General features: G+C 38.5%; 47 protein-coding genes, 3 long non-coding RNA genes, 5 other non-coding genes and 1 pseudogene across 96 annotated transcripts; 25 read left to right on the top strand and 31 right to left on the bottom strand.

Moving 5' to 3' along the window:
• Positions 1 to 10,105: 10,105 nt before the first annotated feature.
• On the bottom strand, positions 10,106 to 12,600 carry DnaJ-5 (DnaJ (Hsp40) homolog 5). The gene is made up of 3 exons (XM_028178373.2): positions 12,288 to 12,600; positions 11,295 to 12,127; positions 10,106 to 11,057 (listed from the first exon to the last, which is right to left on the bottom strand). Exons 2-3 carry the CDS (start codon positions 12,114 to 12,116, stop codon positions 10,824 to 10,826), a joined length of 1,056 nt encoding a protein of 351 aa, XP_028034174.1. The 5' UTR covers positions 12,117 to 12,127; positions 12,288 to 12,600; the 3' UTR covers positions 10,106 to 10,823.
• A 1,877-nt stretch (positions 12,601 to 14,477) lies between these two features.
• Atac2 (Ada2a-containing complex component 2) lies at positions 14,478 to 31,363 on the bottom strand. The gene is made up of 13 exons (XM_028178370.2): positions 31,038 to 31,363; positions 30,258 to 30,395; positions 29,850 to 29,998; positions 29,384 to 29,476; positions 27,924 to 28,050; positions 27,089 to 27,215; positions 20,525 to 20,898; positions 19,609 to 19,696; positions 18,609 to 18,799; positions 17,937 to 18,055; positions 17,078 to 17,259; positions 16,616 to 16,696; positions 14,478 to 14,590 (listed from the first exon to the last, which is right to left on the bottom strand). The coding sequence occupies exons 1-13, from the start codon at positions 31,247 to 31,249 to the stop codon at positions 14,498 to 14,500; spliced, it is 1,974 nt and encodes a 657-aa protein (XP_028034171.2). The 5' UTR covers positions 31,250 to 31,363; the 3' UTR covers positions 14,478 to 14,497.
• Positions 14,584 to 15,907, top strand: Ada2a (Transcriptional adapter 2A). Its single transcript, XM_028178369.2, has one exon. The coding sequence runs from the start codon at positions 14,599 to 14,601 to the stop codon at positions 15,895 to 15,897; it is 1,299 nt and encodes a 432-aa protein (XP_028034170.2). The 5' UTR covers positions 14,584 to 14,598; the 3' UTR covers positions 15,898 to 15,907.
• An 856-nt stretch (positions 31,364 to 32,219) lies between the features above and the next one.
• On the bottom strand, positions 32,220 to 40,009 carry LOC114246025 (lysosomal Pro-X carboxypeptidase). The gene is made up of 8 exons (XM_028178398.2): positions 39,755 to 40,009; positions 36,437 to 36,525; positions 35,805 to 35,962; positions 34,899 to 35,097; positions 34,043 to 34,280; positions 33,766 to 33,882; positions 33,165 to 33,381; positions 32,220 to 32,449 (listed from the first exon to the last, which is right to left on the bottom strand). The coding sequence occupies exons 1-8, from the start codon at positions 39,953 to 39,955 to the stop codon at positions 32,259 to 32,261; spliced, it is 1,410 nt and encodes a 469-aa protein (XP_028034199.2). The 5' UTR covers positions 39,956 to 40,009; the 3' UTR covers positions 32,220 to 32,258.
• Positions 40,010 to 46,966: 6,957 nt separating this feature from the next.
• On the bottom strand, positions 46,967 to 54,916 carry LOC114246029 (uncharacterized). The gene is made up of 9 exons (XM_028178405.2): positions 54,637 to 54,916; positions 53,288 to 53,497; positions 52,686 to 52,808; positions 52,142 to 52,326; positions 51,307 to 51,439; positions 50,360 to 50,519; positions 48,121 to 48,258; positions 47,728 to 47,820; positions 46,967 to 47,188 (listed from the first exon to the last, which is right to left on the bottom strand). The coding sequence occupies exons 1-9, from the start codon at positions 54,747 to 54,749 to the stop codon at positions 47,084 to 47,086; spliced, it is 1,260 nt and encodes a 419-aa protein (XP_028034206.2). The 5' UTR covers positions 54,750 to 54,916; the 3' UTR covers positions 46,967 to 47,083.
• A 3,997-nt stretch (positions 54,917 to 58,913) lies between these two features.
• On the top strand, positions 58,914 to 124,678 carry LOC114246003 (solute carrier organic anion transporter family member 4A1). 2 transcript variants are annotated; one of them, XM_028178366.2, is made up of 14 exons: positions 58,914 to 59,154; positions 72,364 to 72,489; positions 84,362 to 84,509; positions 106,252 to 106,345; positions 107,263 to 107,461; positions 108,502 to 108,667; positions 114,642 to 114,744; positions 118,292 to 118,413; positions 119,083 to 119,331; positions 120,208 to 120,415; positions 120,917 to 121,143; positions 121,839 to 121,980; positions 122,785 to 122,967; positions 124,014 to 124,678. In XM_028178366.2, the coding sequence occupies exons 2-14, from the start codon at positions 72,370 to 72,372 to the stop codon at positions 124,255 to 124,257; spliced, it is 2,205 nt and encodes a 734-aa protein (XP_028034167.2). In that variant the 5' UTR covers positions 58,914 to 59,154; positions 72,364 to 72,369; the 3' UTR covers positions 124,258 to 124,678. The 2 variants fall into 2 exon arrangements, with proteins under 2 accessions (XP_028034167.2, XP_028034168.2); XM_028178367.2 differs by lacking the exons at positions 58,914 to 59,154; positions 72,364 to 72,489 and adding an exon at positions 77,792 to 77,930.
• A 3,351-nt stretch (positions 124,679 to 128,029) lies between these two features.
• Ipk1 (Inositol phosphate kinase 1) lies at positions 128,030 to 132,085 on the bottom strand. Of its 2 annotated transcripts, none has more exons than XM_028178344.2 (3): positions 130,635 to 132,085; positions 129,916 to 130,280; positions 128,030 to 129,704 (listed from the first exon to the last, which is right to left on the bottom strand). In XM_028178344.2, exon 1 carries the CDS (start codon positions 131,855 to 131,857, stop codon positions 130,643 to 130,645), a length of 1,215 nt encoding a protein of 404 aa, XP_028034145.2. In that variant the 5' UTR covers positions 131,858 to 132,085; the 3' UTR covers positions 128,030 to 129,704; positions 129,916 to 130,280; positions 130,635 to 130,642. The 2 variants fall into 2 exon arrangements, with proteins under 2 accessions (XP_028034145.2, XP_028034146.2); XM_028178345.2 differs by having other exon boundaries at positions 129,916 to 130,471; positions 130,635 to 132,067.
• Positions 128,030 to 132,118, bottom strand: Vps25 (vacuolar protein sorting 25). Its single transcript, XM_028178346.2, has 3 exons — positions 131,909 to 132,118; positions 129,916 to 130,280; positions 128,030 to 129,704 (listed from the first exon to the last, which is right to left on the bottom strand). Exons 1-3 carry the CDS (start codon positions 131,956 to 131,958, stop codon positions 129,592 to 129,594), a joined length of 528 nt encoding a protein of 175 aa, XP_028034147.1. The 5' UTR covers positions 131,959 to 132,118; the 3' UTR covers positions 128,030 to 129,591.
• Positions 132,119 to 132,357: 239 nt separating this feature from the next.
• On the top strand, positions 132,358 to 136,117 carry LOC114246048 (NEDD8-conjugating enzyme UBE2F). Its single transcript, XM_028178428.2, has 3 exons — positions 132,358 to 132,798; positions 133,273 to 133,434; positions 134,055 to 136,117. Exons 1-3 carry the CDS (start codon positions 132,526 to 132,528, stop codon positions 134,166 to 134,168), a joined length of 549 nt encoding a protein of 182 aa, XP_028034229.2. The 5' UTR covers positions 132,358 to 132,525; the 3' UTR covers positions 134,169 to 136,117.
• Positions 136,118 to 136,729: 612 nt separating this feature from the next.
• Positions 136,730 to 261,733, bottom strand: Obsc (Obscurin). Of its 6 annotated transcripts, none has more exons than XM_028178321.2 (58): positions 256,967 to 261,733; positions 256,778 to 256,893; positions 244,632 to 244,769; positions 225,649 to 225,780; positions 216,535 to 216,705; positions 215,469 to 215,634; positions 199,695 to 199,787; positions 198,623 to 198,925; positions 197,641 to 197,794; positions 195,697 to 196,974; positions 194,457 to 195,356; positions 193,917 to 194,165; positions 193,233 to 193,374; positions 192,774 to 192,964; positions 191,786 to 191,907; positions 190,459 to 190,594; positions 187,188 to 187,365; positions 185,919 to 186,096; positions 185,369 to 185,559; positions 184,237 to 184,392; positions 183,602 to 183,722; positions 182,935 to 183,095; positions 181,444 to 181,619; positions 180,401 to 180,569; positions 178,189 to 178,307; positions 176,570 to 177,700; positions 176,340 to 176,441; positions 175,324 to 176,145; positions 174,069 to 174,350; positions 173,638 to 173,871; positions 172,910 to 173,099; positions 172,156 to 172,334; positions 171,046 to 171,272; positions 170,135 to 170,310; positions 165,932 to 166,110; positions 165,495 to 165,620; positions 164,908 to 165,041; positions 163,902 to 164,047; positions 163,198 to 163,376; positions 161,342 to 161,538; positions 159,518 to 159,676; positions 158,681 to 158,925; positions 157,098 to 157,223; positions 151,470 to 151,645; positions 150,847 to 151,034; positions 149,433 to 149,929; positions 147,934 to 148,171; positions 147,139 to 147,296; positions 146,084 to 146,208; positions 145,218 to 145,516; positions 144,156 to 144,631; positions 143,893 to 144,008; positions 143,187 to 143,298; positions 142,297 to 142,435; positions 140,265 to 141,687; positions 139,582 to 139,763; positions 138,259 to 138,408; positions 136,730 to 137,291 (listed from the first exon to the last, which is right to left on the bottom strand). In XM_028178321.2, exons 1-58 carry the CDS (start codon positions 261,557 to 261,559, stop codon positions 137,142 to 137,144), a joined length of 19,596 nt encoding a protein of 6,531 aa, XP_028034122.2. In that variant the 5' UTR covers positions 261,560 to 261,733; the 3' UTR covers positions 136,730 to 137,141. The 6 variants fall into 6 exon arrangements, with proteins under 6 accessions (XP_028034122.2, XP_089583446.1, XP_089583447.1 ...); XM_089727320.1 differs by having other exon boundaries at positions 194,457 to 195,353; XM_089727321.1 differs by lacking the exon at positions 193,917 to 194,165.
• Positions 261,734 to 301,811: 40,078 nt separating this feature from the next.
• Positions 301,812 to 315,927, bottom strand: LOC114246041 (uncharacterized). 6 transcript variants are annotated; one of them, XM_089727325.1, is made up of 17 exons: positions 315,408 to 315,927; positions 314,953 to 315,187; positions 314,456 to 314,605; positions 313,746 to 313,829; positions 313,354 to 313,410; positions 312,412 to 312,496; positions 310,801 to 310,927; positions 309,336 to 309,460; positions 308,649 to 308,735; positions 308,178 to 308,306; positions 306,732 to 306,836; positions 306,330 to 306,445; positions 305,759 to 306,261; positions 304,875 to 305,051; positions 304,116 to 304,241; positions 303,982 to 304,021; positions 301,812 to 302,803 (listed from the first exon to the last, which is right to left on the bottom strand). In XM_089727325.1, exons 1-17 carry the CDS (start codon positions 315,520 to 315,522, stop codon positions 302,614 to 302,616), a joined length of 2,451 nt encoding a protein of 816 aa, XP_089583451.1. In that variant the 5' UTR covers positions 315,523 to 315,927; the 3' UTR covers positions 301,812 to 302,613. The 6 variants fall into 6 exon arrangements, with proteins under 6 accessions (XP_089583451.1, XP_089583452.1, XP_089583453.1 ...); XM_089727326.1 differs by having other exon boundaries at positions 306,744 to 306,836; XM_089727327.1 differs by having other exon boundaries at positions 306,756 to 306,836.
• Positions 315,928 to 316,059: 132 nt separating this feature from the next.
• Positions 316,060 to 393,960, bottom strand: HisT (Histamine transporter). Of its 2 annotated transcripts, none has more exons than XM_028178342.2 (7): positions 393,455 to 393,960; positions 338,910 to 339,134; positions 326,302 to 326,443; positions 325,659 to 325,858; positions 324,388 to 324,602; positions 323,319 to 323,424; positions 316,060 to 322,614 (listed from the first exon to the last, which is right to left on the bottom strand). In XM_028178342.2, exons 1-7 carry the CDS (start codon positions 393,812 to 393,814, stop codon positions 322,453 to 322,455), a joined length of 1,410 nt encoding a protein of 469 aa, XP_028034143.2. In that variant the 5' UTR covers positions 393,815 to 393,960; the 3' UTR covers positions 316,060 to 322,452. The 2 variants fall into 2 exon arrangements, with proteins under 2 accessions (XP_028034143.2, XP_028034144.2); XM_028178343.2 differs by lacking the exon at positions 393,455 to 393,960 and adding an exon at positions 363,401 to 363,834.
• LOC149502909 (uncharacterized) lies at positions 386,760 to 388,197 on the top strand (annotated as a pseudogene).
• A 25,731-nt stretch (positions 393,961 to 419,691) lies between the features above and the next one.
• M7BP (Myosin-7a binding protein) lies at positions 419,692 to 532,323 on the top strand. 11 transcript variants are annotated; one of them, XR_016323073.1, is made up of 16 exons: positions 419,692 to 419,864; positions 433,961 to 434,131; positions 462,283 to 462,396; positions 463,775 to 463,875; positions 464,461 to 464,616; positions 465,291 to 465,374; positions 510,430 to 510,647; positions 518,272 to 518,412; positions 521,258 to 521,375; positions 521,907 to 522,587; positions 523,265 to 523,385; positions 524,448 to 524,491; positions 525,194 to 525,524; positions 527,230 to 527,769; positions 528,663 to 529,259; positions 531,015 to 532,323. XR_016323073.1 is itself a non-coding variant. In XM_089727307.1 (16 exons), the coding sequence occupies exons 2-16, from the start codon at positions 434,028 to 434,030 to the stop codon at positions 531,315 to 531,317; spliced, it is 3,249 nt and encodes a 1,082-aa protein (XP_089583433.1). In that variant the 5' UTR covers positions 419,692 to 419,864; positions 433,961 to 434,027; the 3' UTR covers positions 531,318 to 532,323. The 11 variants fall into 11 exon arrangements, 9 of the variants coding, with proteins under 9 accessions (XP_089583433.1, XP_089583431.1, XP_089583432.1 ...); XR_016323072.1 differs by having other exon boundaries at positions 527,230 to 528,241; XM_089727307.1 differs by having other exon boundaries at positions 527,230 to 527,365.
• LOC114251900 (proteasome subunit beta type-2) lies at positions 424,474 to 432,673 on the bottom strand. The gene is made up of 4 exons (XM_089727319.1): positions 432,556 to 432,673; positions 429,861 to 430,054; positions 425,450 to 425,612; positions 424,474 to 424,631 (listed from the first exon to the last, which is right to left on the bottom strand). The coding sequence occupies exons 1-4, from the start codon at positions 432,671 to 432,673 to the stop codon at positions 424,474 to 424,476; spliced, it is 633 nt and encodes a 210-aa protein (XP_089583445.1).
• LOC149502908 (uncharacterized protein CXorf65-like) lies at positions 447,232 to 447,850 on the bottom strand. The gene has a single exon (XM_089727316.1). It carries the CDS (start codon positions 447,610 to 447,612, stop codon positions 447,232 to 447,234), a length of 381 nt encoding a protein of 126 aa, XP_089583442.1. The 5' UTR covers positions 447,613 to 447,850.
• LOC114251899 (uncharacterized) lies at positions 451,565 to 453,631 on the top strand. Its single transcript, XM_089727318.1, has one exon. It carries the CDS (start codon positions 452,836 to 452,838, stop codon positions 453,073 to 453,075), a length of 240 nt encoding a protein of 79 aa, XP_089583444.1. The 5' UTR covers positions 451,565 to 452,835; the 3' UTR covers positions 453,076 to 453,631.
• LOC114251895 (queuosine 5'-phosphate N-glycosylase/hydrolase) lies at positions 531,623 to 535,851 on the bottom strand. Of its 3 annotated transcripts, none has more exons than XM_028186318.2 (5): positions 535,501 to 535,851; positions 535,264 to 535,359; positions 534,972 to 535,184; positions 534,308 to 534,767; positions 531,623 to 533,991 (listed from the first exon to the last, which is right to left on the bottom strand). In XM_028186318.2, the coding sequence occupies exons 3-5, from the start codon at positions 535,170 to 535,172 to the stop codon at positions 533,762 to 533,764; spliced, it is 891 nt and encodes a 296-aa protein (XP_028042119.2). In that variant the 5' UTR covers positions 535,173 to 535,184; positions 535,264 to 535,359; positions 535,501 to 535,851; the 3' UTR covers positions 531,623 to 533,761. The 3 variants fall into 3 exon arrangements, with proteins under 3 accessions (XP_028042119.2, XP_089583441.1, XP_028042116.2); XM_089727315.1 differs by having other exon boundaries at positions 535,270 to 535,359; XM_028186315.2 differs by lacking the exon at positions 535,264 to 535,359 and having other exon boundaries at positions 535,501 to 535,625; positions 535,712 to 535,851.
• Positions 535,852 to 535,936: 85 nt separating this feature from the next.
• Nup43 (nucleoporin 43) lies at positions 535,937 to 538,910 on the top strand. 2 transcript variants are annotated; one of them, XM_089727314.1, is made up of 4 exons: positions 535,946 to 536,134; positions 536,365 to 536,803; positions 537,440 to 537,611; positions 538,165 to 538,910. In XM_089727314.1, the coding sequence occupies exons 1-4, from the start codon at positions 536,062 to 536,064 to the stop codon at positions 538,678 to 538,680; spliced, it is 1,200 nt and encodes a 399-aa protein (XP_089583440.1). In that variant the 5' UTR covers positions 535,946 to 536,061; the 3' UTR covers positions 538,681 to 538,910. The 2 variants fall into 2 exon arrangements, with proteins under 2 accessions (XP_028042121.1, XP_089583440.1); XM_028186320.2 differs by having other exon boundaries at positions 535,937 to 536,803.
• On the bottom strand, positions 538,905 to 676,408 carry conu (Rho GTPase-activating protein conundrum). 3 transcript variants are annotated; one of them, XM_089727311.1, is made up of 13 exons: positions 676,364 to 676,408; positions 648,380 to 648,463; positions 597,363 to 597,510; positions 558,747 to 558,985; positions 547,615 to 547,739; positions 546,400 to 546,554; positions 545,826 to 545,931; positions 544,843 to 544,954; positions 544,047 to 544,206; positions 543,512 to 543,675; positions 541,984 to 542,161; positions 540,856 to 541,039; positions 538,905 to 540,681 (listed from the first exon to the last, which is right to left on the bottom strand). In XM_089727311.1, the coding sequence occupies exons 1-13, from the start codon at positions 676,391 to 676,393 to the stop codon at positions 540,507 to 540,509; spliced, it is 1,860 nt and encodes a 619-aa protein (XP_089583437.1). In that variant the 5' UTR covers positions 676,394 to 676,408; the 3' UTR covers positions 538,905 to 540,506. The 3 variants fall into 3 exon arrangements, with proteins under 3 accessions (XP_089583437.1, XP_089583438.1, XP_089583439.1); XM_089727312.1 differs by lacking the exons at positions 648,380 to 648,463; positions 676,364 to 676,408 and adding an exon at positions 625,475 to 625,888; XM_089727313.1 differs by lacking the exons at positions 597,363 to 597,510; positions 648,380 to 648,463; positions 676,364 to 676,408 and adding an exon at positions 573,593 to 573,690.
• LOC149502907 (uncharacterized) lies at positions 567,150 to 571,022 on the top strand. The gene is made up of 4 exons (XR_016323074.1): positions 567,150 to 568,599; positions 568,776 to 568,847; positions 569,304 to 569,424; positions 569,516 to 571,022. It is a non-coding gene; the product is annotated as an uncharacterized LOC149502907 (long non-coding RNA).
• On the bottom strand, positions 660,315 to 668,961 carry LOC114248833 (uncharacterized). The gene is made up of 4 exons (XM_089727317.1): positions 661,940 to 668,961; positions 661,075 to 661,128; positions 660,662 to 660,733; positions 660,315 to 660,593 (listed from the first exon to the last, which is right to left on the bottom strand). The coding sequence occupies exons 1-4, from the start codon at positions 661,950 to 661,952 to the stop codon at positions 660,382 to 660,384; spliced, it is 351 nt and encodes a 116-aa protein (XP_089583443.1). The 5' UTR covers positions 661,953 to 668,961; the 3' UTR covers positions 660,315 to 660,381.
• A 9,962-nt stretch (positions 676,409 to 686,370) lies between the features above and the next one.
• Tap42 (immunoglobulin binding protein Tap42) lies at positions 686,371 to 694,164 on the bottom strand. The gene is made up of 7 exons (XM_089727303.1): positions 693,948 to 694,164; positions 693,571 to 693,779; positions 692,800 to 692,917; positions 692,105 to 692,330; positions 690,696 to 690,849; positions 689,826 to 689,910; positions 686,371 to 689,237 (listed from the first exon to the last, which is right to left on the bottom strand). Exons 1-7 carry the CDS (start codon positions 694,071 to 694,073, stop codon positions 689,127 to 689,129), a joined length of 1,029 nt encoding a protein of 342 aa, XP_089583429.1. The 5' UTR covers positions 694,074 to 694,164; the 3' UTR covers positions 686,371 to 689,126.
• Positions 694,165 to 696,304: 2,140 nt separating this feature from the next.
• Positions 696,305 to 704,393, top strand: LOC114251758 (uncharacterized). Its single transcript, XM_089727302.1, has 3 exons — positions 696,305 to 696,444; positions 700,283 to 700,703; positions 702,199 to 704,393. Exons 2-3 carry the CDS (start codon positions 700,321 to 700,323, stop codon positions 704,054 to 704,056), a joined length of 2,241 nt encoding a protein of 746 aa, XP_089583428.1. The 5' UTR covers positions 696,305 to 696,444; positions 700,283 to 700,320; the 3' UTR covers positions 704,057 to 704,393.
• A 2,065-nt stretch (positions 704,394 to 706,458) lies between these two features.
• LOC114251757 (uncharacterized) lies at positions 706,459 to 710,073 on the bottom strand. The gene is made up of 2 exons (XM_028186140.2): positions 709,837 to 710,073; positions 706,459 to 709,727 (listed from the first exon to the last, which is right to left on the bottom strand). The coding sequence occupies exons 1-2, from the start codon at positions 709,948 to 709,950 to the stop codon at positions 707,013 to 707,015; spliced, it is 2,829 nt and encodes a 942-aa protein (XP_028041941.2). The 5' UTR covers positions 709,951 to 710,073; the 3' UTR covers positions 706,459 to 707,012.
• Positions 710,074 to 712,299: 2,226 nt separating this feature from the next.
• On the bottom strand, positions 712,300 to 721,414 carry LOC114244071 (uncharacterized). Its single transcript, XM_028175786.2, has 6 exons — positions 721,287 to 721,414; positions 720,611 to 720,782; positions 719,974 to 720,092; positions 719,571 to 719,673; positions 719,038 to 719,120; positions 712,300 to 718,468 (listed from the first exon to the last, which is right to left on the bottom strand). Exons 1-6 carry the CDS (start codon positions 721,324 to 721,326, stop codon positions 717,969 to 717,971), a joined length of 1,017 nt encoding a protein of 338 aa, XP_028031587.2. The 5' UTR covers positions 721,327 to 721,414; the 3' UTR covers positions 712,300 to 717,968.
• A 459-nt stretch (positions 721,415 to 721,873) lies between these two features.
• On the top strand, positions 721,874 to 724,595 carry LOC114244039 (14 kDa phosphohistidine phosphatase). The gene is made up of 3 exons (XM_028175736.2): positions 721,874 to 722,223; positions 722,661 to 722,854; positions 724,337 to 724,595. The coding sequence occupies exons 1-3, from the start codon at positions 722,148 to 722,150 to the stop codon at positions 724,529 to 724,531; spliced, it is 465 nt and encodes a 154-aa protein (XP_028031537.1). The 5' UTR covers positions 721,874 to 722,147; the 3' UTR covers positions 724,532 to 724,595.
• Positions 724,596 to 727,437: 2,842 nt separating this feature from the next.
• Dph2 (Diphthamide biosynthesis 2) lies at positions 727,438 to 729,945 on the top strand. The gene is made up of 6 exons (XM_089727300.1): positions 727,438 to 727,714; positions 727,785 to 727,897; positions 728,184 to 728,404; positions 728,478 to 728,684; positions 728,834 to 729,093; positions 729,425 to 729,945. Exons 1-6 carry the CDS (start codon positions 727,574 to 727,576, stop codon positions 729,857 to 729,859), a joined length of 1,377 nt encoding a protein of 458 aa, XP_089583426.1. The 5' UTR covers positions 727,438 to 727,573; the 3' UTR covers positions 729,860 to 729,945.
• Positions 729,936 to 732,442, bottom strand: LOC114244046 (coiled-coil domain-containing protein 124). 3 transcript variants are annotated; one of them, XM_028175742.2, is made up of 5 exons: positions 732,303 to 732,442; positions 731,967 to 732,137; positions 731,587 to 731,772; positions 730,508 to 730,614; positions 729,936 to 730,285 (listed from the first exon to the last, which is right to left on the bottom strand). In XM_028175742.2, exons 2-5 carry the CDS (start codon positions 732,123 to 732,125, stop codon positions 730,102 to 730,104), a joined length of 636 nt encoding a protein of 211 aa, XP_028031543.2. In that variant the 5' UTR covers positions 732,126 to 732,137; positions 732,303 to 732,442; the 3' UTR covers positions 729,936 to 730,101. The 3 variants fall into 3 exon arrangements, with proteins under 3 accessions (XP_028031543.2, XP_089583427.1, XP_028031545.2); XM_089727301.1 differs by having other exon boundaries at positions 732,279 to 732,416; XM_028175744.2 differs by having other exon boundaries at positions 732,238 to 732,412.
• Positions 732,443 to 733,669: 1,227 nt separating this feature from the next.
• Positions 733,670 to 736,664, top strand: LOC114244064 (uncharacterized). Its single transcript, XM_028175775.2, has 6 exons — positions 733,670 to 733,959; positions 734,036 to 734,217; positions 734,782 to 734,838; positions 734,939 to 735,436; positions 736,164 to 736,379; positions 736,506 to 736,664. Exons 1-6 carry the CDS (start codon positions 733,866 to 733,868, stop codon positions 736,590 to 736,592), a joined length of 1,134 nt encoding a protein of 377 aa, XP_028031576.2. The 5' UTR covers positions 733,670 to 733,865; the 3' UTR covers positions 736,593 to 736,664.
• On the bottom strand, positions 736,650 to 737,977 carry mRpS11 (mitochondrial ribosomal protein S11). Its single transcript, XM_028175776.2, has 4 exons — positions 737,726 to 737,977; positions 737,429 to 737,660; positions 737,086 to 737,151; positions 736,650 to 736,818 (listed from the first exon to the last, which is right to left on the bottom strand). The coding sequence occupies exons 1-4, from the start codon at positions 737,893 to 737,895 to the stop codon at positions 736,711 to 736,713; spliced, it is 576 nt and encodes a 191-aa protein (XP_028031577.2). The 5' UTR covers positions 737,896 to 737,977; the 3' UTR covers positions 736,650 to 736,710.
• Positions 737,978 to 741,815: 3,838 nt separating this feature from the next.
• LOC114244090 (NBAS subunit of NRZ tethering complex) lies at positions 741,816 to 777,705 on the bottom strand. 3 transcript variants are annotated; one of them, XM_089727298.1, is made up of 42 exons: positions 777,472 to 777,705; positions 777,302 to 777,402; positions 776,836 to 776,969; positions 776,255 to 776,388; positions 775,314 to 775,408; positions 774,805 to 774,982; positions 774,347 to 774,502; positions 773,648 to 773,878; positions 772,418 to 772,522; positions 771,059 to 771,145; positions 770,017 to 770,214; positions 769,442 to 769,567; positions 768,757 to 768,880; positions 767,945 to 768,081; positions 766,682 to 766,995; positions 765,850 to 766,171; positions 764,519 to 764,674; positions 763,334 to 763,467; positions 762,370 to 762,555; positions 761,776 to 761,878; positions 760,945 to 761,144; positions 760,239 to 760,354; positions 759,288 to 759,420; positions 758,409 to 758,455; positions 758,184 to 758,307; positions 757,564 to 757,678; positions 756,928 to 757,025; positions 756,232 to 756,488; positions 755,354 to 755,565; positions 754,573 to 754,760; positions 753,715 to 753,876; positions 752,361 to 752,521; positions 751,851 to 752,038; positions 750,418 to 750,551; positions 749,658 to 749,747; positions 748,987 to 749,112; positions 747,786 to 747,962; positions 746,541 to 746,770; positions 745,709 to 745,835; positions 744,880 to 744,997; positions 743,852 to 743,974; positions 741,816 to 742,354 (listed from the first exon to the last, which is right to left on the bottom strand). In XM_089727298.1, exons 1-42 carry the CDS (start codon positions 777,544 to 777,546, stop codon positions 742,058 to 742,060), a joined length of 6,519 nt encoding a protein of 2,172 aa, XP_089583424.1. In that variant the 5' UTR covers positions 777,547 to 777,705; the 3' UTR covers positions 741,816 to 742,057. The 3 variants fall into 3 exon arrangements, with proteins under 3 accessions (XP_089583424.1, XP_089583422.1, XP_089583423.1); XM_089727296.1 differs by having other exon boundaries at positions 758,216 to 758,455; XM_089727297.1 differs by lacking the exon at positions 776,255 to 776,388 and having other exon boundaries at positions 758,216 to 758,455; positions 777,472 to 777,704.
• A 2,432-nt stretch (positions 777,706 to 780,137) lies between these two features.
• uri (unconventional prefoldin RPB5 interactor) lies at positions 780,138 to 784,060 on the top strand. The gene is made up of 4 exons (XM_028175796.2): positions 780,138 to 780,789; positions 780,858 to 781,101; positions 782,237 to 782,897; positions 783,519 to 784,060. The coding sequence occupies exons 1-4, from the start codon at positions 780,760 to 780,762 to the stop codon at positions 784,021 to 784,023; spliced, it is 1,440 nt and encodes a 479-aa protein (XP_028031597.2). The 5' UTR covers positions 780,138 to 780,759; the 3' UTR covers positions 784,024 to 784,060.
• Positions 784,061 to 784,886: 826 nt separating this feature from the next.
• On the top strand, positions 784,887 to 793,814 carry mRpS29 (mitochondrial ribosomal protein S29). Its single transcript, XM_028175795.2, has 8 exons — positions 784,887 to 785,091; positions 787,322 to 787,535; positions 789,009 to 789,101; positions 790,148 to 790,293; positions 790,602 to 790,762; positions 791,162 to 791,303; positions 792,205 to 792,297; positions 793,580 to 793,814. The coding sequence occupies exons 1-8, from the start codon at positions 785,014 to 785,016 to the stop codon at positions 793,766 to 793,768; spliced, it is 1,116 nt and encodes a 371-aa protein (XP_028031596.2). The 5' UTR covers positions 784,887 to 785,013; the 3' UTR covers positions 793,769 to 793,814.
• Positions 793,815 to 794,068: 254 nt separating this feature from the next.
• Positions 794,069 to 794,834, bottom strand: ATPsynG (ATP synthase, subunit G). Its single transcript, XM_028175751.2, has 2 exons — positions 794,685 to 794,834; positions 794,069 to 794,389 (listed from the first exon to the last, which is right to left on the bottom strand). Exons 1-2 carry the CDS (start codon positions 794,722 to 794,724, stop codon positions 794,130 to 794,132), a joined length of 300 nt encoding a protein of 99 aa, XP_028031552.2. The 5' UTR covers positions 794,725 to 794,834; the 3' UTR covers positions 794,069 to 794,129.
• An 80-nt stretch (positions 794,835 to 794,914) lies between these two features.
• On the top strand, positions 794,915 to 803,391 carry OstDelta (oligosaccharide transferase delta subunit). The gene is made up of 10 exons (XM_089727295.1): positions 794,915 to 795,098; positions 795,504 to 795,685; positions 796,556 to 796,824; positions 797,558 to 797,719; positions 798,449 to 798,596; positions 798,681 to 799,114; positions 799,353 to 799,500; positions 799,753 to 799,900; positions 801,330 to 801,548; positions 802,472 to 803,391. The coding sequence occupies exons 1-10, from the start codon at positions 795,086 to 795,088 to the stop codon at positions 802,612 to 802,614; spliced, it is 1,866 nt and encodes a 621-aa protein (XP_089583421.1). The 5' UTR covers positions 794,915 to 795,085; the 3' UTR covers positions 802,615 to 803,391.
• Positions 803,392 to 806,954: 3,563 nt separating this feature from the next.
• RnrS (ribonucleoside-diphosphate reductase subunit M2) lies at positions 806,955 to 811,318 on the bottom strand. The gene is made up of 6 exons (XM_028175781.2): positions 810,820 to 811,318; positions 810,524 to 810,745; positions 810,124 to 810,359; positions 808,698 to 808,926; positions 808,189 to 808,407; positions 806,955 to 808,009 (listed from the first exon to the last, which is right to left on the bottom strand). Exons 1-6 carry the CDS (start codon positions 810,886 to 810,888, stop codon positions 807,857 to 807,859), a joined length of 1,128 nt encoding a protein of 375 aa, XP_028031582.2. The 5' UTR covers positions 810,889 to 811,318; the 3' UTR covers positions 806,955 to 807,856.
• A 1,032-nt stretch (positions 811,319 to 812,350) lies between these two features.
• alien (COP9 signalosome complex subunit 2 alien) lies at positions 812,351 to 818,382 on the top strand. The gene is made up of 9 exons (XM_028175771.2): positions 812,351 to 812,539; positions 812,824 to 813,018; positions 813,501 to 813,626; positions 813,726 to 813,893; positions 814,637 to 814,811; positions 815,926 to 816,064; positions 816,200 to 816,346; positions 816,498 to 816,683; positions 817,439 to 818,382. Exons 1-9 carry the CDS (start codon positions 812,486 to 812,488, stop codon positions 817,581 to 817,583), a joined length of 1,335 nt encoding a protein of 444 aa, XP_028031572.1. The 5' UTR covers positions 812,351 to 812,485; the 3' UTR covers positions 817,584 to 818,382.
• A 647-nt stretch (positions 818,383 to 819,029) lies between these two features.
• Vdup1 (arrestin family protein Vdup1) lies at positions 819,030 to 826,162 on the bottom strand. 6 transcript variants are annotated; one of them, XM_028175756.2, is made up of 8 exons: positions 826,050 to 826,162; positions 825,421 to 825,617; positions 825,044 to 825,160; positions 824,415 to 824,632; positions 822,885 to 823,094; positions 821,947 to 822,105; positions 821,047 to 821,215; positions 819,030 to 820,316 (listed from the first exon to the last, which is right to left on the bottom strand). In XM_028175756.2, exons 2-7 carry the CDS (start codon positions 825,539 to 825,541, stop codon positions 821,051 to 821,053), a joined length of 990 nt encoding a protein of 329 aa, XP_028031557.1. In that variant the 5' UTR covers positions 825,542 to 825,617; positions 826,050 to 826,162; the 3' UTR covers positions 819,030 to 820,316; positions 821,047 to 821,050. The 6 variants fall into 6 exon arrangements, with proteins under 6 accessions (XP_028031557.1, XP_028031558.1, XP_028031561.1 ...); XM_028175757.2 differs by having other exon boundaries at positions 825,967 to 826,092; XM_028175760.2 differs by having other exon boundaries at positions 825,421 to 825,603; positions 826,050 to 826,090.
• Positions 826,163 to 826,410: 248 nt separating this feature from the next.
• LOC149502906 (uncharacterized) lies at positions 826,411 to 828,906 on the bottom strand. Its single transcript, XR_016323071.1, has 3 exons — positions 828,593 to 828,906; positions 828,016 to 828,136; positions 826,411 to 827,924 (listed from the first exon to the last, which is right to left on the bottom strand). It is a non-coding gene; the product is annotated as an uncharacterized LOC149502906 (long non-coding RNA).
• A 2,788-nt stretch (positions 828,907 to 831,694) lies between these two features.
• Positions 831,695 to 841,352, top strand: gammaTub37C (gamma-Tubulin at 37C). Of its 2 annotated transcripts, none has more exons than XM_028175690.2 (10): positions 831,695 to 832,139; positions 832,226 to 832,428; positions 832,855 to 833,001; positions 833,511 to 833,647; positions 834,901 to 835,095; positions 835,549 to 835,669; positions 836,086 to 836,217; positions 838,953 to 839,135; positions 839,903 to 840,089; positions 841,126 to 841,352. In XM_028175690.2, exons 1-10 carry the CDS (start codon positions 832,091 to 832,093, stop codon positions 841,140 to 841,142), a joined length of 1,371 nt encoding a protein of 456 aa, XP_028031491.1. In that variant the 5' UTR covers positions 831,695 to 832,090; the 3' UTR covers positions 841,143 to 841,352. The 2 variants fall into 2 exon arrangements, with proteins under 2 accessions (XP_028031491.1, XP_089583416.1); XM_089727290.1 differs by having other exon boundaries at positions 832,002 to 832,121.
• On the bottom strand, positions 841,340 to 845,300 carry endos (endosulfine alpha). Of its 2 annotated transcripts, none has more exons than XM_028175691.2 (4): positions 844,807 to 845,300; positions 844,493 to 844,539; positions 843,010 to 843,126; positions 841,340 to 842,914 (listed from the first exon to the last, which is right to left on the bottom strand). In XM_028175691.2, the coding sequence occupies exons 2-4, from the start codon at positions 844,529 to 844,531 to the stop codon at positions 842,723 to 842,725; spliced, it is 348 nt and encodes a 115-aa protein (XP_028031492.2). In that variant the 5' UTR covers positions 844,532 to 844,539; positions 844,807 to 845,300; the 3' UTR covers positions 841,340 to 842,722. The 2 variants fall into 2 exon arrangements, with proteins under 2 accessions (XP_028031492.2, XP_089583417.1); XM_089727291.1 differs by having other exon boundaries at positions 844,493 to 844,535; positions 844,807 to 845,014.
• A 92-nt stretch (positions 845,301 to 845,392) lies between these two features.
• On the top strand, positions 845,393 to 867,748 carry SMC6 (Structural maintenance of chromosomes 6). 2 transcript variants are annotated; one of them, XM_089727288.1, is made up of 18 exons: positions 845,393 to 845,685; positions 846,177 to 846,332; positions 847,568 to 847,809; positions 848,455 to 848,705; positions 850,001 to 850,198; positions 851,171 to 851,364; positions 852,119 to 852,265; positions 852,764 to 852,891; positions 853,171 to 853,390; positions 853,959 to 854,124; positions 854,638 to 854,857; positions 855,561 to 855,731; positions 863,566 to 863,753; positions 864,199 to 864,367; positions 864,949 to 865,059; positions 866,226 to 866,408; positions 867,131 to 867,264; positions 867,587 to 867,748. In XM_089727288.1, the coding sequence occupies exons 1-18, from the start codon at positions 845,472 to 845,474 to the stop codon at positions 867,606 to 867,608; spliced, it is 3,114 nt and encodes a 1,037-aa protein (XP_089583414.1). In that variant the 5' UTR covers positions 845,393 to 845,471; the 3' UTR covers positions 867,609 to 867,748. The 2 variants fall into 2 exon arrangements, with proteins under 2 accessions (XP_089583414.1, XP_089583415.1); XM_089727289.1 differs by lacking the exon at positions 845,393 to 845,685 and adding an exon at positions 845,864 to 845,951.
• A 70-nt stretch (positions 867,749 to 867,818) lies between these two features.
• Cyce (cyclin E) lies at positions 867,819 to 893,102 on the bottom strand. Its single transcript, XM_028175706.2, has 9 exons — positions 892,825 to 893,102; positions 891,997 to 892,050; positions 891,842 to 891,908; positions 891,485 to 891,768; positions 891,070 to 891,271; positions 874,939 to 875,050; positions 874,253 to 874,684; positions 873,224 to 873,429; positions 867,819 to 872,495 (listed from the first exon to the last, which is right to left on the bottom strand). The coding sequence occupies exons 2-9, from the start codon at positions 892,008 to 892,010 to the stop codon at positions 872,310 to 872,312; spliced, it is 1,503 nt and encodes a 500-aa protein (XP_028031507.2). The 5' UTR covers positions 892,011 to 892,050; positions 892,825 to 893,102; the 3' UTR covers positions 867,819 to 872,309.
• Positions 893,103 to 893,604: 502 nt separating this feature from the next.
• Positions 893,605 to 912,860, top strand: pigeon (gamma-secretase activating protein pigeon). 2 transcript variants are annotated; one of them, XM_089727538.1, is made up of 14 exons: positions 893,605 to 893,814; positions 894,153 to 894,578; positions 895,223 to 895,362; positions 897,661 to 897,792; positions 898,087 to 898,257; positions 899,491 to 899,671; positions 901,165 to 901,469; positions 902,572 to 902,748; positions 904,145 to 904,345; positions 904,819 to 904,980; positions 905,757 to 905,947; positions 907,538 to 907,752; positions 908,791 to 908,988; positions 910,356 to 912,860. In XM_089727538.1, exons 1-14 carry the CDS (start codon positions 893,754 to 893,756, stop codon positions 910,505 to 910,507), a joined length of 2,712 nt encoding a protein of 903 aa, XP_089583664.1. In that variant the 5' UTR covers positions 893,605 to 893,753; the 3' UTR covers positions 910,508 to 912,860. The 2 variants fall into 2 exon arrangements, with proteins under 2 accessions (XP_089583664.1, XP_028031523.2); XM_028175722.2 differs by having other exon boundaries at positions 908,785 to 908,988.
• LOC114244061 (replication termination factor 2) lies at positions 911,726 to 914,062 on the bottom strand. The gene is made up of 4 exons (XM_089727539.1): positions 913,865 to 914,062; positions 913,587 to 913,766; positions 913,005 to 913,214; positions 911,726 to 912,426 (listed from the first exon to the last, which is right to left on the bottom strand). Exons 1-4 carry the CDS (start codon positions 913,931 to 913,933, stop codon positions 911,902 to 911,904), a joined length of 984 nt encoding a protein of 327 aa, XP_089583665.1. The 5' UTR covers positions 913,934 to 914,062; the 3' UTR covers positions 911,726 to 911,901.
• A 2,469-nt stretch (positions 914,063 to 916,531) lies between these two features.
• LOC114244038 (uncharacterized) lies at positions 916,532 to 919,384 on the top strand. Its single transcript, XM_028175735.2, has 2 exons — positions 916,532 to 916,763; positions 919,021 to 919,384. Exons 1-2 carry the CDS (start codon positions 916,532 to 916,534, stop codon positions 919,368 to 919,370), a joined length of 582 nt encoding a protein of 193 aa, XP_028031536.2. The 3' UTR covers positions 919,371 to 919,384.
• Positions 919,385 to 919,918: 534 nt separating this feature from the next.
• Positions 919,919 to 920,721, bottom strand: LOC114244086 (uncharacterized). The gene is made up of 2 exons (XM_028175804.2): positions 920,311 to 920,721; positions 919,919 to 920,207 (listed from the first exon to the last, which is right to left on the bottom strand). The coding sequence occupies exons 1-2, from the start codon at positions 920,421 to 920,423 to the stop codon at positions 919,943 to 919,945; spliced, it is 378 nt and encodes a 125-aa protein (XP_028031605.2). The 5' UTR covers positions 920,424 to 920,721; the 3' UTR covers positions 919,919 to 919,942.
• A 3,753-nt stretch (positions 920,722 to 924,474) lies between these two features.
• Positions 924,475 to 927,003, bottom strand: LOC114244041 (Coiled-coil-helix-coiled-coil-helix domain containing 3). Its single transcript, XM_028175738.2, has 3 exons — positions 926,810 to 927,003; positions 926,106 to 926,366; positions 924,475 to 924,727 (listed from the first exon to the last, which is right to left on the bottom strand). The coding sequence occupies exons 1-3, from the start codon at positions 926,912 to 926,914 to the stop codon at positions 924,614 to 924,616; spliced, it is 480 nt and encodes a 159-aa protein (XP_028031539.1). The 5' UTR covers positions 926,915 to 927,003; the 3' UTR covers positions 924,475 to 924,613.
• Positions 927,004 to 952,358: 25,355 nt separating this feature from the next.
• LOC114252339 (uncharacterized) lies at positions 952,359 to 965,236 on the top strand. Its single transcript, XM_089727485.1, has 2 exons — positions 952,359 to 952,474; positions 963,571 to 965,236. Exons 1-2 carry the CDS (start codon positions 952,359 to 952,361, stop codon positions 965,234 to 965,236), a joined length of 1,782 nt encoding a protein of 593 aa, XP_089583611.1.
• A 105,013-nt stretch (positions 965,237 to 1,070,249) lies between these two features.
• On the top strand, positions 1,070,250 to 1,094,934 carry LOC149502905 (uncharacterized). The gene is made up of 2 exons (XR_016323106.1): positions 1,070,250 to 1,070,693; positions 1,093,986 to 1,094,934. It is a non-coding gene; the product is annotated as an uncharacterized LOC149502905 (long non-coding RNA).
• A 19,058-nt stretch (positions 1,094,935 to 1,113,992) lies between these two features.
• TRNAH-GUG (transfer RNA histidin (anticodon GUG)) lies at positions 1,113,993 to 1,114,064 on the top strand. Its single transcript has one exon. It is a non-coding gene; the product is annotated as a tRNA-His (tRNA).
• A 3,118-nt stretch (positions 1,114,065 to 1,117,182) lies between these two features.
• On the bottom strand, positions 1,117,183 to 1,117,254 carry TRNAH-GUG (transfer RNA histidin (anticodon GUG)). Its single transcript has one exon. It is a non-coding gene; the product is annotated as a tRNA-His (tRNA).
• Positions 1,117,255 to 1,118,987: 1,733 nt separating this feature from the next.
• TRNAH-GUG (transfer RNA histidin (anticodon GUG)) lies at positions 1,118,988 to 1,119,059 on the top strand. Its single transcript has one exon. It is a non-coding gene; the product is annotated as a tRNA-His (tRNA).
• A 4,769-nt stretch (positions 1,119,060 to 1,123,828) lies between these two features.
• On the bottom strand, positions 1,123,829 to 1,123,900 carry TRNAH-GUG (transfer RNA histidin (anticodon GUG)). Its single transcript has one exon. It is a non-coding gene; the product is annotated as a tRNA-His (tRNA).
• A 1,805-nt stretch (positions 1,123,901 to 1,125,705) lies between these two features.
• TRNAE-UUC (transfer RNA glutamic acid (anticodon UUC)) lies at positions 1,125,706 to 1,125,777 on the top strand. The gene has a single exon. It is a non-coding gene; the product is annotated as a tRNA-Glu (tRNA).
• The last annotated feature ends 1,372 nt before the right edge of the window (positions 1,125,778 to 1,127,149 follow it).

Genomic DNA, 1,127,149 nt, shown 5'->3' with positions numbered 1-1,127,149 from the left:
AATAGTTGGACATATGCTGTCGCAACACTCTTCGTAAATAATAATTGGTTCTACAAAGTCGTAGTACATTATTTTATTCTATCATAAATAATAATTGGTTCTACAAAGTCGTAGTACATTATTTTATTCTATCATAAATAGTTTTCGCAGGGCACGCGATGTAAAGAATATTTTATGTAATTTTTTTACACATTGGGTTACATTATTGAAGTTTTAATGTCACTCGGGAATAGTGTAGCTTCCAAACAGTGAAAGAATTTCCCAAATTGGTTCCGTAGTTTCGGATCCTATTTAATACAAACAAACAAACAAACAAATCTTTCCTCTTTATAATATTAGTATAGATTAATGATATTAATATATACGTTGTGACTACGAGTATACTGAGACCTTAAAACTTACATCTCGAGGTGGGTGCCGCATTTACGTTGTAGATGTCTATGGGCTCCAGTAACCACTTAACACCAGATGGGCTGTGAGCTGGTCCAACCATCTAAGTAATAAAAAAGAAATTGGCTATACCGTCTATTATATTTAATTCACATGTCACGATGTTTGTCCGGGGTGAACAGCGAAACTACCTATTGGATTTTAAGGTTTTTTTTTTCAAATTATCTATACTAATATTATAAAGAGGAAAGATTTGTTTGTTTGTTTGTTTCGAATAGGCTCCGAAACTATTGGACCGATTTGAAAAATTATTTTTCCATTAGAAGCCGACATTGTCCCTGATGAACATAGGCTACTTTTTTTTTTTTTTTGGTTTCATTTGTGTTTTAATGTTTCCGAAGCGAAGCGAGGGCGGGTCGCTAGTGTATAATACTTTGGTCTTGAGTGATAGGATAATATTTTCTCGATTTATAAGCGCAGGAATGGATTCTGTCCTACCAGAACAACAACGCGACAGTTGGTGGCACAAGAATAGTTTCAAGAAATCGATTCTTTTCACACAATTAGGGATAGTCACAGCGAAGCGTGACGAGTGTCCTTAGTGCGAGTTTTTTAACGTAAGCGTAAAAATTGACTGAAATTTGTATGGAATTGGAACGTTTGCCTACGTTTGTCACTGAGTCCAATTCGGATGGAGTTACATCAATGATAGGAATCGTCAAGAAATTCAGGGCTTACTGTTTTCCAATATAGATACGAATAGAGTACGTATATAATATATTTTCAAACGATGTATGTACATTGTTTAACAAGATTTTGAAGACAAGGAATTTTTGATATTATAATAATAGTTTGAAGACACGTTTTCTTCATGGCGGTTGCTGATAAATTATATTGAAATTGCAACACATAACTGGCTTGCGATATCTATTGTAGATAATAATCTCCTGTATACAGCGATAAGAGGCCTGCCGTTGTACGCCTTACGAAAATTTCACTGGAAAGATTTCGATCCATAGTTTTTTAATTGAAATTTGATGGCGTTATAAATTTGCTGAATCGCGCTTTGGTTATGTGGTTTAAAAGAAAAATGTGTTTTTAAATATTTATTTAAGTTAACCTAGATGTAGTTGTAGTCACAACTAGTATTAATTAATAAGAGGCCGTATCTTAGTTTTTGCCGTGTGTACTCTGGAAGAAACAAGAGACTGTCATCCTGAATACGGGACGGGGATTTAGGATGGTCTTCCATCGTCTACCTCGGTGCTACTTATCTACCGTTACAGGGAAAAGAAGTATATGACAGCGGTTTTACTTGAAGCTTAATTCGATAAATTGTTCATTTATTTAAGACGCTTCAATTTTATTTATCTAAATAGTTTGGTTCCTATAGCTGTTAGAGTTCCTAGAATATTCCGTAGCTATCACAACAATAACAATCACGATTACATCAACGTTACGTAACTGACCCTCGTATCTATCGTCACTTACAGAATGAATCAGTTTAATACAATTATTAACATCGTTTTTGGCTGTGTGGGGGTGCGTCGACCTTGCAGGCCTTAACTCGTCTATGTGTACTGAATTGGATTATCCTTTTTAATAAGCTGTGTGCTTAGTGCGAGTTTTTTAACTTCTCGATCGCGAAAAAGTTAACTCATATTTGTATGGAGTTCGAACGGCTATTCCACCCAAAGGCAAGGGAAGGGAAACTATTCGAACTCCATACAAATTTGACTTAAAATTCGCACAAAGCACATTGAAAAGTCGGACGATCTCGCGGCCTATCTGATGCAAAGAGATTACCAGACATTATTTACTGAAAATAGTTACGTGCTTATAGTCCGGTTTGTATTCAGTTGTAACCCTCGACCATATCTAGATATTACAACGCGAACGACACCACGCACAGTAAGACATTTTCATAGTATTCCATTTAAAACCGGAAGGCATTATTACTCCGCGGCAAAAATAGCTAAAGTATTGGTGGCTACCCGAGCGGGGAGAACCATGCTAGTCTGAAGGGCTCGAAATAGATCGTAGAAAATTATATGAATGAGAGGTAATGTAATGATATGTGAGAGTTAAGCTAATTAAACAAACCCCACTAACCCCGGGTAGATCTGACACGTTCAACTTAGCGCTTCTTCCTTGCAAGACACGACCTTTGGTACTTCCGGTCGAGATACGTCATTGAGTCAAATCCACCGTAGGCAAGGACGTGGCCTTTGAACCATTTGCTCTTTATCATTATGATAATACGTCGAAAAAGCTTTGTTTTCACTAACCTCGTAGCTGACTCACAATCAACATTAGGGACAAATGTTCAGACATTTAATAACGATTTTTATTTTTCGATAGATGAATCCATCGGATCCACTCTCAATACTAGTAGTTCTAAGCAAAAGTGACAGTACCCATCGAGCTCGTCGCAGTCCGAGATCTGAGAATTAACACAACATTCTCATCAGCCGACAGAGTTTCTCGACAGATATTCTCAGTGGGTGGCGGTTCCGACAAGTCTCGATTCAACCTAAAGACATATCTTTCTGTGGTTTCATAAACTGTTCTAATTTTACCGAATTTGTCATAATAACTATCAAAGTACTTACAGGTTTCCGTTGCTGGTTCAATCTTGTACCACTTAACATCAGGTGAACCGTGATTTTTATCTTACAAAATAAATAATAAATTTCACAGAGTCAATGTGATCATCCTCATAAATATTCCTCTTCCTGCACCTCATAAAAAAACAATACCTGATTGACTGTCTGCGTGTAGGAAGAAGATTTGCGGTCATAAACAATGTACGCTTTTGTAACTGACATTGAAGGTTTGGCTCCGGTCCAAGGGGGAGCCCGAACAATGTAACAAACTTATTGACATATTACCGACTCCGGAGCTAGCTATATTTGAGTTGAGACAGCAAATAGATTAGATAGCCATAAAGCCCAATCATGCGAATTCGCAATATGACCTGGTATCGAGAGAATGGGGCTGTTAGGTAGGAAAATCAAAGAGGACACTATGTGGCGGTAGTTCACGAAGCCGAGACAGCCATCATATCAAAATACTCTGGCTTGCTTTTATAATACATAGTTACATAACTATTGTCCAACCGCCGAGTATACCATTGATTCAACATCAAATTTAGCGCAAAACATGTACTACATTTATCTCAAGTGACACAATCATTCATTTCTCAATGATAACAATCATTCGTTAACAGGGCAAATAAACAAACAAATGCTTTTCATCGCAAGCTGTACGCCACCTAAACCATCCGTTTTATCACGAGCCGTCAGGAATACATACATTCAGGGGCCGGTCAATAGTCTACCTAACAAACGCTTCCTTCCCTTTGACTAGTCCCGTATAAATCAAATAAATCAAAACGTACCCACATCTAGTGGTTAATGAATTTAAGCCAAAACAATAACTTTTCCGACCGAGTCTGTTTATAATTAGGTAGGTAAATTCCGATTCTCAATAAAACTGGATTAACGATGTTTACAATATTGCAGAGGTTACCTACGTGTTGGAAAATTGTAAAATAATTAATGTTACAAATAGTCTCGAAATATACTTAAGTTTTTGTATATTTAGTTTGTAGAAGGATATCGCAATGTGAATGCTGACTGCCCTTCTTGACCTTCCCATCTTGAAGCGTGAGGCCGAAATCTCAGTTGAATTGTAGAACGGCTGTCTCAGCACTTAAACCGAAACGCACAACTACTTCAGCCTAGAAATAGGCAGGATGGTAATACCAGCCCGTGGTTGCTTGCAGTACGACTTACCACCAGTAATTACGCAAATATGATTTTTTTTATCACATGATGCTATTGCTTCATCATGGAGTCTTTCGTGAACAACTGATCTCCCGACACGAATTTTAAGTACGAATTGTATTGAAGTAGAATGGCAGCACGTTTCAGACAACGGATTTCGAGTAGGTAGATATGACATAATAGTGGCGTATTCAATGCCAAAGTCATTGTAAAACAGTTTTAATAAACAAATTAGCGTGCTATATTACGTGGTCTTCCATTTCTTGTATGCTCAATTTTAATGTAAAACTGTCGGCGTGTGTGACGGATGGATCTGATGGATGTTCCGGCTCATCAAATGCCTGTAACCTCACTTCTCTAATTGCGAAAAGCGGTATATATATTTTTTCAATATACAATTGCTGCATTGAAAAGTGAGTTGCAGAAGTTGATATATTTTCACTCGTGTTAAATAATTATTTATTAAATAAATTAGGCATAAGTACCTATAGAGTCATAATATTATTTATACTGATTAAATTTCAGTAAGTCTTGTATTAATAGGTTAGATAGATAAGGTATCGTAGTGTATATAAATTTACAAACAAAAACTCCCGTTTACATGTCTCAGTTGCGATATAAATAAATATACCTATATTAATCCACTTAAAATTAATATAAGATAACGGAAAGAAGGTCGCCGCATCTTATAGCATTGATGTATTCACTATTACTGGTTACTGGTGGTAGGACCTCTTGTGAGTCCGCCCGGGTAGGTACCACCGCCCCTCCTGTTTCTGCCGTGAAGCAGTAATGCATTTCGATTTGAAGGGTGGGGCAGCCGTTGTAACTATACTGAGACTTTAGAACTTATATCTCAAGGTGGCGCATTTACGTTGTAGATGTCTATTGGCTCCAGTAACCACTTAACACTAGGTGGGCTGTGAGCTCGTCCACACATCTAAGCAATAAAAAAAAAATTAATTAGGCTTAACATCTTAGATCTATGGTACCTTTATGAAAATACCATTCCTAATAATCCTGCTTAATTATGCCAGGAATCGATATGCGTTCTGGTTTTGAGGGTGAAATAATTATTATATAATACTTAGTTATCAAAATAATTACTCTTATATTTCATGTTAGACAACGCCAAACATTTTGTGATGTACTTTACGCAGATATGTGGTAGGTACGTTCTGGTAACCGGTTATTATCAGCTTAGGTCGTGAATTTATCTATCTACTTACAACGCGTAATATTTACGAGGCCGTACGAAATTGACAGAATGGATTTGTTATAAGTGTGCTTTTAATTTGGTAGCGTAGCATTTGTACGGACAATATGGCGCGAAAGTATCGCGTGACGCGGTTCATGCGCCCCTCGCTGGTCACGTTTACCAAACACGTGACCGGTTTAAGCACGTGGACGCCGATCCGTATACATTACCAGCGCATCCGTCTAACCAATAATTTGAGCATTTTGATGCAAATAACGAGAAAATAACAACAAGAATTTTGGTTTCAATATTATTTGGCTTGGGGCCAGTCGTATTTACACACTCGTGAAAGTTTAGAAATAGAACGAAAGACGATACTTTCGGATTGCTCTAAGTTATGCTGCTATTAAAAAATTAGCATGTTTCATCTATAATGATAAATAAAAAATTCATATATATGGCGGCCGTTGTGACTGTGCTTGAGACCTTGGAACTTGTATCTCGGGGTGGGTGGCGCATTTACGTTGTGGATGTCTATGGGCTCCAGTAACCACTTAACACCAGGTGGGCTGTGAGCTCGTCCACCCATCTAAGCAATAAAAAAATAAAAAAAAAAAAAATAAAGTTAATACAATTTTTTTTGTCTTTCCGTAACTTTATTAGGCACTTTAATACTCATAACGTAACATTGAAGTATATTACGGCATAGAAACTATAGTTTGGTTTAAAAAAACCGTTAAATTTGTAACATTCATATTTAAGTATAATAGTTATTGATTGCCCTTTTCCTTAATTACTTTCAGTCCGAATTATACTCTTCAAGCACAAAACTAAGTAGAATGATTACGTAAATAAAAAGACAGCTAACGACGCGACGCATTAAAACGAATAGGCTTATTTTATTTTACACCTGACATCCCAATAGATACCGTTTATCAGCAGCGGGCTGCGAGCTGGCCGCAGTTTCACAAGTAGTTTCGTGTATCGCATGGCACCGTCAGGCGCCAGTTTCGATTCTCGAACATACCGAGTTTCTTTCAACGTGTAGTCTAGGACGTTCTCGACTATTCGTTCTCCCGCATACTGCTTACCAAAAGGACCGGCTTTGCATCTATAAACAATATGCCTTAGTAATGTCGAATACTTTGTATTGGTAAAGTAATAAATACATAGAATGCAGAAAAACGAATAAAAGAAAAATGTATTCAATAGAAAGTATGGCATTAAATATTTAAACCGATCTGGTAACCATTTTCATTCAGTCAAATTTCAAGTCAGTCAAGTTTCATATATTATTAAGAAAAATGGAAGACAATTATTATTATTATATGCTTTGTCGAATTGACGAGAGGCGAAGCTTTATTCAAACAATAATATCATTAATTAGAACATAATCATTCCAATCAATTATTTTATTTTACATTTATCGGGTTTGTTCATGCAGTGTTGGTATTTATCGCACTCATTGTACATATTTGTACATCACATTATTGTAATGAGCACATAAACACAATAATATAGAACGTCAGTACAGGTACAGTGTACCCAGCGCTGCATTAACGAATACATCCTAATGTTTTTATTTTATTTGAAAATATCATAAAAATAACAACTTACTACATGAAGAACGTACTCAATTTAACTTATCATTGCGTATTTGAAATTGTTTCAATAAACAGGCCTAGACAGGCTGTTAAAAATCTAATGGGTAATAATGAAAATGAGATATATTTTATGTACATAGTTTTAGTAAAGTAGAAAGTCCCATATTAAGGACATATTTTTTTGAAGTGCTATTGCGCATCCTGCATTTTCGCTTTTGGGCCTCTCAAGTACAGGTCACCGACCTCGTCAAACTAGTCGATTACGATGAAGAGTTCGACGAGCGAACTAACCCAAAGACAGCCCGCATAATTTTTCGCCGGATCTTCTCAATGGGTCGCCGATACGGTAGTAGATTCTGCGAAGCACTGCTCTTGGTAAGGCTATTGTTAACAAATTCTCTCGGGTTGAGCACGTGAGCTCACCTACCCGTCCGGACGTAGCTAGAATAGCCCTGTTTTTTTCCTTACCTATGCTGATAGCCTTGAGAGGCTATTTCAACTTCTCCTTGACGTGTAGATGAGCTCACGGGGCTCTAGCGCGGAGTGTTGCTAACACTGGCCCCCGCTAGAGCAGTGCTTCGCAGAATCTACCACCGGATCGGAAACGCGACCCACTGAGAAGATCCGGCAAGGAACTCAGTGGGCTGTGTCTGGAATAGCCACCTACCAGCGAATAGGTAGGGCAAAAAAAGAAAACGAAGATGAATTACTAAATATTATTTCATCCTGTTGTCCTAGTTCTAATGTAATAACGCTACACTCTGTAGGCGAATACGCCTGTCTGAGTATTTAAAGTTTAATGAATAATGCAAACTGTACTACAATCAAGTAGTAGTTACCTACTAGCTGGCTGGCACACTAGCGTATGACGCTGTAGCGCTTACGAACTCAAAATAGCTATCACAGAATACTGACCCCGACTTCTATGAATTTAAAGACATTTTGAAAGTAACACAAATCGTTTTATTAAAGTAATTATTGTGATTTTAAAACGCGCACATGAACCTAAATGGGGTGGAGCTTCTTTTTTTTTTAATGCTTAGATAGGTGGACGAGCTCACAGCCCACCTGGTGTTAAGTGGTTCCTGGAGCCCATAGACATCTACGACGTAAATGCGCCGCCCACCTTAAGATATAAGTTCTAAGGTCTCAAGCATAGTCAAGTAAAGTTGACTTCAGAAAAGCGGCCACAGACGGACTCTAAGGTTTGAGGTGAAGGAGAAGCTTGATAATCACCAATCATCAGAACCCAACAGAGCCCGAAGGGGGAAAATTCAAAGTGTACCTAGTGATTATTTAATTTGAATAAGTAGTTGCATTTTTCCAGCGCGTGTGCTGCGGGGGCGGCCGATGGGTATTTCTGAGTGTGACGTCATAGCGCCGCGAGCCCCGGCCTCCGCGCAAATCGCGTATGGCTCCTAAGCCCGCGTGCTTACGCGCTGAAGCGGGTTTCAACAATCTGAGAAATGGCTAATTTTAACATTTATAAAAATATTGTTTATTCAATTTGTTTAATTAATTACACTGTTAAAATGATCACTACCATACGAGATACATGCTGAAGATCGTACAATAGTCGCTCAAAACTATTTTTTTATTTCTTGCACATTGCTACTATTGCTATTAAAGTAATGTTTAAATACTTTTTCAAATCGAAGTTCAGGTAAATTCTAGTTATTTATCAATTAGCATGCTATATATTGTGTTTTTGTAATTAGACTAAATTTCAAATTGACAAGTAATTCATCATGAATTTTTATATGGTTTTGTCACATGATTGTGTGTATTATATAATAACACTACAAACATGTTTCAATAAGGTAAGGAACATGTAAGGTAAGGTTAAAAAAAGGTGAGGTAAACCTTAAATACGCTGGCATAGCATAGCATAACAGCTTAAGTATGAAAAAAAAACTTAAATACATATTACATGCTTCTGTGTATTTATAGTATGTATGTTAAAGACTTGTGCTTTACGAAGCACCGGCCGATCTCTCGTGAAGTTATTATTGTTCTCATCTGTCTCATCTGCCCAGTCTGAGAAAATACTCCTAAGTGATGAGCAGTGGCTTAGATATGTCATGAAATTATTGAGCATCGGTAGTCGCTCACCATCATATCCTCTTAACATTGCCTTATTAAGGCATTACAAAATAGGTATAGTGTTAATAAAATAAATTCCAAAATACTTTTGTATATATAATATTTAACGGTTTATTCACTAAAATCTTTTAAATTTGAAGCATCGAAAGGCGGTAAAGACTCAGTTGGTTGCTTTAGCCTTCATAAGATATATGTAACAGGGCATGCTTACAGAAAATTTCTTGGTGTAAGCGCCTACATGTTTGTCTCTATCGTTCTTCTGGTTACTTCATTTTCGTCTTAATTTTTCTCCATAGTTGACTAATCGAATAAATATCAATGTCTGCTTAAAAGACCAATTGAACGTTATCTTGGAGAAATACATAAATACGATGAAAGCCAGTGATCTCGAATATATTAAGTGTATAATCTATGCCAGTGATTTTAATGGCTCAACAGTCCACACATTCAAGCCGACGTCAAGGTTCATGTCGGTGGCCATATCAACAGACTACTGTTTTGTCTTTGTACAGCTGTTAACACACACACAATATGTTAGATTATAGACCCACAAAATTGATGTTAGCAGAACAAAGATATTTTATAATCATTATTTTATGTTCTTTGTAACGCATTTAGCTGTAGGTAACTACATAATTAATGTGCTCAAAATATCGGTGCAGTATGATGACCCTAGTTTTAAGAAACGAATCAAAATAGATTAAGTAAATAAAGCGAACAATGTAATTCAATTCAGCAAATTTTAAGTGGGTCATTAGTTATCTACATTAATATGTACTATTAGTCATGATCTAATTACTAGATTCCATGAAGTTATCTGTTCTGTACCTAGTAAAAGCGACATGGACCTAACTCAACCTACACAAAATTACATACTGCTTCATTTACTCGTCGCATGAGCGCGCCATACTTTTCGGACACACCTTAGTACCTACTGCACGCCTTCGTAGTCACTAGGACAATCGGTTTTGATTTATATTTGACAGCTTATGTAATACTAACTAGTAAATAAAACGAGTCACTTTTGCTTGAACTTCATTTATTAGTCATTGAACAGCAATTATAAGTGATAAGTTTTCTCTTTCAAGTCACTACAATAAACAGTACAATCAATATAAATAATTCTCAATCCGAAAAATAGAATGTTGGTGTTCCAGCATGAATCGTGACTATGTCAAAATATTTCATACAAATGAAACATTTGACTGGGGCTTATGCAATAATAACAGTCTTTAGTTTAAGACACAAAATCAATTTGAAAACCAAGACTCATTTTAAAGACACATTCGCTCTACACAATTGTCATTTTAAAGTTCTTTAAAAACCCAAAACTTACAATTACTGCCTGCCATGTATTTACACATTTGTAGAAAATATTTACAACTTATTGTATTAAATAAACACATTCACAGACACACCCGTTCGTCGTACTAGAACGCACGAAGAACAATGTAATTAACAAATTATACTGATCCATTCACTCATTACAAAACAATTGGCAGCAACATGATACACAATGTTCTAGAAGCCCTAAAATGTCCAGTCTCAGTTTAGGTTTGAGTATATAAAGATTCTGGTTCGCCAAAACTCAAGAAACTCTTCCTCCTTTTGACCAAGCAAACACATACTGAAGGCCTGATCAGCACGGTTTTGACAGATCAATTTGTCAATCCCTCGAGCTGTTGCTATCAGAATTGACATTATATACTTAAATCTGATCCAAAGGAGATCCAAAATATTTTAATTAGGTAAAGTGTCCATTAATATTTCTTTGACTCCTGTGGTTAAGCGTTCAGGAAACTTGATGTCAAATGCTACAAGCAGGTCACCCTTTCTTGTGGGTTCCTTGGGGAACGGTAGTCCATAGCCTGGGAACCTTTTGACTGTGTGAGGTTTTACTATTTCACCATGTAAGTTGACTGTTAACTTTTCTCCAGACATAGTTGGTACTTCAATGGTTGTGCCACAGAGTGCCTGCAACAAGATAAATAAATAAGTTATTAATTTCCATAAATGACTCAGCACTTATAAGATGTATTGCCTAGTTAATTAAATTATATTAGTCAATTATAATAAAATTATTATACAGTACTATAAGTCAACTTATGGTAGGTACCTTGTTTTAATTTTGTTAGTGTGTGTTATTCCCATTAAAAACAGAAATTTACAAAACCTTTTTGAGTTCAGAAATGCACAAGAAACTTAACATACCTGTTTGAGTGAGATTTTAGCTGTGTATCTTATGTCACTGCCTTCTCGCTTGAATAGTGGATGTGCCTTATCTCGGATGATAAACACTATGTCTGCTGGGATTTTATTACGACCTCGATCACCTTCTTTCTGGAAGGTAATCTTAGTTCCAGCTTTCCAGCCAGGCTTCACGTGTATGGTCAACACCTTGTCTTCCTTCTTCGACGTACCATCTTGCTGTATTACACGTCGCGATATCTTCATCTTCTTGACACAACCACGGGCGATATCTTCTAATGATACGTATAAATCGTGTTCGATGGGTGGGTCCTGCGTCTTCTCCTTCCTACTAGGTGAACCATGGAAATTAAAGCTGTGACTGCGGAAAGCACCACCGGGGCCACCTGGTCGCGCCTGCCCCATGCCCATGTTACTGAAAGGATCCATATCCACATCCATGTCGCGGTCGAAGAACATTGTAGTTCCACCTCCATTCAGATCGAAGAATGCCTGGAACGGGCTGGCCGAACCAAAGAACTGCGCGAACGTCGCTTTCGGGTCGCCGTGGAACGTGTAGGAAAATGATTGACCGCCACCAGGGCCATTCTGCCCGCCCATACCACCCTTTAGGCCTTCTTCGCCGTGCGCATCATAAATTTCTCTTTTCTTCTTGTCCGACAAAACCTCATAAGCTTCTGCAACTTCTTTAAACCTTTCCTCTGCGCCCGCAGCCTTGTTCTTGTCCGGGTGGTACTTTAATGCCAATTTTCTGTAGGCTTTCTTGATGTCATCGTCCGAAGCACCTTTTGTTATTCCCAATATTTTATAGTAGTCTTTGCCCATTTTGATTTGTACTGAAACAAAAAAAAAAGATCAGTCTCGACGTTTGACACCTTTTTTGGAAGCACGATTTCGTCGATCATTTTCGTTTCATAAATTTGATAGACCACATTTTATAACAAAACCACGGTTTTTAAATGAAAAAAATCAACATAGCATTTTCAGAACACTTACTTATATTAGAGAAACTTTAATCCTTGATAATTTAAGCACAATTTACGAAATTTTAGCAAATAATCACAACGCAAAAATCAACACTTCACTTCAGCAATATCACAATTGAATGAAACGCGGCGCTCTCGTCGAACCAAAATATATACATCAAAACATCTAGAACATTCTAGGACCTTCACCCGTGACGTGAGCGAGATGCAATAAAAAGAAAGCAATATGAACTAGCTAATGTTAAAAAGAGACAAATATAAATTTCTATGTTCATCGACTAATGGGCACGTCATTTTCTCGAATCTCGACCCGATTATAAATGTCAGTATGTTCTCGTTGTTTCTTTTTTATTTTACCATGTTCTCTGTTACGATTTAATAAATAAAAAATGCAATATTTAATTGTTCATGTTTTCAAAATATTATCTATTTAATGATTATTCTGAAAAGGGGATTATTTATTTTAAAGCGATACTAGTGTTTATACTATTATATCTTTTAGATTGTTTTTTTTTTTTATTAGATTTACTGTTAACAAATTCAAAAATTAAGGAAGCTTATCAAGGAAGATCATCATCTATCATAGCGGGTTAATCAAATGATACATTTTGGATTTAGTTACCCAGTTTTCTTATGTAAACTAAAACATGTGTTTTATTCGTTGCTGGTAAAGTATGGAGGTTAGAGGTAAGCAGAACCAGCTGTAAACATCACCCGCTGTTTGCCTCTTCCGTCCATACTTTTCGAGAAATAGTTTTCTGTGTATAAAAAAGTGATCGTCGAAAGGCGACCAATTAGGGTGGCGCCATCGTAGCCAGTGGTGTAATTTTATAGATAGCCCAGAAAGTTTTTCAACTAAGCATACTTCACTCCCTTTACAATTTCTACATCATCCATTTGCTACACTAGCCTTGTTTTAATGAGTTTTCTGAATTACAATTTGCTGCTTACAGCCGGATGCTTCTTCAACTTGTCCCTTATTTTAAAATAGTTCTCCTTACCTATAAGTACACACCTAAGAGTTATGTATGAAGTCGTAACGGACATATAACAGTGATACATAGTAAAAGTTGACAAAGACTTATGTACAGATAGTGAAAAAAGTAGGGATGACCCTTCTTCTCGAAAAAGAGAAAATCCACTGCCCATAAATATATTTTTTCGATATTCGCTTTTTATTTTTATTTTCCGTGTAATGTCACCAGCACCGACTTTAAAATACTTTTTTAATGTCGATGCTTTGATGTCAAATGGAATGGATCGGATTGAAATGAATTTGTTTATTAATTTGCGTTGTTTCAATTGATTTTTTGGAAGAACCCGAGACGTCACGCTCGGCAACTTTATTTCATTTTCCAATATGACACACATGACAACATGATGGTTTTTCACACATGATATGATGATAACCTGTTTGCAAATGCATTTTGATTTGCTAATGTCCTAGATGGATTGGCTATTTTAATGATAAAAAAATCGATTTAAACCGAAATCAATCCCTGATCACCATCCCTACTCACCTAGATAGTTATTTTGATTAAAGTTATGTTTGACAAGGCAAGAACAAAAAAGGTAAGATCTTTTTGGCGGAACCGCGAGGAGTGAAGTTGTGTGATTTATTTGTTAGATTTAAATGTGTAATAACGTGGTTTATTAACTGTTTAGTATCTGTGAAAGTGCACAAATGTGGGAAATGAAACAAAGGCACTGGACGTAACTTCTCGGGATCTTCCAAAAAGTCAATTGAAAAAGTCTTAGTAAATGACCACCATTTTACTGAGATTATATTTTATCCCATATTATCCAACCTCATTTCCTTTCATGCCATGTTTCATTAATCAATTTCATTTAATTACACTTCATATTATAATTTTTCATATAAAATAAATTATAAAAGATTAGGCTGTATGGTATGATACCATTGTCTTTTCAGTTGAAAAAATAAAACTACTACTTAGTACTTTATTGTATTTTCTAAACGTTTGCTGAAATAGTAATCCCTATCATTACATAGTTTAACCGGTTTTACTAAATAGAAAAAAATCACTAACTTGTATTGTAAACCAATAAACAACTGATCTGTGCGTGAAGTTCTATCGAAATGTAGGTGTTTAGTTCTTTTGTTTTTGAATTTTTGAAGTTAGTTCAATAGGTAAGTGATAGTTAGACTATTAGGTTTTGTTTGTAAATAAAATAAGGGTTTATAAAGTACTACTTTATTCATCTGACAAGTCGAAGAAAGAGCGCGTGCCGGCATCCCTTGTATTCGATGTCGTAGTACTTCTCATAAAAGTCTTGTATAAGTTCTTCAACCTGAAATAATGTCCAGAGATATACTACAAACGAACTGCGATTTGTGTTCAGAAGTCGCACACGAGCCTTTTATCGAATGTTGCGAGTGCGAAAGCAATGTTTGCACTCCCTGTTTTTCATCCGGCAAGGAAACAGAAATGCATAAAAATGACCACAAATACGCGATAAGAAAAAATGATTTTCCATTATTCGGTAATTGTAATTGGTCTGCTAAAGAAGAGTGCAAATTGTTATCAGCACTTTCTACATACGGATTCGGAAATTGGGAAGAAATATCTAAGAATGTGCACACACGTTCTAAACTGGAATGTCAAGAGCATTATAGAAAATATTACATAGAGAATGTGCAGTATAAAGAATTGAGATTACTAAAGGAAACACAACAGTCACTTTTTCCGAAGCCAATTACTCCATACTTGTACAATCCAGATGTAAGCACTAATCCGCCTAGAAATAACAGTTCAGATCAACATTTAGCTGGTTACAATACATATAGATCTGAATTTGAATTCAGTTATGATCACAATGCTGAAAGCATATTTAATATTGAAGACAGTTACTCTGAAGATGATGATGAGGATGAGGATGAAATGGACATGATGGATTCTTTAAAGGTGTCTTTAGTGAATGCTCTTAATACAAGATTAAGAGAAAGACATAGAAGGTATAAAATTATACAGAATCATGGCTTAGTAATGCCAAATAAGCTTTTCTCATGGATCCAAAAGTTTGACCTCACTATAACACGACAGAAAGCAGAACGATTGCTTTGCTTCATGCAGTTCATGACAGGAATACAGTTTGACGCTTTCATGGAATCCATGAGCTTAGAGAACGAGCTGTTACAGAGAATTGGACATTTATGTGAATACCGTAAGAATGGTATAAAAACTCTTTATACGGCCAAACTTTATAAGCAACTTAAAAAAGAAAATGACATAATCATGAAAGAACAAAAGTATGCTACATGTGTTATGGCCAAGAAATTTGAAAATCAATCACCAGTGAAGACTATGTACACAAAAAACCACCAAGTGCTGCGTTACAAGCGTATGGCAATGCCCTTAGAAATAATTGACTTGCCAGGTTTCCACAGGCTGAGTGAGGCTGAACAAGTACTGTGTTCTAATTTGAGGCTTGTACCAACAAACTACTTGGAAATAAAAGAGCATCTTATAGCTCAGAACAGTAAGCTTGGATTCCTACGACTTTTAGATGCAAGAAAAATTGTTAAAATAGATGTAAATAAGACTAGGAAAATCTATGATTATTTGTTATATGAAGGTTTTATAAGTAAACCATTGTGACTATGACAAATTGGTATCATTTAACACCACATATGCTATGCTGAATTGCATATACACACTTGTCATCTATTTATCAATCGAAAATTATTATGCAACGAAGTATTGTTAGCCTGTGTGTATTTCTACCACTAAGGTGCCTATTTTTGCCTTAAAGTATCCATACTTTCAATATAGCTTGAAGAGTGTGAGAGCAGTGACATTACAATACTTTGGGATAGGTGAGTTTGGTGTGAGCTCATAAGCCCAACTGGAGAAATGAAATATTCATATTTCACATTGTCTGTTTGTCTGTTCTTTGTGCACAAAATGTTCATAGTGGGTGAATAAATTTACATGTAGTGTTTAGTCATGTATTGAGCTACATCAAATATTAGGACAAGATTAAACTTAAATTGTTTAACCGATTTTAAAATTTGTTACTTTTGGATTCATTATCAACAATGTGGTAGTGTAAAATGTGATGAAAATAGATACATAGATACATTGGTAATATGAGGTATGAGGTCGAATTTTAGTAGCTTTGAAATAGTAGAGTAATCTATGCATCAGCATGTTTCTGCCATGAAGTAGTTTTGTAAAACTCCAGATAAGTTTACATAATAATTACAATACATTGAGTGATATTCATAATGTATCATAATATACTACTACATTGTATACTACATTGATAATACATTGTACCATAATACCAGAGAAATAAGGTTTTCATGATACTCACTTTGAAGCCAAATTTTTGATATAAAAATATAGCTGGATTTGTTGGTGACACATGCAGTGTGATATCTTGGCCCGTGCAAGTCTGTAAGCAAAAAAGGTGATTGTCTACAACACTTAAGCCTGAACCATACACTAGCAAATAATTTAAGGTAAACATACAATGCAGTTGAGACTTTGACTTGAAATCACCAGTATTCAATCTAGGGTGAACCTCCTTTAATTAAAAAAAAAAACCGTTCTGTGTCCGTTGCCATACAACCCATATCATGATCTGTTGTACTGATTGGATTAATATATTAAGATATGGTGGACCTTACTTCGTGTGTTCTTCACAGAAGATACAAATTTTTTTTTTTAAAGAAAGTTTCTCCACTCCTGAGACTGGATTATGTGGTAACCAGATCCATCTTTCTGAAATGTCGCAACAAATGTCCGCCTTACTGTTCCCCATGGACGAGTATACCTGAAGAAGATGGTACAGCATGAATGTAGCAATGCCGGCCCTGCCCCACTCCGGCCTGGTGAGCACGAAGGAGATGTACGCGGTGGAATGTCCCGCGTCCGGCACCAGGAAGGCACAGCCCACGACCAGGCGTCCGTACGTCACCACGCAGCTGAACTCTGGGTACTGCAGGGCCTCAGTCACTGGCGGACATCACAAAAGTACTTAAGCAAAATTATAATTTGCGTTATTACTGGTGGTAGGACATCTTGTGAGTCCGCGCGGGTAGGTACTACCACTCTACTTATAGCTGCCGTTTAAGCAGTAATGCGTTTCGGTTTGAAGGGTGGGGTAGCCGTTGTAACTATACTGAGACCTTAGAAATCATATCTCAAGGTGGGTGGCAGCCTTTACGTTACGTTGCAGATGCCTATAAAAAGCGTAATCAGACACGGTACCGCTATGCCTTTAGTTTTTGAACCTTGTATGTTTATGTATACGAGTGTTCACAATTGTTAGCCTGATATAAACCAACTAGCTGTACCCGTCCGCTTTGCTGGGCATTTAAAATTAACATCATTATTTCTCACCCCCGCAAAGATTCTCATCATTGACGCCCCCGCAACTGGTGTAGGGAGTCCAACACTCATATAAATATTATTAAGCCTATCCATTAAGTACATGTATTTTCTACATGGATACCAAGTTTCAAGTCAATCGGATGCATGGTTCAGTAGTTATAACGGAACATCCGTAAAAACCACTGTAATATATATTAGTATAGATATCCTCACTGTGAATAGGTTACCAAGCTATGAGAATACAGATCGTTGTGATATAATAGATCCAGTCGAACTTTTTGGCATTTTATTACACTTACAGTCTATCCCGGGCCAGAAGAATTGGGCACATAAATTATTGACTGCAGCGATGTGCTGCGGACGGACGTAGGAGTAGTCAATGGACATGTGTGCGGGTGGCTCGTAGTCTTTTATGTGCCTGGAAATAAATTAACTTTAATAACATTACAACTTCGGTAGGGTTGAGTAACTTAGCTTTACCATTAGCTGCTTGCGTCACATGTGGCGGTAGCCATCATAAAAACAAAATTTAAAATACAAGAGAGGTTTGCAATAAATGTGTACAAGTTTCGAACAATGAGATTGGGCCGTGGAAGATCCTGCCTTTGTCATATCCCTACATCACATACATGGAAGTGACTCACCAAGTCAATACAAGATTTGACTTTTGACTGAACATTTTCTTTATATAAAATTATTTCTCATGCTCTCTAAACTTAAAGACTAACAATAGTGATCGGAAACACGGCCCATGAGATGGTAAGTGGACATTATCGGTCACATCGTCGTAGGACGTTGACGTCTCTATTTCATTTAAAACTACTGCTGAAAGATTTCAATAATAAGACAATAAGATATTATTAAGTATTTACAATATGGCGACTGCCCTATTAGATATAAAAATCAAAATTTAAATCCCAATTAATTTGATTTCGAAACAATTAGGTCTAAGATTGAAACTAATCAATCACCTGTGAGTTTTCCTCAGCAGCTCGTCCATTAGCTTCATCCAGGTGGTGCAGGTTTCGGTGTCCCGTCTTATGTAAGGTTTGAGGGTGACTCCGGAGTACGGAGACCTGAAGGGCAGGGCTTCCATGCGCGACAGCAGGAGGGTTCCGTGGGTTGTACTTGCTATAGTACCGCAGAGGTTATCCATAAGGAACTAAACAAAAAGTAAACTTTTAATAGATCATTTAGAAGCAATCGTCCGCCAGTTTCAACTTTAGCTATGACTACATTCAACAGAGAATTTCCTAAAAATTATATACAGGGTGCCCCAGAAAGGTATTCTTACTGGTGGTAGGACCTCTTGTGAGTCCGTCCGAGTAGGTACCATCAAACTGCCTATTTTCGCCGGGAAGCAGTAATGCGTTTCGGTTTGAAGGGTGGGGCAGCCGTTGTAACTAAACTTGAGACCTTAGAACTTATATCTCGAGGTGAGTGGTGCATTTACGTTGTAGATGTCTATGGGCTCCAGTAACCACTTAACACCGGGTGGGCTGTGAGCTCGTACAAGCATCTAAGCAATAAAAAAAAAGAATGAATAACCCTGAAACACCTCATAGTAGAGCTATTGGGAACACAAAAAAAAAGTTCTTAGGTAGTGCCCAAATTACGTATTTAAAAAAAGTTGATATTTTCCATACTGCTGTGCATTTCTGGAATATACAACAGCTACAATAAATGAAATCCATAGGTTTTTTGGTGTTATAATATTCTACATGGACTATACTAAGGAATATGCAGGAAATCGTATAAGTGAGTAGCTAGTGTAATTCTTTATAAAAGTTAATCTGAACTTAAATTTTAATCAGGTTTTTTTTTATTTTTTCTTTATTTTTAATTTGGGTACTACCTAAGAAAAATTTTTTTATTATTATTTTTGAGTCCCCAATGGTTCTACTATGAGGTGTTTCAGGATTATCCATTCTTTCTGGGACACCCTGTATATTGATTGTTATCGTGTCTCACCGATCTCTGGAACCTGTCCAGCACTCTCTCGACGTTGTTGACCTGCCGCGGATCCTCAGCGGCGTGACCGCTCAGCAACTTCACCGTCCTGAATGACATAAAAAAAATAACAACTCTTAGCTTAGCATGACAAGGACAGCAATATGTTACATATTATTGTGTAAACAAGAAATAGTTACGTGATGTAAATTCGAAAAAGAAATTCAAAAGAAACCATGCCTAGTCGTTTCTTACCCCCCATCAGGGATATCAATCAGTTCGGGCTCAGATAACCGCATGGGAATTGTTTTCCCATTAATATTTATTTATTGTATTTATTATTATCTAGATCCTCAAAACGAAGCCGGTGATCACTTCGCGGAGACAGACAAGCGGAATCAACCCAACCTGCCTTTAGTCATGCCTATTATTATATCGTAGTATTGGTAATCTATAATATATTAATACGTGAAGGAAAAACTTTGTATCCCTTTTTTCGAAAATTGCGCGGACGGAGGAGTATGAAATTTCCCACACTTATAGAGAATATAGAGAAGGAGTGCAGAATGCTAATATTTTTTTAAATTATGCCTAAAAAATACATTAAATCAATAAAGAAAAACATTACACACACTGCCATGTATTTGACGCACACACGCATGCATTCTATTTATTGTCAAACTTTTGTCCTTGGCGTCTGTTGTCAAATTGAGAATAGATTAAATATTGTTTGTCTTTATTCATATTTAAGTACCTAAAGTGTAGTCTTGGCGAAATCTTTGATTAAAGAAGTATAATAATTCTTTGACAATAGAATCATAATAGTGTACAAACTTATAATTTCAATTAATTACAGTCGAATTTCGACTACCGTGGGACCACTAGTTAAATTAAAATTACAATCATGCCATATGAGTAACAAAAAAGACATACTGACTTGTCAAAATTGAATATAGGTAAATGCTTGTGTCTCTTCAGCCTGCGAAGAGTCAGTTTTGCCTTCAGCCTGTGAAGAGAGGCTCGTCTTGCAGAGTCCTTTACTTTAGTCACCAGCCCTTCGATCTGCTTCAAGAGCTGTACTTCTTCGTATTGAGTCATTTCCAACACGTTCGTCTCCGCGCGAGGAGTCGTCGTCCACGGCAGGTCCTCTGAATTGAGTTCGGTAGAGAAAAGAGATTCTCTTCTTACTGGTTTCTCTTCTGTCTTTTTTGGTTTTGTTTCCAGTTTCTTTTCTTGTTCTGAGCCGCTTCGGGAGTCAGAGTCGTAGAAGAAGAGCGTGTGCTGGAAGGAGGTTACGCTTGAGGTGTCACTCTAGAAGACGAAAAATAATTATGATAATTTTTCAATTTTTTATTAACAACGAGCGGCCCGCTCCTTCTCCGCTCGGGTCTTTAACAAAAATTTCAACGATATTTGACATTGTTTTATTTTTTTAAATAAAAGAACAATTATTGCGGCATAGCTATAATAGTTAGACATATGCTGTCGCAACACTTTTGAATAATAATGTGTTCTACAAATTCGTAGTACATTATTTTATTCTATCATCAATCGTTTTCGCAGGGCACGCGATGTAAAGAATATTTTAGGTAATTTTTTTACACATTGGGTTACATTATCGGAGTTTAATTAATAAGGACCCCTAATTTTTTCAAAAAAGCTTTATAGCCTATGTCTCTCGGGAATAGTGTAGCTTCCAAACAGTGAAAGAATTTTTCAAATCGGTTCAGTAGTTTCGGAGCCTATTCAATACAAACAAACAAATATTCCTCTTTATAATATTAAGTATAGACATCAGTGTGGCTCAAATGGGGCTAGGTCCAGCCATAACTGTCGCTAAATGTATGAATTAAATTGGTTTGTTGAACGAATTGCGCGTCACATGTCGTGCGCTGTTGGTACCACGATGGGAACCTTCCCGGAGTGTCAACAACTAAGTTTCATAATTATCAGATGAATCAAGAACGTATTGAAGATACGCATTCATTTTAATTTGAAGATAGTTATGGTTAAACGAGTTCACGGTCTACCGGGGGCAGAGTCCGAGGACATCGCAACGTGGTGGCCGCCCCCCACTTTGTCTCTGCACCCTTTAATCTTGAATGTTTATATCGCAGCAAATATGTGCAGTTTGGTTCAGTACAAACCATACTATATATATATAAGGTAGTTGATTTTTTTAAAACTAAACATATAAAAAAAATCCATTTAGAAATGATCAAATTAGGACTGACTTAGCGAATAAATAAGTTCTTTCTTTAGTATCGTATTGATGTGCCTTTGGAAAACATACAGCATTGTATTATGAAGAAGCAGTGTGTACTTAGCTTAGATTCCTTGTCTATGTCCAACCATAGACCGTCAATTTAGTTCCATCTTTAGCCGCTAGGTGCTGCCAGCAAGTATAAAGGGAGCGCAGCCATCTTTGATCTTCATAGCGTTGTGTACTTTCGTACTGTGAAGTCGCAAGTCCACAAATATTTATTCGACTTCTTATTAATTGCAAAAAATATTTATTTTGTGTTTCTATGAGTGTTATTTTGCAATCATTACGAGTATTATTTACCAATCCTATCATCGGACGCCATGAATCACGCGTCATCTGTTGGAGGTGATGTTGAGTCAAGCTCCATAATTTCCGAGAGGGAAGATGTCCAGGCGAAACGCGATGGAGACGCCTCGCGTTCGAACAGCTCGTCAAGCGAAAAAGAACAAAAGGAGTCTCTGCGTAAGAAACGACGGGATTCAAAGGTAACGGTCGATCTTCGAATCGGCTCGTTATCCCACCAGGTCAGTGACATTGTAAATCTAATAATGCATCAACTGTGTGTAACAATTGAATGTAACGAAAAATGTTGTAAACAAATTGATCTCGTCAATACGGAAATTTTGACAAAAACACAACAGATTTAAACTAATAATCTTTGTAACATAATTACTGAAAACTTTGACAAATCGTCTCCGTCGTACAAGTTACCCGTAAAAAGCGTTTTAAATTGTATACGGAAAAAAGGGCCGTATGTGTAGAAATAACACGTCAAAGTTTAATTTCCGTGGTCTCTAACAAAGTATCCTGTTGCCAACGCACCACTCATTGAGGAATTTTTGTTTGATAATAGTAAATTGAAATCTATTCAGTCCCTCGGAGGGCTACAATCCTATTTGTCACGATCTCGTACAAAAGGTAAGCCAAACATTATAAACAATCATAGTCTGTAACATCTGGCACAATCCAGAGGGGGGCAATTGAAGACACCGACGGGAGGCACTGAGTGCCACCAAAATTGTAATAATTTGTAAACCATGTATGGTTACCAAATACCGTAAAAAAAAAAAAAAAAAAAAAAAACTACCTTTTTTCTGCGGAAGAAAAGCGACGGATCAATGCGTCCAATTTTGGATCTTCGAGAGTTGAACAAGGTCTTAAAGATAAAACACCTAACTGTTTTCGGACACCTAGGTACCAAACTTTCTCCACCCAGGGGACTGGATGATAGAATTGAACATTTCTCAGGAATATTTTTCTAGTATCAGTCGCAAAATTTCGTCGATACTTCTTGAGGATCAGTACCAAGGTACCAGTATCAGTACCTCCAGGAAGGAATCGGTACCTTCTTATGAGTTAGTATGAAATGACATGCCTACCCTTCGGTCTGACTTCAGAGCCACACCTTTTTGCTTCTATAACATGCGGGTCGCAGAGACCTTGCGTGCAAAGGGAACTCGAGTGCTAGTGTCTACTAGACGACTTCCTTTTTGGTCGACCAAGACAAATCCAAGTTGAAACTTCAGGCTGCAGAAGCTGTGAAGCTTTTGGATTAACCTTTTTTGCTTCCATAACATGCTGGGTCGCAGAGACCTTGCGTGCAAAAGGAACTCGAGTGCTAGTCTACCTAGACGACTTCCTTTTGGTCGACCAAAACAAATCCAAGTTGAAACTTCAGGCTGCAGAAGCTGTGAAGGTTTTGGATTATCTGGGCTGGCATGTCAATTTCCATTATATAGGGTGCTCGGTCGCTCGGTCGCTCGGTCGCGGAGATATTGCGTGCAAAGTCGAGTGCTAGCTTACCTACACGACTTAATCTTGTTTCACCAAGACAAATAAACGTTTTTGTTCCCATAGCATGCTCGGTCGCGGAGACCTTGCGTACATAGGGAAGTCAAATGTTAACGTACCTACGCGACTTTCTCTTGGTCCTTGAAGACAAATACACCTTTTTGCTTCCACAGCATGCTCGGTCGCGGAGGCATTGCGTGCAAAATCGAAGTGCTAGCTTACTTACACGACATGATCTTGTTTCACCAAGACAAATAAACGTTTTTGCTCCCATAGCATGCTCGGTCGCGAAGACCTTACGTACATAGGGAAGTCAAATGTTAACCTACCTACGCGACTTTTTCTTGGTCCATGAAGACAAATACACCTTTTTTGCTTGCATAGCATGCTCGGTCGCGGAAACATTGCGTGCAAAGGGATGTTGAGTGTTATCCCACCTACGCAAATCCCACCAGGTCCATCAAAAGAAGTCCAAGTTGAGTCTTCAGGCCACATAAGCTGTAAAGCTCTTGGATTATTTGGGCTGCCAAGTCAGCCTTACAAAAAATCAATTAGTACACTGGTTCAAGAGATGACATGTCTAGGGATTCGATGGAAAATTGCGAGAAACGAAGTGGCCACTCAACAACATCCTAGCTCAAACTCTGACGGAATTACATCAATCTATGCTAACTTGCAAATTTTCTTGCGAAGTTTCAAGAAAAGGGGTAAAAAACAGGCCATCCTGCATGTGTTAACAATTAAATGCAGTGCTGACGCGAAGCCACATGTTAGACATTGCCGATACACAAAACCAACCATTTCCTGGCAACGGAAGCTTCGGACATGTGTAGGGGTTACAAATGCAGTGCTGACGCGGAGCCACATGTCAAACATTGCCGAGACCCAAAACCAACCATTTCCTGGCAACGGAAGCTTCGGACATGGGTAGGGGTTACAATTAGACAAAATATTAACGTCCTGTCTATGGTCAGCTCAACAACAGAAACGGCTCACCCACAAAAGAGCTATTTGCAATGGTAGTGACAATCAAAATGAATCTGAAAGTATTTCACTAACGTTGACCTTTCGATTTTTAAACCTAAGCGATAAGTTCAAGATAACTGTCAGCTTATCTCTCGGGGAGATACAACATCATAGCCGACAGGCTATCACGAGGAAATCAACCTGCGAAATGGCACTTTTTACCACAAGTGACCACAAAAGTTTTTCGAAAGTGGGGTCATCCGGATATAAACCCATTCGCCGACCAAGATTGGATACCTTCAGCAGACCGTAGAGGATGCAACTAGCATGGAGAATTCCTCCTCTCAACCTTCTCCCCAAAGTACTGACTCACTTTAACAGTGTCTAGGGAACCTACCTGGTAGTGTTCCTAGACTGAGCGAAAGCATTTGGGTTTCCAAGCCCTCAGATCCCGAACGCTAGATAACTCGCACGAAATCCAAAACCTGCCTCCTCCACAGGTTAAACATTAACCCTGAAAGCTTGGAAAGGGGGGGGGAGGTTGTACAAATAATGACTGGTCTAAACAGAAGATTTGTTGAAAATTAACTGGTGTCAATCCACTTTGTCAGCATACTTACCAGCAACTAGAAGATGGTGCATATGGTGCTACAGTTTTAAAATTGATCCTAAGTCTGCAGATGTTGCCAAATTCTTTCTTCTTTTCCAAAAAGAAAATTTTGCCTATAAAACAATCCTTCTGCATTATAAAGCAGCGCTGTCGACTTTCTGTGGGCGAAATACATGTAGGACAGCAAACATTCTCAAGCTCTCTAATAAAAATTGCTAATTTAAAAAAGCCATCGGAATAGCTAAACAAAATTCAACTACTTATTACAATTTTACTAAGTGTAGTCCCATTCACATGAGATCCGAGAATAGTTCTAAACTGGTTTTCTTCAAACCCAGCCACCACATCACGCCTCAATGTAGCTTGAAGGACACCAACAACCATGTTGCTGGCTACGGGACGCAGAGTTAATGACCTTACTTTGCTCAACATTTCTAAAGACAGTTTCTTTGATAACAGAGAAAAACATCTTTCTGATACCAGTCTTTGGGTCTAAAATTGAAATCCATTTTCGTCAATAATCTGCATAAGTGCTTTCTAAACATGAAACTAAAGACATGCCCGGTAAGATTCGTAAGGACTTTTTTCTAACTATGTGTGTTGTCACAAAAGCGGCATCCCGTACTGTAATTGGAAACTGGTCTTCGTTCAACCTTACGAGGTAATGGCATCAACGCATCTCTAAGAAGTGGTAGATCAGCAGTAGCCTCTGAGATGGATTGATAATGAACCAATGGACGAAATACTTTCTAGAGGCAATTGCAAATCATCCAAACGTTTACAATAATTATTGCCGAATAATAGAGCTTCGTAAAGATCCTCACGATTCTTTTTTTCAACACATTTACTTCTACATGATGTATATACATCATTTATACAATTTATACATTTTCTTGTATATACAAGATAAAATGTTTATTACAAACTTATAAATATTTTTTAATTATTGAATTAACGTGGAAGTTAACAACTGTTTTTTCGATTTAATAATTATATAAATTATGAACATTAGCATTGCGCTTCATAATTTTATTATGGCTTTACCTATTTCATCATAGCGTTGTGCTTAATAATTTCACCAGCAGATAACAAACACGTCTTCATAATACAATGCTGTATGTTTTCCAAAGGCACATCAATATTACGGTTTTACATAACAATAAAACCGATATTATGTGCCGAGAAGGAAAACATACAGCATTGCAGGAAGTTCTTCCTGGTGAAGACTATGAAGATCAAAGATGGCTGCGCTCCCTTTATACTTGCTGGCAGCACCTAGCGGCTAAAGATGGAACTAAATTGACGGTCTATGGTTGGACATAGACAAGGAATCTAAGCTAAGTACACACTGCTTCTTCATAATACAATGCTGTATGTTTTCCTTCTCGGCACATAATATCGGTTTTATTGTTATGTAAAACCGTAATATTTTTGTTCGATTTTTACGAGTCATTATAGTAGTACATTGTGGCGAGGGTGGCAAACACGCGGGATGAGATGTCTTACTTTTTTCCCGGCGGTGCATATACTATTTTTTCTCCTACCAGGCCAAAAGTTCGACATTGTAAAAAATTTAGCACCCGTGGAGTACCGAGCCGGGGAGAGCACCATCAGACACTTTCTTCCCTGTACAGCGGGAGGAAAATCGACCTTTTGGCGTAGGTAGGAGAAAAAAACTATTGTGACGTGCTTATAGTTGATGGTATGGTTTTTTTGAACTACTTATTAGGTACGTATATTTATTTCGACTATTCGAATATTGTAGTTTCGTGGTCGCGCTCGACTGACTTCGATATTGTTATTAAAGGATCCCTTATCTAATGAGCTGTTGTGTGGTGGCAGGAATGTACAAAGCGTCGGGTGGGTACCTGCATGTTCGGCATCTGGCTTGTCGGCGTGAAGTCGAACTCTTTGAACTCTAGTTCCGGATAGGAGCCCTCAGTTGCGTCCATGTTGTAGCTGTCTTCGTAGACGCATTCTTCTAAATTATCCAACCTGAAACATTTATATAAGTAGGTACTAGCTGTACCCGTCCGCTTCGCTGGGCATTTAAAATTAACATTATTATTTCTCACCCCCACAAAGATTCTCATCATTAACGCCCCCGCAACTGGTGTAGGGAGTCCAACACTCATATAAATATTAACCTATCCATTAAGGACATGTATTTTCTACATGGATACCAAGTTTCAAGTAAATCGGATGCATGGCTCAGTAGTTATAATGGAACATTCGTAAAAACCACTGTAGATTTATATATTAGTATAGAATAGATATAGATTACTACTTATTGTTTGCACGCTTTCGTGTTGCCGTATTTAGGGATAAAGGGCGGGACATGTCGGAGTCGAAACGACTAAAACCTCCTGTCGCTCAACAACCAGCATCAAACCTCGCATGAGACAGAACTCATGAAACGGCAAAGGGGGGAAAGTGAAGCGTTTAGTGCGGAGCACATCTCTCCCATCACCCTCCTCCTCGGGACGCCGGACGGCGGTCGTCGGTGCCACAACCACCAGCCCTCTCGGTCGGCAGGCTATCCGAAGCCCGCCTAGATTCCGCCGGTTAAAATGGTCTATCCTACGGATCGCAATATGACTAGCTGCAATTTCTATGCATTACTAGATACAACCTAGATAGCAGAAGAAAAATAGCAGCAAAATTAGCTCTACAATAACTAGGAGTCTCTGAAAGGTACCATACCTGCTATTAGAATCTCGTTCCTGGAAATCGGAGACGCTCGGCTCTGGTGGCTCCAGGCGTCTTTTCTTATTAGGCGCTGGCGCGCTCATCTCTGAGTCTTTCTCTTCAATTATGTAATCTTTGTAGCCTAAAAATTTGGATTTCATAACCTTACAACACAATAAACAAAGAATTTGGTTTGGATGTGTGCTTTGATTAAAACAAATAGTTTAAAACACAAAAAAAAAATATTGCCTTTGTATGCAGACGAACGTACGGCCCACTTGATGGTAAGTGTTTATCGTCGCCCATGGACTTCAACAATGCCAGGAGCAGAGCCAAGCCGCTGCCTACCGCTTAATACTCTCCACAAGCCTCGTTTGAAGAAGGACATGTCATAGCGCCCGGGAAACACCGTGGAGGGGAGCTCATTCCATAGCCGGATGGTAGGTAGCAAAAAAGACCTCTGGAAACGCACTGTCGATGACCGCAGTGGCAACAGGTAGTATGGATGAACTCTACTCCGGTGGCGGGCGGTGCGATGGTAAAAACGAGACGTTGGTATCATCTCGAACAATTCCAATGGAACATGTGGTACAAAATACAGAGGGAACCGAAGTCCCTCCGCAGACCCAGAGATTCCAAACGATCCGTGAGTGTTTTTTTATTTTATTGCTTAGATGGGTGGACGAGTTCACAGCCCACCTAGTATTAAGTGGTTACTGGAGCCCATAGACATCTACAACGCAAATGCGCCACCCACCTTGAGATATAAGTTCTAAGGTCTCAAGTTTAGTTACAACGGCTGCCCCACCCTTCAAACCGAAACGCATTACTGCTTCACAGCAGAAATCGACAGGGTGGTGGTACCTACCCGCGCGGACTCGCAAGAGGTCCTACCACCAGTAAATGTATGTATGTAAATGTTTTGTATATTCATGGTTAAATTTAAATAAATAGGAAATTGTGATAAAAGATTCTATAGCGGTTCTTGTACTTAGTACCTGTACTGAATCGCTAATTAAAACAACTACTGTGGCATACAGATCACACGGACTGGACATTTGGTAGTAAGGCGTGTTTTGAGCCCACATGGGTAAGTGCCGTTTGAAAGGTGGGGGCAGCCATTGTACAATAGAACTAAGAGTTAGAACTCGTGTCTCAAGATGGATGGCGCCATTTACGTTTTTGATGTCTATGGGCTCCAGTAGCCGCTTAACAGCAAGTGAGTCGTGAGTTCGTCAACCCATCTAAGCATTAAAGCAAAAGACAAGATTACAAGTCAAATTTCCTATAAAACTGTTATAACTTATATATGCTTTTTATTAAGCCGTTAAAATCAGCAAGGTCATGACAAAGCTCAGTTACTTCTGTATAGCAGAATTATATAGAGCACTTTACAAGACCCTTGTTCATGTCTGGGCCATGTTCGGTACTAGTGACTTTTGACGTAGCAATAATAATGAAAAACTAATGTTTACCCATGTTTGTGATCCTGCTGATAAAAAAGGTGTTATCAAGTGTCAGTTGATTCCTTGACATTCCCAGTGGCTTATCTCGAGCAACCTCCTGAACTGGAATTAATAATATTGTTGATGCCCAATTCAATATTTAAAAATATATATAAATATAAGAAGTGTTGATATGCAAACAAGCTAACAATACCATATACCGGAGAACTAGGACATGAATGATACCATTTAGCTTTATTTTTAATAAATGATTTTTTTTTATTTGATTGGTTTTGTTAATTTTAAGAATGTTTTAATGATACTATGTATACATAATATGGACGTGTTGTTGTCTCAAATAAAATAAATCATTCATTCATCATTCATTTATTGGCTTTCATTTTTCATTTTCTTGAGTGTTTAAGAAATTTTTTGAGAAACTAAAAAAGGATTATAGAAGTATTTGATGGTTTTTGTGAAATTATCATTATCTTACTTATATGTGCTGCCACAGCAGGCGAGAAGTTATGCTGCAATTTCCACCAGCCCATTTCTCCAAGATCTGCCGAACCAGATTTGAAGACTAGCTTATTATATATAGATAAGACTCCTGCTATAGTGCCAATCCAATTTTTTTTCTGTTTCCTGTAATGCAGTTTCAAGGAGATGTATGATTTAATTTTTAAGTTATTGTTAAAATAAGACACTGATGAATTTTTGGCAAAAATCATCAAGATATTATACCCATACCTGTAGGAATATAAGCAAGCAGTACCTTATAAGTTTAATTCCCTTCATAGGCATACAGATTATGTTCTATTTTAATCTATTCTAAATAGGAGGTTTGCGATAGTAACACTGCACCCAACTAATTTAATACTAAAAATAAATAGATAGTACTTACGAATTTGATCCAAACAGTGCCTGCCAGTTTCTATCTATGAATGAACAAATATGAGTTTTGTAGTGGAAATAACCTCTGTTACTGATCCCGTAAGAGTGACAGTTTAAATGATTTAGAGTCAAGTATATAACATTTACCCTGAAAAAAATTGATTCAAGCTGAACAAAATCAATTACAAAATTCATTCCTAGTTATCTCTACTGCACCATGAGGTACAAATTCTCAGTAATTCCTTACAGTACCGGAACACAATTCCCATAACTCATGGGTAGTCCTTCATGCTACTCAAAGCTAATTTCTGTGACTTCAGACTTTAACCTCAAGTTTACTAAAGGACATGTTTTGATTAACATATTTTATGTTTACGGTTTGGTATACTTTATCTTGTTTCATATAAATATGTTGCCATCACCTACATAAATCAATTTCAATTCTAGCTGTAGATACATAATGTAGAAGTGTGTTAAGATCGATTTTGGTCCGTCAAAAGATATAGTTGAGTTTTATCAGTACGGGACAGCGTAGAGTTAAATACAGCGTTGAGGATGGCTTCTCACTATCGCACACGATAAGTCTTAACACTAGTAATTACGGAATCCTGTACATTTGACAGGTTTCATAGTGAGCATGTAAATGCTTAGGTCTGCTTTGTAGGTTTCTAATTAATTTATTTATTGCCAGATGGTTATACTTATGCATGGGACTATGTATGTGTATTGTAGATGTTTCGATTGACTTTGTTAAATTAACATCGTTAAGTTCGGCACCCAAACGACATACCAAGGAAATTTGTTCCTGACAAAGACTTCAAGTTTATCGGAAGAGCAATCCTCGCATGTAAAATCGAAGAATACATCGCATACGAAATCGCCAGGAGTTCCAGCATTGCGCAAACATTTTAAATGCACGAAACAGAAACAGCTCTCGCATACTAAGCCCGGTTGTAGTTGTTTATCTTCTTCTTCGTTACAATATACGCAGTTCGTTGTCATATTATGCTTATTATTATAAGTGAAAAGCACAATAAATAACTTTACTTTAAGTTTTGTTATTGTTTTGATACATAACCTTAAATTAATGTTGTCATTATTTCGTTTTCGTTAGTTGAATCGGCAAAAGAAACGTAGTCATACAGCAAATCTTTGTAATAACGGCCCCCGGCCCACGTCTGTTGTATGAAAAGTGAAATGAATTTGATTGTGCAAATGAAATTGATCATGAATTAGGTATGTAATTTCCGGCGGCCACGACAAGAGGGTTTTCGTGTAGTGCAGCCTTTTTTTTTTTACTGCCCTTGTAAGGCATACGAGCATACGGCCCACCTGATGGTGAGTGGTTACCGTCGCCCCTGGACTTCAGCAATGCCAGGGACAGAGCCTAGCCACTGCCTACCAAACCGTTTCTTCGATATCGGAATTATTTGGAAAGTAAAGTCAAGTTTTGTTTTAAGAAGTTGGGATTTGGCTGCAACCTTGGCAATCTAACGGCCGTCTGGTGTAGTGGTAAGTGACATGATCACTACACAAGGGGGTCGCGGGTTCCAATCCCGCCAAGGGAAGATATTTGTATGATAAATATAAATGTCGTTTCCAGGGTTATGGATGACTATTAAATATATGTATGTGTATAATAAAAATCTTAAATTTATTTCCGTTATCTGGTACCTGTAACACAAGTTCTTTACGAACTTATCACGGGACCAGATAACGTGGCGTGATTAAAAAAAAAAATGATTGTTATACTTAAATTAGTAAAGGCGACCATTCAATCACAATACCTTCGAAGGTAAAAAATATGATATTTAATTATTTCTCAGTGAAATATCGGCAATAGATTGAGATTATTTCAATTTTAATAAAAGCAGCAAAAAACAATCTGCAGTTTTTTCGCAATTCTCTACGGTGTTGAAATTTGTTTTATACTCGTTAACTGGCTAAATTCAAAGAAAATCAAAAACAAGGATCTTTCGATATTTAATAACATATTATTCTTTAATTGCTATTAAGTCACAACATGTTTATTGCGTGCTCTGAAGCTGTCAATCCATTTGCTAATGTGTTGTTTGTGCTTCTCGCGAGCGTCTTTCACTGGGCTTTGATCGTCGGGCGAGCTGGGCATCAAATCTAGATGGTGAGCAGCATCTGCGATTAGGATAACATCCACGGAGTCGCTCACACTGCTTATGAAACCTCCTACACAAAAAAGACCGATATTAGTACTAAAATTAAATTTATTTTTATAACTTCAGTTTATTTAAAAAAAAAACAAAGTGTATTATCTATGCTTCAAACTGAAATGTATGACTGCTTCGCGGTAGAAATCAGCAGGACAATGGTACGTACCCCACCCTTTTCTTTGTGTCCACCTTATCCCAGTAGGTGGGGTCGGCACAGCGAATTTTTCTTCCACTCTCTTCTATCAGCCGTCATCTCAACACTCACTCCTCTCTCTCATATCGTCATTCACACACTCCATCCATGTCTTCTTTGGGTGACGTCTTCCCCCACTACCTTGCACTGCCATTTCCATACATCTTCTAGTCACATGCATCTCTTCTCTACGTACCACATGTCCATACCACGCTAGCCGTCCGCTCTTTAATTTGTCAATCACCGGGGCTACTTTCACACTTCCTTTGACATACTCATTCATAATGTTACTGACGGTACCTACCTCACCGTCATCATCAAAACAAATTCACTAAAATTTTCATTATAATCCAGAATTTGAAGATTTATGATTTACAGCTCATTTGCTATCTCTAAAATTCTTCTCGTATCTTAACTGAGCATTTCCGAGTAGGGCATGTTTTATGCCTTACTAGTGTGTGATCAGAAACAATTATCTATACATTCTAATTGCAATATTTTGTAGGATTTATTGCCGAGACAAAAAATAGACACGAACCGGCTGTCCAAGGGTCCAACAACCCATAGCTGAAGACAATATTCGAAGCAGCTTGTAGCAAGTCTCCACCGTATTCTAGCCTAGCCATGTTTTCGCGTGGATATACATTGTATTTTTTGTAGCAATCTTCAGAAAATTTGGTAAAGTTCCACGGAGACGCTTCGAACATATCATTCTGCCCCGTCGAACAAACAGGCATTACCATCTCTGTGCACGCCTGTACAAATTAAAGTCTTTAGTTTAGGTGGACAGAATAAAGACACAAATAAGCTGAAACCAAAACCGATTTAAAACGAATTGTGAATGTCGACCGATGGTTAGACCCCTCATGAACCGACCTGGGTAGGTACTGTAATCTTGTCTATTCCCGTAATCACCTGGTCGGTCGGTTTGAAGTATGGAGTCGTATTATGATCCAAAAGAAACTTCAATCATAAGTTTCACAGTGGACGGCGGCGGTTCCGGTAGACAAGTCTATGAGTTCCGATAAAAAGTTAACGCTAGGTAGGCCGTGAGCTCTTTCATAAGTCTACGCAATTAAAAAAAAAATATATAATAGATAATCAGTTTTTACTTAAATTCCAATAAAAATCTGAAATACCTGAAAGTCCCAGCCGCCTGCGTCCAAATTTTGATAATTGTCTCCTTCTTTATAATCTACACATTGCTTGGTTTTCTTCCCATAATTAGCGTAAACGTCTATAACTTTGGCAATTCCCTGAAAATTTAAATTTCAATATTAAATAGATCAATTGAGATTAGTTTCAGTTATTACTCCTGTCGGGCGTCCCGATAAGTCATTTTATGGTGATTTTCTTTTGATCCTTTATTGGCAAGCATGTTTGAGCAACTGTTAAAAAATGAAAACGTCATCTTACCTCGAGTAATGATTCGTTTGCCAAATTTTGATTTAAATATTGACAGACCACGGCCACAGGCTGCGCTGGTAACGGCGTCAGAAAGCTAGAGGCAAAGGGATAGTTCACCATAGCTAGCGTCACATAGGCCGATTCTAAATATTCTATTAAGGAATTGATATCTGTTGCGTTGGATGCACCACATAGATTTAGCGTCTTGTGAAGATACTCTGAACCGTTTACTGATGATGAGTAACTCCTGAAATATTTAAATTTATAATAATGTTAAAATTTTAGAATTGAGTAACATCGGTAAAGCTTTTTTCCAAATTAGTTTAAATTCACGAGCAAACTTTTTTAAATTTTTTTATTGCCTTTGTAGGCAGACGAGCATACGGCCCACCTGATGGTGAGTGGTTACCGTCGCCCATGGACTTCAGTAATGCCAAGGGCAGAGCCAAGCCGCTGCCTACAAAATTACCGAAGAGACAATAATGTGAATTATATCATTGAGACACGAGAAAGATGTTTCTAAAACGACCTATCTGTTCAGAATCATATTTAAAGCTTACAAAGTAAACTCTTAATGCAACCCTACGTGTTATCTCAAAACAATACATAGTCGATTGTAAACTAAGTATTTAATAACTCCTCGAGTGATAACATTTTCCGTACTCTTCAGTTTTTATTTAGTCAGTTTAATATGTGAGAGATTTACCAAAATCTTTACAATCAGAAAGAATATATAGGTATAGAACAAAGCGCCAAATTAATACATACTGTATCACCCGTGCTTCCTTGGTAAAGAAACTTCCCTCCTATAAAAAATTACGCAGGAACTTTAATTAATAAAAATTACAAATGAAAACGAAAATACCTTATCAAGTGCCATGATTTTTGTATGTTTTCCGAGCAGTACAAATTCCGCTTGAAACTGGCCGTTACAATCCTGTTGAAGAGATCGCACTTCGTCATTCCGGGAAACATGTGTATGGGAGCTGAGGCGGCTATAGCTCCGGCCACTAGGTGGGGATACTTTATCCTTATATAAGCAGCTAACATTCCACCATACGAGCCTAGAAATAGAATTAGAAATAGAAATGGAGGCTAACAGGCATATAGTTGTAGGGCCGGATGAAACTGACGTTAGCGCTCGTGAATATAGCACACTAAATAAGTTCACGAATAACTAACTAACTTAACATAAGCCAGGAGCTCCCAAACCTATTTGGTCTACTGCCCACTTTGAGAATAAATTATTTTTTAGTGCCCTATTTTTTCATCTACTTCAAAAACCACTATAGCGAGAGCTCAGTCGGTGTCTAAGAGTCCTCCTTAATGAAATTATAAATCGCCTCCATTTTTTTCTGGGTCTCTTACCGCCCCTCCTTTAGGCCTGCAGCGCCCACAAGGGGGCGTTATCGCCCACTTTGGGAAAGGCTGACATAAACTATATAACGAGCATAAACAATACCACCGACCACATCGCCTAAAGATTTGAACGATTACTCTCCATGGATAGTTTAAAAAGCGTTTAAGCTTTGTTCCAAATATTCTATCTAGATATATATATTTTTTTGTTTGTTAGATCCAAACTTTACTGTGCCTGTTATATTATTATCACCAAGCATTTCTACTGCCTCTTGATTCTTGATGACTCTTGATTGGCTGAAGACGACATAAAAAAGAAAGGTTTAGCAATCTCTTTTGTAAAAGGTAAAAAACGACCCGGTTCCTTGATTTGGCATAATATATATTATCGTAGTTTTTTTCACATACGTACCTCCAAAAGCTATAACTGGGTAGCGGGGTTTGATTTCATCTTTTTGAAGGTAATTGATGAGGTCGGCATAGTCAGCCAGTGCCTGGGCGGACGTGAGGTACCCAATGTACTCTTTTTCCAAGGACTTGTTACCAAAAGGCTTTGACTCTCCATAATATCTGGAAATCGAAGCAGTGAGTAACATTAAAAACTTAGAGAGTCAGATGGTTTTATGTGGCTCTGAACTATAAGTTAAAATCACACATAATATGTTAGACCTTTACTTGCACTTATTATTTTAACTATTTTTTGCATGCTAGATTTTTCAGTAGCTGTCAGCTCTAAAATTATAAATAGCCGGCAGTGCTCAATTTCATTTTAAATAAATTTACTAAACTGCACAGAGCAGGCTTAGAATCAGAATATAGGTATCGTGGCATTACTGCAGAAAAAATTTAAGTGACACATTCAATTGTATATGCTTAAAGAAAAAAGAACTAATAATAGTCAGATTAAACGGAACAAATTTATTAAACTACTTTAGATCATGATCAAAGGTACACTGGAATTCATATAATTTGTTTTTAAAAATGATAAATCCTCGGATATATAATATAGTTAAAAAATGGTAAATTCGTATGTAAAAAAATTACCTGTGCTCTGCGAAAACAATCTTGGCTTGATATTCAGCCGCTATCTCCCACATGAAGCCGGTGTAATTGGCAAATGCTTCTATTTGACCCTGGTCGATTAAAATAAACAGTAAATTATTTATAATGCTCTCGTACCTTTCGTGATTATTGGAGTCTTATGGAAGGTAAAATAAGTTGGCTTCTAAAAGATTAGCCTTAGCAAAGCGAAGCGGTACTTCAGTTTTTTTATATTCTACTTTATATTTGGGCTGTAGGCTGAACCTCTCACGAGTTGCACGTGGCGTATGTAGGGCTGGATGGTCCGCAGATGTTGGGAGCGGATCGCCGGACCAAGGATAGTATTTATGGCCCTACCCATTAAACGACTCCTCTGCACTCTCACCCAAGCGTCCAATCCCCCCGAGGTCAGAACCCAAATGGGGTAAAGGGTTACCGCGATCAATACTGCAACCCGACGCGCAATTCACCCCAAGGACGCTTGGCCTCGGAGCCTTCGAGGCGAAACGAAAGCTCTGGAACGTGAGCCGTTAGACAGCCCAGCTGGTGTAGCCGGCGAGCTGCGCTGTCACATAGTCAAAACGGTGTCACGACGTGGGTGAGAATGCCGGGCGATCGAATATTATGGCCGAAAAAAGGGGAGGTCAACGATCAGTAGAGAGTTTCAAAGAGCTGAAAATGAATGAATGAATCAACTTGATGGTACGATGGCAAAGGGGAGATCCATTGAGCGGTTGTCATTGCTTTGTAGACTGACGCGATGACGGTCCGATTCTAATATTTTAAACTTATTCAAAGGCAGCCTCGCTTTATCGCAAGTCGTCAGTCCGATTCAGGTTTTTGTCGGATTTCTTGTAAGGTATCTTACTTACCGTTAATACTCAGTGCTTGTAACTCAGGTTTTCGAGAGGCTTCAACATTTTAATACTTTTACGGTTTCATCTCGAAAGTTTTTAAATTACTTTACAGCATTCGCAGTCATGCAACACCAAGGTAAATATGTACTATTATTTATTAATTACCGGCTCTTAGTTGTAAACGGTATAGCGGAACAAGGACAAAGAATTGACTCCGAAAGCTCTTAGGTGATGCCGCAGATACGGCATTGAAATGTCATTCAGCTATTAAGTGAACCTCAAGGTGTAGATATGTGGACGATGCGAGAGTTCAACGAACTAATAATGGTAATGGTATCTTATTATTATAAAACATAATAAAACATTTTTGTGCTGCACGTAATGTCATCTTTGTTTATAACAAGCCAATACAAAACGGTTTTACACCTTTTTAGTTTACTCCAATTTTATTGTGCTTGAAGAAAGCTCATGTACGAACAAACATTTTCGATACGTAATTTTTTGTATACAAATTTAATAAATAAATATTAATTAACACTACTGTTATGGTTTGATTCCGTGATTTTTATTGTCAATATTATTTCAAACGCTTCGAATACTCACAAATAGCGACGAATACCAACGTTGGAAATAATATAAAAACGGGAAACGTGAAAACTGAAGAGAATATTATATAAACATTACTTATATAAAGAAGCACTTTTGGTTTTTCTCACCATTTTAAGAAACAATATTAGAAAAAAATAGAAACAATATTAGAAAAAAAATTGTGTGGTGTCGTGGGACACCGGATAGTAACGAAGTTCCTTATTATAAATATATTAATTTTAAGTTCTATTCGAGGTATAAAGAAAATAAAACTGGAGGTTTCGCAACAACCCACGGTCATTCGGTAACGTGCGAACTTATTGTGGTACACTTCATTCACGGTTGTTTGCATAAGAGTTAGTGTATTGCGCAAAAGAACGCTCTGAGATCGTGGTCAATGAATGATAAAAAAATATGTAATTTTTTGTACGTTATTACAAAGTTAAGTCGTACACTGTGTGCATTACTAATAAAAATCTTACGTTACGGACGTTTTTTCCCGGTTAGGGTACCCCTCCGCATTGTCCCATAAGGAACTTCGTACCAAAAAATGTAGGTACGAGTATAAAATGAATCTTAATTCTGAGGTGTTGGTAATTATAACACATATCGTCCCCTGGGCGCACACTAATATAATAAACATCAGCTGAGGCTCTTAAAACATGCCTTCTAGTTGTAAATGGAACATTCTAAACAATAAGTATTTTAACTGAATATAATTATTATAATAATAATAATAATAATGTTTTTATAGCAAGTAACCATGACTCATATAAATTGTTAATAAGACTTGTTCGGCGTTTATCCTGAGATATTATTGGGACATTAGTGTTATTGTTTCGACATCGAGAATGATTCCCTTACATTCTGAATACGATATCTAAGGATAAGTTTTCTCATTGAATATATATTTGGTTAACGTAAATTAATAAGAGCTTAGTTCAATGACTCATTTTTGACCCGAGATAAAACGAATGAATCGATAATGTTCTTTAAACATTTTAATAAATTTCTTATTCACTGGATGTTGTGTAGTGCGTGCGGTAGTTACCTACGTAGCCAATTTAACGATTACAAAAAAAGAGTTTGAAACATGAAAATATTTCTGTTTTTATTGAGGAAATATCTTGCTGCTCTTGTTTTTTTCCTCATGTATGCAAGTTTTAGTGCCTAAATATATTTTTGCTGTAAACTACTGATTAGCACTGATCCCGAAACAAGAACACCTATTACAAATCATTTAAAATAATATAACTGCTCTTTAAAGAATCGGCTGTGACACAGACAGTAAACACCTCAACTTAAGCGCTCTCATCCACCATCAAACATCTCAAAAGGTCGTTATCTGACTGAAACTGGCTTTGTTGCTTCTAACGGCTTTCCTATCCTTGAACCTTTGAATCCGGATTATATGGTTCGCAGCAGAAATAAGCAGAACTGTGGTACCAATCAGTTTGGGCTAACAAAAACCTACGAATCATCTTTACGTGATGAGTAAAAGTATTCATGGTAGATATAGTTGACTGGCATTTTTGTTATTATCAATATTAGGCAATATTAACGTGGATTTGGGTATCAAGGATTTTAAATCTGCATTCCAGTAAAAGGTATTTGAAGGTAGGTAGTTGAATAAAGTTTGAATATTTAATTCTGTTCTATTAAAATGTTAATTTTCTACTGTACTATTATAGTTACTTGCAATTTTTGCGCAAAAATAGGATTATTAATTTTATTTAACATATTACTCACTAACTAAATATATATCGACTTGAATGGCATACTTTATATAGATATTGTATAAACTATAGTTTGTTATAAGCATTAATAGAACACGTAAAATATTTATTAATATTAATAAGAGTTCTTTACACAGTACCTCATTTCCCGTGTAAAAGAAAATAGGTCCATATTCATTTTTATTCCAGTAATCTTCGTTTTGCAAGTACTTTATTTTAAACGTCTCTTTCCTCCCTAAACCGAAATGATCGAGAGGCACTTCAAACCATTTAGTTTGATACAAATAATGCGTATTCACATTCACGAATAGAAACATTGAGAGTAACAAATAACGCCACATTGTGAATCAGTTGTCCACGACCGTTCAGTTTGAAGTTGAAAGCGATAATGAGCCATCGTTTAACTCCGGCTGACTTCAAATATCATGTACAGTCGCGATGAAAATAAATAAATACAATTTCACCTTTTTCTAATTTAATTTACATGATTACATACGAGGGCGGCACTGAAAATTTCGGGAATTGACGAAGTGACACAACATTACTATTTAAAAATGTATTTGTTGCTTTTCGAAGTATTCTCCGCGAAATTTGACACATTTTTCCATACGATGGAACCAATCATTGAAGCAACCATTCCATTCGGAAGTTGGGGTCTCCAAAATTGCCGTTTTGTAGGCGTCCACAGCTTCTTCAGGTGATGAAAATCTCTGTCCACGCAATTTATTCTTTATTTTAGGGAAAGTATAGAAATCATTGGGGCTTAGGTCGGGGCTGTACGGCGGATGGTCTAATAATTCTATGTTTTCTTGCTCTAAAAACTCTTTTGTTCTGTACGCGGTGTGAGAACTCGCATTGTCGTGATGGAGGATGATGCGGCGGTTGCAGTTCTCTTTACGGAGTTCAGAAACGACCTGTGGCAAACAAATGCTAGCATACCATTCTACATTAACCGTTCTTTGTCCCTCAAGAGGAATAGTCGTAACATGGCCGGTTTTGGAGACAAACGTGGCCACCATTTTTTTTGCAACACTCCGTGAACGAACAATTTTTGTTGGCTTTAACTCATTTTCGAATACCCAAACTCGTGACTGGTTTTTTGTTTCGGGTTCGTACGCGTATATCCAGGATTCGTCACCTGATACAATGTTGTATACAGCATTTGAGGATCCTGCGTGGAATCTTTCGAGAGTTCTGACGCACCAAATAACGCGAGCCGCTTTTTGCTCTTCACAGAGCGAATGCGGTAGCCATCGGGAAAACAACTTTTTTACACCTAATTGTTCATGCAAGATTATTTGTATTTGACTCATGCCAATGTCTAAAGTTGCCTGAATTTCGCGGTATGTCACATGTCGATCTTCCTCAATCAGCTTACGCACAGCATCAACGTTTTCTTGGGTGACTGCAGTTTTTGGACGACCTTGACGGGGATCATCACTGGGCTTGACTCGTCCACGTTGAAACTCAGCAAACCAGCGATAAATTGTGGTTTTGGATGGGGCTTCATCATCAAATGCAGAAATCATCCGGTCAACACACTGTTTTTGTGTTAAACTACTTCGAAAGTCATAATAAATCATCGCTCTTGAATTTTCTCGAGTCAATTCAATTTTCTCAACGACTAAACAAGTTTGACAAAACCTCGTGACAAGACCGAGAATCTTTTTTTAAATAAATAAATGGTATTCGATTTTTAAAACCAAGGAGTTTTCAATTAAAAAGATTTTAATATGACAGGAACAGTGGAAATATTCCATTCCCGATACTTTTAGTGCAGCCTAGTAGATAATTGTAATTTTATATATATTTTTTTTTAAGTTTTATTGTAATTTGTAATCAGGATTGTAGGATCACGTCAATATCAAAGGAGCGGGGACGATAAGAATTGTGAGATGAGAATAAAATTAAGGAGATGTTATTACGTATCGTATCCATAAATCTGATGTACAATAATATTCTGAGACGAAACAAAGAAGAAATGTGCCTGAGAAAATGTAAAGACCCATTCTAATAGTTTTCTTCATTGTGTTGATGTGCGAACGAGACCACAGCCCATTCGGTTTAAGCTGGTTACCGGACCCTTTAGTTGAATTTTCGATTGAATAACAGAAGAGCGGTTCCACAAAAAATATCCTTGCTCCAAAGTTCCCACTGTGGTATATTTACTTATCTAATATAAATTACAGGCTCTAAGTTGAACTCTTGTTGACTGTGGAGATGACTTCGAAGACATCCACTAAATTTAAGTTAGGTGCGTATACGTATAGTGTTTTTAGTTTCTCTCTTTATCATCTATAGTTTCAATTCACAAACACACGAGAGTGTGGGACGCCTGCTGATGACTGGCGATCATCGGCTGTAGACAAAGCAATGCTGGAGCACAACTAAGACACTGGTGTTTTTTTACTGGTGGTAGGACCTCTTGTGAGTCCGCGCGGGTAGGTACCACCACCCTGCCTGTTTCTGCCGTGAAGCAGTAATGCGTGTTTCGGTTTAAAGGGCGGGGCAGCCGTTGTAACTATACTGAGACCTTAGAACATATATCTCAAGGTGGGTGGCGCATTAACGTTGTAGATGTCTATGGGCTCCAGTTAACACTTAGCAACAGGTGGGCTGTGAGCTCGTCCACCCATCTAAGCAATAAAATAAAAACTGCCGACTACACTATGCGATTTGTGAAATTAAAATGATTTGTCAAAAAAAAATGATTTAATTGCACCATAAACTTTCTCTTTGAGCAATTACATACATAAAGAAATAATAGCATACAATTTAGGCTTGTGAGTTTGTATGCGAGTATTGATATAAGCACATTACTTTTTAGTACAAACACGCACAACCAAAATTTCAATTATGTACACTTAACAGACTTTGAATAACACAATTCACTGCAAATTTAGATGATGCAGTGAAAAATAAATCATGACAGTCACAAATCTATGAGGAGTCTAATGAGCCAAGCTATCAAGATGAATCTTTTAAAACCATTACTAGACTACGTAGGTTTTTGTTATTTTTAATTTAGTGATGTTTTTAATGTTAAACAACAATTAGAAGAGGGTGAATAGAATAGATTCCATTACTGTATTAAAAAATTCATAAGCATGAATGATTTTATCCGCTATAAAATTTTCCGATTAATAAAAATAAGACAGTAAATTGATACAGCACTTTTTTCCTTCAGTGTATCACTTTGTATTATCGAAGGACACTTGACCCGACTGAGTTGGTACAACCGATAACCGTAATACCACTTAATATATTATTATGTATAAATATATAATAATATACATATATAGATATGTTAAAAATATATAATACTACATATTATATACAATATTATATTTTATTGATATATGTAGGCCATAATGTAATATTGCAGAACAATGTATTGCAACTCAAACAGCATTTCATGCTTTTTTTTGTATGTAAAAATACCCGCGAATTCACTGGTCGTAGGACCTCTTGGGAGTCCGCACGGGTAGGTACCACCACCCCGCCTATTTCCGCCGTGAAGCAGTAATGCGTTTCGGTTCGAAGGGCGGGGTAGCCGTTGTAACTATACTACCTTAGAACTTATATCTCGAGGTGGGTGGCGCATATACGTTGTAGATGTCTATGGGCTCCAGTAACCACTTAATACCAGGTGGGCTGTGAGCTCGTCCATCCATCTAAGCAATAAAAAAAAAACCGCGAATTTCTCGTTTTGAGTACACACAATTATATGTAGTAACAGCTTATTAACTTAAGTAGCATGGCTTTATTAATTTATTTAGATTAATGTTTATATAGTCGTCGTGGCCTAAAGGATAAGAAATCCGGTGCATTCGTGTTGAGCGATGCACCGGTGTTCGAATCACAGGCGGGTACCAATTTTTCTAATGAAATACGTACTCAACAATTGTTCACGATTGACTTCCATGGTGAAGGAATAACATCGTGTAATAAAAATCAAACCCGCAAAATTATAATTTGCGTAATAATTACTGGTGGTCGCACCTCGTGTGAGTCCGCACGGGTAGACACCACCGCCCTTTTTTGCCGTGAAGCAGTAATGCGTTTCAGTCTGAAGGGTGGGGCACAATACCGTCTTTACCATAAGGGCACACGGGGCCCGTGCCCAGGGCCCCCATGCTCAGGGGGCCCTGAAGGACCGACAATTTGGTTACAAATTGTAGTCGAGAGCGGTCATATTTGCAGCTTAAGAGAATAAAAAATGAATTGCGAACAACAATGTTACAAGAAAGGCTGAGTAATTTGTCAATTATGGGCATAGAAAGTGATATCCTTCAAAAAATTGACTTTAAAGATATAATTGAATATTTTGCTCAACAGAAATCCCGAAAGAAACCATTATCGTAATCGTAACTAAAAAACCAGCAGAATTTAATATAATTAATATTATTATATCATACTGTATTTGATTACCTATAATAAATGGTCATACTCAGTAAAAAATGTTATTATAATTAGCATTTTTTATTTTCCAAATTTCTTGTGTGCCCAAGGGCCCCAGCCTAGTTTAAGACGTCCCTGGTGGGGCAGCCGTTGTAACTATACTTGAGACCTTAGAACTTATAGGTATCTCAAGGTGGGTGGCGCATTTACGTTGTGGATGTGTACGGGCTCCAGTAGCCACTTAACCCCAGGTGGGCTGTGAGCTCGTCCACCCATCTAAGCAATAAAAAATAAAAGAGCGACGATGACTACTAACCATCAGGTGGGCCGCATGCTCGTTTACCTAAAGGGGCAATAAAACAATATAAAAGCCTATAACGGGATTAAAAAATCGTGTCTATTCAAGATACTGCTTACAATACTTAATATCTATAATCAACCAATGGAATATTTTAATGACCTAAATATTGTTTGTAGGGGAAAGCAGCAATGAGGATTATGACGGCGACGACCATGGTTTTTTTGGGTTGGTTTTTGGTTTTGGGTTTTAAATAAATAATATTGTGAAATACCTATCTATTTTACTGTCTTTACCATAGACCTATATAGTAGGGACACGACATATTGTTCTATACGTACAATTGCTTATATAAATAGCACCCATTTTGAAGGCACATACATAAACATATATCTACCTCGTTCTTACTCAGCACTTTAACTCGCAGGAAAACAATATAACAGTATTTCAGTGCGTACATAAAATGAAACATGAATATACGTAAATGTCTCCGTCTCCGTCTAATGAGGCCGAAAATCCGCCATGTTTAGCGCGCCAAATGTCATTGTCACGTCAGTTCGGCCGTCTGTTTTGGGTTGTACATTATTTATTGACTTTGATATCGATTTAATATGATTGCTTATATAAATTTTCTTATTTTATCATGCTTAAAACATACAAAAATAATAATTGAAACATATTTTATAGGATCTCAACAAAGTCGTCGGAACTATTTAAATAAAATAGTTTTATAACACTATTGTCAACTCGTTAAATATTTAATAATTAAGTGATTTTAGAGAGGAAGTTACAAAGAATGACGTTTGTAATTTTATTAACGAATAAATGTTCTGTAGGTGTTTTTTTTTATCAGGCGGTCCCTTGATAAGTTTAAAATTTGAATCACTCTCAAGTGAGAGCGATTCAAATGGTGCGGCGTACCTTCCTTGAGGTGCGCTGCGGTAGTGTGTTACGGACTTTAGAGTCAGCAAAACAATTAAAATAGATTGTAATAGTCTAAGAAAAACACGTACTCAAAATACGATAACATTCAGCATGCTAGAAATGGGCAGATGGTACTGTACTACGCCATATCTTTATGTTTTGCGGCAAACGACAACTTTATAAAATCAGTGTAGCAAATTTTAAAAATCGTCATATCGTTTACTTGGCAAATTTGAAGCACGAACTCGTCTTAGATTTCACATAATATCTAAATTACATCATCTTTGCACATAACAATATACTTACTTCCTATTAAAGTATAAATTCTACAAGTACATTCACTCAACAATATTTAAAATAAAATGAGCCATGAACGTTTATCGATAAAACCTACCAACATTAAAATCTTCTGGGCAGCACTAAAACCGCCATGTTTTGTGGCCAGATGACGTCACAGTGGCACGAATTTTTTGTTGACGTTTCATTTCCATAGGTTTCCTACTTCAGTGGTCTTTACCTATATTTTTCGATTTGACAGCTGTGACGTCACAATATGGCGCAAGTCCATGCACATTCTTATTTGAAACGCATTCTACTCTTCATGTCCAGCACATGGTGTGTGTCGCAAAAGGATTTCAAAAATTTCAACAAAATAAAAGACTGCATTTCATTACGCTACTACTTAACTAAGTAAAAACCACGATCCATCTGCTTCCTTCATTTAAAAACAATGTCGCTTCCTTCCTGTATCTATGTGATGATGTAATGATCAAGATTATGAGTCAATGATTCACTAAATACGAAACGAGGAAGACGTCTGATTGGCATAATCGGTGCAGCCCACCCCGGCAGTTGATCACGGTTAACTCAAAAGTAATATCTCGCAAATTAGAACAACGGATAATTTACCTTATTTCATGGACAGAAAGATTGTAGTCCTTCCGTGAGTAACAACAACTTAGACAACTTGAAATTGTTGTTGTAGGCACTCACTAATAATTTGCGGTTTTTGTTCCTGAGCGACGTCAGGTTTGGTAATTACAAGAACCTTTTCATGATTTTGGTCATTTGGTCATTCACATTGATGGAAAAGAAACACAACAGTTTTAAAAAGTCATTGCTATTGCCAAGCCTTCGTTAAATTTAGAGAAGGGAACTTTGTATTGATGATAGAAAGTATCGCCTTGTCTAGAGTGGTATAGACATTATATAATGTAATTTAGTTTGGGACTTATTGTCTTAAAATGGTTAGCAACGAACACATTGGGGTGTCTATGGACTCCTTCGTTATTGCTTATGATAAGCAGTCTAGCTCACTGGTGATTGGCAAAGTACAAGTGTCTTCTGTTTGGGAAGTTTCAGCACTCAAACTAGAAACATGGTGACCTACCCATTTGGGCTCACAGTATATACCCTCGTCATTCTTCTGCCCTTCTCCCTGGGGTCGGCGCAACATGTTTTCTTCTTCCATACTCCTCTATCATATACCATTTTTTTGATAATTCCCCTCTTACACATATCATCTTTCACGAAATCCATCCATATTTTCTTAGGTCTACCTCTTCCTTTTCCTCTAGTACACCCTACCACCAAAATATAAGGAAAAAGTCTTTTGCAGGTTGATAATTAACAACAAAAAAGGATTTTTATCTCTTATGCCATGGATATTTCAGTTAGCCTCTCGGTTGAGAGCTGGCCTACCCGTCTACATCAATGAAAGCAATAATGGTACAGGTCATAATTTAATACAAATCATTGTAAACATGTTACTAGTATTATCTTATATATTTTTTTGGTATAAAAACTGTAGGATCTTCAATTCTCGATCTTACAGCCACCAGTCCAATCATCTCCATATCCTGCAGGTGTTGTCTTTAGAAGCGGTGACAATGGCGTCTCCCGCGTACGAGAAAGCACAAGAGAAGATCTCTCCTTGATGACCAGACAAAACCTGCAAAATATATATTTTAATTGGCTTTATAAACGATGTCTTTGTAGATGAGCATACGACTGAGTGGTGATCTCAGTAACGCCAGGAGCAAGCAGCCACTGTTTTTCTTTCTGTTTTCGTTTACAGATCATTTTAGTGCTTCAACATTTTTTTATTGCTTAGATGGGTGGGCGAGCTCACAGCCCACCTGGTGTTAAGTGGTTACTGGAGACCATAGACATCTGCAACGTAAAATCCGCCACCCACCTTGAGATATAAGTTCTAAGGTCTCAGTATAGTTACAACGGCTGCCCCGCCCTGCAAACCGAAACGCATTACTGCTTCCCGGCAGAAATAGGCAGGGCGGTGGTAGGTACCTACCCGTGCGGACTCACAAGAGGTCATACCGCCAGTGAAATCTCAGCAATGCCAGGAGCAGACAGCCAAGCAACTGTTTTTTGCTTAATGTTTACGTTTACAGGTCATTTTAGTGCTTCAACATTTCTACGAAAAACAAACTTGAATCTATAGCAGGTCGTCAGTTTGAATATTAAGCACACCTGAATACAGTTGCCGGTAGTTGTATTCCAGATGCGAGCGCTTCGGTCAGCTGAAGCGGTCAGGAGACATCCACCGGCTGGACTGAAGCATACCTTAATGTATAATGCGAAAATTTTAATAGATTTTGAAGTGAAAATCGCTTTAGCTGTACCTGAAACTTTGTGAAACAATAAAGCGACACTAAAAATAGATAAACGCATAGATTTATCGGATTTAGCTTGCGAGAGAATGAGATAGAAGACTTCTGAAGATTTCACTTCTACTGCATGTCTGTTTACTGTATATGACTATGATCACAGAAGCCGAATATAGAACAAAATAATGAATCTAGGGTGAGTTCACATTTGTGTGTTAGAAGTCATAGACCCACGCCTGTATGTTACTGTTCAGACCTTAGAGACTTCTTCTCTGTGCCCCTTCATAATGGCTAGTTCCTTGAAATCAGACTTGACGTCATAGATCCTCGCCGAACAGTCACTGGACGATGTCGCCATCCGCTGACCGGCCCAGTCAAAGCAAATATCTAAGACCTGAAATTGTTTCTAATAAATAAAAGAAGCGGACAGATAAATGTCATTTTTGTTATCACTTAAATGTGTGGACGAGCTCACAGCCCACCTGGTGTTAAGTGGTTACTGGAGCCCATAGACACCCACCCACCTTGAGATATAAGTTGTAAGGTCTTAAGAATAGTTACAACGGCTGCCCCACCCTTCAAACCGAAACGCATTACTGCTCATGGCAGAAATAGGCAGGGTGGTGGTACCTACCCACGCGGACTCACAAGTGGTCCTACCACCAGTATTACGCAAATTATAATTTTGCGGGTTTGATTTTTATTACACGATGCTATTCCTTTACCATGGAACTCAATCGTGAACATTTGTTAAGTACGTATTTAATTACTAAAATTGGTACCCACTTGCGGGATTCGAACACCGGTGCATCGCTTCAACACGAATGTACCGGACGTCTTATCCTTTAGGCCACGACGACTACCATGACATGGGGTAAATTGGGATCCTGGGGTAAATTGGGACAAACCTGCGGAAGATTCTCAAAGTACCTGTAGCACGGAATCTACCTAATTTTGTTTATGTTAATATTTATCAATGTATAGAAGAAAAACCAAGTTAACTATGGAAGTACTAAATATGAGTTAAGTTGGTCCCAAAAATTCGTCAAATTAAATTGAAAATAGTGGTTGAAAAGTGCGTTTTAAAACAGCTTACAGAACTTTAAAAAAAAGTAATATTATCGTTGTTTTTTCAATAAGATCACAGTTTATATAAGTTTTTAATACACCTGGAAATACCACGACAAACGGTAAGTTGCAATATTTTTATTTTAAATACAATATTTCGACAAAATAAAAAATGTATAATTTTTCCTTTCTTTTTGGGGAAAATTGGGACGTATGTGGGGTAATTTGGAACGAGACTGGAAAAATTAGGGACGAGAAAACACAAAATTGGAACGCCAAAAGACAAAATAGGGATGGATTGTTAGGGTTGTCACTGATATCTTATAATAGATTTTTTAGCTTATACTATCACTCAATTGCGTGATGTAAAGAAGGTTAATGTGTTTATCAGTTAGTTTATGTAAGTACTATAGGTAAAAGAAAAGTATATATATAATTACATTTTTTCGCGACATTTACCTTGTAATATCTGCCCGGTCGTAGGTCCTTTATAGCAATAAAATAAAATTAAAAATTAAAAAGAACTCAAACGAATCAAAACTTTTGTTATTTCAGAATCTATTCACGCGTCGAATCATGATTTTTTTAACATTCACAACGCACATACAAATAAAAACAGGCCTCAGATTTGAAGTGTAACATTAATTAAAAATCCGAGATATCTAGGTTCCAATTATGAGTGAGTGAATTAATTGAGTTTAGTTATTTAGCTTAGAAAGAATTTCTTTTATTTTTGTTATTATAGGCAGTAATCAGATAAATCTGCTTTTTTATCTTATTCACCTGATATCTTACTCTTGCTCAAAGATTATTTTGAAAATGTTGATTAAATAAAATTGTATTATTGCATTTCCAGTCCTTTTGTTTTCTATTTTTTATTCTATTTTATGATTTTGTTTCAGAGTTGTGATTTTTAAGGAAATTAAATAATAATTTTCTAAAATATAACATGCACATACTTTTTTTGATCATTGTATTGTTGATTATCATTCACGTCACATCGCTTCGGAATAGAAACCAGCTTAATTTACACTATGTTGTGTATTGTGCTTAAATTATGGATTGTATTCATCATTTCGGTCCATATAAATAATTGTATGGCACCTACTACCTACCTATATATCGCAGTACCGCGAACTGACAACCCTTACAAATATCCCAATTTAACCCTTACCCGTGTCAATTTACCCCGAATGCGGGGTAAATTGGGATGGCCATTATTTTTCCGATTATTTCATTAAATTGAATAATTAAAATAATGTAATGGTTTTTATCACCTAGGTACGTTCAAGACTCAACTTATTTCTTTGGTTGAGCAGTGACTATTTAATTGGAACTATGTTAAAATTCAATCTGAAGTTCGATTTTGTCCCTATTTACCCCATTTTACGGTACGAAAAGTTTGCTTAAAGATGTAATTTCCTTACCTCATCCGTGTGGCCGGCGACCGTGGCGAGACAAGAGTTACTCCTCGAGTCCCAGAGCTTGGCGCTGCCGTCGAGCGACGAGGACCCCACCAGCGACGAGTCCCAGTTGAACTGAACGTTCGAGATCTCTCCGTCGTGACCTTGGAATACTGACACCCGACTACAAAAGAAGATTACTGGATTTTTTTTCAATAATAACCGTAATGTTGACTCATTTTCTTGATATTTGGCTAAAAAGCTATGTTCTCCGGAATCTAAGTCTAACATTTGATAACAAATTATAGAAGCACTTGCAATTGCTAGAAACTTAACCGAGCTTGAGAATGCAACTTATAATTTTATGTCATCATTGTTGTTAAAGAATATACACATAGGAAGCATCCCTCTACTGTCCTAGTGAAACTGGAAAGATATCAGAGCCAACAGCAATCTTTCATTCCAAACAAAAATTGGATCTTTCCTTGGATACCCGTCATTTAGGGTTGACGCTGGTCAGATTCAATAAGTTGCTTCACTTTTTCACTATTACTTTAGTTAAATTTAATTTAGATATTAAGAAAGATTTCATGAGTCCCTTTGTGATAGTATAAAGTTTAGACGAGCACTGCTAATTTCTAATATTTTGTTGTAAAAGATGTTTCCTTTTGTAAGGTTCATAGACTACCCATTTTCTTTATTATTTTTTTTGCTTTGATGGGTGGACGAACTCACAGCCCACCTGGTGTTAAGTGATTACTGGAGCCCATAGACATCCACCCACCTTGGGATATAAGTTCTAAGGTCTTAAAAATAGCTACCACGGCTGCCCCACCCTTCAAACCTAATCGCATTACTGCTTCATGGCAGAAATAGCGGCTTTTATAGCTCATAAACTTTGTATCTGTCTCGTTTTAATTATCTTGATGTAATATTTATTGTATTATTTTTTAAGAATAAGTGATACTAACTCTTTAGCTCTAACGTCCCACAGAGCGATGGTACCATCAAAGGATCCAGTAATCAAACGGCGTCCTTCATTGGGATCAAACTGTAGAGCGACCACCTCCGCTGTGTGACCGTTGTATGTATGCATTTCGGTACCTGGGATCAAAATTACAATTATGTTAAATGTCATAATACAAAGGTTTTAAAAACCATCGTGGGTTAATGGTTAAGACGCCCGGTGTATTAGTATGACGATATGTGACTAAACTAATACTGAAATTACTAATGAAAACAAAACTAAAAAACTAAGCGATCTTAAGTTGTTTTTTTTTGCAGGGGGCGAACTATGGTATCAGATGCTGGGAGCAGACCCCAAGGATATTTTTAGGGGCCCTACCGCACCAAGCGACTCCAGCTTGCACTCTCTCACCCAACGTCCAATCTCCGCCCGCGGTCAGAATTGTGGGGTTCCCGCGGTCAACACTACAACTAGACTCAACTATAATTGGACGACTTAACATTTCTTACTCTGTATGACTTTGTTATTAGGCGATCATTGAACGCAACAAAAAAAAACCTGAAATTTCATGTGCGTATCGCTTTGACTAATTGCCAATCCGAAGTAAGTTTGTTTATACTATAGACGACCTTGGATTGGCTTAGATTTTACTTGGAAAGAAAGTGTATTGGAAGGGTCAAGCCAGAACAGGTCAGGCCAGAATAGTACTTCGAGTAGTATGGTCGGATAATTGGAATTTGCAGTATATGAATAGAGGAGCTCATTGCTATTTGATCTTTAGTCTTTTGACAATACCCAGAAGGAAATGTTGATAATAGCTGCTACTGTTCAACACTTACCAGTTTTTAAGTCAAATAATTTAGCGGTATGATCCATAGAGCCGGTGGCAGCAAGGTCCCCCTTGGAACTGAACTGAGCCACCACGACTTCGGCTCGGTGCCCCCACAGTGTCGCTAGACATTCGCCCGAAGAAGGATCCCAGACTTTTGCAGTTTTATCAAAGGAGCCCGTTAGAACGCGATCGCTGTGGAAGATTTTGAGTGTGAAGAGATTTTAAGTTCAGTATTTAATGCAAACGAGTTACGACTGGAATGAAATCACATCGTACTATAAATACTGCTAAAAGAACAGTTGAGAAGGAAAATACCATCTGGTTGTTATAGTTTAACCAAGGACGGATTCTAATAGTGGGAGCCGCCATATTTTTTGATAAATAGCTTAATTGTGGAAGATCCTATGTTCTGTTTGTATTATTTAAAAGTTTAACAAGTAGTTAAATGTAATGGAGACGATATGAAGAGATACTCTAAATTATCGAAAATGAAATATAAGAGCCACTTATAGAATACATACAACAGCGTAAAAGCATTTCATAAAACCTACCAGGCAGGAAAATTGAAGCCAACTGAATAGACAACATTCTGATGTCCGGAGAAGCTCTTTAGCTCCTTACCGGTTTCGACGTCCCATATCTTACAAGTTCTGTCGTAGCTGCCCGTCAAGCATCTGGTCAAATCATAGTTACATTAAAATTCGCCAACTGTTCAGAATTTATAATCTACAGTTCAAAAAATCGTACAAGTTGTCAGGCAGCGAACAGTGAAGCTCTGCAGTGTCTATTCATATTCATAATATGATGCTATTATTAAACAAACAACTGATAGAAAACAAAATTATTGGCTCAACTATGTAGCGGATTTCGGGTTTAGATTGGTAGCATTTGAGGCGAGTCAAAATTGCAAAAGGTGCCTGGACTCGAAACATTTTCCCGATCTCTCAAAGGTAGTCGTGAATAAATTGTAAATGTATTGATTGATATGAAATGATTAAGTATTTTAAAATCTTTTTTATTTGCCATGTGATAAAAACAAAATTTTGTAAGGCATCAACCCTTAAAATGAAAGTTTTTATAACGATATTTATGAGATCACCTTCAGGAATCACCAATGGTACACCACGTGTGTGTGTTATTTGAAACTCCCTACCTTTTACCAGTTTTGTCAAAGGCCACATTGGTTAGTGGCAATAAATGTGTCTGTAATGTCTTGTAGATGTAGAATCTTTTGCCAGCCGGTCCTTCGTGTTCGATTCTCTTCTTTAAGGTGTCGAGACATTGCTCCAATCGGTTTTTCACTTCGTCCGTGATTAACGCCTCTTTGGTGCAGAGATGCTGTGCCACTTCTTTTATGTTTGAACTCAAAGATTAAAAATATCGGGTTACTTTTATTGAATTCAACAAACGTAAAATGTCAATTACGAGATATTCTTTATTAGGCCTATCTTTATTTACACATACGTCAACACATATGGAAGTCTGAGCTTCATATAAATATTAGGTATTCTGTAGTCCGATTCCGCCGCGGCAGAGGTCTAAGAAAGTAGCTTAGTCTTGTGGCGTTTAAGAAAACATCTTTTTATGATGCGTGATCCGGAACTCACGACATGTTGGTAAGAAGATAGTCTGTGACTTTATTATAATTACCGCCAAAAAGACGATTATATGAAAATAATGTTATCTGTGGTAAACTGCTACAAAAATAAAGCTGCTATTACTTCGATTGTGATGTTAATTAAAAATTGAATGACTGTTCAGACTCCCTCGGTCTAATTACTAATTACGCTATATTCGCCCCACAGAACGGCGGTCATGGGAATTAAGAAATGGGCGTTTTAGAGCGGCAGGTCACACGAGGTTCATATTGACAATGCCCATGCTGTCGGTGATTGGTGATCGAAAAGCAAAGTCGGCAACGTTTAAATATTACTACACGTTATTATTCAGTCACCGTCGAAGTCTTTAATCAGATATGCTAGAATATTACTACATATAATTATTATGAAATGGTACCCGACACGAACCGTTGTATAAATAACGAAATACACATGGCAGTTCACCAATTAAGCTACGAACACCGCAAAATCCAGATGTCTTTCATTCCATAACAATTAGAATTTAGAAAAAAATTCAATGAATCTAACAAGCGACCGTATTAAGATTTTTCGTAATTTAGTTTAGTTCTGTAACTTTAACCTTGTGTTTTTCTCTGTTTTATGGTTTTTTTTATTGCTTAGATGGGTGAACGAGCTCACAGCCCACCTGGTGTTAAGTAGTTACTGGAGCCCATAGACATCTACAACGTAAATGCGCCACCCAGCTTGAGATATAAGTTCTAAGGTCTCAGTATAGTTACAACGGCTGCCCCACCCTTCAAACCGAAACGCATTAATGCTTCACGGCAGAAACAGGCAGGGCGGTGGTACCCACTCGCGCGGACTCACAAGAGGTCCTACCACCAGTAATTACGCAAATTATAGAAAATAAAGTATAGCTTACTTGGTATTTAGATCCAACAGATCAATCTCCTTATTCTTTATCGTTCCTTTTTGCGAGTATTCCAATATCAATCCCGGAGGATAATATCGAAGGTGGAATTTCAATAACTTCATGGTATTTTTTATTAAAAAATTATACAATTTTTATAATCATTATTGCATAAAATATATACTGAAACAACTGTAAAATAATTTTACTGAAAGATTTTGTCAATAAGACGGTTGCCACAGCAACTGTTTTTCTTGGAGGCTAATCCAAGTAGGTCATAGATTTAAGGATGTTCAAAAGATTCATAAAACATGAAACTGTTTTGCATTGGCGTTGCCGATAAGAATCTCTGATGACTCAAATCTATCTTACTCGATTTTTTTCATAATCCTTTGGAACCTTTTCATCGTTGTTTCAATTTAAAATTTGATAAGCGGAAATGATTCAAATAAAAAACTCATTTGACATTAAAAAGAGTCAAAGATCAAAACTATTTACCTTGCCAGAGAATCAGACATAATATTTCTAAACGTTTTCTTATTGTTTATTCAGCCGATGCTAAGCAGACAATAGAGCTCATAAAACCAAAATTCTGATACTGTGGCTCACCTTGTAGATGTAAGATTCACAGTGTATGATGTGCCCTTCTCGACCCAATACTTATTGAGTCCCAAACGTTAAAGGATTTGAAGACCAAAATCCTAGTATAAAATTGGGTATTTATTTATTATAGCAATATGCGAAAACTCATCTTAAGCACAGGGTCATAGTAACTTAACGGCTTTATTCTAATATAACCTATATTTTCTCTTAATGCCTGTCTGAAGCCGACCGATAAACTACCCGTTTTCTTTTTGTGTTGCAGTTGCTCTGTGTTTTTTTTTGTGCTATCATAACCGTACTATAGTCTAAGCTTATATGTAGTTCAAAGCAACCCGAATCAACTACAAGATTTCAAATAAAATATGTATTTAGGAACATCTGTAACCAGAAAAAAAGACAAAAAAATAGTCCAAATTTTTAGATCAATGATTTCAATATTTCCCATTCACATATGTCCAAAGCAGACGAAGGAAGCTCAAATGCATTGTCTCAAACAAAATAGCATCGCCTTATAGTGATCCTGTATTGTTATAATACGAAGCTCGCACCTGAACCCCGTTGGAAATTCTGAAAGCCTGCAAGTAGACTGGAGATTAGCCAACGAGAAACAAAAGATACGATATGACACAAAAAGGGACGTACTCGAGAATTTGAGGAAGTTTTTAATCTGATTAGATGCGAATTAAACTACTAATACACCACTCAACACACCACCATGCGTATCATGAAACATTCAAACCTAAAGATCCCAGGCGTCAAAAAATTTAATAAAAGTGCCTGGTCTTCTTTCGAGAGAGTTTGCTTCATTCTTGGAATATCAATACTACCCCAGTAGGTCTAATCAAAATTTTATATTTCTCTGTTCAGGTTGAGCCGAAATTAATAAATAGCTTTAGCTTTAGCTAGCTGAGTCCGACTCTGTACCAGATGCGTCCCACATCCTCGACGTTGGGTAGATAACTAGGTACACAAACGTTGAAAAGCCATAGCACGAGATGAGCGCTTTTCTTTCTTTCTGTGACCTCATATCGATGAAGACTTTTCAAAGGGGTTTTGAAAATCGGTCTTATGGAATTTCGGGAATGCAATAAATGTGTTAATGCAGGTTTCATTATCAATGTCAATAAAATAAATTATTTATTATAGAATTTCTCCATCTACAAGACAAAACCATCCATTGCTAATAGTTAATTAGGCATTTGACAAAACTAGGAAATGGTAACGAGTGTGGCGATGAGGTGAAGTATGATGCCTAGGCGAAACCTTAAATAGGATCTGAGGCCTGGGCAGTCAGCGTCGGTGGAGCGATGTTAAATTTATCTTCTGCATTCAATCTCACATATTTATTAATAAATAACAAAGGTTACACATTCGACGAGCCTAAATTTGAATGTTCTCTAGTATTATGGTTGAACTGACACACCGTGAGCGGTACACAGGAGCCACCTTGCGCCGCCTCACCACCGGACCGACAGCCGAATACCGGGTACCCCCGCACCCGGCACCCGACAGCCACTACGGGAGATGAACGGGAGCTTCGCGCCCGTGCCGACCACTCCGCCTTCTTCGCTGATCCGAGAATACCTGCTTGAATAAAACTCTTTAATTTTTAAGAGATACTAACCGTGATCGGGAACCGAATTCGGAAAACATAGTGCAGAAGTCAGGGTCACTAAACACTCTGCCAACAAGCTGCTGATTCAGCTATGACATCTTCACTACATAGTATCAAACAAAGTCGCTTTCTCTGTCCCTATATCCCTATGTATGCTTAAATCTTTAAAACTACGCAACGGATTTTGATGCGGTTTTTTAAATATATAGAGTGATTAAAGAGGAAGGTTTATATGTATAATAACATCCATTAAATAGTGGAGAAATTAATAATAAATTACAGTTTCCGAAGCGAAGCGAGGGCGGGTCGCTAGTTATGATATAATTTGGAAAATTTAAATCGCGCTTACAGCAATTACAAGAAATTTTACAATAAAATTGGGGCATTATCATAAGAACTGCTAACTCGCAGAAATACCCTTTCTGCAAAATACCGTTTCTTCACTACGACGTTTTCTTTATAAATGCTTACACAGAGTTGCATACCATCACACGAGTTGAATAAATTGTTCGTAATTACCCACGGGCCACGACCCGCTATTCGCCTTCAAGCTTCAGTGAGTACGTATTTACATCGAACGGAATCTTAGCAAGTACATTAATAATGTATGTTGAAGTTGTTATGCATCAATGCACTGTCATAATCCATGAAGGATTTTGTCATAAAACTTGATTAAAATATTATATATTTCGATATTCAGCAAAAACAATAGTTTTGATGCGGTTTCAAAAATATGTTTTACTCGTAATGTTTTCAAACAGTACTTCATCTGTTCTATAGCTATTTGTAGAAAATATGATTAATTGTTCATAATTTTTTGGGTGATATATGATTAGATATTTATAGCAGAAAGTGCTTGGGAGCTTTCGAAAATAGTCTCATAATATATGCAAAGTACCAACTTAGCCTAAATTTACATATTTAGAAGAAAAAAACGCATTTAATATTTCACTCATAATTCTTGTATGTGAGTATGAATTTAATGTTATATTTAAACTCTTACACAAAATATGTTGTTTTATTAAGTTATGTATTTTCTCTGAGAATTTTAATAAAATAGAAGTATTTTTAATTAACATTTAAATTACCCGCATAGTATATCTGGAATATTATTAAGCACGCTTACTAGTTTTCATAGTTTAGGGTTACCACAAATAATTTGACATTTCATGACAAATTTAAATTTTAAGTGCATAATTACAGATACAGGAGATGAAAATAAATAAGGAGCCTGTACTATATGGAGACTCCGCTGACTCCGTCAACGCAGCAACAATCGCGTTTGAGTGGCAACCGCTTGGCAGGAGAAGACCTGGTTGCCCTGTACATACTTGGCGACTGAGAATTATCAAGGAGCAAGCGCAAGACAGGGTCAAGTGGAGACAACTTGTGAGGGCTCTATGTACCAGCGGGGTACCCTAGGACAACAACAACTATATGGAGTGGATATGGAGGAGATAAATATTCGTGTTGGCGAGTATTTGGTTACAATTTATTATTATTTTTTATTGCCCTTGTAGGCATATCGCCGCTCATGGAAGTCAGCAGTGGTCAAGGGTAGACCCAAGCCGCTGCCCACCGTAGTATTCTCCTACTATGTATACCTAACAATTTATTAAAAAAAAAAAGTGTGTGTGTCCGCTCCGACGCACGACTGGAGTTTACTGGATATAAAAAATTAAACGAAACAATACGAGAAATAGTTCTATATTACGACAACACGATACACTACAGATTATTAACAAATTAACGAGACACAAAACAAACGACTAACAAATATATGAAAATACAATAATGAGAGAAACGCGCGATCAGTACGAGGCTTTGTGGCGGACTGCCGGCGCATGTACTAGCATGTCACACGAAATGCGCATAACGCATTTCGTGTGACATGCTAGTACGATTTTGGTCCCCATAATTTTCATACCCCGGGCCTATATATGTAAATCGATTCTAAAGGAGTAAACTCCAAAAACTGTAGCTAACAACCTAATTAAAAACTTAGCGATGACAACCCTGCATATCCGGCGGGACAGGTTGTGTTATACGGTGCGCCCGCGGTCCTTGACTCGCGCAGTCCACGGCGCGACAGGTGTCCGGTCGCACGTACTGAATCGTGAATTTACAAACTAAGGCGCGCAAATCACTTTTACTTTTTTTAAATTGCGTCACGAATTTCGTAATCTGTGCTCGTTTTTTTTTTATAATCAAAACAATTCGCGCTTTTTTCGCGAGTGTGTGTTCATAGATTGACGTGTTCATTTTGAATTGTATAATGAGAAAGTGTTTATGAAATTTGTGATTAAAAGAAAGTAAGTAGTTTGCTTCGTCGTTGTGAAACTAATTCGTACGTGTGCCTTTTAGAACGAAACTTGAATAATTACAATGAAGTGTGATTAAAAATAATTATTCGACTTTAATCCGCGACGGTTAGTCATAGGTGACAAAAAAAAAAGTAAAAATTGTAAAACATCATAAAATAAATGTAGATTAATCCGCATTAGTGATTAAATGAAATTAAGTAACCCTATTATAATTATAGGTGAAATTTGAGGTTTACATACGCGTGTTATATAGAATACGGAATTCAAACATAACGTAGGCCGATTCAACCTTAAAATATATAAATATTGCTGAACGGTGATCTAAAGATAGGAAGGAAAAGCACGCTGCTCAAATAGTAGATGGTTCATAAAACATTCGAATCTAATAAATAATGACAATTGTTTAGTCTTTGTATTGATGATTGTTAGTCTCCCCATTAACACTCAATTCGGACATGGATGTAATGAAATTAACTTGCCATTTACATGCATTAGTTAAATACGGATGAGAATCAGAAAATATTACTTAAATTGAGGGCGCAACCTCGTTATAATGAGAATATTACACAGTTTCGTATGATTGGTTTGCTAAGAACGTCATAATTTTACTGAGGTTTTTGGAGAATAAAAATAAATAGAAAGCATATTTTATTTCTCACCAAAATAGAACTAATCCAATATTAATAATTGTAATGAGAAGACAAACTTACTTTTATTAATTAGTGGTATAATTCGACCATTTTAATTGCTAGATAGTTAAGTTTTTTATTTATTTATACGTGTTCAGCGTTTTACGACGTGACTCAGTTTTAAAATAAGATATGTATAATTCGTATACCTATTCATTTCTGAAATCGGCGCAGCTTCTAAACGAAAAACGTCTTCATAAAGTAATATTAGTTAATTCGTTACCAATATTAGGTAGAGTCTGGTATAATAATTGAGAAAAAATTATTGTAAATCGAAATTTACACTTACTACTAAATCAATAAGTAAGTTAAAATTGTAGAAAAGTTATTATAGACTCTATTATATAGAGAAAGAAAGCTCTTCACTTCGATCATAGATTCTATAACAAACGAATGATATCCTAAATGACGAAAGCATATAAATTAAATTTAAAGCCATTACATTAAGTTGGACATTTTATTACTAACTACGTATTCAATTAAAAACTAGTTTATGATAACTGTTTTGATAGTAAAACCGGTTATAAATTATTCATGTTTTGGCTTCTAAGGCTGGCATAAGCGTGAATGTAAATAGTGAATTTTGTCAAACATAATTTGTTTGAATCACCTCGCGAACCTGCACTTTTATATCCCTCACACGAAAGCTCCCACAAAACCGAGACTGACCAAGTATTAACTTTGCTAATTTAAGCAAGCTGAATTAATCAATAATAAGATTAATAAGGCAAGAGACCGAAAAGAATGGTGTGCATATGAATCTACACTAAGAGATCTACCTACACTAGGCATTGGATGGACACAGCTTAAAGTAGAAGAAAATGAGAATAAATAAGATTGTAATTTATCTATTATATTGGTACAAAATTAGGAAGATAATGTTTTATTTCACTTATATAGCTTGATTGCTCATGGTCATTTCAGTATCAAGTGGTCAATGGAACACAAAAACAACTTCGTCGATGTTTATAAGGACTCTCCCACCTTTTAAATCGCAACGCATGTCTGCCGACGTGTGCCGGATAGTGGTACTAACCTGGTACTTAACAAAAGTCTCGTGTGAATGAGGACTAGGCCAGCGAACGCTATTCAAAGTAAAAACAAAGATTAGGATACAAATAGAATACAAAATAGTAATGATTTTTTTTTTATATCTGCCTGTCTTTAATTGCGACAGGTTTTAGCTAGCTAGATTGAAGTGGACTTTATTTCTTTACAGTTTTTACTTTTTAATAAGCAGTTTCAATTAAAATCCAATTTAATCGTACCGAGGATTTCATTACCATTAAACTTTTTTTTTGAATATTTTCGTTAGACGCTTCTTGGTCACAATTGGACTTACTAAGCGTAAATTATTCTGGGAATATTGTTTTTTCAACACTTGCTTGAAAATTTATTCGGATAATATAAGTTTTCAATGACTATTCTAATTAAACGGCCTCTCCCAGCTGGTGACACAGCCCACCCGTGTCCCAGATATTGAGGGGCACGAGCCTTCTCTGTTGGACCTTCTGCTGACCACCGATCCAGCCGGATACAGTGTGGTGGTCGACGCTCCACTTGGATCGTCTGATCACTGCCTTATCCGTGCTGCCACACCACTCTCTCGTCCTAGTCGTCGAACGACGACCAGGTATCGAAGAGTTTGGCAGTATTTGTCAGCAGATTGGGATGGATTGCGTGAGTTTTACGCATCCTACCCATGGGGGCGGTTCTGCTTTTCCTCTGCTGATCCTGACGTCTGTGCGGACCGTCTTAAAGACGTGGTGCTCCAGGGGATGGAATTGTTTATCCCCTCCTCTGAAGTGCCCGTTGGGGGTCGCAGCAGACCCTGGTATAACAATGCCAGCAGGGATGCTGCACACCTCAAGCGGTCCGCATACGTTGCATGGGATGATGCTAGGAGACGTCGGGATCCTAACATCTCAGAGGAAAGGCGGAAATATAACGCCGCTTCCAGGTCCTACAAGAAGGTTATTGCCAGGGCGAAATCGGAGCACGTTGCTAGAATTGGCGAGCGACTGAAGAGCTATCCCTCTGGGAGCCGTGCTTTTTGGTCGCTCGCCAAAGCTGCAGAAGGTAACTTTCGCAGGTCTAGTCTCCCACCACTACGCAAGTCCGATGACAGTCTGGCCCATAGTGCGAAAGAGAAGGCTGACCTTCTGGTCAAACTCTTCGCCTCGAACTCGACTGTGGATGACGGGGGTGCCACACCACCGAACATCCTCCGGTGTGATAGTTCCCTGCCGGAGATCTGCTTTACACAGTGTGCAGTCAGGCGGGAACTCCGACTCCTGGACGTCCATAAGTCGAGTGGGCCAGACGGCATCCCTGCAGTGGTTCTGAAAACGTGCGCCCCTGAGCTGACGCCTGCGCTAACGCGTTTGTATCGCCTCTCTTATTGCGCTAACAGGGTTCCGTCTTCATGGAAGACCGCCCACGTCCACCCTATCCCCAAGAAGGGTGACCGGTCGGACCCATCGAGCTATAGGCCTATCGCGATAACTTCCTTGCTTTCCAAGGTGATGGAGCGAATAATTAATATACAACTCCTGAAGTATCTGGAGGATCGCCAGCTGATCAGTGACCGACAGTACGGTTTCCGTCACGGTCGCTCAGCTGGCGATCTTCTTGTATACCTTACTCACAGGTGGGCTGAAGCCTTGGAGAGCAAGGGCGAGGCTCTTGCTGTGAGCCTTGATGTCGCGAAGGCCTTCGACAGGGTCTGGCATAGGGCACTTCTGTCGAAGTTACCATCTTACGGAATCCCCGAGGGTCTCTGCAAGTGGATCGCTAGCTTTTTGGATGGGCGGAACATCACGGTCGTTGTAGACGGTGATTGTTCTGATACCATGACCATTAACGCTGGCGTTCCACAAGGTTCGGTGCTCTCCCCCACGCTTTTCATCCTGTATATCAATGACATGCTGTCTATTGATGGCATGCATTGCTATGCGGATGACAGCACGGGGGATACGCGATATATCGGCCATCAGAGTCTCTCTCGTAGCGTGGTGCAAGAGAGACGATCAAAACTTGTGGCTGAAGTGGAGAACTCTCTGGGGCGAGTCTCCAAATGGGGTGAATTGAACTTGGTTCAATTCAACCCGTTAAAGACACAAGTTTGCGCGTTCACTGCGAAGAAGGACCCCTTTGTCATGGCGCCGCAATTCCAAGGAGTATCCCTGCAACCTTCCGAGAGTATTGGGATACTTGGGGTCGACATTTCGAGCGATGTCCAGTTTCGGAGTCATTTGGAAGGCAAAGCCAAGTTGGCGTCCAAAATGCTGGGAGTCCTCAACAGAGCGAAGCGGTACTTCACGCCTGGACAAAGGCTTTTGCTTTATAAAGCACAAGTCCGGCCTCGCGTGGAGTACTGCTCCCATCTCTGGGCCGGGGCTCCCAAATACCAGCTTCTTCTATTTGACTCCATACAGAGGAGGGCCGTTCGGATTGTCGATAATCCCATTCTCACGGATCGTTTGGAGCCTCTGGGTCTGCGGAGGGACTTCGGTTCCCTCTGTATTTTGTACCGTATGTTCCATGGGGAGTGCTCTGAGGAATTGTTCGAGATGATACCGGCATCTCGTTTTTACCATCGCACCGCCCGCCACCGGAGTAGAGTTCATCCATACTACCTGGAGCCACTGCGGTCATCCACAGTGCGTTTCCAGAGGTCTTTTTTGCCACGTACCATCCGGCTATGGAATGAGCTCCCCTCCACGGTGTTTCCCGATCGCTATGACATGTCCTTCTTCAAACGAGGCTTGTGGAGAGTATTAAACGGTAGGCAGCGGCTTGGCTCTGCCCCTGGCATTGCTGAAGTCCATGGGCGACGGTAACCACTCACCATCAGGTGGGCCGTATGCTCGTCTGCCTACAAGGGCAATAAAAAAAAAAAAAAAAAAAAAAAGTGTGTGTGTCCGCTCCGACGCACGACTGGAGTTTACTGGATATAAAAAATTAAACGAAACAATACGAGAAATAGTTCTATATTACGACAACACGATACACTACAGATTATTAACAAATTAACGAGACACAAAACAAACGACTAACAAATATATGAAAATACAATAATGAGAGAAACGCGCGATCAGTACGAGGCTTTGTGGCGGACTGCCGGCGCATGTACTAGCATGTCACACGAAATGCGCATAACGCATTTCGTGTGACATGCTAGTACGATTTTGGTCCCCATAATTTTCATACCCCGGGCCTATATATGTAAATCGATTCTAAAGGAGTAAACTCCAAAAAAAAAAAAAAAAAAAAAAAAAAAAAAAAAAAAAAAAAAAAAAAAAAAAAAAAAAAAAAAAAAAAAAAAAAAAAAAAAAATTAAATAAATTGACTGAAAAATATTTTATAAAGATCACACAATCTAATAAGATATGGGATTATGAATGTTGTGTTACTGTTATTCGAAAATATGCATCGTCATAGTCTAGACACTAAATTCTATGCTTTTATTTAAAAATGGTGTTTTTAGGTTCCCTAACGGTGTCCTTTTAAAAACGTTTAAAACAATTTCACAGTTTAATTACCTACTGTCGCCCGTGATGACGAAAACTGGAAAACATCAAAGTTGTCGTGAAGTGAGTCGTGAGTAAGTCAAATCACGAATGAACAATAATGCTAAATTACTAATTAATTTCCAATGAAATGACTTAAGCGGTGTTGTTCCGATGCTAGTTTTTTTTTTTCCAGTAGATGTATCTAGACGTGAGAACGATTGAATTAATTGGCGTCGATCAAATTATAATATGAGTTGGCGCTTTGGTGTCAAATCTCAATGACTAAACTCAAAATAAGAAAAATATAGCGACGTTGAAGTGGCCGCTGGGGCTAAAAAGTTCTCAAGTGGCGACCGCGTACCGGAAGAAGTTAGCGTAGGTAGGTCTCCCACAAAGTGGATCAACGACCTGTTGAGATTCACGGGAATCCACTGGATGCAGGCAGCGTAGCGGCAGTCGCTGTGGCGAGGCTTGAGGAAGGCCTATGTCCAGTAGTGGACGTCTATGGAATAAAAACCCGGTATTGATTCATTTGAAAAAAAAAAAAAAAAAAAGATGTGTGGTCGTGGGACACCGGATAGGAACGAAGTTCTTTATTATAAAAATATTAATTTTAAGTTCTATTCGAGGTATAAAGAAAATAAAACTAGAGGTTTCGCAACAACCCACGGTCATTCGGTAACGTGCGAACTTATTGTGGTACATTTCATTCACGGTTGTTTGCATAAGAGTTAGTGTATTGCGCAAACGAACGCTCTGAGATCGTGGTCAATGAATGATAAAAAATATGTTATTTTTTGTACGTTATTACAAAGTTAAGTCGTACACTATGTGCATTACTAATAAAAATCTTACGTTACGGACGTTTTTTCCCGGTTAGAGAACCCCTCCGCATCGTCCCATAAGGCACTTCGCTCCAAAAACGATTAACCGCAAAACATCCGCCTTCTTAAAATCGGCCTAAAGATGTTCCATATTCGACGATCCACTTTAGATGCTACGAATAAATAATAAGTCTATTTATTCGTAGTTTAGATGCTGTAAATACCACCGTCCTTGTAAGTGTATGTATTAATTAAATCCTTTTTAATCTACCATCATTGTTCATGTTTGTTGATATATGAACGTAATAATAAAACGAATGTACATAGGTTTGTACAATAATATTAATCACACATTTATCGTCACGTGTAAATGTTTATGTGTAGCTTATAAGTAATACGTTGTATTCAGATATTTCTCTGTTTATTTACATTTGCATATGAGATACAGCATGGTATCTTTTTTTATTTATTGCTTAGATGTGTGGACGAGCTCACAGTCCACCTGGTGTTAAGTGGTTACTGGAGTCCATATACATCTACAATGTAAATGCGCCACCCACCTTCAGTTACAAAATCTAAGGTTTCAGTATAGTTACAACGGCTGCCCCACCCTTCAAGCCGAACCGCATTACTGCTTCACGGGTATAGGTAGGGTGGCGGTACCTACCCGTGCGGACTCACACACAAGAGGTCCTACCACAAGAATTTTTTGTCTTGGTCCAAATCTTTGGTATGGAGTATACTTGGTGTACATAGTTGATAGAATATCACCGTCTATTGATTGGGACTATTGTATTACGGTAGCGATTATCTCGAAAAACGAAATATTGGAACTATTGTGTAAACGAAACCAGCCAAGCCCGTTCTTTAATATCGTGCTTGCTTTCACTTTCCTTTGAGATTGAAGGATTTAATGAAAGGCAAACTTGGCCCGAAGGCCTTTGTGCTTAATAGAAACGAATGGGTGAGCTCAAGAATTCAGCCGGGAGGGAAAGATTAGCGAACAGCTGTCAGAGCATCCCCGAAGTAGTCTTAACAGCTCAAGGGCAGCTGCTTCGCGATTACATTTACCACCGGACCAGAACTGTGATTCGCTAAGAATATCCAACGAGGATTTTTTTTTTTGCCTAAATGGGTGGACGAGCTCACAGCCCACCTGGTGTTAAGTGGTTACCGGAGCCCATAGACATCTACAACGTAAATGCGCCACCCACCTTGAGATATAAGTTCTAAGGTCTCAGTATAGTTACAACGGCTGCCCCACCCATCAAACCGAAACGCTTTACTGCTTCACGGCAGAAATAAGCGGGGTAGTGGTACCTACCCGTGCGGACTCATAAGAGGACCTACCAGTAATTACGCAAATTATAATTTTAAAGTTAAAGGCTAAGTTGTATACTGCTTCGTAAATACTGCACGAAATCGGTCAGAAAATGAGTCGCATGTTTGTCTACCATACTACGTGTAGAATTGGGATATGTCTTCAATCTGAACGCAGACCTCATCGCCTCTATTAGAAACTGAATTTTCAATACCAGCCAAGAAAATAGGAAGACCCCGATGTACTCATTACCTGATTAAGTACAGCAAATATGATATTTAGTTAGGTAGGTTGTAACTCATTAAAATGCTTACATCGTCGTGGTCGCTGCACATTATGAGTGTTTTATAGCGTGTTGCCAAGGGTAACGCCAGTAATGGCGCAAGGAACCGACCGCGAATTACGGCCTTCAAATCCCAAACATACATAGTAATAATAATGGGATTAAATGTGAATTATTATTGTGAAGATGAAATCGACAGATTTCCGAAGGTTTACACACATCACTAATGTAACTTGTTAACGCGGTAGATTTGATTGGATTTTTAATTAAATTTGTTAATTCTATAATAAATCTAACTAGAGGTCCCGCAGTAGTCTAAATTCGACTATAATTAATTGGAATTGTAAGCTTGTACACTATTATTATTGTATTTTATACTTCTATAATCACAAATTTCGCCAAGACTACACTATAAAAAATATTAACTAAGACAAACAATATTTAATCTATTCTCAATTTGACAACAGACGTCAAGAACAAAAGTTTGACAATAAATAGTATGCATGCGTGTGTGCGTCAAATACATGGTATGTAGTGTGTGTATATAGATTTATAGTTGTGAGATTATCTATTTATTAATACGTGAAGCCAAAACTTTGTATCCCTTTTTACGAAAATTGCGCGGACGGAGGAGTATGAAATTTTCCACACCTATAGAGAATATAGAGAAGAAGTGCACAATGCTAATATTTTTTTTAAATAATGCATAAAAGATACATTAAATCAATAAAGAAAACATTACACACACTACATACCATGTATTTGATGCACACACGCATGCTTACTATTTATTGTCAAACTTTTGTTCTTGACGTCCGTGGTCAAATTGAGAATAGATTAAATATTGTTTGTCTTTATTAATATTTTTTTACAGTGTAGTCTTGGCGAAATTTGTGATTATAGAAGTATAAAATACAATCATAATAGTGTACAAACTTACAATTCTAATTAATTATAGGGGAATTTCGACTACTGCGGGACCACTAGTATATTTGTATTACAGTTAAGTATGAAATCTGTAAATAATTCGAAACTCCGGAAACTCTACTATTGCTGAAACGAAATCTATCGAAATTTCAAAACAATAAAGTTCATTTTGTTTCGATTGTTGTTTGATTGGCCGTTGATATTGTTTTCGATTTATTTTAAGTCGGTAGTTTTTTTTGCTTAGATGGGTGGACGAGCTCACAGCCCACCTGGTGCTAAGTGGTTACTGGAGCCCATAGACATCCACAACGTAAATGCGCCACCCACCTTGAGATATAAGTTCTAAGGTTTCAGTATAGTTATAACGGTTGCCCCGCCCTTCAAACCGAAACGCATTACTGCTTCACGGCAGAAATAGGCGGAGTGGTGGTACCTACCCGCGTGGACTCACAAGAGGTCCTACCACCAGTAATTACGCAAATTACAATTTTTGCGGGTTTTTTTTATTTTTATTATACGATGTTATTACTTCACCGTGGAAATCAATCGTGAACATTGGTTGAGTACGTATTTCATTAGCAAAATTGGTACCCGCCTGAGATTCGAACATCGGGTGCATCGCTCAACACGAATGCACCGGACGTCTTATCCCTTAGGCCACGACGACTTCAAATGCCGCCACCCACCTTGAGATACCTACCCGTGCCGACTCACAAGAGGTCCTACCACCAGTAATTACGCAAATTATAATTTTGTGGGTTTGATTTTTATTACATGATGTTATTTCCTTCACCGTGGGAGTCAATCGTGAACATTTGTTATGTATGTATTTCATTAGAAATAAATAGTAGCCGCCTGCGGGATTCGAACACACCGGTGCATCGCTATATACGAATGCACTGGAAGTCTTATCCTTTAGGCCAAACGAACGGTTTCTTTACACCCTGTACTACTCTACTGTACTGTATGTACAACTACTAAGCAAAATAAAATATATATACCTAATCCATGTGTCACCTATTTTGTGTTAATTGTATTTTAATTTTGTGAAATATATTATTGTCATTTGAAAAGCATTAGCGGTCACGATATTGGGTAATGAGTATAATATTGATACCTGCATACTTTCTGGTTGCGCTCATTTCCTTTTGTCGGATTTCGACCTTCTGACCACTTCCGCGAAGAAAAAGAAGAGTTTTTCACTTCATATTTTACATTTATTTTCGTTGATGACCTCTCGAGCTTTTAGTGTACCCAATGTGAAGGATCCTTTGATTTGCATATAATAGCATAACGAAGAGTTTTAACATCTAGTTACCACGACAGCTTCATTCCTGCTCAACTGCCCTCCTAATTGTAATAATTAGGACTGGTAGCACGACGTCTCATAAGCCCACGTGTACAGATTTCTGCCTTAATGCCGAGCAGTAATGCCTTCCGGTTAGGAGAATAGATTAATTTCAGCAAAGCAGGAGCAATTATATTTTGCTTGTTTTATATGATTTCGCTCCTCCATAAAACAACAACACAGATTAACTTTGATTCCGACGAACAGATAGGCAACGGAATTTAGATCTATGATCTTCGGTAGCCGCTAGGTACCAAATAGATACGTTTGCGCATAAATATTAAAACTCATAAAAACGTCTCTTATAAAAAAAGGAAATAGAATGGTTGCGTTGCTTATATATTACTGGAAAATAATTTTGTTAAACGTTAACACACACAATCATAAATAAAGTGAATTCAAATTACATTTCATTTTATTCATTCCAACGCTTATCCGCTTTTATTTCTAACAACGTGAATGCTACCAGATCATACTCAATCAGCTTTGGTTCACCTATAAGCGGATAATTCGGTATAAAAACGTGTATAAATTCGATATAATTTTCCAGCGCGATGGGTGCAAATGGATCGCGAGACAGCTCTGAGGCAGAAAATTGCCTTTTCCCATGGCACGACCGATTCCCTATTTACACACCTTGTTTTACATGCCCCTCGTACATCGATGCTATGAATATCTTTCAACTATTTTTTCTTTCGTTTTTATCGGATTTTACGGATATTTACAAATTCTATTGTTGTCTGTTCCCTCAGGCCTCATTAATAAGGACAGAGAGGAAAGGGTCACCTACAGATCGGGCTATAAAAAAAAAACGAAAAAAAAGTTAAATACTAGGTACTTCCCCAAGAACCGGACCGGTTATACATTAGTTTAAAAAATAGTTTTTTTACGTCTGCACGGTATTGATTCTCTTTACTGTTAAATACGTTTGGATATCTTAAAATGAAAGGATTTTTTCGTATTTAATTCATTTGTTACGAACGAAGTTATCTAATTTAGGTCGTAAAAAAGCCTAGGACATGCCGACGGTTGAAATAATTAATAAATAATCGTAATTAAGTGGAGTAACAGAATTGTTAGCATGGACTGGACGCAACCCGCTAAAAGTTTCTAAACTAGAGACTGAAAGTCGAAACAGAAAGTATATCCATGAGTGTCTGTTATGTAACTACCCAGTCACCGTCCTCGTCGAGACCGTCCTCGTCGTGAATTAACCCATATACACAGCCCACTGAGTTTCTCGTCGGATCTTCTCAGTGGGTCCTGATTCCGATCCGGTGGTAGATTCTGCGAAGCACTGCTCTTGCTGGGGCCAGTGTTAGCAATACTCCCAGTTAGAGCCCCGTGAGTTCACCTACACGTCAAGGAGAAGCTGAAATAGCCTCTCAAGGCTATCAGTAGGTATAGGTAGGAAAAAAAATATGTAACTAGGTACTAGCTTTGTAAGTGTTCAATTAGTGTGGTTGACTATCAAAAATAAAACTTTAAATCATCAATCAACATCTAAAAATAGTTGAATAATTATCATATCTGACTACTTAACGACCTTCGCGGCTTCACAAGACCATTTTTTGTATCGATACTACGAGTATAATATTTATTACTTATATAATATAACTCTCATGGCTCTTGAAACAAATTAATTGATTTTTTTAATGTATATATCTCGTGTACGTACTGTGTGTACCGTATTTGGTATTAATGTAAAGTATTGCGTTCGGGAAAAAAACACAGGTGTGGTAGAGGTTCAATGAAGCGGAAACAGCATGGGCTTGTATGAGACCGACTCAATTGTGGTGCAATATAAAACGCGATCGAATCATGGCTTGATAGGGCTGTTGTATTTCCATACATTAATACTGTAATGATGATAATTAACCTTTAGTTGTTTTTTTCGAATTAAAACTTTTAATATTAAACCTTTATGTACTCCAGGGTTTTCCCTGCATAACTTTTTTCGCAATAAAACTAGCTCGTATCACGTACCTATTCTCTCGTATATTATGTTTTTAAATTTATAATATATAGTAATATTCTAATTGTAAAAATTTATATGCTTAGATTTTCATTACTAAATCACGCAAAACCGAATGAAATTGTTTAGAGGAAATTACACACAAAGATAGTTTATAACCTGGATCAGCGCTTAGGGTACTTTTAATTATGGTAAAATAGGAACCAAGAAAAGTCGCTTGTAATATCTGTTGTGCTAAATACGACAGTGTGTTCGCTGTTTTGTTACTTCATTTTTAACCAAATTTACTAATTAACCAATAAGGATTAAATGTGACAAGTAACTCTTTATCCCGGAAAAGTGTGTCGTGTCTCATTCTTTTCGAACTATGAATTTAAGGCGGGTGGTAACGCAAGGCATTTTCAATTATAATATGAATTTGGCAATTTATATTATGCTACTGTAAACCTGCACATGATTTTACAAGAAATTATTGCGACGTGCCGTTTTTGTGTAACAAACCCGTTTGTCGTTCAGGATTCTAAGAAAATACTGTTCATTATTTATCTTGTACATCGATGCGTTTGTAATTAAATGACAGTGAAAGAGAAGTCGGCCATGTAGTTTCTAGAGTAAAACGTCCACAATTTAAGGCAGCATTATGATATAGTTGATAGCCCTAGTATGCTCTCATTCCCATACAGTATTGATGCATTATGGGCTAGTCGTCGAGTCATTTTTAATGTGATAGCCCCAGCCCAGAGATGAGAGCAGTACTCCACGCGAGGCCGGACTTGTGGTTTATAAAGCAAAAGTCGTTGTCCAGGCGTGAAGCACCGCTTCGCTCTGTTGAGGTCTCCCAGCATTTTGGACGCCAACTTGGCTTTGCCTTCCAAATGACTCCGAAATTGAATCGCTCGCTCGAAATGGCGACCCCAAGTATTCCGATACTTTCTGGAGGTTGCAGGGATACTTCTTAGAATTGCGGCGCCATGACAAAGGGGTCCTTCTTCGCAGGGACTTTTTGGAGGATCCCGAGAAGTTACGTTCAGCGGCTTTGTTTCATTTGCGCACTTTCACAGATATTAAATACGGTTCTGTTGTGTTACACGGAACATAGTTTAACCAATCATCTTCGGAGATCAAGGGATCTAAGTCTATTCCGCTGTTATCACAGCATACGGTACTGGCTTCTTTTTTCAACTGATTCGTCTGATACGTCTCGATTTCTTTTGAAAATATTAACTTACAGTAAAAAATATTCTGTTTCTCTAATTTTAAGTTACCGTCGATGTTTTAATATAAATAATTTTTTGATTGTGTTCTCTTAATTCCAGATTAAAATGGTGACGTTAGAAGAAGGTGGTTGCATTAACAAGGCCTTTGAAGCTGTCGACGATGGCTTCCAAACCATCGACCTTCGAAACAACGGCCGAGACGAGAAAGGAAGTTCAAGAGGACAGGTAAAGTCTTCGTTTAGAGTCATGAAATAAAACCTTATTTTCCTTTAATTTAAATCGTCTGTATTAATTGTCAAAGTTTTAAAATCTAAAGGGATTTATTATCAAAGTTTTAAAATCTATACAAGTAGAAAACATCACAGGCATTTTTAAATGCTCATGGTTGTATCACTGCTGACTGTGATCTGTAATCCGGTGGGGTATCGGTATCACAATACCTCATAATTCTCCATCTCTTACTAATAGGTGTCGTAAAAGGTAAGGCGACTTGAGAATGGGCAGCGGTGTTCCTTGATTATCATCTTACTGCGGTCGCCAACTTGGATCTAAAGAGCGGTGTTTATTAAAAATGCGAATGAAAAAATAAAAAAGTCGGGTTCTGGCTTTCTTTTAAATAAAGAGGAATTAAGATTTCTTTAATAAAGTTTGTATATTCTTTCAATTGCGTCAAAATAAATCTCAAACAAACACATTAAATATCTTGCATGAGATTTCAAGTTCCTAAGAATTTATCCTATTACATTGTGTTCATAATAAGTACCAGACAACTTCAATTCACCAATCGAATACTTAAGTATTTATGGAAAGCGTAACACGAATACTTAAGTGACCCAATAAAAATATATTTCAAGCTCTATAAAGGTATACATTTGATTCATTCAGTGACCAAATATTTTAACGAATTAAAAGCATTACTCTGACGAAATAAAATTTGGAGGCAAACTCAAATATAGAACGTTTTCTGAGAACTAGAGATGGGAAATGATTACTTTTTTACTGTTGAAAAAAAAATCATATAGTTGAAGTTTTTATTATCATGATTTTTGTATTTGTATTGAAATCTTTCATTTTAACAGTAGATGTTGTTCCTGTCTATCTTTGCTGTTAAGCAATTATAAATGCCGCGTTGCAGTATAGGATAACTGTTGTGAGAATGTAATTTAGAATAGACCTTTAAATGTGAAGAAAGGCGATAGATAGGTACTATTCACGTGGTTGTTTCTTTCGTATCCGCAAATTGCTACAAAAATTTGATGTATTCAAATCTGAATATCAAAAGAAAGCATTTAGCAACATTTTTATAGGGAATTGTAATAAATAATCGTTGTAAGGCACTTTGAATGGGTTTTTTTAATAAAACTTCCTTATCGTTATAGATCTCATTCCTAGTTTCAAACTGTGAAAGAACGTTCTCAATTTCCCTCCAAAAAGCCCATAAATATGGCGCGAATTTAATTTTGTTCGAAATTTGAAATTAGAGTCACGTCAAGTTAGCGGCACGTGCGCACTGCTCGCGTAGAATACGGACAGTTAAGAGAGAAAACTGTACCATGAATATATTTATTTAATTAACATAATACATTTCTTTTCTTGTGCGAAGCTTATCAAATTTGACCGTTGAGTGTTTCCAAAAATCATTGGGTTACTGGCTCGGAACGAACTTACTTGGCGTTAAAAATCTTACGGGTATCACTACATAGTATAAAACAAAGTCACTTTCTCTGTCCCTATGTCTGTCCCTATGTATGCTTAAATCTTTAAAACTACGCATCGGATTTTGATGCGTTTTTTTTAATAGATAGAGCGATTGAAGAAGAAGGTTTATATGTATAATAACATCCATTAAATAGTGGAGAAATCAATAATAAATTACAGTTTCCGAAGCGAAACGAGGGCGGGTCGCTAGTATTATATATTAGGCGTGAGTCTAGCAATACCGATGATTGTGACTTACAAGCAAGCGGGCGCTATATCTACGCAAGCAAATTAAAATCAAAAGTAAAAAAAAAACTTTTCATTTTCTTCTTATTAGTAACTTTCGTTCTATCAATTCCATTCACGATTACATAAAATACGACGCGAAATAACGATTTTGCAATTGTCTTCTGTGATTCATACGGGGAAGCACTTTCTCCGCAAATCGACTTAGAATACAGAGAGATTGTCTCTGTGTGTTAGTCTATGTATTAGTTCATTTAATACCTACACTTCTATCAATTTAACCTGTGTCTATTCATGCGTCGGAATTTTATAACATTTTCCATCAACTTCAATAACTATTATGGACATAATATATTTCAGCAATTATCAAAGCTAGATAACATTTCTATAAATTTATGACTGTGTCGTAATATTCTGAACAGCACAATCAAGAAAAAAAAACCGTACTTAGCTCTGCTAGTTATTAAAGCGTATTTTTTTATTATTGCTGTATTGTGTTTGGTAGTTATAGGAGTCCGTGGACATCAAAATGTGAATGCCACGAATTGATTTGTATATTTTATTTATTTCGTATCGCAGCAGAAATGGAAAGGATGGCGGCACGTCGCGCTTACGCATAATACAAATAATGCGAAAGTAAATTGCTTTTTTATCAGTGACATCTATACTAATACAAACACACACCGAATTGAGAAACTATTAATTTTGATCACTCATTAATAAACTAGAAAGGCATGGACTTCCATTCCAAATTTTTTTAAATATTATTTTACCAACAAAAAAAATTTTGTTCATTTCACTCTCCAAAATATTCACAGCATCTATGACTTATCTACCACTTCAATCCGTTAGAAGGTGAAAGAGGATAAACAGATAAGTACTTTCGTATTCTCAATTATTTATATTTTATAATGCGCGCACGCCGGAAACACTTACATTATTATATGATGTCTGAAACACCAGGTATTCTAGTTATCATTGGACTAAGAGCTCAATGACGTAAACTGTGCAAGGTCAGTGACATTCTTGTTTTGGTACGAGGCACTATGCATCATGTTGTTTCAAACGGTATAGATTATATTTAATGCAAACTTTACGTGTGATGGAATATGGTTTATTATCGGAATCGGAAAATATAGAAATCATTGAAATTGATAATATATAAAGATTACGTTTTGATTAAAGTCTTCGCTGGTAGCGTTGAGAGGCTATTTCGGATTCTTCTTGACGTGTAGGTGAGCTCATGGGGCTCAAACCGAGAGTGTTGCTAACACTGGCCCTAGTAAGAGCAGTGCTTCGCAGAATCTACCACCGGATCGGAAACGCGACCCACTGAGAAGATACGGCGAGAAACTCAGTGGGCTGTGTCTATGGGTTAATTTACTCGTCGAGCCCTTCGTCAAGCGACGGGTTCGACGAGGACGGTAACCGGAGGTAGCCTAAAAGGCGAGCTTAGGCTACCAGCGAATAAGTAGGAAAAAAAGTCACTCGTCAGCTATGTCAGAAGGCCGTAGAATAGCAGGAGCATGCATGTCTATATAATATGGATACCACCTTGTTTACTACGTAAGACGCTACGAAACACAATGATAAAGTTTGACTCAATCCAAATATTAATGTTATACAATTTGAAAGCAACAATGTCCACACGATTAGCTTTTCACTTCCAACCATCGAACGATTCAATTCCTAAGGAAAAATAAAATTTTAATATTAATAAGTAATAAGCCCGCACAATGAAGAACTTGGAGTAGTTAAAGTAAATTTTTTAGTGGAGTTAAAACTACACTGGTGTATATTTTCATTAAAAACATGTTTAACTGTGAACTGAATGAAAGACTAATTGAAAACGCATGTAATTATAGTGTTGTAAAGAAGTGCTAGATAGATAGAAGGAGTTATGAAGTTTCTTCATAAACAATGATTTTACTTTAATTAGAACATATTGTAATCTCACCTGAATTCATGAAAGTCAAAGAAATCAAGCTCGTAACTCGAATCTTGCTTTTTTCGTAATCAGATATGACCACAATACAATGAAAACACATCTTCACGACCCTCAAAAACCCTTGAAAAAGAAACGTAAGTTATAAATTTAAAGATGCACAAATAACAGCCGCGGTATGCAAATTCAATCAAACAAACAGCAGACAAGTCGGTCACTATTTGCATTAACCGTATACACACCTAGCGCAGGTGCCAGCGGTATTTTAAATTTATTTACTCAAAACAATAAACAATTTCTATGTTGGTAAAACGCTGAAATAACATTAATACTCGTAGAATTGCATGATCACTTACTGCCGTGAAGACTTACTTTGAGACTATATTGCAGGATACAGTTTTTTTCTCTAAATAAACCACGAACTCTTAACATATCTTTTTTCTAGATTTTAGATTTAAAAAGCCTTACCTAATTGTCAGTAACCTAAGCGTTATTCCAACTGCGCTTGGATGGGTAGTTGGCCTCATGGGCTCAACCATCAATTTATTCAAGGTGAGTGTTGCTAGCCCCTAGCAAGAGCAGTGCTTCGCTGAATCTTACTTTATATTTTTACCGGTGGTAGGACGTCTTGTGAGTCCGCACGGGTTGGTAACATCCTGCCTATTTCTGCCGTGAAGTAGTAATGCGTTTCGCTTTGAAGGGTTGGGCAGCAGTACTGTAAAAATGGAGACATTAGAACTCATATCTCAAGGTAGGTGACAGCTTCTACGTTGTAGATATTAACCACTTAACATTAGGAGGGCAGTGAGCTCTTCCACCAACCTAAGCAATAAAAAAAATCTACCACGGAATTGTGACCCACTGAGAAGATCTCGTGAGAAGTTCAGTAAGTCATTTCTATGGACTAGATTGTACGTCGAAATCTATTTCGTCGTATTCGACAAGAACAGTGACCAGTGCTTGAAGACCCTAAGAACAATGAGAACGGACCCGGAGTTGATCATAGAGTTCGTTAACATTGACCGCTCTGAGATACGGGGCCGAAATTTATCACACGATTTAGACCAGACTTATACCGTCCTTCAAATCTGAATACATGATTAGTTTCTGGCGGCGATTAGCAAGTAGATGGAAATAGGATCAGGAATGGAAAGGGTTCATAGCATGCGTTGCCTCTTAAAGGAACAATATACAACAAAGATGGCTTTAGAAAAATCTCAAATTAAACAAATTATTTCTCAGAAGTCGTCGTTGCCTAAAAAGAATAGGATGCCGGCTAGACTTTCACGAGACTAAATCGGTTATTCACATACTGTTAATGATCTTTAAATATTTTAGGATATAAGGACTTTAGGATATAAGGAAGAATTTTTCACGATGAAGGATTTTTTTTATTTATTTACGTAAATAATTATTGGTGGTACGTCATTCAGGAGTTTTTTCGTCACGAAGCTGTTACTACAACTGAGAGGGTGAGGTTGCCACTCAGCATAATAGTGATTCGGAAGTTCATGTAGATAATAATCCTTATATACATCAATGTTGAAGGTAAATTACGTGTAGCATCTGCTCTTTATCGGGCTACTACTTCCCTGTTTGTTTATATACGGTGTTCCAATGGTGCAACCCTCAGTTCTTCGCGCGGCGCCCGATAAGCACGCGTTTCCTACGTGCGGGACTTTATCACAAACTTTTGCCGATCGCGATCGTAAACGGAATAAAAATGTTTTAAATTTAAGTTTTCCCTTGGTGCAAGAATTTGAATCTTGTAAAAATGGTAATGTTTTTTAAAATTACGAGCGTATAATTTATACATACTTTTTATTTATTTAAAAAATTCTCTATTTCCTGAATTCGATCCCATCGTTTTCTAGTTGGATATCGTTAAACGAAATTTATATGATAAAATAAAATAAAAGCGACCTGGTTCCGCTGCTATTTATTATCGAAACACTTAACTTTCAAACAAATTTTAATATTCAATCATCATTCAATATTAGTATTTTTTATCTTTACTTTTTTATTTTTAAACTTATAACTGAAGTTAGTTATATTAACTGGCGGTAATAAACGGATTCAAAGTTCTTAACGAAAAAATGCTAATGAACCTTTAATTTAGATAATTTAACGGCTACCTAGGTATTATCACAGTCGAAAATTGTTATTTATTGATAGTATAATAGTCTGCCCAACAAAGTTGTTAACAAATCTCTTACAATAAAATAAGGAGTAATTCTCATATGAATGTTCATTGTATTTTCTTATTTTTTTGCCAATCTTTGTGAAGTGAATAAGAGTCGCAGTGACAAAATTAGAGCATTACACAAAGTATGTAGAGAGCTAAACGCATTTTTTTTCAAAACTCACCTTCCGCTTGCTTGCTATCAAACCAATATTTGTGAATTAGGATATTTTTAGTTATAACGAAATGTCGTCTGTGATAAAAAGAGGTATACATGTCCACCCTTACTACCCTTACTAAAAGAGCAATCAAACCAATGATGAAAAGCATTAGAAGAATTCCTATCCACGATTTTATCTACGGGACTGAATATAGCATTCAGAATCATATTCTTTTCCTTTTGTCGTATCACTCTTATCAGAGCGGTCGTAGTCGCCATTCAGTATCATTGCTGTGGGCAGATGTTATGCGCCTTACGAGCAATCGCCACTTCTCCCGGTGAGTCTGGTACACTCATGCAAACAACCGCCAACCACCGACTTGACTTGGTTGGTCCATCGCATGGGAAATTTTCCACGCGATCTGGTGCATTCTCCTTTGCCCTGAACGATAAGGTGCTCTATGGAGTAATTTCCTCGCCGGGAGATATATCCAAAAAATTATAGTATGTGCCAATGCACGAGCGCCGAAAGACGCTGCTTAATGCCGAGTTCTTGAAGAATGGAGATATTGGTGCGATGTTCGGTCCATGAAATCATATTACGTACCTATATTAAAAAAATGACTCAGTAATTGCATCTTATAAGAGACACAGCGGTCATTACTTATCCAATAGCTTAACATCTAAAGAGTAGTAAAATCATGACAACTGTTTAGACGATACGTTAGCAGGTATTTATTTTTTAATTGTTTAAATAGGTCGACGAGTACATGGTAAATCAAGTGTTAACTATTTCCCGGAGCCCATAAACATTAACAAAGTAAATGCCGCCGCCCACCTTGAGACAAAATTCTCTGAGTTTTTACAGTACAACCCATCAAATCGACACGCATTACTGCTTCACGGCAGAAATAGGCCGAGTAGTGATATCTACCTTTGCGGGACCCCAAGACGTCCTACCGCCATACAAAATAATATATTGACTAGTTTTGTTTTACAGAATAACAGTTTGTGCTCAAAGCTTCATAAAAGCTTCTCGATTAGTCAGGAGGGTACAAAGTGGACTTTATTTGTTATTTTTATTTACTTATTTTATTTTATCGGGCTTCATCGATCGTTTCATGAGTGCCGCATGAACTTTTTGATAATCGTAAGCGGTCATCATGTAAAAGTCACGGTCACTGTTTGGTGGTCTAGTTAGTCTAGTCTAGATATAAATCATCCTAAATAAAGAAAAAGACGTTATATACACATTCATACATTATAAAATTTAGAGGCATTTTTTAGGATTTGTGTACTATATACATATAAATAGTAAAAATATTATACTAAAACCAAACAAAAATATTCGCAACAGTTAGTGCTAAGAGATTTTGATTTATCAGTGATTGGGTTTACAAAAATGAAAATTAGTTACACCGACCTGAAACAAATTGTATAAATTAAAACAATGATCATAAAGGGTCTTAGTATTGCATAAACGCCACTCTCACCCGCTCTCAATTGGAACAATATCTATCTTAAGCTAGACGTGACCTTTCCAACAAGCGAAGAACAAAATAAAAATTAACATTCAAAAATGAATTGACATTAATAGCAAAACTTTTGCTTACCACTGTTCAGAAACGATTCCAATAAGTCAAAGGACGGTTGTAATGTTAAAATTACGTGATCTGTGAGTAAAAGTACATTAACCGATATACGAGTCAACATAAACTGCAGGCTTTCATTTCATAGAATATTTTTCAATGAGTGGCAAGCTGTATGCAAGAGGAGAACCGAAAATTTGGATTCAGGGTCGTAAATTAAGAGAGGCCTATGTCTGTGGACGACTGTGGACTGATGATGATCATGATAAAGACACGTTTGGCGAGCTCTTACTTAACCCAAGCTTATGATTTTGCAGCAGGGATACATCGGAATTTGACTTGAGTCTACACATCATAAATAATAACTTGCATGTTCCATCGCGCACATGGTGTAGTGCTCCGTGCTTCAGTTGACGAAGACACAATGAACAGGAAACAAATTGTTGCTGTATTGTAGTGGATGTTTTGTGCACGGACCACTACGTCTAATGCGTCATTGAATGTACGTGACTTTGTAGAACGGGTGGAGATTTAATCTTATTATATTTGTGTGATATAAAACATGAAAAGGGGCTCATTCAACATTGGAGGCCCGTTTTGTTTTATGGACTCTTATGGCCGAGAGGACGTTTCCCAGCGGGCGGGCGTCAGGGGATTGTCGGTCCACGGGTTTTAATTGAGCAATTTCTCATATTACGGAATTTAATAAGTTTTGTTTTTTTGAAATTATCACTAATGAGATTAAGCACTTTCATATTGCTGCTACAGTCATATGAGGTTCCGGGACTTTGGATATATCGTCTTCTCGCATTAAAACTGTATAATCTCAAAACTTACTAATTCTACAGAAGAGTGTTTTAAAGGTTTAACATGTGATATGATTAATATTAATCATCTTTGCAACATTTTTTTTTTTTTTTTCCAGTTACATTATCTGTCTTTTAAAGTAAGATAAAATTATGTATACATTTTGTTGATAGTAGTCAAAACACAGGTAAACTAAACAAAACAAAAAGTATTTTGACAGTATTTATGAAAAAAATACTGTTGATACCAAATGATTCCGCATATTATTAACTCAATTTCGAATATTTTTGGAAATTGTACACTTTAATGCGAAAAAAAGATATGTATTTCAATAGTTTCAAAACGTAATACGGAATCAGAATGAGTTGATCCGACGAAGAACTAAAACTATCGACACACAGCGTATCAGTAAGCTGAAGTGGCAATGGGCTGGTCATGTTAGCCGGAGAACCGATAATCGTTGGAGTAAACGTGTTCTTGAGTGGAGATCGCACGGCAAACGTAGTGCAGAGCGCCCTCAGGCTCGGTGTAGCGACGATCTATGCAAGATAGCTGGCAAAAGCTGGATGAGAGAAGCCGAGAATCGTGCTCAGTGGCATGCAATTGTAGAGGCCTATGTAATGAACTGCTATAGGATGATGTTGATGATGACGAATCGCGATGCCGCGTTTTGTTTTAAAGCTTCTAGTACTTTTCCAAACGCTAGTCTATCCGTCGGCTTTAAGCTATCCCCTGTTCGTCCAGTGGGATTTACTGTTTTGTTTTGTAACTACAGCTGGTCTTCATATGATTATCCTTATGAATCATTGTGAAATGTGCGCGCGACTAAGCCGGTTCTTATTGAACTAAGCACGACCGGTCGATAAAGGGTTAAAATTGAGATTTTGCGAGAATTAAAACCACTTTTACAGTTTAATTTTGCATTTACTATTTTGTTTTACCCATCGTTTCGAATGCCTATACCTAGTATGAATTTAATTTAATGGGTTTTTGAAAATTCAACCATACCTTTATTTTATTTTTCTTAGAAGGGTGGACGAGCTCACAGGTTGTTAAGTGGTTACTGGAGCCTATAGAAATCTACAACGTAAACGCGCCACCCACATTGAGATATATAAGTTCTAAGATCTCAGTATAGTTACAACGGCTGCCCCACCCTTCAAGCCGAAACGCATTACTGCTTCACTGCAGAAATAGGCGGGGCGGCGGTACCTACCCGTGCGGACTCACAAGAGGTCCTACCACCAGTAATTACGCAAATTATAGTTTTGCGGGTTTGATTTTTATTGCACGATGTTTTTCCTTCACCGTGGAAGTCAATCGTGAAAATTTGTTAAGTAGGTACTTATTTCATTAGAAAAATTGGTACCCGCCTGCGAGATTCGCTAGATACGAATGCATCGGACGTCTTAACCTTTAGGTCACGACGACTTCGAAATACTTTTAATTAAGTACTTATAATTTTTATTAAAATACTTTGAAGGTTTCCTCACTTTAACCAATTCCATAAAACGGAATGGTACGAAATAAAATAGAATAGTAAAAGTGCAATCAGGCCTACAGCTTAGATGAAATTAGGAAAATATACAACGCATAGACAACTAACGTTCTAGTGAGCTTGAAGCTAATATTTTAAGGTACTTGAGTCCGATCGGTCGATGGACCGCTTCATTCTAAGGTGACGTTATTCAGGCTGCAGTAGTTTTACTTCGGAAGTTGGATCTTCAGTAAATCAGCCCTAAAACATTAACTATAGTAACGTAATAATTAACTACCGCAGAGCTTATCGTATAGCGTAAGATAAAAATGTCAGCATAAAATTACTATCGTAAATTTATTTAATGATACTGTTTTATTTAATATACCAACAATATTATTTGATTTAAGATCCGAATGTGTTCTGTCTTTTAACGACGTAACCGTCAGTCTGATATCACAAACATTTTAATAGAGACTATTTTTGTGTTTATGAGATGTTTTGACTGTATAACAACGCAGGACCCTGGACAAAACTGTTCTTCCATATAATATCAGTCTGATCCTCGAGTCCAACTGCTTAAATATTCCCTCGAATCTAAGTTTCCCATATTTTCTTTGATATGACCAAAATCATGTAACACTCTATTATTTTAGCTTGGCTTAGACGCAGATTCTCCAAAGTTTCTGCACAGATAAACTCTTTAACAATAAAATGTGGTGTGAATTCGTCACGGAATACGCACGTAAAGAAATATGTAAGGTTTAATATATATATGTCTCCTAATAAGGACAATGATGAGATGTAATTATAATAGGCTTGACTATTCAATCACATAGTAGAGATAGTAGATTACTGGTGGGAGGACCTCTTGTGAGTCCGCACGGGTAGGTATCACCACCCTGCCTATTTCTGCCGTGAAGCAGTAATGCGTTTCGGCTTAAGGGTGGGGCAGCCGTTGTAACTATACTTGAGACCTTAGAACTTATCTCAAGGTGGGTGGCGGATTTACGTTGTAGATGTCTATGGGCTCCAGTAACCACTTAACACGAGGTGGGCTGTGAGCTCGTCCACTGATTCAGCGTTCAGAACAACAACGATGCTATTATATTTACTTTATTTGAAAGCGTAGACAGACGAATGGAGACAAGCCACAATGTCCATAGACACTTGCAACTCACTATCCGAACTGTCTTGTAATAATAAAATCAAAGAATGATTCAGAGAATTAACGAGCAGTACCGCCCACGGCATCCCTTTACCAACATGCCAGCACTAAATTTATATTTAGACAATAAAAACAATAATAACTTCATTTAAGTGACATTTTCCGTTTCTCTAAAATCACTGGATATTTATTACTTATCTTAAAGATAATTGAGGATGTGATTATAGATAATTCTAAGGACTTCTTTCTGTTTGAGACTTGAAGGAGCGGATAATAGCTTCAGACTTCAATATCTTATAACTGGACATCTCAGAAATCAATCAACGATCTCTGTACCGTCTTGTCGTTTCAAAGATATAGTGTTTTTTATTATATACTAGCTGACCCGGCAGACTTCGTAGTGCCTCAATCGATAAATAAAAGACCTAAACTTTTGTATAAAATAAACTTAAAACAAACAAACAAATCCGTCCGACGGGGGACAAAACATCAAAGGAAAAACCAAATTGTCATTTTTATTTAATTTCGAGCACTTTCATATTTGTTTACCTTTTAAACCTTCTCTGGACTTCCACAAATAATTCAAGACCAAAATTAGCCAAATCGGTCCTGCCGCTCTCGAGTTTTAGCGAGACTAACCAACAGCAATTCATTTTTATATAATATATAGATAGATTGGTAGAAAAGGTCCCTTATACAACTTAACACCCGTTGGAGTGTGATTTTATCTGCTCGTTAATGCTATAAAATATTGAAATAATTTATTACAAAGACAAGAGGATATCAAAAATCGTGTAAAATACCAATTCTTTATTTTTATTCTAGACACAAGTGGAAGACTCAACGTCTCAAAGTAACGACAGGGACCACACGCTTCTCTGCGGTTGGGGAAGGTTTCGTCCGAACTGGCTCCAGAGGTTCCGTACAGCTAAATGGGCTTTGTTCTGGTTATGCTGGGCAGGAGCTATACAAGGTGAGATAATGAGTTTTAATGCTTTAATGCGGGTTATCTATTACAACGTGTCGATTGTGAATTCGAACATACGCTTATTGCCACAATAGCTTTGACGAGCTCACGTCCCGCTTGATATAAAGTAGCCACTGTAACTATGGACATAATAACGTCAATGCGTTCACCCATCTTAATATATGACCTCAAATTCCCAATTTATTATTGCATAGACGGGTGAACGAACTCAAGGGCCACCCAGGATATTCTGCCACTAATCTTGAGATTTCACATCTTTGTCTCAATTGTATAGTAAATAATTGTTCGTCGAAGCTTACATTCTACTTTGAACACGGATCGAAACAATCTTCACATCTACAGTCATTTGACTTGGGTAAAGACCGAAAATAAATCAGCTCAGTTAAAGTGCTAGCTTCAGTTGGCGTAACGCATAAAATATTCTTTCAAAATACAAACACCCGTGACCTCTGAACGACACGGGAAAAATTATAGCTTATTATTTTCATGGCCAATGCACGAACGCTGGAGGTGGATACGTTTTTGGAGTCACGTAACGTTTCCGTTGGCCTTAAAAACCTCGACAATATTGTTATAGGGTTTGTATGTTAGGAAAATATATTCTAGAGTATATCTTGAAAGTGATCGATTGGTTTATTTAAAGTTGACGTGTCAAAGTATACAATTACAAGAACTGTATACCGACTTGCGACGTTGAGAGTTTGAAACTTTGAAAATCACTACATAGTATAAAATAAAGTCGCTTTCTCTGTCCCTATATCCCTATGTATGCTTAAATCTTTAAAACTACACAACGGATTTTGATGCGGTTTTTTTAATAGATAGAGTGATTGAAGAGGAAGGTTTATATTATGTATAATAACATCCATTAAATAGTGGAGAAATCAATAATAAATTACAGTTTCCGAAGCGAAGCGAGGGCGGGTCGCTAGTTATATTATAAAAGAAAGAAATCGTCATGATCGGTCCTATTGTTTCCCATTTAAATTGTCATTCCCATTAATTAACAGAAAACAATTTTGATGTTCGTGAGCAACAGATGTTATTCAGGTAGACGGTACACTAGACTGCTTCGGAGATAAAAAAGAGCCGATACAAAGTAATAGTGTCGTGCTCTTTGTTACGTACTTACGCAAAAACCGCTTGTAGCTATGCACCTTTTTTTCATACCTATTCGCTGGTAGCTTAGTAGGCTACTTGCGCTGACGGGTGGGTGAGCTTACGGGCTTAATCTGAGAGAATTTGCTAATACCAGCCTTAGCAAGGGCAGGGCTCCGCAGAATCTACCTCCGGATTGGAATCGCAACCCCCTGAGAAGATCCGGCGAGAAACTCAGTGGGCTGTGTCTAAGGTTAGTTCGCTCGTGGAACTCTTCGTCGTAATCGACTAGTTGAACGAGGACGGTGACCGGTCATTTTTGCACATACGAAACCTATCAATAAATACTTAACCCTCCCTTATATAGCGGACCTCATTAAGTTTGGCTTGTGAGCCCAGGCAGGCTGTGAGCTCGTCCACCCATTTAAGCAATAAAAAAAAAGATTTTAGCTTAAGTCCAGCAATGCGTTTCGTTGTACCTATATTAAACAGGCGATATACTTTCATTAAAAAGTTTCCCTCATTCTAAAGGCATTACGCGGTGCAACGCTACGCGCTACAGTCAGACCGAAAACAATGATAACAGCGATTTAAATTACTGGAAATGTCAACGTGGGTTGCTTAGACGATTCCGTTGCCGAATTGTAAAGACGATAGAGCTATAGCTTGACAGATTAAATAATCAGGGATGGCACTGTCTGTATGTATTTGTATATGTAACTGTAGGTGAAAAAGAAAATCTGTATTTGACAACCATAATTATATATTTTATGGGTGTGTAGAGATGAATTTTAAAGATGATTGTAGTAGTATGAGGAATTTAATATTCTAAGCATGTAAACGTTGCAATGTGTATAATTTTGAAAATTTAAGCCTGCAACCATAACGTTGATTTAATTTCGATAAGATGGACAGTTAATATTTGAATTGAACTGGAGAATCTTTTAGTCAGGCAGTGGTACGAGGTAAGGGAAATTTTATTATTTTATTATTGACCATAAACATTAACTTTTATTACGGTAACCTTCTGTACTGGAGGAGGTTGAGCTAGATGCTAAGATCAAAGAGATGGATACTAAAATTCTTACTATTGCTGCCGCGTAGTTTTTATGCATTTCGGCTTAAAGGACAGGTAATATATAACAAGGCAATTAAAAATCAAATGTATTGTTTTAATTTGAACGCCATTGGTCACAACATGAACGGTTATTAATACCGTCACCTACCTTTACACATGCGGTCTCAGACCCAATTTTACTGTAACAATAACAAGGATCAAGACGCTTCCATTACAATTGACTCTGCGTTCTACAAAATAAACCTCGTAACATAAATCTGTATTAAGTTGGGCGTTTTCCGAGAGTTATGGTCTCCAACAGGTGTACCTGACTCCGTAGTTCTCCCGTTTGGAAGTTTAATATCAACAATATAATGCATTCGGTTTTTGGGTAAACAAAACAACGTCATTAACATTGTTTGAGTTGGTGAAGCCTTACACTACCACACGTAACATTACAATGCTTTCGAGAAGATGGCCATGTTGTAATTACTAAATTTTTCTAAGGGTTCAGCGAGTAAACTAACCCATAGACACAGCGCACTGAGTTTCTCACCGAATTTTCTCAGTGGGTCGCGATTCCAATGCGGTGGTAAGTTCTGCGAAGCACTACTCTTGCTAGGGCCAGTGTTAGCAATGTCGTCTGGTTAGAGCCTCGTGAGCTAACCAACTCGCTCGGTGAATCAAATATGAACCGCTCGAGGTCACTAGAATAGGCTGGGAAAAAATACTACTAGTAAGCGACTGCTAAATTTAATAGCATTTTACCATAAGTTTATATGGGTCCAAACGAGCGAGTATCACCATCTTGCCTATTTCTGCCTTAAATCAATCATGGGATGGGACTTGAAGGGATGGATACTTGTTATACAATATAACTGAGATTTGATACCATGTCTCAAGGTTCCATAATGCCGTGATGTCTATGGGCTTCGGTAACCATTAAACACGGCCGGCTCTCTCCTTCTCCTTTTTCTATAACCACCCTATAGCTTTGTTTACTTATCAAGAGCTTTTAAAGCCATAAAAACGTCTCAAGTTAAACGAATCGAGAATCTTGCACCTGTTGTGCTTAGTTCGCGCTAACTTATTGCTTTCATTGTACCAAAGTTTAAAGTAAGTTGGATGTAAGTTCGCGAAGCCATTAAAGCGTCAAACAATGCCTTTGTTTTTACACGAACAATGCGTTTTATTTGAACCGACTATATTCAACATGACGATTTTTTTTATTTTGTTATTTGTTTACCTACGGAGGTAAACAAATAATAAAATACTATACGTTGTAACTATACTTGAGACCTTGGAACTTATATCTCAAGGTGGGTGGCGCATTTACGTCGTAGATGTCTATGGGCTTCAGTAACCAATTAACACTAGTTGGGCTGTGAGCTCGTCCACCCACCTAGAAAAAAAAAAAAAATACAGAGTTATTATGTGTTAAACCTTTTAGAGATTGTGTAAAAATTATGGACACGCCAATTCGAGTCCGATTAATGAATAAAGTGATCATAAGATTAGCAGACGTGCAGGCAGTTGACTTGTGGTAATTGTTTTTATTGTTTGACATATTTGTTGAGCGAGCCCTTATATAATTTAACGACTTCATATAAGAGAACTATAAAATTGATGCGTTGCTCTTGGCGCCTGGATTTGAAAGGGGTTTGGTGTCATGGCAGACGTCGCTCGCTGACATTTTGACGTTCAGAAACTGAAAACTGACGCTATACCAGCGGTAAAATAATTACGCAAATAAAAAATTTTGCACGTTTGATTTATTACACGATGTTATTCCTTCACCGTGGAGATCACTCGTTAACATTTGTCAAGTACCTACGTATTTCATTATGTTTTGAAAATTCTTTAATTATAGAGGAGCTCAGTCTATATTATAGTATTCTTATTTCTGATTTTTTTGGTAAACTAATAAAATAAATATATTACAATAGACCGCTCAACTTCCATATTAAACCTCAAATATTTTAATTAGTCATCTAACTTGCACTCCCAAAGCGTATCAAAGCCCTACCATCCCCAAGCTGACAAACTTTTAATAATTCATATTAACTGTTAAAGTTATGCCGAACTAATTAACGTATGCCGACACCTCTGGTCTAAATTAATTAACAACTGGGTTATTTATTAATGATTTAATTATGTCTAGAAAGACTCAACAGTGTAGCCGCGTAGACTTCACAACGTTTCCCGCCCCATAAAATAGAACGCACGACTGTTTTACGGTTCATACCTGATCCTGTAGACCGAATGGTAAACAATGGACGTCGCCCTAAGCACGTCATTACGGATCCTCCCGATCCATTAATGGTGCTTTTAGGTACCTCAAGCACCGGTCACCGTCCTCGTCGAACCCGTCTCTTGCGACGAAGGGCTCGACGAGTGAATTAACCCATAGACACAGCCTACTGATTTCTCGCCGGATCTTCTCAGTGGGTCGCGTTTCCGTACCGGTGGTAGATTCTGCGAAGTTCTTGTTAGGGCCAGTGTTAGCAACACGTTTTGCACGAACGCACGTGTGTGAGCACCAACACGTCAAGGAGAAGCTGAAATAGCTTCCAAATGCTATCAGCATAGGTAGGATTAAAAAAGCATACGAAGGATATTGGTGGCACCTTCCTGTGTAGTCTGAGCTTACCACGCGGATTACAGCCAACAAACTATTTAAATATAGTCGCAAAGATAACGCGAGGCAAACGATTTGGATTTTTTTTTATTATGTTTTCGTCAAGCAAAAACAGAAGAAAATACTGAGAATATTATGTTTAATAGTGGACTAATATGTTCATATATACAGGATCTTGTTAAAAGGATTATTCTAATGAATTCGACTGCGAGCTGTTAGGTCAGTATCGGATATTTATTTCAATAACGCAAACATTTTAATATAAAGGTACTTATAAACCTCCCCATCACCCTCCGGATAATATTCAATAAATCTGTTCGCAATAAGCAAGCCTCAGATCTAATGAACAGGATGTATTGAGTGCTGCGATTATTAGTCCGAGCCGAGCGACTAGTCGACCGTGAAATCGGAGGCATTATTACAATCCGTTCAGCTTCAATTTGTCAGACAAACAAATAAAAAAATAAATAAAAAAAATTAATTGAAGATATCCCATTAAGAGGGAGATTGCATTGTTTTGACGTGACAACGTCTTATAATTCGATGGAGCCGGCTCCACGCACGAAACATGACTCATGCGGCGTTACCTCGCTCTGAGGCGTTCCATTTAAGGCTTGAAGTGCAAGCGAGAGCGCCTAACGAGCGACAAAGAGGCACAATCGGCCTCCGCGTTCGGCAGCGTTCGATATCTGTCTCTCTCCTACTTGAGTGAGCGATGCATCCAGCGAGCGGATGGCGGAAGCCATCCAACGATGGACAGCTGCTATACAATAATAACATGTTTTCGTCAAGTTTTTTTTTTTTTTTTTTTTTTTTTTTTTTTTTTTTTTTTTTTTTTTTTTTTTTTTTTTTATGATTGAAAGTTTACTGGTGGCCCGAAGGCCTTTCCAGTTTCACCAGGACAGGTGGGCGAGCAAAGGCTCAGCCAAGAGGGGTGGGATTTGCTAACAACTGCCCGAGCGCCTCCGAAGGAGACCTAACAACTCAAGAGCAATTGTTTCGCGAATGAATCTACTACCGGATCGGAATCGCGACCCGCTGAGAAGATCCGGCGAGAAACTCAGCGGGCTGATGCATGGGTTAGGTTGCACGTCGACCTCTTTGTCGAGTTCGACGAGTACGGTTACCGGGGTCCCTAAGCCTGCCCCTAGTATTAGAGCTGAAGGCATCTAATGCAAAGGTTATTGGATCTGATGGATCCGTAAGGACGTGTCTAGGGCGTCGACGGTGACTGGCTCCTGCATGATCAGGATTCGGAGAGTAGTCAGCGGCGGCAACGATAAGGCGATTATCATGACGCATAGCCTTATCGAAGTATCGTTCCGACGCTGACTTCATGTATTTCCGAATTGATTCGAGGCCCAGGTCGTCGTGTAGGTCAACGTTCCTCACGAACCACGGAGCGCCGACAGCTAACCTGCAAAAGCGGGATTGTAGGGATTGGAGGGTGTCTATGTGTGTGCGGGCCGCGTGAGCGAACACCACACTCGCGTAAGTCATGACGGGCCTTATGCAAGTTTTGTAAAGTGTCACCTTGTTCCGAAGGGACATTTTACTCCGCTTACAGATCATGGGGTAGAGTCTACCGAGAATAAACGCGGCACGGTCACGGACTGATTTTATATGCGGGCGGAATGTCATCGATGCATCCAGGGTAACGCCCAGGTACTTGACCTTCCTGGCCCAGGGTATGGGTTGTCTAAAGAGAGTAATCGGGGGTGTGAGATTCCTCCTCCTAATCCGGGAGGAAATCCGTGTGGAGCTTCCCCTCTGAAATAGCACCGCAGTACTTTTCGCTGGGTTGATGTCTATGCGCCATTTTCGGAACCACTGTCCTAGGGCTAGGGCTGCGCTCTGAAGCTTCTTCGCGATTAGGGACTTATTTCTACTAGAATAGTAAACAGTCGTGTCGTCGGCGAATAAAGCTAAATGGGTCGGCGGCGACCGGGGAATATCGTTGACGAATAAGCTAAATAGGAGGGGTGAGAGGACAGAGCCTTGCGGGACTCCAGCTGTGAGAGGTCGTGGGGAGGAGCGGGTTCCCTCGACTCGATATCGAAAAGAGCGGTTCGACAAGAAGTCCCGTATGATGAGCACGAGACTATCCGGCACGCCCATGTTGAATAGTTTGAAAATCAAACCATTGTGCCAGACTTTGTCGAACGCTTTTGCGACGTCGAAGAAGAGAGCTCCCGTGTATAACGGTTTTGGTCTATTAAGCCCCACAAGAATGTGCTCCGTGAGGCGGTGCACCTGTTGAACGCATGAGTGATTTGTACGGAATCCGAATTGTTCATCGATGAGAATGCCCTTGGATGAGACGAAATCTCTGAGGCGCTTGTAGAGCAGACGCTCATACAGTTTGCCTAGAGACATGAGGAGGCTAATCGGGCGGTAGCTCGTCGGATGATTTTTTGGTTTACCGGGTTTATGTATGCCGATAACGTCCGCTTCTTTCCACACCGCGGGAAAGATACAGTTCGCCATAGCGGCATTGAAAATAGATGCCAACATCACGATGAGTTGGACGGGTAGAAGTTTAATAACGCGGTTAGATATACCGTCGGAACCGGGAGCCTTGCGAGGACGTAGGTCTTTGATCAAGTCTTTAACTTCCATCGGGGTGACGGGTGGTAACGCATCCGAGGGTGGCAAGGAGGCTCTGCGTTCTACCTCACTGTCTACAAATTCTACATGAACAGGGTCCACGGATTGAGTGCTGGGCGTGCACTGGGTTTGCAATGTATCGGCCAGCAGCTCTGCTTTTTCGTCATCATCAAAGGCCGCGAGTCGGCCTGAGGGGCCTACAAGGGGGGCATAGTTACTACCGTATCCGATTTGAGAGTACGAGCTAAGCGGTAGTAAGACCTTTGGGAGGGCGCGAGTCCTTCTAAGAAACCAGACCATCTGGCATCTCGGACTTCGGCGATGCGAGACTTTACGTCGCGTTGTAGGGCACGCATTCGAATACGATTTTCCGCGGTAGGATACCTGTCGTAGGCGCGTATCGAGGCGTTCTTAGCTCTAAGGAGTTCCCTAATATCGTCGGACAATTTGAAGCGGTGAAGGAAGTCCTCCGCTACAACTTGTTTCGATGACCTATCTAATGTCGAGGTGATGTGTGATGTTAAGATGTCTATGGCTTCAGCGGTATCCTGAGGAGACGGGGTAGAGTCCGGGTTAAACGGGAGCGATGGTGGATCAGATTCAGCTAGGCTGATGCCCAGCGTGTGCCAATCCACCACAGTCCTCGTGACGGGAACGGAATCGGGAGCGCGACCGAGCTTCATGACGACGGGACGGTGGTCTGAATCTAACTCTGAAACTACTTCGATCGAGTGTAAGCGCAGAGTTACGTTTTTTAATAACGCTATGTCGAGTATATCCGGGCGATGCGCGATATTTAGCGGGTAGTGAGTCGGGGTTAACGGAGCGACGATATCGAAAGCGAGATCATCGACTAACGCGTCAAGCCGCCTGCCATTCGGAGTTGTGGTGTGTGAGTTCCACCTGATGTGTTTACAATTTAGGTCGCCCGCCAGAATGACAGAGCTCCCCATACCGAGCAGCGCCTCAATATCACTGCTTAGAACGATCTTATCCGGTGGAAGATAAACGGACGCGATAACGATCGGCGCGTGTCCCGTCAGTGAGATTCGGCACACTGATGCTTCGATATTAGCGAGCGCGGGAGGATCGAGCGGGACGCAATGCAGGGCTCTTCTATAGTAAATAACGGTACCACCACCACGGGCAGAGAGCCTGTCGTTCCTGACCATGTTATAGTTCGCGATTTTAGGGTCACGGCGTGCGGGCTTAAGTAGGGTCTCCTGCACTAAGAAAATGTCAATTTGATGGTCACGCAAAAAATCACAAACCTGATCACGTTGATTTGCGAGACCGTAAGCGTTAAAAAATCCTATTGTTACGGATAAGGGTTTTATTCTACTAATGTACGCCATTGATTACCGGCGGAGTGAGGGGAGGACGTACGTATTTAACGACGCGTATACGTCAGCGTATTCTTGCACAACGGCGATGAAATGTTGTGCAGTGGAGGCGGCGCGAATGGCGTCACCCAAAGCGTTAACACGCTCAAAGTTGATCGACTGGAAAAAGTCGATCGCTAGAGCGAGATTTTCGGACGCGGTCGGAGGGCAGGTCGCGGGGGAGGGACGTATCGCGGGGGTGGGACGAGTCGCGGGGGAGAGAGTTGTAGCCGTGTTCGTGTACGGCAACGGTTTAGCCCAAGCCGAGACGCTGGGCACCGACGCCGGCACGAAAGCAGGCTTAGCCTTCGGCACAGAGGGTACCGTGGCTTTGATGTCTGGGCCGGAAGCTCGGAGGCGGTTTTGACGGGCGACGCGGCGATTTATTTTTGGAGCTCGGGGGCATCCACGGTAGTTCGCGGGGTGACCTTGTGTTCGGCACAGGACACAGCTAGGCGGTTCCGTCGCGGTTTTTTGGTCGCGAGCGCAGAGGGCCGTGGCGTGATCGCCCAAACACTTAACACATCGGGGGCGCGCGTGACAGTTACGGGAAGAGTGCCCGTACAGTTGGCAGTTATGGCACTGACTAGGAGTGCCTTTTTTATGGGGGACTTCGACGGCAATACCGGAGAGCCTACAGACGGTCCGAATGTTAAAAATTTGCTTACCCTCGGGGTAGGCTGGAGGGCGACTAAAACCATATTGTATGGCTCCCTACCGCGGCCGGTGTGCATGCGGTGCACGGAATTTACTGGTAGGCCTTGTTCTATCAGATCTGCCTTGACGAGATCGGCATCTAGCTCCTTCGGGATTCCACGTATGACAACGCGGAGTTCGCGCTCCTCCTGGAGCGTATAAGTGTGGAAACTTATACGCTCCTTTCGGAGGTAACTTGAGAGGGCCCTATGGTCGTCGGGTGTCGTTACTTTTATTTGAATCCCGTTGGCGAGATTACGGGCGCTGGCAAAATTAATATTTTTGGCCTTAAGGGCCAGGGAAACTCGGTCCCAAGCTGCCTTCTCTTGAAGGATAACCGGGGGAGGGGTCTGAGTTTTAGATTGCGCCACCGGTCGCGGCGACGGAGTGGCACGGGCTGGAGGCGCAACGGGAGTCTGAGGGCGGGGGCGCGACGCGTTCGCGGCTTTGCTAATTTTAGCGGCCGCGAGAGCTCGAGACTCCGCGGCACGCTTCTTACCCTTTTGTACCAGGGTGAATCCATCCGTCGATGAGGCGGGGGCGAGGTCGACCTCCATCTCCGAGTCAGAGTCGGAGGACGAGGAGGCGGGCGCAGGTGACCTACAAGCAGGAGTTTTGGAGGGCGCGACGGAGGCCGCGGATGATCGCGCTGCTGGAACGGTGGCCACGGCGGACGACGCAGTAGTTTTACTCGCAAGTATAGGCGACGCGGGAACGGCAGGCACGACGGAGGCTGCGGTGCTCGATGTAGACGCTTTGCACGCAGGTACAGGCGACGCAGGAGCAGCGAGCACGGCGGAGTCTTCGAGAGAGCTCGCAGTGTGATTGGCCTTGAAAGCCAGAAACTCTGAGGCGAGCTGTGGGTGACGAAGTCGGAGGAATTCCACGAATACAGCGTCCATGATCGCTGAGTACCCAGGTGGGGCGGCCCCGGGTCTTGAAAACACTCGCCTTGCGGCGAGGCCCCAACTTCTCGGACCTGAGCGGTTCTATTGAACACAGGTGGCAATGCGGCGCGATTACTACAGGACAAAGAAAAAGCACAACAAAACAGAAATTACAAAAAGAAGCAAAACAAATAAATACTTGCAGGAAAACACTTTGTCGGCAAATGTTCCACGAACACAAAAATAACTAAAACAAAACAAATAAAAGCTTCCAGGAAACACACTTGGTCGGCAGATGTATCACGAACACAGGCCGCGCGAACAATGGCCGGGCTAACAAAAGCCGGGCGAACAAAGACCGGGCGATCGAGTGGACGATGAGCACGTCCGCACGTGACGGGTGCCTCTATCGGAAATGTTTTCGTCAAGTATGAAGTTCAGTGAAAAGTGAATGTGGTGTCAAATGTTTATAGCAACGATAATTGCGATAGTTGAAAAATGAAACCATTCCATCAGTATTTTCTTATGACGTTGTCACGTTCAACTATCGTCAGTAAACCGACTTTACAGACAACCAATTTTTTTATATAAATTCGCTTGGTTCTCTCTGGGTAATGATCGAGAAACAAATATTTATAGGTTACGGTCTGTATCCATTGTCAATATTATTTTAAAACTGCGAATAATTACGAACATACCGTATAATAAAAAACCGTAATAGTAAAGTACGGTATAATAAAATACCATTTTGAAATGTCTAACAAACATACTGTATAAGAATAAAAGACAGAAATCATAGGAAAAAACCGTAACTTAAAGTATGTACTAAGTTAGTTTTGACAAACAAACATGTGCACAGTTCACGATTGGCTGGATTGAGACAAATGTGCGGGTTTTTTAACGTTTTCGATAACGTAAAAGTGAACTGCAATTTTTATGCAATTGAAACAGTACCTCTAGCGGCAAACGTAGGTAAACGTTCCAACTCCATATAAATTTGAGTTAACTTTTACGCTATCGAGAACGTTAAAAAATTCGCACTAAGCACACAGAATTATTATCTCATTCTCTCGCAGAGTAATTATTGATATGCACGTGTACATATTATATATTTGTCTCTTTCAGTGTCAATTTTTCGTTTCATCGTCTTCCAAATCACAAAATTGCGAAAGAAGTGTTTTTAAGCCATTTCAGTTTTGTGTGTAGAAACAGAAATAAGAATAATATGCATGTTTCTGTTCGAGCTCCAGTCGTTTCTTTCATGCTCTAAGCGGGAAAAGTCGGGGCAGATGGCAGCTATCTCTATACTTAATATTAAAGCTGAAGAGTTTGTTGTTTGAACGCGCTAATCTCAAGAACTACTGGTCCGATTTGAAAAATTCTTTCAGTGTTAGATAGTTTTTATATAGTTAGATAGTTTCAGTGTTATTTTCACTTTTTACGTAAATGAAGTGGGGGTAAAGTTTAGCGTTATGCCAAAGTAACTATTCCACGCGCACGGAGTCACGGGCAAAAGCTAGTGATTTATAACATTTATTTTCCAACAATCTAGACTACAATGTTTGTACTGGCAAACAAACAACTAGAAGCTTCTCATATTCATAGAAAAACGTCAAGAAAATTTATAACGTATTAACTGCAAGATAATATCGAGTTCACTACATCCAGTCTTATCTGATTTCCTAGATCTATCGAGTCTATCGGAAGGCGAAACAAATTTAAAAATGTCCGACACAGACTTCAGACACAGACACAACGCTAGACGATAGCAAGAACTATTATTTTTTTTATTACTGGCTCACTTTTAGTCTAATATAGCTAACCTAGCACCTGTATTTATTTCATCATAGAAAAAAAGTTTAATATCTTTTTAGATTAATATGTCCAAAAAAGTTTTTTACTATTATAATTCTTTATTTATTGCCCCTGTAGGCAATCGAGCATAGGGCCCACCTGATGGTGAGTTGTTACCGTCGCCCATGGGCGTCAGCAATGCCTGAGGCACAGTCAAGCCGCTGCCTACCGTAATTACTATCTATGTAATAAAAAAATTATTTGACTTAATAATTTTAGATTTATTAGTACCATGTCCCTACTTTAAAGTGCACTGAAATAAATATATAAGTAATATATAACTTATTATTATCATGTTTGTTTTAAACCCAATTTTGGCATTCTCCTTTTCTAACCCTCTTTTCGTATTGGCACTCAAATGAAAATTTTCATATTGACTTCACGTAAATTACTCTCAACAACCCGAAAGACTTCAAAAGTTCCTTAAGCCCTCTCATTCGGCGGATCGTTTAGTCTAGTGCCGGCAGCCGTGCAAATTAGACGTTCGAATTAATCGTAATAGTTCCCTGCACTCGAGTTAGACGCGTTCGTCCAACCGAACGTAACTTCCGCTACTGATTCAGGTGTTCTCGACTGTGAAAATATTGGAATTGAGACACGTTTAATGAATGTATGCGAATGCATGTAGTTCTAGATAAAATGAGACGCGGCTTTATTGAAGTAAACCGAAAATACGAGATGTTTTTTTTAAAGATCCTGGCCCTCTTGGAATAAATATATCAACCAGACTATCCAAACTTTTTTTCAAAATCTAATTTAAGCTTTTAGATCCTGTTCCACTCATTCAAAATCATACCCTCTATCAAACTCATCTTCGCGCTTTCCTCACCACTTCGATAACACATATAGTCTTTAAGTAGTCTGTCTGGTCTTGCTGACGTCAAATCAACAAAAGAACTGTTAAAAATTTGAAGTTCTTAGCTTTTGTTTCTTGAGCTCTACTCTTGAGTATTTTCTTTTCACATTCAGTCATTTCAGTCATGGTGAGTGAAGAAGTTCACTAATTAATTGCATTCTATTATTAGTTAGCTTCTCGAATAGACTAAACCTTCAACTATGATAGCTTCCCAACTCAACAGTTTCGAACTATGATTTTACCTCTATCGAGGATCTGGGAATGAACACACACGATTAAAAAAAACAGTTATTATATATCCGGACCACGTAAGTGTCTTTGACGAAGATAAGACATTCCGATCGGCAATCGTAAACTGACCTCATGATACAGCTACTAGCAATGACGTTATCATCGCAGTCTCCAACACACATTTCATACACATATACTTTCTTACTGCTTAATACGTCCTTACGGATCTATCAGATCCAATAACCTTTACGTTAGACGCCTTCAGCTCTAACACAGCAGGCTTAGAGACACCGGTAACCGTACTCGTCGAACTCGACAAAGAGTTCGCCGTGCAAACTAACCCATGAATCAGCTCGCTGAGTTTCTTGCCGGATCTTCTCAGCGGTTCGCGATTCCGATCCGGTAGTAGATTCATTCGCGAAGCAGCTGCTCTTGAGTTGTTAGGTCTCCCTCGGAGGCGCTCGGGTAGCTGTTAGCAAATCCCACCCCTCCTGGCTGAGCTTTTGCTCGCCTACCTGTCCTGGTGAAACTGGAAAGGCCTCCGGGCCACCAGTAATCCTTCAATCCTAAAAAAAATATTCTTACTGGTGGTAGGACCTCTTGTGAGTCCGCACGGGTAGGTACCATCACCCTGCCTTTTTTGCCGTGAATCAGTAATGCGTTTCGGTTCGAAGGATGGGGCAGCCGTTGTAATTATACTGAGACCTTAGAATTTATATCTCAAGATGGGTGGCGCATTTACGCTGTTGATGTCTATGGGCTCCAGTAACCCCTTAACAACCAGGTGGACTGTGAGCTCGTCCACCCATCTAAGTAATAAACAAATAAATAAATAAAAATGACGGATATTCGAATTATGATTTGATGAATCAGTCATAGAACGTTCATTGCTGAATACAATCTTTTGTATAAATACACCAACTCAGCATCTGAATGGTTTCGGAACTGTTTTGTATAAGTTTCCGTTTTTCAATAAAGCAATTATGTCTAAATTCCGATAAGCCGTACCACATCACCCATATCGGTGTATATATATCAGGGTACCCGGGCGCGATTTTATTGTTTTTCGGGATTGTCCCGGTAGCCGGTAATACCGGACATTAGTCTGGATTCAGTCCGGGACGTATCACATAGCTAGTGGACGTTTTCTTTATCTTTATTAATACAGGAATGGACCGTGCGACCTTTTGGGTTTTGGGACTTCGTTTTTCATTGTTGGAGATATATTGAATAGATTATTTTCGGGTTTTGATCCGAAAGCACCAAATGCTGAACATTAAACTAACAATAACTATGAGAATGTTTATTTATAAGTAAGCACTCGGTCAGCTAGGTTTACGGATCCGTTAGTCTTGTGCTTATTCGCTCTAAAATTTGCACACAGAATCCTGGATGGATTACTGGTTAGATTAAGAGTTTTTGTTAGCAAATTTGCCCGGACGGGTAGGTGTGCTCACGGGCTCAACCTGAGTGAATTTGCTAATACTAGCCATAGCAAGACCAGTGCTTCGGAGAATCTACTACTGAATCGGAATCGCGACCCACTGAGAATATTCGGCGAGAAACTCAATGGGCTTTATATTCTTTGAAGCAGACGATAGTATGAAAGAGCACTATTGCTACTTGCAGTACTTGCTCTGCAAGTTGCTGTATCCAATTACCAAATGTAACTCGAATGTTCAGTTTTCAACAATCCTGATTACATACGTACGAAACAGACCATGAAATAATTCAAAAATACTTGTAACTTTGAGTTCCGGAGCGGAGTTAATTCCGAGAACTGGGAGCCGTTGTTTTTATTAGTAATACGTTTTGGTTTAATAATAATGGTACGTAAGGCCAAGCTAATATTTTACATTTTGCAGAAAAAATGAAAAATTTCAACAACACCACTACTGTGTAAACCTTGAGGGCTTAGGAAAAAGAAACCTTAATACTATGTTATTTTCTTTGATATTAATCCACTAAGCACTTTAATTACTTTTTGCTGTACTATACTACAAATTCGAAATGTGACAAAATAATTTGGTTTTTTTTTTTAAAAGCACTGTTCTCTGATATTCCAAATTCGAAATGTGGCAAAATAAATTGGCTTTTTTTTTAAAAGCACTGTTCTCTGATATTCCAAATTCGAAATGTGACAAAATATATTGTTTTTTTTTTTAAAAGCACTGTTCTCTGATATTCCAAATTCGAAATGTGACAAAATAATTTGGTTTTTTTTTAAAAGCACTGTTCTCTGATATTCCAAATTCGAAATGTGACAAAATAATTTGGTTTTTATTTTAAAAGCACTGTTCTCTGATATTCCAAACGGATAATGTTGCAGTTTCCATTTCGCTAGATTGGTTTGTAAGCCGATTAAGTTTGTAGCGCTGTTTGATTTGTTATCACTAATACATACTTTTATGTAAGCACATTATTTTTATGATTTTTACCAATGCATTATATAGTGTTTTGACCATTAAGTTTTGCTGAAACGAAAAACTATATGGTGTATCAAAAATATTATATGTAAAGTAAAAACAACATGGTTAAATAGAAAACTGAACTGAAAATGAATGATTTTTTTTTCCATTTAATTCTGGTCAGGTCACTAGAGAGAAGTTATCAAATGATGATATTATTGTTATTGATTCATGATGCGCGTGGAAGTTTTCAAGTTAATGGAGCGTATTTGAAACTGTTACTGATATCTGAACTGAACTGATTGAACTGATATCTGTGAAAATTACGTTCAAAGTTTCTGGTACATACATACTACACGAATAAAAGCGTCTACAAAAGACGCAACCACACATCTATTTGACATCAGGACATGGACGCACGGAAGAGAACAATTTGTAAAAACGTTAATGCCATTAAATTCTACTATTATTGTTTGTGCTTCCATGTGCACAAGCGAATTGTTTCACTGTTCAATAATAAGTGCTCTAATTTTGCGAGTGTGACAGCATTTTTTTTCCTACCTATGCTGATAACCTTGAGAGGCTATTTCAGCTTCGCCCTAACGTGTAGGTGAGCTCACGGGGCTCAAACCAGAGCGTTGCGAACACTGGCCGTAGCAAGAGCAGTGTTTCGCAGAATCTACCAGCGGATCGGAAACGCGACCCACTGAGAAGATCCGGCGAGAAACTCAGTGGGCTGTGTCCGTGAGTTGTGACAGTAAGGCGTGACTGAGGTGCACCAAATTAACAAAATTAACAAAAAATAAGGAAATTAATATATTAATTATGGAAAATAACAAACAAAAATTGCACTTCAGTTCTAAGACTTATCAAAGGCTGTAAAATAAGTTGTAGATTACACGAGAACTTTAAAAATATTTATTTATAATAATTTTTAGGAAATCAGTAAATAACATTCAATTTTATTTACTTTAATCCCTTGACTATTAGAATGTTCAGAAGCCATTTATATTCACGCCTAGGACTCTAATAACCTACGTAAATGCTCATACCATTTTTAAAGTAAAATATTACGTTAAATTATATATAAAAGATACATAGGCTCGGTGGGTAGACGTAAGCTTCAATGGTTGGATGAATGAAAACCAAAATACTCTGTAAAGCAATAATTTCCGTGATTCAGCATTTCATGACGCTAATTAATTATCGTTTAAGCCTCAAACGCGATTCGTTAAAATTTCGTAATTATGAGCTTAATAAAAGGAGCTTACAGTGCTGGAGGTACATTGAGAGTATTTTGTTTTTGTTTAAAATACTATTTCTTACTTTATTAGCGTTGTAGTAATGCAAACGAATCCATAAGGGCGAGAACTACACTAGAAGCCACACACGTTCTTTTCGTTGCTACTGTCAGACAAGTCAACAGACCACGTGCTATTTGGTTACCATTACTTATTGACACCAGTAGTGGCACAGCTAAGTCCTCCCACTGCTGAGGAATCCTTTCAAACTGCGTATGAAGGACGCATCATATCCTTTTGGAGGCATCGTGGCGAAGGTTTCATTAGGCAGCGTCACTATGCTCCTATTTTTTTAATTTTTTTTATTGCCCTTGTAGGCAGACGTGCACATGGCCTACCTGATGGTGAGTGGTTACCGTCGCCCATGGACTTCAGCATTGCCAGGGGCAGAGCCAAGCCGCTGTCTACCGGGCCAAGCCGCTGCCTACCAAGCCAAGCCGCTGCCTACCGAGCTAAGCCGCTGCCTACCTAGCATTGCTGTTGTCCATGAGCGACGGTCACTATTTAATATCCGATTGGCCTTATACTTGTCTGATCATCCTGCCAAATAAAATAGCTGTACAGTTTAAAAGAGGATGGTACCACAAATGAAACTTGAAGCACATTATTGATGCCACTACATATGGCAGGGGTGAGCTCTGCTCCAGTGGTAGGTGGTGTGATGGTCAAAAAGATATGGCAACATCTTAAACAATAGCTCAACGAATTTTCCCTTTCTTATGGATCGTACGGCACAAAACACACAGAGCATCAAAGTTTCTATATAGTCACTCGCCAGTATTCCTCAGTGTGTCTTCAATCCGAACATTTTTGTCGGCACGTGACTAAGCATAGCGTTGTCTCAACAGAGGGAGGCCTATTGTTTGCGTTTTCAATACATTAAAACGGATCGCTAATGGATTCTGATACAATAATACCGATGTATCAACATTAATATGTATTTATTAGGGTATCATTATGCAAGCTTTTATGGTAGCCTTTTTTATAGTGTTGTATGTTTGCGTCCTAAAGTGAGAGCATCGGTAGTTGCTATCGCGTTTTATAGGCATCATTGAATACTGCTGTCTAGCTTGAGAGACAGAGATATCTTAAATTAATTAGTAATAATTAAATTCAATATAATTAATTTAAGATATCACCTTCCTAATATTTAAATCTTATTTTAAATTAAGAGCTAAAGTAGCTAACCTCAAATGCCTAAACTGAATCAGCTATAGATAAACTAGGAATTTGTTGCGTGCATAATAACAATAAGCCAGGTCCAAGCCAGTTTTGTGCAATTTGATACCAAACGAGGTGCATTTAGTGTGGGGGTAATCGTGGTCATAGCAACTGATGGATACACCTCCACAATCAGCTTAGATTCTTATAGTGGAAGGTCAAAGATCGCAGTGCTGCAGCCACACACCACATTTAATTTTACCGTCTATGATGCTCTCCAAGTACCCGAAGATAGGATGACATGGTACAACATTGTGAGGAGGAAAATCATTGTACACAAGTAATTCACCCTGCCTGTGCGAGCTAAGCTATACTATTATAGTTTAGATTTTGGTATGCAACCCACTTAAAAGTGATTAGAAATTTTGAGGCAGTGACTACCTACAGCCACCTGATGTTTTGATGTACCTGCATGACATGATAAAAAAATGATTTATAAATAATTGTAATCTATATTTAAATGAAGGTCGCGTACACAAATGACGCTATTTAGATTGTTGTATAATTTATTGTAATTGCCGTTTTTTTTATCCACCATTTATACTAAAATTGTCCATCTAAAATAAACATTCAAAGTTATCAGATCCTTTCGTATATTTTTATGTTTGAACAACAATAAACCGGTAATTGATAGATGAATCACATCACTACAGAACAGGAAATTACTATTTTTATTGGTCTCCACTAAATTGTGGGCAGATGTCGGTCATAGCAAGACGTTACATTCACAATACTCGTCGTGGCAGAGTTCATGTCTACCACTGTAGTTTGCATGCTTTGGAATGTACATCCCTATAACGTCGTCTGTCCGGCCTCGCGTCCCCTTAGGGGGCGTGCATCGGGCTTCGGGGCAACCCCATATATCCGTGGGTAGACTCCCTACCTAACAAGGCAGGGTTTTTGTGTTTACAAGAATTTCTTTAGGTGCTGCTATTTCTTCTTTACTTCTCTTACCTCTCACTAGTAGCAGCTCCCCTCCAACTAATATTTGAAATTTTTATTTTTTACTAGCTGACCCGGTAGACTTCGTAGTGCCTCAATCGATAAATAAAAGACCTAAACTTTTGTATAAAATAAACTTAAAAAAACGAAAGGAATCCGTCCGACGGGGGACACATCAAAGGAAAAACAAAATTGTTTGTATTTATATAATTCCGAGCATTTTCATATTTTTTCAAACTTTTAAATCTTCTCTGGACTTCCACGAATAATTCAAGACCAAAATTAGCCAAATCGGTCCAGCCGTTCTCGAGTTTTAGCGAGACTAACGAACAGCAATTCATTTTTATATATATAGAAGATAGTTAAATTTGCATCCTTATGAAGATTTCCCGGGCGCTATATCCTTTATCTTGGTCCTCCTTCAAACGAGGGTCAGAGTAGAGACAGCGGCTTGTTTTTGTTCCGAGTTCTGCCAACCATCAAAGAACTTAGATTATAGTTTAAAACAGTCAACCGACTTAAATAAATATATTTAAAAAAAAGATGTTGCATAAGTCTCGACGTCGCCCAAAAAACGTCATTACAGATCCTCCCAATCCATTGACGGTGCTTTTAGGTACCAGAAGCACCGGTCACCGTCCAAGTTGAACTCGTCGCTTGTGACGAAGGACTCGACGAGCGAATTAACCCATAGACACAGCTCACGGATCTTCTCAGTTGATCGTCTTTCGTCAGTGTAGCATCACTCCGGCTTGAGCCCCGTGAGCTCACTTAAGGTTATGCTGAAATAGCCTCTCAAGGCTATCAGCTTAGGCAGAAAAAAAAACATAAGTCTAAAACAATAGAATATTGCTCAATAAATCTACCGCCGTTTCAATTGTTCAACTGCCATTTTAGAAGAAATTTAATTGAGTTTGATGCTTCGTTCTATTTTAGACCCGTCGCCTGTCGCAATGTCCGCCCGGACATTTGCCCTGCAAGTTTAATCAACGCAGAACGATATCCAATCGTTTATTTTAGCGGCGAAATTATATTTCCGATTGATTTTTGGTACACAGCTCTATTTTCAGCTACTCAAATTGACTTTGAAGCGTCGCTCGTCATCTATACTAAAATATTTGTACTAACATATAAATCTACAGTGGTTTTTACGGATGTTCCGTTATAACTACTGAACCATGCATCCGATTGACTTGAAACTTGTATCCATGTAGAAAATACATGTACTTAATGGATAGGCTAATATTTATATGTGTGTTGGACTCCCTACACCAGTTGCAGGGGCGTTAATGATGAGAATCTTTGTGGGGGTGAGAAATATTAATGTTAATTTTAAATGCCCAGCGAAGCGGACGGGTAGAGCTAGTACTTCTTAAATTTGGAAAAGTATTTACGTATTTCGAATAGTGAAAGCATTCGCTTTTCGCTGTAACTGCTGTAATCATTTGAAATATCTTCTATCTTCTATCTCTAAATATAAAAATGAATTGCTGTTCGTTAGTCTCGCTAAAACTCGAGAACGGCTGGACCGATTTCGCTAATTTTGGTCTTGAATTATTTGTGGAAGTCCAGAGAAGAAAAGGTAGATAAATTAATGAAAATGTTCGGAATTAAATAAAAATATCAATTTTGTTTTACCTTTCATGTGTCCCGTCGGACGGATTCCTATTGTTTGTTTTAAGTTTATTTTATACAAAAGTTTAGGTATTTTATTTATCGATTGAGGCACTACGAAGTCTGCCGGGTCAGCTAGTAATATATAAATTTGTTGAAATTACTCAGTTGCAACCGGTCGTACATTGAACAAAGTTGAAGTGCGGACATTAAAGATTTTAATTCAAAGCAGTTAAAGTGAGCTAATACATTATATTCCCATCAGAATCCTATGTAACGTAATTATAATGTAACTTATATTAATATTTCAAAGTATGGGCACCGGTCACAGCTTGAGATGGAATTTTCCATATTTTTTTTAATTGCCCTAGTAGGTAGACGAGCGTACGGCCCACCTGATGGTCAGTGGTTACCGTCGCCCATGGACTTCAGCAATGTCAGGGGCAAAGCCAAGCCTCTGCCTACCAAGCCAAGCCGCTGCCTACCAGCCCTTTACTGAAAACTGTCTATAAATTTTACCTAGAATATCTAAAAGTTCGCCATACATGTTATGTGAGTAACATGAGTTGAGCTGGAGAGAGTTGAGACCAGCTCAAGAAAATAAAAATTAAGAACGAATGCTCTGCATCCTTTGAAAATAATGCAAGTTCTGCTTTTTTTTATTGCTGGACGAGCTCACAGCCCACCTGGTGTTAAGTGGTTACTGGATTCCATAGACATCTACAACGTAAATGCGCCACCTACCTTGAGATATAAGTTCTAAAGTCTCAGTATAGTTACAACGGCTGCCACGCCCCTCAGACCGAAACACATTACTGCTTCACGGCAGAAATACGCAGGGTGGTGGTACCTACCCGCGCGGACTCACAAGAGGTCCTGCCACACCAGTAAAGTCGTTTGTATTATGATAATTATGTAAGAATATCTGATGCCAGGTATGGTGGTGAACGGGTTTGTGAACGTGGTGATCACCACTATAGAGAAGAGATTCGGCCTTCGATCCATGCAAACAGGAGTTATCGCTGGAGGGTGAGTTTTCATATTTGAATTTAAAAATAAATCTAATTCCTATGCAGTTAAGGGCGGCAGTTAGATTTTTCTGTTTGTTTATCTTAACTTTGAAATTCGTAGAACAATTTTAATTCGTTCAAAAATCAATAAAAACAATTTTTTTTTTGTAATTATTACGGGTGGTATTGCTCAATTTTCCTGATGGGGTGAAACTTTTGTAAATCTTTTGGCCTTAAAGAAAAAACGACTGGTTTTTTTACCATGCACTTTTTTTCTTGCTTTTGCAGTCAGGCGAGCATACGGTCCACCTGATGGTAAGCGGTTACCGTGGCTCATGGACGTCAACAATGCCAGGAGCAGAGCTAAGCCGTTGCTTGCCATTGAGTATCTTTTCTCTGTAACATAAATAAAAATCTACAGTTGTCCGGGCTTAAGCTATGCCTATTTAGCCAGGTACCACCGTGTTCGTGAAACAGGTCTCCAGGTCCTGTGAAGGATGGGTCTCCGCGGGTCCTTTTAAAAAACAGTTTTTTCATGCTTCCTTTTTGCTTCACACATTTGCTGGATAAGTGACTACTAAAGTAATGATGTCTACAAAATGCTCTTAAAACCGCGTGTATTTGTGTGTGTGTGTGTGTGTTTACCGGTAGGCAGCGGCTTGGCTCTGCCCCTGGAATTGCTGAAGTCCATGGGCGACAAAAACCACTTACCATCAGGTGGGCCATATGCTCATCTGCCTATACGGGCAATAAAAAAAAAAACTAAAACCTTTTTATACAATTTTACACGTGTGTGGAAGTATTGATGTTATTGCTTAGTAAGCTTCTGTGTAGTACTTTGGACTGTCTATAACAGTTCGAAGGGTCTCACAGCTGTTGGACAGTAAAATACTTGGCATTAAAAATACCCATAAATCCAAGTTTCAAAATATTCAGGTACGATATGGCATCGTTTGCATGCCTGGCTCCAGTCACGTACCTCGGTGGAAGAAGCGGCTCCTCCAAGCCTCGGTGGCTCGGATGGGGTGTGCTTCTAATGGGCACAGGATCATTACTCTTCGCACTGCCACACTTCCTGGTACCTCCTCATCGAGTGGCCAATGAAGATGCTGATATTTGCGTGCTTAACAGAACTGTGAGTCTTAGAGTATGAATAATGGCGATCACATTTGCAATTGCCAGAATAATTTGTCTGGTAAGGGGTTATATAACAGATTTCTCAAGTGGAATGTGTAATAATAATAAAAAATAAGGTCATATCCGATTCATACTATTTTTGTGGGTACATGTGTATAATATGTGTTTTCTTTTATTGGTTAGATGAGTGAACGAGCTCACAGACCACCTGGAGTTGGTGGTTATTGGAGCCCATAGACATCTATAACGTAAAAGCGTCACCCGCCTTGAGATAAGATCTAAGGTGTCAGTATAGTTACAACGGCTGCCCCATCCTTCAAACCAAAACGCATTATTGCTTCACGGCAGAAATAGGCAGGGTGGTGGTACATACCCGTGCGGACTCACAAGAGGTCCTACCACTAGTAAAAACTTAACACGATTATTTTGAACAATTGTTTTAATCTTAATCTGGAATTATGAAATTGGAAATTATTTTAAAAAGGAAAATTTTGGTAATGATGATCAAACTTAAAAGTCTACAATAATCAAAAGCTAGCTTCACACATTTGCCAGCTGCGATCTTGAATTTTCTTGATTGATACTTTGGTACCAATTAAGGAAATGAGGCAAGAACCGGTACGATCAAACCACAAATAGAAATCAAGATAGTGACCTCTAGATGCGTTAGTCGTCATCATTTACCCCTAGATCAATGAGCGCTTCAAAATTAAATGGAAAACCTTGTCACCTATTCAAATATGGTTACGAATTCAGTGTTGCTTAGTGCGAGTTTTTTAACGTTCTCGATAGCGTAAAAGTTAGCTCAATTTTGTATGCAGTTGGAACAGCGCCCCTAGCGGCAAACGTAGGCAAACGATCCCATTCCATACAAAAATATGAGTTAACTTTTACGTTAACGAGAACGTTTAAAAACTCGCACTAAGCACACTGAACTTAACGCTTGAGTTTACGAACGTAAAATCGAATTGCTTGTAGTTAGTTCATTTGGCCTGTTGTTTAAGTGCCCTTCGGAATTACATTCCATTTATTTCCAAGATGGATCGTTGCGAAGAAGACACACCGGCCGAAGGCGGGGCCTGGGCAGTCGCGATATTTGTGTTCGCCCAACTACTCCACGGGGCTGGCGCCACGCCGCTCTTCACGCTTGGAGTCACTTACATAGACGAGAACGTATCGAAGAAGATGTCTTCAGTATATCTGGGTGAGTATAGCTTTTTGGGGAGCTTAAACGACAAAGGGAAGATCTTCCACCGAGCGGGTGATATTTGCTCGGTAGATCGACGGTCCAAATGTTGTTGTTAGGAACTTGTATATATGCAAACTTGTCTTGAAAATGTCGTAAGCGAGATTCAGGCATCTGTCAAATATCTTATGTTGTATAATGGCTACCCGCCACAGCTTCATCGTAATAATAACTAAGCTTAACCTATTCCAGAATTATTGATAAGCCTCAATCCTACTCTGCATTGTAGAAGTCTATGGTCTCCGTTAACCACTTAACACTATACCTACCACCACCACCTAAGCAATTATTAAAAAATCCTATATCCATTGCTATCACGTTCTTAGGTAATGACCATGTTTTTTTTTCTTCAAGTTTGCTCGAAAACCGGCGTTGGTTGAATAAAATAATACGAAAACAAGCAGTAACACAAAGAACATAAATACATTACGCATACGTCATCGATTATTGAAACATTTGCGGCAAACTTATCAAGCTTGAATAAACATTAATAATACAATGCTACTAGATCTTTCCTGTTTTTTCAGATGCATTCAATTAGAAAAATAAATCCCGTTAGAATAGAACTTTGTTCTAAATTTAACCTTAGTTCTCTTCTCTGTCTTCGATAACGTGTATTGACAATTTCTTTATGATCGGATTGATTGATTACTTGCGCTTTAATAAATAATTTTAGTATGAATTACCGACTCTACGAGAACTGAAATTTAAGTCCGTACTCAGTATTTCACTTGCGACCTCTATTCCTCTGTTTCTCTACTTACACTAAAATACAATTATGAATGAATGTTTATTTTTATTCATTTCGCAAAATTCTATACATAGCCGTGGATGCAAAATAAAATATTCGAGTACAAAACTGCCGAAGACATGAATAACACGAATCCCGAGAAATGTTTAAGCCTTCAATTTGTTTCATAGTCACGCTCCATAAGTAACAGAATGACTTCGAACCTATTACCTCAATAAACACGGGTATCCACTCCGCGCTACCTCACTATATAGTTCATGAGCTCCATTTAGCCAAACGATGGAAAACCTTTTATGCTCACATGTTTATGGGAGTGTTATGTTACTGTACTTCGGCTTTGCCGTTTAAGTTTTTATTCACGCTAGAATTTTATGAATAGCTACTCTGGTTATTAACCATGTCAATGCACTGTTAACGGGACGGGGTGGTGGGGGAGGAAGCAGTATTGACTACGTGGTATCAATCTATTGATCCATTGAACCTCGTTTATTTACTTTTAAAAATATAAAATATAGAACGAAATTCGACCTTAGGTCGTTCAATATAACGAACGCTGGGTGGTTAGTGGAGTTTCTGCAGAAACGGTCAAGAATGTCTGTAGCCCTATTCGTGAGGATTCTCCTTCGAGTGAACAAACAAGATGTGATAAAGTAATCTTAGAAATATGTGAAAATTTAGAAGACAAATAACATTCATAAAGATCAATCTCACACTGAACTCATCTTCGATATTATAAATGAATAAATATTAATAAATAGCTGGGAACAAATCACGCATGGTCGTCCAACCCTAAAGTAGGATTTTCTGTTTATTGGCTAGCGGAGACTGACATACGTACATTTAAATAAATGCATATATAGAAAATAACCACCCAGACGAAGAGCAAACAAATCTGTTCACCACAGAAATGTTTGCCCGATGTGGAAAACGAACTTACGACTCTTGGCGCAACAGTCAGTCACTAATTACTACACCACCGAGTCAGTCTCGATATCAGTGTGCTTAGTGCGAGTTTTTTAACGGTCTCGATAGCGTAAAAGTTAACCCAATTTTGTATGCAGTTGGTACAGCGCCCCTAGCGGCAAACGTACGCAAACGATCCCATTCCATACAAATATGAGCTAACTTTTTCGCTATCGAGAACGTTAAAAAACTCGCACTAAGCACACAGTTCGAAGACCTTTCGCGAAACAGGCAGTGAGCACCCACAGCGTCCTCGAATGAGAAGAGACCACAATATAATAAAGAAACTGTCAAACTCTCAACCGTCAAAGCCGCGGTTGACGTTCCAGTAATATGAAACAGCGGTTACAGTTTCATCAATGAGTATGCGCGCTCCCATAGAACTTCGATTGTGTGCACAATTCCAATTAATTCTCTAAATGAAGGTATAATTTATAGCTGTTTCAACAAATTGTGTTAATAATTTTATACATTACGTTAATTACATTTAGTTGTATATTTGATTATAGTAATCTTAGATTAGTAGTGGTCTATGATTCAAATGCTGACGAATAAAACATTAGCTGTCCACGAAAACTGTAAGTTATCCCGAAACGAAAAATGAAAATGACAAATATTCCCTGCTTATTTTACTGGTGGTAGGACGTCTTGTGAGTCCGCATGGGTAGGCACCACCACCTCGTCTATTTTTGCCGTGAAGCAGTAATGCGTTTCGGTTTGAAAGGTAGGGCAGCCGTTGTACTGTAAAAACTGAGACCTTAGAACTCATATCTCAAGGTGGGTGGCGGCATTTACGTTGTAGATGTCTATGGGCTCCGGTTAGTGCCAAAAATAAACACATTCACCCAAATTCCCGTGGACACTAGTATTGTGGTGATAATATTGGTCAAACTTATTGTTTATAATCCGGTTATTGATCGAATGTTCCACTTAACATCAACAAGCGCTCTGCAACATACTCTAACAATTCTACCTCTCAAAATAATTCGTCACATTGTTTTCCTACCTAAGCTGGTAGCTTGGAGGGTTATGCCAGTATAACCTTCCGAAATCTTGGTCTAGTGCTATCAAAAATACAAAAGCACCCTTGTAATTTTATTTATACAAAACACACATTGCTTAAAAAACTTTCTCACACCCCTAAAACAAGCACCGGGGTCCATTATCAGCCATTTCACCGTCACACTCTCACCGCTTCCCTCTCGAGAGTAAGTGGCCCTCTGAGGACAAGGAAACGTATTCAGAGGGCGTGATGTGTGCCTCTTGAGCCATCGGGAAAGTTTCGTCGTCTAAAGTATGTTTCACACTCTACGATGTACTGTACGAGGCTATTTTATGCGATAAAACGGCCTGCTAAATTTCCTGGCACACATGAGTCGACTATTATCAAAGCCGGCAATGTGACTTTTGGACAATTATTGGTAAATCAGAAAAACGAATTATTGACTTTGTATTCCATTGGCAGTCACAAAACTCTTCTGAACGACATCTTAGATAAATAGCAGGTTAAGTATTAACCTTTATTTAATGCAGGTTTTGAACCGTATTCTTTGAAGGAGACGATTATATTCAAATCAATCTGTATTGACATATCAATAACATTTTTTCTCCAAATGCACAGATTGCCACCTTTGATAATAGACGACTCACATAACTGTTTTGTTCATTATTGGTTCATTTTCGTTTTTTTTTTTCTATCGACAAGTAAAGAAACAGATGGAAAATGTATATTTATATACATACATGTATTCATCAAATGTAGTTGAATCTATTCGAAATCATACGAGAAAAGTAATAAAAACCAACTTTTAAGTTTGTTAAATGTGCATAAAAGTGAATTCATCTTAAAAAAAAAAAGATGTGTGCTGTCGTGGGACACCAGATAGGAACGAAGTTCCTTATTATAAAAATATTAATTTTAAGTTCTATTCGAAGTATAAAGAAAATAATTATTCGGGTATACATCTTTTATTTTGATTTTTTTATTGATAAAAAAAAATCAACGTTACTTTATCAACTTTATTTTATTCACAATGACTTATAAAAATATATATAATAATAATATACAAAGAAACAGTTATTTATATGAATAATAATAATAACCTTCATTACGTAGACTATACATTAGACACTGTATAGCCATCATACTAAGACTATACATAAATAATAAAAATCTTACGTTACGGACGTTTTCTCCCGGTTAGAGTACCCCTCCGCATCGTCCCATAAAGAACTTTGTTCTAAAATGATGTGTTTAAAAATCACATTACCACAGTATTTGCAGGCTTCGCTACTCGCGAATTAACTAAGCTTTAACTATAGATCAACCTTTAACCTTCACACGCTGCGGCTTTTAGCAGTGAAAACAGCAAGAAATAATGTATTTTTAAAGTAATGATACGGCAAGAATTTATCCTTTCTGTATATTTCACCTTTTCTGTTTAGAGTGTCATAAAATTATTCTCACTGCTGAAAAAGGATGTGATAAAAAAGTATGTAATATTTGTTAACAAAGTTGCTATAGCGCACAGAAAATACGATCGCTTTGCCGAAAATGAACTGAAAATATGATTATAACATTGTAAGTACTGTTGTAATGTTCTGTTGATTGGTTGTACAAATACCAAAGTCTGAAATACTTTAACGTTATTGTGGTTACTAGGCAAAACAAACTTAAAAGAAAGTGAATAATCGGGCGAAGTTGCGAGAAGTAAGCTAGTTACTTATGAATATTAATATTAATATATTAATATTAATATATTTTACTAACGATCACGCCACGTTAACTGGTCCCGTGATAAGTTCGTAAAGAACTTGTGTTACAGGTACCAGATAACGGAAATAAATGTAAGATTTTTATTATACACACACATATATTTAATATACATCCATAACCCTGGAAAAGACATTTATATTTATCATACAAATATCTTCCCTTGGCGGGATTCGAACCCGCGACCCCCTTGTGTAGTGACCATGTCACTTACCACTACACCAGGCGGCCGTTAAATACTGAATACTGTGCACAACAAAAATATTTCCTTGTAATTACGGTTGTCACCAGACCAATAATGGAATACCAATTGCTTTGAAGATATTATAGTTTCAAATATTGAAGAAAATGAATTATTCCTAGGCCCACGTGTTCATGTGGGTAGTTTTCCCATTAAAATTTTTTAACCTGCCTTGGTAGGGAGCTGAACAGATTGTTAACATTAACCTTTAAGCACATCGGCAATGCCAGGGGTACAACCAAGACGCTGTCTCCGCTCAGGACTCTCCTTAAATCTTTGACACTTATAAACTTTTAATATTGATTCGCTAGTCCCAATATTATCATGTTTTTTTTTTCCGTTAACGAAAATTACAACGTTATAACTGTATACAAAGTCCTTAAAAACATCGGACATTAATTACGGCACGAAAAAAAAAACGCAATATTGAACCGAAAACTATTATACAAGTTTTAATTTAATTAATTCAATCAAGTGTTTACTAGGATTTCGCTCGCTGCTAAAGAGAGTTACGAAATGTTTTTTTTTCTCATGTATGGAATATTTGTAGGCATTTATTTCATGCTAGACACGGTGAGAAAACGCAGAATACAGTGTATAGGTATAGTGACGCTATTTTTTACGTGCACCACGTTCTATACCTATAGTTCTCTGTAGCTATATATAAAAATAGTTCTCTCTCTCCTACTACCTCTAAGTAAAGATGATTTACAAACAGCATATGCTATCAAAACTCAAACGAGTAAAATTTAGAAATCCCATAAGATAATTATATTTACCAATACATGGAATTCCTATAAGTGCTCTCTGGGAGACATCTTTCACATCTGTTATTTTATTTATGTACTTATCATCTTAACTTTATATACCTATTTCGGTGTATCTGTTAATATATGAGTTATAAAATTAATTATATTCTTTATTATTATTATTTATACTTTTTTAGTTTAAAAAAACCATAGCAGTTTGTTAATAAGAATTACTTGTAATCTATGTTAGTAATATAAAAATCTAACACTTAACTATCAGACAAAAATAATCATTACAATTTTTTCCTCTCAAGTGCCTGCTGCAAAGGCTGATTAATAAGCCTTCAGCAGTCCCTCGATCTCGCTCGATATTATGTTCAACCTTTAATAAGGCTTTATTAAACACAATATAAGTAAAGTCTGAGCAATTGCTAACAAAATGTGTATTACTTCAGGCGTGTATTACACGATGGCAGTGGTGGGTCCAGCCATGGGCTACGTGCTGGGTGGGCAGATGCTGACCATTTACACTGATTTCTTGTCCACGGACGCCGGATCGTGAGTACAACCATAAAACAGCATAATTTTGTCACAAAAAGTTTTGTATTGACACGATGATGTATATATAATGTATGCACGTGATGTATGTATCTATATAATGACTTGTTTGTTCCCATTTTAGATCCCACAGTGTCTACAAAATGTCGCTTTTTCCAAATATGTAACAACACGCTACATAGCTGCTATATATGTACATAGGTACGCGAAACAGCCAATTTGCATATGTAATGTATGGTTATATTGTAACCTGTAACTGGTTGCATTACATTTTAATTTTCAATGACTTGACAGCAAAGTTGTTGTTGAAATTCTTCTAAAGGTTCGCAAGTTACATGTTAGATTTTTTGTCGTTTAAAATATAACATCCGCTTTGTAATCAAATGTTATTTCGAAAGGCGCTGAGGCTTAATATTCGGAGGACTGAGACCTCTTTATAAGCTATCAATATAAGCAAAAAAAACCATTAAAAACAATAAAATGTGTGGCGTCGTGGGACTCCGGATATGAACGAGGTTCCTTATTATAAAAATATTAATTTTAAGTTCTATTCGAGGTATAAAGAAAATAAAACTGGAGGTTTCGCAACAACCCACGGTCATTCGGTAACGTGCGAACTTATTGTGGTACACTTCATTCACGGTTGTTTGCTTATGAGTTAGTGTATTGCGCAAACGAACGCTCTGAGATCGTGGTCAATGAATGATAAAAAAATATGTTATTTTTTGTACGTTATTACAAAGATAAGTCGTACACTGTGTGCATTACTAATAAAAATCTTACATTAAGGACGTTATTTCCCGGTTATGTTACCCCTCCGCATCGTCCCATAAGGAACTTCGTTCCAAAAGCGAACATTGAATATCTTACGTGACATTCAATCGATATCCTTAAAATCCATTAAAAATCAGACAAGAAAATTTAACTTTTTAATATATCAAGGCAAAGACCGACGCGGCTTCACCCTGGCTCGCTTTCATTCATCTCATTGTGAGTTGTATACGCTCAGGCAACTTTTCAGCCAAATTAATTCCACCGTTGAAGTTTTGTCTATGAAACCAGCAGGTAAAATATCAAAAGTTCAGTAATTATTTTATCTATGGCTGTCATATCATTGCAATTACGATTCACTCTATTTAGTTACAAAGACTATCGTCTAACTCATGTTATTTTCGTTGTCATTACCAGCATACAAAAATACTTCTCTTTGCCTCTAGTAGTTACTACATATGGCTTTCATACATAACATTAGGTTATATCTTAAAGATTGGATGAAAAAGATGAATGGATTGGATTTACTGGTGGTAGGACCTCTTGTGAGTCCGCGCGGGTAGGTACCACCACCCCGCCTATTTCTTTCGTGCAGCAGTAATGCGTTTCGGTTTAAAGGATGGGGCAGCCGTTGTAACTATACTGAGACCTTAGAACTGATATCTCAAGGTGGGTGGCGCATTTACATCGAAGATTTCTATGGGCTCCAGTAATCACTTAACACCAAGTGAGCTCTGAGCTCGTCCACCCACTTAAGCAATAACAAAAATATGAGTAAGCAATCTCTAGGATGGCAGCGGAGTCAAAATATCTACACACTCAAACCTATTATTATGTACTTTGTAATTTGCAGGATCACTTTTAATGATAAGATATCCCATTGTGCATACCTATTGTGTCTTGTTTTATTTTGCATTAGTTATCTTATCGTATTCCCTGTTATGAAGAGTAAAATAAATAACTGCTATTAGATAAGATTGTACATGAATAAAAAAATCGCTATCGCTTATCTCTGCTGCACTTTATCCTAGTTTCGGAGCCCGACATCGACTTCATTGCTCGCGGAACGAAATGTGATTTAGCAGAGAATGAGTTTTCAACAACCTACAAGTGCCATATAAAAAATCGTTCCCTTCGAATTGATATCCGAAGCTCATTTCTCTGAGAAACCTTTGGATATTCACTTTACTATTACGAACACTTTGTTTAGGGTAGTTATCGGTGTTTTTAATAAGACTAGTAGTCCTCTGTAGTCGAAATTCGACTATATTAATTGAAATTATAAGCTTGGATATTATTAAGGTTCTGTTGTCAAAAACTGTACTTCTACATTTAATCATATTAATCTATTCTATACGTGTTTAAGTCAAATACATGGTAGTGTGTGTAATGTTTTCTATATTGATTTAATGATTTTTTTATGTCTAATTTAAAAAAAGATTAGCATTCTGCACTTCTTCTCTACATTCTCTATAAGTGTGAGAAATTTCATACTCCTCCGTCCGCGCAATTTTCGTAAAAAGGGGTACAAATTTTCTGCTTTACGTATTAATTTAACGATATTGTTATACTTGTATGTTTAAAAATATCGATTGGTTATAATTGGGAAATTAGATATTAAAGACAGATCTAATGCTACGATTGGTGTTTGTATTCTGTCTTTACCTTAGACTTTCAAGCACGACTTTTTATATTATTATTATTATTAATTAATTACTTTTAATAAATTATAATACTTTAAGGGATCTTCTTTTTATTGCCCTTGTAGTCAGACGAGCATACGGCCCACCACTCACCATCAGTGAGTGGTTACCGTCGCCCCATGGCCTTCAGCAATGACAGGGGCATAGCCAAGCCGCTGCCTACCGTAGAATGAACCATAGAATTTATTTTAATAACTCATTTCCGATTACCCTTATCCGTGCTCTCACTACTACATTGATGTGCTTACAAATTCGTAATAGTAGTAGGGTAGCATCCTCATAAGTCACGTGCGCTATTTCAATATCAATAACCAGTTAAAGTGTTTGCACTAAATAATTGACTAGGCAATTTAAACATTGCAAACATGCACTCAACTTTGGATATGTTGAACAATATCTTTATATGCAAAGTTAGTGATGAAGTACCCTTTTTGTAGGTACCCAACTGAACCTCACGGCTTCGCGGGTGCATTTAGTATGAACATTGTATTTGCATATGAAAACGTTTGAAATTATACGTACCGCTCACTACAGTTTCACATTTGAACGTACTGCAACTCGTAATATAGATATTTTGTCTTACTGTTTTTTAAAGTTTTTTAAAGGTAGAATAGCAAGTATGGTGTAAGCAAAAGAATAGTTTAGTTACTTTTAGATCAGACTAAGACAAAAATTGAATTTTGCTCAATAAATATATGTATATCGATCAGGATTACAGACGTAAAAAAATATGTTAATCTTCAAATTTTTTATTCAATTCAATTTTTCAATTCTTGAAGCGTGATATTGTTTTTAATAATGCAACCTCATAATTTGTGTAAAAACTATGTACAGTAAAACTTGAAAAAATAGAAAAAAATAGAACATAGAAGAATCGATACTCTAGCGATTTTTGCATAAAATACATCTGACTGATCTGATATCAAGAAAGAAATAAATTCATGACATTGTCAATAGACAAGCCTATGTTCTTATGACGCACGATCTCACACCGTTTACAATTAGTAAAATTTTATAGTTTTAAATTTTATCTGTTGTAATTTTTCATTCATCGTAATTGTTTCATGGAACAGGTTAGGAATCACTCCTCAGAGCTCTGTCTGGATTGGTGCTTGGTGGATCGGGTTTATTCTATCAGCGTTGCTCTGTCTCATAGTGGCGGTACCACTGTTGGCGTTCCCCCACGAATTACCAGGTAATTTTGACTGGCAACTGGCAATTGATAAGGTCTACCTCTATATACAGGGCGTGTTACAAGCTTTACCGAGTCGGGCATAAATTATTGTAGATATTTTTAATCTACATTGAATGAATACCGAGCAAATACACGAGACAAGAACAAACTACTTATAATTACTATGTTATATTCATATGTTTTGTCAAGATGAGTTTGTGTAGCGAGAATGTTTTACTGATTGTAGAGGTGTACATTTAGATTTAGATGGCTACTTATTCTCCAAATAAAAACAAAATACGATATAACTTTGATCCCGAACACCTTAATATCTCCTGGCTGAGCCCTTGCTCGCCCACCTGCCCTGGCAAAACTGGAAAGGCCTCCGGGCCACCAGTAATCTTACAAACATATAAAAAAACCTTAATATCGTCATCATAGATGGACTATATCTGAGAACAGGTCTGGTCTGAACTAGGTTTGGTAGGCAGTGGCTTGGCTCTGCCCCTGGCATTGCTGACGTCCATGAGCGACGGTGACCACTTACTATCAGGTGGACCGTATGCTCGTCTGCCAACAAAGGCAATAAAAAAAAGAACAGAATTTGGTCCACATTTGCAGTGTTCAAGATAACTAACCAATGATCACTACTGAGTAACATTATGAAATTATCGAAAAATTAATTACCAGGTGCATCAGAGATCAGAGCATCCAAAGTTTCCGAAGCACACGAAGGAGCTGCATCTAAGTCAGCCGCTTTCAGCGCTTTGCACGAGCTGCCACAAGCCGCCGTGGCGCTGCTCAAGAACCCAACTTTCTTGTTCCTGAATCTGGCAGGAGCAAGTGAGGGCATGCTCATATCCGGTTTTGCTGCTTTCCTGCCGAAGCTAATTGAGAACCAGTTTGCGGTCTCGGCTTCCGAAGCTGCGTTACTCTTAGGTTGGTATATTTTTGTGATTTTGATGAAGTCGTGGCTTAGAGGATAAGACGCCCGGTCGATTCTTATCGAGCGATGTGTGCCGGTGCTCGAATCCCGCGGGCAGGTACGAATGACTTCCACGATAATGTAATCTTCTTTTTCTTTTTCTCCACCTAGGTGGGGGTCGGAACAACGAAATTTTCTATTCTATTCTCTTCTATCAGCCGTCATCTCAACACTCACTCCCCTCTCTCCCTTATCGTCATTCATACACTCCATCCATGTCTTCTTCGATCGACCTGTTCTCCCTCTACCTTGCACTGCCATCTCCTAGTCATATATATCACCTCTCTACGCACCATACGTCCATACCACGCTAACCGGAATAACGTCGTATAATAAAACCGAAACCCGTAAAATTATATACTTCCGTTTGTGTAATTTAGTGGTAGTGGAGCGTTTTGTGAATCCGCACGGGTAGGTACCAACGTTCTACGTATTTCTGGTGTGAAGCAGTCTCACAGTCAGCTTTGAAGGGTGAGACAGCTGCTAAATAATACCACTTCAGTAGTAGGTGATGGCATTGTCTGGTTCATGGGTTCTGGGGCCACGTTTTTACTGGTGGTAGGACCTCTTGTGAGTCCGCACGGGTAGGTACCACCGCCCTGCCTGTTTCTGCCCTGAAGCAGTAATACGTTTCGGTTTGAAGGGTGGGGCAGCCGTTGTAACTATACTTGAGACCTTAGAACTTATATCTCAATGTGGGTGGCGCATTTACGTTATAGATGTCTATGGGCTCCAGTAACCACTCAACACCAGGTGGGCTGTGAGCTCATCCACCCATATAAGCAATAATAATAAAAATGATTACTTCCACTATACGTGGCGTGTCCCAGGTCTGATAACGGTCCCGGCGGGCGGCGGCGGCACGTTCCTGGGTGGCTGGCTGGTGAAGCGGCTCGGGCTGGCGTGCGCCGGCATCATCAAGCTGTGCATCGGCGCGACCCTCGTGGCGGCTGCCTTTACCTTCTGCTTCGTGCTGTCCTGCGACGACTACCCCTTCGCGGGACTCACGGTGCCCTACGACAGCCCAGCCGTGCCAGGGTCAGTCTATCAGCTGTGGTGCTTCAGCGTGATAGAGCAATAATGAAACTGTGCGAATTTAATAAATATAGAATTGTGTTGTAGTTTTACAAGCGAGGGCTAGTGGAGCCGCTTTTTTTAATTTTAATCACCGATAGTCTCAAGCGGCTATCCCAACTTTTTGAGACTGGAAAAACCATTATCATTATCTCACCAGTAAATAGCATCTCATTTATTTATTTAAACTTAATTATAAGTTGTAAGAAGAACACAAGCAAAACAGAAGCAAAAAGAAGAAGAATTAGCCTTTACTTGTAAGTTTGGTACAGACAGAAGAAGGTAGTCTAATGTGCCGATAATTTTTGATAACAAATGATACGGGCGTTCGGAATCAAGTGAATTTAAGTCATGTGCTACAGACCTCCGAATCCTGGTTCACAGAAAATGGGTACATATTTGTCGAGCTCACGGCTCCGGCCTTGTGCCGTCACGCCGCCTGACCCGGTCCCGCTCGGTGCGCAGGTCGGACGGGCTGCTGGCGGACTGCAACTCGGGCTGCTCGTGCCCGCGCTGGCGCTACTCGCCTGTGTGCGGCGCGGACGGCGCGGTGTACTACTCGGCGTGCCACGCGGCGTGCACGGCGCGGCGCCTGCGCGGGCGGGGGGGCGCGGGGGGCGCCGTGCTGTACCGGGACTGCGCCTGCATCCGCACCAACGCCACGCTGCCACTCTACTACGCGCCAGGCGGAGGTACGCGGCCAAACGAACATTCTAGCTTTGTTAAAGTAGCTATCGGTCAACGACATAAACTAATGAAGCAATCATTTAAAGAACCTAACGTTCTGTTGCTGTGTCCTACTCGGCCAAGGTACACTATAAGCAAAACTACTTCTCTTCATCGGATTTATTACTTATCTATCTTCTATCTCTTCTCTACTTATATATATATATATAAAAATGAATTGCTGTTCGTTAGTCTCGCTAAAACTCAAGAACGGCTGAACCGATTTGGCTAATTTTGGTCTTGAATTATTTATGGAAGTCCAGAGAAGGTTTAAAAGGTAGATAAATATGAAAATGCTCAGAATTAAATAAAAATAACAATTTTGTTTTTCCTTTGATGTGTCTCCAGTCGGACAGATTCCTTTTGTTTGTTATAAGTTTATTTTATACAAAAGTTTAGGTATTTTATTTATCGATTGAGGCACTACGAAGTCTGCCGGGTCAGCTTGCTCGGGAAAATATACTTTGCTATTGAGCACCTGCCGACGGGACCTGCAACCGAGCCTTACTTGCATGTACCTTCGACACATACAATATCCGGTTAGGGTCCATCCGATCCCGGCTAAATTTCTCGGGGATGCCGGCCATCTTATCTTTTCAACATGACATTCAGATGTAGCTTCACGAGCAAGCCCCAACTTAAACCTGTCCTCTGCACTTAGAGGGCGCCGCCGAGAGCTACGAGGCCATAAACAGCATCTGCAGCACGGACTGCCCGTTCCTGTGGCTGTTCGTGGCGCTGTCGTTCTGCGTGATGCTGTGCACGTTCCTGGCCACCATGCCGGCGCTGTCCGCCACGCTGCGGTGAGACCGACCACTCCGCCGCCCCGGGAACTAGACACGTCATTACGGATCCTCCCGGTCCACTAACGGTGCTTTTAGGTACCTCAAGCACCGGTCATCGTTCTAGTCGAACCTGTCGCTTGCAACGAAGAGCTCGGCGAGCAAATTGATCTACAGACACAGCTCACTGAGTTTCTCGCTGGATCTTCTCAGTGGGTCGCGTTTCCGATCCGGTGGTAGATTCTGCTCTGCACGGCTCTTGTTAGGGTTCGTGTTAGCATCGTCGTCAGGTTTGAGCCCCGTGAGCTCACCTACTCGTTAAGGTTACGCTGAAATAGCTTCTCAAGGCTATCAGCTTAGGCAGGAATAAAAAGGGAACTAGTACTGCTGACAATTTATTACCATTTTAATGCACGTGAGATTATCACAACGCAAAAAACCAACACATGTCCACTATGAATAATTTTCATTATGTGAATGTGATATTGATAGAATTTATTTTAATCATTCTGCTCTGCTGCCTAATTGTGAAAGTGTGGTCTTTAAATAAAAAATATGTGTGGTGTCGTGGGATACCGGATAAGGAAAATAATTATTCGGGTATACATTTTTTATTATGATTTTCTTATAGATAAAAAAAATACTTTATTAAGTTATCAACTTTATTTTATTCACAATGATTTATACAAAATAGGGTCCGCACCGTCCCATAAGGAGCGTCGTTCCAAAGCAATTCGTAGACTTATTTCCGTAGACATTAGACTTATCTGGTTGTGGTATAGCCCGGTTTGACCCCGCCCTGACTGACCCCCGCTCTTGTCCCAGGTGCGTGCGCGAGGACCAGAGATCGTTCGCGCTGGGCATACAGTGGATCAAGGTCCGCCTGCTGGGGACCATCCCGGCTCCCCTGCTGTTCGGGTTCCTAATAGACGCGTCGTGTGCCCTGTGGGCCGCGTCCTGCGGCGCCTCGGGGGCCTGCGTGCAGTACCGCAACGCCGACATGAGCAAGTCAGTCTTTACTTGGATAATCTATATATGAATACGTGAAGCAAAACACTTTGTACCCCTTTTTAATTTGTAAGTAGACTAATTAAATAAATAAATAAATTTACGAAAATTGCACGGACGGAGGAGTATGAAATTTCTCACACTTATAAAGAATATAGAGGAGTGTAGAATGTTAATAATTTTTAATTATGCATAAAAAATACATTAAATCAATTAAAAAAAACATTACACGCACTGCCATGTATTTGACACACACACACATGGATACTATTGGTTTATTGTCAAACTTTTCTTGTTGCTTATAGTCTGTGGTCAAATAGAAAATTAAATATAGTTTGTCTTTATTAATATTTGTCTACAGTGTAGTCTTGGTTAAATCTGTGATTATAGAAGTATAATAAATAGTATTTGACAATAGAACCCTAATAATGTTCAAACTTATAATTTCAATTAATTGTAGTCGTATTTCGACTACTGCGGGACCCCTAGGTATTTTAGAAATATTAATTCCGTATATTTGAAAGCCGAATTTCGACTACTGCGGGGCCACTACTTAATTTAGAAATATTAATTCCATACATATTTTTGTAATAAAGGTAGTTGCTAGACCACACTCACATTAAACAACATATTCCACCATCATTTCGCGTCAGTTACAAGTCAACTAGTGGACCTTCGTACATTAGATATAGTGGTAGGCAGCGGCTTGGCTCTGCCCCTGGCATTGCTGAAGTCCATGGGCGACGGTAACCACTCACCATCAGGTGGACCGTATGCTCGTCTGCCTATAAACGCAATAAAAAAAATAAAAAATAAAAATTGAATAAAGCGCATACTTTAATCTTTATGGTATGCGTTTTAATGTTTAAAGTATTAAAATCGAAACTGGAAAATTAAAGTTCTTTAATTAAATTTTTGACTTTTACCAAGAAACCAGAATTTTTGATTAGCCACTTCAATTCTAAAGGTGCGATGTATGAAATTAAAAATAGTTTTTTTGTTGGAAACAATCTATTTATTTATTGTCATTTTTATTTCGTTCACAGATACATGTTAGCTTTAGCGCTGGCGGGCAAGCTCTGTTCTCTTCTCTTCTTCTCGCTGGCGTGGTGGTTCTACCGGCCACCCGGCACTGCCAGCAGCAACGCGGTCATACCTTCGGTGGACCTGGTCGTCTGCGACAAGGTTAACGGGTCCGCCGCCGGTGCCCGTGGAATCGTTCAGAATGGGACTCTGGACAAGGCTAATGGTTATTGCAACGCCGCCCTGGAGTGCAGTGATCATTTGTGAACTGGGTTCAGTGTCCACACCAGCCCGGCTGTGGGCGACCGCAAAATGCCCTCGTGTACTAGCCTGCGCTGGTTCGACCCTGGACACAATCACGGCCCATCTGAGCATAGAGACTCACCGTCGCTCAAAGACGACAATAACCGTAGGACACGCTTGAGGAACCATCTCGGATGATTTTGAACAGGACTCGGGAACGATAATGAACCGTAACGACTAGTCTACAAGGTACCCTTTACAGAGTACCAATGAGCACGGTACTGAGCGAGCTTGGTCCGCAGAAAATATCGTCTGCTCAAGTTCAGTACGCACAAATGATAGGACATTTCGTGAATTAGCAATTAATCTATCACATATTCGGGTTTGTAATATTAAAGTATATTTAAGACTAATTATAAATAATAAAACAGCTACCAAAAAAAAACTAGATACATAGTGAATATCTAAAGAATGTACAAGTGACGAAAAGTCAAAATTTGACGCGACTGACTCCGATCTGCTTATTTGTAACCGACTTAAAAAATGAGGATTTTCTCAATTTGACTGGTTTTTTATGTGTGTGTCACCGCAAAACTTATCCTAGGTGAATCAACATTGATTATTCTTTTCTTCTTTCTTTTTTAAAAGTTAGTGCTTCTCCCATGGTCCCATTTAAGTTTTATGAAGATCCGACCAATAAATAGCCTATGAGTTATCCTTAATAACACACATTGAACTGTCTACGACTAAATTGATGATATTAATTTTATTTTTATTTTAATGAAATTCTTTATTTGTACTATAGCAATTTTCCAAGGTCTTTTTTATTTTCTCTGTATAATTTCGATTCAATTATAGGTATAATCATAATTGAAAGTACCTATATTAATAAACACACAGCCACTGGGCTGGGCACAGTATGTATACAGCTTACATCGTTTCTGACTGATTTGACTGTGAAACACCCTACCCTAAATCTAACCGATCTGGAGATATTTCAATTTAATTGTTTTTTATAAAAAATACCTGATACCACGTATTGAATCAGATTGAGTGGCAAATCATCTAATAGGTCATTTAGGTCTCCTCGCAGGAAATGTTCATAGTATACCTCATTTAAATTGTCGGGGAGAAAGTAAGGCCCAATCAAATGATTGGAAATGATGCCCATCCACACATTCAGTCTGTCTGGCTCGCACGCACTGCAATAACATTGAAGGACAATTGGCGAGGGATTGTAAGTACTGCTACCCGGGGGCTCGCAACTAAATATTTTCTATGATGTTTTATATATACCCTAGATTGCTATACCTCGTTGGATAGCTGATGAAACGTAGATATTGTTAAGCACATCTGCCAAACAGGCGCCATAATATTTTTTTAAGATATCCTTGAAAGAAAAATAATCTTTCTAATTTTTTATAAGTTTTAATCGTCTAAAACGACTTGTTTATTCATTTTACGTACAATATTGGTCATTGGGGTCATACAGCATCTTATTTTACAAGTAAAAATCAAGTAATAATAATAATAAGACTTACGCATTTCAAAATATCTAAGCTGATAGTCGAAATTCGGGTATTTTTTATAAAAAACAATTAAATTGAAATATCTCCAGATCGCTTAGATTTATGGTAGGGTGTTTCACAGTCAAATCAGTCAGAAACGATGTAAGCTACACGCTCTTAAAGGGAATAGGTCGACTTAACCTGTAACCCTGTAGGTATATAGGTCATGAGGCAGGCAGCACATATTATTTTAATGAAGGCAATTTCAACAACCGGCCACTCTCGGCCATAGACCATACACTGAATACATATTGTGCGTGTGTGTGTGGGGATACTGGGCGGGGTATGTCAGAGTCGAACTGACTAAAACCTCCTGTCGCTCAACAACCAACGTCCAAACCTCGCATGAGACAGAACTCATGACAAGGCAAAGGGGGGAAAGTGAAGCGTTTAGTGCGGAGCACATCTCTCCCATCACCCTCCCCCTCGGGACGCCGGACTGGCGGTCGTCGGCGCCACGACCACCAGCCCTCTCGGTCGGCAGACTGTCCGAAGCCCGCCTAGATGGCGCCGGTTAGAGTGGGTAAGTGTATAGTTGGAACAACCTTTCTAATATTTTTAAACACGTAATTCGAGTAATTAAAGTGTCCTAGAATGATTTCGAAATTGTGAAATAAACACTCAAACACAAAATTAACAAATAGCGCTGCCTGTTTCTGCGAAGGTCTCACGTGCTCCGGCTTGAAGGGGAAGAGACGTAGACCTCATATCTCAGAGGCGGCGTACAATATGTGATGTCCACGGACTTCACTTAATTAATCTACAGATTGTTAGCAAATAAGAGTAGATAAAGCACACGGAACGCTGATGTGATCTCTATGGATTCTGAAGTTGAATGCTCATCGTTGATAACAGTTGACAGTCGAGCGCTGCTGTCCCGGAGCTCGGCCTGTGACGTCACACACATTGTTTTTAATGAAAGATTCTTTGTCCAACCTGGTTTGTACAGAATGTGAAGTTTCGCATTAACTGTAAGTAATGTAGCTGCGGTTACTATTCGCATAATATTTGTTTAGAGATGATTAAGTATCCCCCTATAACGCGGTATCCTTATAACGCGTTTTCATATTACGCGATTTCAATCCTGCGTATAACACGGGTATTTCGCCAACGTAACGTGGGGTTTTCCGAAATACATATTTGTTTACTGTGAAATTTAAAATAATTTGTGCAGTCCATTATTAGCTTCGCGTACCTTTGCACGTGTGTCAATTGTGTTATTACAAAATTAAATTATTTTATTAAATTTGCGTATTCAAAGGTGTACCTAGATTAAATTTTATCTTTATAAATATTATCTACCACATATTATATAAAAATTAATTACTGTTCGTTAGTCTCGCTAAAACACGAGAACGGCTGGACCGATTTGGCTAATTTTGGTCTTGAATTATTTGTGGAAGTCCAGGGAAGGTTTATAAGGTAAATAAATATGAAAATGCTCGGAATTAAATAAAAATATGATGTGCCCCCCCTCGGATGGATTCCTTTTGTTTGTTTTAAGTTTATTTTATACAAAAGTGTATGTATTTTATTTATCGATTGAGGCACAACGAAGTCTGTCGGGTCAGCTAGTTTAAAATAAAAAATTTAAACTATTATACAAGGCGTTCCTATATAAATAAACCGATAAACAAGGTCGTAAAAACGCGTTATATGGGAATACTTATATAACGCGGAACCAATCTACCGCGTTCTACGGAGGATTACTGTATTATAGCACCTACACGTCGTATTGTGTTAGATAATAGTTATGTCAAGTACAATAATTGTTAAGGCACGATTTTTTGAAATGTTTTGAAACACATTCCTTGTAAGTATTTTGCTAAACATAGCAATTCCTAAACATCACTTTTACATTTGTAAATAGTTAGGTAACTAAACTATAATAACTAAGTAATTTATTTATTCCTAGATTTTTTTATGAACTTGTACTGTAGTTACTGTATTGTATTAATTTTTTTTGTAAAATTTTGGTTGAAGACTGATTGTTTAGTGATAGGTATTGAAATAAATGTATTGAATGGCAGATGTGGTTTTATTAATGGAATAACAATTAAATATACGCTTTTTAATCTTGCATTGTTCGAATATACAGATAGAATAGTTTCATAGCTCAAAATCCGATGTTCTATAAAGGTCCATGAGTTCCAGTATTAGGCGGAACAACTTGAGATGATTAATGTCAACACTAAAGTGAGGTGCTTTACGAATAAAACAACACAACATTTTTAAAATACATCAATATATTAACATCGAAAATATCACTTAAAAATGCCTATTACATCCATAGATAATAAAATGTACTTATCCTAAGAAAAAAGCAGTAAGGCCGAGAACATAGCAAAGGCCGCCAATAAATAGTCTATTGTACATATTTATTTCATTAAAATACATGACGTGTAATTTTTTTTTATTCGGCTATCAAAACGGCTGTAGACGCAATAAGCCTGTGTTATTAAACATCCATATTACAGACAGACTACCCAGCGAGACAAGCCTTGTATTAATTAAGTTTATTATGACATCCAAAAACAAAACTCATACTCTATTTAAAGTAATTTTACATTTTAATCTCGCTTTTATTATTTAACACGTTTCGTGGTCACTACGGACCAGGAAATATTTTGCAACTACCGTCTAATTGTATTAAGCCGTAAAAGCATCTCATTATGTTCACGGCTTGCGAAAACTGAAGTATATATTTTCATATAAAATTATGCCCATGTATAGGCTGCCGTCCGAACAATACAGATTTGTACGAAGTTAAAATTAATTTCGCCGTTGTGAATGCCAAGTGTTATAGTAATTTACAGACCCTACTCTGAAAATTAACAGCCTGTAAATATTTTTGTACCGTGATGCATTTTTATGTTATGGCAATACTAGAAAGGCTATTTGTGCATTCCGAAACAAGTTCCGTTACACAGATAACCTTAACTTTTACGTTTTTAAATAACTTAAATTATTGGGTACATTATCTGTGAACTGATGACCACACAATCAGGAAACATGTTTATCAATAATATATGTATTTTTTATATTGTATTTCTACTAAAAATTGCACACTAAAATTTATCCTACAAGATCTTGTTATATTTGTTTATTAAAATCTTCTTAGTGAATTTAAACTATTATGAATGACCAGAAATCTAATCTTACAATGTAACATCAAATAATTTTAACATATTATGTGTTTTAACACAATCGCTATTACACAATATTTATTAAACATTAATTAATATTAATAATTTATCTAACACACACATATGAAACTACATTATTATTTATAAATTGTAAGAACTAGACCATCAAAAAAATTTGAATACACCATTAGTTTATGATTGTAATAAAATATGTAATAACATTGAAAATTATTTTGTATAATGACTACCTATGTAGGTAAGATGAGACGACAATATAAATGCACTTTCCCTATTTTAAATTAACAGAAAATATTTATTTACACATTCCAGTATACAACTTTTAATTTACACATGTCACTTAAAAAAAGTCAATTTATTAATAATTATAATATGAGCACAGATAATATGTTTAATATTCTCTATGCAATTTTATTAATGGTAATGTCCGTGAAAATGCTCCAATCCGAACACAATAGCTTTGGCAGAATGAGTTCATGGCTTTAAACAAATCCCCTAGTTATGATTCCATGAGTTACACATGATCTTACCAGCTACACGAGGCTGACGTGGCTGTAAAAAGTCCCCTAGCTATGACCTTTGCTGGATCCATGCTGCAGTTCCGTTCTCGTCCTTAATATGTTCATTTAAAAGAACTTTACACCCTGGTTGTCATCAAATTCCATGAGTTCGCATCGACCTTTGGCTTCCAGTGACTTTAATGCTTTGACCAGGACATTCATATCAAGGTTATGAAATTCTGAAATATTATAACAGTTAATAACAGATAAAATCAATTTTATTTTGCGATGAAATGATGTATGGCGGATCCTTGAATTATGAAATGAATGATCATTTTAAGGTATTTATGAGATAATTTAATGATTATGATTTTTTATTTCGTTAAAAAAGAAGTTTAAATAAACGAATGATACTATACAGTATTCGGTGATTATCAGATGATATCCTACCTTGGTCAGCAGTATTATCTCCTTCTCTCAGCTCAAACAATGTACAAACTGAATTATTAAACCCATTATTACATGCCCAGTTGTAAATCATATTTCCCCACTCATCCAGCGAGTGCCAATATACCTCCCACACGTTTTTGCTCTTGTCAATGGGAGCGGCCTTGCCAGCCTTAGCCATGTCCTCCAATATTGTTAAAATAGCTTCCTGAGACAATTTTCTATTAATTTCTATGTTATTGAAAAGCGGTGTGTTTGATGCCTCCCTGATATCTATCGTAGATTGTTTTGTTGCCTTCAAATAATCTGTTATTAATTGTTCCCATGCTTCTAGTTGTTTAGATCTTGTCTCAGTGTGCGGTTGGATTCTGTAACAAAATGAACCTATTTCTAATTGTGTGCATTATTTATGTTTCAAATATAATTAATTTGATACTTATTATCTATATTATTATGTGAATACTAAAAAAGTTAAAAATAATAATTGGGTTCTATCTTGAGGTAAGGTTGACACTTAATTTTTATTATCTGTGTCCTAAGCCTTTTGCTATTTTATTACCTGTAACACAATAAATAAAAATCTTAACTTTAACAAATAAACATAGGATGAAAATTAAAAAGCCAATTGCATTCAGAGCAAATCAATTTAAAAATGTTTTACATGGAAAAGCCAACAATAACAAGGGAACTAATGGACATTTGTGGAAATTAATAGTACTTACACTTTCACTCATTTCTGTTTCATATACCTCTGGTATATCTCAATCATTTCACTTTCAGTCTCTTTTCGTTTAACTAAGTTTTTAATAGATTTTGGTTCCAGATCTGTTACAGAAACTCTGTACATTATCTTGTGTTCCTTCTTTTGGACACACGGAATGTTCTCCACATAGTTTGGAGAAAAGCTGATCATTATAGAGCAGTCTCTTGCCACGGCAGCAATCAATGCCCTATGTACAGGCTCCAAATTTTTAAAGAAGTGCTCTTTGTCTTTGGCTTCACCGAGATTCAGATTAGCAGCATTTTCTATTATCATCGAGACATATCCTCCATCTTCATGTTTCAAATAATTTGTTATGTCAAAATTAACACTGTCCCCAAGCTTCTGAAGCTCTAGCAGTTTGTACAGGAATGTGTTGGAAGTCAAAATGGAATCATCGACACATTCATTCCTTTTTTGTATTTTGAAATATTTAACACTAGCTTTAGTTTCTTTGAGGTCTAAATCTGAACTAAAATCATCAGCCAGTAACAATTGTATGATGAAATTTAAAAATCCATCAGTCGTGCCAAAGATATTTATTCTTTCAATTATATTATGAAAAGTCTTCAAATCTGATTTATCATCATAAATGACCACACCATTCTTAAAAAGTTTGAAATTGTTCTGAGGGTTTTCTATGAGATGGAGTAGAGCATCGCGCATTCTGTATTTATCTCCGGAGAACAGATCTAATGGACAATATGAACTGTGTTTCTCAACTTTGTTTGTCTCTACTTTCAAGTATTGCTTTAGACAAAAGTAGCATTTAGAATGAGCACAGAGCGATTTGGATATGAAACCTTCCTTCGGTTTGATTTCGACGCAGTAGTTGGTCTCGCACAGCGGACTGACCAGTGCAAGATTCGGTGCTCTAATTGCATACTGACTAAGAATGGACTTGAAGTGTCGGTGAGTGGGTCGAATGTGATAAAGGGCGTGGCTCAATCTGCTCGCTTCCTCTTCTGCCATGGTCACAATGACCTCTTTGCATTGAAAATTGTTATTCAACAGCGGTATCATGACTAAATTGACGAAATTCACTGAATCTCGGACGTCATTCACGTTTATCTGCTGCCCGTCCTGTTTGATGAGCCGCAGAACATAATCAGTTCCGACAACTTCTAGAACGATATGGACGTTCCCTTCGTTGATGTATTTGCATTGTTTCCCGAACACCTCCATGGCTAGTGAATACGTACCAAGGTGTGTTAGCAATAAATGTGATTTACTTACGTAAAGAACGGGGGAAAGTTATACTGCCAAGGCCACGATATTTCTGCCATACTCGTGAAACACAACCGAATAATTATAAAAGACTAATGAAGATTTTTATGTACACAAAATGCTTGTAATTTTCCAGCTGTTTTCACGACTTCACAAAATTTACTTGATGTTCGTGAAAAGTCGATTGTCGATACTTGGTGTCGTTGACCTCTTTGATCACAGACAAACTTTTTTTTTTCAGGCAGTAGTATTTCAGCCATTTAGCATTAATATGTCAGTGAAAATGAACTAACCAAATTATTAAATGTGATATTTAAATTTTAAATTTTATAAATAGGACATAACTTTAAGATATAACTATAGGAATAAATCACATGAATTACAAAATGTCTCTAGATTTTTATCATTCACGAAAACCGAAGACTAGTTTTGTTCAAAATGCCTAAGTCATCTGCCAAAAGAAGGATTGTCACTATTTGTCAATATCTTGGCTATTGAAGGAATTTGCGAGTTTCGAGATTGTATTGAATTTACATTTAATTTGAATTTTATCTTGAATTTTATACATTACAGACACAATTTGATATGTTACTTTCTTTTGAATGACTATTATTTGAAGTTCCAAAATGATAACCCTTAATAGGAAACTTAAAAAGGAGCATTCTCCTCCTACAATAGGCCTGACCACGGAGCCAGTTAAAAGGATATCAATACGAGATAAATTGTTAGTAAAAGAAGTACAGGAGATGGAAGAGAACCTTCCAGCAACTTGTAGCGTGAAGTTCGAAGACCCAAATCTGCTTAGTGAATTCATATTAACAGTAGCTCCTGATGAGGGGTATTGGAAAGGTGGTAAATTTAAGTTTAGTGTCATTATAACTGAAGAATATAATATGGCTGTAAGTATGAATATTCTAATATTTGTTGAATTTTTTCAACATCATTGTTCATTCATACTTGTTTTGTATTTAATATATTTAAGTTTAAAGTTGGATGTCCACTACTTTATTCTTTGCCCTTTGATGATAACGCTTCTTCCCCAATTAATATGAACTTAATGTAATGCATGCATTAACCTCCTTTGTTTCTCAGAATAACATAAAGAAGAATAATAAAAACATTCTCTTATGATTTGCTTTCATTATGTGATTTTATTTTGATTTTGTACAATTTTCACAGATTTCACTACCTGAAATTGTCAGAGTTGTGCTTTGCAAAAGTTTGACAATGAAATTATCAAAAAAGTCATAATTCAATGTTGTCATCCAAGTTACTACTGAGCAAATTCTGAGGAGTAATAAAAAAATATAAAATGCATCAATAATAATGCACTAAAAATAAATTTAAACTAGTTATTTCATGTGTCATTTCAGCCACCAAGAGTGAAGTGTTTAACAAAATTATGGCATCCTAATATTAATGTAGATGGAGACATCTGTTTGTCATTACTGAGACAGACTTCTATTGATGAGCATGGCTGGGCACCTACCAGGAGGCTCAAAGATGTTGTATGGGGCTTGAACTCACTTTTTACGGTAAGTCATTTGTTTATCCTATAACCTATATCCTATAAAGTATATCACAAATTCCTATGCATGCTGATAGACTGGGCACTCCCTAGAAGAAAGCTATGAAATATATCTCTTTCTTAGTTATAATGTTGGTCTTTGGTGAGGATAGAACAATGTAATAGCAAAATTTAGTTGATGCCCTGCTAATCAGACATTACCTTATTTTACAAATCAAACTGTATAGTGTTAACATTAAAATAATTTTAGGAGTCATCACATAGAATTGAAAAAGATGTCAAGTTTTCCATGATTTTATTTAGATGGATGCTAGACATCTGATAGTAGCCAACAGTATATTGCAAGTGCACACAGGTAGTTTCCACCACCCTGCCCATCTCTGTCGCGGAACAGTCATGCGTTGGGACTGCTTTTATACAACTAAGGCACTGCTGCTTTTATGCACCTTATCTTTCAAATTGGGTGACGGTATTCATACTGTGACATTTATGAACCCTGCCGTCCATAGAAAAACAAGAGGGTCTTGAGCTGGTTCACATATCTAGACAATAAGAAAAAGAAAAACTTGTAATTAAGGATTGTTTGCCTTCAATTTAAATATACTTAAAAAAAATGTTTATTTTTAGGATCTGCTTAACTTTGATGACCCATTAAACATAGAAGCAGCTGAAATGTACAACAAGGACAAAGTTCAATTTCAGGTTAAGGTACAGGAATATATTTCAAAGGGGAAAAGATGAAACAGGTTTAAACAGTGCTGCAACCCACTTCAGTTCTGATTAGCTCAAACGAAAAAGTTTTTGTGTCCAAAAATGTATTTTGAAGTAGGGTTGAATTTAGGCTTTTACCATATATGAAAATTTAGGTTTATCATAGCGCTCAGAACAAACAATCATAATTATTTAATTACATTTATGTCTGTTACTATGTTTATTTTAATAAAGATTGGACTTAAAAAAATACTGATGTTAAGATTAATTTTTAATGTGTTATGAGTGTAATTTCTAGTAAAAAGCTTAACATATTATTGAAGTAATAAAACATTACTATTCAGTGTTGCATGTCTGTGAAGAGTCAAGATATGTAGATAGTTAAAATTAATGATCATTTCTCTGATTAACTCTTGCTGATTTTGTCATTCAAGCCTGAACTATATTTAGACTTAATCTATATTTGATACTGCTATTTATGACCTTTCTCTGTACCCTGCCTGCCATGATTGCACAATGTATTAAAATTTGTAGCCAAACTGGTTATGCAAGCACCCCACCAGTCTTTGAAAAAAAATTATTTCATTTCTAAAGCCATAATTTATGTTGGCAACTACAATTGTGACCATGGGTGTTTGCAGTAGATAATAAATTTAGACAACTCTGATATATCTTTTGGTCTGTTGCATTTATTCTATCTATTTTCATGACTCTTCCTTCAGTAACTTTCATTATAATGACACAGTAATTGCTGCGTCTCTTTTGTCCTACAATAAGGTATTAAAGCTTGTTGTGATTCATTTACTTGGTTTGTGGTAATTGAATGATTACTAAAATTGTGCTGCTTATTTTTTATTGTGCTATATTGTGCCAAAAAGCTTCCACAATAGTTTTAATTGTATAAATTGTGTTGTAAACTGTCTATTGTATCGTGCAATATTCACACTATGTTTAGTCTACCTCTTCGAATGTACTGCCCTATTTATAATTATTTCAATGACCTGGTGTAAATAGGCTTTTAAGCAAATCGAGTTAAACATGGAAAAACAAAAAAAGTCGCGTCACAAAGTTTTTTAGTTGATTTGTCTCTAATATTGATGACATTATCTGTGGGTTCCGTCAGAAAACTTACAATTTGTTTGAAGTGAATATAATCTTCATTATGATCGAAATATTTTGAGACTTTTAGATGGTATTTCGGTCAATGTCAAATTATATTATTACAAATTAACATTGGATCAAGTTTAAAATCACGTTTTAGATTTGTTGTTTATTTATACATCCAACAAAAACATTTCAAATTTTTAGAATTGTGTTATACATGTTAGACTATTATGTGTGATTTAAAAACATTTCATGCAGTTAATATAATCAGATGAATTTAAATTACATACATTATTGATGAAAAATTGCTTAATTTTATTGAAAATTCAAACATTCAGTCTTGTTATTGTGAACATATTTTTATAGTAGCATCAGGTAGGCTTAGGAGTTTTCTTGTAAAATGGTACCGCGCATATAAATATGTGTATTAAATATCTTTATATAGAAAATAATATCAAATTTGAAATGAATGAATATTGTAATAATAGGGATGTTGCATGCTTTCGATTGTACAATATTTCATCTCTTTCTCTCTCCCCCTCTCTCTCTCTTTCTCTCTTGTGATGTCATGAGCATGTGCATCTTAATTGACAATTGGGTTTGACAAATAACTCATCAAGTTTGAGAACTTTGTAACTTTGATAAATTAAACGAACTGATAATTTTGTTACTTTGGATCATTTTATCATGGAGTATTTTAAAAATATTATAACATCCCTGTTATTATTTAAGATTTGATGAGACGAAGAAGCAACAGATTCCTAATTGTAAATCCTAAATGTTTGGTCAAATGTATTATCTATGATATTTGGTGAGTAATCTATAGAATTTATTCTAGTTTTAAGTTTTAATAAATAAAAGGCAAAGAGTGACTATTATTGTCTATGGCTTCCTGTTCTGTCCTGGTTTTTTAGAGATTGTCTAAAGAGTGATGCAGTGAGAAATTTTATTGGTTTGGTAAGTTAGTGATTATTAAGGTTTCAATGTATAATAATGGCAGTTATTAACCTGATTTAGTAACTGAAAATTGGGAACGAAACTACTGGATATTTCTTTTCGTGTTCATTTTATTAAAATTACTGAAAATACGAAAAATAAGACCGACCTAAAGGTTCAGTAACAAATAGCCGTAAAAATTAATAACTGCTATGCGAATTTAAGGTACAATATAACTTACAGCTTCGTAACTTATCTTCCGGTTTACTTGGCTGAAGTGATTATGTGCTTAGTTCGAGTTTTTTAACGTTCTTGAGAGTATAAGAGCTAACTCAATTTTGTATGCAGTTGCAACAGCGCCCCTGGCGACAAACGTAGGCAAAGTTCCAACTCCATGCGTATTTGAGGTAACTTTTACGCTATCGAGAACGTTAAAAAACTCGCACTACGCACACCATAGACTCAACAACGTGAACACTATCACCTTGAAACATGAGATCGATGTCTCAGTTTTATTTGGACACTGGTTAAAATAAATAAAAATTCTAAGATAAAGTAATGCTCTTTATTAAAGACTTTAATACTGGAGCATCAATAATAATTACCAATTAGTATAAATAAATAAATAGTACAAAAGTTGTATACAAAAAAAATTGTAGCTTAACAGATAACAAAAGATTCGTAACAAATTATCCGCGTTGACTAGAATAAATATGTTTTTGGGATTTAAATGAAACTTTGGTGTAATGATAAAGATGAATAAACAATTTTGGTATGACAACACCTTTTTAAGGTTTATTTTTGAGTTTGAGAAAGCGATTTAATTCTATGATTACTTTTATGCTGTTAAAATTTTGATATGTTATTGCAACAGGTTATTAAGTCCATCACTCTTCAAGCTAATTCTTTAATAATGATAAAAGCAAAAAAAATGTTGCCATTCCAAAAAAATGTGTAAATTGTTTATTGGCTAGAGAGATTCGTGAGCAGTTCTTCTTGGATGCTGTTGGACCTGGTGAGCAGTCTCGGTGCGAACTGACCGAAGGCTTCGGTTAACGTGTCGGCTTGCGATGCTTCATGGGCCTTACGTTCGTGGTATTCATCTGAGAATTCCTGTAAACGAAGTAAAGGGTTCGTTTACAATTAAACTATGCTGTGTGCTTAGTGCGAGTTTTTTAACGTTCTCGATAGCGTAAAAGTTAACTCATATTTGTATGCAATGGGAACGTTTGCGTACTTTTGCCGCTAGGGGCGCTGTTCCAATTGCATACACAATTGGCTTAACTTTTACGCTATCGAGAATGTTATGAAACTCGCACTAAGCACACTGGTAGCCGAGACAACGGCTATATGATATGTACGGTGGAATCATCAAAAACCTGAGCGTCGGATGTTAAAACTCGTTGCGAATGGTTGGCTCTGGGCTACGGCCCAGTGCTCAGGATGTTCATGAGAGGGCTAGGCAGGAAAATACCTAGTGCTTATGCTAAGTTCTAACGTTTGAAACTTTTAAATCGTTTGTTCTAGACATAAGATATCGATGTGACTTATAGAAATTAGATCGCGGCTATTTATTGTACATAGAACGAGAATTATAGTCAAGAATGGCTCTTTTCAAATAAAAAATTAATAATAGTTTAAAAAAACTAACAAAATACGCTTTTATAGAAAATGCAACTAAAAAATAGAAAATGAATTTTAATAAATTTGAATTAAAAATAGTGTAAGAAAAAATGATTTTTTTGTAAAAAAACCATGGGGTGCTTTTCAGGATATTATCAAAATAACTCTTCTACTCATATCTGTTCATAAAATATTTATAATTACTGATGTAATAAACTATAATTGATTTTTCATTTTTTAGTTGAATTTAAATTTTTTAAATTTTTTTTTAATATTGAATTGTCATCGGTCCTTAATAAGTATACCACATTTCGAGTTAATCCGACGTTTTGAAGGGGGACAAAATCATGTTCAAAGATTCCGTTACAAACTAATATCGCCTAATAATAACTAAAGATAACGTCTGAAGCTAATAAAAGCGTATTAATAAGTACAGTTTCCTGCTCAGTTCTCGTACCTTAAGTTTACTGCTTGAGAAAATAGCTCGTTCTCTCTTCTTGCTGATGAAGTCCGACTGCGCTAGCCAACGGTGCTCGTGGCACTCCTCGGCCGTCGGACGCTTCAGGGGAACCTTCTTGAAGACGAACATCAGGAATCTGGTGGCCTCCTGAACAATCATCGGTGATTAGAGAACTTTGTTCGTAGTCCTCATTTCAGAGATCTATCAATAGGTGCTTGATACGTGACACTTTTTATAGTTCGGGGAAAGCATTTGAAGCTATGTATGTACATAAGTTGTCAAATGCTAAAAAAGGTTTGTTTATGAATTTATGTAATAATACTCTTGCATTGTATTTTGTTTAATATAGCAGACTGTCTTACAACTATCACGTCTGATGTTATCAATATCAACGATTGCATTACAAACAATATATTCGTCTAGATCTTGATTTCAAACATTATCTAGATCTTGTTTCGACCACTGGACACTAGTTGTAATAATACAATTACCTATTGGCCTGAAGAATTTACAAAAAAAGACATGTATTGGTTCGGAACTATGATGTTTAGATAGGGTTAAGACATTAGCAGAAATATAAATGCCTCATAAATGTTAAATGTATTTTTGACGTGACAACGTCTTATAATTCGATGGAGCCGGCTGCACGCACGAAAAAACATGACTCGTGCGACGTTACCTCGCTCTGAGGCGTATTTTCTTATGACGTTGTCACGTTCAACTATCGTCAGTAAACCGACTTTACAGACAACCGATTTTTTTTATTCATGCAATGGCCTACGGAATCAAAACAGGCTGTCCTTATGTACAAATAAGGGATTAAAGTCGTCCTGGCCTAAAGGATAAGACGTCCGGTATATTCGTGTAGAGCGATGCACCGGTGTTCCAATTCCGAAAATCCGGAATTAATAAAAATCAAACCCGCAAAATTGTAATTTGCGTAATTACTGGTGGTAGGACCTTTTGTGAGTCCGCACGGGATGGTATCACCGCCCTGCCTATTTCTTAGAACTCATAATTCGAGGTGGGTGGCGCATTTACGTTGTAGATGTCTATGGGCTCCGGTAACCAATTAACATCAGGTGGGCTGTGAGCTCGTCCATCCATCTAATCCATCTTCTTCTCCATCGCTCCCTCATTGCTGAGGATCGTGACTCCGTTTTAGCTTGTCGACTGTCAGCCTCCATCGGTTCCGGTCAGTTGCCTAATCCATCTATCATCCAGCAATTAAAAAATAGCATTAAATAAATCTTTATCGCGCATCGTACCTACGTACTCTGCGAAAGATTAAATTCACAGTGACTCCCGACTCGTACTGACCTGCGTGATCTCGCTGTACAGATGCTCGAATCTGTATCTGACGAAGGAGATGTTCTGTTTGGTCTCATTATCGTCGTTCCCTCTGAAGGGAGAGACTCCGCTCAGCAAGATGTAGGCCAGGACTCCGATGGACCAGATGTCCGTCTGAGGATACGCTGGCTCGTCGTTTATTATTTCCGGGGCTGAAAGGAAAGTAGTTTAAACTCTTTGATTTTATAATATGTAGTATGAATCACACGATTGCTGTGCGGGAGAAGCAGGTAGGTACAATGGCGGTACAATGGGACGGGACCTGCCCTTGCCGTTCACTATGAGTAAGTACATATCGACGCTTGAAAGGCAAACGTGACTAAGCGACAATGCGTGAACTTTACAGTAGACTAATTTAAAGTTGAAATACCTGAACACAAAATTTATTTTAACGAACCTAGCTGTAGTAGAATCTCGCTAGTAGCTGTAGGATTGAAATGATTTTAATTTAAACCTAGAAATTTTTTTTTTTTGCGCATCGAATATGTTTATTGCCTATCATTTATGTACAAAGCAGTTATTGTCGCTTAGTCACTTTTGCCTTTCAAGCGTCGATATGGTCTATTGGTATTTTATACACGATCTTCCTTCCACTCTGAAATTTAGCCAAGAGAAACCGAAAGAAATAGTATAAATTGAAAAATAAAGCTCACCTTTGTATTCTAGATGTCCAACCTGCGGCACACTGGTGCCGAGCTTGGTGACTTTATGAGCAGATCCAAAGTCCACGAGTTTGACCTGCACCGAGCGGACGGAGGCCATGACGAAGTTGTCTGGCTGTAGGTCCAGGTGGCAGTAACCGCGCCAGTGCAGGTACTGTAGTCCGTCCAACGCCTGCGTGATCACCGTGGCCACCAGCTGCTCCGAGTACTGATGGCGACTTGCCAGGAACGTCAGCACGTCTGCCCCTTGTAGTCGCTCCAAGATCAGAACGGAAACCGGTGAGCCTGGAGCTCTGTACGCCGAGAGCAGGTTTGCGATCCTCTCGTGCCGCAGCCTTCGCAGACACTCGTACTCTCGCTGGACCAGGACCTCGGTCTCTGGTCTGTTCTCGAGGATCTTGGCGACCACGACAGTGTCGTTTGTCTTGTCAACTCCCTTGACGACAATGGAGAACTTCCCACGCCACAGCTCCGAGATGAAGCTGTACCGCTCTGTGAACGTATTGGCGCTGTACCACTCCACGGGCTGCTTCTCGGTCGAGTAGTCTAACTGCGGCTTTTCTTCATCGAGAACAATCTCCTGGCCGGATTCGGTGAGCTGTTGAAGATGCCTCATAGCTTTTGTGACTTCGATCTTGCTCGCACCAGCCTCACGCGTCTTGACAAGGTTGGTGGGAGCACCCTTCTCGCTCCAGCCTATTCGGTTTCTGGAGGAGAGGCGGAACTGGTAGCTGGTGTCCGGACTAAGATCTCGGACGACGAAGAACTCGTGGTCGATGTTGTTGGCAACCTCTTTCCACTCCACGCTGTCGCCGGCCTTGTACTGCAGGCTGTAGCAGAGGACAGGCGAGTTGCCGTCGTACTTGGGTTGTTTCCAACGTAACAACACTTCTGTGTCTGAGACCTCAGCAGCGGTAGGAACGTCAGGAGCGTCAGGTGTGGTAGCTTCTACAACCCTGGTGCGAGCTACAGTCTGCCCTACTTTATTCCTGGCGACCACCTTGTAGAATCCAATGTCGTGATGCATGGAAGGATTGAACTCGAGCGTAGAGCGTCCCTCTTCGTCTTCCACGATCTTGATGCGTTGCCCTTCAGCGATGACCATGTCGTTCTTGAACCACTGGATGACGGGTTTGGGGTCGCCGACCGCGAAGCAGGACAGCTTGGCGGGTTCACCCTCCCTGACCGGTAGTAGCTGCGGCTTCTCGCGGAAAAAGGGCAGACAGCCGTCCTTCTTGGCCTCCATGAAGGCCTGAGCCTCGGCGTAGGAGTCGAGCCGCGTGCCCAGCTCGTGTCGCAGCCTCCGCACGGTGCCGGACTCGCTCCCGTATCCATTGATCCGATCTCGGCGCTCGTCGTCTATCTCCTCGTCCATGATGTCGGTGAAGCGACGACGTTCTCGTATAATCGGGGTCTGATGAAGACGAACGCTTCGTTATAATTAAAATTACTTTTAAGCATTAACCTCCCATTTTTATTGACTAAAAGCTGACCCGGCAGATTTCGTAGTGCCACAATCGATAAATGAAAGACCTAAACTTTTGTATAAAACAAACTTAAAACAAACAAAAGGAAAACGCGTCCGACGGGGGACACCTCAAAGGAAAAACAAAATTGTTATTTTTATTTAATTCCTAGTATTTTCATATTTATCTACCTTTTAAACCTTCTCTGGACTTCCACAAATAATTCAAGACTAAAATTAGCCAAATCGGTTCAGCTGTTCTCGAGTTTTAGCGAGACTAACGAACAGCAATTCATTTTTATATATAGAGATGTATATTATTTTCGACGTTTTAAATACTTTACAGTTTTCCTGGTTTAAATGTTTAACATAACAATCTGGATTGCAATTCAAAACAGTTGCATACAGAAAAAAATTAACAACTGAACAGATGTCTAAATACCATGTATACATACACACATACGCTCACACGCACACACACTCACACACATATGTAAGTTACTATCTGATTAAATTAAATCTAGTGAATCATTAACTGGTTAAGATGGAGTGTCTCACCCTGGGGTCGTAGTTGTCGAAGGCGTTGATGCTGTATGCCGGCGAGCGGTGACAGGCCACCTTCATGTACTCCCGGAGCCGCACCGGGAACTGGGTGTCCCGCAGCTGCAGCAGATACGTGTCCGGGCCGTTCTGGTAACTGTACAGTACATCAGTCCTTTAGATTTATCAGTTTTTTACTGGTGGTAGAACCTCTTGTGAGTCCGCACGGGTAGGTACCATCACCTTGCCTATTTCTGCTGTGAAGCAGTAATGCGGTTCGGTTTGAAGGGTGGGGCAGCCGTTGTGACTATACTGAGATCTTATAACTTGTATCTCAAGGTGGGTGACGTATTTACGTTGTAGAGATCTATGAGTTCCAGTAACCATTTAACACCAGGTGGGCTTGTGAGCTCGTCCAACCAAGCAATAACAAAAAAAAAAGTTTCTTCTTTTTCTCCACCTCATGGGGTCGGCACAGCTAATATTTTTCTTCCATTCTTTTCTATCAGCTGTCATCTCAAGACTCATTCCTCTATCTCTCATATCGTCATTCACACACTCCATCCATGTCTTCGCTTGACCTTTTTCCCCTCTACCTTGCACTACCGTTTCCATACATTAGACTTATCAGTTTCTTAGACCTAAAGTTTATAGTTAACTATTGAAGCTATTGTTAGCTATTGAACTTATTGAAGCCTATAAATATCTCAACGTAAATGCCGCTTGTATAGTACAACGACTGTCTTCAAGTCGAAACGTAATAGTGGGTCGTGGTAGAAACAGGCAAGGTGGTGGTACCCACCCACTAAAACCATTAACTCTTCGTGTCATTGATCCAATAGACCATAGGCAAGTATGAGTGTAAGAGATCATCTTACAGGTTACACAAATAGTTGAGTTATACTGACTGGCTCTCAGAGGTGGCGGAAACCTCCCAGTCGGGATGGTCCCACTGCTTGAAGTTGAGATCGAACTCTGCTGGCTTACGGTCGCGGGTGCTGATGTCGCGGTCTGGAGTTCCTATAATTTTAATAGATGCAACATGGTTAATAATAACACATACTAGTCTACGTATCTACGGTATTTTCAATAAGTTTCCTTGTCTAACCATCATCTAATTCCTATGTTCAGCTGCGGGTTTGCAAGGTACTTAAAGGCTTAAAGGTAGCTTTTAAATAATACAATGTAGGCTTCAATCTGACGTCTCAAGGTGACGGCATTATAATTTTTATTAAGTGGTTAAGCAGATAGACAATTTTTGGCTAACTAATATATAGTTGTATATTTACCACTGATTTCCTAATAGTTTTATTTTTAATAGTGATGGATAGGAAGACTACTGAGTGAGATTTATAGGTATCTATACCTCCCTTGCAATCAGGGCCTTAGTCCCCAGTCTAGGGTTCTAGGCAATCTAAGCAATGATACTTAGATAGCCAGAAGGAAAGCTGCTCGTACAACTTTAACGAACAGAATCAGACGTCAATAAGGGGCGCAAGAAGTAAGATGCCTACTTCACTCCGAGAGGATGAACGTGGAAATGACACATGCGACAAGACTTATGGTGACCATTCAGAGATACAAATAATGTAAAAAAAAAAAAAAATGGCAGACCTTCTGGTGTGTACGTTTCCCCGGGTGGATACACCATCTTAGAGGGGTGGTGGAAGGCGCCCTCCAGCGGCCGACGCCGGAACCATGTGCGGCACTGCGCGTTACTTGTCCAGTCTCTGCGGGAAGAGGGAAGCAGGACACTTAAGTTTAACACAGAGTCCTATTGGTACTTTGTAATACTATAAATGGTAACATGTGGCAAATGAGCTCGCGATGAAGTCAGTGCTGTTATAGCACTACCTTGGACTATAAAAGCAACTTACCTGTACAAATTGTAGTAGTTCCTCAATCGATCAGTCGAGATCTGGTACTCCTCCTGGTAGATTCGATCCGCCAGCGTCAGCCATGGATGCGACAGAGCCGTCCGCACGTCCATACGTTCGTGCCAGTTAAACACCAACAACTTGGAAATGAAATCCCTGGACTCCGTACTGAGGCGGGACCACCATTCCTCATCGTGCCAGCTCCAAGTGCCTTCCTTAATTCTCGTCAGAGTCTCGCGGTCGTTTTGACCTCGGAATGGAGAGTGTCCGCTGAGCAGGATGTAGGTTATGATACCGACACTCCACATGTCGGCTGGGAAGGAGACGCCATCGCCGTTGGCTACTTCGGGGGCCACATACTCCGGCATCCCGTAGTGGAGGGCGCCCAGTTCGTTGTGCCTAATGCGGCGCGATAGTCCGAAGTCGCATATCTTTATATCGTCGCTGCCGGCGTGCGAGAGTAAGAGTTCGCCAATCTGCGAAGAAGAAGGTCAGGGTGAGAGAAGATCCTGAATATGTTTAATTAATCTATGATTAGTTAGCTTTAATTTTAATCTAGGCTAGGCTAGCATCACATCTATATCTATACTAATATTATAAAGAGGAAAGATTTGTTTGTTTGTTTGTATTGAATAGGCTCCGAAACTACTGAACCGGTTTGAAAAATTCTTTCACTGTTTGGAAGCTACACTATTCCCGAGTGACATAGGCTAAATATTTTTTGAAAAAAAGTTAGGGATCCTTACTAAAACTCTACTAGTGTAACCCAAGGTGTACAAAAATTAACTAAAATATTCTTTACATCGCATGCCCTGTGAAGACTATTTATGATAGAATAAAATAACGTACTACGACTTTGTAGAACACATTACTAATTACAAAAAGTGTTGCGACAGCATATTATGTCTAACTATTATAGTTATGCCACAATAAGTGTTCTTTTATTTAAAAAAATAAAACATCGTCAAATATCGTTGAAATTTTTGTTAAAGACCCGAGCGGAGCCGGAGCGGGCCGCTAGTGTAATGTAAGATTATTTACATACAACGAGGACTGTCATACCGTTAGTCCAAGGTGCGCCACGCTGTTATCGTGCATATGCCTTAGTCCCAGTAGCAGTTGCCTGATGATAGAAGCAACCCGCCTCTCAGGATAGGAAGGAACCCGCAGGAGTCCGTCCCTGAGTAGCTCCCCTCCCGCCGCCAGCTCCGTGACCAGCGCCACGGTGTGGTCATGCTCGTGGGCTCCGTACAACCGGATCAGATGCCGGTCGTTAAGCAGGTTCATGATGTCTATCTCGTTCTTCATGAACGGCTTCAGTTCGGAATGACCGTGCATTATTTTCGCTGCGTAGTTGCGTCCTAATGATATATTGTTCGATTAGTATTTTTATTGGAAGATGAAATAAAAGTTCTTAAACCTTATCTTTTTTTTATTGCTTACATGGGTGGATGACCTCACAGCCCACCTGGCGTTAAGTGGTTACTGGAGCCCATAGACATCTACAACGTATATGCGTCACCCACCTTGAGATATGAGTTCTAAGATCTTATGATAGTTACAACGGCTGCTTCACCCTTCAAACCGAAACGCACTACTGCTTCACCGCAAAAATAAGCAGGGTGGTGGTACCTACCCGTGCGGACTCACATCCTATAACCAGTAAAGCCATAGACATCACGACGTGAACGCTGCTACAAGGTCGAAATCTCAATTATATTTCACAACGTCTGTCCCCCACTCTTCAAACCAGAAGATATTACTGTCTTAGGACGGTACGGTGTGTAAGTCACTTGCAACGTCAAGTCTTAGATACAAATTTTCCAGTATACTTACGCAAAAATGCGCTTTTTGGAGGCTGTTAAGAATCGGGCACATGCTGTTATCGTCAGCATTTCAAAATCATAAAAAGTTACTGGAGTACTGACCGGTGAGTCTCTCGGCCGCGTGGTACACGGCGCCCTGGACTCCGCGGCCCAGCTCGTCGCCCAGGTCGTACTGGTCTCCGAACGGCTTCGTGCTGGCCTTCACGCGGGGCGGGTGCTCGCGGATCCTGTTGATCACGATATACTCATCAGCTTTAAGTACTACTTTGCATTAAGAAAATTTAAAATAATGTAATCAGTTCAGTTTAATGTCGTAATCAAATAATAATTGAAATTTCTACTAGAATTTTTTTTTTCTATTTCCACATATAGATAGTCATGGAATAAATAGTACATTGTGCACCAAGGGAGAAAAGTTTGACATTTCCTCCCGCGTGTAAAATGGCAAGTACGCGGGATCAAATGTCCTACTTTTTTCCCATACTATTTTTTCTCCTTCCAGGTCGAAAGTTCGACATTGTTACAAACTTAGCACCCGTGGAGTACCGAGCCGGGGTTCAGGGGCGAAGCCCTGGCTGTGGGTAGGGGGGGGGGGAGCCCCCCCACTCATAAAAAAAACAATTTAACTGTTTCTTAATTTTTAAATAAACTACTACTACTAATTGAATAAGAACTGTCTGATTAACTCATCTTTGTTTAATACTTCACTATTAAATTTTATTGCCTTTTGTTTATTTCACTTTTACACTAAACACAATATTGCAAATTACCCGAGCACAACAATGGCGGAGAATTTTAGGTGCGTGAGAGCAGACGTAGACACTAACGCGCATGCGCACTTGTCCAGCAGTACCCAGGGAGGAAAATTTAGACTTTCTTCCCTGTACAGCGGGAGGAAAACCGAACTATCGGCGTCGGTAGGAGAAAAAAATTATTTTCAATTTATTTTACTAACTTATTCCTTAGTATCAATGTGAAATATTTCGCTGTGGTATGTACTACTGTCCTTAGCAAGAGTCTAAGATTTAGAGATTAGATTTAGAGATTTAGATTTAGAGTATCATCATTTTTCCGTTTCAAATCATTGCTGCGTCACAGAAGTGTCCGCTTCAAGAACTGCACTTTGAAGTACGTAATTGTGTGAATAGAACCAGTACCTGTCAGCGTATTCATATTCGTCTTCCTCTACGTGCAGCATGGCCGAGGAGCTGACAGAGCCGGCCACGTTCCTCGCGGACACGGAGTACAGACCCTCGTCCTTCAGGATCGCGTCTTTGATCACCAGCACCGTCGTGTCCGGCTCGATGAACTGTATCTGATGATGTCGGATGGTGAACAGCAAATGTAGCGATCGTGAAACGAAACACTTTGTGTAAGTATATCCTTTTTTTATTTTGGTGGGTGGACTAGCTTACGGTCCACTTGATGTTAAGTGGTTACCGGAGCCCATAGACATCTAAAACATAAATGCCGCCACTTACCTTGAAACACGAGTTCTGAGGTCTCAGCATAGTACAACGGCTGCCACATCCTTCAAACTGAAACGCACTACTGCTTCACGGCAGAAATAGGCAGGGTGGTGGTACCTACCCTTACGGAGTCACAAGACGTCCTACCACTAGTAAATCATTGTTCAGTTGTTCATCATTGTGTAATAAAAATCAAACCCGCAAAATTATAACTTGCGTAATTACTGGTGGTAGGACCTCTTGTGAGTCCACGCGTTTCGGTCTGAAGGGTGGGGCAGCCGTTGTAAGTATACTGAGATCTTGGAACTTATATTTCAAGGTGGGTGGCACATTTACGTTGTAGATGTCTATAGGCTCCAGTAACCACTTAACACCAGGTGGGCTGTGAGCTCGTCCACCCATCTAAGCAATAAAAAAAAAGTTTTATATAAATCAGATAAAAACATGTTTTTTTTACTATTTATTCAATATATGATTTCGCACCTTGATCCTGGAGCTTGGTGCCAATGGCTGCCAATCCTTGTACCATTTAATATCAGGGTACGGCACTCCCGTGACTCTGGCCTCCAGCCGGACGGTCCTCCTCTGCAGCACCACGGTCTCCTCAGGTCTGCGTATGAAGGTGGGATACTCTGCTAATTCCAGCCGGACTCGCTGTCGAGCCTGACCGTGCTCGTTGGTGGCGACGGCTTCGTACCAGCCAGCATCACGTTCCAGCATCCTGGAGAAACGGGTACAATTTTTTTTACAAACTTAAATTAACAGATATGGTTACCGGAGCCCATTTTGACATTTTATTTATTATTTTTTATTGACTTTGTAGGCAGACGAGCACACGGCCCACCTGACCTTAGAACTATATCTCAAGGTGTGTGGCGCATTTACGTTGTAGATGTCTATGGGCTCCAGTAACCACTTAACATCAGGTGGGCTGTGAGCTCGTCCACACAGCTAAGCAATAAAAATAAAAAAACCTGATGGTGAGTGGTTACCGTCGCCCATGGACTTCAGCAATGCCAAGGGCAGAGCCAAGCCGCTGCCTACCGCTTAATACTCTCCACAAGCCTCGTTTGAAGAAGGACATGTCATAGCGCTCGGGAAACACCGTGGAGGGGAGCTCATTCCATAGCCGGATGGTACGTGGCAAAAAAGATCTCTGGAAACGCGCTATGGATGACCGCAGTGGCTCCAGGTAGTATGGATGAACTCTACTCCGGTGGCGGGCGGTGCGATGGTAAAAACGAGACGTTGGTATCATCTCGAACAATTCCTCAGAGCACTCCCCATGGAACATGCGGTACAAAATACAGAGGGAACCGAAGTCCCTCCGCAGACCCAGAGGCTCCAAGCGATCCGTGAGTGACATAATAAATTTATTTATTTAATCGACGAGTGAATGAGCTCGCGAACCATCTGGTAATAAATACTGTTACTAAATTCTTCGGAATTACAAGTTAATACTGTATTAGCACTTAGAACACTTCACAAACACTTTAAAATTCTCAATTCACTTCTTCCGCTTCGCTGCAGGTAATCCGTTCGCTGTTTCGCTTCAAGTAGTTCCGATTACTGACTAAAGCGTTTCTGCAACGCTTTTATTTATAGCCGTTACTAAATCACTAGAATTATCGAGAATATTCCACACATTTCGAGTACTGTCATTTCCGCTATCTGACAATAGATGGCGTTGGCGATACTAGTCTAGGCGGGTGGTGGTCTAGACGTTACTAGACTCTTCGATATTCGTTCGGCTATGCGGCGATAGATGGCGTTACTCTTATCGGCGTAACAATACTTAGCTAAGCCTATGAACATTACAACGTGAATACCACTACCTACACTGAGACATGAAATGAAAGTTTTAATTGAAGCCTTGAGTGACTACCTCCATTGTTGAAATAGGCAGGATAGTGGTGCTCACTAGTTCGGGCTCACAATTTGACCTGCCATTAGTAAAGTGGTAAATAGTTAACGCGACTTACTTATTGATGAACAGCGTGGCTTGGCCGTTCCTCGTGTAACTCCAGTCGTATCTGCCGCCTATTTCGATCGGTTCATCATTGAAGAAGTACGTCATCTTGGGCTTCGGGTAGCCGTAGACGAACCAGAACAGGTTGACATTGTGTCCCTTGACCCCGTACTGCGAGTCATGCTCCTGACGCAGGAAGCGAGGAGCCTGAGCGTACCCGTCATGGGGCGGACGCTCGATATCGAAGTCCCTAGGGAAGTAAGGCGAGGTCTCCGGGCGGAAGTCGATGCCAGGCTCTAGGTAGGGGACGAACTTCGGAGGGTCGGGCTCCAGCTTGGCGCGGTGCGTGATGGCGAAGGGCGAGGGATCGCTGACCCCGTATTTGTTTTCGACGCGGATGCGGAACTTGTAGTCGCGGAAGGGCTCGAGGTTGCGGATGTCGCACACACACGAGCGCAGCCCCGTGCGAGCGGTGAACCAGTCGCCGTCAGGGACCTCACACATCTCCACCTGCATGACAACACATGCTTCGTCAGACCATGTCAGAGTCAACATAATCTATACTAATATTATAAAAACCGATTTGAAAAATTCCTTCACTGTTTGGAAGCTACACTATTCCCGAGTGTCATAGGCTATAATGTTTTTTGAAAAAAATTAGGGATCCTTACTAAAACTCCAATAATGTAACCCACAGTGTAAAAAAATTACCTAAAATATTCTTTACATCGCGTGCCCTGCGAAAACTATTGATGATAGAATAAACTAATGCACTACGACTTTGTAGAACACATTATTATTTACAAAAAATGTCGCGACAGCATATGTCTAACTATTATAGTTATGCCGCAATAAGTGTTCTTTTATTTAAAAAAATAAAACAATGTCGATTATCGTTTAAATTTTTGTTAAAGACCCGAGCGGAGCCGGAGCGGGCCGCTAATATAAAGTATTATATCATGGGGACTTTGATTTATCATCCAAATCCCTAATTCAGTGTAATATTTTGAATGTTCCTTTTATTTCACTAAAATTTGAAGTCGTGGTGACTTAAAGGATAAGACACCCGGGTATTTGTATCAAGCGATGCGACTGTGCCGGTCTTCACATATTGTTGTAATGTGATAGGTACTTAATACATCGCGGATGACTTCCACGATGAAGCAGTAAAGTCTTATGATGAAATGAAACCCGCAAATATTTTAATTTTGCGTAATTGATAACTAGTATGAAGTCGTCTAGTTTGAGTATATACAAGCCTCGAATAAAAACATTGGGCCGTGCCGCGTCGATCTACCAAGAAATCGCTCTTGCTTGGTAGAAGACATTGCCTTTGTCGTGGACTACAAATCTGATTATAAGTTTAAAAAAAAGTTATTAGTTTCTTAGTTTACATTATAACTTTTATTAAAATGGAAAATAGTGACCTGATATGTGACCGGGAAGCGAGGTCCATGAGGGATGGACGGCTTCCAGGATAAGGTGAGGTGCCTATCAGTCATGCGCGAGATGATGGGCCGGTCAGCAAGGGGCATGGGGATGCCGGTCTTCTTCATCTTATCGAAGTCAGAGTACTGGTCCGAGATTGGACGTTTGCTTGCGTGCGGCTCCATACCTGGTGGAAACGCTCAATCACTGACTTGTTTATCAGACGGTCATTGACCGAGCTGGAGCACTTGAGACGTTCTCTAATCGAACAGCATCAGACACGAGTCAAACGAAGCGGGTGTCAACCTTCGTAATATAAACACAAAATTTTTTTTTTATTGCTTGGAAGGGTGGACGATCTCACAGCCCACCTGGTGTTAAGTGGTTACTGGAGCCCATAGACAACTACAACATAAATGCGCCACCCATCTTGAGATATAAGTTCTAAGTTCTCAGTATAGTTACAACGGCTGTCCCATAAAGATTTTGAATTTTCATCATGAAGGAATTGGGATGCCAAATAAACTTGACAAAATATGGCATAGCTGTAATGCTTCTGCACTGAAGGTCACGTAATGGTCAGAAGGTCCATGACGGTTCGTAGTGGGGTGCTGTCCCTTACTGTCGTAGGTGAGCTGTGCTGTGCAGGAGGCTTCCCCGTGCGGGTTGGTGAGGGTGCAGCGGTAGGTGCCCACGTCGCAGGGCTCCACGCGGCTAAGGGTCAGCCGCAGCAACCCCGTGCTCTCCTTGTCCATGCGGATCCGGTCTGAAGGGAACAGCTTCTCGTCGTTGCGATACCTTACCAGAACAATCATACCGTGACTAACTGTTCACTTTTACTGTTAAAGCTGTTTTTTTAATAAGCTTTTATTAGCTTCAGACGTATGTATGTTTGTAACGCAATCTTTGAACATTATTTTGACCCCCTTCAAAACGTCGGATTAATTCGAAACTTGGTATACTTATTAAGGACCGATGACAATTCAATATTTAAAAAAAATAGAAAAAGACAAAAACTGAAAAAATTGAAATTTAACAAAAAATGAAAAATAAATGATAGTTTAAAAAAACTATCAAAAAACGATTTTATAGAAAATCCAATTAAAAAATTAAAAATCAAATTTTATAAATTTGAATTGAAAATAGTGTAAGAAAAAAAAAATGGTAAAAAAGCGTGGGGTGCTTGGTACCTATCAGTAGTTATAAATATTTTATGAACAGATATGAGTAGAAGAGTTATTTTGATAATATCCTGAAAAGTACCCCACGCTTTTTTACAATAAAATCAGTTTTTCTTTCACTATTTTTAATTCAAATTTATTAAAATTTATTTTCTATTTTTTAGTTGGATTTTCTATAAAAGCGTATTTTGTTTGTTTTTTTAAACTATTATTTATTTTTTTGTAACAGTGTCTATTTGTTCTAGATAAGATAAGATCATCGCTTTATTTTCTTATCGAACCCATCGTACTTATTTTCTCATCAAATAAGCATTGAGCCCTCTGAGTATTGTATTGAAGAGAAGTGGAAATTTTATCTATACTAATATATAAATCTTCAGTGGTTTTTATGGATGTTCCGTTTTAACTACTGCAACCATGCATCCGATTGACTTGAAACTTGGTATAGTAACCGGCAAACATCGTGAGCAAATGACCTTGACTGCGCAGAACCGAATTTTAGATCACTTTGGTGGTGAGGGTGAGGCGCGACGGCAGGGGAAATCGTATCGAGCGCGTTATTGGTAGATCAGTCGAACCTTGCGTCCCGCACCGCATTCCGCATTCCGCTTGCTCCCAAAAGTACGCTTGCGTACAGTGAAAAGTCTATCGTTATTAATCGTTAAGTTATATTTTGTTATAATTGCTTGTTGACTTTGTTGCCATTGCTATTTGTTGAGTGTTTGTTGATTTTTTATAAAAAATACACTATGCCGCGACAAACTGGTGTAGGATTCAAAAGAAAGGGTAGAAAAATTGTGTACGACGTATATTGCTTCATTATAAAACAGGGGAAGAATGATATTATGGAAAAAGTAAAACAGACTTCGGAAGCAACAAAAACATCAGTGAGTACTGTTAGGTGCATTATTAACGAAGCTAAAGGCTCTGGCTTGCTCATCGTGCTTGGGACTCCGGGTAAGAAAAGATCAGGGAAGAAGAAAGTTACCGGAATGGATAGTTTCGTTCAATCTGTTATAAAAAGATGTAATCATAATAACTACATAACAAGCAGCGAAACTCCGTACCGTAGAAAGGCTTCGAAAATTTTAAAGAAGATATACATTTTAATGGCTCGGAATGAAGTTTACGACGAATTATGAAAGAGCTAGGCTTCAGATGGAAAAAAAAAAACAGAAAATAATCGGAAGCTGGTAATTGAAAAAAGTAACATTCGATTACTACGAATCGAATATCTTCAAAAAATAATTAATTATAGACAAAAAAGAAGATCGAACCGACCGAGTCGTAAACTACACCGATGAGCCCTATGTCGACTTATCACGATGATGGCGACTCGGGTGATGAAAACAGTGATGATGATAATGGTCAAGATTATGATAACGAAAAAAAATTACAAATACCAGCTTCGCTTCAACTGAACGAAGACCTGGCAACAGCTCTAGTTTTGACTTAATAGAAGGAATATCTATTTTACCCCAAGATTAAATTATTATAATTATTAACCTATATTTTTTGTTGATGTTATAATAAATATCGTCGTGGGCAATTGAGAATAGAGATGGGGAAATCATCACGGAGATCGATAAAGTTGCAGAGAGATGGAGTGAATATTGCGCTGATTTGTATCATCTTGAGCACGTTATGGATGGTTCTGATCCTCTGGAAGGATGCAATATACACAACATGGAGCTGGAGCCGGATATTCTATACACAGAAGTAACTGCCGCTATTGGAAAATTGAAACCAAATAAGGCAGTCGGCATCGATAATATTACCGCCGAAGTTTTGAAGGGTCTCGGAGAGAAGGGAGTTGCGAAACTTGTAGACTTATGCAACTCAATATGGCGAAGCTGTGAATGGCCGAAGGATTGGACTCAGTCTGCGATACTGCCATTACACAAAAAAGGCACTACCAGGAGGTGTGACAACTATAGAACGATTGCCCTGATATCACACACTAGCAAAGTACTGCTGCATGTCATTAACTCAAGGCTTAGACACTTCCTAGACTGGCAAATTCCACAAGAACAAGCAGGATTTGTTAAGGGAAAGGGTACTCGCGAACAGATACTCAACGTAAGGCTTATCATAGAAAAGTGCTATGAGTATAACATCCCGGCCGTTCTATGCTTCGTCGACTACCAAAAAGCCTTTGACTGCGTTGGTTGGAAGCATTTATGGTACGTGCTTAAGGACATGGGCGTTCCCATGCATCTGATTCAGCTGATGAGAGCCCTGTACCTGTCGGGACGGGGATCGGTACGGATCGGCCCAGAACAATCAAGAGAGTTCCGATTTGAGAAAGGAGTGCGCCAGGGTTGCATCGTCTCGCCCATACTTTTTAACATCTATGGCGAATACATAATGCGCAAAACCCTAGAGGAGTGGGATGGTGGCGTCACAGTTGGGGGCGTAAAGATCTCGAACTTACGATACGCTGATGATACCACATTAGTGGCGTCATCAGAAGAGGAAATGGAGGAGCTGCTGCGACGTCTGGTTATAGTTAGCGAGGAAATGGGACTAAAGATCAACCAGTCCAAAACAAAGATCATGATCGTGGATAAATACGGCACCCTTAACGAGAATAATATTCTTGGCCAATACGACATCGTCAAGACTTTCGTGTACCTCGGCTCGATTATTTCCAATAGAGGTGGATCGGAAACCGAAATAAGGCGACGCATCGGAATGGCCAAATCCGCTATGAGCCAGCTAAACAAAATATGGAGAGATCGAAACATACTCAAGAAAACGAAAGTGCAAATTGTTGAGACGCTCGTTTTCTTAATCTTTTTGTATGGGGCTGAGACCTGGATCTTGAAAGAGTCTGACAGGCGACGCATAGACGCGTTTGAGATGTGGTGCTGGCGGCGCATGTTGCGCATCCCTTGGACGGCTTTCCGGACGAACGCTTCCATCCTCAACGAGCTAAAAGTTGACCAGAGGCTATCCACCAAATGTCTATATAGAGTGCTCCAATACTTTGGTCATATAGCAAGAAAACCCTCTGACAACCTGGAGAGACTCATAGTGACGGGTAAAGTGGATGGAAGACGATCCAGAGGTCGTAGCCGAAAAAGATGGAGTGACCAAGTGTCTGAGTGTCTGGACATGAGACTGAGCCACGCACTTCACTGTGCCACAGACCGACATAAGTGGCTACAAATTACAAAAAAAGGTCACAGGCGGGCGCATCACGATGCTCAGCAATGAGCGATCGACTGAAGGAGGAGGAGGAGGAGGATAATAAATATATAAATAAATACATATGTTGATTTTAATAATTTAATAGCATTATGACGCAGAGTAAATAATGTTTTTGCACGTGAGTGTACCATGCGCAAACTTACCCCCACTACGTCAACAAATGCTCAAGAAGTTTGCCGGCTATTATATTCGTGTAGAAAATACATGTATAATAGCCGGCAAACTTCTTGAGCATTTGTCGACGTAGTGGGGGTAAGTTCGCGCATGGTACACTCACGTGCAAAAACATTATTTACTCTGCGTCATAATGCTATTAAATTATTAAAATCAACATATTATGTATTTATTTATATATTTATTAGAACATCAACAAAAAATATAGGTTAATAATTGTAATAATTTAATCTTGGGGTAAAATAGATATTCCTTCTATTAAGTCAAAACTAGAGCTGTTGCCAGGTCTTCGTTCAGTTGAAGCGAAGCTGGTATTTGTATTTTTTTTTTCGTTATCATAATCTTGACCATCATCATCATCACTGTTTTCATCACCCGAGTCGCTATCATCGTGATGAGTCGACATAGGGCTCATCGGTGTAGTTTACAACTCGGTCGGTTCGGTCTTCTTTTTTGTCTATAATTAATTCTTTTTTGAAGATATTCGATTCGTAGTAATCGAATGTTACTTTTTTCAATTACCAGCTTCCGATTACTTTCTGTTTTTTTTTCCATCTGAAGCCTAGCTCTTTCATAATTCGTCGTAAGCTTCATTCCGAGCCATTAAAATTTATATCTTCTTTAAATTTTTCGAAGCCTTTCTACGATACGGAGTTTCGCTGCTTGTTAAGTAGTTATTATGATTACATCTTTTTATAACAGATTGAACGAAACTATCCATTCCAGTAACTTTCTTCTTCCCTAATCTTTTCTTACCCGGAGTCCGAAACACGGCGAGCAAGCCAGAGCCTTTAGCTTCGTTAATAATGCACCTAACAGTACTCACTGATGTTTTTCTTGCTTCCGAAGTCTGTTTTACTTTTTCCATATCATTCTTCCCCTGTTTTATAATGAAGCAATATACGTCGTACACAATTTTTCTACCCTTTCTTTTGAATACTACACCAGTTTGTCGCGGCATAGTGTATTTTTTATAAAAAATCAACAAACACTCAACATATAGCAATGGCAACAAAATCAACAAGCAATTATAACAAATAACGTACCAATTAATAACGACAGACTTTTTACTGTACGCAAGCGTACTTTTGGGAGCAAGCGGAATGAGGGCGCGGTGCGGGACGCAAGGTTCGACTGATCTACCAATAACGCGCTCGATACGATTTCCCCTGCCGTCGCGCCTCACCCTCACCACCAAAGTGATCTAAAATTCGGTTCTGCGCAGTCAAGGTCATTTGCTCAAGAAGTTTGCCGGTTACTATACTTAATGGATAAGCTAATATTTATACAAGTTTTGGACTCCCTAATAATAATGACAATAAATAATAATGTTAATTTTAAATGCCCAGCAAAGCGGGCGAGTACGGCTAGTAATGTATTTTTTTATTTTTTTATTGCCTAGATGTGTGGACGAGCTCACAGCCCAGTTGGTGTTAAGCGGTTACTGGAGCCCATAGACATCTACAAAGTAAATGCGCCTCCCACCTTGAGAGTTCTAGTTCTAAGTTCTAAGGTCTCAAGTATAGTTACAAAGGCTGCCGTACCCTTCAAAACCGAAACGCATTACTGCTTCACGGCAGAAATAGGCAGGGTGGTGGTACCTACCCGCGCGGACTCACAAGAGGTCCTACCACCAGTAAAGAAATTCTATAATTTAAACAGGATGTTTAAACGCATCACACCATTGCACGTCGGGTTCTGGGGAGCCGGTGGCGCAGGCGGTGAACTTGGCGCTCATGCCGCGGAGAACCTCGATGTCTCCGATCTTCTTCAGGAACGACGGAGGCTCCACCTTCTGCTGCCTGGCGCTAGAGTAAACGAAATAATATCATGTTTTTTATACTAATATTATAAAGAGGAAAGATTTGTTTGTTTGTTTGTTTGTATTGAATAGGCTCTAAAACTACTGAACCGATTTTAAAAATTATTTCACTGTTTGGAAGCTATACTATTCCCGAGTGACATAGGCTATATATTTTTTTTTCAAAATTTAGGGATTCTCACTAAAACTACAATAATGTAAACCAAGGTGTAAAAAAAATTCCTAAAATATTCTTTACATCGCGTGCCCTGCGAAAACTATTGATGATAGAATAAAATAATGTACTACGACTTTGTAGAACACATTATTATTTACAAAAAGTGTGGCGACAGCATATATCTAATTATTATAGCTATGCCACAGTAAGTGTTCTTTTATTTAAAAAAATAAAACAACTTCAAATATCGTTGAAATTTTTGTTAAAGACCCGAGCGGAGCCGGAGCGGGCCGCTAGTCTTTTTATAAACTAAGTCTGGGCAATAAGCCGCCTTAACTCACTTTGCAGACAACATTTTTCATGTTATGCTTTCATATCCCAAATCCTAAAAATCCATCAGTTCAGAAATTGAAAAATATTGTTGTGTCGTTCCTAGCGGTTCGCATGTAATGATTTCGCACGGAGTGAGCACCGTCATCCCGGTAAATAATATCTCTATCTTCTTCATTGGCCTCATGTCGTGGTGGGATCCGGTAACTACCGAATACTTAATAAAACGTGGACAGTTATTACCGTTATCCATTTAAAACCAATGGAAAGATTATAGTGCACAAACGTCAGTGTGTTCTGTGCAAGACTGCATAATCCTCAAACTAGACGCGCCCCGCGGTTTCACGGGCGTTCAATCTATCTCTAATAAAAATGAATTGCTGTTCGTTAGTCTTGCTAAAACTCGAGAACGGCTGGACCGATTGGGCTAATTTTGGTTTTAAATTATTTGTGGAAGTCCAGGGAAGGTTTAAAAGGTAGATAAATATGAAATGCTCGGAATTAAATAAAAATAATAATTTTGTTTTCCTTTGATGTGTTTTTGTTTGTTTTAAGTTTATTTTATACAAAAGTTTAGGTCTTTTATTTATAAATTGAGGCACTACGAAGTCTGTCGGGTCAGCTAGTTTATAATAAAGAATTATTTATATTACCATCTGGTCCACACGCTATCAGTAGATTAATAAATCGGTTGTGTGACTAACTAGGACAAAGGGCATCCTGTGTTTCAGTTCAGGTAAAGAAAGTCCAGGAAAATCTTTGTAAATAATTTCATTTAGATTCGTTCGATCATTTTTGCATGTTTAAGTAACAAACATCCAAACATAAAAAAATATTCTAGAACTCATTCTTTTTTAGTTTCGAGAAATATAGGAATAGTTATTAGTAATTAGTAGTAGTAGTAATTAGTAGTTAGTAGTAATTCGTTAAAAAATAATTATAAACAAAACACTCACATTTTATCAACGACTTCGAGACTAGCCTGGCACTCGGCTTCGCCCTCCCTGTTCTTGGCGACGCACTTGTACACTCCAGCGTCGTCCGGTCCGATATCCCTGACGTACAGACAGGCAGCGTCGCCGTCGCGTTTGATGTTATATTTGTCGGAGTGCTTCAGGAGAACCCCGTCCTTGTACCAGGAGATGTCGGGGAAGGGGATGCCGAACACGCGAGCAGGGAATTTGGCGTCGAATGTCGGTAACTGTAAAACGTATTTACATGTTATGTAATTGAATAATCTATATTATTTGACAACTTATATAAACCAGGCAAACACCTAAATGTGGGCCAACAATTTTTTTTATTGCCCTTGTTGGCAGACGAGCATACGGCCCACCTGATTGGTGAGTGGTTACCGTCGCCCATGGACTTCAGCAATGCCAGGGGCAGAGCCAAGCCGCTGCCTACCGCTTAATACTCTCCACAAGCCTCGTTTGAAGAAGGACATGTCATAGCGCTCGGGAAACACCGTGGAGGGGAGCTCATTCCATAGCCGGATGGTACGTAGCAAAGAAGATCTCTGGAAACGCACTATGGATGACCGCAGTGGCTCCAGGTAGTATGGATAAATTTCGTAATCATTAAAAATTATTTACTAATATAATTTACTCAGCCTATCTGGAGTTTGATATGCACAAAAGTACAGACAAACAAATTAAGTATACGTATACTAAGTGTTTGTAAGAATTTCTTTGTATGTTTGTCTGCAGATTCATAGCCTCTAAGCCTATTAACAATTTACCTTTTTTTATATTGCATTTATTAATGATGAACATATTTCTGGTATATATTACCTGCTGCAGGTCAGTGAACCGCTGGGAGAAGGTGGGTGCTTGGTAAACCTTCTTAACAGTGATCTTGCCTTCAGAGCTGTCCTCGCCCAGAGGGTTGACCAGCTTCACGGAGTACACCCCCGCATCCGGCAACTCCACCGGGTTTATTTCTAAACCCACCTTTAAAATAAATTGTAAATAGATTAATTCACTTTTGTTTGCATCAATATTCTTATATTGTAATATCGATAACAATGCTTGGAGAAGCTATCCAATGAATCAATGAATATCAATAAATGAATTAATCTATACTAGAGGTCCCGCAGTAGTCGAAATTCGACTATAGTTACTTGGAATTGTACACTATTATGATTGTATTTTATACTTCTTTAATCACAAATTTCGCCAAGTCTATACTATAAAAAATATTAACAAAGACAAACAATATTTATTCTATTCTCAATTTGACAACAGACGCCAAGAACAAAAGTTTGACAATAAATACATATTTCCCACACATATATCCCAATACATTTTTGAAAATTTATTGTACGTGCGTAAAAACATTGAAGAATTCCCCAGAGTCTGCGATTTGCACAATGTGAACACTAGGAACAAACATAGGCTTGCGTTGCCGGCGGCTCGAATTAAGAAAATAAGCAACTCTTTTAGGGGACTGGGTGTACAGCTTTTCAACAAGATCCCACTAAACGTTCAACTACTACCTGTTCATAGATTTAAGAAAACTGTTAAGGAACGTTTGTGCAACAAGGCATATTATAAAGTTAAGGATTATTTACTAGATGGCACTACGTGGGAATGAGGCGCTCGCTCCTGGCCTTTTCATTTTTCATTATTATTATTATTTTTTTAGACTTGTTTTTTCTTTTATTGTGAATATTTCTATTTATTTAAAAAAAAGGAAATATTTGAGAAAAAACAAAAAAAAAAAAGCCCGCTGAGTTTGTTTCGCCGGTTCTTCTCAGGACTGTGGCTTTTTTTGGAACCGGTGGTAGAGTTAACATTGTTATTTGTATTTTGACATTCAACAAGTGTGTCATACTGACATCTAAGTTGAAATAAATGATTTTGAATTTTGAATAGTATGCATGCGTGTTGCGTCAAATACATGGCATGTAGTGTGTGTAATGTTTTCTTTATTGATTTAATGTACATATCTTTTATGCATTATTTTAAAAAAATATTAGCATTGTGCACTGCTTCTCTATATGCTCTATAAGTGTGGAAAATTTCATACTCCTCCGTCCGCGCAATTTTAGTAAAAAGGGATACAAAGCTTTTGCTTCACGTATTGATATTAAAATAATGTCAGTAGCTCTGACTTACATTGGATATAGTAAATTAGGAGAAGTAAGTTAAGTAACTGGACTATCCTGTGGTATTTTTTTGATTAATTTGGTTATGATTGAGCGCTTTATTAATAACTTCACACACATTACTAGTGGTAGGACGTCTTGTGAGTCCGCACGGGTAGGTACCACCACCCTGCCTATTTCTACCGTGAAGCGTTTCGGTTTGAAGGGTGGGGCAGCTGTTGTAACTATACTGAGAGCTTAGAACTCATATCTCTAGTTGGGTGACATTTACATTGCAGATGTCTATGGGCTCCGGTAGTAACTTAACACCAGGTGGGCCGTGAGTTCGACCACCTATTTAAGCATTAAAAAATCTGTAAAGTAACATTGTATATGTATAAATATGTACATTTAGTTAAAGATTAATGATATTAGTAGCCTTATTTATATTACGAAGTACAGGCTAATAAGACGATCCGATAACATTCCGATGTCAATGTTGTAGTTCAGTTTTATTTGAAGAACTCACCCGTTTTCCGTCGCACGTGAGCAGGATCTTCTCGTCCGGCCTCAAGGGTTGTCCGTCCTTAGTCCACGTGACCTCGGGAACAGGGTTGCCGACGAAGGGCGCGGTCACCGAGAGAGGCTGTCCCTCCGCTGCCGTCACATCCCTGAGGCCGTGGATGAACTGCGGCCGCTCTTGTGGGTTCGAGTCGTCCTGGCGACCTGGTACAACATGCAATTGAACATCAGGGAAACGTAACTAGTTTCTCTATAATGACCTTTATTGTCAGAAGAAATTAAGGCTATTTTTATTTGAATCTTCTTTTATATGAATAAAAAGCTATTCTTATTGTTACGCCGGTAACAGTACCGCCATCTATCATCAAACAGCAGAAACTAAGATAAAAAAAAACTAGTAATATCAAGAACGCTCGAGAAGTTTAACGCCATTTATTTTCAAATAGCGAAAACATATATCGAACGACTAGTACCTACGACGTACTACGAACGTAGTACCTACAGGGAATGTTCTCGATAACTGTAGACTTGTCCTGTCGATTATAAAAGCGTTACAGAGATGACACGAAAGCAGCGGAAGAAGTGAATTGCGAATTGTAAGTGTTCCTTAACAGCCTGGCCACGAGACATTCGCCGATACGAATATTCGCGCGGTGCGAACGGCGAAGCGTCTAGCGACTAAAATAAGCGCATAGAAATGTACCTAACAAGCCACGCGCACCGGCGACCGGCGAAGCGACCGGCGGAATGTACCGAGCGAATCGCGCGGGCGACTTACGATGCGGCGGGCGAGCAAAACAAATGCATGAATAAGGACGGTGCAAGCCACGGAGTCGAGCGGTAGTCGCGGCGAATAGTGCAGTGATTAAATGAGTTTAGTTGTTTTCGCCGCGAAAAATGAACGCCGAAATGTTTATATTTTTTATTTATTTTTTATTTTATGTTTTTAAAGTCGTCGTGGCCTAACGGATAATACGTCCGGTGCAATCGTGTTGAGCGATGCACCGGTAGTCGAATATCAGGCGGGTACCAGTTTTTGTAATGAAATACGTACTTAACAAATTTTAATGTTCACGATTGATTTCCACGGTGAAGGAATAACATCGTGTAATAAAAATGAAACCCTCAAAATTATAATTTGCGTAATTACTGGTGGTAGGACCTCTTGTGAGTCCGCGCGGGTAGGTACCACCACCCTGCCTATTTCTGCCGTGAAGTAGTAATGCGTTTCGGTTTGAAGGGCGGGGCAGCCATTATAACTATACTTGAGACCTTAGAACTTATATCTCAAGGTGGGTGGCGCATTTACGTTGTGGATGTCTATGGGCTTCAGTAACCACTTAACACAAGGTGGGCTGTGAGCTCATCCACTCATCTAAGCAATAAAAAATATATATAGCTGAAATATATATATATATATAGCTAAATATATATAGCTAGACCAGCTATTTGGAAGTCTAGCCACCCAAAGTATTTCTCGTACTTCTTGTGGAATTCTCCATCTATAGGTGTACTCCGATTCTTATTCAAATCATGTACTTCACAATCTTTTCCAAATAATAGGTCCTGAACCAAAAAAATATTAATTTGTAAGCAATATCGAGATAATTTCGATATAGACATTTCGCTGTCGGACTTCCTTGCTAGTCGCGGCGGCGAACGTGAGTACCCGTGGCCTGCAAACGGTGCTGCGCGAATGGTCGCCTCATCCACCGCTTCGTCGTTCGCACCGCCGATCCCCGTGGCCAGGCCGTAAGTGTAAAGCACAAAGTGTAAAATCGAGTTTTAATTTGTACTTCGGTGAAAGTTTTCTTTGTCCAGAGCCCGAGTGCGTAACATTATTTATTGGTGTAAGATACTCACTAGACACGGTCAGGTCTGCTTCAGACTTGGTCTCGCCCTTGTCATTGTTGGCGACGACTCCGTATCGTCCAGCGTCGGATGGCGTAGCGGCCGCGATGAGCAGCGCGTGTGTCCCGTCTGGCTGTGACACCACACGAATACGGACGCCGTCCGGAATCAACTCTTTACCGTCAAGTGTCCTAGAATTACAGTAAATAAATACGTTATCTATATATTAATACGTGAAGGAAAAACTCCGTACCCCTTTTTACGAAAATTGCGCGGACGGAGGAGTATGAAATTGTCCACACTTATAGAGAATATAGAGAAGGAGTGCAGAATGCTAATATTTTTTTTAATTATGCCTAAAAATACATTACATCAATAAAAAAACATTACACACACTACCATGTATTTGACGCACACACGCACGCGTACTATTTATTTATTGTCAAACCTTTGTTCTTAAAGTCTGTTGTCAAATTGAGAATAGATTAAATATTGTTTGTCTTTATTAATATTTTTCTATAGTGTAGTCTTGGAGAAATTTGTGATTATAGAAGTATAATAGTCTTTAAAAATAGAATCATAATAGTGTACAAACTTATAATTTTAATTAATTATAGTCGAATTTCGACTACCGGGCGACCACTAGTTGACACAGATACACATAATTTTTTGTCAATTAATTGATTATGAATTTTTATTAATTCGTTAAGTCTTACCATTTGATAGTAGGTGGCGGATGTCCAAGCACCTTGACCTCCATTCTGACCGGGAATCCTTCAATGACCTTGGTAGGTTGTAGTTCTGCTATGAAGGCTGGTTTCCGCTCCTTTTGAGTTACGTCAACGTTCGCCTTTGAACCGACCTGTTTAGAGAGAGAGACAGAATATGCTTTATTATACATCAAACTAAACAAAAATGCAAAAAAGTAATAGGCAGTCTTATCACTAAGAGCGTACTCTTTCAGACAACCATCAGATGAACAAGAATCACTGTAGGAAATAAATTAACTGCGATTTATATTCATTATAAGCTGTATTTTTTTGGACATAGTTTCTACATCCCCTCAGGATAGTGTGGTATTTTGTTAGATAAGGCGCTGCATCACACAATGTGCAATAATCTTACAAGTGTGCACTAATGTAAATGGTAAATTGAAGACATGAGTGGATGAAGGGGTTAAGTACCACTTTTAAGATTTTTGAGTTTTTACATTCAATGAAGGACCTTATTAGACTATATTAGACCTTAAAACTCTGAGTTTAAAGACTATTTTTGTAAAAACACAACTATCAGAAGCTTGTTGCCCGTTTTCTCAAAATTAATAAATTGTATCATATCCCCTTGATCCACACTCATGGCTTCAATTATTTGGTAAAATGTAATTTACTTTATATTTCTGTACGTAGCAATATTACGCGCTGCACCGCTACGTCGTAGTACGTAGCGTCGCTACGCTGTACTACAGGATTGTAGCTACGATACTACGAGCTTCGTGTATCAGATAAGAGTTATAATTAGGGATGTTACTTAACGTTTTTTTTTCATAGAAGTAAATTAAATATGGAATAGAATAATATGCGATAAATAGGCAAGCTAGTTAGTTTCTTTCTTCAGCTCTAATTGTGGATATTTTTCGATGGACCGTAGAGGTAACCTTAAATTTCCACACGATGCATCGGATATTTAAATCGAAACAAATGTATTTCAAGTTGGATATAAAACCTCTCCGAGTTTGTTGGTGACGGTGAGTGAGTAGACTCCGGCGTCTTCCGGTTTGCAGTTGTCGATGCTGAGACCGACGACTCCGCCCGGCTGGTTGATGAAGTTGATCGCCTGTGATGGACGCACCGGCAAGCCTGAAGAATGACGTGACGCGTGAAGGGATATTGTAAAAAATTGTTTTGTATCTGCATTGGGACGAGTTCTTGGTCCATTCAGTGTTGAGTGATTGGCAGAACTCGTAGGCTTCCACCTAACTCGAGATATGAGGTTGAATTGTTGATTATATAGTATAATGGTAGTCCTATACTTCAAGACCGTAAGTCATGACTCCTTCGTGACAGAAGTGCGACGATAATACCCAACCATGTGGGCTTACTACTAGCAAAGATGAAAATTAAAAATTTTTGCAGGTTAATTTCTTTGAGATAATCTATCGGATAATCATATGCGACTTAATATCGGGGACAGGGTTCAAACCGTTACGCTGCTTGCAGTGTGTATATAGAGGTCATTTTTCCGCAGCAATTTATTATCAACCATCAAATGGTTTCGTTAGATCTTGAAAACCTTGAGACTAGATTACATACCGTCCTTGAACCACTTGACCTCTGGCGCTGGGAAGGCCATCACTCTGGCTTCTAGTTTCAGTGGCTGGCCCACTACTGCCTTTACGTCTTCTAGCTCTTGGCTGAACGATGGCTTCCTTGGTGTGGCTGTATAAATAAGATTTGATTAAATAAAAATAGTCAGACTGGTGATTCTTTCATGAGCAAAGACAAATTGGATTTTATTAACATAGGAGAATATATTATAGCTTGGGCCCTGAAAGTATACAAATATTTTGAAATACTATGAACATAAAAAGAACGTAACGTGAAATCCGACTGATAACCTCTTAAGAATTGAGTTACCATATACATATTAGTACACAGATACCGCATTCTCCTTTTAAATTTAAAATATATAAAATTGTGTTTTGCCAGCCCTATCTAAAGTTTTGAATATTGCTAAAGTAAGTACTCACGATTAACAGCGACTGCACACAAAGCCGAGTTGTCGCCGTTAGGGTTGGATATGACCAGTTTATACGCTCCGCAGTCGGAGGGGGTCACTTCGGCGATGTTCAGTTTGACCCAGCCCTCGGCCAGAGCTGACTGCTTCACGTGATCGTCGTCCACGGGAATCGGAACGCCGTCTTTGTACCTGCAAGTCCGGAAATAACATCATTAATATACTCAGGAATTCCTTTACGTCGCGTCTACATCATGTAAGGCTTGTGGTAATACTTGTTCCCAATTTTCTACCGAAAGATTCTTCGTCTTCAGCGCCAAAAGAATCGTTCTCCAAAGAGTAGAATTCAATTTTTCTACTTGACCGTTACCTTGAGGGTTATAAGCTGTAGTTCTACTAGTGGCAATACCTCGAACATGTAAAAATTCCTGTACTTCAGCAGAAAGAAATGCTGTTCCGCGATCTGAATGAACATAAGAAGGCATGCCAAATATCATAAACAAGTTGTTAAGATGTTTAATCACTGTTTTCGAGCTTACATCTGAGCATGGGAATGCAAACGGGAAACGTGAAAATTCGTCAATCACGGTAAGTATGAATTTGTTATTATTATTTGTTGGAACTGGTCCTTTAAAATCTATGCTAAGGCGTTCAAAAGCAGCCGTCGCTTTAACAAGTTTCCTCTGGTCATCAAAGGTATTTCGGAAGAATCTAGGTTTTATTTCAGAGCAGGTTCGACAAGATTTTGTCATTGTTCTGACTTCTTCAATAGAATAGGGAAGGTTTTTAGAGCGAACCCAGTGAAACATTCTTGTTACCCCTGGATGACAAAGAGCCTCATGCAGCGAGAAAAGTTTTGCAGTACGTGTTTCTACAGTGGCACAAACTCGGGATAGTGCATCAGCAGCATAGTTCTCTTTCCCCGGTCTGTATATAATATCGTATTTGAAAGCAGCAAGTTCCAGTCGCCATCTTTGAATTTTTTCATTCTTTATCTTACTTGAATGTTTCATGTTAAACATAAAAGAAACCGAGCGTTGGTCAGTTACCAACTTAAAGTGTCTACCAATAAGGAAATGTCTCCATTTCTTCAATGATTCCACAATGGCGTACGCTTCTTTTTCAATGGCGGAATGTTTTTGTTCGCTTGAATTTAACGTTCTTGAGAAAAACGCCACTGGTCTAGAATTTTGCGTAAGTACTGCTGCAATGGAATGATCGGAAGCGTCAGTTTCCACTGTAAAAGGTATATTTTCATCAATTGCATGTATAGAAGACTTTGCGATATCATGTTTCAAACTTTCGAAACATTTAATTTGCTCGCTTGTGAGTGGAAAAATCGTCGTATTAGCAAGTGAGTGGATCCGTTCAGAAAATTTTGGAATCCACTTAGAATAATGTGCGAACATGCCGAGTGTCCTTCTTAAGGTCGGTAAATCGCTTGGTGGAGGTAAATTAATCAGTGGCTTGAGTCGCTCATTGTCAGGTTTAATTATGTGGTTTTGAATATTATAGCCTAGAATATTAATTGACTTTTGAGAAAATTTGCATTTTTGTATACTCAGTGTTAAACCGTATTTCTTTACGGCATTCATAAAACTTTCTAAGTTATGATCGTGTTCTTCAAGAGTACGGCCAGAAATAGTTATATCATCAAGATACGCATATGTGTTTTGAAGCTTCTCTTTTCTTATAATCCAATCGATTGTTCGTTGGAAGCTCGAAACACCATTTGTTACTCCAAAAGGAATACGCCTGAACTGGTACAAATTTCCCAGTGCTTCAAAAGCGGTAAATTTCCTTTCTTCGGGTAGTATAGGTACTTGATGGTACGCGTTTTTTAGGTCTATTAGGCTGAAAAATATATTCTTTGCCACTTTCGAAACTAAGTCCTCAATGTTTGGTAAAGGATACGCGTCGAGTTCTGTGTAACGATTAATTGTCTGAGAGTAATCAATTACAAGGCGTTTTTTATGAGTTTCGCTTTTTGTTATTAGTACTTGGGCCCTCCACGGTGATTTACTTTCTTCAATCACGCCCTCTGCTATAAGATTTCTGATTTCTTCTTTAATAAATTCACTATCCTCTTTGTTGTGCCTTCGAGACTTTATAGCAATAGGTTTGCAGTTGGGAGATACATTCGCAAAAAGCGGTACAGCTGGTACTGATGCTTCAGCTACGTTACATACTTGAAGTGGATGTTTTGGCCCACCGAAAGAGAACTCTAGCGATGAATGTTCTTCGAGGACGTCATGGCCGATAATTATATCAGCACAAAGATTTTTCACGATAAGAAGATTCACATTATCATATCTATGATTTCCGATTTTCAAGGTTTGCCAAGTTTGACCTTCTACTTGTGAAGTATAATTAAGAGAGGCCATAGAAATAGTCTGATTACAGGATTTTCTTTTTAACCCGCATAGTCTTGCAAAGTTGTCATTTATAAAACTGATGGAGCTGCCGGTGTCGAGAAGTGCTTCTGCTCTTATTCCCCGAATATAAGCGGGTACAGTAGCTTTACGTAATGAAGAAGGTGACGCTGCTGTGATACAAGCGGAAAGATCTTCAGTACCTACTACCACAGAATTTGTAGATTTAGAAGAGCTTCTACAAACAGTGGCAAAGTGCCCCTTCTTGTTGCAGAGCTGACAAGTCTTTTCAAATGCAGGGCAGTTCTTACGAGGATGTATTTGACCCCCACAAAAGAAACATTTTTGTCGTCGAGGAGTATTAACAGAAGAGCAGGTCTCGTTGTGCAGAGTTTGTGATTTCGAAGAGACTAATGTTGGTTCTTTTGGAGCAACAGCATTTAAAGAGACAGTATTGAAGTTTTGAGAGTTGATCTCTGCAGTTTCTAGAGATAGTGCTTGGTTGTAAGCTTGATCAAGTGTTAAAGTTAAGTTTTCTAAAAGCCTTTGTCTGATTTTATGCGATGATATACCGGATATGAAAGCATCACGTACGCTATCGTTTTTGTTTGTTTCTGCATCAACAGCCACAAAATCACAATCTTTAGAAAGTAGTTTCAAAGCTTGTAAATATGTGTCAATACTTTCTTCTGGACGTTGTTTCCTTGTTGCTAACATGTGTCTAGCAAAAATCAGATTTTTTGGTTTTACATACAGTTTTTGCAGTATTGTGATCGCTTCTTCGTAGTTCGTAGCTTCGCTTATGTATGTGTAGATATTTGGTGATATATGGTTTACCAAAAGTTGAAACTTTATGCTGTCCCATTTTTGCATCTGTTTCTGAAACGGCCGGCTTCTGCACGAAAATGAAGTTTTCGAAAGTTTTACGCCAATGTATCCAAGCTCTCGTACTAGAGCTATCTGACGGGTCGATATCAAACCTTTCAGGGCGGAGATATCTATCCATTTTTTTATTTAATTAGCTTATTAAATTGTAATAAGAGAAAACCTTTACTGAATATAAGGTTTTAATAAGCTAAAATTAACAGTAAAATTTGCTTTGATTACATTTTTTTTTTTTTTTTATTTTTTTTTATTGCTTAGATGAGTGGACGAGCTCACAGCCCACCTGGTGTTAAGTGGTTACTGGAGCCCATAGACATCTACAACGTAAATGCGCCACCCACCTTGAGATATAAGTTCTAAGGTCTCAATTATAGTTACAACGGCTGCCCCACCCTTCAAACCGAAACGCATTACTGCTTCACGGCAGAAATAGGCAGGGTGGTGGTACCTACCCGTGCGGACTCACAAGAGGTCCTACCACCAGTAATTACGCAAATTATAATTTTGCGGGTTTCATTTTTATTACACGATGTTATTCCTTCACCGTGGAAATCAATCGCGAACATTTGTTGAGTACGTATTTCATTAGAAAAATTGGTACCCGCCTGCGGGATTCGAACACCGGTGCATCGCTCAACACGAATGCACCGGACGTCTTATCCGTTAGGCCACGACGACTTCAAAACTTACGGCCACGACGACTTACATTAGGTACATTGACAAATAACGAATAAAACAGATTGACAATGACGTCAACTTATGGCTAATAATTTCAACTAAGAAGTTTACATCAGGTCCGTTATGTTTTTGGTTCCAACGACACAGGCTAGATATCATAAGTTTGTCAAGCTCGCTCTGGCAAAGTACATCGAATTAATTTCATAAATTAACACCAATATTACAACGTCGAAAGGAATAGTATATGCTGTGTATTTTTAAGCTGTGTACGTAATACGTACCAAGTGGCAGTTGGAGTAGGACTGCCGTCGATCTTAGCCTTCAGCTCGAGGGGTTCCCCTTCGTCAATGTCCTTTTGCCTCTCCAGACGGTGTGTGAACCCTGGGGCTAGCTGCGCTAACGTTATCTGAGCTTCGCAAGACGCCTCACCGGCCAAGTTCAATGCGCGAACCTTGTACTAAAGGTAATTAATAAATATTAACAAGAATTAATGAAAGTTGATTAATAGTAATTATACAGTAACACTAGCCGTACTGTCCGCTTCGCGGGGCATTTAAAATTAACATTATTATTTATTGTCATTATTATTAGGGAGTCCAATACTCATATAACTATTAGCCTATCCATTAAGTACATGTATTTATTTTCGACATGGATACCAAGTTTCAAGACAATCGGATGCATGGTTCAGTAGTTATAACGGAACATCCGTAAAAACCACTGTAGATTTATATATTAGTATAGATAGAGATTATTTAGGTACGTGATTATTTGAGTATTAAATTACGGGATATGCTATAGACATTTTTTTTTCTAAAGCTCTTGAACGAACTCAAGCACCACCTGATGGTAAGTGGTTACCGGAGTCCGTATATATTAACAACAGAAAATAGGCAGAAATAGGCAGGGTAGTGGTACCTACCCGAGTGAGCTTAAAAGAGGTCCTACCACCAGTAATTACGCAAATTATAATTTTGCGGGTTTGACCTTTACTACAAGATGTTATTATTCTTTCACCGGGGAAGTCAATCGTGAACATTTGTTAAGTACGTATGTCATTAGAAAAATTGGTACCCGCCTGCGGGATTCGAACTACGGGCATCGCTAGATAAGCATGCACCGGACGTCTTATCCTTTAGGCTACGACGACTTCATTTTACAAATTCAAGAGAAAATCTTACACCGTCATTACCTTTCCAGCATCGTCACTATTGAAGTGCTTGATGTCCAATTCGCTGTCAACTTGACCACCGACTTCCGTGGTGACGGTGTGACGGTCATCGTTGGTTATCTCCTTGCCGTTCACGTACCACTTTACCTCCGGCTTCGGTTCCCCATCGCAGCGCACTTTCAACGTGCAATCGTCGTAGTCTTTCACCGTTTGCTTCTGCAAAGGCTTAGTGAAGATTGGCTCGCCGGCTGTGGAGCAAAAAGGCAGTCCCACTTTTATTGCTTAGATGGGTAGGAGAGCTCACAGCCCACCCGGTGTTAAGTGGTCACTGGAGCCCATAGACATCTACGACGTAAATGCGCCACCCACCTTGAGATCTCAGTTCTAAGGTCTCAAGTATAGTTACAACGGCTGCCCCGCCCTTCAAACCGAAACGCATTACTACTTCACGGCAGAAATAGGCAGGGTGGTGGTACCTACTCGCGCAGACTCACAAGAGGTCCTACTACCAGTTATCTTCCCCGTACTTACCCTTTTAATGAGGATATCTAAAACTGCGATCAATTATTGATGATCTTTAACTGGTCATTCATGATGGTTGATGTGTGAAGGCGTTAAAGTCAAAAAGAATGCTCTGGAGTCATGATCTGCACGTAACGTCAAGATATTAGCGAAACGAAGATTAAAAAAGTATATTCAATTCTTAATGCGTGGGCAAATTTTCAAGTTTTTTTATTTTTTTTTTTATTACTTAGATGGGTGGACGAGCTCACAGCCCACCTGGTATTAAGTGGTTACTAGAGCCCATAGACATCTACGACGTAAATGCGCCACCTACCTTGAGATATAAGTTCTAAGGTCTCAGTATAGTTACAACGGCTGCCCACCCTTCAAACCGAAACGCATTACTGCTTCACGGCAGAAATAGGCAGGGTGGTGGTACCTACACGCGCGGACTCACACGAGGTCCTACCACCAGTAATGTTCATTTTGAAGCAGACGAAAACGATGTCCAAAGATGTAAACTAACATCTACGTACGTAAGATAATGAAAAAATATTAGAAATAAACCCAATTGTTGGATGCTACAATTTTGGATGAAAATATTGTAGAAAGAAACATTAGACTCACTGCGTATGATGAGCTTAGCTTGTTGCGCGGTTTCACCGATCTCGTTCTTGGCTGTCAGCGTGTATACACCAGCGTCGTCCATTCCGACCTTCTTAACAGTGAGCTGATACTTCTCAGCATCTTTGTCTTCGCTTATCTCGATGTGAGACGATGGTTTGATAACGTATCCGTCTTTACTCCTGTGAGAATTAGCATTAAAGTTAGGAAGTCGCAAGGGTCGAATCAGTACCAGTGCTCCTGCTATTGGGAAGTTATCCTGTACCAAGTTATCCAGTTCTATTAACATATTAAGTTCCATTACACGATTTTAGTAGTTAGCGGTTTTATCGGTTGAGTTATTTGAGATTTATCAGAAGATAGTCAAAAAGTTTGCTGAGACCTTAGAACTCAGGTCTCAAGGAACGTGACATAATGTCGTGTAACAAAAGGTATTATAAGCCTGCACGTGTATGCACCATGCCTATCTCTCCTCTTTTCTTCTCTTCATCTCTCTTCCCTTCTCCTTCTCATGCATGCCGGTTTGATGGGTGAGGCAGCCTTTAAATTGCACAATTGAGACTTCAACCTCACGTCTGTGGGTTAATCACTTAGGAACAGATAGGCTTTGAACTCGTTCAGAAATTTACGTAGCCTGAATTTTGTCTTTAACGTCTTTTTGACAATGCGTATTTTATGGTTGGAAGTGGCATGGCTGTACACTCTTCGTCCGTTTGTGGATGCTCTTCTGAAGATAGAAAAATGTGTGATCATTTACCACTGAATCTCAGCAATGGGGTTAGCTCGGACGTTGGCAACGAAGGTGGTCTCCTCATAAGGTACGGCAGAAACATCCTTGAGACCTTCGATCTCTGGTCTCAGCAGGATGTCGAGACGAGCAGAACTTTCACCAACACCGTATTTGTTCTTAGCTTGGATGGTATAGTTACCGGTATCAGCATGGCGACCTTGGAGAAAGAATCAATATATTTTATTAACAAAGACTGATTAGAATATTTATAAAATGTAATCTCTCCCTCGTTTTTTTAAGGATGGCAATTGGCTTCTTGCGATGCCACTGTTGCCATTATCGAGTTTGTGAGAATCTAAAGACATACGTATTCTTTTACATAAAAATTATATGGAGTGAAATGTGAAAAAGTTGATTTATTTTAAACCATGATCAACTGGGATGAAATTAAAGGCTCAGTAATGGTGGTTATATGTTATTTCAGTGGCCTTTTTGGAGGAATTTGAGAAACCACGCTTAGTGGCATTGTTTCGTTTTTCCACATTTGTGCGCTTTCACAAATGTTAAAGGAGTTAACTTAACCACCGTTATTATGCGTTTAAGCCTAAATACTAAATTAACAAAATAAAGCAATTCCCACAACTTTGCTTTTGGCATACCCGTCAATAGGTCCATAATGTAATTTGTCGTTTGACCATTCAAAACTAGACCTCTATGCCCCGTAGCCCATTTGTTGTAAAGAAACATAATCTTACCAGTGGGAATTTGCAGGGTGAAAGTGCACTCTTTCAAACCATGTTCAATATCCTTTGTATCGGCTGACGTCACGATTGTAGCGTCGGGAGTCAATTCTACTCCGTTAAGAAGCCACGACACATGTGGTTGAGGATCCGCTGTACAAACAGCTTGGAGACTGACGGGCTCCCGTTGCAGGATGCGCTGGGCTTCTAGAGGTTGCGTAAACTTTGGCTTGCGGAGCTCACTTTCGGCTGTGAATTGTTTGGAATTATTAGATATAATTATGTGAGAATCAGTCATATGTACTATGGTAATAAATTTGATGGAAGTCTGTGTAAACACACTAAAGTCAAAATTTTATAATAAAATATAAACATATAATTTAAACTCACAAAAGTTTGATAAAAATAAATTAATTCGTATAATATCTGTTACGTTAGACACTTACGTTTTACCGTCAAATCGGCCTTCAGTACATTCTTGCCGAGGTCATTGCTAATCTCGCACTGCCATTGTCCAGCGTCATCCAAATTAACTCTATCGATCTCCAATTTATAAAGATCTCCTTCGTTGGTGATGTGAACTCTGCCGCAAGGCTTTACTTCCTTACCGTCGTGAAGCCAGCGAATTGCCGGCTTAGGAGTCCCGGATGCCTCAACCGTGTAAACTAGTGGAAGGGACTCGTATACCTCTTTGTCCTTGAAGGAACTGTCTTTTAAGGTAGGTGATGCTGTAAAATTAATATTTTCATGTATTTTGATTTTATGTTCTCTGTTAAGTTGATTTTTTTTATTTTAAGTTATTATTATTATTATTATATTGTTGCTAACTTTAGTGATAAACCAAAGATCATATTTTAATGATTTTCATGTTCGATAAAAAGTACAATGTACCATAAAATTTTAGGGATTTATTAAAAATATAGGTCTTAAAATTATCGGTCAACATCAATAAGCCTTTTAATAACCGATGAGACTTCTGATCAAAGCCGAAAAGGAAGCACCTCTAAAAAACACAAAAAAAAAGAATATACAGTAACTTGTGCCCAGATCGCAATATATACAGCAGATGTTACGGAAAAAAGATTTTGTTTTAACATGGCGAATGGCTACTTACAAATTCATCTGCGAAGTGATGAGCCGCTACATGTGTGTCTTGTACAAGTGTGTAGTTTCTATACATACCTTGTATATTGAAGATTATGGTATATTATTTTTTCGAACTCCAGAAAAAGCGAAACGTGCAAGCGATGTCATGCAGCTGTATAAAATTAAATTTACCTTGACGACATGATGATACTTCCCGTTGATCTAGATTCTCGTCAGGAACGCGCCCCAAGTATTAGTATGCCAGAAGGGAATGTTATTACGCATGCGCGCTAAAACAAACATACGACAGAGCATTAGTCGAGAACATGGACTTACATTAACGGGACATTTAATTTGCCAATGTAAAGTAATAACTTGTCAGAAATATAAAATTGAATACCGTAGATTATATTAACAAAGAAAAATACTTAATATTATAATTTTTTTTACAAATCCGTCGAGTCATAACAAGTTACCACTAAAAATGGCGTGCAAATATTGGATTAAAGCAAAATATTGTTGTTATATCTCCGGACAGACATTGCGTAGCGTTACATCGTATGTCAGCCTCTTTTGCTTTGTCCGTTTCAAGTATTTTACGTTTTGCACAATTACCTTTTTCGTCTTCCTTATTTAGAATATCATCGAGTATGCTTCTCTGTCTCTGGCTTCTTTTCAACAGATCGTCCACTTGTTGGTCATTCGCTTCTTCCTGAACGCTAAACAATTTTGCCTCTCCCTTTCGTTTTCTTTCTACGGTCATTTCGGTTACGTCCTTTGTTAAGCTATCTAATTTCCTGTCAGGCCCAATGACTAACTCTTCAATAAGTCTATTTCTAACATCATCTACTTTACTTTTAATATTTTTAAATTCATTTTCGTCGAAATCTTTTGAGATGTGAATGAGTTTCTCTGTGATATCGTTTTCGAATACTTTTTCTGATTTTTCTTTGAGAATTAAGGATTCTTCATCACCTTTATTAGTGAAATAGTCCTCTTTGAAAGATGACTGACGTACATATGAGTCTTTACTGAAAACTTTTCTAGTATCGTCAATATCAAAGATAGACTTCGAAAGGTCTTCAATGGAAATTTCGCGCGATAAAGATTCATTGTGCCAGCTCATTTCATCTTCGGACATGGACATAATTGACACAGTTCTGTTGTTATAATTCTTAATGCCTCTTGTACTTTCCGCATCAGAATCAGTTTGAGGCTCTTCAATTATGCCGTAAGTTCCACGCCTGATGTAATCTGGTATGGTAAAATGACCTAGTTCCGACAGCATATAACTATGGCTGGCTATTTCTTCAACTTCCAATGAAGTTGTATGTGGCTGATTTGGTTTTATAATCTTTCTACTTTCGAACTCGTCATCGTCCTCATAATAAACAGTGCTCGATGTCATTTTATGTAAAGTGTGCGTTTCAGCGGGACCTAACATTTGAAATAGTTTATTGATATTATTTAACTATGCTTTTTAAATGATTAAAACATTTCATGTTAGACGTGCTTTGTGACTAATGCGTTATGTTTAACAGTGAGAATAAATAATTAATAGCAACATGTTTTAATGTAATTTTAATGATGAAGTTAGACTGAGGAAGACAGGTAGGAAGCCAAATACTGACCTGTGACGATAGCACCATGAGACCTGCTGCTGCTTACTTTAGACATTATGATAGATCCATCGTCACCTTTCTTGAAAGTAGTTACTGTTTCAAAAACTCGTCCTAAACAACAAATCACACAATAGAACTGTTAAAAACACTGGTTAAAAGCATGCAATTGTTGTACGCGAAAACGAGGCGTCCTCGCATTCTAAGCTGTTGGCTGAAGAAAAGCATTAAGCGTTTTATACCTTCGACTTCAGCACTTAAAGGTTCTTCTGAAACAGACTCTTTTTTCAAAGATTTACGTTTGGATGATTTGAGTTCTTCATCCAGAGGTACTTCTTCTATCGATTCAGGTTTTGTGACGCTTGTATCACCGATTTTCTTTTCAACGATCACCTCTTCAACGGTAGGTTTCTTGATCTTTTCATTGTGGTTTTCATCCCAAATGCTTTTTTCCTCAGCTACTTCAAGCGGAGTGCTGGATTTTGAGCCTTTGTCGACTTTTTCACTGTCTACTTCTGCCACTTTAGGTTTCTTTGATGATTTGCTGTCACTATCATCCCAAAAAGATTTCTCTTCGGATATTTCTGGCTCTGTGACAGATTTATTTGCTTTATCACGGCGTGGAGTTTCAACTTCATCAATAACAATATTTTTTGTATTTTCCTCTTTATGATCGTCATCCCAAATAGACTTTTCTTCTATGACTTCTGAGATAGATTTTCTACCTTTCTTCTTCACAGGTTTATCGGTGTCTTCGAATGTTACTTTCTTTGGTTTTTCGTCATCACCTACATCATCCCAAAATGATTTCTCTTCCACTGTATCCGGCTCAGAAAGCGACTTACGACCCTTAGTTGACTTGGGAACTTCAGATTCTTCAATGATTGGTTTTTTAGCTTTTTCGGCATCATCATCCTCCCAAATAGATCTTTCTTCGATTGTTTCCGATGCTGATTTTTCTTTTTTTGCACTAAGTTTTTGTGTTTTTTCAACTTCTTCCTCTAAAGGCTGTTTTGCCTTCGCATCAGTTTCACTTTGCACTTCTTTCTTAGTGATTTTCGAGTGAACTTCCTCCGCTATTGAACTTTCAACTTCTTCCTCTAGAGGTTGTTTTGCCTTCGCATCGATTTCATTTTGCACTTCTTTCTTAGTGATCTTCGAGTGAGCTTCCACCACTATTGAACTTTCAACTTTTTCCTCAAGAGGCTGTTTTGCCTTCGCATCGATTTCACTTTGCATTTCTTCCTTAGTGATCTTCGAGTGAACTTCCCCCGTTATTGAACTTTCAACTTCTTCCTCTAAAGGTTGTTTTGCCTTCGCATCAATTTCACTTTCCACTTCTTCCTTAGTGATCCTCGAGTGAACTTCCCTCGCTATTGAACATAACAAAATTGAAACAATAATATTGGTTAATCATAAATGGGACGAATTTATTATTTTAAAAGTTGAAATGGTAAGGGTTGGTTTCATTGGTTATGTATGGACGGATTCAGCACTCAGTCGCTTGAATGCTTCGATGTATAAGTAAATCTACCAAAACTATTGGTATCTAAAATTATCTACATCACAAAAACTAACGTGCTTTGGTAATCTAAGGTTCGCAGTCTACGTTAGGTCATACTATTACTTTACCATAAATCGTTTTCCAGCGGAGCTAGTTCTGTGTATGTAACAGAACCTGCTTACGAGGGGATGTCTTACCGAGGCTATGTGTCAGAGCGTAATGTGTACTTTTGTAAAACGTGTATTATACGTGTATTATAGTATTGCTGGAATCAAAACTACTATCATCAGTTCTACAAATCGTATCTGTTTTCAAAATGTTTTTGTGCAAGTGTGTTTTGTGTTGCGATGTACTCACTGTGGACTGTGACTGTGCTCTTCGATGACACGCTTCCCATCTCATTCTCAGCTTTAACTTCGTATTCACCGCCGTCTTCCTCCTTCACTAATGTCACCGTGAGATGATAATTTTCGAGCCTGCAAATATATTTTTGTAGTTATAAATAAATTAAACATGAATCAAGTGTAATTATTTGATTTTTGATCGAATCTTATTTCTTTTTGTTCCATTCCATTTCATTTCGAGTGATTACAATTTCAAATAAATATGATCTTGATTTTTGTACTTTGATATAAAAATAGTGAATTATCAATCTTATAAAATGTTTCGGATCTGCGAAAATCCTTTAAAACTAATTTTTTTATACAGATAAGTTTCAAGTGTGTGTAAGCATGTCTGTAAGTCACGTAGTGCTTGCTATCTTACGAATAATGAACTTTTTGTATTGAGGGCTGCAAGGCCATTTAGTTTAAGCGACATTTCGCTTAGCACGTGACATTTATCTTTGTATTTAAGATCTGTTTTATTTCATATTAGCATCAACAATTCGATGCTTTTAAATGGACATCAATTATTTTTACACCATTCAAATAGCTGAAGAAGTTTATTTTTCATGATATTTTTTCCAAATTTTAATCATTTATTGGCCTGTAAATAAATAAATTAAATCGCTCCTTTTCTTTCAGCCTTTCACCCCTCGATATGGTCTCGATATGATAAGTACTCATAACTATCATACCTAGTATGTTTTTCATGGATATCGACAGCTGAAGTTTTATGTTAAAAGTTAAAACCGATTACAGAAACTTCACAGTACGGCTATAAATAACACTACTTTACAAGGTTTTTTACCCAGAGATGAAACTGATATGTATCGGTAGAGTTATAAACCCTTACTTAAAAACTGAAGCTGGAAAAAAATTAGGAAGTCCAATTTTGTAAATATTGATTATATTTATTTTTTATCATTTTCATACATTTATCTCAAAAACAAATAAAAAATGGGTCGTGTTACTTCTTCTTTTATACTGATTCATATCAGTTTCTCTTATTATAGACTAACAGTAATTTGCTAACATATTTTTATCCCAAAATCCTTGGTATCTTTCCTCGAAAAACTTCAAATCCTGGTGAAAACGTTCGCCACGCTCATCACTCACGCTTCCCAGGTTCTCAGGAAAAAAGTCCAGATGATAATGTAAAAAATGAATCTTTAACGAAATATTCACTCCCGTTCTTCGGTAATATCTCAGTAAATTGGAAATAATATCTGCTTAATTGTTTCCTATTCAGATTTGTTGTTTCCTAAGAAATTTTTCACTAATGCTTTAAATGAATACCAAGCATCTTTTTCGACATTGGATAAGTTACCATCAAAATTTTCATCCTTTAATATTTTTCTTATTTGGGGACCCACAAAGATTCCTTCTTTGAGTTTTGCATCAAATAAACTAGGTAAAATGGTTTTTAAATACTTTAAAGCTCGTCCATCTTTGTCAAGTGCTTTGACAAAGTTTTTCATTAAATCCAGTTTGATGTAATAGCTGTAAGCTTGGTAATGATGCATTAGGAACTTTTTCAGAATGTAGCACAGGTTTTGTGACTGGTGCAACATCAGGAAATTGTATGTGCTTTCGGTTTTTGTTGTTAAAACCTGTAGTTTCAGTTAGGCAGAAGTAACGGTCAGTAGTATGATTTGTTGGTTCTCTCCATTTCATTGGGATGCCGAATCGTAAATGTTTTCTTTTTCCTGTAGCCCAGTTCAATAATATACTTCTGCAATTTTCGCACACTACACCAGGAACCCATTTTTTATCAAGGTTTGTTACCGATTTGAAAATAATGGAACTAGGCTCGTTTTACGTGATTCAGTGAGTGGTCTCTTCTTTTTGGACAAAATAATTTGACAACAAGCATAGCAAAAGTTATTTGGGTTTAATTTACACTGCCTTGATGATATTTTAAAGCAAATAAAAATGTTGGAATAACACTTATACGCAATAAAAACAATCTATAAACTCAGACATGGCTAACAAGGTAGCTTACCTAGGTGAATTCTGGTGAATGTGGTTGGTTATATCAAAAACTTGACGTGATACAATTATGAGACACATATTTTTGTAGTAAGGGGGTCAGTAGAAAACACACCCAATATGAATTATCTTTGGGTAAAAGAAAAACTTTTTTTTTGTAAAGCAGTGTAATTATCAAGATTTATGTTTGTACCCACCTCTTAGTGTCTCTTTCTATTTTAATTCTGGCATCAGTAGTGACTTCTTTTCCATCTTTAAACCAGCGAACCTTGGGTTCCGGGCTGCCCTCAACTTCCACATCAAGTTTTAGGGTCTGACCTGCGTCGACGGTCATATCCACCAGGCTCTTCGTGAATCGTGGTTTTCCTGAACAGTAATAGTGACCGGTTTAAGAAGGTATGTAGTACTGACGTATGTAATATATGTAACTTGTAGGGAACTAACTGAAATAATGACATATTTAGATTATCAATCATCAATTTCCTCTTCATCACTTAGTAGTAAACCGTCTTTCATTTTCCAAGTCATCTAGATTCGATGCGTTTGTGTCTAAATTTATTTACAAACGAATCTCTATGGCACAAGTTCTTCTTGCCAATTACCAAGTACCTCTAGGAACAAATGACGTCACTCGTGGTAGGACGTCTTATGAGTCTGCACGAGTAGGTTTTTTATTTTTATTGCTTAGATGGGTGGACGAGCTCACAGCCCACCCGGTGTTAAGTGGTTACTGGAGCCTATAAACATCTACTACGTAAATGCGCCACCCACCTTGTGATATAAGTTCTAAGGTCTCAAGTATAGTTACAACGGCTGCCCCACCCTTCAAACCGAAACGCATTACTGCTTCACAGCAGAAATAGGCGGAGTGGTGGTACCTACCCGCGCGGACTCACAAGAGGTCCTACCACCAGTAATCACACAAATTATAATTTTGCGGGTTTGATTTTTATTACACGACGTACTACTACCCTATCTATTTCTACCGTGAACCAGTAATGCGTTTCGGTCTGAAGGGCGGGGCAGCCGTTATACTGTAAAAACTGAGACCTTAGAGCTCATGTCTTAAGGTGGGTTGCGGAATTTACGTTGTAGATGTCTATGGGCTCCGGTAACCACTTAACACCAGGTGGGCTGTGAGCTCGTCCACCCATCGAAGCAATATATTTTTTTTAATAAAAATTACATTAAAGTCGTAAACGTAACATATCACTTATTAAAAAGATTACATCGAACTTACTGTTAACAGTGAAAGTTGCCTGGCAGGAGTCATCTCCCAGTTCGTTGGAAACTTTACATGTGTACTGTCCGGAATATTCAGCGGACACTTCCTTAAGGATCAGCTTGTGCGTGTTGCCGCTATCCACGCGAGTGAACACAGACTTCTTTTCTGTGACCTCCACGTCTCCCAAGTACCTGGATAAAAATAGGTCTCTTTAAAAAAAATGATGAATAGATGAAGTGATTTTATTTTTCTGCGCTTAGAGTATAAAATCCCTGAAAATTTATCCTGAGAATTCAACGGAAATACGTACGGATTTAAACACTTTATGGCTTTTATGAGCATGGAGGATAGAACTAAGGAGTGCCATCTCCGTATATTAAACAGTGTCCATTAAAATGGAGCCAATTAAGATGGCGCCACAGTAGCAAGTAGAAGGAATTTAAAAACAGCACCATTAACTACCAAACTACCAAACCTACACTTGAATCGGGTACGTATCACTCTGTTTAAAACTGCTATATTCATATCATTTCCACTTCCTCCACCCCATAGAAACAGCCCACTGAGCTGCTCGCTGGATCTTCTGAGAGGGTTGCGTTTTCGATCCGGTGGTAGATTCTGCGAAACACTGCTCTTGCTAGGGCCAGTATTAGCAACACTCCGGCTTGAGCCCCGTGAGCTCATCTACATGTTAGGGCGAGGCTGAAATAGCCTCTCAAGGCCATCAGCATAGGTAGGAAAAGAAAAAAACTTCCTCCACTAATTCTATTTCGCTGTGTTTTCAAAAAATAATAACTTCCTCTTTACAGTTGGACACTTTTTATACTTGTCCCCTGTACAAGATGGTGTTCCTTATCTTCACCTTCCATAGCTATGAGGGAGACAGTTGTCAAAATGTCGTAACACTAAACCTAAGCTTTGGTCAAAGACCAAATTAAGAAACTAAACTAGGAAAACACCGGTATGTTTCTGATAGTTCAATATAAAATGAAACCATTCTGAGAAACAATATAAGGAAGACAAAGAGACAATTAATGAATTGTCTATTTCACTCAAAACCGTATGCCAGTAATTTTTACTGGTGGTAGGAACTCTTGTGAGTTCGCGCAGGTAGGTACCACCACCCTGCCTATTTCTGCCGTGAAGTAGTAATGCGTTTCGGCTTGAAGGGTGGGGCAGCCGTTGTAACTATTCTGAGATCTTAGAACTTATACCTCAAGGTGGGTGGCGTATTTACGTAGTAGATGTCTATGGGCTCCGGTAACCACTTAACACTAGGTGGGCTGTGAGCTCGTCCACTATCTAAGTAATAAAAAATAAATAAATAAACTAACGCATGTCCGAGTACTATGACTACCCCTTTCAGCCCCTGTCTCGTCACTATCGGATATCTCAATCATAAGGAAGGTTCTACATCATCATCTCTCAGCAGCTGGTGTCTTCGTGCTGCTGATGCCAAGACCTAAGGAACTTCAAGTCGAGGACTGTTGATAAGCTAGTACTGACCATCGAATGGTGGGTTGCGGGAATGCGTCGACGGCGACCGTGAACTCGACATTGACGTCACCCTCGCTGGCCGTGACGTCACGCAGGCGCTCCGTGAACACCGGACCGCAGCGGACGTTCAATGTGCTGACGTCACTCGCCTCGCCGTGCACGTTACGGACCTAAACGTAATCAAACAATTAATCTGTAAGTTTTTAATACGCTTTTATTAGCTTCAGACGTATGTATGTTAGTATGTAACGGAATCTTTGAACATGATTTTGACCCCCTTCAAAACGTCGGATTAACTCGAAATTTGGTATACTTATTAAGGACCGATGACAATTCAATATTAAAAAAAAAATTGAAAAAAGAAATAATAAAAACTAAAAATAAATAATAGTTTTAAAAAACAAACAAAATACGCTTATATAAAAATCCAACTAAGAAATAGAAAATTTAAATTAAAATAGTGTAAGAAAAAATGATTTTACTGTAAAAAAAAACGTGGGGTGCTTTGCAGGATATTACCGAAATACTTTCCACAATACGTACACTACAATAGGTACATACGTGATATGTTCCCAGTTATTTATTTGTCGATTTTTGACATCAACGTCACCACTTTAGACATGTCATTATTGAATACGATTAATGTGAATTCCAATGCTCTTTGGATATCGCTCACCTCACAAGAATACTCTCCAGCATCAGCCCTTGCGGCAGACGTGATCACGAGGGAGTGAGCCGACCCGGATGATGAGATCTTCACCGTTGACGACTCCGTCAATTCAGTCTTATTCTTGAACCTAAAAGAAATCAATAACTAATTTGTTGACATTTCATCAATATTTTTTCATGTTGATTCTACTCCGCCTCTGTCATATTGTGGCGGGAGCCATCGTACAATACAAGATATTTGACAGATTTCTGAATCTCGCTTACGACATTTTCAACACCAGCGTGCACATATATATTCCTGCCTATTTCTGCCATGTAGCAGTAATGCGTTTCGGTTTGAAGGGTGGGGCAGCCGTTGTAACTATACTTGAGACCTTAGAACTTATATCTCAAGGTGGGTGGCGCATTTACATTGTAGATGTCTATGGGCTCCAGTAGCCACTTAACACCAGGTGGGCTGTGAGCTCGTCCACCCATATAAGCAATAAAAAAAAAATAACAAGTTCCGAACAATAACATTTGGATCGTCGGTCTACTGAGCAATATAATCCGCTCGGTAGAAGATCTTGCCTTTATTGTTAAGTATTCTACAATACCATAACAAAATCCTCAATCACTTAATATTTCAAACGATTTTCTTACCATTTGACAGTCGGTGCCGGTTCAGCTTCGGTCTCGATGCTGAAGGTGACTGTCTCCTTCTCGTCGACGACCTTGGAGCCGCCCAGCTTCTTCACGAGTCGGGGCGGTGACGTCACGTGCCATTGCCAGAACTCAGAGCATTGGTTCACTTCGTTCCTGAAAACAGACCAAAGATGTTACACTAGATGTGTTAACAAAAAAAAACTAATATCTATATCATTGTCCATAGTTATGTAGCCATAATCAGCTTATTATACAATAGCCGCTTTGTAACCAGATAACGTTAATAACAACACCATTGTTTAAGTTTGGTAATTAGGATGAGATAACAAATATAATGTTCCTTGTATTCCATACCCAGAAATAGAATAAGATAGGCACCCCTTGTTTGTAAGATAGTATATGAGCACAATATATTTATGAATAAAACAGTCTTAAACTATCTTCTGCCTTCAACGGTAGTTCTGTAGTTTCTTTTTAAAAAGCCTTTTGCTCTGCTCCGTATCATATCTCCATGTAATACTGTTTTTTTTTTATAAAAAATCAGAAGACATATTTTGTCTAATTGTTTGACATAGCTTAAAATTAAATAAATACGTTGTTAAATATTAAAACTTTTGAAAAAAATACTATTTTATTTTAAATATTCGTAGGTCGGATAAGAATTCTATGGAAATAAGTGATGGGGGTGGTAATGTTGAATCTAATGGTTGGTAATGTGTAAGTGGGGGAAGAGTTGCTCGGAAAATCTACAAAACATTCGTTCAAAATCAGTTAAATTGGTTGAAAGATCGACAATCTGTCAGCTACTTTTTAATGATATATTTGAAATACATCTTTTAGTTTTCTTTTTCTTTCTGTATAATATCATATAGTTAAATTAACTATTTATGAATGGTTGATAATTTATGGATAGTTAAATGCTACCGTGAAACAAAATCATGAGTTTGTTTAGTTTAATAATTTCACAGTTCTTACTAAAACTGTTTAAAATATCTTAACAAAACTGAGTACAAAGTCAAATTATGATTTAGTTTTTGTTTTAAAAGGTACGGTACATCTTTAAAATGACATATCGAATCAGGGAGCAAAATGGAATCAAACTGTGAATGTGTATAATAAAAAAACATACTTAGCTACTACAGAATACGATCCAGTGTCGGTCAACTTGGCATCTTTAATTGTGATCTTGTATATTTCCTCACTCTCTTTAACGATTTGTATGCGTTCGGAGCTCTTGATTTCAGCTCCGTCCTTGTAGAATGTCAGGTCTGGTGAAGGTGTTCCTTCCACTTCTATTATCACGGTGTGAGTCGTACCGACCTGGGTAGGGGTTTATTATCATTGTTAGTTTTGGGCGAACAAAACATCACTACATAGTATAAACAAAGTCGCTTTCTCTGTCCCTATATCCCTATATGTATGCTTAAATCTTTAAAACTACGCAACGGATTTTGATGCGTTTTTTTTAATAGATAGGCTGAATCGCGCTTACGACATTTTCAAGATAAGCTTGCATATATACAAGTTCCGAACAACAACATTCGGACCGTCGGTCTACCGAGTAATATTACCAGCTCGGTGGAAGATTTTTCCTTTCGTCGTTAATCATCTCCAAACTATTTATACAAGATCCAAAAACCCAGATTTTTTTAAAGCAAAAAAACAGCCACGTGTTTTACCATGCAGGTTTGATTTTCGATCTTCTTCTTAAATTTCGGCGGTGCCTTCACCACTAGGTTCATGGTGGAAGTGTCTTCACCGAGCTCATTGCTGGCCGTCACCTGGTACTCTCCGGCATCTGCTGACGTCACGTTCTTTATCACAAGAGACATGCTCTCTTCATCCTCGTACAAAAACCTGGTCAACAATTAATAAGAGAGCTTTATCAGTGAAACAAATTTAAATCTGGTTGCTGAAATCTGGTGGTAGGACCTTTTCTGAGTCTGCACGGGTAGGTACCACCGCCCCGCCTATTTCTGCCGTGAAGCAGTAATGCGTTTCGGTTTGAAGGGCGGAGCAGCCGTCGTAATGAGACCTTAGAACTTATATCTTAAGGTGGGTGGTGCATTTACGTTGTCGATGTCTATGGGCTCCAGTAACCACTTAACACCAGGTGGGCTGTGAGCTCGTCCAACCGATCTAAGCAATAAAAAAAAACCTGAATAAACTATTCAGACTTAGTTAGTCTGAATAGTTTCTTCAGGTTTTTTTTGTTCTAAAACACTAGATATGGGTGGTACTAGGTAAATCAGATACTAATATAGGTCTACCTGTTCCTAATCTTAAGAGATACCTAATCCAAATACCTAATCCACATGGTCTTCCTAATCTCATTCACAACCAATACTTTACGTAGCAAGCAATCTCAATCTGCCTATTCCTAATCTCAAGTTCTGATTTCGTTATTAGGATTTGATTAATGTGATCGTTGGATCATTATTTGAATGATTAGGATTATTCATTTAGGGATTGTGAGATACGTTGCAACGTGTAAGTGAGTGAGATAGCCCAGAATTAGGTGCAGCCTAATCTCGGAAAATACCTAATACTCGGGTCTGTTCTAATAAATCTGACTCATCTCTATAAAACACCTTTTTTCGGGTAGGGGGTCGAACCTCATACGAGGTGTCGTCACCTCGGGGCCACGCGAGGTATGTGAGACTTTCCAGTCCGCAGATGTCGGAAGCAGACCGCGGGCCCTACGATGTTTTTAGGGCCATATCCAACCACACGACTCCCCTTGGACTCTCTCACCCGATTTCCGATCTTCGCCAAATACAAAAGAGTGTTACTGATTTTTACTGCATTAAATTGATCTTGCGGCCAGGCTGATATTATTACAAGTTTACAATGATACACCAAACTGAGTGGTAGATTATGAGAGCCTTCTATCTACTGTGAAGTCTTTGTTAGAAATGAAATTTCAAAGGACACTACGGTTTACTTACTTATGCCTGGTGTCCGGTTCCACCACCTTTCCGTTATGCTTGAACACGACACTCGGCTTCGGGAAGCCCTTACATTGTAGCTCCAGCATGGCCGAGGCGCCCATCGAGACGATAGCGTCCCGATGCTCTATCACCAGGGTCGGCTTCTCTGGCTCCCGGTGAAGTTCGTTCACGGCACCTTTATTTGAACGTCTTCTTTGAGGTTTTGGTAAAATATTTGTATCCAACAAATAACATGTTTGAAATTTAAGACCCAACACTTTTAATTGTATTTAAGTACTAGCCCTTAATATTCTATTATATAATAGTCAGCCAAGCCGCTGCTTACCGTTAAGTACTCTCCACGAGCCTCGTTTGAAGAAGGACATGACATAGCGCTCGCGAAGCACTGTGGAGGGGAGCTCATTCCAAAGCCGGATGGTACGTGGCAAAAAAGATATCTAGAAACGCACTGTGGATGACCGCAGTGGCTCCAGGTAATATGGATGAACTCTACACCGATGGCGGGCGGTGCGATGGTAAAAACGAGATGATGGAATCATTTCAAACAATTCCTCAGAGCACTTTCTTTGCTTTTAGGTGAGCAATTTCTTTTAGGCTTTTAAACATTTTATATACTGCAAACGTTTTGCAGAATAGCGACATTCACCTTAAATAGGTTACATCTATACAGTTCAAAATGCATGGTTCATTGATATATTGCTATGACGATGCGTGTTTCTCTACGTGCATTTCATAAGCCTTGAAGCGAACGATAGCCAAATATTAAAGCCGAACAACATCGACAACTAGAAACCAACGAACGAACATCTATTGTCAGTGTCAACGTGTAATTATTGAATCTCATAAATATGAATTTAGCTATATTTGAGCTTAAGATAATTTAACATAAACCTTAATCGCGCAAACACTAGTTTTAAGGAATCTTATAAACTCCCATTCGCTCATTGATACAGTTACAAGTCTTGCGAAGCTTTTAATTGATTATTTGAACAAATCAGTTACCGTTTAATTATTTAATACTTTACTGATAGTAGGACCTTTTGTGAGTCCGCACTGGTAGGTACCACCACCCCGCCTATTCCTGCCGTGAAGCAGTAACGCGTTTCGGTTTGAAGGGTGGGGCAGCCGTTGTAACTATACAGAAACCTTAGAACTTGTATCCTATGGTGGGTGGCGTATTTACGTTGTTGTCTTGGGTTCCAGTAACCACTTAACACCAGGTGGGCTGGGAGCTCGTCCACCATCTAAGCAATAAAAAAATGCTCTATAAGCTCAGAGCCATTTAGAGTTCTGTGCAAGTCAGACGCGTCTTCGGCTAAAGCAGTATATCGTTGCCGGCAGAGGCTTAGCTATACTGGCGTCCATGAGCGATCACTGTGATCACACACCATCAGGTGGGACCCCTTTTTATCTGCCGAAAGTGGCCATAAAAAGGGCTTAGTAAGTATACCGAGATTGGCTTAATGCTTACCCTATCTATTTTTGCTTGCTATTAAAAAAACTGATTTCAACTGTTTATAAGGTGCAATAGTCATGATGTTATTTCAAGGACTCATTAAAGACACGTTGACAAGGAGGCAAGATACCTAGAAAGTGATGGCGCGAGAAGTACAGGTCGGTACTGCCGCCCGTGACATCTGATCAAAAACCCGGCGGTCAGTCTTTAGTGCAAACATACTATTCACATGGAGGCTTCACAAATTACCATGTAACGCTACGAATACACAGATACGCACACACGCACACACTCACACACACACGCACATATTTGTTTTATATAATTATTAATACCAGAGGTCCCGCAGTAGTCGAAATTCGACTATAATTAATGGGAGTTGTAAGTTTGTACACTATTATGATTGTATTTTAAACTTCTATAATTACAAATTTCACCACTATAAAAAATATTAACAAAGACAAACAATATTTAATCTATTCTCAATTTGACAACAGACGCCAAGAACAAAAGTTTGACAATAAATACCTAGTATGCATGCGTGTGTGCGTCAAATACATGGTATGTAGTGTGTGTAATGTTTTCTTTATTGATATAATGTATTTTTTATGCATTATTTAAAAAAAATATTAGCATTGTGCACTTCTTCTCTATATTCTCTATAAGTGTGCAGATTTTCATACTCTTCCGTCCGCGCAGTTTTCGTAAAAAGGGATGCAAAGTTTTTGCTTCACGTATTAATATATAGATTGTAGTATATAACTTGTAATATTGTTGTATATATCTAAATGCTTTAGCGGTAGGCAGCGGCTTGGCTCTGCCCCTGTCATTGCTGAAGTCCATGGGCGACGGTAACCACTCACCATCAGGTGGGCCGTATGCTCGTCTGCCTACAAGGGCAATAAAAAAAAATAACAAAAATATAACGTGCTTTTATGGAAGAGCGGAGTCTCCTAGTACAGGCTTGCACGCTTAAAAGGAGACTCCAATCATTGTATTATTTTTTTATTATTTTTTATTGCTTTTTATTGCTTTTTTATTGCTATTTTAACTCGCTTTTGAAAATAAAGTATTTTGTATACGATATAGAAGATAATTTTGTAATGATTTTAATCATAATATTGTTTGGATTCTTTGGATAGACAAGCACCATAGTAGATTTCTTGATAAAATATAAGATTGTACACATATACAACATGAGTATGAGCTTACTGTACTAACTCAGTGATCTGAATCTGATTACGAGTGATAGAGTTTATCTTGTTTTTTGTTCGAATCATCTCGTTCTAAGCAAGCATTTCTGCTTATTTAATTAAATTCGTCAACATTAAAAAGTAATTGTTTTTACATCGAAAACTATTAACAAAGTTATTTTTTATATCAAATGTCCATCGTAGCGCTTCATGGCTACAATATGTAAGGCCTTTGTTAAGTGAGAAAAATGTTCGAATATAGGTACATAGTTAGATTTTAACGTAGTCATCAAATTATTATTCGAAAATTTATAAGTACTCTTAATTATTTCAACAGTATTATGTGCAGTCTTCGAGAATGTATCGTGCGAAATGATATTAGTTTCAATCGGTCCATTGAAAAGAAATCTAAAATAAATTATTGGTCAAAGTCTGCGTGATGCTACTATATCTATTGCATGTATTAATAGGATTGTTCCCCATACTGATAAAATTTATTTGATAAAGTTCCATTAATTCTTTTTTTATTAGTGCAAATTTTTGAATACACGCTTCTTTTAAGTAGTTTTGAAAAGGTTACAATTATTCGATTAATATTTGTTAATTCAAACTATCATACCTTGAACAGTAAGCTCGGCTGAGCAAGATATATTTCCTGTACTGGTCTTAGCCACACACGTGTACAACCCAGCATCCTCCGGCTTCACGTGCTGGAACACCAGCGCCAAGGAGTCTTCGTCGTCACCAAGAAGAACCTGCGAAGGTTAATTGAGGCCATCAGCGCAAAAACCCAATTTTATTTATTTATTTTTATTGCTTAGATGGGTGGACGAGCTCACAGCCCACCTGGTGTTAAGTGGTTACTGGAGCCCATAGACATTTACAACGTAAATGCGCCACCCACCTTTAGATATAGGTTGTAATGGTCTCAGTATAGTTGCAACGGCTGCCCCACCCTTCAAGCCGAAACGCATTACTACTTCACGGCAGAAATAGGCGCCGTGCTGGTACCTACCCGTGCGGACTCACATGAGGTCCTACCACCAGTAAATTATTCTTATATTCAAGTTTATAGGACTTATATTGGAATTTATTTTAAATATATTAAATTTTGATGCAAAACCGGCCTATCCATAGCTTCACCCATAAATAAGAGATAGCTTTGTAAACATTATTTTTGCGCGTATTGTTTTTTGACATATTCAAATTTAAATTCATGAAAATTCAAACCTATTTGCCCCCATATTAACTATGGCAAGTTTAGGCTAATTTTGCGCTGACGGCCTCAATTATTAATCTATGGATTTTCGTCGTAGCTAGAAGAACTGACTACCTCATATGCTGTTACTGGTAACGATTCAATGTCTGGACATTGGATTGGTAATTCCGCTACCCATATATATTTACCGAAAGTTATGGAGGTCGGATAGCCTTTAAGGCAGACTGCGTGTTTTCTTCGCAACCGCATGGAACTAATAAGATGGTAAAACCTTTTCGTAAGGATAGCTATTGACTTTCTATTACGAATTTTATTTTATTTGTTTTTACTCTTTTTTCATTATTTCTCTTTGTAGAAACCATTGAATCAATGTCAACTCATCTATTAACAGGTTAAGGTCCCTGTGGGTGGATACTATTACTTTGCCAAAACAAAATTAGCGGTCCCTTGGGACCACCGCAACTCATTGAATATGTAAAAAACGCGGACCCCCATGGCTCATCTAGGCTAGTAGCTATAACATATTGAAAGGGGACCATTCGACAAAACGATTGTATAATCAAAAAACTGAAAGCAAGAATAGCTTATTTGAGTAATTCTTTATCCATATGCATTTAATTACTTTTGGCCAAAATCGCAAAAAATCGCGGTCCTTAACCTGTTAAACTTTCAACGATGGATTGGATGACATATACTAACGGAGTGCTTGATGAGTAGTAGTATTTACCTTGAATCGTTCTTCAGGATCATAGGGCTGTCCATCTTTCTTCCACGTGAAAGCTGGCTTCTCGCCTTTAGCCAGCAGACCATCACCACCAGGAAGCAGTTCACCAAATATGTTTTTGTCATCTGGAAAATCACAAATCTTTAAGATCTCTGATTCAAATGGTATCATGTATGCTTATCAAATAAAGACATATTATTTTTCCTTAGATACAATTACACACATTTGCTTGAAATTACAAACCGAGTTCCACCAATGACCCTCATATTAGTCTACATACAGAATAGCGGACGAAATACTTTCAGTGTTGGTCTTATTTACCCACTTCAAAATCATCAATAGAAACTAGGTTCACAATACGAAATGAAGATTTTTTTCTCTTATATTAATAAGGATTTTTTGTTTTACATACTCACTAGTTAGTCCAAACACGGTTGTATGTTGTGTATTTATTTGGGTCAAATCTTGCGAGCTAAATTAGAACCACTGCCTATTACCCTACGAAGTTGATTGGATATATCGTTCAGTTCGATGATGGAACCTTTTGAACGCTAAAATGAAGTTTTGCGTAGGGATTCAATTATGATGGTCTATTTTAAGTTTTGTCATGACGCGGTTGCCGTAATCAGGGTTGGGTCCTGACTAGGGAACTCCTCGTTAATCTGAAGGATTGGCCAAGATTCTGATGAATTGCTTAATTTTATTTTATAATTATTGAACTATAACTAAAGCTTATATATAAACGATAACTTTCTAAATGCTACCAATAAAATCTTGTTTAGAAAATGGTTTCTTTTAAGTACAAGTAAATTTAAACCATTTTTTTTAATTTTCAATCCAAAAGCATTCTGTTCAGTAGTACTATTCAGTATTATATTATACCTATAGCGGTTAGAAATATGATAACCACTTCTGCGCCACTTAAAAATGTCACCAATGCAATCCTGTACCTTATAGAAGGAACATGTTGTGTGGTTATCGGACTACTCACCAACAACGGTGACTTTAGCTTCAGAAACGACGTCGCCGTAAATATTCATAGCTCTGCAGGAGTATTTGCCCGCATCGGCTGGAGTCACGTCTGGGATCACCAGTTCGTAGCAGCCACGGTCGGCGCGGGTCGTGATGATGGAGATACGGTCCGAATCCGACTTCGCCATGATCTCCTTGTCGTCGCGGTAGCTAACAAACCGGACAAAATAGATTTAGAGCATATATTGCATGTTCTTGGACGAAATAGCGTTTCTATCTGAAAGATTGGCCAAGATTCTAAAGCGGTCAAAAGTAAAGTTAAAATTTATAAATTAAACTTTTATCCTATATCAAGGCTATACTTTTGAGAGAAAGAAAAATGTGCCTATACAATCCTTATAAGACATAAAAGTTACTTGACTGATTATATTGTGATATTTTTTAAACCAAAGCCATTCTAAGGGAAATTAAAACTTACAACTTAACTTCTGGGTTGGGATTGCCCTTGACTCTGATCATGAAACGCAAGTAGGTATTTTCCATGATCTCAGTGTCCTTCAAGGCTACTAAGAAGTACGGAGCGTTTAGAGCATTCCTTTGCTTTCTTTCTTCCGGCGTCACTATAATGAATTTTCAAAATCTTTAAAGCTATACAATGAACGATACCTACTTGAATAGATTTGTAAATGGAACAATTAACAATATTGTTCATATGAATATTCGTTTTCAGTTTTAATATTAGGGAAAAGAAAGCATTAATTGTCGATTTCTTATGCATTGATAGCTTCAAGCTTTAGAGAAAATAAGTGCGGAACAAGTGCTCAAAAATAACTAAGTGCAAGTTTATTACATCTATAAAGAAACTTAGATTGCGTACACATAAACTACGTGTTATCCGCTTTACAATGTTTTATTCGATGAAATCGCGATGACTCATGCACGAAATAACTTTGTTTGTTTATTATAATAGTAAAAATAATACTGAAAAGAAATAATAATTAGTTTCGAGCTAGGGTGAGTTTGAATGTGAACCAAAAGAAATATACATTATGAGACTCAGAGTTCTATTGTCATTGAATTTACATAAAGCGTTTCATCTGATCCAACTATTCTATTTATCTCACCCTAAGCTCAAAGTGACGAAGTAGTAAGTTAGACTCACACTCGTGGACGACTAACTGAGCTGTGCAATGGGCGTTTCCTTTGACGTTTTCAGCTCGGGCTGTATAAACTCCAGAGTCATCTTCTCTGCAATGTTTCAGTTCAAGGCGATGACTGCCGTCTGGATCATATGATATGGAGCAACGGTCCATGAGCCGATCGGTAATCGGCTTGTTGTCCTTGAGCCAGGTCACATTCACCAAATCCGATGACTCGCGTAGAACGCATTCGAAGACCGCGTTCTCACCAGCTGAGGATTCAGATTATTGTTAGGGGAGCTCGTACGGGTGTACTTAGATGATGTTATCGTTTATTGTAGAAAACTTTAAGTAATTATTCATTTTCGGACAAGATTTGTAATTCAACAGTGACGTGTTGTGATGTGTTCTGTGTACCGTACGAGCCCTGTTTGCATGTGAAGGTAAAAGCATCGTTAGCATAATGTGTCGTGTAAGTTAATGTACTACAAGCTTATGTACAAGCACTATAAGTGGATCTACTGCTAGTAAGAAGTGTAATAGTTCTACCTCCGCATACTTACGCTCGATGTTTTGGCCTTCGAGAGTTTTTGAGAACACTGGTCTTCCATCCTGAGCTTCAGACTTGGAAATAGACCTCTGTAATTCAGACTCTTCAGAATGTACGCCGTTGGAAATGGCTCGCTTAGAATATTTGCTCTCGGAGACTGAGCCTCCATTGCTAGAACTCTCGAAACTACTTTCTAACTTTGTAGATACACCGTCAACCTTATTGCCGTCATAACTGATTTGAGAGCTATATTTAGATGAACGTCCTTCAGCTTCGTATTTTGATTCAACGCCATACTTTGATGCAATACTGTCAATTTTACTAGACGTTTCAGATTCCACGCCATACTTAGACGAAACCATATCAACTTTGATGGAGCCCTCGGATTCTTTCCTATATTTAGAAGCAATACTATCAATTTTGCTTGTGGTTTCTGATTCTACTCCATATTTAGATGCGGTCCCATCAATCTTGCTTGTTTTTTCGGTATCAATTCCGTATTTATTAGCAATGCTGTCAATTTTACTTGTAGTTTCTGACTCGATGGCATATTTTGATGCAATGCCATCAATTTTGCTGTTAGTTTCAGCTTCGACCCCATATTTAGAAGCAATGCTATTGCGTTTGCTGCTGGAATCATAATCAATTCCGTATTTGGATCCGTCTACTTTGCTTTCATAGCTAGACTCAATGCCATATTTGGAACCTCCTTCTATCTTTGATGAGCTCGAGTACTTAGATTCGTAGCGCGAGGAGACTCCGCCTTCACTAGATCCACCAGTTTCATATCTCGCACTTTCGAGACGTGATCCGCTCTCGCGGCGTGAATATGATGATAGACCAGTGCTGTCATAAGTAGAGGACTCATATCGTCCACCAGTAGATGATTTTCTAGCGCTGCTGGAGTACTCTGCTTTGTAAAAATAAATAAAACGTTTCATTTTTATCTAGGGTAATGCTTATCAAAAATTATAAGTAAAAAACAAAATTATAATTTGTGTAATTACTGGTGGTAGGACGTCTTATGAGTCCGTACGGGTAGGTGCCCTGCTTATTTCTGCCATGAAGCAGTAATGCGTTTCGGTTTGAAGGGTTGGGCAGCCGTTGTAACTATGATGAGACCTTAGAACTCATATCTCAAGGTGGGTGGCGTCATTTGCGTTGTAGATGTCTATGGGCTCTGGTAACTACTTAACACCAGGTGGGCTGTGAGATCGTGCACCCATCTAAGAAATAAATAAAAAAAACTGTACCTCCAGATATCCGCGAACTGCGGCTATACCTCGACATCTCGTCGCCAGCAATCTCCTCTGTGGTTACAGTTTGACCGCCTGCAGAAGCGCTTTCCTCGTCTGCCTTTCCAACTAATTTTTTAACTTCTTCAGTAGCGTTTAGTTCAAATTCTTTGGATTCTTTAGCTACGCTCTCGAAATTAACAGTCTGTTCAGATTTTTGTTCAGATATTTCTATGATTTTTGTTTCTTGATTTAGGGCTGAAGCAGTCTCACTAATGGGTTCTTCTAATTTAACTTCTTGCAAAGTCTGTTGTCTTTGCACACTTTCTTCGATTGCCTCAGCTGTAGTAGGCTTTAAAACAGCGGTCGCTATCTGGTCTGCGGGGGGAGTTGTAGAATCTTTCTGTTCAAACGTTTGCAACGTTTCTTCAGTTTCGGAAACAGCTTTCACAGTTTCAGAAACAGTTTCACTAAGAGATTCTGAAACTTGAATAACAGTTTCAGATGATTCTTTTGTTGTTTCTAATATTTCGTTCTCCGCTGTTTCTTTTGATATTTCAGGGATTTGTTTAACAGTTTCAAATGACTCGTCTGATCTCTTTTGTGCGTTTGTACACTCTTGAATGGCGTGGATTGGTTCTTCTTCTTCTCGAACTGTAATTCTATCTTTACAGGCAGTATCTGTTGAGATTTTTGTAGAGTCTTGTTCGAAAGATCTTATTTCTTGAAACGATTCTGTCGTTTCAACTACAGATGATTGCTTAGTAGTTTCTATTGATTTTTCAACATATTCTTCAGTCGTTTGAGACGCTTGAACAATTTGTTCTTCTACTTTTGCTTCTGTATGCTCAGTTTTTAAAGTTTGTTGACTTTCCAATTGTGATGTAACAGGTTCAGTCTCGGCGTTCAGAGCGCTTACAGTCACTGATGATTTAGTTTCTAAATCAGTTGTGACGTCACTTCTCACTTCAGTGTTGATTGCACTAACGACTGATTCTTGATTCTCGTTAAGAGATGATACTTCTACGACTTCTGATTTGGAGATTTTAGTAGCAACTGTGCTCTCAACAGATGCTTTTCTTTTGACTTTTACTTGCTGGGAAGTTTCTTCTTTAACTGAAACTTGGGTGACTTCAATGTCTTCGGTGCGGGATCGTTTCTCTTTCACCTCTTGCTCTGCTTTAACGATAACCTCTTCTGTATGTTCACGCTTTTTCTTCTTCTCTTCCGCAGTTTCTTTGGTTTCTACGGCCTGAAGAACTTGAAGGTCATCTGCTGCGTGTTCCGCAAGGGCAACTGCAAAAGGTACATGTCTATTTATATTATCCATATTTTTGATTGAAAAATCAAGCCTAGATATGAAAGAAAATAATTTCGAATATCTTGTTTTAATCTTCAAAAGAAACAAAGTAGTATAATTTTCGTCATGTTTAGAAAATAAGTTTCCCTCATGGATATTTGGGGGCGACAAAGATTATTAAAATCTAAAAAAACTTTCCGAAATGGGCTTCTGAGCTTCTTTTGATGAAATGATGATGAAACTTTGACTTAGTTCCACTACATATACCCTGTGCTTTGAATAATGTACGTAGATCATACGTATGTTTTAGACTATGCGTTCCTTACTTTACTCCACGTAATATGGTTCGACATGATTTCGTTTCAATTTAAAACAACACACAATTACAAAATCCTTTTTCATCCAATTACGAAAGTAAAGCCTAGTTTTGAGGCCATAAATGATACATTTTAGTGGCATTGCGTTGGGACAGTTGTTAAAGTAAGTTTATCACGCACGTCACGCAAACGATATGATTTACAGGCCCTTAATGTTTTCGAGATTTGTGACTTTATTACTTGGTGCCATAGTTCTAATTAGTTTGAACTTAAAACTGGATCTTTCACGATATAGTTGTTGCATGGTACGAGTGCGCGTGGCCATTAGTGTAAGCCAATATTTACCAATGTCCGAAGCGTGTTTGTTGATTTCAGCCAACCAAGTATTCTTCACGTGCTCCTTGTGAGCACCGAGGATCAAATCAAGCGGTGGATTTTTCTGGCGAAGTTCAAACTTCAATGGTTCTCCGGTCACTTCCTTTAGTTCGACTTCAGGGAGCTAAGATACAGAGGTAACAATTCAAAATATAACTACATAAACAGCAGTAGAAAGAAAATTAAAAGAATTCAATATTCGCCACAATTATAGCCGTTTTTTAGCCGTATTTTAGATTTAAAGGCACCACTACATTGTCGAAGATTCACCGGTATAATGAAGACTTCCAAATATAAACCTAGGAGTCGATTGCTCATTGTTAATTATATCCTATGGCTTTTAGGTAATTAATGATTCAGTTATACTAGACATGGGCGTCATTTAAATGTTATTTTCTCTATTACTAGTTTCTATTGTAATAAAAATTAAACTATTTCTTTTCATTTCAAATTACGAATCATTATGTATATTATAGGTCAGTAGTGACAATGTCAAAACGCCCAACTTATTTTGTAAGCTGAAACTTCATTGGAGTAACTCCAAATTTCAAATGGATATTTTTTAATGCGTTCTATTTCGAGAATCGGTCATACTTTATTTAGAATAGTTGCTGTTTTAATTTAATCTAGTATCTAATAATAATCTAATTTAAAGAATAATAATATTAGTAAAGAACTAGAAGAAATATTTTTAAGGGAACTTATACGATAATTGTTGTGATAATTGTCGAAGGGAAATGAAGAAAGTCCCGCAAAGAACCTGGAATCAATATGATATTGCTATATCTAAAAATATCGCTTTCTGGCAAAAATGCTGGCGATTTTATTGACTTTACCCACATCAAGAATAATCCAGTCGTTCAAAGTAAATACGTACTGAACACATCTTCACACACAGAGAAAGGAATAGCATTGCGTAGTGAAAAATCGAAGTATAAGCTTATAAAACTACCTTGATGATATCCTTCAGAACGAAGACAGATCTGTCCTCAGATATCCTCTTGACTTTGCAGACCAAGATCCTCGCTTTGAAGAGGAAAAGATACCGATCCTTGGTCCTGCCTTCCTGGTCGGTGACGGTAAACCAGTCGTGGGTGAGAAGTCTTCCTAGTTTATAGATGTTGCCTCTAAATCCTTCGATGGAGGCTAAGAATTTGTTGTCAGTGGCGCGATTCGGAACGCCAAGAAATAGTTCTAGAGCCTTCTGGAGGTCGTTACAGTCTTCTCCGAGACGTCTCGAATACTTCACTAGCTCCTGAATAAAATGATGCAATTGTTGATTACACGATAACGAATGAGTATATGAGAGAAGGTGTGAAAGTAGCCCCGGTCATTGACAAATTAAAGAGCGGACGTTTAGCGTGGTATAGACAGGTGATGTATAGAGAGGAGATGCACGTGACTTGATGTATGGAAATGGTAGTGCAAGGGAGAGGGGGAAGAGGTCGACCAAAGAAGACATGGATGGAGTGTGTGAATGACGATATGAGAGCAAGAGAGGTGTGAGTGCTGAGACGACAATGGATAGAGGAGAATGGAATAAAAAATTTGGCTGTGCCGACTCCACTTAGTGGGATAAGGCGGAGACAAAGAAAAAGAAGACGAGCATGAGTAAAGAAAGCTAAGGCAAACAGTAACAAATCAAATGGGTAAAATATGATATTTAGTTAACTGCAAATGATAAATTCTCTCTTACTATTTTTTATTAACTGAATATTTAAAAAAAACTCGTTCTTACATCGCCTTAGTAAAGAAGATTTTTAAACAAAGTCACTGTAAACAGACTGTAATAAAACAAAGGCTTTTATGTCAAATATCAAAGTGGGTTTGGTGTCTGTAACAACCAAAAACCAGCTGCATTCAATAAATGGTGCCATGTAGCGGTTCAACTAAAATTTAAGTCATCATAATCGTATCTTAGATTCAATACCAACCTGTCTGGTCCATCCCCTATCTATCATAAAGCTCATGCTGTTGCCAAAAAGTCTAAAATTATATAATTCTATATCTCATGGTGAATTTACCTTCAGAAGAAGCTGGTAGTCGTTGATCCTTTGTATCGGAAGCTTTAGATGTTCAGTTATACCCTTATCGTCGCCGAGACTGTCTGCTAGATCCTGTAAGTTAACATTTACTAAAACCCAATTCTGACAAGAGAAGTTCGGTTCTGGTGTGATTTTTAAAACATGATCTAGTCAAAAATTAAAAACGACTATAATTTGTGTATCTTTTTAATTTATTTTTAAATGGGTGGACGAGCTCACTGCCCACCTGGTGTTAAGTTGTTACTGGAGTCCATAGACATCTACAACGTAAATGCGCCACCTACCATGAGATATAAGCTCTAAGGTCTCAGTATAGTTACAAAGACTGCCCCGCCCTTCAAACCGAAACGCATTACTGCTTCACGGCAGAAATAGGCAGGGCGGTGGTTACCTACCCGTGCGGACTCATGAGACGTCTTACCACCAGTAATAAATGTAGTTATATATTTTTTTCCAAAAACAAGAAAATATCTACGATTTAACTAAAAGTAAGTACCTATCAAATGCGAAATAAAATTAAAGGAGAAAAGATGATTTGCAGCCAGTAACCAATAGAATTCTGGATCCCTGAATTGTTTCAAATTACATAATTTTGAAACGTTCCAATTTATATATTTTAATGTAGACATGTTTTTTATGTGTGTTACATATATTTAATGTATAACAATACCGCGCCAAGGATGATGTTTATTTTCGTAATGACCTTGATCAAGAGCGTTAACCTTCTCGTCGCATCGATACTAAAATTAAATTATCTAAAACTGAATTCTTTTAATTCGGTATACTCGTAAAAATGCGACAAACCGCTGGAAGAATCCGTAAATAGATCTTTCATCAAACAAAGTTATTTGTTTTATGAATCCTGTTCTATAGACATTCAACGCCTTTTCTTAAATTTTAAATTCACGTTGTTCGCAGTGTTATTAGATTTATAACCCACTAGCCGTACTCGCCCGCTTCGCTGGGCATTTAAAATTAACATTATTATTCAATGTCATTATTATTAGGGAGTCCAACACTCATATAAATATTAGCCTATCCATTAAGTACATGTATTTTCTACATGGATAGGTACCAAGTTTCAAGTCAATCGGTTCATTAGTTATAACGGAAGATCCATATAAACCACTGTAGATTTATATGCTAGTATAGATACTTCTAATTTCAATTAAGTTAAATTATTTTTTATAATCTTTTTTTTATTTTTTTATTGCTTAGATGTGTGGACGAGCTCACAGCCCACTTGGTGTTAAGTGGTTACTGGAGCCCATAGACATCTACAACGTAAATGTGCCACACACCTTGAGATATAAGTTCTAAGGTTTCATATATAAGTTACAACATATATAAGTTACAACTATAGTTAAAACGGCTGCCCCACTATTAAACAACCATTTTTTCAAATGTTTTTAATTCATATGGCTCACTGACTCGGTGGTGCCGCAATTAGCGTACCTGACTATTGCGCCGAGGGTCGTGGGTTCAATTTCCACATCAGGCAAAGATTCTTGGGATGAACAGGTTTGTTTGCTCTTTATGTGAGTGTATAATATCTATTTATGTACGTATTTATTTACATATTTAACCGTAAATAAGTATGTATGTCAGTCTCTGGTACCCATAAAAAAGGGAATCCTAATTTGGGGCCGGATGACCGTGCGTGATTCGTTTCCAGTTATTATTTCGTGTAGCAAATATAAATTCTATTTAAATATTCAAATAGTTTCAAGCTACAAACTATTGAAACATTATTGCATGGGTCTTTGGTTTTGTAAAATATGTGAAAGAAGTTGAATAGCGTCACACAGTTTAAGATGAAATTGGAATTGAGTGAATTGAGACCATTGTCTTATCCACTATTGTAACTTGCACTGCGCCCCATGGATGCACGTAGCGGTTAGTATGCACGTCGCGGTTTTTTTGTTCCTAGCTATGCTAATAGCCTTGAGAAGCTATATCAGCGTTATCCTAGCGTGTGGGTGAGCTCTCGGGGCTCAAACCGGAGGTGTTGCTAACATTGGCCCTAGCAAGAACAGTGCTTCGCAGAATCTACCACCGGATCGGAATCGCGACCCACTGAGAAGATCCGGCGAGAAACTCAGTGGGCTAACGTCGCGGTGCGAGCGCTAATATGTACGATCCAACCAACCGTTCCAGAATGTTACGTTGACGCAAAAAACACAGCATGCCCCATTAAATCATCTAATCTGGACGTTTCGCTTAAATTTAAAATAGTGATTTAGATTGAAATCAAAATAAATACATCTAATAAGATATAAATTTTGGGAAATTAAAGGTGACGTCAACATAATTGAATTTAAGCCAGACGTTGAAATTGGGACACGTTTTAAGTTTATCGAGGCGTCGTAGATTTAAAACAGAATCTTAAGAATGCATATGAATTTACGTTCGTATCCCAAGGTGAGCTAAGAAAATATATATTCTAGTATTATATATTCCGAAGTATCCCTTTTTCACTTATTACGAAAGCGATAGCTCACGTAAAATGAATAGAACAAAATACGGACCGCTGTTTTAAGGGACAAAATTATTTAATAGAATGTGGAACTGAATATGAAAGAAATAACACGTCAAAAATAAGTTTTCTAGTGGATTGGTGCCTGAGTTGTTTTTAATGAAGTTTAATAATATAATTTGAGACCATTTGAACTTTGAGATCAAGCTAACTGTATTTTTAAAGAAACACGTATTTTTGGTAACTAGATATTTAATTTTCGAATTAATTAACTAACACAACCACAAAAATACCAAATACATTTCGGTATTTGTTATTTTTTGTGGTTGTTTCCAAAACAACGTGGACATCATATTTGGGCAAATAATACAGAAGCTTATCTAAAGAAAACGGTAAAAAATAATAAGTAATGCTCAAAAAATAAAGGAGAGTTGATGTCTGTCATGACAACATTTTTAAAGTTATGTAGAGACCAAAACTAAGAAAGACTAAGAAGCGTTAAAAAACACGATTTCTTTATTATAATTTTAGGGACTGAACAAAGGTTTATTCGTTTATAAACTGAATATTATGAAGTTGGCGATTATTACATCACCATAATGACAATCACTTTCAGTTGTTTGTTAATGTGGATTTGATTGTAACGCAATTTTATTTGGCTCTTAATGAAAAGTGTAAACTAATCATAAATAAATAACCAGGATACAAATAAGGCTTTGCAGATACAGAAATCCATTAATCAATAGAACAGCAAATTTAAAAAGATAACACTGATGGACTTTAATCATTAATTCGCCATTCGAAAAAATGAAAGCTGTCAAAAAATTTAAGAAAATTTAAAGTGATTGTTGGAAAGAGGGAGAGAGAATCTTTTTTGGACATTAAAAGCCTATTTTTCACAATTCATCAGCTATTGATTTCAATATTAGGTAAAAAAAAATTATAGAGATTTTATGACCTGGTAACAAAGACCTTTAAGTCATGTCTTATTTTAATTTATGTTCTTATTTTTATGAAAAATGATAATATTGAGTGAAATGAAATGAAACGAAGACAATTAATTTGTGACATTAATCAACTGGGATGAAATTAAATGAGATGCGATGAGATGATATGGAATGAAATATAATCTCAGTAAAATGGTGGCCATTTACTGAGATTTTTTCAGTGGACTTTTTGGGAGGGTCCCGAGAAGTTACGTCCAGCGGCTTTGTTTCATTTTCCCACATTTGTGCACTTTCACAGATATAAAACAGTTAATAAACCACCGTTATTACACATTTAAACCCGAAGAAACACTAAATTAACAAAATAAAACAAATCACACAACTTCACTCCTCGCGTTCCCGCTAAAAAGTCCCAATATTAGGTATTTACTTAGGAAGTTGCCATTTTACAATACTGGCCACTTGTAACGTAAATTACGTGAGGCTGGCAATAAATTTTAAGCTCAGACATTCAACCTCAATTGGTTAGTGTTACGTTTTCACTACAATTGTAACATATCAATACGGACACGATAAAAATACGAGTAATTATGGAATACAAGTTCCGTCGCGGTAGAAAAGTAGCACAATCGGCTCATAAAACGATAAAAAAACATGATAAGTAGGTGCCGCTCTCAACGATGCTGCCAGCTGGATGAACTAAGGTATGCCTTACGTAGCTTAACAGACACAGGAACGAAGGGATTTTGAGCCGTATTATCACTTGAGATGAGAAATAGATTCTTTTTAATAATGATAGGTGGTCATCATATTGGTTTGGTCCAGGTTCACCGCGTAAGCAATGCCCCAAACGATAATAATCCCTAAAAAAGTCATGGTCACTGTTGGTATTCTTCTTCTCAGTCGTGTCACTCTTGACAGAGTGGTCATGATCGTCATGTAGTGTTGGAAGGGGCAGACTTGATGCGTCTCACGATGTCGCGCCATCTCTCCCTGCTCGAGGCCATTCTACTGCACTCATTTAGGGGACCTCCCACTGCAGTTTTAATTTGGTCGGTCCACCGCATTGGTGGCCTCCCGCGTTGGTCTAGTGGCAATATAATTAATTACAGCTTCTTACAAAACGGCATCAGCCTTACTACGGGTGTATAGTGAGGAATTCGACATAATAATGGAGAAGCTGGCGAATCTCCTATCCTTGGTTGGTAGCTCGTCTCCGCTACTCCTATACTACATACAACTCTCGACCCTATGGGAAACAACAAACAGTCTCTAAACAAAAGCAAGGGTTGAAAATTTTACGGCATCCACCGTTCTACGTACCACACCTTCGCCGATAGACTTCTAATATTTAGAATGTTCGGCCAACTTCTTGACAGGAAAAAAAATCTATACCCCGAAAGCTGGTACAAAATGTCATTAAAGAGTTTGTTAGCGCTGACTTATTCAATGGAATACATTGAAAAAATTACCAGTGCGCTGGCAGAGATCTGTCGATACCACGGTGCATTTTTTGATTGATAGAAAAAAAAAGAAAAAAAAGGTTTTTAATAATATTTACTAAAGGGCAATTTTGTAGGTAAATACCAATTTTTTATAAAGTTTTAAATCATAATTACTTGTGTCAGATATGTTCAGGTGCTGGTTTTGATGATTTTCAAACTTTTTATGTTGATAGCTATTTCGTCCACAGACCTTATATTCCATAGGTATATGATTTTCCGTGAGAAATTTCACAAAGGGACCGCTAAATAATTAAACTAGAAATTGGCATTTGAAAGTTTTCAACAGAATGCATTGATCCGCCAAGATTTGCTGGCAAATAATCAAAATTCTGAACATTACATTTTCATGTTTGTTTTAAAGTTTATAAAATACCTTCCTAAATAAAACATGGACTATCTGTTTTATTTATTTATTAATTGGGATCTTAGTTCAATTCTAAATAGATAATTAAGGTGTTCCAAAAAACCGCCTAAAAGGTTTGACATTTTCATTCTTTCAGATTATTTACAAAACCTAGAAATGGTTTTGTATGGTTTTTCTACTGACAGAGCTCTTAGTAAATAATGTTTGGGTGGTTCTCTCACTGGATTAAATAAAGAAAGACTCTAAACAGCTCATAAGTACCCGTGGAGACTTTGTCTCCTGTTTACGACTAAAGAGAAGTCGTCGTGGCCTAAAGGATAAGACGTCCGGTGCATTCGTATCGAGCGATGCACCAGTGTTCGAATCTCGCAGGCGGGTACCCAATTTTTCTAATGAAATACGTACTTAACAAATGTTCACGATTGACTTCCACGGTGAAGGAATAACATCGTGTAATAAAAATCAAACCCGCAAAATTATAATTTGCGTAATTACTGGTGGTAGGACCTCTTGTGAGTTCGCGCGGGTAGGTACCACCGCCCCGCCTATTTCTGCCGTGAAGCAGTAATGCGTTTCGGTTTGAAGGGTGGGGTAGCCGTTGTGACAATAATGAGACCTTAGAACTATATCTCAAGATGTGTGGCGCATTTACGTTATAGATGTCTATGGGCTCCAGTAACCACTTAACACCAGGTTACACACGATCGTCCACACATCTCAGCAATAAAAAAAAAAAAGGTAATATTTCAGGGTTGTCATGTCATAGATAAATATAAAATCAACGATTTCCAGCGCATTTCTCATGTCCACGACGTAAATTCGAAGATTGACAGGTACCGCTATAATAATATATCGAGTTTCAAAAAGTATTTTAAAACATGCGAGATTTTCATAAGGCCTCTATTGCCTCACCGAGACGGTTTACCTCGAACAAAATATTTATTACTTGTGACTGCGTTCGCTTGACATCTTGTGAGTTTTTTATTGGCTACGTAAAGTTTACCACCCACTAAATCTATACTCTATACTAATATATAAATCTACAGTGGTTTTTATGGATGTTCCGTTATAACTACTGAACCGATTGACTTGAAACTTGGTATCCATGTAGAAAATACATGTACTTAATGGATAGGCTAATATTTAAATGAGTGTTGGACTCCCTAATAATAATAAATAATAATGTTAATTTTAAATGCCCAGCGAAGCGGGCGAGTACGGCTTACTTCTTAAATAGGTACTTCATAAAAAACAATAATTATTATTCTCGAGAAACAAACAACGTAATCTTAACGTCCAATTGGCGAGAGGTCATTAAAATCGGTCGCTGCGCAAGTACATTATAAACTGCGAATATAGTGAGAAAGCCTTGACTCCATTAGCTAGATTCTGAGGATAGAGTTGAATGTGTTATGCCGAACGGAAACACAGGAAGCTTGTGTTTATTTGACTGTTAATTCAAACGCTATAAAGTAGGTATATGTATATATGTATTTATATTTTTCATTTATTTAGCACAAGACAAAGATATGGTAATTTAGAAATTGTAGTAGTGCTCTTTTTACTGGAGGTAGGACCTCTTGTGAGTCCTCGCGGGTAGGTAATGCCTATTTCTGCTGTGAAGCAGTAATGCGTTTCGGTTTGAAGGGTGGAGCAGCCGTTGTAACTATACTTGAGACCTTAGAACTTATATCTCAAGGTGGGTGGCGCATTAACGTTGTAGATGTCTATGGGCTCTAGTAACCACTTAACACCAGGTGTGCTGTGAGCTCGTCCACCAATCTAAGCAATAACAAAAAAAAAGTAACAGTGGGCTGATATATATTACTATAAAAAAAGTAACTGATTAATTAAACGGATAATATAATCATATGTACATAGACAGTCTAGAATCAACGGAAAAAGAAACGTTATTGCTCTCTTCGATGGTCTGATCCTTAAATGTTAACTTAAATATAGGTCAAGGTCATCCGATGGATCAGTGGGAGGCGTCCTCCGCGATCACCTAAGCATCGAATACAAAAAGCGGACAAGCTGAAAAACAACGTTACAGCGGACACGAACAAACACCCACGCATCACTAGAAATAAACCAGACGACTCCCGTAACACAACACCACCACGTAACATTGAATGTTGAAGAAAGAATCACCGATACCAAGCCGTCAACCGTTCTATTTATACGTACACTAATTGAGACGAGAGCTTCGTACCTGTTCGTATTAAGGTATCACAAGAAACACAATCACATCACACACTTCACTCAGACGAGTGGTCGGAGGTCGTATAGCGCTGGAGGGAGCGAGGTGGACGCTGCCGCGGATCCCAAGCGACTGCTCCTCAGCCGGTACCGGACCGAGCGCCGGCTAAACTTAGAACACCACCAAACGATGGATTTCAGTGGATAACGCAATTGCTGAGGTGACGCGCTTGTTATCAATCGAGGAATTCTGACGGTCAACTCCAGCTCGACCTTCAAGGTTAAAAAACAAACCTCAGCGTAAACATCCCTCTTAATTTCTCATTAACAAAATTACACGCTCATTAATTTAGAAAGGTTTCCTTAAATTGTTTAATGACGACTTTTGTATACTTTCGAATTTATAGAACGCGGAGGGAGCACGCTTTGTTGGTTCCACATAATTGGTGCTTTATAAACGTTTTATGTGGAAAAAATATATCATAAGTGATTGTTCGGAATTAGTCACTGAGCATCACGTACGCCGTATCTGCTTTCGGAAGTAATAAACGCATAAACTCCAATATGCTTAGTGCGAGTATCTTAACTTCTCGATCGCGTAAAAGTTAACTCAAATTTGTATGAAGTTGAAACAGCGCCCTTAGCGGCAAACGAACTGGTGGTAGAACCTCTTGTGAGTCCGCGCGGGTGGGTACCAACATCCGCCTATTTCGGCCGTGAAGCAGTAATGCGTTTCGGTTTGAAGGGTGGCGCAGCCGTTGTAACTATACTTGAGACCTTAGAATTTATGTCTCAAGGTGGGTGGCGCATTTATGTCGTAGATGTCTATGGGCTCCAGTAACCACTTAACACCAGGTGGGCTGTGAGCTCGTCCGCCCATCTAAGCAATAAAAATAAGAAAAGAAGGGAAGCTGTTCCAACTCTTTACAGATCTGAGTTAACTTTTACGCGATCGAGAAGTTAAAAAAAATCCGTACTAAGCACACAGATATGACTCGCTACTAGTATGGCTTAACCCTGGAGTAGAAGATATAAGTTATATATACCACCATGGTAAAAAGCCACGTCGTTTGATAACGATTTGCGTAATTACTACTTTTTGGGAATTTTATGGATTAGTATATATTTAAAAACATAAAAAAGCCACCTCAACCCTATCTTTGAGCTTAGCATCGACTGACTCGCGAGCAATTACTGTTCACGCGAAACTCTTCTCCGCGTCAGTTCTCCAGGGCCTCGCTGGAGTATTTACTACTACTAGGGATACCTTACTATCCCTTTTGCTACAAAGTTTATGTACGTTCAAAGTTCCTAATTATATAAAAGCCGGTTTTCAAGTTAGCTACTGGTAAAACGATTTCTAGATCGAAGGAAATAGATATTATTTATACCATAATGAAATAAGACGCTCCAGTTCCAAGGATTATTTCACTGCATTTGTAGGGCTATGGAGTTGAAATAGTAAGAAACAAATCCTTTAAATTTTCGTCGACTGACGATCGTTCTGCCCAAAGACTTTGTTGGTATTAAACAGTCAAAAATTAGATGTAACTATCAATATACACAGTACTGTATAACAGTTTCAGGTATTTAGCAACTAAATAAAGTAACAGTGCACAAATGTTACTAAATTGGTGCATATAATTCGACATGCCTTTAGAAAAGGTTACACAATTAGTTTCTTGACTTGTATGAAACATTGGTGCCCTTCTGAAGTGTCCTTTCCGCTTTACTTTTGAGCTCAAGCGTCGAAAATAATTTCGGCTTGTCGAGAGGATCCTTGAACAAAAATTGTGTGCAATGCACAGCTGGAAAATAAGAATGGCACCGTCTTGTACAACTCGTCAACAAAAATATAATTACCTCGACCTCTCTACCAGAGTGTAGCTGTGTAGTGTAAAAAGAAGACATGATACGTTGATTGCTTTTTGTGAAATGATTTTACCGATCACACCAAATGTTCCCCTGGACGTTTTTGTGTGATGGCATTCACCACGTTATTTCTGTGGGTTTCTGGATAACCATTTAACACTGAGATGAGGACTGCCGGACTGACTTGGAGTGATATCAAGGAGCAAGCGCAAGACAGGGTCAAGTGGAAACAGCTTCTGAGGGACCTATGTACCAGCGGAGTACCTTATGATAATAACAACAATAACTTGACACTACAGGTTGGAAGGCCTGTGGGATAATCTGACATTTGTCCAAATTAACTGCTGTTTACACAGAAATTTCAAGAATCTCGCACGGGAAATAGGTATTACAAATGATTATGTAGGTGCACAAGTCGCGTTGTGTTGACTTACGATTATTTCTGGATCTGAATCAGCAATGACGAGTGTTTAATGCGTAGGAACACAATATTCTTTTAGCCCACTGGAGTGGACGTTTCATATTGACTGACTACAATTTTAATAATATTTTTCATTCAGTGAACAATTTTCGCCAACAGACTTTTTTAAATTTAAAATATTTTTATTACTTAATCGCAGCGGAAAAATAGAACCGTTCATTGAGGTGCTTCCACCGACAAGATTCTTTTTCTAATTGACTTGTAATCGAAATTCATCACGATGAAGTCAACTGGCCTAAAGGATAAGACGTCCGGTGCATTTGTATGGTGCGATGCGACTGTGCCGGTGTTCGAATCCCGCCGGCGGGTACCAATTTTTCTAATGAAACACGTCCTCAACAAATGATCACGGTTGACTTCCACGGTGAAGGAATAACATCGTGTAATAAAAATCAAACCCGCAAAATTATAATGTGCGTAATTACTGGCGATAGGACGTCTTGTGATCCCACATGGGTAGGTACCAACATCCTGCCTATTTCTGCCGCGGCATAGTAAAGCATTTCGGTTTAAAGGTTGTGGCAGCCGTTGTAATGTAAAAATTGAAACTTGAACTCATGTTTCAAGGTGAGCCGAAGCATTTATATTGTTGATGTCCATGGACTCAGGTGACCGGTTAACGCCAGGTGAGTCATGAGCTCCAGTTATCTGAGCAATAAAAAAAAAGGTAAAAGCATCGTTTACTATTTCGTAAAAACAATAATATGAACGACTAGCGGCCCGCTCCGGCTCCGCCCGGGTCTTTAACAAAAACTTCAACGATATTTGATGTTGTTTTATTTTTTTAAATAAAAGAACACTTATTGCGGCATAGCTGTAATATGCTATCGTGACACTTTTTGTAAATAATAATGTGTTCTACAAAGTCGTAGTACACAATATTTTATTCATCATCAATAGTTTTCGAAGGGCACGCGATATAAATAATATTTTAGGTAATTTTATCATTATTAGAGTTTTAGTAAAGATCCCTAATTTTTTCAAAAAAGATTATAGCCTATGTCACTCGGGAATAGTGTAGCTTCCAAACAGTGAAAGAATTTCTCAAATCGGTTCAGTAGTTTCGGAGCCTATTCAAAACAAACAAACAAATAAATATTTCCTCTTCATAATATTAGTATAGATGTAATGTTTAATTAAATCAATCACAACTGACAATAAAACAATAGGATCCGGGGATATTGCAGAAAAAATAATAAAAAGAGAAAATTGGCGACTAAAGAATAGTGAGAGCGCCGCGGCGCCGTATGGTTGCAACGCTTTTCAAACCGCTTTTTCCTACCTTTTCTGATAACTTCGAGGGGTTGCTTGAGGTACATAAAAGCACTGTAAGTGGATCTGGAGGATCAGAAACCGGCAGGTACGCCTTTTTTTTTTATTGCTTACATGGGTGGACGAGTTCACAGCGTACCTGGTGTTAAGTGGTTACTGGAGCCCATGGACATCTACAACGTAAATCCGCCACCCACCTTGAGATATAAGTTCTAAGATCTCAATATAGTTATAACGGCTGCCCCACCCTTCAAACCGAAACGCATTACTGCTTCACGGCCGCAATAAAAAACGCTTGCCGTCAATATATGATAGGGATTAGTAAGAACTAATTTGGTCAAACCAAACTATCAGTCTGAATGTTTGTTGATAACGAAGTGTTCGGAGTGAAACAAATGATGGCTCGTAGGATTGTTGTTATCATCGTTCATAGCTACTGCAAACCTTTATCGAAATTCGTTTCACAGTAAAATAAGTTGGCACTGTTAGCTACATATGTTTCTTGTCGAATCAGACAGCTCTTTGCTACGCTCTTGAACAATAAAAAACCCGCACGAACTTGCTCGATAATCTATATATTATTAAGTGAAGCAAAAACTTTTCTTATTACTTATAGTCTGTGGTCAAATTGAGAATAGATTAAATATTGTTTGTCTTTAATTTAATATTTGTCTAAAGTGTAGTCTTGGCGTTATCTGTGATTATGGAAGTGTTTTATTTGACAACAGAGTCTTAATAGTGTACAAACTTATAATTTCAATAAATTATAGTCGAATTTCAACTACCGGGGGACCACTAGTTATATAAAAACTATTATTCGTCTCTGGACATTATCTGAAAGACTAGCTTTTTTATTCCCCTATAGGCACACGAGCATACGGCCCACCTGATGGTGAGTGATCACCGTCGCCCATGGTCGTCAGCAATGCCAGGTTCAGAGCAAAGCCGCTGCCTACCGTTAAGTACTCAAACTAGCTCTTAGGAATCGTCCTTAATCTAGCAGGCAAGTACTACAGACATTTGGTGTGCTCGTGTTTTTTTTTTTATTGTCCTTGTAGCCAGACGAGCATACGGCCAACCTGATGGTGAGTGGTTACCGTCGCCCATGGACTTCAGCAATGCCAGGGGCAGAGCCAAGCCGCTCGAACGTACGTGTCTAAACAGACGACCCTTTTTATTGCTGTTAAAGATAGATGATTGGGAACCTCCTCTTGTTGAGATTACCCTAGCCAGTTAATACCGACACTCACGAAGGCATAGTCTGGCCGCTATAAAGTGTTCATAAAGCCTCGTTTGAGGAGGGCGACTTTCTCTACGAAGGGAGAATCTCTAATTTCGCAGTATTTATTAATTTGTATACTACAGCCTGCTTAGTACTATCATCATGTTTAATTCAGATAGGAAACAGTCTTTTGGGGAGCAGTGTAAAGGATCTGATATTTCTTCTAAGACATGACTTTTATTCACATTTTTAAATAACGAAATGTCTAAAAGTATCTCTCCGATTGACTTTAAATTTAGTAGTACTACAATGTAAGCGTTCATTGAAATCGGATACTACGTAAATCCTATCCAGGATGGATCGTTTTTATCTACCATCACTTTTATTTATTTATTGCTTAGATGTGTGGACGAGCTCACAGCCCACCTGGTGTTAAATGGTTACTGGAGCCCATAGACATCTACAACGTAAATGCGCCACACACCTTGAGATATAAGTTCTAAGGTCTCAGTAGTTACAACGCTGCAATGGCTGCCCCACCCTTCAAACCAAAACGCATTACTGCTTCACGGCAGAAACAGGAGGGGCGGTGGTACCTACCCGTGCGGACTCACAAGAGGTCCTACCACCAGTAAAAATACATACACAATGATGACCACGACTACTCTGTCAAAAGTGCAAGTGACTGAGAAGAGGAAATCGCATACTTACTATAGTGAGTGTTTCTATAGCACTGGTAGTTTACGGACTAAAGAGTGGTTGGTACAAGTGACGCTCCATTCCGGGAAATTACAACGTGTTCCATTATTTTTGAGTTAGAAACTGAACGTCAGTGAAATCGGGACGATAGCCTGGTAATATGTAGCGATTGTTCTACTCAGAAAAGTACCTTTCAATTCTCAATTAACTTTACGATTAAGCGGTAGTTGTCAATATACATTTACGAAGGAAAGACGTGTTTCTCTAACTGATCCGCCGGCACAAACCAAACTGAACCTTACGACCTCACCACCAGTATTTAAAAAGCTCGACTCAGTTAGATTACATGAATCCCGGCTACTGAGTGACTTCGAAATTTAATTGCCTAAAACTCGAGACTATAAATAACAAATTAGTTGTTACAAAACGTAGCCCACTGAATTTCTCGCCGAATCTTCTCGGTGGGTTGCGATTTCAAACCGGTGGTAGATTTAGCGAAGCGCTGCCTTTGCGAGGGCTAATTCACCAGGGCGAGTCCCGTGAACTCGACCACATGTTCGGTGAAGCTAGTATTACTCTTTGAGGCTACTAGCATAGGTAATGCATAGGTAAAATAACTTGTCCAAATTTTATTGTTCTACCAAATTCTACGGTGCCTACTTCCAAGAGGAATCATTGGATATTCCAAAAAGTAAGCATTAGATGAGAGATTATTCCCCCAAAATCCAATCAATTCTTGCAATCGACGTCTAATATTAAAATGTTATCGTTGTCGAGTTATTCAGGCGATCGGCCTCATTCTGACGCGAGCCGACAGAGATCGCGCCGAGGTGCGGCCGGCACGCAAACTATTCTGGTTCTTGGCGCGATGCCCAGTTTAAAAACGCCTTCCAATATCACGGCGAAATGATGGAACGTTTTGCGGATTTTTACGATGAGCTTTGCCGTCTGGATTGTTTCTTGATATCTTTGACTAATACGATGGTAAATGACGGTAAAGTTCATAAGTGGTTAATCCGTGGAGGGGAGCTCATTCCAAAGCCGGATGGTACGTTTTTTTATTTATTGCTGAGATGGATGGACGAGCTCACATTCCACCTGGTGTTAAGTGGTTACTGGAACCCATAGACATCTACAACGTAAATGCGCCACCCACCTTGAGATATAAGTTCTAAGGTCTTAGTATAGTTACAACGGCTGTCCCACCCTTCAAACCGGAACGCATTACCGTGCGGTCTCACAAGAGGTCCTACCATCAGTAATACGTGGCAAAAATGGTCTCTGGAAACGCACTGTGGATGACCGCAGTGGCTCCAGGTAGTATGGATGAACTTTACTCCGGTGGAGGGTGGTGCGATGGTAAAAACGAGATGATGGTGTCATCTCAAACAATTCCTCGGTACGTTTGCAGGCAGCGGCTCGGCTCTGTCCCTGGCATTGCTGACGTCCATGAGCAACGGTAACCACTTACCATCCGGTGGGCCGTATGCTCGTCTACCTGTTCGGGCAATAAATAAATAAAAAAGATTATCCAGCCTAATCTTATTTTTGTATTTGAAGATTTATTTAATTCATTTTAATGATCTGATCGTTTTGAGCCCAAGACCTATTGAACGTTAAGCGGTGGCTGGATCCATGGGCAGCATTGTGATTGCCAGGGCCCCCTGTCCTACCCTCGCATTAGAATCGCATGATAGCTTTTCAACAACATCAGGTAGTTTAGATGATACTGGTATAAGAAGACATACTAAAGGCCTCATTGCTGGTGGTAGGGGTATTGTAAGCCCACACGCATCCATCCAACATCTTTCTTCCACGAAGCAACCGTGCCTTCTGGCTTGCAAGGTGGGACGTTGTACTATACAATTGAAATATACTGTGACCTTAGGACTTATATCTCAAGGTGGGTGGCGCATTTACGTTGTACATGTCTATGGACTCCAGTAACTACTTAACACCAGGTGGGCTGTGAGCTCGACCCACATATAAGAAATAAAAAAAATAAAAAAGTAAACAATTTTACTATTTAGGTCTATTGTGCACATTAAGACGTGGAAAAATATTTCATTTCGGAAAATATCATGACGCTAAATTTTAATTATTACTTTCTTTTTTTTTATGATTGAAAGATTACTGGTGGCCCGGAGGCCTTTCCAGCTTCACCAGGACAGGTGGGCGAGCAAAGGCTCAGCCAGGAGGAATTACTTCTCTACTGCATCTCATAATATGATTTTATTTGAAAATATAATATTTCAAACAACTACTTCCATCTGTTTGAACTATCTGATATCTATTTGTAAGACAGTTTCCAAACCGATTTAACAATTTTAGTTCTCCTGAAACATTGTAGATGGCGTATGCTTAATTCGTTCTAGTTTTAATTTACATATCATCTTTCTATATTCACTTTCAGTTTCAGGAATCATGTATTTTTTCAAATGCTAATTCTAAATAAACTGGATAGATGGCGTTGATATACAAAAATTTATAACTAAGAATAATAGATGGCGTTATCACAATGAAGACTATATTTATATTACTAGATCTTTCATGAAGACTGAAATATGGCGGTATCGTTAATTTAATATCAATAGGTCTCGTCCTTAAAGACTTTATGCTGTTTAATATTTGCATTTAGTATTATATTGCTGCTAAAAATTCCAATTAATGACTCGAGCGAGTACGGAAATCTGAAGATTCACTTGTCAAGACTGACCTGAAAGTATTTCTTCACGACTGGATCGTTAGCTAGAAGATACTGGGCTTTTGGCTCGTCGCGGCAGTAAGCGACGTGCTTGTCGAACTCCCGCTCCATGCGAAGAAGCGCTCTTCCTAGCATTCGAGGCTCACCAGCATAGTACTTAATGCCCTCAAGAAGAACGCTGTAAAAAAGTTATACGGAATCAACAAGGAATTGAATCTTTCAATCTTAAGCTGTACAAATAGACACTAGCCTACCCTTAAGGTCCTACTACCTTTGAGAGAAAAAGGAACGTACCATACTCAGAATTATTAAAGCCCTGTTTGAAGAAGGACATTTCATAGCACACGGAAAAATACTCCCAGAGGAGCTGTGCATATTAGAGCCCGATGGTGTGTGGGGAAAATTAGCACTTTCATATACAGTTAACGAATGTTTGATGGTGAGCAGATTGTTTTCCGTTTGAATTTTGAACAAAAATGGATACTTGCTGCATTGGCAGGGCTCAAAAGTTGAGCCTTTTCTCTATTATCTCTATTATCAATACAATAGAGACAGCCTTTTGAGCCCGTATTGGTTGATACCACCTTATAGCTAAAATCTACCGTGAAGTTATTATGTTTTCAGGCTAGTAGCTTCAAAGGGCACACAAAAGCACGTCATTACGGATCTTCCCGATCCATTGACGGTGCTTTTAGGTACCTCAAGCACCGGTCGCCGTCTTCACCGAACCGAAAGGGTTCGGCGAATAAATTAACCCACAGACACAGCCCACTGAGTTTCTCACCGGATCTTCTCAGTGGGTCGCATTTCCGTTCCGGTGGTAGATTCTGCGAAGCACTGCTCTTGCTAGGGCCAGTGTTATATGTAGCGACACCTCTGGTGTGAACCCGGAGAGCTCACCTATATGCTAGAGTAACGTTTACATATCCTCTCAAGGCTATCGGCATAGGTAGAAGAAAAAAGGCACGCAAAGGAATTGATATAACGCTCCTAAGGCTAAAAGTTGGCGGCGGTCTACGTCTTGAGGATTAATCGGCTTTATAGCCCTTCAAATTCCAATAAGAAAAAACAAACATACGTATTATGAAACTCGCAGATCTGCCTGAAGTTGGAGAATAACAGTTCACGATTATCGAAGACCGGTTTCGGTGCGGTGGCCTTGTCGATGGGCTTCATGTACCGGGAAACGACCTGCTGCATATCTCTACCGAACTCCTCTTCCGTCTCGATCAGCTCGCGAACCACGGCCCTGAAATAAATTTTTATTTAGCTGAATTTTTGTTTATTTTTTGTTTAATATAAGTTATTGTTAATGTTTGTCTGACCCATCGTTTTCTCAGCTTTTGAATATCTCATGTTAGATCTCATTGATTTGTAAAATTTTGGGTAATACGGTTTATATATTAGCATCGCAGTTTCAGATTTACAAAGATTAACTTTGGTGGGTGGCGAGTGTAAAAAAGAAAAACTGCATGTGTGACGGATAAGCAATAGTCACAACGAGGCGTGAGGCGAGGCTTTGATTCAATCCAATTGATAATATATTGATTCATACAGTATATCTAAATGTACAGTATTACCAAATACTTATTTTAGAATCAAAAGTCAATCAATTTCGTCGTAATTTTAAAAGGATCATGTGGTAATGTTTTAGGAATTGTTTGTAATAATTAATTCGCGATTGGTAAGTTCAAGATCGAGTGGAAAATTAAAGGACTTATGCAATCGCACCGACCAAATATTTGTAATTTTTCAATCAACAACATTTAATTTATTGGCGCGTTGATGATTACTGCTAAGACGGTAAAATGATAAACATTTCAATAAATTACGAGAATTACCTCAGTGACTCAGTGTGCTAGCATTCGAAAGATATGCCAAGAGTGGTGGGCGAGTGTGAATGAATGGAATTGTGAAAAGACCATGAAGCAGTTTGCTTTTAGCGAAACTTCTTTAACCGGATTTTTTAAGTTCATCGTTAATATTTGTATTTGAAACCTAAAATTGGAGGAAATAAGTGTTATTGAACCGTAGTCAACTAGTTTTTTTCATAATATGAATAAAATAATAGGACCCCTAGAGGGGTAAATGGAGTGATGATTTACGTAGATATTTTTTTTCTAAAAACGAAAGACGAAGCCGCTTTCAATCATCAAAATAAATAAATTAATAAATAAACATTTCACGCAGATTGCGCCGTGAAGCTGTTTTGGATAAACTATTTGCTATTCTAAACTTATCTTAATAAAGGTCTAGCCTCGCCTTCAAGTGGTCATCGTCCAAGAATTGTCGGACTTGAACATCAACAAATGGTAGGACTTTTTGTAAGTTCACATCGGTTATTAATACATTTTATTATATTGCAATAGATTGGCAGTGAGAAACAGTATTACCATCTGCAAGCGTACCTTGCTAAAAAAGACTTAATGTAAAGTAACAAATTATCGCTCGTAGACACAACGGCCGGATGTTATCAAATAACTGTTTGGCAACAAATAGGACGGTAACGAGACAAGTGCTGATCTAATTGGGCGTTTGTATGATTTATTAATCGAACGCATATGTTGTGCTTACCTACTGTGGATATTTCAAGCCTCATCTTTTGGCTCTTTCACGAATTTCGATTGGCAAATGGTTTATCTTGACGACATTTATACGATCAAGAAACTTTGTGTATTTTGGAAATGGAAGCCAGCTCTAATTAAAAAAATAAACAACTTTTACAGGCGTACCTACGACTCTTCAGAAAATTTCCCAAAATTCATCTTTTCATAGCGTTTTCACAGAATTTCACAAAATTCTCTATAGATTTAAGAAATTTGTCAAGAAACATTTGTGTTACAATGGTTATTATAAAGTAACAGATTATTTATTAGATGGGCCTTAATGAAAATGTGACGTTTGAATCCGATGTTTTCATATTCTTATTTTAATTATTGCTTATTGTGTAGGATTACTTTTTTTTATTACTTAGATGGGTGGACGAGCTCATAGCCCACCTGGTGTTAAGTGGCTACTGGAGCTTATCGACATCTACAACGTAAATGCGCCACCCACCTTGAGATATAAGTTCTAAGGTCTCAAATATAGTTACAACGGCTGCCCCACCCTTCAAACCGAAACGCATTACTGCTTCACGGCAGAAATAGGCAGGGTGATGGTACCTACCCGCGCAGAATCACAAGAGGTCATACCACCAGATACATTACCATTTTGTAATGTAACTTGAAAAAAAGTTATTTGGGCTTCTTTAAAAATACAAGATGACAATAAAAAGAGACAAGCCCGCTCAGTTTGTTTCACCGGCTATTTTCAGGTTTGTGGACTCTTTTTGGGACACCTACATTTCATGACATTAAATTCGAAATTTATTATTTTGAATTTGAAGAAGACAGTCCATTTTTAGCGTCTCTTTTCCATAATTTCACGAGTCGCACTACCCAAAAACGAAAATTAGGGAAACGTGAAACAACACATGGATAAGAAAAAAACGTAAAACCTGATTATAAAATTCTGAATGCGGTAAAATAAACTACTCATACGTTTAATTCAACAGAAAACATTTAAACATTATTTGTTAAAATTATTACACGACCAAAATCATTTTCTACCTACACTACCTTAAACTTTTTAAGCATTGGCGCAACAAAAATCTATATATTAATACGTGAAGCAAAAACTTTGTACCCCTTTTTACGAAAATTGTGCGGACGGAGGAGTATGAAATTTTCCACACTTATAGAGAATACAGAGAAGAAGTGCACAATGCTAATATTTTTTTTAAATAATGCATAAAAGATACATTAAATCAATAAAGAAAACATTACACACAGTACATACCCTGTATTTGACGCACACACGCATGCATACTATTTATTGTCAAACTTTTGTTCTTGACGTCTGTTGTCAAATTGAGAATAGATTAAATATTGTTTGTCTTTGTTAATATTTTTTATAGTGTAGTCTTGGCGAAATTTGTGATTATAGAAGTATAAAATACAATCATAATAGTGTACAAACTTACAATTCCAATTAATTATAGTCGAATTTCGACTACTGCGGGACCTCTAGTAATATTAGATGAATCAGGAAACAGATAGTAATGAGATGAAGTTTTACATTTGGCATTGTCTTACTATTGAAGCTTTAAATGTAATAGCAGTCACTTCAGGTGTAGGTGCAACCTGACAGTTTGCCAAAGCACTCTAAATTCTTGTTGTGTATTACAGTACACGCCGTGGCATTCGACTGCTGTCCCAAACAAAGTCGTAACGCTATGTACAAAATGAAGATTGACCGGTACGAAACAGCTTTTCTTATGATTTTTACGATATTATGACATGAATCAGGAGATCCTGGTTTTTTTTTCGGGTAAGGAGCCGAACCTCCTACGAGGTCCCCACGCCTAGGGGGCGCGCGGGGTATGTGGGACTGGTCCGCGAATGCAAGATCCGATCTCCGTCCGGGGTCAGAACCCGGTCAGAGTAAGGGGCTTTCCGCGGTCAACACTACAACCAGACGGGAGATCCTGGCTACCTCAAGTTATTACCTGCTCTCTGTCGTGCAATTCACTCTTAACTAATGTGTATTTTGCTTTGTAAGTCCCTCCGGTCCTAAGGTATGAGGAGCCTGGTGTATTCATATTGAATTGTGCGACTATGCTGACTTTCCAAATGTTTGGGAACAGGTATGAATTTTGAATACGTACTGAACGCGTCATTGCGTACTGAACGCGTCATTGCGTACTGAACGCGTCATTGTCACGACGTATTTTAATGACGAGGCAATAAAGTCATATAATTAAAAAAAAGAGGGCATTATTATAATATGTTTGCGAAACCAGTAAATGAGTCTAAATTGTTGTCAGCCCACACGGGTGGGTATCAGCTTCCGGCCTATTCCTACTACGAAGTACCTAGTCGAGGGCTAAATTTTTTTTTTCCTTAGATGGTTGGACGAGCTCACAGCCCACCTGGTGTTAAGTGGTTACTAGAGCCCATATACATCTACAACAATCCCGCCACCCACGTTGAGGTATAAGTTCTAAGGTCTCAAGTATAGTTACAACGGCTGCCTCACCCTTCAAACCGAAACGCATTACTATTTCAAGCAGAAATAGGCAGGGTGGTGGTGGTACCACCCACGCGGACTCACAAGAGGTCCTACCACCAGTAATTACGCAAATTATAATTTTGCGGGTTTGATTCTTATTACACGATGTTATTCCTTCACCGTGGAAGTCAATCGTGAGCATTTGTTGAGTACATATTTCATTACAAAAATTGGTACCCGCCTGGGATTTGAACACCGGTGCATCGCTCAACACGAATACACCAGACTTCTTATCCCTAAGGCCCCGACGACTTCAAAAGTTTAATAGGCACAATTAATAAACATTACAGCTAAGACTTCGATCCAAACTGCACGATTGCATTCATTTTACATAACGGGGCCGCCTTTATACTATTCAATTGAAATTTGGAGCTCATTACTCAAGACCTCAAGGCGGATGGCGGCATTCGCGTCGCGATGTCCACGGGCTGTGCCAACCAACACCAGGTCGGCCGTGAGGTCATCAAACTCCCTATGGGGGGACTAGTTAGTAAGGCTAAACGTAAAATTTACAAGAAAAAGCTAAATTGTTCAAAAATAACGAATAAAGTGTCATCAGTAAATAAGATTAATATCTAAGCATTCCTCTTTAATCTTAACTTCAACATTTAAGTAGGTTAACAAATCAACTCATTTCCCTGTAGTATAATTTGGCAGTTAGAATACATTCATCAAGTCATAATGAGCATCCAGTGGCCCTTTATTTTTCCATACATCACTTTAATTACGGCTATAACAACAAAAAGGTTACACTTCTTGACGGTTTTTAATCGTAGAGCTTATTTTTATGGTGCAAATCACCAAAATATTTTGTTTCTTTTAAAATTTCCGTGTAAGGATTAGTTGTGATATATTATAGTCGATATTTAATACAGTATGATACAAATCAGTGCAGCATTTTTAACATTAGGACTTGGAATAATAAGAACTGTCGCTAAACATCATTAAAATTTGAGTTGCGAGATCGTTAAACAACTTTTTATTTTTATTTCTTAGATGAATGGACGAGCACACGGCCCGCCTGGTATTGAGTGGTTACCAGTGCCTAATTACGTCGACACCGTAAATACCGCTACCCAACTTAAGACATGAGTTCTTTCTCCGAGTTTCTCGTCGGATATTCTCGGTGGGTCGCGATTTCGATCCAGCGGTAGATTCAGCTCTTGCTACGGCAGGTTTTAGCAAATTCTTGCTGAGCCTCGTGAGCTGGTTCACTAGTCAAGGTGAAGCCAGAATAGTCCCTCGAGGCTACTGGCAGATATTTACATAAAAGTTTGGCGAAACCGGAACACCTAATTGCTTTTCAGTTGACATGGAAGATTGTGGTACCAAGTCAGTCTCAAAATGCTTCTAACCGGGTTTACAACTCAATAACGGATTAAGAAATAATTCAGAAGCACGATTATGATATCATTTAAGTGTGACAATCGACGGAGAATCATCAATATCTACGACGGCCATCAGAGTCCAAATCGATCCCTCATTTTTTTTCAACCCCAGAACTTTTTCAGCCATACATTTAATTTTTTAATATTCATACATTTTTCATGTGCACAAAAAAAATCGTTTGTTTTATTTCCCTTGTACACAATTGAGTACACGGTTCGCTGGATGGTAAGTGGTTACCGTCGCTCATGGATGCCAGCACAGGCGAGCCTACCGCTAACCGCAAACTTCAAAATAGGTCAAGTCAACAACCCTAAGGCTATTGGTTCGAACCGACTGTTAATTATAATAATATATGCGTATTGATGAAAATCTTTCGTCCAGCAACTTTGTAATCCACTGGATCGAGTACACGCCAAAAATATTCGCGGCGTAACGACTTGCATTTTCGCTAATGAATTGTCGTAAGCGTCAGATTAAATTAAGGTTGCCAACTTAGTTATGTAAGATATGTTTTTCGTTTGCATGTTTTGACAGTTCAATTCGTATAATATATATTTTTAAATCGTCACGTCACGTAAGAACACGTCCCTAACTTAAAATTAAGTCTTCTATATTTTACCTTTAATACTTATAGTTGTCATGTCGTGACGTTGACACTAATAAAAATGACGATCAGATCGATCGGATGAATCAGATATTGTTAAGAAGTGATCAGTTGCTATTTCTCAAGTTATTTAACTATGTTGACATATGCATGCTTTTTTTTTATGGAGCAAATGCCCCTTCAGAACATGATTCCTTATACACCACTCGATAATGCTTCCCACCGCCGAATACAATAGTATCTTTTGATGAGGTGCTATTAAGCACTGTGTACAATTCTGGCGAACCTGCTTCGCCACTGCTCTTCACACTCCTCTTAATTACCAGTAATAGCAAATTAGCTTACCTAGAAAATTATTTTGGTCGCTCATGGGTATCAGCAATGCACTGATGCTATAGCTAATCTGCCGGTCGCTCAGAATTCCTCTCAACTCTCTTTTTCCCAATTATCTCTTACAGCTGATGAAACGATGATACTCGAAATAATAATTTCCTTACTAGCAGTTGCCAACCCTAAACCAGACAGCACGCTGTCAACAGATTGCAAGGTTTACGCGAAGGTTCAAGTCATAAAGGGCTCGGCACCCTTAATTTGCTTCATTTCCTTATTACACACACCGAATTTTAGTTACGTGACTGACAACATGTTTTGATTTTTCAAAAGCAATAAAATAAAACACAGTGACAGTAGCGGGCAGTGAAACCAAGCACGCGCCAATTTGATTACGGTTCTTTTAGAACCATCTACTGTTGAAGTGGATTGGTGTTATGAAATGTTGTGAGTACACTTTTTTTTCCTATCTACTGATAGCCTTGAGAGGCTATTTCAGCTTCGCCTTGACGTGTACGTGAGTTCACGGTGCTCAAACCGGGAGTGTTGCTAGAACTGGCCCTAACAAGAGCAGTGCTTCGTGGAATCTACCACCGGATCGGAAACGCGAGACCACCACCAGCCACCACGAGTCGACTGACCAAGACCAGAAAGCACTGAGAAGATCCGGTGAGAACCTCAATGGGCTGTGTGCTGTATGGTTAATTTACTTGTCGAGCCCTTCGTCGCAAGCGACAGGTTCGGCGAGGACGGTAATCGGAAAGTCCGCATGAGTTGTCGTCACTGACGTGCCTATCTTGACCGCAAATCAGTTGCGCGTTCCAGTTTGAAGGGAAGAGTTTGTTTTCTACTATACCATTATTAAATACTAGCGGCCCGCTCCGGCTCCGCTCGGATCTTTAACAAAAATTTCAACGATAATTGACGTTGTTTTATTTTTTAAACAAAAAAACACTTATTGCGGCATAACTACAATAGTTAGACATATGCTGTCGTGATACTTTTTGTAATTAATAATGTGTTCTACAAAGTACGTAGTACATTATTTTATTCTATCATCAATAGTTTTCTCAGGGCACGCGATATAAATATTTTAGGTAATTTTTTTACACCTTGGGTTACATTACTGGAGTTTAAGTAAGGATCCCTATTTTTTTTCAAAAAAGGTTAAGTAAGCCTATGTCACTCGGGAACAGTGTAGCTTCCAAACAGTGAAAGAATTTTTCAAATCGGATCGATAGTTTCGGAGCCTATTCAATACAAACAAACAAACAAATCTTTCCTCTTTATAATATTAGTATAGATAGATAGTAGAAAGACGTAAGTGCTACCGATAGTGGGACGTCTTGTGAGTCCATACGGGTAGGGCATATTTCTGCCGTGAAGCAGAAATGCGTTTCGGTTCGAAATATGGAGCAGCCGTTGTAGTGTCAAATTGATCGACTCATCGAATTCCATACGTGGACGCGCTGATGTTCCCAGTCGCTTAACACCGGCATACGAAGTTGATAATTGAACATTGAAAAAATTCTGACCAGAGAAGCACACGCGAAATTTATTTTAAAAAAAGATCAAAGGAGTTTCTGTCGTGAAAGATTTTAATCGCAAAGTTCACTGAGCCACATTTTACAGTTACGAGTATGTCAACCAACAATAAAATATGAAAAAGCACATAACTCCTCACGCGAACGCTCCGAGTGATCCTTTGATGATGCCAAAGTGAAGTCAACCTTGTTTCTTCGTGATTATGACGAAGATTTACGAACCGTTTCGGTGTGTTACCCATTTGGTAAAGTGATACGTTGAAAGTAATATATCATTTTGGGAACGTGCTCTTCACCGTAACAAAAATCAAGGCATGTTTATTGGTCAAGCCGAGAACCGAATGAAGTATAAGACGATTGTACAAGGAGCCACGAAGACGTTTCAAGGACACGACCTTCCTGCCGCCATTCTCCTTGAGACAAGAGTTCTAAGGTCTCAGTATAGTTACAACGGCTGCCCCGCCCTTCAAACCGAAACGCATTACTGCTTCACAGCAGAAATAAGCGGGCGGTGGTACCTACTCGCGCGGACTCACAAGACGTCCTACCACCAGTAATTACGCAAATTCTAATTTTGTGTGTTTAAATTTTATTGCTCGATGTTATTCCTTCACCGTGGAAGTCAATCGTGAACATTTGATAAGTACCTACGTATTTCATTAGAAAAATTGGTACCCGTCCGCGGGATTCGAACACTGTTGCTACATACGAATGCACCGGACGCCTTATCCTTTAGGCTACAACGACTTCAAATTCTTTATAATACAACCACCCACCTTTATAATAATGTAATCTAGAGAAGTAATATCTTGAACTTAATGCTATCTTGAAACTCGAGATTCCAGTTTCAATTGTCGCTGACGAAATATGGGCGCGTGATTTCTTCGCCACATAATTGTGGTGCCTATGCGTGCAGGAGCTTTTTCAACAATATAGCGCTTAGATAATTATTACTGGTTGTAGGACCTCTTGAGAGTCCGTGCGGGTAGGTACCGCCACCCTGCCTATTTCTGCCGTGAAGCAGTAATGCGTTTCGGTTTGAAGGGCGGGGCAGCCATTGTAACTATACCTACTTGAGACCTTAGAACTTATATCTCAAGGTGGGTGGCGCATTTACGTTGTTGATGTTTATGGGCTCCACTAACCACTTAACACCAGGTGGGTTGTGAGATCGTCCACCCATCATAAAAAAAAAAGATAAGATATAGCTCACTGTCGCCTGGCAGCGAGGGCAGTCTGATCATCCTCCGACGTCTGCTTCTCGTGCAGCACGCTAGCCGGCACCAGACCCTGTCGCGTCGTTATTTCGCCACCGCTGACGTCTTCTATCACACGAACTAGCCATCTGGAAGTAAAAAAAAGCGTCGAATGAATGAAAGAAATAAACAAATCGTTTATTATCTAGAAACTTTAAAATGTTCTTAGTTTCATGAAAAATTTAACATTGAATACACACAGACTATCGAAGAAATCAAAATTTTTTCTGTTCAGATTTTTTAAGTTGTAATCCTAAATATTTTATGTTAGACAGAGCACAGATTATAATTCGCTGCATATATTAAATAATTACGTCAATGTTGAATTCCACTATATAATATTTACCAAAATTTGCTTCCAGAATAAAACTCTTATTTCTGAAATATTTATTAACCTAAATTATTTACTTAAGATCAATATTAACTGGAATTAAATATTCTTCACTTAGGCACATCTACTCAAGATATTAAAAAAATAACAATTTCACGGCAATCCATTCTCACAAAGATAGTACAATACAAAATTAACAAAACACAGTGGCCAGAAAAAAAACAACCTAAGTCCGCAGAGAATAGCAGCGAATTTCTAAAAATAATTTCTGTACTAATATTTACATCGAAACTACGGTACAAAGTCAATGTACCTACACGTGACCTAAAAATCATTTTAATGCTTGTCCCTATTTCCACAGTCCACGAAACTCGTCGCTGTCAATCTTTATAAGAGGAAGTGACGTGCCCGGGTCAATGACCGGCGGGTCGACGAACTAGACTGCCTAGATCCAAGTCTAGATTTTAATAGAGCAATCAATGTCAACTGCGCTACAAGAACTGTTTATTATCGAGGGAAATGTTCTCCCACAATACCCTCTTTCACACACTCACTCCAAGTGAAGATGCCCCCTCCTTACATTGCCTCACATCGCGATGACTCAATAGGCGTTAATAAATGTTTTCGATTTTGGCTAATTTACAGTGGTTTCAATAAATGCAGTTTTAAATGTTAAATACTTTTTTATTCTGCCCATGAGGGGTCTAATTAATTATATAGCAAATATGGTGGTAGGACCTCTTGTGAGTCCGCGCGGGTAGGTACTACGACTCTGCCTTTTTCTGCCGTGAAGCAGTACCCGTTTCGGTTTGAAGGGTGGGGCAGCCGTTGTAACTATATTTGAGACCTCAGAGCTCATATCTCAAGGTGGGTGGCGCATTAAGTCGTAGATGTCTATGGGCTCCAGTAACTACTTAGCACCAGGGCTGTGAGCTCGTCCACCCAAAAAAGCAAAAAAAAAAGAAAAAATTTTTTTTGAGCATGTTGTCCATAGTCCCTATATGGAACAACGGTGAAATTGCAAAACTCAATCCTACTACTGACCTTCTTATATGCTAGCCATTTCAATCGATATACCAACACGAACCAAGCTCTAATATTATTAAATTCTCGACGTAAAATATAGCAGCCGTCAAAACGAAGCAATCATAAAAATGTTCTAACACATATTTAAAAGAAGTAGGTGACCGATTTTGCTTTTGCACAAAAATATACAGATTACCATTATAAATGTTCTACCTGAATGTGTCTTTTAATCACAACAAGCGGCCCGCTCCGGCTCCGCTCGGGTGTTTAACAAAAATTTCAACGATATTTGATGTTGTTTTATTTTTTTAAATAAAAGAACACTTATTGCGGTATAACTATAATAGTTAGACATTATGCTGTCGTGACACTTTTTGTAAATAATAATGTGTTCTTCAAAGTCGTAGTACATTATTTTATTCTATCATCAATAGTTTCCGCAGGCCACGCGATGTAAATAATATTTTAGGTAATTTTTTTATACCTTGGGTTACATTATTGGAGTTTTAGTAAGGAACCACATTTTTTTTTCAAAAAAGATTATGCCTATGTCACTCAGGAATAGTGTAGCTTCCAAACAGTGAAAAAATTCAAATCGGTTCAGTAGTTTCGGAGCCTATTCGATACAAACAAACAGACAAATCTTTCCTCTTTATAATATTAGTATAGAAGTATAGATAACATTGTTGTTTTAAATCGTTTGCCCGCCTCATTTGTATTCGCACGCTTCCTTGTAAACGTACGAATTATGTCGTGTTTTTATTTTATTATCGGTCATTTATAATTGGTAACGACGCGGTAAATCGATGGAATGCGCGCTTTGAAGTTCGTCTGAATTTATTATCGTTATAGTCCGAATAAAGAATTCGCACACTAGTTACTATTTGTCTTATATAATATCATCATCAATTAAACAGTAAACAGCCATACGGCATTTCAACGACGCGCTAAAATATCTACCTTTCTAAGATAACCTGAAATATAATTTATCTACAAACCGTCATGTTTATCTTGTCTCAAAGTTCACGTTGTGATGTCTACGGATTCCACTTGACCACTTTAAATTTATTTTTATTGCTTAGATGGACGGACGAGCTCACAGCCCACCTGATGTTAAGTGGTTACTGGAGCCCATAGACGTCTATGACGTAAATGCGCCACGCACCTTGAGATATAAGTTCTAAGATCTCAGTATAGTTACAACGACTACGCCACTCCTCAAGCCGAAACGCATCACTGCTTCACGGCAGAAATAGGCAGGGTGGTGGTACCTACCCGTGCGGACTTACAAGAGGTCCTTACCACCAGTAATTACGCAAATTATAATTTTACAGGTTTGATTTTTATGACACGATGTTATTCCTTCACCGTGAAAGTCAATCGTGAACAATTGTTAAGTACGTATTTCATTAGAAAAATTGATACTTGCCAGCGGGATTCGAACACCGTTGCATCGCTACATACGAATGCACCGGACGTCTTATCCTTTAGGCCACAGCGACTTTAAATTCTTTTTAATACACCCCACCCACCTTTAAAATACAGAATAAACGGAATACACGGAGAAAAAATATATTTCCAACAATCATAACACACATCACTTATCTTAACTGTGTTAGAAGAAAATTCAGAAACAATTTCCTTTTCACTCGCTAAAATATGAAGGCGAATTACACACCACATCAAACGTACGAATGTAATACAGCAATAAAACTATATTCAAAGTAGTACGTTTTTTTGTACAATTGTTATAATTTATTCAAACAAGTATTTAGCGTCACGTTGTCCGGTGGAAGGCGGCCAACTGACACAAACGTATTTTTCCAACTCCATATAACCATTTTATCATTATTAAAAATTTCCAAGAACAATATATTTGTTGCCTTTGATTATTGCGAGTTCTAAGGAAACGTTGTCAGCTGTATTATTTGATGTTTAAAAAATTGTTTTGGCTGAGGTTGGATAGGAAACTAGAGAAGAGCTATGAGTTCACGAGAGTGCAATGGGTTCACAGATGCAGACTTTTTTTTTTCTTAAATAGGTGACGAGCTCACAGCCCACCTGGTGTTAAGTAGTTACTGGAGCTCACAGACATCTACGACGTAAATGCGTCAACCACCTGCCCCACCCTTCAAACCGAAACGCATTACTGCTTCACGGCAGAAATAGCCAGGGTGGTGGTACCTACCCGCGCGGACACACAAGAGGTCTTACCACTAGTAAAAATACATAAATCATCATATGAACTTCTAATAAGTAGTTCATATAAGACGGGGTTACGAGCTCGTTCATCGCGTTCATCACACTGGCTACCACTAAGTACTTCTAAGATATAAGGGGGAGATTAAAGAAAGCTACTAATAGCATTTGACAATGTATGTTTGATGCGGTTTGTAGCGGTACCTAAATTTTTCCCTACCTAATCATTAGTAGCCTAAGGAGCTATTCCAACTTCACGCGGACCGGTAAGTGAGATCTCGGGATCAACCCTGAGATAATTGTTAACACTAGCCCTAGCAAAAGCAGTGCTTCTACTACAGTGAATCTCTACCGGATCGGAATCGCGTCTCACTGAGAAGATCCCACGAGAAATTCGATAGGTTGTGTCTATGGGGATCTATATACAGGGTGTTACAAAACTACCAGTAAAGCCGAAAGGAAGTTAAATAGGGCCTTATAAAGAGTCCGTTCACAATATTTAAGAACCGTTGTAGCCCAAAAAAATAAAATATAATTTTGACTGATGTGCAAACCCTATTTCAGTAAAATCAAAAACTATGCAGAATGTACCTACATTTCTACTAGAAGCAGCTGTTATAGGATATCGATTAGAAGATTTGAAATTTACAATATATATTTTTTCCAAGTTGACATTTTTTGAAGCCAGTACTTGGGTATAATAATATTCTTGTACTGAAGTAGCAAACATTTATGAATGAAAAATAGAAAAACAATAAAGTAGACAATTATTAGGTAAAATAGTTAGGTAGGTAGGCCTTTCTGTTAAATAGTCTGATTCCCTGACTTGACAGTTTACTAGCAATGACAAAATTTTTGGCTTTGATAATTCATTATATTTTTACGGGGTGTTTTGTAACACGTTGTATAATTATCGAGCACAAAGCATTTTTTTTTTATTGCTTAGATGGGTGGACGAGCTCACAGCCCACCTGGTGTTAAGTGGTTACTGGAGCCCATGGACATCTACAACGTAAATGCGCCACCCATCTTGAGACATAAGTTCTAAGATCTCAGTATAGTTACAACGGCTGCCTCAACCTTCAAACCGAAACGCATTGCTGCTTCACGGCAGAAATAGGCAGGGCGGTGGTACCTACCCGCGCGGACTCACAACAGGTCCTACCACCAGTAATCAATCTAGCTAATTCTAAACTAGTTCCCGACCACAATATTCGAATTCACAATGTTCGTTTGACATTCGACCTATATTGCAACAAAGTTGTCTAATATACATTGCGATCAGCGACAACATTGCTGTGCGCTAAATACGTGCGTACAGCTCGCTACATTTAGCCCTGTATCAGTTTAAATGAGCCAGTTTATAGCTCACTAACTTCACACTTAAAATAAACTCTAAAATTGTAAATCGCCAGTAGTTTAATACTATTTTCCTGTGCGCTTACTAGTTTCGGAAACACATTAAACATATTTTATACCACTTTTACGGTCGAAATGTCAGAAATAATATAGTGACAATAAAAAAGGAAGATTAAACAGTGAAATTAGTTTTAATTACTTCTTTTTATTTATTTTTTGCATAGATGGGTGGAAGAGCTCACAGCGAACCTGGTGTTAAGTGGTTACCGGAGCCCCAACACATCTATAACGTAAATGCCGCCAGCCACCTGCCCTACCCTTCAAACAATTCATTACTGCTTTACGGCAGAAATAGGCAGGGTGGTGGTACCTACACGTATGGACTCACAAGACGTCCTATCGCCAGTAATTACGCACATTATAACTTTTCAGGTCTGATTTTTATTACACGATGTTATTACTTCACCGTGGAAGTCAACCGTGAACATTTGCTAAGGACATATTTCATTAGAAAAATTGGTACAAGCTTGCGGGATTCGAACACCGGTGTATCGTTAAAAACGAATGTACCGGATGCCTTACCCTTTAGGCCACAACAATGTTCTCCCTTAATACTCTCTTGAATTACTAATTGAATTAGTCTACTAACTAAAACCAAACGTGAATACAAACGCTATTTGTTTATACTATTGCCTATATCTACCGCGTGATAATCATAATTCCTACGCTGAAACTCGGGGTAGACAATTGTCTCAATAAAACTGAGATTTTGAGGTATGGTCTCAAAATGAGTAGTTTCATTCACATTCCAGTGTCTATTAGCACCAGTGACGACTTTACGGCAGGTAGTTATAAGCCCATCAGTGCAATAACATCGAACCTAAATTCCCTAAATTCAAATTTTCATCATCATCTTCGGCCTTACAGCCCGGGGTGGGCATTAGCCTGGTCCAGTATGTATCTCCAGACTGCTCTGTTCAGCAGGGATTTCTCCTTCCAGATCTTGACACCGTGAACTTTGAGGTCATGCACTACGCCGTTCTTTCCAAAAGTGGGCGATAACGCCCCCTTGTGGACGCTACAGGCCTAAAGGGGCGCGGTTTTAGATCCAGAAAAATAATGGGGGCGTGGTCTAGAGGCTTGGCTTAGATTTGTAATGTCATTTAGGAGGACTCTTACTCTTAACTGAGCTCTCGTTATAGTGGTTTTTGCAGTAGATGAAAAATGGGGGCGCTAAAAATGAATTTATTCTCAAAGTGGGCAATAACAAAATAAGTTTAGGAACCCCTGCTACGCCATCTAACCATCGGAGTTTTGGGCCTGCCACGACTTCTGCGGCCCCCTGGTTTTCCATATAGTAGTTGTCTTGGCTTTCTCGTCTCCTCCATTCGAAATTCAAATCTTGTTCAATATAAATCACAATTTTCTGGAACATTAAAATCTAAACGATACATTAAAACCAAGAACGCGTGTACTTCAGGTGTATCGAGAGCGACATGCATGAATCGGAAATATGTCTACGTTAACAGAACTAAAAAGACGTATGTAAAATTACCGTTCAAGCAAATACAATATTTATGAGTTGGTAATTAAGCACATGCATTCTCTTTTTGTGACAACTAAGACACCACTCTGATAGTGTTTATTAAATTGATTAATTAAATACAAATTGGGGTAGCATTGTTTTCCAAAATATTTTTTAAGGTATTTTTATATGTATGTTATATTTCGCAAAAAGTAAAACGGCTGATACCATTGAAAACGTCGGTATAGGGCCGATGTACACAGTTTTGATAATGGTTTGGTCGACTGGGTGTTTGAGGACATCTGACCTTCCAACTAAAAGAGACTACCGACCACGGTTCCTTCCAATAAGAGTCTGTGCCGCATCAGGAGAATGAGTGCCAACGTTGTGGCTGCCACGTGAACCAGTTCTGACGTGTGCTCTGACACACCCTGTTTCGCCGAACGGGATTTTTTTTTTCTTCTTTCTATTCTGGTAACCTCGAGGGGCTATTCTAGATTCACCGAGCTAGTAGGTGAGCACACGGGGCTCAAACCGGGAGTGTTGCTAGCATTGGCCCTAGCAAGAATAGTGCTTCGCAGAATCTACCGCTGGATCGGAAATGCGACCCACTGAGAAGATCCGGCGAGAAACTCAGTGGGCTGTGTCTATAGGTTAATTTACTCGTCGAGCCCTTCGTCGCAAGCGACAGGTTCGGCGAGGTATTTAAAAACACGGCTAATGGATCGGAGCATCGCGGCGCAGCATCATCGGAGCGCATCAAGACCTTTTGGATATGATACTCGACTGCAATTAGTCGTTGTAGCCAGTCTTTTATTTCTCCGAGCTCATAGCCTCGCAAAAGGACACGACGACTGAGAGAAAAATCTCTTCTGTCCCACACCACCTTTGTAACAGATTCAGCGAATAGCTTATAAAGACAACGCATTCTCTTTTTGCAGTTTTCGTAAAGATATAGAGAACAGAATAACTGTAAGTCGCGGCCACTTCGATAAAGCGGCACGACACGAGAACCCTATCATCGTGGCCGCCGGTAGCTAAATAGTCGATCCTGCGGACCAAATAGTGAACGGTCGACGTCGCCCAAAACACGTCATCTCGGATCCTCCCGATCCACTAAAGGTGCTTTTAGGTACTCCAAGCACCGGTCATCGTCGAACCCATCGCTTGCGACGAAGGGCTCGGCGAATAAAATAACCCACAGACACAGCTCACTGAGTTTCTCGCCGGATCTTTTTTTTTTATTGCTTGGATGGGTGATCTTCCATGGCGTGATCTTCTCAGTGGGTCGCATTTCTGACCTAGTGGTAGATTCTGCGAAACACGGCTCTTGCTAGGGTTCGTGTTAGGAACGTCGTCAGGTTTGAGCCCCGTGAGCTCACCTACTAGCCCGGTGACGCTGACATGGTTTCTCTAGACCATCAGCTTATGTAGGGAAAAAAAAGTAGGTCGCGCACGCTTCAAGTGCATCAATAAGTGTGAGTCTTTAGCCTATTTATACTTCACATAACCATAACCCCGCTTTTCGTTCGATTCCCATAACAGAAACCCATTTCGAAATCACTAATTCGTTTTACGGACATTACATCCGTTGTTTATATCCCACACATACGTACCTATGTACGTCTATGTCTATGTTGTACGTTTCCTACGGGAATTATACGGAAATAAACTATGTAACCGTGTACCATGAACTCTAACTAGAATGCTGAATGTGGGACGAGTCATATGTGAGTGATGTGCCCGATCTCTGAGGTCGATGACTTTGATTAATATTAGACGCAGACTCTTATAATATTAGAGACTTTCTTTCATGAAATTCAAGTATACTTTGAGGTGTGATTTATTTAGTCACGTACTTGGTTTTGAGCTGAGAGAAATGCTTGCTAGTGGTAGAAGGTGTCCTGTCATACCTTTTTTTTACCTATGCTGATAGCATTGAGAGGCTATTTTACCATATCCTTGACGTGTAGGTGAGCGAACTCGCGGGACTCTAACCGGAAATGCTGTTAACACTGGCCCTAGTAAGAACCAGTTTCGCAGATTCTACCACCGGATCGGAAACGCGACCAGCTGAGAAGATCCGGCGAGAAATTCAGTCGGCATGTGCCATACCCATTCGGGTACCACAAACCTGTTTATTTATCATGAAATTGATATCTGTTTTAAAAGTAGAACAAAATTAGTATTAATGCAAGCGTTGATAAGTTGACGATTTTACGGGTTATTTGGTGATGAGTTATTACCGATGGATGTCTTAACGCGAATGGCGTGACCTACCCTGAGAATTAAGGTCGACGCATTTATTTCTACCCTACATCCTACATCCAAGGAACAGATTACTTTAACAACAGATATAACAATATAACGTCGTGTAGTTTAATTTTATTATAAACTTATTAAAATTAAACGTAACCTTTTTTTACTCTACCTATTCGTTACCAGTCCTATCAGCCTAAGGGGCTATTCCAGCTAAGCCCGTATGAGTGGGTGAGCTCACGGGCTCAACCTAAGAGAATTTGCTAACACTAGCCCTAGCAAGAGCAGTGCTCCGCAGAATCTACCAATCGAAATCGTGATCCACTGAGAATATCCAGCGAGAAACTCAGTGGGCAGTGAACATTTTAAAACACGTACAGTAATTGAATTCGGCTCGTTCAAAATATAAACATATCTCCGGTTAAATCGACGCGTGACGCCGCTAAAAGCAGATTTATAATTGGAGTAAATCTAATTTTCTATTTCAATTAACATGTCAAATATCTCATTTAAAATAACACGATGCTTTTAATTATATTTAACGTTGGTTTGTCAAAATATTTTACATTATTATTTAAGGTTTATTAAAAGCGGAAACTGTAAAACTGCGGAGATAGTTATACTTAGCGACTAACAAATACTATTGTATTATAAAATCGGAACAAATGTGATTTGACACCATTTCTAATATTAGGTTATTTAGTTCAGAAAGAGGAGCATCAAAACACCGATATAATTTACAACAAAAAACGTTAAATTTACGTTCTATTCGACTTCATTTTTATTGGGTTAATGTTCGCTGCAGAGCTTCCTTGATATGTGCAAGCGTGCAACGTTTTCATTTTAAATATTCACATTTGTTTGTGTTAACTGAGATTAAGAAATTTCGCACGTCCGCATACAAATAACAACAATGATTACATGAGGTTCAATTGCAATATTAAGGGGCAATTGCTGTCTCTTTCAGATGACGATGCCGTGACGCTGTATTATCTGGAACCGCTGCGTTCATCGACAGTGCGTTTCCATAGGTCGTTTTTTGTCACGTACCATCCGGCTATGGAATGAGCTCCCCTCCACGGTGTTTCCCGAACGCTATGACATGTCCCTCTTTAAAAGAGGCTTGTGGAGAGTATGAAGCGGTAGGCAGCGGCTTGGCTCTGCCCCTGGCATTGCTGAAGTCCATGGGTGACGGTAACCACTCACCATCAGGTGGGCCACCAGTAAATCCTTCAATCATAAAAAAAAAATCAATTTTTCAAGATAAAATTTTCGCGAAATCGTTTTTCATTTAATATCTTCTGTAAGCCTAAATTAATAATATTTGATTCCTGTTAATATCTGTTAGAGTAAAATATGATATTATTCGACAAAACTCATAAGAAAAAATATATTGATTAGCTCTGTGATGTGACTACGAAGACTGTCAATACTTGAATCTCATTTAAAACGTCTGAATTCAACAAAACTTTTCATATCCACAATCTAAATTTGCCTAAAAAAAAAAAGAACGAAACCGCGAAATTATTTACGACCAAACAAAATGATAGTAAAATTTATAAATGCTGCGAAAAAATAAAATATAGTAATATGCAGTTCTTAATTCTCACCATAATTTTGATAATGTATTATTAGGAAAATAGATCAAGATTTATCAATATAATCTCGCACAAAGCGTTCTTTCAGCTCGTAAAACGTTGTACGTAACAACTTCATAACAAAAGCGGCTCATTCGAATCCCATGAAATTTTATGTTTTATTTTACGATTCATCGTAATTTTCGACGGTGCTACAGGTGCTCTTGTTTTTTTTATTATTAAATCGGACCGAAGTGTAAAGGCAACAAAGATTAGTTTTATTTAGAATTAATTACACGGATAAAGCAAAGGGGGTGGAACATGGCTATGATAGGCCCGCTGAGCTACTCGCCGGATCTTCTCAGTGGGTCGCGATTCCAATCCAGTGGTAGATTCTGCGAAGCACTGCTCTTGCTAGGGCTAGTGCTAGTAAATTCACTCAGGTTGAGCCCGTGAGCTCACCTACCCATCCGAGCTTAGCTTAGGCTACCGGCGTATATGTAGGAAATAAAAAATACCAAATAACAGTATTCCCACACCACCTAGCAAAACAAAGACACAATCTTCCGAATACAATCATAAATATCTAGTCAAAAACGTTCAATGCACAATGCAATTAATTTACTAAATATAATAGAAGCGATATTTCGTCATCTATACTTCTATACTAATATTATAAAGAGGAAAGATTTGTTTGTTTGTATTGAATAGGCTCCGAAACTACTGAACCGATTTTAAAAATTATTTCACTGTTTGAAAGCTACACTATTTCCGGGTAACATAGGCTATAATATTTTTTGAAAAATATTAGGGATCCTTAATAAAACTCCAATAATATAGCCCGAGGTGTAAAAAAATTACCTAAAATATTCTTTACATCGCGTGCCCTGCGAAAACTATTAATGATAGAATAAAATAATGTACCTACTACGACTTTGTGGAACATGTTATTATTTACAAAAAGTGTCGTTATATTTATGCCGTAATAAGTTTTATTTTATTTAAAAAATAAAACAACGTCAAATATCGTTGAAATTTTTATTACAGACCCGAGCGGAGCCGGAACGGGCTGCTTGTTCAATCATAAAACAAGTTTAGAAGTAAATAACACGCTGTTAATAAATATTCATTTACGATTCGAACTAAAGCAAGAGTTCTGAAAGGGGTCACTCGCGTCCACCACTAACGATGGGCCTGTCAATCGAACGCCGTGACGAATGAAACCAAAATAATGAAACTGGGTTAGTTCGTCCAGTCCCGAATTAGTCCAGATCAATAACGACACATGTAACTGGGAAATGAAAAGGGTCTAGAACTTTCCTTGTCTTTTGTCGCTTTTATATCAGAACAATCTCATTGTAGTTAACGAAGTGCTACAATTACAAAAGTATAAAACATATTTTTATTTTATTGCTTAAATAGATGGACGAGTTCACGGCCTACCTGGTGTTAAGTGGCTATCGGAGCCTATAGACATCTACAAAATATATTTTTTCCTACCTTTTCTAGTAACCTAGAGTGGTGATACTAGATTCTCCGGGTGAGTAGGTGAGCTCACGGGGCTCAAACCTGACGACGTTAACATAAATGCCGCCACCTACCTTGAGATATGAGTTCTAATGTCATAGTATAGTTACAACGGCTGCCCCACCATTCAAACCGAAACGCATTACTGCTTCACGGCAGAAATAGGAATATGTCATCGGAAATCATAAGATGTACTTCGGGTTTATTCTCTAGGACATAATGACGACTTCATCTCGAAAAGTAAAAAGGTTATCTCATGAATATCATTAGCAGGCGTTAAAAAAGATTGCCTATATCGTGTTTTATGTATATTCATGAGTAATTAACCAATTTTATGTTAAGATCTTTAATGGTAAAGTACTGTAATTATTTTGATATGGTTACGAATGCTTTGCAAAGAACTAGTAAAGCAGCTTGGCACCACTGACCAGTTTATTTGTTTGCCTTTTAATCGAAAAGCTTTCTAATTTGATTTTAAATACAAGACAAGCTCATCGTCAAATATGCCTTTAATGTTTCTGATAATATTCATAGCTGCTGGATGGGCATTGCATTGAGTACCGTCCTCACTCATCGATTTCTAGATGGTTCGATTTGAACATACAGCACCCATATGTGTCCAACGGGTTTCATCAGATTATTAGTAAAAGTATTTGTAAAATAACATACAGTAGACAAGTGGGCGGTTTGTTAATAAGATGTATTTTCAGGTTATTTTCAGAACGACCACCGCGTCGTTCGTTGTCAATTATATTTAGAACTACCCTACATTTGTAATTTCGGACGCTTCTGTGGGTTGCTGGAGATCAGGTGAGATTGGTTTTAATAAATGACGAAGCCACTAGTAGTTTTCTTTTGTTTTATTTAAAAATACTACAGAAAAAATAAAATTCGTATTATTTTACTAAAAAAAAAATACAAGATGCAAGAACATTAATGCGATGATTTGTTAGAAAATAAGAATAATTAAAACTATTTAAAATTTAATATCTCGTTTTTATCTTATTTAATTGCGAAAACCGTTGAAAGTATTTTAAAGTAAGTAATCGTTTGTCTTAATAGCGTCAATCATGTGTTCGGAAAGAAAGAAAGAACGCTTAGCGAATAAATAATTTATTTCGTTTTTTTTTTTCTGTGAGGTGGATGGCGGAACTGACGAATGCAATTATTTTGAAAACCGATTTTAAAATAAAAAAATAAAATAAAATAAAAATAAAATAAAATTCATTTAATTCAGACCCTCTTAAGTCCATATGTTGTAAGTAGAATAATACTTAGAACTATGTTAGTAAAATTAAAATTAAATTAACAAGATTTTGTTATGGTGAAAATGTATTAATTATTAATCTGAAATAACTGAATTTTTCGAGAAAACCTCATTCCAATACTTACTCAGTACCTATCCTTTTCTACAGGCATGCAAAACGCTCAAAAACTCAGGTAATTGACAGATGAAATCGCCTTGCGGCGAAGATTCATGGTAGGTAATACAGGGTATAAAATGTACTTGAGAATTTATGAATGAAACATGCGAGAGGATTCGTACTGTGTGATTATAATATTACATTAATGAACTACTTTTTTTTATTGCCCTTGTAGGCAAACGAGCGTACGACCCACCTGATGGTGAGTGGTTACCGTCGCCCATGGACTTCAGCAATGCCAGAGGCAGAGCCAAGCCGCTGCCTACCGTTATATCATAAGAGAGAGACGTTCTTCTTCTAGAGCCGCACAAGCTGTGCAATTACTTGTCTGAAGAATTTTGGTGCTGACATGCTAATACCTATATATTATTATGTATAGCTGGTTGCCCCATATGATTTCATACGTTGCTATCTATGTTTAGCTTAAAGTGAAGAATGTATACAATATCGTTTTATTTATTTATTTTTTTATTTATTTTTTTATTGCTTAGAAGAGCTCACAGCCCACCTGGTGTTAAGTGGTTACTGGAGCCCATAGACATCTACAATGTAAATGCGCCACCCACCTTGAGATATAAGTTGTAAGGTCTCAGTATAGTTACAAGGGCTGCCCCACCCTTCAACCGAAACGCATTACTGCTTCACGGCGGATTATATTTATTATATTATTTTTTATCATTATAAATAATTATAAAAATCATTTCATCAAAATAATAATTGCATAATAGTTTTACTTGTAATTTAACAGGTTTTAAATTATATATTTACTGACAATTCAAATTGATGTTATTATTATCAAAACCAATTCGTTGATAAACCATATCGTTCTATAACATAACCCGAATTTCATCATGAAGTCGTAAACTAAAATGATATATAATCTGCTTCAAGAAAAATATGTCATATCGTGTGATATACAAAAGTGTCCCTTAGGAGCGCGATCGCGGTGCCAAACTATTGTTTTATTCCGTAACTAAGGTCACGTGCTTCAGAAAAATACAAGAAACAGTTTGAAAAACTCAAGTGTGGTTATTACAAAGAATGAGTATTCGCAAGACCGCACATTTTACTAACTTACTAAGATCAAATTGACTTCTACATCTTCATTGCTCTTCCAATTATATTGTTTGACTAGTCGAAATACTGGGCCAGGAAGGTCAACAAAAATCGGAGCATTATTCTTGATGACACTCCAACTTCATTTATTAATTACTAGCTGACCCGGCAGACTTCGTAGTGCCTCAATCGATAACTTTGTATAAAATAAATAATAATTTTGTATAAAATAAACTTAAAACAAACAAAAGGAATCCGTCCGACGGGGGACACATCAAAGGAAAAACAAAATTGTTATTTTTGTTTAATTCCGAGCATTTTCATATTTATCCTACCTTTTAAACCTTCTCTGGACTTCCGCAAATAATTCAAGACCAAAATTAGCCAAATCGGTCCAGCCGTTCTCGAGTTTTAGCGAGACTAACGAACAGCAATTCATTTTTATATATAGAGATTAGCGTTTATCATCCGTCGTTTCTATATAATCATGCATGAGCTAAGACAAGTGACTTGTTATTAGGTGAAACTCTACAAAACTTTAGTACGTCCAATCATAACGTAGACGACTGTGGTTTTCCACTTGCTCAGCCTTCCCTCAAAATTAACTTATCTTAGGCTAGCCGTTGGTACGTGAATAATGCACCTACATCTTCACAATGATAGGTCTCGAACCTATTCGTTAGTATTTGAAGACACCGTTGGAAAGTTCCGCCGTGACACATGATAACGCTCTTATCATAATCACTGCTAATTGCACCCCTGACCCGACTGACATAATTATCTGAATCAGCTCTCAGATGCTACTAGTTCTACACAAGATACTGATACTGACTGATACAAGATACTGATACTGACCCTTTGGATGCTAGGCACTCGAACAATTGTTGGTAAGTTAATATATACTAGTGGTCCCGCAGTAGTCGAAATTCGACTATAATTATTAATTAAAATTATAAGTTTAAATTTAAGTTCTATTGTCAAAGACTTTACTTCTATAATCACTGATTTCGCCAAGACTACACTACTATATATACAAATACTATTAAAGATAAACAATATCAAGCTATTTTCAATTTGACCACAGACTTTAAGCATTAACTAAAGTTTGTCAATAAACAAAGAGTATATATACCTATACATATGTGTGTGTGTGTGTGTCAAATACATGGCAATGTGTGTAATGTTTTCTTTATTGATTTAATGTATCTTTTATGCATTATTTTAAAAAAATATTAACATTGTGCACTCCTTCTCTATATCCCTATAAGTGTGGAAAATTTCATACTCCGTCCGCGCAATTTTCGAAAAAAGGGGTACAAAGTTTTTGCTTCACGTATTAATATATAAATTACATAAATTACTGTTCCATTCCATCAATGCCAATAGGAACGTATAAGAAAATTGTCTTTAATTCACTGTAAACTTGACCACTCTCCGAGTTATAGCGACTGTAAATAAAAAGGACGAACAGATGGAGCCATACGTCAGACGAGAAATGGACGATATCAAAATAAATGTCGGATAACATTAACGCTCACACTTGAAATTGGTCGAAGAAAACAAACAGATTAAATAAATATTTGGAGTTTTATCAGAGCGAGTAAGAGATTTCGTAATCAAATGTTTTTTAAGACGGTGCATATTGGCTTCACGTGTAATGTGGATGAAACAAAATACTTTCAGTATTTTATTTTAATGTTTTTCTGCAGTTAACCACGAAACCTAATGTATACAACAAATAATTATGCTTGCATGCAGCGAATCAGCCAGTCATTGAACCTGGCAGGCGTGAAATGAAAACTGTAACAGGCCACATAACCAGAGTGTTTAGTGCGAGCTCTTTAACGTTCTCGATAGCGTAAAAGTTAACTCAAATTTGCATGCAGTTAGAACAGCGCCCCTAGCGGCAAACGTAAGCAACATTCCAACTCCATACAAATTTGAGTTAACTTTTACGTTATCTAGAACGTTACAAAATTCGCACTAAGCGCACTGAACTAGTTCGACTAAATGTTAACCAGATTAAAGTAATTAATTTAAATTACTTCATTAAGCCGCGCTGTATATTTGTGGACAACTAAAACGAATTATTCGCGTTGAAGATTATATTATTCATATTACTTATGTACCGATCTGAGCATTCTCGGTCAAGCGATGAGTCTGCAATCAAAATTTTATAACAGTACCACTGCTAGTAAAAAGAATATAACAAAATACCAACTTTTGAAACTACAATCACGGCTCAATCTCGCGTTAGTTGTGTTAGCTAATGTTCTGAATAACTTAGCTGTCTTAACCACTGTAGGTTTCAAACTTACATATACATAAGATTAAGAAAACTATTAAAGAAGATCTGTGCAATAAAGCTTACTATAAAGTCAATGATTATCTAGAAGATTGCACAAAGTGGGAATGAGTTGCTCGCTCCGGGCATTTCAATATTGTAATCATTGTTACGTTATAATACTCATTGTAAAAATGAATATTTAAAAAAAATCTAATAGTAAAAAAACAACAACTAATATTTAAAAAAAAAATAGACATGCCCGCTGAGTTGCTTGCCAATTCTTCTCAGGACGGAGGCTAGTTCTTGTGAATTGGCGGTAATTCTTTTGTCGTTCAACAAGTATGTACTTTCATTTATGTTGAATAATTTTTTTTGATTTGATTTGATTTGATTTGAAACAAAACTGCTGGGCAATTGTACCCTGCTTAAAGTTACTTCAGCCTAACACTTTTTAGAGCTATGCTGATTTTTTCGATTCTCCACTTACTAACAACTCATGAAAATCTTACCGAAACTTTACTAACAATGTCTCGCAACGAGAACAAAGTGGGTTGAACGTGTTTAAAATCTATGCTGTTCTGTGAACTGAAACACGAAATTAATATGCTGCGATCGGATGTGTGTACTCTTGACCCACATTATTAATTCGTATTCCTTGTTCCTAATAAATATCGTCGGGATTTTCTATATGACATCGTTTTGGCGTACCGCTGTTGCGATGAATATATAGAAATGTTAATGCTGAGTTTGTTTGTAGTAAGGGCTATTTCAAAATTATAGATATTGGATTTCAATCACAATGGTAATATCAAATTAAACACAGTTAAGTCAAAGAAGCTTCTAATGAATCCCAGCTAGATTTTTCGTTTCTCTAGAATCACACAAATGTGACATGAACTAATTGAATGCTAAAGGCTTTTAAGAATAGTACTGAATCTGACTACCAGTTTTTGAATACGAGTCCTGTAGTACGGTCAGGAAATCGCCCGATAGCCTAGAGAAACAGTTCGTGACAAGGAAGATTGAGGGAAAGAGACCGCGCGGGCGCAGTCCGACAAGGCGGTTCCACCAAATCCGCACCACACTAAGGATCCCATTCCACGAAGTTCTTCATAAGACCAATGACCGGAGGCGCCGGAGGGACATTTTAAGAAGTAATATCTTTTTTTCTTATTGCTTAGATGGGTGAACGAGCTCACAGCCCACCTGGTGTTAAGTGGTTACTGGAGCCCATAGACATACACAACGTAAATGCACAACTCACCTTGAGATTATAGTTCTAAGGTCTCAGTATAGTTACAACGCTTGCCCCACCCTTCAAACCGAAACGCATTACTGCTTCACGTCAGAAATAGGCAGGGTGTTGGTGTCTACCAGCGCGGACTCACAAGAGGTCCTATCACCAGTTGTGATATGACAGTGATGCGGAAAAAGGAGACATTGGTAAAATACAACTGTATACTATACTTGAACACTTCTAAATATTAGCCAATATTAGGTATCTGGAAATTCATCAGCATATTTAATACGCAACTAAAATACAGTAAGCGCATCTCGAGTTAACGTTTATTTTAAACCAACTGGTTAATTCATATTCGTTTTGACGTCATCATCGCTCTTGGACTAGTTCGGAGCTTACAATATTTTATAGACATTTTCTATCCACTCCATGCCGAGCAGAAATTATCGAGCAAAACCAATGATGAAAGTACAAGCAATATCGTTTCCGCTGAGTTTCGCGAATTTCATAGCAAATGAAATCAGGTCACGCAACTCTCTGTAATGTAGCTAATTTATTACTGTTATGTAATTGTCGCTGGAGGAAATTATATAAAGCAAAACATTGTTTATTAATATTTTCTACTAGTTTTTTTAGGACGGTAGTTTTGTCGTAAACAGATTTTTTGTTTAAATTCTCGTATGGACAATAGTGGATACCTTTGGCTTATTTCCTTCTATAAAGCACTTTAGGTCATTTTAATGTCTTTACCCTTCTATGCTTGGTGGTAGGACCTCTTGTGAGTCCGCACGGGTAGGTACCACCACCCCGCCTATTTCTGCCGTGAAGCAGTAATGCGTTTCGGTTCGAAGGGTGGGGCAGCCGTTGTAACTATACTGAGATCTTAGAACTTATATCTCGAGGTGGGTGGCGCATCTACGTTGTAGATGTCTATGGGCTCCAGTAACCACTTAACACCAGGTGGCCTGTGAGCTCGTCCATCCATCTAAGCAATAAAAAAATAAAAAAAATAAATGCTTGCTTATAAGTAGTGAACGGTGAGTTTGTCTCCCATTTACGCGAATTAAACACACAAAGCATCAAAGAAGAAAACTTCCTAAAAAAACCCGCAAGTTTTGAACAACAGATACCTTTCTTCGTTCTCATTGACTTTCTTTCCGGATTTGTTCTTCGGGTGATTTTTCTTCGGTCGTATAGCAATCTTGTGCTTCGCTGCTGATGTGTCCAGGAGGCTCGCCTCGACGTCCAAGTCCGCTAATTTTGGCCTCCTGGGAATAAGGGCCATCAGTTAGGGTAGGTATGTTAGAAACAAGGCTTATGGAAGAATATTTTTTTTAACATGCAGGTCGTCTTGACGTCTTTGACTGCAGGTTTTTAAAGGTATATTATCACTCTAATGATTAATTTAATAATATTTATACTAATTATGAAACCTAAATGGCCTCTAGTTGGTGGGAGTTCTGGAAATCTGTGAGGGACTTATGTTCAACTGCAGACATTTTGAGGGTTGCTGTGATAATTATGAGCTCGGCTATGATCAGCTTTGAGTTCTTAACTTTAATTGCCCCGTTGCTCAAGTGGTTCGAGACCTTGATTGCTGTACCGCGTGGTCCAAGATCGAAGTCTTTTAAACAGTTGATACAACCTGAAGGTTAGTTCCATTTAATTGAAATTCAGGAGTTGATAGGATTACTCGTGCTCCTAATATGCATCAAATAAGAAGCTGCTAAAGATTTGTTCGATTTGATAATTAATATTTGGTTGCCAACTCCTCCTGTGATAGGTGTCACGTTTTGAGGTTGAGAGGTTAATATTAACTTCAAAAACAAAGAAATGGCTAAACGAAAAAATATAATGGCGTATTCACAAAAATAATATTGGCAAGCCACAATAAAACATATTCGGATTCTGCAAAACATATTTTCGGTTGATATATGTATGTACTAGGTGGAATATCACGCGACGCGAGTGGGCAGGTATAGTGTTGCCATCAATCAGCGTCGGACGGTCACTGTCAGGGTTGAACTCAGCTGCAATGTCGCAATGTCTTACTTCATTTAAATTGCTAGTTGGGCTTTGATTTACGTTTCTCAGTATTCTCAAATTTAAAAGCATTTTGAAATGCGATAAATTCTAGGCTAGAGAACCATATTGAAAATACTTTGTTCGCGTATTACAAAGGAGGTACAGGTGTGGATACCTCGAGCTGCTACTACTGCGATTCATCCATAGAGACCTTTGTTGGTCTTATACTAGACAAATGGGCTCATGGCTTTATCAATTATTGTCTCATGGAGATCATTAATTACGAACACAGCTAATGTTCTGCCTACCGCTAAAAACAATCATAAAATCTGCAAATAGAGGGATTCTGGTTGTAGAAAGTCTTGTGAGTCCGCACGGGTAGATACCACCACTCTGCCTATTTGTGCCGTGAAGCAGTAATGCGTTTCGGTTTGAAGGGTGGGGCAGCCGTTGTAGTTTAAAAACTGAGAGATTAGAACTCATATCTCAAGGCTCAACAAATATCTCAAGGATGTCTATGGGCTCAGGTAACCATTTAACACCAGCTAAGCTGTGAGCTTGTCTACACATAATAATACATGCAATAAAAAAAAAAAATTTTATACAAAAGTTTAGGTGTTTTATTTCTCGATTGAGGCACTACGAAGTCTGCCGGGTCAGCTAGTTGTAATTATAAATGTGAACATTATTATGGTTCTATTGTCAAAGACTTTAATTCTTTAATCACATATTTCACCAAAGCTATACTATAGACAAATATTAGGCAAAAAATATTAGTCTGTCTATTCTCAATTTGACTACAGACTTTAAGCAATAACAAAAGTTTGAAAATAAACAAAAGAGTATTTAATCAAAGAGTATGCGTGTCAAATACATGGTAGTGTGTGTAATGTTTTTTTAATTGGTTTAATACATGTTTAATGATTTTTTTTAAAATAATTAGCATACCGCAGTCCTTTTCTAAATTCTCTATAAGTGTGGGAAATTTCATAGTCCTCCGTTCGCGCAATTTTCGTCAAAAAGGGCTACAAAATTTTTGCATCACGTATTATTTAATAATATAAATTGTGTCATATTGTGTTACAGACTTATAAACGTGAGCGGTACAACAGTACGGATGCAGTGCATTGACTGTGTCGTCCTGGAACAAGCTATTTCAGAACGACCCAGTTTCACTCTGACGTCAGCGTGCAACGTTTATAACTTAGCATCATACACGAGAGAGCACAACTTGGAAATTTAATTTGTCATATTCGAAGCGAAACTGTAATTATTATTGTGGTCAGTCAGTGAATCTTCGAATGACGAACGCGATGTTTTAAAAAGTTGTGTATTTTAAAAACGCTGAAGCGAAACGTTTGGGGAATCAGTCGTTAGTTTAAAATTTTAATCGACTTTTTTCGTTTCTCTTTTGAACGATTTCATGTCCGTGTAGTACATATCTACTGTGTTAAGAAATATAGGATGAAATTATTGCCTTTTGATTAGTTTCGATTACTATTTAATGCAGAAAAATTAAGCTTTTTGTGTTTTTTTTTCCTAACTTTGCTGATAGCCTTGAGAGGTTATTTCAGCTTCACCCTAACATGTAGGTTAGCTCACCGGGCTCAAACCAGAAGTGTTGCTAGCACTGGCCCTAGCAAGAGCGGTTCTTCGCAGAATCTACCACCGGATCGGAAATGCGACCCACTGAGAAGATCCGGCGAGAAACTCAGTGGGCTGTGTCTATGGGTTAATTCGCTTGTCGAACCCGTCGCTTGAACTCGACGAAGGGCTCGAAGGGCGAGGACGGTGACCGGTGCTTGAGGTACCTAAAAGCACCGTTAATGGATCGGGAGGATCCGTAATGACGTGCTTTGGGCGACGTCGACTATTTACCATTCGGTCTACAGGATCGGGTATGATTGTGTTCGTGAGTGTTCATGACGTACGCTAACGCACTGATTTTATCCGATTGATTTGAAACTAATAACAGCTATTATTGAAAACTTACTCATGATTTTCATTATCCTCATCACGGATGCAGATACTTATTAGTAATAATAAGTAGTAAGTACTAAATAGTGTCCCTTTATTGCATTGATTGGTGGATGAGCGCACGGTACACTTATTGTAAAGTCGTTACGGAGTCCATAGACATCACCACGTGAAAGCCGCCAACCAATCTGAGACCAGATGTCGAAGTCTTTAATGTACACCGACTGACCCACACTTCAGATGGGAACGTTTTGCGGCGAACTAGTGGTATACCTCATCATCATAGTCGGTTATTCCTGGCAGAGCAGGCGTGGTCATGTGGAATCCTTGTTTATTAAGGCCTTGACAGCTGTGCTCCATAGTTCGCGAACTGAGGCTTGGTGCACGCACTCGTTAAGTGTGGTTTTGGTAAGGATTTTCACCTGATCAGTCCAGCGCATGGGGCTTCTGGAGAAGGATGCTCCGTATATCTTGGGCTGAGCATCGCACCAACGCCTCAATCCGAAAAGAACTTAATTTCTCTCAAAGGTTGTCAGAAGTTTTTTTTTTTTTTATCGCCTTTGTAGGCAGACGGGCATACTGCCCACCTGATGGTGAGTGGTTACCGTCGCCCATGGACTTCAGCAATGCCAGGGGCAGAGCCAAGCCGCTGCCTACCGCTTAATACTCTCCACAAGCCTCGTTTGAAGAAGGACATGTCATAGCGCTCGGGAAACACCGTGCAGGGGAGCTCATTCCATAGCCGGATGGTACGTGGCAAAAAAGATCTCTGGAAACGCACTGTGGATGACCGCAGCGGCTCCAGGTAGTATGGATGAACTCTACTCCGGTGGCGGGCGGTGCGATGGTAAAAACGAGATGCTGGTATCATCTCGAACAATTCCTCAGAGCACTCCCCATGGAACATACGGTATAAAATACAGAGGGAACCGAAGTCCCTCCGCAGACCCAGAGGCTCCAAACGATCCGAGAGAATGGGATTATCGATTATCGAGAGTTTATCAAGAAGCTTGCAGCTCACGGTAGAGTCAATGGCAAAAGATCTCGTGATATGTCCATACCTACCAGCATGCAAATTTTTTTACCGTCAGTAAATACCAGTCATCGATAGCAGTACTAGGGTACTCAATTTTTTTTTTAACGCTGGGTAATTCGTTTTCGGATACCCGGCCGAGAGGGGTAACAGTACGGGTTACGTCGGACTCCGGCGCCTCCAAAGAAGAAGAGGGAGAAGAGGAAGACCAAAGTCCTCCTCTTCTTCCATTTCCTACCGGGAGACTACGCCTTGAGAAAGGCGCGCGAGGCGCTGCGCGGCGTCTACCATGCAGGACCTCCCCCACAAAACCGACTACCGACTAAACCTCATCGAGATCCACCACTCCAACTCCACGAAACTAGGGTATTCCTACCGTAAGAGAAACTCAGAGAAACCCGCCCATTCTCCGGTGAACCTCTTAGTCATCATCACTTATGAGTCCGTGCGGGTCGGTACCACCACCCTGCCTATTTTTGCCGTAAAAGCAGTAATTCGGTTTGAAGGGTGGGGCAGCCGTTGTAACTATACTTGAGACCTTAGAACTGATATCTCAAGGTGGGTGGCGCATTTATGTTGTAGATGTCTATGGCTCCAGTATGGCTCCGGTAACCACTTAACGCCAGGTGGGCTTATAGTCCACCCAGCTAAGCAATAAAAAAAAATTAAAGCGTGTACATCAAATTATGACAAATCATTCCAGTGACAAGTGCCAGGTAACGTGTTTGTTGTTTGCTGATCCATTTTCCCTCCAGCCGTTCGAATTAAAATCATATTTATTAAGACTTAAAATTCATTACATAAAATGCCTGCTCAGTGTCAAAATATGTTAACACTCCCATTCGTATTAATATTATAAATACGTAACTAGCCTTGTCGGTTTATTGCGTTTGCACGCCCAATTCACTGAACCGATTGTGACGAAATGCGGCTTAGAAATAGTTTGTTCCCTGGGAATTAATAGAGACTACCTTTCGTTCTACAACTGAACAATGGGTTCAATCCATGCGATATAAAGTGTAGTCCGAATATGATTAAGTTTTTTGTGTGTGTTCCAATGAATTTGCGAATGGTTTAGGTTCACAATTTGTAAGACCCTTTTTTTATTTATCCAAACCAATCCTGATTGTTATAAGCTATTCAAAAAAGTTTGTAATTTTCAGATATAAGACTTGTATACAGGACGTCTGTCGGGTCCGTTAATATATTTATAAAAACTAGTGATCCCGCAGTAGTCGAGATTCGACTATAATTAATTGAAATCATAAGTTTGAACATTATTATGGTTCTATTGTCAAAGACTATCATCTCACCTCAAGTTGATTAATGTTTCAAATTAATCAACTTCATTTCGTTTCACTTCATATTACCATTTTTCATTTATTTTTTATAAAATAGTAGACTACATGGTATGATAACTTTGCCTTTCCAGTTGAAAAAATAGAACTACTACTACTCCTAAATTTGACAACAAAAGAGTATGCATGTGTGTGTGTCAAATACATGGTAGTGTGTGTAATGTTTTCTTTATTGATTGAACGTATCTTTTATGCTTTATTTTAAAAACATATTATCATTGTGCATTGCTTCTCTATATCTAATATATAAAATTCTCGTGTCACAGTTTTCGTTGCCATACTCCTCCGAAACGGCTTGACCGATTTTGATGAAAATTTTTGTGCTTATCCGGTATCTATGAGAATCGGCCAACATCTATTTTTCATCCCCCTAAATGTTAGGGGTAGTCCACCCCTAAATTTTTTTATTTATTTTTTAGACAAAATTTTTAATTCCTATTTTTTTATGATACAACATACAAAAATACATACAATCCTCAATTTTCACCCTTCTACGATCAACCCTTATTTTTTATTTGCTAATTAAAAACTTTAAATTTTTTGGCAAGATTTTCATTTTTATTTTTATTTTGTCATGAATTAAAATAAAAAATCTGATGTTACTCTCAATTTTTCATCCCTCTATGATCAACCCCTATTTTTTGTTAATTATAAACTTAAATTTTTTTGGCAAGTTTTTTATTTAGTTTTATCATGACTTAAAATAAAAAAAATCATATTACTCTCAATTTTCACTCTTATACGATCAACCCCTATTTTTCCATCCGCAATAACATTGCAAGATGGCAATCAAATATTATAATTGTAGTACGATAAATTCTTATTCAGAGTTTATAATTTCAAGTTCCTTTAATTATGATTTTTTTTAAATTGAATTTGATCTCCCGCGCTCGCCGGTCGACTACTGATCAACTATCAATCGATCAGCTATCCCCACCAGGTGTCACCACTGATCCAGCAAACATCACGTAGTAGGGATGGGGACGAAGCCGATCTCCTGTCTTACTTACTCACTATACATCATAGATTATACACTTAATATATTTGAGAGCTATACAATACTATACATTTTTCAGCCATGTTTTGTTGGTTTTATTTGTGTATCAATAGTATGTTCAGTAGGTCTGAGAATCGGCTACTATCTATTTTTCATACCCCTAAGTGAAAAGGGTTGTCCACCCCAAACATTTATTTTTTATTTTAATTTTTTGGATAATTTTTTTTGTTTATAATGAGGTATTATGTGGTTAAATGAGGTTTTTATTTGTACAGTAGAATTTCCCTAGAAATCTTATTTAAGGCAACACAACGTTTGCCGGGTCAGCTAGTTCTCTATAAGTGTGTAAAATTTCATACTCCTCCGTCCGCGCAATTTTCGTAAAAAGGTATACAAAGTTTTTGCTTCACGTATTAATATATAGATTAAAGCCTTTAAATTTCTGTATACTGAACGTCAGCTTCGTAAGTAAAGATCTAATATCTCATTGTTTAAATCCTCCAAACTGGTCGCAATTAACACAGTCATGTTCACATACAACTTCTACGATCACATCGTGTAATAAAAAACGGAAATAATATTTATTAATTTGTTTAATTAGGTAGGTTGAGCGTACTTTTAGTATGTACACCGGTGTTTCCTAGAATCTTGCCGAACAGTAGTGGAATACAAGCTTGGAGACTTGAAACTCATGATTCAAGGCGGGTGATTGAACTGAAATTATGTACTCCAGTAGCCGGTTAAAATAAGAAGATACGGGAGCTCAAACAAAATTTTTTTTACAGGAATCCTAAATTTTAACAAATTCCGAATGGCATTCAGACTCCCTCTTGGCGTGGTCGCCGTGAATTACATACCCGATCCTGTAGACCGAATAGTAAACAGTCGACGTCGCCCTAAGCACGTCATTACGGATCCTCCAGATCGATTAACGGTGCTTTTAGGTACCACAAGCACCGGGCACCGTCCTCGTCAAACCCGTCGCTTGCGACGAAGGGCTCGACAAGTGAATTAACCCATAGACACAGCCCACTGATATTCTCGGCGGATCTTCTCAGTGGGTCGCGTTTTCGATCAAGTGGTAGATTCTGCGAAGCATTGCTCTTGTTAGGGCCAGTGTTAGCAACACTCTGGTTTGAGCTCCGTGAGCTCTTGTGAGCCTCTCAAGGCTATCAGCATAGATAGGAAGAAAAAAAACATTCAGACCGTCTATCTAGATGACTTCTGCCGAGATATTAAGAATTAAGGTAAGTATTACAACAGATAAAGACTAGAATTTCCTATCGGCTAAATTCTAATATTAGCTCTATTTAATTCTAATAAAAAAAAAGCTACACGTTTACATGTTTTAAAACATGCTTAAATATCTTTAACGTTATCTAGTTGTAAACATATTCAAAGTATTTTTTTATATTAATGATAGTATCATAAAAATGTGAAACTTAAATTATGATATTTCTCAACATTATTATTCCATAAAGAATTTAAAAAAAGCTATATATTTTTACGAGGCACTTCGCTTGTCTATGTAAAACGTTCCTCACCTGCGTTAGTCAGGTTGGCCGACTTCCAGATGTACACGACGACTCCGGTCTAGCCATATGCATGTGGTTTTGTCTATTTCTAATTTTTTTTAGTATTTTTACCATTTCGAAATACTGATAAAATCGTATCGTTACTGATGCAAAATTCTTTCACTGATAAAATACGAGACAGATCCAAAACTTCAATCGCTCGTTTATTTTTATGTCCTAATTTATTAACGGTAAATGCCTTTTCGGATTAGCGGACATGAGGATATTTTTATATCGCTTAGACAGGAGAATACGCTCATCATCCACCTGAGAATTTGCTAACATTAGCTAGCAAGAGCAGTGCTTCGCAGTATCTAAAACCAGATCGGAATTGCGACCCATGGAGAAGATCCGACGAGAAACTTAGTGGGCTTTGTCTTTGGGTTAGTTCACTCGTCGTGACCGGTGCTTGAGGGGCTTAAAACACCGAAGGAGGATCCGAGGGATCCGACAAAACATGTTTCGAGCAACGGCTGCTTTGCGTTTCCCCATCGCGTCGCTTGGGTCAAATGGGTAACTAGCGGCCACCATAATAAGAGGATTATCGCGTCGCGCCGCTTTGTCGAAGTAGCGTTCTGACACAACTTAAGATACTTACGTATCGGTTCTCATAACTGCTTTGCGGCAGAAATAGGCAGTGTGGTGGTACCTATCCATGCGGGCTTACAAGACGTCCTACCACCAGTAATAGCTCTACGCTCGTCTACCACCATAACTATTTAAAACCTGTTATGGTGGAAAACGGCCTGTCTATTAATCAAACCTGAAGATTTTGATAGGTGATAGGATTAAAAAACTCAAATATGCTGCAAGTGGTCGTTGCTAGTTGGTATGTATTGTTATCACATTCTTGTCGCTCTAAAAGAATGTCTGTCTTATACGCTTCGATCTGTTAGACCAAATACCTGTTATATCTATGAAAGAAAACAAAAAAAAAACTGTCACATTACCTCAAGGTGATTAAATCTAAAACGCACACCCATAAAGTGTATATTTTTATAAATTTAACTGCCAATTATACAGGAAATAAGATCTTAATTAAGAAACTAAAAGTTACATTGAAATACTAACTAGTCTATGGTTTTCTTGAAACAAATTAAATGGCCGTTCTTGAAACAAATTACAATGATACAAGTGATTCCGTGAATCACGATGATTCACGAACCCAGGATGATGCCCACGCACCGAAAGGTGAATTAAATAAAAATCTTAGAAATAATAACAAAATAATTTCAACAGATAATATACTAACTATCGAAGCGTGGAGCGAAAACTGTCAATAAATTATGCAAAACGAATGAAAAATGTGTACATAATAAATCTCTACTTGTGTGTTCTGTCAACGTAGTCGGTCTTCGAAATAAAGAATAGCTCAAATTTTATAGTTATTTTTACGCCTGACCAGTGAACTCGGAACGCTTTGCCGGGAAAATTACTATATAATATGGACAACATTGATCTCTTGAAACTAATCGCGCGTCTCATGTCTTACCATGATGATGCTTAATGTAAGAGTAAGCTGTCCTGATGTGCCAACAACAAATATACTAAGTTTCATTACCATTGGAATAGGAACTTAAAGGATAAACAAAGTAACATAAGCTAGAGACATTAATTGTACAAGTTGATGTACATCGTATTTCTAAAACCAAATGACTTCATGTATATTTGTATTAAAAAAAATTATAATAATATGAAATACTAACCGTACTCGCACGCTTAGCTGGGCATTTAAAATTAACATTATTATTAGGGAGTCCAACACTCATATAAATATTAGCCTATCCATTAAGTACATGTATTTTCTACATGGATAACAAGTTTCAAGTCAATCGGATACATGGTTCAGTAGTTATAACGGAACATCCGTAAAAACCACTGTAGATTTATATAAATAAATATATAGATAAATTTAAAATGATTAGAGTTAACAGAACGTCTTCTGTTTCTAACGCCTTGGAATGGCATATATTTTGAATCCCGTTCTTGAACGATGACGTCATTATACAAAGCAGTGCGTTCCCTGACTGACATAAAGTTAAAGACTAAAATAGCATTATATTTTCGAATCAACGCACCTAGGTATTTGTCATAGTATTAGGTATTGCCCAGTGCCCATGGGCACTTATTGTCAGGTCAGCCACATATTAGTATGTCTATAACAGTAAAATTAGGTATTTGAAATATTAATATCGAATTCTTTAGGTTTTACTATGAGAACGTAATCGAGATTCATAACTGGAGTGAAAACTTTAAAAATATTTAAGTATTTTTTCCTTAAACATAATTTGTTTCACGTACTTACTTCTTCAGTAATATGTCGGAGGCCATGATAGTTACCACTCGTAACGACAAAACCCCAGTCGAAGCATTGTAGATTATAAACTGACATTTGTACTTACGTTTCCTTGCAATTACATAAAATACTGCATATACAGTAAAATACAAAAAAGAAAAACTACAAACATTTCACTAAATTTATTACATTACCTTTTTTAAATCGATGATACACATAGTACACAATATTATACATAAAATCAATGAATGCCAACATGAAGGAGCTAATGAAACACAATGTTATCACAATAAGTTTTGATCACAAATATAAAATGATACATATATTTTAATTACAAATCTTATAAGCTGATATATACAATGGTCTATGTAATGTAATTTTACAACATGAACCGTTTGAGAGAACATTCTAACCGGCACATTGCTATGATTTAAATCAATAAAACACTATACATTTTAATATAAATCTAAAATTTAATTTTACAACTAATCAACTGTCTGCTAAATGTAAGCACGCGTGAACATTACGTTCCTAAATGATTCTGTGAGATATAAAAACTTAGTATTTCCCGACTACGATAATAGTTCTACATATAATCTGAATGTCAGTGTTCTTTGTATTAATGGCAGTTACACTTACTTTCACCCTTTAAAACGAATCAAGGAGAAAATTTGATAGAACAAAAGTGAAATTCTCAGCTTGTTACTAAGAATGAAATTGTAAATATTGGGGCTAACCCGAGCCGAGGTAGGATACTCGAATAAGCTCGTAAGTGGCTGGACATATTCACGTGAGTTTCAAAGGTGAATTCTTAATTCATATGACATGGCTTGCTTGGTTAAAAATTGTAGTCGGGATTTATTACAATAAATTTCATTCGTCGAAGAACAATATCAAGACTTTTGTTTCAATCACGATCGCAAATTTTATGTTTTTTCCGTTGTTATGCTGTGTAAGCGTAAATTTATGATTCTTTGCTTTTTATCAATAATAATACATTTTGTATGTAGGCACGCTAAAAACGTAATCTAATGATGGACCTCTCGTTTTGAAGAAGTGGTTCTCGTAACAATAAACACGGCCTCTGTACCTGTATCAATAATTCATATTCATTACAATGTGATTCTACTGATATCTTCTGTCCCTTCTTAACACGTGTCTCTCTTAAAACTTTATTTAAAGACTACCACAGACAGCTGCTCTGGGCATCATCTGCCTGTGACTGGTGGTGACCACTCTTCAAGTTGATGGACTTTTTGACGTCACAAGGTAACACTAGTAGATCAAGTGATGCGGCATGCACGTTTAAATATAGATGATAGATTAACGATGAACATTATTAAAGAATTATTATAGGAAACAAAACATTTGTGAGGCGTCAAAGTGCAATGAACTCTCGTCTAAATTTACAAGCTATACGGAATGTTTCGCGCATCGAAATGAAGATAATATGCATTCCGGACATTTTCTTTATGCAATCCGACGCTTAGGAGTATCACGAATAGATGACCCGTGCTGTTTGTATTAAGTGTTGGCGGGGAACAATCGTATTGCATTACGTATGCATGCTATTAAAATTGTCAATATATATCACTTAGAGAGGACATTCAAGTGTTGAACTACCAACGAGTTACGGCTTAAAAAAATAGCAGAATGGATTTTGCGACAGTTCCCATGCACAGAACGGCAAATCGCAGACTCTCCCTAAAATTCTAATTGTATTTAAAAAAAAACATCTCCGATTACCTATAAAATAACAAAACATTCTAAATCATGAAGGTGACCTCTACTGAATTAGCAACTGCTTTGAACAGACACAATTCTGGTCTTGTCCAGAGCATGTATCATATTAATGAGCTAAACAGTCAGTACCCAATCTATTACGGTTATAGCTGAAGTAACGACTAGTGTTACACAAGGCGCGCATGTCCGTACAGTTATTTATATGTTTACGAAATACATCAATGAGGGCACAGTTGTGCAAAGCTCATGCCAATAATAAAATCATGTACTTACTTGGCTCCGAGAGCAGTTTTCGTGTCGAGAACCTCGACTATGTCGCCTGTCTTCAACGAGACTTCGTCATCGGTAGCGGCGGTGTAGTCCGAAGACGCTACCACCACGTCGTCCACCTGTAACAACCAGAAAAACCACATTAGTTGCTGAGAATTAAAAACAAACAAACAGTTTCACGATTCAAGGTACCTTAGGAGGACTCCTGCTACAGCTGGAACGAGATCTAGACAGTGAGCGTGAAGGATATCGTTTGTAACTGGGTGTATTTTCCAAGCTGCTCATCCTACTCCTAGTATTCTCCCTATCTAGTAAAACCCCGCTGTATTTCCTGCCCCAACCGCTCATTCTCGTTATGATCTGACTATTACTGATATTGCAATAGCCGTTAAAAGTTTCCAGATCTTCATCTTGGTTGTCCACAATAGGACAGCTGTACATTGAGAAGCGATGAGCCGAGGGCTGGCTTAAGTTTAAAGCTGAGAATACGTGTAGGGGTTCGAAATGTTGAATTCCATTTTCATCTAGAACTGTGTACGCCACTTGTCCGGTTAAAACCGCGCGACTGGCTTCTCTAGGAACCACAGCTTGCAATCCTTTTTTCATGATCAACAGAGCCCCAGAGACTTTCTTCTTACGCTGGAACAAAAAGTCTTCCATGGCGAGACTATTTTCAGGCTGAAGTAGACTCAACGGGACGTCTTGTGATGACATGAGAGGTGGTTCTTCTGGAATGATCATCAGCGCGGCGCTTTCTCGCACCAAGTCCCTAAGATTAGGGTCCGTGCGAGCCAACTCTGGATTGGTTTCCAACTTATGTAAAGCAGAAAGCAAGCTGGGAGATTTTTCCGCGAGCTTCCTCATAACAATTAAACGTTTTAATATGCTAAGGCTTGTATCGTCGGATGCTATTTTAGACAAATCCTCTTCACTGTTTACAATAGCCATTAGTTTTGTGGCGATGTCTCTCATTCCGAGTAGTTTAGCGAGCCCGACTGACTGTGCGATTAATTCCTTCACGTTTTCGTGTTCACACTTCTCGTTTAGTAATATTTTTATTTCTTGACTGCTCGAATCTTGGACCGCTGACACGATCGCTTTTTGCAACGTTTCAGTGGCTTCATGGTCGGTGTTTACGAAATATATTGACTCAGAAATACGTCCAAGAATGTGTTGTAGAAGTTTCGTGTCGCATTTGGAAATATTTTTGAATGCCGGGCCTAATACTTCGTTCTCGGCACCAAGAAATTCTCCAAATTTTTCAATAATTTCATCTTCATTGATGGAATGTTTGTTTAAAGCATTGTTTACCGCCAGTTTTATTAATTCTACTTTAGATTCCGACGTATTATCGAGAATTTCATCACAGAGCATTTCTTTATCTTCCTCTTTTTGAAGTATCGCGTACATAGCCGATACAAAATCTTCATCAAGAGCCTTTCCTAGAATTGTGTCAATCGATTTCAAAATCATTTGATATTTCTCTTTACTATTATTATTGTTTATTTCTTCAAATTGTTCAGCAGTTACCAGGGCTGCCAAAACTGCGGCAGCAATTGAATTTTTCACTCGTTCTTGATGTGCAGACTGTCCATTACCTCCAATGAAACTAACGCTTTCCTGAATATCCATACGCTTTTTGGTTCCTCTGATTTTCTTGATTTCAGATGATGCTGAGGAGTCACTTCTATCACTGTCGTGCATTTCAGACTTTATATGAGCACTCATTTCAATAATCGATGAAATAACATCCATCAATTGGTTCGCAACTTCGTCTTTTAAACCGAAGTCTGTCACGAATGCCTTCAAGGCTTCTACGTTTTTAGTTTGATTTAATATAACACTGATTGATGGTAAATCGGCTGGAACCTGTCTACCGATTGACATACCTGCTTCTGAGAGCTGCCTTAACATTTTAGTGTCGATAGTCAGCTCGCCTTTTGTAGACGTTGTGTCATTAGGATTAGTTTTTACTTTGAGTAATTTGAGCTCTTCAGGGGTGACAACGAAACTTTGCACTGAAAATTCCAAGCCTTCTTCACCTTCGGTTAGATCGGGGGCTACGAATTTAAGTCCTTCAGGTGTTTGAACGATTTGACCAGGAACGAAAGTGACTCCATTATCATCAGTTTCTACCACTCTTCCAGGAACAAATCTGGGTCCTTCTTCGGTATCTACAACTTGACCGGGAACGAATCTAGAGCCTTCATCTGTAGAAATTACTTGGCCAGGTATGAATGTTGGACCAGCCTTCGTTTCTATAATCTGTCCAGGAACGAAGCGAGGACCATCGATGGTATGTATAGTCTGACCGGGAACGAACTTTGGTCCCGATTTAGTATTCACAACTTGACCCGGTACAAATTTTGGTCCATCTGCCGTATCAACAACTTGACCCGGTACAAACTGCTCTCCGTTTTCAGTAAACACGATTTGCCCAGGTACGAAAATGCCTTCCACCATAGTACCAGGTACAAAGCGGGATTGATTTAAATCATTTTTCACCAGTCTTCCAGGCACAACTTTACCTTCCACTTTCGGGATCCTAGGGCCAGGATAGAACTCTATGCCCTTAGTTGTTTGTATCATATGCCCGAATACGTAAAGGGATTCTTCTGATAATGAACAGGTTTTGATATCTATTGGTAAACCAGTAGGTGTACTTTCTGTAAACGTTATGTCTTCAACGGATTTGGCAACAGAAAACTCTACGTGACCATCCTGCACAATAGTTTTTCCTGGTACAAATTTTTCCCCGTGGTTCGTAATAACGACTTGACCTTCAACAAATTTCGGCCCATCAATAGTTTCTAACGTTGTTCCGGGAACAAACTGAAGAGAAGAATCACTGGTAGTTTTAGAAATACCGGGGACAAAGCAACTTTCTCCGTTGACAGTAATTGTTTGACCGGGAACAAATTTCAAGCCATTCGGTGTTGCTATCGTGGCACCAGGAACAAAGTGTAACTCGTCGTCTTGCTGTAGTACTTGCCCGGGAACGAACTGCCACTCATTGTTAATCTTCGCATTTTGCCCCGGCGTAAAAGTGATTTCTGTGTCTTCTGTTATTGTTTGACCGGGAATAAATTGAACGCCGTCCGGTGTCATAATCGCCTGACCAGGAACAAAAACTTCTTCGGATCCTGTGCTAATAGTTTTTCCGGGTACGAATTTCAGTCCTTCTTCAGAAAGCACTGTTTGACCTTCAAGGAACCGATAAGTTTCGTTCTTGGTTCTGATTGTTTGACCGCAAACAAACTCTTCACCATTCGCTGTCATTAAATTTTGGCCAGCAAGAAATAAAGGCTCATTGTTGTTTTCGTTCATAACTATGTGACCTGGTATAAGAGCCGGTCCGGCAGGCGTGTTGACACTTAGACCGGGCACAAATATTGGGCCATCTGGCGTCTCAATAGTCTGTCCCGGCACAAAAACAGTACCTTGGGGTGTATTCAGCATTTGTCCAGGAACAAATTTCTTGGCTTTGTTTATGTCTAACGTAAGACCAGAAATTGCAGCTATTTTATTTCTTTTACCCTTTTTAATATTCTTGACCACCTCCGGCAAACAATCGATGGTCGGGAGCATATCAGTTTTTCCGTTTTCGATTAATCTTTCAGCAACATTAGCCGTTTCAATCAACTTTTCACTTGATAGCTCTTTAATTCCACTCAACACTGTCTGTTCAGGTCGAGCTTTCACTGGCTTAAGGGGGTTAACGCATGGCACACTCTCTAAAGAAACTGACACATCGCTAATATTTTTGTTAACTTCATATATCTCTGCTTCACAATGATATGGCGCTATCTTTAAGGGCGTCGGTAGTTGTGTTACTTTCGGTATAAAATTCTCATCAATAATATCTTTTTCAAATTCATCCCAACTCCAAGACTCTCCTAGAGGGTGTAACTGATTTCTCCATTCTCCAGAACACGTCACAATGCTCGATTTTGAGCGCATGTGATTCAAATCAAAGTTGTCGTAAGTGAAGCATTTCACGTCGTGTTTCTCATGCTTGAATTCCTCCATCTTGGCTTTTTTCGCTTTTCGATCCTGGCGCTGTTTCTCTTCTTCTAATTCTTGAACTTCAGCCAGTTTTTCTTTATTCTCAAAAATTTTCTTCATAGACGATAATCCAGCTGTGCGTTTCCTTTTCTTCTTTTTTTCTTCTAATTCTTCCATTTGTCTTTGTTTAAGTACTTCTGCATTTGGTCCCTCACCTTCGAACATCTCCACATCTTCGGTAAAATCTTTAAAGTCCATTGAAACGCTGCGACCCTGTTTAGTCTTGATAAGTACAGTGTCCGAATCTTTGGCAAGCATAACGTCCCTAACGTCGCCGTCGCGAACCGCCGCTTCCATCTGAGCAGAAAACACTAGACTACATCTTCTTTCCTGCACTGTGTAAACGTAACGTTTGTCTTCCGTAACTTGTTTCCCTAAGAGCAACTCTATCAATCCTTTCTGTGCTTCAGTCGAACCGTCTAAAACAGGGAAAATATATCTGTAGTCCGGCAGCATCTCGTGTTTTCTGTTTCCATAATTAATTTCCGGCGAATAATGATGCGGTCCCAGTTCTCCGGATATATTCGTAATTTTACATTTAGCCTTCGTAGAGCGAGCCGTGAGTAGTACTGGAATGTAATGATGTGAAGGCAGCCCGTAAGACTTGCCGGTGATCCTGCAGCAGCGCTTCGCATCGGCAGGGGAAATCGGTGCGAGAAGAGGAAAGTAGTTGGGCTTCGGCAGCCCTCTACTGCGGCCCGTAATTCTGCAGAACGACATTGTTGTTGTTTTCACACTACCATATTATTTGTTTACAGGGTTCTCAAGATTTACTCAAAATATTTCGTTGGACGATCGTATGAGAAACTCGCGGTTGGGAGCGCGTGTTGTCGGAACGGGTTGTTCGAGACGACTAATGCCACGAGCGGTCGGGGTAGAGCTTTAGGCGCCGAACGATTCGCACCTTCCACGCAGACGGTGTGCCGATCACTTGTTCCGGTTGCTGTCTATTTATAACCAAGCGAAAGATGGATTTACTTAAAACAAAAATATATGACACCGTTCCGAACAGCTCACAAGAAACCACAAAATGTTTATTCGTTCAAACAACAACGTTTCAGTTTGGTTATGTAATTTTTTTTATTTTTTTTTATTGCTTAGATGGGTGGACGAGCCCACAGCCCACCTGGTCTTAAGTGGTTACTGGAGCCCATATACATCCACAACGTAAATGCGCCACCCACCCTGAGATATAAGTTCTAAAGTCTCAAGTATAGTTACAACGGCTGCCCCACCCTTCAAACCGAAACGCATTACTGCTTCACGGCAGAAATAGGCAGGGTGGTGGTACCCACCCGCGCGGACTCACAAGAGGTCCTACCACCAGTATAAATATAATATATAATTGAACTGAAAGCAAAAGAACAGCGGTTCTGAAATGATGTACAACATCAAAATCCTCGTAAATATTTTAAACAGTAAACAACTGTATACAAAATTCAATTAAAAAAAACATGTTGCGTCTTGTTGAAATTCATAATTGATAATTTACGTTCCCACGAAGAGAATCGAGTGAACGGCTATTTTAACCTCGCGTCTTACATTTTTACATAAAGAGCTTTCGTAACGTCCCCCCAAAAGTCTTTGTTTATTATTCCAGAGGTCAATAACATCCGAGAAGAGCTTTTCTTCATAAAGGCATTGTTCGGTTGAGAGGACACAAATCAATCTGTCCACGCCGACGGAGTTCATTAAATTGAAGCGACAAATTTATTAATTCAACTAATTAGGAGCGACGGACACGAATCTCGTTAGTAGAAGCAGAAAGGAAAACGAATAAAACGCGATGAGGATATTTCAATTTTGTAATGCGAAACAAATTTTATGTCTCCAACTAATTTAGTTAATGTTCGTACTAAAAAAAAAAATTCGAGAAATTTTACGATAACATTGAAATGTATCTACCATTTTTTTTTCATACCTATTCTAGTAACCTCGAAGGGTTATCCTAGATTCCCCGAACTAGTAGGTGAGCTCGCGGGGCTCGAACCTGACGACGTTGCTAACACGAGCCCTAGCAAGAGCCGTGCTTCGCAGAATCTACCACCGGATCGGAAACGCGACGCATTGAGAAGATCCGGCGAGAAACTCAGTGGGCTGTGTCCAGTGGCGGATTAAAGGTCCAGAGCGCCCTAGGCAATCACTTTATCGGCGCCCCTGTACCGGCCATAAATGGCCATCATAATACTAAGTTTTAACTAGGTAGTTGTTTTTGCAATTACGATCACGTTGTATTGAGCATGATGTAATAATGTGTGGCCAATCATGGGGTAAAAAAGTAATCTATTGTGAACTGCTCATAGATCAGTTACCACTTTTTACTACAAACCTTCCTATTCGTACACTCTTGACAGAGTGGTCGTGGTCATGCATCAGTCGGATCCTGCGATACCGATGCTCTCGCGATGAGACGCTTACTACAATTACCACAATGGTAATAATTGATCTATGTTGCTGGTGATTTGTTTTAGCCCAAAATTACGTCAATCGTGATTAAGCTACGTTCAGTCGAGTTCAAAAGTCTTGTGAGACCTATACCCCAATGAAATTGAAAATTAACAGCATATCGATTACTGGGTCATCCCTACTGGAGTTAGCCCAATGATCTAAATTCGACCATATATATAAAGATTCATTTTATCTCTAACATTTTCTCTTTTGTTTTTGATAAATCGAATAGTCAATAACGTAACATAAAGGAGACGGTAGTTATTAATAAGATACTACGATTGTATTCTTAGTTTATCATTTATTAGCTGCGAAAATGAAGAAGTCAAAATGAAAATAATGTCAATTAAAAAAAAACCGCCTCAACGAAATGTCAACGGTTAACCTTGTCAACTGTCAAAAACCTAGTTATTTTTACGAGCGCTACAATCTAAATCCGCGGACCTTCACGGCTTCAAGAAACCGGGTCCGTTTATTTTCGTTTCCTTCAGAATTATAAAAGAGAAGACAGATCGAAGTGTATTATTTGAACACGCGCACAAATATTTACAAAATAAACGATGGATTCGTGTGGATCGCGCGTCGAAATGTTTGTGGGTTGCTGTATCCGAATTGATATTATAAAATTTCGTAAAAAGTTTGTTCTTTACTGCTTTCGGTTGTAATAGGAAACAAAAAATTCGGTAATCGATGAGAAAGAACCGATTTATATACCGAGCAACGATACGTGTTTTGTTTATTGCTTAGATGGGTGCGCGAGCTCACAGCCCACCTGGTGTTAAGTGGTTACTGAAGTCCATAGATATCTACAACGTAAATGCGCCACCCAACTTGAGATATAAGCTCTAAGGTCTCCAGTGTAGTTACAACATACATTTACACTCAAATTAATAAGTAGATTTTCTAGCTTGCTGTTAAGTAACTCATAATACCACTTTTCTATCACCTGTTTTGTTTTGTTCTAGTGGTGGTACGCGCATATTGTGAGTAGCTGGGCGGGTAGCCTACCATCACTGTGTCTGCCTTAAAAAAAGCCATGCGTTCGGGTTTGAATGGGGATAGTTATTTTTTTCCCCTGCCTATTCGTAGGTAGCTTAAGGGGCTATACAAGCTATGTCCGGACGGGTAGGTGAGCTCACAGACTCAACTTAAGAGAATTTCCTAACACTAGACTTAGCAAAAGCAAGGCTTCGCAGAATCTACCACAGTATCGCAATCGTGACTCACTGAGCAGATCCGGCGAGAAACTCAGTGGACTGTGTCTATGGGTTCGTTCGCTCGTCGAACTCTTCGTCGTAATTGACAAATTTGACGAGGACGGTGACTGGTGCTCTTAAAGCCTAAAGCACCTAGAATAAATTCGGGGGATGCAACAAGACATACTTTGGGCGACAAAGGCTTCGCGTTGACCCGTCGTCTGGGTCGGATAAGGGTTATTTAAGCTAACCCTTCCACATTTAATATTTAGTCAATCTCAGCTAATCAATATACACTCGGGAAAAACAGATGGACAGTTCGAAAGCGCAGAAGATGAATATTACGAGTACCAGTTAGATGTAGCTTCAATAAATTAACCATTTATACTCCAACAAGGTTCATTGCTCTGATATATTTTCTTCGTAGTCTCATTATAATTACGAACCGTGAATAGAAACATAAAAATATATGAAACTTCAAAGGGTTCGCCTTGCGTAACGGGAGGAAGGTCACGACGGACCCGCGCTACTATATCATTCACACATGAATAAACCGTATTAATAAATCCTTTTATCTGTTGTAATCTTGGATCGATTTCAATTTAACCCAAAGAAAACTATTTCGTCATTGATTTCATCGTTTGTATAGATTTCTAGAAATAAACTCTTGCATGCTTAAATCAGAATTGAAGTTTCCCGAATTTTTTTTCGAATATAACTCTAAATCAATCGATGATCATGGTTAGTCCAAGATCGGTCCAAGCCAGCCGAATCGCCAAGCTTTAGTAAACATGCTGGCATGCCGTGAACAGACTAAGTGTCTGAAGTTTGATGTCAATATATTAAGTGTATAATCTATGTTGATGTCATGACAGAGGCCATAGCCATTTTTTTTTTGTTACAATTTTTCCTTGTTAGGAAAGGCAAGGGGATCTAAGCCCATACAGCCTTGTCTGCTCTATATATTCTCTGAAAGGCCATAGCCAACACATCGGTCCTGCCAACGCAACTAGAGACACAAGATGCAAGCCTTTTTTGACTTATTCTAGAATATCACGGTTCATCTTTTTTTATTTTTTTATTGCTTAGATGGATGGACCACCTCACAGCCCACCTGGTGTTAAGTGGTTACTGGAGCCCATAGACATCTACAACGCAAAAGCGCCACCCACCTTGAGATATAAGTTCTAAAGTCTCAAGTATAGTATATACAACGGCTGCCCCAACCTTCAAACCGAAACGCATTACTGCTACACGGCAGAAAGAGGCAGGGTGGTGGTACCTACCCGTGCGGACTCGCAGGTATTCAACAGTTCCTGGAGCCCAGGGCTAATAAGGTCAACGATCGAAATCCCAATTGGATTGATAAAGGATTGATATTTAACGAGACCCTCAAATTAAACAATAAGTTTGGCTTCGTCACAGAAATCAGTAACAAGTTGGAGGGTAAAATCGGTGATAATTCACAAGACGTTTCCATAAAGCGAATCTAAAAACAACGTTCGTGAACTTCAGCGAATGCTACCTGTGGTTTAATTCACAGATTGACAGCGCATCCGTTTCTGTCGATTGAAGAGAACAAATGAACAAAGAATAAAGCTATTCTCGTGGTCTCTAGCCTTCACTCTTGAAACGGAGATTAGTCCATAAATCGCACATCTAAAGGAACGATGAAAATGTAACTGCTAGGAGCGAGGCACAGACTGCACGTGTTCTCTTGTAGGAAAATCTTCGATTAGATTCGGAGAAATCATAGTTGAATTTAGCACATGTTGAAACCCAAACACTGCAATTCATGTTAGAGAAGTCTTAGATAAAACAAAGCATGTTATATTTCCATATCCATTTGAAAAATGGGATAGCCGTTACTTCAAACAAAACAAAATCTTTTTTTTTTTTTCATTCAGCTTGGGCATTACAGGTGCTTATATTTATGACTATGCCACTATTTGGAAATGCAGCTTCAGCTACGAGAAAAATCGGTGAGAAACTCAAAGCTAGGTAATTATTTTCAACAATAAATTGTACATTAAAGCAATTGAGATTTATTTCGAGCTTTAACAACAAAATATGTTGATTAACTTAACTATGAAATAACTAGTAATAATACAAAGCTTTAGTATTGAATAAATACTATAAATACGTCTAACTCAAGAATCGATTCAATCAACGTCATTGCAGAAAACTTTTCGATCTGTATAAGCCGACCCGACTTTTAGAGAAAAGTGGTACGACCATTTTTTTTTATTTCTATTTAACTAGACGAAATCTGAGGAAAAAACCTACAACGCGTTACAAGATTAACTCAGCTTCGTGCGGTGACCACGTTTATGCACTACAAAAACTCATTTATCATTTGGTCACTGCAGTGATGTCTTCACCTTGAGACATCTTCCTTTGATCAATTCCCCGTTGCAGTTGTGTCGACGTGTCTTCAGCCCCGCCTGACTGAGGATACGTCGGAAGAACTGCACTTCAACCACGAGTACATGTCATGCGACCTTCAATTAATGTTACTGTCAATTTTACACGCAATATTAAGTTCTATTATAATAGACGGTAGACACATTTAAACTTTGCAACTTTGCAATGTATATAGTTTAACAAAGATAGTGTTTTCGTTTGGTCTTTGCGAGTCGTAGATTTTTTACTGGTGGTAGGACCTCTTGTGAGTCAGCACGGGTAGGTACCACCACGCTGCCTATTTCTGCCGTGAAGCAGTAATGCGTTTCGGTTTAAAGGGCGGGGCAGCCGTTGTAAGTAGGTATACTTGAGACCTTAGAACTTATATCTCAAGGTGGGTGGCGTATTTGCGTTGTAGATGTCTATGGGCTCCAGTAACCACTTAACACCAGGTGGGCTGTGAGCTCGTCCACCCATCTAAGCAATAAAAAATAAAAAATATTTATACGGTTGAATATAGCGTTTTGTTAATGTCATTATCCAATATTGTTTTCGACGTTTTTAATGCTTTAAGCTTTCACAATCAGGTGGTCAACCGTCTGTAAAAGAGATTAAGCCGTAAATGTAATTTTAATTTATGTTTATCAAAGATTTTTCAATCCATACCATTCCATGATAATCATAACTTATTAACACAAAATTCTATTCAATGAGTTGTAACTTTAGGTTTACGAGTATTTTCATTTTAAAATGTGATCTCCACGCTGTTATTATATTCACTTCTTTTGTAGCATTATCTTAAATATAATTATAATCTTAAATTAACCACGGATCGTTTGGAACCTCTAGGTCTGCGGAGGGACTTCGGTTCCCTCTGTATTTTGTACCGTATGTTCCACGGGGAGTGCTCTGAGGAATTGTTCGAGATGATACCGGCATCTCGTTTTTACCATCGCACCGCCCGCCACCGGAGTAGAGTTCATCCATACTACTTGGAGCCACTGCGGTCATCCACAGTGCGTTTCCAGAGGTCTTTTTTGCCACGTACCATCCGGCTATGGAATGAGCTCCCCTGCACGGTGTTTCCCGAGCGCTATGACATGTCCTTCTTCAAACGAGGCTTGTGGAGAGTATTAAGCGGTAGGCAGCGGCTTGGCTCTGCCCCTGGCATTGCTGAAGTCCATGGGCGACGGTAACCACTCACCATCAGGTGGGCCGTATGCTCGTCTGCCTACAAGGGCAATAAAAAAATAAAAAAATAAATTAACACTAAATTCTATTCAATGAGTTGCAACTTTAGGTCTACGAAAGAAGTCTAAACTTCTTTCTTCTCTTTTTTTAAAAGCACCGAGAGTGATTCCAGGCGATCCGACAAGAAATGTTTTAGGCGACTGCGGCTTTGCTTTTCCCCGTCGCCTGGGTCATAAGAATATCCAACTACATAACAATATATATCTAGGGTACTGATGTCGAGATCTATGCTGCTTAATTTTATAATTCAGCGAAACGGAAACGACGCATTGATCCGAGAAGGATAGATAGACTAGACCGGTCACACCTGTACCGTACGCGCTGTCGACCACTTCCGGCGGATGTGTCAGCTGGTGAAATTCTAAATTTAAATGCGATGACATTGCCAGCTTATGTACTTCCCTCATAAAATTTCAGGTGTTTGCTACTTATACTTTTCTTTTTTTTTTCGAAGATTTTATAGTGCGGTAACGAGACCTTTAAGCTATTTTATTTTACTAAATTCGTTCTAATTTGTGGGTATGCTCTGCAATGATTATGTTTGTCAATTGTTTTTTTTAGTAGGCTGGCCTTTATTCTTAGTGAAAAGCGGTTGTGGTCGCCATCTTCCTTCATTAAATATTTTGAACATCAACAAGAAATGCTGTAAAGCTTACGAAGCGAATACTTTTTTCCTACCAATTCTAGTAACCTCGAGGGGTTATTCTAGATTCGCCGAATAGTAAGTGAGCTCGTGGGGCTCAAACCTGACGACGTTGCTAACACGAACCCTAGCAAGAGCCGTGCTTCGCAGAATCTACCACCGATTCGGAAACGCGATCCACTGAGAAAATCGAGCGAGAAACTTAGTTGGATGTGTCTGTGTGTTAATTTAGTGGCCGAACCTTCGTCGCAAACGACGGGCTCGACGAGGACGGTGACCGTTGCTTGAGGTACCTAAAAGCACCGTTGGTGGACATCGACTGCTTTCCATTCGATCCGCAGGATCGGGGCGAATACTGTAATACCCAATACTCTTTGTTCCGTAGTTACTAATTTCGGAAAGAAAATATTTCTCAAATTCTATTCATTGAAGTATGATTTTATAGAACACCGTGTCTCACTACACACTCCAGATTTACTTCATAATTTTCATGGAAGTGAGCGTGACACGTAGCTGGTCATCTATGAATATTCAAAGAAAAAACAAAACGAAAGACATCAATAAAGACACTTTTCATGACTCATAAAGTCATGAGGTTACGAACACTAATTCGTGTTTCCCTTAGTCATTAATATGTTATCAATACAATTTTCCGGGAAACCCATTACGATTTTCATCCTCAAAAATATTCGGAGAATATTCACCGCACAAATATTAAGAGTTTACAGAACTAATAAAATTGAGTGCCAAATAGAATCATGCTTCGTGTAAGATGACCTTTAAGTATCGATACCAGAAATCTTGTTTACGAAATTAAAATATTTGGCGGGAAATCTGACAGATGTCAAGTTTTTTTTTACGATGTATTAGGCCAATGATCTATTGGCATTGAACATTATTGCGAAGCATAAAAGTTAATTTTAATTAGTTCTGCGTCATTTATCACTAATTATATTATTTATTAGTGAAGACAAACAAAAGACTGTGTGTATGTAATGTTGGATGCGGTTCAACAAGGAGACCCAGTTACGTGAACAAATCCAGCCAGACACAGATCTAGTGCGCCTATTTAAAGGATTCCAAGAAACCGTAATATAGAACTCATCCCGTCACTATGTATGTTTCTACATTTTGTTTGAAAAAAAGAAAATGAACAAAGTTAAAAAATATATAAATTTTTTATTCATTTATAAATTTTATGAACAATCCTTACCGTGATAAATGATAATATTATAAATAATTTTCATAGCTTTTTTTTTTATTTCTTAGATGGGTGGACGAGCTCACAGCCCACCTGGTGTTAAGTGGTTACTGGAGCCCATAGACATCCACAACGTAAATGCGCCACCCACCTTGAGATATAAGTTCTAAGGTCTCAAGTATAGTTACAACGGCTGCCCCACCCTTCAAACCGAAACGCATTACTGCTTCACGGCAGAAATAGGCAGGGTGGTGGTACCCACCCGCGCGGACTCACAACAGGTCCCACCACCAGCAATTACGCAAATTATAATTCTCTCAATCCTGATTGAAATACAGTCTAACGATGATTTTGCAAAATTTAAACACTATTTGATAATCAGAAAATTTAAGAAAAGAGTACCTATGCAATTTTTGCGGCTGCTCTTGAGTCAAGAACAGCTGCTTCGCGAATGAATCTACTACCGGATCGGAATCGCAACCCGCTGAGAAGATGCATGCATCAGCCCGCTGAGTTTCTCGCCGCATCAACTCATGAGTTAGGCTGCACGTCGACCTCTTTGACGAGTTCTACGAGTACGGTTACCGGGGTCTAAGCCTGCTCCTAGTGTTAGCGCTTTAGAGCTGAAGGCGTCTAATGCAAAAGTTATCGGATCTGATGGACGCGAAAGGACGTAACTCGGAAAAGGTTACCGGTTCAGAAATACCTCAAAGTGCAAAATCAACTGCGGCGCTGATCTTCCATTGTCACCGGAGATGCGACGTAGACTTTAGAATCAGACCGATCAGCAATTCATTCCATATAAGCAAAAAAATCGCGTTTTTTTTTTGCAAATTCAATAATAATAATCACAATAACAGATCAACAGAATAAAAACAAGCGCATGGTTCTCGCATGAATGACACACTGTCTATTGTCATTTTTCTTCGTCATTATTATTTAATAGTTAAAGCCAACTCATAAATTAAAACCTTAGGCGAATGATTCTACTACCGTCGCGAGGTCGCGTCGCGTCTTGCGATCTAGTTTAAAGAGTGGGGGACAACCCCTACACCACACAACTGAGACTTCGGACTCGTGTCTCAAGGTCAGCGGTATTCGCTTAGTGTCATGCATGTATCCCGTTCACCGATCCAGCACAATAAAAAGTAATCGAAAACTGAAATCGTGCATTGAAAAAAGCACCGTAACACAAACATGATAGAGTTTCTGGTACATTTTAGTTCGACCGTGTCACGGTGCCCTTCACGGACCAAACGCAATTCATTGCCGTTGACAATACTTCCCGTAAACAATAGCGGGTCGTCAATCATCGTCCATTTAATGTGTACATCTTCACACAGGTATTTTAGTTAGTTTATATTATTCCGCTTTGGCCCACACACGTCTTTTGTGTATCTTAAACATGTTCAATTCTAATTTTAGATAATAACAACAGTGTTTCGTGATTGTTTTGAACCGTACAAAGATTAATGTTTTGATATTCGATGTTATAAACTTTGCACATTTAATATCCTTGATTCTTAGTAGTTGTATTAGTATATATATATATATTAGTATTTACTGGTGGTAGTACCTCTTGAGTCCGCACGAGTAGGTAACACCGCCCTGCCTATTTCTGCCGTGAAGCAGTAATGCGTTTCGGTTTGAAGGGTGGGGCAGCCGTTGTAACTATACTGAGATCTTAGAACTTATATCTCAAGGTGGGTGGCGCATTTACGTTGTAGTTGTCTATGGGCTCCAGTAACTACTTAACACCAGGTGGGCTGTGGGCTCGTCCATTTATCTAAGCAATAAAAAATTTAAAAAGTCGCCGGAACTCTAATTTGAGAGGTGAGATCGATATCTCAATTGTATTGACCCAATTCCTTTCGGAGGATTTTTAACAAATTTATGATTTTTTGTTGAAAATAACTTTTCTAAAATCTTATTTAAAATCTCTTCGTATACGCAAGATGCGTTAAGGTATAAACATCTTAAGATTCCGGGCAGCTGTTTGCAAACAAATTCAAAGTGCAATTTCAAGTATCTCTGGATATACAGATACATTTACAGAACGAACGTTACTTATATGGTTTTAGTGATCGTTTTCCTCTTCTCTTGGCTGCGAATTCAAAAGCTGCTCAGATACAAAAAGTTTTTTTATTGGAATTAATGCAGTGACAACGAGATGATTAGTCGAATGGAAAGTGCCAATTTTTCTCTGTTAATGTAATCGTAAAAACGGTCATATTTTCGGTTGCATTGCATTAATTATATTTATTTATTTATATATTAATACGTGAAGCAAAAACTTTGTATCCCTTTTTACGAAAATTGCGCGGACGGAGGAGTGTGAAATTTTCCTTACTTATAGAGAATATAGAGAAGAAGTGCACAATGCTAATATTTTTTTTAAATAATGCATAAAAGATACATTAAATCAATAAAGAAAACATTACACACACTACATACCATGTATTTGACGCACACACGCATGCATACTATTTATTGTCAAACTTTTGTTATTGACGTATGTTGTCAAATTGAGAATAGATTAAATAAATATTGTCTGTCTTTGTTAAGATTTTTTATAGTGTAGTCTTAGCGAAATTTGTGATTATAGAAGTATAAAATACAATCATAATATTGTACAAACTTACAATTCCAATTGATTATAGTCGAATTTCGACTATTGCGGGACCTCTAGTTTATTAAGTTGCACCAACAAAGTGATCATGAATACAAAACATTGACAAACTGACAAAAGTTCATGACAGATGTCACCTCAATTATAGGTGCAATCGACAGTGCATTAACAACAACAATAAAAAAAAAATAACTAAGATTTGATTACATTCGATTGATTGCTTAAGATTAATTTATATTTAATTGGGGAATGATCCGCGACAGATTTTTCCTGTAAGTTGTGAGACAATTAGAAAAGTTATTTAAGTGTTATTAATTATATTATTATTAAAGTGAGTTTATGTCACGTAGTCTCTTTAGTTGAATCATAAGTTTGATGCGCCTTTCTTTTCCGGAACTGAACAAATAAAAAACTAAGAAGATCGTCGTGGCCTAACGGATAAGACGTCCAATGCATTCGTGTTGAGCGATGCACCGGTGTTCGAATCCCGCAGGCGGGTACCAATTTTTCTAATGAAATACGTACTCAACAAATGTTCATGATTGATTTCCACGGTGAAGGAATAACATCGTGTAATAAAAATGAAACCCGCAAAATTATAATTTGCGTAATTACTGGTGGTAGGACCTCTTGTAAGTCCGCGCGGGTGGGTACCACCACCCTGCCTATTTCTGCCGTGAAGCAGTAATGCGTTTCGGTTTGAAGGGTGGGGCAGCCGTTGTAACTATACTTGAGACCTTAGAACTTATATCTCAAGGTGAGTGGCGCATTTACGTTGTGAATGTCTATGAGCTCCAGTAACCACTTGACACCAGGTGGGCTGTGAGCTCGTTCACCCACCTAAGCAATAAAAAAAATTAAAAAAAAATATTAAAACGCCTCTGAATTTCCTCCATACGGTAATTCCGGAGTCTTCAATCCAAAAGATTATGAATACATTTTTACCGAAGATTTTTTGTGGTCATACCCTTCTCGATTTACATGGACTACAGCGACCACACTTACGTACGCTCATTCAAGCGAAAAAGAAAACGAAAATTTGACGTCACCTAAGTTTAGCGAAAAATCCCCTAAAATAAAATTATCGTCACGAAACCGTTGCACCCTCACACACATCCTCGATACAAAATTTGGGTTGCATCCAAACTAATTATGCGATCGTAAATAAAACGCCCGGTCGTATATCACGGGCCCTTCGCGAACGTGACTAATTTATCAACATTTTGACGTTACAACCGTACGGCTTGCTGATGCGGTCTCACACGAGCTCGCGTTTCGTTTGAGGATGTGAGCGGATGTGTTGGATTGTGAGTCGTCATGCCCTAAACATAAGACGCGGTTATATCGATGTTTAAATGCCACAATATACTAATTTCTAATTTACTAATTTCTCTTAAATAACTAATTTCTCTAGTTACTAAAAGAATACTTAACACACGCTCACGAATTACTTCTACGATAAAATAATGATAATACGAATGTTTTTTTTTTGTTTTTTTTATTGCTTAGATGGGTGGACGAGCTCACAGCCCACGTGGTGTTAAGTGGTTACTGGAGCCCATGGACATCTACAACGTAAATGCGCCACCCACCTTAAGATATAAGTTCTAAGATCTCAGTATAGTTACAACGGCTGCCCCACCCTTCAAACCGAAACGCATCACTGCTTCACGGCAGAAATAGGCAGGGCGGTGGTACCCACCCGCGCGGACTCAGAAGACGTCCTACCACCAGTAAATGTGTAATAAAAAGAAAACCCACAAAATGTGTATGTATGTACTTAACAATTATCCTCAGTGTGGGTGGCGGTGTTAAAGTTACAAGGTGACTCCGGTAACCATTTAACACCAGTGAGCTTAATGTGAGTTTTTTGACTTCTCGATCACGGAAGGATGGTAGCAATCGAGGGGCTCATCGTGACTGGTAAGGTAGATGGGTAAAGACCTCGGGGGCTCAATACGTTGGTCCGACCAGATCCGCACCACCCTTGATTCCACATTTCACAACGCCCTCCACACCGCCAGAGACAACAATGGATGGAGAAAGATCGTGCGTGCGAAGGTGATACAAAAGGGTGGCCACGACCCTCAGCAAATTTCAAATTCAAATTCAAATTCAAAATCATTTATTTCAACTTAGATGTCAGCATAACACACTTGTTGAATGTCAAAATATGAATAACAATGTTAACTCTACCACCGGTTCCAAAAAAAGCCACAGTGCTGAGAAGAACCGGCAAAACAAACTCAGCGGGCTTTTTTTTTGTTATTTCTCAAATATTTTCTTTTTTTTTAATAAGTAAAAATATTTACAATAAACGAAAAAATTAGTCAGAAAATACAACTCAAAAAAAAAAAAAAAATGAAAATTGAAACGGCCAGGAGCGAACGCCTCATTCCCACGTAGTGCCATCTAGTAAAGAATCCTTAGCTTTATAATATGCCTTGTTGCACAAACGTTCCTTGATAGTTTTTGGCAATGAGGAATATTTTAGCAATGAGGAATACGACGCAAGGAGGAGGAACTTCTCGATCGCGTAAAAGTTAACTCAAATTTGTATGAACTTCGATCATCTTCATCATCATCGCTTGTCGCGAGAGGCGCTGTTCCAACTCATTACGTTTCTAAAGCCAAAAAATCAAAGAAAACAACATCGTCTCAACCTTAAGAGAAAATTCTAAAAATTAAGAAAAAATTCACAAATTTTCATTTTCACTTAATCGCATCAATTTATAACTGAAATTGGACAGATTATAAAATAAATGTTTCGAATCGTCACAGAGCGGTGTCCGCATTCTGCCCGAGATGCGAACATTAATTTATCGTGCGTCCAAATTGGTTGGCGCTTGTTAATGTTACCCGATGATCCATCGTCCTGGATTCCGTGTAAATGCACGGATTTCAACACAAAAATTATTGTACTCATTCATTTTTTGGCTATGAATTTGTATTGAGTATTATTTAATCGAAATTTTTGAGCGAGCTATAGTTTGTGGTGATAAAATTAATAATTTCAAGTAGATTAATTGTTGTAATTGATATAACTAGTTAATATCAGTAAAATAAAGTTGTGAGTGATTGATATAATGTACAATTTAGGAACCAGAAGTACCGTAGAATTAAATAAAATTTCGCAACCTCAAAAAACCGTTCTGCTTACAGTAAACACAGTCGGTAGTCTGGCGCTCCGTTTACAACAGGATTTTTGAACGGAACTTGGCGCCAGATTCTACCGAATCTGTGGATTAATTTAAAAAAAAAACAGAAACTTTTGGATCCATCAAATTAACAAACAATTTCAACATTTCTTTAATAGATTCAAAGTATATTTTGAATTATTTATATTTTAATACGAAACGTGACTAGAAAGCTAAGTTTTTATTTTTCAATTATGTTAATTTATTATGGTATTACGACATCCCGTCACTTGAAAAAAGAAAGAGAAATGAAGTAAGAGCGGAACTCACTTTGTAATTTTCCGTGAAAAGCTTAAGAATTGCGATTTGGTTTGTTTGTAATATACAAGTATCTTGTGTAATCATATTTTTAATACCGCTGTTCTTAATTGTCGTTGAAATAAAAATGAAAACGCGAGGCAATGCATTATCCATTGATACATTGATGTAATTTTCCCTAGTACCGCGTGTGAATTACACATATCGAGGGTTGAAAAGCTGCTTGGTTTTAGCGACATTGTTGCAACTTTACAGGAGAGTCATTTTAATTATCTGATACCATTAAGTTATTTCAGGGGCATTGAAAAAAAATATGAATTTTTTTTATTGCTTAGATCGGTGGACGAGCTTACAGCCCAATTGGCGTTAAGTGGTTACTGGAGTCAATAGACATCTACAACGTAAATGCGCCACCCACGTTGAGATATAAGTTCTAAGGTCTCAGTATAGTTACAAAGGCTGCCCTACCCTTCAAACTGATACGCATTACTGCTTCGCGGCAGAAATCGACAGGGTGGTGGTACCTACCCGCGCGGACTCAAAAGAGGTCCTACCAACAGTAATTAAGCAAATTATAATTTTGCGGGTTTGATTTTTATTACACGACGTTATTCCTTCACCGTGGAAGTCAATCGTGAACATTTGTTGAGTACGTATTTAATTAAAAAAATTGGTACCCGCCTGAGATTCGAACACCGGTGCATCGGTCAACACGAATGCACCGGACGTGTTATCCTTTAGGCCATGACGACTTCAGACTTAATTAAGCTCTCCATTTTACCATTCTCTTTCATCGGAGAAATCAGCAATCCTAATTCTTGATAAAAATTAAAAACAACAAACAATTATATTAAAAGCTAGACGTGTTTCGTAGCAACGTTACTATTATATAAAACATATAAAACATTAAACCGAAATATGTCCGTGAACTAGTTAGCTAATAATAAATCACCGCACTGGAAACCATAACGTCTAACTAACTGGACGGTTATTCTTGAAACGTACGCATTTACGTTATACATCGTTTTTATGTATGTAAAACTTCATATTGCTCATCGCCCTCATTGCCAAATCAAGAAAATCCGACAAAAATCTACCCTAAACATCTAAAGAGAAGTCTTGGGTTATTACAAGTTATCCTCAAAACTAATTTCCGATGAAATCAACCAATCTATGTAGGTAAATCCTAAAGAATGCGGTATTAAACTGAAAACATAAAAACAAAGTGAACTCTTTAGCGGAATGAACGCCCACGTGTGTGATCGTGTGCAATGTGTATCATGTTGTAGGCTCGCTTGTGATAATTTGTTTTGCAACAATGTCTACCTGCGTAGCCCGGTAACAGCTAACAAATCAGACTTAACTCTGGCCTGCTGAATAATAGTGTTACGCGCTGGGGTTCGGGATAAATAAACGTTCCACCAAAGTACGACTTAAAACTGTATTTTTATCCCTTAGAACACAGATAGAGCACTTTAAAATTCTCAATTCTCTTCTTCCGCTTCGCTTCAGGTGATCCGTTCGCTGTTTCGCTTCGAGTAGTTCTGCAACGCTTTTATAGTCGATACGATATCCCTAGAATTATCGAGAACTCAAGTCGAGTATTTTTGGTCGTCGTGGCCTAACGGATAAGACGTCCGGTGCATTCGTGTTGAAGCGATGCACCGGTGTTCGAATCCCGCAGGCGGGTACCAATTTTTCTAATGAAATACGTACTCAACAAATGTTCACGATTGACTTCCACGGTGAAGGAATAACATCGTGTAATAAAAATGAAACCCGCAAAATTATAATTTGCGTAATTACTGGTGGTAGGACCTCTTGTGAGTCCGCACGGGTAGGTACCACCGCCCCGCCTATTTCTGCCGTGAAGCAGTAATGCGTTTCGGTTTGAAGGGTGGGGCAGCCGTTGTGACTATACTGAGTTAAAACTATATCTCAAGGTGTGTGGCGCATTTACGTTGTAGATGTCTATGGGCTCCAGTAACCACTTAACATCAGGTGGGCTGTGAGCTCGTCCACACAGCTAAGCAATAAAAAAAATAAAATTTTTGATATGTGTTTCAGCTATCTGACCATAGATGGCGTTGTACATCTCGAGCGTTCTAGGCATTACTAGATCCCTTGATATTCGTTTCGGCTATTCTGCGATAGCTGGCGTTACTCTTACCGACGTAATAATAGTATCTGTACTACCAGGCATTACTGGTGGTAGGACGTATTGTGAGTCCGTACGGGCAGACATCACCACCCTGCCTATTTCTGCCGTAATGCGGTTCGATTTGAAGGATGAGGTAGCCGTTGTAACTATACTGAGACCTTAGAACCTTTATCTCACGGTGGGTGGCCGCATTTACGTTATAGATATCTATGAGTTTTGGTAACCACTTAACACTAGGTGGACTCTGAGCTCCTCCATCCATCTATGCAATAAAATAAAAAACTGCCTACTAAACTAATAAACATCTTGTAGATTGAAGATGTCTTACGGGTTGCAACGCGCTTGGCTTCCTCGACTACAATATAAAAACTAGACATTCGGCGAAATATCCGCGTTTTTATAGCTTTCCAGTAACACATCGTATAATAGAAGCCGTATTTTAATTTGATTCATACTACGTCGAACTATTTCTTTTAAGAAAAGAAAAGAAAACCTATTTATTTTCTTAATCATTCAAAATTATCTTTAATACAAACAAAAAATGGTCCGATTAATAATTCTCCCTCGATTTCTAGTGCATTCATTATTTGATAGCGATTAAAAGGAAACTTTTGCTTTATGCTTAAACAAGCTATTAATAGAAAGGGTACGCCAGGAGTCAACCCTGGCAGCAGTATTCTAAAACAGGTATTAGAGTTTAAAATCCCTAATACGACATCACCAAATAAGTCATGTAAGAAAAAAAATGAAGTCACCCTGGCCTAGAGGATAAGACCAAATGCCAAGTAATGCAGCTTATGCCAATCTTATAGTAAGTAGATAGTATTTTTTTCTAAAGAAATACATACTTAGTATTTACATGTTTACAAACGTCTTCTATGATAAAGGAACAAGGTATAATAAAAATACAACTACAAAACTTATATATTTGTGTAATTAATATAGAACGCACGGCTAGGTACAGCTATAATTCAGCCAAGTAATAATCTATTTATATATTATTACACCGCAATTTAAAATCAACTGGCGCGTAGGGTCAACGACCTCTAAAGAACGCGGACACTGCCTGCTAGTTGTGTTCACTTTTCATTGCGGGCTCACCGTAATGATAACTATTTTCCATTCATCATCATCATCATCTCAGCCTGTCCACTGTCCACTGCTGAACATAGGCCTCTCCAAGCGATCTGCAGTGCGGCCGGTCCGTTGCCACCTGCATCAAACTTGACCCAGCGATTCTAGGTTGGTCTAGGCTGGTCTAGGTCTTAATAGCTTGTCGGTCCATCTCGTAAGTGGCCGTCCCACACTGTGGTTGCCAGTATGTGGTCTCCACTCGAGAATCCTTCTGCTCCATCGCATTTTCCGTTCACAATCAAAGAATGAACCCCAGTTAGGTCTGAATGGGTACATAATGGCAGCTTAGAACTCAACGGAATACTAAAAAATAACCGCTAAAACCAATACCTATACTATACGGTCAGACTGAAATTCTTAATATTTAAAAAGCATAGTAACTGGCTTCGAAATATTTTTTTACGTGTACAATGATAAATCACAATCATACATTACGTTCAGTGCTTTCGGGAAAAAAATCACTAACCGTATATTATATTCTGAGGAGAGAGAGAGAGTACATAGTCGTTACTGCACTAACATTTACGATTTCGCGGTAATTACGCGGCCATCACTCAAACCGAACGTCAAAACATTCGTAGCTATCGCGTTTTACTAAAATAAAAATTTAAAATAGTACTTACTGTCTGACGCTACGTGAACGGAATTGAATACCATAATGTTTGGAGTTTGGGGTGATCGAACAAAAATAATAATTTGTTCATAGGCAGGTCCCTTTCATCCATTAACAACCTTAATGAAGGGCAGGAAAAAGAAACAATTACAGCTGATATAATGTTACTAAATGCTCTGACATATCATAGTCGCAGATGCTACAATAGAAAGATAAAGATATAAGTCGTCGTGACCTAAAGGATAAGAAGCTCGGTGCAATCGTATCGAGCGATGCAACGGTCTTCGAATCCCGCAGGCGGGTACCAGTTTATCTAAAGAAATACGTACTTAACAAATTAATGTTCACGATGGACTTAAACGAATAAAACATCGCTTAATAAAAATCAAACCTGCAAAATTATAATTTGCATAATTACTGGTGGTAGGACCTCTTGTGAATATGCATGGGTAATTGTGAGTCCGCGCGGGTAGGTACTATCACCCTGCCTGTTTCTGCCGTAAAGCAGAAATGTGCCTCGGTTTGCACGGTGGGACTGTTGTAACTATACCAAGACCTCAGAACTCACACCTCAAGGTTGGTGACGGCATTTACGTTGTAGATGGTTATGGGCTCCGGAAAATACTTAACACCAGGTGGGCCGTGAGCTCGTCCACTAATGTAAGCAATAAAAAATTAATATACAATGGTGGTCATATAATTAGAAAGACTTCTTAAGAATAAAGAAAGTATAACTTCAACGTACAAATTTTCATAAAAAGTATACACATTACTCAAATAAAAACTCGTTAAATTCATAAAATATAAAACATATCCGACTTTTAATACAATTTTTTCCTACCTATGCTGATAGCCTTGAGAAGCTATATCAGCGTTACCCTAGCGCGTAGGTGAGCTCTCGGGGCTCAAAACGGAGGTGTTGCTAACACTGGCTGGCCCTAGCAAGAGCAGTGCTTCGCAGAATCTACCACCGGATCGGAAACGCGACCCACTGAGAAAATATGGCGAGAAACTCAGTGGGCTTTGTCTGTGGGCTAATTTATGCGTTGAGCCCTTCGTCGCAAGCGACGGGTTCGGCGAGGACGGTGACCGGTAAATATAAGTATTACTAGACCTTTAAAGTCTAGCCTGTCCGTAATTGTTTTCACTCTCAAACCGTTATGAAATAAATCATACAAGTTTTGGTAACAATAAAATCTCTTCACTCCTTCTCGACAAAATACGCTTTGGTTAAAACACGAACAAGTTTCATTTCTTTACTTATAATATTATTATTTTAGGCAATGGTGCTAGCGCCATCTAGTTCTATAAAACGGTATAAAAAGACTGCGATGCTGAAAGTGTAAGTTTCAAACTGAAAATAGATTTCAGTTTGTTTCATCATTTAGTTTAGAAGACAATCAATAGATGTCGCTGTAAACTTTTTCTTTGTTTTAATTTTCTCCAGTTTACAATTCCAAACATACTGTGTTATGTTTCCGAAAAGTGTATTATAAATATTTTTATTTTTAAGTCTTGTAAAATTTATTAAGTCTCTGATCATAAGTAGATTTGGTATCCATATGCATCTTGCATTGACGAGTACCTACTGTTTGTTTGTTTCATCACTGAATCATAAATTTAATAATAGAAACTGGACCGAGCTGTGTTACTGAGTTTGGTTTAATTTGTCGGAAGATTATGATGAGATTTAATAACAGGCATAAAAATACAAACAAATAGATCGCTTGTCTGGTGGGCTATGGTCTGTGCCTACGGGTAGGTACTAGGCACCTTACCAATTTTTCATATAAGTCGTGGCTCTAGTTACCACTTGAAGGGATAAAATTCTGAAAGCATGTCACATTTACAACGAATATTATCTTCTTCGTGAAGATTATCACTAAATCTTCACATCTATACTAATATTATAAAGAGGAAAGATTTGTTTGTTTGTTTGTTTCGAATAGGCTCCGAAACTACTGGACCTGGATTTGAAAAATTCTTTTTCCATTAGAAGCCGACATTGTCCCTGATGAACATAGGCTACTTTTAAAAAAAAAAAATATTTTATTTTTTTGGTTTCATGTGTGTTTTAATGTTTCCGAAGCGAAGCGAGGGCGGGTCGCCAGTCTATAATATACGTGTCACCATCCATCATCAGGTATTATTTTACCAAAAGTTATTTAATTTTGAAATATCCTCCTTATATGCTGCTAACAGAATGTATAGTGGTGCATTTAAATTAACCTTACGTTAACATAATTATTAAAAATGACTACATAATCCAATTTTTTTTTTAAATTATTCATGGTATGTATCTGCTGCCATCTATGTTAAATGCTGGTACACTAATTCAATTTGTAACTATTAAAATAGTTTCGCAAGCTTTTATTAAATGGAAACTAGATGGCAGCGTGTCAGTTTATAATACAACGTAATAATTCTCAAAGTATTCTTTATGTCAATGTCATTTCTCAAAGTATTCAGTCCACAAAAGAATTTGATTGATAAAGAGCACTAAAAAAAAAAAAACCAAAATGATGACATCTGATTCTATGTTTGTTTGGCTCCTCCTAAATGTAACCACTATATAAGCCACCGTTGTTTTGGTTCAAAATCTATTTTCTTATTCACCGCGGTTGCGTCAATGAACGTTAAGCGATCTTTAAATCCGAAAACGTAACCACATGAAAAGACAAGCGTTGAACGCGTGGAGTAATAAAACGCGAACTCCAAGCTGCCTTATGACAATGTACAAACCATGTTTCAAGGTTAGGTATACTGCTGAGAAACTTTATATATTCGGTTTCACATGGCCCGATTTTCTATTAACCCGAAAGGGGTAGGTATGTATTATATATACAATATTAACTTTAAATACTCTAAAATAACATTTAAATTTAGTTCGCATTATACACCCGTACGCTTAGTGCGAGTTTATTAACGTTCTAGATAGCGTAATAGTTAACTCAAATTTGTATGCAGTTGGAACAGAGCCCCTAGAGGCAGACGTAGGCTAACGTTCCAACTTCACACAAATTTGAGTTAACTTTTACGCTATCGAGAACGTTAAAAAACTCGCACTAGGCGCACTGGTCGGCGAATCGCTAACTTAGACGATGACAAGGCTGAGCTGCTGGCCGATGCACTGCAAGAGCAGTGCACCACCAGCACTCAACACGCGGACCCCGAACACACCGAGTTAGTCGACAGGGAGGTCGAGCGCAGAGCTTCCCTGCCGCCCTCGGACGCGTTACCCCCCATTACCACTGACGAAGTTAGAGACGCGATCCACAACCTCCAACCTAGGAAGGCACCCGGCTCCGACGGCATCCACAACCGCGCGCTAAAACTCTTGCCAGTCCAACTGATAGCAATGTTGGCTACAATTTTAAATGCTGCTATGACGCACTGCATCTTTCCCGCGATGTGGAAAGAAGCGGACGTTATCGGTATACATAAGCCGGGCAAACCGACAAACGAAACTTCTAGTTACCGTCCGATTAGTCTCCTCCCGACGATAGGAAAAATTTACGAACGTCTCCTTAGGAAACGCCTCTGGGATTTTGTTACCGCGAACAAAATTCTCATAGACGAACAGTTCGGATTCCGCTCTAAACACTCGTGCGTACAACAAGTGCACCGCCTCACGGAGCACATTCTGATAGGACTAAATAGGCGTAAACAAATCCCGACCGGCGCCCTCTTCTTCGACATCGCGAAGGCGTTCGACAAAGTCTGGCACAACGGTTTAATTTACAAACTGTACAACATGGGAGTGCCAGACAGACTCGTGCTCATCATACGAGACTTCTTGTCGAACCGTTCGTTTCGATATCGAGTAGAGGGAACTCGTTCTCGTCCCCGTCAACTGACCGCCGGAGTCCCGCAAGGCTCCGCGCTCTCCCCGTTATTATTTAGTTTGTATATCAATGATATACCCCGGTCTCCGGAGACCCATCTAGCGCTCTTCGCCGATGACACGGCTATCTACTACTCGTGTAGGAAGATGTCGCTGCTTCATCGGCGACTCCAGATCGCAGTAGCCACCATGGGACAGTGATTCCGGAAGTGGCGAATTGACATCAACCCCACGAAAAGCGCAGCGGTGCTCTTCAAAAGGGGTCGCCCTCCGAACATCACTTCGAGCATCCCACTCCGTAGTAGGCGCGCAAACACCTCCGCCGTTAGTCCCATCACTCTCTTTGGCCAGCCCATACCGTGGGTCTCGAAGGTCAAATATCTAGGCGTCACCCTCGACAGAGGGATGACATTCCGTCCCCATATAAAAACGGTACGCGACCGCGCCGCGTTTATTCTAGGACGACTCTATCCAATGCTTTGTAGTCGAAGCAAACTGTCCCTCCGCAATAAGGTAACTCTCTACAAAACTTGTATACGCCCCGTCATGACGTATGCAAGCGTAGTGTTCGCTCACTCAGCCCGCACCCACTTGAAATCCCTTCAGGTTATTCAATCACGATTCTGCAGGATAGCCGTCGGAGCGCCTTGGTTCCTTAGGAACGTGGATCTCCACGATGACCTGGAGCTCGACTCATTTAGTAAGTATCTACAGTCGGCATCGCTGCGCCATTTTGAGAAGGCGGCACGACATGAGAACCCTCTCATCGTAGCCGCTGGAAATTACATACCCGACCCAGTAGACCGAATGGTAAACCGTCGACGTCGCCCAAAGCACGTCATTATGGATCCTCCTGATCCATTAACGGTGCTTTTAGGCACCACAAGCACCGGTCACCGTCCTCGTCGAACCCGTCGCTTGCGACGAAGGGCTCGACGAGCGAACTAACCCATAGACACAGCCCACTGAGTTTCTCGCCGGATCTTCTCAGTGGGTCGCGTTTCCGATCCGGTGGTAGATTCTGCGAACCACTGCTCTTGCTAGGGTCAGTGTTAGCAACTCTCCGGTTGAGCCCCGCGAGCTCACCTACAAACGTTAGGGTGAAGCTGAAATAGCCTCTCAAGGCTATCAGCATAGGTAGGGAAAAAAAAAAAAAAGCCAACTTAGGTAGTTTTCTAATTACAAAGCATAATGCGACTCAGTGACGCACAATGCCGAATTATGCTGAAGCTTAGTTGGAACGTGAATTAGTTTTCAAATGCATCAGCAGAGTGCGCTAAGTTAGCACAGTTTTAATTAACATTGATTATTTCTAAGAAACTACGACGAAACGAAAGCCTTACAATTTTTTTCAACATTAAATAATATTACTAACGATAATATAAACAAAATTTCGATCAATGCCAAGTTAAAGAAAAAAAAACTTGTCAATTTTCTGTCACCGAGTCGGTATCGATTGCGAGTATCACGCGAGAGCAGTACTTTTGAGAGTGCTCGATTGTGCAAAGCGTTGCTGTAGTTGGAACATTTAACGTTGAGCACTATGCCGCATAATGCGCTCTTGTGCTGTAATTGGAAAAGTACTTTAGTGTTTCCCCTAAAAACTTATAGGTATCATCAATACTTGCTCTGCGTGAAAAGAACAGACGAATCTATATCCTTTATCAATTTGAAACGCACATATCTTGGACGATGGAGAATAATTTATAATCTGAACGGAAAAATAAGTTTACTATAGATAGCGGCACGCTCCGGCTCCGCTCGGGTCTTTAACAAAAATTTCAACGACGTTGTTTTATTTAAAAAAATAAAAGAACACGTATTGCGGCATAGCTACAATAGTTAGAGATATGCTGTCGCGACACTTTTTGTAAATATTAATGTGTTCTACAAAGTCGTAGTACATTATTATATTCTATCATCAGTAGTTTTCGCAGGGCACGCGATGTAAAGAATATTTTAGGTAATTTTTTTACACCTTGGATTACATTATAGGAGATTTAGTTATGATCCCTAATTTTTTTTCAAAAAAGATTCTAGTTTGTGTCACTCGGGAATAGTGTAGCTTCCAAACAGTGAAAGAATTTTTCAAATCGGTTCAGTAGTTTCGGAGCCTATTCAATACAAACAAACAAACAAATCTTTCCTCTTTATAATTATATATAATAATAATAATTATCTATTATCTATCCATATATAGGTATATAAAAAATGAATTGCTGTTCGTTAGTCTTTTTTTTTTTTTTCCACAGGAGAAAATCGCCGGATCCCCGTATGTGGGAATCGAACCTCACTAAAAACTCCCGCCGCTCACAGCCGGCGCCCTACCCCGGACCGGGTGGGAACCCAGTCGGAGCTATTGAGACGGCGGGACAGGGTTTACGCAGTGCACATTACATCCATCCCGCCGTCCCCCAGAAGCCAGACCGGCGGCCGCCAGCAACACGACCGCCGGTTCCCTCGGTCGACGGGCCAAGAGCCCGATTGATAGCGCCGCGCTACACCTTCCCCCGGCTAAAACTCGAGAACGGCTGGACCGATTTGGCTAATTTTGGTCTTCAATAATTTATGGAAGTCCAGAGAAGGTTTAAAAGGTAGATAAATATGAAAATGCTCGGAATTAAATTAAAATAACAATTTTGTTTTTCCTTTCATGTGTCCCCCGTCGGACGGATTCCTTTTGTTTGTTTTAAGTTTATTTTATACAGAAGTTTAGATCTTTTATTTATCGATTGAGGAACTGCGAAGTCTGCCGGGTCAGCTAGTAATTTATAATTATAATAATATAATAAGATAATAATATTAGTATAGATGTCATAATTACTCACTTCCATGGTGAGGCGTAGGGTTTTCGCCCTCGCGAGCTGTTCGCTGAGCCTCCGACCTCGTAGCCCGGGTACCGCGACACGGCTCAACCACTCTCCGAACTCTGTACAACACCACGTCACTCACTATCAACGACTTCTCAACTGGCCAAGGGTTAAAGATACAAAGGGATCAAGCATTAGCAGTAAAATGGCCCAAAGGTGTTTTCAAAGCAGTTAAAGATAAAGGGCAGCTTTGATTTAAGATTTGAAGAGCTTAATAAGTCTTGTCTGGGGATACTAGTGGTGGGTTACTGGTGGTAGAACCTCTTGTGAGTCCGCACGGGTAGGTACCACCACCCTGCCTATTTCTGCCGTGAAGCAGCAATGCGTTTCGGTTTGAAGGGTGGGGCAGCCATCGTAACTACACTGAGACCTTAGAACTTATATCTCAAGGTGGGTGGCGCATTTACGTCGTAGATGTTTATGGGCTTCAGTAACCACTTAACACCAGATGGGCTGCGATCTCATCCAACTATCAAAGCAATAAAAAAATTAAAAAAATCATAAATGAATACTACCGGACCTCTTAAGCCAAATTCATCAAAAACTAAACAAAAATAATTAATTTTGTATTTGAAGTTATAAGAAGTTATAGTTATAATAATTAACTGAATTAACTTAAATCAAAGCTTGTTATATTAATACAATGCAATTACGTGGTTTAGTTCTACAAACATCTGACATAACAGGAAATTTATGAAAACGGAAAATATATACAGAAGGAAGAAACATTCAATGTTTATGAAGTTGTCTTAATGTAAATAAACATGTTAATATGAAAGGAATTATGTAAAACAAAGTGTGGTGTGATTTAGTGAAATATTTTGAGAAATCAAGTGTAAATTGTATTAAACAGGAATAAGTACTCATTAAATTTGTTTCTCTTGTAAGGTGTGAGCTGTGAAGAGGTTTATAAATGAGAGCATATTAATATTACTTTTCAAACTTATTGAGTATTATCGTTTTTTGTTTGTATTTAAAGCAGAATAATGTCTCGAATCGTTTATTGGATTTATTGTGTCAAACTAATAATTGGTTTTCAATTGACGTAATATTTTGATTTAATGTCTCATTTTGATCTTTTCACGGTCATAGATACGGGGACCGTGTTTGGGTCGTTTTCAATTTTGCGACCAAAAAAGTAACGATTTCATGAATTTAAACTTTCTAACTAAACTAATTCTCCTTTTTTTTTGTGTTTACGCATGTTCAGAATAAAAAAAATGCTTCATCACAATCAAGTCAATCTCAATATTGATATTCATTTATATTTTTCATTTTACGGATGACAATTTAAATAGGAACTTTTTTAAAAAGCTTAGAAATCGTACTTCCTTTCTTGTTAATAATGTTCTAATATTCAATTAATGTTCCTTTATGGACCGATTAAATAAAATTGCCGAATCTCAACACGCATTGATGGAAAAATAGCAAACAAGTTAGAATTTGAATTACGAGCCAGTGACACGAATGATATTTGGGTTAGTTTTTAATGTATAACTCCTAATTTAACAGTGATTACGAATATATAGTTATAGGACCACGTGCCTGTTGTCATGACAACAAATTTACTGTACTTACAATGACTGTAACAATAAGGCTATGAGAATTAAATAATAATAACTCGCTCTTGGCCACAAATTTGAAAACGACCCTTTTGAAGGTTATGGATTTACGGGTAATTGGATAATGTCACCTCTGTGGCTGTATTATAGAGGAATTTTATGAACAACATACAAAGAAAAATTGCAAGTCAGCTACTGGTGGAGCAGTCAACTGGATTGTCACCAGAAGTAATAGATATTCGTAGCTGAAATATGTCTACATTTTCTATCTAATTTAAAGATATTTCAACAAAATAAATAGCGGCGAGGCAAATTTAATACGTGGTAGCATGTGTCAGTAAGTAGACGGTCAGCGTCGATCGTGATGAAATTTAGAAAGAAATATTTGTTAATTGACCAATTAAATACGGGCTTAGAGCAATGATACAACTACTTTTTGTCTCTAGATAATGGAAATGTTTTAACGTGTTCAAATTAAATGTCAAATAAGCGCGTTACTGAACGCTAAATCTTAAAATACCAGTTGATAAACGAATGTGGCTTACATACATAATTTACTGTTTAAAATGTCTAAGTAATTATAATTTCAAAATAAGCTTTAGCGTAAACTAAAGCAATAAAATATTTCGATAGATGTTATCATGCCTTGTGCTGGCTACACTAGAAAATGGATCTAAACGACGATAAATTTTATTTCGCAGATATGTTTGTCTATCAGCTTATCTAATTTTGTAATAAAATCAGTTAAAATATCTCCGTTACCAATGATCGTATCATTGTTCTTTCCCAAGCCGTTGCCCACTGACCTAGGGCTGCGTCTGTCATTATATCTGTTTTGTTCCGATCCATTTCGTGTTTCACTTCAAAAACTCGTTAATATTATGAATGATTTAACACTATTAGTATGTATATGTCACGTATGTTCACGTATGTTCACGATTAACGTCTTTGTTCTGTATCACTTTGTCACTTTTTTGTTAGATATAGTCGTTTCTTTTCGTATTGGGTTTGTTTTATTTTATCTTCTACTTTTTTTGTCTGTAATTCAATTTTCTGTTATTTTAAAAAGCGTTTTTAGATTATTACTAAAGTAATTTTTAATTGTCTTCTATTTTTAGTTTTATTTAATCGTGATGAATTTTATTTTTTGCCAAGTATCGTTTTGTAGATTTTGTTCTTCTCTTACAAGTATTTACATCGCACTAAAAATGGAAAAAGATCCATTCAGGGAAGTTTTCTTATTGTTTTACTATTGTTATCGTTTTAATATTTTATAGTACAAAAGAACGAAAAATATTTCACTTTTCATTTCCTTGGTATAATGTAAGGTATGTTCTCATTTCAAATCAAATATATTATAAATGAGTACAAGATATTGATACCGACGAAATTAATCAAAATACTTTTCTATTGATTTCTTGTTTATAAACAATGAGAAGGCAGAGTTTGTGTAGGTACATAAAATTCATTTAGGTGGTATTTTTGTGGCATGAAAACAATTTTTTATCGTCAGAGTGCTTTTAATCATATCGTTAACTTGAGTTTCATTATATACTTTGTCAGCAAAATAATTTAATGTTAAAGTACCTATCTCCTCGGAAATATCGTTCCGTCAAATCTATTAAACAGCCCGCTGACGTCATCCTCTTAAAATTTTGTAGCGACTGATCAAAATAAACACCATTTTATATATGAGTCTTTTGAACTTGTTCCCATTTCTAAATGATGTAAGGAATAAATAAAAAAGAGTATACGAAGCGATGTGTTAAAACTTTTAAATACAATTTGTTATATGGTCTGATCGTAACAATAAGTCAACGAATAGACCGTAAAATAAAGTAAAATACCGTAAAATAAAACCGTAAAAGAAAATTAAAAAACCGTAAAATAAAGGATTCTTCCTCCACCTTCCTTAATCCTTCACCTACTTAAAGTATAAGCATTATAGCTCTACTGGTGGTAGGACCTCTTGAGTCCGGACGGGTAGGTACCACCACCCTGCCTATTTCTGCCGTGAAGCAGTAATGCGTTTCGATTTGAAGGGTGATGCAGCCGTTGTAACAATACTGAGACCTTAGAACTTATGTCTCAAGGTGGGTGGCGCATTTATGTTGTAGATGTCTATGGGCTCCAGTAACCACTTAACACTAGGTGGGCTGTGAGCTCGTTCACTCTTCTAAGCAATAAAAAAAAAAGCTCTCCACCACGAATAGTCAAAATAGGCAAAGTATCGTATTTTGACACATCCTCTAAATTACCCCCAAGTAGTTAACTTTTTCCTTACCTAAACGCTGTTAGCCTGAGAGGCTATTCCAGCTACGAACGAACGGTTAGGTAAGCTTACGGGCTCAACCTGAGAATATTTGCCCACCAGCCCTAGCAAGAGCAATGTTTCCCAGAATCTACCACCGGATCGGAATCGCGACCTACCGAGAAGACCCGGCAAGAAACTCAGTGGGGGCACTTAATTCCTGTAAGAATAATGTTCTGCTTGCAAACGAGTGTCGCAACATGCGCCTGTCAACGGCTTGCCAATACGCCGATGCCAAGTCCGTAACGATTCTGATCTACTGACTGTTGATAAAATGATTTGTTGCTTATAAATGGCGTTAGTGAAATAATTAAAATAATCCGGCTCACTAAATAAAGCGCGTTCTTAATTGTGCCGTGAATGGTGGATGATGTAAACAGAATGTAATCAGATTGCATTCTAGTGCAACAAATACACTTTCGGCACAGATGCCACTGCTATTGGAAACAAAACTGTATAATTGTTTACTCGAATGTATCTCAATTGGGTAATTAGTTTTAAACTAATTTTAATAATAATAATAATACTTTTTACTTTTACTGCGAAATAAACTTTCGCAGTAAAAGTAAAAAGTATATTAGCAAGTATGGAAGTCTACGCAATAAGTGTAGTGTTCGCTCACGCGGCCGCACTACCTTGACACCCCTTCAAGTCATTCAATCCCGTTTTTGCAGGATAGTCATCGGAACACCATGATTCCTAAGGAATGTGGTTCTCCATGATGACCTGGAGCTTGACTCAATCAGTTAGTATATACAGTCGGCATCATTGCGCCACTTTGAGAAGGCGGCAAGACACGAAAACCCTCTTGTCGTGACCACCGGATATTACACACCCGATCCTGTGGACCGAATGGTAAACAGTCAACGTCGCCCTAAACACGTCAATACGGATCCTCCCGATCCATTAACGGTACTTTTAGGTACCACAAAAACCAGTCACTGTCCTCGCCGAACCGAGTAAATTAACCCATAGACACAGCCCACTAAGTTTATCACCGGATCTCCTCAGTGAGTCGCGTTTCCGATCCGTTGGTAGATTCTGCGAAGTACTACTCTTGCTCGGGCCAGTGTTAGCAACACTTTCGGATTAAGCCCCGAGAGCTCACCTACACGCTAGGATGAGGCTGAAACAGCCTCCCAAGGCTATCAGCATATTTAAGAAAAACAAAAAGTTAGCCAATAATCGCTCAGAACTGGCTAACAAAATCTATAACATGAACAAGGTTTGAATGAAAGGGAAGCTCTTTTAATGTCTCGAGTCTGGACTGGCATTGAACGCGAGAGACATCCGTTATGAAGGATTGATGCGTTTCGCTTGGCGGGCTCTCTGGCACGCTGATGTCACCACATACATATAAGTATACTGGGAAATAATTTTCAATTTTAGATTCAATGACGAATTATGATCTTTAACTAATTTGATATTATATAATTTTCAAATAGGATACACCATAGTCATACGAGCAAACAAATAAGAACCAGAATCAATGAGGGATTAAATAAAATTTAGATCTAATTAATTTCAATGAAAATTAGAAAGGGGATATTCCTCGTTCAGTAATGTTTGCGAATCACCAAAATGAGACGAAGTCATTTTTGTCAAAAAGTCGCTATGATTTGAAGTTGATTGACCCTTCAAGAATATACAAATGTTCCACTAAAAGAATGAGAACTTCCACAGTTGGTTAGAGTTAACGAAAAAGCATTTTCCGATACGATTCCGGATACGACGTATTTTATAAGATCGATGTTAGATGTTGTCTACAGGCTTCGGGAAAGACTTAACAAGTGGCCATTAAGATCGGTTGGCCATTAAAAAAAAAAAATTACATTTTATTTGAAGTTTCCGAAATTGAACTATGTAGAATTTATTAAATACAATTTTAAACTTGACATTACTTTTTCATTAGTCATTCGTTACCAAAAAAAATCGTGAAGAATTCCAAACGTGGGACATACATGGATAATCTATACATGTAAATAAAATTGGAGTGTCTGTTTGTAACATTGAGATAACCGCTTTTTACTACGTGCTTTTTTTCCTACCTAAGCTGATAGCCTTAGAGTCTATTTCAGCGTAACCGTGGCTAGTAGGTGAGCTCACGGGGCTCAAACCTGATGACGTTGCTAACACGAACCCTAGCAAGAGCCGTGCTTCGCAGAATCTACCACCGGATCGGAAACGCGACCCACTGAGAAGATCCGGCGAGAAACTCAGTGGGCTGTGTCTGAGAGTTAATTTACTCGTCGAGCCCTTCGTCGCAAGCGACGGGTTCGACGAGAACGGTGACCGGTGCTTGAAGTACCTAAAAGCACCGTTAGTGGATCGGGAGGATCCGAGATGACGTGTTTTGGGCGACGTCGACTGCTCTCCATTCTGTCCGCAGGATCGGGAATGTAGTTACCGGCGGCCACGATGAGAGGGTTCTCGTGTCGTGCCGCTTTATCGAAGTGGCGCATCGACGCCGACTGCAAATACTTACTGACGGACTTTAAGTCCAGGTCGTCATGGAGGTCGACGTTCCTGACGAACCACGGGGCTCCGACGGCTATCCTGCAAAAACGGGATTGAATAATCTGGAAGGATTTTAAGTGAGTGCGGGCCGCGTGAGGGAACACTACACTTGCATAGGTCATGACGGGGCGTATGCAAGTTTTGTAGAGTGTCACCTTATTTCTAAGGGACATTTTACTTCGCCTGCATATCATCGGGTAGAGACGTCCTAGAATGAAGGCGACACGGTCGCGTACCGTCTTGATGTGAGGGCGGAATGTCATCCTACTGTCGAGGGTGACGCCTAAATATTTGACCTTCGGGGCCCACGGTATGGACTGGTCGAACATCGTGATTGGGCGAATGGCGGAGGCAGAGGTGTCGACGCGCCTAGTCGGGAGAGGGATGCTCAACGTGGTGTTTGGAGGGCGACCCCTTTTGAAGAGCACCCCTGTGCTTTTCGTGGGGTTGATGTCGATGCGCCACTTCCGGAAGCACTGTCCCATGGTGGTAGCTGCGGTCTGAAGTCGTCGATGAAGCAACGCCTTCTTCCTACACGAGTAGTAGATGGCGGTGTCATCGGCGAAGAGCGCCAGATGGGTCTCCGGAGACCGGGTATATCATTAATATACAAACTAAATAGTAACGGGGAGAGGGCGGAGCCTTGCGGGACTCCGGCTGTGACGTGACGGGAGCGGGAACGCGTTCCCTCGACTCGATATCGGAACGAACGGTTCGACATGTAGTCTCGTATGATGAGCACGAGTTTGTCTGGCACTCCCATGTTATACAGTTTGTATATCAAACCGTTGTGCCATACTTTGTCGAACGCCTTCGCTATATCGAAGAAGAGGGCTCCTGTCGGGATGGGTTTCCGCCTATTCAGCCCTAGTAAGATGTGCTCCGTGAGGCGGTGCACTTGATGGACGCACGAGTGTCTGGCGCGGAATCCAAACTGCTCGTCTATAAGAATTTTGTTCGCGGTAACGAAGTCTCAGAGGCGTTTACGAAGGAGCCGTTCGTATAGTTTGCCTATCGCTGGGAGGAGACTGATGGGGCGGTAACTCGCGGTTTCGTTCTTTGGTTTGCCCGGCTTGTGTATGCCGATAACGTCAGCTTCTTTCCACGCCGCAGGAAAGATGCAGTTCGTCATAGCAGCATTTAAAATGATGGCCAACATCGTTATTAGTTGGGCTGGTAACAATTTTAGCACGCGGTTGCGGATGCCGTCGGAGCCGGGAGCTTTCCGTGGTTGTAGGCTATCGATCGCCTCCTTAACCTCGGAAGTGGTAATGGGGGGTAACGCGTCCGAGGGCGGCAGGGAAGCTCTGCGCTCGACCTCCCTGTCGACTAACTCGGTGTGTGTCATCGTCATCGTAAGCCGGTGGTTGGTCTGAGGGGCGTACGAGAGGCGGCACAGTGGCGATAGTTTCGGACTTGAGGGTCCTAGCTAGTCGCCAGTATGCTTGGTGAGTGGGCGCGAGTTCTTCTAAATAACTATCCCAATTTTCATTTCGGGCGTCGCTTAGGCGGGATTTGACCTCCCGCTGTAGGCGACGCATCCGAGTCCGGTTTGAGTCCGTGGGATAACGATCGTAGGCCCGGATTGCCGCGTTCCTGACTCTTACGAGATCCCTAAGCTCGGGGGAAAGTCTGATGCGGTGGAAGCAGTCCTCCACATCGACTTGTTTTGAAGATCTTATGATCGCGGTCGAGACGTGATCAGTGAAGATGCTTATGGATTCGACTGTGTCCTCAGGGGATGGTGTTGAATCCGGGCCGCAGGGGAGGATTGGTGGAGCGGTGTCAGCTAAGCACGTGCCCAGCTTCTTCCAATCCACCAAGGTCCTCGTATCTGGTTCGCGGTTAAGTGGGCGACCGAGCTGCATGACGACTACTACGTACATATGAATATATATACGGTACTTAAACCAAAATAATATTTTTATTTTTGTCTGTCTGTCTGTTTGTTCCGGCTAATCTCTGGAACGGCTGGACCGATTTTGACGAGACTTTCACTGATGCTACTTTTTTTAGACTAGCTTCGCCCTGCGGCGTCACCCACGGTACGATAACCGCGGGTAACACCGCGGGACTCTGCTATTAATAATAACATTTAATGTTTCCGAAGCGAAGCGAGGCCGGTCGCTAGTCTAATATATAAAACTCTCGTGTCGCGGTGTTTGTTGCCAAATTCCTCCGAAATGGCTCAACCGATTCTTATGAAATTTTGTATGCATATCGGGTAGGTCTGAAAATCGGTCAACATCTATTTTTCATTTCATCATAGTGTTAAGGCTGGTCCACCTAAAAAAAGATTTCCTAGAAAACAATGTATACCTATGCCAAAACAACGTTTGCCGGGTCAGCTAGCTTTAATCATAAAATTTGCTGGTACGCGGTACGCCAAACACCATAGATTGCCAGAACATCCTATCAAACTGTTAGCGCGATAACTGTAAAATGCAATTTGGCAATACATGAAATATACATAAACAAGATTAATAACGCGCAGCGCGACAAGAACGGACGCATGGTTTGAACTTGAAATAACTAAAGATATTTATAGTGAACGCCTACAGAATGCTACTTTCAATACAAATAAATACTTGAGTGAATCCGTGAGTGATTGAGTCACCGTGCTACGTGAGCAACGTGTAACTTTTTTGCGTAACGAAAGTAATAATGTAATAGCAGAAAAACAAAAAAACTTGAGTGATTTTTTTCCTATCCCAGCTATGCACGGACGGCTGGTTGAGCTCATGGACTCAACTTGAGAGAATTTGCTTGCACTAGCCCTAGCAAGAGCAGTGCTTTGCAGAGTAGCACCCGAACCTAGCATCCGGTGGGAAATTGGGCTATGTCTATGGGCTAGTTCGCTCGTCGCACTCTTGAGGGACCGGTGCTTGAGGTACCTAAAAGCACTGCGAGTGAATCCGGGGAATCCGACAAGACATGTTTGGGCAAAGGCGGCTTTGCGTTGCCCCGTCGCATGTCGCCGTCAGATAAAAACTAGAGTGTGTTATTAAGTATGGAAATAAAGGTGAGGATTAAAATTGGAGCTGTATCAGGCATTCTCGGTTACATTGTATTTAATTCCTCGATATATTTTATAAGAACTTTTTAAAGTGCTACTATTGCTGGAATAAAAAGCATGTTCGTTTGGGTTTTTTTTTTCTGGACATACCTAATGGCTCAGCTAGTGGTAGCCCATACTTAGAAACGCTTCGCTGAAGTAAGTAATCACGCTGTGAGAAATCATCGGATTTTCAGGCTAGGTTATCAAATAAGCGACTTAAGTTATTCCCTTGTAGACAAACGAGCATACGGCCCATCTGATGTTGAGTGGTCACCGTCGCCCATGGACTTCAGCAATGCCAGGGGCAAAGCCAAGCTGCTGTCTATCGTTAGTGCTTAATAGTTAAGTGCAGAGAACTTAAAAAGAATTTAAACAGAGAAATTGACAACAAAAAATATAAGAGTTCCAAATCTTACTCATGAATTCGGCTCACAAAAAGCACAGTGTCTGCTGTTTGAATATATGTAGAAATATTGGATTTGGTACCTCAAACCAAAGTCTAACCGGCTGATGATAAAAATATTGACATAATTTATAGCATTTATGTTAATACCAGAAAATATCAACACAAAATTCCAATCTCAATTATTTGTTATTTGTAAGATCCATTTAATAAAACTAGAGGTCCCGCAGTAGTCGAAATTCGACTATAATTAATTGGAATTGTAAGTTTGTACACTATTATGATTGTATTTTATACTTCTATAATCACAAATTTCGCCAAGATTACACTATAAAAAATATTAACAAAGACAAACAATATTTAATTTATTCTCAATTTGACAACAGACGTCAAGAACAAAAGTTTGACAATAAATAGTATGCATGCGTGTGTGCGTCAAATACATGGTATGTAGTGTGTGTAATGTTTTCTTTATCGATTTAATGTATCTTTTATGCATTATTTAAAAAAAATATTAGCATTGTGCACTTCTTCTCTATATTCTCTATAAGTGTGGAATATTTCATACTCCTCCGTCTGCGCAATTTTCGTAAAAAGGGATACAAAGTTTTTGCTTCACGTATTAATATATAGATAATGAACTTGTGGTACATACTTTTGACTAGTGAATATTTGACAAGCTGGCAAGTGCAAGAAAGAAAATATTTTAACACATTATCATTGACTTTTTGTCAAACCTTGATGTTTTTGAACGAGAATTGCGAAAAAGTTGAATGCCATTCATTTGAATAACGTTGAATACCAGTCGTATATTGATCGCCACTCGAAGTTATATTTTAACATTACACTCATTTGTACTATAAAAACATAAGCGAAATTGGCCAAAACGCAAAAAATTAGTAGAGTAAAATTGAATTTCATTAATAATTTATTAAGAAAAACGTTTTGAAATTACTAAAAATGGTGGAAATTGCATGTCACTCGGTAATTTTATGCCTCGCAATCAATGTTCAAGACTTACTACTGGTAGGACCTCTTGTGAGTCCGCACGCTTAGGTACGCCCTTCCTATTTATGCCGTGAAGCAGTAATGCGTTTTGGTTTGAAGGGTGGGGCAGACGTTGTAAGTGTACTGAGACCTTAAAACTTATATCTCAAGGTGGGTGGCGCATTTATGTTGTAGATGTCTATGGGCCCCAGTAACCAATTAACATCAGGTGGGCTGTGAGCTCGTCCACCCATATAAAAAGACTAGGCATTGTGTACAAATACTTCAAACTCCGTGTTTTGGAAGCACGAAACAAGAAGCACCCAATATTTATAACGACAATTAGTAGCCAATTTCAATGATGTCATTGTATCGATAGCTAAAACCGAAAGAAGTGGCTAACGTCAAATGTCACTGAACGAAAACGCGCCAATCAAATCCGCGTTCCTAAATTACCAACGCAAACTAAGAAAATAGTCTCTAACTCGAAGCACCAAGACATAAAACCTCTCAGCTGACAACAAAGAAAAGCTTGTGAAAGAATCGGGCAGGCTTGGTTACGTCACAGGGAATTAGTGTTACACGTCTTAGCAGTAAGGTCGGTAGTTGCGTGGAGATAAGAAGAAAGTTGGTTAAATTGCACAGGTCTGGTAGGCCGATCTAAATTCGTCCATGTCTTGGCACGGCATTGGGGCAAGGACGCATAGCGCCTATGCGTTCAGCGGATTGATTGACTGATTAATCTTTTCAAACTTAAAAATATTGGCGACTAAAAAAAAGTATTTTAAGAAATTGTCCCATTGACTGTCGCTTCGTATTTTTAAAACGTGTTTTGTTTTGACATAGGTACGTCGAATTTCTCGAACTAGTGGTCCCGCAGTAGTCGAAATTCGACTATAATTAACTGAAATTATAAGTTTCAACATTATTATGGTCCTATTGTTACAGATTTCGCCAAGACTACACTATAGACAAATACTCGTAATATTAAAGATAAACAATACTAACCTATTCTCAATTTGACTACAGACTTTAAGCAATAACAAAAGTTTGACAATAAATATGTGTGTGTGTGTGTCAAATACATGGTAGTGTGTGTAATGTTTTCTTTATTGAATTAATGTATCTTTTATGCATTATTTTTAAAAAAATATTAGCATTGTGCACTTCTTCTATATATTCTCTATAAGTACGGAAAATTTCACACTCCTCCGTCCGCGCAATTTTCGTAACAAGGGATACAAAGTTTTTGTTTCACGTATTAATATATAGATAAGCCGTTTGTTTTATTGTATTTTCAAGAAAACGATTTTAAATAATACGATACCTACCTAGTGTTTTTGGTTATTTGTAAGATAGGTAAATTGTACACTGAAACCTTTTGTAAAGACAATTTTGTGCCCTGTTTACGTGCGAATCTACCCAAAAAGCCAAAAAGGCCCATCAATTACTAGCGTAACGTTCAACCCAGGTACACCGCCAGACCTACCAACGAGATGGTCTGACAATGAGATTGAAAGGTTAGCAAACTCATCGAGTGCGGATTTAATAGGCTTAACCGACATTTTTGCAACTTTACAAGAGAGCCATTTAATGGTTAAAATTTGGAAAAAATACATTAACAAAAAAAAAACTTTTTCAGCTATGTATGAATGCTGTAAACTTAATTAAAGTTCAATTAAAAAAATATTATGATGCAAATACCAAATTAAACGGACCTTTAATTACAAAGATAAATGTCGCGTATTAAGCGAAATCTCGCTTATACGAAATATATTACATCGGTATATTATTAATATACCTGTCTCTTTTTAAAATAACTACAACTTATAGAAATCCTGTGGTGTGTTTTCTAAATTATTATTATTATTTTTATTATTATTAATTATTTTCTTAATGAATAAATTTTAACAATTTTCAGATAGACGTTTGTCTTCCGTGATTGAAAATTGTGAAATTTTAGAAACTATAATAAAGTGAACAGAAAATACCGTTTTTTTTTGTTATACCTAATGTGCGAAAACTTACGACGCCTATGCCATTCTTCACGCGCGGGCAGGACGTAAAGGACCTCGGGATAGGATATTGGTCCTTGGGATATAGGTCTTGAAAGAGTTATGCGATTTAGTATGGAGGATGCGACAGCCGTTAGTTATTATATCTTATAATCGACACCTATGGGATGTCAATCACGTGGCTGGGGTGACGAGATCCTCACTTTGATGTACTCCGATAATCGATTAAAAACGAAGCGACCTTCTTACCCATAAATTACCGAAATCTTTATTTATAAAGTATATTTGGTAATCGCAATCTTCAAGTGTCGCTGCGGATGATAGCGAGCGAATGGCCTGATGGCCGGTGGTCATTTAATCGTAGGCCTAATAGCGAACTTGGTAGAATGGAAACCCATTATTTCAATGTAAGTGAACATTTTGGTCACGTATTTCAGTTTGTGTCAAAACTTTTCTTTTCGTAACTATCAATAATATTAAGTTGTTGTTGTCAGTATAAAAATAAAGAAACTGTTTTTGTTCCTTTTACAAAATTTCCATAACATAACAAAGGAGTAAATGTATTTTTGTTACTGATTCTAGTAAAATTTCTATGGCTCCTATAGTCTGTCATTAGGTATAATATAGGCAATTAATAACGAATTGTAATTAATCGATTATTTCTGAATTTTCGATATTTACGATAGTGGTCCCTATATTTTATTAAACTAGTAAATTAAAATACGAATTATTTTAATGTTAGTACTAAATATTTATTTAGAGGGTTCAATCACAAATCGATTATTATTCACTACACGTATTGTAATCGATTTTCTGAAATATAATTTCACACGATATTTTTTTACTATTTTCATCACGATTTAATCAGTTCTATATCTTTTTTTTAAAGTTAGTTTAAATATTTTCAAATATTTGTTCTGTATCGAAAACATAAAAATTTCGCGCGCGTTCTACGTATGGAAACAATATGTTCGTGTGTTCATATTGTGTTGTTAGGGAGTTTTTATGCGATTATGTACACGTGAGACGGGGGTCAAATGAGGTCGGTTGCGAAACATTTTCAATTACAAGATTACGAAACTGTCGCGTCGTACGAGTCGCGCGCGGGATCCACGCGTCCGCGGGCAGCAACTATTGCACTAAGACTGGATACTACACGCGTTTATTTTGATCGGTTAGACGTCTGATTTATTAGTTCCGAAGCTTATTCTCAATGAGGCATCCACGTTGAGGTGCCAGTGGAGTCCGGTGGGTGTCTTGCGAGTCGTGACGCCGTGAGCTTATCCTCTGAAAGCTTGTATACGTACGTTTATTTTTAAAAATAGACACGCAGCCCTGCAGAGTATATGAAGTGTATGCGCGGCTAATTAGAGTCAGGTCATTCTGGCTTCGCATGTTTTATTTATTGTTTAGATGGGTGGAAGAGCTCACGGCCCACCTGATGATAAGTGGTTACCGGAGCTCATAGACATGTGCAATGTAAATGGCGCCACCCAAGCAAGTCGTCGTGGCCTAAAGGATAAAACATCTGGTGCATTCCTTTGACTTCCACAGTGAAGGAATAACATCGTGTAGTAATAATCAAACGCGCAAATTATAATTTGCGTAATTACTGGAGGTAAGACCTCTTGTGAGTTCGCACGGGTAGGTACCACTATCCTGCTTATTTCTGCCGTGAAGCAGTAATGCGTTTCGGTTTGAAGGGTAGGGCAGCCGTTGTAAATATACTGAGACTTTAGTTAGAACTTGTATCTCAAGGTGGGTGGCGCGTTAACGTTGTAGATGTCTATGGGCTCCAGTAACCGCTTAACACCAGGTAGGCTGTGAGCTCGTCCACCCATATAAGCAATAAAAAAAATCCCACGGTCCACTTGATATATGCGATTATCATAAGTATATTGAAATAATTATGAATATGATATATATTTCCACGGCCGGCTCGCGAATTCAGAAGTTTGAAGTTTCATTGGAATAACATTATATATGAAAAGAGTGAGCTTAAAGTCACGCTGTGTTTGGTGTTTATAATTCTACTATACTCGGGTGTACACACGCAAACACACACACACACACACACACACACACACACACACACCCACACACACATACCCCCCCACACGCACGCACGCACGCTATGTTCGCACTTGTGCTCAACATGACGCGGCTGGAGACAATTAAGAGACTAATAAGTTTTAGCCCCCGTTGGCCCGTACGTTTGTGATACTTACCCTTACGACACCGATGCTTAATGAAATCCAAATGAGAATCTTCCGCATATTTTTTTTATTATTTTCAAATTACAACTCAAAAGGAAACAATTGTGTATCTTCAAAATAAAAAGTAACGTAAGATTAAAGATTAAAGATTATAATAAAGATAGATAAGAAAAAAAGATTAAAACTAGAACACTGGATATGACCGAGCTAGATTATGTTTAAATCTTAGGAACAATTATTCGTCTCTATTATTAAATTTATACTTAAGACTATATTTAAACATATATATTTTATCGTACAAAAATGGCAGTAGTATACAAAAACTAATATTTATATTTGGAATAGATCTAGAAACTAGCGACATCTTGTAGCGGATGCCCCTAAGCTTATATGTTGTTAAAATTAAGGCATTTAAATATTGTATTAAGTAAACACAGAAAATAATAAATCACACAAGTTTTTATTTGTTTTAGACAAATTGATTAAATTTTATCAATTTATGATTTTTGAAAATTTACTAAATTCTTCGTTTTAAATAAAGTATAGGATAGGTAATATGTTACTGCCATCTACAGGAGCAATGAGAAACTAATCGAAGCGAAGCCATCTAGCGGCCGACACCCGTAAACATTTTTGTTGAGTGCTTGAGTTGCTTATCTGTAACTAATTTATGTGTATTATTGATGGACTTTTACCCTTTACCCAAATAGGGGTTCAAATCTCATAAATAGTACTAGTATTAAATAATTAATTATTTATAAGTAAGCTTTTTAATTTTAAGCTACAACTTTGTGTTACAAACATTGTGTTATAAATCGAGTTAGATTTGGATTAAATGGCTTTATTATTATTTATTATTATCTATGGACTGGAGTACTCCGCGTCCGGTCACCAGCCAGTGCTCCAGTGCGCAGGCGTGGCGGTGGCGGGGCGGGGGCGGGGGCGCGGGCGGGGGGCGCGGCGCCCCGCAGCCGCCGACAGAGGGCCAGCTCGGCGCCGATCGCCCTCAGCGTCGCTTCCATTCTCTGCGGTGACGTTCCTTCGACACTAAAATGTTCAATTACTGAATTACTAGACCCCCATTAGTCGAAATTCGACTATACTTAATTAATTGAAATTATAAGCTTGAACATTATTATGGTTCTATTGTTAAAGACTATTAAGTTTCTATAATCACAGATTTCGCCAGGACTACACTATAGACATATAGTATTACAAAATCAAAAATATTAACTGATTCTTAATTTGACCACAGACTTTAAGGAATAAGAACAGTTTGACTATAAAAAAAATATAGTATGCATGCGTGTGTGTGTCAAATACATGGTAGTGTGTGTAATATATTTTTTTATTTTTTTTTATTTAATGTCTTTTATATTCACAATTTCCACATTTTTAAATCCACAAAAGCATTAGCATCCTGCACTCCTTCGCTATATTCCTTATAAGTGTGGGAATTTTCATACTCCTCCGTCTGTGTTGTTTTCGTAAAAAAGGTACAAAGTGTTTGCTTCATGTATTAATAATATTAATATATAGATTACTATATTATTCATACTGTAAAATTTAACAAAATGTCTGATACAACGCTACTAAAAACTCAAGATAATTGAGTTAAACAGATAATTCTCGGCCGAAGCGAGTATAAACTACCGGCCTAATCAGTAACTAAGCTAAAAATGAACACTTGTGGTGTACTGTGTTAAAATTTGATGAGCCCGCATTGTAACGCGAAAACGCTTTATTGAAATTTTTGCTACATTGCGTGCAATTAAAAAACTTTAATGAAATTTAGCTGTGGTCGAAGTCGTTTGCTTGGTGGAGTCTGGGCATTTTGGGAAGGGGCGCTCGCGGAGCCCAGATCAACGCTGCACAGGTCAGCAGTGAGAGAGCTTTTTTTTTCCTACCTTTTCTGATGGTCTTGAGAGATTTAACGTAACCCTACAAGTAGGTGAGCTCACGGGGCTCAAACCTGACGACGTTGCTAACACGAACCCTAGCAAGAGCCGTGCTTCGCAGACTCTACCGCCGGATTGGAAACGCGACCCACTGAGAAGATCCGGCGAGAAACTCAGTGGGCTGTGTCTGTGGGTTAATTTACTCGCCGAGCCCTTCGTCCAATGCTTGAGGAACATAAAAGCACCGTTAGTGGATCGGAAGGATCCGAAATGACGTTATCCAATTCCGTCAAGTGTGTTCGGGGTCCAGAGGTCAACTTTACTTACGGCTCATAAATAGGTTTCTCGCCTTCCGATAACTTCCTCCCTGAAAATTAAATTGATTACTTGTAGTCAATGCTGTGGGGTCGCAGCGACTTGTGTCGGTACATATTAATGAATGCCGAGTGTCGCGTACTCACTGACGTCACAAGTGGGTAGTTCCCCTTCGCTCACGGAGGAGGGGGTGGGGGGCGCGGCGCACGACCCCCCCGGCCAGTTCTGCGGCGGCTCTTCACCCGGAGACAGCGTGAGACGAGAACTCTTGTCTGAAAACAATATATACTCATCGATGAACATTTACATTCAGAAATGGATAACTCAAAGAAAGTGATGGATAGCTTTCCCCTTTTTCCCACAAGGCTAATCGCGACGCCATTGCTCGCTTTACAGTCTACTGTTGTATAATCTGTGATCAGGGTCGCGTATGTTCATCTTCCTGAGACTGAATTAACTTTGTCTTAAAACTTAACTTGAAAGGCGTCGTGGCCTAAAGGATAAGACGTCCGGTGCATTCGTATCTAGCGATGCACCGGTGTTCGAATCCCGCAGGCGGGTACCAATTTTTCTAATGAAATACGTACTTATGAAATCTTCACGATTGACTTCCACGGTGAAGGAATAACATCGTGTTATAAAAATCAAACCCGCAAAATTATAATTTGCATAATTACTGGTAGGACCTCTTGTGAATCCGCACGGGTAGGTACCACCACCCCGCCTGTTTCCGCCGTTTCGGTATGAAGGGTGGGGCAGCCGTTGTGACTATACTGAGACCTTAGAACTGATATCTCAAGGTGGGTGGCGCATTTACGTTGTAGATGTCTATGGGTTCTAGTAACCACTTAACACGAGGTGGCTTGTGAGCTCGTCCACCCATCTAAGTAATAAAAAAATGTTACCGTCTCCCTCTGTGGGCAAGTCCGTGAGGTCGGATATCTCGCAGTCGGTGTCGTGGTCCACTGAGTAAGTGTGGTGCTTCGCTGAAGAGCGGCGCACGCTGTACGTGCGAGGACTCTCTCCTGGTGTCTGGAGACCAGCTTGTTCCTCTATGAGTTGCTTCTGGGGTGATGTTCCACCTGTACATTTTTTTTTAATATTATCTTGGTTGTTTCACATATTTTTTTAATTTAACCTAAAACAATTCATAGGTTTCTCGTCGATGATATGAAATATAAATTAACTAGCTTTTGCCCGCGACTTCGTTTAAGTAGAAAGTGGAAATATTTTTGAATAATAGAATGTTATGGTACTATTTAAGGTACCAAAGCCACGCTTTTTAACCGACTTCAACAGAGGAAGTTATCAATTCGAGGATAATTTTTTATCTATGTAATACATGTTCACCGATTTCTCGAGAAAGTTTGAACCGATTTTGATAAGAGTAGACTTCTCGAATTGTCCTGTAATCATCAAGATCTGATGATGGGATCCTGGAGAAATCCAGAAAAATCTATAATTGTCAATTCAAATCGGACCAGTAGTTCTTGAGATTAGCACGTACAAACAAACAAACAAACAAACTCTTCAGCTTTATAATATAAAAATAAATTAATATATCTAAGTATCTTTTTCGGATATGCTTCCCAGTTTTAAATATTTTTTTCAATAATACCCTCAAACCACTGTTTAAAGCTATTGGATATAAAATGTCTATATTCCAAAAGCCTAATCGTTCCTACATCTTGTACGTGACGTCCAAAATTCATTTGTCAGTAATTCTCGTATTAAATTTTGAACGAACAAACAAAAGTTTATGATTTAACTTATAGTTTCTTTCGCTCACCAAATATCTCATCTCCTTTATTTTCTTGTGTTAGATTTCGTTTTTTCAGTACAATGTTAGTAGCAGCACCCTTGCTCCGATCGCGGCTACTGTCTCCATCGAGTGGACTTTCATTAGTATCTTTAATGTTATGATGAGCTTTTGGCAAACTTTTACGATTCGCATCAGCTTCATCCATGAGTGCATCGTCGCTTATGGAGTACGTGTTACCATCAAAACTAGTTTTCGTAATGTTGTCCTTGTCTTCATCTCCTTCTGCTTGTTGAAGACTATTTACTTCTGTATAATCCTCTGCTATTCTCTCTATCGCCGGTCTGTGCCCAGATGAGGTCGATGAGGTCAGTTGAGGTCGGACAGCGCCACGGTTGTCGAGGGAGCCACTAGCTCCCGCGATGGGACAGATCAGTCTCGGTATCTGCGAGTGACCGCAGCCGTTCTTATTCGGTTTATCGCTGTTCGTATCTATGTACACGTTTTCATTTCGCGGAGTTGGGTCGGCGAGTCTGAAATTGCGCAACAGCTTTTAATGCGTGACGTCATTGGATCACAGGTCATTGAAAAACGTATTTACCGGTTTTGACGATAAGGTTCATATTCGATTGTCTGCCCCCTTGATTCGCTCTCAATTTGATTATCTGTACCGGCTGGTGTCAATGGTCGATCCTCTTCCTTAGTCGCCATGTTGACCTGCAACACGAGAAATTAATAATAAACAAACTATTAATATAGCATTAAGTGCATTCAATGGCTGAGTTGCGAGTACACTAAAGTAGAATGTATTGACGAGCTTATGAACACATATACACACATGCACACACACACACACACACACACACACATTCACGCACGTACACGAACACACACGCGCACGTGAACGCACACGCACGTACACATGCACACACACACGCGCACATGCCACACATGCATTATACACAGCTAAAAAATTAACACTTATGTAGTCTTAAAGATGTACCGAGGATCTTACAGTGGGACTCACTGCGGATATCCTGACTCCGTCCAACTCAGTTTGCAGGTCTATTATCTTCTTCATCAGCTCTTGATTGAGTTTGTTCAGCGGCTGGAAAACAAAATTACAGTTTGGACTAATATCGTGGAATGCACTGAATATATTTTAGGTCAACGACCTGACGTGACGACGGCTAGTTGAGTGCGGGACGGGGGGAGACACGGGTAAACTACCCTCGGTTTTTTTTTTGTTGTTTAGATGGATGGACGAGCTCACAGCCCACCTGATGTTAAGTGGTTACTGGAGCCCATAGACATCTACAACGTAGATGCGTCACCCACCTCGAGATATAAGTTCTAAGGTCTCAGTATAGTTACAACAGCTGCCCCACCCTTCGAACCGAAACGCATTACTGCTTCACGGCGGAAATAGGCGGGGTGGTGGTACCTATCAGTGCGGACTCCCAAGAGGTCCTACCACCAGTGATTACGCAAATTATAATTTTGCGGGTTTGATCGTGAACATTTGTTGAGTACGTATTTCATTAGAAAAATTGGTACCCGCCTGCGGGATTCGAACACCGGTGCATCGCTAGATACGAATGCACCGGACGTCTTATCCTTTAGGCCACGACGCCTTCGACGACGGGTACTACTCCTTCCACATGATTCGTCCTCTTTTACTGCTCGGACCTGAAGCCGCAGGCGGGAACCAAGTTTTCTGATGAAATCCGTACTTAAAAAATGTTCAAGGTTAACTTCCACGGAGAAGGAATAACATCGTGTAATAAAAATCAAACCAAGGCAAGAAACACGTGTGGCCCTCGGGGAATGCTGCGGTAAAGCTATTGCATAGCATTTTTTATCAACGTATGCAATTATAATTAAACAATAATAATGTAATATTAAAACAATAATAACATAAGAGCACACTATATTTATAAAAATTAACAAAAGCAAAACATTAACCGTCCCCTTCACACTCATAAGCTAGACCGCGCGAGAGAGAGATGGGCAGACTTTTCATGATGGGCATGCAGTGCGACGTCACGCCACGCGCTTATTCACAAACCCTACACAAGCGCAACGTGTGAATGTGTTGAACGCGAGCTACATGGTAGGCGGAGTGGGGTGTTAGGTTTTACTTTCGTTACGGAATTTCTTGATTCGGTCGCCGCGCTGAAAGCCCGCAATAAAAGCTATGCAATAACTTAAAAAAATTGCGTAATTATTGGTGATAGGACCTCTTGTGTGTCCGCACGTGTAGGTACCACCAACCTGCCTAATTCGCCCGTGAAGCAGAAATCTTAGAACTCATGTTTTAAGGTGGGTGGCGACATTTACATTGTTGATATTGCCTATAGGTTATGTCTCCGGTAGCCATCTAATGCCAAACGGGCCGTGAACTCGTTCACCCTTGAATGCAATGAACTACAAAAATAAATCTTATTACCTTATCATCGACACTGTCATTGCTCCTGTTCGCATCCACATAGCCCGAGTCGTCTGCTCCCTCCCAGGGCTTCCCCTCGTCTTTGCCCATCGGATCGCAGGGCCCGGTGGGGGATGACTGTGCTTCCAGCTGTAAAATTGAAGGGGACCTCAGTGGGGTGCTCTCAACTGACTTCGGTCTTTGTCTCTATCTCGCGTCCAGTAAGGCGCAGCGTGTGTCCAGAGTGCTTGCTGCTACACACCGTCCAGCTTCGGAAGGAACTCCCTCTTTGAGCCCCCACTCGTGTTGACAATCACGTCATGCCTAACGAGGCTTGCAGAGAGTACTCGCTTAGGTCCATAAGCAACTGTAACCACTCACCATAAGGGTACGCTCGTTTCCCTATACAAGGCTAATATAAAAAGATCAATCTTCTTCGGAGTTGAAATAATTTAAAATATTTAAGGACTCCGTAGTCCGTCAGGTACTCACTGTCGACGGCGGGTCTGCAGGTTCGAGGACCAGGCGTGGCGATTGGAATCTATCGAGGGTCTGTTTTAACAACTCTTGTCTATTGTCCTGGAAATGAAAATGGTATTCGTCAGAAACGGTTTCCCTTTCGTCTTGTTCTTATCTAGACAAAAAACAAATCACGCATGTAACACGCATGTCACGCAATGTAACTCAATCAAAATGAAGGGTTAACGCCCGGCGGAGTCGCGCCACGTGACGAGCTACCGTTCAGAATACGAAAATTCTATAACTGTAGCGTTTTGTGGTGAGCTCGTAAAAGTAACTTTTCTGTTCTGTCCACCGGGCTCCGTGAGGTGGGGGCGGCTCCTCATCGTTTTGCGGGGTCTCAACGTGGAACTTTTACTAATCATTTAGTTACACACACTGTATCAGTCACACACCTCCGTAGGCCCTGCTGGTAGGAACCGTTAGAATTGTATAATTACTAAACGAATCCTAGTGATGTCATATCAACTGATAGCTGTCACTCGCTTAGAATATGTCAATGTCAACTGTAGCGACAACTACAGTTGACATTGACATATTCTAATCTCTCTTTGCCTATGACCACTGACCCGAAATGTGTATCGCTCTTGCAAATAAAAATCATTGAAATCTCCGTCTTTTCATCCAGAACCCAGACGACATACTCCAACAGGAACTCACATAGATGGTGGCCAGGTGGTCCTGTATGCAGTCGGCGAGCAGGCCAGCGCGGCGGGCGGCCCGCACGCGCGTCTCCAGCTCGGCGACCTTCCTCCTCTCTACCGACAGCTGCAACGCCAGCTCGCCTAGGGTAACCGAGCACATTGAAAGCTGACCCGGTAGACTTCGTAGTGCCTCAATCGATAAATAAAAGATCTCAACTTTTGTATAAAATAAACTTAAATCATACACATCCCACAATACTTGTTTCTACATCGTTAGCTCAACGCTTCTATGGCTTCCTAAGTAGCTTCGTATACAATAAAATCAATAAGCTGATCAATATATACCCCATGACACAGACCCAATGCAAACATGCACTAACAAATTGGCTTCACGACCTAGACTACGAACAAACAGAGAACTTACTCCAGACTGTGAAGTAATCTGCTTTTTTGTTTTTGAACCCAATTAATCAATTAATTATTTATACCTATGTAATAGTAATAATAAACACGCATAGATGCAGATACTCACACATACACAATACAACATGCATGCGCGCACACGCTCATATATACACACACTCACACACAAATACACACACGCATAATGACCTTAAATGATAACACCTAATGATCTCTCAACACTAGTCCGCAGCATCTGTTCACGACTTAACCTAACCTAATCTATCTTAAGAAGGGGGGAGCCTGGAGATCAGTAATACAGGTCTTTGAACCTAGTACAGACTTCAGCTCTTTCAAAGGCTTACAAAATAAATTATAAGGTTAATTTCCATTTGTATTTGTACTATACCTTTAAGAGAGAAATAAATAAATTATTATTATTTTCATATGTTTCCCCTTTCTCAGTTCAGTCTGTCAACAGAGCCGGTGGAACTGTATATACGGGCTTTTGGCCAAGTAATATACATTAGTTATGAGTCAATAATTATGCTAGTTTTTATTGCGTGTAGTAAATTTGGTTTTCTTCAAGCTGCAGGAACTTTCTCACTATTCTGCATGTGTTTAGGATAGCTGCCTTTTGTAGTGAGATAAATATGTTATCTTTTAAATCTAGAAGCTTTAAGCTGTTGTGGATGTGGTTTGGGACAACTAAAGTGGATTATTATTATTATTATTAAACGAAAAACAAAATTGTTGTTTTTTATTTAATTCCGAGCATTTTCATATTTATCTATCTTTTAAACCTTCTCTAGCCTTCCACAAATAATTCAAGACAAAAATTAGCCGAATCGGTCCAGCCCTTCTCGAGTTTTAGCGAGACTAACAAACAGCAATTAATTTTGATATATATAGATAGATAGATAGATAGATAGATGACAAAACAGCTAACTGATCGTTCAAGTGGTCCTTCGACCGTTTCCTAACTAACCCCACCCGTTTTGGTACATGCGGTCAAAGTCTTCTTTATAACATATAGGTATTATGTACAATGAAAGCTATGAAGTAAAAGCGTGACCGACGGCTGTGGGCCTCCGCGGCTCGGCAGGCGGCCTGCAGCAGGCGGGCACCTTCCTCCCGCGCACCCCGGCTCTCCGTCTCCAAGTTGCTGATGCGTATCGCGTAGTCTTCACGTGCAGCTGATAGCTCCTGCGAACGGAAACGTGTGCGAGAGATTTATAACAAATAAGCTCTTTTTTTTTTCTACCAAAGCTGAGAGCCTTGAGAGGCTATATCAGCGTAGCCTTAACTAGTACGTGAGCTCACGGGGCTCAAACCTGATGATGTTGCTAACACGAACCCTAGCAAGAGCCGTGCTTCGCAGAATCTACCACCGAATCGGAAACGCGACCCACTGAGAAGATCCGGCGAGAAACTCAGTGGGCTGTGTCTGAGGGTTAATTTACTCGTCGAGCCCTTCGTCGCAAGCAACGGGTTCGACGAGAACGATGACCGGCCTCATGTTTATTACATCGTCTCAAACTTTTTCGTCTGTGTGTTGCATGTCGCGTGACGGTCAGCCGCGGAGCAGGGATAAAGTGAAAGGCGCTCGTCAGAGCAGCCAAGGCCAATATTGCGATGCCTATATTTCGCAGCAGCTGACCGTGTAGTGTATAGACCATTACTCATTTCTGCCAGTGCTCCACGCTATTATGTTTGTTTTTCTCAGTGTGTAAATGTTGTTTGTCAGAATTAAATGTCTATAATGTGAAAAAGTTTTTATTTTTTATTGCTTAGATGGATGGACGAGCTCACAGCCCACCTGATGTTAAGTGGTTACTGGAGCCCATAGACATCTACAATGTAAATGCGCCACCCACCTCGAGATATAAGTTCTAAGGTCTCAGTATAGTTACAACGGCTACCCCACCCTTCGAACCAAAACGCATTATTGCTTCACGGCGGAAATAGGCGGGGTGGTGGTACCTACCCGTGCGGACTCCCAAGAGGTCCTACCACCAGTATAATTCCACTTTTACCGTGATTTCATAAAACCACACAATCCTTTTTTTGTTGACGCGCGTTATAAAAAAGCCTCTGCTTAATGATATTGTTACGCGCTGGGGTTCGGGATAAATAAAATTCTAGTTAAATAATAATATTCTAATATGCTTTTTCTAATTTTAATTGTAATAAAATTCTAGTTCCCTAGTAATAGAATTCAACATTTAGAACACGTCAAACACTTCACAAACACTCTAAAATTCTCAATTCGCTTCTGCCGCTTCGCTTCAGGTAATCCGATCGCTGTTTCGCTTCGATTAGTTCCGATTACTAACTGACTGCGTGCCATCTCTGCAACGCTTTTATAGTCGATACGACATCTCTAGAATTATCAAGAATATTCCACAAAAGTCGAGTAACATTTCTTTTTTAGTTGCTTATATGGGGTGTTTTCGCTATCTGACAATAGATGGCATTGTACGTCTCGAGCGTTCTAGGTGCTACTAGATCCTTCGATATTCGTTCAGCTGTTCGGCGATAGATGGCGTTACCGATGTAACAATATTACCGAAATCAATGAAACAATAAGGTTTGTTAACGTTATTAGAGAGCGAATAATCGGCCCCCGGTGGGGTTGCAGAGGCCCCTAATAAGGTCGCGGCGGTAACCTTGCGTCAAAACTGGCATACCTTATCCAAATGAACGATTCTCTGTTTTAGTTCTTCAATCAACGTCCGGCATCTATTGTGGTTGCACTGTTGTTCCGGACGGTCACTAGAATAAAACGTAAAATTATGTAACTTTAAAACGACTGTCGCTAAATCGATTATATACAGGGTGTCTCGAAATTCAACGATAAGTCGGTACCGGTGTATGGTCGCGTCAATAACTACCAATGTTGTTGTGATCCTACCTATGCTGATAGCCTTGGGAGGCTATTTCAGCTTCACCCTAACGTGTGTAGGTGAGCTCACGGGGCTCAAACCGAAGTGTTGCTACCACTGAGCCTAGTAAGAGCAGTGCTTCGCAGAATCTACCACCAGATCGGAAACGCGACCCACTGAGAAGATCCGGCGAGAAACTCAGTGGGCTGTGTCTGTGGGTTAATTTACTCGCCGAGCCGTTCGTCGCAAGCGACGGGTTCGGCGATGACGGTGACCGGGTAACGACCCATGGAAAAATAATAAAAAAATCCAGCTCTTTTTTTTACAAAGTTACATTAACTTTTTTGAAAAATGTTGTAATTTGATACCCTACACCCTACTGTGGGCAGCAGCGTTCTCTGAGTACTGTGCCAGGGTACTGCCAACGCTATCATCCTGCCTCATCGTGGTCGGTGCTGTCACGCTGTCGCATTTTCCACCACCCACGGTTTCTTTCCCCTATCTAAGCTGATGGTCTTGAGAGGCCATTTCAGCGTAACCCTAACAAGTAGGTGAGCTCACGGGGCTCAAACCTGACGACGTTGCTAACACGAACCCTAGCAAGAGCAGTGCATCGCAGAATCTACCACCGGATCAGAAATGCGACCCACCGAGGAGATCTGGCAAGAAACTCGGTGAGCTGTGTCTGAGGGTGAGGTTTGTGAAGGTAAGTTTGTGGTTACTGTTAAATAATGAAATAAACATTACACTTTTTCCGGTACCTCATCTTCGGTATCCACAGTGCTGTTGGAATGGGCTGACTCACTAGAAAAAAAATTAAACAATAATAAGCTCATCTGCTTAATTAACTGATAATGAGATACCTAAAAACTTTGATTACATTTTTTTTGTTCATTATCTGTATCCACTAAGCACCATTTGGGATTGTTAGGTCTAACTTTATTAGTAAAAAAAAATACAAGCAGAGCAAACAGTACAGGAAGCTACTAGGGACGATGAAAAGGTGGAGTCTAACTGTCGCATCATAGATGGTACTCCATGAGTGGCAGCAACATGAGCCACTAAACTAAATAATTTTAAACTTTATAACTTAAATGAAACGTAACTTTCATGCTAAATAATGTCCATTAATTACTTACTTCGGTATATTTATACATGATACGGCAGCAGATTTTAAATTTGTATCACTTATCTTTAGACACAAAGCTCTAGTTGACGCATTTCTGAAAAAAAAAAAATCATTTCTGTTACTGACAAAATATAGCATTTCTACCGTTACGTTCCATTTTTATAATATGGTGTCCAATATGTTCAAGATTCACTACCATGTCGAAGAAGTAATATCGTGCAGTTTATTTAAAACCACAACAATTCATAAAAACTGATTAAATTATGTACACATCTGCCATTAACACTAATGTTTCTGGTAATATTAATAAAAATTTCTGGTATAAAGGGTTATACAATTCATTTAAGACATCAACCCCATGGCTCCCATTGTGGGGTAGATTTAACTTCTTACTGACGGAAGGATGTCTTGTGAGTTCCCACCATCATGTCTCTTTTTGCCATGAAGCAGTAATGCGTTTCAGTTTGAAGGGCAGGGCAGCCGTTGTACTGTTAAAAGTGAGACCTTAGAACTCATGTCTCATGGTGGGTGGCGGCATTTACGTTGTAGATGTCTATGGGCTCCAACTTAACACTAGGTGGGCCGTGAGCTCTTCCCAAAAATAAAAATAAAACATTCTGATGTTTATCGGCTCCAGTAGCCACTTAATGTGTAGTATGCCATAACACATCTATCAATCTACAACAATATAAACATGATGTTTACAGTTAAACAACTCACTTCAAAGAATTAGTAGGAATCACAGAACATCTTGTACAGCGAGCTTGTAGCGGACTTCTCTTAGTAAACTGTTTAGCTGAACACAGCCTCATGTTTAAAAGGCGAACCCTTTCACATAATCTGGTATTTTCTCTTTTTAACTCAACGATTCTGGAATAATTATTCCATTAGTGATGTAATAAAACACTCAATATTCCCCAGCAGTTTTGCAGAGACATTTTATCATTTCAATATCACACAGTGCAACATTGCTTGGCTAAAGAATAAAAAGTAGTAAGGGAAATTATTTTAAAATTAATATCTAACAATTAATTCTTCTTTCAATAAATTACATTTTCCTATAGTTTAATACATTCATAAACAAAAGTGAATAAATAATATAGAAAGGTATTAAGTATATTATAATTTTTGAACCTCATACTGTTAATGTGCTCGTTCCTTCTTAATATCAATAATTATTGGGCATAATAACATTTTCTTAAATGAACCTTACTAACAGTTCCTTCTGCTCGTTGACCATCACTTTAACAGACCGACAACAATCATTTTGTTCCTTGCCATATATATTTTTTCGAGCTGTTGACAGCCTTTGAACTTTTGTGTTCAATATTTTGATGGTGTCTCGCTGTTCATTGACAGTTTTCTTCAAGCTCACGTTATTGTCGAGAAGGGCAAAGTAAAGATCTTCCAACTCTCGCTTACTTAACTTTGTCGGGCATGTTCTGTAGAGTTCTATTCGGAAATGTAATTTACATTTTAATAATTGTTTTTCTATGACCAACTTGAAAATAATGGAACAACTTGAAAGTTGTAAACTTCAAGTTTACTTTTAAGATAGCACTAATATTAAAGTAAGGTTGTTGCTATAAACCACTACATAGTAGCTCAATAAAAATGAAAATCCCTAATTAAAATATGTTTGATCAAGATAAAAAAATTAATTATTACCTACCAAATTTAACCAATCCCAGAAAAAAAAATCTGATCATTATAATTTTTTGATCATAATAAATATGTACCTCTCTCAGATCTCGAAGTGTGAGTTTTACAAACGATATCTCGTCCATTTTGCTCTGTATTATTACAATTCATCGTTTAAATGAAAAATTATTCTTCGATCGAACAAAATTTAGATCATTCTTGTGAAATTATTTGCAGTCATTTAAATGACACATTCCGACAAATGGATTAAGGGATAGACAAAGCATTCATGGCTATTTAACTGTATTTTAAATTCAACATCGTATAATATATGTACTCTAAAACAATATACAGATAACAATTCGCATTTCATTATGACAACAATAATAACCACATTATGCACCCACAAATATATTAAGTGTATAATCTATGGCACCCACTATCAACCCGATTATCTACAAAATTGCCGCCATGGTAACCGTGGAAATTCCAATAAACAACATTTACCCGATTGACAGGCAAAATGTATCCTTCGTCCATACACTAAAAACTCACTTCTCTAGTGTGTTGTTTGAGTTTGACAGGGTTTTTCAAATGCACGAATTTGAAAGGCAAAAGAAAATCCCCAATAAATCCCGACAATTTAACGTTGCATAAATTTAAGGAATTTGACAAAAAAAAACTTTTCACCAACAACGATTTTATTAAGATATATAGCTACATTAACACTTGCACCCAGAAACTGGAATGTCTTAATAATCATAGTATACCTAAAATTATAATTAAAAAAGCTTCTGCTTCCAATGCTATTATAAACTGATAGATTCTTGTGTTGCATAAATTAAATTTCATGTAAGATGATCTTTTAGAACATTATTTTCAGATTATTACAATTATTTCAATACAGCTGGCCTAATTGTGTTTGGTTTAAGTAAACCAGACTGGTTTTATTTTCTTTTGTCAACTATTAGCTTAGTAGATAAAAGATTCCAAAAATATTACATTATTGTAAATTATTAGACTACATAAAGCAATACTATTTTGGGATAGTCATTACCTTAGGTATTTATACCTATAATAGGATATGCATGGCTAGGTAATTTGGTTTTCAAGTAAGTTTTGATACTTAACTTAAAATTATATCTATTTAAAAAGACTATTCTCTACTTAAACACATAGTTGTGACAAAACACCACTTATATTATCGTTTGTTGTGAATACCGAGCCGCTTTTTTTATCAGATTAAATAGGAATTTAGTAAATCTATCGTTATCGATAAATTAGCTATGGTCTATGACCCTTCCATCTAGGTACTTTATTCCCGTCACGACGCAATCATACATCCCTCTCTAAAGAGAGAGATAGCCATTTGTCTGTCTATTGCAGTCAAGCGAAGTACTGTCTCAGGTTGAGTGGTGCCTTTCAAACTAATTTAATAGGGTGACACGAATGAGGCGCGGTGACCTTATTTGCTGACCAAGTCTCTCTCGCTCTCTATTAAAAAAAAACAGTACAGTTTTTCACAACATTATTCAATTTAATATTATGTATGAAAATAAAAATGAACACACCGTCGTTGTGTTGAAAATGCCTGTTTTGCGCAAAAAATACAAGCACTCTTCTTTTTATTACCTACGTATAAAATTTAGTGAACTAGTGGTATAATAGTGAAGATCTTGAAGTCTCCACGAAGACTGCCAATGGTATAACAGATTTAAAACAACGACAATGCAAATTTTAGTAACAACCGCTAAAGTATTAAAGCGAAAATTATATTCACTATGATCACAGTCTAAAGCAGAAAATCTACTTAGGTATCTTAATTTTCAAAACCATTTTTTTTATAATTACATATTTTATTTTAAAACTGATTATTTTTCAAAGGGTTTTGATTAGTATTAATGTTATTTATAATAACTGGGTTTAAATTAAAATAAATAAGTAACAATTTCGGTTATTTTGAAATAAATACTTAAGAAAAAAATTATAATTAACGAGATTACGTGAAAAATAGGTAATAATTAGCACAAAATAATATAAGAGACGGAGATAGGTTACTGTCGCCCATGGACTTCAGCAATGCCAAGGACAGAGCAAAGCCGCTGCGTTTAAAGGCAATAAATAAATAAATAAATATTATCTGTGTTGTGAATTTAGTCACTTTTACCGCATTCAATCAAAGAAATGTAACAAAAAAGCCAATACAGTCAAACCTGGGTAAGTGAGAAAACTCTATAAGTGAGAAAACTCTATAAGTGAGAGTAATAGTCAGGACCCGTCATTTTAAGCTCCCAAAACCTCTATTAGCGAGAAACAGAAACCTCTGTAAGAGAGAGTCGTTTTTCCCTCATGGACCTCCGTAAGTGAGACTGCTACTTATCTATACCTCTATAAGCGACAGTCGAGCTTTATTTATTTATATTATTTAGGAGGAACAAATGACAAAACAAATTACAAATTTAACATCTGCTATTTTATAACTCATTCTTAACCATCTACCATTGTTTTTGTATTGTTTTCTCGTCAATATTGAACCCATTCCATTTCGTGGAACTAAGACAGGAATACATTCGAACTTGCTGTGACTTGTTATTGCTGTGTACCTCTATAAGAGATAAACGCTACCCATGTACCTGCATTAGCGAGAAACTCGGGTTAGTGAGAAACCTCTATAAGCGAGAATGAGATTGTGCTCCCTTGAACTCTCGCTTGTCCAGGTTTGACTGTACCAAATTCATAGACGCCAAACTATCACCGCTATTGTAAAAAGACAAACATGTTTATTAAGTAGATTCGAATTCATGGTTTTTGATGATTTATTCTAATTTGCTTTGTAGATTACGTAGGTATTAGTAGTAGTAACAGGATGAAAATTACAATAATAATAAGCACAGGCAGATAGCGTATATTTTCTTTTGATATTTTGGGTACCTATCTCTTAATATACATACTCGCATAGAGCGTTAGTTGTTACTGTCATCGAACGTTGGTCGATGAGTTTTGTACTCTTTACATTGCGGTGTCATTAAATATTAAATTTAATTTTTGGTTGAATTGTAATTTCAATCTATCAGCCCACAGACGTCCACTGCTGGACATAGTCCTTCCCCAAGCCTCGTCACAACAACCGGCCCTGCGCTACCTGCATCAAGCGGATCTCCGCGAGCCTCAATAGGTAATCAGTCCATCTTGTGGGAGACCTACCCACGCTGCTAATTTCATAATTGCAGTTAATTATTACCGTTATTAGTATTATGTATTAAGCGGTAGGCAGTGGCTTGGCTCTGCCCCTGGCATCGCTGAAGTCCATGGGCGACGGTAATCACTCACCATCAGGTGGGCCGTGTGCTCAACTGCCTACAAGGGCAATAAAAAAAAAACAGTTTCTACTATTAGACATTTTGGGATTGCGCTTTGAATGTTTAAGCATTTAGAATCGAATACACTCCATCGGAAATACAACAATATATTCCTTAGCTAAATTAAGCATAAATATATGTTATTAGAAATTAAACAAATAAGGCTATAGATACATTACTGAGTTTTTATAGCATTCATTTTATATTTTCAAATTTCAAACATATAAGCCCCTGAAATTTGTTACAAAGTTCTGTCGCAACAGTCGATTGCTAAATGCACAACACAAAGGAACACACAAATAGGTACTCATACGAAAAAAAACTAAGGAACCTTTAAGGTTACATACATTTCTATGAAACTTACATCTAAGCCTGTTAATTCTAAAAAAACGATATTTATAAATACAAAAATTACTAGAATAACATGTGTAAGAGAATTCCAGGAAATGAAACACGGCAGGATACATAAAAACCGGGATTGAATAAAAAAAAAATCGTAATGTCGACATTTGAATTGCACGCAGTGTATTACAACTAGAGATCAGCCGTTGCGTGGGGTCGACGACCTTACGCAACTGACGCGGATGTGCGTCCTCCAGCTACTTTTGCTGTGCTTAGTGTTATTTTAATTTAAAAGCGCCTCGGCTTTATGATCGTATTCCCTGTGCATTATGAACCTACTTATTAAACTATTTGAATTAGCAAATAGCACTCACTAGGTACTAGATAGCTAGCGAATAAGTTAGCGGCTTCATTTATCAATACCAAATGATCACAGACATTAATGCAAATGAGAAAAGACATCGGTAAAGCCATCATTGGGTATAACTGTTAAACTATTACTGGAATGTTTTCCAAAAATTCCTTATGAATCTTTTATTTAGAACAAATACTTTTTTAATGTTAACAAATGTTTTCAAAGAAAATGTTCTTCAAAAAGAAAAACTTCTTCGGGGCTCCGTAGAAAAAAATCTGATTTCTCATATGAAATCGTATAGTTTCGTCTCAAATGTCAGTTTTTGTTCGTATACACGCAGATATTTTTACTTATTTACTGCTTAAACGGGTGTATGAGCTCACGGTCCAATGTGGTCTTAAATTGCTACCGGAGCCCATAGACATCTACAACGTAAATGCCGCCAACCACCTTGAGATATGAGTTCTAAGGTCTCAGTTGTTTACAGTACAACGGCTGCCCCACCCTTCAAACCGAAACGTATAACTGCTTCACGGCAGAAATAGGCAGGTGGTGGTACCTACCCGTCCGGACTCACAAGACGTCGTACTACCACATGTTCGGGCCGGTGTCGATTTGGTAACGCGAGCTATAACGTTTTGACAATGCTCAATAATCATAAATACTCTCGTAGCTGCTAAATTACTTTACGATCATTCTAAGTTCTGCGTAAACATCTATCACAAAATATCTTCATACATTATCTAAAGACACACGTTTTATTGTCACAGTTGCACTTTGGGTTTTTTGGAACGAAGTTCCTTATCGCGCGTTGTGAAAAGGGGCTATACGGAAAAAATTCTGACGAAAAGTTGTCACGACACTTTTTGGATCCGTCATTCTGACCAATCAACGTGTAGGCGCTTATCGCGTGACATTGCTCGTATCCGATTGGTCCGCGTAATGAGTACAATTTCTCGAGATAGCGTTTCAACAATAGTAATTTAGTTCATAGTATTGTTTTTTTCTTCTTCATAATGCCGTAAATTATTATTATAACTTAAAAAAAAAAATTACAATTCCTTCACTAATTAATCGAAAGGAACTTCGTTCCATCCGGGTGTCCCTTGACACCTCTGAAGTTTCGTTTTTTTTATTTATTTATTTATTTAATACTATAAATATTACTCGTATATCTATAACATTCAAGACGTATCGTAGATTCAATACAATAAGTTAATATACAGGCTTCATAGGCCTATTTGTAACAAGAATAATTATATGACGTTTATTTTATAGGATCTTGAAGTTCAGAAGACATTTTAATTAACAAATATTATTGTTCGTACTATGCTGTTCAGTTAGTAATGATTTTCTTTGAATTCACTATTTGTATTCATTTTGTATTCAATATTTATTTGAAAATTAAACAAGTTAGATGTTTGATAATATTGCGGGCTACACACTAAAGAAACGGTTTGATATTTCTCTGATTTTGTTTTAATTTATATAGGTTATTATTTCTCCCGGAGAAACGTTTTGCGTGTTGGTGCGCGGATGGTTAAAACCAATAATAATCAATCCCGCTTCTTAACCAGAACGTCTGTGTGCTTAGTGCGAGTTGTTTAACGTTCTCGATAGCGTAAAAGTTAACTTGAATTTGTATGCAGTTGGAACAGCGCCCCTAGCGGCAAACGTAGGCAAACATCAACCTTATTAACCTACAAGGCTTTTTATGTAAGTATCGAGGACTTCAAATCATTGTAGTATTTAAAGAAAAACTTGTAATAATTATGAAACTGTTTCATTAAAATGTCTCCAAACTTTTTTATACATATTATCTTCTATTGGGCCTACAGTGTCCGTGTCGTCACCACGGCATGGTACATCACAGAAGAATATAAGAACTCTGTCTGTTGACGAAGCTATATTAATATCACTAAATGCCTAGTTAATTTTTCACAACAGGTAACATTACGATCGAAGAACAAACTAGAATACTGCTTAGGTTCCCTCGTATAGTTAGGGTAATGATAATATTAACAGGCGAAAGCTTATTTGTTTTCAGCGTCATTTAGTATTTTAACAGTGTAACCATTTACAGTTCAGAAATTACAAATAACCAATTTGGGCCAAAATACTTTTCGAGGTTATAATTTAAGGTATCTGTAATGTTCTTTTTAAATTATTCCAAACGTGAAGCGTATCAATATAACCGTTATCTTAAGCGGCCTACACACGACCCTAAAATCAGTGGCGATATCGGGACAGCAGTGGTGGGGATAATTGTCCCTAAATCGTGAGCTCACCCGAAGCGATTTTAGAGTTTAGGTTAAACAATAAAAACCGATTACGATTTGCCTATACACGAGGTGATTTAGACTCGCCGCGCACTAGGCAGCCTGGTTGCGGCAGCCAGATGAATATATGGCGTTGTATAGGAGCCCGCGCACATAAGCAGCCCGGAACTCTTGGCTGTGCGCGGCCAGAGCGAGTGTTGGCGAATGTATGTGGCTCCGGTAGTCCCCGCGCACTTGCTGTAAGAGCCAATGCATATTCGTTTTGCCAAATGTACAGTATGCTTGTACAATCTCTTGTATTTAAAAAAATACCGGTTTGGATATGTATGAACATCTTTAAAATAGTTATAGAATAAGACTTTTGAATGTTGTTCTGGAAAAAAAGAGAATGAATCCAGTGTCTTTTCTTTGCTTTGCGTTTTTTACAAGATAAAATCCAAATCGCTCGACGAAAAGATCATAAATTGGCGTCGATTGGCTGATATGACTGGCTGCTCAAATATTTCGGTTGCCGCAGCCAGGTTGCCTAGTGCGCGGGGAGCCTTAGGGTCCTCCCCACCACTGTCGCAATCGCAATTGATTTTAAGGTCGTCTGTAGGCCCCATGAGCCAACCTCTTTAGTTGAAAGCAATATATGCCTTAGGTCTCGTCTTTCAAGGAAATTTAATAACGAAATTATTGACTTGCGTTCCAAAATGGCGCTTAAAACAGATCGCGTTTGACCGCACGCGGGGGCCTCGTTCAGGCCTTGTTCTGTGCCGCCTGGCGCCGCAGGTCCGAGCGGATGGCGGCGGTGACGGCGGCGCCGAGCGCCAGCAGCGCGCACAGCGTGAGGTTGGCCCAGCGGTCGCCGACCTCGTCCAGCATCCAGCCGTACAGCAGCGTCGTCAGTATACCGAACACCTGGACAAATATACACTAAAATAAGACGAATGTTCCCGAACAACCTGACACCGCCGCGCCGTGCTATTAAAAGAATCCATTCAATGCTAAATATAGTTACGTCGGTAAGAGTAACGCCATCTATTGTGGAATAGCAGAAACGAATATCAATAGAACTAGTAATATCGAGAACACTCGAGAAGTGTAACGCCATTTATTATGAAATAACGGAAACACATTGCGAAACGACTTGGCCTTTCGGGAATGTTCTCGATAATTGTAGGTATGTTTTTTTCCTACCTAAGCTGATAGTCTTGAGAGGCTATTTCAGCGTAACCTTAACTAGTAGGTGAGCTTTCGGGGCTCAAACCGGAGTGTTGCTAACACTGACCCTAGAGCAACTGGCCAAGAGCGGTGTTTCACATAATCTACCACCCGGTCGGAAACGCGACCCACTGAAAAGATCCGGCGAGAAACTCAGTAAATGATAATTGTAGAGTTGCCGTGTCGACTATAAAAGCATTGCAAAGGAGACACGAAGGCAGTTAGTAATCGGATCTACTCGAAGCGAAACAGCGAACTGATCCCCTGAAGGGAAGCGGAAGAAGTGACTTAAGAATGGTAATGTGCTGTAAGCGTTCTAAGTGTTAAATAGAGTTTTAATTTGTACTTCGGTGGAAATTTTCTTTATCCCGAACCCCAGCGCGTAACAATATATTAATTACCTGTACAACAGCGTTCAGTATTCCGGAGGTGGTTCCTTCTGGTTCGGGGTACGTCACTTCCGAAGCAAACTCGAAGCCAACAGGCAAGTAGCCGGTCATGAAGAATCTGAAATAACGAAAAAATTAATACTCCACATTTAATTACGTAATAAAAGAAAACAATATCTTGTTCTGACTACATAATCTAAGCTGTTCAAAATACTATAATAATTATACTAGGATATTAACATCAACGGATGTTATCAACACTAAAACAAGTAACTTTAGCTACCTACCTACCTTACCTATTAGCTTTTCTGACCTACTGCGAGAATATAGAGGTTCAATTCATTAAAACCGGTCTCAGGATTACCCACGGTTCATTAATATGACTACACCAGGAAGACTTTCACGGTGAAGGACTAACATGGTAGAAGTCGTCGTGACCTAAAGGATAAGACGTCCGGTGCATTCGTGTGTAGCGATGCACCGGTGTTCGAATCCCGCAGGCGGGTACCAATTTTTCTAATGAAATACGTACTCAAGAAATGTTCACGATTGACTTCCACGGTGAAGGAATAACATCGTGTAATAAAAATCAAACCCGCAAAATTATAATTTGCGTAATCACTGGTGGTAGGACCTCTTGGGAGTCCGCACGGGTAGGTACCACCACCCCGCTTATTTCCGCCGTGAAGCAGTAATGCGTTTCGGTTCGAAGGGTGGGGTAGCCGTTGTAACTATACTGAGACCTTAGAACTTATATCTCATGGTGGGTGGCGCATTTACGTTGTAGATGTCTATGGGCTCCAGTAACCACTTAACACCAGGTGGGCTGTGAGCTCGTCCACCCATCTAAGCAATAAAAAAAAAAAAAAAAAAAAAAATAATAAAAATCAAATCCGCAAAATTATAATTTGCGTAATTACTGATGGTAGGACCTCTTTGAGTCCGTACGGGTAGGTCCCACCACCCTGCCTGTTTCTGCCGTAAAGCAGTAATGTTTTGGCTGTGAGCTCGTCCACCAATCTACGCAATAAAAAAAAGAACATAGGACCAATGACACTCTTAAAACCGGAGTCCTTCTCACCCAAGTATTATGCTGCTCAAGTAAACCACGCCGATCAATCCGCAATCCAATGTGAAGGTAAATATGATCATGCCGATGACAGAGGCCGTGTAAACCGCCAGGGTTGTCTCCTTGAACCGATGCGTCTTGTCGAGGATCAGACCACAAAGGACGGAGCCGGCCATACCCGCGACCACGATTACAAGCCCAATTCGTCCAGCGTCTTCACTGGCGCCCTGGAATTTGTGCCAAAATACAAACACATATAATATGTCAATATTCGACTAATTAAAATTCGGAGTGTATTTTATAAACGTGAAAGGTTTATCCCAAGTGAATTAAAATTAATTTCTGAACCTTTATCAACTTTAACAATTTGCACCAACACTTCTGAGAAAAATAAGCTTTGGAGTTTTTATTGCTTTTCAAGGGTGTGTGATCTCACGGCCTCCCGACATTACTACGTGAATACCCACCCACACCTTCCTTGAAACATGAGATCTAAGTCTCAATGCTATAATATAAAGGCTCTCCCACCTTTGAAGCCGGAATGCATCACTGATTCACGGCCAAAATAGGTAGGAAACACTGCTGTTACTCTCCCACATAAGCCTTTGACTTTCCTAATGTTACTCCCACATAAACGTTTGACTTCTTATTCCACAAAATCTGCAAATTTCTAGGAAATAACCCTACAGTAGATCGTTATAACGTTTTTAATTAAATAACAATCATAAACTAATAATCATAATCATAAATTACCAACATCAAAGTTCTTGCTACAAAACGCACTCCTATAATCCCGACGCCCTCAGTTAGGACGGCTTTTGCTTGTCGTTTTAGCTCCTACATGAAACCTTACTTATATAACAGACTCAATAAAAAATACAAAATTCTTAACCTAAATTACGAAGAAGTTAAAAGAAAGTTAATAAAAGAACTGCTTAATTGGTCCTACTCTTTTTCGGAGGATTTTCTGAAATGCATTAAGTAACCCTAAACACGTACTTATGGTAAAAATCATTACACCTGTTCCTTTTCTTTTATATATATGTGTATCTGTATGTATATATATGTATATGTGTGGGTGTGTATATATATATGTATAATATTTCGCTTAACTATTTTGATTTACTTGTATATTCAGCACCGTTATTACTAGTTTTAAGATACTCCTGTAAAAAAACTCTCCACGAGACAGGCAGTGCCTAGTGTGGAGAGTTTTTAGCAAACTGTTATGTGTAAATGTATCAAGGTTAATAAATAAATTATTATTATTATTATAAACTCACCGGATAATAAGTCAGGATGACTCGATTGAGCAGAGTCGAGATAGCATAGAACGTACCGACGTTCAGGCCATAGGAGATAAGCAGCAACACATAGTTTCTGTTCATTAGTAGCGTCTTGATCGATTGCAAGAAGTTAGAGTCGATAGTTGAGCCAAGATCAGCAGCCGCTGATGGCGGGGTTGGCGGTGCCGCTTTGAAGACTGGAAATACGATAAATGTTTAACTGCCTCTATGAGTGGTCACTGCTGTTCATATTAGCCATGCTGTAGCAGTATATCCTATTCGCTACGTGCCTCTAAATCTACTTATCCATTTGCAGACACAAATGAAATGGAATGTATTCTTAAACATCAAGCACATCTAAATTGATTCACTTACGGCCCTAAGCATAAGCGAACTGACAATAAGACTTTAAGTGGTGAGACATTACTTTAGGCCAGCAATTTCATGAGAAGTGAGTGGTTTTTCATGAAATCTATGCACGTTTCATGAGGTATGGTCCCGATTAGTTAAGGTTTACAGTCTTATTGTTCTCTCTTGTTAGATTGTTAATTGCATGAAAATGTGGCATTTGGTCGCTGATATGCCGGCGATCCCTAAAATACCTGTAAAGAAACCAAAGTACAATAAAAGGCTGGCTTACATAGCAGTATAAAGACGAAAAGGACGCTGGTAAAGCCGGCGACCAGGTAGAACATGAGCTGGAAATCATGACCAATCTGTTCCATAGTACCGGTCGATTTGACCAGCATCGGAGGCAGCAAAAATCCGAGAGCAACGCCTAACTGTAACAATGATATTTCTAATTTAGGTTTTTTTTATTGCTACGATGGGTGGACGAGCTCACAGCCCACCTGGTGTTATGTGGTTATTGGAGCCGATAGACATCTACAGCGTCAATGCGCCACCCACTTTGAAATATAAGTTCTAAGGTCTCAAGTATAGTTACAACGGCTGCCCCACCCTTCAAGCCGAAACGCATCACTGGTTCACGGCAGAAATAGGCAGGGTGGCGATACCTACCCGCGCGGACTCACAAGAGGTTAACGGCTAGAGAGAAAAGATACAATTTAGGAAGAGTGAGAATGAGAAAATAGACATAGCTTCTCGCGAACCACTTGACCGTGGTGAGAGTGAAAGGACGAAGTGAGCTAGGTCGTTTCTTTTATACACAGCATTCCCTACTATAAGATAAATTTAATTTAAGAATGAAAAATAAAGAAAGTCGTCCGGGACTAAAGGATAACACGTCCGGTGCATTCGTGTTGAGCAATACACCGTGTTCGAATCCCAGGCGAGTTTTTCTAATGAAATACGTACTCAACAAATGTCCACGATTGACTTCCACGGTGAAGGAATAACATCGTGTAATAAAAATCAAACCCGCAAAATTATAATTTGCGTAATTACTGGTGGTAGGACCTCTTATGAGTCCGCGCGGGTAGGTACCATCGTCCTGCCTATTTCTGCTGTGAAGCAGTAATGCGTTTCGGTTTGAAGGGTGGGGCAGCCGTTGTAACTATACTTGAGACCTTAGAACTTATATCTCAAGGTGGGTGGCGCATTTACGTTGTAGATGTCTATGAGCTCCAGTAACCACTTAACACCAGCTGGGCTGTGAGCTCGTCCACCCACCTAAGCAATAAAAGAAAACCATAATAGTTAATACTACCGCAAAAAAGTTTCACTTCTTTCACGTGCACCAAATTGCACGCGCGCCATTTTTTATTTCAGTACTTCTAGTCCCCTTATCTCAGATTCAATGATTTAGAGAATAAAAATGTTATATGTAATCTGAAACGAAATAGCCTCTTCCAATCCTATTATGTTAATCTCCGCATTAGCCGGATCAGCGTACCGTGTCCATCTGTGTTGCTACAGACTTATAATTCAACGTATGTAAACATATCTCTATCAACAACACAATGGAGTTTTTTTTTATTCGCCAATAAATGCAAACGAGCTAAGATATAAATTAAGCCGTCGCGTGCACAATACATTTATATATTGTAGATAATTTTTATGATACCATTGAACAATCTTAAGGGAACTAGTCGTATAAATAAACAATAAATTTATCTCATAGACAGTCTTTCCGATATGTAAGTGCTCGATAAGAACGAATTTTACAATAATCTGAGTTTGGCGGTTAGTGAGTCTAAATTAGTATTCGAGTTTTGACTTTTATATTTTTATTGCTTAGGACGTGCTCACGGCCCACCTGGTGTTCAGTGGTTACTAGAGCCCATAGACACCTACGACGTAGATGCCGCCACCTACCTCGAGACATATTCTAAGGTCTCAGTTTCAACAGTACAACGGCTACCCCTCCCTTTAAACCGAAACGCATTACTGCTTCACGGTAGAAATAGGCGGGGTGGTCGTACCTATCTGTGCGGATTCACAAGACGTCCTACCACCAGATATACTGACCACCAATATACTGCTGTTCTTGTGCCGAATGTCTTTCTGGCATCTTTAACAACGAAAAATCCTAATTTGGAATCCTTGAAACCAAATAGTTTGATAATTTGCTTTGTTTCGTCAAGAATTTATTTATTGCTTTAGTGGTTTTTTTCAAATAGTTGTAGAATTTTTGCAATTTACTCAATACAAGGCAACTGACAGAACCTACAAAATGGCGAAAATGTGATATGGGGTAAGCAACAAATGTCTAGTTGTCACCTAGCTTAAGACACGTGGTTCAAGTCTCGACCCTCAGACACAGCCCACTGAGTTTCTCGCCGGATCTTCTCAGTGGGTCGCGTTTCCGATCCGGTGGTAGATTCTGCGAAGCACAGCTCTTGCTAGGGTTCGTGTTAGCAACGTCGTCAGGTTTGAGCCCCGTAAGCTCACCTACTAGTTAAGGTTCCGCTGATATAGCCTCTCAAGGCTATCAGCTTAGGTAGGAAAAAAATCAAGTCTGAAAGGACAGTCCCAAGCGTCAAACCCAAATTCCGAAAGGCTTCATGACTTCAGTCGCCGCGGCCTATCTTGCACTTACTCAAATATCTCGAAAACATCCTGGTCTTCGTCATCGCGGTAGACTCATTCTACTCATTCTAAGCCTCGTGAAATCCCGAGCAGCTATCACAGTAATTCAATTCGTCGTAAACTAGGTCAAAACAGAATCAGTGTTTTCACAAAGAGCTCTTACTTATCTCGATAATATCATGTTATTAGTGCTGTTAAGAGTTTTTCATTTAAAAATCTCTTGTGATAACAACGTTTATGACTGGTAATCAGGAATTGTACGTTTCCAAGGGTCATGTTATTATCACACTACAAATATTGTGAACGTCTGGTAAATTATCAAATCATTGTGACGACGAACGGCATTGGAATAACAAAGGTTCTGTGACGGTCGACAATTGGGATTACGTGGGCCGTGGAGTATATGCAATTAAAAAAGTCACAGAAATAAACTCTATGCTATCAGACTCCTTAGACTTGTGCACTAACACAGTGGTGTGACGTAAAACAGTTATTTTTTTCTCTTTAATTCTATTGCATTAGGGATTGTAACCCATCAAATTAAAAAGTAAAACTTCGCGGCACAAATAGGAAGGAACTGAGCACCCGTGCGTGCGCACAATATGCTTTTAGTTGTATTAATTTGTTTTATGCTCAATTACCTTCGGTGGTTGTGATTTGGTAGGTGGTTTCAAATAAGGTAGGTACACTCCGTACACAAACACAAACAGTTTATTTAATCACATACACACAAGAAGTTAACAAAGAGAAAGAAGGAGTGACAATCACAGAGATAGGTTAAACAACAACAAACAAATTATCGAAAAATAAATACTTTTTGTCCGAACGATATGATGTGTAAACAATTCCAATCTTTTAACTAACTGCCCTCACACTGGCTCACACATTACACCAATCTCGTTCGTATGACGTAGAATTGTCCGTTTCCATTATGTCGTCGCGTCGTCCGTCAGATTCGTATCGTAACGTACATAATGTAAACGTATTTTGTTGTGTAAATGTATACAGTACATGTTAATATTATAGTTATTGTTATGTTATATTGTTGTATATATTATGTGATGTGTAATTTATATATAGTAAATTAATATATTATATATATATATATATATCTCTCATGTTTATATATTGTATATAATAAATCCAAAATAATATTTAATACTAATGTGGAGTAAGCCCACATCACTCCCCCCCAGCGTCCCGGTTAGGGGCGATAATAATCTGGGAATCGTACCCGTCGTCCCGAACGTGTTATTTTGGATGTAGGAGTTAAAGATGGGCTAGATTTTGGAGACGGCAGATCACGATTGGTAATTGGTGGTTTTGAAGCAGGTAGTGGGGGAGGTATATTCTTCCCTTGTGTACTCCTATCGTCGGCCAGTATGAAAGCGGGTTTAAGGCGATCTACTGAAACGGATACTGGTTTCCCTTTAACCAATATCTTAAAGGCTTTGTCTCCTCTAGTGAGCACCCTGTACGGTCCCGAGTATGCTGGGTGGAAGGGAGGTCGTGCAGCGTCTTCACGGAGGAAGACATGCTGAGTGGACTCCAGTTCTTTATGAATAAAGACAGTGTGCTTGCCATGACGTGAAGCTGGGACTGGTTTCAGCTTTTGGACGATCATGTGTAGGCGCGCCGTGAAATCTGTTACATCAGATGTTGTAGGTGTGCTCGAGTCGAAAAATTCTCCCGGTAGTCTGAGCGGTTCACCATACAGTAATTCGGCGGAGGAGGATTGTAAATCCTCTTTGAAGGCACTGCGAATGCCGAGGAGTACCAACGGCAGTACTTCGGACCAGTTGGAGTCAGCGTGGCACGTTATGGACGCTTTTAACTGTCTGTGGAAGCGTTCCACGAGTCCGTTGCACGCTGGATGATAGGCGGTGGTGCGTTTATGCTGGAAACCCGAGACTTTTGACAAATATTGAAACAGTGCGGACTCGAACTGTCGTCCGCGGTCTGTGACAATATCAATTGGTACACCGAATCTGGATATCCAGCCGGATATTAGTGCTTTAGCCACCGTTTCTGCAGTGATGTCTACTATTGGTATGACCTCGGGCCACCGTGTAAATCGGTCAATGGCCGTCAGGCAATACCTAAATCCCTGGGAGACAGGTAGTGGACCGATTAAGTCAATGTGGATGTTAGTGAAGCGTGCGCGTGGTAAGTCGTAAGTACCTAGCGGTGTATGCACGTGACGGCTTACTTTTGCGCGTTGACACGACAAACAAGATCGTGCCCAGTCTCTGCAATCCTTCCTCATCCCGGGCCACACGAAACGCTGAGCTACTAACTTGGCTGTAGCGTTAGGGCCGGGGTGACAGAGTGAGTGAAGACTTTGGTATACCTGTCTGCGAAACTGTTCGGTAATGAAAGGTCTAGGCACCGAAGTGCTAACGTCACAGAATAATGGTTTTTGACTACCTGGAAAGTCCATCTTCTGAAGTCGCAAAGATGAGTTATGAAGGTGTTCGGCGAGCTCTGAATCATTATGCTGTGCTAGACTGAGGTCCGTCAGATCAATTGGAGACTCCAATTCGTCTACTCGTGAAAGTGCATCAGCAACGATGTTATTACTGCCTGAAATATGTCTGATATCGGTGGTGAATTGGGAGATGTAGTCCAAATGTCGGAATTGTCTGGGCGAGCAGTCATGCTTCCGTTCGTGGAAGGCATAACTGATCGGCTTATGGTCCGTGTAGATTGTGAAATGTCTGGCTTCTACCATGTGCCGAAAGTATTTGATGGCTTCGTAGATCGCCAGAAGTTCACGGTCGTAAGGAGAATATTTGGTTTGGCTTGGGCTCAATTTCCGTGAAAAATACGCAAGAGGCTGCCACGCTTCATCATCTAGCTGTTGAAGAACAGCGCCGATAGCCGTGTCTGACGCGTCTGTTACCAACGCTAGCTTGGCATCACATTTTGGGTGAGCCAAAAGAGCTGCATTGGAGAGGCTTTTCTTGGTGTCTTCGAAAGCCTTCAGAGCGTCGCCTACGAGACTGATGGGCGTGGACCCTTTTACTGACCCAGTGAGAAGAGCGTTAAGAGGGGCTTGGATTTCGGCGGCCTTGGGCAAGAAACGCCGATAAAAATTGGCCATGCCGAGAAACCTTCTCAGTGTCTTAACGTTCTGAGGTGGGGGAAAGTCAAGTATGGCACGTACTTTGTCTTCCAAGGGCTTGGTGCCGCTCTCCGATACACAGTAACCCAAGAAGGTTACTTCGGGAGCTCCGAAAACACACTTGGAAGCATTTACGACCATTCCATAGTCTTTGAGCCTGCTGAACACTTGTCGGAGGTGATGTTCATGCTGGGCCTCGTCTCTGCTAAAAATTAAAAAGTCATCGATGAAACAGTAGACGAAATCAAGGCCACGCATCATCTCATCGACAAAGCGTTGGAATGTTTGACCCGCATTTCTTTGTCCAAAGTTCATGTATGGGAATTCAAACATTCCAAACGGGGTGGTTATAGCCGTCTTCGGTACATCCTCTTCAAATACGGGGATTTGGTTGTAGGCTTTTACCAAATCGATCGTGCTGAATACGCGACAACCTGCAATGTTATGTGTGAAATCATGTAAATGTCTGATGGGGTACATATCCGGTATTGTGCGAGCGTTGAGTTTTCTATAGTCGCCACATGGACGCCACCCGTTGTCCTTCTTAGGGACCAGATGTAATGGGGACGACCAAGGGCTCTCCGACGGCCTAGCGGTGCCGTTTGCTAGCATCGCTTCAAATTCGGCTTTCGCGATCTTTAGCTTGTCGGGAGCAAGACGTCTAGGCGCACACGACACGGGAGGACCAGGTGTGGTGCGTATATGGTGTTGAGTGTTGTGTGGAATGCTACGCTGCGTACCAGCCGGACGTGTGACTTCAGGAAATTCTCGCGAAAGTAATTGATGGTAATGTGTGTCACCAGTATGAACTTTTACAGACAAAATTGAATTAGATTTACTAGCCAGTGAAGCTGGAGCAGAGAGAGTGGTAGTGTTGTCAATTAATTTTTTACATTTACAATCTACAATAAGGTTATAATACGCCAGAAAATCAACACCTATAATAGATTTGGTGACATCAGCCACCACGAAACGCCATGGGTAGCTACGACGGAGTCCGAAGTCCAACGTCAGGTGCACATACCCATATGTGTTAATTGTAGTTCCGTTGGCCGCCATCAGCTTGTAAGAGGTGGATGCTCGACGCTCTTGTAGTTGAGATCGGGGGAAAACACAGAGGTCGCTACCCGTGTCGACCAGAAACTGCATTTTCGTTCCGCGATCTTTGACGAAAAGGCGACCTGGGGTGGTGGGGCAATCTTCCGTCGCCATCACTGATTGCCCGCTGCGTTTCCCGACTTGTAGTCACATGGCTTTTGGCATTTGTGTGCCCTCGACGCGAACTTGGAGTGGTACCAACAAATTGGGAAGCGGCGGTACATTGAAGCTGAACGAGTTGAACTGCGTGAGTTGGACCGGCGTCGCTGCGGCGGGTTGGTTCTACGGGGGTGCCGGGACCGTCGGGTGTGCTCATCGAGTTTGAGCGCGAGGTGCTCGACCATTTTTCTGAGCTCAGCGATTTCGCCCGATACGGTACTGCCAGGTCCAGTGCTGCCCGTTTCTACAACCTGCGCCGACGTTGCTGCAAGCTGAGGTGGGGACGTTATCTCCTGTATGCGATCTGCCAGTTCTGCTAAGTCCTCCAGCCTCTGAGACGACTGCGATGCCAGTACTGTCTGGATGCTGGGCGGTAACCGGTTGCTCCAAATCGACCTCAGGAACTCCTCTGGAACATCCGGTCCTGCTAAATCTTGCAGGTGTCGGAGAAATTGGGATGCTTTCCTGTCACCCAGTTCCTCATGTGTCAGCAGCTGCCTAACCTTGTTCTCGTGCGAGGCGGTGAGGCGCTTGATGAGCTCGAATTTCACCTTATCGTACCGGTGTCTTGCAGGAGGGTTTACGATGATATCCTTGACGGCCTTGGCGTGCACGATATCCAAGTTCGTAATTACTTGGTTGAACTTCGCATGGTCGTCAGTTATGCCGAAGTTTTCGAACTGTCCTTCAAGTAATGCGAACCAAATCTCAGGATCGTCCGGTGAAAATGTTGGGACTTTAAAATTTAATTTTCGTACGTCAAATGACGTCTGTGGATCCGGGTCCATGGAAACGCGCTTCGTCTTTGTTCGACGGGTGGTGACGTTTCTCGTCTCTAATTGCGTTTTTGTGGAACCACTGTCGGTAGTTTCACTATCTCTTGACTTGCTCATAATAATTTTTTTTTTTTTTTTTTTTGGTGCTCGTAAGGGGTCACCAATTTAGTTGTATTAATTTGTTTTATGCTCAATTACCTTCGGTGGTTGTGATTTGGTAGGTGGTTTCAAATAAGGTAGGTACACTCCGTACACAAACACAAACAGTTTATTTAATCACATACACACAAGAAGTTAACAAAGAGAAAGAAGGAGTGACAATCACAGAGATAGGTTAAACAACAACAAACAAATTATCGAAAAATAAATACTTTTTGTCCGAACGATATGATGTGTAAACAATTCCAATCTTTTAACTAACTGCCCTCACACTGGCTCACACATTACACCAATCTCGTTCGTATGACGTAGAATTGTCCGTTTCCATTATGTCGTCGCGTCGTCCGTCAGATTCGTATCGTAACGTACATAATGTAAACGTATTTTGTTGTGTAAATGTATACAGTACATGTTAATATTATAGTTATTGTTATGTTATATTGTTGTATATATTATGTGATGTGTAATTTATATATAGTAAATTAATATATTATATATATATATATATATCTCTCATGTTTATATATTGTATATAATAAATCCAAAATAATATTTAATACTAATGTGGAGTAAGCCCACATGCTAATTTAGCGATAACGCAAAATTGGATTTTTATAGATTATACGATCCGCTACGATAATGGTCTAGCGTCGAATAAATATAGTATGACAGAAAGGAAATGGAAAAATTTAAAAAGTTATATTACAAATTAATTTAGTATCTATCAATTAAAAAAAAAAAAAGGTATATCATATAAATCGTGTAGAATATGTATAGTATTATATCTCGTCAATATCCACTGTTCTAGAAGAATCGAAATGTGAATATTGCCAGTAATCGTGTAACCTTCGAAAATTATTATATAGATATTGTTATAGTGTTAAATAAATCTATATAAAAACGGATAAGTAACCACAAAAAGTAGTCAGTTATAAAAGAAAAATAAATAGTATTCGACACAAAAAAACGCAATATCACGAACTTTAATTTAAAAATAAATATAGCAAAAAAAAATTGCACAACACAGTTCGAAAATGTAGGTATAAGATTTATATAAAATAAACTCTATAAACCCATCTAGAGATAATGATGATGACGCAGAAAATAAATTATTGACGTTAGTAAAGAGATAGACTCATGGCGGCAATGAAATGTTAAGACGAAACCTCTTTTTTGTTGTAACAACGACTGACCTTTCTCGAAAATTAGATACTTTAAATATTATGCAGAAATATTAAGACTACAGCGACAACTCAGTCACCGTAGCAAACAGTTTAGCATATTTTTACTCTCTCTCTTTTTTTTTTTTCTACCTAAGCTGATGGCCTTGAGAAGCCATTTCAGCGTAACCCTAACAAGTAAGTGAGTTCACGGGGCTCAAACATGACGACGTTGCTAACGTTGCTAACACTAACCCTAGCAAGAGCAGTGCTTCGCAGAATCTACCACCGGATCGGAAACGTGACCCCCTGAGAAGATCCGGCGAGAAACTCAGTGGGCTGAATGCAACGTACATATATTACGACAAGGCAGCTCTAGAATATACTTACGTATAAACACCGGTTGACTAATACGGACTTGTTTCATTCGATTATAATGTGCCGTCGGGATTGATACCGGGACCCCTCGCAGTCCTCGACGCAAATTGGATAAACGGTTCCATGTGCAGTAAATGTGGAACGCAAATAACGTGATTCGTATCTACACATTGCGTTTTACGTCTTTGTTAAAACTAGTGGTCCCCTAGCAGTCGAAATTCGACTTTAATTAAGTAATTGAAATTATGAGTTTCAACATTATTATGATTCTATTGTCAAAGACTTTACTTCTATAATTTTTTTCTTTTTTTATTGCTTAGATGAGTGGACGAGCTCACAGCCCACCTTGTGTTAAGTGGTTGCTGGAGCCCATAGACATCTACAATGTAAATGCGCCACCCACCTTGAGATATAAGTTCTAAGGTCTCAGTATAGTTACAACGGTTGCCCCACCCTTCAAAGCGAAACGCATTACTGCTTCACGGCAGAAATAGGCGGGGTGGTGGTACCTACCCGTGCGGACTCCCAAGAGGTCCTACCACCAGTAAAAACCAGTATAATCACAGATTTGGCAAAGACTACACTATAGACAAATAATATTAATCTATTTTATATTTGACCACAGACTTTACGCAATAACAAAAGTTTGAGAATAAACAAAACAGTATATATGCGTGTGTATATGTTTGTGTGTCAAATATATGGTAGTGTGTATCATGTTTCTTTTATTGATTTAATATATTTTTACACACAATTAAAAAAAATATTAGCCTTCTGCACTCCTTCTCTATATTCTCTATAAGTGTGGGCAATTTCATACTCCTCCATCGGCACAATTATCGTCAAAAGGGGTACAAAGTTTTTGCTTCACGTATATATTTGTCTGTTTTATCATAAGATTTTTATTATCCAAGATTTTTATTACATCAGCTGGACTGTCTAGTTGGTGTCATTTTAATCGTCATACTTAAATTTCAATTTTGAAAAGTATGATGCTATGAAATAATTGCTTTACGACGAATATAGGCGAGACACTAAGTAAAAGATTGGTGACAAACTAAACATTTTTTGTGCTATTCTTAAATTTTTTTGTCTGCCCGTTATTAATTATATGACATGCACAATTAATTCTCACCAAACGAAAATTCCATTACGAGGGTTGCCGTTTATAACACACACAAAGCCGGGAATGTGGTCCCTTTTCCTGACGCGAAAAATATTTTCCCGTCTTATCACAAGGAAGGCAGGCCGCGAATTATTCAAATTTTTGGGGGAATTAAATATTTCAGAGTGTGAAGTTCAAATCTAATTTATAAAATTAAATGTTAAACGTCACACACTTGTAAACTAAGTAACTTTTTTTGTTGCCCCTGTAGGCAGATAAGCATACGGCCCACCTGATGATGAGTGGTTACCGTCGCCCATGGATTTCAGCAATGCCAGGGGCAGAGCCAAGCCGCTATATATTCTATTTTAATTGCTTATATGAGTGGACAAGCTCACAGCCCACCTGGTGTTAAGTGGTTACCGGAGTCACAAGAGGTCCTGCCACCAATAAAAACCTAGCGTTTAATACTCTCCACTAGCCTCGTTTGAAGTAGGACATGCCATAGCGCTCAGGAAGTAGTAGCTACCAGACCATAGCCCATAGATATCACAATGCCACTACCCACTTCCAGACATGTCTAAGCTTCAACTTTGTGTTGCACGAAGTGTGGTAAGTGTATTAAATATTAAAACCAGCGGGCTGCACCATTTTTTTATGCCTAGACCAGTGATGACACAGCCAATATGAAGTGGTTATCGGAGCCCATAGATATCTATACTAATATTATAAAGAGGAAAGATTTGTTTGTTTGTTTGTTTCGATTAGGCTCCGAAACTACTGGACCGATTTGAAAAATTCTTTTTCCATTAGGAGCCGACATTGTCCCTGATGAACATAGGCTACTTTTTAAAAAAAAAAAAATATTTTATTTTTTTGGTTTCATGTGTGTTTTAATGTTTCCGAAGCGAAGCGAGGGCGGGTCGCTAGTAGATAGATAAATGCCATCACAAACCTTGAGACATTAGTCTAAGTTTCAGTTTTCACAGTACTACAGCTGCTCGATGCTTCAAACCCAAACGCATTACTGTTTCACGACAGAAATATGAGGACTATACAAAAATTTAATAGACGGTGGCCCTGCGGTTTCACGCGCTTACCCAAAAGTTCCGATTCAAGTTGTGACTTGAAAATTCTTGAACATTGCAACATCTGGAAATCTCTTTGAGTGCCTATACTTACCTAGCCATTAACGAGGTACTCAAACTTTCTCAAGGAAATGTCGTTTAAGAGATTTCGAAGTTATATTCCGTTCGGGAATGCGAGAGCTTTTATTCGTTGGGAACAGGAAAGCATTTAAGAACGTAAAACGCTGTATTGGTTTCCTTAAAGTCACAAAAGCGCTTCAAATTTCGTGTAAGCTTTAGTGTAAAATTTGAAACTTACAATATATAATTTTATTACTGAACTAGCGACCAGCCCACGCTTCGCTTCGGGAACTGTAATTTATTATTGTTTATGAAAATGAGATGGCAATTTTTTCCTACTTACTTGACACTTATCGTTATATTTTGCATAATTGATGCAATATCTTTATATATCTTTATATGTTATAGCCTATGTGTTATTCTGATGTATCAGCTATATTATTGTAAAAGTTTATCAAAATCTTTTACCAAACAGTTCACCAAGCAGCTTCAAATTAGAACTTTGACCAGTGACATGGTAGGCAGAAGCATGTACGTAGATACACTGGAGGAACAAACTTTGGATATCGACAAGGCTACTGACTCCGATCGGTGTCAAAAGACTCTGTATTGCAATAGTCAGGAAACTAACTGACCACACAGACTATTTGAAGACATCAAACAGTTAATTAAATATATACTTATTCGATAAGATTTTGGTAATAACGACAATACTACAGAATATAATAAAACATTAAAGTTTTGACTGACATTTTGAGTGAACGGTAGAAAATATAAAATATAGAACAATAGTATATCGGTAGAAAAAGAAATATAAAAATCTTCTGTGTGCTTAGTGCGAGTTTTTTAACGTTCTCGATAGCGTAAAAGTTAACCCAATTTTGTATGCAGTTGGAACAGCGCCCCTAGCGGCAAACGTAGGCAAACGATCCCATTCTATACAAATATGAGCTAACTTTTACGCTATCGAGAACGTTAAAAAGCTCGTACTAAGCACACTGATCTATAAATCAATTTATTAAAGACCATTTAGGGACCGCTGCTTCGCGTGTTATCGCCCCCCTAAAGCATCAGCGTCCCCTCTTTTGCCCCCTGCAGCAGGAAAGGCTAACGATTATTTAACTTTAGATATATAATATGACCTTCGTACCTGATTACCGAAAACGCCGATACTGCAAGCGGACGACACCTGATCGGCCCCAAACCACACGGCCGCCAGCCGCGGAGGTACGTTTAGGATGAACACCTGCGAGATGGCCACCACCGTCTGACCCACGAAGCCCAGCCAGAACATGTCTTGGGGCACGGAGAACACCTTCAGCCATGCTCCGGCGCAGGTACCGAACGCACCAAGTATCGTTGTCACCCGCAGACCCTGAGGAAAATGGACAGAATTTTTGTTATATTACAACAGCTTCAAGCTCTCACTATGAAAAATTACAGGTGAGCTTATTATTGACCCGCCGACGTCTTAGATGACATGATGTCGTTCAAATTATACTTTCTCTACAAAGGGAAACAAGCGAAGGCCTTAAATAAATTATTTATATTTAAATTTAAATTTTTTAGATATTATTTTTATATTTAAATTAATTAATTAAATAATTAATAAACTTATTTATTTAATCTTCTATATTATATATTTTTTCGATTTTTGTGTTTTATTATTAACACAAAAATCGAAAATTGCATTGCGGCAATCGCAAATTGTATTTTATTTCATCTATTGGCAAAAAAGCCCACTTGCTCTGTCACAGGCTCTATTCAAATAAACGTTTTCATATACCAGAACAACACCAACTAATCACGCGCTCAAGTAATATTATTTCAAAATTTCATCTCTATTGACATGAATCGATTGAGTATGTGCGTTTTGCCAGAAATACAATTTTAAAATTTTGTAGATAAGGCAGAGAAATATGAAAATATATATCACGAGAGGCTCAACTTGTGTTCACTACTCTTGAGTTGTTAGGTTTCCTTTGGAGGCGCTAGGGTAGCTGTTAGCAAAACCCACCCCTCCTGACTGAGCCCTTGCTCGTCCACCTGCCCTGGTAAACCTGGAAAGGCCTCCGGGCCACCAGTAATCTCTCAAACATAAAAAAAACTTGTGTTCAAATCTCAGTAAATTACCACCATTTTACTGAGATTATATTTCATCCCATATCATCTCATCTCATTTCATTTAATTTCATCCCAGATGATTAATGTCTCAAATGAATCATCTTCATTTCATATCACTGCCACTCCGTATAATTTTTCATAAAAATATGAATATTAATTAAAATAAGACATGACCTAAACGTCTTAATTACCAGGTCATAAAGTCCCTTAAAAAAATAATATGTTGACATGTGACTTATCAAAATCAAAATCACACAAATATACGGAAAATATTGTTAAACTCGTAGCACAAGCCAAAATTTAAAATACGTACTGAGAATCTTCATAATGGTTTATTTTTAAATACCTTCGCATGCATTGAATAACAAATATATTGATATCGAGTTGTGACGTCACCATTTTTAGACATTCTTGGTGTTCGATACAGTATTATTCATAATTTTTATTTACCTAAACGGGAATTTCAAACATTTTCTTCTTTGACTGATAAATATTTTCACAGTTATCGTGAAACGTATTAATTAAACCACAGCTCCAACAGAAACGTCGGTTGATGATTATCGTCTATACTAATCTATACTAATATTATAAAGAGGAAAGATTTGTTTGTTTGTTTGTTTCGAATAGGCTCCGAAACTACTGGACCGATTTGAAAAATTATTTTTCCATTAGAAGCCGACATTGTCCCTGATGAACATAGGCTACTTTTTTTAATTTTTTTTTTTTTTTTTTGTTTCATGTGTGTTTTAATGTTTCCGAAGCGAAGCGAGGGCGGGTCGCTAGTAATTGATAATTATATAGACGCCTACTTTTTATCCGGCTTTGATGTTTGAACGAACTAATGGCCCGCTTTGGTGTTAAGTGGTTACTGGAGGTCATACATATCATGCATTTTTATTTCTACCAATGCTGATAGCCTTGAGAGGCTTTTTTTTTTTTTTTTTTTTATTGCCCTTGTAGGCAGACGAGCATACGGCCCACCTGATGGTGAGTGGTTACCGTTGCCCATGGACTTCAGCAATGCCAGGGGCAGAACCAAGCCGCTGCCTACCGCAAAGGCTATTTCAGCTTCACCCTAACGTGCAGGTGAGCTCACGGGACTCAAACCGGGAGAGTTGCTAACACTGGCTCTAGCAATAGCAGTGCTTCGCAGTGCGTATCATGACCTGAATGCCCCTACTCACCTTGAAACACGGCTACATATTGCGATCACATCGGATTGAAGAATGTAACACAATATAGTTGACTGGTGGTAGGACTTCTAGTGAGTCCGCGCGGGTAGGTACCACCGCCCTGCCTATTTCTGCCGTGAAGCAGTAATGCGTTTCGGTTTGAAGGGCCGGGTAGCCGTTGCACTGTTAAAAGTGAGACCTTACAACTCGTGTCTCACGATGGGTGGCGACATTTACGATGTAGATGTCTATGGGCTCCGGTAACCACTTAACATCAGGTGGGTCGTCCACCCATCTACGCAATAAATAAATAAAAAGCCACGGAGTGTATCACACGGGCCACAGACGTATCTAAGTTAATATTTCGGAAAACGGTCACACAACAACTTGTTCCGACATATTCAATGACGCATGCACCAAGAATAACCAGTCTTAAGATCACATATGTTAATCTCATAACTTCCTTTATAAGTTATCTGCGAAAAAATTAAATCAACAAAATCCAAGGCTGCTTAAGGAAAATACGAAATCCGCTAAAGTGAGATGTTGTATCGCTTTAGGAAAAAAATATTTGTTTAATGCGTTGTGGTTTTTACAATTCAATTTTAACGTGGTTTCTATAAGTGAATAACATTTGGTAAAAGTGCATTTTAAAAACACACACACAATAACTATCTTCTATAAGATTATATTATTATTATTATAGGTCCGTTTGGAATCAAACATGATGAGATTAACTATAATGTTGATATATTAAAGGCATTAGAAGAAAAATATATTTCTACCGCAAAGCCATTGTGTGCGCAACCTTGTCTGTCCATAAAAAATAAGATTCACCATCATTATAACCAATTTAGTAAATCTGAATACACTGCATTTTCTTTTTATTTATTGCTTAGATGGATGATCGAGCTCACGGCCCACCTAGTGTTAAGTGGTCACTGTAGCTCATAGACATGTACAACGTAAATACTGACACCCACCTTGAGACATGAGTTCTAAGGTTTCCATTTTTAAAGTACAACGGCTGCCCCACCCTTCAAACCGAAACGCATTACTACGAGTATTTCTCGGCCGAGATAGACAGGGTGGTGATACCTACCGGTGCGAACTCACAAGACACCTCTACCACCAGTAATTACGCAAATTGTAAATTTGCTGTTTTGGGAAAAATTGGCATCTGCCTGCGGGATTCGAACACCGTTGCATCGCTCGATAAAACACCGAGTGTCCTATCCTTTAGATCATGATGACTTGAAAAAAATCGCGTATAAACATTAATGAATTTGTGATGTATATAATTTACACGCGCGATCAAATAGTGCTATGTCATCTTATCAGCCTGTATCTCTCCACTGCTGGATGTAGCCTTCGCCCATAGTCCGCCACAATGAACGGTCCTCCGCTTTCCGCATCCAATCTTCTCCTGCATATCGCCGCAAGTCGCCGATCCACCGGGCAGGGGGACGCCCAACGCTGCGCTTACCGGTACGTGGTCTCCGGTCCAGAACGCGTCTGCTCCATCGGCCATCGGTTCTGCGACACGTATGTCCGGCCCATTGCCACTTCAGCTTGCTAATCTTTAGGGATATGTCAGTTACTTTGGTACTTAGAAGGACGACTATCCGATTATGCCCCTTTCCATGGCGTGCTGAGCGACTTTGAATTAACGGGCAAGACCTACGGTCAATGTCCATGTTTCAGCGCCATATGTCATGACCGGTAGCACGCAAGCGTTGAAGACTTTTATTTTTAGGCATTGCGGGATTGCTGAGTTCAAGATATGACGGAGTTTGCCATACGCAGTCCAATCCAACTGTATGCGCCTATCAGCTTCCTTCTCGAAGTTGGCCCTGCTTAGGTGAGCAGTTTGGCATAGATAGGTGTATTCAGACGAAACTTCAAGTACCGCGGATTCGACTACTACCGATCCAGGAATGATATGGTCGTTGAGAACATAACCTTAGTTTTGTCCAGATTCATTCCCAGACCAACACGTCGCGACGCGGCATTGAGCTCACCCAACACACAGCTAAGATCTTCCAGCGACTCTGCCATAACGATATCGTCCGCAAATCGGAGGTGTGAAAGATATTCCTCATTGACATTTATGCCCAGTTTACTCTAGAATAATAATATTTGTAATGTTGTTTAATTGAAGCATGTAAAGTATGTAACCTTTGCTTTTTTTTAACTCTGTAGAAGATCATTTTTACTAACATTATGATGTACATATTGTCATAGTTTTGGTATGCGGAAAACGACACAAAGCAGCCAAGACTGATCGCCACACTGAAATGTCGAAGATGTTAAAATTAAAACTATTCACTGAGCTGCAAAATTATCACTAACCTGTTTTCAAACAAAGTATTGCATGGCAAGGTCATTCTGTTATTGTTCAAGATATCGTGCTCCTAACTCAAGTCACTCATTCCAAATATCATTGGTTCGACATTGGACACGTTGTAATTCCAGGTTTTCGAAGCTTTAACTACGTAATATGAAATATGTTCACGAGTGCTCACGATTGGGAGATTGTTACCAATATTGTTATATTATAACAGACACGACTGTTGCGTTTGAGAATTCTCCTCGCCTTGGCTGCCAGCATTTACGTCTAAATAAAAGCTATTTAAACATGTGAGTAAACGAGAGAATCAAAATCAAATCAATATATATTAATACAGTATATGACTATAGAAATATAATGCACTATATTAGCTTGCTCATAATAAAAGAAAGATCAAATGGCGTCGACGGTAGCTTTTAAAGGAATCCGAGTTAAACATCCAATTAAAACAAAAATTCAATCAACAAATAATAAAAGTCTAATATTTCAACGAAATTTCTATTTTACATGCCTTTAAGTTGAAAATTTTTAATTAAAAACTCGTCACTAGTAACGTTGGTTTAGAAAAGTCTCGACCTAACATGGCGTCTCTAACAACATCGATGTTTAATTAAAAACCGTATATTTTAATCTGTAGTCGGAATTACGTGAAAATGTTCGCTGAAATTATATTATGCTCTGTTAACACAGACAGTCAGACACAGACACACAGTGTCACGGTAAAGATACCGTATCATGACCATCATGTGTTTATTGACGAGTTTTGCTACCCTCCAACCCGGCTTACTTACAAATTTAATACGAATCGAAATATTTACATCAAATTAGTACTGGTAATTGAGCTAAAAACGCGGTTACAATCTCAGTAGGACTCAGAAGGACAATGAACATAGCCTTACACTCGATAACGATAGTACTTACTGTACAAACACGTGTTAAGGAAAGAATTTTATTTTATTTACATATAAATGTGTAATAAGCGAGATAACACAAACATAAACAACCTTTTGTTTTATTGTTTTTGTCAAGGCGCAAAAACTAGGTTTTTCTACGTTAATATGCATCAAGATTCTACGGTTACAACAACTTCTATCATTATGTTGCATCAAAATAAAATCAAACATTAACTTACGTGAGTCGGAAAATCTTCAACAAAGTTACCGTTTCTAAACTAACTCGAAGCCCGTATAATAAGTAGTTAAACTACTTATACGTCCTATCATCAATTACATACATACATAGCAATTATCTAATTTGTGATGAGACGAAATAACGATGAAGTTGTTAAGAGAGTTTTAACTATGAACGAGGAAGGCTTTAGAAGAAGAGGTAGACCTAAGAAAAAAATTATGGAATGTGTGAAAAATGATATGTGTAGGAGGGGAGCGAAGAAATGGTATATGATAGAGGTGTATGAAAGGAGAAAACATGTTGCGCCGACCCCAGGTGACTGGGAGAAGGGCAGGATAATGGTGATAAAAATTATCTAATTAAAATATTGTGGAATCACTTCATTAATTAATTCACTCCACGTGGTTCACGTTTCATAAATCGTCTTAAAATCGCCATTGAATTAACTTGATCTAGTTCCTCACTTAGATTTCCATAAAGCGAGCGAATCTAAGGGCTCGTGCACACCACGTTCTCTAGACGCGCCGTCGACGGCGCGCTTTTATCTTACAGAGCAGTTTGTTCTCGTTTGTATCGATACATCGACAACACATACATCGACGTGCGTTAACATCGCGTTTGTATTGATACACATGCGCGTTAGTATAGCGTTTGTGTTGATTCAAACGCGCGACACCGATGCGACCGCTAGCGCGCGCGCCTTCCTTACGGGTGTGGGTTTCCCCGCAACGAGGGAAGTGTGAATCTACGCTAGCAGCGATGGAGCAGTTTGATCCACCGTACATCTTTGGAACAAAAAAATGGAGCCTTTCGACGCAAAAAACTTGACAAGATGTCTCTTTTGCCTTATTGATAAGTAAACGTTCTTCCAGCGATATACATGATCTTAGCACTGTATTTTGACGAGTTAATTCCGGTTTAAGAATTTCAACAAGTTCTTAAAATGATGAATACGACATTCGATAACAATTTGCAATTTTTTTTCATGTCCTATTACTTTTCTAAACGTTGTTGTATAATGTCCACACAATCCTCTCTCGCTTGTAAATAGGTGTACCCAATACCGTCGGTAATTTCTCTTCTTCCTTTTTTAAACAGAATAATAACAAAGCGCATGCAATCAATGCTGTCTCGACCGACGCCATCTTGCTAGTGTTGACGAGGCTCTGCATAAAAACGCAAAATGCCAGCGCGTTTGTATCGATACACATGCGCGTCTGTATCGATTCAAACGCGTATTTGAATTTATACAGGTGTGCAAAGGTCTACAAGGTGCGTGTGACTTGCGTGCGTATCTCGTCTGCATCGCTACAAGCGCGCGTCGACGCGGCGACGGCGCGTTTAAAAAACGTGGTGTGCACAGGCCCTATTACGCAATGCTATGCAAATGTGATCCTCTATATCGAGCGGGCTCTGAGAGGTAAATGAAACAAAGGTCATTGATTTCAATACATTATTTATGGAACGTGATTCGATTTTTGCAAGTCGTAGACATAATTAACACTGCTTTTACAAACTGTAAACGTAATATCGAAAATACATAATATATCTACATATATAAAAAATGAATTGCTGTTCGTTTGTCTCGCTAAAACTCGAGAACGGCTGGACCGATTTGACTAATTTTGGTCTTGAATTATTTATGGAAGTCCATAGAAAGCTTAAGTGTAGATAAATATGAAAATGCTCGGAATTAAATAAAAATAATAATTTTGTTTTCCCTTTGATGTATCCCCCGTCGGACGGATTCCTTTTGTTTGTGTTAAGTTTATTTTATTCAAAATTTTAGGTCTTTTATTTATCGATTGAGGCACTACGAAGTCTGCTCGGTCAGCTAGTACATAATATATTTACAATAAAAAATTTAAAACTAAACGGTAAAATACTTTCAAATTTAACATTATTTAATTTCAAAATCATGCCTAGTTATATATAAGCGTAAAAACATTACCATTCGACTTAGGTTCGACTTTTTTTTTGCTATTAATAGCTCCCGTTATCTTACGTGATCATTATCGCTCATGGACATCGGCACAGTCTCGTAGTCAAAAGCCTAATGGTACATGTAGATGAATTTAACTAAGACATACGCTAATGTACTAGTCCAGTGGCACAGGAAATGACTGAATTTGTTTCTCGATTCAATGTCTCAGAGCACTCCACTTACAATTTCATATTCATTCGTGATGTCCCCAAAAAAACGGGCTGTGAATTCATTCGCCCGCAAGGGAATAAAAAAATGTCATGGAACGTGTTTTTAAATGTGTTTTGATTAATGATTATGATGATAATAATGAATAATTAATGTTTGTTTAATGACAAAAAAATACCCAAAAAAAGTATCTTTTGGTAATTAAGTTAATTCCATCGCTTAAAATATCTGTGTATTGTGTAAATTCAAGTTATCCGTCAGAAATGTTATCATGACGCGGAATGAGTACTTGTTGCTAGGTTTATTATTAATAATTAGTGAATTAAAACATGACGCCTAATTAGTTTTTTTTTTTTTTTCCTACCTATGCTGATAGCCTTGAGAGGCTATTTCAGCTTCACCCTAACGTGTGTAGGTGAGCTCACGGGGCTCAAACCGGAGAGTTGCTAACACTGACCCTAGCAAGAGCAGTGCTTCGCAGAATCTACCACCGGATCGGAAACGCGACCCACTGAGAAGATCCGGCGAGAAACTCAGTGGGCTGTGTCTAGGGGTTAATTCGCTCGTCGAGCCCTTCGTCGCAAGCGACGGGTTCGACGAGGACGGTGACCGGTGCTTGTGGTGCCTAAATGCACCGTTAATGGATCGGGAGGATCCGTAATGACGTGCTTTGGGCGACGTCGACTGTTTACCATTCGATCTACAGGATCGGGTATGTAGTTTCCAGCGGCCACGACAAGAGGGTTCTCATGTCGTGCCGCCTTCTCGAAATGCCGACTGTAGATACTTACTGACAGAGTCGAGCTCCAGGTCATCGTGGAGATCCACGTTCCTCAGGAACCATGGTGCTCCGACGGCTATCCTGCAGAATCGGGATTGAATAACCTGAAGGGGCTTCAAGTTGGTGCGGGCTGCGTGAGCGAACACTACGCTTGCATACGTCATAACGGGGCGTATGCAAGTTTTGTAGAGAGTTACCTTATTACGGAGGGACAGTTTGCTTCGCTTGCAAAGCATAGGGTAGAGACGCGCCTAATTAGTAATTATTTTTTTGGGCTAGTCGCCGGCACGCAGTACTGACATAGCAGGACAATAAATAAATAAATCAATCGAAATAAATGAAGTCGTCGTGGCTTAAAAGATAAGACGTCCGGTGCATTCGTGTTGAGCGATGCACCGGTGTTCGAATCTCAGGCGGGCACCAATTTTTCTAATGAAATACGTACTCAACAAATGTTCACGATTTACTTCCACGGTGAAGGAATAACATCGTGTAATAAAAATTAAACCCGCAAAATTATAATTTGCGTAATTACTGGTGGTAGAACCTCTTGTGAATCCGCACGGGACCACCACCCTACCTATTTCTGCCGTGAAGCAGTAATGCGTTTCGGTGTGAAGGGTGGGGCAGCCGTGGTAACTATACTAAGACCTTAGAACTCATATCTCAAGGTGGGTGGCGGCATTTACGTTGTAGATGTCTATGGGCTCCGATAACCACTTAACAACAGGTGGGCTGTGAGCTCGTCCTAGCATCTATGCAATAAATAAATAAAAGCGAACATTAGTCAAATACTACTAATGTTCATAATCATAATTACTGCTTTACTAAGTTATTTTAGATTCCGTTGAAAGCATTACGCAAACAAAACACGGTTCTATGTGAAGCTTAAGCTGGTAGAAAGCAGATAAATCGAGGCTATATCCGGTTTCAGGGACCGTCCCGAACGCCCGGTTTCATTATATCCGACAAAGTGCACTACGTCAAACGCAGCGAAGATTTATTGGAAATTGAATTCGCTCTGGAATTTTCATTTTAAACTGTTATACATGCAAACTGCATATCTGGAATTTAGAATTTAAAACAATTCAAATTCTTGTTTTCGTTAAGAGAAAATGCATTTAGCTTCAAAATGAATAGTAATTAATAGTAAGCCCTATAATATAGGGAGTAGCTTTTCATACGTTTATTTGTGAATTATAATAAAATAATTAAACTGTTTGGAAACTATAATACGTTGATTTTGATAAAAAAATTAAACAAAAATAATAATCGAAGTCGTATCATCATCATTATCCTGCCCTTCTCCCAGTTAGTTACCTGGGGTCGGCGCAACATGTTTTCTCCTTCCACACTCACTATCATATACCATTTCTTCGCTCATTCCCCTCTTACCCATATCGTCTTTCACGCAATCCATCCATTTCTTCTTAGGTCTACCTCTTCCTCCATATCCTTTCACATTCATAGTTAAGATTTTCTTACCAACCTCATTTTCATTTCGTCTCATCACATGTTCATACCATCCCAAACGCGCACTTCTTAGCTTCTCTGTCACAGGTGGCACTTTCAGGCCTCCTCTAACATATTCATTCATTCATTCGTATATGAGCCGAAATTTCGAGTAAACTCCAAAAATTTTAAATTATAATGCCCGCCAGGCACGTTCGATTCGCGAACGAAAATTATTGTTTAAGAAAATGAAAAATAATAATCTTGGATACCTACTAGTTCTGACTTTCTGAAAATACCACTTACGTCAAATGAACGTAATAGCGATTTGTGTGTGACTTCATTAAATACATACCCACGTTACAAATTTATTAATTCAACCATCAAAAGTCACACAGCTTATGCAGGCCCTAGGTAGTTTCGAACACTGAACACGCTCACTGGTGGTAGGACCTCTTTAAGTCCGCACGGGTGGGTGGACGAGTTGACAGCCCACCTGACGGTAAGTGGTTACCGGAGCCCGTTGACATCTACAACGCAAATGCGCCACCCGCCTTGAGATATAAGTTCTAAGGTCTCAGTATAGTTACAACGGCTGCCCCACCCTTCAAACCAAAACGCATTACTGCTTTACGGCAGAAATAGTCAGGGTGGTGGTACCTACCCGTACGACTCAAGAGTTCATACCGCCAGTAATCGTCCTTATACATTAATTCTTTCCCAATACATCCTTATATTAAGCAATAGACGACCACTGGTTGGATCTTGATATTGAGCTGTCATAAAAACAAAGTTACTTTTGTAAAAAAAAAAAACAATTTCTCTTTGTGAAATTATATATTTCCGTTCAGTTTGGTAACTTTCGTTCGTGCAATAAATCAAAGTCTAAGGCAGTGATCGTTTAATCCGCGCCGGAGAGATTTCAGTTATCCCTTCATTATTATGTCTGGTTACGGTTAATCCGGGTCACGGGAAAATCGGTTTTCCGTTCGAATTGATACGGAGATTGGCTTTCATCGTTTAGACAGTTATGCGAAAGGACAAAAAGCATCACATCTCGTTTTTAGGGACTTCATGTCAACTGGTTGATTAATTTTGCAACTGACGCAAGGGATAACAATACACATAATAAACGGGTAGATTTTTTTTCTTACCTAAGCTGGTAGCCTTGAGAGGCTATTTCAGCGCAACCTTAACTAGTAGGTGAGCTCACGGGGCTCAAACCTGACGACGTTGCTAACACGAACCCTAGCAAGAGCCGTGCTTCCCAGAATCTACCACCACTGAGAAGATCCGGCGAGAAACTCAGTGGGCTGTGTCTGAGGGTTAACCGGTAGAATCCACTGTTTCTGCACACTGAAGAAATATAGTAAAAAGAGAAAGGAAGTTAGGTAAGTATGAAATGGCAAATCGTGTTTTTTAATGACTTTCTGTTTGTGTCTTCGCACACATCACCATCATGAATTATTTTATTACCTTATTATAAATATTACGCTTATCTCCGTTTAAGGGAACGGTTCGAAAATACTGTACCTTGTTAATGTTTTCAGGATTTGTAGACATCTTCAAATAACAGTCTATCCTTTCTTTATCCATGCATCCACTACTTATTCTGTTAATCGTTTTTTTTCTAGGTCAATGTCTGAACCTCTTACGAGGTCAAATAATAATGGAAACTAAACAATTATCCTCAGAAACGGCACGTTAACTACAATCCCAAATTCCAAGTGTCTTATCGGAAGTGCACGCGACAATGACAAACATACAAAGACCTCCAACACAAAGTATTTTAATATGGATGCAGACTTCGTTCGAGAATCAATAGTACAGAATTCGACTAAAGTGTCCATGTGGTCATTTATCTCATCTCCAACACATATATTGCCTAGGCAAGTTCGGAAAGATAAAGCCAAACATTATCATTAAGAAGACAAAATCAGTCAGTTTGGGCGGAAACTAATGACCTCGGGGGCCGACCCAGATATCGCAATCAAAGCCGCATCATGGATAATGTCGGGAGACAATAGATTTTTTTCTAGCTCCAAAGGCAGACGAGTATATGTGACCCGATGGAAATTAGTCATCAATCCATCAAAAGCATACATAACTTTATTGTAGTGTTTTGGAAACAACGATGCATAATATTGTTACGCCGATAAGAGTAACGATATCTATCGCCGAATAGTCGATCGAATATCAAAGGATTTAATAGCATCTAGAACACTCGAGAAGTACAACGCCATCTATTGTCAGATAGCGGAAACACGCAATACTCGACTTTGTGGAATATTCTCGACGATTCTAGGGATTTCGTCTCGATTTTAAATGCGTTGCAGAGATGGCACGCAGTTAGTTAGTAATCGGAACTACTCGAAGCGAAACAGAGAACGGATCACCTGAAGCGAACCGGAAGAAGCGAATTGAGAATTTTATAGTGTTTTAAAGTGTTCACTTAGAACTAATACAGTGTTAACTTGTAATTCGGTAGAAATTTTATTTATCTCGAACCCCAGCGCGTAGCACTATACTTCGATGTGTTGTTCGAAATGTCGATACCAATACCAAATAAAACGGACCTTTAATTACAAACATAAATGTCGCGTATTAACCGAAATGTCACTTAAACCAAATAGCCTTTCATCTGTCGAATTATGTGTATTGGTATAACAGTAACTGATCCTTTTCTAATGCGATTTGACTATTCAGGGTACAATTTTAACCATTTAAAGGAAAAATCAAAGCTTAAACAACAACTGTGCGAAATTTTAACTTAATTTCACAAAGAACGTGCATAGACCACGAATAAAGTATATTTTTATTTCGCGTGGCAGTCAGGAGTTTCATTTGGGAGGGTGGAACGGATAGGATTTGCTAATACCTGTCTGGGAGCCGAAGGTAGCCTTTCTTTGCTTGCTGCTTCGCGGATGCATTTATTTACTACCGGATCGAAATCACGACCCACTTAAAGACTCCGGTGAGTATCTCGGCAGGCTGATGTTATGGGTTAGTTTCACGTCGAATTTATTCGGTATCACGGCAATTTCGAAAAGTACTGTTAACAGGATCCCTATGCTTGCTCCTATTGTTAAAGCTGGTGTTATTGGATCAGATGGTTCCGTGAGGACGTAGTCCGTTGCTACTTCAGATTTCCGATCTTTACCGCTACGTACTCAGTCTGGTACTGCATATATTCCAATCGGGTGGTCATTTCAGTGAAGAACTGCTCCTGCTAGAGCCAATTTTAGCGAAGTCTCACTGGCTGAGCCCCGTGAGCTCTCCTACACTCTCGGTGAAACTAGTATAACTAGGGCTACTAAGCCCGAGGGGTTATTACTAGTGTAATAGCTAAGCAAAAAAGGTACGTACTATGATCATAAATTAATTGTGTTTTTCAAGTTAGTTTCACTCAAAACCCATAAATCTACTTTTCCTTAACTTTAATTCACTATTACGTAGAATATTTCGCGTCCCTTAGTAATTTTAATCTGAGCATAAATTACGTACGTAAGGAATTTCTCGTCCTAATAGCGTCGTCTTAGGTAAATCAGTTTCACGCGTAGCGCGTAGCGTGTAGGTGACAAGGCTGTCTCACGTAATGTTATAATATATTATAATATACATAAATGTGCGGAATGTGTAGCCATGTAATAGGTAAGTATTTACTCTCCTATTATGGGTGGTGAAAATATGCGTTATAATCATATGTAATGTGAAATTTTTGAAGTGAAAACTTCTTTAGAATCGTTGTGATTTCAAACCGGATGCAACGGAAAAAACGACAGGTAAGAGACACAAATACAAAAATGTGTAGGATGAAGCCAGCAAAGAATGAGACAGAAATATACATACTATTTAATACAGCGCCATCTGTGAGATTTTTTAATACTAACGTGTGTATGAAAGCTCTTGTAGTGAATTTTAATTTAGGATTATACGTGAAATTAAAATATCAATTCACAGAGGGCGCTACCTTACAATTATTTACTAATGACAAAATTTTACATATACTTAAGACGTTTAGGATAATTGTATTTTAATTTTGGAAGGTTTCACTTCTACCACGTGTGAATTGCACACATGTTGTTTTTTTTTGGAAATTTGGTGTTGGAAGTACTTTGAAGTTGGGTTTATATTTTATCTTATTATCGAAAAATAAAGAGTAAATTACAAAAAACAAAATTACCAATGCAGCTATTTTGTGATAGTGAGAGTTTTTGCAAGGACATACACTAGTATTTTGCATAATTTGGATCGCTAAAGAACTATGCGCTTCGGTTTGAAAAAATGTACTTAGCATCAATACATTGAGGACTTCATCTATACTATTCTAGACTAATGTATAAATCTACAGTGTTTTTTTACGGATGTTCCGTGATAACTACTGAACCATGCATCCGATTGACTTGAAACTTGGTATCCATATAGAAAATACATGTACTTAATGGATAGGCTAATATTTATATGAGTGTCCCTATACCAGTTGCGGGGGCGTTAATGATGAGAATCTTTATGGGGATGAAAAATAATAATATTAATTTTAAATGCCCAGCGAAGCGGACCGGTACAGCTAGTACTGTATAAAAGCAGGCGAACCTTAGCCTCGGCTGCCCATCACTAATAATAAAAGCCTAAACTATTGATAGACTTAAATTCCTAACAGACGTTAAGATGCTTAGTCTGACTTTTTTCTACAATACAATGAATCCAAATAATAATAAATTTTACCAACCTAGCGTAAAAATTCAACAAAACCGTTTACGTTACGATAAGGATTTCTAAAATTGAAAGAGAAAATAATATTTTGCTGTTATATACATCTAACATTATAAACATTACACAAAACTTCATTTTTTTTTATTGCTTAGATGGGTGGACTATCTCACACCCCACCTGGCGTTAAGTGGTTACTGGAGCCCATAGACATCTACAATGTAAATGCGCCACCCACCTCGAGATATAAGTTCTAAGGTCTCAGTATAGTTACAACGGCTACCCCACCCTTCAAACCGAAACGCATTACTGCTTCACGGCAGAAATAGGTGGGGTGGTGGTACCTACCCGTGCGGACTCACAAGAGGTCCTACCACCAGTGAACCATTCGTAGCAAAAAAATATATATATAGAGTTGTATTCATAAAAATAAACGAGTAGGTATGTATTGCAATTGTGTGCGATGTGCAGTCTAGTCTACACATAATTCATCAGTTTCAACAAAATTTCTTGATTTTCAAACAATATTTTTTGAACAATGCAGCAGCTCATTTACATTTCAACAAAGATTTTACGTTAAACGAAAAACTGATCGAGCAGACAACATTGGAAACAAAATGCAACAGCGTGGCGTTGCACGGATCAGCTAAAGGTTTCTTTTCTTCAAAGACACAAAAGAACCACGAGTTTCATATTCAAAAATGTATGTATTGTAAATTTATGTACGATAATTGTATATTTCAACAAAAGTATTTAAATGTTTCGTCATCCTTAGAATTTATTGTTAACAAGATTCGTTTATTTTTAAATTAGATACATCATCATCATCATCGTGCTCTCGTGTCGTGTCCCTTTCAGAGGCACGGAGTCGGCTTCGGGACGAACCTCTTTGCCCGGACATAACCTCCCTACGAAGTGACGAACTCCTTTGCCGGGATATAAACTCCCTACTCTTAATAAAATTCAGACAGACGAAGTATAATTATACTTATGGTTATAATATGTTTCAGGTCAACATGACGGTTGTCAGTGGCAGCTTCACACAGCTACTCCATCGTCAACTTCATTCTTCTTCATGTTCTGTTGTTCACTCTTTTTTTTATAATCATTTAGATACAAAATTATAATGTTGCCCATTGCTGTACATTATACCTTCATTATTTAATGATCTACAAAAGCGGATTACTTTACGTTCCACCCGGTAACCGGATGGCTGGACATCACAAAGCCAACCTACGGACATGAAGTCGGAAGTGTGGTCAGATGACGTATGAGATGTTTTAAACAAAGGCTCCGGCGGAATATTTGTGTAAAGTATTAACGTAGTTCGCGCACCGCATTGAGGTAGGTTTAATTAATTGACAAAGCTATCACCCAATGGTCAAGAAGCGTGGCTCACTCATCACACCTCAAGGCTTAAATCCTCACAAACGTACCAATTTCTCCAACCACATACCTATCTAAAACGTTTTCATGAATGATTTTCACTGCTGAAGGAATAAAATCCTAGAACAAAACATTTTCCCCCAAAAATGAATTTGTATGATAATTGTCGGCATTCGTATGCAACACAATTTTTCCTATTTCTAACGAGAGACGTTGTATCTTGAAGGGTGGAATAAACATTGAACAAAACAATTAGGGACTCAACCTGACGTCACAAGATTCACGACAGCATCTACGTTGTCATATCAATGTCAATGTAATTCACTAACCTACCAGTTGGATAGTGTGTTCGTCTATCCATCCAAAGAAAAAAAATATTAATTGCGGTACAAATATTTAACACTCCAGTTGAAGGGGAAAAGCAGTCACACGCTGACCCTGAATAAAGATCAGCCCGTTGCCATAGCGAGGGGGAGCCGTTGAATGGTTTCAATTGACCGGGAAGCTAGGTTAAGAATATTTTAATACCAAGCGAGGGGACAGGATTTATTGATCATTTACAATCTTGCTTTAGTTTCAACACTATCAAGAATCAAAAGTTAGAGAATCAGGAAGACTGAATGAGCAATTCAAAATACGTCCTGCTACAGTTCGTAATCCATGGTGAGTGTGAGGAAGAAGGAGTGTTTCGTGACTGTCAAACCTGCTCCTATCGTTTGGAAAAACCTGGAAGCCGTAGTTCGTAATTCGCGCGTAATTCGTTTCCAAATGATTCTTGTCCATGTTGTTTATTTGTTTTTTGGTGTATAATAAAGAATACTCTCTCTCTCTCTCTCAGCCTCGCTCGTCTTGAGCAGCTGTATCAAATTCGTCAGAGGATGAAGAGGAAGTATCAAATAGAGATTTCGTGAAAATTTTCAGTTAAGTGAGATGCCATAACCTACATAAGTGAAATAACTTGTAATAGTGAATTTTTTTTTTTTAAACTAGCTGACCCGGCTGACTTCGTAGTGCCTCAATCGATAAATAAAAGACCTAAACTTTTGTATAAAATAAACTTAAAACAAACTTAAGGAATCCATCCGACGGGGGACACATCAAAGGAAAAGCAAAATTGTTATTTTTATTTAATTCCGAGTATTTTTATATTTATCTACCTTTTAAACCTTCTCTGGACTTCCACTAATAATTCAAGACCAAAATTAGCCAAATCGGTTCAGCCGTTCTCGAGTTTTAGCGCGACTAACGAACAGCAATTCATTTTTATATAAATATACAGAAGAAGAAAATAGAAGAAGAAGATAGATTATTGAAATAGTATTAATTCTAAGTCAACGTGGCCTAAATTATAAGACGCTCGGTGCATTCGTATTAATCGATGCAATGGTATTCGAATCCCGCAAAACGGATACCATTTTTTCTAATTTAATACATACTACGACGTAAAAACGAAAAACCCGAGGAAACCCAATTTATAATAAGTAGAACGGTCCAGCAATAAGATGTATGTCACGAACTATAAGCAGTCTAAAACGATACGTCCTGTTACTTTAACTAGAGGTCCCACAGTAGTCGAAATTCGACTATAATTAATTGGAATTGTAAGTTTGTACACTATAATGATTGTATTTTATACTTCTATAATCACAAATTTCCCCAAGACTACACTATAAAAAATATTAACAAACAATATTTAATCTATTCTCAATTTGACAACAGACGCCAAGAACAAAATTTTGACAATAAATAGTATGCAGGCGTGTGTGCGTCTAATACATGGTATGTAGTGTGTGTAATGTTTTCTTTATTGATTTAATGTATCTTTTATGCATTATTTTGAAAAAATATTAGCTTTGTGCACTTCTTCTCTATATTCTCTATAAGTGTGCAAAATTTCATACTCCTCCGTTCGCGCAATTTTCGTAAAAAGGGATACAAAGTTTTTGCTTCACGTATTAATATTTAATATAGATATTGACATTTCTTAAATAACAACCTAACTAGGTATTACTGTAAATTTTTGAGACAAACAAGCGAATCTGGTCATGGCCTCAAGCCTATTTGCATACCGTCATCGCGTATTTAACACACCGAGATGCGCATTACTTATCTAAATAACCAGTACTGCTATATCTTAAAATAGCAAAACGCTGGATACGCAAATATTTATAAAATTACAATTACGATGTCACCACTAATCTTAGCGTTATCTTTATTGAATGCAATGAACATACGTGCTTTGAGTCTTTCATATGCTCTCGTGTCCAAGTCGACTATGTAAACTAAACATAATACAGTTACTTTTGAATATATTTTTTTGCTCTGGACGACGTAAGTAACTACTGGGTCGTTTTCAAATTTGGGGCCAAAAGCGAATTATTTGATTTAATTCTCATAACCTTAATATTACCGTAATTATAAGTACAGTAAATTTGTTGTCATGACAACAGGCACGTGGTCCTATAACAATATACATATTCGTAAACACTTTTATATCAGGAGTTAATCACATATAATATTATCAATGAATGAATGATGGACTTGATTGTGATGAAGCATTTTTTATTCTGAACATGCCTAAATACGAAAAATAATGGAAAATTAGGGAAAGTTTAAATTCACGAAATCGTTACTTTTTCGGCCGCAAAATTTAAAACGACCCGACTAAGGTTTTCACTGGAGAATGATAGCAGTGTTCTCAGAGTATTATGTATAGAGTATATTGCAAGGCGCACTATGAGTCTCCGCGTAGGCTAGCATCGCTATCTTGCCGGTTTCCGCTTTCCCGTTTGAGGTTTATGTTAATTAGGGCTCGACCTCATAGCTGAGTTTGGGAGGTAGCATTCACGTTTTATTTTGTTATGAGTGTGCAGGTTTTAACGACGGAGGGAAGATCTTCTTTTTTTATTACTTAGATGGGTGGACGAGCTCACAGCCCACCTGATGTTAAGTGGTTACTGGAGCCCATAGACATCTACAACGTAAAATGCGCCACCCACTTTGAGATATAAGTTCTAAGGTCTCAAGTATAGTTACAACGACTGCCCTGCCCTTCAAACCGAAACGCATTACTGCTTCACGGCAGAAATAGGCAGGGTGGTGGTACCTACCCGCGCGGATTCACAAGAGGTCCTACCACCAGTACTAATATTCGAAATGTTTGTTCGGGACTTGTATAAATATATGCAAGCTTATCTTGAAAATGTCGTAAGCGAGATTCAGGCATGTGTCAAATATCTTGTGTTATATGATGGCTACCCGGCACAATGAATAATACATGTCACTTAACACCAAACAGGCCGTGAGTACCTACAGCTAGCAAAACGAATAAAAACCCTTTAATTTATTAAATTAAAGATTAGGGCAAGTGGTTATTCGAACTATAGTTCGAACTATAGTTTATAGTTTTGACGACCGTCTGGTGTAATGGTAAGTGACATGGTCACTACACAAGGGGGTCGCGGGTTCGAATCCCGCCAAGGGAAGATATTTGTATGATAAATATAATTGTCTTTTCCAGGGTTATGGATGTATATTAAATATATGTAGGTGTATAATAAAAATCTTACATTTATTTCCGTTATCTGGTACCTGTAACACAAGTTCTTTACGAACTTATCACGGGACCAGTTAACGTGGCGTGATTGTTAGTAAATATTTATTTATTATTTATTTATTATTATTATAGTGCCAGTCGTGTCGTGACGCTACCAGTGCAGCTCGATAAACCAATAATTTGAAAGCGACGAGAACTTAATTAATGTTTATCTTTGGGTGTAAATAGCTGTATCGATTAAAAACACCTTTACGTTTTATCGTTTTGTTTATTCACTGTAAACTAATGGTTTTTTTTTGTTTTTTTTTGTTTTCAGCGCATGCTGGTGAATGGTTGCCGTCGCCCATAGACTTCAGCAATGCCAGGGGCAGAGCCAAGCCGCTGCCTACCGTTAAGTACTCTCCACAAGCCTCGTTTGAAGAAGGTCATGTTCTCGGGAAACACCGTGGAGGAGAGCTCATTCCAAAGCCGGATGGTACGTGGCAAAAATGATCTCTGGAAAAGCACTGTGGATGACCGCAGTGGCTCCAGGTAGTATGGATGAACTCTACTCCGATGGCGAGCGGTGCGATGGTAAAAACAAGTGTTCGGCCAATAATTGAATTCCAACCGAAGTCGCTGATACCTTAAGGTTTCAATTCAGATAATTTATAACATTGGGCAGTAGCGTTCTCCAAGGTAATAATAATAACGTGAAAACAAATCACGCACGGTCATCCGGCCCCAAATAAGGATTCCCTGTGTTATGTCTACCAGAGACTGACATACATACTTATATATTATACATATATAGATTATAAACAACCACATAAAGAGCGAACAAACCTTCATCACACGAATGCTTGCCCGATGTGGGAATCGAACTCATGACCCTCGGCGCAACAGTCAGGGCAGCTAACTACTGCGCCACCGAGTCAATCGTAATAGTGATCGTTGTCCATAAACAACTTAATGTACCTAACAAACCTGATTTGAAGAGGGGCATATCGTGGGACTGATTATGTGTTCTGTGTTGTCAACGGCTTCATTGGCGGAAAAAGTTTCCTTATTGAATTGATACACCTTTTAAAGCTACGAGTTTTTTATTTATACTTATTAGTTTATTAACTAGTACTCACACAAACCTAACAGCTTAAAACAAATACAATGTATCGTCACATACAATTTACTGGTGGAAGGACCTCTTGTGAGTCCGCACGGGTAGGTACCATCGCCCCGCCTATTTCTGCCGTGATACAGTAATGCGTTTCGGTTTCAAGGGTGGGGTAGCCGTTGTAACTATACTGAGACCTTAGAACTTATGTCTCAAGGTGGGTGGCGCATTTACGTTGTAGATGTCTATGGGCTCCAGTAATCACTTAACACAAGGTGGGCTGTGAGCTAGTCCACCCATCTAAGCAATAAAAAAAAAATGGAAGGCCGTAACTACCTACATTGTATTAAAAAACGGATAATAATTTCTTAAAACGTTCTTGCTCTTTGGACTGGTTTCGACAGTAAACGCTAACAACAATGCAAGACTGATTTACATCGACTAAGCACGGGTTAATTGAGTGTGCGCGCGGAGAATTTGTGATGCCTCACGTGTCATCGCCTTCTTCCTGCCTTCTCTGAGCGAATCACGTGTTACGATATATTTTTTTATTGTTTTTTTTATGTTGCTTAAATGAGTTGACATCTACAAGGTAAGTATCTTATTTATTTTTATTGCCTAGATGGGTGGACGAGCTCTTAGCCCACCTGGTGTTAAGCGGTTACTGGAGCCAATAGACATCTACAACGTAAATACGCCAAATACCTTGAAATATAAGTTCTAAGATCTCAGTATAGTTACAACGGCTGCCCCATCCTTCAAACCGAAACGCATTACTGCTTCACAGCAGAAATGGGCAGGGTGGTGGCACCTACCCGTGCGGACTCACAAGAAATCCTACCACCAGTACGTTTTAAGGTCTCAGTTTTTATAGTATAACCGCTAATCCACCTTTCAAGCCATTACTGCTTCACGGCAGAAATAAGAGATACATAGAGAAATAAGAAGTCCTACCACCTGTGATTCCGCAATTTATTGTTTTGCGGGTTTGATTTTTATTACACGATATTATTCCTTCACCGTGGAAGTAAATCGTGAACATTTGATAAGTACATATTTCATTAGAAAAATTGGTACCCGCCTGCGGGATTCGAACACCGGTGCATCGCTCGATACGAATACACCGGACGTCTTATCCTTTAGGCCACGACGACTTCCCTAGTGGCTATTTGGCTAGAGAGATTGTAAGGTCTTTTAACCATCTAGGGTATAAGGCATATAATAAATACGAAATTATACGTATTATTTATGATATCACACATTCCCATACCATGTACGGGCAAACATACATTTATGTTTGTTATTCAATCGCGCAAAATGCCAGATTGGGTTAGATGAAATTTCGCATATTTATTACGCTGGTCATACCGGTTAGATCTATCTGCAATATAAAATAATACAATATAATATTTCAGTTTCATTGATTACCATTTTTCCGCAAAAATCGTGTCTAAAACTCGACAGCTTAAAAAAAAACTGTCTATAATAATAATATCATTAACTTATACTGGTCTTAAACAGATAGATCCGTTCATTTGGTGTTGTGGCAAAAACTTTCTATTATAAATAAATTTGGCAATCGGTGTCAAACATCATTTTCTACGACCGTATAAATATTTCGCACGTTATAATGTTCCGTTTCCTACATAATCATATTACAAATTTAATAGTAAATTTGTGGATTTATTAGTTGTGACATCTTCCCGAAAACTCAGTTTTCAAATTCATCATTTCGATTTGCTACTGTAATTGTTATGTATTAGAGGTATCATTATTCTACGTAACACGTCATAACGGATCCTCCTGATCCATTAACGGTCCTTTTAGGTACCTACCACAAGCACCGGTTACCGTCCTCGTCGAACCATTCGCTTGCGACGAAGGGCTCGACGAGCGAATTAACCCATAGACACAGCCCACTGAGTTTCTCGCCGGATCTTCCCAGTGAGTCGCGTTTCCGATCCGGTGGTAGATTCTGTGAAGCACTGCTCTTGCTAGGGTCAGTGCTAGCATCACTCCGGTTTGAGCCCCGTGAGCTCACCTACTAGCTAAGGTTACGCTGATATAGCCTCTCAAGGCTATCAGCATAAGGTGCGCGGAAAATTTGTGATGCCTCACGTGTCATCGCCTTCTTCCTGCCTTCTCTGAGCGAATCACGTGTTACGATATTTTTTAATGTTTTTTTTTGTTGCATAAATAGGTGGACATGTACAACGAAAGTTTTTTTTTATTGTCTAGATGGGTAGACGAGCTCACAGCCCACCTGGTGTTAAGTGGTAGCTGGAGCCCATAGACATCTACAACGTAAATGCGCCACCCACCTTGAGATATAAGTTCTAAAGTCTCAATATGCCCCGCCCCGCCTTTCAAACTGAAATGCATTATTGCTTCACGGCAGAAATAAGCGGGGTGGTGGTACCTACCCGTACTGTCTCACAAGAGGTCCTAGCACCGGTGAGCCTGTGATTCTACGAAGCACTGCAGAATCTACCAGCGGATCGGAAACGGGACCCACCTAACCTAAGCATCAGTCCGCTGAGCTTCTCGCTGGATCTTCTCAGCAGGTTACGATTCCGATCCGGTAATAGATTCATTCGCGAAGCAGCTAATCATGACTTGTTAGGTCTCATTTGGAGACGCTCGGACAGCTGTTAGCAAATCTCACCCCTCCTGACTGAGCCGTTGCCCCCCACATGTCCTGGTGAAACTGGAAAGGCCTCAGGTTCACCAGCGATCGTTCCTTTACAAAAAAAAAAGGAAACGCGACCCACTGAGAACATCAGGCGAGATCGAGGGCTCATCCAAGCTATCAAAATCAATGAAAAAAAGTATGTATTTATATCAACATTTCTAAGCTAATTCTTTGAGAGAAGAGAAGGAAGACTAACATCGTTGGTAAACACTAATGAAGTTTAGGTCAACATACTTCTGTAGGGTATTCGAAGGATAACTGAAATGAAATTTCCAAACAATTTGAATCAAAACATTGTTTTTTTGTATCAACGTTATTATTTATAAGCCTTATTTTTGTATAGCTTAAAGTATTAGTTTTTCAAAATATGTTACACGATACAAGACGTATCTGGCTGGCTTCAATAAAAGAAAACAAAACAATCTACCAGTTCAATGTTTTTGTATGAACATTGTAACATTCTCATACTATGTAAAGTGTAAGTAACAAGTAATTAAGTCTAGTAAATTCTATTAAAGAAAATAAAACAGGTACAGCTATTTGTTAGTGTACATAAAAGTAATTAACATTAATACTGTACGATGATGGATGTGAAAATTAAAAATACCATGACAATTGAATGACAAACAATATAAAAATATGCATATTAATTATTATATAGATAATAATATATCAAATGCACGTGGATTACAAAAGATTTGTCGGTATTACTTAGCGTAATCTTTAGTTAATCTACTTTGAGTGGTAAATGGTCATTCTACATAATCGGATCTTTACACATTTTTTTCTAGTATATTTGACCTCTAGTCTCATGTTAGGTGGTGGCATCCATACTTGATGTCTATGGACCACAGTGATCTCTTTACACACGGCGCCGTTACTTTATTTGCTTAGTAACTAATTAAAGATTAAATCCAACATAGTGTGAATAACATATTGTCATAACATATAGCTTTATTGTTAATAAGAATGAGAGTTTATGAAATATATTAAAATAATATTTAATGCGTGCTAAAATTGAAAATAAAATAAAAGTTCTCACCGCTTTATCCAAGAGCCAGCTAGCCGGAAAGATCAGGGGTATATAAGTCACCATGTAGACCATTGAGGTCCAATAAACCATAATACTTGGAACTCCGTAGTATTTCACGACCGTATCCTGAATGATGCTGTACTGAACCCATTGGAAGGCATTCGAAGCGGAATAAAAAACAAAAATAAACAAGACCAACCAACGTATGGGGTACGCGATGTATTCAACATTTCCCTTTTTACTCGGTGAATCTAAAGCCATTCCTTTTTCGGTTATCCCATCCATAACGCTACCGCTTACTTCTAAATTCTTTTGTTCAGTCATTTTTATTATATTTATGGAAGCATTTATTTATTGTCAATCGTAAAATTCGCGTGCTTGTCGCGGCCTAGACGTTTATTCTGCGCGGTATCTAGCCGTCGACTGAGTGGTTACTCCGAGAGCATTTTCCTCGTGCGAGACCCGAGAGGTTTTCAATGAAACATTTCCTTAACACCCTCAACGATATTGACACAGCGACTATCAAAACTCGGATAACACAATGCTTTGTTATTAATTGGTAAATATGAGGTATTATTACTCTTTGCTGGTCATTATTACTGATATGCTTCTTTTATAACCATCATTGATGATTTTAACTCGTCTTCTAAAATGTATCTTCATGACATATCGACTTAAATCTTATGTACAAGACATTTAAAAAACGTGATAAGTATATTTATTTGTGTTATAATTATTTACTTGTCATTTCTGCGGTAACGGCCTAACTGCCTCTGTGATCACCTGGTATTTAACCAAGTTGGACGTGGTTAACGAGACACGTTGGACTGACCAGATCCCCACTCGGCGGCAGATAGAAACGGCGTGGAATGATCCAGAATATCCAGATCCAGAATTCTTGCGAGAAGGTGGTCACGGCTCTCAGTATAGAAGAAACCGAAGCGTGAAGAAGAAGGAGTACCTATATAAGCAGCACGATGTAAGTGCACAGTCCACATGAGAAATGAGCAATTTCCTACAAGACTGACCGTCGAAAAGGACTCATAGCTGCTTGGCGGCTTGACTGGAGGAGGCGAGTTCTGTATCGTTCGTGTAGAGAAAATACTTCATGAGTGTAGCAGTTTTAATTGATATATTTTCGCGGTTAAAATGAAACCATGAAACGTCAATCTCATTGGTCAACTTCAACTAACAGGAATCCCCAAAGGACAATGATGACAATAGGTTGTTACGTAGCGAAGTTGATTGTCGCAGTGCCATCAATACCGTCGTCATTTAAACGAATCATTCACACACATTACTGAATCACGCGTCGCTCTAGATTTTTAGCTACGCTTCTAATCCTTTTTTTTTTAAGTATTACTGATGGCCCTGAGGCCTTTCCAGTTTGATCAGGACAGGTGGGCGAGGAAAGGCTCAGCCAGGAGGGGTTGGATTTGCTAACAGCTGCCCGAGCGCTTCCGAAGGAGACCTCACAACTTAAAAGCAGTTGCTTCGCGAATGCATCGCTGAGAAGATCCGGCGAGAAACTTAGCGGACTGGTGTATGGGTTAGGCTGAATGATTTACGGAGAACAATAATATTGTATATAATATGTTTACGTAGTTTCGAACCCAGAGCACTGTAAGCGCAACTAACAGGTAATCGAAAATGCATTTGATAATATTTAAACAGTAATGATATGGCGCACTTGTGCTGATCGTAAAATAATTGGCGCGTAATTAATGCAGTTCACCTTAAGCCGCCAACAAATATCGCGCGCCTAAGACGTTCGTTTGTAAAACATTCTATTTGGTTAGACAGTGAAGAAATAACGAGACGAATACTGTTGCTGTTGCTTGAATGACTATTAGCTTCATGTACAAGTTAATGAACTACTCAACACGTGCTCACATACACGACCTCCGAGATAAAGGAACTATGGTAAATAAAAAAAACGGGTTTTTTTTAAATAAATTTTGCGTAATTGATGCTGGCGGACATATGTTGCGAGTCAGTAGAGAGAGCTACGACCGTTAAGCCTATTTTTGCCATGAAGCATTTATGCCTTCTGGTTCAAAGGGTGGACAATCCGCTTTATAATGGAATTGAAACTTGGAGCTCTTGTCTCAAGGTGATTCGCAGCACTAATGTTCATGATGATTATGTACTCTGGTAACCATTTACTAATCTTTAAAGCCGAAAAATAAACTAAACCAAGTAATGACTGCTTAGTCAACTTAGGCCAGTGTGGAGTTCCTCAACCTTAACGAGACGAACAAAGGTGTGGATTTTCAACTCAAATGTAAAGTCTGTATTGCTGTATGGGAGCGAAACTTGTTTGTTCGCAAGGACTTGATAAAAAAAACTTCAAGTGCTTGTTAATGAGTGCCTGTGTCAGATTTTGGTAATCTTTTGGCCTGAGACGATTACTGACAAAGAGATGCGGAGAATCACCAAGCAGACACCAATGGAGTAGGAGATCCTTACGCGGAAGTGGCATTGGATTGGTCACATATTGAGAAAGCCCGATACCCACCTGTCAAAGAGAGCACTGACCTGGAAAGTGTCCGGCAAAAGGAGGATAGGCCGCCCCAGAACAACTTGGTTTTGCTCGTTGGAGCAGGAGCTAGATGTCTTGGGCATGACGTGGGAGGAGCTAGAACAGACTGCCCAAGACCGATGTAAATGTAAGGATTTGATTCGAGCCCTACACCCCAGCAGAGGGTAATAGGAAAGAATGATGATGATGTTAATGACTGTTAACTCCTCAGAGTATTCAATAGTTACTGCAAAACAAAATTGAATTTCCATTCAATAAAAATCGAAAACGCTTTTGACGTGAGGGTACACAAAAAATCAGTTGAATGGACCCACGGCCTCCCTCGGTCCCTTCGGAACTTCCTGCGTATTCCATTACGGATTAAAATTTCGTTGACAAGATAAACGCCGGATTTTCAAAGGGTGCTCGTTTGACCTTGTTCGAGATCCACGTTTTGTAGGAACTTCATACAATGAAGTGTATTCACTGGAAGCGGTAGCATTCTTGGTAATGATATTCTAGGAACTGAAAGAGCTATAGCGGTGAAGCCTAATCTATATAATATGTATATAAAAATGAATTGCTGTTCGTTTGTCTCGCTAAAACTCGAGAGCGGCTGGACCGATTTGGCTAATTTTGGTCTTGAATTATTTGTCGAAGTCCAGAGAAGGTTTAAAAGGTAGATAAATATGAAAATACTCGGAATTAAATAAAGTTATTAATTATCGATTGAGGCACTACGAAGTCTGCCGGGTCACCTAGTATTCAATAAAGTATAGTTATCGGCACGAGTTGTGAGCTCTCGACAAAAGAGCGGGGGACCGTCTACTCATCGTACACTTCGGGTAAAATTAAATGGATCACTCATGTATTACCTTTTTAATACGCTTTTATTAGCTTCATACACGTATGTTAGTATGTATCGGAATCTTTGAACATGATTTAGACCCCCTTCAAAACGTCGGCTTAACTCGAAGCTTGGCATACTTATTAAGGACCGATGACAATTCAATATTTTAAACATTTTGTAGGCTCATCAGGATTAGCGATTTTTTGTTTTCCTGAGACCTGGAGTGTCTGCGTTAAGACCAAGAAGGGAAACTACCAGGATCACCTATTTCTCGGATAAGTTACCGACTGATTCAGATGAAATTTTCGGATAGGGAACCTGAGAACCGCAGGCTTTCTTATCCGAGCGAGGCAGCAGACGCCTGAATTCCTCATTTCTCGGATAAGTTACCGACTTATAATGAACATCAATAACGGCTCAATTTTATTGAAAATCGTTGATTTTAGGTAATAATAGTTTAAAAAAACAAAAAAATACGCTTTTATAGAAAATCCAACCAAAAAATAGAAAATAAAATTTAATATGTAATAAATAAAATGGGATCAATAGTTATAAATATTTTATGAATATATATGATAGTAGAAGGGTTATTTTGATAATATCCTGAAAAGCACCCCATACTTTTTTTTACAATAAAATCATTTTTTCTTACACAAATTTGAATTCAAATTTATTATAAAAAATCTATTTTTTAGTTGGATTTTCTATAAAAGCATAATAATATTTTTTCTATTATTTAAATAATTAAATTAACTTCGCTAACTAACTAACGCTTTTGGGATTTAAAAATGTATTAATAATTTTATAATAGTTTTGCCTGCGTTTTCACTCGTATTATAGTCAGAAATAACCCTATTTTTAACCGACTTCTATGAGGTTATTTATCAATTAATCCTGTTTTTTTTCCGTAGAACAGGTATGTTGTCAAGTTTTTACCGCTACTTTGCTTTTCTCGTGTGGTGATGGACGGATACGGAAGAAATACACGAATTTATATTATTAAGCTTTATATTTTAGACAATTTTAATCCATTTCTCTGTTGCCAGGGAAACCATTTGGATAATATACCTACACCTATTTCTAATTGACAAACTTATACGAGAATCTTACAGCTACTTTAGACTCGAACTATGGGACTTACTTTACTGGTGGTAGGACCTCTTGCGAGTTCGTGCGGGTAGGTACCACCACCCTGCCTATTTCTGTCGTGAAGCAGTAATGCGTTTCGGTTTGAAGGGCGGGGCAGCCGTTATAACTATACTTGAAACCTTAGAACTTATATCTCAAAGTGGGTGGCGCATCTACGTTGTAGATGTCTATGGGCTCCAGTGACCACTTAACACCAGGTGGGCTGTGAGCTCGTCCACCCATCTTAGCAATAAAAAAAAATTTAGTTATTAGACTTAGACAAGTATTGATCAATGTCCAAGACAAAAAACAAAAAAGCGGCTTTTACTAAAAAGTTTCAAATAATATACATATGTATATTATAATATCGAGGGATGAAAGACTATTTGGTTTAAGCGACATTTTTGCAACTTTACTGAGAGCCATTTAAAGTTTAAAATTTGGGAAAAAATATCATAACAAAAAACTCCTCTAACTATTTGAATGGGCTAAACTTAATTGAAGTTCAATTAAAAACATCGAATTGTTGATGCTAAGCCGATCTTTAATTACAAAGATAATTATTGCTTAAAACAAATAGCCCTCGATATAATAAAATAATATATTATTTAGCCATATAGTATAGGTACCTATATATCCATTGTTTCCAAATTATTTGTACACTATAATTCGTCCAGGTAGACACTAAAAAAAGGTAATCGGTCGACAAACGCAGATATAAATAAGGTACTCTGAACCCATCAGACAACCGTTAGCATTTTATACGAGCAAAATACGGTTTCAATTTCGTTTTTCCACTGACCCATCTAGTATCCCTTCAACACTTGTATCGACGTTCAGAAGGGTTTTTGTAAAGCGTCAATAGTGACAACGCGGTGCCTGTTTAGTACCGACCTTTCCCGACCCTTCTTCGGTTCTTTATAAACTGGACCCCGCCATACAACTTCAAGAATAGGAACGCTTCCAAAACGACCCTAATGAGTTTCGGTATAAAGTACATTGAAACTGACAAGTCTCTGAGCCTACACCTCTCCCGCTATTGATCAAAAGATATGAGTGGTCAACCATCGATCGATCCACTTCTATATACGCAGTAGTAAGATCTACATAATCTATATATTAATCTCTTCTATATCGTTCCCTCACTACTGAGGATCGCGACCACATGCGATGTACTTCCAATGCGCCCGATCATGGGTGGCATGGACTGCATGGTACAGACTACCACCGAGTGCTTCTCTTGCTAGATCTGACCATCTGGCTGGTGTTCTGCCCACGGCGCGCTTGCCTTCTATTCGACCCGTAATTATGAGCTTCTCTAATTCATGTCTGGGAGACCGCATGATGTGTCCGAAGAAGCTCATAACACGTTCCCGGCAGATGGAAGAGAGCCTTTTTCGGATGTCTAGCTGCCTTAGAATGGACTCGTTTGTTCGCATGGCAGTCCACGGTATTCGCAGCATCCTCCGCCACACCCACATTTCAAAGGCATCGATTTTTTTGATATCCCGGCTTTTTATGCACCATGTCTCCGCCCCGTAGAGGAATATGGGAAAGATCAGTGCCCGCACCAAGCGCACTTTGGTTTCACATCGGATGCTACGATTTTTCCATATCTTCCTGAGATTGGCCATCGCACTTTTAGCCATTCCGGATCTTCTTATATATTAATACGTGAAGCAAAAACTTTGTACCCATTTTTACGAAAATTGCGCGGACGGAGGAGTATGAGATTTTCCACACTTATAGAGAATATAGAGAAGGAGTGCACAATGCTAATATTTTTTTTAAATAATGCATAAAAAATACATTAAATCAATAAAGAAAAAAATTACACACCTACATACCATGTATTTGACACACACACGCATGCATATTATTTGTTTATTGTCAAACTTTTCTTATTGCATAAAGTCTATGGTCAAATTGAGAATAGATTAAATATTGTTTGTCTTTGTTAATATAATTTGTCTAAAGTGTAGTCTTGGCGAAATCTGTGATTATAGAAGTAGGTATAATAAATAGTCTTTGACAATCGAACCATAATAACGGTCAAACTTATAATTTCAATTAATTATAGTCGAATTTCGACTACTGCGGGACCACTAGTAATATATTATTAGCTATATCTCTTTCAAATTTCAATCTTAGGTACGTGTTAGCTACAAAATCTATCGATATAAATTTTTAGTTCCGGCTTATAGATTAAGATAGCTGATTGATACTTCATGAGGAATCGCAAAGTTCCTTTAATTTCTTTGAAGTGTTGGTGATATGATAAGGATAAAGATAGTTAGCAAATAATGTTTTTTTCCTCTTTGTTGGTTGTACCTGCCCATGGCGCACCTAAGCCTAAGTAGTTACCAGCGGTAATAGGCACTAGAAAACATAACTCACCTTGAAACCCGAACTACAAATCTTAACTGCATTTAAACAACGGGTGTTTTACTGTTTAAACAAAAAACGCACGTCAAATCTATATAACAAAACTATATATATATAGCAAAAAGTTTGTATCCCTTTTTACGAAAATTGGGCGGACGGAGGAGTATGAAATTTTCCACACTTATGGAGAATATAGAGAAGAAGTGCACAATGCTAATATTTTTTTAAAATAATGCATAAAAGATACATTAAATCAATAAAGAAAACATTACACACACTACATATCATATTGACGCACACACGCATGCATACTATTTATTGCAAACTTTTGTTCTTGGCGTCTGTTGTCAAATTGAGAATAGATTAAATATTTTTTGTCTTTGTTAATATTTTTTATAGTGTAGTCTTGGCGAAACTTGTGATTATAGAAGTATGAAATACAATCATAATAGTATAGAAACTTACAATTCCAATTAATTATAGTCGAATTTCGACTACTGCGGGACCACTAGTAATAGCAAAATACGTCACGGTAGATAAGGACTAGATTACTGCTGGTGGGACCTCTTGTGAGTCCGCGCGGTTAGGTACCACCGCCCTGCCTGTTTCTGCCGTGAAACAGTAATGCGTCTCGGTTTGAAGGGTGGGGGCAGCCGTTGTAACTATACTTGTGATCTTAGAACTTATATCTCAAGGTGGGTGGCGCAATTACGTTGTAGATGTCTATGGGGTCCAGTAACCAATTAAAACCAGGTGGGCTGTGAGCTCGTCCACCCATCTAAGCAATAAAAAAAAGGACCTACCCACAATACCACTAGCAAATTAAGAGGCTATTGTATTACGCAATTACACTTGTAACATATTAATACGCTGAAACTATGAATGCTACGCTGTAAACCCAAAACGTCATATTGCCTTGTGAATAGGAGAGAAGGAATCATTTATCATCTTCTCGCACAATGCCTGTTTACTACATTTTAAAATACGAATTTCCTTTTGTTCAAATACTTTACGCCTCTCGCAGTCTACAACAATTATATATTAATATGAAATCGTTCAAAAAAAATGGTTAACTAAGTCATCATATGTCAGATACACAGAAAAACTTTAAAACGAAACAAATACCCGTGAGCAATGATTTTAATGCACGAATACAGTAGGTTTTGTTCCTTAATCTAATCCCAGTTGTATAAAAATTGAAAGCACAGAGTGCAACATGCAAAAAAGTGCCAGTTCGTGTTTCAAAAATACACACTATACCACTGAATTAGTTCAAAGGATCACGAACGGATTAAGTCTATCCGGCCATTACCCAACAAAGGTTCCGGTACCAGTGTGCCTAGTGCGAGTTTTTTAACGTTCTCGATAGCGTAAGAGTTAACTCAAATTTGTTTGCAGTTAGAACAGCGCCCCTAGCGGTAAATGTTCCAACTCCATACAAATTTGAATTAACTTTTACGCTATCGAGAACGTCAAAAAACTCATACGGGGCACACAAGACTTACCGCTACTAAATTATATTAATGCGTAGCAACAGAGACCTGGATTACCTAATACTACTTGAATCTTTTATACCTGTACCCATCTCTAATATATCTACACTTTTATTTGTTGGGCGTATTGAGAGCTGCACGGGTAGATCCAATATATTAGCTATTTCTGCTGTGAAACAGTCCTGAGTGGGTGGGAGAGCCCCCATACAATCCAATTAAGACTTTAACCTTACATCTATATATATAAAAATGAAACCCGTTTTCCGTTGTCACGACATAACATGAAAACGGCTTGACCGATTTGGCTTATTTTTTTTTTTGTAGTTTTCTAATACTCTGTACAAGGTTCTTACGGAAACAAATATTAAGAAAATCTCTCAGAAATATTGAAAAATATACATTTAATTTTGCATATTTATTTGTGAACTATTCCACGCGGACGAAGTCGTGGGCAAAAGCTAGTTTCAAATAATAATAAAGCCTTTATTCAGACAAATACATTTTTTTTACATATACAATTATTATTTCTTTTTTTTTTACTATGTTTTAAGTAAGTAGTGGTATTAATATTAATTAAATTTTTATGGAAGTTGTTTTTTTTTTACCTATATTATTATCAGTTTTTGTCTGTTTGTCTATTATAGACATAGGCCTCCTCCAACTGCCTCCATAAGCTTCTATTTTCAGCTGTTCTGGTCCATGTGCTTCCCGCAACTGCCTTAATGTCGTCCACCCATCTCCTAAATGGTCTACCTCGGTTTCTTTTTCTGTCTCTCGGATACCAGTACATTATAGTTTTACACCATTACACATTTCAAAGTTTACCACAAATAATACACAAATAATAAATATTCCGGGTGTAACTTGTTGTGTTACGGTATTATTAGCCATTTGTGAATATTATAAATAAGCACGACTTCCTTGAAATTGATTAGATTTGAATACCGGCACAGGTCGCATCGCTCGATAGGTGTAGACCGGCCGTCTTATTATTTAGGTTACGATAAAAAACTAAACGACTCCTATTGCCATTAAATACCTACCGACTATATCTTAAGGCCATAAAACAATAAAAAACCCATAAGCGCGATAAACACACATGTCTCCGTAACAATAAAACGAATATTTGTAGACCACAGCAGACAAAGAGATACACTACATAAGTACTTGTTTGTGTAACGTCAACAATAATGTGTTTTACGATTAGGTTCTTCTTATCGGTTACAGTTTCAATGAGTAAGACAGTGACACTATACATTGTTGCGATATCAGCGAGCGTGCTGATTTGATAGGATAATCTTGAAAACGTTTTTGTATTGAGAATATTAAAATGCTTGATTTCATGGGATAATTTTCCGCCACCTGACCCCCGACGGTGGAAAGTTAAAAAAAAATTTGGAAGCATCCATCTCCAGAATTCGAGGGTTTGCTAAAGTTTTATGTTAAAACTCAATAAGAATGTACTCCCGACCATGGAGACTGACAAAGAGGGTGAGTGGTACATCTAACCTTTAGCAAAAACCACTCCCAATACATAACCTCACTTAGAAGATAAAGCACTTGATGTGAAAGACAGTGTTTTTTTTATTGCTTAGATGGGCGGACGAGCTCACAGCCCATTTGGTGGTAAGTGGTTACTGGAGCCCATAGACATCTACGACGCAAATGCGCCACCCACCTTGAGATATAAGTTCTAAGGTTTCAAGTATAGTTACAACGGCTGCCCCACCCTTCAAACCGAAACGCATTACTGCTTCACGGCAGAAATAGGCAGGGTAGTGGTACCCGCGCGGACTCACAAGAGGTTTGGCACCAGTAAAAGTGGTGTGGTGTGACTCCGAGCCTTGAAACGAATTTAAAACATACTGCACTAATGGGATTGCATACTCACCTGTTTACGTGCCTCTCGTCCAGCAAAGAAACAATTCCGACGTAAAAGAAGTATATCGATAATACGTTGAATCGATTAAAATACAAACGAACCAAACTCCGCGCCGAAGTGATAATTCCACTCACCGAATTTTAATCGAGATTAATTACAGAAGTTTGTTTTTGTTTTGGATTCCGGTAATTGTTTGTTTTCAGATTTTTGTGTGAAATTTTCTCTTTTATGTTGCAAAATGTGGATCATGATGATTAATTGTAAAATTGTTTTCGAATTCAATCAATCGTTCCTAATGTTGATTTAATTAAGATTGCTTCATTTACATGAACTGTGTTCACCAATGCTCACTCAACTGCTAGAGTTAACTGAAGAAAAGTAATTCTTTGAATAATTCTAGGTTCAATTACATTATAGGGATTTGGTTATTACACATAATGAATTAATGACATGTATGTTACATGCTAAGAATACAAAATGAAAACCAAATATAGATTCAATATTTTAAATAAACATTTTATCTGCTTATTTTTTATCTATACTAATATTATAAAGAGGAAAGATTTGTTTGTTTGTTTGTTTCGAATAGGCTCCGAAACTACTGGACCGATTTGAAAAATTCTTTTTCCATTAGAAGCCGACATTGTCCCTGATGAACATAGGCTACTTTTTTTAATTTTTTTTTAAATTTTTTTTTTCATGTGTGTTTTAATGTTTCCGAAGCGAAGCGAGGGCGGGTCGCTAGTTTTAAATATTTTCAATAACTAGACCTCTTTTCATATTCTGCAGGACATGGGTTTGACTACGCCCTTATCTCTGTACCCTTCAACTCATAGATAATTCCTTTGCTTCTAATTTGGGACTATTATCAACTAGTTCTTCTGATCCTAGAGACCCAGACGAGGTTATCTATTTTTGTGTTATTTAACAGTACCTTCAAAGACAAAAGAATGAAAGAAACAAAATTTGTAAAGTCGCTTTTTAGACGATTATATTATGTGATAACGTCAGTAGCAGAACTATTCGAACTGCTAGCTCTGACGTCACGCGAGAAGAGATTATCACGTCAATACATTATCATGTTTTTTTAAGCTATTGCATAGTTTTATCGCGGGCTTTGAGCGCGGCGACCGAATCAAGAAATTCCGTAACGAAAATAAAACCTAATACCCCACTCCGCCTACCATGTTTTTTTTTTTTTTTTTTCCACAGGAGAAAATCGCCGGATCCCCACCCGCGCGGCAGGTGGGGTATGTGGGAGTTGAACCCACTAAAAACTCCTGCCGCTCACAACCGGCGCCCTACCTCGGACCGGGCCGGAGCCCAGTCGGGGCTATTGAAACGGCGGGACAGGGTTGACGCAGAGCACATTACATCCATCCCACCGTCCCACGGACGCCGGACCGGTGGCCGCCAGCGACACGACCACCGGTTCCCTCGTTCAGCGGGCCGAGAGCCCGCTTTGATGGCGCCGCGTTACACCTTCCCCCAGAGCGTTCGGGAGAACGCGGTCTACCATCACCCGGCTTCCTATTGCGGGTGAGCGTGCCAAGCACGCCACCCCACGTCTGGGTCCCTCCTCGCACAAAACGGGTGGGACCCCTAACTCTTAGGGGGCCAGGTCACGGATACGACCCCGGTCCCGACCCCCCGCTCGGCGGTGGCGGGTTTCTGCGTAGTGAGGAGAGCTTTCCCTCACTCGCCCCGCCGCCTCCTTCTGCGAGATGGTGCACTCGCAGAAATCGAGCATAGCCTTCCATGACTCATCGCTGCCAAGCATCGACGCCACGACGCCAGGCAGCGACAAGTCAGGTCCTATCTTTGCGACCAGGACACGGCGCTGCACCTCCCAAGCGGGGCAGACAGCGAGCGTATGCTCCGCCGTGTCCAGGTCGTGTCCACAATGGTGACACCTCGTCGTCGGCTCAGCCCCTATCCGGCGCAGGTACTTCCCGAAGAATCCGTGCCCGGTCAGCACCTGCACCAGACGAAAGGTGAGACGTCCTTCGCCACGATTCACCCAGTCATCAAAGACCGGGTAAACCGCCTCGACGGTCCGTAGCCCCCACGTGGGGTTGGCCAATCGCCTCGACCACGATTCGAGCACGGACCGCCGAGAATGGGCCTTCCGCGCCCGCAGCTCACTTTCGGGGAGACGCGCCACGCCCCGAGCACGAAGCTCGCTGCGCCACCGATAGTCGGCAGCGAGCGACTCCGCCTCCAGCTCCCATGGCGGCGTCCCCGCCAAAACACACGCCGCCTCGAAGGAGACGGTGCGATATCCTCGGATGACCCTGATGGCAACGGTGCGCTGCGGCCGGCGCAGGAACCGAGCCATAGTGGCCCGGTTGCGCGGCTCAGTCCACACAGGTGCACCGTACAGGTCCATCGATCGCACCACCCCCGCGTAGAGGCGGCGCACAACCTGATCCGGTCCCCCAATATTCGGGAGCAGCCGGCTCAAAGAACCGGCCGTCCTCATCAATCGGGGGACCAGCTCCGCAAAGTGAGCACGAAAAGCCCACCGGCTGTCCAACACGAGGCCGAGGTACTTCAACTGCACCCCGACCCCTATCCGGACGCCTCCAACCACGATGTGGGTGTCAACGGGTGGCGCCCTCCGCGGCCCGTGAAACCACAGAGCCTCGGATTTACTGAGCGCCACGTCGAGACCCAGCCTCCTTATCCTTCCGACGACGAGGGCCACTCCCGCTGTGGCGAGACGGGCAGACTCCCTATAATCATCCCCCCGGGCCACGACCAACGTGTCGTCCGCGTAACAAATAACGCGAAGGCCCGGGAGGAGGGCGCCCCTCAGCACCCAGTCGTACCCGATATTCCACAAGAGGAGGCCGAGAACCGACCCCTGTGGAACACCACGCACGACCGGAAAACGATGAAGGGTCCCACCGTACCCGGTACATACGACTGACCTGGCCCCCAGATAGGACCCAACCAGCCGGCGGAGGTAGAGGGGCACTCCATGCCTCTCCAGTGCCCCCCCTATCACGGTCCAGGGCAGAGTGTTAAATGCGTTGGCGATGTCAAGAGACACCGCCAGCGCCACCCCACCCCGAGAAACGGCCTCGTCCGAGAGGGACCGCACGCGAAGAATTGCATCCACGGTCGAACGGCCCTCCCGGAAGCCGTACTGCTCCGCCGACAGGTCAGGCCCCACCCCGACCAGGTGCCGAACGATGCGGGCAGCCAGAATACGTTCCAGCAATTTTCCCGCCTCGTCCAGCAGCACGATAGGACGATACCCGGCGGCTGTATCCACCGGGCGCCCCTCCTTCCTCAACAACACAAGTCTACCCGTCCGCCAGAGCGACGGAAACCGTCCCGACTCCAAGCAGCCATTATATAGCTCAAGGAGCCGGTCCCCCAGGGCACCGAGGGCCAAGGCCAATACCCGGCCGTGGACTCCGTCCGGGCCGGGGGCCGTGTCTTCCGCAGTCATCTTGACAACGGCCACCCGGAGCTCTGCCTCGGTAATACGGGGCACCTCAGCAGGAGCTTGGCCGTCGACGGTGTCAGACGGTCCGCCCATAGCGGGAGGGACAAAACCCTCCCGCTCCCGCGGGAACAACGCCGAAACGATGTCCCGCAGCTGCTGGGGCTGGAGACGCTCAGTCATAGAGGGGGCCCACTGGCGTAACTTGCCGCGTACCAATTTGTATGGGCTCCCCCACGGATCCGCTTCGAGCGCCTCCAAGAGTCTCTCGATGTTCTGCTCCTTGGCCCGCCTGATGGCCAGCCGCAGGGCGTCCTTCGCAGCGCGATATTCGCGGTGCAGCCGAGCTTCCTCCTCCGCGAACGCGACGGGCTCGTCGCGCCGCAGGCGGCGGCGACGGCGGTGTCTAGTGCACTGGCGGCTCGCCCGAATGGAGACCGCACGCAGTCTTGCAATTTCGGGCGACCACCAGGGCGACTGTCGCCGTCCAGAGTGCCGAGAGCCGACCCGGGGCATCGAGGCATCACATATGCGGTGCATCGCGCCCCGGAACCATTCGGCCTCGGTTTCCACATCGACAGGTTGTGGGCGCGCGGGCGCCCACGCCGCCACCATAGAGGCCTCCACCAGGAGCTCCCTGTTCAGGAGCTTCAGTGCCCACCTAGGGAATGACCGGGATGCACTCTGCGGGGGGTCAACCCCGCGGGCACCTGCAGCCGGTGTCGGCGCGGGGGCAGAAAGATCGTACCGGATATACCGGTGATCGGACAACGATTCCGCCCCCACCACCACTCTCCAGCCGAGGATGCGCCGCGCGACGGGCGAGCTCGTGAACGTCAAGTCCACGATAGACTCGCCCGTCCACCGCACGCAAGTCGCGATCGAGCCCCTATTAACGATACAGAGACCGACCGCGACCGCCCACTCCTCCAGCAGCCTACCACGAGCGTCCGTGAATGGGGAACCCCAAGCGACAGACTTCGCATTGAAGTCCCCCGCCAGTATCACTGAACGGGGAGCGAGTTGACGAGTGATCACCTCTAGCCCGTCCAGGAACCGCTCGAACTCGACGGTATGCCGATTCGGAGAAAAGTACACCCCGATCACGACGATATTCTCTAATTGTACCGCGACGATCCCGGGGCCCCTGGTCACCATCGCCAGGGGGGGAACCATCCCGAGGGACCTGGGCGGGCCCCCCGGCGCGCACTCTGCGTGGCCGGGGGCTCCGTCTGTGGGGGAGTTTTGCTGGACTTCCACCGGGCGCGTCCGTAGGTGGCGGATAACGGGATCCTCTGGGAACAGTCCCTCTCCCAGGGGTATCGTCCGGCCTTTTTCGTTGCAAGGATTTCTAGGTGTTAGGTAGGTAGGCTAGGCGTAGGAGTAGGGTAGCCTAGTTAGGCTTTGCGACGAAAGAGATCGGATGACGCGGACCAAAACCAGCAGGGGGAGTTGCGGGCTCTCCACGCCCTTCACTCGCTGAAGGGGGTGTTCCTCCTGGAGACGCTCGGGCTCCCTCTCTTTTCCCCTTTCTTCCCCCTTTTTGTTTTTCTTCGGGTCACGTCCGACCCGTTTCGGACGTAACCCATGGGTGACGGTGGGCCACTTTTGGCCTGCCCTTCGGTGGAGAAGTGAGCCGGTGTTGCTTACGCATCTTCCGGCCGCTGGTAGCCATGTCCCCGGTGGCTTCGGCTACAGGGGCACGCCCTCCAGAGGGGGGTACCGGTATACCGGCGTGGCTTCGTCGTTGTAGCTCTTTTGAGCATCGGGCGGTGGTCTGCCGTGTTGCTCGTTGCACTCGGCGGGCCGCCGGCCAACCCGTAATCCTCACCGCGTGGGGGACGGGGGCCGCTGCCACGAGGCACGGGGCCGCGAGGACGTAAACCTCTTTAAAAAATGCCCCAATCCTAAGCTCTGGTGCCCGGCGATGGGATGAATGGCTGGAGGGAGTCCAGTCCCGAGGGTACCAACCAGACCCCAGGGGACCGACCCCTGGTTAATCAAAAAGGAAAAATGAAAATGGCATCTGTTAAAATAGTATTACCCCAGGAGGGTACCTCCCGCTCCGCGGGGGGAGAATCCCTCCGTGCGGTCGAGCAATCGGCCGCACGCTGCCCCACCGTTTCTGGGGGGGGCAAACACTGCCACGATGTAGGAGGCGACAGCACGGGTCGCGTAAGGGACAGAGTCCCCACCGTGCTCCTTGAGCGCTGCGACAGCCTCATCTCGCTGCACTCGGCGCGAAGCTCCGCGAGGGGCGACGCGTCCAGTGGGCGGGAGACGCCGGCGCTCCTCGTCGATAGCGCTCGACAGCGGACTCGGCGGAAGCGGAAGTCGGCTCGACAGCCGGCGTCCTCCGCTCCGTCTGACTCCTCGGAGGGTGAGCCCGCCAGCGCCAAATATATGGCGATGGCGGAAGGGCCAGCGGCTGCTGCGGCACCGCTCGCCACCGAACGTGACACATTGTCATCTCGCGGACTGGCTGCTGCCTCCTCGGCGCAGTCCAGGGCCGCCTGCCGTGAGGCAAACAAATTAAAAAAAGTAAGAGAGGTTGAGCGCCTAGAGCGCTCCCTAATGGAGGTGGGTCCCTCTGACCCACTCCGAACCACAACCGCGGAGAGGGCGGGCTTGCGGCGGAAACTAGATCTGCACGCCCGCTTTGAGCAGATTGCTGCAGAAAACAGCCGGCTTCGGGCCGAGAATGGACAGCTGCGTGTCGACATGGCCGAGATGCGCACGATGGTTGCCGACCTCATCGAGCGGCAACGCAGCTCGGCTCCTGTCCCTCCTCTGCCCGAAGCCGAAGACCCCAATGAGGTCGAGGAGCTAAGGCGGCGGCTCGTCATGCTGAAGGCGAGGAGCTCCACAGTGGAGCGCGCGAGACCGCCCCTCGCCCATGAGCTGAAGAACGGTCCCCCTGTACCGGCGCCTCGCAGGATTGCAAGGGCCGTGAACACGTATGGCGGACCGAAATTATGCGTGACACCCGCGACACGTCCTGCCGCTGCTGTCCCAGCAAGGCAGCTCCAGACAACGGGGGCACCAAAACCCTCGCCCTCAAGGCCTACCAGCCAGTCTAAGACCCAGGAGGCGGCTCCTGTCCCGTCCCAGCCTGCGAAGGCGGGGCCCGGCAGGAGCCGTAACAAAAAGAAAGGGGGCGTCAACTCCGCCAAATCGGCACCAACCCCCCAGCCCCGCCCACTGCCCCCAGCCCCGGCAAATATGAACGAGGCCTGGACGGAGGTAGTGCGGCGCATGCCCAAGAAGGTGGCGGCACCTGCTGCGCCGCGCCCCAAGCCTACCCCTGCGGCCACTGCTCCCCGTCAAGAGGGTCGAGTAGAGCCAAGGGGCCGAAATGGACGGAGGAAACCGCGTGCCCCGCGGTCGGCTGCAGTAGTAGTGGAGCTGCTGCCGGCCGCCAAAGAAAAGGGCATCACCTACCACGAGGTGATGACCCGGGCGCGCGGTGGTGTCAACGTAGACGCCCTCGGCGTGGGGGGTGGCCTGAAGGTCCGGCAGACGGCCAACGGGGCCCGCCTGTTAGAATGCCCCGGCGCCAATACCAGCGCCGCGGCGGAAAAACTGGCAGTCCGCCTGCGGGAGATCGTGCCGGACCCCGAGGTGGTACGCATCGCGCGGCCCGTGAAGATGGGAGAAGTAAAAATCACGGGCCTCGACGAGTGCGCAACCAAGGAGGAGGTCGCCGCGGCCATCGCGTCGCAGGGCAACTGCGCCCTCGCCGACGTAAAAGTCGGGGAGTTCCGGGCAACCTACTCCGGAACCCGGACGGCGTGGGCGCGTTGCCCGATCGCAACGGCAACTCTTCTGGCCACCCCTCCACAGGGTCGGCCTTCCGACAGCCCAGGAAGGCTACGCGTGGGCTGGATAATGGCCCACGTGCAGCTGCAGGACGCCAGGCCGTGGCGTTGTCTTCGGTGCTTCGGCACCGGCCACGGCCTCGCCAAGTGTCCCTCGACCGTGGACCGCAGCGACCTTTGTTTCCGCTGCGGCCAACCGGGGCACAAGGCTGCCTCCTGCACAACAGCCGCGCCGCACTGCGTCTTGTGTGACGCGGCCAAGCGGAAGGCCGACCACCGGGCCGGGGGCCCGGCGTGTAAGTCCGCTCCCTCCTCTACCAAAACGAGGAGGGGCGGTAAGAAAAACAAGAAGAGGAAAGAGCAGGCTGCAATAAGGGCAGCCAGCGAGTCAGTTCCCGCCGCGGCAGTTATCGAGCCGGAGGGCGGGACAGACGAGGGAGCGATGGACGTAGCCCCATAATGGGTTGCGTCCATCGCTTCCTCCAGTGTAATTTGAACCACTCCGCCAGGGCACAAGATCTCCTCGTCCACACCATGGCGGAGTGGTCAATCGACGTTGTTGTCGCCGCGGAGCCGTACTTCGTCCCCACTGACCAGGACTGCTGGATCGGGGACGTCGACGGCTCCGTGGCCATACTAATAAGACAATCCGCGGCGTTACCCCCCTTGGATATGGTGGCCAGGGGATCCGGGTACGTCGCGGCTAGGATCGACGGGACCGTCGTGATCGGGGCGTACTTTTCTCCGAACAGGAGCCTCGCCGAATTCGAACAGTTCTTGGGCGGGCTCGAAGCGCTTTTACACCGCTTCGGGTCCCGCCCTGTCATCGTCGCGGGGGACTTCAATGCCAAATGTACGGCTTGGGGCTCCCCCCGCACGGATGCGCGAGGCGAGGCCCTTTCGGAGTGGGCGATCGCGACCAGCCTCTTTCTCATAAACAGAGGTTCGGTCGCGACTTGCGTGCGGTGGAACGGGCAGTCTCATGTGGACGTGACGTTCGCGTCCCCGTCCGTCGCATGCCGAACCCGCGGCTGGCGCGTACTCGAGGGGGCGGAGACGCTCTCGGATCATAGATACGTCCGATTCGAGCTCTCCGCCTCCTCCTTGTCGTCGTCGTCGTCGGCGTCAGCTGCGGGCGCCCGCGGTGAGGAGGAGCTCCCGCAAGGTGCAGCCCGTTCGTTCCCCAGATGGGCCTTGAAACGGATGGATAAGGAGTTGCTGATGGAGGCGGCCGCTGTTGCTGCGTGGGAGCCAAAACCCGCGCGGCTTGCGGACGTGGATGCGGAGGTCGATTGGTTCCGGGGCACTATGGCTAGAGTTTGTGATGCCGCCATGCCCCGGGTCGGCCCTCGTGCACCACGTGGGGGTGCGTTCTGGTGGTCGCCCGAGATCGCGAGACTCCGCGAGGAGTGCGTGAGGGCGCGCCGCTGGAGCGCACGCCACCGCCGCCGCCGTCGACGCGACGCTACATTCGCGGAGACAGCGGCCCGGCTGCACGCTGAATGTCGCCAAAAGCAGGCGGCGTTGCAGCTGGCCATCGGCGAGGCCAAGAGACAGAGCATGAAGACTCTCCTGGAGTCGCTCGACGATGATCCCTGGGGGCGTCCATATAAGATGGTGCGCAGGAAACTGCAACCGTGGGCGCTCCCGGTCACCGAGCGGCTTCAGCCTCGGCAGCTGCGGGAAATCGTTTCCGCACTTTTCCCGCCGGCAGCGGGGGGGAGCTTTGAACCCCCCCAGATGGACGCAATGTGCGGCACGCTGCCGCGTCGCCCAAGCGTTCCCGCTGCTGAGGTGCCTCCTCCTCCTATCACGGGGGCAGAGATCCATGCGGCCGTGTCCAAAATGAGAGCGAAGGACGCGGCCCCTGGCCCTGACGGCGTTCACGGCCGGGTCTGGAACTTGGCCTTCGAGGCCCTAGGGGACCGGCTCGGGGGGCTTTTTGAAGCGTGCCTCGAGTCGGGACGGTTCCCGTCGAAATGGAAGACGGGCAGACTGGTCCTGTTGAGGAAGGACGGGCGCCCCGCGGACTCACCCGCGGGCTATCGCCCCATCGTGTTGCTGGACGAGGCGGGCAAAATGTTGGAAAGGATCGTGGCTGCCCGCATCGTCCGGCACCTGACCGGGACGGGTCCCGATCTTTCGGCGGAGCAATACGGCTTCAGAGAGGGCCGCTCGACGATCGACGCGATTTTGCGCGTGCGTGCCCTCTCCGACGAAGCCGTATCCCGGGGCGGGGTGGCGATGGCGGTGTCCTTGGACATAAGGAACGCATTCAACACCCTGCCCTGGTCGGTGATCGCGGGGGCGCTGGAGTATCACGGCGTCCCTGCGTACCTCCGCCGGTTGATCGGCTCCTATCTCGAGGACAGGTCGATCGTATGCGTCGGACACGGTGGGGCGGTCTACCGCTTCCCCGTCGAGCGCGGTGTTCCGCAGGGGTCTGTCCTGGGCCCCCTGCTGTGGAACATCGGCTACGACTGGGTCCTGCGGGGCGCCCTATGGGGTTCCCTCCCCGGGCTAAGTGTCGTCTGCTATGCTGACGACACGCTGGTCGTAGCCCCGGGGAGGGACTACCGGGAGTCTGCCCGTCTGGCTTGCGCAGGTGTGGCAAACGTCGTCGCAAGGATCCGACGGTTGGGGCTCGAGGTGGCGCTCGAAAAAACCCAGGCCCTCTTATTTCACGGGCCGGGACGGGCGCCGCCTGCGGATGCCCACCTCGTGATCGGAGGCGTTCGCATCGGGGTCGGGGTGACCGGTCTTAGGTACCTTGGCCTCGAACTGGATGGTCGTTGGAGCTTCCGCGCTCACTTTAAGAAATTGGGCCCTCGGCTGATGGCGACGGCCGGCTCTTTGAGCCGGCTCCTTCCAAACGTCGGGGGTCCCGATGAGGCGGCGCGCCGCCTATACATGGGGGTGGTGCGGTCGATGGCACTATATGGTGCTCCGGTATGGTGCCAGGCCCTGACCCGCAAGAACGTCGCCGCGCTGCGACGTCCGCAGCGCGCGATCGCGGTCAGGGCCATCCGAGGATACCGCACCGTCTCCTTCGAGGCGGCGTGCTTGCTCGCCGGGGCGCCACCCTGGGACCTGGAGGCGGAGGCGCTCGCTGCTGATTACAGGTGGCGTAGCGACCTCCGCTCTAGAGGGGAAGGGCGCCCCGGCGAAGGTGTAGTTCGAGCGCGGAGGCTCCAATCTCGGCGGTCCGTGCTGGAGGCGTGGTCTCGCCGCTTGGCGGACCCGTCGGCCGGCATCCGTACCGTCGAGGCGGTCCGCCCGGTTCTCGTGGACTGGGTGGGCCGCGACCGCGGATGCCTCACCTTCCGGCTGACGCAGATGTTGACCGGCCATGGGTGTTTTGGCCGGTACCTCTTCAAGATAGCCGGAAGGGAACCGACGGCGCAGTGCCACCACTGCGCGGACCGCGACGAGGAAGACACAGCGGAACATACATTGGCGCGTTGCTCTGGTTTCGACGAGCAACGCGCCGCCCTCGTCGCGGTCATAGGAGAGGACCTCTCGCTGCCGCGCGTCGTGGCTACGATGCTCGGCAGCGACGCGTCCTGGAAGGCGATGCTCGACTTCTGCGAGTCCACCATCTCGCAGAAGGAGGCGGCGGAGCGAGAGAGGGAGAGCTCTTCCCTTTCCGCACCAATCCGTCGCCGTCGAGCCGGGGGCCGGAGGCGGGAATACGCCCGCACGTCCCGGCCCCTGTAGGTAGCGGCCTCCCCCCGGTGAAGGTCAAGGGGCGACCTGAGGGGGTGAGGCCGCGCGGCGCGCTACCAGCACTCTAGCGCGCTGCCGTGGAGTGAATAGAGCGACCGGTCGACGGTGTATCGCGTCCCGACCCGGCAGGCTGGTTCTGGTCCAGCGGGGTATTCCGGGCCACCAGCGGCACCGTCCGGGCGGCCCGACGGGCTGCCGTACCGAGACGGCCGACGTTTCAGAGCCTTCGATTCGCCTCGAAGGCTCAGTCGGCTGGGCGTCCTTGGGGTGAGCCGCGCCGTCTGGTTGTAGTGTTGACCGCGGTAGCCCCCCTACCTCATCCGGGTTCTGACCTCGGAGGGGATCGGACGTCGGGTGTAAGAGTGCAGGGGAGTCGTTTAGTGGGTGGGCTCTAAAATCCTTGGGCCCGCGGTCTGCTCACAACACCATGCAGATCGTTGAGTCTCACATACCCCGCGCGCCCCTTTTGCGCGGGGACCTCGTAGGAGGTTCGGCCCTATACCCGAAAAAAAAAAAAAAAAAAAAAAAAAAGGGGGGGAACCATCGCGGATCTTCTGATATGTATGGCCGCCACGCCATCAACGTCCCCAAACCAACAGTCATCCGCTGGGGGAACGAAGTATGGCTCGGCGACCACAGCCACGTCAATTGACCACTCCGCCATGGTCTGGAGCAACATGTCCTGAGCCCCAGCGGAGTGGTTCAAGTTTCCTTGGAGGAAGCGATAGGTGTGATCCATTAAGGCTGGCCCACATCCATCGCTCCCTCCCCTACTCCATTGCCCCCGCTATCGGGCGCGAACGCCTCAGCGGGGGACAAAGTGCCGGCCGGTGCTCCCCCGGCCAACCGCTTCTTTTGACGCCGCTTAGCTTGGCGGCGCCGATTTCTTTCCGTGTTCTTGCTGGCCGGAGGGCAGGCCTTGCCCCCGGCCCGGTGGTCAGCCTTGCGCCCGGCCGCCGCACATAATAAGCAATGCGGCGCAGCCGAGCACACGGCCGCCTTGTGTCCAGGCTGACCACAGCGAAAGCACAATCCGCTGCGGTCAACCGCACTCACGCATTTGGCGAGGCAGTGCCCAGTGCTGAAGCATCTGAGGCACCGCCAGGCGCGTGGTTCAAGAAGGCGCACGCGGGCCGCTATCCAGCCCACGCGCAACCTGCCCGGTTCCCCCGATGGTCTCCCGGGCGGAGGAGCAGCCAAGGAGGTGGCCGCCTCTACCGGGCAACGCACCCAAACAGAGCCAGCCCCGGTATAACCGAGGCGCAGCTCGCCTACAGTTATATTTTCCAGGGCGCAGTTGCCCCGGGCGGCAATAGCCGCCGCCACCTCATCCTTAGTGGTGCAGTCGTCCAGGCCGGTCACTCTCAATTCAGCCATTTTGACCGGCCTGTGCACTCGAACCTCCTCCTCAGGCAGAACCGTACGGAGCTTCGCCGCCAGACGCTCCGCGATGCCGGAACTATCGGCACCGGGACACTCTAGTAGCTTGGCCCCATTGGCCGTCAGCCTACAGCGGAGGCCCTCCCCCGCCCCGATCTCGTCAAGATCAATAGCCGCGCGCGCCCGGGAGACTACATCTCCGTATGACACGCCCATGGCCTCGGCGGCCGGCAGCAGCGTTAAGACCACTGCCGCCGACCGCGGCGCGCGCGACGACTTCTTCTTCGTCTTCTTTTTATTGGCGGCCACAGGCGCTCGACCCTGTTGGGGAGCAGCCTGGGACGCCGCGGTGGCCGGCGCTCCACCCACTTAGGGAGCTGTCGGTACGGCCCTCTTGGCACCCCGCCGGGCCACCACATTCCACCCTTCGTCCATGTTAGACGGGGGCGGAGGCAGCGGACGGGGTTGAGGCGCTTGCGATGACTTCGCGTTAGCGCCGCCCCCCCGCTTGGCTCTGTCTCGCCCCGGACCCGCCCTAGTGGCTGGAACCTGTACGGTGGTGGAGCGGGTCACTGCAGCACCCGACACCGCGGCATGTGTAGACGCAGGCCGTTCAGGATCCCTGCTGCCGCTCGACGGCCGTCGCCTCCCTAGACCGCGGCGACGGGAGACGCGAACGCCGCTGTACCGCGCGCGATGGTGGCAGCACAGGCCACAGGTCGCCAGCCACCGCTGAGGGACAGGGACCCCGAGGGACCCCGGAGACCAGCGGCGACACCGCCGGCACAGATGCCGGAGGAGTCCGCGACCCAGCGGCACGTGGCAACACGGGCGACAACCTCGTCGCGGCTACCCGCTTGGTAGCAGCAACCCTGTCATCGGGCTGCTGCTGTGCCTGTAGCTGTGCTCGGAGCCTCGAATTCTCCGCCATCAGCTGCACCACCTGGTCATTGGCGGAAGCAACCGAAGGCAGAACCTTCGAGACTCGCGAGACCACTTCTCGCAGCCTGCGGCCAGCGGCTTTGGTTTTGGTGCTGGTCGCCGCATACGACTTGACGGTCTTCATGGCCCTGCCTATGACCAAGGCAGGGTCCTGAAGACCGCCCTCCTCCTCTTCTGTCGTCCGCCCGTCCAGTGAGGCGACAGACATCGACGCCGATGACGGCGCCGGTGACGGTGCGCCCTTCCCCCGGGCGGGTCTCCCTTTAGGAGGCGGCATCTCCTCCGCGGCAGAGGCCGCATCGGAGACTACCACCACTTTCTCCGGTGGGGCATCCGTGTCAGAGGACGACGTTTGCCCCCCCTCCCCTTCGCGGGAAGAAACTCCCCTCGCCTTTCTCTTCCGCCTAACTTTCCCTTTCGGGCCAGCCGCCTCGCAGTCGCTGACGAGCGCAGAGCGCGTCGAGCCAGCGCTGGCACACCTCGGTTCGACGGGTTTTCCGCTGCCCGTCGCACAGCCCCCTTCATCGTGGTATGCTTTGCCCCCCCCAGAATACGTGGGGCAGCATGCTCCCACCGAGGTGGAAGCACGGAGGGATTCTCCACCTAGAGTGGTACCCTCCTGGGGTAATGTTTTCTGTAAGTTTGCCATCATTAATTTCGTTCCTTTGTTATTTAACCAGGGGTCGGTCCCCTGGGACGGCCCTCACGACTGGACACCCTCCAGCCACTCATCCCATCACCGGGCACGTCACAGGCTTAGGATTAGGGCATTTTTTATAGAGGTTTGCATCCTCGCGGCCCCTACTAGGCAGCGGCCCCCGCCCCCCACCAAGTGGGGATTACGGTATGGGACAACCCTTGGGACTAGACTCCCTCCAGCCATTCATCCCATCGTCAGGTGTCAAAAACTTGGGATTGGGGCATTTTTTATAGAGGTTCGCATCCTCACGGCTCCTGCTAGGCAGCAGCCCCCGTCCCCTACTCGGTAGGGATTGCGGTGTGCTTCTTCGAAGCCACGCCGGTAAACCGGTACCCCCCTTTGGGGGGCCTTCCCCTGTAGCCGCCAAGAGGCAGCCGGGGACATGGCAACCAGCGACCGGAAGGGAGTGCCCTCCGGTTCACTTCTCATCCACGTGGGGTCTACCATTACTGACAGACCCACACGTCTGACCACGGTGTGGCCACGCCGGCGTACCGGTACCCTCCTCTGGAGGGCCTTCCCCTTTAGCAGCCAAAGCTGCTGGGGACATGGCCTCGCATTCAAGAGGACTCCAGAAGGGAGCCATCTCCCGCTTCACGCACCCTTTGTCCAGCAAAGGTGGGAAAACGGGAACACGGTGTGCAGTCCTCTTTGTTCGCGGCACCCCTGTGCAGACAACGCTGCTCCACGGTATCGGGGTGCACGCTTAAGCCCCACCGCCGCGACAAGGCGAGACCACGTTCGGTGGGGACTCCGCCTACCATGTAGCTCACGTTCAACGCATTCACACTTTGCGCTTGTGTAGTGTTTGTGAATAAGCGCGCGGCGTGATGTCGCACTGCATGCGCAGCATGAAAAGTCTGCCCATCTCTCTCTCGCGCGGTCTAGCTTATGAGTGTAAAGGGGACAGTTAATGTTTTACTTTTGTTAATGTTTATAAATATAGCGTGGTCTTATTTTATTATTGTTTTAATATTAAATTATTATTGCCTAATTATAATTGCATAAGAGAGAAGCCGAAAACCGAAGCAAATGGAAACTAATGGTACAAAGAGCCACGAAGGGCTTTCAGAGACACGACCTTCAGCAATGAAGTATTCGACTAAGAAGAGAAGTTGATAACGGCTTTCAACTTTTCCGATACTGCACTTTACAGTATGTGTATGAATTCATAAACATAAACTTTACATTTACTTTAAGCTGGAAATTTCCTTTTAAATTATACTTAGAAAATCAACTTTACAATATGGAAACAAAAGGTCTTATACACATTCAGAAACCCCGTTCACTCAGAGAGAACTCAGTGAAGTGAAATCACCTCGCTTCATAGGAAGGAACGTATCGGTGATTCAGTACATAACCCTTCACGGATCATTTACTTTCGCTTTTGTATCAATCTATACGGATGAGTTTCGTGTGACAATTCAAATCGCTCGTAATGAGACTTATTTCAATCCAAATGAGAATTCGATCTTTAATTCCATAGAAAATCCCTATGGCGATGTGACGTTTGCGTATTTAACATCTATGTCCAAATGCACCTTTCTTTCCTACTTATGCTGGTAACCTAAGGCGTAATGCCAGTGTAGCCGAGCGAGTAAGCTGAGGACGTTGCTAACACTAGCCCTAGGCAATGCTTCGCCGAATCTACCACCGGATCGGAAACGCGACCCGCTGAGAAGATCCGGCGAGAAACTCAACGAGCTGTCTTTTTTTTATTGCTTAAATGGGTGGACGAGCTCACAGCCGACCTGGTGTTAAGTGGTTACTGGAGCCCATAGACATCTACAGCGTAAATGCGCCACCCATCTTGAAATATAAGTTCTAAGATCTTAGTATAGTTACAACGGCTGCCCTACCCTTTAAACCGAAACGCATTACTGCTTCACGGCAGAAATAGGCAGGGCGGTGGTACCTACCCGTGTGGATTCACAAGAGGTCCTACCACCAATAATTACGCAAATTATAATTTTGCTTTGAGTTTGATTTTTATTACACGATGTTATTCCTTCACCGTGGAAGTTAATCGTGAACATTTGTTAAGTAGATGTCTGAAGGTCAAATGCACCAATAATACAAGGATAGATGGTTAACAGATCTATTAAGCTACATTGTTTAAAAAAGTAGCAACTCCCAAACTTGTACGAGTTAATGTAGTATCTATTCAGTCACGAAAGTTTAAAAAAAAACCGGCATCTATTATTAAATCTAAACATATTCCCTCGCACAATGGCATTTCATGTTTTTATTGAATTTCATTTTGTTACATTTTATTAAGTTTTTTTATATTTATTCGTAGAGTTTTTATAACGGTTATCGATTCAACGACACGCGTCCCATTCTACGAACAGCTATTGTGTGATGTGTTTTTTTTTTTAATCCTTGAAATTTTTTTAAATCAGTCTTGGTCGGAATACAAGTTTTTTGTTAAAAAAAAAACAATAGATGGTACAGAGTCGCGAAAAAATTAGCATGCGTTACGATTGTTAAACTAATAGTACGTTTTGTAAAATTACTATTGAAATTCATAAAGAACTCGTGATAACACAAGTCTAGGACAACAAAGAGTCATTTCTAAAGAGTTTAACATTTTAATTACCACGTGTCAGATACTTTTCGTGGTAGTAAATAATATACTGAGGTTTTTTAAATAAACAAACTAGTTTTTTTTTTTTTTAAATCCTACCTATGCTGATAGATAGCCTTGAGAGGCTATTTCAGCTTCACCCTAACGTTAGTAGGTGAGCTCGCGGGGCTCAACCGGAGAGTTGCTAACACTGACCCTAGCAAGAGCAGTGCTTCGCAGAATCTACCACCGGATCGGAAACGCGACCCACTGAGAAGATCCGGCGAGAAACTCAGTGGGCTGTGTCTATGGGTTAGTTCGCTCGTCGAGCCCTTGGTCGCAAGCGACGGGTTCGACGAGGACGGTGACCGGTGCTTGTGGTGCCTAAAAGCACCGTTAATGGATCAGGAGGATCCGTAATGACGTGCTTTGGGCGACGTCGACGGTTTACCATTCGGTCTACTGGGTCGGGTATGTAATTTCCAGCGGCTACGATGAGAGGGTTCTCATGTCGTGCCGCCTTCTCAAAATGGCGCATCCACAAACTAGAGGGAGATTTTTTTTTATTGCTTTGCTGGGTGGACGAGCTCACAGCCCACCTGGTGTTAAGTGGTTACTGGAGCCCATAGACATCCACAACGTAAATGCGCCACCCACCTTGAGATATAAGTTCTAAGGTCTCAGGTATAGTTTGCGCCACCCACCTTGAGATATAAGTTCTAAGGTCTCAGGTATAGTTACAACGGCTGCCCCGCCCTTCAAACCGAAACGCATTACTGCTTCATGGCAGAAATAGGCAAGGTGGTGGTACCACCCGCGCGGACTCACAAGAGGTCCTACCACCAGTAATTACGCAAATTATAATTTTTGCGGGTTAGATTCAGTATTTTCTTCGATTTTCACGAGTCGTAGGCCTAATTAAAGCCAATTTCACACTTTAATCTGAAGTTTGTTGTCAATATATTAAATCAGACATTTCGAATAGTTTATAGTTTTCTTTTTCGCCGACGACAAAGGTGTTTGTTATTCGTCGAATAAATTCAAATGTCTACCAAATTCCAGATGTAACCGTAAAAGAAATATGTAAATGGAGTTTATTAGGGGCGTACAGTTATTCTTTAAATTCAGTTCTAGTTCGTAATACAGATGTACAGCAGACGGATTGTCAGTTTCCACGGGACGAAGTGATCGTAGTGTATTTTGTTCCTTGGACCGACGAGCTCTCGGCCCCTCTCATGTAAAATAGTAACCGAAGCCCATAGCTACAACAACGTGAATATCACCATCCACTTTACTGAAACATGAGGCTATGGACCCATGCATACCGAAGCGCGACATTTTTAAATAATATAAAAATCAGTAAATTATGAGAATCAACTTTTTTTTATATAATCTTCGGTAAATTATTGCTTTTTTTTATTACGACGAATTGTTTTTAATTCGACTAAATGGTAATTTTAATTAAAAGCGGGTAATACCGAAAGAAGTTGCGTTTGTCATGACGGGCTAACGTCGAGTCATTCATTCTCTTGTTGACAGCGTCACACGTAATGGTCAATCTTAATCACTAATTATTATTCTAATCCCTGTTTGTTTAAGTAATTTAACCGTCTGCATAATTAAAATAGTTAAATGTCAACACTACAGTCTACATATTTCAACGTTTCCTTAAGTTCGGCGCCCACTATGGACTCCTGGGCTGACGAGAATCATAAACCATATGCGACAGGCCGGCGCCGCTTGGCCTTGATAATATTTATAAAACTATTTAAAATTGGAATTGCATGAGTGCTTCCCCGGTAACCGTATTCGTCGAACTCGGCAAAGATTTCGGCCTGCAACCTAAGCTAAACATCAGCCCGTTGAGTTTCTAGCAGGATCTTCTCAGCGATTCCCATCCGGTGGTAGATTCATTCCCGAACTCTTGAGCTGTTAGGTCGGTTTACGAAGTCAATCGTAAACATTTGAAAAGTACGTATTTCATTAGAAAAATTGGTACCCGCCTGCGGGATCCGAACACCGTTGCATTAGATACGAATGGACCAGACGTCTCATCCTTTAAGCCACGACGACATCAACTGTAACTTGTGAAATTGGAAAGGCATCCGAGCCACAAGTAAGCCCTCAATCATAAAAAAATGAGTGCCTCGCGGTAGAAAAACGTAGAATAGAAGTTCAAATTATCTTCCACCAGGAATTACACAAACTTATTATCTTTGCGAGCACGTGTATGAATAGCCGCTTAGTCGTATCGCTTGATACGAGTGCACGGCGAACTTCGACCTTATTTTATCTTTTTTTTTAGGAGGAAAGGATTACAGGTGGCCCGGGTTTCCCGCGACAAGCCAGCGACAAGCGAGTGAGCACGGGCTCACCCAGAAGGGACTCGAAACATCAGACGACGACGACTTTTCATAGTTCGCAACACAAGACCACGCCCACTTGATATCGTCTAGACTTAGCGCCTAATCACTTTTATCTGGGCAAATCTTAAACATCTGACATCGTCCGATCGAGAATCATAAAATATATGTGTAGATTACGACTAACAGTCACCAAACGCGCGAATTGGTTCGCTTATTTGAATTAATTGCCTGTGACGTGCTTAAAAGGAGAAAGGCCTCAAACGCATAGAGAATTGTGTTCATTCTTGGCAGGGTTTTTTTTTCTTAGTTGGGTGGACGAGATCACAGGTGTTAAGTGGTTACTGGAGCCCATAGACATCTACGACGTAAATGCGCCACCCACCTTGAGTTATAAGTTCTAAGGTCTCAAGTATAATTACAACGGCTGCCGTACCCTTCAAACCGAAACGCATTACTGCTTCACGGCAGAAATAGGCAGAGTGGTGGTACCTACCCGTGCGTTTTCACAAGTGGTCCTACCACCAGTAAAAAAGCGTGGTAACCCTAACATCATGGCTGGAAACAGGCTATCACTGTACACTTCAGGCGCTATCGATTCGCCTATCCACTTTATCGGCGTTCCACCGGTTACATTGTCATGTCATCATAGGCGTCACTTAGCGGTAGGCAGCGGCTTGGCTCTGTTATGGCATTTCTGAAATCCATGGGCGACTGTAACCACTCACCGTCAGGTGGGCCGTAAGCTCCTTTGCCTACAAGGGCAATAAAAAAAATTTATAATTATAAACTATTTTCTTTTTCTAAAATTACACTTAAGCTACACGAAACCTAAATAAATAAATAAAAACTCACCGTCTTGTCCAGCAGCCAGCTTCCAGGGAATATCAGGGGCACGTACGTGATCATGTACACCATTGAGGTCCAAGACACAACGGCGCTACTGACGCCGTAATAAGACAGTACCGTGTCCTCGATTATCGCGTACTGCGTCCATTGGAACGAATTCGAAGCTGAATACAATACGAACAATGTCAATATCAGCCACCTTATTTTGTACACGGTGTAAGTTGCTTTACTCGACTCTATTGTCAGCCCGTCCATCACACTACCGCTGATCGACTCCCTTCTAGAACTATCGTTCATCAAAAACAGCTTCGAATGAGGCTCAGATGGATTGGACAGTCCGTTTGTTAAATGTTCCTTCAACGTCATTATTTATTAATACTTACTTTGAGTCTCTATTACAATTTTAAAAAAAACACTTCACACTTTTATCTACGGTAAATTAGACCCGTTTTTTTTAAATTATTCCTACGCGTCTTCACTTATTTCACTTTAGGAGAAAAAAGTCAGCGTTCGTATTTTCAATCATACAATCGAAACTTTTTTTAAATTAAAAAAAAAATCGAATTTAGAATATCCAATGATTTGAGAGTTTTTTTTTTTTAGAACCTTTCGAAAAATACTTCAATCCGTTTTTTTTAATTTATTTATTCAAATCCGAGTAGTGTATTATTTCGCCACTATTGACTAGTTATTTTTTTAAAGCACTCAATATATAAGTTTTTCTTTATCACATTCAATTGGTCCCGCCGTCGTTCATCTGAAACGACACACATACATATGAATATAAATTTACAATTGAGCGAAACGAAATTATCGATTCGGAGACGTGTTCAAGTGGTTATCGTTTATAATCACGATCATTAATGTTTTGGGAGCCAGATAAAGACGTTTGAAATGATAGCGGCCAGTCAACGATCCTGCTATGGCTCGTTGTTAGGTGCTTTTCAGCTGAATTGCTGAATTCAAATATCGGCGTCGCTTGTAGGGCTCATAGTTATCTATATATATAAAAATTTAGTTATTCTTCTTTTCTTCTTTTCGTTATTCTCGCTAAAACTCGAGAGTGGCTAGATCGATTTGGCTAACTTTGGTCTTGAATTATTTGTAGAAGTCCAAAGAAGGTTTAAAAGGTAAATAAATATGAAAATGCTCGGAATTAAATATAAAAAAAAAACAATTTTGTTTTTCCTTTGAGGTGTCCCCCGTCGCTGTCGGACGGATTCCTTTTGTTTGTTGTAAGTTTATTTTATACAAAAGTCTTTTATTTATCAATTGAGGCACTACGAACTCTGCCGGGTCAGCTAGTACAATAATTAAGACTTATAATTATTGACACTTAACAAATGTCAATTTTAACTGCCCCTGACAAACTTCAGTTTCTATCCAGACGCTGCTAAATTCTAAACTAGCGCAGTACAAACAATCAATTTGAATGTTAAATACTATATCTAATACTTCCAAAGTATATTTTAAATGTATTATGCCTTTTTTCCCTACCTTATCTAGTAACCTCGAGGGGTTATTCTAGATTCACCGAACTAGTAGGTGAGCTCACGGGGCTCAAACCTGACGTCGTTGCTAACACTAACCCTAGCTAGAGCAGTGCTTTGCAGAATCTACCGCCGGATCAATGTCCACGATAACCACTTGACAAGTGTGACACATTACACATTCTAGAGTGGAGCCGAAAAAAAAACGTAACCATAGTACTACAAACACATGGAAGTGACGGCATGCTATTTAATTTCCAAATGCATAATTCATTCAGTTTTCAATTTTGATTAAAAGGTCGCTTGACTTATCATGGAAAAGTTTGCTTAACATTTATCACAACAACCTTATATCTTATCTCTAGGCACACTTTAGGTAGATGCCTACTAATTTAAGATCAAACGGAACTGTCTGAATGTCATATTTCATTTTTTTTATTTATTGCTTAAGTGGGTGAACGAGCTCACGGCCCACCTGATGTTAAGTGATTACTGGAACCCATAGACACAGTACCACCGTCACCATATAAACCGAAACGCATTACTGCTTCACGGCAGAAATAGGCGGGGCGGTAGTACCTACCCGTGCGGATTCACAAGAGGTACTACTACCACCAGTAATTACGCAAATTATTATTTTGCTGGTCTGATTTTTATTACACGATGTTATTCCTTCACAGTGGGGAAGTCAATCGTGAACATTTGTTAAATACGTATTTCATTACAAAAATTGGTACCCGCCTGTGGTATTCGAACACCGGTGCATCGCTAGATACGAATGCACCGGAAGTCTTATCCTTCAGGCCACGACGACTTCAGGTGATATTTCATTTGCTTCAGTTACGAAACGAAAGATGATTTTAAGAAAAAAAATACTTTGAATATGACCGTAATTCTAGCCACGCGTCGAAATATCGAAAAATAGTTTAAACTAAGAAACTGGTAACAACACGAATGTTATTAAAATTTTAAATTTGCCCACTCTGCCTGCTCTACGATCTACTACTGTCTATATATTAATACGTGAAGCAAAAACTTTGTATCCCTTTTTAAGAAAATTGCGCGGACGGAGGAGTATGAAATTTTCCACACTTATAGAGAATATAGAGAAGAAGTGCACAATGCTAATTTTTTTTTTAAATAATGCATAAAAGATACATTAAATCAATAAAGAAAACATTACACACACGACATACCATGTATTTGACGCACACACGCATGCATACTATTTATTGTCAAACTTTTGTTCTTGACGTCTGTTGTCAAATTGAGAATAGAGTATGGTTTGTCTTTGTCTATTTTTTAAAGTATAGTCTTAGCGTAATTTGTGATCATAGAAGTATAAAAACAATCATAATAGTGTACAAACTTACAATTCCAATTAATTATAGTCGAATTTCGACTACTGCAGGACCTGTAGTCTGTAAAATATTACGTCTACCGTATCTTGTTACACAATCTATAATAATATAAGTCGTTTCAACATGTAATCCCCAATTCAGGTAGATTATCACTTGTTCTTTTGATATAACGTTAAACACTTTCGGCGAATAATCGCTGATAAACCTATCTCACAGACTTAAGGCAGACGCCTCACTAAAAAGCATTGCTGTGAGGCATGATTCTCGTACGCTTCGGATATGTTTCTCGATCACATGACCTTCGACCTACAATCTTACTGGTGGTAAATCGGCACGGATAGGTACCGCCACCCCGCCTATTTCTGCCGTGAAGCAGTAATGCGTTTCTGTTTGAAGGGTGGGGCAACCGTTGTAACTATACTGAGACCTTAGAACTTATATCTTTTTTTATTTATTGTTTAGATGGATGGACGAGCTCACAGCCCACCTGATGTTAAGTGGTTACTGGAGCCCATAGACATCTACAACGTAAATGCGCCACCCACCTCGAGATATAAGTTCTAAGGTCTCAGTATAGTTACAACGGCTACCCCACCCTTCGAACCGAAACGCATTACTGCTTCACGGCGGAAATAGGCGGGGTGGTGGTACCTACCCGTGCGGGCTCCCAAGAGGTCCTACCAATCTTTACGAGCGGGCCGACGGTGGACCCCACGAGCATCTCCACAATATAAGCTCCCTTGCACGCCAGACCACCTGATGGTTGGGCGCTACCAAGTGAGCTACTGGAACCCCCTTCTATGGTAAGATAGTCGGCTTAACCGGAGTGATATGGGAGTGCTCATAATGAGTGCCCCCATGGGACTGAGCTGTCCCCACTCGTCACTTCCCCCCACATCGTTAGGGTGCCCCCCTTTTGGGGACCCATTTCCCACCCCGTTGGGTGGACCACTCCCCGTCTGGGGAGTGTTGTAACACGGCCCCTCCCCGTGACGGTCTTCCCCTTCTGGGGAGCCCGGAGCGGGTGAGCGCCTTACTAGTGCCGCGGCTCCCCCTCTGGTTTGTAGAGGTGGGGCCGCGCCATGGGGCCGGTGGCGGGCCCCACGATTGCTGACTGTTGTCCCTGTTTGTAAATAGTAGTTTAGTTACTTTTAGTTTAGTTGTAGTTAGTTTTAGTTAATCTTAAGGGAAAAAAAAAAAAGGGACACAGAGGACAGCAGCCGGCGCCGGGGTGACACCGCCGCGGGCATCGAGCCGTCACCAGACAGCCCATCGTATTATGTATATGTTTATATCATTTTGTCGATGTAGTGCAGCCGTGTACGCTGCGGACAGCGTACCTTCCCCTACTACTCCCTGCATCATCTTCACCCCTGCCCTGAGTGGCAGGGAGCGTCTGCCCGGGCAATGGGGTTTGCCCCGAGGCCCGTTCCGTGCCCCCGACAGGGGGTACAACGACCCCTCTTGCTCTTGAGGTCCTACCACCAGTGATTACGCAAATCTCAAGGTGGATGACGCATTTACGTTGTAGATGTCTATGGGCTCCAGTGACCACTTAACACCAGGTGGGCTGTGAGATCGTCCACACATCTATGTAATAAAATTAAAAATAATGAGCGAAAATTAGTCAAATACGACTAGTGTTCATAATCATAAATACTGCTTTACTAAGTTATTTTAGATTCCGTTGAAAACATTGCGTAAACAAAATACGGTTCTAATGTGATGTAAGCTGGTAGAAAACAGATAAATCGAGGCTAGGTAAAGCGAGGTGAGGCGAGATAAAAAAATCTGTCAGTTTCCTTAAAAAATTCAAAAACTCTGGCAATCCTCCATGTATCAAAGACAAGTGGGTCGCACCTGGAATACCTCTGTAACTGACGACACAGTGAGTTAGATGTGGCAACAGTACTAATTGCACCAGTTAATCTTTCACTTCAAAATCATTTTGATACGAGATGTATGTACCTAGTTGCGAGTTATTATTTTTCTTTTCGTGTTTGAAATAATAATCACAGCGTCTTCTGGATTCACTGAATAAAGATGGCCCATCTATTGTGATATTATAAATAAACTGAAGTATTGTAGATACTATTTAATGAAGAATGGCTATTTTTCATATTTGCTATTATTAAAAAGAATAAATAGCTTCTATTCTTGCCTGTATTACCTGTAGCGTAACGTATATTACAATGGCCACACGACGATATTAATAACACTACGATCGATAACCATCAAATCAAATATATTTACAGAAGCAATCACCTCAATTAGTTACTATTACTTAATATTAATGGCTTTGTAAAAAGTACCGGTATTATTTTCGTTCGAATTACAAAAAGCGATACTTTAAGGCAGGGGCTCCCAAACTTATTTTGTCTACTGCCCACTTTGAGAATAAATTATTTTTAAGCGCCCCTATTTTTTCACCTATTAAAAGGTCGGTGTCTAAGAGTCCTCCTAGATGAAATTACAGATCGCTTCCCAAGCCTCTACACAACGCCCCCTTTTTTCTGCGTCCCTTACCGTCCCTCTTTAGGCCTGCAGCGCTCACAAGGAGGCGTAATCGCCCACTTTGGGAAAGGCTGCTTTAAGGGCAATAGAAATTATTATTATTATTATAACAAAAACACGTCATGCAGTAAAAACGCTACATTTCGAGCACTCGACCGAAGAATAAACATAACCTCACTATTTGACATTCCTTTTTGCTTGGGCAACGACATTTCACAGTGATTACAATAAAACGAAGGATGTTCCACTAATGAATCGGAAAGGATCACGAGATTAGCTCATCATGACAGCATGTGAATTATTTATAAACCGACATAACGAAATACAATAATATGAATTCGGCAGTCAAAAACAAAAGGACCCACATCGTGAAGAAATTTCACTTAAACCATTCAAGTTGTTTATCGAAATGTATGGTCTGATTTGTATAGAAACAATGTATTAACTTAAAAATGGATGTGTATCTTATCTCGCTACGACGACAGAAGTTCGAGATATGACAATAAAATCACTTTTTAACCGACTTAAAAAAATCGGAAGGTTCTCAAATCGATCGTCTTTTTCATTATGCTAGCTGAAAACTTCGACGATTCTTATTTGAAAGCTGGTTTCTTGTGTAGTCCCTTTTCAATTTTTCAAGATCCGATCAGTACTTTTTATGTTGATTTATTTTTATGACGTAGATTGGTGGAGAGCTCACAGCCCACCTGGTCTTAAGTGGTTACCGGAGCCCATAGATATTATATCTACAACGTAAATATCACCACCCACCTTGAGATATGAGTTCTAAGGTCTCAGTATAGTTACAGCTCATTTATCCCCTCCTATTTAGCTTATTCGTCAACGATATTCCCCGGTCGCCGCCGACCCATTTAGCTTTATTCGCCGACGACACGACTGTTTACTATTCTAGTAGAAATAAGTCCCTAATCGCGAAGAAGCTTCAGAGCGCAGCCCTAGCCCTAGGACAGTGGTTCCGAAAATGGCGCATAGACATCAACCCAGCGAAAAGTACTGCGGTGCTATTTCAGAGGGGAAGCTCCACACGGATTTCCTCCCGGATTAGGAGGAGGAATCTCACACCCCCGATTACTCTCTTTAGACAACCCATACCCTGGGCCAGGAAGGTCAAGTACCTGGGCGTTACCCTGGATGCATCGATGACATTCCGCCCGCATATAAAATCAGTCCGTGACCGTGCCGCGTTTATTCTCGGTAGACTCTACCCCATGATCTGTAAGCGGAGTAAAATGTCCCTTCGGAACAAGGTGACACTTTACAAAACTTGCATAAGGCCCGTCATGACTTACGCGAGTGTGGTGTTCGCTCACGCGGCCCGCACACACATAGACACCCTCCAATCCCTACAATCCCGCTTTTGCAGGTTAGCTGTCGGCGCTCCGTGGTTCGTGAGGAACGTTGACCTACACGACGACCTGGGCCTCGAATCAATTCGGAAATACATGAAGTCAGCGTCGGAACGATACTTCGATAAGGCTATGCGTCATGATAATCGCCTTATCGTTGCCGCCGCTGACTACTCTCCGAATCCTGATCATGCAGGAGCCAGTCACCGTCGACGCCCTAGACACGTCCTTACGGATCCATCAGATCCAATAACCTTTGCATTAGATGCCTTCAGCTCTAATACTAGGGGCAGGCTTAGGGACCCCGGTAACCGTACTCGTCGAACTCGACAAAGAGGTCGACGTGCAACCTAACCCATGCATCAGCCCGCTGAGTTTCTCGCCGGATCTTCTCAGCGGGTCGCGATTCCGATCCGGTAGTAGATTCATTCGCGAAACAATTGCTCTTGAGTTGTTAGGTCTCCTTCGGAGGCGCTCGGGCAGTTGTTAGCAAATCCCAACCCTCTTGGCTGAGCCTTTGCTCGCCCACCTGTCCTGGTGAAACTGGAAAGGCCTTCGGGCCACCAGTAAACTTTCAATCATAAAAAAAAAAAAAAAAAAAAAAAAAGCTCATTTATACCTCAACTATAGCTAAGTATTTTAACTATTAAATAAATAAATGAAATATTTATTATTATTATTTACTTGATTCAACAGTAACAGAACACTAATAGTCCTAAAAAGGTCCGAAACAAAATCGTTAGCTTACCACACGACGTGACAACAAAATAACACGATAAGTACGCCACTAACACAATGTGACTGAGAATCTTCTAGAATCTAGATTGATATCTATCATTTAGACCACAGATGTCCACTGCTGGAACGTGATACGTAAAATATGTATGTGATTATGAAATGGGATTACCGGGGGAAGTTCAACATATTATTTTGTCATGTTCAACAAATATGACAGAATCAAGTGTTGATGAAGATTAACGTATAGTCACAAAGAAAAGTAGAACTATCTATATATTAATACGCGAAGCAAAAACTTTGTATCCCTTTTTACGAAAATTGCGAGTACGGAGCAGTATGAAATTTTCCACACTTATAGAGAATATAAAGAAGAAGTGCACAATGCTAATATTTTTTTAAAATAATGCATAAAAGATACATTAAATCAATAAAGAATACATTACACACACTACATACCATGTATTTGACGCACACACGCATGCATACTATTTATTGTCAAGCTTTTAAATTTGTTCTTGACGTCTGTGGTCAAATTGAGAATAGATTAAATATTGTTTGTCTTTATTAATATTTTTTTATAGTGTAGCCTTGGCGAAATTTGTAATTATTTTTTTTTTTTTTTTTTTTTTTCTCAGTCGTGTCACTCTTGACAGAGTGGTCGTGATCGTCATGTAGTGTTGGAAGGGGCAGACTTGATGCGTCTCACGATGTCGCGCCATCTCTCCCTGCTCGAAGCCATTCTACTGCACTCATTTAAGGGACCTCCCACTGCAGTTTTAATTTGGTCGGTCCACCGCATTGGTGGCCTCCCGCGCGGTCTTGTACCATCAACGCTTCCCTGTACAACGAGGCGTTCTATGGACCGACCATCTCGTCGCGAAACGTGTCCGAAGAAATTCACCATTCGAGACTGTACTATACCAAATAGACGCTGCTTGATGCCGAGTTCCTGAAGTATCGAGACATTTGTACGAAAGTCGGTCCACGAAACTCCAAGCATTCTTCTCCAGCACCACATTTCCAGAGCGTCTATTTTCTTCCTTTCCACGTCTCGCACGGTCCACGTCTCAGCAGCGTATAGAAATATAGAGAATATTAGTGTTCTAACGAGCCTGATCTTTGTGGTTTTGGTTATGTTTCTATTTCTCCATACTTTCCTCAGCCCGTCCATCGCCGACCTCGTGACAGCCATGCGCCTTCTGATTTCGTCCATGCATCCGCCATTATTTGAGATTAACGCCCCAAGGTATATGTAGGACTGGACCACGTCGCAACCCGCTATTTGAGTCACGTCCGGCGAGTTATTCATAGCGCGATCGACAATCATCACCTTGGTCTTACTGCGGTTAATCTTTAATCCAAACTCAAGGCTCACACGTTCCATCCTCGACAGTAACTCCCCCAAGCATTGCGCATCAGTTGCAAACAAGGTGGTATCATCCGCGTATCGCAAGTTTGCAATCCTATACCCCCCAATTGCTACACCATCTGTCCAGTTCTCCAAAGTGATGCGCATTATGATTTCTGTGTACGCATTAAATAAGAGCGGCGATACAATGCAACCTTGGCGAACCCCAGCACTTGGATGGAAGTTATCAGAGAGAACGTCATCCGCGCGCACCGAGGCCGTACCATTCTCATATAAGCGTCTCAGTAGGTGCACAAGATGTTTCGGTGTCCCCAGATCCAGTAAGGTCTTCCACAAAACAGGCCATTTCACCGAGTCAAACGCTTTGGAGAAGTCAACAAAACAAATGTATGTCGGCCTGTTGAATTCTCTTGCTTTCTCAATTATCTGACGTACGATGAAAATTTGTTCCCGAGTGCCTTTCCCCCTCACGAAACCGGCCTGTTCCGGAGCAATCTCTTTGGACAGATAGGTTTTTAATCGCTCATTCAGAATATGTAACATAATTTTGCTAGAATGTGATGTAAGAGCAATTAGACGATAGTTGTTACATTTCTTCGTAGAGCCCTTTTTATGCAGGGGAGTAAACACGGTATGTGTCCATTCCGACGGCCAAACTCCCGTCTGCCATACCCTGTTGCATATCTTATGAAATATGTGGTCACCGCGTTCTCCTAAGGCTTTTATTGTTTCAATAGGAATTGCATCTCTACCAGTCGCTTTCCTGTTTTTGAGGTGTTTTATAGCAGCCCTAACCTCAGACAGGAGAATGCTTGGCTCCAAGTCCTCATCGTTTGGATCTGTACTTGTTAATTGCCGTGACTGTAGATCCTGGAATAACGATTGACAGTAACTCTTCCATGTTTCAGAGATTTGATCCAACTCTGTTATCAGTTCGTTTTTATCATTTACAATAGCCCAGGTCTTAGATGGCAGTGATTTGGTAATGAACCGTATTTTGTGGTAGAGATCTCTAGATTCATGCTTCATAGCATGTTTTTCGACCTCTTCACAAATGTTACGAAGATGAGAGTTATGATCTCGTCTGCAGCTGGCCTGAATATTGGCAGACAATACATTCAGTTTGTTCGTGTCTATGCCTTGAGCTTTCTTTCGACGTATCTCTTCAATTAGGGCGAGCGTACCATCGGTCATCCAGTGTTGGCGTTTGCGCATTTCCGATATTGGTTTGGACTCTATTACTGCATTTTGAATGAGTTGTTTAGCCTTGCTCCATAACATTTCCGGTGTAGCCTCATTGTGATTGACGTCAGTCCACTCTGTCCATTTCCGTTCGAACGCCGCAGTAAACTTTGCCCTATCTGTTACTTCGATCCTCCTTTGCGCTCTAGGAGATCGGGCAGCCTTGAGCTTCAGTCGAATTTTTGCGACCAGAAGTTCGTGATCCGAACCACAACAGGCCCCAGGTAGTGTGTGGGCATTAAGAACAGATGTGCGCCAACGAGATCTAATTAGTATATAATCGATCTGATTACGGTGCTTTCCTCCAGGTGATGTCCAGGTGTACAGTCTACGAGGGTGGTGCTGAAATAAGCTGTTCGCCACGGTCAGGCCATTTTCATTTGCGAACCGCATCAATCTTTCACCTCTTTCGTTTCGCAATCCAAGCCCGAATTTCCCTACACAGTTGTTATACAAATTGGAGTTAGCTCCAATTTTCGAATTGAAATCACCCATTATAACAAGCAGCTCTCTGTTGGGGACTTTCGCAATCACTATCTGCAGTTCTCTATAAAAATTCTCCAAAACTTCGGGTAGTGCAGTGCTAGTAGGGGCATATACCTGTATAAGGTTTAGGTTTACAGGCGACGCTTTCAGTTTCATAGATATGATGCGGTCGCTAACTGGCTCGTATCCTATTACACAATTTTTCTTATGCCTTGGAACAAGAATTGCCACCCCGTTCTGACTATCATTGTCATTTCCAGAAAAGTATACAGCATGGTTCTCTGTGAAGAAATGTCCGCTGTTTCTCCAGTGTGTTTCGCTTAGTCCGCATATACACAAATCACACTTAGTCACCTCCCCTTCCACAATGTCAATCTTACCGGGTTTCAGCAAACCACGCACGTTCCATGTTCCTATCTTCTGAATTTTTCGGAGTTTGACAGGTAAGGCCGCAGAGTTTCCAGTAACATTATTTCCACGCGGAGCCTGGTCTCCTACTCCGACGTGGCCGGTAGCCCATTTCCCACCGCATGCCCCGGAAGCGATGCAGCGCCGGTCGCCAGGCGGTTCGCATGGCAATCGTGGTTCCATAATGTTTACTTCCATGACGATTTTCTTGGGAAAGTAGTTGCAGTGGTTTCCCCTTGCCTTCTGCACCAGACTTTTTGAGGTTATTTGAACCCCAAGGCCTCTGAAGCCTCTTCTGACCACTGGCCAGGATTATGGTTATACCGCCACTACTCGGTCGCCATTGCCTCGTCCGTTATCTAGCAGGAGGACCGCGGTAACACGAAGATACCGCCGCGGATGATGAGTTATCCGCGCGTGCAGGTGAGGTTGACAATTGGGGCCGGAAAGATTGTAAGTCCGCTCTCCCCCTCCCCCTTGTAATTATAGAAGTATAAAATACAATCATAATAGTGTACAAACTTACAATTCAAATTCATTATAGTCGAATTTCGACTACTGCGGGACCTCTAGTTAATTTAAATTTAGATACAAATTTTCGAACGGTTTTAAAACATATCCGCTGCAGGCAATATTTTTTGTTTTTTTATTGCCCTTGTAGGCAGACGAGCATACGGCCCACCTGATGGTGAGTGGTTACCGTCGCCCATGGACTTCAGCAATGCCAGGGGCAGAGCCAAGCCGCTGCCTACAGAAATATTTGTTTTTTGAGCCACTCGATAAATTTCTAGAATATTTTTTTAACGTAGGTGAGCTGAAAATCTGTTATTCCACAGGGTTTTTAACGCTCAAGTAGCTTGTTTACACTAAACGAATGTGAAAGCCCATCTTGAGACATGAAATCGGAACGCCAGCCAATGTGTTCTGAAGTGGTAGTAAAAGGTAGAGGGGAAAAAATCGACCGAAGAAAACATGGATGGAGTGTGTGAATGATGATACGAGAAGAGGGGTGTGAGTGTTGAGATGACGGCAGATAGCAGAGAATGGAATAGAAAAATTCGTTGTGCCGCACCCACCTTCTGGGATAAAGTGGAGACAAAGAAGAAGAAAAAGTATTCTGTCACCAAAATATGCCTGAGGTAAGGAGCGCTGGCTATGTCCTTAGCACTGCTGACGTACACTTGCGACGGTAACCGCTCACCGTCAAGCGGTCAGTCTGCTCGTCTACCTACAAGGGCAATAATAAAAAGTCTTGGCCTTGAAGCAAATGATTGATATTTATGTTGATTATGACTTCACACCGAAACATGATAATATGATTACTACAGGTAGGTACCACCGCCCTGCTTATTTCTGCCGTGAAGCAGTAATGCGTTTCGGTTTGAAGGATGGGGCAGCCGTTGTAACTATATTTGAGACCTTAGAACTTATATCTCAAGGTGGGTGGCGCATTTACGTCGTAGATGTCTATGGGCTCCAGTAACCACTTAACACCAGGTGGGCTGTGAGCTGGTCCCACTTAACACCAGGTGGGCTGTGAGCTGGTCCAACCATCAAGCAACAAAAAAAAACAAGCAACACCTGATAACTTATTATGAACGTGGCGTATTGCAATAATGCGATTTCGATAGTAAAACAGTGTTCTTTTACTAACGGCATTAATATAAAATGCCAAATAGCTTCACAGCCTAACTGTAACAAAGTGCACAGGCCATCGTCAACTCTAAAAACTCCGTAACAATATTTTGTTAGAACACCGCGCTCTTTGTAGTCTTCAAAAACTCTGAATAACTGATTCGAGGTCAATGTCACGAGAACGTGCGTTCATTTACTTTATTTAAAAAATGGCGGTTTTCGGGTCGCGTTTTTCTTAAATGTATTTAGACCAGATTCCGTCAACTTTCGGCTTGAAATAAGCTATGCTTGTTTCAGCCACTAAGCTATTAATCCTTATGGTCTTTTTTTTTTTTTTGGTCAGGAGGAAATCGCCGGACTTCCGCCCTCCACTGGGGACGGCGGGCGGAGCATGTTGGAGTCGAGTCGCTCAACAACCAACGTCCAAACCTCACATGAGACAGAACTCATGACAAGGCAAAGGGGGGAAAGTGAAGTGTTTAGTGCGGAGCACATCTCTCCCATCACCCTCCCCCTCGGGACGCCGGACTGGCGGTCGTCGGCGCCACGACCACCAGCCCTCTCGGTCGGCAGGCTATCCGGAGCCCGCCTAGATGGCGCCGGTTAGAGTGAGCTATCCTACGGAATACCCCGCTGGTTCAGAACCAGCGTGGGTCGAGGATAGCCGGCCTTCCATCACCCGGATGCTCTTGCGTAAAACGCGTGCAGAGCAGCTTCCACGACGTCTTCTTAGGTCCCCCTCGCCGGTCCCCAGACCGACATATGAGGGGGACCCGAAACACTTAGAGGGTCAGGGCTTGAGCGAGATCCGCCTCCCTGGCCCCCGCTCGACGGCGGCGGGCTTGCGCGTCTCTAACGCGCCCCGCCGCCTCCTTCTGCGAGATGGTGCACTCGCAGAAGTCGAGCATCGCCTTCCACGACTCGTCGTCGCCGAGCATCGATGCCACAACACTCGGCAACGACAAGTCGTTTCCTATTTTTGCGACGAGGACACGGCGCCACCCCTCCCATGCGGGGCAGGCGACGAGCGTATGCTCTGCCGTGTCCAAGTCGCAATCACAATGGTGGCACTCTGCCGTCGGCTCGGCTCTGATCCGGTGCAGGAACTCACCGAAGCAACCATGCCCAGTGAGAACCTGCGTAAGCCGGAAAGTGAGGCGTCCTCTGTCACGATTCACCCAATCCACAAGGACTGGGCGAATCGCCTCGACGGTCCTACGACCAGCCGAAGGATCGGCCAGCCGCCTGGACCATGATTCCAGCACGGACCGCCGAGATTGGGCCCTCCGCGCTCTGACCACACTGGGGCTGGGACGCGCCACACCCCGGGCACGAAGATCAGCCCGCCACTGATAGTCAGCGGCGAGCGCCTCCGCTTCCAGAACCCAAGGCGGCGTCCCAGCCAGTACACACGCCGCCTCGAAGGAGATGGTACGATAACCACGAATGACCCTGACCGCGATGGTGCGTTGCGGCTGTTGCAGCAGATTCGCCACCCCCACGGCCAGGGACTGGCCCCACACGGGCGATGTCTACCTAATAATTTAATTCCTTCACATTTCGCCCTTGAATTTCAACCAAATAATGATATAAACTTTAAGGTGTCATTGAACTATGGCTTGAAGAGATCTGAGCTCCAAATCTTCTATTGAAAATGCGTGAGCATAGTTTTTAAACAAATCTTAATTGTTGATTTTGTCGTATTAATAATTTATCAATGACGCCATCGTAGCTTTCGGATGGCGTAGCGATCGCTGACTCCAAATAGAAATATTAAAAAAATGTGTGTACAATTAGAACGTTAGAGCAATTAAAAAATAATACAGTAGCTTTTTGTACTCGCTTCAGCTAAAATTTGTAGTGCTTTTTTTTTCTACCTAAGCTGAGGGTCTAGAGAGACCATATCAGCGTAATATTAACTAGTTGGTGAGCTCACGGGGCTCAAGCCTGACGATGTTGCTAACACGAACCCTAACAAGAGCAGTGTTTCGCAGAATCTACCACTGGATCGGAAATGCGACCCACTGAGAAGATCCGGCGAGAAACTCAGTGGGCTGTGTCTGTAGGTTAATTTACTCGTCGAGCCCTTCGTCAGCGTCTTCGCAAGCGACGGGTTCGACGAGTACGATGACCGGTGCTTGGGGTACCTAAAAGCACCGTTAGTGGATCGGGAGCATCCGGAGGAATAACGTGCTTCGGGCGCTGTCGACTGTTTACCATTTGGTCAGCAGGATCGGCTATGTAGTTTCCGGCGGCCACGATGACAGGGTTATCATGTCGTGCCGCTTAATCGAAGTGGGTTCAGTGCTAATGAGCACGAATAACTATCGAAAAAGTATTCGTGTCCGTATCGAGAAAATGTATAGGATTTAAACAGCGCCCCTACCGTTCGTAAAAAGCATTAATTTCAGCAGCCCCAATGAATTTCAATCTTTCGTATCGTCATCTACTCGAAACTCGAACCTTATACTCATAATCACGAAAATCGTTTTGACATACGGTAACGTAAATCTCGAAGGCTGGTTATCGAGTACTACCACCTAATGTAATAATCCGTTTTCGTATCGAGGCCTCGATACATTTTCATTACGAATTCGATAGATTTTCGTGCTTGACGTACAGCTCTACAAGATAGTTTAATAGCTATTTTTTGTGAACTTGATAGATTACTAGCTTTTGGGATAATTTTACCGGAATTGCAGCGATTGATTCAGTTGTGACAATGGATAAGCTACGTAAATTTTCAGACTTAGATCTCTGTTAGTGGGCCATTAGCGAAATTAAAATCACTTTATAGTTTGTTTTTCGGTTTTCGTGAATTATAGGCATAATTAAAAATATTCTTACGATTTAATCCCGCGATAACCATTTTCAATGTTTCTAGCACTTTACATTTTTAATGATCGTGGACGTCTATGTCGTCGTAAAAGTAGTATTAAATGTAAAATGACTGTATTGACAATCACTACAAGCAAAGCATCCATTCTGTAGCATGCCCTCAGATATTCTGCCTATTTCTCCCACGCGACAATTATACATATATTTGAGAATGGAACAACCGCTGCAAAATATTATTAAAATACAATCTTAATAAATACTTGAGGACGTCGGAAGGTTTCCAGCTAGCTCTTAACATCAGACGAGGATGTCTGTTCATCTTAGCTAGTAATAAAACTTACATTTATATAGGTTTAAATACAGCATAATTTCACATTTTAGCTTGACTTGTATATGGCATTCTCGCAAGCCTCTGAAAGCAGTTACCACTTGCCATAAAACAGAGAGCCCGTTGTCTTCATCAACAAAAACTACTTTGCCATAGGTACTATGAAGATAGCTCGTATACTGTATATTTCTATTTACATTATTTCACACATTGATGTATAATTAATTATTAGTAAATGATTTTAGAGAAATATATCTCCAACCTTGTAAGGTAAGTAATTAACTTTTATCAAGATAATAAATCGTTCAGTATACGGAACCTCGTCTGTATAACAGCGTAAAACAGCTGAGCCTTGTACAGTACTTAACTCTTTACTTTGCTTGTTTATTACCCAAGTAACAAACTACAACAATATTTTTCGCACCTTACTTGAAATTCATCAATACGTTCGTTTTTAATTAATCAATATTTAAATCATAAAAAAACCGCAGAAAAGTTAATAAAACAATTCTCTCACCGACTGCACTTTACGCGAGTACGCGAGAAAGAGACGGAGCATAACCTAAAAATCGGCGAACACAAAACAAGGCGGATATTCGACGTATAACAACACACACGTCATTCCACAAATTCACGAGCACACTCACCGTACGCTTTAAAACTGTTTTAAACTCACCTTCGAATGGTTTCCGATATAATTAACGTAGAAGAATAACTACACAGCTGTTCCGAAAACCGGTTTGTTGCTCACTGAATTTGAATCTGTTTTTTTTTAATTTCAAACGGGCCACATTTTTTTCTGCACCGGTTTGCGATCGTCTGATTTTACACAGCCAATAGGAGCATCGGGGACACGCGAAAACGTTTGTTTTCCATTATTGCTTTCGTAGGTTATGTCGCTGACAGGAAACTAGTGCGCATGCCCGGAATGTTACACCATGACGTGTTCCAAGACATCTCTATATATTAATACGTGAAGCCGAAACTGTGTATCCCTTTTTACGAAAATTGCGCGGACGGAGGAGTATGAAATTTTCCACACTTACAGAGAATATAGAGAAGTAGTGCACAATGCAAATTTTTCTTTTAATTATGCATAAAAGGTACCTTAAATCAATAAAGAAAACATTACACACACTACCATGTATTTGAAACACACACATATACCTACTCTTTGTTTATTGCACTGAAGTATTGTCAAACTTTTGTTATTGCTTAAAGTCTGTAGTCAAATTGAAAATAGGTTAGTATCGTTTATCTTTAATATTACGAGTATTTGTCTATAGTGTAGTCTTGGCGAAATCTGTAACAATAGGACCATAATAATATTGAAAGTTATAGTTTCAATTAATTATAGTCGAATTTCGACTACTGCGGGACCACTAGTTCGTTTTATGACATTATTATCAATGATTTTCGAAACAGCGGAAAATAAGGCGAGGTGTGTTTTGATTAGTAAGCGCACACAAGCGTTTTCAATGCTCAATGGGAGCTCACCTCTTTAGCACTAATTTTCATTCTGTAAACTAACAAAGTAGATGAAAATTAAAAACGAAATTAAAAATGCTGTTGCCAATCGGCTGTCAGTGTTCATTACAGCATCATATTTCCTCATATTTTTTTTATAAATAGACTAGCCGTACTCACCCGCTTCGCTTGGCATTTAAAATTAACAGTATTATTTATTGTTATTATTATTAGGGAGTCCAACGTTAATATAAATATTAGCCTATTCATTAAGTACATGTGTTTTCTACATGGATACCAAGTTTCAAGTCAATCGGATGCATGGTTCAATAGTTATAACGGAACATCCGTAAAAACCACTGTAGATTGATATATTAGTATAGAATAGTATAGATGGTACCTATAGTGCTTACCAATCGATCGCAAAAATTCTTGTGGCCTCCGATACAATTTCGCAAACATCATCCTTAACGCAATGACGTAAAATCTATTATTAATCGTTCAGTAAGAATCTAATTCTCACATTGAACCGAAATCGATTGATATCAATTGATCAAATTGAAAGTGGTAAATTATATTTTGTTATGTAGTGCTCGAATGAGAAATACAATGTTTTAGGAGTACCGTTGGTCATAGAGACGCAAATACTATAGTCTATTTTGTTTGCAAGCATTGGGCTTTAGTGCGAACCGTCGATATATCGATTCTATGAATGCGTATAAAGTGCGGAGCGTCGGAACCTGTACGGTCGTTAGCGCGCGAAAGTATAACGTTTTTAATAATTTAATACCTAACACATCTAAATAACCGTTTAAAATTATTTTGCTGGGAGTTTAGCATTGATTTATGTTTTTTTTTATAGTTACGTGTTTTTAGCAAGTAACTTTTTTTCAAAAATCCTATAGCAATTTCTGCAAAATATTAAATATGTGAAATAATAAGCACTAAAAGGGTTAATTAAGGTTGTTAGCGAGACACAATCCACGCTGTGGGTTCTGTACCCGAATAAGTTAAACACTGGGAGGGTCATGAGCTCACCTATCTCTGCTGCTGAAATCTTACAACATTCAACATTATCTATTGGGTTTTTTCTTAGGCACTACATTATTTCAACAAATCGTCGAACTATCAGGTATGCGTATATCGCTGCTCGATAGTAGACAATTCAGTTGGCCAACTAAGCAATGACAAATATCTGGCGGAAGATCTTCTTTACAGATTTATAAATGTATGTACTACTTCGTAAGCTTTAACCAGAATACGATTAAGCTTTTTTGTTATTGCTTAGATGAGTGGACGAGCTTACAGCCCGCCTGGTGTTAAGTGGTTATTGGAGCCCATAGACTTCTACGACGTAAGTGCGCCACCCACCTTGAGACATAAGTTCTAAGATCTCAGTATAGTTACAACGGCTGCCCCACTCTCAAACCGAAGCGCATTACTGCTTCACAGCAGAAATAGGCAGAGTGGCGGACTCACAAAAGGTCCCACCACCAGTACCAGTAATACCTGTTCAGTATAACTACTGATCGAAATGAATTAGCAAAAAAATAAAAAAAAAATTGCTAATGCAAATTTACTAGGCACTTCACTATTGTAAAACACAAAATTAGAAATTTCACTTTGTTGTAATAAACGCCTGACATGCCTGTCGAAACTGTGTGCTTAGTAACTAATTTATGTGTATTATCTATCAAATCAAATCAAATAAAAAAATTTTTATTCAACGTAAATGAAAGTACATACTTGTTGAACGTCAAAAGAACTACCGCCAATTCACAAGAACTAGCCTCCGTCCTGAGAAGAATTGGCAAGAAACTCAGCGGGCATGTCTTTTTTTTTTAAATATTGAATATAAGATTATATTTTTCAATATGGTGGTTAGTGCAAGTTTTTTAACGCTCTCCATAGCGTAAAAGTTAACTCAGATATGTATGCAGTTTGAACAGCGCCCCTAGCGGTAAACGTAGGCAAACGTTCCAACTGCATACGAAATTGAGTTAACTTTTACGCTATCGAGAGCGTTAAAAAATTGGAATAAAGCATTCTGAACACAAAATTCCTTTGTAACAAAATAGGCAGGGACGTCTTTATCGCGCTGCAAAAATAAAAGCCGAGTATTTTAAAATATTTGTCAAGTTATGGAAATGGATGGGCGAAAGTTCCATCTGATGGTTTTTTTTTATAGCTTAGATGGGTGAACGAGCTCACAGCCCACCTGGAGTTAAGTGGTTACTGGAGCCGATGGACATCTACGACGCAAATGCGCCTCCCACCTTGAGATATAAGTTCTAAGGTCTCAAGTATGTTAAGTAGGTATCGCAGTAAACAAACATAACAATGTGAATGCCGCTAACCGCCTCAAGACATGAGGTCTAAATCTTATTGAGATGTTTAACTATTAACCCACGTCCATCAAATACAATATTTCAAATGTTAGATATTAGTATACCGTATATAGACGTCACTATACACTAGATCTGTCATGACTTGAGCATAGATTATCTATTCAGGATGTCCGAGAGGCAGCATTCCGCTTCGATAATGATGGACTGGAAATTGGGTCGAAATGTCACCTAAATAACTAGATTATAGCTTGTAAGCCTCTCGTGCAATACATCTATACTAATATTATAAAGAGGAAAGATTTTTTTGTTTGTTTGTATTGATTAGGCTCCGGAACTACTGAACCGATTTGAAAAATTCTTTAACTGTTTAGAAGCTACACTATCCCCAAATGATATAATAGGCTATATTCTTTTTTTTTTAAATTAGGGATTCTTACTAAAACTCCAATAATGTAACCCTAGATGTAAAAAAATTACCTAAAATATTGTTTACATCGCGTGCGCTGCGAAAACTATTGATGATAGAATAAAATATGTACTATGACTTTGTAGAACTCATTATTATTTACAAAAAGTGTTGCGACAGCGTATGTCTGACTATTATAGTTATGCCGCAATAAGTGTTATTTTATAATAATAAAAAACAGCGTCAAATATCGTTTATAGGGAAGCTCTGACTTAATAAAATCAATGGCTTTTGTTTTCTGTGTATGACCTTTTAACGAAAATTAGAAAAATAATAATAAAACAGATAAAAAAATATCATTTAAATGAAAATAAAAGTTCTATCAAATAATAATATTCAAAACTTTCTTTATAATTTTCTTTTTTTAGTAATTTGACGCAAATAGAAGGGTTGATGTGTGTGTGTATTATGATTTTTAATTTTGAAATTTTTATTAATGACCCGAGCGAAGCTGGAGCTTGCCCCTAGTAAATAATATATAGGTACTGCTTATTATGTACAAAAACGTTCGTGTTCGCAATCTACATAATGATCTGTATTTACAAATAATTTCTGTAGTTTCTGTGTTTTCGAAATAATCGTTTAAATTCTTCTTCTTCTTTATTCTTTATTGTACACCCAGTTAATATTACAGTAGTTGCGATAAGATATAAAAATGGCGAGCTTAACTCAACAATTGAGTTTTCTACCAGCTAACCGTTCTTAAAGAAGGAAAGCTTTACATGAGTGGGTAGAAGAATACAATCTATTCAATTTACTTATTGATACAATACACAATAACAATAATAAAAATAAAAAACACTAATACATAATATATCAGACTATATACATACACACATAAATAACATAAACATATACATACACGTACATATATAATGAAATACTTAAAATAAATACATATAAGTAATACTAAATTGATAGATAGTGCTCTTTTAATACCTTCCTGAATACATCAAGTGAGGGACTTGCACGGATTGAGTGTGGAACTGAGTTCCACAGACGCACAGAGTGCACAGTGAACGAACTGCCGTAGCGGATAGAGAGATTCTTTAATAGTTTTTTTCTTACCTGTCTGTTCTAGTAACCTCGAGATGTTATACTAGATTCACAGAACGAGTAGGTGAGCTCACGGGGCTCTAACCTGGTGACGTTGTTAACACTAGCCCGAGCAAGAGCAGCGCTTCGCAGAATCTACCACCGGATCGGAAACGCGACCCACTGTGAAGATCCAGCTAGGAACTCTGTAGCTTGGGTCTGTAGGTTAATTTACTCGCCGAACCCTTCGTCGCAAGCGACAGGTTTGACGAGGACGGCGACCGGTGCTTGTGGTACCTAAAAGCACCGTTAATGGTTCGGGAGGATCCGTAATGACGTGCTTAGGGTGACGTCGACTGTTCACCATTCGGTCCACAGGATCAGGTATGTAATTCCCGGCGGCCGTGACAAGATGGTTTTTGTGTCGTGCCGCTTTATCGAAGTGGCGTATTGATGCCGACTGTAGACACTTACTGATGGACTCTAGGTCCAGGTCGTCGTGCAGGTTCTTGACGAACTGTCTGTCGGTTGTCTGTGCGCCTGTTCAACAAAACCCCAGAAGATGTTTAGAACCTACATATACATAGGTTTAAGAAAAATTATTAAATAACATCTGTGCAATAAAGCTTACAATAAAGTCAATGATTATCTAAAAGATTGCACAAAGTGGGAATGAGTTGCTCGCTCCGGGCTTTTCAATATTGAAATAATTGTTACGTTAAAATACCTCTGAGTTTCTTCCCAGTTCTTCTCAGGACGGAGGCTAGTTTTTGTGAATTGGCGGTAGTTCTTTTTGACGTTCAACAAGTATGTACTTTTATTTATGTTGAATATTTTTTTTTTACTATTGACTATTGAACAACGGCGCTCCGACGCGACGGCTATCCTGTAGAAACGGGATTGAATATTTTGAAGGGGTTTCAAGTAGGCGCGGGCCGCGTGAGCGAACACTACACTTGCATACGTCATGACGGGGCGTGTGCAAGTTTTGTAGAATGTCACCTTATTTCGAAGGGATAATTTACTTCGCTTGCAGGTCATCTGATAAAGGCGTCCTATTACGAACGTAGCTCGGTCGCGTACTATTTTAATATATACAGATAAACTATTTGCTTTGTGAATTTTCATACTGACATTTTGTTCTCTGACGACACTTACACCCTACGATTAGTACGCGATCGCCTTCCGACATTAATGTATCATAAAAATTATTACCAATCAATATTAAACCATATATTTGTGGCTCAAACCGCTACACCTAATATTAAATAGGACGTAAATTGTTTTATGGTGCCGACACTTAATTTCACGTTACAGGGTAAACAAATTACGCAACGAGAATCTTCTAGGCGCGCACGTTTACATAGATTATGCTATGCTGTACCTACACCGAGATAATGAGAACAAATTTACTCTAGGGTTGTCAGAGCAATTGTTTTTTATCGCTTTGTAGGGTGAACTTTTTTTACAGGAGAAAATCACCGGATCTCCACCCGCCGCGGCGGTATGTGGGAGTTGAACATCACTAAAAACGACCACGGACCGGACCGGAACCCAAAAGCTCACTCAAGTATGGAATTAGTACAGCGCCCCTAGCGGCAATCGTAGGAACTCTATCCAACTCCATACAAATTTGAGTTAACTTTTACGCGATCGATAAGTAAAAAAAACTCACACCAAGCACACGGGTGGGCCGTATGATGCTCGTCTGCCGACAAAAAAATAGTGTATCTCTTTGCTTTCAGTTGAGTCTAGAGAATATACTAGCAGAACAGCTGGGAACTCACTACTTTACTACTTAAGGGCTTACTTTATTATTTTTATCTGACAATAAAAATCGACGCTGGGCATAACAGTCGGACTATCTACCGAAAAGGACTTTATATAGACCTTGTTGAAGAAACACTTGTCATGACCGTGATACATTTATCCGACACAGCGAGCCTGAAAGATATTTTGTGTTTTGTATACTATTTGTCGAACTGATAATTTGATTAAATATTGACATCTTGTAAATTCCGGACGTCCTTGAACCTACAAGCTGATACTCTGAGTTTCAGAGCCTCATCACATTCTTTAATCATTACAGTCTTGGTTATCTCGTGTTTGGCGATATGTTTACTGTACCTAATGAAATAAATATAGCTTAATAACTAAAATCTGATATCTACGTGATCATCAATGCGATGTAAATATTAATTTTTTTTATCCTGATCCAAGGACACAAGATCTAAATAGTAAAGTTATTGAATTAGCATCGGCATTACGTCTTGAAGTTTGTGAATATTACACTGAAACATTCCACTGCATAGATAATTACAGCGACTTTGAAGGTGTGAAAAATTCTGATTTTGATTAAAACTACACAGCGCATTAAATTTATTTTTATAATGCCTTTGCATAATTATTTTCCTGCTACTATTAGCTTGGTAACGTTGACTTTTGTCAGCCGTGTCTGATACGGGCGCGACCTTGGACTACGGTATACTAAATGCTCGAGAAATCACTACATAATTTCCTACTTCCGAGTAATTAATTGTTACTCGTTTAATAAAATATTTGTACCTACAGAAGGAAGTTATCATTTGAGGTAAAATGTCGAGCTAACATTGTTTTTTCCATAATACACTGGAAGACATGATTAAGATGAATTATCGGCCCTTTTTTTTCCTACATAATCTGATAGTCTTAAGAGGCTAACAGCGTAACCTTAACTATTAGGTGAGATCACGGGGCTCAAACCAGAGTGATGCTAACACTGACCCTAGCAAGAGCAGTGCTTCGCAGAATCTACCACTGGATCGGAAACGCGACCCACTGAGAAGATCCGGCGAGACACTCAGTGGGCTGTGTCTATGGGTTAATTCGCTCGTCGAGCCCTTCGCCACAAGCAACGGGTTCGATTAGGACGGTGACCGGGCTATCGGCCCATTTGACTGTTATTGTTTTACATATTAATCATAATTGATTTATATCGGTATGTAATATGAGAGATAAAATCAAAGCAAATACAACCTTATCTTGTTACGTGGATGTCATTTACGGATATCGCAGATTAGAAATTTCCAGAAAATAACAGCAAAATCTACTGCTTCGACATTTTGAAGTCGTCGTGGCCTAAATAAGACGAGCAATGCACTCGTATCGGGCGAGGCGAATGCGTCGATCGATGTTCGAACCCCGCATACCCCCTCAGCTAACAAATCTTCCACCATTCATTTTCTAAGCTAAGCAACCGTAGTTCATGTCCAAACTACGTAAGACAAACTTACTGGTGGTAGGACGTCTTGTGAGTCTGCTTAGGTGCACCCCCACCCTGCCTATTTCGGCCGTGAAGTAATGCGTTGTGAGGCAGCCCTTGTTACTATACTGAGACCTTAGAACTCATATCTCAAAGGTGCGTGGAGGCATTTACGCTATAGATGTCTATGGACTCCAGTAACCACTTAACACCAGGTGAACTGTGAGCTCGTCCACTGATCTAAGCAATAAAAAAAAATATGTCCACCAGGCAACGTCATCACACCACCACGTTTCTATGTCAAGAGTTGACCGGTCTAGAGAATCTAAGCATACATACTTATAGGTTGGTTAGGTTCAGAATGTTTCATGAGTCCTCTATTAGCACTGATGTAAACATTATGATGAAAAGTTCTCATAGCTGTTGATAGCCCTTAATTTTTTTTTGTCTTCGTAATGAAATATATAGCCCAATTGACGGGTGGGCGATCGCAGTGTCAGCAACGCTTTTTTTCTTCATTGTACACAGTTGATGTGATATCTAAATATGTAGATTAATGAGCCATATCGCATACTGCCGATAAGAAACTCAAACGTTAGAGCACTTAGACTAAAATGTTGAATCATCAAAAATACTCATTTAATATTTTGTATGTTAAGAAGTCTTTGTAGTACGCGAACAGAAATATGTAAATGCGAAAAAAAAAACAAAAAAAAACTTTCATTCATTCTCGATTCGGGTGACAACACGTGAAGAATAAATTTGATGGACGATCTTTTTATTTCTGCTTTTTTTTCTCTTTCTTTCATTTCATCATTTCTTTCATTAATATCACTTCAAAATCTATTATTAACAAGAGCTCAATTCGCTGCGAAGGTATTTTATCAGATAAATAATCTGTACCTACATTAGGCATTTACATTATCAATTTCTCTGAAGTGCCAAAACAAAATTTGTTATCTCTTCAAACGAGAAGCGTCTAAATGAAGAGATGTATTCATTTCGGAGCTACAACTATTGAGAGAATATAATTTTCATCATTCATTCGGGAAGCGTGGATCGAAATGGCCCTCGACGCTTAGACGGGCGTCGCAGGTTCGCTACTACTGAACACATGTGATTGTGATTTAGCTTCGACGATTTTGTTACCGTTTAAATGGAGATTTCATGTGTTATATACTGCTCCTACTGTATCTTAATATTTTCCAGAATTTCTGTAAATTAAACCGTTGTTGCTGTTTTTTTTTATGATTGAAAGATTACTGGTGGCCCGGAGGCCTTTCTAGTTTCACCAGGACAGATGGGCGAGCAAAGGCTCAGCCAGGAGGGGTGGGATTTGCCATGCCAACAACTGCCCGAGCGCCTCCGAAGGAGACCTAACCAACTCAAGAGCAATTGCTTCGGAATCGCGACCCGCTGAGAAGATCCGGCGAGGAACACAGCGGGCTGATGCATGGGTTAGGTAGCACGTCGACCTCTTTGTCGAGTTTGACGAGTACGGTTACCGGGGTCCCTAAGCCTGCTCCTAGTGTTAGAGTTGAAGGCGTCTAATGCGAAGGTTATTGGATCTGATGGATCTTTAAGGACGTGACCTTATACCGTAGTTTAGAAGAGACCGCTTTTAGAGATAAGACCGCCTATTATACAAATGTATCTACCAGTTGACTGTTTTTTTTAATCTTGTACTTTGGTGTGCAATAAAGTAGATTATATATTTATCTCTCTCTCTTTCTCTCTCTCTCTCTCTACTGCTCTCTTTTTCATACCTTACAACACAATTTACCCTGCATCGCTGAAATAAATAGTGCAAGTAATACCCGAATGTTATGTAAAACAATCCCTCCCATTCTCATTGATCATGGTCACACTGTACACTAAGAAAACATGAGGTCTCATGATAGAAGCCCCTTCAGAGCAACGACGCGAGCGCAGCCGTACGCGCGCTCCTCTCTCCTTCGCAGCTAAATATGAACTTTATCTCTTTAGCGTAAAGTACAATTTTGACCGCTTTAAAGTGAAAAGTGAATTTTAGTGCCACTGTGTGTGTGTTGTGTGTGCATAATTTTAATCCACGTATTATGTGGTAAGATATATTTCTTAACAGTAATTTGGTGGTATTTTGCGGTATTTTTAATTGGCATTATCAATTTATTGGAATGATTGTCAATTAATAGTTAAGAAATTGTCGATTTTCTATTTATTTTTCATTACATACAAGTCACTAATACAAATATCTCTAGTTATTCATTATGTCGATGTGCGCAGAAATAAAATTAACGGTATTCTGGTATGGTATATATGGTATTCCCCATTTAGCCAAGATAATTTTGTGGGCAGCGCATTTACGTTGTAGATGTCTATGTGCTCCAGTAACCACTTAACACCAGGTGGTATGTGAGCTCGTCCATCTACCTAAGCAATAAAACAAAATTTTACTATACTGCTGCAGTGCAATATTTAAGACAGCTAGCTAAATACTGGACACTTCCAAATACGCCTTTACATAACACATCATCTTCAATTCACCCCCATTCTTATCAGGTAATAAAACCGAACACGATATGCCGAAATCTTCGACACTCCTATTATATTTTAATTCAGTTCTGCATTTTTTGGGCAGCGTTCGGAAAGCTGCGTAAAATCTTCTCATCACAAATACCACAGTGTCCCAAGACGAAAATCTTTGACCAGTGTGTGCTGCCAGTGATGACATATGGCACGGAGACGTGGTCGCTCACAATGGGCCTTATAAGAAGGCTCAAGATCACCCAAAGAACAATGGAGAGGGCTATGCTCGGAGTTTCCCTGCGAGATCAAATCAGAAATGAGGAGATTCGCAGGAAAACCATGGTAACCGACATAGCCCAAAGGATTGCGACGTTGAAGTGGCAGTGGGCAGGAAAGTTCTTGAGTGGCGACCGCGTACCGGAAGACGTAGCGTGGGTAGGCCTCCCACAAGATGGACCGACGATCTATCGAGGTTCGCGGGGATCCGCTGGATGCAGGCAGCGCAGGACCGGTTTTTGTGGCGAGACTTGGGGGAGGCCTATGTCTAGCAGTGGACGTCTGTGGGCCGATAAGAAGATATAACATTGCCGATGATTGCACGCTGCACAAAAATTCACATACACCGCTTAATTTGAACACAAACATGTGAAAATGCCGACGTGTTTTCATTATTGCAATAACATTATATGTAACTGCCTCTTATATAATTTGGTCAAAGGTAACAGTTATATAATCTAAAGTTTATTTACTACTAATTACTAAAGTTAATTTAGTATAAATGATTATAATTTCATTAGCGTATCGCGTGTGAGGCGTGTAATTGTTACATAGTATATATTTTTTATTAGATTCGATTCTATTCGATATACTTAGGTGTGTTACTATAAAACAAATCACGCCTATGACTTCCTATACTTTAATAAAACTTAATGTTTAATTACACAACATTGCCAACACATTGATTGCAATACCTTTTTTTTATTTATTTACATTTGTACTTTCGCTTTTCCACTTGAGTTAGACGGTGAAACCTCTCACTTATATCAGCTATACTAACAACACGAGATGACAGTACTTAAACGGGATATTTCGAACGACCATGACGAAATTATAATTAGATACATTGCGTACTTGTTTTTCAGTTGACAATTTCATAGACAATAATTTCACACTGGTTTATGGTAAATATGCGACTGCAGTGCAAATTTAAAAAAAAAAGGATTATATGTCAAACTGATCTTTTTTAGTATAGCAACTGGCTTCGTACAATGACTTTGTTGCCAGTGTCTAATTTACAAAAAAAAACAATTATTGATATAGTTTTAATGGAAACAGGAGTGAAATGAAAAGAGGTTGATTTATTTGAAAATAAGATCTATTACGATGAAATTGAATGAAACGAGACGAAATGATGTGAGATTAAATAACGTCTTATTAAGTGATGAGAATATACTAGGACGTGAGTGTGCTTAGTTAGTTAGTTTTTAACTTCTCATACAAATCTGAGTTAACTTTTACCTAATCGAGAAGTTAAAAAAACTGCACTAAGCACACAGGGCTTCAACTTTGTTAGAGGAAGCCGAGAGGCCTAATCCAGCAGCTTTGTTCTCTATTGCCACACTTGTGCATTTTCACAGATCCTACACATAGTAAATAATTCACCACATTACGTTTCAACATAAAGAAACAAAAAATTAACAAAAAAAACAATACACAAACTTCTCACCTTACGGCCACAAAGTCAATATCCGTAATTAGTATAAATTTTGCACATAATATATTGTATTCATAGGAGTATCAAAATACTATTTACCGTAAATGGCAGATTTATATTTAATATATTTTTTAACGGTCATGCATTGGCGACGGTAACCCCTCGTCATCAGGTGAGCTGTATGCTCGTCGTGTTTTTTATTTTTTATTTCTTAGATGGGTGGAAGAGCTCACCTGGTCTTAAGTGGTTACTGAAGCCCATAGACATCCACAACGTAAATGCGCCTTGAGATATAAGTTCTAAGGTCTCAAGTAAGTTACAACGGCTGCCCCACCCGTCAAACCGAAACGCATTATTGCTTCACGGCAGAAATAGGCAAGATGGTGGTACCCACCCGTGCTGTCTCACAAGAGGTCCTACCACCAGTAACTACGCAAATTATAATTTTGCGGGTTTCATTTTTATTACACGATGTTATTCCTTCACCGTGGAAATCAATCGTGAACATTTGTTGAGTACGTATTTCATTAGAAAAATTGGTACCCGCCTGAGATTCGAACACCGAAAATGTAAACTGATATTTTTTCCTGGCGACAAAAAATTACACGAACAATAAGTGTATGTATATTGTATTCTCTATACAGAATTGTTGCCAGATATATCAACGTAAGCACACTTACTATGAGGCAAGGTAAATATCGCTATTTTAACTACAAACATTATTCTAAAACAACATATACAATTACAAAACCGCATTTATGAAATTTGTCTTTTACAATAATACATTACGCGAATGATAAAACACAATTGAATGAACATTAAGGCTTGTGGTTTCGAATAAAATTGGTTTGACCAACATTGCGTTGTGTCATTATGGGTATTAATAAATTAACTACCCAATAGTAAATACGGCTTAAACGCTAGAGGAATAATTTCGACAACGATTTCAGCAATTAATCACACCAATCGCAAATCGAGCGCCCCGCTCCGGTCCCCGGACTCCTGTAACTCATCAACAGATCCTACTCATCGGTACATAGTAAAAAACAAAGTCTCTTTCTCTGTCCCTATATCCCTATGTATGCTTAAATCTTTAAAACTACGCAACGGATTTTGATGCGGTTTTTTTTATTAGATAGAGTGATTGAAGAGGAAGGTTTATATGTATAATAACATCCACTAAATAGTGGAGCAATCAATAATAAATTACAGTTTCCGGATTGGTAGTCTTCACTAAGAAACAAAAAGACTCAATGACCCGAATTGCTTTTTTTCTTTCATTTTGTACCACTTTGTAGTTTCATTCGGCAGTGACTATTAAAACTACAGTTCGTATACGTAAAAGGCTGTCCAATTTCGACTTTCTATCTATGTTTACTATGTAGTTTAACTATTTTTAAAATTAAACGGCACATCAACATCGCATGGCATATTCAAATTTATTGTCGGAGGCCAAGACCCGCTTCGGGGTCATAGTGTCAGTGCAGTAGTAGTAGTATTTTTTGCGGACCTTTTGGCGCCCCTTTGTAAGTAGCGTCCGAGGTCTGATGCCCCTCTTGCCCCTCCCTCGCGATACTACTGCTTGAGACACAAAAAAAAGGTACGATGCTCTGTTTACCCATACGTCTTCACCAAGTAGCCCAAGGTGGCTATTATCATTTACAATTCTCTACAATTATCACACGCATCCTTGCGAGTATTATACTTAAAGAGTTGTCCTTTCCGCGCACGTCGTGATGTGGGTACGCGATAACAAGTCTATCGCGTTTCGTTCGTTATCACCTGTGTCATTGTGTTGTAGTTTGACGTGTGTTTACATACTGTAAAATTATCTGCAATGTATTCCTTTATAATTAGATAGAGAAGAAATTGGGAACGTTTTCGTAGAACCTTGGCCTTCATTATTTTTTTGATTCCTAGCTAAGCTGATGGTCTTGAGAGACCATTTCAGCGTAGCCTTAACTAGTAGGTTAGCTCACGGGGCTCAAACCTGACGACGTGGCTAACACTAGCCCTAGCAAGAGCAGTGCTTCGGAAACGCGACCCACTGAGAAGATCCGGCGAGAAATTCAGTGGGCTGTGTCTGTGGGTTCATTTACTCGTCGAGCCCTTCGTCGCAAGCGACGGGTTCGAAGAGAACGATGACCGGTAATTATTTTATCTTTATCGACATGGAAGAATTGTCGATTGTCAACCGCGTTAAGTAAGAAGTTCATCAATTTGTCCGTATGATCAACCTTTGATGGTAACTAATAATAAAAATTCAAACTATGACTACGATTCACGAAATCCGAAAAAAAGAATAATAAGCATCACGTATTTCCATCCCCTATCAATACTCCCGACACCCATAACACGGGAGAAAACCCTAACTTCAAGACATTTAACGTTTAACATTCATCGCATTTCTTCGGATATAGTTCAACAAATCATTGACAAAACTTTATTTTTTTACAAGAAAATAGACCATTTATTTACTAAAAGTATCTGCGTTTATCGTCGGCAGAGTCTTGATGCCGCATCTAGACACAATCTTAACTTGGAAATTCTTCAAATTAGCAAACAGTCTCTTCTGTATTTCCCTGATGCAAATTTTCAATACTTCGTAAGCTTCTGTTTGCGATAACGCTGCGGAAAAGATAAACGACAGGATATCTAAGTGTGGCAAAATGAAAATTTAAAAGAAAAACATTGCGGTTTTGCTTTTTTTTTTATTGCTTAGATGAGTGGACGAGCTCACAGCCCACCTGGTGTTAAGTGGTTACTGGAGCCCATAGACATCTACGGCGTAAATGCGCCACCCACCTTGAGATATAAGTTCTAAGGTCTCAGTATAGTTACAACGGCTACCCCACCCTTCAAACCGAAACGCATTACTGCTTCACGGCAGAAATAGGCGGGGTGGTGGTACCTACCCGTGCGGACTCACAAGAGGTCCTACCACCAGTAATTATTACGCAAATTATAATTTTGCGGGTTTGATTTTTATTACACGATGTTATTCCTTCACCGTGGAAGTCAATCGTGAACACTTGTTAAGTACGTATTTCATTAGAAAAATTGGTACCCGCCTGCGGGATTCGAACACCGGTGCATCGCTCGATACGAATGCACCGGACGTCTTATCCTTTAGGCCACGACGACTATCTTGCTATCTTAATTGTATACTACTGCAACAATGTTGCAAAAAATTACTGGTGTTAAGACGTGTTGTGAGTCCGCACGAGTAGGTACCACCGCCCTGCTTATTTCTCCCGTGAAGCAGTAATACGTTTCGGTTTGAAGGGTGGGGCAGCCGTTTTACTGTAAAAACTGAGACTTTAGAACTCCACAGGTAGGTGGAGGCATTTACGTTTATGATGTCTACAGGCTCTGGTAACCATTTGACACCAGGTGGGCTGTGTTCACCCAATATAGCAATTAATATACATTTATTGCAAACTTACTTGGTCTGTAGAGGTCATCCAGGATACCCAAGCTGATGATGCCTCCGAAGCCGTGGACAGCGTACGGCACTTTGACGCAAGAAGCCAAGAAGTCCAGGGCGTATAGTGCACTGCCTGTGTTTCTATCATAGCCAGCTAATAGCATATTCACCATCGTAGGATTCTGTAATTAAAAGGATTTTTTTTATTGCGTACACTTGTGATCTTACAGCCCACTTGGTGTTAAATGGTTACCGGAGTCCATAGACATTTATAACATAAATGCCGCCACCAACCTTGAGATATGAGCTCTAAGTTCTCAGTATAGTTACAACCAATACTTAAAGCTTCGGAAGCGTTGGAACAACTTTTTACTGGTGGTGGGACCTCTTGTGAGTCCGCGCGGGTAGGTCCACCACCTTGCCTATTTCTGCCGTGAAGCAGTACTGCGTTTCGGTTTGAAGGGTGGGGCAGCCGCTGTAACTATACTGAGACCTTAAAACTTATATCTCAAGGTGAGTGGCGCATTTACGTTGTAGATGTCTATGGGCTCAAGCGACCAATTAACACCAAGTGGGCTGTGAGCTCGTCCACCCATCTAAGCAATAAAAAAAAATGGTTTCGAACCTAAACACATACTGCTTTGCGGTTGTATTATAGTTAACATGAATTGCTTAACTACCATTTAAGCCGTGGAGGGTAATTGCGAGCACTTGTTATCCACACGTGAAACTACCAAATCGAGTATAAGACAGAGAAAGTATTAAGGAAAACGGGCTTGCTGAAGATTTTTGTAAATAAAAAAATCTCCTAAAAACTCGGCGTTTTTACCAAATCCGAAGTCTCTCAAGACTGTTTTCCATAAAATTCGTGTTTACGACTTTCTTCGGTGTATAATTAGAGTTGTTTAATTACTTTCATAATTAAAATGAATCTCGGATGGTATTAAACTTGTCGACTAGAGGAGATCACGTTAAAATTACTGAACCATGAATTTTATGTATCCGAATTAGGTTCGCATATCTCTCTTCATTACTGCTTGTTATGATCGTAGTGCACGTGGCCAAGTGATTCCGAAGCTGTCAAATCGCGAGGTTACTGACCCGAGAAGTAAATGTATCCTTTACAGCAGATAAGATCATGACATGAGGGGAGGTAGAACAGACTGCCCAAGACCGATGCAAATAGAAGAATTTGATTCGAGCCCTATACCGCAGCAGAGGTTAATAGGAAAGAAAGAAGAAGAATAAGATAATATGGATACAGAATTTCACTCGATGCATCGATTTCTAATTAATTCTAGTGGTTGTGACCAATCAGGGCATCTTGAGTAGTACACCACCTCGCTTCGGTAACTTCGCTATTGGAGGAGGCGTGGATATAATCTTCTCAACGTATTGTATTTCATACCCTCAGCCATCAATGGAAGAGCTCTCTTAGACATCATAATCCACCTACAGTTTTGAAACTTCTATTTTACAGCGATGTTACGGCGTTGTTGAAAGAACCATTATCCCAACAGAAAATCACTCGGGAAGAATCATTGGCAATCTAGGAAGATAGTAAACAGTCCCAACACCCGCACTGCAGATCTTTTACTCAATATTATGTTTGTGACATCGCGAACACATTATAATCATCAACGTCATCTACCCTCCTCTGCTACCTCTTCCAAGGCCATAATGACCGGTCCTGTACTGTCCGCATCAAATGAATTCAGACCACATTCAGCAGATCGGTCCACCTTGAGGAGGCTTACCTTCGCTGCGTCTTCTGGTGCGCAATCGCCACTAAAGAATTTTTTGGCCCCAACTTCGAACAATATCGGCTATCGTGGTCCTCTTGCGAATCTCCTCGATCCTGATTCGATTTTTAGGGACACTTCGAGCATTTCACTCTCTACTCACTCTCTATTTGTGTTTAATTATTTGTTCATTTATGTTTGGAATAAAATGTTTATTATTATTATTATTAGCTCCCTAAAATCCTACCTTACGTCCGAGGCGAATATCTGACCACGTGGGGAGCGGAAACGCGTATATTTATATTATTCGATCTCAATAGATTTCAAAATTGTTGTAAAAGCCCGTCCAAAAAAAGTGTTTTAAAAAAGTTTAACTAACGACGACACCGTTCTTCCTTGAACATATTTTAAGCCGCTTTTTTCTATCCCCCGATTGATGGGGACGGCCGGTTCTTTGAGCCGGCTGCTCCCGAATATTGGGGGACCGGATCAGGTTGTACGCCGCCTCTACGCGGGGGTGGTGCGATCGATGGCCCTGTACGGTGCACCTGTGTGGGCTGAGCCGCGCAACCGGGCCACTATGGCTCGGTTCCTGCGCCGGCCGCAGCGCACCGTTGCCATCAGGGTCATTCGCGGATATCGCACCGTCTCCTTCGAGGCGGCGTGTGTTTTGGCGGGGACGCCGCCATGGGAGCTGGAGGCGGAGTCGCTCGCTGCCGACTATCGGTGGCGCAGCGAGCTTCGTGCTCGGGGCGTGGCGCGTCTCCCCGAAAGTGAGCTGCGGGCGCGGAAGGCCCATTCTCGGCGGTCCGTGCTCGAGTCGTGGTCGAGGCGATTGGCCAACCCCACGTGGGGGCTACGGATCGTCGAGGCGGTTTACCCGGTCTTTGATGACTGGGTGAATCGTGGCGAAGGACGTCTCACCTTTCGTCTGGTGCAGGTGCTGACCGGGCACGGATGCTTCGGGAAGTACCTGCGCCGGATAGGGGCTGAGCCGACGACGAGGTGTCACCATTGTGGACACGACCTGGACACGGCGGAGCATACGCTCGCTGTCTGCCCCGCTTGGGAGGTGCAGCGCCGTGTCCTGGTCGCAAAGATAGGACCTGACTTGTCGCTGCCTGGTGTCGTGGCGTCGATGCTTGGCAGCGATGAGTCATGGAAGGCTATGCTCGACTTCTGCGAGTGCACCATCTCGCAGAAGGAGGCGGCGGGGCGAGTGAGGGAAAGCTCTCCTCACTACGCAGAAACCCGCCGCCGCCGAGCAGGGGGTCGGGACCGGGGTCGTATCCGTGACCTGGCCCCCTAAGAGCTAGGGGTCCCACCCGTTTTGTGCTGGGAGGGACCCAGACGTGGGGTGGCGTGCTCTGCACGCTCACCCGCAATAGGAAGCCGGGTGATGGTAGACCGCGTTCCCCCGACCGCTCTGGGGGAAGGTGTAACGCGGCGCCATCAAAGCGGGCTCTCGGCCCGCTGAACGAGGGAACCGGTGGTCGTGTCGCTGGCGGCCACCGGTCCGGCGTCCGTGGGACGGTGGGATGGATGTAATGTGCTCTGCGTCAACCCTGTCCCGCCGTTTCAATAACCCCGACTGGGCTCCGGCCCGGTCCGAGGTAGGGCGCCGGTTGTGAGCGGCAGGAGTTTTTAGTGAGGTTCAACTCCCACATACCCCACCTGCCGCGAGGGTGGGGATCCGGCGATTTTCTCCTGTGGAAAAAAAAAAAAAAAAAAAAAAAAAGCCGCTTTTCTAAATCGCAGCGTTGTTAAGTAACATCATTCGCAATCTTATATACCTCACTTCTTACCGACTACTGTGAAATGCTTGAAAAATCGATCTAAATGTGGCAACAATACGTTTCCGTACACAGAGAGTTCATTTGTTAATCCATCCACAGATATTGCACGATAGAAGTGACTTCAGCAAACGTCGCATTTATTGTGTTAAAATCCCAAACTGTAGTACATACCAGAGACGTTGAGGCAAAGGAACCTTTTGTATTAACAAAGCAAAAGAATCTTTCATCTCCACTAAGAAAACTTGCCTTCAAAATATGTAGTGTAACTATTTTATGCAAATCAAGCGAAAGAAAACAAAATATAAATAAATAAATAAAAATAAATAATATAATATTAATTTTATTGTCAAAGCTTATTTTGGACGTGAATTCTTTTCCTACAATAAGTTACAAAACGTATGAGAATCTTATAGATATAATGAGGAATTCAACTTTCCATATCTATATATATACACCAGCCAGATGGTCACATCTGGTTAAGGAAGCAGTTAGTAGCAGTCGGTCCATGCGGTCCATGCGGTCCATGCCACCCATGTTCGAACACAGAGGAGGAACTTCATATGTGGTCGCGAACCTCTGCAGTGAGGGAACGATGAAGAATAAAATACGTATACATGGATATAAATTATTCGGATTTCATTTACTGGGGGCAGGATGTTGCAAAAACGAATAAGAACCTCAATGCTGATAATTCTGCCGAGAAGCTGTCCAGCGTTTCGGTTTGAAGAGTGAAACAGCTGCATTAAAATATAATTAACGATTTCGCGTTGTGATATCTACGGACTCCAGTAGCTACTTAGCACGAGATGAGCCGTTATTTCGTTTATCCATGATAACCGATTAACCGCCACTAAACAAATCCGTGTATTTAGGTTTCCAATCTGAAACTAACGCCATTCTTCAAACTATCAGACAGGGTTCTCCTTGTGAAATGGACCACAGCAGGCGTGTCCAACTCGTATCCGTTCTTCAGCTTGTACAACTGCAAGTTCTTGGTAATGTACTGCTGCAAATGTACCGCATCAGCGTGATCTCCTATAACTCCCATTACAAGACTATTCGAAATGTTGTGGAGCTTATCCTCGTCTGTAAGAAAGAGGAAGTAGTGGTTATCATCTTTCTGTAGGATTCTTAATAACAATGACCTAATTTTCATCACAAGCTTAGCGATTCCGCGAAGTAAGCATTAATGTTCACCTCGTGAAGATCTCACTTGACTGGGCTTTCAGTCAGGCTACCTATCAAAAAAAAAAAAACGAGTATGCCCACTGCGGCCTCCTCAAAATATTCTTACGACTTACTCATTTTCAATCTGTAGTGGTCCATATTCATACGAGGAGCTTACATGGTTTCATCTTCCAAGTCAGTAAACAGGAGGGTCGAATATGCGACCTGAGCCTACCCTACTGCTTCCCTACCATCAGTCCGTATGGTTGAGTATCCCCCTGTATTTTTGCTCACCTCTGAATAAGCTGTACAGGCAGTATTAAAAAATTCCCGAACGCAATACCAAGCTGTTAAACAATTTCTAACACGAAAGGATCAACAATGATTATTATAATAATATATATTAGGTCTTTATCTACAAAATTGCCCTTTAGTGTACAGAAAGTCACGGGAGCCGACAAACTCTTTAATGGCATTTTGCACTGAATCTCGGGTATTGAATTTTTTCCCTGTCAAAAAGTTGTCCAAACTTTGGAAAAAGTAGAAGTCTGTTGGCGCAAGGTAGGTTGAGTACCTGCGGTGAATGATTTATTTAGGATATAGGTTAGAGACCGTCTATTGTGCCGCATGAGATCGAGCTTTGTCGTATAGGGCCAGCAAGGATGAGCGATTAACTAAGACTAGCTGGAAATTCACAAGCTTGTCCATCATTGTGTTCAGCTCTTCACAGTACGTATCCACAGTAACGCTGGTACCATTTGGCAAGAAGCTGCGGTCAAATATACTGGCACTACACAACCAAACAGTGACTAACTTTTTGAGGGGTGAGTTTTCGTTTGAGGCATTACCTAGGTGTTGAACCATATCTTAACAACATGATGAGGCTAAACCACAAATGATATTCACAAATGCATTATCTCTGTTCGTGCATAATGAAACTGGCCTATAAATAGGCAACCTTGCGACAAAACCGCGATGCAGGAAAAGTAAACGCATTATTATCTCGACGCGAATCGTTGCGAAAACACATGTGTGTGTACGTCACGCAAATCTGACCTTGGCTTCATAGATCACGGGATCTGGTATGATATTACGTTGTCACGATCGGTCAGTCACTTCGGTAGATTCGAATTTATTATCTCAATCCGCTTAGTAACTTGTGTCAGGTGATAGTGTCATCATATTCCACCAGCTAAAAAAGATAGCTGCGGCAAAGCAATTTCTCGAGCTACGCAACAGTAGAATAGTATTTTTGAAGATTCTTTTTTGATTTCATAGACGGGCGAACTCACGACCCTTATTACGTGTACTGAGGGTCATGACTCCCCCACTGCATCAATCTGGTTAATGAGTTATCGGAAGCCATAGACATCAGGAACGTTAATGCCGCCATCCTCATTGAGACATGAGTTCTAAGGCCTAGTTCTAGTACAATAGCTTCCCCATCCTTCAAATCGGAACATATCACTCCTCCGTCGCCCAATAGGCAAGGTGGCAGTACCTTCCGATGCGGGCTCATAAGACGCCATACCACCAGTAAATTAGATAATGATTAGAATCAAATAAACCCTGATACATCTTTTTAAATATAAATTCACAGATGTGTCCATCGCTTTGTGGGCTCTCATCGACATAGTTGTTAAAATGAACCCAATTGACAATTTTATAAGACTGTTAGTTCTTTAAGGAAATCTGTATAGACGGGGACTCACATTATTTTGTCCTCGCAAAGTTTATACATAGCCAAAATACGATATTCAAATACGCCATCCAAACATACATACGCATATGTACTTAAAGCTTAGAACGTAACCTTGGCCCGGTTTCGCTCCAAAGCTAAAGCGTATTTCACCAAATACTTAGTGTAAAGGCTTTAAGAGCCCGTGGTGCCTTTGAAGTCATGTCAAATATACTTTAAGTAAATTATTAATTACTTTTTATGACCACAATTCCAAAATCAACAATGACTAGAGTTGTTCCTAATGTTAGTACTAGTACGCGCTGAACTTAAATGAGGTTTGGTTTATAGCACTAACCAACTGAAGTTAGTTGCGATGGATCTCGCAAGTACACTCAAGAGCAAAGCTTATTAAAAAACTTGAGCTGTTTCCATATTTATGAGCACTGCTCATAGATTCTCTATTCCAATTTTACAGTTCATATAATGCTAAATGGTTACAATTTACGATGGTTGCCTTTTTTTTCCAACCTCGTTCGTCGATAGCCTAAGAGGCTATTCCAGCTACGCCCAGACGGGTAGGTGAGCTCACGGGCTAAACCTGAGAGAATTTGCTAAAGCAGTGCTTCGCAGAACCTACCACCGGATTGGAAACGCGACCCACTGAGAAGATCCGGCGAGAAACTGGGCTGGTTAATATAAGAAACGCGCGATCAACACAAACATGAAGTCTTCTACTTACTGTCGCTCATGACAATAATACTCTGTATATTTGTCTGGTCTGCGGCTACCAACACGAAGTCCTGACACTGAATCCCGATGAGACATTGCAAATACAAAGAAGTTGAAGGATTCGTCATTTAGTATATAAAAAAAATTAAATCATCCAAATTAAGAAAGAAAAATTAGCAAAACATTCGAGTATAGCATGTCAGATTGATTAGACATAGACAAACTGGTTGCTAATAAAACTTAAGAATAACACGCGTGGTCTATAGACTCTGAAAGAAAATTTTGGCGGTAAAGTTCGGTCTTTGTTGGCTCCAAGAAGATGGATTCAATTTTTGAACAAAAATATTCTTTTACGCACACTACTTAATTAAATAAAGCATTTTTACGCCAATTAAAATTGCAGCTGTTATTTTTTAATACTTTCCGTGTTGGATGATCAGTGATTTCTTATTTAGTAGGTACAAGTAAAGATGAGGAATAGTCTTCCGTAACTCTTTTAAATTTGTTTCACAATTTGTCATCCACACAATTGATCACAATTTAATCATTTACGTCATTATAGCACTCTCAAAAGATTATCTCGTCTTTTTCATAAGAATCCCTGGGAGTCTCTCATGAGTCGATCGCTATATTGTTGCTCCTTATCTCGGCCACAATGGCTAATGGCATCATAGGCTTCGGGACGCAATCCTTATCTTGTGGATTTAATTCTTTCGTAAGGTTCCGTTGGGGATTATTCTTTGAATGAAGTTAATTATAGTCTCTTTTTATCGGCATTAATGTTAGTCAGTTCGCGAGTTCATAGACAAACGTATATATAATATAATATATCAACGGTTCATCTTGAGGCATGTATCCGAAATCCCCATTTTATTAGGATAAAGACCGTTTGACTTTTAATTAGAACCCATGATTGATCAACTACGGAGAGGAGCAGGACGATGATAATAATGGCAGTAAGAAACTATCCAATCACTTGTTTTGGTAAAAAAAATGAACTTGTTAAATGAAAATACCATAGTTTATTTCAGGGTTTTTTTTAATGCTTACACCTGGTGTTAAGTGGTTGAGTGTTAAGTGTTAACTGGAGCCCATAGACATCTACAACGTAAATGCGTCACCCACTTTGAGATATCAGTTCTAAGTTATAGTTACAACGGCTGCCTCACCCTTCAAACCGAAACACATTACTGCTTCACGGCAGAAATAGGCAGGGCGGTGGTACCTACCCGTGCGGACTCTAGAGGTCCTATCACCAGTAGGGTCGCAGCAGTTTGATGAGAGAAGCCGAGGATCGTGCTCAATGGCGAGCCATTGGAGAGGCCTATGTCCACCAATCAATCGCTATGGGCTGATGATGTGATTTAATTATTTTATTTATCAATAATATTTACATTCGCATCTGTTTTTTACAGTTCCTGAAGATGTGAAGCCATTGACTGGAAGAGTCATAAGTGCGTCTTCTAGTGTTAAAAAGAGACAATGCCGGACACTCTGTCGCTGACGGCCGGTGTCAGCTTGGGACTGCTGGCTGGTATCGTGTCGGGAGTTTGCTATTTATACGCCAACGGACTCGCTTGGTCTGGGTGAGTTATATAAAATCAAATTAAATCAAAATCAATTTTTTTTTATGTTTTATGTTCCTAGATAAACATTCAAAAAATGACTTTTTCTAACAAACTCGCTCACCGTCATTTCACTCAAAGCAAAATGTGATTGTCCTAAATTTGAATGAAGCAAAATATCCCCCTTTTTTTAAGAATTGAAACAATTACCATTGTGATGATTAGAGTGGATCTAACCCAGTGAGTTTTTGTGCCAGATATTCCCAATGGGTCGGAATTTCGATCCGTTCCAATAGATTCAGCCAAGCACTGCTCTTGCTAGGGTAGATGTTAGCAAATTCGTTCGCCCACCAGTCAGGGTGAAGCCAGAAAAACCCTTGGATGTTACTGAGAGATATGTTAGAAAAAATGGATACAGCACAGCACGCGTATCATTGGTTCAGCCTTCTTAATTGAAAAATGCTACCAATATGAAGAAAATAATATTTAACTGCGCCATCTATTATTCCATTGTAGAACTACAGTTGCCTCTCAGCGAAACGTTTTTGTTTACAATAATAGGTGGCAGCTCTGGACTGATACAATTAGTGTATAATTATGTAGTATTTAATTTTATGGTCGTGGCGCCGACGACCGCCGGTCCGGCGTCCCGAGGGGGAGGGTGATGGGAGAGATGTGCTCCGCACTAAACGCTTCACTTTCCCCCCTTTGCCTCTTCATGAGTTCTGTCTCATGCGAGGTTTGGACGTTGGTTGTTGAGCGACAGGAGGTTTTAGTCAGTTCGACTCTGACATGCCCCGCCCTCTATCCCCAGTGGAGGGCGGAAGTCCGGCGATTTCCTCCTGACCAAAAAAAAAAAAAATTAAATTTTATGGTATTTACAGTTTTGCTAAGAAAACTATTATAATTGTCTGAGGGTTTGATGAACTCTGTAACTTTACAAAATATATTCTTGTCAAGTTCAAAATCCCCCGTCCCGAATTGAAAACATCTAATTTGAAATAATACAAAGTGTTTCACCACAAAATTATTTTATTCCATGTATTTTTTAGATATAAATCACGTTATATACATTACACATTACATACTACCTACTTTATTGTACTCAAAGTATACAAACGCTACGCAAAAAAGTAAGACTGAACTAGACGTTTTAGTTCTCTTGCTACGTTTGATAACCTATTGTCACGTAAGTCAAAGATAAAAATCAAAAAAACGAATAAAACACTAAAAGTTTTCGACACATCCGTATCGTCTGTCACAATAAAGACAACACAAATAAATCTCCCATTCAACGACTGATTTTTTCTTCCTCTCCAATTCTGACATTTTTTCTCTTTTTCCCCTACCTATTCACTGATAGCCTAGAAGGCTATTCCAGCTATGAATGGGTAGGTGTGCTGACGGGGTCAACCTGAGAGAGCTTGCTGACCATAGCCCTAGCAAGAGCAGTGCTTCGCAGAATCTACTACCGGTATGCGTAGTGTGAGTTTTTTAACGTTCTCGATAGCGTAAAAGTTAACGCAATTTTGTATGCAGTTGGAACAGCGCCCCTAGCGGCAAACGTAGGCAAACGATCCTATTCCATACAAATATGAGCTAACTTTTACGCTATCGAGAACGTTAAAACTCGCACTAAGCACACAGATCACGGAATCGCGACCCTCTTGTAAGATCCGGCGAGAAACTCAGTGGGTCACTCGTCGATACTGACAGACAAGTAGTCCAAACGCAACTAGAAATCATGCTGTAACTATGTGATACTATTTGACTTCTAGTCTTCCATCCACCCAGATCTGTCACGAGGGCCCAAAAAGAGATTACCAGGGTCGAAGTAACGAGCACATAGAATTTCAAAATATTAACAGGTCGTAAAAGATACGAAGATTTCTTCAGTAGATTGAATCTTCTATATAAATAAAAATGAATTGCTGTTCGTTAGTCTCGCTAAAACTCGAGAACGGCTGGACCGGTTTGATTAATTTTGGTTTAATTATTTGTGAAAGGCCAGAGAAGGTTTAAAAGGTAGATAAATATGAAAATGCTCGGAATTAAATAAAAATAACAATTTTGTTTTCCCTTTGATGTGTCCCCCATCGGACGGATTCCTTTTGTTTGTTTTAAGTTTATTTTATACAAAAGTTTAGGTCTTTTAATTATCGATTGAGGCACTACGAAGTCTGCTGGGTCAGCTAGTCATGTTATAAAAATGAACATGATTGATGATATTGCAATAAGGTGCCTATGATAAATGCACATTATTCTGTTTAAATGTGTCTCTATTTCACGTGACATTTTTTTATTCCCCTTGTAGCCAGCATACGGCCCATCTGATGATAAGAGTCACTGTCGACCATGGAGCTAAACCGCTGCCTTAAAACGACAGAACATGAATACCTATCGGTACGAGAGTATCCGTGTTTGTGAGAAAAAGACAAACTTTCAATTATAAGTATTGTACGTATGTCAAATTTAAATCAACGCATGACTACTTCGTGACAGAATTAAAGAAGATCGCTGTGCATACCCGTCCGAATTCGAAAATACTTCCTACCATTAGTAACTACGCAAATCTAAAAATGATATGAAGTTCAACTTTTTTGAAGTTCTTCTTTTAGTTGCGTGCTTGGGAACAAATAGATCACAGCGTCTTGGGCAACAAGTCATAGGCATCTGTGGAAAGTTGCGCTATAATAACACATAATTTACTTTATTGTTAAGCGTATTTATCAAGATTTGTGGCTACATTTGTTTTTTTTTTTCCTACCTATTCTAGAAACCTCGAGGGCTTATTCTAGATTCACCGAGCTAGTAGGTGAGCTCACGAAGCTCAAACTGGGAGTGTTGCTAACACTGGCCTTAGCAAGAACAGTGCTTCGCAAAATCTACCACCGGATCGGAAACGCGACCCACTGAGAAGGTCCGGCGAGAAACTCAGTGGGCTGTGTTTATGGGTTAATTTACTTGTCGAGCCCTTCGTCGGGTTCGGCGAGGACGGTGACCGGTGCTTGAGGTTCCTAAAAGCACCGTTAATGGGTCGGGAGGATCCGTAATGACATGGGCTACATTTGTATAAGTATCTATATTTTATGACTAAATTTAAAAAAGACTGATTTTATGAAATGTTGTATTCATAATTTATTTTATTAAAATACGTCAAAGAAGGATAACTTCTTAAGTGCGTGCATAAGTACATAGTACACAAGACTTTTGAACCAGTTTTTATTCATTTAGATTTATGTATTTAGAAAAAATTGTCAAATAAATTGATACGAGGTTAAATTGAATAGATACTTTTTTTTAATATTTTCCAATGCATTTCGTAACATGAACAGGCGTCTTTAGCCTAACAATAGATAGAACGGATAGTGATGCGCCGCGGACCGTAACGGGGTGACCGGCGCGGGCGAATGTTTTATTTCGATTTTTTTATTTGAACGCCGCACTGACTAATCTTCTAAAAACGTAGTGTACACTCCCTCATTTTGTAACAAAAATAAACACAGCTTTAAGATTACAGTAATGTCTAAACAATTACAATAGTGATTAATTTGGTTTCGGGCATTATTCAAAAACAAAGTTTTGAAGTATTTTTTTATGATTGAAGGATTACTGATGGCTTTTCCAGTTTCACCAAGACAGGTGGACGAGCAAAGGCTCAACCAGGAGAAATTTGAAGTCGTCGCGGCTTAAAGGATATGAGGACCGGTGCATTCGTATCGAGCGATGCGGCTGTGCCGGTATTCGAATATTCGCCAATTTTCCAGATGAAATACGTCAAAATCACTATACTTGTAACTAACTATACTTGAGAACTTATATCTCAAAGTGGGTGGCATTAACGTTGTAGATGTCTATGAGCTCCAGTAACAATTTAACACCAGATGGGCTGTGAGCTCGTCCACCCACCAAAGCAATAAAAAATAAAAAACTCGCGAAATCATAATTTGCGTAATTACTGGTAAGACGTCTTGTGAGCCCGCACGGGTAGGTACCACCAATAATATTGCCAACAAGTCAACCTTAACTATGAAGAGATGTTATAGCTAATCACATTAACATACTGGGCGTCGGTTCACCGACTTCAATGGAGAGGAACCGCTAACACCGCTGATTCATAGTGTTTTTGTTTTCGTATGTCGTATCACTCTTGTCTGAGCGGTCGTAGTCGTCATCTAGCATTATTACTGAAGGCAGATGTTATACGCCTCACGAGCAATCGCCACTCCTCCCGATTTGTGGTGAGCCTGGTACACTCATGCAAACAGCATAAATATAAACGGTATAACCACTAACATCTGGCTGGGTAACCTACCAAAAGAGGCTTCAGCAACCTGGAGATCTAAATAATCTCCAAAAGGACTGGAGCAGAAGGCAACGGAAAACCACTGCAACTAATCTTCCCAAGAAAGTCGTTATGAAAGTACAAGCAATGAGTGTTTTACGGTTCACAAAGTCTTAGCTGCAAGTCCAACGATGTTATTTATGGCGGTATCGGAATCCTATTAACCGTTTTTCACGCTGCACCGGGCACCCTGCCATGTGCGCACCGTTATGGCAATATGTCGTCACTTCCGGCTATCCGCCATGTGGGCAACCGATTATTTAGGAAGTTTTACCGACGATTATTAACGAGCTCACACACCAACTATAGAGACCCCACAGACATTTTTGTGTATAGGAGCGACTTTTCCATCAATCAAACTGGAATAACTGCGACAGAAATAGGCAGCACAGTTATGATAAGCACCAACCGGTAAATGTTATTCGAAATAGACCTTCAGGAAAAGAATCAGAAGAGTATGTAACTGAACACAGTGACGTAAAATACATAAAGCTTTGGACAAATTTGCGCTAATGATGATAAAAAAAGGAAATAGCTACAGCTCTTGGATAGCGACGCCAATAACGGTGTAAGCACTTGACAATATCTAAACATATAGACAATATCTAAACATATAGAATAGATAAATAACCTTATTTATCTATTCCGTGGACACAGCCGACTGAGTTTCTCGCCGGATCTTCTCCCAGTGTGTCGCGTTTCCGATACGTTGGTAGGTTAGTGTTAGAATTGAGCCCCGTGAGCTCACCTACTTGTTAGGGTTACGCTGAAATTGCCTCTCAAGGCCATCAGCTTAGGTAGGAAAAGAAAAGAAAGCATTATTGTCGGGTCGGCTACACCTAGATCGTTCTCTCACCTCTCTGCTCTGTGACTCTGTTGGTACAGAGTGTTGAGTGGGCCCGTGTTAACATAAGCTCGAAGTGCTGTGATATCAGAAATGCAATACAAAAATAAATACTTTTTACTGGTGGTAGGACCTCTTGTGAGTCCGCACGAGTAGGTACCACCGCCCTGCCTATTTCTGCCATGAAGAAGCAGTAACACGTTTCGGTTTGAAGGGTGGGGCAGCCGTTGTAACTATACTGAGACCTTAGAACTTATATCTCAAGGTGGGTGGCGCATTTACGTTGTATATGTGTATGGGCTCCAGGAACCACTTAACACCAGGTGGGCTGTGACCTCGTCCACCCATCTAAGCCATAAAAAATAATAATAATAATATTAAGAACCGAGTTAGAACAACATTCGGGAGTCGCCATCAGTTACGTCGCGGCAACGGAGGGAGTTAAACGTCGCAGCATTGCAAAAAAATAATAATTTGAATTAAATATTAGTTCAGCTATTGAGGCTGGTCGAAAACTTCGAATGAAACGTTTTTGTAAAGCTTGAAAAAGTTGAAACTGCTAAAGTTTTTTTTTAAATACAAACTATTAGTGAATCGTGTTTATTTGGGATTGTGTTGATTTTTGGATCTCGGTATGTACATTACGATTTTATATATTTATTTAGGTATGTAGTTTAGTTTACAAAGCGGTATATTCATGCAGATTTTATTAGCAACGATATAACGTGAATATGCGTAGAGCGATACTAAGTGTTACTTAATTCAATTCATACTTTATGAAGTGTATTGATGTTAGAGCCGCATTTTTAATAGTATATATATATATTTTTATAGTGAATATAGTAATTTATGGCATTTTAAACTTTAAAGAAGTAAATTCGATGCGATCTTCACCACATTAAATTAGTTTAGGGTCTTCACTGTAAAAAATAAAGTAAGTCGAATATGCATTTATACATAATAATAATATTAAATTGATTGTACTTTATTTTAATACTATGTACTTTTTTCCTACCTAATAACCAATGTATTTTATATCAAAAAAAAGGTGGCATCCCTACGTGTGCCCAAGAGGGCTGGTGGTCGTGTCGCCGACGATCGCCGGTCCGGCGTCCCGAGGGGAGGGTGATGGAAGAGATGTGCTCCGCACTAAACGCTTCACTCTCCCCCCTTTGCCTTTCCATGAGTTCTGTCTCATGAGAGGCTCGGACTGTCGCTTAACAACCCACTGTTGAGCGACAGGAGGTTTTAGTCGGTTCAACTCCGACATGCCCCGCCCTCCATCCCCAGTGGAGGACGGGAATCCAGTGATTTCCTCCTGACAAAAAAAAACCCTACGTGTGAGGTACAATTTCAAACCGACGCGGGTTTGTCATTCCAGTAGTCGCTTACTGTACAATAGGCCTTCACTATTAAAGTACTTAGGCATCGAGTGATCCGACTATATGGTACTAAGTTTTCTTATAAGCACGTATTGTTATAAATAGCTGGGAACAAATCACACACGGTCATCCGGTCATCCGGTCACCGTGTTTTAGTTTTTTGCCGCCATTTTTCGTTACAACTTTTTTTTTGAGGCGTCTACAAAAATGAAATAATAAAAGGAAGTACTAATAGATACTACGCGTATATTCGAAAGAAACCCGCAAATGTCTCCGGTCCCATGCCTCAAGGTAGATGACGTCAGTCATGATGCGATATCTACCTAGTCAGGTCATAAATTCTGTCACATGTTTAATGTAAAATAATTGAAACAAGTTTATTCATTATGTAACCATTCATATACCAAAATGAACTTAACAAAACATAGATTATGACACTAAAGTTTATTCAAAATGACCTCCGTGATTTTGAATACAGGCCTTCAATCTGCGCGGCCAGTCGTCTATCGCAGCACGAACGAGGTCCATGTCAATATCGGCGGCTGCCTTAATCAAGGATGTCTTGAGTGACTCCAAATTGGGATGAGGCTTTGAGCACGCCTTTTCCTCCAAGTGTTGCCATATCTTGTAATCTAACGGATTCAAATCTGGACTGGAGGAGGGCCAGTCTTCGTGCCGGATGAAGTCGATTTCACGCGCCGCCAGCCAGTCTTGTGTGCTCTTCGCTCTATGAGCTGGCGCCGAATCTTGTTGGAATACCCAGTGCCTGTTATTGAACATGGTATGAGAAACAGGTTCCACAAGGTTCGTCAGGACTGTATTTTGATACACAACTGCATTCGTTTTTACACCTTTCTCACAAAAATGTACCTCTGTTAAGCCCCAAAAAGAAACTCCCAACCATACCATGAGCGAGGATGGAAAATGACCTCGTTGGACACGCGGAATACGGTTGCTCGCTTCTTCACTACTGTGTGCGTACACCTTATCATTTTGTTTGTTGTAGCTCTCTTCTACGGTAAAAATCTTTCATCCGAAAAAAGAATTTCCCGATATTTTTTTCCCGCGTACCACTTCAACAAAGCGCGGCATCTCTTCAGTCTCAGGTCCATTAGACGAGCATTCAAACGATGTCCTGTTTCTCTTCGATATGCCCGAAGCCCTAAGTCTTCATTTAACACCCTTTTCACCGTGGTTCTGCTTAACCCCATCTGAAGGGCCAACAGTTTCTGCTTACGTTTGGGATTTCTTTGAATTCGCGCCTTCACAGCTTTTATCACTGCTGGAGTCCTAACAGACCGAGGGCGACCACTTCTTGACCTGTCATCTACACTAGAGTCTTCATTGTATCGTTTGATGGTACGATAAACGAATCTTTTGGTTATATTCAAATTTTTCAGTATGTTAAAAATTTGAATTGGCGCGTAACCGCAACGATGCAACGCAATAACTGCAACACGGTCTTCTTTAAGCGTCCACTCCATATTTAAAAATGAGTAAAATTCTAAAAGTATACATTTTTATTTTCATGAACAATTCGAAATTCGAATTCAATAAACTTTTTTGTGGCCAGCATTCTATAAGAAAAGTTTTTACTGTGTGACAATACTTATGACCTGACTAGTTATATATTATTACGTGAAGCAAAAACGTTGTATCCCTTTTTCCAGAATTGCGCGGACGGAGGAGTATTAAATTTTCCACACTTATAGAGAATATAGAGAAGAAGTGCACAATGCTAATATATTTTTAAAATAATGCATAAAAGATACATTAAATCAATAAAGAAAACATTACACACACTACATACCATGTATTTGACGCACACACGCATGCATACTATTTATTGTCAAACTTTTGTTCTTGACGTCTGTTGTCAAATTGAGAATAGATTAAATATTGTTTGTCTTTGATAATATTTTTTATAGTATAGCCTTGGCGAAAATTAAAGGCGAAAATTAAAGGCGAAGTATAAAATATAATCATAATAGTGTACAAACTTACAATTCCAATTAGTTATAGTCCAATTTCGACTACTGCGGGACCTCTAGTACAATGAATTTCGTTAGACAGAACATCTAAACAGCAAATATGCAGTCTGTTATATAGCACTGAGCTATATAGCTATAATACACATAATATCACTGAGCAACGCACGAAATGAAACACATCGGTAGATTTAGGATGGAATATTTTATTTCAATTATAATTTTATCATTTAATTAAGTATCTTCTACCTACCTATATTAACTGATAAAATAGACGATTAAACTATTTCAGCCACTGATAATGTTGATAGAATATGTGGCCAAAAGTTTTGCGTTGTATTAAGCTCTTAGTATTTATTTCCAGCGTTTGGTTCATCAAAAGATAATTAATTATCAATGACAACTTGCTGAAATAGGTACCATAAAAACGTATTTTGAGAGAAAAGCACTTCAATATAATGTAATAAAAAAAAAACATTTTTTTTGCTTTATCTGTATCTTACTCTTTCATAATATAACAACGTTTTTTTCCATCGAGTCTTTGTTGATTGTTGATTATCATTTTTCAGTAATTTTCAATCAATTCGAGATTACCTAATTTAAAAATTTTCACGCATGTCAAGAGCTGGTGGCAATATCAGAATTTAATTACTTTTCTACTAATCTAGTAATTTGACCAGAGTAATACAGAATATAAAAATAATTAATAAAAACAAAACAAAACTTTTAATAGGGCTGTCAATCAAATCCAAGAATAGTAGAGATTTAAATACCTTCGTGTTGTTTGTTATCCGCATGGAGTTAATTTTATGCGCTTCTTTCAATTCAATGTCTATGGTTTTGCCTGAAGAAAAAAAAAACAGAAGTTTGTTTTTAATTACGGTCAATGTCAATCAACTGCAGAACTCGACTGTGGCTGTTCACGGTAACATAATAATAACGAACCAGCCCGGGCTAACGAGACAGAAGCCGTGTAATTTGCGTAATCGATACAGATACGGTTTCGTAAATTATTTAACTGGCAACCAACTGTATTTCGTTGTCGTTCTAATAAATGGACACATTACGCTGCGAATATAACATTGCCACATCAAAAAAAGGTCCATACTTTTTCACATTCACATTTCTCCAATGATTTCTTGAAAGTGAAATGCTTGTTCTTAGCAAGCGCTACAAAATGCGTTCATAGATTTTATTGAATTCAGGATCCCAGAGTTATAGTAAAGGCACAAATGACCAAAAAATGTATATACATACATATGTGTATTGTTTGAATGTTTCATTATAGGAACGGCGATATTACACTTTAAGCCATATTACAACAGAAAGCGTGTAAGATTTGAAATACCAATCCGTATCTCGGAGTCGCCCTTTTTTTAAAGACAATCTCAAAAAGCGTGAACAAAAAGTCTTAGGTCCACGAAATGGAAAGCATTACAAGTTGACGCGCAGGAATGTCAGCCATCAAAAAATTGGTTGTTTTCGCGATGAACTAGAGTCGGACACGCTCCGCTTACCGCCAACGGACACCACGCCAAGCCTTTTGTTGGATTACACACGAATTTTTAATGTAACCTTTATATTTGATGTGTTTGTGGACATTACCATTGAGTCGAAATTTATAACACACTATAGAGGAGTGTAATACAAAATTTAGTTCGAATTTGCATTGTTATGAAAAATTTAATAACTACTGGGAAAGTCTTAATTACTAAAACGTATTAAAATAAATATGGTCCAACATAGAACTTTTTTTAATGCGGTTAAAAAAATAGCTTTAGACTGCCACAGACAAAACTAATTTAAACGGATTAGTTTTAAAGTTACGCAATATTGAATTGACTTATTATTCCCACCACGTCGACACGTTTCCTCCTCACGCGTCCGCCTTCCTTCCGCCGAGACTGCTGTATAAGGAGGTATAAGAGGTTAAGCAATGGAATTATACTCGCCTTGGGTTCGGAGCTTACAGTGTTATAACACAATATGATCGAAAATATCCCCACTGAAAATAACCCACTGAGTTTCTCCCCGCATCTTCGGAGTGGGTCGGGATCCGGTAGTAAATTCAGCGAAGCACTGCTCTTGCTAGGGCCAGTGTTAGCAGCTCTCTCAGGTTGGGCCCGTGAGCTCACCTATCAGTCGGCGCAAAGATGGACTGGCTCCTTAAGGGAAAAGAAAAGCTTAAAAAAATCGATCAATACTTCTAACTAATGCTGAGAATTGTAATCGCTCGTTCACTCAGTTTTAAAAAAAGTGAAAAAACTTTGACCACTTCTGTGGCTTTTTAAATCATATAAATGAAGTAATATTTATTATATTTAATTTATGGACTTTTAAATGCTTCATCAACACTAAACCTTATAACTAGAAGACAGAAGATGAATGAGTTTATTTATTAAATTAGGTAATGTTTTAAATAAATATTATTATATTGCTATAGACTTGTACGTGTACTTATATCATTTAAGTCAATCTCAAAATAAATATAAAAAAACATCAGTTTCAAAATATAGATTTCACAAGCCCCTTATGAAAACTTCTTAGCAATCATCTTGGAGTTAAAATGTAAACTAGCTTCAGTAGATTGCTATTTAGACCAGGGCTGAAACCTTTGAAAATGGTAAAAAATTAAAAAAAAATAGTAGGATGAAACCGTTAAAAAAGGACGAGAATATAACAAAAATGAAAGGAAAAATAATTTACGGGCGATCTGAGGTCGGGAAGTGGAAGGGAGTAAATTTTTAAGGGTAAAAAAAGGTGTATCTCAATTTCGGGCAAAACTGCAAGTCCTGTGAAAAAAAATTAAATGACAAAGTTGTAGGTTATAAAAAGATCATTGATGAGATTACCTATTGTATTTATTTCATTATTACCGACCCACTCTCGCTTTGCTTCGAGAACTGTAATTTATAATTGACTAGCTGACCCGGCAGACTTCGTAGTGCCTCAATCGATAAATAGAAGACCTAAACTTTATAATTTAATTCCGAGAATTTTCATATTTATCTACATTTTAAGCCTTCTCTGGACTTCGACAAATAATCCAGGACCAAAATTAGCCAAATCGGTCCAGCCGTTCTCGAGTTTTAGCGAGACTAACGAACAGCAATTCATTTTAATATAATATATAGATGATGAAAAACATACTTGATATATAAGTTTAAAAAATATAGTTAAAAGATTAAAAATTTAAAGTTTCATCAAAATCAATTAGATAGTTTTTGCGTGAAAGAGTAACAAACAATAGGTACTTCCATACATTCTTACAAACTTTCGTGTTTATAATATTAGTAGAATTTAGAAACTATGAAAACAAGTTTGAATTTTGATTACCGAATTAAAATTGATTAGTTGTAATAATTTAGTTTTTATTTTAATTCAAAACTCGGACAAACAAAATTGTAAGATAGCAATGGTTTGAAGGATAGAGTTGCTTGATAAGTTTCCTATAATGTATTTACTTCTTCTTCCCTGTGCCCTTAGTTTGCGAAGGTGGAGTGGCCTTGCCCGAGGACCCGGTACCCTGCGGACTGGTCTCGCCAGTCAACAGATATCTCGTCACTTTTCCCTTTAGTTCCATATACGTCAGATTGTTTCGATTCAGCTGTGGCAGAACGGATATCCGCTTGTCGCTTTCCTGTTCAATACAACGTGATAAGAATTACTCGGTTTTTTTCCTACCTAAGCTGAGAGCCTTGAGAGGCTATATCAGCGTAACCTTAACTGGTAGGTGAGCTCACGGGGCTCAAACCTGACGACGTTGCTAACACGAACCCTAGCAAGAGCAGTGCTTCGCAGAATCTACCACTGGATCGGAAACGCGACCCACTGAGAAGATCCGGCGAGAAACTCAGTGGGCTGTGTCTGAGTGTTAATTTACTCTGAAGTGCTCTACGTTACACTCACTATTTAGAGTATTGGATCGATAAGTAAACTATATTACAGCTAAATAACATATTTGATACTTCGATCATATTTCTAAACGTGATTTAGTATTGACGTAGTTTTATGTAGATATAGTTCATTTAATACCAGACGAGCCGTGAACACGTCTGTCGGTAGTAATTTATTTAAAAAATAAGCAGAAACATTTAGAGCTCAAGAGCTCAAGGGCCACCTAGAATTAAGTGGTTTCCGGAGCTCATAGACATCAGCCGCGAAAATCCTGCCGCGCATCTTGAGACAGTAGTTCTAAGTTTCATTTTTACGTACGTATTTCATTAGAAAAATTTGCACCTGCCCGCGGGATTCGAACACCGTTGCATTGCTTGTTACGAATGCACCGGGCGTCTTATCCTTTAAATCTAAATGCAATAGAGAATCGTGTAACCAGGCGAGTAGGTGAGCTCACGGGGCTCAAACCTGACGTTGTTGTTAACACGAACCCTAGCAAGAGCCGTGCTTCGCAGAATCTACCACCGGTCGCATTTCCGATCCGGTTTGAGCCCCGTGAGCTCACCTACTCGTCCGGTTACGCTGATACGGCCTCTCAAGACCATCAGCTTAGGTAGGGGAAAAAAGAGACAACTCTTCAAAAGAGAAACTCTTCAACTCATGATCTACGGTCTTCTCCACCATACCTGTCTTATCACAACTAGATAGTATATTTTCTTATGCTCAAACAATTCTGTAGGGTAGGCATATGTAGGTAAACTAAACAGTCCCTTGACCACGCCGGATTCGTCGCACAAATCGAAGACAGTGGATGTCGCCAGCCGGCATTTCTTCCTTAAATACTCCAGCAGTACTCTGACGTGGCATTTCGGGTTAACTAACAATATCTTCTCAATAGAGAGATCCGGCTCAGAAGTTCTCTGTAGGAAATTGGATAGCTCCGGTGTGTCCTTATAAGTGACTTGTATAAACATCTTTTGACGTTTACTTTGACAGATTTGACGTGAATGATTTTTTTCAAATGCCGTTTCGAAAAGTTTGGCCATTTTTTCTTAGATATTTTTATTTAATACTAGCTGACCCGGCAGACTTCGTAGTGCCTCAATCGATAAATAAAAGACCTAACCGTTTGTATAAAATAAACTTAAAACAAACAAAAGGAATCCGTCCGACGAGGGACCATCAAAGGAAAAACAAAATTGTTATTTTTTATTTAATTCCGAGCATTTTCATATTTATCTACCTTTTAAACCTTCTCTGGACTTCCACAAATAATTCAAGACCAAAATTCAAACCAAATCGGTCCAGCCGCTCTCGAGTTTTAGCGGTTCTAACTAAGATTATTTAAGCGAGACTAACTAAGATTAGACTAAAATTACGAAATTAACTTTACGATCATCTTCTTAATTTATTTGATGGCGAACGAGTTGGATGCAGAACATTATCGAAGCGCATAGATAGACATCATGAACAGAACGCATTACTGCTCCGCGGTAAAAAAAGCACTACTACCCGTGCGGCTTCACAAAGCACCCCTTATAAGAATTTTCACGAGACTTCTAATGTAACAAGTGAGCTAAGTTAGTATCCGTGATCAAGCTGTACATTCCGTGCTGTATTAGAAATGAATAGCTGAATGTTTTTTATTATGGGATCTTATCGCCGGAGAGCATTTTTAAGGAATCGCGTCTTCCGGATTTCTTCAGCGAATTCTCAGTTCTTCGGATATTTTAAAACGATTTGAGCTGTTGGCGAGAAATGAATCTCGTCTGACCCAATACCGCCCCAATGGCGTGCCTCAGAGCTGACTTAAGCTCTGTATCAGCTAGTAATGATAGTATTAGCTAATGGTGATCCTTCCAAATAATTATATATCTACATACGTAGTTTGAAAAGTAAAAATACACGTTTATAGTGTAAGCCGATCTAACAATTATTTTATTTATTTTTATCCCGTTGATACTAGTCAGGATATTACAGCAAAATTATATTTATTATTAAAATTGTTCTATTGTTATCGGTCCTTCTCGATGCGTGTGCCACTTTATTGGGCGTTTGATGCCTGTAAAAATAACGTTCAAATATTGTCATCGGTCTCGTCGAACCCTCCCGATCCACAAGCCCGGTCACCGTCCTCGTCGAACCCGCCGCTTGCGAAGGGCTCGGCGAGTAAATTAACCCACAGACACAGCCCACTGACTTTCTCGCCGGATCTTCTCAGTGGGCCGCGTTTCCGATCCGGTAGTAGATTCAGCGAAGCACTGCTCTTGCTAGGGTTAGTGTTAGCAACGTTGTCAGGTTTGAGCCCCGTGAGCTCACCTACTTGTTCGGTTACGCTGACATAGCCTCACAAGTCTATCAGCTAAGGTAGGAAAAAAAAATCAAATATTCGGTTACATTACAAACCAATATCTTAGAACCAAGCTAAGAAAGGCGTTAAAAAAAGAGAGCCTTGACTGGTTTTGTTTATGTCTGTTAGTGTATTTAGTTGTTCGCTCCTAAAATACGACTTAACCTTTAGTAAAATAAGCTATTGTTTGATGCCTTTGTTTAAAACATAAATACATATAAAGAACATAACGATTTGTCCACAGTCCCGCCTTGTTCAATTTCTTATGAATAATGTGGAATGCGGCTCGTAAAAAAATGTGGTAACTATCTGCATTTAATAGGTTTTTTTCTTTATATGAACGGACTTCTCCTTAAAAACATCCTAAAGGTCACAAAGTAAATCTCGCCTCTCGATTATTTTAAAATGTGCCTCCCTCCTTAACTCCGGTTAAATAATTTTCTAGCTATGATTTAGCAAAGTAAAACATAATCCAAACATTTTCCTTGAAAATTATTGTAGCTTTTAGCTTAAAAAAATCAAAATTTGACCCAAAACTAATCATAATTGGTATGGCATCGCCAAGGAATTAGGAAAAGAAAGTCCCAACAGTAATCTTTCTAAATATGTTGGTCAATGTACAGACATATTATCCTATACAGTCGATTATATATATATTCGATGTTAGTTTAAATAGATAATTTCTAGGCAACTACTAGGCTAACAACTTTACCTGCATATTTAACTTTGTTGGTCATTGACCCGTTTATTTTAAACAATAAGAATTCATTGTATTCAAACTTCTTGATCTAGTTTTAATTGAAACAGCTTATTTGCATTTCTTAATTAATCAACGTACATTAAGACATACAATGATTCAGCTGTATACCTCGGCCACTTCGAGGAGCCTCAATGTGACACAATTCTATGATTAAAACATTTTCGAGCTTAATCACGCACTGGTTTTAAAATTACAAAATTTTAATAGGGTTTTTAAATCACGAATAATTATAATTATTTTTTATGGCTTAGGTTGGTGGACGAGCTCACGACCCACCTAGTGTTAAGCGGTTACCGGAGCCCATAGACATCTACAACGTAAATGCGCCACCCACCTTGAGATATAAGTTCTAAGGTCTCAGTATAGTTACAACGGCTGCCCCACCCTTCAAACCGTAACGCATTACTGCTTCACGGCAGAAATAGGCAGGGCGGTGGTACCTACCCGTGCGGACTCACAAGAGGTCCTACCACCAGTGAACATTTTGTCGATCATTTTGTCGTATTTAGCATTACCCGCCTCCGGTATTTGAACGCCGGCATAGTCGCGTCAGTTGATTAGCGTACTCCGCGTGTCTTGTCCGCCGTCTCATGTCCGTGTCCAGGGGCTCCCAAACTTATTTTGTCTACTGCCCACTTTGAGAATAAATAATTTTTAGCGCCCCCTTTTTTTCATTTAAACCACTATAGCGAGAGCTCAGTCGGTGTCTAAAAGTCCTCCCTCCTAGATGAAATTACAAATCGCTTCCCAAGCTTCTACACAACGCCCCCATTTTTTTCTGGGTCTCTAACCGTCCTTTAGACCTGCAGCGCCCAGAAGGGGGGTTAGCGCCCACTTTGAGAAAGGCTGCTCTAGGCCATGACTATGAGTAAAAAAACGTAAATAATAAAACAAACTTTCAAAGATAATTAATTTCAACACTATATTATGTATTTTTTTTCCGTGTCGTGTAATATATTATATATTAGCTGACCCGGCAGACTTCGTAGTGCCTCAATCGATAAATAAAAGACCGACGGGGGACACATCAAAGGAAAAACAAAATTGTTATTTTTATTTAATTCCGAGCATTTTCATATTTATCTACATTTTAAACCTTCTCTGGACTTCCACAAATAATTCAAGACCAAAATTAGCCAAATCGGTCCAGCCGTTCTCGAGTTTTAGCGAGACTAACGAACAGCTATTCATTTTTATATATAAGTATAGAGATAGAAGATAGAAGATATGACAAATCGTACGGCACTCCTTATGGTATTCGATCCTGTGACTCGTTATCTACTGTCCGACTTTGATTATATATCGTAAGCGATATCACGATTCACGAATCCCACATCGACACGTGAATGTAAATAGATCATTGACCGATGAATGATCACAATATTACTTTCACTGCTTTTTTTTTTAGAATTTCATTTGAAAATTATAAATAAAAGATATTTTCTTGCTTTACCACAGCTAATATTGCTCACGACAAAGGCAAGATACTGTTGGCTTTTCCCCCTACCTATTCGCTTGCAGTTTAGGAGTGTTCCAGTTACGCGCGGATGGATAGGTGAGCTCACGGACTCAACTTGAGAGAATTTGCTAACACTAGCCCTAGCAAGAGCAGTGCTTCGCATCCTGTTGAGAAAATCCGGCGAGAAACTTAGTGGGCTGTCTCTATGGGACTGCTGGCTTACTTACTAGATACAAAACCTACCATTGTAGTAGTCATGAACACGGACATTTCCATTGTAATAAATCACGCTTTTTATGTTCTAAACGAATTCCAGTCTTGCACCTCCGACACCGTAAATAGGTAAGAAGTCTTTAAACAGAAGCATCAACGCGCCTTAGGGTTCATTAAAAAACATCTATAATGAGTGGTTTGAACGAATAATAATAATAATAACAGGGAACAAATCAGGCAAGGTCATCCAATTTAGGATTCCCTGTGCTATGGGTACCAGCGACTGACAAACACCCAGACAAAGAGCAAAGAAACCTGTTCATCACACAATGTTTGCACGATGCAGGAATCGAATCCACGACCCTCGGCACAACAGTCACTACTGCACCACGGACTGAGTCGCCCAAAACACGTCATTTCGGAACCTCCCGACCTCAAGCACCGGTCAACATTCTCGTCGAACCCGTCGCTTGCGACGAAGGGCTCGACGAGTAAATTAAACTACAGACACAGCCCACTGAGTTTCTCGCCGGATTTTGTCAGTGGGTCGCGTTTCCGATCCGTTGGATCGCTTCGGAAACTGTAATTTATTACCTATTGATTTTTCCACTATTTAATATATGTTATTATACATATAAACCCTCCTCTTTAATCACTCTATCTATTAAAAAAAACCGCATCAAAATCCGTTGCGTAGTTTTAAAGATTTAAGCATACATAGGGACAGACAGATATAGGGACAGAGAAAGCGACTTTGTTTTATACTATGTAGTGATTAGATTATCAAAATAAGTCCGGAAATCTCACAATGTGGGAACACAATGGCGTAAGGCGTTGAATTCTAAAATCGAAACACAAACAAACGTCATAAAGGTCACCGCGCGCCGCCCGCGGGTCCAGCCGCGCGGCCTTGACCGCAAATTAGTTGCGTTCACTCGCAGTTCATTTCCCAACGCAACGAATCCAAAGCATAACATTTCATAAGACGCTTGCAACAGTACGAAGCGATGTTGCATTTGACTCAGGAACCCGAGACAGACGCTCGTGCGATAATAACGTGTAGTGGCAGTGTGTACGCGGTTTTACGAACGATTTAGTGCTTTTTAAGTAATTCGAACGTGTACGATAGTTTAATATTACGATTATAAAATTGCGTGAGTCGAAGAAAAGAATGACAGTCGACATGATTACACCAACGTCGTAAAGTAAAATGATGCGATTAGATTTATCGTAGTATTTCTACTTGATTACCCAATTTGTCTTTACAACGAAAAAGTTTCGTCAAAGACGAGTGAATTTCAGTTAATAATCACATTGATTGCCATTTGAAAAAAAACAAAAAACAAAATGTTTAAGCAAAGGGAAACGTATATTTAAAAGGAATACAAGAAATTAGATAATTCTGAAAAAAAAAGAATGAAAGTTTATTGAAGCCCTTAGAATCAAAAGAAAATTCTGGATTATTGGAACTTTATCCAAATGAAGATATGTCGTTTTCTGTCACTGCAAATCTGATGACCTTCGGAGTGGCGCCCTGGCCGCCGCCTGGCCCAATTCCAAACACCTTCCAGTTTCACCACCAAGGCGCCAATTTTGCAGTTTTCCTGATACTGTTTGCTCTCTGCATGATGGAGGTGGTTGTACTCAGGATCATCACGGAGGAACAGGCCCGGGAACAAGGCTCTAGAAGCGTCACCTCTATGTGGTTTGATTCCGATGACGACTGATATTTCAAGACTGAACGTTTGTGTCCACCCAGCTCCCTGCGAGGACTGACCATGTAGTCATTCGATTTAAGTTCTGCTCATCAAATAAGACTAGATTAACTATTTAAGATTGTGTTAACAGCTTTTCGATGTTGCCATGTAAATAAACTCCTTTCACATTTCAAAATTGTTAGCAATCCAGTAATTGCTTTACCGTTGAATTACGCGCGGCTTCCGAACAAATTGTCAAAGGCATTTTTTTGGCAAAGGCAAAGACTTTTACAGCCATCTTTTAAATTTCTTAATAGTAAAATTAAATGCATTTCTATAGTTCGCCAGTGTTTCAAAATTTCTATTATTAACGCCATAGGTAGCGGTCATTATAACATATCGAGGGGTGAAACTCTATAAATTCGGTTTAAACGACATTCCGCTTAATACGCGACATTTATGTATGTAATTAAAGGTCCGTTTTATTAGGTACTACCTGACCCGGCAGACTTCGTAGTGCCTCAATCGATAAATAAAAGACCTAAACTTTGGTATAAAATAAACTTAAATTAAAAACAAAAGGAATCCGTCCGAGGGGGCACACATCAAAGGAAAAAGAAAATTGCTATTTTTATTTAATTCCGAGCATTTTCATGTTTATCTACCTATTAAACCTTCTCTGGACTTCCACAAATAATTCAAGACCAAAATTAGCCAAATCGATTCAGCCGTTCTCGAGTTTTAGCGAGACTAACGAACAGCAATTCATTTTTATATAATTTTAATATAGATTAGCAACTACAATCCGATGTTTTTAATTGAACCTCAATTAAGTTTACCTCATTCAAATAGCTGTTTTGTTTTGATATTTTTTTCCATAATTGAAACTTTAAATGGCTCTCCTACAAAGCTGCAAAATGTCGCTTAAGCCATATAGCCTTTCACCCTTCGATATACAATTTGCTCTACTATGCGAGATAAAGAGTAAAATAGCTTTAATTAAATTTGATTTTTAATATTGCTGATTTGAATAATTCGATGAGCGTGTAGAGTACATTATTGATTGCAGCAGAATTTACTTTAGACTTATTAAATTCAATAGAATTTTTGTATATTAACAAAGAAACCAGATTGGTGAGAATTATTTCAACATTAGAAAAAAAATTAGGATTAATTAATTACAATACGAGTTTTTAAGAATATGTTAATTAAGTTTTTCGTAAAATACTTGTGGTCGATTCTGAGAAGCTTGAATTTTTCAGCTTTATTAAAATCGTTGTAAATACCAAATCGAATAAATGATTTTTGGATCGTGGAATTTTGGGTGAAAAACCTATGGTTCTTTTCTAAGGGGTAGAGTAAAAGTTAAATGTAAGTCGACCATAGCGTTCATAGACGCCAGACGGGGTACACGGAAGCTACATAATGTTGTAGAATTTTTCAAGATCAATTGAATATGCAATTTCGAAAGGGGCACATCTCTGCAAATGTAAAATTTTCAGGAAATGAAAAAAACTGATTATTTTCTAAAGCAGTGTAAAATTTAAAATATTAACTTTTGAGATATATTTTAGTGTTAATTAGCAATTGAAAATTACTGGAATTATTATAAAATGGGTATAGGTAAGCCTCAAAACTACATGTACCTATAGGAAAAAACGTATTTGACAAAATATGCGACATGTGCCCTTTTCGAAATTGCATATTCAATTATAAAAAATGCTTTTTTGTTTGTGTCGCTTTATGTAGTCTGTATATGTGAATATAATGTCGAGAATAAATCCTCAGATTTACACCTCAGTAAACAAAGATTGACTCCATAGAGCGCCTTGTCGTTCAGAGCAAAATATAAGGCACCGGACCACGTAGAAGGTCGCCCATGCGATGGACCGACCCAGTCAAGTCAGCAGTTGGTGGTTGTTTGTATGAGTGTACCAGACTCACCACAAACCGGGAGAGGTGGCGTTTGCTCGTGAGACGCATAACGTCTGCCCACATACCCGATCCTATGGACCGAATGGTAAACAGTCGACGTCGCCCTAAACACGTCATTACGGATCCTCCCGATCCATTAACGGTGCTTTTAGGTACCTCAAGCACCGATCACCGTCCTCGCTGAACCCGTCGCTTGCGACGAAAGGGCTCGACGAGTAAATTAACCCACAGACACAGCCCACTGAATTTCTCGCCGGATCTTCTCAGTGGGTCGCGTTTCCGATCCGGTGGTAGATTCTACCAAGCACTGCTTTTGCTAGGGCCAGTCTTGCAACACACCCGGTTCGAGCCTCGTGAGCTCACCGACACGTCAAGGAGAAGCTGAAATAGCCTCTCAAAGCTATCAGCATAGGCAGGGAAAAAAAACATCTGCCCACAAAAATGATACTGAATGACGATCGCGATCTCTCCGACAAGGGTGATACGACAAAAGAAAAAAACAAAGAGCGTCGTTTTCTTTTTAATACGCTTTTATTAGCTTCAGACGTATACAATGTATTGTAACGGAATCTTTGTACATGATTTTGACCCCCTTCGAAATGTCGGATTAACTCGAAATTTGGTATACTTATTATGGACCGATGACAATTCAAAAAAAAATTGAAAAACAAATTGAAAAAATTTAAATTCGACTAAAAAATGAAAAATAAATAATAGTTTAAAAAAACTAACAAAATACGCTTTTATAGAAAATCTAACTAAAAAATAGAAAATAAATTTGAATTAAAAATAGTGTAAGAAAAAATGATATTATTGTTAAAAAAGCGTGGGGTGCTTTTCAGGATATTATCAAAATAACCCTTCTACTCATATGTGTTCATAAAATATTTATAACTATTGATACCGTGCAATTTCATACTGGTGGTAGGACCTCTTGTGAGTCCGCACGGGTAGGTACCACCGCCCTGCCTATTTCTGCCGTGAAGCAGTAATGCGTGTCGGTTTGAAGGGTGGGGCAGCCGTTGTAACTATACTGAGACCTTAGAACTTATATCTCAAGGTGTGTGGCGCATTTACGTTGTAGAAGTCTATGGGCTCCAGTAACCACTTAACACCAGGTGGGCTGTGAGCTCATCCATATATATAAGCAATAAAAAAAAATACAATTAAATCATTTTTTCTTACACTATTTTTAATTCAAATTTATCAAAATTTATTTTCTATTTTTTAGTTGGATTTTCTATAAAAGCGTATTTTGTTAGTTTTTTTAAACTATTATTTATTTTTTAATTAAATAACGAAAACGTTAAGTTTTCGACGTAGCTTAGTTCAATTACTGGAAACCGCAAGCAAATAGCTTTAGCCGAGTCCCACTGATTGCGCGCAAAAATTCATTTGTCCACTTATTTTTGTAAACAATGTTACTAACTTCGCCGACTCAGTTGGGCCGTTGAATACAATACGGATTATACGATATATTATACGATACGGATACAAGATTGGAACTATAAAGTCTTATTGATGTAAATCACTACATAGTATAAAACAAAGTCGCTTTCTCTGTCCCTATGTATGCTTAAATCTTTAAAACTACGCAACTGATTTTGGTGCGGTTTTTTTTAATAGATAGAGTGATTGAAGAGGAAGGTTTATATGTATAATAACATCTATTAAATAGTGGAGAAATCAATAATAAATAACAGTTTCCGAAGCGAAACGAGGGCGGGTCGCTAGTCTTTCTATAAAACATTAGCATGTTTTTTTAAACGCCGGCGTGGGCAGTGATACTGAGAGTGTAACAGAAACACCTTGGGAGTTAATTTCAGAGCTTCAGCATACTTGGTACAACAAGACCCGCTAATGAAGCACTGACAATGAGCTCGTAGACTTATAGAGATCTTCATAATGTCAATAAGTGCACGAGGAATCACTTTTTTTTTCCTACCTAAGCTGCGGGTCTAAAGAGACCATATCCGCGTCACCGGGCTAGTAGGTGAGCTCACGGGGCTTGCTAACACGAACCCTAGTAAGAGCTGTGCTTCGCAGAATCTACCACCGGATCGGAAACGCGACCCACTGAGAAAATGCGGCGAGAAACTCAGTGGGCTGGGAATCACTGGTTCGCCGTGTAACGTGTGCCGAAAGAATTGAAGACATGCGTTTTATCTTAAAGAATTGACTATGCGTCTGATATACACTTAGTCCTGTTGCTCCCCAAATGTGGCAACTTGAGTTTACTTGGACAAATTTGGATAACAGAATTCCCTGATGACTTCATAGCAATTATAATACTCTGACTTATCAATACGAGACACATGACAGTGTGAAAACAACTAAACTAAAAGAATGATAAGGAAAATTGTCAGCTATGACCGCCGATAGACAACAGCGCGCTTCGAAGCGGCAAGATTTTGAGACGAACGGGTTTCTCGAATATTTAGTTCTTTAAATATAAAATTTGAAAATAATTTTAGAGATTTATTTTGTTGTGATCATTACCTCGATCTTTCGAAAAACTTATGATTGGGAGATCTTGTTTTATTTATTATAGTCCAGACAAGCGCATGGTCCACTTGATAGTGAGTCGTTATCGTCACTCATTGATGTTGCAGAGCCAAGCCGTTGCCACTGAGTCACTGAAGTAAGCCATGTCATAGCACGAGCACCTCCTACGAGGTCCCCCCGCCAAGGGGGCGCGCGGGGTATGTGGGACTTGACGATCTGCAAGATGTTGGGAGCAGACCGCGGGCCCATGGAATTTTAGGGCCCACCCACTAAACGACTCCCCTGCACTCTTACACCCGATCTCCATCCGGGGTCAAAACCCGGTCAGAGTAGGGGGGGTTCCCGCGGTCAACACTGCAACCAGACACGCGGCGCCACCCCGAGGACGCCCGACCGACGGGTCGTCGAGGTGATAGTCGACGACCAACGACGTCGGTTTCCGCGGTACGGCGGCCCTACCAGGCCGCCCGGGCGATGCCACTGGTGTTCCGGGATACCCCGCTGGGCCAGAACCAGCCTGCCGGGTCGGAATACGATACACCGCCGACCGGGATGACATTCGGACCCTGCATTAAGTCAGTACGCGACAGAGCCGCGACCCTACTCGCTGGACTCTACCCCATTATCTGCAAGCGAAGTAAAATGTCCCTTCATAACAAGGTGACAATCTACAAAACTTGCGCATACGTTCCGTCATGACTTATGCAAACGTAATGCTCGCTCACGCGGTCCGTACACACATTAAATCTCTCCAGGTCATCCAATCCGTTTCTGCAGGATAGCCGTTGGAGCACCGTGGTATGTGTAGAATGTAAATCTTCACGACGACCTAAATCTAGATCCGATACGTAAGTATCTAAAGAAGCGTCAGAACGCTACTTTGAAAAAGCAGCGCAGAACGATAACCCTCTTATCCTGGCCACCGCTAACTACTTAACATGTCTTGTCGGATCCCCCGGATGCACTCTCGGTGGTTTTAGGCTCTTCAAGCACCGCTCACCGTCCTCGTCGAACTCGTCGACTCCGACGAAGAGCTAGGATTAGGATTCCTCGTGTTATGGGTACCGGAGACTGACATACATACTTATATACGTTTAAATATACATAAACATATATAGATTATAAACACCCAGACAAAGAGCAAACAAACCTTCTTCATCACACGAATGTTTTCCCGATGTGGGAATCGAACCCGCAACCCTCAGCGCAACAATCAAGGCCACTAATTACTGCACCACCGAGTCAGCAAAAAAATAAAGACTTCACGTTTTAATCTTCAGTCGTTTAAGATTATTCAAATTGTTTACTATCGATTGTAACTAGTTACGATTGCAGGAATGTAGCTTGTGAGACACTAAAAAAATATACGAGTAATACCGTAAATTTGCACCACAGCTCCCGCGAAATTGCTCAATGCATTTACTAACTGTGCACTGTGCAATCTCAATGCCTTTCAATTGCCATAATATACCGAATTATGCCGACAAGGCTGTTCGGTTTGTTATGTAAGCGATACGTTTTTTTTATAACCACGTTACTCTTTTATAAAGATCGTATTTGAATTAGTCCCGGAATCGTGGAGGCGTCCGTGTTGTTTTCTATTTTTTTTTATTGCTTAGATGGGTGGACAAGCTCACAGCCCACTTGGTGTTAAGTGGTTACTGGAGCCCATAGACATCTACAACGTAAATGCGCTACCCATCTTGAGATATAAGTTCTAAGGTCTCAAGTATAGTTACAACGGCTGCCCTGCCCTTCAAACCGAAACGCATTACTGTTTCACGGCAGAAATAGGCAGGGCGGTGGTACCTACCCGCGCGGACTCACAAGAGGTCCTACCACCAATAAAACTCCTAACGCAATAACACTCAAAATAACATTCGATAGTCTAGAAAAGGACAAATTACTGTTTTCGTGTCACTCTTAAATCAAGCGAGCATACCTTAAACTATTAAAATCGAAAAACTAAAAAATCCTCAATTACATACATTTTTGAAGAATACCAAAAAACAAAAAAAAACGAGCCACTTCAATTCTAAAACTGCCTTAAGTAACATAGACCTTATCAATAATACAAAAGTGTTCTATAGACATGTACGTATGTAGGATTGGTAAGAACGAAAGCCCACTGAGTTTCACGCCGGATCTTCTCAGTGGGTCGCGTTTCCGAACCGGTGGTAGATTCCGTGAAGCACTGCTCTTGCTAGGGCCATTGTTAGCAACACACCTGGTTTGAGCCCCGTGAGCTCACCTACACGTCAAGGAGAAGCTGATATAGTCTCTCAAGGCTATCAGCATAGGTAGGAAAAAAATATGAACGGAATGTTTGAAGAGTGTGGAACAGAGCGTTAAGATGTGAGTGAGAGAAAACGGTAAGAAAGGGAAAAGAGAATGACAGAGAAAAGAAAGATGGCGAAGACGGTTAAATGGGCAAGGCGTAAAAAAGTGTCGGATAATTTTTAATTATAATAACGAAAGATTTTGGAACACTGGAATAATTTATTTTATGCGCTGCGATCCCAATACGACATGTATGCAAATGATTTTATGTTATTAGTATTTCCAAAGACTAGCCCGTTGAGTTTATTTCGACGATTCTTCTAGTCGTTGTTTCGGCTTCTTAGGAACCGGTTCTAGAAGTAACAAGCTTTGAATCTCACCAGGTATGTTTCGATGATATCTATATATTAATAGGTACGTGAAGCAAAAACTTTGTATCCCTTTTTACGAAAATTGCGCGGACGGAGGAGTATGAAATTTTCCACACTTATAGAAAATATAGAGAAGAAGTGCACAATGCTAATATTTTTTTTAAATAATGCATAAAAGATACATTAAATCAATAAAGAAAACATTGCACACACTACATACCATGTATTTGCCGCACACACACATGCATACTATTTATTGTCAAACTTTTGTTCTTGACGTCTGTTGTCAAATCGAGATTAAATATTGTTTGTCTTCGTTAATATTTTTTATAGTGTAGTCTTGGCGAAATTTGTGATTATAGAAGTATAAAATACAATGATAATAGTGTACAAACTTATAATTCCAATTAATTATAGTCGAATTTCGACTACTGCGGGATCTCTAGTTTAAGTTAAAGTCTGTTATTTGAATTTGAAAACCTGGCATTAAGACGGCGTAGTCTGAACGCCTTCACAGGTCTACAAACAAGAGGTCGATTCGAATTTGTTTACTTCGGGTTAAGAGAGAGAGGAAGATTGGACAGTGGTTAGTGAGATCGGGAGTCTTAACATCTGGGAACGGATTACTGATTTACGCAAAGAAAAATAGGAAGCTCGTTTTTTAAAACAAATTTTACGATTTAAAGCCGCGTTTAAAATTGACATTTTATTATTTCCGACACTTCGAATACATTTTCATAGTCACGGATGACATTCAGTTCGTATTGTATAGTATTTCCAGTTATATCTACGACTCACAAAACCCAAAGAAGAATCTTGTAAAATTATACCAGCCGTGGGCTTCGTTACTTCGTAAATAAATATAATTTTGGCTATGTTTGGACTAATGAACTCTAAATGCCAACATTATTTGCTGTACAATTCACGTGGTGCAATTCTATGTCAGTCTAAACATGATTCGTTAATTTTAGGGGTGATGTCACAATTGTAGCAACCTTATGATGACGACTTGGAAGCGGAATACTATATTATCCATATTGAAACATAAAATTCTAGTTGATCTAAATTAGGTTCACTGCTGATACTTTCATTCTGACTAAGAGCGCGCTTTAAACTAAAAATATACGCGTGGACATAAAAAAAGATTGTCTTTTAGCCAGACCAGCAGCCCACCTGATGGTGAATGGTTACTGTCGCTCACGGACCACAGCTATTCCAGCGAAACAACTAAACCTCTCTACTACTACTACTACTGCTCAAGACTCTCCATAAAACTCATTTAGAGAAGGATATGTCATGCGCTCGGGAAATACCATAGACAGAAGTTCATTCCATAGCCGAATGGTACATGGCAGAGAAGATATCTCTGGAAACACTCTGATGATAAACGCGGCGGTTCCGGATAGTTTGGATGAACTCTGTTAAGATGGCAAACGGTGCGATCACTTTTAAAGATTCCTAAGAGCTCGTGGAAGGTTGCCCATGCGATGGACCGACCAGATCAAGTCGGCAGTTGGCGGCTGTTTGCATGAGTGTACCAGGCTCACCACAAACCGGGAGGAGTGGCGATTGCTCGTGAGGCGCATAACATCTGCCCACAGCAATGATACTGGATGACGACAAAGGAAAGAGCTCTTCCCATGGAACATACCTTAAAAACACAAAGAGACCGTAGACCTAGGGAGATTCCAAACCATTAAGCAAAATAATTTATTAATACGGGAAGCAAAAACTTTGTATCCCTTTTTACGAAAACTGCGCGGACGGAGGAGTATGAAATTTTCCACACTTATAGAGAATATAGAGAAGTGCACAATGCTAATATTGGATATATAATAAAGAAAACATTACACACACTACATACCATGTATTTGACGTACACACGCATGCATACTATTTATTGTCAAACTTTTGTTCTTGACGTCTATTGTCAAATTGAGAATAGAATATGGTTCGCCTTTGTTAATATTTAATATAGTGTAGTCTTGGCGAAATGTGTGATTATAGAAGTATAAAATACAATCATAATAGTGTACAAACTTACAATTCCAATTAATTATAGTCGAATTTCGACTACTGCGGGACCTCTAGTAAATATTAAATATATTATAATCAATATAAGTATGTAACTACTTTTTGTTTGCAGAGAGTGTGATCAGCGCAAGCGATGTTCGAAGCCTTCGAGAGAGTACATCTGTCGTAGATGTGGTGGCGACAAAACAGGAGGATTCGTGCCCTGCATTTGTAACTCACGGCCGCAGTAAGTGCTTCCCAATAGTAACGTTCTTCTTAATAACAACAAAGACGGGGACTCATAAAGCTTCTTAATACTCAAGATTGTTCAACTTGGCTGTGCCCCTGGTATTGCTAACGTCCTTGAACGACGCCAATTACTTATCATCAGGTGGTTGGTTGGCTTTTTTTTCGGGCAGGGGTATCTTGCTCTTGACAACCAGCAGATGTTGAGTGCAGACCGCGGCCCAAAGTTGTTTTAGGGCCCTACCCACCAAACGACTCCCTTTGCACTCTCTGACCCGACGTCCGATCTCCGCTCGGGATCAGAACCAGCCTCGTGGTTGGTTTTCCTAAAAGCACAATAAAAAGAGGAGATTAGCAGTAGATACCCTACCGCACCTCCCGCCATCGGAGCAGAGTTCATCCATATTATCTGGAACCGCCGCGTTCATCGACAGTGCGTTTCCAGAGGTCTTTTTTGCCACGTACCATCCGGCTATGGAATGAGCTCCCCTCCACGGTGTTTCCCGAGCGCTATGACATGTCCTTCTTCAAAAGAGGCTTGTGGAGAGCATTAAGCGGTGGGCAGCGGCTTGGCTCTGCCCCTGGCATTGCTGAAGTCCATGGGCGACGGTAACCACTAACCATCAGGTGGGCCGTATGCTCGTCTGCCTACAAGAGCAATAAAAAAGTCATTAAACTTTAATGATTAACTTTAATGATTAAAGAATCATACACGAATGTCGTGTCATTCGTTTCGCCTACGGTCTGTAACCCAGTCGAGGTACTAAATATTATAATTTACGTTAGTGTGTTGATTTGTTTGTCCTTGGTATCGTGTGTGTCTATCCGATTATGTAGAAACAATAGGTTATTGGTATGAAGTGCTAACACTACAAGGAAAATTTTGATTAAGTACCTTCAACGTACGACAGGTGGCGCCCAAGTAGTGTTTTTCGTACATACTTTTTTGCAAGCAATAACAAATTATTGATTAAAATAATCTAAGCCAAGGTGGCACGGATCGTAGTGTTGACCGCGGTAACCCCCTTGCCTCATCCGCGTTCTGACCTCGGAGGGGATCGGATGCTTGGGCGAAGAGTGCAGGGAAGTCGTTTAGTGGGTAGTACCCTGAAAACATCCTTGGGCCCGCGGTCTCGCAGTCGCGGACCAGTCCCATCTATCACGCGCGCCCCCTAGGCGCGGGGACGTCGTAGCAGGTTTCACCCCCGGCCCGAAAAAAGAAAGAAAACGTGGCACGGATCATGAGGGCCCAGGGCTACCAAGTTTCCCGTGTTTCGAAACTTCATGTCGAATACTTAAATTATTCTTCGCAGTCATTTATTTTTATTGAACAAGTCGGAAAAATCGTGAGATTATAATCCGCGTATTTCAATATTTAGAGAGGTGAAATTTGAATCCGGCGCATGGTTCCTGAGACAAGTGCAACAAGCGCTCAGCCTCATGCCGTGGTCTATATCGACAGAGAAACTTGAGCAGATTGGTGAGTGACTTTTTGTTCTCTTCACCATTACATAAAAGGCATTGTTAAGAGATGGACAACACCATGTAGAATCTCTTGAAATTACTATCTCAATGCGTAAATTTTATTAAAAATAATATTCGTAATAGAAAAAGAAACCGAAAAATATTTAAAAGACAAAAAATTATATGATTTTCTAAAGAACATCTATATAATTATTGCATTGTTCTGCCATCTATACGCAACTATAGCACTAAAAATAATTCTAATGACACTGCTATCTCTGAGTTACTATTTAAAGCATTTAGTTTGTACAATCATCAACAGATGGCAGGTGTATTGTATAAAAAAATTAAGACGTGCAATCTTCGATCAATAATACTTGATCGAAGCATGCAATCTCTGATTCTGTGTGTGCTTAGTACGAGTTTTTAAACGTTCTCGATAGCGTAAAAGTTAACTAAAATTTGTATGGTTTTGGAACGTTTATTTTCGTTTGCCGCTAGGGGCGCTGTTTCAACTGCATACAAATTTCAGTTAACTTTTACGCTATCGAGAACGTTAAAAAAAACTCTCACTAAGCTCACTGACTTCTGATTCTAACAGACGAAGAAAATGATGACCGAGATGGTCCAGGGCCAAGCGAATTGGCTCACAAAGAACTTCGGACTATACGAGAATTCTTAGAGACGCTGTCAGGAAAGTTAGCCGGTGGACACCTTGAGAGAACTAGGATCGGTCCATTGTACGACCACCCTGCCTGTGAGTATTGTTATATTGAATTATATTAATTGCTGTTAAGATAGTAATCCTAGTTGAAATTGAATAACTGCTTTAAGAATGTGATTTCGATAAATTATGCACGGTAGTTTTCATTTAGTATTTAATTTTTATTTTTACGAAGAAACTTTTTCTCGAAGGAATTGCAATTCAGAGATAGTAAACTTTTACCTCATTTCATTAACCTTGTGCACACAAATAAATCATACTAATTGACTTTACCATTCAAGTACCTGATTGTAAACATTTACTAAAATTTTTGACCCTTACAACTAAAATTAAATCATTTAAATATAGTTTACATTGAATAATTAGAATTTTTTAAACATCAAATTTTAAGATTGCACAAAGTGCGAATGAGTTGCTCGCTCTGGGCATTTCAATATTGCAATAATTGTTACGTTATAATACATCTTGTAAAAATGAATATTTAAAAAAATCTAATATTTAAAAAAAGACATGCCAGTTCATCTCAGGACGGAGGCTAGTTTTTGTGAATTAGCGGTAGTTCTTTTTGACGTTCAACAAGTGTGTACTTTCATTTATGTTGAATATATTTTTTTTATTTGATTAGATTTGATAAGCACGAGGCTATACCGTAAAATTGTTTTAATTAATGTGAGTTACTGAGATGAGTTTGTGATAAAATTGCTTAGATGTACTTATGTTCGAGAGACACCACTCGGCGCTGCGCATCACGCTAACGCAGCTCGCCATCGCGCTGAGAGACGCGCTAACACGTAAGATAGCGTAGCGCATGCAGAGCTCATATCCTAACACCCCTTGCACATAAGGCTTATTGTTGCATGCACATTTTGCATGATTTGAATTGAATTTATTAAGAATGTTTCCTTGTTTGCGGATTGAGGTTGAAATAATTTCTTATTAAACAGTAAACTAAAAATGATACGCAGTGATAAAATTCAATAAAATTAAATGTCTATTTCATTCAATTGCAACAACTGTCGTGAGTTTGGAATATTTATGAAGAAGCTTTCAAGGAAATAGAAACAGTATCTATCGATATAGAAAAGAAGAAGATATAGAGAACAAAAGTCCATATAGAAAAAAAAAAAGTATACTCTTCATATTATAACAAAATTTAATAGTATATAATCACTTTAGAAACATTACAGCGTCAATGAATAACAAATGAATTTGATGATTCACGATTATAAAAATCAAGCTACAATACCTAATTCCTCTACAACAACAAAACAAAAAAGAAAAACATAATTTTTTACGAACAAAATTATGCGAACAAAAAACTCCAAAAAAAAATTATAATGTTTTCCACATAAAAACTTTCGGTATAAAGCAGTCTAACCATCGTACAAATAATAATTAGTTGAACTTTGGATCCTTAAATGGTATTGAGTAAACAAGTTCAACGACCTCTCAAAGAGTCAGTCAGGTAGGTACTCACGTGAAATGGTAATTCTTTTTGCTTCGATCCTCAAACTAAAAATACTTTAAGCGGTCCTCTGTTGTGGCAGTGCTGGTATGAAAGAAGGCACCCAATAATTTATCTACACATCCTTTAAATACACACTTTATTTGAATGTATAATCAAGGAATCGTATCCAATACAAACGATTTAAAGTGTATGTTTTTGTCGATTGATAAAATCGATTATATTTCGTTTTCGTTTATAATTGCTTTTTTTTCAGTTAATTATTATTAATTTAAACTTTTTTTATTTCAATGCTAGCTCGCGGTTTATCTCGTGTAAAGTCGTTACCTGAGCCCATGGACAAAACAACATTAACATATCCACTTGCCTTGAGACATTAAGTTTCAATTATGTAACGATTGTCGCATGTTGATTCAAAACGAAACCCCACAACGAAATAAACCGCAACCTGCTTTCCCTAGAAGTCGTCGTGGCCTAAAGGATAAGACGTCCGGTGCATTCGTGTTGAGCGATGCACCGATGTTCGAATCCCAGGCAGGTACCAATTTTTCTAACGAAATACTTACTTAACAAATGTTCACGATTGACTTCCACGGTGAAGGAATAACATCGTGTAATAAAAATCAAACCCGCAAAATTATAATTTGCGTAATTACTGGTGGTAGGACCTCTTGTGAGTCCGCGCGGGTAGGTACCACCGCTATGCCTATTTCTGACGTGAAGCAGTAATGCTTTTCGGTTTGAAGGGTAGGGCAGCCGTTGTAACTATACTGAGATCTTAGAACTTATATCTTAAGGTGGGTGGCGCATTTACGTTGTAGATGTCTATGGGCTGCAGTAACCACTTGACACCAGGTGGGCTGTGGACTCGTCCACCCATCTAAGCAATAAATAAAAAACAAAAATACAAAAAAAACTCGGCAGTGAAACGGATCCAAGGTCTGTCCACTGGCAGCTAATATCATAATCACATGACACCGTCGTTAAGTTTGAAAACAGATTATTCGTGACTCTGAACAATACATTGTCGTATTTAGTTCCACATATTGTAGTTTTATTTGCGAGTTACGCGGCTCTCACGCTGAATGGACTGTGTCTGTGCAACTATACATTTTTAACTTACCTTTAATGTTATGTAAAGGAGAATATAATATAGTATGTAATAAAACATACTAGCGGCCCGCTCCGGCTCCGCTCGGGTCTTTAACAAAAATTTCAACGATATTTGACGTTGTTTTATTTTTTTAAATAAAATAATACTTATTGCGGCATAACTATAATAGTTAGACATGTGCTGTCGCGATACTTTTAAATAATAATATGTTCTACAAAGTCGTAGTACACTATTTTATTCTATCATCAATAGTTTTCGTAGGGCACGCGATGAAAAAAATATTTTAGGTATTTTTTTACACCTTGGGTTAACATTATTGGAGTTTTAGTAAGGATCCCTAATTTTTTTTTCAAAAAATATTATAACCTGGCTCTCGGGAATAGTGTAGCTTCCAAACAGTGAAAGAATTTTTCAAATCGGTTTAATAGTTTTGGAGCCTATTCAATACAGACAAACAGACAAATGTTTCCTCTTTATAATATGTGTGGCGGGTAGCCATCATACAACGCAAGATAATTGACAGATGCCTGAATCTCGCTTACGACATTTTCAAGATAAAGCGCATATATACAAGTTCCGAACAACAACATTCGGACCGTCGGTCTACCGAGCAAATAACATCCGCTCGGTGGAAGATCTTCCTTTCGTCGTAAACTCCCCAAACTGGTGACCTGCGACGAGATATGAACACGCAACCTGATGAATCAGAATTCATCTTCAGCGCATCAAGAACGTCGGCTACCACAATCCCCGCATTCTCGCAGATAAAAGCACGTCATTGACAGTCGTCCCACAGCAAGCCAGCATCGCAGCCTCAACAGGACCATCGCAGCCGACTCACCGCGCTTCCTGGTCCTACGGCACGCAACTTCACTGCCTCATCACGCCGCTACAGTTCATCGCAGCCCACGACCGGATCATCAACGCTTGGGGTCACACATCTCCGGCGTGGCAGCTCTGCATCACATGGACTACGCACGACACGCACGCAACATTCAAGCTCAGTCTCGACTCACCGCAGACTTCGAGCAGCACTGGCGACAATCACGCAGCATTCAGCTCAGTTTCGACTCACTGCAAACTTCGAGCAGCACTGGTGACACGCACGCAGCATTCAAGCTCAGCCTCGACTCACCGCAGGCTTCGAGCAGCACTGGCCCTTGCAAGCTAATCTCAGCACGGACAACGCTAACTAAAAAAATGACACGACCTCCAGTCTCGGAGGGGAGTGGTGTGGCGGGTAGCCATCATACAACGCAAGATAATTGACAGATGCCTGAATCTCGCTTACGACATTTTCAAGATAAAGCGCATATATACAAGTTCCGAACAACAACATTCGGACCGTCGGTCTACCGAGCAATATCACCGGCTCGGTGGAAGATCTTCCCTTCGTCGTTAAGTATTTCCAAAATATGCATCGTTATTACGTCGAGTCCGTGACAGTGGCAACAGTCTTTTGAAAATCATATCGAGCAAGATCGAGGGACTGCTGATCAATAAATAGCCTTTGCAGTAGGCACTTGGAAGGAGAAAAAAAAAATGTAATGGTATAAAATGTATATAATGATAGTTATATGTTAGATTTTTTTTAATTTTTTAAGTTACTAATATAGATTATAAGTAATTATTACTAAGAAAATGTTATGGTTTAAAAAAAAAAACTGAAATATAGTATTAATAATAATAATAATGCTCGACAATGCCCGTATAGTTCACCGGTTTCTCTCCCAATAGTCCCTAACGCTCCGGCCGATTGTTGCCCACCTCGCCGGAGTGTGTCCTGCCGTCTTCCCAGGCGTGGCAGTGTTTAATACAGGATAATAATAATATTAGTATAGATAGAAGAATAAGTGACGTCTTCAAAACATTGGAACGGGGAGGGCTATTATAGATTATGGACAACTGCTTGCTCTCGACCGAAGATTGAGGGAGTGACTTGTAAATGGTAATCTATTTTAATTGTCGAGTTTTGGTATTGATGTTGCTTTGTGACATGAACCCACCTTGAGGTCTGAGGTTCAAGTCAAAATTATATTGTTTTAGTCGCTCTCTCGCCCTTCAAAATGGAACGCATTTAATTGCTTTCCAGCCAAAAAAGGGGGAGAGTAACAAGGCGCCATTTTCGTAAGATTTCAATTACTTGAATCAAATTGAACGAAAATACGATTTTTTTCATTGGCATTGCAAAACAACAGGCACTCAGATTTGCAATTCTACTACGACTTGAAAGCGTCGTAAATCTTATTGCAGGCTTTTAAAGCTCAAAGCTAACTCCAGGTTATTATGCTTTTTTATTGCGACCAGTCGACCGTGGGACCGCTACGCCAGACAAAAAGTAAATCTAGAAATATTTTTGCTAAGGTACAAGAGCTTAGCCGTTGTACTGTTTAAAGTGAGACCTTATAACTCATGTCGCAAGGTGGGTGGCGGCATTTACGTTGTAGATGCCTATGGGCTCCGGTAACCACTTAGCACTAGGTGGGTCGTGAGATCGTCCAACCATATATGCAATAAAAATAAAACAACACTACGAACCTGAACTGGTCAATAGTATAGATGTAGGGTAGTCTATATATCACTTCTTTTGCGATCTGAAGATCTACCTAAGCTGATGGTCTTGAGAGACCATACCAACGTAAACGGGCGAGTAGGTGAGCACGGGGTACAAACCTGACGTTGTTGCTAATATGAACCCTAGCAAGAGCCGTGCATCGCAGAATCTACCACCGGATCGGAAACGCAACTCACTGAAAAGATCCGGCGAGAAACTCAGTGTGCTGTGTCTGTGGGTTAATTTACTCGCCGAGCCCTTCTTCGCAACTAAGTCTTAACAATAAAAGAAAAACAAACCAAGACATATTAACCTAGGCTGTAATATTGTCATGCGATAATCCCACAAGTACTCCAATCTTGAACTTCTCCAGCAAAGGGACTTGTAACCAAACTATAAATCATATTATATTGGTACGTATTAATAAAAAATAAATTTGTTTATTTCAGGCAACTTAGCCCAAATTACATAATATTTAAATCAAAATAAATTTTTTTTTATCAGTATTATTAAAATGTTACTCAATATAAGTTTACTTAGCTTTTTCACTGGTGGTAGGACCTATTGGGAGTCTGCACGGGTAGGTACCACCACCCCGCCTATTTCCGCCCTGAAGCAGTAATGCGTTTCGGTTCGAAGGGTGGGGTAGCCGTTGTAACTATACTGAGACCTTAGAACTTATATCTCAAGATGGGTGGCACATTTACGTTTTAGATGTCTATGGGCTCCAGTAACCACTTAACATCAAGTGGGCTGTGAGCTCGTCCATCCATCTAAGCAATAAAAATATATATATATATATATTATGTCTTACCAAATATTATTTAGCACGACGGACTAGGTACATGATCTTTTCGTTCGGTTGCTGTAATCATAACAGGTGTCCGTTCTCTTCGTGCGTATTACTTATACTAGCGGCGTAAAGCTTAAGACGTAAGCGATTTTGTCAATTTATCAATAATTTTACTGCTGAAAGGACGTCTTATGAGTCCGCACGTAGGTACCACTGCTCTGCCTATTTCTGCCGTGAAGCAGTAGTGCGCTTTGGTTAGAAGGGTTGGGCAGCCATTGTACTGTTAAAACGGAGACTGGAATTCTAGTTTCACAACGTGTTTTCAGTAGTTTTTATTCTGTTGAAAATTTAATAAAACTTTAAATGAAGCATCACTACTTAACTATTTATTTCTCTCGAACGCTCGACGTTGGTCAGTTAACCGGTTGCTCTATCGTCATCCAACAACTAATTCTGCAAACCGCTGGCGCTCTTAACTTACGGATCTCGTCTTATTGCCGATAACATCAATGTGCGTTTAGGCGCAGAACGATCACCAAGGGACCACGTGTACGTGCCTCGATTATTACATAATTTACTATAATTATATAATATGTACGAATCACTCAAGTAGCCCTTCTCTTGTTGCGAAAACTATAATTTTTATTTTAGACAAGCTCCAAAATACACCGGCCGTTACCTTGTTACTGGAGTTTATAGTAAACAAAAACAAATATTGTGTAATCTTGAGATAATGCAAGTTGCACCCTTAAAACCGGCACGCTTCGCGGTAGATGTGAAGAAGAAGGTACAAGAGATATCAGGATGTTGCGTGCTTATATCGCAAAGGTGTCACCGATTTCAAGGTATCGACACAGGGAAGAATTTCCGCCGAGCCTGTGCAAGAGCTTGCGAACCAGCCGGTTAAATGGTCAGGAAGCCCATAGACATGATCAGTCATCACTAAAGTGTTGCCACACACCTTGAGATATATGACCGATGTCTATTGTATTGTGAACTGGCTGTCCCAGTCTCCAAGCCGGAACGTAGAACTGCTTCGCGATAGATAAGAGCAGGATGGTGGCACCTGCCCATACGGGCTTAAAATCACTAGCTTTATAAAAGTAGAAGATAGGTAACAGTAGCACTTGGCAGCAACGTCTCTCTATTTTCTAAGGCAATTGGCGGTTTACTTATAGAGAACTGGCAGGACTGTGCCAGAATGATGATGTCCATGAACTACAGCAACCACTAACTATTGTGTGAGACGTATGATCGTCTGTCTTCTAAGACAATAGCAAATACTAAAAGGAGGATATGGGAAAGATAGGGGGATGATTGTATTAATTAATTCATGCGGATTTACAACACTATATAATAATGGTATATTTGTTGATGACTATAGGCTCTGGTAAGCCCTGGAAACCTTGACTATATCAATTAATTTAGGCTCGTAAAAGAGTATAATAAAAATATTGTTAAGTAATTCTGTATACTTGACATTATTGTTCAATTTCCGAACCGCGAAGTCATATGTTATTTTCACTGGTTTTTTAATTAAAACGCGGCAGTGTGTGACATATGAAACCGGACACCGGCCTCGCCCTGCGTATGTAAGGTTGCCAGAAAATCAATTTCGTATTGGATAATTTCTATAGGCTTTATTTAACACCGTTGCTTTCTGATATTTATTATTTTCATCACAAAAAGGAACAACTACCCTTTTTTTTCACCTCACTGACCTTCACTACTGGACATAGCCTCCCCCAAGCTTTGCCACCATAACTGGAATCATTATCAGTGTGCTCACAATGCGAGCTTTTTAACGTTCTCGATAGTGTGAAAGTAAACTCAAATTTGTATGGAGTTGGAACGTTTGCCTTTTTTTTAAAATACTATTACAATTTGATCCCTTTGATCCGCCGCTTGATTACACTTAAAGTTGGAAGCGACATATCGCAACAAAACGCGTATCTTCCAACTGTTTATTTCACATGAAACATATACAACAAATACAAATTGTTATTACAAATTACCTTCAAATGCCTGGAAAAAAAAAACAAATGCTCGGACTTTTAGCGGTAGGCAGCGGCTTGGCTCTGCCCCTGGCATTGCTGAAGTCCATGGGCGACGGTAACCACTCACCATCAGGTGGGCCGTATGCTCGTCTGCCTACAAGGGCAATAAAAAAAAATAAAAAAACTTGATGACCTTTTTATAGGCGTCAGGATTGCCAATCCCACTGATCGAAGTAGTCTTTTATCCATCAGACCGCATACACATTTCGAAGGTATGCAAATCGAAGAGAAATAATATGTATTGTTATAGTATATTGTAAATGCTAACCAAAAAAAAAAAACCAAAAAAAAACAGGGATAAAATGAAAAGTATTTCAGACGAAGACAAATTAATTATTCAAATAATTGTTTAAATAAAACATAGCAATGTTTCACTATTCTCTGCTTCTTCTGCAAACGAGTAGAAAAATAATATACCTAAAAGCTAAATGAAATAAGATTACACTACGGTGTAACAAAATGTATGACATTGTCAGATTATGTGGCTTTTGAGGTTGCCCGGCGATACGAGCCATAAAATTAAAAACATGTAACAAGAAAATTCAAGTGTTAATCAAACTATAGTAGTTATTGCTTACTACCAAATTCATGTGTCTTATGTTGGGAGATGATCAAGTCATCTAAGTGCAACCGTTATAGATTTTTTTTTTTTTTTCGGGCCGGGTGCCGAACCTCCTACGAGGTCCCCGCGCCTAGGGGGCGCGCGGGGTATGTGAGACTCAACGATCTGCAGGTGTTGAGAGCAGATCGCGGGCCCAAGGATTTTAGGGCCCACCCACTAAACGACTCCCCTGCACTCTTACACCCGACGTCCGATCTCCGTCCGGGGTCAGAACCCGTTCAGAGTTCCCGCGAGAGAGGGTTCCCGCGGTCAACACCACAACCAGACACGCGGCGCCGCCACCCCGAGGACGCCCGACCAACGGGTCATCGAGGCGATAGTCGACGACCAACGACGTCAGTCTCCGCGGTACGGCGGCCCTACCAGGCCCGGGCGGTGCCGCTGGTGTTCCGGGATACCCCGCTGGGCCAGAACCAGCCTGCCGGGTAACCGTTGTAGATGTATCAATACACTTTACATACAATTTAAGATAGGCTTGAAAACTGTATTTGAAAACGTCTTAAACTCGTTTTAATTTACCTTAGAACAGAAATAAATTTATCAATGAATTTTTTTTTTTTATTGCTTAAAAAAAAAATCTTCTTATACCTTTAAACGAGCAATACTTGTTTATTAATTTGTAATATGTATATAATCTGAATCTCGGAAACGGCTCCAACGATTTTCATAAAATTTAGTATACAGGGGATTTCGGGGGCGATAAATCGATCTAGCTACGATTTATTTTCAGAAAATGTAGTTTTATTCGTGTTTTCAATAATCAACTCTTCCCGACATCTATTGGCGAATAATAATACTATTTTTCTTAATTGAGGGCAACTAACCGCTTTAAAGACACAACAAGATGGCGTTATCAAAAAAAAATCATCATCTACTTTGGTTTAAAATGTCAAAAAAAAAACAGCAAACCTTTTTAACAATAATTACGAATATTCAAAATGTTCCTAAATATAATTTTGTTACACCACTATTTCTTCGTCGTGAAAGTGAGTAGTGAAAATCTTAAACTGAAAAGAAACGAGCAATTTATCAACCGTGTAGGCCCGCGTCAGGTCTGAAGGTGGCCTGAAAAAAAAAACTGACCGTCAAGCTTCCATCTTCATCCCGATAGCGAATTGTAATCGATTCGTCTCGTTTCGTGCACGTGGCCGATAACGATTCAACATTCGCTTTCCAATGTCAATCGATTATATATATTATTCGATAAACAAATCGTATTCATACTCGACACTAATGTCTTCTGCGCATGCATTTTTGTGTATTAAGGGCATTTCTGTTATTTCATAATTTATCATTGAATCGATTTTGCAATGTAATGATTTAATCGATTTTAATAAAACGACAGTCAATAAACAACATTTTAACGTAGATACGGTTACATAATCAGGTCTTGTTAAATGTTAATAGTAAAAAACAAACATGTACCTACATTCCAAGATGACAAGTGTATTTATTTTCTACAGAAGCTTATCTACATGTCTTACCAATTTTATAATGAAATAAGCACTTAACACATGTTCACGAATGACATCCACGGTGATAGAATAACATCGTGAAAACAGTTACAGAGACAGTTGGGTAGGAAAATAAGGTTAGAGTCTTAATTAATCTGACAAAGAAGAGTTACTAGTTGCTCGAATTTTCTGGTCCATATCCGCACAGACTACTGTTGTATAATTTTCTTTAAAGGTCGTGTGGCTGTTTGTAAACTAGCTTTTACTTAATTTTTCTCAATGACTCACGAATATATTAAGAAGCCCCGCAACCTCTAACACGTGTATTGTCAACCTGCCGATATAACCTTCTCCGCTCTCACATTTACAGCCGTCAAAAGTGATGTCCTCGGATATGTCCTATGTCTCTCCTGATAGAGATATATTATGGTCATTGTACACGTGATGTTGATCCATAAGGAGACCACTCGAACGCTAATAACACACAGTTTTACCAAACAGGGTGTTTAAACGCTTTTGACTAAGTTCATATTTCCTATTTCAATTAATAACGGTTTGCGTTCGCCCTCCTTCAGATAGTAGATGCCTTACTGTCGACAATCTTCATTATCGTTCCTTTGCGTGCAGTACAAACACTGCAAAGCAACGCAATATCGGCATAATAAATTATTACTTTTCGTTTTTTTTTTGTGTTATTTTGATCGGAAACAGCAGAATTCTCATCAAATCTTTGTTTTCAGGAACGCCATTGACTGTAGAAAAAGGCGTGTTGAAATAAATTTTAATTCCTTATATCTGGGCTCTACAATAATTATATTTTTCAAAATATCATTTACTTTTATGACTTTTCAATGCGTAACACGTGCGGTTAGTTCTACCACGTGTTTGAAATTTCTAGCAAACAACCAAGGTCGCGTGTGCTCAATTTGATCTTTACAATAACATTGCATCGGATTGCATACTTCAGTTTCGATCTCATGTTTTGATACAACGTGACTTTCTGTGAGTCTGTTAATTTGTGAACATTAAAATGTAAAGTGTTTTTTCTCGTTTATCGTCCTTTACTGCATTCAGGTGTTAATAAGTGATTAAGTTATTTTTTATATTCGATTTTGGAATTCCAGAAAATGTTTTTAATGCAACAACACCATTTACTTCGGAATACTTCGGATACGGTGCGCAAATAATTTGAGGAAATCAAATGTCACGGCAAATCATAGCCAGAATTAGAAAACCTAAAAATGTGTTTTTGATTTCTAACTTATTGTATCTTATGATCTATAATTAAGTATGTTTTCGAATTTCCATGACTAATTATATTTCTAATAGCCTGGTTTTATTTAAAACACTATAACATCTATTCATCTACTAACGTCAGCTAACTTGACTTTGGGGACTGTACTGTTGACAGTAGAATACTAACATGTCAGGGTCGATGGTCTAGGAAAAAATTACTCGAAGGAACTACATGTATTTTATTAATGAGCTTAAAGTTTTCTGACGCAAATAAGCAGCTGTCCACAGCTGACGACTTTTGTCATATCTCTATCGAATAATTTATATATTAATTAAATTTAACTAGTGGACCCGCAGTAGCCGAAATTCGACTATAATTGATTGAAATTATAAGTTTGAACATTATTATGGTTCTATTGTCAAAGACTATTATACTTCTATAATCACAGATTTCGCCAAGACTATACTATAGAAAAATATTAATAAAGACAAACAATATTTAATCGATTCTCAATTTGACAACAGACTTCAAGAACAAAAGTTTGACAATAAATAAATAGTATGAATGCGTGTGTGCGTCAAATAGATGGTAGTGTGTGTAATGTTTTCTTTATTAATCTAATGTATCTTTTATGCATTATCTTAAAAAAATATTAGCATTGTGCACTTCTTCTCTATATTCTCTCTATAAGTGTGGAAAATTTCATACTCCTTCCTCCGCCCGCGCAATTTTCGTAAAAAGGGATACAAAGTTTTTGCTTCACGTATTAATATATAGATACAGATAATAAATAACAGATTTTCTAGTTTCACTCAGTAACTAGAGTTCGATCACTGTTGTCTCTATGTACAATGGGCAATTTATTTTAAAACCAAAACTTTTATTTGTATCTACAGATTTTATTAAATACTAAATATATCTTTTTTTCTCCGCCTCCTTCATATAGTTTCGAAGTCATGCCAAATGATTACTTGCCCGTGTTATAATTTATTACGATCCGAACGGACTCTTAAGCCGAAACGTGAAAATGATTGAGGCGGGTTTAAGCGAACATTTTTAATTGTCGTTTATCGAGATTTTTAATTTGCGTTTCGCGTAAATAACATTTGAGAGGTGTTGTAAACTAAACATTCATTAGTGTGCATTGACCTGGCGTGATTTACAACATTGCGGCAATTAACTAGACAGATTATTTCATCGCTCAATCAATAAATCACCCCAATAACTTTGGCATTCTTAAACTATTCAATGAAAGGCGTTCATATCTTGAGTGACGTCTAAAACTCAGTTTTGAATAGAAACAAACTTCTATTGATAATAAAGTGTAACATTTATTATTTGGTTTCTAATAGCCTAATAATGGTAAATTATTTAACACAAGAAACAATTGCTTATCTAAAGAGAGATTTTCTAGTTTATTGTACTCTTAGATAATATTTGCGCTTTGCGATTGAAACAGTGATATCATTATGTGGCTAAGACTCCATAAATAAATTATAAAATTATATTTTATAAAAGAAAAACATTCATGATTAGTATCATGCTGACTTTTAATTACTTTAAAATAAATAAAATGGGTAAATAAATCGTTTCTGATAATAAAGACGGTTAAATAGAAGATATAGTTTGCTAAAATTATTTTTAGTATATTTTCATACCCCAATATCGTTGATGAATGAAACTAACATTGAAATCGAAAATACGTCATTGTTCTTTATACGACATTGCAGGTACCAGGTTCAGTGACTGAAGTTGTGAAATCTACAAAACTTTACACCTTACCTTACCATAGTGAAGAAATTTAAATTACATAAACAGTAGTTAGTTATATTGTTTCCCGTTTATATTAAAGTAACTACTACATTACTCCAGTTTTAGCTTCTGGTTCCCAGATATTTATTAATATCCTATTATGTATCAACTATTAAAATGACGAAGTATCGATCTGTGCCGTTACATAATGGGCCCTACGAATCATTTTTACGAAAACTTGACTTTACAGATTAACTGTTAATTAATAGCAGATTAGGTTAATAAATTAAATCCACTTGTTTACCAAACAGCAATACAGTGTCACCGGCTACGTTTCTAGTCGGTTAACTCGCATTAACTTGTCCGTCTCGGCACGCGACGCGCGCATCGGTCTGGCGCGCTCCGAATTTTTCGCGATAACAGACTTTTTTCCTAACCTCTTTTCCACCGGCCGCTTTTACAATAAAACGTATCTGTTAAGTGTCAAAATTTCGCGCGGGAAAGTGTGGTGAATTTATGTTCTGTGGTTCGTGATTTTTATTTTGTTTTTATTTTATTTTATTTCACACACGGTAACGGTTTGATATGAGTTTTTGTTGGTATTTATTTAGTGACACCTCTTTTATTAAATTTTATCAATTTGAACAGCTGAATTTTTCGTGACGTAGGAAAATATTCCTGTACAATAAAAGCTAAAGTGGCTTTTATAACGATTTCTGAACATAATTCACAATATGCTAAATTTGCAAATTAGACTTTTAAATGTTTTTATGAATTATAGTAAATTAATACCTATGTATAATATTCATTTCAGAGACATGTTTTTCTCTATTTTACTACCAATAAATGTCAACACTGAAAACCTTGAATAGTATATGTTTTTTATTGCACTAAGAGATGAATTTAATTTAATTAAATCAAAAGGTTAATATGCTTTTATTACAATTAGAAGCAATGGAACTGTATATAAATTCCGGAATATACCTAGTCAGGTCATAAATTCTGTCACATGTTTAATGTAAAATAATTGAAACAAGTTTATTCATTATGTAACCATTCATATACCGAAATTAACTTAACAAAACATAGATTCTTATGACACTAAAGTTTATTCAAAATGACCTCCGTGATTTTGAATACAGGCCTTCAATCTGCGCGGCCAGTCGTCTATCGCAGCACGAACGAGGTCCATGTCAATATCGGCGGCTGCCTTAATCAAGGATGTCTTGAGTGACTCCAAATTGGGATGAGGCTTTGAGCACGCCTTTTTCTCCAAGTGTTGCGATATCTTGTAATCTAACGGATTCAAATCTGGACTGGAGGAGGGCCAGTCTTCGTGCCGGATGAAGTCGATTTCACGCGCCGCCAGCCAGTCTTGTGTGCTCTTCGCTCTATGAGCTGGCGCCGAATCTTGTTGGAATACCCAGTGCCTGTTATTGAACATGGTATGAGAAGCAGATTCCACAAGGTTCATCAGGACTGTATTTTGATACACAACTGCATTGGTTTTTACACCTTTCTCACAAAAATGTACCTCTGTTAAGCCCCAATAAGAAACTCCCAACCATACCATGAGCGAGGATGGAAAATGACCTCGTTGGACACTCGGAATACGGTTGCTCGCTTCTTCACTACTGTGTGCGTACACCTTATCATTTTGTTTGTTGTAGCTCTCTTCTACGGTAAAAAATTTTTCATCCGAAAAAAGAATTTCCCGATTTTTTTTTTCCGCGTACCGCTTCAACAATGCGCGGCATCTCTTCAGTCTCAGGTCCATTAAACGAGCATTCAAACGATGTCCTGTTTTTCTTCGATATGCCCGAAGCCCTAAGTCTTCATTTAACACCCTTTTCACCGTGGTTCTGCTTTACCCCATCTGAAGGGCCAACAGTTTCTGCTTACGTTTGGGATTTCTTTGAATTCGCGCCTTCACAGCTTTTATCACTGCTGGAGTCCTAAAGGACCGAGGGCGACCACTTCTTGACCTGTCATCTACACTAGAGTCTTCATTGTATCGTTTGATGGTACGATAAGCGAATCTTTTGGTTATATTCAAATTTTTCAGTATGTTAAAATTTTGAATTGACGCGTAACCGCAACGATGCAACGCAATAACTGCAACACGGTCTTCTTTAAGCGTCCACTCCATATTTAAAAATGAGTAAAATTCTAAAAGAATACATTTTTATTTTCATGAACAATTCGAAATTCGAATTCAATAAACTTTTTTGTGGCCAGCATTCTAAAAGAAAAGTTTTTACTGTGTGACAATACTTATGACCTGACTAGTTATATTATGATTATCTGTTTTTTTTTTTATTTAAATCTTATTTACGTAATATAATTTATTAGTCGAATTATTAAATTGCCAAATAATTAGTCATTGTTTTCTATCATAAATTCGTACATTAAGCAGTACTTGACAACTTGACTTTAGCCCTAATTTCCTATAAGCAGCATCTCTGGAACATGCAAACATTAAGGCAAACGCAAGTACTGGAATTGATATGAAATATAGAATGCCAATCAAATGAAAGATTCTCCCCAAACTTTTATAGTAAATGAAATTGTCGCTTAGAAACTTATTACAGCACATAAATCACAATTGCCTTAACCGAGAGCGTTAGCGTTTAGTGTATTCTGAAGCCTGATACGTGAAAGGTATAAATAACTTTAGATGCAATTCTTCTTGGAATCATAATCCCAAATGTCGGATAGTGCAGTAATAAAAACTATCATCTTCAACATTTTGTCATACGAGTATTTTGAATCAAATATATATTTTAAAATTTCGAGGTCAGTCAGTTAATAAACGTTTTGAATGTCAAAATATTAATCAATATTAACTGGTTAAAACCAAATTAATAATGACTAAAGATAGTTATTTGGCTTTTGTGAAGTTAAAAAAAATCTCTGAAATCGCCTTCACCAGCTTAAGCCGAGATAGATATGAGTGAGTCAGTTAAAACCGAGTTATCAGACCTTTTTACTATATTTGACTTAACTAATGTGGCATTAGCACATTTGTAGGTAAATAATTATTTGTATTCAAATTCAGTGTGGGCTCATATTTTATATTGTTTTATTGTAATTGTTGAAGCAAACCATTACCTAATAAGTCATGTAATGTAACACAATAATATAATTTGCGTTATACGGAAATTACAGTCATTTATCTGAGAAACAGACAATATTATTTTCCTAGAACAGCGTACCTAACTTAATGTTCATGTCTTATCGATTACTTGAAATAATGAATCTATTAAACTCACATAGTACTAGAATGTATATTGTTAAGAAAAATGTGATTCGTAAGTAATGTTTATATTACCTAAGACGCTACATACCTAAAAGCTGCCTACCTTTTTTATTGCTTAGATGGGTGGACGAGCTCACAGCCCACCTGGTGTTAAGTGGTTACTGGACCCTATAGACATCTACAACGTAAATGCGCCACCCACTTTGAGATATAAGTTCTAAGGTATCCGTATAGTTACAACGGCTGCCCCACCCTTCAAACCGAAACGCATTACTGCTTCACGGTAGAAATAGGCAGGGCGGTGGTACCCACCTGTAGTAATCATATTATTATGTTTCGGTGTGAAGTCATAATCAACATAAATATCAATCATTTGCTTCAAAGCCAAGACTTTTTATTATTGCCCTTGTAGGTAGACGAGCAGACTGACCGCTTGACGGTGAGCGGTTACCGTCGCAAGTGTACGTCAGCAGTGCTAAGGACATAGCCAGCGCTCCTTACCTCAGGCATATTTTGGTGACAGAATACTTTTTCTTCTTCTTTGTCTCCACTTTATCCCAGAAGGTGGGTGCGGCACAACGAATTTTTCTATTCCATTCTCTGCTATCTGCCGTCATCTCAACACTCACACCCCTCTTCTCGTATCATCATTCACACACTCCATCCATGTTTTCTTCGGTCGATTTTTTCCCCCTCTACCTTTTACTACCACTTCAGAACACATTGGCTGGCGTTCCGATTTCATGTCTCAAGATGGGCTTTCACATTCGTTTAGTGTAAACAAGCTACTTGAGCGTTAAAAACCGCGGAGCGCGCGGACTCACAAGAGGTCCTACCACCAATAAACCTAAAACATAGCGGCAGTGACTTGGCTGCTCTCCTGGTTATGCCTGCCTTCCACGAGAAACGGTGATCACTCACCACCAGACGAACCGCTTACTCGTCAGCCTACAATGACAATAAAAAAGAAACCAAATAAATCAAAGTACTTCTGAAGAAAACGATTTGAAATTTTTTTTATTATCATAATTTTAAACTAGTCAATCGGTTTGCTTTATTTAATGTATTAATCAATCAATGAAAGCAATTTAAAGTTAATGTGCTCCTGTTTTTTTAGTTTCGACCTCGCATATCATAATATCAGATTACATTGATAATAAAACCGTTTAGGTGACCAAATATTATTACTAATTAATAAGTCAAATCTGCTACTATATATAATAACAATCAAAGAATTTCGAATTTGGAACTCGGATCAGAAATATATCTATAGAGTTTCTTAGAGAACTGACCGGATAACCATACAGCCATTTATATAAAAATCGATTCCACATTTTTTATTGCTTATATAGGCGGAGTAGCTCACGGTCTACTAGTATTAAGTGGTCCTCAGAGCCCATAGACATCAGCAACGCAATTGCTGCCACCCATCCTGAGACATGAGTTCTAAGGTCTCCGTTTTTACAGTACAACGACTGCTCCACCCTTCGAACCGAAACGCACATAATTAAAAATGAAAAACTATGAAATCGGCTAGTCCAGACCGTTCATAAGCATTGGAATCATGCAGTACGCATATAACGTGAATTATTTTCGAGAATTACCAATCGTAATTACCAATATCCCTATATGAAATCGATTGATAAATTGTATTGTGTATCTAACATCGTTATGATGCATTGGCATAATTAGTTCGACTTAACATCAACAATGTGAGCGACGACGCTAGAAACATCTTAAAATATATCGCATTTATTAGAATTGAAGTGGCGTAAATAAAAATACTAAGAAATTTTGTTAAAAACATATATTCTATTAGTTTATAAAATTAAACAGTCTCTTTTAGTCGAGAAAAGGACAAACGTACTCTTTCTGTCTGTTTTAAATCAAGCGTATCTTAAAACTTTAAAATGGAAAAACTAAAAAATTCAATCACAATTCTTCAAAACTTGGAGTTTAACAAAAAATAAGAATTTTGGATTAACCCACTTCAATTCTAAAGGTGCGATATATTTAGTACATTAAATGCATATATTACTGATGCCAGCGAAAATAATACATATAAAACTCTAACAATAAAAAATTCCAATCGTTTTTTTTTTAAATCATAAAAAGAATGTCATGTTAGTCGTAGATTCGCGCGCGTTGTGAAAATATGCAACGATACTGGCACGCGCACAAAGATTAGTTTTCAATAAACAATAAAAATTATAAACAGTACAATATGCAAATAAATGCTACTTCGATCCGCCACACGTTATTGAACAGATTTGTACTTGTTTGACACAGTTCAGATGATAACAGACAAACAATATTTGGAGATGTCTTAAATTAATCCATTCATACATCATAATTTGATATTACGCATGGGAAAGTTAGTTTGTTCGCTTCTTACGGTTTCACTACTTAATTATACAACAAATCATCATGAAATTTGCTACGTAAAAGAAAGTGTGGTACCTTTTGTCCAAGAAAAAAATGTTATATGGTCGAGGAATATGTATTTTAAAAAGCTCTTTAGTCTATAATTTAATAAAAAAACATTTTAAACTTGTATTACCTAGCGTCAGTTGAGAATAGTTTTTTTTTCAAACCTATGCTGATAGCCTTGAGGTGCTATATCAACGTTACCCTAGCGTGTAAGTGAGCTCTCGGGGCTCCAACCAGAGGTGTTTCTAACACGAGGCCTAGCAAGAGCAGTGCTTTGCAGAATCTACCACCGGATCGGAAACGCGACCCACTGAGAAGCTCCGGCGAGGAACTCAGTGGGCTTGAGAACGGCTGGAATCGACTAAGTGATATCTTTCTCGATATGATTGTTGTAATCGTTTGACAATGTTTTGAAGACCGCACAATTGGCGTATTTGTAGCCTGACTGATACACAAATATACGACTATCACTAGTATATACAAATATAATATGTATCTGACTAAAAAAATATATAGAAGATCGAAAACATAATGACATATCGTAGTTTGACAATTGTATTCAATTCCATTAACTTTATGGAGAAATGTTTACAATAATGTGTTTCCATCGTAAGTGAAACAGTCCCGAAGAGGATGTTGATTGATTCATTAATCAAATAAAGAAATATAAAAATTAATAGCTGAATCAGTCTTAATTACTTTTGCGAATCGACGAATAAAGATAAATGGGCATTTTAGAGCACTGATTGTCTTATTAGAGGTAGTTAAACAAGCGAGACTCTATCATCATTTAGCCCAGATAGAGAATACACCGTTATGAGATATTGGGACTAGGAATTGAAGATAGTGTGCAATATTTCTAATTGCGTCTGCCTCATATTTTTTTAATAGTTTAAAGCTTCAATTGATCTCGTTAAAACATTTTCCTAAGTACCCTAAAATGTATTATTTTATGTTCTACATTTAATGAAACATGCGATTATGTTTCCTTACTCATTCGCCTTCATTGACCATTACGCTTTTTAGTAGCAATCAATTAGTAATTTTGAACAACCAATTAAACAAAAAGTACAATGAATTGTTGAATGATTGCTTTTGTTAGACGCTTGTAGCTCTAACGCTAGGATCAGGAATACATAAGCAACCTTACTCGTTGAATTTCGAAGAGTTCGTTGTGCAATCCATCCCATTGCTAGAGCCCTCGAAAATTTTCGGCGGATGCTTCAGAGGGCCGAGATTCCGATCCGATAGTAGATGCATTCACGAAGCAGTTGCTCTTGAATTGACAAGATTTTTTCGGAGGGGCTCAGTCAATTGTTAGTAAATCCTACATCCTCCTGACCAAATCCATGCTCGCCCACCCGTCCTGGCGAAGCTGGAAAGTCCTTCGGATCATCAGTTATCCTTCTATTCTAATGTTAGCCCCTGATGGCAATAAGAACGAAGAACGAATACGGCTTTTTATTTAATTCTTCTTTAATTACAGATGACAGGAAATTTGTATACATAAGAGTTATGTTGATTAATGTCTACTCAATTTGTTCAATACTTATACGTTTTTTTTGGGATAAAAATAACGTACGAAAGATTGGCCCAGAGACCTTGGCGCTTAAACAGGGCCGAGGAAAGAACTAGAAGGCTCAACTAGAAGGGGAAATTTATTATAAGTTCTTCATTATAGTATTGGGAAAGTGATTTTCAATGTCAAAACGTTATCAGTGAACGGTGCGTTATCTGGAGTCGTGTTTACACTGATGTCACGAGATTTATCACCTTGGAACATAGCTTATGCTCACGACTAACTATTTCGTTATACGATAGACAGAGGATATATAAGATGTGTACTAATTGCAAAAATACTAAACCCATCTGTTAATTTGCCAAACATCTGTACTCTTACGGGCTGTGGTAAGATTTTTGTTTGATAATTATTATTATATGTATCCCAAAAATTGATAGTAACCGTTTCCAATAAATAAATAAAAGTAAATTTTGTCCTGGCCCTATCAATACGCTTCTCAATTCTGCACTGCCGTTCTGGTTTAGTAGGAGGTCGATGAGCTGTCTGGGGTCAATTCGGAGACTCAATCCCAGCCACTAGTGTCAACTAGATCCGTACTTAAGTCGAAATATGGTATTAGAATAGATTGCAGGGCCCCTACAAATGAAACAACAACGTCTATTCAAACGCGGTAATCGAAGTCTAGAACAGGCAGAGACTAACCTATATTCTTAAACAGAATCCTCCAAACTACTACTCAAACATTCATAGGCCTGGATACTTGCACAAATCTTAATTTATGACGTAATCTATGTTCTATCTATATACCTAGTCAGGTCATAAATTCTGTCACATGTTTAATGTAAAATAATTAAATCAAATTTATTCATTATGTAACCATTCATATACCAAAATGAACTTAACAAAACATAGATTCTTATGACACTAAAGTTTATTCAAAATGACCTCCGTGATTTTGAATACAGGTCTTCAATCTGCGCGGCCAGTCGTCTATCGCAGCACGAACGAGGTCCATGTCAATATCGGCGGCTGCCTTAATCAAGGATGTCTTGAGTGACTCCAAATTGGGATGAGGCTTTGAGCACGCCTTTTCCTCCAAGTGTTGTCATATCTTGTAATCTAACGGATTCAAATCTGGACTGGAGGAGGGCCAGTCTTCGTGCCGGATGAAGTCGATTTCACGCGCCGCCAGCCAGTCTTGTGTGCTCTTCGCTCTATGAGCTGGCGCCGAATCTTGTTGGAATACCCAGTGCCTGTTATTGAACATGGTATGAGAAACAGGTTCCACAAGGTTCGTCAGGACTGTATTTTGATACACAACTGCATTCGTTTTTACACCTTTCTCACAAAAATGTACCTCTGTTAAGCCCCAATAAGAAACTCCCAACCATACCATGAGCGAGGATGGAAAATGACCTCGTTGGACACGCGGAATACGGTTGCTCGCTTCTTCACTACTGTGTGCGTACACCTTATCATTTTGTTTGTTGTAGCTCTCTTCTACGGTAAAAATTTTTTCATCCGAAAAAAGAATTTCCCGATATTTTTTTCCCGCGTACCGCTTCAACAAAGCGCGGCATCTCTTCAGTCTCAGGTCCATTAGACGAGCATTCAAACGATGTCCTGTTTCTCTTCGATATGCCCGAAGCCCTAAGTCTTCATTTAACACCCTTTTCACCGTGGTTCTGCTTAACCCCAGCTGAAGGGCCAACAGTTTCTGCTTACGTTTGGGATTTCTTTGAATTCGCGCCTTCACAGCTTTTATCACTGCTGGAGTCCTAACAGACCGAGGGCGACCACTTCTTGACCTGTCATCTACACTAGAGTCTTCATTGTATCGTTTGATGGTACGATAAACGAATCTTATGGTTATATTCAAATTTTTCAGTATGTTAAAAATTTGAATTGGCGCGTAACCGCAATGATGCAACGCAATAACTGCAACACGGTCTTCTTTAAGCGTCCACTCCATATTTAAAAATGAGTAAAATTCGAAAAAGTATACATTTTTATTTTCATGAACAATTCGAAATTCGAATTCAATAAACTTTTTTATGGCCAGCATTCTAAAAGAAAAGTTTTTACTGTGTGACAATACTTATGACCTGACTAGGTATATATATAAATGAATTGCTGTTCGTTAGTCCCGCTAAAACTCGAGATTTGGCTAATTTTGATCTTGAATTATTTGTGGAAGTCCAGAGAAGGCTTAAAAGGTAGATAAGTATGAAAATGCTCGGAATTAATAAAAATAACAATTTTGTTTTCCCTTTGATGTGTCCCCCGTCGGACGGATTCCTTTTGTTTGTTTTAAGTTTATTTTATACAAACGTTTTATTTATCGATTGAGACACTACGAAGCCTGCGGGATCAGCTAGTAGCTAATATTTTAATAGCATGCAAACGTGTAATATAAAATCAATTAGCACGCATCTACCCTTGCAATACATTGCGGGTTCTAAATGGAATTATAAAAAAATGCGAGTGTCCATGCTTGGTTTAGTATATCAGTAATGTTAGCCGATAACGTCAGTGTAGCATGTTCACATCCTGTATAATATTTTAAAATATTTACCGTATAAAAAAAAATTATTTAGGATTTTGTAAAATTTTAATTAGGCTTAAACTGGAAAATACCTGTGCTTTATTGTAAAGTTTTATACTTTATCAAACTTAACATTTAGCACTGCTAGTGTACTACACGATCGAGAAATGTCGAATAAAATAAACAAACAATCGTATTGAGAATAAATTTTGCAAAGAACCCATTAGTTATCATTATAACGCAATCACATATTATAATTATCTATGTACGTTCGTTATTTGTTGAAATACGCACCAACAAAGAAACTTGTCGTTGACCTTTATGAGTACAATAATTTTAGCACGTGAATATTGTTCGTCGTTAGCAAATAACAAAACATTGCTAACTCCTTTTTATTTTTTGTCTCAATTATTTCACTTAATAAATGATTTCCATCATATATGTATAATATTAATAATAAATACATGCAGAATAGTGAGTAAGTTCCTGCAGCTTGAATAAAACCAAACTTACTACACGTAATAAAACCTAGCATATTAACTCATAACTACTGTACCTATATTACTTGGCCAAAAGCCCGTATACACAGTTCTACCGGCTCTGTCGACAGACTGAACTGAGAAAGGGGGAACCTATGAACATAATAATAATAATAATAATGGTCTCAACAAAAAGTCGGTGGTGGCCCAAATGCAAAAAGCAGTCTTGCTCGACAATGCCCGTATAGTTCGCCGGTTTCTCTCCCAATAGTCCCTAACGCTCCGGCCGATTGTTGCCCACCTCGCCGGAGTGTGTCCTGCCGTCTTCCCAGGCGTGGCAGTGTTTAATACACATAATAATAATAATAATAATAACAAGAGTTTGGAATATGAATAAAATGTATATATTGTGCCACTGATACTTTCCAGCACAGGAGTCACACCAAAGTACCTTCACCACTCCATCAAGCTATTATCGATTTACTCAAAAATATATATTTTTACCATGCAAACATTTTAATTACGTGCCGGATTGTTCGGAACATTTTGCAGGACGAAACATCAGTCGAAACTAAAACTGAAAATGAACTCCGCTGGCGTAGGCCTGTGGTTTTTCAGTATTTACTGAAATTCATAGAAATTCGAGAATAAAAACTTTATACATATGTAATAATAATAATAAAATCATTTATTACTTTTCACACTAAATAAAATAAAATATAAATAAAAGATAAGAAAAAAAAGAAAAAGGCAAAAAGAGGTGGCTCAGTTAAATGCTGGTCAAGTCGATAAATCGAACAGCGCTGATTTTCAGTCACCCCCGTATCCCTTTGGTTCATTGCGGGAAGGAAGGCTAGGTACGTGTGTACTTAGAACTCACTTAGAAAGTGGTATAAACTAGATTAAAAAAAAAAAAACTTTTACATATATTATGGATGTATCGTGTATTTTTTATTATTAATAACTCTATTATAAAAAATAATAACACACTAATTCATAAGATAATCTCTAGACTTGGCTGAGTGGCAATTTTACGTTAATCATAATTCTTAGAGTACTGATAATTGAGAAGGCCGCTTGCAGCACAGAGCTGCTTGGTGATATATACTCCGTTCTTGGAGGATTTTGCATAGAAATTAATTAAATCATTATATATTTGCTTAACTTCACTGCTTAAAAACCAGACCAAGTGATTACGGGTGAAATGGTTGTGTGGGTTACCCATATTGCCATAGGCCACGAGGTATTTATCCTCGGTATTCCTCATGATGAACGCTCACCATTATCCCATTGACACTGAGTTTCTCTCCGGAACTACTCAGGGAATCCCGATTTCGATGCGGTGGCAGATTCAGGGAATCACTGCTCTCACTAGGGAAGATGTTAGCAAATTATCTCAAGCTGAGCTCCATGAGCTCTCCCACCAACCAGAGTAAAGCCAGAATAGCCCATTAAAGCTGGCAGCTAGATGGGCAAAAAAAGAATATAGGATTTACGATAAATTCGTCTGTTGACCAAACCAATAAAAACTTAATTATAGTCAACTGAAAACTAAGTTGCTAATTCGAATCGCAAACAGAGCTTAACCCCCAAAATATCACTCAGCCAACTGCCCCGCGTATTAAAAGCTATATATACCTATTCATCATGAGCTCATAACTATAATAGCTTAAGATAATATAAAGAGATGATACGTCCCAACTAAAACCTTCATTTTATTTCGTATGAACACAATAAAATGTTTTTGTTGGAAAGCTTTACGAGCAACAAAAAAGTCTTAACGCTCATATGAAGGTTTTTTTGTAAGCACTTCGTTAATTAATTTTAAGCTTGACGTCAGCGGTTCTAAGTAATTCTGAAGTTACAAAGTGCAAGTCGAATAAAAACAGTTTGCAAGATTATTTCCTTTTTGACTGTTGTGTTTTCGGTGGTTTCTGTCTGTGCCTTTACGAAAATATTAAAAAACGAAAAAATATTGCCTTGATTGAAAAATATAGAAAAAAATAAAATCACTCTTTTGTAGCTGACCGAAATGAAACGTATAAATAAATCTTGAATATGGACGGCTCGTTCTATAGCGATGCAAGGTTGAGAATGGCTGGGATGTTTTATTTTATTTTATTTTTATTGCCTTTATAGGCAGACGAGCATACGGCCCACCTGATGGTAAGAGGCTACCGTCGCCCATGGACTTCAGCAATGCCAGGAGCAGAGCCAAGCCGCTGCCTACTGCTTAATATTCTCCACAAGCCTCGTTTGAAGAAGGACATGTCATAGCGCTCGGGAAACACCGTGGAGGGGAGCTCATTCCATAACCGGATGGTACGTGGCAAAAAAGACCTCTGGAAACGCACTGTGGATGACCGCAGTGGCCCCAGGTAGTATGGATGAACTCTACTTCGGTGGCGGGCGGTGCGATGGTAAAAACGAGACGTTGGTACATCTCGAACAATTCCTCAGAGTTTTCTACTATAATTTGAAAATAATAATAATCATTCAGCACTATTAGAAGATTTTTACTCTCCTTTTCATAGTAATCATCGAAGGTTGTGACTTGAATTTCGAATATAAGCAGTGGCATATCGTTTTAGTGTATTTATGGGCTCTCGTAAATGTCTTCAGGGCTCTTTCAGGTACTCAAGCACCGGTCACCGTCCTCGCCGAACCCGTCGTTTGTGACGAAGGGTTCGACGAGTGAATATAATAGCGAGTAGATTCCGTGAAGCACTGCTCTTGCTAGGGCTAGTATTAGCAACGTCGTCAGGTTTGAGCCCCGTGAGCTCACCTACTCACCCGGAGAATCTAGTATCACCACTCAAGGTTACTAGAATAAATAGAAAAAAAAAGTAAATGTCTGTCGCAACAATACCCCATAAGCTTATATTATTCGATCGTCAGAGTAAAAAAAAAACTTGATTGACAAACTGACCTTTGCACTTATAGTTGAGGCAAGATGGTTTAAGACATGTGATTTTGCCAACGGATGTACATTAGAAGTCCGAAAAGCTATTCTTAATATAATATTTAATGAATTAATAAATAATTAAATTTAAATACAATCTATTCTCACGATAAAGTTTAATCTTATTTTTATAATTCTGAAGTTGGACTGGAAACCAATTATTCTAATTACAAACGTTGTAAACTTTTTTTTACCCCAAATTGATAGTTTAATAACAGTTGAAAAAAACAGCGCTGAAAATCATCAACAAAAAATAACCTTGGAATAGAAGATAAGCAAATGTAATGCTGTTTTTTTTTTGGATCAAAACATTCCAGATTTAACAGCTAAGCTACGATTCCTTTTTCTGTTACGGTTATGAGTGGACAATAACAAGTAGGTGCGGACCTCAAATAGCTATCAGATGCCTATATCTACTGACATTGACATTGAACCCGGGCCCGTTTGTATAGTAGTCTAGGGCAATTAGACCAACGAGACAATCGATTAGATATGTAGTATGCTTTTAGAAGTCCTTAACTGTATCAAAATACTTTGTGGCAACGCGGCTTCAACAAATTTAAGGTGACCCACGCAAAAATACGCTAACACTCCCCTATACAATGTTTCGCGAGCGCTATGATATTTCCTTCTTCAAACGAGGCCTGTGGAGAGTACTTAGCAGTGGACAGCAGTTTGAAACAAAAAGAAAAAATATTATTAAAGAAAAATTTATTGGCGCGCTGCCAATCATTGTCATTCGCAAATACACAACGCAACAAATCGATTTCGGTAATATTTGGTAACACAACATTCTGCCGAAATAGGGATGACCAATTTCAAATATGCAACTTTTTAATTGACAGGCAAAACGCTTAACATATTATCTTCTAATAACAGACCCCTGATTTTACTGAGTCACGTTATTAATAACAACACAATCTCGAAGCGATATTCAACATAAAATCGAGCATAACTAATCGTAATTGTTCTGTGTGCTTAGTGTGAGTTTTTAAACGTTCTCGATAGCGTAAAAGCTAACTCAAATTTGTATGCAGTTGGTTAGCCCACTGAGTTTCTCGCCGGCCCACTGAGTTTCTCGCCGGCCCACTGAGTTTCTCGCCGGATCTTCTCAGTGGGTCGCGTTTCCGATCCGGTGGTAGATTCTGCGAAGCACTACTCTTGCTAGGGTCAGTGTTAGCAACACTCTGGTTTGAGCCCCGTGAGCTCACCTACACACGTTAGGGTTGAAGCTGAAATAGCCTCTCAAGGCTATCAGCATAGGTAGGGAAAAAATGCAGTTGGAACAGCGCCCCTAGTAGCAAACGAAGGCAATCGTTCCAACTCCATACAAAGTTGAGTTAACTTTTACGCTATCGAGAACGTTAAAAAACTCACCAATAAGCGCACTGTAACATACTGCGCTGGTTTTTAGTCGGACACGACCGCAGAATGTTTATAGCAACTGAATAGTATCATAGTTGCAAGAAAAACTCTTTATATGTAAAAAAACAAGTTTAATTTCGATTGAGTTAACCAAAATGGCTATTACGAGGTTATTTTATAAACGTAACACATTGAAAGTTCAACTTTCAACGTCAGAAAAGTAGCATACGTGAAACTATGAACAAATACGCTCAACTGGACAAAGAATATCAGGAATTTCCTTCTTCAAACGAGGCTTGTGGAGAGTACTTAACGGTAGGCAGTGGCTTGGCTCAGCCCCAGGCATTGCTAACGTCTATGGGCTACGGTAACCACTCACCATCAAATCGACTCGTCTGTCAATAAGGGTAATGAAAAAAATTTATCTAAGATTCTGATATCGATCTGGAAACGGACTTTATTTCATTCCCAACGAACCATTAGCAAAAACTTCTTGATCATTAATCTTATTAACGGCCCAAGGTCATCAGATTACAGTTCTACGTTATATGATAATGACACGTAGCCAGCAACATCTCGTAGATATGAGATGATCTCGTAATTAACATTTGAATTGTTTCCTCGTTCGTTTTATTCTGCTGTTAAATTGTGTTTGTGAATTTTAATAATTCTTAATTGCCTAATCAGTAGTCCGCAATTCAAATTAATTAAATCATAGTTTCTTTTGGCTGTTCATCTAATCAGATTTTTTTAATTCTAGACCTATAATAATATCCGCCGACTTTGAAAATAAAACTGTAAAATATAGGTTGATTGTGTTACTTTGAGACTTGAGGTCAAAACATTAATGACAGCTGTCCTACTCTTTGTCCTCTGAAATACAATCATTGGGGCAGAAAGAGCACGATTGTGATATATCTTCCATATCCTCATGTTCTAACAACAATATTACAAGGGAGAAACGATCCATCTATGTATTTGAGGAATACCAAGGAATGCGATATTGCTTCACATGAACAAGAGCGCCTGAGGGCTTCTCTTAAACAATTACAGTGCCTCTTTCATTATAAATTATTACAGTAAGCAACAAGTGCTAGTGTCGAAAGTGCATTCACTATTCGCAATAGATAACCTGTTACTTGGTACGTACTATCTGTGTGCACAGGGTTGCCACATTAAAAATTATTATATTATTTGCCATATAAACAAACATGATATATTTAACCAAACATTAAAAATTTTGATAACAAACTTCATTCAAACTTTACGTATTTCATCGAATCTTTGTGTACCTACTACTAAGCATTAGAACAAGGAAGATTTCCCGCAAAATTCACACAAGTTTCACACGTCAGTTTTTATTGATGTCAAAAATGTCCTTTATCCATATCCTTTACTCACTTTTTTATTGCTTAGGTGAGTGGACGAGCTCACAGCCCACCTGGTGTTAAGTGGTTACTGGAGCCCATAGACATCCACGACGTAAATGCGCCACCCACTTGAGATATAAGTTCTATGGTCTCAAGTATAGTTACAACGGCTGCCCGTTTCAAACCGAAACGCATTACTGCTTCACGGTAGAAATAGGCAGGATGGTGGTACCTACCCGCGCGGATTTAAAAGAGGTCCTACTACCAGTAAAAAGCCTAAAGTACTGCCGTATAAAATGAGGCCGCCCCAGAACAACTTGGCGTCGCTCGGTGGAGCAGGAGCTAGGGGTCTTGGGCATGACGTGGGAGGAGCTAGAACAGACTGCCCAAGACCGATATAAATGGAAAAATTTGATTCGAGCCCTACACCCCAGCAGAGGGTAATAGGAAAGCATGATGATGATGACTGCCGTAGAAAATGGTATTTGTCCATCTAGTTACAAAATGATAGTAGTCCGGCTTGTCGCTATCTATATTGCTTCACGAAGTTACGAAAGGGAGGCATATTAACTCAGAACATTTTAGGGCGTGATAAGACTTTGTAACCCGGTTTATTGTATGGTCGAGTTTTGTTTGACATAGTTTTTGGTGCTCTTTTAAGCAGGAACCGATTTTCGAGAAACGCTCGTAAAAACGAAGACACATGGTAGGGGGAAACTTTAGTGTCTACTGAGGCTAGTGCGAGTTTTTAACTTCCCAAAATGTGTTTTTTTTTCTACCTAAGCTGATAGCCTTGAGAGGCTATATCAGCATCGCCTTAATTAGAGGTAGCTCTCGGGGCTCAAACCTGATGACGATGCTAACACGAACCCTAGCAAGAGCCGTGCTTCGCAGAATCTACCACCGGATCAGAAACGCGACCCACTGAGAAGATTCGGCGAGAAACTCAGTGGGCTGTGTTTGAGGACAAAATGTGTAAAAATTAACTCACATTTGTATGGAGTTCGAACAGCTTCCTATCGTTTGCCGCTAGGGGCGCTTTTCCAACTCCATACAAATTTGAGTTAACATTAACGCGATCGAGAGCGTTAAAAAACTCGCACTAAGCACACTGACGTTGTTTTCAATACGCGCGACGGAACATTTAAACAACAAAAAAAAAATAGGCACGTCAAGGGTTTCGACTCTGACGCGTCATTTTGCTTCTCTTAATTATCCAATTCAATGAATAGGCGTTCAGTAAAATGATTTTCAATTAGCCATTGCTAGACGTTTATTTAAATCGGTATCTGAATTTTCGTATATTTTTACCTTTGTTATTCTAGTTGAAAAATAAAGTGCATTCATTGAAAATTGAAATATCAGTTCCATTCGACGTGATTTATGTCTATGGACTCCGGTAGCCTGGATTTAACCACTGCTGTACTGTAAGCTTAAATCGAAGTATACATAATAATATAATTTCCTAAATTATTATATTAATACGTGAAGCGAAAACTTTGTATCCCTTTTTATGAAAATTGCGCGGACAGAGGAGTATGAAATTTTCCACACTTATAAGGAATATAGAGAGGAAGTGCACAATGCTAATATTTTTTTAAAATAATGCATAAAAGATACATTAAACCAATAAAAAAAACATTACACACACTACATACCATGTATTTGACGTACACACGCATGCATACTATTTATTGTCAAACTTTTGTTCTTGGCGTCTGTTGTCAAATTGAGAATAGATTAAATGTTGTTTGTCTTTGTTAATATTTTTTATAGTGTAGTCTTGGCGAAATTTGTGATTATAGAGGTATAAAATACAATCATAATAGTGTACAAACTTACAATTCCAATTAATTATAGTCGAATTTCGACTACTGCGGGACCTCTAGTACATATAATTTCCCAAGCGAAGAGCGACATCATATAAAATCAGTTTACTAATCCGAAAATGAATCACTTTCATAACTTTCGTTGCATTGCTAAGACAAACTTTCATAATGGATTGTAATTAAATTTTAATTGCTACTTTTCGAATTATATTCAGCACTCTGAAAATTTATCTGAAAATATTCCTTAATCATATATTATCTATATAGAGATACAAACCGCAATTCGGGCAGTTGTCTGTTTGTCTGGATTTATACGTTTGCACACAATATTTACGCAATACTTTAAGCTGACTGAACTAATTTGGATTCAGTTCTTAATGTTTTACTGATATCTAGAGAAACTTTGTATATGTAAAATACAAATGCATGCAAATGATTTTATAAATATATTGTACATGTAAATATATTGAATATTGAAGTAATTTTCACATCACAAAAATTAAGTAAAATCTGTATGATACATAAAAAGTTAATATCCTCCTTCTTGCGTCCATAATCCTCAATACTGAGGGTCGTGGCCTCGTGAGGCTTTCTTAATACACACGGTGGGGTCCCGCGTCCTTCCACAGGAGTTGGAAGAGATTTAGTCCTTCGAGGCCGCTGAAGCCTTATTTGGGTCCGGCTAATTAACCGCCGCCCGACGTTCGGCGTTGACTGTTTACGATGGAAAGGTCGAACTCCAACTAAACCTTCCTCTGTTTTCATCCGGGCTTGGGACTGGCACTGGCAGAGTTAAAAAGTTCCTATATTTATATGTAAATATGGAAAAAGCTATTCGTATATGTTTCCGTAAATCAAATATCTTACGTTAACGGGAATTGTCCTTATTAAGTAAGGCCCCATAAACTCAATTCACATGTCGGTGAGAGAGAGAACTTAAACGTAAAAACGTAACAGAATTTTAAAAACTACAATAACGGCAACCGAATTATTTTTTCTAAAGCTGTACTTCAACAAACGTTAAGGCAATTTCTTTTTTTTATTACGCGTCCGAGCACATTTTTGTTCTAGATTAAAAAGAAAACCGTTGCCTAATTGCGTATGCCAAAGTAGTGAGTCGTTTATCTGAGCTGCTTACCCAGAACGCACGGGATTACACACTCCAAATTTAGCGGTAGGCAGCGGCTTGGCTCTGCCCCTGGCATTGCTGAAGCCCATGGGCGACGGTAACCACTCACCATCAGGTGGGCCGTATGTTCGTCTGCCTACAAGGGCAATAAAAAAAAAAAAAAAGCTATTGATTCTTTGTTTTGATCCTCGTAATTTTCTAATGTGAACGAAAAAGAGCATGTACACAGCGCATAGCGTCTCGATATATCTACCGCCATATACAAATAAATAATATTTAAAAAAAACTAACCAAATACGCTTTTTTAGAAAATCCAACTAAAAAATAGAAAATAAATTTTAATAAATTTGTATTAAAAATAGTGTAAGAAAAAATGATTTTATTGTAAAAAAGCGTGAGTTGCTTTTCAGGATATTATCAAAATAACCCTTCTAGTAATATCTGTTCATAAAATATTTATAACTGCCGATACCATGCACTATATGGAAAAATACATATATTTAAATAGCCATTGGTTTAAATCATTAGTTAAAAATAGTTATTGGTTTTTACATCCTCATTAAAATTTATAGGCCAATGAACATTATAAATTAAAGTATCGTTCAAAAATCGAATGGGTATTTCCGCGATTCTGCTCACTTTAAATTTGAATTAAATCATATTATGAATATTCTTTAAATGAGAGCCATTTTGTAATGGCTATTATTAAGCACTTGTGTATGATGATAACGCGAAATTGATAAACACTATACTAAAGTGTTTGTTTATTTTTGTTTGATATTACGTAATACACAGTAATTTAAACATATCGGCTTCGAAGGGTATCAGGATAACCTTGAACTAACGTGACATCAGGATGGCGTCGTGGCGGCAAAGCCCTTTATTAAAAATTGGATTTGAATTTATATCAACCTCAGTCTATCTTTGAGTTCTTTAAGATCTCTTGTCTAACATTATATGGGATTCCCTGTTCTACACTACTAGAAACCGCGATAAACCAGTAAGGTTTGTGTATAAAATTTTAATTGCTATCTAAATAAATTGTTCTAAATAAATTGCTACAAATGAAATATCTTGTATCGTACGTGTGAGATTTCTGCGTAGAACGGTCTACATTTTATTCGGAACTTGTATATTATATGTAAATTTAACTTGAAAATGCCGTTAGCGTTATTCAGGCATTTGCCAAATATATTCCGGCCTACCGTTACAATGTCTATAGAACTGTCTTACTATACTTCTTATGCCACCCCCGATTACTCTCTTTAGACAACCCATACCCTGGGCCAGGAACGTCAAGTACCTGGGCGTTACCCTGGATGCATCGATGACATTCCGCCCGCATATAAAATCAGTCCGTGACCGTGCCGCGTTTATTCTCGGTAGACTCTACCCCATGATCTGTAAGCGGAGTAAAATGTCTCTTCGGAACAAGGTGACACTTTGCAAAACTTGCATAAGCCCCTTCATGACCTACGCGAGTGTGGTGTTCGCTCACGCGGCCCGCACGCACATAGGCACCCTCCAATCCCTACAATCCCGCTTTTGCAGATTAGCTGTCGGGGCTCCGTGGTTCGTGAGATCCATCAGATCCAATAACTGTACTGTACATATATACATGAGTAATCATACCCAGGTAAAATATCGCCTCGGCTTTATTCGTGTATCTTTTTGCTGCTTAACAAAACCAGCCGGCTACAGCTTACGTCACAGTGCAAACGCATAGCCGTTATACAACATCCTTAGGCACGTGCCATTGAAGGGAATTACCCATGAAAGTGGTCAGCCGCAGCGGCCGTGAAAGGGAAAACATGATGTTCGTGCGATTTCCGAGCACACAACTATTCCGATCAAACGTTTTATAAATTATCACTTTTTATGAAAGACGAATCATAGAAATCGTTCTATGATTACTACCGAGACTACCGAGTCTATAAAATAAATAGATGTTAATAAGAAGAAAGGCGAATCATTAGAAAAATGCGAAATGCGTATTTCATTAGAAAAAGTCTGCGAAAAGATTCTGCGAAGCACTGCTTGCTCTTGCTAGGATCAGTTTTAGCAACTTTGGCAGGTTTGAACCCCATGAGCTCACCTATTTGTCTAGTTACGCTGATATAGCCTCTCCAGCTCTCAAGGCTATCAGTATAGGTAGGGAAAAAAATCTATCTACATGAGATCTAAGAAGAGATAGATAACACAACCTATGTACGGGACGTGTATAATTTATATGACATTTCCGACAAGTCAACAGTTCTCTTGAAATGTAATTACTGTAGTGTGTCATTCGAACTAGTGACACGATTATTTTGACGTCTCATGTCAAAAGTATCATTGTCACCCGATTCTGTTATTGACGCTGTTGACATGGTTACAGACAGAGACAAGTTAACAGCTGATAAATGATAATGCATAAGTGCAATGTTCACTGGACGCAATAAATCATAATTATAACAAAACAATCGTTACTTAAATCATATTTGATATGTTTTAATCTATGTAAGGGCTCTTCACCGTAAATTTCAAGACCTATGATTAACCCGATAGTCGATTAATGTCAATGAAAAGAATGACAACACAGGAGATTAAAATTACCACAGCCACCCGGATAATTTGTTATTAGAACTACATAGAATGCTATCAAAATATGAATGTTATCCAACACAAGAGACACAGAACGCCGCCAAACCCAAATCAAAAACAAATCAAGTATTTAAAACACGTGTATTCGCGTGTGATGTTTTTCCTAGAATTCAAGGCTCGAAAATGAACGGAATTCGAATTATCTTAATTTTGTCATGGCAACTTTGATTTCAAACCATTTTCCTGTTTATCTGTATAGCTACCTAAATGATTTAATTTGTATAAGTATTTAATTGAATGTAAGTTGTATATTATCTATATATATATATATATATATATATATATTTAAAAGGTAGATTAAGATAATTATGAAAATGCTCGGAATTACATAAAAATAACAATTTTGTTTTTCCTTTGATGTATCCCCCGCCGGACGGATTCCTTTTGTTTGTTTTAAGTTTATTTTATACAAAGGTTTAAGTTTAGGCACTAAGAAATCTGCTGGGTCAGCTAGTAAATTATAAAAGTGAATGTTCCAATAATTTTACATTAATTTTATTTTAATTTTAAAATCGCCGGAATTAAATATGTATATTATATTCTTAGTACGACTTGCGAATAATAACGTGTTTTTATTTTAATATTATCTGAGTCGCGCGATGTTAGCCCCAGTTATTATCGTACCGCGGGAGACGCCGTGGGGCGAAGCTAGTCGAAAAAACTAACATAAGTTACTTCTTATATTATTACCATCAGCTACCTATCGGTGAAAGGCTTGTCTAAATCGGTTCAGCCGCTCCAAAGATTAGCCGGAACAAACAGACAGACAGACAAAAATTGTAAAAAATGTTATTTTGGTGTATGTGCCGTATATAAATTCATATGCATATAGTAAAAAACGGTTATTTCAATATTACAAACAGACACTCCAATTTTTTTTACATGTTAAGATAAATAAATATGTTTAAAAATGTGACTCGCATACATTTTGTTTAATTTATATTATTGTATACATATTATTTCTCTGACCCGCGTTACGTCAGGACACGTTATCCTTATTATCGGTTCGAGGAGACGTACATTAAATGATATATTCAATGCAAATTTTACTTCCGTTCTCGATTGAATACAAAACGAGTCTTTTAACTTAATTTTAAAATTATAATGCTCCATAACAACTTTCGATCTCTTAAATGCAACAACACAGATTACTTAACTAATCAACTCGTCATCTATATATTAATATTCAAATAATACATAACTAGTGTCTATACTAATATATAAATCTACAGTGGTTTTTACGGATGTTCCGTTATAACTACTGAACCATGTATCCGATTGACTTGTAACTTGACATCCATGTAGAAAATACATGTACTTAATGGATAAGCTAATATTTATATGAGTGTTGGACTCCCTACACCAGTTGCGGGGGAGTTGATGATGATAATCTTTGTGGGGGTGAGAAATAATAATGTTAATTTTAAATGCCCAGCGAAGTGGACGGGTACACCTATATATAAGTATATATACGTAAAATCATCAAAGAAATTGTGGCGGTAGTTATGACTCTATCTATCCACTGAGTTTCTCGCCGGATCTTCTCAGTGTGTTGCGTTTCCGATCCGGTGGTAGATTTCGCGAAGCACGGCTCTTGCTAGGGCTAGTATTAAAAATTCTCTCAGGTTGAACCCGTGAGCTCACCTGCCTTTTAGGCTACCAACGATCACATAGGGAAATCAGCTTTATAACTAGGTACCACGATTCTACAGATCAAACAGCGATTAATTACTCAATACTAAAAGGTCCTTTTGTTTTTTATTGCTTAGACGAGTTGACGAGCTCACAGCCCACCTGGTGTTAAGTGGTTACTGGAGCCCAAAAACATCAACAACATAAATGCGCCACCCATCTTGAGATATAAGTTCTAAGGTCTCAGTATAGTTACAACGGCCGCCCCACAATTCAAATCGAAACGCATTACTGCTTCACGGCAGAAATAGACGGGGTCGTGTACCTACCCGTGCGGACTCACAAGAGGTCCTACTAGCAGTAAAACCTGATATCTTAAGGTGGAATCCGTATCGTCATGTCTATGAGCTCCGATAACTTCTAACAAGCGTCGTGTATGCCACGATTTCGTCCGCTAGCAAGCGCATAAAAACTCCCCAACTGTTGTGTAAAACAAAACGATTGTTTGCTTCAAACAATTCGGTGTAGTTGTTTTTCAAACAAAGTCTCATGCGATATGTATCGGAATAACAAAATGATTTAATAATAAACATTTTGTTAACCTTATAAGTTGTATTTTTTGACGGTGACACGAATGGCTACTGTCTCAGCCCAAGAAACGGTCAGCCGTACTAACAAACGCTATGTAATTTTCCTTTTTTTTTCCTGCCTAAGCCTGCCTTTAGAGGCTATGTCAGCGTAACCGTAAGTGAGCTCACGAAGCTCTAACCTGACGACGTTGCTAACACCAGGTCACCGTCCTCACCGAACTCGAACGAAGGGTTCGGCGAGTAAATTAACCCTCAGACACAGCCCACTGAGTTTCTCGCCGGATCTTCTCAGTGAGTCGCGTTTCCGATCCGGTAGTAGATTCTGCGAAGCATTGCTCTTGCTAGGACCAGTGTTAGCAACACCTCCGGTTTGAGCCCCGAGAGCTCACCTACACACTAGGGCAACGCTGATATAGCTTCTCAAGGCTATTAGCATAGGTAGGAACAAAAAAGTTGATAGCACTAGCCCTAGCAAGAGCAGTGCTTCGCAGAATCTATCACCGGCAAGTAACTCAGTGGGCTGTGTCTGTGGGTTTTAATGTTACTGTTTTACTGAATGATACATTACGTAACAAGCATGTACAAACATTAACTTACGTTATTCCTATGCACATATAACGTATGTGATTCATTAACATATCGTAATTCGGTAACGGTCTCTATTCGATCAGTGTGGTTATTACGAGTTTTTTAACGTTCTCGTTAGCGTAAAAGTTAACCTAATTGTGTATGCAGTTGGAACAGCGCCCCTAGTGGCAAATGTACGCAAACGATCCAATTCCATACAAATATGAGTTAACTCTTACGCTATCGAAAACGTTAAAAACTCGCACCAAGCACACTGAACAGTTAGTTTGTCTATGCATTCGAATGCATACCTATGCAACGTACGACTTAAATAAACACACACTGAAGTTAAAAGGTAAAGTATATAAACGCTTCGCCATAATTAGTAGTAGTGTCTTCTAAATCACGAGGCCATTTGGTCAGTGCAATGAATATGTACCTAATCTTTGATATTTTTGGGCGAAAACCCTATCTATAGCTTTGACAATATCAGAGTCAACTCCTTCGCTATTTAAATTTGGTAAAAGATGTGTACATATACTTGTCGTCGTCAATAACATAGAAGGAAATTTTAGCTTAGCTTAATTTTATTTAGAAATTTTATTTTAAATTATTAATTTGAATCAATCCCCAATCAACAGCCCCACCGTTCTACATAATAATATTACGAGGAACGTCTAATTAAGTTTATTTATTTGAAACAGATACATACAAAAAGCTCTTCCGTAAACATTACCATTGAAACGCGCATTCACATCGCTACAGAGAATGTTGCCAAACTACCAGACGACACTGATTTAATGTTTTTCGCTCAAAATCTTAAATGAGATGACATAATCTGTAGACGCATTGCATCATTAACATGATATACATCCGTCTCACTCACACTCGCTCTGCTCATAAGGGAAACGAATGAAACACTATGTTACATATAAAAACATGTAAATTTCTCACGTTCGATCTTAAAATTGTGAATTTTACGCGTTACATCATTACGTTAGAGATGAGCTCGTCTTGTGAAAGGAGTGTGGGAACTATTATTATTATTATCATTTGCATTTTACTATCTTATTTATTTATTTATTCGCGGAGAAGCGCAAGTGACGCAGCCTGCCATTTGTTAGCCTCACCGAGAAAGGTTGAACTCTGTGATGCATTAACCTTTCTTCAATAAGAGCTATTGTTAATCGGACCAAATGACTGCTTTGTAGAAATAGGTAAGATAGTGATGTCTATACGTGCTGACTCAGAACACATATAAATTTTTGTATTGATTCTAATCGTTTAAAAATATTAACCCACTTCGTGCAGCAACGCGGCCCGCGACACTTACTTGTTTTCATCTTGGTTTACTCTTTTTATAAATTTGCCAAATAATACAGTCCACTCTTTTATTTTATATATCACCGGTGTACCCCAGAGCAAATCGCAACACCTTTTTACCAGCGCTTATTACTTATCTATACAGCGCTATCATAATTATTACTTGAAAAGGTACGCGCAACGCGACTAGACCAGCGTGCTTAGTGCGAGTTTTTTAACGTTCTCGATAGCGTAAAAGTTAACTCAAATTTTTATGCAGTTAGAACAGCGCCCCTAGCGGTAAACGTTCCAACTCCATGCAAATTTAAATTAACTTTTACGTTATCGAGAACGTTAAAAAACTCGCACTAAGCGCACAGGAGCGTCCTCCTGGATGACCACGTGATCTGGAGATACCAAAAAAGCCTCCGGACCAAAACAAAAAAAAAACCCAGCGCGATATAGAAAACATTGCAGATACATAAACACCGTGTTATATTTCAAACCGTGAGTTTCTCAGACATTCTTCTGAATGTTGAATGCCGAATAGAAAACTCCTGACGATTTGGAAGCGGCTGTAGAGGCAGCCCTACTTGAATAAAACACTTTTAGGTTTGAAGCAATCATTGTAATTGTGGTTTCAGTATAGGTATATTACTGGTGGTAGGACCTCTTGTGAGTCTGCACGGGTAGATACCACCACCCTGCCTATTTCTGCCGTGAAGCAGTAATGCGTTTCGGTTTGAAGGGTGGGGCAGCCGTTGTAACTATACTGAGACCTTAGAACTTATATCTCAAGGTAGGTGGCATTTACGTTGTAGATGTCTATGGACTCCAGTAACCACTTAACACCAGGTGGGCTGTGAGCTCGACCACCCATCTAAGCAATAAAAAATAAATAAAAAAGGTCAATTAGAATAATTTCCATTCACTTAAGCATCGTTCGTTTGATAAGCTATTAAAGGGACGGGCGCGAGAGGTGTCAAAAGTATAAATAAATATTTACCACAGCGTATTGCAAAACGGTTGCGCTGTACTAGTAAAATTTTAAAAACTCATATCTTAAACCGCGAGGCCATATCTAAAATAATAATAAAAAAACTATAGCACAAATTTTAAAGGTATAATGGGATTAATACGATAAAGTGTTAGTGATTTAAACAGTGTTACCAGTGTTGAGAATGCTAAAATGTTGGAGTATTTAGCGTTCCTGCTCATCGGATTCTGGTTAGGTGTTGCCATATTCCTGTACATTTCCTGTTACTGGCTTGAGGAGATACTTGGTGAGTATTCGCTATGGTTTCGCGATATTGAAATCCTAGAGATAGTAATCCAGATACAATTTTTTTCACAATGGATTAACATCGTGTAATTCGAAATCAAAATAAAACCCGCAAAATTCTGTTTTTTTTTGCCCTAATAATAAGTAGTTACCGTTGGCCATGGACGTCAGCAATACTAGGAGTAAAGTTCCTACCAAAGCGTAAATTACCATACAATTGCGACATTATTAAGTATTAAGATATCGGCATTCACGCTGTGGTCAATGGACCCGTATAACCACTCAACTTAAGGTGGGCCATGAGTTCGTTTACCCGGTTAAGCAATAAGTAAATAGATGTCTAAACAGGTGAATCTATTCACAATAACTGCAAATACCGATATACTATGAGTGGTCGTTTCGCGTTAAAAACGTAAACAAGTGTCTCGTAATAAACATATTTAAATTAATAATGCATTTTCTGTTCGCAACGATGACACTAAATAAAAGAAGTTACTTGTTTTTATAAGAGTTGTTAGGCATCATGATAATTATGACAAAGCCTCAGCCGTACAAGTTAGAGAAAAAATATTGCAGACCCAACAGAAACACTGTTTAATTAAAGTCTATCCCAAAAATATGGAGGTTAGTGCCAAGCAGCACACTATTTTATTAGCAATTTACTTTCAATAAGCGACCGATTAGACTGGCGCCACCATTGCAAGTGGTATAAGTTCTAAGATAGCGCCAAAAGTTATTACATTAAAATTTTCAGTTATGCGCCCTTTTTTTCAACTGCTACATTAATGTCAAACCATTTTAAACCATTTGCTACGATAATACTATTTATTTGGGTTTTTCAACAGTAATTTGCTGCTTACGGTTGGAACCTTTTTCGATTTGTCCCCTATTTAGGCCATTTCTCGTTACCCCTATCCTTTATACCGAAAGACAATATCCATAAATACTACACTAGACGTTGACTCTTCAGGTACCATGTTTATAGAGTAACATATACACAAGTGCGTATTCATTAAACAACAAAATGATAAAACGAAAACGTATTTATGTCACGGATTGCTAGCGCACCTGCTTTTACTGTAAATGGCAAAGATCGGCCTTCTAAAGGACGACCAGTAGCGAATGCAAGTTCTTTGACGAATAATTCTACAAATAAAACCTATTTACATTATAAGTTCCTCCAACATTAATAAATTAAGGTTATAAATGTTATAAATTACATTTTGGAATTAAAATTAATTATTATTTTCTGTAATTAGTATTAGTATTAGTAGTATTAACGTAAAAGTAAATCGTAAAGGTAACACGAAATGATTTACGAAATACTTAGACGTAAATATACATAAATACCTATACGAAATAATTTTAAGTTTTATCTCGTGATTACATCTCGCGGTGATGTTATTAAAATTTTCATTGAGTACAATCGAATAATTTTATTTTGACAATTCGAACAATCGGACATCTGTTTGAACGAAATTATAGAACAAATTTAGAAATAATTAAAATCGCCTGGGAAAGTATATAGGAATCTACATTTACTCTTAATGTAATTATTATATGTTCGCAATTGTGTTCCTACTGTGTTAAACTTAGTACGCAGCCAGCCGCCATCGCTTTTTACATTTGACATATTCGCGCTAATTTCGAACGCCATTACTACTTGTTACGTTTGATATATTCGCGCTCATTTCGAAATGCAAAGGCATTTGAGTTGCAAGTCCACTTTAAACACCAATTATAATTCCCATATACATAAAATATTATTTCTGAAGCCGATAATTAAAAGTGCTGACATTTTGCAAAATACAGAAGGCTGGTTTTATAACCTACGTTTAAACGCAGTAAAATATGTCTGGTACTGCAATCATAAAATCGAATGTAGAATTTAGTAGTATGCAAAGAAAAATACTCCATACTTAGTATTATTCGAGAAACACCACGAATAAATAGCATATTATAGTCTATGCGCATTGAAAAAGCTAATATGCAATTTAATGTTATACATAACCGAGTCAACAAAATATTTTAGTGCGTTAATGATTCATTTTGCAACATAATCTAACCTCTTGTTAAGGTAATGAATAAATCAATCCACGATTCAAGCAAACAGCCAACGATATTTTGCGAAAATTCACGATTTACTACATGAAACTACCACATTTGTACAATTTTCCTAATGTAGGTAACTAAACACATAACCATACGGTCAAAGGTTGGCCTCGACACGAAAGAAAAAAAAAACAGACGGTTCAACAATAGAACGAAATTATTGGCTAATGACAAAATTACGTTTATCAAATTGTCTTCAAGATTAATGTTTTTACATAAATTTATGTAAATTTAGACATGTGATGCAGAAGAAATCAAATGTTACACAAAAATTAACCCAAGCTTCGATTTACTTACATGACTATACGAACTCTCGCTCAACTGGTATCAAGTAGTTACTGCAGCCCATAGACATCAACAACGTAAACTGTTCTTACTGGTGGTAGGACCTCTTGTAAGTCTGCGCGGGTAGATACCACCACCCTGACTGTTTCTGCCGTGAAGCAGTAATGCGTTTCGGTTTGAAGGGTGGGGCAGCCGTTGTAACTATACTGAGAACTTAGAACTTATATGTCAAGGTGGTTGGCAACATTTACGTGGTAGATGTCTATGGGCTCCAGTAACCACTTAATACCAGATGGGCTGTGAGCTCGTCCACCCATCTAAGCAATAAAAAATAAAATGCTTATCAATGCAGTCAACCAGCAAGAATCAACTTTGACACAACATGAAACAACTTTAACAAATGTACCGACGACAGTCGAAAATCCATCACAGAAGTCGTACTCAGAGCCACTACTAACAACTCGCCGAACATACACCTATTTGTATGAAAGCACAATCATAGTTCTAATACACTCCAAGAACTTACGAATGCCTTCGAAGCTGAGCTGGTACATCATCATCCACGTAAAGAAAACTTCATAAGCAAATTTTCGCAATCTTTGGACTTTGCTCTGGCACAAAACCTGCGTTCATGACAGCATACGACATAAGTAATTTCATTGTTTGCAATGTGACTTGCACGTACTAACAGAGCTCTGTTTGTTTTGGCACGTTGTGTATGTAAGCGGATGCTACACCTATTATGTTAATGTTATCTCGAACTTGGTATAACGTAATTCATAATTGTAGTTAAAGAACAATAGGTATTTATTTTATTTTTGCATTGAAAACGCGCTTTAATCCCCGTTTGAAGAAGGTTTGGAGGGTTCCGGCGTGACAAGAATGTCCTCCGAGAATGCAATAAAGTGGTCGAGGGCAGTCGTGGCCTAAAGGTTAAGACGTCCGTTGCATTCGTGTTGAGCGATGCACCGGTGTTCGAATCCCAGGCGGGTACCAATTTTTGTAATGAAATACGTACTCAACAAATGTTCACGATTCACTTCCACGGTGAAGGAATAGCATCGTGTAATAAAAAATCAAAACCCACAAAATTGTAATTTGCGTAATTACTGGTGGTAGGACCTCTTGTGAGTCCGCACGGGTAGGTACCACCACCTTGCCTATTTCTAAATGCTATCGGTTTGAAGTAAAACATCAAAAATATCTTAAATGTCTGCTACAAGAAAGAAAAAAAGCATATTATTATTATTAAATTCTTTATTTCAGATAACAACAATCCATATAAATGTTAGTAACAGTTATTTCTTAAAACTAAGTTAGTAAGGACACAGCAATAAAAGAAAACAACAACAAACATACTACATACGATTGCAATAGCTGCATTACGAGAAAACCTTGTGGACCTCTCTGCAATGATTCAGAAAAGGTCCATCTAACCTAGAGAATATCATGGCCAGGATGCTGTTGGAGCTAGCCCCTACCCTGCAGAGCAAGGACGCGCATCGCTTTCTTATTATGGCATAGAAATCGTCGGTGCGCGCCTCCGCAAACATGCCCGATGCGCTGCAGAATCGAGGCAGCCCCATCAGCATCCTAAATGCATCATTATACTGTACACGCAGGGCGTTATACTGCTTTTGCGAGTAATTAACCCACAAACTGCACGTGTAAAAAGATGTACAATATGCTCTGAAGAGCGTAATCTTTGTTTCTCTAGAGCTACGTGCAAACCTGCGGGCAATCATGTTAGCACGCACTGCCAACGCCCTACGTTCACGCTCTATGTCAGCATCGTCCCTGAGGTCAGAGGTTAACAAGTGACCCAGATATTTGAATTTCTTTACAAATGCAATCGGAACTTTGTTCAGAGTAATAGATGGTATTTTCATAGGGCACTTGGCTCCGGCCTCAAAGACCATGCATTCACTTTTTTTAACGTTATACACTAGGCCATGACAGCTAACATACCTTTCACATATACGTAGGAGCTTCCCCAGCCCACAGGGAGACGCACTCAGCAGCACCATGTCATCAGCGTAACTTATATTATTGATATTGACATCTTCAACATGACAGCCGACATGTGTGCTGCTAAGCTCGTCAATCAGAGCATTAACGTACAGGTTAAAAAGCTTAGGGGAGGTCAATCCCCCCTGCCTCACCCCGCACTCCAGCCTATACGGTTCAGACAGCGCTCCTGCCCATCTCACAACGTTCACCTGGTTGCTGTACCAAAATTTAAAAATGCTATTTATTTCTGGTGGAACTTTGGTATCCTCCAGTTTTTTCCATAACATATCGTAGCAGACCAGATCAAACGCTTTCGACAGGTCAAGGAAGCACGCGTAAACTGGCGTCTTTCTATCGGTGTAGTACCTGACAGTCCGCTTTAAGCACAAAATTGCACTTTCTGTTGAAAGACCCAGTCTAAAACCAAACTGGTTGTCGTGGAGCAGTAGAAATTTATCCAGCTCAGAATTAAGCAGACTGTCGAGCACTTTGGCTACAATGGTGGCTAGTGAGATGGGGCGATAGTTATTCCTATCAGATATATCCCCGGTTTTGCTTTTTACAACTGGCACTACCACCGTTTTCATCATCTCTGCAGGTAAGTATGAATGCCCCACACAGAATGTATAAAGCATCGCCAGAACTCGCGATATGTGTGGACCTGCGTACTGCAAGTGTTCTATGCTCAAGCTATCGTGGCCCGGAGATTTGCCTCTGGACATATTTGTTATGGCTTTTTTCACATTATTTGCTATGAACCGAGTGCTCAACTCCTCCTCATCCAGCCTGGCACTCTCTGTAGCCTGTGGCGGCCCCCGTGGTGACTTCACGAAGAAGTGCTCTCTAAATATTTTTGCGATATCCTCAACATCAGTGACCCCCTCTACGCTCACTGGGAGACCTGGCCTAATGTTTAATTTATTTGTGGCCTTCCAAAAGTTTTTAAAATCATTATTTGTATGATGTGATGCCAATCGATCCAACTTCAGCTGTTCCTCGTTATTTTGGCACCATCTTAGACGCGCTTTAAATATCGATCTACTTTTACACATCTCCTCATATATAGGACCGGATTTAGGCTTGTTATAATTTAACCAAATTAGAAACTTGAGTCTAGCCTCCCTATGAACCTCACCAATATGTCTGTTCCATCCCATTATGTGTTTTTGTTTAGTTGGTCTTTTGCTCCGATTATTGTTACAAAGAATAGCTGACTGGCTCAATGCAAAAACAATATCACTATACAGACGATCTATGACTATTCTATGCTCTAAGTTATTAACATACGCCAAGTTATTGAAGAACTTATCTCCTATCGTTCCCATAGTTTCCATTTAAAATGAATATTTAGTTTGCACTTTTCTTCTTCTAACACAAACTGTACTATTTCTTGCCATCAATGCTACTAGATGAAACTCTTGTTTTTTTTTTCATCTATTTATCCTAAGGATTTTAACGATAACATATTATTCCCTTATCCTTTAGATCTACCGTCACGCAACGCATCACCATCAAGTACGAGCAGTGGCCACCACTCAGGCGCGACCACCGCTCATGTCCAGCTCAAAAGACTGGTAGCGAGGGTGGTGGAAGAGGCTGCAGCTTTACCGGCCCTGACACGATATGCTTCAGAACCATCGCACAGTCCATCCGTTGAGTCTTCCACGTACGAAGACTTACTTGCCACAGCTATACTGAATAAGGTACGTAAAACTGTTTACTCCTAACATGGGTATCCCCGTTTTGAAGGAAATTTGAATGCAGTTGAAACTTCCGCCCCATGTCAGCGAAGCGTGTGGTGTGTAATAAGCAATAGGTGCTTCCTCTGCTCATTTATTTATCTACTCTGTATGTTCCAACAATTATGGTACCCGGTGTGCTTCTCAAAATCTGTGTACGTCATGAGAGGAATGCTCCTGTCCACCCTGAGACATGAAATCGCAAATGACTCGTTAGTGCAGTGGTTAACAACCCTGACTGTGGCGCCAAGGTTGTTGGGTTCGATTCTCACATCGGGCAAACATTCGTATGATGAATAGGTTCGTTTATTTATTTATTTATTATCTACATTTGTATATATTTTAATTTCTATAAGTATGTATGTCAGTCTCTGGTATCCCCTAGCGCGGTGACGCTGATATAGTCTCTCCAGACCATCAGCAGAGGTAGAAGAAAAACTGGTATCCATAACACAGGGAATCCTAGTTTGGGGCCGGATGACCGTGCGTGATTTGTTCCCTGTTATTTATTATTATTATTATTTTTATTATAACGGCTGTTCCCTTGTATAAGTACCCCTGTTATTTATTATTATTATTATTATTATTATTTTTATTATAACGGCTGTTCCCTTGTATAAGTACGCAGGTGTACTTCCTAACAGGACGTAAGCACGCGCCGTCACAAGTCTCATATACATATGCCAATCTTATACTTTCTAGTTTCGTCTTCTATCATCAGACAGATGCGCATTTATTCACATAATATATACTTTCGTTTAACATTATAATGAACTGTGGAATATGTTATGCGATCAAAAGTCGCCGTGTTTAAAAATAATATTAACATCGAGATCGCAGTCAACACGTTACCAAGACCGAACCGTCTCTGTGTTCTTAGTGCTAGTTTTTTAACGTTCTCGAAAGCGTAAAAGTTAACTCTTATTTTCTATGCAGTTGGAACAGCGCCCTTAGCGGCAAACGTAGGCAAACGAGTTAACTTTTTCGATATCGAGAACGTCAAAAACCTCGCACTAAGCACACTGCTTTGTGAAAACTGTGACAGCATTTGTTTGCACGAACGCGTTTTGTGACCAATTAGTAGTACGTATTTTAACAAAACACGATATAAACCACAGTTCAGGTGTCAAGGCAAAGCCAATTATATTATTGTTTCATGTCTTGTCATTTAAAATAATTAGCATTGTAAAATTGTATAGTTAGATCATCATCATAAAAAAAAACAGATATTGTTGTAAAAGATAAAATAAAAACTTATTGCTAAATACCAAATCTTCAATAGTGTACATAGAGCAAACAGTAAAAAAGTCAAAATGGTATTGAAGGCGTAGAACTGATGTAATTATTTTACAAGTTCAGGAATATTGATGGGATAAAGACGCTTATGATATTGTCGAAAAACTTATCTACCTACCAGTGGTGGCCTCATCAGAAGATCTTCAGCCCGAAGATTGGCTAGACAAGCAAACAAACAGACAAAAACGTGTGTTTGGGTTTCGGTAAAGCGTAAATAATCATTCAAACTTGAAAAGGCTCGAGCGTCCTTCTTCGAATGTTCAAATGTCCTTCTTCAAACGAGTTCATTAAAATTATTATATTTTACTCAAACAAGTTGCAAAACCAGTTGCAGTTAAGAACATAGTGTATTAAAATAAAGAGTATTGATGTGAAGCCCTATAACGTTCACATTATAGTCTGGAGTTTGCCCTTAAAGGTTTTAGGGCTGTCACGTACATACAAAAAAAACTTAGTAGGTAATTTTTTTTAACACTAAATTAAATATATCGAACAAAATTATCCTATTACATATTTTCGTTGAGCCTCGTTTAAAAGACGACATGTAAAACACAAACGAGATAAGTTAGTTCTAGAATTTGAAATGCCCGACAAAATGTTTTTCATTATTAACAATTTTACAACATCTTTGACAAAAGGTTGTTTGCCTGTTCAGTTTCGCATGCTACATCAATTTATAAAGAGATCTCTACTATACAAAAGTATTCTAAGCTTTTAACTATAAAAAAATAAGATTTATACTTTATGATTATGCATAAGCATCGGAATTGCCTACAGACTTCCAACTATTAAAATTTTTAGTAGTAGCGCATACTATAAATCCAGTCTAGTATAATAATATCTCTGGCCCGGAACAGATAGGCGTTCCTATGAAAAAGCGGGACAACTATTATAGAATATCATTTAAACTTTGACCTCGTGTCTGAATTTAGGTGATGTTTTATTGCATAGTTGGGTGGACGAGCTTATAGCCCACCTGGTGTTAAGTGGTTATAGCCCATAGACATACAACGTAAATGCCGCCACCCACCTTTAGTTATGAGTTCTGAGGTCTCAGTATAGTTACGGCTGCCCCGCCCCTCAAACCGAAACGCATTACTGCTTCACGGCAAAAATAGGCGTGGTGGTACTTACCCGTGCGGACTCACAAGAGGTCCTACCACCAGTAACCCATGACCACGTTCCACAACTAGTAAGATAGAGACTAGGGGAACTAAAAAAAATGTTACGTACTTCCTAATTCCCCATAGAAGTAAATTAAAGAAATTGAGCTTCAGATAACAACGCCCGGTCGTAATGGATTTTCACCACTTCGGCGGCTGAGAATACTATAAATAATACATATAAATTAGTTATAGATAAGCAACTGAAGTACTCAACAAAAACGTTCACGGGTTTCGGCCACTAGACGGCGTCGCTTCGATTAGTTCTTATTGCTCCTGTAGATGCCAGTAGTATATCATCTATCTTATATTTTATTTTTAATGAAGGATTCAGTAAATTTTCAGAAACCACAAAGACTTGTATGATTTATTAGTTTTTAATTTTCTGCGTTTAGTTGTACAGTAATTAAATGCCTTAACTTTAACAACATATAAGTTTAGGGGTATGCGCTACAAGATGTCGCTAGTTTCCATACAACCAAAATATTTGTCTTGAAGTATCGCAGTTTCAGGACCCTAGAGAATACATCATTTCTATTATCTACAGCACGATCTTATATCTCGAGACACAAACTAAAAGAAACTAGTACATCAATCTAACCTTTCACTACATACCGATAACATATCACGTATCATGCAAGATTACGCATTATCGATATATTATTCCAACACCCGTGATACAAATGATACAACACTCTTTGAAGAAATGGTAAGAATTATTATTTTTATTATCGGTTATAATTAAAAAAAAATTATGTGTACTTGTTTAGGTACATACGAATTATTGTACCGGGTAGTCGGACGTAGATAAGGCAGTGATGTGACCGTGTGTGTTTTCGTTAGTAAAATGTTTTTATATTTAAGTTTATTGTCAGTGATTAGTCTGTACGTTATAGCTGGATTATTGTGGGTAAGATTCTGATTCTTCTATTTAGTCTATGGTCTATGGGCGATAGTTGAAATAAATAATTACAATTTATTATGACTAATTCGTGACAAAAAATATGATCTATTGATATTATTGCCATTTTTTTTAAACAAAATCGCGTTACTACCCCTCGCGGTAACTAGAATGGATAAGGCATTTATTAATATCCAATAATAAATAATATTAACAATAATTAAATTATTTATAACCAAAGAAATATTGCAGTCTTAAATTATAGTGCTTTTCAAATCAGGTATAGTAAGTACTTTTCAATAATATTGGATAATATCACCTACCGAACTCAATCTATCCTGAAACTAGAATAATATTGAATTATATTTATCTACTAATAAATCCCAGTCTATAACCCAATACATACACCCGTTTGCCATAAAAAAACACTCGCACGTCTTCTTGGGTTCTCTGTTTCAATTTAATCTATATATAAATTATGCGGAAAGGAATAAAACACAAAAAAAAACAAAATAATGCTATATTTATTTGTCCTTTAATAAGGAGCCAATTTTTCTGCAAAGGGTTTATGCCACACATCCATCTTGCCCTGTCTAGTTTTCATTGTAAATTCATGGTCACCCAAAATATTTATTGTCCACCAGCAGAACTATCGGGTAAACAACACATTTTTTCGGAATTTCACTACCGATTTTTATGATTTTTTATTTGGTTTAATGGACTCTTATGGGAAAAATTCAATGTTTCAATTAGTAATGGAGAAATTTATCAACTTCTTTTTTTTAATATGCCAAGCGACTATCTTAAAAGGACTTAAATGGACTGTGTGATAGAGGATATTGGAAAATAGGGTCTGAGTATGAGTAGAGATGACGTATGACTGACCTTAATCGAAAGAAAGGACATGCAGCTTCCTCACATAATGTGGAATAAAAGGCCAAAAAAAAGACAATTTTTAAGTTTCTTTTAAAATGTAATAATTAAAATTTCCGCAATAATTACATATATCTTTAATTGTTGGTTATCTCGTCGCTAGCCCGCAAGAACGATAAGAATAAAAACATAACACGCTAACCCGGATTTCGTTACGAAACGGTAGGTAAAATTAATTATTCATTGAAATATAAATAACACATTACTTAACGACGAAAGTTTTGTTGTATTTTCTTTAAACTTTCAATAAACGTGTAGATATAACTGATTATTTTAAGTACAGTTTGTGAAGACACTTAGTACTTTTGAGAGTGGTAAGTTCGAAGGAGAGAATGGGAAGCTCTTTTGTAGTTAACAGACAATTATTTTTATTTATTGCTTAGATGGGTGGACGAGCTCACAGCACACCTGGTGTTAAGTGGTTACTGGAGCCCATAGACAAATAGACTTCTACAACGTAAATGCGCCACCCACCTTGAGATAAGAGTTCTAAGGTCTCCGTATAGTTACAACGACTGCCCCACCCTTCAAACCGAAATGCATTACTGCTTCAAGGCTGAAATAGGCATGGTGGTGGTACCTACCCCGTGCGGACTCACAAAAGGTCCTACCACCAGTAAAATTCCCGGAGAATGTCGAACGAGAGGTTTGCCTAAACATTAATTAATCGATTACTATTAAAAACCGCTTCTTTTTTTTTATTGCCCAAGTAGGCAGACGAGCATACGGCCCACCTGGTGGTGAGTGGTTACGGTCGCCCATGGACTTCAGCAATGCCAGGGGCAGAGCCAAGCCGCTGCCTACCGCTTAATACTCTCCACAAGCCTCGTTTGAAGAAGGACATGTCATAGCGCTCGGGAAACACCATGGAGGGGAGCTCATTCCATAGCCGGATGGTACGTGGCAAAAAAGATCTCTGGAAACGCACTGTGGATGACCGCAGTGGCTCCAGGTAGTATGGATGAACTCTACTCCGGTGGCGGGCGGTGCGATGGTAAATGCTTGTTTATCAGTTTAAGTACATTCTAGACTAGATAACATTTCAGAGTTCAGTTGAGGTCATTTCGAAGCATTGTCATTATCATTAGAACAGCGATTAAGCGATAAACGTAATATGTTAATTTGGATTCTCTATTTGGACTTGCACGACGCTCACGTTTAAGGTATAAATAGCCCTTTTGTTGTTAGGCTATTATTTTTTTAACTGTCGTAGATAGGCAGGGCTATTCACGGGTAGCTCCTCCTTGAGGCTTCAGATGTAAGTAGCAAGGGTGGTTGGTACTCCTACTGCAACGTATATTTGCATATTGGCACAAACTGGACTGTTTTTTCCGTACCTATTCGCTGGTAGCCTAAGAGGATATTCTAACTACACCCGGTAAGGTAGATCTCAACCTGAGAGAATTTGCTAACACACAGCCCTAGCAGGAGTAGTGCTTCGCTGAATCTACCATGAACGGGACTGTTGTATTAATCAGTGTACAGCAAATCTCCTCCACAGATGTCATCGCCAATAGATGTTAATGAGGAATCTGGCAAATAAATAATAAAGTTAGTTGTCGGAGTGAACGAAGATTGTGTCAGTTTTACTTCGAAATAAATATTTTTTTCTGATAGAAAGAAACAAAAAAAATATCGTAATCATTTCGGAGAAAAACTTTAATAAATACGCGTATTTATTATGTAGCTTTTTGAAAAGAATATACTGAACCTCGGTCATCCTTACATCAACAAAAAGCCAGCTCTTTGTGAATGACACGAAATATGACATTTTTATGTGGTTGCATAAATATGACCATGGAGAGCCGACTTCTTTTTTTTCTTTTTTTTCCTACCTATGCTGATAGCCTTGAGAGGCTATTTCAGCTTCTGCTTGACGTGTAGGTGAGCTCACGGGGCTCAAACCGGGAGTGTTGCTAACACTGGCCCTAGCAAGAGCAGTGCTTCGCGGAGTTTACCACCGGATCGGAAACGCGACCCACTGAGAAGATCCGGCAAGAAACTCAGTGAGCTGTCTATGGGTTAATTCACGAACGGTGACCGGTGCTTATGGTACCTAAAAGCATCGTTAATAGATCGGGAGGATCCGTAATGAGGTCTTTAGGGCGACGTCGACTGTTTACCATTCGGTCCACAGGATCGGGTATCGAGCCGACTTCGAAAACAAGTATCTACAAGTGATGCTGTGTTAACAACATCGACACGGCAAATGACACAGCTCTAATTATTAGGAGTCCATTCATTTTTGACGTAATACACAATAGTAATTCTTGACCTATTTTTGTTTCCAATACTAGAACATAACGGACACATGAACTTATAAAAAATTAGGAATTGCTTTGAATTATTTGAATAATTTACGCCACTTTTTGCTCGTTCCTTGAATAATATCCAAAATGCTTGTCTCACCGGTGGACTCCGAACATAGGTGAAAAAATCAAAGTAACACTAATTGTTACATGAAAACTTACTATAAATGAGCACCAAATATACCTATATTATCTTAACGAGCGATTGATATCAAAATACACCATGTTAATCAATGTTTTTCTCGAAATTGAATTTCCTAGAATGGCAAAACTGTTGGAATAACCTCAAAAATTACAGCATTTTTCTTGTAAAGAATTTTTTTAACTTAGTATTGGTTATTAAGCGAACTTTGTATGTGAGGGGAGCAATGCCCTTTAAAATAATGTATTTCAACCAATGATGTTAGAAGTTACGACACCAGCGATCGAAACGATTTATCTCTTTCATTGTCACAATCTGTATTGTATAAAAAAAGATACGAAAGCAAAAAGAAAATTGAATTGTAAAATTATCAATCGACAACCCTATTAAATGTGTAGAGCATACACAGTCGCCGCGGAATAGCGTAGTAAGAAAGCGCGCCCGTGCGAACCAGACCTTTTTATCATTAAAACAAGCTAATCTAACATCTAGTACTTAACAAATAAAGAACATGATCGCATAAGAATGTACAGTTTCTTGAGTAACATTTTGAGCTACTTTCCCGCCTCTCACGATGAGGTTAGCTGTTTTTTGTTGAAAGTTATTGTTCGTTAAGAAAATCCTTTGTATTTTCACTTTTAAACTTACATATGTGTGATGTGATAATGTACTGATAAATTTTTCTTTAGAAATTTTACTGTCCGAATCATTATTTCTTTTTTTTAATTAAATGAGGATGTGAGTATGGCACACTCTGAAATCGTGTCACCAGCTTAACCAATTACCGATAGCAAATAGTTTTATTCCAGCACTCCACATGAGTAACCTCCACTTCTCATTCCAGGTGATCGAGCGTTACCAGAACGAGTCCGGATCCGGCGGCCGGAGTAGCGGCATCCATTCGGCCAGCGCGAGCCCCACACCTTCGGAGCGATCGTCGCCAAGATCACTCAACTCCAGAAGTACAAGAGACGTTACAACTCCTGTAAGTTTGATTTTTGGAACGAAGTTCCTTAAGGAACGATGCGGAGGGGTACCCTAAACGGAAAAAAACGTCCGTAACGTAAGATTTTTATTAGGAATGCACACAGTGTACGACTTAACTTTGTAATAACGTGCAAAAAATAACATATTTTTTATCATTCATTGACCACGATCTCAGAGCGTTTCATCATCATCATCATTTTAGCCTATCGCCGTCCACTGCTGAACATAGGCCTCTCCAATAGATTTCCAGTGCGACCGGTCCATTGCCACCTGCATCCAACGAGACCCAGCGCTTTTTACTAGGTCGTCGGTCTATCTAGTAGGTGGCCGTCCCACACTGCGCTTGCCAGTACGTGGTCGCCACTCCAGGATCTTTCTGCCCCATCGACCGTCCTCTCTTCATGCTATGTGGCCGGCCCATTGCCACTTCAGTTCACTAATTCTTCAGAGCGTTTATTTGCGCAATACTCTAACTCTTATGCAAACAACCGTGAATGAAGTGTACCACAATAAGTTTGCACGTTACCGAATGATCGTGGGTTGTTGCGAAACCTCCAGTTTTATTTTCTTGATACCTCGAATAGAACTTAAAATTAATATTTTTATAATAAGGAACTTCGTTCCTATCCGGTGTCCTACGACACCACACATCTTTTTATGGTTTTCCGTAAACCAAACTGTAGTTAGTAACTGGCGTTCGTGAACACTGTTAATATCGGACTCATTCAGCAAAAAATGTGTAGATATAAGAATATCTTATATGATGAAAAATCTCTGTCTTTTTTCATTCGAAGGGTCCTGAAATTACGGAACCAAAAAACAGAGTTACATAATTCTGCTCTTTATCCTGTGTATCTGCCAAGGGGCAATGTTATTTTATTTATTTAGTTGCGTCAACTAAGCGACCATTAATTTAAAACATTGACAAATTGACAAGAAATACATGACAGATGTCACTTCAACTAAAGGTGCAATTAGTATATGGGTGCAAGCAACAGTGGAATATTTGAGAACATCTAGAAAATAGAAAATTTAGAATAATTGTATAAAAATACAGTGAATGATTTTAAGAAATATGAAATAATGCCGTTGATAATTAGATAGCACTGTGATTTAAACCTCATATCTTAAATCGTGTGACATTCGTGCTGTCTATGGGCTACAGTAATCCTGCGACACTGGTAAGGAAGTTCCCGTTTTTCATTATTCTACTTCTCTTCTTTCCACTACTTCTACGATTAATTGGTTAATACAATTATTGTATTTATGTGCGAAATTAATAAAGACGATGTACGTAAGCCTGTATATTTTTTGTATTGAAATTAGGGTTCCATTTTTTTGTAACTTTCCACTGTACATTCTAAGGATTAGTCAACAACACCGTTATCATGAAATTATCTATATTCAGTTTCACAGGTCTTTAATGATTCATTGGCTTATCAAAATATACAAATCATTAAGTGATAAAATTGCGTCAAAAATATCATAATAATCTACGATCGGTGAAAGGTTAAAATAACAATGGTTCACAAAACGGTGCCATATTTTTTTTGTTTTTTTTTATTGCATAATGGATGGATGAGCTCACAGCCCACCTGGCGTTAAGTGATAACCGAAGCTCATAAACATCCATGATGTAGATGCCGCCACCCACCTTAAAATATGAGTTCTAAGGTCTCAGTATGCTGCCCAACCCTTCAAACCAAAACGCTTGAAATAGGCAATTGAAGTCGTCGTGGCCTAAAGGATAAGACGTGCGGTGCATTCGTATCTAGCGATGCACCGGTGTTTGAATCCCGCAGGCGGGTACCAATTTTTCTAATGAAATACGTACTTAACAAATGTTCACGATTGATTTCCACGGTGAAGGAAATAACATCGTGTAATAAAAATCAAACCCGCAAAATTATAATTTGCGTAATTACTGGTGGTAGGACCTCTTGGGAGTCCGCACGGGTAGGTACCACCGCCCCGCCTATTTCTGCCGTGAAGCAGTAATGCGTTTCGGTTTGAAGGGTGGGGCAGCCGTTGTAACTATACTGAGACCTTAGAACTTATATCTCAAGGTGTGTGGCGCATTTACGCTGTATATGTCTATGGGCTCCAGTAACCACTTAACACCAGGTGGGCTGTGAGCTCGTCCACAAATCTAAGCAATAAAAAAAAAAAAAAAAAAAAAAAAAAAAAAAAAAAAAAAAAAAAAAAAAAAAAAAAAAAAAAAAAAAAAAGGCAGGGTTGTGGTATCTACCCGCGCGGACTCACAAGAGGTCCTACCACCAGTAATTACGCAAAATAATAATTTTGTGGGTTTGATTTTTATTACACGATGTTATTCCTTCATCGTGGAAGTCAATCGTGAACATTTGTTAAGTAGGTATTTCAGTAGAAAAAATGATACCCGCCTACGGGATTCGAACACCGGTGCATCGCAAAATACGAATGCACCGGACCTCTTATGCTTTGGGCCACGACGTCTTCAAAATTTTTTCAAAACAAAGATTAGTAATAGTTTATGAATATCAGGATTTCGTTTGTCTTCCGCGGTCCCGCTTCCCTCTTGAGGACCCAAAAAAAGCGCTTGAAAAATTAAGCCTCACTACTTTACTAACATCAGTTAGATATTGTGCTCTTGACTCGGCAGGACAATAGTGTTTGTTTGATCATTACATCGACTGCGTATTTTCAAGCAACATAATTTTCACCTGTCCTCATTACATAAACTTTGATACCATTTACAAACATCACGGCTATCCCAATATAATTGTTTAAGACCATAGCACACCCGAATAAAATCATATTTAGAGTTACTCTCTTATCTGGATTAAACTGTTTTTTTTTTTCAGTTGCGAGAGGAGGATGACGTGTCGGACTGGGAACATGGAGAGCCCACTGATGACGTCACGGAGGTTTCACATCGAGTGCCATTCCCAGAGTACGGACGTGACATAATCCATAACTCCGGTAAGGCTTGAACTAGATCAATAAAACTTTCTCCTCCTGTATTTTTTTTACAACAAAAACTGTAGAAAGAATTGAATTTAATCATTATAGACTTTAAGATAAGTGTGCGTGAATCCGAGACGGTAATACTAGTATGGTCGCTTAGTTTGGTGCTCCACTGGGCTAGGACAAATCGAAAGTGAGGAATGATCTAGAAGTTATCCTAAGTTCCCGGTTTATGTTTGGGATTCGACGAAAAGATAAATGCACATACGCAACAGCGACTACCACACGAAGAACCTAGAAGCGTCTACTTTTGGATCTACCACGAGTAGTTCTATATATATTTTCCTTTTGCGAAACACTTAGCTTTTGTATCACCTGCGGTCATCAAGTCCGGCCTGTTTGTTTCTGATCTATGTGTGCATGCGATATTGTTTCACTCTCTCACATACATAGATGACATGCCTTGTCTATTACATCCTTGCTTGTCGGAAAGCAGTGACAATAATTTAGAGCGTAACTATATTATGTATGGTTCTAAATTTGCAGATAATTCGGAGCGAGATTTCGATGAAGTATCCGGCAGCGACCTCCAAGCCGTGGACGGAACGTGGGAAGAGAATTGGCTGTTCCAAAAGAAAAAAATTAAAACAGTACAATCAGTACCGGTGCCTATGTTAGTCCCAAATTCGAATGCTGAATACAGAGCTCTGATCGGCGATAGGGATGCTGATGATACCACCGATCTATCAGACAATACGAGCGACGCGGAAGACGAACCAGAATTCACGAGCGATATTAAAAGAACATTACATTCCAAACACGTAATAGGCGGAAAACTTAAATTAGACGAGACATTAGATTTCGAACCGGACAGCCTTACCATTATAGATGACGAAGTCTTTGAAGAACCCGTTGAAGGGATTAAGCAAAACGAAAAAGCATTAAATAGTATGATTGACGAAATTAATGACAACAATGTATGTGTTGTTGAAACTTCGACGATTGTTGATAAAAATGAAATAGATGGTGTTGATAGAGATGAAATAGACGGAGCTAAAGACTCTGTACTTGTTATCGGTATAGAGAGCGGACCGTTGCCTAAAGCGGAATTCAACTTGAAAGAAGAAATCCACAGGACTCCGGTGAATGGTTATGGGAAAGAAAATGTAGATGTGGAGTTTAATGATGAAGTTGGCAATGAATATTTGGATAGTCTTCAAAATCAAGGTAGGTCACATGTACTAGTGTACTAGTGCACTTTGAATAGTTTTTTGCATAGATACTAAGAGGAATTTAGCTATTAAGAAACAGTAATTTTCGCCATTGTTAATCCATCGTTAAAGTCACCAAATTTTCATTGAGGTTAATTTTCCACGGATGTGTATCACAGAGTTGATAGGCAGTTAAAACAGACAATATGCTGGGCCAAGTTTCAAGTATAAGAGTTTACCGTGAAATTTACAAATTTTCGCATTTCTTATTGCTATAATAATCAGTGAAAACAGTCACTGTCCTGCTGTGACTGTCGTGATATGTCGTTAACACGTTCACAATGGACATTCTGTTTTAATAGGACATCTTAGCTATATATTCATCTCTTTTCTACACTAAATTAAAATAAAATAACGGCTAGAGAAGCAAGGGAGATAAGAACAATATCGCGCGTTAAACCTCTTTTCGCACTTAAGCTGTAAAAGTACTAACAGTCTTTCTACTGCCTGTTGATAGCTCTAATAGAAACATTCGCCACAATGCCAAAAACAGCTCTATTAAGCGACACAATCCAATAAACTATGCGCTAAAGCATCAGAGGAACAAATAAACAATCCAAAACATTTTAGATTTCGGTTAATAAATTCAGTAGGTAAATTTAGAAAATAATACATATGCCTTAAACATTTTAGGGTCAATAAACACCTTGAACCATCACGAGCGTGAAGGCGAGTATGAAGAAACAGTGACATTGCCGGTGCAAAGGTACGCCGACAGCTTGAGAAGGAAACATTTCGAAAATGGTCATCGAGAGTGAGTGCTCTATCAATGCAGAAACAACAAAATCATTTTAAAATCATCGACACGTGTTATTGTAAACAACCACTTCTTAACTTTTTTTTATTGCTTAGGTGGGTGGATGAGCTCACAGCCCACCTGTTGTTAAGTGGTTACTGGAGCCCATAGGCGTCTACGATGTAAATGCGCCACCCACCCTTAGATATAAGTTCTAAGATCTCAAGTAAAGTTACAACGGCTGGCCCACCCTTCAAACCGAAACGAATTACTGCTTCACGGCAGAAATAGGGAGAGCGGTGGCTCCTACCCGGGCGGACTCACAAGAGGCCCTGCCACCAGTAATAAACTTGACCTGTACCTGAATTGTCATGGCGTCGCAATTCCAATGAATAGCCCTACAGTGTTCCCAGAGTATTGGCATTCTTGGGATCTATAATATTTCCAGCGATCTTCAGTGTCGCAGTCATTTGAATGGTAACGGCAAGTTGGCTTGTAAATAGTTTGAAGTCTATAACTCCAGCTCCACACCGGATAAGAGTAATACTTTACAAATTGATGTCGTCGTGGCCTAAAGGATAAGACGTCCGGTGCATTCGTGTTGAGCGATGCACCGGTATTCGAATCCTGCAGACGGGTACCAATTTTTCTAATGAAATACGTACTCAACAAATGTTCACGATTGACTTCCACGGTGAAGGAATAACATCGTGTAATGAAAATCAAACCCGCAAAATTATAATTTGCGTAATTACTGGTGGTAGGACATCTTGTGAGTCCGCACGGGTAGGCACCACCACCCTGCCTATTTCTGCCGTGAAGCAGTAATGCGTTTCGGTTTGAAGGGGGGGGCAGCCGTTGTAATTATACTGAGATCTTAGAATTTATATCTCAAGGTTGGGGGCGCACTTACGTTATAGATGTCTATGGGTTCTAGTAACCACTTAACACCAGGTGGGCTGTGAGCTCGTCCACCCATCTAAACAATAAAAAAAGCCGTAAACCTAGTTTTATTGTGTCGAGGAGTCACGAAAACCGGGAAAAAAAACATAATTAAATATTTCAATAAATTTTATTCAGGATGCCGACTCGCGATGTTGATCAACAGGAAGATTTGATTCCAGGTAAGATTATTTATTTTACACACATTAGAACGCGTTCAAAATCGATTATCATTGTCACGTCATCCGCGGGAATCTTCCTCATAGATTCCAAGAATAATTGGACATTTACATTGTTGATGTCTGTGGGCTCCGATAACCATTCATCAGGAGGGGGCTCATAAACTCGCTTAAGCAATTTAAAAACCTCCGCTTTGTATTATGTCACCGAAATTTAAATAGCACCATCTTATTATTATGATTCATGTAAATCTTTTTATATAATAATCCTTCTGGGCGTGTGCGTATGAGTGACCTCTTCCTAAGCGGCTGGACCGATATTTGATGATTCTTTTGTGCGTCTTCGAGTATAATGGTTTGGAGGATGAAAAAAGTAACTTTTGCAATTTTCAGTTCACTAGATCTTTTAATACATGTCGACGCTTGAAAGCCAAACTTGACTAAGCGACAATGCGTGAACTTTACAGTCGACTAATTTAAATTTGAAATTAATTTAAAATATACCTGAGAAATACCTGAAAAAAATTATATTTTAACGAATCTAGCTGTAGGATTGAAATGATTTTAATAGAACTAGAAATATATATTTTTTTCGCATCGAATATGGTTATTGCCTGTCATTTACGTACAGAGCAGTTATTGTCGCTTAGTCACGTTTGCCTTTCAAGCGTCGATGTATATTCTGAATTCCACATCAATTCACAGGCTCAATAGCATACCGGGAGCGCCAAAAGTGGTTGAATTACGTCGAGATGCCGAACAACCCGTACTCGCCTGAGGCTATACAGAAGAGGCTCTCCTCAAAGAGCGCTTCCTCGCTGTTCGACACCATCACCAGAAAAACGAGAGACCTGGAGGATCATAATGAGGAACGCGACGTCCGTGCGACCAGCGACGCGTCTATTGTGGAAGAGAAGCGAAGCGCTTCGTTGAACGCCAGTGTTGAGAATGTTAACAGAACCGACAGAAGAACTAAAAGTCCCTCCCCAAGGATACTGAAAGACGTGCTGGCTGACGACATTCCACAATACAAGCGGTATGTAATACACTGTTAATTAAAACATACACGATTAATATACACGACTAGCTATACTCGTCCACTTCGCTGGGCATTTAAAATTAACATTATTATTTGTCACCCCCACAAAGATTCTCATCATTAACGCCCCCGCAACTGATGTAGGGAGTCCAACACTCATATAAATATGTACATGTATTTTCTACATGGATACCAAGCTTCAAGTCAGTCGGATGCATGGTTCAGTATTTTTTTTTTTATTGCTAGGTGAATGGACGAGCTCACAGCTCACCTGGTGTTAAGTGGTTACTGGTGCCCATAGACGTTTACGACGTAAATGCGCCACCCACCTTGAGATATAAGTCCTAAGGTCTCAAGTACAGTTACAACGGCTGCCCCACGCTTCAAACCGAAACGCATTACTGCTTCACGGCAGAAATAGGCAGGGAGGTGGTACCTACCCGCGCGGACTCCCAAAAGGTCCTACCACTAGTAATTACGAAAATTATAATTTTGCGGGTTTCATTTTTATTACACGATGTTATTCCTTCACCGTGGAAGTTAATCGTGAACATTTGTCGAGTACGTATTTCATTAGAAAAATTGGTACCCGCCTGCGGGATTCGAACACCGGTGCATCGGTCAACACGAATGCATCGGACGTCGTATCCGTTAGGCCACGACGACTTCTAAAAGTTATAAATTACATCCGTAAAAACCACTGTAGATTTATATATTAGAATAGGTTAATTGAAATTTAGCGGTAGGCAGCGGCTCGGCTCTGCTCCTGGCATTGCTGAAGTCCATGAGCGACGGTAACCACTCGCCATCAGGTGGGCCTTCTGCCTAGATGGACAATATAAAAACAAAATATCCAATAATTAATTTCGCATTAAACTAAACATAGTTGCTTATGTAACAATATTCCGATCATAGTTTTTACAACGTGGCAAGAACTACACAAAATTGTAATTAAATTCAATTTTTTTTTAAAAACGATCTATACGAATATCGCGCTAAAAGAGCATCCGTAACTATTCTAGTTCAGAAATACTATCTTGTATGCCTTCAAAGAACCTGTAGAAACCTGTAGACCAAACTTACTTATTAGTAGGTTCTGCCCACTGAGTTTCTCGCCGGATTTTCTCAGTGGGTCGCATTTCCGATCCGGTGGTAGATTCTGCGAAGCACTGCTTTTACTAGAGCCAGTGTTAGCACCACTCCGGTTTGAGCCCCGTGAGCTCACCTACACGTTATGGTGATATAGCCTCTCAAGGCTATCACTATTACTGGTGGTAGGAAATCTTGTGAGTCCGCGCGAGTAGGTACCGCCACCCTGCTTATTTCTGCCGTGAAGCAGTAATGCGTTTCGTTTTGAAGGGTGGGGTAGCCGTTGTAACTATACTTGAGACCTTAGAACTTATATCTCAAGGTGGGTGACGCATTTACGTTGTAGATGTCTATGGGCTCCAGTAACCACTTAACACCAGGTGGGCTGTGAGCTCGTCCACCCATCTAAGCAAAAAAAAAGAAGTCCCTCCGAAGACCCAGAGGTTCCAAGCGATCCGTGAGATGCTAGAGATCTTGCTAGGGCCAGTGTTAGCAACACTCCGGTTTAAGCCCCGTGAGCTCACCTGCACGTTAGGGTGATATTAGGCTTCTCAAGGCTGTCAGCATAAGTAAGAAAAAAAATTAGGTTTTATGAGCGCATCTATTGTTTCAGTTACGGTCGTGATTATTATATAAGGGAGGCGAAGACGTCGGCGGGAGGTCGTTTGGGGCACAGCGACACGAGCTCCGCGTCGTCCGTGAGCAAGTGGACGGGCGTGGAGAGCTCCGACCCGGGGTCCGCGTCGCCAGTAAGTGCCTGCAGCTCGTTGAGCGACCTGGAGGCGACCGCGCTGCACCAGAACCTCGTCCGCGCCGTGCTCAGCCCCAGAAACGCGAGCCCCAACTTCGCGATCAATCCCATATTCGAGAACCCCGATAGAACATACGACAACGCTGTCGAGAATCATGCAACAGACGCACTAAACAGAAACACGAACGTAAGGGAACGTAGTAATGACGTGCGCTGTGGAGGTGACGGTTTCGTGGAAAACGAGGATATAGTTAGACTTAAAATACCAAACGAACCTGAAATCACTGAGGATTTATTCGAGAGTTATTCGAACGTTAGGCGCAGCAACACCCTGAGGGGAGACCGCCACAAGCCGCGCCCCGCCCTCCGCTACACGACCTACGCCTTCGGAGGCAGTCTCAGGTTGAGCAAACGGTTCCGCACCGATCTGTGGTGACCACCGCCTCCCGATACCCCCCATTAACCTCGACCACCTCCGAATCGAATGCGACTAATGATAATCTCATTTAATTAAACCTGAACTGTATGCGATACATATACAGGATGTAGCGAATATAATAAATAAGTTAATTTAATTTAAACTTTTAACATCACATTCGTTTCTCAATCGAACTCCAAATGATTCATTCACGTCATAGATTCACAGCCAATATCTAAAATATCTTCGTTTTGACACACAATGTACTTGTCGTGCGTAATCTGAGCATGTTGTTTGATGTAATATGGAACAGCTGACTAACAGCACTACCGCACTTATATTAATAATAATAATTAAAAAAAACAGTATTACCTTGGTGAAGCACATTATAGATACGTGTTCCCTTTAATGTAATTTTCAGTACTATCACTACAGTAATAAACGTCGAAATTAGTGGTGAGTTGTATTTTGGAAAGTACAAATTTTGACTAACAAAACGCTAAAACTAAACTAAACGCTAAAACAAAATTAATAAATATATAACTCACTCATTTCTCACTAACATCCTTAATTTAAGGTTTTTATTTAACTATCAGTTGATAGTGTGAATCTATTTGATTACTTTTTTATACCGTGACTAACAGTCTGACCGCACCTTATTGCACTAAGCGCCGCTTACTCAACACCCTATATAAGCACGCGATTTTTATTATAACCATAAATCTATTTTTCCACTGTTTACATAATCATTTTTATACTAAGTTGTCACTGCTGATTTCGAATCGATTTTTTGATAAAACTAATTTATTACACATAAAATATATAAATATAGAAATTCGAAATCGATATTGCCAACTTAACGAAACAAATATTTCAGGGATTACTTATAAAACAATTCAACTTGATCGCAACGAACCAACAGTACACGAAATTCAATAAAGAACGTCCAATTGAATCAATAACTACGATGACTAATAATAACAATAATACGGATATACTAATTGAATACGATGCCGCCAATGAACAGACATTATTTGCCGCCGAGCCCGTCGCTGTAGATGAAGATACAGACAAAAAAATCGAAGAAATAATACAAACGGCTTATGAAACAAGAGACGTTGAGAAAGACCAACCGCTCAAATCGCCAGCGAGCGTCGATGACTCTTACATCAGCACCAGTAGCGTAGAAGATTCTATCAAAATATACAACGTGCAGACCGGCGAGATTATGAAGTGTAAACCCGAAGATAGCTTATCAGCGAGATACGGGACCGACTGCAATGACAACGTAGATAACGAAATCTCTAGAGAGGCTGATAGCTCCAGTCCGTGTCGAGATCTCGACGAGGACACTTCAAGCCAGAAGGAACCAAGGTATATAGATGAGCTGGATGAAGTCCTACCCCATCTACCTAAAGTGAAGGAGCTGGCCAAGAAATTCGTCAGCATGGAGAACCTCAGCGAACCCGTTAAGGTGAAGTTTCTATTGAATTCTTTTATTTACTTTCAATGAATCATTCTTCGTCGGAATAAAAGTCAATATTTAAATTGTAGAACAAATGTTACTTTATAGTCTGCTATGAAATTTTAAATTCATTATCATTTCGTTGTTATAACAAAGAATTTTTTTTTATGATTATTGAATCCGAAGTTCTTTCTTGCGAAATTCTAAGTAAATCACGATCATGAATATCTGAAATATCAAGGATATTAATAACAAAATAAGAGTTAACGATGCGCCGCGGCTTTTTGATAATTCTCCGACATCTATTTTTGGATGCTATTCCACCAGGTGACCCTTACGATCTTATTTAATTTACAGCATTACAACATAAACAAATATTTAAACATTGTTACGAAGCTACCGTTTTTTTCGTTTTTGTTTCTATAGAATACAACATAATTGTCCATATGTGTGTTTAGTGCGAGTTTTTTAACGTTGTCGATAGCGTAAAAGTTAACTCAAATTTGTATGGAGTTGGAACGTTTGTCTAAGTTTGCCGCTAGTGGCGCTGTTCTAACTGAATACAAGTTAACTTTTACGCTATCGAGAACGTTAAAAAACTCGCTCTAAGCACACGAGTAAGTACGTAGGTGCCGAATGCCACCCAGTGACAGGTTAATCTATGTATCTATGCGGATACCGACGTCGTTGGTCGTCGACGTCGACTATCGCCTCGACGACCCGTCGGTCGGGCGTCCTCGGGGTGGCGCCGCGTAGGAGGCTCGGCCCCGGCCCGAAAAAAAAAAATGTAGACTTGGAAATACTACAGGCTGGTTTGTGCTTACCTATGTCAGCTTACAATACGCCCTATCGGTAACTAATGCATTTTTTTCTGTCTTTCGACGTGAAAATCGTTCGCTAAAACGTGCTACCTAAGTAATAATTTCCATTAAGAAATTAGCGCCTACAAGAAGGTATTGAGGATTGGTATCTGAAAAGTACTCCAAAAAAATTCCTTTGGCCACGACATCAAATACGAGCTAGGCACATCTTAATTTTAAAACCTTATATGTGCCATAATAGTTTAGAAGTTATCGTGATCTCGATTACAAACATGTTTTATCTTGAATGAATCACACGTTACCTTATCGTTACTCGTACCCGGTATTTACACTTTGAATATATATATTTTTTGTAATGTCAGCGATATCATATCTGCTATATGAGAATAGAAATTCGAATAGAAGAAACTCAAATTGAATCCGTTTTATCGAGATAGACTATTGGGTGTACAGGAAGATAGCTTCGATCACAAAAAAAGGTCATACTGATTCTATTGATTCTATAGTATAGGCATCGGCTATGCCACGAAAAAACCGATTTGGTAGAAATTTAAATTGTTTTGAATTTTTATTTTTATTGAATAACCTAATGCTTTATAGAAAATATTTTGAATTCGACTTTATTATTATATCACCTAAATAATAATTAGCACGAACTCCTCCATAATAATCCAAAAAATCCTCCAAAAAAACAAGGAGCAATTTTATCAATATTTTAACAGCAATTTCTTAGTTTCTTAGATCATAATTATTTATTAATTAATTTTAATTCGATCATAATTTAGGCAGCGGCTTGGCTCTGCCCCTGGCATTGCTGAAGTCCATGGGCGACGGTAACCACTCAGCATCAGGTAGGCCGTGAGCTCGTCTGCCTACAAGGGCAATAAAAAAAAATATACATTCTATATTTTTTACTAATACAAATAAACTGGGCTAATTTCAGGTGCCGCAGCCCTACTCACGACGACGACGGAGCAAAGAGAATATTTTAAAGGACACACAAACAAAGCAAGTGTATATGCATAGTCTAACAGCCAGGAGCATTTCAAAGGAGTTTCGTGACGAACTTAAATTGTCTATGCCAACTCCGATCACTGTACCAGGAGGCTCCAAAGAGATCCCAGAAGGAACCGAGGAGGTGACTAAGGAGTCCAGTAGACCAGGAAGTCCGATGCCGGAGCCGGGCACGTTAAAAAATAAATTAGCGTTCTTCGAGAGTTTAAAAAATAAATTTAGCAATAAATGATCTGGTGCTGTGTTAATGCGATCATAGTACAAGTTATTTAATAAGTAAAATCCCACGCCTACAAATATTTTATTTCAAACTTTTAAAATATCAAACTCAGGATCCATAAAGTATCTATAAACTAATAAAATTCTGGCAGTGCAGAAATAAGACGCCACTATATGTGGTCACATTAAACTGACATGCCGTTTAACTGTGTAGCACTTGTAACTGTACCTACCAATTCGTAAATAATCTACAAATTTAGTTCTGTTTTATAATGTAAAAATGTATTTATTACATATACATAGTAAAAAAACAATCAATACATAACAAATACAGTTTATTTCAGAAATAACTTTTACATTACATGTTTAATAACATTGGACATTTTTGACGTTTGACGTTTATAAAAGCTGACAATTCTGACTAACGAGTAGGTACCACAATTAAGATTAGAATTACTGCGTGATTTTTAAGTACATTGCGTTAATTGTCTATACAACGGTATTCCGACTACAATTTGTTTGTCAAAATAAATTTTGTAGTTCATTACTGTGTGGGTGTTAGGTGCCTTTTTATTTTTCATGATTACATATTATTTCACTGCGGATGGTCACAATGTGCACAGACTGTGATTTAATTTTATAAAAATGGTGATTAGACGACTTATGGGCATATGTCCCAAATAGTCATACATATTAAGCATATTGGCGAATGATTAACAATTTTAGTAACAGCACGATTGAGAAATAAAATAGTTGAGCATTGCGTTTCAAAGTGATGATGCGGTCATATTTAATTGTCAAGATCAAGTTTATTTGACTTAAAATTGCAACGATCATAAAAAAATCTTGACAATTATAATTTTTTTTATAATAAAATCACATTATGTTTCATAAATTATTATTAGGTTACGGTGTATATAACTGGTGCCATTTTGTAATCTTTCACATTTTTCCATTTATTTAAGTGATCATATTTAAGCTAATGCCAAAGTTGTAAATAAATAAAAACGACAAATGTATTCTTGTTTTTTTTTTTTTATATTGTCTGGCACTGGCTCGCTCTTAATGGCTGAATTCCTCACACGCCCTTTAAGGCTACTGGCAGATAAGTATACAAAAAAGGTCCTTCCTTTAGTTAATTCTGCTGGGTTATATTTCAACAACGATAAAATTCGTTTTACTGGGGCATAAATTCAGGTTGCTTGTAATTTTTCATTGCTTTAATAGGCAAACTAGCATACGGCCATTCTGATGATGAGTGATCACCGATGCTCTTGGACATTTGAAGTCGCCGTGGCCTAAAGGATAAGGCGTCCGGTGCATTCGTATTAAGCGATGCAACGGTGTTCGGATTCCGTAGACGGGTATCAATTTTTCTAATGACTTACGTACTTAACAAATGTTCACGATTGACTTCCACGGTGAAGGAATAACATCGTGTAATAAAAATCAAACCCGCAAAATTATAATTTGCGTAATTACTGCCGGTAGGACCTATTGTGAGTCTGCGCGAATAGGTACCGTCTCCCTGCCTATTTCTGCCGTGAAGCAGTAATGCGTTTCGTTTTGAAGGGTGGGGCAGCCGTTGTAACTATACTTGAGACATTAGAACTTATATCTCAAGGTGGGTGGCGCATTTACGTGTAGATGTCTATAAGCTCCAGTAATCATTTAACACCAGGTGGGCTGTGAGCTCGTCCACAAATCTAAGAAATTAAAATAAAAAACATCAACAATTAGGTGGTGCCTACTGCTTATAACTCTATTCAAGATCGTTGGAAAATATGGAAATATCAATGGTCATGGATGGTAATCCTAAAGCCCAGTAAGCAAAATGAGGTGCGATGGTAAAAGTATGCAGGGGTCATGTCAAACAATTCTCCAATTTCCCTAATTTTGGCATTTGCATTATTTTATTTAAATTTATTACTATTATAACACGAATTTTTAAAAGAATCATGTCAACACGACAGCTATTTCATTTTGGCCTGCAGTATAAATGTTTGGAACAATCAAGGAAATACTTGTAATTTACATACCTAAATAAAACAGATATTTCCAACACTGAACTCTAAATTTCACTTACATCTAATGAATACATAGCACCAAAGAATTATTTACTTTAAAAACAAATCAGACCATGCTGATCTCTCTCGGTTTGGTACCACCATTAAACCTGACGCCATGCAATCTAGTGATTTACTTTGAAGAGCCATACAATATAATTGGGTCTTTGATCTCACCACAAGATGAGTGGTGATTAACATGACTATGTATGGGCTGCAATAAAACCTAAACGTTAGATAAACAATGAGTTTGTCCGTAATAGGGAATAAACTAATTTATTTTATTCGATACAATCAATAACTTTTTGTTTTGCAGCATAAACATTATGTAACATGTAGACCAAAAGTTTCTGAATGCTGCTAAATCATCTCTTTTCAAGTATCACAAAAACTAGTAATAAATACCTAAAGTTTTATGAAAAGGTATACTCTCCATTTCATCAGCATATTTCCTTCTGTAGCACCATAAATAGTAATCTATTAAACTTGAATTCGGTAATTCTATGTCTCCACCTTTCTTCTTCAATGCATCCTCTAATCTCTTCTTGATTAATTCTATAGCGTGGATTGAGCAACCGCGTATTTCGACTTCTTCTTCTGAGCCACTTTGCAGTAGTATATCTAGGACAATAAAAGTTATCAACGGTGGATGTTTTAGAAGATAGAAATATAAATTGTTCAGATTAAATGTGATGATGCAGTAAATGAAGACTCCTAAATAAGTAAGTGAAATAAAAAGCTCATTTTTAGTCAATTGGTTTTACAAAACATTAAAGATTTCAACCATATCCCTTAATTGAATATACATATTTTTTATGTCTCTTGTTTCTAGTAATTAACACTCACTAAATCTCAGATAGATTATGAGCTTCTTAACCAATCTTGGGCAATAATAAAAAAGTTCAAATTCAAATTATAAAATGAAATGAATACATACCGTTTTTCAATTGTTCCATTAACTCGTCACTATAACTCAATGCTCCAAAATACACTAAAACCTGGGGCACTCTATAGTCAGCGAACATTGTGATCTTGTCAATATCCTCAAACTCACCCCACGATTTACCACCGAAGAAATTCCACAGATCAGCCACCAAAATCTGTGCTCTTTTGTAAATACCTAACTTTTGTCCTTTGTAGACAGCCTCATCTCTGAACGAAGGGAAGTTGTTCACAATAATCTCAAGTAGTTTCAAGGCTGACTTGTTAGCTTCTTTCAAACAGGTCGTAAAAGTTCCATTATATTTTTCAAGTAAAATCGCACCAGTTTCATGTAGCACAGACATTCTTTCCGTAAACAATGGTATTTTAACTTCATTATCCCCTCTCATTATCGTTTTTAGTTGCTCTGTAGTTATCTTCGAATAGTATTCTGGGTTTGTTATATCATAACCTTCCTGAAACAGAGTTAATATACCAGCTTTCATTTTATAACAGCTCTTTTTCCTTAGCTTAAATTCAGTATTCTTTAAAAATAATGCTTGTTTTATACATAATAAAGAATACTGTTGTTATTATTGTCAATTAAATGTGCTTTTGACAAGGTCTAACAGTGCAATAATGATATCTGAGCACTCAATTTGCATTATTATAATAAATACCTTAATTGCTCTATCAAGGGCAGCCTCCAAAGCATAATACCCAGAATGTCCACCAACAGTCCATTTCAGAGCTCCACTGTATGACCAGAAACAGAAGTTTAACGTGTCCGCAACAAACACCCAGTCCACAGCCCTTGGGTGTTCAACATTAGGATGTATACCTGTTCCTGCATCAGGGATTTCCAGTTTACTTGTAGACATTGACGTGAGTATCTATAAACAATGAATATAATTTTATTGTAACTGTAAATTAATGTTTATTAGTTGAAGTTCTAACACTATTTTTTTTTACCTTCACCCTTTGTCTGAGGATAAAATCACAGCCCACATGATGTTAAATGTTAGTTACTGCAGCTTATGATGTCACAATGCAAAAGTTGCCACATACCTTGAAAGATAAAGTCTAAGGTTGTTACACCCTTCAAACCAGTATGCAATAAAGTTTAACATGTTTATTGTTTTTCTTTTCTAATACTATTAGCCTTAATAGATTAAACTGGAACTACAATATAAATTAAATAAAGTTTACCTCTTTACATGCTTTATCTAATCCTTCTTCATGTATCTGTACATGCTTGGCATATCTAGCAATAAATTCACCGGCTTTTGCTGGCAGCAAAACAACTTCGTCATCCATGGTTATAAAATGATAGTCTGAATAAAAAGTGAAGGTGGATAGAAAATTTCAATTTGAATTTAATTGTACTAGAGTGATTTACAGTTACAGCTATGATATTCACATTAAATAAAGCAGGAACACAAAAATTTGTTATCTTCAACATCTGTGATTTTAAAAGTTATAGATATCCAAGTGCACTCTGATTGGCTAAATAACTTAAATCATAGATTATACACTTAATATATTCGAGAACTTAAATATATGTCAATAAAAAAGTTAACGCTAATGAATGATAGAACGGTAGGTTTAAATGTCTATGGGTATACACTTAAGTATTGTTAGACTTTTTGGCGGGAACGCGAGGAGTGAAGTTGTGTGATTTGTTTTATTTTGTCTATTTAGTGTTTCTTCAGGTTTAAATGTGTAATAATGGTGGTTTATTAACTGTTTAATATCTGTGAAAGTGCACAAATGTGGGAAAATAAAACAAAGCCGCTGGACGTAACTTTTCGGGATCCTCAAAAAAGTCCACTTAAAAGTCTCAGTAAATGACCACCATTTTACTGAGATTGTATGTCATCCCATATCATCTCATATCATTTAATTTAATTTCATCCCAGTTGATTAATGTCTCAGTTTACTCATCTTCATTTCATTTCATTTCACTCCATATTATCATTTTTCATGAAAATAATACTTAAAATTAAAATAAAACATGACTTAAAGGTCTTAGTTACCTGGTCATAAAATCCTTTTAAAAAAATCTTTACACCTCACAGAAAAGCACCAGAAACAGGGAAGTGTGTTTATTTATCTTATGTTGTGTTCTTGTTCATTTTATGACCCATTTGTATACAAAAATGTCAATAGATATTCAAGGAACGTTTGTTTCTCAAAAAATAAATAAAGTCAGATGGATTCCTGAAGATTATGCTGAAACAAAATGTTTCCTCACCGGTAGTTGGGATGATGAGGTCAACTTAATAACAGTTTGGACTTTTGAAAGTGTTAACGAAGACGAAGAGGTAGAATATCCTCGTGCCCTTACCAAGTATCCAGTAGATGATGATGTTACACAAATAAAATTCACGGAAAAAAACAAAATAGCCGTTTCAATATCTAATGGTGATGTAAAAATACTTGAAATTAGTGCTTATGATAAACAAACACCACTAAAAGAAATATTTTCCTGGAAGTCTTTACATAACTACGGGTGAGGTTCTAGTTTTTTTTAAACTACTAAAAGGTTAAAGCAGTTAAAACTACAATTCACGAAAACCAGAGCATACTGAAGTCAGGTGTTATGTTGTAACTGCTTTGGCACAGCATGGTAACAATAGGCACACACACCAAACATCGAGCCAGCTATCCATATCACTCTCAATGCATTCTACCAGTCAGCAAATCATTAATTACCAATTCTATCATCAAGTACCTTAAGATGTAAATTACGTTATTTGAGTAAACATACTATAAAATGTTTTCAACAATTTATATCTAATATTTTATCAACAATAACAATTTCTGTTCAATCTTTCCTAATTTTTAAGATGAATTTTATGCCTTTTTATTATAAGAATTTTAATATATGCTACAAAATATCTACACCAATGTTACAATGAAACATCAAAGTTTTATTACCTGATATTGTAACCACCAAAGAAAAAAATGTATAATTGTATACTTTTTGGAATATTCCTACCCATGAAGCTGCCAATCATGTCATTTTCTAGAAAACTGCTACACATTCAGTTCTTTTAAAAAAAACGAAATAACTGATAAGTGTTTGAATTATTTGAAAATAGCACACATAACTAATTCTTAACTCGTAACAAATGCTTTATTTCAGTAATACAAAATGCTCTGCAACATCTTTGGATACATATGAAGGAGACATAGCTAGTATTGGTGAGGATGGCAATGTGAACATATTGAGTGGCCGAAGGGGTGAAGTCAACCGTACAATCAAAGGGGCTGATAGCTGTTCATTGCATTCCATTTGTTATTTAAAACACACAGAGGTAAATGCTTAATTTCTAACTTTTTGATTAACAGAGATTAAGTTTTAGTTTTTAAATATAGAATGACCAAATCAAATGATGTTTTCTTCGGTTCATAGACATACATACAGTCATAGACATCATAGACAGACATAGCGATTCAAAGACAAGTATCAAAATTACTTGTATGGTTAATAAAAATAATTTAAATACAATAAAAATATGAGACAATAAAATCATAACATTAGTTTTCATTACAGAAAAAAAGGTATCAAATTTTTAAAATTTTTCATTCTTATAATTTTATCAACTCGAATGGACTACTCAGAAATTCTTTTTATCTAATTCCAAGATTCCCATACAAAATTGACATCTTCATATAAACTTTGATTATTATTATTTATTATTCTGATTGTTATAAAAACAATAAAAGTAAAGAATTAAGAAGAATATTTTCTTGTTTCTATCAAAGAATAAAAAATGTTTGATTATTTTATGAAATTATAAGCTGCATGAGCTGGCTGAACCAGAGGGTATATAAATAAAAGAAACAAATAAAATTTTATTTTTACAGGTTATAACAGGTAACATTCGAGGCCACATCAAAATTTGGGACCTTCGATCTGAAGTAGACAAACCCGCTGCATCATTCTTACTAGCTGGAGATGAGTTAGCTGCGACATGCATCATTAATCATCCAACACAACCTCATATAGTACTAGCAGGCAGTGAATCAGGATCTGTTGCTATTTGGGACCTACGCATGAACACATTTCCTACATCCCTCCTTAGTGCACACACAGGTGGAGTTACCGAAATGCAATTCCATCCAGAAAATCCCCAGAAATTACTAACTTGTGCAGTTTCGGGTGAACTCTGGGATTGGAACATGGAAACAATTACAAAAAGCACTAAAGGACCAGACAACCAGCTGGTATGGATGCCTTTACAAGATAAAAATACAATGATGATTAACTCTTTAATGCCATCATTTCATCAAGCTTTGAACTCTTTAGATTGTGAAAAGGGAAGGATTTTATGTGGAGCAGATAATGAAGCCGTATATTTGATAAAGAATTTGAAGTATTGATTGTCATTATTATTGTCATTATTGTCATTATTAAATGATTTTAATGATTAATCCTAATACTACTCATAACAATAATTTACTTTTAAGAATTTCTACATAATGACACTTTTTTCTATAAGATAATTACCTTATTTTAAAAGAGGTTACAATTTGAAGAAAAATTAAAAAAACAACAGAAAGATCACCAAGCGCTGTTTTTTCATAGAAAAGAAATAAAAACAATGTTCAAATAATATGTCTTTATTTTATTACCAAAGGCGAATACACTTATATTTATTATAATATATTTTTATCAATAATACACCAAGTCAGTCTTTGCATGCCTAGTCAAAGTATTGGTAAAATTTTATACATAAATCGTTCAAAATATATCGTGTTATACAATTCACACTTAACAAAATTTATTTACATTGTGATGTAGAGTATATAATATCATATGAAGGCACCAAGTCGAAACAACCATTTATTTTGGCGACGATGATGTAGTAATCAACTAAATTCAACTATGAGTATGACTGCTGACTCTATTAGATTGCTTAAATTGATATTTGAATTCTGAATGACCAATAAAAAATACTACTTGTGAAGTTCTCATTTATCATACATCTTGTGAGAGAGAGTAGAAATTTTTAAACAAAATTTTCAGAAATCATAAATTAAAAAAAAAACCTAGACACGTTAAGCATCAACGCCACCATATTTAAATTTTTATAACGGTAACTTTTTGCAAAAACAACCAAACAATGGCACCGAATCTCTAAGTAACTTAAGGCGCAGCCCCATTCCAAATATGTTAGTCTTTATCAACTAAATTATATAAAACTGTTTATTTGGCATCTCATTCACATGTTTACGCAATGTGTATATTAAAAAGAAACAAAAATATAAAATAGCATACACACTACTTAAAAAGTTGTTCGTAAAACGATCAAAGGGTTAAACGTAAAAAAATTACAAATAATTAAGTGACGTGTGATGTCGTGTTTTTGAAATTTTTACATTGATAACTTATACCACGGAATATTGTTTATAAATAAAATGAAGCACAGCACACAAAATGACCGAATATCAACGAAATTATGCTTTCCTTTGGGGCGTTGAAAAATGTTATGTGTGACGAAATTCGACAAAATGAGTTACATAACGTTCTTAAATCTGTTACTGAGAATATTTGCTTAAAACATATAAATAGGTAGGTAGAAAGCAAGAAAGCATAATTTCAAGAGGCCACTTTTAGATTAACATTATACTTAATTGATTATAATAATACTTGTGTGAGCACCTTACTAAAATAATATTAAAATTAAATTGGTCCACACAAGCCAGAAGCATCACTTTTGACTTGTCCAATATTCGAAAGTCTTCACCAAAACTTAAAAAACAGCATGCTAATTTTTGATTAAATAATAAACACAGCAAAATCTCGAACACCATAATGGAATATAGTAAATCATTACATAGTATAAAACAAAGTCGCTTTCTCTGTCCCTATGTATGCTTAAATCTTTAAAACTACGCAACTGATTTTGATGCGGTTTTTTTAATAGATAGAGTGATTGAAGAAGGAAGGAAGGATTATATGTATAATAACATCCATTAAATAGTGGAGAAATCAATAATAAATTACAGTTTCCGAAGCGAAGCGAGGGCGGGTCGCTAGTCTCGCTATAAACGAAAATTAAAAATTTTTGACAGTTAAAAGAATGGTCATAAAAATATTTCACTATTTAACAGCAATAATTCAAAGTGCGTCAGTTTTAAAAATTACGCCATTTTCGCAAGGCCAAATGAACCCAATAACAGTTCAATTCTAGTTGTTCTGTATATCAAGTGTGCTGTAATCTGCGATGAGCTTGCGGCTTCCTCTGAGCAGCGGCGAGGAGGGAGGGCGGTACGGTCCAGAGTTGTTCGGAGTGCCGCATCATGGCTTCCGTAACGTGACAGCTGTTGGCGGCGGTCGCGAGCTGCGTCTCCAGGCTGTCTGATTGCTTGATCAACAGGCTGGAATGGAAACTTGACAAATTAATTCGATTTTCAAATTGAAGAATGTAGAGGTATGATACTCTTTGACAACAGAACCTTAATAATGTTGAAACTTATAATTTCAATTAATTATAGTCGAATTTCGACTACTGCGGGACCACTAGTATATAGATAAAAGCGTTGGTATCGCACCTGGGCGGGAAGAGCGTGGGCGCGATGATCATGGCGACGTTGTGCTCGTTCATCTTGTTGGCGTGCGCGTGCGCGACGATGTCGTTGGCGAGCCGCAGCAGCTCCCGCAGCGTGGCGCGCGCCTCCGGACCCAGCAGCAGCACCAGCAAGTTGAGGGCGCGCCCGCGGGTCGATCCACTCAGCGCTGTAACACCCGGTTATTTTTTTATTTTAAGGGATTTTATGACCTGGTAACTTAGACCTTTAAGTCATGTCTTATGTTAATTTATATTCATATTATGAAAAATGATATTATGCAGTGAAATGAAATGAAATGAGACGAGATAATATGGGATGAAATATAATCTCAGTAAAATGGTGGTCATTTATTGAGATTTTTTCAGTGGACTTTTTGGAGGATCCCGAAAAGTTACGTCCAGCGACTTTGTTTTATTTTCCCACATTTGTGCACTTTCACAGATATCTAACAGTTAATAAATCACCATTGTTACACATTTAAACCTGAAGAAACTCTAAATAGACAAAATAAAAAAAGGTGCGTGTACTTATGTACGCGCGTAAGAAATTAAACTTTATTTTTATGATTTTTTTTTTTTTTTTTTTAATTTTTGTTCATTTTGAAAAAAAAAATCGATTAAGCAACATTCTCAAACACGCATATTGGACATCCCTTTTCTTGACATCGTCTAAATTCGGTAATTCTCGGTACGGTATCAATACTACTGACGATAGTTGAACGGACAACGTCATAAGAAAATACTGATGGAATGGTTTCATTTTTCAATTATCGCAATTATCGTTGCTATAAACAATTGACACCACATTCACTTTTCACTGAACTGATACTTGACGAAAACATGTAAATGTATTATTGTATAGCAGCTGTCCACGCGGATGCATCGCTCACTCAAGTAGGAGAGAGACAGATGTCGAACGCTGCCGAACGCGGAGGCCGACTGTGCCTCTTTGTCGCTCGTTGCGCGTTCTCGCTTGCACTTCAAGCCTTAATGGAACGCCTCAGAGCGAGGTAACGCCGCATGAGTCATGTTTTTTCGTGCGTGCAGCCGGCTCCATCGAATTCTAAGACGTTGTCATGTCAAAAAAGGCAGCAATGTTGAATATACGCACCATAAGTGTGGTAGAAGAGCCTCATGAGCTCCTGCGTGAGTAGGGGCTGGGGCAGCGCCCGCAGCAGCCGCTTGTAGACGGCGGCGAGGTCGTGTCCCTTAGCGAGCGAGACGGCCGCCTCCACCGCGCCGCGGTCCTCGTACCACTGCCGCTCTATTAGCTGACTCAGCTCTGATACCTAAGTCATTCAAATTTTGGAATCGTTCAGACAATTTCATTGGTTTTAATTTATCTATACCAATATATATATATCTACAGTGGTTTTTACGAATGTTCCGTTATAACTACTGAACCATGCATACGATTGACTTAAAACTTGGTATCCACGTAGAAAATACATGTACTTAATGGATAGGCTAATATTTGTATATGAGTGTTGGACTCCCTACACCAGTTGCGGGGGCGTTAATGATGAGAATCTTTGTGGGGGTGAGAAATAATAATGTTAATTTTAAATGCTCAGCGAATTGGGCGAATACGGCTAGTATTATAATATAAAGGGAAAAACTATAATCTTTGTTATTCAATACAGGTAGATTTTCGGATCAGAATTTCCAGGGTCTCCCGCCTAACATACCTAAATCATTTAAATTTTGGAATGGTTCTGGCAATTTCATTGTTATTTTCATTTTATATCAGACGCAGGGAAACTAATGTTTTTATTCAATTCAGGTAGACTTTGGTATCAGAATTTCGAGGGTCCCCCGCCTAACATATTAACATAAGCTAACGACAAGTCATGTGGCCTCTCTGATGTCAATCCCATAGATCGCACGTTGTGTAGCCACTTGTTCATTTCAATACTTAACTATTAAATATATATATATATATTTTTTTTATTGCCTAGATGTGTGGACGAGCTCACAGCCCACCTGGTGTTAAGTGGTTACTGGAACCCATAGACATCTGCAACGTAAATGCGCCACACACCTCGAGATATAAGTTCTAAGGTCTCAGTATCGTTACAACGGTTGCCCCACCCTTCAAACCGAAACGCATTACTGCTTCACGGCAGAAATAGGCAGGTGGTGGTACCTACCCGTGCGGACTCACAAGAGGTCCTACCACCAGTCAATCTATATTAATAAAGCAATGTCCATTTAAAGCAGATATAAATCACGAACAAAATTCTCCGACGTCTGTGTTTAGGCGATGTTAGGTAAGATTGTTTGGGGAGAAATGGTTTAGTTGGGCGGTGCGATAAAAACTGAGCTACGGTGAAGTTAAAATTGGGTGAAATCAGCTGTTCCCTTCAGGCGTCATAGCAATGAGTGAAAAAAAATAATTAAATCGATTGAGACGAGGTGAAATTAAATACGGTTTTTTTTTCTCGATAGCAAACTGACTTTTTATTCACAGTTCAGGCAGACGAGCATACGGCCCACCTGATGGTGAGTGGTTACCGTCGCCCATGGACTTCAGCAATGCCAGGGGCAGAGCCATGCCGCTGCCTACCGCTATCCAAGCCGCTGCCTACCGCTAGAATTACGTTCACTAGAACTAGTGTGGTGGAGGAGCATGTTGTTACCTTCTGTTTGTTCCCGGAGACCCTGAGCAGCCCCTCGTGGTGCGCGCGGGCCCGCAGCGCGCGCGTGACGCAGCACAGCACGCTCGGCGCGCTGCACGTCTCCTCCCACAGGATCATGTCCTTGCGGACCAGCGTCTCCAAGGACACGCCGAACACGGAGCCCTCTGCAATGTACCAGCCTTTATAACACATACTACGAAGGATAACTAGGATTTTTTTTTATTGCTTTGATGGGTGGACGAGCTCACAGCCCACCTGGTGTTAAGTGGTTACCGGAGCCCATAAACATCTATAAATGCACCACCCACCTAGAGATATAAGTTCTAAGGTTTCAGTATAGTTACAACGGCTGCTCCACCCTTCAAACCAAAACACAATTCACGGCAGAAATAGGCAGGACGGTGGCACCTACCCGTGCGGACTCACAAAAGGTCCTACCACCAGTATAAGATTATTAAGACTATAAGGTCCTTGATAGAGGATCGTTGAAATTATTAAGAAAAAGCTTTCCTATTTCCTGCTAGGTTTCTCGTACCTTCCTTCCGCTTCTTTTTGGGTGGCTTCCTCTTCTGGAAGGGCAGCGAGTACTTGTCGAATATCGCCGTGAGCTCCAACCACAGTAGCGGCTGCAAGCGCTTCAGTTGAGGCTCGCTTATGCTCTCTATGTCCACGTTACTGTCCGCCTCCGGCCAATCCTGGGAACAACACCCCTATGTAATGCTAGCTACCTATAAATTAACTATTGTGGCAAAAACTCAGATTCTCTTTTTATAATAATGTGCTAGCCTTCGTAATATTTTTTTGTTGTTGTTTATATGCTGGCTGCCCCACTCATCAACCCGAAACGCATTACTGCTACTCTGAAATAAGCGGGGTGGTGGTACCTACCCGTGCGGACTCACAAGAGGTCATACCACCAGTAAAGACGTCCTACCACCAGTTAATATTTTTTGGAAATCATTGAACATTCAGATCAGTTCCAGCATAATTCTTAATAACCTTAGCGGGAATCGCTTACACGTCACATTCAAATACGTATATTTTACGACACCCGCAATGTATGATGTATAATACGGTGGGGTTATTGACCTGAGTATTATAACATAACAAATTTGCAGTACATTGCGTGCATTACAAAACTAAATACGATTACAAAAATATTATTTTACAGTTGTTGTAATATCAGGAGCCGCCAGGTCTTCCACCCACATTCATTTTCATTGAAGGACTCGTTTCACTCTGAACTATCAAAGAACGTTTTTTTTTGTCTCCGTCTAAGCCAACGGCTGGTGTTTGTGCATAATAGAATATTGATATTCTCGTTTCCTCACCTCGTCGTGACTCATCATCTGTCTGTCCAAGTTAAATTTGTGCTCAAAGCTGAGCGGCTGCTGCGCGGAGACCACACTCTTCGCTCGAGATACGCTAGCGTGCTTGTTATTGCTGGAATTTTACATTTTCTATTACTATTTTTTTTAATATTTTTTGGAAAGAAGTTCCTTGTGGGACGATGCGGAGGGGGTACCCTAACCGGGAAAAAACGTCCGTAACGTAAGATTTTTATTATTTATGTATAATCATATAAATAGCTGTTTCTTTGTATATTATTATATATTTTTTATAAATCATTGTGAATAAAATAAAGTTGATAACTTTGTACAGTAGTTTTTTTTATCAATAAAAAAATCATAATAAAAAATGTATACCCGAATAATTATTTTCTTTATACCTCGAATAGAACTTAAAATCAATATTTTTATAATTTTTATTTATATATTTTTATTTATTTTCTATTTATTTGTTTATTTATTTATTTGGGAAACCAACAGTACAAAATAAAAATATAATATTAAAAAAAAAAAGCTAAAACAAAAACCAAACATGTTTCCGGCATCAAAATCACATATAAGTAGAGATTGAACAAAGGAAAAAAAATAGAAATGTAGAAATTTAAGTTGTACACAAAGCACTCAGTACTATTTATGGCCCGACATCAGTATTTATATGTTAGTAATAGATCCAACTAATAAGGAAGATAAACGATTTCATCCACATCGTCCTATTAGATCAGCCCCATCACACGCCGATAGAGGACTCACTATATTTAACTCTCCTTAATTGTGTTCTTGGTTGGGCAAAGGGCCTCGTTCGAGTTGATACCAGTTGCCATTGTCATGTCAGATGTCATGTCTTTAGGTCTTAAGATAGAAACCACATGTGGTACAATTGAAACTTGGACCCCAGTGAATCGTGGTCTATCATCATGTGAAAAGGCAGTTCGTTGAGCGATATAAAAAGATATAGATTGACTTACATGAAGGGATCATTGCCTTTCAGTATAGATCCGTTGATTCGTTCCTTCCCTATTCTCGGCCCCTGGACAGTGCCGTATCGTTGATAGCCTAGCAGTTCGATTCCCTCTGGAAGTAAGTATTAAGCTCTTATTTTATTTAGGGTTTTGAAGATGAGACCACTTTTGTACATATATTTGCATTTGCTTCACTTTTTTCATTGTCCTTGTAGGCAGACGGGCATACGGCCCACCTGATGGTGAGCGGTTACCGTCGCCCATGGACTTTAGCAATGCCAGAGTCGAGTCGCTGCCTACCGTTAAGTACTCTCCACAAGCTCTCGTTTGAAACATGGAAAATCTTTTAGGTAAACTTTTATATATCAGGCACGTGAGAACATATCAGTGACCATCCATAGAAGCTGGTTCTATTGCTGAAATCGATTTAGAACGTGATGCATTCCCACTATGAATACATAACATATTTGCCTATAGAATTAAAAGGGTTTTATCGATTTTTTAAGCAGTAAGTAGTAGGTGGGTGTCAATAATTGTACCCTATAATTATTTGTAAATGTGCAATGTTTATGGTACTGACCTGTGTTGGTCGCGATGTCCGCCCAGTGCAGGTCGTTGGGCTTGAAGAGTTCGTGCATGGGAAGGGGGGGCGACACGGGGGCGCGACGCGGGGCGGCGGGGGCGGACGGCGTGCGAGCCAGCGGACTGTGCGCGCCTGTACCCGGGTACCGTTCGCTGGAAAAGTTAAAGAAGGCCCATGATCAAAACGAGCCCAAACTAAAATTTTCTTTTAGGAATCTCGGAAATCACATCATCCACCACACACGAGACTTGAAAATTAGATCCAAAACTTAAATACCACAATATCTAGTACAAAAACGCCCCTAAGTTATAGTAGTACAGAGGACTACTATTTAGTGTTCACTACTAGGCCAATTAAATTATCTTACGTTCCTTCATTGGTGTCATCACTATTCTCAAAAAAATAAACTCTTCACCTTATCCCACTAGGTGGGTCGGCACAGCGATTTTTTCTATTGCATTCTCTTCTATTAGCCGTCATCTCAACACTCACTCTCACTCTCATATCATCATTCACAGATTCCATCCATGCCTTCCTCTATCGACCTCTTCCCCCTCTAACTACCACTTCCATACATCTCCTAGTCACATGCATCTCCTCTCTACGCATCACATGTCCATACCACGCTAACCGTGGCGCTTTAATTTGTCAATCACCGGAGCTACTTTCACACTTCCTCTGATATACTCATTCCTTATCTTGTCCATTCTCAAAAAAATAACCAAAATTTTAAAGTACCACATTTTTTATGGCTTATGATGGTCTAACCAATGTTGTACCTCTATCTATTTAACTTTGCAACGTCTCTATATCTTTACGTAATTGTATTCAACATCTCCACTACCTTACAGACCGGAACGCAATGTATCACAGCAGAAATAGGCAGGATAGTGGTACCCGCAAGTGCAGACTTCGATAACGCTCTACCAACGAAAGATTTCTGTGACCATAACTATACTGAGACCTTAGAACTTATATCTCAAGGTGGGTGGCGCATTTACTTTGTAGATGTCTATGGGCTCCAGGAACCACTTAACGCCAGGTGGGCTGTGAGCTCGTCCACCCATCCAAGCAATAATAATAGTAATAAAAAAATAAAAAAACACGTTATCTAGTTGGCGCGTAGTTGGTTACTTGGTGCTTCGCTGCCTTGCCACTAGAGCGCTGACGGCTACATTCAAGCTGGTCGTCTTCGCCGCTAAAGGTACTCACACGAAGTCGGTGGGTGTAGGTCCGTCGGCCCACTCGGCAGGGGGACTGCCGGAGCCGCCGCTCGGCAGAGAGTCCAGTGAGTCGGGGGTCGCGCTGCGCGACCGCGGTTCACTACCACTTGAGTTCTGCGAATACATAATGAACACATTGAAATATTCCAGTTTTTAATAGACATCAAGTAAAAGCTCTTTATTCGCGGGATATATATGTTCCGTAAATATCCGTGAATACCGAAATCGTGAATATGGAAAAGCGCGTTTACAAAGGATATTCGATATTGGAATCTCTTTTATCAATGTACATGTACAGATTTACCTATTAGATCCGTGGCCTGGCTGAGCCTTTGCTCGCCCACCTGTCTTGATGAACCTGGAAAGGCCTCCGGGCCACCAGTAATACTTCAATCATAAACATAAAAAAAGATCCGCGAATAATGAAATCTTTAGCCGCAATTTTTTTTTATTTTTTATTTCTTAGATGTGTGGACGAGCTCACAGCCCACCTGGTCTTAAGTGGTTACTGGAGCCCATAGACATCTACAACGTAAAATGTGCCACACACCTTGAGATATAGTTCTAAGGTCTCAGTATAGTCACAACGGCTGCCCCGCCCTTCAAAACGAAACGCATTACTGCTTCACGGAAGAAATAGGCGGGGCGGTGGTACCTACCCGTGCGGACTCACAAGAGGTCCTACCACCAGTAATTACGCAAATTATAATTTTGCGGGTTTGATTTTTATTGCACGATGTTATTCCTTCACCGTGGAAGTCAATCGTGAACATTTGTAAAGTACGTATTTCATTAGAAAAATTGGTACCCGCCTGCGTGATTCGAACACCGGTGCATCGCTCGATACGAATGCACCGGACGTCTTATCCTTTAGGCCACGACGACTTCATATAGGGATTGGGTCGCATTTTTTTAAATCTGCAAATAGTGAAAACGTGAATAAAGGAAGCGCGAATAAGGAGCTTTTACTGTAGTCATTTAGATATACGACTGTGTTCTCGACTCTGGTGTTAAATAGGACACCAATAGACATCGCAACGGTTCCGCCCATCTTAAGACGATTCTGATCTAGAGCTTAGATTCGATTGCATCATAGATCCTAACCTTCTTTTCTTTTTTTTCTCGTAACTATTTCATCAGAGTACGTTTCAGTACCTACCTCGCATTCGCACGACGATCACGAATGTCGTTTAGACCAGACGCGCGCTACATTAGAACATTGCAACATTAATCATATTGTTCATGCTATCAAACGATTCGGCTATGGTCAATAGATCGTTGTAATGGAAGATTTTTACGTCTCTATATCTTTACGTAATTGTATTCAACATCTCCACTACCTTACAGACCGGAACGCAATGTATCACAGCAGAAATAGGCAGGATAGTGGTACCCACAAGTGCAGACTTCAATAACGCTCTACCAACGAAAGATTTCTGTGACCATAACTATACTGAGACCTCAGAACTGATATCTCAAGGTGGGTGACGCATTTACGTTGTAGATGTCTATGGGCTTCAGTAACCACTTAACGCAAGGTGGGCTGTGAGATCGTCCACCCATTTAACAATAAAAAAAAAACTTCTAGTTTGCATGGGTTTAGAGAGACTTTATGTGTCTTGTATCTGAATGGACCCCATCAACTTTCATCGTGCAAACGAGTTATGGCAATCAACTTGATATCAACAACAAATCGAATGTTAAACGATACGATGATTAGTTAATCGCGGAAAACAAAAATTATATTGTTTAAACATACAAGACGTTTTTGTTGTTGGTTAGAAAGCACGTGTTTGAATGTGAGAATTCACACGATTCGATTATATTGCTCGTAGTGTATGAACGAACTTATGAACGAAGACACGTCATTACGGATCCTCCCGATCCATTAACGGTGCTTTTAGGTACCAGGTTTTAAGCATCGGTCACCGTCTCACCGAAGGGCTCGACGAGCGAACTAACCCATAGACACAGCCCACTGAGTTTCTTGCCGGATCTTCTCAGTGGATCGCGTTTCCGATCCGGTGGTAGATTCTGCGAAGCACTGCTCTTGCTAGGGTCAGTGTTAGCATCACTCCGGTTTGAGCCCCGTGAGCTCACCTACTAGTTAAGGTTACGCTGAAATGGCCTCGCTTAGGTACGGAAAAAAATATGAACGAAATCGTAAAAGTCCATATCGAAGAATGCTTTGGGTATTTTTTATAAGTGTTAATTATATTTATATTATAAGTTTAAGAGTTTAAGGGCTCGGATTCTCCACTTGGATCACGATCAACCTTGAGGGATGACCGTGAAGTGGGATTTTAGTACAATTCCGAGGCGAACGCAATACTTAGTGATTATCTCGATTTGTGGTTCAAAGTACAATCGCCATAAACTTATTTAGAGTTGTACGCCTGCTTAGTAGAGAAGATCCGGCGAGAAGCTCAACGAGTTAATACTCAATTTGTGCTTAGTGTGTTTAGTGAAATTGTCCGCTAACGAGACCGCTACAGCGGGAGTGGCCCTCGTCGTCGGGAGGATAAAGAGACTAGGCTTCGACGTGGCGCTCAGAAAATCCGAGGCCTTGTGGTTTCACGGGCCGCGGAAAACGCCACTTGTCGACAGCCACTGGACGTTTTTTTTTCTTACTGTGTATTTTACTATCAACATTTGTTGCTGGATCTACGCACATAGAGCGTTCGAAATTGTAATAGCCATAAAAACTCGTTAGTGTTGCGACATTAGGTGAACATAAAAAAAGATTTTCACAGAGATTATCGAAAAGTGAAACTATTCCATTACGTATTAGCGTCCGGACTAGATTACGTAATACTAGTTTTTAGAAAGCTAATAGATTAATGACAAGGCAGTCATGTATGGTGAATGAATTTCGTAGAAATTCAATAGACAAAAAAAATGTCTTGTATGGTGACTATTATTTGTTATCCTATTATGTAAAAGATCAAAGTTTAATTGAGAACGATATTTTTTATTTTCTTATAAAAAGATTTCAAAGTGCAACGTCTTCGTAATAGTCTGAATCTTTATTTTTATAAGTATCTATTCTATTTCTGGAAGGCTGTATCCGTCCACTTGCAGAAAAGTAAAATTCAATTCACAATCATATTTCGTTCGCAGATAACGGTTCAAACAATAACCATAAGACGGAACTTCTTCACCAGTTTCTCTGATATTGCCGATTTCCATTAGGTAGGTCGTGTTCTGGCTAACATGGAAATAAAAAATAAATAATGCAAGGAGGTAATGGACGTGTCACTGAATGACGAAATAAAACAAATCGTTTAAATTACTTGAATATAAAGAGAAATAACAATGTGTGATTACGGAGACATGCGAAAAGATAAAATGACAATCGAACTGAATTAAATTAAAACAATTAAATTTGGGACTACACTAGGAATCGTAAAATAAAATAAAAAATGTTTCTTTGAAAATTATTAACATAAAAATGATGCAATTAAAATCGTCATAAATTAATTCAAATCTATAATATTAATCATTATTATAATGACGTTTCTAAAGTCTACAGCACGCTTAATCTTTACCATAACAAGTAAAATGAAATCATGATTGTAACAGATTTCTCGGTTCAAGTTCATATAAATATGGGCAAAAATACCTGTTCTCGCGGAAGTGACAACGTACCTGTTATTCCGGTATTTCCGCACAGCCCTACGCTTTATTTCTAGGGCTGCGGACGGCAGTAGCAATAATAGTACTTCTTTAAGTAATTTTAATATCAGTATCAATACTGAGTAAGATATTTTAATTTTCGAAATCTACATACCTAGTTTAAATATTTGAAATTTTACAACATTCTGTCGCCATCCATCGATAATTAAATATTTTCCTACTTTCGAAATTCGCACTAGCTTTGATGATAGACACCAAATGTACGCAATGGTAGAATTAATTTATGCGAAATTTTAAAGTTACGTAAATTCTGTGATACATTTCTTTCATCCCACGCACGTTCACTGGTAGACATAGAGGTCTCCCCCAAGGTTCGTCACAATAACCGTGATATGTAACAATAACGTAACCTGTAACACATTTCGACATTCCGAAAATGAATCAATTATAGATACACTAGCGACCCGCCCTCGCTTTGCTTCGGAAACATTTAATTTTATTATTGTTAGCTGAGTCCCGCGATATTACCCAGGGTTATTGTCGTAACGAGGCTGACGCCGCTAGGCGCAGCTAGTTTAAAAAATGTAGCCTAAGTTACTCCGTATATCATTAGCTACCTATCAGTGAGAGTCTCGTCAAAATCGGTCCAGCCGTTCCAGAGATTAGCCGGAACAAACAGACAGACAGAAAGACAGACAAAAATTGTAAAAAATGTTATTTTGTTGTGTGTACCGTATATATATTCATATGCATGTAGTAAAAAGCGGTTATTCCCATATTACAAACAGACACTCCAATTTTATATATATAAATACACAATGACTGATTAAGGAGAATGCGTGAGAATAATAAAAAATTGAATAGCAACAACACACTAGAAATCTGTTCGATAAGTCTTTATACGCGTGTGTGCTTTTGTGGATGCCACTGGTCGCTTACTTCAGTGGCTTCAGGTTTTCTAAATCCATTGCACATGTAAGTGGTATTGCCTGTTATCCATATCTATATATATAAAAATGAATTGCTCTTCGTTACTCTCGCTAAAACTCAAGAACGGCTGGACCGATTTGGCAAATTTAGGTCTTAAATTATTTGTGGAAGTCCAGAGAAGGTTTAAAAGGTAGATAAATATGAAAATGATCGGAATTAACAATTTTGATTTCCCTTTAATGTGCCCCCCGTCGGACGGATTCCTTTTTTTGTTTTAAGTTTATTTTATACAAAAATTTAGGTATTTTATTTATCGATTGAGGCACTACGAATTCTGCCGGGTCAGCTAGTAATAATATAATTAATGTTATGTTTTAGATATTATATCGTATTTTCTCGTCTGAGCTTCAATATTAACGTAATTATGTTGATGCTGTATTCTCGTATTAAAAATTAATTTAATTTAGCTTCTAGGTACAGCCCTTCGTAATGTATGTCAGTGGTGACACTGGGGACTGGTTGTGCGTAGATTGAACTATCAGTTTGAAATTATCTATCAACAGTTGATTAGTTACAATAAATGGGTTCTATGCTTTTTTTTTATTAATTACGTGAAATTTCGACGGAACTTATTTCTGAGTCCGTAGTACCGTGCCTATAATATACATACGTGTGTGCATCTTTTTAACAAATTTATTTTAAGCTTTAACACTAATTCCACCCGTTTAAATATGTATCTAATTTCTAATGACATACTTCCTTATTTCATATTTAGTATGATATTTAAAACTAAAGTAATAATACTTTTTGTTTAAATTAAATATTTTTTTTTCTAAAATTCAATAAATCGGTTCTATCGTAAATATGAAACGCAATTCTCAATAAATGATCAAGCAACGAGGCCAAGGCGATATAGTTTCGTGTTAATTCGCAGTTACATACGATGCGATGCGTTTTTTTCTGTGTACGTACATTTTTTTATTTTTTATTGCTTAGATGGGTGGACGAGCTCACAGACCACCTGGTGTTAAGTGGTTGCTGGAGCCCATAGACATCTACAACGTAAATGCGCCACCCACCTTGAGATATAAGTTCTAAGGTCTCAGTATAGTTATAACGGCTGCCCCGCCCTTCAAACTGAAACGCATTACTGCTTCACGGCAGAAATAAGCAGGGCAAAGGATAAGACGTCCGGTGCATTCGTATCGAGCGATGCACCGGTGTTCGAATCCCGCAGGCGGGTACCAATTTTTCTAATGAAATACGTACTTAACAAATGTTCATGATTGACTTCAACGGTGAAGGAATAACATAGTGTAATAAAAATCAAACCCGCAAAATTATAATTTGCGTAATTACTGGTGGTAGGACCTCTTGTGAGTCCGCGCGGGTAGGTACCAGCGCCCTGCCTATTTCTGCCGTGAAACAGTAATGCGTTTCGGTTTGAAGGCTTGGGCAACCGTTGTACTGTAAAAACTGAGAACTTAGAACTTATGTTATATTAAGATGGGTGGCGGTATTTACGTCATAAATGTCTATGGGCTCCAGTAACCACTTAACACCAAGTCCAACCATGTAAGCAACAAAATAAAATAAAAAAAAGCATCGCTACGTGTTCAGTTTGCCTTAATAGTCCATCGGCTTATCTATTAGTGTCACTAATACACCGGGTTAAACGATCGCCTCTACAAAACTACAAAATGTTTCACGTAAAAATACGTAGCGAATAAATGAATCTTGATAAAATGATCATAACTAGAACTACATTTACGAATTAATCTCGACGTTATTGCCATTATAATATGTACTATAATTTGTAGACGATTCCTTTTTTAAATAGTCCCTGATTAGCACAATATTCAATTTAATTTTATATCAACGACTTGTAAGCAGCAAGCGACCAAATTTTTTTTTTTTTATTGCTTTGATGGTTGGACGATCTCACAGCCCACCTGGTGCTGAGTGGTTACTGGAGCCCATAGACATTTACAACGTAAATGCGCCACCCACCTTGAGATATAATTTCTAAGATCTCAGTATACTTACAACGGCTGCCCCACCCTTCAAATCGAAACGCATTACTGCTTCACGACAGAAATAGGCAGGGCGGTGGTACCTACCCGCGCGGACTCACAAAAGGTCCTACCACCAGTGAACTTTTAATTATTCAACTTTATTCATTTTGTAAATTTCAATGTGATCACGACGACAATTGGAACGCGATCCCAAAAACAATGATTCGATTGTAGTCCACTAAAACAAACATGTTTCTGAAGTGAAAACAACTTTAACAACTTGAACACTTTTTAAAGCTTTGAATATTTTTTGATGAAATTAAATAAGTTTTATAATATCTTAATAAAACTCACCCAAACCTCTAAATACGTTCTCAGAAGGGCGAAACCCTTGCAGTTCTCGATTTTTTCGCATATTTTCGATTTCATTGAATCACAAATCATTTTTACAATACGAATCCTTATTTTTACAGAGACTTAAAAATTTAAATTTATAAAAGAACAATTTATAAACATGATTATTAAGTACACTGTCCGAAATTCAGTCATATTTAAAAAAAGAAAAACACGTTTTGTTCTAATTCATTTTTTTTTTCAAATTTGGCACCGAAAACTTCCTTCACAATCCAACGATTTGACTGACTTTTTTTCAGCTAAGTGTAAACAACTGCACTGTCCAACATTAGAACGAAAACGAAGTTGCGAAAACCGGACGCCGTGCAATTTACGTCTAAATTAATGTGCGTTCGGTTTTATAATTACACATAATAAATTTCATGAAACTTGTATTAGGTACTAGAACAATATACATTCGCATTATTCACTAACAAAACGAATTGGGTATAATATTAAATATATATTATCGATTTAAAATCGATAAGAGAATGTTTACAGTTCACTTAGTGTCGCTCACTTAAAATTTATTTACGCAAATAAAAAATATTTCAAACAGCCTAAACGTAATTAGACGTCAGCGTTGAACGAACAAAAAAATGTATCTAACAATTAAACTCGCATTAGAAGCCGCAATGGACACCCGGTTCATTAATGACGTGACCGTAAAATGACAGAATGCATTTCCACTACGCAACCTGAACCTCCAAGCCAAGTATTTAGTTTAATAACAATTAGGCCATATTGGGTAGGCATACACAAACACTTTTAAGCATCAAATTCGCCATTATCCGTCTTGTGAGCCCGGTTCTGGTACGACAGCATACGCCTGGGCGGACCGTCTATTTCTACCGGACATTAATAATATATTCCGTTAATAAGGAAAATAGAGAGAGTGAAAAAGAGTAAGTACCTTATTCCACCTCAAAATACAATTAATGATATTTTCCAGACAACCGTTTTTATTTAAAGAAATGCAGAAAAAGATTCAGCTGGTATGTTAAAGTTTATTGACAATATTCAGAGTGGTCAAGTGGTGGTAATAAACAGTAGACGTTATTTCAATGTAACTTAAGCTTCAGCTTCATTGCTGAAGATGACGACATGTGGCATTTCAATAATAAATTGTGTACTACTGATAAAGTTCAATTCTGACTGGGGACCCTCAATCTTTTTCATTAAATATAATATAATTACGTCATTAGATTTGTGATTATCACAACCCTATCGCTGCAATGCCATTAGCATTATGCCGAGTTCGTTATCTACTAGTCACAATGGTCTCTTAATAGAGATGTGTTGTAATGGCGGTAGAAAAGCGATCGGAATTGCCATTAGTTTAAAACACGTTAGCTACGGTGATTGTCGACAAACCGCTACCAAATTGAAATGTTTATCAAGGTTTTTTTTTCTTTCAAGTATGAGCATTCTTAATTGATTGTTCCAATCAGTGTTAGTGATCTTCGGAAAACTATAGTGTAGCCTTTGAATTTGTAGATTAGTAAACAGATGATGATGATGATGAACTATACAAGGGTATTCAAACCCCGCAGATTGGTACCAATTTTATTAATCAAATACGTATTTGGTACAGAGAAGCTATAACTTCGGGTAATAGAAATCAAAACAAGTCACTGTAAGTTCTCCGGCAGTTAATTATTACCTAAGTAAGCCGAGTTAATTGTTATCTAAGGAGCGCGCTTTATCTGTCCCTAATACACGGTCACTAGATACTTCTGTTTACTTTAAAAATATGACTGCTCTCTATTTCCCCATACCTAATCGCTGGTAGTATGGGGCTATTTCAGATACTCACGCAACGATAGGTTATTTCACGGGCTCAACTTGAAAGAATTTGCTAACACTGGCCCTAGCAAGAGCTGTATCTACCACCGGATCGGAATCGCGACCCACTGAGTAGATCCAACGAAAAACTCAGTGGGTTATGTCTATGGAGACTGCTCTGTATTCGTCGATACGCTTAGAAATGGTATCTTTTAATTATTATACGACCTATCTTAGCATCGTATCATATCGTGTTTTTTTTTCTCTCTAAATACCGTCATTTAACGGTTTATCGAAAAAAAAACAGGCATTTAAAATAAGAATAGATCAACCGTCCAAGATCTATATGGGCAGATTTTTAAGATGTATACCGCCACCTACATGCCGACATGAGATCAAAATCCCAATTGTCTTGGATGACGGCCCACCTATTAAACCGGTCTATACGGTGCTTGGTCAATACTTCCCACCTCCAGTTAATAATGATATATTATGAATTGTTATAGTTACAGAGTATAATAGCTGTGACACCTACATACGATCTGCATTCGTTCACATGACAAATTTATAAGAGTAAATAGAACCAATCTAATAAATACGAGCGAACTGTTTGATACGAGTGATGTTGATTTAAGATAAGTCATTGAAATTTTGATAGAAGACATCTCGATACATAATATCATATATCGTGGCGGTAATGGCGGTTATCCACGATTCAGGTTGGTATAAAGTATATATATTGACAGGTGAAAGGATATTTGGTGTAAAGCAACATTTTTGTAACTTTACAGAAGTATCATTTAAAGTTTAAAGGTTGGAAAAAATATGACTGTAGGGTTTTTATATATTTTGTACCACACTTTCTGTATTACGACAGTGTGTTTTTTTTATTGCTTAGATGGCTGGACGATTTCACAGCCCACCCGGTTTTAAGTGGTTACTGGAGCCCTTAGACATCTACAACGTAAATGCGCCGCCCACCTTGAGATATAAGTTCTAAGGTCACATTATAGTTACAACGGCTACCCCACACTTCAAACCGAAACGCATTACTGCTTCACGGCAGAAATAGGCGGGGCGGTGGTACCTACCCATGCGGACTTGCAAAGGGACCTACCACCAGTAATTACGCAAATTATAATTTTGCGGGTTTAATTTTTATTAAACGATGTTATTCCTTCACCGTGGAGTCAATTGTGAACATTTGTCAAGTACGTGTTTCATTAGAAAAATTGGTACCCGCATGCGGGATTCGAACACCGGTGCATCGCTAAATACGAATGCACCGGACGTCTTATCCTTTAGGCCACCACGATTTCACAAAGCGTACAGTTGGTAGCGTCGGTCGTTCTGCAATAACTCATTAGCTACCAATTTACTTTTATTTCTACACATTCCATAATAGGTGACTGCAACCCGTTATACAAATCACCTAAATGACAAAAAAACTACTTCAGCTATTTCCAATGTGGTAAACGTAATTGAAATTAAACTGCAAAGATCAAATGGTTGATACTTTTTTTTTCCTCCTACCTATGCTGATAGCCTTGAGAGGCTATATCAGCTTCACCCTAACGTGTAGGTTCACGGGGCTCAAACCGGAGTGTTGCTAACACTGGCCCTAACAAGAGCAGTGCTTCGCAGAATCTACCACCGGATCGGAAACGCGACCCTCTGAGAATATCCGGCGAGAAACTCAGTGGGCTGTGTCTGTGGGTTAATTCACTCGTCGTAAGCGACGGGTTCGACAAAGACGCAGACCGATGCTTAGAACCTACCTAAAAGCCTAAAAGCACCGTTAATAAATCGTGAGTTGATACCATATAACACCAAATATAGAGTACCTTTAATTACAAAGAAAAACGTCGCGTGTTAAGCGAAATATCACTTACAACAAATGAACAGCCTGCACACTCAATATTTATTTATTTATTTATTTATTAAGTTGCACCAACAAAGTGATCATCAATACAAAATTGACAAAAGTTCATGGCAGATGTCACCTCAATTATAGGTGCAATCGACAGTGCATTAACAACAAAAATAAAAAAATATATATAACTAAGATTTTACATTACATTACATTTACATTTGATTCATTGCTTAAGATTAATTTATATTTAATTGGGAAATGATCCGCGACAGAATTTTCCTGTAAGTTGTGAGACAATCAGAAAAAACATATATTTTACTTAAAATTAGTTCAGCGCAATCGGACAACTCCGAAGGAACATTAACGGAGACCGCGCTACCGTGGACATTTTTGTAGTCCCAAAGGATTCTGTTTAAGGGAGAGTAAGCACCGAAATTCGAACGAGCGGGCTTTCTTATAAACGGTTGTATGTATATGGTATGTACCAACCTCTAAGTCCCGGAAGACATCCCTTATATCCGGCTTCCTGGCCCTGGAAGCCGCGCGACGTCTCCTCACAGTCCTGTTGAGTCTCCTGACGCGTCGCCTCACGGCTGCAGCCTGCTCCCTGGGTAAAGGCCGCACCGCCTCACCCAGCTGGGCCTCGGTGACCTCCAGACCAGCTTGGAACGGAGCCGCGAGGGATCCCAGCCCTGCGGCCTGCAACCATTCCGTTTCGAACTCGCCTTCTGTTTCAACAAAAAGAAAATTAAGATTATTCAACCGCTAAACAACAAGAATAAACATGTTTGTCTGTCTCTTTCATATTCATAATCATAATTGAGAAACAAGTATAATCTATAATGTTTAAAAATCGATGTGTGTGTCTATTCCCTAAAGACTCCGAAACGGCTGAACTTAGGAACTTTTTCGGGAATAGTTCAGTTTCGCCTAGTGGTTGGTATCCGTACAGAGCATTGATACAGTACATCTGATTTTCTAAGCATAGTAGATTGGATCAAATTAAAAAAAATCGATCATCAAAGCGACCGGATTCGCCTAGTAATATTATCTACGCTAAGGAAGAATAGCGTTGAAAAAACTGAAATCTATCTTTTCTGATAGTGTTATAATATGAGCAAAGGGTTTTTCGTATAACACCCTCCACAGTATAGATAAAATACAGTATTTACGTCACTAAAACTTTGTTATTGCCCATAATAATGAAATCTACAGGCGAAATACTATACAAACAAGGGTTTTTCATTGATATCACCGTTAATGGAGTTTATGGCTCCGATTTACACATTATTTTTAATGGCATATAAACAGATAAAACTTTGTCAAAAGTACTATAACAGTATGATGCCATTGAATGCCATTGTCAATACAGTAGATACTAATTTATAGATATAGATACTATGAACCACCACTCATAGATTTTTGTTCTTAAGTGTATTGGAGTATGTGTGAAACGTTTCACATCCCTCCAGACCAAAGTGCCTTGCAGTGAAACAGCTAAGACTGAAATCCAACCGAGAGCCCGCTACCGATGTGTTTAAATAACAAATTAAATAGCAATTTACAATTATAACGTTTTTTGTGCAAGTGAATAACCTTCTTCGTGCTTTTTTTTATCTACGTACAATAGAAACATGACTTACAACTTTTTTCTGACGCTAAATTAAAATACGATTACAAAAAATCGAAGGTCGTAGAACCGATCCTCATGCAGACCGATCATAGATAAAATCTATATTAATTAAAAATGAAAAAAACTACATTGTTAGATATACTCTTTGGTAACCTGCGCAACTACATAGTGGCAATGGCCGCCGTGATTTGCATTATTTTCGCGCGCATATGTAAAAAATTATGGTTAGCATATGAAATAAATTTTAATACAGCGTAAACACAGTGTTGCACATTTTTTTATGAAAATGTTATCAGTTTAAAAACAATGAGCATTTTAGACACCAAAATGTAAGTTTAAATCCCTCTGTTGTGATGAAGGTGTAATTTGCATTGTTGGGTACCGCGAGTTATTATCTCTGATATAAGAAGACTACTTTTAAATATATCAACTACTAGCTGACCCGGCAGACTTCGTAGTGCCTCAATCGATAAATAAAAAACCTAAACTTTTGTATAATAAAATAAACTTAAAACAAACAAAAGGAATAATATCCGTCCGACAGCACATCAAAGGAAAAACAAAATTGTTTATTTTTATTTAATTCCAAGCATTTTCATATTTATTCAAATTTTAAACCTTCTCTGAACTTCCACGAATAATTCAAGACCAAAATTAGCCAAATCGGTCAAGCCGTTTTCATGTTATGTCGTGACAACGGAAAACGGGTTTCATTTTTATATATATAGATCACATTTTCGTTGAATATTTTTAACGAACTTAAAAAAAACCCAAAAAGAAGTGTCTTCTATAAAATGTCGCTGATGCTCTGAGCGCCAGTGCAAGTGCTTGCTAAATATAGGAGTTGAGTCAGTCAACAGTTGAACGTATCTTGTTGTGTTTTAGTTAACTGTCGGGTCTGCCTGGTTTAGAGCGGATATATTTGATCAATTTAACTTGCTAATAATGTAACAAAGAAAAGTTTCGACTGAAAACAAAAAAAATCTTTAAGTATAGCAATTCGTTAGTTTGTTCCTTTGCCTATATTTTATAGTTTAGTAGGCGTATTATAGTGGTCATGTTTATGGATATGGAAAAATAATACAATATAATTTAATGTAATATAATTTATTCCTAAACGATACTGTTAAATTTAAATATCACTGAAAAATTTTTCAACGGATTGCTATGAACTTTGTGTCATTAATTTTCATTGTTAATTAAATTGGCTTTAATTTTTGTTCCTTTTTTTCTTTAGACAATTCAATATCTTATGTAATTTTCTACAAATTTTATTTTACTCTATCTGCCTTTAGATACGTGTAAAATTAAACACTAGACTAAAATATGTAGGAAGTCGCGTGCAGCGTTAGATTATTTCTGTGCGGGCGGTTTATTTCAGATGCAGGATGTATCTACGCTCACAAATAAGCTTGTGGATAAATAAACACGAAATGAGGTCTTTCCAACAGGAAAATGAAAATTAAGCATCTAAATTAATCCTAATTTAGTAGATTTGTGTTATTAAATTGTATTTGTGAAATGAGAGCACAAGCACAAGTAAGAACTTCAATTTGCCAAATGAGAGCACAAGTAAAAACTTCAAGCGGGTATTGCATAGTTATTTATTACTGAAGCAAATTAAAAAAACACGTGGATGAATCTGGATATACAAAGATGTACAAAGATTAGAGATGGCCTACTATGTAATTGGTGCTCTAGAGTTATTAAGTTTTTATTTATTTATTTTTATTGCTTAGATGTGTGGACGAGCTCACAGCCCACCTGGTGTTAAGTGGTTACTGGAGCCCATAGACATCTACAACGTAAATGCGCCACCCACCTTGAGATACAAGTTCTAAGGTCTCAATATAGTTACAACGGCTGCCCCACCCTTCAAGCCGAAACGCATTACTGCTTCACGGCAGAAAAAGTCACTCAGGGTAGTGGTACCTACCCGCGCGGACTCACAAAAGGCCCTACCACCAGTAAATTTAGCACTTACGAAACAAAGAATGCGATTTAATATTACAGAACGAATCATGTTCAGAATCAACGAGTTAAATAAGTTTAAAAATAATACGTAATAACACATTTTTCCTATCAATAAATTGTTATTACTTTGATGTTCGTTAAGTATTACAAAAAACTATCAACATCGTAGAGGTCAAAGACACCATAACACTTTTAAATGTTCTTCTTTTTAGAATTTCCGTGATTCGGAATATTTTAGTCAAAACAGCGACGAGATTTTACTGTGAAAGTATTTAAATTTTATTGAGCCGCACGCATCCTACAAAACTTAAAGTTTGTAGAGTATTTATTATTAACTTCAAAACTCTTTTGTTCTTAACGTGGGTTTTAAAGCAAAAAACAAAGTTACTGATATATTTAATAATGATTGAACATTTATATTTTATTTATTTTAAGTCTCATTCTAGTGGTCTATCGGAAAGTTCACATAAACATTTCCGAAAACCAAATTATTATATTATCTAACTCAAATAATTTTATCTTGACTTACTGTTTAGGGACTGAGTAAACAATGGCTGGGCGCTTTCAGCTCTGGCATATTCTTAAATGAACTCCATAGGGGAACAAGCTGACGGCCCGCCTGGTGTAATGGGTTATCGGTGCCTGCCACTGTTAATCTTTTGATATGACTTGAGACAAATCGAAGTTAACTGTAACGGTTATCGCATTTTGAAACTGGAACGCATTATTGCTTGGCGGCAAAAATAGCCAGCGTTGTGGTAGCTACTCCTGCGGACTCTAAATACGTCCTGACACCAGTAAATCATTCGTGTCGTCCCCTACCCAAAGTCTCATCTCCAAACAAAGCTCGCATAAACTTTATAACGGCAAGAGCCAAATCAAACCTTCTTAGTTTTATTTCCCTTCGTTAGCAATGTGCTCGAAATAAGCCTAACTTATTGCAATATGAGACAGTACAACATAAACAGGGATTTGCAGTAAAAAAGTATTTAATGTTATCTTCTTAATATAAGACATTATCGACTTAATATAAGACATTATCGCTCATTTAAGTAAGTCGTATAAATTAACCACCGAGGGCCCGATCGAGTCGATTTGATGGTAGTAATTACTACTAGTAGTAATTAGTTACTGGTAGTAGTAATTACTAGTAATCGATTTGTTTTTGTTGCATATAGTAGTAATTTGTAGATTTAATTGTTATCAACTTTTAACTACTTGTACTAATCACAAAGATTACAATTGAATGAAAACCCAATTCCAATAAGCACAGTTAAAACCTACTATTCATTCAACATCCTGTTTATTTCTTTATTATAAGGGTATTATAATAAAATAATTGTTAGTCTTCATTGACCACAAAAATTTAACATTAGCTCAAAACTTCCACATCTTATTTGTTTTGTGTGTGTGTGTATGTGTGTGTTAAGGTAAACGGGAACACACACAAAAGATGAGAAGAACATTCGGATATTTTAGTAATACAAGCTCCAGCCGGGAATTGAACCCGGTTGTCGTGCTTACTCACCACTGTACCAACGATACTAAAAAACTGTTTACTTTTTAGAAACTTAGCATTATTTCATTATTAAATCATATCGAGCAAGACCGAGGGACTGCTGATTAATAGCCTTTGTAGCAGGCACTTGGAAGGAGAAAAAAAAATGTTACGATATAAATTGTATATAATGATAGTTATGTGTTGGACTTTTTAATTTACTAACATAGATTATAAGTAATTCTTACTAACAAAATGTTATGGTTGTTATGGAAAACTGAAATAAAGTATAAATAAATAAAGAATAAAAAAGTAAGACTTTTAAAAATTATAAACACGTATTTATTAATCCCCCATAACTCAACTTACCGACATTATATATCGCGCGGAAACGACACAAAGCACCCATGACACACATAAATATTTATTTGTATTTTCACAATTTCTACTAAATCACAATCCGTAGTACACTTGCAACACTGAACTAAATACTAAATAAAAACAATACAGTTGCCAAAATCAATAACGTACCTATCTGTGACGTATATTTTTATTCGCACAGGGCTGCCAGATTTTTATTAAATATTTTACAAGGATTTTTTAAGTTTTAACGAACGTTTAAATATGCATTAAATATTAATAACGTTTTTTTACAATCATTCATTACTGACCGATCTATCTAATCCTACACAAGTAAGAAAAATACAACACCATAATGTTTATATCTTGTACTCTTTAACGCAAGATTTTTTACCTTCAATTTTTAAGTTTTATTTGTTTGTTGTATATTTGTATTTTATGTAAATATATGTATAAATCACGCAAAAACTGCAGCATCCAATTCATATTTTTGCTATTGAAAAGTTTACATTTCGACCAATATATATTGATATTTAATATAGTATTATCGCCACGAGAACGAGAGCCAGAGATTTTTTTATTGCTTAGATGGGTGGACGAGCTCACAGCCCACCTGGTGTTAAGTGGTTACTGTAGCCCATGGACATCTACAACGTAAATGCGCCACCCACCTTGAGATATAAGTTCTAAGATCTCAGTATAGTTACAACGACTGCCTCATCCTTCAAACCGAAACGCATTACTGCTTCACGGCAGATATAGGCAAGGTGGTGGTACCTACCCGCGCGGACTCACAAGAGGTTCTACCACAGATGTACTATAAATTGGAATTTTTAAAACCATGTGCGACCAATGTAAAGGGTAAGCTCCCGTTTCAGTAGCACTCATACTTTTGTACATATTGTTATAAGGCAGGTGGAATTGTGGGACACAACTAATTTGTGAGCTAAGGTCATGTTAAAGTGGCCTTTGAGGCCAACGAAACCACACTCAAGGTCTACTCCATCTGAATAGCCAATTTATTCTGAATGAAAAAGTCCGTATCTGCATGCGTAGCATCGATTAGCATTTGTTTCAAAAGACGAAACAAATAGTTAGTCACTCAGAAAATATTAAGAAAATTATAACGAAATGTCGAATGAGAATACTATCTCAAGACAAGGTTCTTTCTGCGGTAAAATTGATTGAGAAATGTATGACAAGTATTAGTGTGTATAATTATTTAAATTATCATTAAAGCTTTATGTTTTTTTTTCTTTTCACGTTACAATTATCAATTTTCTCGCTTTTTTTTTATTGCTGAGATGGATGGACGAGCTCACAGCCCACCTGGTGTTAAGTGGTTACTGGAGCCCATAGACATCCACAACGTAAATGCGCCACCCACCTTGAGATATAAGTTCTAAGGTCTCAAGTATAGTTACAACGGCTGCCCCATCCTTAAAACCGAAACGCATTACTGCTTCACGGCAGAAATAGACAGGGTGGTGGTACCCACCCGCGCGGACTCACAAGAAGTCCTACCACCAGTGTCGCTTTCCCAATACCAATGCGTGCTAGCGCCAAAAGCAATTTACATTTTATAAATCCTTAAAAAAGAACCGTCTGCTAATGTATCCCATATTGGGAGTTCGTCTAACGGTAGCACATAGCCTAAATAGTTATAATTGTATGCATTTATAACCGCGTTTGAAGTGTTTATGAATGCAGTACGTAACATAAAGCAAGGCGTGTGTTTTAAAAAACAAAATGGCGTCACATACAAAAATGTCGGAGTTTTTTTATCACATCCGTATGTATATTGGTGTACTGGCAATTGAACTTATAAAATTAAAATTAAAAAAACCCGTACTCGTCAAAACTATATCGAGGGGTGAAACGCGACATTTCGCTTAATACGCGACATTTACATATATTTTTTTTATTGCTTAGATGGGTGGACGAGCTCACAGCCCACCTGGTGTTAAGTGGTTACTGGAGCCCATTATAACGTAAATGCGCCACCCACCTTGAGATACAAGTTCTAAAGTCTCAGTATAGTTACAACGGCTGCCTCACCCTTCAAACCGAAACGCATTACTGCTTCACGGCAGAAATAGGCGGGGCGGTGGTACCTATCCGCGCGGACTCACAAATGGTCCTACCACCAGTAATATTTGTAATTAAAGGTCCGTTTTATTTGGTATTAGCATCAACAATTCGATGTTTTTAATTGAACTTCCATTACAATTAACCCCATTCAAATAACTGAATAAAAAAAAATGTTATAATTTTTTTCCAAATTTTACACTTTAAATGGCTCCCCTGTTCAGTTGCAAAAGCGTCGCTTAAAACAAATAGACTTTCACATCTCGATATATTTATCGTTACTGCAGACGCTGGTAAGATCATATAATTGTATACGTGATCTCTGCACTCGATGACTCAAACTACGCGAAATTACGATAAGTTTTATGAATAATGCACATCTCTCCCTCTCGATATTCCTTTAGTCATAGGCTAAGCGACGTCAAATGTTCACTGATTAGCGATGAAAATATGATCCGACATCTGATAAATGCTGATTCAAACTTCTTACGCAATCTGTCGCTATACGTTCAAAGAAAATCCACGGTCTAAAAAATTGACACGAACACCGTAATGCTACTTACAAACGTGAATGAAATACAAGAAATACAATGCGTGATCTGTTTCGATGATGCCTGTCAAGAACTAAACAAGGAAGTCAGTGGGTTACGTCCTAATGGCCACGTGTTTGATACGAGAATCATTACATTCATCATTACCATAGTGCAACAGTCGGATAAGGCAGTCGGAGATATTTGGCGTGCTTTTCGTTAGTTCTCCTAATTATTTTTTTAGGTAATTTTTGGCAAAGGGTAGACGAGTCTAAGTAGCTTATGGTATGCCATTGGGAGTTTTGATTTTTATTAAAATAAAAATACTTTTTCATACATATTACGCAATCGAGACGCTACCTAGTATAAAAAAGCTGAAAGCACATATAGCTAATTACAAAAAAACTGCCTTACTTCCAATAAATCTTATACATATTATACAATGTTTTATAATAATTTGAAAAGTCCTTAATTAAAAATATAAGTTTTCGTTACAAATATTTTAATACAATCTATTAAATGTATTCGTGATGCAAACAATATTGTGCTGAAAGCTTTTCGTGCTCCCAAATTGATACATTTTCTTTTATCAAACGATCCCAATAACATCAACACTGACACAAAACCTGTTAACATTTATATGACATGTGTAATAAATATGGGCCCGAACTAATGTTAATATTTGCTACTCTCATCTTTCACTGTTTACTGTGCTTAGGATATTATTGTACACATCCGCGATTTATTTTTAATACTGTTATTGACTGTTAAAAAGACGTAAGTTTCTGGACAGGGGGGTGCAACTCCCATACAAAGGAAAATAACATACAACTAGCGTCATCTTACTCCTGTGGCGACGTCATTTTTGTAACTTTTAGGCATTAATGATCTAATAAACTCACTAGATGGCAGATATGAGTTCTGACTCAATAAAAAATGTAGCGTACTTTGAAGCAGTGCTTCCACTTTTAGGGAATTCTCCCTTTTTTAGGGAAAAATAGCTGATATTTTGGATGATAAAGACAATTTAAAAAATACCAGGATTTAGGATATTTCGGGGTAAAAAGCAAAGCCTATACTAGTAACTGTTGTGAATTTTAAAATAAACGATAATTAAAGTAAAACAATGAACATTTTATTTTATGGAGAGAGAATGACATTAAGTCGAGTTGACAAGTAAAAGAATAAAACAGAGTTGTGTATAAAAACTATAAAGGTTTGATTCAACAGTAACCCTCTAGTAAAGTAAATCATAGATTAAGCCACTGCTTTTTCTTAGGGATTCCCCAGAATCCCAATAAGTATAATCCGCCAAATTTTTATTTACCTATTTTCGTTGATGTCACCAGAACTTACTTGTATTGTAATATACAGGTACTTCATGTACCATGAAAGATTATCATGGTAATTTCATTTACGAAAACCTTGTAATTGTCATTTCACTTTTGCTAGCAGTTCCTTCTTCAAAGACTGAGGTGGAAAGATTATTCAGTGTTCTCAAATTTAAAAACTGACAAAAGAAACAGGCTTTCTAATGAAACCCTGAACGGCTTGCTTCATAGAAAGTTCCCAACTTTGCCAGCAAACAATTGCTCAATTTTAGAACCGAACAGTGTTAGGTTGTGCAGCAAAAGAATATAAAAGCAATGCGTCGACTTCCTTGAAAATTCTAATCCTATAGATCTATGATCTTCTGGGGGCGTTTATATTATATATACCTACATTAAATAATATGCTGTGGTTTATTTTCTGTATTTTATTTACGCTTTCTATATGAGTCGTCTATTATCAAAGGTGGCAATCTGTGCATTTGGACAAAAAAATTTTATTGATATGTCAATACAGATTTATTTGAATATAATCGTCTCCTTCAAAGAATACGGTTCAAAACCTGCATTAAATAAAGGTTAATAGTTAACCTGTTATTTATCTAAGATGTCGTTCCGAAGAGTTTTGTGACTGCCAATGGAATATAAAGTCAATAATTCGTTTTTCTGATTTACCAATCATTGTCCAAAAGTCAGATTGCCGGCTTTGATAATAGTCGACTCATATAAAGGATTTATGAAAGTTGTCTAGGAAATTTTAGGGTAAATTCAAAAGAAACTAGGGTAAAATGTGTTAAAAAAAACGTAAGTGGAAACACTGCTTTGAAGTTTTCAAAATTCCAGGGCCGTAAAACAATCTCAAAAAAAAAAAAAAAGTTTTCAAAATGTCGTAACGATTTAATTTTTTAAATCGTTTTTTTTTGGTCTTGGTGTGAGTTATTTTACGTTGTAGTATTAATTTAGAGCAACTTTTAGCTTTATGAGAATATTAGACGATTAGACATTGAGAAACTCTGTTTTGAATTCTCTTTAGACATAACTTGGCTCCAATACTTTTTTCTTCGTTAGCGTTTCGTAAGCCTGTGTAACTATTTTCATTTCTTACAGAATGTTTATTATTAAAAATCAGCATGCCTCGAAGATCGAAAATGAAATGCTATTTCGGATGCCTTGATAACGGTGAGTTGACACTATTTTCCCGGTATATTATTTGCTAACATAATTATTATTCATAATATAATTAAATGAATTAGCACCAACTAATGGTCCTTCCTATTTCTGCTGCCTAGCTATCATATATGTTAAGTTTTGATCAAAACAGTCGGTATTAAGTCTCGTACTATCACACACACACCTCAGATAATAAAATTGTCTCGAGTGGGTGGAAGTATTTATGTTTTGCAACTCAGCGTATTATATGCTTATTGTCAAGTGGGCCCGAACTAGTTTTTTGGAATGATCAATCAGTCATGCTTTCCTGTTTAAATAAAATACAGCACAATTGATCTCACATCCAAAGTTAGATAATGGCATTCACGTTTTGTTTCCTGGTGTTTGATAACTAAGTTACACCAAGTGGCCTGTGACCACGTTCATCCTTCTACCCAATATAAAATAATGTTTTTATTTTTGTAGACAAAGGTTTGATAATGACAAAATTTTATGGAAAAATTATAAGGAGCACTAAAATGTCTGAAACATGAAAATATTGATGCACTATATTTGAACCAGAACGTGTTATGTAATATATTAATTTGTAAGTAAGATAACATTAACACTAAATTTTTCATGGTCGTATTTTTTCAATATTTGTTACATACTTAAGATACTTTGTTTCTCTGTTTCAGAAGAGAAACTGATTCAGCAAGGAACGTGAACTCTCAAGGGATCTTAATTTTTTTTAAATATGTTTATAATTGATAAATTAATAATTGAAATAGTTCATAAGAACTAAATTGATGCCAATTTTGTTTTAAAATAGGTTGTTTAGTTCTTATAGTTATAGTATTACGTTTGAATAGTTGTAATTAGTAAGTTAGTAATATATGAAAATACTGATATAAATTTTTGTAAATAACCTTTTGTAAATTCTACGAGAAGATGATTTTAATTAATGATCAAAAGTCAACGGTCTTTAAAAGCATTATTTGCAATTATTTAGATTTACTGTGGAATATATTTGCTAAGTTGTGTTTTCTGTATGAGCAGATATAAATGAAAATGCCCAAACATGATTATGTTTCTTACATTTTCATTATGTGAAATCAATATGCTTGTGACTGAGTATATTAATAATTTATTAAAACTTAAGTGATAGACAGCAACCCCTATGGCACTGCTGAAGTTTATAAGCACTGGTGACCACTTATCACGGGCCGGGTTGCGTGCTCGTCTGCTGTTGAGTGCAATAAAAATTTTCGAAACCCTTTCTATTATTTAGATGTAATATTAGTGTACATTTAATTTGGATTAAAAGATAAATTTACATTTTATGTTTGCATGTGTATGTTTATAATTCATTTGCATGTAACGAACACCAGTTTCTTTTTTAACAAAATGTAAACTAATGGTTTGTAATGAATGTAATTAACTTTAAGATGATTTTCTTTCAATCTGCTGTTTGTTTCATCTAGTATTACCAAAGCTAAAGCATCAGAAACGTCAGAATAGAAATAATTTAGATAGGGAATAAAAGTATAACTAATGTAATCATGTCTAAGATTACTATAAGCGTCATTAAGTACAAACTATCAATATTTAAGAGTACTTTAAATCATCATTACATTTTTTAAACATTTTTTGTTTTTCAAATCATGTAATAAAACGTTTGTGCAGAACAAAATGTCACATGTTATGAACATGATTGTGGGTTAATCGTTTCTTAAATTTCTAAATGTTTATAAGAATGCTAAGAATAATTTAGTATTCACTTTAGTGTGTGTATTATCTCTACAATGCTAGTATAAATGACAATTATTGTATGACGAAGCATAGGTAGTGTTTATAGATGTAATATTTTCATACAAGGTCATGATCTGTCACGATCAACTTTAAGCAAGAACTGCTATAGTTAAGAAACAAATTTATTAAATTTAATTCAAATTGTCTACTATGTTTGTAATGGAAAGCTGACATGTTTATATTTCGCACAAATGACTTAAGTGACATTGAATGATTTGATTATCTAGACTTAATTAACTTTTAGATAACTTTCGATTTAATGTTATTAAGTACTCTAGTAGGATTAATCTAGAGGAGTTATTGTTATTCGAAATTTTATACAATTGTACGTTCATACTATCTTTTAACAGTAAATTGTTTGTAATATAGGGAAATTAAATAGCTTACAGAGAATTACAGCTTTTTATTTAAAAAAACTGTTTTCTCTCTGTATGAAAAGGTCTTATCGATTAGAATGCTGAACACAATCAAACGTTCTTTAATATTTCATAAGTACTACCGGGAATTTCAGCGATTCTAAACGATAAGATTTTTTCATAAAGAGAGTTAATTATAAAAAATATTAAAATTACTAAAAAGCCACCTGGTGGGGGTAGGGAGATTAATAATCGACAGCAGCGACGCCTGCTGTCCTGGGCTCTAACTAAAGCAAAAATAAAAATGAGAGTTGCGCATCTATCTCAAATATATTAAGTGTATAATCTATGTTTCTGGACACAGAAATAGCCGCACTACGTGTTCGTTCCGTCAAACGATGACGTTGACAGACATCAATAATGACAGCGTGACAGCGGTGTAACGTCACGTCGCGATGACGTTTCTATTCAAACGTCGTGCCGCGTCGCGCGTCGGACTGCACTGGGCGGGCGGCGCGACGCTCCCGCCTTTATTATGGTCACGTATTTATAGAATCATTCGAAAGTTATCTCTTTGGAAAAGCCGTTTCGGTGTTTCCGTGGTTGGTAAACAGAAAAAATGCGATTTTAAATAATTTACGGTTACTGATGTTGTCTTTGTTAATGCTCCTCAAGGTTTCTGAAATAGAAATACAAATTCTATTTGTCTTTTAATAGAATTTTAAAGCTACAGATCAATGTGAGGTGCTCTGTGGCTGTTTGTTGGAAGAACTTACACCTCTGCACCGGAAATTACGTCGTTTCAGAAATGCATCGCGTCTAGACAGACTATTTTCGTTCTTTCGCATGATTTTTTTTTGTCATCAACATATTTTTAAACGCGCATTGTGTCATACGAACTCTCCCGATTTGAGTTATGAATGAAAAATATTTGAAATCATATTTTAGACCGCTATTGATTTACGAACGACGTATTGTTTTAAAAAACATTAATTGTGTCAGAAAGCTGTTACTGGGAAGAATAAATTAGATCCCTTCTTCTTCACATACTTGTTAGCAGTTTTCATAGTCAAAAACTGAAAAATAAAGCAATCATATCGATATTCATCGAATCTATATTTATGGGTAAAAAAAGCGCGTCATCAATCACACAAACAACATCACATCAAGAATGCTGACGCTCAATTTGCAAGGATAAACTTTATGCATTTTAGAATAAGACTTTTTATTACTGATGGCATATTTTACGACACCCGCAATCTGTGATGTATAAGACCGTGAGGTTATTGACCTGAGTGAGCATTATATAACAAATTTGGAGTACATTGCGTGCATTAAAAAACTAAATACAATTACAAAAATATTATTTTACAGTTGTTGTAATGTCGGGAGCCGCCACCCACATTCAATTTTATTGAAGGACTCGTTTTACTCTGAAGAATCAGAGAAGCTACTTTACTGGTGGTAGGACCCCTTGTGAGTCCGCGCGGGTAGGTACCACCACCCTGCCTATTTCTGCTGGGAAGTAGTAGTGCGTTTCGGTTTGAAGGGTGGGGCAGCCGTTGTAACTATACTGAGATCTTAGAACTTATATCTCAAGGTGGATGGCGCCATTGCGTTGTAGATGTCTATGGGCTTCAGTAACCACTTAACACCAGGTGGGCTGTGAGCTCGTCCACCCATCTAAGCAATAATAAAAAGACAATAGTATTCGGTTATGTTATAAGAAAGCAGTTGGCGATGGTCTTTAAATATCATGCGGTCCGTGCCAAAAATGATCGAGCACTGTGGAGGAAAGTCACATGTGTTCACGATCCTCAGCAGTGAGGGAACGATGGAGAAGAATAAGAATTGCCCCATAACAGTTACTGACAACGTGTCTTATCATTAAAAAAAAACTTTAGTTTTTACACGAATAATTTTTGTCTACAACCGAATTACTAAATCATCTCAGAACTCTCTCAATATTACTTGAAATATGTTATATGCTATAAAATGTTACCTATCCCGAGATTGAACGAGGACTTAAACAAACAAACAAAAAACTCACCTTTTGGAGTTCGAAAAGTGAACTCCTTCGAATTAAACCTCAGAATCACTACCATTTCTGTATAATATACACAAGAGATGTTCAATTCACGAACGTTGGACACTGAATGAGTCCGTGGCCGCCGCAGACAGTCGTAGATGTTAGATAACAAACCACTTAATGTTATGTTAACGAGCATTTAAGAACTTCGTAAACAAATAAACGCATTAGGGCAGCTCGAATAGGTTCGTAGAAAAAAATAGATAATTAACTTCTTAGAATTTTTCGTAAATTTGTCACTAATCACTAAATTTATTTTGCGGAAAAGTACTTAAAAGATTTAATGTCGATTTTTTTTCTTTTGTTTTCTATATTAAATGCAAGTAATTGGTTTTAAACGAGCGATGTGTTCACGTCCAGTCTATTGTTAAGCGGTTACAGGAGCCTAACCCACAAATTGAATCGCGCAACCAGCCTTATGACACGAGTATTAAGGTTCAATTTAAAGGTAATGTTCATTTCCACAAAAAAATATACTTTTTTTTTATAAATTTAATACAACAAAGTAATTCACTTACGCAACGCTATTAAAATACGACGTAGTTTCATAATAATCCATTAATATTGAGATTTTCTCAAAAACACAACTTCTCATAATGAGAACAGCTTCTAGACTGCGAATAAAATATGCAAAACAAGATAATAAAATAAAAACCAGATAAATCTATATTTTATCTACACATTCCTACAATTCAATCGTGTTTATATAAAAGAGAAAAAAAATACGTTTTAAAAAAATCTGAATCGCTAATGTCAAAGTTATGTTAATGAATCAGTTTGGCAGTTATTGGTGGCCGCCACTCGAGGTTTATTCAAAGTCAGACGTATCATTTGAAATCTATGAGGAAAGTCACGACATATTTGGATTCCGTTTAAATGATCCATGTTCCATGGGAAGTGCTCTGAGGATTCTTTCAAGATCATCCATTCACCACCACCTGCCACCAGTGCAGAGTCCATTGCTACTACCATCTCTGGAACATGCTCTGGGTCACAGCGCTTCCGCAGACCACGATATTCGTTCAGGTATTAGATTTGAAAGCAGCTCTTAGCACTATGCAGCGATTGTAGCTATAGCTCCCATGCGCTAAAGTCTTATCAGCCACATCATTTCCTGGGAGCCGAAATAGGCGATAGTAATGGTGTTCACTATTGCGGACTCACAACATTCCCTACCACAGCATTGAACGCACCAGCTAATCGGTAAAAACAAAACCTGGTATTTTAGATCCGTGTACCCGTGAACGTTACGTAAGTGAATAATTGAATAGTAAACAAAATAGGTACTCGTAGTAAACAAAATAGTAAGCAAATCTTGAAATTTAAAAAGTGCGACATCAAATTACTTAATTTTTTGTTTTTTTTTATTGCTTAGATGGGTGGATGAGCTCACAGCCCTCCTGGTGTTAAGTGCTTACTGGAGTCCATAGACATCTACAACTTAAATGTGCCACCCACCTTGAGATAAAAGTTCTAAGGTCTCGGTCACAACGGTTGCCCCACCCTTCAAATCACCTTCACCCTCCACCCTTCAGAAATAGGCAGGGTGGTGGTACCTACCCGTGCGGACTCACAAGAGGTCCTACCACCAATAATAAATCAATGAATACAAAATGTTTTAAGCAGTTGATATACTAATTTATACGTTACTATTTTAACCAGTAGTTTTTTAATTTACTTTTGGTTTTCTTCTAATGCTCAGTGGGCAGATGAGCATACGGCTTCCTTGTTGATGAGTGCTTACCGTCGCTCATGGTCTTCAGCAATCCCAGGGGCAGAACCAAATCTTCAGATCAGGAGCCCCGTTTGAAGAAGGACATATTATAGCGATCGAGAAACATCGATTACGATGAAGACATTAAAAACTGCTGAACTACTTGTGTACAAACCATAGATTTCTTCAACGAAATTAATGTCTATGAACAAGACAATCATAGCAAATTAGTCTGACACTTTGTTTTTTGTAAAGGTCGCCTTTTCTCTTGAATTTTTCACGGTCAGCGGCAACAAGACCTTGTAGCCTATTTTCAAAATATACAATTTGTATAATTCATATTACCAATTTTGTAATAATCTTTAATCCGTACTGCCGAACAGCAATACTTTTCACGCTCTTGAGACTAAATACGCGAATATCCACACGTGTGGCCTGTCACATTGACATATCAATATCTTTGTCTCTGACAGTGCATTATGTCACACACATAGCGTATCCATGTAAAGTCTCAACTTCCTCGTTTGTGACGAATTGCAGTAATTAGTCGAGCAAGAATTTTTGCTTCTTTGTTTCTTAGTCTTCCTGAATATGTAATCATTTGATTTTACAGTCAGTATATACATACATATATCATCAGTACACTATATACATCATATTATGACGTAATTGTACTAAAATAAAAAAATTGAAAGCCTTTATGTTTGTTATTTAACACGTTTTTATTAGCTTAGTAGGCGTGTATGTTTGAGTGTATGTGTAACGGTATCTTTAAACGCCATTTTAAAATTAGAAAATTTGCACACGCATCAAGGACCAAAGAAAAGAGATGAACTTAAGTATTAGTTCTCCGGTTAGTTGGTGGCTAGTATTGAAATGTGTTATTAACATACAGCCTAATCTTTAAGATGTTATGAAATACAGTTTTTTTTTGTGAATTAATTTAGAAAGCCTCTAATTCCAGTCTTTGCCATATTTGCCAAAGTAAGCAAACATGGACTTTTCGGCGGGAACGCGAGGAGTGAAGTTGTGTGATTTTATTTTGATTATTTTGTCTATTTAGTGTTTCTTCGGGTTTAAATGTGTAATAATGGTGGTTTATTAACTGTTAGATATCTGTGAAAGTGCACAAATGTGGGAAAATAAAACAAAGTCGCTGGACGTAACTTCTCGGGATCCTCCAAAAAGTCCACTGAAAAAATCTTAGTAAATGACCACCATTTTACTAAGATTATATTTCATCCCATATCATCTCAATTCATTTCATTTAATTTCATCCCAGTTGATTAGTGTCTCAAATTAATCATCTTCATTTCATTTCACTCAATAATATCATTTTTCATAAAAATATGAATAATATAAATTAAAATAAGACATGACTTAAAGGTCTCAGTTACCAGGTCATAAAATCTCTTAAAAAAAAAAGTAAGCAAACATCATATTGGATAATAAACAGTCAATGTCGCTCGTGGACAGCAATTCCACGGACGTTGCTGCCTTATAAGTTCTACGTTAAAAAAAAACTTTCAAATCGTCTTAAAGAGTGCGAGTTGAATATCGATTCTCGTCATGTACACTTTGTTGGTACACTACCAGCACTTAACACACTGTGCTTGATATCGGGTGCCTAATGTATTCGGTACTAAGAGAGTAACGGTACATCCTTATGTCTCGACCTAAAAATTAAAAGATCGAATCCACTTTTGTCTTTCTTCAGGTCATCTTAAGATCACGTTGTCTAAGTTTTAAGTACCAGTAAATTTTTTTAACTAATTCTAATGTATATACATATAATTAAATATATTTTATTATTAGTTTTTAAGTATACAATAATTGTTAATTTTTTTATCCTAATGCTGTCCATAAATTATGAATATTTACGACTATATTAAAAAAAATTACGATCTTAGTTTTATTAAAATACTATCAACTTTCAACATTATTATTCAGGATCACCAATTACACAATTACTTTGAAAGATGAACAAAATATTTCCCTCTCTTTTTGGTAAATAGAGCTTTCTCTAGCTTTTCTAAAAGTCACTAAAATAACAACTACATTACGTGAACAACCCTTATATACATAGCAATTCTATTTTTTTAATCAAATTCATTTTGGACTTTATTCGTGACATGAATCCACTATGTAATAATATGGCGCGATATTTCGGCATAAGAAGTGTAGCGGAATCAATTAAAATTTATGAAAAAATTGAAAAATGAGTATTATTATTATAACTATCACAAAAGCAAACTTTATACCGAAAAAAGGTATTTTCTTTTCGTTTTTGTGCATAACTAACTGGAAAATAATAGTATAAACTTTATGACAAAGAACGAAAATTTTTTTGTAGAGTCGTGTAATATATTATAGTCAATAAGAATCCAAGTATTGGAGTATAAATAATTTAAGCCCATTAAAAATTAATAAAACCACCTCTGATCATAGCGTAGCATAAACCGTGCCCACGTCCTTACGGATCCATCAGATCCAATAACCTTTGCATTAGATGCCTTCAGCTCTAATACTAGGGGCAGGCTTAGGGACCCCGGTAACCGTACTCGTCGAACTCGACAAAGAGGTCGACGTGCAACCTAACCCATGCATCAGCCCGCTGAGTTTCTCGCCGTATCTTCTCAGCGAGTCGCGATTCCGATCCGGTAGTAGATTCATTCGCGAAACAATTGCTCTTGAGTTGTTAGGTCTCCTTCGGAGGCGCTCGGGCAGTTGTTAGCAAATCCCACCCCTCTTGGCTGAGCCTTTGCTCGCCCACCTGTCCTGGTGAAACTGGAAAGGCCTTCGGGCCACCAGTAAACTTTCAAACATAAAAAAAAAAAAAAAAATTAACCGTGCCTTAACACTCTTCAATCGATTCTGTGCTAGCACTAATCTAAGCCGTTGTTCTAGTATGATGGCCTGGTTTATTATTTGAAAATGTACAATGGTGCACCTAGCGATATACATATGTCCTCGTGTAGCGGAATAACATCGTGCTTTAACTGAGAATCTACTTACAACCCACTTAGCAAAACGTAGTATCATATAATTAGAACAACTTTTACGGCTTATAGACTCGAACTACACCGACGAAACCGTTAAGTATTCAAAACGGATCAGATACAGAATAATTGGTCGTAGTACAAAATGCGGCTACACTGTCGTCTGTCTCCACAGTTATGTTAACTCTTGTTAACTATATAGTGGTCCCGCAGTAGTCGAAATTCGACTATAATTAATTGAAATTATAAGTTTGAACATTATTATGGTTATATTGTCAAAGACTATTATTATACTTCTATAATCACAGATCTCGCCAAGACTACACTTTAGACAAATAATATTAAAGATAAACAATATTAACCTATTTTCAATTTGACCACAGACTTTAAGCATTAACTAAAGTTTGACAATAAAAAAAAGAGTATATAAACATATGTGTATATATCAAATACATGGCAGTGTGTGTCATGTTTTCTTTATTGATTTAATGTATCTTCTATGCATTATTTAAAAAAAATATTAGCATTGTGCACTCCTTCTCTATATTCTCTATAAGTGTGGGATATTTCATACTCCTCCGTCCGCGCAATTTTCATAAAAAGGGGGACAAAGTATTTGCTTCACGTATTAATATTATTATATAGAAAACGTCATCGGTTAACCTTTTCTGTCCGTGTCCCTAGTTCCAAATTTTAATCTATACTAATATTATAAAGAGGAAAGATTTGTTTGTTTGCTTGTTTCGAATAGGCTCCGAAACTACTGGACCGATTTGAAAAATTCTTTTTCCATTAGAAGCCGACATAGGCTACTTTTTTTTATTTATTTTTTTATTTTATTTTTTTGGTTTCATGTGTGTTTTAATGTTTCCGAAGCGAAGCGAGGGCGGGTCGCTAGTGAGAAATAAAGTCATAATGTTATAATCCTATTCTATTTTTTCCTATATACCTATGCTGATAGCCTTTAGAGGCTATTTCAGCTTCTCCTTGACGTGTAGGTACGCTCACGGGGCTCAAACCAGAGTGTTGCTAGCACTGGCCCTAGCCAGAGCAGTTGCTTCGCAGAATCTACCACCGGATCGGAAACGCGACCCACTGAGAAGATCCGGCGAGAAACTCAGTCGGCTGTGTCTATGGGTTAAAGTCCTATTCAATGAATACTGACTACATACAGAGCTTCCATTTCTTTTAGACGTAATCAACGTTAACATATTACTGGTGGTAGGACCTCTTGTGAGTCCGCGCAGGTAGGTACCACCGCCCTGCCTATTTCTGCCGTGAAGCAGTAATGCGTTTCGGCTTGAAGGGTGGGGCAGCCGTTGTAACTATACTGAGACCTTAGAACATTTATTTCAAGGTGGGAGGCGCATTTACGTTGTAGATGTTTATGGGCTCCAGTAACCACTTAACACCAGTGAGCTCGTCCAACCGATCTAAGCAATAAAAAAAAACATATCTCCTATCTTGGCTGTGCACACCCGAATTTTTGTAAGCGTAATGTTTGTTTAGCTAAAACTTCCCACGGGTTGCGCTGTGTTCCTTGGGAGAGAGGTCGTCCGTGTCTATTATTCTCACGGTGCTTTGAAAAGGGTGCGGTAGCGGCGACGAAGCGTAGAGACCTTTGTGTAGAAGATTTCACTTTTTTTTTTTATAACAGCCTTACGTCACACTTGAGCAAGCAAACTATTTATTGAAATTCACTAACAGTCGCCCGTTATTGCAGTAGGCATTGAGCTTAGATATCTTAGTAAGTTTGAAGAGTTTTTCCCAATTAAAAAAGGCGAATCCATAGTAATAGCTTCGACAATCTCTATTAACAGTCGGCCAGTTTGCAATATACCTATTATATTACTCTATAGATATACAATTATTGTGTTGGTAGCCATCATAAAACGCAAGATATTTGACAGATGCCTGAATCTCGCTAACAACATTTTCAAGATTCCGAACAATCATCACATTTGGGACGATGACATAGATAAATTAGCTTAAGTTATCGGCTTACCGAGTAATTCCATCTGCTTGGAGGAAGATCATCCTCCCTTTGTCATTCATCCCAAATGCTTTTGTACATTTCAGTGGATAATGACAAAATAAATAAATTTCCACTTAACCTGCACGTTACACAATAAGTGAATACACGGTTTTAAGGAAACAGAATGGTAATTAGTCAGTCTCGGACTTTCGAACTCTTAAGCTGAGTGACATGACATGGCCGAAACGGAAACCAATAAAGAAGTGTTCCACATTTGTTTATTTATAATCCGACGGCCCCTACTAAGATCTTTACTAGTGTTCTACATGCCCAAACTCAATATAAAGACGAAGACGCTAATCCGAAAATATTTGACAAAGATATCCCGACCTTGATTTCGGATCCCGTAGTACTAAGCAGTCGACCACCGAGGCCTTCATTAAATTATCATCCGTATTACTAAGGTTTTAGAGTACCTGTTAGAGAATCAAAAGTTGATATGTTTGCAAAACATCATGATTTTATAAAGAATTTTCGTTATTCCCCAACACAATTCTCAGTTTCATAGTACAGAACAATGGCCGATAATGCACATACGAAGTCGCACGAGAAAGTTCACTCTCGTCGAAGCCATTGTGTTTACAATCAGTCAGTCACGTTACTGTTTACTCTTATGTGTTTACAATCAGTCGGCGCTACCACCCATTCTTTTGTTACTGCTCACTGAAAATATTGTTGTACATGAATTGATATTAATGAAATTGTGAGATGTATTTTTGGAACGAAGTTCCTTACGGCAGGCTTGGAGGAGATAGGGATTTTGCTGCGCGACCAGACTGAAAAAATGTGATAGTAAAACCGTAAGAAAAAGTCCGTGGAATAAGGCCTTGTTTTCCGCACAGCGATATTTCACCGCGCGATTTTTTTCTCGTAATTCTTTTTTTTTTATATATGGAACTTCGTTCCTTTCTGGTGTCCCACGAAACCACACATCTTTTTTTTGTTCATATTATGAATACATAATAACATCAATTTCAATTCAACGCTCTTTTAAATTTTATCAAACTGCATTATGCAAGAGCGCACTATTCTACAACAACATTATAATTTATGCAAACAACTTTATTTCTATTGCATTAAATTATCCCGAAATATGGAGCAAGAACACAAGATATTAACGGGGCTTACTGTATGCAGATTGATAGGTAATTACCACCCTCAAGGGGGAAATAATGCAATACAATAATAAAATGTTAAATACATTTTTTCTCTGCCTATCCGCTGGTAGTCTAGGCGCAGAATCTACCACCGGATCGGAATCATGACCCACTGAGAATATCTTACACTTTGTTGCTTTTAAATAACACTTTGTTGCTGTTAAATACAGCAAAATAAGGGCAATATACGAAATAAATGAATGAAAATTAAAACGATATTAATGCGATCTCTTACAGTCAATCTTTACATGGAGTATTTAGGAAATTACATAATAAAATTATGTACATATAAAACATACAATATAATGCTTAATACATAACATAAACCTTATTTCGTATGGAACTATGAAACAGCCACGCGTTTCGATATCAAGGGTGATTAAGTACTGGTTAAAATCAATGGTGACTTCGTGTTGATTCCTAATGACGGGCCGGTTCATGCATGACATAAAAATTATTAATACCTACTTACATAAGCTTCACAGCCTTCAGAGGCATGGAACTAGTAATTGTACGAAGTGTCAGTTTAAGCTATCAGGATGCAAACGCTTCCGAGGGTACAAGCTAGCGTAAACACTTCACGGGATATGGAGAACAGATAATGATGCAAAATTATATACAACAAAAGGATGACACGTTCGTGAGCCAACACGCAAGATCCCCGGTGTACTTGTTTTCTTTGTATGATTGCAGTATTACTGGCGGCCCGGAGGCCTTTCCAGTTTCACCAGGACAGGTGGGCGAGCAAGGGCTCAACCAGGAGGGGTGGGATTTGCTAACAGCTGCCCAAGCGCTTCCGAAGAAAACCTAACAACTCAAGAGCAGCTGTTTCGCGAATGAATCTACTACCGGATCGGAATCGCGACCCGCTGAGAAGATCCGGCGAGAAACTCAGCGAGCTGATGCATAGGCTAGGTTGCACGTCGAACTTTTTGCCGAATTCGACGAGTACGGTTACCGGAGGTGTACTTGTATTGAGCGATGCGACGGTGATGTGTACCAAAATATCTATTATAGGTAAATTACTTACCTAATACATTTTCGCGATTTATTTATTCTAAGACTAGCGACCCGCCCTCAATTCGCTTCGGAAACTGTAATTTATTATTGATTTCTCCACTATTTAATGGATGTTATTATACATATAAACCTTCCTCTTCAATCACTCTATCTATTAAAAAAAACCGCATCAAAATCCGTTGCGTAGTTTTAAAGATTTAAGCATACATAGAGACAGACAGATATAGGGACAGAGAAAGTGATTTTGTTTTATAGTATGTAGTGATAAAGGAAAAACCATGAATTATCAAATTCCAAGATAGGTATGTGGATTCTTTTAAATTAACATGCAAAAATTTTATTATTTCTAATTTCAATTAAAAATGTCTACATGACCATTTTCGGTACACCTTTGAATTGTTCAAAAATAACATTTATTTTATTGCCATAATGATTACAAATAATTAGCAAAAAACGTGGTTTACCTTTAATCATATCATCGAAGAAATAATTAATCAGTGTTTGTGAATACATCAAAATAGCCTTTAATAAATTATGAGCATTTATTTTTATTTACACTTTTATTGACAGGGCCTGTCGACAGCTCGGTTCGCATGGATATCAACTGTTAAACACGTTTTTAAATAAGTTGTTACTACAATTACGCTCACGTACTCACGTCTGAGCTTAACAACTGCGAAAGAACTTCCGCCCTTTACGCCTAAAATACATATATTTTTTGTTGATTTCTCACGATTATACCGGACAAGTGAAATAAAAAAATTAAACAAGCCATAACGAATTAAGACAGTGATTCATGATGTCTCAGAAAAAGAGACAAGCCAAAAAAATTCGACACAGTTAATTACCACGAAGACCAAATCAAACGTAAGACTAGATCTATGAATACACATTCGAAAATAAGCTTTGAAGGTTTCAAGATAAGATGCAATGTCGCTCAGAGTAGCGTAGGTACTATTTACAAAAATAATTGCAGTACTGCCAAAACTACGTCCTACGCAGAACTAGATCCTTAAATAATGTGGGTGACGGCAATATCCAGTTTGGACTTAATAGTGCAGAATTCATAGTCTTGTTTGCTTTTTTTTTTATAAACCTTTATAAACAATTTAGAAGATATTTGCAAGGATATGCGAGTGTAGGTTCTACGAAATACTGATACCATTAAAAATAAAATATCATAAGGTGATTAAGCTAGTAGTAGTAATAAAAACCGTTTCCACCAAACACTACTGCCATCTCTCATCAGGACATTTCACGATACACACATAGATTATTAGATAAAACACTAATAGAGACAGATCTCGGAATTGAGAAACTGAAACTACGAAACCGAAACTAGAAAGATAAACTAAAACTGAACTATGCACACGTTTAAAATCATTGCTAATGAAGCGTAGTTAGTCATAATTGAGACCGTCAGTGCAAAAGTGGCCTAAAGGATAAGACGTCCTCGTGTTGAAGCGATGCACCGGTGTTCGAATCCCGCAGGCGGGTACCAATTTTTGTAATGAAATACGTACTCAACAAATGTTTACGATTGACATCCACGGTGGAGGAACAACATCGTGCAATAAAAATCAAAACCCGCTTATAATTTGCGTAATTACTGGTGGTAGAACCTCTTGTGAGTCCGCACGGGTAGGTACCACCGCCCCGCCTATTTCTGCCGTGAAGCAGTAATGCGTTTCGCTTTGAAGGGTGGGGCAGACTATACTGAGACCTTAGAACTATATCTCAAGGTGCGTGGCGCATTTACGTTGTAGATGTCTATGGGCTCCAGTAACCACTTAACACCAGGTGGGCTGTGAGCTCGTCCACACATCAAAGCAATAAAAAAAATACCCGGAATTTTTTATATTCGCGCTTAGATATTGAAATTTATTTTAAAAATAATAAATTTTCGTGCAAAACCGGCCTATCCCTTTGTATATTTCATTAAAATGTTAATTAATAGGTTTTGCATTTTCTGTAATAAAGTTATATTGAGGGGTGAAAGATTATTTGGTTTAAGTGACATTTTTCTTTGTAATTAAAGGTCCGTTTTATTTCGTATTAGTATCAACAACTCGACGTTTTTAATTTAACTTAACAATTAAGTTTCTTCAATCAAGTTTAACCCATTCAAATAGTTAAAGATTTTTTTATTATTATTAAATATTTTCCAAGTTTTAAGCTTTAAATATCTTTCCTGTAAATTTGCAAAAATGTCACTTAAATCAATAATCCTTTCACTTCTCGATATAAAAAATTGTCTTCAAACGCGTGTGTTTCTGGCTTGGATATTTACATAAATCAATAAAGGTTTCTTCTTCTTCTTAGTCGAATACTTCATTGCTGAAGGTCGTGTCCTTGAAAGCCCTTCGTGGCTCTTTGTACCTTCAGCTTCCATTTGCTTCGGTTTTCGGCTTCTCTCAGGGCATTCGCAACAGAGAGTTCAGTGAGCGCAGTTATCTGATCCGACCAACGGTTTGGTAAAGGTTTAATTGTATGAAATATAAAGCTATGAATGTTTGTTGCCAGTTAAAAACAATTCGAAAATTTAGCACTGTACTCAATATTATAGCCTCGATAATATAGTAAATTGTTGTAATTAGATTTACTCAATGGCAAAGTAGGAAAGTGGGTCGATTTAATAAACAAAAAATAAGTGACTAGCGCGAGCCGTGGCCGCGTGGTGGTGTGGGCTCAGTGACAAAATGGTCACGATGAAAACTTTCAGATTGAGGATTTTTTTCGGATTGAGGTACTCAACAAATTGACTTCCACAGTTAAGGAATAACATCATGTAATAAAAATGAAACCCGCAAAATTATAATTTGCGTAATTACTGATGGTAGGACATCTTTTGAGTCCGCGCAGGTAGGTACCACCGCCCTGCCTATTTCTGCCGTGAAGCAGAAATGCGTTTCGGTTTGAAGAGTGGGGCAGCCGTTGTATACTGTAATCTTAGAACTTATATCCCAAGGTGGGTGGCGCATTTACGTTGTAGATGTCCATGGGCTCCAGTAACCACTTAACACCAGGCGGGCTATGAGCTCGTCCACCTATCAAAGCAAAAAAAAATAATTGTAAACACGCCCCTAAAATTATTAATTATGATTTAACTTAAACGATTTAACTTTAACTTACTGTGTGAATTGATTTATGTTAAATTATTTTGATTTGTTATCTATTAATAAAGGATAACTTATATGGAGAATAAAAAACTTAAACGATGTTTATTCTAACAAGCGTTTTTTACACGCTTTATCTTAGCTTCACTTGTATGTATGTTTGTATGTTTGTAACTGACTCCTTTAGACGCGATTTTGACCCACTTTAAACGGCCAGATTTCATTCAAACTTTGTAAATTTATCGAGGACCGATGACGATACACTAATTTGATAAGATTATTCCATTATTCAATTTGCAAAATAAGATTTTTGCCAATTTATATAATTGTTATCTATAGTCGATAAGGTACAAATTGATGTTAAAGTACTTAATAGTTTTAAAAATACGCTTTTATAGAAAATTTAACTAAAAAATGAAAAATAAATAATAGTTTAAAAAAACTAAAAAACACAATTTTTTTACAATATATAATATGTATATATTTTTTACACTATTTTCAATTTAAATTTATTAAAATTTATTTTCTATTTTTTAGTTGAATTTTATATAAAGCGTGTTTTTTAGTTTTTTTAAACTATTATTTTTTCCCTACCTAATCGTTGGTAGCCTAATAGCTATTCCAACTTCGCACGAACCTGTAGGTGAGCTTACGGGCTCAACCTGAGAGAATTTGCTAACAATAGCCCTAGCAAGAGCAGTGCTTCGTTGTATCTACTACCGGGTAGGAATTGCGACCCACTGAGAAGATCCGGCGACAAACTCAGTGGGTTGAACGAGCATCATACGTAAACTTCGTCGTTGACATTGCTGTGGAAGTCAATTTGTTGAGTACCTCAATCCGAAAAAAATCCTCAATCTGAAAGTTTTCATCGTGCCATTCAGGATATACATATATAGACAGAACAGGACAAAAGTTATACAAACTGTGCATAATTGTTTTGTTTTAATAAAAAAATCTACATTTACATTCATGAATCACTACATAGTATAAAACAGTCGCTTTCTCTGTCCCTATATCTGTCTGTCCCTATGTATGCTTAAATCTTTAAAACTACGCAACGGATTTTGAAGCGGTTTTTTTAATAGATAGAGTGATTGAAGAGGAAGGTTTATATGTATAATAACATCCATTAATTAGTGGAGAAATCAATAATAAATTTCAGTTTCCGAAGCGAAGCAAGGGCGGGTCGCTAGTATTTATATAACGCGGGAGGCTTCGAACTGCCACAACCTGGTTTGGATAGTATAAATAACACATAGGTAACTACGTGAGCATCAGAATCTGTAATATTATAACAGGTGCAAGGAATAACATTGTAACTCATGTTCAACTAGAATATAACTCATATTCAGATAAAATTGAGTTACAATGTTATTCCTCGCACCCGTTGAATGTGTCCGATTTCATCAAAACGGAATGTTACTCGAAAACGCTATCATACATCAAACATACATCCATTTGTTTACACTACCCGTACGCCACATGCCCTATTTTTGTAATATACCAGAAACATTATCTAAGGTGCCAATCAATAACCAATGCACAAAATTTAAACTCAATTGCATAAACGCAATCTATACTATAAATAAGCAAAGACAATTTTTGTTCCATTTTCCTGTCTGTTGTTAAACTAGGGTTAAAAAAAATCCGTTGATAAACCGATATTTTTTGCTTAGTACCTATTGACGATTTTTATTGTTATCGATTTAAAAAAAACCTTTATAAACTGGTATTTTTTCCCGCATCACAAGAAAAAATATCAATAACAACAAACAAAAGTGAAAATGTGAAACTTAAATGAATCTGATTTTTTTTATTGCCCTTGTAGGCAGACGAGCATACGACCCACCTGATGGTGAGTAATTACCGCCTAAGGACATCATCAAAGCCATGGACAGAGCCAAGCCGCTACCTACCGTTTAATACTCTTCACAAGCCTCGTTTGATTCATGATTATATACGAATTTCGACCAATTAAAATCATGCAAAACACAATGAAACAGACATCATTAATAATACCAAATTTCATGTTAAAGATACCGCGACCTTGGCTCATCACGATACGGTTCTATTGTCATATGAAGTCAGCTGATGACATCATTCTAATTGTAAGATGGAGGTCGACGTACGGTACTTTAGTGAATATAAGACGACCGCATCGACGGCTTAACGCCAGACTCTGCAATGCCTGACGATAAATCGTATCCTAGTGCTTTAGAATAGTTCTTTAAATTATACACAGATCATTCATTGGACGAGCTAAACCGATGTTAACTTGTTAAAGAATTGCATAAACCTCACAACATGAATGTCGTGACATACCTTGAGCGATGAGGTCTCAATTGTATAATATGTCGGGACCCTTCAAAACGAAACGCATCACTGTAGAAATTCTGAACAGAGATAGACGGGGCAGTTAGACCCTGCCAGTACCCAGTTATTGTCTCTTGTGAGTCAGCACGGGCAGGTACCAGCGCCCTGCCTATTTCTGCCGTGAAGCAGTAATGCGTTTCGGTTTGCACGGTGGGGCAGCCGTTGTAACTATACAGTATACTGAGACCTTAGAACTTATATCTCAAGGAGGGTGGCGCATTTACGTTGTAGATGTCTATGGGCTCCAGTAAGCACTTAACATCAGATGGGCTGTGAGCTCGTCCATCCATCTAAGCAAAAAAAAAAAACAACATGTGGGCTGTGAGATCGTCCACCCATCTAAGCAATAAAAAATTTAAAAAAACCCGGAAAAATTTTACACTAAATTTAAAAACGTTTTAAGACACGAAGATAAGTCTTAAAGCACGTCTGATAGTACCCAGTAGTATAGGATTAGCGTTTAGCGAACACTTAATGTCAGATAGCTAGCCTAAACTATAAAAAAGCACTTTTTATTACAATGGCAATGATCTAATTGGAGGGAAATTGCAATCATATTGTCAATGCCACATGCGCTATAAACCTTACTCTGTTTACAGCTAAAGTTATTGAAAATATTATGTTCGTTTAAAGTATTTTAAATAAAGAACACATAAGCGGCACGATTTCTGAATTCGCATCGCAAAAAGAATTTAATATTATTGATACACTAAAACCACTTAACACACCCAACCATATTTAATAAAATCCCTTTGCCTGAACAAGACATTAAAAATGCTACATTAAAACACTCAAGCAATCTACAAAGTTCATCGACCTATATTGTTTGTTTATTAAGGAATGTTTTTTCACAAACATCTCATCGATCTTATTGATAACTTTATATCTCAAGGTACCCACCTTGTACGTTGTAGATGTCTATAGGCTCCAGTAACCACTTAACACCAGGTGGGCTGTGAGCTCGTCCGCCCATCTAAGCAATAAAAAATAATAATAATAATCAATAAGTTGAGAACAAATAACAAAAAAAAATGTAAACTTTGTGATTCGCTACTAACCGAAAAATATAGCTGGCATAAAGAAATATCAAAGATAAAAAAAATACGAGGATAAAATCGCTTTAGGTTATGAAAACATTTACTTTAAAATTATAGGATCATATTAGATTTGATTTCAGATAATTTAAGGAATTTAAACTATGCTAAATATAAGATTCATTTTAACACAACAAATAAGGATACTCCTACTTATAAATTACAAATATACCCCGTTATTTTAACCGAGCCGCATACCATAGCTAAATGGAAAGAAATAAAAAATGTATTTCGTTAACCAAATTTTAACTATAACATGTAAAATAAAGAATTTTAAATTTTGTTAAGAAAATTTTAATCGAATAAATAACGCGGGTAGATTCACGGGACACCCAGTTCAATTATAAGTCTCGGTGATTACATGTATCTCAATGAATGTGTATAAAAAGATTACATTCAAGTTCCAACAATTTATTACAGAACATTTGAAGCGATATCGATTTAATTTTTGACAATAATTATATTAGAGCTATTAAAATTCTCTCCGAGGTCACCCTATGTCCGTTATAACTGCAATAAAAAAATGAATTCACGTTTAATAGGGAGAATATGGTGTGTGAATAAATACGGACTCCTAATAACAATCGTACAACATTGTATTATCATCCGTCACCTGCCTTAAGATATTACTCATATTACTGATATTAAATCTATTTAATATCAATTTTAATTTCGTCCTTTTATTTTATTATAGCTTTTACAAAGCCAATTTTAAGCTTCTTAATAATGCATTAGATCTCATTCACAATTATGTTATATTCTGATACATATTAAAAAAGGACCTATTTATATTTGTACATATTTATATAGTACTATGTTATATGAACTCAAACAGCCGATAGAAGTATCATCAACTTACAAATTAGAAATGACTATTACTATCTCAAACAATTAAAATCCTTATGTCAGTCACATTAATGTCTACACTTTTTTATTCTATTTATAACAAGCATATGAGAACCTCTAATTTTCCTTTCACTTGTAAAATGATTTTACTGTTTTCTTAATAAAAACTTTCTATTTAATACTCTACGTGAGGTTCGATTGGGTGCGTTAATAGCGATCGATTTCTATTGGAAATTGTCTAAGACAATCGTTTCGCTATTGTGTTTTAGCGAAAGCTGTTACTAAGTTGATACACGGACAAAAAATGAACCGAAACAAACAATTAATATTGTTTTTTTTATCATAAAACAACTACTCACTTTCATTTCAATATGGACGGGTGGCAATTGAAGGCGAGTAAATTAGAGAGCTATATTATTTCTATGACACGTGGTAATTTCTCGTTTATCAAAACGGCAATACACCAATTTCAGAATCAACCAGAAACTTTAAAGTCCTGATGCATTAGACATTATACTAGGTTTCAAATCTTAGGCATATCGAAATATACCTGATTTTTTTTTCCACAGAAACAAGAGCTCATTAACGATTTCCATAATGAAGAAATAGTATCGTTTAAAAAAAAACAATAATATAGTATAGACAAACGTAATTGAAAAGCATTTCAAGCTTTATACTTATCTCTTAAGTAGGCAGTATCATTCAAAATAAGTATATTTGGCCAGAACAAAACGTAAACTCCGAACGCCATAGCGATAGCATTCAATAGCTATAACAACATGGAATACGTCCGACTGGCGTGCAAGTATCGAATGACCGTCAAAATCACCAACCATGCCGTAACACGTTACGTATAAGTGATAATTGTACGGAGTTTTACAATGCGGAGTCCTAATTATGGAGCTATTCAATACAATCATTGTGAGCAGTGATGGAAATCAAGTTGCATTAGTCATTGAATGTGTCGAGTTCCAAAGGATCTAGACGTAAAGAGTGTAGGTAAGTTCTTAGGAACCAGTAGCTTACAAAAGACGTAGGGATAATATCGCGCAATGAATATCAAACCTATCTTGTTTATCGATTAACATAATCACGGATTATAAGCAGGTGTTACGCCTCAATAGGCTTTAAAGTAATTAAGATAAGCTTCTGGCTACATCATTGAACTTCCCTTCTTGTATATTCTGTGCTTGCCTATATCTGTGTAGTTATGATGTGAAAGTTTTTTTTGTAGTAATTCAGATTACAGGACCTCTTTGACCACCTGTTTTGTATCCAACTGTTATATATTTATTCCTTACCGATGCGCCATTAAACATTGATCAATAAACCAATGTTCTGCTCTTCAAAGAGGAAGTATTTACCATATTATAGTCTTTTTTTTTATTGCCCTTGTAGGCAGAGGAGCATACGGCCCACCTGATGGTGAGTGGTTACCGTCGCCCATGGACTTCAGCAATGCCAGGGGCAGAGCCAAGCCGCTGCCTACCGTTTAATACTCTCCACAAGCCTCGTTTGAAGAAGGACATGTCATAGCGCTCGGGAAACACCGTTGAGGGGAGCTCATTCCATAGCCGGATGGTACGTGGCAAAAAAGATCTCTGGAAACGCACTGTGGATGGCCGCAGTGGCTCCAGGTAGTATGGATGAACTCTACTCCGGTGGCGGTAAAAACGAGATGCCGGTATCATCTCGAACAATTCCTCAGAGCACTCCTCATGGAACATACGGTACAAAATACAGAGGGAACCGAAGTCCCTCCGCAGACCTAGAGGTTCCAAACGTCAAGTCTTGAAAGCGCTTACGCTCTTAATTACACCAAAGAGGCTTTTTGTACTCATACACTAATTTTAAAGCAGTGATTAAGGTATTACTCAATATGATATCTGTGTGGATTACGATTAGATTGCACACATTTAGTATGGATAGTAGATTAGTTGTGTAAAGTTAAGTTTTTGTGCACATTAATTAAATATTTGGAAATTGCAATATATGTATTCCCGTTTCATGTCGACGATTAAATATTTTCGAATTTAGTGTCAAATAAATATCAGTAGTGTGTGTGTGTACACACGTTCATAAAAAAAGGACAGGTTATTCTCTAAAAAAAATCCACTGCCTGACAATACATGTACCGTTGTAATTTAAAGTTGAAGTGAGTAGTAGCCACTGACTAAAAGTGTAATCTTTCTCCATCTTTAAGCCATACTTATAGTCAATAATCCGGTATAAAACTAGCATAAAATATTGTCTAAGAAATACAACGTAAATTCCGTCATCCACCTAGAGACAAGAGTTCTAAGGTCTCAGTTTTAAAAGTACAACGGTTGCCCTAGCCTTTAAGCTGAAACACATTATTGCTTCACGGCAGAAACAGGTGGGGTGGTGGTACCTACCCGTGCGGACTCACAAGACTTCCTACCACCAGTAAAATGATCGTATTCCAAAATCGCAGACAAACTTTTTTTTTATTATATACATAATATATAATGATATGGAGTATTTCAGAATGAATAAACAATAAAAGTCTTGTGTTTTCTGTGATATAATAAGAACACAATATTTAAAGCTCTTAATCTCTTTTTAAATTCATATAAAAAAATTTACAGTAAACGGTATTAATAAACTCTAAAAAACTGAACAACTGAACTCCCTTTTTATCCAATAATATACTTCACTCCATGACACAGAAGAAAAATCCTAAAGACTAAAGAGTTTTAAATAATTAAGGTTTTTTTTTAAATATACAATATACATATAAATGAAATTCATCGATTGCACCCATTCCTCAATGAAGCGTAGATCAGCTGTGGTCATAAGTCCCGTTACATAGAATCTTCTCACATAACGGGCGACCATCCGGAGCGCTGTCGCCTTATTGGCTCAAACTAAACTTCATCGTTTTATCAAAAGACGATGAATTATTCGAAAAAAAAAAACGTGTTTTATAAATGTCTTATCTACAAATAGTCGAGAGCGACATAGGTGATGAAGCGCTATTGATGGTTCTTTCTTCCTGTAGACATCATCATCATGTGGATGATGAAAAAAAATATTTAAAAAATCATCAGCGCTTGTCGAATACTAAGTTATACTGAATCATTTTTGATGCGTGCTCATTTTTCATCAATTTAATTTAGTTGTCATTTGTGAGTAAATTAATTTGTAATCAGGATTTTATATTTCAAAACATTCCGTTGGAAATGTGTGGTTATTTATTAAAAACTGACATGAAACGCGATATATCATTTCAAGGAGTATTAATCGTTCTTGTTGAGGAAAAATTATAATGTAAATCGTTTTATTTTTGACCTTTTCAAAGTTAAAGTATTTGTTGAAGATCCAGGTAAAATGCGTATGCGTAAATGGTACTGGATATCAACTGAGTCGTACTAAAGCCGTGTTATTAGAAACTTCCAGAACACAGAATTATGGCGCGAAAACTTTTAAATAATTACAGGATTTACACAACGGAACTAAGTTTCGCTGTTTTTTGACGGCATTACAACTTTGTTGTAAAAAAAAAGGCTTACAAATCTACAAAATATTACACATTACAAGCCAAAACTTCTATTCATCTTTCTGGCGGAATACCTTGACGATAATTTTTTTTTGTATAATTGAAGTTATATACGAATCAAACCGTTCGATGCTCAACACTTCTGTTTACATCGATCTTAGAATATATAATAACAATTAAAAGCCAATGACGTCGATTACAGTAGCTTACGTATAAGCATCGAGAATCCAACGGCATTCGGAACTGGTGTGTCAGCCTTGAGGCCCGCATGCCATCAACCGGTTCCAGAACCGGACATTTCTACGAAACGTTCCGAGGCGAACGCAATTTCACAAATACAACAGTTTCGTGGACCGCTCCTTGTTTTAAAAAATGTGTAAGGAAATCGCTCCCGAAGCCCAAACGATAGTAATCTATTATCACTAGGCTCTATTCTCAATCTGACGACAGACTTGTAAACTATAAACAAAAGAGTATATATGCGTGTGTATGTCAAATACACGGTAGTGTGTGTAATGTTTTATTTATTGATTTAATGTATTTTTTATGCTTAATTGTAAAAAAATATTAGTATTGTGCACTCCTTCTCTATATTCTCTATAAGTTTATGTGTTTATTAGTTTATATATTTATTAAGTATTATACACCTCCGTCCGCGCAATTTTCGTAAAAAGGGGTACAAAGTTTTTGCTTCACCTATTAATATATAGATAACGTAAACGGTAAACATTATCTTTTGCTATGTTTGGGAGATTACTGGTGGCCCGGAGGCCTTTCCAGTTTTACCAGAGTATGTGGGCGAACAAAGGGTCAGCCAGGAGGGGTGGCATTTGCTAACCGTTACCCGAGCGCCTCCAAAGGAGACCTAACAATTCAAGAGTAGCTGCTTCACGAAGGAATCTACTACCGGACCAGAATCGCGACCCGCTGAGAAGATCCGGCGAGTAAACTCAGCGGGCTCATGTTTAGGTTAGGTTGCACGTCGAACTCTTTGCCGAGTACCGGAGTCCCTACTCCTAGTGTTAAAGCTAAAGGTGTCTAATGCAAGGGTTGGTAAACATTATTTAATGGGAAATCAATGTAAGACGTTTACAGCCGACGGATACGCGCCCCCGCGTTCCCTACTGATCGAGGATAGCGCCATTTCATTCGGGAAAGCGGTACATTGCGTAGCAAAAGAAATAGCTAACGAAACTTTTGTTATTTAACATTGTTTCTATTGACTGATAAATATCTCTCTTACTTCTACTAGCTATCGCCGTGCAACTGTATTTAAAATATTTGACCTAGGCAAAAGTATATTTTTTCAGTGGACTTCGAAGATTTTAAAACGCGAAACACAATTTGAAGTCATAAGAGTTTAATGACATAAAAACGCATACGATTGCAAAAACACTTTTTGCGCATCAAAATTGATTCCGTTGCGATACCACGTTTGCGTATTTCTGTTGGTTTACTTTATTATGGTGTCAAATATTGAACCTTTTTGCTTGTTCGACAATTTCGCAATATCAACACACCTATTAATCAATATTATTAATTTTTGTTACTAGTTACATTTTTTAGTTTCCTATAAGTGGCTAGTTTCACTATTGATTGTTACAATCATTGCGTTTTCTCTCATATTGTTATGTGAATATTCATTGTTAGTATACATAGTAACCGGTAAAAAGCGTAACAAGGTTACAATAACATCGTTCACCGTCAAGTAAATACATACTTAAAACCCATGTACAAATATAATACCACACCAGTAAATTCCCTGAAATTTCATTGACATTACGTCGGCTTTCGTGTGTAGCAGTAGTAATTTCGTTGATAGTATAATAATATCAAAAATATTCCCTAACGTTAGGTAATAACAACTACTAAACAAAATGTCATCATAATCGAATAAACAGTCTGGAAGAGATCGCTCTTTGCGATAAGAGCGCCAAATGTACTTTTTTATATTTAATGTTTCGCATTGTTTCTTTTGTTGGTGTACAATAAAGAATACTCTCTGTCTCTCTCTCTCTCTCTCTCTCTCTCTCTCTCTCTCTCTCTAAACAGCTCGTGAGGGCATAAAAGACGAACGCACTGCCATTTACACACCCATAGACACAGCCCACTGAGTTTCTCGCCGGATTATCTCAGTGGGTCGCGTTTCCGATCCGGTGGTAGATTCTGCGAAGCACTGCTCTTGCTAGGGTCAGTGTTAGCAACTCTCCGGTTTGAGTCCCGTGAGCTCACCTACAAACGTTAGGGCGAAGCTGAAATAGCCTCTCAAGGCCATCAGCATAGGTAGGAAAAAAAAAAAAATTTACAACGCAATACTACGTACAATTACCACGCCATGTGTAAACAGCGACTGCACTCTATGCACAAGATCATCCAACCAAGGTTTTCTTCATCCGAATACGTTTTGAAATTTTAAAACGCGGCACATACGAATCGTAATTAGCACTTACATAAGTGCGATTAATGCAATAATATCGTATAAGCAACCTTCCGTTCTATTTAAAATAAGCGTTGTGCAAACGACCCCACCCAGATGACCGTGGATAGCTCATTATGAAATTGAATTAGTGCTTAATTGTTTTTATTAAAAAATATGGCCTAAGGCTTTTACATAGAATTTAAATCACTCTGTTTACCGACTTAAAAAGAGCAAGCTTCTGTGTGCAGCTGTGGCGTGGTACAGTAGGCATGAGTGTTTCAATGAACCCCGTTGAATATCTTATCTAATAATAACGGATATAATATATAGATATGTAATGGGTAAAAAAGTATTTACGGACTACTACATACATCAACAGACACAACTACATACATACATCTTTACCTATTTCTAGTGCAAGAGCAGTGCTTCGCAGAATCTACCAACGGATCGGAAACGCGATCCACTGAGAAGATCCGGCGAGAAACTCAGTGGGCTGTCTATGGGTTAATTTACTCGCCGAAACCTCCGTCGAAAGCGACGGGTTCGTCAAGGGCGGTGACCGGTAAGACGGACAATGATAGACTGACTTGACGGTGCAGTCCTTTGCGGCCCTGACTGTCGCGCCGAGGGTCGTGGGTTCGATTCCCACATCAGGCAAAGATAGTGTGATGAATAGGTTTGTTTGCTCTTTGTCTGGTTATTTATTATCTATATATATGTACATTTATATTTATTATTTAAGTATGTCTATCAGTCTTTAGTACCCATAACACAGGGGATCCTAAATCGGGTCCAGATAACGGTACGTGATTTGTCCCAGTTATTATTATTATAGATTGCCTAATGTTCACGTTTGTGACATTTGTTATCCGGTAAGCAAACACCATTGTTTTTTAACGCTTCAAATCGGTAAACTAGGTCACGATTTAGTGTTTTATGATCTACAGAACAATTATTGAAGCAACGTATTGAAACGCTGTGGAATCTTAAGTGTTTCGAAAATAAAATGGTATTCGTTGAAATCCTCAGAATTTCATCGACGGCATTTAGCTTCGTAATACGTTGGCAAGTCACATTTCGCTGGCGTCAAGTAATCAACCCGCGTACCGACCTATGTCGAAAGTCGTCGATTGTGACGAGTGCGCGGAAAACTGAGAGTTCTTGAACCAAATTCAACTGACACCAGGTGAGCGGTCGGACTATTCCTTCAGTTTAGGCAATTAAAAAAAACTTTAAAACTAATCAGTGCACGCAGTCCCTTATATTGAGTTAATTGACGTTCACCCATTAAGCGTATCTAGCACAAATTACCTGGCTGATAATACAAAGTATATTTTTGTTCTTTGTTTGTTAATTTACATATGATTCCCGAATACTGAGGTAGGTATGCTAAACACCGAATTAAATTTTATTTGTAAATGTTACAGTTCTAGTGGTTTTAAACAATACTATATATAACAATACCAGTTAATTTGTATTCTTAGTTGTTTTTGTAGTCCTAGGGTACCCCGCTGGTACATAGGGCCCTCACAAGTTGTATATTATTGTATTATACTGCATTATATTATTATTATTATATTATATATTATCTATTGTATTCTTAGTAATCAACTATTAAAAGTAGAACCATTTGAATGCATAGATGAACATAACCTGGTGTATGCTACATGTTTCCTTTGGATTGACTACCATGCGTACGAATTTGAAGGGTGCGACCCGCATTAAGCCAGTCCTATATTTAAAGGTAATCGGCAATCGCTTTAAATATGGGGAAATTGTTAAATTAAAATATATAGCGGTATAATCTCGGTATAATAAAAAAAATTTACGCTTCAAAAATTGTGGGAATTTTTCAATGAACACACGCTAATAAGTCTGAAAAATTGGAAAAAGCATAATGTTAAATAAACGCAGCGATATGGCTGGGCACTCCCAGTCTATTTTATTCAATAAAATAGACAAAACAAAGAGAGCTCAAATCAAATTTACCTTCGTAATGGTTTTCTTCATCGTCGTTGTGGTGTGGTGTGCTGATGTGTCGGTATAGATCCTCGTACTCCGCCCAGTACGCGGCGAGGGTAGATGGGTCAGGCGCCCGGGCCGGCAGCGGCAACGCCATGCGAACTTCCGGCGACTCCTGCGAAAATTTCAAATAAATCATTATTATTATTATTTCCTGCCTAATCTGATAGCCTTGAGAGGCTATTTCAGCGTAACCTTAACTAGTAGGTGAGCTCACGGGGCTCAAACTGGAGTGATGCTAACACTGACCCTAGCAAGAGCAGTGCTTCGCAGAATCTACCACCGGATCGGAAACGCGACCCGCTGAGAAGATCCGGCGAGAAACTCAGTGGGCTTAAATTAATGCTAGTGGTCCCACAGTAGTCGAAATTCGACTATAATTAATTGAAATTATTAATTTGAGCATTATTAAGGTTTTATTGTCAAAGACTATTTATTATACTTCTAATCACAGATTTCGCCAAGGCTAACAACTATACACTTACAATATTAATCTATTCTGAATTTGACCACAGACTTTAACAATAAACTAAAGAGTATATATGTACAAGTATGTGTGTGTGTGGTTGTGTGTCAAATACATGGTAGTGTGTGTAATGTTTTTTTATTGATTTAATATATTTTTATGCATAATTTAACAAAAAAAAAATTGCATTCTGCATTCCTTCACTATATTCTATATAAGCGCAATTTTCGTAAAAAAGGGTACAAAGTTTTTGCTTCACGTATTAATATATAGATTATAGTGTTACACCTATTCTTTATTTGTATTGAACATTTAATATTTTGGACAGAATACGATTATGCAAGTATAAGCAAACAGCCTTAGTCTTCTTTTAAAATCTAGTAAAGACGTTTTGTTGATTGAGTAACGTGAATCCTACATAAGGCCGTTTCCAAAATTTGTCTATGGAGCAATATAATTGAGAATTGCATCTTTCTTTAACAGCGCCAAGACTGCACGAGGATGTGAAAGTAACATTGTTAGACTCCATTGCTGCGTATTATTACGAGACGTTGTATCAAGTCAAGTATCAAAGGTCTGTCAAGTGAATCAAAACCATTCACAGTAATTCATATATCAAGAAATGCAAATGTAAAATTTTCAATGATAAACAATTTCGTTTATAACATTCTCAAACATCAATCCAGAATATACACAGTCAATATAGACATACAGACAATATAGACAGAAATCAAACAGTGATTCGAGGCAGCATTAAAACAGTATTTTCTTGGGTATACTTACGCGAGTAGTAGACATAATTAAAACTTAATGTAACGTTTATTATTTTTATTATATTATTTCCGATACTTTATAGTTTTATGGTCCAAGACGACTACGTAATGCGCGTAATACGATGACAATAAAAAGGCGAGATTAAACCGTAATTATAGTAACCTTATCTAGCAAGCCTCAGGCTCGTTGGAGTGACGATCTATCCAGGGTGTCTGGCAAGAGCTGGATGAGAAAAGCCGAGGATTTTGCTCAGTGGGTTGGAATTGGAGTGGCCTATGCCCAACAGTGGACTGATATAGCCTGCTAATTATAGTAACCGTAGCCGTAATATTTAGCCGTTATAGCATCAAAACAGTTACAAATTACAAAACAGTTTGAAGTCGTCGTGGCCTAAAGGATAAAGACGTCCGGTGCATTCGTATTAAGCGATGCAACGCTGTTCGAATCCCGCAGGCGGATACCAACTTTTCTGATGAAATACGTATTCAACAAATGTTCACGATTGTCTTCCACGGTGAAGGAATAACATAACCGGGTAATAGTGTAATAAAAATCAAACCCGCAAAATTATAATTTGCGTAATTACTGGTGGTAGGACCTCTTGTGAGCCCACGCGGATAGGTACCACCGCCCTGCCTATTTCTGCCGTGAAGCAGTACTGCGTTTCGGTTTGAAGAGCGGGGCAGTCGTTGTAACTATATTGAGACTTTAGAACTGAGATCTCAAGGTGGGTGGGGCATTTACGTCGTAGATGTCTATGGGCTCCGGTAACCACTTAACAACCAGGTGGGCTGTGAGCTCGTCCACCCATCTAAGCAATAAAAAAAATACGCTTCCAAACAATTCATGATCCAAAGGACGTCACCACCAACAAATGAGATCACGAATATGTCGGGCGGTGCCACAAAGCAAGCAACGTGTCGAAAACATTGGCCAATCCTTTCGAATCCAACCAGCATACATACAATGCTCATTACGAAACTACCCATTAAAATTCATATTTTATCTCGGTCCGGTATTTAGATTTACGACCGACACCAGATACAATTGTTCTAATGTTTTTAATTAATATAAGCTTTGCTTTAAATTCAACTTAATTTCGCCTTGATTTTACATTTGACATAACATGGTAATTGTAACGTGGGAATTGTATCTGGTTATGTCATTTGAACAAGAAAAGGTTAGGAGACTGCGAAAAGTTACGTCAAACGAAATTTAGAATTTCAACAGGGCTATGACTACACAGCATTATTTTAAAAAGTTTTCAAAATAAACTTTAAAGTACGCCCGTAGAATAAATAGCCCTAAAATCAATGTATGTATTTTTTATTATTTACATAATACTTTACATATTTACAATCTGAAAATGTGTAAATTTTGATCGTTGTCTACAGTGAATTATGAAGAATAAAGACGAGGTAGTCGTCTTTTTAACCGTGCATTGTATTGGTTATATATTCCCGGTCCTGTGAGCCCTCATGAGTTTTTTTTTTATGATTGAAGGATTACTGTTCTCCCTGAGGCCTTTCCAGTTTCATCAGAACAGGTGGGCGAGCAAAGGCTCAGCCAGGAGGGGACCCGCATGAGTAAGTACCATGGTCCCCTTTATTTCTGCAGTTGCATTTCGGTTTGAAAGGTGAGGCAGCCGCTGTTTTTTTTTACCTATTCCCTGATACCTTAAGGAGCTATGCTACGCGCGGACGGGCAGGTGAACATACGAGCTCAACCTGGGTCAGATCCGAAGCGCAATCCACTCAGAAGTTTCGATGAGAAACTCAATAGGTTCTGTCTAGTGCAGAGTTAGTTCACTCGTCGAACTTATTTATTTTTGTTTTTTTTTTATTGCCCTTGTAGACGAGCATACGGCCCACCTGATGGTGAGTGGTTACCGTCGCCCATGGACTTCAGCAATGCCAGGGACAGAGCCAAGCCGCTGCCTACCGCTAACTCTTCGATTACGACGTGACCAGCGTTTGAAGAGCCTAAAAGCACTGACAGTGGATCCGGGGATCCTCCGGGGGAGACATGGAGACGGAAAAAGGCTTTGTCTTTCTCCGTCGTCTGGATCGGATATATAAATGTAATGTAAAGCCGAGACGTTGAACTTATGCCACAAGGCGAGGGGCGACATATACGTTGCTGAGGTCTATGAGCTCCGGTAACCACTTAACATCAGATAGGCAATCAGCTTTTATATTTATCTAAGTAAAAATGATAAAATTTAGTCGCAATAAGCAGATTGTACGGTAAATTATCTCCCCTCCTCACTGCTATCCCCCATCCTTTGAAATAGTTTGTGGGCCGTCTCCATCGATTTCTGTAATCGGCCTGGAGAGGAGGTGGCGAGCTGTATTACGATAAAATAATAAACAGATACAAGAACCATCGACCTTGCGTTATCAAGTATTTGCTAATGGCGGTGCCATCCGCGTCATGTGATATCGCAACACGAGGCGTGGCTGATAACCGCGTCGCATGGTGCAGTCTTAAAGTCTCAACTTTATCGATGTACTTACTCATTAAAGTTATTTAATTTATTAATAGCTTATTTATGTCCCCAAAAATCGGCAGGACGGTTATTCACAAGAGAAAAAAGAAACTGAAATAGTAAAATTAATCAAGAAATCTATATAATATTGTTTCTATTATTTATTTTCTAGTAATTGGTAAATGGGAAATAATTTATTGTGTATCTTCATATTCTACATGACTTCATCTGGTATTGTTGTTGTTGTTGTAGTCCTAGGGTACACCGCTAGTACATAGGGCCCTCACAAGTTGTCTCCACTTTACCCTGTCTTGGGCTTGCTCTTTGACATCACTCCAGGTCACTTTGGCAGTCCTCATCTCACTCATCTCACAGTATTACCATAAAATTATTTTTGGCGTGATAATTCGACGTATTATAAATCGATGAACACCGATGCACGCACGAAAAAATGTCACGTTCCGCCAGAGCCTGAGCGCGCAAGCAAGAGCACGGAACAAGCGATGGAGACGCAATATTAGCCCAAGCGTTGGTTTGTGACACATTTATATCTCTTTTCGCGTGACGTCAGAGCTAACAGTTCGAATAGTTCTACTACTGACGTTATCACATAAAGCTACAGTCCGTAAGCTGACTTTATAGTGAAATAATTACTTTTTTTTTTTTAAATATTTTTCTGGCGTCCCCAAAAAAAAATCTTCAAATAACATGGTTAATTTCGAAAACTAATTTTTCTCGCAAGTTGTTGTCGGAACCATTATTTTGTAAATTTCCTACTGACATGTCAATAATCTCTATAATGAATCCTTTTTTTCACTAAATCGTAGCCATGCGTTGCGTTTGTAAAACATTCATTGAAGTCCGCTGATAACAACATTACCAAATAAATCAAAACAAACAAAACAAAATCACAATTCCTTACAATTAAATTGTCACTACTCAGATAACATTGTCACGACTTGTACATAATAGCTGTGCGACATATTTTGCATTGATGATATATGCCGCCTCTACGAATCTAGAATCTATTATTCATTTCGAAAGACTTACGGCCCAGCTAATGATGTACGGCAACAGATGCTCATGAAAATCACCAATGCTGGGGGCCTAAAGGAACCGCTGCCTACTAAGATGTCCTATACCCTTAGAAGGGACTTCTTATTACAACTACCCGGTCACCGTTCTCGTCGAACCCGTCGCTTGCGACGAAGGGCTCGACGAGAAAATTAACCCTCAGACGCAGCCCACTGAGTTTCTCGCCGGATCTTCTCAGTGGGTCGCGTTTCCGATCCGGTGGTAGATTCTGCGAAGCACGGCTCTTGCTAGGGTTCGTGTTAGCAACGTCATCAGGTTTGAGCCCCGTGAGCTCACCTACTAGTTAAGGCGACGCTGTTAAAGCCTCTCAAGGCTATCAGCTAAGGTTTAAAAAAAAAAACGACTACTACAATTTCTTATTGCAAAAGCCCATGTAAGAGGATGTAGAATTGAATGTGGCTGTATTAACGACATTATCCGAGTTATAGATGACGTGTGCGCCATGTCTGATAAACTAATTGGTTTTAATCGAGGCTAATTCTCAAGGCTCTTAAATTCATTACTGCTGATTGGAGTGGAGAAGTTATCACTTTATGCTATTGTTGGATGTTTTACTGACGGAAACTAATGCAAGCTGGTTAAATTATTTGAGGTCTTTTTTGTTGATAGCAGAAAATCGTCCTGTTATAAATAACAACTAAATCAGTTTTAAGGTAATTTTAAATAGTAATAGAACATTTTTATAATAGGATATTTCCGGAAATTACATAAATAAAAATATTATTAATAATGCTTTAGACCACGTACTGGCAAACGCAGTGTGGGACGGCCACCTACTAGATCGACCGACGACCTAGTAAAAAGCGCTGGGTCTCGTTGGATGCAGGTGGCAATGGACCGGTCGCACTGGAAATCTATTGGAGAGGCCTATGTTCAGCAGTGGACGGCGATAGGCTGAAATGATGATGATGATGATGAATGCTTTAGACGCAGATTAGACGACTATTGTGTCTAATCTGACACAGTGTGACTAAGTGGTTGTGTCTTGGTTTTCACTTTTTGTGATGTTTTTCGCTATACGCGCATCGTCTGCTAATCTGTCTTGGTCTAAAGCCTAAGCCAACAATAATGTGAATATCGAAATTTGGAGCATCGATATATGTATATAAGAGTCAATGTGTAACAATGCCAATCTGCAGATTGGCCAAACGAGGTGATCCTGTGAAATTTGGTAGCGATCGGATCAAAGTTCCAAAACCAAAGTTCGGCCAGTAAAGCGGATTCGATTAGTTGTTTATAAAAGAGTTTAATGCGCAACATATTAAGCATACCATACATTACATTACTGGCAAATTAGTTGAATTCCGACAAGAGAAGGCTGCTAATACAAGCACATCTCTACCATTTGAATGAATTATTTCGATTATGATTGTATAAATGTACATTTATTAACCGACTTAAAAAAGGAGGAGGTTCTCAATTCGACTGTGTGTTTTTTTATGTTAGTTACCTCATAACTTTTAGCTGAATCGATTTTGACGATTCTTTTTTTATTAGAAAACTGACTCTTCTCGTGTGGTCCCATTTGAATTCAAGTCTTAAATTTGCTTTAGGTACGTGCGCGACAAATAGATTAATAGCTCAATAACTCAATATCCACGCCAACCGATTTCGATGATTAGGTATTGTTTTTAGTGTATATTAATTTGTTTTGGAATATCTTTTTTTTCTATTTGAAGTCGGTTTTGTTAAAGCATGTCTATTTACAATTATCAAATCTACAAAAGAAACGAAAACTTGTATCATTATTACATTAGCATTTTCGATTTTTTATAATGTCGTAATAATATGACTACATATTTTTTTCTAGAGGCAAGGCCCAGGTGTTCAGAACGTCAAGAGACGTTACGCAATCGTGCAATCTCAATTCGGTTCCCATGTAACTAATTGAATGGAAATAAATATAATGACCGGTCCGGTCGTTCTTGAATTGTCTCCGCCCTGTTTTTCGAAATATCCGATACTCGTTCCACAGTCGCAGTGTCAGAGCAAAGCTATCAAAATCAGAAGAGAAAGTGTCCGTTCATCATAGAGCGACATTATAATATGGACTATTCAACTAAGAGCACTTCTTTCGTACTTACCTGACTATGACTACGATATTTTTTTTACATTACTAGCTGACCCGGCAGACTTCGTAGTGCCTCAATCGATAAATAAAAGACCTAAACTTTTGTATAAAGTGCACTTAAAACAAAAAAAAGGAATCCGTCCGCTTTTTTTTCCTACCTAAGCTGATAGCCTTGAGAGGCTTTATCAGCGTAACCTTAACTAGTAGGTCACGGGGCTCAAACCTGATGACTTTGCTAACACGAACCCTAGCAAGAGCAGTGCTTCGCAGAATCTACCACCGGATCGGAAACGCAACTCACTGAGAAGATCCGGCGAGAAACTCAGTGGGCTGTGTCTGAGGGTTAATTTACTCGTCGAGCCCTTCGTCGCAAACGACGGGTTCGACGAGAACGATGACCGGTGCTTGAGGTACCTAAAAGCACCGTTAATGGATCCGGAGGAGTCCGTCCGACGAGGGACACATCAAAGGGAAAACAAAATTGTTATTTTTATTTAATTCCGAGAATTTTCGTATTTATCTATCTTTTAAGCCTTCTCTGGACTTCCAGAAATAATTCAAGACCAAAATTAGCCAAATCGGTCCAGCCGTTTTCGAGTTTTAGTGAGACTAACGAACAGCAATTCATTTATTTATATATTGTGTTTCAGTTCCTCACAGTCTGTAGCCTGTCAATGTACCTCGATGATGACATGGCTCATTTGCACGTAGGTAACAAGATAAATCTGATGATAGGGGTTTTCTTTCCAGTGCTGGTAAAGGGGATGCTCTTCTTCTTCTTTCTTTCTTATTACCCTCTGCTGGGGTGTAGGACTCGAATAAAATCCGTCCATTTAGATCGATCTTGGGCAGTCTGTTCTAGCTCCTCCCACCTCATGCTCAAGACGCCCAGGTACTTCTCCGCCGAGCGACGCCAAGTTATTCAAAGGGGATGCTCAGTGTTTAAAATCGTAAGTGGTCGTCATTACCGAAGATCAGAAGTTCCGTGTGGCCAGCGACATAACCAAGATAATAACTATCATTAAACTCTTTTAAAATCTTCAGTTAATGTCAACTGTGTTCATCTGTGTTCATCAGAATAGACTGAAGAGGGGTTTGTTCTAGAGTTGCACGATGAGAAATGGTTTCAATAATCTTGTTCCCTCTTTAGCAAAAGTTGAGCATCTAGGTCGGTACTGTCACTGTCACTGTATATCAGATGTTCTGTGTGTTTATTTCCATGAATATCACTTAATAGAAACAACGTGAACAGCCATATTTTTATTCAATTCAAAAAAATGGAAATGCATTTTTTTGTTGTTGCTTAAGTGGGTAGGCGAGCTCATGGCCCACCTGGTGTTAAGTGAGTACCGGAGCCCATAGACACCTACGACGTAAATGCCACCACCTACCTCGAAACCTCCTACCTCTAGGTCTCAGTTTTAAGAGTACAACGGCTGCCCTGCGACCTAAGCCGAAACGCATTACTGCTTCACGGTAAAAATAAGTAGGGTGATGGTACCTACCCGTGCGGACTCAAGATGTCCTACCACCAGTATGCATCTGCGATTCTTTTCTAAAATAGTGAACCATTTAAAAGAGTTTCCGGAACAACAATTAAACAACAAATATATCGTTAAACGCTCCGTATCGGACGTCAACCTTAGTGTTAAAACGGACTCAAGAACTATAAATATCATGTTTTCCATCCTCGTCACACAAACGTTAGAAGACAAAGACAGAAAACGATCTAAAACGTCCTGTCCCATTTCCGGAGCACCCACGCTTCATTCAAGAGATTATTATTATACTCGTTGATACGACCCGAGTATTTTAAATATTAGATTTTTTTATTGCTTAGATGGGTGGACGAGCTCACGGCCCACCTGATGTTAAGTGGTTACTGGAGCCCAAAGACATGTACAACGTATATGCCGCCATCCATCTTGAGACATGATTCCTAAGGTGTCAGTTTTAACAGTACAACGGCTGCCCCACCCTTCAAACCGAAACGCATTACTGCTTCACGAGAGAAATAGGCAGGGTCGTGCTACCTATCCGCGCGGACTCACAAGACGCCCTACCACCAGTATTTGTGTCTGTATATGCTTTATATATTTACTACACCAACATATCTAACACCGCCGCCGCATTCATTTTATTTGAATTTCGAGATAAATCGGATTAGCTGAGTGGTAACTCGAAGTAGAGATTCGAACATAATTTCTTGTCTCTAGTCCTCGTGGTCCCGATCACTGCGTAAGTGCTGAATATCTGAATCCAAGACAGTCTCTTCTCCGCGACAACTCGATGCGTTTGTGGAACTCTTTTTCTCATGCGTTTTTCTCTTTTAAGAGAGTTTTAAGAGACAATTAGGTACTTGTTACAGGACCTTTTGAGAGTCTGAATGGGTATGTACCACCACCCCACCTATTTCTGCTGTGAAACAGTAATGCGTTTCGGTTTGAAGGGTGTTGCAGCCGTTGTAACTATACTGAGACCTTAGAACTACTCACGGACCGGTGAGTGAGAACGTCTATAAAATTCTCTGTAGACAAACTGTGTATCTCTTGAAGTGTGCTATGTTTTGTCTTATTTACTGTTTGGTAAAATAAATAAATTACTAACCATTCCATCTCTTCTCGTATTTAAGTTATAACAAAAAATCACACTGAAAATTATTTAACATATTAATTTAAATATCTCGTAAATAATTCTGATATAATAACAAAACGTAACATGGAAGGTGAATGTCGCCGTTTCCTTGAAACTAATAATGTATAATCATATTACATACGTACATAATTTATTAAAGGTATTTAAAATTCGCAATATTATCATCATGAATTATGCATGATGCAGAAGTGCGATACTACGTGTGATCGGAGACATGGTTTAAGGAATGCTATGGTTTGAAGATGTCCACTTATTGCTCGTTATATGACATGTGACTTTTATAGACGAAATCTTTGTGATTCGTAGTACATTCGAGGTCTTTTTTGCCACGTACCATCCGGCTATGGAATGAGCTTCCCTCCACGGTGTTTCCCGAGCGCTATGACATGTCCTTCTTCAAACGAGGCTTGTGGAGAGTATTAAACGGTAGGCAGCGGCTTGGCTCTGCCCCTGGCATTGCTGAAGTCCATGGGCGACGGTAACCACTCACCATCAGGTGGGCCGTTTGCTCGTCTGCCTACAAGGGCAATAAAAAAAAAACATAGTACGTACATGCATATACACAATGCACTTACGTTTTTTTAATTTCTTCGCAATTCGTACACATAATGACAAGTACGATTTAGTGTAAAATGTCGCGTTTATCATTTAGAGAGAGTTAAATTACACTTTTTTATACTTCATTTATCTCTATTAACAACGACTTTTTCGGCATAAAGGCGCATATGATCTAATTCATAATGAACACGACACGGACGCGTGTTGTTGTCGTTTCTCTATCTCTCTCACACGTAAGCGTTACGAGACGGAATCGTGTCTGTGGCATAATAGATAAGACAATCTGTATTCGTATCGAATGATGAGACTATGCTGAGATGAAAACATGATGGCTGCCTCAAAATTTTCTGTTTTATTTATTTATTGCCCTTGTAGTCAGACGACCATACTGCCCACCTGATGGTGAGTGGTTACCGTCACCCATGGACTTCAGCAATGCCAGGGGCAGAGCCAAACCGCTGCCTACTGCTAAAATATGCTGCTAAAGACACACACCTAATATCTACCTACAAATTCACGTAGCTAAGTACTGTTGCTAAGGCATTCTGCGGCGAAGCAGTTGTGCGTTCCGATTTCAAGGTTGAGGCGGCAAATATACAACAGAAATAGAGGCTTCGAAGTCGTATATCAAGGCGAAGGGCGGTATCCGCTATCTGATGTCTCCTTTTTATATAAACCTATACTGTAAGCCTTGAGAGGCTATATCAGCGTTACCCTGGCGTGTAGGTGAGCTCTCGGGGCTCAACCGGACGTGTTGCTAACACTGGCCCTAGCCAGAGCAGTGTATTGTAGAATCTACCACCGGATCGGAAACGCTACCCACTGAGAAGATCCGGCGAGAAACTCAGTGGGCTGTGTCTATGGATTCATTTACTCACCGAGCCCTTCGCCCCAAGCGACGGGTTCGACGAGTAGTGATCTCTCCGGTAACCACGTAACAATACCAGCGCATCCATCCACTAAAACAATAAACAATGAAATATATGTATATATAAAGTTACTGAACACAAATTAAAATAATCGACTCGATCGATTATTTTCGTCCATAAACTGTGTGCGTATTTTCCATAAATCGTGTGTGAGCTGAAGACTGACCTTACGACCTCAATATTCTCAACGCAATCAGCAATCTAAGGTTTTTTTTTAAATGTACTGTTTGTTTTTAACATTCAAATTATTGTTTTATATATGCTAGGGTTGTCTATGATCAGAATTTCAATCAGCTTAATACATTGTCTAAGTAAGGCATGTAACTTTAGTTTAGTTGGAGTACTGAACCAAAAAGTTTAAGTTAAATAAATAATATTATAGCTTCAAAAAACTAAAAAACACGCTTTAAATAAAATTCAACTAAAAAATAGAAAATAAATTTTAATAAATTTAAATTGAAGATAGTGTAAAAAAAATTTTTTTTTTTATTGTACTAAAAGCTTGGGGTGCATTGTGTTATTAGTTATAAATATTTTTCTGACAGATATGAGTAGAAGAATTATTATTTCAATAATATCTTAAAAAGCACCCCACGCTTTTTTATATATGTTATAGTAACCGGCAAACATCGTGAGCAAATGACCTTGGCTGCGCAGAACCGAATTTTAGATCACTTTGGTGGTGAGGGTGAGGCGCGACGGCAGGGGAAATCGTATCGAGCGCGTTATTGGTAGATCAGTCGAACCTTGCGTAAAGTACGCTTGCGTACAGTGAAAAATCTATCGTTATTAATCGTTAAGTTATATTTTATTATAATTGCTTGTTGACTTTGTTGCCATTGCTATTTGTTGAGTGTTTGTTGATTTTTTATAAAAAATACACTATGCCGCGACAAACTGGTGGAGTATTCAAAAGAAAGGGTAGAAAAATTGTGTACGACGTATATTGCTTCATTATAAAACAGGGGAAGAATGATATTATGGAAAAAGTAAAACAGACTTCGGAAGCAACAAAAACATCAGTGAGTACTGTTAGGTGCATTATTAACGAAGCTAAAGGCTCTGGCTTGCTCATCGTGCTTGGGACTCCGGGTAAGAAAAGATCAGGGAAGAAGAAAGTTACCGGAATGGATAGTTTCGTTCAATCTGTAATAAAAAGGCTTCGAAAATTTTAAAGAAGATATACATTTTAATGGCTCGGAATGAAGTTTACGACGAATTATGAAAGAGCTAGGCTTCAGATGGAAAAAAAAAACAGAAAATAATCGGAAGCTGGTAATTGAAAAAAGTAACATTCGATTACTACGAATCGAATATCTTCAAAAAATAATTAATTATAGACAAAAAAGAAGATCGAACCGACCGAGTCGTAAACTACACCGATGAGCCCTATGTCGACTTAACACGATGATGGCGACTCGGGTGATGAAAACAGTGATGATGATAATGGTCAAGATTATGATAACGAAAAAAAAATTACAAATACCAGCTTCGCTTCAACTGAACGAAGACCTGGCAACAGCTCTAGTTTTGACTTAATAGAAGGAATATCTATTTTACCCCAAGATTAAATTATTACAATTATTAACCTATATTTTTTGTTGATGTTCTAATAAATATATAAATAAATACATATGTTGATTTTAATAATTTAATTGCATTATGACGCAGAGAAAATAATATTTTTGCACGTGAGTGTACCATGCGCAAACTTACCCCCACTACGTCAACAAATGCTCAAGAAGTTTGCCGGCTATTATACCGGAAATGTATGAAATCAAGGAATTGTATACAAATCCTAGGAAATGTGTACAATTCCGATACTATTTAGGAAATGTATAAAATATTGTTTGAAAAACTATTTAACGCATAGATATCCTAGGAAATGTATAAATTTCCTCGGAATTGTATATAATTCCAATATCGTATTAGGAAATGTATAAAGTAAATGCTTTCTGTAATAAAACACGTTGTTAATAATATTTTTTTATTATAACACTTATTGAGACAATCGGGTAACAGTGATACCGTAAAATAATAATAATATACATATTCATATTATCTTACTAATTAAAACTTCTAAAATCAACTATCTATTAACTTTTAACGTATCACAAAATCAACTTATATTTATTCTTATTATATCAAATTTTCATTTGGCAAGTAATCAGTCTGATAATTAAGTAATTATAAATGTCAAAGTATAAAAGTAAATCTTTATATTATAATACTTTATCAGTCCATATAGCTATTTATTTTTGCAGGGTAAGCTCGAATGGCATTTGGAAGTACATAATACTTTATTTTTAAAACACAGACATCTTGATGTAGCACAGTTTTTTTTGCAAAGGCACTTCTTAAATCCCTGGCCGGTTCCAGTGGATTGCAAGTTGGCAACTGACCGTAGTGCAAGACTCGTCCCGCTGTCCCCGCGTACCCACCAATATCTTAAATGTTTTACATTTCCGATTGCTATTTAGGAAATGTATAGATTTCCTAGGAAATGTGTAATGTGTAAGTATAATATAATTTATTTCACACATTTCCGTGCGATTTTAGGAATTACATACATTTCCTAGGAATTGTATACAATGACGGATTACATACATTTCCGTTAACATATACATATATTGGCAAAAATCTTATTTTGCAAATTGAATGATGGAATAATCTTATCAAATTAGTGTATTGTCATCGGTCCTCGATAAATCTACAAAGTTTGAATGAAATCTGGCCGTTTAAAGTGGGTCTTAAAGAGTCTTAAAGAGTCAGTTACAAACATACAAACATACATACAAGTGAAGCTAATATAAAGCGTGTAAAACCAGCGAGATGAGCACAGTTACCCTCTAGATCCCCATGAATGTAACTTCAACAGTATCCTCAAACTTGCACCAATAATTCCTGGGCCTTTAGCGCTAAATCACCTCTTATAAATTGAAGTTGAAGTAAAAGAATATTTTTCTGAACAAAGAAAGTAACCCGTTCGTTGACCACGCATGCTCGGCTCACCCCAAAGATCCGGATGTGTTCGTGCGTCTCTCTTAAAGAATTTCGTGATGTCATGAACGAGTCTCCGTGATTCATTTAAATGCTTCTTGCACTTTGTATTAGAATATAACGAAGAACACGTTTACGAGTTCGTTGTACAATCGAAGGCACGAGCGAACGAGCATGAATATAAGTTTTTTTTTTATACACGAACAAACTATTTCTGCCGTGAAGCAGTACTGCGTTTCGGTTTGAAGGGTGGGGCAGCCGCTTTAACTATACTAGGGACCTTAGAACTTATATCTCAAGGTTGGTTGCGCATTTATATTGTAGATGTCTATGGGCTCCAGTAACCATTTTTTTATTGCCCTTGTAGGCAGACGAGCTTACGGCCCACCTGATGGTGAGTGGTTACCGTCGCTCATGGACTTCAGCAATGTCAGGGGCAGAGCCAAGCCGCTGCCTACCGCTTAATACTCTCCACAAGCCTCGTTTGAAGAAGGACATGTCATTAACATCAGGTGGGCTGTGAGCACGAGTTGTGAGGACGACCACCCTTCTAAGCAATAAAAAAAAAAAACTAGATTATGCAACCTTAACCTCAATCCGTTTTAGTTTTAAGGATGCGACACATATTACAAAAATACTTGATCGTCATGCCTTAATTTTGTGGGGGGATATTACTGAAACCGTTCGACACCACAACGAAAATGCAGCCCCGCCTTTCGTATTACCGAAATATAAACAGCGAATAACATTTACAACCTAACTTTTCACAAATGTTGCAACTGTAATATTTTTATAGGATTTAATCCTTCCTAACATTTATAAGCTTGATTTTAATAACGAGTAAATTCCTACAGTACATATTATTTATTATATATTATGTATACTTTAATTAGAACGTAATGGACTCGTATTCGATTCTATCTGGTACCGCGGTCAAAGTTTTGTTGAATAGTGTTTTATACTTAAGAAATAATGTTAAATAAACAAACATAACTCTTTGCCGCGTGGATCCGTGATGCCAACACGCCCTGTCGCTAATTAAGTATTCACAGTTCAAATGTTTCGTTAGAAAATATGATGTCACGTTCAAAAAATATGTCGAACACGTGCTCTCGCTTCGGTTACTGACCCGTTTGATAAAAATCATTGATAACACGCCGTTGATAATACAACGTTTTATGACGAAATTAATTATGGATCTAAAACCACTCCGCAATCAATCTAAAGGTATTTTATTTTCATTATGTATCTATCGATTAAGTGCGGCGATGCTATCAAATTTACCAAAAAGTGTAGGAAAATGAAAGCTAATAAGTATTGAGGCGCTGAATGTTAAGCAAAATAATTTACTACGTAATATGTATGCATTTTTGTGATCTATGAATATATCCTTTGTGTCCAGTTATCGATTGCAATGTTTTTGTATAAATTTCATGGTGTTTAGAGCTTGGATTGGTGTTTAGATTTCTTTATCAAGCGATTTGAGGTAGGGACTAGACGGAGCCAGTCTCCAGCTCTGATGAAGCCAACGTTCGTTTCACCAAATGAACCTATCGAATGTTGGTTTGAGGGTAACGACGAAGGGAAGATATTCCACCGAGCGGGTGTAATTGCTCGGTAGATCGATTTTTTTTTTCGTACCTAAGCTGAGAGCCTTGAGAGGCTATTTCAGCGTAACCTTAACTAGTAGGTGAGCTCACGGGGCTCAAACCTGACGACGTTGCTAACAAGAACCCTAGCAAGAGCCGCGCTTCGCAGAATCTACCACCGGATCGGAAACGCGACCCACTGAGAAGATCCGGCGAGAAACTCAGTGGGCTATGTCTGTGGGTTAATTTACTCGTAAAACGATGACCGGTGCTTGAGGTACCTAAAAGCACCGTTAGGGGATCGGGAAGATCCGAAATGACGTGTTTTGGCGACGTCGACTGCTTTCCATTCTATCCGCAGGATCGGGAATGTAGTTACCGGCGGCCACGATGAGAGGGTTCTTGTGTCGTGCCGCTTATCTTGAAAATGTAAGCTAGATTCCGGCATCTGCCAAATATCTTGTGTTGTGTGATAGCTACCACGTTAGCAATCATTGAAGCCGTTTTTATATAGGACACTGCAGCAAGGTAAAGAATCAACTTTTTTTAATAGCGTAGATGAAGAGTAAAGCGATAAAAAGTCCCTCAACGTACATACACAAAACTCAACTGCATCTCTCTTAATAATCTAATTACGAAAGAAATTAACATCCACAAATTACCAAATTACTTTCGCCATCCGATTTATGAGATTCATATCGTTGTAAAGCAAAAAAAACTCGTGTTTCACAAATTGGACAGTTAGATAATGTGTACATAATTTTATATTATTAATGTTTTACGTAATACGTTTTCATTAAAATTGTCAGAATGTTGTTGGTAAATACGAGGGAATTATGTTAATTGAAAATTTTGCGGACCGTAATAAAATAATTAGCTTAAAACTTAGATACTAATTAAGGATTGAATTCAGAAAGGAAAAGAGGAAGTCTACTTTGTTTTTGAAATCAGTGTTTTAAGTGAAAAGGTATTTACGTAACTGCATTCTGTAATGGATACGGTTTCTCGGATTCTTCGCTTTTCAAAATGTTGAATTCGCTTACGTAACTGACGTATATCAAAAACGGTGCGGTAATTTTTTAATATTAAATAAATTAAAATTGTTGTGACCTAAAGAATATGACGCACTGTAAGCAATGCAACTGCAGTAGTGTTCAGATCCCGCAAACAAACATATACCTTATTTCTAAGTAACATGACTGCGTTTAAAGAACACATCTAATTTAAGCTGAAAAAAAACAACGTGTATTATAAATCAAAACCTGCAAAATCACTATACACGAGTATAGGTAGTTAACGATTTTCTTATTACTAGAGGTCCCGCGGTAGTCGAAATTCGACTATAATTAATTGGAATTGTAAGTTTGTACACTATTATGATTGTATTTTATACTTCTATAATCACAAATTTCGCCAAGGCTACACTATAAAAAAATATTAATTAAGACAAACAATATTTAATCTATTCTCAATTTGACCACAGACGTCAAGAACAAAAGTTTGACAATAAATAGTTTGCATGAGTGTGTGCGTCAAATATATGGTATGTAGAGTGTGTAATGTTTTCTTTATTGATTTAATGTATCTTTTATGCATTATTTAAAAAAAATATTAGCATTGTACACTTCTTCTCTATAAGTGTGGAAAATTTCATACTCCTCCGTCCGCGCAATTTTCGTTAAAAGGGATACAAAGTTTTTGCTTCACGTATTAATATACTTATATAGATTTCTGAAGAATTAAAAGAATCAAAATCATCTCTATCTACACATACGTCATTTATTATTTTGTCATCTCCGTCTGTAACAATTAGAGTGAGACTAAAGACGGTATGGTGTAATCTTTGGACTACAAACTAAACTTATGGAACTGTGAAATGAGGTCGGAAGCAATGGTGAATTGACGTCAAATTCATAATGGTCGTTTCGCTGTAAACAATACTGATAGAATATTAATGGTATATTGCATTCTCAAAGGCTTTTTCGAACGTAAATAAACGAAAACGCTATTACCGCTTAAATTTATGCTTTTATTCGTATTGTATATTAATTAACGAAGTTTAAAAAATCTACTAAAGTTTTTAAGTTTATAGTAAAATAAATAATTTTAAATTTCATTCCAAGATTTTATCTCTACAGCGAAACAATGCATGCGTTTCGGTCAATCTAATGCAAATGAAATTCAGGGCTCGTGTTCTAAAGTGGGCGGTGATATACAGGTTCACGCAGTACTGTTTGTGGAAATCGGTGTTCATTAAACCTTAAATACACCAACGGCCAAAAAAAAAACTATTATACATAATAATATAGTATGTTCTTCGGCTTTTGCGAATCGTAAACATAAAACAAAATATGTACTTTTACGGTTTTATCAAACATTTTTTATTCATCATTCTCCTGTCCTTCTCCCAGTTACCTGAGGTCGGCGCAAAAATTTTTCTCCTTCCATACTCCTCTATCATATACCATTTCTTCGCTCACTCCCCTCCTACACTTATCGTCTTTCAGATGGTCCATCCATTTCTTCTTAGGTCTACCTCTTCCTCTATAGCCTTCCACGTTCATAGTTAAAACTCTCTTAACAACCTCATTGTCATTTCGTCTCATGACATGTCCATACCATCTCCAACGGCTCTGTCACAGGCGCCACTTTCAGACTTCCTCTAACATATACGGTTTTGCGGTAGGCAGCGGCTTGGCTCTGCCCCTGGCATTGCTGAAGTCCATGGGCAACGGTAAACACCATCAAGTGGGCCGTATGCTCGCCTGCCTACAAGGGCAATAAAAAAAAATAAAAATATTCAATCCGTATTGTATCCATTCTCGTTACTACCTCGTATTTTTTACTTTTGTTATATAATTTCCAAAGATTCGAATTCTTTACAGTTTTCGTGGTTAGGAGCGACTGACCGTTTTAATAGTATTCATACAATTAGTAAAACAATTTAGTTCAAATTAGGCGGCAAAATGTATTCATTACAATTCTCCCCGATATCTCACGACGCTCTGGATGGCTGGCAACCCGACATAGCGACACGTAGAAGATTGACTAGCTGCGCGATGTGACTCCGTTATTATTTCACGGAACATATTGAATTGCTGAATCGTGATGCTATCGCTGCGCCAGGTAAACTTGGATCGTGGTGACTGTAATATTTAATCGTTTGCTTACTGTGACACAGCAATAAACATTCACGGTGATTTTCACGTGGCACAAGCTAAAATAGTCTTACCGCTACTTACCACTATTTCTATTCTCCTCAAACTATATACCTTCTTCTAATAAATATATATATTGCATTGTTGAAAACTATGACACATTAATAATAATATTTCCTTATTTTACAAACTTTCCAAGAAGATATCGCCCGGCCTTGTATTTTTACTATTTATATACGCTATTTTTTTTAATTCAGCTCCTCATTTAAAATTTTTAGTATATTCTACCGAAAACCGTTGGGACCGTTTAGATATTAAGAAGTAAGAAGTAGAAGTCTTCTCAGTAAGAAGATTTGGTAATGTATTGAACTAATCAAATTATTTAAGTAACTAATATCACATCTGCAACTTTGACTATAGATTAAGGATTTTTTAGAGGTTATAGCTAAGTGTGGAAAAAAACGGATCACTCATATTGCAACACTTTCGAAACGTCAAAGTTTAAAAATGTATTAGTTCCCGCTATAATTCTGTCTAACTTCAAAATGTGTTTTTAATAATTCTTCTGGGCTACATGTTTTATTATTGCTTAGATCACGACGACGATTATAACTAGTCAGGTCATAAGTATTGTCACACAGTAAAAACTTTTCTTTTAGAATGCTGGCCACAAAAAAGTTTATTGAATTCGAATTTCGAATTGTTCATGAAAATAAAAATGTTTAATTTTAAAATTTTACTCATTTTTAAATATGGAGTGGACGCTTAAAGAAGACCGTGTTGCAGTTATTGCGTTGCATCGTTGCGGTTACGCGCCAATTCAAATTTTTAACATACTGAAAAATTTGAATATAACCAAAAGATTCGTTTATCGTACCATCAAACGATACAATGAAGACTCTAGTGTAGATGACAGGTCAAGAAGTGGTCGCCCTCGGTCTGTTAGGACTCCAGCAGTGATAAAAGCTGTTAAGGCGCGAATTCAAAGAAATCCCAAACGTAAGCAGAAACTGTTGGCCCTTCAGATGGGGTTAAGCAAAACCACGGTGAAAAGGGTGTTAAATGAAGACTTAGGGCTTCGGGCATATCGAAGAAAAACAGGACATCGTTTGAATGCTCGTCTAATGGACCTGAGACTGAAGAGATGCCGCGCTTTGTTGAAGCGGTACGCGGGAAAAAAATATCGGGAAATTCTTTTTTCGGATGAAAAAATTTTTACCGTAGAAGAGAGCCACAACAAACAAAATGATAAGGTGTACGCACACAGTAGTGAAGAAGCGAGCAACCGTATTCCGCGTGTTCAACGAGGTCATTTTCCATCCTCGCTCATGGTATGGTTGGGAGTTTCTTATTGGGGCTTAACAGAGGTACATTTTTGTGAGAAAGGTGTAAAAACGAATGCAGTTGTGTATCAAAATACAGTCCTGACGAACCTTGTGGAACCTGTTTCTCATACCATGTTCAATAACAGGCACTGGGTATTCCAACAAGATTCGGTGCCAGCTCATAGAGCGAAGAGCACACAAGACTGGCTGGCGGCGCGTGAAATCGACTTCATCCGGCACGAAGACTGGCCCTCCTCCAGTACAGATTTGAATCCGTTAGATTACAAGATATGGCAACACTTGGAGGAAAAGGCGTGCTCAAAGCCTCATCTCAATTTGGAGTCACTCAAGACATCCTTGATTAAGGCAGCCGCCGATATTGACATGGACCTCGTTCGTGCTGCGATAGACGACTGGCCGCGCAGATTGAAGGCCTGTATTCAAAATCACGGAGGTCATTTTGAATAAACTTTAGTGTCATAAGAATCTATGTTTTGTTAAGTTAATTTTGGTATATGAATGGTTACATAATAAATAAACTTGTTTCAATTATTTTACATTAAACATGTGACAGAATTTATGACCTGACTAGGTAGGTGAACACGTCCAACCATCTAAGAATTAAATTAATAAAATCACACGAGTACACTAGGCGTTTTATACAGAACAATGCCGTTGGTACCACATATTAAACTAGTTTTAGTTGTTATAAATAAATATGTATAATTGTAATATTCAACATATAATTATATTTTATAAATACAGTTTTATATACAGAACGACGGTATTTACGTTGTCAGCTTAAGGTCTGGTGGGCTGCACTCTTACCTACCCAGACACAAGTAATGAATGTCATTATAATTAAGTTTAAAAGTACCTATATAGACAGTACTTATCAGCCCCGATAATTCAAATGAAGCAATTAAATATTTGCTGACAGCTCTGTAAGAGTGCATTGAATTAAAATAATCGCTTCGGTTGAATAAGAATTTTGCAGCGTAATCGATAACATTAAGATCGAAATAGTGTCAGTAATCGATTGGACAATCGAGATAATTCTCATAAAACAAACGTAATTCGGGCAGTTACATTTTTTGCCGTAAAACGTATACCTCGAATTTTATAATCTTGCGAAATGTCGGCTTTATTTAAGATTCCTTTAACGAGTTAAGTACAAAGACTTTTTAAAAAGTAAATTTGGGCGTCTAGTGAAATACGATTGGGGCCCAATTCAGTCTCGGTTTAGGACGGAGATCCATATTTTGTTTTTGTCGATAAAATCTTATGTTTTTTTCTTATCTCTTTCTTATATCTTATATAATTCATTGCATTTTGCAGTGTACCATTGACGCATACAATATGTAGTTTTACAGCAATTGTACTTTAGCCCTTTGAGAGCGAACCATTGATAGGTCGACTCTCTATTAATGCCTATAGGGTGCTAAGCGTCAGAATGCTGACTATTAGTTATTAGGTGTCTTACCGCACGCATGTGTGTATAACGTTTTGAATCAGTTAATAACATTTATAAATAACCATTTAAAGTTATTTGTTTCAGCACTGATTTTTGTATTTTTTTTTAAGTTAAAGTTTTTTATAAGGTACTTTTTTCAACAACAATTTCTGCATATCATGTGAAAATAATCTCATCACTAAAATGTTTAAGGCGCAGGCGAAGACCGTAAAGTGACGGTGTGAATTTGTCAACATTAATTACATTTGCCAGCTATACGCTAAGTATACATCAGGAAACTTGCTTCAATAGCGTAACGACTTCAAAGACAAAAGATCTTCACTTTGACCATTTGTCTTACTTACTATAGCGTAAATGGGTGGACGAAAGTTCGCCTGATGTAAAATGGTTACCAGATACCATTACAACAGCACAAACCACCCCGAGTCATGACACAGAGGCCTCAATTGTATTATATAACAGCTGCCCCACTCTTCAAACCGGAAAGCTTGACTGCTTCGCGACAGAAATCGGCAGGAAAAGTAGTATCTACTTATGCAGGCTGACCAACATCCTACCACCATGAAATACCGACTGGCGATCACACTATGCTCAGAGGACGCTTCTGCCAATTTGCCTATGAACCCATAGCCTTAAAAACCAAAGATTGGGTATGACAATAACAGTAAGGAATAGGGTAAAGCCAGCCAATTACACAGCCAAATTACAGAGCCAATTCATTAACCAAAAAATGAGTCAAATGCGTATTTTTGCATTGACACTAATGCTATCGCCGAAATCACATAACCGGTGACGTCATTGAAAATCGCTTCCCAATACAGCAGCGAGAAGAGATCACGCGCTAGATAAAGAGTACACGATAAATCAAATCGGACATGCTGATTCTCGCCTTAGAGACTCCTGATATCAATGATCATGACAATAACACCTGGTGACGAATGACAAAATTTTTATAAATGCATAGTCTGTCAATTATGATATAATATAAATCTATAAATACGGATGAAGTATTTTTTTACCATTTTACCAGTACGGACCGTTTTAAAGTTATTTATTATTATTTTATTTTCTATACTTAGTTGTTAGTTTTTGGCGGGAAGTGAAGTTGTGTGATTTGTCTTATTTTGCCTATTTAGTGTTTCTTCAGGTTTAAATGCGTAATAACGGTGGTTTATTAACTGTTTAGTATCTGTGAAAGTGCACAAATGTGGGAAAATAAAACAAAGACGTAACTTCTCAGGATCCTCCAGAAAGTCCACCATTTTACTGACATTATATTATTTCATCCCATATCATCTCATTTCATTTCATGCCACGTTTCATATTAATTAACTTCATTTCATTTCACTTCACATTCTCATTTTACATATAAATAATAATAATAATAATAATAATAATAATAATTTATTTATTTCTCTCTTAAAGGTACAAGGTACATACAAATTCAAATGGAAATAAATTAACCTTATAATTTATTTTGTAAGCCTTTGAAAGAGCTGAAGTCTGTACTAGGTTCAAAGACCTGTATTACTGATCTCCAGGCTCCCTCCTTCTTAAGAATAGATTAGGTTAGGTTAAGTCGTGAACAGATGCTGCGGACTAGTGTTGAGAGATCATTAGGTGTTATATTTTAAGAAGGTCATTTTACGTGTGTGTGCGTGTGTGAATGTGTGTGTATTTGGATGTGTGTGTGTGTGTGTGTGTGTGAGTGTGTGAGTGTGTGTATATGTGGGCGTGTGCGCGCATGCATGTTGTATTGTGTATGTGTGAGTATCTGCATCTATGCGTGTTTATTATTACTATTACATAGGTATAAATAATATAAATATAATAATATAAATAATTATTTGCTTAATTGGGCTCGAAAACAAAAAGCAGATTACTTCACAGTCTGGAGTAAGTTCTCTGTTTGCTCGTAGTCTAGGTCGTGAAGCCAATTTGTTAGTGCACGTTTGCATTGGGTCTGTGTCATGGGGTATATATTGATCAGCTTATTGATTTTATTGTATATGAAACTACTTAGGAAGCCATAGAAGCGTTGAGCTAACGATGTAGAAACAAGTGTTGTGGGACGCACACCATGCCCGCGCCGCTGACTTACGAGCAATGTCGGATCGTATGGAGTTTTCGAGTGTGTAGTCATAATAAGATTAAGAATAAATAATTTACGGACAGAAAGAACTTTACAGGTTTTGTAAAGATCATTTGTAGGAAACCTATAAGGGAGCCGCCATCCAACTTTTAAAATACATCTCTGGGCACGTTCAAGTTTTAAAAAGTGTGTTTTGGAAGACCCGCCCCATGCCACTATGCAGTACTGAGTGACTGATTGACAGAGCGCTAAATAAACGAGTGTAAGTACGTTCCTGTCGGTAACATGACGCAGATTTTTAAAAATGTAAGTGAGTTTGCGTAATCTGGACGACAGAACGTCAATATGGGAATGAAAGGATAATAGGTCATCGATCTGTATACCCAGATACCTAATGCAATTTGTCCTGGCAAGGGAGGGGCAACCGCAGGCAGTTTGTCCAAGAGCGTTACAGGAGTGGGCTATAAGTGAAAAAGACGAAGATGATATTTTACCACGCGTAGACAGGGAAAAAGTGACGTACTTAGTTTTATCCACGTTCAGTGTCAGTAGATTTTTAGACAGCCAGTCAGTTACGGTGTTCAGGCCACATTGAGCAAAACTAAAAGCTGCCTCCCAAGAACTGCCATGAAATACGAGAGCAGTATCGTCAGCATAGGTGTAAATAGACCCGTTTGTGATATTTAGTTGACATAGGTCATTTATATATATTAAAAATAGGGTAGGGCCGAGAATACTGCCCTGTGGCACTCCATATGCTAATATGCATAAAAAAATTTAAGATATGTATTTAATAAAGATTAGGCTGTATGGTATGACACCTGTGCCTTTCCAGTTGGAAAAATAAAACTACTACTACTTAGTTGGTCTATGTATGTAGACAATGTCATATTTCATATGTCAGTAGGTTTTTTTTTTCAAACTGACAACCCATTCCTATATACATCAATTTTATTTACGACCTCACAATCGAAAACAAAGCCTCGTCTTACGATACACGTTTCGAATCTCAATAAGCCCAGCGATCAGCTTATATTTGCATTAACACATACTAAGCAGCTATTTTCAACTTTACGTCCACTTAATAAGGTTGAAGGTTGAAAATAAGCAATATTTTGTAAGACGTAACATATCATTGTCTCGCTCAAGGCGAACGCGTTCTGATTGAAAATCAAATAAGCATAGTTTTTATCCATTAACTTTTGTGCTGATAAGGCTCAAAAATATCGTATACGAATCGATTTCAGAACAAAACACATGTATATTAAAAAAAAAAAGGAGATTACTCTTTATGGTTCGGTCATAAAGACGATTTCGTGTTTTAAATAATTGGAAATTCGACTTTTAAGTGTGATACTATCAAAATTAAGTAACTTAGATAACAATAGCGATTACGGGGATCATCATCCTGCGAAACAATTATGATACTGTGAAACATAAACTGTTTTTTTGTTTAGACAGGTAAAGGAGTTTACTCCCCACCTGATGTTAAGTGGTTACCGGAGACGTCACGACCTAAATGCCGCCACCCATTTGTATGGTAATTACGGGTTAATGAAACGGTTCGTTTGTAATTAATGAAATGCGTATTTCATTGGAAAAATCTCGTTCTTGCAATCAAACTAAGCCCAGTCGGTTGACATTGTTATTGACATCGGCGATCGTTTGCTCGTTCGTCTGTCAATGATTTTTAAGCTGTCCATTTAAACAATGATCCCGCCAACTAGTGATACAATTAAAAAATTCTTTAGCAACACTTTTTCGTCGAGACAGTCGCATACCAACACTCGTCTAGCACAAATGAGCGACAATCAACACGCAACCAGCTAAAAATACATTAACTACAAATAGGTGACTGGAACAAAGCGACGATGCAAATAATTAAATCACTTATTCTCGACAAACTGCTTATTTTCACTACATAATATGTGTGCCAGCTTTTTTTTGTGACCACTTTAAAATAATTACAAGAGCTAATGGTTTAACTGTAAACCATCTCAATAGGGATGGGATATGCTCACTATGAAGTCGTCGTGGCCTAACAGATAAGACGTCCGGTGCATTCGTGTTGAAGCGATGCACCGTTGTTCGAATCCCGCAGGCGGGTATTAATTTTTCTAATGAAATACGTACTCAACAAATGTTCACGATTGACTTCCACGGTGAAGGAATAACATCGTGTAATAAAAATGAAACCCGCAAAATTATAATTTGCGTAATTACTGGTGGTAGGACCTCTTGTGAGTCCGCGCAGGTGGGTACCACTACCCTGCCTATTTCTGTCGTGAAGCAGTAATGCGTTTCGGTTTGAAGGGTGGGGCAGCCGTTGTAACTATACTTGAGACCTTAGAACTTGTATCTCGGGGTGGGTGGCGCACTTACGTTGTGGATGTCTATGGGCTCCAGTAACCACTTAACACCAGGTGGGCCGTGAGTTCGCCCACACATCTAAGCAATAAAAAAAAAAAAAAACTACCCCATAAGTAGTCGGTCGAAGCCAAAACGAATAATATTTCTATAATAGACACAAACAGAACAAACTATGACTTGGCCAGACTATAACACATCATTTTAACGAGTTCTTGTCTTGTAAGCCCGCAATGTATAACAAAGGTAGTTGGCGGACGACGCGTTTCGTAACACTGGAACATGAACCCCGCGTATCAACCCGCTTAAACGTGTTACATTGCGGGTTAAAACCTACTTGTATTATATTATATTATAATACTAAAATTTTGACTTAGGTATTTTTTTAAATCCTCATATTTTTATTAAACTTCGTAAGAAACCTACAATTGAAAGTAACGTACACTAAAGCACATTTCACATGTGAATTAAAGGAATTTTCCAATAAAAATTAAAGTTATAATTATTCAAGACAAATAATAATGGTAGATAAATCGGTTAGAGCATCGGTCAGACTTCTGTGGAAACGTATAAAAATTGTAAAAAAAATATTTTCAGTTTTCGTGGTCATTGTTAACCTTTTTAAAAAGTATTCACAATAACTTTGCAAGTCATTACCTCGAAATAATATCACTGAGACCTGAGATCAAAGTATGGTGAAACACCGATAAAGATTTTTTCTTTAAAAATTCTTTGAAATTTTAAATTCTTTAAAAAGCGGTACCCTTGCCGTTGATAATTTCAAAAGAAAAGAAAAACGTTATTTTAACCAATAAAAAAAGTTGTAAAGAATATATTATATTTTATTTTAAAATTATAAATACAGACATTGAAACCCCGTTTAGCGCTGTTTCGGCTTACGTTTTTTTTTTTTAATTATGGGATTCCCTAAAATTGGATAAAATTGGATTGGAATAATTGGTTCTGGATATTCGAAGAAGTTTATCTGTGTTTCTGTGTTCCTGTCTGTTCTGTATATGAACGTATTTTTATCGTTTCAAATATTTGCTGAAGTTATTTTAAGTAAGTACAACAACAATAACTTTTTGTTTCATTGTTATACAAAAAACATAATAAATAAATCTAATGGTTAAAGTATCTGACTAATTTTCTACCCATCTTCCCCTAAGCTCATTATTTAATATTACGCTCTACTTTGATGGAATGTACATAGACAACCCATTATACTCCACATTCAAGGGGTCTTACTGTAACATCAATACGTACAAATAAATAAAATTGGAGTGTCTGTTTGTAATAATAAAACAACCACTTTTTACTAAATGCGTAAGTACGTATACATATACCAAAATATTTTTTATTTTTTATTTTTGTCTCTCTGTCTCTCTGTTTGTTCCGGCTAATCTCTGGAACGGCTGGACCGACTTTGACGAGACTTTCACTGATAGGTAGCTGATGATAAATATAAGGAGTAATTTAGGCTAATTTTTTTAAACTAGCTTCGCCCCGCGGCTCCACCCTCGGTATGATAATAACCGCGGGTAACATCGCGGGATTCAGCTAGTACAACAATACGTTTCAGAAATATTTTTTAACGCGATAAACATGAATCACGATACCATTTGTTACGCGTTTTCCTTAGTTTGGTTGAAAATTGATTATTTTGTTTTGTTATTAATTCAATATCTGAATAAAATTAGCAATTTTAACATACATAAATTATAATTATATTTTTTAACACATTTAATTATGTACGCTCTCCGACGACAGCGTTGCGTTATAATAATGTGTATATGTACACTTAAATTTAAACAAAGCGTTATCAACTTAATTTAGAATTACCAGCACGATATAAAAGATAAATCCATATCTTTAATACAAACGCTAAAAGATACTAAATAAAACCTTAACCTGAAAGAACAAAACAGGCATGTTTGAATCATGCATTAATATTTTAAAAAAACCTATGAATCGATTGATTTTGATTTTCAACGTAAATCTTCCAATGCAGTTTGGTAATGAATCATGTTTTACTGACCAACTTCAACATCCGTGAACCAGACTGAGAGCCGCTACAACGATCTGCAGTACCGAAAGCCTAATAGAATAGTTCTAATTCTAATTGAACCATCAAGCGTCCACAGCACACACACTCACTTTTACCTAACTAATTATTGCAGGGACCATTTGGAACGCGAGACGAGAGTTTGTTTTTATGTTCCGCCACGCGTCGTTCGAATAATGTTTTCGAAAATCAATTCACTCATTCACAGCACAATAACAATTCGTTATTCGTTATAATTATATTTAGACATCTACAATTTTTCAAATCACTTAGACTTCGTTATATTTGTTTGTAAAGTACGATATAAAAGTTACAAAGCGAACGAAACAAAACAAAACGATAACATCGGGTCGGCGGTTGACGCGGTACTGATGAGAAATCGAGAATGAATCGAGCTAGCGAGGACTGAGGACGGTCGTGCCTCTCGCTCAAGCCCGAACCTGCGTTCTCAACCTGTCCTCAGATGATTGTCTGTGACGACCTCACGCGCACCCAACCTTTTTTATTGCTCCAGGTGCTTTTTGTATAATAATGAGCAGCTCACGAACGATGAGAGCGTGAACTTAACGCATCCGGTGTTCCGTGGATCGGTAAATTAATCATTAGACCAGAAATGCCAAGTTTTACCTATTATGCAGAAGCGTAGTTGTAATGATAATAATCGGTAAACTACAACAATGAAGTCTACTCTCAAGAGCACATGACGTTGAAATCATAATACAAATTAAAGAAACAAAATAACACTTGAGTTGACAATGAATCATGAGCTGGATATTAAAAACAAGAGGTTTAGACTAACGCGAGCTATTATTACTCACGCGACTATTGTTATTGGCATCAATTTAATAAGTGCTCAAAATCTAGATAGTTTTCTTTATAAATCGTATTTCGTTTGGTGTTGATTGGTCTGCGCCATTTTGAAAAGGCGGCACGACATGAGAACCCTCTCATCGTAGCCACTGGAAATTACATACCCGACCCAGTAGACCGAATGGTAAACCGTCGACGTCGCCCAAAGCACGTCATTACGGATCCTCCTGATCCATTAACGGTGCTTTTAGGCACCACAAGCACCGGTCACCGTCCTCGTCGAACCCGTCGCTTGCGACGAAGGGCTCGACGAGCGAACTAACCCATAGACACAGCCCACTGAGTTTCTCGGCGGATCTTCTCAGTGGGTCGCGTTTCCGATCCGGTGGTAGATTCTGCGAAGCACTGCTCTTGCTAGGGTCAGTGTTAGCAACTCTCCGGTTGAGCCCCGCGAGCTCACCTACTAACGTTAGGGCGAAGCTGAAATAGCCTCTCAAGGCTATCAGCATAAGTAGGAAAAAAAAAAAAAAGTTGATTGGAAAGCAACGTTCGTTATCATCTGCGGGGCAAGATATTCGGTGGACATGCATTGCATTATGCGACGATATCAGATTAAAAATCTTAAAATCATGCACCATTTTTGCACGAACGTTTTCTACCTTGTAGGAATAAAATTGTGTAATAAAAATTACATTCGGAAAATTGAGCGTATTAAAATCCCGCACGGGTTATTGTTACGCACGGTTAATACTATTGAGATTACTACGAGTATACTATTGAAATTACTATGTTTGTTTATCAGTTGCCTGTAACTGTTTTAAATAATTGTCTGAAAAAAGATTAACCTAAGCTATGGATATTATAAAGGCAAATAGTAAGGTGGTGATAGAATATTGCTGCCATCTCTGGGCCCGGCGCCCGAATGCCAGCAAATTTCATTTCACCCCATGCAGAAGAGAGGCGTTCGGATAGTCGAAAATCTTAATTATACGAATCGTTTAGAATCTTTGGTTATACCCAGAGAATTCGGTACTCTCTTTGTTTCATACTAAACGTTCAATGCGAGTTATTTAGGTAATCTAACTTTACTGAGTTAATACTGATACCTTAGAACTTATATCTCAAGGTGGGGGACGCATTTACGTTGATGTCTATGGGCTCCGGTAACCACTTAACACCAGGTGGGCCGTGAGCTCGTCCATCCATCTAGGCAATATAAATAAAAAAAATATTTTTAAATAAGCCTGCCATCTCGTTTTTAACATCACACAGCATATTAATTTCATAAAAAAAAATCTTGATTTTACGTTTCTTTGCACACAGAAACTATACCGAGTAGAATAAATTCTAAAGCATTCTTATATGTATACTAGCGACCCGCCCTCGCTTCGCTTCGGAAACATTAAAACACACATGATACCAAAAAAATAAAATAAAATAAAAATTAAAAAAAGTAGCCTATGTTCATCAGGGACAATGTCGGCTTCTAATGGAAAAAGAATTTTTCAAATCGGTCCAGTAGTTTCGGAGCCTATTCGAAACAAACAAACAAACAAATCTTTCCTCTTTATAATATTAGTATAGATATAGATATAGATTATAAATGTTGCAAAGTTACCTGACTAAAATCACTTACTATTCAAACACGAGTTGTATTGTTTCAAGATTTCCTGCGTTTCAAGTGCCTTATGAATGAGCCGGATTTGTCCGTGACCATGAAAGCTATGAAAACTGATTCATTCCGTAAAAGTGTCTCTAATCATGTCTGCCATTCGCGCTATCTAAAACATTTTTTTTTGTTTTTATGCACTTTAAGCATGCTACTAAGAACATTTATTAAAATATCAATAAGTACATTCGTAGTCACGGAACATTGCAAGGTGTAACTTACAATGAGCACACGACAATAATTAATATCCAAGATTAGTGATAACGAAAAAAAAAAAGTGCGTGCGTACAAGGTACACATGTCAGAAGTGAAACTTTTTTGGCGAACTAATTTATGAGTCTTGCTTATATTTATACAAATCTAAAACTTTAGATTTCCGAGACTTATCTATCTATCTCGTAGGTTTATGGCGTTTCCTTTTAGATTTCGCCAATTTCCGAGACTTATGCCCGTATCTTTAGACGTTTCGTAAAATAGTCCTCCACTCTTAACTCATCCGATGATGCTTGAGAATACCCTTCAAACTAACTCGAGTTTGGTATTTTTAGTCGACCATTACAATAATCCTCAACTGTCCTCGAGTGAGGTAATAAGGAAATTAAATTATCAAAATATGCGGGAATCATGCACAGATCCAGGCCATTGCACAACAATATCATATATTTCCATTTGCGGTCCACATACTATTTGGACATTGATAGAAAACCAGCCTTGAGGAACGTTCAAGGTACGTCGCGACGTACCTTGACTTGACAGTTCGCTTACTTCACTCCGGTTAGGAAATTTTTCCAAGAACGTTTGAGTGGAGTTTATTTTTACGACTAATCATACCAAAACGCGCGTTGGAGGTTGAGTCGAGTCGAGTTAAGCTCGTGTAAACGACTAAAGATACGGGTGTTACACCCGTACGCGACGTACCTTGAACGTTCCTCAAGGCTGGTTTTCTATCAATGTCCAAATAGTATGTGGACCGCAAATGGAAATATATGATATTGTTGTGCAATGGCCTGGATCTGTGCATGATTCCCGCATATTTTGATAATTTAAGTTTGATAATATTTATTAATAAAGTAAATAGTTCGAGGTTAGACATTTGAAACTCTTTATTTTATTTACCTACATAAGAGTCATATTTTGCTTACAATAAAGTCAATACGATTATAAGTTTTATTTATATAATAATAAACTGGTGGTTGTGGAAAAGCACTTCAACAACACGATGCAACCAAAATCACACAAAAGCGGCGAATAAAAATACAAAGCCGGATCCGAAATCTAAAATAGGTTAGAAAATTAGGTTAGAAAATAAATAATACACTTTCAGATTTACCGCACGCACACATATTTACGAATAACTCAGCAACCAAAACATCAAACAAGTTCATCTAGTGTCAAATAGACAGCGGCAGCTTGACTTTGACATTAAACAATGACCATAGACTACAGAACTGTATGGGTTTGATGCTAGCTTGATCAAATTTTCATCATTATTACCTCACTCGAGGACAGTTGAGGAATATTGTAATGGTCGACCAAAAATACCAAACTCGAGTAAGTTTGGAGGGAATTCTCGAGCATCATCGGATGAGTTAAGAGTGGAGGACTATTTTACGAAACGTCTAAAGATACGGGCATTAGAGGAAGGGAAAAAGGAAGATATGCTCCCGCCAAAAGTCTGTCAAATGTCAATCTCAAACCTCAGTGTTGACAGTCACATTATGTTTAGATTTCTAAATTGTAAATGACTAATATTTTGCCAATTGAATTGACTAATTTAATTTCATGCTCTTTGATTAATGTTCCAAATTCTTTTCATTTCATTTCAATTCCTATTACATTTTTAACAAAAAAAAAATAAAATATTAGACTGTACGGTATGATACATTTGCCTTTCCAGTTGAAAGAATACAACAACAACTACGACTGACATTTGACAAGTACTTAATTTCAATAGTAGTTTGACGTCACTTCCGTTGCACACCTGCGTGACGTTCTGTAAAAATGTTACCCTCATGCGCCGCTTAAAGAAGTTTCACTTCAAAAACTAACCAACCATTAATAAATCAGTGTTACGCAATTAATTATTATTGTAAACTAATTATAAATATTTGTTTTCATGTCGCGTATTCTAATTCGTTGCGGCCACTCGACGTTTGTGCGATTGCATGATAATTTTACAGTCCATATTGTAAGCATTTTAGAATAGGTTTTTTTTAAGTTTCTTATAGATAGATTTTATAATTTTTTCATAGTGTTATTTTTCAATTTCTTTTTTTTTTTTAATATCAAGGTATTATCAGTATTTGTTTGTTCGTATAATTGAGGTGACATTTATCTTGTACCTTCTCGCCATGTTGTTCTGAATTGGCGAGCGCATTGTCAGTAAAACTAACTAAAAAAAAATGACACGTGAAATGTTTTCAAAAATGTACCAGCTGTGTCGTCGACAACCTGCAGTCCTCTGAGTTTTCTCGCCGGACCTTCTGAGTGGGTCGCGTTTCCAATTCGGTGGTAGATTCTGCGAAGCACTGCTATTGATAGGGCCAGTGTTAGCTACGTCCACAAGCTCCGCGGATATCGCACCGTCTCCTTCGAGGCGGCGTGTGTGTTGGCGGGGACGCCGCCATGGGAGCTGGAGGCGGAGTCGCTCGCTGCCGACTATCGGTGGCGCAGCGAGCTTCGTGCTCGGGGCGTGGCGCGTCTCCCCGAAAGTGAGCTGCGGGCGCGGAAGGCCCATTCTCGGCGGTCCGTGCTCGAGTCGTGGTCGAGGCGATTGGCCAACCCCACGTGGGGGCTACGGACCGTCGAGGCGGTTTACCCAGTCTTTGATGACTGGGTAAATCGTGGCGAAGGACGTCTCACCTTTCGTCTGGTGCAGGTGCTGACCGGGCACGGATGCTTTGGGAAGTACCTGCGCCGGATAGGGGCTGAGCCGACGACGAGGTATCACCATTGTGGACACGAGCTGGACACGGCGGAGCATACTCTCGCTGTCTGCCCCGCTTGGGAGGTGCAGCGCCGTGTCCTGGTCGCAAAGATAGGACCTGACTTGTCGCTGCCTGGCGTCGTGGCGTCGATGCTTGGCGGCGATGAGTCATGGAAGGCTATGCTCGACTTCTGCGAGTGCACCATCTCGCAGAAGGAGGCGGCGGGGCGAGTGAGGCAAAGCTCTCCTCTCTACGCAGAAACCCGCCGCCGCCGAGCAGGGGGTCGGGACCGGGGTCGTATCCGTGACCTTTTTTTTATTTTTTTATTATCCGTGACCTGGCCCCCTAAGAGCTAGGGGTCCCACCCGTTTTGTGCGGGGAGAGACCCAGACGTGGGGTGGCGTGCTTTGCACGTTCACCCACAGTAGGAAGCCGGGTGATGGTAGACCGCGTTCCCCCCGACCGCTCTGGGGGAAGGTGTAACGCGGCGCCATCAAAGCGGGCTCTCGGCCCGTTGAACGAGGGAACCGGTGGTCGTGTCGCTGGCGGCCGCCGGTCCGGCGTCCGTGGGACGGTGGGTTGGATGTAATGTGCTCTGCGTCAACCCTGTCCCGCCGTTTCAATAGCCCCGACTGGGCTCCGGCCCGGTCCGAGGTAGGGCGCCGGTTGTGAGCGGCAGGAGTTTTTAGTGAGGTTCAACTCCCACATACCCCACCTGCCGCGCGGGTGGGGATCCGGCGATTTTCTCCTGTGGAAAAAAAAAAAAAAACGTCCACAGGCTAAAGCCCCGTGAGCTCACCTACTGGCTCGGCTACGCTGGCATAACCCCCTAGGTTATTAGGTTACTAGGCATAGGTAGGAAAAAAAACAGCCCGCTCGGAGGGCTGCCGCTGGTGTTCGGGATACCTCGGTGGACCAGGACCCAACTGTCAAGTCAGCAGAATGCGATACTTCCAACCGGCCGATCTTCGCTAACGCAGCTTCTATATAAAACGTACACAGCTCCACAGACCTGTGGAATTCATAAATACTCCAATGGATATCAGTGTGCTTAGTGCGAGTTTCTTAACCTTCTCGATAGCGTAAAAGCTAACCCATTTTTGTATGCAGTTGGAACAGCGCCCCTAGCGGCAAACGTACGCAAACGATCCCATTTGATCCCATTCCATACATATATGAGCTAACTTTTACGTTACCGAGAACGTTAAAAAACTCGCACTAAGCACACAGGGAAGTTTCCCATCATCGCATGTGTCAAGATAAAAACGAACGAACGATTGGGTTTCGTACGCAAACAAGCACGTGACTTCGACGATGTACTAACAACAATCAATAGCAGGGCTATTTAAAACTAAAGGAAGTCGAGATAACGGATCACATGAAGACGTTTTCAACAACAACTTAATCCATATACCTACCGCGTACTTCGATAAAATGACAGTTAAACTGTGCACTACACATAACATTATCTATGTATTAATACGTGAAGCAAAAACTTTGTATCCCTTTTTATGAAAATTGCGCGGACGGAGGAGTATGACATTTTCCACACTTATAGAGAATATAGAGAAGAAGTGCACAATGCTAATATGTTTTTTAATGATGCATAAAAGATACATTAAATCAATAAAGAAAACATTACACACACTACATACCATGTATTTGACGCACACACGCATGCATACTATTTATTGTCAAACTTTTGTTCTTGACGTATGTGGTCAAATTGAGAATAGATTAAATATTGTTTGTCTTTATTAATATTTTTTTATAGTGTAGCCTTGGCGAAATTTGTGATTATAGAAGTATAAAACACAATCATAGTAGTGTACAAACTTATAATACAGTTCCAATTAATTATAGTCGAATTTCGACTACTGCGGGACCACTAGTTTGGGCAAAACGTTGATGAGTTGAGACTTAATTTGACACAATTTTCACGGTATCCGTCTTGATAGGGCGTTTTGGGAATCCACACGAGGGAGGTACCACCACCCTGCCTATTTCTGGCGTAAAGCAGTTATGCGTTTCGGATTGAAGGGTGGGGCAGCCGTTGTACTGTAAAAACTGAGACTTAGAACTCAGGTCTCAAAATGGGCGGCGGTATTGACGTGGTTGATATCTATGGGCTCTAGCGACCACTTCACTTCACACCAGGTAAGCAATGAACTCGTTCACCCAACGTAACATTAAAAAATATAAAAAATACCTTAATATCTTTATTATTATAAATAATAGCATGTTATTATTACAGATGGGCAACGTTTTCCTTTATCACTTCCGTTTTTTTGTGTCGGATATCAAATATTGAAATGACTCTTAATTCACGAGTGTGCTTTCGATTTAATAAAAGGCATATTGATGGCGAATATTTTCACTACTTCTCCATGAACAGACTTACAACTCTTTTATTTGGCCCTCACAAAGGGGAGATCTTTTTTTATTGCTAAAACTAGTGAACGAGTTCACGGTCTACCCAACATTAAGCCATTACCAGAACCTCTAGACATCCTTACGGTGAATTGTCTCACCTATTAGTGTATTTTATGTAGACGGTAAAATCTACATCTACTACAGTACAAGTTACATTATTAATTCGTTAAAAAATTACAAACCTTAAAACAATTTAGGATAAAACCACTTTTAGTAGTAAAATCTTAATATTCGTATCCCTAATTTCAATTTCCTCGGTGTCTAGGCAAACCGTAGCTTGTAAATACATCAACATGTGTGTGTCTGTGTGTGTACGACAAGTAAATTAAATTCTTTGAAACATTGTTCATTGTTTAAGAAATCCTTGCTTCCTGTTTGCATCGACGCTTCGTTCGTATAATTTCGAAGACACCAGTCACCGACCGGTGCCGGAAAAATGGCTAAACACTTTTTTGTGAGTACAGGTCTTTGAACTACAGTACACAGATATAAATCAGTTCTGGGAGTGAATATTTCGTAAAAAAAGCTTCTCTTTGCTATTTTTGATGGAGGAGGAAAACAGAACTACGCGGCACAGATATGTTTGATGTCTGTCTCGATCATGTATTATAATAACGACCCTTGGTAATTACAATCACCGTTCGAGATTGGACTTTTGATTTTTTTTATTGCTTAGATGAGTGGACGAGCTCACAGCCCACCTGGTATTAAGTGGTTATTGGAGCCCTAAGCATCTACAACGTAAATGCGCCGCCCACATTGAGATCTAAGTTCTAAGGTCTCAGTATAGTTACAACTGCTGCCCCACCCTTCAGACCGAAACGCATTACTGCTTCACGGCAGAAATAGGCAGGGTGGTGGTACCTTACCCGTGCGGACTCACAAGAGGTCCTACCACAAGTAATTACGCATATTATAATTTTGCGGGTTTGATTTTTATTACACAATGTTATTTCTTCACCGGAAATTGGAACCGGGGTTAGGATTGCTTTATGTTATCTCCCTCTTCCTGGTCTCTTTCGTTTAAGAAATGAGTAGTACCAAACATGTAGTTGAGGACTGTGTAAGATCAGATAGCTCCATCCGTATATACAGCGTGTTCGCAAATGCGTAACTACAATAGTAGTTACGGCAATAGCCGTTCTTATTAATTTAAACTGGATACGTTGTAAGCTGTAATTGTTAGTTTTGACTTATTAAATTTAACGTATGATTATCGCTAAAACCCATTAAATTATCCAAACAGGTAATACAATGAGAAAAACAACATAACCTTGAATCTTGCATCGTCCCAATTAGCACATTTTTTTGTGATTCTCTTAGGACTTGGAGCGAGACGCGATAAATATTTTATGTTTGTCGATATATTTGTAAAACCTATTTTTGTTTTCTAAACACGGCTGCCATTTGAAAATATCCGGATTCCAAAGTAAATATTCCTATATTTGTCAGCGGACATTTTCTTAGTGAGTAGCTGTTCTTATTTATTCTTTGTTCGTCTCTCGGGCTTATCGTTTATATAGCACCAGTAATCACGCAAATTACATTTTTTGCGACTTTGATTTTTATTACACGATCTTATTGCTTCAGCGTGGAAGTCTTTTTTTTTCCTACCTTGTATAGTCTTGAGAGGCTATTTAACCTTCGCCTTGATGCGGACGTGTAGGTGAGCTCACGGGGATCTAACCGGGAGTATTGCTAACACAGGCCCTAGCAAGAGCAGTGCTTTGCAGAGTCTACCACCGGATCGGAAACGCGACCCACTGAGAAGACCGGCGAGAAACTCAGTAGGCTGTGTTAAAACATTCATGAGCATTTGTCAAATACGTATTTCATTTGAATCATTGGTTACGGGTTTCGAAGCTGCCTGATTCGAACATCTACACAGTCGCATCGCTTGATACAAATACAGCGGGCACTACAATTATGTCTCATCCTTTAGACCGTGACGACTTAAAATTATTACATAAAACGTAAAAGGCTGGTTAATGTGGATTAGGCACTGTGTTAATGAATCAATCAATCCGGAAAACTAATTTTACTATCTTACAGCACACAATAAGATATACTCTATCGCCGAAACTAAAACAATCGACGAAAGATTTTGTCCAAGAATTAATTTACTTTACCTTCGACAATTTAAATTATTTGTCGCATGCATCATAATAACGGAAAACATTTTAGATTCCGAAACATGTGAACTCATTAAGTTCGTGTTTCTAATTGCCTTTCACTTGTTTGTGGGAGCAAACATTTCAGAATTCCCACAAATATAAAACATCAGAATTTTGTAGAAAGTATTGTTGCATCCCAATTATTGCTTGCGTTTAAACTCAGTTACAAGAGTAACGAAAGTACGAGTGCACTGAAACATGTGCATACAGCGTCTATAAAACTTAATTAAAATGCTTCTGACGACTTGTGAAAATTTCCACAAAAATTGTTTTGTTTTTAATCAGTTTTATTTTGTCTATTTTCTGATGCCTACACTCGCTAGGGGGCGGAGTCCCATGCGCTGGTCCGATCAGATTAAGACGACTTTGGAATCCAGCATCAATGTCGCTATCCACTGCGCGGAGGACAGAAGTGAATGGAGGAACATAGTCCTAACAAAAGTGCTCAGTAAAGGTCACGACCCTCAGAACTGAGGAATACGACGCACGGAGGAGGAGGAGGACACTCGCTCGAATACTTTGCGCGGTGCTGCGTTGACTAAAATTTCTAAAAAACTGCAAATCTCTCTTAAACAAAAACATGCATTTCTCACTTAGGTCTCTCTCAGAGGTTTGCCGATAGCAATTATACCGTCGATAGTTATAAGCAAAATGCAAAGGCAAATTCCGATACTTATACCGGCAAATGCCGATACAGTTGCAAATATCAATAAATTAATAATTACGGTTCCATGTAAGTAAATAAAATACACAGAATCAAAAACTAAAAAAATGCGTTGCAATAAGCTTGTAGCTCTAATTCTCTAATTCTAAAGCTCTAATTCTATCCTATAAAGATATTTTTTTTACAGTAGATTTTCCATTTATCTAGTCAAAGAATCGTAAGTCAATTCATTGAGAAATAATCAAAATGACGTTATGATGAAAAGTCGTAAGTCCGTTCATTGGAAAATAATCAAAATGACGTTATGATGAAGAGTCGTAAGCCCATTCATTGAGAAATAATCAAAATGATGTTATGATGAAGAGTTGTAACTCCTTTCATTGAAAAATAATCAAATGATGTTATGATGAAGAGTCGTAAGCCCATTCATTGAGAAATAATCAAAATGATGTTATGATGAAGAGTTGTAAGTCCTTTCATTGAAAAATAATCAAATGATGTTATGATGAAGAGTCGTATGCTCGTTTATTAAGAAATAATCAAATTGATGTTATGATGAAGAGTCGTAAGCTCGTTTATTGAGAAATAATCAAAATGATGTTATGATGTCGACTTTAAAAATATTATTTCCATTTCGTTTTCCAGAAATATTCACGTCAACGACAGCGATAATGTTATAGCGATGGACGTTTCTGCGGCAAGTTCACGCCTAACGATAAGTCTAGTGAACGTTTCTCGAGTGCGGAAAACACATTGCTTGTCACATCCACTCGCTGAATCTTATCAGATCAACGATAAGCCTGATGCTTGCAGACAACGTATGAGGTAATCCTTATTTTTACAGCAAGCTGCTGCCGTTTTACGCGATTTATAACTTTACCCGTATGTGTTTTATGTATGTGATTATGTGTGTGTGTGTGAGACAGTAGGGATGGCGCATCTGGTTAAAATCCTCATGAATGATTCGCAATTGATTCATTAAACTTGATGAATAGGAATGGACAGCAATCTCTACATTTGGATAAGATTTTGAAGAAGAAATTGTTTCCGTTGACTAAATATTCATTCGTAAAGAATCTAAATAAGTGTCATTTGGTACCGTTTACCACAAACATACCTAATTGAGCTTTCAGTCGAAAATTTACCCATACCTAATGTAAATACAATTGTTTGCAATAACTATAGTTGGCAGGCGAAGACATCAGAATTATTTTGTATTTATATCGCTATTTCAAAGTGATGCATTAATCTTAATCTTCATGTGGAGGGCTGATGTTTTTTTGTTTTCTTTTAATGATTGAGGGTTTACCGGTAGCCTGGGGCCGGAGGCCTTTCTCCTAATAACTCAAGAGTAGCTGCTACGCGAATGAATCTACAACCGGATCGGAATCGCGACCCCCTGAGAAGATCCGGCAAGAAACTCAAGACCCGCTGAGAAGATACGGCGAGAAACTCAACGGGCTGATGTTTAGGTTAGGTTGTACGTCGAACTCTTTCTCCGAGAAACGCCGAGTTCGACGAGAACGGTTACCGGGGTCTCTACTCCTAGCGTTAAAGCGGAGGCCGTCTAATGCAAGGGTTATCGGTGCTGATGGATCTGTAAGGACGTGAAGTAAGGAACACCACTTTGTATAGAGAACACCTGTAAGTAGCAATTTATTGTTGGAAGACTCATCGAAGTAACGCTATTGTATGAAAAGTAAATAATATTAATATATCAGTTTTAAACAGAGCGAAGTGTGCTAGATTGAATAATTTAATATTTTTTATTATGACTTTTGTGTAGTTAATACTAATGCAGTATTTAAAATTTCAACTGTTAATTTTCTTATTCATGAAAGAACTATTTCTTTGCTTATTTATTTAGTATCGCACTCTAATAAATAGTTTATGGTGGAAGTTTTTAAAACCTCTACAATTGTTACTACTTCCCCAACTTTAATAGACCCTCTTTCAACGGACACTTTTTAATACACACTGAGCTGGTGCTCCTTACTTCTACCCTCTATACTTCTTCAGAATCAAAGTTGACGTAGGTGACAGTGACGAGCAAAATGAAATTCATAAATAGACATTTCGTCGTTCACAATGTCAATCGGTGCAACTAATAATTCCTTTGCCTGAAATCAGATATGTAATCAGATAAGACAAATACAAAAAATAGACAAAGGCAATATTTATGGATGTAATAAATATGTCCACACGCATCACTATGTGAAGACGATTGTGTCCACCGTAGGACCTAAGTTTGAAATTTTAATTGGCAGAATTCTCCCGTGCTTGAAACAGCACTGAATTCGTGCGTCAGTCATTCATGCCTATCTCCGACTTATATTTAATTATGTTAGTATTGAGCTTCGCCAATGTCTCTTTACGGTACAACCCTTAACACGAGATACACTATCAAACGTGACTTGCATAATAACTTAACAAAAAAAAAGAATTTAAGGTGAATACGTTTTGAAAACCACAAAATTTTATTTTTTGCTCTTAAACAAATTTGACGATTTCACAACAAAGTTTTTAATAAATGTACAATAAATTTAAAAAAAAAACACGAATTCTTACACTTACCTAATTTCTAAAGGGTAGCACGTCTCAAAATGTATGAATCTTAGGTTAGTTATGTATGTAAAACCATTTTCAATATTAAGAGAATACAGTTTAGTTGTAAACTAAAGCTAATAATAAAACAACTTCTTTATGTTCTGTTCGAGGACATGTTATTATGTCCTTCTTCCATATTCTTCTTTTATGAACACTAAATCAAATTGAAGTTACGACATCCGCCAGAGTAGTTCTAGGTGATTCTTGTCATCGCAAAACAGATCAGTGTGATTTGTGCGAGTTTTTTAACGTTCTCGATAGCGTAAAAGTTAACTCAAATTTGTATGCAATTGGAACAGCGTCCCTAACGGTATACGTAGGCATACCTTCCAACTCCATATAAATTTGAGTTAACGTTAACGCTATCGAGAACGTTAAAAAACTCGCGCTAAGAACACAGGACGAAGCCTATTAGATCTCACCTTGTACTGAGGTTCTAATTACGTACACTCATTAATATCATTAATGTAATAAAACGGAATCAAATTCAAACGTGAACCTAGCTTGATGTTTCTGTAAAGGCAGCACTGTGTTCGTTTCCCGGAAACGCCAAGTGAACACATCCGTCTATTGAACGTAATATCTGGACACCGACTTGCACATAACATTGGATGTTTTTGTACACTAAGTACAGTAGATTGGGGGGAATCGAGACGCTTTCCAATTCCAACACAAATTTTCAGCGGTTCTTCTTAAGGTAATAGGTACCAATAAAATTGAGATTAAAACGGTTCCGGGGGCATACATTTTCATATACAATGCATTGTTATACATACATCATTTAAAAATATACACAAAAACTTATAAAACTAGCTTGTGGGTGGCACTGTTTTTGTTGTTAGGCAGGTACTTAGCTTTAGGTAATTAACTTTTCAATATCTTTAGTCAATTACAAAGCTCCGATGACTAAATTAAACTATTTAATATTCTTAAACACTAAATAAAAGTTCTTTGAAATTCAACAAATTTAAATCTCAAGCAAAAGCATTGCGACAACACAGATTTGTCCCTATTCTACCCCTAGTCCCTATTCCCCCAATCTACAGCAACCAATTGTCAAACAATATAAATACGTAAAATTAAATCTATTACGTTTTATTTTATTATATTCTATAAATTAATTCTAGAGAATACCGTATTTTTCTCGATTTCGATGTAGAGTGCCAATTCAAAAGACAGGTCAGTGTAACCTTGTGATATCTTTAACCTTGCTGTAGTGCAAGGGCTCTCAAACTTATTTTGTCTGCTGTTCACTTTGAGAATAAATTATTTTTTAACACCCCCATTTTTTCACCTACTAAAAACTACTATAGTCGGTGTCTAAGAGTCCTTCAAGATGAAATTACAAATCACCTCCCAAACCTCTAAGCAACGCCCCCATTTTTTTCCGGGTCTCTTACCGCCCCCCTTTAAGCCTGTAGCGCCTACAAGGGGGCGTTATCGCCCACTTTGGGAAAGACTGCTGTAGTGTATACACAGCACTGAAGGAGTTGCGATTGTCATGGCGGATGAACGTCAAGTGATTCTATTCTCTTGTTGACAGCGGTCGCACTGGTGATCATTCACACATCCATTGGCTCTAAATCACGAATAATTATTGTAATCCCGACTTGTTTATATAATTTTATCGTCTGTATCAATAACATAGTTAACAGTTAACCCCACAAGTCTATATATTTCAACGTTTGCTGAAGTTCAACGCCCACTATGGACTCTTGGGCAGATGAGTTCACAAATCAATAACCCTATGCGATATACGAGTATAAAGCATCAATATTAGCCTATCAACTCCATGACCAGTACACTGATGAACATAGGCCTCCTCGGATCCTCGGCTTCTCTCATCCAGCTCTTGCTAGTATCATCATAATCGGCTGCTCTTGGCAGAGCAGTCGTGGTCATGTGGAATTCTTGCTTATTAAAGCCTTGACAGATGTTTTCCATAGTTTGCGAACCGAGGCCCGGCGCACACACTCGGTAAGTGGGGTTTCAGTAAGCTCTTTCACCTGATCAGTCCAGCGCATGGGGATTCGTCCACGAGATCTCTTACCATTAACCCTAGTAGATAGTATACAATACAATTTTGTAATTTCAGTCAATTCCGTTTTTCGTCTTTAAACGCTACATGAAGTTATCCAAACTAATATGCAAGGCATTGCAAGGGTAAACAGTAAAAGTATTGACTTCACTAGGTCTAGTATTAATGCGTGTCAGCCTTCCAAACGCCAAGGTGTTAGGAAAAAAATTGTTTCATGTCACATTTCCTAGTCGATTAACTTAGTATTTACGAGTGCTTCCGCATTTAAAACTGACTGAAATAGTTAATATATAACCTTGAAATGGAATAGAATGGAAAATAATTTGTTATAATTAAAATACCAAAAAATATGTATATGTTTTCGTGATTACTTATTAGTGCGTTTTAATTATAATTCTAAATTAATTTAAATTATAGTATTTTCTTCGGCTTTCAATACACACTTTATATAGTTTCTTCTTTATATAGCTTCTTCTTTATACAGACGTCTGACGTCTAGGGACGATAAAGCCTAGATGAAATCATAATGGTAGTTTTAACAATGTTATAATAAATAACTGGGAACAAATCACGCACGGTCATCCGGCCCCATATAAGGATTCCCTGTGTTATAAGTACCAGAGACTACATACATACTTATATACGTTTAAATGTATACGTATATAGATAATAAGCACCCAGACAAAGAGTAAACAAACCTGTTCATCACGTCACATCATGAAGTCGTCGTGGCCTAAAGGATAAGACGTCCGGTGCATTCGTGTTGAGCGATGCACCGGTGTTCGAATCTCAGGCGGGTACCAATTTTTCTAATAAAATACGTACTTAACAAATGTTTACGATTGACTTCCGATCCGATCCGATTCCGATTGGTTGACGGTGAAGGAATAACATCGTGTAATAAAAAACAAACCCGCAAAATTATAATTTGCGTAATTACTGGTGGTAGGACCTTTGGTGAGTCCGTGCGGGTGGGTACCACCACCCTGCCTATTTCTGCCGTGAAGCAGTAATGCGTTTCGGTTTGAAGGGTGGGGCAGCCGTTGTAACTATACTTGAGTCCTTTAGAGCTTATATCTCAAGGTGGGTGGCGCATTTACGTTGTAGATGTCTATGGGCTCCAGTAACCACTTAACACCAGGTGGGCTGTGAGCTCGTCCACCCACCTAAGCAATAAAAAAATAATAAAAAATAAAACTCGAAGATTTGCCCGATGTGAGTAAGGAAACCAACGAACCTCGACGCAACAATCAGGGCCGCTAACCACTACACCACCGAATCACACTATTTAAATTATATTAGACTGCGAGTGATTTTCGGGTCCCTAATTACAGAACCGTAACTTCAGTTAGAGGATATTAAGGATCAGAATAAACAGGCATGGGAACCTTACATCCTTGAGCCTGTTGAGTCTCTATATCGGGCAAGGATTAATAAGACACGTGTTCAGTTAAGTGACTAACATATGTTGGGATTACAACCTAACGTGCTATCGACAGCCCGACAATCCCGAGACTGACGTAGCATCATAATTACCGCTAACACATGCATATAATTATTAGTTGCTATGGGGACATTTGTGGTCCCTACAAGCCATTAGCCCCGTCATTCGTCATAGCTATCCAGGCCTAAAGGATAAGACGTCTGGTGTATTCGTATCGAGCGATGCACCGGTGTTAGAATCCCGCAAGCGGGTACCAATTTTCCTAATGAAATACGTACTTAACAAATGTTCACAATTGACTTCCACAATTGATTGACTTTCAAGGAATAAATAACATCGTGTAATAAAAATCAAACACGCAAAATTATAATTGGGGGAATCACTGGCGGTAGAACCTCTTGCGAGTCCGCACGGGTATGTACCTCCACCCTGCCTATTTCTGCCGTGAAACAGTAATGCGTTACGGTTTGAAAGTTGGGGCAGCCATTATACTTAAAAACTGAGGCCCTAGAACTATATCTAAATGCTGCCAATTGACGTTGTAGATGTTTATGGGCTCCGGTAACCCCTTCACACCAGACAGGCCGTGAGCTCGTCCACCCATCCAAGCAATAAAAAAAAACTATAAATCTCCCACGAGACGAATACAATGCGAATATTAAATAATGTATGATGCAGTAATTATTGTACACATATGCATAATTACATGTGTTAATTTTCATTACACATCATCACCGTATTATATTTACATACATGTGGATATATTTGAATACTAAAATGTAATTTGTTTTTGTTTTTTTTAAACACTCCACAAATTGGCCGAGGTGTCAAATGTTTTGTTCTTTAACTCAATCTGTCTGTTTGGTTAGATAATTTTAAATTATACTGTATTATTGGAACTCACAATTGTTTACAGTGTTGTGTTACTACTGGTAGAACGTTTTGTTAGGCGGCACGTGTAGGTACCACCACCCCATCTATTTCTATCACGAACCAGTAACGCAGTCCGGTTTGAAGGCCAAAGCAGTCGTCGACACTTCAAGTCTCAAGATGGGTGACGGCAATTACGTTGTAGATGTTCATATTTTTTTTGCAGACGAGCAACCAGCCAGCATGATGTTGAGGCCATCAACAATATCAGGAGGACAGCTGAGCCACTGCCTACCACTAAATATTCTCCGTCAGCTTCAGAAAGACATGCACAGAAAACACCTTAGAGCTTCGCAGAGATTCCAAAGCTGAACGGTACATACGTGGCAGAAAAGATTGCTTAAACTGCACTGTGAATAGGTGATGGAGGGTATCCATCATAAAACGCAAGATATTTGACAGATGCCGGAATCTCGCTTACGACATTATTAAGATAAGCTTGCGTATATACAAGTTCCGAACAATAACATTCGGACCGTCGGTCTACGGAGCAATATCACCCGCTCGGTGGAAGACATTTCCTTCGTCGTCATATCTTCCCACACTAGGTAGTATAAATGAACTCTCCTCGGATAACCACTTAATAGCAGATGGGCCGTTAGCTCGTTCACTCGTCTAACCAATAAAACCATATATACAAATGACACTACAAGTTACCAATTATGAAAATTAATATTCTAATTTGAAAACATACACTCTCCAGTTTAAGTTTATAGCGGTAGTTGTCGCAAATTTGGTGCGAAGAAACGTATGCCGCTTTTCCATTTGAAAGGCGATACAGCTGTTAATAAAATTCCGACCTCATATTACAAGGTAGGTTGTTATGATAGGCAAGAGCGGATCCAGCTTTGGCGCCAGGAGGGGGACACATAGTCAAATTAAGATGCGTTCGTTCCCAAACGTTTGCCATTATATAAAGTTATTATATTATATTCAATTAATTAAATATTGAAGGTATGTAGTTACATAAAATCTGTATGGTGACAAAATATATAAATAAAATCATTATACTCAATTAGTGATCCACCTAAGTCCTGGACCCAGCTCAGGGGGTGGTCATGACCCCCATGACCCTCACCCTGGATCCGCCATTGATGATAGGTATCTGCGGGCTCTGCTACATACTTAACACGGTCTACGTCAAACTCGTAGACTACGACGAAGAGTTCGACGTACTAACTAGCCCATAGACACAACCTACTGAGTTTCTCGCCGGATTTTCTCAGTGGGCCGCGATTCCGATTCGGTAGTAGAATCAGCGAACCACTACTCTTGCTAGGGCTAGTGTTAGCAATTCTCTCAAGTCTGGGTTGAGCCCGTGAGGAGTGGAGTTGAAATAGCCCCTTAGGCTACCAAGGATTAGGTAAAGAAAAAACACACACGTACACGCGCGCGCATACACACACCCACGCTTAGCAGGAGGCGGATCGTTAGCTCACGGCTCACGTACACATCATGTCAAGCCATCAAGCCATTTTCTTAATATGTTCACTATAATATGTCATTAAATCGGCACACACTCCTTGCGATTTCCATGTGGGTATATTAATCATCACTAGTTCCCTCCCGCGTAATTCAATGCACACATTAACACTTCACTCTCGTATATAAATAATTGCAAGCAATCATTGAGCATTTCGATCAACACTTTCGCACACCTCAGCAACAGCAGTCAAGCGGACATTTTTCTCCGCTTCACTATCGCGGTCTAACTGTCTCTTTTAACGCGACAGTAAAACAAAATTTTCGTTCGATAAATCAAATGTTCGCAACGCTTTCTGACCAAATGCCTAATATACAGGGCCGAAGCCGCACAAAACTTTGGGGGGGTCGTTAAAGTTTTAGCAGCTCTCAACTGCTAAAATACCTACATGTTGAAATATCGCAAACCATTAAAGTTTCTTTATTCGTATTTTTCTTTTATTTAACTTTTAATAAACACTGTCTAGAATGTTAACGACAAACAATGTCTGTGATAGAGTACATTTATTACCGTATTACGTACGTTCGATTGAGACAATCTATATCTATATACATAAAAATCTATATATATAAAAATGAATTGCTGTTCGTTAGTCTCGCTAAAACTCGAGAACGGCTGGACCGATTCGTCTAATTTTGGTCTTGAATTATTTGTGGAAGTCCAGAGAAGGTTTAAAAGGTTTAAAAGGTAGATGAAAAATAATTTTTCAAATCGGTCCAGTAGTTTCGGAGCCTATTCGAAACAAACAAACAAACAAATCTTTCCTCTTTATAATATTAGTACATATAGACAAAATCTTAGGCCCTTTATTTATCGATTGAGGTGCTACGAAGTCTGCCGGGTCAGCTAGTATGAAATAAAAAAAGAAAGATGAGTCTTGCTAAAATCACCGACCGACCTAAGATATCTGCCCACTGCGGCACTGCACACATTCTGCACACATCGTACGACAGTCGCTAACAACGTTAAATTAAATATTATTTTTTTAATTAACAATTTCTCTCGCGTATCCTACGATCGAACGAACATTGTATTAGTCAGATTAGATTTCTATTATATATAAACTATTGTTATATTTGTGGCACGGTTGGATAAATAGGGTATGCGAAAAGTATTTTAAACTTTTTAATTTTTTGTTTCTTCAATCGGTCACGTCTTTTTGCATGCTTGTAACGATGTCGCGACTCATATTATGATACTGTGTGGTCCATCTATGGATCCATGATACGGATTCATCATATGGTCGGAGATGTGACCTCGTATTCTCTTTTTTTGCGCTTAGACGGGTGAATCACAGCCCACCTGGTGTTAAGTTACCTGAGCCCACCGATTTCATTATGTGAATCCCGCCACCCGTGAGATTTGAGGTCGATATTTCAATTGCGTGGTAATTACGCTAATTTGAGAAGGCTAAACAATCACAACAGCCGCATGATATCGTGATCATTGTACATGAGCACCAGTTATTAACGAGCTATGCGACCTCCAATAGGCTCACGTTGGCTTAGGTGCAGTTTTAACACCAACATTAAATTTTAATTAATATAAAAAATATATTTATCGAAACAAATTTCAGCTCGTCCGGTCTTAAGCTGTTCTTAGCACTACAGGCATTACGCACAATTAGCAACCCTCACATCAAATTAATAACTAATTTGTTTAAAGCTGATCCATGCAGACGAATGAAACTTGCTTTATAACTAGCAAGTATGAAGATTTTTCAACACTATTACCACATATCTCTAAATCGTACTAACTTTAGTAAAAATAGTAAGCACTGCGTAGTGAAAAAAATGCTTTTAGATCCTTAATTAACAGACGAAGTCAGGGGCAGTAACTAGTTTATAAAATTCAGCTATGCTCCTAATATTTTCCGCTTAGCTCATACGGAAACAATTTGTATACCTAGTCGCAGGTGAAGGATTATTGCAATTTCCACATTAACATATTCAACAACGACCTTTGTTTTTTTTGCTTCGGTTCTACACAATTTAGTACTACACTTTGAGGAATGTGTTTTTTACTTTTATTTCATTTGTTAGATCTATAAAATTGGCAGGTTTTTCTAATTTCTATTGTGATTTAATTTCAAGGATATATTTGGTTGTTCTATTACATTTGAGGCTGGTGCATGATGATGTCGTTATCTTATTTGATTTTCGGAAGCCGTGGACACAAATCACTGGTGGTAGGACCTCTTGGGAGTCCGCACGTGTAGGTACCACCACCCCGCCTATTTCCGCCGTGAAGCAGTAATGCGTTTCGGTTCGAAGGGTGGGGTAGCCGTTGTAACTATACTGAGACCTTAGAACTTATATCTCGAGGTGGGTGGTGCATTTACGTTGTAGATGTCTATGGGCTCCAGTAACCACTTAACACCAGGTGGGCTGTGAGCTCGTCCATCCATCTAAGCAATAAAAAATAAAAATAAAAAATCGAAAATGGTGTCGATCGCCTGTACCAACGAAAACTTTGAAATATACGAAGAGTCGGAAAAAATGTAATAAATATGAACTACACCAAAAAAATAATTTCAATTATTCATTTTTCTTGTTTTGAACTACAGATCGAATAAGCTAAAAAATTTTGAGACCACGTCCTCGTAACAAAGTTGATAGGGCAGTATTATGTCTACGGGCGGCTATTGCCAAACAATAAGGGAGTTTATCGAACAATTCACATCTCCTATGCCACTGTATATCATAGGAAAAATTTTTGTTTTTCTCAAATATTTTCCTACTTCGTTTTATCATTTAAAAACGACGCATTTTCCACAATTTTGTTTATTTATTTAGTGTAAAAAAACACTGTAACTGATGATAAACAACAATAAAAATATCACGTATTTTGACAGAGTATTGGATTAATTTATCGTTCGACATTTCATAAATATATTGTGCTTATCTGCAGATAGTTGCTCTGATGATTCACCTCGTAGTACTAGACTCTATAGTCATAAGGTCTATAGGTCTAGGCATAGGTCATAGGCTCATTAAAGGCAAACCTGACGAATTCAAATTTTAAGACGAAACCTATTAAAGTCCCCGACCCATGCCAACGCATGGTTCATAATTCAACTGTTATCTGTTTATTTTCCCTTACGTACCTGTTGCTTAGTGGACACCCCAACGTGAACACCCTTAAGAGGTTTTGAAGTCATCGTGGCCTAAAGAATAAGACGTTCGGTGCATTCGTGTTGAGCGATGCACACCGGTGCATCCCAGACGAATCCCAGGCGGGTACCAATTTTTCTAATGGAATACGTACTCAACAAATGTTCACGATTGACTTCCACGGTCAAGGAATAACATCGTGTAATAAAAAATCAAACCCGCAAAATCATAATTTGCGTAATTACTAGTGGTAGGACCTCTTGTGAGCCCACGCAGATAGGTAGCACCACCCTGCCTATTTCTGCCGTGAAGCAGTAATGCGTTTCGGTTTGAAGGATGGGGCAGCCGTTGTAACTATACTGAGATCTTAGAACTTATATCTCAAGGTGGGTGGCGTATTTACTTTGTAGATGTCTATGGGCTCCAGTAACCACTTAACACCAGGTGGGCTGTGAGCTCGTCCACCCATCTAAGCAATAAAAAAAATAAAAAAAGGTAATTTCAAGCTTGCATTAAAATAAGAGACAAACATAAATCCAAAGTTGACGGTCTCGTCTACAATAAAGTATAGTTAGCTACTACTCACGCATTCAGTTTTCAGCTCTCTCCAAGAAATCAAACTGTCTGTTCTCCATAAGCGCTTCCGTCTGCTCGACACCGTGGAGTAGCCCTAAAATAAAGCAACTGGTATACAGGGTGCTCCAAAAATATCATGTTCAAACTTTGGGGATGTCTGTTAGCTTGATGGGAAGATCGTGTTACCCAATAAAAGAAGATTAATCAAAATAAAGTCATTTCGTATTTCAATTGCATTAAATGGGATATCAAAACTCCTTGGCGAGAAAACAACAGGCGAGATGGTACCATTGTAAATATCTGGTCCGGTTATAGTTCAGACGATATCTACAGCGGACCCTGTTCATGTAGAAGTTCAAATAGAATTAGTAGACAGTGAGGTAGAACGCAGAGCCTCCTTGCCACCCTCGGATGCGTTACCACCCGAATGGAAGTTAAAGACCTGATCAAAGACCTACGTCCTCGCAAGGCTCCCGGTTCCGACGGTATATCTAACCGCGTTATTAAACTTCTACCCATCCAACTCATCGTGATGTTGGCATCTATTTTCAATGCCGCTATGGCTAACTGTATCTTTCCCGCGGTGTGGAAAGAAGCGGACGTTATCGGCATACACAAACCCGGTAAACCAAAAAATAATCCGACGAGTTACCGCCCGATTAGCCTCCTCATGTCTCTGGGCAAACTGTATGAGCGTCTGCTCTACAAACGCCTCAGAGACTTCGTCTCATCCAAGGGCATTCTCATCGATGAACAATTCGGATTCCGTGCAAATCACTCATGCGTACAACAGGTGCACCGCCTCACGGAGCACATTCTCGCAGGACTTAACCGACCAAAACCGATCTACACGGGAGCCCTCTTCTTCGACGTCGCAAAAGCGTTCGATAAAGTCTGGCACAGCGGTTTGATTTTCAAACTTTTCAACATGGGCGTACCGGACAGTCTCGTGCTCATCATACGAGACTTCTTGTCTAACCGCTCTTTTCGATATCGAGTAGAGGGAAGCCGCTCCTCCCCGCGACCACTCACGGCTGGAGTCCCACAAGGCTCCGTTCTCTCTCCGCTCCTATTTAGTTTATTTATTAACGATATTCCCCGGTCGCCGCCGACCCAACTAGCCTTATTCGCTGACGACACAACCGTTTACTACTCAAGTAGAAACAAGTCCCTAATCGCGAGTGAGCTCCAGAGTGCAGCGTTAACCCTCGGATAGTGGTTTCGAAAATGGCGCATAGACATCAACCCAGCGAAAAGCACAGCAGTGTTATTTCAAAGGGGAAACTCACCGCTTATTTCCTCCCGCATTAGGAGGAGAAATATCACACCCCCGATCACCCTCTTCGGCCAACCTATACCCTGGGCTAGGAAGGTCAAGTACCTGGGAGTCACCATGGATGCATCCATGACATTCCGCCCGCATGTAAAAACAGTCCGCGATCGTGCCGCATTTATTCTCGGCAGACTCTATCCTATGATCTGTAAGCGGAGTAAAATGTCCCTTCGGAACAAGGTGACACTTTACAAAACTTGCATAAGGCCCGTCATGACTTACGCGAGTGTGGTGTTCGCTCACGCGGCCCGCACACACATAGACACCCTCCAATCCCTACAATCCCGCTTTTGCAGGTTAGCCGTCGGGGCTCCGTGGTTCGTGAGGAACGTCGACCTACACGACGACCTGGGCCTCGAATCGATCCGCAAACACATGAAGTCAGTGTCGGAACGTTACTTCGATAAGGCTATGCGTCATGATAATCGCCTTATCGTTGCCGCCGCTGACTACTCCCCGAATCCTGATCACGCAGGAGCAAGTCACCGTCGTCGCCCTAGACACGTCCTTACGGATCCATCAGATCCAATAACTCTTGCATTAGATACCTTCAGCTCTAACACTAGGAGCAGGCTGAGGAACCCCGGTAACCGTACTCGTCGAACTCGACAAAGAGGTCGACGTGCAGCCTAACCCATGCATCAGCCCGCTGAATTTCTCGCCGGATCTTCTCAGTGGGTCGCGATTCCGATCCGGTAGTAGATTCATTCGCGAAGCAATTGCTCTTGAGTTGTTAGGTCTCCTTTGGAGGCGCTCGGGCAGTTGTTAGCAAATCCCACCCCTCCTGGCTGAGCCATTGCTCGCCCACCTGTCCTGGTGAAGCTGGAAAAGCCTCCGGGCCACCAGTAATCTCTCAATCATAAAAAAAAAAAAAGTTATCTACATCCAACCCGATAAACTCTATCCACTTATAATACTTTTCTTATTTTCCATTCCACTTTTCCCTTAAACCTTGACCAATGAGGTAGGACGCGTGGTTATCCCCACTTTTTTATTATTTTTTCAACCCACTTTTCCCTTAAACCCTGAGTACTGAACTAGGGCACGAGGACGTTGCTCGGCAGCTAATGCCACTATTTTGAAGGTTAATCGTTTGTGCTACAGAAATATGCACAATGCCAACGCGTGTCTCGGTTTTTTGTGGTGAGTACGCCGCAGTGCCATTTCAATTAATGCTTAGATGTATTCCAAGGAGCGCTCACAGCTTGGGCTTGCATAATGACGTCACTGTGTTCGTAACACATCAACAGAAGCTATTCACATTTCAAAACAACTGAACAATACGCGAAATGAGCATGGCGGAAACGCAACACGGAAGTAACCTCATAGAATATATTACTTTAATAGTCGTTTAAGGTAGCATTTTCAAACTTAAACTTGACACGTAAACTGTACATCACGATAAATACATAATGTACGAAATAGAAGCATTAAAAAATCAAGGACGAGAGAACACGCATCGGTTATCACACACACGAACGTTTAATGCCAAACGTAAAGATTTGAAACTAATATTATAATGTAATAAGCCGTTATATCTGCGGAATTGAAACATCGATCTCGCATCAGACGATGGCCGTGGCGTTTCATGGTGTATTTAGGGTCCGTCTTCGCTTGAGATGAGAAACTCCCGCTGAGTTTCTCGTCGGTCTACTCAGAGGAATATGATTCCGATCCGGTAGTAGATGCATTCGTGAAGCAGCTGCCCTTGAGCTGTTAGGTCTCCTTCGGAGGCGGTCGGGTGGCTGTCGGCAAATGCCATCTCTCCTGGCTAAGACCGTGCTTACCCACGTGTCCTAGTGAAAGTGACAAGGCTTCCGGGCCACCAGTAATAAGAGATACCAAAAAGTCATAGGGTAGCTTTCGGAAGCGTGTTGTAAACATGTAACCAATTTGAGCACTTGCTGATTTTTAGGTTAGATTTTTGTCTCGAAAATTTAAATATACCGTTGCGATGCGTTCACTTCACCAATCCAACATGACATACGTTTTGGAATAAAAATCTTTTTAAAACCCATTCTGATAGAAGTAAATTTATAGCCCAAACAATTGAATGCCCTATATAAATCAGACGGTATTTCTAAAACCGTCTCCTTCCAAACGTTATGGAATAAAAATACTTTAAAAACCCTTTTTGTTAGAAGCAAATTTATCACCCAAACAATTGAATGCCCTATATAAATCAGACGGTATTTCTAAAGCCGTCTCCTTCAGTCCCCGACCTCAAGCCTCAAGACAGTTGTGACAATGTACTATGCGGCTGCTGACATGAACGCAGCGCTTGACAAAGCGGCGGTACATGTCGCTATTCGCACCGAATGCTAAATTCGTGAAAGTGTCGTGAAAGCGTGCTCTTGATTGCGCGAGTTTGTTATGGAGCGTTACACTTAGTACCGCATGTATTGTGGCTAGTTTTATACAACAGGAAATAAAAGGTATTTAAGATATGTATAATTCGACGCTTGAAAGGCAAACGTGACTAAGCGACAATAACTGCTTTATACATAAATGATAGACAATAACCATATTCGATGCGCAAAAAGAATATATTTCTAGGTCTATTAAAATCATTTCAATCCTACAGCTAGATTCGTTAAAATAGATTTTTTTTCAGGTATTTCAACTTTAAATTAGTCTACTGTAAAGTTCGCGTATTGTCGCTTAGTCACGTTTGCCTTTCTAGCGTCGATTATGATAAATGAAGTCATATTTCTTAAACATTAAGAACAAAATTATTTTCTTATTTTTTATTATTAATGGATATGCAAATGCAATTACAGTTTTAATTATTCCTGTGCGAAAACAAAATACTTTTTACCGTCAGCGGAAAGTTAGGATCGTGATTAAAAATAACAGAAGACTGCAAAAAGTGCAAAACATCTTATTTTTTCTACTTATTCGCTTGAAGCCTAAGGGGATATTCCAGCTACGCTCGGATGGCTAGGTGACCTCAAGTGAGTGCTTGAGAACCTGAGAGAATATGCTAACATTAGCCCTAGCAAGAATAATGCTTTGCAGAAATTACCGCCGGATCTGAATCGCGACCGACAGAGAAGATCCAGCGAGAAACTCAGTGGGCTGTGTCTATCAGGCAAAGACATCGAAATTTCAGTTAGAGCCTTATTTATTACAACTTATTTATAAATCTGTGACGCTACAGCAGCAATCTAAATCGAAAATTGTTAACTACTACTAACACAGAGTATTGTATTTATGTATAATAATAATAAACGCGAGGCTTACAACACGAGAACTAGACTAAAAATAAAATGATTATTGCAAAAATACGTAGCGAAAAACGGAACGAATCTGACTAGTACAGGCGCACCGATCGCATCTCACAAGTGGCCAATTAGTTTACAGCGCATTTTACTTTACTTACTTTTTCAATGGCTAAGTAATCTAGAACGGATAATTGGTTCACGGTGAAGGTGAATAGGCCTTTGGTACCATCATGTATCGGGTCACTTAAAGTATCAGCTCGGGATCCCAGGCTTCCAAAAGACCGCACAGTGGTCCAGCATATACGCTTCAGTTCACAACATACAAAACTATTGAAATTACAAATAATATCAGTTAGTTAGTAATGCGAATCGATTATATATATTTTTCTTTATCATCGCTTTATGTATTTTGCAACCAGTCCCACGAAACTACAGAGATTTGGAGATTATTGACTCTCTCTTAAATAATTAGATAAAAACCATTATAATTAGAGCTTTAGTTTATCATGACTTCATCCTCGCTAGCAATATCATTGACAACGGCAATTAGCATTTAGTTCAAACTGTTAATCAACAGTTATCGCTGCATTGTGAAGATTGTTTAAAATAACCTAAATCATTATAACCCTATTTTCTTACGTATTTAGGTCTAAGCCGAAAATCTGACATTGTCAAATAGAAAATCACGTGCGTCTACTTATATTACCTATTTCACTCTATTCTAAGATACCAATAACAAAATTGTAGACTAAAATAATAAGATAGCAAGATACGCAAAAAGATAAAATATTACTGATAACTCATGCTCTGTTTGGAAATTGTTTGACTGATATTTATAAGTGAGCCTGTCAATTATTTGTGAAAGAAATCAAGATGGCCATGTAGTTTATTTTTATGAACTGATTAGAAGAAAAAATACAGGAAGTTTTAAACTGATATATATTTAGAGAATCTGTAGTCGTCAATGAGTATATTTTTACATTAGATCAGAAAAAAAGGTTTTTTTAAACGAATTTTACTAATAAGACTACTAAAGCCAAAACTAAGTTCAAATAAATTAAATGTAATTTGAAACAGTTGAATGTGGAAAACTGTAATTTTTCTGCTTTTGACGTTGACTATAGCCGACAGTAAAAAACCTTATCCGACGGCGATAGGGCAACGCAAAGCCGCCATCGCCCGAAACATGTCTTGTCGGATCCCCCGGATTCACTCTCGGTGCTTTTAGGCCTCCAGTCACTGCACCGACCTGTTCGTCGTAATCAACCAGTTTATTACTTACGACGAGCGAACTAACCCATAGACACAGCCCACTGAGTTTCTCACCGAATCTTCTTAGTGGGTCGCGATTCCGATCCGGTGGTAGTTTCTGCGAAGCACTACTCTTGCTAGGGCTAGTGTTAGCAAATTCTCTCAGGTTGAACCCGTGAGCTCACCTACCAGTCCGGGCGGAATAGCCTTTTGGGCTACCAGCGCATATGTAAAGAAAAAAAGAAGGAAAAAAACGCCTCCCACCTATCTGAGCAAAAGTGTGACTTCGCCTGCCAAAGAACGCAAATAAATAAATATATCTTCAGATTATGTTGATGTGCCATAATGATAATATGTAAAATGTACAATTTCGTGGAATGAAAATATTCTAGAATGAGCTTCCATATGCTAATAACAAGCACAATAATATCAGTATAATAAATTTATTGCCAAAGCATTAATTAAAATAGTTTGCTTGCTTATCAAATATTCTTGTAGTCTGTTGCAAAAAAAAATTTATATGCAAAATATGTAGGTCAAACCGTGCCAATGTGACTTACTCCTATCTTTTTTATTGTAGTCTAAAAATAAAACGCATTGTCTCTGAAAGGAGGTTTTTAGGTAATCTAAGAATCGTTATTGTTAAGTTTATTTGTAAGATCAAAGATACAGAAATTCATTTTGAACAGTTGAAGGATTTTATTTTAAGAAGTTTTGTTACAATGATCTCAATCATTTTCGAAGTCACATTATTTATATCTCTGTAATTTACAAATACTAAACGTGGCTCGTGGTTTCACCAGGATTTAATTTATTATTGTTATTTGTCAATAATGAATAATGAACATACAAGTTGCAACTTCGCGGGATAAAAGTTGCTTATATTACTCTATTGGTACACCACATATTACCAGTCCTGTGGGAAAGGTATCAGCTGTTGCTATAGAGTATTCCTTTCTATTACGTATGTAGATAGAGGGAAAATCCATTGTGTACATATGGGACTCATGTAAAATCCCTTATTAGTTAGCACTAACAGCGCAATATGTATGTCAAATTAAACCGAAATGAGATAGAAATTAAGTTTTCGAATATCTTGTGGTGAGTGTATGAAATTTCAAATTTATAGTTCGAATATTATACAATAAGATTTGATTGGGTCAGTTCAAAAGGTAAGGAAGTACTTATAGATGCGACCTGTGTGTCGTATTGTTCGCTTTCCCTATTAGGGCTGCTGTGTTGACTGTTTTGGTAATGTTTTTAAATTTTTCTAACGGGATTTCTTGCACGTGTACTACATTACCACTGACGTATTTATAGATAGATCAGCCCTGTCATTGATACGAGACTACCCACAAGCCAAAGTTGTTTTTTTAATTACATATATTTATAATTAGTATATGACGGGTAGACTGGTTCCATGGTCTTTTTAAAATGTAGCGTCGCTGACGCCATTATCTTCATCATTATTATTGCCTTCCATAGTGACGGTAATTAAGGCTCACTTTTCTAATGAATTCCATATTTCAAGTGTACAACAATAAAAACAGAGAGCTCCGCCCCAGCCGGCTGCTTGAGTCGGAATGTTTTAAGCGAGAATAGTCACTCGCATTTATAGTAGAAAGTGTTAGTCATGTGTTCTCTTGAGTACCGTCTCAAACAGTTGTTGATGTGCTTAACATTAAGGAAACAGTTAACTTTAACCATTTTTAGATTTTTAGTTAACTAAATAGTGACGTTGCGCCGACATATATATTTTATACATACAACTCCTAGTTCCAACTAGTACCTCCCAATTATAAGTTTTCCACGTTTTTCCACCCAATTCTCCATAGTAGGGTTGTCAAACAAGGCTGTGAAACCTGTACTGAGCTCTCTAAACAATATCTTATGTAGCATCCCTACAAATTGCACCAACAAATTGAAGTATAACGCTGCAACGTGTACACAAACTATTTCACCGGCTCGTTCTGTGTAACAGTATTGCCACTGCACTGTATTTGTATTCCACTTACGACAATTCACATGGGTCGTTGACGGTTACCGTTTAAGTGGACGTTTCGAAAGCTCCAATCGATATGCTATTTTGCGTATTTTAGCACGTGTACTGATTACAGCTGATATTTAAAATAAATAATCTCGAGATGATAGTATATTGGTGGCTATTTAGTTAATGTAGAACGATTTGTATTATGTGGCTTCCGGAGCCTCAATATGAATATCGCCACCCATCTTTATTTTTATTGCCCTTGTAGACGGACGAGCATACGGCCCACCTGATGGTGAGTGGTGACCGTTGCCCATGGACTTCCGCAATGCCAGGGGCAGAGCCAAGCCACTGCCTACCGCAAAATCCATCCGCATACCATCAGGTGGGCCGTATGCTCGTCTGCCTACAACGGGCAACAAAAAAAAAATTTGAACACCGTGACTGACAATGTAAAATAAAACCTGCTATGTACAATGTGCGGTTCCGCTGATCTCGCCGGCAGACCACCGTGGTAAGTCGGAGGCTAATAGCCGAATTAACCGCAAACAATATACATTAGCGACGGACATGTACATAATATGTATTAGTTGTGATATTCTTTTAACCTTAAAGACTGTTGCGCTTATTTCAATATTTTTCCACGCTGTTGTTTTTAAAAACATTTAATGTTTTTTTTTTTTTTGTAAAATTACACAGCCGGCAAGTTTTTATGTGCCATATTAGAATGAACTTATTTCCAAACATTATTTTTATGAATGTAACGAACGCTCTCTTAAAAGTTTTTTTTTTATTGCTTAGATGGATGGACGAGCTCACAGCCCACCTAGTGTTAAGTGGTTACTGGAGCCCATAGACATCTACAACGTAAATGCCGCCACCCACCTTGAGATATGAGTTTTAAGGTCTCACTATAGTTACAACGGCTGCCCCACCCTTCAAACCGAAAAGCATTACAGCTTCACGGCAGAAACAGGCAGGGCGGTGGTACCTACCCGTACGGACTGCCAAGAGGTCCTACCACTAGTAATTACACAAATTATAATTTTGCGGGTTTGATTTTTATTGCACGATGTTTTTCCTTCAACGTGAAGAAGTCAATCGTGAACATTTGTTGAGTACGTACTTCATTAGAAAAATTGGTACCCGCCTGCGGGATTCGAACACCGGTGCATCGCTACATACGAATGCACCGGACGTCTTATCCTTTAGGCCACGACGACTATCTATATTTTCGATCGATATTACAGCATGCATTCCTACAAAACATGAGAATGTTTGTAAATTATTGAATCGTGTCAAATTTTAAGAACTGTACGATCCTTAACCTCCCCTCAGTCTTACTAAGCCTTCGTCAAGAATAATATTGTAGTTAGCAGTCAGCATAATTCCATTTGCGGAATATAAAGCAATTCGTATGTCCGCAGTGTGCATTGTGAATTACAACTAGAATTAGGTGGCCAACCACTATTATGGTAATTTCGCATTCAACTCAGTAACTAGGAAGTTTTGTAATCTCAGCTTGTTTTGACTTACATAACTCTTCCTTTATAAATAAAGATCAAACTGCAAGTGTATAGATGTTTGTATTTTATTGCTTAGACGAGGGTGAACGATCTCGATACTCACCTCGTATTAAGTTTTACCGAGTTTTTTAACGTTCTCGATAGCGTAAAAGTTAACTTAAATTTGTTTGGAGTTAGAGCGTTTGCCTACTTTTGCCGCTAGGGGCGTTGTTGGAACTGCATACAAATTTGGACTTACTTTTACGTTATCGAGAACGTTAAAAAATTCGCACTAAACACACTGGTTGCGTAGACATCATAACATATATGTATCTATACCGCCTTGAAGTCTTGAGTTCTATGTCTCAATTGTTTAGTAATATGCATATTTAAAACTAGCGACCCACCCTCGCTTCGCTTCGGAAACTGTAATTTATTATTGATTTCTCCACTATTTAATGGATGTTATTATACACATAAACCTTCCTCTTCAATCACTCTATCTATTAAAAACCGCATCAAAATCCGTTGCGTAGTTTTAAAGATTTAAGCATACATAGGGACAGACAGATATAGGGACAGAGAAAGCGACTTTGTTTTAAACTATATAGTGATTTTGCAGGTTTGAATTTTATTTCGCGAAGCTATTCCTTCATCGTGGAAGCTACTCGTGAGCATGTGTTAAGTACGTAATTCATTAGAAAAATTGGTACCTGCGGAATCTGAACATCGGCGTACGATACGGGTACAATGGACTTCTTATTTATTAGCCACGACGACCTCGATATGGCAGTCTTTAGATTCACTTTGTAACCAAGGCGTTGAACCCACACGATTTCACGATATTAAATGAAGTTGGATCTAAATCGCGCTAACCTTCACTTCTTCAACCAGCGTCCACCCAATGCTGAGGGTAGGTCTTTTCAAATGCACTCCATTCTTTTCGGTCTCTTGCCTTTCGCATCCAGCCCCTGCCAGTCAATTTGACGGGGTAATTGGTTCAGTTCGTTGGCTGTATGCCAACTTTACGACTGGTCTAACGTTATTTACAATTAATTACAACCTTTAATTCAACTTCGAAGATCTCTTGTGGATTCCAAGTTTTGCATCACATACCTAAATTAGTGTATTTATCAATCTCTGGTGCCTATAAGGAAATCCTAAATTGTGACCGGATGACCATTCGTGATTTGTTCCCAATAATTATTATCTATATATTAATACGTGAAGCAAAAACTTTGTACCCCTTTTTAAGAAAATTGCCCAGACGGAGGAGAATGAAATATATACTTATAGATAATATAGAGAAGAAGTGCAGAATGCTAATTTTTTCTTTAAATTATGCATAAAAAACACATTAAATCAATAAAAAAGCATTACACACGCTTCGTTGTATTTGACACAACACATACATAAAAATATACTCTTTGTTTACTGTCAATTGGGATACTTTTGTTATTGTGGTCGAACTGAGAATAGATTAATATTATTTGTCTTCAATATTACTGATCTATAGTGCTGTTTTGGCGAACACTGTGATTATGTAATCGAATTATAATAGTGTTTGACAATAGAACCATAATAATGTTTAAAAAACTTATAATTTCAATTAATTATTGTCGAATTTCGACTACTGCTGGTCCACTAGTTGTTATTATAAGTTATGAATGTTACTGTGTACTACAAACAAACTAATTTCCGCTTCAAAATAATTGATAAACACTTGAATGAATTCAAACACTCGTTGTTTAAGTTATGTAATATTATATGTTAAGCAATTCCATTTAACATTCGATCCCTGTTCGCTCACCACATAACACTGCATTATACAACATCTGATTTCCCCGACGAAAGCGAATTTTGTGTGATATTATATTTTTCACATGGATTAATTGTTCGGGCCTTACTGTAAGAATTGTATAACTCAAAATTATATATAATAAAAAAATTTGATCAGCTACCATTGATCCAAATAGCGTCATGAGCCCAACAATCACACAAGTAGCTAGTATTGCTACAAGGTTTATTTCCATAATACGACCCAACAATATTCATGACAAGACTGTGGTAATACTATAGTAAATTTAGTTTCAGTAATTTTCTATTTCTGCCTACTCTTTATTAGGGAATGGCTAAAATGGGGAAAGGAATTGAAGGTTCAATTGAATTATTTAAACTCAATCAGATGATCTTCGATTTCGTTTGCCTCCGTTACTAATAATAAACACTATATAATAAGCGGTAAGTACTTGGTTTTTTTTTTTCTCCTACCTAAGCTGATAGCCTTGAGAGGCTATATCAGCGTAACCCTAGCAAATAGGTGAGCTCACGGGGCTCAAACCTGACTACGTTGCTAACACTAACCCTAGCAAGAGCCGTGCTTCAAAGAATCTACCAACGGATCGGAAATGCGACCCACTGAGAAGATCCGGCGAGAAACTAAGTGGACTGTATCTCTGGGTTAATTTACTCACCGAGCCCTTCGTCGCAAACGACGGGTTCGATGACAATTTGGTTAATAAATTATGTTCGTATATAGCTTTATGCTAGAAATTCTAAATGGTATTGTTTACACCGGCAGTAAATTAGGTATCATCAATACACAGCTATGAAAAATACGCCAAAGCAAATAAAAAACAAAAGCATGCGAAACTTTTTAAAACATTTTATAGTTATAGTTCATGAAATACAACACACAAAATGTATGGATCCCTATTCTGTTGTCCGTTGCTCTCGTGTCATCCCCAGAGACCGCCCCAGCAGCTCCACCAGCTTCCGTATCAGGTCAGCTTGAGCACTCGCTGCCAAGGCTTGCGTGCGCGCCGCCTCCGCCATTATCAGAGCAGCATCAGCTAGTTTTTCTTCAGACTCTACCCTGCACCTCTCTAACTCCATGACCCATTCCGGTCCGATTCCCGACGGATCTGAAATTAAATACGATTTTTTTTTAAGCCTAAATAATTAACTAATCATTAATAAATAGCACACTCACTAGCACGATTAGGCCTCATGTTTCTGAAGCGACGGCTATAGAGTCGACGTCGCTCGATAGATCTGGTTATTCCTGCAAATGTCATTTAAAATCCATTGTAATATAGTCTGTCGCTTAGTACTACAGATCTTAGCTATTTTTCTAATTACTATTCTGTGATGGCTAGGGTACAGTTTGACTGTATATTTGCAGAAGCAGATGGCATAACGATAGTCATATCTTCCATTTGACTTTACCCTTGTGGTCTAAGGCCCCGGTGATTAAAGTACACAAAGTATTACGAAATGCAATTAAGACGTCGACTATCATTCAAGTAGTGACATCCACGGGCACTAGTGATATCCACACACACCATCAGCCGAACCAAAAGTACGTCTATACCTCTGTATAGTAGTAAAATGATGATATCATACTTGGTATTTCCTGTGGCATCTGCTTGGATATTGAAGAATCAGTTGTCCAACACTCTGAAAATAGCAATAATACGGTAAGCAATAATATGGCGTACAGTTAATAAATAAATCCGTATCTATACTAATATTATAAATGTGGAAGCGTGTTTTTGAACTGAAACTTCTTTAGGCGTGTTGAGAGTAAAATTTAACACGCGACAAATCCGTTACGGCTAGAGAGAAAAGATACAATTTAAGACGAGCGGGAGTGAGAAAATAGAGAGAGTGTATCGCTCGATCGTGGAGAGAGGAAAAGGATAAAGCTAGCTACGTCGTTTCTCTCATACACAGCATTCTGTATTACAAGAGAAATTTGATTTAAGAATGAAAAACCATGATACACAACAAAAGAAGTTTCACTTCTTTCACGTGCACCAAGTTGCGCGCGCACTACTTTTTTGTTTTTGCATTTGTTTCAGTTCGAAACAAAGCAGATGACGAAACAAAGAAAAAAATTATATGTTTTTTGAAAAATATTACATTCCTGTGAGAAAGTACTATACAGCTAATTAATAAGAAGAATTTTAATAATTTAAATTTTTAATAATTAATAGGACTTCATTTATCATTTAAGGCGGATTATATTTAGAGATCGCAACCACCAGCATATCCAATACGGTACCATACCAAGCGGTAGGTACTTAAAGCATTCCGTCTTCGATTTGCTAACCTGAACACTGCTTTAATTGATACGAAAGATTATGATATGAATTCTGGTCAATAAACTGTAGACGACAAATTACATATTTAGAATAAGTCCACACTTCATCCATTTGTAGTTAAAATTTTCAAAATTAAATAGACCTTAAAATTTTCAGAGGCTCACCTGTTTCCACCATTCACCAGGTTTGACAGAACCAGCACCGTAGATGTTGTTAGGTTGCAATATCCCTCCCCAGCTAATCCACGATCTTGCTCCCAGCCAAACTACTTCCACTAAAGACGGGTGCGACGGTAGCAAAAATTAAAATTTCGTGATCAACGATCTGCTTTAATGTGCTAAAATAGAAAAACGTACCATTATATACATTGACTACACAAATACAAATTTTAGAATAAAAATTCATAATTCAAGTACATATAACCTCACTTGCGACTTACTGTTGTTAAAGCAAAATATGACTGGACGGCTGACCTGTTGAGGTCCAAAACAACACTAAGCTCTTCGACATCGCCTCTCGTCCACTTAAAACTATCTCGATAAAGACGCCACGCTATTTTTTTATTCCATTGGAATTCTTTCTCTATTTGTAAACTTTAAAACATCTGTTTCACATTCGATTAGTTCCCATGATCGCCACTCGACGATCGCTTTAGGCGTTACTGTTAGTGTCATTGCGAGAAATGCTTAAAGCGATAATCGAGCCATTTTAAGGCAATCGGCAAGTTTCGTTTGCCCAAATTTAGTTTTTAATAACTAATCTTGTGACGTACTTTTCACTAACTTCAAAACGACCGATCAATTTGAAAAGCACGAGAATCGATAACAATACAATAATATTAATACCATTAGTCTGCTGCTGCTGGCAGAATCACCAGAACAAAAAAATGCTTTTTATTTTTATTTCTGTTTGCTATGCTATGCTAACTAGAAAACAAATAACTTTATTATTTGTTTTCTAGTTTTTTACACACCTAAGTGTTATACAACACAGCTGATATTCCCTAAAATATATCTATACAAAAGGTTCTACATGTAGTAGGAAGCTATCTTAAAACACAAGATATTTAACAGACGCCTGAATTTCGCTTACGAATTTTTCAATATAAGATCCCGTTCACACATGGTCTCTCTCCATCATCGATGGTGTCCATGTATACGGTACCCGTTTTAACGGAAACGGCAAAAAATTATGCTTTGTGTTCACACATAGGCACCGTATAACGTTCAACGTATCCGTCATTACTGGATACGATGTTCACAAGCAAATTCGTAGTTATACCGCCGCTATTCTACCAGGATGAAATTTGTTTGCCTAGCTTCACCGCCCGCCAGCCCTCTCTTCGCCCCCTACAGTTTCTATCCGGTAAAGTTGTTTTTTTTTTATAATTTTTTTTTATTGCCTTTGTAGGCAGACGAGCATACAGCCCACCTGATGGTGAGTGGTTACCGTCGCCCATGGACTTCAGCAATGCCAGGGGCAGAGCCAAGCCGCTGCCTACCGCTTAATACTCTCCTCAAGCCTAAATATTACTGGTGGCCCGGAGGCCTTTACAGCTTCACCAGGACAAGTGGGCGAGCAAAGGCTCAGCCAGGAGGGGTGGAATTTGCTAACAACTGCCCGAGCGCCTCCGAAGGAGACCTAACAACTCAAGAGCAATTGCTTCGCGAATGAATCTACTACCGGATCGGAATCGCGACCCGCTGAGAAGATCCGGCGAGAAACTCAGTGGGCTGATGCATGGGTTAGGTTGCACGTCGACCTCTTTGTCGAGTTCGACGAGTACGGTTACCGGGGTTCCTCAGCCTGCTCCTAGTGTTAGAGTTGAAGGTATCTAATGCAAGAGTTATTGGATCTGATGGAAGGTAAAATTGTACGGAAACATGACGGATACGTATTCCGTTCATCCAACATTCGATGACAAAACGGAATGTCATAATTTACCGAATCGGTTTTTTTTTACTGTATACTGAATACTATACCATATGACAATGTGAAGTCACTCATACAACTCCATGCTCCATCGATGAAAAAAAGCGTATTCGACAAAATGGACCAGTATAACGGAAACCATGTGTGAACGGGCTCTTCTTCTTCTCCATCGCTCCCTCATTGCTGAGGATCGTGACTCCGTTTTAGCTTGTCGACTGTCAGCCTCCATCGGTTCCGGTCAGTTGCCTGGTGTAGTGCAGCGCTAAGTGGTCCGCTGGTTTGCTCGGAGATCTGGTCGGGCCAACGTTTGGGGCTCCGGCCTCTAGGACGTTTTCCTTCTACTTTCCCAGTGACCATCAGACGTTCCAAGTTGTCTACACCTCTGCGGGCAACGTGGCCAAAGTAGCGCATTATGCGTTGCAGACAGGTGGCAGACAGGCGTTGAGCGTTCTCCATTTTAAGCTGATGTAGGACCGAGATGTTCGTGCGGTGGGCTGTCCATGGAATCCTTAATAGGCGGCGCCAGCACCACATTTCAAAAGCATCAACTCTGTTTCGGTCAGCTGCTTTTATGGTCCATGTTTCTGCTCCATAGAGAGCGATTGGAAAGACCAGTGAGTGCACAAGATGTATTTTGATCCTATTCGAAATATTACATTATATCTTTCCAAACTTTGCTCAACTGCGTCATAGCTGTTTTAGCCATTCCAATTCGTCGGCGTATTTCAGGCTCACAGATCCCCCTATCCGTGATCACAGAACCAAGGTAGACAAACTGGGGGGCTCTAAGTGCATGTATTATATAAGTTCCGAACAAAGCATTTCATTGGTCGGTCAACCGAGAAACTTCATCGAGATCTACTCTTTATCATATACCCGATACTGAAAAAAGGACCAATTTAAAACATCTGGTTGGCTATAGAATAGACCTTAGCAAAAAACAAAAACATTTGGGCAGCTCTTCGCAATCAAAGCGTTCGGAATTCGTTGACAAACGAATAGTTTTGAAGGCCTATTTCCGTAACGTATTTTTTATTAGCTTAGAGGTACAATAAAAACACTCATTACTCGTGCTCTTAACATTATTATTGACGTTGTTAATGGCTAAGCTATGCGTTCAAAAGTGCGCACTGGCGAATATAATAACTCAAATTAGTTTATTAAGTAAAAACAAAGAATTTCTGAATGTCGCTAGGTACTCAATTTGAGATTTGATATAAAATTATCTATTGTACCTATATAATAGAAGTATATAAACGATTCTATTCTTTAAAACACTGTTTAGTGGCATAAAAGGCTGAATGTTAGCACCGAGCCATGCGGGCACACAATATCAATTTAAGCATATTCCGATTATCTACCGCAAATGGACTTATTAAAATAAAAGTAGGTCACTATTTAAACGACCGCTTACAATTACGACGTTTTCCATGTCGGTAATGACATGCGTGCTAGCTCAATTTACCCGTCAGCTATCTAGATTTCACTGAGACTAGAGCAATTTAGTTGTACAATGATTGATTTGCAAAGGGAAATCTTTGATCTAAGTGGATGTTTGATCGTTTCGTTTGTCGACTGGTAAGTATGACTATTATACCACGCAGTACAGGTCAGTATTCTCATCGGAGGCAGTGGTTTATTTACTTACTCTTCGTTTGTACATAATAAATAATATAAATAATAAATAAATAAATATTTACTAACAATCACGCCACGTTAACTGGTCCCGTGCTAAGTTCGTAAAGAGCTTGTGTTACAGGTACCAGATAACGAAAATAAATGTAAGATTTTTATTATACACATACATATATTTAACATACATCCATAACCCTGGAAAAGACATTTATATTTATCATACAAATATCTTCCCTTGGCGGGATTCGAGCCCGCGACCCCCTCATGTAGTGACTATGTCACTTACCACTACACCAGACGGCCGTTAAATATAATAACTAACAGAAGTTAAAACAGTGCACAGTGAGAACAGTTGTTCTGTGTGCTTAGTGCGAGTTTTGTAACGTTCTCACTAGCGAGCCAGTTTGCTCAAATTTGTATGCAATTGGAACAGCGCCCCTAGCGGCAAACGTACTGGGTGTTATTTTGTGAGTGCGAGTTCATATTAACGTTGTGATCTCGTAACCGAGTAATTTTACCGAAATGAGTACTACGAATGACATTTGTGCGAGTGCGTGTTACAAATTAATGGATTTTAACGTTTCGATCGAGTATTTCTTTAGTAGTTTTATTTTTCCAACTAGAGAGGCAAAAATATCATGCCATAGAACCTAATTTTTTTTTATGAAAAATGATAATATGGAGTGAAATGGATTTGATTAATTTGAAGCATTAATCAATTGGCATGGAATGAAATGAAATGAGATCAGATAATATGGGATAAAATATAATCTCTGCAAAATGCTGATTATATACTGAGATTTTTTTCAGTGGACCTTTTCGAAGACTTCGAGAAGCTACGTCCAGCGGTTTTGTTTAATTTTTTTAAATTTTCGCACTTTCACAGATACTAAACAGTTAATAAACCCACGTTACTTTGTTATTGCACAGATGGGTGGACGAGCTCCCGGCTCACCTAATCTTAAGTGGTTACCGGAGCCCATAGACATCTACAACGCAAATGCCGCCTCCCACCTTGAGATATTAGTTCTAAGGTCTCAGTATAGTTACAACGGTTGTCCCACCCTTCAAACCGAAACGCATTACTGCTTCACGGCAAAAATAGGCAGGGTGGTGATACCTACCCGTGCGGACTCACAAGACGTCCTACCACCAGTAATTACAAAAATTAATTTTGCGGGTTTGATTTTTATTACATGATGCTATTCCTTTACAGTGAAAGTCAATCGTAAACATTTGATAAGTACATATTTCATTAGAAAAATTGATACCCGCCGGCGGGATTAGAACACCGGTGCATTGCAAGATACGAATACACCGGACGCCTTAACCTTTAAGCCAGGACGGTCTCAAAATTACACTTATACACGAAGAAATATTAAATACGCATTAACTAAGAAACATTAAATAGACAAAATAAAACAATTCACACAATTTAGCTCCTCGCGGTCCCTCCAAAATCTCTTTTCACCTTTTTTTCCTAGTTGTTCAATTGTAAATGAATAAATCAAAATCAAATCGAGTTTACGTTCTATACGGTGAAAAATGAAGAATTGTGAGTGTGAGTTGAGATATGCTACTCGCTTCGCAGGGCGTTTATTCACCGAGAGCAGCAATAATATTATTTCTCGTATATTGGTAGCACGTGATGTTTTGGCATTAGACCGTCTAAATGAAATACAACGCATTTTAACAGCATTTTAATGGGAACCAACTACTTTCAAAATTATTCGGGTAATATCACGTGTTCAATACTATTTTGTACCTTTAGAATTAAAGTGGCTCAACCCAAAATTCTTAGTTTCTGGTAAACTTCAATATTGTAATACAATAATTGTATTTTTTTAGTTTTTCGGTTTAAACACTTTAAGGCATGCCATTTTATTTGAAAAAGACAGAAAGAGTACTTTGTCCTTTTCTAGACTAAAAGAGACTGTTTAATTTTATAAGCTGATAGAATAATATAGAAAAGAATAATAGGATACCCTCTAATCGTCACATTGGAAAAAGGTATGGCTTTATCATTTTATCATTTAAATTATTTTTTATTGCACTTATAAAACTAATTTAATTTACAATATGTAACTACATATATCTATAACTAATCCGTACTTGTCAAATTCCTCATAAATTGTCAATATTCTTAATAAAATTCCTATTAATAATATACAAGTGCAAATGTTGAGCTGCTTGCCAGAAATGATATAATAGTGCTTTGTTTTTTTGTTGTTTCCTTGTAGGCTGCCTGTAATAATCTAAATCTGTGTGAAAGGCAATAAATGATTTTATTATTATCTACTAATGGTAGTCCAGTGGTCGAAATTTGACCATAATTTATTTAAATTTTAAGTTTGAACATTATTATAGTTCTATTGTCACCTTTCTATTATCATCATTTCTATAATAATCATTGCTCTATGTCGCCAAGGCTACATTATAGAAAAATAATATTAAAGACAAAAAATATTAATCTATTCTCACTTTGACCACAGATTGATAAATCAATAAACAAAAAAAGTATAAATGCATGTGTGTGTGTGTGTGTGTCAAATACATGGTAATGTGTGTAAGGTTTTTTTATTCATTTAGTTTATTTTTTTATTGCTTATGCACAATTAAAAAAAAAAAAATAGCAATCTGCACTACTTCTCTATATTCTCTATGAGTGTGGGAAATTTCGTACTTCTCCGTCCGCGCAATTTTCGTAAAAAGGAGTCCAACATTTTTGCTGCACGTATTACCTACTTAAAATGTAGGTTCTTAATAATAATACATAAGTGTTTTGAAATATAAAACTAATCTTAAATTTTTTAGTTATACCACTTCCATTCTAAGGGTGCAATTTCGTAAACAAACTTTGCCGTAATGGCGTAACCTTTAAAATACACGAAAACTGCCCAGCATAAACATATTTTTTTAGTAACTTTAATAGAAGTATTAGAATTAGAAGTTTATTATAGAATTTATTTAATTGTAATTACATATTTAGACATACTTAACATAATTAATCTTGGAATAGGTAATTATTTCAGCTTTTTTTAATTAAAGAAATTATGTTTTACATAGGTTTAATCTTTTACCCGTTGAACGTTTATAAAATGATTGTATTTACGGTAATAGTGTTGATGATCTTCATTAGGTGGCCCAAATATACTAAAATTATTACGAGCATCCATCCTTATTTATAAATGTGTAAAGAAGCAAAATTATTATTACATTGTTCAAATTTCTATATAATTTATAAATATAAATCTGTACGTATGTACCTGTAAATATGTATATTGCGCGCGTGTGTGTGTGTGTGCGCGTGTGTATGTGCGTGTGTGTATATATTTCTATAATAGATAGATACACAGTGTGCAATTCATTTCGAAATTATTCTTGCCCATCTAATGGTTGTCTGGAAGAGATCACTCTTAGCGATAAGACCAAGAAAAAATGTTTCACAATATTTATTCATTTTGTGTACAATAAAGAATACTCTTTCACTGGTGGTAGGACCTCTTGGGAGTCCACACGGGTAGGTACCACCACCCCGCCTATTTCCGCCGTGAAGCAATAATGCGTTTCGGTTCGAAGGGTGGGGTAGCCGTTGTAACTATACTGAGACCTTAGAACTTATATCTCGAGGTGGGTGGCGCATTTACGTTGTAGATGTCTATGGGCTCCAGTAACCACTTAACATCAGGTGGGCTGTGAGTTCGTCCATCCATCTAAGCAATAAAAAAAAAACATCTCTATCTCGCTCTCTCTCTCTCATCAAACAACTCTTTAAAAAAAAGCAATGATTTAATAAGAATTAAATGAAAAAGCAAAGAATTAATATGTATTTACAACTAGCTAGACGTCTATAAAATTTTCTAACCGAAAAAATATATGTGTATAAACCATTAGAATAGATAAAACCTTAAAAAACAACATTATTATTAAAAACGAAAGAAAAAATCTTGATATTGTATTGGTTTCACGGCAAAATTTTTAGTGACTACTTAACTTGCTTGAAAGTGAAGAAATACTCTCAAAATCCATTAATTTGTAACTCGCACTCGCACATACAATAATCGAGAGGCTCACTTCGGTATAGCTATTCGATACATGAGACAGCAACATAAACAAACCTTCTCTCTCCCACAAAATGAGATTCATAAGCTTACCACTAGGTGGCACTGATACAAACTCACACAAATTAAACATAACATTAACATCGACTGAGTAATTAAAAAAACTCGCACTAAGCACAGGTACATTACCCATTACCCGACTAATTATAAATATCGTTAGAAAGCTTGGCATTTCAATTAAACGCCTTAAAAAAAAACTTGCGTGCTACCAATATAAAAGGAAAAATTATTGCTTCTAAAGATGAATAAACGTCCTGCAAATCGAGTAACTCGCACTCAGAGCTCCGCACGTTTCACCGTGAAGAGCGTACACTCGATGCGAGTCATTCGATTCGATTTTTGAAACTCGCACTAAGCCTACTGATATCAATACATATAATAAAATCGTAACTGGTTGCTGTCTGTACATGGAAGATATCTCAGGAAAACTGTTATAGGGGGCTTTATGAACGCAATAGAACCCAAAAAAGTGATTTTTAGAATTTTTGCCTGTTTATCTGTTTGTCTGTGCGTTTGTGCACGCTAATCTCAGAAACAGCTTTGCCGATTTAATATCATAATATATTTAGTATTTTAGTGTTACCTCGTTTTCCTTTCTTAGATACTTAAAATTATTGAAGATAGACTCTAACTTGGATGGACCAGCTCACTTCCCACCTGATGTTAAGTGGTTACAAGAGCTCACCTTGAGACATGAGCCTAACCAATTGAATTGAAACCCGGCTGTAGGACCCTCAAACCGGGCCACGTGACTGGTTTGCGGCAGAAACAGATTGAATGGTGTTTTTTTTATGATTGAGGGGTTACTGTTGGCCCGGAGGTCATTCCAGTTTCATCATGACAGGTGGGCGAACAAAGGCTCAGCCAGGAGGAGTGGGATTTGCTAACAGCTGCCCGAGCGCCTCCAAGGGAGACCTAACAACTCAAGAGTAGCTGCTTCGCGAATGAATCTACTACCGGATCGGAATCGCGACCCGCTGAGAAGATCCGGTGAGAAATTCAACGGGCTGATGTTCACGTGAGGTTGCACGTCGAACTCTTTGCCGAGTTCGATGAGTATGGTTACCGGGGTGTCTACTCCTACTGTTAGAGTGGAAGGCGTCTAATGCAAAGGTTATTGGATCTGAGGGTTCCTTAAGGACGTATCTAGGGCGACGACGTTGACTGGCTCCTGCGTGATCAGGATTCAGAGAGTAGTCAGCGGCGGCAACGATAAGGTGATTATCATGACGCATTGCCGGAATGATGGTACCAACCCGTGCGGACTCACAATCAGTATATGCCTACGTTTGCCGCTAGGGGCGCTGTTCCAACTCCTTATAAATTTGAGTTAACTTTTACGCGATCGAGAACGTTAAAAAACTCGCACTGAGCACACGGTAAATAAAACAGTACAAATAACCACTAACGACGTCACGGCGGCGAATACGAACCGAACGTAGGTACTTATTTAACGGAATCATTTATACGGGATTTTTTAATTAACCACACATAGAGCGGCACGCAAGCATAAACTGTACCTACTGCTTATAACTTAAAGTGCCTAAAATGATTACTGATTGTAAAGAGATAGTAGTATCTAGTTCGCCAAGTCAACAATGACAGTGAAATAATATAATCTGTGCAGGGATATTAATTATACTACTACTTTTTTTTTTATTGCTTAGATGGGTGGACGAGCTCACAGCCCATCTGGTGTTAAGTGATTACTGGAGCCCATAGACATCTACAACGTAAATGCGCCACCCACCTTGAGATATAAGTTCTAAGGTCTCAGTATAGTTACAACGGTTGCTCCACCCTTCAAACAGAAACGCATTACTGCTTCACGGCAGAAATAGGCGGGGTGGTGGCACCTACCCGTGCGGACTCACAAGAGTACCACCAATAATTACGCAAATGAGGATTTTGCGGGTTTGATTTGTCTCATTTTCATTCATTAAAACATGTTATTGTACTCCAAACTAATGCGCATTATCTTGGAATTCCAGAGCGAGCAATCATTGTCTTGCAATGACGTAAGACAAGCGTTAAATACATATATGTAAATCAAAGGAATATTTACACGACGTGATTCGTTAGCTGAGTTGTAAAACATGTTCGAAGATTGACAACCTTATCCCAGAGATAACACTCTGAATCTTAATCAGGTTGTTTTGTTCGATAAATAATATTACAGTACCTATAGGTACTTTATTGTGTTAAAAGCTGGCTTAAAGGTTGAGTTTTATTAGTGACTATATAAAATCTATTCAAATTTGTTCAAAAGGAAGGTAGTTTTCGCAATATATTCCGTCGGTTTATTTATATTTTTCCAATATTTCGAAAGGTTCGCGGCCTTCCTTAAGTTAGAAGTTATGACCTTCTGAGCTTACGAGTTATGAGACCTTATGAGCCCATAGATTTTACAGCATAAATAGGTACCACTGCAATAAAGCGGAAGTCTCAATTTGTATCGGAAAAACGGCTACCCTACGAACCAGAATCTAGTTCCTTACCGTTACTTATGCAAAAAGAATAGAGAAAAAGATATTCCCAATACATTTTAAGTCAAATACACACTTTGCTAGATGGTAGAATTTATTAACTATGGAGATTGGTGAGAAAGTATTGATTACTGTAGGTGTTTCCTGTAATATATCTGCGAACAGGACCGAACATCGGTCATCGTTCTCGCCGAACCCGTCGCTTGTGTTCGACGAAGGGTTCGGCGGGTAAATTAATCCACAGACACAGCCCACTGAGTTTCTCGCCGGATGTTATCAGTGGGTCGCGTTTCCGATTCGATGGTAGACTCCACGAAGCACTGCTCTTGCTAGGGCCAGTGTTAGCAACACACCCGGTTTGAGCACCGTGAGCTCACCTACACGCTAAGGCGAAGCTGAAATAGCCTCTCAAAACTATTAATTAGCATAGGTAGGGAAAAAAAGAATGACTTCCACGGTGAAACAATAACATCGTGTAATAAAAATCAAACCCCCAAAAAATGTACATAATTTGTGTAATTACTGGTGCTATATGAACGAAAAGCCCGAGAGACGAACAAACAATCAATAAGAACAGCTTCTCACTAAGAAAATGTCCGCTGACAAATATAGGAATACATATTTACTTTGGAATCCGGATATTTTCAAATGGCTGTCATGTTTAGAAAACAAAAATAAGTTTGACAAGCTCACCTTCACGCTAAGGTAACGCTAATATAGCATCTCAAGGCTATCAGCATAGGTAGGGAAAAAAAAACCGAAATTGCTCATATAATTTTCGCAAATGAACGTATAATTACTGAATTAAGTGATCTTCGAGATGTGATTGCATAAAGATTAACATTAAAAAAGGTACCAAAAAATTTGGTTTAAAATTCTTCGTTTTAACCAGATATATTCCGTTAAAATTTCAAAATGTATTTATTTTCAGTTTTTTTTGTATTACCCTTTTTCGACAAAAATGGTTAAAACGAGTACCTCGTAATAATAAAAAGATTACTGTAGTATGTAATAGTCATGATCATTGAATTTTTAATTTTGCTATTGGCCTTTACTTAGTCAATACGTGTTCAGGCGCCTGAATCGAGTCTGTGGTTTTTTTATACCTTTATGTTAAGTCTTATTTTAATTTTAATGATACGTAACTTTTTTATATGAAAATAATATGAAATGAAATGAAGTTGATTATTATGAAACATGGCATGAAGTGAAATGAAAACGAAATGAAATGACATGAGATGAGATGATATGGGATGAAGTATAATCTCAGTAAAATGGTGGTCATTTACTGAGACTTTTTCAGTGGACTTTTTGGAAGATCCCGAGAAGTTACCTTCCGTGGCTTTGTTTCATTTTCCTACATTTGTGCACTTTCACAGATACTAAACAGTTAATAAACCACCGTTATTAGACATTTAAATCTGAAGAAACACTAACTAGACAAAATAAAACAAATCACACAACTTCACTCCTCGCGTTCCCGCCAAAAAGGATTACCGCGTAAACTCAGCAATGCGTGACACGTTAAAAATATACGCTTTCAATTTTTATCCCAATTTATATTATTTTAATTCTGTAATTCCCGAACAATACGCATATTTCTATATTCGGCGTATATTGATCATCTAATATTTTAATAAATTTTCACGAACAGACTGACAATCAACTCGAACGCACTTGATGCTCTTGCTCACCCAAAAACCGTCCTTTGCCGCAATATTCTTAGAAATAAAGCTATACTTTAGGATTAAAAAATATCAAACAATAAATTTCATTATCTTTTTTGGCGACGCGTTAATGTTCAAATTATGTAAATACCTTGTTCCGGCAGCCAACTGTGAACATTCATGAACACACAGTTCACGTACGCCACGTACAAGTTAATCAGAATTAAAAGAGGAAGTATACGTAAGAAAGTAAGAATCAGAACAGTTTCACAAGAAACAAAAAATAAACCATCTCCACACTCAAACGAGAAATATACAGTGCAGTAATATACAATTTTTCATTTTAATCAGAGCATCACATTTTAACTTCTAACAATTGTGTTGATGCAATACTGTTCAATTTATTTTTTGTTTTAATAACGAAGATCTTGCCCTGTCTATTATAGTTGTCCGCCAAAATTATTCGATTAAGAAAAAACAATTTTGGCTTAAAGTAAAAATGACCTCTTGCTTGACTCCACCACTCATTGCATAGTTCTTATTTGAGTGACGACACCAATAAATAATCAAATTTAACAAATTTTTACTAGGGGAGAGTATTCAGAGGGTACAGATTTTTTAATTTAAATAGAATAAACTAAAGAATCGTTTACATGCTATATTAAATTAAATAAAAATGAAGTAAATTACAACAACAAAGTTAATTGTGAATAAACAAATTATGAATAAACAGGTGGGTAAATTGAGACCAAAACAAACAAAATTCCATTGCTCATTGTATATTATTATAGGACCCAACCTTGTAGGAGACCACACGTGTTTACCTTACTAGGACACGGACCATAGACTATAATAATGCAGAGACACACATCTTCTATATTAGAGATGCGTCACTACTAGAGTTGCCAAGGGCAAGTTTCGACTTGTGTATTTTGTTATTGTGGTCGATAACGCTATATATAATATTGTGATAATATTATATTGATTAAGATTAAGATAATATTGCGGCGAGCTGACAGTAGCCTGTTAGTGAACAGTTACCACTAACCATGTTTCGTAAATACAGATGAACTGAAAAACTCACAACCCTGGTATTAGGGATTTCGAGACAAGAAGAAAAGAACAAAAACAACATATCGAATGGAATATCTGAAGTGAGATTGACCATAATTATCGATTACAAGTGTTTCTTTGGATTTCGTTGTAATTGCGAATGTTTACCATAATATAATGTGTGAGTTAGAAACTGCACAAGTGGAATAAAGACGTGAAACTCCTCGGATTTCCAAAAGATCCAATGAAGTTTCTATATCAGCATAGTTTATAGCGGATAATTATTTAAAATTGAGGATTATGGAAACAATCAAGATAGGCTATACTACATCACTACGGAGTATAAAACAAAGTCGCTTTCTCTGTCCCTATATCCCTATGTATGCTTAAATCTTTAAAACTACGCAACGGGTTTTTATGCGGTTTTTTTTAATAGATAGAGTGATTGAAGATGAAGGTTTATATGTATAATAACATCCATAAAATAGTGGAGAAATCAATAATACATTACAGTTTCCGAAGCGAAACGAGGGCGGGTCGCTAGTAACGTTATAATTCAAATACAAATTGATGTTAAATTATTGTAAAGACGAAAGACACGCCATAGATCTGACGAAACCGGTTTTCAAGTTAAAATAGTGAACTGAGATTATTTACACGTTCTGTTATTCATGTCAATAGCAGATTTACCATAAAACATATATAATTGTCCTGTAATGCTCGTTATGTAAATACCTTTGACCTTTAAGGATGTCCACAAACAACATTGGCTGTATGTATGTAAGTTTTTGCCTGTTGAGCTGCGAGTAGGGATAAGTCACTAAACTCTACCTTTATCGTTAATCTCTTTTATTGTTCCAGAATGAGAGACGCGAACTCACGAGTCATCTGCTTTTATACGGTCACCGAAGCTCATGGTCTACTGAAGCTTGAGTGCCGCTTTCTACCAACGGCGACATACGATTAACGTCTCAAGCACAAAATATCAAGATAAATTATTAGGCATAATTAAAAATTCTCGAATAAAGGCTTAGCCATTATTCGCTTTATAATACCAATAATATTTCACTATAGGCCATTAGATTTAGTCTAGTGACTGGTGGTAGGGCCTCTTGTGAGTCCGCGCGGGTAGGTACCACCACCCTGCCTATTTCTGCTGCGAAGCAGTAATGCGTTTCTGTTTGAAGAGCAGGGCAGCCGTTATAACTATACTGAGACCTTAGAACTATTATCTCAAGGTGGGTGGCGCATTCACATCGTAGATGTCTATGGGCTCCAGTAACCACTTAACACCAGGTGGGATCTAAGCTCGTCCACCCATCTAAGCAATAAAAAAAAAATCTACGATAAAATTCAATATAAAAAATCAGTTGACCACCATTTCCTCTTCTGATGTCAAGGATATCTATTTGACATTGACAAGCTTCAATGTCATCAAAATTAAAGAGAAAACAGAATACATAAATACATCTGAAGCTTGACATGCAAGTGTAAATCTGTAATTTGCATGGATTGTAATGCTATGCAGTTAGAAATAGGCAGCACTACATTACCTTCTTTCTATTTTTCTGTAATCGTTGCCCTGTCTGTTATATGATAGAAGGAGGCCCTCATTTTAAAAAGACCACACATAAGTCACAACTTTCAAAAAGACAAACAAAAACAACATTCAAAATACGTTATTTGATTGATACCTTATAAGAATCGATTTCACACTGCAACATTTGAAAACACACAACAAAAACAACAAATCGCACAACTATATTATTTAAAAGTGGCAATTTTCCAACTGACACAAACAATAAACTAAATAAAAACAGATAAACAGTCGAGATGAAACGTACCTCCATTGATAAAGAAGATAATGTATTCGAGATGGCGCAGTGTGAACCAAGTAAGTACCTACTTGTATTATTTACAATGCTATTTTTATAAGCAAAATAAGGTGATACTTTTAAAATACACGTATTCTTGTATTTTATTTTGCAACTTGTTCGTTTTTATTTTAAGTTTTAGGTCGACGCCCTATGCAATCAAGTCAATTACATTCAATTATACACATATTATTGTAATAATGAAAAAGCATTGTATTTGTTATAAAATTACGTTTCATTCAATTTAGCCAACACTCAGTTTTCAGAATTTTTCTAGATAAAACGAAAGAGATCGCTTTTAGCTATAAGAACGCCCATTGTACAATTATACCTGCCTTTTGACTGATTTTGAATGTTAATTGTGTTTTGGTGTGCAATAAAGTTTTCTCCAAGTGTTTCCATTTTACTAAAAATAAATAAACCAACAAACAAGTATGGCAGAATTTTTTCTTTTTTCCTACCCACTGCCTAATAGCCTCGAGGGGATATCCTGACTTCATCGGGTATGTAGGCGAGCTTACGGGTCTCAGCCTGACACTATGATAACATTAGCCCTAGTAAGAGAGCAGCGCTTCGCTGAATCTACCCCAAATCGGAACCACGATCTACTGAGAGCATACGGAGAGAAACTCAGTGTCTGGACAGTCTGTGGGTTAACTTGCATTTCGATGCAAATCATAACCTTCGATGAGTGTGCTGCTGCCTGCTGAGATAAATTATACTTATAACGAATCGTTGAACCTTTATCTATACACTATACTTTATCTATACTAATATATAAATCTACAGTGGTTTTTACGGATGTTCCGTTATAACTACTGAACCATGCATCCGATTGACTTGAAACTTGGTATCCATGTAGAAAATACACAATGGATAGGCTAATATTTGTATATGAATGTTGGACTCCCTACACCAGTTGCGGGGGCGTTAATGATGAGAATCTTTGTGGGGATGAGAAATAATAATGTTAATTTTAAACGCCCAGCGAAGCGGACGGGTACACTATATGTATATAAATTCTTACCACGATTTTCACTTTTTATGAGTACCCGATAATTATGTGTGTGTGTTCCAAAACGCCATGATGAGAGACGCGTGAAAATTATTGTTAGAATCACATTTATTTGACTATTAATAAAACCGTATTGTTTATCGTAACATGGCTCGAAAACAGCTTAACAAGATCGTTCAATTACTGAGAAATACCAGTTAATCAATGTAACCGCTAACAACTTCAGCCGGTTACCGCTATGCTTTGATTTTATCTCAAAGCGAACCGCCTTAAGGATCTCGGTACCAACATTACGCAAAGTTCGCTTATTAATGTTGGTATACAGTTGCGAATAAATAAGTAAATAACGGAATTATGGGAATACATAAGCGGAACAGTTGAATGTATTAGTAACAAATTCTTCGTTCAAATTGTATTCATTGATATACCAATGATATACAAAATGATATACTAATCATTGATTGGTATATCATTTCTAGCTACTGTTATTTTTTTATTATTGCTACGATGGATGGACGTGCTCACGGCCCACCTAGTGTTAAATTATCACGGAGCTCATAGACATCAAACACGTTAATGCGGCTACCCACCGAGAGAGAGAACATACGTTATTGCACACTAAAATCTCAGAATACAGATTGTACTGTATTCTGAGACTAAGAGACTAAAATATAGTAAATAAAAAACATGAGTATTACGGCGAAGGCGAATTGGCAACCACTTGAGTTTAGCGATGATGAACCAAGATATAACCGCGTCTTTCGATAACATCAGGCGTTCTACTCTTTAAGCCATGACGACTTTATATATTTAATTTTATTCATCAAGCCTCATAGGAAAGTCTAGTGCAAAGGATGTATTACAATTCTGCTCAATTGACACAGTTTTAGTGCAAGTCTTAAAGTGGTATTCTAATCCCTGTGGACACTCGATGAATTACAAATATCAATGATGGAGCCGGATTCGGTCGCGATTGCATTTAACCGACGAACTCGACTCGAATTACAGTATGATAAACAAGCTTAACATTTTTGTATTGGACGACGAAGGGCTCGACGAGCGAATTAACCATAGACACAGCCCACTGAGTTCCTCGCCGGATCTTCTCAGTGGGTCGCGTTTCCGATCCGTTGTTAGATTCATCGAAGCATCGCCCTTGCTAGGCCCAGGGTTAGCAAATTCGCCAGGCTTTAATCTACGTCTGACTGTAAGTAAAGCTTGGTATAATCTTTTTCCAGGTCGTAATTTGATCTTACAATTTTATTACCATTATCCTGATTTTAATACTCCCTAGGAGCTCTGGCTTTCAAAATCAGAATTGGATTTAATGAAAATATGAAAACCCGTAAATCATCTTAACGCATGCATATATATACTTGTCAAAAGTTTATTTAATCAAATAAGTGACCCCCATTACTACCCCCCAAATCCATCCCATTAGCAAGTTAAACTGGAGAGTCTAGTAGGCTTAACGGATCGCATTATTGAGCACGAGAACTTTCTAGAATGTAACGCTCAATCTAATTGTAAAATTCCTCGATTACCACAAATATACGATATAAATATAGCTTAAGCTTGCGTACTCACACACTAAACAGCTCTTACTCGCGTCTTCATTCGCGTTAACGTATAAAAAAATCGATCAATGCTTCGCAAACAGTCCTTTTGTTCTGTGTGAAAAGGACTCTATGTAACTTTTTGTATCCCTAAAAACGTATGTATATAATATATTTCATCACGATGGGTTGATGGAGTTAACACTTGACTTGAAAGCGTAACGGGCAAACTTGTGGTTATAACATTAAGTATTGAATATTAATTTATTACATTTCCGGTTTAACTTTGCACTCGTCTTGTTTTTTTCGTAACTAATTTCTAATGGAAAACGAGGTCTGAATAGAAACTGACTCGGTGTTGCAGTAGTTGGCACTCCTGACTGTTGCGTCGATGCTCGTGAGTTCGATTCCCGCATCGGGCAAACATTGTGTGATGAACAGGTCTGTTTACTCGTTCAAACCGAAAGGCATTACTGCTTCACGGCAGAAACAGGCGGGGTGGTGGTATCTACCCGTGCGGACTCACGCGAGGTCCTACCACCAGTAATTACGCTATAACAGCTAAAAATGGAGAACGCTCAACGCCTGTCTACCACCTGTCTGCAACGCATCATGCGCTACTTTGGCCACGTTACCCGCAGAGGCGTAGATAACTTGGAACGTCTGATGGTCACTGGAAACGTAGAAGGAAAACGTCCTAGATGCCGAAGCCCCAAACGTTGGTCCGACCAGATCTCCGAGCAAACCAACCGATCACTTAGCGCTGCACTACACCAGGCAACTCACCGGAACCGATGGAGGCTGGCAGTTGACATACTGAAACAGAGTCACGATCCTCAGTAATGAGGGAGCGATGAACAAGAAGAAAAATAATTAGAACTGGACCCGATTAGCGAATTGTTATTGGTAACAACTATCGTTCGTCAATCAACTCCCTCGTCACGACAGTCGCGAGCTGAGTACCGGTTTGTGAACCTACATCAAATATTCAAAAGATAAATAAATTAGTAAGCGGTTAACTGTGAACAATGGCTGCCAAAGAGCGACCTTGTGTTTTAGTTGCACTCGTAACGAATGAATTAATAAAATGTTGGATGTGACATAAACAATTAAAACCTAACCAGACCTCGTGTCTGAAGGTGGCATTCGCGTTGTGTGCCTTGAGCGCGATAAACAGTCTAAGCTTTTTAAAAAAAAATTGGAAATTCCCGACGTAAACACATTTTAGACATGGCCGAAGTTTAGATATTTTTTTATCGATCTTAGTAGGCAAACGAGCATACGTAAGCAATACCCGGGACAGAGCCAAGCCGCTGCTTAACGTAAATAATAAATAAAATATATATTTAGCTTTATTAATATATATGAAGACAAATGATATATTGAAATTTTAACGGATATTGAAAAAGTCAATATTATTCGAAAAATATCCTTGATAAAAATTGAAATCGTAAAGTCAATTCATTGTACACAACCTCTAGATCTTGTATCGACATCAACCCCACGAAAAGCACAGCGGTGCTCTTCAGAAGGGGTCGCCCTCCGAAAACCACGTTGAGCATCCCTCTCCCGTCTAGGCGCGTCGACACCTCTGCCTCCGCCGTTCGCCCAATCACAATGTTCGACCAGCGCATACCGTGGGCCCCGAAGGTCAAATATTTAGGCGTCACCCTCGACAGAAGGATGACATTCCGCCCTCATATTAAGGTGGTACGCGACCGTGCCGCCTTCATTCTAGGACGTCTCTACCCGATGATATGCAGGCGAAGTAAAATGTCCCTTAGAAATAAGGTGACACTCTACAAAACTTGCATACGCCCCGTCATGACCTATGCAAGTGCAGTGTTCGCTCACGCGGCTCGCACTCACTTAAAATCCTTCCAAATTATTCAATCCCGTTTTTGCAGGATAGCCGTCGGAGCCCCGTGGTTCGTCAGGAACGTCGACTTCCATGACGACCTGGACTTAGAGTCCATCAGTAAGTATCTTCAGTCGGCGTCGATGCACCACTTCGATAAAGCGGCACGACACGAGAACCCTCTCATCGTGGCCGCCGGTAACTACATTCCCGATCCTGCGGACAGAATGGAAAGCAGTCGACGTCGCCCAAAACACGTCATCTCGGATCCTCCCGATCCACTAACGGTACTTTTAGGTACTTCAAGCACCGGTCACCGTTCTCGTCGCACCCGTCGCTTGCGACGAAGGGCTCGACGAGTAAATTAACTCTCAGACACAGCCCACTGAGTTTCTCGCCGGATCTTCTCAGTGGGTCGCGTTTCCGATCCAGTGGTAGATTCTGCGAAGCACGGCTCTTGCTAGGGTTCGTGTTAGCAACGTCATCAGGCTTGAGCCCCGTGAGCTCACCTACTAGCCACGGTTACACTGAAATAGCCTCTAAGGCTATCAGCTTAGGTAGAAAAAACCAAAATAAAAATCTTGTTTTTTTTGGAGTTTACTCCTTTAGAATCGATTTACATATATAGGCCCGGGGTATGAAAATTATGGGGACCAAAATCGTACTAGCATGTCACACGAAATGCGTTATGCGCCTGATTGGCTCCTGATTGCGTGATGCGTGCGCGCGCCAATCAAAATCGTACTAGCATGTCACACGAAATGCGTTATGCGCCTGATTGGCTCCTGATTGCGTGATGCGTGCGCGCGCCAATCAAAATCGTACTAGCATGTCACACGAAATGCGTTATGCGCCTGATTGGCTCCTGATTGCGTGATGCGTGCGCGCGCCAATCAGGAGCCAACGCGCGGCCGCGTTATCGCAGGTGACGCCGGGCTGCTGCGCCGGCAGTCCGCCACAAAGCCTCGTACTGATCGCGCGTTTCTCTCATTATTGTATTTTCATATATTTGTTAGTCATTTGTTTTGTGTCTCGTTAATTTGTTAATAATCTGTAGTGTATCGTGTTGTCGTAATATAGAACTATTTCTCGTATTGTTTCGTTTAATTTTTTATATCCAGTAAACTCCAGTCGTGCGTCGGAGCGGACACACACACTTTTTTTAAATATTTTTATGTTTTATTCTCTCCGTAATTCGTTTCCAAATGATTCTTGTCTACATGATGGTTGTCTGGAAGAGATCGCTCTTAGCGATAAGACCACCAATTGTACTTTTTTGTATACTAGTGGCCCCGCAGTAGTCGAAATTCGACTATAATTAGCGGTAGGCAGCGGCTTGGCTCTGCCCCTGGCATTGCTGAAGTCCATGGGCGACGGTAACCACTCACCATCAGGTGGGCCGTATGCTCGTCTGCCTACAAGGGCAATAAAAAATAAAAATAAAAAATATAATTAATTGAAATTATAGGTTTAAACATTATTATGGTTCTATTGTCAAACACTATTATAATTCGATAATATAATCACAGTATTCGCCAAAACTACACTATAGACCAATAATATTAAAGACAAACAATATTAATCTATTTTCAATTCGACCACAGACTTTAAACAATAACAAAAGTTTCCCAATCGACAGTAAACAAAGAGTATATTTTTATATATGTGCATGTATGTATGTGTTGTGTCAAATACATGGTAGTGTGTGTAATGTTTTCTTTATTAACTTAAAGTATCTTTTATGCATTTTTTAAAAAATATATTAGCATTGTGCACTCCTTCTCTATATTCTTTATAAGTGTGAGAAATTTCATACTTCTCCGTTTGCGCAATTTTCGTAAAAAGGGGTACAAAGTTTTTTGCTTCACGTATTAATATATAGATAATGTTTCGCATTGTTTATTATCGTTTTTCTTTGGTGTACAATAAAGAATACTCTCTCTCTCTCTCACTCCTGTTTAACAAGTAGCCGCGTATGCCACATCCATAATTTGTATGTGAATGAACGGAAGGCAGACGTGCACCTGTTTCCGTGTACTAAAGCCACTTCCCATATCGAGGAGTGTCGGAAGCCACTCCGTGCCGTACCGTACTCTCTCGCTCCATAAACATTGAGCTATCAAACTAAATTACACCGAGTGTCCTCACCATGGATCTAATCACATTATAAAGTACCGGAAATATAATTGTTGATGTTTAAACTTTATTTTGCCTGTTTGTTAAAGTGAAACCTTTATTAAGTGACATTTTTATTTATTTATTGCATAGATGGGTGGACGAGCTCACAGCCCACCTGGTATTAAGTGGTTACCAGAGCCCATAGATATCCACAACGTAAATACGTAAATGCCGCCACCTATCTTGAGATGAGTTTTAAGGTCTCAGTATAGTTACAATAATTGCTCCATTCTTCATTCTTCAAACCGAAACTCATTACTGCTTCACGGCAGAAATAGGAAGGGTGGTGGTACCTACCCGTGCGGACTCACAAGAGGTCCTACCACCAGTAATTACGTAAACTATAATTTTGCGGGTTTCATTTTTATTACACGATGTTATTCCTTCACCGTGGAAATCAATCGTGAACATTTGTTAAGTACGTATTTCATTAGAAAAATTGGTACCCGCCTGGGACTCGAACACCGGTACATCGCTCAACACGAATGTTCGAATCCCGCAGGCGAGTACAATTTAAATACGCACTTAACACATTGACTTCCACGATGAAGGAATGACATCGTGTATAATCAAACCCGCAAAATTAGAATTTGCGTAATTACTGATGGTAGGACGTCTTGAGTCCGCACGAGTAGGTACCACCACTCTGCCTATTTCTACCGCGAAACAGTAATGCGCTTCCGTTTGAAGGGTGGGGCAGCTGTTGTAACTATACTGAGACCTTAGAACTCATCGCTCAAGATAGATGGCGGCATTTACGTTGTAGATGTATATGGGGTCAGGTAACCATTTAACACCAGGTGGGTAGTGAGCTCGTCCATCCATTTAAGCAGAAAAAAAAGAAGAAAAAACGGGTTGACAATCCAACGATATTAAATGGTCACTGTAGCAGTCGTTTCTTCCATTTCGAGACAACCGTAATACACTAAACACTTCGGCTACATCTCTCAAGGTTCGTAGTGGCGTTCGCATTACAATATCATGGGCTGTGTTGGTCGTTTAACGTCAGGCGAGCCGTGATCTCGTCCGCTGATGTATTCCATATAACAACAAAACTGCTTACTCGTACAACAGCCATACGCAGTCCACAACAAAACAGGAAGTTGGTGATTATATTGACCGAAAACATAAAAAATAATAATAATGGTAATAAATGATAGTGACCGGCGTACGACCGCAGGGAATCACTTTCTCCGCAGGTGCAATCGAGTTTCGTATCTCGATAACCGATTGATGGACCTCACATGTGACAAGGTCAATGCCCTGAATAAGACTGGCTCGTGAATGTTAACCATTAATCATATTTTTAAATTATACAATGAATATTACAAGTATCTTCGTAAGTATACAGATTTATTCACATAAGTCCTTTCGGTTTTATGTGAATAAATCTCTTGAAAGGATTATAAGAAAGAACCATAGATTATACACTTAATATATTCGAGATAAAGAACTAAAGTAAAATGACAGTTTAATGTTGTTTATACGGTTAAATTTCGCGAAACGTCATCCGCCAACGACACCAAACAATTTCAAAATCAGTAAATCATAGATAAATAGTGAAGGCTTGTTTTATGTTTCTTCCAACGTTTCGACACATTTTTCTTCATGTAGGGTAATCGGTAATAATAAATATAACTGAAACTATGTTACAGTTAATCTTTGTATCGATCAAGGTTTTGTCGAATTCATAGGTAGTGAATTTTAATAAGTTCCTACTCGACTTGATTATAATTAATTTCTAAACGACTTGTGTGATCACGAAAACTGAAAAATATTCGAACTTCGAAGATTGCAGAAAGGCCGAAATACGGAAAAATTAAAATGCTCAACAAATTTTTTTTTAAGTTTCCACTCAACATTTAGAAACACAAAAGTGAGGAATACAAACTATTTTTCATGTAAGCCATTTTTTTTGTTTTTAATTAAACCGTTATGAGCATTGATTTTGACATTCCATTTCATATACGCCGACAGCCCTGTGCCTACTGCTTTCACTGTAGTCACAACGAAAACGAAAGTAGGTACAACAAAATTGTCTTGTAACATGTTGTTAATGAGACTCGTTTCCGGCGATCTCTGATCAATATCAATCAAGCACTTTGAAAAGGCGGCACGACATGAAAACTATCTTGTCGTAGCCGGCGGTAATTACATACCCGATCCTGTGGACCGAATGGTAAACAGTCGACGTCGCCCAAAACACATGTCATTACGGATCCTCCCGATCCATTAACAGTATTTTTAGGTACTATAAGCAGCGGTCACCGTCCTTGTCGAACCCGTCGCTTGCGACAAAGGTGTCGCCGAGTAAATTAACCCACAGACATAGCCCGCTGAGTTTCTCTCCGGATTTTCTGAGTGGGTCGCGTTTCCGATCCGGTGGTAGATTCTGCGAAGCACTGCTCTTGCTGGGGCCAGTGTTAGCACACTCCTGGTTTGAGCTTCGTGAGCTCACCTACTTACTCGCCCAGTTACGCTGACATAGCCTCTCAAGGCTATCAGCTTAGGTAGGAAAAAAAAGACAATCATGGCGCCGAGACGCACACTATATTATTGTTACAACTGGTGCCTTGTATACGTAACAAAATAAAAATCAAGTGGCTTGGCTCGACATTTGAACTGTGTCATTTATGTCATATGGACTTCGTGTATTCTAGTTCCTGTTTCTGACTCAGCCGGGTATCCCAGAACAACGGCCGCGTCGCCCGGACAGCCTGATTGGCTACTGCACCGCGGAGACTGACCCGTTGGTCGGGCTTCCACGGGGTGGCGCCGCGTGTCTAGTTGTAGTGTTGACCGCGGGTACCTCCCCTACTCTGAGCGGGTTCTGACGCCGCCGGAGATCGGACATGGGGTGAGAGAGTGCAAGGGGAGTCGTTTAGTGCGGCAGAACCCTAAAAATATCCTTGGGCCCGCGGTCTTAAATCGTTTCCTCATTACAATTACATTTTAAATTACAAAAATCATACGAACTGAGAATTTTCTCATGAAGTCCACTGCTGGACAGAGGACACTCCTCCTAATATTCGCTACTAAGCCCAACTCGGTGCGTGTCGGCCTCGGTCTGCTGCTATTCTTTCCTATGCCTTCCACAAGTATTGTCGTATTTACGGAGAGAAGCATCGTCATACTAACTTAGCGGGCTACTAATATACTAACTTAATAACTATACTAACTAGGACTTAACGGGCTAGTGATTAAAGTAAAAACCAAAAAATCGCAACATTCATCATTTATTGCCTAACATAACAAACACATGACAAGTAGTTTTGAAAAAAAAAGTATTCCAGTTCATCAAAACTCATTTTAACAATAACAATACTATCTCCATGTAGTTTTCATAATAGTCGAGCAATAAATAGAATATAAGGTTATGATACGCCAGTACACATTTAAAAAAAAAAACCTTTTTTTTATTGCCCTTGTAGGCAGACGAGCATACGGCCCACCTGATGGTGAGTGGTTACCGTCGCCCATAGACATCAGCCAGAGCCAAGCCGCTACCTACCGTAAAATCTATGGTTCGGTTTCAAAATTTGTGACACTGTGACAGATATTACAATCTAAGCGTAAGTGTAGTAATTACCTGTGGTACAATCCCATCAGTCATTGCATTTCCACAACTGTACTGACGATCTCTGTTTAATCGATAAGCAGTGAGGTGAACCTACAAAGACAGGCAAGACCTATTGTGAGTCCGCACGGGTAGGTACAACCACCCCGCCTATTTCTTCCGTGAAGCAGTAATGCGTTTCGGTTTGAAGGGTGGGGCAGCCGTTGTAACTATACTTGAGACCTTAGAACTTATATCTCAATGTGGGTGGCGGCATTTACGTTGTAGATGTCTATAGGCTCCGATAACCACTTAACACCAGGTGGACTGTGAGCTCGTCCACCCATCTAAGCAATAAAAAAAACATGAATACTGTCGGCCGCCGAGACACCTCCGATTGAAGCTAGTACGCATAATTTTTTGTACAAAAGGTTCCAAAAATTTCTACTACTACATAATAGTATTTTTAGAGGCCAATGCCTCTAAAAATATGAGATGTGCTTTATCTCTATTTGAGCACGAACATATTATGTTCAAAAGATGACAAAATGTAGCAAAGTACACCGTGACGTCACACATGCCATTGATATCCACATACAACTAACTTAATAAACCAACTAAAAAATTTCAGAAAGAAGAGAAGAGTGAATAGAATAGAAGAGAATAGAAACAATTTCTTTTTTCTTCGACCCAATGCTTACGGCCCTTAGATAGTCTCGACTAGTATCGTTATGAATGAATGAATAATTGAAGACATGAGTGGATGAAGGGGTTAAGTACCATTTTTAAGATTTTTTAGTTTTTACATTAAATGAAGGTGTTATGTGCCTATAAACCATATTAGACCTGAAAACTCTAGGCTTAAAGGCTATTTTTAGAAATTGCATATGATAAAGGAGTTAAGTACGAAGAAAAAGTACAAGTAACAAAAGTTTGTTGGCTGTTTCTTCCAAAATTAACAAATCAAACATTATCATAACATCGTCTTTTCGTATCAAAATTGTACAATTTCCAAAAATATTCGAAATTGAGTTAATATGCGGAATTATTTGGTATCACCAGTATTTTTCTCATAAATACTGTCAAAAGAGTGTAGTTTAGTTTATTTTTTATTTTTTGTTGACCTATGTTTTGACTACTATTAACAAAATTAATACATAATTTTATCTTAATTTATAAGACAGATAATTTGACTGGTAAAATATAAAAAAATGAAGTCGTCGTGGCCTAAAGGATAAGATGTCCGGTGCATTCGTATGAAGCGATGCACCGGTGTTCGAATCCCGCAGGCGAGTACCAATTTTTCTAATGAAATACGTACTCAACAAATGTTAACGATTGACTTCCACGGTGAAGGAATAACATCGTGTAATAAAAATGAAACCCGCAAAATTATAATTTGCGTAATTACTGGTGGTAGGACCTCTTGTGAGTTCGCGCAGGTAGGTACCACCACCCCGCCTATTTCTGCCGTGAAGCAGTAATGCGTTGGTTCGAAGGGTGGGGCAGCCGTTGTAACTATACTGAGACCTTAGAACTTATATCTCAAGGTGGGTGGCGCATTTACGTTGTAGATGTCTATGGGTTTCAGTAACCACTTAGCATCGGGTGGGCTGTGAGCTCTTATTAAAAATATCACATGTTAAACCTTTAAAACATTCCTGTAAAATTAGTACGTTTTGAGATTACTAGAAGATGACCGACCGAGCTTTGCTCGTTTTTTTTTTTTTTGATAACGCCATCTTGTTGTGTCTTTAAAGCAGTTAGTTGCTCTCAATTAAGAAAAATAGTATTAATATTCGTCAATAGATGTCGGGAATAGTCATAAAGTTGATTATTGAAAACACGAATAAAACATTTTCTGAAAATCGTTGGAGCCGTTTCCGAGATTCAGATTATATATATATATATATGGTTGCGCTGGTTTAAAACTGTTAGTTTTAAGTTTCGAAAAATAGCAACATTTTAATTTGGTTTTGCAAATCCTGTCCCATCCCTCTCCGGCACTTTACCTACGGACGCGTGCGAGCGAGATCGTGTGGTGACATCGAGACGAAAAAAATATGGCTGAACAGCCGCGCGCGCTTCGTGTCTTTGTTATGTTAAATACGTAAATAAGTGAAATCGTTGGTGTTTCTCATCGCGAAGTGGTACGAGTCTGCAGTAAGGACTACATAAAGGTATTGTGCATCCTTCCTTTAACGCAGAACTGCCGCTTCTTATCGTTTCTTCCCGCAGTCTGTGTCCTTCATTTGCAACGACCAAATCTCAAATATTCGTTAGTTTTCTTATCTCGCGTCTACATATATATATATATATATATATTCACACAAGAATTGCTCGTTTAAAGGTATAAGATACAGTTTTAATGCGAGAAGACGAGATATCCCCTTCATCCACTTGTGTCTTCAATTAACAAATTAGCTCCTGTTGTGTCGGTTGCCCCAGCCGCGCCGGTGCTCGTCCTTGTACTCGTCCATGTTGCGCTGCCTCTCCAACTCCTCAGGGTCGTCCTCTTCCACCAAGCGTTCCTGGAATATTACCAAAAAAATTTCATTACTCATCCAAGGACTTTGTGCAATAATCACATTTAACTACGAAATATATTACTCGGATTCTAATCTATGCCTTTTTTACTATTCCGTAACAACACTCGAATATTTGGTGAATTTCACATTAAAACTGGTGATATAATATGTAGACGTTAGATTTAATTAAATAATCCTGGATTGATTTAGATGATAATATTATTCTGTAGTTTCCTATTTGTACCAACGCTGGGAATCCATTTACGGATACCATTATATATATATATTTGTACATAGACCGAAAAATAATAATTAAGACCAGTCAATTCATATTTGGTATTGCCATAAATCAACTTCTTTTAATTTTACGGTCACACCAATTGTCTCTATGACATTTTCTGTGCATGAAACTCAGGGCCTTTCCACTGGTAGAATCTTGAAAGTGAGCATCCGGCCTGTTTGGTTAGGCCGTTGTACAATAAAATTTTGACTTCAATCTCGTGTCTACCTTTGGAATCTATGATCCTCTATGAGCTTCTGCTACAAAAGAACACTGTGTTGCCGGTTTTTATACAAGTACAATAATATCACCTTCCGTATTTTCTCGGCTTCGTCAGCATCGTCTCCCGTGCTTTCTATCGTCGTGTGGGGTATGTTTGTGCTTGTACCAGGAAACCTAGCAAATTGAGAAACAAAAGAAACAATCATTAGCCTTTTTCCACCTAGTGGCGTTATTATTTACGTATGTCACGCATCAGCTAATTTTTCAATCTAAAACTCTTTACTAGAGTATAAAATAACTGAAAAAAAAAAGAAAAATTCTAATTTCTAATGCACCATAGATAACAATAACCACACTTTCAAAATGGCAGAACCGATATTGAAGTATTGCAGTTTTCAAAAATTTATTCTTTTAGTTCAGCAGAAAAACTGCTTAAGGCTCTACGTGAGTAGAGTTGAGTGGTCACCGATGTTCATTGGCATCATTAATGCAAGGGGCAGTCGAGCCGCTGCCTGCCTTGCAGTTCATGTAGCCCACAACAATAATACAATCATGGCAGAGTGTGTTGTTAGCACAGGTCACCGGGAGGAAAGAACATTCATGCGTTTCACAGCACATGGTGGGGCAAATTAGTCGACATTTAAAAATCTGTTACAAAGATCAAAATTAAATGATGTTTATAAAATACTAGATAAACCCAGTCACACTCCATGATTTATCGATAAATTGTACGAATAACATCAATATGTTGGCACTACCTTTCATAGGTTAGAGTTACTATGACTAAAACTTCCCACACAAAAAACCAACAAAAAATACTTGATTTAGTTTCTTTACAATTGAATGATTAGTTGAGGAATGCATAGATGACACACATACCAACATTGGTTCTTATTTACATTTACCATAGATAAACATATGGTTGTTTGGAATATAAAGCATTGTTTAGTTTGACTTACGTTCCTTCTCGCACCCTCTGATCATAGAATTCTTCGACTGTCATTGTAGGTATGGAGGGGTAACCAATACCGAACACAGCTTTTTGCACTGCATCTCTCGTTATTATCACTGGCTTCAACGGACGGGCTTTAGGCTTTTCTTTTGTTGATGGTACTGGAATTATGGATGGATTATGTTATGTTAGCTTTTATTTTCGTTATAGTAATGGTCATGGTGACCACAAATTAATAAAGTACATACACAAAAATACAGAAGTGAATTATATTCCATTTTCTCTGACAGTAACATGATATTAATTAAGATGGTGATAGCTGAGGCTCACCTTGAAATGCCTTGAATGCTTGAGCCCACCATGCTAGCATTTTTTTTTTATTACAAACAATATAGTACTATGCATTGTTAACATATTTTAAATAGCACAAATGTAAGATATTACTTACAGACCAAAAAGCAAATGTGCATTACCATTTAAACTATCAGTAATTTCCAATGCACTTGTGAATTAATGTCATTTATGGGCTCCAATAATTGCATAATGACACTGAACATGTATGTTATTTCTGCCAGATAAAACACTTACAATATTAAAAGTATTTGTTTTTTCTTTTAGGGTTTAATCTGTAGTTTTTATGAGAGAGAGGTATATCAAGACATGTATCTATAACCTACTAAAAGACCTTGGCTTGTCAAGAACTTCTGTAAGCTCCATACTTGATCTAACAGCTGCACTGCTATAAAATTTGGCTAGGCAGACAGAGAAATGGAGTTGAATTTAATGCAAATTGATAGAGGCGACTTAAACCTACACTAAGATTGCAATGCCACTGGAATTCTTCAAATTCCTCTCTCAGCAACACAATGGACTCGACATGCGCATGGTAAATATGTTTTTTTTATTTATTGCTTAGATCGGTGTACGATCTCACAGCCCACCTGGTGTTAAGTGGTTACTGGAGCCCATAGACATCCACAACGTAAATGCGCCACCCACCTTGTGATATAAGTTCTAAGGTGAGAACCTATAGTTACAACGGCTGCCCCACCCTTCAAACCGAAACGCATTACTGCTTCACAGCAGAAATAGGCATGGTAGTGGTACCCACCCGCGCGGACTCACAAGAGGTCCTACCACCAGTAATTAAAATTATAATTTTGCGGGTTTCATTTTTATTACACGATGCTATTCCTTCACCATGGAAATCAATCGTGAACATTTGCTGAGTACGTATTTCATTACAAAAATTGGTACCCGCCTGAGATTCGAACATCGGTGCATCGCTCAACACGAATGCACCGGACGTCTTATCCGTTAGGCCACGACGACTTCAAATCAGTACTACTAATATATTATAATATAATATTGTACAATTGTAAATTATGCCTTTTCTCACAAAAAAAATAATTTTACCTTCACCAGAACAACTAATCATTTCCAGTATAGGTTTCTCCCGTTCAATACTGCTAAGTTCATCCAAGACCTCATTGACGTAGTTATGTAACATCGTCAGAAAATACTCTCTTTTAACTTCATCATCAACAATGGGTGATGACATAGCTTTTGACAATGTACCGAGTTTCTCTTTTAATTCTTTTGCTTCTTTGTATCGTTTTATTTTAGTTTCTCTACTTTGAACCTGAAATAAAAAATGACATTTACTTTACAAAGTAATTAAAGATAACACTTGCTGGCACATGACTCGTATGTACTGCTGTACTCATCAGTTTGATAATTACTATCAGGACAATCAGAATATTTTTTACATACTTTATTTATTATATAATCACACCTGCCTTCACTTGAAACAATATGATAACTAGATAACTGTGGATGTGATGATGGATTGTGGATAGATGGATCTACAAACTGGAATACATACACATAAGTCCAATGATTGCAAAGTTATTTACAATGTAGTTGAAGTTGGAATTTAATGATATCACCAACTAAAGAAAATATGCCAAAAATACTGAATTCTATTTACTACAATTATAGGAAGTCTTGACAAGATCCCAATGACAGATTTTTTTAAATAACCAACTTTGAACTAACTTGCTTAAAAATCTGACCTTTCATTTCATAAGTATAAAGGACAACAATATTACCATTGCAGCTATTATATCTTGCTGGCTCTGTGGTCTAGATGAGGAACTGTTGCTATCACTTAACTGTGGGATCTCCACGTCTGTGACCCCATAGTCTTTGCATCTTTGAAGAAAATCTCTGTGAACGAAACAGTAATTTACTAAAAATAATATCAGCAGACAAAATTCTGATCTTTTACATGCTTTTATTGCATCTTTTAAATGCTTGTTTTACTCAAATGCCACTGCAATCTTACTGCCCAATTAGTTAATATGTAATATAAGAATACACTACTCCAAGGCTGCATCATTCATTGATGTTAATATTATTTGTTAACCAGCATTAGATAAATGAGCAAACAAAGCAGACCTATAATTAAATAGTAACTGGAACCTACTGGCAACACTAGGAAATCAAAGTACTAAAAATCTTGAGACTCGCAATTAAGCTATAATATTAGTACCAAATCTCCTATCTACCGTTCAAACTGAAAACATGATTTCAGAGATAAACAGGATCATAACATTTAAATCTTCAATTGAATATCACAACATGTAAACCCTAGCCTCAAAATAAACTGGGAAAAACTCAGTAGGCTTATATCTATAAGCCTAATATCTATATCTATAAGCTAATTCGTAATAGATGCCAATCAAAAACATTTAGTTGATTCTGTTGTGGTGGTAGAGAGCCCTAGATTGTTTTCCAGCATCAGACGTAATGAAAATAAGCAATTTGTACCAGATTGATGAACCTAAGTTTATGGTATTAAAGAATATAAATCTGATTACTTGAAATATATTTCCGCTACTTCGATGATATCTTTTCTGGACGGTGTGCAAATTTTCAACGTCAGGGTGCCAAGTAATGCAGGTAATAGCATGTACTTTAATGTTTCTGTGGGCAGCTCTTCCAACTTTTCATTTTTACTGAACATTCCAGAAAGTGACACTAGATTCGTGGTCTTCTCGAACTTGGATATTGCAGTTTTTATGGTTACCTGTTATTTGTGATAATATTTAAAGCATTTCTAAATTTACATTTAATAGTTTCCATTCATATTTTTATTTTATTTTTATTGTAGTAATAATTGAAATATGTAGCACAAAATTTTCATTACAACAATAAATAGAATGTAGTCGGTTAGATATAAACAGCTCTAACCTACCTGAACACTGTCGCTATTCATAGGTTCTTTGACTGTTTCTACAGTTGTATACAATTTCATTCCTTGATCGAATATATTGCTCAAGGAATCTTCTAATATATCTTGCTCTGTATCAACTTCAGCCATTCCGGTTTATTTTAGTTTTCTTTACCAAATAAAATCGGCACTAAAACAATCAACAATTGTCACAATCTGATACTGACACTGACGTCTGACAACAGTGACACGTGACAGTGGGAAACAGTGAACTATGGTAATTAATTTGCTTTGTTTAATTTGCCAGGCAAAGAAAACATCGCTTTTACAATTAAGTCTGAAGATTGAAATGTTGGACTCAAATCTTTCTAGCAAAAATATATTGAAACAAAGTGAAATTAACCTCTTCGTAAAATGTTGGCAAATGACCAATATTTGATTGGTAATTTGGCAATTTTTTTTAAAAAAACGAGTACACGTGTCCTGTGACTTAATTCAAATACACAATATTTTTAATAACTTTCACTTTTTAAGCAGTTAATGAGTCACAACTAGTTAATAATAATTATTTAATAAGAACTAAATTTAAAATTTTAACTTATAGCAATACTTAACTAAAAAAAACAATTCACATAACTTCAGGGTTCACATATTCAAAAGAAACAGGCGACGAAACTCCCGACGCTATACATAAATATAGTACCAAGCTAATGATTAATTACTGAATTTTCGACAGCGGCATTTGACAATTAACAAGCTTAAGATAATATTTTGGGGATAATAATTGAAATATAATGTAAGTGAAACTATCAATGTTTCGCGCTTGGATATCGCTCGAACTTCGACTGTTATTCTTAATCTTTGAATTTTAACGTACATAGTTTTACAATTTTACAACTTAGTGCTTTATATCGTAACTGTTACGATATAAAGCACTAAGTTGTAAAATTGTTGGAGTTGTTGGAGTTTGAATATGAAAGTAATGGCAGGCAACACTTGACACATGTAAGGTTACAGTTTTCGAATATCGGAATGCTTATTTAAATGTTTAAAACAGATGATTGTCTTCTCTTCAGTCAAAACAATTACTTCTCATCTAGACACGGACAGAGCAACATCTTAGGTTTTATAAAAATAAAATATTGTAATGGTGTAATGGTGTAATAGTGTACAAAGTGTTTGTAACGTAATGATTATAAATATATTAACCATGAAGCAGAGTGTTTTTAAATAGCCCCTTACCTACAGAACCCAATTCCCTCAAATTTAACCGTCCTACAGTAACTAATAATTTATCTACTTTTAATAAAAGATCAGGCGTTGCGTAATTGTTGTAAGACGTGCTGCCCACTGTTGCACTTGCGATGTCTTGTTGCACTCGTCTTAGTCTTACGTCTTGCGGTTGCCGTCGAACAATGCAATTACTTGAAGTGATTACGCAGCCTAGATTAAAGCAATGCAATATTATATTACTAAACTAATAACCTATAGGAAATTATTTGTGTTTGTTTTTTTTTTTCGAAAAACATCGATCAACGAAATATCGAAAAAATTTGGAGCAAAAGTTCATAATGTACCTTTATATCAAAAATATATTTTTTTAATAATTTTTCGCAGATTGTGGGTCAAGGCTAGCAGTCATCCATGTTGTTAATCAAGTGATCTAATTGATAATAGCGACTAACAAACTACATGTGTCATCGTCTAACAACGGCTTCCTCAAACTAATGCAAATAGTTGCACTTTATGCGCCCATAGTTCTAATCTAAAGTACCGGTGCTAATACAAAATTAAAGGCAGCACGAGTGTAACCACCATCCTCGCTAGCTTTGCTGCGGAGCAATTATATAGTTGGTTGGAATAGCTGCCTAACTAATACAATTTAATCATGAGTCTCAAGGTGGGTGGCATTCATATTCAGTGTGCTTAGTGCGAGATTTTTAACGATTTCGATAAAGTAAAAGTTAACTTAAATTTGTATGGAGTTGGAACGTTTGCCGCTAGGGGCGCTGTTCCAACTGCTTACTTGAGCGAAATTTTACGCTATCGAGAACGTAAAAAAACTCGCACCAAGCACACTGATATTTAAGGCCTCTAGTAGCCGTTTAACGTCAGGTGATCTGTGAGCTCATGCTCAAAACATTAAAAAGTTCATTTCAATTAAATTGATGTTTAGCTATTCTATAAATTATAGTATCAAAATTTAAATTGCATGTCTCTAGACACTTACGACGCAGTTCCCGCCTAAATAATTTTAACGATTTACGAGATACTTTCCCGAGCGGATCCGTTCTTTGGGTCACGTTGTACGAGCAAGGTGAAGTTTATTGTGGTTTCATATACTAAGTACACGTTCGGCTACAATAGATGTAGCCGTTTAGCTCGTTAAATCATGTAGGACGGGTGGTGAGTATTCAACTGAATGCGCGCAGTAAACAACGGTCACTAGTCCGTACACACTGGTCCACCCAGTAGAGCCGGTAGTCGGACAGAAGGCACACGTATCGAAATCACACAATATGTAAGTATACTCACACAAACTATACATACTACATACCCTAAAGGTCGACGATCAATTTGTTTATTTGTCGTATTTAATATTAGTCTATACTCTTAGCTTTCATTCTGTGATTTAAAAAAAACGTAACCGCGACAAGCGATCATTTGTAATGTCGGTTTTTGAGGCGCTGTTTGTGTTCTTTTTTGCAATTAGGTTTTCTCATTTATTCTGTTTACGTTGTTCTTGTTAAGACGATTTAGCAATTGCTAAACGCAGTGAAATCTAGTTTTTAGAAGCGCAAACAATCTCATTTACGTTTAGTAAATGAATATTAAATCAATTGAATGAAATCAGTTTTAAAATCAAGACCAATATTTTATCATACATATATACCTTTTTATATAATATGTACATATTTTATTCCATATTTTATTATATAATATTTTTTTAATTCTATGCATATCGTCTTTACTTTTTAAAAAACAATGTATAGAGTTGCGTTTTTATACAGCCAGTATTACTTAACTAACGAACCTAATTTTAGTAGAAGTAAGACTAACGTCATTGCCAAGCAGGTTAATAAATATGTTTTATGAATTACAGGAATATGCTTTAAGTCCTTTAAACTCTGTGTATTCATAGTCATTAATGGCAATTAATGACCATAAGACATCGGTTCAGCCCAGTTAACTCCTGTAATTCAAGGACATACTACGATTCGCGAGTCTGAGAGTAAACAAATCTTCATTGTTTAATGACAAAAATATTGTATTTGTTAAGATTGCTATAAGTTTCAAATTTTAACGTGATGTGAATGAGTATTATAAACCTCATGTGTATTGACTATGACTACATTTATCTAATTAAGTTAATTGACGATTACTATGTCAAATGAGAATACAAAAACCTACTGATAGATGTAAAATTATCGAATGTAAATAATGAACCATAGATAACAGCTATTAATAATTAATTAGTTACTAAGATTATCTACAAATTTTGAACACAGTAATGTACCTCATAGAAATAATTCCAAAAAATGTATACCACCAATATTTTCATCAGGTCCTTGCCAATTAACTTTTGATTGATAATAGTTATCTTGGGTTTTCACATGCTAAGCAACTAGGGTGCATTGAAAGACCACAAAAATCGAAGGTCCCCTACTAATGTTTTCTAACAATTGAATCTTCCAAATATCTACAACTTCGAAGTAGGTTTTTATTTATATACTTTGGAATACTAAATATTTTAAAGTATACATACCTACACACATATAGTAATAATTAATTATTGTAATTTGACAGACAGACAATTTAAGGTCTTCGCGTGTAGAAATTTTACGATTATCAATTGTTTTAAAATTTCGCGGGATCAACACTTTAAAACGGTAAGCTATAATATACAGTGATTGGCATTGAAAAACAACCGTCTGTGCAATGCTATTGTTTAATACATCCATCTCGAGATCTTTATATGTTACTTAATCTTGTTATTAAAGTTGTTGCGTTCTTACCACATCAAGGTAAGAAAATAAGGACTTGAAAAGATAATATTTTCTGGATGTTTTCGATACGATATATAGAAGTAGAAGGCTCAGCTTGTTATACTTCGAAGGAAGCAATAAAAAAAAAGAAATTGCTTATCTTACTGAAGTGAATTAAAATTATTCCGCCCAACGTGTCCGAGTATTGTTATAGGTGCACTGAGTTCCGAGATTAGATTTGAAATGTGAAATTGGGCGGTCATTAGTTTTGATTTTTGCAATGTACAATCACGATTATTCACCATTGGGGATGGGGATGATACGATATTAAAAAAATCGTTTTATTTTAATAATTTATTGAGTCGTATTACAAAATGACTACTGGCCACATGATTTTTTCTTGTGTTACCATTTTAAGTATTATTTTAGTGTGCTTAAGCTATTTTCAATTAATCATAGAATGAGTTTTTGTTGACAACATTCCCTTGTTTTGTCATTTATTAACAGGTTATATTAATATATGTTAATATTCTTTATTAAAGCCATCGATTATTCCGACGTAACAGATTTTCATTGATTGATAATAATTTAGTATGTGTAGTATAAAACAACGAACCATAATTATGATATTAAAAGTGTATTCGTCGCGCACACGACACCCACTCAAACGAAAATGCAATAACAAACCCCATTCATAACGAACGTAGCGATTGATCTAATCCAACGGCAGCTATCACATGATCGATCGGTCACATCTCCAACGCATGACCTAACTGCATAATTTGTCCTTTCTGGAAAATTCTAGCGGGAAATACTCCGCCGCGATCCGGATGACGCCTATTACGTTCATTGTCCAAGCAGACCCTGGCTTACACAATCATTGTAATACTCTCGAACTATCTTGAATGTAACCCGAACAAAGAAATACGCAAATACTTTTATATAGTCGTTTTCTATTATAACATGTTTGTGTCTGTTGGCTGGTTTCACAGGAATGTAAATTACAAAGAAAGCCCTCCCTTTTTCCCTTTTCGCTCTGTTGAACGTTTTGTTAATGTTTATTAAATTTACATTACGTTTAGTTACACGAAAATAAATATGTTTGGGTGAAAATGAAATTGGTTAAGAACGCTTTTACAATTAAATTATAAAATAGTTTCACAGTAGTTTTTATTTTATTTAATTTAATTAGTAAAGTTGTATAATATATTATAAATGTGACCTTGACTCTCATGTCACGATTTTTCTGAAGTATTAACTATAAACTATAAAGTCATTAAAATTCACAAATGTATCGATGTAAGTATGTGTATGCATGACGAGGTAACGACCTACTTGATTTGAAACGGAGTCCATTGACAGCCCAACGATAATGCTCGCATTGAGCCATTACAACTATCCCGCTATCCCGTTGTTTAGGCAGGAACGCGGCATAGCTCTAAAGGCGAGACACGAAGGTATCGCGGTGGTAAGAAGCCGTGTAAGATTCACACCATGCCCTACTGCTACCAATCGAGATAGGAAGCTAAGCGGAGGATCTAATTAATTAGAGCACTTTAAAGTCCCAAGTTATTAGGAGATAGGAATGTAAAATATGAAAATAATCATTTTCTAAGTTAAAACTTTTTAGCACCGTTGTGATATGATGACACTCGATAAAAATAAAAAGCGCCCCAAAAAGAAAAGAGAAAAACGTGTACATCTATACGATTTAGACCTGCGAAAGAATGAGATGTTATTAGATTTGTCGCTTGACTTCTACACATTTTTAAAGTGAGAAAAATATTGTGAACTGTAATTTGACGTACGCCAAACACAAATAATCACAAAATATAAGCTCGATTCCACTTTATTGTAGGTATTATGGTGGCAATGAGCATAGGCATGGCCATAGGCACTGGTACTTTACAGCATGTGGTTACTGAAGGCCACAGACCTGGTATCATGTAAAGTCATGAAGTTGAAATCTCAAATGTATTAATTATAGTTACAGCTATCTTACCTCAATTAGGAACAGTAGATAACGCCCGGCTAGTACTAAATATATTTCATAAGAGCAGTTTGCTTGGAAGTTTTAGGTCGTGGATAGGCTAGTACTCAAACTATATTTCGTCAGAGCAGTCTGATGGGAAGTCGTCATGTCGTGGATAAGGCGTCCAGTGTACTCGTGAAGTGTTAAAATCATGCGAGTAGTTAAATAATTCAATTGAGACTCCGGCCTCAAGGTCTCAAGATTGAAGAGCCCTCACGTTGTGATGTCTACGGTAACCACTTAGCACCGAATGAATCGCGAGTCCCTTCGTCCTTCAGGGTAAAAAAAAAATCTTAACATCATCCATTTTCTCATGAATTTCTCTCATTGTTCTCTTTCAGTTTTAAAATGACAACCTCACGCCATTAACGAACGCACAATGGCTCTCAAAACAAGCTTAGTGTTCTGTCTCATCGCAACGGGTCTTAGCTACGCTTTCAACGGGGACAGCTTCGAGCTGGAGTGCCCGGACGAGTGCGACTGCCACTACTTCAGAATCAACTGGGTCACGGACTGTTCAGAGAGTAACCTCACCGAAGTGCCATATGATGAGCTCAGCCTCAGCGTGTATATTCTAGATTTGAACGGCAACAACATTACAACCCTCAAGCCCTTCCCGAACGATATCAAGATGAGGAGATTGCAAATAGCCGATAATCGACTGACCAGAGTCGAACGTGAAGCGTTCAAAGGCCTGGAATACTTGATTGATATTGATTTATCTGGAAACAACATCAGTTATGTGGACCCTGAGGCGTTCTTGTGAGTAATCTATTTTTGTAATTCATTAGGCTCGAGACTTAACCTGTTTTTCAAGGGAATGGTCTCTAATATGACCCAACTATGTTATTAGTATTTTAAATTATTAAGGAAAATTTGTAAGATTGAATTAAACTTACCAGAAACAAGAAGTATAATATTTTTAAACGATTTGTAGGGTATAATCTCGCGTTATTGTTGTTGTTCATTATTATTACATTAACTAATCGTTAGCATAATGTTCCTAATGTCGACAAATGACACCTTAGTCTTCTGTGACCACGAAATCTGTAAAGTCTTCGAAACGTCGGAGATAATATAATAAACTGTTACACATTTGCTTTAATTATCTACTACTCAACAATATTTTTTTCACTTTACATTGAGAAATACAAAAATATTAAGAAACTTTATTGATTCTCTGAAAATCTGTAAATGCGCGTCATTTATATTATTGGATAAACGTTATTAATTCTACTCCATTCAATCGTTCTATAGAGACAGATTAACTTCAGTATATTACGCTTCAAGGATATTCACATAGGTATATTCTTTATGTTAGCACAAGCTGATGACAAAATCGTCCGAATTATTGCTCGTTTACTTATTGGAACGGCGGACGGTATGAAAATTGTCGAGAGGTACCGTGCTGCCAATATTAGATAATGGACACACAGAACGAATGCAAATTGGATTCGCTTATCCATACAGGATGGGTTATCCATACTATAGGATTATCCATACAGTTGGTACTTGATTTATTTATCACATAGTTGACAATTTACCGACGAATTATTTGGATTGGGTATGAATTACTTTTTTGTTCATTTTCGATCTCTTTAACTCTTAAAAATTTGTAGATTTTTAGGATTCAGGGCACTAGATATTAATTAAATCCGTATGGTTTGATACCTATAGGTTAACGTTTATTTCTAATGTGAGTTAATTGTGAGTTTATTTCCTTGAGGTTAGAATTAGAATAAATTAGAAAAAAAACTGGGCACACGAACCCGCACATTCGTTGTAACAGTGTCGTCTACCGCAACGGTAGAAAGCGTACTATAAGCCCGCACGGGTTGGAACAAATTCTGCCGCCAAATAGTTACGGTCTAAAATGTAGGTCAGTCATCATACTAAGCAATCGCGAATTAAGCTATGTCTCAAGGTGGGTAGCGGCATTCAAGTGATATCTATGGGCTCCAATAATCTCTTAACAGCTAGTAGCCGTGACTATATTCCCTATACTCACAACATACAGTTACGAATTATTTTAAATTTTCGCGGCTATCTGCATTACACTATTTTTTGCATTCAGTAGGCTAGACTGATGTAACCGTGATCATAGCCCTTGCAACCAATGAATAAATGTGAATATCGCGGTCACAGCCCTTTGAATAATAACGTGTGTAACGTCATATCATATTTCTTAATTGAAACGTATTTACGTGTATCATCTATGTTTTGAATTTCATCTGGTATTTTTTTTTCCATTTCGCAGGGATTCCCGCGGTTTGCTAAACGTGGAGCTTCAAGACAATCCAATAGGCAACGTCGAAGGCCCTTTCCTCGTTTCTCCAACGTTGCAGTATCTCGATTTAAGTAACTGCAATATAACCTCCATCAATTCTCAATTCTTTGACAATATCACAACCCTTATGACAGTAGACCTCTCCAATAATCCTCTCAAAAACTTAGCAACCGGCGTTTTCGATATCTTAACAAGCATAGAAACTTTGAAACTCAACGACTGCAAGCTCTCGAACATTTCAGAAGTTTTATTTGCCAATGCTGCACACCTCAAGAATTTGGAATTGGCCGGAAACTATCTAAAGCACACAGATTGGTCTGAAGTACTCGGAAAATTAGTCAGACTAGAATATCTGAATTTGAGGAAAACTGGTATAACATACCTTTCAGAAGACACATTTTCGAATTGTACGTATTTGGTGACGCTAGTACTTGCAGATAATGAGCTGCATGATTTAGACGTCGCTGCTACGTTGGGCAGTAGCGTGAATCATTTAGAATTGCTCGATTTATCCAATTGCCGCATCCAGGGCCCTCTGTCCGGCGAAGCGTTCGCTAATGCGACCAGATTGAAAAGTCTTTATCTTTCTGGTAATCCACTATTTGCGGCAGACTTACAAGAAGCACTCGCTCCGCTACCGAAATTGGAAAGATTGTTCTTAAGCAATTGTGGCCTACGCAATCTTCCAGATAACTTTAATGTTTTCGAAAATCTTTTAGAACTAGACATATCTCATAATCCTCTGAATAATGTTTTCACGAGACTTTTAGCTCCATTAGAAAAACTAGAATACTTGAATATGGGTCACAGTAATTTATCGTACATTGGGCCAGATTCGTTCGCCAAGATGACCTCGATGAAAAGACTAGTTCTCTCTGGAAACGACTTGCTGTCCCTAGAAGCCGGTCTCTTCGGTAATCTGACGCAACTAACTACGTTAGAATTAGAAATGTGTGGCTTAAAACGGCCCTTAAATGCTAACGTATTCTTTAAAAACCTAACATATATGGACTTGAGAGAAATAAAACTAGGAAGTAATCCTTTGGTTATTCCCGAAAAAGGACCCGTGTTCCCGAAACAGCTGTCGCAAGTAACGACGCTCGATTTAAGTAATTGTAATATAACATCACTCAATGTTGATGCTTTCAAAAACACAATAAACTTAACTGAACTGAATCTGTCAGGCAATAGATTAAGATCTAACGATGGAAATTTGGCATTTTTGGAAATCTTAAAGCATCTAGAGAAAATAAATCTAAGCTATAATAATTTAACGACAATCGATCCGCAAATTTTCACGCACAATCCGAAATTACATTCTTTGAACCTACTAGGGAATCCATTTATTTGCGATTGCAAGATCGCTGAGATGTGGGACTGGGCTAATATGATAAAGGGTGACTTAGACGTACTCGTTGGGGCCAAGAGTGCTGAAAAGGATATCGTTGTAAAAGGAAATAAGAAGAAAAAATATCTATACTGTCATTATAATGAAACTCAACTTCGAAATGCGAGTTTAATGTTAAACAAGACAGTACCAGGCAGAAGACCGTTCATAAAACCAAGAGAACTTATTTACGCTAACAGGACTTGGGCAAAATATGTGCGGGAATCTGGATGTGAGCCCGTCGTGAAAATATTGAGGCCCATAGCTTTGGTAGCAGAGATATTTGATTTCACGAACGGACCTAAAATACCTACCGGCGTTGTAATAGTGGCATTAATAGCGATTATCCTTGGTTTAGCCACGCTTATTATGACGATAAGGTTGTTCAGGAGAAACAACACCACGGAAATAGACTCTGAAACTAGCAGAAAATCAAGATAGCAAATGAAAGTTAATTAAGAAATGGTAGCAGTGCTATTTAGCACATAGGTATATGTATTAAGTGATAATTTTTTATTCCGTTCACGTCCAATAATGTTAGATATTATTTTGTATTTTCAGAACGTATAGATTCTATGATCTTCGATTTCAAGATCAATGTGTACGTCGAAGTAAATAGAAATATGTCGAATATAAATCTTCACGTTTCCGCTATTCAAACTAGTCATTTATTGTAACTCAAACGGAAAATCTTTCATCGTCCTAAAATATTTATAACTCTTAGATTTAGCTTTCACTATACGGTTACAAATAAACGCTGCAGCCTTACTTGTATTCATTTCTTCGATTTTCACTACATTGTAAACCGCCGCTAGAATGAAGGAAAGAAGTAAGCTATAAGCTTTATGTGTGTTAATTTTGGCAGAAGTAGTCATATTAACTGTGTAGACACTAGTCTGGAATAGCACTACCTTATCCCTTCCCGTGGGTGTCATATAAGATGACTTCAGAGTATCAGACTTCAGAGGCCTTAGCATTCTCTGAGTAAAATAATAGTAGGATACTGCGATCACCAACCGTTTTAGGGCATTGGTTGCCCAAAGTATTTTGTTCGGTTTTTCCGAGTCCTAAACATAATTAAAGTTACTTTTACGGTCATGCACGACCAAGGGCGGATCCAGCTTTGGCGCCAGGAGGGGGTCACATAGTCAAATTTAGATGCGTTCGTTCCCAAGCGTTTGCCATTATACAAAGTTATTATATTATTATATAAAATTAATTAAATATTGAAGGTATGTAGTTACATAAAATCTGTATGGTGACAAAATATATAAATAAAATCATTATATTCAATTAGTGGTCCACCTAAGTCCTGGAACCAGCTCAGGGGGTGGTCATGACCCCCATGACCCCCCCCCCCTGGATCCGCCATTGCGCACGACCGGCAGTCCGCGACCACGAAAACTGCAGGTAAAGTATTCGTGACCTCGGAAATAATTAAATGACATTTTAAAAAAGGCAACAATCCGTAAAAGTACTTTTAATTACATTGGTTGCCTGTTTTTGCGTAAAGCTGTGCGTTCCGGCTTGATGGGCGGGTCAGCTAATCCCCAATACAATTGAAATCAGGCGATCTATCGTCTGCTCATTTGCGGCTATAAACAATATATCAATTTCTAATCGGCATTAGTTTAGGAATACAACACGGTCACCACAGACCTGTTAAAATGTGTTTGAAAGTAGGTACATAAAGAATCAGCAGCTGGATGGTGTTAGCGAATGGATACGATGCTAAACTGCGCCATCTGCGATTTATGAGGAACAAGAAATGAACAGCAATAGCGAGCTAGTAGAATAATAAAATATGAAATCGACCTCCAAATCATTAATTATGTGAATGTGTTGATAGATGTGAAAGATTACTTCATTGCATTTATGGTCCTTTACATCAGCTATAACATTTTTTATTACTTAGATCGGTGGACTAGCTAACAGCCCACCTGGTGCTGAGTGGTTACTGGAGCCCATAGACATCTAGAACGTAAATGACGCCACCCACCTTGAGATATGAGTTATAAGGTCAGAGTATAGTTATAGCGGTTGCCCCACCCTTCAAACCGAAACGCATTACTGCTTCACGGCAAAAATAGGCGGGGTGGCGGTACCTACCCGTGCGGACTCACAAGAGGTCCTACCACTAGTAATTACGCAAATTATAATTTTGCGAGTTTGTTTTTTATTACACGATGTTATTCCTTCGTATATACGCTATCCTACGTAGGCAAAAAATAGAGGGGTACGAGGATACTGGCGCTGTTAATACTTCCAGTCCTACAGTAATAGCCTAGCGGCTATCTTATCAGTAGCAATTGAAAGCTCGGCCTCATATTCACGTGGAATCGTTGGACTCTGGTAACTACTCAACAAAAAGTAGGCTGTTTCTTGTTCGTGCCTCGACGACAATTACCTAATTCTTATATAGTTTTTATTTTTATTTTTTAGATCAACGATTGGTTATTATTAGGCTATTTGTGAATTTATCAAACTATTTCAATCAAATTATTACAAAGGTTTTTTTTAACGCTTATTAAACTGTTGGCAACTTGTCTCAGCGTTCATAATTGAGTTTTGCCCAATAGACGATTCGAATTTTTACTCTTTCGAGTTCCAAGTGGCCTTGGTATAATCATAATTTTCCGCACCTAATACTTAATTAAAGTAAATTCTTTGGAATCTGTGGGCTCTGATAGCCGCTAGTGGATCTTAAGCGCAACTGGCCATTTACGCCAATAAATAAAATAAAATGTTATCAAAAAATCTTAAATGTTTTTTTTTTCTTATTCGATATTCATTACTTTAACAAAAGATAGTTAGTAAAAGTTAGTAACCTAATTCATGAAATAAGTAAGTAAGCAATATAAAAAAATTGAGTTTCTGAACACAATTAGGTACTTACTTTGTAATTGTCATTAAAAGCCAGTTGAATGTAAATCAATGAAGGTTGCGATTTTCACAGAGAATATCACCTAAGTAGTTGGTAAAATATTTCGAAAACGATCTGTTTCCTCAGACGGTTGCTGTAAGTAGAAACGGCTTTTTTTAATCCGGCCAGAAGGCATGAAGAATTGTGATCGAAGACTTTTTGCTTATTCCACGGTTAGTGAGCTCGTCGGTTAGAGCCACTTTTCTTTGCTTTTTGTTGAAGAACGAACCCAAATTAGGACAAGTCTTGTATTTGCGGTCACGTAATACGCCAACGGCGAAAGTATTATTACACAAGTTATTTTATACAATGCTATTTAGTTTTATTTTCTAAAACCTGCAATGAAAGGAATAGTAGCTTCTGGGGTAAACTTTTATAAAAACAAAACAAAAGTACAAATGTTATTCTACTATAATAATCTAATTAAATTACTGTAAACCTCTTAAATAATAAATTAAAATAATTTATTTTTTATCAACTAGTCGGTTCTCCTCCTAACGTGCTCGTTTTCTTGATGTAAAAATTTTCTTTATATATTTTTTTTCGCATTCCCGGTTTCTCGCTCTCTGGCCGATTATTACTGGCCATAGCTGCGAGTTCACTGTCCAATAGTCTCGGAATTGCAATGGGCTCGAAACCGTATTGAAATTGAGGCTCAACAAACAAGGTTTTGCTCTTGTAGTTCTGATATGGTTGTGATGCATACGCGCTGTTATCACGAGGCGCCGCCTTGGAATAGTCGTATTCATAAACAAGGGGTTTCGCTTGATACTTTGCGAAGGTTTGTTTGGGTTTCTGATCCTCAACCGTTCCGAATACATACGGAACTACTGTGTACTTTGAACTTTGCTTCTCCTGGTTTTTATCGGTATCGTAAACGGTGTACCTTTCCGGTTTTTGATTCTTATATAATTTGTAGTAATCTACCTTGTTTCTGTAGCGATCAGTCAAACTTTGCGGTCGGCTTATAGAATAATCTAAGTAATAGTCTTCCTTAGTTTTGTCTCTAGCGTCTTTATAGTTAACGCGAGTGGTTTTTGGAAATTCGTCTCCGTGATCCTGATATTGCTGAAACGGTACATGCTCAATTTCGAAATTACTATGATCACGAGGTATTCCGTAAATTTCTGGATTATAAATATCCTTCTCTACATCGTCTGAATGTCTTTCGTAAGCAGGAAAACCGAACGCGGCATCTTTGTAGGCTTTCTCGAAATCTTCTTCGTTGTTTTCTTCGTGATCGATCATTTCAGCTTTCATCTGCTCGTGAATAGAATGCATTTCTTCAGGAGTTTCTTCTTGTATTATAACCTTCCGGGTTTTTTCATGTATATGCTGCGGGACATTATGCGGTCTTTCATGAATTATAGGATGATCAAAATTTTGTGGTGGTGACTGGTTTTGTGGCTGAGGTGGTTGTTGCTGTACGTGCTGTCCCGGATCGACTTTAATATGACCTAATTTATTGGGCGGGATCAACTGAATGTTTTCCTCGTAATGTGTCACAGGATGAAACTGTTCTGCATTTTGTACTGTAGCGTGTGGCCGTGAGTGATATTGGGGTTGTTTATTATGTTGCTCTTTCTTATATTGTTCACTGGGAGGTTCATGATATTCTTCTCTATGCTCAGGATGCAAATGTTTGCTGTTTTGTTGCACTGCTTCATCATCTTCATGTTGCTCTTCAGAACTCTCTTTTTCAGAACCATCGAAATGGGATTCTCCACTTGAATTTTCGGCGTGTTGAGAAGGTGCTTCTTGAGATTTTTCCTTTTCTTTCCCATTTTGTTCTTTATTTTGTTCTTCGGAATTAAACTTATATATCAACTGCTTTGGCTCTCCGTTACTGCTGTGATAGTATACTTTTTGAATCTTCGCGGGTTCATTCGAGCTGTGACTGTAGCTGTAATGAACTGGTTTCTTTGCAGTATTTGAACCATAAGTGTAATGCACTGGTTCAGAATTTGTCTCCTTATTGTAACTAACAGCCTTTTCTTTGTATGTCTCCTTATAATTTGGAGAATTAATTTCATAAGAAATTTCCGGACTTGCATTAGAAGTATCTTTAACTGTTACAGTGGGTGTATGAGGCACATCTCTTTGTATGTCAGCATCGTCTTCTGGCTGAGGGCGCTTTACTTTATTTTTTGGAGATGATTTCTGAGGTTTTCCTTTAATAAGTCCACTGTCATAAGATTTAGTCTTCTGAATCATAAATTCTTTTTGGTAGTTTTTGTTTTCTGTAATTTCTGGTTTAGGTAGTTTAACATATGTGGCTTGGTTGATCCTCGGTAAGAAATGTTGCACTTGAGGAACGAGTGGATTAGCAAACGTGAGTGGTTCTAGCAGGCTTAAGTCTAATAAAGGTAGCACGGGTTTTGTGTCCAAATTTATCACCGTCTTTTGTCCGTTAACAACAGTTGTAATTGCAGTTTCTTTGGCGGGCACGTCCTGCAACTTTGCCTTATCATTTTGGGCATTATCTTGTGCAGGATTTAGTTCGCTTCTGATTACCTCAGCATCTTTTAGTCCTTGTTGCAGGCGCTGGTACTTTGGACCGTTTCTTAAATTATAATTATCTTGAGATTGCGTGTTAGCATAAACTGCTTTATTACTTGTTGATTGTTGCTGAGCTGTTGGATGACTTTGGGATTGCGTGGCTGCTGGTGAATTGGGTGCTAGAGTTTTGATGTTTTCCCCATAAGCATATGGTTGTGAGGAGCCGAATCTATGCGCTACCTGTTGCAACGGCAGAGTATAGTGTGAATTCACAATAAACGGCGTTGGTTGTCTGTACTGGTAGTTGGGTGCTGCAGCGACAATTGGTTGGGACAGATGAGCCGGAAGTTCTTGAAGTTGCACAAACTGCTGTGGATAAGTCGTTTTATATGCCAATGACTGTGGCGATCCAATAAATCTGTTTCCATACGAATCCTTCAGATAAGCGTTTTGATAAGCCTCTTTCACTGGTACTAGTCGCGAAGCTGCCGTTCTAGGAGCAGATATGAACGGAACCGGAATGGAGTACGATCCGTAAGGTGTTGCGCTTGCGTACACGCCGACGGGAATGTTGCGATAAAGTCGCGGAGCACTTTCTGCACTTTCATTGTCTTTAGCTACACTCTTTGCGGAAGTCGAATCACAGAGCGCTTGTACAAACGCTAACAGGCACCAGACCGCGAAAAATGCCTGTAAAAGAAAATAAAACTTGATAAAAAAATTACAGTTACATATTTGTTCTCTGTGTGATGATTATGGTCTTCGAATTTTCAAAATATATTTTTTAATATTTTATTACCTGTCGCCCCATGTCGGTCACGTTGTGTCTGAGAGGGAGGGAGCGGCAATGCGCAGGCGCGCTCCCTTCTCGCGCTTTTATGCTAACGTACACGATCGCAACCACCGACTGCATTTCGTTTTTCTTACAGATTCCTCTCGACACCGAGTTATATCATTCGTACACTACTACTAATACTACAAACAGGTTATTCGATTAACTATAAAATGAAAATAAAGATAGCTTCCTGTATTAACAATAGAGACTTGTGCGACACTAGTCAGTGGTCGCCAACACTTATGTAAGCAGCGAATGGGTGATAGATTGCTTCATCGTAATTGATCGTTGAAATGAATTCCTATAAATGTTGTTTAATTTAATTTCATTGCGCCTACCACTATTTACTATGCACTACCTTTGGTTAACTGGTAGCTTGAGACTGGTAGAGAATGCCTTAGGCAATTAAGTCCGCCAATGTAAATTTTATATGAAGTGTAATAAATAAATAAAATAAATAATACAGTATATACAAGTACTTTTTGTTATGGTTAGTGAAAAGATGCGAGCGCTTCTCGATTGTTGAAAGCAAAAACACAACGAGTCGAATCGATGGTGCTATGGATTGCAGATTTAAGGGTGAAGTTACAACAGAAACGTCACGGCCTTTAAGTTTATTTGAGAAATACAACAGATGCAACAGATCAAAAAGACTAAGGACTTGACTGAAAATAATTAAAGAAGCAACTTAATATTTCAATAAACGTTAAGTTAACTGATTTTGCTTGCGAATTGTGCCAGCAGCCGTTTCAAATCTCCATCGTTTTATTGCAATGGCTATTTGACAAATATAGAGAATCAATCGGTATTTTTAACAGGCGCCCTCACAGAGCTCTCTGACACTCGGGACACATGAGCAAAACGAGCCTGGCTGGACCCTGTAGATTCCACACGAAAGAAGTGAATGCAGGTTAACTTCGATCTCATTCACTGTTACTGATTGTGGCAATAGCTTAACGTGCGGTGAACTGCGACTCGACCCGTCTCTAGAAATTAAACAATACCTATTGCTGTGACGCGAGTGTGTTGGCAAGAATATAGATAGGGCGTTCGTGCAAGACTCATATCGCTCCGTAGACCTTACCGATGCCAACATCAGTTGTGCTTGTGTGCTCGAGTTAAAAATAATAATTAAATCAAATGGATTTAAGTAGTAAGTGCGATAATGATCTCGAGAGGAAGAGCTACGTTCAAGCAAGTTTCATTACGCAATAAACTATTGATTACTTTCGTGATTAACGCTAGTTCCGTTACAGTTTTTACACGCATTGCAACATGTAAAACGGAAAATTTGTTTTACATATTAAATTGTTTTAAACTAATACATTTTTATCTTTATAACTTTGCTTGTATTTTTAATGCACTTAGGCTTATGAGATGCAGTGCCGGGGGCGCGGCCTAAAATGAGCCTTCTTTGAACAGCCTTTTATATGAATGTATTTATCCTGAAAGAACAGACGTGTTGACCATAATCTAGCGCTCTTCGCCGATGACACGGCTATCTACCACTCGTGTAGGAAGAAGTCGCTATTGCATCGGTGAATCCAGATCGCAGTAACCACCTTGGGACAGTGGTTCCGGAAGTGGCGCATTGACATCAACCCCACGAAAAGCACATTGGTGCTATTCAAAGGGGGTCGCCCCCCGAATACCACTTCGAGCAGCCCGCTCCTTAATGGGCGCGTTAACACCTCCGCCGTTAGCCCCATCACTCTCTTTGGCCTGCCCATACCGTAGGCCTCGAAGGTGATGACATTCCGACCCCACATCAAAACTATACGCGACCGTGCCGCCTTCATATTAGGACGCCTCTATCCCATGATTTGCAAGCGAAGTAAATTGTCCCTTCGAAATAAAGTTACACTCTACAAAACTTGCATACGCCCCGTCATGAACTATGCAAGCGTAGTGTTCGCTCACGCGGCCCACACCAACTTGAAACTCCTTCAAGTTATTCAATCCTAACCTAGCTGATGTCCAAGAGCATCTGCCTAAACACGGCGGTATGTTCGTACATCGTTTGGACATTAAATCCTCTTGGCTTAAAAAACAAGCCAACAAGCGATAACAATTTTTACTGGTGGTAGGACCTCTTGTGAGTCCGCACGGGTAGGTACCACCACCTCGCCTATTTCCGCCGTGAAGCAGTAATGCGTTTCGGTTCGAAGGGTGGGGCAGCCGTTGTAACTATACTTGAGACCTCAGAACTTATATCTCAAGGTGGGTGGTGCATTTACGTTGTAGATGTCTGTGGGCTCCAGTAACCACTTAACACCAAGTGGGCTGTGAGCTCGTCCACCCACCGAAGAAATAAATAAAAAAATCGTCCGAATTATGTACCTAATTATGTATGTATTTGTAATAAATATATATTTTATACAATTAATCAAATAATACAGTTTTAATTCTTGAAAAAAAATATTGTACTGGTTTTAAACACTTTATTCATAAAACAATACATCGTTATGTAAAACTTACGTCTATTCTAATTATTATTAATTTTCATATTTAGAATTAATACAACCCACGTTACTATTGTATTTTTAGGATTTTTTTAAAGCATGTATATTTTTTAACTGTTGTTGTAAACAGTACTACAAAGGCGCTTATTCAAGTGAAGGTTGAAAGTACAATTTATGTGCCTATCAGATTCCTATTCCTATTTTGGCTATTCCGTTTTGATTCCCTTTGTTATTTTTTTACATAAGACTATCGTTTCTAAGCGACAAATTAAATAATCTATCTCTATATTACGTTTACATGTAAATTGTATTTTTCCTAAATTTTACAGAAAAAGGCACCATAAATTGCAATTAATGACATTAGTCCTATTAAATACGAACCGGGAAACTGTTACAATACTTGTTAGTTCAATAGTTATACGTTACGAGCTCCCGACCCTCACTATACACATAAGCAGGGCGCAAAAACCACGACAAGTACAAAGCCAAAAGTGTTTTACGAGACTTTCTTCTTCTTCTCAATCGTGTCACTCCTGACAGAGTGGTCGTGATCGTCATGTAGTGTTGGTGGAGGCAGACTTGATGCGTCTCATGATGTCCCGCCATCTCTCCCTGTTCGAAGCCATTCAACTGCCCTCATTTAGGGGTCCGCAGCTCTTACGAGGTCCCCACGCTCAGGGGGCGCGCGGGGTGAGACTGGGCCGCGACTGCGATACCGCGGACCCAAGGATATTTTCATAATTAACCGGGTTTTTTTTTACTTAAACGATCCCCTAATTCCCGCCCTGTACACTAATATGGCATGAACTGTATATTATCATTGTCGAGCGAGTGAACGCAATGAATGTCTTCAGTTGGCCACTTATCCATGAATAAAAAAGTCGATGAGTGTATGTTCCCTGTAGACTCCGAAACGGCTAGAAAGACTTCGCCATCGGATCGAAGTCAAATCAAGACAAAGCGTACCGGGCTGACTAGTACACCTACATAATTAAAGGATTAACACGAAAAAAATCAATCTAAACGAATTTAACTCAATATTCAAATAACACTCTTTACTGCTCTAATTTTCGTGATGGTAACTTCTTGTAAGGCCATGCGAGTGAGCACCACTACCTGCCTGTACCTACCACGAAGCAGTAACGCAGTCCGGTTAGCAAGTAGGTATAGGCGGCTGCGTAAGTGGATGGATAACTTACGTTCTATATTCGTTCAACCACGCGTCCCGAAAGTTTGTAAGGTCCGTGGGCTCCTAACTTCGGCACCATGAGGACTGTTAGCTCATTCTACACATCTAGGACTCTTAAAAATAAAGAAACGAAATTCAAACAAACATTATTCGATTAAAAACTAGACACAAAAGTTCCGGGGGTCCGAGCGCTAATCAGAGAGCCAGAGCATAACTACTTTTATGTATCTATCTAATGTGTTTCTATGTCACAAATCCCTAATATACTACAATGTTACAAAACACAAAACTTATGTTATAGCAAACTTTACGTCAAAAATAAACATAAATTTTAACATAACATAACAAACGCATCAAAACTATGTATCTATTAGGAAAATTAAAACATTTCACTTCTTCATACAATACAGGGGCGGCATTAAATCGCATTACAAATTACAAATATGAAATAAGTAATGTTGGCCGTTTTCCGATTACAGCACAAGAGCGCATTATGCGGCATAATGCGCAACTAAGCTTCAGCATAATTCGGCATTGTGCGTCACTGAGTCGCATTATGCTCTGTAATTGGAAAACTACCATTAAGTAATGGCTGTAATTGGAAAACGGCCTATGTTTACTGAAACAACAATATCTAATTCAAATAAAAATCAAAACTCTGAAGATCCTATCCCCATACGTCTACGATCATCGACACACCTCGACAAAAGACGTCCACCCGACCTCTATGGACGGACATCTATTTAATTTTTAAGCTTTTAAATTAGAATATATTTTTTGAACATTTAAAATTAGTCCCAATACATATTATGTTGAGAGAGGAGATTTTAGAGAAAAAAGTTGTAAAGCCGAGGATAAGACAAAAAAAACTATACACAAATTCATACAAATAAACTAGTATACTATTACATACAAATAAACTATAGTAGCTTCGATCAATAATACTACTAGATTCGCGATTAGCGCTTCAAAAACGGCCCGAAAAATAAGACCACAAATAAATTTGTGGTCTTATTTCAAATTAGTATGGTCCAATCATAGCCAACACTAAGACGTCAAAACGCTGCAATGCGCGTTCAAAAACTGAGTAAAAAACCACCGTAACACCAAGGTTTTGGAAGGAATATCTTTTTTTGGTAAATTTATATTATTAAGTGTTTTTCATAAAATAATAAACACAATTATATTGTAAATAAAACAGAATTTACGAATATTGTAATTGTTTGGCCAATGTTTGCAACAAGGCACCAACTATTGTAACAAACATCACCTATTCTTGGACAGGGAATGCATAGAGTAGTTTTGTTATTTTATAATGTTATTTTTGTTTGTAGATTTCCTAGTAGCCCCTTGTCGCTGTGCACAATGGATATATATTGTCGCGAAAGAAAGAGAAGAAATATAGAACCCTTATAAAAATTCTAGAATTGTTCAATGGTGGTGGCAAATCAATGCAAAAAAGTATTAAAAAAACTTTATATGTATGTGTAAATATTTTAAGCGTATATGCTGAAAAGGATTTGTTTTCTGGGGGAAACGAACACAGCCATAAAATAAGCCTAAATTAAACTGATTATAGAAAAATTCATTGATATAAGATTACATTATATTTGTAAAAAAGAAACCGCTCATATAAAAATGACTTCTAAAAGACAGCTTTATAACAAACTGAATCTGTTTAAAGGTAATTAAACCTACATTATTGTTTTAATTACTTCTGTATAAAGAATACGTGGAAAACATGTTTCGTGTTTCCTTTCATATTTTTTTTACTTTATTCAATTTTATTTTTTATCACCTATTTGTTGTAATAGCGGCAATGTAAAATATTATCTACTACTTTTTTCAATCGGTCAAAAATAGTTGCGACCATACAAAACAAACCTAAAACAAATATGTATATTCTGCAACTCTATGTCTTTCAATACTTACTGTGTTCTGAGCATTGAAATGTAATACCAAGAACTACATCTAGTTCCACAATACAATAAGCACGAAATTTTAAACAAATATTTTTAACCTTATAAATTAGGCTTTAAGTATCATTTTAGAATAAATATTTTTGTACTGATGACTTTTTATGTTCAAGTGACATTTTAAATTTATTCCATAATATTCTTTTTCTGACGAAAGGACCTAAATACATATATTTTGCAATGGTAATTAAACTTTATGTTTAAGTATTAAGGTTTATAATAAACTGAAGTCGTTAACATTATTAAACTTTTTTCTAAGAAATGAAGATGTTTTCGTGTCTGCAAACGTGGCCACTGGAGCGTCTTATTTTTGTTCCTGATCCTTAATCTAGTACTATTATTGATCGAAGTATAGTAGAATTATTTTGTCCGTGCAGTTTGGGTCATAAAAAATCGGAGCGGTGCAGCGAGTATTTCGCTCTCTCTTCCACTCACGAGCCTTATGAACGGGCATAGTGATGTGCATTATTGTTGTCGATAACCGTTATCGATAGAGTATTTAGTTTTGTCATTTTGTGGGTTAGTGATAAAAATGAAAGAAAAAATCACTAATCGAACACTTACACAACATATCGCCGCAGCAAGTTAACGAGAACGGCAGAAATTAACACTTTGTAACTTTTCGGGATCTATTCTCATTTCAGTGAAAATTTTTAACACATTGTTGATAATAGCACGTGCTTGTGCTGGTATATATTTTTGCCAACAAGCAAAATATTTGAATAAATTCTGTCGTTTTGTTACAAAACAAAGGAGTAGCCATTGTGTCACTGAAGAAATTCAGAGAGCGAATGCACAAAATCACATTTCTCTTCGACATATGTCCTATAATTTGCAGGTAGGTACAACAAATGACTCGTAACATTACACCACCTCATGTCTCACCACCCTTCGTATACCACCCCGCCGCTGTGTGTGTGACTCATTTGTTTTTATCGATAATGGCGTTGCGCCCGCGCAACATTTTCACCGCCCTAGCCGGGCTATGTTTTATGACCCAAACTACACGGACAAAATAATTCTACTATAGTATACTCAGTATAGGGCAAACGTATTTGACCAACAGACACAGCCCACTGAGTTTCTCACCGGATCTTCTCAGTGGATCGCGTTTCCGATCCGGTGGTACGAAACACTGCTCTTGCTGGGGCCAGTATTAGCAACACTTTCAGTTTGAGCCCCGTGAGCTCACCTATACGCTAGGCCCTAGCGGCTACGGTAACGCTGGTATAGCCTCTCAAGGCTATCAGCACAGCTAAGAAAATAAAAGCAAACGTAACTGGCAAAGACAAAAGAATTAAGTACCATTATAATAAATAAATAACAGGGAACAAATAACGCACCATAGACTGACATGCATACTTATATACGTCTAAATACATATATAGATAATAAATAACCAGACAAAGAGCAAACGTTTGCAAAGGTTTGCCCTGATGTTTGAATCGAATCCACGACCCTTGAGGCAACAGCCAGGGGCGCTAATTACTGTACTACGGAGTCAGTCAAAGCCATTTCCTCCCTCTACCTCTAAACTGATTTTTTCGTTTCGTTTTTTGTTTCTTAATAGCTATGAACGTTCTATAACGTTATTAATAACAAAAATTACAGTTTCATTAAAAAATTTAGTACTTTAAAAAATATATTGAAGAACTGTTAGAACGAATAGAAAAAAATAGAACCAGTTTTGTTTAAATGTCAATAACAAACAAAAGAGAAAATGTATACATGTGCAAATTTCGTTAACTGGTCTTACTCACTTTTATTCATTAAAAGCAATTTTTAGGTGAAGCCAGTAAAACTAGCATACAGTTCAACTGTACACACCGATATTTTGTTGCTTAGTGGGTTGGACGACCCACTTAAGACCAGAGTTCTATGTTTCAGTTGTATAAGCACAAGGGCTGCCCTACCCTTCAAACCGAAACGTATTACTGCTTTGCGGCAAAAACAGGCAGGGTGGTGGAAACTACCTCTATAAAATTCAGAAAATGCATTGTGGTGAACAATTAGTGTCAATATTTTTTATTAGTGTGAGTTCCTAGCTCCTGAGCTAGCCTTCCTACATGTGTATGCAAATTATTTATATATTTTGTAAGAAAAGCCCTTAGATTCCTGATCAGATAGAACGGTTTATTGAACATGTGAGAGGTTTAACGACGAAGGGAAGATGTTCCACCGAGCGGGTGATATTGCTCGGTAGACCGACGGTCCGAATGCCGTTGTTCGGAATCTGTATATATGTAAGTTTATCTTGAAAATGTCACTAGCGAGACTCAGGCATCAGTCAAATATCTTTTGTTCTCTGTTGGTTACCCGCCCCAAACATTGTCATTGCACAAATCGAGTAAAAACCATTTATGATTCAATCACTAAAAACAAATAACATTATATTGTTTGCTTCCTGGACTCAATTACTATTCTTCGAACATTTGCACATTTTAACACAGTCACTTTAACAAAACACGATCAAACACCAAGTCTATTGAAAACGTTTCTCGTAATGGTTAAGTTATTCGCACTTTGGTTGCCCAATCTGGATTTTACACTGGTTTCGGTCATAGACAATCTCCTCTCTGGTTTATTAAAAATTTGTGTGGCTTTCTTGGGTTGAATCTTTTTATTTATTTCAATTTCTTTGTACTGTATTTGATTTGAAAATTTCACAGATTTAGGTTTAGCTAATTTTTCTTTAACGCTGACCGGTATCTCATCAGCTCTCATGGTACAGTTGATCTTTCTGATGTTGTTCTTTGAAGTAGTTACCATCACTGTTTTCTTTGTGGGTGGGGAAGCTTTCAAAATGCCTTCATATTTAAGGGCATCTTTCTGCATCGGTATGACGTGGTCCACTTGTGCAGATTTTGCACCCAATCTCGCGTATATGGGCTTAGCGGACGGTTTTGTTGCATTGGTAACTGATTCGTTGCTACCAAGACGAGAGAACACCGTTTGCTTGTTAGATGGTGCTGTGAAAATATTATATTTGCTAATGAAATTTTGTAAATCAAGGTATCAATAAGGTATTATTAATAAATGAAATTGGTTACTAGGAAACTCATTAATGAGTAACTCATTCTGTTCAAATAAATTATATATATATATTTTTTTTTTTTTTTATTGCTTAGATGTTTGGACGAGCTCACAGCCCACCTGGTGTTAAGTGGTTACTGGAGCCCATAGACATCTACAACGTAAATGCGCCACCCACCTTGAGATATACGTTCTAAGGTCTCAGTATAGTTACAACGGCTACCCCACCCTTCAAACCGAAACGCATTACTGCTTCACGGCAGAAATAGGCAGGGCGGTGGTACCTACCCATGCGGACTCACAATAGGTCCTACCACCAGTGATAACTCATTCATTATATAACTCATTCATAAATTATAAACACCTACCATAGCAAAAATCTCTATCATACCACATGACCAGATGCTGACTATGCCTAATTTCAGTTCAGAAGTCCTCATGGGTAATACAGGGCCAGTAGTGTGGTATCAAGTAATTTTCAAATGCTTTAGTAAGAAGTGTTTACCTTCACTGGTAACTAGTTGGGTCAGCCCTGTTGATCCAAAGCGAATGAGACGTGCTTTCTTCAAGTTCTTTTCACTTTCATCACTGTTAACAGAAAAGTTATTCTTAAAAAAATATTTAATTGCATTCACACCACTGTGGCAGGTAGCCATCATAGAACACAACATATTTAACAAAAGTCGTAAGCGAGATTCAGGCATCTGTCAAACATCTTGTGTTCTATGATGGGTAGCCACTTAAATGGTTTTAGTTCTAAATAGCAAGCATAACTTGAGATATAAGTATCAATGATACTGCTTTTTTACCCCTTATGACCCACAGAATGATTATTTTGCAGTAGAAATAGGCAGGATTGTGATAAAGATATCACAATCCTGCCTATTTGGTAAGAACCATTTTCTCATCTTATACATATCTGTTAAGTAGGTGACTCTTTAACCTACCTGGGGGATTTGGGCACTGACTCGTATAACTTGATTTAAGCATATTACAATATTAGTGTTATAAGTACATATATGTGTTTCTTTAACTTACATATTGTCATTAGGTTGAACTGCTTTCCGTTTCAATTGTGGTGAGGGGCTGGGTGATTCAGACTGAGAATTGCGAGTGTAATGTTCCAAGATTCGACTAGCCGCTGTAATAATTAATTTTATTAGCATTAATGTTTTTTTATTTTTCTCCTCTATTTGTTTTTGCCATGCTATATTGATGGTCAATCAAAATTATTAAGTTTATATTTTGGGCAATACAATAATTAATTATAAATTTTAATTATTAATGTTAAAAATGACAAGTGAGTGATGACCATTATCAGTCAGAAAGATATAGAGTCCACATCATACTTCACCTTTGTTACCAATAGAAATTATAATATGAGAAAGAAATCGGATGTTGTATTTTCTATGATTCTTGAAAACAGTCTTGAATGACTTACGTGATGAAGGTTGTGGGAGTGTAGAGCGACCTGTGATGGCCGCCACAGGCACCTTGTTCACACTAGTATTACTAAGCACCTTATCACGAGCTGCATTTTCGTGTACTTGTTTTGAATGACTGGAAAAGACAAAATATCATTTTCAAATCTAAAGCCTCATGAGTAGTAAGTAACTTATGTGTTAGTGTGCATTGGCTTCTACAGATCTCTGTGTTTAAAAAGCCCATCCAAAAATGTGTTATTGTGACTTTTATATATAAAAATGTATATATTCTATTTTAGATTAGCCCCTCAAGGTTACTAGAATAGGTTGAAAAAAAACATTGTAAGATGTAATCCCAGGCCACTTTGTAATCATTGTCCATAGAATTTACAATTTTATGCCAATCATGTGATGTAAGGTCAAAATCTTACTTTTACTGTTAGCTGCTACCCTTTTAAATAAAGCTTCCCAATTTCAATTCAATTCAATTCAATTCCAAGTTGTGTGATTTACTTCACTTTTAAAATGTGTAACTAGAACACTGAACTTGCTAAAATACAATTACAATGGGTATCTTGCCGATTAAGCTAACGATACAAAAACATTGATAAGCAATACATTTCAGTATTTAACAAAAATAGGATTTTAACTAACCGCAATATAGCAATAACATCACCCATTCGTGTTATCCCCATGTCTCTGAGGTACTCCTTATTCAGATCCAACAGCATATCACTCTGGATCCTGTTCTCGGTAAATGTAAGTGCATATGTAGCAGCCACATCTGATGGTATACCAGCTGTTGTGAAGAAACTTACCCACATACCTGAAAATGAGATTTCGTCTTTTACTTATTAGACTCTGAAGAATCTCTGAAATAGTCTGTTGCTTGTTCAATACAGGATCATGCAAAATTCCTCATTGGATTAGTGTTCAGTCCAACAGACCCAAGTTTTATTATGTGTTTTTAGATTTGTTTTTGTATCTCAAATAGTGATAAGCAATAAAGTGTATGCTATTTACTAATTACTTAGCATAAAAGAACATACGTGCAAAGCTTCTTTTCATTAAAACAAGAAAAATACCACGGGCGAATCAAGTGGAGGAATTTATTATTTACAAATTAATCTGGACTATATTTTTCAGTAGTGTTTCATTATAGTATACCGGAAAATTATCGGTTTTAATAAAAAAATATTGATTTTCTGTGTGTAAGTTTAAGTAATGGAATGATCGGAACGAATAAATATCTGTCCAAAAATGTTATTAGAAGACGCCAAATATAAGCTAACATAGTGAAATCGAATTAAACATATTATGATTAACTTACCGGTTAGGTTTGAATCCATTTTGTTGTTTTTTACATTCATTTTAGAATAAATATCAAATTACATTTCACGACACGATTACGGAGTTTACCTTCAACCTTGATTTATTACGTTAAGTGTATAATCTATGTTTACCACCATAGATTTTTTTTGGTACAATTTTTCCTTGTTAGGAGAAGCAAGGGGATCTAAACCCATACAGCCTTCTACCATAGATAATATACTTAGTATTTGAGAGATAATACTCTTCTAAGTCTTTTAAACGGTGGTAGGACCTCTTGTGTGACTATCACAGATATTAAACAGTTAATAAACCACCCTTTAAACCTGAAGGAAGACTAAATAGACAAAATAAAACAAATCACACAACTTCACTCGTATTCCCGCCAAAAGTCCTTGTTTTTTATTATTCATAAACTATAGATAATTAAAGCAGCGAATTATAAAAATCTTATTACTTGACGCTGGCTAATGCACAAACCGTTCCGGAGTAAAAAAATAAAGAATTGATCTTATAACGATGCCCACCATTAACACCATAGATTATACACTTAATATATTTGATTAATTTTGATTAACACCGTTTTACCGAGACTATTTCATCCCTTATCATCTCATTTCGTTTGTCTCATTCATCTTAATTGATATATGTCTCAAATCAATCAACCTTATTTCATTTCGATCCACATCCCGTTTTCACAAAACAGAAAATACAAAAGATGAGGCCATATAGTGTGATTCCTTCGCTTTTTCAGTTGACAAATTGTAGGACCACTACTACTTCATCAAAATGTCAAATATTCACCAAAAAACATTTACAAATGTGATATTAATAAAAAAGTTTGGTTCAGTGCCAATAATTGATGCCTTTTAATCCTTTCAAATTATTTAGTCGACCCCGAGTAAATAATACCAAATTCTGGAACCCAAATTTCTCAGGCAAGTTCACTATAAAAACACAAAATGTTTACATAACGAATTCATCGTCAGTTATACCGATGCTTCATTTCGGAAGTCATCTAACGGGAATTATTTCATACCAATTGAAAAGTCTAAACGGTCTTACTTTGTGCATAATTTCCAGTACAAAAGTAATTATTTAGGAAATGACACTCTAATCCTGTGGATGAATCATTTTCAAACGTCGGCTTTCCGATCCAGAATTTTAGTTTAAACATTAGTAATTATTAATATCGAAAACATTAGAGATAACACATAGATAACATTATAGATAACATATTAATACTTACACTTTTCCAGATCTTTAATTGATTAGTAAAATTAAGCATGCAGTCATCATGCATATAGATACTAACTCTTTATAAAATATCAAGTATCCTCAAACTCACCGATAAAAAAAACGGATTATTTTTCAGGGCCAATATTACAATTTACCACAAAAATGTCTGGATCACTCCACAAAGTTCCTAAAGTGGACATTGATAAATCTGGAGTATTCAAGTACATCCTCCTGAAGGTCTATGACCAAGAAGTTGATGGAGTGGAACCTTCCACTATTGTCTTAAGAGGATATAAGAGATGCAACTATCACTCTGATATATATGATGAGGTAACTACTTTTTTCATTTCAATATGCATTCCTGAATGCCAAAAATCATTACTTTCTAATCGAACAAAACTATAAAAGTAGTTTAAAATATTCTAACCAGACATTTTATATAAACTGAATATTTCTATGGAGAAATAATAAAATGTTTTTTTTTTTAATATTTCTGTTACTCAGTTCTATCAATGCAGTTTTCTTGCCATCTTTACACTGTAACCCATCAACTCATTCCTTAAAGTATTAAATATTGCTAGTAGATAAATTTCCTATTGTGAGGAATTTCAATTTAAAGAATATATGAAAAAAAACAGTGCATATGCAACTTAGTGCATATGAATGAAGTGAAACTTCTTTTTCGATGTGTAGTATTGTGGTTTTCTTCATTTTTCATCCTTAAATCAGATTGCTATTGTAATAGGGAATGCTGTGTGTCAGAGATGCGACATCTTCAACATTTATATTTTTAAATATTTTAAATTATACATAGAAAAATAAATATATATATATTTTTAAATTATTAAAATATTGTACGCTACTCGTTGCTAACGCTCACGCTAGCCTGTAACAAGTATACTACACTCATGAATTCAAGTGTCACACCTCATTCTCGCTCTGTCTCTTTCTATTCCATGGTAGCGTGAAACGTTTAATGTGATCTTGTTGGAATTAGAAGTTTCACTTCCAAATTAAAATCACAAATACTAAAAGTGGAAATAATATGATGTGACTAATAAAAAAAAGGATGCGTGTACTTATGTACGCGCGTAAGAAGTTATCCTTTTTTTTTTTAAATATAAATATTGAACGTTAATAATTTAATAATATTTAGTATGAATTATATTAAATAATAATTTTGTCATTAATATTACTAAATAATACATACAGATAGTTAACCTCAATACCTCAATTGTATTGGAGTACTTAGGAAGATTGATGAGCACAGTTTTTTCACAAATATTTTCTAATATTAATTAGTATTGATTTAAATATTCAATTTAGACCACTTCTGATTATAATTCTGATGCACATATAAAATTCGCACTTGTATAATGAAAATGAAAACACGTGTTTTAAATGTAGAAACTCATAGCATGTGGATAAATATTATAAATATAAATACACACTGAACAGAGGCGGCGTGCGTGCCAACATGCGCCACAAACAGAGGTTCAATTTCTGTTTTGTTGGTAGCATTTTTTACGAGTGTACATGCGCGAAAGTTCACCTGCGACTATATTCAGACTCGCCAAGTTACGTCGGTAGTAATTTTGTGTCACGGTGCGCGCGCATAGTAAAATTTCACTCTCATCAATTTTTCATAACGCGTCTAAAGAAGTATAACTTCAAAAAAAGCAAAGTGTATAAACGAGAAGTTAGGTATAGAGAAACCTAAAGAGGGTATAGTAAAGCTTGACTGATTCAGTATGTTAAAAAAATCTATGTAGATTTTCCTTTAAAACTAAAATTGTTTAATTTAAATTTCAGGTACAAGGTAAATTAATCCCCTTTGATTGTGAGCCTTGGGGTGGTGGTAGAATATCTCATGATCCAGACAATAAGAAGATACACATCTATGGATACTCTCAGGCCTATGGAAAGGCAGACCATGAGGAGGCAGCCAAACTAATCAAGAATGCATATCCAGATTACACAATCACAATCAGTGATGAAGGATACTAATAATTACTAATGCATGATTTCTTTTGTACATTTATTAAAATTATAAATTGTTTGTAAAAAGGGACCATGTTTATTAACCCTTTGCACTCTCTGAAATCAGTAGTAACACGAAACCGTAACAAACGCTCTAATGGGGCTAGACTAATCGAGCGAGTTCTTTCAACGTGATGTCAGTTGGTTTAAACACACCTACGCATTGATGACACATAGACACGCAGAGTTTGCACAAGATAAGTTTCTTTGTGTGTGTGTTGTCCCGAGGAAGAGGCTGGACTCCTACCAGACGCGTGCGTCGGTGGTGGATCATGGGAGCCTCTGGGCGACAATCTCAGAGGTGTTGTCCGATCTCTTAGGATTACTATCACTATCGTATCGTTACTTTGATATCACAATTCACAATAGCATAGAGCAATAAATTCGAATTTGCTCTCTTTTGAGATGAGAAAAAAGAACGGTCAAAATAAGCGATAACGTAAAATAAAACCAAACTTAAACTTTGTCTAAATAGTAATATACTTGAAGATCCATCCGGCTATGGAATGAGCTCCCCTCCACGGTGTTTCCCGAGCGCTATGACATGTCCTTCTTCAAACGAGGCTTGTGGAGAGTATTAAGCTAGGCGGCTTGGCTCTGCCCCTGGCATTGCTGAAGTCCATGGGCGACGGTAACCACAAACCATCAGGTGGGCCGTATGCTCGTCTGCCTACAAAGGCAATAAAAAAAAAAGAATTTCAAACTTCTCGAGCATTTGTCGACGTAGTGGGGGTAAGTTCGCGCATGGTACACTCACGTGCAAAAACATTATTTACTCTGCGTCATAATGCTATTAAATTATTAAAATCAACATATTATGTATTTATTTATATATTTATTAGAACATCAACAAAAAATATAGATTAATAATTGTAATAATTTAATCTTGGGGTAAAATAGATATTCCTTCTATTAAGTCAAAACTAGAGCTGTTGCCAGGTCTTGGTTCAGTTGAAGCGAAGCTGGTATTTGTAATTTTTTTTCGTTATCATAATCTTGACCATCATCATCATCACTGTTTTCATCACCCGAGTCGCTATCATCGTGATGAGTCGACATAGGGCTCATCGGTGTAGTTTACAACTCGGTCGGCTCGATCTTCTTTTTTGTCTATAATTAATTATTTTTTGAAGATATTCGATTCGTAGTAATCGAATGTTACTTTTTTCAATTACCAGCTTCCGATTACTTTCTGTTTTTTTTTTTCCATCTGAAGCCTAGCTCTTTCATAATTCGTCGTAAGCTTCATTCCGAGCCATTAAAATTTATATCTTCTTTAAATTTTTCGAAGCCTTTCTACGATACGGAGTTTCGCTGCTTGTTATGTAGTTATTATGATTACATCTTTTTATTACAGATTGAACGAAATTTCTGAATTCTTCATTCTGGTAACTTTCTTCTTCCCTGATCTTTTCTTACCGGCGAGCAAGCCAGAGCCTTTAGCTTCGTTAATAATGCACCTAACAGTACTCACTGATGTTTTTCTTGCTTCCGAAGTCTGTTTTACTTTTTCCATATCATTCTTCCCCTGTTTTATAATGAATATACGTCGTACACAATTTTTCTACCCTTTCTTTTGAATACTACACCAGTTTGTCGCGGCATAGTGTATTTTTTATAAAAAATCAACAAACACACAACATATAGCAATGGCAACAAAGTCAAAAAGCAATTATAACAAATAACTTAACGATTAATAACGATAGACTTTTTACTGTACGCAAGCGTACTTTTGGGAGCAAGCGGAAAGAGGGTGCGGTGCGGGGCGCAAGGTTCGACTGATCAACCAATAACGCGCTCGATACGATTTCCCCTGCCGTCGCGCCTCACCCTCACCACCAAAGTGATCTAAAATTCGGTTCTGCGCAGTCAAGGTCATTTGTTCAAGAAGTTTGCCGGTTACTACATAATCTATGGCGTAGTCTCCCACACATTCGTTTGCCCAGTTGCGCCGACGATTGCGAAGGTAATGGACGTATCGCCATTTTCATAGTTCGTGACGTCTACTGTGTAGCGTATCTTCATCAAAAGAAATCCCATAAAAACAGCATGCCTGTTAATGATGTCTGGGAAAGAATTCAAAACTCTTTTTCTCTTCAATGTTCTATTGACGAATTAAAAAGGAGGAGAAATTTATGAGACATTCGTAAACAAGTGTAGGAGGAAGCGCAAACGGGTTCGCAAATTGAGTATGCGAACCCATTTGCACAGCCGCTAAGTTTGCGAATGAATGTCTGACGGCCCTTCACATGCGCGCAAACATTCGTACAATGTACGAATATTTGGGCGCATGTGAGTGGCCGGCATGAGAGTAGCACAAATTTGGTTTAGATAAGCGTTTTCAATCCGGAAAGCGGCCGGAATTAATCAATAGAAGAGGTGTGGTTTTTCATCATAATAACGCTAGCCCACACACATCTTTGGCCACTCAGTAAGAATTAAGAGAGCTTGGCTGGGAGGTGTTAATGCATCCGCCGTATAGTCCTGACCTTGCACCTTGAGATTTCCACCTATTTCGGTCTCTTCAGAATTATTTAGGCAGTGTCAGGTTAACATCACGAGAGGACTGCCAAAACCAACTGTCGTGATATTTTAATCATAAGCCCCAAAATTTCTATAGCAATGTGATCATGTCCCTACCTACAAGATGGCAAAAAGTTATCGAACAAAATGGTAGCTACATATAGTTAAATGTAAATAAACTATATTAAAAATTTTGTGAATTTTCTTAAAAAATGCGAAGAAACTTTTTCCCGAACCTTATATTTCATCTCATCTCATCTCATCTCAATTCATTTCACTCCAACTTAACATTTTCCATAAAAATAAGAATATAAATTAAAATAACACTGGGCTTAAAGGTCTTAGTTACCAGGTCATAAAATCCCTTAAAAAATATATAATTTAGAAAGTTGTATTTTTTTGGTATTGACTGTAGAATACATAAATAAAATAAACACATTGGTTCACTTTTTTATCTTAAGTTGAAAAACTATTGTCAAAAATAAAATGGGGAATTTTACTACAGAAGACAAAATATGTATAACACGTGAGATAACAGTAAATAAAACTGAAGGTTATGACGATATAATCACCAATTTTGATATAAAGGAAACATGCAAATGGATCGAAAGAAAAAAGTTTGCGAAAGTAATTAAAAATCTTAATTGAACACTCTTTTATTCCAATTTGGTATCTACAAGATTTAATGTGTCTTCAGGTGTGCTTACAATTTCCCGATGACCTGCTAGAAGTAAGTTGCAAAGTTTATAAGGAAATTAAAGATCGAATTGAAGTTGACCTGTATATTATGGGAGATACATCATATGCTAGGTAAATATTAAATTATTTTTGCAAGTTTAATCCGTCAAATGTGGAAAGAAAATGATAATGATCGGTTGTGACCATAAAAAGTAAAACTCAATATTGATGCACTGTGTTTTCTTCTACGATTTTTTATTTATTTATCGTGCGTAAATTTTTATTATTATTATTTTAATCATGCCAAAATATCGAAAAATCGTTAAAACAAAAGTCATGGTAAGTACCCATTATTTAAGTACTTATACCTTCTATTTCTATTGAAGTTATTTTCTTTCTTGTATTCTTATTTTTACAGCTGTTGTATAGATTCTGTGGCAGCTATGCATGTGCAGGCCAATGGGGTTGTGCATTATGGTCACAAATGCTTTTCAAAAACTGATATACCAGTTTACATGGTATTGCCAAAAGAAAAACTGGATTTTGATGCAGCAATAAATACATTGAAAAAAAAATATGATTCTGATGACAACATGAAGTTATGCCTCTTTTATGGTGCAGAATTTGAACACTGCAACGGTATAATTTTTATTTGAAATAATTTATAAATTTAAAGTAATATTTTTAAGTTCGTATTGTAATTCTTGTTTAGAAAATATCACCCGAAAATGGTTTCAAAAATATCCAAAGAGTTATATATGTCACATTGAATTAGAAGATAAGCCTGAGAGATTTCTTGGAAGGATAATCAAAGACGCACAAAATGTGGAATACCCAATTCAAGCATTGAAAGATTGTATTTGCATTTATTTAGGCTCTCGGGGGCAGACAATATTCAACTACACTATATCTATTCCAGGTATGTATTATTACATAATATCAATTTGTATTTTGTGCTCATTGATGCTGAGCTCTTCGGAAGTCGGTTTTCAATTTAAACATCAATTTTTAAATTACAAATTAGCAGGTGTGGCTACAATGTTATACTAATATTTTAAAAAATTACAGCTACCAAATGGTACTTATTAAATCCATCATCCAGTCAATTAGAACAATTGGATGAAACAATATGGTTTAAGCGCAGACGCTTCCTCATAGAGAAGTGTAAAGATGCTAATATAATTGGTATACTTATATGTAAGCTATCAGGTAAACAGACCAAAGATATCATCAGTAGAATGAAAGAACTCTGTAAAGTAAATGGAAAGAAAAGCTACATTGTGTCTGTTGGTAAACCCAATAGTGCTAAATTAGCCAATTTTCCTGAAGTAAGTATAGGTTATTAAGTAAGTAAATATTATAATTAAAAGGATGAATGTAATTATTTTGCCTCTTTTAACAGTTCTTCTATTTATTTCTATATTTTTTTATGTTTCATTATTTTAAAATTCAAATTAAATGTTTGAGAATCTGTAGAACACAGCTTTCAGCATCAACTTTGAGACAACTTTAAAATTCAAATTAAATAACTTTACTAAACAGCTGTTTATATTGAAAAATCTGTATTTTGCAGTAACCATTGGCAATATAATATGTCATAACTATTTAATTCGTGTCTTTAGTAAAATCTCTCATATAGTAAGTACAATTCTATTACAGATTGACATATATGTGATGATTGCATGTCCAGAAAATGATCTATACAGTTCGCGGGACTTTTATAGACCAATAGTTTTCCCGTACGAACTTGAAATTGCCCTCAATTCCAACAGAGAACCTTTTCCCACATACCATGTCACAGACTATGATGAACTTCTACCTGGAAGAAGACACTATGGAGATATCAAACCGATACAAGAGATCGCAGATGTTAGTCTAATAACAGGCCGAATAAGAGAAGCGAAAGTGAACCATTTAGATGGCAGTAGTCAAGAACTAGCAGAACAACAAAATTGGGCTTTGGAATCGATAGGAAAGACCCTCCAAGATAGATCTTGGAAAGGTCTAGAACAAAAACTAGGCGAAACTGAAGTAAAAAAGGTGGAAGAAGGACGTAAAGGCATAGCATTACAGTACAGCAATGAACAGGAGTGAATTTTGATTTCTTTATTGTTACTATTTTAATTAGAAAACTTATATATACTAAGACTGGTTAGTGAAATACAGTGTGGCCATTTCAATAGTATGAATTTATTTTGTAACTGATATTTCCCAAGTTTATTGCACAAAGGTTAGTATCATCAAATACCAATAGTGATATGATGTTCTATCAACAATCATACATTTCTTGTTACTGGCATCTTAGTGAAAACGAATTTATTAACAGTCTCATTAGTTCAGACCCTTTGATTGAGGGGGTTCTGTGGTGATTTGTGCCATTCTTTCTTTAGCAGTTCTTTGAGCTGAGAAAGCCTGAGCGAAGGGTTCTCGGCTTTAAGACGTGGCAGATTGATTTGTTCAAAGGCTGTGAAGGCTGCTTTAAGTCGTTTTTCAGGATGTCTATCTACTTCCGGCTTATCACTGGAATAGTAAGCATATTAAATTAGGTTTTTATTTTTTTATTAAGCTCTTAGACATAATCACATTATGATACCAATACAGTGGGAACTAATGAAGTTTCGACACAACCGAATGCTGTTGGCACTTTGACCTTATGTTTAGAGATGGAATGGAAGTATGATTGATTATTAGATTGTACAAGTTGTCTATTAATTTATATTCACAAAAAAATATATATATTACCTGAGTATCGCGAGAGCTTCATCAACAGTCTGTGCTAATTCACCATCTAACTGTATCCTGTTTAGATTTTCTTCTAAGGGAGATTCTTCAATGACAACCTTTGAGGGCTGGGAAAAAGCAGGCATTTATCAATAGGGTTATTTCTGAAGGTTGATTATGTGCATTATATGTGCGTGAAAACCTAAAAGCAGTCTATAAAATAAAATTTGTTTGGCATTGAATGCATTTCTCATACGGGGCACATTTCCTACAAAAGAGGAAGTCTAATTTGGATTCTAAAAGGTTCTAATTTTTTTAATTGTGTATGTGTATCTTATATTTACTAGACATTATTTTATATTGAATATGTTATATATTCTTATTCATTTTCTTTTAAAACTACATGCCCAATTTAGAGTTACAGTGCTAGCAAACACTTTTCTATAAACATCAAAAAAGTACATTGGCATGAAATGAAAAGATACTTCCTACTACTGTTACCTACTATAAGTAGATGAAGAAGCACTTCTGGCTACCAGTTACTAGTACTATTACTAATAGTAATGGAGGCTTACTACATGTATAGGAGTATTTTCTGATCAAAAAGTACAATACAACCTCTGATCTTGCTTGCTAGTTGTAATTTAGAAGTGGTTTTGCAAAGCAAGTTTTATTTAAATAATTTAGAATATCCAAATCAATTTCATCAACCTATAGTGAAAGTTTCATTCATAATATTTCTTTTTATACAGGACCAAATCAAATAATTTATTCTAATTATTAAAGTGAATGATGATGTTTTTTTTGTTTAAATTGAAATTAGAATATTTAAGTGTTATTATATTATGTATTGGTAAATTCTGGATGCCGCACATTTTTATAATTAAATTTAATGTGAACAGTATGTGGGAGAATATAACATTGTTTATTCTTTATTCTGATAACCAGGGAACAATGACCTCTCAATGATATAATTGTCAATATTTTAAATTTTTTAGCCAAGTACTTATTTCATTCAGTCAAGAATTAAAATGTTCAAGGAGCTTATTCTTTTTTCCATGTTTTACAATGGAACCTAAACAATTGATAAATAAATTTACCACAGGCTTAGCAGTTTCAGGCTTAGCCATCTTCTCCTTGGCTTGAGAAATCTGTGCTCTGGTGATTTTTGGAGGAGGTGGTGCAGTCTTGGTGGTACTTTTAATAGATTCCAATTCCTTTTCAAGCAGTGCCTTTGCTTCAGCTTTCTTTTGTAATTGATCTAAACGTTTTTTTTCTTGCTCTTCCTAAACATATAGTATTTATGCTATTTAAATCAAATATTTATTTCTAAACTGATAAAATAGAAACTATGGTTCACACAATATTTTTTGAGGATTTAAATATATATGTATTAAATGTAAAAATAGATGCTGCAAACTTTTTTAATATTATGCATCACAACACTAATTTAGAAGGTTTACGAGATATCAATTCTAACCTTTTTCTGTTGTTTCTTCTTAAGTTTATCATCATTATCTTCCCATTCTGCATCCTCTACAGCTTTCTTTGTTTTTTGATCTTTTTCCAGTTTAGCATTTTCTTTGCGCTGTCGAGCTGCTACAGCTTTGCTATTCTCTCCAGTGAATTTCTTTGGCATTTTGTGCAAATACTGGAATATAGAAAATACCTACATAAGCTTTGTTAAAATTTCACACATGCTTTATTGTTACACATGTATATTTCTATTTTATTTTATTATATATATATACACTGGGAGCGTTTGTATTTTCTTAAACTTAAGGATATACACTTCGTTCACAGCTGTACAGAATACCTGCGAAGTGCGAGGTACTAAATAAAAGCTAATCAGTCAATGTGTGAAGTGCAAATTAGAAAACGAAGGGCAAAAACAGTGGTTCCAGTTGAGTTTTAATGAAATTTGACATTGACAGCTTGAAATCCTGCTAAATGTAGGTACTATGTGGTTTCCTTTTTCCAGTAAGAAACCTGAAGATATACCATTCAGCTCAATCTCCAATAAGATAATGATATGAAAAATAAGATGAAGTGAAATGGGGTGAAGTTGATTTGAGATTATTGATCGAGATTAAAATTATTGGAATAAAATTAAATGCTAAGAGATCGGTTTTTTTCCCTGCCTAAACTGATAATCTAGGAATTTGTGCCCGCGTAACCGGGGGACTAGGTGAGCTCACGGGGCTCTAACCTGAGGACGTTAACAAACACTATCCCTAGCAAGAGCAGTGCTGCGCAGAATCTACCAGCGGATCGGAAACGCGGCCAATAGAGAATAATTTTTTGCCTAGATTAGTGGCCGAGCTCACAACCCACCTAGTTTTAAGTGGTTACTGGAGCCCATAGACATCTACAACGTAAATGCCGCCACCCACCTTGAAATATGAGTTCTAAGATCTCAGTATAGTTACAACGGCTGCCCCACCCTTCAAACCGAAACGCATAACTCCTACACCTCAGCAATAGGCGGAGTGGTGATACCTGCGCGTGCGGACTACGCCAAGAAACTCAGCGGGTTGTGTCTGTAGGATAATTTACTCGCCGAACTCGCAAGCGATGGAATCGACGAGAACGGTGACTGGCACCGATGGTGGATGAGAGGGTCCGAAATGAAGTGCTTAGGGCGACGGCGACTGTTTACCATATGGTCTGTATGTAGATATTAAGCACGGATAGAATATGTTTATGGCTCAAATTAAATCGTGAGATCGCTTTATTTAATATTTATGAAAGTTGCTGTTTAGAGAATAATATGAGCGACAAGCACACTTTTTACCGGCTTCCTGCTAAAATTTATTTAGTTGGAGAATAATTATATTTGGCTATTTCTATCATCCTACCCCCGAACTTTAATAGCCGGTGATCGTCTCACCTCAACAGCATTAATTTATCAAACTAAGTACTCTATAAAATAGGCAGTAGGAACAACATTTTAATGAATATATAAATTACCAAAAAATATAGTTTTTAAATAGGTATGGCTTTGAAGCCAATAACCTTATGAAAAAGGGGTGGTAGTAATTTTTTTTATCCAATTTGGGATCTGTATCGGGTTCTCGTTGCGCGTTAATTTAGGTATCCGACACCTCTTCCCTTTGCTATTTACGAGATTCTTACATCGCACTAAGTTGCTTAGTGTAATCTGTCCTTTTCTGACATTACAACAAACAGACGTGTCAAAACTGTCAAAACAATTGTCAAAAATTCATGGTTTATTGCTGTTTTCCTACGATTTTCGTAAAAATAACATTAAATTACTTATTGATTCTCACTTCACCAATTAGTAAATGAAAAGGAATATAAAAGGTCCATGCCTATACAAAATTCTTTAGGCCCCATTTTTGTGTAGAAAAAGACAAATATGGCATTAGTAGCGTATGAAAATAGCGATTCGAGTGATTTTGAAGATTGTGATACAGAAAGTCCTGCTGCTGTAATATCTACTGAGAAATACGGTACCTAAATTTCACACGATACTCTAGCTTTTGATATAAGACTTGTCTTGAGTTAATTTATTGTCGTTACTTTCAGCTGCATCTACTTCGACTTTGGTGCACGACACAACAGAACTTTGCCAAAATTTATTCAATCTTTTACCCGAGCCATCCCACAAGAAACCATTGGTTGTAGAGGAAGATGATGAGTTCTTACACAAAAAAGAAAAACACATTGTAAAACCAAAGGCTAAGATATCTGTACCTTCATTACAAGATGTAAGGAAAAAATAATTTGGTTTTTAAGGGGGACACCAAACATACAACACAAGGGGCGTTGTGTGAATAATCAGCTATTTGAATGGAGTAAACTTAATTGAAGTTCAATTAAAAACACCAAACTGTTGGTGCAAATACTAAAATGTAGATTTAATTACAAAGATAAATGTCGTCTAAACCAAAAAGTCTTTCACCCCTCCATATGACCCCTTTCAAATGACTCTACTTTATTTAATTTTGCTTCATCCTTCATCTAAGGCATTTTTAAATTGATTGAAGATTTTTATAAACTCAGATTACACATTTTCCACACCTACGAACAATATCTAAAGTAGTTATAAGAAATGTTAATTAAATTGAAACAATCACCTAACCATAATTTTTTTGTAAAAAAACTACTTCATTATATCTTACATCACTACATAAAAAGTAATGTTAACACTTTTTATTTATATGACTGGCTCTTACAGTAATCATATTCTCATCAGAGTGCTTGTTATAACAGAAATTCCTATTGGCATATTCAATTGTTAACTGATATTTAATCTTATTTATTGTTTGCAGTTTAAAGACATGGAAGACAGTTTACCAAATAACAAAAATAAAATTCACAGTGGTGGAGTAAGTAACTGCATAGATAAACCTTTGTTATTTTTAATAGCTTTGTTTTTTTTTTCTTAATATGTGTAAAATAAAAAAAATGTTTATTATTATGTTCTAGAAAAAATCTGGTCTCCTCAGCATACTTCCCCAGCCCAAGAATGGAGTGACATTAACAAATAAATCATTTATCCCCAATATACTTGTAAAAAATCCAACCACAACTAGCATTAAGAAAAAGCAGCAAACTCAATCATCACCAAAAAAAGTTAAAAAAGAAACTCAGTCAATAATAAATGATTATTCAGATGAAAGTGACAGTGAGGAATTAGGAAATGATTTCTTTTCAATAAATAAACCTGTACTCATTGCTCCTGAAGTATTGTCTGTAGATAGTGAATTGGTACAAAATACAAACACAAGTAAGGGACTATCAAGTTTCGACTCTCACATTAATAACAATATGAATGGGTATGAAACTGGAGAGACTGATCTAAATGTCGTTGCAACTACAGAGACGCCCGTTGATAATTCCCATGACTTAGAAATACCTGTTGAGAATCACAATGACTTTCAACAACCTTCTAATAGTAATGAGGATATATTGGATGATGAAGCTGTAAGTTATGTTTCATTTGCATATTCTTATCATTGGTAACAAGTGGTAATTAATAATATTATAGTTATTAGTTCCATATTCCAAATGCTTTAAAAATCCTCCTTAAGTTCAAGAGAGCAAATAACTCAATATTATGGCTAAAAATTAATTTTTTTGTAATCTTAACCTTTTAATGCAATTGTTTATTCTGTAAGTATGTATTTTTTCAGTCAGTAAGAAAATCCTAAATGCATGCTTATTAACCCATATGATATTAGAAACAGGGCTATAAAACCCTAGAATAAGAGACACACTAACTAATGTAGGATTATGTATTTTCCTATGAGACCAAAAAATTTAATTTGTCACGAGATATGATGCTACATGACGCTAAGAGCATAAACACAAAAAAGTAGATGTATATATACATGAAATGTAGTCAATTATATGAGCATGAACCTTATGGTAAGTGGTAATCTTCACTCTTGAACCAACTACAATGTTAGGATTAACAAGCAGCTATTTACCATTAATGACATTGTCTGTGCCTTGTCTAAACAACTTGCACTCAACAAGTACCATTTATAAGAGTTCATTCCAGAATCATAGAACATCAATTTTTACATTTTACACTATGCATACACAATTTAAAATGTTTCATAATTGCTGTCTCCAGCATTCCGTTGCTGCTATAGATAAAAATAAATCTACTCTACAATTTTTAAACAAAATTCAACAATTTATTTAGATACTGAAATTAGTCGGAGCTCGTGGCAAGAGAAAACGTGAAGAAATCCAAATAGTTGATGTCAATCAGAAAGAGGTACTTGGTGACTCACGAGAATGGTTGCTGAAGAGTCTAATGGACGACACTACCCGGCGAGTATCTTCTAGCAAGAAAAGGGGAAACGAACCTACTAATCAACAAAAAAGGAAACATCAGATCACATACTTGGCCCATCAGGTATTTTATGAACTAATATTTTAATTTAACATTAGTAAAAGATTTTTAATATCAAGAAACATCAAGCAAAATTAAACAAGCTGTGTCTCCTCAAAATTATATCTATGAAATACTTTATTTCCACAGGCAAAAGCAAATGAAGCAGAGCTACAGAACCAATGGGCTAACAACAGAATGTCAAGAAGACAAACACAATCCAAATATGGATTCTAGAAAAAAGAAAACAATTATAAATATGAAGAACAGTTGGAACATAGAAATAATTAAATATTTTGTATATGACAATTTTATTTTATTTTAACTATAATTTAATAAATATTTACAATATATTTTACAATCTCCTTGCTTTCCTTGCTCTTGGTGGATTCCATGACACATGTGTGTTATCTGTGATTGAAACTATATTCAAACCCCCCATTTGTAAGCCTTTGACTGCAGACTGAAAAAAGTTAGACATTCTTTTAGTAAGCATTTTTTATTCATATTAATTTCGCAGTATAGTTAAAACTATTATTATTAATGTGTAATAATGCATGTAAAAGTACTCTATTTCTATGATGTCAAACATTTAAACATTAAAAACAGTTGAACCTTTTATGTCAGTAAATTGTATAAAAGTGATTAGAAAAATTCACATTCAGATGTCTTTAGTTTTTTAGTTAAGGTTTTCTGGGCTTTTGTCTTTAGTCTAGAAAAGATTAATTACCAGTCGCCCTGGTCCCAAGCCTTGGACCCTTACTCGAACAGTATTATATCCCTGGACAACAGCTTTCTGTAATGAAAACACTAGCCATAAAGTCAAATCAAAACAAATAAAAAAATATTTTTTTTTCCTAATCAAATTGGCATTCTAGTTTTGGCAGTTTAGGTTTGTCCTATGTCTACCATTAGCATGATGACGGGTTTCAATAACAACTCATAAATAATTGTTAAATAAATATTGTTCTTTTTTCTTTAAGTTTTAAGATACTTGCAAAATTAGATGTTTACGAATTTTTATTTATATAGTTGATAGCTATTATAAAATATGAGTGTTCAACTTTACATACAGTTGCAATAGTTATTCCAGTAGTTTGCGCAGCAATGTTAGTTCCTTTTTTGGTGTTCTTGAATCCTTCCATGCCGCATGATCTTATGATTCTGACCTTGCCATCGGGTTCGGTTAATGTGAATATTGTATTGTTATGGCTAACACGGATATTGCATATCGGTAGATCCTTGTAGGGTATTCCATTATAGAGTTGGTAATCAGATTCTAAGGTTGGGAATAAATTTTGTTTCCTGAAAGAAAAAATACTCACTTGTTTTTGTTTTATAATATTATGATTAAAGTTTTTTTTACTTACGTCTTCAGAGCAGAATCAAGATCAATGATCTTCTCTCCTTGGACTCCTTCGTCTGGAGCAGGAATACGTTTATGAACAAACTTTTCAGTAGCTTGAGGCGTACTCGTTTGGAACAATCTCACTACGCTTGTAACGGAAACCCGTACAGAGTTTCTTAGCGCACTAATCATTTTAAATTTAACTTTCTAACCTTTCACGGAAATCTATAAACTTGAGCGATTAACATAGACAACGAACTATTTATTTTCCAAGCCTGACATATTTAATTTATAGATTACACTAGTAACATATAAATTCAGTGTATTATCTATGTTAATAGCTATTCAAAAAATTCGTGCCACTGTGACGTCATCTTACCACAAAACATGGCGGTTTTAGTGCTGTACAAAAGATTTCAATGTTATCAGGTTTTATCGATAAACGTTCTTGGCTCATTTTATTTTAAATATTGTTGAGTATTATTTATTTGTAGAATTTATACTTTAATGGGAAGTAAGTAGGTATATTGTTATGTGCAAATATGATATGATTTAGACGTGTGAAATCTAAGAAAAGTTCGTCCTTCGAATTTGCCAAGTAAACGATATGATGATTTTTAAAAGTTGCTACACTGATTTTATAAAGTTGTCGTTTGTCGCAAAACATCAAGATATGGCGTAGTACAGTGCCATCTGCCCATTTCTAGCATGCTAAATGTTATCGTATTTTGAGTACGTGTTTTTCTTAGACTATTACAATCTATTTTAATTGTTTGCTGACTCTAAAGTCCGTAACACACTACCGCAGCGCACTTCAAGGAAGGTGCGCCGCACCATTTGAATCGCTTTCACTTGAGAGTGATTCAAATTTTAAACTTATCAAGGGACCGCGTGAAAAAAAAAAACACCTACAGAACATTTATTCATTAATTACAAACGTCATTCATTGTGACTTCCTCTCTAAAATCACTTAATTATTAAATATTTAACGAAATTACAATAGTGTTTTACTCACTGTGGAATAAAACTATTTTATTTAAATAGTTCCGATGCGATTTTGTCGGTAGCCTTTTTCCCGAAATATCTAAATAGAATGTCTAAATATGTTTTGATGACATATTTGAAAGAGGTATATGATTAGTGTCATGATCAATAGATGCCGACCGAAAAATGGTGTCTGATTTTTCGGATGAGGGCTCCATAATGAATTTAAATATATATAGATAATAGTTTTGGGGCATCGACTTTCTTGAGATCCTATAAAATACGTTTTAATTATTATTTTTGTATGTTTTAAGCATGATAAAATATGATTTTTTTTATAAGCAATCATATTAAATCGATATCAAAGTCAATAAATAATGTACAACCCAAAACAGACGGCCGAACTGACGTGACAATGACATTTGGTGCTCTAAGCATGGCGGATTTTCGACCTCATTAGACGGAGACGGAGACATTTACGTATATTCATGTTTCATTTTATGTACGCACTGAAATACTGTTATATTGTTTTCCTGCGAGTTAAAGTGCTGAGTAAGAACGAGATAGATATATGTTTATGTGTGTGCCTTCAAAATGGGTGCTATTTATATAAGCAATTGTACGTATAGAACAATATGTCGTGTCCCTACTATATAGGTCTATGGCTATTCCAAGCTCATACTGGGACTTTTTGGCGGGAACGCGAGGAGTGAAGTTGTGTGATTTGTTTTATTTTGTCTATTTAGTGTTTCTTAGGTTTAAATGTGTAACAATGGTGGTTTATTAACTGTTTCATATCTGTGAAAGTGCACAAATGTGGGAAAATGAAACAAAGCCGCTGGACGTCACTTCTCGGGATCCTCCAAAAAGTCCAACGAAAAAATCTCAGTAAATGACCACCAGTTTACTGAGATTATATTTCATCCCATATCATCTCATCTCATTTCATTTGATTTCATCCCAGTTGATTAATGTCTCCAATTAATCATCTTCATTTCATTTCATCATTTTTCATAAAAATAAGAGTATAAATTAAAATAAGACATGACTTAAAGGTCTTAGTTACCAGGTCATAAAATACCTAAAATAAAAAAAGCTCACACTGATTTTTTGGCGGGAACTCGAGGAGTGAAGTTGTGTGATTTGTTTTATTTTGTCTATTTAGTGTTTCTTCGGGTTTAAATGTGTAATAATGTTGGTTTATTAACTGTTTAATATCTGTGAAAGTGTACAAATGTGGGAAAATGAAACAAAGCCGCTGGACGTAACTTCTCGGGATCCTCCAAAAAGTCCATTGAAAAAATCTTAGTAAATGATCACCATTTTACTGAGATTATATTTCATCCCATATCATCTCAATTCATTTCATTTAATTTCATCCCAGTCGATTAGTGTCTCCAATTAATCATCTTCATTTCATTTCACTTCATTTCTTCATAAAAATAAGAATATAAACCTAAATAAGACATAACTTATTTAAGTTTAAAGGTCTTAGTTACCAGGTCATAAAAGCTCTTAAAAAAACATGTTCACACTAATCCAAGATCATTTATTCTTTAAAAGGCAAGAGAATAAGAAAAGAACAAGCTAAACAGCGGACGGTTAGCGTGGTATGGACATGTGATGCGTAGAAAGAAGATGCATGTGACTAGGAGATGTATGGAAATGGTAGTGCAAGGTAGAGGGAGAAGAGGTCGACCGAAGAAGACGTGGATGGAGTGTGTGAATGGCGATATGAGAGAAAGAGGAGTGAGTGTTGAGATGATGGCTGATAGAAGAGAATTTAGCTGTGCCGACCCCACCTAGTGGGATAAGGTGAAGAAAAAGAAAATACTCTTTAAGATACACCATAAAGAATTATCAAATGAATTATGATTGGATATTTATTTCATTTTTAAAGGAAATACTTATTTATTAAATGTTTTCAAACATCTTTACGATGAAGGAGATATCGAGTTATAAAACGAAACCGGCTATCGAATATATTTGCGTAATTACTAAAATAAAAAACGATCCTGAATGACTGTACATGGCAGACATTGTGCAAATAAATGTGGAGCCGGACTGCGTGTGCTATACTGTTGTGAAAAACAGACGTAACGAATAGTATATTATTTAACCATATTCATAAGAGGGTTTTCTTGGCTTACCCTTTATCTACCTACTTATGTAACGAAATATTTCAACGTCATTTTCACCAAGTTCAAGACTTTATAAATTCCACGTGTATTAAAGACCGATGGCAATACAACCTTTCGCAACAAGGTGATATTTTCCAAAACTTAGAGTTCTTTCACGCGGCCTGCACCTACGAAACTGTCTTCCGTGTGCTTAGTTTTGTATGCAGTTGGAACAGCGCCACTAGCGGCAAACGTAGGCAAACGTTCAAATACAAATTTGAGTTAACTTTTACGCTATCGAGAACGTTAAAAAACTCGCACTAAGCACACAGTATGCTTCTTTGGAAAAGCTGTGCGACACGATAACCTCCTTATCGCTGTCGCCTCTAATTACATACCCAACCAAGTGATAGGGCAATGCAAAGCCACCGTTGCCCTATACACATGTTATCGGACCCACCTGATCCACTGTCGATGCATTTTTATTTTATTAGATTCACACACTTGATAAAATCTGCACACATAAACATTGAACTTATTTAGAAAAAAATAATATTAAAACTAAGACAAACAAAAACAAAAAAAAAGCTGCAGCTGAATGTCTACAGCTCGGTGTGGACCACGGATCTTAAATTTATTTTAAGTGAGGCTAGAGAAGCATGGCAAACAAATATGTCGATTTCATCACGTGCCTGTACTATTCATCAGGGGAGTCATACGGCAGGCACTCCAAGTACCGGTCATCGTTCTAGTCGAACTTTTTGAATACAATCGACGTGCAACCTATGCCCTAGACACATCCCACTGAGTTTCTCGCCGGATTTTCTCAGTGGATCGCGACTCCGATCCGGTGTTAGATTCAGTGAGGCACCGCTCTTACTAGGGCTAATGATAGCAGTCTCTCAGGCTGAGTCCTACCTGCCGAGCTTGCCTACCAACCCAGAGAAGGTGGAATAGCCCTTCGATGGTACCAGGGAATAGGTAGGGCGTAAAATAAGAATACAATAATTTGTATCCAGAAGAATTTATTATCCTGATAAACTTAGTTTATTTCAATTATCAATTTGCTGTCGCGCGTTAAAGCGCTCTTTTACAACTTTTAAAACTATTTTTAATCATTTAATATTAAAATAAAAATAAAACAATGCCATTTCATTAATCGATGATTTAATAATTTAAACAGAAATAAATAGGGCAACGTATGTAATAATAATGTTTACATTGTTCACAATTGATTTAACAGATATAACTTATTTCTTAAAGATATTCTTACAATACAGAACGGACTGAGAGAACCCTCGCAGGGGCGGCGGGACGCCATCAGCCATCAGACGGAGGTGCCCGGCCTCGGCCAGGTAGTTGGCCTTCAGCAGCTCTCGCGTAGCCCACGGCACGGAGTACGGCGCGTCCTCGGAGCCCCCCTCCCGGCTGATGATGTAGCTGAGCATTTTGGGGTACAGCGGAGTGCCGACCAGACTCACGAACAAGTCGTTGCGGAGCAACTCCGCGACCAGCTCATCGTCGATTTCTTGTTTCGCAACTTCTTCCTGCCGACCGACCAGTGTGCTTAGTACGAGTTTTTTTAACGTTCTCGATAACGTAAAAGTTAGCTCAAATTTGTGTGCAGTTGGAACGACGCCCCTGGCGACAAACGTAGGCAATTTTTTTTTTTTTTTTTTTCCTACCTAAGCTGAGAGCCTTGAGAGGCTATATCAGCGTAACCCTAACTTTTGTAGGTGAGCTCACGGGGCTCAAACCTGATGACGTTGCTAACACGAACCCTAGCAAGAGTCGTGCTTCGCAGAATCTACCACCGGATCGGAAACGCGACCCACTGAGAAGATCCGGCGAGAAACTCAGTGGGCTGTGTCTGAGAGTTAATTTACTCGTCGAGCCCTTCGTCGCAAGCGACGGGTTCGACGAGAACGGTGACCGGTGCTTGAAGTACCTAGAAGCACCGTTAGTGGATCGGGAGGATCCGAGATGACGTGTTTTGGGCGACGTCGACTGCTTTCCATTCTGTCCGCAGGATCGGGAATGTAGTTACCGGCGGCCACGATGAGAGGGTTCTCGTGTCGTGCCGCTTTATCGAAGTGGCGCATCGACGCCGACTGCATATACTTACTGGTGGACTCTAAGTCCAGGTCGTCATGGAGGTCGACGTTCCTGACGAACCACGGGGCTCCGACGGCTATCCTGCAAAAACGGGATTGAATAATTTGGAATGACTTTAAGTGAGTGCGGGCCGCGTGAGCGAACACTACACTTGCATAGGTCATGACGGGGCGTATGCAAGTTTTGTAGAGTGTCACCTTATTTCTAAGGGACATTTTACTTCGCCTACATATCATCGGGTAGATACGTCCTAGAATGAAGGCGGCACGATCGCGTACCGTCTTGATGTGGGGGCGGAATGTCATCCTACTGTCGAGGGTGACGCCTAAGTATTTGACCTTCGAGGCCCACGGTATGGGCTGGTCGAACATCGTGATCGGGCGAACGGCGGGGGCGGGGGTATTGACGCGCCTAGTCGGGAGGGGGATGCTCAGCGTGGTGTTCGGAGGGAACGTAGGCAAACGTTCCAACTCCATACAAATTTGAGTTACTTTTACGATATCGAGAACGTTAAAAAAAACTCGCTAGTTGAGGTTACAAATTAAAACTCGAACAGAGAGTCGAATATTTGTATACCTCTTTAGAGGTATTTGTCAAACGACAAGCTCTTAATATAAATAGATAGTGAGTAATATTGTATTTGAAATTTTGGAATAGTTAATAATAATACACAAATAGTAGTAATATGCAGTAGTAAGAGTAGTTACTGGTTTAATCATTCTCCTATTTAAAAAAAGTTTAGTTTACACTTTACAAAGTGGAACACACCGAGCATGGTTGGGGCGGCTCACCCAGCGGCGCCGCACGCTTTGGGATATGAGGTCGACATCTCTATGCATTATGTACTACTGACACGTCTTACAAATCGTCTGAAACTGTACATCGGCAGGGCATTTCGCGGTCGCACGAGAAGAATGAGCGCTGAATACCTTGTGCTGTTGCAATATGTTCAGTATCTCTTCTTTGGAATGTTGATATTTACTGAGCAAGAGAATCCAGATGGCGTTCACGACTGCGTCCGGGGCGACGTCATCGATCAGCCATTTAATTTCCTACGACAAGCACAATATAAGGTATTTGGTTAGTAAATGTGTAGGTACGTAGGGCTCCGACATCCGTTGTCCGCGCGCTGCTCCGGACCTGGCGAGTGCCCCATTGCTGACAATTTTTTTATCGGTTCCGGTGAGTGATTAGACAATATTTTGTTAAAAAGTACAGTAGGCGCGCGAGTTCATGTCCATCCTGAGGAATGCGGTAGTGTTGTGACCTAGTTAATTATGGTAATGTCGATAATAACTACCGATTTATTCAAGAGCTGTCAATTTGGTTTAATGTAACTTGGTCATTTTGCAAGTTATAAAATAAATGTGATAAGTAATTACTTATTTATCTGTAAAAGAGAAAAATATTTTTTAAATTCCAATTCAATTACTATCAAATGAAAAGACAACCGACAGATCAGAGTCCGAATCAGTATAGGTTTTTTTCTACCTGAACTTGTTGGAGGCGGAGTAGTCATGGTTTATTCACCGTGAAATAACACAATAGCGTTAGCGTAAATTTTCGGTATCGATAAGCGCGCGTCACAACCGTCAAGGACAACACTAGACATCATTAGGTCATGAACGATCTTATAACATACAAAGGATTTGGGTTCCAAAAATGAAGGAAGAAGATAAAAAATATAGATAAATTATGAAAAAAATAACATAATGAAATATAAACTACACATAAAATCTTTTTGTAAATCTACACAACTATCCAATTAAGGGGGGTGGCAGTATTCACAACATGATGCCTACCGGCTCCGTGAATCATTTAACATCGGGTGGGCCGTAAACCTGTTCATCTGCCTACGCAATAAAAAAATATAGTGACTATCTGCGATTTAAAAAAAAAAAGTTTATCGGTTTTATGTCCGTTTGTTTGTCCGCCGCCACCGCCGCTGTCGGGGTACCTGCTCGCTGAGGACGGGCCGGCTGAGCAGTGCCTTGATGAGCTCCAAGCTCTCCTTGCTGTCCAGAGGGTTCGTCAGCAGCGCGTACAGGTACTCGCACTGCAGACTCGCAGACTCGCTGCACCGACAAACAATTCAACATTAGCTGCATATACAAGTTCCATAACAGATATGGATCAACGAGAATGAACTTTTTTTACTGGAATTTTTTACTGGTTGTAGGACTTCTTGTGAGTCCGTGCGGGTAGGTACCACCACCCTGCCTATTTCTGCCGTGAAGCAGTAATGCGTTTCGGTTTGAAGGGTGGGGCAGTTGTTGTAACTATACTGAGACATTAAAACTTATATCTCAAGGTGGGTGGCGCATTTACGTTGTAGATGTCTATCGGCTCCAGTAACCACTTTACACTAGGTGGGCTGTGAGCTCGTCCACTCATCTAAGCAATAAAAAAAGAACTTGTCATCTTCGAAGGCAGACTGCTGTCGACGAGAGATCACCGCTATTGTCGCTGTTGGACATCAGCAGCGACACAATGGAGCCGTTGCCAAACAGTTAAGATTATTGTCAAACTTCATTTGTAGAAGCACAGAAAAACTGTGGAGGGTTCAATTCGGAGTTGAATAGGATAGAATTTTAATGGACTTCGAACAACCGTATGTAATTATGGAATTAAAATTGTTATTAATCTATCTTCGAGTCGTAATGGAGTCACCCCTAACTTCTGTGACGTAGCGATATCTATCGGCTACAATTTGGAACCAACATTATTTTTTACTAACCAGTTAATTTATTAAATCTCTAGTCAATCAAATTAACGGTAACCTTTACCTGGTAGTAGTCGGAGGCCAGCAGTTCAGCACGTCGACCAGAGCCTTCCTCTGTTGCCAAGTGTCGGACTCCTCAAGAAACTTCTCGAATAATTCACGTCGACCTTCTTCACTCGCCAATGCCTCCTCTGAAAATAATTTCCGAATCGTCACAAATCGCTGATGAATAATATTTGTTTACTTTAGCGTTGCCTGTTCCATCTCTAAATTAGGTAACAACATTCTGATCTATTCTACTTACAAACGAAGTATTTCTTTTTTGTTAATGTTTTTTTTTTGTTGTTGAGACTGTCAACGATTTGCCAGAAGGTTCTTGGTTACTTTGGTCACATTGCTCGGCGGCCATCAGACAAACTTGAAAAATTGACTGTGGTGGGCAAGATAGAAGGGAAAAGACCCGCCGGCCGACCACCAAACCGTTGGTCGGATCAGATAACTGCGCTCACTGGACTCTCTGTTGCGAACGCCCTGAGAGAAGCCGAAAACCGAAGGAAATGGAAGCTGATGGTACAAAGAGCCACGAAGGGCTTTCAGAGACACGACCTTCAACAATGGAATGAGCTATGGAATGGCTATGGAATGAGCTCCCCTCCACAGTGTTTCCCGAGCGCTATGACTTGTCCTTCTTCAAACGAGGCCTGTGGAGAGTATTAAGCGGTAGGCAGCGGCTTGGCTTTGCTCCTGGGATTGTTGAAGTCCATGGGCGACGGTAACCACTCACCATCAGGTGGGCCGTATGCTCTCGTCTGCCTACAAGGGCAGTAAAAAAAAATGAAGTATGCGACTAAGAAGAAGAAGATAGTTGTCAATAAGCAGCAGAGTATTGATGAGACCTGTGACGGCGGCGGCGCGGTGCGGCCAGTGCTCGCGCAGCAGGTCGGCGCCGCAGCGCAGGCCGCGCCCGCCGCCGCGCTCGCCCGACAGCGCCAGCACGCCCGCCAGCCGGTGCGGCGCCAGCCCCAGCGCCGCCACGCTCTGCACCACCTCGTCCAGCACATCCGGGGGGAACTTCACGCCCTCCTTGTGGTACTGCACGACGCGCTCCACTAGGATCTGCGCCTCGCTGATTCACGGAACATTTTACTTAGAAATTATTACGAATACTAAACAAGAACACGATATCGAAGGGTGAAAGGCTATCTAGTTTAAGCGATATTTTTGCAAATTTACAGGGGAGCTATTTAAAGTCTAAAATTTGAAAAAAATATTATAGCAATAAAAGTTCTTCAGCTATTCGAATGAACTTAATTGAATTCGAACTTAATAGGAGTTCAATTAAAAACAGTGAGTTGTTGATGCTAATACCAAACATAAAGGACCTTTAATTATAAAGATAAATGCCGCATATTACGCGAAATGTCGCTTAAACCAAATAGCCTTTTACCACTCGATATTATTATATAAATATTAATAAAGCACTATAGAAGCGTTCCTAATATCTTGGTCGTCTGACGATGGATGGATTGTTACTTTCTTCGGTTGTCAACTTGTTGCGACTCGTAAATGAATTAAAACTAGAGGTCCCGCAGTAGTCGAAATTCGACTATAATTAATTGGAATTGTAAGTTTGTACACTATTATGTTTGTATTTTACACTTCTATAATCACAAATTTCGCCAAGACTATAGACTATAGAAAAATATTAATAAGGACAAACAATATTTAATCTATTCTCAATTTGACAACAGACGTCAAGAACAAAAGTTTGACAATAAATAGTATGCAGGCGTGTGTGCGTCAGATACATGGTATGTAGTGTGTGTAATGTTTTCTTTATTGATTTAATGTATGCATTATTTTAAAAAAATATTAGCATTGTGTACTTCTTCTCTATATTCTCTATAAGTGTGGAAAATTTCATACTCCTCCGTCCGCGCAGTTTTCATAAAAAGGGATACAACGTTTTTGCTTCACGTATTAATATATAGATTACTGTTTGATCTCGTGTTTATCTGTTACTGATCTTTTCTGCTAAGTTGATGTGGAAATGTGAAATTTACAAGTGGTTTTTAGTTTAATTGCTTAACGAGCTTAACTTGGCGAATCGTCGACGTTTATCGTGTATGTAGTGGGCGTACCTCTGGTCGGCGAGTGCTTGCGCGGCGGCGCGCAGCACGTGCGCGGGCGGCGCGGGCACGTGCAGACACTGCAGCAGCGGCGCCAGCGGGGGCGCGCGGCCCGCCCCGCCCCGCAGCACCAGCCGCGCCAGCCCCGACACCACGCGCTCCGCGTCACCGTGACTCTTCTCTATCTCACTGACACATATGACGGAAGGTCTTAGTCTATAGGTACTACTGTTTTAATTCGGAACGTCAAAAGTATCAACGAGCGACGTCCGCTGTGACACTTTCCTCTTTTCAATTCCAGCCGCCAAGGGCGACACATCGATTTCATATTTCATATATTCATATATCTTTAATTGGTCACATGAGGGCTAATAAAGATATCAAAACCAATAAATACAGTCCACTCTCATTTACCACAACGCAACATATGGTCCTTTGAGCTATACTAGTATAATAATATAATATAAATATAACAACTACTATATTTATCTTATTGTCCTATAACTGCATCTACCTAACTGGCGAATTCTATCCCTGAACAAAAAGCATTATACTAGAATTTATAGCAATTACAGTACACTGGCTCTGGCTATTTCACAGTAGCAAAATCGTCCTATATGTCATTAATAACCGTAGTACTTCCTCCACTGACCGATTCAAAGTCGAATAAAATTTCATTTGTGCTGTGCCGTTATACCTAGAACCGGATCCTGTGAGAGAGACATCAGACGGCGGACTGGTATGGTGGTATGGCAAATAGTGCTATGTTCCAAATGTTCCGTATATGGACTGATCGAAACCTTTCAAGGAAGACCAAGATTTATTTTCTATTTTTTATTTTAATTTTATATAAAGCGTGTTTTTTAGTGTTTTAAACTATTATTTATTTTTCATTTTTTTTTGTTAAATTTTCTATAAAAGCGTGTTTTTAAAACTATTAAGTACTTTAACTTCAATTCCAGCCTTATCGACTATAGATAAAAATTATATAAATTTGCAAAAATCTTATTTTGCAAATTGAATAACGGAATAATCTTATCAAATTAGTGTATTGTCATCGGTCCTCCATAAATCTACAAAGTTTGAAAGATTAAATCTGGCCGTTTAAAGTGGGTCAAAATCGCGTCTAAAGAAGTCAGTTACAAACATACATACAAGTGAAGCTAATATAAAGCGTGTAAAAACTCGCACTACACCGGACAGCAGTACTCACGGCCAAATCGTATCCCGGGGCACGTCCGTGGAGTCGATGATGGCCTGCACGCTGGACGAGTGGAAGTTCTCCAGGAAGCGAGCCCAGCGCGTCAGCTCCTGTCCTACTTGCGCCCATGTTTGTTCGCTAAATACAACAATTCTCAATTAATTTATTTCTGTGTTCTTTTTCTGTAATCTGGGATGTCACAATACTTTTGTCGGGTTGTTAGAGATTTAACTTGGTTGAACTGAAAATGACTTTTATTTAGTGTTTATTAAGAATATTAAATAGTTTAATTTAGTCATCAAAGTATTGTAATTCATTAAAGATGTTAAAAAGTTAATTACCTATATTTAGGTACCTACCTAACAACTAAATAGTGCCAGCTCTATTGAAGAACTCTGTTGTCCCTATACGTAACCCGATTCACCCACACCTTGGTGAATAGGGACAAGTGAGTTTTTCTAACTTTTATGATTATCCTTTAATAAATTATATCTTAATGCGTTATAAATGAAAATTTTAACTACCGGAACCATTATGATCTCCCTTTTGTTACTATAACTACGAAAAAGAACAATAAAATTCAACGTCGAACTTAAAAAGTGTCCCAGTTCCCCGTTTTACGGTACGCGAGACGGTTATGCGATAATAATACTACACAACTACATCGGAATTGCACTTCCTACCTCTTGTTCGACTTGTGATCGTTCTCCTGCTCTTGCTGGCAGTAATCGACCGCTTGTAGTATCATCAGGCTGCGAGTACCGGCAGGAACGCTGTAAGGAACAACTTTTTATAAACAACCATTTAAAATTTAGCATTATCCGTATCCGGCGGTTGTGTGATTAAAAACTGATTTGTGGTTAAATCGCGAATAACGGAATGTTCAATCTTGAAGGCTCCGTATCATTTTTGAAGTTATACTTCTTTAGGCGCGTTATGAAAAATTGATGATAGTGAAATTTTACGATTCGCGCGCACCGTGACACAAAATTAACAGAATGAAGTTGCCCACTAAATCGCTCATTACAATAGGACCGACGTAACTTGGCGAGTCTGAATATAGCCGCAAGTGAACTTTCGCGCATGTACACTCGTAAAAAAAAGTGTTATTAGCATTCATTTTTTAGTAATATAAATGACAAAATTATTATTTAATATAATTCATACTAAATATTATTAAATTATTAGCGTTAAATATTTATTATTAATTATTTAATATTTAACAAATAAAATAAAAATAAAGTATAACTTCTTACGCGCGTATATAAGTACACTCACCCTTTTTTGGTGTCAAATTCATTTCAATCGCATATCAAAACTTGGCTAATAGAACTAAACAGCCCAAGACATCCATATGAAGACTCTTACTTATGATGGTAAAGACAAGGAGCTTTAAGCTAAAAGGGATATTTATGTATAGGTATCCGTTTGCCAACCACTGACCGTTGGACCGCATCATCAGAGAAGCAAGTGTCGGCCACAAACTGCAGGAGATCCTCTTTGGAGAGCTTGTTGAAGTAGCTCGAGCATTGTCTGTATTGTTGCATCCACTTCTTGTTGGTCGCGTTCGAAGGGACCTGTGCGGGGCAAATGTTTGGTTTAATCAATAATTTATTTAATTTCGTTTACAAAAAAAATAAAATAAGACTTGACCTGAAAGTCTTAGTTACCAGGTCATAAAATGAATTTAAAAATAGTTTACAAAAAATAAAATTCTTAATTAATGAGTCAAGTTCGTCTTTGAACGTACCGTTACTTTGATGTAAAGCTTTTATTATTATAGGGTAACTACTTATCACCAAGTAGCCTGTGAGCTTATTTGCCCATAGATGCAATAAAAAAATTGTTACCCTTCATTTTTTATCTTCATATTTCATATAGTTTTTTTTAAACCAGAATAAACTTTCTAAATTCAGTTTTCATAAACTGCATATACATTGATTAAACTGACTTTGCAATTTGGATACAGGAACTGATTGCACTTATTTTTAAAAATTACCACACAAATTTCACAACTCGTTCGAATGTTATTTTATTAGATGTGACGTCATTCGAGGTCAAAATAAACGAAAACGTAACCATAGATCACACACTAATAAACAACGATCATAAAAAACAGTAATCATATTTTATCATTGGTGTTTAAGTTGGATGTAAAAAAAATGTTACAATTATTAATTTGGTGATTCAAAATGAAAATCGTTAATATTAAACAAAAATAATGATTGTATAAACGTTTTAATCAAATTAAGATTCAAACAGTTTTAATTTTTTATAATATGATTTGGTACAAGGATGAATATGTTAGAGGAAGTCTGAAAGTGGCACCTATGACAGAGAAGCTGAGAAGTGCACGTTTGGAATGGTATGGGCGTGTGATGAGACGAAATGAAAATGAGGTTGGTAAGAGAATGTTAACTATGAATGTGGAAGGATATGGAGGACGAGGTAGGCCTAAGAAGAAATGGATGGATTGCGTGAAAGACGATATGGGTAAGAGGGGAGTGAGCGAAGAAATGGTATCTATCTATACTAATATATAAATCTACAGTGGTTTTTACGGATGTTCCGTTATAACTACTGAACCATGCATCCGTTTGACTTGAAACTTGGTATCCATGTAGAAAACACATGGCTTTAATGGATAGGCAAATATTCATGTGAGGGTTGGACTCCCTACACCAGTTGTGGGGGCGTTAATGATGAGAATCTTTGTGAGGGTGAAAAATAATAATGTTAATTTTAAATGCCCAGCGAAGCGGACGGGTACAGCTAGTTTTTTATGATATGATTTCGTATAAAGACAAACATGATTAGCGTATCATATATCTCATCACAAGAAAAAAAAAAGTACATTAGACAAAAAAATGTCTTACGCTAAAAAAATGTTTGGTGAGCCACTTCGTGTAGATGCTGTTGATGGAGATGGGCGTCTTGAAGGCGGGCGGCAGTGTCCTGAGGAACTTGCCGACGATGCCCACGTTCTCCGGTCTCATGATGTCCACCACGTGCGCAGACAGACGCTCCGCCGCGCCCGGCTCCAGCAGCAGCTTGTAGTCCAGCTCTGCGCCGCACGCACGCACTCTCACTCACTCGGACTCACATCAACGTAACCCATCAAAAAGGTCAATAGCACTGCATTACTCATTTATTACTGGTGGTAGGACCTCTTTTGAGTCCGTGCGGGTGGGTACCACCACCCTGCTATTTCAGCCGTGAAGCAGTAATGCGTTTCGGTTTGAAGGGTGGGGCAGCCGTTGTAAGTATACATGAGACCTTAGAAATTATATCTCAAGGTGGGTGGCTCATTTACCATTTTACATGTGGTGAAGTGAATAGAATGACTAAAAGTCCGACTCAATCCCGAGACTATCCTGTACAGTTACCTGGGGAAGCAGCCTTGGCTTTCTTGAGCAGCTTGATGTGCTCCATGACGGTCATTCCGAAGAGCACTTGTTTCTCATCGATCCCTTTCAGCAACGTAAAGAAGTTAATGAGCGAGCTGTGGTCGTCACCGCGGAGTTGCGGCCAGAGCACTTCTCGTATTCTGTAACCAAGTACCTCTACTCAGTAGTAGTACCATAGATTATACACGGACTTTTTGGCGGGAACGCGAGGAGTGAAGTTGTGTGATTTGTTTTATTTTGTCTATTCAGTGTTTCTTCAGGTTTAAATGTGTAATAACGGTGGTTTATTAACTATTTAGTATCTGTGAAAGTGCACATATGTGGGAAAATAAAACAAAGCCGTTAGACGTAACTTCTCGGGATCCTACAAAAAGTCCACTGAAAAAGTCTCAGTAAAACGACCACCATTTTACTGAGATTATACATTCATCCCATATCATCTCATCTCATCTCATTTCATTTCATCCCATTTGATTAATGTCTCAAATTAATCATCTTCATTTCATTTCACTCCCTGTTCCATGTATTCATAAATTATTTTTCATAAAAATCAATAATACTAATTAAAATAAGACATTACCTAAAGGTCTTAGTTACCAGTTCATAAATTCCTTTAAAAAAAATCTACTCGGCACACACAACAGAATTCGTCGAATTTGGTAGACTTCAATATTTTGTTGATCTCCTCTTGTTCTGTTTGTCAAGGGGGTACAGCTGGTACCCTGAGGGCGCCGGTCAGTGAATCAGCGACGAGATACAATACAGCACTCTATAAGCTTCAATTTCGAGTGTTGTTTGTAACGGTTTATTAGTAGTTCAATAATGACGACGACGTGTATGTTGTGTGGTGACCTCATCAGCGAGCCTGCGCGTGTGCGTTGTGAGATTGTGGAAGCCATCGTACCCCCTAAATCTACTGTGAAGTCATCCCGCGTTTTGTTTTGAAGTAAGGGACGGGGGAATTCTGGCTTCACCGTAACCGATGGGCTCAGCATGAAAAATTTTGCCAACATTTGCCTATCCGAAATTTATGCTTCACAGTAGGTGATAGCAATGACGAGCACTGCCAACCTCTTAATACCAAGTGACCAGTAATATTTTTTATTTACATATCCATCAGTAACCTGAGGGTGGGATTCTGGCTTCACCATAACCGATGGCCTCACGAGGCTCAGCTTGAATGATTTTGCCAATATCTGCCTAACCGAAATTTATGCTTCACAGTGGGTGATAGCAATGCCATTGTAATGTCCACGGGCACAGCCATAACACCAAGTGGGGAGTGGATCGTCCCCCCTCGAGCGCGGACTAAGCGCCGTAGCGGCGGCAGTACCGGTTGTAGGCGGCGAGGTCGGCGGCGAGGCGGGCGGCGAGGCGGGGGGGCGCGGCGAGGCGGCCCGCGGTCCCCGCGTGCGCGAGCCACATCTCCAGCGCGTCCAGCCCGTACTTGTCCGCCAGAGAACACGCCACCTCCACGTGCTTCTTCTCCTTAGACCTGCAGCACGGACCACTAATTCCAGTCCCCAATATCGACACGACAATTATCATAAAGATAACATTCTAATAAAACAGTGAAGAATGTAGCATGCCATCACTACAATACAACTTTTTTTAAAAATTGTATGCGTACAAAGTACACATGTCAGAAGTGAAACTTCTTTGGCAGACAAATTTTTATATTTATAATTATAGTAAAATCTCAGATAATGAATATTATTGTGGCGAGTAGCCATCATACAATACAAGATAATTGACAGATGCCTGAATCTTGCTTAAGACATTTTCAACATAAGCGTGCATATACACAAGTTCTGAACAACAACATCCGGACCGTCTATTTACCGAGCAATATCACCCGCCCGGCGGAAGATCTTCCCTTTGTTGTTAAGCATCCCACAATTGGACAAAGACGTCCTACATTTCCGTGTCACTAATATTATTATTATTGCGTGTAATATGTAAAAATTTTACCCTCGGGCGCGCAAAGAAGTTTCACTTCAAAAACAGGTGTACTGCGAGCCCTCACGGATCGCGCAATTTTTCATTGTACAGACTACTGTACTGTGTATTATGATTTTATAAATGCGCCAAAAATATATTTTGTAAATATGCTGAGGAAATATCAAGGGAAATAAGAATTTAAAATAGAGAGCGGTATCGAAGAACGCCTTCTGTTCGTAGCAGCACTGACCCGGCGAGCCTGTAGATGAGCTCCCGTCTGTAATCGTCGTCGACCTTGAAGAGGAGCCCGTTGACCGCGACGCCGAGGTTGCGCAGCGCGGCCACCTCGCCCATGCCGGTCAGCTTGTCGACGCACTCGTTGATCACCTTCAGCTGCACTTCCGAAGCGTTCTTCTGCTTCAAAGTCATCCTGGCCATCTGGAAAATAACGCACGTTTAACTCTCAATATTGTAATTTAAAAATCAAAAATTGCATTCATTGTCATTCTTATTCTAAAATATCTATACATTAATATGTGAAGCAAAAACTTTGTACTCCTTTTTACGAAAATTGCGTGTACAGAGGACAATACAGAGGAGTGTAGAATGTAATTTTTTTATTGTGTATAAAAATATATATTAAATCAATAAAAAAAAAATACAGACACTATGAGACTACTATGTTTTTGACACAACACATATACATATACTCTGTTTATTGTCAAACTTTTACTATTATTTAAAGTCTGTGGTCAAATTAATAATAGATTAATATTATTTGTCTATAGCGTAGTCTTGGCGAAATCTGTGAGTAAAGAATCTTCAAACTTATAATTTCAATTAATTTCGAATTTCGAATTTCGAATACTAGGGGAACCACTAGTTTCTATAATAATAGTAATTAACAAAATATTTTTTGTGATATTTTAAATATTTGAAATTGACAGATTTGAATCCAGAGACTGATCATTTAATAATTGCATCATTTATGACCCGCTTATCGCTATCGGCCCAGTTCGTCAACTACTGACTTTGGTCGGCTTGGTCAAGTACACATCGTCCCGCAGCGCGGCCGAGTTGCAGTGCACGAGCGTCGCGTAGAGCGCGCAGCTGACGGCCGCGTCCGTGTGCTGACTCTCCAAGAACTTCTTCGTCACGTCGTACTCCTGAGTGGACCGCAGCAGGCAGGCCACGCTCAGCGGCGTGTCTCTGTACAGCAGCTCCTCCCCGCACTTCTGGACCACTGCAATATCACGAGGTTCGACAGTGTCATTACTGCAAAAAGTTGTCTTGTTGCCTTCTAAAATCGAAATTGGTGGTAAGACCTCTTGTGAGTCCGCACGGGTAGGTACCACCGCCCTGCCTATTTCTGCCGTGAAGCAGTTATGCGTTTCGGTTTGAAGGGTGGGGCAGCCGTTGTAACTATATTTGAAACCTTAAAACTGATATCTCAAGGTGGGTGGCGCATTTACGTTATAGATGTCTATGGGCTCCAGTTACCACTGAACACTAGGTGGACTGTGAGCTCGTCCACCCACCTAAGCAATAAAAAATAAAAAGCCATCGTAGCGTACGGAAGGCCATTCCGAACTCGTCTTGATCTTGTTGATATTGATCGATAATAATTTGTCTAATAAGGACAGCCGACCAATTAATTACATTTAAAAAACAAAATTCGTTTCTGTTTATTACATCATAATATTTTCCTTTAAGAAATAAATATTTGTGAGATAAACAAAAGAGAAAAAAAATTCTGAGCTGTTTAATCTGTATGTCAACCTATGACAACTCATTTTAAGTTTACAAGAGCCCATGGATATAAAATCACATCATGATTGCCACCGCTCGTCTTGATGTATGAAGTCGAAGTGTGAAGCAGTTGTATAAGAAAGGTTTGGTCAAAACTCACATTCGGCCTCTAGCTGCGCCGTGTATCCGTGTTCGAGACAGTTCTGTATGTAGTAGGCGGAGAGCAGCGCATGCGCAGTGCCTGTCGGGCGCTCCATAGCGAACCGGGCGTACGAGTAGTGCCCCCCGTCGCCCCCCGCGAGCGCCCCGTCACCCCCCGCGGGCACCCCATCGTCCCCCGCGGGCGCCCCGCCCCCGTACACACGCGCGTACCACTCCGGGTAGCGCACCTCCGCACTCTCCGAACTCGACTTCTCACTGGATTGATTACAAACAACTTCACATTTGTCACGAAATTGAATTTAAATTTGAAATTCCTAACCACTATTGTTGTCATTATTTAATGGACTGACAATTAATTTTTAGGTAGTTGTAATTCTTTAAAAATATTATCCTTTAAGTTATAATTATTCAAAGAAGTCATACTTCTTTAAAATATTATAAGCTATGTAATTATTTTTTATGAATATTAAGTTAAATATACCAATTACCATCGAATTATATCAAAGAAGTATAACTTCTTTCGTGGGTACAGTAATACGGTTTTTGACGTAGTGCTAATAAGTCTAAAATTAATCTTTATTTTTTTACACCAATATTTAAAAAAACTCCTTTAAAGCATTACATGTCAAACACTTATTTATTGGTTGTCAACAATCCGGTGTTAAAATTGTTAATTTATTAGTTTAAGCCCCACCTTATATCGTACTTATATTGAAACGTGTTCAGGACATAATTCCTTGGTGGCTTCTTGTCTTTAGCGGTGGGCACGATATCTTTCCTCTCGATCACCGGCTGTAACAACACATAGCAGAGTACATTAGCTCTCAGCAGTGATGGATTTACGGCGGGCCTAGGACGCCATGATTTGAGCGGCGGCAAAGTTTTTTAAATTCCAAAATTTCAGAGACAAAAGTCAGTCAGACAGTCAGTCTCTGAAAGTTTTTTTTTTTTTTATTTCACTTGTAAGCAGACCTACGCAAGCCTACGGCCCATCTGATGGTGACTGGTTACCGTCGCCCATAGACGTCAGCAAGGCCAGGGACAGAGCCAAGCCGAATTAAGTTTAAAAACGAAGCAGGTCCACTGATGTCATAAAATTCCAATCAGAACAATTTTACAACTAGTTACGTACAAATTGTTTTGTTGGACTTTTATTTATTTATTATTTATATTTATGAAGTATCGCAATCGCTTACAGTTTTGTTCTAGTTGCCAATAAATGTCTTTATGAAAGTAGCCGCAGTTCCAACCGGTCGCTTTGCAAGTCTACGGGGAAGCGGTACCTACATCGATGGACTTTAGGTGATGTGATGATCATACGTATACGCACAGTTGTTATGGCGTCCGCGAACTCGTCGTCTGTGGAGGGCCATCGGTCGGTCAGGAACTGCTGCTCCCTTACGAACACGCCGGTCTGCTGGAGACTCTCCAACTCCAAGCTCAACCTGAACAGATTTATTACTTTAAGCTTTCGGGGTTATATACAGTACACGCACTGTAATTTAGCCGATCCTGACTGCGGGTAGGACGTTAGGAGCAAAAATATCTGCCTACCTTATTTTTAATTTTTTTTTTTGTTACCGTTGAAACTGGACGACTCATCCCAACAAGGCGCAGTCTGTCAACACGCTGGTCTCATCAATGGAATATGCTTAATATAATATAATATGCGCATAATATAACTCATAAAATAAAAAAAAGTCACAGTAAGAATCCGTTAAATAATAATGTGTAGATGAATTATATACAACGAGTGAGCAAATTGTTACAGAAGTCTAGTACGAGCAAATCTGTCTGAAGACATACTGTTGACATCGAATGTCGTGCTGTTTAAGCAGCTTGGTTGTATGACATTCACCGTCAAATAAACAAACTCATTATTTCAAAATGTTTAAGTCACATAATGTTAGTACGTGTGGGGGTGATTTCAAATTCACAACGGACCGCTACCAGTAGTAGTTAGTAAGTTGAAGGGTAATGACCGAGCAGTGAGCATGTCGTGCATCTGGTGCGCGTGGCAGTAGGTGAGCGCGGCGGCGTACAGGTCGCGGGCGTGCGGCGGGCGGGCGGGCGCGGCGAGCGCGGCCAGGCGGGCCAGCAGCGCCGCGGCGGGCGGGTAGCGCAGCGCCGCCAGCCGCGCGCCCGCCTCCGCCGCCGCGCCCGCGCCCGCCGCGCCCGCCTCCAGCGCGTACTTGCCGATCAGCGACAGTACTTCACCCTCGCTGAAACCATCGATACCTCATCTCAAAAAATATCTAGTCGATTCAAAACAATAGACAACGATAATTTGACAATAATATAAATAATAGTTTAAAAAATAACTAAATACACTTTTATAGAAAATCCAACTAAAAAATAGAAAATAAATTTTAATTAAAAATAGTGTAAGAAAAAATGTTTTTATTGTAAAAAAGCGTGGGGTGCTCTTCAGGATATTATCAAAATAACCCTTCTACTTATACCTGTTCATAAAATATTTATACTCATACCATGCACCCCATCATTTTTCATACACTATTTTTAACCAAAAATTTATTAAAATTAATTTTCTATTTTTTAGTTGGATTTTTTGTAAAAGCGTATTTTATTACTTTTTTTTAAACCATTATTTATTTTTCATTTTTTAGTTGAATTTCAATTTTTTTCAATATTTTTTTTAATATTGAATTGTAATCGGTCCTTAATAAATATACCAAATTTCGATTTAATCCGACGTTTTGAAGGGGTTCAAAATCATGTTCAAAAATTCCGTTACATACTAACATACATACGTCTGAAGCTAATAAAAGCGTATTAAAAATATGCTTTTCTTTAGTAATGTAAGTAATAAATTAAAAATGTGTTTTTAGTTTATCAATAATGATCGCATCAAAACTGATATTTGAGTCGTAGATAGAGTGTATCAAAATGTTCACTAAAGTATCTGTTTGAATAAAGTCAATGACGACGTTTGAGGGCAAACAAAAATCAAAAATATTTAATTAAAAATATTGATAATTAAAACCAAAGTTCCAATGGCCACTGAGCGTTTAAGGACGCGACAAGCGCGCTCACCGAGTGTGCTCGTCGTCTCCGGCCACCCTCAGCAGCGTGGCCAGCTTCAGCAGCTTGGGGCCCGCCAGGTACCCGTTCAGGTCCAGCCTCAGGCACTGCTCGACCAGAGACAGTCTGTCTTCGCACAAACGAACTGCAATTTATTATTAACAAATTGAAACTTCAAAGTTTCAAAACGATTACTCACCTTTGTCATCAATAATTTGCATTTTAAATATAAAATCTCCCCCTGTATTAAAAAAAAATTGTGTGCGTTGCAAGTCACACACGGTAGAAGTAAATCTTATAAAAAATAAAAATAATCGCAAGGGTCAACCACTCCGCAGTGCAATGGAGCAGCCTCACCCTGGGGGAACCGCTTGCATGGTAGCGCCCTCTGTGAATTGATATTTTAACTTTACGTATAATGTGTTCTATCTCATTCTCTCGCTGGCTGAATCCTATACATGTCTCTATGGACTTATTTTTTCGTTTCATCGAATTTGAAAACACAACGGAATCGTTGTGATTTCAAACTTTTAGAATCTAAAGAAGTTTCACTTCAGAAATGAACTATTATGCTTTTCAATTGATGAAAATGATTTATTTCAGAAACAAGTCCATATATGTACATAGAATCATTGAAATATATTAAAAATTACCGAAAACTAATAAAAAAGTGTACATAATAATATGATTAAAAATAATTATCAGCTTGTTTTACTAATTTTACAATTCGAATAAAGTATTCGCAGTCATATGCGAATATTCCAGAAAACTCAGACATCCGGGTCGCGACACACGCCCCCCTCAGTAAGGGTTAACATGCACGGTACACGGCCGACCCACACACATGCCATCCAGATTATAAGTCGCTGCATTACTCTATTTTAAGTGGAACCAAATATGTAATGCCTGTATATTTAGTCAATGTTAATTGACTTCACCCGTAGGAAGCAAGAATATGTTTACCTTGTATGGGCAGTAGCGGGACCTCAAACGAATTGAGTATTTGAAATGACGAGATCAGATCCAGCTCTTCTTCGATTTTCTTTACATTTTTTTCTTTTATCAGCATTAAACACGTCCTGAGGATGATGGGAATAATGTGTTCACTGAAGAGTCGCGCGCCAAGCAATAGGAACTTTTAAACTTAACACAGTTCAGTAGGAGAGTACCCGGGGAGTCCCCCCGGACAGTCCATAGACAACGTCAGTACGCGTACGTGCCGTATTGTTATGCAGACTTGCGGCAGAAATGGATTGCGGTCCCGAACCGGGACGGTAATACATAAAATGTCTCCTGAAGATTATTAATAATAGTCATATACAAGCAATGAATGCAATATAAATATACTCCTTGTAAACCAACTACCTGTACCCGTCCGATTCGTTGGGCTTTTAAAATTTACATTATTATTTCTCACCCCCACAAAGATTCTCATCATTAACGCCCCCGCAACTGGTTTAGGGAGGCCAACACTCATATAAATATTAGCCTGTCCATTAAATCCATGTATTTTCTACATGGATACTAAGTTTCAAGTCAATCGGATGCATGGTTCAGTAGTTATAACGGAACATCGTAGAAACCACTGTAGATTTATATATTAAGTTTAGATTATGCAAAATCGTTCTAAATTAATTTTTATATACTACAAAATAAAGTAGAAATTAACCTGGCAATGTCGAGGGCGGGATCCTCGAGTCCTGATGCGGAGTTGACGTACTCAGTGGCGGCGGCCAGCACCAGCTCCAAGGCCTTAGGGTACGGCACCTTCCGGCTGTCCCCCCGCGCCGACTTCGAGCAGTTCATGACGTCGGCCGCCAGCCGGACGCTGGGCGAGTGTCCCGACGTTAGTAGCGACGTGGCGTAGATCTGTGGAGGCGTCATGTTAATGAGACTTCAAAATAATCCACAACATTACAGGAATAAGGTCGGATATTAAATAGCTCTGATCCAAAAATACACAAAACAAGCTGCACTTGTATAAAGTTACACTCTATGTATAAAGCAGTAGTGTTCACAATCGCTCGCAGGCCTGCTCCACAGTCTTGCAAAGCTGCCTCACTGACACACTGGGTACTATTGTGAATTATAGGACTAAACAGAAAATAATTTTCTGTTTGGTCGATCCTCTATTGCCTTTGGTCCGAGATTTTCTACATAAGGAAGATTTCTTTCATTATGAAAAATTCACTTATTATCATATTTTTTTTGTATTATTTAGATGGGTTGACGAGATCAAGGCCCACCTCGTGTTAAGTGATTACTGGAGTCCATAGACATCTACAACGTAAATGCGCCACCCACCTTAAGATATAAGCTCTAAAGTTTCAGTCTAGTCTTCAAACAAAAACGCATTACTGCTTCACAGTAGACATAGGCGGGGTGGTGGTACCTACCCGCGCGGACTCACAAGAGATCCTACTACCAGTAAGATTAATACCTAATACCTAATACTTACCACCTACCACCAGTAAGTTAATATTACTTATAAATATCTTACTTCGTAACATTCTGTCTTGCTGATGCAGGTGAATAAAGATGATTGTAAATTCAATATGTCTTTCAATAGTTTCTCCCAATCTTGCGCAGTTGGTTTTTCTTCACTAAAATTTAATAATACATTAAATATACATGCGGAATTAAGTTTTTGTTATTGAAGTTTGAGACGGCAGGTACAAAATCTTTGGATCTCTCTTGGATCAATATCTAGCAATTTTCAAGCTTTATATGACAGTTAAGCCTGTTATAAACGTCAATCAAATTTAAATACTGATTTATTTCATTAACAGTGACAGTCCGCGCTCTTGGTTGCTCGAAATATGAAGCGTAGAAGACTTGATTTAAAGGTCTTAGTTACCAGGTCATAAAATCCCTTAAAGAAAATAATAATAATAAGTTTTTTTTTATTGACCTTGTAGGCAGACGAGCATACGGCCCACCCGATGGTGAGTGGTTACCGTCGCCCATGAGTTTCAGCTTCTGCCAGGGGCAGAGCCAAGCCGCTGCCTACCGTTAATGCCGCTAAGCCGCTGCCTACCGTGGGTATTTTAAGCAAAGGTAAGTGAGGAGTGTGAGTGTGATGAGCAGTACTCACACGGCGGGCAGGGCCCTGGCGAGGCGCAGCAGCAGCGCGTGCGCCTGGTCGCGGTGCGGCGCCAGGTCCCGCAGCGCGCCGCCCGACACGCGCACGCCGCGCGCCGCCAGCGCCGCCCAGCCGCCGCACGCGCGCCGCACGCGCCCCGCCGCGCTCTGCAGCGCCGCCGTCGACATGCTGCCGTCGCTGCACGCACGCTTATATCTATACTATCTATCTATACTAATATATTCATCTACTGTGGTTTATACGGATGTTCCGTTGTAACTACTGAACCATGCATCCGATTGACTCGAAACTTGGTATCCATGTAGAAAATAAATCCGCTTAATGGATAGATTTATATGAGTGTTGGACTCCCTACACCAGTTGCGGGGGCGTTAATGATGAGAATCTTTATGGGGTTGAGAAATAATAATATTAATTTTAAATGCCCAGCGAAGCGGACGGATACAGCTAGTCAAATATATGTACTGTTTACCCTTTGTCATCGCGTTAAAGCGGCTAAATCTATATGCGAATTTTTTATTGTTGGTATTAGAACAATGATAGAACATTCGATTTAGCAATCATCAAATCAATTACTATGGCACGAGATTAAATTGTACAACTGATTTGTAACCAGCGCTGGATATATACCACATTGATTGATTGATGTATCACATCACAGAAGATCAAGCGCTAATATTATTAAGAATGTAATTCAAATATGTAATACATTGTGTACGAAATATATACAAAAGACGAACGCAAGTTTGAATCACGTTACCACGATTGAATTCACGAAAACTTGTTGTAGAAATACAATAATTAATAAATTCATAGCAACATGTAAATTCAATATGTGACATCTATCGTAATGTGTTTCATCTATGTCACAAGAATTAAAAAAATCTTGCACATGCAAACATACATACATAGACACGTGCATACATACACATACACACCCACGGTAGCGGCTCACCTCTCTGTCGGTATAGTGTCCAGCAGGGCGTTCGCTTTCTCCAGGTCGGTGCCGGTGTAGGCGAAGAAACATTTTTCGACTAGATCCAAATGAGTGCAGACATCTAGCGCGAACTCCGTCGGTGACTGCAACACCTACAACATAAAACTATTAAACATCCAGAGGGAAAGAGAAGCGATGGTATAAAAACGATACTTGATAATGTTTCTACGAAGATTCAAATTCGGTGGGATCTTATTCGACAAGACATGCCACACAGATATATTGTCAAGCAAAAGTTGAAGTGGTCGTGGCCTAAAGGATAAGACGTCCGGTGCATTCGTGTCGAGCGATGCACCGGTGTTCGAATCTCGCAGGCGGGTACCAATTTTTCTAATGAAATTTCTTCTTCGTAATCGTGTCACTCTTGACAGAGTGGTCGTGATCGTCATGTAGTGTTGGAAGGGGCAGACTTGATGCGCCTCACGATGTTGCGCCATCTCTCCCTGCTCGAGGCCATCCTACTGCACTAATTTAGGGGACCTCCCACTGCAGTTTTAATTTGGTCGGTCCACCGCATTGGTGGCCTCCCGCGCGGTCTTGCTTAACCATCAACGCTTCCCTGTATAACTAGGCGTTCTATAAACCGGGCATCTCGTCGCTAAACGTGTCCGAAGAAATCCACCATTCGAGACGGTACTATAGCAAATAGACGCTGCTTGATGCCGAGTTCCTGAAGTACCGAGTCATTTGTAGAAAAGTCTAATGAAATACGTACTAAGTAAATGTTCACGATTGACTTCCACGATGAAGGAATAGCATCGTGTAATAAAAATAAAAAATAATTATAATTTGCGTAATTACTGGTGGTAGGACCTCTTATGAGTCCCCACGGATAGATACTACCACCCTGCCTATTTCTGCCGTGAAGCAGTAATGCGTTTCGGTTTGAATGATGGTGCAGCCGTTTTAACTATACTGAGATCTTAGAACTCATATATCAAGGTGGGTAGCGGCATTTACGTTGTAGATATCTATGGGCTCCGGTAACCACTTAACACCAAACACTCTTACGTTTTATTCGTATTACCATCGCTTTGAAGTGACCTTTACCCACAGACTATATTACTCATATAAAATATTGGAGATGAATCTTCAAAAAAAAATTATTTATTTTGAAAAAAACTCACTTAGCACATTACCCACCAGGAGTATAGAAGACAAGTCTTCAATGCTTATATGCACCAGATAATCGATGAGGCCGTTGATGCAGACGTCGTTGACCTTGGACCTGTTCTCCAGGCGCTTCAGGTACGGGATGACGTACTGCTTCAAGTCCGACACGAACGTTTCTGCCGTCGACTGGATCAATAAAAGAAATGCATTTCCAGAAGCCGTTTGCATTCTTATCTTCTTTTTTTTCCACCTTATCCCACTAGGTGGGGTCGGCACAGCTAATTTTTCTCTTCCATTCTCTTCTATCAGCCGTCATCCCAACAGTCACTCCTCTCTCTCTCATATCGTCATTCACACTATCAATCCATGTCCTTTTCGGCCTCTAACCTTGCACTACCATTTCCATACATCTCCTTTTCGGCCTCTAACCTTGCACTACCATTTCCATACATCTCCTTTTCGGCCTCTAACCTTGCACTACCATTTCCATACATCTCCTTTTCGGCCTCTAACCTTGCACTACCATTTCCATACATCTCCTTTTCGGCCTCTAACCTTGCACTACCATTTCCATACATCTCCTTTTCGGCCTCTAACCTTGCACTACCATTTCCATACATCTCCTTTTCGGCCTCTAACCTTGCACTACCATTTCCATACATCTCCTTTTCGGCCTCTAACCTTGCACTACCATTTCCATACATCTCCTTTTCGGCCTCTAACCTTGCACTACCATTTCCATACATCTCCTTTTCGGCCTCTAACCTTGCACTACCATTTCCATACATCTCCTTTTCGGTCTCTAACCTTGCACTACCATTTCCATACATCTCCTTTTCGGCCTCTAACCTTGCACTACCATTTCCATACATCTCCCTAGTCACGTGCATCACCTGTCTACGCATCACATGTCCATACCTAACCTGCTAACCGTTTGTGTTCTGATGAATTCGTTAAATTCCCTAAGATAATATTAATAACAATTATCTGACTCGGGGGTGCAATAGATAGAGGCCCTAACTGTTGCGCTGAGGGTCGCGGGTTCGATTCCCACACTGTCATGAACAGTTTTGTTTGCTATTTGTCTATGTGTTTATTATGGATAGTCATAAATAGGTTCTAAGTCTATAAACAAAAATTCATGCCAAGTTATAGCTCTTAATTTGAACTTGGTCTTGGAACTTGAAGGTTATATACCTATCAAACAGTAAGGGTAACCTCTCAGTACACATAAGTAAGCCAGTACTACTTGTCTGTGCGCGATCCGAGCACACCATACGAACAACAAACACTTGAACCGTCCGTGCGTTACTGGTACAAATCAATCATCGATTTTAACAACACAATGAGACGAACATTACCGTTTTCATGAGCAGCGTGCAAATTTCCAGCGGCGGCAGACCTTCGAGCTGCTTCAGCGTGACCCCTTCGATGTTTATATCGTAGACCAGTGTGTCCAGGGTCATGAGGTGAAACATAATTTTGTCTAAGCCTTGAACGCCGCCGCCGACCATCGCAATAGTCACAAGAGTAAGAGAATGAGAAACCATGCCGCTTCTCTCTTCGATCTCCCTCGCTCTCTTTTCGTACCATTTCCCTAACTCTTCGTCTTCTATTAAGACATCCGCGACGGTCTCGACATCGGGAGTACAGTCTTCCGACCAGTTGGAACTCCATATCGACCTGGAACAAAACAATAACTCTTTAATTTCGTTTGTAACTTTCACGTACAACACCCCAAACTATTTTACTGTGTCTATAATTGTTGTAATTATTTATTACGTTCGCAAAACTTTTTATTCGTCATCAAAGTGTATCCGGTGTGAAACCGCAGTTCATATCATAGATAATACACACATACATAGATGTTAGCGAGGCTTCTTGAAATTACACGCACTAAAAATTGTGTATGGTGGCCGCGAGAGGTTGCACGGCCGGTCGATGGCGGAACAAAATGGCGGTGCACGCGCGTCCCGCGGCGTCGTCGAAGGGACGACCCATTCGTTCGTTAAGAGACAACAAAACCTCAATGCAGTCACCAACCTTGACATAAAGTTTAATAACATACTTGATTGACAGAATAGTTCTGTGTTTAAATAAAAATAAATCAGAGTGGAAATATCGATGAAATGTTTCTGACTGAATTAGCGTCAAAATTGTTATAATTTGTAGATATTAATCACTTCCACGCACCTGAAGATGGCTTTGCGGCACCAGTCGTTGTCATACTGTGACGGCGGCAGTTTAATTGGGGACTTCTTCTCGAACCACTGCACGACCTGCTTGGTGGGTAACAAATGTTGATAGTCTATGGGGTTGATTGTCTCCGGTAGTTTCTCGAGCACCGCCAGCTGCATGGGGACCGTTTTGATTTGAGGCCACAGACAGGTGAGCGCCTCGACGCGGCCTTCCTTGGCGGTCTCGGCGGCGCTGTGCACGATGCTGTTGCTGCGGAGCCGGTCGTACTCGTCTTTCACGTACGTTGATTTCTCACAGCGTAGAATCGCCTGGAACAGTTCATTGTGTAAGTAGCTGCTTAAATGTTGACGTCACTTGAGAATTAAACAAATTTAGCAAATTCTCTATTTTTCAATACGGATTGTACACACGCGAAATAAACAATGCGTTTCGGTTTGAACGGTCGGTGGGTGACGCATTTACGTTGTAAATGTCTATGGGCTCCAGTAACTACTTAACACCAGGTGGGCTGTGAGCACGTCCACCCAAGTAAGCAAAAAAAAAAAAAACTACGACATATTTGAATTTTTGAAAATTTGGTCGTTGCAAAATGAAGGACACAGAGTGCGGACAGAAACGAGATGAAGCGGCAGTTCTGCGGTAAAGGAAGGATGCACAGTATGTAGTCCTTACTGCAGGCTCGTACCGATAGACGATGAGAAACACCAAGAATTTCACTTATTTACATTATAACAGAGACACGTAGCGCGCGCGGTAGTTCAGCTATTACATTTTCTTCTCTAGTCGATGTCGTCACGCGATCTCGCTCGCACGCGTCCGTAGGTAAAGTGCGGGAGAGGGATGGGACAGGATTTGCAAAACCAAATTAAATGTTACTATCTTCAAAAACCAAAAACTAACAGTTGTAAATTAGCGCAACCAGATTGATATTGCTAAGCTCTCCCAAAGATATCACAACGTGAATGCTACCAAGCACCTCCAAACAAGAGATCTAAAATCCATTTAAAACGCATAACGGCCGTCTCGCCCATTAAAGTTGAACATTCACGGCAGACACTAGCACCTCCCCGTGCAATATAAACCAAAACGACGAGTATTTGCTTAGCGTTGTGAGTAAATATTTCCTTTACGCTAGGGCAGGAGTCGTGGCCGCTTAGAAACGACCGGACGTGCGTGCGACAGTGCGTGCGACAGTGCGGGCGACAGTGCGTGCACATGCGCAGTGCGAGTGCCCGGCACGTGTACCGGGCTCCTTACCTCATATAACGCCAGTCGATCTCTGTAGAAGAGCATGACGTGCCTACAGCGCAGCAGCTCGCTCGTGTACGCGTTGAGATGCGCCAAGGTAATGTTGTCAGGATCTTCTATCTTGTTCTCAGAGTTCGTATTTATTTCTACAACATAAAAACGAATAAAATTTGTAGTCGCGTTACACTTTTACAGTTTATTTCCATTCTCATTGGAGATGAGCAGAAATATCCGTCGCTCCCGTGAAACCTGCGTTCACCACAACATGTAGGTCATCCATTTACGACACAAGCAAATCAAAATCTCATTTGACTTGGGGGTTTGCGGTTATTCCTCGTGTAAATTATAGCTTGAATAAGTTTAAAATTTAAATAATTCATACTTGCGCGAGGATCTGCAGATGGCATATTGCTATTTTTACTGTGTTTTTGTTCAATATTTCGTTTTATATTTTACATTATATCAATTACAAAGAGAAAGGTAAAATTAGGTTAGAGGAAGTCTGAAAGTAACACCAGTGACAGAGAAGTTGAGAAGTGTGCATTTAAGATGATATGGACATGTGATGAAACGAAATGACAATGAGGTTGGTAAAAGAATTATAACTGTGAATTTAGAAGTCTTTAGATTTTAGAAGAAGAGGTAGACCTAAGAAAAAATGGATGGGTGGCGTGAAAGACGATAGTAATAGGTGTAAGAGGGGAGTGAGCGAAGAAATGGTATATGATAGAGGAGTATGGAAGGAGAACACATATTTCGCCGACCCCATGTGACTGGGAGAAGGGCAGAAGAATGATGATGATCAATTACAAAGGATATACCATCGAGTATTCTCTCATTGGTAAGTTGAATCCCGAATTGCAGTAGTTCTTTGGCGGCCGGTAGCGTCTCGGGGAGTCGGTCCACGCACTGATGCACCGCCCAGATCTTCTTAGACACTTTGCTCTGGAATCGAAGTGAACCAAACTTATAAGTCTTGTATTTTGTTGAGCTGCGTGATACGAAACGTTTTTATTCGTAAATGTCATTTCGAAATTCAAAAAGGACTTTTTGGCGGGAACGCGAGGAGTGAAGTTGTGCGATTTGTTTTATTTTGTCTATTTAGTGTTTTTTCGGGTTTAAATGTGTAATAATGGTGGTTTATTAACTGTTTAGTATCTGTGAAAATGCACTAATGTGGGAAAATGAAACAAAGTCGCTGAACGTAACTTCTCGGGATCCTCCAAAAAGTCCACTGAAAAGGTCTCAGTAAATGATCACCATTTTACTGAGATTATATTTCATCCTATATTATCTCATCTCATTTCATTTCATTCCAATTGATTAAGCTTCCTTCGTTTATATTATTCATGTAAATAATTAAAACGGCGAATTATAAAAATCTTATTACTTGACGCTGGCTAATGCACAAGCCGTGCTGGAGCCAAAAATAAAGAAAAAAAAGAAAATTAAAAAATTAATCTTCATTGTAATTAGTTGATATATATTGGCGCCCGTCTTGCTCACCAAATACTTCTGTATGGCCTCTGTAGAGACGGGGTTCTTCCTCCACTGCTGCTGATACACCAAGTCACTGTCCAGCCCAAACTCTTCAGCCAAAGCCAAGGCTTCCGTGTACTTGCCGCTTTCAATCTAGACGTGGGATAAGGAGTAATGTATAGTAAAGTAGACATCGGAACTAATGGACATTAGGTTTTAATGTGAGATATAAACCTTTTTACTGCGTTCGGAATATCAGCGCTACTTATTATTTAAAAATAGAAAAACGGACAGGTTTGTAAATAGTTTCTTATCATTTTCTTGACCTCTTGACTAGACTATGGTATGGGAATATTTAAAAAAAAATGACTAACAATTATGATTAAAACATCTACGATGTTGATCCGACAAGGTCGAGGAAGTCCTTCACGCGGCCAATGATCGGAGGCGCTGGAGGGACATTACAATGAAAAAAATCCTGTTGAAACATGATGGTCACGACCCTCAGCAGTAAAGAAACGACGCAAGAAGAGATACAGTTGAAATGTACAAGATGATAAGTGAAGATCATGGATAACCGACGTGACGCCTGTGTAACCCACCTTCCTGGAGAAGAGTTCGGCGGGCGTGGTGCTCTTGACTCCGAGCAACCGGTACACCCGGGAGACGACTGTTATCCGCTTCGGCTTGGGCTGGAAGGTCTCGATATCGGTAATCGCGAACAGCACAGACTTCAACAGCTCTTTGGTTAATTCAAACATCGTATCCTCTTCGTCGTTATCCGTCGACACTACTTCCATCTGCACAACCAAAAAAAAGTTATCAAAGAATCAGTCTTTAATGTAAATATTGTTACGCTGGTAAGAGTAACGCCATCTATCGCCGCATAGTCGAACGAATACCGAAGGATCTAGTAACATCTAGAACGCTGGAGAAGTACAACGTCGTCTATTGTCAGATAGCGGAAACTACTACTAGAGATGTGTGGAATATTCTCGATAATTCTACGGATGAGATATCGGCTATAAAAGCGCTGTAGAGATGGCACGCAGTCAGTCAGTAATCGGAACTACTCGAAGCGAAACAGCAAAGGGATCACCTGAAGCGAAGCGGAACAAGCAAATAGTTTTAAATAGTTTTACAGTGTTAACTTGTAATTCGGTAGAATTTTTATTTATCCCGAACCCCAGCGCGTAACAATATTATGATAAAGCATGTCGAAACGCCTCTCTAAATGTCTCCTATAGAGATGGGGTACACGTAGAATTATGTACTTAGAATATCCTCATCCTTGCGTCGATAATCCTCAATGCTAAGGGTCGTGGCCTCCTCTAACAACTTTCTCCGGGATTCCCTGCGCCACTCCTGCCTGACCTCGGCTGTGTGGATAGCAACGTGGACTAAAGACGTATTGAGGGTTGAGCGTATCTGGTCCGACCAACGAATTTGACTTCTGCCTCTGGGCCTTCTTCCGCATACCTTGCATGTTACCAGCATCTTCTCTAAATTTTCACCTATCTTTCTGGCAATGTGTCCAAAGAACTCGAAAATCCATCGTGCGCATATAGTGCTGAGGCTCCAATTCTAAGTTTATATTATTTACATTTAAGATAATTGTATCAATTTATATAACAATTCACTTACACTTTCGTCACTTCGTGATTTCTTCGCTGGCAACACATTAGACTCGCACTCCAGCACCATGAATGTTCCCTCGTGAGCACACGTGATCTGTTCATTTGCAACATACAAGATTATATTAAAATTGAACCAAGCACATAATTGTTATGATGAATTCATTCAGTGGGTTAATAAAATATGTGCTTGATAGGATTATTGATAGTGATAGCAGGAGACGATTGAATACTTTCTTGATATTATGATTTGAAGTTATGATAAATTGATTATATTATTACAACAATGTAGACTAAGGGTTTTTTTTATTATCCAAGTAGGCAGACGAACATCAAGCCCACCTGATAGCGAGTGTTTAGTGTCGCTCATGGACATCAGCAATCGTGTGATAAGTTTTGTGTGCTCGTCTTAAATACACAAATGACGTGAACGTCATCCCGTGTCGATACGGGCTACGTGATGCGTCTCATATGCGTTGATCTGAGATGCCTTCGCACAAACTTTATACTGTTACGCTGGTAAGAGTAATGCCATCTATCGCCGAATAGCCGAAACGAATATCGAAGGATCTAGTAACATCTAGAACGCTCGAGAAGTATAACGCCATCTATTGTCAGATAGCGGAAACACACATCGAAAATACTCGACTTGTGAGGAATGTTCTCGATAATTCTAGGGATGTGGCTGTAAAAGCTATAAAAGCGTTGCAGAGATTGCATGCAGTCAGTTAGTAATCGGAACTACTCGAAGCTTAGCAGCGAACGGATCACCTGAACCGAAGCGGAAGAAGCGAATTAAGAATTTTAGTGTTCTGTGAGTGTTTTAAATAATAAATACAGTTTTAATTTGTACTTTGGTGGAACATTTATTTATTCCGAACCCCAGCGCGTAACAATACGATAGTTTGTTAAAGTAATGACTTTTTGAACACGTGGGTGTTCAATAATAAAGGCAAATAATGCTAAATTAATATTTAATTCGTGTATGAAAAGTATACGAGTCTGGTGGAATGATTTCTACATGACCTAAGCCGAGTGCGCGGGGAGCCATGCGTCCAACCAATCTAAGGCCAAGTGTCGTGCGTGTGCGTGTGTATTTGTGCGTGTTTAGTGCACACATATAAAACGACAACATCAATTTAGTTTACGTCAATATAAACTTGTTGGCTTAAAGGACACGTTCCCATGTCCCAAAATCTTTAAAAATATATTAAGTTGTCGGCATTGCCATTTACATTTATGAAATATTAGCATCAATATACCTCAGACGGCTTCATTGAATAAAAAAAAAGGTTTAATTTAATTGTTATATACCGCGTGCGTATTGTGGTAAGCTATAGTTGTAACAGTTATATATAATGTAACATACCCGTGGTGCGCCCTGGAAGAACTCCGGTTTCTTCCCGAGAATGTTCATCATGTCCTGGATGGGACACACAGACACGGCGCCGCTGAATCTGGACACTATTATTTCCTAGAATTTTAAGCATGGTTCATTTTAGTGTTCATACTATAAGCTAGGCATTTATAATATATAAATCTAGTCTGTGCCTTCATGCCATGCATTGATCAATGACCGGAGCCGCTGGAAGAACATTACAAGGAGTAAAATCCTGTCGAAATATGATGGTCATGACCCTCTGCAGTGAGGAAACGACATGAGGAGGAGTCTAGTCTGTATCATGAACCATCTAACAGTGGAATTTACTGCAAAACATTATCATTTCTATTTTCTCAAAGTCTAACCCATTAAATGCCTTCAATACAAAGAAGAAAAAAAATATATATTACATTGTGCACCAAGGGAGAAAAGTAGGACATTTCCTGAGATGAGATGTCCTACTTTTTTCCCGCGGTGCACATACTGCTTTTTCTCCTACCAGGCCGAAAGTTCGTGGAGTACCGAGCCGGGGTCCAGAGGCAAAGCCCTGGCGCGGGGTAGGAGGGGGCGGAGCCCCCCATACTCTAAAAAAAACAATTAACTGTTTTTTAGTTTTTAAATAAACTACTACTAATTGAACAAGAACTGTCTGATAAACTCATCTTTGTTTAATACTTCACTATTAAATTTTATTGCCTTTTGTTTATTTCACTTTTACACTAAACACGATATTGCAAATTACCTGAGCACAACAACGAGAATTTTAGGTGCGTGAGAGCAGATGTAACGCGCATGCGCACTTGCCAGTACCCAAGAAGGAAAAGTTAGACTTTCTTCCCTGTACAGCGGGACGAAAACCGAACTTTCGGCGTTGGTAGGAGAAAAAATAGTAATACTGTGCTATCAATAATCTCATTTTATAAAAACTATGCTTGAAATATTTAATGAGTTCCAAATAGGCAACAATATTATTATTGTCATATTACAATATATATTATTACTATGATTTGTCGTTTGAATGTTGGCCTAATATTTTCGACCGAGTAACCCTTCACAGTGCATAGTCCAAAACGCAAGTAGCATCTGATGCTTTAAGTTTCACAAAATATTTGCATTTTCTTTTTCAGTCACTCATTAAAGTTTAGGCTTATAACAATGTAAGCAGTCTCAAGCCGACGATCGAAAAGTGAAATGTAGCGCGTTGTCTATGGTACTCGCCTCGCCACTCCACCAGTTAACATCAGCCACGTAATATTTGATCGGGTCCTTCTTGGTTGGTTTATCGTCATTGCTCAGCGGATTCCTTAGGTCGTGCAGCGGTTGGGTATCCAAGGGCCACCGATGTTCCGCTTTCAGCAGCGGGAGGCGCCACACCGAGACGTCTCCGTTGCAGTGCAGACATACGAGTCTGGTCGCGTCGGGCGATAACTGCATTTGGACTATGAATGCCTGGAAACCAACAACATTAAATATTATGAATAAAAAAAATATAATATCTACAAATATAATATCTACAACTACATAATATATACATAATTTTCCTATTACTCTGTACTAAGTCTTATTTTTTGTGTGTATATAAATATATAAATAAATAAAATAAATAAATATATTTGTTATTATATATTATGATAGCAACTTGTGTAATTTTTATAGCCCCAAACAAATTATGTTGCAGTTTGAATGAATAGTGGTAAAGGCAAAAAATTTCGACTTCTCGAGACTATATTTCTTTACAACAGTACATACAAAATAGTAGAGGATTTTTTTCCCAGTCATAGACAACTATAGTATTCAATACTATAGACAACTATAGTATTCAATAATATAGTTGTCTATAGTAGACTTATATGATATTACTTTAATTATGTTAAAATGTAGACGATTGGTTCGAGAATATTAAATAAATATGCTTACTAAATTCTTAGAAGTTACAAATGGAATGTAAAGCTGGAATCTTTGATTTGCTAGCTGCGCCTCGAGCTCGTCCGACACAACAGACAGTTTATAAAATGGATCGTCATTTAGTATCCGCCAGGCTGTGAGTCCTGCGCTTAGAGGCGATGACGGATCCTGCAGGTATAAGGAAACATTACTTATTTATTAAAGGTCAAATATTTCAAAGACTACTGAAAACTGTAATTGACATATTTTATTAACCATAGCACAGTATCCCTTGCTGAATGATGTATTCAATCTGACTTCTTATACTGTGTGAAATTATTTTAATTCAATAATATCTTGCACAAGCACAAATTGACGTACAATAGTAAATTTTTTACGGGATTTGATTTTAAATTACTTTTTATAATAATAAAATCGGTATTGTTGTCATATTATTGAACTCCATAAAACTCCGTGAAAATAAAACTTACCTTTCCTGAACCTCTAGGTACTCCAGCAACGTAAAGAGTGGAATGTCGATCACTATATGCTACAGCGGACACACCTCCACTGAATTTAAATGTATGATGAATTTTGAACCCTTCTGTCTGCGATACCAAATATCCACGCAGTTTACCGTCATATGTCACTATTAGAACTTCCCAGTTCCTGTAAATAGTCTTACAATTTAACATAAAATCGCTAACAGTGGTAATACAACTAAACTTTGGTTGCAGGAATAAATTAAACACACACTGTTTTAACAAGTTTCACTAAAATCTATGGACATAATCGTAGTAAATCCGAGATTTCTAGAAATTGACAACATGAGACATGTATTTGTAGAGGTGTATATTTAGTACACGTTACTATGAATACATAATCATTTTTAGTTAACTTTTTAAAGACTTGTATTATTGTTGACAAACTGAGTCAAAAGATGCTATCAAACATGTAAAAAGTTTTTATTTAAAAATTCCTATTATTAATAAAATATTACCATTTGGTGTCTTTGACCCTAAGTGGCATGAATATAACGTCGGCGACTGCATGAGTGTTGTCTGAACACTCCAAGCCCTCTGGTCTTGAACATTCCTAAAATGTTGATGAGTTTGCTTATTATTATTTAAAATCACATAATCACATAAAACTACATAAAATGGATTGTTCGGTAGTTGGTACAAACTTTAAATACGTAGTGACAAACAGTAGTAAATGTGTTGAAGCATACAGGGTACAAGCAAATTGGTCCTTATAATTTGCATGGACTTAGCTGGTGTTTAAAGCAAAACTTTGCATGGATGGATGATGGTTTCCTATTATTTTATGCAACAACTAAGATAGATTTCGATAATACTTCATGAATATACAATAATTTCAAGAAATTATTTATATTTTCATAGTTCCATTATTATAGTGGAACAACCAGTAGTCAAAAAAATACCTTACTCTTAATTAGGATACTAAAGTGGTTCATACAATACTATAGTTCCACATACATCTATTTAGAAATCTAAAGGTTATCTTTGTTATAATTTATTTGTTTATCTAATTATATTATATTTATATATTATATAGTTTTAAGCACAGAAGAAATAATTATACCTTCTTCAGCTATCACATGCTTATTTATTGTACCTCGTAATGTAAAGTCCATTGTGCCAAAATTTGTATAAATAATTAATGTAATGCATCATTGTAAATAGAGACATCAACATAAACTAATTCTAGTAATAACATAAACTAATTCAAGTAATAATGTAAGGAAACAAAATAGTTTCATAATATACTGGCATTAATAGCAGTTGTATCTGTAAAATCATAATTTCTCAAAAAGTACAGTACAGAATTTACCCAGTTTGTACGTTTGAGTATGTTTAATTCGAGTATTTTTAAAAATTAATTATATACGATTAGAGTTTTAAAAACATTTATGCTTACAATAGGAATATTGAAAAGGTTTGAAGCAGTCAAGTCAAAGAAGCCAACTACGCCATTCCCATATGATAGAACCACAAAGGAGCAATCGGGACTCCAGACGAGTTTCCTCCATTGTGAATAAGGATCCCTATTAACTGTGGAATAATATTATATTTATAACAAACATTGTTTTATGTAGTCACCAATGAAATCAAGATAATTATAATTAGAAGCCAATTACTGTCATGTACCTCCATGGACATGATCATGCACCTCCATGGACATGACAGTATGATATAGCAAAAACTCCATATCAAAATTTCAATTCAACAAGAGATAAATTTTCAAGAGTATTAAATGTGAATATAAATAAGCTTTAAGAGTACATCACATCCTATAACTTGTTACATATATTTAAAAATTCTAAATTTCATATTAGTTTAAGTAATTTAGTTTCTTTTTGCATACCTAAATGCTGGTAACCTCCGAAGGCTATACCAGCTTCACCAGGTTGTTTAGTTGCAATTAGTTTTGCAAATAATAACTATTGGTCATAAAATGACTTATTATCAGAGGTATGATCATTGAAGCTAATATCTAACCTGTAGTTCTAGCAGCAATAGTAGCATAGTCAGATCTCTTTGTTCTAATCTCCAATATATTGTCAGTTAACACAGCAATGACTTTCCCTTCATCTCCGAGAGCGATATGCCACTTTTGGTGGTTTTCTTTATGACTGGAAAATTTTTTTTTTTTTTAAACAATCTCTCCACATTAACTGGTCCCACGCTAAGTTCTACTAAAGAACTTGTGTTACAGGTACCAGATAACTGAAGTAAATGTAAGATTTTTATTATACACATACATATATTTAATATACATGCATAGCCCTGGACAAGACATTTTATATTTATCATACAATCCCTTGGGGGATTCGAACCCAGGACCCCCTTGTGTAGCGACCACGTCACTTACCACTACGAGAAGGCCATTAAATTATTAAATTAAATCCATATTCTATTTCTTTGACACGATATGGTTTAATATAAACTCTTTGATAATACTCACGCAGTTACACTGTCTATTAAATTCTTCTTGGGTCCAAAAAATTTAAGCCACTTCCATAAAGATGATATGTTTTCTGGTAGTAGTAAGTTATCAGGTTTTTGCTGTGGTAAAAAAAATAAAGATTTAATATGTTATACTTTTCTTACAAAAAAATCTACAAATTTACTCACAATATATTCTGGTTCAGGTTTCCATTCCGAATATACGTATAGTTCGTGGAGAATTGATTTATTCTCTTCCGACATGATCAGGCCGATTTTTTTTGTTTAAGCCCTTAAGTTCGGTTTACCCTAAATAATATCATTTATTTTAGTTAATTTAAGAAAATAATTTCAAGTCCCGATTAATTCAGAAAAACGAATATCGACCGATATTTTGACTTTTGAATGTTATGATGTTGAATATCTGTCAGTTTTGTCATTTGTCATAGATGTAGTAGTAGTTTTATTTTCCCAATTGGAAAAGCAAAGGTGTCATAGCATACAACCGAATCTTTTATTTATTTATTTAATGAAAAATGATATTATGAAATGAAATGAATATGAAATGAGATAAGATGATATTGAACGAAATGTAATCTCAGTAAAATGGTGGTCATTTACTGAGATTTTTTCAGTGGACTTTTTGGATGATCCCGAGAAGTTACGTCCAACGGCTATGTTTCGTTTTCCCATTTGTGCTGATGTAAGCTTCTTACTTGAAATTATCTGTCATAAGTCTTGTTGATGTCATTGTCAATCTGTTTTATTAGTTATACCAACACAAATTTTACTGATAATTTTAGCTTATTAAAACCTTATATTCATTAAAAGTTTTCTCGTATTACATGTGCACTATCACAGATATTAAACAGTTTAAACCACCGTTATTTAAACCTGAAGAAACACTAAATAGACAAAATAGGTAAAACAAATAACACAACTTCACTCTTCGCGTTCTGGCCAAAAAGTCAAATAGTACTAGAAGTGGTCATTACGACTCATTTTATTAAGTCCCAGTTGATTAATGTCTAAAATTAATCATCTTCATTTCATTTCACTCCATATTATCATTTTTTATAAAAATAAGAATATTTTATAAATTAAAATAAAAGATGACTTATAGGTCTTAGCTACCGGGTCATCCCTTATAAAATAGGTACAGTATGTACCTAAGACCGTGCTACCGGTCAAACGGGGTGATTAGGGACAAATTCGAACTTGATGAACAATTTTAAGGTAGTTGTTGATGTTTAAAATGCTATATCATGATCAAAATGATTGAGTCTTGGGGGCACCTTTGTTATCCAATTTAAAGGTATGCAATTAGCATTCCAGTTTAAGCAAAAAAAGCAAAAATAGGTGTTATCCCTATTTACCCAGAAATTGTGGTTATTATAGAGGAATTTGCTAGGGCTGGCACTCATTGGTTTTAATTTATTTATTTATTTAGTTGTACCAACAAAGTGATCATCAATAAAAAACATTGAAAAACTGATAAAAGTACATGGCAATATGTCACCTCAATTATAGGTGCAAAGAAATCGACAGTGCATTGACAACAAAAATAAAAAATATATAACTAAAACTTGATTACATTTAATTACTTATGATTAATTTATATTTACATGGGAAATTATCCGCGACAGATTTTTCCTGTAAGTTGTGAGACAATTAGAAAAAACATATATTTCATCACTTAAAGTTAGTTCAGCACAATCGGACAACTCCGAATGAACATTGACGGAGGCCGCGCTGCCATGGACATTATTGTAGTCCCAAACATTTCTGCTTAAGGGAGAGTAAGCACCTAAATACGAACGAGCGGGCTTTCTTATATGCGGTTTATATTTCTTCGTTCTTAGTAAGTACTTAGGGGCTGATATTTTTATCTGGGTTAAGAGATTAGGTGTGTCGGTTATTCCATGGATTAATCAGATGGATACCCCCACTCTGAACAAATATTATATATTTTATTATGTATTACTTAGACATGTTACATGTCTGTGCAAAATCGACTTACTTATATTAAATTGCTTAGCTATTTCAACTAAAGACTTATTCCCAATTTCATAGGCTTCTATTGCTGTTTTTAATATTAAGGGACCATATCTTCTATAAGGCTTTGCACTCTTTGATACGTACACGCGAGGCATGTCTAAAAATAGAAAACAATACGATAATATAAATATTTGCCAAACTATAAAATAACACAATGATAATTTTGAATAAAAGTTCTAAGCAAAAACATCATGAACAAACCAGATTCTTACCAACAAATTTAAAAAATATTGTTATAGCTACATAGACGGCCTTACAAAACTGTACCTATTTACACTTAGGTAGTTTCCATTTCACGTATTCTCATACCAATTGACCCCTTCTTCGTTGTTATTTGTACCTGAGACGTCCCCAATACGTCCCCAACACAACAGATTTTTACATGTATTTTTATTTTATCAAATACATTAAAACCAATAGCAACTGAGACTTACCTTTAATATATATGATGGTTCAAACACTAAATAACGTTTATAAATTACAGTCGTCTTCTATTAGTATCAAATAAACAAAAGAGAGCAAAGTTTCTAGCACTAAAATAATTACCACCACAAGAAGTTAATTTGAAATGCGATTTTTTATAAGTTAGTAGTTATTATCATGCATATTCAGAGTAGTTTTGTGAACTTTCAACATTCTACTATTACACTACAAAAAATGGAAGATTTTGCAACGATTAAAAAACTAGTATTGCGCGTCGAAAGATTTTCCTGGTTTTTTCCCCATTCACCTCTCGATCCCTAATCACCCCGTTTTACGTACCTACTGTTTTTGATAATCTATATCATAGACTATACACCACAGAACACTATTACTTCTAGCGAATGTCTACATTTTTATGAAAGGAAATGTGAACGGACTTTTTGGCGGGAACGCGAGGAGTGAAGTTGTGTGATTTGTTTTATTTTGTCTATTTAGTGTTTCTTCAGGTTTAAATGTGTAATAACGGTGGTTTATTAACTGTTTAATATCTGTGAAAGTGCACAAATGTGGGAAAATGAAACAAAGCCGCTGGACGCAACTTCTCGGGATCCTCCAAAAAGTCCACTGAAAAAATCTTAGTAAATGACCACCATTTTACTAAGATTATATTTCATTCCATATCATCTCATTTCATTTAATTTCATCCCAGTTGATTAACGTCTCAAATTAATCATTTTCATTTCATTTCACTCCATATTATCATTTTTCATAAAAATAAGAATATAAACTAAAATAAGTCATGACTTAAAGGTCTTAGTTACCAGGTCATAAAATCACTTAAAAAAAAAAATGTGAACGTTTGCGTAAAATATTTAATTGAAATGGTACTAAGAATTAAGAAAATCGTATTGAAACTATAACCAACAAACCATAAAAGTGTATAAACATACTACACGGGTTTCTTTTTTGTAACAACCTGTGCCTTACATCAAAGCAATGAATTTTCTAACAGATATTTACGTTAAGGTATGTAAATAATAACAAAATTTTATTTAAATTGGCCAATTAATAAATAACAATTTTAATAATTACAGAGACTTGCAGAGAATGAAAAGAATTTACAATTCTGGGTAAATTATTTAAAGGAACTACGAGAACTTGATTTAAATGTTTTTGCGGATAAATTGACAGTACCAACTTTAGTACCAATAGGCAATCGTATATTATTTAGAGGTGAAATAATACACACAAATGAGATTACGGTTTCTTTAGGGGCCGATTATTTTGCCAAGTGTTCGTTGAAACAAGCCGAGATATTAAAACAACATAGAATAAAAGGTAATTTAAACTCAATCTTAAAATCAATTTCATAAAGTTAATTTTTATATTTTGTAATGCATTTAAGACTTGTTTGTGTTCGTTTCAATTTCATCATCATCGTAGTTCTTTTGACCACAATTAGAAAAATTGATTGGTTACATTACAAAAATGCTACACATTTTTATGGGCTACCTACCATTTTAAGAGAAATAATAATTAGAAATGAATTTTTATTTTGAATTATAATAATATTTAAAAAATTCCAAACCATATTTGAATTTTATGTCTGTTAATAGGTCACCCACCCGGTATTAAGTGGTCATTAAAGCCTTTTGATATATGTATTACTTAAATGTGTGAATCTGTCCTTGTCCTACTAATTACTAGAGCCTACATACATAATATATTGTCTAAATGTAGCCATATACATTAAGTCATGAATTAGATTTCTTAATTGTATCGAATAATGACTATCATGATTTTGACACAGTAATATGTTATAAATTGTTTTCAAGAAATAAAGGTTTAATGAAATGGTTAGTCTCAAAAATTCAAGCCAATTTTTTTTATTTTATGAATGAATTGCTGTAGCCATATACAAATAACAAGAGGGTGGATCAATTTCTTTTGCTCCTGACATCCTACTCTCACTTGTGTACCTGTGAATATAGTTTATGCCTTAGTGCTACATTATCAGGAATTTAATAAAAAGGCAATTCATGGTAAATCTTAAAAGTAAGCACTAAATTTTTATGTGGGTACTAAAGCCAGCTTAAGATTGAAATTGAATGATAGGATAGTATTTCCTATTCAACTGTGACTTCAAACATAAGCTAAGACAGCCATTCATATTGTGGTAGAATTTTCATAACCTGCACCATATCCACAAAAAACATCATTTCAGTAGAAAGTGCCTACTAATCAGGTTAAGGCAAATTATTGAACCTGAAATCAATATGACTTTTTAATTTTTTTTTGCTGGGAGACAGGTGGACAATGTCACGGTACACCTGCTGTTTAGTGGTTACTGGAGTCCATAGACATCTACAACGTAAATACCGCCCCGCACCTAAATTATCTCTCACATAAATTATATATAAATGAATTAGTGTATGCAATGATTGTAAATCTTTGTTTTATGTTAAATTTCAAGATGCTGAAACCAAAGTAGATATGTACGAAAAAGAATATGATTACCTGAAAAGTCAAATAGCATTTAGCAATGAAAACATTTATGGAACTAAAGCCGAAGAAATAGTAGAAATATATTCTGAAGAAGAAGACAAAGCCTGGAGAATAAAACACAGACAAAATGTAAGGAAATATAAAAAAGACCAGCAGATTCAAGAAAAAATAAATAATCTAATATCTGATGAAGAGCTTTGGAACAGGTTAGATGAACTTGAACTTCAAGAAGAATTAGAGAATGAGTTAGTGGAGATGAATAATAACTCGAAATTCAAGTTTACTGAAAATCCCTTTGTTGAACAGGAAGAAGCTCTATTAAAAATGAATGAAGTTGAAAGTTTCAACAATAATAAACTTATAACTGAAGAAATAAAATCAACAGAAACTAATCTAGTGACTAAAGAAATTCAGGAGAACAGTAATTTAATTTCAAAAGTCAATATTCCAGGACATAATTCCAAAATGGAGCTATTGCAGCAAGTTATAGAGAAACAGACTGAATTAGAACGTAAATTGATCCAATTGCAAAACAGGGAAATTATAACCGAAGGTAAGACAGAACAGGAATTAATATCGAAATTGGATGAGATGGAACAACTGGAAGAGCTAGAAGATGAAATGGACAGGTAAACATAAACCAGTAAAGTAGGTAGTAGTAAGAGTAGTTATTAAATTGACTACTCGAAAAACTTCTGTAAATTTACACTGTCAAGTGTACACCCAGTAACTAATCACTATGTGAGAATTAAACTCCTGATACCAATATATAAAAACATACATTTATAAATAATGTTCATGGAGGAATAATAATGCATATTAATTAATTTTAATTGAATTGAAACAATATGGCAGTATTTTACCATATTATTATGATTGGTCACTGCCATAAATAAATAATTAAGGGTTCTCCCAAATTTTTATTATTATTGATGAAACATGTAAAGATAATTTAAATTTTTTAACACATAAAATATAAAGATAATTTAATTTTTTTATGTGTTAAAAAATTTAAATTATCTTTACATGTTTCATCAATAATAATAAAAATTTGGGTTGTACTCTATTTTATTATATTTACCTATACCTTAAATCTGAATTTGTTCCACTATCTACACCTGTTCACCTTCACAAATACTGAATTTTTATAACTTATTACGTGTTTAAATCTGAAGAAACACAAAGCACAAAAATCAAATAAAATAAAAAATTAATAAATTCACATGTCTTCATTCATAATATATTTTCAGATTAGATCATATATTACTAAATGAAAATTTTGATTTGGAAGAACAAGATCAAGAATTAGAGGTAGAAACAGATGATGATAAATGCCAAGATACAAATGAGAGAAAACTAAAAAAGAGTGTTTCATTTGCTGATAACAGTGATACGGAAACTTTAGAGATTCTTTTCAAACACAGTGATGTAGAGCCAAGTCAAGAGATGTATTGCCCGGAGAAAGGTATTCGAAAACCAAGTGATGTGTATGAAATGTTCCCAAATTTAATAATTGGAGCTACTTCTATACTGAAGAAATCTAAATACATTAATGAAGATTTTGTCGAAGTTGAAAATTCATTTAAAGCAAATAAAAAAGTACTTTTTCCAACATTACATGAGGAAGATTTAATTAAAACTGTCGGCGTCAAAGATATTCAAGAAAAAGCCAATAATACTCAAGACAAAAAGAAATGTAATTCCACAAGGCCTATGAGCTTGTTTAAGAAAAAAAGGATGCAAAATAAAAAGTAGTGTATATTTATAATAAAGTATATAGTGATTCCTAAAATGAGTGTCTTTGTTTTCTGTATAATGATAGAAAAAAAAATTTAAGTTTTATTTGTGATGGTATCCTGTTGGTAAATTCCAGTGTGCTTAGCGCGAGTTTTTTAACGTTCTCGATAGCGTAAAAGTTCGCTCATATTTGTATGAAATGGGATCGTTTGCCTTCGTTTGCCGCTAGGGGCGCTGTTCCAACTGCATACAAAGTTGGATTAACTTTTACGCTATCGAGAACGTTAAAAAACTCGCACTAAGTACACAGATCAAAACAGTAATTGCACCTATATGACGCAAGGAGCGTCCATGTAACCTTCTTAGTATGATTTTAGACGTCTACATTTCGTGAACTGTTCAGTACCAAAATAATTTGTAAAAGTTGGGTTCTAAAACGTTAAAATTATTCAACAGAACAAAGGAGTTGTGTAAGTTTTTTTAGTGGTTCTAGCCATACTTCACGTTCAATTGATTCACAAAGTACAGACCCGCGTAGAATACATCTTAGGCGATAGGTATCAAATACACTTTAAATGTAAAACTTGAAATTCCCAGGTAAGATCACCGCCTTTACGTCAGCCGTTTACTTTGACGGCAGATTTAGAAGAGGTGGTGGCCCCGGTTACCCAATTTCTCCTGAATTCTGTCTCCGGCAGGCCTAAAACACAACTTCCGGCTTAAAAAAACAAGGTAGTGTTTTGAAGTATTCTGTGATAAATTGTAATTATAATAATGGTAATCCCATGAAGTTTTAAATTTAAAAGTTGTATTTGGATTGATACATAGTTTTGTATTCCACATAATACAAACTAAGTCGTGACTAAGTCTGATATCTATGACATCACATAGATAATACACGACTCAAAAGACTAGAATGCAGGCCATTAGAATAATATAAAAAGAAGTTAGGTTATTTAGGTTATGTTATTGTTATTTTAAATATTTATTTAAATAGGTGCGTTTATAATGTTTACCCGTAACTGGAAGCATCTTTGTCGCCGCTATTCTCAGGCAGTCACATTCAGAACAAGTGAAATCTATCCCGTAAGTAAATTTGTAAAACGTGATGAAAGATCCTTACTGATATTTTCTATTGATTGAGTAACAAATAACAAATACCCAAATTTTTATTTTTTTTATTTTCAAATTTTGTATTATTATTTATGTCAACATCTGTTTTTTGCGCTATAAAAATATTTTCAATGTATAAACTGCGTATACTTGTTTCTGGAATGAAAAGTAATGTTTATTTTTATCACCTAGCCTTTCACATGAACAAGCTATGAGCTATGGCCACCTGATTTAACCCTACAAGGCACCTAGTTCCATATGTGGAACACTGTCTTTAATCGTTCCTATAACTATAAAACAAGAAATAGCGTCATCTATTGACATATTGATAGATGCTACAGACATTTAGCAATGTTGTAATACAAAACTTTACCTAAAGATGTCTTTCGTGTTAAAGTTATAGTATATGAAGTGTGAAATTTGAATGAAAGTGGAACGTTAGTCGTTTGTTTGAATTCAAAAATATTAAAAAAATAGTTATTGAACAGTTTTGACTCCAAAAAAATTCTGTGCTGCAACGAAGTGTATATTTTGCAGAGGTAAGTTGTTTTTTTTATATTACAATAGTAAACGTATTAGTAAATCATATTTTTATGCATGTTCCACATACGGTACGTTGAGCTTTAGTGTCTGTTTTCACTTATACTTACTTACAATAACGTTCCCTAGGATTTTTTTGATTTTATTGCAGATAATGTCGCGAAGAAGATTGCGTGATGAAGATATTGAAGGTTTCTGGGATATTCCTTCTGGGAGTGAAGATGGTCAAGATTTTTCTGATGCTGAAAGTGATGATGACATCGAAAAGGTTCAGTCCATCCGAAACTTTTTATCAGAGCCACTCAGCAATGTGGAAACTTCCTTCTCTCCGCAAATATATCAGTATTCGTCTCCCGTCAACGAGCATGTTACGAATATTGTAAATCATCAGCCAGAAATATGAAACCCTCAGCCTAGTACATCAGGAATGACTTCAAGGACAACTACAAGTCCATTGCACAATCTCAGGAACCTAGACGATCATCGACTATGAGTAATACAATCGGTCATAGATCTAGAATCCCTGGCACTGTAACTGTCACTCAAAGAAAAAAAAGATTTATTTGGAAGAAAACATATTTTCAATAACGCCCTTCTTCATTTACTGGAAACGCAAATTTCCAGTCACCGATTATAGACTTTGAAACTCCCCTTCTTTATTTTTTATGTTTTTTTTGGTGATGCGTTATTTCAGCATATTGGAGAAGATATTCAGCATATGCACAAATTTAGTGTCCAAAAAAATTCTTCAAAGAAAATGGTACTTGAGGCTATTTTATCATCTTCTTGATGTAACCCTTGTCAATTGCTGGTTATTGTACAGAAGAGTCGGAGAGCAGCAGCATATACCAACCCCAATGAAACCGAAGGACTACAAATTTGAAGTAGGAAAAAGTTTATGCATATGTGGGTTATCAATAAACAAAAAGAGAGATAGACCAAGTTTATCTGATGAAGTTGAAAACAAAAGACAGAAGCCAAATACATCAATCCTACCTCCGCGTGATGTCAGGCGCGATGGATTTGAGAATTTTCCTGTTTGGGGTCAAAAAAGACAACGATGCAAATATCCTGGTTGCAAAGGAAATACATTCATATCTTGCGACAAATGTTGCGTAGAACTTTGCCTCAGTAAATGTAACAATTGTTTTAGATCCTTTCATCAATAAATCATTTTATATTAGTTATAAGTATGATTTTGCAATAATATAAAAAGTAAAATATAAGTAAAGGTAATAGTCATTTCATTTTGAATAATTTACAATTGAACAAAAAGTACATAGGAAACTTCCAAAACAATTCAACTGTACTAGTTTAGTATACCAAAAAGTATAGTTAAGGCTCAGTGTTCCATATGTGGAACTGAAATAAAAAGTTGATTTTTTCGTAAAATATGGTTTTATTTCTATTTTTATATGTTTTCCCGATCTTCTGATCACTAAATACAAACTATATATTTTTTTCATGCACAAAAAAAAAATTGAGCCTTGTAGGGTTAAAATGCTTACCGAATCCATAGACATCACATCGTGAAACCCTTTTCTTGCTTTGCTCACTTTGCTTATCTAGTAGTTCACTAACTACTGACTAACTACCACACGGGTCAATGTTAGATTCCCAGTTAGAGTATTTTTAAAAACAAACATGCCTCTCATAATTGCAGGCTCAACACAATGAAAATCAAATAGGCCTCTTCTATACTGTAAAGCCAGATCTGTGCAAGCAGTTGTTCAATCATGGTGGCTTACCAAAGAGTTTCATGAGGCAGACAAAGACATTCACAGAAACAGCCATAATGGTGCGGCAGCCTGCTTTGGATGTAATGGATTGCATCAGAGCCTCAGATATGAACAAGCCAGTTATAAGATATGTACTCTGTATCCTTTTAACACATTTGTATCTATTATAATAGGTAAAGGTAATATCAGTTATATGCGATAAAATTAATTTTTTAATACATTCACTGCACTAAGCTATGCCTATTATAAGTGAGGTAAATTCCATAATGGGATATTAAACAGTACAGTACAGCCACATTACTTGTTATATTAAGGAAACTATTCCTATACAAAACGGGAGACAATAATATGTACATGTCACGTCCTTAAGGATCCATCAGATCCAATATGCTTTGCATTAGACGCCTTCAGCTCTAACACTAGGAGCAGGCTTAGGGACCTCGGTAACCGTACTCGTCGAACTCGACAAAGAGTTTGCCGTGCAACCTAACCCATGAATCAGCTCGCTGAGTTTCTCGCCGGATCTTCTCAGCGGGTCGCGATTCCGATCCGGTAGTAGATTCATTCGCGAAGCAGCTACTCTTGAGCTGTTAGGTCTCCTTCGGAGGCGCTCGGGTAGCTGTTAGCAAATCCCACCCCTCCTGGCTGAGCCTTTGCTCGCCCACCTGTCCTGGTGAAACTGGAAAGGCTTCCGGGCCACCAGTAATCCCTCAATCATAAAGAAAAAAAAAAAAAAGGTACGTGCTTCACAGTTAGAAATATGTTTGTGTGACAGTTAAGCTAAAAAGAATATCTTAAACATTTTTTAGTAGTTGTAGAGTGTCTTCTAAGGCTGCATGGGTAGATACAACCACCCCCGCCTATTTCTTCCATAAAGCAATAATGCATTTTGGTACTAAGAGTGGGTCAACCATTGGACTCTAAACTGAGACTTAGAACTTATTTCTCAAGGTGGGTGATGACATGTTATTGATGTTTATTGGCTTCAGTAACACCAGATAGGCCATGAGCTCATCCATTTGTCAAGATGTTTTGATTGAATAAGGTTAGACAGTAGAAAACATATCAATGCGAGATTTGCCACTTATCTTGATACATGAGGGCCCAAGTGTCAATTGTATTTTTTTTTATTGCTTAGATGGGTGGACCCGCTCACAGCCCAGTAAATGCGCCTATAACTATACTGAGACCTTAGAACTTATCTCAAGGTGGGTGGTGCATTTACGTAGTAGATGTCTAGAGGTCTATGGGCTTCAGTAATCACTTAACACCAGGTGGGCTGTGAGCTCGTCCACCCACCTAAGCAAAAAAAAAAACAGCTTGTGATATAAGTTGTAAGGTATAGTTACAATGGCTGCACCACCTTTCAAACCGAAACGCATTACTGCTTCACCGCCGAAATAGGCAGGGCAGTGGTACTACCTGTGCGGACTTACAAGAAGTCCTACCACCAGTAAAAGTAAAAGTAAAACCTGGTAAAACCCACTAAGTAATACTTTTCTGTATCTTGATCTGACTTATAGATAAGTAGGTATACTCTACATTTATTGTGTGTGTGTATAATTTTTGTTTAATGTCAATTAATAAAGATATTCCTTAGCATTAAATCAGATGGTGAAAAAGGTTCAGGTAAATCATTGACATTGGCCCACCTCCTACACTATGCACTTGAAGAAGGCTACCTTATTCTTCATGTTCCATGGGGTAAGTCTATAATTTACTTGCAACTAAACAGTAAGATTGTTGCTTATTACTGAACTAGCTAGCTGCTCATAATTTTAATCATTTGGAATACACTTTATATCTTGTATGAAAGATCCATGCTTAATAATGGGATGAAAGTTTTCTTTCTCAAGTTCAAATTATTTCTGTACAATGACTGTCACTTTTGCATTAATAACGTTTTTATGCTATTGTGGAAGGCGGAGGGAAGATCTTCCACCGAGTGGGTGATATTGCTCGGTAGACCGACAATCCGAATGTTGTTGTTCAAAACTTGTATATATGCGAGCTTATCTTGATAATGTCGTAAGCGAGATTCAGGCATTTGTCAAATATCTTGTGTGGTACGATGGCTACCTGCCACATTATGTAACTCCTTACACTGTGAAATTAATTCCAGCTATTTATCAACTGTATGATAAACTTACAATCGATCATACAATGACCATTAACCACATACATATCATGGTTGAGTAGTTAAAACATGAAAATGTAAAAAATTGAAGTCGTCGTGGCCTAAAGGATAAGACGTCCAGTGCATTCGTGTTGAGCGATGCACCGATGTTCGAATCCCGCAGGCGGGTACCAATTTTTCTAATGAAATACGTACTTAACAAATGTTCACGATTGACAGTGAAGGAATAACATCGTGTAATAAAAATTAAACCTGCAAAATTATAATTTGCGTAATTACGGGTGGTAGGACCTCTTGTGAGTCCGCACGGGCAGGTACCACCACCCTGCCTATTTCTACCGTGACGCAGTAATGCGTTTCGGTTGAAGGGTGGGGTAGCCGTTGTAACTATACTGAGAACTTAGAACTTATATCTCAAGGTGGGTGGCGCATTTACGTTGTAGATGTCTATGGGCTCCAGTAACTACTTAACATCAGGTGGGCTGTGAGCTCGTCCACCCATCTAGGCAATAAAAAATAAAAAACTCACTCTGCATTTATAGTATTAGTAAGGATAAATTAGTAGTTAGACGCTCTAGTAATTGGCTTAATATTATTCTCATCCATATTCTAGTGTCAGAATGGTTACGAAGAACTCCTCGTCATAAAGAAATGACCAATTCTCAGACAAAAGAAGGCTTTGTCGATCTTCCCCTGGACGCCGCCGAGTGGCTGTTGCATTTCAAGACTCAGAATCAGGCATTGCTGAAAAACTGTGAGGTGAGTATTACTTTACCATCTTATCTATTTAAGCTACATAGTGGCTGTAACTTTTGATCCGAGTGTTATTATTCCAGCAGTTTTTTTTATTGCCTTTGTAGGCTAACATATGGTACATGGCCCTCTTGATGATGAGTCATTACTGTCGGTCATGGATGTCAGCATTGCCAGGGGCCAAAAAGCTGCCTATTAATAGAATCATTGCTCCTATGCATCTTCGATTGCATGATAATAATAATAATATATAAACATAATACCACAAATTTTGTCAAAGTTTGTTTTCTAACAGTAAATGCTACGATTTACAGTTAAAAATCTCTAAAGATTATGAATGGAGCAAGCGAGAGAAGACCGAAGCTGGTTCCCCCATAGCGGCACTCGTAGAGCACGGCATAAACAGAGTCAAATACGCCTGTGACGTCATCGATGCACTCCTCCTGGAGATCAAAATACTTTCTAGCAGTAAACAGTAAGGCGTTTATTCACTTCATTTCATTTTTCACAACTTGGAATAAGTTGGTTAGTCCTAAATTTAGCACCGCCTCTCGTACTTACGAAAGCCGATGTCATTCCCGATGTGTTAGCAAAGTCTCCGAGGTTAAGCTCCGTGAACCAGCTCGCCCACCTGTCAAGGTAAAGCCAAAATAGCAAGCACTTCGAGGCTACTGGTCGTTAAGTGGGGAATACTTAGATTACAATGTAATTTTGTAAAGATTACAATTTTTTCATCGCCCATCACTAGTATACCTTTTTTTGTTTAAGTTGAAACTTTTATTAATACCTTTTTTTAAAGATTTTTCTGTTTGTATATTTATTCGAATTAAATTAAATAATATATTATTATATCATAAAAAAAATACCTTCATAGATGCAAAACATTCGTCGCTATTGACGGCTTCAACAGTTTCTACTATCCAATGACGCGACTGAACACGCCCACCAAGAAGAAAATTAAGCCCGAAGAGGTGACACTGACCAATTCGTTTCTGGAGCTCACTAAGAATGATTGGGTGAGTGAACAGAACATTGTTTTGTATATTTAACTCAATTTGTTTGCATCTTTCATTCCCGATCGTGCGGACCGAATTGTAAACAGTCGACGTTTACTGGTGGTAGGTCCTCTTGTGAGTCCGCGCGGGTGGGTACCACCACCCTGCCTATTTCTGCCGTGAAGCATTAATGCGTTTCGGTTTGAAGGGTGGGGCAGTCGTTGTAACTATACTGAGACCGTAGAACTTATATCTCAACCTGGGTGGCACATTTACGTTGTGGCTGTCTATGGGCTCCAGTAATCACTTAATACCAAGTGGGCTGTGAGCACTTCCACCCATCTAAGCAAAAAAAAATTAAAAAAAACGTCGCCCCAAACACGTCATTTCGGATTCTCCCGATCCACTAAAGTTCCTTTTAGGTACCTCAAGCACCGATCATCTTTCTTGTCGAACCCGTCGCTTACGACGAAGGGCTCGGCGAGTATATTAACCCCCAGACAGCCCACTGAGTTTCTCGCCGGATCTTCTCAATGGGCCGCGTTTCCGATCCCGTGGTAGATTCCCCGAAGCACGGCTCTTGGTTAGTGTTAGCAACGTAGTCAGGTTTGAGCTCTGTGAGCTTACCTACTTATTAGGGTTACGCTGAAATGGCCTCTCAAGGCCATTAGCTTAGGTAGGGGAAAAAATTGCATCTTTGGTTTATTCATGAATTACTTTGATCAGTGAATTACCTTGTCCCAGAATTCACGTCTTGTATATCTTATATTGTATTATGCTAGCCACCATAGCGCGCAGAAGAAGATTCTGCCTTGAGGATTGAATGTTCAATTTTCGTAATAAAATTCTGTATTGACAACAATTTGTCTCTCTATATAGTAGGTACTACACAACATACACTAAATTGAACATCTCTTTTCAGAACAATGGAGTTGTAGTATTAACAATAGATCAACTGGCTGTGCCAGATGAAAACCAGGAGAGTTTCCTACCCAGATACTTGTTATACAAAAAGGTACCTGCAATTAGTTAGTGTAACAGAAGTGTGCACATAATGTTGACTGATGGTAGAGCATATTTGAGGCTGCTATTGGCATACACAACCGTTTGGGCTATTTTTGTTTTTTTATTACCCTTGTAGAAAACGAGTATGGTGGGGGTCCACCTGGAGGTGAGTGGTTATCGTCGCTAGTGGATTTCAACAATGCTTCAAAGAAGTTGTTTGTTCCAGTTTGAACCCCATTTTAAATTCATAAATATTATAATATTGCATATATAATAATTATAATGAAGAGATAATTTAAATCTACTAACAAGATTGTGAATAATTGCAAAGTAATCATTTAAAATTATGTTTTGTAATTGGGATATAATATTTACTCATAAAGCTAATTTTGATATCCGGTTTGTATGGTACATGTGAATATTGCCATCATCTATATATATAAAAATGAATTGCTGTTCATTAGTCTCGCTAAAAATCGAGAACGGCTGGACCGATTTGGCTAATTTTGGTCTTGAATTATTTGTGGAAGTTCAGAGAAGGTTTAAAAGGTCGATAAATATGAAAATGATCGGAATTAAATAAAAATAACAATTTTGTTTTACCTTTGATGTGTCCCCCGTCGAACGGATTCCTCTTGTTTGTTTTAAGTTTATTTAATACAAAAGTTAAGAGCTAAACTTTATTTATCGATTGAAGCACTACGAAGTCTGCCAGGTCAGCTAGTTATTGAATATATTGCATTCTCGGTCTATAATCTGAACAAATTTTTATTTTAATAGATCAATTGTATTTATCTTTAGATTTTTATGGATCACCGATTATGGCAACATAATATGCAAAGGCCTCCCACATGATGGACCGACGAGATATCGCACATACGGTGTTATAAAGTCACTTATGCAATTTTTGTTAACACTGAACTGAGTATGAGAAATTACATTTTTTATAGTTATTAGTGAGACGAGAGATATGTTTGCTTTTACTGATGAAGTTTAAGTTGTAGTTTAAATATTATTTTATTTCTATAGTCTAGTAAACTCTAGTAGAACTATATAATAAGATGTTGAAATTTCCGTTTCTCATGAAAAATTACATAATATGCATAAGTGATGTTATCGCACCATATGTGATTAGGTTTGCAGGGATCCGCTGGATGCAAGCATAGCAAGATAGATCTTAGTGGCGAGGCTTGGGGGAGGCTTATGTCCAGCAGTGGGTATTTGTGGGCTGATGGAAAAATATATATATATACATATTTGTAACATGTTTTGAATCAAATCTATTGTTTCAGGGCTTTGAACATCTAGACCCCTTTGTGCCTATCGAAGTAGGAAGATACACAGATAAAGAATTCTTATCTTGTGCGAATTACTACAGAGATCGTTTGTGGCTCAGAGGACCTTCTGATCTGGAAACCGAACTAAAATTCACAAGTGCTAGTAATCCTTATAACTTTATGTTACAATGTGCTCCTTTGTAATTTAATGTAGATTAAATAAATTGTAGCCATAATAATACTTATAGAAGGTCTTTTATTTATTTTGTAAATCATCTTTTTCTTTGTTCCTTTTCATAAGAACTAGTAATACTCTATTGTTTAAAATTTACCACAATCAATGACACTATAAGTTGTAGTAAAAAGAAATATTACTGAAATAAAATGAAAATACTAAAGCTTGTGTGTGAATACAAAAATCAGTTGTTAAATTTTTTTACATTATATTTAGTAGAGCAACACCAATATATAAAATTTCCATAACCAGGTAGTAAAAATCTCAAATTGAATCAACAATTTATTGACATTTGCATAATTTCTACAGATTTATTCTTAAATTAATAATTTAAACATCGTATCCAACAAGGTGACGTTTGCCAATGCATTCACCAATGTAGAACCAGAAGATGACTTCAGCTCCAACCAGAATATTTAGTGTTGCCTCTTTGACTGTTTGCCTTTTCCATGCTCCTGTCTTAGCACTTGTGATCAGATTACCGATGCCTTGTCTAATCTGAGGCAGCTCGCTTAGCTTGGGTGGAGCAAGTTCAACGCGAGCATATTTCATAAAAATATTTAATTTTGGCCTCGCCTGAGTGATGGCAGCTAAAATGAAATTTTATCAGTTATTGAAACTCAAAGTTTTCAGGTTATTCAGGTCTCGATCAAAACAGATTTTGTCGTTCGCTTGCAAAGGGTTTTTTACAAAAAATTTAATGTTTATAGATGTTCTTATTTCATTAAAAAAGGCATATTAAAAGTGCATAAATCTTATTTTTTATCTAATCCGATTTGATGTTTCGTTTAATTTGCACGGTTTGGTGTCGAACAAATTACATAATCAAAATAACCACTAAAATGTATATTGTACAGCAAATTCAAGCTCAATATTAAAACTTACAATTAATAAGAGTCGGCACCTTAGCGACTGCACTGGCCATTTTAATTAATTAATTAAAACAAATGAAGGACGCAAGGCAGTCACAAGAAAATTTTCAATTTTAGAATTTCTGTGTCTAGTGCCTGTCAAAACTACAAGTGAATTCAATTGTCCAATGTCAATGTCAAATTTTTAGTGATACCTACTTTTTATTAATTTAGTCGATTTTTGCTTAAATCGACTTTTACAGGGCAGGTTTCCAAAGACAATTGCAACGTTGATCTTTTATGTCAAACGTGTTTGACTTTGAGTATTTTTGTGGCCGGCAATTGGTTTTTAACAATAAATGAAAAATTAAAGAAAATACTTACAAATTTTAACACTCGCTACAAGTAATAAATACAATTAAAACTTATTTGAAAATGTACTTTCGAGGTAAGTAGGAGAAGACAAACTTATAACGTATATCTCGGCGTGGCGTAAACCTGTGTTTTAGCAATGTTCTGAATGAATAAACCGATAGTAATCAGAATTTTTTTATCCTAACATTTTTTATGCGTGCCTTGAATGATTGTATTTGATTCACCAATTAGTCCAGACAGTCTAATAACCAAAACAAAAATAATATGGGACACGTCATTTTTACCGAATAGACCGGCGCTTGTCGATCTTTCGGTTTGGTTATGCATTACTTTCTCCGCACCATTAAAAATGTTGACTAAGGTTCCAATCTACACGTTATATTTAAGCAAATGATGAGAAGATTTCTACATCTAACTCGTGTAACATACTTACTGTAACTCTACTAGAAAATCTATAAAAAATGTAATATATTTTCAGTACAATTGCTCATCTTAGTGAGTATAGCAGTAAGTAATGCCAACATTCTCCAAGGCACTGTGGATATCAATCGCCTTCAAACCATACTTAAAGACAACTTAAAGAGCAAAGATGTGGGCACCCTGTATTATGCTGTTCGAGGATTGAAACAGTTGAAAGCTGATGTGCCAAACATTTGTGAGGTATAGTATTATTTCGATTTTCTTGATTCGTAGTAATAATTAAAGTTACTTCTACTAATTAATCTTCTATATCTTCTATATTAAAATTACTTCTATTAAGCTAGCTTTGTGCCCAGTGCATGTCTTTGTTCTGTGTGAAATATTTTTATATAAAAATAGGCAGTAGCAAACATTATATTCAAATGTCAACAAATAATGCCTTAGTGGTCAAGGACCATGACAACTGGAAGGTTTAGGAATGTCTAAATAACATAATGACAATAAAAACTTCTTCTTCTATATCGTTCCCTCACTACTGAGGATCGCGACCACATGTGATGTTCTTCCACTGTGCTCGATCATGGGTGGCATGGACTGCATGGTACAGAATACCGCTAAGTTTGCCTCTTGCTAGATCTGACCATCTGGCTGGTGTTCTGCCCACGGCACGCTTGCCCTCTATGCGACCCGTTATACTGACAATAAAAAACATGACATTAAATGGTAAAAGTAGTTCTTATTCATTAGGTACAGATAAACTGCTCTTATATGATGATATGTTTCAATAATCTATCAGTTCCATCTTCAAATAGGACAGGTGGGGCCTGCTAAGTCTGCAAGTTGCCTAATTGCTACTTAAAAGATTCTACAAGCTCTTTCAGAGGCTTATTCTAAATTGAAACAATTTTGTGAATTTTATTCAAGCATTGTATTGTACTATAAATCTGAGAAATAAATAAGTATTAATATACAGCTGCTATTAGATATACATTGTATTGATTATGGTCTCCAGTCAACATTTAAAATCAGGGAGGATGTGAACTAGCCTTTCTTTTTATACAAATAAAATAAGTTGGATAAAAAGTGAGTAAACACATAGTTTGTTAACAGGACCTCAAAACGATAAAGTATGATGTCAAGAACTTAGAGCAAGTATTTTACCTCACAAACTTGGCCCTTCTTACAAACTGTCAGAATTCACTCAAGCCTGAAGTATTGGCGACTCCAACCCAAGCACTAGACAAAAAGGATGTCACCATACAGGAACTGTACTTAGCTGTGTATACACTAAAAGCTCTTGGTAAAGGAACTATTTATGATAAAGAGGATGCTTTAAAAAATCTTATTCAGCTGCTGAAAAAGGATGACACACCTGCCAAGTAAGTGTTGGGATTAAACCTTCCTGACTAGTAAGAGTCAAGTATTGTCAAATGTCTGTATTGTCAGAGCCAAGTATTAATGTCAAGTCAATTATAGATTAGTATTGATATTTATGGAAACATTGTGTGAGATTTATATAATTGATTAATCTTCTAAAAGTTGAGAAAAAACATGAACAACATATGAATTTACAAAAGAAACAAAAAGAATTTTAGTCAAACACTGACCTGACGTACGCTTCTAATATCGATAAAATATTGAATACAATAATTAAACCTGAAAATGTAAAAGCAATTATATTTATAGTAGTTAGTCTTCACCCAGTGATTGAAATTTAATGAAACACCTTAAGATTAAGATTCATAGATTAAAATTTTCTACTACTATTTAAAAAAAACTATTTCCATAAAATTGTATTATATTAATAAGTCTAGTCTATTATAGAAAAAAAAGCTAATTAGTTGACTAATTGGAAAAAATTACTATTGTTGAGAAAAAAATTCAAATTTTTTTCTTGATAACAGTTCTTTACTACTTTGTCTTTGCTTATTTATATTTAGGTAATAGAGAAATATATACTCTCCCATATAAGTTAAAAATAATTTAACAATCTTTAATGCTATAATACCTATTTTACTTTTGACCAAATATGAATTTGTTAAAAAGAATGCTAATAATATGTCTATGCTATTAAAATTCAGGAGAGTAATTTATTATCTGTATTATTTCTAGTTATGGTTATGTATTTGCATTATGTGAGCACATGGGCTGTGGGCTATGGACAACTTCGCATGCTGAAGGAGTTATACTTGCTGCTGATGAGACAGACTCTCGTGCCTTACATTTTGAAGGAGGCCTACCTGTCACATCACAACTTTTGACTACAATAACCAGGTAAGTGACGTTCAAGTATTCAGTTAATCATGGAAACTCATTTTAAGAACTTTTGCACTGAGAGATAAGTTCTGAAGTATGTTTGTAGTGTAGTTCTTGCATGTCACACTTTCAATCAGCTCTGCTACAAACATTTTGGAATTCATTAATTTTAAAACGAAATTAAGCATATTACCGGAAATCAGCTTTTCTGTCATATTAGTCTACACTGGGGTATGACAAAATGGAACTGTAGTATCTTTCACTAAATTCATTAATCAATTACTATGAGGTTTTCGCAATCAGTAGGTACTTGAGAATATATTGTATATTATTTAAAATATTGATTACAGTTTTTTAACTACCTATTTAATAAAATTTGTGTATATACATGTACTCAGTATTGGTTTACATGGTTGTTAAAAGTTTTTGGGGCCTAAAGTATAAGGATATATCAAATGATGTGATGGTGTTCAAATCTAACAGACAGATACCATTGATAATTAAAATAGATATCTAACACACTTCCATAATTAACTTACATAGTGAAGAAATAATGTCATGTGATACACATAAAACAAAAAAAACTAAATTTATGCCTAAGTAGCAATCTATGATAGGTTAGGTACCGCCATTCTGATTCGCCTTCAGCTAATGTACCTATATATTGTTTTTAAAGATATATTATTTATATAGAGATAGATTGTTTAGTAATGAATAACATAATATACATGTTCACACGTTCCACAGGACATACAAAGCTCAAAAGAAGCCGACGCCATTCACGGAGGAGCAACGGTACAAGTTCGCCGAGTACCTGTTGTCGCGTCGGTCCGTCAACACCGCCAAAGGCGTGACGCTCCTCCTGGAGGCAGCCACTGCCATCGCGGACGATGAAGTAATTACTAAATTGACTTTAAGATATTTTTAAGTAAATGCTATTAGTAGCAGTAGATAAAAAAATTATTTTGTTTGGTTACAGCCCACACCGATCAGCATTGCGGTCAAAGGCAAGAAGTATGTGACCTCTGAATCTGACAGCATCGAGTTCACCATCACCGACCTCATCGGCAGGCCGGTCCGCAACCTCAAACCTGAAGAAGTAATCGCGCAGTCCGGCACCAGGCTCGCCGACGACGTCGTTGTGCTATCCAAACAGCCTTTAACCCAGAAACCGAATGAACCGACTTTCGTCCTTAATCTAAACAAGATTAAGTCACAATATGGCGTGTACAAGATCGCTTTAAGTGCCGGGACGAAGACGACCAGCGTGAACGTGGCCGTGCTGGGAGAGATCCAGGTCGCCAATGTCGAGGTCGGCGTCGGCGACGTGGACGGCACCACCAGCCCTAAGATTACAACCATCACTTACCCGAATAAACTGGTGGATAAGTTGCTGGCTGATCATATGCAGAAGTGAGTTTTTGTTTTTTGTCTTCGCATTTAACCTATTGTTTTCTCTTGCGTTTCTGAATTTTGATTCCAAAGATTTGACTGCTATTTTTATCATGTATGTTTCCGTTTTCAGCATACTAAGAAAAACAATTTATTTCAATTACTGTAAAACAAAAGTACAATTCTTACTATATGTACAAAAAATATGATATTGATAAACATGATACATGTAAAACATAATAACTCTATTTGTTTTTAGAGTGAGCCTGAAGTTCACAGTTCGCGACAAATGGAACAAGCCCGTTTTAGTTCAACAAGCTTTTGTTAGGGTTGCCAGCACAGAGACTGACGATGAAACTATCTTCGTTGCAGAACCTGACAACACTAAAGCGTATAAAGTTGAATTGGTAAAACCATAATGTCACTATTTACTTCTCTTTTTTTAACTGACCCAATATATTTTATTTAGTTTGAATTAAAGTCGATTTTTGCAAAAAGATCACAACCTTATTTAATAACTATAATATTATCTCTTCATTAACCGTTATTTTGCTTATAAATTAAATTAAAAGACAAAATAATATTTTTAGCTGTTCTAACTACAACATAAAATCCAGTAAATTTGTATTTGTAAAATGTTTTTTTTTTCTTCGCGGCAGAACATCGGCAGTATAGCGAAGCACCTCAACTACGCGTCGGGCTCGTACTCCCTCAGCGTGTACGTCGGAGACAGCGCCGTGTCCAGCCCCGTGGCCTGGCTGCTGGGAGACGTCTCCTTCAACTTCGGCAAGGACGCCAATGTCGTTGGTCTGTATAGAATTCAGAAAATCAGTAGTTTTTATCATTTAAATGGTATTCACAAGCAAGTGGTTTTGTGCAATTATATTATAACTAGCTGATGACCGAGCAAATTTTTGATAACGCCATCTTGTTGTGTCTTTAAAGCGGTTAGTTGCCCTCAATTAAGAAAAACAGTATTATTATTCGCCAATAGATGTCGGGAAGAGTTGATTATTGATAACACGAATAAAACAAGATTTTCTGAAAATAAATCGTAGCTAGATCGATTTATCGCCCTCGAAATCCCCTGTATACTAAATTTTATGAAAATCGTTGGAGCCGTTTCCGAGGTTCAGATTATATATATACAAGAATTGCTCTTTTAAAGGTTTATACTAGCCGTACTCGCCCGCTTCGCTGGGCATTTAAAATTAACATTATTATTTATTGTCATTATTATTAGGGAGTCCAACACTCATATAAATATTAGCCTATTCATTAAGTACATGTATTTTCTACATGGATACCAAGTTTCATGTCAATCGGATGCATGGTTCAGTAGTTATAACGGAACATCCTTAAAACCACTGTAGATTTATATATTAGTATAGATTTACCATTCAACTCGTGCAATAAATCATGCTGTATGAAAAATAGATAATGTAATAATTATAACTAAATAGTTAAAAAATTCAACGATAAAAATGCACCACAAGGTGAACCTGTTCGTTACTCTAGAAAAAATAGAAAAAAATAATACCTCGATTTTTTTTAAATCCAAAAAAATAGTTGAAAGTTTTTGAAAATCAACACCCACCATGGTTTTGTTACTATTGTGACCACAATTTTTCAAATATTTTTGATCTTTTGTTTGTAACAGCAACCTAAGTAGCACTCTTCTCAATCCTTAAAAGTACTTTTTTTTTCCTACATAAGCTGATAGCCTTGAGAGGCTATATCAGCGTCGCCTTTACTAGTGGGTGAGCTCACGGGGCTCAAACCTGATGACGTTGCTAACACGAACCCTAGCAAGAGCCGTGCTTCGCAGAATCTACCACCGGATCGGAAACGCGACCCACTGAGAAGATCCGGCGAGAAACTCAGTGGGCTGTGTCTGAGGGTTAATTTATTCGTCGAGCCCTTCGTCGCAAGCGACGGGTTCGACGAGAACGATGACCGGTGCTTGAGGTACCTAAAAGCACCGTTAGTGGATTAGGAGGATCTGAAAATGACGTGTTTGGGGCGACGTCGACTGCTTTCCATTCTATCCGCAGGATCGAGAATGTAGTTACCGGCGGCCACGATGAGAGGGCTCTCGTGTCGTGGCACTTTATCGAAGTGGTTAAAAGTACCAGAATACATTCAGTTTTTACATAAAAAATCATTGAATTTTGGGACACCCTGTATATGTTTGAATTGTGGAATATTGCAAGTCTAATAGTGCGCGTGACCGCAGGCGGGTCGCGGGCGGCGGCGGCGGGGGGGCGGCTGCCGGAGCTGGCGCACACGTTCCGCGCGGCGGAGGCGCGGCCGGCGCGCGCGCTGTCGGACGTGTGCAGCGCGCTGTGCGCGGCGCCGCTGCTGGTGCTGCTGCTGCTGTGGGCGCGGATCGGCATCAACTTGCGGAACTTCCCCCTCGTACCCAGTGCGCTTATATTCCATCTAGCCCTTGGAGGTACAGACCTTTGTATGAGTTTATATGTAACTGACGCGCTTATTACCGTCTGCCGTTGTGGTATTACCTTGTTACTGAACCCTGTACATACTATATAAATAATTCAACTCACCTCGAGACGTATGGACAAAATTCAATTTTTCTTATAATAATGAAAATAATCATTATTCTAGTTTATACATCTAAATAATTAGACATGCCGGCCGTGTATCCAATATACACGAGTTACTCTGCCGTCATTATTAATTACGTAGTTTTAGAATAAATCGTGGGTTTTGTTTTTCATAAAAAAAACTTGCAATTTATCGAAAAGTCTGAAAATATACATACAACACAACAACAAAACATTGTCCTTTGCAAAGAATCCCTGTTCGCATTGATTTGGGTGCCTACCCTAACCAATACATGAGACCCTAATGCCAAAATTCAATTTAAATAAAATGACCCGATAATCACAAATTATTAATTGTCAGATTATATAAGTATTATTTTAATAAAATGACTGTGGCGAGTGAGCAAGTCAACTCGCACATCTCAACGAAGCACAGAAATCATACGATTGTACGTCACATCAGGTGATCCGAGTGCCGTGTGCAAAGACTGTTAAACCACGCCCCCTGCAACATGTCGCCGGCGCGTCTTGTTTGCCGAAGTGGTAAAGACACAAGATGGCCACGCTTTCATCTATTGTTCTTCAGGCGGAGGACATGTTGAAAGGGGCGGCAACTCCTGCGCAAATTATTATGGACTATAAGTTATAGTTATAGATATAGTTTTGGTTTTTACTATAAATACGATTGTGCCGTAATTGTAACACAGACCATCTGGAATACTTCATTACCTTCTCCAAGAAATCCATACGAGTGCATTGTCCGTGTTAACAGTCCACGTGAGTAAATAATTTTGATTTTGTTTCCCCCCAGCATCTCTCGGGCTGTACGTCGTGCTGTGGCTCCAGTTGACAATGTTCGAAGCCATCCGCTACCTGCTGCCCCTGGGCGCCGTCACCTTCCTCTCCGGACATCGCCTGCTGCAGCGTCTCGTGAAAGACAAAACCTCCAAATAATTATAAAAAAAAGAGACTTTTGTACACATAAAGTTATTGTGTAATTACATGTGTAATTTAGTAATAAAATAATTGCAATATCAACAAATTAAAAACTCAATAATTTATACTTTACATTTTTACAATTGAGTATGCAATTTCGAAAAGGGCACATGTCGCATATTTTGTCAAATACGTTTTTTCATATACATGTAGTTTTGAGGCTTACCTACACCCATTTTATAATAATTCCTTTTGGATCACTTGTAATTTTCAATTGCTAATTATCGCTAAAATATATCTCAAAAGTTAATATTTTAAATTTTACACTGCTTTAGCAAAATAATCAGTTTTTTTTTCATTTCCTGAACATTTTACATTTTCAGAGATGTGCACTTTTCAAAATTGCATATTCAATTATTCTTTACATTTTTTGAATTTTCAAAGTTCAACTTACTTATATAATTAGTTCATCTACAGATATTAAAATTTTAGGGATTCTTCAATATTAATAATGCCTGTGTTGTAAAAGTGTAATGAGTTTAAGAATAGAAACAACCTTTTTTATTAGATCATAATTTCCGCCCTTGTACACACACGCTACACAATCAAGGATCTCTACATATTTAAATAGATAATGAAGAGTATGAAAATGATATCTGGCTTTGGGGTATGTGAAACTGTTCCATCTTTATCTTCAGTTTGAGTTATTTAGTTGAATGTTGTTTTCTTACGAAATTAATATTCAATTAAATAATTCTATATTTATAACTTTAATAAAAAAATATGATTTGTTAAGTGGAGTTTTATTATGAACTCTTACAACTACAGCAGCCACATAACACAGGTGAATCCTCTCGGAACGATTGTCCTACCCTTCAAATCGTCACAAAATGATAATTCGCAGTACATAAATATTGTGAGGATAAATGCTGGGAGCGGTCTCATAAGACGCCCTATCCAATTACGTTAGTCCGCAGGAGTGCCTTCAGTCTTTAATTTCTACAAATTCGCAATGCAGTTACAACATAGGACTGTAATCTAGACACTAAGATTATTAATCCGAAGCTTGCTTTATCTGTTAGTTTTTTATTGCCTAGATGAGTGGACGACAGCCCACCTGGTGTTAAGTGGTTACCTGAGCCTAAAGAAATTACAATATAAATGTTGCCACCCAGGTGGGTGGGTGGTTTCGAGGTCGAGATGTGAGTTGTAAGGTCTGTTTTTACAGTACAACGGCTGCGCCCACCCTTCAAACTGAAACGCATTTTCTTCACGGTAAAATTAGACAGGGTGGTGGTACCTACCCGTACTGACCAATAAGACTACCACCAGTAAATACACAAATTATAAATCAAATCAAATCAAAAATTTTTATTCAACATAAATGAAAGTACATACTTGTTGAACGTCAAAAAAACTACCGCCAATTCACAAGAACTAGCCTCCGTCCTGAGAAGAATTGGCAAGAAACTCAGCGGGCATGTCTTTTTTTTTTACATATGAAATTATTGGAGTTTATTGGAGTTTACTCCTTTAGAATCGATTTACATATATAGGCCCGGGGTATGAAAATTATGGGGACCAAAATCGTACTAGCATGTCACACGAAATCCGTTATGCGCATTTCGTGTGACATGCTAGTACATGCGCCGGCAGTCCGCCACAAAGCCTCGTACTGATCGCGCGTTTCTCTCATTATTGTATTTTCATATATTTGTTAGTCGTTTGTTTTGTGTCTCGTTAATTTGTTAATAATCTGTAGTGTATCGTGTTGTCGTAATATAGAACTATTTCTCGTATTGTTTCGTTTAATTTTTTATATCCAGTAAACTCCAGTCGTGCGTCGGAGCGGACACACACACTTTTTTATTTATTTATTTTTTAATATTAGATTTTTTTTTAAAATATGAATTTTTTACAATGAGTAATATAACGTAACAATTACTACAATATTGAAATGCCTGGAGCGAGCAACTCATTCCCACTTTGTGCAATCTTCTAGATAATCATTGACTTTATAATAAGCTTTATTGTACAGATGTTCTTTAATAGTTTTCTTAAACCTATGTATATGTAGGTTCTGAACATCTTGTGGGATTTTGTTGTACAGGCGCACAGACAAACACCCGAATGAATTTCGTATCTTATGTAACCTACTCATCGGCACAACAAGCTTGTGTTTGTTCCTAGTATTTCTATTATGTATGTCCGACTGTTTAGGAAACTCCTCAATATGTTTACGAACATACATCAAATTTTCAAAAATGTACTGGGATGGCATAGTGAGAACTTTAATTTCTTTAAATTTCTCCCTCAGGGATTCCCTTGAGTGCATGTTATAAATAGCACGTGTAGCTCTTTTCTGCAGAATAAATATCATTTCTACATCGCCCGCATTGCCCCATAGCAAAATGCCATAGGACATGACACTGTGGAAGTAACTAAAGTAAACTAAACGAGCCGTGTCCGCGTTTGCATAATTTTGCGTACCTATTTGATTTTTATTACACGATGTTAAGTTTTTTTTTTATTTTTTTTTATTGCCCTTGTAGGCGGACGAGCATACGGCCCACCTGATGGTGAGTGGTTACCGTCGCCCATGGACTTCAGCAATGCCAGGGGCAGAGCCAAGCCGCTGCCTACCGCTAAAAGTACGTATTTCATTACAAAAATTTGTACCCGCCTGCGGGATTCGAACACCGGTGCATCGCTACATACGAATGCACCGGACATATTTTCCATATGGACACGACGACTTTGTTCGTGTGTGACGTTCGACTGTGTTCATATTTGGGGCCCAAATTATAAAAGACTGGAATCCTTGCAATTTTTTTTATTGCTTAGGTGGGTAGACGAGCTCACAGCCCACCTGGTGTTAAATGGTTACTACAGCCCATAGACATCTACGACGTAAATGCCGCCACCCACCTTGAGATATAAGTTCTAAGGTCTCAAGTATAGTTACCTACAACGGCTGCCCCACCCTTCAAACTGAAACGCATTACTGTTTCACGGTAGAAATAAGCAGAGTGGTGGTACCTACCCGCGTGGACTTACAATAGGTCCTACCACCAGTAAATTACGATGTTCACCTGTGTATTCTCAACAGCGAAACACTCTAAACATATCTTGAGGCTGAAATTAATCGTCGATGAACGTACTGTTTGGAAGTTTTAAAGAGAGCATTTTAGCTGTTCTCTTTCTTTATTGTCAATTAAACACCACTGAAGGGTTGACGCCTACGGCAACGCGTTTGTATCGCGTTTCTTATTTTACTAATAGGGTTCCTTTTTTTTTTACCTACCTAAGCTGTTTAAGTGTACAATCTATGGCTGTTAGCCTTAAGGGGCTATGTTAGCGTAACAGGGCGAGTAGGTGAGCTCACGGGGCTCAAACCGGGAGTGTTGCTAAGACTGGCCCGAGCAAGACCAGTGCTTCGCAGAATGTACCACCGGATCAGAAACGCGACCCACTGAGAAGATCGGCGAAAACTCAGTAGGAAGGGTTCTTTCTTCATGGACGTAAACCCTATCCACGAGAAGGGTAACCGGTCGAATCCATCGATCTATAGGCCTATCGCGATAACTTCCCTGCTTTAGAAGGTGATGGAGCGAATAATAAATACGCAACTCCAGCAGTATCTTGAGGATCGCCAGTTGACCAATGACCGACAGCACGGTTTTCGTCAGACGCTCAGCTGGGGATCTTCTTGTATAACTTACTCACAGGTGAGCTGAAGCCTTGGAAAACATGGGCGAGGCTCGCGCTGTAAGCCTTAATATCGCAAAGGCCTTTGACAGGGTCAGGCATAGGGCACTTCAAAATGCTGGGAGACCTCAACAGAGCGAAGCGGTACTGTTCCCATCTCTGGGCCGGGGCTCACAACCAGCCACTTCTATTTGACTCTATACAGAAGAAGGCCGTTCGGATTGTCGATAATCCTATTCTCACAGATTGTTTGGAGCCTTTGGCTTTGTGGAGGGCGTTCGGTTCTCTCTTTATTTTGTTCTATAGTGAGATCCCATGATCCCCTTTTTACCATCGCACCGCCCGCCATCAAAGTTCATCCGTATTATATAGAACCACTACGTTCGTCCACAACACGCTTTCAGATATTTTTACCACGTAACACCCGTATTTGGATGAGCTCCCCTCCACGGTTTCCAGAGTGCTATGACATGTCCTTCTTCATACGAAGCTTGTAGAGCGTACCTTAGCGGTAGGCAGCGGCTTGGCTCTACTCCTGGCATTGCTAAAGTCCATGGGCGACGGTAACCACTATCAAGTAGGTAGTCTGTATGCTAGTCTGCCTAAAATGGCAATAAAACAAAAAAGGGCATTCATTAAAACTAGTTTGATTTGCAAAAATGCACTTTATTGCATATGTTTGTTTGTTTGCAGTGTAAGGGAACCGTTCTCTAACTAATTCTAACTCTAACGAACTAAAACAGAGATGCTTTAAATCGTTCCCCTGAGTTCTCTGCTCAGCAGAAACCCGGTCTTAAATTGCGGCGCTCCACTTTCCACCTACTGTCATCTGTCAAGGCGGATTGCCACAACTCGCAAGAAATATTATGATATAGTGGCATCAATATTATTATTTGTTATATTGCACACAATACAAGAGGGCAGTGAACTTAGCAACCTAATGTTAACATCTCGCTGTTAGGAAGGGTTCCCTTATGTCTGGTATCATTATTATTGACCACATATATAAAAATATCTTCCTGATTACTACATGTTCACATTGTTATTAAATAACGTTTCATTGGTACAGTACACTTTTACTATTAAGGAGTCCGCGGTTATTCATTTTATTCAATTATATGAAATTTAAAGCTATATTAAGCACTTAACTAATACAATTATCACACATAACTTATCATAATAAACTTTAAGTATTGCTTATATTTAACTTAACATAGAAACGAAGCATTTTCAAACTTACACAATACATCTATCAATCTTAAAAATTAATAATATAATGAAATTAAAGATACAATCTAAAAATTAAGTCACTACACAAAGTATTTATCTGAAGAAAAAAAGATAAAATTTTTAATTATTCATAATTATAAAAATAAAAATTAAAGTTCCTTCATTTTCGGAATCTTACGTCAATATTAATTGTTTATTGATGCTTAATCCATAGAAGTATTTAATATTACTTTTTGTTTCAACACACTACACACTGTCAGATTGGAATTATTAATACTGCCGTTATGTGGAATACACGGTTTAAAAGCCAGATTTTTAGGTGCTAGAAGTCTGCATCTAGTGTGAACACATTGTCAAGGCGATTGGCCATCACACCGCATTTTTGGTATTCTCCAACTTTCTTCTCGAAAAAGTTTGTCTTACCTTCCAGCGATATTAGATTCATGAAGTCGAAGGGGTTCTTTGTGTTGTAGTGCTGTTGACGAAATTATAAAAAGTCAGTACATTTTGATGTGTTTTTGTTTTAAATATAATATTAAATCGAATTTATATGATTTTTAATATGTTCATGATTATATCTTTCAGTCATTACTATCATTGTTAATTAAGAAATATTAACTCTCCTTTCAGTAGGTGGATTTACAATTTAATTACCTTTTCTCCAATTAGATCAACAAGTAATCTATCTGCAACAAACTCTATGTACTGAGACATTAGTTCGCAGTTCATACCGAGCAGTCTTACAGGGAGCGCATCTGTGAGAAACTCTTGTTCAATGACTACTGCATCTTTTATAATATGCAGGACACATTCCTTAGTTGGCTTTTGAACTAAGTGTTGGAACATCAGACAAGCAAAATCTGTATGCAGACCCTGTGGAGTTAAATCTCATTTATAGCTTCATTTGTGCTAATTTTAATTGTTATGAGCCTTATCATTATAATTACAACAGTTTGAAAAGCATGTTACTCCATTTCAATAGAAACTAAATATAGATTATTGTATAAAGATAACGGGGCTATGTGAGGAACAGTACAACTGATAAAATTATTAAGAATGAATTCTGCTTGACCAATAATTCATTTATAACAATGTTTTTGGAAAACAACTAAATTAGACAACATATAAAAAGTCAATATCCTAATTGTTTTTCTTATACAAACCTCATCCCTGGAAATAAGTTCATTACTGAATGTAAGTCCCGGCATAAGACCCCGCTTTTTGAGCCAGAAGATGGAAGCAAAACTGCCTGAGAAAAAGATTCCTTCTACAGCTGCAAAGGCAACAATCCTTTCACCAAATGTTGCAGTCTTGCTTGCAATCCACTGTAGGGCCCAATCTGCTTTCTTCTTTACACAGGGAAGAGTCTCAATCGCATTAAACAGGAAATCTCTAAAAAAATAAAAAAATATCCAAGATATTTTTTTGCTTTGCCTAGATCAATGATTACCAAACTTATTTCTTTTACCGCCCCCTTTGAAAATCAATTATTTTTCAGCACCCCCTATTTTTTATACACCCCTAAAACTTAATAACAACAATTTCTTTAATTAATTTAGTTATATTAGTCGTTTCTGATGTTTAAACTCACTTTCTAAGCTAGAAATTTTTACCAGTGAGAGAACTTTATAATATTAATAAAATATTTTAATGAAATTAAAAGAAAAAAATATAAATATTATGTAATCTGTTTTCGTTTTTATACTAATATAATGAGATGAATGAATTTCATGATATTTAATAAGTTTGCTGATATCAGGTTCGATTTTACTCAAAAACAATCATAAGTCACCGCGTATGGTAACTTGCAAATGATTTCTCTTTTTAGTAAGCAATGTTGTCACAGCGCTAAATCCACGATCACACAAATATGACGATGTGAGTGCTGACAAAAATCGTTCAACGATAGACCACAATCGAGGGTACAACCGTGGAATTGACTTTTGTAGCCAAAATTGTTATTAGCCATTATTTTTTTTTCTCGTTCTTTGTCATTTCTATAAGTTCTTCTTCCAACTGGGGTGATACTGCTATGTTAACATTTGAAAAAGGATCTAACACCTAGTCTGGTATTTCCAATTTCAAATGTTTTTATTTTAATGAAATTTAAAATACTATATAAAGTAAATGAAATTACAAATTATACATCGCCCCCCCTAACCCACATCAACGTCCCCATTTGTTCTGGGCCTCTTAACACCCCCCTCTATGTTTCAAACGCCCCCAAGGGGGGTTATCACCCACTTTGAGAACGACTGGCCTAGATGGATGAGCTTATGGCTCATTTGGTGTAAGGTAGTTACCAGGGCCCTTAGCCACAAAGAACATAAATACTGCCACCTGTCTTGTAACATGAGTTGAAAGTCTGTTTTATAGTAGAACAGCAGCCTCATCCTTCAAACTGAAGCACATCACCGTTTCACAGCAGAAATAAGCGAGGTGGTAGTATCTATGTAAGAGGGGCTTACCGCCAGTAAAGGTAAGTCAAGTCATTTTATTCATAGACTGGCAAGAAAAAAATTATTGATTAAGAGCAATAATACTGAGACAGTAATAATATTTAATTAAGATAAATAAAATTTACTATACCTCTCCTTCGGATCTCTGATGTATGTATCTATAAGCAGGGAATACATTTCAGAATGAACATTTTCCATGGCTATCTGGAAGCCATAGAAACATCTTGCCTCAGTGACTTGAACTTCTTGTGAAAATCTCTCAACCAAGTTTTCATTTACAATGCCATCTGAAGCCGCAAAGAAAGCAAGGACATGCTTGATGAAATGTCTCTCACTATCTTTTAAGGTTTCCCAGTCTGATAAATCCTAGGAGAAAAATCAGTCAAGTAAGCTAACTTTTCAGCCATAACATTAGTTGTTTAAAATTTAATATAATGTTTAGATTGGAATTTCAATACGAGAACTAAGTGCATGCAAACTGGATCAATATTTTTTTTCAACGACTTCTAACCTTTTCCTAAAAATTTTACCTTGGACAAATCGACTTCCTCGACGGTCCAAAACGAAGCTTCAGCTTTCTTGTACATTTGCCATATATCGGGGTATTGAATAGGGAAGATGACAAAGCGCCGCGGGTTCTCCCGCAGCAGAGGTTCCTTCTGTGGGTCGAACTCTTCGAAATTTTTATCGAGGTCCATTTCCTCAGTCAAATTGTCATTTTTCGTAGCCAATACACTATTTTTCATGGGCGACTGTAACACAAATTAACAATTTTATTATATGAACAACTTTTAACGCATTAATCAAAGAAGGAAACAATACAAACCTTCGTTTGCACACGGTTTTCATCGTTGATTCCGCTATGAAGATTCTCTTTATCAACAGTAGGAGCCATTGTTTATTGCCTTTCAACAGTATTTTAGTTCAAGCTGCTATTGTATCACCACAGTCGGCGGTCTAGTTACAAGTTACAACTCGATGTGAGTTTATTTGCGAAAACTCCCACTGTGTCATCATTAAAATCAACTGGAAAATGCACATATGGCGGGAAGATCGTTCATTGGCTGTATAGTTCCGAAACAGAGACTGTGATGAGGAATGGTATTATAAAATAAATTTTAGCTTTTGTTCAAATTGGTATTACGAAAAAAGTTAACTAGAGTCGTACATTTTAAATTGGCTAAAAATAATACTGTTTTTGTAAGCATAAATTTGAAAGTAAATTTGAAAAAAAATATGTGTTTTTATGAATTACTTATAAATAATAATCTTTTTAAGTTAAAGGGGTGGTTTCGGAACGCTTAATGGCTCCGAAAAATAACAAAATTTCTAGTTGAAAAGGGCGCGAAATTGATGGTGGGAGCAGTGGGTGGGAGGAATGTTTGTAGGTTTACTTTTTAATTATTAAATTATCGGATACGTGTCTATTGGCCGTGTATATTGTTTACAGAGATTAGTTTGAGAAAATGAGTAATAAATTGAAAGTGTATTATATTAAGGAGTACTAGTAGATTCGAATTATTATTCATTGTAAAACAGTTTTCTTTTACAAGTTTTCTTTGTCAGGAAGAAATCGTCGAGCTTCCACATATGCCTTGTGAACGCCAGAAAAAGCAGAAATCCAATTTTTTATTGTTGCTTAAATAAGTGAACGTAGTCCAAGTTCTTTTTTTTTAATTTTTTATTGCTTAGGTGGATGAACGAGCTCACAGCCCGCCTGGTGTTAAGTGGTTACTGGAGCCCATAGACACCTACAACGTAAATGCGCCATCCACCTTGAGATATAAGTTCTAAGATCTCAGTATAGTTACAACGGCTGCCCCCCCTTTCAAACCGAAACGCATTACTGCTTCACGGCAGAAATAGGCAGAGTGGTGGTACCTATCCGCGCGGACTCACAAGAGGTCCTACCACCAGAAAAGTTTCAAGGTATGAATTACATAAAATTAAAAACAGTTTGAATTCGTTTTATATTACTTATATGGGTGAACAAGCTCACGGCCCAAGTGATATTAAGTGGTTACCAGAGGCCCATATATGTTAACAATGTAAATACCGCCACGAACCTTGAGACATGAGTTATAAGTCTCAGTTCTTTCAACGGCTGCCCTGACATTTCAAACCGGAATGTATTACTGCTCTGCGCCAGAAATAGGTGGCGGTGTCTACTGATGAGCGCCGACAAGACAGATAGTGATAATAAGCTGATTTACATATATGTAATCGTAAGTATGAAACAGAGAAGATCGTAAGCACTTTATTCTATTTACTTACAGTTACTGCTTCGATTTTTGTAATGAAAACAGGCTGTATAGTGTAATTTCTTCGTCTTTCGAATTCCCAGAAAAATTAAACCAATGAATTTGACGTTAACGAAATCGCTGTCAGGCTGTCTTAAGCTGAGCTGTCAATGCCGGAAAATTTTGCTTTTAATTCTGTAAATTTTGTTATTTGGGCTCTTGTTTAAATTCTGATTAGGTGTAATATTTAAAATGTCTGATAACGATGACGATTATATGTGTGATGAGGAAGAAGACTATGGCTTGGTATGTTCATTTTAGGCATAAGTTGAGCACTCAACATGTTTTTAGTATTCTCCTACACATTCTGACTTCGTTACGATTGTTGATCACCTGTTTAAAGTACGCTTTTGAATTTTCATGTTCAAAATAAATGTATATATGACACCAAGATGTTAGGCTTTCAAACGGCTATACGGTAATTGGCCGGCTTAATACACACCTCTGATCTCACACTGAACATTTATGGAACGCCTGCAAATATCAGTTTTAAGCCAAAATTTAATAAAGAAAATCTTTTGCAATCGTAGGAATATTCAGAAGACAGTAATTCAGAACCAGATGTGGACCTCGAAAACCAGTACTACAATAGCAAAGCACTGAAAGAAGATGTACCACAAGCCGCATTACTCAGTTTCCAGAAGGTTTTAGAGCTAGAAGGTGGAGATAAAGGGGAATGGGGATTCAAAGCTCTCAAACAAATGATCAAAATTAATTTTAAGCTAGTTAGTATATTGATAATTGATATTAATTATTGACTAGTAAGTTGAAAAATGTAGAAATTAATTGAATTGTGAAACCATCATTTTTGCATGATAATATATTTGAGACATTTTATCAACCTGAAGGAGCAAAAACTTAGACTGCGCAGTGGGTCTAGTTAAAGTTTTAACTCAACTCTGAATGCTGTCACTTTGAGATATGATTAATCAATCATTAATGATCAGTGTTAATTTTGAGCTTGATAGCACAAATTATCTAGCAGTAGCTACATTATAGGCTTCTCCATGCTTCCTACCAATATTCAAGTTAGAAAATATGAGTTATATTGAAGATAATGGGGAAATACAACTAGTATTATAAGGCCAAGCTCATGCTTATGTAATAAGCAGTTAGACAAGTTTATCTGGTAGTTGCTATCATTCAAGTTACCTTAACTTAATGCCTGGTTCATTCAGATACTTACAATATAACATGAAACTTTCAGAGTAACTTTACAGAAATGATGGCGAGGTATAAACAACTCTTAACATACATTAAAAGTGCCGTCACTAGGAATCATTCGGAAAAATCTATCAATTCAATTTTAGATTACATCTCTACATCTAGGAATGTGAGTAACTGTCCTTTTCACTTACACATATAATTGGAGATATAAATAGCTTGTTTGCCTTTACAAGCTCAGAATATAATAACTAATAAATTCTTCCAGATGGAATTATTACAAGACTTTTATGAAACAACATTAGAAGCATTGAAAGATGCAAAGAATGATAGACTCTGGTTTAAGACCAACACTAAACTTGGGAAATTGTATTATGACAGAGGAGATTTCAACAAGCTAGCAAAAATATTGAAACAACTACATCAGAGTTGTCAGGTGAGTAATAATTTCTGTAAAATGTTATTCCAGATTCACTTGTGATGCAGGCATGCATTTATAACATATAAAAAGACACAGGTTAAGATCAGAACATAAGATGAAATCTTTTGTGGTGTGGTCACAATTGGCATCATAGCCAATTGTTGTCTTCACTAATGACAATTAAACCAGATGTTCATCTGTACATTTGCATATTTATTAATTTATTGACAAAATAACAATTATTATTAAATATCAAAAATTGAGGCATGGTTGTGGAAATGTCTCTATATTGTTCTTAAGTGATTGATAATATTGTTTGCTACTTACCTACCTTGAATTCTGTAATTCTAGTCATCGTAACTAAACATAAAATTTATTTTATTATACTTATATGTTGTTTTTGCATTTTTCCTATTATTTTCAACTCCTTTTTTTATCTTTTGGCTTAATCTCAGATGACTACTTCCTTAACTACTTATGACCACAAAAACTGTGGAGTATTTGAAATGAACATCACAAGTACTTCAAAATTCAATGTGCCTTTTTAAAGAATTATGGTCTGATTCAAAAATTGTTAACATTCTTATCCCAAAAAAAATTGAGGATGAATAAATACTAAAACCAAATATTCTGAAGTTTCCACCCCCATGCCATAACTATCAAATATTTGTATTATGTGCATTAAAAATTTTCAAACTGCCAACTATTACTCATTTAAAATAAAAGTTGACTTGGTATTCAACATATTCTCTTTCCAGACTGATGAAGGTGAAGATGATCTCAAGAAAGGAACGCAACTACTAGAAATATATGCTCTTGAGATACAAATGTATACTGCACAAAAGAACAATAAGAAATTAAAAGCATTATACGAACAGTCCCTACACATAAAATCTGCAATACCACATCCACTCATCATGGGTGTCATCAGAGGTAAGACGATGTATTTTAGTTAATTGCATCATATTATATAATATGATGCCCCAGCACTGTGTCCCAGCGTCACATGCTCTATTTATATTTTGCTCTATGGTAAAGTTACAGTATAAAGCTACAATTCATAAATTTTTTCTAAACTCCATGCTTTAATATTGAATTTCATGCTTCTTCGTTCAAAAGTTTCTTTTACAAAATGTTAACTTATCTATACTCTCTTAAGATTTGGAAAAATATCAAGATATGCATACATTTATTTCTAACCAAAAGTAGGTAAATACACATACATAGGTATAAGAAATGTCATGCACCTTACTATTTGACTATTTGATTATACATATATAATTATGTATTTCCAAATAAGCAGTAGCCTTGAATTTACTCGTTTTGGGGTAAAATATCCAAAAATGTTTCCTTGGTGGATACTTGCAATACAAGAGCTACCAACTACCACACTTTCAGGCAGCTCCATCGGCTTCTTCTTCTTTGTCGTTTCCTCATTACTGAGGGTCGTGACCACCTTGGTCCAGTTTTTGCACCAGCTTCCTCCAATGCTGCCTGCATTCGGCCTGCTTAATGGCGCCCGGGACGCTGGTGTTTGTGGCCTCCTTGATAATGTCCGTCCACCTGGTTGGCAATCTTCCTCGACTTCTCTTTCCTTCCACGTGACCTACAACTATTAATTTTTCCAAGTTCTCTGGATTTTGTCGGGCCACGTGTCCGAAGTACTTGAGGAGACGCTGCATACAGATTGTGGATAGACGGGTCTTGACATTTAGCTCCTCGAGAATTGATACATTTGTTCGGCGCTCCGTCCATGATACCCCCAACATTTTGCGCCAACATCACATTTCAAATGCGTCAATTCTCGATCGGGTACTGCCCTTGAGGGTCCACGTCTCAGAAGCGTACAAGAATATGGAGAAGATAAGGGTTCTCATGAGCTTTATCTTGGTTTTTTTGTTTATGCTGCGGTTTCTCCAAATCTTCTCCAATCGCTTCACAGCTGATTTTGACATCTGGGCCCTCCTGACCACCTCCCTGTCACAATGAATCATCCGGACAAGTATTTGAATATGAGCAATGATAGATCGTGATGTCATAATTTCAGAATGCGGCGGCAAAATGCACCTTCGTGAGGGAGAATTTGAGAAAGCGCACACAGACTTCTTCGAGGCGTTCAAGAACTATGACGAGTCCGGGAGTCCGAGGCGGACCACGTGTCTGAAATATTTAGTTTTAGCTAATATGTAAGTAAGAATCTTTGATGTGGATGCTCATTTGAGTTTACTCATCAAGGCCCAATAATAAAAAAACCAATAGTTTTTGTTGGAAGTGGAAGGAGGTGTACCTACTCATAAAAGTAAATATTGATGATTGAACAGGTTGATGAAATCCGGCATAAACCCATTCGATTCCCAAGAAGCGAAGCCGTACAAGAACGATCCCGAGATCCTCGCCATGACCAACCTGGTGATGGCCTACCAGAACAACGACATTAATGAATTCGAATCCATACTCAAACATAATAGGTAACACACATTGTTTCATGCAAAATACTTTCACATTATATGTCATTTATATGTCACATGCCATAGTCAAATTGTGTTAATATCGGGTGACTGAAAAAATTATTTTACGACACACAACTGTAAAGATAGCAATAAAATACTTATATTGTAGGAATAACATAATGGATGATCCGTTTATCCGGGAACACATAGAGGACCTGCTGAGGAACATCAGAACTCAGGTGCTGATCAAACTGATCGGGCCTTACACCAGGATCCACATACCGTTCATATCCAAGGAGCTTAATATTGATGAGAAGGAAGTTGAGAATTTACTTGTCACATGTATTCTGGATAAGTGAGTACGGATTTTAAATAATATAATAATTTTTCCCTTTTGGCTTCTATTAGGTGCGTAATGGACCTAAATGACTCGTTAATATTATACTGACCCCTGGCTTCAGATATAAGTGAAGTAAACAAATACTGCATCAGCACAATGTATCTTGCAATTTAAATCCGAACTCCTAAATGTTTCGTGGCAGTAATAATGAATTGAGATACTTAAGATAGGAGTGAAATATTTTCGTCGACCCGTCGGTCGGGCGTCCTCGGGATGGCGCCGCGAGTCTGGTTGTAATGTTGACCGCGGGAACCCCCTTACTCTGACCGGACTCTGACCCCGGGTGGAGATCGAACTTTGGGTGTAAGAGTGCAGGAGAGTCGTTTAGTGCAGTAGGGCCCTAAAACTCCTTGGGCCCGCGGTCCTCTACCAACATCTGCAGATCGTCAAGTCCCACATACCCCGCGCGCTTTCTAGGCGCGGGGACCACGTAGGAGTTTTTTTTTTTATTGCTAAGGGTGGACGAGCTCACAGCCCACTTGATGTTATTTGGTTACTGGAGCCCATAGACATCTACAACGTAAATGCGCCACCCACCTTGAGATATAAGTGTTCTAAGGTCTCAAGTATAGTTACAACGGTTATCCCACCCTTCAAACCGAAACGTATTACTGCTTCACGGCAGAAATAGGCGGGGTGGTGGTACCTACCCGCGCGGACTCATAAGAGTAGTTAAATATTTGAGAGATAGTAGAGCCCCGTTGTTGCAGCACCATCAGCGGGCGCATCGACCAGGTGAACTCAGTGCTGGAGCTGGCGTCGGGGCGGCGCGGCGCGGCGCGGTACGGCGCGCTCGACAAGTGGACGGCGCAGCTCGCGGCGCTGCACCAGGCGCTCGCCAACAAGATGGCCTAGCAACGCCAAGCCGACACCCTCTCTTACAAACAATGCTTCCCAAACTTAGCGGACCAGAACTCATTATGTAATGGAAAACAAATTTGAGGAACTAAGTCTATTCGAAATCTGCGGGAATGAGGTCTGCGACTCTGAAAACTTTGGGATTCAATGATTTTAATGGGCCTAAGGGCTTAAAAAATGTTAACCACTGTTACCAATCTTTGGCCCTGATGTCGATTATTAATTAATCATATTAAACAATTTCTATCGTGTGTGTTGCTTTTGTATTTTTTTTTTCATTTTTAATATATTTCAAAAGTAGTGCTAACTGAAATAATTCAGCGGTCTTAGAGCCAACGCTATGGAGATTGATTGATATGATTAATTAATATTTCTTAGTCGTGCGAGTTTGTGTTACGACCCCCCTTTTTTTAATAAATATATGGCATGGATAACTCGAAGCAAAAATGAACGGTAATATAATGAAATAAAGTGCCCTTGACTATCCATGGTTTAGTCGGATTTGACTCAGTGCAGACTAGCTTAAGCTTCGAGCCGTATTCATTGCGCGGTGGCCGGGAAAGATAACCGGTAATGTAATAAAAATTGAATACTGGCAATGGTCTTCTGTTCCCCGCCACTGCGCCTGAGAATTTGTACATCAGAATGTAATTTTTATAAATATCGATGTATTTCTTTCTACAATCGGACAACGCGTGAAGCCACTGTCTCGCATGTTTTTTATGGAAACATAAGTGAATCGGCAGTGATGAAAAAATGTAATTATCACATAAAATAAAGCGTTTTTAAGAAGGAATTGACTTTATTTTGATGACCTTGAAAAATGTGTTATCGTTGTTGCTATTACAAGCTAAGCTAAGCCAAATGACAGGCATCGGTGTGCAAAGTATTTCAAAGAACAAGCCTATTCGCATTAACAATCGAAAATCTAACGTAATGTCATTGGTTACCTTTCAAATCTGTCTTTTCCCCATTAATATTTCCATCAGAGATCACTTTTAGGCAAGTGATGAAGCTATTCAACATTAAACAATCTTGAGCCTTAGTCACCCTCCTCTCTCTCTCCTAATGTATTTGCACGTGGTTATCGAATACCTGTGTTCTACCCTATAAATGGGGACGCATACACATAGCTACAGCCCACTGAGTTTCTCACCGATCTTCTGCACTGCACTGCTCTTGCTAGACAAGGCTTAGCAACGTCGTCAGGTTTGAGCCCCGTGAGCTCACCTACACGCTAGGGTAACGCTTATATTATAGCCTCAGAAGGCTTTATGCATAGGAAGCACAAAAAAGGGGGAGGGGGACCGTTGACTGCCTAGCGAAAAAATGTGCGGGATTGTGATACCGTCCTGTGTAGTCTCACAATATGCCATCAGTAGTGAGCACTGATTAAACAAATTTATAAACTTCGGGATCATAATATAATAAAACTACATTCAATTTTTCCAATATTATATGTATTTTATTAATATAAGTTCATTCGTAAAATCATTATAGAATAATTAAAATTGGACGGATCAATAATATATCACAGGTTAGTTTAAACACGACAAGTTACATTAGTACAATTTAACAGGAGATTCACAAATATGAGCAAAGTACATAAAAATGCAATCATTTTATTTTTGTAAAATATTATTTTCTGTGCGAACGCGCGATATGAAAGAAACTTCTTTGACGTTAAATAAAGAGAACGTGCGCTCTTTTAAGTACTTAGTAACACACATTTTGTGGACCATAAAAATATGTCTTGTTTTTATAGATTCAAATAAAATCTTTCATACGTGATCATTGACACTGACAAGTGTTCGTCAGCAATCACAAACAAAGCATTTTTAATAAAATTTTTGTTGAATAAATTGCGAAATTTTAATTTGTCAATTTAGAAAATATTTTAGTCATATTGTGGATTAATTTGTAAGAAAAAAAATTATGTGGTAATGACAGTTGTTATATAATAGAGAATACACATTTGTTTTATAAACAAAGATAAAAATGAAAAACATTGAAATAATAAACATTTTCATTACCGCTTGACTGAGGTCTCCTAGGTAGTGCTTACTTAGTAAGCACATAGTGAACTAAACCACTAACGCCATCTAGTTTGTTTTTATATACTTGGAAAACGCAATTCTGTCGGCGACTGCACCTCAGTTACGCAATGAAACGGTAGGGCTGCTTACGTTTTAATTAAAATGGCACCAAATAATATTTTTTAATTACAATAATATATGTACTTATGATATCCTTTTAATACAGATTACACGCGTACACATTATTCTTAACTCTAAGGCAGTGTTAAAATTTTGAATAAATTCGTTGTCACAATTTCGTATGAACATTACCCTTTTTAACGCGTTTTTATTACCTTGGCCTGTGTGTATATAATATTTTGCAGTGGAAATTTTCAATATTATTTTCAACGATTTTAAAGATTTGAAAATTTACACACTTCTCAAAGATCGATCAAAATACCATCATAGTTCTACTACTTTGGCCTAATATCTTGAACAGGATAATAAAAGTATATTATTTTAATTTTTGCCTTTTTCGCCTAAGGCGTGTTTTTTTTTTTAACTTTTTTAAATTTTGCCTTATACTGTAGTTCTGTAAATCCATGGAATGTACATTTAAGGGACAAACTCGTTATTCGTTTGTTTGTTATACAGTAAAACGGTAGAGTTTGTGTTATCTTGGCCGGTTCACGTAGCCGGTCGGAAGATGATGCTGAAATTTGTAAAATGTACATTCTCATTTGTTTGAAACTTAAGAGGTATGAGGTGAATGTGCTTACGGCCTACTTAGTGTTAACCTCATAAGAGTTAGACACGTTGTGGTGTCACCCACTGTGAGACATGAGGTCAGAGTTTCAACAGTAAATACGTGTCCCACTTTGAAAACCGGAACCCATAGCCGTTTCTCAGCTTATCTGTTAAATCTTGTTAGTATGTTACAGTTATTGTAAAGTTCCTTCTATTTCAGATAACAACCATTACATATTCATGTTTTCTATTAACTACGATACAACAATGTTTAGGTAAAGTGTATACGTGGAAGGTTACCCATGCGATGGACCGATCAAGTGAAAGTTGGCGGTTGTTTACATGAGTGTACCAGACTCACCACAAGCCAGGAGAAATTATAATTTCCGTAATTACTGGTGGTAGGACCTCTTGTACGTCCGCGCGGGTAGGTACCACCGCCCTGCCTATTTCTGCCGTGAAGCAGTAATGCGTTTCGGTTTGAAGGGTGGGGCAGCCGCTGTAACTATACTGAGATCTTAGAACTTATATCTCAAGGTTGGTGGCGCATTTACATTGTAGATGTCCATGGGCTCCAGTAACCACTTAACACCAGGTGGGCTGTGAGCTCGTCCACCCATATAAGCAATAAAAAAAAAACGATCATGACTGCTCTGACAAGAGTGATACGACAAAGAAAAAATAAATGGATGTACCAGTTCAGTGGGCAGGTTTATCGTGGAGCCAGGGCCGGAAGATCGGCAGCGTGCTCGGGTACAGAGTGCCGGGAGGGTCCGCGCCCTCCTCGCGGTACGGGTACGTGCCCACCACTATCGGCAGCTGTAGCTTCACCTCCTTCTCCAAACTCTTGGGCTCTATTATAAACTGAAAGAGATAGCACTCGGTGGATAGAGTGCGGACTTTTTTATGCTTGAGGGATTACTGGTGGCCTCTCCACTTTCATCAGGGCAGATGGGCGAGCAAAGGCTCAGCTAGGAGAGATGGAATTTGCTAACAGCTGCCCGAGCGCCTCCCAAAGGAAATATAACAGCTCAAGGGCAGCTGCTTCGCGAATGAATCTATTGAGTGCGGATTGGCTTTACCATGGTCAGTTTGGGGCGATGATCAGAAAACGAAAAGCAAGTAGTATGCTGATAACGACATTTCCATTATTTTTTGATAATAACGCTAAATCTATCGTTAACTGCTATTAGACAAAAAAACATTGAGAAACACGAGGAGAAAAACGTAATGTTGTTTTGTCTCTAACTTATTTAGAGGTTAATTATTGTTTTTATTAATATAATTTCACTTGATTTGTGCAGGGTATGAATAGTAGTTGACATTTCTATGGGACGACAAAGTTCTGATACAAAAAAAATTTGTGCGGTCTTCGCTCTGGTCACGCGCTGCACAGGAGTTGGAGCGATGAAAGTGAACCGAGCGAATGCCTTATGAAATGAACACAAAATTGGCATTACTGAGGTCCATGGGCGACGGTAACCACTCACCATCAGGTGGGCCGTGTGCTCGTCTGCCTACAAGGGCAATAAAAAAATTAAAAAAAAAAACAAAGAAACTGTCCAATTTGTATAAAAGGGTAGAATGGCACTTACGAAGACGTCATAGTGCACGGATATGAGATGGCAGCCCCTGAGGTTGGTGGGCGGCAGCGGCGGCACGTACAGCTGCTCGCGGCGCCACACGTCCGCCGCGCCCGCGCGCACCTTGCCGTGCCGCAGCACCGACAGCTCGCGCACCTCCTTCGCCGCCACCTGCCGCCCCACCGACACTACACTCACTCAACTGTCCTTGCGTTCTTACTATATGAGACACGAGCTCTCACCCAACCCAATGTTTACCCTCCGTATTATATCAAATCAAATCAAAAATATTTTATTCAACATCTTGACTCTATGAAAGTACATACTTGTTGAACGTCAAAAAGAACTACCGCCAATTCACAAAAACTAGCCTCCGTCCTGAGAAGAACTGGCAAGAAACTCAGCGGGCACGTCTTTTTTTTATATTAGATTTTTTTTTTTAATATTCATTTTTACAATGAGTATTATAACGTAACAATTATATTATAGATATAAAATTGTATAGATGTATACGGATATGCATTTAATTAATAGTTACATGCTTCTTAATTACAATGAGTACAGCTTACAGACCGTAATGCAATTTTTGAAAAGCACATTTGCTATCTACTGGTGGTGGGATATCTTGTGAGTCCGCGCGGGTAGGTACCTCCACCCTGCCTATTTCTGCCGTGAAGCAGTAATGCGTTTCGGTTAGAAGGATGGGGCAGCCGTTGTAACTATACTTGAGACCTTAGAGCTTATATCTCAAGGTGGGTGGCGCATTTACGTTGTAGATGTGTAAACAATAAAATAAAAAATCCTACAATTTGTGTCTTTTTGCAGACATTTGGCAACATGGTCTGGTAAAAAACGAAATGTAAGCCGAATCATTCACTGATCCTCATTCCTCATCCACTTTGATTGTCCAGTAACAGCGTGGATTGATGGATTTAGTGTGGGTCAGTAACCTTCCCGTGCGCGTGGTAGTGTATGGTCTCGGTGAGCGCGGCCCTCGATCCCTTGATGGTGGTGCGGCTCCGGTTGTGCAGCGCGGCGGAGAGCAGCACGGTCTCGCCCGGCACGTACGCGCTGCGGTCCAGCGACACGCGGCACGACACGGCGCCGCCGCCCACACACCCCACTCCCACGCGGTGATCCACGCTGCACTCTAACTCTTGCTGCGAAGGTACATTCTCTACTGACTACCGACTAAATTATTACAAGCTTATCGTTCTTACGTCATTAAAATACACTTTTTTCAATGTGTGCGGTCAGTAGACCTTTATGAACAATATTTTTTAATCTAGAAAGTACATACTCAACTGCGTTCGTTTTTTAAATTTCGTCTTGCACTTTTTTGTAAACGAGTTCTAAAGAAATTTCCAGCCAATAGTACATCAGAGTTTATTCTTTACAGATTATATTCCAAGATGTTACAGACTACAAAAGTTATCTGACGAATAGCTAGCGCCAACAAATTATTTTAAGATACAAAGTTTCGACACAACCAGATATACAGTGTTTATTACAAAAAACTAACCACAAACTATTTTAAATTTGTTTTAGAATAAAGCACAGGTCACTTTTGTATTTGCTCTAGTAGGGTAATAATAAAGTGATGTCAAACATTTTGGATCATTTTACCCACTTTTTAACAACGACATGCACGACCGTGGAAAAATCTCAATATTCGCAAAAAATGCATCACTGTTATGAAGTAAATTTTTCTCACACTAATAAATTATATAACTAATAAGCATGTTTACTAAAATTTAGTAGGTCATTACATTTTCTATAGAGTTAAATGTTTGTGTGAAAAATGTTATAGTAACAAAGGCTATAAAAGTCACTTAGTTCAATAACATTGCAATTAAAACTTAATGTTAGAATTTCTAAGTCAAATAAACTCTGAGTTCTGGGAATCTACCTATGTATGGCATTAGACATGAACTATATACTACATATTTTTTGTAGCTCTTGAAAATCCCCTTCCTCTGAAAGCCATGTTACATAATGTGAAGTAAACTCTGTACATAGACGCTTGAAAGGCAAACGTGACTAAGCGACAATAGCTGCTTTGTACATAGATTATAGGCAATAACCATTTTCGATGCACAAAAAAAAATTATTTCTAGGTCTATTAAAATCACTTCAATCCTACAGCTACTAGCTAGATTCTACTACAGCTAGATTCGTTAAAATAAATTTTGTTTTCAGGTATTTCAACTTTAAATTAGTCTACTGTAAAGTTCACGCATTGTTGCTTAGTCACGTTTGCCTTTCAAGCGTCGACATGATTTCCCAATCTACCCATACCTAATAGCAAAGCAAAGCGAAATGTTTAACAATATTCAATTTACACAAGAAGACGATTGTGAGGTAGTGAGATTTTTATGAAAGATTAATCTTGCTTAGCATAAGAGCAACAGTCAAAAGTCTAGATAGAGTATAGTTTTCTTCGCTCTTCGCAATTTAATATAGGATTTTATACAACTTACTGCCAAAACAGGGGGCTCCAAATTCAAATCGATTGGGTTCATAACAATGAACACTTGTTGGTTTTTATGTGTCAATCCGTTGGGTTCCCTCAGGGCTGCTTTACAATAGTACTGGACCCAGCCATGTGTGCCCAGAAATGTGGATGGAAGACCCATGGGTAGTCCTAACTTGAAAGGGAAGCTATGGATACCGGGCGATAGGGTTGTTGTACCATGACCTGTTTGAAAAGAAAAAAATATATTTATTTAAAATACAGTATTAAAAAAACTAACCAATAAGCAAGACAAAACAAGATATGCAGTACTGGCTCTATAATGTATAGTGAGCACTATGTGTAGGTATAGTGGTTTATAAAAATATTGAAAACTAATCTGGGTTCTTTCCTCTGGAAAAAGACTGCACAAATTTACTTTAATATCAGGTTCAATTACATATATTATTATTTACAGGATTTAAGAAACCGACATGTTTTGTGAGAGCACAGACCCTTATAAAATTCTTTGTATACTAAATCACATAACCTAAATTTTTGTGGTGTCTAGAATAACACCATTTCATTTATCAAAGTCATATGTTTTAGTATCTTGACATTTAATGTTTAATAAAAGTAATTATCTCATCAGATTACCTGGTTCTCCCAGCAGTCTCATTCTAAAGTCAATATAGTTTTCTTTATCAAATAGCCTCTCGTGTCTCCCGGAACCCACCCTTACCACACCTTCTCCCACTACATGGAAATGTAGACCTAGAACAAGGGAATTTCATCACAATCATATCTATATTCTTCTGTTCTTAAGATTTAATTCTGTAAACTGATACATATAATAATATGATGTGAGGCTATTACTATCACAGACAACTGTTAAACAAACACTAGGAGTTGAGAACACCAGGGTCTTATATCAATATCTTCTGAATAATAGCCGAGATGTATTTTTACCATGTACTCTGAAGTTTAGTTTGGATTATGAAGATTGTAATGTAAATGATGTTTAATGTTCTTACCTAACACAGGCGTATCATCCTGCAATTCCATTAACACTTTTCCCGAGAGGAATTGACCCGGAAAATACAGTAAGGACGTATTGTCGAACACTATAAGGAATTTTAGAAGTTTCCGCGGCATTTTCAATTCTTTTTTATGTTAAGCACTAGTTGTATCAATCGCGAACGGGACCAGTCATCTACCTACCATGGAATCACTAAACATCAAATTAGCATGAATAATTTTGCACTAATGCTTAACTTCGTAAACTTAACTGCAGCTGTTCCTGCTGTGGCTACCAATTAAGTCATTTAGTTGTAATTTAACTCGACGATACATCTTCTATAGGTTGAAAGAATTCGCGTAAGACCTTGGTACTACGAAAGTGACACCCACGACGATATTATCCTCGTAAGTTTCTCAGAGATGCCGTAACTAGGTACATTGTCTAACAAAGTTATGAAATATGCTAATTGAAGGCCAATCAACTATCAACTATGTGTGGAGAATTTACTTGACTAAATAAATAACAATAATGTGTATAGTGTTGTTTTCGATAAATTCACATGTTATTTGATGTTTAGTCTTCCCTCTAATTCAACTTTTAAAACTTCATACTTGCTAAGTAATAAAAAAAGACACAACTAACAAATCAAGCCCCTGCCTGCCCCTGATTGACCAGTCTAAGTTACTGACATAGATTATACACTTAATATATTAGAGATAGATGCGCAACTCTCATTTTTATTTTTGCTTTAGTTAAAGCCCGGTCCAGCAGGCGTCGCTACGGTCGATTATTAGTCTCCCTACCCCCCACCAGGTGGCTTTTTTAGTAATTTAAATATTTTTAATAACTCTCTTTATGAAAAAATCTTATCGTTTAGAATCGCTGAAATTCCCGGTAGTACTTACGAGTTATTAAGGAATGTTTGATTGTGTTCAGCATTCTAATCGATAAGATCTTTTCATACAGAGAGAAAACAGTTTTTTAAAATAAAAAGCTGTAATTCTCTGTAAGGTATTTAATTTCCCTATATTACAAACAATTTTCTGTTAAAAGATTGTATGAACGTACAATTGTATAAAATTTCGAATAACAATAACTCCTCTAGATTAATCCTACTAGCGTACTTATTAACATTAAATCGAAAGTTATCTAAAAGTTAATTAAGTCTAGATAATCAAATCATTCAATGTCAATTAAGTCATTTGTGCGAAATATAAACATGTCAGCTTTCCATTACAAACATAGTAGACAATTTGAATTAAATTTAATAAATTTGTTTCTTAACGATAGCACTTCTTGCTTAAAGTTGATCATGACAGATCATGACCTTGTATGAAAATATTACATCTATAAACACTACCTATGCTTCGTCATACAATAATTGTCATTTAAACTAGCATTGTAGAGATAATACACACACTAAAGTGAATACTAAATTATTCTTAGCATTCTTATAAACATTTAGAAATTTAAGAAACGATTAACCCACAATCATGTTCATAACATGTGACATTTTGTTCTGCACAAACGTTTTGTTACATGATTTGAAAAACAAAAAATGTTTAAAAAATGTAAAGATGATTTAAAGTACTCTTAAATATTGATAGTTTGTACTTAATGACGCTTATAGTAATCTTAGACATGATTACAATAGTTATACTTTTATTCCCTATCTAAATTATTTCTATTCTGACGTTTCTGATGCTTTAGCTTTGGTAATACTAGATGAAACAAACAGCAGATTGAAAGAAAATCATCTTAAAGTTAATTACATTCATTACAAACCATTAGTTTGCATTTTGTTACAAAAGAAACTGATGTTCGTTACATGCAAATGAATTATAAACATACACATGCAAACATAAAATGTAAATTTATCTTTTAATCCAAATTAAATGTACATTAATATTACATCTAAATAATAGAAAGGGTTTCGAAAATTTTTATTGCACTCAACAGCAGACCAGCATGCAACCCGGCTCATGATAAGTGGTCACCAGTGCTTATAAACTTCAGCAGTGCCATAGGGGTTGCTGTCTATAAATTAAGTTTTAATAAATTATTATAAATATATATATACTCAAGTCACAAGCATATTGATTTCACATAATGAAAATGTAAGAAACATAATCATGTTTGGGCATTTTCATTTATATCTGCTCATACAGAAAACACAACTTAGCAAATATATTCCACAGTTAATCTAAATAATTGCAAATAATGCTTTTGAAGACCATTGACTTTTGATCATTAATTAAAATCATCTTCTCGTAGAATTTACAAAAGGTTATTTACAAAAATTTATATCAGTATTTTCATATATTACTAACTTACTAATTACAACTATTCAAATATAATACTATAACTATAAGAACTAAACAACCTATTTTAAAACAAAATTGGCATCAATTTAGTTCTTATGAACTATTTCAATTATTAATTTATAAATTATAAACATATTTAAAAAAAATTAAGATCCCTTGTGAGTTCACGTTCCTTGCTGAATCAGTTTCTCTTCTGAAACGGAGAAACAAAGTATCTTAAGTATGTAACAAATATTGAAAAAATACGACCAGGAAAATGTTTGTGTTAATGTAATCATACTTACAAATTAATATATTACATAACACGTTCTGGTTCAAATATAGTGCATCAATCTTTTCATGTTTCAGACATTTTAGTGCTCCTTATAATTTTTCCATAAAATTTTGTCATTATCAAACCTTTGTCTACAAAAATAAAAACATTATTTTATATTGGGTAGAAGGATGAACGTGGTCACAGGCCACTTGGTGTAACTTGGTTATCAAACACCAGGAAACAAAACGTGAATGCCATCATCTAACTTTGGATGTGAGATCAATTGTGCTGTATTTTATTTAAACAGGAAATCATGACTGATTGATCATTCCAAAAAACTAGTTCGGGCCCACTTGACAATAAGCATATAATACGCTGAGTTGCAAAACATAAATACTGCCACCCACTCGGGACAATTTTATTATCTGAGGTGTGTGTGTGATAGTACGAGACTTAATACCGACTGTTTTGATCAAAACTTAACATATATGATAGCTAGGCAGCAGAAATAGGAAGGACCATTAGTTGGTGCTAATTCATTTAATTATATTATGAATAATAATTCTGTTAGCAAATAATATACCGGGAAAATAGTGTAAACTCACCGTTATCAAGACATCCGAAATAGCATTTCATTTTCGATCTTGAGGCATGCTGATTTTTAATAATAAACATTCTGAAATGAAAATAGTTACACTGGCTTACGAAACGCTAACGAAGAAAAAAGTATCGGAGCCAAGTTATATCTAAAGAGAATTCAAAACAGAGTTTCTCAATGTCTAATCGTCTAATATTCTCACAAAGCTAAAAGTTGCTCTAAATTAATACTACAACGTAAAATAACTCAAAACAAAACCAAAAAAAAACGATTTAAAAAATTAAAGCGTTATGTACGACATTTTGAAAACTTTTTTTTTTTTTTGAGATTGTTTTATTGGCCCTGGAGTTTTGAAAACTTCAAAGCAGTGTTTCCACTTACGTTTTTTTTACCACATTTTACCCTAGTTTCATTTGAATTTATCCCTAAAATTTCCTAAACAACTTTCATAAATCCTTTATATAGAAAGCATAAATAAAATACAGAAAATAAACCACAGCATATTATTTAATGTAGGTATATATAATCTAAACGCCCCCAGAAGATCATAGATCTATAGGATTAGAATTTTCAAGGAAGTCGACGCATTGCTTTTATATTCTTTTGCTGCACGCAACCTAACACTGTTCGGTTCTAAAATTAAGCAATTGTTTGCTGGCATTCCCAACTTTCTATGAAGCAAGCCGTTCAGGGTTTCGTTAGAAAGCCTGTTTCTTTTGTCAGTTTTTACATTTGAGAACACTGAATAATCTTTCTACCTCAGTCTTTGAAGAAGGAACTGCTAGCAAAAGCGAAATGACAATTACAAGGTTTTCGAAAAAAGCAGTGGCTTAATCTATGATTTACTTTACTAGAGGGTTACTGTTGAATCAAACCTTCTTTATAGTTTTTATACACAACTCTGTTTTATTCTTTTACTTGTCAACTCGACTTAATGTCATTCTCTCCATAAAATAAAATGTTCATTGTTTTACTTTAATTATCGTTTATTTTAAAATTCACAACAGTTACTAGTATAGGCTTTGCTTTTTACCCCGAAATATCCTAAATCCTGGTATTTTTAAAATTGTCTTTATCATCCAAAATATCAGCTATTTTTCCCTAAAAAAGGGAGAATTCCCTAAAAGTGGAAGCACTGCTTCAAAGTACGCTAACATTTTTATTGAGTCAGAACTCGTATCTGCCATCTAGTGAGTTTATTAGTTCATTAAGGCCAAAACGTTTCAAAAATGACCTCGCCGGTTCCTAAAGATGACGCTAGTTGAATGTTCTTTTTCTTTGTATGGGAGTTGCACCCCCCTTAGATTATACACTTAATATATTAGAGATAGATGCGCAACTCTCATTTTTATTTTTGCTTTAGTTAAAGCCCGGTCCAGCAGGCGTCGCTACGGTCGATTATTAGTCTCCCTACCCCCCACCAGGTGGCTTTTTTAGTAATTTTAATATTTTTAATAACTCTCTTTATGAAAAAATCTTATCGTTTAGAATCGCTGAAATTCCCGGTAGTACTTATGAGATATTAAGGAATGTTTGATTGTGTTCAGCATTCTAATCGATAAGATCTTTTCATACAGAGAGAAAACAGTTTTTTAAAATAAAAAGCTGTAATTCTCTGTAAGCTATTTAATTTCCCTATATTACAAACAATTTATTAATTAATTATTTATTTATTTATTAATTTATTTATTAATTTGGTTACTGACGTAAAGTGACATATATGACATAATAACCTTTGCACAGTAACATTCAAAATGACGACTTTGACGCCAACTGCTGTAACCGGAATTCGGTGAATACACTGTCCGAAAAAACCGAGATCCAGATCCAAAAAACTGATTTTCTCTACATCTAACATGAAGTTTGTGTGCGAGAGAGAAGGCCCATTCATTAGGTACAGTTTTTAAATGTGTTAGAAAGATTTTGTGGTCGTCGTGGCCTAACGGATAAGATGTCCGGTGCATTCGTGTTGAAGCGATGCACCGGTGTTCGAATCCCGCAGGCGGGTACCAATTTTTCTAATGAAATACGTACTCAACAAATGTTCACGATTGACTTCCACGGTGAAGGAATAACATCGTGTAATAAAAATGAAACCCGCAAAATTATAATTTGCGTAATTACTGGTGGTAGGACCTCTTGTGAGTCCGCACGGGTAGGTACCACCACCCCGCCTATTTCTGCCGTGAAGCAGTAATGCGTTTCGGTTTGAAGGGTGGGGCAGCCGTTGTGACTATATGAGACCTTAGAACTATATCTCAAGGTGTGTGGCGCATTTACGTTGTAGATGTCTATGGGCTCCAGTAACCACTTAACATCAGGTGGGCTGTGAGCTCGTCCACACAGCAAAGCAATAAAAAAAAAAAAAAAAAAAAAGAGTAAAACATAATAGTAGAATATCTTAATAATAATATATAGTCTATACTAATATTATAAAGAGGAAAGATTTGTTTGTTTGTTTGTTTCGAATAGGCTCCGAAACTACTGGACCGATTTGAAAAATTATTTTTCCATTAGAAGCCGACATTGTCCCTGATGAACATAGGCTACTTTTTAAAAAAAAAAATATTTTTTAATTTTTTGGTTTCATGTGTGTTTCAATGTTTCCGAAGCGAAGCGAGGGCGGGTCGCTAGTTATTATATTATAAAGAGGAAAGATTTGTTTGTTTGTTTGTTTCGAATAGGCTCCGAAACTACTGGACCAATTTGAAAAATTCTTTTTCCATTAGAAACCGACATTGTCCCTGATGAACATAGGCTACTTTTTTTTTTATTTTTTTTATTTTTTTGGTTTCATGTGTGTTTTAATGTTTCCGAAGCGAAGCGAGGGCGGGTCGCTAGTAATCTATATAGTTATTTTTATGAAAAATGATAATATCGAGTGAAATTAAATGAAATATTAAATGAAATGAAGATGATTAATTTGAGACATTAATCAACTGGGATGAAATTAAATGAGATGAGATGATATGGGATAAAATATAATCTCAGTAAAATAGTGGTTATTTACCTACTGAGACTTTTTCAGTGGACTTTTTGGAGGATCCCGAGAAGTTACGTCCAGCAATTTTATTTCATTTTCCCACATTTGTGCACTTTCACAGGTATTAAATAGTTAATAAACCACCGTTATAACACATTCAAGCCTGAAGAAACTCTAAATAGAAAAAATAAAACAAATCACACAACTTCGTTCCTCGCGTTCCCACCAAAAAGTCTCGTAATGATATATTTAGTGCATACTGCATAAATAATAAACTTAATATGACGTACTGCATACATTATGTAATACACTTAATATATTTAGTGTACCTATTATCTATGGTTGTCTAGTCTGTATGGGCTTAGATCTCCTTGCCTTTTCTAATAAGGATAAATTGGACCAAAAAAATATCTATGGTTGTGACTGTTTGTTTAGATTGTCGAAAATCTAAAATCTTTTAAAAATCCTACAGTTAATTTTAATAATACTACTACTACATATCCAGAATTAATATAAATCAAAATGCCGAGTGAAATGATAACGTTACAATTAGGTCAGTGCGGAAACCAAAGTGAGTATGTAATAGAAGAACAATGTTTCGGTTAATTATAATTAATTGTTCCTAAAGTAAACCTACCAATTTGTTATATACTTTAGTTGGCTTCGAATTTTGGAAACAGTTGTGTATTGAGCACGGAATATCGCCTGAGGGCATATTAGAAGAGTTTGCATCGGCCGGATCTGATCGTAAAGATGTGTTTTTCTATCAAGCTGATGATGATCACTACATACCACGAGCAGTTCTGCTGGATCTGGAGCCGCGTGTTATACACACGATTATGAATTCACCCTATGCTAAAGTTAGTACTAATATCTCATCTTTTTTGTCTAATAAATAACTATTAAGTGGACAGCATAACTTGAAGTAGTAGTGGCCTAAAGGAAAAGCCGGCCCGGCCCGGGTACTCGAATCTAGCGATGTGAATATACTTACTTAACATGACATATGCTGCATGTTTCATATTGTGCATGGGTGAGCAAACTTATAGCCATCCTGGTGTAAAGTGGCTACTGGAGCAATAGCCACTATAATGTGAAGGCTAACACCCTTTTTGAGATGATGATGTCTCAATTGTTTGTATACAGCTGTTGCTTAGCAGTAAAAATAGACAGGATGGTGCTACCGGTTAAACAAAAAAGAAATACAAATCATTGTATTGGTATGATCAATCTTCATTTATTGTAATATTATGACTACAATTAATATAAATTCAATATTGCTTTAGTTGTACAATCCTGAGAATGTGTATCTATCTAAACATGGTGGGGGTGCAGGGAACAACTGGGCTTCAGGATATGCTCAGGGGGAGAAATTAAATGAAGAAGTATTTGATATAATCAACAGAGAGGCTGATGGAAGTGATAACCTTGAGGTAAGGCACAGGAAGTACAAGTGAATTTTTGGAATATTTTATTATATTAGTTAAAATCTCTCAAGATATATGACAATATTATTATAAAACTAAAAGAAGCAGGCATGTTGCTTGCCCTAAAAATCCTCAACTTCAAAACAGATTTAGTTAAAAATATTCAGAATGAATGATATCCATACAGTGTGTCTCTAAATGAGTATTAAATTATTAGATTTATAAGTATCTAATGTATCAATTCTACTATTAAATCAACATGACTAGTAATTTAAATTAAATTTTTTTTTTTTTTTAAAAATCAGAATGGTAGTATAAAGTGGAAAAATTCCTTAATGTTTCTTGTATGCTCACTTGGCCTAATTTCTGAGTTCTTGGTATTTTTATTTAAGGCTCAAGAACTCAGAGATTAATTTGTAAAATGTTATAAAGAAGAGTTTTCTATATTGTTACATTTAAAAGTTTGTTTAGTAAATGTTTCGAGATGAAATTAAACAGTGTTTTCCTCTCTACAGGGTTTTGTTTTATGCCACTCAATAGCAGGAGGTACAGGTTCAGGGATGGGCTCATATATACTGGAACACCTGTCTGATAGGTTTCCTAAGAAACTTGTTCAGACATACAGTGTCTTCCCAAACTTAGATGAAATAAGGTATGTAGTAATTACATTGAAAAAATTACATATATAAAATCTGTAATGTCAAAAAGGCATGATACATATTTGATATCTCAGCAGTTGAATTGACTTTTACCAAGAATTTTAACTTATTTCTTTATCTTTGTCCATAAATGTAAATCCAGATACATTCTAGGTACATGCTTTTAGATAGATTATTAGATACATTGTCATCAATTAGTTTAAAAATGTATTATGGGTGTGATCTAGGACCATACTTAACTTTTATACTGTTAATATTTATTCAGCCTGTCTACTGTACAAATACAATGTCAATTATATGAATAACTTGGGCTTAGGGAATATGGGAATTATAAAATCAAGTGCAGAGACTATGAATGTATGAAAATGTTTGTAAGTCATGGAGGTAGTGTTGCATCTGCAGAATGTAATTTTCAGATACTTTTATCCCAATTCTAAAAAATTAACCCATTATGTGTATAATGTACATTATGGTATTAATAATAATAATAAGGACGATTTCTTTTTGGATACTTGGGGTCGACATTCCGAGCGATGTCCAGTTTCGAAGTCATTTGTAAGGCAAAGCCAAGTTGGCGTCCAAAATGCTGGGAGTCCTCAACAGAGCGAAGCGGTACTTCACGCCTGGACAAAGGCTTTTGCTTTATAAAGCACAAGTCCGGCCTCGCATGGAGTGCTGCTCCCATCTCTGGGCCGGGGCTCCCAAATACCAGCTTCTTCCATTTGACTCCATACAGAGGAGGGTCGTTCGGATTGTCGATAATCCCATTCTCTCGGATCGTTTGGAGCCTCTGGGTCTGCGGAGGGACTTCGGTTCCCTCTGTATTTTGTACCGTATGTTCCATGGGGAGTGCTCTGAGGAATTGTTCGAGATGATACCAGCATCTCGTTTTTACCATCGCACCGCCCGCCACCGGAGTAGAGTTCATCCATACTACCTGGAGCCACTGCGGTCATCCACAGTGCGTTTCCAGAGATCTTTTTTGCCACGTACCATCCGGCTATGGAATGAGCTCCCCTCCACGGTGTTTTCCGAGCGCTATGACATGTCCTTCTTCAAACGAGGCTTATGGAGAGTATTAAGCGGTAGGCAGCGGCTTGGCTCTGCCCCTGGCATTGCTGAAGTCCATGGGCGACGGTAACCACTCACCATCAGATGGGCCGTATGCCCGTCTGCCTACAAAGGCAATAAAAAAAAAAAAATCCATGAAATATTTTATTTATTAATTTAATGCCATATATTTCAGTGATGTCGTAGTTCAGCCATACAACTCTTTGCTAACTTTGAAACGTCTCACTGAGAGTGCAGACTGCGTGATGGTTCTGGATAATACAGCATTGAATCGCATCGCCAGTGACCGCCTCCACATACAGAACCCATCGTTTGCACAGATCAACACGCTAGTGTCTACTATTATGAGTGCAAGCACTGCTACCTTGAGGTAATTTCCCCTCTCTGTACATTTATGACTTTTATATAATTAGCCGACTTTATTTACATATTCAAAAGTTACATTAAAATGTTAATAAATGAAATACTATTTGTTGTATTGGTACATTACAAGTATTAATTTTTTTTTTTAGGTTTCAATGTACTTTTTGTTTAAGGTCTTCTTCATAATCTTTTTAATAAGATCCTCGTCGTGCAGTGCTTGGTATTGTCCATTGTTTACATGTGTACTTGTAGTCTTGTAGACCAATGACTTGAGCCTCAGACCATGTCTCAAGGTGGGTGGCGGCATTCACGATGTCTTTGTCTTCTGTAACTGTTTTGCATAACCTTGAGCTCGTTCTTCCATACAAGCAGTTAAAGAAGAATATTTTTAATTTGTTTTATAAAAAGAATGTTTATACTAGTTGATGAAGACGACATCAAAGTTTTGTTATTCCTGCAGGTATCCGTCATACATGAACAATGACCTGATCAGTCTGGTGGCGCCGTTGATTCCTACCCCTCGACTGCACTTCCTCATGACTGGGTACACGCCCCTCTCTGCCGATCACGAACAAACCGCAGTGAGTTTTGGCAATAGAAATTCGCCTTTTTAATTCCAGTAGTAATATAAAATTGGAAAAGACTTAGATGGAAAGTTTGAAAGAGAATATGCAAGAGAAGAGTGCGATTGCAAAGATGATGTATGATGGAAAAAGAAGACACACAGCGCCGACCCCACATGGTGGGATGAGGGCAAGGAAAACAAAGAAACGTTATTGGAACCCTGGATCAGTTGTACTATAAATTGTGAACATAAACATTTCAACTGAAGTTAATTCCTGAACAAAGTGGATCATCCTATCTGCCAGAAATCACGTAGAACAATGTCTTGCCGAATATTAATTTCAAGTATCGAAATCAGAGAATAAGACAACTGAATGTGTGTGTTAGGAAATTTACACCGGAACGCTCGTGAATTCTGGTTTGTTGCTTGCAGGCTCCGAAAATTCGCAAAACAACAGTTCTAGACGTGATGCAGCGGCTGTTGCAGCCCAAGAACATGATGGTGTCGCTCAGTCCGGACAGGGCCAACCAACACTGCTACATATCCATACTGAACATTATACAGGTGAGTCAAACTGACATCAGTTACTAGGGTATGCATAGTGTCAAATGTCGACGAATGATCTCAATCGTCCGCAACAACGAGCGGCTTAATTTCGCATTTATTATTTTAATTATATGTGTGCCTAGTGCGAGTGTTTTAACGTTCTTTATACCGTAAAAGTTAACTCAAATTTGACAAACAGTTGAAACAGCGCCCCTAGCGGCAAACCTAGGCAAACATTCCTACTGCATACAAATTTGAGTTAACTTTTCTGTTTCAAGCCAGGCGACGACAGCAGTTTCGTGATAAAATAATTCACACACAATAAAATAATAGAATCTGAATTGATAGAATCTGATTCTCAGATGTGTAATAGCAGATTACACAATATTGTTGTGCCGTGAGTTTCTCTTTGAATCATACCTGGTATGCAGTCCCAGCAAATTGGTTTATATTGAGGCAACTGGAGGTGATCTTCGTGTTGATACTGTAGTGTGTAAATACTCAAGTATGTATACAGCCTTATTTAAAGTGCTTCTTAAGCACTACTGTCTTATTGTCTTGTAACTAAATACATCTTTTACGCAATAAACCGGACCTTCAAACTGAATGGACGTATTATTTTCTTTCTTCTAATCCATTGTGACCAGACCACACGACAATACGTTATATAAGGTGTAGATGGTGACCGAGCTTCGCTCGGTTTTTTTTTGATAACGGCATCTTGTTGTGTCTTTAAAGCGGTTAGTTGCCCTCAATTAAGGAAAATAATATTATTATTCGCCAATAGATGTCGGGAAGGGTTGATTATTGAAAACACGAATAAAACAACATTTTCTGAAAATAAATCGTAGCTAGATCGATTTATAGCCCCCGAAATCCACTGTATACTAAATTTTATGAAAATCGTTGGAGCCGTTTCTGAGATTCAGATTATACCTAGTCAGGTCATAAGTATTGTCACACAGTAAAAACTTTTCTTTTAGAATGCTGGCCACAAAAAAGTTTATTGAATTCGAATTTCGAATTGTTCATGAAAATAAAAAATGTATACTTTTAGAATTTTACTCATTTTTAAATATGGAGTGGACGCTTAAAGAAGACCGTGTTGCAGTTATTGAGTTGCATCGTTGCGGTTACGCGCCAATTTAAATTTTTAACATACTGAAAAATTTGAATATAACCAAAAGATTCGTTTATCGTACCATCAAACGATACAATGAAGACTCTAGTGTAGATGACAGGTCAAGAAGTGGTCGCCCTCGGTCTGTTAGGACTCCAGCAGTGATAAAAGCTGTGAAGGCGCGAATTCAAAGAAATCCCAAACGTAAGCAGAAACTGTTGGCCCTTCAGATGGGGTTAAGCAGAACCACGGTGAAAAGGGTGTTAAATGAAGACTTAGGGCTTCGGGAATATCGAAGAAAAACAGGTCATCGTTTGAATGCTCGTCTAATGGACCTGAGACTGAAGAGATGCCGCGCTTTGTTGAAGCGGTACGCGGGAAAAAAATATCGGGAAATTCTTTTTTCGGATGAAAAAAAATTTACCGTAGAAGAGAGCTACAACAAACAAAATGATAAGGTGTACGCACACAGTAGTGAAGAAGCGAGCAACCGTATTCCGCGTGTCCAACGAGGTCATTTTCCATCCACGCTCATGGTATGGTTGGGAGTTTCTTATTGGGGCTTAACAGAGGTACATTTTTGTGAGAAAGGTGTAAAAACGAATGCAGTTGTGTATCAAAATACAGTCCTGACGAACCTTGTGGAACCTGTTTCTCAAACCATGTTCAATAACAGGCACTGGGTATTCTAACAAGATTCGGCGCCAGCTCATAGAGCGAAGAGCACACAAGACTGGCTGGCGGCGCGTGAAATCGACTTCATCCGGCACGAAGACTGGCCCTCCTCCAGTCCAGATTTGAATCCGTTAGATTACAAGATATGGCAACACTTGGAGGAAAAGGCGTGCTCACTTTCAGACTTTTTGGCGGGAACGCGAGGAGTGAAGTTGTGTGATTTGTTTTATTTTGTCTATTTAGTGTTTCTTCAGGTTTAAATGTGTAATAATGGTGGTTTATTAACTGTTTAATATCTGTGAAAGTGCACAAATGTGGGAAAATGAAACAAAGCTGCTGGACGTAACTTCTCGGGTTCCTCCAAAAAGTCCACTGAAAAAATCTCAGTAAATGACCACCATTTTACTGCGATTATATTTCATCCCATATCATCTCATTTCATTAAATTTCATCCCAGTTGATTAATGTCTCAAATTAATCATCTTCATGTCATTTCACTCCATATTATCATTTTTCATAAAATTAAGAAAATAAAGTAAAATAAGACATGACTTAAAGGTCTTAGTTAGTTACCAGGTCATAAAATCTCTTAAAAAAAAAAAAAAGGCGTGCTCAAAGCCTCATCCCAATTTGGAGTCACTCAAGACATCCTTGATTAAGGCAGCCGCCGATATTGACATGGACCTCGTTCGTGCTGCGATAGACGACTGGCCGCGCAGATTGAAGGCCTGTATTCAAAATCACGGAGGTCATTATGAATAAACTTTAGTGTCATAAGAATCTATGTTTTATTAAGTTCATTTTGGTATATGAATGGTTACATAATGAATAAACTTGTTTCAATTATTTTACATTAAACATGTGACAGAATTTATGACCTGACTAGGTATATATATTAATATACAAGAATTGCTCGTTTAAAGGTATAAGATAAAGGTCAGCACTGACGTGGTTGCAGGGCGAGGTGGAGCCGTCGCAGGTGCACAAGTCGCTGCAGCGCATCCGCGAGCGGCGCCTGGCCGCCTTCATCCCGTGGGGGCCGGCGTCCGTGCAGGTGGCGCTCTCGCGGCGCTCGCCCCACGTCACGGCCGCGCACAAGGTGTCGGGCCTGCTGCTCGCCAACCACACCAACATCTCCTCGGTCGGTGCACCTCCTCTCTTATCGACCCACATCCGGCGCTCTAGTGGAATGTGATGTCCTGCAGTAAGATTTATTATTGGTGGTAGGACGTCTTGTGAGTCCGCACGGGTAGGTACCACCACTCCGCCTATTTCTGCCACTAAGCAGTAATTTGTTTCGGTTTGAAGGGCGAGACGGCCATTGTACTGTTAAAAGTAAGACCTTAAAACTCATCTCTAAAGGTGGGTGGCGGCATTTACGTTGCAGATGTCTATGGGCTCCGGTAACCACTTAACATTAAGTGTTAGATCCTGGTTGCTAATTTTGGTTTACCAGAGTTGGTAAACCGCGCTGTTTTCACTCGACGCTAATTGTAACGTTTTAAATATTGTAACAATTTAATATTATCAATATTCTATCGACCGCAGGAGCACACAGTGAGCACATTTCGCGTTTCATGTTAAATAGTAATAAAGTAAAACTAGTTGTAGTTGTGATCTCAAATCCTCAGACTGCAGTTTCACGAACGCGCCTTCACATCTATACTAATATATAAATCTACAGTGGTTTTTACGGATGTTCCGTTTTAATTACTGAACCGTGCATCCGATCGACTTGAAACATGGTATCCATGTAGAAAATACATGTACTTAATGGATAGGCTAATATTTATATGAGTGTTGGACTCCCTAATAATAATGACAATAAATAATAATGTTAATTTTAAATGCCCAGCGAAGCGGACGAATACGGCTAGTTCATATATATAATTAAACGAGTGATTGCAGCTGTTCGATCGATGTCTGCAACAATTCGACAAGCTGCGCAAGCGCGAAGCGTTCCTGGAGGTGTTCCGCAAGGAGCCCATGTTCCGCGAGTCGCTGGACGAGCTGGACGCGTCGCGCGGCGTGGTGGACGAGCTGGTGCACGAGTACCGCGCCGCCGCCACGCCCGACTACGTGCACTGGAACCCAGGTCCGCGTCTCCACCGCACCACTCATAACCAGACGTGACAAAGGCAACGACTTGGCTCTGCCCCTGGTATTGCTGAAGTCCATGAACGACGGTAACCACTCACCATCACGTAGGCCGTGTGCTCGTCTGCCTACAAGGGCAATAAAAAAAAAAGACTCAAATCTTGGTAATTCCAATGAGTAACAACAGTTTCGCAGCTTGATCGTTTAAGGACTCTTTAAGGGTCCGTAAGCTGGTTCCACTACCACCACAGATGCTCTGTTGATCTGATCCCGGTGGGGTTAATAAATGAGTCGACTATTATCAAAGGCGGCAATCTGACTTTTGGACAATGATTGGTAAATCAGAAAAACGAATTATTGACTTTGTATTCCATTGGCAGTCACAAAACTCTTCGGAACGACATCTTAGATAAATAACAGGTTAACTATTAACCTTTATTTAATGCAGGTTTTGAACCGTATTCTTTGAAGGAGACGATTATATTCAAATAAATCTGTATTGACATATCAATAAATTTTTTTTGTCCAAATGGACAGATTGCCGCCTTTGATAATAGACGACTCAAATAACATGCGTACAATGGAAGTAAAAGCTTGAAACTCCGTACTGTATCTCCACCGCAATAAAGGACCTTCGTTACAACACAAACAGGCGGATTTTTCACTGATGTTTTGTGTTAATTCTGATCATACTATTCATTTTTGTAATATACCATGCTCCCTTTGCCCTTTTTTTTTCCATTACAATGAAATACTATTCTTAGAAAAATCTTTAAATACCTAGTTCCGTAATTTTGAATTAGTTTTATTTTAACAATTATCGAATTATATTGAATATCGTAGCAATCAACAATATCGTTGAACAATGATTGATGTGCGCGATCTCTGACAGTGTTAAACTCGACTCGTATATCTAAACACATGGTCTGCCTCGTGGCTACGCGTCTCACAGTAGAGGAGTGCATGACCGTACTGTGTGTACTATTACCCCGTTACACACATAAATGAGAAACCGTATATTTCTTTATTTACAGAGAGCAGCCAAATATAACACATACAGGCGACGGAATGTTGGATTCATATCACGAAGCTCATCACCAGCAGAGTTTAAAGAAGAATGCCAAAGATGAGTCGTCAAATCTATAATTCTAAGACGTTGACAATTTAATTTATAACCAAGTGCCATTATGTAATCTCATTTATTCACTGGCCGCCGCTGCCGTGACGCCTTGTTCAAATAAAACGAGCTTTTTTTACCCAAGATCTCTTTTATTTTCAATAATCACTAATTATTCAACCTCTTAATCTTTACACGATCACCTTCGTATTTCACATTATGTATTTCGCGCATTATGTATGCGATTCTCTGATGCGACTGACATTATGAGTATCTTAAATAACAAAGGAAAGACTTTCCAAGGTATATTTTAAATTTACAATTAACAGTATGCATCTCATCAGAGAGCAGTGAATCAATACATCGCATAAACCTTCATTATGGCATTTTTATATACATGGACTGAAAATAATTTTCAGTTATTTCACATGCTTTCACATTCCAAGTTATGTACTAAACGTTTGATAAAATGACATGTTATAGCATAGTGTTACAGTAAACCTTGTGATATAAGAAAAACAAATATAAAATGATCGTAGTGCATTCAGTGATGGCCAAGCTGCAAAAAAACTAATCGTAATGTTAATCATTATATATATTCAAATTTTGAATGATTTTAAAATATTAACATTACAAAGGACAGTTAGTTATTCAGAATATACATACAAAAATAGCTATCTAAGTAATAATCAGGCTAGTGCTATTGTAACATTAGCTGAACTTACACCACTAATTTGAAAGAAGTAATTATATCCTTAATGTAACGATCACACTCATACATATTAATAGATAACATAAGGACCAAAGTTGGAAAACTAATAATGTTCACTATCATAGCTGAGAACAGTTTAGATTTTGCAGAATGAAGCATATAAACTTGTTATGTCACTAAATTCATTTTTCATGACAAGAACTAAGCCATAGTGGATATTCATATTCACAGTGAGAGCCTAAAGTAAGAAACCCTGCTTCGGCTGACTTAATGGTGTTACTTTGATACTAATGCAATATCATGGTTAAATATTATTCATTGCTAGTGTTCAGGCATCATTGGCACTACCACTTAACTTCGTTTTTGAGAATGAGTGCTTATGATTCAAATGCTAAAATCATCAGATTATTTATAATCAATAACTAACTCATTCTCACAAACTATATTAACAGTACAGATTCTAATGGACACATTTCTAAAGAAAATAAATGAAATTTTAATTTAATTAAACTGATCCCAATCACAAATTTGAATATTTATGCAACCAGTACCAAAGAACACATCACACTTTAAATAAAAGGACATTATTTAGGTCCTATTAAATAGTGGATAAAAGTATGATTACTTCAAGGTTTTCAATTATTTTAGAAATGTGTCTGTGTTTTATTCTTAATGAGATGATAAAATGAAAATAGACTACACTATACATTCCAGTATGTAAATAGTGAATAAATGTTTTTTATGATGTGTTCTTCAATATTAACTTTTTGCAATTGTAATGTGGATTCATAGTGATACAAGGCTAGGATGTCTGACTTGGTGTAGTGTATTTTGGCTGAATGATGGAAGTCTTCCTTAATGGTACGGTTTCAGGAGTAGGGATTGCATCGCCAGTAGGCAACTTTGCCGGTGCAGCTGGAGCTTTAAATGGTGCAGCTAAGTTGCTTGGTCTCTGCTTTGCCATTTGATAGTCGCCAGAATCAAAGAATTTTTGCTGAAAATTGAACAAGCGTTTAGAAAAAATGAACTATAACTAAAAAGTAAACTAACAGTAAAAATTTCTGTGTTAATAAATAGTTAAATACATACTCCCTTGGCTAGTCTTTTTTGCAGAAATGCAGAATGACCACTGGGCCCTCTACCCAGCATTGCATTAGGGAATTTCGCTTTTAATTTTGCCTCTTCCAGTTTTTCCAGTTCTTTTGGCTGAAATAAAAAAATATTGCAATAATTAAAATTTATTGACAAAAAATAAACAATTATGGTCAATTAATTTAACAGTAAAACAGTTAAATTATAAAATTACAATATAAAATATTTGTTCCTAAGAAGTTTGTTTAAGAATTTTTGCAGAGAAAGCTGAGAAAGGAAATTTTTTTCAAGAAACATTTCACACATCTATTACTGCTATGAAGACGACGACTTCACAGTCGTCTAAATGAACAAGACATTCGGTGCATTCGTATCTTTCGATGCATCGGTGTTCGAATCCCACTGGTGGGTACCAATTGTTCACGATTGACTTCCACGGTGAAGGAATAATAACATAGTGTAATAAAAAACAAACCCACAAAATGATAATTTGAGTAATTACTGGTGGTAGCACCTCTTGTGAGTCCGCACGGGTAGGTACCACCATCCTGCCTATTTTTGCCATAAAACAGTAATGCATTTCGGTTTGAAGGGTGGGGCAACCATTATAACCATACTGAACTTATATCTCAAGGTTGGTGACGGAAGTTACATTGTAGGTGTCTATGGGCTCCAGTAACCACTTAACACCAGGTGGGCCGTGAGCTCATCCACCCATCTAAGCAACAACACAAAAAATTGTCTGTGGACACAGTTCTACTGCAACCAGTAAACAACTATTTTTACTAATGCTTAGGTGGGTGGACAAGCTCACTGGCATCCGCCACTGGTGTCAAGTGATTTCATGATTTTGAGTATGTATTCAGAGAGTTACTACTGAAGAGGGTGTTGATTCTTTCCTAAATATGGCAGAGCATTTATGATGTATCTGATATCATATTTGATGCTGCTAGCCAGAATCTGATCAAATTCAAATTTATCAGGTTTGATAAGCATGAATTATGTAAATAAAGTAAGTTCAATACAGATTTATCATAATTTCTGATCCAATGATCTTATGAGGCAATAAATTGTTCTCCTGGTTATTTGTTTGGTTGTGTAGATATTAGATAAGGTGTGTTTAGTATTCTTTGGTTTTCGCAATTTGTATACATAATTACACTACTTTATTGGGTTAATTGTTACAATCAATTGATACATTGTTACAGTATTATCAGTAAGAACCAATTTACACACATGGATTATTATTATTGATTTACTGTTTTGTTTGCAAGGTTATTTGTTCAGTGTAATAATATACAAACAAACAAGTATCTAAGGATAATTTTTTGATGAACTGTCTTTCTAGGTATAATTAATTTACAGTATTGCAAAGTATTTTTAAATCAGCTACCACTGTCATTTTTTATTCAAAAATAGTTTATTACGCCTGGAAATTAGGTTTAAGTTTCAAGAACATTCTACGACTTTATCTACTTACATCTTTTGGTGGATCATTCTGGTCTGGTGAGTCACTCATGTTGCTTTCTAAAAATAAGTTTAATTAAAATATTAAGAATGTAGCTTATGCATTTTAAAACATTGATTTATTTTAACAACTTCTCTGATGATGTGACAAGATATCATACAAATAAATCTTTAAATTTCAATATTTAACGACTAAGTCTAAATACATTTACGCTCAAAACACTCTTTAGGCTTCCATGCGTTTGTGAACGATTATGGTAATCTTTTTAATAATTATTATTTAATATTTAAAAAAACAGGTATATAAAGGCACGTTTGAAGGCCTACCTTTATGTATTTATATATTGACAGGCCTATTAACTTCAGAAATTGCTACAAAACCACTTGTTCTTTAAAGTTAGTAGAGAATAAAGGAATCCCGAATTAGTACCGGTATAGTACTATAGGATTCCTATGCTCAGATTTTCACGATTTTAGTTTGGATCGTCTCTTTTCCTGCGTTTCAATCACTTCAACAAAATTTAACTGACAAAAATGGCGTTTATTGTTTTTTAGTTTTGATTTTTCTTAGGAGCAGATTTTCACAATTTTTGAGCAAAGGAATCTTTTGCTTGGGTTTGCTTGTTTATTCTAGTAAAACATTGTTATTATTTTTCTTTGCTTGATTTTAAATTTGTTTTGCTAGAACGTAAATTTATGAAAGTAGAGTTTTTATGGATGAAAGTAAATTTGATAAGTAATAAAAGTGATCAACTTGCAAGATAATTAAATTAGTCAGTAGTCTCTGATCAGTCTGTAACAGCATGTCGCCCTTTGTCATTATCATAGATTAAACACTTGTCATTGTCATTTGTCATTTACTAAGTTTGACAGAGTTTGACTCGGTTAAAAAATATAATGTTGTTTCTCTCTCACTGCTCACTCATTGTTTTCTCGTTTATAGTAATTAAATGGTAACCTACATAATCTAAGTTCATGATTTAATATTAACTATGGAAGTAGATACAAATGAAGAAAATGATGGTACCATTATTAGTATTCATATGCGTAACTGGTTTTGTCTCGAAAATTTGAAAATAAAGTTTAACAGAAACGTAAATTTTATCGTTGGTCGTAACGGATGTGGAAAAAGTGCTATTCTATCGGCATTAGTGATCGGTTTGGGCAGCAGAGCTGATATAACTTACAGAGGAAATAATGTGCAGTGTGAGTATTTTATTGAACCGTTAACTAAGAACTTGAAAGTCTTCGCGCCATTTATGACAACATTGGTCATTTAAGACCGAATTAAAATTAGCATGTTAAAAATGTAACGCAGAATGAGATTGCTTTAAATTTATTTTACTTACAATTAAAACTTGATGTATCCAATGCTACATACAATTTCAAAGGTTTAAAAATGGGATTACAAGCCGAAAGTTCAATTAGAGACCAACACCAACAATTACAACCAACATTTGTATGTGCATTAGGTAGGTACTATGTTTTACAAGTAACCTATATTTTATATGATTTACAATACATCTTTAAAATTAGTAAATATGGTTTAAATTGTGTAAATTAATCATAAATCAGAAATTCCAAATTCTTTATAGTTTTATGTTCAGAAATGACTGAGTTTTGAAAATAAATAATAAAAGCTTTAATCAAATCCACAACTAAGTAAAAACTTAAGAAAACATATTTCTCTGTTTCAGCTTTAATCAGGCGTGGAGCAAATTCAGCAACCATTGAGATTCAACTGAGAAACAGTAGTTCTAGAGCATACAAACGTCACATTTATGGCGATCACATTACAATAATCAGAGAAATCAATGCAAGTGGTTCGCATTATAAAATTAAAGCTGCATCAGGTATGTACTTATAATATTTTTATAATCTATTAAAGTCAAAATAAATTTTTGTACTTAAATTTATCTTGCAGCATTATTTAAAACAGAATAGAAGTATTGTAAAAATCTGATTTGCAATGATATTTAGAAAACAAGCTTATATACAAGTTTCAACCACTCACTCCATGAAATATCTTCCCTTTTTTGTTTATTGCACAGATACCCATCTCATCATTATATCATCATCTCATAGCCTACTTTGTGTTAAGTGCTTACTGCACTCCATAGCAGACATAGATATTCTTATGTGAATTCCACCACTTCATCACTATGCAAAGTGAAAAATGTAATCTTTGTTTCCTGCATATATTTTTTACTAAGTATCAATATGGTGAAAATATTTCTTGTTATGTAGTGTCTTTTTCTAAAGTCCAATCTCATTACTATCAATTATCTGTCGCACTAAATGTCACACACCGGGTTGATTTTGCTCTGATGAATCTCTCTCAAGGGTAGGATAGAGTTAGTAGTCATAATCTAAAGGATAAGACAATCAATGCACTCATATAAATCAATCTCACTGTTTGTCAAATCCCACAGTCAAGTTCCAAATTTGGTAATAAAATTGGACGTATTTGCATTAGCAGGCTAACATGATGAAGAAAAAATATGATAATAACACCTGCAAAAATATAATTTAATTAGTTACTGGTGGTACGGCATCTTGTTATCTCACATAGGTAGGTAATTCATAAAAGATACAAATATAAGTATAAATAATCAAAGTGTAGAAAATATAAATTAAAAGAGATATACATATTTGTTGAAAAACTAAGTGATACTTAAGTGATACTTAACTGATACTTGTAATTAAAAAGCAAATATATTTAATTTGACAGTCAAACAAACTTTCTCTTGTGCTATGAGTACTGGAAATACCCATACATTCAGAACTCTAATACAATAAAGAAGCCAACTTTGCCAACTTAAACTATGCCTATAATTTAAGTAACAATATATCTGCTTGCAGTTTATTGTATACTTTAGGAATCAGATATTGATATATTTAAATATAATATATACATAATTATGGATATTAAACAAATCTGGTCCCCATAAGAATGTAAATGTTCCTAAATTGGGAATCTAATCTATGAAACTTGGCCCAGCAATCAGGGCCATTAACCCTTAACATTCTAACTTCATAAAAATTCACTTTTCACATACTTGATCCCATTTTTATAAATATTTTACAGGTGAAATAATATCAACTAGGTTAAAAGAAGTTGAAGCAATAAAACATGCTCTTGGAATACAAGTTGATAATCCCATTTCGGTGCTTAATCAAGATGATGCTAGGAGTTTCCTTGGTAAAGGACCTGAGAAGATGTATGCCCTGTTCCGGAAAGCCACAAATTTGGACCAGGCAGAAGATAAATATAAAGAAACATTGAAAACATGTGATGAGGCAATTGAACATTTAAAAATGAAAGAGCAAGTAAGTAAGTTTGAAAATATTTTAATTGTAGATGTTAGTCCTAAATCCTTGCTTGGTACTTTTTTTTTTTAGTAGCAGCTCCCACCAGACTTGCTATGACTAGGCTCGGACAAAGTCATGTATGATTTTCATGTACTTTTATGGTGGTATAGCACCATCTTTCAATTGTGATGTCCACCTCCAGGAAGAGTGAGAGAGAGTTTGATTAGTAGACTTGACTTAAAAAAATATGAGAAACTAACAGATTGAGTTTGATAAAAACAAATTGTCTATTGCACTGATTTTACGATTAGACTTAAAAACAAAAACTGCTCATTATGTATAAATATTCTACATTATTATGTAAATGCTAACTTTGACTTGTCTCAATAATTCACTGCTAGAATTTAGCGGGAACCCAGATTAACTCGTTGATTAGCAATTCACACGATTTTTTGCTACAATAACCTCAAGTACAGGGATATTCTCTAGATTTTAAACACCAATGTTAAATAACAAAAAATATTTTTGGAGTATTTATGACTACTTTTCTTTTTGTAAATCATTACAAAGTGGCCAGTACATTGCTCAACTGATCATTAAAATGATTACTAGCGATTTTGAACGTAGTTGCTCAAACCAATTCTATTTTGTAATTTTTGTCAGGCTTCGAAAGAGTTGGAAAAAGAATACCATAGTCTAAGGGCGAGCTATGATCAGATGAGGTCATACGAAGAATTTGAGCAGCAAATTCAGCAATTACAAAATGAATATTACTGGAGAGAGGTGGTTGAGGTTGAGACAGAAGCACATGATGCTGAGACACAGTACAATACTGTTTGTAAGAAGATCACTGAGCTCACACAGAAGGGTCAAGACATTGAACAAGTACATAGAACAGGATTGAGTGCTCTTGAGTATGTTATTCATTATTTTTCTAATTGTAAAATTATATCATTGGAATAGTTCTCGATTACAATTTAAATTATACTTTTTGGTTTATCAACTGTAGAGCCTACAATAGCACATGTCTCAATAACTATGTCTCACATGTTTTAAAAACTATTCAATATATCTTCAATAAACTTATTTTTCATTGAAATTAAATTGTTCCAGAATCTTATAGTACTATTTCGAAATTTTTAAAACATGATATTACCATAGACATTACATAACTCTCTTATCACATTTTTTTTTATTGCCTTTGTAGGTAGACGAGCATACGGCCCACCTGATAGTAAGTGGTCACCGTAGCTCATGGACGTCAGCAATGCCGGGGGCAGAGCCAAGCCGCTGCCTACCATTAATAAAATAGACTCGACGAAACTATATAGTGTCTACTTTTTTCCTTTGAATTTGGTTTAGCTTAGCACCTGGAGTAGATTAGTCTCCCGAGCGTAGAGACATTCCAAACTTGAATGTTGCGACCTACTTTGAGACGGGCTTAAAGTGTAAATTGTAAAGAAAGGATTACCTATCTTTCAATGAGTTCGCTCGGGTAGGTACCACCACCCTGCCTATTTCTGCCGTGAAGCAGTAGCAGTTTATTGCGTTTGGGTATGATTGGTGGCGTAGACGTTGCACTTTAGTATAGAGACTTATGTCTCAAGATGCGTGGCGACATTTCCGTTGTTTATATCTATGGGCTCCGGTAATCACTTAACATTAAGTGGATCATGAACTTGCCTGTCCATTTCAGTAGTAAAAAAAGGCTAGGAAGATTAATGGAGTTCATAAACATCATGATGTATTGTCAATAATTGCGTTTGGATAACTGAAGTGGCATTTCAAATTAGAAAGTACTATGGCTCCTCCAGAAAAATAGGCTGCATCATGACGCGCTCCGGTGCGGCCTCCGTTACCGGCGCCAGCAATGATAAATAGTACTTTCGCCAAAAACACGTCATTACTGATCCTCCCGATCCATTTACGGTGCTTTTAGGTACCTCAAGCACCGGTCATCGCCCTCGCCGAAACCGTCGCTTGCGACAAAGGGCTCGACGAGCGAATTAACCCACAGAGTTTCTCGCCGGATCTTCTCAGTGGGTCGCATTTCCGATCCGGTGGTACATTGTGCGAAGCACGGCTCTTGTTAGGGTCAGTGCTAGCATCACTCCGGTTAGAGCCCCGTGAGCTCACCTACTAGTTGAGGTTACGCTGTAATTAAGGCTATCAGCTTAGGTAGGAAAAATTAAAAAGTACTTTTTTACAGAGTCTTAAAGAGAGAGCGAGATGAAAAATCGTTACAAAAGAATGCCTTACAACAAGATGTGTCGACGTACGAATCTCAAGCCCGAGAAGCACAGAGTTCGTTGAGAACGGTGCAACAAACCGTTCAGAAATACCAGGACAGGTTCGACAGAGAACAGAAGAAAGTCTTAGATTTGGAGAGGGAGATAGGGAATATACAGTAAGTCATAATTTCGGTTTTCTTTTATTAAATTTGTAGTTTAATGCCTTAATTCTATATTTTGCATTGAGTAAAAAAATATATCGATCGGTGAAAGGCTATTTGGTTTAAGCGACATTTCGCTTTATACTCGACATGTATCTTTGTAATTAAAGGTCCCTTTTATTTAGTACCAGCTGTACCCGTCCGCTTCGCTGGGCAGTTAAAATTAACATTATTATTTCTCACCCCCACAAAGATTCTCATCATTAACGCCCCCGCAACCGGTGCAGGGAGTCCAACACTCATATAAATATGAGCCTATCCATTAAGTACATGTATTTTCTACATGGATACCAAGTTTCAAGTCAATCGGATGCATGGTTCAGTAGTTTTTTTATTTTTTTTATTTTTTTATTTTTTTATTGCTTATATGGGTGGACAAGCTCGCAGCCCACCTGGTGTTAAGTGGTTACTGGAGTCCATAGACATAGTTATAACGGAATATCCGTAAAAACCACTGTAGATTTATATATTAGTAAAGATTAGCATAAAAAATTCGATGTTTTTAATTGAACTTCAACTAAGTTTACTCTACTCTATTGAAATAGCTGAAGAAGTTTTTTTGTTATGATATTTTTTCCGTATTTTAAACTTTAAAAGGTTCTCCTGAAAATTTGCAAAAATGTCGCTTAAACCAAATAGGCTTTCAACCCTCGATATAGTTATTTGCCTTTAGCTCTTTTGTTTTGTTTTAAGAGAGTATGTACTAAGAAGTTGTCACGGTGTTTCCCGAGCGCTATGACATGTCCTTCTTCAAATGAGGCTTGTGGATAGTATTAAGCGGTAGGAAGCAGCTTGGCTCTGCCCCTGACATTGCTGAGGTCCACGGGCGACGATAACCACTCACCATCAGGTGGGCCGTATGCTCGTCTGCCTACAAGGCCAATAAAAGAAAATCAAAATCGCCATTAACAGCGTTTGTGTGTGAAGATCAGGTGCGCAGCGGAACGAGCACGCGCGGCTGATGTCACGCGCGGCGGCGGCCCGCAGCGCGGCGGAGGCAGCGCGCGCCCGCGAGCGCACGGCGCAGCACGACGCGGCGCAGGCGCGCGGGCACGCCGCACACACGCGCGCGCGCGCTGAGGACGCGGCCGCCGCGCTGCGGACGCATCGCCACGCGCTCAGTACGTTACACATGCACAACTGTTAACACCGATAACCATTGCACGCTTACGAAATACTTAGACTTATATCTCTTTTTGATGTGAAACAAATAATTTTTCGTAATATTTTATTTTATCATTATGACATATTTAGTTCCTATCACAATCTGTTCTTTTCTGCATATTACTTTTACAAAATAATGTCGATGGTTCACATCTGCCAGGCGTCCCGTGACGGCTCACATTTTTTTTTTTTAATTTTCTTTACTTATATTGTCAAACAATTAAAACCGTTTAAAGATATTATAAACTATACTATAAACTTCGTGTAAACAATAATAATAAAACATAGGAAGCAATTAAGACACCCATGTAACTGTTGAATTGTAATTTAATGATTGAAACAGGCTAAGGCTAGTTTTCTCAGTACATATATACTTGAATACATACTTGAATAGTTTGTTAGTTAAGTAATCGATTATAATAAAAAAAAACCGTGTCTTCCTCTCGGCGCTATAGGAGTTGCAAATTTCTCCCTTAAATAGCTTGGGTCATGAGGGCATCATCTATTGTGACTTTGATGCATGACTTTTAACATCCTCCAAAGAAAAGTACTCAAGTATTTATTTTATTAATTGCTTAGATGAGTGTACAAGCTTACAGCCCACCTGGTGTTAGGTGTTGAGACATGAGCTCTAAGGTCTCACAATTTGACAGTAGTTTTTTCAGGTAGACCTTGACGTTTAAGAGTAATGTCATTGTAATGTTTGTTCAGATCGATTAACTCAACAACTGCGCGACCTGGAGTCCTGCTCCAGCGACTCACTGGCCGTGTACGGCAACAGCATGGTGACGCTCCGGAAGGAGGTAGAGGAAGCTGTGAAAAGAGGAGAATTTAGTGCTCCTCCCAAAGGACCTATAGGTTAAAATTGATCTTGTATAATTAACCCATTTAATTAGAAGTTTGGTTTTTAAAATAAAACTTTAGTTTTCTTACTTCTGTCGCAAAGGAAAGGAATCATGCGCTCCGGTTTTCAAGTTTTTTTATTTTATTTTTATTGCTTAGGTGGGTGAATGAGCTCACAGACCACCTGGTGTTAAGTTGTTACTGGAGCTCATAGACATCTACAACGTAAATGCGCCACCCACCTTGAGATATAAGTTCTAAGATCTCAGTATAGTTACAATGGCTGCCCCACCCTTCAAACCGAAACGCATTACTGCTTCACGGCAGAAATAGGCAGGGTGGTGGTACCTACCCGCGCGGACTCACAAGAGGTCCTACCACCAGTAAAAAAAGATCAGCAAGTTTGAGACATCTTACTGTCGTATCACGGAGACTTAGACCTCATGTTTCAAGGCTGCCGGTCTAGTCCAACTTTTAAGTTATCGTTTAATGAATAAAAAATTTTATTGACAGGTGATTACATAAAAGTAACCGAAAAACAGTGGGTCGGGACCCTGGAGCACATCCTCGGTGGCTCCATCACCACGTTCTGCGTGAATAACGCCAGTGACTCTAGGAAACTTATCGACATCATGAACAAGGTGAGTGCCGCCCCGCCTTACTGGTGGTAGGACCTTTTGTGAGTTGACACGGGTAAGTACCACCACCCTGCCTGTTTCTGCCGTGAAGCAGTAATGCGTTTCGGTTCGGAGGGCAGCCGTTATGATTATACTTGAGACCTTAGAACTTATACCTCAAGGTGGGTGGCGCATTTACGTTGTGGATATCTATGAGCTCCAGTAACCACTTAACACCAGGTGAGCTGTGAGCTCGTCCACCCATCTAAGCAATAAAAAAAAGCTCTGCGCCGCCTGCCGCAGGTGTACGGGCCCGCGCGCAAGCCGGCCGTCTCGTGCAGCGCGTTCCTGCGGCGGCGCCACGACGTGCGGGCGCGCGAGGTGCGCGGGGCGGGGGGCGGCGCGGCGGGGGGCGGCCCCCTGCGCTCGGCGCTGGACTGGCTGCAGGTTGACGACCCCGAGGTCTACAACCACCTCGTGGACGCGCTGCGCCTGGAGACCGTGCTGCTTGTACCCGATCACCGTTAGTATTGTCAATCGACATTTTTACTTTTTTTTATTAAATTCGAACTACCAGACTAAGAGCTCACCGCCCATTTGACATCCTAACTTGGCCACCGCTGCTCACGTTGAATATGTATTAGATAATTAAATTAGCCAAGATGTACATATTAGAAATGTAAATTTCATATTTAGTAACAAAATACATTATAACCGAACTATAGTTCGGCCGCTGTAAGGTTACTTTTCTGACAGATCGTCATCGCAGAAATCGTATGTCGAAGAGATGTAGATGTGTTTGAAACATAAATGAAAAATCTTTTATGTTTCTATACGATCCTAACTAATGTTTGTCATTGAGATATAAGTCATTTCGTTAAATTAAGACAAAATGCTTGTATCATTGTACTAAATGTCCTTTTGGAAATTTCGCATTCGGCGGCCGGACTATGGTTACTTTAATTATTAATATTCGCAGTAATGTTCGAGTTTCTTGAGCAGTATACGGGTACTTAATATGTAGCCTGACTGTCGCAAAATATCCCATCGACAATTTTGAAAATATTTGGTGTTCCGTCTGTCGAGTCCAGAGACAGCGGTGGAGCTGTGCTCGGAGGAGCACCGCGTGCCGCGCCACCTCAGCAAGGCCGTGAGCCGCGACTGCGCGGAGTACTACCCCGCCCCGCGCTACCGCTCCTACGGCGTGCGCGCCCGCCCCCCGCGCTACCTGCAGCACTCCTCGCGCGACCGCACCAGGTGCGCACCCACCACGGCCGCAAGTGTCTCGGCAGTCGCAGCACGAGGCTCGCCACTTCGATAAAGCGGCACGACATGAGAACCCTCTTATCGTGGTCGCCGGTAACTACGTTCCCGATCCTGCGGACAGAATGGAAAGCAGTCGACGTCGTCCCAAACATGTCATCTCGGATTCTCCCGATCCACTAACGGTGCTTCTAGGTACCTCAAGCACCGGTCATTGTTCTCGTCGAACCCGTCGCTTGCGACGAAGGGCTCGACGAGTAAATTAACCCTCAGACACAGTCCACTGAGTTTCTCGCCGGATCTTCTCAGTGGGTCGCGTTTCCGATCTGGTGGTAGATTCTGCGAAGCACGGCTCTTGCTAAGGTTCATGTTAGCAACGTCATCAGGTTTGAGTCCCGTGAGCTCACCTACTAGTTAAGGCGACGCTGATATAGCCTCTCAAGGCTATCAGCTTAGGTAGGAAAAAAAATGAGGCTCGTCAGTCACGTGGAACATTTGAATGTTTAGGCAGCTAAAGTCGGAGATACAAGAAGCGCAAGTGAAGCTGCGAGAGCTGGAGGGCGGCGCCCGCGCGTGCGAGCAGGAGGCGGAGCGCGCCCGCCAGTACGAGCGCGCGCTCGCCGACACGCTGCACGCGCTCGCGCTCGACAAGATCGACAAAGAGGAGAAGGAGAAGATCGCCGTAGCCGAACTCGAGCAGTACCAGGAGCCGCGACAAACTGTGCTGGTCAGTTCATCATTTGTTTGCCTACGTCTTAGCGCAGAGGACGGCAAAGTGCGGCTCTTTGAACTCTTGAGTGTGGCTCTGTCACAAATATCCTACGAGCTTGCCCGGCATCTAATATTATCCGGCTGTGGACGAAAAAGCCGGTTAATAGTATGTACGGTAATTTAACAGCAGCACCCCTGACTGATGTCGATTATCATATATATTAATCGAAGCCGTATACAATATCGTATTTATTTTATGATTTGCAATAATAAATGCTTACTACATTTACAAACACATTTGGCTCTCAGTTTTTTTAAGTCGTTTTAATTTGCATATTTGGCTCTTTGGCTAATAAGTTTGCCGACCACTGCCTTAGCACATCTGCTTTATTGTAAGGACGGGCGTACGAGCTAATGATCACGTGCTGTTAAGTGATTACCGGCGCCCATAGATGGCACCACCACCTATAGCCCGAGGTCGGAGTCTCTGTTGTATAGTGTAACAGCTGTGTCGCCTTTCAAACTGTAATAAAAGTAGTGTTAATAAGTTTTAATAATCGCGATTGTAGTAGTACTCGATAGATGACGTTACTAGTGTTCGAAATGTTGCTCTGGCTATGTTACGTCGTTTAGTATAAAATTACATGTCTACGAGTCCTTATTTCTACTCGAAAAAGATCGCATGTACAGTTAATCTCAAGTATGAGTATTCTCCCTAGGAGGACGAATTGAAATTGTCCAAAGAAAAAGCCCAAAGCGTACAAGAACAGTTGAACGCGCAGTTAGCGGAAGAGCAGCGCTGGAGAGGCCAGCACCAGCAGCTCGACAACAAAGTGAGGGAGCTCCGGAACCGACTGTCGGACCTCACGTCCGCCTGCAGGGACCTCACGGTGAGTCCAACAACGCGCGCTAGGTCCGACTATTGGCAGCACTGCAAGACATGATGACTAGGCAATTAAATACCACTAGAGTAAAAGTAGACTATATGGTTGCGCCAGCGTCATAACGGATTTGTAGATGTTTTTATAATAATATGGCAGCTATGACACTTTTCCCTTCCCCTTCCTCACCCATCCCCCGCGCCCTGGATTGGCTAGTACGAGCGACGCGGGCACACACAGAAAAAAGAAAAAATATATGGCGGTTACCTAGCGCGCGCTCCGCATTACAGAAAGCAGTATTTTGTGATGTAATTATTGAAATGGCCTAAGACTTTATTTTTATACAATATTAGTGTCAGTGTATCACAGTGTCGTGCAAGAAGAAGATACACCAACTGGCTTCAAACACTTTTAGCAGCCGTGATTCGGACGACTCCATCCTCTCCAGGTACGGCGTTTTCCTTCACAATTTCCCTCGGGTTGTGTTCCTTTGTTTCTTCCCGCCACGACCCGAGAAAGTGTCATAGTTGAACAACGCAACTACAGTCCACTCATTTTTGTATTAGGTGACCGTTACAATTTGGTCTGCCAACCGCATAGCGCAACCATTATTTAGTGGTCCATTTCGAGCCGGATTCTGAACTTACATCGTCTCATATTAGTAACCTAGCATTATTTGTATTTAATTCCATAGGGAATTAACGCACCGCAATTAAATACTTATTTAATATAGTAGAAAAACCCGCATTTAGGTATTTAGTTGTAGGTAGATTTAGATAGCCTAGGTAAACGCCATCTTTCACACACATTCGCTAGACGCTGAATGCGTAGAAATTATATTTATTTAATTAGTTTTTTCGTATTCGAAAACGCATCATAGATATCGTAAGAGTTTACTTTGAACATTGTGATCTTGTGATTAGCTACCTTCCCATTATTTTTATGTTCACAAGTTATTCACTCGCTTCGCTAACCGCATTTGAACATACAAATACCTACCTACCAAATTGGTTTGTTTTGATTTATTTGAATGAATAACATAATACATACATCGTTCGTGTTTAAATATTTGTATGTTATTATATTTTATTATCATTTTTGATTTAACTAGGACAGAGGCATAACCTAGGTCGTTTGATATTGTCTGTTGTTTTATTCTCAACGCGCCAATAATAGCAACTTTTATAGTAGTAGCTGTCTAACTATTTTAAATATTATTATTATTAGTTTATAAGACGACGAGCGCTGCGCTTGCACCTCGCCGCGCGCCCCCTCGCCCCTGCGTCGTTCGTCCGCCCGCGTAATATACTTTATTCACAAAACTATTTGATTTCTCGCGCTGTTTTGCAGATTTTATTTTGTTTCTTTACCTACTTACTCTGGTTGATTAGTTTTATTTAAATTTTAAATATGCCGCCTAAATCTAATAAATCCGAGAACGATTTGAAGCTTTTGTACGCTAAGAGGGATATGATTTATTCACGCGTGCAAACAATTTGTGATAATGCACTTAAGATATCCGACTTAGCAATACGAGACTCATTTCTTTGTTCTATTGAAAACATAGACGATTTGCGCGCGGATTTCGAAAGTATCGTTCATAATATTAACGCATTGCAATTAGAACTAGATCCTGATTACGCCGTCAGTTACTCTGTTATGTCGTCGTTTGATGATCTATATTGCCGTATAAAACGTGTCGCTAAATCTTTAGAAAAAATACCTAGCGCCGGGTATTCGCAAACGGAACCTAAGTTCACCCGCGATAGACCTAGACTACCGCCTATCCACATACCCGAATTTAATGGGGACATCCGTAATTGGGGTTTATTTATAGATAGTTTTGAAAATACAGTAAATCAAAATGATCACTTAACCGATCACGAAAAATTACACTACCTAGTAGAAAAACTCACCGGCAAAGCCCGTGCGGCTTGCGCGGGAATTACGTTTAGTGCCGAAAACTATTCTTTGATTTTGAACACACTCAAAGCCAAATATGAAGATAAACGGTTGATAGCTACCGCGTACCTGGATCAATTGTTCGAATTAAAACCTATTTTATCGTGTACCGAACAGAACTTGGAGAAATTCTTAGACATATTTGCATCATCTGTTCGGGCTATTAGAAATCTCAACGTCAATGACCTCAGCGACTTTTTATTTTTGTACATTGGCTTAAAAAAGTTAGATTTCGAAACTGTTCGCTTATTTGAAACGAATCAGGGTAGTAAGGGTATTGAATTGCCGAAATTTAATGAATTGGAATTATTTTTACGTAATCACATAAGAATACTTCAGCGTACTACGCGACCTCACGAAGTCCCGAAAAGACAACCAGAAAGGCATTTAGAAACGTCTTCAAGACCGCTTAGAACGACTCATAGCTATGTAAATACCGCGGCGTTGCCTGCGTCCGTGCCCGCCAGGTCGACTTGTTTTCTGTGCAAATCTTATCATACACAGTTGTATCAGTGTGCTGGGTTTTTGAAATTGTCGCCTACAAATCGGTATAATTTTGTTCGCGCAAATAACTTGTGTTTAAACTGCCTTAGTGATAAACATCGCGTTGGTGTGTGTAATAGTAGCCATAGTTGTCGCAAATGTTCGTTGAAGCATCATACCTTGCTTCATTTTGATAAAAATAGTAATATAGTAGCCAATAGAAATACAAGCGCAGGTAATCAACCAATGTATGGTAACTCGTCGCTAGCAGTATCAAGCTCGGAGCACTCGCATGGTCGAACTCACGCTGGCGGCAACGCACGTTGTACGACACATCTCGCGCGTCCCGCGTATTCACCCGCGCTTCCCGCCGCTGCTGTCGCTGCCGCTCGCACAGACAGCTCCGCAGCTATCAACTCGGACGGCAACACAAATGACGTCACATTATGCTCGCTGTCTTCCGCTCGCTTGCCTACAACTGTTTTGCTTGCGACCGCTCGAGTTGTAATGGTTGATACTCATGGCAAACCGCATCTTGTTCGCGCCCTTTTAGATAGCGCCTCACAGAGTAATTTTATTACTCGTGAATGCTGTCAACGTCTTGGATTAAAATATAGTAACCAGACTACGTGCCCCGTAGTCAAGGGCATAGGGGGGTCTACTAAGGACATCCAAGGGTCCGTAAAAATTAAATTTGAATCACGTTTTAGCTCGAATGTTTCATTCGAAATAAACTCGCTGGTTGTAGATAAAGTAACGGAGCAACTTCCTACTGTTTCTGTAGATACCTCGTTGTTAGCTAACTTTGATAGTTTGCCGTTAGCCGATGATACTTACGCCGTTCCAGGAGCCGTCGATATTTTGATTGGCGCTTCGATTTTCCCGCACCTCCTGCTGCCACGTAAGGTTCAAGGTCATTCGGCGAACCCCGCACCGCACGCTTTGGAAACTGTTCTCGGTTTTGTTATAGTTGGATCCGCACCCGCTCTTATAAATAGTTACTCGACCGTATCATACTGCTGCGCCGTCGAGCCGCCACTGGACTCCACCGTCCGCCGCTTTTGGGAAATTGAAGAAGTAAATGTTCCGCTGGTTATGAGTCCTGATGATAAGACCGCTGAGGATATTTATTGTAGCACGACCACCCGCGATGAAAGTGGTCGTTATATTGTTGCACTCCCGTTTAAGGGTGATACCTTTTCGCTTGGTGATTCGCGCCTAATGGCCGAAAAACGCTTTTTTTGTTTAGAACGTAAGATGATGGCATCTCCGAAGTTGAAAAAGGCCTACGACGATGTCGTCAATGAATATGTAGATAAGGGTGTCATCTCACCTGCTCCCGCTGTACTTGATGAGACGCAAAATGGTCCCTCTTATGTCATCCCGCATCATGGTGTCATTAGAGAGGATAAACTCACCACAAAATTGCGTGTTGTTCTAGATGGCAGTGCTAAGACTAGTACTTCTGTTTCTTTAAACGACATCTTGTATTGTGGTAAAAATCTTCAAGGTAACTTGTTTGATATTATCGTCAATTTTCGTTTATTTATTGTAGCGCTATCTGCAGACATTAGACAAATGTTTCTTTGTATTGGCATTCGGGAATCTGATCGTAGATTCCAAAGATTTTTATATAGGTTTTCCCCACACGAACCATTAAAGGTTTACCAGTTTAACCGCGTTTGTTTCGGACTTAAGTCAAGTCCGTTTCACGCACTTCGCACTGTGAAGCAGTTAGTTCTTGATGAGGGTGATTCCTACCCCAAGGCAAAAGCTACCATCAATACTGGTCTGTATATGGACGACTTTGCTTATAGTGTAGATAGCGAGCCTGAAGCCATCGAAACAGCTACTCAAGTGATAAGCCTAATGAAGACTGGGCAATTTGACCTTGTTAAGTGGACGAGCAACTCTCAGGGTGTTTTGGACTGGATTCCGCCATCGCATCGTCTATCGACGGTTAAGAATTTTGATGTCAATGATACACATAAGATTCTCGGCTTGAGCTGGTCTCCCACATCCGATACATTCAGTCTCAAAATTAGTTCGACCCCGCCAACTTGTACCAAACGCACCATATTGTCTTGTGTCGCTCGCATATGGGACATTATGGGTTTTGTAGCACCTGTAGTATTATACGCGAAGCTTCTTATTAAAGAGCTTTGGCTTTCTCAGTGTGACTGGGATGACATCGCACCGGACAACGTGGCCAGATTATGGGCACGCTTTAGGGAAGAGCTTCCTTTACTCGAACATATAGAAATCCCACGTCATGTAGGTATCTCTCGAGATAGTGTAGTCACAATAGTGGGGTTCGCAGATGCTAGTGAGAAGGCTTATGGAGGAGTGGTGTATTTTCACGTTTGCAATGGCGACAATATTACAGTTAGCCTTATTAGTGCGAAATCTAAGGTCTCCCCTCGAAAGGTCGTCTCTCTCGCGCGCCTTGAGCTTTGCGCTTTACTACTATTGACGCGGCTCATTGGTGCCATAGTCAAGGGTTGTAACAACCGCATTAATATTGATAGAATTGCTGGCTTTTCTGACTCAACCGTAGCTTTGTGTTGGGCTCATTCTTCTCCCCACCGTTGGGACACATTTGTTGCTAATAGAGTAGCAAAAATTCAGTCTGAATTATCACCTCAAAATCTATATCACGTAGCTGGAACAGACAATCCTGCCGATTGTCTTTCGCGGGGTTTAACCCCCGCTCAAATATTAGATCATCCGCTCTGGTTTCATGGTCCATCATGGGTACGAGATGCACCCTGTGATTGGCCAGTTAAGCTTTTTAATCCCGCAACTGTCTCTGAACCGCCAGAAGAAAAACGACACACTCTTGTAACTTCTGCGCCAAGAGAAGACTCAGTTATATTATTATTGGCTAGTCGTGTTTCGTCATGGTCAAAGTTGTTACGTTGCGTGGTATATGTTTGCCGCTTTGCTAAACTGTTACCACAGCAACAATACATAGTCGCCTCTGACTTTTATAAGGCAGAGCTTATTGTTCTTCGTGAACTGCAACGAGCGCATTTCGTTTCAGAAATTAGCAGCCTAGAGTCTAAAAAACCTTGCAGGCGTCCTTTTCAAAATTTGAAGCCTTTCTTACAGGATGGACTCATCCGAGTAGGTGGTCGTTTGAGTCAGTCCAACTTAGGATTTGATCAAAAACACCCCATAGTTTTACCGCGTAAGGGCCACATCCTTGATTTACTGGTCGATTATTATCACAAACTTCACTGTCATGCTGGTCCCGATTTATTGATGTCAATACTTAGACAAAGATATTGGATACTTTCCGCACGTAATTTGATTCGCTCAAGGATACATAAATGTGTGCCCTGTTATAGACTTCGTCCGCGTCCCATCGCACCTGAAATGGCTGACCACCGTTCTTGTCGCGTTGTAGAAACCGCTAAACCTTTCGTGCATACTGGTACAGACTTTGCTGGACCCTTTAAGGTCACCATCTCACGTGGTCGGGGTATTCGTTCATCGAAAGCATATGTTTGTCTTTTCGTGTGTATGACCACTCGTGCTGTTCATATAGAACTAGCCAGTGATTTGAGCACGCATAGTTTCATGGCTGCTTTTAAAAGATTTTTATCACGCCGAGGTCCTGTAGGTTGTATGTACTCAGATAACGGTACAAATTATGTTGGTGCCAAACGCAATATTTCGGAAGTTCACGCTTTCTTGAACTCTAAATACTACAAAACTGAATTCGCACATATGTTAGCAGAAAATCGCATTAAATGGCAGTTTAATACGCCCGCTGCAAGTCACTTCGGCGGAAATTGGGAAGCAAATATAAAAAGCCTTAAATCCCATCTTTATAGAGTTGTAGGGTTGCAGATTCTCACTTTCGAAGAGTTGAGTACCGTGCTCACTCAAATAGAAGCCGTGATGAACACACGTCCGCTATGTAGGACACTGTCTGGCGACCCAGCTGAGCCGTTAGCTTTGACTCCGGCTCACTTTTTGTCGTTGACGCCGCTTAAATATTTACCCGCTAGAGATATTGACGAAGACAGGCAGCATATTCTCTCGCGTCACTCTCTTTTAGATAAATTAGTTCAGTCATTTTGGAAACGTTGGAAAACAGACTACTTACATACGCTACAATCGCGCCAAAATGGAACACTCCATCCAACCCAATCGTTGTTGGAAAAGTAGTAATTTTAATGACGGAAAACGCGCCCCCGCTACATTGGCCTTTAGGAGTAGTGGAGGAGGTTTTTCCTGGTTCAAATGGAGTGATTAGAACTGTACGCGTTAGGACCTCAACCGGATCGTATCTACGCCCGGTTATTCGCCTCTGCCCTTTACCTAATTCACAATAGAATAACTTCAGTATTAGATATAAGGTGTTCGTTAGATTTAGTTTAATATGCATAGATAACATAGATATAGATAGATAGATAGATAGATCTTCGCATAGGTGTTTGGTAGGTTAGCTTTTTATTTCTTGAAGGTAACCCTTCAAACTGGGGGGGAATGGTTGCGCCAGCGTCATAACGGATTTGTAGATGTTTTTATAATAATATGGCAGCTATGACACTTTTCCCTTCCCCTTCCTCACCCATCCCCCGCGCCCTGGATTGGCTAGTACGAGCGACGCGGGCACACACAGAAAAAAGAAAAAATATATGGCGGTTACCTAGCGCGCGCTCCGCATTACAGAAAGCAGTATTTTGTGATGTAATTATTGAAATGGCCTAAGACTTTATTTTTATACAATATTAGTGTCAGTGTATCACAGTGTCGTGCAAGAAGAAGATACACCAACTGGCTTCAAACACTTTTAGCAGCCGTGATTCGGACGACTCCATCCTCTCCAGGTACGGCGTTTTCCTTCACAATTTCCCTCGGGTTGTGTTCCTTTGTTTCTTCCCGCCACGACCCGAGAAAGTGTCATAGTTGAACAACGCAACTACAGTCCACTCATTTTTGTATTAGGTGACCGTTACAATTTGGTCTGCCAACCGCATAGCGCAACCACTATATATAATTTTATACAGGATATCATTAACGAGCGGTCTGCTAAATCCTTGTATTGCTTTTTGCACACTATTTAATTTTAATCATAAAACGAATATAATATAATTTATTATTAAAAAAAAGCTCAGTAAAATTTATGAAATATGCAATTTATTAAGTATATAATTTATTTATAAAAAGATCGCTATTTGAATTATTTGGTTTTACATTCTTTTAAATAATGCGTCTACTGGAGAATATTGTATATGGCACAAAGTCTCCCATGTAAAACTTGATTTATTTTGATTTATGTATATAGTCTAAATTAATTAATTAAAATACTGATGTTAGGTACTGGTTTATTAAGAAATTTCTTCCTTGGCATCTAATATCTCATTGTTATAACTTCTTAACTCAGGAAGAAATAGATCGGGAGCAAATCAAACTAGAGAATATCGCATCTCAAATAACGGAATGTGAAGTTCGCGTGCAAAAATACCGCAAGGAGTTGTCTCGAACCGAAGCAGCCTTGGAAGAGAAAAAGGAAGTCGTCAGAACAAAAATTGAAGAAACGTCGAAGCTTTGTCCTCGTGTTCGCAACCCCAGGTACCACTCGCACCACACCGCTACCACACTCGCACCACACTGGCACCACACTCGCACCACATTGGGACTACACTCGCACCACACTGGCACCACATTGACACCACAATCGCACCACATTGGGACTACACTCGCACCACACTGGCACCACATTGACACCACACTCGCACCACATTGGGACTACACTCGCACCACACTGGCACCACATTGACACCACACTCGCACCACATTGGAACTACACTCGCACCACACTGGCACCACATTCGCCCCGCGATGCACATACTATTTTTAAGAAGTCAGCTTTTTGTGTCGCTTTTTTGTTTCGTTCGATTTCAAATCATAATAATGCCAAATAAAATTTTAAATTAAAACAAACACTGAAATCAACATAAAATCAATAAATAAAATTTCTTCGACACTTTTATTCCTCGCATCTTTTCATCATCAGACAAAAGGCACTGATAACAGAAGAATTGAAAAATACAAAAGATAAGATGAACGCGATGCGATGCAACGGCATGACGAAGGTGCAGGTAGCCGAGAAACTGATCGTCGTTAAGAAGAAATATCATGAGATTAGCGCGGAACTGCAGCAGCTCGGAGCCGTCATTGAATCCGTGAGCATTGCTTTACTTTGTCAAATAATAGTAATATAATAATTGCATTTATTTACTCCACAATACAAATACAAATAAATGTTCAATTAACATGACTTAAAGATTCTAATTCTAAACAATCGATCTTCTATCTATCTATATATATAAAAATGGATTGCCGTTCGTTAATCTCGCTAAAACTCTAGAACGGCTGGACCGATTTGGCTAATTTTGGTCTTGTATTATTTGTGGAAGTCCAGAGAAGGTAGATAAATATGAAAATGGTCGGAATTAAATAAATATACAAATTTTGTTTTTCCTTTGGTGTCCCCCCCGTCGGACAGATTCCTTTTGTTTGTTTAAGTTTATTTTATACAAAACTTTAGGTCTTTTATTTATCGATTGAGGCATTACGAAGTACTACTAAATTTAAAATAATGTGGCATAATCTACAGAATCCCTGCCTCCGCACTTTGCTGTTTAAGTTGGAATTTATTATAAAAGTATTTGAAAGGGCCTGGAAATGACCTATGCTGTCGCGAAGTCAGTCTAGCGTTCTAGGGTTAAAGAGTTTTACAGTAATTTAACTTAATAATACACAGATCAAGGAGACCGCCAAGCAACATCTGCAGTTCAGTCACTTCGCGCAGACCTACATCATCAGGCAACTGTACTACATATTCCAGTCCATCCTGACGCTGAGAGGATACTGCGTGAGTTCCTGCTTGTTCCCTTATGACTACTAACAAATGAATATGTCATCTTTGTATTCAATTAACTTCGAATTTAATTTAAGATACCGTTCAGAAATATGTACGGGAGCGAAACTTGGTTTGTTCGCAAGGACTTGATAAGAAAACTTCAAGTGTTTGTGAATAGGTGCCTGCGTCAGATTTTGAAAATCTTTTGGCCTGAGAAGATCGGCAACAAAGAGCTGTGGAGGATCACTAAGCAGACACCAATGGAGAAGGAGATCCTTACACGGAAGTGGCATTGGATTGGTCACATTTTGAGAAAGCCCGATACCCACCTATCAAAGAGCACTGACCTGGAAAGCGTCTGGCAAAAGGAAGAGAGGCCGCCCCAGAATAACTTGGCGTCGCTCGGTGGAGCAGGTGCTAGGGGTCTTGGGCATGACGTGGGAGGAGCTAGAACAGACTGCCCAAGACCGATGTAAATGGAAAAATTTGATTCGAGCCCTACATCCCAGCAGAGGGTAATAGGAAGGAATGATGATGATGTTCAGAAATGTGAAATGTATTATTTAAACGTCAGGGTACTTACGTAAAGCATTGATACGAGATAACTGGCAGTATTACTGGTGGTAGGACCTCTTGTGAGTCCGCGCGGGTAGGTACCACCACCCTGCCTATTTCAGCCGTGAAGCAGTAATGCGTTTCGGTTTGAAGGGTGGGGCAGCCGCTGTAACTATACTGAGACCTTAGAACTTATATCTCAAGGTGGGTGGCGCATTTACGTCGTAGATGTCTATGGTCTCCAGTTACCACTTAACACCAGGTGGGCTGTGAGCTCGTGCAATCATATAGCAATAAAAAAAATAAAAAAAAGACTAGCGATACATACCGGGGAGGTCGCCCTAAGTCCTAACTTTACTGGTGGTAAGACGCTTTGTACGAGTAGGTACCACCATCCTGCCTATTTCTGCCGTGAAGCAGTAATGCGTTTCGGTTTGAAGGGTGGGGCAGCCGTTGTAATTATACTGAGACCTTAGAACTCGTATCTCAAGTTGGGTGGCGGCATTTACGTTGTAGATGTCTGTGGGCTCCGGTAACCTTTTAACATCAGATGGGCCGTGAGTTCGACCATCCACCTAAGCAATAAATAAATAAGTCCGTCGCTATCGGCGTGGCGTGTCCAGGGGAACATCGAGGTGGACGCGGCGGCGGGGCGGCTGCGCCTGCAGTGCAGTGCGGGCGCGGCGCCGCACAGTGCGGGGCTGTCCGGCGGCGAGCAGTCCTACTCCACCGTGGCCTTCCTGCTCGCGCTCTGGGACTGCGCCGAGATGCCCTTCTACTTTATGGACGAGTTCGATGTCTTCATGGTCAGTTCTACTTCTCTTACTAAGCAACGCTATAAACACGTCATTACGGATCCTCCCGATCCACTAACGGTGCTTTTAGGTACCTCAAGCACCGGTCATCGTTGTCGTCGAACCCGTCGTTTGCGACGAAGGGCTCGACGAGTAAATTAACCCATAGACACAGCCCACGAAGTTTTTCGCCGGATCTTCTCAATGGGTTGCGTTTCCAATCCGGTGGTAGATTCTGCGAAGCATTGCTCTTGTTAGGGCCAGTGTTAGCAACACTCCCGGTTTGAGCCCCGTGAGCTTAACCTACACGTCAAGGAAAAGCTGAAATAACCTCTCAAGACTATCAGCATAGGTGGGAGAAAAAGAAACAGCAGGCAGACAGGCTAACTCGGTATCCACCTTATATTGAGATGGTTTCGGAGCTATTGACTCAACCAATACCCCATTAATCAATTTGAGAAATATGATTGGAACCTTAATGTGCATTGTTTCAACAAATGTGTGATTGCGTTATGGAATAAATATAATCCTGGCAGCATTCGATCGTGAAGATATTTTTTCCAAAATATGTTTTATGAAGTACTGATTTTTTTTTATATGTAGGTATTTAATAAAACTCGTAATATTGTTGAATCGAAATACAATTATATAAATCGCATCCATGTTCTCCGAACTCATTCAATGCTCTTGACATTCTGTATTTAATTTTAATACAAACATTCATCTTGTTAAAGGACGACGTGAATCGTAAAATTATAATGCAGTTATTGATCAACCATGCACTTAAAAATTCTGGACGACAATTCGTCTTTCTCACGCCAAAGGACATCTCCTGCGTATCAGCCGGGCCACAGATCGACATCCACTTGTAAGTACTTCACTTCTACTAGATGTCAGGGGTTAAAATAAGCAGTTATAAAAGCATTTCATCAATAAATTGCCCTATTGAGGTAGCGGTTTACTGCAGTACCAGTCTAGTTTCTATGCGCGGTCGGAATCTTATCTGTGAAAGTTATTTCACATTCGTGGTTTGGGTGTAATCCTAGCTTGGAATGTGGGGCGATCAAAATAAAACGAATGTTGAATGAATATATTGAACAAATAAAAGGTGTACCTCTACAAAAATACTATGCAACTATTCAAATATGTATTCTTCTATTCTAGATTCTAATTCATTTACTCTTTTCCAGGCTGCCCAATCCCCGGTCCTAGTTATCATGAATAAAAATAAGAAAGTTTAAATATTTGTGTATAATCATTTGTGTTCAAAAATTGTGTTGTAACTACTATCATTATTCATATCTAACGTACGTATGTACGTTTTTTTTTTAATAAATGCCTAAGTAAAGAAACTGTCTTTTCGCTAGTACTGTTAGCATAGAAGGTAATATTTCTGTTATTCACAGAAACGAACAACGAAAATTCACATTTTCAAAACCATTTATTTAATACTATATCGCCGTGAAATCCAAAGTGTACATACATAAATGTGATCAATGCATTATTGCACTATAGATCCTAGTACTAACAACTATGGTTAATTCCACTTATGAGATCACATGCACATCAATCCGGAATACAATTGAAAAAAAAATTATTAATATTTTTTTACTTCCTTTTTTTATATTACTTTCAATAAATTGATATAAAAATAACTTAAATCTAAAAAGCGATGTTCGTATCACTAATGATATATTTATATATTATTCAGATAAAACGTAACAAATCTAAGTCTTATTTATAAGGCGACAAGACACCTTAGTGGATAAGCGTAATCGTTCAACTTAACACTACAATGAAATTTACTTAGTTTTATACAATACCCGGTTCTACGACGCTGCTATAAGGTACACTTTATATTAACAATGGAAGAGAAAACTCCACTACAAACGTCAAAATAAACGTCACTTGTAATGATACAGAAGATTTAAAATCATAAAATATTTAAAATGAACGCAATCAACCCACTACCGAATGATAATCCTCGCTTCTAAAAGAAAAATAAATATTTGTACAAACATCCATTTAATTTGGATTCATAAAAAATTAAATTGTTATCGTATATGTTGAACCATACAGTTACCACATGTTATGGACGATGTTTAATGTATATTTACAGCTTTAACAGGTAAGTATAAATGAACAACTATTATCGGCACTGCGCGATAGTCGCGGTTCGCTAAAAAAAGGGAGCACAGACTAGTGCTAGCACCAAGGTCAGCGCTTGAGTCCGTTTTGTGGGATTCACATTTGAACGACGGTAGCGCCTCTGTTCGTTTTTTTATTTATTTCTTTAAAGTAAAATACGAGTAGTACAATATTGTTTTGTGGTTACTATTTTAAGGAAACCTACATAAATGACAAGCTTTGAGATAAGTGCATTAATGTCATTGACGCCCGTTTCATACAGCCGAGATGCAGTAGCAATTTTTTTTGTTTTTTTTTTTAATGTATCTAATTTTTATGCTGACGTGTCGACAAGCCCACGTTTGTAAACATAGATAAACTATTAACACAAAAACCTGGTGTTGGTATGCCGCAACCTATGCCAGTTTGTCGCCTTTGCCGACATGTATTCCAGCCTTTGACACATTTTATTTGAAACTTCAATCTCTACTACATTACTCAATGAACACAATGAGACAAGAGTTTTTTGTTTTGTTACTATACTTTTTGTTCTTAGATACTTGACATCATAAACAAATCATATCAGTAAGGAAAAAATACTCACACATATTAGTTCAATTAGTAAGTTAGGAAGCTGACACACGACACTGTTAGAAGTATTAATAAAGTTCGTTAGTTGTTCGTTCTCTGTGAAAATTAAGTTTGAGTAATCCCAGAAAAAAGAATTTCATGCAAATAAGATGAATTCTTCAGAATCGCTCCTGGCGGAGTAGCCATGGTCATGTTTCTGGCATGCTGCTATTGACTTTTGTGTTATTTCTCCATATCAATCTATTCACGGGTGTGTATACAATGCTGGCGGATATAAAACTTTGATTTGCGTATTTGTTGACTAACAGAACGTCAGGTATGTCAAGCATATCTAAGTTTTACATCATCGTATTTACACTCGGTCCAACAACTGCATTTCTGCATGTACAATCTACTGCTTACCGGTTGATATCGTATACCTTAGTATTTCCCATATTAGTACACTATAAAAAAACTCTTGTCCCTTTATGTTACAGATATAATTTAATTTTTATTATTCAGTATCCGGTCATCTTAGTTTTTTTAGTATTTTTTTAGTTGCCATCGTATATTTGTAACAAAGTGTAGAAAGCAAATCACTTTGTGTTCAAACTAAGTTGTAATTTCTCAACCGTATTCGGTAATTTTCGTCGAAATTTAGCTAACATGTTTTTCTATTACTTAACTACAACTAACATTTTTTTTTATTCTTTCGCATTGTATACTAATTTTTTTATCAGTCTCACGAACAAATGTTCATTTATCATTGCCATTAGAAATAAGTTAGAATTTTATTATTTATATTTACATTAAATTTATATAAAATAAAATAATTAAACAAAAAAAGTTATACAACAGTTCTTATTAGTGCTAGTAGCCAATAATGGCCATTTTTATTTACTTCTCTCAAAGAAATTGATTAGAGTATAAATTTGATTGAAAAAAATCTGGATGTGGTAACTATAGACTTTATAATGATTATGATGATGGATCTTATACTATTTAAAGTAGTGTTAAAATGTTGATTCAAAATGATTCTGTTCTGAATGCATTCTATATTTACAATAAATGAAAAACTACACAAACCTCTTACATCTGATGTATTAAAACTAAAAATTAAATACATATTAACAACAACGGTGGAAAATGTAATTCTTAATGATTATTAGGAATTATTTATAGCAAAATTTGCTCTAAAAAAGTTATTATATTTGAGTCGACTATTATCAAAGCCGGCAATGTGACTTTTGGACAATTATTGGTAAATCAGAAAAACGAATTATTGACTTTGTATTCCATTGGCAGTCACAAAACTCTTCTGAACGACATCTTAGAGAAATAACAGGTTGAGTATTAACCTTTATTTAATGCTGGTTTTGAACCGTATTCTTTGAAGGAGACGATTATATTCAAATTAATCTGTATTGACATATCAATAACATTTTTTTGTCCAAATGCACAGATTGCCACCTTTGATAATAGACGACTCATTTATAAGTAGTATGTACATCTGTGAGAATTTAAACACATTAGCTGTATTTATTGTTATTTATAAAGTTATTTTATTGTTTGTTGTAACTTTGACTTTCGGTGGCAGATGAGGGATACATATGATATAGAAGTATAGTTGTTTAACATTTTACACAGCGAATGTGTTAATCTAAAATCATTTTAATAATAATAGGCTTGCTAAAAACAGATCCTATAGTCTCGCAGTGAATGCACAATGAACATACGTTTGGAATGTTTAACAACGTAACATGGCACTCCTGCCGAAATTTTTATTCTACATTAGGAACATAAATCTATCCAGTTTAGTTTTAGTGACAAGAATAAAAAAAAGGGATTTTTCGGGAAAAACTAATTCGAGGATATGTTCTTACTTAAAAATTCTTCTAGTATAACTTAAATGCGTCACAAGTTAGCAACAAGTCGCTGTGCTGAACAAAAATTACTTTTATTTACGCCATCAAAATAACCGAATTATGTTATTTGAGAAAAACTATGTCAAATGTGCCTATAAGTTCTTAGGTATGTAACTTTATTAGTAACACATTGCATTGTCACATGTATTTAATGAAACTGGCTGTTTTTGACTGGTAATAAAATAAGTATATACCAAATATACTTGGGTAAATAAATATTAGTCGAGCATGTGAATGAGTCAAGTTTGCTTGATAAATTTCATTGATACAAGTTTGTATCTCAATATCTTGAATTGTTTTACTTTTAATAGTTGGATTTGTATTTTCAAGTCCTAAAAACCCAATTATAATTTAGCTATTTTGGTTTTTTAGTACCCGCAAAATGAAAACAAAATATAAGCAAGTAACCGTGGACGTCTAAATCGACCGTGTACTGGTATGAGGAAATCCCATAACAGTCGATATCCTTGTCGAAAACATATTAGTAAAGGACCACACTTCATACATTAAGTTAGTCATTTAATATGTCAGACAGCAGTTTCACGTCACAACGTTAGAATATATTAGTCTAACACTTCGACAGGCTATCTCTGTTTATGTTATATTTAGAGACATCATAACAGACCACGGAAGATAATGAACACATTTCAGAAATGTTTCCTTTGCTCAGGCAACAGTAACTCTTTGTGCTAACCCTGAAAGCTATTGAAACAATTAAGCTAATGATTTATTATTTTAAAATATATTTTGAGACAAAAAAGAAAAAGTTGGACACTATGATTATTGTTCAATTTACATATTATAATTATACGAAACTGAAGCATCACAAGGACATCCGTTTTCATAAATCCAGTTGGAAAAGTCAATAATGCTACTGTAAACTGAAAAGTTATTTATAGTTTTACTATTACCTTCAGTTCTTTATTTTTATGTTCTAAGAGAATTATAATATTATAAGGTTCCACAAAGAATATCTTTGTTAAGGCAGATATCATTGCAAGATTTGTCAATAGACATCTGTCTGATCTTGCCATGAAGTGTCAAGACAATTCTGAACTTGTCAGTTGTTCATTGATAAAATGCATGTATTGGTAGGTGCCAATACGATGCTTATAGTTCAATTGTAGTTTCTTTAGACTACCTTCAGCACATGTTTATTGTTAAAAAAATAATAATTGTATAATAGGATACTCATGTTCTTTAAACTAGAAGACATTCTTCTGACAATCAATAAGAACTCGGAATATCTAAAGACTTAACTACACAGAGCAGTGTACATACAGATGTATCATCAGTCAGCATGTATCCTTAGTTCGTGTTCATGCCTGTTCGACGGAGTCTTTGTAGTGGGAGTCTTGGGGCTTTTGTGGTCGGAGTGCGGAGGGGTCGGCGGGTATATGTGGTCCGTGTCTACCGATGTTGATGGGCAGACGTCATGTTGTGATGAATGCTCTAATATGGTTTGGTAAACTTTATCCTGTATAAAATAGAAATAAAAATCTTGTCTTATTTGCAATATGTGTTTTAGACGTTGATTAGATAATTGATGTGAGATACAATATATTATTTCCCTAAGTATGGTATTAGGAAAACTATACAATTGTGTCTCAGGCTTCATGGCGCAAGATATGTGTAAGGATTAATCTTGTGATTGCGGGCTCCGGTAACCACTTAAAATGGGGGGAGGACAGAATTAGAGCGAGATTTATAAGGAAAGGAATTTTCGAAGGAGAAGTAAATAAAGCCAGGTGAGAGGTAGAATTACGGTACTCCTTCAATAATTTTTTTGTATCCTCAACATGCTCAAATCTCTGTCTCAATGTTTATTAAGATATAGCATCGTCCATGCTAGTTTGCTTATTCCTTTCCCTGCAAGGTTACCTGGAAGAGATCGCTTTCAGCGATAAGGCCGCTAATTTAAGTCACCGTCTATTATTTGTTTTATATGCTTACTCTGTACATGTGGTATCAAATAAAGAGTAATATTTTTATGTGTATTAAACACTGCCTCGCCTGGGAAGACGGCAGGACACACTCCGGCGAGGTGGATAACAATCGGCCAGAGCGTTAGGGACTATTGGGAGAGAAACCGGCGAACTATATACGGGCATTGTCGAGCAAGACTGCTTTTTTCATTTGGGCCACCACCGACTTTTTGTTGAGACATATATTATTATTATTATGTCATTTGTAAGTAGTACTCACAAACATGTCGAGCGTGACATTGTGCTGCTGGATGCGGTGGCTCTCGTCGGGGTTGATGTCGGGACAGATGTGTCGCAGCGCGGCGGCGGGCTGCACGAACTCCCCGTCGGCGGCGCGCACCTGCCCGCCCGCGCCCGCCTCGCGCAGCGACCGCGCGAACGGCTCCAGCCACGTGTAGCACTCCGACAGGGACTCCCACTTGTAACCTGGAAACATTTCCTCTTTATAAACTCACTAAGACTTTTTGGCGGGAGCGCGAGGAGTGAAGTTGTGTGATTTGTTTTATTTTGTCTATTTAGTGTTTCTTCATGTTTAAATGTGTAATAACGGTAGTTTATTAACTGTTTAATATCTGTGAAAATGCTCAAACGTGGGAAAATAAATAAAAAACTCCTGGACGTAACTTCTCGAGATCCTCCAAAAAGCCCACTGAAAAAATCTCAGTAAATGACCACAATTTTACTGAGATTATATGTCATCCCATATCATCTCATTTAATTTCATCCCTGCTGATTAATGACTCAAATTAATCATCTTCATTTCATTTCACTCCATAATATCATTTTTCATAAAAATAAGAATATAAATTAAAATAAGACATGACCTAAAGGTCTTAGTTACCAGGTCATAAAATCCCTTATTAAAAAAATAACCCACTAATAACAGCTAAACTGGTGGTAGGATCTCTTGTGAGTCCGTACGGCTAGGTACCACCACTACCATGCCTATTTCTGCCGTAACGCAGTATTGCGTTTCGGTTTGCAGGGTGGGGCAGCCGTTGTAACTATGCTGAGACCTTAGAACTTATATCTCAAGATGGGTGGTGCAGTTACGTTGTGGATGTTTATGGGCTCCAGTAACCACTTAACCAGGTGGGCTGTGAGCACGTCAATCCATCTAAGCAAAAAAATATTCACGACTACATATAACAATCGCAGCCTATCAGCAGCTTGATAAATTAGTAAATTAAACTTTTACTGAGCAAAGCCTCGAGGCTTTCATTGATGAAATGTTCATAATTCTACTAACCTGAGACCCTCATCGCCAGCTCCCTGTTGTACGTATGCGCTATAGCCGCCGCCGCGACAGCACTGTACGAGAACAAATTAACGTCCACATGTAAAACAGCCAAGTCCACTAATTGTCCACATATCACAAACTCTAATGACGAGTACTGAGGGAACACGAATGTGTACCCTCTTAAAGCGTTCGCAGCCACATCACTCTCGCCTAGCAGTCTTCTCTTGGCAGATTTCCCCTCACTGGCCAGCTGCATGTATACGTTCAGCCAGCTGTTGATGGTTATTGGTGTGATGCTCCACGAGAGAATCTTGAGGATCAGAAGTTCTTCCAGAAGTATTTCCTCGGTCGTGCAGGCTCCGTCGGTGACGTAAGCGAACTCTGCTATTTTCGGCGGATATACCTCTTCCACTTTAGCCGCTATGAATAAACACGTTATACCTGGAAATTATTGAAACATAAAGTTTTGTAATTTGATTCTGATGTAGGCCAATGATTACTTTTTATTACACACGATGGGTGAACGAATTAATGTACAGGATGGTGATTTTTATAAATGATGTTGAAGTTAGTGCTTAATAACAATGTGGTCGTTGAATTATCGATGGTTATAAGCAATTCAAAATTTTTATATAAATCGTTAATCCAATCCCAAATCCTGTAACAAAATAAAACTCATAATTATATAAACTTGCCTATAAGCTGCAGTCTCCCTTTCTGTACGTCTTCTGTATTCGATAAGTATCTGTCTACGTAGTCCACTGTCAGATGAAACGTTTCTCTGTGTAATTTGTATACCTCGCAGACCTGCCGAAGAGAAATAACCTTATGAATGATAAAATCATTTCCGAATTGGAATGGTCGAAGGAGCACGGAAGACGCAGACTATTCTTATTCGTATAGACTTATTAGTCATCCCTCGGAAGTTAAGAAACTGATTTATTTACAGGACAAATAAAAATGTAAGAGTTATGGAAAACTCATACTCTTAATCTAGGAAAGAAAGTCATTACTCTCAGTCGGACAATACTAGATGTGTTGGAATGTCGCACTTTTCTCTTTAGGCTAAATTTTTTATCACTTACAGAGCGGAAGTTCGTTGAAAACATATTTTTTATATAATAAGGGTTGAAAAGAGGTTTACAGGAAGGTCCACGGGTTAAGCTATTGTCGGCATTGAGGGACAAAGCCCCCCTTCCTAAAACATACAAAAATACAAACCTGTGACGATCTATTCATACTAGTAGTATACACTACGTAAGAAAAAATCAGATTATTCACCTATAAAGAAAGAAAATTCGTACGGAACCTGATGTTTGTGTTTATAACTTAAGGTTTATTAAATATAATAAATATTTTACTAAAATAATTTTAGAAAGACACCTATAAAATTGTCGTGCATGTGAAGATTGATTTATTTGACTTATAATAATTTATGTATAATTTCATGTAACTTTCTTACGGAATAATGAGTTTCACTCAGGAAGATATTCCGAAGATATCGACCAAATTTGCTACATCATTGTATTAACTTGTTTTCCTACAAAAAAGGTTCATAGCAATATCCTTGTCAAGAGCGTGTCGCACAACACAACTTAAAAATTCTAGTCATAAGAAAAGTTAATAATTAACTTACAAATAATATACAAAAAAAACATTCGCCGAACTTAAGAAATTAGCACGCACCTGAAAAAAAAAATGTTTTTCCTTCTTTTGAGCCATATAATACTAATTTTGTTTACTACTTCTTTTCGAAGCGGGGTACCTTTTTTTTTTTTTTTTTTTTTTTTATTGCTTAGCTGTGTGGACGAGCTCACAGCCCACCTGATGTTAAGTGGTTACTGGAGCCCATAGACATCTACAACGTAAATGCGCCACACACCTTGAGATATAGTTCTAAGGTCTCAGTATAGTCACAACGGCTACCCCACCCTTCAAACCGAAACGCATTACTGCTTCACGGCAGAAATAGGCGGGGCGGTGGTACCTACCCGTGCGGACTCACAAGAGGTCCTACCACCAGTAATTACGCAAATTATAATTTTGCGGGTTTCATTTTTATTACACGATGTTATTCCTTCACCGTGGAAGTCAATCGTGAACATTTGTTGAGTACGTATTTCATTAGAAAAATTGGTACCCGCCTGCGGGATTCGAACACCGGTGCATCGCTTCAACACGAAAGCACCGGACGTCTTATCCGTTAGGCCACGACGACCAGAACGTACCTCAGAAATAATGATGAAAAATTATAAATAAAAATTATTTAGAAACTTCAATTGGATTTGTTTAGAATTATCTAAGTCAACATTTTTCTCTCGCTTTCCTCCTCCCATTATAAGTAAGAAGTGCCAGGATTTTACAGAAATTTTTTGGCCTTTGAATTTCCACATTTGTTTACGATTAATAGTAACGTGCCCAAATCTCATAGTAAAACGTTGCGAAAAAGTTACGATCTAATTAAAAGTTTCGATTTTGGCCTTTTAACTATGGAACCCTAAAAAGTTCGCCCACGCAACTTTAATAGGATTACTTAATGTGCCGTAGACGCATAGGACGAAGAGTTTTCGGACGAAGGACGATAAACAATTATCGTTGTCCCCATTCTTTACAGCTAAGATGAGATCACACTATGAGTACGTTGCAACTAACAGATCTAGTATTGATGTCTAAAAGGCAATTTTATATTATAACATTTATCAGTGATACTACTTTTGCGGTAGAAAGTGCGGATTATGTGAAAAACGTAAGTACCTCCTGATACAAGAGAAAGGCTCATCACTCGTGACGTAAAACTACTATTTAGCGAGTAAACTCTTGATATCCCTCTGCTTGAACTACATAAAATTAAATCAAAAAAATTTTTTTGCGTTATGAATTCCAAAAATGTTTTTGGGTCAAAGTTATAGATGTTGTAATAATATTAATTAATTTAATCATATTTGTTTTTATTGATATTAAATCTTAACGCTCAAACTTCCAGAGGTCAGGGAATTTTAATGATAATTTTATTCTTGGATTATTAATCAGAAGACATGAGTACCTGAGACCCCTTGCCGCAGCCGCACAGGGGGCGTGCGTTTATGTTGGTTTCTAATTAAGTGACCATCTAACAGCCTGGCCACGGGACATTCGCCGATACGAATATTCGCGCGGTGCGAACGGCGAAGCGTCTAGCGACTAAAACAAGCGCATAGAAATGTACCTAACAAGCCACGCGCACCGGCGACCGGCGAAGCGACCGGCGAAATGTACCGAGCGAATCGCGCGGTGCGGCGGGCGAGCAAAACAAATGCATGAATAAGGACGGCGCGAGCCACGGAGTCGAGCGGTAGTCGCGGCGAATAGTGCAGTGATTAAATGAGTTTAGTTGTTTTCGCCGCGAAAAATGAACGCCGAAATTTTTATATTTTATATTTTTTATTAATTTTTTTTTTTATATTTTTAAACTCGTCGTGGCCGAACGGATAAGACGTCCGGTGTTGAGCGATGCACCGGTAGTCGAATATCAGGCGGGTACCAATTTTTGTAATGAAATACGTACTCAACAAATTTTAATGTTCACGATTGATTTCCACGGTGAAGGAATAACATCGTGTAATAAAAATGAAACCCTCAAAATTATAATTTGCGTAATTACTGGGGGTATGACCTCTTGTGAGTCCGCGCGGGTGGGTACCACCACCCTGCCTGTTTCTGCCGTGAAGTAGTAATGCGTTTCGGTTTGAAGGGTGAGGCAGCCATTATAACTATACTTGAGACCTTAGAACTTATATCTCAAGGTGGGTGGCGCATTTACGTTGTGGATGTCTATGAGCTCCAGTAACCACTTAACACAAGGTGGGCTGTGAGGTCGTCCACCCATCTAAGCAAGCAATAAAAAAAATAGTTGAAATACTAGCTAGACCAGCTATTTGGAAGTCTAGCCACTCAAAGTATTTCTCGTACTTCTTGTGGAATTCTCCATCTATAGGTATACTCCGATTCTTATTCAAATCATGTACTTCACAATCTTTTCCAAATAATAGGTCCTGAACCAAAAAACTATTAATTTGTAAGCAATATCGAGATAATTTCGATATAGACATTTCGCTGTCGGACTTCCTTACTAGTCGCGGCGGCGAACGTGAGTACCCGTGGCCTGCAAACGGTGCTGCGCGAATGGTCGCCTCGCCCACCGCTTCGCTGTTCGCACCGCCGATCCCCGTGGCCAGGCCGTAAGGTACTTCCTGTCGTTTTTGTTCGGGATAGGTAAGCAGAGCGATTATGGTGTGACCTGTGGTGCGACTGCTTCAAAAGCCCGCGACTGACGAAATTGGCAAAAACAACTCTAGGACCCTTAGACACGAAAATAATATACCGCCAACTGCGCGCCTATGATTTTTTTTTCCTACCTATGCTAATAGCCTTGAGAGGCTATTTCAGCTTCACCCTAACGTGTGTAGGTGAGCTATCGGGGCTCAAACCGGAGTGTTGCTAACACTGACCTTAGGAAAAGCAGTGTTTCGCAGCATCTAACACCGGATCGGAAACGCGACCCACCGAGAAGATCCGGAGAGAAACTCAGTGGGCTGTGTCTATGGGTATGGTAATTCGCTCGCCGAGCCCTTCGTCGCAAGCGACGGGTTCGACGAGGATGGTGACCGGTGCTTGTAGTGCCTAAAAGCACCGTTAATGGATCGGGAAGATCCGTAATGACGTGCTTTGGGCGACGTCGACTGTTTACCATTCGGTCCGTAGGATCGGGAATGTTTTTTTTATTGCTTTGTTGGGTGTACGAGCTCACGGTTCGCCTGGTGATAAGTGGTTACCGGAGCCCATAAACATCTACAACTTAAATGCTTCCACCCACCTTGAATTATGACCGGATACGTGAAGAATCGTCGTCAAACAATATATAACAGGTTTTTTTTTTTAAATATTGTCTTAATTTATTTAGGCAAGTTGTCAATGGCGATTATCCTTATTTTAAACGAATTAACCCTCTAATGTAATTACAAATATATATATTCTCACATCAGAGATGAAATTAAAAGATCTACACTCATAGTATATATGAAGGGTCTTTAAGAAACGTAACGATTCTACTGCGATAATTGTTTTTATTATCAATACGTTATTATGGGCGCAGGTTTATCAACGTTTTTAGGCCAAGTTCGTTATTGTGACCCTTTGTTCAGATTCAAGTTTACAATTAAATTATATAAAAAACGCGAGAAAAGATAAACGTTTGACTTTCAATACTGGACTTGATCCTAGTCTGGAATTTACTCCCAAAACTAAAGTGTGAGTACTATTTTACTTCACTAAGCCGAATTAAATACAAACATTCGTGGTCTAATTGTTGCCGTGTGGTGTCGATAGTGCTTTTATCGTAGTGATGCGACTAAGGTTTCAATTGTCAGACAGACTGTAACTATACTGAGACCTTAGAACTTATATCTCAAGGTGGGTGGCGCATTTACATTGTAGATGTCTATGGGCTCCAGTAACCACTTAACACCAGGTGGGATGTGAGCTCGTCCACCCATCTAAGCAACAAAAAAAAAAAAATTTACTAAGTAAGCTTAAAAGTAAAAAATTAATTTTAAGATTAGGTGTTCAACAGTTATTTCCACCGTGATTATAACGTGTATTAAAAAAATATAACATTTCACTTTTAATATTTATTACTGTAGTAGCTGGTGTATTATAATATTAGGGTATATTGCGAGCGTGCAAGGGTAGGTAACCACTACAGGGAGCTAGAAGGAAGCAGATTTGTGATCCCGTTTAAAGCCTAATGGCTGTTTTCAAACGGTTACCGCTCAAAAGACTTAAATATCATATCTCAAAATGGTTGGACTTATTAAAAATAACGAGTATTTACGTACGCTCTTTAATAAATAAATTTATTTTATTTTATTTGTTGTTTCGTTGTAGGCTGCCCACAGGTTGTTATTACTGTGTGCTTATTATGTTTTGTATTCGGGTTCACCATTTAATTTGAATTTTGTTTTGTTTTTTTCTTACATTTTTATAATTTACTAATTTTACTAATTTATACCATATTTTAAGTATGTACACACGTACCTAGCCTTCATTCCCGCAAAGAACCAAAGGGAAACGGGGGTGACTGAAAATCAGCGCTGTTCGATTTATCAACCTTGAACAGCAATAGCTGAGCCTCCTTTTGCCTTTTTCACTTTTTTTTTTCTTTTCTTTTATTTGTATTTCATTTTATGATGTGAAAGGCAATAAATGATTTTTATTATTATTATTATTATTTTCCATTTAATAAGGGTCCGTTTGCATGTTTTACATCTATGTATTAAATTACTATAGGTCATAATTGATTATTAAGCAAGGCATTCTTATGCCAATTCTCGTGAATAAGCGAGTTTTTGCAACGCAGGCGTTAAATTTAATTCATAATATAATATTAATGGAAAACTATCTAGTACCGAAATGCTTACGGTTTTATGAGGAATGGACACATCAAAATTAATTAATATGGAATAACACAATACAGAATAGAACTTAAACCTACTGGCCACGTTTAAAATCTGTAAATGCAGCCGCGAATTTTTTATTCGCGTATCGTAAAATAAATATAGATCTAATGACAACGAAGTTCATACGATAGCGTGGATTTATAAAAAGATTTCTCAGATCGAATTATAAGTTAGACGATTATGTTTCAACGGTTCCTCATTGTGAGGTATTTTTAGGGTTCGATGTTAAAATGCAATCATATTTTGACAACCACGAAAAATATATACGTGTTATTTTTAAGGGTTTTGCGTTTTCTTTTATTGCCCTTGTAGGCAGACGAGCATACGGCCAACCTGAGTGAATGGTTACCGTCGCCCATGGACGTCAGCAATGCCGGGGGCAGAGCTAAGCCGGTACCCAGCGTACCTGCGTATTAAAGAATGCAATTTAGGGTTAGACCTCAAGGTATTTGGGTAAATGGTAAATGGGTAATGGTAATGGTAAATTGTAAATGTATTTGGGTACTGGTGGTAGGACCTCTTGTGAGTCCGCACGGGTAGGTACCACCACCCTGCCTATTTCTGCCGTGAAGCAGTAAGGTTTGAAGGGTGGGGCAGCCATTGTAATTGAGTTGAGACCCTAGAACTCATATTTCAAGGTGGGTGGCGGCATTTACGTTGTAGATGCAAATAGGCTCCGGTAACTACTTAACACCAGGTGGGTTGTGAGCTCCTTCATCTACCCATCTATGCAATAAAAAAAAATCTAAATTTCCAAATATGTATCTAGAACTTACAGTCGATTCTTTTTATTGATTTTGAAGGTAGATGAGCAAGCGGCTCCACTGAACTTCAACAATACTATGAGGGACATTATAGCGATTTTAAGCGCACAAGTACATACATAGTGACTTTTTTTATTGCTTAGATGGGTGGACGAGCTCACAGCCCACCTGGTATTAAGTGGTTACTGGAGCCCATAGACATCTATGACGTAAATGCGCCACGCACCTTGAGATATAAGTTTTAAGTTCTCAAGTATAGTTACAACGGCTGCCCCACCCTTCAAACCGAAACGCATTACTGCTTCACGGCAGAAATGGGCAGGGTGGTGGTACCTTCCCGCGTGGACTCACTAGAGGTCTTACCACCAGACTACGGAATCCTTCTACCGTAAGTTTTCTGACACGCATTGCCGGGGTTTTTTTGTCCCGATCTATGCGCCATTAGCAATGTCAAAATATGTTAACAGACTGTCAAACGAAGTGCTTCATGAACGTTTCATTTTATGTAAATGTATAAAAATAAGAATTTCAAATTCGATTTTACGCTTTCTTCTCAGATTTTCGTAAGGTTTTTGTTCGGGAGTGCGAATTTAAACTCGCACGATTCTCAGTAGGAAAAGTAGTCGAGCATTTGTGTTCGTATTACTATTACGTTTGTAGTCGTCGTGGCCTAAAGGATAAGACGTCTGGTGCATTCGTGTTGAGCGATGCACCGGTGTTCGAGTCCCAGGCGAGTACAAATTTTACTAATGAAATACGTATTCAACAAATGTTCACGATTGACTTCCACGGTAAAGGAATAACAATGTGTAATAAAAATCAAACCCACAAAATTATAAGTTGCGTAATTACCTCTTGTGAGTCCGCACGGGTAGGTACCACCACCCTGCCTATTTTTACCGTGAAGCAGTAATGCGTTTCGGTTTGAAGGGTGGGGCAGCCGTTGTAACTATACTTGAGACCTTAGAACTTAAATCTCAAGGTGGGTGGCGTATTTAAGTTAGGATAGGAGCTGGTCCACCCATCTAAGCAATAAATAAATAAAAGGTGGCGACTATTAGAATTGATACTTTCAGAAAAGGTTTCGGCAATGATCTGTGTCTATCTCCGTCGAAAGCGCGCTATGTAATATCAAGTAACGAAATTTTCAGACGTGACCAAAAGAACTTCATTCTTACGAACGCTAGTTATTACACGTGACGAGTAAAGACAATCATGATCTGTATTTTTATCTTGTTTTCTTGGAACTTAATTCGTTCGAACATTGTACAATCGATTAAATTGATACGTTTCTGATATCGCATTATCAACAGGTGGCGTCTATTCATTTCAACAACCAAGTGTATTTAGAATTTTATAATATAGTTTATGGGTAGCAATGTGGCAGGAAACAACTAGTGGTTTTTTTAAACCCCAAGCCCCCTTAAATTTTTAATCAGATTTTTCAAACCCTTAGCAAGTTTCATAGTTTCAGTCTTTCGTTGATGTAATTTCTTCATTTACTTACTCACTTTTAAATCCTTTAAGAAGTTACCGTTTATCGACATTAAATATTCAAACATATTAATTAACATTCACCCCTCAAAAGAGGCAAACGAAACACGGTGGCAATTTTGTGCTTTTAACAACGCTATTATATAACTTTAGGATCAATCAGTATTAGTTATAAACACTAATATGGATCTGGTCACCGGTCTACTGCGGTCTTCTCTAATTTTGTCTAAATATCATTTAAAATTGAAACTTATAATTTGTACATTATAGTCGCTATTTTAGTGCAATTTATTTATTGCAATTGCAATTATTAATATAATTTATACTCCGATCTAATGGCTCAGATGGAAAACAGCTTTAAGATTGTTGTCTGTGGACTCTATGTTACGTTATAGAAGCTTTATAAGCACTTCAGCGTTTTAGCGTCACAAAATTATCTATTCAAATTTAGAATATAAGTCGAGACTCCGCCCTACTGTGTCGAGGTGAGCAACCATATTGTGGTGTATACAGGCTAAAATTGCTTGGCAACTACATGAATATTATAAATCATTTCACCTCGTTCACAAGTGTCAAACGTCATTAGAAAATAAGCTAGCAAAAGCATTCGCGCATGCGATAACGTTTGGTGGGTACACGCGATAACATATTAAAGTGTTGTGGCGTGACTATTGTAGGTGGTACTATATTATTATATATAATAACTTTATTGTTTTACTATAGATGACGAGCTCACCGATCATCGGCTGAGTACGAGTATCCTGGAACTCATAAAAAGCACCGCATGAATGGCTGGGTTCAATATGAAACAGGTCGTTATTGTAAGTCATATTTGTTATTCAACGACAAAAAAAATATTGAATAGATTTGGATGAAATTTCGATAAAAGATAATTAATAGCGTGGATTAAAGTTAAACTTAGAAGACTTTTTACCGTGCTAAATGACATGAGCCGGACAACGCGGAGGATTTACAAATCGAATGGTAGGTCACGGAGCAGAGAACGACATAAGCAAGTATTTATTCCGAGAAACAGCAGTTTATTTGAGTTTTGCTGAATTAAATATATAACGCGGACGAAGCTGCGGGGCACGTGTATATTCTAACCGGAACGCGACAGTAGAGGGTGAGCCTACTGTTGCAGGTGCTCCACCCACAAGGTGTACAAATTGTTTTAAAACTTTGCGGTTATTAAATTTAATTGAAGTCGTCGTGGCCTAAAGGATACGACGCCCGGTGCATTCGTGTCGAGCGATGCACCGGTGTTCGAATCTTGAGCGGGTACCAATTTTTCTAATGAAATACGTACTCAACAATAGTTCACGATTGAGTTCCACGGTGAAGGATTAACATCGTGTAATAAAAAGCAAACCTTCAAAATTATAATTTGCGTAATTACTGGTGGTAAAACCTCTTGTGATTCCGCACGGGTAAGTAACACCACCCTGCCTATTTCTACCGTGAAGCAGTAATGCGTTTCGGTTTGCAGGGTTGGGCAGCATACCTTAGAACTCATATCTCAAGATGGGTGGCCGCATTTACGTTGTAGATATCTATGGGCTGCGATTATGACTAACACCGGGTGAACGGTAAGCTTGTCCACCCTTCAGGGCTATAAAAAACTATTATTTAGGATTCTTACGATTTTTTATTTTAATGAGTTCCCGATACTTCGCCGCTGTTGTGAGCGGCTTCCAACTTTTTTTTGCCTACTTGCCCTGCTAGTAGCCTCAAGGGACTATTATGGCTACATCCGGACTGGGCGAGCTTACGGGTCCTACGGGTCCTACGGGTCCGGTAACCTGAACGAATTTATTGACACTTTCCGAAGTAAGAGCAATTTTTCGCTCTGAATCTACCACCGGATCGGATCGCCAAACACAAAATTAAGCGAGAAACTCAGTGGGTTGGCTCACAACTGCAAAAGTACTTAGAACTTAGGAGTGGCTTAGAAAACACCCACTGGTAAAGCAATTGATACATTTAAGCGATAATTTTGAAAATGAATAAGGTCGCAAAATCTGATCTGAGCTTCTTAGGCGGCAAGCAAAGTTAGGTAACAGATATATATTATATTTTTTAAAACAAGAAGTTTTTCCTGTTGAATATTTTAATTAACAGTTATCTGGTTTTATTTTGGCTTTCAAGCTAAAACTGAGTCATGTTTTTGTGAGAAAAAAAAATTAAAGTGTTTAGACCTCTTAACGAAACCATATTCTATAATCATGAACGGTTATTACAGCAAGTCTGAACACTGAGCCTATGGAGACTGCCTAATGTCTAGACCCCATCTTAATAAGCTTGGAATTGCTTTAATATTATTTATTCCTAGTTATTTTGGAGTAATGGGATGTGTTCTTCTTCTAGCTTCGGTTTCCTCAATAATGAGGGTCGTAATCAACTCCCCGCAACAAGAGTTTATTCTGGATCATTCTACACAATGTGCTCCTATCTGCCGCCGAGTGTAGAGCATCGTGAAGTCCTGTGGAGTCTCTACCTCGTGGTCATCTTCCGTCCACTTTGGACGCGCTAAACGACATGTAATAATTTGGAATTCCTAACAAAGCGCATGTTTAATCGATAAAAACAGCCAATGAAGATAGCTGTGATTGAATTTCATGTTTTTAAGCAGCTAATATATTAATGTGTAAAATAACGAAGATTGCAGTACATAAGGTTTCATTTCATGTTTTTAAGCAGCTAATATATTAATGTGTAAAATAACGAAGATTGCAGTACATAAGGTTTCATTTCATGTTTTTAAGCAGCTAATATATTAATGTGTAAAATAACGAAGATTGCAGTACATAAGGTTTCATTTCATGTTTTTAAGCAGCTAATATATTAATGTGTAAAATAACGAAGATTGCAGTACATAAGGTTTCACGTAACGCAATCTCAATTTACATCTTTAGTGTGTGCGTTTTGGTCAATGTAATTGACAATCATTTGAGGAAAGGTGCGATCTTGCTTAATGACATACATGCATGTCTACATTTACAAAAAGCCCTACAGCACCGGACACGTCTCAAGTGAAACATTGTACGGTTAAAACAATAGAAGGCAGCTTCAGAAAGAAAACTTTGGACCGATAGAGCAAGTAGTTAGTGAATATGATTAGTTCGATGCATGAAAGTAGGACGCACCTATTGTACTGCGTGATTGTTAAACGTAACACATGCGTTATTGATTTTAGCACAATCGCAAATTATCAATGTATTCTAAAAAAAATAATTAGAAAAGCAAAATTTTTGCGCGAACAACTGCATTAATTTGACGTCACGTATAATAGGTAATATTATATCTATATTACGTATTAATGAGCTATACGAGATATCAAATTGACTTTCGATTTTTTTTTTCTACCTAAGCTGATTGATGGTCTTGAGAGACCATTTCAGTGTAATCTTAACTAGTAAGTGAGCTCACGGGGCTCAAACCTGACGTCGTTGCTAACAACGAACCCTAGCAAGAGCAGTGCTTGGCAGAATCTACCACCGGATCGGAAACGCGACCCACTGAGAAGATCCGGCGAGAATTTCACTGGGCTATGACTTTCGAATTCAAGCAAATGTTTTAAATATCGAGGGGTGAGAGGTTATTTGATATAAGCGACATTTGTGCAACTTTACAGGATTCATTTAAAGTATAAAACATGGAAAAAAATATTATAACGAAAGAACTTCTTCAGTCATTCCAAAGGAGTAAACTAATTGCAGTTCAAGTAAAAAGATCGAACTGTTGATGCTAATACCAAAGAAAATGCACCTTTAATTACAAAGATACATGTCGCGTATTAAGCAAAATGTTTCTTAAACTGTAGTGAACGCAGTGGTACCGGGTAGACGTGGTGGTGGTACAAGGTGGATTTTGCAGCGGTGGCGGGAGTTATGGTTGTAAACGAAACGAAGGGGTCATCTCAAACGACCAGAGCACTCTCAGTACCATTGGGCGTGCAGAACAACAAATTACCTCCGTACTAAAGATAAAGGTTTCAAATGTCCCGTAAATTCAGACCAGATCGCGGCAAACTCAAACTTGTGTCAAGTGGTTTTCGCAATCCACCACACATTTTAAACTTCGCCCCACCAACGTTTGGGCATAGGGTCAAAATTACATGGTAACGGTTCTCCTACCCTTCCTACTTAGTACGCTTGATGGCTTCGCGGTCAGAAAAGACAGGGTTGCTGTATCCACCCGTGCTGCCGTACAAAAACAGAAGCTTGCAGGTACTCGGGCGACGTTGAGAACTTTAGATTCTTGTGAAAGTTAAAGACGATTACCGTAAGACTACACCACCTTTCTTTTTTTATTGCACGTACATTTATTTACGGATTTAATGCGTAATACATTATACTCGTTTGTCAAACAACCAAAGGTAGTGCAGAAATAGTAATATTAGCGAGACTGTTGCATTTATTATTGTTATGCAGTCAATACGCAAATACGCTACACAATACACACACGAAACACACACACTTCTATATATTGTTAATACGCGAAACTAAAACTTGGTACCCATTTTTACGAAAATTGCGGGGACGGAAGAGTATGCAATTTCCAACACTTATAGTGAATATAGAGGAGTGCAGAGTGGTAATAATTTTTTTTTATAATTATGCATTAATAATACATTAAATCAATAAAAAAAAACATTACACACACTACCATATATTTGATACACACACATTTAAATAAACTCTTGGTTTATTGTCAAACTTTTGTTATTGCTTAAAGTCTGTGGTCAAATTGAGAATAGGTTAATATTGTTTATCTTTAAAATTATTTGTCCATCCAGTCTTGGCGAAATGTGAGATAATAGAAGTATAATAAATAGTATTTGACAATATAATCATAATAGTGTACAAACTTACAATTTCAATTAATTATAGTCGAATTTCCACTACTCCGGGACCACTTGTATATATAAATGGACATTATGTTAAAATACTAAATGTACTTAATTTTTTTATACACTTCTTATCACACAATGCTTTGAGATGAACGTGCTATTTTTTCTCAGAACAATTGCCGAACCGAACCCTTAACAAACAGTACTCAGTAGCGATCCTGATGCCAAGACGGAGCGTATTCAATTGAAGAACAGTCTGTACGATTTAAGAAGAACAAACAAAACCAGAACTAAATACGTAAGGAAGATGGTAGAGTACGTTATTGGCAGAATGTCCTGCTCATGGTTGAAGCGAAGTTTTTTTTTATTGCTTAGATGGGTGAACAAGCTCACAGCCCACGCGATGTTAAGTGGTTACTGGAGCCCATAGAGACATCTACAACGTAAATGCGCCACATAACTTGAGATATAAGTTTTAAGGTTTCAAGTATAGTTACTACGGCTGCCCTACCTTTCAAATCGAAACACATTACTGCTTCACGACAGAAATAGGCAGGGTGGTGGTACCTACCCGCGCGGACTCATAAGAGGTCCTACCACCAGTGATAGTAGGGGTTAAATGGGTAGGATTGTCATAAGGATCAATCATCAACGTACTAAGTTACAGCCCTAAAGTATCGGAAGATGTATTTATTATAGTCGATGGCCACAGCGCAAACATTCCACATTGTGGTAAGTAGTTGGTCGTCCATTGAGGTTTATTGCTATTATAGCCTTGATGGGTTGGCGAGATCACGACCCACCTGGTTTTAAATGGTAATCGCAGCCCATAGACATCTACAACGTAAATGCCGCCACCCACCTCGAGACACGAGTTGTAAGGTCTGTTTTAACAGTTTTTTTTTTTTTTTTTTATCCTACCTAAGCTGATAGCCTTGAGAGGCTATATCAGCGTAACCCTAACTTTTGTAGGTGAGCTCACGGGGCTCAAACCTGATGACGTTGCTAACACGAACCCTAGCAAGAGTCGTGCTTCGCAGAATCTACCACCGGATCGGAAACGCGACCCACTGAGAAGATCCGGCGAGAAACTCAGTGGGCTGTGTCTGAGAGTTAATTTACTCGTCGAGCCCTTCGTCGCAAGCGACGGGTTCGACGAGAACGGTGACCGGTGCTTGAAGTACCTAGAAGCACCGTTAGTGGATCGGGAGGATCCGAGATGACGTGTTTTGGGCGACGTCGACTGCTTTCCATTCTGTCCGCAGGATCGGGAATGTAATTACCGGCGGCCACGATGAGAGGGTTCTCGTGTCGTGCCGCTTTATCGAAGTGGTTAACAGTACAACGACTGCCCCACCGTTCAAACCGAAACGCATTACTGCTTTACGGAAAAAAATAGGTAGGGTGGTGGTACCCACCCGTGCGGACTCACAAGACGACCTACCACCAGTAGGCCGACAAGGCCAGGGCCGCATCCAGACCGCTTGAGCAAACTAAAATATAATATCCATACGATCAAACGCCCGAGTTTGGTTAGATGTACCTCGGGTGAAATGGCTCAGATTAGCTGGGTAATCCCATTTCCTACCAACTGATAGACAAATAACTACTTGTCCTAGAACTACGCGGTTATACCGCACTTCGTTACTTATTAGACCATGGACGCATCATACCTAACAAACTTGCTTAGATGGGTGGACGAGCTCACAGCCTACCTGGTGTTAAGTGGTTACTGGAACCCATAGACATCTACGACGTAAATGCGCCACCCACCTTGAGATATAAGTTCTAAGGTCTCAAGTATAGTTACTACGGTTGCCCTATCCTTCAAACCGAAACGTATTACTGCTTCACGGCAGAAACAGCAGAAGCCGACAGGGTGGTGGCACCCACCCGCCCGGACTCACAAGAGGTCCTACCACCAGTAATTACACAAATTATAATTTATACACGATGTTATTCCTTCACCGTGGAAGTCAATCGTGAACATTTGTTGAGTACGTATTTCATTAGAAAAATTGGTACCCGCTTGAGATTCGAACACCGGTGCATCGCTCAACACGAATGTACCGGACGTCTTATCCCTTAGGCCACGACGACTTCGACTTCGGGGTTCCGATTCTGATTTCAGTTTTTTTATTTCCTCTTTATTTCCAACTGATACAACCGCGTTCCTGATCAAAAGTTCTTAAAAGAATGACGTGCATTTCGAACGATTAATGCGGAAGTCTCAACAAGAGACGTGTACTACCCCGCCTTCCTTTCAAAAGATATTATATTATTAGTATATTATCACATAACTGTCAATCGTATATACTATTAAATAAGGCGATTTAGAATAGTTAGTTAATTTTTAAACAAAATCACTAAGAGTTAATAATTAGAGCAATGGCGTGAGCCAGGAGAGGGCAAGTTTCTATTTTTGGAACGAGATTTTTTTCTTTCTGATTCAATGTTGTCGGCTATCGCAATGGTGCAGGGCGACTTATTCTAGACAATTCGAAATGTCAACTACAAACATTCTATTTATGACGTCACATTTACGCCTATAGTTGTAGCATAAAACCTAAAAATGTGTGAGGTTATAAACTTGTAATTTGCACTTAAATATATAAAAAAAAAACAACTGAAACATGGTTAACTGAACCATATTGAAATCGCATTGGCTTAAAGTTCAATGAACACAGCAAAAAACGGGTCATTGACCTTATATTACATCACTTTCCATATATACCAATTGTAAATAAAAAACTGTAACATTATGACTTACCTTTTTATGTCAAAAACCACTATGGGGCAGCATGAAACATTTTACAATAAATAAAATAAAGAAAAGGTTCTAATTTCAATTTTTTTTTTTTTAAATACCTATTTCATAAAAAAAACACTGCAGTAGCTACAGTAACATCTTTAACAGTAAAATCATTCATGAAAAAAAAAAAAAAGTTAAAGTTGCCTGTCAACATTATGAGTGCAAGACAACTTTTTTTTAATGCATGAGTTTCATCTAGACATATTATGTAGTTATGTAAGGTTAAAATTGGAAGATTTTATTCTCTGTATTATCACTCCTATTTTTATATAATATTCATTGCCAAATTACATTTCTACTTAACAAATGGATATCTGACAGCCAGACTTGGTAAATCCTGATCCATAAATTATCCATTAATATTCGTAAACAAAGTCCCTCACCCTTTATATCATATTATGTTGACTTACCTCATTTAGCCAGTCCAGTAAAATAGCTCTCATCCGGGGCTGAAGATTAGGATGATTGTCAAACATGTTAGGGTTCTTCTTCTTGCTGGACCTGGCATCACACTCGCACATGCTGTTCCAGACATCAGCAGGATCAGCCCAAGACAATCCAGGCAAGGGACATTTGCGTTTTGGAGGTGTAGGGCATGGAGGCTTACTAGCACTGAAACAGTTCAACTAAGTAAAAGTTTTGTTTAGTTACAATGCAAATTGAGAAACTCACAGATGATGTGTATTTGGCAAATCCCACTGTGATAAACTTTTTTTTTTGTTTATAGGCAAATAATATAAGAGCTTAGTCATCACAGGATAATGTTTGGGGCCTTGATATTATTAAGATAGTTCAAAAATAATTCAGATCAGAAAAACTACTCACTTAGCCCTTTTATTAGAGTGTGGGGTGGACTCGCCTCTGGCCACATTTTCTAAGGGACTCAGTACGCTGTTGGGCAGATCAGAAACACTAGGTGGGCTCAGAAAGCTGTCAGGGTTGTAGTCAATGTCTGTATAAACACTCCTTGGTTGATCACTGTTCCCATATTGAGAGCCTTCATCATCACTTGAGCATGATGATGATTCTACCACAACATGAAGCGCTGGTTGATCACATAATTGTTCTTCAAGGGTTGAGGCTATCTTCTGTGGAGGCTGGTTTTCTAACTAAAAGAGTAAACATGTAAATATAAGTATAGGTTCAACTGAAAAGCATTTATTTTGTTGAAAATGTACACACCTCATCATCAGAAGAGCTTCTTTTACGTTTTAAGGTCATGCGCTTTTCACTGGCTTCAGAGGGAGACCTGTAAAATAGGGTCAACAACAGTCAATATGCACTCAAACTTTAAGCTAGCTATTTCTATGTGATTAAAGAATGGAGTAAGTACATACCCAGATTCAGCCATATTGGAAGAGATAGTTGGGGTGTAGTACTATTTTTTCAGCCTGAAATAAAACAAAGTTTCAATATCCAGATCGACATCTTACATTCGAAGGTCCAAATTAGATTTATACTGTCTAAAATTACCGCATGTCATGTTCAAGTTGCAAATAGGGTTATGTCACTTGACAACCGTATTGAGGCCATAATTAGCAAATTATCGTACTTAATAAATTATCTTATTTATCAGGGATCCTTCAGGATACTTCCAGAGATGCAAACAAAGGCATATTAATGCATATTGTATGAGAAATGAGTGTGTGTTTCTGCAGCGTGCCCCCTGCTGGTTGGCGGGAGAATTTTTTTTAGAGGACAATATCTCGTGGATTTAACATTATTATGTGTGTATTTTTGTGTTATATAGTCAGCAGAAAGGCTAATGTATCATTTCATATTAAAGAAAAGTAAAAATAAATCGATCAGCTGCTCCAAAAAATGCCACGAAACCGTCATATTCGCGCGCGAAATCATTCCGTCAGCGCCATTAGACACGTCGCAAGCTTGGGTTTCTCGCCCAATCCACATAAGGAAATTGATAAAAATAGCTTAAACGTGACACTGTACTATCTTGTTATTAAAATTCGTCTAAAATACTACTTTAAAAACCGAATTTGAGGCAATTTAGGGAGCCCAATAGTTGACAATCTAATTGGCTTGGCTTATCGCCCACAGTAGTTTATAACCTAATTTGTAAAGAAAGTCTAAAAATTACAATAGATACCGTATCTTAATTCGATTCCTTATATACTTGGGTTGCTAAAAAATTACTCAGTACATACCTGATCATTCACAAATTGATTTAATTTACACAAAACTAAATTTCTTCATGCACCAGATATGGAATGTCAATTTAAGACACTATTAGTTTAGTTTATTCCGAAACATTCGCGTCCGTGGTCGTAAGTTAGCCAAATGTAGGTAAAAAGGTTGCAGATCAGATGATTTTCTGCTTACACATAGCACTTTTCAGGTTTTCACGGCTCGATAACGCCCGGCTTCCGCGCGAAAATGTCGCGGTAAAACTTAGGAGCCCAACGGGGTTAACATTGGCTAGCTTCATGATTGTTTCTTCTGAAAATGTACGTCACTGAAATAATACGTTTCGTTGCACGCATAAATTTTTTGTGTATTTCCGTTCTAAGACTAATTCGAAATAAAGAAAAGGTTTGATTCATTTTTAGTTCACATATTTTCTACGGTCTTAATTGGTTTGAAAATTATTGAAAACTCATTCATTTCGAGAACACTTTTAATATTTAAAAATATTAATTTTTAGATTTTTTAAATAGACAAAAGGAAAGGCCAAATAGATTTTTTTAGTAGGTTGTTTGTACTGCAGAACCTTTTTTCAATTTCAGAATTTCCGTGGAATGAATCAAGTTTAAAAATCTTTATTGTCAATTCTTCATCTAATTTTTTTCGAGTGAAACGAAATGTAAAACCAAAATCAACGCTTCTTTTTGATTGGACAGTTTGTGTCTGTAGTGATACAGGAATACCAACAAAGTCGTATTAAAATTATTTTCTTTTTGTTGGCAAAAAGCATAATCCTAACTTCAGACCACATTAACAGCTGGGCGCCAGCTGATGGAAAATGAGCGAGAAAAGTCAATAAAGGTGCGTTGATTCAATTGATAACGTGGCGATATGATGAACTGTTGTTATTATTTGTAAATGTAACAGGTGAAATTGAAAAAACTATTTTAAAATGGCTGTTCAAAATATTGCGGTGAAATTGTGTGGAATACTTCAGGCAGCAAGTGAGGAGGGTATGTTGAAGCTTTGCGTTATGGATTGCTATCTCAATTGGGCCTGACGCTTTAGTTCAAAATATTGTCGACTGCAGGTTGGCTGGCCTTAAAGTGGTTTCTAATTACTTACATACTCATTTACTTGTGTTAATTGGTCAAATAAATGTAAACATTTATTAGTAATATTTTCAAATTCACTATATGTAGTTCTAATGCTGTAATTCCAGACAACATTATTTTATTTATCTATAAATGAAACTATTAACTACAAAAAAATAAATGATTTTACGAAAAAAAGGCAGTTAGAGCGACAGGCATCCTATAAATATATGTAAATCGAGGAAAATGCTTTTCAGAAATTACAGCACGAGAGTGGCGTCTTTTAGGACAAGAACAAGATGGTTCCCAACTACTTACTTGGCTTTCAAATACAAAAAATAATGTGGAGGTCCTCAACATTGGCATATATGTAAATAAAACAAAATCTCTGACTATTCTACACACATTTGACAAGAAAACTAATATCATACAAGCTTCAGTGAATGCGACACAAAGTCTTTTAGCATATGTTGTCAAGAAACTTCCAACTGATGATGCTGAGGCAAAAGAGCCTTTGTACTGTGCTTATTTAATGTGTTTACTTCCTGACAAAGAAAGAGTCAGTGAACAAATTGAAGATAGCTCTACAAAACAATTAATGGTACAATATATATACGGGAAGAGTAATAAATACAGCCCTGGTATAAGAAATGACAGATTCCTTCTGTTCAAACATTTGGAATGTGAGTTTGTTTAAGAATAAGTAATAGATTAAAAATATATATTTTGCTTAATAGTGAATAAGTTTAACAGCTAGCTCTATCTAAGATATCTTGGTACGGTAAAACTGTACTGTAAGTCACTTATTTATTTCAACATAACCTGGTTCAGCAATTAAATGTATGATGCATTTCAAATTCGACTACTATAAAATAAATGTTAAGCTAGACCACAATTTTATAGCAAGCTCAAATAATGCAACCGTTTCAAAACATATTGGTAAAATAACAGTGCAACGGATATAGACTATCTTAGCTATACTCATATCTATAGCTTGTATCGTTTATATCTAAGCTATACTAATATCCTATTTTGAACAGTGCTAGTGTCTGTGTTAAAATAATGACTTCTTATCTGTAGTAAATGAACTGCTGGATAATGACACATGTTATTAACTCCCTTCGGAACACAAGTGGATTAGAAACTATTGTTATCAATGGCGTTCTTTTGTTTGATGAGATTGCAAACAGGCTACCAACCGTATGAATATAACATTCACAGCAATTCATAATATTGTTTTAAAGTAGTTTTTGCATAAGTCTCTGTCCAAAACTGTATGATTTCACGTAATAAAACAAATCTAATACTTTATAATATCATATTTCAGACATAAAAATATATCGCACGCCAATGTTTCTAAATGAATATGACGATGGAACAGAGAAATGGGGCTTTGATGGCATATATCCTGAACCGGAAACCGTTGTAAAAGTTTTTTCCTGGGCTCAGTGGGATTGTGTTAATCAGGTAAATATTCAATCAGACTTTTTATTTCGTTTCTTCTGAGAAATGTGACTGTTACGTATTCTGAAGGTTAGTAAAGCTTACGCTATTCTTCTTCTTTAAGATTCCCTCACTAATGAGGATTGAGAGTATGTATTGTATGTATGATTTGTCTCCATTTACTTCTGTCCCGCGCCAGTTCAATACGGACGGATGTAGAGTTTCTCCTGTTGTCTCTACAATACTCTACACCATCGTGTTGGAATTCGGCCCCTAGAGCGCTTATTGCATCTGTTCCACGATCAAACTCTTCTCCAACTCATACAAATTTGATTGTATTCTATTATAAACGTGCCTATATTTTAATAACCGTGTGGTACTGTCATAGTACTTCATCCAGTGGTTGAAATTCAACCTAAACCAAGTGGTACCCTCTAGATTTAAATGCATTTTTGCTTTTGCATTTTCTATTTGGATAAGTTTTTGATAATTTATTGTAAAACTGCATGCAATTTAAAAAAGATAGGTAACACTTAAGCTCGTCAATAACTACTAAAGAACAAAGACAAAAAAACGTTTTTGCATTCATGACTAAAGACAAAAATATTTAGAATTCTTAAAATAAAACATAGAAACGAATAGAATATAATAGAATATCAAAATATTATAATAATATTAAAAAGCCTATGTCACTTTTATAAAGTGCTGGAATATTAGCGTCATTGTGTGCATTGTCATATTTTATTAATTTTTATTAAGTAGGTACCTAAGGCCTTGGTTTTGTCGTTGAACTTCATGATAACTTCAAGTTGTTCATTGCAAAAAATGCCCGATCTAATTATACAGTCTTATTACTATTGCTACTGTAGGCAGAGGATACGCCTCATTTAATGGTGAACAATGACCTATGAATGTTACGATGCCTCTTGTCTCTCTGGGTGTCATCAAAGGTAAAGCTATTCACACCCCGGTCACCGTCCTCGTCGAACCCGTCGCTTGCGCCGAAGGGCTCTACGAGCGAATTAACCTATAGACACAGCCCACTGAGTTTCTCGCCGGATCGTCTCAGTGGGTCGCGTTTCCGATCCGGTGGTAGATTCTGCGAAGCACTGCTCTTGCTAGGGTCAGTGTTAGCAGCACTCTGGTTTGAGCTCCGTGAGCTCACCTACTAGTTAAGGTTACGTTGAAATAGCTTCCCAAGGCTTAGGTAGGAAAAAAAAATTCACAGGTGAATGAGCAGGAGCGTTTTCTTAGTATTATAGGGTACTGCGATCCCTATTGGAAATTCTTAGTGATAGGATCCGCTTTTTTAGGTGCATTTATATAAGTCCTGGACCATACATGAGTCCAATGTCCAGAATAGGCTCAGGTTAATTACAACAAATAACTTTAACATGGAGATAGTCCAAGGATTTATGGAGAGAATAGAATTTCTTTTTTTTTTTTTTTTATTGCCTTTGTAGGCAGACGGGCATACGGCCCACCTGATGGTGAGTGGTTACCGTCGCCCATGGACTTCAGCAATGCCAAGGGCAGAGCCAAGCCGCTGCCTACCGCTTAATACTCTAAGTAGAACTGGCATGGACGAAAGCAGTATGGTAGTCAACTCAGACCTAATGGTGGATTATTCTTCTTGCAGTATACCTCATCATTTTAAAATTCATTTAGTTAGTCTCAGTTTTCTAGTTCATTTCTGTTTCAAAAGTGTCCCACTCATGTCTTTCTTTAAACTATGCTTAATTGATTCCTAAGCATGATTGACAGGGTATAGTTTTGCCTCTGAATAGTGAACACTCACCATAAGCCGGCCAGAACGCACGTCTGCCCAAAGCAGACCAGCATGACAAGTATACAAAAAAACATTGAATATATGTTATAAGAACGCGCTGGTCACAGTGGACGAAGTCGATAAGACGTCCGGTGCATTCGTATCTAGCGATGCAACAGTGTCCAAATCCCGCAGGCGGGTACCAATTTTTCTGATGAAATACGTACTTAACAAATGTTCACGATTAGCGTCCACGGTGAAGGAACAACAGTATGATGAATATTAATTAAGTAAAACAACAAGGGCATAATGTTTAGGTTATTAATATCGGCGCGGAGAAGATAACCTTACATCCTCTACTGACAATATAGAGTGAACGAACCAGACCGAACATAAAAGTGCTTTTGGTTTAACGTAACTTATACTTTAGAATCAATCTATAGAGACCCTCGATCCGAGCAGCCAGCCGTGGAAAAACTTCGTCTATATACCCACATACTGAATTACGATTCAATAACATTATGTTTCCCGTTCAACCGAGTTATTACGTTTAGGTTTTGTACCACATTCATTTTCGACAAGCATCGCAGAGCTTCGCTGAGGGCGAGGAGGTGAAATCTCCTTCAGAAATTACGCCCACTCTATCCGCTCTACAGTTCCACGCCGATCTACCGCACGAGACTGTCGTAAGTGTGTTTCAGATGAATGTTATGAATTCCGCGTCGGATTTTTATTGTTAAATATAATGAACTAGCGTCCCGCCCTCGCTTCGCTTCAGAAACTGTAATTTATTATTGATTTCTCCACTATTTAATGGATGTTATTATACATATAAACCTTCCTCTTCAATCACTCTATTAAAAAAACCGCATCCAAATCCGATCCGTAGTTTTAAAGATTTAAGCATACTTAGGGATATAGGGACAGAGAAAGCGACTTTGTTTTATACTATGTAGTGATGCTACCGATGTTTGAACAAGGTGAACATCCCCCTAAGTCTGCCTCACGTATCGAGTTCGGCGGAGGGGGCCGCTTGCGGGGCTTACGAGGACGATCCTATACCACTACGCGTCCACGACTGCAGCCTAGACTTGCAGATCGTGTGCGACCAGCGGGGCGTATTGTGCATCTGTCATCACTACTTGTACAAGGTACACAATAATAGTGTTTGATGTATGCTTGATATTGTATTGACATTTCTTCTTTTCTTTTTTAATATGATATGACATTTATTAGACATTCATATTAATATTTCAACAATTATTACTGTTTTACTTGTTAAATTTGAATTCCAAAGTATGTTTTCATTAGGTATTATTTTTATTTTTATTATTGTATGAGTATTCCATCTTCGAGCCGATGAATTGCCAATCTTATGTAGGTACGCCATTATTGTCATATGCATCAGGCCATAAATTAAATAGTTTAAGTTATTTTCAATGTTAAATGTTTGTGATGTGGCAGTACTTTTTTAAATAAATAAATAAATGAATCGCGCTAATGTCATTCTCATGATGAGCCTCCACATAAATTCTGAACAACAATATTGGGGCTGTCGGTCTGCCGAGCAAATTCATCAGCTCGTTGGAAGATTTTCCCTTTGCCTATTTCTAAAAAACTGAAAATTAAGTAGCGTTGTCGACCAGTTAAGTAATGGAAAAATGTAAGGAGATATGTCAAAGCTATCATCAACCCTTGACTGATTATTGACTTGCTAAATATTAAATGAAGTCCCATTAACATAATTACTGTTTTCGCGGACTGTGGCTGCCTTGTTAGTACTGCAACAGTCACCTTATCTGAAATGGCGAATGAACTGATACTTTAAATTCATTCTGATAAAAGAATTGCACATGCTACGTACACAAACAAACAAACCCGCAATTATTGATTTTAATATTATATGTAAGGATATACACAGGCTAAGTGTTTTATAGACAAAGGTGGTGAATGAATCCACTGCATGGTAACACTTCACTCTGTCGTGGGGTGGATAGCGGCATTTTGATTTCTATTAGACGGCCTTATTCATCTTGACATCGAATATTAACACTTCCGACCGATCAACCGATGGGATTACAAGTAAAAACATCACATTGAATTAATAAACTTTTTTTAATTCATTTAAATAAAATTTATTTAAAAAAGACATATAAATTATTAAAAACCTAATACCATAGAGTTTTTTTTTACAGCTAACGTTTATAAGGTCAACAATTTTAAATAATTTAAGATATTACTCTCTGTAATTTCCTAGAACCCCCTTATTAACTTAAAAAAAATACGTGACTACTTTTCCTTGACCACGTGGGCGAAACCGCTGGTAATAATAAAATAAGTTGAATAGGTATAAAAAGTCTACAATAATAATTATAATTTGACAGCCCCTAGACGATTCCGCCACATCCCTAGTGCTGGAAGACAGCACGGACCTGAAGGACTCCGGAGTCAACTTCGCGTATTCGATAACCCTGCTGCATCACGGCTGCGTAGTGCACACTGTAGTGCCGGACCTGCCCTGGGTCTTGGCCAAGTCGTTACGCCCATCTTACACTTTATACGAAGGTAGATCTATACTAATATATAAATATACAGTGGTTTTTACGGATGTTCCGTTATAACTAGTGAACCATACATCCGATTTACTTGAAACATGGTATCCATGTAGAAAATACATATACTTAATGGATAGGCTAATATTTATATGAGTGTTGGACTTTTTAATAATAATGACAATAAATAATCGTATTAATTTTAAATGCCCAGCGAAGCGGGCGAGTATGGTTAGTATATTTATATTTCCTTAAACTTTCCATATACAAATTATCAAAGTAATTTATTCTAAGGGAACAAGTGAATCAAGCTAGACTATTATAGAATCCTCCTCCTTGCGTTGTTCTCCTCATTACTGAGGGTCGTGACTCCCCCGCTTCATCAATCTCTCTTGTACGATTGTTCTCCATCTGCTGCGATCCTTGGCCTCGTGGAGGGCATCGTGGAGCCTGATGTCCAGACAAGACCGGATTTGGTCCGACCATCTCGTGGGACTGCGTCCTCTGGGACGTTTGCCCTCTGTCTTGCTCGTCACCATCAGCTGCTCAAGGTTATGACCCTCCTTTCGAGCAATGTGTCCTAAGAACTCCAATACTCTACGAATGCATATTGTGGAGAGTCTAGTTTTAACATTAAGCTCTTTTAGTATTGTCACATTCGTGCGAAAAGCAGTCCATGGATTATAGAATAGTGCCATTTAATGCGCATTGCTTAATGTTTTGAAGTAGTCGTGGCCTAAAGGTTAAGACGCCCGGTGCACTCGTATCGATCGATGCGACAGTGCCGGTGTTAGAATCCTGCAGGCAGGTTTAGGTTTAGGTATTTAGCAAATGTTAGCGAATGACTTCAACGATAAAGAAAAAACATAAACATAAAAATCGACCCGCTAAAAAGAAGAATAATTTTCGTAATGACTATAAAATTGAGACATAGACCACAAGTCTCAAAGTGGGTGGTGCATTCTCATTTTGGTATCTATGGGGTCCGGTAACCACTCAACACCATTTTGTTTACTCGTCTATACAATATACCAATTTTTTTCGTTCAACATAAATGAACTGTACCGCTATTTGATGCCAATAATTATGGATCGAATAATTTTGGTGAAAATTTCAAGTTAAATTGACCAATACGATAGATTTTAGATATTTTTGATGTTTAAATATTTTTGTGATTTTATTCAATTATCATCTCCACAACTAGCATTTCAATTTCAAGTTGAATTGATTGATCGAAGTTTTATAGATTTTAGATATTTTTGAAATTTAAATATTGTGGTGATTTTATTTAATTATCACCTCCGCGACTCGTGGCAACCGAAGAAATTGATTATCGTATGTGTTTTTTTTTAAATGCTTCGATGGGTGGACGAGCTCACAGCCCACCTGGTGTTAAGTGGTTACTGGAGCCCATAGACATCTACAACATAAATCCGCCACCCACCTGGAGATATAAGTTCTAAGGTCTCAGTATAGTTACACGTAATCCTTGATTGTTTTTCACAGAAAATCATCTTTTGGTGAATATACCGATGCTGTACACGCATCTGATAGACATCAGCCTCCACCACGAGCCGTGCTGTCACATCGTCCTGCCGGTGGACGAGTGCGACAGCGGGCCCAGCCTCGCGCCCCTGCTGGGCTGGGGTCAGCACGCCATGGTCGACCTCAATACTCTGGACGTGGTGGCCATGGTCATCCCTGAAAAGGATTTGACCGCGACGTTCAAGAGCAACACGGCCATAGAAAATAAACTGGCCATCATACATTACTTGGTGCAGCACGAGAACAATATGGAATTGGCTGAAGAGGTAACTCTGTTTTCTAGTTACAAACTACTCTTAATAAATTTACAAGCTAAACAAAAAATGTGTGCACAAAAAACCTACATAATTATAGAGGAATAACAAAAAAACAGTGAGCATTGTTTTTGTGTATATAATCATTGAAGACCATCAAAAAGTATATGGCTGTTAATAATCGTTTCCATTTACCGTTGTACTAAAAAAAAAGTGTAAAGTGAATAGGAGCTTCAACACAAAAACTGTTAATAGAATATTTCCTTGACTCGCGTCGATCGATGACTTATGTTTCATTGCAATAGCACTTTTATTTTCCCCTTCCCATCGATAACAACTGTTATGTGACATTCCGTATCAATAGATATCTTTGAAAATCGAGGCACAGTGCTAATTGAGTTAGAGGAATTTTTCGAATCGTAAAACTGATTTTTTTGTTGTTAGATATTTTAATATATCAATATACAGTTTAAAAGGCTTTTTGCTCTTCAGTCACACGAAACTATTTGGATTGATTTAAAACAAGATTGGCAAACATGATACGGCCCGGACATATCCGCCATAATAAATACGACACTATGAATAAGTACTGATGCATTTGCAAATCGACTATAGTAGAATTATTTTGTCCGTGTAGTTTGGGTCATAAAACCCTTCAAACCGAAACGCATTACTGCTTCACGGCAGAAATAGGCGGGGCGGTGGTACCTACCCGCGCGGACTCGACTCACAAGAGGTCCTACCACCAGTAAACCAGCAGGTTTGTAGGGCGGGGCAGCCGTTGTAACTACACAGACCTTAGAACTGATATTTCAAGGTGGGTGGCGCATTTACGTCGCAGATGTCTATGGGCTCCAGTAACCACTTAACATCAGGTGGGCTGTGAACTCGTCCACACATATAAGCAATAATATTTTTTTTTGTAAAATTGGTACCCGCCTGCGGGATTCGGACACCGTTGCATCGCTACATACAAATGCACCAGACTTCTTATCCTTTAGGCTACGACAAATTCAGGTGGTAGGTGTCTATGGACTTCGGTAAGCACTTCGCACGATATGCCACGAGCACGTTAATCGCAGTAATGATGATGATGATGATGAATGTTGAACAGCTGATATCGTGGATGTGCCTGAATCAGCGCGGCGGGCTGGGCTCGTTCCAGCGCGTCATGCAAGAGTACCTGGTGGCGACCACATGCGCGGTCACACGACGCTCGCTACCCTCTTCCGCACTGGGACTCATGAAGATGCTTCCATTCATGCTGCACCTAAAGTTTTCTGATGTCAAGGTAATGTATATACGACGTTTGCAGTCAAGTAACCAATCAGCGAGCGATGGAATAGCATCCACGTAATGGAAGGCTAGAGTTAAAAGATAGGGAGAATACGAGACGTTGACTCTTTGAAGTTAAAAGATAGGGAGAATACGGGACGTTGAAACTTTAGCAATAAGTTATAATAGCATTATAATTAGAAAGGCGTTGCTACGAGACGTGCCTCTGGGGTTTTAACTAAAAAAAGCTTTTGTTGACAGTTCTGGGATTATCAAAATAATAAAATTCCCATCACAATTTACAGAATATTGTTCAGTTTTCACAAATATCTGAATATTCACGAATAGTCTTTCGCCTAACTTCCATATTGCCGCTCATATACGCCCCATCCTACACTAGAACGCAGTCAAACCTTCCCCAACGTTCATGTGGACGATTTCAACTATGATCTCGATAGTTCTGTGAACTGTGGGCCCTATTGGCTTCAGCTGTTATTGGACTGTTTGTTTGTTAGTACTATTGTTGGCTAAGAGACGACTCCCGCTGCCACTTGGTGCACTTGTATTGAATGGAAGATAATTAAGGCAGACAGCGGCTTCGTTGTGCCCTTGACGTTCATGGGCGATGGTAGCCATTCACCATCAGGTGGGTCGTATGCTCGTCTGCCTACTAGGGCAATAAAACAGTATTGTTCTCCCCAATAGAATAAGTAATACTTATAATTAGTTACCGGAATATTAAGTACAATATACGGAACCTTATTATGCGAATTAGGTGACTAGATTACTACCATTTTTTAAATGATTTTGATTAAAGTGGGCGGCCAAAGAGGTTACGTAGCCGGGTGTGTGGACTGCGACTGTTCTTGCAACTAATTATGATGCTGTTTTAAGACATTGATTTTTAATGATGTTTTTTACTGTTTCGCGTAAAATAATGTCGATTACGACCACGAGCTCGACGAGTGAACTAACCCATAGACATAGCCCACTGAGCTTCTCGCCGGATATTCTCAGTAAGTCGCGATTCCGATTCGGTGGTAGATTCTGCGAAGCACTGCTCTTGCTAGGGTTAATGTTAGCAAATTCTCGTAGGTTGAGAGCCCGTGAGCGAACCTATCCGTCCGGGCGAATCAGGAATAGTCTTCGGCTACTAGCGAGTAGGTAGGGGAAAAAAAGGTGTTTACTGTTTGGAGTAAAATAATGTAGTTAATCAAACATCCGAAATATCATTGAAGGATGTGAGGGTACGCTGATTTAAAAAATAAATAATGAAATAAGAAGAAAGCGAGGGTGGGCAGCGGCTTGACTCTGTCCCTGGCGTTTGTAAGTTCCATGGGCGTCGGTAACCACTTACTGTCAGGTGGGCCGTATGCTCGTCTGCTTACAAAATGTAGGTTTCCCTTTGTCAGGTTCGCGACATGTGCGTGTCGGTGAGCCAGGAGAAGCTGTGGAGCAGCAGCGCGGTCGTGCTGGCTCCTCGGCAGCGCGTGTGCCAGTTCTCCGAGGACGTGTGGACGAGGGTCTGGGCGTCTCTGTCCGCTCCGCCAGTCACCCGTCTACATCCGACCGTCGTCACCGATAAGCTGCGAGTGAGCCTGCATTGTTACCAGGTATTCCACAAAATCTTAGTTTTTTTCCTTTTATTGCTCTTGTGGATGTCAAGGCCTCCTCCTGGCGTCGATACTCCTCAATGCTGGGGGTCGTGGCCTCCTCTAATAACTTTCTCTTAGATTACCTCCTGGCCTACATGGTGTTAAATGGTCACAGGAGCCCATAGACAGCAATAGAGCATCGAAATTCTATATATCGACACTTGAAAGGCAAACGTGACTAAACGACAATACGTGAACTTTACAGTAGACTAATTAAAAGTTGAAATACCTGAAAACAAAATTTATTTTAACGAATCTAGCTGTAGTAGAATCTAGCTAGTAGCTGTAGGATTGAAATGATTTTAATTTAAACCTAGAAATATATATTTTTGCGCATCGAATATGGTTATTGCCTATCATTTATGTACAAAGCAGTTATTGTCGCTTAGTTACGTTTGCCTTTCAAGCGTCGATATAATAACGAATTTCAGCCGGAAGCGTTGTCTCGGTGCAGCACCCCGCTGTCCCCGAGCGGCCCGGGGCCCGCGCTGGGCTCGCAGCGCCGCTCGTCGCTGGGCAACGGGCAGGACTTGCTGCCCTTCTTTGAACTGGACGTGTGCACTGCCAGCAAACAGGAGCATATAGTGGCTGCGGTGAGTACTCATCGATAATCACCACTTAATAAGGGTCGCGAAAGAAAAAAAAACATTGTGGGCCACTCCCACAATATATACGCTTACACACAACTGATACGCATTTACATACATCACATTACATTTTATTCCGACACAAATTTCAGCCGTGTCGATGCGCACCAGTCGACTACATTGGACACACGCACCGAAAACCGGTTTGCTGTGACGTCGGGCCGATACGTCGTCGTCCGCGCACAGCACAGCGCTGACTTCAGTCAGAGCCTACCCGCATCGACTAAAGTTTCGTTCTGATAAATTTGTGTGTACGACATTTTCAAGATAAGTCTTCGGATATGCAAGTTCCGAATAACAACATTCGGACCGTCGGTCTACCGAGCAATATCAATCGTTCAGTAAAAGATTAACCCCGTTGTTAAACTTCTCCAAAACTTTATGCAAACGTTTCGATATGGATTCAGTTTATAGAATTTCCAGAAGATTCTGCTGCCGTTTAGAAACCCTTCTTCGGCGTCTAGTTGTAGGAGTCGCTATCCGCTATTCTGCGGGTCGCAGCTCGTAGTGAGCTGACGCGTTAGTTTGGTTAGTGACGGTACTTTGTGCTCAGTGCGAGTTTTTTTACGTTCTCGATAGCATAAAAGTTATATTTGCATGGAATGGGATCGTTTGCGTACGTTTGCCGCTAGGGGCGCTGTTCAAACTGCATACAAAATTGGCTTAACTTTTACGCTATCGAGAACGTTAAGGAACTCGCACTAAGCACACTGGTGGCACAGAACTTGCGCGAGGTGAGCGTGCACCTGATGCGCGAGAGCGGCGGCGCGGCGGGCGTGCAGGGCGGCGTGCACGCGGCCGCCACGCGCTGGGCGGCGGCGCAGCTGGACGCGGCGCGCGCGCTGTGCCGGGCGCTGTGCCGCGCGCTGGCCGCCGTGCCCGCGCACCAGCAGCAGCGCGGATTCACTTTCATGTAACAGTCGACCCTCAACAATTCGCTTGCAGAAACTTGCCCGTGTCGTGCGTCCAACAACAACACTCTCATGGTTTAATTTCGAGCTCGTTTATATAAATACGATCAGAGGGACGAGCACGAATTACTATCGAAAATTTCAGATCGGATTTAAACCGCGCCCCTACCGTCCGTAAAAATAATAATTTTCAGCAGCACGAATGAATTTACTTACTTTCCTTTCGCAATCGAATCGTCACGTTCTCGAAACTCGAACTTTATACTCATAATCGAGAGCACGAACATTGTTTTGACATACGGTAACGTAAATCTCGAAGACTGGCTATCGAGTACCGAGTATCGAGTTTTCGTATCGAGGACTCGATACATTACGAATTTTTTTGCTTGACAGAAACAACTCGAAAACATTTTAAAGCCGATGATCGTTGATAAATAATATGGAAGCGTATATATTTCATAACATAACCGTTATGAAAGTACGGGTGTGAGATAACAAGATGTTCGCACCGCGCACGCACTTGTAGCGATATTTAAAAAACGACTTGCTATAATATTGTCTTATAAATAAATGGATTTAAATTATTTTTTCATCACATGCATTTTATTTTGACAAATAAACACGAGATTAAACTATGAAAGTATTGAGACAGTGTTTTTTTGTTTCGAAATGTTTTGGTTTCTTGGTAATCGACTTCAAAAAGAGGCGATTATTATTTTTTAGCTTTGCTTTTTTTCGCACTCTATCTAGTTCGTGTGGTACTTTCAAATGATTGATGCGTTGTTTTGATGCAGCTTCTGTATGTAAAAATTGTTTCTTTTATTATTCCAGTGTTTTGTTTCGAATGGTCTTTGTTATTTGGTGTTCATGTGTTTTTGTTTCGTTTTAGTACGAAGCGGTTTTGATTTTCCTTTTTTGACCGTTAGTGTTGTTACAGCTTGGTTTTCTGTATCTAGCCTTGTGTGTAGCTTTATTTTTTGTATCTCAAAGTTGATCCGTGCCAAGCGATTTTGTTTCTTATTTAGTTTGATTTCTGTGTGTGTTTTAGCTTTTTTTATCTTTCTGTTTGTCGTTTCATTTTACATTATCACATTGTTTCTTTGTGGGGCAGCACTGTGTTAAATATAGCTTAATACGCGAGAAAAATGACAGAGCTACATACATATATATCTAGGGTTAGATTCTGTGCCAAAAAATTCATTATCGAATGATTTTGAATAAGTCGAATGAAGTTCATTTGTTCTTTACTTATACTAGAAACGTCACTTTGACAGCTGTCACGTGCATTAAGCTATATTTGCTTAACTATGGGTAGTTGTTTGAGCCATGAAGCGGTTACATGTTGGGAGTTCAAAGGTAGGACGACCGTTATTTACTTGATACTTTAATTTCATATCTCACAAAAAGTAATTTTAATATAGGACCGAGCTATTTAAAATACAAAAAGTCTATGAATCTAATCTAAGTTTAAGTTAACAGATTGGTACTGTTTGTCCATTTTTTGGTGCTCCATTTAAAATCGTCAAAGCCGACATCGATTTTATTTGACTTGTAACTACATTTATGGTTGAAAAAAATAAATTTCCTTTCAGTGACGATATGGATCCTAACCACGCATACATACTGTTCAAAGTCTTAGAGCAGTACTACCTGGTGACCGACTCCATAGCGTTCCCTGTGCCGCAAGGATTCACATCATTCTTCACGTACTTGGGCTACCGCACTCTGCCCTTTCCCGCCTTCGCGCAGTACGTGCACAGGAGCGTCTTCGAACTGCAGATCGACGTTCTGAAAGCTATCGTGACTGGTGAGTGCAACCAAACAAAACAGCCATTAAATGTAATAGCATACATAACGTTGTAAAATTAATATATCGTGGGGTGAAAGGCTATTTCAAGCTAGTAGCTACTACGACTAACTGAAGCTATGTGAATTCTTTTTTTTTCCTGCCTATGTTAATAGCCTTGAGACGCTATTTTAGCTTTACCCTAGCGTGTAGGTGAACTCTCGGGACTCAAACCGGAGGTGTTGCTAACACTGGCCCCAGCAAGAGCAGTGCTTCGCAGAATCTACCATCGGATCGGAAAAGCGACCAACTGAGAAAATCCGGCGAAAAACTCAGTGGGCTATGTCTATAGGTTAATTTTTTTTCTCCTACCTACGACGAAAGTTCGGTTTTCGTTCCGCTGTACAGGGAAGAAAGTGTAACTTTTTCTCCCTGGGTACTGGCAAGTGCGCATGCGCGTTAGTGTCTACGTCTGCTCTCACGCACCTAAAATTCTCCGCCATTGTTGTGCTCGGGTAATTTGCAATATTGTGTTTAGTGTAAAAGTGAAATAAACAAAAGGCAATAAAATTTAATAGTGAAGTATTAAACAAAAATGTGTTCATCAGACAGTTCTTATTCAATTAGTAGTAGTTTATTTAAAAATTAAAAAACAGTTAAATTGTTTTTTTTTTATGAAAATATTGTTTCATTATTGTTTAGAATTTTTTTTACATATTTTGCAGAAATTGCTAAAGGAATTTTGAAAAAAACTAGCTTATTAAAACTTTGACTTAAAAAAAAAACAATGCTAAATTCACAGCAAATAAATATTTAATGGTTATTTATAAATGTTAGGCTAAGACACGCTATTTTAAGGAATCTAGCTAGTAGCTGTAGGATGGAAATGATTTTAATAGACCTACAAATATATTTTTTTTGCGCATCGAATATGGTTATTGCCTATAATTTATGTACAAAGCAGTTATTATCGCTTAGTCACGTTTACCTTTCAAGCGTCGATATGCGTGCTTAGTAAGAGCTTTTTTCGTAAGCGATTACGATTGTTGTCAGGTAAAGAAGAAGACAAGTGCAGCGTGAACAAGAAGCTGCGGCTGATTCAGGTGGCGGGGGAGGGGCGCGGGCGGCGCGCGCTGGCGGCGTGGGGCGCGCGGGCGGCGCTGGTGCTGCGGGCGCGCGACCACGCCGCCGCGCTGCTGTCCGGCGCCGCGCCCGCCCGCCACGACCGCGCGCGACACCGCCCCGTCCGCGACACCGGTACGTACAGAGGCGGATTATCCGTAAGGCAAACTAGGCACGTGCCCAGGGGCGCGAAGTTACAAGGGGCGCGCGAGCTCAGAATTTTTAAATAAATAAAGAAAATAACATATCAACGATTAAGAACTAAATGCTGATATAATCTAAATCTGTAATAGATTATATGGCACAAGCATCGATATACTCGTATTATGCAATATTGCGGGTTTGTTTGTATTTCATTCGCGCATTAGCGCAAGTACAAGGGTTCTGGTCTACTAAAGTCTAGGGTTTGATGATACAACGTCATCGTAATTACAAAAACAACTAGTTAAAACTTATAGTATTATGATGGTCATTTATGGCCGGTACAGGGGCGCCGATAAAGTGATTGCCTAGGGCGCTCTGGACCTTTAATCCGCCACTGATTACGTACGCGCCATATTGAAACCCCTGCCCTAGAGACACGTCCTTGCACATCCTTCACGCCATTACGGATCCTCCCGATCCATTAACGGTGCTTAACGGTGCATAAAATGTAATATTAAATCGTAAAAATAATTTTAATTAATATGTTTATGACTAGAGAAAACATTAAATACTAGATTAGTTCATTCGTTTGTTTCCCAAATATACAAAGGTGACAAATAATGGTTTTTTATAATACTTGTGCACGCGTCAACAGACCCGACTTCTCTAATGCAAATTGTAAGCTGTGTTGAAAGATCTGATATTTAACTCAGTTTTATGAGTGTAAGGTTTCCAGATGATCTAAGAGAAAACATACATTGGAGGAGTGTCAGAACTTAATTTTTCTTTCAAAGACAGGAAAGTGAATGGCTCAAATAGAAAGTACAATAACATATATATTAACCACACCTGAAAACCCCACCGCGTGGACATCTCGTAAAAAAAGAATTAAATATCGCTCGAGGGTCTGGAGCAAAAATGGTCAATATTTTTAACACAGCCGTGCTGTGTATTGATATTTGAATAATAATAAATATTTACTAACAGTCACGCCACGTTAACTGGTCCCGTGCTAAGTTCGTAAAGAACTTGTGTCACAGGTACCAGATAACGGATATAAATGTAAGATTTTTATTATACACATATTTAATATATGTACATCCATAACCCTGGAAAAGACATTTTATATTTATCATACAAATATCTTCCCTTGGCGGGATTCGAACCCGTGAACCCCGTATGTAGTGACCATGTCACTTACCACTACACCAGACGGCCGTTCATTCGTACAAGTAGGTTCCACTATTAGGTACCATTATTTCTGCCGAGAATAAATCATGCGTTTTGGTTGGAACAGTGCGGTAGCCATTAGAAACAAATAGACCGATTATTAAGTACCTAATTATTTATTCCGACAGGTATCGCAGCGTTGCCGTCTGGAGAACGTCTTTCGCCGTTGGACACATTCCTGGATCTGCTGACGGCCAAAGCGAGCCTCAACGAGCTGGACTTCAATCTTATAATAGAGGCCACTCTAGCGTCAGTGCAACAAGACAACAGCGTTGCTTAAAATTATATATGCAGTCACCCACCGCCGTCGGCATTGTCCGTCTATTAATTTCGACTAAGGGTCCGTTCACACAGATCGGCTCGGAGAGCATCGGCCCGTTTTTTTCTTTTCACACAGAACCGGATCGTATATGTTTGGAAGCGGCCGGAGCGGAGTTTTTTACTGGTGGTAGGACCTCTTGTGAGTCCGCATGGGTTACCACCACCTCGCCTATTTCTGCCGTGAAGCAATAATGCGTTTCGGTTTGAAGGGTGGGGCAGCCATTGTAACCTTAGAACTTATATCTCAAGGTGAGTGGAGCATTTACGTTGTAGATGTCTATGGGCTCCAGTAACCACTAAAACCAGGTGGGCTGTGAGCTCGTCCACCCATCTAAGCAATAAATAAATAAATAAATTGCCAACTATTTCACATAGACAGACTGAAAGAGATCTGAAAGCGTATGCGCACGCAATGGGAGCCGATCGGCTACGCGAGCGAGAAAGAGCGCGCAATCGGATCTAATTATTTCACAGTCAACGCGTTCAAGCATTCTTAATGACAAAAAAGTGCACATGCAAAAATAAACTTTACTACAATTACTCAAAACTCTGTTTCCAACGTGATAAAAATCTGCTCTCTCCGAGCTGGCCTGTGTGAACGGACCTTGATAGTAAATTCTAGTTATGATCTGTATTTGATAGGATCATGAGGAGCGGTGTATTACAAGCTGCTCAATCGACTGAAATATAAAAAAGATTGGTGACATCCAACAATCTTCTAGCGATGCCGACAGGGGTCGCGTCCCCTAGTTTGCACCCCACTGATTTAGAATACTTAGTTTAATTATTCGCTATGTGAAGTTATTCCTGTGCAATTTTAGATTTACAAATTTTAGAAAGATATTAATTAGCATTATAATTTTTTTTTTAATTCGACTGTGTTGTGTCGTCTCTGTACACGTGAATTAACTGGTATCTAGTTGAGTTTTATTGTTAATTATTTATTTATTACTAGTCTTAATTTGCTTGTAGCTGTAGACATGAAAACTATGTTTTTCTTAGAAAATTTAAATACATTCCAATTATATAAGTATATGAACGCTAATAATTTACTCTCAAACGATTTTAGTGATTAGAACTGGTGCCAAAGATGCACAAATTTTTAGAAATTAGAATTTTCGGCTCTCATTTGATTTCTGTGCAATTTATTCGTGCAATATAAGTTTTAAAAAAATAATTATGAAAAAACAATAGATTTTTATTGATTTAATAAATTATATGCCATTAATATAGATCACATTAAAATGTCATACTTGTTAACATTGTAAATAAACCATCAGACACATGAAAATACATGTGGAGTATCTAAACAATGACTCAAGAATCACTGGACTCCACTCCACGACCAGTGTGTCAGTTGTAGAATGGATTGTATGTGATCCAATGTGCTCTCTCTTGTTCCTTCTCATCTTTGTGTGATGTAAATAATGATTTGTAAACATCAGTGGCCTTTGGATCTTTTGCAATACTGTAATCTTTCTTTGTCTTTTTGTATGATGGATCCTGAGCCAGTTCAGTTGGGGCTGCTCTCTTTTGGGATCCAAAATGTCCTCTAGGTTGTTTGTTGGGATTGAATTTTGGTAAAGATAATGGAATTGTTTCAATTTCTTTTGTACTACTTGTTCCAGCTTCTATTTTAATCTCGCTTTTAACTTCTGTTGACTGCTTCTCTGCTGTGTTACATGGATTATCTTGAGAAGTCGATGGTCCTGAATTGATTTCAGTTTTAATTATGGACTTTTCCAATTTCTCTGCCTTGTTCTTTTTAATGTTTTTCCTGTTTGATACTCGAATTGCCATCTTGTCTTTGAGTTTTTCAATGTCTTCCTCAGTACCATTAAGAACAACTATGTCATTATCGGTGAATGGTTGCTGACACTGGAAACAGAATGGAGTGTGAAGATGTAATTAATTAGCTAATCTTATAATACATACATCCTTAACCGCAATCTATAATAATAATAACCTAGTTGCATCTATGTGAACACTACTAGAGATATGAAGTGGAATTTTCAATTGTATTGTATGTCAGCTATCCTAACATTCACACTAGACTGCATTAATATAACCATAACTTGATATATTTGACTTTAAGCTTATAGAAAACCCAAAACATTTTTTCTTGTATGGTATTTTATACCAAATATATATTTTAATCAGTATTTTTCTAATCAAGAAATTGAACATATAAAATTTTTAGTATCTACAGTACAAAATGAATGTATTTTTATGTATGTAATAAAAGTTACATTCTAACATACACTTGTAAAAATAGAACTTTGTTCTGTAATAAAAAAGTATTTATCATCCCATAGGATGTATATAGTTTTAATTCAAAAAAGATGTGACTACATATAGTCACATCTTTTTTGAATTAAAACAATTCAACTATTATTTCAACATAATTTTCACTTAATAGTTAATCTTTTCAGATATTAAAAACCATTAGGTCATACCATATGGCACAGGTTCTGTCGGACTTCCTTCAGTGCCCTCTCAGCAAGTACACAGCCACAGCTCCAGAGAAAAACAAAACGAAATTTTCCAGTCATCTCCAAGCCACTAATAGGGCAGATGTAAGGAGCACTCCCATTATCAAATGTCCCATCAGTATGGTCTGTAGGAACATATGCAGGGTTCTTGACTAGTTTCAGATCTTTAATATCCTGGAATAAATGGGTAAAGCAATTTTTGCATTTGTTCTTGATACAAAATTAATGTCTATTAAATTATATTGGTTTTTAGATCTATTTGAGGACTGGCGATATCAACTTGTTACTGGCATCTTTGATCTTGCCACCATAATAACTGCCATGACAAAATAACATTTTTCAGAATAAATTATCAAAAACCAAATGGGACATCAAGTTAATGGCTGCAGATCTGCTAGTTTTATCCGTGGACTCGTTTAATACTGTGTGTTACTTGTTTAATATCAGGCTTAACAACCTAGGTAAGCTTAACTAATGAATATATCTAGTGTTGTTGAAAATGGAAATCAAATCAAATAGTTTGTATATAGCCATATGATTACTGACCTTCAGATTTTTAATGTGATTAATTGATTCTGGCCTAGTTTCCTTGTCAAGTAGTGCCTCAAGAACGGAACTTTTGCTGTAAAGTCTTCCAAGACTGCATGCCACTATTGGTTCTTGTAGTATTTGCTGCGAGAGCGCACAATTACGCCACTTGAAACTTCTTTCAGCATCTTTATCTTTCTTTGAAATAAATTTAACAAATAAAACGTCAATGTAAATCTTAATTAAAAGGATGATGAATTGATGATCAATCAAGGATAATGTTCATGCGATTATACCTGTTCTGGCTTCTTTTTCATTCGAACGAGCTCATCGCGTCGAGGAATTGTACCGCCATCACAACCCATTTTGTGAAAAATATGTGTTTTGTCACTATTTCTTTATCCAAGACAAAACCAACGTTGTGATATTTTTCCCTTGAATTTTTACTACATAAGGTCGTATTTTGTATTAGACGAAGTCAACTGACGTTTACTGTGCTGTCAGTTATTGATTAAAAAAAATAATGGATTTTATGACCTGGTAACTAAGAGCTTTAGGTCATGTCTTATTTTTATGAAAAATGTTATTATGGAGTAAAATGAAATGAGATGAAATGAAACGAAGACGATTAATTTGAGACATTAATCAACTGGGATGAAATGAAATGAAATGAGATGAGATGATATAGGATGAAATATAATCTCAGTAAACTGGTAGTCATTTACTGAGATTTTTTCAGTAGACTTTTTGGAGGATCCCGAGAAGTTACGTCCAGCGGCTTCGTTTCATTTTTCCACATTTGTGCACTTTCACAGATATTAAACAGTTAATAAACCACCATAATTACACATTAAAACCTGAAGAAAAACTAAATGAACTAGGGGACTTTTTAGCGGGAACGCGAGGTGTCAAGTTGTGTGATTTGTTTTATTTTGTTTATTTAGTGTTTCTTCAAGTTTAAATGTGTAATAACGGTGATATATTAACTGCTTAGTATCTGTGAAAATGCACAAATGTGGAAAAATGAAACAAAGCCGTTGGACGTAACTTCTCGGGATCTTCCAAAAAGTCCTCCGAAAAAGTCTCCGTAAGTGACTACCATTTAACTGAGATTATATTTCATCCCATATCATCTCATTTCATTCCATTTCGTTTTCATGTCATTTCATGCCATGTTTCATATTAATCAACTTCATTTCATTTTATAATATCATTTTTTATACCATGACATGGGGTAAATTGGGATCCTGGGGTAAATTGGGACAAACCTGCGGAAGATTCTCAAAGTACCTGTAGCACTGAATCTACCTAATTTTGTTTATGTTAATATTTATCAATGTATAGAAGAAAAACCAAGTTAACTATGGAAGTACTACATATGAGTTAAATTGGTCCCAAAAATTCGTCAAATTAAATTGAAAATAGTGGTTGAAAAGTGCATTTTAAAACAGCTTAAAGAACTTTTAAAAAAAGTAATATTATCTTTGTTTTTTCAATAAGATCACAGTTTATATAAGTTTTTAATACACCTGGAAATACCACAACAAACGGTAAGTTGCAATATTCTTATTTTAAATACAATATTTCGACAAAATAAAAAATTTATATTTTTTCCTTTCTTTTTGGGGAAAATTGGGACGTTTGTAGGGTAATTTGGAACGAGACTGGAAAAATTAGGGACGAGAAAACACAAAATTGGAACGCCAAAAGACAAAATAGGGATGGCTTGTTAGGGTTGTCACTGATATCTTATAATAGATTTTTTAGCCTATACTATCACTTAATTGCGTGATGTAAAGAAGGTTAATGTGTTTATCAGTTAGTTTATGTAAGTATTATAGGTAAAAGAAAAGTATATATATAATTACTTTTTTTTGCGACATTTACCTTGTAATATCTGCCCGGTCGTATGTTCTTTATAGCAATAAAAAAAATTAAAAGTTAAAAGAACTCAAACGAATCAAAACTTTTGTTATTTCATAATCTATTCACGCGTCGAATCATGATTTTGTTAACATTCACAACGAACACACACAAATAAAAACAGGCCTCAGATTTTAAATGTAACATTAATAAAAAATCCGAGATATCCAATTATGAGTGAGTGAATTAATTGAGTTTAGTTATTTAGCTTAGAAAGAATTTCTTTTATTTTTGTTATTATTGGCAGTAATCAGATAAAGCTGTTTTTTTATCTTATTCACCTGATATCTTACTCTTGCTCAAAGATCATTTTGAAAATGTTGATTAAATAAAATTGTATTAATGCATTTCCAGTCCTTTTGTTTTCTATTTTTTATTCTATTTTATGATTTTGTTTCAGAGTTGTGATTTTTAAGGAAATTAAATAATAATTTTCTAAAATACAACTTGCACATACTTTTTTTGATCATTGTATTGTTGATTATCATTCACGTCACATCGCTTCGGAATAGAAACCAGCTTAATTTACACTATGTTGTGTATTGTGCTTAAATTATGGATTGTATTCATCATTTCGGTCCATATAAATAATTATATGGCACCTACCTATATATCGCAGTACTGCGAGTTGACAACCCTTACAAATATCCCAATTTAACCCTTAACCGTGTCAATTTACCCCGGACGCTGGGTAAATTGGGACGGCCATTATTTTACCGATTATTTCTTTAAAATGAATAATTAAAATAATGTAACGGTTTTTATCACCTAGGTACGTTCAAGACTCAACTTATTTCTTTGGTTGATCAGTGACTATTTAATTGGAACTATTTTAAAATTCAATCTGAAGGTCGATTTTGTCCCTATTTACCCCATTGTACGGTATATATATAAATATAAAAGAGTACCTGTATTGTATGATACCCTTGCCTTTCCATTTGGAAAAATAAAACTACTTTGTACTGTAATTTAAGGTTATAATGTGTATCAAAACTTTCAAAACTAATTTGTAAATTGGTACCTACTTTAAAACGTGTGAAATGCCTGATGTTGAAACAGAGAGAGTACCCGAGAATGGTACAGATTGTGAAATCAACCATAAAAATATAGACAGAACATCTAAATTTGATAACAAACTATTAAAACAGAAAACACGAAAACGAGGTATAATATTTTTGTCGACGATTCCCCCTTACATGAACGTTGCCAAAATACGTGAAATATTCAGTCAGTTCGGAGAAGTTGGTCGAATTTATCTTCAGCCGACTGGAAGTAAGTATTTTAAATGTGTTTATTATTCTCGAGGCTCGGGACAGGAGCCAGGGTACGATACTGACGCTGCTGGATTTCTCACGGGCTTTTGATACAATTAACACTGCCTTACTCTTAGCAAAATTAACTCACTACGGGTTCTCTGATAATGCTGTGGAATGGTTTAGCAGTTATATGTCGAGTAGAACGCAATTTGTACAAATACGGAAAGAAGATGGAACTAAACTAACCTCTACTTCTAAGCCGATTACTAGAGGCGTTCCCCAAGGTTCTGTCCTGGGACCATTGTTGTTTATTTTGTACAGTGCAGATATCGTTCAGTGTTTCAAGAATTGTAAATATCATGTTTATGCTGACGATGTACAATTATACCATTCTTTTGATGTTGGAGATACCCCTTCTGCTGTCAGTTTTATCAATGAGGATCTGCAGAGGATTGTCTCTTGGTCTGAACAGAATTCCTTAGTACTGAACCCCTCTAAGTCTAAATACATGATACTAGGCAGTAAATCTCAGATAGCAAAGATTTTATCACTCGATCCTAAGGTGACTGTTTCTGGTAAGGAAATTGATCGGGTGGAGTTAGCATGCAGTTTGGGTTTGACAATTGATCCCGAATTGCGATTCGAGGCCCATATTACAAAGAACTTAACAGCTTGTTTTTACAGACTGAAGATTCTGTACTCGTTTAGACAGTACGTCAGTGTACCCATTAGGAAGTTGCTTATCGATAGTCTAGTTTTGTCGAAATTAAATTACTGTGATACTGTTTATGGTCCCTGTTTACTCTCGAGAACTGAAAAATTAATACAACGCATTCAAAATGCCTGTGCCAGGTATTGCTTTGACATTCCCGTGAGAGGACACATAACGCCCTATTTAAATGATCACAATATATTGAAAATGGCAGCTAGAAGAAGGTTGCACTTAGCAGTCTTACTATTTGGAGTGATTTCGACACATGAACCTAGGTACTTGTATGAGAAGTTGGATTGGAGAAGTACTCAGTACAGGTATGGCTCACGAGCTACTGTTAAGCCACTGTTGACGCCCAAATACAGAACAGCTGCTTTTCGGGGAGCGTTTAAATACGCAGCTACGCATTGCTGGAATGATCTCCCTCCACCTATTCGTCACATTGTAACAAAGCATGGCTTTATTAATCGTTTAAAAACATTTCTTTTGGACTCACAAAAACTAATCTAATTTATAGTATTTATAGTAACTAATTTAATCCTAGCTTGTGAAAACTTCCTTTTATTAAATTTTTATTTATTTTTATATTATTTTTTTTTAAGCTGCCCACAGCTTGTTATTACTGTGTGCTTATTATGTTTTGTATTCGGGTTCACCATTTAATTTGATTTTTGTTTTGTTTTTTTTTCTTAAATTTTTGGTTTTGTTTTCGGTTTCACCATTTAATTTGATTTTTATTTTGTTTTTTCTTAAATTTTTATAATTTATTAATTTATATCACATTCTGAGTATGTACACGCGTACGGAGTCTTCATTCCCGCAAAGAACCAAAGGGAAACGGGGGTGACTGAAAATCAGCGCTGTTCAATTTATCAACCTTGAACAGCAATAGCTGAGCCACCTCCTTTTGCCTTTTTCTCTTTTTTTTTGCTTTTCTTTTTTTGTATTTCATTTTATGATGTGAAAGGCAATAAATGATCTTTATTATTTATTATTATTATTATTATTTATTGTATCTAAGATATTTTAGGAAATAAATGACCTGTGACAAGGCTTGCTAAATTTTCTCTCTACCACGCGCGGTAGTATAAGTCCTTATGAGTAATATTCAATAACGAGTAAGAAAAAATTGAGTAAAATTGTAGAACGAAGAATCGTCATTTCCACCAACTTCAGCAGTGTTGCCAAGTAGTTTAGACATCAGAACCTTTTAAAATCATAATAGATATCTTTCTTTACAGTAATTAATCGTCAGTTTACTGAGCTTAATATTACTGACGGTGTAGCTTAATGTAACTGAACATAATAAGGTATTATTATCTCTGTGTCTGGTCGGTTAAATATAATCACAAAAGTCTTTCCTTCTTTCACTCTCAATTCACTAATGTTAGTGGTTGCCATGATCAAAAGTATGTGTGTTATGACTTGACTTACATATATGTAAAATTTTTTTGAAGAAAGCTTATATTGACACTGTTCTTACTGTCTTTAGCAACCTAAAAAACCAAGACAATTTATTTTATCTACATTGCTAAACTCACAAATGTTTAAATTATTTCAGAACCAGGTGAAAAACGCAAAAGAGTTCCTAATCAATTCTCAGAAGGGTGGGTTGAGTTTGAAAAAAAGAAGATTGCAAAGCAAGTCGCAGTGAAATTAAACAATACAAAAATTGGCACAAGAAAGAAATCCCGCTACTATGACATGATTTGGAACATTAAATATATCCCTAGATTTAAATGGATTCATCTCAGTGAAAGATTAGCATACGAGAGGGCTGCAATGAAACAGAGGCTGAGGGCTGAAATTGCACAGGCAAAGAAGGAAGCACACTATTTACAGAGTAATGTAGAAAAAAGTAAAAAACTAAAAAAGAAGAAAAGCATGGAAAATAATTTAACTTCTAATTAAAGTTCTAAAATCTATATATTTTATTTTACTGATCCACTTTAAAGTACAAGGACATCAGCAATGTCAAGAATATCACGGAGTCACCACCTGGTTTAGCAGCACATATGCAGCCTACAAAGCAACAATTATGATGCCCATGACTGCTTGTTTGAATGTATCAGGAGAGCTAAATTTGTATAAATCATTAATAATTGAACATATTTTTCTGAGCACTGTCCACAAAAAAGTACTTTTATTTCTTTTGTATTTTTCAGTATGAACAGCAGGGATTTTACTATACGTGGTGATTTGGAAGTTACTTCTTTCGCTTTGTTTTTTTTAACTTTATTTGGATAGACTAGAGAACAAGCTTATTACAACGCACTTGGTGTTAAGTAGCAACCTACTGGAGTTATAATTTGAAGGTTGCCATTTTATTTTGACATTCGAGAAAGCACATTGATTATGGGAATTGGCTTATATGGTTTCGACCATGTTTTTCATTGACATGTAGCGATGTTTTATGAGTAATCTCCTTTACTGTCTAAGCAACAAAAGAAAGATTACAATATTCGAAAAGAAAACCCATATGTTTATTTCTGTCCTAAATTAACTCTTCCACTTATAATCTCTTCAACACGCATTCTTTCTTTAGGAGTCAAAGGGTCCGTTGTCAGTTTCTGCATGTATCTGCGTGGGGGTATCACATGTGACAGTATACCCTGGGAAAATTCCCGATGAACTCTAACACCATCTAGGGCGTTGGCCTGTAATTTCTCGAAGCTGTGTAGTTCTTTCATAAACTGCTTGCGTTGTGCAACTTTAGCCCAATGGTAGCGATGGCGGCAAACCACGCGACTGTTAAAAACATTATATCTTTGTATGAAATTCTGAATGTATAACTGTTTAAGTTTAAGTAAAAGATTAAGAGTAACAGATTCTGAATTCATTAGGTACTCACTACGCCAATCCTAATTTTGTGTATGATGGGTATATGCTGACATCCGATCTTGCTAATTCTGGGAAGCCTGGGTATAGCGGAACACGTCTTTTAATTTCGTCTGGATTATTCATTTTACAATTTATTTGTGTTTTTAACAGTTTTTTGTCAAAACATACTTATTTAATAGTGACTACTGTAAGCTACTATCAAAAATAAAATGATCGATACTTTTATATTTACGACTGTCAAAGATTCAATGCAGTTGTAGTTATTACTATAAAATAACAAGAGTAGCAGTGAGTAGCTATGGTAACTAAAACAGTTACTGCATCTCTTGTACCAACATTCATTTTCTGTGTTCAGTAGGTATGTCAAGCACGAAAATCTATCGAATTCATGATCTAAATGTATCGAGTCCTCTATACAAAAACGGATTATTACATAGTACTCGATAGACAGCCTTCGAGATTTACGTTTTTTTTATTGCTTAGGTGTGTGGACGAGCTCACAGCCCACTTGGTGTTAAGTGGTTACCGGAGCCCATAGACATCTACAACGTAAATGCGCCACCCACCTTGAGATATAAGTTCTAAGGTCTCAGTATATGTAGTTACAACGGCTGCCTCACCCTTCAAACCGAAACGTGTTACTGCTTCACGGCAGAAATAGGCAAGGTGGTGGTACCTACCCGCGCGGTCTCAAAAGAGGTCCTACCATCAGTAAAAAAATTTCGCGCTTTCGATTAACAGTACCTATAAGTTTCGAGTTTCGAGAGCGTGACGATTCGATTGACGAAAGTAAGTAAATTCATTCGTGCTGCACAATTTTTTTTACGGACGATAGGGGCACTGTTTAAATCCTATACATTTTTTCTCGATAGCGATACGAATATTTTTCGATACCTACTCATTCGTGCTCAATCTCTGATCAATCAAAAATATATGAGAAACAGAATAATACAGTAAAAAGTATGTACTGTATGTGTGCAGCAAATTTTAAGAAATTTGCTTAATATAATGCAAATCTGTACAAGTTTCAAAAAACGTTCTGACTAGCGGAATATCGAGTAAAAACGTTCCGCTGGAAGGCCTGCTGGACGATCGTCGAAGCGGCCGGTCTTTTAGAACATTTTTAATTTTTTTATTTTATTTTTTTATTGCCCTTGTAGGCAGACGAGCATACGGCCCACTTGATGGTGAGTGGTTACCGTCGCCCATCGACTTCAGCAATGCCAGGGACAGAGCCAAGCCGCTGCCTACCGACAACATGACGAGTTGTAGTCATGAACCCATCACCTTCCAGCTCGTGCAGATGTTGACCGGACATCAGGCTCAGCCAGGAGGGGTGGGATTTGCTAACAGCTACCCGACCGCCTCCAAAGGAGACCTAACAACTCAAGCGTAACTGCTTCGCGAATGAATCTACTACCGGATCAGAATCGCCGTCCGCTGAGAAGATCCGGCGAGAAAGTCAGCGGGCTAATGTTTAGGTTAGGTTGCAGGTGTGCCGAGTTCGACGAGTAGTACGGTACTGGAGGATCGCCAGCTGATCAGTGACCGACAGTACGGTTTCCGTCACGGTCGTTCAGCTGGCGATCTTCTTGTATACCTTACTCACAAGTGGGCTGAAGCCTTGGAGAGCAAGGGTGAGGCTCTTGCTGTGAGCCTTGATATCGCGAAGGCCTTCGACAGGGTCTGGCATAGGGCACTTCTGTCGAAGCTACCATCTTACGGAATCCCCGAGGGTCTCTGCAAGTGGATCGCTAGCTTTTTGGATGGACGGAGCATCACGGTCGTTGTAGACGGTGACTGTTCTGATACCATGACCATTAACGCTGGTGTTCCACAAGGTTCGGTGCTCTCCCCCACGCTTTTCATCCTGTAGGTATATCAATGACATGCTGTCTATTGATGGCATGCATTGCTATGCGGATGACGGCACGGGGGATGCGCGATATATCGGCCATCAGAGTCTCTCCCGGAGCGTGGTGCAAGAGAGACGATCAAAACTTGTGTCTGAAGTGGAGAACTCTCTGGGGCGAGTCTCCAAATGGGGTGAATTGAACTTGGTTCAATTCAACCTGTTAAAGACACAAGTTTGCGCGTTCACTGCGAAGAAGGACCCCTTTGTCATGGCGCCGCAATTCCAAGGAGTATCCCTGCAACCTTCCGAGAGTTATTTTATCGTTTTCTTTGTTTTTTCCACCTTATCCCACTAGGTGGGGTCGGCACAGCTAATTTTTCTCTTCCATGCTCTTCTATCAGCCGTTATCCCAACACTCACTCCTCTCTCTCTTATATCGTCATTCATACACTCCATCCATGTCTTCTTCGGTCATACATTTCCGTACATATCTTAGTCACATGCATCAGAGAGACGATCAAAACTTGTGTCTGAAGTGGAGAACTCTCTGGGGCGAGTCTCCGAATGGGGTGAATTGAACTTGGTTCAATTCAACCCGATAAAGACACAAGTTTGCTGCGAAGAAGGACCCCTTTGTCATGGCGCCGCAATTCCAAGGAGTATCCCTGCAAGCTTCCGGGAGTATCGGGATACTTGGGGTCGACATTTCGAGCGATGTCCAGTTTCGGAGTCATTTGGAAGGCAAAGCCAAGTTGGCGTCCAAACTGCTGGGAGTCCTCAACAGAGCGAAGCGGTACTTCACGCCTGGACAAAGGCTTTTGCTTTATAAAGCACAAGTCCGGCCTCGCGTGAAGTGCTGCTCCCATCTCTGGGCCGGGGCTCCCAAATACCAGCTTCTTCCATTTGACTCCATACAGAGGAGGGCCGTTCGGATTGTCGATAATCCCGGTCTCACGGATCGTTTCGAACCTCTGGGTCTGCGGAGGGACTTCGGTTCCCTCTGTATTTTGTACCGTATGTTCCATGGGGAGTGCTCTGAGGAATTGTTCGAGATGATACCGGCATCTCGTTCTTGCCATCGCACCGCCCGCCACCGGAGTAGAGTTCATCCATACTACCTGGAGCCACTGCGGTCATCGACAGTGCGTTTCCAGAGGTCTTTTTTGCCACGTACCATCCGGCTATGGAATGAGCTCCCCTCCACGGTGTTTCCCGAGCGCTATGACATGTCCTTCTTCAAACGAGGCTTGTGGAGAGTATTAAGCGGTAGGCAGCGGCTTGGCTCGGCCCCTGGAATTGCTGAAGTCCATGGGCGACGGTAACCACTCACCATCAGGTGGGCCGTATGCTCGTCTGCCAACAAGGGCAATAAAAAAAAAAACCTAAGGCCTTGTATGAGTACTCTGCTTGCACCTTGAAACAAAGCAGTGGGGACGTAGTCTCGCGCTCTCAGATCCAGGTTGGTTCTGAGTCAGTGGGATATCCCGAGGATAGAATGCCGGAATTCGGAGAGCCCATCGATCGACAGATCCGACAGTCGTTTTGTTTGTTTTTATTATTTTTTTATTGCTTAGATGGATGGACGAGCTCACAGCCCACCCGGTGTTAAGTGGTTACTGGAGCCCGTAGACATCTACAACGTAAATGCACCACCCACCTCGAGATATAAGTTCTAAGGTCTCAGTATAGTTACAACGGCTACCCCACCCTTCGAACCGAAACGCACTACTGCTTCACGGCGGAAATAGGCGGGGTGGTGGTACCTACCCGTGCGGACTCACAAGAGGTCCTACCGCGAGAGTGATTACGCAAATTATAATTCTGTTGAGGTCTGTCTTGAAAAAGCTTGGTTCGACTTCGACATATTTTTTCTCGTCATTCCCAGCACGTGAATGGAACTCCAAATATCCTCGTAGACCAAACTCATGTACTACAATAAAAATAAAAAAAAATCGGGTCGTATTTTCGGATTATTAATTTACATATTTACGGCATGGGCGATGAACCATGTTTCATAAAAACAAAATGCTGGTACGTTGTGAAAATTGTTAGGAAAATAAACAACGGAAAAATAGTATATATTATTATGTAGTTCCGTGCTAGCTGTCTTCTGTTACAATCTCATTATTGATCTTTTTAAAACATCTATGTACTATACCACAATTTTTTATTTTGAAACTTGATCTTTTGACTAGTTACTTAAATGGTTAGCATTGGTATGGTATTAAACAAACTACCTATTTAAGATTCGTAATTACTCTTATAAATTATAATATTAATAAAGAATTTACCAACAGAAATATAATAAAAAAACCCAAATGAGAAATCATTAACATTTTATTTAATACAGCAATAATAATTATTAAATCTACATCTCGTGGGCCGTGTCATCGTTACTTTTAACAGTTTATTTTATGTAATACACGGGCTTGGAATAATTTATCTTTATGGAAATAAATCAAGAAGCTGTGATAGCGGCCACCCTGCTTCGGCATACGCACTCATTGAACTGATTCACTAACACTGAACAAAGGAGAGACTTGTCCGCATTTGTACTGTAACACTGAAGTACCTGAAATATGATATAATTAAAAAAATTTATTAACATAAATGAGTAGGAGGAAGTACAGTATGGTGGATTCGTTCATGGTAGATATATCTCTATATCTACTAACATAACTTGCAGTATTTGTCAGTAACCGTTTGTAGCATACCATCAAAACTACATTTTTATGTATAGGCTCTGGTAACCTTTTACCCGCTGTGGATAGTGAAACTATTGCCAAACATTTACCATCTTTATTAATATACTTAACCATACCACCCTTAATGCCTCAATTAACCCTTAAATGCCTTAAACCTCAATACACATGAAACCAGAACAGAAATTGCATAATATAACTAATTAAGCTATATTTATAATTCACATATGGGATATTTAGAGCAGGGTCAGAGAAAGATTTTTATAAGGATATTACTAAATGAGTTTCATCTACAACGACAGTTTCTTATTCGGCATTGTTAATGAGCCTAACATACAAAAATAGACCCTATAACCTGTAAGTGGCAGTTGCCAATTGCAGTACATTGATATAATACTCAGATAATGCAGCTACACATTTTGACAGAACCTGCAGGAAGCGATAGGATGGTGCTATTCTACTTCAATAACTAACTTACTATTTAATTACAAACCCTCTAGGTCACTGTGTGTGCTGGGGATTAAATTATTAAATCAAAATTTATCTTTTATTAATATTTGCAATTTGCATTTATTATTTTAAAGATAACGAAGACAAAAAAGAAAAGAAAGAAAAAAAACATATTGCTACTACATATCCCTCCCATACAGTAGTAATATGTTGTTTTCTTCTTCACAACCCAATGCTAAAATGTTTCCTGCCAAAACATTTAAAGGGCTTTATAATATTCAAAGTAAAGGAGGCAGTGAACAGGTTAGGAAATGCACCAAAATGTTTTTAGTTGCTCTGAACCTGTTTAATACCTAGCTTTTTCTTTGTACATACGCTGGTAGCCTTAGAGGGCTATGCCAGCATAACCGAGCGAGTAGGTACTCTCACAGGGCTCAAACCTGTGGATGTTGCTAACATTAGCCCTAGCAAGAGCAGTACTTCACAGAGCAGCTAGCTAACTGGTAAAGTAAGCAATACACTTATTTTACTAGCTTTTTGATTTTCAGTTCTGTGGTAAGTCTAAAGTCATAGCCTATGAAAATAAAACAGGACCACTTTTGGAGTTATACTGAATCTTGGTGAGGTCAAACCTGTCTTAAGAAGTAATGTAACTAATCTATCTTTAATATGTCTAACCCAAGTTGATCTTCTTATACATATTTGTCTAATGATAATATTGTTGTCTAACTTCCTCACTAGTTTGTTCCAGATTAAAGTTTTCAAAACAAGATATTATTAAACATGTAACAACAATACCTTTTCTTTTTCTTCTTGGCACGGAGGCAGTTTATTCACATTTTTATCATTATTTATGAAATTAAATAGCTCATTTGTCTCTTTCAGTGTTTTCTGATATTCTAATTCCATGCCACTATTGATTTTTTCATGTACTCTTTTTAAGTTTTCAATGCGACGAGTCCAGTATGCTTCTTCAGCAGCATGCTCCTGTTGTTTCCGCTGATCGTAGTATGGAGGTGGAGGAAGATACTGTGGAACTGGTTTTGGTTGTTCTGCTTGCTAGAAAATATTGTAAGGCCATTACACCAAGTATTGTTTCTAAGCATTGGGAACATTTCTACCCAGTACTAGTGTTTAGGATTTTTTATTTATGTGATGATAAATTCATTTATTCATGTTTTTGTTGATACTGTTTATGTTATGTTTTTGGTAATAGTATCTATTTCTTAAGGTAGATAGAAGCAGCTGAGTTGTTAGCGTCTCTATTTAACACTAGTGGTTATTTTTTAATAAAAAAGATGATGTCAATAATACCATGGTAAGTGGTTATTGAAAACCATGTTAACCTAGTTTCGTATTGATTTATAGTGAACTGGCAAACATTTTATGAAGTTTGATTTAAATGAATATCAATTTAATTAATTTTTCAGACAAACTTTGTTTTATTTATTTTATCTAGATGTGACATTGATCTAAATTATGTAATTCAATAATATATTTACTTTCGCGTTTAGTTGAGCCTGTATTCGGTCTATGGCTTCTTGAGACACTTGAATAGCATTTTCATTATCCACGCTAAGCTTCCGCGCACTTTGCGAACTCCCCATATTTAAAAATAAGTAAAATTTCTAAATTTTTGTCGGCAAATTACGTCAAATGACCATTTTTGACAAATAAGAATGAAATTGTCATTTGTCAATATTAAATTGTCAATTTTTGAGTCTGTACATCAATTGTCTTGGCTTTTGCAACTGACATTCTCGGTAGTAATACCAAGCTGGAACAAATATGGTAGTCTATGGTCGGATGTAAAGTGTAAAATTAGTTTTGCTATTATACAACAGAGGGCGTGTTTTTATCAAACCAAATCATCGATCTATAGATTCAAAAATTTTAAAACAAAACTTTCCGTTTCAGTAATTTCTAACTAATCTATGAGAGTAGCGAAAAAAAGCCACTGCGCTAGAAATAAGAGAGATATAGAAAATGCTGTACCTATTTTTTTTTTATTGAGGGATTACTGGTGGCCCAGAGGCCTTTCCAGTTTCACAAGGTGGGCGAGCAAAGGCTCAACCAGGAGGGGACCTTTTTAGTACAAAACGACCACCTCCTAGTTAATAACATAATGGTATAAATTAATAGGAGACTTTTCTTATAAATTGAAATTAAGCTGCGGCAAGGCTTGTTGTTGGTTCCCACGACGGGCGCACCTAAGGCGTTAATTTTATTACAGAGTTATTATAAATACATCTAAAGCATTGGACGCGGCCGCGTGAAGCCAAATGTCGCTTGATGTTCCCCGGTTATGGTCAAAGAGATCTCATTGAACTTAAGATTTTCTAAAAAATATACAATTTATAATGGAATCGAATTTTGTATTTGGTTGCGATCGTATTTTTATGCGAGAATGGAGACAGAAGTGCTTACAACTCGTGTTAAGGGGCTACTGGGGCTCAAATATAGCAGTACCTAAGTACAGGAGTGTCCAATACCAAAAGAGTGGGTATCTTAGTGGGAATACTTAAGACATATATTAACTGAATAATCTATGCTTAAGACTAGGTCAAAGTTTTAACTGTAGTAACATTTATATAGTGTTCATTCATGACTTTTGCGACAGATGTAGGTAGGAGGGTTGTGCCGACCCGTTGACACGGGCTGACTTAGAACAACAAGTAATACAGAAGTCAGAATTTGTACCTTTTTTTTATTCTGATTAAATCTATTCTGTCTATTCTATTATATTTCTATTCTACCGCATTCTGCATGTTTGTAAATATAATTTAAAAGTAGTTTTAAAAAAAAGGCAGGACTTTGAATATTTTTGTTGTAAGATATTTGAAATCGTTCGTAAAGTACAGACAGGGTCGCGAGTCAATCGTTTTATTTCATCTCGTCTTGAAGGCGGGAAAGTTGGCGGATGATAGCGGCGAGCCGGCCCGACCGGTTCTCCGACTATTGTGGTCAGTTTTTATGCTCCGAGCCCCGCCGCTTCGATCCGTAGTAACGAGGCTAAGGGATTGCCAAAAGTGAACCGAATTCTTTATTTAATATTTAACACGTTATTGACACAGCGGAATGCATGCCACATACAACTATACGTACTTAGTTCTTGGCTCCAAATAAAGTAAAGATTGTTAAGGGGTATTCAAGATAGGCAGCTTGACGCTACGAAGCAGTCATGCGACATGGTTCGAAAGACAAAGTTCGAGCTTGTGTATAACATAATTGGAAAATCGATTGTATGTCTCAAAGTCGATGGCGGTATTCAGGTAGTGATGTCAACACAGTGCAGAATTAAGCAGAGCAATGGTACCCGGTTTTGCGGGCTCGTACCACGTGCTACCATCAAGAAATGTCCCGTATAATACTCAAATACCGTTGCTGCTCAAATTCCGGTTGATTCCGTGGTCGTTTTTTACGATACCTACCGGAAGAGATGGTGGCTGACACCATACTATCGTTCTAGGTCAACATAACACAGCTATGGCTATTTTTCCAATCAAACCCGAACGTGTTTTTACTTTAGGGCAAAAATCTTGTACAAGATAATGGATATCAGAGTGAGCAGTAGGCGCTGTTATGAATGCTGTTGAAATTTATCACTAATTAAATAAAGTATTATTCAATATAATCTATGGTACATTATAAAGGAAATATCAACCTAAAGTAGTACCAAAACACCGAAGGAATCTAGACCTAAATAATTTAAAAATCTTTTTTGTTTGTTTTTTATTGCCCTTGTAGGCAGTTGAGCATGCGACCCACCTGATGGTGAGTGGTGACCGTCCCATACCCATGGACTTCAGCAATGCCAGGGTCAGAGCCAGGCCGCTGCTTACGGCTTAATATTCTCCACAAGCCTCGTTTGAAGAAGGACATATCATATACTGAACATTTTTCAAACCAAAAACTATAGTTTAGATTTATGCGATGCTTCCATCATTTTCGATTATAAGTTTTATGAATACCATTAAATAAATTATAAAAGTTATTGATTGCGTTCTTGCCGTGTCTATATAGTGATTCACAACACAATTTAAACTTGAATTATACAATATAATATCTGTATTATGAGTTGAACTGACAATAATAACAATCGATTTTCTACCTGCTCGCTTTGCCGTTGTCAGTGGTCGAATCTCCTCACCCTGTGCTCCTAAAGAATTCACGAAGATTTTTCTTAACTACAAACAGAAAATTGAATATTGGAGCCTCAGTTTAAGGTCTAAATTCCCGTGATAATGATTTTGTTGAATTTTTATTTGTACAAAAATCACCAGTCATCGAAATCTCGGAAGGGTCTTCAGACAGGTGCTGCTTGCTCTGTGTTATAAAAAAGGTACAAAAAACAAAAAAGAATCCTGACCGAATCCGTGGTAATTAATGGATTAATTTTTTTAAACGAGATGCGTAAACCTTCTTATAAACGTTGAAATTCTAACCGTCCGCGAGAGAAGGCTCATTATAATTTTGATTTTAGTTTTTATGTTTATGAATTTCGTAATTGAATGTATAGGCGAATTTGTCTCGTTGTTAATAAATCAAATTATCCGTTCTACTTGGAACGGTCTCAAGCGAGGGCTTTTTCTGTGGCGTGAGCGTCGGAAACTTATCCACGGCTGAATAACTTTAACTTTAGCAAAGATTTTTACTGGTGGTAGGACCTCTTGTGAGCCCGCGCGGATAGGTACCACCACCCTGCCTATTTCTGCCGTGAAGCAGTAATGCGTTTCGGTTTGAAGGGTGGAGCAGCCGTTGTAGATGTCTATGGGCTCCAGTAACCACTTAACACCAGGTGGGCTGTGAGCTCGTCCATCCATCTAAGCAATAAAAAAAAGATACTGAATCAAATCTGCACCAGGGATGAAAATATTAAAGTCATTTATTTCTATATAACGGCACAACTAAAACAATCAAACAACGAACTTTGCATTTAATTTAGTAAGGAAATTTAGTAAGAACGAGTATATAAAAGCAAAAAGCTCAAAACAGACAAACATTTTAATAATTTCGAAGGTTGAAAGTCCGCTTAGTTTAAGCGACATTTAGCTTAATTTGCGTCATTTATCTTTATAATTAAAGGTCCGCTTTATTTGGTATTGTGTATCAACAGTTCGATGTTTTTAATTGAATTTCAATTTTTATTTTTAAATTTTTTTATTGCTTAGACGAGTGGATCCGTACCCGGTGGACCCTGGAGCCCATGGACATCTACAACATAAATGCGCCACCCACCTTGAGATATAAGTTCTAAGGTCTCTAAATATGTATTTTTTTCCTATATTAAAAATGGCGAATTAACTATGTGATTACGAAGATAAACTTGAACCCAGCGGGATTCCGTTTCCCATCTCATCTAGGCATCTGTATAAAGCACAGTCGAATATTTTATTTCTACACAAAAATATTAAAGTTGTTAAAGTAATTTTGCACGCTTGTCAGCCACATCCTGTACGCATCAAATGTACGCAAATAAATACATACAAGATGTACATACTTACATACTTTTTGTCGGTACATAAAGTTCTGGCGTATTAAGAAGCTAGTATTTATTCCACGACCGACTTTCGGAATGAAATAAATGATCTTTAGGAGTATACAGCACGAAATCATTATTCATTTAAATGTAGCATACAAATGCTAAAACGAGCCGAGGAATGTTTGGTGTATGATAAATATTTTAATCATAAACTTAGATTGTATCGTTTTGGAACATTACGTTTTAGCTTGCGACCGTAAGCTATGCGTATTGTTTATAATAGGCAAGTTTGTCACGTCACAATACGAGAATGAACGATAACAAATCCGAAGCTAACTTTTTGTGAAGATGTAGATAAGATTCATACTGGTGGTAGGACCTCTTGTGAGTCCGCGCGGGTGGGTACCACCGCCCTGCCTATTTCTGCCGTGAAGCAGTAATGCGTTTCGGTTTGAAGGGTGGGGCAGCCGTTGTAACTATACTTGAGACTTTAGAACTTATATCTCAAGGTGGGTGGCGCATTTACGTTGTGGATGTCTATGGGCTCCAGTAACCACTTGACATCAAGTGGGGTGTGAGCTCGTCCACCCATCTAAGCAATAAAAAGAAAAAGATAATCTATATAAAATTACTTACCATCATTTCTTGTCTTAAGGTATTAAGCCTGTTATGATACATCTATTGTGTTTATATTTAATTCCTAGTCTTAAGATGTGTTCTTAGCTTGCACGAGGTATCGTCATTCAGCATGTTTAACGAAGACACGTAGGCAATTTTTTTTTTTATGGTTTAGTTTGTGGACGAGCTCACAGTCCACCTGGAGTTAAGTGGTTACTGGAGCCCAAAAACATCTACAACGTAAATGCCGCCAACCACCTTGAGATATGAGTTCTAAGGTCTCATTATAGTCACAACGGCTGCCCCACCCTTCAAACCGAAACGCATTATTGCTTCACGCCAGAAATAACCAGGGTGGTGGTACCTACCCGTGCGAATTCACAAGAGGTCCTACCACCAGTAAAAAAACCAGCAAATAGACACGCCTGTCTTACTCTTCTTTGAAATAAAATATATTACAATTAAAATTATGATTTCAAACTCATTTCGCAAGGCATGTGAGATACGCTTTCTTAATATGAGTGATGTTTCACAAAAAAATCACGAGTATAATATGAATAAGGTAGTGATTTGTGGCCGCGAGCAGTACGTATTCTAGGACATAATTAATTGATGATAAACGTTCTTTTAGATGGTCGCCTGTGGGCCCGAGATGTACCGAGATACGTTCTAATAAATATCTTGTAATATATGTCTCGCTGTCTCGACTTCTACCTTAAGATTTGTAGTTCACGGTACAGATTCATCTAGACTATTATGATTGCATAAAATTTTATATATTCTTTTTGTTCCTTCTTACGAATTGTAGATGACGCATCAAAATTTATTAATTTTAGTATTCCTATCTCGTGAAGCGCTTTTTTGAACGATTGATTGTAGATATTTTCAAACTTTATTCTTCGTGCTTATTACTTGATATAGTTCTTCGATATTACATTCATCGATAGTCACTATCGGAGACAACCAATTTTGTAAGCAACACGAGAAATTCTAAAAACTCTCGAAGCTTGATTTCAAATGAAAATTTTGTGAAATAAAATATAGCTTCAAACGATTTATACAAGTTGATTATCAAGTATCCGTGACTCAATTTTAATGTGAAGTTTCAATAAATATTTAGAGCATTTAGCATAATATGTCTCTTGTTAGATTTATATGCGAGTCCAACTAATACCCGCGACTTTTACGTGGTTTTGAAGTACGCGTATTTCATTATATTGAAGTTACTTAAAACATTGAACATAATTATTTTTTAGCCCACTGAGTTTCTCGCCGGATCTTCTCAGTGGGTCGCGTTTCCGATACGGTGGTAGATTCTGCAAAGCACTACTCTTGCTAAGGTCAGTGTTAGCAACACTCCGGTTTGAGCCCCGTGAGCTCACCTACACACGTTAGGGTGAAGCTGAAATAGCCTCTCAAGGCTATCAGCATAGGTAGAATTTTTTTTGTTGTTTTAAATGATTAAAAAAATTATAACGCTATGTTAAAAATACACTTCGCATTAGTCTTGCCTTTGTGTCAGTAATTTCCTAATTGTTAGCGTAGTCGTCTAGTTTGTTATTCTCGTTACGATATCACGGCTAAGCCGATGCTAAGAGGCTATCAAATTCATGGAGTCTAACGGCAATGCCACCACTTCTTCGAAGCTTTTAGGGAGACTTACATGGCTACGTTCATCATGTATTGTCTGATATGCAAATTGTCATATTCGCCATTGTACTTTAAAATTTTTATTTTTATTTTTTATTGTCAGGAGGATATCGCCGGACTTCTGCCCTCCACTGGGTTGTACTTTGACTTAATCTTTGATGAACACGGTGGCCACGACTTCACAATAAAACGTTTATCTCATTAAAAATGCTCAGATAAGTTTGTATTGTATTCGGTGAAAACATACTGAATCGTTCTTTGAAGATATTTAGTTATTACACAGCATATTTCTGTGCAATTCTCATGCACTTCGGTTTTAACAGTAGCCATTGTACAACCGATTTCGTGTCTCAAGTTTGATTCGTTCACGTTGTGAGGTCGATGACCACCAAAAACCACTCTAGAACAGGTAAAACGAATCTTTGACCTGCTCTCCACAAAAGCAATAAAAATATAGGTATTTCGCTTATTGCTCAGTCTGGATTCCATAAGATTACAGATGATCCACCATGCGTTAATCAAATAATTTGTAATTGAAGCCGACTCCGGTGCGTCATAATCTCCCGTCATAATGCTTTAATGTGCGGTTGGATTGGCGGCGGCTGTGGTCGCGGGAACATCGTGTACCGAAAATTGAGGTATGCGAAGTGATTCCTTTAGTAGGGTGAGAATAAGATTTCATGAAACCCGTTCCAGTATTGTTGCGTATATATGCGTATTTTAAATTGAAGCCATCGCGGAAAAAACTGGCACGTCCATTATGGACGCAATTTTATTTAGTGTTGTTATTAATCTATATTTAGTAATTATTATTATTTCAATGCTATAAATGTGAAAGTGTGTTTGACCTTCATATTTTATTCTATCTATTCGTTAGTAGTATAAGCCGTTATTCCAGCTTCGCTGTGACTAGTAGGTGAGATCATGGGACTCAACCTGTGAGAATATGTTAACACTGGCGCTAGCAAGAGCAGTACTTCGTAAAGAGAGAGAGAGAGAGAGAGAGAGAGAGAGAGAGAGAGTATTCTTTATTGTACATAAAATAAATGAACAATGCGAAACATTAAGTACAAAAAAGTGCACTTGACTTCAATTGACGATCAGCATTGACGAAGACGGTGACCGGTGCTTGAAGAGCCTAAAAGCATCGAGAACGATTCCGGAGGATCCGAGAAGACATGTGTCAGATGACGGAGGTTTTGCGTTGCCCCATCGCACGTCGGAACGAAACAGCGAATTGAATTTTTTTTAAAGTTATAGAGTTAAGTGAGGAGAGTAACATGGTCTATGTTTTATTCCGAACAGTTATCTCATTCCTACGGAAAACTGTTTTATTGTCTTTAAAAAATCACGTGACACTTTAGAAAAAATAATTGACACTTTTCGTTGACCACGATGCGATACCGCCGGTAACAGTTAGTATCTTGTTTGTCCAATTACATAAATATATTGCTGTATTATTTTGATTAAAAAAAGCATTTCAACTGAACTTTCTAAGCTTTCTCTAAGTACATCCTACCACAGGAAAATATCTTTTTCAATTTGGTTTCAAATGGTCAGTTTTGAAAAATCTCAATCGAATAGAGAACCTCCTTCTTAATTTGAGGCCGATGAAAGACCTAGTACTGACTGGTTGGTAATGTTTTTGCCGCACATTTATATTTAGTACTTTGACTCAATGTCTCAAGCGGCATCAAAGTAGTCATGTCCCCGGGCTCCAGTAACAAAACATGGACTGTGAACTCGCCGGCTAACCTAAGCCAATTAAAAAGGGATCAAAAAATATCCGAAAACTTAAACATAACTGAAATAAAACTTTTACAATTATAAAGCCCGTGCAAAGTAAATTGAGATTAACTTTGTTTCAACGCCGGTCCGGCTTGCAAACTTATTTTTGCGCGCGACTTAAGAGATTTTTTTCTTTGAAGTCAAAGTAAACGTCTTCCGTGCAACCGAACTAGTATGTTTGTTTTTGTTTATTTTTTGTTTCTCAGGAACGCGTACGTTGCTGAAGTTTAGCGGCATAGTTGAGCTAATTCCCTGCCTATAATGCTTCGTAATTAAATAGCTTAGTAAGGTATTCTTGTATACAATGTGAATATTATTTGTTTACCGTGTTTATACTACGCTACGAATCCCGCAGACTTACTTTGGAGCACGTCTTTACGGATCCATCGGATCCAATAACCTTTGCATTAGACTCCTTCAGCTCTAACACTAGGAGCAGGCTAAAGGACCCCGGTAACCGTACTCGTCGAACTCGACAAAGAGTTCGACGTGCACCCTAACCCATGCATCAGCTCGCTGAGCAATTTAAAGTATAAAAAGCTTATTCGAAGTGGTCTCCATTGGCTGCAATACAGTCCTTTAAACGTTGAGGCCAGTTATCAATAGAAGCACGCACTCTTTCCATGGGAAAATTTTTCATTGCCAATCGTACGGATTGTTTTAGGGACTCCGTACGATTGGCAATGAAAAATTCTCCAGTCCTTTAAACGTTGAGGCCAGTTATCAATAGAAGCACGCACTCTTTCCATGGGAAAATTTTTCATTGCCAATCGTACGGATTGTTTTAGGGACTCCAAATTATCATGGCGTTTAGAGCAAGCCGTACTCTCTAAAACTGACCATAAATCATAATCCAGCGGATTAAGATCGGGACTAGACGACGGCCAGTCTTCAGCTCTGATGAAGTCCGAAACGTTCGTTTCCAACCAAGACTGCGTAGATCGAGCTTCATGACGTGGCGCCGAGTTTTGCTGGAAGGACCATTCTTGATTATTGAACATGGTGTTATTAAGGGGCTTCACTACCTACTCAAGAATGGTATCGTGATACACTTGTGCCGATGTTTTGATACCTTTTTCACAAAAGTATGGCTCATTCACTCCTTCATAGCTAAGACCCCACCAAACCATCACTGAAGTCGGATAGTGCCCACGTTGCACTCTGTCGAATAATTGGGAAGCTTCCTTAGAGCTTTGAGCATAAATACGGTCATTTTGTTTGTTAAAATGTTGCTCAATTGTAAAAGTTTTCTCATCCGTAAACAAAATTTTTCTATGACCTCCCTTGCGTACCGCTTCAGTAGTTGTTTCGATTTTACCACTCTATTCTCTTTTAAATTATCAGTTAAGAAATGACCAGTACGTCTCTTATAGGCTGCAAGTCCTAAGTCATCTTTTAAAATACGCGACATGGTTCTAGGTGCTATCTTCATCTCCCGAGATAAAATCTTTTGCTTTCGGACAGGATTTCTTCGAATTCTTTCCGTTACTGCTTTGACCACCTTTTTCGTACGAACACTACGTGGACGGCCAGATCTTTTTCTGTCACAAACAGAGGAGGTCTCATTGCACATATTAATAGCTCGGTACACAAACATTTTACTAATACAAGCGTATGAAGAGTTTTAAAAATTGCATTTGGCTCCATACCTACTTTGTGTAATGCAATCACAGCGATTCGGTTCTCTTTATCACCCCACTCCATTTTAATATAGCTAAATATTGTACAATGTATTAGCGTCAAAATGAGAAAACTCAATGAGCAATCATATAAAAATGACAGATTCCAAATTGAAATGTAATATTTTGTTTATTTTTAATTGTAACAGTATTTATGGCCAGACTAAGTATATAGATTAGTCATAGCTAGAGAGCCGTGTGTGACATCTCAAAACAAAAGTATACTATGACCAGACTGGAGGGGATGAATATTTTATTGATTGTTGTCGACGTTTTTTTCATTATTAGAATGATTCTAAGCATCAGTACGAAGCGGGGGCGTGTTGTCGTATAAATGGCAGCATAACAACATTAATTGGATTGTTTCATTTCTTGACATTAGAAGCCGGATTTGCATAATACCAACTTAAGATTTACATATTCAAATTATAATTGATTCTAATACACAGGTTTTTAGGACGAATTTTGTTTAAATAGTTGAACTATACCTGATCTCAATTCGGAGATTCTAAGAAACGTCCAAAATAAACTACAAATGAATTCGTATAAATAAGCAATTTTAGCAAAAGTAGACTGTGTGTGTTGAATGTGACATTATGATTTGGTCGAAATTTAATGAAATTCTTCTAAGACTTCGACGGTTTCTTCGTAAGTTGTTCTCATTTTTGCAAGCGAATCCTAACTACAATATATTATAATCTGAGAGACAAATGGCACACTAAAAAGTCCTATTAGCTTGCTTGACGGACTATAAATCACATCATTAACTTGTAAAAAAATTAAAAGTTTAAAAAACCAACACGCCACTTCGACATAAGATCTCTCCTTGGCTTAGCATCGACTGACTAGCGAGCAGCTACTGTTCATGCGAAACCCTTCACCGCATCGGTCCTGCAGGGCCTCGCTGGAGTATTTGCTACTACCACCAAGATCTGCACCGGCGGAGGCTCCAAGCGGTTTCACGCCCAGACCTTTCAGCGCTCTCCGTCGCGCACGTCCTACTCTTTTACGGCTTAATGATTCTACATACTAAAAGCAGGAGCATCACACGTGTCAGTAACGGTAGTGTATAGAAATAACGCTTCAGCGCCATCCATTTTCAGGGTGGTTGCATCGGCAGGTGAGTCTATTCACAGTAACAACGACATGGCCGTCCTTGGCATGCTGTCGTCCACGAGCCACGGTACTACTCGACACAGTTGGCCCGTATGCTCGTCTGTCTACAAGTCAATAAAAAAGAATATAAATAAAATATATTAAGAATAATAAGATCGTCGTGGCCTAAAGGATAAGACCTCCGGTGTCAATTCACGGTGAAGGAATAACATCTATATCTATACTAATATTATAAAGAGGAAAGATTTGTTTGTTTGTTTGTTTCGAATAGGCTCCGAAACTACTGGACCGATTTGAAAAAATATTTTTCCATTAGAAGCCGACATTGTCCCTGATGAACATAGGCTACTTTTTTTTTTTTTTATTATTATTTTTTGTTTCATGTGTGTTTTAATATTTCCGAAGCGAAGCGAGGGCGGGTCGCTAGTCGTGTAATAAAAATCCAACCCGCAAAATTATAATTTGCGTAATTACTGGTGGTAAGCCCTCTTGTGAGTCCACACGTGTAGGTACCACCACCCTGCCTATTTCTGCCGTGAAGCAGTAATGCGTTTCGGTTTGAAGGGTTTGGCAGCCGTTGTAACTATACTTGAGACCTTAGAACTTATATCTCAAGGTGGGTGGCGCATTTAAGTTATAGATGTCTATAGGCTTCAGTAACCACTTAACACCAGGTGGGCTGTGAGCTCGTCCACCCATCTAAGCAAAAAAATAAATAAAAAAAAGATTGGACGCCGGATGAGAGAGTGTAGGGGAAGTTGTTTGAGGGGCAGGGCCCTAAAATCAACCTTGAGCCCGTGGTCTACTCCCAACATGTGCTGAACGATAAGTCCCACATACCCCGCGCGGTCACCTTGCACGAGGCTAGGTTCCCTGCCCGAAACAAGTAAGATGAATATTAAGACATTCATGAGAATCACATGTGAGATTTCATTACAGGAAAATTAAATCACATTATTTTTTATAGATTTATCAACGAAGATGTGCAAAACGTTCAGAATCTCGCAAGGCATGATTCGTGGCTTGAGTCATGGATTCCGAGTATCTATCTATTGAACTAAGCCTTTTCTCGCCCTTAACGCGATACATGTGCTTGTTTGAACACGTAGTATGTAGGCTCTGAGTAATCTTTAGGTCTAGAGTCTTTAGAATAAATTGCGGGTATAATTTAGTACACACGCAATATTTTTTATTTTTGTTTGTTACCTGAGAATTCAGTTATTTATGAACCGTTTCGGGATATCTTTTTTCGAAAGCTTTTTCTTTCAAATTGGTCTCAGAAATATCATTGGTTAAAATTGAGTTCGTTAGTATTCTCTCTAAATAAGAATAAATCGAATGCAGCACCGATCAGGCCATTTTCGTTCGTTCGGATTTACTTAGCACTTAATTTTGTTTGTATACCGTTGACGCGTGTCCGAGTGGCTGTTAGAACATGCATCATCATTGAGTGGAGATTGGTTGTGTCATGTACCGGGCTGAGTACAAACTTCACTTCTATCTATATATATAAAAATGAAACCCGTTTTCCGTTGTCACGACATAACATGAAAACGGCTTGACCGATTTGGCTAATTTTGGTCTTGAATTATTTGTGGAAGTCCAGAGAAGGTTTAAAAGGTATAAAAATATGAAAACTCTCGGAATTAAATAAAAATAACAATTTTGTTTTCCCTTTGACGTGTCCCCCGTCGGACGGATTCATTTTATTTGTTTTAAGTTTATTCTATATAAAAGCTTAGGTCTTTTATTTATCGATTGAGGCACTACGAAGTCTGCCGGGTCAGCTAGTATTTAATAAGTTAGAAGGAACGTGGTACCATTAGCTGCCGGCAGCTAGTCCGTTGGCTAAGAAATAAAAAAGCATGGTTTCTAGAGCAACAGGAAGAACTTCTACGGAGCGGATTACTTGGATGGAATTGGGTTTCTCCTCCTTGCGTCGTATTCCTCACTGCTGAGGGTCGTGACCACCTTTTTGTATCACCTTCGCACGCACCATCTTTCTCCATTTTTTTGTGATTGAAGGATTACTGGTGGCCCGAAGGCCTTTCCAGTTTCACCAGGATAGGTGGGCGAGTAAAGGCTCATCCAGGAGGGGTGGGATTTGCTAACACCTGCCCGAGCATCTCCGAAGGAGACCTAACAACTCAAGAGCAGCTGCTTCGTGAATGAATCTACTACCGGATCGGAATCGCGACCTGCTGAGAAGAACCGGCGAGAAACTCAGCGAGCTGATTCATGGGTTAGGTTGCACGTCGAACACGACAAAGAGTTCGACGAGTACGGTTACCGTATTCTCCATCTATTCTTCTCTCTGGCAGTGTGGAGGGTGTTGTGAAGTGGGGAATCATGAGCGGTGCGGATCTGGTCGGACCAACATATTGAGCTGGCTCCCCGAGGTCTTTTCCCATCCACCTTACCGGTCACGATGAGCCTCTCGAGATTGTCACCATTCTTCCTTGGACTTGGGTTAAACTCACATATATTCAAGAATTCTTCAAGCTATTTTTAGTGCTATTTAGATTTTTTTTAATTGCTTGGATGGGTAATTTAGTTCATAGTGCGTATATGGAGTTTAGTGGCTACCGGCGCCCATGGACTTAACGTGAATGCCGTGGGACTGGAAACACTGTTTCGCCCTTTAAGCCGACTTCGTTGAGAGTAACATAAATATGGTAATGTGTAATGGTAATGTTGTGTCACGTTGGACTGCGTTGTTGATGTATGACGCACATGCGCGGACAGTGTCCGCCGATGTCCATTGTCAGAGCACGCGCAGCTTTTCATATACGTACAAAATCAAACTGTTTCAGTTTTTTCGGTCATCGCGTTTTATATAAAGAGATAGGCGATATTGTGTTCCAGCGCTGTTACAAATTTCAATATTCATATTACGAATAGTTTGAGTCCGGCTCTGGAATGAGCTTTCTGGATGTTTCTTGGCCCTACGACATAAAATTTTAATCAAACGAGAAAAAATATATTAATAATTATACAGCAAAAAAAATATGCTTGAATAGCAAACCGAATTAGCAATTTATTTTATCTTTTTCATCCTGTCGATACAGGAGAATAGAGATAAGCTATATACATATTTTTATATCTTTATCGATTCTTGTTGTATTTGAAAATTTTCAAGTTAATATAGCGTTTTCAAGTCGGTAAAAAGATGTCGTTCATACAAATATATTAAGTTAAAAAAAGCGTTAGAAAAAGTCTCCATGCAGGTTTGGTGTGCTTAGTGCGAGTTTTTTTACGTTCTCGATAGCGTAAAAGTTAACTCAAATTTGTATTGAGTTGGAACGCTTGCTTATGTTTGCCGCTAGGGGCGCTGTTCCAACTGCATACAAATTTGAGTTAACTTTTACGCTATCGAGAACGTTAAAAAACTCGTACTAAGTACATTGACCGAGGGCCGTAAACTGCTCTACATATTTATGTTAGCAAAGTTTGCAAAGTTTCATAAAATAATTTATAATAATAACTAGCTGACTCGGCAGACTTCGTAGTGACTCAATCGATAAATAAAAAACCTAAACTTTATTTAATTCGGAGAATTTTCATATTTATTTACCTTTTAAACCTCTGGACTTCGACAAATAATTCAAGACCAAAAATAGCCAAATCGGTCCAGCCGTTCTCGAGTTTTAGCGAGACTAACGAACAGCAATTCATTTTTATATACCTAATAGACTAGCTGACCCGGCAGACTTCGTAGTGCCTTAATTGACAAATAAAAGAACTTAAACTTTTTTATAAAATAAACTTAAAACAAACGAAAGGAATCCGTTCGATGGGGGACACGTCAAAGGAAAAACAAAGTTGTTATTTTTATTTAATTCCGAACATTTTCATTCATTTATCTACCTTTTAAACCTTCTCTGAACTTCCAAAAATAATTCAAGCCCAAAATTAGCCACATCGGTCCAGCCGTTCTCGAGTTTTAGCGAGACTAGCGAACAGCAATTCATTTTTATATATAAGAAAGAAGAAGAAAAGATAGATAATAATAAATAAATAATAGTATATAATCATTATGGTACATGAAGTAAACTGCAAACTACTTCTAAAGTTTGTAAATACAAACCTACGCGTGGATCAAATAAAATAAAACCAATAAGATTAATTTCATAAGATCGCTTTCATTTATTTAAAAACGCATTTCATTCGAACGTTTCTCTAAGAAGTAGTGATTCGAGACATGTAATTTATGTTTTAGAAAGGACCTAAGTCTAGGCTCGTAACAGATAGTTAGGAGCTGACTCAGAGTTCGACGACCGACGATAAATGATCGCGCCCGGCTATCCTAGATCAGCTATGAACATTGTATCGTACATTTTATTGGCTACGGTTTTTTTAATGTTCTAAAATATAATAACGGGGCACAAAGTTGTGTTGTTATGATGCCCCGATCCGCGCGTAGTTGGTATAGCCCCTTAGGCTCCCAAGTAAAAAAAAAGGTAGGGAAAAAAAAGTTTGATGCAAAGAACATCATTTTTTACTGGTAGATACCACCACCCTGTCTATTTCTGGCGTGAAGCAGTAATGCGTTTCGGTTTGAAGGGTGGGGTAGCCGTTGCAACTATACTTGAGACCTTAGAATTTATATGTGGTGGGTGGCGCATTTACATCGTAGATATCTATGGGTTCCAGTAACCGCTTAACACCAGGTGGGCTGTGACCTCATCCACCCATATAAGTGACAGTTTTAGACGAGAAGTCTACAGCCTTGCTCAATGAGTTTTTTCAATTAAGTAATAGCGTATTTGGTAGTAAACGTGTAATAATGTAAGGTCTTCATGTAATGTTATATATAGTTTTTCTTTGTTTTTTATATAATGAACCGCTTTTTTTTATGCATGCAGTCGGTACCTGTAATTGTGTTAGCATTTAGTGTGAAATCAATGTATATGATACCTGTAATGTTCTGTGCTGATGTATAACATGTTGGTACCCAATAAATAAAATAAAATAAGCAATAAAAAAAAATTAAACAGGTATTAACAGTACATGTGACGATTGATATAAATTCAATCTTTAATCGGAATGTGTATTATAAATAATTGTTTAAAAAAAACTGGGAAACATAGTTTACGTAAACGTATTTCTTGAAACACTTCCTTCGCGTTTCACCGGTCTTGATTTGAATGAACTTTCCAGAAATAATCCACGAAGCGCCAGTGACAACCGTGCAAATTATCAACACGACTGAGCAATAAATAAACCAATAGCAATGAAGGTACATCGCGTACATTCTGTTTTTCGTATCAAAACGCTGATACTTGCCACAGAGATACGCAAGAGCACAATTAAGTGCCAATTCATTCTGAAGCTCTGCTTTTATATTTAATACGTTGTTTTCTTATAAATCTGGTATAATTTTAAAAATATAATTGTTACTGGTGGTAGTATCTCTCTGAGGTCACACGGGTAGGTACCACCACCCCGCCTACTTCTGCCGTGAAGCAGTAATGCGTTTCGGTTTGAAGGGTAGGGCAGCCGTTGTAACTATGCTGAGACCTTAGAACTCATATCTCAAGGTGGGTGGCGGCATTTACGTTCTAGATTTCGATGGGCTCCGGTAGCCACTTAACACCTGGTGGGCTGTGAGCTCGTCCATCTATCTTGTCCATCTATCTATAAAATCTATATGCAATAGAAAATATATCATAGTTTATGCATGAAGGTTCTGCATACAAGAACACCACACAGGACGTCCTGTGTCGCGGCTGCTGTGACATACAGCCGGTCAAGCATTCCTGAGTTCTCTACAAATATTTGTGACGTGCAAACACGAATGTGGAATTTGTAGGAGTCGAAATATTGTTGATTTTCGTAGTTTCGGAGCTCAGAAGCTTTTTTCTTTTGTTTTTTTTTGGTCGAAGATTTTTTTTTTTATTGCTTGGTGCTTGCCGGGGCCCATACAGATCTACAACGTAAATGCCGCCAACCACCTTGAGATATGAGTTCTATGGTCTCAGTATAGTTGTAACGGCTGCTCCACCCTTCAAACCGAAACGCATTACTGCTTCACGGCAGAAATAGGCTGGGTGGTGGTACCTTCCCGTGCGGACTCACAAGAGGCCCTACTACCAGTAAGAATTGGTAGGATAACGATCGGCTCTATGAATTATTAATTCGACGCCCAACCGGTAGAACTCATGGTAGGAGCGCACATTGACTATCACATTTCCCATTAAGAGCTACTTAATTGGTAAGAGTCGTTGCTGTCAGCAATTGTAATCGGACTATTTAGAAGTATGCCCACACAGATGAAGTCGTCGTTGGCTTAAGGATAGGATGCCCGGTGCATTGGTATCAAGCGTTGTGACTATGACGGTGTTCGAATCCCGTAAATAGTTACCAATTTTTCTAATTAAATACGTACTTAACAAATGTTCACGATTGACTTCCACGGTGAAGAAATAACATTGTGTAATAATAACAATACAAACCCTTACAAATTAATTTGCGCAATTACCTATTAGATCTAAAGGTCAGTTCACAAGACGACTTTGGGTAATGTCGTCGCCCTCACTGACATTGTCGTCGAAGTCCCAAATGTAATACAAAGCTTTTGTATCTTTCGAACCAGACTAAAATAAATAAAGCTTTGCGGTGTAGCAGCAGTTTTTAGTGCAATCGCATTTTAAACAATTAATATCTTGATTGAGAAATCACTAGAAACAGCCAAGAGCACAATTAATAAAAGCGTTCCTTAACTGTTTCGATTCCCCATTAATGATTGAATTTATGGCGGCGAATAATTTATGTAATGCACGTTTATGGCCTTGTCTTTGTGAAATTTATGACTCGCAAACGAAACACGAGCAATATAATATCTTAATTAAAACTATACCGGCTCGCATAGGGAAGGAAATGAAGATCACTTGTAGATTGAAGTTCTCACAAAGTTATAATATACTTATATACATATGTGGGTATGTTATAGGTGATATGTATTATTAAAAGCATTTTTTTATTAGCTTAGATGGGCAGTGTATGCTACCTACCTCAGCATGTGAGGTCAAAAGTGGTAGTAAGCTGATACAATACCGATTTTTGTTCTAATATCTATATATACAACGCATAATATATTTACTGGTCGTAGGGCGTATTGTAGGCCCACACGGGTAGGTTATATTGGCCTGTTTGTGACGCGAAGGAATCATGCTTTGGATTTGAAGGATGTGTCAGTCTATATACAGTACAATTGAGCTTTCGACTTCAAGGATCTAGGTGTCCGGTCATCTATGTGCTCTGTTAGGCTTTTCACCAAGTAAATGCCGGTTGACCATCACGTTGGTATGATACTCAGAGAATGCTGCTGCTCATTCTCTGGTGTATTCCTTTCCGTATGCGTTTCCGATCCGGTGGTAGATTCTACAAAGCACTGCTCTTGCTAGGGTCAGTGTTAGCAACACTCTGGTTTGAGCCCCGAGAGCTCACCTACATGTCAAAGAGAAGCTGAAATAGCCTTTTAAGGCTATCAGCATAGGAAGGACAAAAAAACACAGGAGGTGAGATGCTGCTACTCCAGGCCCCACTACAGAGTCAAAGCTTACCTGTTGGGTTACGGTGTGATATTTTAAAATCTATATATTAATAAGTGAAGCAAAAACTTTGTACCCCTTTTTACGAAATTGCGCAGACGGAGAAGGAGTGCAGAATGTTAATATTATTTTAATTATGCATAAAAATATATTAAAATAAATAATAAAAACATTACAAACACTTAATACCATGTACTTGACAAAACACATATATGTACATACATAATATATACTGTGTGTTTATTGTCAAACTTTTGTTATTGCTATAAGTCTGTGGTCAAATTGAGAATAGATTCATATTGTTTGTTTTTAATATTATTTGTCTATAGTTGTAGTCTTGGCGAAATCTGTGATTAAAGAAGTTTATTAGTTTTTGACAATAAAACCAATAATAATCTTCAAACTTATAATTTCAATAAATTATAGTCGAAATTCGACTACCGGCGGACCACTAGCATGAATAAACATTCCCTCTAGCTTATACTCATTATGATTAAATAATTCAACCGGCGATAATGTGACTCCCATTAAAACATAAACATTATGTCCTTAGGCATTTACTTTAGATTAATCTTATAATCTAAATTTAGTTTTTTGCTCGAAGCTCCAACGAGCTTGAATGACAGGCCAATCTCGGAATACCTTCGGGCTGTTTTACTTGTTCGCGAACCTTTTTAAATTGTATTTTTCTAAGTCGATTTTCTGGTGGTCGGACAATGATCGTTGACGGACTTTCAATTTATTCACATTCAATTCATTTAAGATTATTTTATGATTAAAAAAAATATATGAATATCTAGATCACATATATACCTAGTCAGGTCATAAATTCTGTCACATGTTTAATGTAAAATAATTGAAACAAGTTTATTCATTATGTAACCATTCATATACCAAAATGAACTTAACAAAACATATTATTATATTCTTATGACACTAAAGTTTATTCAAAATGACCTCCGTGATTTTGAATACAGGCCTTCAATCTGCGCGGCCAGTCGTCTATCGCAGCACGAACGAGGTTCATGTCAATATCGGCGGCTGCCTTAATCAAGGATGTCTTGAGTGACTCCAAATTGGGATGAGGCTTTGAGCATGCCTTTTCCTCCAAGTGTTGCCATATCTTGTAATCTAACGGATTCAAATCTGGACTGGAGGAGGGCCAGTCTTCGTGCCGGATGAAGTCGATTTCACGCTCCGCCAGCCAGTCTTGTGTGCTTTTCGCTCTATGAGCTGGCGCCGAATCTTGTTGGAATACCCAGTGCCTGTTATTGAACATGGTATGAGAAACAGGTTCCACAAGGTTCGTCAGGACTGTATTTTGATACACAATTGCGTTCGTTTTTACACCTTTCTCACAAAAATGTACCTCTGTTAAGCCCCAATAAGAAACTCCCAACCATACCATGAGCGAGGATGGAAAATGACCTCGTTGGACACGCGGAATACGGTTGCTCGCTTCTTCACTACTGTGTGCGTACACCTTATCATTTTGTTTGTTGTAGCTCTCTTCTACGGTAAAAATTTTTTCATCCGAAAAAAGAATTTCCCGATATTTTTTTCCCGCGTACCGCTTCAACAAAGCGCGGCATCTCTTCAGTCTCAGGTCCATTAGACGAGCATTCAAACGATGTCCTGTTTTTCTACGATATGTCCGAAGCCCTAAGTCTTCATTTAACACCCTTTTCACCGTGGTTCTGCTTAACCCCATCTGAAGGGCCAACAGTTTCTGCTTACGTTTGGGATTTCTTTTAATTCGCGCCTTCACAGCTTTTATCACTGCTGGAGTCCTAACAGACCGAGGGCGACCACTTCTTGACCTGTCATCTACACTAGAGTCTTCATTGTATCGTTTGATGGTACGATAAACGAATCTTTTGGTTATATTTAAATTTTTCAGTATGTTAAAAATTTGAATTGGCGCGTAACCGCAACGATGCAACGCAATAACTGCAACACGGTATTCTTTAAGCGTCCACTCCTTATTTAAAAATGAGTAAAATTCTAAAAGTATACATTTTTATTTTCATGAACAATTCTAAATTCGAATTCAATAAACTTTTTTGTGGCCAGCATTCTAAAAGAAAAGTTTTTACTGTGTGACAATACTTATGACCTGACTAGTTAGTTGGAAGCATTTGTAAGCAAATAATACATAAGTCATGAGTTTGAATTTAATTTTTAATCTGATAACGTTTGGTGATAGCGGTCGCGTATACTGTATTTGGTTTGAAAAGAAGAATTAGAGTAAACTGATGGCGCGATAACAATAGTACGTAGACTGTTATTATTATTATGAACTCAATTAAAGACAGAATTGGATCTTTTTGTGTAATATTAAAAAACAAAACTGTTTTGTCTGTAGTCTATAATTTCAATGCTTAGTGTCTAAAATGTAAAAAAAAGCCGCAACAAAATAACGAAAGCGGTTTATGTAAAGACACGAATTTTTGATTCGATAGAAACCAGTTCTCGAAACTTAATTAGTTATAAATTAATGGGTATCGACATCAAGAATTTTAATGTATTAAAAATATAAAGGAATATGTGAAAATAAAAGAGCGTAGCGCGTAAAGTTAGTTCGATTTTTTTTTAATTTCGCTAACTTCAACTTTGCTGATACGGTATACATGGACAAAGCGAAGCCGCGGTGTTTCACACAACACTTTATTTGCTCCAAATTAATCCTTTCCGTGGTTTTGCCGGCGCTGAAAAAAAAAACCACTCCGATCTGCCACGAAGATATGCCGGCTTCACAAACGTAAGGCTAGCAATTTTGAGCTCTGCGTCTGCGTGCTAAGGTTGTCTGGTATTGTAGTAGGCGGTATGTGTGTGTTGCGTGTAGTAACATGTTGCAGGAGGTAGGAGGGCGCGTAGTGCGTCTGGAATGCGGTCTTCTGAGATACCCCATGGCTATACGTAGTTGTTGGTTTAATGTACAAGCGGTTATGTAGGTGCTCGACGTATACGAAAACTGTGGACTAAGCCGTTACTGTCTACTGTGAATTTAAAATTTGGAACTTTACTGGTGGTAGGACGTCTTGTGAGTCCACACGGGTAGGTACCACCACCCTGCCTATTTCTGCCGTGAAGCAGTAATGCGTTTCAGTTTGAAGGGCGGGGCAACCGTTGTAACTATACTGAGATCTCTCTGACGTCACACGGGTAGGTACCACTACCCTGCTTATTTCTGCCGTGAAGCAGTAATGCGTTTCGGTTTGAAGGGCGGGGTAGCCATTGTACTGTAAAAACTGAGACCTTAGAACTTCTATCTCAATGTGGGTGCTGCATTTATGTCGTAGATGTCTATGGGCTTCGGTACCTACTTAACATCAGGTGGGCCGTAAGTTTGTTCCACCCACATAAGCAATTTTATTTATGTCATGAAAATTTGTCTTGCCTTTTTTTGGTATTTATTTAATTAATGTAGGTAGAGAGTGAGCTATCAGTGTCTTATGTGTCTTAAGATATGCCACTTTGAGGAGGGCGTTGCTATTCACATAGTTGTATATGGATAGCATCTGTAACATTAGGTGGATCGTAAGCTTGTCTACTCGTCTATGTCAGTAAAAGCATATTTTACTAAACTGTTGTTTTGATTAAGTCTTTATTTTACGTAATAAACCTACCTATTAAATCGTTTTTTTTAATCCATCAGACTCTACGCGCTCAATGTATAGTAAATTCCTCTGAGAGAGAAAGACTAAGTATTTGTGTTTACGCTATCTGCAATGGATACATCGCATTAATATTTTTGAACGTAATTGAGAGCGCATCGATATAGTCCCGACCCTTTCCCCTCTTATATCAATGTCATTATAAAGTCGAGTTTGAATCGTGCGCATCAAAATTGTGCGATCGCGAAAAATAGTAGTGAAGATTGAGAGCAGTTAATTAATTACTTAAACAACTGAAAGTGTTCATCAAGATAAAAACAAGGAAGATAGGAGTGGCCACTCCAGGAAGATAGTGCTAAAAATATTATTTTAACTACAAAGACACTGACCTACGGTGAGTTCCTAACAAATTACCAAGTATCATATCGAATGCGCTCTAAATTTAAAAACAAAACTAAAGAACCAAGCCCAAACAATTTGAAATATTTATCAAGTCCATACTTTTAGTACTCGAAGAGTTCGCATTAGCAGTATTGAAGAGTCGGCAGCGAGTTCCCGATCGAGTACTCGTGGTTTTTTGGCCAGTCAAGGTCGACGACCTATTTGAAACAATCAACCAATCGCCTGCACTCCATTTAATGTTCAGAACCGCTCACAAAGTCATTTCGGAGCACTTAAAATGAAAAAAAAAAAGAAAGAAAATTGACTAAAATTCTGAGAGCATAAAATCTTTTGGAAGTACACTCGTTGTTTAAAAAGGGGTTCAAATTATATGTTTTGCGTGTTATATTGTAGTCTTGACATTAATTGACATTAAAAGCAGCAGACTACCTCGCCTCCTGATCGTAAGTGATTACCTCGTCAAAGATTTCAATAATCTCTGCGTGATGGTCTTTAGCTTTCAAGTCTAGGACAGTCGGAAAAGTTGCTCTCGTCTCATTAAGAATATTCGCTAACCATTACGAAGGGTGAAATACTATTTCGTTTAAGTTTATATTTTGCAACGTTACAGCAGAGCTAGTAAGTCGTCGTGGCCTAATGGATAAGACGTCCGGTGCATTCGTATCTAGCGATACAACGGTGTTCGAATTCCGCAGGTGGGTACCAATTTTTCTAATAAAATACGTCCTTAACAAATGTTCACTATTGACTTCCACGGTGAAGGAATAGCATCGTGTAATAAAAATCAAACCTGCAAAATTTTAGTTTGCGTAATTACCGACGGTAGGACCTCTTGTGAGTCGGCACGGGTAGGTACCACCGCCCTGCTTATTTCTGCCGTAAAGCATTAATGCGTTTCGGTATGAAGGGTGGGGCAGCCGTTGTAGCTATACTGAGACCTTAGAACTCATATTTCAAGGTGGGTGGCGGCATTTACGTTGTATATGTCTATGGGCTCCAGTAACCATTTAACACCAGGTGGACTATGAGGTCGTCCAGCCATCTAAAAAAACTAGCTATTTGAATTGAGTAAACTTAATTGAAGTTCAATTAAAGACATCGAACTTGATGATTGATACTAAGACCAAATAAAACGCACCATTAAGTAGGTTATATAGATAAATGTCGCGTACCTATTAAGTGAAATGTCGCTGAAACCAAACAGCTTTTCACCCCTTGATTATGTCACAGCGCACCCCAAAGCTGTTGTAGAGCTTACGTGCGGTTGTGGCACAGAAGAAAAAGAGCTGTCTCTAAGCTGAATAGCACAGTATTATAAAATCGAACCCGTAAAAAATATATTTCAGTATTGGTTATTATTGATAGTAGAGATTTGTAAGGCCATAATTCTGTCGTGAAGATTTTGCGCGTTCTGATTTCACGTCTGGAGTAGATATTGTGCAATACAGTAAACACTCAGAACTTTTGACGTTGTTAAATTCATGGACGATAATCAGGAAGGCCGCGATTATGTTCACCCATTACGCGTAATAATTCACGTTAAGTTGCCAATGAGGTGGGTATATCATAATTATATGAATTACCTACCAATAAATTTGGTTACCAAACTGCACTTATGAACATTTTATTATGAACATAGCAATAGCGTAGTGCTTAAAGAGCTTTTACGTAAAAAACTCACAATTCCTTGCAATATGTAAAAATAGTGTTAAGCGATGCTTTTCATAGCGGTTGTCACTCACGAGTTTCTACAAAAATAGGTTTTAAGCATCACGCTAACAAGGTTCATAAGGCCTTCTGCATCTGTTTTAGGATTTAGGTTTTAGATTTGTACAGTGAGATCGGCATAGCAACAAGCTCCATGACGTCATCCCTCGATCCCCGAGTCGTGACCAGACCGACGGGAGGCGCATGCACGGAGATCTTATATCTTGCACACGAAATATCTGTACTGCGTTCCCGGAGCACGAATATGGAAGCTGCGCTCGTGACAGATGCCGCACGTATAGCGCATCGAATAATTGAAGATTTGTTGGAAATTTAAGTGGAATCAAACCAAACACTCGACTGACTTGGTGGTGCAGTAGTTAATGGTCCTGATTGTTGCGCCGAGGGTCGTGGGTTCGATTCTAATATCGGGCAAACATTGTGTGATGGGAAGTTTTATTTTTTTTATTGTTTATTTTTGTGGACGACCTCACAGCCCACTACTGGTTACTGGAGCCCATAGACATCTACGACGTAAATGCGCCACCCACCTTGAGATATCAGTTCTAAGGTCTCAGTATAGTTACAACGGCTGCCCCACCCTTCAAACCGAAGCGCATTACTGCTTCAGAAGTAAGCAGGGTGGTGGTACCTACCCGCGCGGTCTCACAAGAAGTCCTACCACCTCCACCAGTAAACGAATGAAGGCTGACGTCATTCTAAAATATTGTCTCGTCTATCTAACATGAAATAAAAGTTATTATAACTTTCGTTATTTCTAAACAGATTTTTGTTTTGTTTTCGTTGATTGACTGTGATATAACTGGAAGTGCAACTACTTAAGAGGTATTCTATTAGGTCTTAAAGTAATAGGCCGTATCCATTTTTGAAAGGGACAACTCAATTTATTTCTGTGAAGGGGAAGCCGGTAATGGTTCCCTAATGTATAACCACTCACAGTTAAGAGCCATTCTGATTCCGCAGAAAATTATACAAATCTTGAGGGATAATAATGTATGACAATTTATCAAAATTTACTTGTATTCTTGTAACTAAAATAATTTAAGGTTTAATTATATGTTTTTGTTGTACATGACAAGATCACGATGCATCTGGTTTTAAACGGTTTCCGAAGCATATATGTAAATACACAATGGTATTGTTACAAGCTTTTCTTTTTCTTTCGGATAGGTGTCCGCGTTTGGGAGGCGCGCAGGGTATGCGGGACATAATGATCTACAGATGTTGAGAGCAGACCGCGGGCACATGGATGTTTTAGGGCCTAACCCACCAAACGACTCCCCTTTATTTCTCTCATTCTCTCACCCGACGTCCGATCACCGACCAGGGACAGAACCCAGGCAGAGCAGGGGGGTTCCCGCCTTCAATACTACAACCAGACTCGCGGTGCCTCTAGGACGCCCGACTCCCGGTTCGTCATGGCGATAGTCGACGATTCTACGTCGGTCGTTTCGGTACGGCACCCCGTCAGACCGCCCCAGGGAGTGCTGCTGGTGTCCCGGAATACCCCACTGGACCAGAACCAGCCTGCTAGGTCAGAACGCGATACACCAACTGCTGCTCTTACACAGCAATTCCGTAGAATTGCTTCCATTTTAAGCGCGCTAGAGTGCAGGTATCGCGCCGCGCGGCCTTTCCCCCTTAGGTTGCCCCGTAACCATCCCCTACTCTGACCGGGTTCTGACCCCGGACGGAGATCGGACGTCGGATGTAAGAGTGTTATTTCATATTGAGACATATTTCGTTATTTTTTTCCTAATTAATAGAGACAATGTTTTTATACCATACTAGCGGCCCGCTCCGGTTCCGCTCGGGTCTTTAACAAAAATCAACAATATTTGACGTTGTTTTATTTTTAAAAATAAAAGAACACTTATTGCGGCATAACTATAATAGTAAGACATGTGCTGTTGTGAAACTTTTTATAAATAATAATGTATTCTACAAAGTCGTAGTACATAATTTTATTCTATCATCAATAGTTTTCGCACGGTACGCGATGTAAAGAATGTTTTAGGTAATTTTTTTACACCTTGGGTTACATTATTGGAGTTTAAGTAAGGATCCCTATTTTTTTCAAAAATGATTATAGTCTCTGTCACTCTGAAATAGTGTAGCTTTCAAAAAGTTAAAGAATTTTTCAAATCGGTTCAGTAGTTTCGGAGCCTATTCAATACAAACAAACAAACAAATCTTTCCTCTTTGTAATATTATTATAGGCTAGTGAAACTCGGTTACGATCCGTTGTGACTCTTGCTAATTGTTTGAATAATATCTCTTGAAACTTGTCGCGCGCTACTTAGTGATTATCTGGAATAGTTCCTTAGACTAGGTGTGTCTGCGTATAATGGCTGTAAAAACTTTAGCAGTAATGCTTAATACTCCTGTCTAAATTGTGTAATATTTCAAATATCAAGAGCTACTGTGCCGACTTTTGTTTTATAGTTCGAATTTGCCTGTTCCGGGGAAGGTCACCTTCGTAAACAAAACAGCAAACAAAGCGTACGACGAGGTGTCACCATTGTGGACACGACCTGGACACGGCGGAGCATACGCTCGCTGTCTGCCCCGCTTGGGAGGTGCAGCGCCGTGTCCTGGTCGCAAAGATAGGACCTGACTTGTCGCTGCCTGGCGTCGTGGCGTCGATGCTTGGCAGCGATGAGTCATGGAAGGCTATGCTCGACTTCTGCGAGTGCACCATCTCGCAGAAGGAGGCGGCGGGGCGAGTGAGGGAAAGCTCTCCTCACTACGCAGAAACCCGCCGCCGCCGAGCAGGGGGTCGGGACCGGGGTCGTATCCGTGACCTGGCCCCCTAAGAGCTAGGGGTCCCACCCGTTTTGTGCGGGGAGAGACCCAGACGTGGGGTGGCGTGCTTGCACGCTCACCCGCAATAGGAAGCCGGGTGATGGCAGACCGCGTTCCCCCGACCGCTCTGGGGGAAGGTGTAACGCGGCGCCATCAAAGCGGGCTCTCGGCCCGCTGAACGAGGGAACCGGTGGTCGTGTCGCTGGCGGCCACCGGTCCGGCGTCCGTGGGACGGTGGGATGGATGTAATGTGCTCTGCGTCAACCCTGTCCCGCCGTTTCAATAGCCCCGACTGGGCTCCGGCCCGGTCCGAGGTAGGGCGCCGGTTGTGAGCGGCAGGAGTTTTTAGTGAGGTTCAACTCCCACATACCCCACCTGCCGCGCGGGTGGGGATCCGGCGATTTTCTCCTGTGGAAAAAAAAAAAAAAAAAAAAAAAAAGCGCGTTCTATTCAAATCACGTAGCTATTGTAGGAGTATTTACAATTGTAATGAGTTACGTGGTTATTTGCCTAAACCTAACGACAGTTACTTACATACGTATGAACTGGCCCAGGTGTTTGCACTGGTTTTATTGTTTCCAGAATTTGTTATTAAATTTCAATGGCTCGAAGGTAAGCTTGAGAATCGCCAATACGCGAAATAGGTGCCTTGTCGTTGTGTTATGAGGCTGTCTGTCGTATGAGCAGACGACTCAAGACCTACTCTATGTTATTACTGAAGCTATAAGTTCTAGAAAGGCAAATAATGATGGATGCTACCCATTTTGACTCGAGGTCTAAGAGCTAGCTGTATTGTAATTGTAGATAGGCACTTTTCAAACTGGACTGACTACCATTGAGGTTTGACTGTCGACGTTTTTATTTCGTCTTGGAAGTCGTTCATGAGAATATATTGAACACGTGTTTTCTTAGAAATTTTAGTGTTGTCCCGCATTTTGGAGGGTACCTAATTCAGTATTTTTGTTATATTCTTATTAACTACATAAAATGAGCGAGAAAATTTCATGAATTCTATTTACATAATTTCTAAGGAAACAAAGCACCTCTAACTATTGATATATATTATTTACATAATATATTATGAATAGATCTAACGTTGCGGTTATGGAGATACTCGTATCATGACTAGGGGATGTCGTTCTACGGATCGTTCACAATAAAATTGTTCAGTTTTATGACGTCATATATCTATTGAAGTGTTATCGCAAAATGATTTACGCCGTAAATATTCCGGTAGATTTGCGCTGATTTAAAATTATTTCTATCTAAAGGCGATTCACGATAGGCGATAGGCGATTTCACACATGATCATTAATGATTCCAGTACAAGTTGGCCTTGATCTTGAGCTTGGTCTTCGACTCATCCTCTCCAATATGTCCTAGGTCATCCGAGTGAAGGCAGTAACCTCTTTTTTATCAGATGGGCTGATAAAGGTCTGGCTTTATTGGCATACTAATGCAGATTAATTTCTCCTTCAGTCTTGTCATGGTGGGGAGTGGTATTCACTTTTTGTTTTCAACGGGTTCCACCCATTATTCGTCAGGTTATCCTCATACCCAACATTGAAATCGTCGGATATTTAGCTAAAAAAAAACAAATAGTTCACTATGAGAAAATGAGTAATTTTATTTTGGGGAAAAAGAAATATACTATAATATAACTGGGATTAAGGCTGTCTCGAGACTTGCCTATGAGAAATGTAGTTTTCCGTTTATTGTATTTATTTATTATTTCGTTATATCCCGAGTACACCCTTACCTACTCTATTCTATATCCGCTACTGCACTTGAATCGTGACTCTATGAAAGGCTTCGTACAATCACTACATCAAATATTGACTCGTTACTTACCTTTCGTTATACTCGTACACCGGTCTTATAACATATATAGCGAAGACACAAGGTAACTGTGTTTGTTTGTTGTTCCAAACACGAGAACTCGCAGAGTACGTGACGTTTTTCCCTAAAACAGGGACCGAAGGCTTCGTGAATTAGTCGTCACTAAAACGAATCAAATTTGAAGTCTTTATAGTACCAGAATAAGTGCTGTACTATTTTTAGCATATAACTGCATTTACATAATCCAGGTGAAAGTTATTTGGTGAGGCCACGACCCCCAGCATTGAGGATTATCGACAAAATGAGAAGGAGTGCATTTGCGTAACTCGTTTTGTTCTCTACGTAACTCTTGGGTTTCGTTTTTACTGTGTAACTGAATATTGATCCTTCAGTGTGCTTAGTGCGAGTTTTTTAACGTTATCAATAGCGTAAAAGTTAATCCAATTTTGTATGCAGTTGGAACAGCGCCCCTAGCGGCAAACGTAGGCAAACGATCCCATTCCATACAAATATGAGCTAACTTTTACGCTATCGAGAACGTTAAAATGCTCGCACTAAGCTCACTGATAACGGAGTTTTATTTTAGCCGCGTTCGGACGATTGAGGGTCGAGTGATGACGTGTTTTTACAGCGGTTTGTCTGGTACGTAGCCTCCACGGGGTTCCACAAGCACGCTGTTCTTTAAATGAAGTTTAAGACAAAGCCTGCTGAGTTTCTTGCTGGGTCTTCTCAATGGGTCGCGATTCCGATCCAGTGCTCGATTCCGAGTGTGGCTGGAATGGCCCCTTAGGCTACCAGAGGATAGGTAAGGGATAAACAGAGGCTTAAAGAATAGTCTGGTAGTAGTTTGACTGTGGTTGCTAAGACGAAGCCAGAATAGTTCCTCTGGACTACTGACAATTAGGTAGGCCAAAACAATGCTGACTGATATCCGCGAGCGAGGTTAGCTATAATGTAGACCTATTCGCGTCTGCTTTTGATGATATAAAATAAGTTTTATTGCCGCTCCAAAGCGGTGGAAATTGGCCGAACACTGAATTGAATACGAGTAGTTTTATTTATTTTAGTTTTAAATATCATAAATTACAAGACGAAGCCATGGGAAACAGATAGTGATGAGTTTGACGGGAAATATTTACTTATCTTTTTGACTTGTGTGATTTTTGTTCTGTGTTTTGTTTCGATCGAATGCACACACGATAAACTAAATGTTAGCGCAAACAGTATGATTCTGTAAAATTGGATGTCATTTTGAGAAATTCCTGTTTTTATCTTTAAAAGAACTCACGGCCGGGAGACAGCTGAAGAGGCTCGCGCTCGTCTGTTGCTAAGTGGTAACTAGAGTTCGTAGATGCCAGGACGTTCCAAAGACAGTTTACTACTAGAAGAATCGCTGTTATCTTTGGCAATTATGCGAACAATTTTGATTTTGAAACATAAAATTATTGAAATCCACGTATTTCTTTTGAAAATTACTAATCCCGTTGTGTAATCAACATTTAACGACTGTCGTATTTATTACTTTCACAAAATATACCTTGTGTAATCATGTTATTAATGTTGAAAACAGAAACTTGGACCACAACGTTCCCTTGAAAGTTATCGTTCAAGTTAAACCTAACAAACTCAATACAACTAACATCTTAAATTAAATCGAAGCACTAAATCTGCGGCGAGTCTTATGTACGTGCACGTGAGATGTACAAATAACGCACTTAATAGTTGGAACCTTAGCTTAATCGGTTTAATTTAAGTAATTTTCTAAGTTATTTGTAAGAGGACTTCGATAATAGGTATCTTAAAGTGAACGTATCGGGTATGTTTAGAAGGATTATGTATTTTTGCGACTATCTAATCATTGAGCTATTAATTCTTTTGAAACTTTATATCGGCGTAAATGGGTTGATCATTTACGGCCTATGTAATATTAAATAATAAATAATAATAATAATATTTATTCAAGCCTCTTAAAATACAAACACATACAAGAATTCTTAACACTAGTATAATAATGGCTTTATATTTAATACATGGCTTTTTTATGAGGTATACAATAACAATATTCCTTGACTTTTATGCTAGGAAAACCTGTGTTACGAAAGTCAGTGGTTCAGTGCTAGGTCACCAGGTAAAGAAGGTTAACCAGGAAGAACGATCTGTAAGAATAAGTACGTACGTGTGTGGGTGTGTGTGTGAGTGTGTGTGTGTTAGTGTGTGTCGTTTCGTTTTAGATCTGGAAGGACCTGGAAGACCTCTGGAAGATCTGTCTGTGTTTACTATTAATTCAGCGGTACGGCTTAAGACATAAGTTTCTATCAAACGATCTCTAGAAAAAATGCCATGACTATCTTCAAAATTACTTGCAGCAGATGTAGCATTTGATACTTTATAGTCATTTAGATACCTGTCAGCGACGCACTCCATCGGGCTGGGGCTGCAGGGCGGGATCGATGGAGACAGCTGGTTGACGGAATCAGACGGAGTCACGATCCTCAGCAGTGTGGGACCGATCGAAGAGAGAGAGAGAGAGAGAGAGAGAGAGAGAGAGAGAGAGAGAGAGAGAGAGAGAAATAGTGACAGTGGCTGCTTAGATCTACAATACGAACAACCAAGGAAAATCCGAATGATTAACAAACTTAATGATTAGACACGCTGTATTTGATTGCAGATTTTTTTTTGGAAATGGGGAAGTGCACGGGCTTGATTAAAATCAAAAATGATTGGGATGGGATAAAGATTTGACTGGGTAGTCTGCTAGGTACAATCATTGAAATACAGCGCTAAAGGTGGGAGGATGACTTAAAAACATTGTGATGCTTGTCCACCTGATGGTTGTCTGGAAGATATTGCTCCTAGCGATAAGACCGCCAATTGTACTTTTTTTTTGTATTTAATGTTTTACATTGTTAATTATTTTGGTGTACAATAAATAATACCATCTCTCTCTCTCCCTCTCTCTCTCTATAGGAATAATGTGGACGAGGAAAGCGGAATGTAGAAAGCCTAAGGTCTAAATGTCCTAAGATCTGTCCGAGCTGCATAGTTAGTATAAAATATAATATGATAGTGAAAACCGGTCACGCACTGGTCTGACTATCGTCAAATCCATGAAATATACCCATTTGTTGAAACACGGCCAGAATTTAATTGTACTGCACCTAACTGAGTAAATAAAGTTTATTCATAGTTTGTTCGGGTTTTTCGGAAATAATAAACGCGAGGTGCCATAGTAAATAAAATGGGTTCGCGGGTACCTGATTTTATTTGGTAACTAGCGACCCGCCCTCGCTTCGCTTCGGAAACATTAAAACACACATGAAACCAAAAAAAAAAAAAAAATTAAAAAAAGTAGCCTATGTTCATCAGGGACAATGTCGGCTTCTAATGGAAAAAGAATTTTTCAAATCGGTCCAGTAGTTTCGGAGCCTATTCGAAACAAACAAACAAACAAATCTTTCCTCTTTATAATATTAGTATAGACGTAACCAGAAATCGTTTGGTACTTTATGCGTCGACCCCTGGAAAATGCATTATTTCTGAATAATAACTTTAACGTGGGTGAAACGGGGGTTGCGTCTGGTGGGTATTAGCAGACTAAAGCTTTAGAGTGAGTAGAGTAAATTTTTTTCTATTGTTATTCTCAAAATATCAAAGTCTTATGATTACTCTTAAAATCTTATTACTTATTTTCTATAGGTCTCGAAATCTGAAAATAATGTCATGAGACTGGTGGCAAAAGGACTTAACCTAATAAGCTATTGGAATATAATTAAAAGTAATTTTTGCGGCTAAGTCTTGCTTTGAATTTATATTCAATTTTTATACCGTCTACACCTTACAGTTATCATGGTTACGAACGATTTGTGTTACTCGATGAACAACGAGAAAGTCCTAAATATGTGTAAATAAAAATAGACGGTAGAAGACGTAAAATTGACTGAAGAAGACATGGATAGAATGAGTGAATGACGATATGAGAGAGAGAAGAGTGAGTGTTGAGATGACGGTTGATAGAAGAGAATGGAATAGAAAAATACGCTGTGCCGACCCCACCTGGTGGGATAAGGTAGAGGCGAAGAAGACGGTAGTTGACACTATATTTGAATACGACGAATAAAACACCTTAGTCGTTCGTGACCACGAAAATCGGTATTTGAAACATCGAAAACAATTGGTGACAATAAAAAAAGCAAGATTAAATCGTAAAAATACTCTTAGATATATATTTTCTTTTTATTGCTTAGATGGGTGTACGATCTCACAGCCCACCTGGTGCTAAGTGGTTACTGGAGCCCATAGACATCTACAACGTAAATGCGCCACCCACCTTGATATATAAGTTCTAAGGTCTCAGTATAGTTACAACGGCTGCCCCACCCTTCAAATCGAAACGCATTACTGCTTCACGGCAGAAATAGGCAGGGCGGTGGTACCTACCTTCCACCAGTAAAACTCCACAATTATATCCACGATTCGTGAAAATCGATGAAAATTCTACAAACCAGAATGTTTAATTTGAAAAGTTTAAATCGTGTATAATCTGTTCTTCATTCAAATTACCAGTACCATTTTATAATATTATGACGTAATAAAACTATGTAAATTCGAATAGTGCATTAAACATTTGGATCACAGACGATCATCGATGCTGTTAAGGCGAAGCATTTCCGTGGCAACGTTATTATAAAACTAGATTTTACTTTAAACGTGATCGTTCGCCCTTTCCTCACTTAAATAATACTTCGCTCCGTTCGGTCGTAAATAGAGCTGAGGTGCGATTGTCGATGTTGTGTTTTTAAAAAAAATGCTTTGCATTAATTTAATAAATTTTTGTTTATATTGTTATAAGAACGATTGTTGATGCGAGTTATTATTATTTCTAATAAATGTAGCACTACATATTTGCATTTGTTATTGTATTTTATTTTGCCTGTATTGACATAGTGTTTTGTGATACCTAAGAAATTCTTTTTTTAAATCGATTAAATATAAGTCGATAATCTTATTGTATACAGGATTTAATTTCTCATACAATAAAATGAATTTTTGTAGCACATTGTCAAACCTGGTGGGTTGCGGCCTGCTCGTAGTGTAATGTCTATGAACTTGGCTAACTACCCAACACTAGATGGACCGTAAGTTAATTCATTCGTAAACGCAATAAAAATTACAAAAAAATATGAGCGCACAATTTTATTGTGTAATGGTTATCCAATGGCCATCAATGGAGTGCCACATATTCACTCTCGCTCTGTCTCTTTCTAATCCCTTCCCCAAGAGCGTTAAACGTTTAACGCAACCTTTTTGGAAATTGCATTAGAAGTTTAACATCAAAAAGTACGGTAATAATGGGAAACACCGAATAATAAGCGTTCCCATCTCTATTCCTGTAGCCGAGTGGAGTGGGCAAACCGGCCAGACGGGCCGTCATTCGAGTTAATTGATGACTGTCGAGATCCGCCCGAGACGAGATCGGCAATCATTCGAGATACCCTCGGCTTCGTTAGTAGAGGTCTCAAACAAAAACACATTACACCAATGACGTTCATGTGTTTGAGAAAAAAAAGGATTGTGTTTAAATGTATATCGATAAATTAATTTAGCCTCTACTTTTACCTTTTTTGAATTTTCTGTTTATCTGTTTAAAATAAGTTTAATTAAGTTTATTTTTTTTTAATTCAAAAGCAAGGCACTCGAATGGGACAAAACTATTTTTTTTAATGCTTAGTTTTGTGGACGAGCTCACGGCCCACCTGGTGTTAAGTGGTTACCGGAGTCCATAGACATCTACAACGTAAATGCCGCCAGCCATCTTGAAATATTAATTCTAAGGACTCAGCACAGTACAACGGCTGCCCCACCCATCAAACCAAAACGCATTACTTCTTCATGGCAGAATTAGGCAGGTGGTGGTACCTATTCGTCGTACCACCAGTAAAAGTTTCTCCTCTTTATCCCGATCAAAGTAGTAAAAATATGTCATTGTTGTCGATCCTTGACACGTCTACAAATTTCCAAGTCAATCGGACGTTTTGAAGATTACGTTTTTAAAGTTTCTGTTACATAAATTACCTATATAGATAAATGCAAATCAATAAAATCGTTTTCAAAAAAACCCATTAACTAGTAGGTGAGCTCACGGGGCTCAAACCGGAGTGATGCTAACACTGACCCTAGCAAGAGCAGTGCTTCGCAGCATCTACCACCGGATCGGAAACGCGACCCACTGAGAAGATCCGGCGAGAAACTCAGTGGGCTGTGTCTATGGGCTAATTCGCTCGTCGAGCCCTTCGTCGCAAGCGACGGGTTCGACCAGGACCGTGACCGGTGCTTGTGGTTAATCACAAAAGTGTAAAGTATTTAGAGCGATGAAAATTTTGACAAAACTAAAATGAGGGCGAGGTCATACCGTAGAGTATTTATTTATTTTATTTATGTATTGAGAAAGTATATTTATTTCAAATGACATACATAAACTCGCATAGCATAATCATTGTTCGTGTTTGTACATCTGAATGTGAATATCGGGGCGTGCTGTTAGCGTGTTCGATCATTGTCAGCGGGATCCCACTTCAATACCATCGAATATTCACTAGTCTGCTTTGTTCGGTTTTCCACACCAAGGGCTGGTATACTTTATCTATATTTTAATTATCTTTTATAATTTTATACTTTGTTTTTTTTTTATAAAAAAAAATGAATTGCTGTTCGTTAGTCTCGCTCAAATTCAAGAACGGCTGGACCGATTTGGCTAATTTTGGTCTTAAATTATTTGTGGAAGTCCAGAGAAGGTTTAAAATGTAGATAAATATAAAAATGATCGGAATTCAATAAAAATAACAATTTTGTTTTTTCTTTGATGTGTCCCCCGTCGGACGGATTCTTTTTGTTTGTTTTAGGTTTATTTTATACAAAGGTTTAGGTCTTTTATTTATCGATTGAGGCACTACGAAGTCTGCCGAGTCAGCTAGTATTTTATAAAATCTTTAACTAATGCACGGGCATGTTGCAATACATAAGAACCACTGCTATGACGTAAAGTCATTTTCCTGGGTTGTTTTTCTCTAGAAAAAGGGTCGAGCTAGCGATCTGCTTAATGCTAAATGGTCACTGGAACTATAAATATGACAATACAACTCCGTTGCTCAACTTGAGACGTATTGAAGGTTCAAGTTTCAATTATGTTGTATAACACTGGTGGGTTACTGGTCTTACTGGTGGTAGGACCTCTTGTGAGTCCGCACGGGTAGGTACCACCACCCCGCCTATTTCTGCCGTGAAGCAGTAATGCGTTTCGGTTTGAAGGGTGGGGCAGCCGTTGTAACTATACTTGAGACCTTATAACTTATATCTCAAGGTGGGTGGCGCATTTACGTCGTAGATGTCTATGGGCTCCAGTAACCACTTAACACCAGGTGGGCTGTGAGCTCGTCCACCCATCTACGCAAAAAAATACCAATTATTGTGCCGGTTTGAGAATGTTTCATTCACCAGAAGTAGGTGGGTCAGAGAGAGATCCGCGTGGTTTCCAGCGACACATTAACAATCACTCAACATACAGATGGAGATCGATTTGCGAAATTCGTAACGGTACTCCGAGAATATCGAGCACAGATATTGATATCTTCTGATCTAAGTGCACAATAGTGCGGACTCTGTTCGAAATTAATTTCGGTAAACAATAATAGAGTTATTGTTCGTGTATTGCGCTTCGGTAATAGTTATCGAAGTGAGTTTGTATTGAGTGAATTTTGAGTGGTCCGCTTCGGACTCAGTGTTAAGCACGAAGTTTGTTGTACGAAGCTTTATAACATTTAAGGGTTGTCATTGGACACTGACTAATTCGATGAGGTCCATATTTTATTGAATTCTGTAGTTATATTCAAATGAATCTTCATTGCAGTGGATGGTGATCTCAGAGCCGGTCCACGCAGGAGGATACTACCATCGTAGATGTAAAAACTACTTTTTTTCTTTTTCGGGTAGGGGTCCGAACCTCCTACGAGGGGTCTGCTTAGGGGGTCTCCAGGAGACCGCCCAGATGGCCCTTACCATCGCGGCGAAAGCGCGCAACCCGAAGGGGACGTACATCAAAGCCCTTAAGAAGATGGCCACAACAATAAAGGAGGCCACGGAAGATCTAGCTTCCAGATCGGCCAACGAGGAAACCCTGAGGCTGCAGGCACTCAGCGAGAGACAGGAGGCGAAGATCCTGCAGCTCAGGAAGGAAGTAGAGGACGTAAGAGCGGAAATGGTGCGCCTCGCTCAGACGACAGCGCAGCCCACTCCCGCCCTAACACTGCCAAACGAAGACGACGAGCGACACCTGCAGATAATCATGCGAGCAGTCGGGTCCATGCTGGACGCCCGACTCGAGGGTCTGGAGGCCCGTCTACTCCCAGAGCCTCGCTTGCGACCACCTTTGGCCGCTGACGCAAGAAGGAGGAGCAGAGAGAGCGAAATCGATCCAGACACTGCAGGTCTTGTGTCGGAGGCGACGCCGCCTTATGCGGCTCTGCCCCAGCTTGAGACCAACAAGAAAGTGAAGCCCAAGAAACAGAAGGGCAATAACAAGAAGACGACGCCGTCAGCTCCACCAGAGCCGCCAGCTCCACCCGAGCCGCGCGCATTCCCTCCGGCCCCCGCTGCCCTTACGGTCAGTTGGGCGACCGTTGCGCGTAGAGGAGCACGGCCGAGAAGGGAAAAGGAGCCAGCACCGACGACCAACGCGGAAGGCCAACGAGACAGAAACCCTGCCCCGCTCAAGCCTAAGAAGAAAGGTAGAAAGAAGAGACTTCGAACTCCGCGCTCGCAGGCCGTTATTCTGAGGCTGCACCCGGAGGCCATCGAAAAGGGGCTCTCCTACCGGGAGGTGCTCGCCGAGGCGAGGGCCAGCATCGACGCCGGAGCCTTAGGGATCCCCATCGAGAAGGTCCGGTCAGCAATAACCGGAGCCAAAATACTCATAGTGAGCGGCGAGGACCAGATCGCGAAGGCCGACTTGCTGGCCGAGAAGCTCAAGGAGGTTCTCTCTTCCAAGAGAGTAATGGTGACAAGACCGATGGTGACCGCTGCAATCCGCATAAGCGGACTTGACGATTCGCTGACGGAGGAGGAGATATGCACCGAGCTTGCGCGCATCGGCGAATGCTCCGTCGATGCAGTCAAGGCTGGCTCTATCAAGCCCGGATCCGGAGGAATGGGCCAGGTTCTCGTTCGTTGCCCGATAGCAGCGGCGAAGAAGATTGTTACAGTGACGAAGCTGCGCATCGGGTGGAGCGTTGTTCGCGTCCACCTGCTGGAGGCCCGGAGGCTACAATGCTTCCGCTGCCACGCGTTGGGCCATGTGGGTGCGCGGTGCCCGTCGTCGGTCGACCGCAGCCACGACTGCTACCGGTGCGGACAGACCGGCCACGTGGCATCCGGATGCACACTGGCACCGCGATGCGCCGTCTGCGCCTCCGCCGGGAAAGCAGCGGACCACACTTCGGGGGGCAAGGCATGTGCAAGGCCCCCGAGAAAACCGAGGAGAGAGGACGTCGCTGCACCCGCGGCCGCACCCGTTGCTGCAGACCGAAGTCAACTCAGCGAGACGACGACTCCGATGGACGTCCAGCCTCCGTCGGGCACAAGGAAGACCGGGGCTTTATGAAGAACCGGGCATGCCGATGAACCGAGGAGGAAGTCGTGAGGAGGAGGTCGTGGACCTCGGTTCGTAGGCAGTGAAGGCGGAGCGGGTGGTGCGGGCAGAAAGCCCCCACCCGGCTCCTGCAGGGACCGTCGATTGCTGGGTGCGGGGGCGCCCGGTGCTCGGCACTAAGGTCCTGTGGGGTGGTGGTGCGCTGTGGCTCCAGTGCGCCCCTCACGAGTCGTGGAGATGAGAGGGGGAAGAAGTCCCCGGTGGCAGATCCCGCCCAACGTAACATTGGGGTGGGAGCCGGCGAAGGCGGGCCTATGGCGCGCACATGGCGGTACCTGGGTCCCCGCCCAGCCGGAGTGGAGGAGCTCGTTGGGGTTTAGTCGGTAGTCGTTAAGCTGGGCGGGTTTGGCGAGAGCTGAACTTAGCCCAGCGCGCCTTTCTAAAGGCGTAGTCTCCGTGGACCAATTGGTTGAGGGCGCGGACCTCGGTTCGCGACTTCTTCCTCTTTCTTCCACCGGAGGCGCGGAGTCCGACATAACCCGGTCCGACCCCCGTCGGCAGGGTATCCGTAAAGACTAGGATTCCCCATCGATACCAAAAAAAAAAAAAAAGGGGTCCGAACCTCCTACGAGGGGTCTGCTTAGGGGGCACGCGGGGTATGTGCGGTTTGACGGTCTGCTGTTGGGAGCAAGCCGCGGGTCCAAAGAGACATAAAAACTTTATGACGTATTCACCCAAACTAATTCGGTACTATTAGGCGCTACTATTACACATTACTATTTCATTCAATTTGAATGAAAAACTTAACAGTCGAGAACGCGTGATTTTAATCGTAGGAAGTCAATTCAGACCTGTTCCATATGTTACAAGATGACAAAAAAAAAAAAAACTATTAGTTTTAAAAAAAGTATATTTCCTTAACGAAGCTGCCAGCCCTGTTCTCCGCATTGTTAGTTGGCTATTGCTATCGTTAAATTTAATATTCAGCAACGATTCTAGAATGTGGCATACACAGATACGACTTACAAATAAACGGTTATGTATATGGGAGATTCAATTCGCCAGTGCGGAGATGACTTATGTATAATCAACTTGAGGATTCCTTTTCAGTATTATTCTAAAATTTCTGGAAGATTAAATAGGTTGAACCTAATATTAGGTCGCTAGCGTAAAAAAGAGTCAGTATCCATATCCTCCTATAGTCATGCTTCTGCATCCATGTCTTTCGTATTTGTTATCAAAGGTTTCGATATTATCAATGTACCTATAGCATAAAGGAGTCCCGTTGTATAATTACCTACTGGTGGTAGGACCTCTTGTGAGTCCTCACGGGTAGGTACCAGCACCCTGCCTATTTCTGCTGTGAAGCAGTAATGCGTTTCGGTTTGAAGGGCGGGGCAGCCGTTGTAACTATACTGAGACTTTGAACTCATATCTCAAAGCGGGCGCACTTACGTTGTAGATGTCTATGGGCTCCAGTAACCACTTAACACCAGGTGGGTTGTGAGCTCGTCCACCCACCTAAGCAATAAGAAATAAAAAAAGTTTTAAAACGTGTAGAGAGTAACTGACATATAAAGAGGCGCCTTGAGCGCGAAAATTTTAAAATATCCATAGCGTCGTCGTCGTCGTCCATAACGTTGGAAAGGTAAAATGAAAATTAACACAAGATTAAACCGAAAAAGTACTCTATAAATTACCGAAACTCGCGAAATTACTCTACTAGGGCAGATGAGCTATCTTTTTTTTATGAGTTCTTAAGTTTCAGCTCTGTAGTACAACGTCTGCAGATTGAAACGCATTACTGTTTCGCAGCAGATATTTGGCGAGTACCTACTCGTGTGGCGCCTCAGAAGACTACCAAAAGTAAAAAAAGTGGTTGAGTCTATAAACACGGAAACCCGAAAACCACTATCCCCTACCAAACTCATATTTTTTTTTTTTTTTTACTGCCCTTGTAGGCAGAAGAGCATACGGCCCGCCTGATGGTGAATGGTTACCGTCGCCCATAGACTTCAGCAATGCCAGGGGCTCTGCAGCGTTGATTTAAAATAAATGATTTAAAAAAAATAAAAAAATCCGCAGCTTTGATTTAAAATAAATCGTGCCTTCATCGTATAAGTGGTTTTACTGTTACAGAGGAACTCTAAGGAATTTTCGAAGTGGTTCAAATAGGGAAATAAAACGAAGTCTATTCTACCTACAGATATAGGAAGATGATTTGATTGTGCGACGCTGATTGCTTTAATACAACGATACGGGAAAAGCGATTGAAACATCAATTTCCTTTCTATCGATGCGATATTAATTTAATGTCTGTTTTATTGCGAAACGCGTTTATGTTGCTTTCGTAACTGTTCTGTTTATGTACGATTTATGTTTGTTAATTTTTTTAAACGTCCATGTTTTGTGTTTTATTTATGCGGTTTTGAGTGTTGCATATATTTTTTTGAACGTGGCCACGATTCGTCTTATGGACGTGAGTCGGGGAATAGTCAGCGGCGGCAACGATGAGGTGATTATAATGACGCACGGCCTTATCGAAGTACCGTTCCGACGCTGACTTTAGGTGTTGCCCAATGGATTTAAATCCCAAATTGTTGTGTAGATCGACGTGTCTCACGAACTCCGGTGCTTCGACGGCTAACCTGGAAAAATAGGATAGGATAATGCTGGTGCGGGTCTCATGAGCGTACAGCACACTCGCATTATAGGTCGTATACATGTTTTGTAATGTATCATCTTGTGGTGAAGAGACATTTTACTTAGCTTACAAATCATGGGATAAAGTTCGTCAAGGATAAATGTGGTGCTGTCGCAGACAGACTATGTGTGTACGCGAAATGCCACGGATGCATCCAGGATGACCTTCACGCATCCAGGATGACTCCCAGAGCACAATGACTAATTTCAAACGGAAACACCTCATGTAAATGTGCACTGTAATAAGTAACATTGAAATAAGTACTATAATATGCAGAAATATGAATTTTAATGCAAAATGAATTAAATTATTCATAAACACAATTTATCGGTTTTTATCTTCGAAATATGCAATGAACCGTTAAAGGATTCTGTGAATTGAATTTTCGAACTCGGAAATTTTAACGTTCAGAAGGTTCGCAAAACGTGTTGCGTAATTTTCGCTATAAGGTAACAGATTCATTAACGGTGTCTTGAGTTGATTTTTTTTAAATTAGACTCAAAGAAGAACGACCGTCTTCGAACACGTCTTAACATGTAATTTACGTGTACATTAATAATAATTATAAGGTGTCAGCGTATTTAATGTACTAAGCTGAAATCGAAATTTTTGTCCATGCCATTTACCATGCCCACCTCCCATCTGGTGTTGATTGCTTACCGGAGCCCATAAACATTAAGAACATAAATATCGCCATCCGCCTTGCGTCATGAATTCTAAGTTTTACAGTACACTGCTGCCCCAGACTTTAGGTAGAAACGCATTACTGCTTCAAGGCAGAAATAGGTTGGTGGTACCTACCCGTGAGGACTCTCTATACGCTCTACCTATAAGGACTATATTATACTATATTGTCAATTGTTCCATATGATTGTGCTCCGTCATTAATGTATATATATCACGACTAAATAACTGAGATAAGATTTACATTGCACGGTAAAGTTTTATAGTGGAGCCACACCATGCTTTAGAGAGCATAAGTAGCTACTTGATTTAAAAAACATATCATCATCATTCGTTCCTATTACCCTCTGCTGGGGTGTAGGGCTCGAATCAAATCATTCCATTTACATTGGTCTTGAGCAGTCTATTCTAGTTCCTCCCACGTCATGCCCAAGACACCTAGCTCCTGCTCCACCGAGCGACGCCAAGTTATTCTGGAGCGGCCACTCTTCCTTTTGCCAGACACTTTCCAGGTCAGTGTTCTCTTTGCCAGGGAAAAAATATATACATACATATATTGTTGATAGCGAAGGTGATGGCTGCCATTCATCTAGCATCTTAAATTATTGAAAAAAAATTAATTTATAATAATAATTTAAGTTTACTGATGCCGATAATCAATTGGTTCATTTACAGCGCCGTGCTTCAAGGAAACCGGTTGGTCGCGTTTCAATCGGTGAGCTTATTCGCCGACGCCCTGCCTAAAGAGCTCTGTGTTCCTTTTTCACACAGGTTCCGATACACAAGTATTCGTTTACATGTAATATATGTACTCGAGCTAAGATTATAAGAGTGAATTTCTTTGCGATTATTATTATCGAGAGAAAACGTTAATGGTATCGAAATTGCATTTACAGCTCAATTAGATTGTTTTTGGCATCCCACCATGTGTATTTTCCCAAGAAAGCCTCATTTAATATACAGACTTTAGATCAAGTGACGTCGGACGAATCCCTGGAGAAAGCTATTAGAGAAGGTCACAATCCTCAGCATTGAGGAATATCGACGCAAGGAGGAGGAGGAGGTAGGCAGACGAATATATAGCTCACCTGATGGTAGGTGGTTACCGTCGCTCATGGACATCAGCAACGCCAGGGCCACAGCCAAGTAGCTGCCTACCATTGAGTACATACGTTAAGGCGTGTGACGTCATTCACGTTATGATGTGTATTTATTGGCTCCGGGACATAACAGCTTATAGTTGTATACCAATTGTTGTATACCAAAAAAACTGTTCTACTATTCTTTCATGTTTTAGTATAAAAATTAGATTCCAACTCGTAAACTATACTTAAGCCAAAAACAATTTTTTTTCCTACCTATGCTGATAACCTTGAGAGGCTATTTCAGCTTCACCCTAATGTGTGTAGGTGAGCTCACGGAGCTCGAACCGGAGTGTTGCTAGCACTGACCCTAGCAAGAGCAGTGCTTCGCAGAATATATCACCGGATCGGAAACGCGTCACACTGAGAAGATCCAGCGAGAAAATCAGTGGGCTGTGTCTATGGGTTAATTCGCTCGTCGAGCCCTTCGAGCGACGGGTTCGACGAGGACGGTGACCGATGCTTGTGGTACCTAAAAGCACCGTTAATGGATCGGGAGGATCCGTAATGACGTGCTTAGGGCGACGTCGACAAGTGAACTGTAACTAACAAACAAATACCACATATGACATGGAAATTAAGGATAAGGAAATACAGGATTTTTTATTTATTTATTTATCATATAGATATTTGAATTTAAAAATCGGCAGCACGCGTTGTACCGAATCTTGTGGTCGGAACGTTGACTCCAATGAAGCATTAAGTCGCCCCGCGCTGTGTACAACCGAACGTGTTCGGTGTGCGTTTCCATTCTACTACGGGATATAATAATCTTCAAAATGTTTTTTGACGTGTACTGATTTGTAATGTGTGATAATAAAGACGTGTATTTTGAAATGGTAGCATATTGAAAAATAGCTGCCGCCAACTGTCATTTATTTTTTATTTCTTAGATGGGTGGACTAGCTCACAGCCCACCTGGTGTTAAGTGGTTACTGGAGCCCATAGATATCTACAACTGCTAAATGCGCCACCCACCTTGAGATATAAGTTCTAAGGTCTCAAGTATAGTTACAACGGCTGCCCCACCCTTCAAACCGAAACGCATTACTGCTTCACGGCAGAAATAGGCAGGGTGGTGGTATCTATCCGCACGGACTCACAAGAGGTCCTACCACCATCTGCTACGCCAGAGTTTGCTTTGCTTCGAGACACCACAACGATGCCAACTATCTAACTAGAATTAATATTTCCACTCTTTAAAGTGAAACGCGTTACAGATCTGCTAAATTGTATCCAAGGACGACGGGTAAATAATAAAATTATTCTGTGTTTCATAACAAATGCTCGATACAGTAAATGACGATTGAAAATGTTCTCAGGGCTTATTGTTTGAAGATATGTTAATCGCAATACCAAATTTTTATTTATTTCAAAGCGGTACTTATGTAGATATCACAACGTAAATGACGTCACCTTGAAATATGAGATCAAAGTTTCAAAAGCATCGTATGATCGCGACCGAAAAAGGCAGGATGGTATGGATGGCATACAAGTATCAGTTGACCTTTGTTATAATAATTATTTTTTGCTTGGCTATTTTGATTCTTGGAGAAGAAATGGGATTGTGGTATTCTAGGAGAAAAATCACACATCCAAAAAAGCTGTTGATGACTTTTTGAAATCGCTTAATATATTCCTCAGTCGAATTTGTCTAACTTCTGTTGAAACTAACTTCTGTATTGTTTACATTTATCAACATCTTCAATAAGACGATAAAAACGTCTTAAGTATGTTCAATGGACACAGTCGACACTCACACATGCGTACATCATGACCACGCCCCACACGCGCAGGAGTCACGACCACGGCGTCGGGATTACACGGAGATTGTCTCTTGTCTAGTCCGCTTTTATATTCTATATAGTACATAATGTCCATTGTCTGTGCCGACGTCTCTTCGATACATTGTAAATTGGATAGTAAAATCGTTTGTAGGTATTAAGGTACTCTTAGCAGAGTAATGGAGTAATTCGATGGTACCTTCTTCTTTTTTATTGTAAATGACGGTTTTTGCGTGACATTGTTACCTAAAGATTTTGGAGCTTCAGTCGTGTTTCTAATATTTAATCAAAAAGTAACAAAAAAAAACTTGGTATCATGGAGGTGATTTCAGATTTGTAGATGTCGTATTCGGCATTAGCCCTTAGTGATAAGATGTTTCATAGCATTCGCAGCATGAGAAATCATAGCATTCGATTTGCCAATGTAAAATAGCTTACTCGTAGAAGCTTTGTCGAAACATAATAATATGGACCTATTTACACACATACATTCATTATTAAGCTTGGAAATGCATTTTATGTTGGAAAACTTAACACAAATATAGATTTTCGTCGATTCTTATACTGCAATGGATTATTTTTGTATGGATCACATTGGTACTTGGTACTTGGTAGCAGTGGCAGCCGTTGTACTATGCTGAGATCTTAGAACTCATATTCAAGGTGGGTGACGGCATTTATGTTGTAGAAGTCTATGGGCTCCGGTAACCACTGAACACCAGCTTTGAACTCGTCCACGCATCTATGCAATAAAAAATTTAAAATAAAATAAAAATGCCGCAGACATACTATCCGGTTCGAAGAATGGGATAGCCACTATAGAATACAATTGAGACATCGTTATCGAGTATTTTTTGTCTATTAAATAGAAGTGTAAACGTGCTCACGTGGTTCAAGTAGTTATCGGGGTCTATATACCCCATGTCTCAAGGTGGGTGGTGGTTTTCGTGTTTTGGTATCTTTGAACTCAGGTAATCGTCTATCACCGTATGGTCTGTGAGGCGGTCTCCCATCGACGCACAAAACTAAAAATAGTAATACATACTTAAAGCATTACTGGGTAAACGACTTGCTTGTGGATTCGATTTTCATCGATTGCTAATTGAGGAACTTAGTTTTTATTGAGGCGCCACTTAAATCAAGTCACGCTCCGCGCTAACACGCTAATTGTGTTAAAAAATCCCGTACACTTTCCAGACCTTTTGTTTAATACGAGCCCTGACGTGTCAATTGCGAATACAACGAACAATACATCACCGAAATCGGTCGAGTTGTCCCGGTTTTTTTTCCTACTTATGCTGGGATCCTTGAGAGGGTATTTCAGCTTCTCCTTGACGTGTAGGTGAGCTCACGGGCCTCTAACCGGAGTGCTGCTAACACTGGCCCTAGCAAGAGCAGTGCTTTGCAGGACCTACCACCGAATCGAAAACGCGATCCACTGAGAAGAGCCGGCGAGAAACTCAGTGGGCTGTGTCTATGGGTTAATTTACTCGTCGAGCCCTTGGTCACAAGCGACGGGTTCGGCGAGGACGGTGACCGGCATCACCCCGTCATACAACTAGTATACTATAGAGTATAGAGCATTGGAATTTTGAAGTCGTGATATCTTAAAGGATAAGTCAGCCTTTGTACTCCTGTCGAGCGATGCGACAATGCCGATTTTTCTAATGAAATACGTAGGTACTTAATACATGTCTGCGAGTGACTTGAACCTGCATAAATCGTAAAATGTATTATTATGAAATAATTGAGACAAATATCTCAAGTTTTTTTTTTAATTGCCTTTGTAAGCAGACACGAGCATACGACCCACCTGATGGTGGGCAATGCCAGGGGCAGAACCAAGCCGCTGCCTACCATTAAGTACTATCCACAAGCCTCGTTGGAAGAATGACATGTCATAGCGCTCGGGAAACACCGTGGAGGGGAGCTCATTCCAAAGCCGGATGTTACGTGGCAAAAAAATATCTCTGGAAATGCACTGTGGATGAACGCAGTGGCTCCAGGTAGTATGGATACAATAAAATAATTTTTTCTTACACTATTTTTAATTCAAATATATTAAAATTTATTTTCTATATTTTAGTTGGATTTTCTATAAAAGCGTATTTTGTTAGTTTTTTTAAACTATTATTTATTAATAATACTTCTTACGAATACTTATCAGACGAACAGTGATAACAGCTATCCACAAATATTAGCATACCTACTTGTGGAACTGCAGTACTTGTCTATATCATAGTAGCCCACTGAGTTTCTCGTCGGATCTTCTCAGTGGATCGCGTTTCCGATCCGGTGGTAGATACTGCGAAGCACTGCTCTTGCTAGGGCCAGTATTAGCAAGTCTCCCAGTTTGAGCCCCGTGAGCTCACCTACACGTTAGGCAGAATCTGAAATAGCCTTTCAAGGCTATCAGCATAGGTAGGAAAAAAAATAGGATAGGTGTCGCCTTTTTATTGCCCTTGTAGGCAGACGAGCATACGGCCCACCTGATGGTGAGTGGTTACCGTCGCCTATGGACTTCAGCAATGCCAGGGGCAGAGCCAAGCCGTTGCCTACCGCTTAATACTCTCCACAAGCCTCGTTTGAAGAAGGACATGTCATAACGCTCGCTCGTCTATAGGAAGATTAGCGCTTAGCGATTAATTAAACTAAATTTTACAACACGCTTAAGTACCTTTCGACAGAAATAGCATTTCGAAAGAATTCAATATAATACGCAATCGTACTTATTATCATTAAATAGTATCAATAACGTATCTGCTTGTTGATTGTTTTGTAAACTGTATTCTCTCGTTCTCTCTCTTCTTTCAATCATTAAGTAAATTCATCGTACTTAGTAAATAAATATAACCAATGCGTCTAGTCCAATTTTTTATGAGCCTTTTAAAACTCAATTAACTAAGAATTATCTGCGGGCATGCGAGTTATCTCATGTCTATTTGTCACAAAACGTCCGCGCATCTCCTGATAGCAAATCGAACATCTACAAGTCTCTAATTACGTGCATATTTGTACTCCATCTGGAACTTGTAAGAAGCAACTTAATTATCATTAATTATTGTGTACACAGTTCAAGAATAAATTGTTTCGTTTTTATTGATATTGAAAGCAGAATAGATCTCAGTCTGCGAATTGAATTTTAAATACTCTGTGACATTACATTTTTAAGCTCTTGGTAACAAGACCCACATAATATGGGGAAGAGCAACATGAGAAAGAATGCATCGGAAAATATTTGGGGAAGCCTTTGCCAAAAAGCACAGAGTATAAAACAAATAAGACATCTTATAAATACTAGAAGTTAGTAATAATAATTTAAATATTGGATATTTTGTATTCGTTGTGGTTCAATGAGATCACTTGGCTTTTGGAATAAACTTCTCTCGGTGTTTTCTGAGTGCTATAAAATGCTTTCTTTTTGAAACGATGTTTGCAAACAATACTGGGTGCTAGGCAGCGGCTTGGCTTTGCTCTAGGCATTGCTGGTCTCCATAAGCGACGGTGACCACATTCCACCAGGTGGGCCGTATGCTCGTCTGCTTCATAGTTTCATAGAAGGGCTACTGAAATACCACGTGAGCACATATCCACCTTGAAACACTTGAGGTTGAAGTCTCAATTTGCTGTTAATCGTTTTACTTTTCACACAGATATGCATCGCAGCCTAGTTAACAGGAAGGTAGGCAGCGGCTTGGCTCTGCTCTTGGCATTGCTGAAGTCCATGGGCGACGGTAACCACTCACCATCAGGTGGGCCGTATGCTCGTCTGCCTACAAAGGCAATAAAAATAAATAAAAAAAAGGTGCACAGCTCATTCACGAGGGCGAATGATTAAAAAATGATACTCATACATTGTCGAAGTCATTCGTAGTGTATTTAACACTAATCATACCAACACTTAATGGTACATATTTCTACCGAAGTGGGTAGATAATGGTACCTATACGACAAGTATTCCTCAAAATAGACAAAACAAAACAACAAAAAAAAGTATAATAACTGGAGATTAATAGGTAAGAAAAAGTCATGAAGTCAAATGTGCAAGAGCAATAAGATGATACGTGCGTTTTGCAGTGCAATAGTTTAAAATGGATCATTTGACCCGTTATGGTATGTTAAGTGTTAAACCCACAGTCACATCACTCGATATGACTACACAGGGCGGTCTGTCAGTAAAGCAACGGACACGCAATAATTTACAGTCTTCATAATTATACGGCTGGCTTGATATACGCGTGAAAATAACTATACACCATTAGTCATTTTAATAGCGTCTGTGCATCGCCCGATGGCAAATCAAACATCGACTAGTCTCATTAATAATTAAGTGCGTACTCACACCGGGACTGAAACTTAATATCTGTAACTTCATTGCTATTAATTGTCGTAAACTCTTGCTTTATATAGACATGATCTCTTTTAATTTGTTTAAAGGAATTTCGTTGGTGTTGTTGTGAGAAGCGATCCGGTTCATTATTAAATATTTAATTTTAACTACTAAAGTAAACAAATAATTTAAGTTTGGGTATTTTTAGGTCTCGTATTTAATGAATTGACGAAAAAATGTTACGCCTTTTACTTGAGTGGTAATTAAGATTCTTGCTTTTGTTGGTATTTATGACAATAAGTGTTTGTAATGCTTAGTTAAAGTCAATAAATAGGCAACAAACAACAAAAGTATCAAAATTATGATTGATTTTCCTTCATTATTTTTATCCATATAAACATTAAGAAGAAGACATGATCGTAATATTATGTAAAAAAGTATAACTCAAATATAGGTTTTTTTCCAGAAAAGCAATATAATTTGTGGAAGAACTGGCAGAAGATTCAATATTAAATAATCATGCCATGCTAGTAATACAGAATTAAAAAAAAATTACTGCGAAATAATATTCAGTAATGTTTATAAAGAGACATCCCTACATCTATGATCTAAGCTACAAATTTTAAATGAATCTTCATTAAATAAACCAATAATATTACGCTGCATAAAAATGAAAGATGTGTGTCCAAAAATATTATGTACTCTGTGTATTCACTTCTCGTTAACGATATGTTCTCGTTTTGATCGTTTCAAATTTCCGTCAGGTTTCCGATGACAATAACAAAGGGAACAATTTCACTATGCCGTTGAATATATTTTTTATTGTTTAGATGGTGGACCTACCCGCGCAGACTCACAAGAGGTCCCACCGCCAGTGAAAAATGGGTAATATAATATAATATACGATTTAAATACAATAGTATAGGCAAGCTGTCTATCTTGAGAATTCTTAGACTAACATAAGAATCAAATTTAAACGTTATCAAACCAACAGATCATCCAACTAGAGCGTGTAATGACTAACACAGATCGATATTCTAAAAACCAGTTAAGAAGATTCAATTTGTATTCTATTAAATAGCTCCTATTAGTTCTGCGCTTACGAATGCACGCTTATCTACATAATTAATGAAACATGCTTAATCTTTGCAGTGTTAGTAACCAGTGGATCCTGACCATTTCACTCTGTAGGAGGAGCTGAGTGGTACGTAAATCTTACTAGTAGATAACATGAGAAGTATTTCAAATAGCATGCTTCTAAACTATGAAGTTGACAAATTGTTGAATTTATCGAATGACCTGTTTTTAATTAGTCAGATGGGTAAAAATTCATTAAGGATCGCTCTTCTCACACCCGGGTCCAGAAAGTCTCAGAGGATTTTGCCTAACAACTAAAATCGCGGTATTCCTTCTGTGTGGCATTTTAGAGATCTGCAACCGTCCATCAACTACAGGAATACTTACAAGACCCATCGATTTACTTCTCCCACTCGGCGAGTCATTATTAGAGTTGAGGAAAATAGAAGTGGCTTTCGAATGTTGTGGTATTAAACTTTATATAGAATGCTTAGGGTGACTAAGCGATTTTTTTTTTTTTTTTTTTATAGCCCTTGTAGGCAGACGAGCATACGGCCCACCTGATGGTGAGTGGTTACCGTCGCCCATGGACTTCAGCAATGCCAGGGGCAGAGCCAAGCCGCTGCCTACCGCTTAATACTCTCTACAAGCCTCGTTTGAAGAAGGACATGTCATAGTCATAGATTAGTCACGAGGGAGACAATTTGTTTAATAATTATCAGACTCATCCATACAATCGACCTTCCACTTGAAAGCAAAACGCCAATTGTACCAGTACGAGTAAGTAATGAACGAGAGAGTTTTTTTATTTATTGCTTAGATGTGTGGACGAGCTCACAGCCCACCTGGTGTTAAGTGGTCACTGGAGCCCATGGACATCTACAACGTAAATGCGCCACCCACCTTGAGAATAACTTCTAAGGTCTCAAGTATAGTTACAACGGCTGCCCCACCCTTCAAACCGAAACGCATTACTGCTTCACGGCAGAAATAAGCACGTCGGTGGTACCTACCCGCGCGGACTCACAAGAGGTCCTACCACCAGTTAGAAATATAGAATATAGTATGTGCGTCCGACATATTTTCCCAGAAGGAATCTAATTGCTAAGGTACCTCATCTTGATAAAAATGTGTTTTATCTACTGCTCAGAATGACTACAGAAGCTACATTATGAAAAGAATATGTTTGAAAGCGACAGTTTTATGATTAGTTGGTTAAAACGCTCTTCAATGCCAATCTAATTAGTGTACTGTTATGACCCTAGTGATAAGTTACCAAAGGCTACAAATTTTATACAGTTTCTTATTTTATATTTGGAAAAATGCAAACGTGGTCGGGAAGATAAACCATTGAGTCGGTTATTCTCAGTGGGTCGCGATTCCGATCCGGTGGTAGATTCGGGAAACCACTATTCTTGCTAGGGCTAGTGTTAGCTAGTACTCTCAGATTGAGCTCCGTGAGCTCACCTACCTGTACGCGCTAGGAATAGCCCCTTAGGCTACTAACGATTAGGCAGGGGAAAAAAATCGGGAACTGCGTAAAACTGTTAAAAAAAAAGTCAAACTTAACTACCGAACAAACTTCTGTCCGAAAAATATGGAAAGCATCAAGACGTCAACTGAAAGAAATAAGATTTATCCTGAGATGAAAAAAGACTTACAAAAAATGACAAGCCACTCATTACTTTGGAAAGGAAAAAGCAAATCCGAGTTGTCGTGAAATTGGATAATCAGATCTGTAAATACGTTCTAAAGCTTTTGTGTGCTGCTCCACTTAATATGATAATTTAAAAAAATATATAAAAAATAAAGAAATGTTTCCGGTGAATACTGTAAAACTGTATTATCTTGATAATTCATAGGTCAGCCATTGAACAAGATCGATTAAGACGCGACCCGGTCGTCAACAAAACGGGATCACATTGACTTAGCCTTATAAAAATGGAGAACACATCGCTCGGTCGAGATTTAACGGTTTCATAATGAATCATTCAGCCTACATAAGGTTAGGTAGCGTCAAGTATTCTTTCTAAGAAATAACGCGAGCGTTTCTCCGTATCTTCAGTGTGATCTAAGTGAACCAAATGACGTATGAAATGAGGAAAATTTTTGATAATATTCACGGCGTTTTATGGATCTGTTCCAGTAATCTTTTTGGTGTAGTCAGGCAGATGAGCTTACGATCCATCTAGTGTTAAGCGATTACCGGCGCCTAAAACGTCAATCCTCTAATTTTCATCTCAGCCTGTACACTATTCACTGTTGAACATAGGCCTTTCCGACTGATTTCCAGTGCGGCCGGCCGTTGCCACCTGTATCCAACGTGACCCAGTGATTCGTAGCCAGGAATAGCGGGGCTACCGGGGACTAGGGGTCTTGTCTCTCTGTTTATTTTCATGGAGGCATTTTTAGGCAGGCATTTAGCCTACCATCTAGCTGTACCACGCTGGCTAATTGGTAGAGGGTTTAATTTCGAGATTTCCTTCTCTTGCACTGACGTATTTTGCATATTCACTTAGTCGGTTACTCCCTGGAATAGTACAAAGGTGGTGACGCGTCGGTGATCCGGGTTGATCCGTCTCCATACGGACACACCCTTTAATTTTAATTTGTATTAATACAGCCACGAGAAAAAGTATTAGGCACCCCTATTGTTTATACCTGTATAGAAAAATCGTGCATAGATAAACTTTTAATGAGATAATCTTGAGGTTAAGTATCTTACAGAGTAACCGGGCACATTATTCTGTCATTTTTGAGTTAACATTATTCGACAGGTCTATCTATCTAAGAGCATATTTGGTAATCCTGTTCATTTCATGCCTTTGCAGGCATACCTGAAGGTAAAGTCACGGTAGGTAATGAACATTCGCAATGCCAAGAGTACAGTCAGTCCATTGCCTGCCTGTGAGAATAGTCCTGACCGGTAGGCATCGACCCGTCTGCGGCTCTATCAGTGTCAGTGTCCATAAGCGACAGTAACTACTTACAAGCGAGTGGCGATAAAAAAAATGCTTATTCCATCGCTTTGTTGTTTCCAAACACTGGTGTTTTAAATCCGTACGTATGTTAATCCGACTCGTTGTTTTAACGAAGCCATGGTGTTTCACGGAACCAGTAATTGGCTATTACGTCGTTGTGACGGAGTTCAGGGACACAAGCTACCCGATCAGTTTAACTTTGTAAGTTTTGAGGCTTGATAGATGGATTTACAAGAAAATGATGTATTTTTTTATCAGCTTAGATGGGTCAATTATTTTAGAACCCGTCTGATGTTAGACAGCTACGGAGACGTGCGATCGAAATCTCATATGTATTAAAAATGGGTTTCCCTCTCCTCGACTGAACGAAGCCGGTATTAAAAAATGCTTCGTGGTGCAAAGTGATAGACAGTAAGTAGGTTAGTTTTTAATGTACTTATAGCTAGAAGTTACTTGAGACTGGGCTAAAGGAAGCCGCTATTGACATAGACAATCGACAGCAGCATTCTCTGACGATTCACTAATACCAGGACACTATCGACAGTTACCGTGAAGTAGTCGTGTCTTCTGGTTTAATAGTCGCTAAATATTTTGATCTTTGAAACGTAGGTAGCGACATTCCTATTGTAATATCCATAGGCTCCACTAACTATTTAGTACCAGATGGATTGTGAGATCGTCTAACCACCTATCTAATGAAAAAAAAAGGTTAATAAGAAGACATTAATGTCATGATTCTTTGGCGGATTAAAACGTATAGCACTCATACGAGTGCCTGGAAATTTTTAATCATGGTCATTCACTTCCTGTGTAGGAGTAGCTGATGATATTGATCGAGCCCTGATTCGATGGTACACGCACTCGCGAACCTGCTGCCCTTAAGTTGTTAATACTTGTCTGGAGATGCTGGATCAGTTATTATCAAATCTCCTCCTCGCTTATCCGTCCTGGCAAAGCGGTAAGGTATCTGGACTAGACGGCGATCATTCCATTCAAATATAAAGCGGAAATAACAAATCTGACATCAATATGTTACTGGTGGGAAATACAACCATCTGTTGAAGCTACTTACGTATGACCTAAGCTACGTTGATAGCAGTGGAACAAAAGCCCTACATGTAGTGAGAACAATATATTACCAAGACACTACGATAAGTCATGTGCGAACACCCAACTGCCAAAAGCGTTCATTTTGTTTATTTAGAATGGCGGTAGAAATTATCAGATACTGCTTCTCGAGACTTTAAAAGCAACTAAGACATTTCTTTGCTTTTTCTTGTATTAGCATTGTATTGTCAGGGTGTTAGTGTACAGCTTACCCACGTATCTGGAGTGGCCGGTGCAGCGGCCATTAATTGACAGCTGAATCGGTACTCCATAGGAATTAATCGGGCGATGTTTTGAATTATTTATGGGATGCATCGTGCGGGGTGCAGGGGCCGGGGCGGGGAGGGCGGGGGAACAGGTCCGTATTGTGTCGGGACCGGGATGCAGGGATGTGAATCAACAGGGCTGCTAACAAAGGATTAAAGAAAATGAATTTATTTTATTTTTTCATTAATCATTATTGAGAGCCTTCCAATTGAAACATGCACTGATCATCTACAATGTTTTTTTATTTGTGTAGACATATTTATTGTCCGCCTGATATTTAATGGGAATCTGAGTCAGATACAGATACAATTGACACATAGAGTTCATATCTCAAGGTGGACCGAGGTAACGTTTTGACGTGTCCGGTATCTATGAACCTCTCTTACCTTTACATTTATTAACTATCTAAATTCGCTATTGCGGTAGGCAGCGGCTTGGCTCTGCCCCTGGCATTGCTGAAGTCCATGGGCGACGGTAACCACTCACCATCAGGTGGGCCGTATGCTCGTCTGACTACAAGAGCAAGAAAAAAAAAATTAATTATTAATGTTCTTTATTAACTGAATTTTTGCATAGCCAAATTTATTTTGAAAATAATCTACGGGTAAATATATCCGAACTTCACAAAGAAATAACGAAATCAATTTGATCTGGCGATTGCGTTTACGTAAATCGAATTCAGAATTATTTTTTGAAAGTAAAAAACACGTTTTCGATGGTTATTCCATTAGCAGGTATAAGGAACGATGTAGTAAGAACAATATTCCTTTCGATTTTCGCGATTCGCGTACGCATCTAAACTTTTACGGCTTAAGTTCACGTTTGTTATTTTTATTTTATAATTTCGTAAATTTTTTGATGAATTTACAGTTTCCGTGACCTGAGCTTATTGACTGATGTTATTGTATTAGCTGTCGTCTAATATTGTATACAAAATCATATTAACGTTTCTTTGCATAACAAAAAAAAAAAAGGTTCGGTCGTCGAATACGATCTTCTCTGAACATCAACTTTCACAATGCCCTTCATGAAGCTGAGGATCGCAGCAGATGGAGGGAAATCGTACAGGAGAAACTGATGCAGCGGGGGGTCAAGACCCTCAGTAATGAGGAAAACGACGCGAGGAGGAGGAAGTTCAACGTTCTATGTTCAATGCGGTTCTGGATTTTTTTTTCCTACCTAATACCTGATAGCCTTGAGAGGCTAGTAGGTGAGCTCACGGGGCTGAAACCTTACGATTGGATTTATTTTAGACTTATTAGGTTTTCTCTCCTATAGCTATAATTATTTAACCAGCTTCTCTGTCTACTAGCGTGATCTATAAAAACGATATTAAAAATCAATTCCTTCTCACTTCTCACTTTTGACTGATTCGGTGATGCAGTAATTTGCGCCCCTGATTGTTGGATCGAGGGTCGTCGGTTCGATTCTCACATCGGACAAACATCGTGTGATGAACTGGTTTGTTTGCCCTTTTTATGGATGTTTATCATCTATAAATGTATGTATAAAATTAAACGTATAGAAGTATGCCATAACACAGCCATAACACAGGGAATCCGTGGGCAGCGGCTTGGCTCTGCCCCTGGCATTGCTGAAGTCCATGGGCGACTGTAACCACTCACCATCAGGTGGGCCATATGCTCGTCGGCCTACAAGGGCAATAAAAATAAAAAATATAAAAAATGGGCCCGGATGATCGCGCGTGATTTGTTTCCAGTTGTTCCAGTCCAGTTACGACTCTGAGTTCAAGCAGTTGCTCTTGAGTTCTTAGGTCTCCTTCAGAGACGCTCGGACGGCTGTTAGCAAGTCCCATCCCTCCTGGCTGAGCCTTTGCACGTCCAGCTGTCCTGGTGAAACTGGAAAAGCCTCCGGGCCATACATCTATTAATCCTAAAAAAAGAGTTCAAAGTCATTTAATTTTTTCATGTGTATTCTGAGGCAACCCTAAAGGCGTGCGGGTGGGTGTTTCGCGGGGGGTGCGGCAGGAATGCAGGCTTTTGTTCGTTTTGGGAGCGTCCGCGCAGGTAGGCGCAGTCTCCCGCGCCGTTGCTACGCCGCCTTTACGACCTCAATGTTTTATTGTATAACTTCGACACCGGCTTTAGCCGACTTTGAAACGGGAAGATGGAAAACGAGAATACCTCCCTCTTTGTATATAATGTAACGATGTAGGTAATACAAGAGCTGTTGACGGAAAAATACATAATTAAAGTATTAATTTCGTTTCGCTACTAAAATAAATTCTTGATATTATTAAATGTTTAAGTAAATAACATTATTTGTGTATAGGTTGCTTAATCATCGGATCTGCATCGGGGCAGTTGATAAGGAATCAAGATAAGGATCATGCCACGAAAAGGTTGTGTTTTTCTGTTCGAAGCCTTTGGTACCACTTAGCTTAATGAAAATGAGACTTCGATTTTGTGCCTCAAGAGAAATCGTGAAGTCCGTTTAGAAATTAGTCCTCAAAAATATATTAACTTTGGCATCGAGATAAACTTGTTATTGTATTCACTGAGACGTGATTCAACAGTCTTGTTTTGCAGCTATTATCAAAATCAATGAGCCCACGGAATTAAACATGTTTGTCAGTGAGCCATAACAAATAACAACTCCTTGTTATTTGTTAGTCGAGAGAGAGAGAGAGAGATTATTTGGGATTAGTGAGAAAGACGTTACGTTACATTACATGTACGTTACGTTAATCAGTCTTATTACCATATCCTGTGGACCGAATGGTAAACAGATGACGTCGCCCTAAACACGTCATTATGGACCTTCTCGATCCATTAACGGGGCTTTTAGGTACCTCAAGCACCAGTTACCGTCCTCGCCGAACCTGACGCGTGCAACGAAGGACTCGACGAGTAAATTAACCCATAGACACAGCTCACTGAGTTCACCCGAAGCGAAGCAAGAGCTAGGTAAAAAAATGTCTTATTCTTGCCTTCATGTGCCTATGTGGGCTCGGCTTAGCATGTCCTCTTTTTTGCCGTCACACCGTTCCCTCGAATATTCTCTTTCGCACAGTCTATCAAAGTTTTTTTAGGATGCCTCTTCCTAGCATAAGCTATCAGTTTTTTTTTTTTAAAGAAATGAAATTTGAATTTTGTTTTTATTTTTTAATGGCATAGGCTGTAATAAAAATATCAAGCTAATGGATATATTAGAGACAGTGATTAATATTGAGAAAGAAAGAATGATAAACTTCGTAAGGAGCAGATTAGAAGAATAAGTAGCTTGCGGAATATCGTGAATCATTTCATTCGAATGACGTATCCTTCTGACATATTATGTAAATGTTAGGTTTGAACCTTGACCAAGCAGTTGGTCTTCTAACGTCCAAATTTAAGGAGTGGTTTTCATTAGTTTCCTCTTACCCGATCTCAAAATTAACCGACGCCTATTCGATGAATAAATTCGATATTTTATTGGCAATTAAGTTGTAAAGATCTCGCGGTCAACACCCGATTTTTTGTACCTAACACCAGTATAATAATCATATATATGTACATTCTGTTATGTTATAGGGTCAATCTTTTTTGCGTCATAGGTAGATGATTTCAAGGTTCAGTTTCTGTTGCATACAGACAACAGCTGATTGACCCTTCAAACTGCTTTGGGAAGTAACAAACAAACGATACACTAGGCCTTTTCACGCTGCGTAATCCGTTTACGGTCAAGCAGGGTAATAGTCCGAGTTATGTCGGACTCCGGCGCTTCCAGAGGGAAGGGAGAAGAGGAAGACCGAGGTCCTAGGAGACTACGCTTTGAGAAACCATCTACCGATTAAGCCTCATCAAGTTCCACCACTTTGGCTACACGAAACCTCTGTACCGTATAGTGTGTGCCCAAAGTTCGTCTTCACCGGTACCCGTCCTGGTGATAGAACGGGATGTCATCCCCGGGAAGATCCCGGAGTACGTCGTCTAGGGAAACACAACGTGGACGGCGCACAGTTGCCTTCTTGAGCGGCCCCACCACCAGACCTACAGTCAAACCACGGGGTGCCCTCGCACCCGGCACTCAATGGCTTCTATAGGAGCTGGCGCACTTCGTGTCTGCGCCATCGATCCCGCCTTCTGCGTTGAGAAGACGAGGAAGGATCCCACTCCCTTTCGCGTTCCTCAGCTTTACGGAGCGTCATCCATGGCCTCCCGTGGTCTCCACCCCCTCTACTCGGAGAGGTACAATGCATCAGGCCTAAACTAGGATATTTTTGCTGTCTCGTGGGTGCCGAAAATGGTATAGCAATCTATGTCACTGACTCACAAGGGGATCAGTCTAACTAATTAATAGATTTACCTATGTTTCATGTTATATGATTTAACAATTTTGTTAGGTACTATTTTCTCATCTGGTTCTCAATCCATTTCTTTTGTTTTTTATTGAATAGTTTATGAATATTTTATTCTAGAAATAGTCTATAATAAAGGACAATTAATGCATAAAGTGAATAAACATTGAGGTATCTGTGATTATGGTTGAATTTCGAGTATTTGGTAAACACTAGTAAGATTTAGACGGGTTTATTTTTCAGTCTATTCTAGATATCGAATTGTGTCATCAAGTCTTTAAAAACTGTCACCTCAAGTGCCCCGTCAAATATGATGTGACAAGGAATATAAATAGATTATGAAAGTCATCAGAAAAAAAGAAATAAAACAAAATCCAAAAAATTTTTTATTTTTATTTATTGCTTAGATGAGTGGACGAGCTCACAGCCCACCTGGTGTTAAGTGGTTACTGGAGCCCATAGACATCTACAACGTAAATGCGCCACCCACCTTGAGATATAAGTTCTAAGGTCTCAATTATAGTTACAACGGCTGCCCCACCCTTCAAACCGAAACGCATTACTGCTTCACGGCAGAAATGGCAGGGTGGTGGTACCTACCCGTGTGGACTCACAAGAGGTCCTACCACCAGTAATTACGCAAATTATAATTTTGCGGGTTTCATTTTTATTACACGATGTTATTCCTTCACCGTGGAAATCTATCGTGAACATAATTTGTTGAGTACGTATTTCATTAGAAAAATTGGTACCCGCCTGCGGGATTCGAACACTGGTGCATCGCTCAACACGAATGCACCGGATGTCTTATCCGTTAGGCCACGACGACTTAATATTAAAACCACAATAGTATTCATTTGTGAATTTAGAGGTACAATAAAAAATAAATAAATAAATTTTTAGTAGTTCATAAAACCGTACATACTAAAATTCGTATTTAAACGAAAAGTTAATTACTTACTGGAAATTACTATAAGAAATGATCGTTTTTCGTAATTATGATCGGTTTACGATCGTTTATAATCGGTAGGATCCGACTTCAGGTATCTCTATTTGTTTGGTTAAGTATGTATATTACATTGGGAATGTTTTCATTGGTTGCTTTGTAATTGTAAAAATAAAAGGCGAAAGATTTATGCCCGTTGAAGGGAACCTAGAGATAAAATTAATCCACAGACACAGCCCATTGAATTTCTCGTCGCATCTTCTCAGTGGGTCGCATTTCCGATTCGGTGGTAAATTCTGCGAAGCACTGCTAGGGCTTCCTAGGGCCAGTGTTAGCAACACTCCGGTTTGAGCCCCGTAAGCTCACCTACACGTAAGGGCGAAGCTGATATAGCCTCTCAAGGCTGTCAGCATAGGTAGGAAAAAAAAAGTACCTGTATCCCTGGACAATATGCATGAGCGACTGTTATCACTTCCAATTGAAGGTTGTGAGTTTAGAAAAAAACGAACATGTATCTCAATCACAGAGCCGTACTATAAGCGTTTCGATACGTTACTTGTATTTCAATGTTAATGTTTTACCATCAATTTCCCGTTTAGCTTTTAAAGCAATTCATGTAATCCGATATATTTACAAAGTAACTTTTATGAGTTAATACAGCATAAAATTGATGTTCGCGATGAAGCCGTTGCTAAAATTTTAGCATCGAGCTTCTTGGAAATCTGGGATATCGTAAAACTCTGAACAATGTATGTAGAGCAGTTCTCATTTTGAATTTTCTTTTTGCATATCGTGAGTTCTAAGGTAGTAATTAATAGCTCACTTTTATCAGCCAAAAATCAATTTTATTGTCTCACGTTTAAGTTTGGTTCCTCTTTGGTTTTTTTAATTAAAATGACATTGTTATTTTCATGATTATATTTTACATAATGACGTTTCTAAGAAATTCGGACTGGTATATTATTGAGAGCATTTCAAGAAAGTTGCTGATTGGTTCGTAATAGGTAGCTTGTTTTTAACTGTAATTCATTTTGTACTAAAGAATTTGATACGCAATTACGTCTGGCCCTTTTTTTCATCGGATCGAATACATTTTTTTAAATTTAAGTAGAGATACATATTTTTCTTGCATAAATGAGGCCGTCAGCGCAAAAGTGGCCTAAGCTTACCATAGTTGTTATGGAGCAATGAGGCTTAAGTTTTCATGAATTTCATTTTAAAAGAATAATATGCGCAAAAATAATGTTCACAAAGCCATCTGCTATCTATAGGTGAAACTATGGATATGCCGGTTTTGCATCAAAATTGATTATTTTAAATAAATTGAAATATACATATAAGCATGATTATGAAAAATTGTGGGTTAGGCCACTATTGCGCTGACGGCTTCAAATGTCTTTAAAATTTGACATATTATGTCTTGCCGACCGGTTCAAATTCTGAGGGTTAAGATTGGCTATGGAGGGCTATGATTTGACATTCCATTTTTCCTAAAACCTCCTTAGATGAAACTAATATTCGAATAGTAAGGAGAAGACCAAAAAGTTTAGTTTCTCAAGCAATATTTGTAAAAGGCAACATTATCCCAGATAACGACCAGCACTATAAAGTATTCTTAAGGAGGTCGTTGAAGAAACGTTCGCTTGCATGAAACCTCCTTTTCTGTGTATCTGTCGAAACTTTTTAGTGACAGCCGAATAGTTTCGAAATTTCGGTGATGTGCCTGTGTTTATAAAAGCTCTTGGTTCTAATTTAATAAGTCACAGTTCACAGTGAAATACATACATACACGTATATGATCAACTTCTTACTATACGTAAAGTTCATTTCGTTTTATTTGCATATTTTTTTTAAGTAATAATCTTTTGAACAGTCTGGATTTATTTTCTAAGCTTAATTTTCATTTAATTGAATATATTTTGAATATATGGAAATTGAAATGAATGAGATATTCCTATGATTTATCTTTTTCCATTGCACGATTCGCTACCGAATTCATTCGGGCCTAGTAAAATTGCTGCCTCTATTTGTAGTTTTTTTTTAATGCCTACATTTGTGGAGGAGATTACCGGCCATTTGATGTTAAGTTATTACCGGAGCCCATAGACATCTACGACATAAATGCCGTCACCTACCTTAAGATAACAGTTCTAGGATCTCAGTTTTTCCAATAAAACGGCTGGCCCGCCCTTCAAACCGATAGATATTACTGTTTCACGGCCGAAATAGGCAAGATGATGGTACCTACTCGCGCGGACTCACAATGCGTCCTACTACCAGTAATTACGCAAATAATAATTTTGCGGGTTTGATATTTATTACACGATGTTACTCCTGCACCGTGGATGTCAATCGTGAATATTTGTGAAATACGTATTTCATTAGAAAAATTGGTATCTGCCATCGGGATTCGAACACCGTTGCATCGCTAGATACGACTCGCAGCGGACGTCTTATCCTTTAGGCCACGACGACTTCAATCTCGACGACGACATTTTTGTGATTGGTTTTTTATTGTAGACATCATATTGAAGTCTTAATTTGTATTGTAAAAGGCTATCTCACCCTTCGAACCGATTCGCGGGTCTGTTGCGCGGTAGGTAAGGTTAGTGACATTTACTCAAGTGGGCTTACAATAAGCCTCAAAACAAGTGGATTAGTCATGACTATACGCATTACGAAGAAGACCGTTCGCTCTTCGTCTAAGAAAAACGAGCACGCATCTATTTTAATCTACATATTTGAATGATAAATATATATATATCCACATCCATATCATCCACAAAAGCTGCTTCGTAATTTTACTAACAGAGTCAATTTAAACACTGGAAATAATATACATAATTACAATAAAAGACACGCGACTAAGCCATAAAACTAGTTTGAGTTTTGTCGTATACATCGCGAAAATCAAAGAAAATAACATAATAATAATTGTGAACGTTACTAAATTGTTTAAGCACGATTATAAATTTATAACGTCTCAGTCGCAGGAACGCTATATAAAGAAGCATTCCGAAGATAAATTGAACGGGAACGGAGAAGGTGAGTGTTAGTTAGCGACACATTTATTTTACTTATGTGCGTTCTCGTGTTACAGAGAAATGAATTTTATAACGTAATAGCTTTTTTTTATTGCTTAGATGGGTGGACGAGCTCACAGCCCACCTGGTGTTAAGTGGTTACTGGAGCCCATAGACATCAACAAAGTAAATGCGCCACCCACCTTGAGATATAAGTTCTAAGATCTCAGTATAGTTACAACGGCTGCCCTACCCTTCAGACCGAAACGCATTACTGCTTCACGGCAGAAACAGGCAGAAACGGCACGAATGCACTGGACGTCTTATCCTTTAGGCCACGACGACTTACGGATGACTTAGCTGACCCGGCAGACTTCGTAGTGCCTCATCTATCTATCTATAAATAAAATACCTAAACTTTTGTATAAAATAAACTTAAAACAAACAAAAGGAATCCGTCCGACGGGGGACACATCAAGGGGGAAACAAAATTGTTATTTTTATTTATTTCCGAGCATTTTCTTGTTTATTTACCTTTTCTCTGGACTTCCACAAATCATTCAAGACCAAAATTACCCAAATGGTCCAGCCATTCTCTAGTTTTAGCGAGACTAACGAACAGCAATTCATTTTTATATATATAGATTATGTACGCCGCGTCATTTCGTAAATCTAACCTAACCTGTGTTAGTACTTTCGAGAAAAGCAGCCTATATTAATTTCAGGCACACAGTGTTTGTTTGCAAAATGCCTTGTCGATCCGTTGCTGTGTGATAGAAGGTTTTTTTTTTTTTTTTGGTCAGGAGGAAATCGCCGGACTTCCGCCCTCCCCTGGGGATGAAGGGCGGGGCATATCGGAGTCGAACTGACTAAAACCTCCTGTCGCTCAACAACCCGCGTCCGAACCTCGCATGAGACAGAACCCATGAAAAGGCAAAGGGGGGAAAGTGAAGCGTTTAGTGCGGAGCACATCTCTCCCATCACCCTCCCCCTCGGGACGCCGGACCGGTGGTCGTCGGCGCCACGACCACCAGCCCTCTCGGTCGGCAGGCTATCCGGAGCCCGCCTAGATAGCGCCGGTTAGAAAAACGCGTGCAGAGCAGCTTGCACGTCGTCTTCTTAGGCCCCCTTTGTCGGTCCCCAGACCGACATGTAAAGGGGACCCGAAACACTTAGAGGGCCAGGGCTTGGGCGATATCCGCCTCCCTGGCCCCCGCTCGACGGCGGCGGGCTTGCGCGTCTCTCACGCGCCCCGCCGCCTCCTTCTGCGAGATGGTGCACTCGCAGAAGTCGAGCATCGCCTTCCACGACTCGTCGTCGCCGAGCATCGATGCCACAACACTCGGCAACGACAAGTCGTTTCCTATTTTTGCGACGAGGACATGGCGCCACCCCTCCCATGCGGGGCAGGCAACGAGAGTGTGATCCGCCGTGTCCAAGTCGCAACCACAATGGTGGTGATAGAAGGTAGGACAAACCAATGAGCCCCAATCAAAAACTATTAATGCACTTTTGAATAACAATTGAGTTGTCATAATATTTTCGAGAAAGTTCACGTAGGCAAGGTTTCAACGCGCAGGACGAATCAATCAGTCACAAAGTATTATTTGATATTAAAACTACAGTTAACGTTTTTTACAAACTCAAGCTAAATATTTCAGCGTGACAAAAATTCATATTTGATAAAAGATACTGGTGGTAGGACTTCTTGCTACCCTGCTATATGTGCCGTGAAGCAGTAATCCGTTTCAGTTTGAAGTGTGGGGCAGCCGTTGTAACTATACTTGAGACCTTAGAGTTCACATCTCAAGGTTGGTGGTGCATTTACGTTGTGGATGTCTATGGACTCCAATTACCTCTTAACACCAGGTGGGCCGTAAGCTCGTCCACCCATAACAGCAATAAAAAAAAAAGCGTACAGCAAGCAATGTAAACGATTTTATTCATTCGATCTTTAATAATAATTAGCTCCCTTTGTAAAATTCTCGAGCCTATATTTTAGAGGCACAGATCACAGTTTTATATACGGTTTTTATGCTCAAAGACCTTGCTAGCTTCACTGGTACGAGTAAGTTAGAATAGTCCATTGGAAGAGAAGGTTTTGCTAAAAACTGTCTGAGCGTCACTGAAGGAAGAGCCCGCTAGCTGTCCGCACATTTATTTAAATCTTAATATTTCCAATTCACGATCTTATAATTCAAATTTTCTTTATTAATTTCCGTCGGCCTGAATCTTGTCAATCAAACAATTCAAACAAAAGAAAGTCAAGGCACGAGATGAGAGATACGGCGAGCTAAAGGTCAGGCTTGTCTCATGGCCCGAATGTCGCGGGCTTTTATTTATTGTGCCAATAAAAACAGATACAACGTGCATTGGCTTAAAGTAACATTTTAAACTTGGTAGGGTTATTTTTGTTGGCGTTATTAAATGTCTTATATGGGTAGGGAGGCCCAAGTACCGCTGGTGTGACGCTGTGGAAGGAAATTTACGGGAGCTCCAAGTGTCGGACTGGCAAGGTGTTGCGCAGCGCCGGGATGAATGGCAAAGTTTATTGTCGGAGGCCAAGACCCACTTCGGGGTCATAGCGCCAGTTCAGTAGTAGTAGTAGTAGTATGGGTAAAAGAAGTAACGGCTGTCGGGAATTCGACCTCATGTCTCAAGGAGGTTGGCAGTGTTCACATTGTGGTGTTTTTTTTATGATGGACGATGTACTCGTGGCTCGGAAGCCTTTCCAGTTTCATAAGGACAGGTGGGCGAGTAAAGGCTCAGCCAGAAGGGGCGGGATTTGCTAACAGCTGCCCGAGCGCCTCCAAGACTTAACAACGCAAGAGTAGCTGGTTCGCTAATGAATCTACTACGGATCGGAATCGACATTTTGGTGTCTTTCATTAAAATATAATACCATATCGAACTAGAATTCACGACGCGAATCTTTCGCGTTTTGTATTACACGACGTTCCTTCAGCATTCTTAGCCTCTTAATGTGTAATAAATTCTATGTATATGAGTGTATGTATTAAGTATACTCGGAATGTATATTGCAATTGTGTGTGCTTGTTCGTGTGGCTTCGCGAAAAGATAGCCTTGATACAGAAATACGTGTGTACGAAGGCAGGCCGCAATCGTAGTGTAAATTTAAACAGTGCGATAAGTTTTTATATATATATATTTTCTGGATTTTTTTGCGGTTTCACCTGTATTTTTATATTTGTAACTGAGAGAGAAAAAAAAAATGTTTATCGTCTTAGCTAGTTAGTTTTTAGATTTCCGTCTATAAACCAACAATTGATTTTAAGTTCCGGTGTTACATAAAATCACAAAATAGCGAACATATGTAAGATCTATAAGGCCAGTTCTTATGTATGGCAGCGAAACATGGGCGGCAATCCAAAGGAACGTGCATGCTGTTTAAGTTGCTGAAATGAAGATGCTTAGGTGGATGTCGGGCGCGATCAGGCTCGATAATATCCGCAACGATGATATCTGCAACGATATCATCTCAAGGTGGGTGGTGCATTTACGTTGTGGATGTCTATGGGCTCCAGTAACCACTTAACACCAGGTGGGCTGTGAGATCGTCCACACATCTAAGTAATAAAAAAAAAGACCTGTAGTTGCCGATTCTAGTTTACATGCTCGACATCCATTGCTGGATTACCTCTGAATCGTCCAACCTTCACAACGAAAAGGCACTTTCAAAACTGTTTTAGAGGTTGCTGGATTTGGAAATCACTAAGTGGTACCCACATATTAATTTGCTCATTTCATCATCTTTGTATTTTATGGTTGAAAAATCTCAAGAAACGGCATTCGGTGATAGAAGTATCAAATATACCGACAAAAACTTCATTTTGTACTGATTGATTATGTAGCAGTTTAGTCCATTGAAGACGCACCTGCTGCTACCATAATAATTCTGCGCCACCAGCCCTGATAACGCTAACTAATGTATTTAATTTCATATCATTCACAGTATCGGGCCCATTCCTCGCCAAGCAAAAATATCCCTGATAAATATTATTCATGTGAGAAGCTTCCGACTGGCACCCGGTCCGGGTTAGGGCGCCGGCTGTGAGCGTCAGGAGTTTTTAGTGAGGTTCGACTCCCACATACCCCACCTGCCGTGCGGGTGGGGATCCGGCGACTTTCTCCTGTGGAAAAAAAATAAATGTGAGAAGCTGCATGTGAGAAGTTGCAGGTTCGGATCTGAGAACGTAAGATAAGGAGTGCTCACGATTTGCAATTAATAATTAATTTTATTGATTTATGATGTGAGCGACATCAATACCCAATCTTCTTGCTTAACAGCTAGTATAATATTAAAAAAACTCATATTAAAATACTGTCTATTTTACTCTGTGTTCTGCTATCCGAAGGAGGGCCCGGTGTTTTTTATTTGCACGTTTTTTGTCTCGTTTTTTCGAACAAGAGAAGCGACGGTCGGAGTCTGCAGATAGATTTATCTCGCGCACCGTCTAGTTTTTATCAAGAATTGTTTGGTATTTTTTTTTTTCTAATAGAAACTTTATTGTTACGTATTGTTCGTAATTAACTCGGTCCTATGCCAGCTTGAAGTTGAAGCTTGAAGATATTTTTCGTTTATTAGATTTAATGATTTTGGTTTCAGGAAGTACTCGATGGATAACTGTTATAATAAATGAATCATTTAATTAAAACGAAGCGCGGCTTAGAAGTGCCTAAAAGTTTGAGTTTCCGTTAGAACTCATCACTTCAGGTTAATTTTGTGGCTTTGATTTTTATTACACAAATTTATTCCTTTATCGTGGAAGTCCTTCGTAAATATTTCTTAAGTACGTATTTCATTAAGTAAAAAATAATAAAATATAATCGCACAAGAAGTTTTTATTTAAGTTGAAGTAGAATCTCTCTGTAAAGATCTTATTTTCCAAAAGAATTCGTATTATTGCTCATAAATATGTTCGTACTTTCTTTTAACATAATTTACAATAAAAGAAACCATAATCATAAACAGAAGATTTTTATTTTTATCATCATGTAGATAAAAATCCATGAAATGCACAATAAAAATTTAATTATTCATAAAATGCAAAATTCGAGCTGCTATTACAAGAAAACAATATTAAAGATGTCGTTGAGAACATGTTTTCTAACTGTAATAATGACAGGCCTTGCTAAGTATGCAAAGAAATTAACTATTCAAAAATATCACATGATTTTTAGTAATTCTTATTTATTCTTATTAGTTCTTAATTTTAGTAAAATGCGAAATTTTTAACCAAATACAAACCGAATTCAACAAAATATAGAATGTAGTCAAAGTTAATTAGATTATTTTATGTATTATTAAGTTAGATATTAAATTATATCATATTATACACACCACAAGGCGGCTCTCCGGCATTTGCCAAGATCGAACCATCAGCGTATCATATATCATGCGTACTCCAAGATATAGTATGGAAAAGCTTTTCATTCTTGGTCAAGTGGAGGGGAAAAGAGCCAAAGGTAGGGCACCAGTAAGACAGGACACTATAAAGAGTGTAAATGGGTAAATGGGTGGATGACACAGCCCACCTGGTGTTAAGTGGTTACCGGAGCCCACAGACATCTATAACGTAAAAGCCGCCATCCACCTTGAGATATGAGTTCTAAGGTCTCAGTATCGTTACAACGACTGCCCCGCCCTTCAAATCGAAACGCGTTACTGCTTCACGGCAGAAATACCTATCCATGCGGCCTCACAAGAGATCCTGCCATCAGTAAATCTGGTATATTTACATTAAAACCAGATAACAATTTGAAGTATCAAAATCACCTTAATTCTCATTCAACGTTTGTCAATAGTGCGAAGCGAGTTTAGAAAGAAAAGGTCTTAGTACTTTAGAGAAATCTACATACATGATATACCGAACTCAAGCAATAACCACATTTCGTCTTAATAAACGCGAACAGTTATACCAAAGTTTTTGCTTCGCGTAACGAGCGTCGGTGATGAATGGCGGACGCTAAAAGCCTTCCAACATGTTTAACTGGACTATATCGTGATAAATCAACGTCCTCTTTTATTGTTGGTTATCTTATGTATTACATTATCCTTTTCTCTATTTTATATTTTGAGTTCTTTACGTCTAGATACCATTACCTGATGAGAATCTTATTGGGTTTCTGTTAGGGCGTATCGTGATTCGTACCACCACCCCGGATTAGCGTGACCGATTATTCAGTGCAATCGAAATTTCAATCTCTATATCTGAAGGTCTTATTATTGTTTTAGAATTCGTGTGACCATAAACCTTTATTAAAGCGATTTGGCCGATCAGTTGTTGGTTGTGTTCATCATTTAGCAGAATATCATTTTCGAATATTTTTTTCTTTGGATAATCCACGTGATCTTTTTCATTCAATTGGCGGTAGTCATCGAGTTTCGCTGTTGAATAATAAAACTGTAATAAAAAGAAGAAGAAGATGATTAAGTTAGCAAGTTAAGTAATTTGTGAAATTTGCATTTAGCTTATATTCCTTATACCCAAAAAGTGCCAGATATTACTTAGATCATCACTTTCCGAAGAAGCTGTTATCAAAGCGGTGGGTTGGATTTAGAGCAGCATCAGTCTGTCTTTTAGCAAAAATCGACTTATCGAAGAATGGAGAATGGTCAACAGTGCCCTCTAAATATTATACGAACTGCGATTGTCAACCGACAGTGACTGGTAGTAGGGCATATTGGCCGTGAAGTAGTAACGTCTTTTGGTTTGAAGGGCGGGATATCTGCCATATGACAAAATTCATAATACGACCTTTACCTCAAAGTAGATGTCTATGTTTTGTAGAGACATGGACGCTCACAAAGCAAATTATGATCAACACGCAAGTCACGCAAAGAACCATGGAACGGGCTATGTTAGGCATTTCTCTGCGGCATAGAGTGCGCAATACCGAAATCCGCAGAAGAACTGGTTTGACTGACATAGTCAAAGTGATTGCTCAGATTTTTCAATAACTTTGGAAGTGGACCGGTCACGTATGCCGTCGCACTGACAATCGGTGGGGCACAAAAGTTCTGGAGTGGAGACCTCGTAATGGACGTCGTAACGTAGACAAACAGCCAACGAGGTGGACCTGGTCAAAGTGGTTCGTAAGAAATGGATGCGAAAGCCAAGAGACCGAAGGGAATGGAGTGCATTCGAAGAGACCTACATTCAGCATTGGGTGGACACGGGTTGAAGAAGAGAGAAAGAGAGATGTCTATGGGCTTCCGTGGTTACCGTCCACCACGTCATCCACAGATCTAAGTAATAAATCAAATAGGCAATGGTAGTATTATAATAGTTTCCATTATGTATGTGACTTCCGAAAACATATGGTGACGTAAAGAGTGGCAATTTTATTTAGTTAATAGTTTAGCTTATCCACAAAGAATTTTACAAATATCGCTAATCAATTGGGTTGCATTTGAGTCTAATAATCTTTAGCCAACATAAGCTGACACCAAAACCTGTATAGTTCATGACTAATTGACTCGGTGGTGCAGTACTTAGCGCCCCCGACTGTTGCGCCGAGGGACGTGGATTCGATTCCCCATTTAGGAAAACATTCGTGTGATGAACAGTTTTGTTTGCTCTTTGTCTAGATGATTATTATCTATATATTTTAAGTACATAAGTATGTCTGTGGGCTCCAGTAACCACTTCACACCAGGTGGGCCGCGAGCTCGGGCAGCCATCTAAGCAATAAAAAAAATATTTGGCCGTTTCTGGTGGCCATAACACGGGGAATTCTAATTTGGGGTCGGATGATCGTGCGTGATTTGTTCCCATTTATTATTATTATAGTTCTAGAGATCAATCAACAAAATCGACTCGAAATCTGTAACAAATAGAACACTGAAAAGATCACTATATTATTAGTTACAACCCATTTTGACGGTCCGTTGTGTAATTCAAAATCAAAAACGGTCTTAGATCGTCTTAACTAAGAGAATGTTAAGAGCTTTGTACAACTATAGCGGTACATGCAATATAATAGAGTTTGACCTTTGGAGAGATTAGCCGAGAGGCGTTCATACCCAATAGCTGTTCCGTTACTCGAAGTAACATCGTGTTACTATGAGGTCATGTTATTTTGAGTATTTATATTAAAGCGCAGAGTACATTGTAATGCTAAACTTCAAAACATTCTTCGATCAAATAATTGAAAATGGATTTATTTGTACTCATTCGTCTTCGTATATATGGCTGGGGCATGTAGTGCGTATGGAGCAGGATCGGCCTGTGAAACGGGTGTACGCGGATGTACCGGAGGGACGCCGCCCCGTAGGGAGGCCCAAGTACCGCTGGTCTGACGCTGTGGAAGGAAATTTACGTGAGCTCCAAGTGTCGGACTGGCAAGGTGTTGCGCAGCGCCGGGATGAATGGCAAAGTTTATTGTCGGAGGCCAAGACCCACTTCGGGGTCATAGCGCTAGCTCAGCAATAGTAGTAGTAGGATTTGTACTCTGTTAGATATATCTATATATTAATACGTGACGCAAAAATGTTGTTCCTCTTTTTACGAAAATTCCGCGGACGGAGGTGTATGAAATTTACTACACATATAGAGAATAGAGAGAAGGAATGCAGAAGGTTAATATTTTTCAAAAATTATGCATAAAAATACATTAAATCAATTAAAAAAAACATTACACACATTACCGCGTATTTGACACGTCACAATAGTATACTCTACGTTTATTGTCAAACTTTTGTTATTGTTTAGTCTGTGGTTAAATCGAGAATACACGTAGGCTACATAATATTGTTTGTCTTTAATATTATTTGTATATAGTGCAGTCTTGGCGAAATCTGTGATTAAAAAGGTATAAATAATAATCCTTGACAATAGATCCATAGTAATGTTCAAACTTATAATTACGATTAATTATAATCGAATTTTGACTACAAGGGGACCACTAGTTATAGATAAATGTATGTACTCATACGTGTCTAAAGGATTAGGTTTCGAGAGGATTAAATACTTCTGTCTGAGCTGAAAACACGTTTTGTTCCATCATTTTATTCCTTTACCCACAATTGACGATTAGACCTCATGTCTTATGATGGGCGGTGGCGTCCCCCGCAACTAGTATAATTTTGTTTGGCGAACGATTAGTTTATTAAATTGTCACTCATTAAGATAATTTTATTAAATTAGTAGTCTGCGTATGGTTTCTTATTTAGTTAATGATAGACATCGAATAGCGATGTCTATGGCAGAATAAGAAACACACACTATCGGACGCAAACATTTAATTATTTTAGAAAAGGCACCATTAATCTCAATTTACTGTTCAATTACGAGGTTCTATTATTGTAACTGTAAAACATAAAATCTTTGGAGTTTATCATGTAATATGGGTTCATACTCAGTAAGAAGACTAGTAATTGATTATTATTGATGATTATTATTTTTGATTGATTATAGAAAATTCCTCCGCAATTATAGGAAAGAAACAAGGAATCTAACTTTTATGATTCGCGTTGGTGCTTTGACGATGTCATACAAAAGGTAACGACCGGCTGATTCTCGAAATATTATGTCTATTTTATGACATTTTATTGATTTCCAACTATCATATGAAACCTCAAGTGTCAGCTCTCTTGATTCTGAGAACCGGCGATTTTTGTTATTTTTTTTTTACACTCCTGAAATAGGTTTCGCTGTGACTATGAGTAATGAATTCACAATAAAAAAAATTAATAAGTTCTTATGTTTTGTAGTCCGTTAAAACCTAGTTCAAATTATAAATTCTGTTCGTTCTAAAAATTTAAGTTTAATTATTTTAATAATAATCTCAAATAAATTCGGTAAAGATACGACAGGTCCCTTCTGTTTAATCAAAGTTTGGAGTCCCATCCTTCCCTCCATTCGTCCTTATCTCACTTTGTAGATAAGTTTGTAAAAGCCCTCTATTTAATTCTAATCTCCGAGGATGAAATGTATTTGCTTGTTTGAAGACTACTTTAATTCTTGTTTCTTCTACTTAAGGTAAGCTTAGTAAATTAGAGCGAGACAGAATGTTATATCGAAAATAAGTATTGTTTCTACAACTCGGCCTATACTGAACTGTTGAATACGTAAAATATAATTTGAAGTCGTCGTGGCCTAACGGATAAGACGTCCGGTGCATTCGTGCTGAGCGATGCACCGGTGTTCGAATCTCGGGCGGGTACCAATTTCTCTAATGAAATACGTACTCGACCAATGTTAACGATTGACTTCCACGGTGAAGGAATAACATCGTGTAATAAAAATGAAACCCGCAAAATTATAATTTGTGTAATTACTGGTGGTTGGTACCACCATCCTGCCTATTTCTGCCGTGAAGCAGTAATGCGTTTCGGTTTGAAGGGTGGGACAGCCGTTGTAACTATAACTGAGACCCTAGAACTTATATCTCAAGGTGGGTGGCGCACTTACGTTGTGGATGTCTATGGGCTCCAGTAACCACTTAACACCAGGTGGGCTGTGAGCTCGTCCACCCATCTAAGCAATAAAAAAAAAATGTTATTATTTTTTTTTGGTTTTTAAAATTTTTCTTCTTAGTACGTCACATAGTATTATAATAACTAGTGGCCCACCAGTAGTCGAAATTAGACTACAATTAATTGAAACTATAAGTTTGAACATTATTATGGTTCTATTCTCGAAAGTTATTCTACTTCTATAATCACAGATTTCGCCAAGACTACACAATAGACAAATAATATTAAAGACAAACAGTATTAATCTATTCTCAATTTGACCACATACTTTAAACAATAACAAAAGTTTGACATTATTGTCAAATTATACACAGATATATTATATGTGTGTTGTGTTAAATTTCTGCTAACATTCTGCACTCCTCCTCTATATTCTCTATAAGTGTGGGAAATTTCATGTTCCTCCGTTCAGGAAATTTTTGTAAAAAGGGGTACAAAGTTTTTGCTTCACGTATTAACATATAGATATAGCTTGTCACTGAGCGGATGTAATTACTTGGTAGACCGATGGTCCAAATGTTTTTTTTCTGATGGGATCGTTGACCTACAAACCTTTCCATCATCACTGGGGCTCGAATGTTGATGATTGGAACATCTATATAAAGTAAAACAAACATACCTACAAATGTCGTTAGCGCGATTGAAGTTTTTGTCGGATATCTTCTATTCTGGAAGACTGCCACATGCTGCTTGTTCGATTTAAAACCAAATTAAAGTCTTTTTTGTTTATTTTTAATAATAATTATTATATTACATTGTGTATTAGTATGTACATTTACGGATACATGTATGTATTTTTATGTGTATATACACATACACATAAAAATAGATACATATATCCGTATATATATATATTTCACTGTATTGGTAGGTACACCGCGTGTAATTCGTTTCCAAATGATTCTTGTCCACCTGATGGTTGTCTGGAAGAGATCGCTCTTAGCGATAAGACCGCCAATTGTATTTTTTTTGTATTTAATGTATCGCATTGCTTATTTATTTTTTGGTGTACAATAAAGAATACTCTCTCTTTCTCTCTCTCTCTCTCTCTCTCTCTAATATTATGGCTGTCTTCCTCTTGAAACTAGAATAACAATTACATACGACAGTGATACTTGCCAATTCACAATACGACTTGCAACTTAGATTATATTAACCCTCGATATGCCTTTAGGGAAATTAATTAAGAACGAAGCACGATTAAGAAATTTTCCCAGGGTACCTATTAATGTGGTTCGTAATAAAATTTCTTATGAACTGCATTTCAATTAAGTGAAGAATTTATAGGTCTGTAACTTACGCGGCTTGCAGGATGTAGCAGCACGAAGAAAACGGTGCACCTAACTCCAAAACCTTTAGTCGTCATTTATTGATGAGTTGCACACCAGAAACTATAAACATTGAATTATAGTTATAATTATGATTTTAATTACGTCTCTAAACGAGCGAGCATCTGCAAAGTTACTGAAATCCTTTAGCCGTTGTTTGTCTTGGCGAGCAAGTTTAATATTAGGGCGAACATTATCCATTCGCTTTGAATGCGAACACACAGGCGTTCTAATAAAAAGAGAGATCCTTTGTGTACTTAGTCATTAACTTATAGTGGTTTATATGTACAGTAGATTGGGGGGAATAGAGACCAGAGCTAAAATAGGGACGAATCTGGGATGTCACAATACTTTTTTTGAGTTGTTAGATTTAACTTTGTTGAACTGAAAATGACTTTTATTTAGTGTTTAAGAATATTAAATAGCTTAATTTAGTCATCAAAGTTTTGTAATTCATTAAAGATATTAAAAAATTAATTACCTAAAGTTAGGTACCTACCTAACAACTAAATAGTGCCAGCTCTATCGAAAAACTCTATTGTCCCCATACGTAACCTGATTTACCCCAAAGCCAAGGTGAATCGGGTCAAGCTAGTTTTTTCAATTTTTGTGTATAATTTGTAATGAACTATGTATGAAAACGCATCGTATATAAAAATTTAAGCCTCTGGAACCATTTTAATCTCAATTTTATTGGTATTACCCTAAGAAAAACCATCGAAAATTTGTGTTGGATTTGGAAAGGGTCCCGATTCCACCCAATCTACGGTAAGCATTTTAAAAAAAAGGTATGATACCACTGTCTACTATGGAGTTTTACCTTTGATATTTCACTTACAATAATATCAACCTTACCATCATAAAAGTACTGGAGTGGAGACCTCATACTGGATGTCGTAACATGGGGAGACAAGTAATGAGGTGGACCGAGGACCTGGTCAAAATAGCTGGTAGAGACTGGGTGTGAAAGGCAAGAGACTGAAAAGAATTGAGTGCATATGAAGAGACTTACACATAGGATTGGTTAGACACGGGTTGAAGAAACTGTCAACCTTCTATAATGTACAAATGGTAGGAAATGATCATAGGCAGCACGGATCAGTACAATCGTTTTGTCTATATCTGCCGCAACCAAGCGTACTGCTTTGAAGCATCGTATCGCATAGCAATCAGTCCAATTAGGATTTATTAAAACAACACCTGCATTTTATGCTCGACGGGTTCTTAACACGTTTATGATATTCATTAATTTCTCAATATTCAATATTCAGTTTCAGCTCTAATTAAATCTTCTGTAATGTTAACTTCAAACCAATTAACAAGGTTCAATTTTTTATATTGTTTACCTAAGTGGACTCTCACAGCCCACAGCTCACAGCCCACCTGATGTTGATGAAGTGGTTACCGGAACCCATGGGGACACCTACAAGGTGAATACCGCCCCCCCACCTTGAGACATGAGTTCTAAGGTCTCCGTTTTTAAGGTATAATACAGCCTCACCTTTTAAACCGAATCGCATTAATGGTTCACAACAGAAATAGGTAGGGCCTACCGTGCTGGAGTCATGGTCCAGACGGCTGGCCGATCCTTCGGCTGGTCGTAGGACCGTCGAGGCGATTCGCCCGGTTCTTGTGAATTGGGTGAATCGTGACAGAGGACGCCTCACTTTCAGGCTCACGCAGGTGCTCACTGGGCATGGTTGCTTCGGTGAGTTCCTGCACCGGATCGGAGCCGAGCTGACGGCAGAGTGCTACCATTGTGGTTGCGACTTGGACACGGCGGAGCACACGCTCGTCGCCTGCCCCGCATGGGAGGGGTGGCGCCGTGTCCTTGTCGCAAAAATAGGAAACGACTTGTCGTTGCCGAGTGTTGTGGCATCAATGCTCGGTGACGACGAGTCGTGGAAGGCGATGCTCGACTTCTGCGAGTGCACCATCTCGCAGAAGGAGGCGGCGGGGCGCGTGCGAGACGCGCAGGCCCGCCGCCGTCGAGCGGGGGCCAGGGAGGCGGATTTCGCCCAAGCCCTGGCCCTCTAAGTGTTTCGGGTCTCTCTCACATGTCGGCCTGGGGACCGGCGAAGGGGACCTAAGAAGATGACGTGCAAGCTGCTCTGCACGCGTTTTATGCAAGAGCGTCCGGGTGATGGAAGGCCGGCTATCCTCAACCCACGCTGGTTCTGACCCAGCGGGGTATTCCGAGGGTAGAGCATTCTAACCGGCGCCATGTAGGCGGGCTTGGGATAGCCTGCCGACCGAGAGGACTGGTGGTCGTGGCGCCGACGACCGCCGATCCGGCGTCCCGAGGGGGGAGGGTGATGGGAGAGATGTGCTCCGCACTAAACGCTTCACTTTCCCCCCTTTGCCTTTTCATGAGTTCTGTGTCATGCGAGGTTTGGATGCTGGTTGTTGAGCGACAGGAGGTTTTAGTCGGTTCAACTCCGACATGCCCCGCCCTCCATCCCCAGTGGAGGGCGGAAGTCCGGTGATTACCGCCTGACAAAAAAAAAAAAAAAAAAGGCCCCGTGTCGACTCACAAGAAGTCCTACCACCAGTAAAAATGATTGTGGTCGCAAGTGACGTGTGTGGTAATATATCTCGATGGGTAGCGAAATATTACGAACGTGTACATAATTTTAAATATTTGGCATTATCCTTAAAAATACTGTGACTCAAAATTGAAACTTAAATAAATAATTAGACGATGACCGAGCTTTGCTCGATTTTTTTTTTTATAACGCCATCTTGTTGCGTCTTTAAAGCGGTTAGTTGCCCTCAATTAAGAAAAATAGTATTATTATTCGCCAATAGATGTCGGGAAGAATTGATTATTGAAAACACGAATAAAACAACATTTTCTGAAAATAAATCGTAGCTAGAAATCCCCTGTATACTAAATTTTATGAAAATCGTTGGAGCCGTTTCCGAGATGCAGATATTATATATATATATATATTAATATACAAGGATTGCTCGTTTAAAGGTATAAGATATATTGGCCCATTTAAGATGCTATTTTCAAAGTTTTGCTAATGTCTCAACCCTTATCTGGTTAATTCGGACCAAGTTTCACTACACTCAGAGTTATCTCATTTATTTAAGTAATTTATTCAATTCAAATGCAAAGCTAACTAAGATTTCTTGATTCAAACGAATAAAATAGTGCATTCAGCGTTTTATTACTTGGCTTGTGTATTTGAATTTCGAAAGCCAAACTTGCTTTTAAATTTATATTTCTTTTAAATGGCAAAGAAGCATCGTTGGTAATTTAGAATAAGTTGTTTCCTTTATTAGTTGACCAAAGAACTTATTTACTGAGCACAATGTAAGTAAGTTACCTTTGTTTAGAAATATCGGTAATAGTAAAGTCGCTGTCTCCGTCTATAAATTTTGTTGATGAAAGTTATGTAAGTATGAAAGTATGTAAGTTTGAAGTCGTCGTGGCCTAAAGGCCAAAGGCCAAAGGCCTAAAGGTAGGTACCACCACCACCCCGCCTATTTCCGCCGTGAAGCAGTAATGCGTTTCGGTTTGAAGGGTGGGGTAGCCGTTGTAACTATACTGAGATCTTAGAACTTATATCTCGAGGTGGGTGGCGCATTTACGTTGTAGATGTCTATGGGCTCCAGTAACCACTTAACACCAGGTGGCCTGTGAGATCGTCCATCCATCTAAGCAATAAATAAATAAAAAATGTAAAGTGGCCGGCAAGATTTTATTGGTAGCCTGAAGTTTTCTTGATTGTTTCTTGAATTTATCTAACACATGGAATGTTCAAGAGGGCTCAGGGCGGTGTTCTAATTATGTCTGATGATGGTCATATTGATTATCTGAAACTGCGATAAGGCTAATATTTCTTTTATTAATACTATGTACGAGGATTGCAAAGTCACTACGCTGAACGTCTGTTAAAAAGAGAGAATCAGGAACTCAAGTAAATGGGATTAAATTTCTGTGCGTGCAAATGCGTGGGTGAATCGTATTTTACTGGATCCGAGCACGGAACTATAGCGTTGTCATTGTTGCCAGATGAAAACGAGTATTGATTATTCAACAAATATCGTATATTTCATTGAATAAACTTTAAATTTATTAACACTATTTGTTTTATTTTAAATTTATATTTTACTGTGAAAAGTTTTAAAAACAATAATTCTCTTATCTAGACAAATCATTTTGACTTTTTTTTATTACTTTCGTCACTTAGCAATGATCGTGGTTAGTGATGCCCTTAGACATAGCAGCGCGACTTTTGATATCCACTTTGAGACGTGAGGTCGATTGAAGTGTAATATAGCTGGTCAACTCTCAAATTGGAATGCGTAATTTTTTCGCTTCAGATATCAGCAAGATGGCTAATGTAATGTATTCAGGTCGACCACTTCTCAGATATATAACGAATAAATACATGTCGAAAAACAGCATCTATAATGGGCCAAAACTGTAACTCCAACTACAGTTTTTATGCATTAGTGCGTTATTATTTATGGTTGAATGACAGATAAATAAACTACAGAGGGATACCGAGTATAATGTCTAAATAATGGTGGTATCCCGTACGTAAGAATCTATTTAAATCTACAAAATAATTACATCTACGATTCGTGTAAACCAAAGAAAGTACTTCAAAGAAAACAGAAAAAGAAAAATTTTTGAAAATTTGAATCAATCTTATTGCATTTTTCATCATACCCACATTATTACACGCTTTATATTAGCTTCACTTGTATGTATGTTTGTATGTTTGTAAATGACTCCATGATTTTGATCCACTTTAAACGGCCAGATTTCATTCAAACTTTGTAGATGTATCGAGGACCGATGACAATACACTAATTTGATAAGATTATTCCATTATTCAATTTGCAAAATAAGATTTTTGCCAATTTATATAATTTTTGTCTATAGTCGATAAGGCAGGAATTGATGTTAAAGTACTTAATAGTTTTAAACATACGCTTTTATAGAACTACTAGCGACCCGCCCTCGCTTCGCTTCGGAAACATTAAAACACACATGAAACAAAAAAAAAAAAAAAAGTAGCCTATGTTCATCAGGGACAATGTCGGCTTCTAATGGAAAAAGAATTTTTCAAATCGGTCTAGTAGCTTCGGAGCCTATTCGAAACAAACAAACAAACAAATCTTTCCTCTTTATAATATAATATTATAATATATTAGTATTAGTATAGAAGTATAGATTACTTTATTCTTTCATCAATAGTTTTCGCAGGGCATGCGATGTAGAGAATATTTTAGGTGATTTTTTTACACCTTGGGTTACATTATTGGAGTTTTAGTAAGGATTCCTAACTTTTTTCAAAAAATATTATAGCCTATTTCACTCGGAAATACTGTAGCTCCTAAACAGTGAAAAGAATTTTTCAAATCGGTTCAGTAGTTTGGAAGCCTATTCAAAACAAACAAACAAACAAACAAACAAATCTTTCCTCTTTATAATAATAGTATAGAAGTATAGATTACTTTATTCTTTCATCAATAGTTTTCGCAGGGCACGCGATGTAAAGAATATTTTAGGTGATTTTTTTACACCTTGGGTTACATTATTGGAGTTTTAGTAAGGATCCCTAACTTTTTTCAAAAAATAATAATGCCTATGTCACTCGGAAATACTGGAGCTCCTAAACAGTGAAAGAATTTTTCAAATCGGTTCAGTAGTTTGGAAGCCTATTCGAAACAAACAAACAAACAAATCTTTCCTCTTTATAATATTAAGTATAGATTACTTTATTCTATCGTAAATAGTTTTCGCAAGGCATGCGATGTAAAGAGTATTTTAGGTGATTTTCTTTCACCTTGGGTTACATTATTGGAGTTTTAGTAAGGATCCCTAACTTTTTTCAAAAAATATTATAGCCTATTTCACTCGGAAATACTGGAGCTCCTAAGCAGTGAAAGAATTTTTCAAATCGGTTCAGTAGTTTGGAAGCTCATTCCAAACAAACAAATAAACAAATCTTTCCTCTTTATAATATTAGTATAGAAGTATAGATTACTTTATTCTTTCATCAATAGTTTTCGCAGGGCACGCGATGTAAAGAATATTTTAGGTGATTTTTTTACACCTTGGGTTACATTATTGGAGTTTTAGTAAGGATCCCTAACTTTTTTCAAAAAATAACATAAGCTATGTCACTCGGAAATACTGGAGCTCCTAAACAGTGAAAGAATTTTTCAAATCGGTTCAGTAGTTTCAAAGCCTATTCAAAACAAACAAACAAACAAATATTTCCTCTTTATAATATTAGTATAGATTACTTTATTCTATCGTAAATAGTTTTCGCAAGGCATGCGATGTAAAGAGTATTTTAGGTGATTTTCTTTCACCTTGGGTTACATTATTGGAGTTTTAGTAAGGATCCCTAACTTTTTTCAAAAAATAATAATGCCTATGTCACTCGGAAATACTGGAGCTCCTAAGCAGTGAAAGAATTTTTCAAATCGGTTCAGTAGTTTGGAAGCTCATTCCAAACAAACAAATAAACAAATCTTTCCTCTTTATAATATTAGTATAGAAGTATAGATTACTTTATTCTTTCATCAATAGTTTTCGCAGGGCACGCGATGTAAAGAATATTTTAGGTGATTTTTTTACACCTTGGGTTACATTATTGGAGTTTTAGTAAGGATCCCTAACTTTTTTCAAAAAATAACATAGGCTATGTCACTCGGAAATACTGGAGCTCCTAAACAGTGAAAGAATTTTTCAAATCGGTTCAGTAGTTTGGAAGGCTATTCGAAACAAACAAACAAACAAATCTTTCCTCTTTATAATATTAGTATAGATTAACTAAAAAATGAAAAATAAATAATAGTTTAAAAAACAAAAAAAACTAATTATGTGGTGTCGTGGGACACCAGGTAGGAACGAAGTTCCTTCGGCTAATGTAGAATCGACACAAATCGCAAAAAAAAAATTGAGCTCAATTTTATGTTGGTTTTCTTGATTTTTCTCTTAAATTTTGCTGATTAGTTTTTATTTAAGTACAGGAAAGTATTTAGGAAATAATAAATTACGTAAAATAAAAATAAAATCGTAATTCAAATTATCAATTAAAATAACAAAATATGTCTCTTTATTTTTGTTTGACAACATAAAATTACATAGAAATAGAAATAATTACAAAATAGAGAGAGAAGGGATGAGAGAACGAAAAGAAAGAGGGAGAAAGAGAAAGGTATTATACACTACTCGCTTGTGGTGCCTGCGTACGTCTCATTTAACGGTTTTATTCCACGCACTTTTTTCCACGGATTTTTTCCACGCACTTTTTTCCACGGATTTTTTCTTATGGTTTTACTATCACATTTTTTTCAGTTCGGTCGCGCAGCAAAATCCCAATCCCCTCCAAGCCTGCCGTAAGGAACTTCGTTCCAAAAACACGCTTTACATAAAATTCAACTAAAAAATAGAAAATAAATTTTAATAAATTTAAATTGAAAATAGAGTAAAATATATTTTATTTTGAAAAAAAAGCGTGGTGTGTTTTTTAAGATATTATTGAAATAATAGTTCTTCTACTCATATCTGTCAGAAAAATATTTATAACTATTACACCATGCACCCCACGCTTTTTTTACAATAAAATATATTCTAGTATTTTCTATAAACTAATATTAGTGGTTGTTTATGCTCGTATTTCTACAATATTATAAATTGAAAATTATATCAGTTAATTGAATAATGCGTTCAAATGCAACGTTCGTTGTAAATAGCGAACCGACCGGATTTTATTGCGTGATTCTAAATATAGAGCTGGGCCTATCCTATAGCTTATCGAGTCTGTAGTTGGTTTCATTCTAAGCTTGTAACTTGTAAATTTTCAAGGTATGGTAATGACGCATACTAAGAAATGGAATTCAAGTAATAATGGATATGTATGTTTGCTTTGGTTAGATTATAATGTAGAATAACTTTTATCGTTATTGTATCGAGTAATAATAGATATGTCTGTTTGTTTTGGTTAGGTTATATAAGAATTTTTATGGTTATTGAGTTTAGAAGATGAATACTCAAAGATTGTTGGGTTTTTATTGGGTAGGTAGGTGAACGATTTCATGGCCTGTCTGGGATAAATTGGTTGTCGTGGCCTAATGACATCACAACGTGAATGCCGCCTCTTTTGCCATGACATGAGGTCCAGGTCTCATTTGTTTTGTATAGCGGCTGTAGTAGTCTTCGGAACGGCCATGCGGCTTTTTTCCGACCGGGTGTCCCACCACCAGTAATTGCCGGTTGGCGATCGAATTACTTCAATATAATGCTGAAAAAGCACTGCTGCCCATTCTCCGGTGAATCCCTTAGTCGTATTTCACGACACCTTCGGAAGAGATTGAATTGCGTTTATTTAGTTACGAGACCAAAAGACCCGAGTAATAATCTTTATATACCTATATATAAATGAATTGCTGTTCGTTAGTCTCGCTAAAACTCGAGAACGGTTGGACCGATTTGGCTAATTTTGGTCTTGAATGATTTGTAGAAATCCAGAGAAGGTTTAAAAGGTAAATAAATATGAAAATGCTCGGAATTAAATAAAAATAACATTTTTGTTTTTCGTTTGAAGTGTCCCCCGTCGGACAGATTCTTTTTGTTTGTTTTAAGTCTATTTTATACAAAAGCTTAGGTCTTTTATTTGTCGATTGAGGCACTACAAAGTCTGCTGGGTCAGCTAGTAATGAATAAATAATTCTCTATGTATTGATGAAATCACTATAGCTTTACGTCATAAAAAAGCTATTAATTAGAAAGTGTACAGTGATAATTAGTGCTAATATAATTATTGAAACTGAGTTGGTCATGCGGATTTTCGATTTACATAACACCTTAAATATTTGCGTGTAGGATGATTCTGATTCAAAGTCAATCAGAGAGCAATGGAGAGGGCTATGCTCTGAATTTTCCTTCGAAATCGAATGACGAATAAGGAGATTCGCAGAAGAACAAAACCAAGAAGTAACTGACATGGATAGAGGATTGTAAGCTTGAAGTGGCAGTGGGCAGGGCACATTGCTCCTAAAACAGACGGTCGCTGGGGCCGAAAAATATTCGAGTGGCAACCGCGGACTGGAAAGCGCAGCGTGGGTAGACCTCCCACGAGGTGGACTGACGACCAGCTAAAGGTTACGGGAATTCACCAGATATACTCTGTACAGGACCGGTTCTTATGGCGAACCTTGGGGGAGGGTTATGTCCAGCAGCGGACGTCTGTGGGCTGATAAAAAGGATGATTCTAGATTAGATTTAGCTCTATGGCGCGTGTAATTTGTTTCCAGATGATTTTTGTCTACCTGATGGTTGTTTGGAAGAGATCGCTCTTACCTCCAATTGTACTTTTTTTGTATTTAATGTTTCACGTTGTTTATTTTTTTGGTGTACAATAATGAATACTCTCTCTCTCTCTCTCTCTCTCTCTCTCTCTCTCTCTCTATCTCTCTCTCTCTATGGTGTTTTTGTTTGACAGATTTTATTTGTATCCCATAGATGGTTGATCATGCTCACGGCTGAATTAGCGCCACCTCAAGCAATGAGTTAAAAGTCTCAATTGCTGTGTAACGACTATCGCAACCTTGAAACCGGAACGTATGAGTGCCTCGCGGCGACACACACAGGGTGGTTACAAATACCACCAAGTATCAAATACAACCAAGAAAAATTGAAGAAAGAAAAATATACAGGATATTTTGTTAATCCTTTCAGGATAATTTTAGCTTTGATTGTGTACATGAATTTAATAAATAAAAAAATACATGTGTGCAATTCACACGTGGTAGAAGAGAAACCTTCCAAAATTAAAATACAATTATCCTAAACGTCTTAAGTATATGTAAAATTTTGTCATTAGTAAATAAATGTAAGGTAGCGCCCTCTGTGAATTGATATTTTAATTTCACGTATAATCCTATATAAAAATTCACTACAAGAGCTTTCATACACACGTTAGTATTAAAAAATCTCACCGATGGCGCTGTATTAAATAGTATGTACATTTCTGTCTCATTCTTTGCTGGCTTCATCCTACACATTTTTGTATTTGTGTCTCTTACCTGTCGTTTTTTCCGTTGCATCCGGTTTGAAATCACAACGATTCTAAAGAAGTTTTCACTTTAAAATTAATGAAGCAACCACCATAACACTCTCTAGATCATCCTTGGCTTATTGGTACAGTATGTCTCAGGGTCTAAGTCCACCACTATACTCTCGTACACAAAGGTAAATAAATAAATACATTAAATTTGACTAACTCATACAGTGGCGTTCATGGAAGCAATGTAGATGGATATATTGTGTGTCTTATTTTTTTCCTGAAAACTAGAAATAAGTGTTCCGTGATTTGAAATCTACAAAAGAGCCGGTAATTAAAATTAGGTTTTGTTGTTACGCTCAACATAATTATTGGCGGTGCTATACTCAAACATCGTACTGGTACGAATCATAAACTATTTTCTTACTCCACTATAGAAATGTTATTCTATGACCATAAAGATTGGTAGCTGAAGCTCCATATATAATTCATGTTTAAATCAAATTCTTGTTCCAGTCAATAAATCCCAGGATGTATAGATAGAACTAAATCGTAAATGTTAAGAGGCCAATTTACGACATCCGAACTATACTGGGTCGTAACTCAAATACACTGGACAATACGCGTCAAGATCACTATCAGGAATTCTCGCTAGTATTAGTAATCTATGGATACGCTGGAGATAGATTATATGTTGGTGCAACTGATAGAATCGCTTTGAATCTTCTTTGAGGTCGTTGGTCTTTGTCATGGACATGAGTTGGCGGATAAATTTTTGTGTTAAAGAATATAACAGATTACAGTAAAAGGTATTCCAGAAACTCGAAAAACAAATAACATGGAATCGGAGTTTTTAGTTATTTTAAATTTGGTTTTAGATATTTTCAAGACACGACGAGATTTTTTCCGGGTGACGTCATTTAAAGCTCAAACAAATGACAGGGTAACCATAAATCATACATTAATACGTACGACTGGCCTCATTTGACATTTGACATTAAATGTTAAGATTTGTGTCATTAACTTTAAATCGTCAAATTCTTTAATAAATTTGAAATTTCATTTGTTTCAGATCAATGGTTTTTTATACAACAGATATGTTATCTTCATAGTAACTGACTCTTCAAATCTGATCGCGCCATATATATCTACATACCTACCGATATAGTGCACACACATGTTGACAAGTAGCATTAATGAAAAGTACAAAAGATGGGATAAGCGCGTGAGTAAAAAAGATAGCTATAATTAGAACGATTGCACTTGTTATATTATTATTGCATTTGTTTAGACGCGACTAAAGACGAAACGTCCCAATTGGCCTGTTTTCGAGTCTTCACTAGACGTGCGTTTGAAACAGATCTGCTTCTTTTTACATATAAAATATCATTGTTTCAGATAAAAATATTTAAAGGTTAATTTTATTTAGATTCATTGATAGCTATTTCCAAACGTTTTGATTGGTTAACACTGTAAGTCCTAAATAAAATAATAAGAAAGTCGCGTGACGAACAGAGGATAATACCGTATTTAGCTTTTGTCTTTGCCTATTTAAATCTTTAGCTAAAAATGAACATCAGATTCATTTCACGTTCAAATTGTTCGATTCAGGAAATTAAAACCGCACATACCGGACATATTGCCTCTAATGTGGATTGCTTTGAATAGAGGACATTAATGGTTTCACGTATATACGTCGCTTACGTCATTTTGCGTTTAGAAATCGATATGTTTACGCTAACCCATTGTGCCACTTATGGTTCGATGGTGGATTCAGAAACAATGGATATAATTAACGTGGGAAGCTTGTTTATCGGCGAGTGTTGGATTTATTTGGACGGCAAGAATTGCGCCATAGTCAGTTTCGAATAACTGGGTTTTTCGACGGAAAACATTTTCATAATCAAGTTTTCATATTCGAGTCGTCGTGGTCTATAGGATAAGACGTCCGGTGCATTCGTATGTAGCGATGCACCGGTGTTCGAATCCCGCCGGCAGATACAATTTTTTCCAGTGAAATACGTACTCAACAAATGTTCATGATTGACTTCCACGGTGAAGGAATAACATCGTGCAATAAAAATGAAACCCGCAAAATTATAATTTGCGTAATTACTGGTGGTAGGACCTATTGTGAGTCCGCACAGGTGGATACCACCGCCCCACCTATTTTTGCCGTGAAGCAGTGATGCGTTTCGGTTTGAAGGGTGGGGCAGCCGTTGTGACTATACTGAAACCTTAGAACTATATCTCAAGGTGTGTGGCGCATTTACGTTGTAGATGTCTATGGGCTCCAGTAACCACTTAACACCAGGTGGGCTGTGAGCTCGTCCATACATCTAAGCAATAAAAAATAAAAATCACAAATATTCACGATTCACTTCCACGGTGAAGGAATAACATCGTGTAATAAAAATCAAACGCGTTATAATTTGCATAATAACTGGTGGTAGGGTGATTTGTGAGTCCGCACGGATAGGAACTACCATCCTGCCGTGAAGCAGTAATGCGTTTCGGTTCGAAGGGTGGGGCAGCCGTTGTACTGTTAAAAGTCTGACCTTACAACTCTACAACTCATGTCTCAAGATACCCACCTTAGCCAGCATTTACGTTGTAAATGTCTATGGGCTCCGATAACCACTTAACATCAGGTGTCCGGTTGTTTTTTATCTGTTTCGCTAAGTTTCTTCTATCGTCAATCGAAACCTATGAATATCCTTGCTTATCTCTATAACACTCGTAAAATCGGATCTATGGAAATCACTCGTAAAAGCGTAGGCCATTAAAAAGCCGGTGGTATTGGAGCTTAATGCCGTAAGGCCATTTCGATATGCTTTACAATGTAAGGCATATAACTGATGTGGTGGGACCACAGTATTGAGGAGCACGGGGGCTGATCACCTTAGTTTTCGTTTTACTAAACTTTTGGTTTACTAAAAAGTATTCATACTTAGCACATTAGAGTTTGGTTGATTAGTTGACCGGGATGCGGTTCGCTTCGATCATATACATAGATTGCAAGTGCTAATGTCAGTGGCCAATGATTCCGTTTTCAGTTAACTGGACACCGTGCTGATCTACAGATTGGTCTGCACTGTAGATGATCTTGCGACATGATCGAAGTCGAAGTCGTCGTGGCCGATAAGACGTTCGGTGCATTCGTATTGAGCGATGCACCGATGTTCGAATCTCAGGCGGGTACCAATTTTTCTGATGAAATACGTACTCAACAAATGTTCATGATTGACTTCCACGGTGAAGGAATAACATCGTGCAATAAAAATGAAACCCGCAAAATTATAATTTGCGTAATTACTGGTGGTAGGACCTCTTGTGAGTCCGCAGGGGTAGGTATCGCCGCCCTGCCAATTTCTGCCGTGAAGCAGTAATACGTTTCGGTTTGAAGGATGGGGCAGCCGTTGTAACTATACTTATGCTTGAGACTTTAGAGCTTATATCTCAAGGTGGGTGACGCATTTATGTTGTAGATGTCTATGGGCTCCAGTAACCACTTAACACCAGGTGGGCTGTGAGTTCGTTCCCCCATCTAAGCAATAAAAAAAATGATAGACTTGACCGAGATGCGACACAGAGGTCAAATGGATTTCACCATGCTTATTGACATCATGGTGTATGAAAACGGTTCATGGTGAGCGCAGTAGATGCTCAGAGGGATTTGATGCATGATGGTGGTAATCATTCTGAAGATGAAAACGGTTCATGGTGAGGGCAGTAGATGTTCAGAGAGACTTGATGCATGATGGTGGTAATCATTCTGAAGATGAAAACGGTTCATGGTGAGTGCAGTAGATGTTCAGAGAGACTTGATGCATGATGGTGGTAATCATTCTGAAGATGAAAACGGTTCATAGTGAGTGCAGTAGATGTTCAGAGAGACTTGATGCATGATGGTGGTAATCATTCTGAAGATGAAAACGGTTCATAGTGAGTGCAGTAGATGTTCAGAGAGACTTGATGCATGATGGTGGTAATCATTCTGAAGATGAAAACGGTTCATGGTGAGTGCAGTAGATGTTCAGAGAGACTTGATGCATGATGGTGGTAATCATTCTGAAGATGAAAACGGTTCATGGTGAGTGCAGTAGATGTTCAGAGAGACTTGATGCATGATGGTGGTAATCATTCTGAAGATGAAAACGGTTCATGGTGAGTGCAGTAGATGTTCAGAGAGACTTGATGCATGATGGTGGTAATCATTCTGAAGATGAAAACGGTTCATGGTGAGTGCAGTAGATGTTCAGAGAGACTTGATGCATGATGGTGGTAATCATTCTGAAGATGAAAACGGTTCATGGTGAGTGCAGTAGATGTTCAGAGAGACTTGATGCATGATGGTGGTAATCATTCTGAAGATGAAAACGGTTCATGGTGAGTGCAGTAGATGTTCAGAGAGACTTGATGCATGATGGTGGTAATCATTCTGAAGATGAAAACGGTTCATGGTGAGTGCAGTAGATGTTCAGAGAGACTTGATGCATGATGGTGGTAATCATTCTGAAGATGAAAACGGTTCATGGTGAGTGCAGTAGATGTTCAGAGAGACTTGATGCATGATGGTGGTAATCATTCTGAAGATGAAAACGGTTCATGGTGAGTGCAGTAGATGTTCAGAGGGATTTGATGCATGATGGTGGTAATCATTCTGAAGATGAAAACGGTTCATGGTGAGTGCAGTAGATGTTCAGAGGGATTTGATGCATGATGGTGGTAATCATTCTGAAGATGAAAACGGTTCATGGTGAGTGCAGTAGATGTTCAGAGAGACTTGATGCATGATGGTGGTAATCATTCTGAAGATGAAAACGGTTCATGGTGAGTGCAGTAGATGTTCAGAGAGACTTGATGCATGATGGTGGTAATCATTCTGAAGATGAAAACGGTTCATGGTGAGTGCAGTAGATGTTCAGAGAGACTTGATGCATGATGGTGGTAATCATTCTGAAGATGAAAACGGTTCATGGTGAGTGCAGTAGATGTTCAGAGGGATTTGATGCATGATGGTGGTAATCATTCTGAAGATGAAAACGGTTCATGGTGAGTGCAGTAGATGTTCAGAGGGATTTGATGCATGATGGTGGTAATCATTCTGAAGATGAAAACGGTTCATGGTGAGTGCAGTAGATGTTCAGAGAGACTTGATGCATGATGGTGGTAATCATTCTGAAGATGAAAACGGTTCATGGTGAGTGCAGTAGATGTTCAGAGAGACTTGATGCATGATGGTGGTAATCATTCTGAAGATGAAAACGGTTCATGGTGAGTGCAGTAGATGTTCAGAGGGATTTGATGCATGATGGTGGTAATCATTCTGAAGATGAAAACGGTTCATGGTGAGTGCAGTAGATGTTCAGAGGGATTTGATGCATGATGGTGGTAATCATTCTGAAGATGAAAACGGTTCATGGTGAGTGCAGTAGATGTTCAGAGAGACTTGATGCATGATGGTGGTAATCATTCTGAAGATGAAAACGGTTCATGGTGAGTGCAGTAGATGTTCAGAGAGACTTGATGCATGATGGTGGTAATCATTCTGAAGATGAAAACGGTTCATGGTGAGTGCAGTAGATGTTCAGAGAGACTTGATGCATGATGGTGGTAATCATTCTGAAGATGAAAACGGTTCATGGTGAGTGCAGTAGATGTTCAGAGGGATTTGATGCATGATGGTGGTAATCATTCTGAAGATGAAAACGGTTCATGGTGAGTGCAGTAGATGTTCAGAGGGATTTGATGCATGATGGTGGTAATCATTCTGAAGATGAAAACGGTTCATGGTGAGTGCAGTAGATGTTCAGAGAGACTTGATGCATGATGGTGGTAATCATTCTGAAGATGAAAACGGTTCATGGTGAGTGCAGTAGATGTTCAGAGAGACTTGATGCATGATGGTGGTAATCATTCTGAAGATGAAAACGGTTCATGGTGAGTGCAGTAGATGTTCAGAGAGACTTGATGCATGATGGTGGTAATCATTCTGAAGATGAAAACGGTTCATGGTGAGTGCAGTAGATGTTCAGAGAGACTTGATGCATGATGGTGGTAATCATTCTGAAGATGAAAACGGTTCATGGTGAGTGCAGTAGATGTTCAGAGGGATTTGATGCATGATGGTGGTAATCATTCTGAAGATGAAAACGGTTCATGGTGAGTGCAGTAGATGTTCAGAGGGATTTGATGCATGATGGTGGTAATCATTCTGAAGATGAAAACGGTTCATGGTGAGTGCAGTAGATGTTCAGAGAGACTTGATGCATGATGGTGGTAATCATTCTGAAGATGAAAACGGTTCATGGTGAGTGCAGTAGATGTTCAGAGAGACTTGATGCATGATGGTGGTAATCATTCTGAAGATGAAAACGGTTCATGGTGAGTGCAGTAGATGTTCAGAGAGACTTGATGCATGATGGTGGTAATCATTCTGAAGATGAAAACGGTTCATGGTGAGTGCAGTAGATGTTCAGAGGGATTTGATGCATGATGGTGGTAATCATTCTGAAGATGAAAACGGTTCATGGTGAGTGCAGTAGATGTTCAGAGGGATTTGATGCATGATGGTGGTAATCATTCTGAAGATGAAAACGGTTCATGGTGAGTGCAGTAGATGTTCAGAGAGACTTGATGCATGATGGTGGTAATCATTCTGAAGATGAAAACGGTTCATGGTGAGTGCAGTAGATGTTCAGAGGGATTTGATGCATGATGGTGGTAATCATTCTGAAGATGAAAACGGTTCATGGTGAGTGCAGTAGATGTTCAGAGGGATTTGATGCATGATGGTGGTAATCATTCTGAAGATGAAAACGGTTCATGGTGAGTGCAGTAGATGTTCAGAGAGACTTGATGCATGATGGTGGTAATCATTCTGAAGATGAAAACGGTTCATGGTGAGTGCAGTAGATGTTCAGAGAGACTTGATGCATGATGGTGGTAATCATTCTGAAGATGAAAACGGTTCATGGTGAGTGCAGTAGATGTTCAGAGAGACTTGATGCATGATGGTGGTAATCATTCTGAAGATGAAAACGGTTCATGGTGAGTGCAGTAGATGTTCAGAGAGACTTGATGCATGATGGTGGTAATCATTCTGAAGATGAAAACGGTTCATGGTGAGTGCAGTAGATGTTCAGAGGGATTTGATGCATGATGGTGGTAATCATTCTGAAGATGAAAACGGTTCATGGTGAGTGCAGTAGATGTTCAGAGGGATTTGATGCATGATGGTGGTAATCATTCTGAAGATGAAAACGGTTCATGGTGAGTGCAGTAGATGTTCAGAGAGACTTGATGCATGATGGTGGTAATCATTCTGAAGATGAAAACGGTTCATGGTGAGTGCAGTAGATGTTCAGAGAGACTTGATGCATGATGGTGGTAATCATTCTGAAGATGAAAACGGTTCATGGTGAGTGCAGTAGATGTTCAGAGAGACTTGATGCATGATGGTGGTAATCATTCTGAAGATGAAAACGGTTCATGGTGAGTGCAGTAGATGTTCAGAGGGATTTGATGCATGATGGTGGTAATCATTCTGAAGATGAAAACGGTTCATGGTGAGTGCAGTAGATGTTCAGAGGGATTTGATGCATGATGGTGGTAATCATTCTGAAGATGAAAACGGTTCATGGTGAGTGCAGTAGATGTTCAGAGAGACTTGATGCATGATGGTGGTAATCATTCTGAAGATGAAAACGGTTCATGGTGAGTGCAGTAGATGTTCAGAGAGACTTGATGCATGATGGTGGTAATCATTCTGAAGATGAAAACGGTTCATGGTGAGTGCAGTAGATGTTCAGAGGGATTTGATGCATGATGGTGGTAATCATTCTGAAGATGAAAACGGTTCATGGTGAGTGCAGTAGATGTTCAGAGGGATTTGATGCATGATGGTGGTAATCATTCTGAAGATGAAAACGGTTCATGGTGAGTGCAGTAGATGTTCAGAGAGACTTGATGCATGATGGTGGTAATCATTCTGAAGATGAAAACGGTTCATGGTGAGTGCAGTAGATGTTCAGAGAGACTTGATGCATGATGGTGGTAATCATTCTGAAGATGAAAACGGTTCATGGTGAGTGCAGTAGATGTTCAGAGGGATTTGATGCATGATGGTGGTAATCATTCTGAAGATGAAAACGGTTCATGGTGAGTGCAGTAGATGTTCAGAGGGATTTGATGCATGATGGTGGTAATCATTCTGAAGATGAAAACGGTTCATGGTGAGTGCAGTAGATGTTCAGAGAGACTTGATGCATGATGGTGGTAATCATTCTGAAGATGAAAACGGTTCATGGTGAGTGCAGTAGATGTTCAGAGAGACTTGATGCATGATGGTGGTAATCATTCTGAAGATGAAAACGGTTCATGGTGAGTGCAGTAGATGTTCAGAGAGACTTGATGCATGATGGTGGTAATCATTCTGAAGATGAAAACGGTTCATGGTGAGTGCAGTAGATGTTCAGAGGGATTTGATGCATGATGGTGGTAATCATTCTGAAGATGAAAACGGTTCATGGTGAGTGCAGTAGATGTTCAGAGGGATTTGATGCATGATGGTGGTAATCATTCTGAAGATGAAAACGGTTCATGGTGAGTGCAGTAGATGTTCAGAGAGACTTGATGCATGATGGTGGTAATCATTCTGAAGATGAAAACGGTTCATGGTGAGTGCAGTAGATGTTCAGAGAGACTTGATGCATGATGGTGGTAATCATTCTGAAGATGAAAACGGTTCATGGTGAGTGCAGTAGATGTTCAGAGAGACTTGATGCATGATGGTGGTAATCATTCTGAAGATGAAAACGGTTCATGGTGAGTGCAGTAGATGTTCAGAGAGACTTGATGCATGATGGTGGTAATCATTCTGAAGATGAAAACGGTTCATGGTGAGTGCAGTAGATGTTCAGAGGGATTTGATGCATGATGGTGGTAATCATTCTGAAGATGAAAACGGTTCATGGTGAGTGCAGTAGATGTTCAGAGGGATTTGATGCATGATGGTGGTAATCATTCTGAAGATGAAAACGGTTCATGGTGAGTGCAGTAGATGTTCAGAGAGACTTGATGCATGATGGTGGTAATCATTCTGAAGATGAAAACGGTTCATGGTGAGTGCAGTAGATGTTCAGAGAGACTTGATGCATGATGGTGGTAATCATTCTGAAGATGAAAACGGTTCATGGTGAGTGCAGTAGATGTTCAGAGAGACTTGATGCATGATGGTGGTAATCATTCTGAAGATGAAAACGGTTCATGGTGAGTGCAGTAGATGTTCAGAGGGATTTGATGCATGATGGTGGTAATCATTCTGAAGATGAAAACGGTTCATGGTGAGTGCAGTAGATGTTCAGAGGGATTTGATGCATGATGGTGGTAATCATTCTGAAGATGAAAACGGTTCATGGTGAGTGCAGTAGATGTTCAGAGAGACTTGATGCATGATGGTGGTAATCATTCTGAAGATGAAAACGGTTCATGGTGAGTGCAGTAGATGTTCAGAGAGACTTGATGCATGATGGTGGTAATCATTCTGAAGATGAAAACGGTTCATGGTGAGTGCAGTAGATGTTCAGAGGGATTTGATGCATGATGGTGGTAATCATTCTGAAGATGAAAACGGTTCATGGTGAGTGCAGTAGATGTTCAGAGGGATTTGATGCATGATGGTGGTAATCATTCTGAAGATGAAAACGGTTCATGGTGAGTGCAGTAGATGTTCAGAGAGACTTGATGCATGATGGTGGTAATCATTCTGAAGATGAAAACGGTTCATGGTGAGTGCAGTAGATGTTCAGAGAGACTTGATGCATGATGGTGGTAATCATTCTGAAGATGAAAACGGTTCATGGTGAGTGCAGTAGATGTTCAGAGAGACTTGATGCATGATGGTGGTAATCATTCTGAAGATGAAAACGGTTCATGGTGAGTGCAGTAGATGTTCAGAGGGATTTGATGCATGATGGTGGTAATCATTCTGAAGATGAAAACGGTTCATGGTGAGTGCAGTAGATGTTCAGAGGGATTTGATGCATGATGGTGGTAATCATTCTGAAGATGAAAACGGTTCATGGTGAGTGCAGTAGATGTTCAGAGGGATTTGATGCATGATGGTGGTAATCATTCTGAAGATGAAAACGGTTCATGGTGAGTGCAGTAGATGTTCAGAGGGATTTGATGCATGATGGTGGTAATCATTCTGAAGATGAAAACGGTTCATGGTGAGTGCAGTAGATGTTCAGAGAGACTTGATGCATGATGGTGGTAATCATTCTGAAGATGAAAACGGTTCATGGTGAGTGCAGTAGATGTTCAGAGAGACTTGATGCATGATGGTGGTAATCATTCTGAAGATGAAAACGGTTCATGGTGAGTGCAGTAGATGTTCAGAGAGACTTGATGCATGATGGTGGTAATCATTCTGAAGATGAAAACGGTTCATGGTGAGTGCAGTAGATGTTCAGAGGGATTTGATGCATGATGGTGGTAATCATTCTGAAGATGAAAACGGTTCATGGTGAGTGCAGTAGATGTTCAGAGGGATTTGATGCATGATGGTGGTAATCATTCTGAAGATGAAAACGGTTCATGGTGAGTGCAGTAGATGTTCAGAGAGACTTGATGCATGATGGTGGTAATCATTCTGAAGATGAAAACGGTTCATGGTGAGTGCAGTAGATGTTCAGAGAGACTTGATGCATGATGGTGGTAATCATTCTGAAGATGAAAACGGTTCATGGTGAGTGCAGTAGATGTTCAGAGAGACTTGATGCATGATGGTGGTAATCATTCTGAAGATGAAAACGGTTCATGGTGAGTGCAGTAGATGTTCAGAGGGATTTGATGCATGATGGTGGTAATCATTCTGAAGATGAAAACGGTTCATGGTGAGTGCAGTAGATGTTCAGAGGGATTTGATGCATGATGGTGGTAATCATTCTGAAGATGAAAACGGTTCGTGGTGAGTGCAGTAGATGTTCAGAGAGACTTGATGCATGATGGTGGTAATCATTCTGAAGATGAAAACGGTTCATGGTGAGTGCAGTAGATGTTCAGAGAGACTTGATGCATGATGGTGGTAATCATACTGAAGATTAGAGAGCAAACATAAAATACGTTTGGGTTTGGATTATAATACGACTTTGCTCAGTAAGGAGAAGCCACGATGTTCTGATGCATGAATCTTGTCGTTCGAATCTTGAAAATATCATTAGCGAGGTTTTTGCCAGACCATGGCTATCCTGATAACCCCATAGGCTACCAACGAATAGATAGGGAAACAAATCTATGATGGCTATATTCTATGGTAAATACACAGACGCGGTAGACCCCAACAATTATAAAACAATATTTCTAGTTCAAAGAAATTAATCTTTGTGATTGCTACGTTCCGAAAGACTTTCTCCTACAAATAACATAGTTTTTATTAGATACTTCTCAATTATCTTGCTGCAGTACAAGTAGTCTTATAACAAAAAATAATCCGTTTCAAATAATTTCTAATGTAACAAATGAACATCTAATGATCGTACCAATCAATCATTCCTGGAAAGTTCTCGAACGTACCGTATGTTGTTTATTTATTACTTACCTTATTACTTACCTAATTCGACTTCGGTCGATGACCCCGTACCAGTTTTGGATTCTATATAATATGTTTTTTTTTGTTGCCTTTGTAGGCAGACGAGCATACGGCCCACCTGATGGTGAGTGGTTACCGTCGCCCATGGACTTCAGCAATGCCAAGGGCAGAGCCAAGCCGCTGCCTACCGCTTAATACTCTCATCTCATCAAGCCTCGTTTGAAGAAGGACATGTCATAGCGCTCGGGAAACACCGTGGAGGGGAGCTCATTCCATAACCGGATTATACATGGCAAAAAAGATCTCTGGAAACGCACTGTGGATGACCGCAGTGGCTCCAGGTAGTATGGATGAACTCTACTCCGGTGACGGGCGGTGCGATGGTAAAAACGAGACGTTGGTATCATCTCGAACAATTCCTCACAGCACTCCCCATGGAACATGCGGTACAAAATACAGAGGGAACCGAAGTCCCTCCGCAGACCCAGAGGCTCCAAACGATCCGTGAGAATGTATGTATGTATATATTTTGTACGTTTAAACAGAGAATATGCAAGTTACAGTGACGATATAAGGCTCCTGTTGTTTATATCTCTCGAACTAATATTTCACGGGAAGGGGCGGAAGGCGTTCTCAATAAAATAATTCGATTTCTTAGTGACGTGATGGATGTGAATTGCAAAAGCAGACACGTTTCTAATCGCCTATGCAATCACGAAATAAGAACACAGTTTTTGTGTAGTTCGGTGGCAGGTTTCAAAGCAAATGTCTTAATGGGCAATTTATACAGAGTGTAATCATACCTTTTCCAACTCCGAAACCTGTATTACTTAGCAAATGATAAATATTGTAAATAAATAAGTAAGTAAGTTCACAATTTAATTTTTATGTTTTATTTTTATAGTTGATGAGTTTTAGTCTCAACAAAGTGCTTTTTTTAAATAAAATATTTTCTGTATTACACTCGAGCGGCAACTTTGGGCTTTTGGAGTGGCAACACTGGAGAGACCGGTCAGAAGTGAGACAATGGTCAACGCGGGCACAACACTAGTCCCTGGCTGGTATGATTCATAAAAGAAACATTTCCAATAAACGTTGCAAGGAAGGTTATTCGAACTTTTATTTATGTTAGGCATCTTTGTTCAATACTACATATTATATTTTCTCCACTTATAGTAAAACTTTTTGTTTTTGTTGCTTAGTGACTAGTCCGAAGTTTTTGTTAACTGTTATCTTCTTAATTGCGACAGCAAACCACATTAAAACATTATATGCAAAATCTGAATCTTGAGGTATTAGTGGTTATGGACGAATTTAAAGCATTGGCCGCTCAATGCTGACACAAACTGAAACGCATTACTGTTCCACGGCTGAAATAGGCAGGGTGGTGGTACCTACCCGCGCGGACTCACAAGAGGTCCTACCGGTAAAAATGGTTGTTTATGGGACAACTAAAATGAGTGGTTATGGGATTATATTCATTGCAACATGAATATCACCTATCTTGAGAAATGATGTCTAAAGTCTTAACAGTGCTTCTTGTAATTAGTTCTAGGCCTTTGCTATAATCAAGTAAGTAATGCTTCTTTTACCAAGTATTCTCGGATAGAAATTACATCTCTTTATCTCCGTTCAAAGCACTACATTCAACGAGCATTAATCAAAGCTAAGCACTGGATTTAAGTCGCTGGAAGACTTCTCAAATGAAACTGGTCTTATCCACCTACGCGCCCGTGCGGCAATGGCCCATTGTGAATCAACCGGTCTTCGTCTATTGTCAAGACAACAAAGCGCATAAACCATTTTTCGTAATTTTTAAGTTTCTTGATAGAGTACAAAGGTTATGAGATTTTAGTTCTGATTTTTTATTTATTAACGTAGTTGTTTCGATGGTGCGATGACCTCTGAACGGTGGTCGGCGGTGGATGATGAGAGCCGAACCGCGGGCTTAGTGGTGTGGATTGGGAGAGGCCTATATCCTGCAGTGGACGACTGTGGGTTGATGTCGATGTTTCATTGTTTCTAGTTGTTTTAATTCTGCCAATGCCGGTCCCAAGCCCAGATGAAAAAAGAAGAGGGCTGAGTGGAGTTGAGTTGGGGTTCGACCTTTCCACCGTAAAACAGTCAAAGCCAAATGTCTGGCGGTGGATAATTAGCCGAAGTGTATTTTCCTAAGAAAGCCTCATGAGACCACGACCCTCAGCATTGAGTATGATCGACGCAAAGAGGAGGACGTGCTTTACGTTTAATTAAACCTACCTTCCTCGCTAGTAACTTGCTACTAGCTTTACTATTTTCTCAGTAGTAACTTTGCCCGTGTGAACCATACTTTATATTTTGTGGACAGAGATCCACGCTCAGCAGTGTCATAAAAGGCTATATTCTTTCACAGGATTCGAACGATCTTAATATCGAGTTTTATCAATATTCGTTCTGTAGATAGGGCCCGACAACGTAAAATACATAATTATTTTCGTGTTCTTAGGAAGCTATGCTACTTCTAACAGTTTATAAACAAACACGACGTTTTAGCTTTATTTCCAGAAGACTATGTAAAAATCCGCTCAGTAGTTCCGGAGATGTGGCCGGACAAGCCGACAGACAGACAGAAAATAATTCTAAAAATAGTTATTCTATTTTCTATGGCTCTTCTTTCGTTACATCTACTTATTTCTTTTTTTATTTCTATTATATAATGTACAGACACATCAGATTCTATGGTTTTATTAGCTATAGGTTTTTTTTTCTTTGTTTTTAACCTTAGCTGCTTTAGTTATTATTTTTCTGCTGCGACAAAATTAATTTTAATTTTTACACAACAGCGAAAAAGCAAGTTATTTGCTTAATAGCGTTTATATTTAGCACAACAGGGTTATATTGTTAAAGTGGACGTATTATTTTGGCATTGATGTTTGAACTAGCTCACAGATTTACTGCTCTTAAATGATAGCTAGTATGAGGAACCCCGTCTTGAGATATAAGGTCTAAATCTCCACTGTATTATATGATGGCTGCCCGCTATTGAGACCTATAGCCCAGCCGCCATAGTCCACCAGTGTAGGCTAATAGTATGAACTACAAACAGTAATTCTGTAATTTCATAAACTTTGGACTTCTTACACGATTAATTATCTTTTTTTTTTATTTTTTTATTGCTCTATAGGCTGACGAGCATACGGCCCACCTGAAGGTGAGTGGTTACCATCGCTCATGGACGTCAGCAATGCCAGGGGAGAGCCAAGTCGCTGCCCACCGTTGAACGATGTTACCACTTCTTTGCTGAAGTTTTTTCTGACGTCCATTTAAGTAGTACGTATTTATCCAAAAAATTGGTAACGGCACGGCGGCGTGTTGGATTATAACAGTCTCATTGATTAAAACGAGAATACCGGGGATTTTAGACCACGACGACTTCAAACTTTAGTCACTTTAGGTACTTAAAAATAGTGTGATTATTTGATGAAATCCAACAATTTTAGGTAATGCTTTACAAAACACAATGATTCTACCCACATTTCTATAATTTACCTAGTCGTGTTTTGATCAATGGGTCATATTATAAAGCCTAGATTAATCACGTGGGCTCTTTGCGTTGGAGCCCTTTGCATTCTTAAATTATATTTTAGAATATACTGAGTTTTTATGGCATAATTTGTCAGAGGAGAACTTTAATTTATTCTGCGTTCCTACTTTATATACCTAATTTAAGTAAACACGTTTGTTAATTTAGAAAGACCAGATCGTCAATTAATTTAATACAACCGATAAGATGCTAATGAACTACAACGATAAGAAGACGATTAAAAAGTTATAAACTTAAAAGAACTGACATTCTTTGTGATTTGAATTTCTGTTAATGTCAAATTCCGTAGCGTCCATCTTTACAGCATTACGGCTCAATGAGTTTCTCGCCAGATCTTCTCAGTGGGTCGTTTTTTTTCTCCCTTGGTTGATGTTTATGGACTCCTGTAACTACTTAACATCAGGTGGGCCGTGAGCTCGTCTACCTATCTGAGCAAAAGAAAAGTATTTATTTCGTACTAGCTGACCCGGCAGACTTCGTAGTGCCTCAATCGATAAATAAAAGACCTAAAATTTTGTATAAAATAAACTTAAAACAAACAAAAGGAATCCGTCCGACGGGGGACACATCAAAGAAAAAACAAAATTGGTATTTTTATTTAATTCCGACCATTTTCATATTTATGTACCTTTTGAACCTTCTTTGGACTTCGACAAATAATTCAAGACCAAAATTAGTCAAATCGGTCCAGCCGTTCTCGAGTTTTAGCGAGACTAACGAACAGCAATTCATTTTTATATAATAATATATAGATAGATAGATAGATATTTAGCGATACTCACAGCGGAACGTGACCGTATTTAAATGCGTTATTTATGTATTCATGTATTATTACAATACTTCAACTAAATAGGTATCAAAATTGGAAGCATTTTATTCATATCACAAGAGGCATAAAACAAAAGCGTGGGATGATGATATTTGGATTTCCGGTGAAGCACACACCCACTTGCTTACGGCAGCTCTAGATGCGTTAGATTTTATTGCAATTTTATGACATAAACATAACTGGTGATAAACGACAAAACAAAGTGCTTTATACTCCACGAGCTGTGTAGATTTATTTGTCATTTGCTTTTTATTGTTAATTTTTTTGAATTATTGCTTAGATGGGTGGAGGAGCTCATGATCCACCCGGTGTTAAGTGGTTACCGGAGCCCATAGATATAAATCTACAACGTAAATGACGTCAAACTATTTGAGACAAGAGGTCTCTAAGGTCTCAGTCTTAACAGCTGCTCGCCCTTCAAGCCGAAACGCATTACTGCTTCAGGGCAGAAATAGGCAGGATGGTGGTACCTTCTCGTGCGGATTCATAAGACGTCCTGCCACCAGTAATTAAGCAAATTATAATTTTACGGGTTTGATTTTTATTATATAATGCTATTGCTTCACCTTGGAAGTCAATTGTGAACATTTGTTAAGTACGTATTTCATTAGAAAAATTGGTACCCGCGTTTGGAATTCGAACACTGTTGCATCGCTTGATACAAATGCACCGGGCGTATTATCCTTTAGACCATGCCGATTTCGAACTTCGAATGACGACCTGATGATATTCCAACTCTCGGCCCAGATAAGGGGCCTCAAGCTTCGATCGTTTTGTATAACGGCTGTCCCAACCTTCAAACCGGAACGCATTAATGCTTCACGGCAGAAGTGGCAGGACTCGTGCGGGCTCACAATACGCTTTTCAACCAGGATATGCATTTATTTTGCACTAAATCATAAGTGAATTATTTTATTCTATTCTTCGAAATTTGAAGACAATGATATTATTATATACTTTTACGATCTCATTTCGAGTCATTTTACTGTTACCGATGTTTCGTATGGTTCTATAGTTTTCATTTTCACGGCTGTCTAAAGTGTTATAGGTACATTTACAGAATAGCTGACAGCAGAGGATATTTGAGGCGAAACGCATTGATTCCATAATGTTTCTTTAAATGAGAAGCAATCATACGTACACTGAGACTTTTGCTTTCCGGTATCCGTTTCTTATACGATAAGTGTTGATCTGATCGATCTGTAACAGATAAAATTGGAGGAAGCCTAACGGTCCGCTAATCTAGAGGGATAGAGAGAGTTTTTGGACGTATACCCCTCATCTCCTTTTTATCATCGCACCTCCCGCCATCGAAGCAGAGTTCATCCATATTATCTAGAACCGCTGCGTTCATCGACAGTGCGTTTCCAGAGGTCTTTTTTGCCACGTACCATCCGGCTATGGAATGAGCTCCCCTCCACGGTGTTTCCCGAGCGCTATGACATGTCCTTCTTTAAAAGAGACTTGTGGAGAGTATTAAGCGGTAGGCAGCGGCTTGGCTCTGCCCCTGGAATTGCTGAAGTCCATGGGCGACAGTAACCGCTCACCATCAGGTGGGCGGTATGTTCGTCTGCCTACAAGGGCAACAAAAAAAAATACCTCGACAATAATGTGCGTGCTAGCACAATGTTTCGCAATCTCAGTGGAATGTCATTCTTCTAGGTTTTCCCATGAGTCACGTAGGAGAGCCAAGCGCCTACGCACTAGGATGTGCGCTGTTGTATGTATTCACGATTGTCGTGAATATTATTAAAGCGATTAATGCATTTTGAATCCTTTATAATTCTCTTACAATAACCTTTTGCTTGAACGTTCCAAATTGCATTTTGAATATTGAAGGGACATTGTTGTCAAATATAAAAATTCATAGACACTTTTATGCCAGGTCCGTAAAAATTTTACATTTATAAATTTTATAATCGTGGTTTGATTCTCAATTGTATTATCGATTTCGAAATAAACTTACAGTGCAACGTCACCTTAATACAGAAATGTAAAGCGGTGAGGACTGGCAACCCCGCACGGGTAGGTATCTTGCCGCTGCCACGTAAAACATTTGTGTTTTTCATGCCAAATTTCGATCACCATGTCTCAATGTGTACGGCGGCATTCCCAGAGTAGTTAAAATAATTAAAAAAAAATGTTCAAGTTCTGAGGAGTTGTTTGAGCCTGTCCCGTTGTTTGCAGAGTTCATTCTTGCTGCTACCACATCATTCATCCAGAGTGTACTACGAGAAATGATATTAGCCACGTAAAGAGTATATTCATAGAGATAACTCGTTCTAGATAAGAGTATTACGCGATCGATTTAGTAAAGTGTGTTGTTAAAAAGAACTCAATTCTGATTTATATTGCAGCACGTATAGGTACTTCGGAGACCTTGAAATAACAACAAAAATATTTTAGACGTCCAATAGAAGCCATTTTGGTTTTAGCTCCCCTTTCCAACTGTATTTTTATAATATTTAATACAAAAACATGAGCGAAATCAACGGAAAATAAGTAAATTTATTATAATTAAACTGTACTTACACTTAGTTTGCATATCTGTAGATTTTATGTTTTTTAATGAACTTAGAAAACTACAAAAAAAAAAACAAAGAAATAATTAAGTCGTACACAAATTCATTCGAGTCCAAATAAGCGACTTTGAAGTCTGCCATTAAAATTAGGTAAGAAACGGGTAATTTGATATAACATTTTACGTTCCGGTACAGTTAGTTCAGTTCGGTGCAGTACGACCACGTTTCATGTGAACATTATTTTACCGACAATTATGAAGGAGGTTCTCTATTCCCTTATGTTTTTTTAAAATCACAATGGCCAGACGAGGTTTTATTGCAGATTTTTCAAACAAAACACGCACTGTCCATCGTCTGTCCCCAATTTAGGAGTCCCTGTGTTATAGGTACCAGAAACTGATAGCATACTTTTACATATATAGATATGCATATGTATATAGATAATAGACACCCAGAAAAAGGGCAAACAAACCTGTTCATCACACAATGTTTGCCTGATGTGGGTATCGAACCCATGACCCTCAGGGCCATGGTCAGGGCCGCTAAGTACTGCATCACTGAGTCAGTCACTATTTTTCGTTGCTATTGTAAACAGATTAGCTGACGGCTTGACGGTGAGGGGTTACCGTCGCTGATGGACGTCAGCATTGCCAAAGGCATAGTCGAGCCGCTGCCTACCGCCGAGTTTCATCTTATTAATCTGCTCGGCAAACGTAGCGTAAAGATTTCGATGCTATCTGGTGCATGCTTTCCGAGTACCAAAATATAGCATTGGGTAGAATACATATCTGTTTCAATAATATTTGTATTTTTGTTCCTACATAATCGTTGGTAAGAGGCTATTCCAACTACTCATAAACCGGTGTGTGAGCTCACGGCTCAACCTGAGATAATAGCTAACACTAAAAGCTCAGAGCTAAGGAACAAGAGCAGTGTTTCGCTGGATCTACCCACGGATCAGGATCGCGACCCACTGAGAAAATCTGGCAAGAAACTCAGTGGGAATACAAATTGGGGAGCAGCTCGCCTAATTTAAATATTTGTTTTTCGTTGTATTAATAATTAATCAGGGTATGATCCTCTTTGATGAGAATCCTTGGATTTTTTTCATAGAATTACAATTAGAAACAGAGGGGCTGATCGAGTTTCAATTTTAAAAAATACGATAAGTGAGTTCATATTAAATAAAAACAAAAGGGATTTTACTGTAAAATGATGTTAGGATTAATAAATTACTGGAATTCAAAGTTATTTTACTCTCATTTCTTCTATATTTACTCTAATTAGTACGCGTGTTTGGCAATCTTCATACACTTCTATCAGGTAAAGTACCGGTGACTCACATATACTCGTAAATTTCGTTACTGAAAAAAAGGGTGATCATAATGTAAAGCATTACTTACTGTCAGTTTACCCGAGGGCATAGGGATCTATTATTAATAATATTAAATTATTAATTCAATAATTAATTTTTATTATTATTCTACAATGATTTTGTTATTGTTCTTGAATATCAAAATGCTACATTTTAGCAGTTAACAATAACACTATTTCAAAAGAGAGCCCAGTGAAGAATTTTCTTTTTTAAATCTTCTTATATTACTCGAATTCATTTGTCTATCTTGTTGTTAGTAACTCAATAGTCAATAAAAAATAGACAGTAAAATAAAAATTATTAAATATACGCACTCTTTTAAATCATGTAACTTATAGTCGTTGTCGGTTTGTTTATTGCACTCTATCCCACGACTCGAACCGGCAATTTGTTCTCGAATTTCGGCGCTCATTGTTTTCGGCCACCGCCGCTATTGTTCAGAAAGCCGTAAAGATTTAAAAAAATAGTATTGTTTTTAAAACGATCGACTTAAGTCATAACGCGTTCGGATATTCGAAGAAACAACGCGAATTACGTCTGAGATTTACAATTTTTTGGCGTAAACAAAACTACATTATTAATGGATTGTTAGTACGATTTAAATATATTTTTTGGGCGTATTTTGACAGATGAGGTCAACACTGGGTCGGGTGTTAAGTGGTTACCAGAGTTTGTTTCTTTTGCCGATTGCTGCACCCACCTTGAGAGATAGGCGCGAATTTTTAATTATATTGGCTAATGCCTATTTACCTTTCGAAAGAATGTTGCTTTGCAGAAATATGCTTTTTTTTTTTTTTTTCCTACCTATGCTGCGATGCCTTGAGAGGCTATTTCAGCTTCACCCTAACGTGTGTAGGTGAGCTCACGGGGCTCAAACCGGAGAGTTGTTAACACTGACCCTAGCAAGAGCAGTGCTTCGCAGAATCTACCACCGGATCGGAAACGCGACCCACTGAGAAGATCCGGCGAGAAACTCAGTGGGCTGTGTCTAGGGGTTAATTCGCTCGTCGAGCCCTTCGTCGCAAGCGACGGGTTCGACGAGGACGGTGACCGGTGCTTGTGGTGCCTAAAAGCACCGTTAATGGATCGGGAGGATCCGTAATGACGTGCTTTGGGCGACGTCGACTGTTTACCATTCGGTCTACAGGATCGGGTATGTAGTTTCCAGCGGCCACGACAAGAGGGTTCTCATGTCGTGCCGTCTTCTCGAAATGGCGCAATGATGCCGACTGTAGATACTTACTGACAGAGTCGAGCTCCAGGTCATCGTGGAGATCCACGTTCCTCAGGAACCATGGTGCTCCGACGGCTATCCTGCAGAATCGGGATTGAATAACCTGAAGGGGTTTCAAGTTGGTGCGGGCTGCGTGAGCGAACACTACGCTTGCATACGTCATAACGGGGCGTATGCAAGTTTTGTAGAGAGTTACCTTATTACGGAGGGACAGCTTGCTTCGCTTGCAAAGGATAGGGTAGAGACGTCCTAATATGAAGGCGGCACGGTCGCGTACCGTTTTAATATGGGGACGGAATCTCATCCCTCTGTCGAGGGTGACGCCTAGGTATTTGACTTGCGAGGCCCACGGTATGGGCTGGTCAAAGAGAGTGATGGGGCTAACGGCGGAGGTGTTTGCGCGCCTATTAAGGAGTGGGATGCTCGAAGTGGTATTCGGAGGGCGACCCCTTTTGAAGAGCACCGCTGTGCTTTTCGTGGGGTTGATGTCGATGCGCCACTTCCGGAACCACTGTTCCATGGTAGCTACTGCGATCTGGAGTCGCCGATGCAGCAACGACATCTTCTTACACGAGTAGTAGATAGCCGTGTCATCGGCGAAGAGCGCTAGATGGGTCTCCGGAGACCGGGGTATATCATTGATATACAAACTAAATAATAACGGGGAGAGCGCGGAGCCTTGCGGGACTCCGGCAGTCAGATGACGGGGGCGAGAGCGAGTTCCTTCTACTCGATATCGAAACAAACGGTTCGACAAGAAGTCTCGTATGATGAGCACGAGTCTGTCTGGCACTCCCATGTTGTACAGTTTGTAGATCAAACCGTTGTGCCAGACTTTGTCGAACAAGAAATATGCAGAATAGAGACGGCACCCATTGCGCGCGCGGCTTCACGACTCATTTTTTTTATGAAAGCTTTTGATTGAAGATGTGATTTTTGTTATTGCAAAATTAAAACACAAATAGGTGTGTACACATGCAGCTTAAAAAACAATGCTTTAATAACATACAAAACTTAAAATAAGTTATGTTTTTATCTAATTTTGATTACTTATTTTTCACCTTATGTTTTGTACTCAAATTTGTTTTTTTTTAATTTATCTTATTATACGATATTCAGTTATTGACTTATTTGTAAATGATTATCCTGATCAGCCACATCACGCATATTACGCCCAAATATATAAAAAAAATATATTAATTAATCATTCATTATTATTATCATCTGCTATCTTGATACGTGTGTAAATTTTCAAATAATAGAACGTCTTCAAGTTTGTGAAGATTACGCTGAAAGATTTCGTTTCATAGGTTGATAGATACAGGATATTAAAAGTGTGTAATTGAAATATATTAAACTAGCGACCCGCCCTCGCTTCGCTTCGGAAACATGAACACCACACATGAAACCAAAAAAATAAAATATATTTTTTTTTTTTAAAAAGTAGCCTATGTTCATCAGGGACAATGTTGGCTTCTAATGGAAAAAGATTTTTTCAAATCGGTCCAGTAGTTTCGGAGCCTATTTGAAACAAACAAACAAACAAATCTTTCCTCTTTATAATATTAGTATAGACTAGCGACCCGCCCTCGCTTCGCTTCGGAAACTGTAATTTATTATTGATTTCTCCACTATTTAATGGATGTTATTATAAACCTCCATCTATATAAACCTCCATATAAACCTCCCTCTTCAATCACTCTATCTATTAAAAAAAAAACCGCATCATAATCCGTTGCGTAGTTTTAAAGATTTACGCATACATAGAGACACACAGATATAGGGACAGAGAAAGCGACTTTGTTTTATACTTTGTAGTGATGCCTGGTTTGTTTTAAAAAGGTTTTGGGTCGCGGTATGGCAAGACTTCAGTTGGAATTCCACTTTTCCACAATTTTATTTATATGTATAGATTATACATTTATATATTTTGTTCTACATACATATGTTCTACATTCTATATATCTACTAAGTAAGCTGCGAAGGCACTAGTGCAGGCTGAGTCCCTTAGCCTGTATAGATGTGAGTCGTGGTTATGTGTGGGTTTATAATCCCACCACCACATCTTGCGAACAACAATAATAAACCCTAAAAAGGTCCTAAATTGCCGAAACTTCTAATGTTTAAATAATTAAACAGTTTAATGTCGGTGTGGTTTAGCAACTTGTGCAATAATACGTCTGAAAAGTTGGTAGATTGTTCGGACGTCGACTCGGATACTAAAAAACAACTACATTGCAAATTTTGAAAGTCCTCAGCGGTGCGTTGGCTTTCGCACTGGAGTTGCTGACGGTGCGTACCATCGGCGATGGTGATCTCTTACTATTAGATGACCGATATGCTTGTCGAAAATACAAATCTCTTATATATTCTATATATATCAGTACTCTATTACAATATTACCTATTTGGTATATATTTATAAATAACAGACTTAATAAATAACTCAGTTCCGTAAAGTGAAATCAAAGAATACTTAGCGTGAAACTAAATTATAAGTGAGTATGAATTACTGATTTTTTACGTACGCAGTGGTAAGCGTCGTACGAAAGGAAAATGAAAACTCTAGATTAATTTTCTGTCGAAATTACCAACCTGACAATTGCAATGATTCATTTGACGACGATTTGAATGATTTCTTCGTAATGAACCTTTAACGCATGATTCTTATTCGGACTTATTACAATGAAATTGTCTTAAAACTAGCACGTGTAGTCACTGTAACGTCGAGTTCGAACTCCGTGACGACTTAAGTGTACGGTTGATGATGGCTCATTTAATTTTCGTTCTATTTTTTATTTTATTTTAATTTCATTGGCGTACATGTGTTTTTGAGTTAACCTTCACAACTGGTTATCAGAATAACCACATCGGAAATGAGATCGTTTGTGGATACTAGAAAATTCCGTTTTTTTGCATAATTAGGTGGAATTCTCAATTGTATAGTATAAAGGCTGTCTCACTGTTCTAATGTATTAGAGTGTCGCGGCGGAAATAGGTAAGACGTATCAACTAATGTGGGCTTATAATACGCTCTACTGCCAGTAAAAATCTTCTTCCTGATTCAAACTGAAAATATAACTACAAACTTTACTGCTCTTTGTTTTGTTCATATGAAACTAAATGAATGTGATAGATGTCTCAAGTCGATGAAATAAATGTATAGTTTTAGTAATCCCATAAAGTTCTCAATTACTCGACTATTGATGTAGGAAAACAGTACACGAGTTAGAGACGTGGCAGCTGTAGAATTAATGTTACATTGATAGCAGGTTTTGAAATTTCTGTTTTACTGTTATTTCGGTGTCTATTAGAGATGAATTAGTAAAGTGCAATTGTTGAGACTAAATACAGTGTTTTCTTAATATCTCTCTGGAAGTAACACTGTGGTTTTCGACTTCAGAATAACGCAGATAAAAGTGATGATAGCTTAGCCTTAGGCTTAGCTTAGATGAAGTATCTTATTGGGTGACACTGTTATAAAATATGAGGCTCGCAGAATCAAACTAGAGGCTTAAAAGTTTTTTTTTCCCTACCTATACTGATAGCCTTAAGATGCTATTTCAGCTTCGCCCTAATATGCAGGTGAGCTCACGGGGCTCAAACCGGAGTGTTGCTAACATTGGCCCTAGCAAGAGCAGTACTTCGCAGAATCTACCATCGGATCGGGAACGTGACCCACTGAGAAGATCCGGCGAGAAACTCAGTGGGCTGTGTCTATGGGTTAATATACTCGTCGAGCCCTTCGTCGCAAGCGACGGGTTCGGCAAGGACGGTGAGCGGTGCTCGAGGTACCTAAAAGCACCGTTAATGGTTCGAGAGGATTCGTAATGACTTAAAAGAGAGAATTCCTACACTATCAATAGTGGTCGTGGTTTAAAGGATAAGACGTTCGGTGCATTCGTATCGAGCGATGCAACGATGTTCGAATCCCACAGGCAGGTACCAGTTTTTCTAATGAAATTCGTACTTAATAAATGTTCACCATTGACTTGCACAGTGAAGGAATAGCATTGTGTAATAAAAATCAAACCTGCAAAATTATAATTTGCGTTATTACTCGTGGTAGGACCTCTTGTGAGTCCGCACGGGTGAGGCCGTGAAGCGGTAATGCGTTTCGGTTTGAAGGGTGGGCCAGCCGTTCTAACCATACTTGAAACCTTATACCACCTATATGCGCTACCAACCTTGATATATAACCAACTTATATATCAAGGTTGGTGGCGCATTTACGTCTATGAGCTCCAGTAATAACATAACATCAGGTGGGCTGTGAGCTCGTCCACCTTAGTAACAAAAAAAATACTAGTCTCTAAGAAGGAATTATTTACGAGAACTAATCAAATCTTCGGACATAGCTGAAGCCGCCATTAAATTCGTAGTTTCCAAAAACCGAACAATGGATCGTTGAGGAACTCGAGTTATATATTATACAAAAAAAATATAACTATTTCTTTTTAGGTCTATCCTCAAACGATGCGGTCTCGGCTAGATATTCGTGTGGAATGCTGGCGGTCGCTTTGTGTAACGGATGGCTTGACCTTGGATCGAACACGTTACATGCATAGGTCAATGAATCAGACGAGACGTTTTGTAACTTGAATCCGAACGGCTATGGCTCTTACCACTGGCTCGTGTAGCTTACAAAAAAAACACGTGTGGCACTTGGGGACTGTCACGGTAAAGCTATTGCATAGCATTTTTTATCAACTTATGCAATTATAATTAGACATTAATAATTTAATATTAAAACAATAATAAAATAAGACCACGCTATATTTATAAGCATTAACTAAAGCAAAACATTAACTGTCCCCTTCACACTCATAAGCTAGACCGCGCGAGAGAGAGATGGGCAGACTTTTCATGATGCGCATGCAGTGCGACGTCACGCCGCGCGCTTATTCACAAACACTGCACAAGCGCAACGTGTGAATGCGTTGAACGCGAGCTACATGGTAGGCGGAGAGGTGTTAGGTTGTTTTCGTTACGGAATTTCTTGATTCGGTCGCCGCGCTCAAAGCCCGCGATAAAATCTATGCAATAGCTTAAAAAACATTTATAGTTAAATACAATTAGTGTTTAGTACAAATTCACGTTCATTCATAGTGCGTTTCATGTGAATTTCGCCAACTACCCAGTTTTGATATGATGTTCTTTCCATTAAACACCCGAGCACTATGATATATCCGTCTGCAAACGAATTTGGAAACTAGTCCTTTATAATAAGCTGCAGCTAAATTGTCCTGCAGTGCTCTTTGCGTTACTGACGTCCGTGAGACGAGACGCTTAATTAGTAATGGTCTAAGTAGTAATGGTCTAAGTAGGGATTATTATTTTATATTATTTTTTTTATTGCCCTTGTAGGCAGACGAGCATACGGCCCACCTGATGGTGAGTGGTTACCGTCGCCCATGGACTTCAGCAATGCCAGGGGCAGAGCCAAGCCGCTGCCTACCGTTAAAAGCCCGCACAGGTAAGTTCCACTATGTTGCCTATTTTTGTCGCTAAATATATAGTTGAAGACGTCGTGGCCTAAAGGTAAGACGCTTGGTACACTTCTATCAAACGTTGGCAATATAGCGGTGTACTAAGTTTTCCAAAAATTTTCTCGGCAAATAAGTAATTATCGCTTGTCCGTGAATGAAGGAATAATATCGTGTTAATGTTATTACTTCCATATTTGCCGGTTGTAGGGTGTCTGATGGTTCGCATGGGTAGATTCCACCATACTACTGCCAGTTGGTAGGACCTCTTGTGAGTCAGCACGGGTAAGTACCACCACCCTGCCTATTTCTCAAGGTCAGTGGCTGCATTCACACATGATGTCCATGGGCTCCGGTAGCAATTGAACGCCATGTGGATTCCGGGCTCATTTAGCGATACTAGTGGTCCCGCAGTAGTTGAAATTCAACTATAATTAATTGAAATTTTATGTTTAAACATTACATGTTATGGTTCTATTGTCAAACACTATTATACTTCTGTAATATAATCTCAAATTTCGCCAAAACTACACTATAGATAAATAATATTAAAGACAAACAATATTAATCTATTCTCAATTTGACCACAGACTTTAAATATTAAAAGTTTGATCATTGACAGTAAACAGAAGTATATTTATATGTATGTGTTGTGTCAAATACATGGTAGTGTGTGTAATGGGTTTTTTTTATTGATTTAAAATATTTTTTATGCATTATTAAAAAAAAAATTAGCAGTCTGCACTCCTTCTCTATATTCTCTATAAGTGTGGGAAATTTCATACTCCTCCGTCCGCGCATATTTCGTAAAAAGGAGTACAAAGTTTTTGCTTCACTTATTAATATATAGATACATAAAAAATCTACATAAATATATCTACAGAATCTACACACAATGGATAATCTTGTAACATCATTAGTAAGGTATAACCATCATTTTCTTTCAGACATTATCATTAAAAAACTTTTAAACATTAGGTACTTATTTATGCACGTTCGAGTCGATATTTTCTCAAGTATGGTCCTCCGTTCCGTATAAAGGTTAATAGCCGTAGTATTCGTGTTTCCTGAATTCTTTGAGTCATAACAATTTAAACATCTTAATTAGCGATGCGTTGAAAAAACATCCTTGTTTTGTCAAATGTAATGACTATTTTAAGACGTATACAATGAACTTGCAACGGGGCAGATGTTTTTCTGATCGTTATCTCTCTTTTGAAATTAAGATTGTTCTCAGCTCTCAGAGGATGCTGAGGTAACAGATTTTTATCATAGTTTTGTGGATTTCAGATATCACGAATTTCGGTTCGCGGAATAGAATTTTTGTTGTTTTAATACCTGCTACGTATTGGCTCTTTGGTTATTATTGATTACTATTGTACCACAGAGTCCGGATTCGACATCGGCTGGAGCCGTTACCTTTGTTAAAGAAATTGAGAGTTATAATCTTTTGTTATTTTTTTAAATGTGTGTTATGTCATTAATGGCATCAGCCTTTATTGCCTTAAACAGCTAATTAACTATAAGTGTAATTACGAACTAGACAAAAGCAAATAATTTATACCCTTAATAATGTATGATTCATACTGACATTTAACTTATAGCGTCATTAGAAAGTTGACGCCCTCTAGACGTAGGCTTCCTCCTATTCAGTCCGGAACTTTCTCTCCCTTTTCTGCGGCTATTCTCGTCTAGATTGGGTCAGCTCTTTCCTAAAAGGTTATTGTGTATTTTTTTCGGATGACCTCTCTTCTATGTCTGGTAATATTCTTTTTTTCTTTCTACAAAAACCATATCTTTTTCGCCAAATATGCCGAGCCCAGACCCCTTAAGAGACTTGGATACTCATGAGAATAATTTAGTTTGAAATTTTATGTTAGTAAGAAATAAAACATGACGATATTATTGTGTTTAAAATGTTCCAATGCTGTTTTGTTTGGTTGCCACGAATTCGCAGTCGATGTTCTATGCAATGCAATTGACACTTGGACCTCATTACTCAAAGTGGGTGGCATTGAGTCTCTCAAGTACAGGACCCACATGTAGCTAGGTGGGCCATAGTAAAAATTTAATCCTCCTCTTTGAGTCGCATTCCATATGTCTGAGGGTCGCGACCATCTCCTGATGTTTCACCATCTTCCTCTGTTCTCGGCTGTGTATATGGCATCATAGACTGTGTATCCAGAGTGGTGCGAATTTGGTCGGACCAGCGCATTAATAGAGGATACGTTAAAAAGATCCAAAATTCAAAATTTGAATTAAACAAGTCATCGCCTATAAAGTTATTAAGTTACAACGAATAATAAATTGCTCTGCGTAAATAATATAATAATATGACACGGAAAAACAAAATGTAGCTCGCAAAAAAAAAACCTATAGTTTATCGGCGTCCGAGTTTGTTGTGGAATTCGGCACGAAGCTCGATTCGGGACGGTGCTCCGAAACGTGATTTTTGCGGTCAACGTTATAGGTATTCGTCATAATGTCTTGGATGTAACTTTGGAACAGCACATGAGAGGAAAAGGGCGAGTTCTGGGTTGAACGGCCTCAGCGATGACACCACCACTGTTCTATCGCGAACTTATCGTTTTTTTTTTTCCTACCTATGCTGATAGCCTTGAGAGGCTATTTCAGCTTCACCCTAACGTGTGTAGGTGAGCTCACGGGGCTCAAACCGGAGTTGTTGCTAACGCTGACCCTAGCAAGAGCAGTGCTTCGCAGAATCTACCACCGGATCGGAAACGCGACCCACTGAGAAGATCCGGCGAGAAACTCAGTGGGCTGTGTCTATGGGTTAATTCGCTCGTCGTCCCTTCGTCGCAAGCGACGGGTTCGACGAGGTACTTATCGTTGCTTATTTGCTACTGTAGCAGTCAATATGCAGATTGCCGGTCTATCTTGTACTGATTGATCAGCAGGATTCATAAACGTAAATGCGATAACCAATCTGAGATATGTTTTTTTTTTATTATTGCTTAGATTGGTTATCGAGCTCATAGCCCACCTGGTGTTAAGTGGTTACTGGAGCCCATAGACATCTATAACGTAAATGCGCAACCAACCTAGAGATATAAGTTCTAAGGTCTCAAGTATAGTTACAACGGCTGCCCCACCCTTCAAACCGAAACGTATTACTGCTTCACGGCAGAAATAGGCAGGGCGGCGATACCCACCCCTGCGGACTCACAAGAGGTCCTACCACCAGTAATTACGCAAATTATAATTTTGCGGGCTTGATTTTTATTACACGATGTTATTCCTTCACCGTGGAAGTCAATCGTGAACATTTGTTGAGTACGTATTTCATTACAAAAATTGGTACCCGCCTGGGATTTGAACACCGATGCATCGCTCAACACGAATACACCGGACGTCTTATCCTTTAGACCACGACGACTTCAAAATATGACGGCGGACTCACCTTTCAAACTAGAACGTAAGATTTCTTCTCAACAGAGATACGGATGCGGACTAAATACTCCATCACTTATTATGGCAATTATTATTCCAATGAAAATGAAACTTCAATTCTAATAATGTAACAAACATAATATAATATGAAATGTAGAATCAAACAGTTGGTAGAACGACTTGTGAGTCCGCACGCGTCTATACCACCACCCCGACCATTTCTAAGCAGTATTGCGTTTCGGTTTGAAGAATGGGGCAGTCGTTGTAATATAAAACTGATACTCAGGACTCGTGTATCAAGGTGGGTGGCGGCATTTACGTTATCGATCTCTGTAGGTTCTGGTAACTATTTATCATCATGTGGGCTGAGAGCTTGTCCACCCTAAGCAATTAAAAAATAAACGACTTACAATGACACTGATACAGACAGAACTGACAAAGATACCCAGAGCTCTTAACTGACGTCTTCAGCTCTAACACTAGGAGCAGGCTTAGGACTTTTCCACCTGTCCTGGTGATACTGGAAAGGTTTCCGGTCCACCAGTAATCCTTTAATCATAAAAAAGGAGGCTTAGGGACTCGTAACCGTACTCGTCGAACTCGACAAAGGGTTCGACGTGCAACCTAACCTAAACATCAGCCCGCTGAGTTTCTCGCCGGATCTTCTCAGCAGGTCGCGATTCCCATCCGGTAGTAGATTCATTCACGATCAGCTGCTCTTGAGTTGTTAGGTCTCCTTCGGAGGCGCTCGGGTGACTGTTAGCAAATCCCACTCCTACTGGCTGAGCCTTTGCCCGTCACCTGTCCTGATAAAACTGGAAATTCCTCCGGGCCACCAGTAATCTTTCCTTCATAAAAAAGCTCATAACTAAGATAGTAAGTCGGGTCAAGAATAAAACTGGCCACACACAGCGTGGGGCGTTCTCCAACCAGGTGGACTGACGACTTAGTGCGCACGGCGGGAAGTCGTTGGATGCGAACCGCATTATGTGGAAGGCATTGGGGAAGGCCTATGTCCAGCAGTAGGCAGATAAAGACTGATGATGATGATAATGACACACCGTGGTACAGTAGTCATGGTTTCTAACTCTAGACGAAGAACAAGACGGTCAAATAAATAACTTTATATTTAAACGACAACAAAAGAAATATAAACAAATAAAATTAAAATTGGTATTTGTGTATGTATATACATACACACTTATGTATGTGCATATATATGTATGTATATGTATATATTTCACTGGATTGGTATACAGTGTGTAATTCGTTTCCAAATAATTCTTGTCCACCTGATGGTTGTCTGGAAGAGATCATTATTAGCGATAAGACCGCTAATTGTACTTTTTTTGTATTTAATGTTTCACATTGTTTTTTTTTTTGTGTACAATAATGAATACTCTCTTTCTCTCTCTCTCTCTCATTCTCTAAAATTAATTTCAATTGCAAATAATTCGCTTACAACTTACACGTCCGATAACAAGTCTCGAACTTGTAAGTTTCTAATTAACAGCAAGTGGTCTTTCTTAATTGCCTCACGGTATTTATCTAGATACATTCTATTTTATCGGTTAACAATTTATAATTAACATAAAGTAATATGGTAGTACAGTATTCAAAGTTTGCACTTTTCAAAAGATTGCCTCTCTGTAACTATGATGCATCGCTTCACTAACATTTAAAAGCAGCTTAGACTTTCTTAAGATGATATTTCTACTAGGCGTCAATTTGTTATTTTCCGAGCTATACTAATCCGACAAGGAAGTCGTATATTATTGGTAAATAACTATTGAGACGGAACCGTTAAAAAATACTATGCTATTTCTTAAATGGCATTAAGAAAAAACTAAATTAGAAATTCCTGATGCCGATAACATGGATTTATATTTTTTTTTTTAATTTTTTTTATTGCTTAGATGTGTGGACGAGCTCACAGCCCACCTGGTGTTAAGTGGTTACTGGAGCCCATAGACATCTACAACGTAAATGCGCCACACACCTTGAGATATAAGTTCTAAGGTCTCAGTATAGTTACAACGGCTGCCCCACCCCTCAAACCAAAACGCATTACTGCTTCACGGCAGAAACAGGAGGAGCGGTGGTACCTACCCGTGCGGACTCACAAGAGGTCCTGCCACCAGTAATTACGTAAATTATAATTTTGCAGTTTTGATTTTTATTACACGATGTTATTCCTTCACCGTGAAAGTCAATCGTGAACATTTGTTAAGTACGTGTTTCATTAGAAAAATTGGTACCCGCCTGCGAGAGGAATTTATATATTTATATAAAGCGTTAACTTCTAAAATATAAAGAATTAACAATAAATTGATGAATCTCAAAATAGCTACAACGTCAATTATCACTTAAAGCTAGTATTACAGTCCCACGTTTTTTTAAGTACAAGTGGATCGTTGTTTTCGAATAATTCTAACAAAGTTGCTTTAGAGATAACACGAAGATAAGTGATAATATGTATCATTTACTCTCGTATTTTATTGCGTTAAGCTGTATTGTATTATAAGTTAATCTATATATTAATACGTGAAGCAAAAACTTTGTATCCCTTTTTACGAAAATTGCGCGGACAGAGGAGTATGAAATTTTCCACACTTATAGAGAATAGAGAGAAGAAGTGCACAATGCTAATATTTTTTTAAAATAATGCAATCAAACATTTGTTCCTGACGTCTGTTGTCAAATTGAGAATAGATTAAATATTGTTTGCCTTTGTTATTCTTTTTGATAGTGTAGTCTCGGCGAAATTTGTGATTATAGAAGTATAAAATACAATCATTATAGTGTACAAACTTACATTCCAATTAATTATAGTCGAATTTCGACTACTGCGGGACCTCTAGTAATAATAATAAGTTGTATTTTCTTCAGCTTTTTCGAGTGGTAGATATATTATAATTAATAATAGTTTTACTAACGACCGTATTAATATACTTGTGTGTGCGTGCATGTGTGTGTATGTGTGTGACTTCTACAGAACATTAGCAACGTCAGGGTCAGAGTTTGGCCACTTCTTCTCTCGCACGTAAAACAATACTTTAAATTGTTTTATATTTATGTATTAAACTAACACACTGTCATCATTATCCTGCCCTTCTCCCAGTCACCTGGGGTCAGCGCAACATGTTTTCTCCTTCCATACTCTTCTATTATATACCATTTCTTCGCTCACTCCCCTCTTACCCATATCGTCTTTCACACAATCTATCCAAAGCCAGACCAAAGCCAATAAAACCTCGGCCCAAGGTCAACAAAAGCATTCCCAAGGAGGGTTGACGTCAGGCAGGCGGCCGGTCATAAAAAAATTGCCAAAACTTAGAGCACTGCGAAGGAATTAAACTAACACATTGTAAAAGTAATAAATGTTATTTGCCATAGATTTTTTTTTGTTTTCGTAACAGTATTTATGGCCAGACTAAGTATACTCTCTTCGTAGGCGTCACCTGAAGAGGATTTAAAATATCGCCGCACCCAACACAAAACTGAAGTCTAGTTCTATCGTCTCTTATAAGCGCGTTTCATAAATTATCTTCTAGCTTAATACTCGGTTTGCGTGCTAAGCCCTATTGCTTTTAATTAATTTTAGATCAGGTAAAATGTCTGCCGCGCTATCGTGTTGAGTCTGAGGAGTTGGGCGCGGTCGTACATTGATTGCTAATAGAATAATTTTAGTATTTCAGACCATTTATTATATTAACTGCTACTTTTAAGCCCACTATTGATAAGTATATATCGAAGGGTGAAAGGCTTATTGGGTTTATGCGTCATTTTTGCAATTTTACAACAGAGCTACTTAAAGTATAAAATTTGGAAAAAATATCATAACAAGAATAACACTTCTTCGGCTATTTGAATGAACTAAACTTAATTGAAGTTCAATCAAAAACATCGAACCTTTACAATACAAATAAATACAAATAAATCGGACCTTTAATTACAAAGAGAAATGTCATATATTAAGCGAAATGTTGCTTAAACCATATATATAACCTTTCACCCTTCGATATGTTTGTTTGCATGAGACGGAATATTTGAATGTTATTTTCAACAAATTCAAGATGTCCGCTTAACTTGAAAACTTGCACACATATCAACGACCGATGACCGTAGCCTGTAGACCAGTGAGTCTGCGGCGATTTGTTGCGGCACATATTTAACGATTTCAAAATTTGGCGGCACACAAAAAAAAAAGAAAAAAATTATTTACTTACTACAACACACTGCATAAATAGTTTATCAAAAAATTTTATTAATATACGAAATAAACTACAATATACTATAATTTTTTTTTTGGGGATTTATGTATATTATATTCATGTTTAAAATATTTTTCTTTTAAAATGATATAATTTAATAATATTAACATTATTATATATTAGCAAAATTTGGCGGCACACAAAAGTGCCGCGGAACAGTTGTTGAGAATCACTGCTGTAGACATTGAGTCTCAATTGTATGGTATAACTTCAAATCCGAACGAATTATACCTTCGGCTGAATTAGGCCGGATTGTAGTACCTACCCGTGCGTGCTCACAAGACAGTTGACTAATACTTACCTTTAATTTTCTGTAATATACTGAGATCGTGAAAGGAAAGGCGATTGCATGCACCAGAGATGCGAATGTTGCGATGGATGTGTGGAGTAACGAGAATGGATAGAATACGGACTGAATATGTTAGAGGAAGTCTGAAAGTGGCACCTGTGACAGAGAAGCTGAGAAGTGCGCGTTTGGGATGGTATGGACATGTGATGAGACGAAATGAAAATGAGGTTGGTAAGAGAGTGCTAACTATGAATGTGGAAGAATATAGAATATAGAGGAAGAGGTAGACCTAAGAAGAAATTGATGGGTTGCATGAAAGACGATATGTGTAAGAGGGGAGTGAGCGATGAAATTGTATATGATAGAGGAGTATGGAAGGAGAAAACATGTTGTGACTGAGAGAAGGGCAGGATAATGATGATGATGATATTGAGATCGTTTTATTCAATTCGAATTTGTTGGAAATAAAATTGAGTTCGTTGAATTAAAGCAAAACGTTGAATGAGCGAAACCGGGTAAGGAAATCGAGCCGGCAAATAGGAGAAACACGAGAAATGTCGCCGGGAAGCTGTAGCCGAGCCCGCAAGAGATAACGCTTAACTCTACGACTCTGAATTTACATGTCACAGAATAAAGTGTTCTTTTCTAGAATGATCACTCATTAATCAAATAGATTTTATTTGAGATTATAGAATATACGTGCTGGACGTTTAAAAAATAACTTATTATCATATTTATATAATCTCGATGGCAGCATTCCACTAGGAAGCGAGATTGATTAATCGGGCTTGGGAGAGAGAGAACAAATTGTTTGAGGTGCGTAACGATCCTCATTACTGAAGGAGCGAATTAGTAAAATAATCTCATTGGCTTCCTGGAGGTAGGACATGTTATGAGCCACACGGGTATGTACCACCACCCTGCCTATTTCGGTCGTGAAGCAGTAATGCGTTTCGGCTTGAAGGGTGGGGCAGCCATTTACTATAAAATTGAGACTTAGAACTCATGTTTCAAATTGGCTGGCGGTACTTTCCTTGTAGATGTTCTATAGACTCCGGTAAGCACTTAACACCAGGTGGGCCGTGAGGTCGTCCACCCACCTAAGCAATAAAAATCATTTTACGATTTTCCACATTTCACATACAGCTCACATGGAGGGGTCTATTAACTTGGTTACAAATGTTTCATCTCGGCAAAACTTAATTATAAATACTAAGATTTCAGAATTTGAAGGGAATCCTTTTCCTATGTATGACTTTTTTATTATTGCTTAGATGGGTGGACGAACTCACAGCCCGCCTGGTGTTAAGTGGTTACTGGAGCGCCACCCACCTTGAGATATAAGTTTTAAGGTCTCAAGTATAGTTACATAGTTAGTACGTAATATTTATTATAACTACATAACTATAGTTAAACGTGTGGTTTAAATAGTAGTTTTTTTTTGGCGTGTGCAAAATGTTTAGTCTACAAAAATAACGAACGCATTCATTATTTTGTAATCCGCAACAATGTTCGAACACACAATAGTAACAGCACACCGCTAAACTACATCACCGCGGATCGTACGAGTTTTGAAATTTATATACCTAATGCACCTAATCTTAATTTTGTTGCTCACATTGTGACGTAAGATCGAAGTTGTGTTGCTTAGTGGCCGTCGCACCTGAAATTCGAACGCCTGACTGCTTTATGGTCCTCTGTGCAAGATAACTATACGCCCAGTGACCAATAAATGTGTTCATACTCAGGTTGCTGTCAATCCTTCGGTGTGTTTAAGCCTTTTATGATAAATACAAAAAAGGAGTCTAAAGAGATGCAGTACAGCTTGTGAGCCATAGGGTCTTAATAACGTTATTGTCGCGTATGGCCATAGATAATGGTATGTTTTAGCCAAGTTGTCTACCCTTAAGGATTCTTTTAAACGACTTTTAAAGTATGTATATGATAGTATTAGGTTTATTACGCCAAGCACAGTTAATTTTAGCGCTGGACGGTACGCGGCAAAAGTGATCTTTGGAAACGAACTCTGGATTGATGCAGCCATTTTTACGTTGCTATCAAACAATATCTTGAGGCGCACCTGTGCTGGAAAAAATCATAAAATCCAGTAACAAATATAATCTATTTTCGGGATGGAAGCATGGCTGTTGACTCTTGTCTTTCTAAGGCCTTTCTAAGAGGCTTAACAGCTGTAGCTGCTTCGCGAGTGCCTTCGAATCAGAATCGCAACCTAATGATAACTTTTCGGGGAGTATGATGAGTAGAGTGACCTGTACTTGGTTTACTCCTAGTAGCGTCCTATAGAATTGAGAGTTTAACGAAATCAACAGGATATATTTAGGGTTCTCCAAAATTTCGGGCCCAAGAAATGCTTGGTTATGTTTCGGAATACGCAATCCGACATTTGCAATATTGGCCGGCGAAGCTAATCTCGTTAGCCTTCGAAAGAAACCGTCGACAATTGCGGTAAAGTTCATTAATATTGTTTTCGTGTTTTGTCTACGAGTTATCGTTACTCTTTGTTCCCACGTTCGTTTGTGGTAAAATAATGAGTGTTCGCCGACACAGACATCACGTGTGTAGCGCCATTAAAGGCAGCGCCAGACGATCCGCGTCTAACTTATTATGCGCTCTGCAACTTGTGCAGGAAAAAATACCTATGTTTAAATGTACATATGTGTATCCCGCAAAATTTTCATTTGTAAATGTCGTATGGGATAAAAAAAAATTATGCGATTTTATGACCTACTGTGGTAACTAAGACCTTTAAGTGAACTCTTATTTTAATTTATATTCTTATTTTTATGGAAAATGATAATATTAAGTGAAATGAAATGAAATGAGGTGAGATGATAAGGTATGAAATATAATCTCAGTAAAATGGTGGTCATTTACTGAGAAATTTTCACTGGAATTTTTGTAGAATCCCGAGAAGTTACGTTCAGCTGCTTTGTTTGCTTTTCCCATATTTGTGCACTTTCACAGATACTAAACAGTTAATAAACCATTGTTATTACACATTTAACCTGAAGAAACAATAAATACACAAAATAAAACAAATCACACAACTTCACTCCTCGCGTTCCCGCCAAAAAGTCCTGTCGTATGGGAGGTTTCTTCGTGTGATTATCGTCTTTAGTTGCTCCCGAGATTTTTGTTTTGCTCGAAATCGGGAAAGAACTCACGTCGCATTTAATGTTAAGTGTATATTGTAGAACGCCTGCTCGATCCACCCTTCAAACTGGATCGCTTCACAGCTTCTCGGCAGAAACATTAATATGTATATAAACAATTTATCCTCCCGTCCGAGTTCATAATACGCCTTAATACTAGTAATTACTTAATTTTATAAATGCAGATTTCAGTTCTTTGCATATCGTCAGAGGCAATCGGCAAAGGCAAAGGCAAAACGTCAATGCGATTATAAGGTCCGATTGATGGTGATAGGTTACGGTTGCTAGCGGACGTCAGGCAGTAGACGGTAGGCAGTAGCTTGGCTCTGTCCCTGACATTGCTGAAGTCCATGGGCGACGGTAACCACTCATCATCAGGTGGGCCATGTGCTCGTCCGCCAATAAGGGCAATAAAAAAAAATACGACTCTTCAAACTTCGTTGGAGGAAAAACTACTTTTTCATACCAACCACTTTCATAGATATATCACAGCGTGAACATTGCTGCCCAACTTGACACATTATGTCGAATTCTTTATTACATCGTACTGATCCAGTGTAGCGACTGACCCACGTTTTAAATCCGAGCACATAACTGCTTCGTAGTAGAAAAAAGCAGGATGGTAGTATCTGCCCGTGCTTGCCCACTATTTATTTATATACATACATGCAAACCCGTGTAGCAAGAGCTAAAACTGGGTAATATAAGTGCAAAGGCTCAGTTATATTTTAAGAAATCTCTTCTAGGAAGCCCGTTGCGGGAGCATCCGAATAATTGACTGGTGGTAGGACCTCCTGTGAGTCCGCACGGGTAGGTACTACCACCCCGCCTATTTCTGCCGTGAAGCAGTAATGCGTTTCGGTTTGGAGGGGGTTCAGGCGTTGTAACTATAGTGAGACCTTAGAACTTATATCTCAAGGTGGGTGGCGGATTTACGTTGTAGATGTCTATGGGCTCCAGTAACCACTTAACACCAGGTGGGCTATGAGTTCGTCCATCTATTAAGGCAATAAAAAAATAAATTACTAGAGTTGATCAGTGTCTGTCTAAGAATCATTATTAAGAAGAATTAAATATGTATATTGTACACCTAACCTAAAAACCTTAACATGTCAACAGAGATACATTCTATGTGTAATTGCATGTATTACTAAAAACAATTTACATTAAAGATAAATTATTACGTCTAAATAAAACACGAAATGCGTACTAAAAGAATTTGCAAAAGCGAAATATTTGTTAAGTTTACGAAACTCCTACCGGAGCGAATTCCTCGTGAATCCCTAAAAAGGGATTTCTTATTCAAAAATATCTGTGAAGTTCAACTCGTTTACTTACGCTTTCATTTTGACACGAAAAGCTCAACAGGTGATTCACGTACTCCCGGGAGGTCGTAGAATACTAATACCGGTACTTTTGGAAGATTCATACGGAGGGTAGGTGAATATCGCCGAGGGGATATGTCATGAGCTTTTCATTACGGCGGTTGTGAAGTTTTAAGTGGCTACCAAAATTTTAAGCGCACACAGGTAGATGCTGACTCCTATTTATATCTGCCGCAAAACAATTATGCTTTTTATTTGAAGGTTGAAAAAGCCGTTTAAAAATAAATGCGACTTTAGCCACATATGTATATCAAAGCGGGGGCTCACGTTATGGCAACTATGCGCTCCGATAAGCACTGAGCACTAGACGTACTGTAAGCATGTTTACCTATTTATGTTAAGTCGTAAACAAAATAATAATAATACCAATATATTTATTAAGGATGTCATCTATTCATCCAGATCTATTTACGTTGTATTTACGTTGTGGTTTGGTTACTTATTGCATGGTAGCCAGTGAGCTCGGTCACTCATCTATACAAAACCCCAAGAGTTTACGTTATTGTGAATGCTCCCACCCATATTAAGACATGAGATCGAAATCTCAATTGTATTGTAATGACGGTTGTCCAATGGTTCCCATTAGGTCATTTAAAGTCCAATCGACTGACATTAAGAAAATAACGATTCGGGATTGATCTGAATAAGCTCAAGTTTATGGAGTTTGATATGTTTAGTGACGACTTAAGCGACCGTGAAGATGTCAATGTAGTAATGGTCCAGTATCAAGAAGTTTGACTCCACTCACGAAATCTATTATAGCCCGTGCAAATATTCGTTTTGAAATTTAGTTTGTATTCGACAAGAAAACATTTGCACTTGCCGAAACTTGACCTTCTGAGTGTGGTAACAAACGCGATCGGTTCGTTGACCCCGAAGTCGATGCAGATGCGTCGTCTGACTGTTCACATGTAGCGTTACAACCTCCCACGTGACATTGGCCCAAGTGACGAGCGGATGCGGAGAGTTCGGATCTAATGACTGTCGTGCTTAAACTAAATGTGTCTGTCTGGATAATATGTAATACTCGTATTACGTATTGACATTTATTGAATAATGTGTTAATAAAACATTTGCTTCGTACAAAGTGATTCAGGCTTTTGTCTTGTTGTGTGCGTGTGTATAAACATGAATTATTACAACTTTTTTTTATAGTTCATCTGATTTAAATTTATTCAAATACTTATAGGAACGTGTTTCTCGAATATTGCTAACAATTTTTTTTTCATTCATTCGGATCATTTAAAACCTGCACAACCCGGCAACATAGTAAAAACAGTTTGAGGACTGCTACGTAACTTCCCGGTTCAAAAACTAAAGCAACCATTTTTTTTAATTGTTGTCACAGTCGGGTGACCGACCTCACGGTACACTTGGTTATAATTGTTACCGCGGCTTAGTAAAAAACTATATGAAAACTGGCCACTAAATATTAAGGTAAAAAAAAATCTAACACAGTTGGTACAATATATGCTTTTGCTTTATTGATCTAGTTGAATAGGAGTATATATCGATTGGTTGAGTACATAAGTGAGTAGGTCTAGTGAAATTCAGTTTTAACAATGATAAAGAAAGCAAGTCGACTAGAATAAAAAAGAAACCTATGCTTCAAAAATACAGATTAATGATATTTAAAAAAAAAGGCTTTGAACTCCATACTTTTACTTTTACACATCAGAGTACTGTTGCTGACATAATCAAAATATTATCGAACATGAAATTGACTTTACATAAATCTTTATAGTGAATTATTACGCTTTATTGTATACGCTCTGCTCAAACAACAGGTGACGAAATGATAAAAAGTATCAGAAAAACAAAATATACCAATCGCTTTTATATTAGAACAGGGCCTACAAGAAGTCCACCTACACGAAAACTTCTCGAACCAAATCCAAGTTGATTTGAGAACGTTTTTTTTTTTATGTTGGTATTTAAATTGGTTGGCTCGTTACACCACCTCGAGCAAGACTTGGCGTACGTTCTATGCTTTTATTACTCGTTACAGTATAGTAGAATTGAGGATTGAGTGGCGTGATACGTAAATATTTATGGTAAATGATTTAACTCAAGATTGCGCGAACTGTAGGCATAATTAAAAATATGTTTGTTGTCTACGTCGCTTTGTTTTATTCATTTTGACAGTTACGTACAGAATAGCAAATAGTTTTCGTAGGCGTAAAACCTTTTTTCTTTATCTTTTTTATTTTTGTTCTTTATTGTTAAGATGAGTGGTATTATTATTATTATTATTATTATATACTTAAGACAAGGTGAAAAGATGTAGTGATGAAGGATAAAAGCGAATTCAATGTTGCTGATGAGGATGTTGAAGACAGAGCGAAGTGGAGAAGTAAAGTAAGGAAAGCTGCCCCCACAACCATGTGGGATAAATAGCTGGGAAGAAAGAGATTGTTAAGATGAGTGGCCGAGCTCACGGCTTACCTGATGCTTAGTGGTCACAATTTTGAGTGCTTGAGTTGCTTATCTATAGGTATATGTACTACTGTTATATGTATTATCTATGTTGTTAACATTAGCTGAGAAATCCGCTCTTGTAATCTCGAGAAGTGTTCTACCCCATAACATAGCAAAATATGAAAATCGAACAAATCACATTCAGGTTGATACACATTTATCTATCAAAAGAAAATTAGACGCAGATACAAGTGTTCGCTTTCTTATTAATATCACGTCATGTTCGACGCTTCTTTCCCTGGAAACTCAGGGAAGCAATACATTAATTTCGTATTCCCGCCAACGGACAAGTTGATCGATGTTCAGAAGTTAATACTGGCATCTAGATGATGTATATTCGCTTTCATACAAATTTATGTGGGAATTCAATGTTTACATGCATCGAGCCACACGATACGTTCTTGGCTAGCATTCATATGGGACTGGATCATTTTAACCGAAAAGAAATTTATCTATATATTAATACGTGAAGCAAACATTTTGTATCCCTTTTTACGAAAATTGCGCGGACGGAGGAGTATGAAATTTTCCAAACTTCTAGAGAATATAGAGAAGAAGTGCACAATGCTAATATTTTTTTTAAATAATTCATAAAAGATACATTAAATCAATAAAGAAAACATTACACACACTACGTACCATGTATTTGACGCACACACGCATGCATACTATTTATTGTCAAACTTTTGTTCTTGACGCCTCTTGTCAAATTGAGAATAGATTAAATATTATTTGTCTTTGTTAATATTTTTTATAGTGTAGCCTTGGCGAAATTTGTGATTATAAGAGTATAAAATACAATCATAATAGTGTACAAATTTACAATTCCAATTAATTATAGTCGAATTTCGACTATTAAGGGACCTCTAGTCTATACTAATATATAAATCTACGATGGTTTTTACGAATGTTCCGTTATGACATCCGAGTGACTTGAAACTTGGTATCCACGTAGAAAATACATGTACTTAATGGATAGGCTAATATTTATATGAGTGTTGGACTTCCTAATAATAATTACAATAAATAATAATTTTAATTTTAAATGCCGGCGAATTGTAAATGCGCAGCGGGCGGCTAGTATACTTATAAGTATAAAATATATGTTGACATATTACTTTATTTTTGTTTTTTATTGCTTAGATAGTTGGACCAGCTCACAGCCCACCTGGTGTTAAGTGGTTACTGGAGCCCATAGACATCTACAACGTTAATGCGCCACCCACCTTGAGATATAGTTCTAAGGTCTCAGTATAGTTACAACGGCCGCCTTACCCTTCAAACCGAAACGCATTACTACTTCACGGCAGAAATAGGCAAGGTGGTGGTACCTACCCGTGGGGACTGACAAGAGGCTCTACCACTAGTAAAAAACGCTACGTTATTGGCTAGCATTTATATGGGACTGGATCATTTTAACCGAAAAGAAACTTATATACTTATAGTATAAAATATATGTTCATATATTACTCACATCTCAATATTGCATACTGTTGCTTGATTTGGTTGAAGTTTGTATGTCGGCCGTTCTATTTTGGGAAAATTAAGGTCACGTGGTAGTAATAGAACTGTCAATTTATACTAAGAATAAATTAGTATCATTTAGGTAACAAATGAGGAGATCCGTAGAAGAACGAAGGTTGCTGACATAGCCCGTAGAATTAGTGAACTGAAGTGGCAATGGGCCGGCCACATAGCACGAAGAGAGGACGGTCGATGGGGCAGAAAGATCCTGGAGTGGCGACCACGTACTGGCAAGCGCAGTGTGGGACGGCCACCTACTAGATGGACCGACGAACTAGTAAAAAGCGCTGGGTCTCGTTGGATGCAGGTGGCAATGGACCGGTCGCACTGGAAATCTATTGGAGAGGCCTATGTTCAGCAGTGGACGGCGATAGGCTGAAATGATGATGATGATGAGGTAACAAATGAATTTAGCGATAAGCGAATAACGTTTTTTTTTTTTTTCTACCTAATCATTGGTAGTCTAAGGGGCTGTTCGAACTACGTGCGCACGGGTAGGCGAGCTCACGGATTCAATCTGAGATAACTTGCTAACACTAGCCCTAACAAGAGAGGAGCTTCGCTGAATCTACCACCGGATGGGGATCGCAACTTACGGAGAAGATCCAGCGAGAAACTTAGTGGGTTCGAAATAGGTAATAGAGATACTGCAAATATAAACAGCCAGTAGGGAACTGGCTATTTGCATCTAATACAAATTTCACTCTACACTCTTCTTCATACGCTGCATCTTTCTTCAAATGAGCTTTGAAATTTCAAAGTTTAAGGTTTTTTTTTTATTGACTAGGTGGGTTCACGAGCTCACAGCCCACCTGGTGTTAAGTGGTAACCGGAGCCCATAGACATCTACAACGTAAATGCGCCACCCACCTTGAGATACAAGTTCTAAGGTCTCAGTATAGTTACAATGGCGGCCCCACCCTTCAAGCCGAAACGCATTACTGCTTCACGGCAGAAATAGACGGGGTGGTGGTGCCTACTAGTGCAGAGATGACGTATGGCCTTAATGGAAAAAGAGGACTTGTTCGGCAACTCCACATAGTGATTGGTAATAAGGGCAAAAAGAAGAAGATTGATCGTTAATAAAAAGAAGAATATTGGCCCCTAGTGCCTTTAGTATAAATCTACCATTGCTAAGATTTTCTGAGAGCGTGAGATATTGGACCAACGAAAATAAGCCTCAAATCTCATGTCCCGATATAATTCATGTTGTCGTGAACATATGTAGCATTAGCACCGCTTGTCGTTAGTCAGGTCGTGAGTTTGGCCGTTAATCCATGTCAAGTTACTTATTCACCGTTCATACGGTCATGACTCATGAAAGTTCAAGTGAAAAAGTTCAAGCGGGACATTCGACGCGAAAATCGTTTGTTAGGTACAGTCATGAACATTAAAAAAACAAGTCATATCATTAATGTATGTCATATCGTTAATGTGTTTCTAATTCATTTCCTTTGTATATTTAATTAATTGAATTAGTATATTGTTCATTTTCTATTTGTATTGTTGAACTGTTTGTGTGCTGACTATTGTATTATTATTATTTTATGGATTTTTTCTGAAATAAATGTTTTATTATATTATTATTATTATTAATATCGATAGGACAATAAACTTTAGAATTTCTGATGATTTTAAATTTTGCGGTCACCGGTAACGGGAGTTCCTATAATTAAGAAAACTTGAAGGCTCAAGCCTTCACGTATTTAGCTGTGGATACGGCCGCTGTGTTTGTATCAAGCGATTTTTTTTTTTTTTGCCCTTGTATGCAGACGAGCATACGGCCCACCTGATGGTGAGTGGTTACCGTCGCCCATGGACTTCAGCAATGCCAGGGGCAGAGCCAAGCCGCTGCCTACCGCTTAATACTCTCCACAAGCCTCGTTTGAAGAAGGACATGTCATAGCGATATGACAGTACTGGAGTTCAAATCCTACCGCAGAAAACAATTTCTCTTATGCAACATGTATTTTATATATCTTTTTGTGTATTTACGAACTACTTTCACGACGACGTAGCATCGTATAATAAAAATAATATTATAAAAAAAAAACTTCAAAAAAAAACAGGTTTTAGGATATAATAAACATTCTACACGTGTAAATACAACATTCCTGTCTAAATTTTGTCGCGAAACAGTCGTTCGTACTTATTTGAAGGTGGGTTATGAATTTCAAGATATCTATGGACTCTTGAAATACTTAACCCCAGGTAGTTTGCTTGTTTTTCTGTTCCTTTAAATTAAAAATAATCATTGTTCGTGTCTTTTTTTTTTTTTGCTTAGATGGTTGGACGAGCTCACAGCCCACCTGGTGTTAAGTGGTTACTGGAGCCCATAGACATTCACAACGTAAATGCGCCACCCACCTTGAGATATAAGTTCTAAGGTCTCAAGTATAGTTACAACGGCTGCCCCACCCTTCAAACCGAAACGCATTACTGCTTCACGGCAGAAATAGGCAGGGTGGTGGCACCCGCCCGCGCGGCTTCACAAGAGGTCCTACCACCGGTGATTACGCAAATTATAATTTTGCGGGTTTAATTTTATTAGACGATGTTATTCCTTCACCGTGGAAATCAATCGTGAACATTTGTCGAGTACGTATTTCATTAGAAAAATTGTTACCCGTCTGAGATTCGAACACCGATGCATCGCTCAACATGAATGCACCGGACGTCTTATCCGTTAGGCCACGAAGACTTCTATAATATCTTCTATAACACAGTCGTCAAACATTTAAATGCGGACGGACGCCTTACGCAAAATTACATTTTAATACGTAACAGTACAAAAAATACTGTTTATTGAAGCCAATCCATACCAATGCCAATTGTATTCCAAACTAATATTCTTTCACATCGATAGGAAGCGCGGATTTATATTATTGTTTTAAAGTGGTTAATAGAATACTTAACTGTAGGCAGCGGCTTTGCTCTGCCCCTGGTATTGTTGAAATCCACGGGCGCCGGTAACCACTCACCACCAGGTGGGCTCGTATGACTGCAAGGGAAAAAAACGTTAGGGGTGACATAGACTACTTTTAATCTAGATAAAACATTTCATTCCTACGGTGAACTACACTGACAGGATTCCTTATCTACGCGGGTGAAGCCCCGGGATTAGCTAGATATCCTATAAATCTAGTAACAAATAATTTGTGCCATAAAGGATTTAAAACCTTATGTACATTGTAACGTATGCATCTAACGTACATTTTGGCGTAATGCCTTTGTTATTTCGTCACGACGTAGAAAGTGGGCAATCGATTTCAACGTGACATTTAATAGTATTTACTGTTACTTTGAACTTTGTAGAATTTTCCTCGGGAAAGCATCCGCGTGACTCAGATGGTATTTGATATAGGGGACAAAGGTTTTGTCTTAGCGTTTTATAGTGATCGATGTTTGCTGATTAAATAAATCAATTGAACGTACTTTTGGCACAGCATTGTATGCTCTATGTACTTTGCAATTGAAAACTGTTTGTGATGACAAAAAAAGTTTGAATTTTGAATTTCATATGTCTGAGGGTTCGAATATCATGCTATATTCCACTTTGCCTGGTTATTTATACTACACAAAACTATTTTAAGCTCATCCAGACTCTATAGCGGCCTTTCCCAAAGTGGGCGATAACGTCACCTTGTGGGCGCTGCAGGCCTAAATGGGGGCTGTAAGAGACCCAGAAAAAAAAATTGGGGCGTTGTGTAGAGACTTGGGAGGCGATTTGTAATTTCATCTAGGAAGACTCTTAGACACCAACTGATCTCTCGCTATAGTGGTTTTAAAGTAGGTGAAAAAATGGGGACGCTAAAAAAGAATTTATTATCAAAGTAGGCAGTAGACAAAATAAGTTTGGGAACCCCTGCTCTATAGTCTCTGGTATCACGACGTTTTCCATACTTTTTTTTTACCTTTTTCGTCTTTCATATTTCAGTTTTATCAGTTTCGTCTTCCACACTACCGTTTTGAGTTTTATTTAGAAGTTTGCAGATCGTCCGATGTTGAGTGGTTACAATTATAGAAGTTACAATTACCGAAGTTACCACCCGAAGCTACAATTATATCGTGCTGCGGCTGACCTTTTTAACCGAAACCCGTGACTGCGTTGTGGGAAAAGACTGGATGGTGGTATCTATCCAAACGGGCACAGAGTATAGGATGTATTCTGTCACACTTAATCAGTAATCGCATTGCTTGATAGTACCTTGCACCTTTATAGTCGGAGTTTACTTTGTCATATGCAAATAATAAAAAAATCATCATTAGATTTCATTTTTGCTGTGAAACAAGAAAGACTTTGAAAATGTTGACACGGCTAATCCAAAATCAAACGTAGGTATACGAATGACTCGAACGTGTATGGTACGTTATGTACTATGATGGTGTCGGGTCCAATGAACCGGGTCAAATAAAATTGAACAGAACCTGTTTGTTTGTAACGAACTTGTAAATCAATCAAACGACTTCCTTTGGTTCTACTTGTGTATGCCAGTTTAGAAAGGTTGCAGTTGGATTGTCCCAGAAAAAAAAAAAAATTTCATGATAGGCAGCGACTTGGCTGTGCTCCTTCCTGGCATTGCTGACGTACATGAGTGACGATAAACACTTACCATCAGATGGGCCGTATGCTTCTCTGTGCACAAAGACAATAAACAATCGCTAAATTGATAGACGAGTAAATCGTTCAATCTGTCATTAATTATAATATAACTATATCAAAAATAGGCTGTGAAAAGTGAGCATAAAATTAGTTCATTTAGGGAGGATTTGCAATATTGAAACCTTTGACCTGTCGTGTTAGAGCCATGCGTTGCTGTGTCACATTTGAAATTGAGTTTGGAGGTCTGTATCGATGCTTAGCCACAAGGGAAGCGTGAATATTTAAGATTTAAGTACGGACTACGTGAAGTTTTTTTTTTATTGCTCTTGTAGGCAGACTAGTATACGGCCCACCTGATGGTGAGTGGTTACCGTCGCCTATGGACTTCAGCAATGCCAGGGGCAGAGCCAAGCCGCTGCCTACAGCAACCAAGCCGCTGCCTACCGCAAATGAAAACTTACTGGTGATAGAGCCTCTTGTGAGTCCGCGCGGGTAGGTACCACCACCCCGCCTGTTTCTGCCGTGAAGCAGTAATGCGTTTCGGTTTGAAGGGTGGGGCAGCCGTTGTAACTATATTGAGACCTTAGAACTTATATCTCAAGGTGTGTGGCGCACTTACGTTGTAGATGTCTATTGGCTCCAGTAACCACTTAACACCAGGTGGGCTGTGAGCTCATCCACCCAACTAAGCAATAAACAAAAAAAAACGTATTTTGATTTTGATAGACCTCCTAAAATAGAGTGATTCTCGCCACACTTGTACTCCTGTGATTTCAAGGCTTAGTTGTACTGTTAAATCCTCATCTTGAATCTCATTTGCAGAAAAAGAAGTCTTGATAAATGGTGAATATCGACGATGGAAGATTATTCTAGAGTTTTATTAAAATCAACATAACATTCTCATGCAAGACACTTACTTCATTGTTCTAAGCACTGTAGGTCGCCAGTTCTACGTATTTTATAATGATAAAGAGGGATTTTATTTTCATTGAAACCAAACTCGTCAAAGGTATTATTGAAATATTTTATGAGATAAAACTCTAGTTACTGCATGTAATTTTTACTACGGTCATACACTTGTCAAACACGTTTGGAGATGATAGATTAGTATCGTGAAAAAATTTGGACTGGCGTTATGTGCTTATGAAAAAAATTATATTACCATCAATACGAGTATGTTCGTGTATAGTAAGTTAATTTTCGTAATTTACATTTTTTATAAGTTATTTTCTAATGTTGATAGCGATACAGACCATTTTGAAAACAGAATGTATAGTTTCATTTTGAAATTGTCTGATGCTACACTTCAATGAGGGTTGATCCTTACTGGATATCTAATTCATTAAAAGTCAGTACACGAATAGTACCAGAGAGAGTCATGACTATATTATGTCACTTATTTGAAACGTCACATCTATTTATAGTTAGTTCGCGGTAAAGAAAATTGATAATGTTTATGCAGTAATTGCTAAACAGAATTTAATATGAATGTGTGTGATGTGCGCGTGTGAAATTTTCGGTGGAGCGTAATGACATGTTCTATTTCAATAGAAGCTTAAAATGTCTTAAGCACGGAGAAGTGGTGTTCTCCTGTCATGGCTTATACTCATGATCATCGGTGACTCCAAGCCGTCATGTGTCATAATCATATGACAGTTTCATTGTAAAGAGTTTGTATTTTAAAGGCACGTGCTACATAAAACCAATAAAATGTAGGACTTAAATTACAATCGAATTGTGGTCACAAATTAAGATATTTAATTTTTTTTTATTAAATTTCATAAAATTTTAAGAAATGCCCTTTTTTATTTTAACATTTCGGAAAAGTGTTCACGAGTGAGATAACGTGCTTCGATCTTCTTTTCTGTTTCAAACGAAATTAATCTTAAACGGATTGTGCAGTTGGCTCTTTATTGTTTAAATAAATCCAACGCTAGGTTACTTTACGTCACTAACACTGCGTGAACCTTTCAATGAAGTCTCGACTGATTTACGTAGGATGATGTGAATTCAACGAGTCATATTCTGAGTCAGTATATTGCACAGTCTTTTGAGTTTCATATGAAAATTGCTTTATTAATTTTTTACTTGGACTGGGGGCCCTTCCATGCCCTGCGTCAGTCGCTCACGCAACCCGTGGTCGAGCACGTACTGTGCTCCGCGCTTTATTCAGGTATTGTCACGATTTCGCCTCGAACATCCTACCCCGCCCAATCCTACTCTCCAAATAAAAAAAATAAAAAAATGAAAGTTCGAAAAAGGAAAAGGGTTTTGTCGGCGATTCCCCATTCCACATTTAATGTGGATTTCAGCAATGTAAGGGGTCTACATAGCAACCTCGACGCCGTAAACCACCATCTTGAGACGGCGCAGCCTGCCCTCCTTTTTCTGACGGAGACGCAGATATCTGCTCCGGATGATACTTCGTACCTTGAATACCCCGGCTACGTATTGGAGCACAACTTCCTGCGTAAAGCCGGGGTGTGTGTATTCGTCCGGGCTGATGTCTGTTGTCGCCGTCTACGAAGCCTCGAACAACGGGACCTGTCCCTCTTGTGGCTGCGCGTAGATCACGGGGGCTGTACCCGAGTCTACGCGTGCCTGTACAGGTGCCACAGCAGTGATGCAGGTTCAGCTCTGATAGAGCATGTGCAAGAGGGGACTAACCGCGTGCTTGAGCAGTACCCATCTGCGGAGGTGGTGGTTCTTGGAGACTTTAACGCTCACCACCAAGAGTGGTTGGGGTCCAGAACCACTGACCTCCCGGGTCGGGCTGCCTACGATTTCGCCTTGGCCTACGGCCTCTCCCAGCTGGTGACACAGCCCACCCGTGTCCCAGATATTGAGGGGCACGAGCCTTCTCTGTTGGACCTTCTGCTGACCACCGATCCAGCCGGATACAGTGTGGTGGTCGACGCTCCACTTGGATCGTCTGATCACTGCCTTATCCGTGCTGCCACACCACTCTCTCGTCCTAGTCGTCGAACGACGACCAGGTATCGAAGAGTTTGGCAGTATTTGTCAGCAGATTGGGATGGATTGCGTGAGTTTTACGCATCCTACCCATGGGGGCGGTTCTGCTTTTCCTCTGCTGATCCTGACGTCTGTGCGGACCGTCTTAAAGACGTGGTGCTCCAGGGGATGGAATTGTTTATCCCCTCCTCTGAAGTGCCCGTTGGGGGTCGCAGCAGACCCTGGTATAACAATGTCAGCAGGGATGCTGCACACCTCAAGCGGTCCGCATACGTTGCATGGGATGATGCTAGGAGACGTCGGGATCCTAACATCTCAGAGGAAAGGCGGACATATAACGCCGCTTCCAGGTCCTACAAGAAGGTTATTACCAGGGCGAAATCGGAGCACGTTGCTAGAATTGGCGAGCGACTGAAGAGCTATCCCTCTGGGAGCCGTGCTTTTTGGTCGCTCGCCAAAGCTGCAGAAGGTAACTTTTGCAGATCTAGTCTCCCACCACTACGCAAGTCCGATGACAATCTGGCCCATAGTGCGAAAGAGAAGGCTGACCTTCTGGTCAAACTCTTCGCCTCGAACTCGAATGTGGGCGACGGGGGTGCCACACCACCGAACATCCTCCGGTGTGATAGTTCCCTGCCGGAGATCTGCTTTACACAGTGTGCAGTCAGGCGGGAACTCCGACTCCTGGACGTCCATAAGTCGAGCGGGCCAGACGGCATCCCTGCAGTGGTTCTGAAAACGTGCACCCCTGAGCTGACGCCTGCGCTAACGCGTTTGTATCGCCTCTCTTATTGCACTAACAGGGTTCTGTCTTCATGGAAGACTGCCCACGTCCACCCTATCCCCAAGAAGGGTGACCGGTCGGACCCATCGAGCTATAGGCCTATCGCGATAACTTCCTTGCTTTCCAAGGTGATGGAGCGAATAATTAATATACAACTCCTGAAGTATCTGGAGGATCGCCAGCTGATCAGTGACCGACAGTACGGTTTCCGTCACGGTCGCTCAGCTGGCGATCTTCTTGTATACCTTACTCACAGGTGGGCTGAAGCCTTGGAGAGCAAGGGCGAGGCTCTTGCTGTGAGCCTTGATATCGCGAAGGCCTTCGACAGGGTCTGGCATAGGGCACTTCTGTCGAAGCTACCATCTTACGGAATCCCCGAGGGTCTCTGCAAGTGGATCGCTAGCTTTTTGGATGGGCGGAGCATCACGGTCGTTGTAGACGGTGACTGTTCTGATACCATGACCATTAACGCTGGCGTTCCACAAGGTTCGGTGCTCTCCCCCACGCTTTTCATCCTGTATATCAATGACATGCTGTCTATTGATGGCATGCATTGCTATGCGGATGACAGCACGGGGGATGCGCGATATATCGGCCATCAGAGTCTCTCTCGGAGCGTGGTGCAAGAGAGACGATCAAAACTTGTGTCTGAAGTGGAGAACTCTCTGGGGCGAGTCTCCAAATGGGGTGAATTGAACTTGGTTCAATTCAACCCGTTAAAGACACAAGTTTGCGCGTTCACTGCGAAGAAGGACCCCTTTGTCATGGCGCCGCAATTCCAAGGAGTATCCCTGCAACCTTCCGAGAGTATTGGGATACTTGGGGTCGACATTTCGAGCGATGTCCAGTTTCGGAGTCATTTGGAAGGCAAAGCCAAGTTGGCGTCCAAAATGCTGGGAGTCCTCAACAGAGCGAAGCGGTACGTCACGCCTGGACAAAGGCTTTTGCTTTATAAAGCACAAGTCCGGCCTCGCGTGGAGTACTGCTCCCATCTCTGGGCCGGGGCTCCCAAATACCAGCTTCTTCCATTTGACTCCATACAGAGGAGGGCCGTTCGGATTGTCGATAATCCCGATCTCACGGATCGTTTGGAACCTCTGGGTCTGCGGAGGGACTTCGGTTCCCTCTGTATTTTGTACCGTTTGTTCCATGGGGAGTGCTCTGAGGAATTGTTCGAGATGATACCGGCATCTCGTTTTTACCATCGCACCGCCCGCCACCGGAGTAAAGTTCATCCATACTACCTGGAGCCACTGCGGTCATCCACAGTGCGTTTCCAGAGGTCTTTTTTGCCACGTACCATCCGGCTATGGAATGAGCTCCCCTCCACGGTGTTTCCCGAGCGCTATGACATGTCCTTCTTCAAACGAGGCTTGTGGAGAGTATTAAGCGGTAGGCAGCGGCTTGGCTCGGCCCCTGGCATTGCTGAAGTCCATGGGCGACGGTAACCACTCACCATCAGGTGGGCCGTATGCTCGTCTGCCTACAAGGGCAATAAAAAAAAAAAAAAAAAAAATTTAAATCCACATACCTGTTTTTTGTTGTTAATTATTGAAATGCAGCTTAAAAATTTTGACAATTAATGATATTTATAGAACAAAATACATGAAATACAAAGGTATAGGCGAAGTAAAATACGTTCTTTAAGGAGTGAAATTCAAGAACTTTATTGGAGTTTCTCTCTCTCTCTTTCAACTCTAGTTGACTATAACCTGTCTACCAATCTCAACTAATCAGTGTTCCGACTATTTTTTTGACTGACTTTGATGTTGACTAGGTTTATAACCTATACTTAAATATCATAGAGTATTAAAGGTCAAATTTGCAAAACGATTCCCGTGTGAACGAATAAACACAATAAAAATATAAACGGTTCATAATCACAGGGTTGCTGGTTCGAGACTGATCACGTTCCATAGTGTACAAAGTGTTTTGAATTTTGAAATCAGCATATGTCTTGTTTTTTATTGCATAGATGTTGTGCACGAGCTCACGGCCCACGAGCATACGGCCCACCTGATGGTGAGTGGTTACCGTCGCCCTTGGAGTTCAGCAATGCCAGAGGCAGAGCCAAGCCGCTGCCTACCGCTTAATACTCTCCACAAGCCTCGTTTGAAGAAGGACATGTCATAGCGCTCGGGAAACACCGTGGAGGGGAGCTCATTCCATAGCCGGATGGTACGTGGCAAAAAATATCTCTGGAAACGCACTGTGGATGACCGCAGTGGCTCCAGGTAGTATGGATGAACTCTACTCCGGTGGCGGGCGGTGCGATGGTAAAAACGAGATGCCGGTATCATCTCGAACAATTCCTCAGATCACGCATCTATAACGTGAACGCCGTCACTTCCCTTCAGATATGAGTTCTAAGGTCTCAGTACAGTTAGAACGGATGCCTTTCAAACCGTAACATATTACTGTTTCAAGGCAGAAATAAGCCGGGTGGTGGTACCTACCCGTGCGGACTCAAAAGAGGTCCTACCACTAGTATGATTGATGAGCAGAGGTTCTCATGGTCCACAAAGCATTTAGTGCTCACCGAACCAGTACTTAAATCAGTTGAGCCCATACCCAATGCTAGGTACCACTGTTCTACATAGTTATTCTGACGAACAGTCACACATTTCGGTTTGAATTGTAATATAGTTCTCACACAATACTTCTACAACATATCTCAACTTGAATTGCGGTATTGACGTTGTGATGTTTTTCATTTATTTATTCCTTAGTTGGGTGGACGAGCTCACGGCCCACCTTTTGTTAAGTGTTTACTGGAGCCCATAGACATAGGTATACAACGTTGATGCCGCCACCCACCTTGAGATATGAATTCTAAGGTCTCAATATAGTTACAACGGCTGCCCTACCCTTTAAATCGAAACGCATTAGTCCTTTACGGCAGAAATAGGCAAGAAATAGGCATTTGTATTCATAATGCGCCTTGATCTCTGTTTGTTGCTTTAGATGTGCAGACAAGCTTATGGAATACCTGATGTTAATGCTATGAGGATATTTATGATCACACGCTCGCGATCTGCATTGTATGGGAGGAGTAGCGCTGTTAGTCGCAAAACTGGAAACAGGTGACTAGTTCCTAGTGAGGATCGTGGCTAAATCGTGGCATATAATAATGCTTGGCTCTTGACTTCCTTTGAAGTGGTCCGGTTTTTCCTACATACTAACTTGGGGATAGGCGGGTGGGACCCAGGAATGCCAAGTGCATGCATTGCAAGCTTTAACTTTGTCGAGATTCGGACGGACTTCGTTGAGTAACATCAGATTTTAGTCGATTGGATCCTAACAGACCGCTCTGGATGCTCATAGTCCGTGAGTGGAAAGAGGCGATTTCATATCGCTATTATTAATATTTTTAAAGCTTTAGAACAGTGAAAATACCAGAAGTTGTGACGACTACGACGTTCCTAATTACTTAAAGCTCTATCGGCAGTGAACTTTTCTACTATTAAGACATCAATTTTGCATTTGCATTAGACGCCTTCCGCTCTAACACTAGGAGTAGGGATCCCGGTAACCATACTCGTCGAACTCGGCAAAGAGTTTGATGTGCAACCTAACCGTATCTTCTCAGCGGGTCGCGATTCCGATCCGGTAGTAGATTCATTCGCGAAGTAGCTACTCTTGAGTTGTTAGATCTGCCTTGGAGGCGCTCGGGTAGCTGTTAGCAAATCTCGCCCTTCTGGCTGAGCCCTTGCTCGCCCACTTGTTCTTGTGAAACTGGAAAGGTCTCCAGACCACCAGTAAGTCCTCAATCATAAATAAATAATATTTAGACATCAATGGTTTTCAAAGATGTGGTTGCTTTAATAACAAAGTAGTTGGTTCGCTTAGTAATTACAATTTTCCGAAAAACAGCACCAGCTTCCACTAACTGCTCCTACGCATTTTTAGTGTTCTTGTCTGTAGTGTTCTAGTTAGTGAATCACGAGTAGGTAATCTTTTAGACACGAATAATATTTTAGACATATAAAAAAACTAAAAAAAATATACGGTATTCACCGGGAACGCGAGAACAATGGGCCTCTTAAATCGCATCATCTCGGAACATTTTCATGATCTTCGACTCATGGGATTATAGACATAATATCATTTTAATTAAACTGTAATCTATGTTCGTGTAGCAGACGCCGTGTCTAATCAGGCATGCAGGGTGTACGACCGATGCCAGCGTTGAAGTTCGCTAAACACTCAAGCAGAATATTCGCAGATTTTAATCTTAATACTTAATATTATAAAGCTGAAGAGTTTGTTTGTTTGAATGCGCTAATCTCAGGAACTACTGGTGCGATTTGAAAAATTATTTCAGTGTTTGATAGCCCATTTATCGAGGAAGGCTATAGGCCACCACGCTAAGACCAATATAAGTTGAGAACCAATAAATAATGTTTCAAAATAGGGGTTTAAATAGCTTCCTTAACATTCTATAATTCAAAAATATCTTCACTTTCTACGTAAATGAAGTGGTGGTTTAAATTTAGCGTTATGCCAAAGTAACTACTCCACGCGGGTGGAGTCGCGGGCAAAAGCTAGTATGAAAATAATTTAGAATTTCTCTCAGTATCATAGCCTCATACGAGTAGCAGGCTCAAGATTCGAGTTATAATATACTAGCGGCCCGTTCCGGCTCCGCTCGAGTATTTAACAAAAATTTCAACGATATTTGACGTTGTTTTATTTTTAAAAATAAAAGAGCACTTACTGCGGCATTACTGTAATAGTCAGACATATGCTGTCCCGACACTTTTTGTAAATAATAATGTGTTCTACAAAGTCGTAGTACATTATTTTATTCTATCATCAATAGTTTTCGCAGGGCACGCGATGTAAAGTATAGTTTAGGTGACTTTTTATACCTCGGGTTACATTATTGGAGTTTTAGTAAGGATCCCTAATTTTTTTCAAAAAGATTATAGCCTATGTCACTTGGTAATAGTGTAGCTTCCAAACAGTGAAAGAATTTGCAAATCGGTTCAGTGGCTTCGGAGCCTATTCAATACAAACAAACAAACAAATCTTTCCTCTTTATAATATTAGTATAGACAAGGGACTCCTATTATTTCTCAAAGCGATATTTGCGTAATGGAGTTCGTTATTACAATAGGAAACTATAGATAGGGCGTAGTATGACTTCACACGCCATGACCATATTGTCTATGACATATATTTAACGAGATTTTATTAGTCCAGTAAGTTTCTATGTTTGTGTATGTAACTGAATCTTTGCACTTATTTTTACTGGCTTCAGGACCTAAACAATTAACTTGAAAATTGACAAACGCATATTATGTCTGTTGTAGCAAATAGCACTCATCAAAATGTAAAATGTGCATCAAAATTTGCGGTGATTTTCATGAAATATTTTATCCCTTTCACGACTTTCCTCGGATAATTCTTAGGAAATTCCTAATATAACAACTGAGAAAGCTATATATGTATAGTCATATCGAAATATAGAGAATTGGTTTGTTGAGATTTTGTTGGAGTAAGATGTGACTCAAAAGCTTGAAGTCACGAACTGTTAAAAAAAATTCCAATCAGAAGATGCTAATATGATAATGTAAAAAATATGTAACATATTTATAATGATATCAAATACTCCAGACAATAAAATACTGAACTGTGTTTTCTGTAATATAAATACAAAAACATTTAAAGCCCTTAATATCGACTTTATTTAAATTCATATTTTAAACAATATCATTATGTTATGTAAGATTGAATTATTCTCTTCATTGAATGACTGGTGAGTGAACTTGTCTAACAAAAAATCTTTTTAAAACTAAACAGGTTTTATCTTACATATTGTTTAGTTAGATTATCACATATTATTTAGTTTAAAATTTTTGCTCAACATTTCGAGTATAAAATGATTGAGGAATTTTATTCATGATAAGAGTACTTATTTAATGTATCTTCAAATTGTAATTTGGAAGGGTCCTGCTATAGCGTATTGTTACGCCACAGTAATTGCTTATATAGTAAACTACTTCATGAGGTAGACGCCGAAAAGATGTTTCTAGTTTCTTAATTCTTTAGCAGTTCCTTCGCGGAGAATCGTTTACTCTGAATACAAAACAAGAATCATAATGTACCCACAAAGCACCATACAATTTAATGAATGAATCCTGGAAAAATACGCGAAAGAATCGCGGTGGCAACCCTTGTCTGGTTTTGGCGGAAGCGGTGGAACTGCATTCCATTGTTTATCTCGAAATGGCCGGCGCATACTCAGGCATTCGCATCGATTCATTAAATACCTATAGCTTTCACGACGCGACCCGTACAAGGATAGTCGTTAAGCGCTGTCTTTTTGTTTTAAAACTCGGCAATGTTAATTTAAAGATGTTTCACGAGAAACGTGGCGTTCGCTTGTCGATGCCGTGCTAGCTCACTGAGGCTTACATTAAACTCCTAATTATGCGATGCGGTGTTGCATAAATTAAACTAACTCCAAGACGAGGCCTAAAAATATCAACCAGAACAGAGTTTAGCCCGTGAAAGCAGGTTTGGAGCTATTCCGAGACGTAAGCTCTTTACGAAACTGGTTTATCTCGACAAGTAATTTAGAGAACAAAATAACGCTTCACGTTTCCCGGTGAATGGCAACACAAGTAATGTTATTATCATAGTTGAGAAATAGTAAGCACAAACGTAAAATTCTGTTGATGTAACCTTGAGACGAGGTGCCAACTACGGCGAGCTCGTGTATGGAAAACATATTATTGGCGGTTAAGAAAACCGGTTCTTTCAGTACCGTGGGACCGCCTGAAGAGACAGGACGTTATTTACTCAAAATTAGTGCATGAAATTGTGGACGAAACGTTCGCGAAATCTCGACGTGACCAAAACCGGTCCCGGCCCGTTCGAAGAAAGCCGCCATTGTGCGGCGGCCATTACTAAATTTCGGCCATATTTGTTTCGAGACGCAAAAACGCGGCAAAAGTGAACGTTCCTTGTCTTATACGCAGACCTGCGAAACGCGGCCTTTACTCCGTATTCGTTTTCTAAGCCCGTGATTTTCATTTATATTTAACGGACATTACGAATGTACATAATGTATCTGTCGCTACATGTCAAAAGACTGGTAATGACGTTTAGACACATAGCATGGAATCGACGAATCAGCGAGTCGCTGGTATTTGCTCTGTTAATTAAAAACTCGCTAAAGTGTTATGAGCTCGGCATTTTTGATTAAATTAAGCCTTTAGCATCTTTAAATCAGTTGTTAATCATACAGGGCACTAAAGTTAGAGCATCCCGTTTAAAGGCTATAAAACGAGATGATCGTTATTTTGAATGTTGCGTGGCCAGGATTGGTCGTCGGGGCGGCGGACGGTACGTGGCGACCGCCTCCGCTTACGCCTATGTCCGAGGCCGGGTCATCGGCAGCGGTGACGTCAGCGAGGCTGCGGCACGCCAATGGGGCGATGGCAGCGGAGACGCAAGGGGCAGCGCCAGTCGACAGCGCAGGTCGCTCGCGCAGTACACGTACCGCATTCCGCGCGCCGCACGATTGCTCCAGCTTGGCAGACTGCAGCGCGCTCGCGTCTCACTTGAGGCCTTTTTCTGTGTCCGTGCCGATTATATTCGAAAAAGGTCCCAAGCGAAGTTGAAAGTTTATGTTTTAGTCAGTCGCCAAGTTCGATTAATCGTGCGGCCCGCGATCCGGCGCCGGCACCCGGATGCGAAAACGCATCGCCCTCACAACGAAACCTTTAGGTGAGTTTCCTTAAATTATTTTATACGCGACAGTCTAGATTGGACAAGAGCCGTCTAGATCAGATTCGGGGGCCGGTTTGATTTAACTAGTGTTGTAAGTCGGCGGACCGAACGCCTAATTAGACGAATTAATCTAAATTGTGTATCTACCGTGTAATTTCGCGTTTTATGTTCAAGTTTTTTTTTTGTGTGTGCTAAGCTTGCGTCATTCCGATAGTCAGTCCACGATGTGAGAAAATCGTGTTCTGAATAATATCGTGCCATTTTGTTCGATTTAGGTTTTTTTTTTTGCTATAATATATGATTTGACCGTTTTTCCTCCTCGAAATTTTCCTCATTTTAGCAAATAACTTAGTTTGAAATCTTTGTTGGCTTGATATGCCTTTATAATAAAAATTGTCGATAATATTGTTAACTTGTTTTCGTGTGTAATGGTAAGAATAATGCCATAAAATGATTTGCGCGTTTAATGATTATTTTACGTGAGTCGTTTCTGGAAATATTCTTTAATGGTATTTTTTATTATTATTATTTTTTGGAATAATTACTTTCTATTTATTTTTGCAATTTGTATATTCCTAGCTTAGTAATTTCCTGAAAAATCTTTGAACTGATTTAAATAAAAACATAACTTATTTTTTTTTTTAATAAAATACTCAACTGCTTCATAACAATTTTTAACTGATCTCAAATCACAATTCACTGATGAATATGAAAGTAGGTAAAATGTTATTCACAAAAAAAAACAGTTAAGCGATTCTAAGCTCTAAACAAAGACGATTAAATGCGATTATCTTAAAATTAAACGTAAGGTAATGTGTGGTTTTTTTTTTGTGCGCCGCCGTATCCGGGTTCGATGTATTAGGAACGGCCGCCCACGCAGCCTTGACCGGCGCGATCTCACTCCGTGAACTCACCAAGTTCTCCGAGAGGGTAGATTTTTTTTTTTTTTTTTTGTATTCCATTTTTTAGAGCCCCTAGGCACTAGTCTTTTGGTATTGGTGTTATGGCCCCATAGAGTAACCGCTCTTCGAGCTAAAAGGAGCTATGTACTAATAGTTTTAACTCATCTAAACTCAACGAGTCCTCAAAATGGGAGGTACAGGTAGGAGGGATTAGGTAAAAAGCAATATCAAGTATTGGGAAAGTGAATGTGTATTGCGAACTGGATAGTATATGGCAGGGCGCCGGCTTAGTGGTATCGTGCGTGTGCCTCTAAAACATGAGGTAGCAGTTCGTAATAGGATTAATGTTTTTTGGAAATAGATAAATATACGTAATCCGCGTGTTTTAGTAGTATAAAGGCTCCGGTAAACGGTGGTAATATGGTGATAACCAAACTGTAAGCTAAACTTTTCATTTATTTTAGCATTAAAAATCTTCGCTCTAAGGTTATTGCTATGAGAATTGAATAAAAATTCTGTTTTAATTAAAATTAATAGTATATGGCTTTTTTTTTGTATTAGCTTCAACGACGCGCCGAAGTAACGTTTTTACTAGTACTTAAATTTGTTTTTCTATATATCGACTTTCATTATAGCGGTTTTGTTCTGTGAAGATTAATCCGAAATTGCAGTATTCTTGAATAAAATATACATTTTATTAATATTTTCAACGTCACAATATTTGTTACGTATTTAATTAAATATGAAAGAACAAATAAAAACTATTTTAATTCTTTTTTGGAACAATAAAATAATAGGAATTTTATTTAATACAAATAAAGTAGTGTTAGAGTAAGTTACATCAAGCGCGTTGATGTCTTCTGTTCTAAAGGGCTCGGCTTCCCGCATTAGTGACAGTTCTAGTGTATTTTCCCAAATTGTCATGTTAAATTTGACGTTTCAATAACTAGAGTCTTGAGTTCGTATGCTTGGAATGGGTTCCAGTGAAAATACAGAATATTTTTGCGAATATTATAACTGAAAGACGTGGCCTTAAAATGTAGATTAAAATTTCCTGGTAAATAAATTCACTAAATACTTGTGAATATTAATATCGTTAAGAAAATTGTCTTAAATAAATCACAGAATAGCTTATTTTTATTGCGATTGTATGCATATGAACCATGTGATAACCAGTGGTCACCGTCGCTTGCGGACATCAGCAGTGGCAGAGGCAAAGTTGCTGTCCGCTGTCTCTTTTAACAATTTCAGATAAAAATAGATTTTTAAAAATTTATCAAAATTCGCTTATCTGAAAGCGTCCTCTTTGATTGAAATTTTAGAGATAGGTGGCGCCATCCCAATAATTCACTACGCATCCTATTATTTATTGCGAGTCTTGTGTAAGAGAAACATTTTTTTTGAACATCTGTCATTTATTAAGTGTTTAATTTCGACACATTCGCTTTTTTTGGATTGAAAGCTTCGTTCCGTGCGTAGCTGGAATAGCCCTTTAGAATAGGTAGGGAAAAGTTTTGAAAGCTTCTGACTCACTCTTAATTATACATATAGTCGAATATTTATAGAAAATTGTTGGGCTTCGTTAGCGCCATAGTAACTGTTACAACCGATCCGAAACGAAAGATAGAATTACCGGTTTTTTGGGCGGGGTTTTGCCTGAGGCCCGGAGGTCAGTCTGTTTTAGTCAGAACTCCTAGCTCCTACCAATCAAACGAAACGGTTTTCTTAATTTAAATTACTAAAGTAATAAATAATATATTTTTTTAGGGATTTTATGACCTGGTAACTAAGATCTTTAAGTCATGTTTTATATTAATTTATATTCTTATTTTTATGAAAAATGATAAAATATGAAGTGAAATGAAGATGATTAATTTGATGCATTAATCAACTGGGATGAGATTAAATGAAATTAGATGAGACGATATGGCATGAAATATAATATCAGTAAAATTGTGGTAATTTATTGTGATTTTTCCAGTGGACTTTTTGGAGGATCCCGAAACAAATATTACCAAACTTCATATAGCATATAATATTATACCTTTTTTAAACCCTAACTTACTAAAGGTTTCATTGGATTTTTTTCAAAACTCACATGTCACTAAACTTTCCATTTTGTTTATAAAATATAATTTAACATTATTTATTTCTAAACGAAAATGTTGGAAATTGTAGTTATATATTTTACTATAAATTAATTTTTAAATTTTCGTTTTGTAGCTGTCATAAAGTATAATACTAAAGGCTTGCTGTTAGATACATTATTCATATGAGCCACGAATTATATCGTAAATGTTATGGTCGATGATTATGCTGTAAAATCTTTGTGCGAACGGCTCTCGCTTTGTGAAGGAACTATTAAAACCGTAGTATATAGGGTTTGGAGTTTATACCCGAATCCCTTTGTCTGCAAAAAAATATTCCTTTGCCTAAATTATTTGACATGAATACTGTCATTTTTAATCAGATAAGACTTTTGATATTTTATAGGTCTATGCTTTTGATTGAAAACGTTTTGACGTGAATACTGAGTAACTATTGTTCTCTGGGCTCGTTGAAAACTTCTTCAACAACAATTAAGTACTTATCAGGTACATCTTCATTTTAATCAGAGAACACAATTATTAATCTAAAATGTAATTTCGTCGTTAGGCGCCATTTTTTTTAAGTTTTAGTAGCGTAATCTGGTGTTGCCATGTATTTATAAACGTGATTCAGAAAAATGTAGCTCAATTTGTTTTGTTTGACAAATATGTATAATTAGTACAAATACCTTGTGTTAATAACACCTTAGTCGTTCTAGTTAGCAGTGGTTAAATTCTTTTAAAAAATATTTCTAAATAACGTTCTAATAATAGCTTCAGTTTTCAATGAGATTTTGTCGCTTAGCTATCTGCGTCCCTTAAAGAGACAAAGCTGAAATCTCAATTATACTCTTAGTAAGGGCTATCACCCCGAAACGCATTTTTCTTATTGCTTAGATGAATAAACGAGGCCACGGTCCGTCTGATGTTAAATGGTCACCCGTGCTGGCTCTTTAAGCGCCTTACCACCACTGTACTGGTTTGTGACAGTTAGCCTTTGCAATGAGGAATCTATGCAAGAATATTCTGGGCACGGATATGGAGTGTATTCAGTACACTGATGGTTATTTGTTAATATAGTCACTAGTGTACGTAAGACTGTTTCGTTTCTCAGTAACCGCGTGATACTCCTCGTGTAAGAATGTGCCCGGGTAGGGTAACCATTATTTTTATTGAAAGGGACATTTTTTTTTTTTAAACTACATATGTAGGTGACGAATTAGCTTAAATCAAATAGATGTTGCAATCCAAAAGTCAAAAGAATTTTAGTAATTTGTTCTTTAAAAGTTATATTATAGCTTAAGCACCGCACCGAAATACAGCTATAGCATATAAAGAAATACCCCGAAAAATCTAAATATGTTGATACTTCGCTCCATTTGAAAACAATTTAAAACTGTGTGGTAACATAAAAAACAGTAACGCGTTGCATAGTGTGTTACACCAAGGGCAACGCTTATGGTTTTAGAGGACAAGCAGACAGAGAAAGTATTTCAACATTATACCATTTAGAGGAAGAGGTGGACCTAAGAAACAATGGATGGATTGCGTTAAAGGCGATTTGTGTAAGAAAGAAGTGTGCGAAGAAATGGTATATGATAGAGGAGTATGAAAGGAGAAAATATGTTGCGCCGACCCTAGGTGTCTGGGAGTAGGGCAGGAGAATGATGATGACCATATGCAAATTAAAGCCATGTTTTGAATGTCTCTAGAAATTATCTAACTTAAGAGCCAAGAGTGTGTCCTTCTTTTTTTTTGCATGTCACATGAATGGACGCATCAAATAAGGCGAATGAAGGTGTGATATTTATTCGCCAAAACTCCTTTTTACAATCTCGTGTCTTCGTTCGCTTGTACCGACATTAGCCCACTGAGTTTCTCGCTGGATCTTCTCAGTGGGTCGCGTTTCCGATCCGGTAGTAGATTCTGCGCAGCACTGCTCTTGCTAGGGCCAGTGTTAGCAACACTCCCGGTTAGAGCACCGTGAGCTCACCTACACGTCAAGGTGAAGCTGAAATAGCCTCTCAAGGCTATCAGCATAGGTAGGATATAAAAAAAATCGACATTAGAGTAACAAACCTTCTTTTATTCAGAATAATTTGCCAAAGACTAATACTGCTATTGCTTCGAAATACGAAAAATAAAAATCGACCGCATTTTAATAAAAGTAATGTACTACACTCGTCTTAATACATATAACAGGCGAGTCGTTAACCGCGTTTCGTCAGATAGATTCAATTTACCCAAGAGAACGTTTCCATTGTTCAATGCTAACTGTATTTTCGTTAGTGGAACTTAAGAATTAGTCAGTTCTTCATTTACATAAGCATTGACCGTGAATTCTCGTGTGAACGTTGGCGAGCGTCGGAGCGTGCAGCGCCCCCTATGCATCAAGTTTTATTAGTTGTGTCCAAATTAAATTAAAACCGCCGAGATTCTATATATTCGTATGAGAGTTCTTTTTTTTTTGCATGAACCATTTTGTTCTTCGCTTAAGTCGTAGGCCTTTGTTGCCGCGTAATGTTAAATTATTTCGAGTGCTCCTTGTGTATTAGACAATTACAGTGTTAATGATATTCAAAAAGTCGCGGTGTCCTTTTTTGATTCATTATCATGATTTATGATACTGTTTTTTGATCTCAGATTTCGAAACTTCTGACCCCGCATTGCGAGTGCTTTTCTTAACATAAATGCCACGTACATTAATAATTAACGTAGTCATTATAAAATAGTCAAATATTGCCAGTATGTCTGGTCTGTTATTCAAAGCGACGGTGAATTGGATCGTACTGTGAGTCACAGAATTGACGCAGGATGGATATGATAGAAGAGTATGGAAGGAGAAAACATGTTGCGTCGACCCCAGGTGACTGGGAGAAGGGCAGGATAATGATGATAATCATAAAATAGTCAAATAATAATTTGGAAAACGTTTCCAATTTTTATATCTTAAGGCCGTGAGCTCACTACGTACTACATACATATTTACATCATTCTATAAAAATATCCTAAGAATTTTCGAATTTTGGTGATTCTAGTCACAAGGATTAATATACAATTAGTAGGGCCGTCACGAACGAACACGCCCGACTGAATATAAGTTGAATACAATAAGTTGAGTATTAGATTGGTATTTCACGGTTTTCGAATGTTTGTCCTTATCAATGCTGTCGTTATTGGATGAAACTTAAATTACCTAAAAATTATTTTGAAAATTCGGAGCCTGAAAAAGTTCTGAAGTAATTAATTGTAAGAGAAATATGACTTTGTTTTGCGACCTCAATTTGGCTGAGTTTTAATTAATTAATTCTGTCTTCCGTGACCACGAAAACTGTTCTATATTCAAAATGTCGGAAATTATAAATCGATTAAAATTATTGGAAACGTGCTTGTTAACGTTTCCTACTACAAGCCGAAGATCTTCCGTATCCGGTCTGTGTGTTTAAATTCAGAACTCGCATACATATGTACATATTAGTCGTTTTCAAGGGCAATTAAATTTTTTTCTAGGTTATACTTATATTTAAAGTATCGAATTTATTCCACAAAGGGGAAAGGTATTCCCGTTTTAGTGCCTATGGTTTAAAATTACATTCAAAATGGATGTTTGATTTGAAATACCAAAACAACCAGTGTGAATAGGGAAGAGAATAATTTAATTTAAATGCGCATTAAAAGGCTGGCTTACATAAGTATTATACTTGTATTATATTAGAAGGGATGGTCTCTCCTTTTTATTCAAGGAGATTTTTTTTAATTCGCGGACATGAATATTTTCGTAATTATTGAGCATAACGTCATCTTTATCTGACAAAAAACGCATACAAAACTCCCTTAATTAACATTAAAAAATAAATGGTACAGTAAACAAATCACGCATGATTATCCGACCCCAAGTTAGGATTATCTGTGTTATGAGTACCATAGACTGACATACATACTTATATACGTTCAAATTTGAACATATTTAGATAACAAATACCCAGACAAAGAGCAAACAAATCTGATCGTAGCGCGGATGTTTGCCCAATGTAGGAATCGAACCATTTACCCTTGGCAGAAAAGCCAGGCATGCTAATTACTATGCCACCGATTCAGTTATTTCTCATAATATTTTACAGTAGTTTCGTTGATTTATCTTTTCGAGACATTAAAAATATCGCGATCAACCTAAGAGCTGTTACAAATGCACCGTGATCTAAAAGTGCTGGGTACATACTAATATTTCCCTGCGTCCATAGTTCTCTATAAGAGCTCATATTCATCATTATAAACAACACGACCGTGTGCCATTCTCGGACTATTGCGTCTAAAGTTTGATTTCTTAGCTCTGAAGTGTTCAATGTAACGTTTTGTATTATATTGTTACGCCGGTAAGAGTAACGCCATCTATCGCCGAATAGTCGAACGAATCTCGAGCGTTCTAGGTGCCACTAGATCCCTTGTACATAGAAATAGCAAAAATTACGTGCACAAGTCACAATGAAATACCATAAAATAATTCTAAACGTTAGCCAACCTTAGAATTCGTTCGGGTTTGTGTTTTATTTGTATTCGAATATGAAGTGGCGTTTCTCAATCGTGAACTGTCTCGTCTGTTATTACCCTATCTATAGTTTATTCTGAAACTCATGGTTATTAAATTTTTTCTTTTAATTCTCGGGCTTAACTCAGTAAAAGAGCCACAGCTGTGTTATTTCCTCATATGAGTAATGGAGGTGAGATCATAATTAAATTAGTACCGTTGCTATTCTAGTGAGTTATTTTGAAGTCGTCGTGGCCTAAAGGATAAGACGTCCGGTGCATTAGTGTTGAAGCGATGCACCGGTGTTCGAATCCCGCAGGCGGGTACCAATTTTTCTAATGAAATATGTACTCAACAAATATTCACGATTGACTTCCACGGTGAAGGAATAACATCGTGTAATAAAAATCAAACCCGCAAAATTATAATTTGCGTAATTACTGGTGGTAGGACCTCTTGTGAGTCCGCGCGGATAGGTACCACCGCCCTGCTTATTTCTGCCGTGAAGCAGTAATGCGTTTCGGTTTGAAGGGTGGGGTAGCCGTTGTAACTATACTGAGACTTTAGAACTTGTATCTCAAGGTGGGTGGCGCGTCTACGTTGTAGATGTCTATGGGCTCCAGTAACCACTTAACATCAGGTGGGCTGTGAGCTCGTCCACCCATCTAGGCAATAAAAAAAAAAAAAAAAAATTTTTTTGAAGTATCTTGAATTTTCGTATCGTCCACTAGATCCTTATTGTTTTTTTAATCGTCTGCTGATCGGACAATGTAAACTGAAGTAATTACATCTATGCCTTGCATGCTTTCGGTAATTTCTACATTTGTCCCGAAAGCTAATATTACCACAGATTGGTAAGGAAATTTCACTACTGAGAAGAATTGACAACAAACTAAGGTTCTCTCAACATAAAATCCTCGACAAACAATTTATGAATTCCCTTAGATTAGTAGCTAGCGATGAAGTATGTAATAGTATAATGTGTTCAGTCATATCGTGTAAGTACTGATATAACTTTTATTTATATTATGTACTTATAGTGAATTTAGCAAAACGAATCTTTGTTTTATTCGTGATCGTAAATTCATTGTACTTATTCGATATCTTGCAGTTTCACCATTGTTACTTAGTTCATTATATTTTCCGAGCTTAAAAGCCAGTCAACTCAAGTCAAGTCAGTCGATATGAATACCGCGCGTGGTACAAACTGGGAATTCGGGAGAATTTAATCTAAATTAAATTACTGCATTGATCGACTAAATAATGCAGAATAAAAAGCAGTGAAGTGTACTTAGTGTTTTTTTTAAAGACAGACAGAGTCATGCTCTTAACAGTAAATCGTAGTAGTGTAGTACAAAGCATAGTTACAAAGCACAACTTTTTTATTAAACACATAAATTTTCCAAAGGAAAATCTTACCAAATCTCCGAATCGTAAAAAATATGTGCACATATTATGTCTATTGTTTAACGAATCGAATTCCGCAAAAGCAGCATCACAGTTTAATTACTGGGAACTCATCAGTGACACTGAACTATAAACGCTTAGTGTCTTCTAGAGAACAAACGACTACCTGCTCGTAAAAATTTTAAAAGGCTTTTGAAATGTTATTTCTCAGAGCGATCCCTCTCCGGGGACTTTTAAGAATTTCTACGAACAAAGGGCATAGGCTCTCAGAGATTCGAGGGCTGGTAATAAAAGTGGTGTCTGTTAGAAGGAACAGGTTCCATTGTATTGTGAATTACGTTTCACTTCGTACTTCAGTATGGAATTACCTGAGAGTTTTCTGAATTATTTTTTAAAAGTTAACTTTGTAAACGATATTATGTAGTTATTTCTTGTTAAATATTTGTGGCCTCTTCCGATTACTTAAGTAGTTCATTGAATTAGAATTGGTTCTAGATTCGAGATAAAAAATCAATTACTAATTGGACAAGGTCTTTTACTGGTGGTAGGACCTCTTCAGATTCCGCGCGGGTAGGTACCACCACCCTGCCTATTTCTGTCGTGAAGCAGTAATGCGTTTCGGTTTGAAGGGTGGCGCAGCTGTTGTAGCTATACTGAGACCTTAGAACTTCTATCTCAAGGTGAGTGGCGCATTTACGTTGTAGATGTCTATGGGCTCCAGTAACCACTTAACACCAGGTGTGCTGTAAGCTCGTCCACCCAACTAAGCAATAAAAAAAAGTGTTCAGTGTTTGATGCAGTGGCATCAGGCAGTAGAATTATATGTATATCTATTAGCGCATAACATCTGCCCACAGTAATGATACCAAATTTTGATCACGATCACTCTGACAAGAGCGATACGACAAAGAAGAAGATCACAAACATCTTCATATAATGCATTTGAATGACTGGACTTTTGACTTTTTGAATATCAATCGTTATTTCTTCAAATATGATTTGTATCGAGCCCTTAACAGTAGGCAGTAGCATACCTTTTAATAGGAAGTGTTGATATCAACCCACTGAGTTTCTAGCACGATCTTCTCAGTGGGTCGCGATTCCGATCCGGCGGTAGATTCAGTAAAGTACTATTTCACAGTGAGCACTCATGAGACGAACCATGTACATACGCGTCTATTTTGGAATTCATTATATATTATATAGGATTAGGTAACTCATCCATAGAACTTTGTTACTATAGAGGCGAATAAAAACAAAAATGTGACAGAACATTGAAGTTAACATAGTAAAATAAATAATAATAATTATATAAATAAATATTTACTAACAATCACGCCACGTTAACTGGTCACGTGCTAAGTTCGTAAAGAACTTGTATTACAGGTACCAGATAACAGAAATAAATGTAATATTTTTGTTAAACACATATATATTTTTAATATACATCCATAGCACTGAAAAATACATTTTATATTTATCATACAAATATCTTCCCTCGGCGGGATTCGAACCCGCGACCCCCTTGTGTAGTGACCATGTCACTTACCACTACACCAGACGGCCGTTACGAATTAACGAACAATAACTTGAACTTACAACATTCTCTCTGCGTTGGCGTTTCAAAAGGAACACGAGTTGTATACTGATAATCATTACTCCGCGTCACAACAACATATACCTTTACATGTATTCATTAATCTCAGGCGAAGAATACTACATATTATACTTGACTAATTTTTTTATATAATTATATATTTCTATACATATTATGTGTAAGGTGCCGTTGTCATAGAGGCATTTCTTACTTTGACTTTACGGCACAAGAAATCTATTCTATTCAAGACATATATCTATTTTGCTGCGTCTATGATCTCCGGAAACTACTAGAATATGTTTGTTCATTACGGGTTAATATTGAATAGTCTAATGTCTATAGACGCTTTGTTTTTAAATTATTAGTAACATGAAAATTTAAAACAGTATCTTGTCTGTGTTTGGCAGCTTTATTAAATGCGTCATGATAATCGCTTTATCATTTTCGTCACTGATTACTCCCCGAATCCTGATCAGGCAGGACCAAGTCACCGTCGACACCCTAGACACGTCCTTAAGGATCCATCAGATCTAATAACGCTTGCATTAGACGCCTTCAGCTCTAACACTAGGAGCAGGCTTAAGGTCCCTAGTATCCGTATTCGTCGAACTCGGCAAAGATTTCGACGTGCAATCTAACCCATGCATCAGCCCGCTGAGTTTTTTGCCGGATCTTCTCAGTGGGTTGCGATTCGATCTAGTAGTAGATTCCTTCGCGAAGCAGCCACTCTTGCGTTGTTAAGTCTCCTTTGGAGGCGCTCGGGTAGCTGTTAGGAAATCCCACACCTCCTGACTGAGCCCTTGCTCACCCTGCCCTGCTGAAACTGGAAAGATCTCCGGACCACCAGAAATCCCTCAATCATAATAAAAGCATAATTAATTTCTTCTAAATTAGCTATCGAGGGCTTTTTACTATTCAACTTTTTTTATTCCTACTCCAAGTATATTGGTGTAATAATTTGAAAATAATCAAACCCCGAGTTGTCATGTCTAATCTTCTCAATGGCGAGACTGCATTCCATATAGGTACTAAACCATTCACACAATCATCCTCACGTAGAACTATGTAAAACACTCTCTCACCTTAAGCGCTTCCTAGACTATCTACTACAAATGTTATTGCTAATAACTCATTAGGCATCACAGGGCGTTTGCACCAACGGGAATATTACTACCGCGGGGAAACATGACGAACTGTAAGATTAATTATTACCATTATTCCAAAGAAACTGAGACTGACCACGTGTCTCAAGGTGTTCTATGGGCGCCGATAGTCGCTTAACACCAGGAGAGAAGAAAAAAATTTTGTACCGAAACCTCAAAATAACCATAAAAACTCCGAAAAAATAAATAAAAAAAATATACCGAGCCGGCCCAAAGACGGCTTCGACCAATTAATTCGAAGATCGGACCGGATCGCAGGTACCTTATCTTTTCCCCCTTCGCAGGTAACTGATGCGTACATCACCTGTCCAGGCACTTGACCCCTGTCCGTTCGTCGGATTTCCCCTCGGAATATTTCACATCGTACCGGTGTAGGAGGCGAAGGAGCTCACCGTAAACCGGTCGTTAGTCTTGTGCAGCCACCTGCATGGAATACACGTTTCTTTCCAGTGTCCCGACTATTGATCAAGTGGTTTATTGTGTTGGAGGCATCTGTCTGTGTGTTCGAGGTAATATTCAGTATATTTTTTTCTATCGTATTATTATTATAATACCTTTTTGTGTCGCGGATTTAACGCTTCGTTTTTTGTATAAACGTGACGTGTCACTAAATTTAGACTCTTTGTGACGGACCGTTCGTCTTGAAATCATTGCTTTTGTGTCTTTATAATGTTATCCTTGGTTTACTAAATGATCTATGACATTTTATTGGGTCTCATGATATTCCTGGGTACATATTCATTCGTGTTCCCCCGTCTACACAATTTTGTGTATGGATTTGTAACACGGACCCCATTCATATCCTATTCAGATATCTTCCTTTGATTGCCCCAAGGTACCTTCAAAAACACCTGTGGCTTCGCTTCTGTGAATAAAAAAGTCGGGTTTTTATTCGCGTAACGACAAGAGCGGCGTCATAATTATCATAATTCTGTTTTAATTAAAGAACAATTATTGCAGTCAATGTTGCGATAGCACGCGGCTTGTGTAGGTATTAAAGAAATGAATGGATTCTATTGGTGAGAATAATGAATGGAAAGTTTAAGTGTTAATGCTAGCGGGAATCGTTTTGTATTTTTAACGCCTAAAATATTGACGCGTTTCTGCGGTAAAATTATTTAATACAACGTTTTTGTTGGTCTAATGTGCTAACTGTCAAAGCCACGTGTTCGAATCACATACGAAAGTAAATATTTAATGCTTAAAGAAGACAGAGTAGCTAGCTTTACTTTATTTTCTAACTTAAGTTTGCGAAGTCCGACGCTACTATCCTTAATATTAATTTATGACAAATAAATTACTCGTATAGTTAAGACCGTTCGCGTTTCGAATGATTGTCAAACGAAATTAGTTTCCGGAGAACGTTTACGATGCCTGTTCTTGTTCACATTCGAACAACTAGCAACTGATTAACGTTTCAAACTGAAGAATAAACGTAAAAGCTTTCGTTTACGAACCGTAAAAATATGTACTTTAAAAATACTTCAAAATCATAAGCGATTTCGTGAACGTTGTTCTTGTTGAGTACTCCTGTTATTTGTACAGTGTACAGTCATTTAAATGGCACGTGTTTGTACTGTCATCCTGCTTACTTGTTCTCTAGTACAGAAACAATATTATTATTCATTGGGATTACTAATGTTACAAGGGGCGCGGTTGCGGTATAAGGCAATTATGCGTGATCTTAGTTGCTTTTTTTCGCCAATAGCAACTTGCGTTCAAATGCAACCATAAATATAAATTATTAGGTCTTCTTCATTTAGTCTTTAAATTTATTAATAGATTTAGGTATCGTGGATTCCATTCATAAATACATTGTAGGATACCTATAAAGAGAAATATCCATCGGTGGGTGCTCCTCCAGAGTATCAGAGTCCGTTAATTAATATTTTAAAATCATAACTATAATAGTTCCATTTTTTTTTATTGCCCTTGTAGGCAGACGAGCATACAGCCCACCTGATGGTGAGTGGTGACCGTCACCCATGGACTTCAGCAATGCCAGGGGCAGAGCCAAGCCGCTGCCTACCGAAAAATAGTTCCATCCATGCATAAATCCGCACTACAAGCAATATCTATTGATTGAGAGTTCACTGTTCACTTGATTTAAGTATGTTGTTATAAGGAAAAAATACTTTGTACCAATTTTCTTCCCTACCCTATCTTCTACCCCTACCCTTTCTTCCCTCCCTATTATTCGCTGGTAGCCTATGGGCCTATTTCAACTACGCCCGAATGTGTTTATAACAACATCAGTAATGCCAACTGTCAAATCAAAACGCCAGTAGTAAAACCACGTCCTTACTTGCAGACCTATCAATGCAGACCGTCGTATTCTATGATAATGGATTATGAATACATTGGGGCTCGTACTACGAATTCTACGTTATTGAATACAAAACGATCTTCGTTGATACGTTTTTGAAATTTTAATAGATCACGTGACGCGATTTTTGAATGAGGTCCAGTTGGGCTTGAGGTGTTTCGAACGTTCTGTTTGAGAATAATGTTACAGTGGATTTTTTTTTCTCTTTTTTTTTTATTGCCATTGTAGGCAGACGAGCATACGGCCCACCTGATGGTAAGTGGTCACCGTCGCTCATGGACGTCAGCAATGCCAGGGGCAGAGCCAAGCCGCTGCCTACCGTAAATTAATTTCATTGTGTGATTTACATTGATTAGCGTATTTTCTCGGGTTAGACGTGGAAACTGGTAGTATGTTTTAAGAGAAGTGATTGCGTTGATCGTGAATACATTGAAAACTAGTCAAATCGCGTTTTTGGCTACTTTAATTTGAAATTAAATTTATATTGAAAATTAATTACACGGGAGCTCAACTTACATTAGTTTTTGAAAGGGGGAAAATGTTATGCGTTGCTCTATTACGATCATTTGAGTCTCATCTTTAGATTTAAACATAAAAATCTGAATCAAAATCAGTAAAAGTAATAATATAAAAAAATGCTTAATTTTTAAATAAATTATTATATTAAAAGTAATAAATGCTTACCGAACGACAGTAATATTACATTAGACATTTATAAAATCGGTAACAAACTAAAGACATCGTGAAACAGAGGTAAGTTCTTGGAAACTACGAGTATATCTCGCATACGAAAGAAGTAAAATTGTTGATGTCCAAATACCAAACCAGATTTATTGATCAAGTATATTTTTTGTAAATAATTTATGCTCCATCTATTTAGTCCGTCGGATTGTCAAAACGAGTATTAACGTGGGAAAATGCCTAAGAGTTCTTCTTAATACCTGAATTCACATTCTTAATTTGTCATACATATTAATAACAAAAAATATATTTTTCGCTTTACAAATTGATATACGAGTATGTACGTTGATTTTTTTAACTTATTTTTAAACGTCAAAATAACACGATTTTTTTTATAAATAACTAATATCGATATTAACTTTAATATCGACGCTCAAAACTCGGATATATGTATTATTATTACTGCAACAGTACAACGTTTTAATTTAAAAATAATATCAACGGATGTCATTTATCGCAAGGAGATTTTTTCCCTACCTGATTCTGAATAGCCTAGAGGCTGTTCCGACTACGCGCGGCTTAGTAAGTGAGTTCACGGGGATCAACCTGGGAGGTTTTGTTAAGACTAGCTCCAGCAAGAGCAGTGCCTCGCTAAATCTACTACCGGATCGGAATGGCGACCCGCTGAGAAGATCCGACGAGAAACTCAGTGGGTTGTGTCTATAGACTAGGTTGGAAGTCGAACTCTTGGCATGTCTTGGTAGGTTGCAGTTTGACGAAAACCGTGAGAGTGGATTTGCAGCGTCTGATAAGTTTTGCTTATGGCCACGAAGGCTTTTTCGAAGAACCGTTCTGACCGTTTTTTACTGGTGGTAGGACCTCTTGTGAGTCCGCGCGGGTAGGTACCACCACCCTGCCTATTTCTGCCGTGAAGCAGTAATGCGTTTCGGTTTGAAGGGTGGGGCAGCCGTTGTAACTACACTGAGATCTTAGAACGTATATCTCAAGATGGGTGGCGCATTTACGTTGTAGATGTCTATGGGCTCCAGTAACCACTTAACACCAGGTGGGCTGTGAGCTCGTCCACCCATCGAAGTAATAAAAAAAAAAAACGCTGTATTCTAAATACCTACGTGGGCTGAATCTCGAGATCTTTAATAAAATTTACATTCCTCAAACGGATATATTAATCGAAGTATATTGAAGATAGTCAGTTGAATTCACAAATCATTTCCGCAATAAAGTAATTTAATGTCAAATATGACTAATTATTTCCGTTATTATGGATGTTAAGATGTTGTTAAATGGTACGAGATTATATTATGTCCTATTTATTTCTACGTGAAGCTGTCTGTCATTCTGCTCTGAAGGGCTAGATAATAATGATTACAGCAAATCTATCATATTTTTAAGTCAGTCAGTCACTTGCATTGCATTAATTCACGAGGCACGCACTGAAATTTTTTGTTCTACCGTAATACAGAGCCGATATCGGAAAATTGATTCAATCAAAAACTTCTCGTCGAATAACCGAGAGGCTGAGATCAAAGATATTCTTTTGTTCCCCTTCGTTACCGCTCCTTAACGTGCCTAAGTGAAATTGTTCGTGTGTCGGCTTTGATCCGACCTTCGAAATCGAGTTATGGCTCAAATCGATTTTGCTACCCGAAAACGAATCTTCGGCAACTGACCAGAATCGATAACGACGTCCGTTTAAAGAAACACAATTTTTTTTTTTTTAACTCGGAACTAAATTTCGTTTTTAATAAATCGATTATTCTAAACTCGATTCGGGAAATTTCAAATTTAAATGTCACAGGAGTTCTTATTTTACGTCCTTTTGGTGTTCTGAATCTTTCAACAAATAGGCAGTCCTATTAGACGAGTAATAATAATATGAAACTGTAAATAATATTTTGATGTTGTATATTATAAAATAAGTTTTAATTTATTTTCATATATTATTTTAGGTGCACATTTTTTTCACGTCCTAGTTTTGCCACAAAATTACTTGTTTAATTATTTCATTGCCCATTTCGGCACACCTTACTGCATATTAAATTGCCATAACCACGTGTTATCTTACAATAATACATTCATTTCAAATGTTCCAATCGAAGTCTCTATTTCCTAATCTTAAGTAATTGACTAAAATTATTATTACGTTTTTAACGTTATAAATCACGAGAGAGCGTGTCTCTAGTAACAACTTATCATTTATGTTATAAATAAAAGTTAGTAATTAAACTGTTTGAAGGAAAATACTCATAAACACACACACACACAAAACCGCAACATACCAACACAACAGATTACGACAATCATAAATGTAAAAAACAAGACAATGTGTAGTTTTAAAATCGGCAATCAAAAGCCTCAATTCTCAACTCAGAGAGCTCCATCTGCGATTGAATAAGCCATTACGAGAGTTTCAAATGTAATTACCACGGTCCCGACAAGGAGAAGGCGACTCCGGTATAGAACCATTATTGGCCTATATATTGGCCAGGCGCTGTCAACCGATTGATTGCTTTTGCCTGAATGCAGTTTGATCGCCGAGCTTTTGAAGTTACCTTCGATTCGAATCGCCTTCGTATCGTGTATTGATTTCGTTTTGATTGTAAGGAATTACCTGGCCTCAGCTTGTTTGTTTGGCTCGTTATGTGCTATACGTAATGGCGTTGATTTGAAATAATCCACGCTACGATCGGACGAATGCCAAACCTTTAATACAATACTGACCAAAAACATGATCATTGTAACTTGAAATGTTTTAGTTAAGACCGGGAGTGACTGTAATCGGAATAAACGTACTTAATGTAATAACTTAAAACATACTTTTGAATGTATATCAACGGATCACCTTAAATTGGACTTTATTAAATCCGTGCTCTATTTTTATAAATATTCAGCTACGTAGCAAACACGGTACAAAAATATAAAAGCTGTTTAATCTTAATCTTCTGAATTTAAAACAAGTCATCAATATCGGTAAACTAGTTTTTTTTTTGACTAGCAACATACTAAATAACCAATGATATTGAGCCAAGGTACAGTCACAAACAACATCACTATATTTTTATTAATTTTATTGTTCACACCCACGGACGCGCACTTCTGTACCTATCAATTTTATGTTAATTGTATAATAAAACCTATGTCCAGCAGTGGGCAGATAAAGGCTGATGATGATGATGATGATGATGTATAATAAAAATGTAGCACTACTAATAATCTATATTTATCAGTCTATATTAAAATTAGATATAATCATATGTAAAAAATTATTTGAAACATATCAAGTATTCCTCATTTCAAGTCTAGAATCACAAAGTTTTTCGTGGCATTACAACTCGAAATTCTGTATTCCGAAACTAGATTTTATTAATCCGTTCGCATTGTGTTTCTGAGTTGTGTCACGCGCAAGCAAATGTCGTTTCTGACCTCGACATGACACAGTCGTGACCGGGAGAGATCTAGATAGCCTAGCCCATAAAACCGTTGCCTGAACTGGTTTTGAACAAGACTGTTCTCGGAGGCTCCGACGATCCAGTTCAATCTAGATGCCGGTTTCGTGACGCCATTTTGAAATAAGAATCGTAGTTTTTTTTTTGTGACTGGCAATTACTTTATTGTTTTTTTATGGTTGAGGGATTACTGGTGGTTGGAGGCCTTTCCAGTTTCACAAAGACAGGTGGGCGAGCAAGGGCTAACCAGGAGGGGTAGGATTTGCTAACATCTACCCGAGCGTTTCCAAGGGAGATCTAACAACTCAAGAGTAGCTGCTTCGCGAATGAATTTACTACCGCGAATCGCGACCCGCTGAGAAGAGCCGGCGAGAAACTCATCGGGCTGATGTTTAGGTTAGGTTGCACGTCGAGCTCTTTACCGAGTTCGATAAGTATGATTACCGGGGTCCCTAAGCCTGCTCCTAGTGTTAGAGCTAAAGGCGTCTAATGCAAGGGTTATTGGGTCTGAGAGAACCATAAGGACATGTCTAGGGCGACGACGTTGACTGGCTCCTGCATGATCAGGATTCGGGGAGTAGCCAGCGGCGGCAACGATAAGGCGATTATCATGACGATTACCTTGTCGAAGTAAACTTTATTAATTATTGCTTTTAAGAGAATTTATTTATTTATTTGATAGGCACACAATACACATTACAAGATAAAAAGATACACAAAAATAACAATAAGTAAAAAATCTGTCTTGTAATATAAGCTGTGTGCGCTCACGACTAAACAAGACATTCATAGATAGAAGCGGGTAGTAACATTTGAAAATTGTTTCTAATACAATATTATTCACAAAACCACCTAACATTTACATTGTGAAACGGCTCAGACAATGAGTCAAAACGTAAACGCGTCGGTTCGTTCACATCACGTCTGCACAAGGCGTTTCCGACGAAGGACCACAAAAACACTTTATTCAAACACCGTTCTTACGCGTGAATACAAATTAAAGTCGTGTCCGACGAAACGCGATTCGTATCGTGTGATTGTGAACGCACTTCACAATGTATGAAGGACGAAATGCGTAACGCTTAGGAACGTGACGTCCGCTTAGGATCTGTTACTGACCAGCTTCGTGCCCGGATTGCAGCGGAATATAAGGTCGTATATTTACATGTTTTTTTTTTATAACGATTAAAAGTTTCGAGAAGTAAAAATGTAGTCTAGACCTAAGTAAATATTAAACAGGATCTTTGAAGGCGTCTTTATCGTTTACTATTGATTTACTCTTGATGAAAAATGTAACTTTAATGATTGAATTGCATTAACGACTAGCTGAGTCCCGCGATGTTACGACAATAACCGCGGGTGACGCTGCGGGGCGAAGCTAGTCTAAAAAAGTAGAGCCATTCCAGAGATTAGCCGGAACAAACAGACGGACGGACAGACAGACAAACAACAGACAGACAAAAAAAAATATGTTATTTTTGTATATTTACTGTGTATACATATATGCGCCTTTAGTAATAATTGGTTATTTTATTATTACAAACAGACACTCCAATTTTATTTATTTGTATAGATTACTCTGGCGCGTGACGCGATCTTCTTTATCATTAAAAAAATTATAATGTTCATCTATATTTATTTGCAAATCTAAATGGATATTCGATCAATCCACGCGTCCTTTAAGCGTGTTTGTGGAAAATCTTAGAACACTCAACTCGGAAACAAGTTTGCATTTTTATTAGCCAACAGCGTTTACGAGGTGACAAAATTCGAGTTTCCATGTAACTCACAAACGCGAATTAGCATTTCGATTTGTGTGTATTCAAACTAAGTTGGTTTGTTGAATATCAAGAAATATTGTTAATTTTTGTTTGTTATTGCTATCACGTTCGTTCGACGACATTTCGTGGCGTTGACCAGTGTTGCTGTTTTCTTGTGAAAATCATGATTATATTGTAATTAGCTGGTGCTTTTCTCAGATTTAGTTCACAATAATGATATGATCGAAACATAAACACCATTAATTGAGAGCGTCTTCATTGAAATCGACCTAAGACTGCAAAATTTATCTCAAAAATATTTTACGCTTTTCAAGATGGCCGACCTATAAAATATATTGCTCATCCCTATTTTTGTGGTCAGTTCTGTGAGTCTATCCGAATTATTGTCAAAGTATACTTTTTGCTATTATATATGTGGGCATGTTTCGACAAAGTTTGACTCTGTAGCTAAACATACAATGTAGTTTAAAGATTTACGGTCCAGAAAAAATGGCGGCCATCTTGTGCGAAATATTTATGCATTGTAAATTTTATACGAAAAGTATGAAATATATCTTTCTATATTTCTCCAACGATCTAATTGAATGTCTATATGTCTTAGATTCATTTCTTATAAAAACCAACATTTGGCGTTTTTGATTGGTAAATATATGTGGAAACCTTCTACGTTCGACAGCGCTGAGTTTGGAGGAAAACTTTCGAGTTAACAAACACTTTGTTTACGACGAAGGCCGTTGCCGCAGCCTTGCCGGCTCGTGACCGACGAGTTTTACCTTTTTACAATATTATGTCACTCGAGACGAGAGAGATCACGAATTTCCCCCAGTTTATTTACGGAGCGTCCGGCTGTGAACGAGGTTAGAATTTTTTTTGTTTGAATTTGATTCGTTTTCCGTCATTTCGCTTTTGAAAACGACGAAATTAAAACATACACTCAAACTGGTGGTAGGACCACTTGTGAGTCTGTGCGGGTAGGTACCACCACCCTATTTCTGCCGTGAAGCAGTGATGCGTTTCGGTTTGAAGGGTGGGGCAGCCGTTGTAACTATACTGAGATCTTAGAGCTTATATCTCAAGGTGTGTGGCGCATTTACGTTGTAGATGTCTATGGGCTCCAGTAACCACTTAACATCAGGTGGGCTGTGAGCTCGTCCAACCATCTAAGCAATAAAAAAAAACTTATTTTATTCAAAGATGTTCAATGTATTTTAATTCACACTAAAATTGTATCGTACATCATAATTAATGTGGCGAAGAAGGAAAATTGACCAATGACAAGCGTTCTGGGTCGCCATTTCCTTTACAGCCACCTCCGCTGTCACGTGCATCATATCCACAATAACCCGAGCTCTTATATACAAAAGATTCTGTATAAACACATCAACGTGGGTGGAAAATGACGGCTCTTTATATACTGGCTGTCGTTTTTCACATAACCGTGTATTAGCCTAAACAAACAATTCTAAGAAACGGCCAGTCACATTGTCTGACGAATATCTTTACACAATTCATTTGCAGCGGACTGTGGGTTTAAGAACGTTTTTTGTGGCTACAAATATTAGAAGGTTGTTCCCCTGAGTTGTGAGAGAAGTAAACATAGAATTCAATTACGTATTAACATTAATTGTTAGTTAAATAACCTGTGAATTATCAAAGCAAATCAAAACATTTTGGATCGAAATTTCATGAAATGTGGCTATAATCTTAATTGTTTTCTTATATAATTTCTAACCCTTTTATAATTACCGATGGTAGAATATTTTCTACCTCGCCCCAGTGGACGACACTGCGCTGTTTCTTCAGTGAATCAAACTTGAGTCCGCTTTTTCCAGCCATTATATATGTGAACTTTGCATGTATGGCTATTGATATTGTTGCTTGGTACATTGTTGGGACATTGTTGGTTGGACATTGGCATGGTTCGCCAGCGTAAGCTACTCCAATAATTTGTATTTTTTTTTAGCATGATTAGACGGTCTTACAGCCCACCTGGTGTTAAGTGATTACCGGAGCCCATAGACATCTATAACGTAAAAACCGCCACCCACCTTCAGATATGAGTTCTAAGGTATAGTTACAAAGGCTGCCCTTCAAACCGAAACGCATTACTGCTTCACGGCAGATATAGGCAGGGTGATGGTACCTTCTTTTTTATTTTATTTTTAACGATGGGGAATCCATTTACGGATACCCGGTCGAGGGCGGTAACGGACCGGGTTATGCCGGACTCCGGCGCCTCCTGAGAGGAAGAAGGGGAGAAGAGAAGCGCCGAGGTCCTTCACCTCCCCCAATTTCTCACAGGAGACTACGCCTTGAAAAAGGCGCGCGAAGCACTTGCCACGACTACCGACTAAACCCCATCGAGCTCCACCACACCGACTACACGAAACTTACGGTACCGCGATGCGCGCCGAAAAGGGTGATGGTACCTAACCGTGCGGACTCACAAGAGGTCTTACCACCAGTAAATTACTGTATAAATCTTAGTACCGTCCTTCACGAGTTGAATTAAAGTGAAAATCGCTTCGTGTCGTATTATTTGGATCACGAAACGTTTTCTAGAAACATCGATTTATTTCACTTTATCTTCTAAAACAAAGGAGAGACTTTAATTATTTGTTGCGAAGGTCCACAGTGTTCGCAACATTCCTTTTTCCCTTTAATTTCGTCATTGGTTTCTCCTTAAGTATTATTACCTGAAAATAAATCCTCCTTCTTTCCCTTGACGGATTTTTTTCGCTTCACGCGAACGTGGCGCTCAGGTTACTTAAAGTATCCAGGGAGCTGTTTCAATTATTTTAATGAAGGTATTTAAAAATAAAAAAAACTCTTAGTAATTTCACGGTGACTTTAAGTAGATTATAGTACTTCTCGAAATTTCTCGTTAATTTCTCGTTATTCTAGACATTAAAAGCGTTAACGTCTATACTAATATTATAACGGCCGTCTGGTGTAGTGGTAAGTGACAGGGTCACTACACAAGGGAGTCGCGGGTTCGAATCCCGCCAAGGGAAAATATTTGTATGATAAATATAAATGTCTTTTCCAGGGTTATGGATGTATATTAAATATGTGTATGTGTATAATAAAAATCTTACATTTATTTCCGTTATCTGGTACCTGTAACACAAGTTATTTACGAACTTATCACGGGACCAGTTAACGTGGCGTGATGGTTAGTATAAAAAAAAGAGGAAAGATTTGTTTGTTTGTTTGTATTGAATAGGCTTCGAAACTACTGAACCGATTTACATTGCGTGCGCTATTTCCCAAGCGAAGCCGGGGCGGGCCGCTAGTAAACTATAAACATAATCCTAAAATAATTATTAATAAAATCATATGTCACGTTTCAGGTTTCCGGCCAGTAGTACGAAGAATTTGAAAACATCATTGAGAAAAGTGAAAATGGAGTTAATTGAATAGAAAAAAAATAATACCTATATCAAGAAGACGTCAAAAAGACAATGCTGAGTTCGACGAATAAATAGCAGCGGTGCTGTTTGAGTCAGCTGATAGTAGATTGGTTAATTATCTTTGGTTATCTAGCTGTATGAGTATTACTGACGTCATAAAGCTAGGTTACCGGAGTTAAGTGCCGTCTACAGCAACGGGCGTCGCCGCGTTCGCAAGAAGGAAACAGTCGCCGATCGAAGAATCACTACATAGTATAAAACAAAGTCGCTTTCTCTTTCCCTATATCTGTCTGTCCCTATGTATGCTTAAATCTTTAAAACTACGCAACGGATTTTGATGCGGTTTTTTTTAATAGATAGAGTGATTAAAGAGGAAGGTTTATATGTATAATAACATCCATTAAATAGTGGAGAAGTCAATAATAAATTACAGTTTCCGAAGCGAAGCGAGGGCGGGTCGCTAGTAAAAAATAAATTATATTTTATTTTTAGTCGAATTATGTCTAACCAGCTCTCTCTCGGATGTCTTGTTAAGCGTCTAATTTTATTTGTAACTTTATACCGTTGAATACTATTTCTTGATGACGGCGGCATAAAGTCGGATATCCATCGCGAAGTTTTAAAATTATTATGTTCGGAACCATAACCACTGATATGACAGGATTTTTTTAATGTATTAAATGTTCTGTTTTGTTTATAACATTTTTATGACAGCTGTAAAGAATACTTGAGAAAAAATGGTGCTTAAATGTTTTGAAAGCAAAAAACTTTTTAAATACATATTTTCAAAATGTTTTGTTTATGTTTGTAAATGTTTTGTAGATACAACGCGTGTAGTAGTAGTTTAAAAAAAGAAATCTGATAATGAACAGAGCCGAAAACAGCACATTGTTTTTTTTTTTCCACTAGAAAATCGCCGGATCTCCACCCGCGCGGCAGGTGGGGTATGTGGGAGTTGAACCCACTAAAAACTCCTGCCGCTCACAACCGGCGCCCTACCTCGGACCGGGCCGGAGCCCAGTCGGGGCTATTGAAACGGCGGGACAGGGTTGACGCATAGCACATTACATCCATCCCACCGTCCCACGGACGCCGGACCGGTGGCCGCCAGCGACACGACCACCGGTTCCCTCGTTCAGCGGGCCGAGAGCCCGCTTTGATGGCGCCGCGTTACACCTTCCCCCAGAGCGGTCGGGGGAACGCGGTCTACCATCACCCGGCTTCCTATTGCGGGTGAGCGTGCCAAGTACGCCACCCCACGTCTGGGTCTCTCCCCGCACAAAACGGGTGGGACCCCTAGCTCTTAGGGGGCCAGGTCACGGATACGACCCCGGTCCCGACCCCCTGCTCGGCGGCGGCGGGTTTCTGCGTAGTGAGGAGAGCTTTCCCTCACTCGCCCCGCCGCCTCCTTCTGCGAGATGGTGCACTCGCAGAAGTCGAGCAGAAAACAGCACATAACTATTCTTTGTCTTTGCCTATTTATTTATTGATAACTAGCTGACCCAGCAGACTTCGTAGTGCCTCAATAGATAAATAAAAGACCTAACTTTTGTATAAAATAAATTTAAAACAAACCAAAGGAATCCGTCCGACGGGGGACACATCAAAGGGAAAACAAAATTGTCATTTTTATTTAATTTCGAGCATTTTCATATATATTTACCTTTTAAACCTTCTCTGGACTTCCACTAGCCGTTCTCGAGTTTTAGCGAGACTAACGAACAGCAATTCATTTTTATATACATAGATATATAGATTAGTTGTGAAAAACCTACAGAGATAACCATTCCTAGGATAGGGTTTAGTTTATAAATTGATATAAAAAATCAAAGCAGACGTCGAAAATATACGAGTCTGAAAATATGAATTACTGAATTGATAACCTTCTTTTTTTAAGTCTGTTCTAAAATATTTTATACTGTTACTGTAGAGATTTGCACCCCGGATTGACTTGCTATCATGCTCTCACAATGCAGTCATGATTTTTTTTATTGCTTAGACGGACGAGCTCATGGCCCGCCTGATGTTAAGTGGTTACCGGAGCCCATAGGCATCTACAACGTAAATGCTTCCACCTACCTTGAGATATAAGTTCTAAGGTCTCACGTATAGTTACAACAGTTGCTCCACCCTTCAAACCGAAACGCATTACTGCTTCACGGCAGAAATAGGCAGGGTGGTGGTACCCAACCGCGCGGACTCACAAGAGGTCCTACCACCAGTAATTACGCAAATTATAATTTTGCGGGTTTCATTTTTATTACACGATGTTATTCCTTCACCGTGGAAGCAATCGTGAACATTTGTTGAGTACGTATTTCATTAAAAAATTGGTACCCGCCTGAGATTCGAACATCGCTGCATCGCTCAATACGAATGCACCGGACGTCTTATCCGTTAGGCCACGACGACTTCAAAATGATCTAGAGAGACCATATCAGCGTCACCGGGCGAGTAGGTGAGCTCACGTCGCTCAGACCTGATGATGTTGCTAACACGAACCCTAGCAAGAGCCGTGCTTCGCAGAATCTATCACCGGATCGGAAACGCGACCCACTGAGAAGATCCGGCGAGAAGCTCAGTGGGCTGCGTCTGTAGGTTAATTTACTCGTCGAGCCCTTCATCGCAAGCGACGGGTTCGACGAGAACGATGACCGGTGCTTGGCTTAATAGCACCGTTAGTGGATCGGAAGGATCCGAAATGACGTGTTTTATACAAGCAAACAGACATATATACTTTTTATTACCTTAATGAAAGGGAGCACAGCTGAAACCTATTGCTATCTCTCTTACGCTTGCAAAATAGCACTGGTGACCTCATGAAGTAATAAGATATTTTTTTAAAAACATAAATGTCATTAAAACTTACTTGGCGATTGTCGAAACAAGTTTCGCTACCAATAGTTTCAAAAAAAAAAGGTCAGCCTGCGAAAACTCGATCAGCGGGTTGACTTTTATTGATTACTCGTGTTTTGTTTATTTGATTTAAAAGCTTACGATTTTTTTACATTACTTTTATATAAAAAACTACAAAAGTAAATAAAAATTAGACGATCAATAGCAAATTATCGAAATAATGAGCATCGTTTTGTTAGGCTACTCATTTCTGAGAGCAAAGAAAGAGGCAGAGAGAGAGAAAGAGAGAGAGAGTATACTTCATTGCGCACCGAAACACAATTTACATTGAAAATCACTCAACAGGCAAATAATAATTGTATAGGCCGCCTAGGCCTTAACGCTAAAAGCGATCTCATTCAGACAATAGTTTTTATGTAGAGAAATTATGAAAAAGATTTTTCAGGTATATTGTGTCTCCGAGACGACGTCCTGCGGGATTTTCCCGGGGATGGAGTGCCGTCCTATTAACAGGATGGGTACCGGCGACGGCGAGCCTTCGGCGCGCACTGTGCGGTACCGTGGGTTTCGTGGAGTCGGAGTGGTGGGGCTCGATGGGGTTTAGTCGGTAGTCGTTCTGCGGGGCAAGTGCTTCGCGCGCCTTTTTCAAGGCGTAGTCTCCTGTGAGAAATTGGGGGAGGTGAAGGACCTCGGCCCTTCTCTTCTCCCCTTTTTCCTCTCAGGAGGCGCCGGAGTCCGACATAACCCGGTCCGTTACCCCTCTCGACCGGGTATCCGTAAATGGATTCCACAGCGTTAAAAAAAAAAGGTATATTTTGGTACTAATGAACCAATTTAGAAGGTTATTTTTAGTTTTCGTTCTAGATACTATTTTTGAAATAAAAGAAACTAAGTAAATTATTTAAAGTGCAAAAAAAAACATTGCACATTATGTCATTACCGTAATTGCGCCATTTACGTATTTCAAAATAATTACAATTACGATTAAAATATTTCAAACAGCTCTCGCAGTGGTAAATAATGAAATTAATTCCAACCTGAAAAGGGAGCTTCAGGAAAAAGATTAATATAATCCCACAAAATTAATACAATATTACCCATTATTTCGATAATGGCGATTCATTTGTAATTTAATTAAGCTATGGAATGGTTATTTGAGTATTTGAGATGGGCTTGCGTTATAACGATGAAATTCGGTGATGTATAGTAAGTATTTAAATTTTCACGTATTGTATCTATCTAATTCTTCAAATTGTGTATTTCCGATGTTAAAAGTTGTGGCGGGCAGCCATCATACGACATAAGATATTTGATAGATGCCTGAATCTCGATTCCGACATTTTCAAGATAAGATGATATGCTGACTCAATTCACTGCAAAACTTAGACCGTAATATTTTTTCAATTCGTTATGATAATTGATATTTTAATAAATAAATAAATATTTACTAACAATCACGCCGCGTTAACTGGTCCCGTGCTAAGTTCGTAAAGAACTTGTGTTACAGGTACCCGATAACGGAAATAAATGTAAGATTTTTATTATACACATACATATTATTATATTTTAATATACATCCATAACCCTGGAAAAGACATTTTATATTTATCATACAAATATCTTCCCTTGGCGGGATTCGAACCCGCGACTCCCTTGTGTAGTGACCATGTCACTTACCACTACACCAGACGACCGTTGAATAATATTGTTTGTTAATTAAATAAGTATTACATTGGAAATCTACGTGTGGTACTTAATTTTATGTCAGATTCCGTGTTTAGAGCACAAAATATGATGAATTCATTCATGAAAACAATAAGGAGAAAAAAAAACATATAGTTTTGCCGACCAGTATTATATAATCGTAATTTAACTCGGAATTTGACTCCAATAAAAGCTTGATTAAGTACTTCGTTCGTTATATATTAAATACGTGAAGCAAAAACTTTGTACACTTTTTTACGAAAATTGCGCGGACGGAGTGTTATGAAATTTTCCACACTTATAGAGAATATAGAAAAGGAGTGCAGAATGTTAGTATATATATTTTTATAACGCAAAAAAACCACATTGAATCAATAAAAAACATTACACACACTACCATGTATTTGACACACACACGCAAATATACTCTTTTGTTTATTGTAAAGTGTGGTCAAATTGAGAATAGATTAATATTGTTTGTCTTTAGTGTAGTCTTGGCGATATCTGTGATTATAGAAATAATCTTTGACAATAGAATGTTAATAATGGTCAAGCTTCTAATTTCAATTAATTATAGTCGAATTTCGACGACTGTGGGACTACTAGTATTATATTAATAAGATGTGTTTACAAATCAACATTTTTGGTTAGTTTATATTTTTAATTAATATTATATTTATATTGTATAAATGCTTAAGTCGTCCGTATTAATATTTTTACAGTATTTGGTTTTACGCGAATCGTAAACATAATTAAAACTACTTTTATAGTTTATTCTAGCGTTTTTATTATCATTTGGTCATTGCTTCAAATACTTCGTCCAGAAGTTACGTCCGCGACCAAGAAAATTTGTAAAGTATTTTACATTTTTAACATGTCTATGGGCTTCAGTAACTACTTAACACCGAGTGGGCTGTAAGCTCGTCCACCCATCTAAGCAATAAATAAAAAATTACATCAACGAGTTTTAAATATGGCGCAGCTGAGTCAACACAGCATCAATTGCTTTTTAGTGACAACCGCGTGACATGAGAAGACCTGGACACCTTATACACAGTTGGCAACGCACTGTGGAGAGCGAGATGAGGATCTCCAGCCTGACCAGGACCGATGATGTTAAGGATCAAGTTCAAGACTATTTCTGTCGTGAAGCAGAAGTACTGAAGAAAATTTGTAAAGTATTTTACATTTTTAACAGGTCTATGGGCTCCAGTAACCACTTAACACCAGATGGGCTGTGAGCTCGTCCACCCATCTAAGCAATAAAAAAAGACAGGGTGAAAAGGAGACAAATTTTGAGGGTCCCAGGTACCACCGAGGTACCTAGGAGGTACCGAGGTACCTAGGAATACAATAAGTTTTAAATTATTTCATAACTTTCGTTACAGTATTGTCACTTAATATTTTCAGTTTGAACATTTCAACGAGTAATTCTTCACTAGTGGTCCCGCAGTAGTCGAAATTCGACTATAAATAATTGGAATTGTAAGTTTGTACACTATTATGATTGTATTTTATACTTCTATAATCACAAATTTCGCCAAGACTACACTATAAAAAATATTAACAAAGACAAACAATATTTAATCTATTCTCAATTTGACAACAGACGTCAAGAACAAAAGTTTGACAATAAATAGTATGCATGCGTGTGTGCGTCAAATACATGATATGTAGTGTGTGTAATGTTTTCTTTATTGATTTAATGTATCTTTCATGCATTATTTAAAAAAAAAAAATTAGCATTGTGCACTTCTTCTCTATATTCTCTATAAGTGTGGGAAATTTCATACTCTTCCGTCCGCGCAATTTTCGTAAAAAGGGATACAAAGTTTTTGCTTCACGTATTAATATATAGATTCTTGCATAATAAAAATAATGTACGTATTTAAACAGTCAACCTGAATTTCACACAAACCCATAATGTGTGTTTTAGCTAATTATATTTTCACAAATAATGTATTTTTGGAACGGATCTCTGTATTCCCGCGTACAATGCGCCGCATGTAAAAAATCATGTTTTCAATTAAATACTATATTTAATTTTATATTACTGTATTTCGTTTTATTCATACGTAGAATTTTATTAATATTTGTCTAATATTTTATTAGATATAATTAGGATAATAAAATAACTTTGTTAACTGATAAACAATATAATCGAGATTTCAATGTCCTCTCTCTGTGTGGGTGACTGCGTTCCTTTCATAACGTCCCGAGCTGCAGTAGTAGTAGCTCCAGTAGTTCAGTATCCACGCACCACGTGCTCAGTGAAATATTCTTTAAATTAATACGTGAAGCAAAAAGTTTGTGCCCCTTTTTACGAAAATTGCGCGGACGGAGAAGTATGAAATTTCCCATAATTACAGAGAATATTGAGAAGGAGTGCAGAATGCAATTTTTTTTAAAAATGATGCAGTAAAAAATACAATAAATCAATAAAAAAACATTACACACACTTTCATGTATTTGACACATTATTGTTTGCCTTTAATATTATTTGTCTATAGTGTAGCCTTGGCGAAATCTGAGATTATAAAAGTATAGTCTGTGACAATAGAACCATGAAAATGATAATAATTGAACATTGAATTATTATTATTTATAATTTAAATTAATTATGGTCGAATTTCGACTACTGGGCAACCATTAGTACCTAATGATAATAATGAGATACGTATATCGATTGTAAATATAACAGGTTTCTTGTAATCGATGACTAAATAAAGATTTTCGAGTATTTGTATTGTTGCTCGTATTTCTAAGAATGTGTTTTGATTCATCTGTATAGGTAATTAGTGTGAGTTTTTTAACGTTTTGGAACTTTTGGACGGAGATGACAAAATAATAAATCGATGCCTCCAATGAACACTACTCTAACTCAAAATTTTGAAATTTTTGTTTTTCACCCAAATCGCTTGACTATGTTAAAAGTATTACAATTAATCATTATTGATGGGGTTCGAAGCAAGAGCAAATCAGCTAGTTACACAAAAAACCATAAATATATCTGCAATAATAAAGATTTTATCAACTTTTTTCTTTTAATCGCTCCTCCTGTAAATCTACGAATTTGGAGTTAGCGTAATGTTCATTGGAGGCATCGTAAATGACGTATGTGTAGATGGAGATCGAAAAAATCGTTGGTCGCAAATCAGGTACTGTAACTGACAGCGACTTCGTGTTTTTTTCGTAAACAAATTTAATGTAGACACAGCTCTTTTAGTTGCATTATAGTACTTACGTACGAACCGATAGTGCCCAAATAAAAAATACCGGATTGCATAAATATATTATTACGCCGGTAAGAGTAACGCCATCTATCGCCGAATAGTCGAACGAATATCGAAGGATCCAGATTGCTCAAGAATTACAATGCCATCTATTGACAGATAGCGGAAACTACGACTAGAGTTGTGTGGAACATTCTCGATAATTCTAGGGATGAAGTATCGACTATAAAAGCGTTATAGGGATGGCACGCAGTCAGTCAGTAATCGGAACTACTCGAAGCGAAACAGCGAACGGATCACCTGAAGCGAAGCGGAACAAGCGAATCGAGTGTTTTAAAGTGTTTAGGTGTTCTAAGTGTTGAATACAGTTTTACAGTTGTACTTTGGTGAAATTTTTATTTATCCTGAACCCTCAGCGCCTAACAATATCTTAAGTACTTGTAAAATAAATTTTCATGATAGCAGCCTTAAGACGTTGAACGCGATGTAGCCCACTGGTGGGCCTGGTGTCCTAGACTATTCGGGCCAAGTCAAAGCCAGAGCTATAGTAATTTTAAAAAAATAAATAAATTGAAAAATTTATAAAATAAAAAATATATTAAATACGACAATTTGCACGGAAGATAATAATTAGCAACTTTTACCGTCTAGTTTTTAAGATATTTTAAAAGGCTATTTAAAATCTTCATAAAAACTACACACAACTTGTATGGAGTTGGAACGTTTGCCTACGTTTGCCGCTAGGGGAACTGTTCTAGCTGCATACAAATTTGAGTTAACTTTCACGATATCGAGAATGTTAAAAAACTCGCACTAAGCACACTGAACTCAAACAACAACTTTGCTAATACATTATTAGCAGGCGCTTGATTAATTTGATTTCTGTATTGTGTGGAGAATGGACTTAGAGTCTTACTGGTGCTAAAACATTGTCAGATCTCACAGGCATCACAACGTCAACTCTTATATAAATCAAATTAATACGTGAAGCAAAAACTTTGTTTCCATTTTTACGAAAATTGCGCCGACGTTGGTGTATGAAATTTCTTACACTTATAGAGAATATAGAGAAGGAGTGCAGAATGTAAATATCCTTTTAAATTATGTATAAACAAATACTTTAAATCAATAAAAAAACATTACACACACTACCACACACATTTAACACACACACGCATGCATACTATTTATTTATTGTTAAACCTTTCTTATTGCTAATAGTCTGTGGTCAAATTGAGAATAGATTAAAATATATTGTTCGTCTTTTTTATATTTGTCTAAAGTTTAGTCTTAGCCAAATCTGTGAAGAAGTAAAATTCTTTGAAGTAGAAGTCTTTGACAATAGACTCATAATAGGGTTTTGTTTAAATAGTGTTTTTAACAAAATTATAATTTCAATTAATTATTGTCGAATTTCGACTACCGTGGGACTACTAGTATAAATCAAATATCTCAAATATCATATTTTTGTGTTGTCCAGCTGGAGCACTGGGTATGAATACTCCAGAGGGTCCCACAAACAAGTTCGAAAAGGAATGGTAGCGAGCGAGGTGCGGACGTATTCTCGTGTGTATGCTTCGGTGGTTGCGGGTGAACTCGGCGCCAGTAAAGGCGCACGCGCGGCTTGCCAAAAGGAAAGCCCCTCGGTCGCTACTCTTTGAATCGCGCCGGGAGCCGACAACGAGAGTCCCTGATTGGTCGCGGCGCGCGATCAGACGCGGCTGCCGATGCGGCAGGCGTTAGGGTTGCTATAATATAAATTTAATTTTTAAATCAAAGATGCCAAATACTCACGCAAAAATATAGTTCTAAGTGCATAAGATATTTACTTTTTATTTTTTTATCAGCCATGGACTTCGGCAATGCCAAGCCGATGATAGAATCATCTCAAACAATTCCTCAGAGCACTCCTCATGGAACCTAAGGTATAAAATACAGAGAGAATCAAAGTGCGTCTGCAAGCCGAGAGGTTCCAAGCGATCCTTTAGAATGGTATTATTGACAATCCGAACGGCCCTTTTCTTCTTTTTTTTCCTACCTATGCTGATAGCCTTGAGAGGCTATTTCAGCTTTTCCTTGACGTGTAAGTGAGCTCACGGGGCTCAAACGGGAGTATTGCTAACGCCGGCCCTAGCAAGAGCAGTGCTTCACAGAATCTACCACCGGATCAGAAACGTGGTTCGCGGACTGAGAAGATCCGGCGAGAAACTCAGTGGGCTGTGTCTATGGATTAATTCACTCGTCGAGCCCTTCGTCTCAAGCGACGGGTTTGACAACGACGGTGACCGGTGCTTGTGGTATCTAAAAGCACCGTTAATGGATAGGGAGGATCCGTAATGACGTGTTTAAGACGACTTCGACTGCTCATCATTCGTTTCACAGGATCGGGTATGAGCCCTCTTCTGTTTCTGCGCTGCAGTAGTAAAAGTTAGTACAAACAAAGTTCCTGACATTTTTTAATAGCACGAACATAAAAAGAAGCATTTCATACCATCGATTGTTTCATCACAACAGGCGCACTAACGAAAGGAAAATAACGCGAAAATAATCCAAAAATAAATAACGATTTACCACCGGTTGGTCTGTTAGCACGCCAGCCCATTTAACGTATTAAAACGTGTCTCAAGATGAGCGGCGATATACAGGCGTCAAAGACCACTCGACGCTATTAAATTCATACCGAAATACTTGTGAAAATTTTCAAAGGCAAATTAAGCTACCCTGATATCGGAACCAAAGACCAATTGAACACGAAAGTAATAATAGGCCATTAGCGAGATTCTCAAATCGTTTTAATGATCTTTACTCTCGGCTGCTGCCTTGGACGATTGATAGTAACGCTTACTGAAAGCGAGACATTCAATAAACGTAACAAAGTTCAATTGTCCTAATACCAGACTTTTGTTGTGCGTCGTGAGTGTGAAGATAGCATGAATAAGGCCTCCATAAGGACATTCAACTCTCGATCAAGGAGGCGAACGAATGCCTCGATTATTTCTCGGACGATTTTTTGGTTTACAAGACACGGTTTTGAGGTCGCATGCCCATATTTCAAGTTACTCATCATATTTCCATGCTTGAGGTCCGGTAGCCACTTTGACCAGTGGTAATGATGATTTCTATCTGATGACACAAGATGACGTTCACATTGTAACGCCTATTAACTTTTTAAGCGACTTAAAAGCATTCAAAGCAAAATTGCAAACATTTTCGATGTCAATGAATGCACAGCTTTAAGTTATTCGTTACGAAGATATTAAATTTAATTGTTGTCGACGGAAGGTGAGCCTTATCCGGATCGGAGGTCCCACTGAGTCTCATTGTAAAACAACTGAAAGCAATTAGGGAGAGTGTTGAAATTGTTTCCCTTATAACTTATAATAAAATTTAGATCTCTTGCCTTATTTTAATGTTTAGCACGCGACACGTTGAGCAGTTGTCAAAATAGAGGCACAGTATTCGTCTAAGTTGACGCGTGATATTTAACCGTTTTTGCGGTAGACATGATGTCTGTCAACAGTACACGTCACATTAACGAGTTGTCAAAAGAGACGCCACATGTCATGGTTAACACGTCAAATTGGACAGACTTTTGGCGGGAACGCAAGGAGTGAAGGTGTGTGAATTTGTTTTATCTTGTTGATTAAGTGTTTCTTCTACACATGTTTTATCAAATTTAACAGTTGTTAATAGCTTATCAAGGATATGTCCCCACATTTAACAATTCACATTTAATTGTTGTCAATAATCTGTAAAAGGCAACACGTCACATGTAAGAATTGTCACTAAGCTGTCGTCACATTTAATTGTAGTCAATAATTTGTCAAAGGCAACACGTCACATTTAACAATTGTCATTAAACTGTCGTCACGTTTAATTGTTGTCAATAATCTGTCAAAGGCAACACGTCACATTTGACAATTGGCACTAAGCTGTCATCACATTTAATTGTTGTCAATAATCTGTCAAAGGCAACACGTTATATTTAACAACTGTCACTAAACCCTCGACACATTTAATTGTTGTTGTCAATAATCTGTCAAAGGCAACACGTCACTTTTTTTAACAATAGTCAATATTAATTGTTGTCAATAATCTGTCAAAGGCAACACGTCACATTTAACAATTGTTATTAAGCTGTCGTCACATTTAATTGTAGTCAATAATTTGTCAAAGGCAACACGTCACATTTAACAATTGTCATTAAACTGTCGTCGTTTAATTGTTGTCAATAATATGTCAAAGGCAATACGTATCATTTAACGATTGACAGTTTTCATCATAGACAATTATCATCAAGCCGTCGTCATATTTAACAATTGTCATTAATTGGTCGTGACATTTAATTGTAGTCAATAATCTGTCAAAGGCAACACGTCATATTTAACAATTGTCACTAAGCTGTCCTCACATTTAATTGTTGTCAATAATATGTCAAAGGTAACACGTCATATTTAACAATTGTCCCTAAGCTGTCGTCACATTTAATTGTTGTCAATAATATGTCAAAGGCAATACGTATCATTTAACGATTGACAGTTTTCATCATAAACTCATCGTCACTTTTAACGGTTATCAATAATCTGTCAAGGGTAATTCGTCACATTTACCAGTTGTCATTAAACTGTCTAGAAAAACTCGTCACATCACAGATTGCTCGGCAGATTACATGTCTCGCGTGACTGTTAAAGGCCGTTTATAACTGTATATCGTTTACTTTTTGTTGTTCTGAAATTTAAAGCACTTTTAATTCACAGCACAGATATGTTTTATTACAACAGAAAAGTAAAAAGTGATAAATTTACCATTTACTAAATGTACAGTCCCAAAACTAAGAGTACGGATCAATGATGTTGCTTAATAGGCATTCAGAGATGAAACAGAATTCTTGTGGACTTTTTATGTATAAAGAGTCCTTTCTTTGTCCAATTCAGGGAGATAATCGGAAACCCCTTGCGTCTATCGACTGCTGCTTCTTTGACCTTTGATCTCTTAACACTTGAAGAGGTAGAGATAACGAACTCGGTAGTGAGTATGGTTTTATCTATGAATTCCACCTAGTATCACTTTGATGTAAACGGATAAATTGATCAGCAAATCCCAATGTAACAGTTGCTGTTATATGAGTAAATTTCTAAATAACTAAACTAAAATCATCGTTAAAACTGAAACAACAACATCCATATGTCCTAGTCTTTCATTTAAAAAAACAACGTTGTGTTGCCATATATACATATATTGCTCTCATACACATATATACATATACATCGTTATCATTCAAAACATCATTTTCACAACAATAAAAGCAACACTACAACAAATTAATAATTACCGTACCGTGCCTCTTTCCAAATATTAATATCTACGATAACTTCACAGCATAAATAAAACCCTTTCAAAATTATTAATTCATTGGACTTAATTATAATCCTTTTATGAGCTATGCAAGTGTAGTGTTCGCTCACGTGGCCCCACTGATTTAAAACCCTTTCAAGTCATTCAATCCCGTTTCAGCAGGATAGCGGTGTTTAGGATACCGCGGATAGCGATAGTTTACCGGTGGTAGGACCTCATATGAGTCCGCGCGGGTAAGTGCCACCACCCTGACTATTTCTGCCGTGAAGCAGTAATGCGTTTCGGTTTGAAGGGTGGGGCAGCCGTGTAACTATAGGTACTTGAGACCTTAGAACTTATATCTCAAGGTGGGTGGCGCATTTACGTTGTAGATGTCTATGGGCTCCAGTAACCACTTAACACCAGGTGGTCTGTGAGCTTGTCCACCCATCCAAGCAGTAAAAAAAGTTTATACGTAATAAATACTATCAGTGCTTTTTTATGATTCAGGGATTACTGGTGGCCCGGAGGCCATCCCAATTTCACAAAGACAGGAGGGCGAGCAAGGGCTCAGCCAGGAGGGGTGGGATTTGTTAACAGCTATCCGAGCGCCTTAGAAGAACACTAACAACTCAAAAGTAACTGATTCGCGAATGAATCTACTACCGGATCGGAATCGCGACCCGCTGAGAAGGTCCGGCGATAAACTCAACGGGCTGATGTTTAGGTTAGGTTGCATGTCGAATTCTTTGCCGAGTTCGACGAGTACGGTTACCGAAGTCCCTGAGTCTGCTCCTAGTGTTAGAGCTAAAGGCGTCTAATGCAAGATTGGATCTGATGAATCCGTAATGACGTGTCTAGGGCGTCGACGGTGACTGGCTCCTGCGTAATCAGGATTCGGGGAGTAACTATCGGTGCTTTTAGATACCTCAAGCACCAGACACTGATTTTGTGGGTTCAACGAGCTCGACGAGTATATTAATCCGCATACCGGGCCACTGAGTGTCTCGCCGGATCTTCTCAGTGGGTCGCGATACCGATCCGAGGGTAGATTCGGCGAAGCACTGCTCTTCCTAGGGCTAGTGTTAGAAAATTCTCTCAGGTTGAACATGTAAGCTCACCTACCAGTCAGGGCGTATCTGAAATAACCACTTAGGCTACCAGCGAATACATAGGTAAGAAAAAAATAGTTATGACATCTTAAGCTTTTACCCAGTACAAGTTCGCAAAGTTATGATATTGCATTACAGCTGCTACCATTCTATTGTTTAATTTTAAGAAAACACGACTTTTGGTGTGTTTTCAGAACTTACAAGGTTTTATTGTCTAAGACCGGATTGTCCGCTCCAATTATAAAGTTGTGGCTGTACACTACGAGAGATGTTTGTAACATATTTTAACAGCATCGCTGCAGGTTTTTGTCATTGTTTTTGCTAACCGACTTCAAAAAAGGAGGAAGTTCTCAATTCGACTGTTCTTTTTTATGTTTGTTACCATAACTTTTGACTGGGTGAATCGATTCCTTTTTTATTAGAAAGCTGACGCTTGCCGTGTGGTCCCATTTCAATTTAGTCCAGTTCTGATAATGGTATCCATGAGAAAACCGTATAAGTATTAAATTTGCATTAAGTACGTGCGCGACAAATAGATGTATTGACTCATAACTCAATGTCACGCCAACCGATTTCGATGATTATTGTTTTTAGTGTATATTCATTTGTTTTAGAATATATATTTTTTTCTATTTGAATTCAGTTTCTGTTAAAGCATGTCTATTTACAATTATTTTAGTTTCATTACTGGATAAATGGTCACTGTAGTTCATAAGCACAAGCAGTTCCTGCTACTGAAAATCAACTATGTACTAGGTAGAATTGTTACATAATCCTTTTCTTTTCTCTTTATTACTTTGATGGTTGGACGAGCTACCCACCTTGTGCTAAGTGTAAGGAACCCATAGAAATCAGAATATTAACTTCACGTCATACATAAGACAGAACTCAATAATGGTTTCAATTGGGCTATAGAGTGGCTTTCACAACTGAAATACAAGGCTGTTACGCGACAGAGATAGGCGAGACCGTACTGTACTTATCCGTGTGGGCTTATAATAAGCCATACCAGTAGCAGTAACGTAATTTTTTCTGATTTAATTTTCATTACAATACTTTTATTTATTTATTGCTTAGATGGGTGGACGAGCTCACAGCCCACCTGGTGTTAAGTAGTTACTGGAGCCCATAGAAATCTATAACGTAAATGCGCCATTCACCTTGAGATATAAGTTCTAAGATCTCAGTATAGTTACGATGGCTGCCCTACCCTTCAGATCGAAACGCATTACTGCTTCACGGCAGAAATAGACAGGGCGGTGGTACCTACTCGCGCGGTCTCACAAGAAGTTCTACCACCAGTAATCACGCAAATTATAATTTTGCGGGTTTGATTTTTATTACATGATGTTATTCCTTCACCGTGGAAGTCAACCGAGAATATATATATTTTTTTCCTACTTAAACTGGTAGCCTTGTGAGGCTATTCCAGCGTAACCGTAACTAGTAGGTGAGCTCACGGGGCTCAATCTGACGACGTTGCTAACACGAACCCTAGCAAGAGCCGTGCTTCGCAGAATCTACCACCGGATCGGAAACGCGACCCACTGAGAAGATCCGGCGAGAAACTCAGTGGGTTGTGTCTGAGAGTAATTTACTCGTCGAGCCCTTCGTCGCAAGCGACTGGTTCGACGAGAACGGTGACTGGTGCTTGAAGTACCTAGAAGCACCGTCAGTGGATCGGGGGGATCCGAGATGACGTGTTTTGGGCGACGTCGACTGCTTTCCATTCTTTCCGCAGGATCGGGAATGTAGTTACCGGCGGCCACGATGAGAGGGTTCTCGTGTCGTGCCGCTTTATCGAAGTGGCGCATCGACGCCGACTGTAAATACTTACTGATGGACTCTAAGTCAAGGTCGTCATGGAGGTCGACGTTCCTGACGAACCACGGGGCTCTGACGGCTATCCTGCAAAAACGGGATTGGATAATTTGAAATGATTTTAGGTGAGTGCGGGCCGCGTGAGCGAACACTGCACTTGCGTAGGTCATGACGGGGCGTATGCAAGTTTTGTAGAGTGTTACCTTATTTCTAAGGGACATTTTACTTCGCCTGCATACATTGGGTAGAGAATCGTGAACATTTGTTGAGTACGTATTTATATGTTTTGTTACGTATTATAATAACATATTTTGTTTATTATTATAAACGGGTTGTCGGGAAGAGAAAGTTATTTGAAAAAAAAGTTGCAATTTATAATTACTGGATTGGAGAATAGTTAACAGTAGGCACTGGCTAGGCTCTACTCCTGCTTTTGCTGACATCCATGAGCGACGGTAACCACTCATCATCAGGTGGGCGGTAAGCTCGTCTGCATTTAGCGGCAAAAAAAACTATGTATTTTTACAACTTATTTATTTCGTTGTATGATAAAGTCTAAATAACCATATAAGAATGGATAAATCCTACAATTACAATAATATGCAAATGTTTGGCAAATGCAGTTGGACGTCTGTGGGTTGATAAGAAGTTAGGTGACGAATCGCGAAAATTCGTTTCTAATTATGTTTACCATTAATTACGTGCAATGGAGCTATGTAATCGCTCGCTTTCTTTGAGATACCACGAGTGCCATGCCATGCCATGCCATGCCATGCCATACCATACCATGCCATGTCATGCCATACCATACCATACCATACCTTGCCATGCCATGCCATGCCATGCCATACCATACCGTACCATACCATACCATACCATACCATGCCATACCATGCCATACCATACCATACCATGCCATACCATGCCATACCATACCATACCATACCATACCATACCATACCATACCATATCATACCATACCATACCATACCATACCATACCATACCATACCATACCATACCATACCGTACCATACCATACCATACCATACCATACCATACCATACCATACCATACCATACCATACCATACCATACCATACCATACCATACCATACCATACCATACCATACCATACCATACCATACCATACCATACCATACCATACCATACCGTACCGTACCGTACCGTACCGTACCGTACCATACCATACCATACCATACCATACCATACCATACCATACCATACCATACCATACCATACCATACCATACCATACCATACCATACCATACCATACCATACCATACCATACCATACCATACCATACCATACCATACCATACCATACCATACCATACCATACCATACCATACCATACCATACCATACCATACCATACCATACCATACCATACCATACCATACCATACCATACCATACCATACCATACCATACCATACCATACCATACCATACCATACCACACCACACCATACCACACCATACCATACCATACCATACCATACCATACCATACCATACCATACCATACCATACCATACGAGAAGATCCGACGAGAAACTCAGTGGGCGAAGGAATTCACTAAAATGTCCGTACACAAGAATTATATATACATACATATTAAGATGTATAACGCTACAGAATGGTAAAATATGTCTCAGCTATTCCAATCTCCTAGCAACGGAAACCTAGATTTAAATTTAAAATTAGAACTTGACTATTGCAATAGCGGTTTGAAAATAAACCAATTATTTGTATTCAGAAATTTGCTTCGAACTCACGAGCCATCAACAAAGTATCCACTATAACTAGCATGCACAGTTGCGAAGTGCTTTTGAACATTGCGTAATCTGAAAAAGCTCATTAAATTTAGCGATATATAATGATATAACGAGTAATGAATTTTCGTTTTCCATTTTTTATGGTGTGGTATGGTATGGTATGGTATGGTATGGTATGGTATGGTATGGTATGGTATGGTATGATATGGTATGGTATGGTATGGTATGGTATGGTATGGTATGGTATGGCATGGCATGTCATGGCATGGTATGGTATGGTGTGGTGTGGTATGGTATGGTATGGCATGGCATGGCATGGCATGGCATGGTATGGTATGGTATGGCATGACATGGCATGGTATGGTATGGCATGACATGGCATGGCATGGCATGGCATGGCATGGCATGGCATGGTATGGCATGGCATGGTATGGTATGGTATGGTATGGCATGACATGGCATGGTATGGTATGGCATGACATGGCATGGCATGGCATGGTGTGGTATGGTATGGTATGGTATGGTATGGTATGGTATGGTATGGTATGGTACGGTACGGTATGGTATGGTATGGTATGGTATGGCATGGTATGGCATGGTATGGCATGGTATGGTATGGTATGGTATGGTATGGTATGGTATGGTATGGTATGGTATGGTATGGTATGGTATGGTATGGTATGGTATGGTATGGTATGGTATGGTATGGCATGGTATGGTATGGTATGGTATGGTATGGTATGGTATGGTATGGTATGGTATGGTACGGTACGGTACGGTATGGTATGGTACGGTACGGTATGGTATGGTACGGTACGGTACGGTACGGTATGGTATGGTATGGTATGGTATGGTATGGTATGGTATGGTATGGTATGGTATGGTATGGTATGGTATGGTATGGTATGGTATGGTATGGTATGGTATGGTATGGTATGGTATGGTATGGTATGGTATGGTATGGTATGGTATGGTATGGTATGGTATGGTATGGTATGGTATGGTATGGTATGGTATGGTATGGTATGGTATGGTATGGTATGGTATGGTATGGTATGGTATGGTATGGTATGGTATGGTATGGTATGGTATGGTATGGTATGGTATGGTATGGTATGGTATGGTATGGTATGGTATGGTATGGTATGGTATGGTATGGTATGGTTATTGCAATATTCTGCTATTGCAATTCGCCTTGTGATCTCTACGAGTACTCTCAAAGTTGAGGCGTGAGTTCGAAGTCTAAATGGAATTTAGAACGACTGTTCCACCCTTCATTACTGTTTACGGCTTCTGCCTTCTTCTGTAGGCCTCTCGAAGCCCTTTCGAAGCCAGTGAATTTCCCTTCATCATATCGTTAAACAATCATATTCACTTCAATCTCACGTTTAAATTTTGTAACTATGAGCTACAAAGTCAGCTTAACATTAAGTGAAAAACTTGCAAAATACGTCTATCTGTTTATAAAATATTCTTAAGCAAGAGTGACTAGTGCTAGGTAATGAAGTTTTTACTGGTGAATCTACATCATTAGCTGCCTCCGAGAGTGGATTACATTTTCAAGGGACGTCGTCGGCGTGAGCTAAATTAAATTATTTAAAGGCTTTTTATTTATTTTCTTTCTATTTCTTAGCCGGAGGAGACCAAGTGACTTTCTCTTGACTTCTTGGATACGAAGCCACCTCTCGAATCAGATGCGTGATACTGTCGGTCTATGAGCATGGAAACGAATGACAAAAGCAACCTGGTGTTAAGTGGTTACTGGAGCCCGTTGTATATGTCTATACATATACAACGTAAATGCGCCACCCACCTTGAGATATAAGTTCTAAGGTCTCAGTATAGTAGCAACGGCTGCTTCACCCTTCAAACCGAAACGCATTACTGCTTCACGGCAGAGATAGACAGGGCGGTGGTACCTACCTGTGCGGACTCACAATTATCAAATATTAACGCAATTATCAACGCAATAAAACCAAAAGTTTGCTCAACAATACTGGATTGCGTAAATGCGACCAGTCAAGCGGTTAGTTTGCTCCAGTTCCTAAAGCACGCTTTGGTATTTCATAAAGCCAGTCACCAGCTCCGGTAGCCGTGATCGTCTAGTGGTTAGGACCCTACGTTGTGGCCGTAGTAACCCAGGTTCGAATCCTGGTCACGGCAGTGATAATAGCACTGTCGCGGCGGAGTTATATTTTTGTTTGAATTTTTTTTTATTTTTAAACACGTTGTGTAAACTACACTGGGTTAGAAGCCTAAGTTTTAATTATTTAATAGCTTATTATAAATTCAGTAATCTTGATCTTACGGCTAGTTTGGAATCTCTCACATTCTCTCACATTATCCTCCGTTAGATGAGACTAAAAGAAATCTATATATTAATACGTGAAGCAAAAATGTTGTATCCCTTTTTACGAAAATTGCGCGGACGGAGGAGTATGACATTTTCCACACTTATAGAGAATATAGAGAAGAAGTGCACAATACTAATATTTTTAGAAAGATACATTAAATCAATAAAGAAAACATTACACACACTACATACCATGTATTTGACGCACACACGCATGCATAATCGCAAATTGAGATTAAATATTGTTTGTCTTTGTTAATATTTTTTATAGTGTAGTCTTGGCGAAATTTGTGATTATAGAAGTATAAAATACAATCATAATAGTGTACAAACTTACAATTCCAATTAATTATAGTCAAATTTCGGCTACTGCGGCACCTCTAGTACAAAATTAATAAGTGACGTATGTTACGTACGGTAATTTTTAATTTTATTACTAATCGAGTTTTAATTGAACACATTATATAAAATCCTCTCAAAAAAGCAATCGGCTTACATATGAAGGAGTGAAAAGCTATTTGGGTTAAGTGACATTTCACTTAATACGCGAGATTTATGACATGAGCATCAACAGTTCGATGTTTTTAATTGAACTTCAATTAAGTTTACTCCATTCAAATAGCTGAAGAAGTTTTTTTGTTATGCTATATATTTTTTTCATATTATAAACATTAAATGGCTCTTTAAATCGCTCATAATGGGCCTTACGAGAAGGCTCAAGGTCACCTAAAGGGCAATGGAGAGGGCTATGCTCGGAGTTTCCCTGCGAGATCAAATCAGAAATGAGGAGATTCGCAGAAAACCAATGATAACCAACATAGCCCAAAGGATTGCGACGTTGAAATGGCAGTGGGCAGGGCACATTGCTTGTAGAACAGATGGCCGTTGAGACCAGAAAGTTCTTGAGTGGCGACCGCGTACCGGAAGACGTAGCGTGGGTAGGCCTCCCACAAGATGGACCGACGATCTATCGAGATTCGCGGGGATCCGCTGGATGCAGGCAGCGCAGGACCGGTCTTTGTGACGAGGCTTAGGGGAGGCCTATGTCCAGCAGTGGACGTCTGTGGGCTGATAAGAAGAAGAAATGGCTCTCCCGTAATGTTGCGAAATCGATCCTTAAGCCAAATTGCGTTTCACCTCTCAATTTTCGCATCAGTTCGGATCAATGACACTATAATATTTTTGAGGAAAGACGGCACATGGCGTGTGTGTCGGGCGTCGACTGGGAAACTAGTTTATTCGCCGGTGCACTCCACGTTATTCGGTTAAGCTGACGTTCGTTCAGCGGATGAGTAAAACTGAAAAGCCTTTAAAATACGTTATATCTTTTCGTACTAACAGGTACAAGAGAGAGCGCGGAGGACAATCGCTTTGAAAAACTGCCTTGTTTTTCTCGTTTAGGGTTCCGTAGCTTTTGGGACTTATATGTTTCTTACGTTCGGTTTAACTAACTTAACTGAAAACGGGTAAGGTATCTCGCTTAAAACGAGAAAACGGATGAAGCTTTTCATATGTCGTGACGTGACATGCGATTCTTCTAGTCTTATATATTTGAAACATATTGTAAGATTTTTTCATTGAAATTTCTTTAGGTACGTTGACAGTAAAATTTAACACGCGATAGATTCGTTACGGCTAGAAAGAAAACATATAATTTAGGAAGAGCGAGAGTGAGAAAATAGATAGAGCGTCTCGTAAACCACTCGACCGTGGAGACAAGGAGAAAGGAGAGGACAAAGCGAGCTAGGTCGTTTCTCTTATACACAGCATTCCCTATTACAAGAGAAATTTGGTTTAAGGATGAAAAAAAACCACAAAACTACACACCGCTAAAGAAGTTCCACTTCTTTCATCAAGTTGGAGGGGCACCATTTTTGTTTTACTTGGAAGTCGTTAAAACGACTTTTACGTTTTTATTTTCACGTTTTTTACTTTAAAGTTGTCGTGAAACACGTACAGCTAAGGTGTTATGCCCCGACATACAAATGTATTATAAAATATTTAAAAATATAAAAAAATTAATAAAAAAAGTATGTGTGTGTGAAAGTGACACACGGTAGAAGTGAAACTTATAAATAAGATGTAGATATACTGACTATCCCACTACACAGGAGCATACATAATATGGACAATGTTTAGTAGACAATAGTGGGGATGCTACGAAGAGTCGCACAAAGAGGAGACCGAGAACGTCTAATGTGTTCTATCTCATTCTCTCGCCGGCTGAATCCTATACATTTATGTGTTTGTGTTTCTACAGACTTATTTTTTCGTTTCATCGGGTTTGAATTCTTGATTCTAAAGAAGTTTCACTTCAAAAACAATAAAAAAAAATTTAAATAAAAATATAATAAAACATTAAAAAAATAGCTTACGTCTATCTTTATATAAAACGAAACGTAGGAAATAATAAAAAGACAATAAATTATATGCGAGATAAAACTGTAATAGTATTTTTAATTACCTATATGATATGTTGATAAGCTTAAAATCTTGGATTGTAGACTTTGAAAAGTTACGACGACGCGGTGTGTATGTTTGTTTTAGGGAAACCCAATTCATTATTAAGTTCGAATTATTGCCGTGAACATTAAGAAAAAACACAGAACCTTTTAGTGTGCGTGTTTTGATTTGCACTTGGTCATATTTTTTTATGCGCGTACGCTGTAGAACGAGCATGCGGCTTAAACGCAGCCATTGCCATGCCACTAAAAATGCCATCGGGTATTTGATCAAAATAAAAGTCAAAAGATTGAAGATAAACTTCGTATATTATTAGATACGATAAAAATTATTATGTTTAATATTTTTGTTTACAGTGGAGTAAAAAAAAAACAATTAAAACGCACATTGAAGACAAGTTTTGTAGGCATATAGTATTAAGTTGTAAGGCAAAACGAAACTCCGCCGTGACAGTGTTATTATCACTGCCGTGACCAGGATTCGAACCTGGGTTACTACGGCCACAACGTAGGGTCCTAACCACTAGACGATCACGGCTACCGGAGCTTGTGATCGCCTGTCTGAAATATTGAAATGCACTCCAAGAATTATAACAATTATGCGCCGTAATAAGCAGAGTTGCGCAAGAAAATGTAATAAGCGGGTTTTGTATTTACAATTGACTAAGATTAGCGTTGTGCGGTGGGTTGTTGTTTTAACATTAGATATTCGCCTAGCTCTACCCCTGGTATTGCTGATGTCTATGGGCGACGATAATTACTCACTATCAGGTGAGCTGTATACTCGTCTGCCTACAAGGCTGATAAAAAAAACAAATAATTTTAACAGAGACGAAACGATAAAGATCTGCGTATTTAAAATGTACAGTTATCGCTATCAGCTCTCATATCTCTTTTTTCAATAAATTTGAAACGGGTTACTACGGTCAAAAAGTAGGGTTACTGGTGATAGGACCTCTTGTGAGTCCGCGTGGGTAAGTACCACCATCCTGCCTATTTCTGCCGTGAAGCAGTAACGCGTTTCGGTTTGAAGGGCGGGGCAGCCGTTGTAACTATACTCGAGACCTTAGTACTATTATCTCAAGGTGGGTGGCGCATTTATGACGTAGATGTCTATGGGCTCCAGTAACCACTTAACACCAGGTGGGCTGTGAGCTTGTCCACCCATCTAAGCCATAAAGAATGGGTCCTGACCGCTAGATCACGGCTACCAGAGCTGTCGGTAATTACAACGAAACATTCACCTCGCAAGTACAAACTGGAGCACTTTCACTTAAATTAGGAAACCGAAAATTTCGAGTTGTATGTACATTGTATGTTTTATACTTTAAAAATGTTTAAAAGTCGCTCAAATGTTTAAAATGTTTAAGAGTGGTGGTTTAAAACTTGTCGTCCTAAAAAGATACATAGTGCAGATGGCACAAGTGGACAGAGATAGATGGAAGAGCGATTGCATTTTTTATTTATTTGTTGGATAGATGGATGGACGAGCTCACAGTCTACCTGGCGTTAAGTGGTTACTGGAGCCCATAGACATCTACGACGTAAATGCGCCACCCACCTTGAGATATCAGTTCTAAGGTCTCAGTATAGTTACAACGGCTAACCCACCCTTTAAATCGTAAAGCATTACTGCTTCGTCTTGCGTTTGGTTATTGTATGAGTAGGAATTTGTCTGCTTCAGTCTAAGTGGTTAGAAGCCAAAGGCGTAACGTTATTCCAGTAACTTGAAGAAGTACCATAGTACCATCCCCCGCGGTGGAGAAAAAGTACATTGGTAGGAGATTTTTTCCGCAAAAACAGATTTAATGTAACCGTTATTGACAAAATTACAATATTGAGATTAGGAATCGGCCCTGCGGCTACTTATCGTTATAGTAATCTTCCAGTTGTCGTCTAAAATTAATTGAAAAAGGAGATATGAGAGCTGATAGCGATAGCTCTACATTTTAAATACGCAGACCTTTATCGTTTCGTCTCTGTTAAAATTATTCGTTTTTTTTTATCAGCCTTGTAGGCAGACGAGTATACAGCTCACCTGATAGTGAGTACTTATCGTCGCCCATAGACATCAGCAATGCCAGGGGTAGAGCTAGGCAAATATCTAATGTTAAAACAACAACCCACCGCACAACGCTAATCTTAGTCAATTGTAAATACAAAACCCGCTTATTACATTTTCTTGCGCAACTCTGCTTATTGCGGCGCATAACTGATATAATTCTTGGAGTGCATTTCAATATTTCAGACACGCGATCACCAGCTCCGGTAGCCGTGATCGTCTAGTGGTTAGGACCCTACGTTGTGGCCGTAGTAACCCAGGTTCGAATCCTGGTCACGGCAGTGATAATAACACTGTCGCGGCGGAGTTATGTTTTTTGTATTTTAACCTGAAAAACGAATGACATTAAGCTTTTCATTGTTTTGATTTAAATTATTTTGTACTTGACGGATAAACTTATGAAATAAGTCAAATACGATATGGTTTTTCTGTTTTTTTGTGAGTTAAGTTATGCCATTAAAAATATAGTAAGTATTTCACAACTTAAACCTCGTTTCTCTGGCACTTAAAAATGTACTGCTAATATTTAACTTTTATACAACATTGAAACGGCGCATAAAGTTTTGTCCCTCAAAGCTAAAGCGTCACGTTACGGAGTTTTAAGAAAAACTTTTGAATTTTACGAAGCTTATTTAACTACTCCGTATAAAAATTTTAAAACAGTAATTAGTAGTGGATGTAGTCACCATTGTTTCATAGTTTTAGGAAACATAAAGATTAGATGTAATTAATATTATCATTATTAATATCTATAATAAATGTGTTAAATTCTTAAGGTTCCATCATTAGTAGCGTAAGCAATTGATGTCTTAAAAAATCACACATACCATTAGCACACCGGTTGGTAGGTATGGCTTTTGATAAAGGAATTTTAATCGCTTTGTTAAGGTTTGGTCAAATCAACACTTCAGAATTCTCATTACTTCATTGATATGCTACACATTAATTAAAAGCTTACAATCATAACACAAATTACAATTTGTACACGATTCTGAAGTGTATGTAAAAAAGTATTTTTCTTTGATACTAAAGCTTTACTGTTAAGAAGCTTAATATCATTTGATTTGTATATATGGAACATATGAAAACAACTTAAAACATTATATACGAGTGCTCATATTTCGTCGACACAGTCGAACGTCGCCCTAAGCACGTCATAACGGATCCTCCCGATCCATTAACGGTGCTTTTAGGTACTTCAAGCACCGGCCACCATCCTCTTCGAACCCATCGCTTGCGACGAAGGGCTCGACGAGTAAATTAGCTCATAGATACATCCCACTGAGTTTCTCGCCGGATCTTCACAGCGGGTCGCGTTTCCGATCCGGTGATAGATTCTGCGAAGCACTGCTATTGCTAGGGCCAGTGTTAGCAACATTCCCGGCTTGAGCCGCGTGAGCTCACCTAGCTCGTTGAATCTAGAATAACCCCTCGAGGCTACTAGAATAGGTAGAAAAAAAAAACATTAATTAGGCAAATTTCAAATGTTTTGCGGAACGCCTTTTTACTACACTATAATCTCTATCTTTCGTTAGCCGTTTGTAAACGCGTGTTTGGAAGGTTTTTCTTTTTTTTAAGTCGACACTTACTTAAACTTCTCTTGAATTGAGCCCCTGCGTAGTGCCGCATAACCCGACGCGAGCACACCATATTGGAGCAGCATGTTCTCTTACCGTGCTGCACACGGATTTGGCATGAGTTGTACGAACAGCCCTATGCCTAACGTTAACCCTCCTTGAGTTATAATTTCCATACATCCATTCCAATGTCGGGGGGACATTTCTGTTTCTTCTTTTGGTGTTCCTATTATTTCATCTGTTCTTTTAGTTCTATAGTGTAGTATATTTATAATGACGTAAGTCATGCATTCAATATAACTAGCTGTAAGTGAGGGTGTCTTTAAAATAAATCGGTATTGAACCAACTTGCGTGTGTTTCAATCACTGAAGTAGGAAACCTATGGAAATGAAACGTCAACAAAACATTCGTGCCACTGTGACGTCATCTGGCCACAAAACATGGCGGTTTTAGTGCTGCCCAGAAGATTTTAATGTTAGTAGGTTTTATCGATAAACGTTCTTGGCTTATTTTATTTTAAATATTGTTGAGTATGAATGTATTTGTAGAATTTATACTTTAATAGGAATTAAGTATATTGTTATGTGCAAAGATGATGTGATTTAGATATTATGTGAAATATAAGACGAGTTCGTGCTTCAAATTTTCCAAGAAAACGATATGACGATTTTTAAAATTTGCTACACTGATTTTATAAAGTTGTCGTTTGCCGCAAAACATAAAGATATGGCATAGTACAGTGCCATCAGCCCATTTCTAGCATGCTGGATGTTATCGTATTTTGAGTACGTGTTTTCTTAGACTATTACAATCTATTTTAATTGTTTTGCTGACTCTAAAGTCCGTAACAGACTACCGCAGTGCACCTCAAGGAAGGTGCACCGGACCATTTGAATCACTCTCACTTGAGAGTGATTCAAATTTTAAACTTATCAAGGGACCGCCTGATAAAAAAAAACACATACAGAACATTTATTCGTTAATGAAATTACAAACGTCATTCCTTGTGACTTCTTCTCTAAAATCACTTAATTAATAAATATTTAACGAATTTACAATAGTGTTCTACTCACTGCGGAATAAAACTATTTTATTTAAATAGTTCCGAAGAGATTTTGTCGGTAGCCTTTTTCCCGAAATATCTAAACAGAATGTCTAAATATGTTTTGATGACGTATTTTAAAGAGGTATTTATGATTAGTGTCATTATGAATAGATTCCGACCGAAAAATGGTGTCCGATATTTCGGATTCAAATATATTATTAAGTGTATAATCTATGTTTCGGATGAGGGCTCCATAATGAATTTAAATATATATAGATAATAGTTTTGGGGCATCGAACTTCTTGAGATCCTATAAAATATGTTTTAATTATTATTTTTGTATGTTTTAAGCATGATAAAACTAGAAATTTTATATAAGTAATCATATTAAATCGATATCAAAGTCAATAAATAATGTACAACCCAAAACAGACGGCCGAACTGACGTGACAATGACATTTGGCGCGCTAAACATGGCGGATTTTCGGCCTCATTAGACGGAGACGGAGACATTTACGTATATTCATGTTTCATTTTATGTACGCACTGAAATACTGTTACATATATTGTTTTCCTGCGAGTTAAAGTGCTGAGTAAGAACGAGATAGATATATGTTTATGTGTGTGCCTTCAAAATGGGTGCTATTTATATAAGCAATTGTACGTATAGAACAATATGTCGTGTCCCTACTATATAGGTCTATGGTTTCAATACATGGTGACAGCGGTGGGATAGGGCATTTTTCGCGAGTATGTGTGCAAAAGAAAGTAATTTGTAAGGTGTTAAATTTGAGTATGGATACTGCGAGCAGTGATAGTGAAGAAAATTGCAAAGAAATGTTCTATGTGAATACGATCGCGGGGAACAATAACATTATGTAAGTCATCTAATGAATGGGTGAAAGTTGTAAAATATAAAGACACCCTCACTTACAGTTAGTTAAATTGAATGCATGACTTACGTCATTATAAATATACTTATAGATAATAACATAGATATAGATAGAGATAGATAGAGAATACATATAGATTTGCATTTTATTATCATCATCTTTACCTATGCACGTATCCTTTACTTACCCATATAAAACGAGCTGGACGCACTGTTCAATTTACATTTACGATGTGCGAACTTTACGATGCTGACTAGGACCGCTCGTAGAAATCGTCTGATAGACTTTTATGAAGCTTCGAAGTTTTAAAATGGACTGTTCTAATGTTTTACGATATTCACGCACGATTTAAGGATTACGATTCGAAACATTGCACGTGCTTTAACAATAATAAGTTTATTTGTTTTATTTATCGACAATGTACCATAAACTGTGAACTCTCTTATAGACAATACGCTCGGTTCTTATTTACAAGGAATACCAGTTTGGGGCTAGATAACTACTTACCATTTGCCCCAGATTTTTCCCCCCTACCTAGTCATTGGTAGCCTAAAGGGCTATTTCGGCTACACTGTGGCTGTTAGGTGAGCTCACAGGGATTAACCCAAGAGAATTTGCTAACACTGGCGTTAACAAGGCCAGTGTTTCGCTGAAACTATCACTGGATCGGAATCCTGAGCCACTGAGAAGATCCGGCGAGAAACTGAGTGGGTTGTGTCTATACTTAATATTATAAAGAGGAAAGATTTGTTTGTTTGTTTGTTTTGAATAGGCTCCGAAACTACTGGACCGATTTGAAAAATTCTTTTTCCATTAGAAGCCGACATTGTCCCTGATAAACATAGGCTACTTTTTTTTCATTTATTTTTATTTTATTTTTTTGGTTTCATGTGTGTTTTAATGTTTCCGAAGCGAAGCGAGGGCGGGTCGCTAGTCTATTATATATTGAATATTGGGAATATATGGGAAAATAACATATTGATAAATATATCAAATCTGCTGAAACCGTGAATTAAGATTTTGACATTTTGAATAAAACTTTCAATACAGTCTGTCTGATATCCGTGGCCAAAAAACAGCATCACTCCAGTTCGTCCCGTAGATAAATAAAACATATTACTCTCAGGAAATATACCAGCAGTTTTCGATCCTAGACTAGTATTTATTAGTGCTTGACCTCATTTCTAGTCCTCATGTTATATACCACCATATTGCCTATTTCGACTGTGAAGCATTTTTCGGTTTGATGATTGGAACACCCGTTACATATTTTATTTAACTGAGACATCAAAACAATGTCTCATACTACGTTATTGTTATTTGCTTCGGTAACTTAAGGACAAGTCAGTAGGGAGCTCGTCCGCCCATTCATAGCTACAAATAAAAAGTTTATTGCCTTAAATTTTATAACATAACCGTAGTTTTTCAATGAAAAATATCCTCATCGGATAGTGTAGGAATAGTGGAGGTAGGTACAGTGTCGACAAAAAAAAATGTAAAAAGATTAACTCCGCCGCGACAGTGTTATTATCACTGCCGTGACCAGGATTCGAACCTGGGTTACTACGGCCACAACGTAGGGTCCTAACCACTAGACGATCACGGCTATCGGAGCTGTTGCTGTTGACGACGAAGAAGCGAAAGGTGTTCCAAAAACGAGACCAGTTTTAGGGTACACTTGCGCAACAAAATAAGAGAAAGTGTCTTAAAATCAATACACTTCAGAACAATATCATTCAAATTGTTTTTAGTGGATATTGTCCCGCGATATTTATTTTTAAAACCAAATAGCACATTACTGAAAATCCAGAATGTCATTTATGGACTCATAAATAGATAGAATAAGAAAAAAAAATTAAAGCCCTTAATCTCTTTTAAAATTAATATCAAAAATTAAACGGTAAACAGTATTAATAAACTAGAAAAAACTAAGCTCTATTTTTACTTTATGACAGACTTATCTGAATGACACTGAATAAAAATCCTTTTTAAAAACTAGAGTTTTAAATAGTACAGGTTTCTCTTTACACTTATTTATTTAGTTTTTTATTTGTTTGCAAGAAGATCACGTCGTGTGAAGATCTACTCCAACGAAATCAATGTTCCCTATTCTGGGCCAATTGTATCCAGTTTGGTCCCCTTGTCTTTGCGATGTCAACCTGCGGAGGGATGATCTCACCCCGAGCGATCTCACACCTTAATTGGACAATGGGGTATATTTAATACGGAGTAAGAAATAACCAAACAAAATTCCGCCATTAATCGAAACATGAATAAACAGTGAATAAAAATATATGAAATTAATGACTTGAAATTCAAATTAGCTCGATTCTGAGATTGTTATATTATATTTTATCTCTAACTAGCTGACCCGACAGATTCCGTAATGCCTAAATCGATAAATAAAAGACCTAAACTTTTGTATACTTAAAACTTAAAACAAACAAAAGGAATCCGTTCGACGGGGGACACATCAAAGGAAAAACAAAATTGTTATTTTTATTTAATTCCGAGCATTTTCATATTTATCTACCTTTTAAATCTTCTCTGTACTTCCACAAATAATTCAAGACCAAAATTAGCCAAATCGGTCCAGCCGTTCTCGAGTTTTAGCGAGACTAACGAACAGCAATTCATTTTTATATATATAGATAATTACATAAGAGATATATGGCCAGACATTTACGATAACAACTTCAGAGCATTCCTAATTATATTTGTTTCTGATCTATCTAAAACAAAAACAATATATATATTTTTGTTTGCTTGTCTTTTATGCGTACAGTTGTTGTTGTGATAAGACTCCGAGAGAAAGATATTTCCGTCTTAATACCATCAACAAACAACGGTAGACCGCTGAGCGTGACCCAATTTCACTACCCTACTATATAGATATTTAAACATTAGTAGAATAAACAATGAAGCTGAATGAAGCAATTGGTTTGTGAAATTTTGCCCTAAAAATAAAGCTCACGGATTTTTTAAAATGTTTATACGACTTTTCGTCTGAATATTCATAGATCAGATTTCATGAGTGACATAATAATTAAAACTATATACTTTTTTATTGCCCTTGTAGGCAGACGAGCATACGGCTCACTGTGGTGGTGATGGTGAGTGGTTACCGTCGCCCATGGACTTCAGCAATGCCTAGTGACGGTTTTTAATCTCGCATTTTTTACTGTCATTAAAGTGTTTCTGACGTTTCGAATACTCTAAACTTTCTTTGTTCCGGAACTGGTCGTCGTAGTCGTCGTCGCTGTACAGATGATGACTTTTTGTTTCCGTTGATTGGTTTTTTACTTGGCCGACATACGCAATTTCAACAAAAACCAATTTAATAATCAGTACACTAAGGTTTGACTTTGAGGATTTAAGTACGTATTGACAAAATTTGGACTTCCTTTCATCTCCCGTATGGTCTAGTGGCTAGGATACCTGGCTTTCACCCAGGAGGCTCGGGTTCGATTCCCGGTACGGGAAGCTTTTTTGGTTCTCTATCATTTATGTAGAGTTTTACGCTTAGTAATTGTTTAAAACGCCTTTTGAAAGGACATCCATTGTAACTATGCTCGTTCTCTGATGTTTACATTTATATAATCGATTGTAAATGTTTAGATGTACTATAGCGCTTACTTTAATATATGCCTTCAACAAAATCATCGAGACTCAATTATCGACTTTTGCTAAAATGTAAATTAATTAAAACTTGCAAAGCGTGTTGAGAGTCTGTGCGAGTCCTCGTTGTTTCTGCCGAGGTATTCATGTCTTGGGTGGGACCGCCAACTTACAATGCGGTTGAGATTGTTATTGTTCAAAGACCCCCCCTAACTGTACTCGTCGAAATCGGCAAAGAGTTCGATGTGCAGCCTAACCTAAATATCAGCCCGCTGAGTTTTAGCCGGATCTTCTCAGCGGATCGCAAGTCCGATCCGGTAGTAGATCCATTCGCGAAGCAATTGCTCTTGAGTTGTTAGGTCTTCTTTGGAGGCGCTCAGGCACCTGTTAGCAAATCCCACCCCTCCTGGTTGAGCCTTTGCTCGCCCACCTGACTTGGTGAAACTAAAAAAGCCTCCGACCAACAGTAAGCCCTGAATCATAAAAAAAAAGGTCAAAGTGAGTGGTCACGATCGGCTTAAGTAACCACTCAACACCAGAGGGATCTGAGCTCGTTCAATAAAAATAATAAATAGATGTGCTTAGTTGCGATTTTAAAAGACTTTTTTTTTTTTTTTTTTATTACCTAGATGGGTGGACGAGCTCACAGCCCACCTGATGTTAAGTAGTTACTGGAGCCCATAGACATCTACAACGTAGACGCGCCACCCACCTTGAGATACAAGTTCTAAAGTCTCAGTATAGTTACAACGGCTACCCCACCCTTCAAACCGAAACGCATTACTGCTTCACGGCAGAAATAAGCAGGGCGGTGGTACCTATCCGCGCGGACTCACAAGAGGTCCTACCACCAGTAATTACGAAAATTATAATTTTGCGGGTTTGATTTTTATTACACGAACTTCTGTTGAATGTTATATATTCTCTTAAAAACACCAGAACGAAATCCAGAAGAAGAAACAATTTTAATCTGATGAAGGTAGTAATTCCAGTGGAAACCTCGACCATTTCTAAGATGAGTTGATTATGACGTTGTGGTTCATGTAATTTGCTCAAGACAAAACAATTTTATTTTTATTTTTTTATTGCATAGAGCTCGCAGCCTACCTGGTGTTAAGTGGTTACCGGAGCCCATAGAAATGTACAACGTAAATGCCGCCAGTCACCTTGAGATATGAGTTCTAAGGTCTCAGTATAGTTACAACGGCTGCCCCACCCTTCAAACCGCAACGCATTA

Source organism: Bombyx mandarina, chromosome 05 (genome assembly GCF_030267445.1).
Source record: "Bombyx mandarina strain Sakado chromosome 05, ASM3026744v2".
Taxonomy (NCBI): domain Eukaryota; kingdom Metazoa; phylum Arthropoda; class Insecta; order Lepidoptera; family Bombycidae; genus Bombyx; species Bombyx mandarina.
This window is presented reverse-complemented; position numbering and strand designations above follow the sequence as displayed.

Bases quoted from the DNA above. Each gene is read 5' to 3' on its own strand.
- DnaJ-5 (XM_028178373.2), bottom strand. From the start codon at position 12,116: ATGGGCAAAGACTACTATAAAATATTGGGAATAACAAAAGGTGCTTCG. The intron at 11,058-11,294 runs GTATGTTAAGTT...ATCTTGTTGCAG, and splicing joins CTAAAATCTCACTCAAACAG to GCACTCTGTGGCACAACCAT.
- Ada2a (XM_028178369.2), top strand. From the start codon at position 14,599: ATGTCCAGAGATATACTACAAACGAACTGCGATTTGTGTTCAGAAGTC.
- Atac2 (XM_028178370.2), bottom strand. From the start codon at position 31,249: ATGACAACGAACTGCGTATATTGTAACGAAGAAGAAGATAAACAACTA. The intron at 29,477-29,849 runs GTAAGATAATGA...TATTAATTCCAG, and splicing joins TGCTGTGGCAGCACATATAA to TTCAGGAGGTTGCTCGAGAT. The intron at 20,899-27,088 runs GTACCCACCCGA...TTCGTCTTCTAG, and splicing joins GCCAGATGCCGAACATGCAG to AGTGACACCTCAAGCGTAAC.
- LOC114246025 (XM_028178398.2), bottom strand. From the start codon at position 39,955: ATGTGGCGTTATTTGTTACTCTCAATGTTTCTATTCGTGAATGTGAAT. The intron at 34,281-34,898 runs GTATTTTCGTTT...TAAATATTTCAG, and splicing joins AAATCATGGCACTTGATAAG to GAGTTACTCATCATCAGTAA. The intron at 33,883-34,042 runs GTAAGATGACGT...TTAAATTTTCAG, and splicing joins CAAACGAATCATTACTCGAG to GGAATTGCCAAAGTTATAGA.
- LOC114246029 (XM_028178405.2), bottom strand. From the start codon at position 54,749: ATGAAGTTATTGAAATTCCACCTTCGATATTATCCTCCGGGATTGATA. The intron at 52,327-52,685 runs GTAGGTTTTATG...AATCTTCCACAG, and splicing joins GGCTTCAATTTTCCTGCCTG to CGATCGCGTTCTAACGGGCT. The intron at 48,259-50,359 runs GTAAGGAAATTA...AAACAATTTCAG, and splicing joins TCGCCGGCCACACGGATGAG to GTCTTAGATATTTGCTTTGA.
- LOC114246003 (XM_028178366.2), top strand. From the start codon at position 72,370: ATGGTGACGTTAGAAGAAGGTGGTTGCATTAACAAGGCCTTTGAAGCT. The intron at 108,668-114,641 runs GTGAGTATAGCT...GTATTACTTCAG, and splicing joins GATGTCTTCAGTATATCTGG to GCGTGTATTACACGATGGCA. The intron at 119,332-120,207 runs GTTGGTATATTT...GGCGTGTCCCAG, and splicing joins CGAAGCTGCGTTACTCTTAG to GTCTGATAACGGTCCCGGCG.
- Ipk1 (XM_028178344.2), bottom strand. From the start codon at position 131,857: ATGGAGGTGTTCGGGAAACAATGCAAATACATCAACGAAGGGAACGTC.
- Vps25 (XM_028178346.2), bottom strand. From the start codon at position 131,958: ATGGCAGAAATATCGTGGCCTTGGCAGTATAACTTTCCCCCGTTCTTT. The intron at 130,281-131,908 runs GTAAGTAAATCA...ATTTTGTTACAG, and splicing joins AACTTTCCCCCGTTCTTTAC to AATCCAACCGCACACTGAGA. The intron at 129,705-129,915 runs GTAGGATATCAT...ATAATATTTCAG, and splicing joins AGATAATACTGCTGACCAAG to AATTTCATAACCTTGATATG.
- LOC114246048 (XM_028178428.2), top strand. From the start codon at position 132,526: ATGATAACCCTTAATAGGAAACTTAAAAAGGAGCATTCTCCTCCTACA. The intron at 132,799-133,272 runs GTAAGTATGAAT...GTGTCATTTCAG, and splicing joins CTGAAGAATATAATATGGCT to CCACCAAGAGTGAAGTGTTT. The intron at 133,435-134,054 runs GTAAGTCATTTG...GTTTATTTTTAG, and splicing joins GCTTGAACTCACTTTTTACG to GATCTGCTTAACTTTGATGA.
- Obsc (XM_028178321.2), bottom strand. From the start codon at position 261,559: ATGTCGTTCTGCAGAATTACGGGCCGCAGTAGAGGGCTGCCGAAGCCC. The intron at 216,706-225,648 runs GTGAGCTATATC...AATTTATTTCAG, and splicing joins GCCCTCGCTGCCAGGCGACA to GGCCGTGGTTCGCGAGCTGA. The intron at 170,311-171,045 runs GTAATGACGGTG...AATTACCTTTAG, and splicing joins ATAGTGACGATGCTGGAAAG to TACAAGGTTCGCGCATTGAA.
- LOC114246041 (XM_089727325.1), bottom strand. From the start codon at position 315,522: ATGGACGAGATATCGTTTGTAAAACTCACACTTCGAGATCTGAGAGAG. The intron at 305,052-305,758 runs GTGAGCGAAAGA...AAAAATGTACAG, and splicing joins TAAAGGAGATGAGATATTTG to GTGGAACATCACCCCAGAAG. The intron at 304,022-304,115 runs GTGAGTACGCGA...TTTAATTTTCAG, and splicing joins ACTACCCACTTGTGACGTCA to GGAGGAAGTTATCGGAAGGC.
- HisT (XM_028178342.2), bottom strand. From the start codon at position 393,814: ATGACGTTGAAGGAACATTTAACAAACGGACTGTCCAATCCATCTGAG. The intron at 326,444-338,909 runs GTACGAAGGTCA...TCATTGTTACAG, and splicing joins TCGGCGTTTTCGGTAATCAG to TTAGGCGTTGCTCTCGGATT. The intron at 322,615-323,318 runs GTAATTAATATA...ATATTTGTCCAG, and splicing joins TACTGAACGCTGTTGTACAG to GTGTTCGGTATACTGACGAC.
- LOC114251900 (XM_089727319.1), bottom strand. From the start codon at position 432,673: ATGACGAATCCTTCAACTTCTTTGTATTTGCAATGTCTCATCGGGATT. The intron at 425,613-429,860 runs GTTAGTTTCAGA...TTTTAATTACAG, and splicing joins CTGATAGTTTGAAGAATGGC to AATCCTACGATGGTGAATAT. The intron at 424,632-425,449 runs GTAAGTTTGCAA...TCTTTTCCGCAG, and splicing joins GGATGACCTCTACAGACCAA to CGTTATCGCAAACAGAAGCT.
- M7BP (XM_089727305.1), top strand. From the start codon at position 434,028: ATGCCGGACACTCTGTCGCTGACGGCCGGTGTCAGCTTGGGACTGCTG. The intron at 510,648-518,271 runs GTACGTAAAACT...TTCTCATTCCAG, and splicing joins CCACAGCTATACTGAATAAG to GTGATCGAGCGTTACCAGAA. The intron at 524,492-525,193 runs GTAAGATTATTT...ATCAATTCACAG, and splicing joins ACAGGAAGATTTGATTCCAG to GCTCAATAGCATACCGGGAG.
- LOC149502908 (XM_089727316.1), bottom strand. From the start codon at position 447,612: ATGGCCAAACTTTTCGAAACGGCATTTGAAAAAAATCATTCACGTCAA.
- LOC114251899 (XM_089727318.1), top strand. From the start codon at position 452,836: ATGTCGTTTTCTGTCACTGCAAATCTGATGACCTTCGGAGTGGCGCCC.
- LOC114251895 (XM_028186315.2), bottom strand. From the start codon at position 535,608: ATGGATGACGAAGTTGTTTTGCTGCCAGCAAAAGCCGGTGAATTTATT. The intron at 534,768-534,971 runs GTATTTATTATA...ACTCTGTTTCAG, and splicing joins CCCTTGATAGAGCAATTAAG to GAAGGTTATGATATAACAAA. The intron at 533,992-534,307 runs GTATGTATTCAT...TTATTGTCCTAG, and splicing joins AATGGAACAATTGAAAAACG to ATATACTACTGCAAAGTGGC.
- Nup43 (XM_089727314.1), top strand. From the start codon at position 536,062: ATGTGGGAAAATAAAACAAAGCCGCTGGACGTAACTTTTCGGGATCCT. The intron at 536,804-537,439 runs GTGAGGTTCTAG...GCTTTATTTCAG, and splicing joins AAGTCTTTACATAACTACGG to TAATACAAAATGCTCTGCAA. The intron at 537,612-538,164 runs GTAAATGCTTAA...TTATTTTTACAG, and splicing joins GTTATTTAAAACACACAGAG to GTTATAACAGGTAACATTCG.
- LOC114248833 (XM_089727317.1), bottom strand. The intron at 660,734-661,074 runs GTATGATATCAT...TGACATTTGCAG, and splicing joins GATGCCACAGGAAATACCAA to GAATAACCAGATCTATCGAG. The intron at 660,594-660,661 runs GTGAGTGTGCTA...ATTTAATTTCAG, and splicing joins CATGAGGCCTAATCGTGCTA to ATCCGTCGGGAATCGGACCG.
- conu (XM_089727311.1), bottom strand. From the start codon at position 676,393: ATGTTGCAGTGTGAAATCGATTCTTATAAG. The intron at 597,511-648,379 runs GTGAGTAGTAGC...AAATTTTCGCAG, and splicing joins GAGAGCTGAAAACTGAATGC to GAGTCGCCGGAAGTTCGCAT. The intron at 547,740-558,746 runs GTTGGTACATAC...ATGTATTCGCAG, and splicing joins ATGTCTTCCGGGACTTAGAG to AACTCAAGTGGTAGTGAACC.
- Tap42 (XM_089727303.1), bottom strand. From the start codon at position 694,073: ATGGCTGAAGTTGATACAGAGCAAGATATATTAGAAGATTCCTTGAGC. The intron at 693,780-693,947 runs GTAGGTTAGAGC...CACAAATAACAG, and splicing joins TGAATAGCGACAGTGTTCAG to GTAACCATAAAAACTGCAAT. The intron at 689,238-689,825 runs GTGATATTATTG...GTAATATTCCAG, and splicing joins AAGCCGAGAAAATACGGAAG to GAACGCTTGGTGGAAGAGGA.
- LOC114251758 (XM_089727302.1), top strand. From the start codon at position 700,321: ATGGCTCTCAAAACAAGCTTAGTGTTCTGTCTCATCGCAACGGGTCTT. The intron at 700,704-702,198 runs GTGAGTAATCTA...TCCATTTCGCAG, and splicing joins GTGGACCCTGAGGCGTTCTT to GGATTCCCGCGGTTTGCTAA.
- LOC114251757 (XM_028186140.2), bottom strand. From the start codon at position 709,950: ATGCAGTCGGTGGTTGCGATCGTGTACGTTAGCATAAAAGCGCGAGAA. The intron at 709,728-709,836 runs GTAATAAAATAT...TTTCTTTTACAG, and splicing joins TGACCGACATGGGGCGACAG to GCATTTTTCGCGGTCTGGTG.
- LOC114244071 (XM_028175786.2), bottom strand. From the start codon at position 721,326: ATGAATGTAAAAAACAACAAAATGGATTCAAACCTAACCG. The intron at 719,674-719,973 runs GTAAGTCATTCA...TAATTATTACAG, and splicing joins ACTCCCACAACCTTCATCAC to CGGCTAGTCGAATCTTGGAA. The intron at 719,121-719,570 runs GTAAGTTAAAGA...TTCTGTTAACAG, and splicing joins GTTCAACCTAATGACAATAT to TGATGAAAGTGAAAAGAACT.
- LOC114244039 (XM_028175736.2), top strand. From the start codon at position 722,148: ATGCCTTTTAATCCTTTCAAATTATTTAGTCGACCCCGAGTAAATAAT. The intron at 722,224-722,660 runs GCAAGTTCACTA...ATTATTTTTCAG, and splicing joins CTGGAACCCAAATTTCTCAG to GGCCAATATTACAATTTACC. The intron at 722,855-724,336 runs GTAACTACTTTT...TTTAAATTTCAG, and splicing joins ACTCTGATATATATGATGAG to GTACAAGGTAAATTAATCCC.
- Dph2 (XM_089727300.1), top strand. From the start codon at position 727,574: ATGGGGAATTTTACTACAGAAGACAAAATATGTATAACACGTGAGATA. The intron at 728,405-728,477 runs GTATAATTTTTA...ATTCTTGTTTAG, and splicing joins AGAATTTGAACACTGCAACG to AAAATATCACCCGAAAATGG. The intron at 729,094-729,424 runs GTAAGTATAGGT...ATTCTATTACAG, and splicing joins AATTAGCCAATTTTCCTGAA to ATTGACATATATGTGATGAT.
- LOC114244046 (XM_028175742.2), bottom strand. From the start codon at position 732,125: ATGCCAAAGAAATTCACTGGAGAGAATAGCAAAGCTGTAGCAGCTCGA. The intron at 731,773-731,966 runs GTTAGAATTGAT...CTATATGTTTAG, and splicing joins AGAAGAAACAACAGAAAAAG to GAAGAGCAAGAAAAAAAACG. The intron at 730,286-730,507 runs GTAATATATATA...TTACTATTCCAG, and splicing joins GAAGCTCTCGCGATACTCAG to TGATAAGCCGGAAGTAGATA.
- LOC114244064 (XM_028175775.2), top strand. From the start codon at position 733,866: ATGGCATTAGTAGCGTATGAAAATAGCGATTCGAGTGATTTTGAAGAT. The intron at 733,960-734,035 runs GTACCTAAATTT...CGTTACTTTCAG, and splicing joins AATATCTACTGAGAAATACG to CTGCATCTACTTCGACTTTG. The intron at 735,437-736,163 runs GTAAGTTATGTT...CAATTTATTTAG, and splicing joins ATATATTGGATGATGAAGCT to ATACTGAAATTAGTCGGAGC.
- mRpS11 (XM_028175776.2), bottom strand. From the start codon at position 737,895: ATGATTAGTGCGCTAAGAAACTCTGTACGGGTTTCCGTTACAAGCGTA. The intron at 737,661-737,725 runs GTAAGTAAAAAA...TTTTTCTTTCAG, and splicing joins CTTGATTCTGCTCTGAAGAC to GAAACAAAATTTATTCCCAA. The intron at 736,819-737,085 runs GTAATTAATCTT...AACTTTTTTCAG, and splicing joins GCTTGGGACCAGGGCGACTG to TCTGCAGTCAAAGGCTTACA.
- LOC114244090 (XM_089727296.1), bottom strand. From the start codon at position 777,546: ATGTCGGAAGAGAATAAATCAATTCTCCACGAACTATACGTATATTCG. The intron at 769,568-770,016 runs GTGGGTTACACA...TCCCACGTCTAG, and splicing joins CCGAACTCTTCTCCAGGAAG to ATTGAAAGCGGCAAGTACAC. The intron at 762,556-763,333 runs GTGAGCCGCTAC...GCGTGCGTGCAG, and splicing joins GACACTATACCGACAGAGAG to CGACGGCAGCATGTCGACGG.
- uri (XM_028175796.2), top strand. From the start codon at position 780,760: ATGAATTTTCTAACAGATATTTACGTTAAG. The intron at 780,790-780,857 runs GTATGTAAATAA...TAATAATTACAG, and splicing joins TAACAGATATTTACGTTAAG to AGACTTGCAGAGAATGAAAA. The intron at 782,898-783,518 runs GTAAACATAAAC...ATATATTTTCAG, and splicing joins CTAGAAGATGAAATGGACAG to ATTAGATCATATATTACTAA.
- mRpS29 (XM_028175795.2), top strand. From the start codon at position 785,014: ATGTTTACCCGTAACTGGAAGCATCTTTGTCGCCGCTATTCTCAGGCA. The intron at 785,092-787,321 runs GTAAGTAAATTT...TCATAATTGCAG, and splicing joins GAACAAGTGAAATCTATCCC to GCTCAACACAATGAAAATCA. The intron at 787,536-789,008 runs GTATCCTTTTAA...GCATTAAATCAG, and splicing joins AGTTATAAGATATGTACTCT to ATGGTGAAAAAGGTTCAGGT.
- ATPsynG (XM_028175751.2), bottom strand. From the start codon at position 794,724: ATGGCCAGTGCAGTCGCTAAGGTGCCGACTCTTATTAATT. The intron at 794,390-794,684 runs GTAAGTTTTAAT...ATTTCATTTTAG, and splicing joins GGTGCCGACTCTTATTAATT to CTGCCATCACTCAGGCGAGG.
- OstDelta (XM_089727295.1), top strand. The intron at 796,825-797,557 runs GTAAGTGTTGGG...TATTATTTCTAG, and splicing joins AAGGATGACACACCTGCCAA to TTATGGTTATGTATTTGCAT. The intron at 799,115-799,352 runs GTGAGTTTTTGT...ATTTGTTTTTAG, and splicing joins CTGGCTGATCATATGCAGAA to AGTGAGCCTGAAGTTCACAG.
- RnrS (XM_028175781.2), bottom strand. From the start codon at position 810,888: ATGGCTCCTACTGTTGATAAAGAGAATCTTCATAGCGGAATCAACGAT. The intron at 808,927-810,123 runs GTATAGTAAATT...TTATTTTTTTAG, and splicing joins ATCAGAGATCCGAAGGAGAG to AGATTTCCTGTTTAATGCGA. The intron at 808,408-808,697 runs GTTTGTATAAGA...TTAACTCCACAG, and splicing joins AACTTATTTCCAGGGATGAG to GGTCTGCATACAGATTTTGC.
- alien (XM_028175771.2), top strand. From the start codon at position 812,486: ATGTCTGATAACGATGACGATTATATGTGTGATGAGGAAGAAGACTAT. The intron at 813,894-814,636 runs GTGAGTAATAAT...TTCTCTTTCCAG, and splicing joins AACTACATCAGAGTTGTCAG to ACTGATGAAGGTGAAGATGA. The intron at 814,812-815,925 runs GTAAGACGATGT...TCATAATTTCAG, and splicing joins CATCATGGGTGTCATCAGAG to AATGCGGCGGCAAAATGCAC.
- Vdup1 (XM_028175756.2), bottom strand. From the start codon at position 825,541: ATGCCGCGGAAACTTCTAAAATTCCTTATAGTGTTCGACAATACGTCC. The intron at 825,161-825,420 runs GTAAGAACATTA...CCCTTGTTCTAG, and splicing joins GGATGATACGCCTGTGTTAG to GTCTACATTTCCATGTAGTG. The intron at 824,633-825,043 runs GTAATCTGATGA...CTTTTCAAACAG, and splicing joins GAGACTGCTGGGAGAACCAG to GTCATGGTACAACAACCCTA.
- gammaTub37C (XM_028175690.2), top strand. From the start codon at position 832,091: ATGCCGAGTGAAATGATAACGTTACAATTAGGTCAGTGCGGAAACCAA. The intron at 835,096-835,548 runs GTAATTTCCCCT...TTATTCCTGCAG, and splicing joins GCAAGCACTGCTACCTTGAG to GTATCCGTCATACATGAACA. The intron at 839,136-839,902 runs GTCGGTGCACCT...GAGTGATTGCAG, and splicing joins ACCACACCAACATCTCCTCG to CTGTTCGATCGATGTCTGCA.
- endos (XM_028175691.2), bottom strand. From the start codon at position 844,531: ATGAGTGACTCACCAGACCAGAATGATCCACCAAAAGAT. The intron at 843,127-844,492 runs GTAAGTAGATAA...TTTTTATTTCAG, and splicing joins AGAATGATCCACCAAAAGAT to CCAAAAGAACTGGAAAAACT. The intron at 842,915-843,009 runs GTATGTATTTAA...TTCAATTTTCAG, and splicing joins AAAAAAGACTAGCCAAGGGA to CAAAAATTCTTTGATTCTGG.
- SMC6 (XM_089727288.1), top strand. From the start codon at position 845,472: ATGGAAGTAGATACAAATGAAGAAAATGATGGTACCATTATTAGTATT. The intron at 846,333-847,567 runs GTATGTACTTAT...AATATTTTACAG, and splicing joins TAAAATTAAAGCTGCATCAG to GTGAAATAATATCAACTAGG. The intron at 850,199-851,170 runs GTAAGTCATAAT...TTGTGTGTGAAG, and splicing joins AGGGAGATAGGGAATATACA to ATCAGGTGCGCAGCGGAACG.
- Cyce (XM_028175706.2), bottom strand. The intron at 874,685-874,938 runs GCAAGTTTATAT...AATAATTTCCAG, and splicing joins AGGGAGACTGCAGCTTATAG to GTATAACGTGTTTATTCATA. The intron at 872,496-873,223 runs GTGAGTACTACT...TATTTTATACAG, and splicing joins ATGTCACGCTCGACATGTTT to GATAAAGTTTACCAAACCAT.
- pigeon (XM_028175722.2), top strand. From the start codon at position 893,754: ATGGCTGTTCAAAATATTGCGGTGAAATTGTGTGGAATACTTCAGGCA. The intron at 894,579-895,222 runs GTGAGTTTGTTT...ATCATATTTCAG, and splicing joins TCTGTTCAAACATTTGGAAT to ACATAAAAATATATCGCACG. The intron at 899,672-901,164 runs GTAGATCTATAC...TGTTTTTCACAG, and splicing joins ATCTTACACTTTATACGAAG to AAAATCATCTTTTGGTGAAT.
- LOC114244061 (XM_089727539.1), bottom strand. From the start codon at position 913,933: ATGGGTTGTGATGGCGGTACAATTCCTCGACGCGATGAGCTCGTTCGA. The intron at 913,215-913,586 runs GTCAGTAATCAT...CATTTATTCCAG, and splicing joins ATCACATTAAAAATCTGAAG to GATATTAAAGATCTGAAACT. The intron at 912,427-913,004 runs GTATGACCTAAT...TTCTGTTTCCAG, and splicing joins GACAGAACCTGTGCCATATG to TGTCAGCAACCATTCACCGA.
- LOC114244038 (XM_028175735.2), top strand. From the start codon at position 916,532: ATGCCTGATGTTGAAACAGAGAGAGTACCCGAGAATGGTACAGATTGT. The intron at 916,764-919,020 runs GTAAGTATTTTA...AAATTATTTCAG, and splicing joins TTATCTTCAGCCGACTGGAA to AACCAGGTGAAAAACGCAAA.
- LOC114244086 (XM_028175804.2), bottom strand. From the start codon at position 920,423: ATGAATAATCCAGACGAAATTAAAAGACGTGTTCCGCTATACCCAGGC. The intron at 920,208-920,310 runs GTGAGTACCTAA...TGTTTTTAACAG, and splicing joins ACAAAATTAGGATTGGCGTA to TCGCGTGGTTTGCCGCCATC.
- LOC114244041 (XM_028175738.2), bottom strand. From the start codon at position 926,914: ATGGGGAGTTCGCAAAGTGCGCGGAAGCTTAGCGTGGATAATGAAAAT. The intron at 926,367-926,809 runs GTAAATATATTA...AATATTTTCTAG, and splicing joins AGGCTCAACTAAACGCGAAA to CAAGCAGAACAACCAAAACC. The intron at 924,728-926,105 runs GTATTGTTGTTA...ATCATATTTCAG, and splicing joins GCCAAGAAGAAAAAGAAAAG to GTACTTCAGTGTTACAGTAC.
- LOC114252339 (XM_089727485.1), top strand. From the start codon at position 952,359: ATGGCGATAGTCGACGATTCTACGTCGGTCGTTTCGGTACGGCACCCC. The intron at 952,475-963,570 runs GTCAGAACGCGA...TTTTTCGGGTAG, and splicing joins GACCAGAACCAGCCTGCTAG to GGGTCCGAACCTCCTACGAG.